This window comes from Lissotriton helveticus, chromosome 9 (genome assembly GCF_964261635.1).
Source record: "Lissotriton helveticus chromosome 9, aLisHel1.1, whole genome shotgun sequence".
Lineage (NCBI taxonomy): Eukaryota > Metazoa > Chordata > Amphibia > Caudata > Salamandridae > Lissotriton > Lissotriton helveticus.
This window is the reverse complement of record NC_136070.1, coordinates 1,215,299,555-1,216,410,228: the sequence shown is the minus strand read 5'-3', so window position 1 is coordinate 1,216,410,228 and position 1,110,674 is coordinate 1,215,299,555. Positions and strand designations below refer to the sequence as shown.

At 46.6% G+C, this 1,110,674-nt stretch overlaps 4 protein-coding genes and 1 pseudogene across 6 annotated transcripts; 2 read left to right on the top strand and 3 right to left on the bottom strand.

Moving 5' to 3' along the window:
* The first annotated feature begins 144,677 nt into the window (after nt 1-144,677).
* Nucleotides 144,678-183,661, top strand: SEC13 (SEC13 homolog, nuclear pore and COPII component). Its single transcript, XM_078661684.1, has 9 exons — nt 144,678-144,809; nt 162,923-162,967; nt 164,686-164,801; nt 165,852-166,003; nt 166,910-167,043; nt 168,454-168,587; nt 170,506-170,626; nt 171,275-171,421; nt 183,160-183,661. Exons 1-9 carry the CDS (start codon nt 144,807-144,809, stop codon nt 183,268-183,270), a joined length of 963 nt encoding a protein of 320 aa, XP_078517810.1. The 5' UTR covers nt 144,678-144,806; the 3' UTR covers nt 183,271-183,661.
* An 88,593-nt stretch (nt 183,662-272,254) lies between these two features.
* Nucleotides 272,255-284,173, top strand: GHRL (ghrelin and obestatin prepropeptide). Its single transcript, XM_078662422.1, has 4 exons — nt 272,255-272,398; nt 274,747-274,857; nt 277,645-277,753; nt 282,228-284,173. The coding sequence occupies exons 1-4, from the start codon at nt 272,288-272,290 to the stop codon at nt 282,248-282,250; spliced, it is 354 nt and encodes a 117-aa protein (XP_078518548.1). The 5' UTR covers nt 272,255-272,287; the 3' UTR covers nt 282,251-284,173.
* A 47,875-nt stretch (nt 284,174-332,048) lies between these two features.
* On the bottom strand, nt 332,049-891,830 carry TATDN2 (TatD DNase domain containing 2). 2 transcript variants are annotated; one of them, XM_078661683.1, is made up of 7 exons: nt 891,704-891,830; nt 884,006-884,428; nt 694,169-695,671; nt 618,755-619,615; nt 466,977-467,104; nt 453,914-454,097; nt 332,049-332,282 (listed from the first exon to the last, which is right to left on the bottom strand). In XM_078661683.1, the coding sequence occupies exons 2-7, from the start codon at nt 884,423-884,425 to the stop codon at nt 332,142-332,144; spliced, it is 3,237 nt and encodes a 1,078-aa protein (XP_078517809.1). In that variant the 5' UTR covers nt 884,426-884,428; nt 891,704-891,830; the 3' UTR covers nt 332,049-332,141. The 2 variants fall into 2 exon arrangements, 1 of the variants encoding a protein (XP_078517809.1); XR_013601139.1 differs by lacking the exon at nt 466,977-467,104.
* Nucleotides 786,677-788,746, bottom strand: LOC144782578 (E3 SUMO-protein ligase KIAA1586-like; annotated as a pseudogene).
* A 19,011-nt stretch (nt 891,831-910,841) lies between the features above and the next one.
* IRAK2 (interleukin 1 receptor associated kinase 2) lies at nt 910,842-1,107,985 on the bottom strand. Of its 2 annotated transcripts, XM_078661681.1 has the most exons (13): nt 1,107,586-1,107,985; nt 1,041,897-1,042,076; nt 1,027,841-1,027,993; nt 1,025,418-1,025,524; nt 1,016,076-1,016,267; nt 1,009,978-1,010,045; nt 1,006,128-1,006,242; nt 1,002,663-1,002,772; nt 991,428-991,614; nt 966,903-966,965; nt 956,743-956,958; nt 931,305-931,806; nt 910,842-911,634 (listed from the first exon to the last, which is right to left on the bottom strand). In XM_078661681.1, exons 1-13 carry the CDS (start codon nt 1,107,710-1,107,712, stop codon nt 911,495-911,497), a joined length of 2,160 nt encoding a protein of 719 aa, XP_078517807.1. In that variant the 5' UTR covers nt 1,107,713-1,107,985; the 3' UTR covers nt 910,842-911,494. The 2 variants fall into 2 exon arrangements, with proteins under 2 accessions (XP_078517807.1, XP_078517808.1); XM_078661682.1 differs by lacking the exon at nt 956,743-956,958 and having other exon boundaries at nt 1,107,586-1,107,970.
* Nucleotides 1,107,986-1,110,674: the final 2,689 nt, after the last annotated feature.

Below are 1,110,674 nucleotides of genomic sequence, written 5' to 3'. Positions count from 1 at the left end.
CGACCGAGGAGGGAGCCGAGGGAGCCTGCTGTTGCCTGCTTGCCTGCTTGACTGTTTCTGCCGCTACTCCTCGCCGGACCCGCTTCGCGGGTCCCGCATCGCGGCTAGGAGCAGACTGCAGGACCTTGGGGTGTGTTTGCTCTTCTGACCGGCAGGGCTGCGAGCTAGAAGCGGCGGACTCCAAACTCCAGGAGTCCCCGCGCGCCCGTGGTCATCTGGGCTGCTCTCCCTGCCGGCTCCGCCCCCTTCTGGACGAACAAAGCTGCGTCCCACCTTGTAATCAGCGGATTCCTTTGCCTGATAACGCCGGATACCGACCGAGGAGGGAGCCGAGGGAGCCTGCTGTTGCCTGCTTGCCTGCTTGACTGTTTCTGCCGCTACTCCTCGCCGGACCCGCTTCGCGGGTCCCGCATCGCGGCTAGGAGCAGACTGCAGGACCTTGGGGTGTGTTTGCTCTTCTGACCGGCAGGGCTGCGAGCTAGAAGCGGCGGACTCCAAACTCCAGGAGTCCCCGCGCGCCCGTGGTCATCTGGGCTGCTCTCCCTGCCGGCTCCGCCCCTCACATCAGATCACATAGTACAAAAGGGAAGTATCATCCCCGCTGCGCGGGAGCGCGCGGGAGCGACCGGGAGAAGCCCGGGACAAGGGCGGGACCGTCTGTGGCCGTCCGGGGCCGAAGGAGGCCGGGCTGGGCCACTACCCCTGGCCAGTGTGACATTTCATCTACCATAGTAAGTGACATAGCTTCCCTTGTACTGTTTCGTTACCATTATGGCAACTGCTGCAAATACAAGTCCTGTAGCCAGCCATTTAACGACAGAGACTGGGCCCTTGGCCATTGGTCCTTTAGATAAATTTTTTTTTAATCGCTCACTTGTAATAGATAAAGAACTAACTTTGGCAGAGAAGCGTGCCGAGCGCAGGCTTTCTATTGAAATACTTAAGAACTCTACGGACAAGTTTCCAAACGTAGTCTATCCCACTTTGGTAACCCCTCTATCATCAGTGAGCATCCCGGTTACAAACAGAGACTCTGAGGCCTCGGGGGATAAATCAACTGAGACCGTTGCCGCAGTTTTAAATAATACCAGTGATAGTACATCTGACCAACTATCGCATATTGATGCGGGACCTCACGTTGTATCGTTCAATTCTAAAGCTGGGGCTAAAAGGAAATGTCCAGTTTCTGTTAAAAGGTGTAAAAAAACGGTCCAACCACTACCAAAAATCAGGAAGTTACATAAACTTGTGATCAGTGGGAATCCAGTTAAAGAACCAGTGCTAAGAACAGGATGTGTAACGTCAACTATTCCTACTTCCCAGGATATCCAAGATAAAGTGGACAATTCATGTTCTGTTCCAAAAGAATCAAGCAGTGGTAGCTCTGTACTATTGGCAAACGTGCTTCCAGAATTGGAAAAAATGTTTAGATTGGTACTTATTCCCATTGAGGATAGAATTGCAAAACTCATAGATAGGTTAAACCACTTTGAGCAATCAACTTTAGACAATTTCTATTCTACTAAATCCCTGATTAAAAAGAGTAGGTTGGAAACAAGCTCAAATTCTCAGGTTGAAAATAACCCCCACACCCAGGATAAGGGTAGAAATACAAGAAATGGCTCACCTTTACCTTCCAAGCAAAATAAACCCCCAGCTAAAGTCACTACAAATCCACTAGTTAGGGTTGAGAAAGCTATTTCAGGTTCTGAACCATCGCAGTCCAACTCAACACATTTTGTACAGTCTCCATTACCCCGGCCACAAAATCAACCAGCTGTCGTAGACGTTGTGGTTACTTCATGCCAACAAGTGGGTAAAGCTTCAGCTCTTGTGAGCACAATTACCAATGCATGTATACCTCCTAACGTCACGGGGTTAGGAAATAGGGACAGTGTTAATAAGTCGGCTGCTAAAGCCATAACAGCACCCCTTGTTAATAATAAACAGGTGCAGAAACCAGTCCCCCAACCTCCTCCCCAAGTTCCCAAACCTATCCCAACGCCCTTGCAAAAGCCACCTTATAGAAAACCCCCGATTAATCTTACTCCAGACTCCTTCCCCTATGTGGCAGTTCTCATCAACGTACCATCTCTACCCCCAGGCCAAAGGGAAAATTTCCAGATGCTTAAAAATAAGACCATGCACTGGTTAAAGGAAAATCGTCCTCTGCCGGGGGACATTGATGGGTTAATAATAGGGGCAAGGAGAATAGACTGGATGGGTTATACACCTAAAACCCTGGGGGGAGACTGTATAGTGGTCAACTTTCAAGATCCTAGGGTGGTGGGATGGATAACAAGGCAAGGATGGGGAATAAATAAGGGCGGTATTGGTATTGTGGACCTCACCTTCTTTTACCCCAGATCATCAAGTGTAACCACAAGCCTATTCAACGAGCCTATAGCCCCCCCAAAGGCGCAATGGCCAGTGACTTCTTTACCACCTCTTCATGTCAGTTTCAATTGTAGCCCACATACACACAACAATCCCTATGTAGGATGGAAGGACCCAGGGTGGGGCTATTGACATACTGGTACTGACAACATAGGTGGAATTATAAAAGAAGTAGAGGAGCTAGGAGGCGTTTGTGGTAACATCATAGCTACAGACATTAAGGAGAATAGCTATGAGGCCGGGTGTGTGGTGGATGAATGTGGTTCTAGTTTAGTAACAATGATACCAAACGTCTTACACCCTGTAACAGATGATTTAGCCGTGGTCACAGTAGATGACCCAGAAAGGCTGGTAAACCTAACGGGGTTATCGATGTCGTCTCATGAATCTCCAACTGCTAAATCTAGGGATGGGACAAATGTAGATATTGGTACTTTTTTGTCTTGGAATGTCGCCGGATTGGCTAGCAAGTTGGATTCCCAACTTTGGGTGGATTTTATAAGTGGTTTTGATATTTGTTGTTTTCAAGAAACCTGGGCTTGTGATCCATTATTTTGCTTAGGTTACTTGAATTACTATATACCTGCCACAAAAGGGGGGAGAGGGAGGCCAAAGGGTGGCCTAACTGTGTGGGTTAGACAGGGTTTGTTTATTGATATAAAAATCCTAGATAAGGGAAACTGTGATTTACAAGCTCTTAGAATCTCTGTTGTAAATGGTGCACCAATAGATTTATATAATGTCTATGTGAGAGGTGGTAAAGAAGTCAATCCATCTACAATTGAGTTGTTGTCCGACGCTATGGAGGTTAATTCCCAGGGTAACTTAAAGATATTGGCCGGTGACCTAAACAGGACCTTTGAACCCTTGACCTGCACAAATGCACTAATTGAGAGTGAAGAGGACAATCAATGGGGAGTACCTTCCTTAAATTTACAACCTGTGAAGCGATGGACTAAAGAGATTCTCCTATTAAATGGAATATGTTTGGAATACAGTCTAAGAGCCCTCAATGGTAGGACACCCGGGGATAAGGAGGGCAGTTTTACCTTTGATAATGGTACTAATAGGAGCCGAATTGACTATATATTGTGTAGTCTCCAGCTGTGGAATGGGGTTGTTGACATGGCAATCAGGCCCCGGGTTGAAAGTGATCACAACCCCTTATGTGTGTCACACAAGTGGTGGAATGTAGGTCCAGGAAATCTGAATGAGACACATAACGAAACTCCTCTGTTAAGTAACGATGAGCGAAGGTTAAAATGGCCCAAGGTGACTGCAAATGATGTCACAATGACATACATAATTCATATGGTAGATTGTGCTATTTCTGCGATTGAAGCTGTGGCTCTAGTAGCTCCTGGGGACAATGTCATCACAGAAATCCATAATAAGTTATTCTCCGCCTTAAGACCATGTTTTTTTATAAAGCAAAGAAAAGGGAAGAAAACTAAAGAAGTGGGTAGGTGGTTCGATAACCATTGTAGAGCAGCACGTCTAGACTTGGGGCATGCGATAAGGAACAGGGACCTTGCAGCAGTCAGATTGAACAGGAAACTGTATAAAGCAGCCATATATCGTGCAAAAAGGAAATGGGATGAAGACCATTGGGCCCAATTAAAAGAAGCCTCTGATAACAAAGACCCAATGTTATTTTGGAAAATTATTAAGTGGGGTAGTGGTGCGGGCCCTGCAAAACCCGACAATAATGTACCAGTGGAAGCCTGGGTTGACTATTTTGGGCCCCAGTACGCGGAAAGTAATAAGTCTGTGACAGCTGATGAAATAACACCGGCCTACGCAACTGAAGATCTGTTTTCCCTTAGTGAAGTGGTAATTGCCATTAACTCTGCGAAAAGCGGGAGGGCGCCAGGCCCAGATGGTATCCCCCCTGATATTTTTAAACACGATGTGGCCAGATGGGCGAGATACATCCACCTTGTATCAAACGCATTAGCTAAGGGGGCAGTGGTTCCAGATATCTGGAAATGTGCAACCATTATCCCCGTCCATAAGAAGGGCGACCGCTCATTGCCTGCTAATTACAGGCCTATAAGCTTAATAGCCACCGTGCAGAAGATAGTCGGGAGAATGGTAACCAACCAGTTGATGGACTGGGTAGAAGACAATAGTGCCCTCTCCCCATACCAGGCGGGATTTAGGCGTGCTACTAGCACCATCGACCAGGTCTTTCGCTTCACAATATTGCGGTGGAAGACCGTTGAGCTGGGGAGGGGCAGCCTGTATGTCGCGTTCGTTGATCTACGGGCTGCGTTCGATCTAGTCCCCAGGCATAAACTATGGTCGGTGCTCCAAAAGCTGGGGATTCCTGCAGAACTGCTAACTTTAATCATGCAACTGCACAAATCCAACTATGCCAGAGTCCAATGGGGAGGAAGTAGCGAGATAACGGTGGACTTTCCTGTCGAAAGGGGTGTTAGGCAGGGATGTTCCATGGCCCCTTTACTTTTCTCGTTATTCATTAACGGGATAGTCGAGAGAATGTTAAGGGCTAGTGTTGATGCCCCATCGTTAGCGAACATCAGGGTCCCTATCCTGATGTTCGCTGACGACACTCTTATTTTGTCAAAGACTCCTATGGGGCTACAACGTGCATTAGGCATCTTCGATGCTTTTTGCCTGGAGCATGGGCTAGAGGTAAATGTTGGAAAAACCAAACTAATGGCCTTCTCTGCTGGACGCAGAAGTGATCCTAAAATTACCCTAAATAACAGTAGGCTTGATATAGTCAAGGAATTTACATACTTGGGAGTGCAGATTGCGGGGGGAAAAGGCTGGACGCATCACGTCAATAAAGTAGTCCTAAAGCACCAGCAGTTATCGGGGGCCCTAAGGGGGGAACACCGTAAATCAAAAACAAAACCTATAAAACCCGCTTTGGCGGTGTATGATGCGAAGGTTTTGGGTGCCACCTTATATGGCGCAGAACTATGGGCTTGGAATTGTCTGACGGCTCTTCAGACATCCGAGAACAAGTTTATGCGTGGTATTACAGGACTCCCCCAGAGCACCCCCCTAATCCCATTGTTTCTGGAGCTTGGCAGACGCACGATTATCGACAGAGCTCGTCTGCGGCCAGTTCTTTACTGGAGGCGCCTTTGGACGACTCCGGAAATAAGGCAGTACGCTGAGAGCTTTCTTTGGATAATCGGGGAAGACATCTTCCATAAAATAAAATGGTTAAAACATCTGAAGACCATGTTGGAAAATCTAGGGTTTTCAAATCTTTGGAATAACCCTGAGGGAGAGACGTTCCCGAGTAAAGAAGCTCTTAAAAATCAATATTGGGATTGGGTGAGTGGCAAGACGCTGAATGACAATAGGGCAGATTCTATGTCTGGCCGTTTTCTGGAGACCAAAATTTTACCTGTCTTGGAAAACTATTGGGATAATGTTACGGTACCAATGGACAGGAAACTTGTCTTCCAGTTGAGGTCAGGATCTATCCCACTCAAGAAATTGACATCCGGTTGGCACAGACCTACTAACAGTCTGTGTCCTGCCTGCGAAAATGCTGAGGAGAGCCTTGGCCACTTTCTCTTTTCATGCGAAGCCTATGCGAAACCAAGGAGGAAATGGCTGTCGCCGGTTTGTAAAAATTTGGGGACACGCGAAAGTTCAGTGGCTCTAAGGATCCTATGCACAACACAGCAGGATTCGATAGTTATGGGTGTCGCCAAATACATGGGTTGGGCGTGGGCTATAAGAAGACGGTTCTTGGGGGGTTGTATGTAATTAGGTATTCCTTTTTTAGTTTTCATGTATCAGGCATTTTATTGTTTTATTTGTGATTTTGTATGAGCTCATTGTGTTTAATGGATTTCTTATTCTGTATCATGTATATTGTAAATATTTTGATTTTAAGTGCTTTTATGAGAACTGTCTCGAATAAAGCTTATACAAACAAACAAGAAAGGAAAGAAAGGAAGAAAGGAAAGAGAGGAAGAAAGAAAGGTAGGGAGAAGGGAATAGTGAAAGAAAGAGATAAGGAAAGAAAGAAGGGAAAGGAAGGAAGGAATGAATATGAAAAAGAAGAAGGAATGAGAAAGAAATAAAGAGAAGAAAACAATGAGAGAAGGAAATAGAAAAGGGAAGAAAGAAAGAAATGGAAAGAGAAAGGGAAAGAAACAGAGAAGAAAAGAAAGAGAGGAGGAAAAAGAGAAAGAAAGACAGAACAAAACAGAAGTACAGAAAGAGAGGAACAGAAGGAAGGAAAAAGAAAAGGAAGAGGAAGGAAAGAGAGGAAAGAAAGAAAGAAGGAAAGAGAAAAAGGAAATAATGAATTAGAAAAAGGAAAGAAGAGAAAGGGAAAGGGGAAAGAGAGAGAGAAAGAAAGAAAGAAAGAAAGAAAGAAAGAAAGAAAGAAAGAAAGAAAGAAGTAAGGAAGGGAAGAAAGAAGGAAGGAAGGAAGGAAGGAAGGAAGGAAGGAAGGAATGAAAAAGAAAAGGAAGAAGAAGGAATAAAAGAAGGAAAGTGATGGAAGGAAGGAGAGAAGGAAAGAAAGAGAAAAGGAAAGAAAGAGAAGGAGAGAAGGAAGAGAAAAAGGAAAGATAAGGCAAGAAAGAGAGAAGGAAAGAAAAGGAGCTGGAATAGAAAGAAAGAGAGAAGGACAGTGAAAAAGAAAGAAATAGAAGGAAGTAGATAAGGAACAAATTAATGAAACAGCGCAAGAATGAAAGAAGGTGCAAGAAAGAGAGAAGCAAATAAGGAAATAAAGAAGGAAAGAAAAAAGAAAGCAGGAAAGAAAGGAATATAGAAGGAAAGAAAGAAGGAAGGAAAAAAGGAAGGAAAAAAGAAAAGAAGGAAAGAAAAAGAAAGAGTGAGCGAGAGAGTGAGTGAGTGAGTGAGTGAAAGAAAGAAAGAAGGAAAGGAAGGAAGGAAAAAGAAGGAAAGAGAGAGAGAGAAAAATAAAAAAGAAAGAGAAAAAAGAAATTCGGAAAGAAAGAAAGAAGGAGAGAAATAGAAAAATAAAAAGAGGATAACCTAATACAGAACAGTTTCAAATGGACACAATCTGGTATGACATAGCAACAGTCAAATAAACAAAACACTTCAAAAGGAATTTACATCAACATTGGCAGTAGATAGGATCTGATAAAGATGGAAAGTGCATCAGAAGCGTCCTGCTATCACATCGGCGTCAAGCAACAAAGGCAACACTCAAGTAATTATAAAGTAAAAACGAAACACTGGCACTGAAGGGAACTAGCTTGTGTGCGGTTGTGCTCCTTGTGAGAAAGCAAAATGCAGTCACTCCAAGCGAAGTTAACCAGTGGTTTAAGTAGGCTGACCCACTACCCCATGCTATATTCCTTAGCGGGCGGAGGCAAAATGTGAATGACGCAACAACAGACCAATGGATGAACAGAGGTTGCTGAAAGCCCCCATATGTAAGTATACTATAAATATTTTAGCAAAATCAAAAGGTCTTGTCTAAACCCACCTAAAGAGGTGGTTTAAATTGTTAAATTGTTTCATATTTTAGAACCTACAGCTTTGGTACTCTTAGGGAATACCACACCAGACTAATTTAACTGTGAAAACCGGTAACTAACCCTGTGTTTCTGAAACTGCAGGTCCCCACCCACTGGTGGGTTGTAAGCCAATGTTTTGTGGGTTGCAAAATTCCAAGCAATGTCTTTAAATTCTTTATTTATCATGTCACATTTGCAGTGCTTCAAAGACAGGTCAAATGGCAGACTGTGTCTTCTGACACATTACTGCTTATTTTGTAACATGGGAATTGGTGTTTACAAACTTCTCTCACTTTGCAGCCAGAAAAAGAAAAGTAAAGTGAATTGTGTAACAATCTTGCTGGGGTACTGTGAGTGTGAACAGAAAGGCTGTAGGATGTAGTTTTTTGTAACACAGAACAAAATGTATATACTTGTAGATGAAGTGTACTCATTCGGCAGTTAAGAAAGCAAAAATGAAGCACTTTGGGACAGATTTACAAGCCCCCTGCGACACTTTTGCGCCGCCATCGCATCACTTTTGTGTCACAACAGCTGCGTAAAAAATGTGGCTAATTTACAATGAGACGCATCTAGGGAGATGCGTCACGTTGTAAAGCCCTGAGGCACATTATACCTGCATCAGGTATAATGTATGCAGGATGAGCATTCACACGCAGGAAAGCCCTGTAAAAGTGACGCAGTGAAATCTACAAGATTTCACTGCGTCACTTCCAGGACGCCACTGTGTCAAAACCTTACACCTGCTTGAAGCAAGCGTAAGGAGTGACGCAGTGTTGTGGGAATAGGTCTCAAAATGCATTGCTGGAGTTGCATTGTACTTGCGACACGACTCTAGCAATGCGTGACTTTTGCCCCAACAGATGCGCCAGAATTTCTGACACATCTGTCAATCCTTGCGGGATGGTGTAGGAAAGTGGGTTTCTGTTGCAGTAACCCCCCCACTTTTTGCCAGACTACTGATGCACTTTTTCTTGGTGTGCCTTGGGTCCCTGCCAATCAGGTTCCCAGGGACTGTGTTATTTCCCCAAAACTAACCCAATTGACATCTCTGGCCACATGTCAGCCCCTGGTAAATGGTACCACAGGTACCCAGGGCACTGTGACCAGAGAAGGCCTCAAAGGGCTGCAGCTCTTATTGTGCCACCCTTAGAGGCCCTGTACCCTGACACTCACACACTGCCTTTGCAGGCTGCGTGTCTTGGTGCATAACAAAGTGAAGATTCGACAGGGTACACATTCCTGTGTGCCATGCCCACAAACCACTGCCCTGGCATACACCAGTCACCCCTCTAGCTGGGTGCCCTATGCCAATGGTGAGGGTACAGGTGCATGAGCACTGTACCCCTACAGTGCCCAAGTCCATTCCTGGGCACTGTAAGTGCAGTGCTGCCATTAAGAGTATATGGTGCTGGGAGTTTGTCATTACGAACTCCACAGCACCATAATGGCTACACTGTAGACTGGGAAGTTTGGTATCAATTTTCTCATTACATTAAACCCACACTGATGCCAGTGTGGGAGTTAATGTAAAATGCAAAACAGAGGGCATCTTAGAGATGCCCCCTGAAACTCAACCAACTCCTAGTAACCTGACTCAGTGGCTGCTTAGGCTGCCGCCACCAGACATGTTTCTGGACCCCTAGGTCGAGAGCTTGCTGCTCTCAGGGGCCTGAAACAATGCATATCCTGGGACGAAGTGCCAAGCCTCCTCCCCCAGGATGGGCAGGGTTCACAAAGGAGAAGCTTCAAAGGCATGCCGCCTTTGTGAGCCTCTCCGGGCCATTTGCTGCTTTCAACAACTGGGCCTCACTGGTTCTACCCCCCACTTTGGGCGGGAGAACCAGCGGGAAAAACAAGTGAGGAAAGGAGGTGTGCCCACCTCTGCCAACTCCACTCCTCAGGTGGGGGAGGCGAGGTGAAGAACAACCTTGAGTCCCCACCATCTTGAGGATGGGGTTATCAGCCATCCAGGGACAGGCTCCTGCCCCTCCCACTGGAGGGTGGCAGAATAGGGGGTTGTCCCCACCCCAGGGAAGTGACCCATTGGTGTCTGCCCTTTACCCACCTGTAACGCCCCTAAATTTAGTATTTAGGGGACACCCTGAACCTTCCTTCCTTAGATCCAGAAACCACAAGAAAAGACGATAAGAAGAAGGGTGAAAAACCCGGCAGAGCAAAAAAGAGGACGACGCACACTGACTTGGCCTCAGCCCTACCGGCCTGTCTCCCCTCGAACCTGCTCCTAAGAAATCCCGGTGTGTCCTACAGCCAGCAACCTCAAAAAACCCAGAGGACCTGTCTGCCTTTACTTCAAAGACTGAATCTCCCGTGAACACCGGCCTTGTTCAAACTGCAGCTTCTGGTGCCAGCCAGAGACCGCAAATCCAGCCCACTCTGCACCTGCCGAACCCGGCCCGAGCTGGAGTGGAAAAACACCACGAGGAGGTCCCACAGGTGATCCTGACCTGAGTTCCGGCGACCCCTGACCTGCCTCAAGCCTCCAGACAAGAGGACCCTCCGTACCGCGACCAGAGCAGGTAAGAAAATCCGACGTCCCAAGGAACCCCTGCACCCGACGCCCCACTGCCTTGTGTGCCCCAATCAACGGTGCCTAGCCAACCCTCAACAGCCCAACTTACTCCTCGAAGTGGTGGTCGCACCTGGCAGATCCTCGTCCCCGAGCCTGCAGTGTTCCTTTGTCCCAGAGGTTCTCAAGTGGAAACAACAGGGCACCCAACCTCAAAACAGCACCGTGCACCCGGCCGCCCTACTGCCACTGAGGGTTCACTTTTGGTGCTACTTTGGTCCCCAACTTGCCCTGAGCTAAACCCTAGGAGCTTTACTCCCACAATCCCGTGGCCTGCTTGCCAGCAGCCACCAACCGGAGACCCCCTATCCTCCATAGGATAACATTGGGCCTCAACACTCTAGTGCCGTTGAGGGTGCAACAACAGTGCATCACTGACCCTGGGAGACCCCTGAGTCTAACCCCAGAACCTTAACTCCCAAAGTCGTTTACTTACCTGCAAACCGATAAACTGTTTTTCCTCCATAGGATAACATTGACAATTTTCCCTCCATAAAACGACTAAGAGTGGAGTTGTGAAAACTAAATATATCCTTTAAAAATCGTACAAATAACCAAATCGTGTTTTCTCACCTGTTCGCAGGACATGTCCCAATGCTGAATCTAGGCATCCAGCACTGAGTTAGAAAAAGTAACGTAAAAGTAACTTACCTGCAATTTGTTGACAAAGCCTATTCATTTCAATGGACAGCTCCAAAAAGTTTCCAAGTGTGGAGTTTTGAAATCTGAAAAAAATTCTTTAAAAATCGCACGAATAACAAAAACGCATTTACTCGTCTGTTTACAGGAAATGTCCCAGGGACGCTCTCCTTTTGTTTTTCCTCTATAGGAGATGCCCATAGAACTTACGCTACCATAGAACCTTTTTGGAGAGACAGATTGTAGTGGAGAAGGTGTACTCGATTTTCATGTAAGTTACACTGAAGGCTTTTTGAGAGTTCTTGTTCTGCCTGGGCATTAGGGTTGGTAATTGTATTATATAGTAGGTAATGACGATAGCATTTATTTATTTGAAGTTACTGATGGTGCTCAGTTGATTTTTGCCGAGACTGGTGAGTGTTTTAATTTTAATTTCACTCTTTCAGACGGATATGATGTGTATTGTAGGCTCACATAAATACACATAGAAACTTAGGGGCTCATTAGGATTGCGGACAGAAACGGGTTCCGTCCGCCATGTGTGCGGCAAAAATACTCCCGACCGCTCCGCGGATAAACCGCCGGTGCGATTAGGATAATAATGTGAAGAAACTCCGACCGCGGCGGACGGATCACATCAAACACCGTCCGCGGCGGACGGAGCACACCAAAGACCACCGCAAGCGGACGGTACCAAAGAAACACCCTCCGCCGCGGACGGACAGAACCACGGGAACAGGCACAGCCGCCGCAATACCTGCGGAGGCTCCGGCCTCACGATTAGGATAACGCCGCCAGTCCAACAGAACTCACATCCTACCACGACCGCAGCGGAAACAATACATCGACAAACGGAGCATGACTGCGGAAGGACCACACGAACACCATTCCTTCCATCAAACCGATTACAAAATGGCTGACGGAAGTAAATACAAAACACACAAAACAGGACACCCACCCACCTGAAACACCCACCCACAGCAACTACACGCTACAATGACACCCCCCAAGCACCGAAAAATGCACCCAAGTCAACAAACCCACAGAACACCTGACTGGCAACAACCTTTGGAACACAACCACCACACAGAGTATAAAATGGATCCCTCCCACAACCACAATCCTTTGCACCACAGCATAGCTGCAAGCAAGAGGCTGAATACGACGAACATCAGACACGCAAAAACACACATACAACCTGCACACAAACACACCCACCACACAAACACCCATCACACCATCCCTACACACCACACACCTGCACATCCCACCACACCCCACCAACACCTTGCACATCACACACCATGGCACCAAAGAAAAATCCCAAGTTCACTGAGAGTGAGTTGAAGGTCATGGTGGATGAAATCATCCGTGTCGAACCACATCTCTTCGGCACCCTAGTCCAGCAGACCACCGTGGCAACCAAAAACAACATGTGGGACAGGATAGTGACCAGAGTGAATGCGTCAGGGACCGTGCCACGCACCAAACACGACATCCAGAGGCGGTGGCACGACCTCAAGACAAGGGTGAAAGGCATCAGGGCAAAGAACCACCTGCGTCACCCACCGCCGGTCCAGGCCGGTCACACACCGCCGGGTGGTGGCCGGTCACCCACCGCCGGTCCAGGCCAGTCACCCACCGCCGGTCCAGGCCGGTCACACACCGCCGGTCCAGGCCAGTCACCCACCGCCGGTCCAGGCCGGTCACACACCGCCGGTCCAGGCCAGTCACCCACCACCGGGTGGTGGCCGGTCACCCACCGCCGGTCCAGGCCAGTCACCCACCGCCGGTCCTGGCCGGTCACACACCGCCGGGTGGTGGCCGGTCACCCACCGCCAGCACCCGTTGGTGTGTGACCGGCCACCACCCGGCGGTGTGTGACCGGCCACCACCCGGCGGTGTGTGACCGGCCACCACCCGGCGGTGTGTGACCGTCCACCACCCGGCGGTGTGTGACCGGCCACCACCCAGCGGTGTGTGACCGGCCTGGACCGGCGGTGTGTGACCGGCCACCACCCGGCGGTGTGTGACCGGCCTGGACCGGCGGTGGGTGACTGGCCTGGACCGGCGGTGTGTGGTGGGTGCTGCAATGTGACTGTAAGGGGGGGCATCAACTGACATTTTGAATTGCATATTAAAAAGTATGTGTTAGCCTGCACCGCCCACGCGTAATGCGTGCACCGCCATGGCGGCGCCAGGCTTTGAAATTGTTCAAATGATGCACCGTGGCGGAAACGCGCACATGCGGTTGCAGATCTGTGACCGTGACGGTCCGTGCACATGTAGCCAATAGAAATAGGTTACGCGGGGCGCGTATGCGCATTCAAATATAGCGGAAGCCGTGCACCGCCACACCAGGGCCACTCATTGGCTCTTTTTGAATGAGGCATCCCGGGAAAACCAATAGCTGCAGACGTGTGCCACTGATATGAGCTCTGGGCCCTATATATGTGTGAATTTTGGCAGCACACATTCACTGCTTTCAGCCACTGCTGCCTGGGACCATCACCTCGACCTGCTACTGCTGAGATAGCCAACAACTGCTGCCTGCGACCATCACCTCGACCTGCTGCTGCTGAGATAGCCAACAACTGCTGCCTGCGACCATCACCTCGACCTGCTGCTGCTGAGATTGCCAACAACTGCTGCCTGCGACCATCACCTCGACCTGCTGCTGCTGAGATAGCCAGCAACTGCTTCGGTACTGCCATGTTCATGAACGTTGCCATGCAGGGAGTGCGAGAGACCCGGTCTCGTCCCTTCTCCGCAGCAGAGCTGGAAGTCCTTGTGGACGGTGTGCTCAGCCACTATGACCGGCTATACGGTGCCCCCGGACAGGTGGTAAGTGCAGTGGGGAACATGTTGGTGGGCATGAGGTGGTCACTGACTCCTGGCTTCTGCAAGCTTGGCGGTGTGCTAAGGGGCCTTCACATGTGTTGTACTGAGCATGGCTGCATGAAGATACGTGTTTTTGGGATGTTTGTGAATGTCAAACGGTCCACTGACGTTTACCTCTTGTCTCCCATCATGGTAGGTCAAGCTGCACCTTCGCAAGGCCGTGTGGAGGACAATAGCAGGTGATGTATGGGCAGTGGGGGTGTGCAAGAGACGACACACACACTGCCACAAGCTCTGGGACGACATATCCAGGCTGAGCAAGAATGTTGCCGAGATGACACTGGGGATGATTCCAAGATCAACCCGTCTGGCCCGACGCACCATGACCCCTCTAATGCACCGTATCATTGCTGTGACGCATCCTGACCTGTCCGCCCGGCTGGGAGGGGATCAACAGCAAACTAGCGGTAAGCAGACTGTATGTGTGTGAGACTTGTGAGTGCATGCATGTATTGGTGCACATACACAGTAGTGACATCCGTGGTGCGTTTGTTTGGCTGAAATTGCATGTAGGTGCCATTAGCGGAGTGAGAGGTAGCCTCCATGTCCGCCAGGTGGTCATACCACTTGCTTTGTATTTGAGGGTTCCAGGGCATGCCCTTGAGGTCTGTGGTCCCATGGCATGACATGTCTGCTGGACTGCATGCAGTTGCCCTGTTTGTATTATGTACATGTTTCACAGCCAACAACGATTATTTGCTATGAGGATGTCTGGTAGGGGTGGGTCGTGTGCAGGATGGGTGATACATGTTATTCGACTGTAAGGAAAGTAGTGATTTTGTAACATTCAATACGTGAGTGTGGCACCTAGGTAAAACTCTTTTCTCTCTCTTTCAGCTTTGGCAGAGGGCACGGACCCACAGACTACGGAGATGAGTGGTGGCAATGCATCCGGATCCGAAATCACACACACGCAGACTGACACTGAAGAGGGCAGCCACGGAGAGGGGGACAGAACCGTACCAGAGGACTCACAAGTGGAAACACCATCTTCCTCATCATCAAACAGTGTTGGTGAGTCAGCACTGTTGTCACAGACAGGGAGTGGGCAATCGACACCTTCAGTCGGGACACAGCACACAGGGCCCACACTGCCACCCACTGCAACATTTACTGCTCGTGCTCGCCAGAGTAGGGGGAGCAGAGTTTATTTATTTATTTATTTATTTATGGGATTTTTAATGCGCAACTAATACCCTAGGGTGTCTAGGCGCAATGAGATGCTCTAGGATACACAAAATTCAGGACAGGAACTTATTGATTAAATAACCAAGTTTTCAGGGCCTTACGGAAGGCAATGAGTGTTGGTGCTGTTTTAATATACAAGGGGAGTGTGTTCCACAGTATGGGGGTCACTACCAGGAAGCGTCTATCTCCCCATGTGGCCGTTCTTGTTCGGGGAACATGCAATAGGTGGCTTGCTGCTGATCTTAGATTCTTTTCCAGGTATGTACACCTGAAAAGCTTCCTTTAAGAACTTTGGTCCAGTCTGATGAATGGCCTTATAAGCGATGCAGAGAGCCTTGAATTTGATTCTGCTCTCCACTCTTAGCCAATGTAGATGGCGTATGGCTGCTGAAGTAGAGTGTCGCCAAGGAATATTAAACAGAATCCGTGCTGCCATATTTTGCACGGACTGTAGTTTGTTCAGGATGTATTTGTGAGTGCCACATATAGTCCAGCTTCGAAAACACTAAGGTGGTGATCAGTGTTTTCCCTGCCGAAGCGGGTAGGTATGGCATGAGTTTTTTTATTTTCTTCAGCACGAAGAATGCAGCAGAGATCACCTTGTTGACATGATGACCAAAAGATAGCCTGTTATCAAAGATCACTCCCAGGGAGGAGCCTAGCTCGCGACCGAGATGGCCGCGCTTTAGCTCGGCTCCGTTCGCCCGCCTGGGTTTTCACATTTATCCTGCTGTAATCCTGCCCCGGGAAGCCCTGTTTGCTGAGTGGTGGTGCTACGACGCTTTGCAGGCACTTACCTCTTGTTCCGGTTATCCTGGCTGCTGTAGATCCGGTGCAGTGCCCCCGATTGTGCTGGGGTGTCGGAGGCGGACTGGCCTGGATCTTCTTGCCGGCTCCCGGGCCAGACGGAGCCTGCAGATCTGCCCTCCGGGGCGCGGAGGAGGTGGTCGGAGGGCCGTTGTTCGTGTGGGCCGGAGGTCCTTCCTGGCCGATTCCTGTGGGGAGGAGGCCTATGGTGGAGGCGCTGCCTTCCGTGGTCGAAGCTCCTCGTGTGTCCGGCTTGCTCTCCCTTTGTTCTCCGGTCCGGCCATTTTGATTTTGCCGCCCGGACTCGGAGAACGGGACCGGCGGCGTTGGGTGGCCGGCGAATCCCTTTCTTCTGGTGGCCCCCCTTCCTGCCCGGGGTGCTCTGTTGCCGGTCAGCGGGACTTTGTTTGCCTTACTGCCGCCTCGGCGGAGATTTACAGCCGCGCTGCCTTGTCGGACTCTCAAAATGGCGGCCGACCCCGAGTGTCTTGACCGGGCCTGGGCGAGCGCTGGGGGCCCGCCGCATGGCCCGGGTGCCCGATACTGTGAATGTTTTCCTACACTTAAGGAGTTACTGGACACCCTGCTCTCCTGGCGGCTCTGTGTGACCGCGCCTATCCTAGCTTCGGAGATGGTTCCTCACGGCGGGCCTCCTGAGCCCCCACGGCCAGACGTGATTGTGCCGCCGCGGGGTGCGGCTGGGATTATCCTGGCGGAATTGGCCCCGGCTCCGACCGCGTCTGCTGCTGTACGGAACTTGAGGGCGCCTCCTCCTCCTGCGCTACCTTCGTTCTCTCGGGCCCGGGAGCTGGATTTTACTTGGCCTGGCCTTCATGACTCTCCCGCTTCCTTTCGGTCGCTGCTGCCCGGCGATGTCTCCTGTGCTGGCCCAGATGGGTCGGTTCTTCTGGACATATCCTTGGACTTGTGCCTGCATCGTTTGCTACTCTTCGTGACTTTCCTGGATCGTCCGTGTTCCACTTTACGTGCCTTTTCCGGACTGCCGTTGGATCTTCCTGCTGTCTGTCTCCTGTTCTTCGTAACCTGGTCCTCGCTGGATCGGACCGTTTCCACTTTGGACAAACAAGGACAGGGCTAATGTATATTGGCATCTGTGTGCGGTAGTCTTGCACTGGTTTGGATGGTCAACCTGTCCCGGTATGGTTCTGTGTGATTGACTGGTGCCCCTGGACTCTAACCCGATGTTCTTTGGCTTCCCGGGGACTTGGCTCCTCGACTCAGGCGGGTGGCTGGGTGCGTTTACTCCTGTCTCCCGGCCCTCCCCCGTGTATGTCTGTGTGTGTTTCCCATCCCTCGTTTCCTTCTCTTCCCTTCCCATTTTTGTCTTTGTTTCCGACTTAACTTTGCTCCGCTATACTTCGGGTTCTAATTAGGGCGACAGGCACGCTGCGGGGGGGTAGGCCGTAGCCTTCTGCAGGGGTGCAGGGTGGGCTTTAGGGGTGGGTTGGGAGGGGTCTGTCCGTATTGGGGGGTCTTTTTCCTCCCTTATTTCCTCTCTTTTTTGTTCTATGGCTCTTGTGTGTTCACTTTTTCCGGGACTCCGTCTCCTCCTGTATCCCCCTGGGGAGTTTCTGTGACTTTCGTATTCCGGTATGTATCTGATTGTAGCTCGCTGGGTAATTCGGTATCGATTTTTGCTATGTCGCTTGCCGGACTCTATTATCCTGCTTTCACTCCTGGGGGTGCGTGGTTAGGTGGGAGTCCCTTCTTTCGTTCCCTTTTTTCCTCTCCCCTTTTTCCTCCTTTATGGGGGTCCTTTTATTTTGTTGGGATGCGTATCGTATTGTCTTTTATTATGTGGGCCTTTTTGATCATGTCTCCTCATTTTGGGTGGGGGCGGCGACGGGTAGGTGCGGTTTGATTGATGCCATTGTCGTTTCTTTATATTCCGATTACGTTTATACTCTTTGATAGCTATGTTGGTATGGCCTCTTTTGTCATTCTGTGACCGTAAGATGGCGGCTTGCCGCGGCCCCTCCCTGGTTGTTTTTTGCACGGCCCATGATTCTTCTGTTTCCCCGCCCCGCATTAGAAAATTAACCTTTTATTGTCCTGTTCTTGCTGATTGCTCGATGCTCCTATTGTTTCTCCTGTGCTCCTGGTGACATATCCTGTTGAAAATTTGTTTTTCATTTACTACGTTGTCTACCATGTGGTGGCCAGCCCTCGTGGGTTGTAGGCCCGTATTTGTGAGCTTTCTTTGTACAATAAAGGTTTTCAAAAAAAAAAAAAAAAAAAAAAAGATCACTCCCAAATTCCTAACCTTGACAGCTGGAATTGGGGGGGAGCCCATCTGACTGGGCCACCAAGTTGGGGACCATTCGGGAGAGAGCTTACCGAAAGTCATAACTTCGGTTTTCTCTGCATTAAGTTTCAGGCAGTTACTGTGCATCCATGATTGTACATCCAGTAACCCCTCCTGAAACTTAGCTGCTACCACTGGACCGTTCTTATGTACCGCCAACACAAGCTGGGTGTCATCTGCGTAGGTAGTTAATCGCATCCCATGTGATTTAATAACCCTCGCCAAGTCCGCAACGTAGATATTAAAAAGCGTGGGACTTAGCGAGGATCCTTGAGGGACTCCACAGGGCAGTTCAGAAGTGGGCGAGTAGTAGTTGCCCAGTTTGACTGCCTGTTTGCGATTAACTAGGAAGGAGGCTATAAGGTCTTTAGCCAGATGACTAATTCCAAGGGCTGCGACACGGTCGACCAAGATGACGTGGTCGACCGTGTCAAAAGCAGCTGACAGGTCCAATAAGATGAGCACTGCAGCACCTCCCGAATCCATGATCTCTCGAATTTCATCCGAGGCCTTTATCAATGCTGTCTCAGTTCCGTGTCCCTTCCGGAACCCGAACTGAGTGTCATCTAGGAGCTTATGTTGTTCAATAAACTCAGAGAGCTGTTTATTCATTATTGCCTCCACTATTTTGGCAGGAAATGGAAGGCAGGCAATTGGCCTGTAGTTGGAAATGATGGTAGGGTCTAAAGATGGCTTCTTAATCAAAGGTTTAACAATAGCCTTCTTCCAGGTCTGTGGATAGACACCTGTCCTAAAGATGGAGTTGCATATGTTGGTCAGCGGCTGGGTAACCACATTGTATAGTTGGTTCATTATGGTCGGAGGACATGGGTCCAACGGAGAGCCTGATTTAATTTTGCCAACAAGTGCGTTGACCTGTTCTTCGGTAGCTGACTGAAACTGAGTAAAGGAAGGGTGCTTCAGTGCTGGTTGCCTTCGGTGCAGACACCGCAGAGCCTGCCCCTGTGACACAAAGTGCACTTTGTGCTGAGGCTGTAGATCTGCTGCGACAGCTGTGTGTAGGGCAGACCAACATGATCAATGCATTCCAAGACCACGATAGGAAGTTGGGGCAAGTGGTGGCATTCATGGAGGGGATGCATGGCGATGTTGCTGGTCTCCACAGAACAGTTCAGTCATTAGCAAACACTGTGTCTTCAGCCATTGTACAGTCGCATAGGCAGGGTGCTACTTCTGTACCACCATCCACACCACTTGATGTTTCAGGGGAGAGTGAATTTTCAGACCAGGCCTCTTATTCGGGTTATTTCACTAGAAGCAGCCACAGGCAGCAAGGCAGGGCACAGAGGGCACAGACACCATCCCCTAGGACTGGGATATCTTTCACCGAAGACGACGTGAGCTACACTGGAGTTGACACACAGGATCATCAAGGGGTGTTTGGGGAAATGGCTGCACATGCTACACAGGCATCCCCCACAAAAGGTACTCCCAAGGCAAGGGCACCTCCCAAGTCCAGGGACACTCCCAAGGACAAAGACACTAGAAAGGAAAGGGCACCTCCCAAGAGCAGGGACACTCCCAAGGACAAGAAGACTACAAAGGAAAGGGCACCTCCCAAGAGCAGGGCACACTCCCAAGGACAAGGACACTACCAAGGAAAGGGCACCTCCCAAGAGCAGGGACACTCCCAAGGACAAGGACACTACCAAGGAAAGGGCACCTCCCAAGAGCAGGGACACTCCCAAGGACAAGGACACTACAAAGGAAAGGGCACCTCCCAAGAGCAGGGACACTCCCAAGGACAAGGACACTACAAAGGAAAGGGCACCTCCCAAGAGCAGGGACACTCCCAAGGACAAGGACACTACAAAGGAAAGGGCACGTCCCAAGAGCAGGGACACTCCCAAGGACAAGGACACTACAAAGGAAAGGGCACCCCCCCAAGAGCAGGGACACTCCCAAGGACAAGGACACTACAAAGGAAAGGGCACCTCCCAAGAGCAGGGACACTCCCAAGGACAAGGACACTACAAAGGAAAGGGCACCTCCCAAGAGCAGGGACACTCCCAAGGACAAGGACACTACAAAGGAAAGGGCACCTCCCAAGAGCAGGGACACTCACAAGGACAAGGACACTACAAAGGAAAGGGCACCTCCCAAGAGCAGGGACACTCACAAGGGCAAGGTCGCTTCAAAGGAGAGGGACACTACAATGGACAAGTCTGCACCCAGAGACAGGGCACCGCCCAGGGATCAGGGACATTCCAGAGACAGGACACCTCCTACGTCCAAGGCACATCCCATGGCCAAGGGTTCTCCCATGGACACGAGCTCCATCAAGGACAGGCATACATCACCCCTGGCTGCACTGAGGCTGATGTTGTTGAAGGAACGTACAAAACATGTGTCAGCGGTGGAGTCCCCCCATACCTCTACTCCCATCCACGCCCCGCAGAAGCAGAGGAAGGAGTACACTGTTGTTGCATCCCCCATTACACATAATACAGAGAGCAGAAGGCAGGCCCACAGCAAACGACAGGCAGGGTCCAGCACGTCCCCAGAGAGCAGACCACCACAAGCACATGCTCCACCTTTGATGTCTGATGATGCCACTCCACTTACCAGTCCAGTCATGTCCGGGGTGCCCCTACATTCAACAAAGAAACAGAGACACACACCAGTGAGACCTAACCACCCCAATGTCGCTCCAGTACAGCTGTCCCCAGCTCCCAGAGCCACCCTGCCTCCTGGCCCATACAGCCCTGTGGCTCATCATTTCAGTGGTCCTAGTGGCTCAGCTGCAGTTCACTCTCATGTGTCAGATAGTGGCACTGTGTCTATTGTTCGCTGTCATGCATCATGTAGTAGCACTGTGTCAGTTGTGCCCTCTCCTGTTGCAGGTACTGGCACTGTGTGTGTCCGTCACTCTCATGTGTCAGATGCAGGCACGGTATTTGTTGGTCACTGTACAGGGACATGTCCTGGCAGTGTGTCTGAGTCTATGGCTCATGTGTCAGTCAGTAGATCTGTGGCTGTGTCTCACACTCCTGTTTCTGGTGCTGGCGGTGTGTCTGGGTCTATGGCTCATGTGTCAGTCACTACAGCTGTGGCTGTGTCTCAAACTCCTGTTTCTGGTGCTGGCAGTGTGTCTGGGTCTATGGCTCATGTGTCAGTCAGTAGATCGGTGGCTGTGTCTCACACTCCTGTTTCTGGTGCTGGCGGTGTGTCTGGGTCTATGGCTCATGTGTCAGTCACTACAGCTGTGGCTGTGTCTCAAACTCCTGTTTCTGGTGCTGGCAGTGTGTCTGGGTCTATGGCTCATGTGTCAGTCAGTAGATCGGTGGCTGTGTCTCACACTCCTGTTTCTGGTGCTGGCGGTGTGTCTGGGTCTATGGCTCATGTGTCAGTCACTACAGCTGTGGCTGTGTCTCAAACTCCTGTTTCTGGTGCTGGCAGTGTGTCTGAGTCTATGGCTCATGTGTCAGTCAGTAGATCGGTGGCTGTGTCTCACACTCCTGTTGCTGGTGCTGGCAGTGTGTCTGGGTCTATGGCTCATGTGTCAGTCAGTAGAGCTGTGGCTGTGTCTCACACTCCTGTTGCTGGTGCTGGCAGTGTGTCTGGGTCTATGGCTCATGTGTCAGTCAGTAGATCGGTGGCTGTGTCTCACACTCCTGTTGCTGGTGCTGGCAGTGTGTCTGGGTCTATGGCTCATGTGTCAGTCAGTAGATCGGTGGCTGTGTCTCACACTCCAGTTTCTGGTGCTGGAAGTGTGTCCGAGGCGAGAAGTTCAAGCAGTCCACCAGATTCTGTAGTGTGAGGTTTAGTTGCCATCACTCACATGTCATTTTACTTTGTGTGTAGATTGACGAATGTAACCACCCTAGCATTATTAATGTCCGTGGGACGGGACGCTTGACCCACGTACTTGGGTAGCCAGTGATGTACCTTCCCTGTTTGGCACAATGCCCTGTTGCTGTTCTGATACTGCATTCTGCCCTCTCACGTGCTGCCTCTGATGTACCTGCTCTGTTGGCCACACTGCCCTGTTGCTGTTCTGATACTGCATTCTGCCCTCTCACGTGCTGCCAGTGATGTAACTGTTCTGTGCAATGGACTGTTGATGCACTTATCCCCTCTCATGTGCTGCCTCTGATGTACCTGCTCTGTGCAATGGACTGTTGATGCACTGAGCCCATCTCTTATGTTGCCTCTGATGTACCTGCTCTGTTGGCCACACTGCCCTGTTGCTGTTCTGATACTGCATTCTGCCCTCTCATGTGCTGCCAGTGATGTAACTGTTCTGTGCAATGGACTGTTGATGCACTTATCCCCTCGCACGTGCTGCCAGTGATGTAACTGTTCTGTGCAATGGACTGTTGATGCACTTATCCATTCTCACGTGCTGCCTCTGATGTACCTGCTCTGTGCAATGGACTGTTGATGCACTGAGCCCATCTCTTATGTTGCCTCTGATGTACCTGCTCTGTTGGCCACACTGCCCTGTTGCTGTTCTGATACTGCATTCTGCCCTCTCATGTGCTGCCAGTGATGTAACTGTTCTGTGCAATGGACTGTTGATGCACTGAGCCCATCTCTTATGTTGCCTCTGATGTACCTGCTCTGTTGCCCACACTGCCCTGTTGCTGTTCTGATACTGCATTCTGCCCTCTCATGTGCTGCCAGTGATGTAACTGTTCTGTGCAATGGACTGTTGGTGCACTGAGCCCATCTCTTATGTTGCCTCTGATGTACCTGCTCTGTTGCCCACGCTGCCCTGTTGCTGTTCTGATACTGCATTCTGCCCTCTCACGTGCTGCCTCTGATGTACCTGCTCTGTTGGCCACAATGCCCTGTTGCTGTTCTGATACTGCATTCTACCCTCTCACGTGCTGCCAGTGATGTAACTGTTCTGTGCAATGGACTGTTGATGCACGTATCCCCTCTCACGTGCTGCCTCTGATGTACCTGCTCTGTGCAATGGACTGTTGATGCACTCAGCCCATCTCTTATGTTGCCTCTGATGTACCTGCTCTGTTGGCCACACTGCCCTGTTGCTGTTCTGATACTGCATTCTGCCCTCTCACGTGCTGCCTCTGATGTACCTGCTCTGTTGTACCCAGTGCCCATGGTCTTGAATACTCTGAGATTATACACCTATTATGTTAAATAAAGCTAGTGAAATAAAGCTACATCATGTTTTGTGGTTTGTCGTTGTCATTCCTGGTTGTGTACTTGAATTGTGGATGTGTTGGTGCGATCGTCAATGTAGTTTCTCAAACATGACACTCCCACTTCCAACGTCACAGCCCTGGCAGGTACTCCCCTTGCGACAGCAATTGGTGGGTTGGCATACCTGCGTCGTCGTCGATGATGGTCCATGACTTGCTGGTGGTGGAGCACGAAGAGTATCGGAAATGCGTGTAGCGCTGGGTCCATGACGGCGATCTGCTTGTGGTGGGTATCTCTGCAATGTGTTGTATCTTCGCTGTGGGGAATCCGCCGTGTTCAGGCAGGTTGTTTTTCCGCAGCGATTTTATGTGTGTTTTCCGCCATCGTGATTTGGAGGACGATCGGAGACGTCATTCCGTACGGCGGTGTCTCTGGATTGGTTACGTCCGCCACGGGGTCGGGTGTAGTTCCGCGGCGGTGCGTGCTCTTCCGCCGCTTAGGGACATTTGACAGTGTTTCCCATCCTAATATGGCGGACGGAGTAACCGCGGCAGGCGGACAGGAAAAAGGCATTTTCCGCCTACTCCAGGCCGGCGGTCGCCCTTCCGTCCGCCATCGTAACCGACCCCTTAGTTTGGGTATAAGGTTCAGTTTGGTATTTAGGCACCTTAGGGAATATTCCGGGTCCTATACATCACAGTGGGGGACATATGGTTGCACATGTATCACTACTTGGGTGTTATAGCGATTTTTTCCTTCTCCCGCCACTCCAGGTACTTATAGACTTAAAAAGATCTAATTATTTTTCAGATTGAATGTTGCCGCGGTGTAGATATATGTATATATATGTGTATAGGTGTACATAAGATGTGTTTTGTGTCGAGATTTAAAAGTATTTCTTGACTTCTTAGGTGAAATTGAATGTTCATGCTCTCGACTGTCCTAGTCCTGATGAGGCCAACTAAGAATAGTGTCTGAAACGCGTCAACAGAAATTTTGAGACACCACAAAAACTTGATTTGGGAGTACCTAAAAATTAGGGGTTTGAATTAATAAAACCGTCAGGTAACTCCAGGACGGTGATCTAATTGGGAAGGGATTGCACATTGTTGAATACAAGTGAGGTGCATCCCGTTTTGAAATAAGGGCGAAGAGAGCAAAAAGACAGGAATTTGGTCTGTTATTGTGGTTTTTTGTACAAAATGTAAATACGTGTATATATATGGTGTTATGTATATATATATATATATATATATATCTATATGATGTTGAAATGTTTTTGTGTAGATGTATTTTTCAAAATATAAAAAAGACGATTTTTTTCGCATAGATACGTATGAAATAAATACAATTCAAAGAACCTAGAATCTAGTACACATATTGTGTGACCATTGACTATGGATACTTGAAATACATATAAGTTATTAAATAGATTTATATCTATAGGAAGAGTTAAAATAGGATTCTCTTCATCATACTGTTTAGTATATCTATCTATCCCGAGGCAATATTTATTTTTGGGAGTTCCAGTGCTGAATCTAGGCATCCAGCATTGAGTTAGAAAAAGCAACGTAAAAGTAACTTACTTGCAATTTATTGAAAAAGCCAAATAAACACCAGAATATTTTTTATACAAACACAATTGGCCAAGAGTTCAGTTCTTGAGTGTGTGAATTAATTTGACGACTGAGTGTGTACATCAAATGCTTAACACTGTAATCTGATACTGCCTTACTGCTCGACCATGCTACCACTATTAGAGAGTAAGGTTCTATCTAACTTTAACCTCTGCCTACCTCTGGGGACACTTGGGGCCCGATGTAGGTAGCCCTTTACCGGTCGGTATTGGCCGAAAATCGGTATTTTCAGCCGTTACCGACCGGTATTGAGTGATAGAAATTTGGCAAAATCAGTAAATTTACCGATTCGGAAAAGTTACCGAATCGGTAAAATACCGAATCGGAATATATACCAAATCGGTAAATTTACCGAATCGCAACGGTCTGCGAATCGGTAAATTTTCCGAATCGGTAAATTTACCGAATCGGTACAGTTACCGAATCGGTAAAATACCGAATCGGAAATTAAGAATAGGTAAAATTGAAGATTGAGATGTAGGTAAGCTCTGAAATACCGAATTTGCTTCAAATTCGGTATTTAAGAGTCGGTATTTACCATGGATTCAAATCAGGTGGTAACCAGGTGCAGCCAATAAAAATGGACCCAAAATGCAATTCTGTTTGCACAATGGCGGCATTTTATGTCATAGCAAGACGGCTACGGCTACAGGAGGAAGGAGAGAGGGAATGGCTGAGACAGGAGCAGGTCTACAGGCAGAGGGTGACCCTGTTCATGCTCACAGAGGCAGAGATACTGCAGAGGTACAGGTTGGCTCCAGACACCATCTTGGAGCTCATCAGGGACCTCCAACCACTGTTGCAGCACACTACCCCAAGGGCACATGCAATTCCACCCCATGTACAGATGCTGTACAGCCTCCACCTGCTCGCGTCTGGGAGCTACCAGAGCGTGGTTGCTGCGGTGGGTGGGGTGACCCAGAGCAGCCTCTCAAGGTTTTTTCACAAATTCCTTGACGCCATGTTGCAGAGGATGGAGCATTACATTTCTTTTCCAGCCACCCATGCTGAACTGGTTCAAACCAAATCTGACTTCTACCAGATGGCTAGATTTCCTCATATCATCGGCTGCATTGATGGCACGCACATCCCCATTTGTCCCCCTGCTGCAACAGAATACATCTACAGAAATAGGAAGTCCACCCACACCATCAACGTGCAGGTGATTTGCAATGCAAAGTTCGTCATCACTGACCTTGTGGCGAAATTCCCTGGGAGTACCCACGACTCCTATATTTTTCAGAACAGCGGCATCTATGCACGGCTGTCTGCAGGGGAATTTGGCGACCCCTTCAACACCTATTGCTGTAAGAATTACAAGTATGCATGTGAGTAATGTATTCCCATTTCCCTTTTAGGAGACAGTGCATATGCCCTACGTTCATTTATCCTCACTCCCTACCTCAACCCCTCCACACCCAGCCAAAGGAGGTATAACCGGGCCCACAAAAGTACACGGAATGTGGTAGAACGGACCTTTGGCATCTGGAAGAGCAGATTTAGATGCCTTCACAAGAGTGGAGGTGCAAGGCAGTATACCCCCATCACCTGCTGCAAGATAATTGCTGCCTGTGCCATGTTGCACAACTTGGCTGTGAGGAAGGGTACTGAGGTGGATCTTTCTGACTACGAGGATCATGACGACGACACTGCTGTGCCAGAAACACAACCTGCTGGAGTTTCAACCCCAATTGATGGCAGATGCAGACGTGAAGAAATAACACGCAACTATTTCTGAGTAAGTAATGAGACACAGACAGGTTGTGTATGGGACCAACGTATTTTTATGTTGCCACAACGTTAAAGCACTTAAGTGCAACAAATTAAAGTAAAGAAAGGTGGGGACTACATGTCCTGGGTTACATCACCCACACCGGCAAAGTCATTTGCGCCCGCGCTTCCCAGAGCCACTGGGATGTTGCTCACTGCTTCCCTCATGGCCTGCAGGCTCAGCTGGGCGCCTGCTGCTCCTACGTGGGTGAACCACAGCGCTTGCCAAGCTGCTGCGGCTACTGCTGTCGTCTCCCTCAGCCACATCCTGGGCTGGATCCAGTGCAGTGTTTGATATTATCATTGCCTCGAGGGCACTGGTGATCCTGGTCATGCCCCTGGTGACCTCAGCCGTGTTCTGAGTGAGGCTTTCCTGCATGTTAATGCCTCTACGGCATAGCTGTGATGTGGCAGTGGCCAGGCGATTCATGGCCCTATTGTTTACACGGGCGTCCCTGCGCCTTGTGTGCTCCAGGCTGTCCAGTTTTGAGCACAGCTGGGTTATTGAAGTGCTCATTTGCTGCATTGCTGCAGCTAGGTCAGCATTGGTTTTTGATATCTCCCTGTTGCTTTCTACCATGTCTCTGATGCCCTTCCCCATTTCTCCAATTTGTTGGTTTAGGACACGAAAGTGGCGGTGGCAGGCCTGTATTGATTTCCCCTGCATGCGTTGGATGCGCACCATGCTCCCCTCCAGCCCACGGAACACTGTGCCATCTCCAGGAACACCTGCACTGCTGGGCCTGCGTTGCCGTCTGCGCGAGGTGAAAGACTCTGTGGTGGGCTGCAGTGCAGCAGGACTCTCAGGTGCAGTGGCTTGGGCCTCTCCCTCTGCTGCCTCCATCACTGGCAGTGGGGCCACGACTCGCCTCCTGGCTGGTGAAGTTGCAGGTGCAGGCTGTGACAGTGATGGGGAGGTCTCAGGAGAGAAAAGCAATGAAGGGGATTGTGAGAGGTGTGGGGAGTGGGAGAACTCGGGTGTCTGGACTGTCTCCTCTTCCTGGGAGATGACAGTTGTGTGTTCTTACTCCTGCGAGGCATGGACATGGCTTGGCCCTGCCTCGTCACTCTGCTCCCTCGCTGATGCAGTCCCTGCTGTAGCTGTGGCTTGACTGGCTGATGTTGCCCCATGGTATAAATAAGCGTATGTCAACTGAGTGCTACTGTGTCACAGTCACTAAAATAAATGCTTTACACATTTTACTGTCATTATTCAGCATTACTTTACTGCCTTGCTGATGTCTGTGCAGTTACACATGGTCTTATGTTAGCTGACTACATTTCCCATAATGCATTGCTCCTGTATAGTGCTAGCAGTACTGGACTGGGGTTGGCCTGTGCACAAAGGGTTAAGGGAAGCAGGTTGGTATGGGGTGTCATGCTGCGCATGCGTCTTACCTTTTTTTTTTCCAGCTCTGGCTGTGCTGTCCACATCTCCCAGTCCCACAACACTGTCTGGCTCGATGGTTGACGCCACCAACTCCTCCAGGTCAGTCAGGGGGGGCGCTGGGTTCCTGCCTCCACCGGTGACACCAGCCTGCTTATGTAGCTCTGCCATCTTTTTCTTTGTGAGGCTCCTGATGTCGTAGAAGCGTTTCTTGAGGTCCTCAATGCTCCTGCTTGTAACTCCCACAGCATTGACCCTTTCTCCAATATCAAGCCACAGCTTGCGTTTTGCTGACTCAGCTACAGTGAGGGAGTGCCTGCCAAACAGTTGTGTGTGGACTCTCACCACCTCCTCCACTAGTACTTGCAGCGCCATGCTGCTGAACTTTACTTTCCTTTTCCTCTCTGCCTTCTGACTCTCACTGCTGCTAGCCATTTTCACTGAGGTAAACTCCAAAAAATCACTCCCTGCTGCTCTGTGTCTGTGCTCAGCTCTGACTGCCTCTCCAGAATCTTCTAATGAGTTGCAGCTGCCTGGGTAGCCACTTCCTGGTAGGGAGGGGGAGGGTGGTAGCACCTGATTGGCTGTTTTCATTAGTATCACTTTTGCTTGCTTCCCGATTCGGAATTTACCGAATCGGTATTTCCCGATTCGGTATTTACCGGTTCGGTATTTCCAATGCATTCCTATGGGCCTTTAGGCCCATAGGGATGAATGGGAAATACCGATTCGGGAAATACCGAATCGGGAAATACCGATTCGGGAAATTCCGAAAGTCCGATACCGACTTTTACCGATTCGGTAAAAAATACCGATTTTTTACCTACATCTCATTTACCGATTTTTGAATACCGAATCGGTAAAATTCGGTATTTAAGAATCGGTAAATGACATTTACCTACATCTGGCCCTTGGACTCTATACACACTATACCTAATTTTGGTGTAGTATATATAGAGCCAGTTTCTTACACATGGTGCTCCGTATTCTAAATACGGCGCATCCATAGCTACGCAAGGGTTTCTCAGGGTGGCGCAAAGAAAGTGAGGCATCTATACAGATGGGTAATTTTCTTGTAAATCTGCCCCTTTGTTTTGTAATTCTGAAGTGTGATGGATACAAAGATTTTAATAGCATCAAAACAGATCAACACACTTTTTGTTACTTCAATCATCTTGCTGCTAATCTCAAACTCTATCTGCAGAAGCTGCTATGTATTGAAAAATCTGTATATGTAGCTGTGGCCACTAATGCGCTTCTCCAAGTTTTACTATATTTTAGGTAGTAATCTGTATATATCTTTTTATGTGGACCTCGTTGGAGTTTCAAATCTTAATAAATATTGAATTGAATTGATCAACACACTTTAGTTGGTGATGCACAAATGACAAGTATTCACTGAAACCTCATTTCCACACATTGTCATTTGTGCGCTGCAGGAAGCAGGCTCTGTATATACTATATCAAAGTAATGTAGAGTGTGCACAGAGTCCAGTGGATCCCCATAGGTATAGCAGAGCATAAAGTAGATTATATATTACTCTCAATTTAGTGGTAGCTGGGCTGAGCAGTTAGGCTTATCAGAGGGCTGTGTTAAGCATTTATTGTACAGACACAGGCAAGCAATGATAGCACACACTAAAAGACTGAATCCAGACCAATTGTTTCTATAAAAAGTTGCTACTTAGTTATTTTATTCTAGAACCGAGAATCACTTGGTGCAAGTAAGTTTTACAGTGTTGTAGAAGTTGCAATAATTTCCAAGAATGCAGTACTGTTTTGTAATTGCAGTTGTATATTTTTACAGGTTTAAGAATGTTTTATGTAAATGTCAATCAAGTGCAGTTGCATGCTTTAACACTGATAAAGTCAGACAGTTCAATGCAATAGATAGCCTTACAATGCAATCCTATGGAGGAAAACAATGTTTAACAGTTTACAGGGAAGTACTCAACTTACTTTCCCAGTCTTCGGGGATTAGTACCAGGTCCAGTACTGCACCACCAGTGGCGCTGGGGCAGCCAGGTGCTGAGGTCACAGGCCCAATGTTATCCAACGGGGGTACCTCAAAGAGGCATGGTTTGCAGGTAGGTACCAAAGGCCTTGAGGCAAGTGCCCCGGGTGTTGAGATGAGCACAGGAGGGGCCACAAAACAGTACCAAAGCTACGCTACACGGGCGCCCAAAGCTTTTCCAATGTCATCGGTGTCAAGGTCATCGGTTTCGGAAAGATGCTGCTGGCTTAGACCAGGAGGCTGGACGTAGGCGACCAATGGATGGGCAGGTAAGTTGGGTAACTGGGAGACACCTGGGCACCGTCAGCTGGGCTCCCCAGAGTCGGGGCGAATGATGCAGGGGTGCCTTTTGATGTCAGGTTTTCTCAGCTGGTTCCAGTGGATCTTAGTCGACTTCGGAAAGATTGTCACCCAGGCCCTCATCACCAGCTGGCTATACTACGGAAACACGTTTTAGAACAGTATTACCACCCAGGAGACTCCAGACTATAGAGAACACAGCAGCTAGACTCATCCTCAATCTCCACAAGCGTACCCGCATCACCCCCCACCTCAGGAACCTTCATTGGCTCCCCATCCAGAAGAGATGCTGGTTCAAGATGCTGACACTCTCCTACAAGTCTCTACACAACCAAGGACCTGCATACATATATATTTCCTAAACTCCTGAGTTCTTCCTCCCTAGCTCTTGCCCACACACCCCGCATCCACCGAAGCCACACCGGAGGCTGCTCATTCTCCTACCTCGCCGCCAAGGCCTGGAACGACTCACCCTTCCATCTACAAACATCAACCTCCCTGACAGAATTCAGAAGGGGACTCAAGTCCAGGCTTTTCGACTGAGACCAGCGAAACCTCAGCGCCCGGTACCTTCTGTGGTGAAGAGCAGCATTTTAAAAGTACTGATTGACTGATTGAACATAATGGCAAGCCGGAGGCATTAGATGGACCTTATTCTCTGCTCTAGAGGACCATGACAATGCAATGACCTAGCCTTGCTTTCTCACACACACACCAGCATATGCAGGAAGATAGGTCTAGCCTCAACATCAATGCACAGCAAGTGGGCCTGAAGATCAACAGGAAGAAATCAGAAGTCATGCCACATGTGTGGCTGGCCTAGTGCTCGTGACACAATAAGCTCCCAAAATACGATGTTAAAACATCCAAAAATCAAAGAAAAATATTACCCAGTTTGGCGATGTGTGTAACTGGGAATTTCGGGTCACTAAGAGAAACCTACCAGACCCAGACATTTCTCAAACTAGACGCCCAGGAGAGCTCAGGCTGGTGGGACTTGCGTGGGCCCCACAATGTCTTTTTAGCCAGATACCTTCCAAAACCTCAAACTTTGGCTAAAAACAAATATTTTATGGGAGGGTAAGTTCCCAAAACTATGAGGATCAACAAAATTACTACCTCATAGCATTCCCACACACCGCCTCATAAAATTGGTACCCCACTTGTGCAGGTAGGTAGAGCACTCACTACATGGAAGGCTCCTAATCGCAACATAAAGAGATCACATTTACCACTTAAGATCGCCCATTTTTTTGCAATGTGTGCAGTTGTGGATTTTGAGCCTAGGCTCTGCCGCCAGCCTTGGAAACGTACCAAACGCAGACATTTCCGAAAACTAGACACCCAGGTGAGTCCAGAGTGGTGTGCCTTTCATTAAGATTTTGTTTTCTTACCCACAATGCTGTTCAAACCTAAAACTTTGGCAAAACACACAATTTTCCTAACATTTCTGTGACAGAAAGTTCTGAAATCAGTGGGGATCCACAAATGTCCTACCACTTAGCATCTCTACGCTTCTCCATATAAAATGGTACCCCACATTTTGTTTTGCAATGTTTTGTCTCAAGGGCGATAGGCCCAGCCACACAAGAAGGATACAATTTTTATCTCGATAAGTGTGGAAATGCAGGGTGGTAGGATTTTTTGGGAATTCCTGCAGCTCTCTGACATTCTCACTCTCACAACTGTTTTCAGCCAAAGTTTGAGTTTTGCATGGCCTTTTGCGTAGAGAAATTCAGGGGCTCCATATGAGAAACACCACCCTGGACTCTCAGGGGTGTCTAGTCTTCAGAAATCTCTGGGTTTGGCAGGGTTCCATGGATGGCGTCTGAGCTAGGACCCAAATTCCAAAGTAACCTACTTGGTAAAAAAACATTGATTTTGCTTGGTGAAATCTGATACCTCCTGGTCGCATTTTGGGGAGTTTTTGTCAGGATCCACAGTGCTCTTCGGGATCCGGGTGATGCTCAAGGGGTCCACCTCCAGACCTCCCCAAGCTTGGTTCAAGCAAGTACCCCAAAGCTTAGAGGCGGTCTGGCGAGGGAAAATGTGAATGGCCGGGATAGTGCGGCCTGGGAGGTGTTAATCTGAAAGACAAACGAAGAACCTGTTACAATTACTCTAGGACACCTCTCTATCTTTCGTATTCTCTATTCTTATGGTACCCGTACCTTGCTCAGAATGCCAGTGTGGAATAATGATGCTGTCACCTGACGCTCTTCTCCTGCGTGAAGACCCCTGGGAGTTTCCTACAAAAACACAAGCACAAATTACTCCCCTTTTCTCTTCTGTCATAAGCCTCTCAGTCCCTATATCCCCTCCTTGTGCATACCAGGGACACACACCACGAAGGCCCTATGAAAATCGTCAGGCATCGCCGTTCACCGGTTCTCTCAGCAAATGCAAACGAAGGTTCAACACAAACGAAGGTTCACAAACACCCCCCCCCCTTCTGTTCCGTCCCAGAAGCAAGGAAAAGTATCCAATGTATTAGCACCAGAGCCCGGAAAGAAATAAGGAACAAAGAAAAGAAAACCAGGAGGCTCCTAAGGAGAGGTAAGCCTCGTCACCTTACCGCCAACAACCCCTGGAGTCTACAGCACAACTGGGCTCCTCTGTTGGTAGATAGCAGGCTCCTCTTCCGCTATAGCAGCGCTCCTCCTCTGGAGACTCCCCCCCCAAAGTAATTCCTCCCGGAGTGCGGGATGATGACAACAGGCGTCCGTGTCTTCGCGTAACAAACACGACGAAGCACCACGGCGCCACAGGAGCGTATCAGCCGATACACCCCTCCGACCTCGAAGCACGGTTCATATGGTGGATGTGTCTTCGCGAAAACGGACTCTGCGGAGCACCACAGCACACCGGTATTAATTCCGCCGACTCACTCCTCCGCAACGGCGGTATTAGATCCCAACCCCGAAGGGCCAAGCAGACAGATGTCCGTGTCTTCGCGACCAATTCAGCGAAGCACCACGGTCCCCTAGAGGCATACGGGCAGCCGCACCGTTACCGAAATCCAGAACGAACAGAATCCAATACAACCCGACATCCGGGTTCGGAATGAATATATAGCGCCCGCCTCCATGCCGCCAAGACTTCTGGAACATGTAGTTCACCATCACTAGGCAGGCGCAGTTGACTGGTTTCAGAACCTGACAGTTTTGAGTCGCAGTCGCTAGGCACAGCCACACAAGTGGGGTACTGTTTTTATGAGAGACATGTGGGAACAAAGAATAGTAGAACATATTATTACCAATTGGATTTCTCCCTATTTTTGGCTTCTAAATGTAAGCCAGTATGCACATGGGCGTCCGCAGAAATTTTTCCGGGGGGGGGCAACATTTTTACTTCATCACCATCCTCCGACATGATTGAGCACAAGTATTAAATAAACAAATAAAAAAATCTAATTAGACAAAGAGCTTAAATAAACAAAGAAACCCATGGGGTGGGAGAAAAATCATGTGAGGCTTCACAGCAGATTACCTGGCAACCACAATGAAACAGAGGAAAAAACAAACAAGCATTTGCATAGCCAATAGGTCTTGCCTTTGGGACCTTATAAGTGTTTAGCCATGCAACACTTGAAGTTGTTGCACCAAGGATATTGTACTAGACAACTAAACACTTATAAGGTCCCAAAGGGGAGATCTATTGGCTATGTCAATGCTGTTTTTTTTTTTAAATGACAAGCAGTGCTTTTTAAAATTGCCGAAATTGCCGAAATTGCTGCTACCTGCCATTTTGCACAGTGTGTTTAGTTGCTTTTTAACTGATTTAATAGTTTTTAAAAAGTATTCCCTCACATTGTTGGCCGAAATTGCCGAAATCGCTCCTACCTGCCATTTTGCACAGTGTGTTTAGCTGCTTTTTAACTGATGTAATAGTTTTTAAAAGCATTCCCTCACATTGTGGGCGCATTGGTCGGATCTCCCCTCCTCACGACGCACCCCGACAGAAGCACTTCCGGTCGGTTACCAGTCTAGTGCTGGGGATGGACAGCCGCTGCACAGCAGGGCTGATTGGTGGGTGGGTGGGGACTCTGCCTACATCACTGCTGCGGGACCTGGCGCACTGACGATAGAGCCCTGCTCTGGTGTAGGTGGGCTGAATGTCTTGCTGCTACGTCCTGCCCTCTTTTAAAAATTGCCGAAATTGCCGAAATTGCTGCTACCTGCCATTTTGCACAGTGTGTTTAGTTGCTTTGTAACTGATTTAATAGTTTTTAAAAAGTATTCCCTCACATTGTTGGCCGAAATTGCCGAAATCGCTGCTACCTGCCATTTTGCACAGTGTGTTTAGCTGCTTTTTAACTGATGTAATAGTTTTTAAAAGCATTCCCTCACATTGTGGGCGCATTGGTCGAATCTCCCCTCCTCACGACGCACCCCGACAGAAGCACTTCCGGTCGGTTACCGGTCTAGTGCTGGGGATTGACAGCCTCTGCACAGCAGGGCTGATTGGTGGGTGGGTGGGGACTCTGCCTACATCAATCACACTGGACCAAGCGCGCAGCGCGCGCGTGCAGCGGGCGAGCCGGCGGCGCGCCGAAGGCAAGCCCGTCTGCGCCCGTCCGCGCCCCACTGGGCCCAGGGGCCATACCCCCTGCCCATGGTATACGGTACAGTCTCTCCGACCTGTACCGGCTTAAAAGCCCTCTGGTTCCTCTCGACCACAGGGTTGCCATCCCCCTCAAAGCGGAGGGACTATTGAGGACTCCCCATGAGAAAGTCTCCGATCGACCGCAGAGGGCTGCCACCCTCCAAAACCCCCCCCCGACCCTTACCTTTGCCTCCTTAAACACCCGCTCGCTCCAAAAACACCACCTAGAGGTCTTTTCCCTGCTACAAGATGATACAATCGACCTGTTGGGTCTCTCGGAGACCTGGCTGGAAGACTCTTCCACCCCCAATCTGGTAGCTGCCATCCCGCCTAACTACATGGCCATCTATCACAACAGGCCAGGCAGCACACTTGGTGGCGGGGTGGCCATGCTGTATAAAAATACCATGAAAGCCGAGACCTTGTTCGCGGAAAGCATCGAAGGGGCGGACGTACTTGGGGTCAAACTCCATTCTTCCTCACAGTGTGTCATCGCCATAACCGTGTACCGCCCCCCTAAAACTCCACCCAAGTTCGTTAAGTGGCTAGCGGAACTGGCACATGATCTCTGCTCCCGCTACCAATGTTTAATTATTTTAGGCGATTTCAATTTCCATTGGGAGGCATCCCCCAAAGAGAACTAAGCCACCCTCCTAGATGAAGCTCTGACCGCTCTTGGACTGAGCCAATCCGTCACTGGCCCCACCCATGCTAAAGGTCACACTTTGGACCTAGTCTGGACCTCACTGCCACTCCCTAGTCCCCCTGTTATTCAACCCTGTGCCTGGTCCGATCACTCCATTATCTATGGCACCATTCAACCCCCTATATCAGGACCCCAACCATCCCCAAGTTGGAGAGTAATTAGAAGCTGGAACAAAATCAGTGCAGTCGACCTCGCCCCTGCCCTCAGACTGTCTGGCCCGCTTGACCATCCCTCTGGCGATGTCAATATAAAAAACCACGCTCTGGCGGAAAGAATCAATAAGGCCATTGATTGTCTTGCACCCACACGCAGGGAAAGAATTAAAGACAAGGGGATAGGAGCCCCGTGGTTTAACGGCAAACTACGCACTCCGAAACAACAGCTCCGCCAAGGGGAAAGAGCCTGGCGAAAAGCTTACGACCTTTCAACTCGCTCACACTACCTTGAAGTCTTGTCAGCTTACAAACACGCTATACAGTCTGAAAAGTCGGTCTACTATGAAAACAAGATCGTATCGGCCCCCAACACGCAGAAAGAAACGTTTAAAGTTCTAAAAGAACTTCGACAGGTCAAAGAACAGAAACCTGCCTTTAACAAGGAGGATTGCGAGAAGTTTCAAACCTTCTTCACCTCCAAAGTGGAGGACCTCTTGACTACCATCGAGAATACTCCTAGGCTGCCATGTTCCCTAAACCCAGTCCCCTCGGGCCATTCTCTAGAACTTCCCCTCACGTCCTTCCCTCCGCTCACACATGAGGCCTTGGGGCCACTCTTCGGACGTGAGAAGTCAGGTTCCCCAGCCGACCCCTGTCCACCGAGGATCTACATGATGGCCCTCCCTGAAATTGAATACGAGACTCTGTCTCTCCTAAACACGTCTCCGGAAACAGGAGTGGTCCCGAGCAATTTTAAGGAGGCGCGTGTGATCCCCCTCCTGAAAAAACCAGGGGCCGACACAAAAAACTTGAAACATTTTCGACCCATATCCCAGCTCCCGTTCCTTGCCAAAGTCCTGGAACAACACGTGCTTGCCTCCCTTGCATACCACCTAGAGGCCAACGACCTTCTGCAATCTAACCAGGCGGGCTTCCGACCTCATCACAGTACCGAATTAGTGATGTTGGCAGTCCTAGATGATCTGAGACTGAGAGCCGATTCGAAGGACCCCTGCGCCCTGATTTTGTTAGACCTATCCGCGGCCTTTGATACCGTGAACCACCAGCTACTTCTGTCGCGGATGTCCGATTTCGGGGTGCAGGGCACTGCTATGACATGGCTCACATCCTTCCTAAAAGATCGCTCTCAGAGAGTGCAGCTGGGGGAAGCAGTATCCAGGTCAGGCACTCTCCCTTGCGGAGTCCCTCAGGGATCCGCACTGTCCCCCCTTTTATTCAATGCCTATCTTCAGCCTCTGATAGCTGCGCTCAATCAGTTGGACTGTCAAATATACAACTACGCAGATGACACCCAAATTATTATCCGGATAGACAACTCGTCTCCAGCGCACCAGAAAGTACAGAACATCCTAAAATTCACTATAAACTGGATGTCGGCCAACTATCTGAAAATCAATCCGGATAAGACGGAGGTGTTGGCGGTCACTAATGACGCCAACCCTTGGAACTGCCTCTTTTGGCCACCCGAGCTGGGCAAATACCCTGAGCCAGCTACAACAGTCAAAAGCCTGGGAATAAAAATTGACAACAAACTAACCCTGGCTCCCCAGGTATCCACCACTGTTGGGGCTTGTTCTAACATAATTAGGCAGCTGCGGAAACTGGCCCAGCTACTCACCTTCGAGACCCTTAAACGAGTGGTAGTAGCACTTATCCTATCCCGCCTGGACTATGGCAACTCACTTTACCTAGGACTCCCAGATTACCAACTGACTAGACTTCAGACCATCATGAACGATGCGGCCCGGCTTGTGTTCAAAGTCCCACGCCGCACCCATGCCTCCCCCCTTCTACGCCAGCTACACTGGCTCCCTATCAGACAGAAGATCAAGTTCAAGGGTTTGTGCATTGCACACAAGGCCATCTATGGCAATGCACCTACCTACATAAAGAACAATCTTGCGATCTACGCCCCCACCAGAGCACTTTGATCCTCGGAAGCCAGGTTGCTAGTCTGTCCCCGCACCCACCTGTCCTCCTTGGGAGGCAGAGCTTTCTCTGCTATCATTCCACAGATCTGGAACAGACTGCCCGACAACCACCGCAAGGAACATCTACTGCTTCCCTTTAGAAAACATCTAAAAACCCTCCTGTTTAAAGAGGCCTGGGGCGCCCAGTAAAGTACCTGCCTCCCACCCCAACACTAGCAGGCCCTCTATCAAAGCGCTTATACGCGATACAAATATAAATAAATTACAAATTACAAATTATATGGCTCCGGCTGCCACTTAGTCCACCACATCCCACGTAGATGCTGCAGCCATCTTTGAATGGTTTTAAAGCCAATTCAAAAGCTGTCACTAGTGTATGTTAATCCCTATCTCAACTGTGAGACTGCTCTCCTGCTTCCCAATTCTATTAAATACACATGATGTAAAAAGAACATCCCTTTCTGAGCTGCTGGGCTCATCCTACCCACGTTTCATGCGCAGATTTGAAATACTGATGGTTTGGGCTTCCCGGAATTCAACTGGTTGAGAGGTAGACAGGTGTAGAGAGGTAGAGAGAGGTAGAGAGAGAGAGGGGTAGAGAGGTAGAGAGACAGAGGTAGAGAGAAGTAGAGAGAGAGGTAGAGAGAGAGAGGTAGAAAGAGGTAGAGGTAGGGAGAGAGAGAGAGATAGAGAGAGAGGTAGAGGTGTAAAGGTAGAGAGAGGTATAGAGATAGAGGGAGAGGTAGAGAGAGAGAGGTAGAGAGAGAGAGGAAGAGAGAGGTAGAGAGAGGTAGAGAGGGGCAGAGAGGGGTAGAGAGGGGTAGAGTGAGAGGTAGAGAGAGAGGTAGAGAGAGAGAGGTAAAGGTAGGGAGAGAGAGAGAGGTAGAGAGAGAGGTAGAGGTAGAGAGAGAAAGAGGGGTAGAGGTAGAGAGAGAGAAAGAGACGTACAGGTAGAGCGAGAGAGAGGGAGAGTGGTAGAGAGAGAGAGATAGAGGTAGAGAGAGAGAGAGAGGTAGAGTAATAGAGGTAGAGAGAGAGAGAGGTAGAGAGAGAGGTAGAGGTGTAGAGGTAGAGATGTAGAGGTAGAGAGGTAGAGGTAGAGAGATAGAGATAGAGAGAGGTAGAGAGAGAGAGGTAGAGAGAGAGAGGGGTAGAGAGAGAGAGAGGTAGAGAGAGGAAGAGAGAGAGGTAGAGAGAGAGCAGTAGAGAGAGAGGTAGAGAGAGAGGTAGAGAGAGAGAGGTAGAGAGAGAGAGGTAGAGAGGTAGAGGTCGAGAGAGAGAGAGAGTGGTAGAGAGAGAGGGAGGTAGAGAGAGAGAGGGGTAGAGAGGGAGAGAGGTAGAGGTAGAGAGAGAGAGAGCAGTAGAGAGAGAGAGAGGTAGAGAGAGAGGTAGAGAGGTAGAGGTCGAGAGAGAGAGAGAGTGGTAGAGAGGGAGGTAGAGAGAGAGAAGTAGAGAGAGAGAGGTAGAGGTAGGGAGAGAGAGGTAGAGGTAGGGAGAGGGAGAGGTAGGGAGAGATAGGTAGAGAGAGAGATAGAGAGAGAGGTAGAGAGAGAGAGGGATAGAGAGGGAGAGGTAGAGAGAGAGGTAGAGAGAGAGAGGTAGAGAGAGAGGTAGAGAGAGAGGTAGAGAGAGACAGAGGTAGAGAGAGAGAGAGATAGCGAGAGGTAGAGAGGTAGAGAGGTGTAGAGAGAGGTGTAGAGAGGTAGGTAGAGGTAGAGGTAAAGAGAGACATAGAGAGAGAGAGACGTAGAGAGAGAGGTAGAGAGAGAGGTAGAGAGAGTTAGAGAGAGAGGTAGAGAGAGAGAGATAGAGAGGGAGAGGTAGAGAGAGACAGAGGTAGAGAGAGACAGAGGTAGAGAGAGAGAGAGAGAGAGAGAGAGAGATAGGGAGAGGTAGAGCGGTGTAGAGAGAGGTGTAGAGAGAGAGGTAGAGGTAAAGAGAGACATAGAGAGAGAGACGTAGAGAGAGAGAGACGTAGAGAGAGAGGTAGAGAGAGAGAGGTAGAGAGAGAGAGAGAGAGAGAGGTAGAGAGGTAGAGAGAGAGGTAGAGAGAAAGGTAGAGAGAGAGAGAGAGAGGTAGAGAGGTGGAGAGAAAGGTAAAGAGAGAGGTAGAGGTAAAGAGAGACATAGAGAGAGAGACGTAGAGTGAGAGGTAGAGAGAGGTAGAGAGAGAGAGGTATAGAGGTAGAGAGAGGTAGAGAGAGAGAGAGGTAGGGAGAAAGGTAGAGAGTGAGAGGTAGAGAGAGAGAGGTAGAGAGGTAGGTTGGAGATCCTAGCATTTCCAGAGCATTACAGGCACTACTCATTTGTAACGTCATTCCTTTCACTGCACATCCTGCTTTATCTAAATAACTAGGGCCCTCAAATACAAAAGGATGTTGTGGTCATAAAGCTTACAATTTGCAGCATCACAGTGGTTGCTACTGCAAAACCCCTTTTTAGGTCGCGCCTGCGATTGCAGGGGCGAAAGCCCCTGCTGTCGCAAAGCGATCTATTGCAATCATTTCAGTCATTTTGCCTGTCAAGGACTAGGCAGAGACAACAGACTGTCACGAGCACGCAGCCGGCCGGAATCGGATCAGGTCACGCGCTCCGATCCCGGCCGGCTGTTCACAACACATGCACACGCAGGCACAGGCAGGCACACACGCAGGCACAGGCAGGCACACACGCAGGCACAGGCAGGCAACCACGCAGGCACAGGCAGGCAACCACGCAGGCACAGGCAGGCAGGCACACACACACTCACCGTATCTGCCTCAGAGTGCGCCCCCGCACGTTGGATCTGGTTGGGGTGTGGCTGTAAGAAGCTACCGTGGCTCAGTGGAACTACCCGTGGGATGTACTCTACTGCGAGGTGCTCTCGCAAAGGGTCAGTGGGTCTGGGATCTCACCTGTTCTGCCGCCGCTCCCAGCGCCTCTCTCCAACGTCGCTGGTTTGCCCGAATGGCCGCAGACACCTGCAGGGCTGTGTCATAGCCGGGCGCTGCACTGGGGGCCTGCGGTAAAGCCGCCACACGGGTCCGAGGCCCCAGCAGTCGCCGCCCCATGCCGGGCCGTGCAGGAAACCGCCACCGAGAGCTGTGAGCCATCTGCGGCCGCTTCCGAGGGACTGAGCAGCAACAACACACGGCGGAGCGGGAAGGTGCGCCCCGGAACGTGCATGAGTATATCCCGCACAGGCTAGCCAAAGGACAGCACTTCAGAATACAGATTGCAGGGTCGTAGAGAGCGCAGCCTTGTTTTTAATAGCTGTTACCTCTCGTTTTCCAATGAAAGTCATAGACGTAAACCTACGTCATTACATTTGCCTTCCCATCTGAGGTTAGAGAGGCTTGGAACGCACGCTTCACTTATAGTTCCTCCTTGTGACAGCGTGCGCCGGAAGCGCAACATTGGCGGTTGAAGTGTGTGCTGCTTGCAGCTTACAGCTTACACTCTCGGGAGAATGCCTGGGGCTGTGATGGCTGAGAGTCCGGTGAGCTTCAGGAAGATGCTGGAGCAGAGCGAGGAGCAAGAGCTAGAGGTAATGCAGGATTGTGACACGAGCTATTGGATTTGTTGTTGTAAGGGCAACTCTCGACGCGGGCTAAAATGTAATCGTGTGCGACACGAATAGACAATTGAGGCGAACTCAATCCAGGTTATTCACACGCATGTGTGCCTTTTTAAAATCAACGTCCTACTACATGGCGGAATGTTATAGTTACTAAATAAATAGGCATACTTGCTTTCAAACACCTGGGACTTATTGTACAGCTCGCTGACATGCCGAAGGTGTTTACCCAGTATGCAGCGCTTTTACTGAGATGGAAAAGGTGGAGTTCTCAAAAGGGACAAGGCCATGAAACAGTATTCCTGTAAAGGAGCTTGGCATCTGTAAAGAAGGGCATGGCCTTATAGAGGGGACCAGAATCCTCACAAATTCATAAACTGTTCTTTCACCAAATTCTAAGCAACAGTATAATTCAATGTATGCAGAAACATTTGTCTGTGCCATTAGGAATTGTAAGTATGAAAGGATTTTGGGGGGGGGGGGGGGGAGAATACAGTTATTTTTTTAAAACTTACACATTTAATGAGCTAGTTCTACAAACTGCCTATTTTCATACTCTGCATTCAAAAGTTTAGCGTTTGGAGGAGACATTTTCACTTTCGACTTTCGGTTTGAAAACATTATGCATAGATATGATGCCTAATAGCTATCCTAAATGTTTTGTTTAATTCTGAAAGTCAGGGCAGCCATGGGAAAGTGAGTAACTAGTAGTACTGTTTGGAGGGCTAAAAAACTACTCAAAGAAAAAGCAGCAATGATAGTGAGTGAGCCCTTTGGGTGCAAGGCAGCCAGAGAGACGCATGCAGCTTTGTGATAGCAGTGTGGGAGATAGGAATGTTTATGCATTTGTTAGAGCCACGAGTTTATCACAGTGACAGAGTAACAACTAGAAATAAAATATAAATAAAAAACAACACTCAACAAAGCTTTGCATCCGTTGCAGTGAATGCTCTGTCTCAGTAACTGCGGATAAAGAAGAATTTTCACTGAACACTTTATTCTCTGTATTACATCTCTTTTTTAGTCTGATCAGCCGAAAATTTGCCCTAAGACCTCATCAGTTAATCATTGCCTCAGTGTTACATTTATAGCCTCACTCTGCCCACCTCGTGAAAATTCCATACATGCGGTTTCAGATCACTGTCCATGATCATAGCTTGTGATCGCATACTTAACGAAGTCCCCCCCTCGAAGTTCCATCCAAGGCTGGGGAAGGGTGATACCTCACCGAGGACATATGTTTCATCCTGAGGGCAAGAGACACAAGCATTGGCATAGCCAATAGGTCTCGCCTTTGGGACCCTATAAGTATTTAATTAAGCAGCACAATATCCTTGGTGCAACACCAACTGTTGTATGGCTAAACACTTATAATGTCCCAAAGGCGAGACCTATTGGCTATGCCAATGCTTGTTAGAGTTGTGTATAACCTTCATGATTGACAAAAGGGGTTTTGCATCTTACTTCATATTGGAATTTGGAGGGGCAGTGGAAAGGGTGCAATCTTCAAATTGCAATTTACAATGACATATATCAATGGTTTTCAAACGCAATGGCAGTCGCAAACCGTTGATCTGATACCAACACTGAGCTGCAGTTGGTACATGATTCAGAAAAGAAAAGTTGTCTCTGTGGGACAGCTTTCCCTTCGTGAATCATGGCAGGCGACAGTGAGTACAGACAGTGGTCCAGGGGCTACACTCGATACTGCAAAGAACATGAGGGACTGCCCCTTTGGAGCTCAAGGCGTAAACTCTTTAATCCATCTCATATGCAGACCCTTCTGTAATACTAGTGCTTATGGTGCAAAAAAAACAGGCATATCATGTGTGGTGCAGACACTTCTGTTCAGTTTTAACTCTTTTTCAGTTGTCAACAAAATATTTTAATTCATATTTTGGTTTCCATTGTTAACTGTTTTTTATTGTATCCATTATTTTATTTTAGAAATAATGGATATATTAAAAAACGTATAACAACAGTTAACAATGGAAACCAAAATATGAATTAAAATATTTTGTTGACAACTGAAAAAGAGTTCAAACTGATTATTACCATGGAAAAGAAATTGATGAAACTTTAATGTTCGCTGAAAAGTGCACACATCCATCGGAACAGAAGTGTCTGCACCACACACGATATGGTATACGAAAAGGCACCTAAAGAGTAGGTACCAGGATGTAGTAGCACCAACAAAAGAAAGGAATATAGCTTGAGTACGAATAAATCACGAGTGCACAGAAGGACTTTCCAATTGATCTCGCAAAAAACAGGCAGACACACCCATTGCATCTCTGGGCGAATTGTGTAATTCGGTGCCGGCATTAATGAGGCTTTGATGGTTTTCACCCCTTCCTAGGGCCCCTGGCTGCAGCTCCACTCTTACTTAGCTTGAAAAATGTGCCCCCCCCCCCCGAAATTCGACTCTAGGTGCGCCTCTGCTTCAAGCTGTGGGAGCAGCCAGGCCCGGACCTTCTCTCTTGCCCATCAGCAGCAGTTTTCCCGCTCATCAAGCAGGACCTTCATTGCAAGCGCTTTTTCACGCTTTTAAAATTGACGGCCCTGCAGACAAACACTACTGTGGGGGCTGTCAATAGTGACGGACCGGTGTTCCAGGGGGGGGGGGGCAAGTGCCCCCCCTTGCCCTCCCCTGCGGACGCCCATGCAAGAAATAAGACAGTTTGCAAAATGCCCTCTAAATCTGTATTGATATTGCGAAACTTTTCTTCAACAAGAGCAAACTAAAATAACACCTAGGCAGAAAACAAATCCTACGCCTGATAATTTTCCTATGACAGCTCACACCATTCGAAAAAGGGCTGCTTTGAACCCTTTCGCACCAGTGGGGCTGAACTTAATGTCGCTGTTACAAGCTGTCATCCTACCAGCCTATGCCCAGCTACATTTATGAAACTTCTTTCCCCTTTTCCTAAAATGCAACTGCTGGACTTGTTTAACTGTTCTAAAGGATACAGTATTTTTCCCAGTAGAGGGGAATCTGCCATTGCACATTTGACTGACATCGTGTGAACAACGCTCGTCCAATCTCTCTTCCACCATTCTTTGGAAAAAGTTGAAAAAACTGGTTTTCAAACAGCTCCAGCAATTTGTCAAAGACAATCTTTTGGATGCATTATAAGCAGGATTCTGCCCATGACTCAGTACAGAGCTGATGGTCCTATTGGCTTTGTATGACCTTTGACACATGGTCGATATTGGAGATGTCAGGGCATTGCCATTTTTAGATGTCAGCAGCCTGTAGTAAGACAAATAATTCTATCCTGAAAAAACACTAGGGGCCAGATGTAGGAGCCCTAATACCGGTCGGTAATGGCCGATTTCGGCCGTTAACGACCGGTATTTGGGTTTTGCTATGTAGGGGGCTGAAAATTACAGAATCGGTATATTTACCGATTCGGTAAAATTACCGATTCGGTGAATCGGTAAATATACAGAGTCTGTAATTCCAGATGTAGCTTGCACTTCTAAGAGTGCCACAGGCCCTTTAGGAGTCGGTATTTACCACCCAATCGTATTGGGTGGTAAAATACCGAATTCCAGTGTACATGCACATCTGTGCATGTACACCTATGCCATGTGACACACAGACATGCCCTAAGGGCATGTATGTGTGTCACATTGCACACAAGGCAAAAACTGGGGTGCTACAGGGTGTCAAAGTGACACCCTGTCCCCCTTGGCAATTCGGTATTTTTACCGATTCTGTAATTACCGAATCGGTATTTGGCATTGATTCCTATGGGCTTCAATGCCCATAGGAATCAATGGCAAATACCGATTCTGTAATTACAGAATCGGTAAATACCGAATCATACCGATTCAGTATTTTTTACCGAATGAATACCTACATCAGATTTACCGTTTCATGAATACCGAATCGGTAAAATTCTGTATTTATGAAGCGGTAAATCTGATTTACCTACATCTAGCCCTAGATGAAGTGGGGCTGAATTATCATCAGATGAATTAATTCATTTCTATCTATCAGAAGATTACTAAATTACCACCTTTACATTCCACACCTAAGCATTTAAACTGTGGTGTGCCATAGATGTCAGTCCTGTCTATTCCTTTTCAATCTATTCTCTTTCACCACCACTAAGGTCAGCTTCTACATGTACGTGGATGAAACTCAAATCATATTTAGCCTGCTTAATCCAGGTGCACATACGAACCCTGCACAAGATATAAAGACTGACAGACTTTATCACACCGGGTATAATTCCAACCAAAATTGAGATGCTGCTAACACCTAACCTATTCTTGCTCAGGGTCTGCTGGACTGGTGTATGTATGTGTCTTGTAAAGCGCACTGCTGCCCTGAGGCGTCTTGGCGCTGTAGACCGCTGGGGAACCCGTCCTGGCTATCCCTGTGAGATGGTCCCTACTGGGTATCTCCAAGGTGAAACCAGGCATCCCCGGCGAATGTGGGGGGGCGTTGTAGAGATGAGGCAAGCTAATGCCCAGAGTTGCCGAGTGTGATCCCTGGTTGGAGTAGGCACCGAGGCGAGAATTATCGAGTCCGCTGACCCTGGTCCACGACCCTGCCGCGTCGGGAATTGAACCCTGGTCCCGGGCCGTTCTCTGCTTCCGGGTTGAATGGGGATGAATGGGGTTGTATACAACCCCATTCATCCCCACCAACAGACATCCGTAATCTGTGAATCCATCTAGGTTCCAATCTATCTCTCGAAACGCAAGTGACAAAGTGCCTAGTATGTTGTATTATTCTAACTTGTATAACACAACTTCTACCCGGGAGTATGGGTCCCAGCACTAGAACTGGCATGACAAATAGCATCTCAGATACATTTAATTAAAAAAGACATTCTTTTAAGTATTTTTCGAACATGAGAACATTTCCATTTGTTTTGTTTGGAAGAGGAATGCTGTTCCCATGCTTGGCAACCATTCAACTAAAGGTAGGCCACCCACTGTCAACTTTTGCAAATTAAGCATAACCATATTCTGATTGGAAGTCAAACGTAGGGACCAAGATGGAATATATTTGAAAAAATGTAAGGCTGGATCCAGATGCAGCGCAATAAGCAAGACAAAGAGTTAGAAATAAAATTGGTTCATCAACTGGAAGCCCATGATGGAGACGTCTGTCATAGGTGACATATGCCTGTTAGTGTAATTCAGAATGTAGGCAAATAGTAATGTTCTGCATTAATTGTTGGTTTGTAATTAATTTCTTGGTGACTCCCATGTAGTACTCCTGTGCAGTAGTCGAGTTTGGAGATTATTAAAGCATGAAAAACTTGTTATGACATTCTAAAGTAAACAGAGGAGCCTTTTTTTTACCTTTGGGTAAAGCATGAGGGTATTATCTATTTTTTTTATTAACAACTCCATTACAATTGAGTATATACTTGTCACAAAAAAGATAAACAACAGAAAAAGAAATAATAAAATAAGTATACATATAATAAATGAGATGAAAGATAAATTCAAACACAAAATAATACATTCATACTGAGACAAAACTTAGTTTGGGGGATCATAATTTGATACAAAATCAAGAATCTCAGATATTCAATTAGAGGTGGCTGAAACACTCCAGGCTATGATGGGCTCAAGCATGAGGGTATTATCAATGTGAACACCCACATGTGTTACTGTTGTACTAGGAGTTGGGGGTAACACATGCTCCACTGGCCATCAGCTCAATAATCATACAGTCTTTGGTACCCAATCATGAGTACATTGATTTTATCCAAGTTTATAAAACCTAAAAGCAAGGCCTCTGTTAGAGTTTGCTATCATCTTGCTTCCATTATTTAGGGCCAGATTTAGATCTCGGTGGATGGGTTACTCCGCCACAACGTTGATCCCGTCTGCCAAAATCTAAATGCCATCCTATATAATGGGATTTAGATTTCAACAGAAGGTATATCCATCACCATTGTGATGGAGTAATCCATCCACCAAGATCTCAATCAGTCCGTTAGAACACACTTTACATGATCGCACACCTGCGCTAGCATTGGACTATTGCCCTATATCCTGAATTCCAGCATGATCAAACACAAGTGTGCTGTGTCCCAAAGTTTCATACATTTGTAGTGACCACACAATATTCTGAAACAATGGTCTTATTAATGTACAACAAATTTAGATTTTTGTTTGGTTTACTCTCTCTCTGTTTTTCCATACATGTTATTTCTCAATGTAATGTTTGACATAAATGTTATTTATTTTCCTCCATTTAAAATCAACATAACTGCTGTATATGTATACAAAATGTACTGATGTTCATATTTCTGTACGTTTATTGGGTCTTTCGTACACATTCATGCAAAAAACTCTTAATCTAATACACATATAATATTTGTATATTGATCATACGCACCCTTGAAAAAGCTCCGGGCCTGCATGCAAATGGGGGGAAACACGCGTCGGCTGGTCCTAATCTATGAATCGTTATGTCAAAATAACTGTATTCGAAAAATACTAAACAATAACAAAGCAAATTTTAAAAAATACATTAAAAAATCAATTTGACTTGCATCCTTAAGTCACAATCACAACTAACCTAAAGCTTCAGTTCTTGTTCTTATTTGTATTGTCGGCTTCTGGGAGTATACGCTACCAATAGGTTAAATGTAGGTTATCTATACAGCCCTGTCTAAGTGATGTAGACTTTTTAAACAAATACCCCTACCTCTTAGCTGAACAACTCATAGCCTTAAGCCTTGGCAAAGTGCTCTGAGGCCCAGAGGAAAGTCTCCACTCCCCTAATGTTGGCAACCATGGTCTAGCGTAGTGAGGCCCAGGGGAGGGGGGCCCTCTTTTCCAGGGCCTCATGGGTTAGAGCTGCGAGGGTTAGGGGAGAGGGAGGCCCTCTCACCTTGGTTTCGCTGTCCTTTCCCCTTGGCATCACAGCCAGGGCAGGACTGAGAATGCAAACCGGTCCCTGCAATTGAGTCGGACCGGGGGTGGGGGAGTTAAGGGGAGTGGGGCTGCGCGTTGAAAACCCATTTCTTACAGGGGGGCAGAACCGGCCCCCGGTAACACAAATTGCCCCCCAGGTGTCCAAAACCGTCCCCACCCTGGCGGATCACCGGGGACATGCCCAGTGTCTGCTACGGCCAGTCCGACCCTGATCAAAGCATTGGTCTAGCACAGCAATTATAAGGAGAGCTGGCTGCCCTACCATGTTCCTCAAAGCTATGGTCTAGTGCTGTGAGGCCAACGGAAGAGAGACCACCTTCCCTGGGCCTTGTAGCTTTGATCCAGCACTGTCAGGCCCCGAGTAGGGGCCCGCAGCCATGGTCAAGTGAAGCAAAGCCCTTCCAGCCAGAGTTTAGTGTCGTGAGGTCAAGTGAGGGGGGCCCTCGGCCCTGGGCTTCTTAGCCATAGTCTAGTTCTGTGCTGCCCAAAGGAGAGGCCCCCCAGCCAAGGTCTAGTGCGGTGAGGCCCACGAGAGGGGGACCCACTACCCTTGGCCTTACAGACCATGATCTAGCGCTGCATGGACCAGGGTAGGAGCCAGGCCCAAATAGTCAGTCATAGGCTCTTTCCATGGACCTCACAGTGCCACTGAGTAAGGTTTTATAGTGAGATTAATAAAAACCATTACAATTATTTTAATAGTGTGCGTGACAAAGTTAAATGAGAAGTGACACACAACTAAAAATGAGATGTTTAAAAATATGATGCATAAATGAGGAACGTTTTACATTGCAAGTACTAAAAAATGTACAGTAATACATACAACAATTATGAATTTGTGCAAAAAAGCTTCGGGTGTGGTATCAAAAAACATCCAGACAGCCATCAAGCATCTAGCAAAAGTGATGCTATGATCCATACATTTTACAAAATTACAGTTTAATTGGGTATGGGAGCCATTGAAACACTTCATAAGGGCTTGTCTGCACCCACCTATGACCCAGTGCTGTCAAACCCAAGGGGGGAAGGAAAAACCAAAGGAAACGATGGACGGAGCGTTGACAATACAAGCACTCACCCCCAGTCAACTGATCTGGGTTTAATCCATCACCGTTCTTTAGCCCACTCTGCCACCCCAGTTCAGACATGGCCATATGCAAATCAGTCTGACCCTGTTCCTCATGGGAACAGTCCAGCCTGAACTGCCAAGCCATGCCTTCCCTGGACTGGAAACAAGCTACCGAGGACCGTTTTTTGGCATTTCAGCCTTCTTCAGCCCGGCTTGCTTGAATCCAGTGGCAAAGTGAGCAAGGGACTCACGTCTGAGCATACCCTGCCAACTTATGGCGAACAAAGAAAAACCAAAGGAAATGATGGACGGAGCGTTGACAATACAAGCACTCCCCCCCGTCAACTGATCTAGGTTTAATCCATCACCGTTCTTTAGCCCACTCTGCCACCCGAGTTCAGACATGGCCATATGCAAATCAGTCTGACCCTGTGCCTCATGGGAACAGTCCAGCCCGAACTGCCAAGCCATGCCTTCCCTAGACCGGAAACAAGCTACCGAGGACCGGATTCTGGCATTTCAGCCTTCTTCAGCCCGGCTTGCTTGAATCCAGTGGCAAAGTGAGCAAGGGACTCACGTCTGAGCATACCCTGCCAACTTATGGCGAACAAAGAAAAACCAACGGAGCCTTGACAATACAAGCACTCACCCCCAGTCAATTGATCTGGGTTTAATCCATCACCGTACTTTAGCCCACTCTGCCACCCCAGTTCAGACATGGCCATATGCAAATCAGTCTGACCCTGTGCCTCATGGGAACAATCCAGCCCGAACTGCCAAGCCATGCCTTCCCTGGACCGGAAACAAGCTACAGAGGACCGGTTTCTGGCATTTCAGCCTTCTTCAGCCCGGCTTGCTTGAATCCAGTGGCAAAGTGAGCAAGGGACTCACGTCTGAGAATACCCTGCCAACTTATGGCGAACAAAGAAAAACCAAAGGAAATGATGGACGGAGCGTTGACAATACAAGCACTCACCCCCAGTCAACTGATCTGGGTTTAATCCATCACCGTTCTTTAGCCCACTCTGCCACCCCAGTTCAGACATGGCCATATGCAAATCAGTCTGACCCTGTGCCTCATGGGAACAGTCCAGCCCGAACTGCCAAGCCATGCCTTCCCTGGACCTGAAACAAGCTACAGAGGACTTACGAGTTCGTTCTAGGGGTCTGAATTGAAAAAATTGTGCTGACTCTTTATAAGGGTATACTCAGATGTGAGTCCCTTGCTCATTGCACCATCAGGATTCAAGCAAGCCGGGCAGACGAGGCTGAAATGCCAGAAACCGGTCCCCGGTAGCTTGTTTCCTTCCCAGTATAAGAATTGGCTTGGTAGTTTGGTTTGCCCTGTTCCCATCATGCACTGGGACAGGAACAGACTAATTTGCATATAGCCAAGTTCTGAGCTGGGATGGTGCAGTGAGCTAAAAAACGGTGATGGATCAAGCCCTGATCTTTGGACTGGGTAAGAGTGGTCTGCTTAATTCAGGCACTCTGTTCATCACCACCCCCTTTTCTGAATCATTTTGTCCACCATAAGCGTGGAAGGATATACTCAGATGTGAGTCCCTTGCTCATTGCACCATCAGGATTCAAGCAAGCCGGGCCGACGAGGCTGAAATGCCAGAAACCGGTCCCCGGTAGCTTGTTTCCTTCCCAGTATAAGAATTGGCTTGGTAGTTTGGTTTGCCCTGTTCCCATCATGCACTGGGACAGGAACAGACTAATTTGCATATAGCCAAGTTCTGAGCTGGGATGGTGCAGTGAGCTAAAAAACGGTGATGGATCAAGCCCTGATCTTTGGACTGGGTAAGAGTGGTCTGCTTAATTCAGGCACTCTGTTCATCACCACCCCCTTTTCTGAATCATTTTGTCCACCATAAGCGTGGAAGGGAATACTCAGAAGTGAGTCCCTTGCTCATTGCACCATCAGGATTCAAGCAAGCCGGGCCGACGAGGCTGAAATGCCAGAAACCGGTCCCCGGTAGCTTGTTTCCTTCCCAGTATAAGAATTGGCTTGGTAGTTTGGTTTGCCCTGTTCCCATCATGCACTGGGACAGGAACAGACTAATTTGCATATAGCCAAGTTCTGAGCTGGGATGGTGCAGTGAGCTAAAAAACGGTGATGGATCAAGCCCTGATCTTTGGACTGGGTAAGAGTGGTCTGCTTAATTCAGGCACTCTGTTCATCACCACCCCCTTTTCTGAATCATTTTGTCCACCATAAGCGTGGAAGGGTATACTCAGATGTGAGTCCCTTGCTCATTGCACCATCAGGATTCAAGCAAGCCGGGCCGACGAGGCTGAAATGCCAGAAACCGGTCCCCGGTAGCTTGTTTCCTTCCCAGTATAAGAATTGGCTTGGTAGTTTGGTTTGCCCTGTTCCCATCATGCACTGGGACAGGAACAGACTAATTTGCATATAGCCAAGTTCTGAGCTGGGATGGTGCAGTGAGCTAAAAAACGGTGATGGATCAAGCCCTGATCTTTGGACTGGGTAAGAGTGGTCTGCTTAATTCAGGCACTCTGTTCATCACCACCCCCTTTTCTGAATCATTTTGACCACCATAAGCGTGGAAGGGTATACTCAGATGTGAGTCCCTTGCTCATTGCACCATCAGGATTCAAGCAAGCCGGGCCGACGAGGCTGAAATGCCAGAAACCGGTCCCCGGTAGCTTGTTTCCTTCCCAGTATAAGAATTGGCTTGGTAGTTTGGTTTGCCCTGTTCCCATCATGCACTGGGACAGGAACAGACTAATTTGCATATAGCCAAGTTCTGAGCTGGGATGGTGCAGTGAGCTAAAAAACGGTGATGGATCAAGCCCTGATCTTTGGACTGGGTAAGAGTGGTCTGCTTAATTCAGGCACTCTGTTCATCACCACCCCCTTTTCTGAATCATTTTGTCCACCATAAGTGTGGAAGGGTATACTCAGATGTGAGTCCCTTGCTCATTGCACCATCAGGATTCAAGCAAGCCGGGCCGACGAGGCTGTAATGCCAGAAACCGGTCCCCTGTAGCTTGTTTCCTTCCCAGTATAAGAATTGGCTTGGTAGTTTGGTTTGTCCTGTTCCCATCATGCACTGGGACAGGAACAGACTAATTTGCATATAGCCAAGTTCTGAGCTGGGATGGTGCAGTGAGCTAAAAAACGGGGATGGATCAAGCCCTGATCTTTGGACTGGGTAAGAGTGGTCTGCTTAATTCAGGCACTCTGTTCATCACCACCCCCTTTTCTGAATCATTTTGTCCACCATAAGCGTGGAAGGGTATACTCAGATGTGAGTCCCTTGCTCATTGCACCATCAGGATTCAAGCAAGCCGGGCCGACGAGGCTGAAATGCCAGAAACCGGTCCCCGGTAGCTTGTTTCCTTCCCAGTATAAGAATTGGCTTGGTAGTTTGGTTTGCCCTGTTCCCATCATGCACTCGGACAGGAACAGACTAATTTGCATATAGCCAAGTTCTGAGCTGGGATGGTGCAGTGAGCTAAAAAACGGTGATGGATCAAGCCCTGATCTTTGGACTGGGTAAGAGTGGTCTGCTTAATTCAGGCACTCTGTTCATCACCACCCCCTTTTCTGAATCATTTTGTCCACCATAAGCGTGGAAGGGTATACTCAGATGTGAGTCCCTTGCTCATTGCACCATCAGGATTCAAGCAAGCCGGGCCGACGAGGCTGAAATGCCAGAAACCGGTCCCCGGTAGCTTGTTTCCTTCCCAGTATAAGAATTGGCTTGGTAGTTTGGTTTGCCCTGTTCCCATCATGCACTGGGCAGGAACAGACTAATTTGCATATAGCCAAGTTCTGAGCTGGGATGGTGCAGTGAGCTAAAAAACGGTGATGGATCAAGCCCTGATCTTTGGACTGGGTAAGAGTGGTCTGCTTAATTCAGGCACTCTGTTCATCACCACCCCCTTTTCTGAATCATTTTGTCCACCATAAGCGTGGAAGGGTATACTCAGATGTGAGTCCCTTGCTCATTGCTCCATCAGGATTCAAGCAAGCCGGGCCGACGAGGCTGAAATGCCAGAAACCGGTCCCCGGTAGCTTGTTTCCTTCCCAGTATAAGAATTGGCTTGGTAGTTTGGTTTGCCCTGTTCCCATCATGCACTGGGACAGGAACAGACTAATTTGCATATAGCCAAGTTCTGAGCTGGGATGGTGCAGTGAGCTAAAAAACGGTGATGGATCAAGCCCTGATCTTTGGACTGGGTAAGAGTGGTCTGCTTAATTCAGGCACTCTGTTCATCACCACCCCCTTTTCTGAATCATTTTGTCCACCATAAGCGTGGAAGGGTATACTCAGATGTGAGTCCCTTGCTCATTGCACCATCAGGATTCAAGCAAGCCGGGCCGACGAGGCTGAAATGCCAGAAACTGGTCCCCGGTAGCTTGTTTCCTTCCCAGTATAAGAATTGGCTTGGTAGTTTGGTTTGCCCTGTTCCCATCATGCACTGGGACAGGAACAGACTAATTTGCATATAGCCAAGTTCTGAGCTGGGATGGTGCAGTGAGCTAAAAAACGGTGATGGATCAAGCCCTGATCTTTGGACTGTGTAAGAGTGGTCTGCTTAATTCAGGCACTCTGTTCATCACCACCCCCTTTTCTGAATCTTTATATAAGGTTGCACAGTTTCCATTTAAACTAAACTTTTTTTTTTTTTTTTAAACATTGTATTAATTTTAAAGAACACAAACAACTTTGCAAGGAACAAAGAGAAATAAGACGACATCATTTCCTTACAGGGTTGCATCATGTGGGAGGAGTGGGGAGAGTGTACAAGTGGTCATACAATATCTCAGTGAGGAATTTTGGGGGGGGGGGCAGTGGGAGCAACCGCAGTTCAACGGTTCAATGTATAGCATCAAGTGGAGGAATCATTGGGTTGTGGGGACGTCAGTTCGATATCCAATTCCGGGAGACGGGTGGTACATATATCGCCACGGTAAGAGTTCCATTGAGTCCATATCTTCCCCCATTTACGGGGCGTACCTCGAGAAATATACACAGTTTTTTCCCTGAACATGCACCAATCAATGTTTTGTTTCCATTGCCGAACCCTGGGCGGTCCCTGAGCACCCCATAATTGGGCAATATCCCTCTTGGCGATCATATTACCCAGGGTCACCCATCGGAGCTGCGGTACATTGTAGTCATTCGGCTCCCATACATTCAGCAAGCATCTCCTAGCCTCCGGCACAGACCGCACACCCGTAACCTCACTCATCACTTCATGCACACGAGACCAAAATCGCACTATCTCGGGACACTCCCATATTATATGTAGGAATGTGCCCACGAGACCACAGCCACGCCGGCACAGGCCATCAACAGAAAAGCCCATGTGTACCAAGCGGGGACCAGTCACGTACACTCTATGAAGGATTTTGAGCTGTACAAATCTGAGGCGTGCCGGGATGGCCACCTCTTTGGGGGAGGAGATCGCCACCTGCCAATCTTCATCGTCGAGCTCTAGTCCGTCGCTAGTCCAACTCTCTCTAAGGTGACACAAGAGATCGGACCTGGAATTAATCATTTTTTTATAAATGAGCGAAATCGTACTGTCCGGGACGTGCCCGTCCAGTATTCTGTCCTCAAGTGGGGACGCTTTTGGTATGTCCGTGCCCGAGGGGAAAACAGATAGGACCGCGTGACGGACCTGGGCATAGCGAAAAAATTCGCGATCATTCAGACCGTATTCAGTTTTCAGTTCGTCAAACGTCTTCATTCTCCCTCCAGCCCATACGTCGTTCACCTTGCTGATACCTATCAAATCCCATCTATCAAATCCCTTTGATTGCCAAAGAGACCCGAGCCTATCGGAGGCATACAGTGGAGTGGCGCGAGTCAATTTATCAGTCCAGCCTAACGCCATTGAGGCATCGCGCCATACTTGGACGGCTGTCCTGGTGGGACCCGTTACATTCCGGGGAACAGGTCTGGAGTAAAGAGCTCTATAGTAATCACCCCCAGGCAAAAGCCATTTGTCCAGTTCGAAGGCTGGATTCGGTGAAGGGCCGTACATACAATGATTTATCGCCCCCAATTGGGACGCCCAATAGTAACGACGGATATCAGGTAGAGCAATACCACCATCGTACCACGGGAGTGTCAATTTAGCAATAGCAATACGAGATCTTCCCCCCCACACCAATTGCCTCTGCAGGCTCTCAATCTCACGAAAATATTTAGTTGGCACTATGTCAAGTGTATTCTGCAATACGTAGAGGAAACGGGGCAGTGACATCATTTTAAACAATGCTGCCCTTCCCAGAGGGGAGAGAGGCAGTTTACCCCAAGCAAGAACATCCGCCCGGAGGCGTTGGAGAGGGGGCAGCAGATTTCGGTCAAAACGCAGAGCAGGCTGCAGAGTGATAAAGATGCCTAGATAGGTAAATCCGTCTTGCGCGACCGCGATGGGGCAGCCTCGCGGCAGAAGGGGAGTGTCTCCCGATAGGACATATATACAGGACTTCGACCAGTTAATGACAAGACCCGAGTTCTTGCGAAAAGATGACAAGACATCAAACAAAACAATGAGGGATTTTCGAGGTGACGTTAGATATAGCAGAATATCATCCGCATAGAGAGACACACGGTCCTCAAGCTCCGAATTCCATTCAATGCCCCTCAGAGACGGTTCCCACCTCAACCAGGCCGCCAGTGGTTCCAAGGCGAGAGCAAACAAAAGCGGGGACAAAGGACAGCCCTGTCGCGTACCCCTGCCAAGTGTGAAGGGAGCGGAGACATGACCATTAACAACTACTTGAGCCATGGGATCAGTGTATAGCAGTTTTACCCACTTAATGAACTCCGGACCGAAACCAAACTTTACAAGAACCGCCCACAAGTACGGCCATTCTATTGTATCAAATGCCATAGTGGCGTCCAAAGATGCCAAAATGGCGGGCTCAAGCAACGTCCCAGCTCGCGCTAGGACGCCATGCAAACGTCGAAGATTAAGCGCCGTATTGCGATGCGGTATAAAACCGGATTGATCCGGGTGAACCAAGTCCCCTATGACAGTAGCCAAACGCGTAGCTAGCATTTTGGCCAGGATCTTAGGTTCGGCGTTAATCAACGAGATAGGTCTAAAAGAGGCACAGCGATCTCGTGGTTTTCCTTCCTTGTGAATAACGACTATAGAGGCCAGTCTTTGGTCATGGGGGAGGGAACCCACCTTCAAAGACTCGAGGAACATCAAGCGCAAGTGCGGGGCTAGCGTATCTGGGCGAAGTTTGTAGAGCTCAATGGGAAGTCCATTTGGGCCCGACGCCTTGCCAGATCGGACCGGACGGCAGCAGCAATCTCCTCCACAGTAGGCAGCACATCCAAAGCGCCCCTGTCAATATCAGACAAACGGGGAAGTGCAATATCTCGTAAAAGCAAGTGGGAGTCCTGTTCGGATCTATCAGACACTGGGGAGTACACTTCCTGGAAGTATTCGGCAAAGCATGTAACAATATCAACAGGGTCAGTGTAACTTTCTCCATTCGCGGCAACAATCACAGGAACAACCCGGCTCGCATTCTCCCTTTTATCCAGCCAAGCAAGCAGCTTACCAGCTTTGTCACCCATATCATACAGACGTCCCTGTTGCTCCCTACCCATTTCCATAGCAGCATCCGTGACCAGAGCCCTGTATTCATACTGCTTCAACTCCAGCAGATGCAGCCCCTCCGTGGTGACCCCAGATTCCAAGTCTCCCTCCAGAGCACTGATTTCACCCTCGACACGAACCACCTCAGCACGGTTGGCCCACTTGACGCTGCCGATCAAAGTGTGGTAAATAAATAAATAATACCCTATTTTTGACTAGACTTATAGCATAACAGATAGCTCAATAAATAAGAGTCAAGATTCGAGGTAGTAGGAGTTTCTGCAGGTTTTATTACAGCATAAGGACAGGATCAGGACAACCTGCATAGGAACAGAGTGACAGGGCCCAGCAGGACAACTGGGGCCCAGCAAGGGAAAAGAGGCCCAGCAGCTGCTGGGGCTAGGTCTGGGATGAGCGCGCTAACATTCAATAACAAAACACAGGCATATATACATAGCGCAAACACATAGCATTACATTGCAGTAGGCGTAGCAGTGGGTGGAGCAGAAGGCGTGACGCGTAGCAGTCGCGAAAGATAACAGTAAAAAGAGGTGTAACTGGGCGTATACATAGACATGTGATGCAAATGTAACAGAATATGTCATGAATGGGCGGAAACATAGGAGGGGGCTACCTAAGGAGCCGGGACCTCTAACCTAATGGTGCGCGAAAACTGGCAATGACGTGTTACTAGGAGAAGCTGGGGGCTACGAACTCTGTGCTAGGAGCAGAGACTAGAGTCTGGAGGGTCGGAGCGACATGTACCTAAACCCTATCTGGTATCTGATGTTTAGGGAACATGTTGATATAAACTAGGAGTCATGAGGGGAAAAGCTAACTTGATTCTAAGACTGGACCATGCATTATTCTACATGTAGTGCGTGATGAAGAATACTAAATGACCATTAAATACAGTATTTCTCTAACGTGGAGACGAGAAGGCTAGACAATGACGGAAACTATTGATGCAGTTCAGTAGCTTAGGAATGCAGAGAGGAGGACTGAACTGATAACTGGAACTATAACATACTCTTGGCAGACTCAGAGGCAGAGCCAAGCTGCACCGGGCACTGCAAGGCAGGAAGTAAGTGAAGGGTCGAGGATACAGGTGGGGGCTGTATCGCTCCTCAGCGAGGCTTTCAGGAGACAGGAGCTGAATCTATGGTCCGGGCCCTTTTGAGGCCTAGAAACGGGGACTTTATAACGGAGTAACGTGCACACTGAGAAACGTGGCAACATTACTTTACATAGGCCTGATATTCGTAGTATTCACGAGGACTGGAAAATGACATATCAGAGGTGGACACAACTGTAATTGCGCCTTTAATCGGACATGGGGAATAACATATGCATATTGGTCATGCACACATAACATATGATGGATGAGGCGTAGGGACACAGAACATGGCAAAATTTACTTTTCCACATTCCCTCCTTGTCACTACGTTTCCATCAGGAAACATCAATTTTCATGATACCATCTATCATTTCATACAGTACCATTTGCTCGTCTCGAATTGTCTTGGAACGGGATTTAGAACGGGGCTTGGGACTAGGAATACAAGAGGTAGCACACATACTGCAAATCGCAGGGCCACATTGTATACAGAGGCAGCAGCTAAATATGATCGCTACTGCAATACCTAGAAAGGACAGGACTTTCCATCCCCATGCGGAAATTATATTCCAGAACCAACCGGACCATGTCCAGGTGCCTGGATCTTGATGTAACAGATGGGCAATTTTATGGAGTCTGGTTATAGCTGAATAAACAGACGGCGCGTTATTTGGAATGAAAATGCAGCAACTAGATCCGATGACTCTACAGGCCCCGCCCCTATCGGCCAGTATGACGTCAAGGACGAGACGATTTTGCAAAACGACAAATCTCATAGCAGATTGTTCTTCGGTTAGGTTACCTAGAGCAGAGGCAGTCTCATTAACTACAGCTTCAAGGGTTCTTGTTAACCTACGGATTAGCTTACTATTCTGGACAGGTCCTACAAAGAAGAAGAAACCTTTATTGAAATCTGTATACTGTTCTAGAGTAGTTTCAGTATAATCGACAATTGGGGACTCCCTTCTATGTCTAATGTGTACTAGATGTGTGTTTCTGTGATAATCAGATGGGGCTAGGAAAACAGGTGGCAGTAGGAAGGCAATGTAACAGGTTCCCTCCCAATCGAGGGGCAGACGGACATATGCAGTTTGACCACAAATAAAATACGAATGACGTGAAGCTTTGAAAATAGATTTCCCACTGTCACTATACTGGATAACAGTAGTACATTCACTATGACCTACATGTACAGAACCATAACTACGGACACATAATTCGCCTTTGACTGGTAGTACTGAAATAGTAGGTAAGTCTGGAGTAGTATCAGACTGAACATTCAGGACCATGAAATTCGACGAATAATTACCTAAATTATATACTTCGTTTTCTAGATCTAAACCTGTTCTGTGGGGGAAACCTTGCTTGTCTGAAAAACATGTACTGTTAAGAAAAGACATATCTGTTGAGGATGACGTTAACGTGGACCATGCTCCACACGAACCATTATGTGAGAATGGATAAGGAAACAGTGGCAGAACTCCCTTCGGTGTCTGGAAAGGGGGGAGTCGACCACACACCCAACAATTAGTGGCATTGCTGGTCTGGTGTGAATAATGTAACATACGGATAAATGTGTTGTTACGCATAGCGAGGCGGTAAGAATATTCGTGAGGAGGCAGATCACTAAACGTGTGCTCTACTGTAGCATTAGCAGACATATTAGCATGAGGAACTGGAAAACACAGGAAAAATGCGTAACTAGTGCAGGAAATCATTATGCTGAGAAATAATATGAAACTCAGAAAAACGATACATTGGAGTGAACTTCGACTGACTCTCTCACTATGGGGGTCTATTTTATACATGTCAGAAACAATCTAACCGTTTCACCTAGGGGAGGACTTATACAATCAAACTGACTGACTTATTTTACTAGACCTGAGCTTTAACTTATACTCCTGCTGCGGAGTTTTCTCTAATAAGGGAGGGGTTGTAATAATGTCTTGTGCGGGACAGTCCTTTAAAACAATGTTCTGGCAATCTTTCGAATCCTGGAAATCCTTGGAAATGTTCTTGGAGACTGATTTCAATCCATTGAAAAGTTTTACATGAGAAAGGTGGACCCACCCCTTCCTGCCTTCCAACTTGACGGCAGTACGGGTGGTCAAGAGGACCTGACGTGGCTCCTTCCAACGTGGTTCCAGCGGACTTGATCTGTCAAAATTTCTAATCATCACAAGGGAGCCTGGAACGATCTCGTGCGGTGCCACCTCGGTATTGTCTGGAAATGCGGCAGCAACCTGTGAACGACATGAGTTGAGGGCAGACATCAAGGAAGCTAGGTAATCTGTCAGCATATTACATGAAACATCGGTAATACTTCGGGGTCTAGGAGTACCCCACATGTTAGGGGGGCGGCCGAATACGACCTCATACGGGGACAGACCTGATCTGGAATGTGCGACCATGCGCATGTAAAACAAAGCGACTGGCAGAGCTATTAACCAGTCCACACCTTTGTCTTTACAGACTTTTGCAATACGGATTTTCAGAGTCTGATTATGTCTCTCTACGAGTCCGGCTGCTTCAGGATGGCGTACACAATGGAACTTCCACTGGTACCCTAACAAAAGGGAAACGTGCCTCATGAGTTCAGATGAGAATGGCTGGCCGTTGTCAGAATATACGACTCTAGGGAGTCCGTATCTAGGGAAAAATTCACGAACCAACTGCTTGGCAGTGGTCGCGGCTGTGTAATCTGGGACTGGATATGCTTCTGTCCACCTGGACAAAGCGCATACAACTACAAGGACATACTTGAAACCTCGACATCGCTCCATTTGAATATAATCCATCTGGAGGACCTCAAAAGGGTGGTCAGGGGGCTGGAAACCACCTTGTTCCACCGGGACACTTTTACCTGGATTAAACTGACAACATATCATACAGGTACGGACTTTCTGCTTGGCTGCAGCTCGTAAATGCTTGTTGAACCAAATGTTCTGGATACTGTCTAACATAGCTTTTTCTCCTAAATGTGCTGGACTATGTGCGGTATTGATAATGACTTGAACCATAGAATCGGGGAGAAACCATGTGGCTCTACCCTTCGTTAACCATCCTTGATCTGTCTGGACCCCTCCTTGTTCAGACCATTTCTTGATTTCATCGGGAGTAGCATGTAACTGTATATCTATGACATCTTGTGTAGGGTCCTTAACTGTCATGCATGTAATCAGATCTGGAGTACGTGTCTGATTAACTGGAATATCTGGAGTCTGTGCTGTAAGCTTGGCTGTGCGGTCTGCTAGATCATTACCCTGGGAGATAATGTCAGTGACTTTCGTATGTGCTTTACATTTCATGATAGCAATAGATGTCGGTAAATGTATGGCATCTAACAGGGCTTGAAGAAGGAGACCATGCTGAATCTTGGTTCCATGAGAAGTCATGAAACCTCTCTCCTGCCAGAGCACTCCGAAGTCGTGTACAACTCCGAATGCATAACGTGAATCTGTGTAAACATTAACTTTCAGGTTCTTGGCATGTATACAGGCTTGTGTCAGAGCGACTAGCTCTGCTGCTTGAGCGGACAGGGCGTCAATACGGTGTGTTTCAATAACTTCAGTGTCAGTAGTCACTGCATACGCGGCGACTAGTTCTCCTGTACTAGTTCTCATACATGAACCATCCACATAAAGTGTCAAGTCGGGATCTGGTAACGGAATATCTGTCAGGTCTTGTCTTGGCTTCGTCGTAATATTAACTACTTCCACACAGTCGTGTGGGTCTGGATTTGAATTAACTGATGGTAACAGTGTAGCGGGATTCAGAACGTTGCAGCGTCTAATTTCTATGTGTGGCTGGAACAGTGTCAATTCATAACCTGTTAAACGTGCAATTGTCAAGTGCTGAGTTTGTGTTCGGTTTAAAAGAACTTCTACTGAATGTGGGACTTGTACTGTCAGGGAGTGTCCTAAAACTATGGAATCACTTTGTCTGATAGCTAGAGCTGTGGCTGCAACTGACTTGAGGCACGCAGGCAACGCCTGGGCGACTGGATCTAATGTGCTCGAAAAATAAGCACAGGGCTTGTATTGTCCTGCTTGATCTTGTGTGAGAACAGATAATGCTGTACCTTCGCGTTCTGTAACAAAAAGTGTAAAAGGCTTACTGTAGTTCGGTGTAGCTAGAACTGGAGCTTGACATAGGGCTTTCTTTAACTCGTTGAAACTAAGTGTATGTTCAGATGTCCAAGGGAGGACAGTCGATACGGCTGCCTCCTGTGTCGTTAACTGTATCAGTGACTTGGCTAGAAATGCATACTGGGGAATCCATTGTCTACAATAAGAAGTAAGGCCGATAAAGGCACGTACCTCCTTCTGGGTTCTGGGCTGGGGAAGACTCGCTATTAACTGGATACGGTCGGGTGTCAACTGCCTACCCCTCTTGGACAGCAAGTGTCCTAAGTATACCACTTGCTGGACACAGAATTGAAGCTTCGAAGGTGACACCTTGTGCCCCATCTCGGCTAGAAAATACAGAACTGTAAGTGATGCTCGCTCGCAAGCACGTTCAGAACGGGCTGTGATCAGTAGATCATCAACATACTGGAGCAGGGCAGTGTCAGTTGGCATGTGAATGTTGTCTAGTTGTCTCTTGAGTGCTTGACTGTAAATACTAGGACTTTCTGTGAAACCTTGAGGAGCGCGTGTAAACATATAGCTCCTTCCATTTAAACAAAATCCGAAAAGAAACTGGCTGTCTGGATGAATTGGAACACTGAAAAATGCATTCTTGAGGTCTATGACAGTGAAAAACATGGCTTCGGAATCAATGGCTGTTAACAGGGAAGAAATATCTGGGACAACTGGGTACTGAGGAATAATACATTTATTAAGCTCTCGTAAATCAATCACTAATCGATATACTGGGGGTGCATTTGGATCAGTACGTTTCATGACTGGAATGATCGGAGAATTGCATACATTGGAGTCAGTTTCTACAACTACTCCTTGAGCCATGAGCTCGTCAATAATTTTGGATAAGGCTGCTACAGCCTCGGGTGGCAATCTGTACTGTCTGATTCGTGGTAACACTACACCTGGCTTGAGAGTCACACGATGGGGTGTGATTTGCATATAACCTACATCAGTTGGACCTTGCGCCCATAAATGCTGTGGAACATTAGACAATCTTGAATCAAAATCTCGTAATACATAGTGACCCTTAAAGTCACGTAGGAACAGACGTATTCCCTCTGGGGAACAGCAAATAACTGCACCTAATTCTTTCAGTGTCTTAATGCCTAACAGATTTTCTGGACATGACTTAGTAAGTAACAGATCAGTAGTACGGGACAATGGACCTACTTCTAGAGTGACTGGCTTAGATATCTCATTAACTATTGGTTTTCCTGAAAATCCAAGGGAAACATTTCTTGAGCCTGAGAGCGGAGCCCCTGGAACTTCGGCATGACTAATTGTGGTCCTACTTGCCCCTGTATCGATCAAAAACTTTCTGTCTTTCCCTAATACTTGACTGTGAACATAGGGACCTTCTTGATCTACAGGTATCTCGATGAGAGGCAAGCCTACCTCCCTCTCTAGGCTGTTTCATGAATATGACTGGTACTCTGGATACTCAGACTGTGCATACTGGTACATCTGCGATGTAACATGCTGTGTTGCAGCAATAGGCTGCGGTACTGTAACTGTCTGTTGTGCATTCTGTGGCTGAGGAATCTGTGAAACTTGTTCTTGTCTAGGCGGACGTGGTCTTTCTTTAGTCTTACCAGTAGCTATGTTATGTTTCAGAACTGCACACTCGTTTATAAAATGACCTGGCTGTTTACAATAATTGCAGTTCCCTTTAACGGGAGCTGCAGGATGACTGGCTTGATTCGGACCCCTCTTCTGACTGTCTTGAGGAACAGATTGTGCAACTAGCACTTTCATTTTCGTGTCTTTCATACGTTTTCTTTCGTGTTCTTGCTCTTCTCTGATTCTATTCTGGTGGTACTGGAGCATCTGGAGCATCTGGGACGGAGTATTTGCTTGCCAGGTGCTTTCTACTTTCAAGACTCGGTTTTTAATTTGTGGACTTGAATTCTCGACTAATTTGGTAACGAAAAGATGAGGGTATGACTCACTACTTGTCTTGAGACCACTATTAATACTGAAGCATTTTTCAAATCTAGAATAAAAATCACTAATATCTTCATCTTGTTTCTGTTTACAGGCTGAGATTGCATCCCAGTCTTCTTTTCTCGTTGTCAATAATCTGGGTAAAACTTGAATCAATAATTCTGGTAATTCTTTACATTTATCTCCAAGACCGGTACCTGGTACTCGTGCCTTGTCTTCAGCTTCTAGAGCTGCCCAATCGATCTTTTTCTCTCCCACCTCCCATTCTTTTTCCTTTAACTTTTCATACACCCCTGCGGGTAACAGGACCTTTAACATTTTAATGATATCTGGGTAAGTGTATTCTCCCATACGGAGCATGTCTTTTAATTCTCTATGGAACCCTGCTGGATCTTTGTCATGACAGGGGATTAATTTCTTCATTTCAAGAAGTTCCATCTTCGATATTGGAGTGTATACAAACACTCGTTGCATTACGCCACCCGCCCCTTGGACTGGGTGGACTTCTCGTAACGGATTCTGTCTGTCTATGTAGAATGGTTTACTTTCTGGGGGTGAGACATGAACAAAATGCGGGTTCAGGAACGTTCTATATATGTGGCGCTGTTCTAGAATGACACTAATTAAATCGGTACCTAGACCTCTCCATCTATACTGGAGTAACTCGTTCAGGATATCATGTAACGGGCCTGGATCAGAGTGTTGACCCTCATACAGAGTAATGAGGTACTGGATCATATACATACCCACCAGTCGTTGCTCGGCTGGGGGCAGTTTCAGAAACATTTGTACCACTATTTCGTCTGGAAAAGTGGTAGAATCAGTAATCCATCGAACTGCTGATCGGGCTAGTTCTTGTTCATGCATAGTACTTAATTCACTGTAACCGATTCGTGATTTCAGAATGTAATCGGTAGCTTGAAATACTTGTTCTAGAGAACCTTGTTCTGGCGCTGAATGATGAAAAATAGACTTGGGTTCTAGACGTAAATGGCGATCTGGAAATCTGGATTTTCCTACATACGCTATTCTGGCGGGATTCTCGTTCTCTTCCTCTTCAGGATCAGAGATACTTTCTTTCTCGCTTACTTGTGCTGCTTTACGCTGGTCGTGTAACCTTATTATTTCTTTACGAATTTTCTTGTACATACTCTCCATGGCACTGACGGTCTTGTGCTTACCCTCGGCTATATTATCACTCCACCTTGTCAGGATTCTCATTTCGGCGGGATCTTTAGACGGGTAATCTTGTTCTCTTATTAGACAATTGATCAGGAACTTTAATATCATGAGCTGAATCTCGGCTTTCCTTTGAGACATAATCTCGCCAATACTTTCTGGATCATCCCCTGTACGGATGAAACGATATATTCTGTCTAGATCTTCTTTCATATTCGGTAAGGTGACTAGATACTCGGTCACTCTCCTTACACGTAAGGAATATAAAACCATAGTATATTCGCCTGGAACTGGATCATAGACACATTCGTTAAGGGCTTGCCTGATTTCTGTAACAGACTTATTACTTTTAGGAGTACGCTGTGATGCTTGAGCATGTAATTCGAGTGCTGATAAACGCTTGTGTGGCGGCGGGGTTTGAGGAGTAGCTCCTCCTGCGGCCCCTAAACTGGAGTCGTCTACTGAGGCTCTACGTCCTGGCAGAGTGGGAAATGGAACTGTAGGCTGGACCGGGGGTACTGTAACAGGTACTCCGGTGTCTGGAGGAGCATGCATTACCTGGTTTACAGGGACTGGCGGAGCGCGAACAGGATTTGCATATTCGGGGACTGTGTCGTCCAGATAGGACGAAATAAAAATATCAGCTGCGGTCGGTTTATGACGTAGCTTGGTCGGAATTAATGGTGGCGGGAAATTACTAGATGCCTCTGGGGTCGCTTTTGGTACACCTTCGGCAAGAAGAGGATACATACCCTTAATAAGGGCATGCCTCTGTCTGTCTGACTGTTCGGCTTTGACTTGTTCACCTATCTCGATTAATTCTCTTTCTTGAGCTCGTTCTTGGGATTCTCTACTTAACTCTGACTTTCTGACTTCCTTTTCCGTTCTTTTATGCGCCTCTTTACGCCATAACTCGATGGCATCTTTCTGTGACTGTCTGGCTTTCTTTTTCCATAATGCTTCTTCTACTCGCATGATACATTCAGCATCCCATGTACCCGATACGGGCCATCTATACTTTTCTTCTAACTGTTTGGTATACTCTACCCATAAATCTAGATACATTATGGCGCTTATGCCATGTTTCTGATACATAAAGTGACCTGGACTGTCCCTAGGCGGGACAGGAACCGCTTCCTCTAACAGACCCTTTCTAGTTTTTAACTGACGTAACTTGGAAAATATAGGCATGACTGAACTGTAATCTGGACACAATACAATACACAATAAAAACACGAAATCACATCGCACTCATACCACAACATTGAAATACATAAAGAACATTATAAATAACAGTTCGAACAGAATTTTACCTGGAATACTGAGAACAGAAATAGAACAGATTTTCTCGAGAACGGAACAGACTAGAGTTACTGGATGCACTGCTGTAACAGTACGGAACATACCGGTCCCATAAAGGGACACATCAAGACCCGTATCCACCTAGGTGAACACTTCGTTTGTGAGTCTGGGCACCACCAACCCACGGACCAGGAGTCAATTTAGATTGGTCCTGTCTAGATACTACCCCAGCAATGGTACTCACCGGGCAGCACGGAACGGAAGGCCTCGGACGGGACTGGACGACGGACGACGAACTTCGGACTTCAGACTTCAGTTACAGGTGGGCCTCCGGATACCTCGGACCTTGGACTCTCGGCTTGGGCTCTGGTCGGGACTCGCCGCGTTCCTCCACCGTCTCGTTCGGATGCTGGACCGCCTCCTCCGTCTCCTCCGTGGGCCTGAGGGATACTTGAGCAGAAATATCTGCCACTGCGCAGAAGAGTTCCGTCACGACTGCAGAGGGTCAGGGGGTCGGCGTGGCTTCACCGACGCGTGGGGAAAGGGCAAGTCCCTATTCGGGCGCCATTATGTGGTAAATAAATAAATAATACCCTATTTTTGACTAGACTTATAGCATAACAGATAGCTCAATAAATAAGAGTCAAGATTCGAGGTAGTAGGAGTTTCTGCAGGTTTTATTACAGCATAAGGACAGGATCAGGACAACCTGCATAGGAACAGAGTGACAGGGCCCAGCAGGACAACTGGGGCCCAGCAAGGGAAAAGAGGCCCAGCAGCTGCTGGGGCTAGGTCTGGGATGAGCGCGCTAACATTCAATAACAAAACACAGGCATATATACATAGCGCAAACACATAGCATTACATTGCAGTAGGCGTAGCAGTGGGTGGAGCAGAAGGCGTGACGCGTAGCAGTCGCGAAAGATAACAGTAAAAAGAGGTGTAACTGGGCGTATACATAGACATGTGATGCAAATGTAACAGAATATGTCATGAATGGGCGGAAACATAGGAGGGGGCTACCTAAGGAGCCGGGACCTCTAACCTAATGGTGCGCGAAAACTGGCAATGACGTGTTACTAGGAGAAGCTGGGGGCTACGAACTCTGTGCTAGGAGCAGAGACTAGAGTCTGGAGGGTCGGAGCGACATGTACCTAAACCCTATCTGGTATCTGATGTTTAGGGAACATGTTGATATAAACTAGGAGTCATGAGGGGAAAAGCTAACTTGATTCTAAGACTGGACCATGCATTATTCTACATGTAGTGCGTGATGAAGAATACTAAATGACCATTAAATACAGTATTTCTCTAACGTGGAGACGAGAAGGCTAGACAATGACGGAAACTATTGATGCAGTTCAGTAGCTTAGGAATGCAGAGAGGAGGACTGAACTGATAACTGGAACTATAACATACTCTTGGCAGACTCAGAGGCAGAGCCAAGCTGCACCGGGCACTGCAAGGCAGGAAGTAAGTGAAGGGTCGAGGATACAGGTGGGGGCTGTATCGCTCCTCAGCGAGGCTTTCAGGAGACAGGAGCTGAATCTATGGTCCGGGCCCTTTTGAGGCCTAGAAACGGGGACTTTATAACGGAGTAACGTGCACACTGAGAAACGTGGCAACATTACTTTACATAGGCCTGATATTCGTAGTATTCACGAGGACTGGAAAATGACATATCAGAGGTGGACACAACTGTAATTGCGCCTTTAATCGGACATGGGGAATAACATATGCATATTGGTCATGCACACATAACATATGATGGATGAGGCGTAGGGACACAGAACATGGCAAAATTTACTTTTCCACAAAAGAAAGAGCTTGGCCACGAAGGACAGTTTTGTAAGCCTCCCACAGAGAAACTGGGGAGGAAACAGAACCCACATTCTCAGCAAAATAGTGATCGTGTGTTTTAATCAGTTCGGCCCTGACCTTGGGATCCCGGAGATACCAGGGGTTGATCGGAGCCACGCGGCCCGCCGAACCCCGTTGTGCATCCACAACCAACCAAATCGAAGAGTGGTCCGAAATGCCTCGTGCAAGATGCTTTACTTCCTGTATGGCGGAGGCTTGGGAAGAGGGAATAAGAATATGGTCCAGTCTCGAGAGACTGCCGTGGGCACCAGAATGGAAAGTATACTGCGACTGCCCCGGGTGGAGCAAGCGCCAGCAATCAGTTAGCCCCAGGGTCTCCAGAAAGCCACTCAACCAAGACTGGGCCCTCGGAAGGTCCCGGGGAGGGTAGCGATCACACAACCCAGAAACCACGGAATTGAAGTCACCACCAACTACAAGCAAGCCCTCGGGAAGTCCCAGGATAACCCCACTCAGATCGGCAAACGTGGTGGCTTGGAGGCCCGGGGGCACGTATACAGAAAGCAAAACAACAACCTTCCCCTCCCAACGCCCAACAATGGCGGCATATCTTCCCCTATCGTCAAGCATGACATCATCAATGGCCAGGGGGAGGGAAGTCCGGACTAGAATACCCGCCCCTCTGGAGCCCGAAGTGAAGCCGGAGTGCGCCACAAGACGATAGCCACGCCTATTTAGAGCATAGCACTTGTTGCCGAGCAAATGCGTCTCCTGTAATAAAACAACATCAGGAGACAAACGTTTCAACAACTGCAACACTACACCCCTCTTGATCCCGTCCCCCAACCCGTTTACATTCCAACACAATATTCGAAGTCCTCTACCCCCCATCCCCGCATCCAGCCCCACCCCCGCTCCACATCCTAAGCAACATCCAAAAACAGGAGTTCGTATTGTCTTCACCTTGCAAATAACAACAATAAAACTCAAACCAAAACCCCCCTTTCCCCAAACATGCCCTATCCGTCTCACCCCCCACCCCGCACCCCTGCGGAAGACTAAAAAGCCCCATAAACTTGCAGTGTGCCTGTCGCCCTACCACCCAACTAGTCTACGAAAAGAAACCCAGAAGGAGAAGGACTCACTCACCCCCCACCCACCCCCGAAAGGACCAAATACTTGCAAACTATAACGTCACGGCATTAGCCACAGCTGAACGTCAACTATAAGGGAGCGGGGGCCGATACTGGTCCCTATTCTTGTTCCCGCAGGCCTCCTTCCGCACGGTCCGATTGACCAAAACCCTCGGAATGTTCTTGATCCATAGGTAGCGAATTCAGCCAGTCACTCACAACCCCAGGATGGTCAAAGAAAAAGGTTTGATCATTATTCACCACACGTAGGCGAGCCGGGAAGAGCATAGCGTACTTCATGGATCTGTCTCTCAGCCGCTTCTTAACCCCTTGAAACCCCAGTTTCTGTTTCTGGACCTGTTGGGTAAAGTCCGGATAAAAGCTGACCGTGGAGTTCTCGAAGGCGATGGGACCAGACTGTCTCGATGCCTGCAGGATAGCGTCTCTGTCCCGGAAATTAAAAATCCTCGCAATGATGGGACGTGGGTTGGCACCTAGTTTAGGCGTGCCGCCAGGGATCCTATGTGCACGCTCGACAGCAAAAAACTTGCTAAGACCCTTGGGTGCCAGGTGGTTCAGCACCAGGTCTTCCACCAAGAGGTCCGTCGAGGTAGCCTCCGATTTTTCCGGCACACCAATCAGGCGAACGTTATTTCGTCTGGCACGGCTCTCAAAATCCTCCAGCCGCCCGGAGAAATAGTCATTAGCTTTCCGCAGATTCCCGACCTCAGCTTGCAAATCAGAGACATCGGTAACAAGGCTGGAAGTCTTGATATCAAGGGATTTGACCTTTTCATTCGTTTTCGCCAGGTCTGCTCTGATCAAATTGACATCAATGGCGACCGTATCCAACTTGAGGGAAAAGGCCTCATATTGTTGTCCCAGTGTAGCCTTCATTCCAGAAATGGCGCCCATGACGTCTCGTAACGAGAGTTCCTCTTCAATCGAGGGGTCCTCCTGAGCTACGGTCGAAGGTTTAGACACTGCACCCGGTGAACCTTTAGTAAGGGTGTACCTGTCCATGACATTCGATTGTACAGCGCCTCCTCGGACACCTGGCTTGGTTTTGCGCTTCTCACCCTCTGGCCTGGTGGCCATCTTAGATCCCGGACCCAGGAGGGCCGCTTGGTGTCGGGTAAAAATGGTTACTGTAGAGGCATCTGCAGCACCAAGGAGGGTAGAGTAGACGTCTTTCTCCAAGCCCAAAGCCACAATAGTCCGGCGACAAACGTTGAAAGGCGAGTAAGGGCAATCAAGTCCAGCCGCACAACAGGCAAAGTCAATCAGGTCTCCGGACAAGAATCGAAACCGAAAGTGACTGCCGAGCTCAGACGAATCCAGGAAGCCGTTGTTATTCAATTACTGGCCGGCTGGCAGAGATAACATAGCCCGGGGCACCACCATGAGCGGGCCCGAGAATTCGAAGGTCCGTAGCTCCGGTCCCCAAAGTCCAAAACAGTTTTCGAGATCTGATAAGTGATCAGCAGGGCTTCGCCATGAGCAACCCGTCGTCCAAAGCAGGATAAAATACAGGATAATCAGTGGAGGTGGCGAGGGTCCGGGAGCCCTGTGCTCACGCGACCATCTTGGGTGCGCGCGAAGCTCCTCCCCCCATTTAAACTAAACTTTTAATCAAACATTAACAATACATTTCTAGAAAATATGTGCATAATGTTAAGCTTATTATAAATAGCATTTTTAGTGAAGGTTAAGAGTACACATACTTGTTACATCTTTCTTCATGATATCATTTTAACAAAGTCTCTATGTTTGCATTTTCTAAGTAAGCGGCATTCAATATTGTATTCAAGGTCTAGTGTGTGGAAGTGTAGCAATGGTGTACATTTTTTGTTTTTTTAAACATTTATATTTCTTTTATTTTATGCCTTTTAACTTCTGCACATTCATTAAATCTATATTATTAAAAAATTATGTAAATGCTCTAATACTAACCTCCTACCTTCTTCCAGAATCTCAAAACATGAATAGCTGGCTGGTATGCTTGCTTGAGAAGTATGTGAAGTCTTACAGCCACACATGAATAAGTTGAGCTTGCCTTTGGAGTCTTGTGAAGCTTCATGGTGACAAATGTTTATCATTTTTGATAGACAATACAATTTTAAAATAATGATTTGCATATTCACAGTGCTTCCAGTTGCTGGCTTGGACCTTGGAGCATCACTATACAGAAGAAACAGACACCATCTCTCTCTGTGTCTCTCTCCCTCTCTCTCTGCTGTGATTGCATTAAACAAGTGAGTTTTCATCAGGTAAATGCAAAAGGAAAAAGAGTGCATTTTCCTGTCAATTCTTTAAATTGGATGATGTATCGTTCATTTAAGGTGTACTTTAAGATGAAAGGCAAAATTACTTTGTACTTTATGCTTATGTTTTTGACCTCGCTCCCACACACTGACAGCCATTGCCATATTGCACTTCTTCGGTGCTCTACTGGACTCTCATCTGTGCCTCTAGTTGTCATCCTCACAGCAGTGCCAGTCTGAGTTAGAGAGTGTCTTTAATGGGGTTCTTGGACAGCCAGGGAGGTCAAACAGTGATCTTCAGGAATTGCTATAAGTTGTGCTGAGAGAGGCCTGGTGTGCTTGCCTGATTGCTGCAGTGCCACTCACTGGCACTGTACTAGGCTGCACTCTTTGGTTTCACAGTCTCACCATCACACCTTTGGTCGGGTCCTCACTCTCACTTCCGGCTCTGTTTTCTGACTATTGCATGGGAAGCCTGGCGCTTCTGTGTGCGCCTGTAGGACAGGAAATAGGGTACCGCAAACGTGCACCGAGTTGTCGGGCTACAAAAAATGTACATGTTGTTGGCACTGAGGTATCGCACAAAGGTGGCTGGTGCCAAGACTGCTGTGTGACATGATCGCTAGCAATCAATCATGGCCTGGTGTCAGAGGGAAGGGCGACAGGAGCTAGGGGAGAGCCATGTAAGATTGCTCTACTCCAGTGGCGTTGGCCATGAAATCATCCTGCAGTACACCACGCTATACTGGGTTGAGGGAGTCTCAGCAGGCATGGGCAGCACTGGAAAACAAGCTAGCTGTCTGCTGGTTAGGCCAAATTAACTGCGGCACCTGTGTGCCCAAAATAAACAACAAAATGCACTGACGGATCCACATGAACCTGAGTCCAGCGCGCTGTCTCTTTATTTTAGTGATTGCCCCACGGTCGGAGCCGGCTCTATTTGGCCAGAGGAGACCGAGCATCATCCAGGCTCACAACTGTTTTTCTCTCTTTTAAAAATGAATAATTGGTGCTGGTGGGTGCTATAACATAGGCTGAACTAGACTTTGGTGATGATTTGCCTTTGTGGCGCCTGGGCTGAGTTAATTCCTGCAATTCATGCAATGCAACGCCCTTTGCCCGGATCTTCGAGGTGTTGTCCAGAATAATTATGACCATTGCACTGTGACATGCCACTGATAGATGACATTACATGGTTGCTAGCCGGGCTCAACTAGATTCATGCTTGGGTGAGTCAATGATTTCCAGACCCTGAGGCGCCCAGAGTTAATCTATGATGTGCATTTATTTATTTGTTAGGACAGTGTAAAGTACGACTTCACACAGAAATAAATAAATACATTGTTTAATATGTTGAAAAACAGGAGCAAGGCAGGACGCAGCCTGCACAGGTCTTCTTCCTCAGCAACTGCCTTCCCAGAGCTCACACAAAGAATCTAGAGCTTTGTAATAGAGAGTTTGTGGAAGCCAGAAGGTTTGGAAGATACAATTCCAAAAGGAGAAAACATGACACACCTTCCCCCTTAAGGGAAACAAAGAAATAAACAAATCAGGAAAAAAAATATATTTTCTATCATGAAATTATTCACATATGTAACATACAAAATCTTCCATCCACTTGGGTCTGGAGCATACTCGTTTCTTAACAGAAATATCAACCACTACAGGTTCAGCAGGTTCAACATTTCTAGAGGTTCCACTATCACCCCGTTCCCCCCCAACAATATTGTTATCCACAATTTGATCTAGGTTGGGATCCAAAGAATTTGAAGTGGTGGCTTGACTGTCAATGTCATCAAAAGTTCCAAACAGAGGCCTCTCATGATTTCAAAAGGAGACATTTTTAAATCCTCATGAACATTGGTTCTATATGTCCAAGCCACTTTGTACACTTGAAGTTCCCAATCAGCCCCTTTCATGACAGCGATATGAATAGCATTTTTTAGTACTCTGTTAAATCTCTCGCACATGCCATTCCCACTGGGATGATACAATGAAGTGGTTCTATGTTTTATACCTACTCTCTCAAAATATGTTTTTGCTCATTTGGACATAAATTGTACTCCATTATCACTTATAATATGGACAGGAAGCCCTTCTTCAATGAAAACTCTATCAATAAATTGTAAAACAGTGGCTGAATCAATTTTATCAACAATCATTATGATTGGCCACCTCGAAAAAACATCAATCATGAAGATTAGATATTTAAAGGCAGTACCAATCGGGCCCATGATGTCTATAGCCACAGTATGCCAAGGACCATTAGGTATAATGGGTTCACACATATCAGGTCTCAAAGTTTTTAATGCTTTATCTGAGTTAGCACAAATTATGCAATTTCTTACAGTTCTTTCAGCACACAGGTCAATTCCTGGCCACCAGTACCATTTTTAAACCCTTTGTTTGGTTTTCACTATGCCACAATGATCTTCATGACATAATCTTAAAATGGATTCTCTTAATGAAGTGGGAGGAATAGCTTTATACCCACGAATGATGGTATTATCATTAACATATAACTCATTTTTTACCTCCCAAAAATGTTTTAGACTTCTCTGGCCTTTCTTGGCGGATAAGAGAAATGAAATCAATTTTTTCAAATATTCTTCTTCCCATTTTATTTTCTCTAAACAAAAAGGATTTTCATCATGAATAAGGGCAACGTGCAATGAATCCCACTCATTCACTTTGCATTCATGTAAATCTAAAGACATGCGCAAAAGAAAATCTGGTAAAACATTGCTCTTACCAGGAACATATTCTACTTTGTAAATGAAGTCATGTAGATGCATTGACATCCTGGCTATTCTAGCTGAGGCTTTAAACAATCCTTCAGTCGTAAGGAGTTTGACTAAAGGTTTTTGATCAGCTCTGACAATGCATTCTCTACCCCAATCAAAACTACGAAAAAGCTCCAAGGCCCATACACATTCCAAAGTTTCCTTTTCAATTACAGAAAACTTACTTTCAGAAGGAGAAAGTGCCCTGGACGCATATGCAACAATGGATTATTTTCCTTTTTCATAAATTTGGAAGAGGACACCACCCAAACCCTTGTTGCTAGCATCCACAGTGACTATGCATTTGGAGTTCACATCAAAAGGACACAGCATAGGAGCATGAACAATGGCTTTTTGATATCTTCAAATTCTTTCTTGCATAAATCAGACCATACAAATTTAATATTGCTTTTGAGTAACTGTCTAATGTTGTAAACTTTACTAGAAAATTCTTCATCAAATTTAGCATAACATTCTACCATCCCTAGGAAAGATCTCAATTCATCCTTGTTAGACGGTGGTGGAGCATTTTTGATCGCATCCACTAACTTAGGTTTAGTGGCAACACCTTCTGCGCATAAAACGTGGCCGAGGTAAGTCACAGATTTCACACAAAATTTACATTTTGAATGTTCAACAGTCAATCCTTTTTTTCTGAAGTACTAAATGCTTCCTCAAGAACAGCATCGTGTTCAACTTTATCTTTCCGAAAAATAAGGATATCATTTTGGCAACATCTCACCATGGGATGCTTGCCAAAGAGATGATGCATAAGCCGTTGGAAAATTGCAGCGGCCGATGCCAATCCAAACAGCATTCTTTTATAATGGAAGCATCCCATAGGTGTGATAAATGCAGTGACATGTTTACTATCCTTGTCTAACATGATTTGGTGGTAGGCCGCCGACAAATCTATTGTAGAGAAAAACATAGCACCATTAACTAAGGACAACATTTCTGAAATTTTGGGTAAGGGAAACTTATCAACCACTATGTTGTCATTAAGATGGCAAAGGTCAATGCAGAGGCGGATTTTACCATTGAATGTAATGTAATGTAATGTAATGTATGTATACTTGTAAAGCGCACTATCACCTTTCAGGTATCCTGGCGCTGTATACCGCTGTGGAACCCTTCCTGGCTTTCCCTGTGAGATGCTCCCTACTGGGCACCCCCAAGGTGAGGCCAGGCATCCTAGCGCTTTCGGGGCCGTTGTGGAGATTAAGCAAGCTATTGCCCAGAGTTGCAGAGTCTGAACCCATGATTAGAGTAGGCACCTAGGCGAGAATTATCGAGTCAGTGGACATTTTGAGCCCAAGACCCTGCCACGTCGGGAATTGAACCCTGGTCCCGGGCCAGACCTCTGCCTCAGGGTCTGCCGCTCTAATCGGTGAGCCACACTTCTCCGTCTGGCCGTCTTGAACCGTCTGGCCATGACGATGGGGGAAATCCACTCCGAGGACTCTATTGGCTCTATGATGTCTTCTTTAACAAGTTTATCTAATTCCTTTTCCACTTCACTGCGTAACAAAATAGGAATCTCTCTGACCTTGTGGATTTTGGGATTGGCATTCTCTTTTAAAACTATACGGTGTTCAAACCCCTTAAAGCTGCCAATTTTGCCACTGAAAACTTTTGAAAATTTGGTTAACATAACATTTCCAATAGCTTCACTATCATTTATAACTAGTACAGTTTTCGAACTATTGGGATCTAAAATGATATTAATATTTCCTTGATCCTTCCACCCAAGAACAGATGGTCCACGTTTGGCAACATATCATTTTCCTAAGACTCTCTTCCCTTAAACCTGAAATTGAGAGGTCTAAAACCAATAAAATCAATCTTTTCTCTCAAATATCCTTCAGGAGAAATATCAGGGGTGTACAGTTTGCTCACTAAATGATGTAAAAATGTTGTATTCCAAACGTCTTCACTAACAATTGTGTAGGGGGAACCTGAATCAGCATAGATTTCAATAGCAACACCCCCAATCAACATGTTACAAATAGCTTTTTTTTATTTCACTGTTTGTGTTTCCTTTATGTTAAGGATAAAGTGTTCTTCCTTTTGTGTATCACACAAATTATCCTTAACAGAACAATGCATAATTATTTTAATAATAATTGTTTCCTCATCACTTGAAGCGCTTTCATAAACAACTTTTTTTCTTCTACAAGCTTTAGAGTAATGACCCATTAAACCACAATTAGAACAATTTTCTTTGATAGCTGGACATAGCTTGTTATTCACCAAATGAGAACTACTACCACATCGGTAACATTTGAAGTCTTCTCTCTTTTTGAATTCAAAAGTTTTAGTTTGAGGTTAAAGTTTTTGTTTTAAATTAGATTTGCTTTGTACTTTAGAGACTACTTGTTCTTACACAACTTTATTATCATTCTTAAGAGCTTTAGCACTTCTACTTGATAGTTCAGCCTTCCTAACTATGGCTAGAACATCCTTAAGATCAGCATCTCCGTTAATCCAGAGTCTATCCTGGATTGACGGATCACGAGTGTGCATTACAACCTGGTCCCTAATAAATTGCTCTTGAAGATGGTCAAATTTGCAATCTTCAGCAATCTTTTTAAGAGCAGCAAATATATATATCTATAGTCTCACCTGATTCTTGTTTCCTGTGAAAGAAATGATATCTCGTTATGCCAATACACACCTTAGGAGAAAAGGGATTATCAAAGTCTTTTAGAATGTCTAAAAATACATCAGATTCAACCCCACCAGTTGTCTTCGTCATTTCATCATAAATGTTCAAACCACCAGCACCAATGGAATGCAAAAATAGTTTTTTCTTCCTCTCTGGCTTCATTTTACCATCCTCATCGATAGTTTCGATGAAATTCAAGAAATATGCTTTCCATTGTAACCACTTCATGCAAGGTTCACTTCCTGTTGGCCAAAAGGCTTGTGGAGGTTGTATAGAAACATTTCCTGTAGCCATTTGATAAGCAAGTGTTTAACAAATTAAAATTGCAGAGACAATATGTATGAGAAAGCTGACTTCCTCAAGCTGCTGAAAAACACCATAAATATAAATGAAAAAAATTGTAAGATGAAACAGTACTCACAACTTGAGAATAGAAGATGAAAAATTATCCACGAAGCAAAGAAATGAATCCCCCCTCAAAAAACGGGTGCTGTAGTTAAAGAAATAACGATATAAAAAAACTACGGCGTAGCAAACATATAGGCACAAAGGTACTCTAAATATGGCCGTAAGATGGTTTTAATTGTTGCGCGTATGCAAAATACGTGTTGTGGAAATTGAAGCAAAAGTGCGCTGGCAAAGTAGGAGAAAATCCAAGATGGCGGCACATACTCAAAATGTCATACGTAGACGTGAAGTGTGTGACTTACGCTGAAAGAGTTGAAGCAAGAGTGCGCTGGCAAGGTTAAAATAGGACAAAATCCAAGATGGCGGCACGTACTCGAAACGTCATATGTAGACATAGCGAACGTCGAGAGGAATGGAGAGACAGAAGATTCTTCATTCAGTGTTCCTTCTTGCCAACAGTAAGAAGCATTTTTTTAAATAGAACAGTAACTCTTGAACTCCTTATCAAAGTTAATGGCAAAGTAGTAAAACAACGAAAGTGCAATATCCAGGTTTAATAGTATAAGAAAGTTTGTTAAAAAAAAAGAAAGGGAAATCACATAAAAAACTATTTTCGCTAACCCAATCCTAGCTGTAAAACCACAGCGGTCGGTAACAGTAAAGTTAGATATATGATCTTTTTTTTTTTTAAAAGATCAACAGTACCTTAATTAAGTCTTTGAAAAGGTAAACGATGAGGTGTTCAGTAATGAGGAGATTCCAACGAAGGTGATATCCGATGTACTTGAAAATAGTATGAAAATGGGTTTGTCTTCTTCCTAGTGTTCCAAAAGGATCGCCGCCAAATTGTAAAGTACGACTTCACACAGAAATAAATACATTATTTAATATGTTGAAACACAGGAGCAAGGCAGGACACAGCTTGCACAGGTCTTCTTCCTCAGCAACTGCCTTTCCAGAGCTCACACAAATAATCTAGAGCTTGTGGAAGCCAGAAGGTTTGGAACAAAATAATTCCAAAAGGAAAGAACATGACAGACAGTACACGTGTATGCTGATAATGCGCCTACTGCCAGTGCACTCTCTGCAGCTTCTCGTAACGCACATTGAATAGTTGAGGGTGATATTTAAATGCGTAACTAATGCATTTTGGTGCGCTGATGCAGACACCAGCACTAAAATACATTAGTGTAACTCCTGGTGGTACTTGCAGGGCTGTTAGAACCCTTGAGCTGTTGGGAAAAAAGGATGCAAATTTGGTGTCAACACATTTTGTGGGAAAACGTTTTGAACATTTAATGGCGAACTACCCTAAACATCCAAAAAAAGGGCTTAGCACCGGGCTAGGAAAACCTTAGCAAGGAAGTCAGTAGAAGAACATCCTGGGTCCGATTACTCTTAAACCATAGTATTTGGTACTATGAAGACCTTTTCAAGATGGATACTATATTCGTGGCCCTTAGAGGGCGACAGCATGCTCCCAACAAATGCCGCAAGTGAAAAACGAAAAACATAGAGAGTGGACTAAAGTGTTGGTTTATCAATTTTCAATTTCAATTCCAATCTTTATTTGATCAAATATAAATGATCATAAAAGCACAGATAAAATAAAACATAATTTTATAAACGAAGAGAAAGAATCCCCCATTCTAATTCATTATAAATACTCAAGTAAAAAAAGACGAAAGCTAATACAATAAAATTATTTCATTTGTTAAAAAAAAAAGATACTATACAGCTGACTAAATCATGGGGTAAGTTCACAATACTTGGCTTGGCAAACCACCCTTCCTCTTTCTTATGCAGGCCCATAGGAAAGTCACTACCAATAATGATTTAAAAAAATATAGTGCCACTCTGCACTGTTTAAAATTCCTTTGTTTTAAAATTGGGAAAAGGTGCTGTTTCCTTTCTTTCTTATAGAGCCTGCAGAAGAGAAGGAAGTGCAACTCTGTCTGCAATTAGAGATTGTCGCATGGGCATGCGCTTAAGTCTGAATGATTATATGTTTTCACTGGGTACCCTAGCATCAAAGGAAACGTATTCAAGTGGAGTCTCAGCAGTATAAATCTGTGCTGTGGCCAAGTAACATTTAGTAAATATAAAAACCCCTCTTCTAATAATGGGGTTTTTTGGTGATATAAGCAAACCGCTTGTTTCTCTTTATGGAGCTCCTTACGTTTGTACTCAGACCTTAGTAAAAACATATTTGTAACTTTTTGTTTAGAGACCTTTTGGCAAGCCAGTGGATTATAAAACAAGTTAGGGAGGCCGATCTCCTTTAAAGCAGATTCCACATACCTTAGCCATCTGGAGGTGTTCAACGTATCCATACTTAAACAACTCTTTATTATTGTTTGGGTGGGTGTCACTGTATCTCTACGCCAGATTGAGTGCCAGAGGAGAATCGGGGCTAGCTGAATAGAGTCTGAAATATAAGATATAGCCAATTCTGAGTGGAGGATGTAATTTGAAGTCGAGGGAGGGATTCCCACTAGGGATTTTAAAAAACAGTTTTCAGTGGATTGGAGTGATGTCGATGTTGCTGTACCCCAGACAACCGCCCCATATGTCGCTGCTCCCTTTACCTTGGCCTGGTAGATGTTTTTCATAGGTAAGATAGGTTTAGCACCCAGGTTCCGTGCAAACAACTTAACAGCAGCGATGCCTCTATCCATTGCCAACTTCCTTCCCTCTATCAATTTAGACCATGAGAGGTCTTTGTCAAAGAGGACCCTCAGATAGGGGAAATAATCCACCACCTCTATTTTCTTGGCATCCGTGTACAGGTAGGGTGTTTAGCTCTGTTTTTCGCCCCCGCTATTATTACAAAGGACTTCGTTTCATTTACCTTCAAGTTAAGTGAATCCATGAAGGAGACATATGCATTTATCAAATGTTGTAGACCAAGTCCTGTTCGGGCGATTAACACCGCATCATCCACGTAAGCCAATATTGGTAGCGGTTTGGTGTCGAAAAGAGGGACATCTTGGGAGGGCATAGTGAGTGCTTTCTTGACTCCATTAGTATATAAGGAGAGGGGAGTGGGGCAAGGACACATCCCTGCCTCACTCCTCTAGCAATTTTAAAGGGGCGTGTACAGTCTCCGTCCTTGGTATAGGGGACTGTTGGCTCAGCATTTGTATACAATTTTCTAATGAAGTCTAGTATTGCTTGTTCGACCCCTTTCGCCTCCATTATATTCCAAAGCTTAGCATGGACCACACAGTCGAATGCGGCCGTCAGGTCCATGAAAGCCATATAAATCTTTTCACCTCTCATTCTGGTGTATTTTTCAATGGTCAGTCCTAAATTTAGGCACTGATCCACAGTGCCCCTTCCCTTCTGAAACCCATACTGGGCCTGGATCAGGATATTATTTTCCTTTGCCCATCCCTCTAGCCTGGAGAGGAGGAGACGTCCCATCAATTTAGATGTTGTGTCCAATAAGGAAATCGGTCTATAATTCTTTGGATTATTTCTATTTCCTTTTTTGTGGATTGGAACAATCACGCCTGTGGACCATGATGGTGGGGAGGCCTACCAAAGCTACGCTATTGATTACATTTGTCAGAAGGGGCGCCCATAAGTCCAGGTTTTCCTGGAAAAAATCAAATGAGACACTGTCTGGTCCTGGGGCCTTTCCCTTGCTACAGGATTCTAATCTGACTCTAACTTCATTGAGGGGGGCATAAGACTTTTGCTCTAAAATCGTGGCGAGGTTAGAGAGTTGGATTTTAAAGCAAAGATATTTTCTAAATATAAGACCCATGTTTCCTCATCCACATTTATGTCTATTGAGGGGTCACTATGGTTTTTAAAATATGGTGCATTGACCAATTTCCAGAAATCTTGGCTATTTCCTGTGCTAGCGGCCCTATCCAGCTCTACCCATAAATCCTCATTGATGGTCCTTTCTCGATGTTTCCATGCAAGTTTGTATGAGGCACGTAATGTTTTTATGTGTTCCGGAACTCTGGGCCTAGTTTTCAAAGCTAGGGTTAGTGCCTTCCTTGCTTTAGTGTGAGAGAGCGCAAACTGACTTAAATGTATGAGTACATCACACTTACCAGTAGTAAGCATAAATCATGAGGAGAAATGCCATGAGTGCTAATAGTATCTGCAATTATATTCTGAATGTATAGCTAATGTAGAGATTTAAGTAGAAGTGGAACTAATACAGAAATGTGTGACATTATATGATTTTAGCAGATGTGATTATTTCTGAATCCATGTCGTGTAACTGTTAAAACATAAGATGGTATGCGGTTAAACGCAGAATGTGGTAGGCCTCAGGGCCAGAGCTAAAAGGGAAGGTGTTTCTTTTCACGACACAGATTGTATTATTGTTTTGGTCATTGCATTAAATGGGCCATGATTTATAGAGATGTATACTGAATAATAGAATAAGAATATTAACATGCTTTAATTAATGAAGAAGTTGAATGCTATAATTCTGATGAGAAATATTGTAGGCCTGAAATGTTTTAACATTGATTTATACGTACATGTCTGGGCTGAGAAATGTTGCAAGCCTTTCTTTTGGAAGTCTATGAGAGTTGGGTTCTTGGCTGCAGATATCTGTCTGCAAAGGAAAAGGGGGGATCCAATTATAAATGAATGAATAGAGGTCTGTTCAGTAGACGGCCTAGACATGGAGGAGGGTTCCGGAATGTTTGAGGGGTATCAGCGGGCCGGAGAAGAGTCTGAGAAGCAAGGTCAACTCTAACGTATGAGGCCCAATACAAAGCATCATGGAAAAAGCCAGAAGCTACACCACGTGAGGGGCGTCTCGCAAGGGGCGTCTCAAATGTTGTTGACTGTTTTGTATTAGGGACAGCACCCCTGGGTGGAGTTAGAGCAGATACCTGAGGACCCTTTAGAGAGCGGATGGGTAGGCAGAGAGGGGTCATGACTGGAGAACTATAGGTTTTCACCAAGAGACTTAGAGTGGGTGACTTCCCTTGGGGGTCATTCACTGCTGACACCTTTGTTAGGTTGGGACTTGGTTAAGTAGGGATACCATCTAGAGCAGGGTAGGGACAGCCTAACCTTTGCGTTTTCCTCCAACCCAAATGAAGGAGAGATATGCGTCTATGCTGATAGCTTTATTATTCTTAGAACTTGTGTTAGTGATTTCTGTTGCTCGTCTGAGGGCTTTCCGAGAGCACATGTATGTAATTGGACCTGTGTATCTCGTGAATCTCATTCTGAGATGCCTGTATTTGCAGCTTATCATATCTTTACAATAAACTTTTGAAAGCTAGAAGTTGTTTGTGATCTTTGGGAGCAGAGTCCTTTATTGGGTGAACTAACTTGCAGAGAGGGGCACTTACTTCCTCCAAGACAGGCAACAAAGGTTCAGTCGACCAGATCGAGGTTTGGATCAATAGATATAAGGTATCGATCAAAATCTCGCCCTTTCAGTTGGTAGCTATAGAGGATGGTTGCCTTCTTGAGGACGGTGACCTAGGCCAGGTTAGCTTACCCCAAGGCCCCTAGAGATCGATGATCGGAAGAACAGCCCGCTGAAGAAGATCCGGATGACGTGAGACAGAAAAAGCAGCAGTATCGGTCGAGAGTGAGTATAAAGGGTTATGCGTGTTAGATTGCGGTGTTTTGTATTGTATCTATGTTGTAATGTCTGGCGGAGTTGAATGTCTGTAGAGTGACTGTGGAACAGGTTGTGAGCGCGCGCAACCGGTGGAAATCTTAAGTTCAAGAGAGCTTAAGTGGTCCGGGTGTATCGGACACCCAGAGTAATTGTCAACTAGTGTGAAGGGGGTCATGAGGTACCATTGATCACCCGAAAGACCGAGATAGGGGGACCGTAAGAGTGAGTGCGTGAGTAACGGACGCTGGTCGGAAGTTACTGTGTGTAAGCAACCTATCAGAGAGACGATAGACATTTCGTCAGTTGTGTTGACAATTACAGATAGACTGTGGACGTACAGTCGAGAGAAGTGACCGCTTGGTCGGAAGTAGTCATTTTTCGGTGTATGAATGGGACGCATGCATAACCGGGAGACGAGTTGAGAAAGGAGGGGTGCTGCTGCGAAGCGGAGAAAAGTGACGTCAGAAAGGGTCGCGACGTGATTGGCCGACCGGAGAAAGACCGCGCTGTGATAGGCCAGCTAGCAAAGACGTCAGACAGGGTCGCGACGTGATTGGCCGACCGGAGAAAGACCGCGCTGCGATAGGCCAAGCTAGCAAAGCCGCGACAGGATTGGTGGATTGTCATCAGGAAGTAAACAGAGTAGCGAGGCTGGATATTTTGCGCATAATTATGAAGTGTTTTAAATGGCTGAAAGCGGTGTTTAAAAAAGAGAAGCGGGGATCGTATGAAGGGGAAGAAGCCCCGCCGGAGGGTACGCCAGCTCGTTATATGGCAGTGAATGTTGGGCTGCATACGATCCTTTGGATATCAGAGTGGAGTAAGATTACTGAAGGAAATGAGGAACTGACGTTCCCGAAGTACGGGACGTTCAGATTAGAGGTGTTACATCGATTAAAATCAGTCATGACCTCAATGAGACCCTTGCCTAGACCGACTCAGTTTGAAGCCCTTGAAGCATGGATTAGGGCAGCGCATGAAAAGAATATGAACAGACGACAAGAAAGGGTGAAACGATCGGTAAGGGCAGTGCAGGATGCCAGGTGGGATGCGGATGCTAAAAGATGGAGAGTGCATAACCTGGAAATAAATAAACTGTACCCAGTGTTAGAGGTGCCGGTAAATAAAAGCCCCCTAGAAGAAGATGATGAGAGCGAAACAGAGGACAGCCTGATAAACAGATTATTGACAGACAGGCCACCCCCGTATAATAGAGCAGGGGGAGAGGTCGAGCATACTGAAGGAGAAAAGGGGAGCCATGCAGGAGAGCATAGACCGCTTCCCAGTTCAGAGTGGGATCCTGAGGCAAAGAAAGAGCTGTCCCAGCCTAGTCAGGTGCAACAGGTAGTCGGGAGGTTTGTGGTACAAAGAGCGCCGGAAACGGAAAGCGCCACATCCTACCCATTACCAGATGCACTACAGGTACCTGTTACCATAGGTCCTATAATATCGATATATGATCAAGAGAGAGCAAGAGGGGAAGAACGGGTACGGAAGGACAGAGAAAGAGCAGAAAAGGCAAGAAGGAACGATACGATCAACTCCCCAAGTCAGATGCCGATACCGAGAGAGTGGAGCACCCCGATGCACACAGCAGGGGACCCAGGAGGAGATCCTGGGGGCCCTAGATGGCCAATGGATCTGAGGGGATCTGGACGAAAATCCTTTCAAGAGCTAAATGAGTACATGAAGCAGTGGGATGAGGCAGTGAAGGCTCAAAAGAGCATCAATGCTGCGGAAGCCGAAAGGGAAAGTCAGGACAGACGAGCTCGGACTCACTGCGGGGCTGGGGAGAGCAGCCCGGAGTGGGACTGTAGAGAGAGAGAGAGTAGGGGAGTCACCCATTGGGCCCGGAGGGGAGATAGAACAGACCTGGAAAACGGGGGCCCCGGGAGTGAAGGGGTGGCGCGCCCAATACTCAGTGAAGGGGAGAGGAGAGCGCAAGAGTACAGAAACAGCTTTAAGTGTCCACACTGTGTACCTGGCACCAGAGAACTGAATGAGAGTTGTGAGAGGTCGCATCATAGTCCCTGTGATGACGGAAATGAGCGCAGCCCAGGGAATATGGGGAACCAGGAAGGATCGTATCGGATACTGAGCGATACTAGGCAAAGAGAGAGTAGCGACCAGAGGGAAAATAACAGAGAGGTGTGCGGTGAGAGGAGAGAAGAAGAAGAGAGTGGGCAGAGCAAGAGTAGGGGTAACAGGCCCGTGTTCCATCACCTTCCAAGATCGGATGGCCGAGCATGGGACCTGGAGAGATGGGAGCAAGGGAGACCACTCATTAACTCTCCCGAACCCAAACGTAGAGCTCGAAGTTGGGATGGTAGGGAGACCAGTGAGCCCCCTTCGAAAGACATATTGCGAGCTGAGATAAAAGCCAAGAGACTCGATGTCACCAGTTTAAGGTCAGACCTGGATGACATGGTAGATGGTACCCTGCCTTTGGAAAGAATGGAAATGTATGAACAGGATGAAATACTGTATATGGCAAAGGACATTACTCGAAAAGCGAGAGCAGTCCATGAGAAGTTAGTCGAACTAGCAGGCAAATATATGGTGGACTTGTCAAGAACCAAAGCATTACAGGGTAACCACAGGCTACATTATACAGATCGAGACCTAGATGAGAGGAGAACGATTGGGCTGAAAACGCACATAAGGGAACTGATTGCTGGAATAAGGACATGGAGGGCACTAGATAAGTGGGAAGAGAGGTGGTCTAAGAAAGGGACCGGCAGGAGAAGCACGCTTGGTATGACACCAGGAGGACAGCAGGGAATAGAAGCTTACCCTTTGCGTGAAGTCGCAAATGGGAATTATGTACATGTCCCTTGGAGTAGGGGAGATTTAGCTGCTTTTACCACCTCCTTCCCTAAATTACGTGAAAACCCAGTGGAGTGGTACAAGCAAGTGGAGAGATTTGTAAAAATCTCAAAGGTCCTATGGATAGATCTGAACACGCTGTTTGACATTGTAGTACCAGGCGATCTGTGGACAGCATGCAAGGTTAGCGCTGAGTGGCCCATAACGGAGCCAGAGAGAGATGCTAAGACTAATGGGCCGTCCGAGATTGTGATGGCAAAATTCGAGAGAGTGATGACTTGGCTGAAAGAGAAAGTGCCAATGCAAGACATAGATTGGGTCAGAATAGACCGAACAAGACAGGAACCCAAAGAGACAGTCCACGAATATTACGAGAGATTGCTGAAGGCGTTTAAACAGTATAGCGGCTTGGATGTAATGGATCCAAAAGACATAGGGCAATTTGTGTCCAAGTTCGTCCTGGGACTGAGACCGGATATTAGTTTAATGATTCAGCAACACTCGATTTGTTGGCAAACTAAACCTCTAGACGAAATACTGAGATATGCCAGGTACTGCTGTGATGAGATAGACTCCAAGGCTAAGAAATTAAAAGAAAAGTTGATGGTGGTACAGATGCAGGCAGCAGGGAAGGGGGGACAACAGCAACAGCAGCAAGGAACAGGTACAGGAGGAAAGAAGCAGTACAGTCAGAACAAGGGCAATGAGGAGAGTTCCACCTTTAGACCCAGAATAGATATAGCTGCCTTGAAGAAAACGACTAGGTGCCACCAGTGCAACGAGGTGGGGCATTGGAAACGCGAGTGCCCCTACAATGTAGAGATAGGAGAGCAAGAGGAAGAGGAGGAAGAGGTCCAAAGCGCGCCTACAAGAGGGGTAACGCCATACCAAGGAAAGGTGCTCAAAGGGGGGGGGGCTCCTCCCCGAGCCCAGTTCCCGCAACCTCCTCGAGTAGGGAGTATGGGTAAGACCTATAGACAAATGCCCCTGTTTGTGGAAGGGGAAGAGTGCTATTATGTGGACCCATTAACCGGACAGAGAGTGGAAAGAGAAGACTGCACCCTCGGGGCAGCCTTGGAGGTGGACCAGAGGGGACCCTATGTTGAAGCAGAAGTAGCAGGGTGCCCTACGACATTTCTGGTGGACACAGGAGCCACTAGATCCACGATCAGATCAGCTGCAGTTCCAGACCTGCCCATGTCTGGAGAGACCATACAGGTGGTAGGGGTCGCAAACAGGAGAATAACCAGCCAATTGACAGAACCGGTACAGGTGAAAATAGGGAAGTACAGCGATGAGCACCAGTTTGTGGTTTGCGATTCAAGTCCTGTGTGTCTGCTAGGAAGAGACCTGTTGTGTAAATTGAATTGTACTATATACTGTACACCTCAGGGAGTGGAGGTATTGACCAATGATGATGACGCAGATTTCAAAGTTGCAAACTCAAGAATCTGCGTGGAGCTGTACCCTACTTTGACAGTAGATGAGCTCCCCTGGGACTTGAGAGAGACAGTGGCACCAGAAGTATGGGATTTCACTGGGGAAGAGATTGGATTGGTCAAAGGGGTGGACCCAGTGAAAATAGTAGTGAAACCGCATGCTGAGTTCCCAAGAACACCCCAATATAAATTGACTCCAGAAACGATTGCAGGCATAAAACCCGTGATCGAGTCCATGATTAAACAGGGAATACTGAAAGAAATCGTGGGTAGTCCATGCAACTCCCCGATTATGGGTCTGCAGAAACCAAATGGGAAATTTCGGATAGTGCAGGACCTTCGAAAGATTAATAACATAGTCGTTTCATGTTGTCCAGTGGTACCGAATCCATCAGTGATACTGTTTCAGATTCCATTCCAAGCTGAGTGGTTCACTGTGATCGATCTTTGCCAGGCTTTCTTTTCGATCCCTCTGGACGAAGAAAGCCATTTTCTTTTCGCATTTAAGCTGGAAAATCGCGTCCTAACATGGTGTCGTATCCCTCAGGGGTATACAGAGAGCCCATCGATCTTTAACCAGCTTTTGAAGAAAAATCTTGAAAGTCTAGTGCTGCCCCAGAAGTCAGTTCTGGTCCAGTACATAGACGACCTCCTTGTGGCGTCAGAAACAGAAGAAGCTTGCAGGGAAGACTCCATTGCGTTGTTGAATCATCTAGCTGCCAATGGGCACAAGGTGTCCCCGGGAAAATTGCAGTACTGCCTGACAGAGGTGCAGTACTTGGGACACAGAATAGAGAAAGGCAAACGAAAGGTGTCACCAGACAGGATAGAGGCGATCATGAAAATGAATGCGCCTAAGACACAGAGAGAGGTCAGGATGTTCCTAGGAATGGTGGGTTATTGCCGACAGTGGATCGTGAACTTTTCACTGAAAGCAAAGCCCTTGCAAAAACTGACGCACAAAGAGGTGAGCGATCCGGTACCATGGGACAAAGACTGTTTGATGGCGTTCTTACAGCTGCGAGAGGACCTGTGTCGTGCTCCGGCATTGGGAATGCCTGATTACAATAAACAATTTTTTCTTTACTGTTGTGAGAGAGAAGGTTGCGCGTTGTCTGTGTTGGTCCAAATCCATGGGAATGCCCGTAGACCAGTTGCTTATTTCTCGGCTACTTTAGACCCAGTAGCCGCAGCGTTGCCCGGATGTCTCAAATCCGTTGCTGCAACGGGTGTCAGCATTGAGAGATGTGAAAATATCGTCATGGGGCACCCGTTAGAGGTGTGCGTGCCCCATTCTGTTGAACTGTTGATGACCAGGACCAAAACACAGCATCTGACCAATAGCAGGCTCACGCGCTATGAGCAAGTTATTCTTGCTGCAGAGAATGTGACCCTCAAGAGATGCTCTGTTTTGAACCCTGCTACCTTGATGCCACTTCCAAATGATATCGAAGATGATGATGAATATACAGACCATGACTGCCTTGATGTGACTGAACTATGCACCAAACCCAGACCCGACATCGTAGATGAGCCACTGACCGACCCAGACGAAATTTTCTTTGTCGATGGCTCATGTGTAAGAGACCAAGTTGGGCAGTTGAGAGCAGCTTATGCTGTTTGTACAATTACTGGAGTTGTGGAAGCTGGGTGCCTGGAAGGAGTACACTCCGCTCAGGTAGCCGAGATTATTGCCCTGACACGTGCTTGCTTGGCAAGCAATCAAATTCGAGTCACCATATACACCGACAGCCAATATGGGTATGGGGTAGTTCATGATTACGGGCAGTTATGGTCTCAAAGAGGCTTCATGACCTCTTCAGGCTCTCCCATTCGCAATGGAGAGTTTGTGCGCCTGTTGTTAGAGGCGTTGCAATGCCCAGCAAGTATCGCAGTTGTAAAGTGCACCGCACACACCAGAAATGAGGACTTTGTTTCGAAAGGCAATAGATATGCTGATGAAGTTGCGCGGTATTGCGCGGAACAAGGTTACTCTTTCACAGAGGTGGAAGTGGGTGGAATAAATGTAAGAACTGAATTAGCCATGATACTGGAAACTGTTGATACTTGGGATGAACTGTCAACCATGCAAGAAAATGCTCCTGATTCTGAAAAAGAAACATGGGAAAAGGCAGGATGTGTAATGGGTGAGACCCATTTTTGGGTCTCAGCAGACGGCAGAGCAGTGTTGCCCAATGAGATGGTGAGTCCAATGGCTAGACTCATACATGGTCCCGTACACTTAGGGAGAGATGCTATGCTGAGAGTGTTTAGACAAACTTGGTACAATCCTAAGGTCAGAATAGCAGCAGAAGCAGTGTGCCAGCGTTGTGTGACCTGTCAGCAGCTGAACGTAGGAAAAAGAACACCAGTTGCCCTAAGTCACATAGGAAGGTCTGGAGGTCCATTCAATCGAATGCAGATAGATTTCATTGAAATGCCAAGGTGCAACCGCCTCCGCTATGTCCTGGTGGTTGTTTGTGTGTTCTCCAGATGGGTTGAGGCATACCCTACACGTAGGTGCGACACCCTCACAGTGGCCAAGTTACTGCTCAGGGAACTCATTCCTCGCTTCGGGGTGCCGGCCTTTTTGGAATCAGATAGGGGAACACATTTTAACAGCGAGCTTGTGAAGATGATTTGTGCAGCGCTAAATATTGATCAAAAGTTGCATTGCAGTTATCGACCAGAAGCCTCAGGAATTGTGGAGCAGATCAATGGCACTATCAAGGCCAGAATAGCCAAAGTTTGTTCCTCAACGACCCTGAGTTGGCCTGATGCCCTGCCATTGGTTCTCATGAGCCTTCGTAGTACCCCAGACAGAAGAACGGGGTTATCACCACATGAGGTGTTAATGGGGAGAGCAATGAGGCTGCCATCTATCCCAGCTACTGCACTGTTAAATATCACAGATGATATGATCCTGGACTATTGTAAGGGGCTGTCTGACGCCATTCGTTCTGTGTCTCTTCAGGTGCAGGCTGCCGAGGTTCCAGCGTGCCAGGGCCCGTGCCATGACCTGTACCCTGGGGACTGGGTCCTGGTGAAAAAACATGTGAGAAGAAGCTGCTTGGATATTCGTTGGCGTGGGCCCTTCCAGATCATCCTGATCACGAACACAGCTGTGAAGGTGGGAGGCCTGCCCAATTGGATCCACGCGTCACATACGCGAAGGGTTCCAGCACCTCGGGAAGAAACAGCTCCTCTCTCGGATGGACGTCCAGAAGAGGACCGAGAAGCCATAGAGGGGGCTAGCCAAGCTGTAGAGGTGCCAGCGGAAGCAGGGAACGAGTCTGACCAAGCTGAGGACGGTCAGTACAACAGCGAAACAGAAGACGCTACAGAAGGAGAAAGTAGCTGGGAGTACGAGTCAGACCCTGACAGGTCTGAGAGAGAGCGAGAACAGACCAGAAGGAGAAGGAGTAGAAGGGCACGTGGAGAAGCTAATTGGCCGCAAAGAAGGAGCTCTAGCCTGAGGTCAACTCCAGAATTAACCCTTCCTCCAATATCCGAAGACTCAGACCCAGAAGAAGGTGCTCAGGGCGCTGAAGCACCCGACCGAAGAAGGTCAAGAAGAGTGCGTGTGCCTAACAGAAGATACTCCACACCTGAGTGGACATATCTGGCGACAAATGTCTGTGAAACCGGAGACAGGGAGGATCCGAGCGGTGGTGGTGTCCAGTTCTGAGCCCATTATCACCGTGGAAATACGACTGTTGGTACCCGGTGTCGAACAAGAAGGGTCACTAACATTCATGCTCCCCAGACCTCCCCGCCTCAGCAAGTTAAAACACATGTTCCTTTCAGAATTGCAATTCCCCGACTTTGGTACAACGATAACAGCACATGAAGAGCACAATCTTCGTTTGGAAATACTGAACTATGCTATTGAAGCTGCAACCACAAACCTGATAGTAGACTGTTAAAGGACTTTGTAAATAAAACAAGCAGAAAAAGAAGATTACCTAGAGCCCAGGAAGCAGAGAATTTTAGGGAACTTCCCTTGAGTTGATGGAGAAGGGCTAGGGTTGTCTTTATTGAACTGTTAAAGGACTTTTGCGAAGAAGGTTGTCAGCCTCCAGTTGTGTGGGTTCGAAAGACAAAAGGATTAAAAGAGACTGTAAAGGAACGAGAGGAAAAGAACTTTTTGCTAAGATAAGAGAGAGCCATATTGTCTGACGAAATGGAGGCCGGCACCCAGAACCGCAGAGCTAAATGTATAATAGGTACACTAATAGTAGGAGTGATAATATTAATAGCTTTAGTGGTAACAATTTCTTATGTAAAGGGACATGAGGAAGAGGTAAAGGTAACTGATGTGAATTCTGTAGAAACGCTTACACCTACTGTTGCTGGTGAGAAAAGGGAAAACATTCAAGAGAAAGCGTTATTAGCTGCAGAAGCCCGCAGGTTACACGTAGATGAGTCCCAAGGAGACTTTAGGTCAAATGCTTATGCTAAACTCTTATATGAATACGTGGATGCCATGGAGGTTAAGGATTGTTACGTCTGCATGCAGTTGCCGGCGTCTGTAGATGAGGGAATTCGATATCATCACCTCCCGCTGACATATGGCATTACATGTAGCTTATTGCTTAGTATATTTTATGAGAGAGATAGTTTTGAATACTATTTCTCCAATTATGATTCAGTGTTGCCAGAAGTCCCAAATTATAAGCAGATGAACAAATGGGACTACTGGAAGAGTGAAGACAGATTGGCCAAGTTCTTCATTCCTTGGATTACCTTAGATACTTCACATGCCCGTAGAAATAACCTGACATGCAAGGTGTCAGAAGTCGAGAAGAAGTTCATAGGGCAGGTGGATGATCGTTACAGGAGACAAAAGATTTTGAAAAAATCAGGACAATGGAAAACAGATTGGACCGAGGAAGAGAAGGCACACAAGAGAAAGGGTAGTAGTGGTCCAATAGCTTTAGATAAGGCGCAGAGGGGAAAGCTATGTCTTCACCGAGCCAAAACGTATTATGAAAATGTATACGTGGGTGAAGTTGACTGTGAACATGCTTTCAATCTAGAGTACTATACTAAAGATTTCCTGAAGGGAATGCAAGTGATTCCAAATGTGTATTTTGTATGTGGAAGAAATGCCTACGTGAGACTACCTGACAACTGGTATGGATCATGTTACTTAGCAATTGTCTTCCCCAAAATATATCATGCACAAGACTTAGTGATCATTGAGGGCAAGACATCATCGAGGGGAAGGAGGGATGTAGGCGATGCAGAAATGGTTGGAGATGTCTTTGGAGCTATGTTCCCTCTTTTGGGAGTAATCCTTAATGATGTTAAAATTAGACGACTGGCAACAGTTGTCGACAGGTTGTCTGCCAGCACTGCTCAGTCCTTAATGCTGGTAGAAGGAGAGATGCAATCGATAAGGGCTATGGTTCTTCAAAACCGTCTTGCATTAGATGTCCTACTAGCAAAAGAGGGCGGAGTCTGTAAGGCTTTGAAGGTCCAGGAATGCTGCACTTACATTCCAGACAATTCGAAGCCCCTTGAGAAGGTTATTAAGAACATAACTAATATTCACAAGGAGATCGAAGACTTGAGTAGAGAAAATGTCTGGGAAAAGGTGGGCCACGGAATGAGTGAAGTTGGAGGGTGGTTTTCCACCTTAGGCAAAAGCTTTGTTTGGTATATCCTAAAGCCTATCATCATAATATTGATCTGTGGGATTATATTGTGGGGATTGGTGAGGGTATTCAAATGGTACAGAGCAAGAAGGTCAGAAAGGGCCCAAAGAGAACAGCTGCAGAGATTAGCTGCCATACAAGATAATCAGTACAGGAGTCTGAGGGCTCTGGAAGCGCAGAGAATGCCAGCAATAACTGCAGTTTAAATGTTAGTGATGACCCCGAGAGGTCATCAAAGGGGGGAACTGAGAGAGCGCAAACTGACTTAAATGTATGAGTACATCACACTTACCAGTAGTAAGCATAAATCATGAGGAGAAATGCCATGAGTGCTAATAGTATCTGCAATTATATTCTGAATGTATAGCTAATGTAGAGATTTAAGTAGAAGTGGAACTAATACAGAAATGTGTGACATTATATGATTTTAGCAGATGTGATTATTTCTGAATCCATGTCGTGTAACTGTTAAAACATAAGATGGTATGCGGTTAAACGCAGAATGTGGTAGGCCTCAGGGCCAGAGCTAAAAGGGAAGGTGTTTCTTTTCACGACACAGATTGTATTATTGTTTTGGTCATTGCATTAAATGGGCCATGATTTATAGAGATGTATACTGAATAATAGAATAAGAATATTAACATGCTTTAATTAATGAAGAAGTTGAATGCTATAATTCTGATGAGAAATATTGTAGGCCTGAAATGTTTTAACATTGATTTATACGTACATGTCTGGGCTGAGAAATGTTGCAAGCCTTTCTTTTGGAAGTCTATGAGAGTTGGGTTCTTGGCTGCAGATATCTGTCTGCAAAGGAAAAGGGGGGATCCAATTATAAATGAATGAATAGAGGTCTGTTCAGTAGACGGCCTAGACATGGAGGAGGGTTCCGGAATGTTTGAGGGGTATCAGCGGGCCGGAGAAGAGTCTGAGAAGCAAGGTCAACTCTAACGTATGAGGCCCAATACAAAGCATCATGGAAAAAGCCAGAAGCTACACCACGTGAGGGGCGTCTCGCAAGGGGCGTCTCAAATGTTGTTGACTGTTTTGTATTAGGGACAGCACCCCTGGGTGGAGTTAGAGCAGATACCTGAGGACCCTTTAGAGAGCGGATGGGTAGGCAGAGAGGGGTCATGACTGGAGAACTATAGGTTTTCACCAAGAGACTTAGAGTGGGTGACTTCCCTTGGGGGTCATTCACTGCTGACACCTTTGTTAGGTTGGGACTTGGTTAAGTAGGGATACCATCTAGAGCAGGGTAGGGACAGCCTAACCTTTGCGTTTTCCTCCAACCCAAATGAAGGAGAGATATGCGTCTATGCTGATAGCTTTATTATTCTTAGAACTTGTGTTAGTGATTTCTGTTGCTCGTCTGAGGGCTTTCCGAGAGCACATGTATGTAATTGGACCTGTGTATCTCGTGAATCTCATTCTGAGATGCCTGTATTTGCAGCTTATCATATCTTTACAATAAACTTTTGAAAGCTAGAAGTTGTTTGTGATCTTTGGGAGCAGAGTCCTTTATTGGGTGAACTAACTTGCAGAGAGGGGCACTTACTTCCTCCAAGACAGGCAACAAAGGTTCAGTCGACCAGATCGAGGTTTGGATCAATAGATATAAGGTATCGATCAAAATCTCGCCCTTTCAAGTGCATGGTGAACCAAACCAGCCCCTATCCTTTGCTTTATTTGACTTTTTTTTCTGTATATGGGGCCAATTTTACCTTCTCTAAAATATCACCAAAAGCCCGTACCACTTTCCCTGCATCAGCCTCTGGATCTAGGCACAATAATATATTATCTTGTGTTTTTGTTATAATATCTGAGGATATCTTTGAAGTATCAATATGTGCCCATTTCAAATGGACTCTGTTTCTCCTGGCCACTATTGGGGTTCCGACTTGCTTATGATTATGTGTGTCCCATAAAGGTACTTTGATATCCATAGATAAAATAGAGTGATCACTAAAGGGTGTAAAACAGTTTCCTACCCTGGAAACCCTTAATATAAGAGGAGTTGTTAAAAGTATGTAGTCGATCGTTGACTCATGCCCGTTTCGGTGGAAAGTTCTCCCTACATTTTCTATGGCAGGATCAATTTCACAGACTACTTCCATATTCAGAGAGGCTAATAACCTGTTATAGGAGTTACCATACTCATTATGAGTAAAATGATATATAGGGTTTCCCTCTGTATCCTCCAATCCACAAACCAGGAGTGCGTTGTAACCACATGGGTGAATGTTAAAGTCACCCATCCAAATAATATTGACATCCACATCCTTAAGGTTATTGATAATGTTTTCTATTGCTTTGAGAAGCTCGCCTGCAATTAGATACATGTTTGGGCCAAATCTATTATTATAGTATTTTACTAGTAACCATATCCCTTCTTGTTGTATCTCTAAAGTCAGGAAGGGGAAATTTGGATTTGTACAATCACACTTTTTCACATTGATATTTAGATCGATTTTCATTAGTGTTAAAATGCCTCCCTTTTCCCTCCCGGAAATTGATGGTGTGGCTTTAGTCTGGAAGGAGCTGTAGCCATTAACATACACTGATCCCACAGCCCACATTTCCTGGAAACAAACTGTTTCATACTCTTGCCATACAGTTAGCCAGTTGTTATCACTCAATTTGGGAGCGATACCTGCAACGTTCCAGGAAGCTAATTTTAAGGTCACTTTTTGTTTCCCCTGTGATCTTATTGGTATGCTATGTGTAGTGATCTAGTTATGCACCCGGCTGGGTGAAAACCCGGAAACACACACACACAGTGTATCACTCTCTGGCCAGGTGTGGCCAGAGAGCATAAATAAAGGGGCCGGGGTTGCTCGTGACTTCCGGCTCATACCAGCAACCCCGAGTGTCTGTGCTCTCATTTAATGTAAATGATATAGGCCCCCACTAGCGTGCATGCAGAGGATGTTTCCCTAAGAACGTTACACTGCCGACGAGGGTGGGATAGACAAAGTGATACCCACGACGAAGGAGAAACACCCACAGTGCAGTCCAAGGCAGCACCAGCAAGCGCGAAGCCCAGCCGAGCCCAGCAGCAGGAGGACTCGAGGGAGAGGAGCGACGACATCGGGAGGCCCCGCGGTGAGCAGAGCACGACGCAGCTAGCGCTCACGAGTGCCCCAGTCCAAAAGGAAAAGAAAACCTGCGTGCACCACCCGGAGCGTCACAGCGCTGCCCGGGAGTCCCGGTTTCCTTCGGCAACAGCGCGCGCATGCGCAGGAACAGAAGAAAGCACCGCTAAAGCCCGATCAAGCGTGAAGGAGGGCACGCGAGGGCGGAAAACAGCTGTGAGGAGACGGAGCAGCTCTCCCAAAGGCAGCAAGCTCCGCGTGAGCAATTGGGCACCCAGCACCAAGGTCGGCCCCACCCAGAGAAAAAAAAATCAACAAGCATTAGCAAATGCAACACCAGGTTAGCACAAAGAACACTAAAGAATCAACAAACTTTGGCAAAAGCAGCACAGCTGTAGCGCAAAATAACACAGTGGCAAGGGCAAATCCTCCCAGGTCAAAGTAAAATCAACAAGCACTGGCAAAAACAACACAGTCCTGAGCAAGAAACGTAGAAAGACAAATACGTGAGACTGGAAACGCCAAGTGCACGTGGTACAACGAATGTGCTACTACCAAGGAAGAGTACATCATGTCAAACCCAGCGGGACAGGCAGCTCAACAGCCAGTGACCCCACCTACGCCACCACATTCAGTTCACTCCCAGATTACCGCGCCTCCTCCGTTCAGTGAACTGATTGACCCAGCCACCGCGTCACCAAGATGGAAGGTGTGGGTTGGCCGCCTCGACAATGACTTCGTGGCCACGAGGGAGACAGACGGAGCCGTCAGAAGATCACTGCTTTTACATTTCGCTGGGGACGAAATATACAAACTATTTGCGCATCTCCCGAACACTGGCGCGCCAACCGACTATGATGCTGCGGTCAGAGCTCTAAACGCCTATTTTGACTCCCAGCTTAACCCTCACTACGAGGGGTTCAAACTCAGTCAAGCCAGGCAAAGAGAAGGAGAGTCAATGGACACCTATCATGCACGCCTCAGAGAACTAGCAAGCACATGCACGGAGGATGATCAGACCAAGGAGGTGACGGCACAACTTATCCAAGGCTGCCACAACAAGACACTGCGGACGTTCATACTTCGACAACCCCGCATCTCCTTAGAAGACATTCTGATCCTCGCTCGATCACACGAATTATCAGACATCCGAGCAACTGCAATGGAAACCGCGCTCAACCCGCAAACTGAGCAAACAGCTAGCGTCAAGACGGAGCGGGCTGATGCCATTCGCACACCTTCTCGGGGTGGACGAGGAAGGTGGCCCACCAGGACAACACGACGGACACAGTGTGGAAACTGTGGGAGAGAAGAACACCCTCCAGATAGTTGCCCGGCGAGGGGAAAGACGTGCGCATAGTGTGTCATCCCCAACCACTTCGCGAGCTTGTGTCGAGGAGGTTCGCGATGTAAAGGTAACCCTGGAAGGAGGACACTGACAGGAGCGGTGAGACATCTGTCGCTTGAAGAACCCACCACTTCACGGTCAACAAGGACCTCCACTCGACATACCCAGCGCCTGGATGACTCCTCCACGGAAGAAGACGAAGAATGCTACTTTGTATCGTTTGCAAGCGACCTCAAAAAAAGACGACGACCGCAACCCAAGTGCAACATTGAGATTGATGGATTCCCAGTAACCGGCCTGATTGACACAGGAGCAACCGTTAACGTAATGGGGTCACAACACTACAAGAAGCTGAACCCGAGACCACCACTCACCCCGTCCAAGATCAGGATTCTAATGTATGGAAGCCAGAAACCGCTTCCCCTGATAGGTAAAATGACAGTCCAGGTGAAAGCGGAGACCCAAGAAGTAACAACAACATTCCATGTTGTTGATAGAGAAGCAGATATATTAGTCGGGAGTCATACCGCCGAAGACCTCAATTTGATTGCATTTGCAAACACAGTGAAGCTCCTCCAAACTGACGACATTCTGGATTTGTTCCCACAGTTGTTTAAAGGGTTAGGGAATATAAGGAGACCACCAATAAAACTGCATATAGATAAGGCAGTACCACCAGTTGCGCTGAGACACCGACAAATCCCTTTCCATCTCCGGCCACTAGTAGAGCAAGAACTCCTGAAGCTAGAACAACAAGAGTGATCGAAAAAGTAACAGGTCCAACTTCTTGGGTATCCCCAATGGTAATCGCTGAAAAACCACAGCAGCCAGGGAAGATTCAAATCTGCATCGATATGAGAATGTCCAATCAAGCCATAAAACGAGAGAGACACTTAACGCCAACGGTTGACGACATTCTGGCCGACCTCAATGGTTCACAATGGTTCTCGAAGTTAGATCTAAATGCTGGCTATCACCAGTTGAAACTAGCAGAAGAAAGCAGGTACATTACTACATTTTCGACCCACCTGGGCTTCGTCGGTACAAGAGACTAAACTTTGGGATATCCTCAGCAGCGGAGATATTTCAGAACGCTGTGAGAGAGATTCTGTCAGGTCTCCAAGGCGTCCTTAACGTAAGCGACGATATTCTCATTCACTCCAAAACTATTGAAGACCACCACCGACGACTACGAGCCACTCTCCAGCGGCTGGCAGAACATGGCGTGATCCGTCACAAAGAAAAATGCCAATTCTTCCGCAAAATGTTCAATTTCTTCGGGTACGTGTTTAGCGCGGAGGGTGTCAAAGTAGACCACAGGAAGTCCCAAGCAATTCAACTTGCTCCTGCTCCAACCAGTGCTTCTGAAGTAAGATGTTTTCTAGGGATGGCAACAAACTGCGAACGATTTATCCGAAACCTGGCAACAATTGCAGAACCATTTCAAAATCTCACAAAGAAAGAAATCCCCTGGAAGTGGACCACCGAGGAAGACAAAGCTTTCAAGCAAGTTAAGTCAGCTCTATTAGATAGCACAACCATGGCATACTTTGACACCCCTCGCTCCACAGAGTTACTAGTAGGTGCCAGCCCGGTAGGCCTAGGAGCTTTGCTCACCCAAGAGATTGAACCAGGGACCTGGGTCCCGTTAGCTTTTGCAAGTAAAGCACTCAGAGCAACAGAAGCCCGGTACTCACAAATAGAGCGAGAAGCACTGGCCATCAAATGGGCATGCAACCATTTTCATTTGTTCGTGAGCGGTCACCCGTTATAAGTAATAACAGACCACCAACCTCTTCTTCCTTTGTTCAAAGGAACAGCGCCTCTCCCACCCCCAAGGATCAAAAGGTGGGCCATCCAATTGCAACATTACCAGATGGAGCTAATATATCGACCAGGCGCAAAGAACCCCGCTGACTTCCTGTCTCGCCACCCAGCGTTAACAGCCGATGCAGATGTGGACCAAGAGACAAAGACAGAAGAGTTTGTCAACATGGTCTCCCAGTGGTCGTGTCCACATGCTCTCTCGATAGAAGAAGTAAAGACGCATATGGACAAAGACACGTGCCTCAAGCGAGTGGCTGATGCTCTGAAGGACGGCTCCTGGGAAGGATTTCTTAACAAGCATTTACAATGCAATGGTCTCGGCATTATTAAAAGTAGAGCTATTGGCATTGCTCATGACTTTTTTTTTTTTTAAATCATAAAAAATGGCATTGTGATTTACATTGCCAATAGCGTAATCGTTAAATAAATGGCATTGTCATTTACAATGCCAATAGCTTAATCGCTCGCAAATGCATGATCTATTGCATTTACACCCACACAGAGCCACACACACAAAGCCACCCACACACACATGCAGAGCCACCCACACAGTCATTCATATAGAGCCACCCACTCACATAGAGCCACCCACACACACAGAGCCACCTACACAGAGTCACCCTCACACAGACAGAGCCACTACACATAGAGCCACCTCCAAAAAAAGCTATCCACGCAGAGCCACACACACACAGAGCTACACAGTGGTGGCTGGTGACATTTGAAAGTGGTGAGGCATAAAAGATCAAGTGAGCGCCTGGTGGCAAGGGAGCATTGTGAGCACACCATCATAAAGGGATTTTTGGAGTGGGTTCTTCCCCTGAGAAAAGTTTGAAAACATAGCGGGCAAATGATGCATTTTCAAGCATATTTGAGAAAGCAAGAAGCAGTAGTTAAAGTGTCTGCATCCAGATATATAACCCAGCAACTGAGATACATTTTCCAAAATAGCACCCACCATATGGAGTAACTACTCGCCAAGAAATTCACACCTGACAACTCAGAGGGCGTTGAGCACTGAATATTATCACCATCCACTCCGTGCCTTTATGTTTTGCAACTCGCCCCTCAGCACGCAGATCTACTTACTCTATGTGCTGTTGCATTATGCTTATGTCATAATGTCTGTTAGAAATTTGCCCCTCAGAGCAGTTAGAAATATTTCTCTGAAGGAAAAGAGACAATCAGTTGGAACAAAAAGCACCCTGGTCCTGCGTGGGGGCATAACTTCCTTGGCTTGTCACCTGCAACAGCAGGACACTGGCCATGTCGGGCAAACCGGAACGATACCGGGTGAAGCACCACAAACCACTAAGTGACAAGGGAAATTGCCGTTTTTGTGTGAGCAACACATTATTTGCTCCTAATAAATTACGCCTATTAAAACACAACGTTAACGTCACTGGAATTTTCAATTGTACCTGCATTGCGCAGAAAGCCGAAATCCAAGGTTACCTATCGTTTTCTAAAACATAAAAAATTCTACATGCACTGTGGTGTCCTGCACATTGGGTGTACACATACATACACACACTTGCAGCCTTTGCAGAAATCCTATCATGCACATCTTTCCTGACCAGAGACAGCTGCCCCACCCCATTACTGAGACATGCCCTTGGCTGTCAGAGTGCGCCACTGTGGTGTCTTGCACATTGTGTGTACACACACAGACACACACGCACACACTTGCAGCCTTTGCAGAAGTCTTGTAAATTAAAGAAAACTCCAGGTTTCAAGCAATATATGTTAAACTTTCACTTTACTCAGCTGCTGAAGCTGCAAGCTCTGCCCAGATTGGCACTTAATCATGTCATCAATTGTTTAAACGGACCTGGCACAGGTCACTACCTTCCGGATAATGCTCTCTTCATTAATCACTGCAGTCACATGACCTCGCTTTCCCAGTCACTCATGTGCACGAGGGAGTTTAGAATTCCCTCTAAATGCCGTGGTGTGTCGCCCCATACAAGGGGGGGCCAATAGGCCCCCACGCAAGCATGGCGGGGCCCGGCCCCTCCCACACCCCGTCCCTTTCGGGGCCGCTTGCCCCGCGCCCTCGCCCCGGAAGTAGTTGTGCGCTTCCGGGGCGAGGGGGCGGGGCCGCGGCGGCGAAAGGGTTAAAAGCCTGGGGAGCGCGGGAAGCGGCCTCTTTGTGCCCGCGCTCCCAGGCTCGCTCCTCACCCCACCGTGGGGCCGTGTAATTTTCTCTCATTTGTTCTTACTGCAGGTTTTCAAGTCAGCTACTACAAGCAGCTGGTGCCAACAATGCGGAAATGGCGGAGGAGCAAGATCCTGGGATGGAGCGGACAACGTGGAGCGACGTTCATCGGGGCGGACAACTGTGGCGATTTGTTTTGCCCTATGGAACATTCTGCAGGACCCGGGCCCCCGGCGGCCCGTAATTTCTTTTCAATTTTGTCCCCTCTGCAGATGTGCGGTCTCCGACTACAAGTCAGCCGGAATGGCGGAGGAGCTACATCCTGGAAGGAGCGGACAACGTGGAGCGGTGCTGTGGCGCTCTCACCTACGGGAAATCGGCGGTCTGGAGAGTGATCCGAAAACGGAGGAAGCCCCGCGACATAGAGGGACAACGTGGGAGCAAGGTTCGTCTCGGCAGTCCCCGGTGGTACGGCGTTGTGTGCTGGAGGCGGCCTCTACGTAAGTTCCCCGGCCAGGCGGCCTCTGGCAGATCTGCATTGTATCATGGCTGACTGGTGGCTCTGTTGATTAGAGTGTGATGCTGACGATGTCATGGTTGCGGGTTCTATCCCCGTAGGGGGGCAGTATTTTCAATAGTATTGCAAGCATTCGAATGGCGAGGCCGGCTGAAAGAACTCTCATGGGGATCCGCTCTGAATGGGTTTTCAAGACTGGTATTTCGTCCCCTACAATCCCCGTAGTGATGCTGACGATGTTATGGTTGCGGGTTCTGTCCCGTAGGGGGCAGTTTTTTCAATTTGAGAGCGAGTCGGGCACGGTGCGGGTTTGGAGCCAGGAAGATGGAGTTGGGTTTGTGCTGGGGTGTTTGTGTCGAGTTCCGTGCAGCGATGGGAATGTTGGTCTTGGATGCACACAGCCGGTGTCGACCTTGATGCACGGAGGGAGCGTCACTATGGGCCCTCGAGGACCTTATTTGATTTGGGCCTTGGTCAACTGTGGCAATGGGGTTGTTGTGGATGGTGTGGCAGACACCGCGGCGCCGGTTCCTAGGGTTGTCGGAGTGCCTCTGAGCGATGGATATTGCTGTATTTGACGACTAAATGGGCGATTAAGGGTGCAGTTTTGATTGCAGTGCGCTGATTGGAATGGGGTGGCAGTCACAGCAATTGGAAAGAGTTGTTCGATGGAAGCACGGGGGACCAGTGTGTCATCAGGGTTTTCATCTTGGCTCTGCTTTTCTTTACTCCTTTATCCGGGGTTTGGTGCCTGCTCGCCTCGCAGGCACCAAACCCTATTGACTATTGACTATGTTGCACAGCTAGTGGTGGGCACCGCGCACATGTCGGAGCTGACCTGTAGGTTATGTATTTTGTTGGCTGCTTGCCCTGCTGGCGTTGGGCCGCAGTGCGTCGTGGAAGGAAGGCAGGATTGTGAGGTGAGGCGTGGCCGAGTTTTGTTTTGGGGATGGATTCTGCATGTTACAGATGTTTGGCCACAGCGTGGCAGGGTTGTCCGCATATTGATCTGGCGAGTGCATCTGGGAACGCTGTCAGATAATATTACAGTGCACGTGAGAGGTGAAGCATTCAACAGGGCATAGCCCTACCGGTGGCATACAGCACAATATTAAATTTGTCTTTCAGACAGGCATGGAATATAAACGAGTTACTGCTGAATGGGAAGCTTAATCAAAGGCACGCGCCAGACAGGCTGCGTTTGATGTGCGCCGTGGTTTCAACTGATACAGCAATACAGGCTGTCACTGTGTTCCTTAATGTTGGAAATGCCTCTATTCAGAGTACTGTGTGTTTGATCTTGCACTGCATCGTTAAACATTGATAGACTGTGGTTTAAGAGCAGACTGATGCACATGGTATGTATGTGGTTTTTCGTGGATAAAACGTGTACCAGTCATGTTTTCAGCACGTCACATGTGACTCAGTACTAAACACTTCTATTTTCTTATCGACTCTTCTGGCCTAATCCATAAGGACTTTCCTGTGATGTATTGCTGTAGTGAATGTGCCTTCCTGAATTCCCACGAGCAAGCCGGGTGTATGTCAGGAGATCCAGATTTGCCCTTGGAATTCGGGAATACTCTAAAAGTAAATTACTACACGCGTTCCGTTGTAATTGTCAGCATCCGATCACCGATCATGCCCTGGGACCTGGGTCATCAGTTAGCGGCTATTGTGTGTCTCCCTTTGTCAGACATTTATCTCTATAGAACTGAGGGTTGGTGGATAGAGTATTACTGCACGTGGGCGACAGAGTATTCTGTACACTAAATTCTGGCCTGTCCCTACGTTTTACATCAATTATGCTTAAATTGCCATTAAAACACATATCTTGGGATTAAGGTGGAAACATGATAGGCTCAACTCCTTTCAGCATAAAGAGCCACAGTGGAATAATATTTCATGCTAGAAGTGACGTAATCAGTCCAGTTCAGTTTCAAATGCCCAAAGTGGATGTATGAATGTTTACACGTTTATATCAAGTACTGTTTGGCTCCAGTTTGGTGGAGAAGGGTGGCTCGATGGTTAGTGGCAGACCCTGATGCAGAGGTCTAGCCCGGGACCAGGGGTCAATCCCCCGTCTTTGCGGGTTTTTGGGCTCAATTTACCAGCAACTGCCAGCCTCTGATGTTCACGAATTTTCATTTAAGTACAATAGTGGGGTAGGAAAAGTACTATCCCATATCCTATCACACCTGTTACAAGCAAGTTGGTCCAGTAAATTGTGGACCGGGGGACCACCTGCTACTGGGGATGGCAATAAGGCAGTGGGAATTTTAAGTAGAATAGTGTGGGTAGGTTAAGTACTATCCCACATCCTATCACACCTGTTTACAAACAAGTGGGTTCAGTACATAGTTGGCCAGGGTGACCACCGGCTACTGGTGATAGCAATATGGCAGTGGGGCATTTTAGCTCACAAGTTACTCAAAAGGATGTGTCAGGGCCATAATAAATTGCCTGCTGAAATGGGAAGATTTTTATCTTTTTCTTTAAATCAAGAATGTCCAATGTAGGCACAGGAGGGCTGCACCCATGACAGATTTGCAGGATAACCAACACGTTTTAAAAATGTTATATTTAGAGGCACTGTATCTAAATGCATTTAATATGTTAATTCTAATCTCAGGGATGCTGCCCATTGTATACCTACATTGGGGCAAGAACACGTCAAACGATCATTTGTCAGAATGGTTGAGTGCAAGGAGCATGAAAAGCTGCCCACATGGGTTTAAATGCTGTGACATTAGGATAACAATTACTGTGCCCTCATTGTTCCTTTATGACTCAGCGACAAGACAGTCGTGGTAGCTACTTATGTGGTAGTTAGACAATGTGACCATGATGGCTGGGCGGGCACTGCAATCTGATCCCTGCTTAACACCCTCCTTGCACTGACCCCGCAACCCCATAATAATTTTTTCTGGGTGCGGGGATTTTTTGTGTTTCCGCTTCACCTGGGTATCTGCCCGCTACTTACAACGGTAACATGGCAGAGTGGTCTACGTAATCGACAATACTAGTTCGGGGTGACCGGGGGGCTTGCTGATTCAAGTTACACTTGCGTACGTGCTTGCCTAGGTAGGCCTCGATTCGATGACAGGACAAAGCTATGAAATGTGCAGCACAAGTTACCAGGCACAGTGTGATTTAAGCCTGGTTACAGTGGTAAAAAACCTTTGACGCCCCCGGACCAAGGTAATGCTACTTACCAACGGTAAGATAGTAAGGTGGCTACGTAAGGGATATATCTATCGGGAATATTGACAATACTAGTTCTGGGTCACCTGTATGCACTTGCGTGTCGACTTAACAGCATTTGGCACTTAATTCTTCCCCCCCTGTTTTTTGCCTAAGTAAGTCAGCCGTACCAAATGTCAGCCAGGAAATTGCCATTCCATAGTAGGCCGGTTAGTTTCAGGTAATTTCCTCAGAGGACATAGAGCACGCAAAGAACTCACTATAGTAGAGTGGATCTAAAGAGGAAGGTCGTGACCATGCCTAAATCCCATCTCTGATACTGCTGGTGCTCTTATATGGGCAGGAGGGTCAGACAGATTTGCAGATGAACAAGGGCTGAACTGGGGGAGGCAGAATGGGTTGATGAACGCTAACACATTAAACCCTGATCTGTTGAAACTAATGTTGCATCATGATTTACAATAGGTGGCGGTATACTATGAATTGATTGGAAAATCATGTGTGGCAGCGGGAGGGCCACCTGTTACTTGCAACTTGTTAAGGGAATGATGCTCAGTCTGGGATCATGAGAATAATATATATAGGTTATGGTTGCCCCTTAGTTATATTACGCGTTACCACTGTCAGCCACGGTCGAAGCCAACAGTCAGGCGCGAGGGGTTCGATACTTAGAATACGTATATTTCATCAAGTTGTGATTGGGTGGGTGCTAATACAAACTGACTGTTCCTTTTAAACTGATATCCTAATCATCCTTAAGGAGTCATGAGGGCGTTATGGTGTGCACTGGGGACTCCATCCTTGTGTCACTGCACTACACACTGGGTAGTATTCGTTATTGAAGGCCATTTTACAGGGCACTCTTCGTAACACTAGTACAGTCACGCTACAGGGGACACAAACTGAGGCTATGCTCAACACTTAGTCGGAAGTGTTTAGGAGTATGCATCTGACGCCAATTGTGTCTCAAACGTAGCAAGGGATGGCAATGTAAGACTAGCACGTATACAGCAGTTATCGCCAGAAACACTAATGGTTTGTGTTTATCTTTTCCATTTATGTATGGCCGGGTCCATGGTGGATATCTGGAGTGCTCCGCATCACAACAGCTGCTACAGGTGGACAGCCCAAGGGATGCTTACGTCAGGTAGAGGATGGCAAACAACAACGCAAGTGTGATGGGCGAGCGATCAAAAGACGCAGGAGGTGCCAACACAGAGTTGATTGTTTCGGTGTGTAAGCCCTTAATTGGGCTGGCGACAGTAATGTAGCAGGATGTTGTTTCACAAAAAATGGCTGTATTTGCCTTAACAGGAAATGGTATACCTACAGTAACGGCGCCTGTGCACGCAGGGCCACCAGTGTCAGCATGGTATATGCATAGATCACCAAGTGGTAGTGACAACGGTAGAGATGGGACAGTACACGAGGGTGTGCATTCCTAGCCTCGGCAACCCCAGGAATGATAGGCCTACGCAACGCCTCATTTCCCCTTTTCAGGAAGTGGGGACTTCCATGGTAAAAGTAGTACCATACACTTAACACTTTCCAGAGCGTAGTGGCTAGGGGTGGATGGTTGGCAGACTGTACAGTATGCCAGTGGGAAGGGTAGAATGGTAGTACCAGGATACACCCGGTCACAGCATCTGCAGGGACCCTCGAGAGGCGTGCCCCCACACACTCATTCATTTGAGGACATGGGGTAACGATGATAGGACCCAGACTGCACCATAGGGGGGCTCAGTTTTCCCCAGGCTGCACGTGAAAGGGGGGGGGAGTAGGCGAGTGCACGGAGTCACTCGGTGAAGAATCACTCAATAAAGAGGAGCAACACTTGCTTTGAGAAACTATTTCATACACATTAATCGCAGAATATCCCACCGGGGGTCATCTCAGGACCAAGCAGACTAACAGTCGGCTGATAATGAGGAGTTGGCGTTTATTAGAGGCTCTACTCACAGGGTGGGGGGTCCAGTGGACAGAGTCAGGGATGCCCTAGTGATAGGGAACAAAATAGCAAGGGGAGAGGGTTTTTTGGATGAGGAAGTTAGGACCTTTCAGTGTAGGCGGTTTGGGGGGGGCCAGATAGTCGGTCAACTACCTGGCCTGTGGCGGTAAGGTCATTAATCGGTGAGCAGCATTTTAAGGTCCTTACGGGGGGGGGCGGACCCATTCACGAAAGGGGCCGCCCGCGGGAGGGACCATTGGTCTCTCTCAGAACTTCAGGGGCAGGATATGATATCCCGTTTTAAAGGGTGCGGGGGAGGGAGTCTACGCTTTCCTCAGGCTGGTAGCCACCCCTCACAACACTATGACGTCACTAAGGTGCGCGAGTGTCTGGGCCCTCCTGTTATGGTTAAATGGAGTTCAGGGAGCGCACGTGGGTGTAACGTGCCCTGGGTTGCGCATGCGCATCTCCAACGTGAGAGCGCAGCTGTAAAAGGATCTGACACCGGTTGGCGACTGTCATGCTTTGGGAATCCCCTACGCTGTCCCTTTAAGAAACCTGGTATGTAAGGAACCAGGAAACAGGGAACGACGCTTCACGTTCCTGCGTCAAGCTTCCCTTGTTTCCGGTTCCGTTCCTGTTTCCCTGAATTCGTTGTTCTTGGTTCTGTTTTGCTGTTGTCCGCTGTTCAGCGTGTAGAGTTCCCCTTCACCAACTATTAGTGGGCTCACATACGCTCTTGGTTATACAGCGCCTTTCTGCCTCTGGCGTACTCTGCTGTGTGCTCCGCCCGGCGGCCGGGCTTTGCTCCGCCATCCGGCCGGGCATTGCTCTGTGCGTACGTGCTCTTAGCTCTCCTCTCCCCTACTCCTGGTGCCTCGCCCGGCGGCCGGGCCTTGCTCCGCCATCCGGCCGGGCACCGCTCCGTTCTCTGCTTTGCGGAGAACGCGTTCACGGCTTCATTTTGTGAACTTCTGAGTATTGCGCTGACACTCAGTTCCACCCGGCGGCTGGGCTTAGCTCCGCCATCCGGTGAGACTAGTCTCCCTTTTGCATCCCAGTATTTCTTTTTTACGCTTGACAGCCGGGTTTGTGCTCCGCTGTCCGGTGTGGTGTTTTCCCCATTTCTCCTTTTCATAGTTAGTCAGTTAGGTTTCTCCTTATTATTTTCCTGTCCCCGTTCTGTCCCCACTTTACCTGCAAGGTCCCTGTTTCCAGGAGTTTCCACCATCTTTTTCCATTATATACTGGAAACCCCGTCCTTTGTATTTCGTGGCACTCTTGCGTGGATCTGGGTGGGTGCCTCTATTCCTCACTACAGGGAATCACGGTAAGAGCGTTCATGCGCTACCAATCTTTTGCCTTATTATTGCTACATGTGAATAGACTGTATAGATTTTGTTTGGTTCTCATAGATGGTGATAATTCATAAAGACATCTGCAGAAGAATTGAATGGAAGGTTCTTTGTGTACCAGACGGTATTGAAGGGGTCTTCAAAGGCAGTTCCAAGATAGTCGAAGTAAGAGAGGGGTTGATTAGAGTGCTATCGAACATACAACATCTAGACTATAGTACTCCTTTCAATAACTGTGTCATCCTTATTATAGCTCCAGACGCTGTACCTTACTTCCACCTTCATCTGCTAAATCAGCGTCATATTAAGAACCTGGGGTACGTGATATGTTTATGTACATGTATAATCAATATCCCGTTTAATTGGAGTAGAGCTAGAGTGTTTTGTTTCCTCTTGTCATTTCAGCCTTCCTGTTTTCCTGTTACCTTCATTGAAGTACCCCATATTCACTACTGGAGAATTCCATCAGCCATCATTGTCTCCCCCCTTCTTTCCTTGTTTTGTTTCCCTGTTTTCCCCTGGCGTGTCTCTCGTACTCTAGTGCTTGATAGAGTCGGAAGACCGTAGGGGAAGGCTGCGGACTACTCTTCGGATTCCTGACGCTCCTGTGGAACCAGCCTGCAATCCTTACAGCGACCTTGCCGTAGGACTTTATTAAAAATATTAGAATGCAGTTTAATTTTCAGGATGATTAGATTCTGTTAGGAAACACGCTGTACTAGCTATTTGTTAAGGTTAGCCCATCATACCATGTCGAAACAGATGTCAATCTAATCTTCTGAAAAGTGTGCATTTTAATAATTGTCAGAAATGTTTATTTGATTAAAATTTTTGATTTGTTTTATATTTTAATAAATACGGCCAGGGGGGGGCCCTGTACCCCCTGACTTCCAAAGACCCCCATGTGTTGACTGGTTGAATTGGGTAATTCAGTCAGTGTTTTAAGGGGGGAGGTGGCCGGCAGTCCAAGACCATGATACAAGGGGGGGCCAACAGGCCCCCACGCAAGCATGGCGGGGCCCGGCCCCTCCCACACCCCGTCCCTTTCGGGGCCGCTTGCCCCGCGCCCTCGCCCCGGAAGTAGTTGTGCGCTTCCGGGGCGAGGGGGCGGGGCCGCGGCGGCGAAAGGGTTAAAAGCCTGGGGAGCGCGGGAAGCGGCCTCTTTGTGCCCGCGCTCCCAGGCTCGCTCCTCGCCCCACCGTGGGGCCGTGTAATTTTCCCCACCCTCCATCCCTTGTTAGCAGTCCTTTGGGGCCTGGCAAATGGTAAGTATCAGGTTTGTCAATGTGCCGGACTATAGGTTTAGGGGGCTTGATCCAGTAGGCCTTGTATTTTCCGTTTACTGGAAGGTAGAACAGATGTAAATATTTTGTGCAGTGTCGTGATATTTTAACTAATTCTTTCCTTAGGCCTTTTTTTGTGTATATGTATATGTTTTGTGCTTTGCTGTGTATTAACAATTTTCTCCTTAGGCCTTTTTTCCTTTTAGAATAGCAATGTCGTATTTATTATGTGTGTCTGGCGGTAAGGTCATTAATCGGTGAGCAGCATTTTAAGGTCCTTACGGGGGGGGCGGACCCATTCACGAAAGGGGCCGCCCGCGGGAGGGACCATTGGTCTCTCTCAGAACTTCAGGGGCAGGATATGATATCCCGTTTTAAAGGGTGCGGGGGAGGGAGTCTACGCTTTCCTCAGGCTGGTAGCCACCCCTCACAACACTATGACGTCACTAAGGTGCGCGAGTGTCTGGGCCCTCCTGTTATGGTTAAATGGAGTTCAGGGAGCGCACGTGGGTGTAACGTGCCCTGGGTTGCGCATGCGCATCTCCAACGTGAGAGCGCAGCTGTAAAAGGATCTGACACCGGTTGGCGACCTTGCCGTAGGACTTTATTAAAAATGTTAGAATGCAGTTTAATTTTCAGGATGATTAGATTCGGTTAGGAAACACGCTGTACTAGCTATTTGTTAAGGTTAGCCCATCATACCATGTCGAAACGGATGTCAATCTAATCTTCTGAAAAGTGTGCATTTTAATAATTGTCAGAAATGTTTATTTGATTAAAAATTTTGATTTGTTTTATATTTTAATAAATACGGCCAGGGGGGGGGGCCTGTACCCCCTGACTTCCAAAGACCCCCATGTGTTGACTGGTTGAATTGGGTAATTCAGTCAGTGTTTTAAGGGGGGAGGTGGCCGGCAGTCCAAGACCATGCTCGCATACTTAATGTCACAATGCTTTAGAGACGGACTGTGCATTGTTAGTTGCCCGGTCCGCCATGCGCCCGTGCAAAAAAAATGGAAAAAGGCATCTCTGAATGGAGGTAAAACAAAGACACACAGAGGATGAACTGGGCTCTTCTAGCCGAGCCCCACCCGGTCACCAGAGCCCCGAACCAGGATCCATGTACTCGATGGATTTAACTGCAGCCACCGGTGCAAACACCCCACGAGCAGTACAAGGCTGCATGTAGTGGTGCTCGCAAGGCCTCTTTTCAAGAACGTACTAGCTAAATCCGTGGGCAATAGGCCCCTCTGCCTAATTGTAGTCGCCCCACTCCCCATGGTTCGGAAATGCAGTACCCCCTTCTCGCGCCAAGCACCTCCACCCCCCACTGTCCCGCCCCACCACCTTCCTGCTCCTTTCACAGCTAATAAAGCGCCTCTTTGATGCTTGTGACTTTCAGCGCTTTCGGAAGTCCGTCCATGAGGCCAACGAGCGAGCACGATTGAGCAGGGGTTGCCGCCTGAATGGAAAAACATGAGTCATATAATAACATTGTGAGAAAGAGTTGAAAAGTCGGGGTGAGGGTGCTTGTCTATGAAAGACACCACTTGACACTGTTCACATACAGTATACATAGGTTTACCAGATAGCCAAAAGTCACCTAGGAGGTGCCCTTCCCCCACCCCCTTCCCTGATTATCCTTGTACAGCATAAAGCATTCTGGGAGATGTAGTGTTGATTCACTTCAGTTGCAGTAATTGAATTAATACTGCGGGAATCAATAATTCGTGAAAGAAAAGACTAGTACTTCAGCCTTGATGACAGTGAGCCATTGGTAAACGTAAGTATTAACGGAGCTCACGGGCACACCGGGAAAAGGGGGCCATACACGACGGGATGGTGACGCTAACAAATCGGACGGGACAAACAGGACACATCGGACGGGACAAACAGCTAACAGAACACAGGGAAACACAGAAAGCTAACCCAAAACAAGCATTTACAATGCAATGGTTTCGCCTTTGGAAAAGTTAGAGCTATTGGCATTGTAAATGTTAAAATTTGTATTTATGATTTGGTTTTGAATACAGATAAATAAATGTCATTTGCATTTACATTGTCATTAGCTTAATCTTTCGCAAATGTGAGACCTATTGTATCCTACGGATGAGCTCAGCAGACAGCAATTACTACCACACACACACACCCAGAGCCACACACACACACACACACCCAGAGCGCCACACACACACACACCCAGAGCCACACACACACACACACACACACACACACCCAGAGCCACAGACACACACACACACCCCCAGAGCCACACATCCACCCAGAGCCACACACACACACCCACCCAGAGCCACACACACACACACTCCTAGAGCTACACACACACACACACAGCCACACACACACCCAGAGCCACACACACACACACACACACACACACACAGAGCCACACACACACCCAGAGCCACACACACACCCAGAGGCACACACACACCCAGAGCCACACACACACCCAGAGCCACACACACACCCATCCGGTGCCCCACACACACACACCCAGAGCCCCACACACACCCACCCAGAGCCACACACACACCCACCCAGAGCCACACACACACCCACCCAGAGACATACACATAACATGAACTGCCTCTGGTTCCATATTCAGATCTGTCCTTCCAGAGTTGGGCGGTTTCATGGCGCTGTGGTCACTGTTTCAAATGCACAAGTTAGAGCTTGAAGCCTCGAGTCTGACAGTGGGGGAGGGGATGGGAGGGATGGATGTTTCTTCTTAGACTAAGAAGCCCGTGTGTGTGTAAGCGGGCGGCTGGAGTGCTAGGCACTTGATTCCAGCTGCAGCTGCGAGCGCCCCTTGGCCTGGACTCCATTTCCCGAGCTGCTCGATAATAGATGCAGTGTGGAGTGTGCCTGTCCGTGTGAGCTGCCAGGAGTCTCCTGAGACTAGTGCAGCAGCTCAGTCACTGATCACAGCCAGCAGCACCGACAGGCAGAGCTGCTTCCTCACTCTCTGGCGCACACGCAAGTTTTTTTCCTGTTGTTTTTTTCCCCTTTTGGAATCGGGTCCCTGGTGAAGCTTTTCTGCAAAATCGGCATCCAGTGGGACGAGCACCTTGCACCCAGGAGGAGGACTGTGCATGCCTGGACTCCCTCCCGCGGCGACGGCAGCGCACGAAGTGCAGGCACAAGAGGACTCGCAGCAGTAAGTAGCGCTCTCCACTGGAGTGCACGTGTGTCTTTTTAACGGGGTAGAGGGCTTGTGGTGATGTCCTGCTCAGGAAGTCAGTGCTGAACTTTTTTACGACAGTGCACATCTGCAGCGTTGCTGCAGCTTCCTGGCCGAGCATGACCGGGGGCTCCGCGTGTGTACCTGCGGGCTGTGCCGGGCCCGGCTGTGCTGCCCCTGCCAGTTGTGGGGGTCTGCAGGCACCGCACCCCTGCCGCCCCGGAACTCTTCGCCCATTGATGACAGCTCCTGCCTGGCGCTGCTTGTCACGGTCCGACTCGGAACTGAGGCTGCTCATTCAGAGATCTCACCGGGCGGAAACATAATTTAGGTCCTGAAGGCAGATCAATGTTAAAAACCTTGCCTTTGTTGGAAGTCAATTTTCAAGTACTTCAAGATGGGGTTTCAGGAAAGGTAGTACCTATGGAAGTAATGGAATGAGTGGGCCGCGGTCATCAAATGTTTGGATAAGGGGGGTTTTGCTGAATAAGACACAAGTTCTTACAAAGAAGTCAAGAACAGAGAGAATCTATAGCTGACTTTACATCTGCCTGAAGGAGACCAGCTTTTACTTGCAATTATTGTGAGTTTAAAGATGAAACCACATGGGATCAATGAATTGAAAGAACCAGCAACAGAAAGATTGCTGTCAGCTGTAGACGCAGATCTTGAGTATGGAGTAAGTCTTTCTAGGGCTATCGAAAAGTTGGATGCCCATTTTAAGGAACTATCGACTCCTGGGGAATTATCTCCTGAGAACGAAGGGAATGTGCTTTGTGGAAAAGAAGAAAGCGAGGAAGAGCGCAAGGATGTAAAAAATGGACATTGGAGCAAATCTGAACGTCCCTGTGAAGTGAAGTAGGACATTGTGATTCACACATGTTTCAGACGTGGTAACAAGGCTCGTGCAGCTTCTGCTAAGCCTTGGCCTGCCTAATCTCAGGCCTGTTTTAAGTGCAGTCGTCAGGGACATTTTGTGAGAAGGAGTCGCAGTGTAAGAAAAACCACTGTAGCTCAGCTTGATGGATGTGAATTCAAGGTGCATGATGATGCTGTGGTTTCAGTGAGTACTGCCAGGAATTTGGAAACTTGGCAAAGGTTTCTGAGAAGAGTTTTGAAAACCGGCAGCAGGAGTGTGTTTTTATCTTGTTCTTGGAAGAGGTTGTGTATTCCTACTCACTTGCACCTGGACGGCTTTCACGTGCATAACTTGCCAAAGTGTACAGTCCTGTGTGCGAAACACCTGTGCTGGAGCGCAACGGAACTTACTCTCATTATGAAGAGAAGGAAACATTTTTCCCCATGGAGTAACCCCTTGTAGTCTATATGAGGAAAAGGTAACCCCTGAGTTAAATATAAGGTCCAAGAGTAAAGGGGGCAAATAGCAATTATCAAAAAGAGACACTCTTATCTGACCTATATTTCTTAACTAAATGGCCTCCATTGGGCTCATACTAAAGGCAGGTACACCATGCAACAATCAGGCAGACTGATCATTCAAAAATTATATATATATCTTTTTTATTTTCTTGAATATACAAAATAATGTTTAAGCTATTTTTTTTATACGTCTGAAAACTTTTTTTTATATAAATTCATATCAATACAATTTGGGCAAACCTAATACAATGATTCCTTGTTATTAAAGTAACCCCTTGTGGTCTCCATCACCATTTTTTAGTACTTTCTCTGCCAGTTCCCGGCCTGAAAATAGATTTACTCCATTCCTTGGCAGGAGTAAATCTGCAGCAACTTCCAGGATGGAAATGAGTTGGGAAAAAGTGCGTGAACCCAAACTTGCAAGGCATTCCCGGGCTGCTTCCTCGTGCCGCAGCAGAGATGTGTGTGGGTGCCTGGAAGTCCCCAGGAGTCAGTGTTCTCCAGAGGCTGGTGGCCGAGGCGAGGATGGGGTTCAAACCCACGTGCATAAGACTCAGGTGAATTTATGGGGCGCCTCGTGGAGTCCTCGGACAGTAACACCCCGCCCTCTAGTGCTCTGCGGTCCACGCTTCTGCGCGGCTCAGGGGCCGAGGTTTATTGCACCAACAAGAGGGGTGAATGTTCACTGCCTTTGTATCTCAGACATTAGAATCCTCCGCCCACCTCTTTGAGGTCAATGTCTGACTTTCTGTTCTTTAGGAGCGAACTGCAAACGGGCCTGTTGCGCAAATGCTTTTGAGAATTTTTGCGGCCTTCGCCTTTAAGTGTTAGGGTTCCGAACTCTTAGCGCCAAGACGCCCTTTGAAGCGTATGTGCGCTATGTAAGCAATCTTAAACCACATTAACATTGAGGTAAGGGCACTCTGCTTCTACAGCTGGCCCTGTCAGGAAAGCCACCCACAGAAGGGCGGCCCGACTCCAGGCCGGGTTTTGTGTGTACCCCTTGCACGAGTGACAAATTTCATTCATGGCTTGAGTGCGAGTCAAGCAGCCCTAAGTAAAGCCCACCACCTTCTTAAGCACACCCAGCCCCGCCCCAGAATACTCCGCCCCAGCAGGTTTTAGGCTTCAGATCCGAAGACCGACCCCTCCCCGGTGACCCCCACCCCTTTTAATAATTCAGTCTGGGGGAGCCTTTATTTGCCCGCTCCGCCGCAGCCCCCGCTTCCTCGTGGATTCTGGTTTGGGTTTCGGGATTAGGTGAAATTAGAGCGCTTTAAACCGCTTTTGGGAGCTGAGATTAGGCGCGGCTCAGGTGAAGGCGGCTATTTTATGCATGCTTATATTAAACCGCAGGGATGAGGTGCGCTGGCATCCGCAGGTGCTTGGAAGGAAAGCAGGCCACGGAGACCCCCCCCCCCCCCAAAGACCCGCAGACTAATCCGTGGAAACAGGAGCGGGTCTCAGGAGCGCCGTATCCATTGCAACGAGAGCCCTTTGATAACGCGCATTTAAGAGGCTGAAGGGTGACGTGTACCCCGATGCCGTGCACACCCCTGGCTCGGAGCACCGCCTCTGTAATGGATACAGGGATGGCATTCGAGGATTACCTGCGCCCAGGAGCTCCCTGGGTATCCGAGCTTTAAACCGCTTCAGTGGCCATCTATGGAAACAGACCCTTTAAACCCCCCATGTCACGAGGTGCACGTGTGTGTTTCACCACAGCATATCACAGTTCACTAGGGTGGAGCTCTGGTGACCAGACAGGCATCGATAGAGCGACAGAAAGACAGAGGGGGCAGGTCGTCAGACAGACACAGACAGATCAAAACAGAGATACACGAACAGATCTAGAAACATAACTTGATGTTTATTGTATTGCACATGGAGGTGTAGGGGCCACACCCAAGCCTGGTGCCAAGCCAGCCACAATTCGGGTTAACTTTATTGGCCGCAGTCATGACGTCAGTCTATGAACCGTTAGGGCAGAGGTACTTCTCTCATACCCAACAAGTGTGTTTTGTCCTACACCAAATCACTGCACGTGTTCTCCCCTCCCTCCGCTACAGTTTTCCTGTTCCAATGCTACTCTGAGGCGCGAGCGGCGGAAATTGTTCTTTGCAAAGTAACTGCTGAAAATACACGGAGAGCGGGAGGGGGGCGGGAAACAGACAGGGGGAAGAAGGCACGGAGGGAAACAAAATACACGGAGAGCGGGAGGGGGGCGGGAAACGGACAGGGGCGGGAAACAGACAGGGGGAAGAAGGCACGGAGGGAAACAAACAAAATACACGGAGAGCGGGAGGGGGGCGGGAAACAGACAGGGGGAAGAAGGCACGGAGGGAAACAAACACGGGCTTACCTTCACTGCAAGGAGAGAAAATGGCGGACACAAGCTTCTGGATTTTGAGGATTTGTGGGCGTGGAGGGGGGCGGGAGAGGAGACGAACGGCGGGAGGGGGGCGGGAGAGGACAGGGGGGGGCGGGAGAGGACACGGATGGCGGGAGGGGACACGGACGGCGGGAGGGAGGCGGGAAATGTGCACAGGACAGCGAGGGGGGGCGGGGAGGCACACGGAGGGGGCGGGAATGGACAGCGCATCTGAAATCACTTTCAGTGAAAGGGGAGGGAACGGGAAAAAATGAAACTCCGCCCAGGGAAAAAATCTCGGGAACGCCCCCGAATCTGGTCCGGCCTTGACGGACAGATCCGGCACCCAATGGCTAGCCTCCATTTATGGAGCTAGCCAATGAGAGCCGGGGGACGTTCCCGAAGTCCTTATTGTTAACAAAGGATTTCACCTGCGCCGAAAAGCTGCGCAGAGCGCAGCCTTCGGCAGGAGAAACCCAAAAAGAGAGAATGTAAGCAAAAACAATATGGCTTACCTGCCGGTCCTTGCATCACGGAGAGAGCGAGACGATCCTCATGGGAAGACAAAACAAATAATGGCGGACACAACGTTCCAAATTTTTCGGATTAGGGCCGTGTTCGGTGTTCTCAGAATGGCCGTGGCCTAAAAGTGGAAAGAAGAACACCGAACACACCTCCAAATCCGAAAAGGACGGAGCCTATTCGGAGGGACAGCTCTCTCCTCCAATGGCTGGCCTCCGTTTAGGAAGCCAGCCAATGGGAGAGAGGCAAAAACAGAGGCGAGACAAAGAGTAGTAGTATAAAATTTGTATAGCGCACTACTCACCCAGAGGGTCTCAAGGCGCTTGAAGGAGGGGGGTACTTTACTTATCGAATAACCAAGTTTTTAGTTGTTTTCTGAAGGAGAGGTGGTTCTGTGTAAGGCGGAGGTGGGTGGGGAGAGAATTCCAGGTCTTGGCCGCTAGGTAGGAGAAGGATCTTCCCCCCATGGTGGATCTTTGGATGCGTGGAATTGCGGCGAGGGCTTGATTGGACGAACGTAGTTGGCCGGTGGGGGTGTAAAAGGACAGGCGTGTGTTGAGGTATTCGGGTCCTAGGTCGTAGAGGGCTTTGTGTGCGTGGGTGAGGAGACGGAACGTTATTCTCTTGTTGACGGGGAGCCAGTGGAGTTCTTTCAGGTGACCAGAAATGTGAGCTTGGCGGGGGATGTCTAGGATGAGTCTGGCTGAGGCGTTTTGGATGCGTTGGAGTTTTTTCTGTAGTTTGGCTGTGGTTCCGGCGTAAAGGGTGTTTACCGTAGTCCAGTCGGCTTGTGACCAGTGCATGGGTGACCGTCTTTCTTGTTTCGGTGGGGATCCAACAGAAGATTTTTTTGAGCATACGTAGGATGTTGAAGCATGATGATGAGACGGCGTTGACTTGTCTGGTCATCGAGAGGGAGGATTCCAGGATGAAGCCCAGATTGCGTGCGTGGTCCGTTGGTATGGGTGCGTTTCCTAGGGCCGGTGGCCACCATGAGTCGTCCCAGGCGGAGGGGGATGAACCTAAGATGAGGACTTCCGTTTTGTCTGAGTTCAGTTTTAACCGGCTGTTCTTCATCCACTCGGCTACTTCTTTCATCCCTTCGTGTAGGTTGGTTTTGGCGGTGTTTGGGTCTTAGGAGAGGGAGAGGATCAGCTGGGTGTCGTCAGCGTAGGAGATGATGTTGAGGTTGTGTTGGCGCGCGATGGATGCGAGGGGACTCATGCACACGTTGAAGAGGGTGGGACTGAGTGATGATCCTTGTGGTACGCCGCAGATGACTTCGGTGGCCTCTGATCTAAAAGGGGGGGAGGCGGACTCTCTGGGTTCTTCCGGCGAGGAACGAGATGATCCAGTTCAAAGCTTTTCCTTGTATTCCGACGTTGCTGAGGCGTTGTATAAGGGTGCTATGACAGACTGTGTCGAAGGCTGCGGAGAGGTCAAGTAGGATGAAGGCAGCTGTTTCTCCGTTGTCCAGTATATTTCGAATGTCGTCTGTTGCTGCGATGAGGGCGGTCTCGGTGCTGTGTTTGGCTCGGAAGCCGGACTGTGAAGGGTCAAGGGATTTGTTGGATTTGAGGAAGGCGGCTAGCTGACTGTTGACGGCTTTCTCAATGACTTTGGCAGGGAATGGGAGGAGCGAAATGGGGTGGTAGTTGTTAAGTTCAGTGGGGTCTGCTGTGGGTTTCTTCAGGAGGGCGCTGAGTTCGGCGTGTTTCCAGCTTTCCGGGAAGGTAGCGGAGTTGAGGGAGCAGTTGATGACGTCTCGGAGATGGGGTGCGATGTTGGAGTCTGCTTTGTTGAAAATGTGGTGAGGACATGGGTCGGTTGGCGACCCTGAGTGGATGGAGTTCATCAGGCGGATGGTGTCTTCAGTGGTGATTGGGTTCCAGGTGCAGAGGTTGTTGGAGGGGGGTTCTGGTTCGGAGGTGGGTGGGGTGGACTGGTCTCCGGACTGGTCTCCAAAGCTGTTATGTATGTCAGTGATTTTGTTGTGGAAGAACGAGGCTAGAGAGTCGCAGAGGTCTTGGGAGGGAGTGATGTCGTTGGTGCCGGCGGTGGGGTTGGTAAACTCTTTGACGATGTTGAATAGTTCCTTGCTGTTGTGGGTGTTCTTGTCGAGCCGATCCTTGAATGCTGATTTCTTGGTGGCTCGGATCAGTTGGTGGTGTTTGCGGGTGGCGTTCTTGAAGGTGGCCAGGTTGTCAGTGGTTGGGTTTTTACGCCAGGCTTTCTCGAGGGTGCGACAGGTCTTCTTGGATTTCTTAAGGTCATCATTGAACCAGGGGGCTTTTTTGCTACCTTGCTTGATTTGATGGTTTTTCAAGGGTGCTAATTCGTCAGCGCTGTGGGTGATCCATTGTGTGAGGTTGGTGGCAGCTTGGTTTGGGTTTGATGATTTGGCAGGAGGGTTTTGGTGAAGCGATGTGAGGAGCTGGTCGGTGGTAATTTTGTTCCAGTTTCTGCAGGGAATTGGTTGTGGCTGGTTGTGGGTCGTGGTCTTTTTGTAGTTGAAGTGGACGCAGCTGTGGTCCGTCCAATGGAGAACTGTGGTGTGATTGAAGGAGATGTGCTTGCTGGAGGTGAAGATTGGGTCGAGCGTGTGCCCGGCATAGTGGGTGGGGGTGTCAACAAGTTGTTTGAGTCCGAGATTGGCGAGGTTGTCCAGAAGGGTGGTGGTGTTGCTGTCGTTCTTTTCCAGGTGGAAGTTGAGGTCCCCAAGGAGGATGTAGTCCTCGGATGGGAGGGCGTGTGGGCTGATGAAGTCAGTGATGTCTTCGCTGAATTGTGTGCGGGGTCCTGGTGGTCTGTAGATGAGGGTGCCTCTGAGTGTGGTCTTGGGGTCGGTGTGGATCTGGAAGTGAAGGTGTTCGGCGGCTGCGAGGTTGTCGTCGGAACTGGTCGAGATGCGGATGGTGTTCTTATGGACGATGGCGATGCCTCCTCCTGTTTGGTTGATGCGGTCTTTTCGGATAATTTTGTAGCCGTCCGGGATGGCGATGGCGATGTCGGGCGTTGATGAGGCGTTCATCCAGGTTTCTGTAAGAAAGGCGACGTCCGGCGATGTGGTGTCGAGTAGGTTCCACAGTTCAATGGCGTGTCTGTGGATCGAGCGGGTGTTGAGCAGGATGCACTTCAGGTGGTTAGTGTCGGAGCTCTGTTTGGAGTTTGTGGATTTGGTGTGGGTCCTGATGCAGTCGAACTGTGGAGTGGCAGGTGAAGGGTCCATGGGTGTGTCCTGGGGCGGCATGGTAGCAGTTTGGGAGTCGGCCGGGGTTAAGTGCTGAGAGGGTAGCGGAATCGTACATTATGCGGGTGGAGGGGATTTTGCGGGGGCCAGGGGGTCTGGCGCTGGGCGCGGTCCAGGCGCGACAGGCGTAGACGGGCTTACCTTTGGCGCACCTTCGGCGCGCATTGGGCGCTTCCGCTGCGCATAAATAGTCCACACTAAGAAACATTAAATCTCGGTACTTCCGGTTCTGCCTTCGGCAGACCGGATGTTACCTCGACCTAAACATCCAAGGGTGGAGTGAGCCTAACAGGACCCGCCTGGGAAAGTTTTGGAAAATGCTAAATGAACTCAGTTCCGCGGAGAACGGAATCATACTAAGGGGGTCACGCATCGTCATACCGCAAAGCCTGCAAGAACGAGCGACGATCCTCGCACATGAGGGTCATCAAGGCATCTGGAGGATGAAGTCACGAATGAGGGAAAATGTGTGGTTCCCAGGTCTAGAAGACAGCATAGACATCGCCGTACTTAACTGCAGAGCTTGCCAACTCACAGGCAGCACTAAAGCTCCGGCACCTTTGATCACTGAAGATCCAGCCCCGTCGCCATGGTCGTGGGTGAGCCTTGATTTCGGAAATTTCCCTGACGGGAGAGTCACAGCTGTTCTCATCGACAGCTACACCAAGTATCCACTCGTCGAAATTCTGCCGTCCACTTCGTTTGCCAACTTGCAACCCGTCTTGGAAAAGTTGTTTGCCCTATTTGGCCTGCCACACGTCATCAAGACCGACAATGGGCCCCCATTCCAAGGCAGTGAGTTCAAAGACTTTTTGACCCGAATGGGAGTCAAGCATCACCGGATCACCCCTCAGTGGCCACAAGTCAATCGTGAAGTCAAACGGTTTATGCGGACCACCAAACAAAATATTACGCATAGCAATGGCCGAAAACACAGATCCGGAAATTGCTCTACAACAGTTCCTGGGAGAATACCCTAGCACGCCTCACTGTACGACACAACTGTCTCCATGGTCACTGATGTTGACAGGACCTCGGCAAGACATGCTACCCATGACCGACAACTGGAGGCAAGAGCCCTATGACCCAGCGGGGGCCCAAACAAAGAGACAGAAAACCAACGACAAAGCAAGTCATCGACAGAAAGCGCAAGTCCGTGTAGGGATGCCTGGATGCTCCGTGTTGCTACGGAATTGGCGGAGGGAAGTTCCAAACTCCCTATGAGCCCGGGCTGTGGACCGTAAAGTCAACCAAGGGAACGGCGGTCACTGTAGAACGAGACGGCGAAATAATAACAAGGAACATTTCATGGTTCAAGAGAGTTCCGCCCCCAGTCAGAACTCACCAAATTGCAGACCAGTCAAGAACAGCCAAGTTGCCACCTGATGAGGCCGAAGGCACTACTGATGAGACTCCACCTCAAAGTCCAGCGAGGTCTCCATCATCTGGAGTTTCTAGTCCTGGAGATATTGCTAACGGCAGAGGACCAACAAGTCCCCAGCAAAAACAAGCAGGCAACCGGCATCCATACAATCTCAGCCCGAATCCCCGGCCTAGCCAAAGACTAGCGGACTTATGTTAAAATGTTTATAATGTTTTGTTTCATAAACTAACTTGGGATGGGATGTAGCGGTCTAGTTATGCACCCGGCTGGGTGAAGACCCGGAAACACACACACACAGTGTATCACTCTCTGGCCAGGCGTGGGAGAGCATAAATAAAGGGTTCGGGGTCGCTCGTGACTTCCGGCTCATACCAGCAACCCCGAGTGCCTGTCCTGTCATTTAATGTAAATGATATAGGCCCCCCCCTGGTCAAAAAGGAAGATCATCCTGGAGTGATTCTGAAGTCATTGGATGACTTCTCCTGCAATTATCTGGGGACGTCATCCCAAACCATCCTGAAGTCTTCCCACAGGGGAAAAAATGTAAATGGGATGACTCTTACTGTAATCACAAAAACTATTCTAGGATGGTGTTCTGATGACTTCCACTGGCAGGGAGTGATTACCTTTTACAACTCCACGAATACTAATTGACACTTTAGGATGAGTGTGAAGTACTCCAGGATGGGCTCCAGACAATTTAAGGATGATTGTGGATTATTCCTGGATGATCCTATTACCGCTTTAGGATAGAAGTGGATTACTCTGGAATGATCCCATGATAATTTCAGGATGAGTGTGGATTACTCCAGGATAATTTAATGATAACTCAAAAATGAGCCTAGATTCTTTAGGATTATATTAGGACAACTACAGAATGAGCGTGGATTACTAGACAATGACTACATAAGGGCTTTAAGAAGGCTATGAAAAACTCTTGCAGGTTTTTATACCAACGGCAGGCCAAGTGTAGATAGCTCCCAGGTGATTTAATGAATAACTTAGAGTGGCTGTGGATCAATAACAAATCATTACGGGCTGGATTACACCTTAAAAATTCCATGTTACAAGCCGACTGCGAGTATTCCCTTGCAGGGTCCCACTATTAGTTTAGGAATATGGATTTGGTGGTAGGGAAATATTTAGAGGATCACCTCCTCAATGAAACTTCCTGTCAAAAACAGGCCTCTTGGATGCAATATGCCCTCTTTATACAATACCATGAATTATTTGTAATGCCATGAGTTCTAAAGTAAGGCCTAGATTTACAAAAGTGTCACTTAACGCAGCACAACACCCAAATTTGCTGCGTTGCATCACAAGGAGAGAGCAGGAAAGTGCCATGTCTACCCCTCTCCCTTGCACCACTGCACCATTAGGCAGTCGAGCACCATGCACATGCGTTTGCCCTATGGTGCAAAGGTGTCTAGCTTAGGTTTTTTACTGGAAGGGCCCCCTTGCAGTACAAAAAATACTATGCCTAGAAAAACCTGAAAACTTTTCCCATGTGAATGAGTGTTGTAACAAATACCAATTTACTCTGGTTTATAAATCCTGAAAAGATTGTATGTCAAGTCCGCATTATAAAGCTTAAGCAAACCAAAAACAATACTTCCATAAATCTGGTCCCAATTATAACATCAATATTCTCCTACTCTGGAAAGATTATTTTTTAAACTCTACTGTGAGATGGGTGCACTGTACAAAATAAATCTTAGAAAGATTCCTTCTGGCTAGCTTTGTGCTGTAGCAAGACCATATGCATACAAAAGTTGTGGCTTCAACAATGTTATATTTTGCATTCAGATAAGATTAACAACTTGTGCAGCTACTCCCATACTCCTGACTCACTGGGACTTGCCTTACTTTGAGGTACAGAGCATTAGCTGAGGCTGTTTAATGTGGTGACCAGTGGCAAAAGAATAAAAAAAGTAATGGTTAAATGAAAAAGCATCAAAGGGGATGTGTTAAGATGTAATTTTATTGATCTAAAACACACCCTTGGCCTCATAGGAGCCAGGATACTGAACAAGAGAACATAGAGAAAGTCCAGGACACTGTTCAAGAGGGGAAAAATGCCAGAATAATACAAAAAGAACAAAAAGTCTTAATGAAAGCCAGCAACTTTAATTTTTGTTTTTAGATTCAGAGTTTTCTTTAGTCCGCTTCCAGTATTGTAAATCATTATAGCCAGCTTCCTTCTCATGGTTCTGTTGTCCGGTGATGGCCAGCCTTCATCCCTGCACATAGACTTCATAGAGTCTGGAGGAAAAAGAAATTAAAATACATAAGTATCATGTTAACACCACTATTTTAGGTTTTTAATAGGACAGGGCTGCCAACAAAATGTTCCAATCCTTTTATTTCATATAGTGTGCCCGATGAGATATGGTTTCAAGCGTTCCTAAGTTTAACATTACGGTTACTTGGTCAAAGAGGTAATGGTGAGAGCAAGGCATTGATGAAGAGGTGGGAAGGAGGTAAAGAAAGAAGACTCACCTGTCCAAGTGAAGAAACTGACGCTGTTCACCAGACGCTGTCACGCTTCATCTGCAAACAGAAAGCAATCAATACCAGATTTAATTTACAAAACCATCATGGAGGCAGCCATGTAGAGCCGGAACTCTACTTATTACAGTATTCTTATTTGGAAAGGAGTCTAAAAAATTACCATACTGACCAGAAATCCAAATAGGAGCTTACAACCTAATGCTAGGAACAGGGCAACTGATCAAATTAATGGGAGAGCTGAAAATAAATCCCAACTCAAGGCTAAGCGCCAGATTTGCATGTAATTTGTTGCGCAAATTCTCAATGAGTTACAACTCCTCCCCCATTGCTCTTTTGCAGACTGCTGTTAGTTAAGTGTGAAGGAGTCTGTGTACAATAATATGAACCAGGACCACATATGCAAACATACATTTTAACACTGTATGTATATTCATGCATTTTCATAGTCCTAACTCAATCAGAGTGGAAATAGTGCCAGTAGTGGATGAGTGTGGTTCTGCTTGGGCAACAGAATCCTCCAATACCAGTTGACAAGTGCAAACAGAGCCATGAGGCCATGCTTAGTAAGAGCAAAGCAAGGCAAATTTGCCCCATGGCATTGTTCACCGCCATGCGGAATGGGGCACTCACCACATAACTTAATGGACTCATGATCATAAGGAACAGGGCACAACTCTGTGTTCCAGACCATGGACAATGGATATATAATGTCAGGTCACCAGTTGCCATTTCTTTTTTCAGGTTGTAAGTTGCTTAGTCTTACTGGCTGAGAAAAACCTGGAAAAACTAGGAGTTCACTATATATTAGCACATGGACATACTTTATTATTTTTGCTAAAGTAGCATTAAAAAGGTAATATCGCTGCAATGGTTCAAACATTTTTGTAAGACTGAATCTCAATGCACAGCCACGGTTGCAGTGGCTTTCACATAGCCAAGTGATGGTGCAGGTCAGAAATAGACGTCTAAGACATCCAGAGACAGGAGAGAGATATCCTATGTGTTCTTTTCCAGCTTGGGGAAGTGACAAGTTTGGCATTTAACAGTTGACTGATTCAATGTTGTCCCTTTACAGTTGCATGACTGTGGCACCAAGCCCCTTCACCACTAATTCAAACAAATATGCCTCTGGAAATACCATCAGGGCAGATTGATAGCTTTTCCAGGATACCAGTGATCTATATGTTCCATAACTATCAAAGCATACATTTTAACACTGTATGTATATTCATGCATTTTCATAGTCCTAAATCAATCAGAGTGGAAATAGTGCCAGTAGTGGATGAGTGCGGTTCTGCTTGGGCAACAGAATCCTCCAATACCAGTTGACAAGTGCAAACAGAGCCATGAGGCCATGCTTAGTAAGAGCAAAGCAAGGCAAATTTGCCCCATGGCATTGTTCACCGCCATGCGGAATGGGGCACTCACCACATAACTTAATGGACTCATGATCATAAGGAACAGGGCACAACTCTGTGTTCCAGACCATGGACAATGGATATATAATGTCAGGTCACCAGTTGCCATTTCTTTTTTTCAGGTTGTAAGTTGCTTAGTCTTACTGGCTGAGAAAAACCTGGAAAAACTAGGAGTTCACTATGTATTAGCACATGGACATACTTTATTATTTTTGCTAAAGTAGCATTAAAAAGGTAATATTGCTGCAATGGTTCAAACATTTTTGTAAGACTGAATCTCAATGCACAGCCACGGTTGCAGTGGCTTTCACATAGCCAAGTGATGGTGCAGGTCAGAAATAGATGTCTAAGACATCCAGAGACAGGAGAGAGATATCCTATGTGTTCTTTTCCAGCTTGGGGAAGTGACAAGTTTGGCATTTAACAGTTGACTGATTCAATGTTGTCCCTTTACAGTTGCATGACTGTGGCACCAAGCCCCTTCACCACTAATTCAAACAAATATGCCTCTGGAAATACCATCAGGGCAGATTGATAGCTTTTCCAGGATACCAGTGATCTATATGTTCCATAACTATCAAAGCATTTCAAATTCGTTGAACAAGGAGCCATTCTACATCCTCCTTTCAACATCTAAAACAGGTAATACTTAAGATGACCATAATCTATGACACAAAAGCTGGTTCACAAAAACCAAGGCCCTAAACACCCAGCATTAGACAGAACAAGGCTCAAGGAGAGCAGGGTGCAGGCATTGTCAGTCAAGCCAGCTCCTATTGCAGACAGGGAGCTGGGTGGAGTCAAGTGTGGATAAATTGGTCAGTCCGTGACAAGAACGTGGTACGCGTTCAGTCACAGATCTGCTTAGCATTTCCCGCACTCCCTTTGTGTTGTCAACTTACCTCCTTGGGTCCTGTTGTCCCGCAGTTGGGAATTCACGGTACCTTGATTGGACGTCTCTGACATGTTACGGCTCATTTACGCGGGTCTTCCTTTTAAAGGTCGTTGATCTCTTCTTCCGAGTTCCTGTCCGCATCCATGTTCACTCGCCGGAGGTACCTGCTTGTGTAGCTCTGTTTCTTCACGCCAGAGTTTCTTCAGCCTCTCGTCCTGTACAGAATACAATGAGAGAAGAAAGATATATTTAAGCAAAGAATCCTCGTCTGTCTAATATATGGTAGGATGATTATGTTATATATGGTTAGGAGGACAGTTACTTATCTGATTTATCTGATCCACGGAGAGTGGAAAAACTACTGTTATTCTTTTGTTTCCCTTATTTAACACGGGCTGGATATAAAGAGGAAAGGAGGTGAGGCATTGGCTGTGAACACAAGACAGGAGGCAGCAAAGAAGTTAAACGCTGGAATAAACCAATTGTAGGCAGGAATAAAGCAGTTGTATCGATTACAGAAGGTCTTGCTTGCAGCAACGCTTGCGCGCTGCCAAAGCCCAATCAAAAATGCATATTTATTAACCATACGAAATAAAAAACAAACACTTTATAAAAAATATACAAATGATTTACATTATGTAGCATAATTTGACCCTCCTCTTCCGCATAATTCCAGTAGCCCTGGATACAGTCCAGGTATTGTGGTGCATCGGTAGAGCTGTGTTGTGGGGGCGTGCTGCAGGCCAGGACTGAGGTGCATCGGTAGAGCTGTGTGTGTGGGGGCGTGCTGCAGGCCAGGACTGAGGTGCATCGGTAGAGCTGTGTGTGGGGGTGGTTGCTGCTGGACAGGACTGAGATGCATAGATAGAGCTGTGTGCGGGGGGTGGGTGGTGGGTGCTGCCGGCCTGGATTGAGGTGCATTGTTAGAGCTGTGTGTGTGGGGGCAGTATACAGCAGGCTAGGGCTGAGGTGCATTGGTAGAGTTGTGTTTGGGGGTGGGTGCTGCTGGTCTGGACTAAGGTGCATCGGTAGAGCTGTGGGGGAGGGGGGGGAAGCGCGAGGATGTCTTTCTGGTAAATCTATCTTCGTCCGAGCCAGGATATTGAGGGGCATTTCTCGTGCTGTGATGAGCCTACTTCAAAGCCCGGGATTCAAAGGGGCGCAGAGACAGATGTAGGTGGGAAAATGACAAGCGGGCCTGTCTTCTTAAAGGGGCTGAATTCTTGTAGAAAATAATTGGGGGGCACTACCAACCAGAATATAAGATCCTTAAGTATTGCCCGGCGGTGTCGCCTCTTGAACCCACAAAGAAGTTAAACTATTGAAGAGGCAGGCGCTGGAGACTGGAAGGCAGGAAACAAGGTTTTTATTTTCTCCGGAGGAGAACACAACGAAACGGACAGAAGGTATCGTTCTGAGGTGCTCTCCCTGCATCCCTGAGGCCTGGCCTCTTATACACACGATTATCTGTTTATTGCATGTAATACATTCTCGTCGATACTTTGATGTACGGAAAGACATCCTCAGAATCCCCCCCTTCCCAGCCCGTTCCCACGCAAGGTTACAGTGGAAGTCCCCGCCCCGTTCACAACAGGTGATGATCATCGCGCAGCTGGATATTCCGCCGATTCACGGAGTGTGTGGGGTTCGATCGGATCTCGTGGGGTGGGGGGGGGCTTTGATCATCTCGGGGGTCCTTTGAGGAGGGAAGCTTTCTATTGCACGGGGAGGGGCAAGGGATTGGTATCGGCAGAGCTGGGTGTCGGCCTGGGAACGGGGAAGACAAACGGGCACACGGAAAAAAGGGGTTTGCATCAAAGGGCCGGGGATCATAAATGGGAAGAAGGGAGGTGTTGCGCTGGGAACAAGACGAGGGCCTGGGGCAGAGCAGCGCCGAAGAGGGGTTTTATGATTCGCGGCAGGTGCAGGCAGGGGGGGTTGTCAGCGAAGCTAGGAGAGAGAGAGAGACGCGCTGGCTCTCGGCGAGAGCAGGGAAGCCATGGTGCCCAAAATGGCGGCTGTTTTACGCGCACAAAAGGTTTAAGGAGAGCAAGAGGGCGCCGATAATGTTGACGGTTTCAGCCCAACTTTCAACAGTCCCCCCTTTTCAACATATCTAGCCACCTTGCTTTACTCAATGTCAATTTTCATCAAATTCCTAACTTCGGTATCATACAATGCTCTCATATGTTCGCTTCCAATGTCCACAGTTTTGGGAAAAATACAACTCGCACATAAAGAACACATAGGTGGCAAACATTGAATTCCTAAGCATAGGCCACATATTACAACTACGGGAATCAGGATAATGGTGAGCAGTCTCCAGCCCCAGCTTTTGACGGTGTCCCAGAACCAACCACCAAGCGACCATTCTTCTTGCTCTTGGTGAACTTCCGAAGAGAGTCTGTGAAGATGTTCGATGGCTTTGTACACTGAGGGTGAGTTGTCCGGTATGTATGTACAACAGCTGGACCCAATAATGCGGCATGCTCCTCCACGGTCCGCCAGAACCACATCTAGAACGAGGCGGTTCTGAAGAGCCACCAAACGGACCGCTTGGAGCTCGGCAGTGTTGTTGGCAAAGATGCCCGCTGTGATGTTCATGGTTGTCTCGACTGCCTGAGTCAAATGTCGGATGGCACGGCTGTTTGCCATCGGGCCCCAGAGGGGGACGAGTCCTTTCATAGCATCGAGGAACTGCGCCCCTGTTGAGTCGGCTTGCTCAACGTCTTTGGCTCGTTTTTGCCTGTGGTGATTCGCTGGGGCCACATAAGTTGGAGGAAGGACGAAGGAGATGTAGCAAGTGCCCCCCCAGCCTTTGGGGAGCCAGGTGTAGGCCTTCGTGCCGCAGATGAAATACATGTTTGGGGATGACACAAAGGAAGGTGGATCCGTGGAATCCAGAGTTCTGGTAAAGCGGCAAGCGCTGCGACCCACCAGCTGTGTCCCAAGTCCTTCTACACACATGTGGCCTGTGACGTTGATGACCGTCAGGGCCACAGTCAGAGTGGCAGCCGTTCGTTTCCGCAGATAGGAGAAGGTGGTTCTGGTTGGATTGTTGAACACCTGCATTTCGATTCGTTCTTTAGCCGGGATGTCCATTTGGTTCGAGTCGCTGGGGGTCAGCGGGCAGAAGTGTGTCTTTGTCTTGTTTCGCCCGGCCCCATGAGAAGAATGTGCTGCAGTTCTGCTGGAGGTGGCATTGCCCGTATAGCTCTCTTGCAGGAGGATCAGCCAGGCAAGGCAGGAGCCGTGGACAGAGAAGGGTGAAGGGATGAATGGTATTGAATGTCCAGTGGCATGGGGTAGCAACCCACAGATCCAGCAGTTGGTGGTATTGGTGGCAAGATTGTGCTGGTGAAGTAGCTGCACGAAAGAGTTGTTCCAAAACTCCTTTCGCCTCTCTCTTAGTTGAGGAGAGAGCGAAATTAGATAATGTTCCTTCATGGTGGTAGGCTGAGCAGTGGTTAGGAATGTTTCGTGAGCAGGTGCGTGTTCTTCCATAATCCAGAGCGTAGTCATGAGGAGAAAACAGAGGAGGATTACGATGAAGAGTGCAATTGTCATTGAGCTATGGAGTCTGTCTATTCTCGGATTTCTGTAGTGGGTATTTCCTGCTGTCTCCGTCGGCTTCTTATTTGGCGCTTCCATCATCTTCTTATCTGGCGCTTCCATCATCTTCGTCTTCAAGGTGCTCGGTAGTGGGCAGGACCACAGACTTAGTTTTAGCTTCTCTCCGGGTAACCCTTGGTAGTTTGGGTCACCGTTCTGAGATCCTTTAACCTAGTCCGTGGCCTACTTAGCCGAAGCTCCCTCCTTTCGACGCAGGAAATACCCTTCTCGAGATGGCACAGTGGGGTCAGGATGTTTTGAAAGTTCAAGTGTCTCAGTATCAGGGTAGCAGTTCAACGATGGTCGGTCCTGGTTCAGGAGCTCTTCTTGGGTGTTGACGGTGTCTGTCGTGGCCAGGGCTGGAGAGACCTTTTTGCAGTGATGAGCGTGCAGCCAGTGTTTCTTCCCCTCCACTCGAAGTGCGGTCCGAGTGGTGATCAGCACTTGCCAGGGGCCCGTCCACCGGGGTTCCAAACTCTTTGATCGTTGAAAATTTCGGATCAGCACGAAGTCCCCCGGCTGGATGGCGTGACCCGGACCCCTGGAAGCATCGGGGATGGCCTGCTGCACCTGCTGATGAAGGACAGACAAAGTTTCAGTCAATTTGTACAGATAATCAGACATTAGGACATCCGGAACGTCATGAATGGAAGTTGGTTTCGGGGCAGACCAGACGCTCATGGGTCGACCGAAGACAACTTCATAAGGGGTTAAGTGATGTCGGGTGGGGGTAGAGCGCATCGATAGCAATGCCAATGGGAGGGCGTCTGGCCATTTCAGGCCCGTCGTAGCCACTATTTTGGCCAGTTTAAGCTTTAGTGTGGCATTGTGTCGTTCGACAAGCCCAGCAGATTGAGGGTGGAAGACTGCGTGGAATTTCTGTTTAATACCCAGCCCATTTAGGATGAGCTGGATAACTTTGGCTACAAAGTGGGGGCCATTATCACTCCATAAAACACGACAGAGGCCATAACGGGGGAAAAACTCCTTTAACAGAACCTTTGCAGTGGCCATAGCGGTGTTGTCACGGGTTGGATATGCTTCCACCCACTTGCTAAATGCGCACACCACGACGAGTACATATTTCAGGCCTTGGCATCTGTCTAGCTGGATGTAGTCCATCTGCAGGACTTCAAATGGGTGATTTGGGACCCCAAATCCCCCCCGGGGTACTACAGTTCCTTTCCCGGGGTTGTGTTGCAGGCATATTAAGCATTGTTGGACCAGGCGTTTGGCGGAATCTGGGATCTTGTCATTGTGCCAAACCCTGGAGACAAGTTCGATCATGGGGGCTGATCCTATGTGGGCAGGGGAGTGTGCCATGGTTAATATGGGAATCAAGTACGAATCAGGTAGCAACCATCTGTTCGTGTCTTTTGTCCGCCAGCAGCCTTCATCGTCTTTCAATCCCACCCGTGTCCATTCAGTCAATTCGTGTTGTGTGCTAGCCGTTTGTATGTCTCTAATTGTGTCCTTGGCGTCAGTCCAGTTTTCTGCTTGTGACCTGGTCACGTACATACGTGTTGTCGTTCTGTTTTCAGCTGTCGTTCGGGCGGTGATGTCGGCTAGTGCATTTCCCTGTCCAATAATGTCTGTCACTTTCTTGTGTGCCTGGCATTTGATAACGGCAAGTTTGTTGGGGAGGAGGACAGCTTCGATTAAGGCGGAGACTAAATCCCCGTGCAAAATGGGTGTGCCGTGTGAGGTCAAGTATCCTCTCTCCCTCCAGAGGAGCCCAAAATGGTGAACCACCCCGAAGGCATACTGGCTGTCAGTGTAAATGTTCGCTGTGGTTCCTGTTGCCAGGATGCAGGCTCGCGTCAAAGCAATCAGTTCCGCTGCCTGGGCAGATCGCTGGGTGATGCGGGCTGTTTCTACTACAGTTCGAGCCGTGGTGACTGCATAGGCAGCGGAAGTGGTACCATCGGAGAGTTTGATGCAAGAACCGTCCACCCACAACTCCCCGTCGGGGTCAGGGAAAGCTGTGTCTCTGAGATCGACCCTACTCCTGGTCTGTTCGTCCGTAAGAGTCACGCAGTCATGTACGGGGTGCACATTGGGATCGTTCTCTGGCAAGGGTAACAGAGTTGCTGGGTTCAGTGTGGTGCATCTTTTCAGGGTGATATGGGGGGCAAGCAAGGTCAGTTCGTACCCAGTCAGTCGTGCACTCGTCAGATGTTGCGTCTTGGTTTGGTTCAAGAGGGTGTCGACTGCATGGGGTACCAGTACCGTGAGGGAATTCGAGAGTACAATCCCCTCACTCTGTCGGATAGAGACTGCAGCAGCAGCTACAGCTCGAAGGCAGGCAGGCAAGGCTCTGGCGACAGGGTCAAGAGTGGCAGAGAAGTAAGCGCACAGTCGTTGCTTAGGGCCGATGGCCTGGGTCAGGACAGATAAAGCGCACCCCTCCCTTTCGTGAGTGTAAAGGGAGAAGGGCTTTCTGTAATCAGGGGTACCCAGGACAGGGGCTGAGCAAAGGGCATCTCGCAGTTCTGTGAAGGAAGTTTGACACTCAGGAGTCCAAGGGAGTGGGAAAGGGACGTCTTTGTTTAGCAGAGAAAGCAGTGGTTTTACAACGAGGCTGAAGTTTGGTAACCATTGTCGGCAGAAGGAGGTGAGGCCTAATAGGGAGCGAACCTGCTTCTGGGTTTTAGGGACAGGGGTATCTAGAATGGTTTGGATTCGATCAGGGGTGAGTTTTCTTCCATCTTTGGACAAAAGGTGGCCTAGGTAAGTGACCTGGGGTAGGCAGAATTGCAACTTCTTCTTGGAGACCTTGTGGCCATTTTCCGCAAGGAAGTGCAAGAGTTGAATGGTGGCGGTAACCGCTAGAGGGGTGGTGTCGGCTGCCAAAAGGATGTCATCGACATATTGTACCAACACCACCCCGTCGGGTAACTGGACTTGGTCTAGTTGTCTTTTGAGGGCCTGGCTGTAGATGCTAGGGCTTTCCGTGTAGCCTTGAGGCGCTCGGCAAAACCTATATGAGCGGGCTTTTAGGGTAAAGCCGAAGAGATATCGGCTGTCTGGGTGGATGGGGATGGAGAAGAATGCGTTCTTGAGGTCGATGACGGAAAAGGTGGTGGCAGTGGATGGAATCAAGGTCAGGATGGTGGTGATGTCTGAGACCACAGGGTACTGGGGTACCACCACTTTGTTGATCTCTCGGAGGTCGATGATGAAACGGTATGCTCTCTCATCTCCCTCTCCCTGCTTCTTGATAATGGGCAAGATAGGGCTGTTGCAAACGTTGCTAACCACTTCCTCTACCACTCCTGCGTCTATCAGTGACTGGATAATCATTACCAATGCCTTCTCGCCCTCTGGCGATATCCGATATTGTGGGAGTTTTGGGAGTGTTGCGTCTGGTCGGACAGTAATGTGCACTGAGTCAATTAACATACGCCCTACGTCCGAATCCGCTTTGGCCCACAGATACGGAGGTAGAGTGTCAAGCAGGGACGCGTCAACGTCGGTGATGGAAAACATGTGTCGGGGGGAACAATGTCTAAGCAGAACGGGGTTGTCGTAAAGAAACACTCGAACTCCATCTTGAGAACACCTAATCGTCGCTCGGAAGTGTTTCAGTAAGTCAAGTCCCATAATGGCGTCAGGGCTATTGGAGGAAAGCAAGAACGTGGTGTCGGTGGTGTTGTTTTCTACGTCAAAGAGAATCGGGGCAGACAAAGGGTTGGTGGAGGGCGTTCCATCGAAACCTGTCGATGATATGAGTGAGCCAGACAAGGGTGCCCTTGGAATCAGTCGTTTAGATAACGCACTACGTGTTGCGCCAGTGTCTACCAGAAATGGAGACTTGGTACCCAGGACCTTAGCAGTGACATAAGGGCCCTGCTGGTCAACATAGAGCTCGACTGGATCCCTCCCTCGCCCTTGGCTGTCCTATGCGAAGGTGTGAGTGTCGTCATAGTCAGATTGTTGATATTGGTTCTGCCGGGGTCGATCGAACGTATTTGGTCTGCTTGATCTGTCATTAGTCGCGTCATTTGGGGGCCCTCGTTGTTGTCCCTTAGGTCTCGGTCCGTTTGCTACATCCCTGGGGTCTTTGTTTCTGATCATTTCCAGAAGAACTGGGCACTGGGATTTCCAGTGGCCAGTTCCTTTGCAGAAAGCGCACTGGTCTTCTCTAAGGTCTGTGCGTCCACTGTAGGAAGTCAGAGTGCGGTCCTGGGGAAATGTAGTCTTAGGGACGTTTGTCTGGTAGTTTCCCCGGTATTGGTCTCGTCCTATAGTCACCCCTTGCAGTTTGGCAATCATCACCCTCTCTTTTAAGTCCTTCTTCTTTTTCTCTGTCGCCCTATCGTTTTCATTTTTCTGATGCTCATAATATTGGGCCATTTGGAGAATCGCTGTAGGTTTGGAGGCTGCCCAACTACTCTCGCTGGCCTGTAGTTTCTGGGAGATTTCCGATGATAGGCCCTTAACATAATTCTGGACAAACAGATGGTGTCCGGTCGCAGTCGTCATGTCCTGGCCGCTGTAATCGGAGAACACCGTTTCGAACCGGGAGAAGTATTCCGATACATCCTCCTGGGGTTTTTGGCGACAGGCTGTTACTATCGACCAGTCCACTTTCTTTTCTGGGATTAGGGTTTTTAATTTCTCTACGATTTTATCTGGGAGGTCTAGAATGGATTTCAACGGCTTTTGTCCTGGTCCCCGTTGTTTGTCCAGGTCATCGAGTTGTGACCAGGTATGTCCAAACAGCTCAAGGTGGTCGACTTTCCGGATTTGCTTCCACACATCAGCTGGTAGACATAACCCGAAGAACAAGTCGATGTCAGCCAGGGTCATGATCGTTGAACCCAGGGCTGTACCCAATTCAGTATAGAAGGCAGTGGGGTTTTTACGTAGGTCGGGTAGAGATTTCCGGAATGTCAGTATCTCTTGCCGGTCCCATGGCTGGTAGACCCAGTTGTATACTACCCTTCCCTTCGCATCTTGGTTGTTTGCATCATCGTGAGTCCCTGTACCCCGAGGAGGAACCCAGTAAGGGGCAGCCTCACGTATCGGCATCATGGTGTTAGATTGCTCGGTTGGTGGTTCGGTCACTACGGAGGCTGCGGATTTTTCTCCCGGCTTTCGTTCAGTGAGGTGACGGAAAACCTCAAGCGTACGCGTAAGGAGGTCCGACACATCACACTCGCCCTCATCCCCGATATCGACCTTCCGGTACAGAGTCCTTAGGCTCTCGGGACCTTTGTCTCGATATCGGTCCTCGTATGCATTCAAGACATGATAACACAGTCGTACGGTAAAATGTCGTCTGTGACTCCCTGTATACGAGCTGAACATATCTGTGATGTACTCTTCATCATCCTTCCTTTCTACCAGTGTCCTTGCTATTTTGTCGATCCCCGCACGCTCATCTTTGTCTAGTCTGTTTGTTCTTGCAGGGCCAGCCCCTCGAGTCTCATGGTCGTCTAACGTTGTTGTTGATGTGGGTTTTGGTACAAGGGGTTCGGCTGGCACAGAGGCCATTGGGGCCGACGCGGTGGCGGTACCTTCGTTTGTACCTGGGGGTGGCGCGTGCTGCGCCAAGGGTTGAGAAGGGGCATATGGAGGAGGCATGTAGATGATAGGAGGACCTAACAGCAGGTCCTCATTGGCTTGTCGTTTCGAGGGTAAATCAGGGTAGAGCATGGAGGGGGTTCTAACCGGACACTGGCTTGGCGTTTCCATTTCTAGTTTCTGTTTAGCTTTCTCTCTTTCCTTTATCTCTTTTTCTAGTTTCTGAGCAGCTAGGTGGGCTGCTTTTCGCAGCTCTTTTTCCAACCTACTCTCAGTTTTCTTTTTACGTTGTTCAGTTTCTTTTCGCCACATGCCGAAGCTGTCAAGCATAGTAGGTGTTGTCTTGTTTTTACCCAGGGCAGTTTCTAGCGTTTTTATTTTATCATCATCGAAGGATCCTATCAGGGGCCATTGACTTTCTTGACCCTTTTTTGTATATTTATGCCATAGTTTACTATAGGCTATAGCGGTCAATCCATGCTTCATGAACATGTCCTTATTAGGGGTGCCTTCCAGTGGGGCTGGATGGTCCATCTCTAATAGGCGGTCCGGGCTAAACAGGCTACTAATCAGTGGGGAGAAGACAGACATGACGGCTCGTAACGAGGGACTAAAAAGTCAGCACTGCCTATCTTATCACTAGGTGCAAAGACTGGACAGAATATTTCTATTCTACGTTGTTTGCAGGCAGTGAATACCTCATGGATCAAAAATAACAAAAGACCAATAAATAACAATGGGGAGAATGAGCAGGTCCGCAAAGATCTGCGTTACCTACCCTTTTCACTATCTGCAAAAAGGGTGGTCTCTTCCCTGTTTGCAGACAGGGAATCTCCAGGAAACAATAGTTTTGCGAACAACAGTTCAGTTTCAAGTGATTATTGAGTGGGGGAGAAAAAATAAGCACGGCTGCTGCCCTACCTATCCTCCACTGCTTGCAAAGAGAGAGCCCGTTGTTTCTCCGTTTGCAGACAGTGAATCTCCAAATAAATAAAAAGAGCAATACTAGTATTTTTAAACAAACAAGCAATCAAGCAATTATTTCGCGACTTGTCGTGGTTACACGACCTTACCCGGACCGCATGGACAGTTTCCTGTCTTCCGAATCCAGCGCCCGATCGTCCTCTCTTCTTCGTTATCCTCGCGGCACTCCTGATGGTTCCCAGTCAGGACCGTAGATCACTCGAGAGAGGTCTGTTCGGAACCAGTGAAGTTCGGATGATCGGCTGTCAGACGAGGGTCTATCGGACAGACGCGTTCCCGATCGTTGCAGTCGTTCACTTTGTCGTCAGGACCTCTCCCACTGGATCCATGGGTCGCTGATGGGCCCCACGCTTGGGACGCCAATTGTAGAAAATAATTGGGGGGCACTACCAACCAGAATATAAGATCCTTAAGTATTGCCCGGCGGTGTCGCCTCTTGAACCCACAAAGAAGTTAAACTATTGAAGAGGCAGGCGCTGGAGACTGGAAGGCAGGAAACAAGGTTTTTATTTTCTCCGGAGGAGAACACAACGAAACGGACAGAAGGTATCGTTCTGAGGTGCTCTCCCTGCATCCCTGAGGCCTGGCCTCTTATACACACGATTATCTGTTTATTGCATGTAATACATTCTCGTCGATACTTTGATGTACGGAAAGACATCCTCAGAATCCCCCCCTTCCCAGCCCGTTCCCACGCAAGGTTACAGTGGAAGTCCCCGCCCCGTTCACAACAGGTGATGATCATCGCGCAGCTGGATATTCCGCCGATTCACGGAGTGTGTGGGGTTCGATCGGATCTCGTGGGGTGGGGGGGGGGCTTTGATCATCTCGGGGGTCCTTTGAGGAGGGAAGCTTTCTATTGCACGGGGAGGGGCAAGGGATTGGTATCGGCAGAGCTGGGTGTCGGCCTGGGAACGGGGAAGACAAACGGGCACACGGAAAAAAGGGGTTTGCATCAAAGGGCCGGGGATCATAAATGGGAAGAAGGGAGGTGTTGCGCTGGGAACAAGACGAGGGCCTGGGGCAGAGCAGCGCCGAAGAGGGGTTTTATGATTCGCGGCAGGTGCAGGCAGGGGGGGTTGTCAGCGAAGCTAGGAGAGAGAGAGAGACGCGCTGGCTCTCGGCGAGAGCAGGGAAGCCATGGTGCCCAAAATGGCGGCTGTTTTACGCGCACAAAAGGTTTAAGGAGAGCAAGAGGGCGCCGATAATGTTGACGGTTTCAGCCCAACTTTCAACAGTCTCGATCCAGAAAAACTGCTGAGGCCTTCTTTCTAGAATATTGCACTTAGCGCTGCACTCTACCAGTGGCATAGCAAGGATCCTATGTACCTTAATGCAAGAAAGAAATACGGTCATGTGGACTATGGCTTGGTATGAAAAGATAGACATAATTTGGGTGCAAAGGGCCCAGCACATCCTTGGACCCTGTTGTCACTGTACCTGCTGCACTAATGTTAGGGTCGAGTCTCCAAGTAATTTTGTTTGTCATTTCCTCTTTCCTATCTTCGGTCCTCTCACATTATCTTTTCACCCTTTCAACTGCCTATGCATTCCTGTCTTTTTCTCCAGTTTCACATTTATCCTTATCGCCTTCTCTCACTTTTTCTTTCCTCGCTCCCCTTAAATCCATTCTTTACTTTTTCCTTTTACTCTCCACCCTAAGCCGCCTATATTCTCAGTCTTCAACGTGCATCATATCTTTCTCGCGCCAACATCCTCTTAATCTACCTGTTCTCATTCTCCTACTCACCTATTGTTGTATGTGTATTTTGGTACTTTTTTATCTCTTTTATTTGCTTCGCTCTCCATTTTCCATCTTCTTCCTCTTGCTCTCTCTGACCTCATTATTTGTGGGCCCTTTCTCTTCCTTCTCCTTTTTTGCTCACCCTTTTGTCCTCCCTTTCTGTTACTTATTGCCCTCCTTTTTTCTTTCATCATTTCCTTTCCTTTCATGTTCTCCTTTCTCTTTGAATCGGTCTATTTCTTGATTATCCTCGGTTTTGTCCTCCCTAACCCTTTCACTTTTACACCCCTCTCCCCACGCCCCAAGACTGAATATAGTGCAGGTCAAGTGTTTGTCATTCAGAGCAAGTGGCCTATAGTCTATCTGCAACAAGTACTGGGTAGCCGCCCCACCCCACCCCACACACACACCGCTAGGCCTTGGTACCACAGCGCAGTCTGCACAACTGGTAGCTACACCCTTGTCCTCTGTGTCATCAGTAGCACTGGGGACATTTGACTATGTAGCAACCAGTGCACGATAGGCAGCCCTCCCCCCACAACCTCTAGGCACTGGTGCCGATGCACCATGTGCACCACCGATAATTTATGCCTCTGTATATTTTGTGCTACAACTAGTTTCAGCTCTTGTGAGCTTTGGTACAATCCTTGCAGTGCATTGAAAATACATGTGTTACAACGAGGCTAAGCTTCCTCTGGAGGGGTGTGCTTTGCATCTTCATAGGACAAAGTCTGAAACCAGCGTGCCTAAGAGGTCCCTGGGCTGCAGTTTTCCAAAGCGAAGGCAATCAAGCCTCGTGTTCACATGCAGTGCTGCAGGTCTCTTTAGGATATATTCCAATGCGGTTTGAGCTACAAAGGATACTTCGTTGTTTGCTGTAGTGTTAGGGTTGTGTGTATTTAAAAAGTAATCCAGTTCACTACTTTTGTGTATTTTTAGAACGTGCACAACCTTAAATACACAGAAGCTTTCACAGTTTGAGGCACAAAGGGGGCATCACAGCAGTCCTTCTTGCTACTCCTGGTGCTGCAAGGGCCTGAGAGGGGACCCTCAGAGACTGCTGCTATCGGGGAGTGGTATCCCATCGAACTCACTACCTTTGATGCACCCTTAGCCCCTTCCCAGAGGAGAGTCCTGCATTATCCCCCGCCCTAACAACCCACTCTGCTCCTCCCTAAGGCCCCCTCCACCCAACCCCGACCAAGCTTGAGGCCCTGTGTGTGTGGGACCGGCTCTCGCTTGTAGCTGGGGAAGGCAAATGATACCCCTTACACACCCCTAAATTGGCTCTGCTCCAAAAAAATCTTAGAATGGTGACACCAAACAGTGCCTTTTACAGCAGCTTTCGGAAGAAATTGAGCAAGCATCTATGAATGTGATGGAAAGTAAATTGAAAGCACGGAATTCAACGAGAGTTCAAATTGCAGCATTATAAAATCGTAAAAGCAAGGATTCACTAGATTGCTCATCAATTACATTTATACAAATTAAGGGTCCCATTAATTCAGAGGCCACCAAGCCCATTCTCAGGCCAAACTGTAATGACACCTGGCTCATTGCTTACAACATGAAAAATAATGTATTACCAGAACAATTCCACGCATAGAGCTGAACAAGAATGTAATTGGAAAAAATGAATGTGGGATCAAAATAAAAAAAAATACCTCGCTCAGATGTTTGTAAGTTTAAGGTTATTTCAATTTCCACGATTAATTAAAAAGCATGGCAACCATTCACAATAAAAAAGCACCCGGAATTAAAAGAAGCATTGACATAGCCAATAGGTCTCGCCTTTGGGACCTTATAAGAGTTTAGCCACAAATAAATAGTTATAAGGTCCCAAAGGCGAGACCTATTGGCTATGCCAATGCTTGTTCATTAGAGGGCTGATTTAAACAAAGCGAAACCTTCCTGAACCATCAAAAACACATGTCCCTCAATTACCTGTGAAGCAGTAATTCGATCTCTTACTCCTGTCCCGATAAAGGTTTCTCCCACACAAACATGCAAATGGTCGAGAAGCACTGAAGGCATCTGCAATAATCTAGAGGAAGAGGTTGAACAGGCGCCATGTCCACTTTGTAAATATCTTCCTGACCCAGGCGTGTTGACCTAACGAGTACCCGACGCTCCGACATGACGTCACTTCCGGCGCCAACAGAAGTGCATAACAAGGCACTTCAACATTGCATTCTGGGACTTGTAGTTATGTTTATCTTATTACACAATCGGGACTGACAGATCGACGGGCAATAATGGGCAGAGATGGATTAATGAGGAGACATAGAAAGAGACTGATTTACAGACAGAGACATTGTTAGAACAATAGATAGGCTGCGAGACAGACAGATTCCATCGTCATGGTAGTGCACATTCTAAATATCCTTGAGCAGCGATGTGCTAAAATGAAACTCATCAGCGCCGACGGCCACACTGTTCCCAAACCAATCCGAGTGCTTCTGCTACCTAATTGTTTCTCATTAGTCACTATAATGTTTTAATGGTGTTAGTTTGTGTGCCGTCTCCCGAGGATTAATAGCAAGGGGAGTGCGGGGGGGGGGGCAGAAGCGTATGACTGCAAAGGGTACGGAGTGTGGGACAGTCATGCGCAACAAACGGTGTGATCGCCATACACTGAAGACCACTTCTTAAACTGCACAGATCGGTCCAGTGAGGTGAGATAGAAACTGGTGCACAGTGCGATGCTATGGCGGAAGGTGCCGTAAAATGAATGAAAGAAGAAGGTGCGTCCCCCCCAACTGTTCTGTCAGTGCACGGAAGTCTGCAGGCCACTGACTAGGTCAGTCACAGATCGAGGCAGCCGGTGTGGCAGGGTCTCAGCTGCTAGTGCAGTCAGCTGAGCCCAGCACACCACGGCACGAGTCTTAGGATGAGTCAGCAGACATGTCAATCAGTCTGATATTAGAATTATGAATGGAACTTACTGTGCCCACTGCCTACACACGCGGTCAGCACACTGTACTAGTAGTACTTACCGGGAGCGACCTTCGCTTGCTGCAAGGCCTGCACACACACTGCTGAGGCTGTGGCAGAATTCATTAATGCAGCAGAGTGCTGGCAGGCTGTAAAGAGCACCCGCTTCTTCAACTGCATCCTCACCTCCGGCCTCTTCAGCAGTGCTTGTCTGCTATCTTTAATTGTATGTTAGCAGACAAGAAATATCATGATAAAATAAAATATTGTGTCATATAGTTCAAGTGAATGTATTTTTTTAGAGGCTGAATCGATTTACCTTAGTGAATTGTATTATTTATTATCTTTTAAAAGTGAAAGTTTTAAAACATAAACCGATTAACAATTCTGGCCTTGCTCTGATGATCTTTCTGTACCAAAAGGCAGGCAGAGGTCAATCTCCCTGCGTTTCCAGTTATTTATATAGCGTAAACTTGTCCCAAAGATATTGGGGCTCTTTACTTGAGTGGAAATACATGTATGCCAGCCCTTCCGATTTCGAGCCTAATCACTTGCCTGCTGATTGATTGTAAACATCCGACTTTGAGATTCTGCTGCTGACGGGCAATTAGTTATCAGTATGGTATCCTAAGCCTGCCTTGAGTCAGTATAGGGTTACATGTTGGGCGTGGAGTGGCTCATTGGCAAGGACTGAGGAAAGGAATTCAATGCAGCCAAGGTGCAGCCTATGCCTCATTTTGATGGGACTGCAGTGACAGGCAATTTTCCGATGTATCGAAGTGTGCTATGAGTAACCTGCTGCTCCAGCCTACCAATTGCCTGCAGCAGTCTAATGCACCATGACAATCAGACATGTGTGTCCCTCTAAGCCACAGAGCTCGCTCTTCCCACAGTTAAGCTAAAACAAAGTATTAATCCAATGGGGTAAGGCGATGCTAGCCCACAGCATTGGGGTCTCTCTGTTGCAAAATAGGTTCTTTCTGAGCCAGCTTCTTCACTGGGAACAAACCAAAGAAACCCCATATTTGCTCTGCGAAGGGAGTCAAACCAAAAAGAAGCAGTGCACTATGTCTGCCTTATTACAGAGAAATGTGCGCGGAAAAGCTCCGAGATTTTCAGATCCCATAAACAGGATTGTGACATTCATTTAGTTAAGATTTGTTTTTGTATTCTGGTACTTATAAGTCAATATTTTATTCACTGGACTATGAGTACCAGAATGCAAAGGAAAAATCTGGATCGCACAATATATCAATACTGTTCCAAAAGGTGAGATATTCGAGGCAAGACCCTGCGCTCTCCAGCACCTGCTCAGGAAAAAATAATTCTAGGTATTTGCACCTATTTCTTATAGAAAGTTTTGCAAACAAACTGCCATCAACTGTGTAATACCGTGCAAAAGTACAGCATTTTGACTAAAGAAAAAGCGCTGTGAGGCCAGATGCTTATCACCCTTTTATTCCTTTTGAAGCTTCAAAAGACCGCATTCCTTAAGAGAAAACATTGTGTGATGATAAATGAACTCAGCAATGAAGCTGCGGAATAAAACAGAAAAAAGAGCAGAGATAAGCAAAGAAAGAATATCAGAGTGAAAGTTAGGGTAGGGAGACTGCACATTAGTGACTTGTCATAAATGTTCAATGTTAATATTAAAAAAACACTTTCAATAAGGCAGCATGCTACACTCTACTTACTGGAGTGTGAAGAGCGTATTAGTATGAAGCACCATTTATTTGTATGTAAATGAATACTTATGAAATATCTGAACAGTGTTCGTTGTTCACTAATAAACAAATTATTCTGAAATTATCTATAAGGCTTTATTTTTTGTAACAAAATTAAACCAATTCAGAGAAAGTAATAAGCAAGCCCTCCTCAAAAAACCAGGCCCAGTTTAATTTTGTGAGTGCCTATGAAGTAAAGAGATAGTCATCTTTAAAGCATCCTCAAATCATCAAGAACCATCTCATCTTGAGAAGTCATCAACTGCTTATCCTCTGTTCATCAGGAATAATCACATCTTGTGGCGTCATCAGATACTCATTTTCAAGTCATCCTCAAATCATCAGGCTCACTTTTCTCAGCTCTGCTGATGACTTCAAGAGCTTGATGATGTCTGATGATGTGAAAATGACTTCTAGTGTAGTTGAATGATCATCCAATGAGTCTGGGATGGCTTCTAAAGTAATCCTGTTTGACCAGGGCCACTAGCGTGCATGCAGAGGGTGTTGCCCTAAGAACGTTACACTATGGATTACTCTTAAACCATAGTATTTGGTACTTTGAAGACCTTTTCGAGATGGCTACTATATTCGTGGTATGCTCCCAACAAATGCCTCAAGTGAAAAACGAAAAACATAGAGAGCGGACTCAAGTGTCGGTTTATGAAGCGCAGCTATCATGGTGGTCATGTTTTGTTATTTAGTTCAAGTGGCGAATTGTATCTAGTGATACGGTTTGGTTTAAGGGAGGGGACACTTAAATAAAAATGTTGTCCTGGAGAGAGAAACATGAATCTTTTTGTCCACGCTTTTGAATCGTCAAAAATGAATATGTAAATCGTAAAGTGAAGGGAAGTTAAACTATTGCGACATGCTTTTTGCGTACTGTTGTCTACATAATGCTCAGAGTGGCATTAAAAGTCCCCGAATAAACGAAATACCCACGACACCAGCTTATTTCCATGAGGCGCACAGGAATTGTCAGCCATCATGGTTTGGGCACCGGCTGGTGGTTGAAGCTGCACTTCCGGAAGCTAGGCCGGAAGTAATCCTGGAAGAGACATCGGGCGCCGCCGTGAGCTGCCACGTCTGAGAACGGCAGGAGCAAAGTTGGGCTGACTGGGGAGAGCGTGTGACAGAGCCGCTGCCTGAGCCTGCAACATGGTGAGCGCCGGGGGGAAGGGAAAGAGGAAAGCTGTCGATTGGGCCACCGTTTTAGGATCCCCCATTGGAGTTCTCTAATGCCTCCTTACCTGCGTCCACATATGTATTCCACATTTCAGCTCCTCTCTTTGGATACGAATCTGCCACAGGGTGCCTTCCAACCCTCCGCGTCCTTTCATTATGCACCTTCCCTGAAGTGCTTCTCTGCTCGTATGTGTCATTCGTTGGAGACCCTCAGTGGGTCATCAGTGGTACTATCCTGACTGGACTCTTCCTTTTATCCCCTGCTCTCAGTTTGGCTTATTATGTTCCCCCATTCCACCTTTTCTTCAGTTGAGCGGTAGTATTTGACAGTGACTGAAACATTTAGTCGTAAGCGTCCTGGGGCTGGTGGTTCTATTGACTATAGAACCGGGTCTCCACATAAAGATCCTTTAAGGAGTAGCAGTGAAGAAATGCTGTGGAGCCCAATGATGGCGAAAGGGGCAGTCTCAAACCGGGGGGAGGAAGAGTTTCCTCCAGGGCAGGAAATCGAAAAATAGAAGTGCAGCTACTCTGTACCAGAGTACCTGCTTGTTTGTGAAAAGTGCAGGTACTCTCCGTCTCAAAATAAAACAAGTGCAGGTACTCAGTACTTTGGAAAAAGAACAATTGATGTACAGAATGCAGAACAATGTCATACATTCACCCCAGTACAGAGATCCATAGTTTTTTTTGCTCACCATGCCATTCCAGTTTGGACCCAGCCATATGCAAATCAGTCTTGACCCTGCGCCCAATGGGAACAGACCAGTCCGAACTGCCAGACCAGGTCCTCCCTGAAATACAGGACACACATTTTGCTGCTATTTTCTTAGACAATTGTTTTTTCATGTGCTAGTGACCTGGTGTGTTCAGTTTGCATATCAGCTGGTGTGGTCTGTAGGGTATAGGACCTGTTTGCAGAGGCTTCTGTGAGTGATCATCATTTTGGAAGACTGTTCTCATCATCAGCAGATATTCAAAGATATTTGGACTGTGTGACGAGGAGTAGTTTCATCTTTATTGCTATGATTGGATGTGGAAAGATTAATCCAGGGCACGTATTAATCGATTTCCCTTTCGAGATATAAGGTTTACTCAGTTTATGATGCAATTTATAACATAGCCATGCTTATGTTACAGAAGTGTTGTGACCATGAGGAACACTTCTGTTTGTAGGGTATGTAGACTATCGGCAAAGGCTTCTGGGGCTTTCCAGAGATGTAGCCAAAAAACACGTCCACCCTGTCAATGCAGTGACTTAACATTGTTGTGACTGGTTCGATAAACATTACATTGCATGAACGTAAAGTCTGTGCTCACATACCAAGAATCACTGCACTTTAGACTTTCTGCTTTTTAAATATTAGTAATGCAAAAGGAGCTCATGACGGATTGAGCTATTATGTATCTTTTACATATGCATACCTGTGAAGTTAGAGGATCCAGCTTGGGTTTTGGAATATTCTAATGTTATTTTTCTAATATTTATACTACATGCTCAGTTGTCTTTAGGTCAGGGTTGTCCAACCTTTTCTGTGATGACAGTTACTCCTGCTGAATAAAAATCACCCAAGCTCCTAATATTAAGTTTCCTACTAGTGACCACTATAGAAAAGATTACATTAGTGGCCACCCCACTCAAGATTACCAGCAGTGATCACCTCTGTGCAGTAAGTGGGATTGCCAGCAGTAATGTAAAAAGGATTTGTCAATTTGGAATGTCTGTAGATGGGTAACAGCCATAGCAGAAATGCCCTTGTCACCAAGGTGATATTGCATGATTCACTCCAAATAAAAGCTTAATTATAGTTTGGAAATATGTTTTTCTTAAAACATCAGCACTTGATTTCTGACAACGTTTTTCTCAAAACTTCAGCACTTGAGTTCTGACAACACACACATTTTCATCTCATATGCGCACATTTCAATTTTGGGATACATAGGTTATTTTAACCAATCAAAAGCTTCTAATTTGAGAGGCTGGGTTGCACACAGTAGAGTTACTTCCAGGCAGCTGGAGAGCTGCTAGTAACTCCCGGAGTTACTCCTTGGAGAACCCTGTTTTAGATTCAGCCATCAGGTGGACAAACTGAGAGCAAGGGCCAAGGTTAGGTGAGACAAACGGGCAGATGATTTGTCCGCACACAGAAAGAAGGCTCGCTACCTGGTAGAGAGAAATTAAAGGGCCCAGTTTCTGAAAGCGTTTATACTACTTTTAGGAACCAGAAGCTTTTCTTGTGGCTAAGTTTTCTTAAGCTAAAATTTAACATTGAGAATTAATGTATTTGCTTTTACTTATCCCGTATCCATTATTTGCATAGTGAGCTCTCAAGAATTAGTCCGCTGGCGCACGCATGTACAGCACCTTACATTTTTTTATGATTGAGACGTTCATTGGTGTGATTTTTATTTGTTTCCCCACAGGCATTGGACATTTGCTCCTCCTCTCTCTGACTTCACCCCCACTCAATCCTCACACTGCAGGATAAGCTAAGAAACCCTTTCTTAAGTCTGGATTAAGTTTCCTCACCTTAGCCATGCTCAAAGTTTGACATTATTTGAGAACTGAGGAGTAGGAATCGGAGGCAAACCGATATCTGTTCCTGGTGGAACAACTTTCTTTGGAAAATATTAGTGAAAATGTTTGAAAATAGTTTTTCATGTGGTAAAAGTCCAATGCATCTTTGCAAACTCACCTCTCTGAGACCTTTGGAAACAAGTGGGTGAAAAGATAATTTGCTTTTCTTTTTCCTTCCATGGGAAACAACTGTGAGTTTCTTATGCCGCCTGTTTCTCAATAGCTATGTGTGAGCATTGGACAGCTCCTAAACCAGTATCAGACAAGCATCCCGATATAAGTGGATCACACCCAAATCCACTTCCAAATTGGCCTTTATTAAATTCAAATTGTGACTCTTATGATCTTAATATGCGAGCCTACCCGCTCTTTTTATGTTTCAAATGCAACTATGGTCTTCTTTTATACATTTGTACGTTTTTAAATTGTGAGTTTTTATTAATTGTACAATTAACTAACTAACTTCCAATTTGAAAATTTGCCATTGAGCCAGCCCAACAACACCACATGTAATGCCTCCCATTGATAAAATGTTACTGTGTGCTAGGCAAGTGGAATCTGGACACTACCTTATGAGTGACCTTCTGACCTAGAAGACTCTCCATCCACAGTGATGAAAGAAATCCTGGGAGGTGAGCCCATTCTGACCTCTCCCTTGCTGTCCAAGAAAATATGGTGGTCCAGGGTATTAACTGGCAACATTGATCTGCTCTGACAAATTCCCTAATTGACCAAAGGATGGAATGGACAAGAGTCCTGATGATGTAACTTAGACTGCAGTTACATTATTTACACTGGTCACCAAAAGAAAGTCACACATGAGTTACAGTGGCTCAAAGCCAGGGTACATGACTGTTTCTGAACTTGTGAAAGTGAACTCATATAAAACAAGTCTTATAAGTACTTTACTTTTTGGGGATCGTGCTCAAGTTTCTTTGCACTGTGCACAAAGCCTGCTGTAGCACTGGTGCAGATTAGCTGTAGAAACCAGGGCTTCAGCACACCCGCTCATGGGGTCCTGTGGTCAGCCACTCCACATATAGTCACCAAGGAGCCTTGCAGCTGAATAAATAGTTCAAGTTCAAGTTCGGACATTTATATAGCGCACTACTCACCCAGAGGGTCTCAAGGCGCGCTTGGGAAGGGGTTGAAAAATGAAGGGGTTCATTATTTGTCGAATAGCCAGGTTTTAAGTTCTTTTCTGAAGGAGATGTGGTTTTGAGTAAGGCGGAGGCGAGTGGGGAGAGAGTTCCAGGTCTTGGCCGCCAGGAAGGAGAAGGATCTTCCTCCCATGGTGGATTTTCGGATGCGCGGGACTGCGGCGAGGGCTTGATTGGACGATCTTAGTTGGCGGGTGGGTTTGTAGAAGGACAGTCGAGTGTTGAGGCATTCGGGTCCTAGATTGTAGAGGGCCTTGTGTGCGTGGGTGAGAAGACGGAATGTAATTCTTTTGTTGATGGGAAGCCAGTGGAGGTCTTTTAGGTGTCCGGTGATGTGATCTTGGCGAGGGATGTCCAATATGAGTCGCGCTGATGCGTTTTGGATGCGTTGGAGTTTTTTCTGTAATTTTGCTGTGATTCCGGCGTATAGTGTGTTACCATAATCCAGTCGACTCGTGACCAGTGCGTGGGTGACAGTCTTTCTTGTCTCGAGGGGGATCCAGCGGAAGATCTTTTTGAGAATGCGAAGTACGTTGAAGCAGGAGGATGAGACTGCGTTGACTTGTCTGGACATCGAGAGAGAGGAGTCTAGGATGAAGCCAAGGTCACGTGCATGGTCTGTGGGTGTGGGTGCTGTGCCCAGAGCAGAAGGCCACCAAGAGTCGTCCCAGGCAGAGGGGGAGGATCCTAGGATGAGCACCTCTGTTTTGTCTGAGTTGAGTTTTAGGCGGCCTTGTTTCATCCATTCGGCCACTCCTTTCATGCCTTCTTGAAGATTGGTTTTGGCGGTGTTGGGGTCTTTGGTGAGGGAAAGGATTAATTGGGTGTCGTCGGCGTAAGAGATGATGTTGAGGTTGTGTTGGTGCGCGATGGATGCGAGTGGGCTCATGTAAACGTTGAAGAGGGTGGGACTGAGTGATGATCCTTGTGGTACTCCGCAGATGACTTCAGTGGCCTCTGAGATGAATGGGGGAAGTCGGACTCTCTGAGTTCTCCCAGCTAGGAACGAGGTGATCCAGTCCAAGGCATTTCCTTGTATGCCGATGTTGCCGAGGCGTTGTGTGAGGGTGCTGTGGCAGACTGTGTTGAAAGCGGCGGAGAGGTCGAGTAGAATGAGGGCCACTGTTTCTCCGTTATCCAGTAATGTTCGGATGTCGTCTGTTGCTGCAATGAGGGCGGTTTCGGTGCTGTGTTTGGCTCGAAATCCGGACTGAGAGGGATCGAGGGAGTTGTTGGATTCAAGGAAGGCGGCGAGCTGGCTGTTGACGGCTTTCTCAATGACTTTGGCCGGGAATAGGAGGAGGGAGATGGGTCGGTAGTTTTTAAGTTCAGAGGGGTCTGCTGTGGGTTTCAGAGGCAGGTTGTGGCATGTCCTGATCCAGTCCTGAGGGCAGAACCGAACTACATGTTCTAAGATTGAATTCTTCCTCCTCGCTTACAATGTAGCTCCATGCAGTTAAATATTATTGGGTTGGGATACATCCACACATGCATTACTCATTCGACTGTAACTTTCCCCTCCCCATAGTGTATAGATAATTAGGCAGTTACATCTCACAAAAAAAGACCAAAAGCTTTTTTTAAAAACAATAAATGAATAGAATTTTGTTGTTGTTGCTGTATAAGTAACAAGCTGATTCAAAATAATGAAACCCTTTTTTAAGGAACTAAAGTTTATTTGAGGGTTCTGATAGCTGAGGAAAACTGCAGGGCACTGGATAATGTTCAGATCATAGATTTCACTTCTAACAGGACTAAAAGCTGATCTTATTGTAGCTCAATATAATAGTACTAATTTAATACACTGCAGATGAATATAAAGATTGATGCTCTTGCTCTGATTCAAACTTCAGATCTTTGTTTCTCGCACCGGCAGATACTTCCAATGGAAATACAGTGATGTGAAAAAGAAAGTACGCAATCTCAATTTTGTAATTTTGTGCATATTCATATATACGTAATCTTGATGTATTGTTCCTCACCAAGTCCTAGTAGTAGAAAACATAACATGTATTTTTTAAAGTGGATATTGAGCCATGAGGGGCATCTTGACACTGAATTACATATGATAATGACACCTAACTTATTGATACTCATTTTACCTGTCTCAGAAGGCTAAGAGGTTCGGCGCACTCTCTGGGATTCATACCTATGATCATGAGATCAAACACCGCTCCCTGCAGTGAGTGCATTGGTGCAATAAGCCACTTTGTGATAAATGAGACACACATTTCTCTTTGTCGATATTCATTACACAACAAAATCAGCTGACATTCTGTAGCATCCTCTGTGTGGATCTCCAATTTCAATAGTAACTTGAAGTAAACATTTCCTGTAAGAATTTCAGCCTTTAACATCGCCCTTAAGGAGACCTGACCCACTGCTTAAGCTCAATGATATTTGAGGGCTTTTGTTTGAGCTCTGCTCTCTTTAGGTCCGCCGCCATATCTCAGTAGATTTAAAGTCTGGACTTTGACTTGGCTGACTCTTTTCTTTTCAGCCATTCAGTCATAGATTTGCTGGTTTGTTTTGAATTGTTGTCTTGTTGCATAATCCATTTGTGGCTTAGCTTTAGTTCTTTGGCAGATGGTGTCGCATTTTACTATAGAACATACTAGTATGGACAATAATTCATGGAGGATATGCAATGATTGTGAGGAGTCCAGGTCTTGCTGCTGCAACGTTTGACCAAATCACCTCTTACACCACCATGCTTGTTCTGATGTTCTTGTGTTCATCTGCTGTCTTTGCTTTTTGCTTATATTTTGTTGTGCATAACTGCCAGTCAACTACATCTTGTTTTCATAATCCCAGAGGACATTATTTCAAGTTTCTTTGTTTCAATTAGGTGCTATTTTGCAAACTTAAGCTATGCAGCAGTGTACTTATTTGAGAGAATGGGTTTTATTCTGCCTACCCTACCAGGAGAGCTGTACTTGTTAAGTCTTTTCCTAATGGTAGAATCGTGAAAACTATTGTTCACCATACTGAGGGATGTCTGCAAATCTCTGGATGTAGCTTGGAAGCTCTTTACTATCTCTCTGAGAATCGGACATTCTGATCATAGCGTAAATTTGCTGGGGTGCAGACTCCTGGGAAGATTTTCAATCATCTTTAACTTTCTGCATTTGCAAATAATCTTTCCCACTGCAGAGCGATTGGATTCATACTGTTTGACAATTGCTTTATAACTCTTTCCAGACAGATGAGCAGCAATGAATCTTTCTCCGAGATCTGTACGGATATCCTCTTACCTAGGAGTAAAAGTTAGGACAAACATAAATGCTCCGGAAATTGACCATGTTCCTGGTTTTATATACTGGTACTAGCGCTTTATGAATTCATGCCCCCAGGATCCACAGGGGAACTGGGAGCATAATCAAGGAGGGAGGAGTGACCCATACCACCAAAGGCGAATGGCATCGGGGCATGCTTTGATATATAACGAGGCTGAGGGCTGGGAAACTGTCTGCAGGAGAGGGCTGGAAAGGGGTGGACGAGAGCGAGGAGCACCCTGGCCCCCTAGATACTATCAGCCCCCTTATCTCCCAACTTTCAATCGCTTTGATTGCCTTGAAATGGTGGATTGACAGTTCGAGTCGAAAGGTAGGGCACATTCCCATTTTTACGGGCAAGCCACACCTAATACCATAGGGGGAGGCGGGGACAATCTGTGCGCTTTATTATGCAACACTACCCAAGGCGAAGAACATGTAGTCCCCATAAACCTGGGAGATCCCCAACAGAGAGTAGAAATGGCACCAGAACCAGTGGATGACCATAGGGGACAAGGGCCTATAGGGGGGACATCCCCAAAAGACCATAACAACTTAATGATAAATCCAGGTTCACTGGAGTGTAGTCAGCTTGCCACCCAAACAAGAGAGTATCACACCTTAAAGCTGCTGTCATGGAATGTAGCCGGACTAACTAATAAAATAGACTCCCAATCGTGGGCTGACCTAATTGATTCCAAAAGTGTATGTCTCTTTCAAGAGACCTGGGCAAGGGAGGAGCACACTTTCCGGGGCTTTGACATATTTACGATACCGGCAAAATGGGGAGGGAGGGGTCGTCCATCGGGAGGACTTGCAATCTGGGTGGCATCCGATTTGGGTTGTCTAGCCACACGCCAAGATGTGGATTCAGAAGACATACTGGCCGTCCTCTTGGAATGGCCCAGATCGCCTAAACTACTTATAATAAATGTTTATTCCAGACCACTCCCTACATCCAGTGTCTCAAAAACTATAGAAGAACTGTCGTCTTTCTTGGAGGCCATTCCGGGTGGCACACCATATGTAGTGGGGGGGGATTTTAACTCGCATTTTGAGCCACTACCGGGCCTACTTGATGGACCCTCCCTAAAGGAGGATTCAAGTTGGCAGGTTCCACCCTCAGAGGCCCCCCCTCCGAGAGCTTGGACACCATTAGCCGTACAGATAAATACACTTACCCTCACCCATGGTCTCGGGGCTTGTAATGGCCGCGTCAAATCGGACATCCCGAGTAAATGTACATATAACAAAATAGGGAGAGAATCAAGACTAGATTATCTCCTGGTACAGTTATCTGCTTGGAATCTGGTTATAGACTTCAGAGTGATACCTAGAGAAGACAGCGACCACAATGCCCTGGAACTGGAATACGTCCTCCCTCGTACTGAGGTCAGGGTACAGGACGAACAAAGGGCCAGGGCAGGACATCTCCTGGAAAATAACAGAAAGAGAATAAGATGGGAGAAGCTGTCCACTAGAGACGATAAGCTAGCGATCCTCTACGCAAGGATCACACCGATTCTAGAAGAGGCATTCGCATCGTGGGCGCCATTGAGCACCCAGGAAAATAGAGAGCACCTCCGGAGTATACATGAACAATTACTTAAAACCCTAGAGATGGATCTGTTTAGCACTGGACCCTCTAGGACCAGGGGAATACACAAAGATGCCTGGTTTAATATCACATGCCGAAATGCCAAACGCGACCTTGTGCTTACAATTAAAGCGGGAGGATCGCGGGAGGAGATTCGTGCCAGAAGGAGGGGGTACAAGACACTCGTGGCAAACGTCAAGGTGGAGTGGGATCTCCAACATTGGGAGAACCTCTCTGAGTTACTCGCAATCAGGGACTCCCGCAAATTTTGGCGTGTGGTCAATCATGGTTCTGAAAATCTTCCATCGGCAATTGAACCAAATATTGCCCCGAGCGTGTGGCAAAACCACTACCAGTCCTTATATGCCCCGGAGGCTGAATTCTTGGAATCCCCACCCGAAATCAGGCAAAGTGTTCAGGTCCCGGAGGCTTTCACTGAAAAAGAGGTAAGGGCGGCGATCGCAGGGTTATCCTCTGGTAAGGCACCGGGGCTGGATGGGGTGCCGGGAGATTTATTCAAACAGGAACCGGGCATCTGGGCGCCCTACCTTCTGTTGATATTCAATGCAGTTCTTGGGGGGGATGGAATTACCTGATACTTGGCTGGGGGCGGAGGTGGTCCCGATATTTAAAAAGGGATCTCCTCTGCTTCCAGCCAACTATCGCCCAATAAGTTTCATTGACGTGTCGCAGAAGTTATTTGGTAGGCTAATACTCAATAGGCTACAGACCTGGCTGGATGAGACAGACACCCTCAGTCCACTTCAAGCAGGATTCAGAAGAGGAGTCTCCACAGTCGATCAAATATTTCGACTAAACATCATCTATTGGAAGACAGCACTGATCGAGGGCGGCACTCTGTATGCGGTCTTTGTGGACCTACGTGCCGCATTCGATTTGGTCCCAAGGGCAAAATTGTGGGAGGTAATGGCCGAGTTGGGAGTCCCTGGAGATATCCTTGAAATCCTAATCAGACTCCACAAAGATAACTATGCACGAGTCAGATGCGGGAAAGATGGCAAGCTGACCGATAGGTTCCCCGTTCGCAGAGGGGTGAGGCAGGGTTGTGTGCTAGCCCCGACCCTGTTTTGCCTCTTTGTGAACGGGGTGATAGAGCATCCGAGGAGGATTGCTAACATTGATGCACCAAAATTGAACGGCAGCAGGGTGCCCGCAATTATGTTTGCGGATGACACCCTGCTGTTGTCCAAATCACCTATGGGGCTACAGAGCGTCCTGGATGGATTCCTAGGCTTTTGTAATGAAAGGGGGCTTGATATCAACCCTGCAAAGACAACATTTATGATTCTCAATCCTAAGGCCAACAATCGGCCAAATCCCCGCCTGGGCACAACATGTCTGGAAAGGGTTCAGACCATAGAATACCTTGGGATAACCCTAAACCAGAATTTAACATGGTCGGCCCATATAACAAAAGCTAGCATGAAACTATCGCAGAGGGCGGGAGGCATCACGAGAATTGCTAGGAAATCCCCACTCCGCCCTTTGGCACCTGCCATCCACATTTATAAAGCTCAGGCTCGGGGGGGAATTATCTATGGAAGCGAGCTGTGGGGTTATACCTCGACACATACTATCCAAACCATAGAAAATAAATTCATCAGCCAGCTGGCTGCCCTTCCCCCAAGTACTCCACCACTCCCACTGAGACTAGACCTGGCTCTGAGACCTATCACGGAAGAACTGGGCCTCAAACCCCTGACCTACTGGCGTCGCCTGTGGAGTAGCCAGGATCTTGCCAACTACAGAGCGGAGCTCCAGGAATTTCTTACTTTACCAAATGCCACTAAAATTCCTTGGCTAAAGTACATAAGGAGAATGTGTGTGTGGAGTGCCTGACTTATGGTCGGATCCAGAAAGCGCGTACACAAGGATCTCCAGAAAAGCATTGTCTACTTTGTTTTACAACTACATGCTCCAAAAAACCCTGGATACCACTCGGGAGGGGTCCCTAACCGATCTCTTTATCAAAATCAAAGATTCGTACAGCCATGAATGTGTTTTGGATGGCATGACACCGGTGTTTACAAGGAAGATCTTTCTGCAATGGAGGTATGGGTCTCTCCCCCTAAGGTCCTTTACAAAGGCTTGGGCAGGTGGATCAGAGACTGTGGCGTGCCCGGCATGTGCATACAAATCGGAGAATGACTTGCATGTGGTTCTGTTCTGTGGAGCCTACACCAGAATCAGGAGATATTGGCTGGTTCCTCACTTAAAAAACTTGGGCTTCAGAACATATGCTCCGGCCTATAGAGTCCTAAAATCTGATCTATCTCCGCCAACAGTGTTTGCTATGGCAAAATTTTTGACTGCAATGTGGCGGGCACGCGCCCGAATAATTAAGGACACCGCAACACTGTGAACACCTCCTCTACCTTCCTTGTATCTGGCCTAAGCTATTTTTTTTAGAACTGTATTTTATATAGCACATTTCTATACTGCCCTTGTTGGGTTTTACATGTATTTCATTGAATATTTTATCTTGTATATATCTTTTATGATCTTTCATGATCGAAATAAAGATTTGGAACTTGAATCTTTCTCCGAGATCTGTACGGATATCCTCTTACCTAGGAGTAAAAGTTAGGACAAACATAAATGCTCCAGAAATTGACCATGTTCCTGGTTTTATATACTGGTACTAGCGCTTTATGAATTCATGTAATGAGATGTGCTTGTACAGTAGGCCCTAATTGTAATTACCTGTTTATATTGGGAACCATAATGGGTGATACATTTTCACATAAGGCATCTGAATGTTTGTTTAGTTAATGATGGCAAAGTGAAATGTGTGTGAGACTTGTCATACCAGGCTAGATTTATCTAGTGTTAGGACCTGTGAGGACTATTTGATCAGACATTGATATTTAAAACTATACACCCATAAGAAGATGTACTTTTTGCATCTCTGTAATCCGCATATGCTTCATTTTCCTAGAAACTAAGTGTTTTAGTCTGTATTGCAGTGGGTGATATCTAAACAAGCCAAAATGAAATAGTTCTTCTTTTTTTTTTTTGCCTTTGAAAGAAGCACAACATAGTTTTGCCTCATTCTAATCACAAGAAAGGTGGCCTGAGAAAATATGAATGCCATATCATCCCGCCTGTGTGCTAACTGTGAGTTCTGATCTCGCTTGGCCAATAAGAGCTGCATAGCTCAGGGGACTGTTGTGTATTTTAAGGATTCTTCTTTATTGTGTGCCAGTCGGGAAGCAACAGGTCAGATCAATGTTTGGACAGAAGTGAAATTCAATTTTGTACGGAGTGTGTCTAGCTGGCACAGGACAAGGAATACATTATTTTATTTCTGGTAATGTTAACATGCATATGGTGGTTCAGTACAGAAGCAAAATGCAGGGATGGACAAAGTATTTTATCTGTATTGGTTTATTTCGGAATGGTTACTATTTTTTCAATGGCTGCAAGTATTTGCTTGCTGGCGCCCTGATTTTTCTCCTTTGTCTTCCAATGAATTTGGTGTTCTTTAAAAGCACGTAATCAAACAGTAGGGAGGAGGAGTCTAGGTCCATTCAATTCCCCATTGTAATAGGTAATTAATCAGAAAGGAGAATGGACACTTGTAGCTTCATAACCATTGGTTATAATGGATCGCCCTCATAAACGCTATGATGCCAAATGCGGTGTATATCTGTTATCCGCCCCACGTTTAGCGTTATGGCATAGTCATCGGGTGTTCAATTACGTGCTGAATGCCAGCCTCATCCTGAGGCAACCTCTGGTCTGGATAGCAGTGTCTAGAGAATGAGGGGCACCCCCAGAGAGAAGGTAAAGGAAAGAAACAAGGTTTTTGATTAAAAAACAATGCCTCACCTAAAAAGAACCTTTAATATAAAAAAGGAGAGGTAATGTTATTAAAAATGGTTGGATATGGTGGTTGATCAAGTTACTGAATCACCTTTATATCTTTTCAAAAACGGTCGACATGTTTCTGCTCTTTCTGGCCCAGCCGGGTCTATAGAGCATTCGTCAGGACATACAGGACAGACAGATAAGTACTTACACCATTTGTGTAGTTTACAGAAAAAAGTGTCTTTTCAACACTTGATTGTACTGTTAGTTTCGCTTCCTAGAATAGGGAAACAAAAAGACAACCAACCACATTGTGAAATTCAGTTTTTTTTTTTTATATAGCACTAATTATGTTCTCTAATTTAGAGTATCTAACAGATAAAAGTGCATCGTGTTGTAAGCACTAACAGAAGGGGGAAACACTGGGGACACACCGGGTCCGAGTCAAGCACTGTGAGCCACATTCCAAAAAACAAGCATTTGCAATGCAATAGGTCTCGCATTAGGAAAGTTTGAGCTATTGGTATTGTAAATGACACATTTTTTATTTATGTGTTGGTTTTGAAAATAGCGAAATTAATAGCTTTGTCATTTATAATGCCAATAGTTTTAACTTTCGCAAATGTGACATCTTTAGCATTTGTAATGCAATATGTGTGGTATTTACATGACTTGGATGTATTGATATTACAAATAACAATGGCTTTTATTTTTTTAAATCATTAATACTTAAATAAAAGTTATTGTAATTTATAATGGCACTAGCTTAAATTTTTCTAAATAACTTTTGGGAAGATTATGTTCATTGTATTTTATTTTGACGAAAATCCAAGAACAGAAGTGAAATATTAAAAAAATTTTGGTGACATTTGTAATAAAGCTTGAAACATTGAGAGAACATATTTGAACCAGTTGTTGCGTACCAGACTTCAACATCAGCCAATCGCGTTGATAAAGAGGTTTCAATGAAAGGAGGGATTCCAGCTAGTCATAAATCTGTAAAATACCTATTTTAAGTGGCTTTGAAAACGTAATACTCGTTTTCGGGTCAGTAAAGACCACGATGGCCATCCCTCCATGAGGTCACGAGGGGAGCTGGCAAGAGGCGCTACAAAAAGGGACATTGTCGGGCGTGCCACGGCCCGATTTGTGGAATTCGGCTGACCCGGAAGAAGCCTAAGACGGGAAGCAAAGCGTGGTGCAATTGTCACGATACTAAGGGTCCATTGCGCGCTGGACGTCGGCAGGGTCAGAACTTGGGGCACCTACCGATACCTTGCAATGGAAACAGTCTTAGCACTCCCGCTCTTCAAGTCCGGACATGAAAAGAATGGGAAGAGCCCTCTTTTTCAACGGGGAAGGCAGATAGAACCTATGAGCCGCCCCCCACCCTGCCCCCGGCAGCGAATCCAGCTGAGAGGAGAGTTCGGCCCGCTGTGACTGCGGCGGCTGGGACAGTGCACGCACAGCTAGTAGCCAGAAGGAGGTGTGCTCGCGACAGGCTGAGGAGCGCGCGCACAGGTTCCAGGCAGCCACAGAGGCCTGGCACGCACCGCCTCCCTGTGCCGTGTCGCGGGTCTCGTCCCCTTTTCCTCTTCAGTTTGGAAGACTCCGCTCCTGGTAGTGCCACCCGCCCAGTGTGTGCACCGTGGGGCCTGTTTCCTAAGCTGGGGGCCTGCAACCGCCGCTCCCTGCGATGTTGGCGGAGGCTGGCGGGGATGCGTCCCCGGTCTGGGGGAAGCTGCCTGTTTTGCAGCCACTCTCGCCACCTTCTTCCCCAGCGGGAGATGATCCTATCGGTCCTTCCCCTGAAGCCGGGCCCGCCTTCCCACCACTGCCTCCTCCACCCGGAGCCTCCGGAGCTGCAGAGGAGCCTGACTCTCTAGGCGGGCCGGAGTACGAGGAGGAAGAGGTGGAGATTCCGCTGACCGCTCCGGCGCCTAACCAGTAAGTACCGATTCGGGGGTATGGCAGATCTCCCGGTGCATGGGGCGGGGGTGTGTGTCTGTGTGTGTGTGCAGGGGGGGTAGGGGGCGGCGGCGTGTGTATGCGTGCTGGGGAGCGCGCGCACAGGTTCTAGGCAGCCACAGAGGCCTGGCGCGCACCGCCTCCCTGTGCCGCGGGTCTCGTCCCCTTTTCCTCTTCCGTTTGGAAGACTCCGCTCCTGGTAGTGCCACCCGCCCAGTGTGTGCACCGCGGGGCCTGTTTCCTACGCTGGGGGCCTGCAACCTCCGCTCCGTGCGATGTTGGCGGAGGCTGGCGGGGATGCGTCCCCGGTCTGGGGGAAGCTGCCTGTTTTGCAGCCACTCTCGCCACCTTCTTCCCCAGCGGGAGATGATCCTATCGGTCCTTCCCCTGAAGCCGGGCCCGCCTTCCCACCACTGCCTCCTCCACCCGGAGCCTCCGGAGCTGCAGAGGAGCCTGACTCTAGACGGGCCGGAGTACGAGGAGGAAGAGGTGGAGATTCCGCTGACCGCTCCGGCGCCTAACCAGTAAGTACCGATTCGGGGGTATGGCAGATCTCCCGGTGCATGGGGCGGGGGTGTGTGTCTGTGTGTGTGTGCAGGGGGGGAGTAGGGGGCGGCGGCGTGTGTATGCGTGCGTGTCTGTATGTGTATGTGTGTGTGCAGGGAGGGTGGGGGGCGGCAGTGTGTGTATGTGTGCGCGCGCCTGTGTGTGTGTGTGCGTGTGTGCAGGGGGGTGGGGGCTGGCTGTGTGTGTGTGCGGTTAGTGCATGCGAGCCAAGCGAAAGCAGGGGCTGTGTGTGCGTCTGCGCAAGCGCGTCTCAGAATCGCGCTCACACGGACAAAACTGAGACTGGAAAAGCGCGCGTCCGACTCGTGTCTACATTCCCAGAAACGGACAGCAATAGTGTTCGAGCAGACCGCAAGCAATGCTTCGCATTGCTTGCACGTCTAGGCTCGACCTAACAAAGAATGCATGATTTGGTAGTTATGATATTCAGTCAACATCATAAGTGTCTATAAACTCAGTAAATAAATCAGAGATAAATGCAGGGACTGTGATAATTCTACTTGTAAACATGAGTGTTGTTCATTCTCTACTTTAGACGTCTCCTACTGTGTCAATGTTGCTGTCAGATGGCTAGGTCACAAACATGCACGGCAGGGAAATTTAAGCGGTTTTTACTCTACTGACAGAAGATATCAACTTCAACAGTGAAGCGGCAATTTATACGCAGGCATAGTTCTCGTGTTATAATGCGTGTTACCCAAGAAATTACATGACTGATTTTAGGCTTTAAATACGAGTTAGTGTGCTCCGTATAAATACGAAAACGCTTTAACTTGGCTGAGAGGTTAGCGCTCGTCTTCAGGGTGCGTGGGTGTTTTCTCAACCCGAGCTAAGGTAGGAGAACAAGGGGACCACGGTTAACGGGTCAGTGCATCTTACCAGTTCGTCTCCGAGTTTGTTTAGTATATCGCCGCCATCCTCACCCGCGTGTTGTAACGGTCTCCACGTCCTGTGCTGGCTCTGCCCCTGGACGAAAGGAGGCCGTTCCTACTTCCTATTTAAACAAACATCGCCATAGAAATAGGACTGCGGTTAAATTCAACCATTATAAACTCCGTTAACTTTATGTGGTTGGGGTGAGTTGCACTATGTAATTAATGCTTTTGAAAAACATGGGTATTTAAAAACGATGGGCCAATTACTCACTAGAAACCATAATCATGATGAGGAGCAACAAATACGATGTTCCTCTGTACCGCTGCACGATATAAATGTCTACGGACTAATTGTATACATACAAACACTTGGACACATAAATTAGGTTGTCACTGTCACAGCGTTAATGGTTCACAATGGACTGGTATAGTACCCGTAATTTAAAAAATGCCCCAAGTTTAAGCGACCGCTGTAGGCGGTAGTGATAAATAATGATAGAGGGCTGTATGTCGGGTCAAATAAACACTCAGTCTGCGTGTCTTATTAAGTGTACCTTCGTTTTTGAGTGGATATAGAGACAGAGGAGAGGATGTTTCTATGAAAGTTCTTACCCTCCATTTGTTCTGAATGGTGAGTAGAAGTTCTTAAAAAGCAAACATACAGTAGGTTATAAAAGATTATGTAGAATGTAAACAACTGATTTCTTGTGACATTGAATGGTTATTCTTTAAGTAGTCGCACATGGGATATTTAAGCATTGATATCTTATAGTGTGCTATTATAGTTTCATGGTTATCGCAGGGTCCTAATATGTTTTGTTTGTGTCGAAGGTGCCCTGCATGTACACATCACCGTTTAGTTTTAAGACACCAGGTCCCTAACAACCAGCAATCTTAATTCTTCGCCTATACACTGGTCTAAAAAATAAAATGCATGCACTAGAATGATCGTGGTAAACACCAAAAGCTGAATGAATAATGTGTTTAAATTCCCTTCTCATTACTGGTGAGTTTCGTGTACCTCCACTGACCCTACTTTTCATTAGCAGCGATAATATCGTTTTATATTCAAGATAGAAGTCTTGCTACCAGTATGTTTCCAGCCCCCCTTTTCCTGCTTGCTCAAATTGTTTGCATTTGTGCTAAATTGAGCCAGAATGGTATCCTAATGCAATCGCATGATATGAGTGTGGTAAAATGCCATCACTAGCCTGTTTGTTTCGCTGATGTGTACCTTTTTAAACCACCTCATAAATAACTACACAATGGATGTATAAATTATTTGAGGTAACAAAATATTTAGGAATGAGAGGTATAAGTCATTGAACTGTATGTTGTTCACAAATACGTATTGCATATTACCTGAATTCCAGTTAGGTATGGGCGATCAAAAAAAGGAATCCGGTGCTGAACAAGTAATAACACACAGTATTTGTCACAGCATTAGTACGAGTGCGGTGCTCATAAGGGAGGGAGAATCGCCCCACTCCTCAATGTGTGATCAAAGGATCACTTGTAAAACCAATTCTTAACCTCAAGGACACGCTTGTATATACTATGGCTAGTCCTTTTAGATGTATTCAAAATTTCACACTCCGTGTTTCACAGTTGTATTTTTAATCGTTCAGTCTGTTGTCCAATTCTTAGTTTCTAGCCACAAAGCCAGCACGTGTTTCGTCGCCCATGAAGATTAACCAGCGACTTCCTCAGGGCCGTCTGTTTCTAAAGAATTCTCGTATCTTATCGCTGGCTATATTTCCGTCCTGGTCAAGTCAGTGTTTTGCACCCTTCAATAATATTCCCTTTAATTAAGTGTCCTGTGTAGTATGCTTTGGCAGTGCTCCTTATAATTATCCTTGGACGGTCTCAAATTATTTCCAGAGAACCTAATCCGGAGATGTGGTGATATGATTTTGAGTACGCTCAAAAGTGTGAAATTTTGAATACATCTAAATAGACTACACACATTATATACAAGCGTATGCTTGAGGCTAAGAGTTTAATTCCAGTTAACTTTACTGACCTTAATATATGAAAATTCTAAAAGTGGTCCTTCCCTCGCTATTCAATAACATTTTCCTCAAAACAATTTGTTCTGTTCTGTCCCTCATATTGATAGTACACGCATATTAATTCCACATTACATTTATTAAATGGTTACAAGAATTACACGTGACAGTTTATGTCCACCTCTACAGTTGAGGCCTATTATAAACACTGTTTTTCTTGTGCTTACAGGTGTCTGTAATTAACACAGTGGATACGTCCCACGAGGATATGATTGTAAGTATTTTTCTCAACCATTACACACGTACAATTTATATACATGTGCATGTTTGTATGGACATTTTATGTCTGGCATTGTATGTTTCTGTTGAACTTATGAACATATGCACAACGCAGGTATACTGTGGCACCTGTGTTTCACACTAAAAGGGACGGTGAGTTTGTCAAAACATTTTATTTAAAACATAAATTGCTTTCTGAAGTTGCCAGCTGGTCAATCTCTAGCACACAAACTCTACCTAATCAAGCCAATGCCAATTGTGACTCTATAATCATCCCAGAATGGAAACATGTAGTACGTGTTATTATTAAAGTCCTCTTATTATTCTACTAATATTGTGACCATGAAATGCTTCACATAAATGCCAAAGAACACTATTTAAGTCTGTATATACTTAATATTTCTTAACATATGTGAATGGAAAATGTAATGTCTGGGCTTATTTGAGGCCCCTGTTTCAAACTAAAACGGTGACTCCAGGTATTCCACCACTGGCAATTAGCCATGTAAAGAAGATTCCTTTAAAAATAATGAGTGCTCTGCGCTAAGTGTTGTGTTCATTAAGGCAGAACACTATTATGAGAAATTGGGTTACTGGTTGTGGGGGTGAAACTATTCGAGCAGCAACCACAATCCTTGTTAGGGTACGGCACAAGCAAACTCCAAATTAACCCATGCTCAACCCTCAGGTAGCTTGGCACAGAGCAGTCAGGCTTAACTTAGAGGCAATGTGTAAAGTATTCATGCAGCACTTCAAACTGTAATAAAGCGATAACGAAACTCAAGAAAAAGACCGCAATAATTTAGAAAAATAGAGCAACAGTTAATAAATAAAGCAAGACAAAAACAAAAAAAATCCAACCAGAAGAAACGGAGATATGCAATAAAAACAATTTAAGTAAACATAACGCCAAAAAGCCCAAAGCACCACTCGCGGCTATCTGGTCATGCGAGACTGGGCAAAGTCACAAGTTCAGGCCAACACTGATCGAGTCGGCTACAAGGACCAGGATAGTCCACTTAAAAGTTACCTTCTCTGTCCAGTTCGCGGTGTAGGGTGCCGAGATGAGCAGAGAATTGCCGCTGATGGTGGTCGATGTATGCGAAGAGCAAGCCTGGCATCACGTATAGTTGTAGCACTAAGATCCTGTTGTCGTTAGCGGGCTGGCCGGAGCATTGCTGTGCCATGCTTCAGGAGTGGTTGATGCTGTGGTTCAAAGAGTCCGGTCGGTGGGCTGTGCGTGTGACAAGGTTTTTGGCCTAGTCGTGAAGAGCCGAAAAACTTCAGTTCAGCCTTTCTGTGACCACACCAAAGGTCCAGGACCTGACGGCCATCACTCGGGGGCTTGCTCCTGCTGGATCTAGGTGCTGGTTCAGATGGTTTTGAGCCTGCTATGTCCCTGTGACTCTGAACAGGAGGCCAGCAGACTATCCCTTGGAGTCACTGTGGGAGTCCTGGGCCAAGTGCAGGTGCAAATCCCTCTGACTCATAAAGCAGGGTAGCAACCCAGCAGGCAGCAGTCCTTCAGAGTTGCAGTCTAACCTAACAGTGTCTTCACAGGTCCAGAAGTGTATTGAAGAGTGGGTGTCTGATTGTTACCGCATAGCAAAACATGCTTCGAGTTACATGATAGTGACCTCAAATTTTAGAAGATGATGTCCTACTTATGCCCTGGCAAATTGAGTGTTGTTTGACTGAGTTCTGTCTTCACAGCATGATGCCCAGATGGATTATTATGGCACGCGGCTGGCCACATGCTCCTCTGACCGCTCTGTGAAGATCTTTGATGTTAAAAATGGAGGACAGATCCTCATAGCTGATCTCCGTGGGTGAGTAGATGCTTTGCCAAATACATAACTGCACTTGTGTTCCTCCTCCTTCCCAAAACCGAACAGCAAAAAATGAGCAGTTACTATATTTCTAGAGACCCTCATTTAACCGCATGCGTGCGGTCGATATTCTGCTCCTGCGCTGGGCTTTACAAAAACCCATTATTCATGACGAGCTGGGCTCGTCATGAGCGTGCGAGGAGGCTACCTCATGACGAGCCCAGCTCGTCATGAGCGTCGAAGGGGTTAAGAAGGTAACTTTTTGTATCCAACTAAGACAGCGGGTGGGATCTAGTTGAAGTTTTCTGTGAAATTGAAGTCACTTACACTTCAAATCTTCATCATCCTGCTCACATACACTACTCCCACCTACTTGTTTTCAATTCCCCTGTTTATTAATTTGTTGAGTTTTCGCATCTAATGCTACTTCGGCGGCCTTCATCAATGTCAGAACCCTCATTTATTCATCATGTTTCATGTAAATGTTTTGTCTTTCGGACCTCCGCTCCTCAGATGTCTGGCTCTGGTATTGAGCGACCGATTTCCCACTTCTGTTGTTGGTCCCATGCATGCTCCTCCTGCCTGGACAAACACCCTATTTTTGACTGTCAGCAGTTATTTATTTTCCATATCTAGCTGGGACTGCTCATTACTTTGCTTGGAATAAAGATGTTTTTTCTGTAGCAGATTCTTTTTCCCTTTACATTTCCATGTCCCTGTAAAAAGATACCCCTGTATGAGATTTGAAAATCCGCCTACAAGTTGACATTCTGTAACTGGATTCAGAAAGCCCATCACTTACCAGCCAAATACAGGAAACTTATAAAACCATCCATGATAGTTTGTGATTTGTGTAGTGCTGCAGCTGCTTTGACAGTCTGGCGTACTCTGGACTGTACTGTTAGTCACATCTAAAAGTAGATGTCATTCAATTTATTTATGCTGAATGGAGGAATAATTCTATTGATCATTTAGTGTTTATTAGTGTTAGATTTGCTTGTGTAACATATACGAAGGTGTGGAGTAAACATTTATTTGTGCCTTCTTCAGTCACGAGGGGCCAGTATGGCAGGTCGCCTGGGCTCACCCCATGTACGGAAACATGCTGGCCTCCTGCTCCTACGACCGGAAGGTGATAGTGTGGAAAGAAGAGAATGGTACCTGGGAAAAGAGCTACGAGTACACTGGGCACGACTCTTCAGGTATGACATTACTAATGGTTAGGACCCCGTAACCAACCGGGTAAAAAATCTTGGAATAATCTGTTCTACAGCATGCAACATCTGTCCGAGACTATAAATAGCTCCTTCCTGCCTTGTACTCTGGAGGTCCTTGCCATTACTGCTCAATTATCAGGGTAGAATTCTCCAAGAGAAATAACTATTATGCGTTTTTGTCATTAAGCATTACAAGCACATGCACGTCTCCTAATATGTATTAATATTTATTTCTGCAATTGTTTTCGCTTTGATCTAGAGCTTTAAATGGGCTGAAGTCTGCCACAGACATATTTTATTTTGCCACAGTTCACAAGAGAGCTATTGGATGACCAGGCCCATTCCAATAATATATAGTCTTCTGCAAATGTCCGATGTGGCACACATCAACTTAATCAGGAGACAAAACGTTTGGCAATGGAGGAAAGGCACATGTGACGATATCTGGTCATGTGTTTGGCTTTTGATGCATTTGTGAACTGGAACATGCCCAAAAGCTACTTGAGGCTAATGGTTGTTTTGAATGACTTGCTAAAGACTATTTCTTACTCTGGTACAACTTTATTTGTTTATTTGCGGTTTACACAAGTGTACTTTTTGCTGGTTATTCTTGTAAGGGAGACCGTTTCATGCTTTACTGGATAAATATGCAATACATCCGAATTGTATTTTGACTTTGGAGATCTCGAGTGTCGTCTGAAGTGTGCTGTATATTTGGCTTTTCCTATATTCAGGATTTCAATGTTGAAGTAAAGTTACACACTGCATGCTTTGGGCGACCCATGAGTCTGCAGAAGAACACTGTTTGTATGAGTTGGTATTAGCATAAATTGTGGACAAGTGTTGTTCATGGGACTATGAAGCTTACTTAACCCATTCTTCTTTCAACAGTAAACTCTGTGTGCTGGGCCCCGCATGACTATGGACTGATGCTGGCATGCGGCAGCTCAGACGGAGCAATCTCCATGCTCACCTATACAGGCGATGGCCCATGGGAAGTGAAAAAGATAAGCAATGCACATACGGTAAGATTTATATTCCCTGCCTTTTATCTATGACTACCATACATTGTTTTGTTCCGATCTACAGTGAAGAGCTGGATAGACTCAACTGGACATTGAGCTTGGTGGCCACGGTGTGTGCACCTGCGCAGAAATAGCCGATTACTCCATTGCTCAAGGAGAGATGGATGCTATGGAAGAATGTGGATGGAGCGACTTTGCCACAAAAGAGCTGGGCCTCCCCATCCTATTTCCTGCCATTACAGGTCCAGCACTGGCCAACATATCCTCGATCGAACTGGGAATAGGAAACTGATATGTTGGCCAGTGCTAGAGCGAAAAAAAAGCCATTATTTGCCACCATGTCCTCCTGACGCTTTACAAAAGCTTAGGAAAAATAGTAATGTTGTTTGAAGAACTTTGTCACAAAACATAAACATTGTGGGGTTCAATCTCCAAATGATCCTTACTTGCATGCATTGGTGGTTCTCACAACAGTGTGCATAATGGCTCAAAACTGGAAGGATATTAGTTCTAATAGTGAGGATTCATTGGCCAGTCCTCTTGTGGGACTGTACCAAGGGTTAGAAGACTTCAGTTATTTGTGAAAGCTGTACTGAGTAGAAAGCGTGCTGCATTTGGCTTCTTAAAGCTCCAAGAAGTACAGCTTAAATGCAAGAGAAGGGGGCGGGTTGCGTATCCACCTTTCACATATTCCTAATAAAAAATAAAAAAAAAAACCTTCCTCTCATTGAAAACCCCATTGCTTTCTCACATTTGGTCTCTAATGCAGCAGTTGATAAAATGCATGCTGCAAACTGTACAAACTTGCTGACTCTCACAATGACGATTATAGGGAGGTGAGTGTTTATGTAAGAGTAGGAAGTATTGTGAGCAGCATTTCTGCCTCATTTCGTACCCTAAATGAAGATGAAATTAATATGAACTTTCTGCAATAAGAAATTTGTTTGCATTGGAATGTCATTTTTAGTAAAATTACATATATAATAAACTTATAATAAGGACTTTTAGCCAGCCCTATTCATTCATTTGTCAGTTATTCTGTTGTTTAGGTTTTTATGTCACCCTCCACAGTATACAGCAATGGGTCAACCCACTTCTGCTGTTGGCTAACTTCACTATGAGTGACGGCATTCTGCTGGTTCACAAAGAGCACACTAAGTAGTTCCGGGACTACTATGGCAATGTGTGCTTTTTTTAAACCTAAAAATTGTTCAATTTCCATTTCTGTATTTTTCTCTATTGTTTTTTAACAATCTTGGCGTGGGCCTAGCAGCTCCCCCAAGAGTGTTTTATAAAAATCCTGACCATTGAAAATCCAAAAGGACTGGCATCAATACGTGTTTCCTATGTAGACTAGTGTTCAAGTGCATAGTAAGACATATTTTTAGTTTGCTTTCTCCTCCCACGCAGATCGGATGCAATGCTGTCAGCTGGGCACCTGCAGTTGTCCCCGGTAGCCTCGTAGATCAGCCGTCTGGCCAGAAACCAAATTACATCAAGAGATTTGCATCTGGCGGTTGTGATAACCTAGTTAAAATCTGGAAGTAAGTCTTATCGCTATATCATTCTCAGTAGTAAGGGTTTGTTACAGGTTTGTACAGGGTAGTAGAAAATATAAAGCATCTTCAATCCATCAACTTTATTTGTAGAATATTTCCTTTGCTTCTAAAGGGGCAATCAATGAGCTTTACAAACTCAGCTAAAGTTGGATTAATCTCCCTTAATATCAGTTCACATGTTTGTCCATGTCCAAATCATATGTAAATGTGCAGTCCTTAGACTGTTAGTGCCACCAATTTCAGCCTTGACATAAATAATCTGCAAATTGTACCATCAGGGGTATGCCATGGTGGGTTTAATTTATTCTACTCTCCAAATAAGTGAAAGGTGGCCTATGTTGGTTAAATTAAACATGTATTTGTTAGTCAGATATTAAAAACAAATACACGGGAAGCTGACTACTGTTTCACTTCGCAGTCTTCTGAGGGTGTCATGGTCACATTCCTGGTCACTAAGTTCTCTTTTCCAAATACCCAGAATTCAGGTTGCTATTGTTTCTGTCCTTTTGCCACGCCCATTGTTTTTTTAAAACATTTTTTTATCTCACTGTCTTAATACCTAAATGTTAAAGGCTTCTGTGATCTGCATTCCTGATGCTTCAAAATCAAATATGCAAATATGTTTTATCAGGTGAACTGCCTTCCAAGCAGTATATCTTAGTGTTCTAATTTTACAAATTAATAACATACAAGTTCTTCTCTGTAGTTAATCAAACTCTATGGTGCTGACTGAAGAGAATGCTAGTTTACCCCTCATTTTCACTGGCCAAAGTAATGGTTAGCTATAAACAAATTCCTCAAAATGCTGTGGTGACTTTGGTCTTCCATGGACGTATACCTGTACCCACATTTAGAGTATTGTTTGGCTGTTGGTTTGAGCCCTGGTCCTGTGCAAGCCTCTTACCCTACTTCAAACATAATTTCAAGAGGATATTACTACTATCTCAAGGCTTTTTGAATAAATATCTGTTTCCCTTAGATCTTCCACAGGTAACAATCTTCTTGAAGTGAACTTCTCATATCTGGTCTTGTTTGTCAACATGGTTGTGCCCTTTATAGTTTATGGCAACATTGGGGACAGAGTAACACCAATACATTACAAACAAATTATTTTTTATTGTGGAATGTTTTCTTTGTAGGGAGAGCGCAAAGTCATTAGGTTATGTATGGTTACAGAAACAGCACTTAGAAGTATTTGCATTTGTGAAGGTTTGAAAATGTACATATAAATATAATACACAATGTTGAATGTTTTTATGCATGAAATTCTACATTTGCAAACATTGGATAACATAAAACCTGTTTTGTTTTACTGATTATCTCTCGGAGATCATCATCTATGTCCACGTTTCAGCCATCTCTATGGTTTATTTCCCTACCACATCTACGTGTTATACTGTGAACTGCATCTACAAATAGATACACTCTTGTCAAATAAAATAACTGTCAGACTATTGCTCTGACTGGTACTTGCATCGGAAAATTACATTTATATCTATACAGCCTCAGTTTAAAGATAGTCTGCTCTGATTCATTGCAAATGGAGTGGAGGGTAGTAAAACAGTTTGAGGCAGGATAATAAGCGCATGTGTGTGGTACCTTTCTGTCCCTGGTAAGCCCCTTTTAAAAGTGTTAGTGCAGGTGATGTTTACAGCTTCCCCTACTCCCAAGTGGATGGTGCAGAACTTGTTGATCCTCATATAAGCAGCGTGATAAATAAAGGTTTTAAGAGCTGCTGAAGTTTTTGCAGTGGATTCTTTCTAGAATCTTCTTCTGTTTTGAGTACAATATCATTCTATGTCGAAGAATCTTAAAGTGCCATTGATTTTTCTTAATCTTTAACTTCTTGTTGGATGCCTCTCCTCTTCATGATGGATTTGATCACCCTTTTATTTTATTTCAGAGAGGAAGATGGGCAGTGGAAAGAAGATCAGAAGCTAGAGGCGCATAGTGACTGGGTTCGGGATGTGGCCTGGGCACCTTCGATTGGCCTGCCCACAAGTGCTATTGCCAGCTGCTCACAGGTGAGGCATACATAAGGCTTAAGTATGCCCAGAGAGTTGTCTTTTATGTATGCTTGTGAATATTTACCATCACAATTCAACCATCTTTATATTGTTCTCAGTGCCACATTGTTGTCTTACTAGCCTCCCTACTTTTCAGTCTTAGGAGGGAGGCAGTGAGCAATTTCATTCCTTGTTTGATCATCTGAGGAAGAATTAAGCTAATCGTAAGGAAGCATTGGTTGTGAGTCTCAGTAACTCCCGTAAAGATGCGGAGTGATTGGTATCCCTAAGTAATCTTAGCTGCTTCAGTAGCTTTGTGCTGCTAGAGAGACAACATGAGTTTGTCTCAAAGATGTGGTGCCTACAAAAGATGTCCACTCCATCATTTGTCCCTGCTAAAAGTTTGAGTCTGCTTAGTGGATATCTCACAGACCATTCCACTCCATCACTGGAAGCGATACAAGGTGATAACTTACTGGTATAAGTAATGTAGTTAACTAGTATTACAGAACACTGTTGGAAATCCACGATGAAATGCTGCTACATTTGGTTTACATTGGACAGCTCAGTTAAAGCAACACTAATAACTGCTGAGGCACAGCCCCCTGCATTTGCTACCTTTCCAAGTGGGCCTCTTGTGATACCGTGTGTTCCTTTCTTCTCCAGGATGGCAGAGTGTTCATCTGGACGTGTGACGATGCAGCTGGCAACTCCTGGACTCCTCGGTTGCTACACAAGTTCAATGATGTGGTGTGGCATGTGAGCTGGTCCATTACAGCCAACATCCTGGCTGTGTCTGGCGGAGATAATAAGGTGGGTGCAACTGTCTGCCCGAAGAAGGTTAGAGCTGGCTGAAGTATGATGTGATCGAGCTGCTGTGCCAGCAGGCTTGTTTATCACTTAGATTTAGAAAGTTCTTGGAATCAACATTATCACTGTCAGCCAACCATTTTAGCATATTGAGAGCTCTTTTATAGAAGTGGAGTAGCACTGGGCAATGCTTGCTGTTGTCAGCACTGCAATGCAGCAAGCCACATCCACTGTTATTTCATCTCTTTTGCTTCTCCTGGTGCTATATGGAGTTTTCCAGGAGAGTGATGTGGCCAGACACCGGTGTCAAGAATAAAAAGAGCGGGTTTTCCCTATTCCCTTGGGTATCGCTGTCCTTCATATTCAGTGACCCAAAGGAGGGGACAGCTGCCATTGCCCCTACCGTTCCAAACAAGAGGGCAAGAGTGGTGTGGCAAAGTAGATGGAGAGACCAGGTCCAAGGAGGCTTTATCCCTTTACCAGCCACTATCCATGAATTGGTTTTGCAAGTCCTGTGCTCGCAGACCCGCTGAAGGTTTAATTAATGGAAAGCCAAGTCTGTGGGACCAGTGCAAGAGCTTCTGGGCTGTTTATAACTTCTGTATCGTCTAGAAGGCGTTTTCTCCATTAGGACGTCCCGCCTTTTGGCCCGCCATAGAAGCCTGTATCAGTCAATGAAGTTGTGCTCCCTTTATATTGGCGTGGGTGTGGTCAGTGTTGCTCGCTGTGATGGACTTTAATAAACTGTAGGAGGCTGGCTTAGTATATGGTGCTCACTTATTTAATTGAAGCACCTTGCACTAGTCCAGACAACCCTTATGGTGATTTTAGTGGTCATAGACAACCTCAGAAAGCTCTCTTAAGTGGTAGCTGGGGAGAGCAGCCTTCAGCTTATCTTGAAGGAGTGATAAGCAGCTTGTTTTACCAGATCTAATCATGTAGTGTAGGTTAAATGAAAAAGAACCGCACAAGTGTATATATCAAAATAGTTCTGTTTATTACACTCACAAACGCATTATTATATCTCCTACCCGGAGATGTAAACACAAATACACAAGAATACTTCAACTGTAACAGGAAAGTAAGCACAAAATACAGTGGTGTCCAGGGTAGACCACACCCTATATTAGGAAAGTGGAAGGCGAACTGCGACTAAAGTTGGGACTTGGACGAGGAGACTCGGAGGAAGTACCCAAGGTGAGAACCCAGGAACCCCACGGAGGCTGGGTGCAGAGTGGAAACATAGCTGAATGTCCAATAGAAGCCAATGGGGAAGTCACAGTTGCTGTTTTAAAGAAGAATGACTCTTCCCAGTGGACCCTCAAGTAACCCTGTGGAAGACAAAAGGTTGGAGAGTCACCCCACCCGGATACCCCAGGAACCAGGATACCTATTCTAGGGAAGCCGGGTGCATAGGTGCAAAGTGATGTCTGAAACCGCTGTAGACCACAATTAGAGAAGTTCAGGAAAGATGCTACTATAGAAGAGTCCGTTGGAATCAAAGGGTGTATTCTTGAAGAGGAGAACCTGTTAGCAGAAGGGACAGTGTCTATGCCACTCAGGTGACCATAAGGCAGGGAAGAGCAATGCTCATGATGACAGACCGTTCAAAGGAGTTGACGGTGACCATGTCGCTGCAGCTGTGTGGACCAGGCAATTCTGAGGAAGACCGGAAGCTGTGCACAAGCTGTCTCACATCGGAATTCAAGAATCAAGGGGTCTGTCTGGCGGGAGCACCAACAAGCCTTGGTAGCTGCAACAGGTGCGGAAAGCAAAGAAGGGGCAGCATATGGACCAGCAAGGTCCAAGGGACTTGCCACAAGCATAGGAGTTGGAGTAGGCCCCAAGCAATCCGGGGAGCCCTCTGAAGCGGGAAAAGATCCTCACGAGGACCCACAGGCCGAAAGCACAGAAGTCACAGGTGTACCTCGAGCAGCTCACCAAGAAGGAAGGCCCATGGTGCAGAGGATGCAGTGAAGAAGCTGTACTTGGCAGGATGGGATGCTGGAGCTTCTTGTAGCCCGAAGATCTCTGGAGTGCAGAGCCAACAAGCCTTGGCAACGGCAAGTCGATGCAGTGTACAGGCGTTTGGTCCAAGCAGTTCAGACTAGAGATACTGGCCTCAAAATTGCAGAGAGAACAGCTCAGGCCTCGAGGGAGTTGCAGAACCACCACTTGCATTGCTGAGCCTTTCGAAGCACGTGGGGCGTCAGGAGCAGTAGACCGATTAGCTTCTTTGCGTACCTACAGATGCATGGCAGTGACTCCTTCCCTCCAAGGGCGATTATTTCGGGTGTCCTTGATGCTCACAGGTCTGTTGAAGATCCTGGAAGCACAGACCCAGACGACATGCAGAACAGCGAGACCAGGAGCAGCAGTAGTCTTCCTTTGTGCAGTCTCGGTTCTAGGCGAAGTCTAAGTATCCAGGCGGTCTAAGAGTGATGTAGTTTAAGGCTCGAGTCTTGTCTCACGATGAATCTGAGCACCCACCCACAGGTAAGCCTTTTATACCCTAAAAAAGGTGTTAGGACGGCTCAGGGGTCACTCTCAGAGGAGGGGCTGGATAGAGGGGAGGATAGTCTCTTGTTCTTTGTCCAGTTTCGCACCAGAGCGAGAGCCAAGGGATCCCAGAACTGGTTCCAACTGGAGTATGCAAGGAGGGCACCAAATGTGCCCTTCAAAGCAGTCTGGTGGTGCTGGCAAGCACCCCCACTCCAGCCCAATACACCAAGTCATGTGTAGGAGGTGGTCACACCCTCCTGTGACAGGAAACCTATTGTTCTGCCTTCCCCTGCTCAAGCTCTGCAGCAGGAGGGCAGAATCGTGTCTGGGGATTGGCACCAGCACTAGCTTGCAGGCAGACTCTGGAAGGCTGTTACCGGGAGTACTAGGGGCTTCCCGGAGAAGCCCCCCCAGTGCATGGAATCATACCTCCAACACCTGTAACGTGTTGGTGTATAATTCTAACATGTTTGATTCCAAACATGCCCAGGTTCGGCACAGCCACTATATAGTTAGCTGTCGCGTAATGACGGATAGCTACTATATGTATTAAAATGGCTGAGCGCACTTACAAAGCCTGGAGAATCTACTTCAGGGTTTGTAGGGGTGTCTGCTAATGCAGGGGCACCCTCACACTTATAACCCAGCACCCTGCCTCCAGGATTGAAATGCCTGCCTTAGGGGTGACTTATAGCTTGTAAGTGTAGTGACACAAATATAAGGAAATCTATATTGTAAGTGGTGTAGCACCAGCTTACAAAGGCTGCAATAGCAGGCCTGTAGTCACAGTTTGAGTGGTCTCTTATGAATTACATAATGCATGCTGCAGCCCCTGGGAGATCCCTGGTGTACCTATGCCCTGGGTACCTCAGTACAATATACTATGACTTATAGAGGTACACCACTAACCAATTGTAGAGGTACAGAAGTTCTTACCATGTCAAATTTAGGGAGGAAGCACAGTGACTGGGGTCATAATTAGCAGTATCCCAGTCAGACTAGTCAAAAAACATACGGACACCAGCAAAAAGTGGGGGTAACCATGAAAGCAAATCCGACTTTACTACCTAAATTGAAAAGAGAATTATACTAGTGATTGACACAATGACAAAGCCTTTGTTACATTATTCTGTAGAAAAACAAGTATAGTTTCATAGATTAACAGGTCTTTTTTTTTTTTTTAGTGTGACATCTACCGGCTCGTGTCGCTTAGCCCCCTATAGGTGGGATTCAATCATCATAACAAAACACCAGCCTACCAAGAGTGGGCTGACTGAATTCCATTTTGGGGCAATGTCAGATTGAGGAAATTTCTTTACCATATAATCCAAAGGTGTTTTGAAAAAGTATACCTGACACGGCTGTGAATCTCCGATCCTTTATAATCAAACTTAAAACTCCTTACAATTTGCAAAGTATTAGGAAGAATAACAATAAATGATGCTGCGTCTGGTGGCTTAGTAGACTGATGCATCCACTGTAAGGGGCCTGTGTTTGACCTCATGTCACAAGTTCAAATCCCGGCTGGCCTTTTATCCTTCTGTGGTCGATAAAATGAGTACCATTGAGTTGGGTAGCAATAAACATCTGTTACTCATCGCCAAAACTTGCGCTTTACAAATACAAAAGTTATGTTTAATTTTGTGGTGGTCTATTTTTTATGTCTACCATGACATGGAAAAGAAATGCAAGAACAAAAATGGAAGGGCATCTAAAAAGAAAACCACTTCAGAAGGCCATGGGTAAAACTAAAATAAGTACTCAAAAGAAGGAGGGGAAAATGTTTGTAAGGGGTTGACAGGCACATTAAGAAAAAATGGGTGGAGGGGCAAGAACGTAACCGGCAACATCAGGTAATATAAAAGCAAAGAAAGTAGTACGGTGGGATTGGGTGGGATAGAATGATAACCCTCTCAATGAAAAATCTTAGGAGGTGGATGCGGGTAGGGGCTGGAAAACGGGTCGGTAAGGGCTGTGTGGTTGAGTGAGTTGGCATGCAAAGATCAAAACATACCTGTCTTTAACATTCAAACTGCAGTCTGCCTATAAATTGAGCGCAATACCCGGCAGTTTCACACACTTTACATCAATGCCTGTTTTTTTACATATTGCTACTCTACCACAACCCTGTGGGGCACGAATGACAAAATCTATGTTCTATACATCCTACACGCAAAGATGTTTTTTTAGGTCTCGTGACCTTAAATGCGCGCAAGCGCATTGAGGAACGAGAATTCAAGTGCTCAAAATGCTCATGAAACCACCAGCTTTTTGCTGGCGTTTTCATGCAGTTCATGTGAACCACGTGTTCAAACATGAACGCATATCAGCCTCCCTCCATTTGCCGCACAGCACATCAAAGGGCTTCGCCCAGCGTGCGCTCTGCGGCTTCTCGGCTTCTCCTCCCCTAACTTCCTTGCATTTCTCCTCCCCTCCCCAGCCAGCTTCCCCCAGGCCGTGTTCCCTCATCCCTCACACCCCCTCCTCCTTCAGCTTATCACATTCTTCAAACTAAAAATGCGTCCCCGCTTGTAGCATGCAACGGCCTAAAGTGATTGCATTAACCAAACTAGTTTTCCTACCCAATTTTTTTTCCCGACAGATAAAGGTAAGTTGCATTTATATTTTCCATTTAAGGTATGTGCGTTGTATTGTGTATGTCTGTACGTAAACATCTACCAAAATCCCCCAGGATCAGAGTTCACTTACTTTTATTTATGCACTTTGACTGCTGCCCAGATCAGTGATGAGTGCTTGGCAAAGAATAAATAGTAATAATAAAATACATTTTTTTTTTTTTTTTTTTTTAAAAGACCTTTATTGCACACTCAAATCAAGACACAGTTGAATGCCTACAACCTCTGGGGCCGGCCTCAAACATTTCAGCGACAATGATGAAAAGTGGAAATTTACACAGCCGTTTAGCCGGCATCCCTGAGGCCCGGCGGCAACCATTTCATGTGTGCATCTTTACGTTGGCAATAAAATACATTTTCATGCAGATTTTAATAATGCTAATCAGTAAGTGGCCACATCAAAGGCTCTGTGCCACTTTCACCCACACAGCAACATTTACAGACACGCAACGCCACTCACACCCACGCAAGCCCGCTATCATCCACGCAACACCACACTCACCCACGCAACGCCACTCACCCAAACAACACCACTCACACACGCAACGCAACTCATCCACGCAACCCCACTCATCCACGCAACCCCACTCATCCACGCAACCCCACTCATCGACGCAACCCCACTCATCGACGCAACGCCACTTACACACGCAACGCCACTTACACACGCAACGCCACTTACACACGCAACGCCACTTACACACGCAACGCCACTCACACACGCAACGCCACTCACACACGCAACGCCACTCACACACGCAACGCCACTCACACACGCAACGCCACTCACACACGCAACGCCACTCACACACGCAACGCCACTCACACACGCAACGCCACTCACACACGCAACGCCACTCACACACGCAACGCCACTCACACACGCAACGCCACTCACACACGCAACGCCACACACGCAGTGCCACTTTCACCCACACTGTGCAGTGCACAATAGGTCTCGCAGTAGGAAAGTTGGAGCTATTGGTTTTGTAAATGACAAAGCCCTTTATGTTTTTAAAATGAAAACAAAAATAAAGGCATTGTTATTTGCAATTGTAATAGCTCCAACTTTCCTACTGCGAGACCTATTGGCAACGCCAGTGCTTGATAGATGAGCGTCAGCTTTTTTCTTAGTCTTCAATAAATTCGAAATAAATCAACGTGTGAAATACACTCAGGTTATTTACACTTTGTGTGCGAGCTAGTCATACGCACCAGCTTTAGCTTTACAATAAATTCAGTGTCCATATAAAAGCCAAGAGGAACAAGCATTGGCATGGCCAATAGGTCTCGCATTTCGGACCTTATAAGTATTTAGTTATGCAGCACAACTGTTGCGTTGCTAAACACTTATAAGGTCCCAGACACGAGACCTATTGGCTATGCTAATGCTTGTTATTTTTTTTACAAGTATCAAGACACTTTTGCAGTGCCCAAAACGTGGTTTTACAGTTACATAAAGATTTACTCCCATCTTTTTCATGCAAGTAAATCTCGGTCTTCTAGGTTGCAAATTCCCTAAAAGTTTGGGAACACTTGCAAATATATGTGCTTGTGGTATTCACAAAGTGTCTCTCACGATTTTGAAGGGGTAACTGTCGGAATACAGTACGACCATCATTCGCTGAGAGACTGAAGACACAAGATCTTGCGTGTCACTGTACCTTGTTTTGGGAATTCTCTCACATTTGAGGTTTCCTTCTACACTGCTTAGATTTTTTTAGGCACAACAATTACAGTGGTGACAAATGCAGGCAAGAAGTGTGTTGCCATGTACACGCGACGTTCTGTGGAAGAAGGCTCAGCTTCCTGGTGTTGGTGCACTTTCAATATGAGTTTGATTAGGGACTTGTGCGTGCTCAGACGTGAAATCAGTGTCCTCCAATTCCAAAGTCCACACTGCACTGCTGGCTGCAAAGCTCAAAGGTGGATCATCAAAGTGGCTTTGTGCTACAAGGTGTGGCATGGGCACTTTTCCCGCAATTTACCTTTCACCCGTTTCCCTTGTAGTCTGTGACGTTTTCTGATTTCTGTTCTCCATGAAGTGTCGTCTGATCTATGAGAAATACTTTATTTGTGGCCTATGTTAATACTGCACACGAATAAAGTAAAAGTAAAAAAAGTCTGCAAGGATGGGCACTTTTTCATTTCTACTGCAGACCCCTATTGGAAATCCGCCAAACCTGCATTGAGGGTGCTCCATTGGCTGCCTGTATCTGAGAGAATCACATGTAATGACTTATGCATCGCTCACAAGTCCTTTTTGGGTAAAGGACCAACAATTATTCAAAATATTGTTTCACCGTATTGCACTAACAGAAACCTCCGCTCGACCAACCTCCTTCTTGCATCAGTCCCAAAAATTAAAAAAGCAAGAATTGGTGGGCGTTCCTTCTCTTATGACGCCGCTAAGCTTTGGAACGTCCTCCCTTTCCATCTACGTCAGGAATCTAATCACCTGACCTTCCGAAAATTTCTTAAATCTTGCTGTTCCAAAAATCTGCATAAGCATCTGTGTCTACTCAGTCAGCTGATGTTGTGAGCGCTGCGATGCCTTAGGGTAGCTATGAGCTTTAGACATGTTTTTTTCATTCATTCGTTTCTCACTCTGGGCCTTTGCACCTTATATCAAGAGCTGGACCTGTACAGTAATTGTGTGAAACACAACGTACACGACCTGGAGCTGGGCGCTATGCATTGTGTCCCGTCAAATCAGGCCTTTCTGTTACACAGACAGAATTGAATGTTGAAGGACTTGCTGTACCTAAATTGAGTACACAGTTAGACAACACACCTACTCCATCATTCATCCACCAATTCCTCAAATTGTAGGTCCTGGGACTTTATTTTCAATGTGCAAACATATAAACAAATAGATACTGAGCTGTAAAATTGATTGAGCTCTATGCCAGAGTTTAGCCACTAGCACACAGTGATTGTAGGGAGATTTTTCTTAAAAGAGCCGATTGACTTCAATGCTTTGGTCAGGAAGGTCTCTGCTTTCACTATGATCTGCTCGAACGTACCTAGGATGGGCTGGTATTCTTGTTTTAGTGGTAAGGGGCGGTCCTAATTCCTACATGCCTCCTTGCTGTTGACTAGCATACCCTATTAGACTTGCCTCGCGTGATGTACTCCAGCGGATGTCTGGTAGATTAGCGATGACAAATATCGTGTGGACAGAATATTGTGTCAACTATATTGAGAATGTAAGAGCAATTAGGTATGTATAGATTTACTATTCTTAAGTCCACATCTACATACCTTTAGGGAGGGTGTGTGTGTGTGTGTGTGTGTATGTATGTATATATACATATATATATATATATATATATATATATATATATATATATATAATTTATAAAAAAATTCAAAAGCTCCTCTCTGAATTAAGGCGCAGCCCGCACTCGCGTTCAAAAGGAAAATCTTGTTTTAATAACATGCAGTACTTGTAAAGAAAACAGGTGTTAAAAAAATGCAGGAACGCGTTTCGGCTGTCAGCATTCTTTTTCGACATTAAAATACACCATATTAGTTCTGAATTTAAAGGCTTCCCACAGGTGATGCTAATAATATTAAAATTGAAGATTTACTGTCGTTTCTTCAAACTGGCAACATATAAAGGCACATGTCCGTCTGTTTGCATACACCAGCGGTAAAGCAAGAATTTATTTACTTATCCCAGCAGTTAAAATGAGACATGGCTGTCTTTTACTTTCCGTTTCAATCCTTGCCATGGTGCGCGCTGCCTTCTCTGCACCTTCAATGTTCATCAATAATATTATGCCATATCGCTGCTTTTACGAGTGCTGGCAGGCATTTTACTCGCATTTTTAATTCCACATTACCAGATAAGTTTACCTCAAAATGTCCAATGTCCATTATCGGCCCGCACTTCGCAGCATGATTTTCAGCAATGTTTGTTCAATCTTATGGCAGCTGCAGCGCTCCCCTCCTTTCTCGGAAATAGAACTGCTTGAATTTGAATTAAAAAACAAGTATTGTCGTTTTGCAGCCGTGATCCCTTTGAACGTGCTGTTTGTCGTGAACATACTACAGCGCCCGGCTCCGAGTTCTTGCTTTCCGCTGGTGTATGCAAGCAGACGGAAATGTGCCTTTAAATGTTGCCAGTTTGAAGAAACTGCAGTAACTTCCATTTTAATGTTATTAGCATCACCTGTGGGTAGCCTTTAAATTCTGAAGCAATATGGTGTATTTTAGGTCGAAAAAGGCTGGTCTGACAGGCGAAACACATTCCTGCATTTTTTTAACACCTGTTATCTTTACAAGTACCACATGTAATTATAAAAAGATTTTCTTTTTGAACTTGAGTGTGGGCTTCGCCTTAATTCAGAGAGGAGCTTTTGAATATTTTAAAGAGGCGTACGTGGTGTTCGCTTCTGACCCGCACCACCAGTGGTCAGGAAGCTGCCAGCAAAGCCACAACTAGGACACATATATGAATGTGTGTGTGTGTGTGCGTGTATTAATTAATACTAATATTATAAAGAGAGAGCCCAACCATTTGAGGCAGGTAATCTCAGTAACCACAGCACCAATCACAACACTCCATATAGCGTTGGAAAGGGCAGTTGCAGCAGAAGGACATAGGCTATGCAGACGGCCACCATATTTTTTTTATTTTTTTTTTTGCAGAGTTTTATATAGCGCGAACTTGACCCGAACTGAATCCGGTATCAGAGCACTTTACATAGCACCAGTTACGTTACATGAGGACACACATTCATTTTTGTTAGGCACGGGGAGATTAAGTGATTTGCCCAGAATCACAGGATGTTTGGCATCGTTACCAAGACTCGAACGCAGATTCCGAGGTCGAGCGCCTTCGCCGTTAGGCCAACTCCTCTATACATTTAAAAGGTAAAAGAACCGTGCCAGCAAAGTAGTCCCTTGTGGGCGTGTCTGTGTTGTGCTGTGGGCGGGGGCGTGACTAACGCTGGGGCGTGTGCTACGGCCATCACATCGTGGGCTGGGGGCGTGACAAACGCTGGGGGCGTGTTTCCGCCCTTCATGCCATGTGAGTCGTACATACAAGCACCAATTACGTTACTGCGCAGCATCAAGGGGCACGCTGGGGGTGTGTGCTACGTTCCGCCCTTCATGCCATGTGGGTCGTACATTAATCAGAAGATCGTCTGCTGTGGCCGTGTGCTGGGGGTGTGACAAACGCGTTCACCTGGAGGCCTGGTAAGTAACGTTACTGCAGCCTCTCCTGCGCGCTGTTACTGAACTCTCTCATTCAACGAAATTACACGTGCCTGCTACCATCAACCAGGGCTCTAGCCGGGCTCAGGCGGCGGATCAGTACACTAATTACACGCGCCTGATAACATCAACCAGGGCTTCAGCTGGGCCTCAAGCGGGAGAACACGCAAATGAAGTGTGTCTGCGGGGACAATTACTGCAGCCTCTCCTACTCGCTGTCACTCAACTCCCTCATTAAACGTATTTACCCGCGGCTGATAACTCTCATATTCAACGAAATTACACGCGCCTGCTAACATCAACCAGGGCTGTAGCCGGGCTCAGGCGGCGGATCACTACACCAATTACACGCGCCTGCTAACATCAACCAGGGCTGCAGCTGGGCCTTCTCCGTCCCTATTCTAATGAAACAAAAAATGTTGTCTACCGCGAGATTTTAAAATAAATTGCCCTTGCCAAATACACACATTGCACAGATTCTATTTCACACCCGGACAACGTCAGGACGGGCTGCTAGTGTGTATATATATATATATATATATATATATATATATATATCTCCAAACAATGATCACCTTCACCAAGTAATCCAAGGACACAGCGGGGTGCTTGTCAGGAAGCCTTTATTCACAGGAAACAGCTAGGCATTATGCATTTCGGCTTTACACCTTCCTCAGATGCCGCTGGTTGACCTGGGAAACACCTCCTCCCACCTTTTGAACTCATTGTGGCGCTCCCATTAGTGGGAGATCAGCTGACCCAACTGCCGAGGGAAACTACAGTCCATGTAAAAACTTCAGTTCCCAATGTGCATCTCAGTGGTAAGTACCGCAGCCGGATCACTATCCGTCCATGTGGACGCTGAAAATTGCCTCTCAAAGGTGGGGCCGTGTAGCAGCTGCTGTCCCCTTAATTGCAGTGTTAAGGTAAAACTGCCCTTTCCCACAGAAACTTACCTTCATGATATTTTTGTCCCCCGATAATCTTTGTCCACGCATTATATTTCCTCTATTTTGTCCAAATACAACTTCAGCTGTTTACTATTCTCATCTGTGCTTCTGTGGAGTTGTTGGCGATTGTAGTCCGGTTCCTGGGGTCTCTGATCCGCTATGCAGAAGCCACCATATAAAGGAGTCAATTTCACAGCATGTAGTACACAATATCCAATCAGAAGTGTTTGGCTGTTCTTTGGGGGCTGCAGGTAAAGAGTTGAATATTCCATGCATGGTGCCTACTGTTCCTGATCAGACTGGTCTGACACCCTCTCTTCGCACTGATGACATGTAGTTCTTTTGCTCTTGTTGTCTATATGTTCTGATACTTGGGGGCACTATTCGCCATTTTATGTATGCCTCATACTTCCGGTTTTTATTCCAGGTGACTCTGTGGAAGGAATCCGTGGATGGACAGTGGGTGTGCATCAGTGATGTTAACAAGGGCCAAGGAGCTGTGTCTACAGTTACAGAAGGACAGCAGAATGAGCAGTGACCAGTGGACTATCCGGCTGCTGCTGTTCAGGATGCAGCGTTGGATTCGCTCTCCCTACCTGAGAACTTGTGCCTGTTATGCTGCTGGTCCCTTTACTGCAGTACAGCAGCAGGACTGAGTAAACGGCAAAAAACATGCAAAGATGTTGAAACTACCAAGGCGGTTCGTTATACCCACCGGCGTTCTTGCGATCCTCTGCATATGTTGACGTCTGACCAATCTGGCTGGATTCAGAAACTGAAACCACAAAAGAACACTTACCCAAAAACCATTGCCAAGAGCTGTTGATTTTAATATCTACGTTATTTCCTGTGCCTCTAGCCCTTTTGTTTACAATCTACAAACAAAATGGAAAGAGCTTTCAAATTTAAATAAAAAGATTAATTATGCAGCATGGTTTTGAGCATTTGGAAAAAGGGCTGGATTGATGGGACCTTTTATGACTTCACAGGGTTTAAGATTGTATTTCCATAGATCAGGGCAGTCATAGCATATCATTCGGATTTGTTAAGTGATTGGAAACCTAAAATGATGTTTGGTCAAGAAGTGAGCCAGAGGCCCTATACTCTCCTATCTATTCAACCAACGTCTTCATACTTACTCCCAGCATTGATGTAAAACCATAGGTCAGCCATATGATATACAATCCAGAAAGCCCACAGCACACACAGGTCACACCTGCAGTTCTGAACAAATCTTTTTACTGGTCCAGCTAAGCTCCAGTTCCTTTTCCTTGACGCCACCATTTAGTTTTCAGTTTACTGAATAGGTCTGATCTCCCTCTTTGCGCCTCTATGTCCATTCGAAGCACACACATAATCCTTCTTTAACAAAGCTGAGGCAGACAATCTAGAAAAGTATTGCTAAGTGAAGACATCACAGAAACTGGTTTGAGTAGAACAGGTTACTCCATGCAGGGTGCCCTTTCTATATCCATATTATCTGACCAGATAGTTAGAAACTCATCATCTCCCCACTACAACAAGAATTTCATACTCTCACCCTCTTCCACAAAAACACATATTTAGTGGCGATTATAGTGCATAGTATGACATCCAAGCCAGCCTGCATTTTATTTTTCCACATTTCTCTGATCTTACCCCATACACACCTTGCCATACTTACATTCTGTGTATAGCCTCGTCCTGTTCCACTTATTCTTTCTCTCCCCTTCACACTGGGTTTGTCAGGCATCTCGATGGACTAGACACCATATTTTGCCATTCTTTGGGACCTGTTACTGATATGAGAAACACTACACAATTGCGCCCCCTGGTATATTGGGTCTTGGCCACCCACTGTTTTTTCTTTGTGCTTATTCGCACAATCCTTCCCCATGAGTGAATCATGAAATGAGTTCTGTTGCTTCCTAATATACCACCAAGGATCCACACCCAAATCTCAGTTGCCGTCTATCAAATCCTCTGCCACATTAAGGTAAATCAACAAATCTGGTGTGTGATCTACACTGCATCACAACCCACCACATTCAAGAGTTTTATTTCCAATTACTTAATATTTTAGTTTGACCCTACATCATGTATTAAATGTACAGAACCCCCTGTTGCTCTGGTATGACTTTAGGACATAACTAATGCCAACTGTTCGGTTAAGGACCGGTCTCATGTACCATATGATTTCATCCCTGAAGCGCTTGCGTATTCGCATGTAATACCCTCAATGTTCTTTGCACATTCATTGTTTAATACAAAGTCAGAAATACAGTTCGCATAATACTTTGCCATCCTCCAGAACAAATGTGGCTCTTTGTTGTCAGAACTGGAAGCCATGCTTGTAGCCTCTACCAAAAGCTCCTTGAAAACATATCTTCCATAGTTATGTGATACCACACTTAATCGCAACTCCTATGCCGTTTGTCCCTTTCTTATAGTCAAACTTTTGGTCTACATGTTTTTCTGTAATATTGAGTGCAGCATGCAACAGTCGAACATGCTTCTCCACACTTGCATCATACATCTATCTAGTGTTTTGCTAGTAAAATACTGGCTGCCACTGAACAGCTGGTGCTTTGCCCTTTGAAAGATAGCCGCTGCTGATGAAAATCCAGAAGGCATTTGTCTAAATCCATATGTTCCTTATTGTGTGAAACATGGTGTTCGAGGCATGTGGGCTGCTGAATTCATATCTATAGCATAGATCGCCGCCTAGTGTTGGGTCCGGATGATTGCACATTGTTGTCCTGGAAGAGTCTTCGAAGTATCACAAGATAGGTGGCTCCTCCCCTGGACTACAGTGCGCATGGGCATCGACTCCATCCCCAGATTGTTTTTTTCCGCCATTGGGTTCGGATGTACTTTCGTTCTCTCCAGTTCGGAATCGACAATATTCTCGAGGCCAAAAGGCCTTTTTCTCTTATCGTCGGTATTGTTTGCGTTCGGTGCCCGGTTCTGTTCGGACTCGCCTCCCGAGTTTGATATCCAGGGAGTCGCGTGACTCTTTGGTGCTCGAGGCCCAGCCTTGCGCAGCAAGACCCTCGACGACGCGACCTGGAACGGAGCCCGTTCAAAAAGTGTCCCGTGTGCGGATCGAAGTACCCACACATCGACGTCCACCCGGTGTGCAACAAGTGCCTGTCGCCGGACCACGATGAAGCCAACTGTATGGCTTGTTCACGATTTCGTTCGAAGAAAACGATTCGGCTTCGGCACGTGGCACGCATGGAGGCCAGGCAGTCGGCCCCGGCACCGGTGGACATCTTCGACAGCGAGGAAGCAGACGAACGCGACGTTCAGCTGCAGATTTCACCTCCAGCGGAAGAAGTCGACTACGACTATCAAGTGGATGTCGAAGGCCTACCCGTACAAGAAGTCGTCGACGAGGTAGGAGACGACGATGAGGCCTATGGGGCCATGGAAGATAGCTCAGAGGACGAGCTATGCCCCGTTCGAACACTTACGAAGGCTCAGGTCGAGGGATCGCCTATCGGCCTTACCCAAGACCTTCTACCAAAATCCACGGCCCCGCCTCCCGGCCCGGCTACGGACACTTCGACGGAGCCGCCATTACCAAAAACGAAACTGAAACCTTCGACAATACCTAAAGTGGTTCAAGCGCCTTCGAAACCGAAACCTTCTGCTCCACCGTCGACACCCTCGTCTTCCGAGGTGTCTGGACAGCCCAGGCCGAAGAAGCATGTCGACCCGGCGAAGTCGGTGAAATCCGTCCAGCCAAAGCAGACCAAAGGCGTCGAGCAGAAGCCCAAGAAGGCCGTCCAGCCTCAGTCGAGCAAGGGCGTCGAGCCGAAGTTCGGGTCGGGCGTCGAGCCGAAGTTCGGGTCGGGCGTCGAGCCGGAGCCAAGCAAGGGCGCAGAGCCGAGGGCCGCAAAGGGCGTCGAGCCGAAGACCAGCCAGGGCATCGAGCCAAAGGTTGGTGCCCCTAAAGCGGTTGCCCAGGACGCCAACACGGTCAAGCCTCGGACTGAACAGCCCAAGTCATTGACGCTCGAGTCTTCCCACGTTGCTGGACCGAGGTCGTCTGTCATATCGGCGAAGCCGTCCGCTTCCTTCACAAAGCAGGTCTCGGACTCCCTCAAGCGTATCAGGGACAAGGCTTCGGCAGAAGACCCCAAAATGCCTTCCGCACCGAAGCAGTCGGTCCCCACCTCCAAGTCATCGACGCCACTCCTCTTCACGTTGCCGCCGAAGGTGGCACCGAAGGCCTTCGCACCACGGGCGGCGCCCGAAGCGAAATCGCGGAGTGCTGTGGGGTCGACGCCTACTCTCCCGGCTGGAGGCTTGACGCATCGACCACCATTAATGGAGGAACAGTCGGAACGTTTCATCGATGCCGACACTAGGAAGCTTACGCTTTACAAGCGGAAAATCACGGCGACGATGCCTTTGGAGTCGTATACCATTCCTTTGATGCGCAAAAGGCCTGCTTCTGATTCACCGGTCTTAGTCGAACCACTGACTCCTCGGACTCAAAAAGTTGCCACGCCCTCGCCAACTTATTCCGATGCTGGGGATCAAGATGAGGAATACAGCTTCCCGGCCCACACAGATCCTGATGCACAACAGGACGCAAGGGTGGACACAGGTGACCAGGGGAATCAGCAACCCGCCCTTGACCCTCAGATATACAATATCAAAACATCTCCCACTGAGGATTCTGCGGCATTCAATGCCTTGATTGAAAGGGCGGCTAAGAACCACGACGTTGAACTGCATGCTGACCCTGTGGAGGTGGACATGCTCTTTGACACTTTTTCAACAGCTGAGAAGACTGTGAAAACCCTCCCAATGCTGAAAGGGGTCCTCAAACATGCTGCGGACATTTTCAAAGAGCCCACACGGGCAAGGGTGGTCAACCCTAGAATTGAGAAAAAATACCGACCGGCACCTGGCGATCCCACCTACATCAAGGGCCAGTTGCCATTGCACTCCCTGGTCGTTTCTAATGCCCGCAAGAGGGCGAATTCGCAAACCACTGGTGAAGCTCCTCCCCCGGACAAAGAGTCCAAAGTGCTAGAAGCATCGGGAAAGAGAGTAGCAGCTCAGGCGGCCAATAACGGGCGTATCTCTAACACGCAGGCGCTCTTGGCACGGTACGACAGGGCACACTACGACACACTAGAGACCCTGTTGCAACATCTCCCAGACCAATATAAGGAGGCTGCGGAGATGCTTATCCAGGAAGGGAAGCTCATCTCCAATGCTTCAATTAAGTGTGCACTAGACGTTGCGGACACTGCAGCCAGGGCAATTAACACCAGTGTGATGTTAAGACGACAAGCATGGCTCAGAATCTCCGGATTTAAGCCTGAGATCTAAACTACCATCCTCAACCAGCCAGTTAACCCTGACAGATTATTTGGTCCTGAGGTGGATACCACCTTGGAAAAAATAAAAAAGGATACCGAGACTGCGAAGTCCATGGGAGCTCTCCAATCCCAACAGTTTCGGGGGAGCACTTTTCGTCGCTCAGGCAATAGGGGTGTTTCCAGAGGCCAAATGTCCCAGCAAACACAATTCAATAAAGGTGGGGCGCAATCCTCTTACCCCAAACAAAATAGAGGAGGTTATCGGGGCAACAACGCCAAGGGCAGAGGCAGGGGCAACAACAACTCCCGTTCCTCCGCCTCCAATAAACAGCGACGCCCTGTCACTGCCCCCCGACCATTCCACACCTGTCGGGGGGAGACTCCAGCAGTTCCTGCCAGTCTGGAAATCCATCACCACAGACAGGTGGGTCAGGAAACTTATCCAGTTCGGTTATTGTTTGGAGCTCACATCCACTCCACCCAACATACCACCAAAACACCGTCCTATGTCCACAGAGCATTTGCACTTATTGCAGCAGGAGGTTCTCGTCATGCTGCAAAAGGGCGCTATAGAGCTCGTGCCAGTGGAGGAGGAAGGCACAGGGGTGTACTCCCTGTACTTCTTAATCCCAAAGAAGGACGGGTCCCTCAGGCCTATTCTCGACCTCCGGCCCCTAAACCAATACCTTCTCTCGGAACACTTCCACATGCTAACGTTGCAGCAAGTTCTTCCGTTACTCACTCAGGGGGACTTCCTCGCAACCTTGGACCTCAAGGATGCTTACTTCCACATTCCACTCCATCCATCACACAAAAAATACCTCAGATTCACCATTCAAAATCGGCATTATCCATTCAAGGTCCTTCCTTTCGGAGTGACCACGGCCCCCAGAGTGTTTACCAAATGTCTAGCGACAGTGGCGGCGCACCTCAGGAGACAACACATCCATGTCTACCCTTATCTGGACGACTGGCTGGTTCAGGCAAAGTCGGCCCAGCAGTGCGCCGCCGACATGTCCCACACCATTCACCTTCTTCACAGTCTGGGCTTCTCCCTGAACTATCCAAAGTCGCACCTTCAGCCGGCCCATGTGCGGCAATATCTAGGTGCAACAATCAATACTCTGGCAGCCACGGCTCAGCCAACTTCGGCGCGGATCACCAACATCCAGTCGCTAATCCAACAGTTCAAACCGCAACACTCGCTTCCTGCGAGAGTGTTCATGCAGTTGATAGGCATGATGGCCTCCTGCATTTTCATAGTCCCGCACGCGAGGTTACATATGCGTCCGCTCCAGGAATGCTTAGCGCATCAGTGGAATCAGGCTCAGGGACAATTGAAAGACCTAGTGTTGGTCACCGGTCGGGCATACAACTCTCTGCATTGGTGGAATCCACACAACCTTTGCAAGGGCCGACCGTTCCAAGAGCCTGTCCCACAGATCACCCTGACGGCGGACGCGTCTCTCCAGGGATGGGGAGCTCATGTACTCCACTACTCAGTGCAGGGGCTATGGACAATACAGCAAAAGAAGATGCACATCAACTACCTAGAACTGATAGCAATCTTCATGGCACTGAAAGTATTCAAAGTACATCTGTGCAACAAGGTCGTGTTGATCCGGACGGACAACATGAAGGCCATGTACTACATCCAGAAGCAGGGAGGTACGCACTCTCCACAGTTGTCTCATCTGGCTCCGAGCATGTGGAAGTGGGCCATTCAGAGGAACATCTTCCTCATGGCGGAACACCTCCCAGGCACGGACAATCAAATGGCGGACCTGCTCAGCAGGTACAGCCACCAGATGCACGAGTGGGAGATACATCCATCAGTACTCCGCCCGTACTTCCAGCAGTGGGGTCATCCACAAATAGACCTGTTCGCCACAAGGGAAAACGCAAAATGCCAACGCTTTGCCGCCAGGTTCCCTCACCCACAGTTGCAAGGCAATGCGATATGGATGAACTGGTCAGGCAGATTTGCGTACGCTTTTCCCCCAGCACCTCTCATACCGCTGGTGGCAAGAAAGCTAAAGCAACACTCGATGACACTCCTCCTGGTTGCTCCAACGTGGGCACGCCAGCCATGGTACACCACGTTTCTAGAACTCTCCGTGGTACCGCATCAAAGGCTACACCTCACGCCCAAGCTTTTGACGCAGAGCCATGGCGACATTCAGCATCCAGATCCGCAACAGCTCAACCTGGCGATCTGGCTCCTGAAGTCTTAGAGTTTGGCTACCTTGACTTGCCTCCTGAATGCATGGATATCATACGGGAGGCAAGAAAGCCCACCACCAGAGCCTGCTATGCAGCAAAATGGAAGCGGTTTGTCATTTACTGTGCTACACACAACATCAACCCGCTAGATGCATCCACTCCCAACATCATCTGCTATTTGTTACATCTTTACAAATGCAATCTAACATACGCTTCCATCAGGATACACTTATCCGCCATAGCGGCTTATCTCCAAAACAGGCAGCATCTCTCCGTTTTCAGAGTGCCTGCCATTAAAGCCTTCCTAGAAGGCCTGAAGCGGGTCATCCCTCCCAGGACCCCGCCAGCTCCTGTATGGAACCTCAATGTGGTCCTCACCAGGTTGATGGGCCCACCTTTTGAACCTCTACATTCCTGTGAGATTCAGTTCTTGACATAGAAAGTAGCTTTTCTCATTGCCATTACGTCTCTACGACGTGTTCGTGAGCAACAGGCGCTCACTGTACAAGAGCCATTCATTCAAATTCACTCCAACAGGGTGGTGCTGCGCACTAACCCTAAATTTCTTCCTAAAGTGGTTTCCAGGTTCCATGTCAATCAGACCATTGAACTGCCCGCATTCTTTCAAAACCCAGAAACAGTTGCCGAAAGAATGCTCCACACTCTTGATGTCAAACGAGCCTTGATGTACTACATCGATAGGACCAAAGACTTTAAGAAAACACAACAACTCTTTGTTGCCTTCTCAGCCCCGCACAAAGGCAACCCCATTTCCAAAGCAGGTATAGCCAGGTGGATCGTTAAGTGCATTCAGATTTGCTATCACAAGGCTAAGCACACTTTAATGGTCCCTCCAAGAACCCACTCCACCCGAAAGTTGGGGGCCTCTATGGCTTTCCATGGTAATATCCCTTTGGAAGATATTTGTAGAGCAGCCACATGGTCTACACCACACACATTTACTAAACATTACTGTGTAGATGTGCACTCCAAGCAGCAGGCAGCTGTAGGGCAGGCTGTTCTCAAAACGCTTTTTCAGACTTCTGCAGCTGGCACAGGCGGCCGCCGTTAATGGAGGGACTGCTATGTATTCTATGCTATAGATATGAATTCAGCAGCCCACATGCCTCGAACTGAATATGCTACTTACCAGTATGCATCTGTTCTTGGCATGTAGGGCTGCTGACATTCATATCGCCCGCCCGGCGCCTGTAGCGGCTGCAGACTTTTTAACACTTACTTTTAGCATGGCCATCGCTTACACTATTACACTCCATCTTTGCCACAATGGCTAAAAACAATCTGGGGATGGAGTCGATGCCCATGCGCACTGTAGTCCAGGGGAGGAGCCACCTATCTCGTTATACTTCGAAGACTCTTCCAGGACAACAATGTGCAATCACCGGACCCAACACTAGGCGGCGATCTATGCTATAGATATGAATGTCAGCAGCCCTACATGCCAAGAACAGATGCATACTGGTAAGGAGCATATTCAATTTGTACATGTTATTCAATACAATGTGATAAGATGCATCCATGGGGGTGAACATGTTTGCTGAACCCAGCACAACATCCATGAAAACTGGGTGTCATGATGATCCACCCACATGCTAGTATTTAAGCCCCTCAAATCCATACATGTTCTAAAGGTGTCACTGTGTTCACCTGACGATAACTACTGCAATTAACCTCTCTTAAGACTGTTCCCTCGATGATCCTATCCGTACACAGTTATTCAAATTTTTACTTGAAATCGATCATGGCAGCTCTAGACCCTTGCATCTTATATACCTGAGGGATGGTGTTCACCTTGAGCCCAATCTTATGCCACTAACATTACCAACTCTTGTAGAAACATATTTGGATATTGTCTCTCACCTCCAGTTTATAGTGCATAATAACGGCTTAGGATGATTTAAGTCTAATCTAATCTTAAAACCTTGCTTTTGAGCTCGATCTACTAAGAATATTCTTCTTTTTGCAACATTGTCTATTGAATTCAGTCTCAGACTCAAAACGACGTTTTAATTTTTCAGTTCATACCCATCAGGATTATTGGCCTTGTATAAAGCCACATTAAGACATTTGGACAGTATATCTTATAAGATTCAGACAGGCTTTTGTTTTTTACTTAAAGGTCTCCTTTGACTGTATTTTGTAATGGTGATGCGTTTTTTTGCTGTCTGGAATTTTGTTTAACAGAAGGCTTGGCGCTGTTTAAATTCCCACAGCAGTCTGTCATCTATATGGGATCTGAACATTACTTCTCCTTCCCCGCCATGTACCCCTTGTCCTCCCTCCTTCCTCTGCACTATCGTTTGTTGTGTATCCTCTTCATGGCTTCATTCTTTATAAACGTTAATTTCTGGGTGCCTAGCCTGTGTGGAGAGAGAGGTGAAGGGAGTCTTCCAATGGCATCTTCCCTGTTTGGGGCTGGTGCCTGGAAAGAAGCTTGGTCCCAAATTTCTGTCTCATGTCCTCACCCTACTCGCTCTTGGGAGCTTCATACGTGTTGTTCCTCTATCAGTCGTATGGTGATTCCATATAATACCCACTGCCTTAACAATGCATCATGAGTGCTCTCCATATCACTCGTGGCTCACGTAGCACTTTCTTGGTGGTTCATCAATGCCTCCAATGAAGTCCCTTCACTCCTGGGTAAATTGTATATAGTTCTCCTTCGATGTTGTCGCATCACATCAATGGATCGCTCATCTTATGACTACAGGTTGGATTCGATGTACACTTCCTTAGTGGTTTAACAACGCCGCCAGTGAGCTGGTTCATTGTCACTTCTGAGTGGATTCCATAAGGTCCTCATTTAGTGGTTTAACTGTGCCTCCAGAGGACTGTCCCGCTGTTGTTAATGAATGGATGACGGGTGGGCTCTCATGCGCTTCTGAGTGGACTCTGTATAGCACTTCTGTAGTGTCTATACAGTGCTTCCAATGGGTTGGGTCTTTAATGCTACTAAGTAGACTCCATATATCCTAGTAGACTCAACTGATGCACATCCACAATAAGTTCTGTATTTGGCTGCCCACCCTAAAACTGATAATCACTTGCATGTGCAACAGCTTCTATTCACACACTCTCAGCTACACTCCCTTCCTTCGAGCAGCAGCATTAGGTGCATTGCACTTCCACTCCAAAGCTCAAACATAACACACCTTCATGGAGCCGGCAGCTGCGTCATTGACGGCGTCTGGTTTGCTTTTTCCTCTGTGGCAGCTGAAACATCCAGTTCTAGAAGCCGGTACCCAGAAGATGTTGAAGTCTTTGATTTCCCTGAGACATCCAACAGGAGACAAGCTCTACTTCAAGCCCTTGGAGAATACTCTCCAGGATGTTGAAAGTATAATCCAGTCCTTTCACTGCCCAAGACAGAAGCAGAAAACAGTTGGCCAACACAGCATAGCAAGCAGCAAAGGGGCAGTTCCTCCAGACAGTTTTTCCAGTACTTATTCCTGGCAGATTCCTTAGTCCAGCAGTAATCTAAAGTTCTGGGGTCAGGGCCCCAATATGTATACCCCATTTTCCTTTGAAGTTGGTTCAAACAAAGTATTTTTTTGTTTTTTTTTAAATCTTTTATTTATCAAGTTTCCATCATATGTAACGTACATTACTGTCTTTGGTAGTCATAGTTACAGACCTATATTAGTTTTGCGCATTCATCGTTCTTGTCTCGTAAATGCAAAAAGCAAAGAATAAAGAGATAAGTCTTTGATAATACACCAACAAATTGTGGCCTGACACTTCCATTTTAGTACAGTTATATGACATTTGACGCACTAGAAATGTCGAGTCGTGCAACCAGCAATATATTAATCACATGCCATATATTTCGCATATCATGGGGATACAGATATCAGCAGTTACAAGAGGGCCTACAGAGCATGAGGCATCTCTATCACAGGACATTTCGTATAAATCGTTCGACCCCTCTGTGTCCCGCATCAAAAGATACCTCTGGAGAGGACCCCATATATCCTTGGGCCTTGAAGCATGTGGGAGCGTTTCAGCATATGTTAGCTGTTCTTGGTAACAGATTAGGTCATCTAGCCACTCCTTGAATTTCGGGGCTCGCGCCCCACACCATCTGCAAGCAACTCTATTCTTAGCCAATAGTAGCGACGTGGTAATGTATCTGCAATACAACTTAGGGACTTGTTCGGTGTAGCCCAGAAGCGCGAGTAGGGGACCGCACTCCAGTGTGACAGTTGTCATCTTCTCCAGGGCTTCGAAGAACTGTACCCTAAATTTCTGTACCTTTGGGCATTCCCAGGCTAAATGTAGGAATCCGCCCCCCGGCCTGTTACATCTCTCATAGCAATCCGTATCTTTCAGTTTGAACCTAAACATTTTGGCGTGAGTATAATAGAGACGCTGCAGGAACTTATAGTGTATTACACGAAATCTACAGCTAGCAGAGATTTGTGAAGTTTGAAGAAAGCAATAGGTCTACTGTTCGTCAGTTAGCTCCCTCCCCAAGTCTGTGTTGCAGTGTGTACAGGCTGTGCTAGGGGTCCCTGGCTGTTGTGTGCATATGTTATGATAAAGCATGGATACCAAGTGTTTCGCATCGGTGGATCCCAGCATTTGATGTAAAGGGACAAGACTTGTGCGTTCCTGCTGGAAGTCCAGGACAATAGAACGAATTCCCTGCCTAAGTCGAACTTAAAGGAATATGACGAGGGACGGATCTCGTGGAAAAAAATGGTCAGAAGAGCGGAATATACCATCATGAAAGAGATCGCCCTATTTAGTAACGTTGGTACATTCACACAGTTTGTGAAAAACGCGTTCTTGAAGTAGGGGCATGCAGGGATGATAGGACAGGGGACGCCGTGATGAATACAGCATGGGGGATACAAGGAGATACGCAATACGGTGCAATGCATCAACTGTACCCGTGACAATAGTGGGTGGTGTGTTGCGTGCGTGCGAATAGGCTTGTGTATCATTCCATCCAAAGGGATGGGTTCTGCCAGCCAGTGCTTCGCTGCTACCTGTGGCATGTATCTGGGGGGATTGATCCAGTAATAAGCATAATGAGCTTGTGCACACAGAAAATACACTTCAAAGTCTGGGATATCAAAACCTCCCTGCTCATAAGGTCTCGTGAGTGTCGATCATTTTATCCGCGGTTGTTTACCTCTCCAGAGCAATCTAATCAGTTCAGTGCGAAAAGCTTTAAAAAAATAGCGACCAGGATTATAAGGTACTAACAGCCCGTCCCGACGTTGTCCGGGTATGAAATAGAATGTGTGTATTTGGCAAGGGCAATTTATTTTAAAATCTCGCGGTAGACAACATTTTTTGTTTCATTAGAATAGGGACGGAGAAGGTCCAGCTGCAGCCCTGGTTGATGTTAGCAGGCGCGTGTAATTGGTGTAGTGATCTGCCGCCTGAGCCCGGCTACAGCCCTGGTTGATGTTAGCAGGCGTGTGTAATGTCGTTGAATGAGAGAGTTATCAGCTGCGGGTAAATCCGTTTAATGAGAGAGTTGAGTGACGGTGAGTAGGAGAGGCTGCAGTAATTGTCCCCGCAGACATGCTGATTTGCGTGTTCCCCCGCTTGAGGCCCAGATGCAGGCCTGTTTGATGTTAGCAGGCGCGTGTAATTAGTGTACTGATCCACCGCCTGAGCCCGGCTAGAGCCCTGGTTGATGGTAGCAGGCGCGTGTAATTTCGTTGAATGAGAGAATTCAGTAACAGCGTGCAGGAGAGGCTGCAGTAACGTTACTTACCAGGCCTCCAGGTGAACGCGTTTGTCACGCCCCCAGCACACGGCCACAGCAGACGATCTTCTGATTAATGTACGACCCACATGGCATGAAGGGCGGAACGTAGCACATGCCCCCAGCGTGCCCCTTGATGCGGCGCAATTGCGTTCACATGGCATGAAGGCCGGACACACTCCCCCAGCGTTTCTCACGCCCCCAGCGTTTCTCACGCCCCCAGCGTGCCCCTTGATGCTGCGCAGCACCGTAATTTGCGCTTGTATGTACGACTCACATGGCATGAAGGGCGGACACATGCCCCAGCGTTTGTCATGACCCCAGCACACGCCCACAGCCCACGATGTGATGGCCGTACCACACGCCCCCAGCCCTGGTCACACCCCCAGCCCACACCCACAGCACAACGCAGACACGCCCTCAAGGGACTACTTTGCTGGCACGGTTCTTTTACCTTTTAAATGTATAGAGAAGATGGCCGCCTGGTAGGAGCTGCCTGGAGGAGCTCCCCGTGCTTGGGATCCCTTAACCGGGTATATCCCTGTTAGCAGCAACCATCAATCGCTCGCTGGATCATCAAGAGTAACAGGAACACCCAAGAGTAACTAGGAGTAACCTAAAAGTACTGGATGACATATACTACGTGTATCGTCGTCGCGGCTGGCCAGCACCACAGCAGATGGGGCTCAGAGGCGTCGGAGGGCTGGGAGAGCTTGAGACGCTGGTAGCTGCTGCACCGAAACCAGAACCGGGACCGGAGCGGAGCTAGCACCAGACCCTCTCCCCACTCCGGAACAGAAGCGGAGGCTGTAGCGGGTCGAGGCAACGACGACTGCGGCGGCAGAGGACCCCCTCCCGACGGCAACAGAAGACAGCAGAGCACCGGGACCAGCGCGGGACAACGGAACACCCCCTCCCTCCTCCCGCAGCAGAAGGAATACTGCAGCGGCGTTGGAGGGCTGGAAGCGACTTGTGACGCTGGGAGCGGCTGCCCCGAAACTGTAGCGACCAGAACCAGGACCAGAGCGGAGCTAGCGCCGGACCCTTCCCCCGTTCCGGAGCAGAAGCGGAGGCTGTTGAGGGTCGAGGCAACTACGACGACATCGGCAGCAGCAGAGGACCCCCTCCCGACGGCAACAGAGGACAGCAGAACACCGGGACCAGCGCGGGACAACGGAACACCCCCTTCCCCCGCAGCAGAAGGAATCCTACCGCCTACCGACAGCAGAGGACGTCGGTGACAGCCGGGACCAGCGAGGAACGAGGCGACAACTTCGGAACTCCCCCCCCCCCCCCCGGAGTATCCCAGGACCAGCGCGGGACCAGCCTCGTCAATAGACGCCCCCCCCCCTCTCGTCCTGCTCCCGCTCCTGGCGGAGGACTCCTGGCGGTCTTGAGGGCTGTGAGGGGCTGGGGGGAGACCTGCAGACCACGGGCGGCTGTGGATGCCCTCCCTCCCTCCTATAATTGCTGAAACAAGGGTGTCTCAACTTTCCCGCAGAGGACCCGCGAGAGCTACTTCACAGGGTTTGTGACAAAAAAAGGTATTTTCTTGAACTCGCTTTTTATGATGTTAAAACCCTTTGTCCAAAATGGCGGGGTCCAGAAACTAAGGCAATAAATCACCTGTGCCTCAGATGCCCACGAGGCTCCTGCAAGATAAGACTCCCTCGCAGCAACTTAGAAACAGGGGTAGCTCAAAGCGAAACTGCCCTCCCTGCTCACAAAGCAACAAAAAATAAAAAGAGGACTACTGTCTCTTTCTCCCATATGGGGCGGCCATTTTTTTTGCCCAGTCTCTCTCTCGGGTGGCCATCTTGGACTAGTCATTGTAGCGGGGCTATCATCCATTCATTCACACTATCTGAACTTACACTAAGAACTCAACACCGGCTACCGCTTAGTCTACCTTTTTTGTGGCAACACTATATTTTTACTTGTATTTTGTTCACTTTTGACAGAATGTCGGTCTCTTTTGCAGGATTATACCTCTATCTGTATTATAAACATTTCTGCAGTATTATACCTTTTTGTAACCGGCACTCTGTTCACTTTCCCATGTAACACAGAGACTGCTACCTCTTATATTTGGGGTCATACCTACATGTTTCCACTACTACTTGTGATAGAGATAGACTATGTTTTGCTATATTATATTTGTATCTGTATCTTGTACACCTTGTAACCTGCACCCAGTTCACCTTCTCTTTGGGACGCACCGACTGCTACCTCATATACTACCTCATATACTTCGATTGCTACCTCAGATACTTTGATCGCACACTAATGTCAATGCTACCTCCTATATCAATATTATATTCTTACCTGTATTTTGCTCACTTTTGTAACCTGCACCCAGTTTCACTTTCTCTTGGGTCGCACCGATTGCTACCTCATATATTTTGATTGCTCTCTAAGATCACTAATGTTCTGATTTCTGACCCAGATAACCTGTTGTGCTTGCATGTGCACCTTGCTCCGGCATATCACTACTGCTCACCCACCCCCGCGCTACACTGCTACCAGACCAACATGGAGCTCATTGGCAAACACACATATAAAATAAACTACCCTTCCTCTCTCACCAAAAAATCTACTAAACGCTTTAAACACGACTTCCTTAGGTCCCACCCAGAAACACCCTTTGCCGACACCTACTTCTCATCGGTCAATGGACCCTTGAACACCGACATCATTTTCCACACCACACGCATAGCGCAATGGAAAAAAGTGTTCCTCACCCTATTCACCGTCTCCACCACCAGGAAATCCGCACATGGCCTAACACTCTCCATCACATCGTCCCAACTCCTCCCAGGCAGAACCACCATCACTATTTACAACAACGGGATTGTTTTAATTCAAGCGATAGACAGGAACCTGGAACTACTGGACAACATGTTCCCCTCTCTCAAAGAGCACCTTTCCAACCCTCGGACTTACACGCATATCACCCCCTGTCCTACCTCCCCTAACGTCACAGCCCCCACCCTTAACTCTCCTAACACAGTTCAGCAGCAAGAAGACACACACCTCACCTTCACACCCTGCTCCACAGTCAATCACCTGCCCCTCGCAGCTACCCCTCCCCGCCCCTCATTCACAGACATAGACCTGGTCCCTCCACACACCACTCGCTTTCCCAGCCTCCCTACTAACCTTCGTACCTCCGCTCATCCTCCTGTCTCCCCCTCCACACTTTGCACTCCCGTACCTTCCCCCGCACATTTTTTCTCAGAGCACCCCTCCTCCCCCAATGGCACCACACACAACATGACTCTCTCTCCGACTTCCGCCCTCCCCACACTTAGCACTCCCACCACACCTAGCCTGCACCCCTCCATCAACCTCCCACCCCCCTCGCTCACTCCTCAATACCCCACCTCCTCCCCCACAACAGCCAGCCTTCACATCACCCCCTTTTTCCCCTCCCCCCCTAGCACGGATGCGCTTCCCAACACCTACCCTCTCGCTAACGCCCCCAACGCCCCCAACACCCTCATCAGTTCCGACTCTCCACCCGGACTGCCCCCGGTCAACGTATGCGCCGGTTCAGCGCCAGTACCCCCCCCCAACACCGCGCCCATCATCACCTTGGACACTATTATGTCTACCCTCCTCCAATTGAAAGAAGAATTACACTCCATTAAAGAGTTGCTCTTCACACACCCCAGACACCCCCCCATCACCACCCCTACCACACCTAACACCACTTCCCCCTCACCTCCTACCCGCCCTACCACACAACACTCCACACACCGGACCTCTATCCCCCCTCGCAATACCAACAATCGCAATAACAATTGCAATCTCATCACTACCAAGCGCAATACTCCCCCTTCTACACCTAACAACACTTCCTCCTCTCCTCCTACTCGCCTTATCACACATCTTTCCCCACATTGGACTTCTACCCCCTCTTGCAATACCACCAATCGCCCCAGACGCACCTCCAACTCGATCTCTGACCATGACGTACACACCCTTCTCCACTCTTACGACCCGGCTCCCCAAAAGCCACTAGCTACCAACAACATGTCCATCCCAACAATTATATCTAACCCCCTTAGGCAACAAAAGGATAACAACAGAGGCGCTGTCCCCAACAACCTCACTAATGTACCCCTCATTACGGAATCGTCCTCCACCCTTTGCACCCCTAGCCTTAAATGCATACTTCTCAACTGCAGATCGGCCCAAAGACATTCCACGGAGGTCGCCGACCTCATCATGTCCCTGGAACTGGACCTAGCCATTCTGACTGAAACGTGGCTGTCTGATTCCTCTACACCTATACTGGATATCCTAGTCCCTCCCAACTACTGTATCATTGGACTTGACAGGGCCATAAAGACAGGCGGTGGAATTGCCTGCATCTACAGAAGCAACCTCTCAGTCTCTTAAGTGGCCGCCCCCTCTCTTACTTCCTGTGAATACCTCTGCCTCGATATCATCAGCGAAAGCAAACCGGTATGCTCACTACACATTATATACCACCCACCTGGGGACAATCTCTCCTTCGTCCAACAACTCATGGATACAATATCAGCCAACTCAGGACGGCAGCACACCCAAATTTTCCTTGGCGACTACAATCTCCACTGGAATGACAGCAGTGACACAGTGGTAAACAGCCTCAAAAGCTTTCTCAACGCACTTGATCTCAACCAAATATGCAATAACCCGACCCATAAGAGAGGTTCAACCCTTGACCTTATCTCCAAAGAGGGCGCTATTCAACTGGAGTCAATCCAACCTTGTGACTGGTCAGATCACTACATTGTCTCCTTCCTCATCAAGGAAAAAATCAGACTTAACTCAGTTCAACCCCCTAAGCACAAAGTGTGGAAAAGAGACTTGAAGAAACTCAATCCAAACTCCCTACCACCTAACAGCTGCAATCGCCTACTTCCCCCCCTCCCGGCGTTTCAGACGTTCAACTTCTGACTGACTACTATCTCAATACTATGTCCACAATAATCAATGAGGCGGCACCCATGCAACTGAAAAGAGTCTCGTCCAAGAAGACTTCCAACCCATGGTATGACGGTAGCCTCAATGAGGATAGACGGGCCATGCGAATGGCAGAGCGCACCTGGAGATCAGCCCCTTCTGCAGTGCACCTAAAAAGTCAAAAGATACAGAGAAACGCCTACTTCAGGAAAATAAAACGCTCAAAAAGAAACTTCTTCAGCCTCCAACTCGCCCAAGCTAAAAACCGTCCCAAAAAACTGTTTGAGTTAGTCAGAACACAATCCAAAGAGCAACCCCAGACACCCAGCTCCATGGGCGATACTCCTTCCTGCGAAGACTTCTCTGCCTTCTTTATCCAAAAAACTGAGAGAATAAGAAGCGATCTCCTCAATGACGCTATCCTGTACTCCAACCCCCGACACTCAGCAGTGCCTCAACCAAAGAACAATGCTACTTGGTCAGCCTTTGACACCTACTCCGAAGAAGAAATTGGCAGACTGCTCAACACCTTGAAACCTTCCAATCACCTCTCTGACCCCCTTCCTGCTAACGCTGTAAAAGACTTTTCCCCTTGGCTTCTCCCACTCTGGTCAAAGATTATCAATAGCTCTCTTCAACAAGGATCCATCCCCAACGCCCTCAAAGTAGGGCAAGTCACTCCGCTACTGAAAAAACCAACAGCAGACCCCACTGATCTAAACAATTACCGCCCTATTACAAACATTCCCACTCTCGCTAAACTGTTGGAAAAATGCGTACAACTACAACTGACTAAACACATAGATAAGTTTGATCTCCTAAACGCTCATCAGTCAGGCTTCCGAGCAGGGCACAGTACCGAAACTGCCATGACTCACATAGTGGACGATGCCCTCCAAATCCTAGACCAAAACGATACCTGCCTCCTCATCCTTCTGGATCTCTCCTCAGCATTCGATACAGTTAAACATGAGAACTTACTCGAACTGTTAAACACAAGAATGGGCATATCTGGGACTGTTCTAAAGTGGTTCACCTCATTTCTACACAACCGGACACAAAGATTCAAAAGCAACAACCTGCTGTCCTCTCCGGTACCTGTATCGCTAGGCGTCCCTCAAGGATCCTCCCTCTCCCCAACACTGTTCAACCTAGTTATGGAACCTCTCACTACGTTGCTACAGGCATCTAATGTGCACTTTCACATGTATGCCGACGACACCCAACTTTATCTCAAAATACAATCTCCCAAGGACATCATGCTTCTGAACACCACGATCAGAAACACCCAATCCTGGCTTGCTGAGAATCACCTCAAACTCAATGCTCTGAAGACCGAGTTCCTCTTGATCTCACCTCCCGCTAAAATATCCACGGCTCAAACATGGCTTAAGCAATTAACGGCTCTAAATGTACAGCCCATCGTAGTAGACTCAGCAAAATCTTTAGGCATAACACTGGACACCAATCTCAACATGCAGCAGCACATCAGCAAGGCAACCAAAGGAGCGAACTTCCAAATCAATACCCTGAGAAAACTTAAACCCTTCCTTCCTGCCAAAGACTTCCAAACTGCAGTACAATCTATAGTCATCCCGCACATAGATTACGGTAGCACCGCCCTCTGCGGGCTCCCCCTAACTACAACGGCACCCCTAAGAGCGTCCCTTAACGCCGCAGCGAGACTCGTCACTGGCTCAAAAAAACACTCGCATATCTCCCCGGACTTTAAATCACTGAACTGGCTACCTTTTGAAGCCAGAATACAACTGAAAATCGCATGCATGACACACAAGGCTGTGCACCTGAATTCACCCGCCTACCTCACTCAAAAGCTGACTATTTCGGGTGGCTCCCGAACTACTAGAAGCACAAACAATCTTTTGCTGAAACCTCGAAGATTTCGGAAGGAAAAAACTTATAAACACTCCTTTTCAGGAATGGCACCCAGGATCTGGAACTCACTCCCTCCGGAAACAAGGCTCATCTCCTCCGAAACAATCTTTAAGAGGGACGTTAAAGCGATCCTCATGGCAAAATACACATGATCTATTGCTCCGTATCACTCATGAATCTGCCCTGTAAGTCCTGCCCGACCCTGGTCTACTGTACCACCTGTGTTATCGAATTACTTAACTGTATACGCTCACTCTTTGTATTTTGTTATAATGTTTGATGCACCTGGTTGATTATGTATATTGTTATATTATTGATGCACCTGGTTGACTTTGCACACTTTACCCTCTCCACCTCAACGTTCCTTACTCCCCTAATACTCTCGCACCTGTGGGACTATACACCCTGCTCACACCTACCTCAACTGTGCCCACCTTTAAACTCTAAATATTCTAAACACGCTTAAGCAAGTATATGCTCCTTATTATTGCACTTTATACTATTGACGCAATTGTTTGTCTATACACTGTGTACCGACACTACCTCACCTGTGACCTACCTCATGTCCTTGGTCCCACCTATGTAACTAGCACCTTGTACCTAACTACCTCATATATTACTCTGTATATACGCTTTATTACTTTGTATTTTTTATCCCCATGCCCTTGTAAAGCGCTCTGATATCTGCAAAGATCTTGTTCGCGCTATATAAAACTTTCAAAATAAATAAATAAATAAATAGAGGAGTTGGCCTAACGGCTATGGCGCTTGACCTCGGACCTGGGGATCTGGGTTCGAGTCTTGGTAACGACGCCAAAAATCCTGTGATTCTGGGCAAATCACTTAATCTCCCCGTGCCTAACAAAAATGAATGTGTGTCCTCATGTAACGTAACTGATGCTATGTAAAGCGCTCTGATACCTGATTCAGTTCGGGTCAAGTTCGCGCTACTCAGCAAAAAATAAATAAAATATGGTGGCCGTCTGCATAGCCTATGTCCTTCTTCTGCAACTGCCCTTTCCAACGCTGTATTGGGTGTTGTGGTTGGTGCTGTGGTTACTGAGATTACCCGCCTCAAAGGTTTGGGCTCTCTCTTTATAATATTAGTATGGATATTCATGAATAAATATAGGAACTGCGGAAGCCCAACTATTCTTATCAAGGAAGCACGGCCTGCGAGCGAGAGAGCAAGGGAGATCCAACGGGTAACACTGCTGGTAAGACTATCTATAGCTGTACCATAATTGAGGCGTATCAATTCTTCCCTGTTACTGGAAATTTGTATCCCTAGATAACGGAGGTCAGTGTCACACCATTCAGCGGGAAGTTGAGAGAATTTGATGACTGTAGGCGTTAGGGGGAATATTTGTGACTTCCCCCTGTTAATATGTACCCCGTAGAGTTCCAAAAACAATGAATTCCCGCAGCAGAGGATTGATGTTTTGGTGAGGATCTCTTACATAAAGGGTAACATCATCTGCGTAGAGCGAGAGATTAGGATTTGACGTATATAACATCGTAGTGCCTTTTCCTGGTGGTGCTGACGCAGCTTGGACGCCAAAGGTTCTATCGCAATGGCAAATAACAGGGGGGGATGATGGGCATACCGGCCGGGTGCCTTACGAGATGGGAAATGCAGATGAATGACCGTTTATTAACACTTGGGACATTGATACAATAATCTTATCCTGGATGTGAATAGGAGCCCAAATGCTTTAGGCGCCAATCTCCGCAGCTCCTAGCATATACTGGCTGATAGCATATATTATTATTTGCAAATCGGGCAGCAGGTGCCCCGCAAACTGACTGGATTTCGGTCCCTATGCAACCTGTGGAGTATTCCGCCCGTTAAAGGCCATTGGCCTCACAGCGCATCAATTACAACTGATCTCGCAGATCATCTAGAAGAGGCATAGTCGCATATGGCCGATCCGCCACCCGCGCGGCCTGCATAATGACGCCTCACAAAAATGTCCAGAAATCTGCTTTGCTAGGGCGTATCAGCACTCCCACTCTGCGTCAGTCTTCCCGTGTATGCAGCTTGCATAATGCGGCAAAGAGGCACTCACGGCTTTACAGCCACTGCCACAGTAGCACTTTGGCCTGCGTACCACGTGGGGACCTCGGTGCTTGCATGGCTGTCTGCGCCCAGCGGTAGTCCCAGGCCACCTGGTGCCGCGCAGCGGTGGTTTCAGTTCCCGTCTATTACTTCGCCATATAATGGCGGACGTGTGTCAAACTTGCGTCGCTTGGTCCTGAGGCTTCGGGCATTTCAGTTCGATGGTTGTACGGTGGTTCTTGCCATCTGGGCAGGATAAAATGCACAATTTCAGCGCCAGGCTGCGGGAGCCTCACGTAAGGGCGGCCATTCCGCCCGTGCGCCACCTAGCGCCCCTTAGTTCAAACAAAGTTCCTCTGGCACACATAAATCAGTTCAGCCTGGCTCAGGCCAGGTTCACCACAGGAGGTGGAGACAGCTTTGTGAGAGGCAGCCACAGTCCATTCAGGTACGAGCAACAACTCCTCCTACTCTAAATGCAGCCAGGTTTATGCAGCCTGGCTATGAATCACCCAGGAAAGGCAGGGCACACCTCAACCCCCATCCTTGTGTCTGTCTAGTGTGAATGCACATCCCCTGCTCCTGTCACTCTAAACCAAGAAGGGAATACACAAAAGGAAGAGGCACACAGGATGGTAAAAGCAAGACAATGCCTTCTTTCTAAAAGTGGCAATTTCAAACACAATATGAAAATCATCTTTACTAAAAGACTTATCTTTCAATTCTGAGTTCAGGAAGGGTAAACTCCATTTCTTATCTTGTCCCAATGGAAAGTTATACTTCTAAGATGTTACAAAGCAACTTCAATGTTAACATATGGTACAGATAGCTTTGCAATAGTGAAAAACGGAATGCACAGTATTTCACTACCAGGAATGTAACAAACAACAGTACATGTCCTATCTTTTCCCCACACTGCACCATGCCAACAGGGTTACCTTGGGCCTACCTTAGGGGTGTTTTATAAGTGAGAAACGCTAGGTTAAAGCCTGGCAAGTGGGTGCACTTGCCAGGTCGACATGACAGTAAAAACTGTGCGCAGACACTGCAGTGGCAGGTCTGAGACACCTTTGAAAGGCTACTTTTGTGGGTGCCACAACCAGTGCTGCGTGCTCACTAGTAGCATTTGATTTACAGGCCCTGGGCGCACACAGTGCACTGTACTAGGGACTTACAAGTAAATTAAATATCCAAATCATGGAAAACCAATCATAACACAATTTACATGCAGAGCTTGTGCACTTTAGCACTGAATAGCTGTGGTAAAGTGTCCAGAGTCCTAAAACCAACACAAACGATGTCGGAAAAGGAGGGCAAAAAGTCTGGGGGTAAAATCACCGAAAAAGTCATGTCTAACCCCACCTTGTCCATAATGTCCAACATTAGCCAAATAACAAATTACTCCCTTTCATTCATGCACTTCAAAGGGCTTTGATGTAGAGCAGAGCGTTTTTTACCCTCGCCATGGATATGAAGTACTGGGACCCACCAGAAAGTGCAACATGCCTTGTAAGGGCTACAGAAAGTGCTTTGTAAGTACTCGTAGAATACAATACTATAAGCTGATTTGGAATCTGCAAGTATGATGGTTTCTACTCTTCCCACCGTCACCTTGTGATATGGTCAAACCTATTGATTGTAGAAGAAAATCATTACCTGAACAAATGTCCTCATTTCCTAAATTGTTCAAGTTTTTATCCATCCAGCCATGGCTTTGCTTTCTCATATGGTCATTGCGCTTTCGAGCGATCACTCAGTAGAATATTGAACTGACCGCATGCCCCTTACAGCCACACCTATAGCCGTTCACCTCTTCTCCTTTCACAAAGATAACGGTCTCTTGGATCCTACTATTGGCCATCTTTGTAACCCCCCCGGCTGCTCTAGGAATAATTTCATCATGATGTTCTCAATAGCTGTAGCCACCACACACTTTCTTAGATTGGTAACCTAATTTCCCACTGGTTCCCTTGATAATTGGTACAAGTATTAAGTTCAAATACATAATTCTTCAGTGGTTTACATTGATCTTTCAACACAGCTTTCCACCAGTCTCAATATACTGCATCATCTTCCATTCGGACACGCGAGGGCAAATGTTGACATGGGTGCCATTAAATATGTAAACTTTTATTAACACTAGTTTTTTTTTGCTGCATAAATATCACATTTTATAGCACAAATATCCGCTTAAAATTCACAAGTGTAGAGGAAGGAGCCATGGACTTTGCAGGAATATTGTATGGGACAGTACGCTGTGCATGACCTAATGTAGATTATTAAAACAAGACTACATTAAGATCCAGTATGGACTGGTGCTTGCACCACCTGCGAGAAAGCGCTTGCCTTTTTAATAGGCCACACCAACATTCCCCAATGGAGTCGTGCTGAGTTTTTGGCAAGCCTCTTTGCTTAATCTTCATTAGTGGACCATGCTAATAATGTCTAAAGTAGGAACTTCCACGTTGTCCTCACCCAGCTCATCTTGGCACCATTATCGCTATAATGCCAAGACCGCTAGATAATAGGCGGCAATGGTTCCCAACAATTAGCCTTGACAATAATGGACCTTATCCTGTTGACCACTAAAAACCTCTCTGGCAATGTAAACCCACAGCACCGTATCAACCTGCATCCCAGCTTGCTGCTGGTGGAGGTTACCTGGAAACGAGCCACCAGTCATTTTTGCTCTGGTAACTGGTGCCATGACTTGGTCAGGCCTTTGTTGATGCTTGTGTGGTAGGTAACAGGGTTCCATATGTGCAGGAGAGCAAACATCTACACATCAGTGACTGATAACATATACACACACCCATCCGCTTCTTCGGGGTCGTATACAAGTTTGAAATGAAGCAAAGCAAACTCGTCCTTTTTCACCCCATGCAAAAGCTGAACCAGACTTCCTTGGCTGAAATGCAGAAGTACAGTAGCAAGTCAAGTGCAAAGTCCAAACACTTTCTAGGACACGATTTGACACAAGGTGGGGAAGTTTCTCGACACTGATAACTGGTCGAAGTATAAATACACTGTGGTTGGCACCTCGTCGCCTCTGTAGAGAAAGAGAAAAAACACACAAAATCGCTTATGTTGAACCGTATGCTCCAAGCAAGGTGCTCAAGTCCAAGAGAGGGTAGCACAAAGCAGGTGCTTTATCTAAAATCAAACTTCTCTTGCACTGCTGCATCATTCGAAATACAAGAGACAAGAAGAGCCCAGAGGCCTCACTCTGGAAGGGGTGGTGATTTTACCGCAATTGGTATATGCAAAATGCTGCTGGCACTAAAATATCTCCCAATTTTATTATTGAACAATAAGGTGCTCCTGTATTTTGAAACCACTGTTGGAAAACTGCTAGGTTACTGCTAGCGGTGAGCACTTGGCAGTGGCTTCCGTCAGAGGAAATAAGGTGATATTAAAAGTATCAAAAGCCTGCAAATCCCACTACTTGAAACATAGGCTATGCATGGTCACCATACTCCTCCAAGAATGACCCAATGGTTTTTGCAACGTTTCTTGTAACCCACGCAACAAGTCTCACTTTTATTTGTGGTGGCACCATTTTATACTTGCAGATGGGATAGCTAGTTATAGGCAGTTGTAAAAAAAAAAATACTGCTGAATTAGCTGCTCAAAAGAACAAACTAATCTATTCCACTGATTGTATTTTCAACTTTACCACGTGGTAAATTACTACAACTGTATTTCTTCTGAATTAAAGTTCACTATGAGAGCGAGGAGACCAAACTGCCTGGGTGTTCTCCTTCAGGGCTGACGATTGGACACTTAGGGGAATATTTACCTGGAGCTTGTGCCGCTGTTGCGTCATTTTGTTTTGACGAACCAGTGGTGCTTTTTTTGCTCCATATTTCAAGGTGACGTATCTAGGCAGATGCGTCATTTGCCGTCACCCTTCATCTTTTTTTACCTCTGTCGGAATCAGCTGTGCTGATTAAAATTAATATATGTAAGGTAAGTGTTCCCACGTAAAATCCCCTGTAAAACTGACGTAGTGCTATTTATGACTTTTTGGAAAAGTGGTGCATCGTCTGGAAGCGGGCCACTGCACTTAAAGAGCATAGAAATTCCTACATCTCTAAAACCCAGGCGTTGGAATGACGCATTTTCTGTGGCATAGGAATCTGATCATCTGAAGTTACTTCCAACAAAGTAATGTGCTAGGAAATCACGTCCCCTCAACAAGCAAGTGCACACATAAGATAGGTAACATAGTAAATCTCACATTATTCAACATTAATGACTTGTATCCACTCACACAGTCTCACACACACCTAGGGATTGTGGTACACAGAAGTACACTATGCCCACTTGTATGCAAGACACACACGACCAATGTAATAGAGTCAAAAGCGAGTTTTTCATCTTTTCACTCTATTACATTGGTCCCCATACAGTAGGCTACTTGCATCAATCAATACGAGGCTTTGCTTCTGGTTTTTTTTTACGCATTGCTGTAGTTGCGTCACCCTTATGTCCAACTACAGCAATGCACCAATTTTGGGCCTGATGTCTTACAGCATCCTTCCCACAGATCCGTCAGTATTTGTGACGCATCTGTGAGTCCTTGCGCCATGGAGCCCCTTTTTGTAAATACGTAGTATCCATGGCGTTCTAAAGATTTTTGCCGCAAGAGCAAGTAATTTTGATGCACCGATGCGTCATTGCAGCGACGCGTCATTTCTTGTAAATAAGGCCTTTAGGCCCCAGCTCTGAGGGGGCATTCAAATCCGATCTCTGGGCAAACCCTTCTTTGCTCAGGGATCTGAGTTGTGAGTTGTGAGGTAAGCACTGCTTCACTTGCTGTTTCTCCCTGGTGAATTTCAGTAAGTTAAACCTGTTGAAATATAGTAGGCACAAAGACACAGTAAAGTCTGATACAAGCAGAAGGCACCAAATTATACATGTAATTGCATATTTTCATGGGGCAAACTTGGACTAGAAGGTATTTTTAGCTCACTTAGTAAATACTGCACCCGGGTGTCTGTATTTACCAGGCACGGTAAATACCTCACTCGCTTATAGGCCCTTTCAGAATAGGGGCCTCCTGTCACTACTGTAAAAGCATTTTTGCTCATTTACGACATGTTGAGTATTCAACAAGTACTATCAAAGGAAAACAGTTGACCTCAATGCTACTGTAGTGTAACACCTACATTTATTGACTTAAAATAAATTAGAGGAGTGGTCATCAAACTGGGTTGAACCTCCTTTTGGGGGTACACATTGATGTCGGGATGTCTGAGGGTTTGACAAGAAATGAAGCTTTCTATGTGTTTCTGCAAACCAACTATACTTTGGCACTGTGCACAGCAATGCATACTTTTAAAGACAACAACGGTGCAATATTTTGAATGTTAAATATGTAAATGCGCAAAAAAGGATTTAAAAAAGTTTACAATAATGTCTGGATCAATTTGTACCCTTTTCTCAAACACCATTAAATGTTTCATTTCGCTCCTTTGCAATGCATTTTAAAAAAACAAAAGCTATACATAAATTGTATTTTGAACACCTATAACAAGATGCCCCCTATATTCACACTTGAAATGTTGAATGTCCAACTCCCTATCAGTAATAGTGCAGAGAGGGAGCAGTTCCTTCTATTTGTACTAAATGACCAAATCACAAAGGCATGTACGACTATGCATAAGGGTATTACCCTTGCACCTACTTTTACAGGCCTCTGCATAAGCCCCAGTGAACTATCACTTAATACAGAGGATTGAGGTAGGAGCTTGGATGCAGAACCTTGTATGGCACAACGTCATGATCTGAATCACATATTCGCATTTCTGGGTGGAACAAAATGATCCAGTTTTTTAAAGCCTTTGCTTCATTTTAAAAAAAAATTGATGTACAAGGTTTTGGAAATGTTTCAACCGCTAAGCATACCTTGGTTTTATACTTTTTTGATATGTAGATCCCCTGCTCAGCTGTTACCAGCGTTATTTTATGCATTATCTTATACTCTGTGTTGACAAAGGACTGTTTTATCATGGCAGTTCCACCATGTTTTCCCTCCAGTGCAGAGAAGCATCCTTTGTGGTGGCATTGTTCTATACATAAGTAGTGCTCCATACTGGAGTCCAGACTCATCCTAAACACTCTGGGGCAGATATGCAATTACTGGCGCATCCCTGCATATCGGCAGGGATGCGCCAGTAATTGTGCGCCGCAGCTCCGCCACCCTTGATGTGCCGCATTTACAATGTGGCGCACCATGGGGCAAAAACGGCACAGATGTGTCACGCATCTGTGCCGTAAAAGCGGCGCATTGCTGGAGTTGCGTCGCAAGCGCGACGCAGCTCCAGCAATGATCAGGGGGGCCCTATGTGCACAATGCTGCGTCAATCCTTACGCCTTCTTCAAGCAGCCTCAGGATTTTGACGCAGCATGGGCCCAAAAGTGACTGAGTGAAAACTTGTAGATTTCACTCAGCCACTTTTGGGAGGCGTTCCTGCGCCAGAACGCCTCCCCCTGCGATGGTACGCCTCTTCTGGCGCAGGGCTTTACAACGTGACGCATCTGGGAGATGCATCATGTTGTAAATATCCCGCACCATGACGCATCTTTTATGCTGCCTCTGCGTCACAAAAGTGACGCAACGGCAGCGTAAAAGCGGCGCAAGGGGCTTGTAAATCTGCCCCTCTAAATTGTGGCCATGCAAGCAGAAGAGGAGATAACTGTGTTTTCCCGGGATCCTATGGTTTTAACTGAAGGGGGAAGCTCCGATTATAACCAGCTCTCCTAGTTTCAAATAATGTGATTTGGCTATTAAATTGCATTTTGTTCTAGGAACTTGGAGAACGATCATTCTACAAATAGGGTCTTTAAGAGAATATACACTTGGATGTTGCAACTATTGGTAGATGTAGAAAATCACAATTTCCCCATCATCAGTGACTGACAAATGTGGGTTTTAGTACAGGAATTTAAATTTTTTATCCAACAATGTTTTTTTTCTGAAAAGCACAAAATTATGCTCTGGGTTGTTGTTGGCATGTATCTGACTTCCTAGACCCAGTTCTTTAAAGTTGTGGGAACATTGGATGTTATCCAAAAATCCACTTTCAAATCCTAATTATAGCAGCATATAGCCATGCCACAAAAAACAAGCATTGGCATAGCTAATAGGTCTCGCTTTTGGGACCTTATAAGTATTTAATTATGCAGCACATTATCCTTGGTGCAACAACACAAACTGTTGCATGGCTAAACACTTATAAGGTCCCAAAGGCGAGGCCTATTGGCTATGCCAATGCTTGTTTCCAGATGTATTGGCTTATACAGTTTCTCCCATTATGTTGACTTGTCATGCATTGATGAAATTAATACATATGACTCTCTTCCTGAAAGTGAGCATGCTACATTCTACTTACAAGTGTATATATGACCTATTTCTATAAAGCATAAGTTATTTCTTGAAGATGGTGAAAACACATCTCTCCCGGTTACTCCTGTGACCCATTTAGTGTTACACCTGACCCGTTTCGGGTTATGCATTATTTGGGTCTTTACACCCACACATATTTCTCCCTCTTATGGAAGTTGAAATGTTGGCACGTATGCATATCGTAAGGTTGTGCTGAGCACGATGAAATCATAACTTTTGTCAGCAGTCAGGCAGGAGCAATGTCCTAAAGATTAAATTAAATATATTTCACAATCTCACTGTCTTTTCTCAGACTGAATTCTAAATAAATAGGTCCGGGTCTTGAAACAGCTTTGTGAGAAATGGTTCTAAAGTGCTTCATTTTGAAATCTGCAGAAACTACATTGTAGCTGTGAGATCATCCTTTCCTATATCTGTCATTAGCCTATAAAAATCATTGGCATATGAACGTCAAACATATTTGTTGTAATCGTATCCATTTTGACAAGTATATTCAAAATTAAAATCTATCATACAATGTATCACTCTGTTACATGTGCTCGACTACGGATGTTTACAGCAGGGTTAGCAGCTGACAGCTGTACTCTTTTGCCCAGTGCCCATAGGGAAACGCCTCAGTTCGAAATTGGTAGTCACTCTCCTCAAAACGCCCACAAAAAGCTAACCCATACAAGGAGCGGCCGAAAACGCATGAACATCTGAGGAAGCCCACTGTCAGACATCACCGACTTACATGATTTGCATGCAAAGTTGTAACTTTCATCTGTTTGTTCCAGTTAATTTTGTGAATTCTTGACAAATTGACGTTTTAGACACGTCTATGTTTACAAAATGTAGCATCTAGAAGAGTCATTAAAAGTGATACTGTTTGATAATGGTTTGAGGAGGCAAGATTGGGTTTCCCGGTAGGTACTATTGCTTAACCTATACACGGAGCTACCATTCAAATATGACCACTACGTTTGGAAAAGCCCATTAGGCTGGTTTAGCTGAACACAGCGAATGGTCCCGCCCTCGGAGGAGAGGTGCACGAACGTGAATTTTTGTTTCCAAAGATCACTTACTCTTTTGCGGCTATGAGGCAACTCCTTGCAGTTCGCGGTTACCAGCTGAGGCACTGTGGCGTCAGCTGAAATTGGTACGGGGATGTGAGGACGCAGAAGTTGAAAGTATTCGTCTCGAAGGCACCGGTGCGGGTCATGATTATACTGGTTGTTCACAAAACGCAGATGGTCAACTAGCCAGCCGGCCGGCCAGGCTTTGCAGCAAGATGGACATGACGAGTCTGAGGCAATCTTTAACCCCGTCACTGGCAGTCCGTTGTGCCTCCTTTAACCTCACACTTACGAAGAACGCCGATTTGCACCCCCTACCAAAAGCCTCCTCATAACAATACTCAATGATCAGCCCTTTGCTAATGGCAGAAATGTTTTGGGGAAGTGGGAACTGAGTAAAATATATTATCGTTTGTGGGCCAGCTGCTCTAGTTCTGTTTGTGCTGCATCTTCCATCATTCGAACGGCCCATGGGCACGTTTTCACTAACACGCTTAAACAAGCGCGGCCGTGAGAGCAACATGAAAGTGAAAGGCCAAGCTAATTTAAAAAAATCATATGGCCCCTGCATGCCTGCGCCTAATTCCCTTGCGGGAGCGAGCAGGGGCACCATCTGTTTCCAAGATAATTACAAACCGATGTCGCCAAAGCTCACTCTTGCAAGGGAAACGCCAAACGTGCACGTGTTGCAATTGAAAGCAATGCAAAGCGTGCACGTTTTTGGCCAAAAAAGCTGATCGATTCCAAGAGGTCCCCTCCTAAGTAGCGCATGTGTGCTGCGTAGGCGAGACCTAAAAAAGAAGGCTCCAAAGGTTAATATTTCAAAGGCAGGACGAGGATTAATCGTTCACACTGGGCACAATGTATCCTGTCTAATGATACTACCTAAGCAAACAAAAAAGAACAGCATACTCAGTGTAAGTGCTGTCTAATGTCTGGTGAACCGTGGTATTGTTACAGCTGGACTGTTTTCTGAAAATTCATGATTTTCGTCTGTAAGACATTTCATTGTATTTACCAAATAGCACAGTGCAAGGGATTCAAAATCCTATTTAGTTACCAGTTTAAATACCTCAGTCAGTCAAAATGTTGCAGTATAGTGTCAGCTCTGCCTCAGTGAAGGAAAATGTGGCCTAACACAAATGTGACCACTTAAAAAAATTATAATCATTGTACAGTTGTGCGCGCTTGACTGCTTATTTCCTTAAGCCTGCTATGTACTGTTAACATGGTTCGGCCCACGATAAATCTGCAACCATGGTCACCATCAGGACACACTATTTTCAGCAAGGTGATACTCAATAGGCCAAGTTAGATATCCAAGATGTTTCCACTGAAGCAGTAGCCTGAGCTAACGAAGATAATGTGCTATAAATAGCGGACCAGACCGCCCATTAAAGGCCTGCTCAAGTGTTTTGGCTCAGGCCTTCAGCAAGAGAGTGGGCCTTTAATGGCCGGTAAAGCCAAGCTACATAAGCTATAAGTCTGTTAGAACATTTTGCCACTAGATTGCAGAATGTTCGAACAAATAAAACAAAGGCCTTTGTGAGCCTGAGAGGGTTTAAATCCCCTCGGGGTCCACAAGGTCTTTATTCACAGCAAGAGCTGTGAACAAACATTGGAATGTTGGAACTCAGGGCGTTGGCCAGCTATTAGAAGCCCGGGGCTGCTGCATTATCTTCAATGGAGCTTCCAACTTTCCAATGCTCTAATTCTTCATACACTTTCCTGCATATTCTCAGCAATCAAATAGATAGCACTTTAGGATTTCCTGACATGTTTGCTGGAAGGAGACAAACCTAAGGTTACTGTAGGCATACCCTCTGTTGTAAATCACAGCAACTGTTTACTCGTACCCCTTCCAAATGTCACTTCATGGTCCTAGTCTACTGAGCATTTTTTGCACAGACAGTAATCCAAATTTTCAGGAAGATTGAGACAATATCCACAACCATGTAGCATCAACCACATATTTGACACAATCACAGAGAACCACAAAATATACTCTTAAAATCAAGGAGATAGCCAGAAATAAAATACAGGGGCATGTTTGGGGAGGGTTTTAGAAAGGTCTGACCACTATTCAGTAATGAAAAGGAGCATGCAATGGTGTAACCAGTATCAGAAAAGGAAATGGTTTGGACGGTTTATTCAGAAACTGGAAAGGAAAGTGTACTGTTTTGGTTTGGTAGAGCCGATGATCGTGCACCAGTTCAACAAGCAAAATAACTGAACGTGCAGTGTGCTGATTAATACAATAGAATGCACATTAGGGAGACAGTGGCTGCCTCTCATTGATGTAATAGCTTAAAAAGGCACCTTAATTAATAAATTATTGGAAATATTTCTGGGGAGCGAACGTCCCTCAAAACCATCCCTATAAAAAGAATTGCCTCTCAACATCAACCCTATGATATTAGAACCACATTTAAAAAAAATACTGTGTTTGATCCTGAAATTCACATGCTTCCAAAAATAGATCAAAGGTTAGCCGAGTACTTTAATTGGTGTCTTTGAGGACAGCATTGTTTTGAGTGTGGCCAATGGCACAATTGTGTGTGTGGGGGGGGGGGGCGAGCATCCACAAACAAATGGACACAGTACAGCTGATTTTTTTCTTGGCATAAGTTATTCTTGCGTAAGAAGCATGTATTGACCATACATGACTATCTCCTTGCAAGAAATGTCAACCTCTGTTAATACGCTCAAATAAAAAAAACTAAGGGGCATATTATCAAGGGGGTTTATCTCCGCTTTTTTGGCTTTAAAAGCCAAGAAAGCGGAGATAAAATTACCTCCCTATTACCTAGCTGTCGCTAACACCAGTTAGCGACAGCTAGTAGGAGATAGCGACCATCTTGGGCCCCACTTTGCATGTCAGTGATATTTATCACTAATGACATGCAAAGTGGGCGTGCCAAGATGTTAGCGACTGGAAACAGTCGCTAACATCGCTATCTCCTATTACCAACTTTTGGAGATATTCGCGCTAAGCGCGAATATCTCCAAAAGCTAACACCTGCCCTGAGCAGTTCTTAGCCATGTTATCCAATGGGAGGTGGATAACATGGCTAAGAGCATTAGCTCGGTAATGCATGAATATCGCTGACTTTTCAGCGATATTCATGCATTGCGGCCGTTTTTTATCGCATTTGCGATAAGCCTTGGTAATACCAAGGTTTATCTGCGATAAAAATCGCCGCAGCACAGCGGTAAAATATTGTCTCTAACCAAGCAATAGCGATAATTATCGCTATTGCTTGGTAATATGCCCCTAACTTCCCACCTTTTGTGATGCACAGTGCATTTATTATTCAAACCCAGTGTTCGCGTACTTGGAACCAGGCACTTGGCAGGTTTAGATTCATATTGATGTTGTAGGGAGACATTTCTGCATCAGAGATATTTTTGCAGTGGTTTGTTTCAAGTCTATTTTTTCAATGTTTGTTTCCCAATGTTACTCCAACATGTGTTTTTAAAAATAAAGTACTTGTTACTTTTTCCAGTATTTTCTGCGACTCAAGTAAAGAGAATAACAGCAGGTACACACAGTTTGAAAGAAGCTGAAATGTAAACGACTGTCTCTGTCTGGTTATGAGAAACCAGGACACAAAACTGGAAAAATGTGGGCGTGCACCAGGAGAACATTGCACAACACAATTTCTTCTAAAATTTGTATACTGAAAATGCCATCGACCAGGTTCGCACAAAAAAGACTGTGCACGCAAAATGCTAAACCCTTGTGCCACAGCACAAAGGCCAGTGAGTGGTGCCTTGTTTATCACGGCACACACATAGGGCCTTATTTATGAAGGCCTTGCGCCACCGGTGCGTCACTTTTACTCCCAGTAGGGACCATCCCACAGGGAAAGCCAGGACGGGTTTCCCAGAGTTATACAGCGCCAGGAAACCTAAGGACGGGTAGCAGTGCGCTTTACAAGCTCAAATACATACATACATACTTTTTCCCATTTTAAAAGCGACGCACCGGCGGCGCAAGGCCTTCATAAATAAGGCCCATAGCATCTTGAACAGAATACACAAGCCCAGTTTTGCAAACATTCCCACAACGCAGCGCTACGTATTGTTGACAGTAAAGTAACTGTGCAGCGCTGGACTTAGTAAGAGTCCTGCCCCGATGATGCCATTGGCCGCAGAAAAGAAACAGTTCAAGTTACTCTGTCTGTAATGGCGGCCAACGGTGGCATACATGAGATTCGTACACGAGGTACACTTTCCAGTGGAACTTCAATGTGATGACAACAGGCAAAGGGTAAAGCACAGACTGTCACTGTGTATTTTTTAGGTTTCGACTGCAAAAAGCTGCGCAAGCAGCTTTTGCGCAGGAGAAATCTAATGAGAACTGTAGTGTGGGTTTGGGTCGGCCCTCGTCATTCATTGGCTGGCTCCATAAATGGAGCATAGCCATTGGACGAGGGGCCTGTCCGTCAATGCCGGACCAGATTCGGGGGCGTTCCCGAGATTCTTTGGCTTTTGCCGACGTCACGCGACGTCAGCCGAAAGCCGGGAACGCCCCCAAATCTGGTCCGGCATTGCCGGCACCTGATTTTCGAGTATTTTGTCCGCTGGCAGGTGCCCACCCTGCTAGGGACCTTGCCGCTGTTGTGGTACCCCGAGCGAGTGCCCACCTCGCTTAATATTTAGATTTAAGGCCGGTGCCCACCCGGCATTGCTCCGTGTATTCACCGCCGCGGCCCCGAGTGAGAGGAGGAAGCAGCGCCCGCCTTCAAGCCCGGGCCGCGCTGGGATTGGCCCAGCCGGTCGAGCCCCCTTCCGCGTCATCGCAGGAGGAGGAGGAGAGAGCCGGAAGGAGGAAGCAGCCTGCATCGATCGTCCCGAGGCTCCCGAGCACAGGAGGAGCCCCGGGGAAAGAGAACGTCCCTCCGCGGCCCCGGAGGGTCCCGAGGAGCGGGAGCTCTCCTCCAACAGCCGCCGGACCCGGTGAGTGCCTGCAAGGGGAGAGGGGCGTCGGGACACATTGTCGGTGTCCGCCCCTCCCCCCGTAGTGCGATCTCGCACCCATTATACTGTAAGCTGCAGAGAGCTCAAACCAGAGACCCGGATGTACGCGTCGCTTCGCTTTTAATGCACCACTTCACTTCTGATGCACCGAGTCGCTTCTCCTGCACCACTGCCTCCCCGAGCACCACTTAATTTCTCATGCTCCTCTTCCGGGCACCCTTTCGCTTGTTTAAATAGCAGCCTAATAATGCTCCTTGAACAATTAACACCGGTTTTAAACAGCAGCCTAATAATGCTCCTTGAACAATTAACACCCGTCTGCCACGTTTCATGATATTCAAATGTGTGGTCCGCTCTTACCACCTCTGTGCCCAGCGTGTGTCATCGTCAGCACATACACACGCGTGTTAGACACCTGCTAGTGACACGGATCCTCAGAGGCACGTGAACGCCTATGAGACCTATAACTCCCCCTCCCCCCCCCCACACACTTCGGCCATAGTTTCTTACAGATCTGTCGAGGTAAATACGTAAATCCTCAAGAACAACAAATCGCCGACACTAGGGACATGTTTGGGAGGAAGGCACACTCTAAACACGTCAGCTGCGGTCACTGTCAGTTAATTCATGTGACATTCCTACGTGTGACTGCATTCGGGGATCTCCTTTCCCAAAGCCAGCCTCTGGGTAATTGGTTATTTAGAGGTCATAACGGTGAGGAAATGGCCTCCAGAGGGCATCTGATTGAATCTACGAGTTAATGAGCAGCTAATAACCCAGGAACAGCGAAGCAAAGAAAACGGCCACCACAGTGGTGACGCGAGGCGTTTAAAGAGAGAGTGCACTGGCAGCCGGGACAGGAACTTGGGGAGTAGCTTGGCTTAGTAACGGCATCTCAAGTTGGTGATGGTGGGCTGGGGGTGGGCTGGGGGTGGGCTGGGGGCGGGTTGGGGGGGGCAGGGGGGGTTAGCCCATTCTGCTGCCTCACCGCAGTCATTCCACTGTGAAATAAAATGCCTGCAACCCGTGGGCATACTCCTGACTAGCTACACAGGTGCCTAGATCGTGCAGGGCAGGTGGGGTACACATTGCCATGCGCATCACTATTCCATGGTAAACGCTTCTTGCAAACTTTTTGTACCTCAATACAAACAAGCATTTACAATGCAACGGTTTCGACTTTGGAAAAGTTAGAGCTATTGGCAATGTAAAGGACAATGCCATTTATTTATCTGTTTTCAAAACCAACACATAAATACAAATGTTGTCATTTACCATGCCAATAGCTCAAACTTTTCCAAAGGCGAAACCGTTGCATTGTAAATGCTTGTTTTATAGATGTTACACATCTGACGTGTAGGGCTATCTTGTGCCATTCATTATGCCCTTGGTTTCATTTGTCTGGCCTGCAGCATCAGCATGTCACATAAAACTAGGCCACACTATTTTAGTAGATCTGAATTTCTGTGAAAAGGTGTCTGTGCTGGCGTAACAGTAGGGAATTACTTGCTGGTTGCTTTCTTATTGAAACTTTTTATTTTTCTGGTTCAACCCAAGAAAACGTACCCAATATTGCTATAATGAAGGGGGTTTAGCGAATAGTCTACGAGTCTGTTGCTCCAAGAAATGAAACCGCTGTACACCACTTGGCCACGTGGTGGCAGCCTTAGCTTATTTTATTAACCAGCAGAAAAATGGCGTTTGTCGTCTGACTCGAGAAAAGTCTTCTTCTCTGAGCCATTCTCTGGCAATGGGTTTTGGGGGGCAGCCTACCTTGGGTGGTGTGCCCTTGGGTTTTTGGCAGAAGGGATAACCGGGCTGCATTTGGGCCGGTTTTTGAGCTTGTTAGGTTGGACTGGTGACCCTCGAGATAACCAGCCATTTCCTAGCACCGGCCACCATTTTGGATAACATGACACAATGGCCAGCGTTTAGTTACCAAAAATGTACTATTCTTTGAAAGAGGAAAACAAGTTGGCGGACGAGTGCCTGAGAGAGGCCATGCACTTGCTGGTGGAGGCAGGACGCATGGATCTTGTGACTCTGATCAAACTTGTTATTTACAACAAGGGGTGGTGATGGACAGAGTCTCTGAATTAAGCAGAGTACTCTCACCCAGTCAAGAGATCAGGGCTAGATCCAACACCGTTTTTTAGCTCATTGCACCATCCCAGTTTCAGAACCTGGCTGTATGCAAATTAGTCTGTCCCTGGCCCAGTGCATCATGGGAACAGGGCAGACCAGACTACAACAGCCAATTCTTACACTGGGAAGGAAACAAGCTTCCGGGGACCGGTTTCTGCCATTTCAGGCGTCTTCGGCCCGGCTTGCTTGAATCCTGATGGTGCAATGAGCAAGGGACTCACATCTGAGTATACCCTTCCACGCTTAGGGTGGACAAAATTATTTACAACAAGGGGTGGTGATGGACAGAGTCTCTGAATTAAGCAGAGTACTCTCACCCAGTCAAGAGATCAGGGCTAGATCCAACACCGTTTTTTAGCTCATTGCACCATCCCAGTTTCAGAACCTGGCTGTATGCAAATTAGTCTGTCCCTGGCCCAGTGCATCATGGGAACAGGGCAGACCAGACTACAACAGCCAATTCTTACACTGGGAAGGAAACAAGCTTCCGGGGACCGGTTTCTGCCATTTCAGGCGTCTTCGGCCCGGCTTGCTTGAATCCTGATGGTGCAATGAGCAAGGGACTCACATCTGAGTATACCCTTCCACGCTTAGGGTGGACAAAATTATTTACAACAAGGGGTGGTGATGGACAGAGTCTCTGAATTAAGCAGAGTACTCTCACCCAGTCAAGAGATCAGGGCTAGATCCAACACCGTTTTTTAGCTCATTGCACCATCCCAGTTTCAGAACCTGGCTGTATGCAAATTAGTCTGTCCCTGGCCCAGTGCATCATGGGAACAGGGCAGACCAGACTACAACAGCCAATTCTTACACTGGGAAGGAAACAAGCTTCCGGGGAACGGTTTCTGCCATTTCAGGCGTCTTCGGCCCGGCTTGCTTGAATCCTGATGGTGCAATGAGCAAGGGACTCACATCTGAGTATACCCTTCCACGCTTGTAGCAGCACGCCCGACAAGGCGTGCAGCAGAAGAAGTCGCGGCTGTCCTTGCGTGCTCTGTTGAGCTGCAAACTATGGTGTGTATGGTGTGCTGTTGGGGCTGCTTGAGGACAAGGAGAGCCACACCCTGTTCAATGCATGGTGGGAGATATGCCGCTTGGAGAGAGTCATACTTCGTCTGTGAGATGCCTTCTGACAGTGATGAGTTTTTGGATACTGAGGCAGTAGTCTCATTACTCCACATTAATTTTGAGTTTCGTAGTCGCTGTTTTGTTTTTAGGTCTCGCGACCTATCGATGCGCACAAGCGCATCGAGCGGAGCGAGAATTCAAGTAGCCAAAATCCTCGTGAAACCAAGGGCTTCTTGGGCTGCAGTTTTCTTTAAGTTCACGTGAATCACGTGACAACAAGCTCCTTCGTGCACGAGCTTGCCTGAGCCTTCTGCCTATCAGCCTGCCAGTTCTCCTCCCCTAATTATTCACTTCACTTGTGACTCCCCACATCAAAGCCTCAGCCTCCCCACCCTTGCCATTTGCTTCCTAACCAGCCTGCCTCGCATAATTGCATCAGACCCAACACTTCAAAGGAACGCCCCCCCCCCCCCCCGAGAGCCACTTTCATGGCCGTGCATTTCTCTTCCTTCTTTACCTCATGTGAGGAAACAGCGCCACTCGCTGGGCGGCATTGGAACATGTGCCTAGGCTGCAAAATAATGAGGTGGAAGATGTGCTTATAAGGTCCCACAAGCGAGACCTATTGGCAATGCCAATGCTTGTTCTTATTGATGTGTGACACTTTGTCGCAGTTGATGTTGAACAAGGTCAGTGCTGTGATGGGCCGCGGGTAGCGGTCAAGTGGGTTTGCAGAAATGTCAGCAAGTTTCATCGCAGAGTCGTGGCTTTGTCTGTCAGATGCCTTCTGTCAGTGATGAGTTTTGGGCGCTGAGGCGGTAGCCTTCAGGCAGCTCGGAAACCGACGCTTGAATTTATAGTCCCGTAGAGGGGAGGGGCCTGCAGCAGCCAGCACCAAGCATGAGCATGTGGAGGAGGCTGCACAGGAGGGGGTGTCCTCACATGACCGGTACATGGCACAATCAGGGAGAATGGCTGTTGGGGGGGGGGGGGGAGAGGGGGGGGAGAGGAGGGCAAAGCAGTGGAAGCAGGCACTATTCAAGGGGGCGGGCCATGAGGTCCTAGGCACAAGTATCATGGGATAGGGAAGGATGTGAGGTTTAGGGGGACTGGAGGAGGCAGAGGGAAGCAAGGGAGGGGGCAAATAGAGTCAGTCGGCTATGGGGAGGTTGGGGGAGACAAAGGGGGCCTTGGGGGCAGGGCCAGACTGGGAACCACAACCGGCCCTGGCAAAGTGCTCGGCCGGCCACCCCTCCCGAGTGGGGAGTTGGAGGTGCCGCGAGCTCTTTGCCGGGGCAGTTTTCGGCTGATTTTGGTTCAGGGCCGATTTTGCTGCAAAAATGGCCCTGTAACAAAAATGGCCCCCAGGGGCCCAACACCGGCCCACACCCGTGCTGCGCACCGTGGGATTGCCTGGTGCCCGCCATGGCCAGGCAGGCCCTGCTTGGGGGGAGGTTCACTGGGTGGGGGGGGGGGGGGGGGAGTCAGGGGCCTTAAGTATCGATGTGGAGAGGGAGTGCGAGAGGTTAGAGGGGAGAAGAGAGGCCAGGGCCAGGTTTGAGAAGCAGTTGCCCTCAGTGTCGTTGGCAGCAGGGGGGTGGCTAGACAGGGCCACATGGGTATACTGTCCCACTGGTCAGAGGTGGGAGGAGGAAGCGGATCCCAAGCCATAGGGAAGGGTGAGGATGGGGGCAGTTTGAGGTCAAAGATGGAGGTCGGGTAGTAGGCCCCACCACAGCTTTGTTGGTGGCCATGTTGGAATGGAATAAGGAGGGGGAGGAAGGAGAGAGGGAGGAAAAGGGTGAAGTAGTGGAACGGCAGGGATGGAAGGTCAGGGTATCTGCCAAGGTGTACTCATGTGGGGGGCAAGAGAACGGAGCGGCACGCCGGGGGGGGGGGCGGCGATTTCAGCAGCAGAGCGTCAGGTGGATGACAAGAAGATGGTAGCGTCACAAGATGAGGGGAGTGGGGGGCATCAGCTCTGGGTCTCCGATCAAGGCATGGAACAGTTAGGCAGGGACATTGACCCTTGCAACCAGGACCTACCCTTTATTTTTAAGGCTCGTCATGACAGAGGGCTTGCAGACTTAGGAGAGCTTTATACGGCCCCATCGCCCAAGATGAAGAGATGGCAGGGTCAAACGCGGCTAGCCGGATGGCAACAACACTTCCAAAAGAAGGTCTGGTGTGACCTCCGCAGTGTAGCAACCTGGAAGGGTCGTGCGGCCCCTGGGAAGGAGGGCGGGCCACCATGCGGGATCACAGCTGGCATGAGGGCAGCTAGAAGGGTGTATCATGGCCTCTTGGTGCCCCTCAGTTGATGCGAAGGGGCCTACGTCCTTGGACTCAAAGCATATGGATGCGAAGTTCGGGTTACCCACTGGCGTGTTGGAGGGTGTTGACCCTCATTATTAGTTGGATTATGATGAGAGGAGCCTTGAAGGAGGTGAAATAGTGGAGGATGAGCCCTAAGGGGCAGAGGAACGCCGATGTGGCAATGCTTTGCATGTGGGGGGAGGGGGTTCCGCTAATGTTGTACATAGTGTGTTACAGGAGTGCCGTGCAGATTGGAAGACCCAGCACTGGGTGATGGTGGATGTGGAACCCTTGCAGCTGCTTAGGTGGCTGTATCCGGTGTGGAGGCAAACCTTAACGCCAGGTAAGGGTGCTAGTGAGGGAGGGGGGGAATGGGTGGAGGACAAGAAATAGGCTTCTATTGGGGAGGAGGCAGGGGATAACAGGGATAAAGGGGATGTCTGACGGAGGAAATATTTGCAAGTAAAAGATGCTTGGTGGGGACAAAGGCACAGCTGTTAGCAGCAGCAAACACTGTGGTTGAGTCCAAAAAGGGATTGGAGCAAGGGGGGGGGGAGGGGGAGGGCAACAACGGCGGGTGTCAGATCAAGAGGCCCAGGCCACACTGGTTATGCCACAGGAGGGAGTTGAAGATAACGGAGCACGGTAGAATAAGGAAGCATAGGACGGGGGGGGCAAGGAGAGTAAAGAATTTAAGAATAAGAAGCTCCCTTTTAAGGGGGTGATGAAATCCCTGGGTGCCCATTTAATGCTGGCTACTAAGGAGAACATTTGGAAGGGGGAGTTTGTGGAGATATTGAAGCTTCTTCACAGGGAACTGTGAGCGAAAGAGGGTTCCAGGAAGGAAGAGTATGAGCTGTCCAAGTGGCCCAATGTGCCAGCAACCATAGAGAACTGGACAGCGGCATTCTTAATTTTCATGAGCGTATACTTCGGAAAGTACCCAGAGCTGTGTGTGTCCATATTTAAATATATGGACATGATCAGGAGGGCTCAGAGCATATACAGGGGACAGGCTTGGGCGCAATACGATGAGGAGTTTTGCATGCGTTTATCATGGAACCCGCACCACCTGTTTGTGTAACTGGGCTGTCTTCAAATTCTCCACCCACCGACTTGACCTGGACCCTCGTAACACAGCCTGAAACCCTCCCAAAAATCTGCACTCAACAATTCTGGGTTGTCGCTTTTGAAATATTGGGCCAACCGTAATCAAGCACACCATCTTAATTGACGTATGAGCCCTTGTCCATGTCCACAAGGGACCCAGGCTCTCCTCAGTTCCCTGCTGCCTGATTACCCTACGGCCTGCTGGCAGGCCCAGGTATTTATTCCATTGTCCTGTCTGTTGACCCTGACTGCTGCCCCCTGCTCCACAGCACTTCACTAGTGTGTGTCACCCTGCACACTTGGAGTATCGGTCATGGCAAGTGTTATACTAACCCGAATGGACCCTTGTGCTTCTTTAGCACCATACCAATGCATGACTTGATAGTTTCACCCATTGGTATGGTGCCAAAGAAGCACACGCGTTCATTCGGGTTAGTGTAACACTTGCCATGACCGGAAGGGAGCTTGGTCAATGATTCTGTATCGGAGGAGGTATCATTGGTATCATACTCCTCAGTGGATGTGGCATTGTTGGAACATCAGTCATGGGACCCTGTTTGCTAAGTGCGATATAAAATCAGGTTGTAGGCTGTTGCCTGTGCACCCGGAGGATTTTCAGTTGCTGGGGATACAATTTCACAGGGCCCTGGTATGTGGAGAAGGCTCTCCCCATGGGGTGCTACATATCCTGCGCGCTTTAGTTCCCTTTTTACAGTGGGTTTTCAAGTGGCAGATGAGGTGGGCCACAGTGACACACTACCTGGACAATTTATTTTTTGTGGGTCAATCCGGTTCTATGGACTGTCAGCAACAGTTGGGAAGTTTTCAAGAGCTCTTGGGTGACATTGAGGTGCAGCTGGCACTGGAAAAGACAGTACATCCCCACACAGGGTTTTTATTTCTGGGCATTGAGCTAGAATCAGTATCCATGGAGGTGCGCCTACAAGTGGACAAAAACATCTGTATGCAGCTATTGCAAGACATCATGCTAAAAATAAAAGGTAACTGTCAGGGAGGTGACAGTTATGCTCAGCCATCTCAACTTTGCGTGCAGGGTAGTGAGGAAAGGGAGGACTATTTGAAGGTGGCCTGGCTAGTAACTAGTGGGGCTATCTCTGCCACATCACTGTATCAGATTGTCGGCATGTGTGAAAGAGAATCTACATATGTGGCACAGGTTTTTGGTTGATTTCAAAGGCATCTCAGTTGTTGCCCGCAGTACTGTGACTGAGAAGTACAGATTCTCTCCGATTGCACGGGAGGTCTGGCTTTCATCTTGTACTGGCGGGGCAGGTGGTGTGCAGAAGAGTGGCCGGTGGAATGGAAGCAGGAGGGCAGGAGCATCGCTTTTCTGGAATTTTTCCCCTGGTAGTGGCTGTGATGCTCTGGGGTACGGAACAGATGCACAAAAAAGATATTGTTTTGAATTGACAATGTGGCTGTGGTGCATGTGGTCAATAAACAGTCTGCAAGGGCCTAGCAGGTGCTCAAACTGTGGAGAGTTCTTGTGATGGGTTGCTTGAGACATGGTGTGGTTTTCAGAGCTAGCCACGTGCAATGGGTGGACATTGATATTGCAGATGCTCTCTCTCGTTCACAGTGGGTGAGGTTCATTGGCCTCGCCATGGACGCAGACAAAGTCAAGACACCGATGCCGGCAGAAAAGTGGAGCATAGGTAACAAAGGATGCTTTAGTTGGTGTTAGGGTCGCTGACAGAATCTACCAGGAAGTCATATGCGGAGACATGACAGGAGTTCCTAGCCAGCGGGGTGAGTCGGAGATTTGGAACAGGGAAGAGGACGTGGTGCAGTATATGCTACTGTCGATTGATAAGGGTTTATCTAGAATCAGGATCACAGGGAAGCTGGCAGGGATTGCGTTTATGGGCAAGCTCCTGTGGGGCTATGCTCCATTGGCCTGGGACCTGGGGGAAGAGGATACTCGAGGGGTGGGCAAGAGAATGGGGTTGTCAATCCCTAATGGGGAAGTCATTGTCAAGGCAACTTTTTTTTTTTTTATAAATCTTTTTATTGTTTTAAAGCAAAAAATAAACAGACATATCCGGTGCCATATATACATCCAATGATAGGGTGAATTGGTACAAAAACAGGATAGACGTAGAGCAGTAAATTTTCAAGAGGCCCGCACTATTAAGCACAAAATAAAATTTGCATCAGTATAATCGCTAAGCAGTTTAGATGCGGATCCTCAAAACCCTCCCACCCATGAATCAAAACAGGAGAATCATGGCAACCAGACTCTAGAAGTTAGGGATCAAAGTCAGGATATTTCGCCGATATTACAAGTAAAGGAGAGACTAAGAAAAAATTGAAAAAAAGGAGAGAAAAAAAAGAAACCATATGGGCGATAACAAAAAGAAAACAATAAACCCATCCCCCCACCCTGCACCCCTGCAAACGGCTATCGCCTAACCCCCAGTAGCGGCGTGCCTGTCGCCCCAACTAACTAGGTTCTAAAAGAAGAAATCTACCAAAGTAGAGAAGAGAAGTGGAGGAGGGCATATTCGTACGGGCTCCCGGTCGCCCCTCCCCCCGCCAGACCCAAAAGTCCCCAGATTGAAATCAAGAAATCTATCGGACAACAAATACGTGTTCCTACAAGGGAAACTTCTAACACCGCCCGGCCTTCCTAAAGCATAGTTTTAGCAGATCCCGTATCCATCATACTTAAATCAAACCCAGTCTTTCAATCTCATCCTTGCCCCTTCCGATCAGACGCATGAGTCCCCTCCGGACAAACCACCTCATCCACAGGACAGTCCGAGTACGAAGAAAATGTAATAGAACTCAATGCAAGACAAAGCAGAAGAACGAAAGTGCCGTGAACACCGTCAGGACCAGAGACTCCCTTCCCCGTTATGAACTCCCAGTGTTGATTCGTCCGCCATCTTAGCGGGTCCGATGTATAGGGGAGTGACGCAGTTTCATTCCGATAACAGTTCTCATCAAAAGTCTCTGGAGTGGGAACATCAATTAGTCCTTCCATAGTCGGCAACGATCGTAGGCTTAACAATCCACTGGTGGCATCGAGCTTGTTCTCATCGTCCAAAACACTGTTCAAAGGCTCCGACACCTCACAGAGTACGGGGTTTACTTCCTCCATCAGAGTGTCCATCTTGGGTATCTTGGTCGTCACAGTTTCTTGTAGTGGAGTAGGGTCCGGTCCAATTCGTACCATTTCAGACAAATGCGCCACCATCGTCTGAAAGTGGCCTTCAACGTACACATGAAGTGACCCAATGGCTGCCAACACAGTTCATAGCGACGGGTCGCTCTCGGTCCGTTCCACCACTCTTTGATCGGTAACGGTCATGATTGCTTCCCCTAGCGAGCTCGATCTCTCAAAGGGGGACCGGCGAGTCGGGAACGGTCGACTGCAGAGGGAGACTTGTCAGTTGTACCGATGATATCCTAGGTCCGCCATCGCAGGCGGAGATCCCAACCCAGCGAACACCAGCGGGCCCTTTACCGGGTCACCGGGCAGGACCCCCGTCCACAGCTGCAACCGTTGGGTTGTCACCCCTCCTCCGACTTTCACCAAGGCAGCCAAACGTCCTCCACATCCATCCGAAAAAGCGAAGAAAGTTTCTTCCACTTCGGTAGACCGGACCCAATCACACCACCACAGCCGATGTTGTTTAACTGAAACCCGGATGGGCCAGTACTCGAGACCCCGGCTTCTGGGAAGATCTAGGCCGCAAACTTCCACTCGACATATATTCGTCAGCCGAACAGGTAGAGATCTTGGGATAGCACCATTAATCTCACGGCAGGTTCATACACACGGTGGCTGGGCGCAAGGACAGGATAAATGACAGGATATTCCGGCGGGAGTCAGAGGTCGACGGAGCCGGGAGCCTACGCAGCCAACTTGGTTGCTATCGTGCCTCCTCCCCGTCAAGGCATCTTTTTGGCAAAGTGGTGGGCGTCCTACCGGCCATATGCAGCAGCAGGGAATAAACAATTTTGTTCTCAATGCTAATGCCATAGATGTTTTTGGGGCTATCGGGGTGTCTGAAATTTTATGGTGAGATGGGGATTACAGGGTTAGTCTGGGAGGATGTTGGGGGTATGGAGGACAGCTTAGAGCTGTGCATTCGCCATTCTAAAACGGATAAAAAGGTCCAGAGGGAAGACAGAAGTGTTGCACTCGTTCCCAGTTCAGGGCCTATGTCCAGTGAGGTAGGTCACAAAACTTAGGGCGAGTAGCAGGGCATCGCAAGGGGCGGTTTTTCAGCACGTGAATGGTACTGGGGTGATGCCTTTTCAAATCTTTTGTGTTGTGAGAAAAGCATTGACAGCATTTGGGGACCTGCCATGGGATTATAAGACCCATTCTTTCAGGATCGGAGTAGCCACGGAAGTGGCACAGCAGTGATGAGGTAGCGGCTGGATCATGCAACTGGGTCGGTGGTTGTCGGATTGCTTTTGTCGATATGTGAGGTTGAGACGGTGGATGTTAATAGCGTCACGTTTTCTTTGTTTATCATATATACTGTTCTTTTCAGGTGCAATGGCTGCTCCGTAGTCAGTTGAGATATTGATTTGGATAGTAGAACATTCTTTTGTTAAATGGGAGGAGCGGTATGGAGTCCAGAAGGGGAAAGGTGCCAATCTTGGGCTTGATCGCTGGCCATTTAAAGTTACATAGCGGTACAAAAGGGGGTGGTGATGATGGACGGAGCATCTGAACCAATCAAACACTCACACCCAGTCAACAGATCTGGGTTTAATCCATCACCGTTCTTTAGCCCACTCTGCCACCTCAGTTCAGACATGGCCATATGCAAATCAGTCTGACCCTGTGCCTCATGGGAACAGTCCAGCCCGAACTGCCACGCCATGCCTTCCCTGGACCGGAAACAAGCTTCCTAACACCGGTTTCTGGCATTTCAGCCAGGCTTGCTTGAATCCAGTGGCAAAGTGAGCAAGGGACTCACGTCTGAGCATACCCTGCCAACTTATGGCAAACAAAGCGGTACAAAAGGGGATGGTGATGGACGGAGCATCTGAACCAATCAAACACTCACACCCAGTCAACAGATCTGGGTTTAATCCATCACCGTTCTTTAGCCCACTCTTCCATCCCAGTTCAGACATGGCCATATGCAAATCAGTCTGACCATGTGCCTCATGGGAACAGTCCAGCCCGAACTGCCAAGCCATGCCTTCCCCGGACCGGAAACAAGCTTCCTAGCACCGGTTTCTGGCATTTCAGCCGTCTTCAGCCAGGCTTGCTTGAATCCAGTGGCAAAGTGAGCAAGGTACTCACGTCTGAGCATACCCTGCCAACTTATGGCGAACAAAGCCGTACAATAGAGGGTGGTGATGGACGGAGCATCTGAACCAATCAAACACTCACACCCGGTCAACAGATCTGGGTTTAATCCATTACCGTTCTTTAGCCCACTCTGCCACCCAAGTTCAGACATGGCCATATGCAAATCAGTCTGACACTGTGCCTCATGAGAACAGTCCAGCCCGAACTGCCAAGCCATGCCTTCCCTGGACCGGAAACAAGCTTCCTAGGACCGGTTTCTGGCATTTCAGCCGTCTTCAGCCAGGCTTGCTTGAATCCAGTGGCAAAGTGAGCAAGGGGCTCACTTCTGAGCATACCCTGCCAACTTATGGCGAACAAAGCGGTACAAAAGGGGGTGGTGATGGACGGAGCATCTGAACCAATCAAACACTCACACCCAGTCAACAGATCTGGGTTTAATCCATCACCGTTCTTTAGCCCACTCTGCCACCCCAGTTCAGACAGGGCCATATGCAAATCAATCACCCCCTTTGAACCGCCATTTAAAGTTACATGGCATGGAAAAGGTGGTATGCATTGGAAGAACTGTTGCAATGTTTGAGTATGTTCTTGAAAATGCACAAATGTTCTGGTATTTTGGTGCTCCACTTTGGGGAGAAGAACATGGTGGTGAGTAAGGGACTGGCTTTGTTGAAGCAGGATCTCTTGAAGTTTGGGAGACGACGGGCGGACATTTTCGTCATAGGGACAGGGTTTATTCCAAAGAGGAAATGGAGAGGGGAGAACAGGCCCACAGCCATTGATAAGGCCTGGTGCAAGATTAATTGAGATATGCTTGTTTTCTGAAGGGACAATTGTTTTGGCGGGGTGGAGCACTCAGAATTGAAATATGACACCCTGGAATTTTTTAGAGGAGATGGTGTTCACTTGGCTCACTACGGGATGGAGCTCTACCAGATGCAAGTGAAAGAGATGCTGGAGAAGAGACTCAATGTGAGGCGGGGGAACAGAAATTACTGGGGGAAGGTCAGAAAGTGAGTGCCTTTCTGAGTGGTGACTGCCAGTTTAAATTATTTTATTACCAAAGAGAGAGTAAGGGTATTTTTTAGGTACCTACTCCTTGAACCCCTAGGTTGATATGGCAAAAAACAATGACAGGAGTAGTCCCCAAGACATAAATAATTAATAGTCCAAGAGCAAATTAGAGATGAATAAGTGGAAGAAAAAAAGAAATCATTTCTTCTTTAAGAAACCCCTCACTCACCGACCTAGTCGGTGACATGCTTCATCATCGGGGCCCACCCAAGTGACCGAGTGCCACTTAGGTGTGCTGCGACGCCTGCAATTGCAGCGGAGCTGGTTGTTTTTGTGTAGTGAGGGGTGAAGAAGTGAAATTATTAGTGAGGTGAATTAAAAAAATTAACAGCAGATGCTCCTTTTGAACTATTTATTCTGGAGTCCGTGTCACCTGATTAAAAACAAGTGTGATACTAATCATGGTGTTATTGGCCATATAGTATCTGAAAGTGGTTAAAAGAAAGTGGTCGACATGTTTCAACCTGTTATAATTATCGGTTTTCTTCAGGACCAAGATAGGAGGGACGAGAGGTCTGCACACGCTAAGGTGCACCCTTCTCAGACCCTACAGTGTAACTCCCGTGTACTCACGGTTATTCGTTCTATATACAGCATTCTGTGTAAGAACCTGGAGATAGAAACATAAACATACATAACATGATCATGATAATCTTCCATTTATGTAAATATTCATCTCTATTATTCCAAAGCACTGTGGTCAGGCATGCAGGAATGTGCACTAACAGCATAAGTATTATATTGCTAGTGACAGATGGTAACTCATTGTATGTGTTCCCAAGTAAATTCACAGAAACACCTTTAATTTTTCTTTTTGTCAAGTTACCATAGTCAATGTGGTCGCTACTCTTATGAGAACACACATTGTGTTGCAAAAGAGAAACAAGCTACACATGCGGCGAGAAAAACAGGTAGTCTAAAAGCAGTGCAAAAAGCTGATTATGCCAAAAAATAGGAGGAAGGGGATGTTTCATTACCCTACCAATTGTACCCCTAACAGGAGCAATGACATACTTCTGTGAAGTGCTAAATGTGCCTCATGGACATCACGGGTGGCTGATCTCCGAGCGTTCTGCAAAAGGGGAACAGCCATACATCCAATGGTTTAAAGTTGTGTAAAACAGCCCGAGTCAAATATTCGACTAGGGAAAGAAAAACCTTCTCTACATATAAGTGGTTCTATATGTCTTACTTGTCGGTTGGCGTCAGCCCGCCATCAACCTAGTCTTCCAGCGCGGTGTCCCGATGTTAGTTAGACCCGCACTTCCGCGTATCTTATATTTCGATTGGGCTCACAGAGCATGTGACGCTCGTGGAGCCAATCTTCTCATCTCATTGGGCCCCCGTAGCACGTTGTTTCTGTGTAGTCGGTCATGTAAGGGACTAAGTTAAAAGATACCATTTTTTCGAGTATCAGGCTTACTTAGTGCATGATAATAGTAACGCCGATCTCGTCATCTCATTGGGCCCCCGTGGCACGTTATGTCCGTGTAGTGGGGAATTACACGCGGAGCAAAACACAGACGGCGCAGGCGTCGACAAGCAAAACTTAGTGACAAACCTATCCTCAAGAACTCTAACTGATGTAGAGTTGGGTACACTAAATAAAGGACTTGGGTTTGTTCCTACAGCCAGAATTGACAAATTTGCCTTGCACTGTGAACTAGCGGATTTCTTTAGAAAATTAAAGCTCAAGGCATTTTTCGAAAAGAATCCAGAAAAACCAGACACTAGACCCGATTCTGATACTTCACTGCGAAAAAAATCCACCTTTCAACCCCCCCCACATACGACTCCGGTTGAAATATCAACGTTCGAACTTGCAATATTCAATGACGTAGAACGAATGCAAGAAGAAAAATTATTTTGCAACACCACCAATGCAGAAAGACGCGCCCTGGAAGATCTGAAGAAATGCGGTGACATAATAATAAAACCGGCGGACAAAAGGGGGAGGAATCGTAGTTTTGAATAAATCCGACTACCAGACTGAATGCCTCCGCTTACTATCAGATAGTAAAAACTACCAACGATTAACGAGTAATCCCACAGAAGACCTGAAACAAGAAATTGCAACTTTAATTGAGCTAGCTGAGACTAGTGACCACATTACCAAACAAGAGGCTGACTTTCTGAGAAACAGCGATGGAAGAATTCCATATTTTTACATCTTACCTAAGATGCATAAAAACAAATTGCCTCCACCTGGAAGACCTATAGTTTCAGGCATAGGCTCACTACTCGAACCTCTTTCACGTTATTGCGATGTTTTCTTCAAAAAAATGGTACAGGACACCGAAACCTACCTACAAGACACAAAGAGTCTGTTAAACCTCCTCAATGACATCAGAGTAGATGACACAACCATACTACTGAGTTTTGACATCGAAAGTCTCTACACCAGTATTCCACAGAATAAGACACTGGAAGTATTGAGAAAAACTTTGGAAGAAATGGTTTGGCCCTACAACGTTCCAAAAGAATTTGCATTAGAATGTGCTGCTCTAGCACTAAAAAAGATTTTTTTTGAGTTCGAGGGTACCCTCTTTTTGCAAACTGGGGGGACCTCGATGGGAAGCACGTTTGCTCCCAGCGTGGCGGGGCTCTATGTTTTCGATTTCGAGAAACAATTTATACTAGCAGAGTCCAATCCTTATGGAGAGTATATTGTCTTTTGGAAAAGATACATTGATGACGTCCTTGCCATCTGGCAAGGACCGGAAGAAAGGCTAACAGAATTCATTACTTGGATAAACACCTGCGATGAAAATTTGAAATTTACACACTCGGTGGATAGCAAGACAATGGTATTCCTCGATTTGGAAATTACAAAAGAAAATGGAACACTACACACCAAAACATATCAAAAACCAACTGCAAAGAACAATGCATTAAGATATGAAAGCTTCCACCCGCGGAGTTTAAAAGAAAATCTGCCTTACGGCCAGTATCTCCGCCTTAGACGCAACTGCAGCAAGTTGGACGACTACAAATGCCAAGAAAAAGAACTGACAAAGAAATTATCAGAGCGAGGATACCCGAAACATATCCTGAATAAAGGACAAAAACGAGCACGCAACCAGCCCAGAGAAGCTGTCCTGGAAGACAGGATCAAGACAGTGGAGTCACCGCCACTAACATGTGTCACAACATTTAACAGCATATCCAACAAGGTAACCAAGTCTATTAAAAAACATTGGAAAATTTTGAACACCGGGAATCTCCATTGGGAGAAACCACTCTTCTCATTCAAAAGAGCCCGCAGCATCAAGGACACTCTGGTGCACACCCGACCAAAAAAATCGAACGTAACAGAACAGCCGAATGTATTGAGCGTCTGGGGTCTTCCAAAAGTAACGGGACACCATCCGTGTGGCAACTGCAGCGTTTGTCATTTAACAAAAGCAACAAAAACGCTGCAACTGACGAATGGTGAGACCTGGATACAACGAACACATACAAACTGTAATAGTACAAATATAGTATATCTAATCACCTATCCATGTGGACTACAGTATGTGGGAATGACCGGCAGAAAAGCCAAACAGCGTATTTGTGAACATAGGAGTTCCATCAGATGTAAAAAAATAGCAACAAAACTCACAGAACATTTTTTGTCAGCCAATCACACCACAAATGACTTAAAATGGACAATAATTGAACAATTACCAATAGGCGACAATAACAACTGTCGCCTTTTTGAAAAGGAACAAAGTTGGATATATCGTTTATCGACACATATCTCTGGTTTAAACGATAATATCCCATGGTCCACTGTGAGAAACAAATGAGTGCTCCTCTAATATAAATCCTTGTCTGAACTAATAGTTAACATCTGAATATGGCCTCATTTTCTCTTTAACTATATGTTTTTTGTAGTTTGGTCTAAAAAACTGTCTCTCTTGTGTCCATATAGTTAGTGCATACAATCAAGTTCATTATTAATAAGAGAACTCCCTAAAAAAAGTCCAAATCTTTTCACATGGCCAAAAGCATTGTGTCGAGACAAATAAAGTTGAAACTTTTGTCTCAAAAAATCGGGTTTTCCTTATGCGCGGAGAGTATTGTCTCTTTACCTATGGTCCCTCACAAGATTGACTACACGGACATAACGTGCCACGGGGGCCCAATGAGATGACGAGATCGCCGTTACTATTATCATGCACTAAGTAAGCCTGATACTCGAAAAAATTGTATCTTTTAACTTAGTCCCTTACATGACCGACTACACAGAAACAACGTGCTACGGGGGCCCAATGAGATGAGAAGATTGGCTCCACGAGCGTCACGTGCTCTGTGAGCCCAATCGAAATATAAGATACGCGGAAGTGCGGGTCTAACTAACATCGGGACACCGCGCTGGAAGACTAGGTTGATGGTGGGCTGACGCCAACCGACAAATAAGACATATAGAACCACTTATATGTAGAGAAGGTTTTTCTTTCCCTAGTCGAATATTTGACTCGGGCCGTTTTACACAACTTTAAACCATTGGATGTATGGCTGTTCCCCTTTTGCAGAACGCTCGGAGATCAGCCACCCGCGATGTCCATGAGGCACATTTAGCACTTCACAGAAGTATGTCATTGCTCCTGTTAGGGGTACAATTGGTAGGGTAATGAAACATCCCCTTCCTCCTATTTTTTGGCATAATCAGCTTTTTGCACTGCTTTTAGACTACCTGTTTTTCTCGCCGCATGTGTAGCTTGTTTCTCTTTTGCAACACAATGTGTGTTCTCATAAGAGTAGCGACCACATTGACTATGGTAACTTGACAAAAAGAAAAATTAAAGGTGTTTCTGTGAATTTACTTGGGAACACATACAATGAGTTACCATCTGTCACTAGCAATATAATACTTATGCTGTTAGTGCACATTCCTGCATGCCTGACCACAGTGCTTTGGAATAATAGAGATGAATATTTACATAAATGGAAGATTATCATGATCATGTTATGTATGTTTATGTTTCTATCTCCAGGTTCTTACACAGAATGCTGTATATAGAACGAATAACCGTGAGTACACGGGAGTTACACTGTAGGGTCTGAGAAGGGTGCACCTTAGTGTGTGCAGACCTCTCATCCCTCCTATCTTGGTCCTGAAGAAAACCGATAATTATAACAGGTTGAAACATGTCGACCACTTTCTTTTAACCACTTTCAGATACTATATGGGCAATAACGCCATGAGTAGTATCACACTTGTTTTTAATCAGGTGACACGGACTCCAGAATAAATAGTTCAAAAGGAGCATCTGCTGTTCACTTTTTTAATTCACCTCACTAATAATTTCACTTCTTCACCCCTCACTACACAAAAACAACCAGCTCCGCTGCAATTGCAGGCGTCGCAGCACACCTAAGTGGCACTCGGTCACTTGGGTGGGCCCCGATAATGAAGCATGTCACCGACTAGGTCGGTGAGTGAGGGGTTTCTTAAAAAAGAAATGATTTCTTTTTTTCTTCCACTTATTCATCTCTAATTTGCTCTTGGACTATTAATTTTTTATGTCTTGGGGACTACTCCTGTCATTGTTTTTTGCCAGTTTAAATTGCCATTTTTCTAGATTAATATGATTATTGTCAACATGGGTGAATCAGGACAACGGGGGTAGCAATGAAATTACATCTGGAGGAAGTAAGAAATTAAAAGTTAGGGCATAGGCTACTCAGATAGTTAGATGTTAATAGATGTAGGTTAAAGTGCTAAGGGAGGCAAAGTCAACAGTTTAATAAAAGGAAAGGATAGGATTTACAAAGTTGCAAGTTAAAAGGTGTAAGGGGGGTTGTTAGGGGAGCGGGATAATGCTGTAGGTTATTTGTTATATAGTGAGGTTTAGTTTTGTAAGGCTAAGGCCTAGGGTGAAATTTGTGATGTGCAACAGTTTTCAATAAAGTGACCTTTTTCATACACTAAGACAGCAAGTATGTGGTCTGTGCTGGTCCCCATTATGCCAATGAAATGCAGAATGTGTCATAACCTTATTAACAGATACACTGCGGCTGCTTACAGAATGCTTTGATGTGTCATGACTTTTACAGAAATTATAGCCACTGTTGGTTAGTCTGAGACAGTGCTTAATTTGTAAAAAAGTAAGTGTCAATGGCCTTCTTATGAAGCCACCGCAACTTGCACCACTTATTGCTTTTGCCAGCGATGCCAATGACAATACCAACACAAATACTAACCATTGTACTCCTACAAGTGTGATAATTCAGACTATTCCAGGTCACCCAAAGTTATAAGAATGATGTAGAATAGTCTAAATTGTCATTTTTAATGTGTATTAATTTGTTAAAAACTGTTGTACTCATCTCAAATTGAACAGACAGTGCCACCATGTAGTGCACTGTCATTAGTGCTGGTGTTGAGAATTAATTGCTGGTGCCGAGCACTGGAAACCAACTGCTCAATTTAATTTTGGTCTGGCACTTCTGTTTCTTACACTCAACTACTGCAGTGAATTCTTGGAACAACTGCCTAGCACAGACAGTGAACACACAAGTCAGTTAACTAAAAAAAGCCATTTACATCAACAGGATCTCGCATTTGGAAGCTATTGGCTTTGACAATGGTTTTAGCAATGCAGCACAGACTAAAGAATTAATAAGCATTGGCAAAGCTAATAGGTCTTGTCTGTGCAAGAACACTTGGCTTTGCCAATGTGTTTTAGCCATGTTGAACACCAGCATGGCTGCTGGTCAGCATGGCTAAAAGTTAGTGGCATAGAGGAGGGTGGCGTGAAGTGGGGTAGAGTGGAATAGCAAAGAGTAGAGTTGAGTGTTGTGGAGTGGAGTGGCATAGCGTGGAGTTGCGTAGAGTGGCATACACTAAACTGGCATTGAGCAAATTGGATTGGTGTAGAGTGCATTGGCATAGAGTATTGCAGAGTATATTGGCGTAGGGTGCAGGGGCATTTAATTCAGCGGCGTACAATGCAGCATAGTAGAATGCAGTGGCATAGATCAGAGTGGTGCATAGTAGAGTATTGTGGCGTAGAGTATAATAGAGTGCAGTGGTGTACAGTGCAGTGGAATAGAGTGAAGTGGCATAGAGTACAGTGGTGCAGAGTGGAGGGGCCTAAAGTTGAGTGATGCAGGGGGCAGTGGCTCAGGGTAGAGTCGAGTGGCATAGAGTGCAGTTGTGTAAAGTGGTGCAGAGTAGAGGAGGATAGAGTAGTGCAGAGCAGAGTATAGTGCTGTACAGTACAGTGGCATAAAGTGAAGTGGCATAGAGTGGAATAGTGCTGAGTAGAGTGGAGTAGAGTTCAGTGGCCGAGAGTGCAGTGTTGCAAAGTAGAGTGTCAGAGTACAGTAGTGTTGGGTAAAATAGCATAGAGAGCAGTGGCGCAGAGTACAGTGATGCAGAGTAGAGTACAGTTGTGGAGAGTGCATTGGTGTGCAGTGGTTAAGAGTAGAGTAGCGTGTGGTTCAGTGGCATAAGGTGGAGGTGAGTACAGTAGATTGTTTTGGAATAGAGTGGAGCAGTGCAGGGTGAGTGCAGTTGCGTATAATGGAATTGAGTGTAATGGCATATTTTAGAGTGGTGTAGAGTACAGTGGCATAGAGTGCAGTGATGCAGAGTAGATTAGAGTGGTGTAAAGTGGATCAGCGTAGAGTGCAGGGGCATAGAGTTGAGTGTTACAATAGCAAAGTGCATTGGCGTAGAGTGTATTGGCAAAGAGTGCTGTGGCATAGAGGAGTAGAGTGCAGTGGTGCAGAGTAGAGCAGAGTGGCGTGGAGTAGATTTATTGATTGAAGGCTTTATTACCGCCTTTTGACTGTAGTGACTTACGATCCCCCTGACGTCCTTGGACACACACGTGGATTATTTGACTCCTACAACGATTTTTCTCTGAGCACTATCTCTGTTCTATTGGATTTCGTTCAAACTATATTTCCATGTACAACGCTGGTCAAGCTATACCATAATGGATGGCGCTATTTTTACCCGATCCTAGGACCTATACAGGTTTCAGCTCACTTGATCTTGCCCTGACGAAGCTCCCAAGGCTGGGGAGCGAAACGCGTTGGCTGTTTTTGTGCACCTTGCAAAAAGAAAAAAATAATAAAAAGAAAAATATTTTTACACACCACCTTTCACTTCTGCAAATTACTTTGACTTTGGTGCTGCCTCCACGTGTCTCTACACTTTCTTCTGGGAATCCAGTGGGACCTAACCACAGCAGGTCTCGGAGGTGATCAGCACAACACATTTAATATTGCTTGGGACTCTTGAAGTTTGAGGTGCTTTTTCGGTTGGTCCGCTGTGGAAACATTGTCTTTCTGATTGAAGGCTTTATTTCGATATAAAAATATCATAAAAGCGTAATACAATGAATTTAAAAGGCAATATTTAAACAAGCACATACTATTTACACAAATAAAACATTGTATGAGCAGTTTAAGACAAGCATTAAATTGACTAAAAAAGCCTTTTCGAACAAATTAACCAAGACCATTTTAAGAACTTGGACACACCACAGACAAACAAGGTACGTGTATCAGACATTAAAATGCGTAATGCCACATTATGCTGCTGAGTGCCTAGTGTCTACATAGTGGTTCGAGCCAGCACCGCCTCGGCGCTAGATAAGCCGGACATTCAAAGAAAATGTGGGCAACCGACTCAACTCGTGTTAGGCATGTCGCACAGAAAGGAGATCGCTGATGGGAAGTTTTCCAGCGGGCAGTCTGTTCACTTACAAGTAACGTCCCTATTCTAAATTTAAAATACAGAGCGCGGTCTGTGGGGTTAGATAAAATGTCGAGGTACAGTTCATAGGCCACCACATCCTTAATCTTCAGAAAGTCAGTAGTGGATTTGCAATGTTTTGAATCAGTTGAGATTTTACAGGAGATCCAGTTCCAGTACAGCTTCTTTAAGACGGCTTTGGGAGGGGCGGTCCTGGATTCCCATGCATCACCAAGGCCTAGATCCCCTAACAACCGTTTCACATCCCTCAACCACTTAATCTTAGACCAGCCATCCATTAGCATAACCTCTGACAAACCATCTGCGCATGAGGTGAGCTCGGGCACACGCCACAGGCGCACCCAAAGTAGAAAGGGACGTATTTGGGCTTGGTCCTTAATCGATCTACATCCCAGGTCCATTAATACTGTTACTGTTGGAGTGCTCTGCGGCAGGGCCATCAAGTCCTTCAGAAATTTACTCTCTGATCTAGCTAATACTTCAAGGTTACACGTGCCCCACAGTTCCGCCCCATACAAAGCAGCACTAACCCCTCTTGCTTTATAAATCTCCATGACTGGGGCAAAGGGCTTAGTTGTAGAGGAGCGTTGCTCCTTAAGGAGGGCACCACCCACCCTTTTATGACCAAGTAAAATCTTTTGAATGTGTGAATTCCAATGCATTGAGTCTGTAAGGCAGATGCCTAAGTAATCAAATTCGGCCACCCTCTCCAAGGGCACGGAATTCAGCAATTTTTTGGGCGGGTTCAGAACCAAGTATTTGGTTTTAATGGTGTTAATAATCAGGCCCCTATGTGAGCAGAACTCCTGAAAGCTATTTAGGAGGCTCTGCAAACCCATGGGGGTCTTGGAAATAAGGAGGGTGTCGTCAGCGAAAAGTAATGTGGGGATGCGCCTGCCCGCCAGGGACGGTGCATCAGCAGGGTTACTAAGCAGATGCTCAACCACTCCGTTCACACAAAGGGAGAACAGAGTGGGAGCAAGCACACATCCCTGGCGGACGCCCCTTTCAACTGGGATCCTGTCAGTTTTCTCGCCGTGCATGGCCCACCGCACCTGCGCAAAGTTGTCAGCGTGGAGCCTCACCAGTAGGGACAGGATGTACGGGGGCAACCCCAACTCAGACAAAACCCTCCACAGCCCCTCCCTTGGTACTAGGTCAAAGGCAGTCTTCAGGTCTATAAAGGCCAGATAAAGACTGCCTTTGCCCAGCACCACCACCTTCCAATAGAGAAGGACCAGTCTGAAGGCCTGTTCTATAGTCCCTGTACCGGGGCGAAAGCCGGCTTGGTAGTCCGATAGAATGTTATTATCGTCTACCCACTGGAGGACCCTCCCCAAATTCACTTTCCCTGCCACCTTTTGTGTTGAGTCAATAAGGCTTATAGGCCTATAGTTGGCGGGGTCGTCCTGACAATCCTTTTTAAATATAGGGACGACCTCCGCCCCTTTCCAAGATTCAGGAACAGGTGCACCGTTGTTAATAGCATTTAGCAGAGATGAGACCAACTTCCCCCACTCTTTGTAGTTAGCGCACAACAAATCACCCGGTAACCCATCAGGTCCGGCAGCTTTGAGGGGCACCAAGGATTTTATTACGCTCTCGACTTCTCTTGGGTGAAGGGATCTCCCAATATGTCCCCCTGGGATTCGACTGGGTAGGAGCTACTGTCTAAAATTATCTGGGTATTCATCTCATTGGTGGTGTAAAGGGAGAGAAAGTGGTTAAACCAGGTTTGGGCCGGAATGTTGCATGTAATTAAGGTGCTGTCTGGTCTGTTCCTAGTTCTGATTAGATTCCAGAACCCTCTGGGATCTCTTTCCGCATTGCCGCCTTGATATCAGACCAATACCTGTCCTCCCACTCTTTCTTGGCTGCATTAATGGTCTGAGTGTACGCTTTCCTGGCAAACCTAATCTCTTACGGGGATTTACTTTTAACAGCAGTAATCAAGGCAGATTTTTCCCCCCTACATTTTTTAGTAAACCAGCCTGGTTGATTCTTCAGTCTCTTGTCTTTCCCCACTGGAGGATCTCTACTAGGGAGTAGGAAACAATTACCCAGGGCAGTGGTTAAATGACAAAAAAGGGCTGTCACTTCGCTAGATGTTTGGATGGACAAGTTCAGTTTAGACTGAGCTGTTGCTAGGAAGGCCCCTATGGCTAGCAATTTTCCCTCATCCATGGCGACCCTGCACCACTTCAGGCGCCTCCCGCAATTGGAGGGTCGTACTACTGAAGTAGAAACTGGATTTGGGAGCATACACACACCCAGTTCCCTAGACCACAAGGGGAGCAAGGTCAAAGAGAGGGGATTGTGGTCGCTATCGACTGTGGGTAAGACCTCCATATCCCGCACAGAGCTCCATAGCTTAACGTCGAGGAGAATGTAATCTATCCTCGACGTATGATTCGCCCTGTTGTAGGAGTGGGCTCCCAAGGGATCCGAGTGCGTCCTCCCGTTCGCTGCCCTCAGGCCAAATTCCAGGGTCAACGAATTGAGTTGTAGAGGCCCGTTGGGACCACCTCCTAATGGGTGGGATGGTTAATGTGGATATTCCACTCCTGGCATCTTCATCGGCAAAGCCCAGGATGTCCTCCATTGCAAGGGGCTCATACGTGCAGTTAAAGTCCCCTGTGACCAGGACATGAGATCTAGTCAGGCACTGACTAAGAAGATTTTCCAAGCCTGAGACAGTGGGTGACTGCAACCCTCTTTTTGACCCCCTAGCATAGATGTTAATAATGTCCAGGGTAAGCCCTCTCTGAGGCCCCTTAAGTGAGATTCTGAGTAGGTCAGGGGAATTGGTCGCGTGCTGCACAACTTGGCACCCAAGCGAGACGTCAACCCATATGAGAAGGCCGCCTGAGGGGCGTCCCTTCCCTGTGGAGGAGAGAACTGCAGGTATAAAAAATGATGAGTACCCCACCTTATGGCAGGGTTCCCTGCTCCACGTTTCTTGAAAAATGCAGATTGAGTGAGCCTCCACAAGGGTATTCCAATCAGGTAGGTCCAGCTTCCTAGAGATACCCGCAATGTTCCAGTTAAGAATCCTGAATACTGGATCCGCCACAGCCGGGACCATGCGGGACTCAGACCTAGGTATACCCATCTGCCCAAAAGTAGTTAGTCGCGAGCCCTCCCTCACGGACCTCCCGATGTTGGTAACAGCAAAACTAGGTGCCGAATCTGGTGACAACCTAGAGCTTAAGGGAGAGGAATTAGAGGGTTTACCTGAATCGGGCTGCAATAAAAAGTTGGTACTAAATGTACTAAGTGTACCCGGGACATGGGTCATGGGAGCAGCTACTGGGCTCAATCGAAAAAGTATGTCCCGGGAGCAAGTATCAGTTCAGTAACCAAACGCCCTCCTATGGTTCCCTGACAATGAAATTGGTGGATAGGAAAGAGGGTAATGGTGATTCTCCGGGAAAAAGGAGTCTAGCCTCCCACCCCACCCTTGATGGCTGACATTTGATATACCTAGTGGTCTAGCATAGACGTAGCTCAAGTCTACTAGTCCAATACCCTCCCCTCCTAGGCCTATCTACTGGTTGCAGATAAATGAAGCAACCCTGGCATCCTGCAATTCACCACTACACAGTCCCCCTGGAGTTGCTTGTGTCCGTTTCCTACCCACCCTACCCTCCTACCATTAAGTATCTGGCCATCCAGCTCGCTAGGGAGAGGTCCATTCGCTCTTAACCAGTGCATAGATTTGTTTTTAAGCGCCTGGTAAGGTTCATACTGGTCAGCCTTCAGTGGCGGAACATTGGTAAGGACAGCAACATAGGGTTGGCAATCCGGTGGAAGGTTTACGGGGGGGGTCTAACAGCCTCAAAGGGAGGCTGAGAGGGCTGCTGGGTGGTAGGTACGAGTTTAAGGCTGTTCTACTAGGTTGCTCTGGGAGACCTTTAGGGTCCTTCCTAGACCGCGGCGCTTTCACTCGCGTGTTATTGGGCCCCATTAAGTTTGTAGCTAGGGGAGCAGGACTGGCTGTTGCCCCGTAACCTTCGGGACACTGTTGCTGGGTAACAGCATACCAGAAGAAGAAGGGCCAACCAATGCTGCAGCCTGCTGCGCAGACCCAGAGGTGCAAGCCAATGTAGGGGTAGGCTGAGGCGGTACAACCTCGGGGGCTAGAGCATCTACATGAGTTCTAACCTGATCGCTATCTCTCAGGGTGTACTTGGCCTGTAATTTCAACAGAGATTTGAGAGAGAAAAAATTATCCAGAGTTGCCTGCTCAAATCTGTCTAGTCGATTAGCAATATCCTTAGCCCTTTGTAGTACAGGAAGGATCAGTGACCTTACCAACTTCTCAATCTGCTCTATGGGGGAAGAGGACGAGGGAAGACCAGTGGCAGGAGTGTTCACTGCTAGACCCTCCGGATGTGAAGCTAGGATGGACTGGTCAAGGGTCATGCTGTTTTCTGCAGATGGGTTCAAAGGATATGTCCTCGCCCTCCCTGACGCCGCAAGTTCCTCACCACCACTAGTAAATTTAGCTTTAGACTTTTTAGAGCGTTTGGCCGACCCACCCCTTGCCCTATTGGCAAGTCTTTTCCTTTTGAGGGCAAGATTTCTAGTACCCCCACCACCCACCACTCTCCCTTTTGAGTGTGAGGTGCAGGCGGCACTAGAGTCTTGGGGGTGGAAATTATCAGCCGTGGGAACCGCGAGCGGCACAGAGGGGGGAAGAGACTCTGGCGGCTCAGAGGGAACAGGAAGCTCTAATCTTGAGACGACTACCCCATTCAGCCTATCCAAGCTAGCCCTGATGGCACCTATGCTATCGCGATCAGTAGCCGGGGGCACTCCTACACCATGCACAGAGTTATTTGCTGGAGATGTTACCAGTGCTAGGGCCCCTAGGGAAGAACGCTTGTGAAAAAGAGGTTCGAGTGACAATCTGCATTCTGTGAAGGCAATTTCCTTCTCTAACACAGAGAAGGCTCGGGTTATAAAGTTGTCCAGGGTCCCATTTACACTCCCGCCCCCCCCACCCCCCCACCTTCCTACCCTTTCCAGATCTGGTTGTCATGGGCATGGACAGCGAGACAGCCTGAGTAGAACAACAGTCCCCCAGCAGTAACAATGGATTAAAGGAAAACAAAACAGTACTTGCAAGCAAAAGAGGAAATTCAAGGTAGTCGAAATGTTAGGGGGGTGGCCCAGCTCGGCCTTGGACGGTCCCGCCCTTCTCCCGGGACGCTCCCGCGCCGCGGGTGTTCAAGTCAATAAAATAGCACGTGAGATGTCCGAGGGCGGGGCTAGCTGCCGAACGCAGGACCAGCTGTGTGGGGTCAGGCAGGGACTCATGGTACTTGGAGTCCCTGCTGGCGTTCGGCGCGGTCTTCAATTAGCCCACTCGCCCCTCAGTGCACTCTCACACGGCTCCCAACCGGTAAGAGGCTCCCTCCGGTGACTTGAGCCGCAAAGCGGCACCCACGAAGCGGGTGCGGCAAGATGTAGTGTTCACCTCCCTCGACAGGAACAACAAATAGGAAGGGCTTCTCGCAATCAGGAAGTTTGTCCCAAGGCTGGCAATGGAGAGAGGGGTTTTGTCCATGGAGTGCGGGCGGGGCTTGCCGCCGAACGAGGGACCAGCTGTGTGGGGTCAGGCAGGGACTCCTGGTACTTGGAGTCCCTGCTGGCGTTCGGCGCGGTATTCAATTAGCCCACTCACCCCTCAGTGCACTCTCACACGGCTCCCACACGGTAAGAGGCTCCCTCCGGTGACTTGAGCCGCGAAGCGGGATCCGCGAAGCGGGTGCGGCAAGATGTAGTGTTCACCTCCCTCGACAGGAATAACAAATAGGAAGGGCTTCTCGCAATCAGGAAGTTTGTCGTAAAGTATTCATGGTGGGGTAGCACACTGCCGCAACAGACAAGAGATTTTCAGTTGAAATTACCATTACATTTGCACAGTTTTACTAATAAAGTTACATAGTGCACAAACAAAAATGTGTAGAAATTGCATCACCAAGTGTAATGATTTGTTTGATCATATTACAGTATTTATTTCCAACATACTTCAAAAATAACAAAAAATGTGCTTCATTTGTGTTCCTAATTCTGATATATTCTGAAATACTTGCACAGTTCATTTAAATGTTGTCATGTGCTAGAAAAAAACTCTTTCCTACCCCCAGTAGCCAACAAGATTGTCACATAAATCCTCTCACTTTGAAGTCAGAGAAAGAAAAGTAAACAAGCACCCTTGGAAGACAGCGCTTGACAGTTTACCTATGTCTTTGAATGCACAACAAATGTGATGAGATAAGACCAAGATTTAAAGGCCGGTTTACAGAAAGGGGGCCCACGGAAGAATACTGTAAATAAGGTTTTAGCAAGGGAAGGTACAAACTCAAGCTGGACAGCGTAAAACACACAAAGCCGACAAATGGAAAGGAAGGAAACATGAGTTACAAACTACAAAGCCAATGGCAAGCAACAGGCAGAATGCATTCCTAGGTCAACTTTCTAAATGTACCGAAGATGTCTTTGGCAAACCAGTAATCCTACAACTAAGTAGGAAAACTAGTGTCACAGCTCATCTTTCTGCCGTCCATTGGCTCCCCATATGCACACATTGGTTTCTGTCACAAAGCATTAGACAGCCTGCCTCAGTTACATGGAATCTCTTTTTACACCCCTGGGCACTGTCTTCGCTCCAGCACCTTGCTAATTTTCAGAAATCCAGGAAAGCTCGTATAAGCGGTCACTCTTTCCCAGTGGTCACCTCTCAAGTTAGGAATGCTGTTCATTTGCCCATTTGTGCAGAAAAGCATCTTCTCCCATTCCATAGGCTTCTCAAAACTCACATATTTTCTTCCTCCCCCCCGTGACACCGTTCTGTCAGCGCCAGGATGGCACTTGTTGGGGTATTTGCGCACTTCAATCAATCAACAGTGGCGCCATCTTGGAGTAAGACCTTCTCAATTTATTTTGAGAAGTATCCTGGCGATTGATACTACCGTTCATAATTAGTCCCATAACACTACATTTAACAGTAACTTCGAAGAATATGGTAATTACAAGCTGCCAGCAATGAAAAATGTTGGCACATTCTGTTGCTCCGATGGGCCCTATTTTCACTTCTTGTTTCTGCTGTAACATCACAATGTCTGTCCATTCATTTTCAATAAATGTATGTGCATGCCGAATTTTATTTCATATTTTACTCGTACTACAAGTCTCTTGCCTTATTACAGCAGCGCTTCTCTTATGCAACATATCAATGGCTCTACATACTTCAGTAGGTTCTCACTCATAATGCAATCTCACACCTTATAAACCAGCAGGATCTCACTCATACTAAGTATCAGTGGCCTCACATCAGCAGGACTTCTCACATACCACACATCAATGGTGTCATACACTTTAGCAAGGGTCTCACTCATACTACATATCACTGGTCTCACTTCAGCAAGGCTCTGCTCATACCACACATCAATGGTGTCATACACTTTAGCAAGGGTCTCACTCATACTACATATCACTGGTCTCACTTCAGCAGGGCTCTGCTCATACCACACATCAATGGTGTCATACACTTTAGCAAGGGTCTCACTCATACTACATATCACTGGTCTAACTTCAGCAGGGCTCCGCTCATACCACACATCGATGGCATCATACACTTTTGCAGGGTCTCACTTATACCCCACATCTTCGGCCACATATTCCAGCAGGGTCTCATACTACATATCACTGACTTCATGCACTCCAGCAGGCCCTCACTTATGCCCCATATATAGCACCAGGGTGCCAATCATACTATAGATAACTGGCCCCATATGTTCCAGCAGGGTCTCACTTATAACCCATATATTTGGCCTCATAGTCCACCAGGGTCTCACTTATACCCCGTATCTTTGGCCACATATACCAGGAGGGTTTCACTCATAAGACATATCACTGGTCTCCTACGCTCTAGAAGGGTCTCACTTATACCCCATATCTTTGGCCACCTATACCAGCAGGGTCTCACTCATACTACATATTACTAGCCTCATACACCCCAGCAGGGTCTCCATTTTACCCCCACATATTTGGCCACATATACCAGGAGGGTCTCATACTACATATCACTGGCCACATACACTCTGGCAGGGTGTATGTATGTATGTATTTATTGGCATACTTGTATAGCGCAATGACTGTCACCCAACGGGTATCCTGGCGCTTAGACTTCAGTAATCCATACAACGATGTTTCCAGCTACTGCCATGCTTACATTGTCCTAGGGAAAATATGTGTTTTTAAAGCTTTCTTAAAGGAAGGGAGGTCTCCCATACTTCTCAAGGATATCGGTAGAGAGTTCCACAGTCTAGCTGCGGTAAACCTGAAAGAGCGACCTCCCATAGAGAGATCTAGACGGGGTATACCAGGAGAACAAATCCTGCAGTGGAGACGGACCCTGACCATGTAGGGCCCTGAACACCAAACAGAGGGCTTTAAAGTCAATCCGCTGAAAAACTGGCAACCAGTGAAGGTCTGTGAGTGCCAAAGAGGAAGAGTCAGAACGCCGGCGCGAGAGGGCCAATTTAGCAGCGAAATTCTGTACTCGCTGCAGTTTTCCCACCAAGGTGACAGGCTGTAGGAAGGTAGATCCCTGACTATGGTTGCCCCCAACTTTTTGCCTGGTGTTTTGCTGGTTTTCTGACTTAGTTGACCTGGGGCCCTGCTATTCAGGACCCCAGGCCCACTGCTCTCTCTATAAAATGGATTCCATGTACCTTAGGTACATATCTAATTGGATACTGAGTCACCTTATCAGTCCCTGTACAGTGTACCTTAGGTACCCAGGGCATAGGTGTACCCAGGGCCTACCAGGGGCTGCAGCATGTATTATGCCACCCCTGGCTGGCCATCCAAATCTGACACAACTGGCTGCACGACAGCTGGGGCAAGGTGGTGTACTCACCCTTTGCTTTAGATATAGTATACCTATATCTAACCCTAAAATGGACACACAGATCTCCTATCAGTCACTCCTATGGCAGGCCTTAACAATCCTGAAGGCAGAGTGCTTGGAATCGTGTGAGATGGTGCTCTGGCATGAGCTGAGCCTGTCTGCGGCTTTCGGGATCTATCCCTTAGCCGTTTCCATGATATCGCATACCATATACTCTTAAGTGCATTATAATCCTCGCGGTTATATGCCAACTCTGGTATCGCTTTATCAAAACATGTCGAGTAAGGTGTCATACGAATTGGAATACTAACCCCTCGCCAATTCTGGCGACGGGGTTAGCATTCCACCCTTCTAGAGGGACACGACATGTATGTAACCCCTAACCCCGGTTAAAGTCAAACAGAGCATCAGCTCCACAAAATGGATGCTGCCACCGAGACACAAGTCTGCCCTCCTGCTGCTGGGAGTCCTCCCAGAGCAGGAGATAAGGACAAAGGGTTTCCTGCCAGGGGCGGTGCCAGCACCGTCCCAGACAGGATTTTGTGTATCCTAGGTAGGCAGGGCTTCAGAGGAAGGTGACTGCAAGTGGCACCCCGGTGCTCACTGTGCATAGGCCGGCTTGAACCAGTTCCAGGGACACTCCAGACCCTGAGCTGGGGAAAAGCCCGCCAAGGAAGGGGGTGTAACCACCCCCCTCCTGGTCCCACCCATAGGGCAGGACCTAGTCGCGTGCCAGCCCCCTTTTCCCAGATAAAGGTAGGAGCAGGCCCCCTTCCAAATTAGATCATCTTTGGAATCAAGACACGACTTTCTACGAAAGGACATCAAGATTTCTTCTTCAAGATTCTCCCTTGTGGCTAAGGAGTAGTCACCCTGCATCCGCAGGCACCATCTTAAGAACACTGCGGTCTGCTGCAAGTCCTTCCTCCGGAATCCGACTGCCCAGCTCGACGAGAACCGGCTTCCCTGGCACCTCTGACCTCTACCCACCTCTACAGCCAAGCTGAGAACCGTGGGTGCGACGAGACCTCGAGGGACCGGCCATCTTCAAGACTGCACGACTTCTTTCCAGCACGACCGCCGAGGGATCCTCTGGTGAGTGCTTTGGGGACCGAGAAGCCCCGACCCTGAGCAGCTCCAGCACCGAAGTCCAGCCTCCCAGCATCTCCACGATCTGCGCGGGGCCCTTCTGCTTTTTGCTGCTCACAGCGTTGTTTGGCTACTAGCCCGCTGGCTTGTGGCCTTCCTGACGACGCCCGACGACATCACTGCTGCTGGTCTGGTTGCTCCAGACTGGCCCTCGCTCCCTTCCAAAAGAGGAGCACCCCGGACCCTCCTGGTCCACTCCAGATGCCATTTTAGGTCCACCGCGTGGGCTTGAATTTGCCAAGACTTGTTGCCCCAATCCTGGGTCCAGCGACGTCGAGAGCATCATCCATCGTGGGACAGCTCGTACCTCCATCCTGGTCGCCGACAACGCCTCCTGGTCCGTGAGACTACAGAGCCCAGCAGCGCCCACTCACCTGACTGCGGTGACTTCGCCCGGTGCCATCCTGGTGCCCACTTAATCACTGGCTAGTGATTCAAGAACTTGGTCCCCTCTGCTTTCAGGTTTCTTCTTCCCTGATCCAGGCTTGGATCTCTTCGAACTTTTCTTCACTGGCCGCCTGCCAGCAACTTCTTCTTCAGGCTCCTGGTTCGTCTACGAGGATTCCCGACGTCTTTTGAGACCTATGCAGCTGCAGCCCCTGGGCTAGGTAACTTCGGCATTTCGGTGCCCCAGCATAGCCTCACTATCCAAGGGTCAGGATCCACTGTCGTTTTCTTCCTACCAGGTCGGGTTCGCCCGTAAACACTAACTTTAACTTTACTAGCTTCCATTGACTTTGTCCCGCATCCCGCGTGAGAGTGCACACTCTGCACCCGAGTCCCCTAGGCCTCCTAGAAGTAATCTAACGATTCTTTAGTCAAGTCCTAGCGATTCCAAAGCCTATTAGTACTGTACTTACCTGCTAGTAATTTCGCATTCCACTTTTAGAGTATATGGTTTTTCGTGCCCCTCGGGCATTTGTGTATACTGTGCTAACTTAAGTATTTTCGTAAGAGTTTTGTTGTGTGCCTAGCACCCTGTCCTCATAAAGAGTACAGGGCTGTTGTGATTCTAATAAATACACTGTTTATTTTCATAACACTTGTGTGGTGTCCTTTCACTGGGTGTTCAAGGGGTAATGTGATGGTAAAACAGCTGGCTTAACACGCCCTCTAGAGTCTTAGCCTTAGACTGCTCGTATCCATGCTACTAGGATAGCTGGTCTATAAGGTTGACTTACAACCAATCATCAATAAGGGTTGTTTGGACTGATATATAGTGATCACTAGAATAGTGAGCACTGCACATCAGGCCAACTTCTCACACAGGCGCCCCCAGAAGTAGTGCGTTACAGTAGTCCAACCTACTTAAGATGATGCTACGCACTACCTCTGGCCTAGCCCGCACGGGAAGAAGTGGTAGAATCTTCCGCAGCGTGCGTAGTAGTGCCATACAGGTGGCCACCGTTTTATTCACGGACACATCCAGCTGAAGGTTGGAACCGAACATCACCCTCAGGTTCCGAACGGAGTCAGCCGGGAGAATAGTGCCCTGAAATGAGGAAGGCCAAAAATCCTGAGGAAGAGGCCTAGGGGTGCGGTCCATTGAGCAGTGCAACACCTCGGTTTTGGAGCTATTAAATTGCAAGGAATTGTGACTCAACCAATCCGCCGTAGTTGTCATACAACGATGAAAGATCTCTTGTGACACAGCCTCCTTTCCCTCAAACGAGAAGATAAGTTGGGTGTCATCAGCATAGTTGGTAACTGCTATGCCAAAGGATTTTATCAACTTAACCAGGGGGCAGAGGTAAAGATTAAATAAAATAGGGCTGATGGCCGACCCCTGGGGCACGCCCTGCCCAACCCCTCTGATATTGGATTTGAAGGGTGTCTGTTACCAAGGTACGATACTAGCCAATCCAGGGCCAAGCCAGACACCCCCACTTCCTCCAATCTCCTGATCAAGATTGTATGGCTGACCGTATCGAATGCGGCCGACATGTCGAGCTGCACTAAAAAGGCTGCTCGACCTTGGTCGACACGCGTCCGAAGATCGTCCAAGACAGTCACCAATGCTGTCTCCGTCCCATGGGCTGGTCTAAAACCGAATTGAGCCACGTCCAGGCAGGCATTGGTCTCTAGGAAGCTGGATAGATGTTTTGTGGCCAATTTCTCCAGAATTTTAATTGGAAACGGAAGTAACGAAATCGGCCTGTTATTTGCTGGACAGGTGGGATCCAGTGTTTCCTTCTTCAGGAGCGGGGAGACCACCGCCAGCTTCCAGCACTCCGGGACCCGTGCCGAGCTGAAAGACTGACAGCATATGGCAAAAAGTGGCGGAAAGAGCTCCTCACGGAACAGTTTCCAGAATTTATGAGGAAGTGGATCGAGGGGGGAGCCCGAGGAAACACCATTAGCCAGTGTGCAGAAATCCTCAAAGGACGGAAGGGGAAAACTGTTCAACCGGATTAGCCTAGCATCCCTCTCCATAATAGTGTTGAAGAGGAGTTAGGCAGAGATTGAAGGTCTGAGCCAGGCGATGAAACAAGATTGTTCAAAATAGTAGCAATCTTGTCCTCAAAGGCCTGTGCCAAAGCATCGCACAAGAGTTGAGAAGCGGGGATATCATTTGCAGCGCATGCAGGACGCGACATATCTTTAACGATCTTGAATAGGGCCTGAGATTTATTCGCTGCTGACAATAGCGACTCCTCTAAAAATCTGGCCTTGGCACACCTAATCTGAGCTTTATAGATCGCCAGTGCCTGTTTAAACAGGGCTCTATCGGATTCGAGAAACTGTTTTCTCCAGGCACGCTCAGCCCGCTTGCAGTGGAGTTTAAGCTGAAGAAGGTCCCTTGAGAACCAAGGCATAGCGTGTTTGGTCCTATCTCTAGTTTTCCGCAGCGGGGCCAGTAAGTCCAGTGAAGCAGAAATTCGCTGACTCAGGGTCCCATAGCTTTCATCCACACTATCTCCCAGAGTAAAACCATCCGGAAGCAGAGTAGGCAGAGTTGACTGTTTCAGGAGCTTTAACCATTGTCTACCCACTTTTATAGCACCTGAACTGCCTCTCTTCACCGAGACGGCAGGAAGTGAGAGAGAGAAATGGACGAGCGCATGATCCGTCCAGCACTGAGGTAGGATATTCCGTATGGTCACCTGATTCACGTCTGCGAAGATCAAATCTAAGACATGGCCCCTTAGATGAGTCTGAGAGAGTACTAGCTGCTGCAGATGGATAATGCAACAAGCCTGTACCAGGTCTTTAAAAGCTGAGTCGGTGGGTCCATCCGGCCACAGATTGAAGTCTCCCAACACCATAAACCTGGTGTGGGAATTGGAAAGATCGAAAATAGGATCAATAAGCTCAGTCACAGCGGGCAGAGCGCTGGCCGGAGGCCTATAGCACAGCAGCCAAGTGTATGACACCTTCCTGACCATTTAAAGAGAACCCCAGCAGTTACAAGCCCGGAATTTCCTTAATAACAAGCTGGGAAAGATCTAGTGTCTCCCTAAAGATCAGACCAACTCCTCCTCCTCTAGCCCCCACCCGGGGATTATGTCTAATTTTATAGCCTGGAGGACAGGCTAAGCCCAATTCCACCGTGCTATTCACTCTGGTCCAGGTCTCAGTCATAAAGAGTATATCTAACTCATGAGACTCGATGAGTAGCGCAATTTCCACGTGATGTTTGCTGAAAGATCTCACATTCAGCAAGCCACAGGACAAGGACTCTTGGTGCCTACTGCTGAAAGATGGCTGGTGCCTACTAGTGAAATTAAGCTGGCAGTTTAGCGTAGCACCGGGGTTCAGGCTTAAGAGTTCATCTCTAGAATACATAAGGGGAACAGGAGACAAAGAGGCAGCATTGCCCGCACCCGGCGCATCCTGTGCGCGAACGGGCGCAGACGGGCTTACCTCTGGCGCACCTCCGGCGCCCTCCTGCTGCGCGCCATCGCTGCGCGCTGAAGGACTGTACATCTTAAATAACCGTACACGTGGGAGTCCTGCAAGGGAAACAACTAGTCCCCCAACAAAGATGGCGCCCGTAAATCGGCAGCCCCAGATTCCCCCTCCCAAGATGGGCTCCTGAAACGCCGCGAAGCGATGGGTATCGGTGCCTGACTGCCCTAAATCCTGCCAAGTGCAGGGTGAGACACTATTATAGTGCAGGTGAGAGCTACAACTACAATGTTGCCCTCAGACAGCCCAATACAAAGCCAACAAGCGCAGGTATGCAGCGCGATCAAATAAATTTAAAAATCCAGGGCAGGTATGCGGCGTGATTAAATTATAAGTTATAAGGGTTTAAAAGCAATGAACAACAAAGTGTGCGCTGCGGTAAGCAAGTCTACCTGCCAGCGGCCGAATCAGGGGTGTCCTTATACCCCATACATACCAGGAGGGTCTCATACTACATATCACCGGCCCCATACACTCCGGCAGGGTCTCCTTATACCCCATACATACCAGGAGGGTCTCATACTACATATCACTTGCCTCATACACTCTGGCAGGGTCTCCTTATACCCATACATACCAGGAGGGTCTCATACTACATATCACTTGCCTCATACACTCCGGCAGGGTCTCACTTGTACCCCAAATATTTAGCCACATATATCAGCAGGATGTGACTCATACTACATATTACTAGCCTCATACACTCCATCGGGGTCTCACTTATACCCCGTATCTTTGGCCACATATACCAGGAGGGTGTAACTCATACTACATATCGCCGGCCCCATACACTCGGGCAGGGACTCCTTATACCCCATACATACCAGGAGGGTCTCATACTACATATCACTGGCCTCATACACTCCGGCAGGGTCTCACTTGTACCCCAAATATTTAGCCACATATACCAGGAGGGTGTAACTCATACTACATATCACCGGCCTCATACACTCCATCGGGGTCTCCATTAAAGGCCATGTCTTTGGCCTCTTTGACCAGCAAAGTGTCACTCTGCCCCCCCCCCCGACCCCCCCACACCACACACACACACATATTGCAAGAGCCAATGTCGGTGTTTTACACCATGCTTGATGGTTAATGGACAGAAAGAAGACAGGCTGGCAGCTGGCCCCGCGTACGTGCCACACAGCCCCATACGTGTTGCCCTCACACAGCAGTGCCACGGAGGGCACGGGGAACCGACGCACCACGCCGTGCCCGAGACGGTGCCTCCCTCCACGCACCCGCCTGGCCCGCTCAGCTGCAGCACAACGAATGCACGCAGCAAACAAACCCTTAAAGTGGCCAAGGAGGCAGAGAAACGCTGCACGCACCGCACACCTGAATGTGTGACCCCTGACCTTCATTATCAGGTAAAACAATACCATTCCGAGAGACAACCAGGCAATGGAGGATTGGAAAGTGCGCCCCCTCCCTTCGGACACTCTACACCCGCTGCGTCATTGGCACAGAGGCGTCTCCGCTCCCAGCACACCTGGGCCAGGTGATGTCTGCCCTGCCCTTGTGCCCCGAACACTGGTGGCAGCCTCAATGCCCAAGTATCCAAGGAGACCGGAGCCTTTAAATAATGACGCCGGGCTGGCAGGAGCCACCACCTTGAACACTCATAAATAGCGCCTGCAGCTCACACCAGGACCCACCCAGCCGCCGCCTTAAGGTAAGAAGGACCGATTTTTATTCATCCAAGTGTGCTTGGTAGATTTTCATTGGGTGAACTGAATAGAAACACTGTCTGAGTGGTTATTTATACTACAATGTTGCTAGTGCGCTCGCATGGTGCAACGCATCACACCGAATAACTTCCAGGTACTGAAGCTGTGGGAGCAGCGCAAGCCTCCGCCGCTGTACTTGCGCGCCCGCGCAACCCTCAGTCAATAACCCCAAGAAACTTTCTCGTTGGGAGGTCCGGGTGCTGGGCCAGCTTTACTGTGACATAAAACAATTTAAAATCAAGACGTCCCCTCTGTAATATTTACTTTGCAGACAGAAACAGGAAGAAGTCTGAATTTTAAACTGTTCTGTCAGAGGCTGAATAACTTTCCTAGTGATACATCGGAGGCCCGATTCACAAATCTTGTTCCCGCCCCGTGGGGGAAGCCTTCAGCTACAGGCCTGAAAAGCGCCATCTATGACCGCGTTTTCCCAGATTCTCAAAACCGGAATATGTTGAATTTTACATGCAGTGATGTTATTTACTACTAGGAGGTGCTGTTTTTTTTAAATAACTCGCTTTATTTATGAAATCCGATTACAATTTGGCAACTTCACGAAATTGATATTTTTGTTTACTATGTTCGACAATTGCCTGAGAAGTACGACAAACGTGCAAAGAAAACATTTGCGCACATTTTTGTGCAAAGAGAAACTACACAAAGTAGCCTTGCAGAGAAGTCTGCATACATTTTCGATTCTGGCTGAGATTATTTAGGCGCCCTGAACCCTCCACTCTAGCAGCTAGAGGTGTGGTGGGTGTGACTCTCACCCCAATTTAGTACCCGAGTAAGGCACTTAAATGTTGACTCGTTCTTTGTTGGCTTCCTGTCTTCAGGTTTGCGGAACAAAGAAAGAAAAAGCAGAGAGGGAAGAAAAGAAATAAAGATAGCTAAATATGGTGAAAGGAGCAAGGGGAAAAAAGGAAGGAACGAGGAAAGATACAAGTATGGAAGGAAGGAAACAAGGAAATATGAAAGGAAGGGTGGAAAAGGAAGGGTGGAAGGGGACGTGAAAGAAAGGAAGGGTGCAAAGAAGGAAGTGTGGAAGGGAGTTAAAATAGGGATAGAAGGAAGAGGGTGGATGAAAAGAGGAAAGCGAGTAAGAGTGAAAGAAGGGTTGTAAAGATGAAAGGACGTGTGAAAGGATAGATTAATTGATTGATGAGTGAAAAGATGACCAGAAGACTGCCAGAACAAAAGGATGGATAAAAGGGTCAAAGATGGATTGAATGATGAAGAGTGCACAGAAGACATTTGGGTGGGTGGATGAGTTGAGAGAATGGAAGGAAGAAATGATGGATGAATGGATGGAACAGTGAAAGGATGGATGGAAGGGTGGAAAGATGGATTGAATGATGGAGTGGAAGGGATTTGGGTGGATGGATCAGTTGGGAATGGAAGGAAAAAATGATAGATGAATAGATGGAACAGTGAAAGGATCGATAGATGACACGGAGGAAAGGGCGAGAGGATAAATGCGTGAATAGATGGACAGTAGGTGAAAGGATGGATAGAAGAAAAATGATTGATAGAAAAACGGGTGGGTGAATGAAAAAGTGGAGGAGTGGAAAAATGGGTTATGGATAGGTGAAAAGGTGATTGAATAAATGGATTACTGGGTGGATGGGACGGGTGAGGACGGATGGGTGTATGAAGTGGAAAGGTCGGATGAATTGATTGATGGAAGGATGGGTGGAAGGGAGAAGGGGAGTTTCCTTAGGAGGATTGGGCTGGCTTGCCATGCTTTTTCAGTGTCATTGGTCATATGGTTCAAAGTGGCAGGTAGTTTCATTTTTTGCCACTCCCTTGGTTTAGGGATAACATATTTTCTAGTTCGAGGACAATTACAACTGTGAAGTAACATTTCGCACGAACAAAAAGGAAAGGAAAGTAGGAAACTTTGCGAACTTCACAAATTGCAAAAATAGGGAAGGTCTAGCAGGTGTAGGAATTTGCACAGTTTAAGTAGCATCTCGTGGGTGAACACAGAGGAGTGGTTCGTGCAAACGTCTATTTATTGAATTTATACGGTGCATTCAGCAGAGTGTACACTATTGTAATAAAATGAAATTGAACACAGACAACAATATACTCTGAACGGTTCATGAAGCCAGGGCTGGCATTAGTTCCTGCTGAACAGAGATATAAGACAGATGTGAACAACGAGGAGCCGGAGAATGCAAACCACTGAACTGAGAAGAGACAAGACCAAAACGAGAAGCGGCGCCAGGAGGATGAGGAACAGAAGGAAAGTACAGAGAGATTGTCTGTCGGGGTGGGAAAGTCCCTAGTATGCTGTTGCGAGTGTGCACTTTTACCCTGGGTGAAATGCAACTTTCTGCCGCGCCTTTCACTTTTTGACCTGTGTCTGTTTCCTGTTCTGTGTACATGGGCAGGTGGATTACTGGGGGCCACTCTGTAAAGTTCAGCCTCATCTCATGTGGCCGAGTCCTTTGCTAAAAACTATTTGCATGATAGTGCATGGATGCCCCATATGCCTGTATGTGTTCGAACTCTGGACTTTGCGGATGAGAGCTCAGTGGAAGACATCTTGGATTGCCACTGAGACCCTGTTAGAGTTGGAGGGTGGAGGTAACCTCGCATTCTTGAAACTTACTCCACCTCCCATCCTGCGACACACGCTTCTCTCTTTCACCTCTCATCCTACAGCTCTCCCTTCTCCAGACAGCTACACAGTTATCAACCTCTTTAGCCGTCTCTCACCTTCTCCATCTCACCTCTCCAATTGTAGGTCTCTCTCCAGCAGCTCTTCCTACTACTTCTGAAAATATATTCTTTCCTTCACTCCTGTTCCTCTCTTCTCTATGGTTCTTCTTGTGCCCTGTGACCTCTCCTGAAATTCTCCTTCATGTTAGAAGTTCTCCCTCTGCCCCTACAACTCTCACACTACCTCACTTTTCCTGTAAATTTCCTTCACCATCCTCCACTTCAGCCCACCACCTTCTAATCTCTTCCTTGCATCTTTTCCTGCACCCCTACACTCTCCTAAAGCTGCCCCCTCCTCTCCCCAACCTCTGAAGCTAAGCCTTCTCCCTACTGACATTTGTGTTTGTTGCAGCCCCTTTGAGTACTGTCTGCACCGAGGCCACGAGAGGTTAAAAGAGGTTAAGAGTGCAGGTAGCCTTAGGTACGGATGTGAGTTTGCACTCTCTCCATCGAAACCCTCACTCCGAGCTCAGTAGACAACAACATGAGAAGGTGCTCGGATGCCCTCACAGTTGGTAATGCTCTAGGGCTAGGCAATAGCCAGGCTTGGGTGGATATGGGTGCATCATATTATCAGTAGGGCTATCAAAGCTGCTAAATAGCATGGCTAGCGTGTGTCACACGTTATCAGCTCCCTTCACACGGTCTCCCTGTGAAGAGTCAATATATGGTGGAACACAATATGAGCTGAAACCTCAGCATGTAGGGCCCGATTCACAGAACTAACTTAAGACAAAATCCTAAACTTACTACCATTTTGGTATTCACAGAAGGCACTTACTCATTTTGGTATTCACAGAAAACACTTACTCATTTCGGTATTCACAGAAGTTAGGAGTCCTAACTTTAGGACTCCTAAATGCCTTCTGTGAATACCGAAAATCTTAAAGTTAGGATGTTTCTCAGTTTAGTAGTAGTAAAGTTAAGACTCCTAACTTTAGGACTCCTAAATGCCTTCTGTGAATACCGAAAGTCTTAAAATTAGGATTTTTCTCAGTTCAGTAGTACTAAAGTTGAGAATAACCCTAATTTTAAAACTTTTGGTATTCACAGAAGGCATTTAGGAGTCCTAAAGTTAGGAGTCCTAACTTTACTACTACTAAACTGAGAAAAATCCTAATTTTAAGACTTTCGGTATTCACAGAAGGCATTTAGGAGTCCTAAAGTTAGGAGTCCTAACTTTACTACTACTAAACTGAGAAAAATCCTAATTTTAAGACTTTCGGTATTCACAGAAGGCATTTAGGAGTCCTAAAGTTAGGAGTCCTAACTTTACTACTACTAAACTGAGAAAAATCCTAATTTTAAGACTTTCGGTATTCACAGAAGGCATTTAGAAGTCCTGACTTTATTACTACTAAACTGAGAAAAATCCTAATTTTAAGACTTTCGGTATTCACAGAAGGCATTTAGGAGTCCTAAAGTTAGGAGTCCTAACTTTACTACTACTAAATTGAGAAAAATCCTAATTTTAAGACTTTCGGTATTCACAGAAGGCATTTAGGAGTCCTAAAGTTAGGAGTCCTAACTTTACTACTACTAAACTGAGAAAAATCCTAATTTTAAGACTTTCGGTATTCACAGAAGGCATTTAGAAGTCCTGACTTTATTACTACTAAACTGAGAAAAATCCTAATTTTAAGACTTTCGGTATTCACAGAAGGCATTTAGGAGTCCTAAAGTTAGGAGTCCTAACTTTACTACTACTAAATTGAGAAAAATCCTAATTTTAAGACTTTCGGTATTCACAGAAGGCATTTAGGAGTCCTAACTTCTGTGAATACCAAAATGAGTAAGTGCCTTCTGTGAATACCAAAATGATAGTAAGTTTAGGATTTTGTCTTAGATTAGTTCTGTGAACCGGGCCCGTAGTGTTTCCACCCTGTGATTGTAGCCTCTGCACCTGCCGATGTTTATCAGGGGCGGCAGTCTCCTTGGGACACTGGTGGTAGCTTCAGAGGTTTTATTTATAATTTTTGGGGATGGTATGAAGGTTTGCCCCACCCCCACCCCCATCTCGAGGCCCTGCATGCCTGGATGGGCAGTAAAATGCCTAAAGCCCCATCCCATCACACTCGCCCCCCCTTACATGGTGAAAAGATTTCCAAGGTTGGCCGGTCTGGGGTATGCAAACTTTTTTTTAAATTCCAGAGAAGTTTTGTAAAATGAGCTATTTTAGCCGTGTGCAAAAGCTGTAGCGTTTTCTAGTTTATTTTTCCTTTCACCGGAGTAAAGTCTTTTTCCACATTTCAAGGTAGTTTCCATTGCTTATCCAGGTAATTTGGACTATAATCGAACTCAGCCAAGCTGGAAAATGTATGCAGAATTATTTCCTGCAAGTTTACCTACTGCTGTTCTGTCCTCGCCCTATAGGATGATGCAGGGAAAACCATAGTAAGCTGGAGGAGAAACGGGTCCTGCCCTCATCCAACTTCTATAGAATCCTTGTTAGATCGGTGCACAGTTGTCTTATGGCTAAATATCTAGTGCCAAATTTATCAACGTTTTGCATCAACCTTGCAAAAACAAAAAAACGTACCTGCCGGCCGCCTCCTCTCTTCCATCCTCTTCATGGCTTTTGTGTGTGATTGGTCTGACCGCCGCAGTTCGGCACTCAGCCAGGGACTGGTTGCCTGTGCATTTTCTCCACCCAGGCTGTATTGCAGTCTGGGTGGAGAACATGCAAAGTGCGCATGACTGTTTGGCCAGTACATGAGGGTCAGTCATTGCAGAGTGCCCTCCACTCCTTCCCCCTACTCTAAGATCAGAGCAGCCCGCCCGCCCGCCCGAAGAGCTACCAAGCAGATGGAACAAATAAAATGATAACGTCAAGTCATTATCATTTTATTTGTCCTTCTTTGCACTGCTAAAAGCAGTGGGGCGATGCTCTTTCGCCTTAGCGGAGGAGCCACCACTGGCCAAAGTATTTAGAAAATTGTACCAGAAAATGATTTGCTTGGAACATTTTTTTAAACATTTATTCACCTTCCCCAATCATCACTGGGAAGGTTCAGACTCAATTGATATAGAACTGATGATAAAACATTTTTCCAAGGTTGCTTGCAGGTTTCAGTCCAGCTCCTGCTGTTACTTATAGAAATAGTGAATACAGTTGTAACATTCCTGTCTAGCTGCCTGATTTGAACACAGTTTGAAGGAGGAAATACAAACAAATTTAATATAAACAAAAAATCCATAGTAAACAAATTGAAAACTGTGTGCTGGGAAAGGATGCTGCTTATTTAAACCCACTGAATATCCTTATTAACTAAGAATGCTAGAAATCTTCCCCCAATTGGACCAGTACCTAAATATTTGTATGCACATTTATCAACCTTTTCTTTTAGTTATCAAGAGTCTACCCGTTTCCCAAAGTCTCTCATGATCTACCTTACCAAAGACATTACTAAAGTTGCTGTACCAACAGTGGAGGTTGCCCATTATTGTCTCAATTGGCAATGGTGGTGAACATCATATTGCAATTCCAGGTACCAAGGCCATGCCAAAGGCCTACTTGATCCGAACCAAGAGCTTTCTGTTCAATAATCCAATGATTTGGCATTTGTTTAAAAAAAAGAATATATGTATTGTAAAAATCTTCCCCTCAATATTGAGAAGTGCTATTAAACAATAGGTTTTAACTTCTGAAAGTTGTTAGAGGATTTTCCAAAAGATAAGTTCTGATTAAAATATGATCACATTTATTGAGGAGTTTATTAAAGATAACGCTGTTGTTTTAAGGGATAAAGTGTTCATTAGACTTAAGGCCTCTTTCTTGTAATGGAAAAGTATGACATATCCCAAGGAAAAAAATTACTGGTGTCAAGTTAATGTTAGTGGAAAATTCAGTTTCTACCACAGAGAATTAATACAAATGCGTAGTTTCATTTCTTTTGTCCGTATAGTTCACCTATACTGACTGCATAGAACAGAAGTTGTATTGTATCCTAAACAACTACAGATTGCCAGTCTGTATTTTCAGTAATTTTATGATTGTTCATGTGAATATTTTTTTGCAATTTCTTTAAACAAATAATACTTCATTTAAGTTAAAATGAGTTTGTAACAAATATTGGCAAGTTAAAAACATACAGAAATATTATAATTTATAGATGTGATGATGGACATTAAATCCTATTGAGACCTTTCTTAACTTTTCCTGTTGTAATATACTAATTTTGAGATATTCATTTTTCTGGGTACAGACATATAACATTTTTAATCAACTTCCATGCATTATCTAATAATATCCATGATAAGCAAGAAATGCATAATTACGTTTTCTCATGGACACAGTGTAGGTGGCAAACAGGTAATGTGTCATGATTGGGTGAAAAAACGTATAAAATCGGTGGAGAACTGTTAGGAGACCCTAAGCATGACTAATGCACCCGACAAGCAGTATACCAGTGTTCACATCTTAATTTCACCACTTGGCAAGATTCTGTGTTGAACACTTTTGGGAAATGGCACCTTACTAAACTGAACTGGTTGGTCAGCTCACCACAACGTTCCCCATTGACATGGGTGTGTTGCTCTGCTTTAGCTGAATAAAGGAAGTGGGAGACTAAATGCATTAGTAAAGGAAGTGGGAGGCTACATGCGTTAGTAAGGTAAAGTTTTGCGAGAGTGAGTCTTGTCTCAGTAAATGAGTGGAGGCACAGCACAGAAACATAACCGAGGCTGAACATGACCAGATAGCACAAAGTCTTCTGTAGTACTCTTGTGCCCAAATAAACAAAGTGGACAAGTCCTTGGTAGGTGTAATGTTTCCTTAAACAACGATCTGTTGTTTGCGCTCCTTCTGCGTAGGTACAGGTCAAGAACTATGACCTTTACACCTACCAAGGACTTGTCCACTTTGTTTATTTGAATACTACCCCGGGAAAAGGACAAGTAGCCTTTCTATTTTTCCTTACTCTCTGGTTGTTCTGATATGTACTCTGTGTGCCCTACAATTTGTAGGCTTACCCCTGAGGATCAATAGCATCCTACTGAAACTAGGGGGCTTTTAAGCTCTGAGCTTCAATCGAGAATATGCAACAGTATCTGACTAAACAGATATTTCACCAATCATTATCAAATACTCTGCTGCAATGCAGTATTACCATAAACCTGTCTAACTTAGCTGCAAATGCCAAAAGTTTTAAAGATAAATTTCAATAACGCAAATATGCTGCTGATGTCATGTGATCAAGGGAATTCCACTGAAAGAATTTGGTGAGTAGAAGATTTTGTTGAGTCAAAGATATGCCATGCTTCCCCTGGCAGTATACATCCGTGCCATTGTGCGCTTTCTCCACGTCTGCAACTGGCAAACATACTGGTCACCGTCTGTGTCTCTTTTATATTCATGGTAGTCGAGGATTAACGTGGAATAAGACTTTGGGACAGATTTATCAAATTCTCCTGCAATGCAGCGCAGCCAAAAATGCTGCGTTGCGTGAGAAGAGAGCAGGAGCCCTGTTTCTACAGAGATGACACTCTCCTCCGCTCTCCTTAACTCCTGTGCCTATTTTTGCTACCGCGCGCCATGCTCACACCTATGCGCTATAGAGCAAGGGTGTGGGCTTGAGTCTAGCATAGATTTTGTACTGAAAGGGTACAAAATACTATGCCTAAACAACTTATTACACTTTTCCTACTTTGTATGTGTGCTGTGCACTGCAGTAAAAATGGAAAGAACATCCCGTCTGACCCAGATCAGGAGTTACACCGCCTCTCCAGGAGACCGGGTCCCAGTCATATCCGACTGCACGTGCAAGACATCCGTCGCCCATCGACCCTTGCCTTTTCACCCTCTCAACGTGATTTTTCGTCTTTATCACCGGACCCACCGCTCAGAACACAAACGCCGCTCACAGCGTGTTTTAGAAGAATTATACTGCCTGCTGAAACCGGTTGTGTAATCAAAAATGGCGATCCCTTACGGAGACGGGCCTCTCCAGTACCCGGCTCTAGTCTGTTAATTCTTCCCCACTCATCCCTGATCTGCAGGGTGTGTCTGATCGGGTTCATCCCCCTGCCCTTTCCGGATGCTGACAACCCACTGCAGGGTGGCAAAGAATGGACTGTGAAATCAAAATAGCAACTTAATACCGAACAACAAAACCTCCACGAACAAGAATGATTGTTTTGAGAAAGTGAAGATGACGCAGAGTTCTAAGTTTGCAAAAACTTTAAAAAGCAAGTGTGGCAGCCAACTGTGAACAGAGAAAACTACTAAGCCTGAAGCTGATTTTTCTAATTCAGATATTTTATTGTGCTTCCTACAGCCTCAAAGTAAAGAGTTCAGAAGGATTAAACAGGTGACGTTGTTCTAACCCTCTGGGACCCTTACCTGCTGTGCACGCTGTGGGCCACTCTTTTTGCCGTTGCTGGGTCTGTTTTGTCCCCCTCCCGCCGCCGCATCAACCATCTTCGCGGCCGCCGAGCGGAGGGGGGCACTTGACAAACAACAAACTACATCTCCCGCCTCCCCTAGCGGCGGGAATCCCGGCGACAGAGCGCGCCAGGCGCGCTTGAAAGAGGCGTCACCCCCGTGTCGCGGGAGCGCCCGGGGCGAAGCCCGGGCAAAGGGCGGGCCCTCTTAGGCCCTCAGAGGCCTGAGGAGACTGGACTGGGCTGGAACCCCTGGTTGCTTGTGTACATCCTTCCGTTGATTTTGAGTAAGTCCATTTATTTACGTGATTTAAAACTCTACAATGTCTACGACGGTGTTAAGTCCGGAGATTGTCATGTCAGAAAGACCTGGGGGCCTGTTAAATGGAACTCTGGATAACTATTTTATAAGAACTGCTGCTGAAGTTCCTAAAGAATGAACTCTAGAAGAGCGACGTATAGAATGTCGTCGTTCAATTGAAAATATGAAGAACAGGCCATTGGTTGACCTAACTCCAGAAGTTTACTCTACCATCGAGGTGACTCTTAACGGCAACGATGATATTGTATCTTTGGTTAGTGTGCCTCTTATACTTGGAGACTGCATGCCTACAACCAGTTCCTGCCATAATCAGGCCGTGAGTTGTACCTCACCCCATAACATCATAAGCTTATCCACTGTAACTGAGGTGCCAATCACACCAACACCTATGCCATGCAAAATTACACTAAACAAGACTAAGACAACTATGCCGCATAAAACCTATGGCCCACCCCCAACCAAAAGAAGACGCAAAAGGGTGGAACCAAATAAACAAAAGTTGAGCCATTCTGATTTCGGTAAAAAAGTAAAGCCTACTATTGTTAATGACCAATGCACAACAACTATTGCTGATAAAGAGGGAATAGTAACAACACCTTCACCACTCCCAGCAACCACATATAAAGACAAGGAGGCTAGTATTGATAAAATATTGGCAGACATTGCGCCGCAAGTAGCACACACTAGTGTTACATTGGATAGCATTGAATACATAATTAGGAGCTATACTCTAGCTATTGTCGAGAGATTAAACAGGGTGGAGGGAAGACTTGGGAAAATAGAACTGGAACTGGGAAGAAAGGAAATTCCTACTAGGGCAGTAGTAAATAATGTTGCACAAATCATTCCAAGGCCTATTGAAACCACCACATGTGCCCACAATCCCCCATCTAATCTGATAACAGCAGTACCTAAACCCTCTCAAAATACAAACAAAAATCAAGATAAGCCACCTCCTATAAAGTTGATAAATAAATCCAACTCTATCCCCGTTATCCCAGCTAGTAAGTCATCTAGGGGTCTGGGAATTGCCTTTTTGGGGACATCTAGAACGGAGGGGGGAAGCACTAGGCAGATTCGGGGGTCACTTAATAAGGGTCCACTAACAGAACTTCCACCGGAAGCAGTGCCTTTCGTGGTGGTTCTTACGGGGGTGCCAGAGCTGGAAGAGAATAAGCGGGAAGGATATGCCCAGCTGAAGAACAAAATTATGCACTGGCTGAGTATATACAGGCCAATTGCAAGTAGCATCAACGGCGATATAGTACATGTTTGCCGTCTTCAGTGGTTGGGTGGCAGACCTAAGGATATTGAGGGAGATGTGGTGGTAGTTAACTTTAGAGACCAAAATGCTGTCCATTACATACTTAATTGGCCTCCAGGCAATGGCAATAACTGCATTACCCCCCGTCCTTTAACGTATTTTTACCCGAGATCTATAGTGTTCCCGCCCCAACATCTACATAGACAAGCCCACTCCAACAATTATTTTCCAATCACACAGAACATATGGAACCCTTCACATGTGCACTACCCAGTACCAGCTCCTGATTTATATGGGTGGAATACTGTACCCCCCAGGTTCAATACAACTGCTCACAGGAGAATGAACCATCTAAAGCCCTTTACGCCACTGGAAACAACAAATAGGTACAATATATTAAATGGACTGGATGACTGCGATTGAAGTTCACAGAATAGCGGGGATGGGGGTGATCGAACATACATCTTTGGCCCAGAGGGTACTGATGAGGAAGATGAGGTTGAGGGAGATCTTAGGGCTAATATTATAACTGGTGTAACATGTCCATCCGTGAGGGGGATCAATATAGCCCCTTACATTTGGCCAGAACGTGGCACTCCAGTTTTACAAGACAAAGCGGTAAAATTATTACACGCTGACCTCCATAACATAGAGACAGCCATGGTCTCGGGGCCCAATCTGTCTGACATCGAGGACATGAACGCCTCAAACATCGACTTTACTAGAATGGGAGAAACAGCGATTGTCCAAACCAAATACAGTGTAGGTTTTGGTAATCAAATAACTAGTCCAACAGGAAAAACAGAAGTAGTTGCCATGGGTTTAAATGACAATCCTCAGAGGCCCATGGGGTCTATTGATTCCCCGGGATCAATCATTTTTCACGGGGAACCACGCATACGGCGCACCCAGGCCCAAAGTGATCCTTCCAACATCCTGGGCGCACAGTTCTTAGTATCCTGGAACGTGGCAGGCCTTAGGAACAAGATGGCCTCCACGGACTGGGCGAACTTTATTGATAAATACATGATAATTACCATGCAGGAAACCTGGGCAGTTGAACCCCAAAACAAATTGGGGTATTTACATTTTGCGATAGCCGCAACCCACTCCAACAAGGGAAGGCCAATGGGGGGTCTGACAACATGGGTCAGGCAGGATGATATATACACAACAACTCAGTTAGCAACTAATTCCAAAGATATTTTAGTGATAAAGTTAAAATCCCCTGCGTTTGGTGAATTAATAATTTTTAATGTTTACGCCAGGGGAAAACCGGGAGGGAAATCATCAGAGACAGTTGAGGCACTGGGCCACTATGTGAGAACATGGAGGGGAAATGCAAACGTTCTGATTTGTGGAGATTTTGATTGCTCCTTCGAGCCCTTGGATCAAAGTGGCTTAGAGCTCACCGAGGCAGAAGATATCTGCTGGCAAATTCCCCCACTCAATATCCCTCCAATAAAGAGGTGGACTCAAGCAGCTCTTCAACTCAAGATTTTTAGTCTTGAGTGTGGGCTCAGAGCGGTAAATGGGAGAACACGAGGAGATAAGCAGGGTAATCCCACATTTAATAATAGTTTGAGTACAAGTAGAATAGACTATATCCTAGTGAACTTGGAATTTTGGTGGTCCATATGTGACATGACCATCATCCAAAGAATAGAGAGTGATCACAACCCACTCAGCCTAGAGATACAGCTCCTTAAGGGCCAGGGAGAACCCGAAACAGATATAGCGGGTGACATTGTCCTTGCAAACGATACACGACGGCTGAGATGGGCCGAGTGCTTGGGCAATTCTCATTCTATTACAGAAATGGACGCCCTGGTAATGGGCGCTACTGCAGCTTTACAGGGCTATTTATCCAAGGATGATTACTAGACTAGGGGGACTTGTATTCATACGCCCCTTTTTTTGAAACTTGGTACATTTTTTAGTAAGTCAAGAAAAAATCCTTTGCGTAAAGGCAGACGGAAACCCGATTCTTGGTATAACAAAAACTGTAGGATAGCATATAAATCCCTAGCGCTGGCGGTGCGAACAAGTGATAGGGAGGCGATACTGGGCGCAAGGCGACACTATAAAAAGATACAAGAGGCAAAAAAAGCATGGGACAACAATTATTGGGAAGAATTATATGAGGCTATAAGTCCAGAAACATGACTGGCTTCTGGAACTTAGTGAGATGGGGTAAGGGGAATCAAAAACCGCAGCCCGCAAATTCTGTCCCTCCAGAGCGCTGGATATCACATTTCAAGTCCCAGTTTGCTAACACATATAGCGCCCCTATAGATGCCCTGGATTCAGTTAGTAATTGCATACCTACAACTACACTAGTGTTCAGTCGGAGAGACGTTGAATGTGCTCTCAACTCAATTCCAAGAGGAAGAGCCCCGGGCCCAGAAAAGATTCCGGCAGATCTTTTCTTACACAGTAGAGAGGTTTGGGTCCCGTACATAGAACTGCTGGCAAATGCCATTGCAAGGGGCTCGACCTTGCCGGAACTATGGAGGGGAGCCGAAATAATACCAATTTTTAAAAAAGGGGACCGTGCCGATCCTGCGAATTACAGGCCAATCAGCCTAATAGCATGTATTCAAAAGGTTGTGGCCAGGATGGTACTTCTCAGGATTCAGAACTTGATAGAGGATTCGGGGGTCATGTCCACGCTTCAGGCTAGCTTCCGCCCCTTTACTAGTACAGTGGACCAAGTTTTTAGGTTTTCAACAATATACTGGAAATGGGTGATTCTTGGGGGCGGCACACTATATGCAGCCTTTGTCGATCTGAAAGCGGCATTTGACCTCGTGCCACGAGATAGGTTGTGGCGAGCGCTTCAAGAACAAGGCATGCCACATGAACTCCTCGCAGTACTGATCAAATTCCATGAAAATAACTACGCACAGGTTAGGTGGGGAAATCAGAGCCAAGTTTCAGATAGATTTCCAACAGAAAGGGGTGTAAGACAAGGGTGCGTATTGGCACCAACTCTATTCACGCTATACATTAACCGGGTCATAGATTATTATAGGGATGCACACACAGACGCACCCAAACAAAATGGTATTCCAGTCCCCCTGCTAATGTTTGCAGACGACACCCTTTTAATTTCTAAAACAAAAGAAGGGCTCCAGAAAGCAATTGGGTGTTTTGAAAAATTCTGCAATGACTATGGCCTAGTTATTAACGTATCCAAGACGAAATTTATGGTAATGCACAGGCACAGGAAAATAAGGGGCAGAGTTTTTATGAATGGTGAATTGCTAGAACAGACAGACAGCTTTAGCTATCTGGGTATTACATTGAGATCCAGGCTAGAGTGGAAGCCACATATGTCTTACCTAACAACTAAGCATGCACAGCTGGCAGGTGTTTTACTGAGAGAGTTTAAGTCCTCAGTCACAAAACCAATAGCCCCAGCACTTAAAATATATGATACAAAAGTGAGATCTATGTTATATGGGGCGGAATTGTGGGGGGTCTCTGATGTTACGGCTCTAAAAAATGCACAAAATAAATTCTTGCGATGCACAACAGGGCTCCCACAATCAACACCAATTGTACCTCTGTATATGGACTTGGGCTGTCACAAAATACAGGATATATCCAGCTTCAGACCAATTGCTTATTGGAGGAGACTATGGGTCATGCCTGAACTCTCTCACTACGCTTCAGCGTTACTGGAGACACGAAATATGGACTCTGGGGGAAAAATAGTGTGGTTCAGAAAGGTTAAATCCTTATTTAAGGCCTTAGGGATGGGGGAATTATGGGAAAAACCTGAGGAGAACACCTTCCCATCTAAACAAACTCTAAAAGATGCTTACTGGGCACACGTAACCCAAGAGGAGTTCCAGAAACACACTGCTCCATCACTTACTAGGATTTTCTTGGAGCAGAAACATACCCCTGTGTATGAGAGATATTGGGACCTAATCACAATACCATATGACAGGAAACTGTTCCATCAGTTCAGGGCAGGAACCCTTCAAATTAATACATTCATTAGCAAATGGTCGAGTAACATAGATGATCATATGTGCCCTTTTTGTTTAGTACACCTTGAAAGCATAGCCCATGTGTTGTTTGTCTGCCCAGTGTATAAAGCTCCTCGCCATAAATGGATAAGGCCGATCTGTATACAAAAGGGTATTCAGAGTGGGACTGTAGCACTCAGAATTCTCAAAACCGATTGTTCTGAAAGTATGGTGGTTGTGCTTGCTAAATTTTTAAAGTGGATGTGGCTAATACGAAGGGACAAGCTGAAAGTATTGCAGCCTCCACAAATTTAATCTGGTATTTATGTAGGAAAACAAATGGAACCAATTTTAATGATTTTATCAAACACATTATTTTTTTTTTTTAATTAGTCGTGTTGGAACACCCTATATGTGGATAATATCAATTGGATGATTAAATGATGCATTTCCCTGTAAATATTTAAAATGTATGTAATAAGAATGAAACGTTGATTTTAATATGATTATGTACGTCTTTTATGACTAAAAGTCGAAATAAAGACTTATTTGATGATGATGATGGAAAGAGGGAACAGAAAAGAGAAATTAAAACATCTCATTTTAACGCCTTGTTTCAAAAGGTGTTATTTTTTTTACACAAAACCCGTTTCACTTTTTTTGTAGATAAGAGCTTTGCGTCAAAAACCATGGATGGTTGCATGGCAACACCCATGTACCACCCATGGAACATCCCCAAGGTGCTAAGTAAAAGCAAAACAGCGCGTCACGGTGCTTTGTGTATTTTTTAGATAACATTCCAGTGCAAAACAAGTTTTGTGCTTGAAAGTAAATAACAAAAAACATTTTCTGCTGGTTTGCGTCACTTTTATGATGCAAACCCTGCACGAAATGTTAGTAAATCTGCCCCTTTGAGTTTGACGCCGATCTTTAGTTTGGGACACCATAATTATATTGGCTGTTCCTTACCTTCCACCGTATGTACCTTAAACACTAATTTTCACTTTCGCCTTTTTTTCGCCATTAGCAAATAACTGAGGTTTCCAAAGCCTGAAGTAGTATCATTTTGATGCCCACTTTTAAAAAAACATTTTCAGTGCGCTGATTATGAAAACCCGAAAGCAATGTAAAGCTTGAGAACTGAAGTTAAAAAGAAACTTCTACCAATGAAATGGAAGTAGGAAAAGTGGGAACAATAATAACAGACTTACAAAATAGAATACAATTGGTAGCTAGAATAATAGGTGAATAAAAACACTTGTGAAATAACACCAATCAGTTAAGAAAAAGTTTATTAAATGATGCAGGGTGAAAACGATAAAATGCCCCTATAACCCAGCAAAAAATAAGTGACACAAAAAATAAAAATAAAGTTTCCCACTTAAACACTTGTTTCTGTTTATTGAATGAATGAGGGGTTTTTATAGCTCAACTTTTAACTAACAAGGTTGTCCTGGCGTTGTGGGATATCACGAATACAGTAATTAGAAAAAGATCTAGTTTTTTGTTGTTGTTTTTTTTGAAGGAAAAGTAGATAGTTGAGTTCAGACCGGATGGGTAAAATAAGCCCATTCCACTGCCTAGGTCCAAGGTGGGCAAAAGAGCGGCCATCTTCTTGTATTTTCTTAAGGATGGGCACTTTAATAAGAAGAGCAAAGACGTTGGGGACCATAGGTGGTAATGCAATATTGGAGATTACTGCAGAGGCACGGCTCTTTCAGCTGTATAATTCCATGTCGCTTCTTGCAGTGTTGGATTCCGCTCGCTCTTTGGAGAGGGCGCTGCCATGTTTCTTCGGATCACAGTCTGTTCCCTTATGGCCGTTGGATTCCTCTTGGCGCACTACGCAGAGGCAGGCTCCAGCTTCTTAAGCCCTGCTGATCTACACAAGCCACAGGTACCCTTTTTCAAACTTTCACCTTGAAAAATATTAGCCTGCATAACTTACCTGAAAAGAAAAGTGTGGTAACAAGTACGCATGCAAAATGTTCAGCGATTCTGGCAGTACCACTATTAATCCAGCACAAATGCCACCAAGAGGTGGGTGAGATTCTAGAGGCTTGTAGAAAGCATGAACAAAGAAGAGATGCATAGGAGGAAAAGATGGGGTCTAAATGAATTTCAGCAAACTTTAACAAATGGCCCATAGAGTCTAATCCTGTACTTGGGAAAAGATGAAGGGGGTAATTTACAGTTGACCGTTACCCGGGCAGCTATAAAAAAAATATCAATGGATGTTATGTATGTGCAGCTCTGAATTCGAGGGTCTCATTTAGAGGCAAGGGCAGTGGTGTAATTCCAAACTTCTTGGTAAGTTATTCTCCTGAGAGAATGGTGTTATAGTTTAGGTTGATTATTATTTTAATTTTAGGTTGAGCCTTCTATTTCATGCTAGCCATGTTTTCCCTCAAAGCGAACAACACCCCTATGTACGTTGTGTCAGATGGATCTCAGGTAAGCAATCGGGGAAAGTGTTGCCTCTATCGAGATGACAGATGACCATTGATGGTAGTTCTAAAGCCTGTTTCTGGGGAAAGGGTTTCACTTTGTGACAAAGACCAACTAATTGCAGAAGGTCTTTGTCTTGTGATCGGTGTGAATCAGGAAAAGGAGATGGGTGTTAATGTAGAAATCCCAGGGTTGGCGACGTTGATGAGGTGGGGTGGTTGAACATCTTGTGAGCCAATTCAGAACCTGCGGTCTGTAGGGATGGGCTAAATTCCTCCTTGGTGGAGTTCAGCTTGAGGTAGGACTGGTTATCCAGGCTTAGATAGTGATATCTTCAGCAGGTTAAGTTCTTTGTTAGCTAAGACCTTCACGTAACGTTGAATGTCATCCTTATATTGGTAAATTCTGAAGTTCTTGTCTACCAGAGGACACCAAGTGATTCCATTTGCATGATGAAGATGAGAGGCGAATGGGTGAATTAATGAAAGGTTTCAAACATAGACAATAAGTCGTTAAGGCAAAGCTTCAAACAGATTGAAGAAAAACATAGAAAAATATGGCCTAGCAATATTTATCTGCCAACAGATTTGGTGGGCATAATTTAGAAAGGTGATTGTACATGTTAGTTGCACTTTGTATCCAGAAACTGATCTTTTGAGTGGAAATTTCCATTCTGAGATTCATGATCAACAGAAGTTTTCATCTGCAGATCAGATTCACTCTTGCAAAAAAAAATGCTAGTTTGACTGATTGTCGGTAGAGTAAATTTCTGCTCAGAGAAAAGGTTTTTTTTAACAGCCAACATTTTGTGTTCATCCAAAGGTTATGGGCGTTGACAAACTTCTTCAGATCCTTTCCTCCATTCGAAGGTTACTCCCACTAATTGGAAAAGCAAGGTCCTTTCCAGTGTGGGAGATGAACTGCATGTTCCCATAATTCATGGGAGTACAAATGAAGGGTTTCCTCCTCTGGGGGAAAAAACTGTAAAAAAAAGAAAAATGTGATTTTGCACATTTCGGCAGAGGGTATGCTAGTAGACCTTTCCACTATGTTGACAAATGAGTAAAATTAAACCTTGACTTCTAAAAAGTTGTCTTAATTGCATGGCGTGATCGTCCTTTCAATGGAAAAATTGTGGGTGTAGATCTGCAATTGATTAAATTGGAGATTTTCTGTGAATTGGGCCCTATATCTACATTTTTAAAAACATAACCATCACACATCATAAAAATCATGAACTTAGATGAATATGGCTGGAAACGCTTATGTTTCGAAACCAGTGCCGCACCACTAAATTTATTGTTATCGCTATTTGCATTGCAGTTCTATCATGCGTGACTTCACAGCGTCATTTTTTCCATGTCCGGCTGGCTGTAGGTTGGAGCATGCATGCAAGGATTGCAAATGAGCGATTGAAGGGTGGGGTAGGTAGGAAGTATTTAATGTTGTGTGTGAGGCTGCTGGAAGTACCTGGTGTCATGCACAATGAAGTTGCGCATAAGATGGCTAGTGTTGAGAAGCCTGAGAGGCACAAAGTGCTGTCTCACAAATTAACCTGAGGTCCCTTGGATGTCCGTTAAATAGCTCTTCACAAATTAGCTGATTCACAGAACGAAGGAGGACCTCCTCCAATTAATAAAGGAAATAGGCTAAATACTCTACATAATTAATCAAATCCAGGTACTTTGCATGAGCTGCAACCCAGTTAATGTTTTTATTAATTACACTTGTGTGCATTATGCACTCCTATGTTCTAATCTCCAATGATCTGTGTATTTTTGGGTATCCACACTGCAGCCCAGGAAGCCTGCAAGAAAGATCATCCCCAATAACCCTCAGCGCCGGGAGACAGATGGTGTTTTCGATGTCTATGAAAAGCAACCAGGAGACGAGGAACTAGAAATTCGGGTTCGTATTGTCACGGTGTTGAACCCATTCTATTTTCATTGCTCTGTTTCAGCGGGCTGTGGAATAGATGCCACTATGTGCTTGTCCCCTTGTGTTGATTTGCAGGAGCAGGCTCATCTTGGCTTTGAGAATCACACACAGATCATTCATAATGTCCCCTGCCTCTCATTATAAAGATAAGCCTGGCACCTTCCAGTTGATATGCAAGGGTGCACTCATCTTGGCCTTGAGAGTCTTATCCAGGTCATTTAGAAAGCTGTGTGACTACCAAACTAAGCATAAGCCTGACCTCTCACTTTGATGTGTAGAGGCGGGTCCACCCGACAGCTGAATATCACATCCAGGTCATTGGAAAATCAGTGTCTTTGATTCAAAAACTATGCCTACTCCTATCAATAACATCACCTTCTGTGGCACTGAATGAGGGGGGGAAAGTCCCTAATGAATTCATGTAGAGGTTTATAAATAAAAAGTAACTGAAATCCTTAATAACACATTGTTCTGCTCCTGCATATGTTATTTAATTGAAGTAAACCATACCCTTTCTTTGTTGTGGATACAGTTGAGCAAGCTCTCACCTTCAGATTGTTAGTGTTTTTCAGCCATTTAGCTTTTTCCAGTTCCTGTATTTTGTCTACCAGATCACACTACACTGCTTTAGGTTTCTGTCCTCATTTGCAGTTGCTTTCAATCTCTAAGTCCTGCACTGAAAGATATCCTGTCATTTCATCCCAGTGTAATTCAGTGAAACCCAAATTCAAAGAAAACACTTAATTGTAAAACTACTTCACTGTAACACAAAGCCAGAGAAATATAATTCAGAACAAAACGTTTGATTGAAATTGGTGAATGATTGTGGTCAAGATTAGAACTAATGACAGCATTAGGGTTACAGTTATGGTAGCTGTAATGGCCAAGGAAAGGGCTAGGAACATGTCTTAGCTAGGGATGAGTGTAGGACTTGGAATAGGATCAAAAGTTATGGGTTGGGGAGAATCTTATATTTCAAGGTGTATGGCTATGTTTTCATTATAAAGTGTCTGTTCATTGAAATCAAGATTTGAAATGCCAAGTTTATCAAAATCTGGCTTTTTAACTGAAACAGGTTTCAACAAAACTTAGCTCTGAAACTGGGTTTCAATGAAATGTACTGAGATCAAAATGCGCCTTCTGAAGCCCGGCCTAGATCGCCTCCTTTAAAAAAAGTTTATTAAAATGTAAAAAATAAATAAGTATACAAAGTAAAAAAAAAATTATTTTGAATATTAATGTAAATTAATTTGATATATTTCAGTTAAATGTAGAGTAAATATGCTACAGCACTACTAACAATTTCCCGACAAATATTTAATTACTTTATTAATATTAAACTAAAATAATTTTTAAAGATTTATTTTAAGAAAAGCCCACATAACGTAAAATTGTTACATTTATAATGTATTAAAAAATATTACAATGTATGTAAAAAACATTTATTTTAACAGCAAAAAGTTTATATTAAAATTTAAACTAAACTAATGTTTTTGATTTCTATATACATTTTTTAAACACTTAATTACATATATATATATATATTTACAAAGTCTAAATAAACAATGTATTTAAACATGATTTCCTATTGGGTGTTTAAGTCCTCACCTCCATTTCTTTCTATGGGAGGATGCTGAAGTTCCAATGGCTAGCCATGTGTGGTCCTGGACTTGCTGCAAGTCTGATCTGGAGTACATGTACTACTGTTTTGGGTCTGTGTTAGCTGTAGTAAGTTTAGCAGCGTAGTTTGTGTATAGGAAGGAGCTTACTCTTACGTGGCTGGGGGTATGTCCGTCCCTAGACCTCCATTAACCCCTCCCTTTTATTTATAAATATTACCCATTTTCTAGCCACTCGCCCCTCTCCCTCCCACATGTACTACTAAAATGTAGGCTTATGTGTACATAGGTATATGCACAGAAAAGACAAGCATGTAGGTTAGTTATCAGGATTTTGTAGTAATACAAAAAGTAGTTTATTAATAAGCCCCATTGAGATTAATTCTAGGACCTTCCCACCAGATACTTTGTATGAAACCTCAACCCAACTAACAAATGTGTAATTAGTACTTGTAGAGCATGATTTGAGGTATCCGGGACTGTCATCGGTGGGCACCCTTTGTTTTGTGGCACAAGCAGGACACTGAGTCAGAGATATAAGAATAACTCAATGTAAGAAATCCACCAATGGGGATCATTATACAGGGTATATAATTACAGGGGTATATAATCCAAATGAAATATATAGCTTTAAATATTAATGGTCTGGGTGCAAGTCAGAACACAGATCCTTCCATAATGGGTGTCAGTCCAACATGATCGCTACTGAAAAGAGCGAGAAATAGGCACAATGCCATCAGCCTGAACTTTAATGCATGTACGGTGAGTCCTTGGTAGGTAGGATGTTTGCTGACTCCTGGCATTGATAAAGATTTTTGTCAAAATAAGATCAACACCGACAAGGGATATGGGTTAATCCTTAGTACTGAGGGCTACGCACTACTAAGTTATTCCTTGTAGGCTATCGGAAAGCAGCACAAGATAACCAGGTGTTTGTGCTTCAGGTAAATGAACAAATGACGAGACAAAAAACACAGCACTCTCTTCCATCTGTTGTGAGTGATACTGGCTGTAAAGTCCCTACTCCTCCCACTAGTATAACTCCGTTGCTAAAACCACAGACCGTAAAATTGTCTTTCAGAATTTTTGTCACCACGAAGGTGAAGATTTTAAAATTAATTCCCAGTTTTGTTTCCAGTTCAACGTGCCCTTTGAGATTGGAGTGAGGATGTCCGAGACCCAGTACCTGGATTACGGCCAGCTGCTTCAGGAGATTCTGCAGGGACTGTTCCCTGACAATACACCAGGTGAGCTCATGAACTGTCTTTTATACACCGAGGGGCATATTTTAGGTAGGTTTTGTGTTGCCCTTGCGTCATGCAAGGGGGTGCCTGGGCAACACGAAACCCAAGTTGGATTTATCAAACCATGCAAGGCCACTTTGCGTGGCCCCGAGTGGCTTGATAAATCCAGAGCAACACAGGGCAAATCGATGCGTTACTGTTGTGTTTTGATCATATGTATTGTTGTTCTTTGGAATTGTTTTCCTTCAATTTCGGTCATAGAGAAAGAAACTTTTGCAGTAGTTTGGGTTTTGGAACATTTCAGAAGTTTTGTGTGGGGTAAGGAGTGTACCGTCAGGTCGGACCATAAACCTTTGGTTAAACTTTTGACTATGGATGGTTTATTTAAGGCATCTGCTAGGATTGCAAGGATGTCCATGCGGTTACAGGAATATATTTACAAGATTGAATATATTCCAGGTAAAAGCAATGTTTTAGCGGATTTTTTATCTCGCATGCCATCTGAATTGCAGGATTGTTTTGTGCTAACTCGGACAAGGCTCTTATAACGTTAAGACCTGATATGTGTGAACCAATTGTTTCTGATGGGCCTTGGCATACTGTTGCTATTGACATCATGGGTCCTATTGGTCAAAATTCAAAGTTTATTATATCAATCTTCTTCTAATTCTCCTGAGACGTCTGTTAATACCCCTGAAATTTCTTCTGAAATTTCTCCTGATATGTCAGAAAATGTTTCTTCTGAAAATGTGACTGATAATGAAAATTCTATTTCACCTGCGGTTGCTAACAATACAGATAATTCTGTTGTTAATTCTGCAACTCCTGTCTTGCAATCTGCATTCAAGAAACATGTTGTGTCTAAACCTAAATGGTTGGATGACTTTGTTTGTTGATTTATTATTTATATTTTCTTTGTAGTTATTTTGTATTTATTTATTTTTCGAAAGGGGGAAGATGTGTTGTGTTTTGATCATATGTATTGTTGTTCTTTGGAATTGTTTTGCTTCAAGCTTCTGTCTCTCTGCTATTGCTTCAACATTCTATGCCGGTGGCCAAGGGACAGTTGCTGTGGGAGAAGACCTGTGTAGGCTGTGTCCTACCTTGCTCCTGTGTTCTTGCAATAAATCTTATTCTACTTGAATTACCAGTCTCCTGACTTTACAGTTAAGTTACTCTGCCCCAGGGAGACGTTCCTTGGGTGGAGCGTGGGTGTTCCCACGCATCCACCCATGGAACTTGCCACATTCCCAGATTTACCAACACAGTGCAACATATCTAACACAAATACTAACTATCTCTTCATGTATAAAACAGAATTCTGGATTCCAGAAAAATATAGCATAAACTTAAGGTTTGAGTGGAGTCGGATGTTGGAGGAATGTACTGTGCATCAAAGTAAATCTGATAAACAAGGCATGATAACTGCTGCATATATTCACGCGTGCAAGGGTTAGGAGACCTGCCCTTGTTAAGTTTTTGCTATATTTTTATGGCATCAATAATTCTGTTCATCCATGAAAAGATCATTAGTATTTGTGTTGTAATGTTATTAATTGGCCATGATGAATCAACGCAGGTCGAGAAACGTGTTTTGGCCCCAGATGGTCATCCTGCTGTGAGAAAATGAAACAAAGCTTGAACTTTTTCATCACCTACTTGTGGATGTTTATTGAACTATCAAGAGACCTCAAAACTCAGTCTCTTTTTTTGTACAAGAGGAAACGTGTTCATTTAAAAAACAAACAAAAAAACCACACATTGCATATGTGTTGTGGTGCCCAACACTCATTCAATGCATGGGATACCTCTGCATTTGTTTAAACACAGGAATTCACACTAGAATGGTATGATTCCAATGAAAATCCTATGCAAGACAGTACAACTCACCTAGGCACCATGGTGCGAAGCTATGCATCGTGCACGGCAGCCTTGTTTAAGCGCCAGCACAGGGAATGGCAGCAGGAGTAGGTCAATCTTCGTCAATATGGCTCTGCGTTAGTTATGTTTTGCCCTCATGCGATGCAAATTAGGTTGCTGTGCTGTAAAGCATAGAAAATGAGTAAATCTTGGCTCTAGTATTTTTTACAGAACAGCAACATTTTCCCCTTTAGTTCAGATGGTCGAATGGAGTTGAACAGAGGTGTGCTGGCCTGAAAGTATTTTTTTTTGGGTGTGAAAAGTTTAGACATGTTAATCTTGTTCCAGTTTCAAAAGAACAAAACATCTTAAAGTAAAAACATATGATCCCCCCATCTCTCCCAGATCTTTTCACTTCATGTAACTTTTGTTTCGTATCCACCAGTGTAGCCAGGGGCTTGCTCCATTCATTGATACAGATTTCTCCTGGTCTTTGCCCTCCCAGACCCTAGCCCAGGACTTCTGGTTCTAGGAATTCTCTTATGCTGAAAAAATCTTACACTGCACCAACTCTTTAGGAATTTGAACGTCTTTCAAGTATCTATCTCTCTTTCTTCTGTGTGCCTATATTTAGATTCTAGCGAATTTCATCATGATCATTTAGTTGAGCCCATGTACAAGGACATCCCTGGGCTTTCTCCAAACGTGGTTAATTCTCAATACTGGAGAGATCCTGAAGAGATCATGGCAATGACATACAGAGGTATAAAACAACACTGTTTCTGATTGGTTTGTCCCTCCCTGTGCGGCCTGACATTTAATTTGCCCTGTCCACTATCTTGCAACTTCTGAAAATATATGTAAAAGATCCATCTGATGTTGTGTAGCTTTCAAAGTTCTGTTCTATCCAATCCAGACATCTCCTCAGAGTTCTTTTTCAACAACCTAAGTAGAGTATCTTGCACTGAGATGCACAGAGTTATTGTTGCTGCCTATCTCATCAGCCTGCTAGCCTTAATAAATCGCTCCAGCCTTTCAGGGATGTGACCACCAACTGGCAGCTTTTCTGTCACCATCAAGCAGGCATAAATCCCCTTCCGGCTCCTCCAAAATGTAATTTAAGAAGGAATTGAAGAACACAGTGTCAAGAAGTGATCCCTGTCGACCACCGCTTGCAGTCACTGTTTGCCATAAAATTTACTAACCACACAGCTATATCTTGCTTACTTGGCTTTACCACACTACTTATGATCCCACGCATTCGCAAGTTGTTTGGCTATTCTTTGTAGAAGGCAGTTGAAAGCTTAACTGAAACTAAGTATATCACAATTTATGGTGTCCTTTGAGATTATTCCCTGGTCACCAGATACAGCTTAGTCCGGTTTGTTAGTTTTCTCATTAAATTGTGCCTTGATCATAACACATACTTGATTCAGGAAATCACCTGATTTTTTAAAAATATAATTAATTCCAATAATTTCCTTACCAAAACTGGTAATGTCAGGCTGTAAATTGTGAATTACTCTGATTACATTTCAATGACCACTTGTATGGCGAATTTGATTTTCTTCACATTTGTACTATTTGTACTGTAATAACCGACAATTCCTGTTTTCACTTTCATGGCTCGACGACTGATAATTGTGCTTTTCTTTATCTTGAAAAACGGTGGCGCGGTCTATATGAGAAAGTGCAATAGTTTGTTGGGGGAAAAAGCCAGGCTGTGAAGTCTGAAGACATAACTCGTTGGTGTAGACATTGTTAAAAGCATTATGTAGGGCAATATAATGCAGACTAAGTGAAGGTTCCCTCTTCCTCATCCGTCTCTATTACGGATAGCTCACTCCCTTCTTTACCATGATTTGCTCTGCTCCCATAGCAAAAGGTTGGGAATAAAGCTGATGAGTCATAAAACATTTTCATCTGTGCAACATGGTAGTCTCTATATATGCACTCAATTTCACCCCACACCACACCCACTCTCTTCCTTTCATTGAACTCCTGCCTTTTCACACACAGGTCTATACCAGGAGAGAACAGAATGGGCTGAGGCCTGGTTGGTGGCAGTGCAGTGAGACCATCGGTTGAACACAGAGATGATCCCACTGTCTCAAACTGCATGCATCCCTCACCGCTGCTATAATACCTCTTGCCTTGGCATCGTATATGGAAGTAGTGACGGTTAGGGGGGTTAAGACCTGGCTATCACCATTGTGGTCTACATCTATGCCCTTTCATTGGCCTTTAGTTAACTACTGACCCACAGGTGTAGTGACCTTGCAGGAAGACTGCAAAATGTTGTAGAGCTGCGTAAGTTCAGTAAGACGCTCTCCTGATTGCTTTGTTTGGTGGCTGGCGACAGTCACTGTTGCCTGCTCCAGGTTGGGTGATCTTTTTTAAAGCTGTAGATGTCTTTTGTTGCTGGCAATAAGCATTGCTAAAAAATGTCATCATGGTCTTGAATACAGATGATGAGAGGGTTGTTAGGATGACAGTTCTCTGCCCATCTAAAATGAAAGGTTGTGAATGAGGGCAGTGGAGTACAAATCATGCAGCTCGTGTTTGTACATTCGGATTATAATTTTACCTGGTGCACCAATTTGCATTCTCATTTCAGGCCCGCCTGCCGAAAATGAATAGACACAAGAACCTGGAGAAGAAAGCCAACCAGTAAAAAGACTCATTGAAAGACACCCAAGAGATATTCATCTAAAGTACTCTCCTTGCTTTGTTTCCTGTTCCCTTGTCACGAAATGCTACTGCCTTGGATTAGTTGCCAGGATAGGTATTGCATGCCTTAAAGCCAATTGTATGTGATCCAAGATATGGGCAGGCAGAGCCTGAAGAAGGGCAGCACAGCAATACATTTGGCAGATTACACATACATCCTCGGCAGCAACGAGTGATGGCTGATTCAGTCCATCTGTTGCTCACTGTTCCCCACAATGTCTCATTTCAATCCACAAGGCTCAGACAAAACATAAGCTGAAAACAAGACCTTGTAGACCAAAAACGAATGAAGCTGACTTTGTTCTGACATACCTGTTATAAAATAAAAAACTCTGCAAATATTTTTTGCAGAACTGGTTCCTCTCACTGGCACACCGGGCAAACTTTGCAATCACAAGGCATGCCAAGTGTGACATCTTGGGGAAACACATTTGCGTCAATATACTAGGTTACACCTTTTCACTGTGGGCCAGTTCCGGAGCCAAGAACCCCCTACACTCCCCCGCCCGGTTTGTCCTTTCCATTATATTTGTTGTTCTGCCTATTGCACTGTATAAATAACAGAGTATGCCGAATGGAAAGGAAACTGCCACCAAGTAAAGGAAACGGTTGCTTCTGCCACACCCACAGCACATTTCTTCATGCTGAAGTGAATTCATGCTGCCTGCTGCCATATAATCCAATCAGCTCCCTCCCAGACCATTACAAGTGACATCTATCTAGAATCCACAACATCTGCCCACAGCGGTGGGGCTCATGCTGGGGGAGGATGTCTTCTTGATGATACATTGAGTAGCCACTCAGCGATCAAGGTGGATGTCAGCGGTAGGCTATCACAAACTTGAAACTTAAATGTCTCCACTCACATAACTCAAAAAGTTGAATAGGGTTACAGGGAGGGACATTCCTTATGTTTTGGGATGGAGGGTTAGGAGCTTCTTTTTCCAGCACTTTCTTTACTGCTCTCTAATCTATCCCAACATTAATGAGTTCCAAGAGCAAACTTGGCTCAGAAAAGGAGATGCGCCTCTAACTCCCTACAGGCATGCAATTAATAAATATATATTTGTTTACAGTGCCCCCTCCGGAAGGTAAACTACTTTGGCTTTGTAGTGCACTACATTGATTGGCCCCACTTTAAACGTCCACATAAAATACTTTCAGCAAGAAAGAGTTGTTAGGGGAACTGCTATCTATAAAAGAATAGATGCAAAAGCCATCAAACGCCACAAAGCTTGTGATGGCCGCGCCATGACCCTAGAAAAGTTCCTGAATACATTACTTACATTTCCTTCGGTCAACATTTCCTCACAAATCCTGAATTGGAGAGCCTGCCCAAAAACAAATGTATAACCCAAATGTAAGAAAGGATAACATTGCGGTTTGTAGATTCTTTTTAAGTTTTGTGAACAGAGTAGACCATTAGGAACTCGTAAAGATGGGTTCACACTGCTTTTCTGCCTTTCTTGCTGCGCTGTGTCCGAGTTATTCCCCAGGTTACGATGGTCTGCGATCACTTACATCTGCCTTGCTAATAAGAGGAATGAGTTACTGCGGAGAGTTCACTTCTTGCTATAACATTTTTAATAATTGCACTGAAATTATAAAAAAAGAATACAAAGTTGGGACCTAAAGTTCCCTGAATTTGAGCACCCTGAAAATAAATGTTTTTTTTAAAGTTCTGGTAAGGCCAGGACAATCGATCCTGAAAACGAAAGTCGAAAAATACTTCCTAAATTCATGGTTTCGTGATTGAGCAATTCTAAAAATAAAAAAAATCTTAAACGTTAGAGAAATACTTTGCAAAATGATTAAAATACTTTGAAAATAAAATTATGTTGTTTAGAAATGTGTTTTATTTGCGAAATCTAATTAAAAGAATGTGGCCAAAAAATAAGAGGTCTGGCTAATCGACAATGAAAACAACGACACTCCAGCATGTCCACTAGTCTTACTGTCGCTGTTCGTGTCCAATGTGACAAGGCGACTGCTTCAAGAAATGTTCTGTTAATGTTTTTTTAAACAAGATAAGAAGTGGTAAAACTGCAATGAAAGCATTTCTACCACAACCGGTAGTAACATTGTAATTGTAATTTATTTTTCCAACATATTGTAAATTTACCAACACAAATTGCCTCTAGGCGTGAGGAACCTAACAAGTACAACTGAACAAGCTACAAATCATTAGAAATATTCATTTAACAGGATAGCCCCATGGGTCATGACTTGCAAGTGTGACCAGAGAGGGTACATCGTGTGTGAAGAACCCCCGTTCCTCGGGCTCATGCATTGTGTACCATGGGAGCAACCATGATTAGTGGACCACTGGCTTTTCAGAGGCTAAGAGCTACACTTTCCTCCCACAATCCACAGACTCCAGATCTGAAGACCAGGGTCCTTTATTAGGGTGCGCTTTTATGGATTCAAGCAAGCACTCTACTAAAGAAGATTGTATAAAGGGGCCCTTTGAGGCGATGGGACCATCCGGACCATTCTGAATCATACATATTAACCACCTAATTTGAAATAGGGGTTGTGCAAGTGCACGACTCCCTTGAGGTGGCCCCTAGCAGTAACACGTACATGCTCGCCCACTTCCATAGTACCATATCGCCACTTACATCCAGGTCACAATAGTGCAGCTGCAGCAGTGCAAGAACGGAACTCACCAGAAGGGTACCAAATGGGAACATGGAAAAACTGACTGCAGAAAAACTCAAAAACATCTAATGCTAAAATATCTACCACACAACCACTTCGAATGTATTTTAGAGTTTCAACTTGCACTAAATTCTAAGATCTACCTAAGCTCAATTTCTACCTATTGTAGGATAGGATTAAGTTACTGCTCTAACTCAAGTTCTAGCATGTTGAAAAATAAGTGCTTGGCTGTCTTTTCAGCCGCATTAACTGTTTATGGTGAGGGATATTTATGTTTCCTAGATGTTTTCACTGAACGGTTTTGCAGTCCATGTTGTGTTGTATTATATTTTCATTCTCTAGAAGAACAGACTCCTTCTGGAGACCAATAGTCAGACTGCTGGTATCCTCCTCAGTCGTTTCCCAAACCAGGGGACCCCTTTCAGTTAGGATCGAAGGGAAGAATACCGCTAAGGTGTAGAAGAAGTTGCTATCTCACTAAAGTGCCTCACTCACCAGGCGCTTTTTGCTCCTGGCAGACACATCCACATTATGCATGACACCAAAACCCTGTGCAGTCAGTTATTCGGGTCCCTTTTCTTTTGCTACGGGATAGCAACAGTTATCCAACCCTATTTTAGGCTGTTGTCTACCAAGAACACCTAATGAAGCCCAAAGAGCAAGTGCACATATTGCAACCTAGCCTCTTGATAATACCAGATATCCTGCTTTCCTTGCCAGTAGCACGTCCAGGTACATAAGTAAACTATTTTGTTTACTTAATTCTGTGACCTGAGCATCTTTTCACCAAAACCCTGCCAGTCTTATAGAATGGAAGTGTCAGAACTGGACAGGAATTAGGGTCTAAAACCTGAGAGTAATGAAGGACCAAAAACATGACAATACACCAAGTGCAACCCACTAGCAGAAGGCCTCAATTCTTAAACATGCACTCTGCTTAAATATCAGACAGCTGTCTGACAGATACTTACAGACCGCCACAGGATATTATGCCCTCTGAGTCCGAACTGGACTCCTACACCTAACTCATCATACTAGCATCATGCCTGAGTCCCATAGCAGACTCCAAGCCATCCCACTCCCTTTCCGGTCTCATATAGGACATCTTCTGTTGGTGCCTGAATTGGTTCTTTCAGTTGCAGGTTGAGGTGTGTAGCAGCCCCAGAATTTTTCCTACAATGCAACATCAGCAAACATGCAAGAAACACTGTACAGTCGACCATGAGTAATATCGGGGATGGCACTCACACAACAGACAAAGGAAGGCAAACTCGATAATTCCTGGGGAAGAAGAGGGTGACTATGGCCAATGTTCCCTCTAATTTTTTTCCTCCGTGTGCGGCAGTGGAAGGTCTCTGTGAGCTGCAACCATGGCTATGTGCGCCAGGAACCAAACTGCGCATGTCTGTGGCGCCAAATGGCACTCAAAACGTTTACTTTAATAAGTAAAAAGATGGTGCATTTTCACACATACAGAGCCACAATAAGGGTCTTAACACTATCAATGCTACAGCAATTCATCCTCTGTGCTGCAGATCCATGTTTCCCATTGTTCATGACGAGCTCAGCTTGTCATGAGCACACAAGCAGTGTACTGCATGACGAGCTGAGCTCGTCATGAGCATGGAGGGGGTTAAGGGCAGTTTGCAAATGTATTGTATTGCCTGTATTTTCATTGTTGTGTCTCTGACTGCTGTTGTCTGTCTTCCCCGCTGCCTGTACGTGGTCCGTGCCCCTTTTTCTTCCCTCTGTTCCCCTCGCTGTCCCCGTGCTCTCTCTGCCGTTTTCCTTCTGTTCCCTTCTGCCCGTTCTGCCTTCTGTTCTCAGCTGCCCCTATATTTCTGTATTCTGCCTCTGCGCCATTAGTTTTTTGTGCCTTTCTGCCCTCTGTTCCACTTCGTTTTCCCCTCGTTTTTGTGCCCTTCTGCTCTGTTCCACTCGATTTTTGTGCCTTTCTGCCCTCTGTTCCACTCGTTTTTTGTGCATTTCTGCCCTCTGTTCCACTTGGTTTTTTAACCCTTCTGCCCTCTGTTTCACTCGTTTTTTGTGCCCTTCTGCCCTCTGTTTCACTCGTATTTTGTGCCTTTCTGCCCTCTGTTCCATTTTGTTTTCCCCTCGTTTTTTCTGCCCTTCTGCCCTCTGTTCCACTCGTTTTTTGTGCCCCTCTAACCTCTGTTCCACTCGTTTTTTTGTGCCTTTCTGCCCTCAGTGCCACTTGTTTTTTTCCTTTTTTGTGTGCCCCTTTTGCCTTCTGTTCCATTCCGGTCATTTCCCCAGCCGCTGTGCCCCCTGCGGCACCGCCCCCCTGACTGCCCACTGTGGCCTTTTGTTTAAGTATTGCTGTTAATCAGAACCCCTTCACGGGCTCCGATTAACAGCAATACTTAAACAAAAGGCCACAGTCTGCCCCACGCTTTACTAACAAAAGCGTAGTCAGTTTCCAAACACAGCGCGTACTTTAGCACACGCTGTGTTTGGAAACGGTCTGTACGCTTTTGTTAGTAAAGCGCGGGGCAGACCGTGGCTTTTTGTTTAAGTATTGCTGTTAATCGGAGCCCATGAAGGAGCTCCGAATAACAGCAATACTTAAACAAAAGGCCACAGTCTGCCCCGCGTTTTACTAACAAAAGCGTAGTCAGTTTCCAAACACAGCGCGTACTTTAGCACACTCTGTGTTTGGAAACTGTCTCTACTTTTTTGTTAGTAAAGCGCGGGGCAGACTGTGGCCTTTTGTTTAATATTGCTGTTAATCGGAGCCCGTGAAGGGGCTCTGATTAACAGCAACACTTAAACAAAAGGCCACAGTCTGCCCCGCGCTCCCACATAACCGCAAGCGCCGCAAGCCCCACCAGCACCCCCCGCCTCCTTACCTGCACTGCTCACGCCCGCTCCGCCGCCAGGAAAAGTGCCTCATGTTCGCGCCGCTCGCCTCTTTAAAGCGGCCGGCGGCGCGACTCTCTCTAGCGACGTCCTGTGTGCGCGCTCCACGCGAGGTGGTGCGCGCTGACGTCAGGGGAGGTGCACGCGCGCGTGCCCTAGAGGGAACAGTGACTATGGCACATCTGTACATGCTTTTGAACCTCTTCTATCAATCAGCACCCTTCTAGGTGGAAAACCAGGCTAATATTACTTTTCGCTATGCTGCAGACAAACAATTGGACCGTGAACATGCCTAGAAGACATAGAGGCCCTACTCATTGACTGGCAGTTATGCTCAGCAAGTGGCTGCTTGGTATGGTTGAACCTGGAGCTGGGAGAAACTGCTAAAAGGCAACTTAAAAGTCCTATGAAGGAAAGAAAGCAATGGGTAGCTTAAATAAAGCAGAGATCAGATTGTTTACCTTTGACGTTGCATTGCATCTGCGGCTGTTGGCAGGCAAGCAGAGTGTATTTTTGTTTTGTGTGTTTTTTACTTCAGCCCTCACAGAACAGAACTAGAGGGCCCATAGAGACCAGGTCCAAAGTTTTTTTAAGGTCAAAGCCTACCAGACAGGCTAAAGACATCTTAGGGACACTCAGACACATTCCTTGGGAATACATCCGCCCATTGCTTACCATTGGCTTTGTGGTTTGCAACTCACATTTTCTGTCTTTCTATTTGCTGGCTTTGTTTTAGGATGTCTAGAGTGAGTTGTTCCCTCTCAAGGAGCCACGCATTTACACACCAACTCCCCTTGTATTCTTCCACGAGTGCCCCTTTGTGTAAACAGGCCTGTAAATCTTGTTCTTATCTTGTCACTTTTGCTCTGCACTCAAAGACAGATGTTAAATCTTAGGCTCAGTCTTCCCAAGGAGCGTGGGGTTTATTTTTCTTTCTCGGACTTCAAAGTGAGAAGATTTATGTGACAATCTTGCTAGATACTGGGCGTAGGAAAGGATTTTTTCTCGCACACACCAACATTTAAATGAACTATGCAAGTATTTCAGAATTCGGAATGCACAAATAAAGCAAATTTTTTGTTCATTCTGAACGGTGTTGGAAGAAAATACTTTAATATGATTTTAAAAAAATCAATGCACTAGGTGATATAATTTCCACACATTATCATTTGTGAGCTGTATAGTTTTATTAGTAAACTGTATGTCTGTGCATATGTAATGGTTATTTCAATTGAAAATGTGTTGTCTGTAAAAACAAGTACTTACCTGTACACAGTGGTTCTCCAGTATTGATATCTTTTATAGATTCAAATGCTTGAATCTTCTCCGTTGTCATGGTGGGAGTCCCACGGTAAAAGAAGAAATAGCAGTAATAAAACATCACCATAGACCTCCATAGAACAGACAAACTCACCTCTGTAAATTTTCAGCCTCATTTTATAACATCCAAATTTCAGCCAATCAGAGCAGGGACCTCAGAGTTTCCTTCCCCACAGAGCCACCATACCGCAGATTTCTTACAGCACATTGTGCGATAGGGAGTCTCCCTAAGCTCTGCTCAGTTAGAGTATTTCTTCCTCAACTTTTGACCTCCAGTCTTAGCTTTTGCTACTCTAAAGGTATTTGCTGGACGTTATACTTTTGCCCTTCCTTACTGTTAAGATGCCAGAGTCTAAAAAAGGGCTGTTTAGGCCCTGTAAGACCTGTAGGCTATTTTCTGAAGACCCCCACAAACAGTGCCTATATTGCCTCTACCTTGACCACAAACCTAGGGAATGCAAGTATTGCCACACTTTTTCGGCCAAAACCCACAAAGACAGGAAGGGTAGGCTGCTTCAGACAGAGTCTGAACATGAGGAAAAGGCCCAGTCTTTCTCAAGGAAAAGAAAGGTAGGCTGTCCCTGCTCACATATTGGGACTCTATGAGATCTAAGTCCCAGGACAAAGCTGAACCAAAACATCACACGAAACCTCAGAGGACTCAAAGCCTTCTTCAGCTCCTGGGTCTGTTTCTATAACTCCTCTCAGAGATCAATCTTCTCGACCGTCGACGTCGAAGATTCCACTCTCAAGAAAACCTGTGGTACATGCACCATCAACGGCTTCGACGATCAAGACGTCGACGGCAGCAATGGCGACGGGACCTTTGACGACAGTATCGACGTCATCGTCGACAAGGCCCTACTCATTGACTGGCAGTTATGCTCAGCAAGTGTCAAGGATAGCAAAAGTGAATCGCGTCACAAAAACATTTTACCACCATCTACGCAACTTTAAAGAAATCATGCCCAAAAGGTTGCTCTTGCGCAGCAGCTTGCTGCCCCGAAAAGTTGCTCTTGTGCAGCGGATTTGTTGCAACAGAGTAACCTAGGGACCTTCTGGTAAAAACTAGATCCAGTTCGAAGAAGTACAGAAGTACGTTTACCAGCCTCATTGTTGGCCAAAGGAGCACTAACCACATGTCTACATTGATGCCGCTCTACGATCTCCAGTGACGTACTGGAACTAAGTCTGCTCTCAGCTGTACTTCCCTTGAAAAATGCTCCGAAGAGACCCTCAGGCTGTGATCATGAAACCTTTGTCCACTGTGATCCTATAAGTCCACCTATACTTTTCTTTATCTCAGTACCTTTTCACCATCTCGTCTCGCACTGATCAAGTTAGCTGTGTTGCGAGTACTTTAAAGTAGCTATTACGACACTATATGCACAAGTTACTACTTGTGTAACGATATATCTGTAAGAGACATTAGTTAGTGATAGATTCCTTACCTTAGAATATCCCCAGGCGTCAGACTGGATCCTGAAATTTTTGCGTAGCAATACCCCTGCGCGTCGGTAGGCGTCGGCTGAGGCTCCGCGTCCGTCGTCGGCATCGTTAGCGCCGGAATGACGTCGTCGGAGTACTTAGACGCCGCCCATGCGCGCTGACGTCAGTTCTGATACACAGCTTTTCCGCGCTAGATACGTAGAGCCATGATAGAACCAACACTGGTGCCAAGAAACTAGGGCCCTGAAAGGGGATGACCTTAACCCTAGATATCGGTTCGCAGAACGGGGAGGATCGGTAAGGAATCTATCACTAACTAATGTCTCTTACAGATATATCGTTACACAAGTAGTAACTTGTGCATCTGAAAGAGACACGTTAGTGATAGATTCCTTACCTTAGAATAGATACCCCAGCAATACCAACCCCGGTGGTGGGTCTGCGAACCAATAATCACACCAGAAAGTCCTGGAGGACGGAACGGCCAAAGCAGCCATACCTCCGGACTTGGCTGTCCAGCCAGTAGTGGCGTGCGAACGTGTGCAGCGAGGCCCACGTAGCTGCCTGGCAAATGTCCTGTAAGGGCACTCCACGGCCCAGGGCAGTTGTGGTTGCCGTGGCCCGAGTAGAATGAGCCCTCAATCCAACAGGGGGCTCCTTCTTAGCCATGGAGTAACATGCCTGGATACACAAGATGATCCACCGTGAGATGGTCCGCTTGTGTACCGCCTTCCCCTTCTTAGCACCCACGTAGCCAACAAAGAGTTGATCATCCACCCGGAACTGGCGTGTGCGATCCAAATAGAATGAGAGCGCACGTTTTGGGTCCAGACGGTGGAGCCGCTCTTCCTCTTTAGAGGGATGCGGAGGCGGAAAGAAGGTTGGCAAGGAGATGGACTGCCCAATGTGGAAGGCTGAGACAACCTTGGGCAGGAAAGATGGCTTCGTACGTAACACAACCTTGTCCGGATGGACAGAAAGGAAAGGTGGAGTACAAGAAAGGGCCTGGAGCTCACTCACTCTCCTGGCAGAGGTGATGGCAACCAGGAAAGCAGTCTTTAGAGTCAGAAGACGAAGAGGACAGTTGTGAAGTGGCTCAAAGGGAGCGCACATCAGGAAGGTAAGAACAAGGTTCAAGTCCCACTGGGGCATCACGAAGGGAACAGGAGGGAACATGTGCGTGATGCCCTTAAGAAATCGATTAACAATAGGGGACTTGAACAAAGAAGGCTGATCAGGTAGCCGTAAGAAGGCAGAAAGGGCAGAAAGGTAGCCCTTGACAGTGCCCAGAGCAGAGCCCTGCTGGGCAAGAGAAAGAAGGAACAGGAGAACCTCAGAAAGGGGGGCAGAGAGTGGATCCACAGCCTTTTCTGTGCACCATGCCACAAATCTGTTCCACCTGCAGGCGCATACCGACTTTGTGGAGGGACGCCTGGCTGCCAGAATGACATTACAGACTTCGGGAGGCAAGTCAAATGGCCTCGCCGCTCAATCTCCAAGCTTGTAGGTGGAGACTGGACAGGTTCGGGTGGAGGACCGTCCCCTGCTGCTGCGACAGAAGGTCCTCCCGAAGGGGCAGACGAATCTGGGGATCTACTGACATGCTGAGTATCTCGGGATACCAGTATCTTCGTGCCAGTCCGGAGCCACAAGGATGACTTGGGCACGGTCGCGCCTGATCTTCTTCAGCACTCTGGGCAGAAGTGGTATAGGCGGAAAGGCGTACAACAGACCGCAACTCCACTCGCGACGAAAAGCGTCTCCGAGCGAGTGCCGCCTTGGAAATTCCAACGCGCAGAACTGATGACATTGCGCGTTCTCTTCGGTGGCGAATAGATCTAACCAAGGCTCTCCCCATTGCTGAAAGAGGCCTTGCGCCACGTCCGAGTTCAGACGCCATTCGTGATCCATCATGCACCGACGGCTGAGTTCGTCCGCCCTGGCATTCAGAGAACCTGCCAGGTGTTGAACTATCAGGGTCACACCCTGACTTTCCAGCCACTGCCAGAGGCGCAGAGCCTCCTGGCATAGGGTCCACGACCCCACCCGCCCTGTTTGTTGCAGTACCACATGGCGGTGGTGTTGTCCGTGAACACCTGCACTACACTCCCCCGGACAGAGGGGAGGAATGCCTTCAGCGCTAGACGAATCGCCCGTAACTCCGACAGGTTGATGTGGAGCCGGGCCTCCGCCGGAGACCAGAGTCCTCTGATCTCCGCCTCTCCCATGTGGCAACCCCAGCCCTGGAGGGACGCGTCCGTCACAACTACGTGCTCCGGGTGGGGTAGGGAGAGGGATCTGCCACTGACCCAATCGCGGTCCGTGAGCCACCACTGCAACTGTCTTGCAGTGCCCTCCGAGATAAAGACGTGATCGGACAGGTTGCCCTGATGCTGGGCCCACTGAAACTTCAGGTCCCACTGCAGAGCCCGCATCCGCCACCGGGCGTGACGCACCAGTAGGATGCAGGAGGCCATCAGCCCCAGAAGCCGCAGCGTCAACCTGACCGAGACTCGGGATAAAGGCCGAAAGATGGGAATCAGAGCCTGAATATCCCGAACACGCTGTTCGGGAGGGTAAACCCGAAACTGCGCCGAGTCTAGAACCGCTCCGATGAAGAGGAGCTTCTGAGAGGGACACAGGTGCGACTTCGGCACATTGATGGAGAACCCCAGCAAATGCAGGAGGTCGGCCGTAGTCTGGAGGTGGCTGACGACTGATTGGGGCGAGCCCGCCTTCAACAACCAGTCGTCGAGGTAGGGGAAAACTGACACCCCTAACCTGGGCAGATGAGCTGCGACCACCGCCATCACTTTCGTGAACACCCGTGGGGTGCTGGTAAGGCCAAAGGGGACTTCCTCTTGCAGAAGTTGCAAGTGATCCCCCGACACGCGGTGGAATTGCGGTGGCATGGCTGGAGGGGTCGCCTCAAAGGGGAGGGAGTAGCCCCTTCGGACGATTTGCAGCACCCACCTGTCCGATGTGACAGTGCGCCAGTGGAAGTGGTGATGGCGAACCCTGCCTCCCACAGGCGTCACATGGGCCTGAAAGCTCGGACTAGGAAGGTTTGGAGGCAGGTGCTGCGGAGGGAGGTGTGGACTGGCCTCGCCGCTGACCCCGACCGCCGCCGCCACAGCGGTTTCCACGGCCGCCACCGTGCTGCTGGGTATTCTGCGGTGCGTGGCTGCCAGCACGTGTGGGGACGCCCCTTCCGTGGCCACGAAAGGAGCGAAAGGCACCCGATTGCTGGTGCGTGGCCGAGAGGCCTAAGGACTTGGCCGTAGCCCTGGAGTCCTTAAAGCGCTCCAGCGCATGGTCTGCCTTGTCGCCAAAAAGGCGACGGCCATCGAACGGCATATCCAGGAGGGTGGCCTGGACATCGGCCAAGAAATTGGCGGACCTCAACCAGGCGTGGCGGCGAACCGCCACCGTCGTTACCATCGCCCTGCCCAGTGAGTCCGTGGTATCCAGTCCACACCGGATAGAGTATCGTGCCGCATCTCGACCCTCCACAAGGGCTTGGGCGAGTTTAGCCCGGACCTCCTCGGGGCATTGTGGCAGCACGTCCGCGACCGTGTCCCACAGGGTGTGGGTATAGCGGCCCAAGAGACACGCGGTATTGACAGACCGCAGTCCCAAACTCAGGGACGAGAACACTTTCTTTCCGAACTGTTCGTATCTCTTGGATTCCCGATCGGGCGGGGCCGTCGGGAATGCGGTCTGGGAAGTGGAGGCCTGGATAACCAGGCTCTCGGGGGTGGGATGGGTGGACAAAAAGCAAGGGTCGCCCGGAGCCGGGCGGTAGCGTCTGGCCACGTTCCTATCCACAGGCGGACCCGTGGCGGGCTTGGACCAAGCGCCCACAAGAACGTCACATAAGGCTTCATTAAATGGCAGCAGAGGCTCACTGGAGCTTGCCTGCGGTTTAAGAACCTCAGTAAGGAGGTTAGTCCTCACGGCCGCAACGGGGAGCTCAAGGCCCAAGGCCTTGGCTGCCCTCGTTAACACTACGCTATAAGCAGCCCCCTCCTCCGTAGCCACGGTGGGAGGGGAGACAAATCCAGTGTCTGGCGAGGTGTCAATACCACTGGCCTCCCCAAGCTCATATGTCCAGTCCTCTTGAGACTGGCACTCCTGTGCCAGAGGGTCCTCAGAGCCCTCCCAATCACCTCCGCCACCAGTCTCCTGTAACTCAGGGTCAACAGACTGGGCCTCCTCATGGGAATAAAAATCTCCAAAGGCCGTCGGAAGCGGCGCCCAAAGGTGCCGTTCCGGAGGGAAGATTGGGGACGGCGTCCACAATGGGTGCCGGGGGCGACACCCTCGGGGTCGGCGCCGGTGAGGTCGACCGGCGACGACCTGGATCCGGAAGCGGGTACGGTGAAGCCCTGCGGCGCCGGGACCGAAGTCGCCGGCGGCGCCGGGGCCGAAGCACCCGGCGGCGTCGGGGTCGAAGCGCCCGACCCGCTAGGGCCTCCAGCCGGGACCGCTGGGCCCGAAGGCGCCGCGGGACCCGGCTGAGGAGGGAGCGACCTCACGGCCATGAGGTACCGCTCGACCTCCTCCGGCGTCGCGCCGTGCTCAGGGACCCGAAGGTGTGGGGCAGGCGGCGACGCTTGCGACTCTCTTGGAGCCGCGTGGGCGGTGTCGCCCGAACCCCCGGCCGCATTGTGCGAGCGTTGGGGTGGGTCGGAGGAGCGATGATGCCGCTCCGACCTCTCATGCCTCTTACCTGAGGACTTGGATCCCGACGACCGATGTCCACTCCCGGAGCTGCGGGGACTACGACCCCGCGACCGGTCCCTCGACCTCCCGTGGGACCGGGACCTGGAACGGCGCGAGGCCGACTGCCGGAGCTCGAGCCGCTTGCGGGACCGCTCCCGCCTAGCCTTCGACGTCAGGGCCCGGCAGTCGGAGCTGGTGCGGTCGTCGTGGTCGAGGCCTAAGCACTTCAGGCACCGGCAGAGGGGGTCCGTGACCGACATCAGTCGGTCGCACTTCGAACAGGGCTTGAACCCGGGCATCCCTACCGGCACCGTTGGAGTCGAAGACTCGAGTAGAAAAATTATCAAAAAGATCGAGAAGTTTAGTCAAAAAATGACTAGGGGTAGAGCTTCTCCGGATCTGCGCTAGCTGGCACGGAAAAAAGAACTGACGTCAGCGCGCATGGGCGGCGTCTAAGTACTCCGACAACGTCATTCCGGCGCTAACGACGCCGACGACGCGCAGGGGTATTGCTACGCAAACATTTCCGGATCCAGTCTGACGCCTGGGGATATTCTAAGGTAAGGAACCTATCACTAACGTGTCTCTTTCAGATAAATTAAATTAGTACCATTTAAATAAAAACTTTCAGTGTACAGGGACTGGTTATTAAGATGATTGACACTTCTAAGGCAACACTCTATTTTGATGAGTTCTCCAGGCGCTGTTCTTAAGAGGAGTGTAAAAAGATTTCAGAACAGCCTTGAAACTGGAAATGGAAAATTATGTTCTGCACTCTAAACAGAAAGGTTCAACGAATGGAACCTGCCACAGAAAGAGCTCTCTGCCCCTAGATTTAACCCCTTCGCCACGGGGATAATTCCCCCGCAGCGCGAGGGGAAGAGGGGCTGCGCGCGGCGCCGCCGCGATGAGCTCAGCTTGTCATGCAGCACAGTGGAGCTGTGCTCATGACGAGCTGAGCTCGTCACAACTCCGCCCACTCAATGGAACGTCCCGCACAGGAGGGGAATTATCCCCGCGTGGGCGTTCCGCGGAAGTTATGACGAGCTCAGCTCGTCATGAGCACAGCTCCACTGTGCCTCATGACGAGCTCAGCTCGTCATAAGTGCTGAAGGAGTTAAATGTATGCCTCAGGTTTGTGCGGAAGAAGAGTTCCTGACTGTTTAAGGAGGTGGCATAGGGTCTTACTCTTATGTAGAGATGGTGGACCCTGCTGATAATAGCATCTATACATCCAGCGCACTCTTCGGAAGAAATGCGTTACTTACCTGTAACAGCAGTTATCCAGTATTGGTGTCTTTCATAGATTCACATGCCTGAATCATTCCCCGTCGTCGAGACGGGAGCCTCCGGTATATAGAAAAGTAATGTCCTAAAGACATACATAAAGAAAAATAGGCCTAAGGACCTCCCCTTAGTAGCCTATCCTCGTCCTTATGCAAAAAGGACCAAACTCTTAGAGCCAGCCAATCAGCTATCACCTCCCTCTAGAACCTTCCCTGCTGGAGCCTCAGTCTCTCAGATTTTCGTACGCACCAAGCTAGGTAGGCGTAAAGCAGGTAGAGAGAACGTGAGTCCTTCCAGGGGAGGCGGGAGGGTTGCATGTGAATCTATGAAAGACACCAATACTGGATAACTGCTGTTACAGGTAAGTAACGCATTTCTTATCCAGTATTAGGGGTGTCTTTCATAGATTCACATGCCTGAATCAGAGTAGTTAGCAATACATTATGCACATGTCTGATGCAATGATGCCTTGTAAGCAGTTAGATAATACACTCAGAAGCATGCGACTGTAAGCATTAGCATACATCAACATAACCAAAGAGAAGAGATGTGCATACCAGGATGGCGGGATGTAGGAAGGCTCACCTCACTGGAACCGATGTCGAAGCACCGCCTGACCCACTGCTGCGTCCTGCAGAAGCTCAACATCCAGGCAATAGTGTCTGGCGAAGGTATGCGGTGACTTCCACGTCGCTGCTCTGCATATGTCCAGAATCGGCACTCCAGCGAACAGCGCTGCTGATGTGGACATTGCTCTTGTGGAGTGTGCGTGCACCGTGGCATTCAACGGCCGGCCGGCCGTTTCATGGCAGAATGCTATCGCCGAAGAGATCCACCTTGAGATACTCTGTTTCGTGAGAGGAAGACCAAGCCTTGGTGTGAGAAGTTGGCCTGATGTGCAGTGCTCACTATTCTAGTGATCACTATATATCAGTCCAAACAACCCTTATTGATGATTGGTTGTAAGTCAACCTTATAGACCAGCTATCCTAGTAGCATGGATACGAGCAGTCTAAGGCTAAGACTCTAGAGGGCGTGTTAAGCCAGCTGTTTTACCATCATATTACCCCTTGAACACCCAGTGAAAGGACACCACACAAGTTGTTATGAAAATAAACAGTGTATTTATTTATAACAAGACTACCCTGGCTCTTTATGAGACAGGGAGCTAAGCACACAACAAAACTCTTATAAAAATACTTTAAGTCGCACAATTTACACAAATGCCCGAGGGGCACGAAAAACCATATACTCTAAAAGTGGAATGCGAATTACTAGCAGGTAAGTAACAATTCTCAGAGGCTTTAGAAACGCTAGGCCTACAATACTAAACACTCAGGTTAGGAGCAGGAGGCCTAGGGACACCACGTGCAGAGTGGGAACTCTCACGCGTAAGGCGGGAAAAAGCCTATGGAAGCTAGAACTCACAAAGTTACTGTTCTCGGGCGAACCCGACTAGGTAGGTCGAAAACGACAGTGGATCTGGACCCTTGGATAGTGAGGCTATGCTGGGGCACCGAAATGCCGAAGTTACCTAGCCCAGGGGCTGCGGCTGCATAGGTCTGAAAAGACGTCGGGATTCCTCGTTGACGAACCAGGAGCCTGAAGAAGAAGTTGCTGGCAGGCGGCCAGTGAAGAAAAGTTCGAAGAGATCCAAGCCTGGATCAGGGAAGAAGAAACCTGAAAGCAGAGGGGACCAAGTTCTTGAATCACTAGCCAGTGATTAAGTGGGCACCAGGATGGCACCGGGCGAAGTCACCGCAGTCAGGTGAGTGGGCGCTGCTGGGCTCTGTAGTCTCACGGACCAGGAGGCGTTGTCGGCGACCAGGATGGAGGTACGAGCTGTCCCAGGATGGAGGTACGAGCTGTCCCACGATGGATGATGCTCTCGACGTCGCCGGACCCAGGATTGGGGCAACAAGTCTTGGCAAATTCAAGCCCACGCGGTGGACCTAAAATGGCGTCTGGAGTGGACCAGGAGGGTCCGGGGTGCTCCTCTTTTGGAAGGGAGCAAGGGCCAGTCTGGAGCAACCAGACCAGCAGCAGTGATGTCGTCGGGCGTCGTCAGGAAGGCCACAAGCCAGCGGGCTAGTAGCCAAACAACGCGGTGAGCAGCAAAAAGCAGAAGGGCCCCACGTAGATCGTGGAGATGCTGGGAGGCTGGACTTCGGTGCTGGAGCTGCTCAGGGTCGGGGCTTCTCGGTCCCCAAAGCACTCACCAGAGGATCCCTCAGCGGTCGTGCTGGAAAGAAGTCGTGCAGTCTTGAAGATGGCCGGTCCCTCGAGGTCTCGTCGCACCCACGGTTCTCAGCTTGGCTGTAGAGGTGGGTAGAGGTCAGAGGTGCCAGGGAAGCCGGTTCTCGTCGAGCTGGGCAGTCGGATTCCGGAGGAAGGACTTGCAGCAGACCGCAGTGTTCTTAAGATGGTGCCTGCGGATGCAGGGTGACTACTCCTTAGCCACAAGGGAGAATCTTGAAGAAGAAATCTTGATGTCCTTTCGTAGAAAGTCGTGTCTTGATTCCAAAGATGATCTAATTTGGAAGGGGGCCTGCTCCTACCTTTATCTGGGAAAAGGGGGCTGGCACGCGACTAAGTCCTGCCCTATGGGTGGGACCAGGAGGGGGGTGGTTACACCCCTCTCCTTTGGCGGGCTTTCCCCAGGCCAGGGGCTGGAGTGTCCCTGGAACTGGTTTCAGCCGGCCTATGCACAGTGAGCACCGGGGTGCCACTTGCAGTCACCTTCCTCTGTAGCCCTGCCTACCTGGAATACACAAAACCCTGTCTGGGACGGTGCTGGCACCGCCCCTGGCAGGAAACCCTTTGTCCTTGCCTCCTGCTCTGGGAGGACTCCCAGCAGCAGGAGGGCAGACTTGTGTCTCGGTGGCAGCATCCATTTTGTGGAGCTGAGGCTATGTCTGACTTTAACCGGGGTTACAGGTTACATACATGTCGTGTCCCTCTAGAAGGGTGGAATGCTAACCCCGTCGCCAGAATTGGCGAGGGGTTAGTATTCCAATTCGTATGACACCTTACTCGACATGTTTTGATAAAGGGATACCAGAGTTGGCATATAACCGCGAGGATTATAATGCACTTAAGAGTATATGGTATGCGATATCATGGAAACGGCTACGGGATGGATCCCGAAAGCCGCAGACAGGCTCAGCTCATGCCAGAGCACCATCTCACACGATTCCAAGCACTCTGCCTTCAGGATTGTTAAGGCCTGCCATAGGAGTGACTGATAGGAGATCTGTGTGTCCATTTTTAGGGTTAGATATAGGTATACTATATCTAAAGCAAAGGGTGATTACACCACCTTGCCCCAGCTGTCGTGCAGCCAGTTGTGTCAGTTTAGTTAGTCAGCCCAGGGGTGGCACAATACATGCTTCAGCCCCTGGGAGACTTCTGGGTGCACCTCAGCCCTGGGTACAGGGACTTGGAGAGGGCCCAGTGCCAATTCAGTACCCGAGTACAATTTGGATAGAGAGAACAGCTAGGCTGTGGGTCTGATTAGCAGGCCCACAGCCAGGGAAAGTCGTAAACCAGTGCAGCAAAAAGCAAAAATCTGGGTGATCATAGGATTGCAGACCCTACTCTCCTACATGACCCCCCCCCCAAACTTTGGGACAATAAACTAACCTTGACCAGGTGAGTCTTCTTGCTCTAAGTGGAAATACCTGGAGAGCCCATCAGCATTGCTGTGATCAGTACCAGGTCTATGCTCCACTGTAAAATCCATCCCCTGTAGGGAAATGGACCACCTAAGCAGTTTGGGGTTTTCACCCTTCATCTGATTTAGCCACAAGAGGGGCTTATGGTCGGTCTGAATGGTGAAGTGAGTGCCAAACAAGTAGGCCCTCAGCTTCTTCAGGGCCCAAACCACAGCAAAGGCCTCCCTCTCAATAGCTGACCAATTTTTCTCTCTGGGGGTCAGCCTCCTACTAATGAAAGCAATAGGCTGATCATTACCATCAAAATTCAGCTGAGACAGAACAGCTCCCACACCCAACTCAGAAGCATCTGTTTGGACAATGAATGGCTTGGAGTAATCTGGACTCTTTAGGATAGGTGCTGTGCACATGGCCTGCTTTAGGTCATTGAATGCTTTCTGACAGCTTGCTGTCCACTGAACTTTCTTTGGCATCTTTTTGCTTGTCAGGTCATTAAGAGGGTTCACTATGGACCCATAATTTCTGACAAACTTCCTATAGTACCCAGTCAGGCCCAAGAAAGCTCGAACCTGAGTCTGGGTGATTGGAGGAGCCCAGTCCTGGATGGCCTGTATTTTACTCTCCAATGGCTGAACCTGGCCTCCACCTACAAGGTGGCCCAGGTATACAACCTGTGTCTGCCCTATCTGGCACTTAGTGGCCTTGATAGTGAGGCCTGCCTTTTGCAGGGCCTCTAACACTTTCCTCAGGTGGACCAGGTGATCCTCCCAGGTGGAGCTAAAGACAGCAATATCGTCAAGATATGCTGCACAGAAGTCATCCAGCCCAGTGAGGACTTGATTCACCAACCTTTGGAAGGTGGCAGGTGCATTTTTCAAACCAAAGGGCATTACCACAAACTGATAATGCCCACCAGGGGTAGAAAATGCTGTCTTGGGTTTGGCCCCCTCAGCTAACCTGATTTGCCAATACCCAGCTGTCAAATCAAATGTACTTAAGAATTTGGCAGAAGCCAATTTATCTATAAGTTCATCTGCTCTTGGTATTGGGTGGGCATCAGTCTTAGTGACTGCATTGAGGCCTCTGTAGTCTACGCAAAACCTCATCTCTTTCTTACCACCCTGGGTGTGAGGTTTTGGCACTAGAACTACTGGGCTAGCCCAAGGGCTATCTGAGGGCTCAATGACTCCCAGCTCCAACATTTTCTGCACTTCTGTCTTGATGCAGTCTCTAAAATGATCAGGCTGTCTGTAGATTTTACTCTTGACAGGCAGACTGTCCCCAGTGTCAACATCATGGGTACACCAATCAGTTTGGCTGGGTGTTAGAGAGAACATATGTCTGAAGGATTGCAGAACTTGCCTGCAATCCTGTTGCTGATGCTCAGTGAGGCTGCCACAAAAGACAACACCATCTACTGACCCATCATCAGGATTCTGAGTGAGCAGGTCTGGGAGAGGGTCACTCTCTTCCTCCTGTCCCTCATCTGTGGCCATGAGCAAGCTCATGTCCTTCCTGTCAACATATGCCTTGAGCCTGTTTACATGGAGCACTCTGAGAGGGCTCCTGGGAGTTCCAAGGTCCACCAAGTAGGTAACCTCTCCCTTTTGCTCAATGATGGTGTGGGGCCCAGACCATTTGTCTTTCAGAGCTGCTGGGGCCACTGGCTCCAGCACCCACACCTTCTGTCCTGGCTGGTACACAGTCAGAACAGCCTTTTGGTCATGCCAAGCTTTTTGGAGTTCTTGGCTGGCCTCAAGGTTTTTAGATGCCTTTTCCATATACTCAGCCATCCTGGAGCAGAGACCAAGTACATAGTCCACTATGTTGGTTGCAGGCTTTTTGAGAGGTCTCTCCCATCCTTCCTTCACCAAACACAGGGGTCCTCTTACAGGATGCCCATACAGAAGCTCAAAGGGGCTGTAGCCAACCCCCTTCTGTGGGACCTCTCTGTAAGCAAACAAGAGGCAGGGGATCAGGACATCCCATCTTCTCCTAAGAGGTTCAGGTAGCCCATGAATCATCCCTTTGAGGGTCCTGTTGAATCTCTCAACAAGCCCATTGCATTGTGGGTGGTAGGGTGTGGTGAACTTGTAGTTCACACCACACTCCTTCCACATTGCAGTCAGATACCCTGACATGAAGTTTGTACCTCTGTCAGAAACAACCTCCTTAGGGAAGCCCACTCTGGAGAACACTCCAACTAGGGCCCTTGCCACTACAGGTGCGGTAGTGGTCCTAAGTGGAAAAGCTTCAGGATACCTGGTGGCATGATCCACCACCACCAGTATAAACTTGTGCCCTGATGCTGTCTGGGGTTCCATTGGACCAACAATGTAAATCCCCACTCTTTCAAAGGGAACCCCCACCACAGGTAGTGGTATGAGGGGGGCCTTTGTTGTGCCACCTGACTTACCACTGGCTTGGCAAGTGACACAGGAGCGACAAAACTCCTTGGTATTCTCATTCATGTGGGGCCAGTGAAAGTGTGAGACAAGCCTGTCCCACGTCTTTGTCTGACCTAAATGACCTGCAAGGGGAATCTCATGGGCCAAGGTGAGAAGGAAACCTCTCAGAGACAAGGGGATGACCAGCCTCCTGGTTGCACCAGGCTTGGGGTCTCTTGACTCAGAGTACAGGAGTCCATCTTCCCAGTATACCCTGTGGGCACCTGTGGCATTCCCTGCAGCCTCAGCAGCAGCCTGCTGTCTGAGGGGTTCAAGGGAAGGGCAGTCTAACTGTGCCTTCCCCAGGTCTGCTCTGGAGGGTCCCCCTGAGCCCAGAAACTCAACTTGATCAAGTTCAAGCTCTTTAGGCTCAGTTTCCCTCAGCTCTCTCAGATCAGCCTCCTCAGAGACCTGATCCTCAACCTGGGGCAAGGGGGAAGGAAAGGCCTTACCCTTACTGCTCTTCTTCTTGGAAGGTGTCTGGTCCATTCTTTCAGGATCCAGCACCTGTTCAGTGGGGCATCTTCTGGCCTGTGACCTAGTCACAGCAAGCACATGTGCTGGCAAGCCTAACATCTCCATGTGAGTCCTCTGCTCCACTTCTGACCATAGTGATGACTCCAAATCATTGCCCAACAAACAATCAACTGGGAGGTCTGAACTGACTACAACTTTCTTTTGTCCCTTCACCCCACCCCAGGAGAAAGCCACAATCGCCATACTATGACTGGTAGTGACGTTGCTGGCATTGGTCACCAGGAAATCTGTACCTGGCATGATCTGTCCAGGGTCCACAAAGTTAGGTGTCACCATGGTGACACTGGCACAAGTGTCCCTATAGGCCTGAGCCATCTTGCCATTAATCAAAGGTGTCTGCCTGTATTTGCCCAAAGTATTGGGACTTATATCAGGGGACATATCCATATCCCCTGTACAGACAAGGACAGCCTGAGTGAGTGTGCCAACTAAGTTGTCAGACCCCTCAGTTCCCAAGGTTAACCCAACTAATGCCTTGGGAGGTACACTACCACTACTGACTGTACTAGGGGGTGCAGTTGCCTTAGGGGCTGTAGTGGCAGGAGTTTGTCCTCCTCTTTTGGTGCACTCACTAAACCAGTGAGACTTACTTTTACAGTACTGGCACCACCTCTTTGACTGGCCTTCTTGATTCTTCTTCTTCTGGGAAGCCTGACCCCCACCCTCTTTGGTTTGTTGGGGACCTGGTGAAGACTTCTGGTCATTTTGTTCACTCTTAACATTACCCTTCTGGTCTGCTTTCTTCTGACCACCCTGGTTCTGGTTCTGCTTGATCCTTGTCCTGACCCATTTGTCTGCCTTCTTTCCCAATTCTTGGGGAGAGGTCAGATCTGAATCAACAAGGTGCTGGTGCAACAACTGGTTCTGACAATTGTTTAAAATTTGTTCTCTCATCATAAAATTATACAATCCTGTGTAATCTGTAACCTTGCTATCCAGCAACCAGCCCTCCAAAGCCTTAGTGGCACAATCCACAAAGTCAGACCAGTCCTGAGACTGAGTTTTCTGGGTGTCTCTGAACAGCAACCTGTACTGCTCAGTGGTTAAACCAAACCCATCAACCAGTGCATTTTTCAGGACCTGGTAATCATTAGCATCCTCCACTCTTGTAGTGAGGAGCTTATCTCTACCTTTACCATCAAAGGAGAGCCACAGTATAGCTGCCCACTGACTTCGGGGAATGCACTGCACAGTGCAGGCCCTCTCCAAAGCAGCCATCCATTTCTGGATGTCATCCCCTTGCTTAAAGGGGGGCACTATCTTAGTCAGGTGTTTAGTATCTAAACCCTTCTCTCTATCTCTTGGGAGATTGCTGCCACCAGTGGGAGCTAACCCACTCATCTGCTGCTCTCTAGCCAAGGCAAGCTTCTCTTTGGCCAGGGCAATTTCTTCCCTTTCAATCCTCAGAGTAGCCTGTCTCATCCTAGCTTCATGCTCCATTCTCTGAGGGGAAGTCAATCTCCTCTGGGGAGAGTTCCTTCTCCTCTGAGAAGAGGCATTAGAGTGCAGAGATCTATTGGAGTCCCTAGAAAGAGATCTATCTCTCCTAACTCCAAGGTTAGGCCTACTTAGGGTCAGTACCGGGGGTCCCCCAGATCCTAGCCCAAGTAAGTCTATGTTGGCCCTAGTTAGCCTTCTGACTACCTCAAGACCTTTGTCTACCTCATCCCCAGAGAGTTCCTCAGGATCCTCCTCCCCAACTGCATTTACAGTGTTGTGGAGGTCTGGATCCCCAGTGGTACCCTCTAAGGCTGGCATATTCCCATCTAGCTGAGAAAGCTTTCTCGCATCATAAGTCTCTAAGAGACCTATTAAAAAGGGAATGGTGGGGTTAGACCCCTGTTTCAGTTTTCTGGAGGTACACACTTGTCTCATCTCCTGAAAACTGAGAGCTGCATATCTTGATTTGACCTGTGGAGGGTCAACATCCACAAGGGGAGTCTCAGTAGATTCTCCTTGGGTAGACATGCTCTTTCTAGTGAGGTGTAAGTGGTGCACTTACCTACACTATATGTTTGCCTACTGATCCCTTGCTAGAGTTGTAGTTTAGGGTGTGCTAGGCCCTAGGAGCTACAACAGCTGGTTCAGTAGAACTCAGAGTATTCTAAGCTAAGTTATATGTACCTTTAGTACTTATGTGATCTTTCACAAGATATTCTTAGGATATGTGTGGTAAAACAACAGCAAGCTCAAATCCCAACCGCTGCTCACCAATGTGAGAAGTTGGCCTGATGTGCAGTGCTCACTATTCTAGTGATCACTATATATCAGTCCAAACAACCCTTATTGATGATTGGTTGTAAGTCAACCTTATAGACCAGCTATCCTAGTAGCATGGATACGAGCAGTCTAAGGCTAAGACTCTAGAGGGCGTGTTAAGCCAGCTGTTTTACCATCACATTACCCCTTGAACACCCAGTGAAAGGACACCACACAAGTTGTTATGAAAATAAACAGTGTATTTATTTATAACAAGACTACCCTGGCTCTTTATGAGACAGGGAGCTAAGCACACAACAAAACTCTTATAAAAATACTTTAAGTCGCACAATTTACACAAATGCCCGAGGGGCACGAAAAACCATATACTCTAAAAGTGGAATGCGAATTACTAGCAGGTAAGTAACAATTCTCAGAGGCTTTAGAAACGCTAGGCCTACAATACTAAACACTCAGGTTAGGAGCAGGAGGCCTAGGGACACCACGTGCAGAGTGGGAACTCTCACGCGTAAGGCGGGAAAAAGCCTATGGAAGCTAGAACTCACAAAGTTACTGTTCTCGGGCGAACCCGACTAGGTAGGTCGAAAACGACAGTGGATCTGGACCCTTGGATAGTGAGGCTATGCTGGGGCACCGAAATGCCGAAGTTACCTAGCCCAGGGGCTGCGGCTGCATAGGTCTGAAAAGACGTCAGGATTCCTCGTTGACGAACCAGGAGCCTGAAGAAGAAGTTGCTGGCAGGCGGCCAGTGAAGAAAAGTTCGAAGAGATCCAAGCCTGGATCAGGGAAGAAGAAACCTGAAAGCAGAGGGGACCAAGTTCTTGAATCACTAGCCAGTGATTAAGTGGGCACCAGGATGGCACCGGGCGAAGTCACCGCAGTCAGGTGAGTGGGCGCTGCTGGGCTCTGTAGTCTCACGGACCAGGAGGCGTTGTCGGCGACCAGGATGGAGGTACGAGCTGTCCCACGATGGATGATGCTCTCGACGTCGCTGGACCCAGGATTGGGGCAAAAAGTCTTGGCAAATTCAAGCCCACGCGGTGGACCTAAAATGGCGTCTGGAGTGGACCAGGAGGGTCCGGGGTGCTCCTCTTTTGGAAGGGAGCAAGGGTCAGTCTGGAGCAACCAGACCAGCAGCAGTGATGTCGTCAGGCGTCGTCAGGAAGGCCACAAGCCAGCGGGCTAGTAGCCAAACAACGCGGTGAGCAGCAAAAAGCAGAAGGGCCCCACGTAGATCGTGGAGATGCTGGGAGGCTGGACTTCGGTGCTGGAGCTGCTCAGGGTCGGGGCTTCTCGGTCCCCAAAGCACTCACCAGAGGATCCCTCAGCGGTCGTGCTGGAAAGAAGTCGTGCAGTCTTGAAGATGGCCGGTCCCTCGAGGTCTCGTCGCACCCACGGTTCTCAGCTTGGCTGTAGAGGTGGGTAGAGGTCAGAGGTGCCAGGGAAGCCGGTTCTCGTCGAGCTGGGCAGTCGGATTCCGGAGGAAGGACTTGCAGCAGACCGCAGTGTTCTTAAGATGGTGCCTGCGGATGCAGGGTGACTACTCCTTAGCCACAAGGGAGAATCTTGAAGAAGAAATCTTGATGTCCTTTCGTAGAAAGTCGTGTCTTGATTCCAAAGATGATCTAATTTGGAAGGGGGCCTGCTCCTACCTTTATTTGGGAAAAGGGGGCTGGCACGCGACTAAGTCCTGCCCTATGGGTGGGACCAGGAGGGGGGTGGTTACACCCCTCTCCTTTGGCGGGCTTTCCCCAGGCCAGGGGCTGGAGTGTCCCTGGAACTGGTTTCAGCCGGCCTATGCACAGTGAGCACCGGGGTGCCACTTGCAGTCACCTTCCTCTGTAGCCCTGCCTACCTGGAATACACAAAACCCTGTCTGGGACAGTGCTGGCACCGCCCCTGGCAGGAAACCCTTTGTCCTTGCCTCCTGCTCTGGGAGGACTCCCAGCAGCAGGAGGGCAGACTTGTGTCTCGGTGGCAGCATCCATTTTGTGGAGCTGAGGCTATGTCTGACTTTAACCGGGGTTACAGGTTACATACATGTCGTGTCCCTCTAGAAGGGTGGAATGCTAACCCCGTCGCCAGAATTGGCGAGGGGTTAGTATTCCAATTCGTATGACACCTTACTCGACATGTTTTGATAAAGCGATACCAGAGTTGGCATATAACCGCAAGGATTATAATGCACTTAAGAGTATATGGTATGCGATATCATGGAAACGGCTACGGGATGGATCCCGAAAGCCGCAGACAGGCTCAGCTCATGCCAGAGCACCATCTCACACGATTCCAAGCACTCTGCCTTCAGGATTGTTAAGGCCTGCCATAGGAGTGACTGATAGGAGATCTGTGTGTCCATTTTTAGGGTTAGATATAGGTATACTATATCTAAAGCAAAGGGTGATTACACCACCTTGCCCCAGCTGTCGTGCAGCCAGTTGTGTCAGTTTAGTTAGTCAGCCCAGGGGTGGCACAATACATGCTTCAGCCCCTGGGAGACTTCTGGGTGCACCTCAGCCCTGGGTACAGGGACTTAGAGAGGGCCCAGTGCCAATTCAGTACCTGAGTACAATTTGGATAGAGAGAACAGCTAGGCTGTGGGTCTGATTAGCAGGCCCACAGCCAGGGAAAGTCGTAAACCAGTGCAGCAAAAAGCAAAAATCTGGGTGATCATAGGATTGCAGACCCTACTCTCCTACACTTGGTCCACTGTAGGCCACAAAAAGTTGTGACGACTTCCTGAAGTCTTTTGTCTTGTCCAAGTAAAACTTTATACACCTTTTGAGGTCTAAGGAGTGCAACGTCCTCTCTGCTGCAGTGGTAGGGTCTGCAAAGAAGGAACGTAGAACCACCGGTTCATTAAGGTGAAAGTCTGAAGGCACTTTTGGTATGAATTTGGGATTCATCCTCAGCACTACTCTGTCCTGTTTAAATTGCATAAATGGTTCCTGAATGGATAGAGCTTGTAACTCGCTGACTCTCCTGGCAGATGTTAGAGCGAGCAGAAGAGCTACCTTCCATGAGATGTACTTGATGGGTGCTCGATGAATGGGCTCAAAAGGATGGCTCATAAGCTGGGTGAGTACCAAGTTTAGATGCCATGTAGGTGGAATCCTTCGAGGTCTTGGATACGATCTATACAAGCCTTTGAGGAACTGTTTAATAAGCCTGCTGGACCAAAGCGAAGGGGCCTTCGAGGATCTAGTGTAGCGTGAAATCGAAGCCAAATGAACCTTTATAGATGCATGCGCCAACCCTGACTCCGCCAAGTGTAGAAGGTATGGCAATATCTGTACAGGGGTAATCTGGAGAGGTGACAATTTGTGTTCCACGCACCATAAGCAAAACCGCTTCCACTTGAGGGAGTACGTTCTGTTGGTACTGTCCGCTCGTGCTTTCGCTAGGACCTCCCTGCATTCCTGTGGGATGTCTAGATGGCAGAATTCTCTGTGCTCAGGAGCCAGGCTGATAATCTGAGCGATGGTAGGTTCGGGTGTTGGATCTGTCCGTTGGACATAGTCAGCAGGTTCGGGTGCCGTTTCAGACGAATTGGAGTCCTGATGGAGAGGCGATGAAGGTCCGAGAACCAGTGCTGCCTCGGCCAGAACGGGGCAATTAGGATCATGGTACAAGGCTCTGCCTTCATCTTCCTGAGGACTCTGGGAATCATCGGGAAGGGGGGAAAAGCGTATGCAAAGACGCCGAACCAACTGATGGAAAGGGCATTTCCGAGTGACCTTTGTTGGGGACGCCAACTTGCGTAGTTTGGGCATTTGGCGTTCTCCCTGGTGGCAAAGAGGTCGATCCTTGGGATTCCCCATTCTGAGAATACCTGATCCAGTGTACCTTGGTTGAGCTCCCATTCGTGAGTGAGAGACGTCCGTCTGCTGAGTGCGTCTGCAATGGTATTGTCCTTGCCCGGGACATATTCCGCTTTGAGCGTGATCCCTTGGAGCACTAGCCAGTTCCAGATTTCTTGCGATTCGCGTGACAGAGTGAGCGAACGCGTCCCTCCCTGCTTGTTCAGGTAGTGCATCGTCGTGGTGTTGTCCGTCCTGACGAGCACCTGGGAGTTCTGGATACGTGGTAAAAAGGCCTTCAGTGCCAGGAAGACCGCTCGCAGTTCTAGAAGGTTTATGTGGAATTTCTTCTCCTGCTCCGTCCATTTGCCGCTGACTTGGAGGTCCTGGAGGACCGCTCCCCAACCTTCCAGGGATGCATCCGTGGTGATCACCAAAGGTGCTGCTGGAAGGAGGAAGGGTAGGCCTGTCGACAGATTCCTGTGGTTCATCCACCATTGCAGGGTCTTGGACATTTGTGGTGTTATTCTCACTGTGTCGTCGAAAGAGCCTGTACTTTGAGTCCATTGGTATGCAAGGGCTTCTTGCAATGGGCGCATCCTGAGGCGGCAGTGCGGGATGAGGAGGATACAGGATGACATCATGCCTAGTAGTGATTTGAAAGTTCGAACTCTCATGGTCTTTCTCGAAGCCACAGCCGTGGCCAGAGAGACGATCTTGTGTTTCCGTTCCTTCGAAGGAAATGCTTTTACGCATTCCGTGTTCAAGGTTGCCCCCAGGAAGGAGATGCTTCTGGTCGGGGTCATGCAGGATTTCTCGAGATTGAGAGTTAATCCTAAGTGCAGAAAGAGATTGGTGCAGGCGTTGGAGGATGAGGTAGCGCCTGTCGCTGAGGGAGCTTTTACCAGCCAGTCGTCGAGGTAAGGGAAGACCTGGTGACCCATTTGACGTAGGAAGGCTGCCACAGGAGAAAGGCACTTCGTGAAAATCCGCGGCGCGGATTTGAGGCCGAACGGCAGCACTTTGAATTGGTAGTGGCGTCCTGCCACCTCGAACCTTAGGAATTTTCTGTGCCCTTTGAGTATTGGGATGTGGTAGTAGGCATCCTGGAGATCCAGGGATGTCATGAAGTCTCCTCTTTCGAGGATGCCTAGTATTTCTTGGATCGTCACCATCCTGAACGACTGACTCTTTAGGAAAGAGTTGAGGGCTCTGAGATCCAATATGGGCCTCCACTTTTTCCCCTTCTTGCGAATAAGAAAGAAGCGGGAGTAGAATCCCTGTCCGTTTTGAGACGATGGGACCATCTCGATCGCTCCCTTTTTCAACATCGCAGATATTTCCAGGAGCAAAGGCCGCAGATGTTTGTGTGGCAGTTTGCGTGGCGGTGTTGGAGGTGGGATGGTGATGAATTCCAGGGAATGGCCGAATCTTATTAGTTGTAGTACCCACCGATCTGTGGTTATGAGATGCCAATTGTGTAGGAAAAGGGTCAACTTTCCTCCAATTTTGAATGAGGGAGATTGTGGCGGGACTGGCTGGAGTAATCGGTCACTGGCGTCCGCCAGCGCCCCTCCTCTGGTTCTTTCCACGGAAGTTCGATCTTCCATACGAAGTTTGGCGACTCTGCTGTTGCTTCTGCGGATACTGCGATTTAGTTTGGTATGAATATGAGGATCTATTCTGGAAGGACCCCCTGTAGGTGGGTTGACCTCTGGACCTGTTGCCCCAAAAGGACTGGTTTCTAGCCTGCAGCGTACCCAGTGCTCTAGCCGTATCGGTGTCTTTTTTTATGTTCTGGAGCGCTTCATCAATTGTGGCTCCGAAAAGATGTTCGCCGCCGAAGGGCATGTCTAGCACCTTTGTTTGAACTTCTTGTCTAAATGAAGTAGCCTTAAGCCAGCCCTGGCGCCGCAGGACTGCTGCTCCAGCTAATTGGCGAAAGCCAGTCATGGCTCCATCTATGGCACAGTCTATGATTTCCGCTGCCGAGGCTTGTCCTTCTGAGAGCAGTGCTTTGACCTCTTCCTGCATTGTATCTGGTAGCTCCGCCAAATAAGGGACTATGTCCACCCACAGTTGGCGATTATAACGTCCCAACAGGGCTATAGAGTTGGCGACTTTGATAGTCATGGCTGACGTAGTGGTGAACCGTTTCCCGATGGTATCCAACTTTCTTCCCTCTTTGTCCGGTGGTGCTGACAAGGGAGAGGAAGGGTTGCGGGAATTCTTCTGAGCTGCCTGGGTCACCACTGAATCAGGTTTCGGGTGCCCATTGAAACAAACTGCCGCCTTGGTGGGAGCTTTGTATTTCTTGTCCAGGCGTGGGATCACCGCAGGTATGGAGGCCGGCGTAGCCATCAGTTTCTTTCCCTGGTCCCAGAGAAATTCTATAATCGGAATTGATTTAGTGATCTTTTTTGTTTGTTCTTTAAAATCATATAAGAAACATTCTGTTTCCGTCGTTTCCATTTCCACGTGGAAACGCTTTGCTGCCCGTTCCACTAACTTATGGAACCCGCCAATGTCCACTGGCGGAGAATCCGACTGGCGTGGTTGGGGTGAAGCTGGGGAGGGTGCGACATACTCGTCGTCTTCGTCCTGATCCGTGCGATCCTCAGGGACTTCGCCTTCTTCCATCTCCTCAGCTTCCTCATCTGAGGATTCCACTACTTGAGGTGAGACTGCCTCATGGGAGGCCTGCGGAGGTGGTCGCGTCTGTCGTGGGGCTGCCGGTGGAGCAGATGTAGCCGGCGTTGGGCCCCTATCCTCAGCAGCCTGGGCCTCCGGGAAATGCTGCTTGTAGTCCAGGATGAGATGTTTAAGGTCATCCACGATGGACGCAGGAAGACACACCATTGGGGTCACTTCCGTCCGTACCTGCGCTTGGAAAGAGTGTTCCTGGTAGGTAAGCTCCTCCTGTTCAATTATATGAATTAAAGAAATAGGGCTAGGCACTCCTTGTCTTTGATTCTATATACCTAGTTTTAAACTCTTTTGTGCGTACTGCTAAGGTTAGCACAATGTCCAAATTGTGCTCTTCAACTAAACAAAACAACCTCAAGTGAAACCACTTGACCTTATGCGCACTGTTGCACTTCCTGCTGGAGAGCTACTAGTTAATTTCTTGACTTAAACAATAATAAGTCTTTAACATTGTATCATTAATTTCATGTACACAGACATTAAACAATTAGATCATCAGTTTTTTACTTTTTTCATTTTCCAAACTTAGAATTAAACATCACATTCAATTGGAAATTTCATTGAATTACAATTTTTCATTTGTTATTGCACATATACATTTCATGCTTTTCTTAATGCCCTATGCATTTCGGGCCCCTTGGCCCTTCCTCAGGGGCTGTATCTGAAATGGAACAGAGATATTCATACTATTTAATTTAATTCTTCAACGTATCAATGAATGCAGTCTAAAAATTTTTTTTAAAACATGGTGACAAGGTGTTAGTCAATGTAAACACTTGCTGTGAGTTTATCTAACAAACATGAAGTGCTAGTAAATGGAAAAAAGAGTAGAAAAGCGACCTGTGGGGTGATCTAGAAGTGAAGAAGAAAAGGCAAGAAAATAAATAGAAAGACCTCGGATGAATTTCGTGAGAGGAAAACGTAACCCGGACTGTGCGTGAACCTTGGTAGATTACATGTGGGAAATGATGTATATCATGCGTATAAAGGCGTGCCTAAGAAAAGCAATAGTGCATCGTTTTCGTTTCATGCCATTACCTTGCCTTACTAACCTTAACTTCAATAGATTGGATCATATGTAATTCAACTGTGGGATTGTTCTATGCTTAAGTCCTAAAAACGTGAAAAATGCCGCTGTGATGCATATAATTTTACTGGAGGGAATAACATGAGGTATCCTCAACATTAATAAAACTGTCCTACCTTCGCACTATGCTTATGGTCATACCGATGTTCGTTAAGGCAAGTCGTTGAGACGCTGAACCTTTTGCATATCCGTGCTGGAAAATATAAATAAAATGCAATTGTGTTCACACTCGGTTGGAACACTGGAAGCCGAAGGTTCTAGCTCTAATACGCATGGTTTTTACCTTACGAAGAAGCGAAAAACTCCCAAAACTCCACACCGGGATACCGCGGGTTGTACGAGGCTTCGAACAATTCTTGGGACATGCGTAAACGGGTCTTTACGTACTAGTACTAACGACGGACTATAACGCGGCTTACTGTTTATTAGGGGTTTGTACGGCGGCCATATTTCAGTGGGTATTCCCAAGGTTTAAGAAAACTAAAAGGATCAGTGTTAATAAAGTAAATAGAGAAAAATAGAAAGGAAGAAAAAGGAACAGTGGGGATGAGGTACGGGAATAAAACTGTGATGCATTTCTGTGTGTGTAAATATCGATATAAATATATTCCATGAACCTTAAGTAGCTGTGCTTATATTTGAACTACTTTTTCTCATTGGGCATGGGTTGCACGCAGGCAACGTCAGAGCAATATTTATAGGTAACATCCTAAATCAACTCGGTCATTGATCCCTTTTGGATCCTGTGAGTCTAATTTTCTGATCCAAAATATTTCTTTTTGTAGTAAAGTTTTAGTTGGATCCTTACCAGGGGTGGGTTTAACTACTTCAAGTACCTGGAACTTGAGCTGAGCTATGGTGTGTCTGTGATTGGACCAATGAACTGCTAAACTACTGTTGGGATTATTGTTACGTATAGTGCTTTTATGTTCTGATATGCGAGTTTTTATCTTGCGTTCGGTCTTTCCTACATAAAGAAGTCCACAAGGACATTTTATGGCGTATATCAGATTAGTTGAATTGCAGTCTGCATTGTGCTTTGTCTTGATGGTTTCACCTGTGTGTGGATGTTTGATATTGTCGCTCACAATTACGTTATTACACTGTACGCAGTTGTGACATTTCCTTGTTCCACTCAGGTTTTCCTGAGAAATTGTCTTGGGTAGTTTCAAAATTTCTTTGATGTTTCTGGACCTTTTATAGGCAAATATAGGTCTTTCTTTGAATTTTCCTTGAAAATCATTTTCATTTCTGAGCAGTTCCCAATGTTGATTGATGCTTTTTTTGATTTCTCGCGAACTTGTGGAGTACTTCGAAACAAATACTTGGCGACTTTTTTCTGTTTTGATTTTGGTTACAAGCAATGAATCTCTAGTTTTTTCTGCTGCTTTTTTAAAAGTATTCTGTAGTAGTGAATCTGGGTATTTTTTCTCCAAAAATTTTTCCATGATTTTTTCTTGGTTGCGTTCAAAAGATTGAGTGTCTGTACAAATCCTCTTCGCTCTTAAAACCTGTGAATACGGTAAATTCTCTATTAAATTTTTGGGATGAAAGCTGTTGTACATCAGAGCTGTGTTTTTGTCTGTTGATTTATGATAAACCTCAGTTTGAATGTCTTTATCCTCAATTTTCACCAATACATCCAAGAAGGATATTCTCTCATTATCATTGGTTTTGGTGAACTGCAGGTTTGCATCTTGTGTATTCAATTGGAGTATTTTTTCTTCCAGCATTTTTTTACTATTGTGCCATATCAGGAAAATATCATCGATATAACGACAATACAGAGATGTGTTTTCCATCCATTCAGAATCTGCCAATAAAAATTCTTCCTCAAATCTTGCCATCTAGGTATTGGCGTACGTGGGTGCACCAGAAAATCCCATTGATGTTCCTTTGTTTTGTAGAAAGAACTCATTATTATGTTGAAAGTACCCATGATGGAGACAAAAATGCAACATTTCTAGAAGAAATACTTTGTCTGCTCTTATTGCATCCTGTTTTAGAAGAGCCCATTCGACTGCATCAATTCCTCCTATGTGTGGGATTGAGGTGTAAAGTGCTTTTACATCCAATGTACACAATATCATTCCTTCTTTGTATTGAACGGTGGATAGTTTCTGTAGAAAATGGGTTGTGTCCTTTATGTATGAGTACCAAGTTTGTACGAATGGTTGCAAAAAATGATCCAAGTATTTGCCCAGGGGCTCGAAGATTGTGCCACACCCTGCGACTATGGGACGGAATGGAGGTTTCTGGAGGTCTTTATGGATCTTAGGCAGCAGGTAGATCTTAGGATGTTTAGGCTGCTGTACTGTTAGAAATTGTCTGGTTTTGACTGAAATCCATTTCATGTTTTCGGCTTGATCAAGTAGCTGATTGAGGGTTTTTTTAAGTTCTTCTATTGGATCTTTGTCTAGCTTCAAGTGTATTTCAGTATCATTAATGTGCTCTTGAATACTAATGTCATAAAACGATTGGTTCATGACTACTATGGCTCCTCCTTTGTCAGCTCTCTCGATTCGTATGTTGGGGTTTTCGGCTAATTCTTTCAAGGTTTGTCTATCTTGTTTGGTGAAATTCGTTGTCCTCTTCTTCCATGTGTTGATCTTTTTAATGTCATTCAATACTAGGTTCTCAAATGCATCTAGAATCTTATGTGATGTTGGAGCTACGTATGTAGACTTTGGTTTGAATTCCTCATATTCAGTTTCCTCTCCAGTGATTCCTGAATCTGGAATGTTCATGAAAAAATATTTCAGGCGTAGTACTCTCATAAATTTAAAAAAATCTATTTCTGTTTCCAGATGGTTAGTGTGATATGTAGGTACAAAATTGAAACCTTTGTTGAGTATTTTAATTTGTTGATTTGTTAAAGTTTGGGAAGAAATGTTCATCACTATGTTTGTTTTGTACTCCTCAGGTTTGGTTTTGTTATTTCTTTGACTTCTCCTGGTTTTCCTTTTGGTTTTCCTGGTGGCTGGCTTGAATCCCCGTCCTGTTGGGAAAAAGACGATTTACCGCCTGTAACTCCACTTGTACTAGCCTCTCCTGCTGCTCCTGAGGTTTTATCCGTTGTTTGTGTTGTTGGAGGAGCTCTACTGATGGTGGTTTCGCTTTCTGAAGTGACGCTTTCTTGAGATGAAGTGTTTGTTGTTTTTTTGAAGTGTGTTCTCCTTTGGGCGTATACTTCTGCCCATGTATACACCTCGTTGAGCTTGTAATCCAGGGTGTCTCGTTTATATTTTCTTAGTTTTCCTTCTTGTATGTCTTTTGTGTATACATCTAGTCTCGCATTCATTTCCTCAAGAAATGTAGTCCAGTCTGTGGGATCCATCCGGCTTTCTAGGTCAGTTTCTATTTGAGTTATTTCTTCCGTGATTTCTTTGATCACGATCGCCAATTCTTCGATGAGTAGTAACAACAAATCTAGGGAGCATTTATTTAGTACAGCATACCGTTTATCCATAAAGTCCTTTTTCATATGGAACCTAAATAACATCGGTTTTATGGGCATTCTTAGTCCTCTCGGAATTCTTTGAGCTCGATGATATTGCACTAAAGTGGACGCGTGCAATCGCTGGTTTATTTTCCTTTTCGTTAAGAATTCTAGCTGTTTCAACTGTTGTGGGAGGCTGCTTCCCTGTACATGGAAGGAGCGGATATCTTGAATTAATGAATATATTTCTGTGGCCTGTTCATTTGTATATGCTAGAGTTTTGGCTCTATTGTCTGTTAGCCCTGTTATTGCGTCGAATGAAATTTTTTACGAAATGGTGGGTGCTCTGGCTGTTAGGACAATTATATGAATTAAAGAAATAGGGCTAGGCACTCCTTGTCTTTGATTCTATATACCTAGTTTTAAACTCTTTTGTGCGTGCTGCTAAGGTTAGCACAATGTCCAAATTGTGCTCTTCAACTAAACAAAACAACCTCAAGTGAAACCACTTGACCTTATGCGCACTGTTGCACTTCCTGCTGGAGAGCTACTAGTTAATTTCTTGACTTAAACAATAATAAGTCTTTAACATTGTATCATTAATTTCATGTACACAGACATTAAACAATTAGATCAGTTTTTTACTTTTTTCATTTTCCAAACTTAGAATTAAACATCACATTCAATTGGAAATTTCATTGAATTACAATTTTTCATTTGTTATTGCACATATACATTTCATGCTTTTCTTAATGCCCTATGCATTTCGGGCCCCTTGGCCCTTCCTCAGGGGCTGTATCTGAAATGGAACAGAGATATTCATACTATTTAATTTAATCCTTCAACGTATCAATGAATGCAGTCTAAAATTATTTTTTTAAAACATGGTGACAAGGTGTTAGTCAATGTAAACGCTTGCTGTGAGTTTATCTAACAAACATGAAGTGCTAGTAAATGGAAAAAAAGAGTAGAAAAGCGACCTGTGGGGTGATCTAGAAGTGAAGAAGAAAAGGCAAGAAAATAAATAGAAAGACCTCGGATGAATTTCGTGAGAGGAAAACGTAACCCGGACTGTGCGTGAACCTTGGTAGATTACATGTGGGAAATGATGTATATCATGCGTATAAAGGCGTGCCTAAGAAAAGCAATAGTGCATCGTTTTCGTTTCATGCCATTACCTTGCCTTACTAACCTTAACTTCAATAGATTGGATCATATGTAATTCAACTGTGGGATTGTTCTATGCTTAAGTCCTAAAAACGTGAAAAATGCCGCTGTGATGCATATAATTTTACTGGAGGGAATAACATGAGGTATCCTCAACATTAATAAAACTGTCCTACCTTCGCACTATGCTTATGGTCATATCGATGTTCGTTAAGGCAAGTCGTTGAGACGCTGAACCTTTTGCATATCCGTGCTGGAAAATATAAATAAAATGCAATTGTGTTCACACTCGGTTGGAACACTGGAAGCCGAAGGTTCTAGCTCTAATACGCATGGTTTTTACCTTACGAAGAAGCGGAAAACTCCCAAAACTCCACACCGGGATACCGCGGGTTGTACGAGGCTTCGAACAATTCTTGGGACATGCGTAAACGGGTCTTTACGTACTAGTACTAACGACGGACTATAACACGGCTTACTGTTTATTAGGGGTTTGTACGGCGGCCATATTTCAGTGGGTATTCCCAAGGTTTAAGAAAACTAAAAGGATCAGTGTTAATAAAGTAAATAGAGAAAAATAGAAAGGAAGAAAAAGGAACAGTGGGGATGAGGTACGGGAATAAAACTGTGATGCATTTCTGTGTGTGTAAATATCGATATAAATATATTCCATGAACCTTAAGTAGCTGTGCTTACATTTGAACTACTTTTTCTCATTGGGCATGGGTTGCACGCAGGCAACGTCAGAGCAATATTTATAGGTAACATCCTAAATCAACTCGGTCATTGATCCCTTTTGGATCCTGTGAGTCTAATTTTCTGATCCAAAATATTTCTTTTTGTAGTAAAGTTTCTTTTTTCTTTTTGCATCACAGTTTTATTCCCGTACCTCATCCCCACTGTTCCTTTTTCTTCCTTTCTATTTTTCTCTATTTACTTTATTAACACTGATCCTTTTAGTTTTCTTAAACCTTGGGAATACCCACTGAAATATGGCCGCCGTACAAACCCCTAATAAACAGTAAGCCGCGTTATAGTCCGTCGTTAGTACTAGTACGTAAAGACCCGTTTACGCATGTCCCAAGAATTGTTCGAAGCCTCGTACAACCCGCGGTATCCCGGTGTGGAGTTTTGGGAGTTTTTCGCTTCTTCGTAAGGTAAAAACCATGCGTATTAGAGCTAGAACCTTCGGCTTCCAGTGTTCCAACCGAGTGTGAACACAATTGCATTTTATTTATATTTTCCAGCACGGATATGCAAAAGGTTCAGCGTCTCAACGACTTGCCTTAACGAACATCGGTATGACCATAAGCATAGTGCGAAGGTAGGACAGTTTTATTAATGTTGAGGATACCTCATGTTATTCCCTCCAGTAAAATTATATGCATCACAGCGGCATTTTTCACGTGTTTAGGACTTAAGCATAGAACAATCCCACAGTTGAATTACATATGATCCAATCTATTGAAGTTAAGGTTAGTAAGGCAAGGTAATGGCATGAAACGAAAACGATGCACTATTGCTTTTCTTAGGCACGCCTTTATACGCATGATATACATCATTTCCCACATGTAATCTACCAAGGTTCACGCACAGTCCGGGTTACGTTTTCCTCTCACGAAATTCATCCGAGGTCTTTCTATTTATTTTCTTGCCTTTTCTTCTTCACTTCTAGATCACCCCACAGGTCGCTTTTCTACTCTTTTTTCCATTTACTAGCACTTCATGTTTGTTAGATAAACTCACAGCAAGTGTTTACATTGACTAACACCTTGTCACCATGTTTTAAATTTTTTTTTTAGACTGCATTCATTGATACGTTGTAGGATTAAATTAAATAGTATGAATATCTCTGTTCCATTTCAGATACAGCCCCTGAGGAAGGGCCAAGGGGCCCGAAATGCATAGGGCATTAAGAAAAGCATGAAATGTATATGTGCAATAACAAATGAAAAATTGTAATTCAATGAAATTTCCAATTGAATGTGATGTTTAATTCTAAGTTTGGAAAATGAAAAAAGTAAAAAACTGATGATCTAATTGTTTAATGTCTGTGTACATGAAATTAATGATACAATGTTAAAGACTTATTATTGTTTAAGTCAAGAAATTAACTAGTAGCTCTCCAGCAGGAAGTGCAACAGTGCGCATAAGGTCAAGTGGTTTCACTTGAGGTTGTTTTGTTAAGCTCCTCCTGTTCCTCATCAGTGCTTTGGCATTTCACGTGGAGGTCTGAGATGGACATAGCCTGAGTCGTCATTTCCTCTTCCGATTCTTCACTCTGGAGAAAGTCAGAAGGTAAGTGGCTTTGTACTTTGCTTGGGGATGTCGTTTCAGGCGTGATCAGCTTCTTTGGCAATTTGCGCGGTGGTGTCGGCGGAGGCAGCGTCCATGACGACGGTTCCACTAGCTTGGACTTCTGCCATGGTTCCGCGTTGTCCCTGGTCGTAGACGACCCTCCCGTCGACGTTTTCGTCGTCGACGGCATGTCCTCCGTCGTCGGTGGCGCAAGCGACGAGATTTTTGTCGTCGTCGACGCGGTCGTCGACGACGTCCTCGTCGACGTCGCACTCGTCGACGATTCGTTTCTCGTCGACGATTCATTCCTCGTCGACGTCTTCTTCGTCGACGGTCTCGGCGATGAGTCTTCCGTCGACGGCGGGCTTCTCGCCGTCGACGTCCCTGGCTTTGTCGTCGATGGGTTCCTCGTCGACGGTGTCGTCGTCGACGATGGGTTCTTCGTCGACGGTGTCATTGTCGACGGCCCCGATTTAGACGTCGATGAGCTCTTCGTCGACGGGGTCGTCGTCGACGGCCCCAATTTCGTCCTCGACGGTGTTTTAGTCGACGACGGTTTTGGCAGTATGACAGATGGGATGGGCCTACCTGCCGACGACGATGGAGTGGTCGTCGTCGATGCGAGGACTGACGACGCCGTCGTCGTCGTTGTGGAGACGGCGAGTGGCGTCACAGCTCTCTTTTGCGTTGAAGATGGCGTAGGCTTGGTGGATGAGTGCGCAGGCTTCTTAAAGGCGTGAGAGCCTGTGTCAGACACTGAGGAAGTTGTAGATTTTGCCTCTGAAGATTTCTTTTGCATCTTCATAGGAGGAGTGTCTGAGGGGCCAGGGGGGTCCCCCCTTGGCCTCTTGAGGGAGACGTCCGAAGCCATGGAGAAGCTGCCCTCTGAAGACTCCACATTATCCCTCTGTTTAAGCCTGTCCAGCCAAATGAGAAGTCGACCTTCTCTATCCCTCAAGGTCTTATTAGGGAAAGAGCGACAGATTTTACAGTCCTTGGGGACGTGGTCCGGATAAAGGCAGTATAAGCACAGGTCGTGCTTGTCCTCCACATGGAGCCTTTTCTTCCCACATGAAGAGCAGGCCCTGAAAAGGGCTTTCTTCTGGGATCCAGACATTCCTTAAAAATGGTAAGGCAAGACAGCACTTACTGCAAGAGAAGAGTCTGAAGTATCCCAGTTGAAGAATTTGAGAAGGTAATCCTTTTTCCAATTGAAAAAAGTAGGTTTAGAAGATATCCTGAGGAGAGCTCAGGCTGGAGACTCCCTAGCACAACGTGCGGTAGAAAATCTGAGAGACTGAGGCTCCAGCAGGGAAGGTTCTAGAGGGAGGTGATAGCTGATTGGCTGGCTCTAAGAGTTTGGTCCTTTTTGCATAAGGACGAGGATAGGCTACTAAGGGGAGGTCCTTAGGCCTATTTTTCTTTATGTATGTCTATAGGACATTACTTTTCTATATACCGGAGGCTCCCGTCTCGACGACGGGGAATGATTCAGGCATGTGAATCTATGAAAGACACCCCTAATACTGGATAATCTTATCCCCAGGAAGTCAATGCATGGGGTTGTCGGGAGAGACATAGTACCTACACCTGAGCCATACCAAGGCATGCACTCCAGCGTTTGGTGATCTTTTCAAGTCCTTCAAAGTGGAAGCTGGTACAACAGCATAAAATCAGTTGCAGTAATCCAGCCAGCAGTTAATCAAGGCCCTTACAACTATGGTCTTATGCTTCGGAGAGAGAAAAGGCAGAAAAGGTTTGATCTTTCATGATTAATGGAAACAGTTCCCTCAATCTTACCTTTATAGGTAGTATTTTCTACGACCTGACCCAATCATATGCATTTGTCTGAACTCTTTCAAGTCAATATATATATTTATATATATTGAGCTGGCAAAGGGGAACCCTGTGGGACACTACATTCAAGAGAAACTGGAGCCAAACCACATTCTCTGGAACCTACACACAGAAGAGAACTAAAGCAGCTAAATGTCAGTGGCCCAGCTCTCACAACTTCTCTTGTCGTCGAATTGATGATTTATGGTATCAAAAGCAACAGAAAGGACCAACAGACCCAGGAGGAAACCTGCTCCTTCATTCGCTCATCTCAAAGTACCGTCCCAAAATTAGCTATGTGCTCTCTGACTAGTTAAGAGGAAGGTAACCTGGCTGGGAGTTTGAGAGACAACTGTTACTATGTAAATGTACTTGTACCTATTTTACAACTATTTTGTCTATTATTTTAGCCATAACTGGTAGATTTGTAATAGGTCTAATGTGTCCCGACACCATAGGGCTAAACGTGTTTGTTTTGTAACAGGCAGTTGATATAGAACTTATTACCTATAACTCCTATTCTCTGATATAGTTATGTTTCATAGATTCACATGCTTGAATCATTCCCCGTCGTCGAATTGAGAATCCACGGTATCATAATAAAGAAGTATGTATCAGTATAATAGGCTGTAAAGGGAATGCAAAGGTTAGGTTAATAGCCATCTATGTCCTTTTAAAAAAACAGGACCAAAGTTGAACAATGACCAATCTGGTGACAACACCCTTAGAACACTCCCAACAGAGGCATCTTCACTCAGATTTTCCAAATACTAGTGGGATAGTCCTCACTGGCCAAGAAAGAGAGCCTCTAAGGGGAGGAGGGTGGATCGCATGTGAATCTATGAAAGATACCAATACTGGAGAATGGGAGTTACCGGTAAGTAAAAAGTTCTTTCTACGGCATTGGGAGATCTTTCATAGATTCACATGCTTAAATCAGAATAGTTAGCAGTGCAATACATAAGAAATAAAATAACACACGATTATGACAGCAGATGGTGGGTACAACATTATATATATTGTATTCTAACAGGCTCACGGTATTGGAAAAAATGTTGAAGTACTGCTTGACTCACAGTTGTATCATTGCTCTGTGCCGAATCCAGACAATAATGCGGGTAAAAGTGTGCCTGCAGCACACCATATACTTTCGAAGGGCACCCCAGCAAACAAAGCTGCTGTTGTGTAAACTGCTCTTGTAGCGTACACTTTAGTCTTTTGTCTTAATGGCTGCCTGCCTTAGAATGACAGACTAAATGGCCAGTCGAATCGCTATAGCTAAAATGGTGGCCTTGCCTACATTTTTATAGTTGTTCATAAACATCCCAATTCCACTAACACAGGCCTTCTTTAAACAATGCAGTCTTTGTTAATGTTTATGATATGGTTGTGGAAACAGGATTGTGTCTCTTGGGAGCTCCTGACACTTCCTTTAGCTCAGGACGGGCTGGGAGTACCGGAGTGGTGTGGCTCAATGGTTAGAGGCGGCAGACCCGGAAGCAGAGAACGGCCCGGGACCAGGGTTCAATTCCCGACGCGGCAGGGTCGTGGACCAGGGTCAGCGGACTCGACAATTCTCGCCTCGGTGCCTACTCTAACCAGGGATCACACTCGGCAACTCTGGGCATTAAGCTTGCCTCATCTCTACAACGACCCCCCACAGACGCCGGGGATGCCTGGTTTTACCTTGGCGATACCCAGAAGGGACCATCTCACAGGGAAAGCCAGGACTGGTTCCCCAGCGGTCTCCAGCGCCAGGACGCTTACGGGCAGCTGTGCGCTTTACAAGTCCAACACATTTACATTTACATCCCGTTGTATGCATACTGTGCTCCAGCTCAATTCCTACAATACTGGGTTCACCCTGTACCATTTCAGCCTCATGTCGTGGTAGAGGTTGACAAAGCTGCGCCCCTAACCACTTCAAGCTGCACTATATCAACCATATAAACGTCCACGCAATGAGATTGACACAGTAGATACATTACGATGGGGCTCGGAGGGTCTGAGAAAAAGAGCCAAAGTCGAGGTCCTGTATGAGCCTTTTGTATCACTGGCGCACAACCCGCATATCCCCCCCACTGGAGGACAAGGGGAGCATGGCGCTAGCTCGGGGCTGGGAATAAACACATTTGCTGATTTATATCCCGAGAACAACTTTAGCCCCCTCCAGCAGAGCAAGAACGGGTAACGCCTACGTTCTTAGAGATGTTCTTATACCATCAAATATGAGCGGTATGTCGAAAAAAGTACATCCTACATTCGCCAGTACCCCTTCCACACTACATGCACTTGAACATATAGTATCTAGCTAGTCACCGCACAGACCCATTACACGATTATACAGTACAATGCAAACCCTCCAATCTCTGAAGTGCAGTGGAACTTCAGTTGTGCCCAATTACGGATGCTTTTTCCCAACTATAAGTTAAAACTAATACATTTCAAATTCCTGCATAGATTCTACAGAACCCCTGCCCACATGCAGGGAATGAGAGTTAGATCTGATGCTAGTTGTAAATGTAAATGTAGTATACTTGTAAAGCGCACAGCTGCCCCAGCAACGGGGCGTCCCGGCGCTGTATAACTCTGGGGAACCCGTCCTGGCTTTCCCTGTGGGATGGTCCCTTGCTGGGAGTCCCCAAGGTGGAGCCAGGCATCCCCGGAATTGGTGGGGCCGTTGTGGAGATTAGGCAAGCTAATGCCCAGAGTTGCCGAGTGGAACCCCTGATTAGAGTAAGCGCCCAAGCGAGAATTATCGAGTCCGCTGACCAAGGTTCACGACCCTGCCGCGTCGGGAATTGAACCCTGGTCCCAGGCTGACTTCTGCTCTCAGGCCTGCCGCCTCTAACCAGTGAGCCACACTACTCTACTCTACTACACTACTGCCCTGCATCCTGGAGATGCAGGGCAGCATCTGCAACATTCTTACACCTAGCTTGGAGGGTGGATATTTTCGGCATAATTAGGGAAGCCCCGGGGACACCAGCTGACCCTACAACGCTGGTGGGCTTACTGGGGTAAGTGAAGGTGACCCCGGTGGGTACACAGAAATTACATGCTATGCTACTACTCTTGGCAAGGAGGAGAGTGGCTATGCTTTGGGGAAGCCTAACGCGCCGTTGACTACAACCTGGTTGCAGGATGTCGCCTACTGCCAAACACAGCTCTCTACATACTGGGAACTTATGCCCTCTGCCTCCAGGCCAAAAGACAATTGGGGTCCGATATTAGAATGGATACCCACAAACCAAACCGAGAATGCTGACATGTCGAGCCTCGAAGTGGCAGAATCAAGTATTTAGACCCACACTAGTGTGCATAGGGGTCCTGAGTAATGTGCCACACAAATAATGCTTTTGTTGAGGTAGTTGAATGGTAAGAGTGTAAAGTAACTCTATAGGCAAAAGCACACTGGCAATGCAAAAAGGTTTCGCTACTTCTATGTAATCCTGTACTACTTGCTGTCCTGCGAGGTATGAAATGCGTTACTTACCTGTAACAGCAGTTATCCAGTATTGGTGTCTTTCATGGATTCACATGCCTGAATCATTCCCCGTCGTCGAGACGGGAGCCTCCGGTACATAAAAAAGTAATGTCCTATAGACATACATAGAGAAAATAGGCCTAAGGGCCTCCCCTTAGTAGCCTTTCTTAGTCCTTATGTAAAAAGGACCAAACTCTCCCAGTCAGCCAATCAGCTCCGACCTCCCTCTAGAACCTTCCTGGGAGGAGCCTCAGTCCCTCAGATTTTCGTACGCACCCAGCTAGGTAGGCGTAATGTTGTCAGAGAGGGATGTGAGTCCTTCCCGGGGAGGGTTGCATGTGAATCCATGAAAGACACCAATACTGGATAACTGCTGTTACAGGTAAGTAACGCATTTCTTATCCAGTATTAGGGGTGTCTTTCATGGATTCACATGCCTGAATCAGAATAGTTAGCAGTCAGATATGCACATTTGTGATGTAAATCAGTTCTGCAGTCATGTTAGACAATGCATATAACATCACATATAGTATCACAAGAGCAAGGAATGTGCATACCTGGATGGCGGGAAGTAGCTCACCTCACTGAAAGAGATGGCGAAGCACCGCTTGACCCACTGCCATATCCTTCTGAAGTTCGATATCCAGGCAGTAGTGGCTGGAGAAAGTGTGCGGTGACTTCCAGGTCGCCGCTCTGCCAATGTCCAAGATTGGCACCCCCGCGAAGAGTGCTGCTGACGTGGACATCGTCCTGGTGGAATGTGCAGTGACCTGATCAGTCAAAGGCCGTCCGGCCTGGTCATGGCAGAATGCAATCGTTGATGAGATCCATCTTGAGATGCTTTGTTTCGTGAGGGACATGCCCATTCTTGGTCTGCTGTATGTCACGAACAGTTGTGAAGAGTTTCTGAAAGTTTTAGACTTATCTAGGTAGAACCTGAGACATCTTTGAGATCTAAAGAATGTAGAGCCCTTCCTGCTGCGGTTGAAGGGTTCGCAAAGAAAGTTTGAAGGATTATTGGCCCATTGAGATGAAAGGCTGAAGGCACCTTTGGAATGAATTTTGGGTTCGGTCTCAGCACCATGCTAGCATTCCTGAACTGCATGTGCGGTTCCGAATGGACTAGCAGAAAAACTGCATGTGCGGTTCCTGAATGGACAGAGCTTGGAGCTCGCTCACTCTTCTGGATAGAAAACCGCCTGTAGCCCACTGACTCTTAGTGGGGATTGTTCACGAGACATACTTTGGGTCAGTTCCGTGTACTGGTTGAACGGATGTTTCATGAGCTTGGCAAGAACCACATTGAGATGCCAGGAGGTGGCAACATCCTTACTGGCGGGAAAGATCTATATAAACGTTTCAGAACTTGCTTAAGCAACCCGCTTGACCATAGCGATGGGCTCGTTTGAATTCTTTTATAACGAGATAGCACTGTTAAATGTACTGTAATGGATAGATAAGGCAATATTTGCACCAGTGATGTGGAGAAAAGCCTATTGCTGCGGTCGACACCGCAGACACAAAGCGCTTCCCTTTCCAGGAATATGTTCATGTGCTATCCGCACTTGCTCTGGCAAGAATGTCTACAGTCCTGTGGATTATTCCGATTGTGGAACTCTGAACTCAGTCTTGTGTCAGGGGTCAGGCGACCAACCAGAGAGACTTCAGACCCTGATGTCGAACTGCATTATCGATCATAGTAGCAGAGATAGATACTGCCGCCGGTGGATCGGCGGCTACAGGGATAGGTGGTGGAGTTCTGTGAACCAATGTCGCCTCGGCCCAATTGGGGCTATTAAAATCAGAATACAAGGCTCCAACAACCGTGTCTTGAGGACAATGGGAGCATCGGGAATGGTGAAAAGGCCTACGCAAAGACATTGCGCCATGCGGTTGGAAATGCGTTCCCTAGCCAATTACGGAAGTGTGGGCATCCGGCTTTCATTCACGTCGCAATTAGATCCATTTGCGGCGTGTTTTATCTGGAGAAGATGGGGCCAATGATTTGTTGGTCCAGCTCCCTGTTACAATGGTTTCTGCCTGCTGAGCGCATAGGTGAGCCCATTGTTCGTCTTATTCTTGGTAGGCAATCTTGAAGGCCCAGGAAGACCGTCAGCAGTTCAGGCAGATTGATATGTAGTGTCTTCTCCATAGGAGACTACCTTCCGCATTTTGTGACGACGTGAGGAACCGCCGGAAGTAGGAGTGACAAGCCTTGAGACAGTTTTTGAGAGGATATTCCTCATTGTAGGACTCCGGCCATGTGAGGATTCTCTTTTATGTGACCCTGTAGATTGTAACCACTGCTTCGATAGCGCCTCTTGTAGAGGTCTCGTTCGTAGTTGAGAGCGAGGAACCAGGAGGATACAATATCACTCTCTGATGGGAAAACCTTTGCTGACCGTGTGGCCAGGGTTATACCTAGGAAACTGATGTACCTAGGAAACTGATGTAGTGAGAAGGTTTCAGGACCGAATTTTCCTGATTGAGGATGAGATCCAGCATCGAAAACTGAACAGGCGTTGGGAGACCTGGACACGTCTTTTAAGGATGAAGCCTTGAGCAGGCAGTCCTTCAGATACCGAAGACTTGGTGTCCTAGTTATGTCGCTCCCAGGGAACTGTATTTCGTGAATATGTGTGGTGCAGACTTGAGCTCGAAAGGCAGAACGCGGAACCGTAAATGTCTGCCCACTACTGCAAATCGTAAGTACTTTTAGCGATTCCTGTGAAGTGGGATATGGAAGTAAACGTCCTGTTTGCTGGACCTCATGGATTACCATGCGAAACAACTGCCTCTTTTAGGAGGGTGTTGAAGTCTCTGAAGCCCAAGGTTGGTCTCCTCCTCCTATCTGTTTTCTGGATTTAAAAAGGAAGCGGGAACAAAAAAAACCCTTTTCCCTTATGAGGAGGAGGTACTCTCGCTACAGCTCCTTTGAGGAGGAGGAACACTCGCTATAGCTCCTTTCTACAGCATAATCCAGACGTAGATGCAGCTGTATATCTTGATAGCTCCGCTGCCCGTTCCATGAGAAGACAATTTCTCAGAAGATGGGTGCTTGTTTCGCTATTGTCGGCGACTGAAGGCATTGTGGTCTACTCTGGCCTGAAGAGCAGGAAGATTAGAATTGATAATTTCCTTTGAGGGAAGACCTTCTTCTTCCTCCCGTTGTACTAAAGGACTGGTTCATATACTGAAGAGTGTCCAAAGCTCTCGCATTGTCTGTTTCGTTAACTTTTCGTGCCAATAGTGACTGGCCCTCATCTGGCCCGTCCACAAACGTTGTTTGCACCTCAGGACGGAAAGGGCCCTCCTTGGATCCGCAAGACTGCAGGTCCAGCCACTTGCGGAACCCTGTCATAGCGATATTCCTCGCGCAGTCTATGGTTTAACGCCAATGCCTCGCCTCAGCGGAATCCACCTAACTTCCTCTTCGGATGAGTCTGGTAATTCCGGCTGGTATGGGGCCAGTGTGCCCACAATGTTCCATGCTAGCGTACCAAGAGCGCTAGAACGTTCACAGAGGAAAACCTGTTCGTAAGGTTGTCCACTCTTAGACCCTCCTTATCAGGAGGAGGTGACAACGGGGCCGAAGGATCCCTGGAGTTTTTCTAGGCCGCCTGTGGCACTACGGAGTCCGGCTTAGAAAGTTCCTGTTAAGCACGCCGGTGCTGTATCTGGCGCCTTATACTTCTTCTCCAACAGAGGGATCACCAGTGATACAGAGGAGGGGTACTACCGGACCCTTACCTCTTCTGACTATAGGTAATGGATAACCCGTATCGATCTTACTGCCTTCTTGTAGGGTTCTTTGAAGACGTACAAGAAGCAGGCCTGTTCTTGAGAGGTCATGGAGATCTTAAAACGTTGAGCAGCTCTCCACACCACCTTAGAAGAGATTCCAGAGTGGTGGAGTTCCTTCTTCGTCGATGAATCCGTCGACGAGGTAGCCGTCATAGACTATGCCATCGTAGACGCGCAGTCATAGATGACCATACCCCCTTAAAAGAGATGACAGACTCGGTGGATCTCCTCCTTCGTTGACGAGTTCGTCGACAAGATGTCCGTCAGAGAGTATGCCGTCGTAGACGAGCAGTCATAGATGAGGCCGTCGTAGACTACTCGTAGACAAGGCCGTCGACGCCGCCGTAGACTAGCCTTCGTAGCTGAGTCCGTCGTAGATGAGGTCATCATAGACTAGACCATCCTAGACGAGGCTATCGTAGACGAGTCCCTCGTAGACTAGGCCATCGTAGACGAGGCCCACGTAGACGAGGCCCGCGTAGATGAGGCCATCTTAGGCTAGGCCATCTTAGAGAAGGCCCTGGTCGACCAGACAGGCTGTCATAGACGATGTCTTCAATGACTATGCCGCCGTAGACGAGTCCTCGAAGATGAGCCTACGTAGATGAGGCTATCGTCGATACCGTAGACAGGGCGTCGTAGGCGAGCAGTCGACTCCTTAGACTAGCCCTTGTAGACGAGGCCGTCATGGACTAGGCCGTCGTAGACTAGGACATCGTAGACTAGGCCATCGAGCACTAGGCCTTCGTAGACGACTAGGCCATCGATCATTAGGCCTCCATAGAGTAGGCCAGTAGACTAGGACCTCGTAGACTATAGATTAGGCCATTGTAGACTAGGTCCTCATAGAATAGGCACTGTAGACTAGGCCCCGTAGACGCTGTAGACAGGCTGCCGTGGACGGGCTGCCGTAGACAGGCTGTCATAGACGCGCCCACTAAAATGCGCCTTCGTAGATGAGGCCATGCGCCTTCATAGATGAGGCCATCATCGTAGATGAGGCCATCATCGAAACCGTAGACAGGCCGTAGACATGCCGATTAGTCTTCGAGATGAAGCCCTCATTGATACCGTAGACAGGCCTTCGTTCCGAGAGGCTGTCGTCGATGGTTGCGTCGTCGACGTCGATGGTCTCGTCGTCGACGGCGATGGTCTTGACGTCGACGGCGATGGTCTTGACGTCGACGGTCTCGCCGTCGACTGCCTCGTCGTCGACGGTCCACGCTGACGTCGACGGTCCTCGCCGTCGACGGTCCTCGCCGTCGTCGACGGTCCTCGCCGTCGTCGACGGTCCTCGCCGTCGTCGACGGTCCTCGCCGTCGACGGTCCTCGTCGTCGACGGTGCTCGTCGTCGTCGACGGTCCTCGCCGTCGTCGACGGTTTTGAAGTCGACGTCCATGGTGTCGTCGACGGCCTCGTCGTCGACGTCGATGTCCTCGTCGACGACGTTCCAATCGTCGACGTCGTCGCCGTCGTCTATGGTCTCGTCGTCGACGTCATCGTCGACGCTGTCGTCGTTGTCGACGCTCACATTGCAATGATGATGGTTTTGACGTCGATGGCTGCTTAGGCTGTACCTCAGGAGGTATAGACGACGCCTTTCTGAACGATCCTATGACCAGAGGAGGGGATATAGACGGCTCATACGTCGTCTATGTTGTCCGATAATTCTCCAAAGCAAGTCCTTTACTCTCCTTTCCCACAGAGTGGGGAGATCCTTGAAGGACTGCGCCCGGAAGACCCTTGAGCGGTCTTTTTTGGGGCCTTCTCAGGATGGTACCCTGAGGAATGAGTCTGAGGAGATTCTCTATTGAGGTCTCCTGGACTTTGAGGGCAACACCTCATCGCAGTAACTGGAGAAATAAATAACCTCCTTTCTGGCCTTAACCATATTAACAGCCTCTGTTCACGACCCTTCAAAAGTCACTTGAAAAGCAACATACCTTGTAGCCTTTGGTCTGTGAGTGTGAGGAACCGAGCAGAGCCACCTCTTGGAACAAGAAGTGCAGGCTCCAAACAGAATTCTTCCGTTCTTTCCCTTGTTAAACCTTCTTTAAAGAAAGTATTTGAAGATACAGAATGTATTTGAAGATAATCCATAGTAGAAAAGCCAAATTAAGTGAAAAAAAACCACAGAATCTGAGCAGAGCTCAGAGGAGACTCCCATAGCACAACGTGCGGTAGAAAATCTGAGGGACTGAGGCTCCTCCCAGGAAGGTTCTAGAGGGAGGTCGGAGCTGATTGGCTGACTGGGAGAGTTTGGTCCTTTTTACATAAGGACTAAGAAAGGCTACTAAGGGGAGGCCCTTAGGCCTATTTTCTCTATGTATGTCTATAGGACATTACTTTTTTATGTACCGGAGGCTCCCGTCTCGACGACGGGGAATGATTCAGGCATGTGAATCCATGAAAGACACCCCTAATACTGGATAATTATTAAGTTTGTTGTTGAGTTGTAACTAAAATACATGTCATTCACTGGCGTCGACCAATATGCAAATTGTCAATGTATATGTAAAATGCCAATAAACAAATAAAAATAAATAAATAAAAAAACATGTGTATCTATGATAGATACCCCAATACTGGAGAATACCATCTACAAACTCAGATGGTAGCCAACCATGAAAGCCATAGACTGGGTGTTACACTATGACTCTCTCATTCAATACTGGTTTAGTAAGGTCTGTAAACCACTGAACTATCCATGTAGGATTTAACATGCACATTAGGGTGTGGGCATATTCCCCATTTTTCCTGGGGTCACCGACCGGGGAAAGCAAAAAAACTTGTTAAAATGCACCTATTTTACAAGCATTCAAGTATTCACATTTTCAAAAGCATTTTGCTGTCAGTATCACCAAACAAAATAGTAAGAACTTAGTATTAAATAAAACGTGTTTAATAAACAATAACGAACAATTTCAAACGCAGTATCCCCCAATCAATCGTTTGCACATTTTTCTGCAACCACCGACTAAAGGCTGTACAACTGGTTGGTATTCTGTCTGAGAACAGCGAGCACAGAGGTTGGAGGTAATTCTTTAATCCTTGCTATCTCGTTAACCGTGTGTATCGCGAGTCCAGGGTGGGCATACTGACTCTCTCGCTTGTGGACCTAAACAACAAAAAAGAAAAAAAAATCTACTTTAGATTTACACGTTTTTACAAGTCCTAAATAGCAGCAAACCCCAACAGACACTGAGCAACGTCATGGTGCAGAATGAAATTCATCCAAAATATTAAAGGACTGCAAAAAGAGAGAGATGCATTTCTTCTGTTGCCATACACATTAAAACAACCATAGGTAAAGCCAACAAGTGTTTGTTTTTACTAAAACACAAGCGGTTCTCCTCAAACCAGATTCAGAAATACACGCAGTGTGGAAACTGCACTACTGGCCCTGGCAGATGAGCTAAGAATCATTATTAATCAAGGTGGCATTGCTGCCCTAGTCCTTTTAGCATCAGATAACATGAACCATTCAATGTGGTTATCCAGACTGGCTTAGGAGCGTGTCGGCAGACCTGTCTAGTACCACGCATCAGGGAAAACGAACGCATTTTAGTGTGGTAGTCTGCATCACCGCACAAAAATGCGAAAGTCACACATACATCACCTCCTGACACATCACCAGCATTGCCAGCAATACACACACCGAGACTGTAAGAGCGACGCTCCATTAATCCGCGTGAGCTCTGGTAGAGTCAGGTGCACACTTTGCTGGTCACAAACTAGTTGCCACTGACCGCGCCACGGCCTGGGGGCTCAGCTGCGCTGACAGCATTCATCAATCAGCCGAGAGGCTCACTCAGCCCAGACCTGCTGCAACAGCCTCACATGACGAGACATCACAGGGCTGGCTGAGTGTCACAGACACACAATAACCAGAGTACCATCCTGGAGTGATCATTTCTGGGATGGGTACCCTCTGCTCATCTCTGTCAGGTAATGAAAAATTAAAATGCGCCCACCTTTCATGTCTGCCAGCTCCTGTATCCCTACATAGGTTCTGATATAACTTCATTTTCGGCTGAGGTAGCACGTCGAGAGCTTCCAGAGAGGGTACACTTTCTTTTAGTTGGGAACTTACTAAAATAAATAAATCTATTCTCTTATAGTCTGTAAAAGGTGATAATAGCTTTTGCTGTTCACGATCCTGGACTCTCCGAGCCCAAATAAATCTGTGCCAGGCCAGGATTGGCATCCCACACTAGTGCTACATGGTATGGAACATGTTGACATGACAGTAGCGCCAGCCGAACCACATGCGGGTGCCAGCTTTTGTGAATCTCTGAACTATTTCTCTGGTTAAGATGGCTCCCACATACTCTGTGGCTGATTGTAGTCCTGTAACCTGTCAACTTTATTCCCGAACACTGTGTGAAAGTGTGTAGTCACACAGCATCTGCCAGTTTGTAATCACACACTGTGTGACAGCGCAAGGTCACATTGTATGTCACAGTTTGCAGGTATGTAGGCACATATCTTATGAAAAATTGTGGTCACATACCACATGGAAGTTTATAGTCACACACTTTGTACTTTGCATGCTGGGACTTGTGTTTTTTTTCACATACAGAATGAGCATGATATAAATCCCAGCAGGCAAAGTACACATAAATAAAAAAACACAAAACATAACTTTTTAGTCATGTGGACTGCTTCCTCGCTGCACTACTGGAGGTGGAAGAGTTTCAGAGCACTGTAACCTTCCATTTCAAGTGCTTTGCAGCACTTTCAAGATCTTTTAACTTCTTCTCATTGCTCAAAATTGAGTAATTTCTGATATGCATCACCTTCTGTGGACCTCACTGCTTGGCTTTACTAGGCAGAAAGTGCCAATCTAAGTGTCACACACTTGGTCATTGAGTGTCACTCATAAGTATATGGAAACCATAGAAATGACACACAGAAGCAATCTGAAAACTTGGCAGCTATGCGTAGGCCAGCTCTAAGAGCTGGCATTTCTTTCTGACAGGCAACCGATTGTATCCTGCACCCTCACCAATCTTCACACCGCTCACTTAATTGCATAGTTCCACAAGGATCAGCACTCAGTCACACTCTATTTAATGTTTATACCTCTCCATCGGCAGCACTGGTAAGGTCATTTGGCTTCAACTTCATGTTGTATGCCGATACACACATCATTGTGTCCATCTCAGAAAACCACAATCACCCCAAACTGACATTTACAGAATGTATGAATAGGGCCAATCAAAAATTATTTTAAACTTAATGGCGAAAAGACAGATTATTAGACAGATTATTTTGAGGGGCAAAGAAACCATACTATGGACACTGCAATGCTAGCCAGAGCAATGTGGGACTCCTCATCTCACTAGTCAAATCTTCTAGAAATCTAGGCATTTTATTTGACAATCGTCTATGTTTTGCTACTCAAATTAACCAGGTACCTGCCATTTCTTTCTGCACTATTCAGATCTAACAGAAAAAATCCTCTAATTGTCATCTCTTCTCATAAAACCGTGGTTCAAGCAGTCAAAGCTTCAAGTATTGATTATAAAATTCACTTTAACTAGGATTACCAAACTACCTAATCAAACTACATATGACAACGATTACGCAGCTGCTCACCTGATTCTCAAAATCCCTAGAAGTCTTTTTTATTAATTACAAATATGAATCCCTACACCAGTTTCAGGTGCAAAAGTGGACTATGTTCCAGGTTGTTTGCTTTACTCAAAAATCAGTAAACACAGTACCACTGTATATTGGGAAGACATTCTCCAAGTAACATCCTACTCACCAGCTTCATTTGTGTACACAGAGCCTCCGGACTGTGTCCAATTTAGGGAACGTGAGAAACCCTCCCTATCTTTTCTCCAACTGGCTGCCAAATTGTGGAACACTACCTCTTGAGCTAAACAGAACTGTGCATCCCATGAATGGAGAAAAAAAGATTTTCGAACTGTTATAATACCACCATCTCTCCTTAAAGTGTTCGAGATTTCTAGTTCTTGGTTACCCTTTGGGACAGCAGGTAGTTCTTTAGAAATATCCATACTAATATTATAAAGAGAGCCCAAACCTTTGAGGCGGGTAATCTCAGTAACCACAGCACCAATCACAACACCCAATACAGCGTTGGAAAGGGCAGTTGCAGCAGAAGGACATAGGCTATGCAGACGGCCACCATATATTATTTTTTTTGCAGAGTTTTATATAGCGCGATCTTGACCCGAACTGAATCAGGTATCAGAGCGCTTTACATAGCACCAGTTACGTTACATGAGGACACGCATTCATTTTTGTAAGGCGCGTAGAGATTAAGTGATTTGTCCAGAATCACAGGATGTTTGGTGTCGTTACCAAGACTCGAACCCAGATCCGCAGGTCGAGTGCCTTAGCCGTTAGGCCAACTCCTCTATACATTTAAAAGGTAAAAGAACCGTGCCAGCAAAGTAGTCCCTTGTGGGCGTGTCTGCGTTGTGCTGTGGGCGTGGGCGTGACTAACGCTGGGAGCGTGTGGTATGGCCATCACATCGTGGGCTGTGGGCGTGTGCTGGGGGTGTAACAAACGCTGGGGGCGTGACAAACGCTGGGGGTGTGTGTCCGCCCTTCATGCCATGTGAGTCGTACATACAAGCGCTAATTACGTTGCTGCACAGCATCAAGGGGCACGCTGGGGGCTTGTGTCCGGCCTTCATGCCATGTGAACGCAATTGCGCCGCATCAAGGGGCACGCTGGGGGCGTGTGCTACGTTCCGCCCTTCATGCCATGTGGGTCGTACATTAATCAGAAGATCGTCTGCTGTGGCCGTGTGCTGGGGGCGTGACAAACGCGTTCACCTGGAGGCCTGGTAAGTAACGTTACTGCAGCCTTTCCTGAGTGCTGTTACTGAACTCGCTCATTCAACGAAATTACACACGATTGATAACATCAACCAGGGCTGCAGCTGGGCCTCAAGCGGGGGAACACGCGCCTGCTAACATCAAACAGGCCTGCATCTGGGCCTCAAGCGGGGGAACACGCAAATGAGCGTGTCTGCGGGGACAATTACTGCAGCCTCTCCTACTCGCTGTCACTCAACTCTCTCATTAAACGGATTTACTCATTCAACGACATTACACGCGCCTGCTAACATCAACCAGGACTGTAGCCGGGCTCAGGCAGCGGATCACTACGCACAAGTTACTACTTGTGTAACAATATATCTGTAAGAGACATTAGTTAGTGATAGATTCCTTACCTTAGAATATCCCCGGGCGTCAGACTGGATCCGGAAAATTTTGCGTAGCAATACCCCTGCGCGCCCGCAGGCGTCGTCCGCGGCTCGCGTCCGTCGGCGTTAGCGCCGGAATGACGTTGTCGGAGTACTTAGACACCGCCCATGCGTGCTGACGTCAGTTCTGATACACAGCTTTTCCGGGCCAGATACGCAGAGCCATGATAGAACCAACACTGGTGCCATAAAACTAGGGCCCTAAAAGGGGATGACCTTAACCCTAGATATCGGTTCGCAGAACAGGGAGGATGGGTGTGTCGGTAAGGAATCTATCACTAACTAATGTCTCTTACAGATATATCGTTACACAAGTAGTAACTTGTGCATCTGAAAGACACGTTGGTGATAGATTCCTTACCTTAGAATAGATACCCCAGCAATACCAACCCCGGTGGTGGGTCTGCGAACCAATAATCACACCAGAAAGTCCTGGAGGACGGAACGGCCAAAGAAGCCATCCCTCCGGACTTGACTGTCCAGGCAATAGTGTCTTGCAAACGTGTGCAGCGAGGCCCACATAGCTGCCTGGCAAATGTCCTGCAAGGTCACTCCCCGGCCCAGGGCAGTTGTAGTCGCCGTGGCCCGAGTGGAATGAGCCCGCAATCCAACAGGGGGCTCCTTTTTAGCCAAGGAGTAACAAGCCTGGATACACAAGATGATCCACCGAGAGATGGTTCGCTTGTGCACCACCTTTCCCTTCTTAGCGCCCACGTAAGCAACAAAGAGTTGGTCATCCACCCGGAACTGGCGTGTGCGATCCAGATAGTAAGAGAGCGCACGTTTTGGGTCCAGACGGTGGAGCCTCTCTTCCTCTTTCGAGGGATGCGGAGGCGGAAAGAAGGTGGGCAAGGTAATGGACTGCCCGATGTGGAAGGCCGTGACAACCTTGGGCAGGAAAGAGGGTCCTGTCCGCAACACAACCTTGTCCGGATGGACAGAGAGGAAGGGAGGTGTGGAAGAAAGAGCCTGGAGCTCACTCACTCTCCTGGCAGAGGTGATGGCAACCAGGAAAGCAGTCTTCAGAGTAAGAAGACGGAGAGGACAGTTATGGTTCGGCTCAAAGGGAGCACACATTAGATAAGTAAGAACAAGGTTCAAGTCCCACTGGGGCATCACGAAAGGAACAGGAGGGAACATGTGTGTGATGTCCTTCAAAAATCTATTTACAATTGGGGACTTGAACAAGGAAGGCTGATCAGGTAGCCTTAAGAAGGCTGAAAGGGCAGAAAGGTAGCCCTTGATAGTGCCCAGAGCAGAGCCCTGCTGGGCAAGAGAAAGAAGGAAGAGGAGAACCTCAGAAAGGGGTGCAGAGAGTGGATCGACAGCCTTTGCTGTGCACCATGCCACAAATCTGTTCCACCTGCAGGCGTATACCGACTTGGTGGAGGGACGCCTGGCTGCCAGAATGACATTACAGACTTCAGGAGGCAAGTCAAATGGCCTCAACTGCCGCCGCTCAATCTCCAAGCTTGTAGGTGGAGACTGGACAGGTTCGGGTGGAGGACCGTCCCCTGCTGCTGCGACAGAAGATCCTCCCGAAAATGCAGACGAATCGGGGGATCAACTGACATGCTGAGTAGCTCGGGATACCAGTATCTTCGTGCCCAGTCGGGAGCCACAAGGATAACCTGGGCCCGGTCGCGCTTGATCTTCTTCAGCACTCTGGGCAGAAGTGGTATAGGCGGAAAGGCGTACAATAGACCGCAACTCCACTCGCGACGAAAAGTGTCACCGAGCGAGTGCCGCCTTGGAAATTCCAACGCGCAGAACTGATGACTGTAGGAAGGTAGATTCCCTGACTATGGTTGCCCCCAACTTTTTGCCTGGTGTTTTGCTGGTTTTCTGACTTAGTTGACCTGGGGCCCTGCTATTCAGGGCCCCAGGCCTACTGCTCTCTCTGTAAAATGGATTCCATGTACCTTAGGTGCATATCTAAATTGGATACTGAGTCACCTTATCAGTCCCTGTACAGTGTACCTTAGGTACCCAGGGCATAGGTGTACCCAGGGCCTACCAGGGGCTGCAGCATGTATTATGCCACCCCTGGCTGGCCATCCAAATCTGACACAACTGGCTGCTCGACAGCTGGGGCAAGGTGGTGTACTCACCCTTTGCTTTAGATATAGTATACCTATATCTAACCCTAAAAATGGACACACAGATCTCCTATCAGTCTCTCCTATGGCAGGCCTTAACAATCCTGAAGGCAGAGTGCTTGGAATCGTGTGAGATGGTGCTCTGGCATGAGCTGAGCCTGTCTGCGGCTTTCGGGATCCATCCCTTAGCCGTTTCCATGATATCGCATACCATATACTCTTAAGTGCATTATAATCCTCGCGGTTATATGCCAACTCTGGTATCGCTTTATCAAAACATGTCGAGTAAGGTGTCATACGAATTGGAATACTAACCCCTCGCCAATTCTGGCGACGGGGTTAGCATTCCACCCTTCTAGAGGGACACGACATGTATGTAACCCCTAACCCCGGTTAAAGTCAAACAGAGCCTCAGCTCCACAAAATGGATGCTGCCACCGAGACACAAGTCTGCCCTCCTGCTGCTGGGAGTCCTCCCAGAGCAGGAGATAAGGACAAAGGGTTTCCTGCCAGGGGCGGTGCCAGCACCGTCCCAGACAGGGTTTTGTGTATTGTAGGTAGGCAGGGCTTTAGAGGAAGGTGACTGCACGTGGCACCCCGGTGCTCAATGTGCATAGGCTGGCTGGAACCAGTTCCAGGGTCACTCCAGACCCTGTGCTGGGGAAAAGCCCGCCAAGGAAGTGGGTGTAACCACCCCCCTCCTAGTCCCACCCATAGGGCAGGACTTAGTCGCGTGCCAGCCCCTTTTTACAGGATAAAGGTAGGAACTGGCCCCCTTCCAAATCAGATCATCTTTGAATCCTGAAACTACTTTCCACGAAAGGAACTCAAGACTTCTTCCTAAGATTTCTCCCTTGTGACTAAGGAGTAGTCACCCTGCATCCGCAGGCACCATCTAAGAACACTGCGGTCTGCTGCAAGTCCTTCCTCCGGAATCCGACTGCCCAGCTCGACGAGAACCGGCTTCCCTGGCACCTCTGACCTCTACCTGCATCATCAGTCACGCTGAGATTCGTGGGTGTGACGAGACCTCGAGGGACCGGCCATCTTCAAGACTGCACGACTTCTTTCCAGCAAGCCCGCCGAGTGAATTCCTGGTGAGTGCTTTGGGGTCCGAGAAGCCCCCACCCTGAGCAGCTCCAGCACCGAAGAGCAGCCCCCCAGCATCTCCACGATCTGCGTGGGGCCCTTCTGCTTTTTACTGCTCACCGCGTTGTTTGGCTACTAGCCCGCTGGCTTGTGGCCTTCCTGACGACGCCCGACGACATTTCTGCTGCTGGTCTGGTTGCTCCAGACTGGCCCTTGCTTCCCTCCATTGGAGAAGTACCCTGGACCCTCCTGGTCCACCCAAGACGCCATTTTAGGTCCACCGCGTGGGCCTTGCATTTGCCAAGACTTGTTGCCCAGTCCTGGGTCCAGCGACGTCGACAGCAAGAACCTTCGTGGGACAGCTCGCACCTCCATCCTGGTCGCCGACAACGCCTCCTGGTCCGAGAGACTGCAGAGCCCAGCAGCGCCCACTCACCTGACTGCGGTGACTTCGCCCGGTGCCATCCTGGTGCCCACTTAATCACTGGCTAGTGATTCAAGAACTTGGTCCCCTCTGCTTTCAGGTTTCTTCTTCCTTGATCCAGGCTTGGATCCATCGAACTTTTCTTCACTGGTCGCCTGCCAGCAACTTCTTCCTTCCAGGCTCCTGGTCCGGCAACGAGATCCCCGACGTCTTTTCAGACCTATGCAGCTGCAGCCCCTGGGCTAGGTAACTTCGGCACTCCGGTGTCCCAGCATAGCCTCACTATCCAAGGGTCAGGATCCACTGTCGTTTTCTCCCTACCAGGTCGGGTTCGCCCGTGAACACTAACTTTGTGAATTCTAGCTTCCATAGACTTTGTCCCGCATCCCGCGTGAGAGTGCACACTCTGCACCCGAGTCCCCTGGGCCTCCTAGTAGTAATCTCACGATTCCCTAGTCCAGTCCTAGCGACTCCAAAGCCTATTAGAACTGTTACTTACCTGCTAGTAATTCGCATTCCACTTTTAGAGTATATGGTTTTTCGTGCCCCTCGGGCATCTGTGTATAACGTGCTAACTTAAGTATTTTCGTAAGAGTTTTGTTGTGTGCTTAGCTCCCTGTCTCATAAAGAGCCAGGGTAGTCTTGTTATAAATAAATACACTGTTTATTTTCATAACAACTTGTGTGGTGTCCTTTCACTGGGTGTTCAAGGGGTAATGTGATGATAAAACAGCTGGCTTAACACGCCCTCTAGAGTCTTAGCCTTAGACTGCTCGTATCCATGCTACTAGGATAGCTGGTCTATAAGGTTGACTTACAACCAATCATCAATAAGGGTTGTTTGGACTGATATATAGTGATCACTAGAATAGTGAACACTGCACATCAGGCCAACTTCTCACATTGGTGAGCAGCGGTTGGGATTTGAGCTTGCTGTTGTTTTACCACACATGCCCTAAGAATATCTTGTGAAAGATCACATAAGTACTAAAGGTACATATAACTTAGCTTAGAATACTCTGAGTTCTACTGAACCAGCTGTTGTAGCTCCTAGGGCCTAGCACACCCTAAACTACAACTCTAGCAAGGGATCAGTAGGCAAACATATAGTGTAGGTAAGTGCACCACTTACACCTCACTAGAAAAGCATGTCTACCCAGGGAGAATCTACTGAGACTCCCCTGGTCAGTGTTGACCCTCCACAGGTCACTTCAAGATATGCAGCTCTCAGTTTCCAGGAGATGAGACAGATCTGTGTCTCCAGAAAACTGAAGCAGGGGTCTAACCCCACCATTCCCTTTCTGATAGGTCTCTTAGAGACATATGATGCCAGAAAGCTTTCTCAGTTACATGAGAACATGCCAGCCTTAGAGGGAACCTCTGGGGATCCAGACCTCCCCAACACTGCTACTGCAGTTGAGGAGGAGGAGGATCAGGAGGAACTCTCTGGGGATGAGGTAGACAAAGGTCTTGAGGTAGTCAGAAGGCTAACTAGGACCAACTTAGACTTACTTGGGCTAGGATCTGGGGGACCCCCAGTACTAACCCGAAGTGGGCCTAACCTTGGAGTTAGGAGAGATAGATCTCTTTCTAGGGACTCCATTAGATCTCTGCACTCTAATGCCTCTTCTCAGGGGAGAAGGAACTCTCCCCAGAGGAGATTGACTTCCCCTCAGAGAAGAGAGCATGAAGCAAGGATGAGACAAGCTAGACTGAGGATTGAAAGGGAAGAACTTGCCCTGGCCAAAGAAAAGCTTGCATTTGCTAGAGAGCAGAAAATGAGTGGGTTAGCTCCCACTGGTGGCAGCAATCTCCCAAGAGATAGAGAGAAGGGTTTAGATACTAAACACCTGACTAAAATAGTGCCCCCCTTTAAGCAAGGGGATGACATCCAGAAATGGATGGCTGCTCTGGAGAGGGCCTGCACTGTGCAGTGCATTCCCCAGAGTCAGTGGGCAGCTATACTGTGGCTCTCCTTTGATGGTAAAGGTAGAGATAAGCTCCTCACTACAAGAGTGGAGGATGCTAATGATTACCAGGTCCTGAAAAATGCACTGGTTGATGGGTTTGGCTTAACCACTGAGCAGTACAGGTTGCTGTTCAGAGACACCCAGAAAACTCAGTCTCAGGACTGGTCTGACTTTGTTGATTGTGCCACTAAGGCTTTGGAAGGCTGGCTACTGGGTAGTAAGGTTACTGATTTCAAGGGATTGTATAATCTAATTATGAGAGAGCAAGTCTTAAATAATTGTCAGAACCAGTTATTACACCAGCACCTGGTAGACTCTGATCTGACCTCTCCACAAGAATTGGGTAAGAGGGCAGACAAATGGGTCAGAACCAGGATTAGGCCCAAGAACCAAGGTGGTGACCAGAAAAAGGAATCAACCAAGCCTCAAGAGAAGGGTGGGAATAAATCTACAGATCAAACCACATCAGGGCCCCAAAAATCCTCTGAGGGGGGTGGGTCCCAGAATCCTTCCAATAACCCAAAGAAACCTTATTGTTATCCCTGTAAACAGGTGGGTCATTTAAAAACTGACAGCAGTTGCCCAAAGAATAACAATAAGGAAAACATACCCCCAAGTAACATTCCCAAACCTCCTGTTACTACTAGTAGTAATCCCCCAGGTGGTGGGAGTGCCCCCAAGAATTTGGGTGCATTTACTTTGGGAGTTCCTGGGGACTCTGGCCTAACCAGGTCCCCTGACTTAGATACTCTTGTCTGTGAGACTGGCATGGGGTTTGCCAACTTCACCACTTGTCCCAACACTTTGGGCAAGTACAGACAGGAGCCCCTCATCAATGGTATAAAAGTTGAGGCCTATAGAGATACAGGGGCTAGCATCACTATGGTGACTGAGAGTCTAGTCCCCTCAAGGCAACTTTTACCTGGTGCCACATACCAGGTGACCAATATTGATGGAGTACAGAGAGATCATCCCATGGCAGTGGTCAATCTCAGCTGGGGAGGTGTCACTGGCCACAAGAGAGTGGCAGTGTCACCAAACTTGCCTGTAGATTGCCTACTGGGGAATGATTTAGAGCTCTCAGCCTGGGCTGAAGTTGAGCAAGAAACCCATTCTAAAATGGTAAACATCCATGGTAAGGTTAGTGGGGCAGTGGTAGCCACAGCCCCAGTCCAAGATGTCCTCCCTGAACAGGTCAGGAGGGTTGTGCCAGTCACAACCCCATCTCAGACAACTTCCTTCCCAGAACAGGTTGTCAAGGCTGTAATGGTAACAGCCCACACCCAAACTGAGCCCCCTCCTGAAAAGGTTGGGAGAGTTGTGATGGCCACAGCTCAAACTCAGACAGATGACAGTGTTGTGAAGCCTGAAACTATGGATCACTCCACTCAGACAGAGAGTATTGAGGAGGAAGAGAAATCTCCCTTCCACCAGACTTTAGGACAGGATCAGCCTCCTCAGGGAACTGATCTGACCCCTTGTGAAGAAACTGCCACAGAGGTAGTCAGGCCTAGCCTGGCAGAACCCCTGATGTCAGTGGACCCTTCCAAGGTGGGACCCAGTCTGGAGCAGGTAACCTGCCCCTCTCTACCCTGCCTCAGTCAGCCCAGGGCTGTAGAGGTCAGGGAGGCCAGTGGTGGACCCCAAAGGGCCCCCTGTCCAAAAGAACTTCCCAATCAACAGATTAAGGGCACTGAAGCTAGTAGTACTAGCCAAGTGAAAATAAAATCAACTCCTGAGGGATCCCCCTTAAATTTAGTTAGGGACCTCCCACAGATGGACACTGTTGGGCACAGCCAAACCTGGGACCTGAGGGCCCCAAACCTGACCTGTCCCTCCAGTAAGCCAAACAGAGGGACCCAACCTCCAGCTGTAGGTAGCCAGAGGTTGACCCTGAGAGCCCAAAACAACTCAGTCTTGGAAAGAAAGGCCCCTATGGTGGAAAGTGATTGGAGGAAGCTGAGCCCAAAATTAGTGGAGTCTCACTTCAGTACTCCATTTCAGCACCAGCCTTTTACTTTGCCAAAACACACCACAGGTAGAGATTCCCTATGGTGGAGACCCTCAGACACCCTTAGGGTGAGGGATTGCTTAGTGGACCATGAGATAGGGGGTAACCATGCCAGTGATGGTACTTCCTTATATGGCCACTCAGGCAATATAGGCTTACCTGGCAAGGCTAGCCTTATCTCCTTTCGTTTGGGGGGGGGGTTATGTAGGAAGGTAGATTCCCCGACTATGGTTGCCCCCAACTTTTTGCCTGGTGTTTTGCTGGTTTTCTGACTTAGTTGACCTGGGGCCCTGCTATTCAGGGCCCCAGGCCTACTGCTCTCTCTGTAAAATGGATTCCATGTACCTTAGGTGCATATCTAAATTGGATACTGAGTCACCTTATCAGTCCCTGTACAGTGTACCTTAGGTACCCAGGGCATAGGTGTACCCAGGGCCTACCAGGGGCTGCAGCATGTATTATGCCACCCCTGGCTGGCCATCCAAATCTGACACAACTGGCTGCTCGACAGCTGGGGCAAGGTGGTGTACTCACCCTTTGCTTTAGATATAGTATACCTATATCTAACCCTAAAAATGGACACACAGATCTCCTATCAGTCACTCCTATGGCAGGCCTTAACAATCCTGAAGGCAGAGTGCTTGGAATCGTGTGAGATGGTGCTCTGGCATGAGCTGAGCCTGTCTGCGGCTTTCGGGATCCATCCCTTAGCCGTTTCCATGATATCGCATACCATATACTCTTAAGTGCATTATAATCCTCGCGGTTATATGCCAACTCTGGTATCGCGTTATCAAAACATGTCGAGTAAGGTGTCATACGAATTGGAATACTAACCCCTCGCCAATTCTGGCGACGGGGTTAGCATTCCACCCTTCTAGAGGGACACGACATGTATGTAACCCCTAACCCCGGTTAAAGTCAAACAGATCCTCAGCTCCACAAAATGGATGCTGCCACCGAGACACAAGTCTGCCCTCCTGCTGCTGGGAGTCCTCCCAGAGCAGGAGATAAGGACAAAGGGTTTCCTGCCAGGGGCGGTGCCAGCACCGTCCCAGACAGGGTTTTGTGTATTGTAGGTAGGCAGGGCTTTAGAGGAAGGTGACTGCACGTGGCACCCCGGTGCTCACTGTGCATAGGCTGGCTGGAACCAGTTCCAGGGTCACTCCAGACCCTGTGCTGGGGAAAAGCCCGCCAAGGAAGTGGGTGTAACCACCCCCCTCCTAGTCCCACCCATAGGGCAGGACTTAGTCGCGTGCCAGCCCCTTTTTACAGGATAAAGGTAGGAACTGGCCCCCTTCCAAATCAGATCATCTTTGAATCCTGAAACTACTTTCCACGAAAGGAACTCAAGACTTCTTCCTAAGATTTCTCCCTTGTGACTAAGGCGTAGTCACCCTGCATCCGCAGGCACCATCTAAGAACACTGCGGTCTGCTGCAAGTCCTTCCTCCGGAATCCGACTGCCCAGCTCTACGAGAACCGGCTTCCCTGGCACCTCTGACCTCTACCTGCATCATCAGTCACGCTGAGATTCGTGGGTGTGACGAGACCTCGAGGGACCGGCCATCTTCAAGACTGCACGACTTCTTTCCAGCAAGCCCGCCGAGTGAATTCCTGGTGAGTGCTTTGGGGTCCGAGAAGCCCCCACCCTGAGCAGCTCCAGCACCGAAGAGCAGCCCCCCAGCATCTCCACGATCTGCGTGGGGCCCTTCTGCTTTTTACTGCTCACCGCGTTGTTTGGCTACTAGCCCGCTGGCTTGTGGCCTTCCTGACGACGCCCGACGACATTTCTGCTGCTGGTCTGGTTGCTCCAGACTGGCCCTTGCTTCCCTCCATTGGAGAAGTACCCTGGACCCTCCTGGTCCACCCAAGACGCCATTTTAGGTCCACCGCGTGGGCCTTGCATTTGCCAAGACTTGTTGCCCAGTCCTGGGTCCAGCGACGTCGACAGCAAGAACCTTCGTGGGACAGCTCGCACCTCCATCCTGGTCGCCGACAACGCCTCCTGGTCCGAGAGACTGCAGAGCCCAGCAGCGCCCACTCACCTGACTGCGGTGACTTCGCCCGGTGCCATCCTGGTGCCCACTTAATCACTGGCTAGTGATTCAAGAACTTGGTCCCCTCTGCTTTCAGGTTTCTTCTTCCTTGATCCAGGCTTGGATCCATCGAACTTTTCTTCACTGGTCGCCTGCCAGCAACTTCTTCCTTCCAGGCTCCTGGTCCGGCAACGAGATCCCCGACGTCTTTTCAGACCTATGCAGCTGCAGCCCCTGGGCTAGGTAACTTCGGCACTCCGGTGTCCCAGCATAGCCTCACTATCCAAGGGTCAGGATCCACTGTCGTTTTCTCCCTACCAGGTCGGGTTCGCCCGTGAACACTAACTTTGTGAATTCTAGCTTCCATAGACTTTGTCCCGCATCCCGCGTGAGAGTGCACACTCTGCACCCGAGTCCCCTGGGCCTCCTAGTAGTAATCTCACGATTCCCTAGTCCAGTCCTAGCGACTCCAAAGCCTATTAGAACTGTTACTTACCTGCTAGTAATTCGCATTCCACTTTTAGAGTATATGGTTTTTCGTGCCCCTCGGGCATCTGTGTATAACGTGCTAACTTAAGTATTTTCGTAAGAGTTTTGTTGTGTGCTTAGCTCCCTGTCTCATAAAGAGCCAGGGTAGTCTTGTTATAAATAAATACACTGTTTATTTTCATAACAACTTGTGTGGTGTCCTTTCACTGGGTGTTCAAGGGGTAATGTGATGGTAAAACAGCTGGCTTAACACGCCCTCTAGAGTCTTAGCCTTAGACTGCTCGTATCCATGCTACTAGGATAGCTGGTCTATAAGGTTGACTTACAACCAATCATCAATAAGGGTTGTTTGGACTGATATATAGTGATCACTAGAATAGTGAACACTGCACATCAGGCCAACTTCTCACAATGACATTGCGCGTTCTCTTCTGTGGCAAATAGATCTAACCAAGGCTCTCCCCACTGCTGAAAGAGACCTTGCGCCACGTCCGAGTTCAGACGCCATTCGTGATCCATCATGCACCGACGGCTGAGTTCGTCCGCCCTGGCATTCAGAGAACCTGCCAGGTGTTGAACCACCAGGGTCACGCCCTGATGTTCCAGCCACTGCCAGAGGCGCAGAGCCTCCTGGCATAGGGTCCACGATCCCACCCCGCCCTGTTTGTTGCAGTACCACATGGCGGTGGTGTTGTCCGTGAACACCTGCACTACACTCCCCCGGACAGAGGGGAGGAATGCCTTCAGTGCTAGTCGGAACGCCCGCAGCTCCAAAAGGTTGATATGGAGCCGAGACTCCGCCGGAGACCAGAGGCCTCTGATCTCCGCCTCTCCCATGTGGCCTCCCCAGCCCTGGAGGGACGCATCCGTCACAACCACGTGCTCCGGGTGGGGTAGGGAGAGGGATCTGCCACTGACCCAATCGCGGTCCGTGAGCCACCACTGCAACTGTCTTGCAGTGCCCTCCGAGATCAAGACATGATCGGACAAGTTGCCCTGATGCTGGGCCCACTGAAACTTCAGGTCCCACTGCAGAGCCCGCATCCGCCACCGGGCGTGATGCACCAGAAGGATGCAGGAGGCCATCAGCCCCAGAAGCCGCAGCGTCAACCAGACCGAGACTCGGGATAAAGGCTGAAAGATCGGAATCAGAGCCTGAATATCACGAACCCGCTGTTCGGGAGGATAAACCCGAAACTGCGCCGAGTCTAGAACCGCTCCGATGAAGAGGAGCTTCTGAGAGGGACCCAGGTGCGACTTCGGCACGTTGATGGAGAAACCCAGCAAGTGCAGGTCGGCCGTAGTCTGGAGGTGGCTGACGACTGTCTGGGGCGAGCACGCCTTCAACAACCAGTCGTCGAGGTAGGGGAAGACTGACACCCCTAACCTGGGCAGATGAGCTGCGACCACCGCCATCACTTTCGTGAACACCCGTGGGGCGCTGGTAAGGCCAAAGGGGAGCACGCTAAACTGAAAGTGCTTGTGGCTTACTGTGAACCGCAGGTAACGCCGGTGGGCCGGCAGGACGGGGATGTGGAAACAAGCGTCCTGCAAGTCCAACGCTACCATCCAGTCTCCAGGGTCCAGGGCAGCTAAGACCTGAGCCAAAGTCAGCATCTTGAACTTCTCCTTCCGGAGGAAGCCGTTGACGTTCCGTAGATCCAAGATAGGGCGCAGGCCCCCCTTGCTCTTCTTGGGTACCAGAAAGTAGTGTGAGTAACAACCACACCCTACTACTGGCCCAGGAACGCGCTCGATGGCCCCCTTGGCCAAGAGGGCCGTGACTTCCTCTTGCAGAAGTTGCAAGTGATACCCCGACACGCGGTGGAATTGCGGTGGCATGGCTGGAGGGGTCGCCTCGAAGTGGAGGGAGTAGCCCCTTCGGACTATTTGCAGCACCCACCTGTCCGACGTGACAGTGCGCCAGTGGGAGAGGTGATGGCGAACCCTGCCCCCCACTGGCGTCACATGGGCCTGAAAACACGGACTAGGAAGGTTTTGAGGCGGATGCTGCGGGGGGAGGTGTGGACTGGCCTCGCCGTTGTCTCCGACCGCCGCCACGGGTTTCCACGGCCGCCACCGCGCTGTTGAACATTTTGTGGTGCGTGGCTGGCAGCACGTGTGGGGGCGCCCCTTCCGTGGCCACGAAAGGAGCGAAAGGCACCCGATTGCTGCCGGGTGGCAGAGAGGCCCAAGGACTTGGCCGTAGCCCTGGTGTCCTTAAAACGCTCAAGCGCATGGTCTGCCTTGTCGCCAAAGAGGCAACGGCCATCAAATGGCATGTCCAGAAGAGTGGCCTGGACATCAGCCGAAAAGTTGGCGGACCTCAACCAGGCGTGGCGTCGAACCGCCACCGTCGTAGCCATCGCCCTGCCCAGTGAGTCCGTGGTATCCAGCCCACACCGGATGGAATATCGCGCTGCATCTCGACCCTCCGCAAGGGCTTGGGCGAGTTTAGCCCGGACCTCCTCTGGAAATTGTGGCAGCACGTCCGCAACCGTGTCCCACAGGGTGTGGGTGTAGAGGCCCAAGAGGCATGCGGTATTGACAGACCGCAGTCCCAAACTCAGGGACGAGAACACTTTCTTCCCGAACTGTTCATACCTCTTGGATTCCCGATCGGGCGGAGCCGTCGGGAATGCAGTCTGGGAAGTGGAGGCCTGGCTGACCAGGCTCTCGGGGGTGGGATGGGTGGACAAAAAGCAAGGGTCGCCCGGGGCCGGGCGGTAGCGTCTGGCCACGTTCCTATCCACAGGCGGACCTGGGGCGGGCTTGGACCAAGTGCCCACAAGAACGTCACACAAGGCCTCATTAAACGGCAGCAGAGGCTCATTGGAGCTTGCCTGCGGTTTAAGGACCTCAGTAAGGAGGTTAGTCCTCACGGCCGCGACGGGGAGCTCAAGATTTAAGGCCTTGGCCGCCCGCGTCAACACTACACTGTAAGCAGTCCCCTTCTCCGTAGCCACGGTGGGAGGGGAGACAAATCCAGTGTCTGGTGAAGTGTCAATTCCACTGGCCTCCCCAAGCTCATATGTCCAGTCCTCTTGAAACTGGCACTCTTGTGCCAGAGGGTCCCCAGACCACTCCCAATCACCCTCGTCACCCATCTCCTGCAGATCAGGGTCAACAGACGGGGCCGGTTCATGGAAATAGAAATCTCCAAAGGCCGTCTGTAGCGGCGCCGCTCCGGCGCCAGAGCCGGACCGAAGGAAAGATTGGGGACGGCGTCCACAGTGGGCGACACCCGCTGCGCCGGCGCGGTCGACGACCCGGATCCGGAAGCGGATCCAGTGAGGTCCTGCGGCGCCGGGACCTAAGTCGCCGGCGGCGCCGAAGCACCCGACGGCGTCGGAGCCGAAGCACCAGATCCGCTAGGGCCTCCAGCCGGGGCCGTTGGGCCCGTAGGCGCCATGGGACCCGGCTGAGAAGGGAGGGACCTCATGGCCATGAGGTATCGCTCGACCTCCTCGGGCGTCGCGTCATGCCCAGGGACCCGAAGGTGTGGGGCAGGCGGCGACGCCAGCGACTCCGTCGGAGCCGCATGAGTGGTGTCACCCAAACCCCTGGCCGCATCGTGCGAGCGTCGGAGGAACGATGACGTCTCTCCGACCTCTCATGCCTCTTACCTGAGGACTTGGATCCGGACGACCGATGTCCACTCCCGGAGCTGCGAGGACTCCGACCCCGCGACCGGTCCCTCGACCTCTTGTGGGACCGGGACCTGGAGCGGCGCGGGGCTGACTGCCGGAGCTCGAGCCGCTTGCGGGACCGCTCCCGCCTAGCTTTCGACATCAGGGCCCGGCAGTCGGAGCAGGTGCGGTCGTCGTGGTCGAGGCCTAAACACTTGAGGCACCGGTGATGGGGGTCGGTAACCGACATCAGTCGGTCGCACTTGGAGCAGGGCTTAAACCCGGGCATCCCTACCGGCACCGTCTGAGTCGAAGACTCGAGTAGAGAAATGATCAAAAGATCAAAAAAGTTTAGTCATAAAATGACTAAGGGGTAGAGCTTCTCCGGATCTGCGCTAGCTGGCGCGTAAAAAAGAAGAACTGACGTCAGCGTGCATGGGCGGCGTCCAAGTACTCCGACGACGTCATTCCGGCGCTAACGACGCCGAACGCGGACGACGCCTGCCGGCGCGCAGGGGTTTTGCTACGCAAAATTTACGGATCCAGTCTGACGCCTGGGGATATTCTAAGGTAAGGAATCTATCACTAACGTGTCTCTTTCAGATACCAACTACACGCGCCTTCTAACATCAACCAGGGCTGCAGCTGGGCCTTCTCCGTCCCTATTCTAATGAAACAAAAAAATGTGTCTACCGCGAGATTTTAAAATAAATTGCCCTTGCCAAATACACACATTACACACATTCTATTGCATACCCGGACAACGTCGGGACGGGCTGCTAGTACTTTCATAAATTCAGTTAATGTCAGACACATGCCCACATTGCGGTGATGGTAATAGTAGTAACAATGGTGGTGATGGTGGTGCAGTGTTAGGTATGGTGGTGGGTGAATATGGTAATATTAGTGATAGTAGTGATGAATAATTAAATGACAGTAGTATACATGAAGTTAGTGTTGAGAATGGTGATCATGGTTGTGACGACAGTTGTGGTTATAGTGGTGATATATGTAGGAAAATTACTACTACCCATGACCAAGAACAGAAAAGGCCTAGCAATTATAGGTTAATATTCTCTATGGCCAGACTCGTATTTTTATTTGATTATGTTTTTAGCTGAAAAGACTATTGTTACTTATTTATGAGAATTTGGAATAAATCGAGAGATAAGTGCCTGCAGAAACTGTGATCGAGGTCTTGCCTGTGTACACAGCCTTTCATCCATTAAACAAGGCATGCTACTTAAACCACTCTGCTTTTAAAGAACAAGTTACTCACCTTCAGTACCGCCTTATCTGGTAGAAACCGCAGATTTCTTACCTTAGAATATTCTGCAGGCGTCAGACTGGATCTGGAATTTTTTCTTTAGCAGTACCCCTGCATGCTGGTAGGTGGTGTCGTTCAGCTCTGCCTCAGCATTGTCGGCACCGAAGGGATGTGCATGAAGCCAACATAGGCTCCAACTGTGTGTTGACGTCAGTTTCTTTTAGCGACATTCCACACCAGAAGCGTTGAGGAACACTGACAAACTGGTATGCATGTCGAAGGCTCTTAGAAGGTTAAACCTTACACTGTAATCATTTCGCAGAGAGGGGAGGATGGGAGAGTCGGTGAGGAATCTGCAGCTAGATAGCGTCTCTACCAGATAAGGCTTTACTGAAGGTGAGTAAGGATTAGTTACTTACCTGTAATCCTAGTTCTCTTCCAGGGGTATCCTCATCAAAGTCATAAGCATTAGAATATTCCCGCCCATGTGCGGGACCCCGGAAACACTATATTATATGTGCCCCACATATATATATACATATATATATATATATATATATATATATATAAAAACATGCAATAGCAGCCAAATAAAAACAGAGCTGAAATATGCTGTAAAGAATTTCCACCATACATGAGTAATAAGCATTAGAAACATGAGAAACACCACAAAGTTTGTTTTAGAAACTGTTTTAATGCTCAGAAAGCAGTAGAAATTCTCATAACTCACTGGAAGCTTAGAAAGCTCCCAGGCTGCATTGCAAACACACAGTCTAAAAAAGACTGAAAAGCTAACCTGTAGCTGCATAGCAATAAACTGACACCGTGCCTTTAAGGCACCCATGACCCCCAGTATCCCATCATGCCTCAGGGGTGACAGTTAGGTCAGTTGTTCTTTTCGGAGACTGAAAATAAACCCAGTAACAGATAGGTTAACAATATCTCCTTATTAAAGAATGTCCTTTGCCCGGGGAAGCGGGAGGGTTGCTTATGACTTTGATGAGGATACCCCTGGAAGAGAACTAGGATTACAGGTAAGTAACTAATCCTTCTCTTCCAGGGGATCCTCATCAATAGTCATAAGCATTAGAATAGAATAGCGAGCCTCACCTCATCTCCCTGCGGGCAAAGGAGTAACAATACAGTAATAACCATATTAAGCCTAGTAACCACTAAGCTCGTACAGGCCGTAGGCTACCCAAATAGATTCCTCAAAGAGGCTTGTCCTACTTGAGTATCGGTCCTGGAATCAGATTCTAGGCAGTAATGCCTTGTAAAGGTATGAACTGATTTCCATGTCGCAGCCTTGCATATCTCAGACATTGGAATGTCGTGCAAGAAAGCTACTGTAGCGGCCTTCCCTCTAGTGGAATGCGCTTTGGGTGACCCCAACAAAGGCTTGCCTGCAAACTGATAGGCCAATTTAATGCACAAGACAATCCATCTCGCGATGGACCTCTTGGCCGCTGGAAAACCTGTTCGCATTGAACCATAGTTCACAAACAGTTGATCAGTTTTCCTAATCCCTTTGGTCATTTCCAAATAGAACTTGAGCACTCTCTTAAGATCTAAGGAGTGAAGTGACCGCTCGGCTGGGGTCGTAGGATTTGGAAAAAACGAAGGGAGGGAAATGGACTGATTTATATGAAAATCAGAAATGACTTTAGGCAAGAAAGATGGATGAGCCCTTAGGACTACTCTATTGTGATGAAAAACAGTATATGGTTCTTTCGCACAGAGCGCTTGAATCTCGCTTACTCTGCGCGCAGAGGTAATCGCCACCAAAAAGGCCACATTCCAAGAGAGATGTTGCAAAGATGCCTTGTGGATGGGCTCGAAAGGAGGTGACATTAACCTGGATAGAACCAGGTTCAATTCCCATGGAGGAGAAGGGTTTCACACAGGGGGATACACTTTTTTCAACCCCTGGAGGAAGTCCTTAACCACTGGAACCTGAAAGAAAGATCTGATCAGGTGATTTTCTGTATGCTACTATGGCTGACAAATGCACCCTAATAGAAGCGTACTTTAAACCAGCAGTTGCCAGGGAAAGGAGGAATGGCAAGTTGACGTCCTCCTGCCCTTTAGTCGGATCTAGGTGATGATCCCTACACCATAAGCAAAACCTTTTCTACTTGAACGCATAGGACGCTCTCGTGGAAGGCCTCTTAGCCTCTTATAAAATGTTCATGCATTCAGGAGGCAAGTTCAAATGTTCATATTGCAGGACCTCAGGAGCCATGCTGTTAGGTTCAGTGATGGGAGGTTGGGATGCATTATCCTCCCGTTCATCTTGCTCAACAGGTCCGGCCTGCAAGGGAGTCGTCTGTGTGGACACACAGACAGATGTAGAAGGTCCGGGTACCACCACTGCCGCGGCCAATCCGGAGCTATCAGGATCATTTCCATGTTCGACCTGCGGAGCTTGGAAACTACTCTCGGAATCAGAGCCAGGGAAGGAAACACGTAAGCGAATGACCCTGACCAATCCATCAGTAGAGCATTCCCCTGCGTCCCTGGCCGGTGGAACCTGGACGCGAAGGCGTGGCATTTGGCGTTTTCGTCGTCTGCAAACAAGTCTATGGTTGGACGACCCCAGCAACGAAAAAGCTCTTCTACTACTTCGTCTTTTAGCACCCAGTCTGGCTGATCTTCGAAGTGCCTGCTGAGTGCGTCTGCTTTTACGTTCAACTCGCCTGGAAGGTGCACTGCCACTACCGTGAGGCCTCGAGAGAGGAGCCAATGCCAGATTGCCTGAGCCTCTCGAGAAAGTGGGCGAGACCTTGTGCCTCCTTGTTTGTTCAGATAGAACATGGTGGTCGTATTGTCCGTCTGAACTAGGACTGAGTTGGACTCTATCGCTGGAAAGAAAGCTTTGAGAGCCAGGAATACCGCTCTGAGCTCCAGCATATTGATGTGGTATGTCTGCTCCTGCGCAGACCACTGGCCTTGAATTTGAAGCGGACCCATGTGCGCTCCCCAGCCTTGCAGAGAGGCATCCGTCACTATAGACTGGGATGGAAGAGGTTGGTGAAACAGTACCCCCACCAGTAAATTCTTTCTCCGAGTCCACCATTTGATGGCATCTTTCGTCGCTTGGGAAAGCATGATACGATCTTCCCAACGTCCTGTCGCTTGGTCCCACTGATCCTCCAGAGCCTGCTGTAGAGGACGCATTCTCAGCCTGGCGTTTGGGATGAGAAAAATGCAGGACGCCATGGAACCCAGCAGGGATGCTACTTGTCGGTCTGTTGGAAGCCGAGACTCTAGCAGGAGTCCACATTTCTGACTCATGGAAAAAAAGTCTCTCCTCCGAAGGAAACGCTTTTCCCACTTTTGTGTCCAGAACGGAGCCTAGGTAGTGGATGGACTGTGTAGGCCGCTGGACTGACTTCTCCAGGTTCACATGGAGGCCGAGCCTGCGCAACTGGTGCAGACACAGATGTAGATCGTGCTTTACCTGTACCGGAGATGGACCTTTTAGGAGCCAGTCGTCCAGGTATGGGTAGATGAAGAGCCCCTTCTTGTGAAGAAAAGCCGCCACCACTGCCATGCATTTGGTGAAGACTCGTGGTGCGGACTTGAGACCGAAGGGTAGCACCTTGTACTGGTTGTGTTTGTTCCCTACGACAAACCTCAAGTACTTGCGATGTTGTTGAGCAATTGGGATGTGAAAGTACGCATCTTGCAGGTCCACCGAACACATCCAATCTCTGACTTGAAGATGTGGGCATATTTGGTGAAGCGCTAACATACAGAACTTTTCTCTGACGATGACTTTGTTTAAAAGTCGCAGATCGAGTATTGGTCTGAACTTGTCCTCCTGATCTTTTTTGGGGACAAGAAAATATCTGGAGTAAACTCCCTTTCCTCTTTGAGCGAGAGGAACCTCCTCTATCGCTCTTTTTTGCAGTAGGACTTTTACCTCTCTTCGGAGCAAGCTTAGCTGGTGAGGGCAAGAGCTCTTTGGAGGAATGTTCTTCGGAGGCGCACGGAAACGTAGCCTGTATCCATTGCGCAGTATATTCAACACCCACTGATCCTTTGTGATGCTGACCCACTCTGCCAGGTGTTGTGAAGCACTTCCTCCCACTGGAGTGGGTAACGGCGCCAGAGGAAGCCACTGCTCAGGCCTTTCCTCCTCTTGTGGTGTTAGAGGATTGTTGGTGACCTCCTCTACCTCTGCCGGGTTTGCCTCGAAACTGGGATTTCCCCTGGTTCTTATTTTGGGACCACTGAGGGGGTTGAACCCTCTGTTGAGCCCCTCTCCCCCTGTTGGTCTTGAAGCGGCGTTTGAATTCTTTTTTTTTCTCCAAACCCACCGCTTTCACTGTGTCCAGTTCCGTCTTCATTCGGGTCATTTCTTTGTCAGCATGTTCCCCGAAGAGAGCGGAACCCGAAAAGGGGAGATTAAGGATGTGATGCTGAGCATCCGGGTTCAGACCTGTAAGGCGCAACCAGGCCGACCTACTGGCACAAACCCCATGTGAATAGCAATGCGCCGCAAGGACAGCACCATCCGCACCCGTGCTTATCATCTGATTCGCCACCAGACATCCTTCTGTCACAGTCTCTTCAAAATCCTGCTGGTCTTCCTTTGGCAGCTTGGATTTGAACCTTTCCATGGAGTCCCATAAGGCTCTGTCGTATCGACCCAGAAGCGCAGCCGCACTAGAAACCTTAAGAGTGGATGCAGCTGAGTTGCAAACCTTGCGACCCCAGGAGTCTTGAGATTTGCTGTCCTTGTCTGGTGGGACTGAAGAGGAACCGGCAACTGCATGTGTCTTCCTCGCCGCTGCCACAATTACAGAGTCTGCTGGAGGGTTAGATTTTACAAAAACCGGGTCAGAAGAGGCCGGTTTGTATTTTTTCTGAATGCGGGCTGGCACCGCTCTGATAGCCGCCGGAGTTAGGAAAACCTCTTTGACAGGATCCATAATCCCCGGGACTAAAGGCAGCAGAGGACGTGAGATAGCTTTTTTGTGTAAAGTCTCAAAAATGACTGGTTGTAACCTGAGGGACAGACATTTCAATGCTCAGCTTCTGAGCTCCTCTTTGCAGGACATCTAGATACGTGCCAATGTCATCCACTGGGGAGGATCTGGACGTAGGACTGTCCGTCAACGTAGGGGAGTAGTCCCTCTTGGAAGACCTGGTAGAAGAGGTAGATGAAGTAGACAGAGTTCGTCGACATCTACGGTGAGCACTGTGCCTCCTCTCCCGCGATCTTTTTGAACGCTCCTCCCGTCTAGGAGAGCGAGATCTGATCCGATCTTCTGAACGAGGTCCTTTTCTGGGAGATCGGGACCTTCTGGCAGATCTGGTTGGTGTTCTCACAGGTGATTTGCGCCTGGGAGGACTACGCTTGTCCATCTCCTCTACCAGATCCTGAAGAGGAGACCTGTGCTGTGGGCTGGCATATTCTTGCATACGTTTGGCAGCCCCAGAATCTCTCCAATGGTCCAAAGACCTGTACCATCTAGGTGATAGTCTGATTTGCCCAGCCGAAGGGTCTGGCCGACGCTCAGGAGATTTGCGCACAGGACTTCTGGACTTTGAAGATGCAGTTGAGGAGCCAGAGGACCGTGAAGTGGAATGACGGGAAGCTGACTCCGTTACCATAACCACATCTGAAAACCTCGACGTCGAGCGATCTTCCCTCGCCGTCGAGCGCCTCTGGGGAGTCGGCGGGTCAAACAATCTCGACTTTGATTGTCTATGTGAGGATCTATGGTCCCTCGACGTCGAGCGGCGATGACCAGCCGTCGACGGAGTTCCCTGTATCGACGTCGAACGGCGATGACGGGCCGTCGACAGAGCCCTCTCTCTCGACGTCCAGTCATCAACGGGGGCTTCTCTCTCGACGTCGAACGACGATGTCCAGTCGTCGACGGAGCTCTCTGCCTCGACGTCGAACGGCGATGACCAGCCGTCGACGGAGTCCTCTGCCTCAACGTCGAATGTCTATGCGACGACGGCGGAGGGGTATTGGGCACCCTCGACGCCGAGCGCTGACGAAAAACTGACGGAGACTGCCTCCTCGACGCCGATCGACTTTTTCCTGTCGACGGCGGAGGGGTCTTGGTCCTCGACGCCGAACGTCGTTTTTTAGACGACGGCGGAGGGGTCACACTTCTCGACGCCGGTCGTCGCCTGGATGACGACGGCGGAGGAGTGACCTCCCTCGATGCCGGTCGTCGCCTGATTGACGACGGCGGAGGGGTCTTGGATCTCGCGCTGACCGTCGCCCGGTTGACGGCGGCGGAGTCACCTTCCTCGACGCCGGTCGTCGCGCGGTTCACGCCGGCGGAGGGGATTTCAACGACGTAACTGGATACTTCGACGTACCTGGTCTTCTAGTTTAGAAGAGAGATGATCCACCGGTGGTTCTTTTCTCAGCGCCGAGCCCGACGCTGAAGTTGAAGGGTGTGAAGACTTCTTTTTTGAAGATGTATGAGCCTTCTTGGAGCCCTTCTTCACTGGGGATCTTCCTTTTGATGACCTGTGAGCCAGGCCATAAATGCGAATCCTCTCCCTGTCCTTGAGAGTTCTTCCTGACAGGTGCTCACAATGAGGACAGGTACCTGGATCATGATCTTCAGGCAGACACAGGATACAGACGTCGTGGTTGTCTGATTTTGCCTTCTTGTTGCCACAAGAAGGACATTTGTCAAAGAGTGAAGGCATTCTCAAAAGAAAATGTTCACTAAACTGACTGAAAAAGACAGTATCTTACTTGACTAGATGTTAAATGTCAAAGTAAGAGCAAAAGTTGTTAAAAGTGAAGTATTTTTCTGTCAAAAAACAGAAAATTAGTGGAGCTGTGTAACCAGGGTCCTTCTCTGAAGGAGCCGGAAAGAACAACTGACCTAACTGTCACCCCTGAGACATGATGGGATACTGGGGGTCATGGGTGCCTTAAAGGCACGGTGTCAGTTTATTGCTATGCAGCTACAGGTTAGCTTTTCAGTCTTTTTAGACTGTGTGTTTGCAATGCAGCCTGGGAGCTTTCTATGCTTCCAGTGAGTTATGAGAATTTCAACTGCTTTCTGAGCATTAAAACAGTTTCTAAAACAAACTGTGTTGTTTCTCATGTTTCTAATGCTTATTACTCATGTATGGTGGAAATTCTTTACAGCATATTTCAGCTCTGTTTTTATTTGGCTGCTATTGCATGTTTTTATATATATATATATATATATATATATATATATATATATATATATATATATATATATATATATATATATATATATATATATATATATATATATATATATATATGTGGGGCACATATAATATAGTGTTTCCGGGGTCCCGCACATGGGCGGGAATATTCGAATGCTTATGACTATTGATGAGGATCCCCTGGAAGAGAACTTGTTTATCTGATAGAGACTCCTAGGCTTAGATTCTTTATCTTAGAATAGATAACCAAGCAATACCGCCCCAGAGGTTGGTCTGCAAAATACATTTTAGGCCATAAAGTCCTACAGAATTGAACGGGCAAAATTCCCATCCCGATGACAAGAAAGGATGTCACTACTTTCGGAAGCAAGGAGGCACTTGTTCAAAGAACCAGCTTGTCTAGGTAAAGGTGGTATAAGGAGGGTGCACAGAGTGCTTGCAGTTCGCTGACCCTCCTGTCTGATGTTATGGCCACTAAGAAAGCTGTCTTGATGGTTGGCAAATGGATGGTTGTGCTGCGGCTCGAAAGGTACGCATATCAGAAAAGTCAGAACCAGACTTAATTCTTATTAGGGCATGACAAGTGGAGGAAGCATATGTTGGCGACCTTTGAGAAACCTAGCCACAACAGGTAACTTGAATAAAGAAGATTGGTCTGGCAACTGCAAAAAATCCGAAATAGCTGTTAAATAGCCCTTAACTGCACCCAGAGCAGAGCCCCGCAGGGATAAAGATAGAACAAATAGTAAAACCTGAGAAAGAGGTGCAGAGAGACAGTCAATGTTCTTGGACACCATGTCTTCACTCAGCTACAATATAACACACAACAGAATGAATTTAGCATATTTCAAAACCAATATCATACATGGCAGAATTAATTAACAAGCATTTGCAATGCAATAGGTCTCGCATTTATGCGAGTTTCCGCTATTCAAGTCAAAAGATCTTTATTCGGAATAAAAACATCCATAAAAGTACGACAAATTCAATCAAAACAATACAGTACAGTAATATATCAGCTGGCTAAAAGACAAAAGGCCAGTCAGTCAATTTCACATTAACATACAAAGTATCCCTCCTTATTAAAAACAACAACCTTTACACAATTAAAAAAGTGATTTCTAAACACATAGTTAAAAGGGATAAATGTTATCAGCATCATTAATAGGTCCACATGAGTAATGTCCAAAAATGCAAAAATATACAAAATAAAATTACAAAGTGCATAAAGAACACATGTGCGGATGTTATACGTCAATGTGTAAAGTGGCTCGTGAACGGACGGCAGCTTTGAGGAAGCAACTCACTCTGAATATTACTTCATCTGATCCCAGTGATAAAAAGGACCTCAATGCAGTTCTAAAACTAGACAAATTATGTTTTCTACAATAGGGCATTAAATAATGAGCGGAGAGATTTTTATAAAAACCACAGAAACTTGACTTGACTTGAAGTAACACAACCCACATTTTTAATATTGTTTCAATTCATTGTTCTCACGTTTTAATTTCGAAACTGCAACCTAGATTTGTGATTTGATGCAGTGTGCGATATTGAACACTTCATTTTGCTTCCTCATGCCTGTTTCATTGGTTTTACAAAAGTTTTGGTGGTGGGTAAGAACACACGAGTGCGAGAAACAGCACAGTGACATAAGGAACGGGAGGAAAAGCACACTAGGGTGAAAACAACAGACTGCGAGGGAACAAGGGAAAAGTACATGAGAAACAGATCACAGAGTTTGGGGGAGCACACGGGGAGAGAAGGAGAAAGCCGAGAAGTTCCCTAAAAGCAGTCCCCGTACTTTAACGCACTTCGAACGCCGGGTACATAGCAAAGAAACAGACAGGTTGTTACGCTATGCATGATACTACGCGACACAGAAAAAAAATCAGTTCACAAGCACATAGGCTGTGAGGGGGAAAACTAAGGTTAATTTTATTTTGGCTGCATAGTTAAAATATCTATCCACTGTTTCCTGGAGGTACTTTCGTGTTCGTTTTTGGGAGAGAGAGAGAACAAAACTTAAAACATGGCTACCGCTGGGATGTTCCTAGGAGCGGGTGTGTGAATATGGGAGTAGCGACGAGCATTCTGATAAAAGGGGCAGGCCGACTCCAGACCTGGTAAATGTTTTTGGCTGCACTCAGGGGAGAGGACAACGTTGCATTTAGTAACAGAAGATGACAGTTTGGACGGGATAGGTGGTAGCTAGGGGCCGAGAGATAATGGGGGTTGTTTGAAAGGACACAGACCAGATACGTAGAAGGAGAGGGGCTGCAAAAAGAAACAGAAATAAGTAAAATAAACATATGGCTTGGAAACGCCCCGCTTGCGCAGTGGCATGCTGCAATCATGTGTTTTCTGGCCCAGGAGTGGTGCGTGCGCAGTCTGCTCTTTTTTGAAGCACATACTTGTGCTTGTGGCGCGCCCTTGCGCGCTCACACAAGGTGGATGTCACCACAAGCAAGAGTATGTGCTTCGAAAAAGAGCAGAACGACGGCTAAAGGTCCTCCTATGCAGAGCATGCGTGCTTCGTAGGCGAGACCTAAAAGCCATAAGGAAGCATTACACCTTCTGTTAAGTTAAAATGCATACGAGGTGTTGCTTTCTATATATCCTGAGAGCAGGCACGTTGCTGGAAATTAACTGCACCACTAGCTACCAGTATGGCTTGCCTAGAACCATTGTAAGCACAGTTCAAAACACAAAAAATGGACTGGAAATCAATTGTAAATAAAGGATAATACAGGCACATAAACGTTTCTCTAAATAAGTCAGATATGGGCCTACGGTACTGTAAAAGAATTCCTGTTCTCCTTAAGAGCCCAGGGGTGCTCAACCAGCTAGTATAGAGAAAACTACAAGATTGCATAAGGACCAGGAAATTTCAACTTTGACCAGCAGACAGTGTTGGATACGCTGGAGAGACAATTCTGTGCACAATGACGGAATCCATGTGAACTCAACATGCAGTGAGCTGACCGGTCTATTGCAGTGCTACAGACAACCAAGGCAGTACATGGGCAGTCCGCAGGGTGAAAGGAAGACAGACAGTGACTATTTGTGCAAGTCCGTATTAGCACCTGGTCTCGCACAATCCAGGAAGAAGGGCTGCCTGGGTACTCTGCTACCTCAAGACAGTAGACACAGAGGCAAGACACCCCCTTTTCAAGAACTCCAACAGCATCCCAACCACCCCGCACGATTATAAAGGCAAAAGGCTTGTATGGGAGGTGAAGGGATGGGCAGAGAAGATCATTAACCCATTTTACAACGAACAAAACGCATGGAAAAAATAAAGAAAGGCAATGGCAAAAGCAGGCGTCTCGGACTGCATGTAAAAGGACTAATAAGTGACCCAGGGGTTCTTCTTCCTTTATAGCTGATGCCTACAGAGTCTAGGCTCCTCACAGGAACCCTGAATACCAGCTCTTCCTATCAGACCCTACGAGATGACTGGTAACAACCAGAACTAGGAATGACGACCTGTACTTGAAGAGATTACATAATCCTTTTACTGTACTTCTTTGGCTACATTAATCTTTTTCTGCTCCAGTCTCCATGACATGCACAACTAATTTGTCCACCATCAGACTACTAAATGGCCATTGTTAAATTTAGACAAACTGACACAGATGTCAAGAAAATTCCTGGAAAATGAAATGCTACGCCCATAGGACTAAAACAATCTCACCAATAAAACCTCAGGATTAAACAGCAGTGCATGAAACAAAGTAATTTTCACGTAACTGCATTGTGGAATGTTACAGAAGGGGGAACTTAAAATAAATTGTAACAAGGAACAAAACTGAAAAGGTTAACTTGCCTAAAACCATGGACAGCATTCAGCAAACGATGCACGTAAATTAAAAATGGAACAGACTTGAGAACATCTGAAATGTAGAAGGCAGTGTAGGAAACCCAAAAACCACCACAAGAAACTTTTCAGATGATCCTGCTAATCAGTGCTAGAAATTATGCATTTTTACCTGGACTAGCTGAAGCTCCAATTCATATCTAATTTCATTGTCCAAACTGTTTAATTCAACCTAGCATTCACGAAAGAACCTCACAAGTATGCAGTCTGGCAGCAGGCCTACTTGTGACTTGGGCCTTAGAACTTGGTCACCTTCGTTGAACCACATCCTATTTCTCATATTTTTTAAATGTTCATCCTATTTCAGTTCTTTTACTTGCATTTGTGGAGCTTTCTGCTGCATAATCACTTCACTAAAAAAAATTGTAACGAAAGGCTCCGAGCAAGTGTTTATCAGACAAGTAATAAACTGAAGTATTCATTTGCAATGGTCAGCAGTTACATTAAGGCAGAGGGCTAAAGCATGGACAGGTCTTGAGCACCGAAGCCAGTCCTAGAGACTGCTGCTACATAGCAAAACAGGAGGACCCCCCAAAGTTTGAAATGGCCCAGAAAACAGCCCAAAATGATGCATTGTTTCAATCACGAGCCACGGAACTAAAGTACCCACATACTAGAGAGGGACGCTCTTCAAATGTCAACAGGGAGAAAACAGAAGGTCCTATACTTAAATGTCAAAATTGAAGTTTGGACTGAGTTTATGAAGACTTACAGTCCAGCAGAAACCATAGAGCCAAAAACCCTAAACACCAACAGAAATTGGCAGTACTGCTTCTTCAAAAAAATAATTTGACCCTCAGGAAAACAGCCAACTGGTCATCTGAAGAAACAGATGAAGATCAGAGAAGGAAAGAGGAAGACTAAATATGAAAATACCATCAACCCAAACACGGAAGCTGTTTCAAGCAAAGGGGCAAAGCTTAGACCGTAGTGACAAACGATGTAGGGGAGAAAAGGAGGCAAGCACTAGACTAAAACTACACACTTGTGGACCACGGACATTAGCCAGGGTTTGGTTCCCAGCTGGAATTTTAAAGTCATGCCATAATATGTGAGGGCCTCAGCATTTACAGGCTGTTATTTGGGACACTCGTCAAGTTTGTTTAATCAACATGCTGTTGGTCCAGGATATGGACTTTAGCTACCTTGCGAACCAACTGTCTAGGCCAATATTAAGATTGTGTATAGGTTGCAAAGGGCTGTTCATGAATGTATTGTATGGCATGCAACTACGCTGAAAAGAGACTTTTCACCAATTCACCACTTTGAAGCCAATATTATTTCTATACATATTTCTTAACTACAAAATAGATGCAATTCCTGGGCATGACCAGCAGACAACACAAACTGATTCTATTGAAAGCGCAGCCAATGGCAACCTTTCCAGATGGGAGGGTAAATGCCTCAACTTCAGAGTAGCTCTGCTGCTTGTTTGAGAACATTTATAAGGGTGCTTTTTGTTGCCTCAGCTGCCTTCTCTGCAGGAGACCAGCTTCTCGCTTACCCCTTTAAATCCTCTCCACACAGCTTCAAGTATTTGTGAGATGTTAAAAAGCCATTTACAACTCTCGTGAAAATTCCACCTACTATATCTTGTGAAAACTCCACCTACTATACGGTTCAAATTCAAACTACCTAAAAAATAAGGAGGAAAAGGTGCTTAGAATGATGTGCAGTACTCTAAAAAAGTAAATTAATCCAGTAGGCGCCACTAGAACGGTAGCGAAACGCAGAAAAATTGAAAGCTGTGAAAATATTGTAAAGCCGAATGTGATTTCTTTCAAGAGCCTCTCACGGCTGCTTTCTGTGCCATCTGCTGCCTGAGTAGATTCCCAGTGAATGGAGCTGCACTGAAGCAGAACTGCTCGCGCACCAGGGCACAATCGGGTCAGGTCAGCACACCCTGGCACCGTCACAACTCCCATCATCTCGGTACCAATGCATGCCCACCTCCTCCCGGAGAGCGCAGAACCAGCCACAGCTCCCATTTCTCACACTTCCATTACCACACGCACCAGAAATGCACGATGGCTGCGCTACACCAAACCTGACCGCAAGAAGCCCAGACCTCCTGCTGCAGAGTACCAAAAGCAACTACGTCCCGCCCCCAGTTAGGCAACCCAGAAAACTTTCACTAAACCTGCTCTGGAGCAGATCCATCCCCCCCAACTTGAGAGGAAGTTTTCCAAAAACATGGAAGCACGGGGACCAGATCGACAGAGCCCCAAATGCAAATACCCCTCCTCCCCCATCTAATCAGTTGAAACCTTCTTAACAAGCAAACAAATCCCCCCCGGCCCTCACTTAACTAACGCTGGAACACGCACACCACAAGTCGGCCTGGAGCGCGCCTCGGAAGAGACGCGGGAGGACAGGAGCGTGACGCGCGTGAACGTGCACGTTGACGTTCCCGCGCGTTCACGGACCTGAGTCGGCTCGTGCACAGGTCTGGAGCTGCTCGCTCACTGCTCTGACTCCCTTGGCAGGGAGCAAGGCGGCTATAAGTCTCGTTGGCGGCAGGGCTTCGCCCTGCAACGCCAGCGAGACCTAAAAAGTATTAATATACCTTGTAGCAAAACTAATGTGATGTGCATCAGAATGAATACTTTACTTAGTGAATGCTTTGAATAGCTTATATTGTTTTTTGAATAAAACATATACTAAAATATGTGAAACACATTGCATGTGCACTGCACTATACTGCATGTTGAAAAAGTGTGGAGACTATTAAAACGTGCTCCATTGTCATGCTTGCCTTGAGGAGGTCTACAAATAATAGTAGATCAAGATTTCCATCAAAACCCATGGGTATGTCCGCATAGCACCTTTGGAACATCGCTGGATGCAAAGCAGCACAGTCCACTCCTTTGCCTTACTTTAGGCATTGGAAAGTAAATCCCAACACAACACTTTGCATTGGATTTTAAGTTTAAGTTTAAGTTTTGGAGTTTAAGTTTAAACCCTGGTATCTTTGATGATATACTGGTTTTGTTTTGGAGAAAATAATAGAAATTTAATAAATAGGCAATTCTCTTACTTGTTTTTTATAGCACCTCACACTGCACCCTAAATATCAGGTGTTATTAGCATATGTAATATACTACATTTGCAAACCTCTGATGGACAGAAGGCTGAGTTGGGTGCAGCACGATCAAACTCATGACATGCACAGTACAGCACATTTTAGTGGGCAGCATTTTACTAGGTGCACCACCTTCGGTCATCAGGAAGTTAAATGGTGGTGCTAATAACTCATGATTTGCACAAAGCACGTTCAAATTGTAAAAAGTATACAAAACAGTGATGGATGGAATGCTTTAATTAAACTTAGCCACTGGTAATTATTCGGGCTGCAACTCAATCCATTGTTATTTTGCACACCATGGTTTGGACCCTGCTATATGTAAGCTGAACTTAATAGAAGAAACAAGGTAGTGTGAGGCAAAATGGTAAAGTAGCAGATTTTAAGATAGATTGAGGATGGCACACCAAGGGCATGGCAGTCACAGACTGAATCAGGTAATTCAAGCATTTGCATATATGTCCTCATGTATTCATCTAATTTTTTCATATTACACAGCCACTGGTTGTAGGAGAGTAGGATCTGCTTCTTATAGTGACTCCCATTTTTTGCTGATGTTTCTCTGTTTTCGACCTAGACTGACTGGGATCCTGCTATCTAGGACCCCAGTCAAGTGCTTTCTCCTCTAAATTGAATGCATGTACTTTAGGTACACTCCCGATTGGATTCTGGGGTACCCTTACCAGTGCCTAGTGTATGGTATACTATGTACCCAGGGCATAGGTACCCCAGAGGCCTTCCAGGGGCTGCAGCATATATTGTGCCACCCGTGAGAGACCATTCAAATGGACACCACAGGTCTGCTACTGCAGCCTGTGTACGGTGGTGCATTCACCCCTTACTTAGATATAGGTTCACTATATCTATCCTAATCACTGCACATACAAACCTATCAGCCACCCCATGGCAGGCCTTATCAATCCTGAAGACAGGGTGCTGGGTTTTATGTGAGAGGGTGCTCCTGCATGAGCAGGTATTTCACTTAATTTGTCAATTTAATTCGGACATGATCTCTCAATTTGCTTGTCTCTAAACGTTTATAAAAGAAGATATGATTCACAATTTCATCAACATGTACTAGTCTTACATAACCAAAAGATAAATATTGGTACACGTGTGTATATTTTCAAAATTGTTTTTATATTGTTGCAAAAAGGATTATATAAAAAGAGGATACAATAACATTTCATAACACAATAAGACCGGAAGTTGCTGCTTTATACAAAAGAATGTTCTTTCTAATCACTATTGTGACCACCTTTTCCTAAATAAATGATACATAAATAAATAAGAAAGAGGTGTATATGCGGCATTTCATTCTATTTCCAGCTCACGCCCATTAGACCATCTTCAGGACTTTAAATAAAAGAATGTTTGACCCTTTATTAATTGTGAGAATGGGCTTAACCAGTCCTTTTTAGGGCTCGGCCTCCGCCCACGAAGGGGGTGGAGCTTCGAGCTCCTAATGCTAAAGAAGAAAGAAAGGATCTCTAGGGGTCTGAACAGACACATTCCTTAGTGTATTTTGTCATCTGCCTAGTGATTCGTCTTCGCTGTGCTGTGTATGTAGTAGCGTTGCCGTGATAGGATGTAAGTAATTTACGCGTGCCCGATGTGGCATATTGCGTGCGAGAACGAGCACGGCAGAGTGATTAATCTTAATTACGAGCTGTCAGAGTGCCCGTGTAATGCAATCCAGATGGTGCGAGCGCGTACACCATTGCATGCAACAGAACAGTGACACGGTAATCTTGCCCTTTATCTTTGGGCCCCCCCCCCCACTTCCTCCTTTTCAAATTCCTTTCGAGCTGAGCGGAGCCTGCGACTACGGACTGCGAGCCTGAGCTGCTCCTCCCGGCCCCAGCCCCTCCTCTCCTGTGAACTCTGCAGTCTGCAGATTGCACCGGCGGCCGTCCCCAGCAACTTTAAAGGTGAGTGTTGTGTCCTCATGTAACGTAACTGGTGCTCTGTAAAGCGCTCTGATACCCGATTCGGGTCAAGTTTGCGCTATATAAAACTCGGCAAAAAAAAAACGGACCTCAGTGATTTCTTGTTTATATTGAAATACACAGTGTTCAGCGCTGGGTTTTCTCAGACGCACTGGGATCCTTTCCAGCCGTTTGCTCTTCATTTCTCGGGCCTCCTCCCGCCTCACACATCGGTCCTTTGTGACCTCTGACCAGAGCCTGATTTACCTCTGCTGCTAATTAACTGTAGAGCAATGGCCCTCAGCCATCCATTGAGAGATAAGCTTTGGCCGGTGAAAGGGATAATCTTGCACGTCCTCTTATTAAAGACTGCCCAGCTTATGTCCAATTTATTACGCACGAAATACCTTCCAGCACCGGGAGGTAGGCACTGCGCAGGCCACCGAGGCCACGGTGAGAGGCATAACCCGCCCCCTATTTCGACTGACAGTTGTGATGGCAAGTTCAGGTCTCTCAATTGCACCCTGAAGAGTAGGCCCTCCAGCTGGACACCACGAGGACCAGGAGGCACCGATCCGGTAGGGCTGCCCTGCCTATCATTCGTCCAAGGTCGATAACATGACGCTCGTTGAGATGGGTAACAAGAAACTCCATTGCACAACGCCAAGATAAATAATGTAATACTTGGGGCAGCCTCCGACATGGCCGGAAGGCTTGCTAGCGGCCTCCGTAGTAAAAAAGCACAAGACAAATTCAAGACTAGGCAGCCTTGGTGTTGGGCTTGCGGATATTTAAATGCAACAGCCCCTAGTTTCTCAGTAGCGCTTTGGGTACTCTCTTGCAAATGAAACTCTCGGTGGAGTTAAACAAGAGGGAGACATGCTACTGTTGAAAGAATAATAAGCTTTTCAGTTCAAGAACTTACATTAAAGGATACGAAGTTCCCTTTCTTTGAGAACGGGATAAAGCATAGGGCCCGCGATTGAATTTAGACCTAAAAAATGGAGGGCATTCAATTAACTGTGGCCTTGTTTATCTAAGTGGCGCTTTATACCGATAGCCGTGTTTGAAGCACTTTATAAGGGAGTAATCCTTTCTCTCGTTACTCAGGCCCGGTGCTAATTACGGAGAGGCTTGTGACGGTGCCACACATTTCCGATTACACGGGATACGGAGGCGGAGAGTAGGCCGCACAAATGGGTTTTGAAAACCACAAGATGCTCCCCGCATGCCGCTTTTATAGCGGAGAGGAGGTGGCCTAGCGGCTAGGGCGCTCGACCTCGGACCGAGAGGACCCGGGTTCGAGTCTCGGTCACACGACCCTAAGCAGAAATTGAGGGAAACGACAGAAATCGGGGGAAACGATCCAATTTTGCGTTCTTTCGCGTTCCACTTTCTTCGTATTGCGCACATGCTTACTGTCTCACGGGCTGCCTGATAAGATAATTGTTTTGCACAGGGGAACGACTTTGCTTTTAGGAGGCCTCTGCGATTCTGTATCTCAGCAAAAGAGTAACCCTTACCTCACACCATGTACAAAAAGTGCCACTGGTGATTCTGAAGAGGCAGAAATACTTGGCTGGTACCTCAGAAGTGGCTTAAAACCCTTGTGGAATGTTCGACTTCTCATAGTATTCTATGCAAGTGTAGTGCTGGTTATCTATACCCGTGACCGTGTAAGTGGAGCATCATTTACACATATGCTGGACAGTACGAATGTCCATACATTAAGGCTGAATCTTCGCAATGGTGCAGAGTAGTGAGTGCAGAGTGCAGAGTAGTGAGTGCAGAGTGCAGAGTAGTGAGTGCAGAGTGGTGAGTGCAGAGTGCAGAGTAGTGAGTGCAGAGTAGTGAGTGCAGAGTGCAGAGTAGTGAGTGCAGAGTGCAGAGTAGTGAGTGCAGAGTGCAGAGTAGTGAGTGCAGAGTAGTGAGTGCAGAGTGCAGAGTAGTGAGTGCAGAGTGCAGAGTAGTGAGTGCAGAGTAGTGAGTGCAGAGTAGTGAATGCAGAGTGCAGAGTAGTGAGTGCAGAGTAGTGAGTGCAGAGTAGTGAGTGCAGAGTGCAGAGTAGTGAGTGCAGAGTGCAGAGTAGTGAGTGCAGAGTAGTGAGTGCAGAGTGCAGAGTAGTGAGTGCAGAGTAGTGAGTGCAGAGTGCAGAGTAGTGAGTGCAGAGTAGTGAGTGCAGAGTGCAGAGTAGTGAGTGCAGAGTGCAGAGTAGTGAGTGCAGAGTGCAGAGTAGTGAGTGCAGAGTAGTGAGTGCAGAGTGCAGAGTAGTGAGTGCATAGTGCAGAGTAGTGAGTGCAGAGTGCAGAGTAGTGAGTGCAGAGTGCAGAGTAGTGAGTGCAGAGTGCAGAGTAGTGAGTGCAGAGTAGTGAGTGCAGAGTGCAGAGTAGTGAGTGCAGAGTAGTGAGTGCAGAGTGCAGAGTAGTGAGTGCAGAGTGCAGAGTAGTGAGTGCAGAGTAGTGAGTGCAGAGTGCAGAGTAGTGAGTGCAGAGTAGTGAGTGCAGAGTGCAGAGTAGTGAGTGCAGAGTAGTGAGTGCAGAGTGCAGAGTAGTGAGTGCAGAGTGCAGAGTAGTGAGTGCAGAGTGCAGAGTAGTGAGTGCAGAGTAGTGAGTGCAGAGTGCAGAGTAGTGAGTGCATAGTGCAGAGTAGTGAGTGCAGAGTGCAGAGTAGTGAGTGCAGAGTGCAGAGTAGTGAGTGCAGAGTGCAGAGTAGTGAGTGCAGAGTAGTGAGTGCAGAGTGCAGAGTAGTGAGTGCAGAGTTGTGAGTGCAGAGTAGTGAGTGCAGAGTGCAGAGTAGTGAGTGCAGAGTGCAGAGTAGTGAGTGCAGAGTAGTGAGTGCAGAGTAGTGAGTGCAGAGTGCAGAGTAGTGAGTGCAGAGTGCAGAGTAGTGAGTGCAGAGTGCAGAGTAGTGAGTGCAGAGTAGTGAGTGCAGAGTAGTGAGTGCAGAGTGCAGAGTAGTGAGTGCAGAGTAGTGAGTGCAGAGTGCAGAGTAGTGAGTGCAGAGTGCAGAGTAGTGAGTGCAGAGTAGTGAGTGCAGAGTGCAGAGTAGTGAGTGCAGAGTGGTGAGTGCAGAGTGCAGAGTAGTGAGTGCAGAGTGCAGAGTAGTGAGTGCAGAGTAGTGAGTGCAGAGTAGTGAGTGCAGAGTGCAGAGTAGTGAGTGCAGAGTGCAGAGTAGTGAGTGCAGAGTAGTGAGTGCAGAGTGCAGAGTAGTGAGTGCAGAGTAGTGAGTGCAGAGTGCAGAGTAGTGAGTGCAGAGTGCAGAGTAGTGAGTGCAGAGTGCAGAGTAGTGAGTGCAGAGTAGTGAGTGCAGAGTAGTGAGTGCAGAGTAGTGAGTGCAGAGTAGTGAGTGCAGAGTGCAGAGTAGTGAGTGCAGAGTAGTGAGTGCAGAGTGCAGAGTAGTGAGTGCAGAGTGCAGAGTAGTGAGTGCAGAGTGCAGAGTAGTGAGTGCAGAGTGCAGAGTAGTGAGTGCAGAGTGCAGAGTAGTGAGTGCAGAGTGCAGAGTAGTGAGTGCGCAGAGCAGTGAGTGCGCAGAGCAGTGAGTGCGCAGAGCAGTGAGTGCGCAGAGCAGTGAGTGCGCAGAGCAGTGAGTGCGCAGAGCAGTGAGTGCGCAGAGCAGTGAGTGCTGTTATTTATGATTTAAGGAAAAAAAAAGAAATGTTATGAGCAATGCCAATAGCTCTACTTTTAATGATGCCGAGACCATTGCATTGTAAATGCTTGTTTCTTTTTTTGGGTCCTCATTCTGCCAATGAACTTGTAGGCAATACTCCATTTCCCTTACTGAGGGCCGGATGGAAATATAGAGTCTTTCCACACAAGCAATCTAGCTGCTTCCACTCATACCCCTCACACACATGGCATGAGGGGGACCAGAACCAACAGCTATTTATTGACTTAATCATTGGACCCCATTCCTCTGACACCAATCAACCAACCAACATGGCCCATACTTTCTCTTGACTTCTAGGGTCACATGCCATATTTAGTTGGCTAATGCATATGATATTTTTACACTCAGAGAAAAGGGGTGGAACAGCCGATTTCCAAGCTTTACAGATCTCTCGTCTACCCAATAAAATAACATAGAAAATTAATCTAGCAGCCCTTTTATTTGAAGCCGAAATACTATCTTGGCCTAGTCCAAAAAATATAAGTACCGTTGTTACTTCTATCTGGATTCCTGTAACATCCGTCAAAAATTCACATATGTCAATCCAAAATGTAGTAATCACTGGGCAAGTTAAATACATATGGCAGTCATTTGCTAGGGGGTCTTGGCATCTTGAACAAACATACTGAATTCCCCAAAATTTTGTCAACTTCGCAGGGGACCAGTAGACCCGATAAAGAATAAAAAGATGATTATGCTTAAGATACGCAGGTTTAATAATATACCTCTTCCATTTGATAAGAATGAGGTAGCAAAGTTACAGGGCAAAATTAGAAGTTTTGTATGGGCGTCAAAAGGTTCCCGTATATCATGGAAAAGGTTGAGGCGAAAGTTGGAGAAGGGGGGACATGCTCTGCCAGATCTATGGGTCTATGCTCAAGTGTTTCATTTCAAGAATTTTAAGATGTTACTAAATAAGCCAGATGATTCTGCATTAGGCAATATCTATGGAGCAATGCTTAGCGATTTGGGGGATGAACAGGAGCAGTTCCTTTTTAAGTTTGGACACCCAATTTCTTTTTTAAAAAGGTTAGACTTAAGATCTTGTTACAGGCTGTGAAGAACTGGGTTTATATACAAAATAAAATGGGTCTACCTTATTATTCTGACTACTTGCCGATTTGGGGCTCCCCAGGCACGCCAGATTGTTTGGATGACGTGCTCATCCTTCCATTGAAGCAGGAGGGTATCTCTCGGTGGGGAGATTTAAAAACAGGAGCAGATTTGATTACTTGGGAATCTCTGATTTTATGTACTCATGGACAACTAACTAGATTAATCCGCCTGGTGAGCTAGGCAACATTGGGAGGAGCAGAAGGATGATGCCTGGCTAATTCAAGCTATGAAAATGGGGAAAATCAATAAAGAAGTGGCTTTGTGGTATCGAACCTTGATTGAAGAAGAGGATGACTTGAATCAGGCTATCCAAAATCTTTGGCGAAATGCTCTGGAAAATATTAACCTGAGCGAGGCGTGGTTAGGCTCCTTTGCATTGCTCCGAGAGACAGTTAAACCTGCGTATCTTAAGTGTAATCATCTTTTTACTCTTTATAGGGTCTACTTGGCTCAATCAGTCCTATTGAGTGACTGATCCGCATACACAGTCGGTATGCGGATTCCCTCGGTGTAACACAGAGGTTTAAAACTGTTGAACGTTATACAGCAGACACATTTTCTAATAGCCTGCAATTTTGCCAGTGCATATTAGAAGAATCACTAAATCTTTCCCCACACATCTTTGGACCGATATTGGCCACTGATTTTTTTGTAACGATTTGACAAATAATTTTAACCGTACAGACACAGATACACCAACTGTGAATCTCAGCTAATCATACGAGACATATAATTGTTATATCGGTCACTCAATAGGACTGGTTGAGCCCATTCTCACAATTAATATATCATCTGTTATAAACGTTTAGAGACAAGCAAATTGAGAGAGCCTGTCTGAAATAAATTGACAAATTAAGTGAAATATCTATTGAAATGAATACCTTGTAGGCACCTTTACCTGCTAATACTACTTGCCCAAGCCTTCATGGGTAGATTGGGGTCCCCATTTTGAATGATATTCCCTGCAAGAGCAGAGCCCCTCTGCAGCCTTCGGAACCTATTCTCCGGGGTGGTTTGTGATGCAACCAACCGTATATATTTTATTTTAATTCAAAGTTTTATTGAGCAGTTCAGAATATCATAGCACAGATTGTCATTGCATATACATTGCAAAAAGAAAGCTCTATAAACATCAACCAAAGTAACGTAACTCCCGTCCCAGTATGACATATCTCGGCAATATCCAACACACACCAATGTTCCTATATTCCGAGTCTGGACAATAAAACCAGTCCGTGGAAACATGTACCCAGAATAGTTAAGATGATGGATTACAACCACGGGTTCAGCACTCACTCAGATTGCCCTTCTCTTGCTCACATTGTGTCAAATATTCCCGCAATGGCGCCCAAATGTCCTTTGGCCGAGACGATGTCGGAAGTTTTTCAGCGTACAGTTCCAGTTGCTCTCGACAATACACCATGTCTCAGACCCACAAATGAACCCTGGGTCGTAGCAGACTGTGAATAGTACCCGACTCTTCGCAGTAACAAGGCTACCCTCAGAAATCTCCACACCCTGCCCGTCACACCCAGCAGGTAACTCAGGAGACAACTCAGGGGTGAGCAATCCACGGTCAGTCCGGTCATGGTGCCTAGAAGTGTTACCACACCCTCCCAGTACTGATATACCCACTCGCAAAGCCAAGCCAGAAGGAGGAAATCGGCCCCAGCGAACCCACATCTCTTACAGCACGCTGAGTCTCGTAGGCCCATTTTATGTAGTTTCTTGGGAGTGTGGTATACCATGTGTATGAACTTTAAATGTATTATCCTCAAGTTGCTATTAGGCGTCAGGCACCCCGTCAGTTTGCATATCTGTTCCCATGTGTCTGACGTATGCGGTGAATCTAACATGGTGCCCCAGCGTTCAATAGCGGCGTCCACCCCATGAACTGTCTTCTTCCTGCATGAGCTTATATAACTTTGTGAGTAATTTTTTCTTGGACAGAGCTATTACTAGCATCTGAAGCGCCTGCAGCTGGTGTAATGAGCTCGCATAGCACGGCGGAGCCTGCTGCGAGGCCACGCCCACTTCGAGGCCACGCCCCCCCGCCCTCGGTATATAGACGCTGACTGATAGCGTTTCTTGCCAGATCCACATACCCTCCTGAGGCGGAAGCCGGGAGTTTGCACTGTTCATTTTTTAATCTTTGTGTCACGATTTACCTGTGTTTTAAAAAAAATTGTACTCACTCTGTCCCTGGCATCTTAAGGACTTGCTCCTCGAACTGACCGCGGAGCGGATTTAGCGCTGCAGCGGAATCGCCAGAACACAAACAAAACTGCCGCCATTGACGGCGTGCTGCGAGGCCACGCCCACTTCGAGGCCACGCCCCGCCCACTTCCGCTTCCCTGATAAACATGTGTACTCACCGGACGCGCAGCGGACGGGCGCAGCGGGCGCGCCTGAGGCAAGCCCGTCTGCGCCAAGTCATCGCCTCTCGCCAGTCCCCCTGGCCGGATTCCACAGAAACCCCTTCGTTACGATAAAGAACACCTCACCGCCTTGAACCCTGGGCGGAACTGTGTTGATATCACAGGTACACTTGGCCACACGCACCTCCAATGTAAGTCCTGCCTCTTTACTACAACCCGCCCCTGCCGTTTACGACAGGTACAAGATATGCCAAAAGCTTCCCTCCTCATGATCCTCCAACTCAATGTCAGATCCCTTACCAAACATTACCTGGAGGTAAATTCTCTCATACTTGATGAGAACCCGGACATTCTTTTCCTCTGTGAAACTTGGTTACGCGATGGCACGTCTGCCATACCTAACCTCACGCTTCCAGATGACTACCATATGTTGACTTTAAATCGAGATGCAAGAGGGGGAGGCATCGCTGTAATATTCAAAAAGCAATTTTCTTGCTCCTTCACCAAGGAAGATCTCCCTGGTTGTGAATGTGCCCGCTTTAAAATTACAACTAGCCCACACTTTGCCCTGTCGGGCCTTTATATCTACCGCCCACCTGGACCTGCCTCAAGATTTATCGAAGCCCTTCTTGAGGCAGCAAACTCTCTGGTGACTAAATCTGCAAATTTTACAATACTGGGTGATCTCAACCTCCATTTTGATGTACCCACCGATTCTACTATTAAAAATCTTCTTGCAGACCTATCGGCTTTACAACTCAACTCCCTAATCCAGGCCCCAACACATTCTGCCGGACATACCTTAGACCCGGTGTTTACCAACATCCAGGAGGTCAAAACTGAGATGCCTGTTCCAATGGGATGGACGGACCACCATCTTATTAAACTAACTATACTGGTCAATGGTCTAGCGTATAAAACCAAACCAATCCGCCGCCTTAAAAGACCATGGCACAAATTATCAACCACTGACCTTCACGTCACTCTTGGTGATTTCCATCGAGAAGCTGACCAGGACATTAATATAACCTATGGCGCTTTTAACGACTGGATCACCAGAGGACTAGACGCCCTTATTCCAGCCAAATGGGCTAAAGGGCGCACCTCACCCTCCAAGCCATGGTACAATGATACCCTTAAATCCATGCGCAAGGAATGTAAAAAAGCCGAGCGCACGTGGAGAAAAGAGTACAACAATGGGGATAAAAGCAACTATCTATCGACACTAAAAATGTACCATAAAGCTATTCGCGCCGTACGCGCTACTTTCTACGCAGTCAAAATTAACTCGAGTCCTAATCCCGCCAAAATAGTTTTTAATCTGGTTCAAGAACTTCAGAGCAGTAGGTCTCCTTCCCCCAGTATTACGTCTGCGCAACAATGCGAGGATCTTGCCACATACTTCATAGAGAAAGTTCAAAAATGTACAGTTCATTCACACAGAACTCCCCCAATCCCATTAACCCTACCAATCTCACCCCTAAATGTACTCTCTTGGCTCACATCCTAGAAATCTCTCATGACGACCTAAACAAACTGTGTAGGAAAGTAAAGTCAGGCTCCCCTGCAGACCCTATGAGCCCCACTCATTTCGTGGACTCACTCAACTTTTTTCTGCCGTCTTTAGCTGCCATACTCAATCTTTCCTTTTCCTCTGCTAGTGTCCCGACGGCCTGGAAACAAGCTTGGGTCTCACCCATCATTAAAAAACCCTCATTGGATCCATCTAAACCAGAGAATTTTCGACCCATATCTCTGTTACCGTGGCTGTCCAAGCTTGCAGAGGCCCATGTTAACGGCGTCCTGTCCCAACATATGGACCAGAATAACATCCTGGACCCATCTCAAAATGGGTTCAGACCAGGCCACAGCACGGAGTCTGCCCTCCTGGCTACTTCCGAACATCTCCGGACGATTTTAGATTCCGGTCAAAGTGCTGCGCTGATTCTCCTTGATCTCAGCGCGGCCTTTGACACGGTATCCCATGACATTCTTCTTAATCGTCTGGAGATGGTCGGAGTCTCTGGCCTTGCCTTGACATGGTTCGGCTCCTTCCTCAAAGATAGATCCTTCCGGGTGTCAGCCCCTCCATTCCTATCCAAACCCCATCCGATTGCACAGGGAGTTCCACAGGGCTCTGCTCTGAGCCCCTCCCTTTTTAACCTTTACGTGCAGCCACTTGCAGCAGTGGCTAAAGAGTGGGGCCTGACGCCGGTGTCCTATGCTGACGACACACAGCTGGCCATCACTCTCACGGAAGGCCCTTCCATCTTGGCCTCTAGATTCAGAGATGGTCTTGCGGCAGTGGCCCAATGGATGACGGATAACTACCTACAGCTGAACGCCGGAAAAACAGAAGTGCTGCTCCTTGGTAAAAACACCTGCCTCTGGAATGAGCACTGGTGGCCGTCATCATTGGGCCCCACTCCTCCTCCCAAGTCCCTTGTAAAAAATCTAGGAGTCTGGATGGATGCCTCACTCAGCTACCAGACACACACCAAGAAAGTGGCTGCCACGTGTGTTGGTTTGCTGAGGAGTCTCAGCCCTATACTAGGCTTTTTTGACGCTAAAGTCCGCCAACTTATCATCCAAGCGACAATTCTTTCTCGATTAGAGTACGCCAATGTCCTCCTCCTAGGTGCAAACGATAGAGAAATAGCACGACTGCAGCGCGTGCAAAACGCTGCGGCAAGAGCATTAGTCGGCCTCCCCTGCAGATGCTCGGTTAGAGCCACTATTCGCAAATTGCACTGGCTACCCGTCAGCTCCAGGATCCATTTTAAAACCCTTATCATGATCTTCAAAATTCTCAAACTCGGAAGCCCTATACTCCTACGACCTCTCCTCACTCCTTATGTTCCTCGACGTGATCTGCGATCCTCTAGCCAGCATCTTCTGAGCATCCCCCGTACAAAGCTCTGCCCCATTGGCGGCCGCTCCTTCAGGGCTATGGGAGCCAAGCTGTGGAATGCTCTTCCTCTCAACATCCGCTGCATAGAAAACCTCCCCACCTTCCGCAAGGCCATTAAGACACACCTGTTCCCCTCTCTCTAACCTTCCCTTCCATTCCTTCTCCTTCTAGCTCAGGACGGGGACTGTGGCTCGCATTAGCGCCGGGACGCCTCTTCGCTGGGGCAGCTGTTTGCGCTTTACCAAAACCATAGAATAGAATAGAATAACGGGTGAAAAGAAAAAAAGGTGAAGGGTTCTGTATATACTCTAAGTCCGTCTCCGCAACATATCTCCCTTGGACATACAGGTCCCCCAGATGTGTGAGCCCTGCTTCACTAAAGGTTTTTAAAGAGCCCTTCTCCCCAGCCACTGACAAGTCGGCATGTTCGTCTATAGGTAACGCAGGGGCATACAGCGGGAGTTTATGGGCTCTCCTACCGATCTCCTGCCAAGCCGCCACTGTACTGTCAATTGTGTTAATCTCAGTCTTAGGCATTTTTCTATTGGGGTGAGTGATGATACCTCGAAGAGGCACAGGTTGGGCGTCCCCATCTTCAACAGCTACATGTGGAATAAAATTGTGCGTTTTAAACCAGAAATACGCGTACTGTGCGTGGCAGCATAGATAGTAGACAAACAAATCCGGGGCCCGGAAACCGCCTTTCTCAAACGGCAATGTCAAAGTAGCCCAGCTCAGTCTAGGTGATTCTTCTCCCCCCCCCCCCCATACCAAGCACAGTAGCTGGGTTTGGACTGTTTTGAAATAATGCTTAGTGAGTCTAATGGGAATGTTACTGAAGAGGTATACTAGCTTCGGGAGAATCGTCATTTTTATCACCACTATGCGGTCTGCCAGAGAAGGTGGGAGGGCAACCCAGTGGTCGACTAACTGCACCAAGTCAGTGTATGCACGCCCATAGTTTTCCCGAACAGCCACCTCAGGATCTCTGTGGAGCCACACACCTAAATATTTCACCGGATCTTCTGACCACACCAAGGAGTATTCTACCTGAGGCGCCGGCATTATCGCCGTCAACAGGATAATAACAGATTTCTCGCAATTTACCTACAATCCCGAGAAGAGGCCAAATTTAATACATTCCCGGATCATCGGGGAGAGGTACCTCTGTGGTTCACGAACATATAGGACCATATCGTCCGCGTAGAGTGAGATGCCCACCGGTCTGTTATTGAAATGTAATGCCGCTGCTCTATGGAATAGTCTAATTTTGCAGGCCAACGGCTCTAGAGCAAGGGCGAATAAGAATGGGGATAAGGGGCAGCCCTGTCTAGTACCACGCTCTATGGAAAACGACTCTGATGTAAGACCACCTACTCGAACTCTCGCCGACGCGTCGGTATAGAGTACATGTACCCAACGGATAAAAATCGGGGGGAATCCCATCCTATGAAGTATAAAAAACAAGTACTTCCACTCGATAGAATCAACCGCTTTGGCAGCGTCAAGGAGGACAGCCACAGCCTCCAATTGTGGATTTAGTACATGGAACATGGCAAATATGGTTCGTAAATTGAAGGATGTGGAACGATCCGGGATGAACCCAGCCTGATCCGGCAAGACTAACAGTGGCATCAAGGGCTGCAATTTACCAGCTAAAATCTTTGCCAATATTTTCGCATCAAGATTGATCAGGGATAGCGGGCGATAAGACTCGCACCGTGAGGCGGGCTTGTCCTTCTTAAGTAGAGTAATACCCAAAGCCTGCCGCAGGGACGGGGGGTGGGGGGAAGAGCATACCGGTCTCGTGAGCCTCCGCAAACATTGCTGAGAGGTGCGGCGCCAAGAGGCCCGCATGCGCCTTATAGAATTTTGCAGTCAGGCCATCTGGCCCGGGCGCCTTTCCGTTGGGTAGCGAAGAGGTAGCCATCTTGACATCCTCTTCGTCAATAGGTAGACTCAAGTACTTTCTACGGACATCCGAGAGCCATGCACATGCCGTGTCGGCCAGATATTCCTGCATGTCAGATTCCGACATGCTGACTCTGGTCTTGTACATGGAGTGATAAAAGATGTGGAATTGCTCTAGTATACAGCGGTCCGTGTGATGATTGACTCCGGTATCGTCTATAATATGATCCAGCGGAGTCGCGTCCCATCGTTCTCGCAGCCTGTTAGCCAAGACTTTGCCTGGCCTACCACCCTCCCCATATGACCTAGCTATATATCTTTTAGCCCTATATTTCACTTCCGTGTCAGCCATGGTATTATACTCCACCACATGTTCCCGAATGCGGGCAAGTGTCTCAAGAGATGGGACCTCACTGTATTGGGCCTCTAGATCCTTCAGCGTCTCTTCCAGTCTATGTAACTGACTCCGTATATCCCGTAAAATACCCGCCGAGGTGCTAATGCAAACCCCCACGTATCGTCACCTTAAAGGCTTCCCATAAGGTCGCTTCACTCTCAACAGACCCCACGTTGAGGTCAAAATACTGCACAATGGTGTTTCTAATGGTCTCGGCATAGACAGGATCTAGCAGGGCCTCTGCCCGGAATCGCCAGGTGAACGGGCGATGTGGAGCAAGGGGTACAGCCATTTCCAGGACTACCGGGTTATGGTCAGACAGGGTTCTAGGGAGTGTGTGCGCCTTCTCAACCCATCCATTAGCCCCCCCACTGGGAATCCAGTAATCCAATTGAGACCAGCTGTTGAACGCTGGTGTAATGTCCGTGCCCACCGAGACCCCCGGGTGCCGCACCCTCCAAGCGTCCACCAGCCCCAGCTTTTGCATACTGTCACCGATGTACTGTGCCACTCTCTGCGTGCGCGCACCAGCTGGGTTAGACTGATCTACCTGCGGATCGAGGTGAGTATCAAGATCCCCTCCTAACAGAATCTCAGCCTCAAGCCATGTCCGTAGAACATTCAACAGTTGTATGTAGGGTGCTGTGTCATCCAAAACTGGGCCGTACACATTCACGATTGTTACCAGTGCACCTCCCAATTTTCCATGCACTACAGCCCAACGGCCATCAGTGTCCACGCGGGACTGTATCGACGCGAACGGGACTCCTCTCTTAATGAGAGTGAGGACCCCCCTTGCATATGTGGAAAATGACTAGGCCAAGCGAAACGAAGCCCATCTGCGTGCAACCGCCCCCTCCGTGTGTTTGTTCAGGTGGGTCTCCTGAAGAAGAGCAATGTGTATGTTGCACCTGTCAAGTTGTGCTAACACCTGCCTGGTTTTTCTGGGCGTGTTCAATCCACGGACATTCCAGGACATACAGTTGTAGATTTTACTTGTCATCTAGATGAAACATCAAGCCTTAAATACATTACATGGTGTAGTGTTTGCAAGCACACATTGACATCAACTCTGTTTGATAGCTAATTAGCAAAGACAGTGTCATTGAGACAGAAAACAAACTGGACCCCCCCCCCCCACCCCCTTCAGCACACCCAACCTGCTAAAGACAGTTCCCATCATACCAACCTGTCCCCGTAAGAACAGTGAGAACAAGCATTTGCAATGCAATAGGTCTCGCAGCATTAAAGTTTGAGTTACTGGCATTGTAAATGACAATGCTTTGCATTAATTTTTTTTCTTTAATTTGCAATTGGTATATAACCATTGTTTGTGAATGGTTAGCTGTTGCTTATGCTAAGCAAAGTTGGAAGTAATATAGAGTGCTAGTCTTGCTTTTTATAAGCATGCTGATTTAAAGCACTCTGATACCTGCGGGTAAAGTTTGCGCTGTATAAAAGTGAAAACTAATAAATAAAACAAACAAGCATATCAAACTCTTACAGGAACAAGTTTAAGCTATTGGTATTGTAAATGACAATGCCTTTTATTTATGTTTTAAAAACGAATCAAAAATAAAAGGCATTTTAATTTGCAATGTCAATAGCTCAAACTCGTGTAAATGCGAGACCTATTGCATTGCAACTGAGTACAGGTCTGTCAAACTCTAAATCAGTCCCAGAGGCCCCCATTCTTCAAATCAGAACTGACCCTGCTCCTTATGAGACTAGATCATCCCACAACGTGGTTACCCTACACATTCACCTCACCCTGTGGCCCACTGTTTTAGTTGAGAAATGCGAGCCCCCTTCCCGAATCTTACTGAGTAAACTGCGCCCCTGGGTCCTTAACGTTTATATGAGCTCTCTGGCACTCATAATACGGGCTTCTGTCATACCATGCCCACACTCAACTACCTAACCTGAAAGAACACTGCTAACCAACTTAAATTGTGGGGTTTCTACCTTTAGCCACAGAAAAGAAAACCTGCCATCCATGCTCTAATCACCTCCAGACTTGACTACGCTAACTCATTTGTACCTGGGTCTGCCTAAATATCTAAATAGGAAACTTCCGTTGAATCAAAACTCGGCAGCTAGGGGGCGTGGCTTAGCGCCCGATGCGGATGGCGGCTCCCGTGTGAGCGCTCCGGATCATCCAAGGGATTCACCCTCTCCTTCCTGTGACAGCCGCTTGCCGAGAGAAGCATCTCACGTCGGAATATGGAGGCATCGCCGTGATCACAACGGCAGCATATTTTGACATCCCGTAAGCTTTTCTGTGGCAATTAAGAGCGGCCGCGGCTCCCTGTCAGCCGCGACCGCCATTTTGTTTCTTCTTTGCGCGTTCGTCGCGCTAATTCTTTACGACAATGCCACCTCTATTTGCTGCTCCAGCCTTCCACAAACGCTCATGGTGAGCTCATCTTTTCATCTTTTAGCGTGCAAGTGTTTTCAACCTACCTGCCTTCTCCTGCAAATGCTATGTTCATGGATATTACGATCTCGGCGGCCATTTTATCTTTTTTGGGTGTTTTTTACATGATGCTCCCCTCTCTTCTTGCTGCCAGCGCCTATTTATGACAATGTATTTTCTGGACTGTCCTCATTCGTCACGCAGCTGGAGTTTTCCTGTGGATTCCTTTTTTTTCTTTTTTTTTTTTACACACATGCTGGCATTTTGTTTCTCATATGGTGGGCATTCTGCGCTCTCTTTTCTTGCATAGAGGCTTCCGGACTCACGTTTGTGGATACTGCTATTTGTTCTTATGTGCACCTCTGCAGCTCGTGAGCAGTTGTGAAGAAGTTTTCTTCGGACCTCCCTGCTTCTGCACGCTTTTGTTCATCAATCTTCCTCCATTTCTCTATTGACTCTCGCAGACATAGGATCTTCCAGGCTCTAGTTTCTTTATTCCTTTCTTTTTGCTGGCGGCTTTCCTCATATGGAGAGAGGCACTAGTGGTTGTGTTTCTAAACCCCCAAGACGTGTTTTCATCAAGAATTCCAAAGTTTTTTCTGCATTGGCGCACTTGGAAGCGTCTCAAGAAATTGCCATCCAAATGTCGCAGTCCAATACAGAACGTCCTGTTCAGGCCCCAGGGAAAGCTACATCGAAACGCCCCAAAAAAGACCCTCCATCACCGTCCGGTTCTACTTCAGCTGTATCTATGGAACTACTGCTGGAGGAGATACGTGCTCTTCGACCTTTTATGGAGGAAACCAACTCTAAGTTGCAGGTCTTAACTGATAATTGGTCACAGATGGATGCGAGAGTGACGACTGTGGAACACTCCATATCTTCTCTTCAGGAATCATCCTCCAAGGTGACGCACATGCAGTCGCAGATTTCTTCTCTTCAGAAGCAAGTCGAAGAACTTGAAAACCGAAATCGACGCAACAACCTCCGTATTTACGGCCTGGCAGAGAATTGTGAGGGGACTGCCCCCGTTGCTTTTTTCAAGTCTTTCCTGCCTAAGCTCCTTCATTTACCTGAGGGAACAACGCTAAACATCCAGCGAGCACATAGGCTTGGCCGCATTTCTTCATCTTCTTCTGCTTCTTCCAGACCATGAGGCGTCATCATGTACTTTCTGGAATATACTGATCTTCTCAAAGTTTTATCGGCGGCCCGCGCTTCCCCTCGCCTCACTTGGTCAGGGTCTACCCTCTTCTTTGCGCAGGATTACGCCAAAGCCACAGCCAACCGCCGTAAGGCTTTCCTGGATATGCGACCGGAGCTCCGATCCATTGGCGCCAGATACGGCCTTTTCCACCCTTGCCTTTTTAGAGTCACTCGTAACAACAAAACGACGACCTACGAGGATCCTGTTCGCCTTCGGAGCTTTCTCAATTCCTGCCAAACATCTGAAATGGACCTCTCCAGTTCATCGTCAGCTTTTCCTCCTTGACTTTCATAACCTACTATTTTGGTTTAATCACTAGTTCGCATAGTTTTTGTTGAATTTATATATGTTTGTTCTCATCATGTTGTTGCTCCTCCTCTCCTGTCTTCATCCTTTCCCTTTATATATGTTCCCTTCTAGTTCCCAGTTCTGTTCATTTATTTTTTTCCACTTAGTCTGGCATCTCGTTTCTATTAGTACATCCTGTGATGTTCTCTTCTCCTCAACTTTTTTGTTTTCTTTTTTCTTCTACAGGTTTTACAGTCTACAGTATGACCTTCCCTTGGTTTGATGGTTCGTTCGCATTGGTTGTGCTGCCTCCCCCAGTGGGCGCTCCCCCCTCAGTTTATCTCTTCTCGTCTTCCCTCCCCCGTGACCGCCCTTCCTCAGTTTCACCCTTCGTAAGTATGTTTTCCTTCCTTCCCTCGTTCTTCGGTATTCCCTTTTTGTCTTTGCTCTTGTTCTTATCTTTAGTTATTCTATGTTCAAAGGTGTCTTCTTTACTGTTTGATACTTCCCTCATATCCTTACTCTTGATCTTTTACCTGGTTCTCCTCTGTTCCAAGGTGTCTTTTTTTTCTAGTTATCATCAATTTTCTTGTTTTCGCCTTTATCATATCTACTTTTTTATCACTTGTATTCATCTAATTTATTCCCTTACTCAATTGGCTTTCACCATCACTTTTTTCTTTTATATTTGTATTCTTTATTTATGCTCTTTCCTTTTCCTCTTCTCTATCCTTTTCTCACCTGTTCTTTTGATTACTACTTTTCACTCATCCTTGGCCTGGTTTTTTGCTTTCTCACTTCCTTTTCATTTAATTTTTCTTGCATTTCCAATATTCTTATTGCTGACTTTCTTGCACTCTCTTCTTACGTCTCTAGATTTCATATTTCACTCCCTCTTCTTGATTACCTGACACTTCTCTATCTTTTCTGCTTTCTTTCTTATCTGGACTTTTATTATGCTCTTTTCTCTATTGATATTTTTTCTTCCTCTCTTCTAACATGTCGTTAAAAATAGTTACTTGGAATGTTAAGGGCATAAATTCTCCCATCAAACGGCAGAGAATTCTATCGCATCTTGCTCGTTTGAATGTTGATGTTGCTTTTTTGCAAGAAACCCATTTGTCTGCTGAAGAATCTGTTAAATTGAAAAGAGGTTGGGTGGGTGATGTTTATTATTCTCAGGGAGACGGTAAACGAAATGGAGTGGCTATTTTATGTCACAAAAACTTAGCACATTCATTACTCGCTCAGGAATCAGATGATATTGGTCGCTGGGCATACGTTAAACTGTCTATTAAGAATGTTCCAATTTCACTTTTGAATATCTACGCCCCTACTACTGGTGATCCTACTTTCTGGCATACTTTCTCTCATCATATCACCAGATTTATTGACGATAATTTTATCCTAGCGGGAGATTGCAATCAGCCTCTTGACCCCTTTTTGGATAGACACTCTAAGGCCCACTTTATTCCTAACAGATCCCATAAACTTTTCTCCCAGGCTATTTCTCAACACAAGCTCACCGATGCTTGGCGGCTTTGCAATCCAGACACACGGGAATTCACCTTTTATTCTCCCTGTCACCACTCCCAATCCCGAATTGATTACATTTTTGTTACCCACAACATTGCCCAAACCCTCACTCATGCAGAGATTGGTCAGATTCTACTTTCAGATCATGCCCTCACCTTGGCTCAGCTTGACATTATTCCTAAATCAGATGGACCCAAGCGATGGCGCTTTAATAATGCTCTTCTTCTGGACCCCAAGTTCACTGCTTCTTTCACTGCATTTTCAGACGAATTTTTCTTGCTTAATGATACTCCATCCATTCCCATGCACACCATTTGGGATGCCTTTAAGGCTGCGGCAAGAGATTTCATAATTGGCTTTGTAGCAAAGAAGCGGAGAACTGCCCGTAAATTCACAACTGATCTTCTCCTTGATATTAAGAAACTGGAGCATTCTTATTTCACTTCCCGTTCGCAAGACAGTTTAACAGCCCTGGTCAATGCTAAAATGAAATTCAACAAGAAGTCTACGGAAGACGCGTCTTTATATTTATTGAAATCGAGTGCAAAGTTTTATGGGGGTAAGAATAAAGCTGGGAAAATATTGGCTAATTATTTGAAAGTAAAGCATAACAAATTAAATATTGAATCAATTTATGACACACATTCTGTCCTCAAACATAAAGATGCAGATATTCTTGCTGTATTTTCTGCCTTTTACGAAACTTTATATACCTCCGAAACCCAGCCCACCTCTCAATCTCTGGATCGTTTTTTCTCCACCATACAGAAACCATCTCACTTTCCCCTTGATCTTTCTCACTTGGAGATTAGCATCTCCCAACAGGAACTACTCACAGCACTTCAGAGTCTCCAAAAGGATAAGGCTCCTGGACCGGATGGCTTTACTGTTGAATTTTTTTTGCATTTTTCGAAACTTCTCATTCCAAAACTACACTCCCTTATTGATGCTTTCCTTACTTTGGGTGCCTCCTCCGGATCTTTTTCTGATGCACACATCTGTCTGATACCCAAGGAGGGGAAAGATATTCAACATTGTAAAAATTATAGGCCAATTTCTTTGGTTAATATCGATTATAAAATATTTGCAAAGTCTCTTGCGGCACGTCTTGACCTTCTTCTCCCGGATCTTTTGGGTGAGGAACAGTCAGGCTTCGTCAAGGGCCGTTTCATCACTGACAATACCAGACTATTATTTAATTTTTTAACTCAGTCCCGTCACTCACCTCATTCTCTTGCAGCTATCGCCCTAGACGCTGAGAAGGCGTTTGATAGGGTTGAATGGACTTATTTATTCCACACACTTCAATGGTTTGGCTTTGGACCTAAATTTATCTCCTTGATTTCTTTACTTTATTCTAACCCGCGTGCAGCAGTCTCTGCCAATGGCCAAGTCTCCTCCTTTTTTGACCTGAAAAGAGGTGTCCGTCAAGGTTGTCCCTTATCTCCTTTTCTTTTTAATTTAGCTTTAGAACCCTTCCTCTCCAAACTCCGTCAGAATCCCAATATCCAGGGCTTTCAAACTTCAGGTTCCCAGGTTAAGTTAGCTGCCTATGCGGATGACATCCTTCTTTTTATTTCTAATCCCATTAATTCGATTCCTGCATTCCTCGCTGAAGTACATTAATATTCTCAAATATCGGGTTATAAACTTAATAATGATAAATGTGAGATCCTACCCTTGACGAAATTCACATTTAAACCTGACTTTGCCGCCTCACACTTTACATGGAAATCCTCCCATATTAAATACCTTGGCCTACATATTACCTCTTCTATTCCAAACACTGTCTCCCTCTGTTTAGCTAACTGCACTCAAAAATTAATGGATTTAACCTCCAAGTGGCACCCTCTTTATTTATCCTGGTGGGGACGTCTGGATACTATCAAAATGATGCTATCTCCCATAGTTCTTTATACCATTTCTAATATTCCAGTGTCCATTCCCTCTAAATTTTTTTAAAAAATGAACTCTATTTTGACATCCTTTCTTTGGAATAAGAAAAAATCCAGAATGTCCCTCGCTCAACTGATTCGTCCTAAGGCGGAGGGCGGAGTTAATTTCCCAGATTTTCCTACTTACCATATGGCGTTTCTGTTACGACAAGCTTCCTTCTGGTTGAAGGATCCTAGTGATCCTGCCCTCTTTGGACTAAATTCGAGCGCCTTCTTCTTTCTCCCTTCTCTTTTGCTGAATATCTCTCTTTCTCACGCAAACCCTCCTCCATATCTACCCCCATTCACAAATTCACTACTAAACTGCTCCTCTCTTCCTCTCATCCTCCCCCCTCAGCGCTTCCTGACTTTCTCTCCTCTCCTATTTGGCATAACACCACCCTCCTCATCCGCAATAAACCCTTCTTTTGGAAGACATGGCATCACAAGGGGCTGTTATGGATTTCTCAACTCTTTTCCCAATCCTCTTTCTTACCTTTTGCTACTCTCCGTTCCCTTTATGGTTTACCTGCCTCCTTTTCTCGCAACTATCACCTACTTAAAGAGGCTGTTATGGCAGTCTATACTCGACTGTCTCGGATGCCCTCCTCTCCCATTACTCCTAATCCCACCACCTTGTTTCATTCTTTTTTACGTACTACCTCTAAGGCTTCTTTCATTTACAAATATCTTCATACCACTGACTCTATTAGGCCTAAATCCAAAGCAGAGGAGTGCTGGGAACAAGATCTCTCTACCTCCTGGCCAGTTTCGTTCTGGGATAAGATATGGAACAAAATCCGCAAATCATTGAGGGCAGCCACTTTGACACAATCCTTGTTCTTCATTTATAACAGACTTCTCTTTACACCCTTTGACCTTCATAAACGCTTTCCAAATACCTCTCATACATGTTGGTCTTGCTCATCTCCGCAGGCTACACTGTTTCACATGTTATTCTCATGCACATCTGTTCATGACTTTTGGTTATACGTTTGGGCTCAAATCAATGCAATTTATCACACATGTATTCCTTTTTCTAATGTTAACATTTTCTTAGGAAGCCTTTCCCCCTGTTGGGATAATGTTGAACTGAAACCTCAAATTATTGATTTGTTGTTGGCCGCTGCTTTCCAGCAGATAACGGTAAATTGGAAAGATTTTTCCAAAATTTCTTTTAAGGCGTGGTGGTTTAATGTTTGCCATAATCACAGACTTGATACTGCCTTTGTTTTCCCAGCTAACATGGCTACAAAACGTATGGACTTATGGCTTCCTATCACACTTTACTTGGATACTTGTGCTGCTCGTAAGTCTACTCTACTACCTTCACAACAAAAAGTCCTTAAACCTCCTTAACTGCTCAACGCATTCCATCCTTCTTTTCTTCATTGTATTACTTTTGCATTTCTTTCAGGTATTTTCATGTTTTTATGGTTAATGTTTGCTATTCCTTCTCTTTTTCTTTCTTTTACTCTTCATGTCCAGATTTTGCTTTTGCTATTACCTGCAATTGTATGCTTGCTTTATTTATTGCAGTTTTTTAATGCTTTATACTTTTATTGTATCCTATGTTGACACCTTGTTGTTTCCCTTTTAATATCAAATAAAGTTTTTCTTGAACTTAAAAAACTCGGCAGCTAGGTTGCTTTTGAATCTACCTTTTATTGGGCCTAAATTATGGAGCAAGCTCCTTCGAGATGTTTGTGCTACTCAATTAGGACAGCTCGCGAGTCTTATAAAATATGAACATTTCATTATTTAATCAAATTTAGTTGACTGGGTCTTTTTTTTAAATCCCTTCTCCCAATACCCTAGATCTGGTAACCTGAGGTATCTAGCGCCTAGAAGCTCTTTGAGCTGACCCGACGCTCCATAAATTCACTTTATATTTACATGACATTAATTTTCTCGACCTCAGATGGTTGAAGAGCTCGGCACAAGCAGGGGCCCATAGATGGTACACGCACGATGAAGACGTTTTTTTGCAGGAGGCACGTTATCCTTCTGACATATCAAACTAATATTTGAAAATGTAATCTTCGAATCACATCTATACTGCAGGTGCATTTCCTCCTTGTCATCTCACTTTAAAGGCAGATCACTGCACCAAGTGTATTAACCCACCGCGCTATCTGCGTCGACGGCTGGATACTTTACAATGCAGGGGTAAGGAAGTGACTTACCCCTGGCTACGAAAGGAGGAGGAAGACGACAAGCTGGCGCAGCAATGCATGAAAACGTTTTCTCTTGAAGACAGAGTGGTGAGAGAGGGAGGGGTCAGGTGAGTGAGACAAACGCCACAGTTCAGGAAAGAAGACCGATTGGCAGGCGGAGAGACGGGAGGACGAGAGAACAGGGGAGACAAGAGTAACAGAGGGTATACAAAGAGAGATAGAGAAGGGGGCAGAGAGTAGAGGCGCAAAGAAAAATAAACAGAGGGGCTAAATTTAAATTGAAAGAGAAAGTAGGGCAGAACAAGAAAAAGAGACAAAGCATGGTGGTTATCTTTCGAAACAACAAAAGTGATTTAAGAGCTAGAACCCGGCCCCAGTCCGCGCGGCTGTGAGGAATGCCACACGCGCTCCCTTCTAACCCTGCATTTACGGCCTTCTTAAGGGCTGTGTAATAGCCCTTAAGGTTTACTAGATTCTTAGTTGGGGGCGCTTAGCATGTCCAGCTCTATTCTTCTCCTTCTATGACAGCGTTATCCCTGTAAAATTATGCCTCGTGCTGGAACTTTGATGGAAAGTAGCTACGCAGAGGCAGCAAAAATGCAGCGAGACGCATTTGATCCCAAACACGTACTGAGAAGAGGAGATACTATTCAGGAAATGGTAAACAAGCATTTGCAAGGCTGGTTCAACATCACACGTTAAACTACAAACGTCACGGTGGTGACGTCATTTTGTAGTTCAAAGCACGGAAACACAGTTAGATACACAAAAACAGTGTAACACACAGCTACCTACATAAAATATAAATGTGTGACCTGCATGATATAAGCTGTTCTTTGCAGCAGGCATATTAACCATCTGTGGTGTTTTACGAGGAGTCCAACACTTGAACAGACTTCACACATCTCTAGCAACCCAGGGCTTGTGGAGTACACACATTTTACATCAGCAGTTGCGTTTCACGTCTAAGATATTTTAAAATGTAGCCCGTCTGATTAATTAGGTAAGCCAAAACAGATTTATAATCTTATTTATCCTTGTTACCAATTTCTTCGAGGCAGACTTTTTAGCAAGTGTATACGTTGACTGTCCGCTCCGTGCGAACATCACACCTTGAGACTCCGCCCCCTTTCTGCTGCCACCCATTTTATCCCCAACGCATTGGATCCCAGGATTTTGTTCTCATTTGTAGAACTGTTTGGGGCACACGGACCCGACTGCAAGGAGATACAGCTGGAAAATGCAGATATCGCAGAGCTATGTACAAATAAAAGGTCACTAGTACCAGAGAAGTACAAGCCCTTTCAGCGAGCCCTAAACAACGCAAAAAAACAAGCTGCAATGACGTCCTTTGAAGTATTTCATGACACGTCTCGGGGGAAGACACATTTTAATGTGCCTGAACCTTGGTGACAATATTCAAAATGAATCAGAAATGCATACTGAAACCTGAAAATGCATACTGAAACCTGAATTAATCAACAGTTCTTAGACTAAGGGCTGTGGCCAAGATGTGATCTGTCAAACGACAATAACATGACATGGGCTAAACGCAACGACAATAACATGACATGGGTTAAACGCACAGTGGAAAATCGAATGCGGCTCGGCGGATATCAAAGCTGCACTGGCAGATAAAAGAAAACGCAAATGCACCAATTCCGTCCGCCCCACATTGGCACGTGAACCGTTGATCCTCCACTCGACGTCCAAGGACAGAGTCATGGAAACAACAAGCATTACCCCTTCCTCCAGCGCTTCCGCCGCCTCCGTTGCTGCTGGTCGTGGTTCCTCCGCGGGCGCCGACGCTCGGCGCCAACTCCCCGCTGCCCTGCTCCTGTTCACACCAAGTTGACGAAAACGAAACTTAAGAAGCTGACGCACGCAAGTTGACGAAAACGAAACTTAAGCACGCATTGCAAGGGAATTGTGGCCTGTTCAATGGAGCTAGCGTTCTCGCGGCCCGCTCAATTCCGACTCTCGCAGAAGCACGCTGCCAGCTCCTGTCTCCTCTCCTGAAAAGAAGACTCGCTGACAATAGGGTCTTTGGCGAGAATGCGCTTCGCCACGAGACCTAAAATACAATACAATCAGTGGGAAATACCCATCGGGTGGCGCAGCGTCCAAATCCACTCCCAGAGTGAACAAGGGAGGGGGCCACCGAAATATGCCAATCTCAGGCCCTCCACAGGACCCTCCCCAGGGAACAAACATTGTCATTATCGTGTAGGTGCTGGCCAGCATATCACATAGTCACTGTTCATAAAAGGAGGCAGGATCAGAGTATTCAATGTCATACCACGCGCACCCCCAGCAATCCCACCTACCAAATCTGATCCCTAGTTACTGGGCCAAAATAGGAGCAAAGCGGGTAAGTGGACATATACTTCCCCAAGCATCGTAACTCAAAACTTCATAATATGTAGTGCACCTGCAGCCCCATTCATCTCAGAGCACTAGCCCTCTTACTGTTTAATCGTCCACATCAGATGTACGCTCAGATGTCTTTCGGCGCCGCCTCAGCAACCGGGCATGATCCATTGCCTGCTTGGGGTTCGTGAAAATGTTGAGGCCCTCCATGTCTCCAATGCGTAGGCACGCCGGATACAGCATGGCGTATGGGATTTGGTCCTTGATGAGCAGCTTCTTTACGCCCTGGAATTCCTTCCGCGCCACCTGTACATTCGCAGTAAAATCCGGAAAAAAGGACAGTTCATTATTTTGATAGGTAACCTTGCCCATTTGACGAGTCACTCAGCACTGTGTCCCGATCGCGAAAATTTAGGAGCCTTGCAATAATTGGGCCCGGGGGAGCACCCGGAGGCGGCCGAGCTGCTAATGAGCGATGGGCTCGTTCTACGGCAAACATAGATGACAGTCTGTCCGATCCCCATATCTCTCTCAGCATCTCCTCCATATAGACCTCCAAACGACCCACATTGGTAGATTCTGGCAGGCCTAAAACACAAATGTTATTGCGCCGAGAGCGCACTTCGATGTCTTCGTTTTTCGCCTGGATGACCACCAGCAAATTTTCCATTTCTGTTGTCTTGGTCGTTACCTGCTGGAGTAATAATAATAACAACATGAAAGGGAAGTTCCCATTACTCTAACGGACCAATAGGTTCCAATATACACAATTGCCCACAGAACAGCTGGTACTATTAAATCATTTTATTGTCATGTACATATATATTTGTAAAAAGCTCCATTATTTCAGTAAATATATCGACATATATAATTCATATAACGTCAGCCCAGAGAATCAAGGGACAGTAAAAACATTTTATGTACATAAATCACTCATACAATCAAGCACCAACACATTCATAAATCAGCACATCCACCAGAATACCAACCAACTACAAACACATTCTCAGCAACCAGACAGAAAAAAGCGCAGACGCGCGTTTCGGAAAAAATGCCACAATGGGGAATTCCTTCATCAGGGCGCCAGTCATTCAAATATGTGTGGCCGTCAAGGTCCTCCAAATTATCAAGAGGGTGAAATATAACTCAATTCCAAGGTTTCTGGGCAAACAACAGCATATCCCAGCGTATCGGAGGGAAGAAACTAATCAGCATCTAACCTTTCAGGACGGAGAACGGCAAGTCCCGCAGTAGATGGCGGCAGACAAAGAAGTCTCTCAGAATTGAGTGTTAGGGGGAGCGGTGGTTAAAGGGAGAGATAGAAGCGCAGCAATCCTGATATCAATGACCTGCAAGACCGCATTTTTAGGAGAAGTATTCTTCGAGCATTTTCATGGATGGAACAGGGTTCGGCATACCGATAAAACCTACAACCACTGGACCCAGCCGGGTGAGGAAAGAATATGTGCTTCAAGGATAGTCCAGAAATGTCGGAGGTCTCGGGATTTGGGCCAAACTGGTCACCTTCTGCACCCAACCACCGCTCCCCCTAACACTCAGTTCTGAGAGACTTCTTTGTCTGCCGCCATCTACTGCGGGACTTGCCGTTCTCCGTCCTGAAGGGTTAGATGCTGATTAGTTTCTTCCCTCCGATACGCTGGGATATGCTGTTGTTTGCCCAGGAACCTTGGAATTGAGTTATATTTCACCCTCTTGATAATTTGAAGGACCTTGACGGCCACACATATTTGAATGACTGGCGCCCTGATGAAGGAATTCCCCATTGTGGCATTTTTCCGAAACGCGCGCCGGCGCTTTTTTCTGTCTGGTTGCTGAGAATGTGTTTGTAGTTGGTTGTACCCTGGTGGATGTGCTGATTTATGAATGTGTTGGTGCTTGATTGTATGAGTGATTTATGTACATAAAATGTTTTTACTGTCCCTTGATGCTCTGGGCTGACGTTATATGAATTATATATGTCGATATATTTACTGGAATAATGGAGCTTTTTACAAATATATATGTACATGACAATAAAATGATTTAATAGTACCAGCTGTTCTGTGGGCAATTGTGTATATTGGAACCTATTGGTCCGTTAGAGTAATGGGAACTTCCCTTTCATGTTGTTATTATTATTGACTTCCCTGGTGGGTTGTTGCCCCGTATCCTTTTTTTAGGTTCAGGGTCCCCTTTTTGTTCTTTGTATCGTTACCTGCTGGAGCCCATCTTCATTTTTTGTTATACGCTGTTCAGCTTCATACAATCTGGCAGCATGTTTGTCCAGCTTTGCAGAGAAGTGATCCATCCTGCCGTTTAGAGCCTCAATTTTGCCATCTATGGCCTGCAAGCTGGCTTGAATGGCGGAAAGAGATCTCTCCAGGGCCGTTGAGCCCTGCGACGCCGCCTCCACCTCTGAGTCCGAGGACGCATTCTGTGTCGGTTTGCCTCCTTTACGTGTTTCAAAGTTGAGGCGAGGTTGGGATTTGTCCGGTTTCCCCATGACCCCCGCCCCAGGTGCCGCCGCAGCCAAGGACGGAATGCACTCCTTTGAGCTGGCCAGTACCGTCCTCCACCGACTCTGCAGTCTATGAGGCACCTCAGCAATCACCACAAGCAGCACAGCAGGTGAGCACTCCTGGGTCCGTAGTTGCCCTACAGCCGCCGGTCCCAGACAGTAGATTGACAGGAAAACGTGTGAGTCGGCTGTATGGGACACTCCAGCCACCCGCCACCCAGCTCGCAAACTCCCCCGCCTAGCCACCGCAGCACCTCTCGACAAGGATCCGGAATGGTGGGGCCACTCAAATGAGCGAGGCAGGCAGACGAGTGGGGGTCTCAAAATGGCGCCACCGGGTGCACTGGCAAGAAGCAGGTCCAGTAGCAAAGGTCACCCGGCAAGGCTCCGACTTCACAGAGCACCACCGCTTGTAGGGCAGCAGGCGCACTCCTGGCCTCAATGCGCAGTGGAGCCGTACCTCGGTGACAAGCAGGCACGTGGAATATCGTGCCTCGTCTTACGTCACACAGCAGCGGGGAGATCAGCAGTCCGTCGTGGCCCCCCGGATCCGCTCTCAGCAGATGACAGTCAATGCCAGTGTTAGGAGGCAGGGGGGAACAAGCAGACTCCACACCCCAGGCAGGGCGAAGACATCTTCATATAGCGCCGTAATGCGGTCCACTAGTCAGCTAAGATGGTGACTATGTCCAGCTGTATTCTCAGCTGCACCACACGGCCCGCCGCACTACGCTCCGGCGCCCCCACACAGCGCCTTGACAAGCGCGCTCACCAGGATGCCGGCCGATCTTAATCAGGATCCGCTATGCCGGCACAGATCCACGCCGCTCACAAGTAGGGCACCCGAGTCACCGGCCCACTGACGTGCGTCTCCGGCTCGGCCCAGTCCCGCGTTGGGCACTCGCGCAGTGCAGCAGTCCGCCGCCTCACGCGGGCCGCTCACGCCGCCGTACCTGCGCGATGTGTTCTCCACTCTCTCCCACCAGATCGAGGAAGGCAAGGCGGCCTCCGATCCCGGCCCCCGCAGCTTCGCACACGAGGGCGGGCTGCCCCGGGGCTCGGACTGTGTAACGGTCCTCTGCGCTGCTCTTCTGGAGCCACACGGGTCAGGAGCCCAAGGCCCGCCTACAGGCTATCGCAGCTCGCGGGGCTCCACTATCGCCCCGGATCGCCCCAAATCATTCCTCCGCCTCACACGACACCACTGGCAATAAACATCCCTGGAGATGGCACGAGTGGAGCAGGATAGTTGTAGGATTTCGTCGGTGGCCGGCAGAGCTACACTAGCGTGCGGCCATCTTGCCAGGCTGCAAGCCACGCCCCCCAACCATATATATTTAAGTGCATTATAACCTTGCGGTAAATGCTAATTTTAAAACGGCTGCTTGGAAACATGTTGTGTTTGGTGTCAAATACCTTCGAATCATACCTGCCCACTAGTAGCTGGCGGGGGGATTATGATTCCACCCTCCTAAAGGGACATAGGTGACACAGCGGTACACCCGGTAACCAGCTTTCTAGACCCGGGCATCACAAAATGGATGCTGCCAGCCACAGACACGAGTCTGCCCTCCTGCTGCTTAGCCAAGTTCGAGCAGGGGAAGGCTTGACAATAGGTTTCCTGTCACAAGGAGGTGTGACCACCTCCCAGACAGGATTTAGTGTATTGGGACTGGGTGGGTGCACTCTAAGAGTGCCTGACAGTCTGCACTGGGGGCACATTTGGTGTCCCTGTGCATAGTACAGTTCAAACCGGTTGCAGGAGCCATTTGCGCCTGCTCTGGCGCGAAACTGGACAAAGGACATGGGTGTAACCACCCCTCTGTCCTGACCCTCCCATAGGTGGGTCTCCAGAGTTTGTCCCACCCCTTCCTTGGGTATAAAGTAGGAACCCTGACTACAGGACGTTAGATTTTACCTGGACTAAACTCTGCAACCAGAAACCAAGTACTTTGATGATCTACACTATGCTGGATGACTGAAGAATCTCCCTTGGAGTAAAGGAGTTACTCCCCTGCGAAGCAGGCACCTTTTAACGCATCTGACCGGTTTGCATCTCCCGAGCTCCTGAGGACTCCGAAGATTTCTCCAACCCAGGAGGTGGGTTCCTGAGCGTCCCTGAGGTCGATCTGCCCTCTCAGCAATTCTGAGACCAGTATCCCTTGTGGGGACCGTGCAACCTGAACCCCTGTGCACTGTGTACTTTTGCAGCAGCATATGCTTTTTGGCAATCCCTGAGGCTGTGCTCTAGGCTACGTGTAGTTCTGACCCCGAGCAGTAATTGCACCAAAGATTTCCGGACGTGGGCTGGTATTTTGTGATTCAGCTCTAGGACCCTTCGCGTTCCCTGGTCCATTGGCCTGTGGGTCCCCGTGAAGGTAATCTTTATTTTTCTTGGGCTTTCCTGGTTGCTCCAGACGTGCCCTGACTATAGCTTGGAGAGTCTCCAGGACCTTGCTGGTCCTCATCAACGCTTATTTCCTCTGCTCGCGTGGGTTGCAGTTGCCAAGGCTTGTTGGTGTTCAATCTGGACACTGACCCCCCCAGCACTCTACATCCTTCGTGGGGCAGCTCACCTCCGGACTTTGGTAGTCATCGACGTCTCCTGGTCTCCGTAGCTGCAGAGTCAAGCTTCGCATTTTCTCACCTGAAGCACCCGACATCGGTGGGCATTTGTCTATCGTGCCCCTGGTCACTCTGCAGTGACCCAGAATCTGTTCCCTTTGCTTTCAGGTTCTTCTCACCTCGGATTTAGGCTTGGATTCCACCGGACACTTTTCATCTTCCCGGCAGCAGCACTTCTTTGAGTCACACCATTGAAAACGACGAAGGTTTCCGAAATCACTTGACACCTGTGCACCCGGCTCCCCTGGGATAGGTAACATGGGTCCTCACAAGGGTGCTGGACTTAGAACCTTCTATGTTCCAAAGGGTTTGCTTGAAGTCCTCGCCGAAGTGACAAATGGGGGTGGGGTCGCACACTACTCACACACCGGCTGTGTCGCCCCTAAGGACTCTGGTCAATGTAGTAAAGTGTTCGCGATGCGTCATCTTTCGATCTTCTGCTATCTTCGCCATCCCTGGACACGTGTTTCGGGGTATCACCCCTCGTCAGCAGGGATAGGCCGTGTACTGGGGTTGCCGATGGCTGCCAATATCTGCCAGGTATAGTACCGCTCAGGCGCGTAGGTGCGGGATCCCAGGCTCGTCAGCCCACTGCTCACGGAAGCTTTAAAGTTACAAATGGGGGTGGGGTCGCACACTACTCACACACCGGCGGTGTCGCCCCTAAGGACTCTGGTCAATGTAGTAAAGTGTTCGCGATGCATCATCTTTCGATCTTCTGCTATCTTCGCCATCCCTGGACACGTGTTTCGGGGTATCACCCCTCGTCAGCAGGGATAGGCCGTGTACTGGGGTTGCCGATGGCTGCCAATATCTGCCAGGTGTAGTACCACTCAGGCGCATAGGTGAGGGATCCCAGGCTCGTCAGCCCACTGCTCACAGAAGCTTTAAAGTTACAAATGGGGGTGGGGTCGCACACTACTCACACACCGGCGGTGTCGCCCCTTAGGACTCTGGTCAATGTAGTAAAGTGTTTGCGATGCATCATCTTTCGATCTTCTGCTATCTTCGCTGTCTTCGCCATCCCTGGACACGTGTTTCGGGGTATCACCCCTCGTCAGCAGGGATAGGCCGTGTACTGGGGTTGCCGAAGGTTGCCAATATCTGCCAGGTATAGTACCACTCAGGCGCGTAGGTGCGGGATCCCAGGCTCGTCAGCCCACTGCTCACGAAAGCTTTAAAGTTACAAATGGGGGTGGGGTCGCACACTACTCACACACTGGCGGTGTCGCCCCTAAGGACTCTGGTCAATGTAGTAAAGTGTTCGCGATGCATCATCTTTCGATCTTCTGCTATCTTCGCCATCCCTGGACACGTGTTTCGGGGTATCACCCCTCGTCAGCAGGGATAGGCCCTGTACTGGGGTTGCCGATGCATCCCATGACTTTTCAATAGAGTTGTATTGAGCTCGCGTCTGTGTTCTCACACTGCATCTGTCCTCCGTGGGTCCCCAGCAATTCTACGTGCTCTATGCACTGTGTCTAGTTAAGTCGTGGTTGTTAAACCACTTTCTTAGTATATGATTTGGTCTCCCCCTGGAACCCACTGTGTATTGTGCTATTTACTGTTGTTCTAGTGATTTAATATTGTGTGCTTTGTGCTCTAATCTCATAAAGAGGTTAGTAGAGAGTGTTTAGTAATAAATACATACGTAAAAATTAAAGCACTGGCATACAGGTTTTTGTGCACGTCCATTTTTAATGGGCAGTATCCTCCTGGGATACTTATTTCCCATTGATTTATTTTTGTTTTTCAACACAAAACAGAAACACGTGGTACTATACCCAATGACAAGACCTTATACAGTGGTATCACATCTACATCACGGCAACTCACCTACCCCATGGCAAGTACTATTGTGTTAACATACATGTATTTACCAGGTTCCTAAGCCTTCTCTTAGAGCACAGACATTTTTCGAACATCTAACTCCTCCCAGGTGGCCAAGTACCCCCAAGCTCCCCCGCCAACACATGCACCCCACATTCCCTCGTGATCACAGATCACGCAATTCCATGATGGTGCAAAAAGGCCGCAGGTTTTATTTATATATTGTCATACAGTACACATAGTCTATTTCAAACCAGTCACGTGATTCTCGCCTCCTTGCTTGGAGTTCAAGTCCAGTCCTTAAACTTTAACAGTACTGCCTTTGTGACAGTGCCCTGAGCGAATGCCTCTTCTCAGCAGGTCAAGCACTTCTCTTGCGGCCTCTAGGCTACACCTTGCTGCCAAATGTTGTGTGCGGTCCACATGCCTGGCCTGGGCTGCAAGTGCTGTGTCCGACCTCTGCTGACCACCTGCTGATCTGTGGTCTACTCCCTGTGCCCCTCCATAAGATATTCCAAGGGCACAGGTTTGAGCGGTTCCCCTATGGCTATTGCGCTTCATCTGCTGTTTCTGTGTGCTCTCCCTGCCATGCTGCCTGTAGTTTTGTGACCTCGAACAGCTCCCCCACTTGCAAATCCAGGACTTCTTTTATTTGAAACCTAGTTTTTTTTGTGTGACTCTAGTGCCCCTCCTATGGCCATGCCTCACAACCCCACATATTTGCCTCAGGTCAGACCTATTAGAATCCACAGCTCTTGCGGTATTGCCACCCCGTTGCAGTCCACATGTGGCACCAAGTTCCTGAAACTCAACTATTGAAAACGAGACACTGCGTCAGCCGCCGCATTCTCGACCCCCAGAATGTGCTGTGACCTGACCACAATATTGGACCTCAGCTGGCTGCCTGTCAGATGCCTATGAAAGCGCACAACTATTGGGCAATGTGTCACCCCCAGATTCATGGCCTGAACTACTGGATGATTGTAAACCCAGTGTGATTTGCTTGTTGGAGAGGCGTTTTCCCGTATGGAAAATGCAACTGATTGGGAAGAGTTCTAGCACAGCCAACTTCTTGGTGATCCTTTTCTCGTGTCAACACGCCAGTCAGTGGGCTGCCGTCAATGAGGAGCCCAGGATGGCCCCAAAGCCCTTGCCCTCTGCAGCATCGGTGAAAAATTCCAATTGGTCTGCCATCACCCATGGCTCCCTCCAAATCAGTGTTCCATTAAAGTCGGCCAGGAATGCTGCAGAAAATCCTCCTTCACCCCTTGTGTCAATCTGACCCTGTGATGCCTCTTTGTCAGATCTTTTGTCGAATGAGTTACTTACCTTCGGTAACGATGTATCTGGTAGAGACATAGTCTAGCCGCAGATTCCTTAACTTAGAATATCCCCAGGCGTCAGACTGGATTCGGGACATTTTCCGCAGCAGCACCTCTGCGCGCCCTGACGTAGTCCACGGACATGACGTCAGCGGAGCCATATATGCCCCTCCCGGCGCGCTGACGTCAGTTTTACCCAGAGAAACTTTTCTGCGCCAGAACGCGAAGCCATCACCAAAAAACTGTGAGAATATGGGAACAGTGTGCAAAAATGATGGAAAAATTGAAGAAATCGACAGGTGAGACATGCAGTGCTCTGAAAAGCCACCCCGCCAGAGCGAAGGCTCAATCAACTTTAAAGGAAGAAAAAGATGTGGAAAAACAGCCTGGCAGAGGATAGAAAGTCCACATCCTGAAAGTAAAATTGTGAAGGAGAACAGGTCCGGAACACTAGATTAATAAGAGTTCACCACAAGACGTCACCAGAAAGAGACGTCGCAATCCCAATTAAAGATCCATAAATGTACTTAGCCAATAGACCTGAAGGAAAAAGGCTGCAGAGATGGCAAAGACCACAAGGCCATGTAGAAGGGGAAAGCGGGATAGTTTGAAAAAGTGTGAATAGAGTTCACACCTACAATCCAGGCCGAGTGCTGGAAGGAACACATGATCTATGAACATACCGCCAAATTTTAGAAAATGGGCGGGAAGTAGCAGGGAAACAGAAAGAATCAGTTTGTGTTGGAGTGAGATTATATCACCCTAGAAAGGGCAAGCCACCCCAAGAGAGGAGAGTATAGAAAGCCTCACCTGAAAAGGTCCTCGCAGGACGGGGAGGACGGGCGGGCGTTAAGTAATCTGCAGCTACACTATGTCTCTACCAGATACATCGTTACTGAAGGTACGCAACTTGTTCATCTGATAGAGACGTTTAGTCGCAGATTTGTTAACTTAGAATAGATACCAAAGCCATACCCATGGAGGAGGCAGGTCTGTGACTGAACCCCACCAAGTTCACGAGCGAACTTAGTCGTCCATAAGGTGAGTAAAACAGCACCGTCAACCTTTGGGACGAACTAAAGTGAGGACAGTAATGTAGCGCAGTTAACCGCCAGACCATGAAGCTCTAAAGAGAGCGGAAAACACTGGGAGGCAAAGGTACCAGAAGCCGTTAACCCCTTGGCCGCTGCGGTAATTCCGCTGGGGGAGGAGGGGGGGGGGGGGGGGGGGGGGGGTCGCGCGGCGCCACCATGCTTGTGACGGAACCACTCTGTCACGAGCGGGCTGTGCTTATGACGGAGTGGTTCCGTCATGACTCCGCCCACTCACTAATCAGTGCCGTGTGGGCGGAGCGGCCGAGGCATGACGGGACCACTACATTATGAGCACACACCACCCGTGGCTCGTGACGGAGTGGTTCCCTCACAAGCATGGAAGGGGTTAAGAACAGCACACAAACCCCTTTGTGTATTCCTGGGTTGAGAGAAGGAAAGCACAGAGCCAGGATGCCCGTGGCGAGTTGAGAGGTTATAACTTTGAAAAAGGGGAATAACCAACCCAGGGTTTGAGGGATCCACTGGACCCGAGGTGGCGACAGAAAGCAAAAGCATTACCGTCGACCAAGCAGAACAGTGGAAAAAATGGGCACTGTAGAACCTGCAAGACACGTGGGGCAGCAGTGGCAAGAGGCTGACCCTTATCCAACAAGTGCCATCATGGAAGAAAACACATACTGGAGTAAAAAAAGAAGGCTATGACTTTGCAAGAAGTGGAGCTGAACCGAGGGCGTGAGAGAGAGCTGCCGATGCAACGTGCCGCTTGCAGCAAGCCTTGTGACGGTAACTTGTATGACAGAGACAACGCACACCAGTCTAATAAGTAGAACTGCGAAAGGGAGTCCTGTTGAAACCTGCACCAGCAAGACACAAAAGTGACAGCAGTGGCAGGATGCCAAACCGCGGCCAGAGGGTGCCGGTAGTACGAAGGCCCAAGACACGCCAAGACTTAGGCGGGGTGTCATAACCTGTAAAAAGGGCAGATGACAAGCAGTCATGCCTTAAGGAACAAGAGCGAAGAGCGGAAGGCACCTAAGCCTACCAGAAGATAGCTAAGCACACCGTGTGGATGCTGGAACCACATGAAGTAAGCCAGGACCTCCCGAAACGGAGCGTGAGCAGCCCAGAAGCGCACAACAGCAAGAAGGCAATGGCCTCAAAAAGGGGCACCAAACAAGCCGGACACTACATAAGAGCTGGCTGAACAAGCAAACCGGGCCAAGAGCCACGGACAGCGCAGGAATGAAAGACTGCACGGATCCGCCTGGTAAGATCACAGAGCAGATATGGAGCAGGAGGAAAAACTTTAAAAGCATGAGAACGTGACCCAACAAGAGACTAGAGTAGGCAGAAATTACTGAGTCACGTGGAAACTGAGTAGGAGAATGTCCAAAGCAGTAAGTAACCCACACCCCTTGCCCTAGAGGAACAACAGTCCCCTGCAAGACAGAGTAGGGGGAAAGAACTAATTACGACAGTGGAAAAAAGTGAGGACAACGAAAGGTCCCAGACCCCAAGAACCGAGTATTCTAGGGAAAACACGCCCCTTTGAGAGTGTACAGCGGGAACTCAAGTAAATGTGTGCAAACCCCGTACAGAAACAGCAGGGATTATGGAAACCGCTGTAGGATAGGTGGCCAGAAGGAGGCCATGACCACACACAGTAGAAAAACATCTGCTAATCCAATAAAGGATCGGAAAGTAGAAGCCCCATAGGCTGAAAGCCGAGTACAGCAGCCGCCCCGAGAATAGCACGCACGAAGGCAGCACTAGATTCAGTAGCCATCCGTGTAGGTGGTAACAAACCGCCGGTAGGAGACGGTTGAAGACTAATCCTGCTAGTAGACATAAGGAGTGGAGGAGCCAGAGACTGACCCGAAGGTCAGGCAACACTCGGTACTTGCACCATGGGCCCTTGATCTGGGGAGTCCAGGGAAGCATCATGTTGCAAAGGAGGAGGCGTAATTGTTAGTACTGGCGTCGACCGACACGTGTAGGAGACCTATCGCCGCCCGAAGAGTCAGGAGGAGCAACAACCTCAACCAAGGGAAGAGGAATCTACGTCGGTACTGGCGTCGATCGACTCCAAGTTGGAGTCGCCTGGACGTCGATGACCTCCAGAGGGGACTCGACCTGGACGCTGTCCAGCGTCGATCCCACAGCAAAATGTGCACGTTTGGGCAAGCCGTGTGTCGGGCCGGTGCCGCCTCCGATGTCTATGCAGGAAGCCGCTCGGGGCTATGCGCAGACTGCCGGGGTGGGCCGGACGGGCGACTGGGAGGACCCACTGGGCCGTGTCCCGTCGGTGTCGTATCGGCTCCGGAACTGGAGTCGATGCACACAGCTGGTGCCGAGGAAGAATCCACTGGCGATGACCCGACATGAGTGCCTTCCACCTCTTTGGGGCCCGAAAGCGCTCCAGGGAGGGGTGTGACCTAAAGTAGGACTGGAGTGCTTCAGAATAATCCTCCATTTGAGCACGCGTCGCTTCAACGCCCGGAAAGGGAGGGTATGGAGGAAGCGCCTGCTGAGCGCCAGCAGTACACGTATGGGAAGAGGACCTCTGTGCTTGGCGCTTTTGTGCTTACGCATACCTGCCTTCGAATGACGTTCGCGGGAATGACCTCTGGAACGGGCCCGATCCCGAGAGGGAGAGTGGCGATGTGAAGAGCCTGGACCAGACAGCCGCGTGGCCAGTAGTTTCATACGACGCTCTCTCAGGGACTTGGTATTCATCTTCTGACAGGCATCGCACTCCTTGGAGTCGTGATGCACGCAGAGGCACCACATACAGTCAGTCAGTCAAGAAAACTTTATTATCGGCCTTAGGTATTCCATGACCAACAGGGATAAAAAGTGACATTAAATACAAAAAAAATCACAATTGGATCACAAACAAATTAATTATAACATTTTAAACCATCAGATAAAATGTGCTAAAATGAAGTGAGAACCTACAAGCAGTACATATAAATAGTCAGGTGATTACAATATTATGGGCTTAGACTTTAACCAACAGGTAAAACCGATAGACGTCCCACGATTCAGGTCTGTAAGGGGGAGGCAGGTTCAACGCATCTCCCTTTTCCTGTTGATTTGATCTTTGCACTCCTAGTACACCACATAGAGTATAGAAACATGAAGTGACAAATGCCATCAAAAAAGATGCATCATATTTTAAAAGTTTAAACACCTCGAGATAGTTCTTAAGGCCCAAGTTCTTACATAATTGGACAATCCATTTAACTCTGGCCTTTTTGTATAAAGGGCAGAATAACAAAACATGCAAATCAGACACTATACTAGCGTCGCACCCTGGGCAACCCTGCACAGGGGTGATTGCGCCTATCCACTTGTTAGTGTAGGCCCTAAGTGGGAGTGTTCCATATCTGAATTGCAGATATAATTTCTTGGCCAAAAGAGGCTGTATTTGGTCAAAGAACTGCTCAAAGTGATAAACAGACTTAACCTCCAGAAATCTAGAACTCAAAACACCTAATGTGCTGTTTCGTGATAGGCAAGCCAAGCGATATTCCTTAAGGGCAGACGCAAGGGATTTTTTCGAGATAGAGGGGCATGTCTGTTCTGGTAGAAGCCAGATATCGGGCCTCCCTATTGCATAGCAAAGGTTTCTGACATGCATGATCCAAGCGATCTTTCCCACCCCCAAAATAGATAACAGGTCCTTGAGTTCCTCTCTATGCCTGGAGAGCTCGGGCGTGCTCCAAAGCAGTCTCCAGAAAAAAAGGGGGCGATTAGCAGATATATCCAGAATAGGGACCGTGCCCAGGTCAATTCGCAAGGGGAGGATAGGGGTGCTCTGGGGGAGTCTTAAAAGGCGTCTGAAGAAATCATTCTCGGTCATAGAGAGAGAATTAGCGCTGGCATGTCCCCAGAGTTCAACCCCGTAAAGTGCTCCTCCTCTGGCTTGGGTTTTATAAATTTCTAACGGGGGACCTAGGGTTTTCTGGGAGCAATCGTTGTAAACCTTAAGAATACCCCCCAATGCTTGGGCCAGCTTCAGTTTGGCTTTGGCCACGTGTGTCTCCCAATCCATCCGGTCATTCAGGGTCACCCCTAGATAGTCAAATGTTGGAGTTCTCTCGAGGGCCATACCATCTATATGGGGGTGAGGGCAGTTTGTTGTACTGGCTCCAAAAACCATGTACTTAGTTTTAGAAGGATTAATCTCCAAATTTCTATTTTTGCAAAACTGACAGAAAGCTTCCAATGTTCGCTGAATGCCCATTGGTGATTTTGACAAAAGAAGCGTGTCATCCGCGAACATGAGAGCAGGTATTTTACAATCTGCCAATCGAGGAGAATCTAAATCTTTCTTGCCCAGGTCGGCGATAAGGCCATTCAAAAAAAGAGAAAAGAGTGTAGGGGCTAGGAAACACCCTTGCCTGACCCCCCTTTCCACGAGGAATGGTGCTGAAAGTTCCCCCTTTTTCCCCCATACTGAACCCTTGCAAAGGTGTCTTGGTGCAATCGTTGTAGGAGGTAGCAAATATATAAGGGAATACCCATATCTTTCAATAGGGCCCAGAGCTTATCTCTTTGGACCAGATCAAATGCAGCTCGTAGGTCTACGAACATCAGATACAAGCTGCCCCCCCGCCCCCAACCACAGTTTTCCAGTGTATTAATTGAAGTCTAAATAGTTGGTCGATGGTGGAGACCTTAGCACAGAAACCAGCCTGTAGGCGGGTTAGAATCTGAAACTCGTCCATCCAAGTCTGCAGCCTTACTATTAAGAAACGGGCGAACAGTTTTTGGAGGACATCAATTAAGCTGATCGGGCGACAATTCGCCGGTCTAGAGGGGAGCCCTTTTTGAATATGGGTATGATTTCTGCCCCTAGCCACGTGTCCGGAACCTCCATGCCCTGAAGAATAGCATTAAACAGAAGCCAAATGTAGGGAGCCCATACCTTCGGTTCACTGCGGAACAGATCTCCCGGGATTCTATCCAAACCAGGGGCTTTTCCTGAGGGTATGCTTTTTAAAACCGCTACTACTTCTTGCATAGTGCAGGGCGGGGCTATTGTGTTAGAACTACCGGGGTGAGAGGGGCCGAATGTCCCCTTAGGTGTAGAGGTGGGGGGTGGCTGGCGGCCTATTGGTTTGGGAATACAGATTTTTAAAAGGAGAATTCCAAATCTCTTCGCTTAGATTAGGCACTATGGCATCACAGCCCTCAACCTTGCCCGTTTTAACTAGGTTGCAGAAGGCCCTGTAGTCACGGCTGTCGAGTGCGATTTTAATGGACGCCCATCTGTCATCCTCCCACTCTTGCTTAGCCTGGGCGATTAAGTTCTTATAAAAGCACCTTGCTATTCTGATGGTAGTGTTTGTTCCACTTTTTATCAGTTTTAAAAGGGCACTTTTCGCCAGTCTACGGGAAGAATTAAACCATGGGTTGGAACGTGTTGGACGGGCCTTGGAATTCACGGTTGTATAAAAGAAGGTTGCTATTTTACTAAGGAGGTCTTGATTGATGTTCTTTAAAGCAAGTTGGTGTAGTGGGTCAAGTTTTTCCACTGGAAAACTGGAGACATTCTCTAGAAAAGGGAGAGCATTTTGATACAGTGAAGCTACCTTATCGACTGATTGGATATGTTTACCCCATCTGATTCGTCTACCACCAGCTATGGCAATTTAGTTTGGTAGAAACTGAGGCTCTTCAGAGGGGGGCATTTGGCTGTGGCCCATCGGGAGATTTAATTCCTATAATAAAAGATTATGGTCGCTATCGTGTCTGGTAATAACATTGAAGTCCTTGATATAGGTCCAGAATTCAATGTCTACCATTATATAATCCATCGTTGTGCCTCTACCTGGTCTATTAAATGTGACTTTGCCTGGTATATCAGAAGGAAATCTTCCATTACAGGCTTTAAAACAGTGGGAGATTGTGAGCTTATTTAGCTGGAGAGCTAATGGAGTCCAGCCCTTTGTTTGATACATAGTGCATTCTGGGATGGACCATGCAGAATCCTCTACCTGGGTGACTGTATTAATACCGTCTATAGGTTCGTAGTGACAGTTGAAGTCGCCCCCGAGTAATTTATATGATGAGGCAGGAAGAGTAGAGAGGAATTGATCTAGGTTATTTACAATAGGGGATGGCTCGGAGGAGGGAGTGCGTCGAGTGTAGACATTAACTACTGCCACTTTTAGCCATCTGTAAATGATAGAAGGATACAAAGGATGTTGAGGAGTGAGTATCGATAACTTTTGCTGTACAACCCAGCTGAGTTCCCACCCATATACACAGTCCCCCAAATGGACGTCCCCTCTGCCCCTGCCTTGCGGGAATAAAATAAGTAGCAAAACCAATTCTGTGTGGGACTGTCAGGCCCAGGTTTCTTGGAATAGCCAAAGGTCTGAGGTAACGGGTTTTTAGGAACCCGTTGGTGCCAGGGGATAACACCCGAAGACCTCTGAGTTCTCCCTTGTTCCGGACCACAGAAACACTGAGTCTTCTAGTCGCAGTCAGAGATCGAATTTTATTGGCAGCTACCAAGTAACAGGTGTCCTAGAAGCACGACAAACACGGGTCATGTGTTCTCAGGAGACTGTTCGTTTTTACAGAACCAGCCGTCTCCTTATATACAAAAATAATAGCTGCAAGCAAGAATTCTTGAGTTTATGATATGGCTATACACATATTTCTACAATAATACAAAAGAGCGAAGTCATGTAGGCAAGCCCGTATTTTAGACGTCCAATTCGTGATGGATTACCCAGCCAGGCCCGGAACTCCCATCAGATATTGATGAAACCCCAATAAAGGAAGGCACCTCCTAGTCATAAAACTGGCCATAAACAGGGAGCGTGGACAGGTGTGTATGTGTGTAGAAAACATGATCTGGATGTAGTGAATGGTTTGTGGCATGTTATGCATTGATGCTATCGTATTAGGCCACTGGGCGAGGAGCTGCCCAAACAGGTTCGGCTGGAGGCAATGGAGTCAGTTGGGACAGGTCAGGGGGAAGTCAGGGAAGGTGGACGTGTCCTTTTAGATCAAGCTCGACCTTTAATTGACTTATCATGAGGGCAAGACACAAGATGGATACCGTTTACAAAATGGAGTCTGAGGGGTCGGGACGGAAACTACGATTCAGGGGTGTTAGCATACCTCGATCATGACGCAAATGCATAGGAATGATGTCCTAATCATTATCGGTTCGTCGACACCAAATTCGTCATGGTACGTTGATGTTTGGGGACACGGGTATTGGACCTCGATACCGGGACAACAGTAGGGTCCAGAATTTCAGAACCACAGACCCTCCTTTTGCCCTCATATAAGGCAATAATTCATGTTAGTCCGAGTCTAAATCTGTATGAAGGAATTCGTGGAGATGCTGCTGTAGCATCATTCTGTTGCTCAGTTCGTCCCTTGACACAGGCTTCCGTACACATGAGATAGCACAGAGGCCACATAGTGCAGGAGCGCACTGTACACACAGGCAGAACATAAACAGAAGTGCTAAGATCATCCCAATGAAGATCAGTGTTTTCCATCCCCAGGTAGCGATCAGTTCCCAGAACCACCCTAGTAAGGACCAGTCCCCTTTTTCTACGTGAAGGGAACCAGATATCTTGTGTAGCTTAGAGATGGCCTGGTACACTGTCGGTGCGTTATCAGGGATGAAAATGCAACAACTGGATTGGATCACTCTACACACACCACCATGATCGGCGAGTATGATATCTAGGGCAACTCGGTTCTGAAGGGTCATAAGTCGATCCGACTGAAGTTCGGTCGTCAAATTGCCAAGGGCTCCGGCCGTTGTAATCACGGCGGATTCAACTATCCTCGATAACTGGCGAATATTCCTGCTGTTCACCATAGGCCCCCAAAATGGCAGAAAACCCTTTGCGAAGTCAGCGAATTCCTGACCCGCGGTGTCGTCGTTACTCACGACACCCCTAGCTGTCCTTGTCCGATGGTAATCTGCTCTGGCCGTGTAGGTGGGAGGCAGCAGAAATGAGATAAAACATGTACCTGAGAAGTCAGGGGGCAACCAGGTGTAGGCTTGGTCATGGCAGACGAAATACGTGCCTTTGGCTGCTAATAGTATAGGGGAAGTTCGTGAAGCGAACACATATGTTTCCGTGCATATACTCTTTCCTAATTGTGCTTTGGGATCCCTGCCGATACCTTGTAAACATAAGTGACCTCGGTTGGGTACTATCCAAACTGGGCGGGATTTCTTTGCCGTCTGGCTCTTACTCAGGTAAACCCCATATTTAGTTCGTTCCAACGAGTGTACGGAGTGAGTTCATCTTTGGGAATCGTTAGATATGTGTCGAACTCTCTACTCATATTTCTTATCCCTGCTACTAGTGCCTTGTTACTGGAATCACTCTCAGTAGAACGGGTCGGGTATGGTTCTAGGGAGAATAGGAACATGGTCTGGAAAGCCCACAGAGAACCATAATAACTGAAAGGCAGGATGAAGTATGGGATACCCTTATCAGTCGTGTGCGGCATGAGTCCGCATACCCAACAGTTCGATGTGTTCATTATGGACTGGTGTTGGTGTAGAAGTTGAATGAATGAGTTATTTACAAATTCGAGTCTTCTGGCAGACTCGTGTTCAGGTAGAGGGTGAAAGGAGTGTGTGGAGAGAGTGAGAGGAGGAGTTGGCCGAGTGTCATTTGAGAACAAGGAAACTTAAAAGACGAATAGAGTATAACCAGTCAAGAACATTGCTATGCTACACAACATAAAAATACATATTATCAAAAACCTTCTTTTGGCCAGTATCGTGCATAATTGTCTTTCAAAGTCCGTGAGTCTGGCAGGTCTCTTTACCCTAGGAAACTCCATCCTCTACTTGCTGCCCGCGGTGGTAGGTTGATTCTGCCAGGGAGTGCGCTCTGTTCAGCCCGGGGTAACTCCCTTGGACCAACCAGAACCGTTGACCTAAACGTCCCCAGTTGCACTCCCCAGACTTCCACCGCGACCCGGGCAGCAGAACCGGATGGCGGTTCGAAAATCAAAAATGAGCAAGTTCCCTGGGCGAGAGAGCTGAAAAATCAAAAATAGTTCTTAGGGGAAAAGAAAATCACATTAGTTTGCTTTTATTAGTCTCTTTGTTTAGACCTTAAATTGTACCGTCGTTTTCCTGGTACGGTGTGGTCTTCAAACAATGTCTCAGGTTCGGTAGTGTCCAACTGCATAGACGGTGGCACAAGTCCTTGTAAAATATGATCACTCTCCTTTTCGGTACCAGTTTCTTTCAAACGTTCATTGCTGAAAGGGAGGAAGCGAGGTATGGATTCTGTCTCACAGTCGGCAAGTCCTTCCTTGACCCACCGGTCGTATGGGAGGGGTAGAGGGACCCGTTTACAATGGGTCCCGTGCACACAGTTCTTTTTGCCTTCCACCCGAACAGCTGATCTCGTGGAAAGAAGTACCAGGTACGGTCCGGTCCACCTCGGCTGTCCGTTGTTTGTGCGCTGGAAATTCCGCACCAAGACCCACGTGCCGGGTTCGATGGAGTGACCTGGATCGTCAGAGGCTGGCGGAGAGGAACTGTGTACCTGTTGGTGTAAAACACGCAATTTAGTTGTTAATTTGCACAAATAGTCAAGCAGTACGGGGTGCTCTATTTCGCTGAGTTTCTTTGGCCTTGGCACGCCCCAGACGTTGGCTGGGCGGCCAAACACTATCTCATGAGGACTAAGTCCTAACCTGGAATGGACGGTCATTCTGGTTGACAAGAGTGCTAGGGGCAAGGCGTCAGGCCATTTAAGACCTGTACAGGCTTGGATCTTGGCTAATTTGAGCTTTAAAGTGCCATTGTAGCACTCTACTAATCCAGCTGATTGGGGGTGATTCGCCGAGTGAAACTTTTGTTGTATGCCTAAACACTCACACACTCTCTTCATCACGCGTCCTACGAATTCACTTCCATTATCACTCCAGACGAATCTAGGCATACCGAATCTAGGGAAGAACTCTTTGACAAGGGCTTTGGCAGTTGACAAGGCAGTATTGTCCTTAAGGGAGTACGCTTCCACCCACCTGGAGAAAGCGCAAACAACAACGAGCACATACTTCAGATTGTTGCACCTCTCCATGTGAATGAAATCGAGCTGCCAAACCTCGAACGGATACGTTGGAGGCGCAAAATGACCAGCTGGAGTTGGGGTTCCCCTACCCGGATTGTACTTCAAATACACCATACAGTTTCTGACCACATTCTCTGCATATTTCAGGATATTACCATTTTGCCATACTGGGGCCAATAGTTTACAGATTCCTCTCGAACTGATGTGCGCAACTCCATGAGCCATTGTTACTACTGCAAGTACATATGCGTTAGGTAATAGCCATCGCTGGTGTTCTGACAGTTCGACCCAATAACCATTCGCGTCTAATCTACCTTTACTTTCTCTCCATTCATTCACCTCTTTCTCAGTTGCCTCGGCTTGTATAGATTTCACGCTTTCAATGGTGTCCTCACACATTCCCACATCCGTAATCCATCTAGCGGGACCAACAACATACATCCGACTCATCGTGTTCCTTGCAGTCTCTTTCGCAACCTCGTCTGCAAATGCATTCCCGCGGCCAACATCATCCTGAATCTTTTTGTGGGCACTGCATTTCACAATTGCAACTTGTAGTGGCAGGGTCAATGACTCGAGGAGTTCATTAACTAACTGACCATGTTGTATCTTTGCACCATGTGACGTAAGAAACCCACGTTCACGCCACAATCTCCCAAAACTGTGAGCCACGCCAAAGGCGTATTGGCTGTCAGTGTACACATTCACTCGCTTTCCTTTCGCTAACACACATGCTCTGGTAAGTGCAATTAGTTCTGCGGATTGTGCAGAATTGTGGGAAATACGCGCGGTCTCTATAATGGTGTGTAATGTCGTTACGGCATATGCTGCAGTCGTATCACCATTCGGCAGCTTGAAACATGAACCATCAACCCATAAAGTATCGTTGCATTCAGGAAGGGGAGTGTCCTGTAAGTCTACTCTCCCTTTTGTCTCTTCTTCTGTCCTAAAACAGCAGTCATGGTTATCAATCTTGTCTGTTTCTGTCGGAATGGGTAATAACGTTGCGGGGTTCAGTGTATCACACCTCTTTATGTGGATGTGACTTGCTAGCAGTGTAAGTTCGTAACTGGATAGTCGAGCGCTAGTAAGATGTTGTGTCTTCGTCCTGTTTAGTAAAATGTCTACTGCATGCGGGACCATAACGATCAGAGTATTATTCATGACTAATTCAGCGGATTGTCGAATGCAGACAGCTGCTGCGGCGGTGGCTCTCAGACAACTTGGTAGTGCCTTAGCCACAGGGTCTAGAGTTGCCGAAAAATACGCGCATGGGCGCTGTCTGTCCCCAAAATGTTGTGTTAAAACTGATAATGCACAACCTTCCTTCTCATGGACATATAATGTAAAAGGCTTACTGTAGTTGGGGTTTCCCAACACAGGAGCCGAACATAATGCATCACGCAACTTGTGGAAACTCGTTTGGCAATCTTCAGACCAGGGCATAGGATTTGGCGTGTCTTTGCAGAGTAGTGCCAGCAAGGGTTTAGCTAGTAGTGAGAAATTCGGTATCCATTGTCTACAGTACGATGTAATGCCCAAGAAGGCCCGAACATCTCTCTGTGTCCTTGGGGCACTCAGTTCTGCAATTGCCTGTATTCTTTCTGGTGTCAGTCTCCTTCCCTCCTTCGACAAGATGTGACCTAGCTAGGTTACTTCTTGTCGGCAAAATTGGAGTTTGGAAAGAGAGACTTTGTGCTTCATGTCACATAAGTCACGTAATAATGATAACGTAGCTTTCTTGCAAATCTCTTCAGTGTCTGCAGCGATCAGCAGATCGTCTACTCCCTCTCTTTGTCCATGGCTGTCCTAGCAATCGTTACCCTCATTTTCGTGTTCGGTGTAATAGTCGTCAGCATAGTACTGAGCTGACCTAGACGATGCATTATTCTGTTGGTCAAAGCTGTTCATCGAATTCTGAGGCGGAAAAGAAGTTGCATTCTGGGTGAAATTTCCACGGCCCCTACCTCTAGGGGCATGTTGAACACCTCTTCCCCTTACACCTGAAGCACCGCTCAAACGTCGCGCAAGAGCCGGACAATTACCTTTAAAGTGACCCTCTTCCTTGCAATACGCACATTGATTTGGGCCATAAGCAATACGCTGATGGGAAAACTCGTTTCCTTGTGCGTTTCTCGAATACTGCTGTTGTTGTTGATAATTGGGCTGACTAGCCGTACGAGGCGGATAGGCTTGCTGGAGAAGAACTTTAGTTTTTAAATCTTTTGTCTTTTTGTCTACTTTATCTAGCTCGTCTTTGCGCCTATTTTCATAGTACTGGGCTGTAGCTAAAATTTGCGCTGACGTAGAGACAGCCCAAGCACTCTCTGAATCTTTCAGTTTATTACACAGTTCAGTGATTAAATTATGTACGAATTTGTCTACAAACAATCTTTGACCACCCTCGGTAGCCATATCCTGACCACTATGATCGGTGAAAGTCTCCTCAAATCTTGTGAAAAAGTCAGACACATTCTCATCTTTCTTCTGCTTGCACGCAGATAGCTTGTCCCAGTTTACGCGTACTTCAGGCATTATTGTTTTCATGTACGCGATAATCCTACCGGGAAGTTCAGCTATTAACGGCTGAGGGTTAAAACCACCTATTTGTCTAGCATCCATAGCGGTAATGTTCGCCCATGAGTCACCTAGTTCTTGGTCATGGTTCGTATGACGGATTTTGCTCCATAAAGGATGTGGAACAACGTTCCCAAACAACATGTCTACATCCGCTAAATTCATTATACATGAGCTTGCAGTTTGCGATAACTCCTTATAATACCCAGTCGGGTTTTTACGAGGATCAGGCAGTGTCTGCTTGAGTGCTAAGACTTCGGATCGTTTCCAGGGGACATGTACCCATACACGCTGGAAATGAGGCAGAATTGGTGGATTCGCATTCGCATCACCTTCCCTCCAAACCGGAGGAACCTCTCTCATGGGGTACTGTCTCGCTCTTTTCCCACCTGGTGCATCGTCTTCGTGACATGATCTAGAGACGTTTCCCTTACTCCTATAAGAGAGCAATAACTCTATCGCTTTCTCAACATCTGCACCTATAATCATACCTTCATAGAACTTAAAGCGTGTACGCCATAGTTCGTTCATTGTGCATTTGGAATCATGTCTTCACATCTTCGCACAGATATACACACATTTCTTCGAATACGTATCTCTGGGTGGGTGCATTCCATTGACGGAAAACGTCCATAACAGACTGAACATTATATCTAACAGTATCCGTAATCCATTTACGGGCTAGTTCATTTAGCACTCTTCTTTCCTCGTAATCAGGCAGTTGACTACGGGACTGTCTATGTTCTGTTTTAGGCGTTGTTTTAGGCGACCCAAAGAAAGGTGAAAACAGACTAGTGACGGTACCTGTCACTCTTTGTCTAATAGGAGAACCTTGCGGAGGGGTAAGTGCATCGGAAAAAACAGGCTGAGGCAAAGAAGAAGTAGAGGCAATAGCAGAGGAAGTTGAAGTAGTAGCAGACGTAGTATCATAGACAATAGCTGGAGCTGTAGGCAAAGTCGTAGAAGTAGATGGAGTAGGTAACAGAGACGGCGGCCTTTGAGAAGGCTGCGCCGGAGAAGTAGGAACCAGCTGAACAGTAGCTGGAGTTTGTGCAATAGCTGTGTTCCGTGCGCCGGGGCGCGGTATAGTAAAATGCTTTGGCGGTGTAGTAGCGTCTAACGCATACGGTGGAGGTGAGCTTAATAAGTGGGACATTAATGGATCTTTCTCGGATCTCTCCTCTTGACCGTGTCCCTTTTTTGGTAACATCGGGTAGCATTTATCTACTGCTAGTTTCTTGCTCCTAAGCATTTGTTCTTTTTCCTGCTCTTCCTCGTTATCCCTGTATGTTATGGCAGCTTGCACCATCGACATTCCTCTTTTATTCTTTTTTGCTAATTTTATTTCTTTCTGTTTGGCTTCTTTGCGCCATAAGCAGAAAGAGTCAAACATCGCCGGCCGGGCTTTTCTCTTGAATAATTTGACCTCTAGGTTATCTAATATTTCTGAGTCGAAACTACCATATTGGGGCCATTTTAAAACACCATCCTTGCGGGTGTATTTTATCCACACTTCATTATATGTGATGGGACCTACGCCGTGCTTCACATAGAGCTCATACGTTGGAGTTCCAATCGGAGGAACCGGACAGGAATCCTCTAATCGGGAGTCCTTACTATAACCAAGACAAAACAAGTTTCCAAGTCTGCTAAAACCAGGCATCTTTGCTCACTAGTCTAGCTTCAAACTTCAAAGGATTATCTGTTACGATATTTCTCGTGAATACACAAGTCCTTCGGCTTTGGGGCTTGCAAGTACCAAATCAAAGCGTATCTCAAGGATACCAAAAACTAAGGACAAACTAAGGACTGGGAGACGCTCCACTTATACTTAACTGAAGTATTTGAAGATCGGTGACGTCGCTAGAAGACTCGTCTATCGTTTCGCTCTACCAAGGATCACTGGGTCCAAAACAAGGCGATAGTCAGGGCAGCAGTCCTTCGTAGCCGTCGGGACGTGGGGAACCTCGCAGCAAAGACCTTCGGAACCACGTCGACATACAGGGGTTGGCCGTCCTCTGGAATTTTCACACGAAGCTCCTCACGAACATCTGGCTTGGACCGTTGCCGCTTAATACCGCCCCACGTTGGGCGCCAACTGAGGTAACGGGTTTTTAGGAACCCGTTGGTGCCAGGGGATAACACCCGAAGACCTCTGAGTTCTCCCTTGTTCCGGACCACAGAAACACTGAGTCCTCTAGTCGCAGTCAGAGATCGAATTTTATTGGCAGCTACCAAGTAACAGGTGTCCTAGAAGCACGACAAACACGGGTCATGTGTTCTCAGGAGACTGTTCGTTTTTACAGAACCAGCCGTCTCCTTATATATAAAAATAATAGCTGCAAGCAAGATTTCTTGAGTTTATGATATGGCTATACACATATTTCTACAATAATACAAAAGAGCGAAGTCGTGTAGGCAAGCCCGTATTTTAGACGTCCAATTTGTGATGGATTACCCAGCCAAGCCCGGAACTCCCATCAGATATCGATGAAACCCCAATAAAGGAAGGCACCTCCTAGTCATAAAACTGGCCATAAACAGGGAGCGTGGACAGGTGTGTATGTGTGTAGAAAACATGATCTGGATGTAGTGAATGGTTTGTGGCATGTTATGCATTGATGCTATCGTATTAGGCCACTGGGCGAGGAGCTGCCCAAACAGGTTCGGCTGGAGGCAATGGAGTCAGTTGGGACAGGTCAGGGGGAAGTCAGCGAAGGTGGACGTGTCCTTTTAGATCAAGCTCGACCTTTAATTGACTTATCATGAGGGCAAGACACAAGATGGATACCGTTTACAAAATGGAGTCTGAGGGGTCGGGACGGAAACTACGATTCAGGGGTGTTAGCATACCTCGATCATGACGCAAATGCATAGGAATGATGTCCTAATCATTATCGGTTCGTCGACACCAAATTCGTCATGGTACGTTGATGTTTTGGGACACGGGTATTGGACCTCGATACCGGGACAACAGTAGGGTCCAGAATTTCAGAACCACAGGTCAAACTGGTCGAATAACGCCCCCCTCTCTGGGTGACCTAGTTTGGGGGTGATGCTTCGAAAATTCTAAGAAATAAGCACAGTCTTGTTGTCCTCCTTTAGAGGAACAGCGGTGACTGCGATTGGGCTCCTAGCCATAAGGGGACTAGTATGGGCTTGGCCAGGGGAATCATTGGGGCTAGGGGGGCATTGAATAGCATTATGTGGGGTCTGTACCTTCCTCCCTTCATGTCCATTTTTAACTATAGGGGTGATCTCCGACGTTAGCCCCCGCACCGCCATATGGCTGTCTTCTTATGTCGGGCAAGGTTTTTCCCTCCATCTTTTGTGCATTGATGGTGGTCAATCAACATAGTTCAAGGAACTGAATCTATTCTCTAGGGAGATGGTATTAACTCTACCCTGCTCTCGATACCGGGGTTGGTGTTGACAGATAGATCTGGATGTCGGGTCTGGAGGATAAAAGTAACCCAGAGGAAGTGGGTAAATAGTACCAGATATGTTGTTACAACCTCTGTCAAGTCTGTGATTGACTACGCCTCGGTCCCTGAAATTTATCACCACGCAGTCCCCGTCGATGTCCTTACATTTCGCTCCCAGCCATCTAACTCTGCGAGCGAACAGAATTTCTCCCTGAGCAGAAACTGAAAGTGGTCTTTTCCTATTTAGCCAATGAATGGTCTTATTTTTAAGCTCAGCATAGGATTTTGTTCGCTCAGGCTTTAGCGGTGTTACCCCTACTAGTAGGACTACATAGGGGGATGCTGCTGGGGGTAGGTCCAGACAGGGTAATTGGTAGTGGTGGTCACTGGAATTCGGATTGTGTGAGCTACCATATGGGACTGCTAACTGGACAGGGAGGTTCGGGGTATTACCGTGCGAGTGATTTAGAAGGTTTGGACGGATAGCCTCATTAGTGTTATTCTGGCAAGCTTGGGAAGAGCTAGGAGCTGGGGTACACAGAATAGTTTGAGATGGCACCTGAACTGGCCTTTCAACGTGGGGACCATTAGAAATAACACGATTGCTATAAATAGCAGTGTCAGCAGAGTTGGACCCATTTGGAGCGGTAGAGTGGCTACCTCCCACACCCCTTGTGTTCAGCAGTGTAACAACCTTATCGATCCGGCTCATCATCGTTTTAAACTGCGTCTTGATGAGTTGTTCGAGATGCATTTGCAAATCGATTAGTAAGTGGGTTGCCCAAACAGGAGGTGTGAATGCAGGGTTCAGGGGAAGCTGTTCCCACCTGAGGACCCTCGGGTTCTTTTTTGACAGCTACTGGGGTTTTATTAGGGTGCTTGCCTTTCTTAGGTCTTGGTTGGCGCTTATAGCTCCTAGCAGTAGCTATAGGAGCTTTAAAATGGTAGGTGTGGGTGTTAGTATAACATTTGTTTGAGGCTGTGCGCACGGAAGCTAACTGATGGATAGGTCAAAAGTAATACCCGGTGATTTGGGGGGCGATGGAACAGAAGGCCCTTGTGTCAACGGAGCGATAGAGATTGATGGAGTGATTGAGAGGCGATGTTCGGTGCTCTCTATGGCACTTGAGACGGCTCCAATGGCTTTTTGAAGCATTTTATCAATGGCGGTAGGGTTGGTATATAAGCCATTTGAGAAGGTTTTTTTGCCGTGTCTGAGGGCGTGAGGTTATGAGGTTGGGTTTGCCCATCTTACTATTTGAACTTAAAATTCTTCAAAGATAAAGAGGAAATAAAAAACCCAAACTTCATACGAATGAAATAGATATGGCTAAAATGATCTGGCGTGCAAGCTACAACCAATCCCAGTCCAGCCCCAGGTCCGGTCTTGAGACGCCCGCACAGATAATTCAGAGCTTATAGCAATACCGTAAATGGTACAGTGGTCTAATTGGATTGGCCCAGTCCAGTCTCTCCCAGACATGGACAGGCACAGACAGGCCCGCCCTTGGTCCCGGCTTCGTCTAGCCACGCGGAAGAAGGGACATGGCTTTTAGGCGCGATGTGAGCGCCTCCCCCTGAGTCACAGCAGGTGAGTGGGCAGAGATGCACCCTCGGGGCTGTAGTCCTATCCCGGGTATATGCGGTGAGACGGTCGTGCTTCGGGACGGCGGCTCCCCTCCTCCTCTCTTCACAGCCTGCTTTCGCCTCCACGCAAATAGGCTCACCAAAAACTCCCACATACAGATGTGGTGCAGGTCAGTGCCAGACATCTGATGCGTACAGGCATATATGGCTCCGCTGACGTCATGTCCGTGGACGACGTCAGGGCGGAGCCGCCTCCAGGCGCGCAGAGGTGCCGCTGCAGAAAATTTTCCAGCTCTAGTCTGACGCCTGGGGATATTCTAAGTTAAGGAACCTGCGGCTAGACTTCTCTATCAGATAGCCATGCCAGTCGCCTGGCAAAAGGCCTCCATGCTGATATCACTCAGGTGGTGAAATTCAGCTTGCCCACAAGCTGCTGGATTTCCCCCAACTTAGCTTTCTTCTGCCTTAGCATCCCCGCTATAGTGTCTAAGGTACTCGACCTTTGCTGCTGGCAGTCTGCACTGGCCCACACTGTATCCAATTTGATGCCTAGGAAGGACAGCTGTGTGGTGGGGACCTCCGTCTTTTCGCAGGCCAGGGGTACTCCCATCTCCCCTGCCAGTGCAATGAACTGTTCCAAGAGGCCTGCAAACCGAGCCAGTGGGCTTCGAGTAGTGCCCGCTACGGGGCCCTACTCGAAGCCCACTGGCTGCAGCTAGATCCATTACAGATGAGGCAATTCAGTCCAATATTATAGATGCCTGGAGAACGCCTTTTACAGCAGAGGGGGGCTTTACCCACTACTCTGCTCTCCACACCACCTCCAAACTAGAATAGACTATTGGTTTATTTCCAGGCTTATGTACCCGCAGATTCGAGCTTGTTCGACTCACCCCCAATTCTTCTCTGATCATTCCCCAATAGTGATGGAGGTTGAAAACAAGCAGAGGAAGCCAGCTCCTTTTATGTGGAGGTTCCACCATATGCGCTGCTAGATAGCGTATTTAAATCAGAGATGGCAGAGTCCTTCTTTGAGATAAAAATTGGCTCAGTTCGTCAGTTTTCTACAGTATGGCAAACTTTCTAGGTAACTATAAGGGGGATAACAATGTCTAAACACTCCGGGGTCCTCCGGTGTCTCAGGGGAAGGTTGGCTTTCTTGGAGGATCGCTTGTTTGAGCTAGAGCGAGACGCCCACGCGGGCAGAGGGGATCGAGTAGCGGAAGAACTTAAGACTGTACTGGAGGAATTCCTTGAAACAGCAGATAGAGAAGTGAAGTTCATGGGTAAATAGGCGGTCACCAAAACAGAGTGAGAGACCAGGTTCGTTCTTAGTGGCTCTGTTGAGAAATAGGAGAGAGTCGGGCTATGTGTTTGAACTGTTGAGTGACCCTTCCGCAATAGAGGATCGATTCACCCAGTACTACTCTGATATATATCGCTCTAGAGGAACAGTAGAGGATGCTGTGATCCAAGACTACTTAAAACATATACAGATGCCGTGGTTGACAGATGAACATAGGGCGCACCTTATGAAGCCATTAGATACCAGTGAAGTACTCGGGGCGCTCAGCTCCATGTGCGCTGTTAGCACCCCTGGACAAGACGCCCTTACAGCCGCATTTTACAAAGAGTTTAAGATGCTGCTCATCCCTCACCTGATCAAATTATTTGAGGAAATGGGTGAGGAAGGCAGAATGCCCCAGCCCCCTATGAAGGAAGCTTTGATAGTCACAATATTAAAGCCATGTATACCTCCTAATGAATGCTCATCGTCTAGGCCTCTATCTTTTCTCAACGTCAACACTAAACTATTTGCTAAAATACTGGCTAACTGCTTAACGCCGCTAGTCCCACTGCTGGTGCGACCAGAGCAATCAGGTTTTGTCCTCGAGCGAAACCGGCCATATAATCTGCTGACGGTGTTTGGGGCAATTTAATTTAATTTAATTTAATTGTGGGTTTATATAGCGCTAGGAATCGACTCCCGGAGGAGTATCTCCACGCTTCGACCGCTGGGGAACCCGTCCTGGCTCACCCTGATAGATGGTCCCTGATGGGTATCTCTAAAGTGCGACCAAGCATCCCCGGTGGTCTGGGGGGGGCCGTTGTGAAGATGAGGCAAGCTGATGCCCAGAGTTGCCGAGTGTGGTTTCTGACTAGAGTAGGCACCGAGGTGAGAATTATCGAGTCCGCTGACCCTGGTCCACGACCCTGCCGCGTCGGGAATCGAACCCTGGTCCCGGGCCGTTCTCTGCTTACGGATCTGCCGCCTCTAACCAGTGAGCCACACTTCTCCACCATACAATACAACATACTAAGTCGGAAATCAAAGCTTCTGCGGTTTTCCTCAATGCAGAAAAAGCCTTTGATTCGGTGGAGTGGCCTTTCATGCGACCTGTGTTGAGGCGGCTGTGAGTGGGGGAAATTTTTCTGCAGCTAGTGGCAGTCCTATACAATTCCCCCAGGTCCAGGGTTAGAGTCCGGGACATAGTGACAGCCCCAATCAAGATATCACAGGGAACCAACAGGGGAGCCCCTTATCACCTTTACTATACGCCTTGGTAGCGGAGCCATTGGCGTGTGCATTAAGGGAGTACCATGGGCACAGAGGGATTCGCTTCCCGAAATATAACCTCATTGTGTTATCTCATGCAGACGATTCTCCTGTATATCAGAGACCCGGGGTCCAATCTGTCCCCAGTGTTGAACGAGGTGGTAAGATATGGCCAACTCTCAGGCCTTAAAATTAATTGGACTAAGTCAACTATCTTCCCATAGTCCTAGACCATGGAACCTGTGCGTTATTTAGGGGTGAAGATGCACGCAGATTCTGAGCTGGTTCTCAGTGAGAACTATGGTAAAGCTATCACTAAATTAGAAGAGGACGTTGAGAGCTGGATTAGATTCCCCTTGTCCTTATTGGGGCGCATATCCCTTATGAAGATGGTAGTGCTCCCAAGATTTGTATTCTTGTTTGTTAACGTTCCGATGGTGCCCCCCTGCGCACATATTTAGGGTCATCCGCTCATTATTGGTGTGGTTGGCCTGGGCTGGGACACATTCACGCGTTAGATGGGACATTCTCACGCTACCCTACTCTATGGGTGGACTAGGAGCACCCGATTTAGAATTATATTACCGTGCGGCACAAAGTTTGCACACCTATCACTGGGTTCACGAGCAAGCTGGCATCCCGCATCTACAGATTTAAAGGGTCGCGGCTGCACCTTTTCCTCACCCAGTGCTGCTTCATGCCCGTACTAGACAAGCGGAGATTTTGGACTCTGTCAATTCTGTTGCCCATGCGTAGCAAAATCTGTTAAAAAGGTAGGAAGGAGCGGTCCTATACTGCCCCTTGATTCCGGTGGAGTGGTGCCACTGGCTAGCGACTGCGATGAAAGAGGTGGTGATGGCGCTGGCATCCATCAACATTACAAAAATAGGGGACCTCTTCTGTGGGTAAGGTTTCTCGGGGGGCTGATGTTCTTGTAGAAGGCCATGATTGTACACCGCTGGTGCGATTTCACTTTGGAGAGTGAGATACGCCCTACGTGAGATGCTTGGGGAAGATATGATGGAACTGCATGAGGTAGTTGCCTTATCGTTCCTTTTACGCGTGGACTCTCCTATGAAGATAGTGTCCAATATTTATAATATAACGCAAGACTATAGCAGGAATCATTACACTAAAGCTAGGCTGGAATGGCAATATGACCTTGGGGTGGCACTAGATGACAACACCTGGCGATATTGCTGCAAAATCACCCAGAAAGTTTCATTGAATGGGAGACATTGTCTCATACATTTCAAGTTCCCCAATATGGTCTAGTATACGCCCGAGAGGCTGCAGAATGTGAGCGGTGTCGAGTTAACCCTGCTGGGTTTTTGCACATCGTCTGGTCGCGCCCAGGGGTAGCCAAATATTGGGAGTTAATCTTTCGTGCATGGAGTGATATCAGTGGATTACTGTTGGAATGCGACCCATTAGTTGCCCTATTGGGCTATACAAAGAAAATGAGGAAAGGCGCTTAATTGACATGGGTCTACTGATTGCAAAACGCAGGGTGGCAATGCGTTGGGCTCGTGGACCCGCACCTACGATTGAGGACTGGTCGAAAGACATGGTATATTGTAGCACACAATCGGAATTATACAGTGAACTGCTACCTCCTCAGAGTCGCCCTAAAAGTTTTGGGGTCTGTATCAGTTATTTAGCTGGAAAAGAAGCTGGAGGCGGCTGAGGAGAATGGCTAATCTTGATCGCGCTGCTTGGAACAGAGTCTTTGGGCTATGGCTTAATTATTGCAGCATCTATCCTGGGTGGAATGTGCTAACATCTTGTACTTAACTGCGCTGATGACTGTCTAAACATGGTGCGTAGTGCATTTATGGATCTGGTGTCTCTCTGATTGTATTGATCTTCTGTATACAAGGCCCTGAGACAAATCTGCATATTTTATATGTAACTGCAATGGAAACTCCTTATTTTGTTGCCTCTTTTATTGCCTCTTTGTAATGTTATGGACATGAAAGCTCAATAAATAAAAAATAAAATAAATTTAAAAAACTCTCCCTGGGCAGACCTCTTTGTCTACCTTCTTCCTGGCCACGTCAGGGTTGTGTCAAGGGACCGTAATAAGGGATCCTAAAACCTCTCAAGAAGCCCTCTGTTAGTAACTGCTTCTCTCCCGTCTTAGGATAGCTGTTCAACAATTTTACCAATACCACAGTCTTGATGGGTGTGGGTAGATGCATAGGGAACTCCTCGGCCACTACAGGAGTCCGTGCTCTTGAACTCCTACTTCTTCTTACCAGTATTTTTAGCAGCCCCTTGAGTTTCTTGCAGTCAATGGCTGGATGTGCCTCCCGCAGTTGCTGCAGGCATGCATGAACTTGCACGACTGCCCCCACTTGTTTTCTAACCTGTCATACCTCCAGCAACCAGCATTGCGTTTTTTCCTGCTCTACTGCCTGTGTAGGCCTTTTCTTTGCTGAAGTGGGGACTCCCATCCGGCTTTGCTTCTTGCCTGCTCCCGCGGAAAGGAAACTCTGTGTTACTGACTCCTTCCCTATATGTAGTGTACCTCTCCACATCTTGATGATACCAGTTAATGCATGGTCATAGTTGCATCTTTAGCCTAAAGTCCTCATCATAACGGGGCCAGGCATCCCCTTGGTATTTCATTTGTGCCTCATGCACTTTTTGCTTGTGCAGTAAAAGGGCTGCGGTGCTCTGTGCGAACTGCTCTACAAATACGCTAGCTATTGTTCTGAATGCCCGGAGCCAGGTCTCAATACTGAACCCCACAATCGGTCTTTTTATCTTGCACTGTAAGTTCTAACCCTGACTGGTGTACTTCTAGTAGTGAAAAAAGATCTATGTATTCTTTGCGCCAGATCCTCTCCTTCACAGTTCATGGGATGAAGCTGGCCAAACCAGTTTGTCTGGCTATAGCCCGAAACCAGCCCTGGGATGCTTGTTTCCATTCCAGGGAGGACCTGGCCTGGCAGTTCAGTCTGGACTGTTCCCATTGGGCGCAGGGTCAAGACTGATTTGCATATGGCTGGGTCCAAACCGGAATTGCATTGTGAGCAAAAAAACGATGGATTTAGGCCCAGATCTCTGTACTGGGTTGAGTGTATGACATTGTTCTGCATTCTGTCCATCAATTGATCTGTTTGCATTTATAGTCGGAGGATCTCCTGGTGCGGGTCTCAAATATTCACTATCTTTGACCCCCTGCCGCTGCACCCATGGCAATGCAGACTTTTAGTGGGCTGGGTCGACTGCCTGTCCCTCGGGCTCTGTGATTGTTGCGCCACCAGCTTGCTTGTTAGCCTCCTCTGTTGGTTGTCCCGCTCTAGCTGCCTCCTGCATGGATGGCTGTAACCTGCCTGTTGTCGGTGCGCCAGGACTCCATCTACCTTGGCTTAGCTATGGGCCCTCTCCTTGCAACGGATGTGGAAGGCCAGGAGGTGCTGCCGTGTTCCCATAGCCTGGTCATGACCACCATGGTGCCTAGTTGAACAGTTGAAGGGAGGTACACTCTGCCTCCACACCCTGGGTGGTCTGCTCTGCCACTGCCCTGAGCAAACCAGGCTGCCCCAGGAACCCTTGCCCTGCACTAGTCTGATGGTCAAAGGCCCCTAGGACTGCCGTATTTGGTACCCTTGCTTGCAGGCCGTAGCTAGTTACTTCACCAGTGGTAACCCCAGCGGTATATGTTGCGTTCCCTTCATTAAGTGGTCCTTTTGCCCTACGCACGCTTAGCGCCGGTTGTGCACCATTATTTCCTTTCTGTCCCCCAGCCTATTGTGCTGTGGACTTTGAGGCTGCCGCTGTGCTGACTACAGGCACCGCTCCAGCACCGTGGTCCATCTCTTCCTCGCGGTCAGAGCTCTATCCAGGCAGAGTAACTACGTTACCGGGCTCCTTGTTGCCCTTGCCCGTACCCGCTATATTTTGGAGGCTGCTCCTTGGGGACTGCCGTTTGAGCTTCAAGCTTCCCGTTGCACTCACCTTGTGGCTGGGGCCCTCCTGCTGGCATCAGACTGGTCCCCTACTTTGTCCAGCTGTAGCGCCTCCATCACCTGCTTGTTGACCCTGTCCTTGCCTCGCCACCAAGGTTCTTGCGCTCCCCAGCAACTCATGTAGAACCTCCCACGGCTCTGGTCCTATATAGCGCTCCACGTTTTGCAGACTGTTTCCCAGGCGCCGTCTTCGCACCAGTACCTGTCGGGCTTACACCGCTCCCTCTCAGCACCCCAAGCGAGGGTACTGGCATTTCTGCCCCCTGGCATGCTTCTCAGGGACTGCAGCTCCCTTGTTGCCTTTGAGGTGACTGGGGTCTAAGCAGGGGCTCCCAGGTTCTGTATGCCCTTTGCACTGATTCCTCAATGCCCCAGGGATAAACCAGCAATTTTATGTGGCCCATCAGAAATAGGGCTGGTAATCCAGAATCCTCCCTGCTGGTAGAGGGGCGTAGCCAAAAGCACCCGATCTGCTTAGTTGAGCTCAGACCTTCACACAGTAAGGTGCTTGGCGGTGGGTTAGCTACTGTTGCTCAACCCCATGCTGCTGCCCAACTCCTCCTGTTTACTGCAAAGGCAGCACCCCACTGCCTGCTCTTCGAGATTGCCAAATGAGGGGGGAGGAGGGGCCTTCCGCAAAGCCGACGTGGGAAGCAAGCTCAAGTCCACGCCGCTGCCCACCTTCCCATAACCAATGTGCTCAGCGCACTCCACTTCCTGGGCTCGCCGCTTCGGCTGTTGGTCCTGCACTGCGAACAACGAGCTTGACTCCGCTTCTTCTTCCACCTTTTTTTTGGGCAGCACGCTTGGCTCCCCGAGACCACAAGTGCGGCAGCGTAGTCTGCAGTCCCTCCAGCAATCGTGAGTAGGGTACTCCACTCACGCAGCCAGGGGGCCCCCTTATTGGGTACTTTGAAACACACCACCCAATCAGCGTCCAACGATTTCCTGGGCTTGGCGGCTGCCCGCTTATCGTCCCACCCCCGATAGGGGTTTGTCACTGCTTCGCCTCCCCAGCCCGCATGCTTTCCAGACGATAAGTAGCCACTAGAGAGTGCCTCCACGGTTGTCAGCACTGTGCCGACCAGCTCACCACCTCCCTCAGCCAGAACCTTCCCACCATCACGACGGACCCCAACGAAGCAGCCCGCATCTTCAAACAGTGGCTCACCAACTGCGCCGACGACCTCGCACCACGGAAGAACCCTCCCAGCAGACCCGGCAGCAAAAAAGCCTCGTGGTTCACCAACGAACTCAAAACATCCAAGAAAAACTGCCGCACCCTCGAAAAAGCCTGGCGCCACGACCAGACCACAGAAAACATGACCGCCCTCAAGAACGCCACCCGCACACACCACCAGCTGATCCGCACCACCAAAAGGACAACATTCAAAGAACGCCTGGACAACAACACCCAAAACAGCAAGGAACTCTTCAGCATCGTCAAAGAGCTCTCCAACCCCAGCGCCGGAAACAACATCATCACACCCTCGCAAGACCTCTGCGACTCACTGGCCTCCTTTTTCCACCGCAAGATCGCCGACATACACAACAGCTTCGACGCACCAACCACGCACCCAACCACCGAACCAACGCCCCCCACCCTTTGCAATTGGACCCCGGTCAGCACCGAAGACACCACCCGCTCGATGAACACCATCCACTCCGGATCCCCAACCGCCCCCCGCCCCCACCACGTCTTCCACAAGGCCGACTCCATCATCGCACCCCAACTCCGGAACATCATCAACATCTCCTTCAACACCGCCACCTTCCCGGAGAGCTGGAAGCATGCCGAGCTCAGCGCCCTCCTGAAGAAACTAACAGCGGACCCCACAGACCTCAAGAACTTCCGCCCCATCTCGCTCCTCCCTTTTCCTGCCAAAGTCATCGAGAAGACGTCAACAAACAGCTTGCCGCCTTCCTTGAGACGAACGGATCCCTCGACCCCTCACAGTCCGGTTTCGGAGCCAACCACAGCACCGAGACCGCCCTCATCGCAGCCACAGACGACATCAGATCCCTGCTTGACAACAGGGAAACAGCTGCCCTCATCCTCCTGGACCTCTCTGCAGCATTCGACACAGTCTGCCACCGCACTCTAATACAGCACCTCAGCAACATCGGAATCCAAGGGAAAGCACTGGAGTGGATCATCTCGTTCCTCTCCGGAAGAACCCAGAGTCCGCCTCCCCCCGTTCCGATCCGCGGCCACCGAAGTCATCTGCGGCGTACCTCAAGGATCCTCGCTCAGCCCCACCCTCTTCAACGTCTACATGAGCCCCCTCGCAGCCATCGCATGCCAACACAACCAAAACATCATCTCCTACGCCGACGACACCCAGCTGATCCTCTCCCTCACCAACGACCCTGCCAATGCCAGAGCCAGCCTACACGAGGGAATAAAGGACGTCGCCGAATGGATGAAGAACAGCCGCCTGAAACTGAACTCAGACAAGACGGAAGTCCTCATCCTGGGATCATCCCCCTCCGCCTGGGACGACTCCTAGTGGCCCCCTGCCCTGGGCACCATCCCCAAGCCAACGGACCACGCACGAAACCTGGGCTTCATCCTGGACTCCGCCCTCTCAATGACCAGACAAGTCAACGCCGTCTCGTCATCCTGTTTCAACACCCTGCGCATGCTCCGAAAGATCTTCCGATGGATCCCCACCGAAACCAGGAAGACGGTCACCCAGGCACTCATCACTCGTCACCAGTCGAATGGACTACGGGAACACCCTCTACGCGGGAACCACTGCCAAACTACAGAAAAGACTTCAACGCATACAGAACGCCTCCGCACGACTCGTCCTGGACATCCCCCGCCACAACCACATCTCCGCCCACCTGAGAGACCTGCACTGGCTCCCCGTCAGCAAGAGGATCACGTTCAGACTCCTCACCCACGCACACAAGGCTCTCCACGACCTGGGCCCCAAGTACCTCAACAACCGCCTCACTTTCTACACGCCCTCCCGCCAGCTGCGATCGACCAGCCTCGCCCTCGTACCACGCATCCGCAGAGCCACCGCCGGAGGAAGATCCTTCTCCTACCTGGCGGCCAAGACATGGAACTCCCTCCCCATCCACCTACGGCTGACCCAAGACCATCTCTCCTTCAGGAAGCAACTCAAGACCTGGCTTTTCGAGCAGTAACGGACCTCTCTCCCCCAGCGCTTTGAGACCCTCCGGGTGAGTAGCACGCTATACAAATTGTTCTGATTGATTGATTGATGTGCATACCCAGAGTCCTAGTGAATCAATTTAGACAGTACGACACTTATATACGGTACCGCCGGCTCAGGCGCGGTGAAGTAGGCAAACACCTGGTGGCCAGGGGTCTCGGCCCCACGGCACGGCTGGGGTCAGCCCTGCCACTAATATGTAGATATAAATCATGATGTGGAGGCAGACCGTGAGGTTTAGAATGGGGGCGTTAAACATTCACCCGTAGTTTGTAGTAGTACAAGTATCCTGAAGTATGAACTGTGTCATGCTACAAATATGATTGTATAGAATTATAGAATGACAGCTCAAGGGAGACGCATCGTTTTTGGGTTCCGGTGTTTATGACGCATAAGCCTCAGGACGTTAGCTCTTGTCCCCCGCCTCCTAGGTTTCGAGCCTTACTTATGGTGTCCAATCCAGCCCTTACCCACCTCAATAAGACCTTCAGCCAGATCTTTGTGTCTGTGGAAGCATAAGACTTACAGGGTATCGCTATTTGTTGTTTAAATAGCACAAAGGCTAGGTCAGTTAATCTATGCAGCAGTTTGTCCCCTTTGGCTTTGTCTAATTCCCAACTGGCATGATTCGGGTGTGGCCAGTACTGCGTTCCACTAGGTTGAAATAATTCCCACCACCTCTACTCAGTTGTGGTGTATCACTGGGCAGTCCCAGACCATGTGAAAGAATGCCACGTCCGGCAAGTTGCATCTGGGAAAATTTGCTGATGCCTTGGGGAACATACAGTGAGCACGTTTTGGCGTAAGATACAACTGATGTAGGAAAATTGTGTAAAGCAGAATCTTGGGCTTTGCAAGATCTTCTTCAATTGTTGCACAGCTCACACACATTACTTGCCAGTGGGTCCATCAAGTTTGTGGTGCTTTGTTAGTAGGGCAGAGTACAGGGCTGTTATTTTCCATTTGCCTCTGTGAGATAGTATTGTGTATAGTGGTATCCCTCTGAGTACTAATTACCTTTTGCGCCCCAGGGGCACAATACTGGTGCACTCCAAATGGATATCGGAGTTATTCACTTTAGGCACTTGACTCTTGAGGTGGCAAAGATGAACAGTGACAACTTACTCCACTATTTGGAGGGACTTCGAAACTAACATTCAGTATGAGTCAGCATATAACGCATGATAAAATTAATTTCCAGGCAGAGCTTTAGAAGAAATAACTATATTTAACAGGTAAGTACTTTGTTCAATCAAAATAAAGGCATATATACAAATCCAGGTGCTAGCACCTTGTCAGGTCAAGACATGATGTCAAACATTATTATAACTTCTTAGCGCTAGGCACTACACTAGACTTCTCTTAACATTACCCCAATGCAAATGTTATTCTAGTGGGGTTTGTTCTGGACTAACTCAGAGTTTTGTAAGTGCTTGGTTCCCTACTTTCTAAGTGGAGCAAAATGTTTGAGAAAGTTGGTCTGAACTTAAGACAACAGATCTAGATGTGGTGATGCTGGACTCATCCCTTGCCCATGGATACCTCAGACACCAAAGGGTAATAAAAAAACATAAAAACAGGGGAAGGTAAAAATAACAGGTGTAATCCTAAACAATGCAAAGCCCAAAACCCCATCACTAAAAGTGCTAGGATGCCATCCATATTGTGCTCCCACAGCTCCCAGTGATATTGTGGACACTCAAGTGTCCTGTCAACAGTGTTTGGTTAGAGATAGAGTTCATACTGAACTGGAGTGCAGGGACATGTTAAGGACCCAGTTAGCCTCTATGTTTTTTTAGGGGAGAAGATGAAAATAGTGGGCAAGTTATCGCTATTGAGTCCAAAAGATAACTTTTTAATAGGCGTGTATCTTGAGATGTACCAGTAATTGTCAAGATTTTCTGGTGAAAGGGTCCTATGTGACTAGGAATGCCCATAACAGTTGCAGGTGGGACCAGGTCCCAACTAAGAACAGCGAGATTTCTAGAAGCACAAGAGCTAGAGAAATAGTTCAGGGCCATCAACTCCAATTAATAAAACCAGATCCTACAATGGGGATATGATGTCTGACTTCCTTTTGTTCCCTTTGGGGCTGAAGAAGAGACCATTTGGATATCCTTCAATGCACATAATGTGTTGGGCAGGTGCAGGTTCACTTTGACATCAATGTAATAGGTCCATGATCAGGGTGCTCTTTCTCTTTCCTCCTAGTGGTATAGGATGTTCATCAAGCTGTCCTCACAAAGGTCTGCCAGTCAGCTGGGCCTTTTGCAAGTTTTCTAAGAGTTTAGATCACTCCTCCTAGCAGACACAGTCTAACTCCTTAGCAAGCATGCAGGTCCTCCTTTTCTCCACAGAACAAAGCAGAAAGTAGACTGCAGATTTAGCAGACTTAAGCTAAGGTACGTTTCACAATGTTATGATATTTATTTATGAAGTTGTTCTAAAGTGCCTACTAGTCACTTTAGAGCACTGGACATACAGAGGTGAGCTTTTATTTAATGAGAAAATCATGGTGCTGCAAAGATTGGCTTAGTAGTGAGGATGAGAAGAAAGGAGAGCAGGCACTGTGGTTAAAGCCCAGCCACTCCCTGCCCCTACCACATTTATTACTAAGTGATAAACTTACTCGTTTGAGGATCTGCCTATTAAAAAGACAGGAGAGATGGTGCTGGAGATTTACACTTCCAGGTTTGGGAACAGAATTTTGTTGTTCTATTGTAGTACTACTAAACGTGCTACAAAATACAGTTTGTGAATCAGCCCCATTATTTCTTTACCCAAAACTGATTGTGCTAAGGAATTTGTAGGGAAGATGAAGGAAATAAACCATGTAGGTGGCGTTTTCTCATGCTAAAACAATTGAATGTATATATGATATTACTTCTGGACACCCCTGTACTCTTATCCATTAAGTCAGATAAGGTTTCTATTAAGGGGATCAAAAAGTAACGTTACAAGCGCAAGGAGGGAAAAACTGTGTTATATTAAAGCACAGTGTGAAATGCAAGAACAATTATGTTTACCTTAAACAAAAACTCTTGATTTGCCTGATGGCTTCGGAGGCCACATGGTGCCATTGCTTTCGAATCACTCAGCAGAGCTGGGACTTGGAGTGCACCTAAGTAATCTGTCATTTATCTGACGGTGGACTGATTCTTGCGTTCTCCGACTCGCCCATCTACAGACCCATGCTCCCATGGTTGCAAGTCAGCAGAGAAGCCCTTTCAAGTATAAAAGTCAATTTACTTACTTTATCAATGCTAATTTGAAGTGTGAAAGTAGGACTTGCTCTTTTATCTCCTTCACTAATGGTTTTCCTGGTTTACTATTCTCCTAAGTCTACTTAGCCCAATTCAAATAAGCTAATCAACTTTGACAGCTGGACTAATATCTATTCATAGGTGGTCTAGACGTTGAAAAGTGTCCTATTACGTTTTAGAGGTTTCCTCATCTTTCTCGACACAGTCCATCATCTGTCCAAAGACGCACAGCCAAATGTACTGTTGGAAAGTCCTTGAATACCCCCGCTCAGCCTTAGTTCTCTCATAACGACATAATGGCCTAAATCTAGCCATACTCGGCTCTGGATCTAATATTGGTGTTTGTGTTAGATCCGGGGACGGTGGGGCCTCCAGCAAAGGAGCTGAGGAGCAGAACAGGTCTAACATGGTCAATCAGCATTGAGCAGAATCCTATGAGGAAGCTATAACATTGCCTCTACGGTGGAGTCAAAGATGGGCTGTGAAATTTGGGATGCACTGGTTCTAGCTGTGAAATTGAGCTGAATGGCATTGAGCTAGACCTTTGGAGGGCTGAATGAGCCACCTCTCCCTGGAGTGTATGCTCCTGGGGGCAGTGGTGGGTTGATCTGAAATGGGAGGAGGGGGAAATTAAAATCACTTCTATAGACACTTCTTGCATTTCAATACAGATTTGTCCTTGGACTCGGTCTTAAACTTACCATAGGTCGCTGACTTCGAACTGGACAGTTTCTTGTGCTTTGAGGGTTACAACTTTGATTCCTGTTCTTACATGGCCTTCGGGTGCGTAAGGGAGTATTTTTTTAATGCCTTCTGAATCATGCTTGGACCTGCGGCATCAAAGGCAGACGCCTTGTGGGGGTTGACACTGACAGGAGACATTTTTTGCCCACTGTCGCAAAGCAAGAATCTTCAGAACTTTAAAGTCTAGTTGCCGTACAATAAGCTTGTCTCCTATTTTTTTTTTCTCTGTGTTGTTACAATAACCAACCCATGGGCATCTATGAATGTGGATGAGCGTAGTTCACACATATGGTCTGCTAATGTCATATGTTTCCTTTAGGGCCACATAGTTTGCTTGCCGTTTAGGGGGCTTTGCCTTGCACATGTTATGCTTGCCACGTTTATTTTTGTGCCACAACATTATTTCAGAAAAGCAGTCCACATTTTTGTTATTGCTTCAGGCTGCCTGAACATACTGTACAAGGTGAAACACTGTGCACGGTCTTTGCTGTGACCAGGTCATGCAAAGTAGCTTAACACTTAGACACAACATACATTCACACCTGCTGTTTTCAAATAGACGCTGTGATATATACAAGGAGATGGGCCATTTTGATAAAGGAGAGAAGACATTCTAGCAGAGCAACAGTCCAGAGATGGATAAGTTACTTACCTGTAATCCAAGTTCTCTTCCAGGGGTATCCTCATCAATAGTCATAAGCATATGAATATTCCCACCCATGCGCGGGGACACCAGAAACAATATATACACATACAAGTGAAAAACATATATGAAGCTCTCTGTCTCTCTCTCTATATATATATATATATATATATATATATATATATATATATATATATATAGAAAATCACAAATGCAGCCCTCCATAGAGAAAAGAAGAGCTGAGCAATGCCTAAAGAATTCATTTTGCACACAAATACACATTTAAAGAGCATTTGAACTGGATGTACGACATTACAACGCATGCTTTTACCACGCATGCTTTTACATCGCAAGTTTTACAACGCATAGCGCTTTGGGGTGCTGGATAGGGAATAGTTTAATTTACTATTCCAACTCCAGTCCCCGTGGATAGTAGGGAACGTGTTGGATAGTAAATTAAATCCATTCCCTATCCTAGAGCGCCCCCCAGCGCAATGCGTTGTAATAACATGTGTTGTAATAGTTGCGATGTAAAAGCATTGCGTGGTAAAAGTTGCGTTGTAAGTGATGTTTCCCATTTGAACTGCTTTAATGTGCAGCAGAAAAAACAATCCTGCAAAGAGGAATGACAGCATTGCCAGCTCACAGGCTACATTGCAGAAACACTCAGTGTAAAAAGCTGAAACGCTAACCTCATAAAAACACATAGGAATACCCTGGCACCGTGCCTTTAAGGCAGCCATGATCCCCGGCTTCCCATCATGCCTCAGGGATGACAGTTAGGTTAGTTGTTCTTTGCGGAGACCCGTAGGCCAGCTCACACAGAAGTTACATTTATCTTAATAATTTGCCCGGGGAGGCGGGTGGGTTGCTTATGACTATTGATGAGGATACCCCTGGAAGAGAACAAGGATTACAGGTAAGAAACTTATCCTTCTCTTCCAGGGGATCCTCATCAATAGTCATAAGCATATGAATAGAATAGAAAGCCCATCCCCTCAACCTGCAAACAATAAGCATAAACTCCAACAAGTATTAAAAAAAAATATCATGACTCCAAATAAACGATCATTGGAACAAATTCCTCAAGGAGGCTTGCCCTACTTGGGTATCTGCTCTGGAGTCAGAATCAAGATAGTAGTGTCTAGTAAACGTGTGTACCGATTTCCAAGTTGAATCCTTGCTAATCTTGGCCATCAGTACATTATGCATACTGTAGCTGCTTTTCCCCTAGTGGAGTGCGCCTTAGGGGAAACGGGAAACCAATAGAGGCTTGTTCGCCAATTGATAAGCCAGCTTAATGCAGGACACTATCCACCTCGAGATGGATCACTTGGAGGCTGGAAAACCTGTCCTGACGACACCATAGTTTAAGAATAATTGGTCAGACTTCCTAATGGATTTCGTTCCCTCCAAATAGAATTTTACAACCCTCTTGAGGTCAAGGGAGTGAAGAGACCTTTCTGCTGGAGTAGCAGGATTGGGAAAAAAAATGAGGGAAGATAAATTGTCTGGTTAACATGGAAGTCAGACACCACTTTTGGTAAGAAAGACGGGTGAGTCATCAGAACCATCAGATTGTGATGGAAAACCATATATGGTTCCTTTGGGCAGAGTGTCTGGATTTCACGTACTCTGCGTGCAGACGTGATAGCTACTAAAAAAGCAACCTTCCACATTAGGTGCTGTAAAGAAGCCTTATGAATGGGCTCGAAAGGAGGGCCCTTTAGTTTGGACAGAACAATATTCAACTCCCAAGGAGGAGAAGGATGTCGGACAGGAGGAAAAACTTCCTTCAACCCCTGAAGGAAATCTTGGACCACCTGGAGCTGAAAAAAAAGAGGATTGGTTAGGTGATTTTCTGTAGGCCGTAATGGCTGCCAAGTTAACTTTTAAAGAAGTGTGCTTCAAACCAGACTTAGCTAAATACAGAAGATAAGGCAAGATTACCTACTCCTGCCCACTAGTTGGACTAAAACTATTACGCATACACCACAAGAAAAACCTCTTCCATTAAAAAGAATAACAACTCCTTGTGGATGGTCTCCTCGACTCCCTAAAAATGTTCATGCAGTCCTGAGGGAGATTGAAGTGTCCATATTTCAGGACTTCAGGAGCCAGGCTGCCAAACTCAGCGATGGAAGGCTGGGGTGCAGAATATTTCCTCCCATTTTGGCCAGAAGGTCTAGTCTGCACGGAAGCCTCCTATGCGGACATATTGAGAGTTGCAATAGGTCCGGATACTATCATTGGCAAGGCCAGTCCGGTGCGATCAGGATCGTCTTCATCCTATATCGGATGTGCTTAGTCACCACCTTCAGGATGAGAGGAAGAGCGTATGCAAATGTTTCGGACCAGTCTATCAAAAGAGCATTCCCCCTCGTTCCCGGCTGGTAAAATCTGGACGCGAAGCCGTGGTATTTCTTGTTTAGATCGTCTGCAAAGAGGTCGATGGATGGTTGACCCCATTGACGGAAGATGTCTGCCACTACGTCGTTGTTGAGCACCCAGACTTCTTGTTCCTCTAAGTGCCAACTGAGAGCGTCTGCCCGCACGTTCTGTTCTCCTGGCAGATGTACCGCTGTGATCGAGAGATTCCTGGCCAGAAGCCAGTGCCAGATGGCTTGGGATTCTAGTGACAGCGGGCGAGAATGTGTTCCACCTTGTTTGTTCAAGTAATATATGGTGGTTGTATTGTCCGTTTAAATCAGTATCGACTCTGACTGAATTGATGGATGGAATGCCTTGAGGGCTAGATGAACTGCACTTAGCTCTAACATGTTTATGTGGTAGGTCTGCTCCTTGCTCGACCATTTGCCCTAAGTTTGAAGACAACCCAAGTGCGCCCCCATCCCTGGAGAGGTGCATCCGTGATCAGGGATTGCTGTGGGAGAGGCTGGTGTAAAGGCACTCCTACTAGAAGATTTTTCGGTTGAGTCCACCAAATCATGGATGACTTCGCAGCTTGGGAAAGGAGAATCCGATCCTCCCAATGTCCTGAGGATTGGTCCCATTTGACTTCCAGATCCTGCTGCAGTGGTCTCATCCTCAATCTGGAGTTTGGGGTGAGAAATATGCAAGAGGCCATCGACCCTAGAAGAGATGCCACTTGTCGCACTGATGGTTGGTGCACATGAAGTAAAGAGTTGCACTTCTGATTCATTGATAACAGTTGTTCCTCTGAAGGGAACACTTTTCCTATACCAGAGTCTACGGTGGCACCCAGATAATGGAGAGTTTGAGTGGGCTGTTGGACAGATTTGTCTAGGTTCATGTGAAGGACTAAACGGCGAAGCAGGTTTAGGCAAATTCGAAGTGTTCCTTCCCCATATATAGAGACAAACCCAACAGCCAATCTTCCGAGTACAGATACACAAATAGGCTGCGGCCACCAGCGCCATGCACTTTGTGAATACTCAGCGCAGATTTTAGGCAGAACGGTAAGACTCGAAACTGGTAATGTTTGGAGCCCACCATGAATCTCAGGAATTTGCGGTGACGTGGAGCAATTGGTATGTGGAAGTACGCATCTTGGAGGTCTATCGAACACATCCAATCCCCCTTTTGCAGGTGCGGATATATTTGGTGTAGCGCCAACATGCGAAACTTCTCCTTCCAAATGACCTTGTTCAGAGATCGCAGATCCAGGATAGGTCTGAATTTGTGCACTTGGTCTTTCTTTGGCACCAGAAAGTACCTGGAATAGACTACTTTTCCTCTTTGAGCAGGAGGAACTTCTTCTATGGCAAATTTCTGGAGGAGGACAGGAACCTCCCGAAGTAGCAATTTTAGTTGTTGAAGATGTGACTTTACTGGAGGAATGTTCTTTGGTGGTGCACTGAAACGAAGTGTGTATCCATTGTTCAGTATATGTAGCACACACTGATCTTTTGTTATTTTGCGCCACTCTGCCACGCTATTCGAATCCGATGCCGCCGGCTTATATTTTTTTCTGAATCCTCGATGGGGCAGCTTTAATCAAGGATGGGGTGAAAAAGACATCCATCACTGGTTCGATTAGGACCAGGAACCAGTAGGGTCAAAGGTCGAGACATAAACCGTTGATGGAGAGTCTTGAATATAATAGGGGTGGAAGCTTGTGGCGCTGACATATCGATGTTCAGTTTTTGTGCTCCTCTATTGAGAACATCATGAAATGTATTGATGTCATTGATAGGTGACACTCTAGAGGGCAGGCTATCCGTAAGGGTAGGTGAATATTCCCTTTTTGAAGAGTGAGATGAAATAGAAGACCAAGACGGTGTTCTCGGTCTCTTCCGATAAGCATGAGTTGGTCTATGCTCCGGAGATTCGTTCTGGCGATCCCTTGTCCGAGTAACAGGTGATCTGTCCACCTCCTGTACTAATCGCTCCAACGGGGATCTGTGTAGTGGACTGGAATAGTCCAAAGGCCGTCGAGCTTGGCCAGTAGTATCTTTCAGCCAATGGCTGACGAGAAGGAGGTATCTTGGCAACAGATGGACTGAAGGAGACCTCTGCCTTCGTGGAGACGTTGGTCTTGGTGATCGACATGCCTCTGGAGACGGAGAAGAAAAAGTTCTCGTTGAAATCCCTTTAGAAGAGCTCGCAACTGATGGCGACGATTCCATGCGGTCTATGGAGGCTGAGCGGCGTCTGGAGGAGCGAAGCGACGTCGATGGGGGTGCCTCGACGTCAAAAGACTATATGTGACCAGCACCGGTGAGTCTTTCGAGGGGGATCGTCTCCTCGACTTCACTTTCCACTTCGACGTCGAATGTCCTGACGTTGAAGACATCGACCTCACTGACCTTGTCCTCGATGCGGAGCTTCTGGGAGAAACTGAAGAAGTGTGAGCCGACAGAGAACTCCTTCTTGACGTAGTGTTTTTCCTTGACGGTGATGGAGACCGCCACCTCGACGTCGAACGCCATCTGGAATACTTAACTTTGGTTCCTGAGGACAAATCTTTCTTTGCCGACGAAAAAGTTGGTCCTCGACAGTGAATGCCGCCTAGTCGGTGACAACGGAGGAGTCCGCTTTGACGTTGAATGTCCTGCACCTGGCGACGACTAGGCCTGTCTCGACGTCGACCGTCGCTTGGTTGACGGCAACGGAGACGCTTGTTTCTACGCCGATCGTCGTTCCACTGGCGACGGCGAGGCATGTCTCGACGTTGACCGCCACCTGGTTGACGACAATGGAGATGCCTGCTTTAACGCTGATCTACTGGCGAAGGCGGAGCATGTCTCGACGTCGAACGCTGTACTGATGGCGACGACTGAGATACAACTCTCAACGTTTTGCGAGCCTGCACCAACAGAGATCGACTCCTGAATGCCGATCATCGCCGGGTTGATGACGGCGGAGGGCATGACGTACCTGAGGTCTTAGTCGACGACCGGAGGTCTTCTTGTAGACTTTTTCGCTGCTCGTGAAGGTATTTTCAGGGCATATCCCGACGCTGAGGGACAACAAACTGGAACTTTACTTCTGGATGGCGATCTTGCTCTCTCCTTTCTCTTCTTCACTGGAGAACTGCCTCTAGAAGGAGCTGTTCCCTTATCAGCCAGCCCATAAAGACAAAACCTCTCTCTGTCTTTCAGGGGTATGCCTGGACAGGGACTGACAATGTTTGCAAGTCTTAGGATCATGATCCTCACAAAAAGTGAGTCTTATCTAGCCTTCTTTTTGCCACAGGAAGGGCAAGAGTCAAAGAGAGATGGCATTTCTGAGAGAAATAATATGCCTAATTCTCTCAAAAAAAGTAGGAATCTACTTTAAAAGCCAAAAGATGTCGAAGTAGGTTTAAAAAAAATAAATAGTAGAAATTTTCTGACGGAAATCAGAAAAACCAAGAGCTGAAGTAACCAGGGTCCTGACAGAAGGAGCCGAAAGAACAACAGACCCAACTGTCACCCCTGAGGCATGATGGGAAGCCGGGGGTCATGGCTGCCTTAAAGGCACGGTGCCAGTTTATTCCTATGTGTTTCTATGAGGTTAACTTTTCAGCTTTTTACACTGAGTGTTTCTGCACTGCAACCGGTGAGCTGGCAATGCTGTCATTCCTCTTTGCAGGATTATGTTTTTTCTGCTACACATTTAAGCAGTTCAAATGCTCTTTGTTTTCTTCACTGCTTCGTGTAGAATGTTTATGTGTGCAAAGGGAATTCTTGTAGCATTGCTCAGCCCTTCTTTTCTCTATGGAGGACTGCATTTGTGATTATATATAGATATATATCTATATATATAGCTTCATATAGGTTTTTCACATATACGTGTATATATTGTTTCCGGGGTCCCCGCGCATGGGCGGGAATATTCATATGCTTATGACTGTTGATGAGGATCCCTTAGAAGAGAAGTATAATATACAGGGGTGTGGAATTTATTAAAATATCTACTTGTCCATGGGGCAGGTTGCTTCATAAATCTACTTGTCCTGTAACAAAATCCACTTGTCCCTTTGGTGCCCTGTTGTGCGGCGACAAATTATGGCAGCAATCTCATTATATTGGAGCTCGTATATAGCCTCTCTGATTATGCCAGGGCTCCTACCATAGTAGTGTTTGAATACTAGCAATCTCTTTATGTTGCTACGTTTCCGCAGATCTACATAATGGGTTTGAAGGTAGTGGTAAACAATAGTTCCAGGGTTGAAATGTCCTTTTGAGTCTGTGCATACCCACTAACTTGCATGTTTTAAGGGTTTTCAACAACTCTTCTCTAATCTTTTCCAATACTGAGAAATGTTGGAAATGTACTCCTGACAATGGCAGATGTAAACCTTCTTCCAGAGTTGGGAAAAAAGTGGTTGGAGGGAAAATAAACTTGCAAACACTCAGGTGTTCCCATGAGCAAATCCACACATGTATATTTGCTCATGCTAAAATACAGTTCACAAATATTTTCTAGCAGTACTATTTCTTGCCCTACTGCTGTAAATTCTTGTGAAATCACGAAAGCCATATAGCTGCCCTTAATGCAAGCACATATACCAAGGGTGCACTTTTGAGACTTTCTTTAATAATTGGGCCCCTAATTTGGTCTGGCCTTAACCATGACCTTCTGTGTTTATTAAAATTCTCTCTCGGTATCGGCTGGCTTCATGGTGAGTGATAGTATTCTGCTCTTTCACAAGGAGCATATCGGCACACAAAGCAGTTTTGTTCAGTGTCAGTAACTAATGCGCCAGTTTGTGCTTTTTTGACACCAAAAACAATTTTTGATTTTGCCAATGTTTGTTATATTGGTAAGGGGTTGGCAGCTCTCACATCAATAAGGTTTTACAAAAATCATGCCAAAACAAGTCACACATTGCCAAAACTAAAAAGCTGACTACCATTTAGACCTACTAGCTTTGCCAATGCTTGTTTATTTTTGTTTCCCAAAATCTTTTGAAACTGGTTACACTGATTTTCTAATATGAATATTTTGGGGAAATATTAGCATGCATCAACACATTTTACAAAATGATGCTGAAAAGAAATGGTAACTGCAATTTTATAGTAGTTTAGCAAAAACATTTTTTTCCTACTTTCATTTTTTAGGAACATTTTATATTGAAAGCAAAGAATCATAATTCTTGCTTTCAAGCTTCTGCAAATATATGCATCTAATCAGAGAGCATTCTGGGAGCATTATGCATAGCCTCAAATTGCTAAAATTTGAAACCGTGTGTCCACATTTTTATACTGGAACCACTGTCAGTAGTGCAGTGAGAACTTACATTTACTGAGAGCACTCAGCCTAATAATAAAGGCTCTCAATTAATGAACCATAAATACAAGTTTGAACAGCATTAACGTATGCACACAAATATTAACTTAACTGCAGGGAGTGCCCTTCCCTAATCCTTAATGTGGTACTGCAAACTGGCAGCCAAAGGGTTTGCGCTGCAGGGGTTTGGCCTGCTTGTCCCAAGGACAAAATGCACATTAAAACTTGTTGCCCTTGACCCCAAACAATATGTCCTGGGCGTAGGGCTCTAGGAATTCCACATCCCTGAATATAACACTGTTTTCATCCTGAGGGTGAGCTGAGACAAATAAATAATTCACCAAGGTAGAACTTCCTATTCTTTATAGTGTCACAGCACGCTTAAAGCAAAAGTAAATAATAAACAAGAAAGTGGAAACGAACAAGTTAAAAGAAACGGGTGAAAAGGAAAGCAAAACAAGTTTAAAAAACAAGTTAAAATGAGACACGGCCTGGCGGCCGTGAAAATGAAAGTACGGCCGGCCGGCCGTGAATAATTAGGGGAGGAGAAATGCCTGAGGCAGAGCGCACGCTGGGGGAAGCTTGTGGGAGGGAGGCTGGTGGCTTTGATGCGTGCACACGCTTTTCACGGGCACTGCATAAAATCGCCCGTTTGGTTAAGCTCTGGTTAAGCCCCTATATCTCTCGCAAGCAATGCACAAGCACATTAGCAGGCGAGACCGTGTAATACTCCTCACGCTGTTGGGATGCATATTTTTTCTATTTGCAGCGCAGATGTTTTATAATAGAGCACAATAAATGTAAATAAATATTGTCAACTGTTCTTGTGTCTTTTTTGTTTATTATGGACATGCATGATTGAGAAAACAAAAGGTTGACTCTGTTTCCAAGGTTCCCTGAGGGGACTAGGGTGTTGAGTTCTGGGGTGCTAACTTACCTGTCACTCTGGGAAGGTTAGGAGGGCCGGTATAGCACTATGAGCTAGTCTGAATTGGGGCTCATAGGTACTGATGTGGTATGGTGCCTTAGTCCCCACCTACTGACAATCTGTGGTCCCAGTGAGGTGCCGGGTTTTTAGGAACCCGGTGGTGCCAGGGGGTAGCACCCGAGGACCTCTGAGTTCTCCCTTGTTCCGGACCACAGAAACACGGAGTCTTCTAGTTACCGTCAAAGATCAAGTTTTATTGGTAGCTACCAAGTAACACGTGTCCCAGAAGTACACTGCACGGAGAGTAGGTTCTCGGGAGACTGTTCGTTTTTACAGAACCAGCCGTCTCCTTATATACAAAAATAATAGCTGCAAGCAAGAATTCCTGAGTTTATGATATGGCTATACACATATTTCTACAATAATACAAAGAGCAGAGTCATGTAAGCAAGCCCATATTTTAGATGTCCAGTTTGTTGATAGATTACCCAGTTAGGCCTGGAACTCCCATCAGATATCGATGAAACCTTAATAAAGGAAGGCACAACCCAGTCATAAAACTGGCCATAAACAAGGAATGTGGACAGGTGCATGTTTGCAGAAAGCATGGTCTGTATGTGTGAATGGTTTGTGGAATGTTATGTATTGATGCTATCGTATTCGGCCACTGGGCGAGGAGCTGCCCAAACAGGTTTGGCCGAAGGCCATGGAGTCAGTTGGGACAGGTCAGGGGGAAGTCACGAAAAGGTGGACGTGTCCCTTTTGATCAAGCTCGACCTTTAATTGACTTAACATGAGGGCAAGATGCAAGATGGATGCCGTTCACAAAATGGAGTTTAAGGGATGGGGACGGAAACTACGATTTTGGGGTGTTGGCAACCCTCGATTGTGACGCAAATACATAGGAATGATGTCCTAATTATTATCGGTTCATAGATACCAAAATCGTCTTGGTGCGTTAAGGTTTTGTGACACGGGTATTGGACCTCGATATCAGGAAAACACCAGGGTCCGGATTTTTGAGAACCACAGACCCTCCTTTTGCCCTCATATAAGGCAATAACTCATGCTAATCTGAGTCCAAATCGGTATGAAGAAATTCGTGGAGATGTTGCTGTAGCATCATTCTGTTACTCAGCTCGTCCCGTGACACAGGCTTCCGTACACACGAGGTAGCACAGAGGCCACATAGTGCAGGAGCACACTGTATACATAGGCAAAACATGAACAGAAGTGCCAAGGTCATCCCAATGAAGATCAAATTTTTCCATCCCCAGGCAGTGATCAGCTCCCAGAACCACCCCAGCAGGGACCAATCCCCTTTCTCAACGTGAAGGGAACCAGATATTTCGTGTAGTTTGGAGATGGCCTGGTATACTGTCGGTGCGTTATCAGGGATGAATATGCAACAACTGGATTGGATGACTCTACATACACCACCACGATCGGCGAGTATGATGTCTAAGGCAATTCGGTTCTGAAGGGTCATAAGTCGATCCGACTGAAGCTCGGTTGTCAGATTGCCAAGTGCTCCGGCCGTCGTAGTCACGGCGGATTCAACTATCCTCGACAACTGGCGAATATTTCTGCTGTTCACTATAGGCCCCCAAAATGGCAGAAAACCCTTTGCGAAGTCAGCGAATTCCTGACCCGCGGTGTCGTCTTTACTCACGACACCCCTAGCTGTCCTTGTCCGATGGTAATCTCCTCTGGCCGTGTAGATGGGAGGCAGCAGAAATGAGATAAAACATGTACCTGAGAAATCAGGGGGCAACCACGTGTAGGCTTGGTCGTGGCAAACGAAATACGTGCCTTTGGCTGCCAAAAGTATAGGGGAAGTTCGGGAAGTAAATACGTACGTTTCCGTGCAAATGCTCTTTCCTAACTGTGCTGTGGGGTCCCTACCAATACCCTGTAAGCATAAGTGACCTCGGTGGGGCACTATCCAAACTAGGGACTGAGTTCATCTTTGGGCATGGTCAGATATGTGTCGATATCCCTACTCAGGTTTTCAGGTTTTAATGTTTTTATTTCGATGATAAATTCATAAAAGACCGTTTTGACAAAACATTTAAAAACAGTTTCAAAATCTCCACATTTTACAAAATCTTATAAAAAGTAGTTATGTCTAAATGTTCACAACAAATATACAGTTGATCTAAAATCCACAGTTAAAAAGTTATTAAACCATTGTTGAGGAGAACCAAGACATTAAATATGACAAATCTTAAAAAGAAGTTAGATTAGCATTTGCTACCAAGCACTATACAGTTTACACATTTTATTATTTTTTTTGTTTTTGATCATGTGGCAATTAAATTCCTTCTAGCTCTGATTGCCCATAAACTGGGCGGGATTTCTTTGCTGCCTGGCTCTTGACCAGGTAAACCCCATGTTTGGTCACGTTCCAACGGGTGTAGGGACTGAGTTCATCTTTGGGCATTGTCAGATATGTGTCGATATCCCTACTCATATTCCTTATCCCTGCAATTAGTGCCTTGTTATTGGAATCGCTCGCAGTGGAACGGGTCGGGTATGGTTCTAGGGCGAATAGGAACATGGTCTGAAAAGCCCACAGAGAACCATAGTAGCTGAATGGCAAAATGAAGTATGGGATCCCCTTATCGGTTGTGTGTGGCATAAGTCCGCATATCCAACAGTTTGATGCGTTCATTACGGACTGGTGTTGGTGTAGGAGCTGAATGAAAGAATTGTTTACAAATTCGAGTCTTCGGGCAGACTCGTGTTCAGGTAGAGGGTGAAAGTAGTGTGGAGAAATAGTGGGAGGAGATGGTGGCTGGGTGTCATTCGAAAAGGTAACTTTAAATACGAATAGAGTATAACCAGTAAAAAACACAAGTATGCTACATAACATTAAAACACATAGTATCAGGAATCTTCTTTTGGACAGTATTGTGCATAACTGTTTTTCGAAGTTCGTGAGTCTGATAGGTCTCTCTACCCTTGGAAACTCCATCCTCTAGTTGCTGCCCGCGGTGGTTGATTGATTCTCCCAGGGAGCGCGCTCTGCTCAGTCCGGGGTAACTCCCGTGGACCAATCAGAACCGTGGACCTAGAACTTCCCAGTTGCACTCCCCAGACTTCAACCGCGACCCTAGCAGCAGAACCGGATGGCGGTTCGAAAAATCAAAAATGAGCTAGTTCCCTTGGGACGAGAGAGCTGAAAAATCAAAAAAATTGTTCTTAGGGGAAAAGGGAAATCACATTAGGTCAATCGTTTATTAGTCTCTTTGTTTAGACCGCAGGTCGTACCGTCGTTTCCCAGGTATGGTGTGGTCTTCAAACAGCGTCTCAGGTTCGGTAGTGTCCAATTGCGTAGACGGCGACACAAGTCCTTGTAAAATATGATCACTCTCCTTTTCAGTACTAGTTTCTTTCAAACGTGCATCGCTGAAAGGGATGAAGCGAGGTACGGATTCGGTCTCGGAGTCGGCAAGTCCTTTGTTGACCCACCGGTCGTATGGAAGGGGTAGAGGGACCCGTTTGCAGTGGGTCCCATGTACCCAGTTCTTCTTGCCTTCCACCCGAACAGCAGATCTCGTTGAAAGCAGCACTAGGTGCGGTCCGGTCCACCTCGGCTGTCCGTTGTTGGTGCGCTGGAAATTCCGCACCAAAATCCACGAGCCGGGCTCGATGAGGTGACCTGGATCGTCAGAGGCTGGTGGAGAGGAACTGTGAACCTGTTGGTGTAAGACACGCAATTTAGTTGTCAATTCGCACAAATAGTCAAGTAGTACGGGGTGTTCTATCTCACTTAGTTTCTTGGGTCTTGGCACGCCCCAGACGTTGGCTGGGCGGCCAAACACGATCTCATGGGGGCTAAGTCCTAATCTGGAGTGGACAGTCATTCTGGTTGACAAAAGCGCTAGAGGCAGTGCGTCAGGCCATTTAAGACCTGTACTGGCTTGCTTGGATCTTGGCTAGTTTGAGTTTTAGAGTGCCATTGTAGCACTCTACTAATCCAGCTGATTGGGGGTGATTTGCAGCGTGGAATTTTTGGTGGATGCCTAAACACTCACACACTCTCTTCATCACGCATCCTACGAATTCACTTCCGTTATCACTCAAGACAAATCTAGGCATACCGAACCTCTGAAAGAACTCTATGACGAGTGCTTTGGCAGTTGATAAAGCGGTATTGTCCTTAAGGGGGTACGCTTCCACCCATCTTGAAAAGGCGCAGACAACAACGAGCACATACTTTAGGTTGTTGCACCTCTCCATGTGGATGAAGTCGAGCTGTAAAACCTCGAACGGGTACGTTGGAGGCGCAAAATGACCAGTTGGGGTTCCCCTACCGGGATTGTACTTCAAGCACACCATACACTTTTTAACCACATTCTTTGCATATTTTGGGATATTGCTATTCTGCCATACTGGGGCCAATAGTTTACATATTCCTTTCGAACTGATGTGCGCAATTCCGTGAGCCATTGTTACTACTGCAAGTACGTATGCATTAGGTAATAGCCATCGCTGGTGTTCTGATAGTTCGACCCAACAACCATTCGCATCCAATCTACCTGTGCTTTCTCTCCATTCATTCACCTCGTTCTCAGTGGCCTCAGCTTGTATCGATTTTACGCTTTCAACGGTGTCCTCGCACATTCCCACATCAGCAGTCCATCTAGCGGGACCCATAACATACATCCGACTCATTGTGTTCCTTGCAGTTTCTTTCGCAACCTCATCTGCCAATGCATTTCCGCGGCCAACATCATCCTGAATCTTTTTGTGTGCACTGCATTTTATAATGGCGACTTGTAGGGGCAAGGTGAGTGACTCAAGGAGCTCATTAACTAGCTGGCCATGTTGTATCTTTGCACCATGGGACGTAAGGAACCCACGTTCACGCCACAATCTCCCAAAACTGTGAGCCGCACCAAAGGCATATTGGCTGTCAGTGTACACATTCACTCGCTTTCCTTTCGCCAACACACATGCTCTAGTAAGCGCGATCAGCTCTGCAGCTTGTGCAGAATTGTGGGAAATGCGTGCAGTCTCTACAATGGTGTATAATGTCGTTACGGCGTATGCTGTGGTCGTATCACCATTCGGCAACTTAAAACATGAACCATCAACCCACAAAGTATCATTGCATTCGGGAAGGGGAGTGTCCTGTTAGTCTACTCTCCCTTTTGTCTCTTCTTCTGTCCTGAAACAGCAGTCATGTTTGTCAATCCTGTCTGTCCCTGTCGGGATGGGTAATAACATAGCGGGGTTGGGTGTATCACACCTTTTTATGTGGATGTGACTTGCTAGCAGGGTAAGTTCGTAGCTGGATAGTCGAGCGCTAGTAAGATGTTGTGTCTTGGTCCTATTTAGCAAAATGTCAACTGCATGCGGGACCATAACGATCAGAGTGTTATTCATGACTAGTCCAGCAGACTGTCGAATGCAGACAGCTGCTGCGGCGGTCGCTCTTAGACAACTTGGCAGTGCCTTAGCCACTGGATCCAGAGTTGCCGAAAAATACGCGCATGGGCGCTGTTTGTCCCCAAAGTGTTGCGTTAAGACTGATAATGCACAACCTTCTTTTTCGTGGACATACAATGTAAAAGGGTTACTATAGTTGGGGTTTCCCAACACAGGGGCCGAACACAATGCAACACGCAACTCGTGGAAACTCGTCTGACAATCTTCAGACCAAGGCATAGGATTAGGCGTGTCTTTGCGGAGTAGTGCCAGCAAGGGCTTGGCTAGTAGTGAGAAATTCGGTATCCATTGTCTACAGTACGATGTAATGCCCAAGAAGGCTCGAACCTCTCTCTGTGTCCTTGGGGCACTTAGTTCTGTAATTGCCTGTATTCTTTCTGGTGTCAGTCTCCTTCCCTCCTTCGATAAGATGTGACCTAGGTAGGTTACTTCTTGTCGGCAAAATTGCAGCTTTGAAAGGGAGACTTTGTGCTTCATGTCACATAAGTGACGCAATAATAACAACGTGGCTTGTTTGCAAATCTCCTCAGTGTCTGCGGCGATCAGTAGATCGTCTACGTACTGGATCAAAGTTGACCCATCTGGCAGCACAATTGTGTCTAGTTGTGTTTTCAGTGCCTGACTGAATATAGATGGGCTTTCGCAGTAGCCTTGAGGAGCGCATTTGAAGCGGAAGCTTCGTCCTCCTAAATTGAAGCCGAAAAGGTCTCTACTCTCTTCGGCGATCGGGATGCTGAAGAAAGCGTTCTTCAGGTCAATCACCGAGAACCAGTCTGCTGAAGCTGGAACCATTGTCAATAAAGCAGTAATGTCGGGGACAACTGGAAACTGTGGGATAACTACCTTATTTACCTCTCTGAGGTCAATCACAAACCTATACACAGGGGGCTGTGAAGGATCAGTACGTTTTAAGACCGGTAAAACTGGACTGTTACAAACGTTCCCTGTTGTTTCTTCAATAACATCTTTATCGATCAAATCATAAATGATCGTTAACAACGCCTTCTCGCATTCGTTAGATATTTTGTATTGAGGAATACGTGGTAATCCGACGTTGGCTTTCAAAGTTATGACATACGGTGCTATCTCCAAACGACCTACGTCATTGGAACCATTAGCCCACAGTATATCAGGAAGTGATGATACTTCGGTTGGAATGCCTTCTTTCGAAAAATACATTGGAGAAATGACTTTTTTCCCTAAGGTAAGTTGTACTCCCGAGGGAGAACAGTACAAAGTCGCATACAACCTTTTTAGCAAATCCAATCCTAACAAATTTTCACCGCAACCTGTTGTAAGAATGAGGGGTGCTTCCAATTCATAGGGGCCAACAGAAAGGGATATAGGACTAGAGATCGGGTTTCTAACAGGGGCGCCAGAGAAGCCTACTGAGACATTCATTTCGCCAGACAAAGGTGCGCCAGGAAGTTTTGAGTGCATAATAGAACTTTTTGTAGCACCAGTATCCAGCAGAAATGGCTCTGACACTCCTGAGGTAATTACCTTGACATAAGGTCCATCTTGGTCTACTGGAACTGAAACAACTCCCTCTCTTTGTCCATGGCTGTCCTAGCAATCGTTACCCTCATTGTCGTGTTCGGTGTAATAGTCGTCAGCATAGTACTGAGCTGACCTAGACGATGCGTTATTCTGTTGGTCAAAGCTATTCATGGAATTCTGAGGCGGAAAAGAAGCTGTGTACTGGGAGAAATTTCCACGGCCACTACCTCTGGGGGCATGTTGAACACCTCTCCCTCTTACACCTGAAACACCGTTTAAGCGTCGCGCAAGAGCCGGACAATTACTCCTATAATGACCCTCTTCCTTGCAATACGCACATTGATTCGGGCCATACGGAACACGCTGGTGGGAAGACTCGTTACCTTGCGCGTCTCTAGAATACTGCTTATTCTGCTGATAATTGGGCTGGCTAGCCATACGAGGCGGATAGGCCTGTTGGAGAAGAACTTTAGTTTTTAAATCTTTCGTCTTTTTGTCTGCCTTGTCTAGCTCGTCTTTGCGCCTGTTTTCGTAGTACTGAGCTGTTGCTAGAATCTGCGCTGACGTAGAGACAGCCCAAGCACTCTCTGAATCTTTTAGTTTAGCACACAGTTCGGGAAGCAGATTGTGTACAAACTTGTCTACAAACAATCTTTGGCCACCCTCGGTAGCCATATCCTGACCACTATGGTCAGTGAAAGTTTCCTCAAATCTCGTGAAAAAGTCAGACACATTCTTGTCTTTCTTCTGCTTGCACGCGGATAGCTTGTCCCAGTTTACGCGTACTTCAGGCATAAGTGTCTTCATGTACGCAATAATTCTACCGGGAAGTTCAGCTATTAACGGCTCAGGCTTGAAACCACCGACTTGTCTAGCATCTGTAGTCGCAATGTTCGCCCACGAGTCACCTAATTCTTGGTCATGATCTGCATGACGTATCTTACTCCATAAAGGATGTGGAACAACGTTCCCAAACAACATGTCTATATCCGCTAAATTCATTATACATGAGCTGGCAGTTTGGGACAACTCCTTATAATACCCAGTCGGTTTTTTACGGGGATCGGGTAGTGTCTGCTTGAGTGCTAAAACTTCTGATCTTTTCCAGGGGACATGTACCCATATACGCTGGAAATGAGGCAGAACCGGTGAAACTGCAGTTGCGTCACCTTCCCTCCAGACCGGAGGAACCTCTCTCATGGGGTACTGTCTCGCTCTTTTCCTGCTGGATGTACCACTGTCAGAGGATGACCCAGAATTACCACCCGCACTTCTATGTGATAATAATATCTCAACTGTTTTTTCAACGTCGGGACCTACAATCCTACCCTCCCCAAATTTAAATCGTACACTACACAACTCTTGCTCGTTGGTCTTCTGACCATTATCTACCAAATCCTCACACAGAAAAACACACATCTGCTCAAAGACGTATCTTTGCGTTTGTTCATCCCATTGACGGAAAACGTTCATGACAGACTCTACATCATATCTTGCTGTGTCCATAGCCCAATTTCGTGCTAACTTATTCAAACATTCCCTTTCCTGATAATCGGGCATTTGGCTTCGTAATTGTCTTCGTTCCGTGTTAGGGGTCGTTTTAGGCGACCGAAAAAGCGGTGAAGGAAAGTTAGTAACAATGCTGGCCGTTTTATGCCAGACGAAAGGTGAAAGTGGGGGAATAACTGGTGGTAGAACAGAGTCACGCAAAGTAGAAACAGAAATGTTCGTAGAACGAGTATCAGAGAGACTAGAAAGTGTGCTAGGCGAAATTTTAGAAGGAACAGTAGGAGAAGTAGATGTGATCGGTGAGTCTTGAGGAGGCTGCGCCAGAGAAACAGGAGCCAGCTGAAGAGTAGCCGCTGAGTGCGGTAAAGGAGCCTGTATACCAGGTACCAGAGGTGCAACTAAAGGTTGCGGAGGTGCTGTGGCATTTTGTGCATAGGGTGGTGGCGAACTTAGCAAATGAGCCATTAATGGATCTTTTTCACGCTCTTTTACTGTCTCTCGCTGAAGAGATGGCAAAACGGGGTAGCATTTATCTATTGCCATTTTACGTTGCCTGTGCAACTGCTCACTTATTCGATCCTCTTCGTTGTCTTTAAATTTTATCGCGGCTTGCATTACTGAAATACCTCTTTCCCTCTTATTCTTCTTTTCTAATTTAATTTCCTTCTGTTTGGCCTCTTTACGCCATAAGCGGAAAGAGTCAAACATCGCCGGTCGGGCTTTTTCTTGAATAGTTTGACTTCTAGGTTATCTAAAACTTCTGAGTCGAAACTACTGTATTGGGGCCATTTTAAAACACCATCCTTGCGGGTGTATTTTACCCATACTTCGTTATATGTTATAGGACCTACGCCGTGCTTTACATAGAGCTCATACGTTGGAGTTCCAATTGGAGGAACCGGACAAGATTCCTCTAATCGGGAGTCCTTACTACAACCAAGACAAAACAAGTTTCCAAGACTGCTAAAACCAGGCATCTTCGCTCACTAGTCTAGCTTCAAACTTCAAAGGATTATCTGTTACGATATATCTCGTGAATACACGAGTCCTTCGGCTTTGGGGCTTGCAAGTACCAAATCAAAGCGTATCTCAAGGATACCAAAAACTAAGGACTGGGAGACGCTCCACTTATACTTAACTGAAGTATTTGAAGATCTGTGACGTCGCTAGAAGACTCGTCTATCGTTTCGCTCTACCAAAGATCACTGGGTCCAAAACAAGGCGATAGTCAGGGCAGCAGTCCTTCGTAGCCGTCGGGACGCGGGGAACCTCGCAGCAAAGACCTTCGGAACCACGTCGACATACAGGGGTCGCTGAAGTGGCTGGCCGTCCTCCGGAATTTTCACACGAAGCTCCTCACGAACATCTGGCTTGGACCGTCACCGCTTGATATCGCCCCGAGTTGGGCGCCAACTGAGGTGCCGGGTTTTTAGGAACGCGGTGGTGCCAGGGGGTAGCACCCGAGGACCTCTGAGTTCTCCCTTGTTCCGGACCACAGAAACACGGAGTCTTCTAGTTACCGTCAAAGATCAAGTTTTATTGGTAGCTACCAAGTAACACGTGTCCCAGAAGTACACTGCACGGAGAGTAGGTTCTCGGGAGACTGTTCGTTTTTACAGAACCAGCCGTCTCCTTATATACAAAAATAATAGCTGCAAGCAAGAATTCCTGAGTTTATGATATGGCTATACACATATTTCTACAATAATACAAAGAGCAGAGTCATGTAAGCAAGCCCATATTTTAGATGTCCAGTTTGTTGATAGATTACCCAGTTAGGCCTGGAACTCCCATCAGATATCGATGAAACCTTAATAAAGGAAGGCACAACCCAGTCATAAAACTGGCCATAAACAAGGAATGTGGACAGGTGCATGTTTGCAGAAAGCATGGTCTGTATGTGTGAATGGTTTGTGGAATGTTATGTATTGATGCAATCGTATTCGGCCACTGGGCGAGGAGCTGCCCAAACAGGTTTGGCCCTACGGCCATGGAGTCAGTTGGGACAGGTCAGGGGGAAGTCACGAAAAGGTGGACGTGTCCCTTTTGATCAAGCTCGACCTTTAATTGACTTAACATGAGGGCAAGATGCAAGATGGATGCCGTTCACAAAATGGAGTTTAAGGGATGGGGACGGAAACTACGATTTTGGGGTGTTGGCAACCCTCGATTGTGACGCAAATACATAGGAATGATGTCCTAATTATTATCGGTTCATAGATACCAAAATCGTCTTGGTGCGTTAAGGTTTTGTGACACGGGTATTGGACCTCGATATCAGGAAAACACCAGGGTCCGGATTTTTGAGAACCACACCAGGCATAGTTCTGTTTACAAACAGAATCCCGGCAACACTATATTCCCCTTTTTTCTGCTTCAGGTCCCTCATGCCAATCTGTCTTGATGGAATTTAGTACCCATTTACGATGCAAGATTTGACATAAGTGGGATTTTGCTCTTGTGAAGGTATTTTTATAACACAATCGTTTAATAGAACAGGCTAAAAAGATACTTATTGTAAATACGTACCATATATTAACAGGATGAATAAAAAAATATGAAAAATCGATAGGTCAACTTTCATACCTACACTCTGGAGCAAATAACACCAATGTAGTACATTTGCCACAGTAATGAAACAAATGTACATTGTTCATTGTTTGCCCTGAACTTCAAGAGTCATGACTTTAAGCTTTGACTACGTGCCCTGATTCAAGCTCACAGAATATATCTTTGTGAAACATTTATATCTTGGATACATGTGTTTTCTTTTTTATGCGATGGTTACTCGGGGTGAACGGAGCTTGAGTAAAGTACTTAACCCCTTCGACGCTGATGACGAGCTGGGCTCGTCATGAGGTAGCCTCCTGCTACGCTGATGACGAGCCCAGCTCGTCACGTAAAGTGCGCTTTCGCAAATCTCAGCGTACGGGCGGAATTCCGCCCGCACGCATGCGGTTAAGATTAATATAGCGTACTGCATCCTCACACATACTGCGGGGAGCCCTGGCTGGGCTTCACCTTTTAGAAATTTATTTTCTAACAGTGGGTGCAATGGTCGCAAATGCAATTACATTGGTCTTGTATCGTGAAAGGAGAATTCAAAACCTGCTGTATAGGTTGAACATTATTTTTACATTGCGCTTGGATGTGCATACTATGGATCAGAAATTATTTCTTGATGCACGCTTGAGATGCTCACACTGGAAAGGAAAGCAAGTTAAGATCAGTGCCTGCTATTTGCAAGTGTACTTCATGAATGTGGCCCCAGTTTAGGATTGCGAACAACCTGAATTTACTTTGGAGAACATATGCATTTTCAGGTGCTAGAGTCAGTTTCCAATTTCACATTAAGTCCACCTACTTATCTTTAATTCAATGCACCTTGAACGATTAGTCAATCAGCATTTCTAGCTCCCTCCTCTGAATTCCACATTTCTCCCTCTTAACAAACTTTGCTCAGGTGCATTTTGTAGGTCGGAACAGAGAGAATCAATTAATTCAGATTTAAGGAACTCGGAGCAGTTACAGTTTATTCTGTCAACCATTTCCCTTCTGCTCCACGTGCTGTAAAACACGATCATTTAAAGCATGGCCATACCTGTCTGGGCAGGAAATAAGGTGCATCTGTTTCGACGATGATTCTCTCCAGTGGGATTTTGCTTACAGCCTCCCTTGCTTCAGAAGCAGACGGATAAGTCACAACAGCAGTGAATCCAACAGCCATATTGGGAAATGCCTCCAGGAAGGGTTCTATGACACTGTAACTGCCAGTGAAGCAATGCCTGGTAAAAAAGAAGAGCTTGTTTAGGCTTCAAAACAAAATCACACTTTGCACTCACTATCAGAGCGTTATTTCATTATATGTGCCTGTGAAATGGAATAGTTGTACCTGGTTTCAGCAAACCAGTCTTAAGATAACTGATCAAATTCCACAGTATGCGCAGCAGTGAGAAAATCAGTAAGGTGAAACTATAACTAAAGGGGAACACGTAAAGAAGGAAACATTGCTCCTAATCCTACATTAATCCCAGTCAAAGACAAGCCCATCTGCACGCACGGTTAGTGAAACTCAGGCATTATGTGTTCTCACGAGCCCTACACACTCTTCCACAGGACCAAGCTGGTCATGAGGGCACACTCAACTTTACTTCCCAAGGTGGGCTTTGATTGTCAAGTTAATCAAGACTATCTGACGTCTTACGTTTTTTCAGAATCCTTCAAATCTTGCAGAAAAGACTTCACACATTTAGAATCTTTGGATCGTTTTGACATTTATATATTGTATTTTGATAAAGCAAAAGACATCTGCAAGTCGGACTCTGTAAACTATTGACCTGTCAGAACAGGTTTGTCCAGAAAAGCAGTTCGTTTATCAATTGAGTGTCTTTTATATTTTGTTTTACTTATCAGAAGGTGAACAAGGTAAAGCTGCAACTACTGCTTTGTAAAGGAACATTCCCATAACCGAGATTTGTAAGGTGGCCGCATGATGCGAAGTCCATACTTTCACAAGACACTATTTTCTAGATTCATACTGCACAGTAGATGCACAAGTTATGCAAGCTTATTTTCTTTGCTTCGCTCTAAATATGCACAAGTTATGCAAGCTTATTTTCTTTGCTTCGCTCTAAATATGTTTTCTTCCTTCCACCGCGTTATGTGGGGTGGGCTTGCTGTTCGATTCAGTATTTATGAGTACAAATGGAGCCCCTCTGAAGGAGAAGGAAAAGTTGTTCATCTGTAATCCTAGATCTCTACTAAAATAATATGCAACCTTCCCTCCACCCCAGTGGAAGAATATAAATTATATAGTTAGCAGCATCTAAAGTAACTGATAAAAAAGACCTGGAGCAACTGTTATCGACATAATATAATGGGGTACTAGTGGTATCTGTTCCTTTAAAAGAGTGGTGATGTACTTCCAGCCTCTTTAGGCTGCAGCATATCCAGCTAACTCATTTCCTCTCACTTTTCTTTTAAAAAAAGGTTTGTGAAAGTGTGTTTCCTGTCACTAGTTGGTGACCTTTTACAATTTGAATTGGCTACTTTTTAAGGTAAAGTAAATGAAAACTGGCCAATACAAAGCTTTCAATAGGTAATCAAAGTTATTTTATTTTAAGAGGAACAAAACAGCTTTATGAGGAAAAGTGTTTATTTTTAATCAACAAGTGCTACGGGATTGCGCCCATAGATGGGACTATTCAGTGCTTACGATTTCAAAAGAAGTCCTGAAAACTGCTCACTACCAGCTGAACATAAAACAACTTTGGTACAATATCCACTTTCTTAGCATATTTTCTACAACAAGCATCATGGCTATCAGTTCGCGATGTTTTCTATGAAATATACATCCCTCGTAGTTGGCAATAAGAAACCCGTAGAAATGTTGTTGCCACACAAACAAAACGAAGAAGAGGGAGGTATGAGTACACACATCTGAAAAACGTGTGCTTGAAACCTATTTAGATCACAATGTGACTCCCTATGATGGAGAGAGGGATAACGCATGGAAAGTTGCACATTTGCCTAGGCAATCTGTAATCAGATGGAGATTCACTTGTAAATTTAACAGAGGCCTCAACAACATGACAGAAATAATACTTGAACGTCTACAATAACTGTCAGATGCAGACAGGAGTCAACTGACAAATGTATTGGTGAGGCCCAAGACACACATTTACAAATTTGGGTGGAGGTAGGTCATATGATCATTTTTAAACTAACCCCCTTGGCTTAACTCTTCAAAAGCCCCTACACTGGAGTAGCAAGCTCCCACAAGACCTCCATGCATTATGTGCTCAGCAGAACCAACTCCTTGTTTCATACCTTTTGGCCAACTAGCTTAATCTAGCCGATGCAGAAAGAGGAAGCAGCACAACACGAAGCTGGGCTATCGGCTACCATCTCCTGCACAGTGAAGCAGAACATGATCACTGCGCGTTCCATACACACTGCTCTAGCTGTGCAGCCCAAAGCCAATCCTGCAACAGGAAAGCTGCCCATTTGGGAGAGTTGTGTGTCGTGTTCGTGGAGGGATTTTCCATCCATCCCACTGGACTACTCTTCAAGGACCAGCTACTATTTCACATGCTGCTCTGGAGATTTTGAAAAGATGCCCCAAAGACGGGGCTCCAGTAGTTTGCTTGAAAGCCCAAAACTAAAGCACAATCAATTCCCCAGGTCACCTGGGAGGAGACAACCAACAAGCACTGAAAGACACTAACAACAAAGTGGAAGGAAATACTACCCACGTCATGCCCTCCATTAGGATAGCCCATCCTCTGACTAAAACATTTTCGGTGGGGTACAGGGACATAAAAAGTGATATCTGTGGCAGCAGAAAGCTTTTGGTTTACTACGTGATAGGAGTAAGACTTTATGGGAAAATTCCTCTTCTTCTCAAGATTGGTTGTCATGTAGGCCCCAACTGGTGGAGTGATATACTTATGATGATAGTGGCAAAACTCTGGCACAAATAAAAGTGATGTGGGCTTTTACGACTATGTACTATTCTCTCCTTCCTATGCTCCTTACCAACCACCACCTTAGTGTACGCACATGGATGCAGTTGAGAGGTGGGCAACTGGAACAACTAGACCGACAAAAGACAAATGAATACATTTTGTTCCCAAATGCTCCTCAAAATACGACTAAATTGTGGTTCTAACTGATGACCCGATATTTTTGATCCTGAGCCTAGCGATCCTCTCCTTCTTTAGCTTTGCGGGGATTGATTGTTTGCTCTGCCAGGGTTATTTCAACATTGCTTTATTATAACTCCCTCCAAGCGTAGCTGTGCTGTAATTGTTTTCTTCGCTGGACTGTGTCAATCACCCCCCCCCCCACACTTTTTCTTCTGCTACTATTGCCTAGTTTACTTTGCCTTTGCTATTCAGACTACCCTGTTTCCTACTTGCTTATATTATTTACCTTGTCTATGTTTTTTACTTTGTTCACAAGCAATTATGTAAAGCAGTATTGCTGATTGTCTACGGCAGGCCCTACAAAATTGTTTGACAAAATCTAACCCACGTCCGATAACTTTTGCCTTCTACCTCCCAACTACTGTCTCTCCCACTACCTCCGAACTCTGTCTGACTACCGCTTCCTTCATACCTACCTACATGACTCATATTCTCATGTCTCTGGCCTCTTTCTCTCATATCATCTTGTGACCACATTCCCTCTCTTTTTTCTTCTCCACTGCCGAATCCTCCCCTTACCCTTTCCCAACACCGCGTCCTTCTACTCCTCCCTTTCCACGTCTCTCCCTCCACAGCTTCAACTCACTGCCCTCTCTTGACTTCTCACTAGCTATCTGATTTACCTCTCTTTCTTTGCCCAATATGCCTCCTCCCAATTTCTCTTCCCCCACCCAGGACCTTTCTCTATCTAAACATGGTCCCAACAATACAGCCCCCAGGCAGGAGATACGTGCCTCTGTTCAAACCTTATGCACCTCGTGCAACCTTCCCCCCTCTCCGCTCCTACTCTTTCCAGCTTCTGTCCTCAGCCCTCACATGCCCTTGCACTTTGTTCCCCACCCTGTTTTTCTGTGAACCTTAGACAGACTTCCTTTCGTCTCTATGGTTGTCTCTTCCCTTATCCTCACTCCCTCTCGTCCCCTACCCCCCACTACTTTCTCTCGCCTTTCACTCCTCCCCTAATTGTATTGCTGATTGTCTTATTTAATGTTTACTTGTTGATTCTCTTCTAGTATATTGTTGAACCACATTGTTGCACTTCCTGTCGTCTCTCCTATTGTCTCCTACCGCACCCTGCCTCTAATTATGTCTCTCCCTCCCTCCTCTCTCAATGTTTTGAGACTGAACTATTTTGTCTGATGCCCGATGGAGCTACTTGGTTTAGCTTTAGGGGAGATGGGCCTTGGACTCCCTCCTTGGTCGTCACCTACCCAGTCGGTCTTTAGGCAGACTTCTTTTCGTCTCTCCTTATTGTCTCTTCCCTAGCTTCTATCCTCTCTCCCCTGAATCTCTCCCCTTGCCTGCTACTCTGCCTACCCCCTGTCCTTTGTGCCCTTTGACTAAGCACTCCTCCCCTTGTTGGGGAAAGATCCAATATTTATACTCTGGAATCTCAGCGAACCCGCTGAGTGAGTCCACTGCGCCAAGGGAGCCACTCACACTTGAGGTATGGTATGGCACCCCTTGCCAAAGCACTCCCTCTCCCCCTTTTGGGGAAGGATCCAGTATGTAGACCTTGGAGTCTCAGAGACCTCTCTGAGAGAGTCCACTGCGTAAAGGGAGCCTCTCGCAATAGAGATAGGAGAGGGATTTCACTTCCCCTGGGATCACAGCTTACTGGACTTTGGACGTTGCCTTGACTCGTCTACCGGTTTGTGTCCCCGTCACCCTTCCCCTCTTCTCCCCATGTTGTGACTCTCACCCTCCCCTCCCTTCCTCTTTCCCACCTTCATTAGCTGTCTATTTCCCCATCTCCAACCCCCCCTGAATCTCTCACCTTGCCTTCTTTTCCCCTTACGTATTTGTGCTTATTGTTTATCTCAACCTTACAAGTAACTATGTTGCCATGCTCTAAGAACTATGTAACCTTTGTAACGATGTAACCTGTAACTATGATCTGATGCTCATGTAAAGCGCTCTGATACCTCCGGGTCTAGCCAGCGCTATATAAAACTTTTAAAATAAAATAAAATAAATAAATAAAATAAATAACTAGAGTCACGAGTGCATCACAGCCAACTGGCAGAGCCCTTGAAAAAAGAATAAAGAAAGGCTAAACCTGTTCAAATGAATGAAAAGAAAAAAAAAACACTGCCAGCGTAAAAACTGCTTTGTGGTGCATATCAAAAGCTTAATTTGGTTGAAGAGGGCCACACGCTTGTACCAAGCACATTTAGCCATTAAACTGGGAATAAAAGATTCCCACCAAAATCCAATTCTGCAAAGCAGAAAACTCGGTCTCGTTTCTGGGGACATAGGTTTTTGAGAAGTATTGAAATCAGATCCGCACAGCTCTTGTGATTCAATCACTACATACCAATCATTTTAAAAACACCTAAAACATTTAATGATCCAAAACGGACATCCCTCACCATTAATACTCCGTCCTCGGGTGAAATCAAGTGATAACCATCTCCACTTAAAACAGGGCCGGGTCTACAGTAAGGCATTTCTATATAATATGTTAGGACACAACTAAAGAGGGCACTCAAATAATACTAAAAGCATCAGAAGTAGTGTGGCAATTGTCACTGTACCTAAGGTCTAAAAACCCACAGCCTGGCCTAAAGAGGCAGAGTTTTTTGGCCTCTAGTACATACCAAGAATAACAACTTCCAAGAATCGATTCAACAATCCCAAAGATATATGCAGTCACCAGTAACTTCAAAACAAAAACTGTAACTGGTAGGAAACATGGCATAAACATGATCTCAAAAGGCCATCCATTCCCTACATGCACTTGGTAATTAAAAAATCCTATACACTGTCTTATGGAGATGGTTGTTGGAGGTGAGGGAGAGCTTTGCATGCATCTTTGATTTTCACACACACATAATAATTGTTGAATTTAATTAAAAAAGGTTTTATATAGCGCGAACATGACCACAAGGGGTATCTGAGTGCTTTACAATTTAGCAATCGAGAAAGGTATAAGAGGAAGTAACAGAAAACCAACAGATCAACATACAATTATCACAGTGTCATAGAAAAGAGCGTGTACTCGAGTGCCTTGGAAGCTAAGGTTCTAATGCAGAAGTTTCAACTTCCTTGTTTGAAAGAGGCAATAGAGGGAATCAGTCTGACATCAGAGGGCAGGGGAGTTCTAGATTCTCGGGGTGATACCCGAGAAGCTTCGATTGTAGGTTCTCTTTTTATGAAATTTCTGTGGTTTGAGCAGTAAGGAGCTGGCACTTCTAGGGATCTAGCGCCACCAGAGAGCTCGGGTTTTTATGCGAGGTATATCGGAGTGTTGAAATGAATGGCTTTGGGGCCATGCATACCAATATTTTTGTATCCTTGATTCATATGGGAGCCAATTTAGGTATATCAGCTCAGGCGTGTTAGGATTGTTTCTTTTAGAACCGATTAAGGCCTTGCAGCAGAGTTGAGAGCGGCCCTAAGTGGAGAAGTCTTCGATCTAGAACGGCCGCAGAGGGTTGCACTTCCATAATCCAGCTCAGAGATAACAAGGGCTTGCACCGCAACCTTTAAGTCATTAAAGGGGAAGAAACATTTTATTTTCTTTAAGACGCTCAATTGGAAGTTCGCTACTTTGGTGAGTGCACTAATGTGCTTCTGCATGTTCAGACCCTTATCTAGCATTATTCTCAATGGGTTAGTGGAATCAATGATCTGTGGCGTGCAATTAAGAGGAAATCCATTTTAAGAGAGTTTAATTGCAGGTGGTAAAGTGTCAGCCAACTTTTGGTTTTCTGTAAAACTGAGTTGAGGGACTTGATGTCTTCAGGGGAGGGGACCTGATGTCTTCACGGGAGGAGACATTCAAGTACAGTTGGGTGTCGTCGGCATACGTGTGATAGTGAATGCTGGATAGTTTCAAAATTTCTGTTAAAGGCTCCATGAACTAGTTGAAGAGAGTGGATGGAAGTGAGGACCCCTGTGGTACCCTCAGAGTGACCAGAGAGGGATGAGACGAAGACTGGTTCACCTTGAATCTTTGTGTTCTATTGTGGAGAAATGAGGAGAACCAGTTTAGCACAGCCCCAGAAAGCCCCATCCTGTGCTTTAATAGGTCGATTAGGTTGTCATGCTTACCCGTATCAAAAGCTGATAAGACGAGGAGGATCAAAAGGCATGATTCATTCTGATCAAGCATTCTTAGCGCATCGTCTACAATGTGAGTGAGAGCAGATTCCGTGCTATGACCCGGGCGGAAGCCGGATTGGAATTGGTCTAGAAGTCGGAATTGATCAATGTGGTTATAAAAAGGGATTTGAACACATTTCTCGAGGAGCTTTGCTAGCGTGGGAATGTTGGAAATAGTGTTGGTCAGAGTGATCCGATCTGCAGATGGTTTGTTTAGAATAGGTGTGACCTCCCTTAACTTTAGGCAATCTGGAACAGCACCTTGAAGTAGTGAGGCATTGACTATCTTATTCCAAAGTGGGAGTATGGAGGATCTCATCTCAGAAAAGAAGTTCTATGGCAAGGGATCGTTAAAGTGGTTAGATGGTTTTAGAGTAGCTAAAGTTTTGAGTACAGTGCTTTCATCCAAAGTTTTGAATATGTTCGAGGAAGCATTTTTGTTCGGAGGGAAAACCCATAGGGTGGGGTCCCATGAGACCGAGGAGGAAGGAGGGTAATATGAGGTGTGATTGGTAGGTGCTCCAAGGCTGACCGTAGTTCAGATTCGATCTTAGATGGCCTTTAAAGGAAGAAGACCAACTGAGGAAAGGTTAGGTTGTCTGTTTGATTGAAGCTAGATGAGTTCAAACACTTTTTTGGTTGTTTTTTTTACTTGTTCTAGTTGGTTTCTGAAATACCTAGTTTTAGAGCATCTAATATGTTTGTTGTAAATATTTCTGAATGATATCAGCTGGTAGAGATGTTTGAGGAAGGGAGAAGATCTCCACAATCTTTCTGCTAGTCTCAGAATATCGTCTTTTTTTTGTATTTAGACTACCATTGAAAAAAGGTTTGGAGACTTTGGAGGACAATCTTTTTAGCTGTGGAAGAGCAATCGAGTTTAGAATGCTTGTCATTGAGCAGTTATAATGGTCAGTAAGGTAATGGACAACCGGCATGTTCACAGGAGAGGGCAGGATGTTATCACTAAGGGCAGTCAGATCACACAAGTTGATGTTTTGCAGGCATCTTTACCAGTGTCTGGGTTTCTGTGGCTGGACTGTATTAACTCTCACAGAATTTGAGTTGACGAAGGTGATGCAATGGTTACATAGGCATACTACTTGCATTGCAGCATTTGAATAATTAAAAGTATAAAGCAATATTTACTAAACAGTAACATTCAGATGAAATTTGAAAATGGTACAACATCCTTATTGGATAATTTCTGCAATGGCATAAGCTGCACAAATACGTATAGAATGGTAATTCACTAGCCACACTATGACACACTCTGAGATGTTTACATTATTGAACACAGATTTGTTATATGCAGTTTTGAAAAGTGAAGTTTGCAGTGTTCTGATGCCAATTTACATTTAACAAGTGATGCACACTTAAAGCAAGCTCGTAGTATTGCCAGCAGATCATCAAAGCAAGGAACTTTTTTTCAAACTGTTAGGGATGCTCGTTGATGACGTGTGGTTAGTTTCATTATACAAATATGCTGTGATTAGGCTTACATTCTTTTTCTTACGGGTGACAGATTTAGAGTTGCAATGCTACAGCAGTAAGACAGTCTGAACATGACCAGGTGGAGTAACTGGAGAAATTGAAACTACAAGTGGGGTCGCAAACTGACTAAGAGGAGGGCAATACTGACAAGCATGTAGGGGCATTACCAGTGTGGAGAAGGGGTAGAAGCATTAGTGTATGCACAGAAGGCAAGTTTGGAAAAAACAACAGCAGTGTAGAAACTGATGATGAGTAGCAGCCCAAGGAACAATGTCCAAGTGGTGATATTAGATCAATCAATCGGGGATTGTAAGCGTGCTACTCACCCGTGAGGGTCTCAAGGCGCTGAGGGAGGGGGGGTCCGCAAATCTGTTTAGCTGAAGAGCCAGGTCTTGAGGGTCTTCCTGAAGGTGGTCAGGGAGTGGGAGAGTCAGATGTCAGCTGGTAGCTCGTTCCAGCCTTGGCTGCAATGTGAGAGATCTTCCGCCTGCTCTGTGGATGCTTGGGGTTTCGGCCAGTGAGAGGTTGGAAGATTGGAGTTTTATTTTTGGGTATGTGGAATTGATTGTCATTGAGGTATTTGGGTCCGTTGTTGTGTAAGCATTGGTAGGCGTGAGTGAGGATTTTGAAAGTGACTCTTTTCTCTAAGGGGAGCCAGTGGAGACTTCTTAGGTGTTGACTGATGTGTTCATGTCGGGGGATGCCGAGGACGAGTCTGGCGGCAGTGTTCTGTATTGTCTGGAGTTTGCGGAGTAGGGACTTGTTGATGCGGACGTAGAGTGCGTTTCCATAGTCCAGTCTGCTGGTGATGAGTGTGTGGGTGACTGTCTTCCTTGACTCAGAGGGGATCCACTTGGAGATCTTGTGGAGGATGCTGAAGCAGCTGGAGGTGACGGCGTTGACCTGTCGCTTCATGGTGAGTGATGAGTCGAGTACGATACCCAGGTTCTTGGAGTGGTCTGAGGGGGTAGGTGGGTTTCCGAGGGCAGTCGGCCACAGGTGCTTTCGGATGTATGACATTACAACGCATGCTTTTACCACGCATGCCTTTACAACGCGGTATTTACAACGCATGCCTTTACAACGCATAGCGCTTTATGGTGCTGGATAGTGAATAGTTTAATTTACTATTTCAACTCCAGTCCCCGTGGATAGTAGGGAAGGTGTTGGATAGTAAATTAAATCTATTCCCTATCCTAGAGCGCCCCCCCGCGCAATGCGTTGTAATGGTTTGCGTTGTAAATACCGCATTGTAAAGGCACTGCGTTGTAAAAGTTGCGTTGTAAAGGTTGTTCACCGGTGCTGTCCCATGCAGAAGGGGTGGTACCGAGGACGAGGACTTCTGTCTTCTCTGTGTTGAGCTTCAGACAGCTGTTCATCATCCAGACTGCAACATATTGCTTTCCTTTCTGCAAGTTGAGTTTGGCAGTGGTGGGGTCTTTGGTGAGGGACAGGATGAGCTGGGTGTCATCGTGTAGGATACGATGTCGAGGCCGTGTTGTCGGACGATGGCTGTGAGGGGGGCCATGTAGATGTTGAAGAGGGTGGGGCTCAGTGATGAACCCTGTGTGACTCCACAGGTGATTTTCATGGGATCAGAGATGAAGGTTGGGAGTCTTATCCTTTGGCTTCTTCCGGTAAGGAATGATCAGATCCAGTCAAGGGCTGTTCTTTGCATGCCTGCGTCGTGTAGTCTGGCAACTAGTGTGTGGTGGGAGACGGTGTTGAAGGGCGCTGATAGGTAGAGTAGGATGAGGGCTGCGGAGTGGCCTTGGTCCAGGAGGGTGCAGATGTTTCTGTGGCGGCGAGTAGGGTGGTCTCAAAGCTGTGGTTGCTTCGGAACCTGGATTGGGATGGGTCGAGGACAGCGTTCTCTTCAATGAATCGTGTCAGTTTCCTGTTGATTGTTTTCTTTGCAACTTTAGCTGCGAAGGGGAGGAGCAAGATGGGCCGATAGTTCTCGAGGTCGGTGGGGTCAGCTGTGGGCTTCTTGAGCAGGGGTCTGACTTCTGTGTGCTCCCAGTCATCTGGGAAGGTGCCGGTTTTGAAGGTGGGGTTGATGGTGCATTGTAGTTCGGGTGCGATGGCAGCCGCGGCTCTGTGGTAGATGTGAGGTGGGGCAGTGGTCGGTGGGGCCCCCAGAGTGGATGCTTTTCATGGTTGAGGTGGTGTCTTTGGCCGTGATCGGTGTCCAGTTGGAAATGGTGGGCTGGCTGGTGTTTCTGGGGGGGCGGGGGCCGTTTGTGGCGCCTGGTCGATGAAGTTGTCGTAGAGGTTTTTGATCTTGGGTGGAAGTAGGTTCCACGCTTGTCGCAGAGGTCTTGGGATGGGTGATGTCTGTGGCTTTGCTGTGAGGCTTGGTGAATTCTTGAATGACACTGAAAAGTTCCTTGGAGTTGGTTGAGTTGGCCAAGATTTTGTTGTGGATGAAGCTCCTCTTGGTGTCTCTGATCTGGGTGTGGTAGTCTGTCATGGCGTCCTTGTAGGTGGTGTGGTTTTCGGGTGTCTTGGTGTTTCTCCAGTTCTTCTCCAGGCGTCTGCAGCTGCATCACGCTTCTTGGAGAGCAGTGGTGAACCAGGCGGCTTTCCTGGGGCATTGTCTGTCGGGGTTGCATAGCAGGGCGAGCTCGTCTGCACAGTTGGAGATCCAGGTGTGGCGTCCTCAGGCCGCGTCGTCTGCCCAGGTGTGGTTGTTTCGGGTGAGGGTGGAGTTAAGTTGCGCATTGGTAACCTTGCTCCAGTTCCTTTGTGGTGGTCGTGGGGCTGGTTTAGGTGCCCTGGGTTTGTTAATGGCGAAGTGTGCGATGTGTACGCAGTGGCGGTCGGTCCATGTCGGCTGCGTTGTGTGGCTGAATTGGCGCTGTTACCTGCCATGAAGATGGGGTTCAGGGTGTGCCCTGCTCTGTGGGTCGGTGTTTATGAGTTGTTTAAGTCCGATGCTGACAAGATTGTCACCAAGGATAGTTGAGTTGGGGTTGCTGGGGTTGTCGAGGTGGAAGTTCAGGTCTCCAATGAGTATGTAGATTGTTGAGGCAATGGCGTGGGGTACGATTAAGTCGGTGATGGTGGTGAAGAATGGTGTTTGGGGGCAGGGGGTCTGTAGACAAGGGTTCCTCAGAGTGTGGCTTTGCGGGTGGTCTTGATCTGGAAGTGCAGGTGTTCAGTGAAGGGGAAGGTTTCGCTAGAGGTGGTGAGGCATAGGGCGCTCTTGTGGGCAATGGCGAGGCCCCCTCCTGGGTGGTTGGGGCAGTCTTTCCTCTGGATCTTGTATCCGTCTGAGATGGCGGTGCTCATGTCGGGGGCAGAGCATGTGTTGGTCCAGGTCTCTGTGAAGAAGGTGATGTCGGGCGAGAGAGAGTCAAGTAGGTTCCAGATTGCCATGGCATATTTGTGTACAGAGCGTACGTTGAGGAGGATGCATTTTAGGGTGTCGCCGGCGGTGTTGGAGGCCGGGGTGGCGGTGAGGGTCTAGCGGCAGTAGAACCGCCCATGGGTTGTCGGCGAGGCCTGTTGGCATTCTTTAAGTCTTCCAGGGTTGAGTGTGAGGAGGGTGGTGGTGTTGTAGCGATGGGTAGGGGGAGGTCCAGGGTTCCTGGCGCTGGCCCCAATCAGAAGGGCGTACCATTGGCGCATTCAGCGCGCCAGCAGCGCAACCACACAGTGGCCGCCATTAAGTAGGGGACGTGGGAGGGAGGGGACGTGGGAGGGAGGAGAGGCTGGGAGTGGGGGAATTCTGGGGGAAGGGGCCGTAGGGGCAGCAGCGGCGAAAGGAACAGGCAGGGACGAAAAAATAAAAACAGTGGCGGAGGCACAGATTTGAGACCTAGAACACCGTCACTGAGGGACCGTCCTGCTATACCTTAAAGTAATCAAGGCCAGGACAGAGTAAGAACATTGTCGAAGTGGTATGAAAGCAGCAAGTCAGGCATGAAAATAGACAAGCTGGGAATGTTGTAAGTTTACGGGCAGGAAACACTTGCCAAAAGTGCAGCTACAGAGCTAAAGTGCCGTTAGTGCACAAAAAACATGCCTGATGACTTTTCTTTACTGGTGAAAGAATGTGTTTCCAGGTCCAAATTCGGGAGCATTAGTCGATAGCTTTCTGTGGCATCTCATTAAAACTAGCTGGGATCAGTAGGCTTCTGGTGAAAGTCAGAGGGAAGAATACAAGTCTGGCAGCATGGGACTTTCTGTGGTAATTTTCTATGGAGAAGTCACTTTTGGAAAGTTGTAACATTATGATCAAAAGGTTCTTGCTAGGGAAAAAGACATGAAATGACATCACAGACAGGTAACCCGCCGGCAGCTGCGGCTGAAGCCCTCCGCTGGTCAGGGGTACAGTTAAAAGACCATTACCTATGTATCTTGTAGTCTCGAGGTACGGCCTTTTTCATGATTTTCAGCACGTCCTCATCTGCATCTCTGCAGTGAATAACAAGCGGTTTCCGCAGGCCCACAGCCAACTGCAGCTGGCGCTCAAACACCTGGGGAAGCAGCAGGACGAAAGGACACAATAAACAGGGAAAACACAGACAGCTCTTCACAATCATGCGTGCTCATTATCAACAGCTTCCTCCTGCATGTACATGACTCGGCTGGCTACCAAGAGTCCCCAAAGTACAAAAATTACATGCATTTTAGAAAATGTTCATCTAGCAGGTCTTTACTTCTAGGCGCACTTTCAAAGATCCCCCTCCCCCAATACATTTTCTCTCCTAATGACACCCTCAACTTAACTATAACAGGGGTCAACTTCACATTCTCCCTCTAGTATTCAATCGAAATGATAAGTTCACATAAATATTGGGAGCTTCAGCTATTTCCTCTCAATATTACCCTCAGTTTCTCCACCCTGCTATTTTGGGTACAGAGAGGGCCAACTCCTTGTGCAGCATTCAATGTCGCCGCAATGAAAGAGATTTTTAAAAAGTTTTCCTCAACACAAGATTTCCTCAAAACTGTGCGACACATGCACACAATTCTTGCACCCCCATGAGCGATAGCCTTGCCATAATGGAATCACCATTCTGCAGTTATTGTTGGGGGACTGAGCGTGTAAAAGAGAAGAAAACTACATAACTCACTTCCTTATCATGGATTCTCAACAATCACTCATCCAGGCATAATATACAGTTACACAGGTAAATGCTGTCTTATCTTTGCCATTATCCGTTCATGCAAAGAAAATGAGAAACCAACATAACAAGCATTTACAATGCAATAGGTCTCGCATTAGGAAAGTTTGAGCTATTGGTATTGTAAATTACATATTTTTTATTTATGTTTTGTTTTTGAAAATAGCGAAATTAATAGCTTTGTCATTTACAATGCCAATAGTTATATAACTTTTGCAAATGTGACACCTATAGCATTTGTAATGCAATATGTGTTGTATTTACGTGACTTACATGTATTGATATTACAAATTACAATGGCTTATATTTTTTAATAATACTTAAATAAAAGTTATTGTAATTTATAATGGCAATAGCTTAAAATGTTGTAAATAACTTTTGTGAAGATTATGCTCAGTGTATTTTACTTTGACGAAAATCCAAGAAGAGAAGTGAAATATTAACATCTTTTTGTTACATTTGTATTAAAGCTTGAAACATTGAGAGAACATATTTGAACCAGGTGTTGTTGAATGGTTGCACAGATTGATGCTGTGGTGGCGCTGAGTGATGTTGTGATAGCGAACGAGTGATGCTGTGGCGTTCAGTGATGCTGTGGTAGCGCATAGTGATGTTGTGGTGGTGCTGAGTGATGCTGTATGCTATGCTATGTTTTGTTTTGCTATCCTATGTTTTGTTATGCTATGCTATGTTTTGCTATCCAATGCTTTGATTTGTTATGCTATGTTTTGTTATGCTATGTTTTGTTATGCTATGCTATGTTTTATTATACTATGCTTTGTTTTGCTATGCTATGTTTTGTTGTGTTTGGTATGCTATGTTATTATATGTTTTGCTATGCTATGTTTTGTTGTGTTTTGTTAAGCTATGCTATGTTTTGTTGTGTTGTGTTTTACTATGTTTTGTTATGCTATATGTTGTGTTTTGTAATGCTATGTCTTATGTTATGCTATGTTTTGTTATGCTATTGTTTTGTTTTGCTATCCTATGCTTGTTTTGTTATTGTCAAGAACCTACGAGTTGTCCGAAACCTTCAGGTTGCCGCCACTTGTATTCCTGCTCGGCATAAGAGGGTTCGAGCGGTGGTAAAACCACAGCGGTTCAATGTGTGGTTTCCTTGGCCGTTTTAAGAAGATTCTGGCAATTGTAAATAACCTTTGTACAGTACCTTTTAGTTATTGGTAATCTAGTTAGTGTGCTTCCCCTAAGATGGCCGACGGACTGAGTCGCTCTATGTTCTAGTAGCGGTCGGCATTCTAGTGAACCTGTTGGAAGCGCGAGCTTGGAACTGCGCACTTCAACAAGAGAATTAGTTGAGGAAGCAGCCGGTGTTCAGCTTCGCGTCAATAGTTCATGACGGAAGCTTGAATAATCCTCGGTTTTGCTTCACATTCTTCCAGTATAGTCAGAGTATATTCCTAGACGTCAGAGAAGTATTCTCCACGACAGCAGTGGAGTTTCCGTCTTCGAGAGGAAGTCAAATTCCAGTCAGCTGAGGTGGCAAGATAGAAACGATATTGGCAAGGACTACATCGTCTTCCCCTTCAGCAAACTTTCACTTCATAGAACCTATGAGACAGTGAGCAACAGCTGTGGAAACGATTGGAAATTTACAGTAAGACAGCCTTTCTGCGTACTGAAGCAGCGAACTTTGGTCCTTGTTCCCTTCCTTGCGCTTTCCCTATCTTTCCCTTCTTCTTGTACCTTACCTGTACCTTTTTGCGCGCTCTGAAGGAATAATTGGGCTGAAGCTGCGGGGAGAACTGTCCTATTGTCTACACTGAACATACAGAACCCCCCCAATAAGGCAGGAGTACGAGGCTATCCAGGTAAAAGGCGAAGAGGACATTAGATGCAAGTAATCGATGCAAGTCTAAGAACTTGCATCGATTACCGAGCATTGAATCAAGTAACAATTAAAAACAGATATCCTTTGCCCTTGATCTCTGTCTTATTAGATCAAATAAAAGAAGCTAGGGTCTTCACGAAATTGGATCTGCGGGGTGCCTATCACCTCATTCGAATGAAGGAAGGGCATGAATGGAAGACTGCTTTTCGAACTAAATTCGGCTTGTTTATTTATTTATTTTTATTTATTTTTTTGCATTTATAATGCGCGCAGATACCCACAAAGGGTTTCCCGGCGCCAGGACTAAGAGACCGACAACGCAGAAAGCAACACGGCCAAAGATCACAATTATTTGTTGAAAAGCCAGGTTTTGACGCTTTTCTTAAAGCTGGCAAAGTTCTCCTCCTTTCGTAGAGCAGGGGGAAGGGAGTTCCAAAGGGCTGGTCCCAGATGGGAAAAGGATTTCCCTCCCACTCTGGCCAGTTTAAATCTAGGAACCACAAAATTTGCTCCATTTGAAGAACGGAGATTGCGTGCAGGAGAATAGGGCCTAACTAGTTTTTGCAAATACTTTGGTGCGGTTCCTGCCTTGATCTTAAACATATAGGTCAAGGCTTTGAACCGAACACGGTTCTCAACCCTGAGCCAGTGCAGGTCCTTAAGGTGCTTCGAAATCCTTGCTGTCCTGGGGATTTTACACAGCAGCCTGGCTGCGGAGTTCTGGACTAGCTGAAGCCGCCTGATCACGGCTAAGTTGGAACCCAGGTATAGGATGTTACCGTAGTCAAGCCTAGATGTAATGAATGCATTGACTACGGTCTTCTGGGTATCAACAGGCAGCATCCAGATAATCTTCCGCAGCCATTTGAGGATAGTGAAGCAAGTGCCAGCCACTTTATTGACCTGCTGTTTCATCGATAGTGTGTCATCGATGCACACCCCTAAGTTTCTGACCTGGGTAGCCGGAATAGGAAAAGCGCCCAAAGATGGCGGCCAATGAGTATCCTGCCACAGGTCTCTATTTTTACCTAAGAGAAGGACCTCCGTCTTCTCCCCGTTGAGCTTCAGCTGGTTCATTGACATCCAGCTGAAGATTTCATGAAGACCTAGTTTCAGCGCAGAGGGGGATGAAGGCTCCGAGTTGGTGAGAGAAAAAATAATCTGCGAATCATCCGCAAAGGTCATGAGTTCAAGACCTACTCGCTCTGCTAGATCGGCGAGGGGGCGGAGATACAGGTTGAAAAATAGCGGACTCAAAATTGAGCCCTGAGGCACGCCATGGGGCGAAACAAAGGTGTCTGACTGAGCCTGAGAGGACGAGATCTGAAACGTCCGGTTGCACAAATAGGACTCGATCCAGTCCAGCGCTGTCCCTCCGACACCATCCTCACTCAGCCTGATAAGCAGTCTGTTGTGTGAGATGGTGTCGAAGGCTGCACTTAGATCAAGCAGGACAAGCGCAACAGTTTGCCCCTCGTCCAAGAGCCCCCTGATCTTCTCGGTGACTCCCAGGAGGGCGGACTCGGTGGAATGACCAGCCCTGAAACCTGACTGGGAGAAATGGAGTAAGTTGTTATTCTCCGTGAATGTTGTAAGTACACCGTGAATGTGCTTCTCCAAAATTTTTGAGAAAGCAGGCAACAGGGAGATGGGGCGATAGTTGGCCAGCACCTCAGGATCAGCAGACGGCTTCTTCAGCAGAGGGCTGACCATGGCGTGCTTCCAGGACGCTGGGACTTTTGCCAGATGAATAGAGGCATTTAATGTCTCAGAAATGATCCTCAGAGCAGAGTCATCCAGCTGGCTCAGAATGCTAATCGGGAGAGGGTCACAGGGGGAGCCTGACTTAATGGAAGTAGCCAAGGATTTCAGGGTGTCCAAGGAGATGGATGGCCAAGAGTCAAGCCGGTATCCTACTGATCTAACTGGGGACGGAACTTCTCTGCCATCCCTCACCGGGGGGTTAATATTAGCAATAATGGTCTCAATCTTTTCCACAAAATAAGTGGCAAGATCTTGACATTTTTGGGTGGTAAGGGGGCGTGCGGCAGCCATGGAATTTACTCCAGTTAGTTCCTTGACTGTATTGAAAAGAGTCCGTGCTTTATTAGCAGCCGTGTTAATAGTCTCTGTTACATAACAGGCTTTGGCTATCGTACAGGCAGAGTGATAAAGGTTTCTGGCCTTACGGTATATTTCTTTTTTTAAAGGGTCGTAATGTTTACGCCATTTCCGTTCGAGTGCCTTACACTTAGTTTTTTCTAATTTGAGTTCTTCAGTGTACCAGGGAGCCGGTGGGCGGTGAACATTCCCCCTACACCTGGAAATAGGTAGGCAAGTATCAACTGCTCTCTCCAACCAAATATGGGTTTCCAGCGCATTTTTATCCATATCACAACCCAGAACAGGGGGGGATATCTTTAATGCATTTTGCAGCTCAGTCAGGTCCAGCCTTTTCCAGTTTCTCATAAGGGTCGGAGGCCGGGTGGAGCATGGCTGCTTGGGTTCTCTAAGGGTAATACTAAAGAGAGTTAAAAAATGGTCGGACCAACAAATAGGGTCAGTTTTTAACCATTTTAACTCCTTTATGTTGGATATAATGGGGTCCAACAAATGTCCAGCTTTGTGAGTAGGGCCCTCATTACGCAATATCATATTCAGAGTAGTAAAATCCTCCAAGAGGTTCACAGCTATACTATTTGATTTGTCCTCCAAATGGAGATTTAAATCACCCAATATAGTCAGGTTTTGGGCATTAAGAAAGTAAGGCGAGATGAAATTAACCAAATTCGCAGCCCAAACACTACTATTTCCAGGAGGGCGATAAATTAAAAAACCAGAGAACATAAAATTTGGGTTTACTGAAATTTTAAAAAATGCTGCTTCGCATCCAGGGATGTTAACCACTTCAAGGTCACAGTTAAACTCCCTGTTAAAAATCACGGCAATACCACCTCCAACCTGTCTTACTCTATCTACTCTGGCAATAGCATAGTTAGAGGGCAAGGCGGCGGCTACATCGGGACCTGCACTATCATGCAGCCAGGTCTCCGTTAAAAACACAGCACATGGTTTTTCTTCAGCTAAGAGATGGTAAATATCTGCTTTGTGTTGGGGTAAAGATCTACAATTAACAGTATAAAAAGTAAAAACACAGGGGTTTTGAACAGGGGAATGAGTAGGTAGCTTACGAATTTGTGTGACCTCTGGGTGGGGCTGAACATTAGATAGGGCAAAAGCACAATGAGGACATGCTTGTGTGCCCGTTAGGGAAGGTTTTAGGATGGTACATTTTCCGTTGCCTCTAGGGCGCAGAGCCCTTAGCTGATCCGCAGAGATCATACCTGTAGCAGCGTTTCCTGCCCCATGCCCCGGCCTGGCCCGGACGGGCACAGACGGGCTGGTCTTAGGCTCGTCTTTGGCGCAGTCAGAGGCGCCTACCCTGCGCGCCATCGCTGCGCGCTGGGGCCGACAAGTAGCTAAATACCCTCCAGGAAGCGGAGGTCTAGAGCGCTAACCGCTCGACACTCTTTTTTGAATATTGTGTGATGCCCTTCGGGTTGTGCAATGCCCCCGCAGTATTTCAACATTTCATAAATGATGTAATGAGCGATCTAATTGATAACATTGCGATCATTTACTTGGATGACATTTTGATTTATTCCAAGAACCCACAAGAGCATCCAAAACATGTAAGATTGGTGTTGGAAAGACTTCAAGCCAATCACTTGTTTGTGAAGCTAGAAAAATGTGGTTTTCATGTGAACCAAGTTGAATTTCTGGGATTTGTCATCTCCTCACAAGGCATCACCATGGATCCAGGAAAGGTGTCCGCTGTGGAAGATTGGCCTACGCCACATAACATCAAGGAGATTCAGAGATTTTTGGGATTTGCCAACTTCTACAGACGTTTTATCCAGGGATTTTCTCAATTAATCTCCCCTATAACTCGTTTGTTGAAGAAAGGTGTCAAGTTTGAATGGTCTAGTGAGGCGGAAAGAGCATTTTGTGATCTGAAAAGGAAATTTGTGTGTGCTCCAATTCTACTGCATGCTGACCCTATGGAACCTTTTTACCTGGAAGCAGATGCCTCAGATCAGGCGATTGGAGGTGTCCTTTCCCAACGGCATCCACAGACTGGGCAATTGCATCCTGTTGCCTATCGTTCTAGGAAGTTGCTTCCGGCAGAATTAAATTATACAATCACGGAAAAAGAATTATTAGCAGTAAAGGACGCCTTCGAGGATTGGAGACATTATTTGCTGGGAGCTAGACATACAGTTACTGTATTCTCTGACCATAAAAATCTTCAGTTTTTAAAGACAGCCAAGACACTCACTCCACGGCAGTTACGCTGGTCTTTATACTTCGCGGACTTTGATTTTGTAATTACTTATCGTCCAGGTACTAAAAATGGAAAAGCGGACGCTTTGACCCGTATGAACACTGTAGAAAGTGAGCATTCTGTGGAACCTCAACCTATCATTCCGGAGTCCAAGATTGTCTGCACCCTTTCCATTGACAATTTTCAAGAGGAGGTACGGAAAAGTTTGACCCAAGAAGAAATTCAGAAATGGGTGCGGTTGGAAGATGAAAGACGTTGTCATCAAAATTTACCTAATGTTAAGGAAGCTTTGTACCTGCCCACACCCTCTCTTCAACAGAAGGCGTTACAGCACTGTCATGATCACCCCTTAGCGGGCCACAAAGGAATCTCCAAGACACTAGATTTAGTACAGCGCTATTTTTGGTGGCCTGGGTTATCCTCTCATGTAAAAGAATATGAGCAATCTTGTGAGCTTTGTGCTCGTGGGAAACCTAGCAGACAAGCTACTCAGGGTTTACTTCAACCACGTCCTACACCTACCCATCCTTGGCACACCATCTCCATGGATCTTATAGTAGATTTGCCTAAGAGTAAAGGTTTTAATACCATTCTGGTGATTGTGGACACTTTCACTAAAATGAGCCACTTTATTCCCTTGTCAGGCATTCCTACTGCTCCAGAGTTGGCCCGGGTTTTCAGTGAGAACATAGTGAAACTGCATGGAGTCCCAAAGATAGTGGTGTCTGATCGGGGTTCTCAGTTTATCTCTCATTTTTGGCGGGCTTATCTGAAAGGATTGGGAGTGGAGAGTAGGTTGTCCACTAATTACCATCCTGAATCTGATGGTCAGACGGAGAGAATCAATCAGGAGCTAGAGCAATACCTCCGTTTGTTACTCATTGATCAGGGTGGTGATTGGTCAGATCGATTATGGATGGCGGAATTCACAAGTAATAATGCAAAGAGTTCCTCTACTGGTTACTCTCCATTCTACTTGAATTCTGGTCGCCATCCAAATCTTTTTGTAACTAAAGAAGATCTGGGAGTTCCTGCAGTGAATGAGTTATTAACTCATATTAATGCCCTACATGAATCGGCAGAGCAAAATCTAATCAAAGCCAAGATCTCATATAAGAAATGTGCTGATAAACATAGACAAGCTGCTCCTGGGTATCGGGAGGGTGATTTGGTTTGGTTGTCCACCAAGAATCTTCATTTAAAGGGCAATAGGAAGTTTCAGCCGAGATTTGTAGGTCCTTACCCTGTAGAGAAGGTTTTGGGTCCAGTGACAGTGAAATTAAAGTTACCTACGAACTCAGCAATTCATCCAGTTTTCCATGTGTCCTTATTGAAGAAGACCAAGCCAAAGATGCGTCTCAAGAAACCCCCAGGTCCTTTGAACGTTCAGGGTCAGGCAGAATATGAAGTTAAGGACATTCTAGATTCTAAGTACAAGAAGGGTTCCCTCCATTACTTAGTGGATTGGAAGGGTTATGGCCCTGAGGACAGGTCCTGGGAACCTGAGTCGCAAATTCATGCTCCACAGTTGATAAAAAGATTTCATACACTGAATCCGTCCAAACCAGGACCAATAAATCGGTCCTTAAGAGGGGGTACTGTCAAGAACCTACGAGTTGTCCGAAACCTTCAGGTTGCCGCCACTTGTATTCCTGCTCGGCATAAGAGGGTTCGAGCGGTGGTAAAACCACAGCGGTTCAATGTGTGGTTTCCTTGGCCGTTTTAAGAAGATTCTGGCAATTGTAAATAACCTTTGTACAGTACCTTTTAGTTATTGGTAATCTAGTTAGTGTGCTTCCCCTAAGATGGCCGACGGACTGAGTAGCTCTATGTTCTAGTAGCGGTCGGCATTCTAGTGAACCTGTTGGAAGCGCGAGCTTGGAACTGCGCACTTCAACAAGAGAATTCGTTGGGGGAGCAGCCGGTGTTCAGCTTCGCGTCAATAGTTCATGACGGAAGCTTGAATAATCCTCGGTTTTGCTTCACATTCTTCCAGTATAGTCAGAGTATATTCCTAGACGTCAGAGAAGCATTCTCCACGACAGCAGTGGAGTTTCCGTCTTCGAGAGGAAGTCAAATTCCAGTCAGCTGAGGTGGCAAGATAGAAACGATATTGGCAAGGACTACATCGTCTTCCCCTTCAGCAAACTTTCACTTCATAGAACCTATGAGACAGTGAGCGACAGCTGTGGAAACGATTGGAAATTTACAGTAAGACAGCCTTTCAGCGTACTGAAGCAGCGAACTTTGGTCCTTGTTCCCTTCCTTGCGCTTTCCCTATCTTTCCCTTCTTCTTGTACCTTCCCTGTACCTTTTTGCGCGCTCTGAAGGAATAATTGGGCTGAAGCTGCGAGGAGAACTGTCCTATTGTCTACACTGAACATACAGAACCCCCCCAATAAGGCAGGAGTACGAGGCTATCCAGGTAAAAGGCGAAGAGGACATTAGAATATTAGAACTGTAAAATATGAACCTAGAGTAATGAAAGTCTCCTTATTTCCCAGTCAGGAAGCCTTCACAGAAAACTATTTCATACAGAAGAGAAGCATAGCCTAGAAAACCACTGGTAGGATAAAACTTATATATTTTTCATAGAGTCTTGTCAGTAGAGGTAGGTTGTTGTGGTTTATTCTCTTCCTCTTCTGTGCATTAGGCATCATCACCGTGGCGAACAGCAGACCCCCAAGACAGTCTGAAGCCAGAACAGGTGCCAGAGGTTTTCAAGGTGTGTCTTCTCTCTCTCCACTTCCCCTTTCCCTTTTGCTGGTGTACTTTGCTCTTGTAGCGGAGACACTGGTGGGAGGGCGATTGGGACTTGCAGCAATACTACCTCTGCGAAGTGTTCCGGAGCCTTCTGACAGTTATGCTATGTTTAGTTTTGCTATCCTATGCTTTGTTTTGTTATGCTATGTTGTGTTTTGCTATGCTATGTTATGCAATGCTATGTTTTGTTATGCTATGCGGTTTTGTTGTGTTTTATTATGCTATGCTTTGTATTGCTATGCTATGTTTTGTTATGCTATGTTATGTGTTTTATTATACTATGCTTTGTTTTGCTATGCTATGTTTTGTTGTGTTTGGTATGCTATGTTATTATATGTTTTGTTATGCTATGTTTTGTTGTGTTTTGTGAAGCTATGCTATGTTTTGTTGTGTTTTACTATGTTTTGTTATGCTATGTGTTGTGTTTTGTAATGCTGTTTTGTTATGCTATGTTTTGTTATGCTATTGTTTTGTTTTGCTATCCTATGCTTTGTTTTGTTATGCTATGTTTAGTTTTGCTATCCTATGCCTTGTTTTTTTATGCTATGCTTTGTTATGCTATGTTTTGTTGTGTTTTGCTATGCTATGTTATGCTATACTATGTTTTGTTATGCGGTTTTGTTGTGTTATATTATGCTATGCTATGTTTTGCTATGCTATGTTTTGTTATGCTATGTTTTGTTATGCTATGTTTTGTTATGCTACGCTATGTTTTGTTATGCTATGCTGTTATGCTATGTTTTGTTATGCTATGCTAAGCTTTGTTTTGTTATGCTAAGCTTTGTTATGCTATGTTGTGTTTTTTGTTATGCTATGCTATGCTTTGTTGTGTTATGCTATGTTTTGTTGTGTTTTGTTATTCTATGCTATGTTTTGCTATGCTTTGCTAGGCTATGTTTTGTTATGTTATGCTTTGTTTTGCTATGCTATGTTTTATTATGCTTTGTTGTGTTTTGCTATGATATGTGTTGTTATGCTATGTTTTGTTTTGCATTCCTATGCTTTGTTTTGTTATGCTATGCTATGCTTTGTTATAATATGCTATGTTTTGTTTTGCTATACTATGTTATGCTATGCTATGTTTTGTTATGCGGTTTTGTTGTGTTTTATTATGCTATGCTTTGTTTTGCTATGCTATGTTTTGCTATGCTATGCTATGCTTTGTTATGCTATGTTTTGCTATGCTATGTTTTGCTATGCTATGCTTTGTTATACTATGCTATGTTTTGTTTTGCTATGTTTTGCTATGCAAAGCTTTGTTTTGTTATGCTATGCGAAGCTTTGTTTTGTTATGCTATGCTAAGCTTTGTTTTGTTATGCTGTGTTTTTGTTATGCTATGTTTTGTTGTGTTATGCTATGCTTTGTTGTGTTATGCTATGTTTTGTTGTGTTTTTTTATGCTATGCTATGTTTTGCTATGCTTTGCTATGCTATGTTTTGTTATACTGTGCTATGTTTTGTTTTGCTATGCTTTGTTTTGTTATGCTATGCTAAGCTTTGTTTTGTTATGCTGTGTTTTTGTTATGCTATGTTTTGTTGTGTTATGCTATGCTTTGTTGTGTTATGCTATGTTTTGTTGTGTTTTTTTATGCTATGCTATGTTTTGCTATGCTTTGCTATGCTATGTTTTGTTATACTGTGCTATGTTTTGTTTTGCTATGCTTTGTTTTGTTATGCTATGTTTTATTATGCTATGCTTTGTTGTGTTTTGCTATGATATGTGTTGTTATGCTATGTTTTGTTTTGTTATGCTATGCTGGTGAGGGTGGGTGAGGGGGTGTGAGGGTGGGTGAGGGGGTGTGAGGGTGAGTCAGGGTGTGAGGGCGAGTCAGGGTGTGAGGGCGAGTCAGGGTGTGAGGGCGAGTCAGGGTGTGAGGGTGAGTCAGGGTGTGAGGGTGAGTCAGGGTGTGAGGGTGAGTCAGGGTGTGAGGGTGAGTCAGGGTGTGAGGGTGAGTCAGGGTGTGAGGGTGAGTCAGGGTGTGAGGGTGAGTGAAGGTGAAGGTGTGTGAGGGTGAGGGGGTGTGTGAGGGTGAGGGGGTGTGTGAGGGTGAGTGGGTGTGTGTGAGGGTGAGGGGGTATGTGAGGGTGGTGGGTGTGTGAGGGTGGGGGGTGTGTGAGGGTGGAGGGTGAGGGGGATGAGGGGGTGAAGGTGAGGGTGTGGGTGAGGGGGTGTGTGACGGGGTGGGTGAGGGTGTGTGTGAGGGTGAGAGGGGGGTGAGGGTGAGGGAGGGGTGAGGGTGAGAGGGGGTGAGGGTGAGGGGGATGAGGGTGAGGGGGGAGGTTGAGAGGGGGGTGAGGGTGAGAGGCGGGGTGAGGGTGAGGGGGTGAGGGTGAGGATGAGGGGGGTAAGGGTGAGGGGGGTTGGGGGGTGAGGGGGGTTGGGGGGTGAGGGAGAGGGGGGTGAGGGTGAGAGGGGGTGAGGTGGGTGAGGGGGCGTGAGGGTGAGGGTAGGGGGTGAGGGTGAGGGGGGTGAGGGGGTTGAGGGTGAGGGGGACGGGGTGTGAGGGCGACGGGGCGTGAGGGTGACGGGGCGTGAGGGTGACGGGGCGACGGGGCATGAGGGTGACGGGGGTGAGTGAGGGGGTGAGGGTGGGTGAGAGGGTGTGCAGGGGGCGGGGGTGCTGATGTGGCTGGCGATAATGTGGTGGGGGTGTGAGGGTGGGTGAGGGGGTGAGGGTGGGTGTGAGGGTGAGTGAAAGTGAAATTCATTAATCTATCCCTGATTATTAAATAAAAAGAAAAAAAAGCTGAACTCATTTTGAAGGTGTGCACATGCATGCTGGGGCACGCTCACAAAATGACTCGACAGACGCATCTTAGCATTTTCATCCATGCTGTACACCAGCTGCCCTGCTGTACAGCATGACTAAAAATCACTGCAAGAGCCAAGAGGCGAGAGCTATTGGCTTTGCTAATGCTCCTCATCTTCCATTCATTTTGTTTTTTAGTCTCTGTGTATCGCCTTCTATAATACCAAGAAGTTTTTCCTACAAACACTCATTAAGTACACATAACATAACCAATGTATGGTGTGATCTATGAGGGACCAACTTCAGAGATCTAAACTATGTCAGGCAGAAGTAGTTCCATCAAATACTATACATTCCATTGCAATGGGGTAGCTACAGGTCTGCTACTTTCTTTATGGAAAGTACTGCAAGGATCTGAATACGAAGGGAAAAACGAAGGGAAAGAAATAATTCAAGCCCGACGACCTTGGCATTGCGCCAGGCTTGCGGTGGAATCGCTTGCAATAAAGTCCAATACATGTGTCGTGCACGTCAAACAGAGGCGCGCTGCAAACAGATAAACGTCCTAATTATACCACAAACAGACCTGTTTTTCTTGTTACAAAATATGTGTTTTCACTGCTCTTGAGGCCACTTACTGCTGATTCACTATGATGGTTAGGTAACTACTTTTCCTGTTATGTCCCTGATGGTATGAACAGTGTTCTTTTTTATTGTTTTCTGGGTGCTAACAAATTGATTTTACGATGTTTGTTAACCACAACTCCCTTCTTGCTCTCTTGTAAAGCACTCAAATGCCTGAGCCAAGTATACGCCATATAAAAACGCAATCAATCAAACATGCATCGTGAAAACTTGGCAGCTATGCAACCTCTGTCCTACAAGTAGAAGGGGGGAGCTGTGTGCAGAAAAGGTGTAAGAGGACTCCATGGAAGTCAGTTTAGAGGAGCAGAAGGGTTGCCACTTGGCTTCAGCCTGTACATCAACACGACAGGATTTCTTTTGAGGGTATGATGCATTCTGGGCTTTGTAGTACTCCCCTTAACACACACCAGGATGTGTTTTAAAAGGAAATCCCAGCACTAGAGTCATGGTGTCCTAAAGAGGGGGAGTTATGGGTCTGTACAGGGTGCTAATAAGACTGCAAAGGCTGAGGGGGTGTTAACAGGGCCATCTGTGGAGGGCAGGGTCCTACACCATGGTCTGCGTAGTTAGCGGCTGGGAGGGTGTGGGGTGATCTCTCGGCTCTTACCCATCATCGTGCCGCGGACCGGGTCTCGTGGGATGCAGGGGCCATGGGCTGCCAGTGCAGTGCCTCCACCTATACGTCTCCCAAGGGTGGGCGCCATCTGCCGGAAATGGACGGCACTGCACGCCCCTCTAGTAACTCTTGGTGTGAGAAGGGGTAAACGGCCGAGCACAATCTTTCGGAATTCGGAGGTACTGCAAGCGCCATGCCAGCGGATCGCACGCCCATCGTTATCATAAAATGATCCTCGATAGTTCTTATCGAGATAGCGAACGGACTGCTCTCCGCCCACCGAAGGCCCCGCTCAGGAGGCGGCCCTATCAAGACTGTGTAGTTTCGAATGACGACAAATTAGAGTAACCTTTGTAAGAAAACTATCAAGCGTTACTAACATACAACAAGTCAGCCTGGAGGGGAGCACGCCTTGGAAGAGACACGGGAGGGCAGGAGCGTGACGCCGTGAGCGTGCATGTTGGCGTTCCCTGCGGCTCGCGCGTTCACAGACCGGTGTCTGCTCGTGCACCGGTCTGTATCACTTGGGGAGGCAATACAGCGACAATAAGGCACGCTAGCGGCAGCGCGCTTCGCGCTGCAACGCCAGCAAGCCCTAAACAAGCTGCTCCACTTTGAAGCGCGTTCACAGACCTGAGTCGGCTCGTGCCCAGGTCTGGATCGGCTCGTGCCCAGCTCGGTCTCCCTTGGGAGGGAGCAAGGCAACTATAAGTCTCGTTGGCGGCAGCGCTTCGCGCTGCCACGCCAGCGAGACCTAAAAATAAAAACCAGAAACTAAAAACCGATTCACATCTTCAACCTTTTCGGGTTAAAATTCCCATTTGCACTTCTTATCCTTCAAATCCTCCACTCCCCATTATCACCATTCTACTCAAAACGTCTACTTTGGATTTATAATCACCCAATGGGACACTAAGGATTTACATCTTATTCCATCCTCCCTAGACACACAAACAACACGAAAACGTGTAGGAGAAAAAACTTCCTTCTGTGACCTGTTCCCAGATAAACAGATTATTGTTGGACAAACAGCCCTCGCCCACAATTTGTGGCATGCTTCACTCCTAGGTCATGTCCACGTTTGAGTCAACTTTTTGCCTGAATGGGCGCCATCAGATCTAGGACTTCTTATATACTGATGGCATATTGTCAGGGGAATCCAAAATGAAAATATAGGAGAATTATGGAATAGGTAACCCAAATCATATTTATTTGGGTGACCCTGAAATGATTAAAACCATATAGAGAAGGATACCCAGTAACGTCAAATATTCCTGCATCATGTAATAAGTCAACTTGTTTCAGTTAACATTAAAGCCCTTTCAGGTCAGTGCCCTTCCTCAGGACGTGGATTCCCAAATATCATCCCATCCTACCTAATGCAAGTAATATGTGTGGTCATGTGAGTGGTGTAAAACTCAACACATACAACAAATGAGAACACTCACTGTTTTAGGATTACACAAATCAGGATTTCAACTAATAATGGGAGATTTGCGCACGGGGAAGGTATGAGGCAACTCCTTGTAGTCAAATATCAGTCAAGAGATCTTGCCCAAATGTAGGGGCCAGAGGACAATAAGTGCACCTGCAAGCACCTACCACTGGGAATACATTAGGTAGAACATCAGAGCATTATCTGCAGTATTTGTAGGTCTGGCTTGACCACACAACTGTTGACAGACCATATGTGATCAACAGAATAATCGCTTTAAAAAGCAGTACTGAGAAAGGGGCTTAGGCTTCGCCCAGATGTTGATCTTCCATTCTACACGCTTTCATTGAGTAAAAAGTATGTAATTATAGTGAATAGGAGTGATTACTTTGTCTTTTGGATTACAAGTCAACAATAAAGGATGTAGGCCCGACTGGTTGAATGGGGAAGGAAAAATAAATAAATCAGATGCCATTAAAATTATCTGTATAATAAAAAGCTACGACAAAGGCAGTAGGCCTGACTTATTTGTTGTGAAAAGCACAAGTCAAAAGGCCCTTATGGGTGGATTTATACTGTGTTAAAGTCTGTATACCAGTATTTTGTTATATGGATTCTCACAGATTACTGAAGGAGGCAAGGGATTTCTTTGCTAAAGTCCATAGGCCTGATTGGTTTAATGGGAAAGGAAAATGCTACTTACCAGTATGCATCTGTTCTTGGCATGTAGGGCTGCTGATATTCATATCTTAGCATAGATCGCCGCCTAGTATTGGGTCTGAATGTTTGCACTTTGTTGCCCTGGAAGAGTCTTCGAAGTATCACGAGATAGGTGACTCCTCCCCTGGACTACAGTGCGCATGGGCATCCTCTCCATCCTCAGATTTTTTTTCGCCATTGTGGCAAAGATGGAGTATAGAAAAGTAAGAGATGACCATGTAAGTGTATGTAGAAAAGATTACTGCAGCTGTGACAGGTACCGGGGAGGAGGGTGGGCGATATGAATATCAGCAGCCCTACATGCCAAGAACAGATGCATACTGGTAAGTAGCATTTTCCGTTCGAGGCATGTGGGCTGCTGAATTCATATCTTAGCATAGACTGTATAACAGTATCTCCTCTAGCGGTGGTCACCTACCCCAGCTGCAGCAGTTTGAAAAAAGAGTTTTAAGGACAGCCTGTCCTACAGCAGCTTGCTGCTTTGCTTGCACGTCCACACAGTAGTGTTTAGTGAAAGTGTGTATGGTAGACCATGTAGCCGCCCTACATAGGTCTTCTAGGGGAATATTTCCTAGGAAAGCCATGGATGCCCCCATTTTGCACATTGAGTGGGCTTTTGGGGGGACTGTTAGCGTGTGCTTAGCCTTTTGATAGCATATTTGAATGCATTTAACTATCCATCTGGCTATTCCTGATTTTGAAATGGGACTACCCTTATGTTGTGGAGAAAAAGCAACACATAGTTGCTTTGTTTTCCTGAATGACTTAGTCCTGTCCGCCTGAGGGAGGTAATGGCAATCAAAAATGCCACCTTCCATGTTAAGAATTGTAATTCACATGAATGGAGTGGTTCGAAGGGAGGTCACGTAAGTCTGGTAAGTACTATGTTTAAGTTCCAGACTGGCGAAGGTGGATGCTTTGGGGGATGATTCTTTTAAGTCCTTCCATAAAAGCTTTGATAGGTGGTATTCTGAACAGGGACACATGTTGTCTGTTTTGGGGATATGCTGCAACAGCAGCAAGATGTAGCCTTATGGAAGAGTATGCCAGATTGCATCTTTAAAGATGTAACAGGTAACAGATTATGTTTTGGATGGAGGCATCTAATGGATTGATTTGGTTATTATTGCAATAAATTACAAATCTTTTCCATTTAGCTGCGTAGCATGCTCTAGTAGTTGGGCGCCTTGCTTCCTTGATAATGTTCATGCAGTATGGATGCAAGTTAAGGTATCCGAACTCTAAGACTTCAGGAGCCAGATCGCTAGGTTCATCTGTTTGGGATCTGGGATCTGGGTACCAGATTTCTCCATGGTTCCGAGTTAATAGTTGTGGTGACAGGCGCAGTCTTTGATGGGGAACTACTGAGAGTTCTAGGAGCGTCGCGTACCATGGCTGTCTTGCCCATGTGGGAGCAACCAGGATCATTGTGAGTGACTGTTGCCTTAGTTTGCGTGCCACTAATGGAATCAGTGGGGTTGGTGGAAAAGCATACGCAAATCTGCCTGACCAGTTCATCCATATCGCATTGCCTTGTGACAACGGGTGTGGGAACCTGGCGGCAAAATACTGGCATTTTGAGTTTTCTTTTGTGGCAAACAGATCTATCTCTGGATGCCCCCACTCTTATAAGAATGGTTGGAGAACTTGAGGGTGAATCTCCCATTCGTGTATCTGTTGGCTGTGTCTGCTTAGTAGATCTACTATTTGATTGTCTTTCCTGGGTATGTGTTCTGAGAGGAGAAAAATGTTTTTGGGAATTGCCCACCTCCATATGCTCTGTGCTAGGTGAGACAGCTGCGGAGAGTGTGTCCCTCCTTGTTTCTGGATGTAGTACATGGCTGTCATGTTGTCCGTCCGGATTAACACAGCCTTGTTGTACAAGTATTTCTGGAAGGCTTTCATTGCTAGAAATACTGCTAGCAACTCTAAGTGGTTGATATGCAGTGTCTTTTGCTTGACTGTCTAGAGCCCTTGGACTGTATATTGAAGTAGGTGGGCTCCCTAACCTGTCAGTGATGCGTCCGCTGTTAATACTACTTGTGGAACTGGCTCTTGGAACAGTCGCCCCTTGGAAAGGTTTTGTGGGTTCCACCACTGCAGAGAGTTGTAAGTGTCTACCAACACTAGGTCTTTTAGTTGTCCTTGAGCTTGGTTCCACTGCCGTGCTAGGCATTCCTGCAATGGACGCATTTGAAGTCGGGTTTGAGGGACAATGAATATGCAGGAGGCCATCATGCCAATAAGGTGCATGAACACTCGAGCTGGCAAGAAGTGTTGTGGCCGAAATCTTTGAATGAGAGTCTGTATGTTGGCTATCCTGGCTGGATTTGGATATGCCTTTGCCACTAAGGTATCTATTGTTGCTCCCAGATATTGTTGTATGTGGGAGGGCTGCAGATGTGATCTGGGTAATTTATGGAAAATCCCAGACTGTGCAGCAGCTGGACTGTCTGAGACGTATGGCTTGCACACTGTGCGTATGATTTGGCCTTTATGAGCCAATCGTCCAGGTATGGAAACACGTGGATGTGTTGCCTTCTGAGGTGTGCTGCTACCACTGCTAGGCATTTTGTAACAACTCTTGTTGCTGTAGTTACCCCGAAGGGGAGAACTTTGAATTGGTAATGTTGACCTTCTATTGTGAACCTGAGATATTTCCTGTGAGCTGGATGTATAGGTAGATGAAAATATGCATCTTTGAGGTCTAATGTAGCAAGGAAGTCGCCTTGCTGGAGTAACGGGAGTACTTGTTGTAGAGTGATCATATGGAAATGCTCTGAGAGTATGTATCGGTTCAGAGGTCTGAGGTCCAGTGTGGGTCTGAGGGATCCGTCTTTTTTGGGAATTAGGAAGTATAGAGAGTATACTCCTGTTCCCTGGTGTTGAAAAGGGACTGGCTCTATGGCTCTCTTTTCTAGCATGGATGTGACCTCTTGTTGTAACAGCCTGATGTGTTCTTCGGACATCGGACGGTGTTTGGGTGGCATGTGGGGTGGAGTAAAAGTCAGTTCCAGGCAGTAACCATACTGGATAATTTGTCTCACCCACCTGTCTGTGGTAATGGCGTTCCAGACTGGTAGGAATTGTTTTAGTCTGCCTCCGACCGGTGTTGAGTGGTCTGGAGGGAGTGTGAACCATTCACTGTTTGGTGGCGGTGGAGGCTCTGGTGTTGTTGCCGCCACACCCTCTGCTTTTGTTATTATTGCCTCTATAACCTCCTCTGTTTGAGCCTTTATTACAGGTGCTCTGGGTATTACTTTTGAATGTTGAGGAACTTTGTGATATGTTGCCTCTCCCTGAGCCTCTGAAGGAGGAGCGACGAAAGGAACTTCTGGGTTGTTGAAACTGAAGTGCGCCCATAGACTTAGCAGTTTCAGTATCTTTTTTCATCTTTTCTAAGATGGTGTCTACTGCAGGGCCAAACAAGAAATCTTGGTTAACTGGCTGGTTGAGGATGGTTGATTGCACTTCGTTCTTAAAGCCAGAAATGCGTAGCCACGCATGCCGGCGTAGTAATACGCTAGTATTGATGGACCTGGCTGCTGTGTCAGATGCGTCAAGTGCACATTTAATGGAAGCGTTTGTGATAAATTTGCCTTACTGTATCAGGTCGTTAGCTTTAGCGTTAAAAGGTTCTGGCAGGTGTTGTAGTAAACTCTCCAGTTAGTCATAATGTGCTAATAGAGCTTGTGTGTTTGCAATCTTCCAGGAATTTGCTGCCTGAGGCTTCTAATATCTTTGACTCCTTGTCAGGAGGGGGAGCATCTCCATGTTGTTTGTGAATTAGCTCTCTTTCGAGCGTTTGCTACAACCAGTGTGTCTAATGGCAACTGGGACTTAATATAAGAAGGGTCTGTAGGGGCTGATTTATACTTTTTCTCAATTCTGGGATTGAGGACACGCGCTCAGGCTGAGTCTTTGAATATGTCTGGCACGTATTTTAGTACCCCTTTTATAACATAGGAAGTGTACAATGGAGAAGTGTGGCTCAGTGGTTAGAGGCGGCAGACCCGGAAGCTGAGATCAGCCGTGGACCAGGGTTCGATTCCCCGCCTCGGGCTCAAAAAATTCCACGGACTCGACAATTCTCGCTCTGGTGCCTACTCGACTCACGGGGTCACACTCTGCGACTCTGGGCAATAGCTTGCTTAATCTCCACTACGGCCCCTCGCGGCGGGATGCCTGGCTTTCACCTTGTGAATACCCTGCCGGGGTATCTCTCACAGGGGAATACCAGGACGGGTTCCCTAAGCAAGCGCCTTGAGACCCCTGGGTGAATCGTGCGCTATATAAATCGAAATACATTTACATACACTTTTTTCTGAAGTAGGAAAAGTGTCAAATACAAAATCCTCTTCTATTGAATCAGTGTGCATGTCTACACCATGGTATTTAGCTGCCCTATCCCCTAGTTGGTTAAAAACAATGTTGTTGTCAGTAGGCGACGGCTTTGTAGGATATGTGGAGGTGTCAGGGATGGGTTGTGGCTCATATATATCATAAGGATCATTCTGGTCATCCCATGTGTTATTCTGTACATCCTGATCCTCGGGTTCTACAAAATTATCCTGAGGATCTTCCCCCATGTTTTCGGTCTCATCATAACCTGAAGGTGTAGGAGAGTAAGGCACAAAAGGCATGTTAGGAAAGAAAGGAGGAGGAGTAAAAGGCCTTGAAGGAGATGTTCCAAAGTCTTTTTTCTTTGGAGGAACAGGGGAAGAAGTGTCCGTGTCCAATGGTCTCTTTTTCCTCTGGTAAACTGTTACGTGTCCTGTTTCAGGGTCTATATACAGTTTAGGTTGTTCTGCGCTCACTGGATCAGGATGAAAAAGTTCTTCCTCAACTGTCCGTGGTTTTGGCGCCGATGGTTTTGGCTTAGTCACTTGTTTGTGGTGAGTCTTTGGCTCGAGGGCCTTCGGCTGCGAAGCTTTTTTCGGCTCAACTGTTGTTTTCGGGTCGGTGACCTTCTTCGGGTCGACAGGCTTTTTAGTGTGATCAGGTTTTTGTAGATCGACACTTTTTAGGCCCGACGGCCTTTTTCGGGTCGACGTTTTTTTCCGGATCGACGACCCTCTTTGGCTCAAGGCACTTTTTTGGATCGATGACTTTCTTTGGCTCGACAGCCCTTTTAGGTTCAACGGGCTTTTTGGGAAGAGTGTTGCTCGTTCTTGGGGTATCAGAAGGCTTGGGTTTGGTCTTCGGAGCCGAGCCGGAGGACGGGGCCTCTGAAGGAGTTTGTCGATCTCGACTACGGCCTTTAGGCGATGCTTTGACCGGAGCCTTGTCTTGAGGTGGAAGCGGGGTTGGGGGCTTGGTACTCACGGTTTGCCCCGGTGTGATCTGGTCATCGGAGTCCGACTGGTCCTCTACGGTGACGATTTCTAGGTCGGAGTCCGCCGCTTCTGGGAGGTCGTGTTCATCATCGAAAATGTTCTCCGGTTCCGGTGCCTGCCGCTGCATCTCTTGTCTAGCGGCCCTTCGGTTCCGGATAGTTTTCTTCGACCGTAACTGAGCACAAGCTAGACAGTTTTCCTCGTTGTGCTCAGGAGATAAGCACTTGTTGCATACTGTATGTTTATCAGTATGTGGGAATTTGGAGTGACATTGTGGGCACATTTTAAACGGGGTCCTTTCCATCGGCAACAGGCCCACGTGGCGTCGAAAAGGCCCAACGGCCCGCGTCGACGACCAGATCGAGATGGAAAGAATTATCGAGTCAAGGGGTACCGAACGAGAACAATACCGTCGAGGTAGAAGGCCTTTTGGCCTTAGAAAGTTGAAAAGTTTCGGTTCCGAAGTTGGAGTTGAGGAATAGCATGCAAACCCAATGGCAGAAAAAAACAATCTGAGGATGGAGAGGATGCCCATGCGCACTGTAGTCCAGGGGAGGAGTCACCTATCTCGTGATACTTCGAAGACTCTTCCAGGACAACAAAGTGCAAACATCCGGACCCAACACCAGGCGGCGATCTATGCTAAGATATAAATTCAGCAGCCCACATGCCTCAAACAGGCAATTCCGATGTGGTGGGTGTGACTTGGAGTCACCACACACCAGAACAAAGAAATGAGACAGAGGGGCTGGGGCTGTGAAGGGAAGTTTAGCATCCCTCGACCCCACCACCACGTGTCTACAGGACTTTGGTAATGGCAAAGCAACCAGGCTACCAGTGTCAATCAGGAGAGGTGGCCATGGGAGCATGAAAGCGAGAGCTTTCCGGGAAAAGAAGAAAGGAGAACGTGGGCATTTCCTCAGTGCGGCAGCAGGAGTGAAGTGAGTATTATCCCCACGCTGTTTCTTAGTGTCAGGTTTGAAACCGTCCCTGTCTCCTCGGGGTTATCTTGGACCAACCCTTCTAAAATCTGTGTAATCGTTGTTCTGGTTTCTGTTTTTGACACCAGGCTGCGGAGGGGATTTAGGAAGTAGGAGGCAGGTTTAGAGCAAAATGCACACTTTTCCTCTTCAGTATTAATTCCTTCCTGTCCTGCCTCTTTGCAGAAAGTAAGTTGTGAGCCTGTAGCGCAAGAGGGTTTGCTCTAATGGCTAGGGCAGCCGACCTTGAAGCTGGTGATCCAGGTTTTTAATCTCAGCGTGTGCTCAAACATCCTGTGATACTGGGCAAATCACGTTATCGCCCGTGCCGTAAAATAAATGTGTCCTTGTGTAATGTAGCATGTGTTCATGTAAAGCGCTCTAATAGCTTTGGGCCGAGTTTGCGCTATATAAAAGTGCCAGAAAATAAATACACGATACACAACATTTCGCAGATAGGGGAAGCGTCTCCCAGCATTATTGCACTCTCCTGTTTTTTGTTTTTTAAATGGGAAACCTAGCATACTGAAGGCACATGGGTTAGTGAGAACAGTAGTTTGTTTTGACTGTAAAAGCTGGACTTTTAAGGTGTTTTGTTTGTTTCATGTTAGTTTTGGCACTTTTAATGTGTGGTTGGACTTTTGAGTAAGGGAGTGACGCAATCAGCAGCAGAGCAGAGAGCTGGCCTGCAAGGGTCAGAACGGAGAAGTGATAGGCCTGCCACTTTATGATCAAACGTAATTTATTGTTCATTAGGAGCGTATTAGCCCTTTCAGGCTAAGTCAGTTACTCTGTGCAGAGGTCTGACTATCAGGGAGAAGATAATAGCACCTGTCACTTCCAGAGCACGAGAATATTAATCCGATCTCGCACTTAGCCAAAGAAATAAAACCCTTGACATCAAAAATGTCATAACTCCCAGAAAATATAAAAATATTCATAAACATTGAGGCTTTGTATTGCATACAACACTAGACAAACACAAGGCACCCAACAGAAATCACGATGCTTGGACTTTGTTGTCTTTTAAGAAGTTGTTCAGCAGCTGTAGGTAGCCAGATCTGAAACCTGCGTGTCAGGCTGACAAACCTCACGAGGGGGCTGATATTCGCATAGTGCAGTGGGCCCCCGTGAGGGTAGTGCTGTGCCGGCTGCTATGCGCTATTTTTTAGGTCTCGCCTAGGCAGCGCGCATGCACTGTCTCTCCGAGACATCCAGTAATCTGTATAGCAAGAGTAATCCCGCCTGCTGCTTGCCTGCTTCTTGCAATTGGGTTATTAATGCGTCAGTCTGCACTTCCGGCCTCCCTATTGGTTGCTGCTGCGATTTGTCACTTCTGGTTTTATCATAAGCAGCACCCACCAACTACAGTTTCATTGCGTTGCAATTGTAGGTATGTCATGTTTAGGGACTACTTGTTATTATGTAGTATGGCGTCCGTTTCACTCGCAGGCATGTGACTCAGCTTTTCTAAATCATCATCGCGTCAACACAGGGTTCACGTATTTGTTGGAGATAGGCTATGCAATAGTATATTTTCATTTGTAGCGTGCCATGCGTGCTTTCCAGTTTCACAATTGCGGCGGTGACCGTCGCACAATTTCCCTACTTAAGGAAGGCACCCGTTTGTGATTCCATATTGAATGGAACAAGTTTTTCTTAAATTTTTTTTAGTTTCACTGTTTTCTTACTGTTCAGGTGCAATTGGCATTGTTGTTATGCCCGCTGAGCTTCGCAGTGTAGAGTGAAATGGGGGCAAAGTATTGCTTTCAGACAGCACTGCACAGCACGGATTCATAGGGCTATTTTAGTCCGGCTTGAGAAGGGGTGTTTCTGGACCAGCTCATCTGCCCATAAGAGAGCCATGGAGCGTTGGGCATTACAAGGCCATCACCAGCCGCTCCCTGGCACGCACCCATGATTAGCCGCAATGTCACTGTTACTCAATTCAAGCATCCACCCCTGTGTGCAGAGTGAAACGGCGCGAGACAGAATGGCCTCCCCCGCACTGCATACAGTGGTAGCGCCCGCCTCCCCAGTAGTCATGTGCACGGTGTGTGCAGCCAACCAGACCGGCGCTGTTGCTTCTGGATCCTTTGTTCGAAAGCCTACGTGTACCACAGCAATACTTTCTGCCTGCCTCTGCACAGCGTATCTCATTGCCTGCACGCTTACTGTATATCTGTATGTAGCGCCAGGCAATTATTCCCTGGGCAGACGATCGTGGGTTTTCTGCATGCACAGCCAGCCCTAGATCGTGCTGATGCCCCCATTTCGTCTATGGGCAGTATATGGAGGAGCAATGCGTGCAGAAAGGCAGGAAAACAATGTGGGGATGCGTCATAAAAGAAAACCACGAGGCAACTGCTGTCCTTAAGCGCCAGGTATTCTCAAGCGTTTCAGCGATTGCTGCCACAGTGGACGATGGGGGTAGGCTACCAAGCCTTTGTCCCTTTCAACATTTATTATTGGTGACTTGGCAAATAGTGAGCGGTATAAGTTAGGTCTATGGGTGACTTTCAATGTATAAACACGTTTGCTGTCTTAGTGCAAGATCAGCATCCCGTGACCATGTCCGGTTCTTTATGCCCATTCATTTCTCTGTGAGGTGATCGTTGTGACTACCATCATGTATACGTCCTGTTAACTTGATTTATAGTAAGACCGGTTATTTGCTGTGCCGAGAAACGACAGAAGAGTGGTATGAAGTGCTGTAGGAAAACATGTTCTGGTTTAATTCGGCGAATGCAGTGGCTGAAATTTTGACATAAAATGCCCCAGGTCCTCTCCCAACCAAAGCGTGTTCCGGTTCCCCCAAAACAATAAATTGCAAAAGGACACTTGTGCTTCTAAGAGCGCCTCTCAGATGGAACGAACTACGAGTCTCAATCTGATTTTAAACACAGCCTATTTATTCTGAATTCTCAGTTGATCCGCTACTACCGACCAGAGAGCGCCATAAAGCATTCCAAGTTAGTAATGGTCTGCTTAGAGGAAGAGCACGTGGGAGCACATAAACTAATATTTGTAATTCTTTACCGGAGTATCATATTAGAGAATGTGTGCATGCCTCTTTTTCTGTGTAGAATTTATCTGTGCTTGGTTTCCGGAGGTGGTTCTTTTTAAACTATTAAACCAAACTACTACTATATAATTCTTTTTATTTTATTAAAATTTCCTTATCCTCTGTTACTTCTGTGGCCACTCCCAATTGCTCCTCTCTCTCCCAGGTTTCACTCCTCCACCCTGTCATCCATTGCTCCTTTCCTCCGTTTGCGGGCTTTTATTGAATTCTTTTTTTAAAGGAGGCTGTTAAAAAAAAAAAAAAATAGGTTTAACTCTGAGTTTGCGCTAGATAAAAATGCGAGAGAAAAAAAGCATTTGCAATGCAATAGGTCTCACATTACTAAATGTTTGAGCTATTGGTGTTACATTATTATTAGCAAAGCCAATTGTCAAACCTTTAGTAATGCGGGACCTATTGCATTGTAAATGCTTGTCCTCATTATTGTCTGTTGATGGTGGAGGGCACTCCGTGCAGAAACCAACAACGTGTGTGTCAAAAGCTAACAACATCGGGGAGCAAGTGTCCCACGCCATGTAAACGGTGATTCATTTATGTTCTTAGTTCAAAGCATGGGACGGGCGCAATCCACTAAAGGATATGGAATCCATTGTTTTCCGTGAAAGTTAATTTGAGAAGGATTGTACAGGGTGTAATCTTAATTAAAACTCATATAAGACATCTGAAGGCAAGCAGCGTTGCAAAACCTCGCTGAGCTGGTAAATCAGCATATTGGTTTGTTTTGAGTATGAGGAGGAACTATTTCCGACTCTCCGCCTAATCTGTAATCAATCTCTTGCCACTGGTATTGTTCTATCCCAGTGGAAGCAGGCGGTAATATCTCCCCTGTTGAAGAAGCCTTCCTTAGACCCTGAATGTTCCAAAAATTACAGACCAATCTCCTTGCTGCCTTTCCCAGCCAAAATTGTCGGGCGTATGGTCAGTTCCACTCTCTCAAAACACCTGGAACAGCATCACTTATTAGAGGGGGATCAATTTGGCTTCCGGCCAGCTCATGGGACCAAAACGGCATTGGTCACCGCCGTGGACGAGCTTCAAAGGCGTGCAGACAGGGGACAGGCAGCGGTTTTGATTCTGCTTGACATGTCTGCCGCCTTTGATACGGTTAACCATGAGATTTTACTGGGCGGTTTGAGTGATGCTGGGGTGAGAGGTAGTGCTCTGCTGTGGTTTCGGTCATTCTTGCAGGACAGACAGCAGGCGGTGTCCTTGCCTCCTTTTCAATCTAGGTTTTCTCATGTTCCACACGGGGTGCCACAGGGATCAGCAATTAGCCCCATCCTCTTCAACCTATATCTAAGACCTCTGATCTTGCTTATCAAAGCCTATAAAATCAAGATAATAAACTACGCGGATGACACGCAGATGATCCTCTCCTTTGAGGGAGAGGAATCGATTCCTGTGGAGGTATTCCACAATTGTCTGCGGGATACGTCACGCTGGCTGAATAACAACTCTCTTCAATTTAACGCTGGGAAGACGGAGGTGCTTTTTAGCACTGGGAATAAGATCTCCCGTTCTTTACCAGAGAATTTTTGGCCCCCTGAGACAACGACCACAGTGCGGCCAGTGGAATCAGTCCGCAACTTAGGGGTTATGCTTGATCAGAAGTTGAGCATGGAGATTCATGTCAAAAAAACGACCTCCTGCTGTTTTGCCATCCTGCGGTCTTTGCGGAAGATCATGCCATTACTTCCACTTCAGGCGCGCGCCCAAGTGGTTAGGTGTACTATCCTTAGTAGTATAGATTACTGTAACACCCTACTATTGGAGTCCCCTGGCTTTTTGTTGGATAGGCTTCAAAGAATGCAATCAGTGGCTGCTAGGCTGGTCCTGGGGCTTCCTAGGAGAGCACATGCGCCGGTAGCGCTGGCGAAACTTCATTGGCTCCAGGTGAGACAGAGGGTACAATTTAAGGCCCTATGACTCGTTTTTAAGGCACTTCATGGAACAGGTCCTTTACCCCTGCAAGCTAAATTTGCATGGAATACCCCAGCCAGGCGGCTTTGCTCTTCAGCGGCTAGGCTGGTGAGAGTGCCTAGGTTTAGGAAGGTTAGATCAGGGGGTAGATCTTTTGAGGTGGCTGCTGCCAAATTATGGAATCTGTTCCCGTGCGAAATTAGGCAAACTGAGGAGCTTCTCCCATTTAGGAAAAAGGTTAAAACTTGGCTTTTTCCCAAGTAATGTAATCTGACTGTCCTGCTCTTGTCCAGTCTGACTTTCGTCCTGTCCTTCTTTTGAGCTTCCAGCGCCAGGATGCCTGCAAGGTGATAGTGCGCTTTATAAGACTAATAAATAAATAAATAAATAAATTGATGTGAAATTGATTTTGCGCTCCCTCTTTATGCGTCTGTGACCTGCTCTTCACTTCTTTCTCACACACTCTTTCTGCTTCTCTGTCTCAAGCTCATTCACTACTTCCTGAACAAACTACCAATACCTCTCTATCTTCCTTTCTATCTATTCTGTGCAGCTCTCCCCATTATCTATCCACCACACCACATAATTCAACTATACAAATACACTACACACAACACAATTGTACAACTAACCATTCCAATGCAACCAGCATAATTTTACTCCACACCATACTCATCCACTCCAAACCAAAACACATTAGTAAAAGACACTGTCATTTACAACGCCAATAGCTCTCACTCTCCCAAATGCGAGACCTATTGCATTGCAAATGCTTGTATATTTACTATTTTAGAGCGACCAGAAGGTCCAGATACAGCTTGACTGAGCAACTTCTTGTAGCTCATATTCTCTGCAGTGCACCATATCCTGTCTAGCCACTGCTTCTAAACAGGCATATGTCTTTAGCAACTCCAAGGCTTATCATTGTAGACTGATGGTTGCGAAGCAACATGTTGGACATACTGGATCCGTAGAACGATACAAATGCAAAATACCTTTTTAAGATAGCCGCTCAATTCAAATTTTTTTTATACTGTTTTTTGTATATCAAGCATATCCCTGCAATATTTAGGCTGTGGCATTTTTCTTTTTTCTACATTTATTCAGTCATTTTACCTTTCAGATGTTTGTTGAGTGTGTGTGTATATGTTTTATTGTGAATGGTAAGTGCGTAAATGAAAGAATGAGTCAGTAGGTGAATGGATGTATGCATGAGCTTAAGGATGAGTGATAGACTGCATGTATGGTGAGGTACTGAATATTAAAACTCATTACTAATTATAAGTCAGACCTACGAGCAATGCCAATGCTCGTATAGCATACCAGTAATATTCTGCAAGAGGACAAACCACATGCAAATCAATCCAGCCGAACACAAGCTAACCACAAAATATATTTGCAAGCTTAGACATAGCCTACACCTGGCTCACTTCTATATTCATTCATATCAATACTTGCATATGAATTCAAGACACACATTAATTCTGTGCAGTTCATTATACTCGCTCCAGGCACACCAACATCCAAGGACAACAAATACAACAAATCCATTCCCTGCTATCAATGGAATTGCTCTGAAAAATTCCAAATCAGTTTTTTTGTTCAGCCGCATAATACTATAAAAGAAACTATGTACAACCTACCCAAAACCACAATTTAATCAACAACCTACCCTACACAATGCTTAACTTCAGAGCAGGAGAATCATCCACACAAAATGTGCGACCCAGAGACAATGAATGATTGCCTCTCCGTCACACACTATTCAAATTCGGCTTAAGCAGCACATCTTTACCAAACCATTCATTAAAGGGTGCCCTATAATCATATTAGGATGCAAAAGAACATAAGTGTGGTAGACAATGTGAAATCCTCCTGCAAAAACCAAAAATAGGTGTATGCACTAGAACTAATTTACCACCAGCTAAAGGACTTAAAGGCCATACTCCGCATTTACGTCTTTACATCAACTTATATTATAGACTTCAATATCAGAAACCAACTCCAGTGATAATGTAGTGTCCTCCTGCAAACCACATAATCCCCAATGCTGGTCCCAAATGGCCTGAGAGACGACGCCATAAGCATCAATCCTCTAGTCCTGTTATGATGGACAAACTACAAAATTTTAACTAATAAATTCAATTATATCAAATATCACAAGGCAACTCCACTATCAGAGGAAAAACGATTGCCTCCCCTTTCCAAGCACGTCACACAAAACCATTGATGATACTGACTCAATATAGCAACCAACTCAACTCCTACAAAGAATAGCATAAATGTAACTGCTTAAGACTGACCAGGCCGGGCGTTAAGAGCTGCTTCTAGTCATGTGTAGTCCAGATGAGTCTACATTTTTAAAAATGGAAAATGTCCAAGACATGAGCAAAATTATTAGAAATGCTTTTACTTAATTTGAGGAGTCATGTAACAAGCACACTGCAAACTCAATCGCCTCTATGTGCGTAGCTAGCTAAACAAAACTCGGTCTCTAAAACAGTCAGCCAGCAAGGAAGCGGATATATTTAATCAAATAGAAAGACTTTTAAAGCGTACTAAACCTATTCATAACCGAGTTACCAGACTGAACTGGAAGGTGTTTCGTAAGAAAAGCACCTGTAATGGAAGCCATCTTGAGCTTGCGAAGATGTCTTGGAAGCAAATGTGAAGATTCTTGTCCATCTCATCATGAAGGTGTTGCCCAAAGAACACTTCTCCTGTTCCCAACTTGCAAAGAATGGGCACTTCCGATTTTTTCTGGGGGCAAAAAGATCCAATTTTGGTCTGCCCCACATCTGAAATACGTGTTCCAGAACCGATGGATCTAATTCCCATTCGTGACAGGACTTCGAAGTCCTGCTCAAAGTGTCCGCTAGACTGTTGTGTATTCCTGGCAAATGTTCCACCTTTATTGTGATGTTGTGAGAAAGCCATTCCCAAATGCTTTGAGCTTCTTGAGACAGAATTTGTGAATGGGTACCTCCTTGCTTGTTTAGGTAATGCATGCAAGTGGTGTCGGTTCTGAAGAGAACTGTTGACCCTTGAAGCCTTGGGAGTCAAGACTGCAACACCAGGAAAATGTCTTGAAGCTCTAAGAAATTGATATGCATTTTCACCATTGTAGTAGACCACTTTCCTCTTATGCAAAGATCTTGAAGGTGTGCGCCCCACCCTTCCAGGGAAGCATCTGTAGTCAGGATGAACTCCGGCACAGAAGGAAGAAAAGTAAGCCCGGTTGAGGCATTCTTATAGCGCATCCACCAAAGCAGCGCTTCAAGCATAATTGGAGTTACTCTCACTAGGTCGTCGAACGACCCCGAGATCTGCAGCCACTGACTGTCTAGTTCCTCCTGAATAGGCCTCATCCTTAGACGAGTGTGAGGTACCAACAGTATTGCTGAGGACAGTATTCCCAGGAACGATTTGATGATTTTCACAAAAGCAAACTGTCTTCTTTGGCAGTCTGATGCCAGAGAAATCAGACGTGATTGCCTTTCTTTGGACAAGAATGCCTTGTCCTGGATGGTATCCAAGACTGCCCCCAGAAATGTAATCCTTTAAGAAGGATGAAGAACTGATTTTTGGACGTTGAGGACAGTCCCAGGGATTGAAATAGTTGAAGACATGTGGAAGTTGCTTGAGAGGCCTACCGAAAAGAAGGAGCCTTTATCAGCCATTCGTCCAGATAAGGGAAAAGTTGTATGCCTTGAAGTCTGAGGTGAACGGCCACAGGGGCCAGGCTTTTATAAAGACTCTCGGGGTGAACGGAGACCGAAGGGGAGGACTTTGAATTGAAAATGAGCACCTGCCACAGTGAAACTGAGGATTTTCTGATGTTTGGGGTGAATGGGGATCTGGAAATATGCATCATGGAGATCCAACGTTGTCATGAGGACTGCATGGTCCAGAAGCTGAAGGATTTCCTGAAGCGTGACAATGCAAAAGGATTTCTTGTGTAGATATTTGTTCAGCTTTCTTAAATCCAGGATAGGTGTCTATTCCCCTGATTTTTTCTTTACAAGAAAAAAGAGGGAATAAAACCCTTTCTCCCCTTGAGAGCGAAGCACTCTTTCTATCGCTCTTTTCGAGAGCATAGTTTTTGCTTCCTTCCTGAGAAGAGCAAGATGTGGTGGATGTTTCTTTAAAGGTGGGTAAGGAGGAAGCATGCTGACAAATTCCATGGTGTGCCCAAATTTGAGAATATCTAAGACCCACTTGTAGGTGGTCAATCGTTTCCCATTGTTGAGATGGTGGGATACGTTCGGAATCCTGGAAATAAGGTGTGGCAAAGCTGCTGCAGGTGCTACGAAGTAGTCACTGCTTACTAGCAGAACCCCTGCCCTGCTGGGGCTGTCGTCTTCTATTCTGCGGTCTATAAGCGGCAGCTGGAGGGTTTCTGTAGGTATGATTCTGTTGATAGTTATATCTTCCCTGATAGCCTTGGGGCTGGTATCTTTGATAGCCACCACAAAAGGAATAAGATCCTCAGCCCCTGGATACCCGAAAAGGAGCCTTCCTATATTGTAAAGTGCCCAGGGTTTTGGCAGTGTCAGTATCTTTTTTGATGTCTGGTAGAGCCTCATCTATGTGCCTGCCAAAGAGTGCACCTCTATTGAATGGCATGCCCAAAATCTTTGTTTGGTTCTCAGGGCGAAAAGTGGTAGATTTCAACCATCTCTGACGTCTGAGAACTGCTGCTCCAGCTAGTTGACGAAAACATTAAGAAGGCTAGGTCCATCGATATATCAATTATTTCGAATGCAGCCCTTTCTCCTTGCCTCCTGCTTCTTTTCATCAGGTAAGAAATTGAGATACGGAACAATGTCGGACCATAGTTGGCGGTCATAGCTCCCTAGAATTGCCAGAGAGTTTGTGGCACGAACTGAAGCACCCGCCATGGTGGTGAATCGCTTACTGTTGTTATCAAGGTGCCTCCATTTCTTATCTGACGGTGCTGTAACAGGAAAGGATGGATTCCGAGATCTACGTTGAGTAGCCTGTGAAATAACGGAATCTGGTCTAGGATGACCGGACAGGCATGCAGGAGCATCATCCGGTGCTTTGTATTTTTGATCGATTCTAGGAAGAATCGCAGGCACTGAAAATGGATTTTTCATTATCTTAATTCCTTCTTCCCAGATATGATCTATTATAGGGATAGAATGGATGGACTTTCTACTCTGGTCTTTAAAATCGTAAAGGAAGCAATCTGTTTGCTTCACAGATACAGGAAGGTGAAACTGGATTGCTGCCCTCTCCATAATAGCATGGAAACCTTCAAAATCTTCAGGAGGGTAATCTACGGGCTGAGGAACTGGCGAAGATGGCGTAGGGATACAGTAGTCGTCCCATTCATCCACAGTCGTGGACGAATTTAGTAGTTTCCAATCCTCCGCAACAGTTTTGTCATCATCATCCTGGATCAGATGCTGTACAGGCAAAACATCCTGAGGTTCATTAATAGGGACAGACGGACCTGCGGTCTGCAAAACAGGAGGTGTAGTAGGTTGTGTTTGAACAGGCACTGCTGGTGGAAAATGTGCATTGTAATCCTTTAACAGAGCCATCAGGTCTTGTACCAACGCTATAGGCATTTGCACTATAGTTTGCTGCTGCAATGGGGTCACTTGAGGACCTCGTAATAACTCACAGGGCTCAAAAACATGCAATTCAGCCTTTCACTTCCGTGAAAACAGAGAACAGTCTACCTCCAAGGAGATACCCAGTAGGTTCACCCAATGTCATCTAGGCACTGGTCGAAGTGCAGTATGGTAACTCTGAAGCTGCATTCAATGGAAACGGGGTGAGTGAACATGGGGGTGTGATCAAAAGCATGGCTAAAAAACTAAATATTCTGTAACTTTTTTCTGTCTTTCACCTTTTCGTAACCACAAATAAAATAACTCAAAGCTTAAATGAAAATGAAACACAAGATATGTTAAATCAGTAGGAAATGCACTATCGTACATTATGAAACCTATATTAGTTAATGAACTGCACCAGAGAGCCGCAGAATTTAATTGTGGTTGGTGCAGTGGAGATTAGTGACTTGTGTATGTTTAGTGCTACAAGGTCCCAGTTTGTGATAGAAAGCTCAGTGAAAGAAAGCACTGTGAGCACCTAAGTTATTATTTTTAACTTGCATTACACGCAGTATAAGATAGGCTGCTACAAAACGTGCTATAGGGTTTAAAATAACAAAAAAGTGCTTCCAAAATACAGATTTTAGGTATACCTAGACTGTACACAGTACAATATGTTTTATAATTGATTGTCTTTTTAAAGCATACACTTCACAGCTTGGCTGGTAGCTCCCTTACAAGAGCTCTAGACAACATGTGACTGTCATCAGGAGCTTCAAGTGATTCCATCAATTAAAGCCCATATCGGCTTCCAACCATCCTTTACATTTGCAGATTGACCAGCTGCGCACATTTACATTTCTTTCAGGAAAGCAGGCACCCTGGCCAAAAGGTTTGTTCAGCGGTCTACCCCTCTGTTTAATAGCACAGGAGACTCCCGGCCCTACACTTCAGCTGAAGCATTTCAACGATACAAATTAACTGTCCTGGGACGGTTGTCTTTTATTAATTTAAAAAGTATAGGCACGTCGTGATCCTCAGACACCTCCCACTTCGACCACTGCATCTAGGTACCTTGCTCTGATCTAGCGTGTTCCTTTATGTGGATTGCTGTATTCACCATAGTAGACATACAGCTGCTTCTGCTCCCTACTCGGTAGACAGACAGATTACTGCATAACTAATAGTAACACAGAAGTGCTGTGCCCTATAGCTTTAGGGTGAGATTTTACTTACTAATGTGTATATGGTGATTCATTAGTATTTTTGGTATGACCAAACTTCTTCATATTCATGTCTGAATGTTATGGTATGTTGTTTTTACCTTGCAAGGACAGGATAACGAGTATTATTTCAGAATGTACATTATATGCACAGTGATGGTGTTGTTTTATGACGTGTGCAACATGTAGGTATTTACTTTAGTGCACTAACTGTGATGATTATGGCAATTGCCTAGTTGGCAATGTAATTGTGGTCTATGTGTTATATACAATATATGAGATATGTTTTCTATAATCCCGTGTGGAGTCTCTTCTGTGGTATGTTTAGTGTGTCCCTGGTGCCAGTGTGTGTGTTGTGCAAACACTTTATACATTGCCTCTGGGATAGGCCTGACTGCTCTGCCAAACTACCAAGGGGGTACCTTGTGTGACTAACTCCCTTACCATGACTAGAGTGGTAGGTTCTGCCTGGAGTAGGCGCATACCCTAGGTAACCACACACCTCATTTCCAACAATATGCACTTTGTGATCTGCATGGTACACGTTGTTTGCAGCAGGCATATTAACCCACAGCGCTACCTTACCAAGAGTCAAAACTTCAACTAGAAAAACCTCCAATCTCTCTCTAGAAAGAACAATAATCACCAGAGTTATCCTGACATTTTTATTGTTGCCTGGAAATTGCTGGAGGCTAGGAATGAGGCTTCAGGGGCTTTTCAAACCATAATATACTTGCAAACACAATGCCCCCACCGAAAGTCAGCACCCGTTGGTGTCGCACCTCCCTAGAGCCGGCACTGTACCTGTGAAGGACTGGTCTGTTACTTGGGGTCTATCTGAAGCCTGTGATGCACTGGGTGGTTACTAATTCCTGTTGTTGAGAAAATCTGCTGATGGTACATAGAGCTCGAACTTGACCCGTTAGGGTATCAGAGCGCTTTACAAGAATCATTGAAATGTACAAAAGGCTTGGAATCTCAAAATAAACCATCGATAAAGGGGGGGGGGAGGGGTGCTGGATACATAAGGGATAGAAAGACACGTATATGCAGTATACATTTACAATTACTCCAGACAAGACCACATTGCTGGTTACATAATGGATATAAAGACACGTATGTACAGTTTACAATTAAAATTACTCACGATAAGGCCACAGGTTTCTTGGTGGGGTGAGTGGGTAATCCGAGAGGAGGCAATAATCGGAGACTCAGTGATGTTTTAAGGCAGAATTTAAATGAGGAATTTCCCCATAAGGAAGGTTTTGGCATCCTTTTTGAAGCGTGCCAGAGAAGGGATTCTTCTGATGGCGGGTGGGAGAGAGTTCCAAATTCTTGGAGCGGCCCCGAAGAAACCCGATAGTAAGTTCTTTCCCCCCCCGAAAACATGCAGGTTGGAGCAAGAGGTCTCTGGTGGACCAAGAGTTTCTGATTCCTCCGGAGACCACAAGTTTCTGTGCAAGATATGCAGGGGAGTTTGAGTATAAAGCCTTGTGTGTAATGCAAACTAGTTTAAGCTGTATTCTTGCCTCAAGAGGAAGCCAGTTCAGTGCTTTCAGGTGTGGAGAAATGTGGTTGAATTTCCTTATGCTGGTAAGTAGTCTGGCGTTGAGGCAGGCTTTTAAAGGTGCCAGATCTTGTGTAAACCAGAGAGGGTAGAACAGCCATATTCCAGTCTAGAGATGACAAGTGCTTGGACTGCCATTTTTAAATCAGGAGCATTGAGGAAGGGTTTGTTTCCTTAGGTAGGTCAGGTGGAATCTAGCTGATTTGGCCATCGAGTTGATGTGGTCCCGCATATTCAAGTTGCAGTCAAGGGTAATTCCCAGGGATTTGGCAGAGTCCACAATGGTCGGAGGGCAATTTAAGGCTGTGATAGCTTTAATCCATGATAGAATCTCAGGGTTGGCTTTTGGAGGAGAAATTCAGTTTTCTTTGCGTTGAGTTTGAGTTGATTGTAAGCGAGCCATTGGACGGTCATTTTCAGGGCCTTGTTCAGGGAGAGGATCTCCTCGAGAGAAGGTTTTGTTGTAGATCTGAGTGTCGTCAGCATACATATGGTAGGAGATATTTGCAGTGCTCAGTATTTCGGCAAACGGTTCTAGGTAAAGGTTGAAGAGGGTGGGGGACAGGGTTGATCCTTGTGGGCTTCCAATCGTGACCGGAGAGGAAGCAGATAGGTTGCTGTTAAATAGGAATCTCTGTGATCGGTTTTGGAGGAAATATTCTAGAAAAGAGCCATCCAAACCTATCCTGAGTTTGAGGCGCTCAAGTAAGTTTTCGTGGTTGACCGTGTCGAAGGCCGAGGATAGATCTAGAAGGATTAGGAGACAGATTTTACCTTGGTCAAGGGCTTGGATGGCATCATCAACGATGTGGAGCATGCTGGTTTCAGTGCTGTGCCCAGGTCTGAACCCAGATTGGAAGTTGTCGAGTGGGTGGAAGTTATTGTTATGTTGACTTAGCTGCTGTTGAACACACTTCTCCAGCACTTTGGCTAAGAGGGGGATGTTGGAGATAGGTCTGAAGTTGTCAGGGGAAGTTGGATCCAACAACGGCCTTTTCAAGATGGGGAGGACTTGGCTGGCTTTCAGAGAGTCGGGAATCGATCCCTGCCGGAGGGAGGCGTTAATTATTGGACTCCAGCTAGGAATAATAGTTTGGGCGGTGGAAGCTAGGCAGTTAGAGGGGAGCGGGTCAATAAAATCATTGTTCAGATTTAAGGTAGATAGGATTTTGGAGAAAGAGTCTTCGTCATAGAATTTGAAGTCGGTCCAGTGAGCTTGATTTTTAGGTGAGGCCTGTGGCGGCGCGGAGGGAGGAGGCAGGTCAGGAAGAGGTTGAGAGAATGTGGCAGAACGGAGTTCATTTCCTAAGGCTGTGATTTTGTCAGCGAAGAAAGAGGAGAATTCCTCGGATGATATTAGAGAATTTGGGGTTTCATTTGATGTTTTAGCCAGTTTATTAGATTGGTGTTTGATTAGTTCGAAGAGCTTGCAGGGTCTGTTCTTGGCGTTCCCCAGTTCTGATCTGAAGAATTCTGTTTTCGAGTTGAGGATGTTGCTATTGTAGGAGTTTCTGGCCTGGCGGAGAAGTTTTAGATGTGCGGCAGAGGGGTGCTGTCTCCAGATTCTTTCAGATTGTCGTAGGTATCTCCTTGCATTATTGAGGGATCCAGGGATCCAGTGATACAGGGGTTTCTGTCTTTGATTTGGGTTCTTTTCAGCTTTAGTGGGGCTAGGTCATCCAGAATGTTCGATATAGTCACAGAGTAATGATCGTTGATGTCATTGACCATTGTGGTATGCAAGGGGGTGGGGGGGAGATCAGAATTGACGCACGCCACCAGTTCCCTATGGTCCAGGTTCTTGGTTTCTCTGATCCATCGTTTAGGAACCACCGGTTGCGGTTCCCTTGTCTTGTGGGTACCAGGTAGTAGGAAGGAGATGGCATGATGGTCAGACCAGTCACAAGGGTCTACAGAGATAAGCTTGACTGTTGATTCCTTAGAGATGATCTAGTCAAGAGTGGCCCCTTTCGAGTGTGAAAAAATAGGGGTGATGTGGCACACCTCGTAGTATTGCTTGTTCAACAAGGTAATCTTTTTTTTCCTCAAAATTTTCTGGCTACAAAGTGTGAGCACCCCATAAAGATGTCCTATGAAGAAATATTAAGCATCACAGCGAATCGCGCCGATACTTTTGGATTTGACTCTGAGGAAACCAAAAGGATCTATTCACTTGTTAAGGAAGTGGACCCAACCTCTACGAGCACTTTTTCTAACCCGAGCATGTTAAGGCAACTCCTATACACTTCCAAAAGAATTATTAACCAACGTTTACACGCTGGAACATTGATCAGATACCACAAAGACCAGCGTATTCCTAGAGGTTTACGCATCGCCCTAAAGCCTACTCTCTGCAGGAACAACCCAAAGTTCACGGAACGCTGGTACGCTATCTTAAACCGTTGTTCTTTGGACTTAATTCTTCTAATCGTCGAAGAGCTTTTGAAAGTAATCAATGATCTTGAAAAAGAGATAGGTCAGATTCATCAGAACTTGGATAAAAACATGAACAAAGACGAACTGGATAAAGCTCTTGAGGATATTAATGTCCAGTTGGATAAATACACAAAAGAAATAAACGATAGGAAGATAAGGAAATACAAAAGAGACACTATGGATTACAAATTGGGGGAGGTTTACAGTTGGGCGGAGGTCTACGCCCAACGGAGACAACAAAGACCTTTCACCAATCCTTCATCCGATGAAGGCAGCTCTTCAGAGGGATCAACAGCCCAAAGAAGTGGTCAGCCATTGGGCAGACCCCAAAGGATGATTCCACAGGACAAAGGGAGTGAAAACATCCCCACAACTTCTGGTGTTCCTTTTTTTAGAGAAAGGTCCAACCGTCACCGTAGAACCAGGAGGGGTAGAAACTGCAGCCGCAGCAACGTCCATAGCTTACGCGACCAGGAGGAAAAGAACCGAGTCATTAATATTTCGAAAACACTCCTGTCTACCAATCAATTGAATGTTCTACAAAAAAGGATTTCTTTTGTCCCAATTTACCACACTAATGAACTTGAGTTGGAGATATGTTTTTTCAAATTTATGTGTAACCTACGATTACGCCACTTCTTCACCAATGTGAATCCCCCTACAGGTCCTCCTATACTACACGCTTGCAAGGATCTGAAAAGTAAGAGCTCTTTTATGGCTCCTGTGAGTCATAAGATTTTTGATTCGTATGAGACCATAACCCTCAACGTTTTGAAAGAAAATTTCAAAAAACCTTCTTCTAAAGTCAGCAACTTCAATGCCAGAGATTCCCGAGCACTCAATGAAATTATTAATAACAAGCAAATCACTTGTTGTAAGGCTGATAAAGGGGGAGCCTTGGTCGTGTTAGACCAAGAGTTCTATCAAGCAAACGTAACCGCCCATGTGAATGACAGGGAACTTTACATGAAACTGAACTCTGACCCCACTGACACTTTCTTGAAGATTCTGAAGACCATCCTAGAAAAAGCCACTGAAATGGGGACCATTACCCAAAAAGACCTGAAATACTTGATCCATCCCCATCCTAAATGCCCCAGCATCCACATGCTGCCTAAAATCCACAAAAATTTACATCAACCACCATTTAGGCCCATTGTGTCTACAAGGAATTCAATCCACGAATCGACAGGGAAGTTTGTTGACATGTACCTCCAGCCTATCGTGAGGGGCATGTCCACATATATACGTGATTCCACAGACTTTCTCAACCAGCTGAACAAATTGACTTTGAATCCAACTAACCAACATACTTTGGTTACCATCGACGTATGTGCATTATACACATCAATACCTCATAACAGGGGCATTGAAGCCCTGGAATCTTTTCTACTGTCTGATTCCATGAACGATGATTTGAAAGTACTATTACTCGAGCTAATGCAATTCATGCTATACCATAGCTACTTCACCTGGAATGACGAGTTCTACATGCAATTATTGGGGAAGTCTATGGGCAACTGTGCAGCTCCCAGCTACGCGAATCTGTTCATGCACCGTCTTGAAATTGATCACATTTTGAACAATGTCCAATGGTCCAATAAAATTGAAACATACTGGAGCTACATTGATGATATCTTTTTGATTTGGGCAGGACCACCTGAAGAAATACCAACATTCATTTCCCACATTAACAGTGTAGATGATCACATTCGATTCACTTACAATGTAGACACCAAGAGCTTACCTTACTTGGACATTCTAGTTACTCTTGACAATACGAACCTGAAAACTTCATTGTTTGTAAAAGCAACAGATCGGAACAATGCTCTCTTGTATACCAGTTGTCACCCAACTCCTTAGAAAAAACACCTACCTTTCTCTCAGTTGTTGAGGGCTAAAAGGATATGCTCTGATCCAGAGGAATACCAACACACTGAAGGGAATATTTTGAAAAAATATAGGGAGAGAAAATATCCTGAATCCACCCTGCAGGCCGCTTGTGACCGCATCATGCTTAAGGATAGAAATGATCTTTTAACCCCCCGTACTGTCATCAGCAAAAGTGAGAGACTGGTATTTGTATCTAAATACTCTTCTAGAAGTCCAGCCATAAAAAATATAATTTTAAAGAATTGGCAGATGATACAATTTGAACCAGATTTTCAAGGAATATTTAAGGATACTCCACTGTTTGCCTATCAGCGAGCGAACAACTTGAAAAACATGTTGGAACGCAAGCCCACACCATCTAATACTGTGTTCACTGGTACTATACCATGCCATAATTGCAGTCACTGTAATAACATTATAAAAGGCAACCACATGAATCATCCTTCTTCAAGGAAACTCATCAGTTTGAAAACTAATGCCACTTGTGACTCTATGAATCTGGTTTATCTACTGAAATGCCCTTGTGGCTTACCTTATGTTGGTAAGACTGAAAGAAAAATTAAATTAAAGTGCGTTTGACGGAGCACAAAAGTACAATACGGAACAAGAACTTGAAATCTCCCTTAGCTGCTCACTTCACTTCATCTCAGCATAACATCAGCCAGTTAAGGTTCCTTGTACTGGAGGTTGTCCCAACAAGATCTGGCGTAGACATTCGAAAAAAACGACTACAACGTGAACTCTTTTGGATAAAATTCTTAGATTCGTGCCAACCGAAAGGACTTAATGAACGGATTGAATATAGTTGTTTCCTGTGAACATGCTTCCTGCACTGCATTTGTTTCACACATTATGTAGTTTTCTATGCATTTTTCTTTTGTTCCTTTCCAGCTCTTTTACTTACCCGTTTTCTTAACCCTTTCCCTTCTTTTCTAGTTCCTCAACCTAACTGTACCCTTCATTCAGTGGAATGTCGACCTTCCATCACAAACTACTTTTTCAACCTTGATCTTACCATTCTCTTTCACCTATTCGTTTTCCTTATTTTCCTCTTTTTTTACCATTCGTTCATCATGGTTCCTACTGTATCCCTTTCACTAGGCGAGATGTGAGAAGATTATTCTTTCTATTGAAAACTGTACTATTACCTCCTATCTTTGTCATTTGACGTGTCTCCTGCCCAACCCAAGATGGCCGACACCTTTTGTGTCCCAAAATTGATCGTGAAAATGGAATTATTTAATTGTTCGTTTTATACATAAACTTCCCCCTACATAACTCTGGTTATTTCCGATAGAGCCCTCGGACGTTTTTACAATTTTTACACGTGATTATTATCTCAGTCCGGTTCTCTCGAGGCATGTCTACGAGAGTCCGTCTTCTATGTTGAATCACTCGCGTCCATAACACACTACCCCTTGCATGGATAATGATTTCTGCCAGTACACGCCACCAAACGCGGTGATACAGAACTTTCGGGTAAGGATTCATTAAGGCTTCTTTAGACCACAACCTGTTACGCATGGCTTCACATATAGTCGGGTGTTTTCCCGGGTGATAATCGATCTTCTATCCGGATCTTTTGCACTTCGCACTGTATGCCATGAACGATCGTTGAACAATTTTCTCACAATTTTTTTAATTGGTTTTCTGTTAAGACTCACTTCATCACTGGGGTTTATGACCACGGAGCGACCAGGTTCTACCCTCATGTTTTTGTTCCCACGTATTTTATGATTTTCGATTTTGCCTTTTTGTGACTTTATTTTTACCTCGATGAACAAGTCCCCTTCCTGAAACAGTGTTTGTTTCCTTTATAGATCATTTTGAATCCCCTGACGAAGGGACCTCCGTCCCGAAATGCATAGGGATTTCTGCATCTGAAATGTTAACGATGAAAAATATTGAAAATTATCATTTGAAGTCAATATGATCATGACCTCCTGAATTAAATATTGATGAACTATTGGAACCTTGAATTGGAGTAATTTCATACAAATCTAAGGCGATATTTACTCCCACAGGAGCACCTACAGGACATGGTGTGGGAATTCCCTACACCTTTCTGGTATTAGCCCTTTCGAGTGTGAACAGGCTTGGGACACAGCTTGATGGCATTGACATGAGGATCCTTGGGATCGTTCCAGTGCCGGTGGAAATCACCAAGGAAAATATTTTTAGCGTTGGAGGAAATCCTGGTTCTGATGATTTCCATGAGATGGTCAGTGAAGGAGTCGTTCATGCCTGGGGGTGGTAGAAGATGTGTAGATTGCACAGTTGGGTGGAGTTGCTGCAAATGGAGAGGGCGAGGTATTCACAGGAGTCGGTGGTATTCGCCAGAAGTTCTGAGACTAAAAGGTTAGAGCGGTAGATGCAGGCGATGCCTCCTCCTTTCTTGCTAGATTTCCTGTCAAGCCTTGCAGGTCCAGGCATGGAGATGAGGATTTGTTGAGCCACGATTCTGTTAGGATTGCTATGTCGAAATTTTTGTTCAGGATGAGAGCGGCAATATCGGCGGCGTGCTTAGCTGCCGATCGGCAGTTGATTAAGAGTGCCGGGTGTCGGGGCGGACAGGCGCAAGATTGCTTTTGATCACACTTCTGTTGCGGAGGGTAGCTGATCTGTTGGAGTTAATGGAGACCGTGCAGATGGCATGTTCGGCACTCACGTCAAGTAAGCAAGGGGTAGCTGGGACAGAGTTGTAGTCCCGGAGGATGGCAAGGATTTCTTTTTTTAGTGAGGTCACGCAGACTTGGGGTGGCAGGGGTAGAGTTGCAGGAGAGGACGAGAGCTAGTGTTTCCTCGGCATGGTTGCTTGCAAGGGCAATGTAATTGTTCTTCTGCTGGGCCCAGAGCTTGGCTATTAGGACAACAAACACAAAGATGTCTCTACAGGTAATAAGACCAGTTATATAATTCATTAGGTGATCTGAACAATCTAAATAGCAGAGTAAGCATAAAAAAGTGTAAAATAATGTTTTATCCTTATACGGCTGACTCTTCTTCCTGTCTTAAACATACACAAAAGTGCATCACGTTCCTGGACTTCTCAAAAGTTACTTTATCTTCCCATTTTAAGCTAGAAAAAGGCATACACTGGTGTTTTAATCTATCCCTAAGATGTTGAGGCATCACTTTACTCTGGTCTGCAGCCAAAGGCACGGGGGAAGAGCCGCATACAAACAGAAGTGCATATTTTAGTGTGCTTATTTTGACCATGTATGCCAGCCTTTTCCATTCCCTTGCAGTTAAATGATGGAGCGGGTTGCGTTTCAATGGTGTTCCTTCATTTGATGTTTCATTTCCCCAATCCAGGGCCACACACAAATCCAATTTATCGAATCTTGGCGAGTAGACATATCCGTAGCCTTCCAAACAAGTATTTCAGTTCTGCTGATGACCAAAAATGTTTTAGAAGAAATTGTACTGGTCTTGTTTTTAGGTCTTCTGCATTAATGTACCTTTGACGTTATTCACACTTAAGTAATAACTTGTGTTTGGACAGAGTTTCACTTAAAAGTTCTATATCTCTATTCGTTGCAAAGAACATCGAATAGATAGAAAGGTGAGTAGAACTTGGTAGGATTTAAACTTGTGACCTAAGGATCGCTACATATTTCAGTAGCGAGCGTTTAACTTAAAAGTCCATCATGCCTCCGTGCAATGTACGAGCACTGCATTTTGCTCATTTGATTGTTCAAAAGAATAGTACTAAACTCTTAGTGGTCGGACTAAGACTTCAAATTTCCCCATGTATACACACCAAAGAATATAGACAATTTTCTGTAGGTTGTATTGTAAATTAATACAATTGGGGAAATACATTAAGGAAAGTGGTCTTTTATTTTATGACCACTGTGAAAGTTCTTTACTTTCACTCACTCCCCTAGTTCTGAGTACAGGAAACCACAATCAAGTTAATCCAACTGCAGCCTCCTTGCGCAGTTTACACTCGTATAAAGTAAGCACGTTTAGTTCAGGTAAAGGCAACCATCAGTTTGCCATTTGAAAACACATCCATCTGAAACAATTAGCAAGGCCAAATACCGAAGAACTGGTGATCAAGATAACAGCTTTCATTAAGATATGAATGCAAGCTATACACCATGGTTCTTAATTTAAGCTTTGGCTAGCCAATAGGTCTCACCTTTGGGACCTTAAAAGTATTTAGCTACTGAGCCCATTATCCTGGGTCCTGCAACATCTGCTATTCTTTAACGTGGAAGCTTTGAAATATTGTGCTTTGTTCTCCACACCAACTGCTAGTAACTGTTTATACACAGTATTTATTAGCTTGTAGTGTCTCTACATTGGGCCACTGAAACAACTAGTAAAGCCACCTGTAATGGGCAGTTGGAAAGAGTGTGTGCGCACAAGGGTGTTTGGGATTTTTGCTTAAAATATTTAAATCGGACGTTTATGGCTGTATATATATATATATATATATATATATATATATATATACACATACACACACACACACATATATATATATATATGTAGTAAACAAGGCGGGGGCTATCCGCCAAAACGCGTCTGAGCAGCAACTGAGAATAAATCTTTGGAAAAAGAATTCACGGAGGCAGCGCCTCTCTTGATTGCAAGTATTCAATATATATATATATATATATATATATATATATATATATATATATACACATACATACATACATCAAAAGTGAGATTTAAACATTTTAGGCAAACGTAGACTTGCATACTACTGCAAACACAGTGTATTTTTTTCTGTCTTGCCTTTCCACATTCAACAGTCATGCTGTGGGGCCGAGGGAGGGGACATGAAAAAAACTAGAAAGGGGCACAAGCCCCATCTAGCCGCCCCCTAGTAGCACTACTGTTCTTAGTTTGAATATTATACAACTTTCTTGGAATATGCGTTGAGTTCATATGTCTTTTGAAAGTGGTATAGATATGTGTTCAGGCACCAACAATATCAGTTTGCAAGCTATGCATGAACTGCCCACTCACTCCAGACAACCATTGGATTGTTCAATCTGCCCTGAGGTTGTTGCCCTTTCCTGGACCTTTTATAACAGTAACCCTCAAGTAGGGTTACTGGAATGGTCAGCTTAGATAGCTTGTGCCTGGGATATGCGTTTCATGGACAGGAGACCCGCGATCATCTTTGTAGACGCCAGACAGAAGCCCTCCCTGTCAACAAAAATGACAGGGAGACCAAAAATGCCCTGTGACCTATAAGACAGCCGGTGACTAGGATCGATCGTAGGAGACTACAGGAGACACGAAAACAAGTGACATCTCTTTTGGCCCACACTCAATTGCCCAACACCTAAATCCACCCATTCTCTGTGTGGAACAGCACCCTCAACCACCCTCTCTAAACTACTAAACTGAAGACCAATCAGAAGAACAGTTTCCTACCAGGTCCGATCATTTTTGGCACTAATACATGACACTGTAAAATTGGAGCGGTTGCCAAGCCCAGCTTATGATTGAGACAGCCAATAGAACCATATGTTGGTTTGCAGCACAGGTGCAGCAGTGGATCACCCAGACTGCACACCCGGGACAAGGCAGCCACTGAGACTCACCTAATGAGAAATTTACTCCAGGGAGCAAGGTATAAAACTTTATAAATAAATCAATACTCTGTAGTACCAGCAGAAGTAGAGCTGCGAAAGAGGCGCAAGCAGATGCTTCTCGCCTTCAACTATATAGAGTACTCGATCAGACTGTAGCAGCGATGCCATCTTGGACAAGCTTCTCCTCTTCTTTGGAGAAGAAGAGGAGAAAAACATGGGGACGGGAGCCCAAAGTGCTTCAGGAATTTGTGAGGAGGAGTGCAGGTGTGTGTAGTGTGCACTCAATGCCTCCTTGCTGAAAGATGAAGTGCGGCGGTCAGCTAAATATAACAAGCGTGCTGTAAATAGAAAGGGGCGCAGCCTCCTGAAGCACCCCTTGCTGAAACATGCTAAAACATGAAGTACAGCATCCGTGAAGCGGGAGCCGCACTGATGAAGAGAAACACACAAACACTTGCTCGAACTGCTGTTTCCGATTAAAGAAAAATAGTTCCAGGGCAGTAACTAAAATCCTAAGAAGTGAAAGGATACAAGCTCTGGGGTTGTGCTCCTTGGAAGGGAACAAACAATGAGAAGGAGGGACAAATACCTCAATTTGAAAAAAGGATTTGTAAAGGGCACTGAAACAAACAAATTAAAAGCAGTGGGTGGGCTGTAAGCCCACAGAGTTAATGCAGCATGTCTCGAAGAGACAGCGCTTGCGCTGCCTAGGCTCGACCTAAAAAAAGTATGACAATTAGAGCATGGTCAGCAGAAGAACAGCAATAAGCTGAAGAAATCAGTACCTGGACCATGCTACGGCCAAAAGAAGAGGAAGTGAAGCCAGACAATTAGAAGACAGTAAATAAGAGTGATGATGAAGCCAATGAATGGTAAGCAATGAGCGGGCTGCAAGCCCCTTATTGTATACAATACCTCTTGCAAGTTAGAGCATATGCAAGACCTAGAAACAAGAAGGGCAATGGGAGACATGTAAAACCCAGGCTTACACTAGTCTTATCACGGATCTGAAACACTGCACCAGCCACTGATGAAATGGAGGGCCGCACATCCCTCTGCGACATTAGAAGAAACAGCACTTCACAGATCAGATGAAAAATTGTGGTCAATGATACACCGTGATTTATTGGTCTACAAGAGGTAACACAGTTGTACAGATAAATGATATCATAAAGGAAAATGTTACTTACCCTGTAAGCATCTGTTCGTGGCATGTAGGGCTTTAGATTCACATGCTGTACATACTTCTGACATCTAGTGCTGGGTTTAGACATAATACAACTTGTTCTACTTCGAAGAAAGTATTTTCAGGTCATTGGACCTAGTGACACCACCTATTTGCGGTAATGCTCATGGGCATCAGCCCCATTGTAATATCATTAACAACCACAGGCGACTGGGGAGGTTGTCGTGCGCTCGTGAATCTACAGCACTACATGCCACTAACAAATGCTTTTAGGAGAAGAAACCTTTTCAGTTCATGGCAAGTGTGGCTGTAGATACACATGCTGTGCATAGACTGTATAGCAGCCCTTCAAAAAGAGGTGGATTAGCCAGAAGAAGTTGCAGTAGGCTGGAAGAGTGTACGTAGGACAGCCTGGCCAACCGTAACTTGCTTTCTGGCGAGGACATCCACACAGTGGTGCTTGGTAAAGGTATGAGGGGTGCACCAAGCAGCTGCTTTACAGATGTTAGCTAGTGGTACGTTACCAGAGAATGAAGCGGGGGGTTGGTGGTCAGGGATCTCTTAACTTTATCATAGCAAGTCTATATGCACTTCAACAGCCAACGTGCTACACCTGCTTTTGAAATGGCATGTCCCTTGTGCGGCTTGCAGTGGGACACAAATAGCTGTTGTGTCTTACAGAAGGGTTTTTCCTGTCAATATAGTGCATTAGAGCGCACTTAACATCTTCAGTATGTAGAGCATGTTCCGCTACTGTAACTGGGTATGGAAAGAAGACTGGGTGCTGTAAGTCTTATTAAGGTGAAAACTGGACACTACCTTAAGAAAGAATTTGGTATAGGTTCTGAGAACCACCCTATCATGATGGGCTTGGAAGAAAGGCTCTTCCAAGGTAAGAGCGTGTTTCTCACTGACTCGCCTGAGGGAAGTGATGGCTACAAGAAAACCTTCCAGGAAACTAATTGCAGTGGGCAAGAGTGTAGTGGTTCAAAAGGAGGGCATTTGAGAACTATATTAAGATTTAAAACAGGAGGTGTCCAGGGTGGGATAGTTTGAGGCACTCCATGAAATCCTTAATGACTGGTATTCTGAACAATGAAATATTTTCTCTATTCTGTAAGTAGGTGGCTGCGGCTGCCAGATGTAATTGAATGGAAGTGTAGGCAATGCCTGATCTTTGTAGGTGAAGGAGTTAGCAAACAATGTCCTGTAGAGCTGCTACGAGAGGATTGATATGTTTAGGGAAATAGTACTGTACAACCGTTTCTATTTGGCTGTGTAGCAGGCTCTGATAGTTGGCCTGGGTACTCCATGAGAACAGACATGCACTCTTCTGGTAGTTTGACTCTGAGTCCTTAGAAGCCAAATCACAAGGTTGAGCTGCTGACGGTTGGGGTGCCAGAGAGTGCTGTAGCGTTGTGTGAGAAGGCCCAGTCTGTTGGGGAGCTTCTTGTGGGGAACTAGAGTGTTCAAGGCAGGTGGTGTACCTTGGTTGACATGCCAGGTCAGTACCACTAAGATGAGAGTGAAGGATGTTTGCCTCAGTTTCCAGACCACACATGGTAGGAGTGGGAGAGGCGGAAAAAAACCAGCATGCAAATATCCCTGACCAGTTCTCCATAGTGCACCATGGAATGTGGGTGTGGGTGTGGTAGCCTGGTGCCAAAGGTTGGGGATTTTTACATTTTTAGTGGTGGCAAACAGGACAAATGTAGGAAGTACGGGAGTATGACTTGGGGGTTGAGTTTCCATTCGTGGACTAGTTGATGCATCCTTCTGAACAGGTCTGCAAGATCGCTGTTCACTCTGGCAATGTGTTGGATGAGCAGATGTACTCTGTGATACATCAGCTACCACTCGATGCTGTGGGCTACAGTCAACAACTGAAGCAAGTGTGTGCCCCCTGGTTTCTTTAAGTAAAGCATTTCAGTTGTTTTGTCTGTTCAGACTAAGACTGCTTTGTCCTGTATGAGAGAATGGAAGAGTGAGCTTGATAGCCAGCAACTCCAGATGACTGATGTAGAGGGATTGCTAGGCAGATGTCCACTTTCCCTGTGTGGTAAAGGGATTGAGATGCGCGCCCGAGCTGGTGAGCGAGGCGTCCGTGGTGATGGTGTCTTGTGGGACCGGGTCTAGGAAGGGCTGCCCCTGCAACAGGTTCTTTGCGCTCCGCCATTATAGAAAGCGATGTGTGGGCTCAAACCAACACTAGATCCTGTAGATGACCCTCCGCTTTAGACCATTGTGCCACTAAGTACACTTCCAATAGGCATATATGCAATATGGTGTGAGGAATTATAGCTTTGTAAGACCATCATTCCCACCAAGTGCATCACAGTTCTGACTGTTACCTGGCTGAAAAGGAGGTAGCAGTTTTTGAAATAAATGCACTCTTGCTGGATTGGGAAAGCTTTCCCAACCCGTGAAGTCTAGGATGGCCCAGAGGAAGGGCTGTACTAAAAGGGGTAGGAGGTGGGATTTGGCCAGATTGATCGAAAAGCCTAGACTGTGCAAGGTCTGTATAGTGGTCTGGGTGTGTGCTAAAGTATGTCTTTCACGTTCAGCGTCAGACATTATCCTCAGCACCTACCACCTGCGCCTCAAGGAAACCAAGAGAGCAGCCATCACCGCCTGCATCGATAATACAGGCAACCATAAGAAGAAGCTCTTCAAAATAGTTAAGGAATTCTCCAACTCGAGCCATAGAGAACACCATACACCCCTCCCAAAAACTCTGTGACACCCTCTTGGACTACTTCCACAGCAAAATTGCCGCCAACTACAACTTCGACCCCAACCTACCTCTCTCACCCTCGACCTCCCAGCATACATCAGCCAAACGATCACCACCTTGTCCCCACTCATTACTCAGACTGCCACAGCCATCATGTTGTCCTTCTACTCCGGGGCGCTCTCTGACCCGTGCCCACACCATTTCTTCAAACTCGGAACCAACCCGATCAGCACGGAGCTCACCAGCATCTTTGACACCTTCATCTCCACAGCGACCTTCATGGAAAGATGGAGCTCATGGGAATAATCATGCATCCATCTATCTGCACAGGAAGGTATATCACTGGATTGCCGGTCACACGCAGATAAGCCCTGGGCCAGTTGAGCATTTTAAACCTTTCCTTGTGAAGGAAGAAGTTGAAAGATCTTAAGTCTAAAAGAAGACGAACACTTGGGAACCGGAAAGTAGCTAGAATAACATGCATTTCCTACTTCTGGCATGGCCACCGTCTTGATAGGCACGTTAGCAAAAAGGACTTGCACTTTGTGCCGCAAAACGGACAAATAGTCCTCAGTTAGTCATTTGAGGGGCAGCCCATTGACCCTGACATTGGGGATGGTGAGCAACATGGTCTAGACTGCAAAACTGCTGGGCACCTTGTTGAGGTTGAATTGGCTGATGGTATGGGACACCTTGGCTTTAGCTGCTACAGGACTTATGCAGCTTGCAAGGTAGGACGAAAAAGCCCAGGGACCGTGTTGTGCCCCTACTCTGCTTGAACTGCTATTAATCAAAGTCAAAATGCTTAAAAATCATCTTCCAACATTCCTCTCTCGCAACCGGGTCAAGATGATTGGCTGTTATAATGCCTGCCGAAAGCATTGAAGGCCCTTGGGTAGCAGCTTAGAGTCTTTTGCCAGCAAGGCTATAAGGTGCTTGAAGATACTTATTGTCTTACCAAGAAGCATCTTGGCCAAGCAGGCCGGGCAGTTATTTGTCAATGAATGGCCAGTTCTATACCGGTCATCTATAGGGGTAAGATTGGCTGCCATTGCTCACTACTTCAATGCATTGCTATCTAATGCTGATGTATTTGCCGAATGTTGCCAATTCCAACAGCTCTGTGATAGTAAACCCCAGATTTGTGTCCTCATTACATGTTTGAGTGCCATGGGTGACAAAAAGTGCTTTTAACAGTGTACGGCATGGTAGCAAAAGTGAGGATCACCAGCATAGTTGGTGGCTGAAAGACTCAAATTTATATTTGCAGAATCTACAGATTACAGTTTTTGAGAGTGAGAGCCATCTTGGATTTACTCCCTTAGTTTGTAAACCCATTAGCTTTGCAAACCTGATGTGTTTAAGGAAGCCTTTACGAAGCGCACTAGAGAGATACTGTTGTGGTCTGAGGCAATCTGGCAGTGCATTAACATGACCGCCCAACCGCTTGCACAATTCTTGAATTTTCAAGCTCGTCTATGAACATTTGCCTTCGATAAAATGTTTGTTTGCTTTTTCAGTGTTGTTTTCACCGTGACACGTGAGCTGCAGCTTATTTAATATAGTCTGATCAATTTGAAGGGTGACAATTGAGCGCTGTAGGTATTGCGACCAGGAATTCCCTTCTTGAGCAAAGATGGGTTGAACTGCTTTCATGGTGTTAGGTGGCTATTTCACTACCATATAGCAATAATTTACAAAGGATGCCATGCTCACCCACATTTGGGCCTTCTTTGCTAAATTCCAGGCTTATCAGTCAGCTTTAAAGGTACAATGGGAGTCTAAAGACCCTTTTATATGCCATGACTTGGTATTTGTCCATGATGCGAACTAGCTAACCTGGGCAGGCTTCCGGCAACATATTTAATCATTGGTAATAGGGTTGTGGCCAGTACCCATCTTATTGGGCAGTTAGACGGGCTTTCAAGAAAATTATTTAATTTGCACACACTGATAATTATTGACTAGGCCTTTGTAGAAGCATGCTTCAGTTGCTTTTTAAGTCCTCCATTTCGATTTGTAGAGGTCCCAGGCTCCAGCTAAAGTTTTTTTAATAGCGTTACCAAAGACTAGAACTTTGGCCTTGGAGCCGGTTGTCACCATTTTGTTGTAGTTGTGCAGGCATCAAGAGCTTTCTGTATGCCTCTTCTAGAATGGTCCACGAGGATGAGGTCATCGGAGTATTGTAGTGTTGTAATATTAGTCTTTTCAATTTTTAGGGGGGATTAGGTTTGCTTGTTTCAGCGCTGAGCCCAAATCAACAGTGAACAAATTGATCAGCAGGGAAGCAAGCACACATTCTTACTTGAGGCTGTCTTGATCTTCCCAGAGAATGTGGTTAGAGTTAGCTTGACTCTGACCCAGGTTGAGGTATATAGAAATATGATGGCTAGAAACAGGGCATCCGGGAGGCCCCATTCTCTAAGCTTCTTCCATAAGCTATTCCTGTCTACCAGGTCAAGGGCTGCTGAATAGTCCACAAAACAGGCAAAGAGCGGGGGTAGCTTCTTGCTCTTTGCCAGGTGGGTTAGGTAGGAACGGGCCACGATATTATCCTGTGTAGAAGAGTTTGCCCTAAAACCTGTCTGGGTGGATGGAATTATGTAATTTGCTTCCGCTCAGAACTCAAGTTATTTCAAGAGGGTGAAGGGACAGACTGTGGCATCAATGTCTAAGAGGACAATGAGGAGATAGTTGGAAGGGTCTGCTCTTTCACCCTTCTTATATATGGGGTTGAAAATAGAACCCCTCCAGTTCTCTGGAACCTGTGCGGTCTCGCTACCCCCTGGGTGAACCAATAGTATCTGGTACTGATTCCCTCCTTGAACCACTGAGCACATTTTGTGATCACTTACTGAGACCTTTGGTTGTGAAAACCTATCATACCTGAAGGACACCACTGAAGTACTGAAACTACTTAAGAACCTTATCTTCCAGCAGGAGATCGACCTATTAGTTACCCTTGATGTCAAGGCTCTTTATACCAACATACCACAAGATGTCACCATCAAGCTGATAGAAACTAGCTCACAAGCAGAGACAGTGGGAGTCTGCAACATCAATCGGCTTCATTGTGGACTGTCATCTATAGCCTTCAGACAATTTTTTCAGATATACCCCATAGGTAGTGTTAAACCACTTTTTTCACTACGCACATTATTGTATCCACACACACCTGCATGCGTCATCGCGGTCAAGAGTAAAGTTCTCTGCTAAAGAGTCATCTCGCGTGGACGGTGGGGCGCTCCAGCATAGGCCCCCACGATGAGCTAAGCCCGATGATGAAGAATGACACTCACATGGGTGTGTGAGAGCAACACTTTCCAATAAGGAAGATCCCCTAACTTCCCAAACAGATTTCTTTAAAGGATCAGTTACCCTCTTTTTGTGCAAATATTGCTATATGGGAGCATGGGTGTTGGACTGTTAAATCCTCTCTCTCCCCTCTCTTTGTTATTGGTATAACATTTTGGCCAGGAGCGCCAGTTGCTCTAATCATCTTTAGAATTTTGGAAATATTTTACCAAAACATCCGACCCCAGATACTGGATTTCAGGACAGTCGTTCAGAAACACTGTGTTCTCATCGGGTGCAGTTTTAACTGCTTATAGATTTCATATGTGCCGGATCCACTGTGATTCAGAGACAACGTTAACTCTTGCTGTTCAGTGGCTTATGTTCTTAAGATACCTCCACGGGTCCGCATGACGCTATTTAAATCAATGAATATAAGTGCATCCATTCCCTTTCCATTTATTTTATTTTAAAAGTTTTATATAGCGCTGGCTAGACCCAGAGGTATCAGAGCGCTCTACATGATCAGGTTTCCATCTGTTCGCGTTCTGCAACCCAGATACCTGTTTATGCGGTTTGTTTAGGGTCTACAATCTTACTTTGAGTACGAGTTTAATTATAGCTTTACATTCCTTTTGGCAGGATTTTGAAGTCTACATATCCTCAATTTACTGGCAGTAATATAAATTTATTTTTTGCGTAACATTAGGAAATGCAGTTTGGGAGGGTAAGTTGTTGCCAAACACTCAGTGTTTTTCTCTGATAACTGAGTCCCAGTAGGCCAGGAGAGTTTTACCGCTTATGGTATCAGGTGCATGCCTATGGACAACTCCCAGACTTAGAATTTCTTCAAATTCACCAGGCCCCATTTAATCCTTCTAATTAGATTCCGGCTTTCCTCCCCAATGGAGTTAGCTATTGTCCTCCGGTTTCTGTGCCTGTTAGAGCTAACTTTTAAGGAAGTAACAAGTGGGAAGTGAACACGCTCTGGACAAATCTGGATATCAAAGCTTACAGCAGCGTCTTAGATCTTTGCTGTAGAAAACACATAGTCCAAAGTGATTAATCCCTTAAAAGATATTTTTAAATTTAGGCGTCTAAGATGTGTTTTCGATGGTGTGCTGGATTGATTTTAGGCTATGTGCTTTGAAAAGAGTGGGTAGCGGGCTAGTGATGTTGCATCCCATTGCCAAATGTATCCGGTGCCCAGGAATCTCTGATGGAAGTCGCCACATGTGATTACTTCTTGGGTTGTAGTTTCATATAGTACTGATTCAAGTGAGTCACAAAGCTGGGTCCAACTTTTCTTGCATTCTGCGTCAAAACAGCTGAAATATAAATTATCAAGCAACATCTTCAGAAGCTGACCACGTATTCACGGGCCTCCAAAGATCACTTCTTGAACATTTTATCATGTGATTCGAGAGTACTGACTTTCAAACCAAGATCCAGTAGGCCACCTGAGGACCTCCCAAATATATTTGCTCTTGTGGCTATTTGCCAGAGTTCATAGAATCCGGGTACTGTAGTGGGGCTGGTTGCCCATGTTTCCTGGAGACAGAGTAGTTTGGTGGTCTGAATAAAAGACATTGCAGTTGTTGACTTTAGCAGCTTTGTTAGACTTGCTACATTCCATGAGACAAGGTTTATATTTGAGTTCCGTTTGGATTTAGCCTGAGGTAACTGCCTGCTGGGGCTAGGAATGAATTCTTGTGTTACTTGTAAGTGTGGTTGATAGCCAGCTCCAGTCGTTTCCTTGTTTAGTTGTATCTCTTTGGTTTAAGGATATTCTCCTTGTTGGACCGACTTGATTGCCATAAGGGCACGATATCCTCAATTTGAATACGACAGATTAAGTCGAGTTACCTGCCCCTTTGCCTTTGAGGATACTGAGTGGAAGGGCCTGGGGCCTTGGCTGCTCTCCTGGTTCATACAACAGGTGAGGATATTTTAGGACCACAGGTTCCATGTCTACCTCCCCCCCACTCGTCAAAGGATGCCTTGCTAGACAAGATATCTGCTACTAATGTGGGGGATTTGAGTGTTAGAATAATTAATGCAGTCTTGTTCGAAGCATTTGCCAGTATTTTAAATTTGACTCCCTGATTTGTCTTCTGTGGATATTTTTGCTAAGTTCGGAATGATTTTGAACAACCATAGCAGGTTGGATCTATTTAGGATGTAATTTTGGCCCTCTGAGGGAAAAAGTGAATTGAGGATCAATTATGCCGTTGTTCGTTCGCCTCTAGACTCAGTTAAGTGCTATTATTACTAACAAGACTGCTGGCATGGTTGCCCCAAAGTGTTTTAATCCAAGTGCAGGTTAACTCCAGTTTGAGGATTGGCAGAGAGAGATGGCTCTTGGGTTTTTTGCGGCACTATCGACCTTTATGGATGAATTTCAGGTCCTAACCCGGACTGGGAATTTGTTTCTTGAGTGGCTCTTGACAGGATTGCATTGCAGGGGTGGCTTATAGAGCATCAGATTGATCTGGTGAATTTGTTAGATACTCTGGTACTGGAAGGAACAATGTGCAAGATGCTTGAGGTTGGTTTGTGTGGCACCAACTGACTAACTCATTTGGTGCTGATGTTCCCTGGAAAATGGGTACAAGCTGGCCAGGGTGTCATTTAAGTTCATCAGGGTTTGAGACATCGGTTTTATGACACTAATAGGCACTGTTTTATGGCTTTATTTTGAGCCTTTTTTAATCTTTTCCTTGATATTTTAGATCTAAGGATTGCCCAACTGAGGTGCTACGCTTTGGTTATTGCAATCGATTGGATTTGCACTGGGTAGTCCTTCCGTAGATCTGGGAGCAGTAGTAAAGTGACCGGGTTGTCCAACTGGGTAGCTGTGTTTTGGGAACCCTGCAGGATATGGCTATAGTTGGTAGCCATTATACTTGGTGGATCTTTCCAGATTGCAAGAGCATCCGTATCGGAAGGAGATGGATCTTGATGGCCAAATTACTTGGGTTGCTCCCCAAAGGCAGGGTTGCCTGGCCCTGGTTGTAAGCTGGGTGCAGAGGTTCGAGAGCTAGATGTAATCTGCCATGGTAATGCCTGTTTCTAGTCCATTAATATGGTGGATAGAACCTCTGGGAGGGTGCTGAATTTTTCTACAATTGGGTGGCACGAGCACGTGCTAGCTCCCTCCGTGATTTTATTATTAAGTTGCTTAACTGGTCTCAGAGCGTCTAGTCTGCACTCCAGCTTGGTTATTTATATTGTAAGGGTTTTGATCAGATCCAGTTGGGAGCTTCAATTTATTTTTACTACCAAATGAGGATGTTTATCGTGGCAACCAGGGTGGAATTGATTGAGGCTAGTAGGTTGCCCTGGTCAATATTGGTAGAGAAAACAGATTGCTCTGTGTCGCGCAGCTGTTTTGAGTCTGTCTGCCTGAGATTCTGTGCCAAAGCTGACCAGTCGTTTTGCTGCACAGAAGCTTTGATACTTGACCGTGGTTAGGGTTTGGGGTGTCATCGCTTTGTTGGGTACTGTTGCCCAAGTAATTACAATTATGGAAGGCCTCGAGCCATTGCAGCGTGCTTCTCTCCAGATCCATCACGTCCACTGTGGGGTTATGTGCTCCCTGCTATTCCCAGAGTTCCCTTCTGAGACTAGCTCTGTTAATTGCCATACAGGGGAGAAGGAGGAGATGGGTGGTTGGGCATGTGATTCAGAGGATGCTGGAAAAAGTTGATTTCTGGAAGAAGTAGTGTTTGCATCAACTAGGGAACTGGTATCAGCTTTCAAGATGGATGGAGATCGGCTCCCGCCATGGATCTTAATGTGCTTTCTGATGACAATGATTGAGTTGTCCCTGCTCAGAAAGAGACAGGAGGAAATAAGTCTATGTGGCAAAGCTTGAGTGGGGCAATGAAGTTTAGATTGATTGCTCCGATGGTTCTACAGGTGCCGATATTGAAGTTTGTGTGTTGAGGGATGCGACTTGAAAACGTCTGCTCTTTTGTTAGAATAATTCAATTGATTTTGTTTTGCTGTGGTGGTGGTTGTCACCAGTAATTCTGGGTTTGGGTGGCGGTTTTTCCACACTCGACCTTGGTGAGAACTGGTACCTCTTTAGGCAGTACCCAGTCCAGGTCCCTCTTGAGGTGGACTGTGCGCTCACAGTTGTCAATGTTGTTGGTGTGGCCTAAGCTGGGTCCTAGACTGTGCCCACTTGAGTTTTGATCGGCGAGAGGCCCCTATTTTTTACCATGGCACAACAGCGTCTGTGGATAAAGAGTTTGTGCGACAATTTCCAACCGGGGAACGGCCGTAACAATGCGGGCAGAGCCACGCACGCCAGAACACCACAAAGGTAACCCCCCATCAGTACATCGGAGAAAGGCAAAGGAAGGCCAAGGACGAAAACCTAAAGGATCAAGACCTAGGACCAAAGAATAAGCACCAAACTCAGCTGGGGAAACCACCTGGGGCACAAACGTATGTCGCCAGCATCTCAGCGACCCGACTTACCCAGCTTACCCAGAAGAAAGTAAGCGGGGGAGCTCAGGTTAGTTAATTTAACTGGGGGCAGAGTTTTGGGTCTTGGGGAAGTGGAAGGGGTTGGGGTATTTTTAGGTACTGGGGTAGTATATGGTAAGGGGCATGGTTTTAGGCCTCAGGGCAAGGCAAGGGGAAGGGGTAGATTTAAGGGGAGGCTTTAGGCCTCAGGATGGAGGGGCAAGGTAGGGGGGTTGAATTTTAGGGCTTAGCGAGAAGTGGTGACCTTAGCCACACATACCGCCTTACCATTCATGCCTTTACCATGAAAATGCATGGTAAAGGCATGCATGGTTAAGACGCATTTGTGGTGCAGGCTGCGTGGCAGAGGCACTCGTGGTTTAGCCATGCATGCCTCCGTCATAAAACCTTTTCAAACAGATATTAACGGGTTATGTGCTCTGCTTAGTTTCCACTGGGTAAGTTGGGTCCCTATGTCGGGTCGCTGAGATGCTGGCGACATCCGGTTGTGCCCCAGGTGCCTCCCCCCCTGAGTTTGGTACTTATTCTTTGGTCCTTTAGGTCCTTAGCCTTCCTTTGCCCTCCTCTGATGTCCCGATGGGTGGCAAGGGCCCAGGTTATATTGGCTTGATAAGTGAGCAGGTGGCAGCACAAGCGCAGTCTGCCAGGTTGGGCACAGTTGGGGCGGGGGAGCACATAGAGTGACACAAGCTGCACCGGGGCCTATCCCTCAGGGTGTCTGCTCCAACGCCGCAACCACACTCACCACTGGCCGTTCACGCCTCATTCCCAGGTTCGCATCTTGCCTCTCGCTCCCTCCTTGTGGCCCTACCATCCTTAAAACTTTCAAGGGCAGAATCAGTTTTCACCAAAAAGACATGAGCCTTCAAAGAGAAGGTCCATGAGATAGGCTTGCACATCTTCCAGAAAACCATGTGGAATGCAGTCACACGTCAGTGGATCACAACGCTAGTACCAACCGCCCTCCAAAGGCAGTTTGTATCTGCTAAAACAGCACAAATCACATACTTGGCCGCGTCCTGTCCATTATGAATTGTGAGAGCCAGAGTGGCCCTAAGATCTTCTGGGACTGCCAGCAAGCTTTTGCTGGCCATGTCACAGAGGGCGTACAGAGAGTGACCCAGCAAACAAATTGCATTGATCAATCTCAGAGCCAGTTTGGTTGAAAAGAACCTTTATTTTCCAATTACTCAATCCTCTTGAACTCACTATCCAGAGAAGTTGTGGGGTAAGAGTGGAAGTTAACCTTTACTGGTTGAACCTTAACAACGAGGCTCTCTGCAGTAAAATATTTAATAAGAAAATCAGGGTCACCAGGCACCAGTTTGTGACGTCGGGTCATCTGCCTATTTACAGGCTGGCAGAATCAAGGCTTTGCCCAGTGTCCATCAATAAAAAAGTGAGGGCCTCTTAGAAGAGGATCAAGGGTTCAGACACTTCAGGCCCAGGCGCTAGAATTTCCATAGGGACATTAGTCTTGGTCTCAACAGAGGGCAGCTGCAAATCCAGAACCTATGCTGCCCATTGGACTACAACATTAAATTACATACTTTGTTCAATTGATGGTCCAGTTAGTGAGTCCAATTCCATGTCAGGTGACGTATCAAGCCCACTGTCATCTTCTAAATCAATATAAAAACTATCATCATCATAATGATAACCATCATCCTCTCCCTTTGCTTATGTACCTTCCTCAGCGTCAGAGTCGTAAGGATAAAGGAGCCTCTACTACCCTGGTAGATGCATTGGTGAAGAATTAGCCGGAATGACAATTGGTTGCGCTTTAGAAATTATGCAGTGCTGCATCAGTTGATATCAGGCTGAAATTCGGTCTGGGGTCAGACATTAGGATCATAATCGTATACTCTATCTGCGACATAGCCACTGACATCGTAGAACAGCAGTTTGAATGAGGTCTAGATGCTGGATTAGACATCTGGAAGCACCTGTGGGTCATTGGGACCAAAGAAACAACAGAGAGAACCGAAAAAGGACATATGATCTGCAGCATAGCATCTCCGAAGGCCTTGATTTGCTGCTGCACTGCCGATGGCCCGGGAAACGGTGGGTACATCTTTACTAGCTGGGGAAACCGCTCTTTGGTCAGGGAAACCAGAGGAGACGGACCATGTCCAAGGAGATGGTGCCCTCAAGCCTTCTCATTGAATATGGAGCGATGGGATGGGGTGGAGTTCTACGTCACTTTCTGGGGTTTGTGTTTAGATTTCAATTTGTACTTCGAATACTTTGACCGTAAGGTAGACATCTCTTGAGAAAGGCTCTGGGAGCAACTTAGTCAGTGCCCCTGACGTGGAGAAGACATATGCAAGGGTCTCGACCACTTCCAATGTTCGGCAATATACATCGTTGCCTCTCGGTCCTGGGTCGCCTTTGGGAGCATGACGGCGCACTTGATTTTATACGGACTTCGAATGTCAGAGCAGGGCTTCAGATCCGGTTGGGAAGATGTTAAAAGAAAGGAACTGACGTCCGTCGCAGGAGTGGCACTAATATGCAGTTTCCCCGTCACTTTTGGGATGCTATGGCGCCAGAGCTGAGCTGCTTGGCACTGCCTAGCAGCACCCAAAAGCACTGCTGAAAAAGCACCAAGGAAAGGATCTGCGGTTAGAAGTATCCATCAGAAATATACAAATGCTTGGTGCATTTAATGTTGTTATATTGTACTGGAGGTATTTGATGGATTAAAAAAAAAATCAGCACTTCATGCGCTGTTGCCTGTAATTAAGTTATTTACTGAAAAAAAAACCTCTGTTAAATTAGTCCCTTACCAGTAACTCCACCTCTCCAACATTGGTATCTCGTATATACTCACATGCTTGGGCTCAAAAAATCCACTCACCCACTTCCATTGTCCAGCAAGATTGAATCAGGATGAACTATTTTTAGGGGCTACTCGCCCTTTCTGGCAGCTGAAAATACTCTAACTGCTGTGTAAAACAAACGGACTTTTGACCTCCGTCTCTAAAAGTGGAGCAAATGTGACAAGATAAGATTTAAAGGCATCTTTATTGCTCACAATGTGAAAGAGCAATAAAGATGCCTTTAAATCTTGTTGTCTTGTTGTCTTTAAATCTTGTTATCTTGTCACATTTGCTGGCTTTCAGAGACAGAGGTCAAAAGTCAGTTTGTCCTACATTAATTTTTCTGTGACTGAAGTTAGAGGAGTTTGAAAAGTAAACTGTGCTACAATTGAACTGTGCAAATCATGTGCAATTAAAGGCTGTAAAATGTCAGGATTTTTTCTAATACACCACTTTACTTGGTGATGTGCAAATTTCAATTTTTTTTGATGAAACACAATTTCCAAACATTGTTTATGCGGTCTTATCAGTGAAACTACATGCTAGTGGGAAGGTTTTGTGACCATTGCAATGGAGAATGTGCTATCTGCAAATGGCAGTGCACTACCACATCATGCTTTAGTAATATATTTATGAAAAGTGAGTTTTTAAACATGAGTTGGGAATTATTACTGCTCCTGCCCAGGCAACAGTGCTATTAGTAAACTAAGGACCAAATATAAGACCATTCCATTTAGCGAGTCACAAATTGTCATGTTTTGTGACTCGAAATTTGCGACTCGCAAAATGGAATGTACAACAGTGTCTGTGACACTGTTTGTGATTCTCAGATGGGTCGCAAGGGAGCGGCCTCGTTAATATTCATGAGGCAGGTTGCAATTTGCAACCCATTGGGAATAGCCTGCAAACACAGGGGATGGTGGCAGACCCCCCCTCCCATGTCTGTGTTTGATTTTTCAATAAAGCACTTTTTTTTACAAATGCATCCCATTTTCCTTAAAGGAAAACAGGATGAGTTTAAAAAAGAAAAATGAAAAAATGAAACATTTTATTTTTATTTTTTAAGGGCAAGCAGTGGTTGTGGGTATCTACTGCCACTACCCACAAAGGGGAAGGGGTCCCCTTGGAACCACTTCCTGTTTGCGAGTGGCATAGCACGCAATTGAAGTAGGCGGTAAACTTCGAGTGTTTTGCGACCAAAACAATGGTACATACCATTCTGACTCGCTATTAGGAAGGGACGCCCTTGGCACGCCTCTTCCTAATAGTGACTCACTAACACTATTTTGCAAGTCACCTAGCCTTTATGCATACCACCAGCCTTTTTTGTAGTTGCAAACAGGCAGATTTCCCGTTTGTGACAAACAAAACAGTCATAGAGCTGGCCCAAACAGGAAAGCCAGGGATCATGTGTACCCTATATATGAGCTTGATTCTTGTAATACATGGAGAAAACATTTAGTCTAGTAAATAAAAAGTGTTTTTGTACAACAGAAATAGATGTGATAATAAAGAAAAAGGCAGCTCCATAAGACAAAATATTTGCCTAGGATCACACAATTTGAGACCAGTTCACAGGTCAAGTACATTACAGTCAGGTCGAGTAGATTATTCAAGGTACTAGTAAAATTTTAATGATATTTCGAGCCCTGATTGAATCATTCCCTGTGGTCAGGCTGGGAATCCTCGGTACATTAAAATAGAAGTATTCGGTAGGGGTGGGTGCTCATTTCTGCTCCACCAGCAGAGTTTGTGGAGTTTTGGGAGACACTATGTTATGCTTGTAATGCAGTATTCCATGCAAACTCTACATACCACCGTGTGTCGGAGTTTTTTCTCGTGCGCGGCTCGCTAACAGTAAGTTGGTGAGCGAGATTTTTGGGTACTTGGAGGGCACGTTCAAGGTCAGAAAGCTGAAGCTTGAGTTAAAAAAAATCGAGTCGAGTGGCAGCAAAGAAGCAGAATATGCAGCACGAAGTAAGCTCCTAGCACTAAAAATCAGCGTGAGCAGTGCAACATCGCAATTTCTGCCCGTTCACAGAACTCCATGTAATCTTAGAGTTTTCATATAACTCTGCAGGATTCCGGCCACCCCTAGTATACAGTGTAAATATATATACAACATAAAGTATATGATGTAAAATGGCCCTATGCCTGAAACAACAGTCTGTTTAGTAACACATCCACCTCACTTGAAAGAACCCAAACTTCAGCCAATGAGGTGGAAGCTTAAGCACTCCCCCAGAGGCCACCATAGCTCAGATTTCAAAGTACAAGTGTGAGAATAGGATACAATGAGCCTCTGACCGGGGAGGAGAGTGGGTTGCCTGTGAATATAAAAAAAGATACCAATGTTGGCGAACTTGAGTTACAGGTAAGTGACTAATTTCTTCTCCAACATTGGATCATTTAACCAATTCGGTGCGGAGGACAGCCGCCGCCCGTCATACGTCACGGTGTGTGTGCGGAGGACAGCCGAGGGCCGTCCAAACCCCGTCCGCTCAATAATCCTCCCGTACAGCGGGAGAATTATCGCAGCGCGCAAGGGGTTAAATATTCACATGCTTGAACTAGAATAGCAAGCAGTACATATTATAGAATAGAACAAAGTGGAAGGCAGGCTCAAATTTAATGAAACAGGTTTTTCAGGACGGCCTGTCCCACTGCTGCGTCAGCTCCTGCATCCACGTCTAGGTAGTAATGCTTCATAAAGGTATGCCTGAACCTCCAGAAGGCTGCATGGCAGAGGTCTTTCAAGAACACCCCAGCATAGAGTGCTGCAGTTGAAGCCATGTCCCTGGTGGAATGCACCCTCACTCTTCCCTGAAGAGGACGCTTGGCTCTGACAAGACACAATACACATACCAGCTCCTGCCTTGCTGCCTTCAGCATTAGCGTCTCTTCATTGGTTTGCTGTGCCTGGTACTTCGTTGTGCTTTTATATTGTATCATGCCTGTTTTTATGGTTTGTATCGGATTCCTCACGGTTTGTGCATTGACTCGGTTGTGCCTGATACTTTGTTTATCTTTCCCCTTGCCACCAACTCCTACCGCCGAGTCACTTTTCCCGCCACCGCCACTTCCCGTCTCTCCTCCCCCATCCTAGGACCTACTTAATTATGGCCAGGCCACCGGCGCACCAAAGGTGCCGGCAAAGGCAAGCCAGTCTGCGCCATTCTCCGTCTGGACCGCGCCCAGCACCAGGAAATCTGGCCCTGGATGCTGAACCAACTGCTGCCTTGCATCTCCTCATTCCACGGCAGAACCGTTCACCTGCCACCGCTGTCACTTCACCTGCAACAGAGAACCTCCCACCCTCAAAGAAACCCGCGCCACTCCCACCTCGCTGACTGTGACCGCTCTAACACCACTCCGATGGCTTCTGCTCAATGCCCAAACACTCTTTAACCATGCCACGAAAGTCTGGGATACCATCACCACTCTCGTCCCAACGTGGTCATCACAGAGATCTGGTTCAACCCCTCCTCCACCCCCGGAAGGACTACAAGATGACATACCGGGACCACACCAAACACTGAGACATCACCATCATCCACAAAGAAACAATCTGCTGCACCACCACCGAAGACACCACCACACCGATCATGGAACACCTCAACTCTCAACTCCACACAGGTGACAGAACGACCAAAGGCACACTCATCTACACACCCCCAGGACCACGAACCGGCCTCTGCGACGCAAGCACAGACAACTTCCACCTGGTTGACCAAAAAGACACAAACTCCGCCAAATCTCCTTGAACGCATTGGCAACATCGGCCTCACCTAGCTGGTCACAGACCCCACACACGGAGCAGGATACACACTAGACCCGATTTTCATGGCCAGCGGCAGAGTCAAATACATTCATGCCACAGAACTCACCTTGCCGACCACTTCATCATCGCAGGATCACCTTGCACCACCACCAGCCCCCCATCCCTCCAACACCTCCTTCCACAGCTGGAACAAAGTGACACCGACCCAATTGATGGACGCCCTTAACACTACCCAGCCCAACCCCGCAACCCACCTGGAACAAGTAGTCCTGCACTTCACCACCTGAATCACCAACGCTGCTGACCTAGTCACCCCATCAAACCAGCCAGTTGGTACACACCAGAGCTCAGGACCATGAAACACAGCTGCAAACAACTGGAGAGAAGATGGTGCACCAGCAGGGACGAGACACTGAGCTACCTCCATGTCAGCCCTCAACAAATACCACAGTCGACTCAAAGACGCAAAAAAAGACACCCTAGCAAACCACATCGAAGCAAGCGCCAACCACACTAAAGAACTCTTCAGTATTGTCAGAGTTCTCCTGCCTAACGGCCACCTCCTTCACAGGAACTCTGTGATGATCTATCAAACCATTTCCACTACACGATACATCATCTATAGGAACTTCAAGCCCCAACCCACCGACCTCCTCACTCCAACAGATGCCTCCCTCGACCAGCCACTCACTGCATGGTAACAGCTCACCACACAGAACACCACAGCCATCATGTACTCCTTCCACTCAGGAACATCCACGGACCCCTGCCCCTTGAACCAAGGATATCAGCCGCAAACTCACTAACATCCTCAATGCATCCATCACCACAGCTACCTTTCCAGACGCATGTAAACATGCAGAAGTCAGACCTATCCTCAATAAAACCTGTGCTGACGCCAGCAAACTCCAGAACATCCGCCGCATCTCGCTGCTTTCTTTTCCCGCCAGAGTCCTCGCGAAGGCCATCAACCAGCAGCTTACCGAACACCTAGATAGAAACAACCTGCTCAACGCCTTTCAATCTGGTTTCTGCATCCACCACAACACCAAGACCGCCCTGATCGCAGTCACTGATGACAGCTGCAACATCCTTGATAGAGGAGAAACAGGGTCCCTGAGCCTTCTCGACCTCTCTGCAGCATTCAACAAGAATCAAATACTGTGCATATTATGCAAATATTGGGATGGTATTCGTTATCCTGGACAATGCAAGAATCAATCGACATACACCATAACATCAATGAACACCTGGGACACAAAATGCAGCAAATCATGAAAAAAAACACCTAAATCATAAGTGCATGTAGGAAAGTGCCCTTTTTTTGACTTTGTCACCTCGACTTTTGCCTTGTAAATGAGGGGATTTTAACCGAAAGTGCACTGGGTCCCTACTAACCAGGTTGCCAGTGCCAGAGCTCTACCCCAAAAATGTAAACTTGTTCTCCCGAATTGGCAAAACCTTTAGCACTCTCTGCAAGTCTCTAGTAAATTGTAACCTGCTACCTAAGGCCTGAGGTACTCCGGAGGGGCATGAGAGCTGCACCATAAATTGTGCCACCCTAAGGGACCCCCTCAGCAAGCATAAGCAAAACTACCATTGCAGGCTGCTTGAATTTGGTGCAGACAAGAGTAAAAACTTGAGATGTCACACATACCTGTGTGCCATGTCCCTAGCAGTGCATGTAATATTTGTAAGTCACCCCTACAGCAGGCCTTACAGCCCTATGGCAGGGTGCTGAATATTACATGTGACTTGCATGAACAGATATGCCCCTGTGCTGGTCAATCCTATTACTGCCGGCATAAGTGACCAGGGACACCATTTAAAACATGTGCGGGACACTGGTGTAAAATAGTTTCCCAGCTACATGAAGGCTTCACTGAAAGTAGGGATGTTTGGTATCAAACATCTTGTTGGACAGGCCCCACGAAGGGCTCGCTCCCTCCCCGCATGACAGGGCCCAGACATCGGCTCTCCGGGGGCTACCCGCAGAAGCAACCCGCAACCCGTCCCCCTCCGGGACGCCTGCCCCCGGACATCTCTGTGCCACGGGCCCAGGCCCCCGTCAACCCCATTGCCCGGCCCAGCCGCCATCTTGGACACTGCACCACGCGGCCGCGTGGCCTCGGCTCGACCCCAACCCTGGGCCTGGCCGGGCCCCGACATCCCGGCACCACCATCCACCCAGGAGGTGAACGGACCACTTGGCAGGTTAATGGGAGAAAGAAGTGTCGATGGCTCTCCCCCCGCCAGGGGCCGATCGCCCCCAGCCTCCCCGGGTGCTGGCTCCACCCCCCTGCTGGGTGTCTGGACTCCCTCATCCCGGACCTCCCAGTGCGAGGGTCCGGACATCAAAGGGCGCCAGACCTATAACTGAGGCAGCCCCAGAGCAGGAAGGCAGTTGTATCCTGGAGTCGAGAGACACCGAGAAGAACTCATCCTTGACGGACTGCTGGCGCTGCCGCAGCCCTGCCTTGTGAACTATTGTCCTGCCTGCTGGCGCTGCCGCGGCCTTCTGCAACCTTCATCCTCGTGGGACCTGCTGGCGCTGCCGCGGCCCGTTGTAACCGTCATCCTCGTTGGGACCTGCTGGCGCTGCCGCGGCCCGTTGCCACCTCCGACCTCTTCGGGACCTGCTGGCGCTGCCGCGGTCTGACCCGTCCGAACGCCGAGCTCGAGGATTGTGAGCTACCACCGTTTCACCTCAGTACCTGTAGGTACCAAGACTGTCCCGCTACCCCCTTTCCCTAATAGAGACTAGAATTGAGAGGATCATCGTGTCCTAATCTCCTTGTATCGTACCACCTTACTCAAAGAATTGCCTATAAAAGGTGTTAAGCTGATCTTCGTGTGGCGTCCATCTGTGGGGGGGAAGTTACTCGTCTGTACGATCGCTGGAGACGGCCCTCACCGGAGGCCTCTCCCCTTGTGCTCGGCCGACCCTCCAGGTCCCCGTCTAACACATCTCATATTGGTAAACCCACACTGATGCCATTGTTGGATTTACCAATACATGCACCCAGGGGGCATCTAAGAGGTGCCCACTGAAAACCTACTAGCCTCTGGTGTTCTTGCTGGCTGGTTTCTGCCAGCCTGCCACCCGAATGCTGTTTTGACCTCCAAGGGTGAGAGCTATTGCTCTCTGGAGACCCAAAACAAAAGCTTGTCCGGGAAGAGGGTGTAACAACTCCAACCACAGGATGACCATCTGATTAGCCTCTGTGGGCCAGCAAGCTTCATAAAAGCTGCCACATTTGGAATGCAAATCTGGCTCCCCTCACAGGAGAGAAACCACCTCCCTCTCCAGAGCCCCCTTGGCACCTGGACAGGTGGGAAAATTAACTAGTCTGGTAGTACCACCCCTAAGGTTAGCTACTGTGAGGTAGACACAATTTTACACAAGTAGCCAACTTTGTGATGGCATACTTAAGAATCTAGGGACAGGGTTAGGCCTACTTTCCGCAGGAAGTGGTCATATAGGGAGCGTGGTGATCCCAAGGGTCAGTAAGTAGCCCATTGGCTTCTACCCTACACTTCTAGATTCAGTAATTAAGGGAGTCCTTGGCACCAGAGAAGCAGGTCCTGATGACCTAAGAAGAGCTAGGACACCAAAGCGTCGCAAAAGGAGAGAAGAGAGAAGAAGCAGCTGACCTGGTACCAACCCTGCCAGCCTATTTGCATTCCTCATCAAAAACGGTCCCAAAGTCAACTTGTCCAGGAGCTGTGACTCCAGAAACTTGGGAGGGCTGCCTGCCTTTGAAAAAGACTCAAGAACTGCCGTGAACAGCAGACCTATTCTAAAGAATTCCCATGGAGAAGAGGCTGGGGCCTCTGTAAAACCTGACATCTGAAGCAACCACAGCACCCATCGCCTCTGGAACGAATTGAAGAAGACCAAATGGTGCCAACAAGGTTCCTCAACCCTCCAGTGCTTGAGTCCATCATGGTTTCACCCCTCCTGGACTCATTGATGTCGCCTGCACCCTCTGCAAACAGGCCCCCTCGACCACGACTGCTCTGGCAAGGAAAAAAACAGACATCGAAGGACACCCCTGTATCCGTCGCCCCTAGGCCTTGGAGAAGACGACCAAAGGAGTCCCCCCGCCCCGGAGCATTGTAAGACATGAGCTCACTGGCTGGTTCAGCCTGACTGGCTTCCTAGCCAGAGTCTGCAGCCTCTTTTTACAGTGACGGATCTCAATTGAAAGGCATTGGGCTCCCGGCACTGATTTGCATCCTGCACCCAGCCGCCCTCGTGCCGCTGGTGGTGTACTGTTGATGCTGCCATGGACCTTGCCCACCTCTCTCCTTAGCTCCTGGAGATTGAACCTGTAGGTGGATGTCGGGGACCTGTTTGCAGAAACTTGTTCTTCCTGCCATAGGATTACATTGCAGAACTGAGAAATTGCACTGTGTCCACTTTTAAAAGTGAAAACAATTTATATTTAAAAACGTACTTAACTGAACGATTTTTCTCCGATGCCTAAACATATTGAATATGCTACTTACCAGTATGCATCTGTTCTTGGCATGTAGGGCTGCTGACATTCATATCTATAGCATAGATCGCCGCCTAGTGTTGGGTCCGGATGATTGCATATTGTTGTCCTGGAAGAGTCTTCGAAGTATCACGAGATAGGAGGCTCCTCCCCTGGACTACAGTGCGCATGGGCATCGACTCCATCCTTAGATTGTTTTTAGCCATTGTGGCAAAGATGGAGTGTAACAGTGTAAGCGATGGCCATGCTAAGAGTAAGCGTAAAAAGTCTGCAGCCGCTACAGGCGCCGGGGAGGAGGGCGGGCGATATGAATGTCAGCAGCCCTACATGCCAAGAACAGATGCATACTGGTAAGTAGCATATTCAGTTCGAGGCATGTGGGCTGCTGAATTCATATCTATAGCATAGAATACATAGCAGTCCCTCCATTAACGGCGGCCGCCTGTGCCAGCTGCAGAAGTCTGAAAAAGTGTTTTAAGAACAGCCTGCCCTACAGCTGCCTGCTGCTTGGAGTGCACATCTACACAGTAATGTTTAGTAAATGTGTGTGGTGTAGACCATGTGGCTGCTCTACAAATATCTTCCAAAGGGAAGTTACCAAGGAAAGCCATAGAGGCCCCCAACTTGCGGGTGGAGTGGGCTCTGGGAGGGACCGTTAAAGTGCGCTTGGCCTTGTGATAGCAAATCTGAATGCACTTAACGATCCACCTGGCTATACCTGCTTTGGAAATGGGGTTGCCTTTGTGCTGGGCTGAAAAGGCAACAAAGAGTTGTTGTGTCTTCCTAAATTCTTTGGTCCTATCGATGTAGTACATCAAAGCTCGTTTGACATCAAGAGTGTGGAGCATCCTTTCGGCTACTGTCTCTGGGTTTTGAAAGAACGCGGGCAGTTCAATGGTCTGATTGACATGGAACTGCGAAACCACTTTAGGAAGAAATTTAGGGTTAGTGCGCAGCACCACCCTGTTAGAGTGAATTTGAATGAATGGCTCTTGTACAGTGAGCGCCTGCAGCTCACTAACACGTCGTAGAGACGTAATGGCAATGAGAAAAGCCACTTTCCACGTTAAGAACTGAATCTCACATGAATGTAGAGGCTCAAAAGGTGGGCCCATCAACCTGGTGAGGACCACATTGAGGTTCCATACAGGAGCTGGCGGGGTCCTTGGAGGGATGACCCGCTTTAGTCCTTCCAGGAAGGCTTTAATGGCAGGCACTCTGAAAACGGAGAGATGCTGCCTGTTTTGGAGATAAGCCGCTATGGCGGATAAGTGTATCCGAATGGAAGCATATGCAAGATTGCATTTGTAAAGATGTAACAAATAACATATGATGTTGGAAATGGATGCATCTAGCGGGTTGATGTGGTGTTCAGTACAGTAAATGACAAACCGCTTCCATTTCGCTGCATAGCAGGCTCTAGTGGTGGGCTTTCTTGCCTCCCGAATGATATCCATGCATTCTGGAGGCAAGTCAAGGTAGCCAAACTCTAAGACCTCAGGATCCAGATCGCCAGATTGAGCTGTTGCGGATCTGGATGCTGAATGTCGCCATGGTTCTGCGTCAAAAGCCTGGGTGTGAGGTGCAGCCGTTGATGCGGTACCACGGAGAGTTCCAGAAACGTGGTGTACCATGGCTGGCGTGCCCACGTTGGAGCAACCAGGATGAGTGTCATCGAGTGTTGCTTTAGCTTTCTTGCCACCAGCGGTATGAGAGGCGCTGGGGGAAAAGCGTATGCAAATTTGCCTGACCAGTTCATCCATATCGCATTGCCTTGAGACTGTGGGTGAGGGAACCTGGCGGCAAAGCTTTGGCATTTTGCGTTTTCCCTTGTGGCGAACAGGTCTATCTCTGGATGACCCCACTGCTGGAAGTACGGGCGGAGCACTGATGGATGTATCTCCCACTCGTGCATTTAGTGGCTGTACCTGCTGAGCAGGTCCGCCATCTGATTGTCCTTGCCCGGGAGGTGTTCCGCCATGAGGAAGATGTTCCTCTGAATGGCCCACTTCCACATGCTCTGAGCCAGATGAGACAACTGTGGAGAGTGTGTACCTCCCTGCTTTTGGATGTAGTACATGGCCGTCATGTTGTCCGTTCGGATCAACACCACTTTGTTGCACAAGTGTACTTTGAAAGCTTTCATTGCCAGGAAGATTGCCATCAGTTCTAGAAGGTTGATGTGCATCTTCCTTTGCTGTACCGTCCATAGTCCCTGCACTGTGTAGTGGAGTACATGAGCTCCCCATCCGTGGAGAGATGCGTCCGTTGTCAGAATAATCTGTGGCACAGGCTCTTGGAACGGTCGGCCCTTGCAAAGGTTGTGTGGATTCCACCAATGCAGAGAGTTGTATGCCCGACCGGTCACCAACACTAGGTCTGTCAACTGTCCATGAGCCGGAGTCCACTGATGAGCCAAGCATTCTTGGAGCGGACGCATATGTAACCTCGCGTGCGGGACTATGAAGATGCAGGAGGCCATCATGCCTATCAACTGCATGAACACTCTCGCAGGAAGCGAGTGTTGCGGTCTGAACTTTTGGATTAGCGACTGGATGTTGTTGATCCTCACTGAATTTGGCTGAGCCGTGGCCGCCAGGGTATCTATTGTCGCGCCCAAATACTGCCGCACATGGGCCGGCTGAAGGTGCGACTTCGGATAGTTTAGTGAGAAGCCCAGACCGTGAAGAAGGTGAATGGTGTGGGACATGTCGGCGGCGCACTGCTGGGCTGACTTTGCCTGAACCAGCCAGTCGTTCAGATAAGGGTAGACATGTACGTTCTGTCTCCTGAGGTGCGCCGCCACTGTCGCCAGACATTTGGTGAACACTCTGGGGGCCGTGGTCACTCCGAAAGGAAGGACCCTGAATTGATAATGCCGATTTTGAATGGTGAATCTGAGGTATTTCCTGTGTGATGGATGGAGTGGAATGTGGAAGTAAGCATCCTTGAGGTCCAAGGTTGCGAGGAAGTCTCCCTGATTGAGCAACGGAAGAACTTGCTGCAGCGTTAGCATGTGGAAGTGTTCTGAGAGAATGTACTGGTTTAGGGGCCTGAGGTCCAGAATAGGTCTGAGGGACCCGTCCTTCTTCGGGATTAAGAATTACAGGGAGTACACTCCTGTGCCTTCTTCCTCCACTGGCACGAGCTCTTTAGCGCCTTTTTGCAGCATGACAAGAACCTCCTGCTGCAATAAGTGCAAATGCTCTGTGGACATAGGACGGTGTTTTGGTGGTATGTTGGGTGGAGTGGATGTGAGCTCCAAACAATAACCGAACTGGATAAGTTTCCTGACCCACCTGTCTGTGGTGATGGATTTCCAGACTGGCAGGAACTGTTGGAGTCTCCCCCCCGACAGGTGTGGAATGGTCAGGGGGCAGTGACAGGGCGTCACTGTTTGTTGGAGGCGGAGGAACGGGAGTTGTTGTTGCCCCTGCCTCTGCCCTTGGTGCTGTTGCCCCGGTAACCTCCTCTACTTTGCTTGGTGTAAGAGGATTGCGCCCCACCTTTATTGAATTGTGTTTGCTGGGACATCTGGCTTCTGGAAACACCTCTACTGCCTGAGCGACGAAAAGTGCTCCCTCTAAACTGTTGGGACTGGAGAGCTCCCATGGACTTAGCAGTCTCGGTATCCTTCTTTATTTTTTCCAGGGTGGTATCCACCTCAGGACCAAATCTGTCAGGGTTTCCCGGCTGGTTGAGGATGGTAGTTTGTATCTCCGGCTTAAACCCGGATATTCTGAGCCATGCCTGACGTCTCAACATCACACTGGTGTTAATCGCCCTGGATACTGTGTCCGCAACGTCTAGTGCACACTTGATGGAAGCGTTGGAGATGAGCTTCCCTTCTTGGATAAGCATCTCCGCTGCCTCTTTATATTGGTCTGGTAGATGTTGCAACAGGGTCTCTAGTGTGTCGTAGTGTGCCCTGTCGTATCTAGCCAAGAGTGCCTGCGTGTTAGAAATACGCCAGATATTGGCCGCCTGAGCTGCTACTCTCTTTCCTGATGCCTCCAGCACTTTGGATTCTTTGTCCGGGGGAGGAGCTTCACCAGTGGTCTGCGAATTCGCCCGTTTGCGGGCATTAGAAACGACCAGAGAGTCCAATGGCAACTGGCCCTTGATGTATGTTGGATCGCCAGGTGCCGGTCTGTATTTTTGTTCAATTCTGGCGACAGGCACTTGTTGCACACCGGGTGGACGTCGATGTGTGGGTACTTCGATCCGCACACAGGACACTTCTTGAACGGGCTCCGTTCCATGTTGTGTCGTCGAAGGTCTTGTTGCGTCGACTGGGCTTCGATCACCGAAGAGTCATGCGACTCCCTGGATGTCCAACTCGGGAACCGAGTCGGAACGGAACTGGGCACCGAAAGCAAAACAATACCGACGGTTCGAAAAAGGCCTTTTGGCCTCGAAAAAGTGTATGTTGATTCCGAACTGGAGATAACGAAATTACATCCGAACCCAATGGCGGAAAAAAACAATCTAAGGATGGAGTTGATGCCCATGCGCACTGTAGTCCAGGGGAGGAGCCACCTATCTCGTGATACTTCGAAGACTCTTCCAGGACAACAATGTGCAATCATCCGGACCCAACACTAGGCGGCGATCTATGCTATAGATATGAATTCAGCAGCCCACATGCCTCGAACATAAAGGTACTTGCTATTTTTAGAAATTGGCGCTTCCATTACCTTTGCGGAAAGAATTCTGGGCATCTAACTTGACCGCGACTTAACCCGGGACCCTACAGTAACTTTGGGCCATCTAGTCCCCCCTCCCGCCGCAGCATCACCTCGAAGCGGCCGCCGAGTGGAGGTGGGGACTCCAAATCCCAGACTCACCAGCGGCAGCTGACATCAGCATTTCCGCGCCAGGAGGCGCATTTAAGAGGAGGGCAGACTCCGCGTCGTGGGATCGGCCCGGGTGAAGCCCGGGCCGGGCTACCCCCCTTAATTCTGCATCCCCAAGTCAACTCCGTACCAAGAGGAGACAGCAGCTGGAAAACTGGTTTGTGACACTAACTCTTTTTTTTTTTATCAAGCATCAGGAGTGGAACTTACCATGACTACAACAAGACAGAAAATGGGGTCACGGGGGGTGGGGCCCAGTGTGGTCAAGTCACTCGATGCTTTTCTGGACAGAGCTGAATCAGTCCTCGAAAAAGAGATGATTCTGACTGAAAGAAAGCTATCCATGTGTCTTGCAGCCAAAAGGTCTTCCCTAGGAGCAATAGGGAAATCCATATCACCTGTATCAACTCCATTAACGTTAGTCCAAACAAGCATAGAGGCAGGTCACTCAGGGCAGGGGAAAACGGAGTCAAAAGCACGAAACCCAGACCATGACAGCACCTTGGAATCTAGTCACTCCAGTGAACCTAGTACAGGCCAACCTGTATCGCTAATTAATCCAACGGGTGTAGTTCCATTAAGCCCCGCAATAATTATAACTAATGCTCCAAGGTTATCCACTACCCCCAACCTACTTATACCCGATACACGGGATCCAACAAATAGTGTAACTAGTCCACCCCTTGCATCTAGGCTGCGCAATCAAAGGGTTTCATTAGATATCACAAATCGACACACGGGCCCACCAAAGAGATCACCACCACGTAATAATAAAAATAAGAAGGTAGTGGTAGCGAATGGAAAAAATAAGGCAGCTGGTGCGCGGGTAACCACTCTACAAACGAAATCCATTAGCACCCAAACAGAGCCCAGTGGTGGTGAACACTGGGCCGAACAGTTGGCTGAGAAAATAGAGATAAAAATTACAACCCAAATGAAAATCGTACTTAGAGAGAGACTAGGAAAAATGGAAGAAAGCTTGAGATCATGTTTAAGCAACCTAGAAATAAAGGTTGAGAAAATAAACAAACAAATGGAGAGTAATGACAGGGTTGACAAACGCATAGAGAAAGCCAGTTATCCCTCTAGGAACAATACACAAAATAAAACACCATCCAGGGGAATTAGTAGAACAACTAACAGGAGTACAGTGGCTGACACCAATGCAGGGGATCCCAAGCAGCAGGTAACTAAGGAGGGCCACCTAGTCAGTGAGATAACCCAGGAAGGCTCAGTAGGTACTAGGCTAAAACCATCAACCCTAGACATTCCAGGTAGTCACCTGGAGAAATCGAAAATGTATAGCCCCAAAGGCACCGATCTAGTACCGAATGAGGACGTGTTGCAGCTCCCCCCTGCTTCCTGTCCTTACGTAATCGTATTAACTGGGGTTCCAACTTTAAGACGCAACCAAAGAGAAACATGGATTGATCTCCGGAATAAAACTGTAAATTGGCTAGCAAAATGTAAACGCTACCACCCCTCAAAAGCAGACGAAATATTGATGATTCGTAGAGTTGGTTGGGTGGGGGAAGGTCCCAAAAACATCAGAGGGGACTGTGCGGTAGTAAACTTTAGAAGACCACAAATAGTAAGGAAGATATTAAATAGTAAGGAAGATATTAAATTGTCAGGAAGAAAGCCCCTACCAGAATACAGATATCCACACCCTTGCATTGGGATATGTTTACAATCCAGCCCAGGGTGGTAAAAGTAGTACGATGACCCCTAACTTAGTAGTAACCAACAGATTCTCGGACTTATCCACCTTAGATGACCTGGATTGACTAAGTGATTATAAAGAAATAGCAGGTCTGAAGGCAAACAGCCCTACCAGAGCAGAGAATGTAAACAAGATAATACTGGGAGCCTCGGGAAGAAACGTATTAAAAATGGGGCTGCACTAAGAACACTCCTAGCACATGGTAATCCAAACTTAAACCAGCAAATAGAGCAGGAGGTAGTGAATATCTTACCAAAAAATACAGATCCTGAAGTCATAGTAGCAGCTAGGGGAGACACTATACGTTCAGATACAAAGCTGATCTCCTGGAATATTGCAGGACTAAATAAGAACTTAGTTGATGGCTCCTGAAGCGAGTACATAGATCACTATGATATAGTTCTCCTGCAGGAGACTTGGTCACAAGAATCCCCATACAGGCCGGGTTATAAAACATACAGCGTAAATGCTACCCAGTGTGGAAGAGGTAGACCCTCCAGTGGACTGGTCATATGGATAAGCATCTCTTTAGAAGTAGATATAACTCCCCTGCATATTGATTCCCCGGATATACTGGGATTAAAACTTGTAACGTGGGATAAAAGGATCATATATCTGCTTAGCGTTTACAATAGACCACGAAGCAGTTGTAGCAAATCACCAGTAATAGAACACCTTGATTATTTCCTAGATTCAGTTGAGATGGATTCCAGTGTAATCTGCGGAGGGAATTCAACTGTAAATATGAGCCAATGATTGGAATAAGCAACCTCTTCGAAGACCAAGACATGGCATTTCAGATCCCCACTCTTGACCCCAGCAGTGAGGTTAAATGCACGGTCGCGGCGTCTCAGATTTTAAAATTCACGGTTGCACGGTCGCGGCGTCTCAGATTTTAAAATTCACGGTAGGCCATGAATTACAGGCATGTAACGGACGCCTACCCTCTGATAGACCCGGAGGTTGCACATTCCACAGAGGTAATTCATTAAGCCAGATTGATTATATAATGGTGTCTATGAACCTTTGGCACATTACTATAGACTTAAGGGTTACGAACAGGGAGGAGAGCGATCACTACCCTTTAGAATTGAAACTAGAATCCCACCTATTTAAAACCAAAAAAACACGCGTAGAAGGGAGTACTAAATTTAATGGTGAGCTACAAATAAGTAACAATAGAAGGGCCTTGAAGTGGCCTTATATCCTAGCAAAAGATGACAAAATGGCGGCGTAGAAGGGAGTACTAAATGTAATGGTGAGCTGCACACAAGTAACAATAGAAGGGCCTTGAAGTGGCCTTATATACTAGCAAAAGATGACAAAATGGCGGATATCTACAAAACATTTTCTGATATTGCTGCCCCACTTAAAGAATTTAAAGAAGGAGATGAAAGGACACTAAAATTACATTACACTTTAGTAGAAGCCCTACTCCCACTTCTGACAAAGCTGTACAAAAAGGAAGATACAGGGATGAGTAAGCACTACGAGCTAGCCAACCCGATGTACAGCAAGAAATGTAGAGCAGCAAAGACGGAGCTTGTACATGCTATTAAAAACAAGAGCCATATGGAAATTAGTGCACATAGGCAAAAGTATAAAAAGACCATAATAGAAGCAAAAAAAGCCTGGGACAATGACATATGGACAGATTTAATTGTCGCTGCTAGAGCCAAAGACCAGGCTGCCTTTTGGTGCCTAATTGCCAAGGGAAATAAAACTGGGAAAAGCAATAAAGATCTTTATTTAGATGAGAAAACCTGGGTAGATCACTTCACTAACCTCTACCAGGATTATAGCGAGGGCGCCTCTGACACCAGAGATGAAATAGAGGACTTAATCTCAGACACAGTTTTGCACTTTAGTTTGGAAGAGACAAAAATTGCAATAGGGGCTATTAAAGCTGGGAAGGCCCCAGGCCCAGATGGATTCCAGGCGATCTATTAAAACATGATCTAGAAGTCTGGAGTCCCTATGTAAATTTTTTATGTAACTCGATAGCCGCCGGAACACCAATTCCCCACACGTGGAAAGGGGCGGAGATTGTTACTATTTTTAAAAAGGGCAATCGTCAGGACCCAGCCAATTACCGCCCAATTAGTTTATTAGACATACTCCAGAAAATTTATGCTAGGCACATTTTAAACAGATTGATAGACTGGATGGATGAGGTCGACATTTTAACTAAATACCAAGCAGGGTTCAGATCAAAAACAAGTACACTTGATCAAGTATTTAGGTTTATGTGCATTTACTGGAAGTACATTATTTCTAGGAAGTGCAGCCTTTATGTCGCCTTTATAGATTTAAGGGCTGCATTCGACTAAGTCCCTTGCTCCCAGTTATGGGAGACATTAAGGAAAATGGGGGTACCACTGGAATTACTGCTACAAATGGTAAAACTTCACGTAGGAAATTTTGCTAAGGTACGTTGGGGACCAAGGGGAGAATTAACCAAACCTATTCCAGTGAAAAGAGTAAGACAGGGGTGCGTCTTGGCACCAACCCTCTTCTCACTCTATGTTAATGACATCCCCGAGTTTTTGATAGACTGCAAACATGATTCCCCTCGCCTTGGGGGCGAAGTGGTATCGGCCCTACTATTCGCCGATGACACTATTTTAATATCACAAACCCCCACGGGACTTCAATCCCTGGTGGATACCTTCGATAAATATTGTTCGCAGAAGGGCCTAGAAATAAACTCCACCAAGACCAAATATATGGCACTAAACCCCCACAGAACATTAAAAAAGAACCTGGTTTTAAATAATGAACCACTAGAATATGTAGATAACTTCAATTACCTGGGAATAAACCTGGACAGTAAAATGACCTGGAAAGGCCAAATCGAAAAGAGCAGGATAATGCTGGTCCAGAACTCGGTACCTATCCTAAAAAAACATGAGGCCAGCTCATGCAGGGCAATCTCTCCTGCACTGGAGGTATATAAAATTGAAGCACAAGCGGCAGCGCTATACGGGGCCGAGATTTGGGGCCCACAGTGCAAGAAGAACTTTGAGCGGGAAGAAAATATATTCTATAGACAATTATTAAAACTCCCCAACAGGACGCCGCTGTTGCTGTAACTTTGGACCTGAATACAAAACGTATAGCCCACCATGCAGCATTAAGGCCACTTCTATTCTGGATCGGGATCTGGTCAACCCCTGAACTGACCCATTATAAAACAGGCCTGGAGGAAATTCTAAAGGTGAAAAAACCCAAAGACATCCCGTGGTTAACCCACGTTATGACATGGATGCAAAAGTTGGGTTTATCTCATTATTGGAATGACCCAGAACAGCTAACAATAGCTTGTAAAAAACACCTAAAAGAGACATTCTGGGCCTACATAACCTCCAACCTAGTAAACAACACGACTGTTGGGTCGTTGACCTTGAAATTCCTGGCCTTTAAAGATGTAGCAAAGCTAGAGCCTTTCCTCGACGAGATTGAGTCCCCGCTAGCTAAATCTCTATACCTGCAATTTCGATATGGCATTTTGCAAATAGGTGTTAACACATCTAGATGGAATGGAAATGGGGGGAGCCCTAGAAGTGATACTTGCCCCCTTTGTGTTGCATCAGAAAAAGAAAATGAAGCTCACATATTGTTCTTTTGTTCAGCGTACATTACAGCTTGAAAACGCTGGATCAAACCTCTTTGCAGGGCCCTAAGCAGTAGGTGCTGCAGTACTGCTGAGCGCATATTGAAAACTGATACATCACAACCCATAGTTTTTTCTGTAAGCAGGTTTTTATTCAATGTATTCCTGGTTAGGAAGAGAATTGAGATTAAATTCTAGTGGTTTCTAAACTGTGTTTTAAATTGTATGCTGGTAAATTTGTTAACCTCTTTGTAAACCGGTTAAATTTTAGGTGATCCACATTAATTCATTCTGTGAAATTTTAGGTAGTTTTTTAACCTTTTTAAAAAAAAAAACGGTATATTTATATTGCTTTTAACACTAATTTTAGATAATGAATTATGACCTAGCAATTCAGGGCGTGTAGAGGCTGACTATCTGACGAATGATTACATTGTAATCCCCCTGCGCTGTGTATTATTTCACTTGTATCTATGTAATGCAACAGGTATCTGGTAATTTTATGAAATATTTTTAAATGTATCTTTTATGGTCAAATTGACCGAAATAAAGTATAATTGACTAATTGAAATTGGTGTGGATCTTCTTCTTGATAACAACAAAGGGTTAGTTCCTCTGCCAAGTGTACGCAAACAGTTGTGCCAAGTGGAGTGGCTGGGGTATGTGTCGATAGGAGATCTTTAAATCATATCTTAATGCCCTCACACATCTGTTAGGGTGTCATGCTTCATCAATGGGCGCTCCTCGTCTGGCAAGCGCTGCAATGCCTGACGGGCCTGGGGCCTTCTTTATCTGAGATCTTTTGATCGGTAACAAGACAAAATATCGAATTTAAAATATAGAATTACCAAAATATCGAAGTCAAAATATAGAATGGACAAAATATCGAATGGACAGAATATAGTGGTGAAAAATATCGAATTGAAGGTAAGTAATTTAATATCGAATAGTAATTTTTACCCCTACGCTATCCAACGCTTTCCCTACTGTTGCACTCTCTGGAGTGGTAATAGTAAATGTTATATTTATTATTTCATTAATTTTAAATTACTTTTAAGACATTTAAAAAAAAAAAAAAAAAATCGATATTTTGACTAACTATTTTTTAAACTATATTTTTGATTCGATAATTTTGTACTTACCTGTTTGTAGATAGGAATTCGATATTTTTGCATTCTATATTTTTTCTTCTATATTTTGGTAATTCTATATTTGTGAATTCAATATTATGTGAGTGATCCCTTTTGATCTGAAGATGCCGTAATGATAAATGCAAGTGGGAGTTTTTTTTAGTGAGTCTAATGGGTGAAATGGGACTTTAAAATAGGCTCTGGAACCCAAGAACAATCAATTTATTCGGAGATGGGCCCCAGGACTACGTAAAAACAGTGGTGCTATCTTGTGATCCTTCGGTACCAAGGATTGGTCACTAGGCTCATGAGGTCAACATGTTTTGTGCCATATATGCCCAACCGTCGGGCGGCACATTGTCAGGACCAATAATCAGTGTCCCCTGTTGGAGCTACGTGTCCCCTCACTAGTCAAGGAGGACCTAGTAGTGTGGGCATGTATCCCCTACTAGGATGCCGGTCAGCAATTCCACCTCAATAGATGTTGCGTAGTGCTTCATAGGTGAATTGGAGGGTCCCGACCACAATACGGGGCACTTGATAGTTGGACTGGACACTGCTGTCTGACCTACCCTCCTCCATCCGACCTGGAGTCATGTGGGCCATTTATTGATCATTGTGGGTATTTGCAAATGTCTAGCACTCCTCTGTGTCACGCCTAAGGCTGCTCGACCCGCACTTTGGGATTGCATAGCAAGCTTCTGTCCACTCATAAGGGAGCCCATGGACTCTTTACACATAGTAAAATTCGTGGGGGACCTCACTGGGTCCCCCATGTTTAAAATGACACCAAGCAGTTGCCCACAAATGTGAGGTGCACTTGCCGCAAGCACAGGGCGTCCACTAAGGAGGGCGAGGAGGCTCCAGGAGGACATCAGAATTCTAATCGCCCTCTCACCTGCCCTCTCAAGCAGGGGGCGTTGGCATCCAGAGGGGAGACCTCACTGGATCCATTGCATTCAATATGGCCCAATGAAGGTGCCCGTGAGCATGTGGTGCAGCTGCCGATAATACAGTGTAGCCCGTCTTGGCCTGAGCAACCCTGAGGGTGCTCCTGACCCAGGCATCGGCCGTGAGAGGGGCACCTCACTGCTCACTCGTTCCTCTGGGTGTCGGCAGACTTCCGTACCAGGGCCCACGTCGCCAAAGACCAGCCAGGTGACTCTCTGTGGGGTGGGCCATGCGCCTCGTTGGCAGCCACCAGCGGGTGGCTGAGCGCCCAGGCATGCCGGAGGTGAATCTGCCCAAACTTGAGGAGCTTAGCCAAGGCAGCAAGAGTTGCAGGGACAAACAGATCCGTGAAGATTAATGCACTTACCATGCATGCCTGAAAAGTGTATGATGACTGGACTCAAGTTCCACGGCTGATCTCAAGCTGTTTTAGTAGAGTCCTAATTGATCCCTGAGATTCCCAAGAACAGGGAGTGGGGTTGCCAGGGAACAAGCGCCTTGAGAACACTGGGGGCCTGCAGAAAGCAGCAGGCAGGTCAGCAAACCATAGTCAACTTGAGCAAAGTGGCAGTCTCTCCAGAAGCCCAGCACAACAGAGCAACTAGTCCCAATGGCGGTTTCTCCTGGCAGCACAGCAGTCCTCTGGCAATGTACAGTTCGCACAGCCAGCAGCGTTTGGTTACAAGTCCATGCAGTGTCTGAAAACATAGGGTCAGAGCCCATGTACTTCTAATCAAAATGGTCTTTGATCAAGGGGTGATTTTAAAATGAACCCTTTCAAGTGCACAACAATTCTTTTCAACTCAGCCATGGTTCCAGACGTTCGTAGGGGTTAAATCGGCCCTTTGTGTGAGTGCAGGACACAATTTATACACATTTAAAGTGTGAATGATATCTCTTTCCCTCTCTATGTTAGCCTATGAGAGGAGTAGGCCTCACAGCAGTGAGAAACAAAATAGGCTGTTTGTCACTACCAGGACATGACACATAAGGCACATGTTCTACCTTTTACTTACACAGCACCATGCCCACAGAGCTACCTAGGACCAACCTAAGGGGTGAGCGATGTGTAATAAAAGGGGAGATTAAGGCTTAGCAAATAGTTTTAAATGCCAAATTGAAGTGGCAGTAAACTGTGCACACAGGCCCTGCAGTAGTAGGCCTGATCCAGGTTCGAAAGGCTACATCAGTGGGTGTCACAAGCAGTGCTGCAGGCCTTCTAGTAGCATTTAATTTACAGGCCATGGGTTTATGGGATACCACTTCACAAGGGACTTACAGGTAAATCAAATATGTCAAACAGGTGTGAGCCAATCATACCTTGTTTAGAGGAGCGATCACATGCACTTTAGCACTGATTAGCAGGGGTAAAGTGCCCAGGGTCCTAAAGCCACCACAAATAAAGGTCAGAAAAATTGGCGGAGGAAGGCAAAAAGTTTGATGATAACCCTGCAGAAAGGGCCAGGTCCAAAACACCATCTACAGTGTCCCTCAAGGTTCATCCATCAGCCCCACCCACTTTAACACCTACATGACACCTTTAGCCAACATCGTCAGAACCCACAATCTCAACATCATATCTTAGGCCGATAAGGATTAGTTACTTACCTGTAATCCTAGTTCTCTTCCAGGGGTATCCTCATCGAAGGCATAAGCACTAGAATATTCCCACCCATGCGCTGGACCCCGGAAACACAATCATGTATGTGCCCCACACAGTTATGTATCTCTCTCTCTCTCTCTCTCTATATATATATATATATATATATATATATATATATATATATATATATATATATATATATATATATATATATATATATATATATATATATATATATACTAAAAATAAGCAACTGCAGCCTCACACATCAGAGCTGAATAATGCTGAAAGGACTTCCCATCTTAACATGAAAACATACATTAGAAACAGGGAAAAACAACAATAAAACATGTTTTGAATCTGTTTTAATGCTCAGCAGACAGCAGAAAACTCTCATGAAGGACTGAAAGCATAGAAAGCTCCCAGGCTGCATTGCAAAAACACAGTCTAAAAAGACTGAAAAGCTAACTCATAGCAACATAGAGATAAACTGACACCGTGCCTTTAAGGCACTCCTGACCCCCAGCTTCCCATAATGCCTATGGGGTGACAGTTAGGTCAATTGTTCTTTGGGGTGACTCAAAAAAAGCCATGGCACAAAGAGTTGACAATATCTTCAAAATACAAGAGCCCTTTGCCCGGGGAGGTGGGAGGGTTGCTTATGACTTTGATGAGGATACCCCTGGAAGAGAACTAGGATTACAGGTAAGTAACTAATCCTTCTCTTCCAGGGGATCCTCATCAATAGTCATAAGCACTAGAATAGAATAGCGAGCCTCACCTCACCCCCCTGTGGGCAAAGGAGCATAACAGCAAATCAACCAATCAGCTTAGAACTAAGCCTGGACAGATTGAATGCTATCCGAACAGATTCTCAAGGAGGCTTGGCCCACTTGGGAATCAGCCCTGGAATCGGATTCTAGGCAGTAATGCCTTGTAAAGGTATGAACCGATCTCCAGGTTGCAGCCTTGCAAATTTCTGACATTGGAACATCATGTAAGAAAGCCACTGTGGCCGCTTTCCCCCTAGTGGAGTGCGCTTTAGGCAACAACAGCAAGGGTCTTTTAGCTAGCTGATAAGCCAATTTTATGCAGGACACGATCCATAGAGAAATGGATCTCTTAGAGGCTGGGAAGCCTGACATCATAGCGCCATAATTCTAGAATAATTGATCCGTTTTTCTTATGCCCTTGGTAACCTCCAGATAGAATTTAAGCACCCTTCTGAGGTCCAAGGAATGCAGCGACCTCTCCGCAGGGGTTGCAGGGTTTGGAAAAAAGGATGTTAGGGAAACGGACTGATTAATATGAAAATCAGACACAACCTTAAGTAGAAAAGACAGGTGACCCCTTAAGACAACTCTGTTATGGTGAAAAACAGTGTAAGGCTGTTTCGCACACAGCGCTTGGGATTTCGCGCGGTGATGTTATTGCTACCAGAAAAGCGGCCTTCCAAGACAGATGCTGTAAAGAGGCCTTGTGAATGGGCTCAAAAGGGGGGCCCATTAATTTGGACAGCACCAGGTTCAACTCCCATGGAGGAGAAGGGTTCGAACAGGGGGATAAACCTTCTTTAACCCCTGTAAGAAGTCCTTGACCACCTGCATTTGGAAAAAGGAAAGTTGGCTGGGTGACTTTCTGTATGCCGTAGTGGCTGACAAATGAACCCTGATAGAAGCATACTTTAACCCTGATTTTGCTAGAAACAGAAGGTAAGGAAGAATGACATCCTCCCGTTCCTTCGTAGGATCAAAGTGATGGTCTACACACCAAAGGAAGAACCTCTTCCACTTAAACGAATATGACGCTCTTGTGGAGCGTCTTTTAGCCTCTTTTAAAATGTACATGCAATCTTGTGGCAGTTTCAAGTGTCCGTATTGCAGGACCTCAGGAGCCATGCTGCCAAGCTCAGGGAGGGAAGGTTGGGATGAAGAATCCTCCTGCCCATCTTGGTCAGTAGGTCCGGTCTGCAAGGCAGTCTCCTGTGTGGAAGCACGGACAACTAAAGAAGGTCCGGGTACCACCACTGCCGCGGCCAGTCTGGAGCTATCAGAATCATCTTCATGTTGGATCTGATGAGCTTGGACACCACCTTCGGGATCAGAGGCAGGGGTGGAAAGGCATAGGCAAATGTCCCTGACCAGTCCATCAAAAGCGCATTTCCCTTGTCCCTGGACGGTGGAATCTGGACGCGAAGGCGTGGCATTTTTTGTTTTCGTCTGCAAACAAATCTATTGATGGACAACGCCATCGATGGAAAAGGTCTGCCACCACCTCGCCGTGTAGAGCCCAGCCTGGCTGATCTTCGAAGTGCAGACTGAGCGCGTCAGCTTTGATATTTTGCTCTCCTGGAAGATGCACTGCCACCACTGAGAGGTTTTGGGCTAGTAGCCAGTGCCAGATTGCTTGAGACTCCAGGGAGAGAGGGTGTGATCGTGTACCACCCTGCTTGTAAAACATGGTGGTCGTGTTGTCTGTCTGGATCAGGCTCGATCGCAGGTAGAAAAGCTTTCAGAACAAGGTGGACTGCTCGTAGCTCCAACATGTTGATGTGGTAGGATTGTTCCTTTGCGGACCAACGACCCTGCATTTAAAGGCACCCCATGTGCGCCCCCTTATCCTAGCAGAGATGCGTCCGTCACCAACGATTGCACTGGAAGTGGCTGGTGAAAAGGAACTTCCACCGACAGATTCTGAGGCCGAGTCCACCACTTGATGGAGGATTTCGCTGCTTGGTAGAGCACGATCCGATCTTCCCAGCGTCCCGTTGTTTGATCCCACTTGTCTTCTAGATCTTGCTGCAACGGTCGCATTCTCAGCCGGACGTGGGGGATGAGAAATATACAGGAAGCCATTGATCCCAGCAGGGATGCCACTTGGCGGACTGTTGGATGCCCCGTCTGGAGCAGAATCCTGCACTTCTGCTGCATCGAAGAAAGTCTCTCCTCCGAAGGAAACGCTTTTCCTGTGTTTGTATCCAGAACAGATCCTAGGTAGTGGATCGTCTGGGAGGGCTGCTGCACGGACTTCTCCATGTTGACATGAAGGCCCAGGTCGTGTAACTGCTGCAGACAAACTTGGAAGTCGCTCCTTACTTTTCGAGGGGATGGTTTTTAGAAGCCAGTCGGCCAAGTATGGATAGACGAACAGACCTCTTCTGTGCAGGGCGGCTGCCACCACTGCCATGCCCTTGGTAAAGACCTGTGGAGCCGACTTGAGCTCGAAGGGCAAGACTTTGTATTGATAATGCTTTTGTCCGACCACAAACCGCAGATACTTGCAGGGCAATCGGTATATGGAAGTACACATCTTAGAGGTCCACAGAACACATCCAATCTCCTTCTTGCAGATGTGGACATATTTGATGAAGGGCCAACATGCAAAACTTCTTCTTCATGATGATTCTGTTGAGAAGGCGAAGATCCAGGATGGGCCTGAACTTGTGCTCCTGATCTTTTTTGGGCACAAGAAAATACCGGGAGTAGACTCCCTTTCCTTTCTGAGAGGGAGGAACTTCTTCTATAGCTTGTTTTTGAAGAAGAGCCTTCACCTCCTGCCGAAGCAATTTTAGCTGGCAAGGACATAATCTTTTCGGAGGAATGTCCTTTGGGAGCACACGGAAACGTAGTGTGTATCCATTCTGCAGTATATTCAGCACCCAACGATCTTTTGTGATGCTGCACCACTCTGCCAGATGTTGTGAAGCACTTCCTCCCAGTGGGCAACGGCGCCAGAGGAAGCCACTGCTCATGACTTTCCTCCCGTTCTAGCCGTGGTAGAGGATTGTTGCTGGTGACCACCTCTACCTCTGTTGGATTTACGGCCCTGAAATTGGGACTTGCCCTGGTTCTTGCTTTGGGACCACTGAGGGGTTTGAACCCTCTGTTGGGATCCCTTGCGCTGGTTGGGACGGTACAGACGCTTGTTCTCTTTCTTCTTCTCCAAGCCGACGGCCTTGAGAGTGTCCAGCTCGGCCTTCATTCTGCTCATCTCCACATCTGCGTGGGTGCCAAAGAGAGAGGAACCGGGGAATGGGAGGTTTAAGATTCTCTGCTGCGCATCAGGTTTGAGACCGGTCAGTCTCAACCATGATGATCTCCTGGCGCAGATCCCATGAGCGTAAGAATGTGCCGATAGCATAGCGCCGTCCGCTGCTGTACTGATCATTTGGTTTGCTACCAGTGATCCCTCGGAGACTATTTCATCATAGTCTTTCTGGTCTTCCTTTGGCAGCTTCTCTTTGAAGCGATCCAAAGAGTCCCATAAAGCCCTGCCGTAGCGGCCTAACAGCGCAGCCGTGCTGGAGAACTTTAGGGTTGAAGCCGCTGAATTGCAAACCTTGTGTTCCCAAGAGTCCTGGAACCTGCTTTAATTATCGCGGGGAACCGATGAAGAAGCAGCGACAGCATGTGTCTTCCGTGCTGCAGCAACGATTACTGAGTCTGCAGGCGGATCAGTCTTCACGAAGACGGGGTCTGAAGAAGCCGGCTTGTACTTCTTTTGAATACGAGCTGGCACAGCCTTGATGGTAGCTGGAGACAGGAAGGTGTCCATCACAGGGTCAAGAATCCCTGGAACCAAGGAGAGCAATGGACAGGACGCTGCCTTTTGATGCAGAGTCTCAAAAATCACTGTCGTAGCCACCTGAGGGACAGACATCTCGATGTTGAGCTTCTGGACACCTCTCTGAAGCACCTCATGGTAGGTATTGATGTAATCTATCGGGGAGACCCTCGAGATAGGGCTGTCCGACAATGTAGGGGAATAATCCCTCTTTGACGAGCGGGGCAAAGAAGAAGAAGAAGAAGTAGATGTTGTTCTCCTACTTCTGCGATGAACACTGTGTCTTCGTCCCCGTGATCTGTGTGTGCGTTCCTCTCGTCTGGGGGAACGTGACCTGTCCTGCCTTCTCTCACAGGATCTCCTTGTACCAGTCTTTGCAGAGGTGACCTGTGGATAGGACTGGCATATTCCAGCATCCGCCTCGTCGCTTCAGAATCTTCCCAGTGATGCACAGGGAGAAGCCATCTTGGGAGACAAATGCACAGCAGAGGACGCCTCCCTTTGATGTGATGGAGACGCATGGACAGGACTGCTGGCTTCTGTAGAGACTGATCTTGTAGAAGGCTATCTGGAGGAGTGAGAAGAAGAATTGCGTGAAGCTGACTCCGTCACCAGAACCACTGATTATTCCTTAGATCTCACTGAGGCAGGCCTCGACGTTGGGCGTGCGCCCCTTGAATTCGAACCGGATCGCCTCCTAGACGTTGATCTCCGGTCTGAAGTGACTGGTCTCGATGGATCCTTTCTTCTCGACGTCGGAGCTGACGCCACCTGGACCTCCCTCCTGCTCGATGTCTACTCAACGGCGACCGCCACTGCTCAGGACCAGGTGAGGGATGTCCGTGCCCCGACTTTGAACGTCGGTGGAGGACTTCAATTACTGGACGCCGAGAGTCGTTGCGACGACGGCAGAGTAGTGTCTATTCTCGACGTCGAAGGTCTTCGAGACGCCGGTGGACGGGTGTCTATCCTCGACGTCGAACGCCGCCGAGACGACGACGGAGGAGTTCCCAAACTCGATGCCGAACGTCGCCGGGTTGACGACGGCGGAAGACTCTCGCCCCTCGATGTCGACAGCTGATGGAATTGCGACGACGGAGGGGAACCTGCTCTCGGCGCCGAATGTCGTGCTGACGACGGCGGAGGGCCTCTAATCCTCAACACTGATCGTCGCCGGGTTGACGGCGGCAGAGGGCTGATACTCCTCGACGCTGATCGTCGCCGGGTTGACGATGGCGGAGGGCTTCTGTTTCTCGACGCCGATCGTCGCCGGATTGACGATGGCAGAGGGTCACGAATCTTCGACGACGTACCTGAGTGATTATGTCTTCTCGACGACGAGCCCGCTGTCAAAGGTCTTTTCTTAGATAAATGACCTACCGGTGGATGTATTCTCTGCGCGAGCACGACACTGATGTTGAAGGACGCGAGGTCTTGCTTCTAGATGGTGTTCTAGACCTCTTGGAGCCCTTCCTCACCGGAGACCTCCCTCTTGAAGATTTTTCTGCCAGGCCATAGAGGCGAATCCTTTCTCTGTCCTTCAATGTTCTCTTGGACAGGGTCTGGCAGTGAGGACAGGTCTTAGGGTCATGGTCCTCAGGCAAACAAAGGACACAGACCTCATGCGAGTCTGTCTTGGCCTTCTTTTTACCACAAGAAGGACAGGAGTCAAAAAGAGATGGCATTTTGAGGGATAAAACATGCCCAAAACTGTCAAAAAAGAACAGTTCCTTACTTCAGAAGGTGGAAGACGTCGAAGTAAGGCAAAAAAGGTGTGAAAAGTAAAGATTATTTCTGACTAAAATCAGAAAGAAGTGGAGCTGTGTAACCAGGATCCTTCCTGAAGAAGCCGGAAAGAACAACTGACCAACTGTCACCCCTGAGGCATGATGGGAAGCTGGGGGTCAGGAGTGCCTTAAAGGCACGGTATCAGTTTATCTCTATGTTGCTATGAGTTAGCTTTTCAGTCTTTTTAGACTGTGTTTTTGCAATGCAGCCTGGGAGCTTTCTATGCTTTCAGTCCTTTATGAGAGTTTTCTGCTGTCTGCTGAGCATTAAAACAGATTAAAAACATGTTTTATTGTTGTTTTTCCCTGTTTCTAATGCATGTTTTCATGTTATGATGGAAAGTCCTTACAGCATTATTCAGCTCTGATGTGAGGCTGCAGTTGCTTATATATATATATATATATATATATATATATATATATATATATATATATATATATATATATATATATATATATATATATATATATATATATATATATCCCTTGCTGGGAGGATTTCGGAGCGCGTGGAGAGAGACGCTGGTTTTTGGATATACATATATATATATATCCTACAAGAAAGCCCCCAAGCTTCAGAGATGCACTCCACGAGAGGCCGTTCAACAGAACCTTTATTGTGCAAAAGCGGCATTTCTAGCCCGGTAAATTTCTGTCCCCCTACGCGTTTCGGTGCTCCTGCACCTTAATCATGGGGCGGGGCAAGTTGAAGCAAAACAGGTGAACAGCATGCCGGGAGTCGTAGTCTTAATTGTTCCACTTTGGTGTGGTCCGTTTGTCAACCAATTTAAACTGCCCAATTAATGTTCATTTATTCTTTCTAGCCCTCCAGTGGGCCCCAGGTTTAGAAGCACCGCTTTTAAATGTTCATCTCTCGTGCTGGAACAGGCTGTAACAAGGTTGCCAAACGGACCACACCAAAGTGGATCAATTAAGACTACGACTCCCGGCATGCTGTTCACTGGAGAACACGTGCCTGAAGGGTATTAAATGTGGCAGTCTATTCCTGTTTTGCTTCAACTTGCCCCGCCCCATGATTAAGGTGCAGGAGCACCGAAACGCGTAGGGGGACAGAAATTTACCGGGCTAGAAATGCCGCTTTTGCACAATAAAGGTTCTGTTGAACGACCTCTCGTGGAGTGCATCTCTGAAGCTTGGGGGCTTTCTTGGAGGACATTATATATATATATATATATATATATATATATACACAGAGAGAGAGAGATGCATATATGTGGGGCACATATATGATTGTGTTTCCGGGGTCCCGCGCATGGGTGGGAATATTCTAGTGCTTATGACTATTGATGAGGATCCCCTGGAAGAGAACTCCCAATTCATCTTCTCACTCTCAGCAGACCTCACCATTATGAAGGCCAATTTTCACAGCTGCATGAAGAATGTCGTCAACTGAGTGAAGGCCAAATGTCTGAAGCTCAACACTGACAAGCCCGAAGTTCTAATCATTGGCAACAATAACTCCCCTTGGAACACCACCTGGTAGCCCGCCTAACTCGGACTCACTCCTACACAGACAGACAACACCTGCAACCCTGGCATCATACTGGGCACCACCATGAAATGATAGATCAATGCAGTCACCACCACCTCCTTCCACACCCTCTGCATGCTCCGAAGAATCTTCAAATGGCTGCCCATCGGCACAAGAAAAACTGTCACTCAAGCCCTAATCATCAGCCAGCTAGACTACGGCAATGCACTGTATGCAGAAACCACCATCAAACGCATGAGAAGCCTCCGAACTATACAGATCTCAGCGGCCAGACACATCTTCAACCTGCCCAAACGGGCCCATTTGACCCCACACCTTAGGAACCTCCCCGTCCAGAAAAGATGCCAAATCAAGATATTGACGCACACCTACAAATCCCTCCATTACTTAGGACAAGCATACATCAACCACCACCTGAATTTTCACCAACCATCAAGAGACCTTTGCTCCGCCTCCTGCACCCAGACACCAAGCATCTGCCGAAGCCATAGCGCAGGTGTTTTTCCCTTGCTAACGTACTTTGGGAAAAGACTCAAGACCTGGTTTTTGAACTGAGCCCAGCAGCCTAGTGGATTGACTAATCCCCTGTTTGGAGAGGGATCGACCTATTTTGTGGTTGAGCACATGATACAAATAACTGGTCTGATGTGTGTATGTCCTTTGTCTGGTCTATATAGGAATTTGAGGCATTACGCAAATCTAAAATGTAATTATCTCTCTGTTGAAGAGGATGGATTTGGAAAAGAAGGATCGTAGTGCGACAGGCGCATTCAAATGGAGGTCAGTATGAATTTAGGGTTGGTCCCTAGTATCGCTTTATTCTTAGTGCACCGGAGAAAGGGTTCTCTGATGGTGAATGCTGGAATCTATCCCACTCTCCTAGTGAGTGTTAGAGAGAAGAGTAGTGCAGTCTTCCATGAAACAAATGTCATGTCTGCTCTATATATGAGCTCAAAAAGAGGTTACATCAGCTGATTGAGGACTGTATTAAGCTCTAATGGAACTGGAGGATGCCAAATAGGTGGAAAAGCTCTGGAGAGCTTTCATAAATTCTTTAATGATCCTTTGGGAAAACAGAGTAGACATTAAACTGTCATTCCTTGTAAATCTGAAGATTGCAGCCAGATGAACCCAGACTGAAGAATATTTGGGCCACTTTTGGCCACACAAATATGGCAGGATCTGAGAAGGCTTTATTTGAAGTGGATGATGACCATTATTCCTGTACCAGACACAAAAACGCTTCAGTAGGAAGGTAAGATACTTCTAGCATGATTAGCCCTACTTTTTACCTGGTTCCAGTGTGTTTTTGACTTAGTCTGACTGGGATGGAGTAGTTTCTTACCTGTATCTCCAGTTCTGTAGTAGCGGTATCTCCGTTATAGTCATCTGTGAATAGTCCCGCCCATGTGCGGGGATCCCGGAGCAATCAAAATAGTCTCTTAAGTCGTCTTCTTCTGCAGACCTGCATAGACACTTAAGAGAAAATAAAAGACAAATAATGCAGCCTGACATTAACAAGGCTACATTGGCCAGTACTTCATCCTGAAGTGAAAAGGTTTCACAACACAGAGAAACTCCCCTTCACAAAAATCCTTTGCATGATAGAGAGGAAGGGTTGGACAGACAAGCCTCATAGGCTGCCATTATGTGTCTGGAAAAGGGATACCATGCCTTTAAGGAACCCTCCAGAGACCCTCAGTATCCCATGATGCACAGCCAAAGGCAAGTTACTTTCAGTTCTTTTTGAAGGTCTCTTAAAGCCAGGCCTGTAGCATCGAGGAACAAAAAAGGTTTACTTCTACCGGGGAGGAGGGTGGGTCGCTTATGACTATAACAGAGATACCCCTACTACAGAACTGGAGTTACAGTTAAGAAACTACTCCTTCTGTAGTAGGGGATCTCTGTATATAGTCATAATCTGTGAACAGAATGGCAAGCCCATCCCAACAACCAATTCCAGCAGTGGAAGAAAACTAAAGAAAAATCCTTACTGAGCAAATAAATTCCTCAGCGAAGCCTGCCCAACTTGCGCATCTGTCCTGGCATCAGAATCCAGACAGTAATGTCTAGCAAAAGTGTGGACAGACTTTCACGTAACTGCCCTACAGATGTCTGCAATGGGAACGTTACGTAGCAAAGCCGCTGTAGCCGCTTTGCCTCCAGTTGAATGAGCCTTAGGCTTACCCCCTAGAATCTTGTTAGCCTTCTGATAACATAGTTGTATACAGGACACAATCGACCTAGATATGGACTGCTTGGAGGTGGCATGGCCAATCCTGACTGACCCGTAATTCACAAACTGATCTGACCTACAAATGTTCTTGGTCTTATCTAAGAATTTCAACACCCGCCTCACATCAAGTGAATGAAGGTACCTTTCCGCCGGAGAGGAGGGATGTTGAAAAAATGTCGGTAATGTGATCGTCTGGTTGACATGGAAATCAGATATCACCTTAGGGAGACATTTAGGGTGAGTCCTCATGAGAACCTTGGAAGCATGAAATACTGTATAGGGCTCTTGACAACACAAAGCCTGAATCTCACTCACCCTGCGAGCCGATGTTATAGCCACAAGGAAAGCCGCCTTCCAGGACAAATTCTGTAGAGAAGCCTTTGAATAGACTCAAAAGGCTCCTTCATCAACCTGGCCAGCACCACATTCAGCTCCCATGAAGGCGAAGGACGCCTAATGGGGGGAAACATCTTCTTCAAACCCTCCAAAAAATCTTTAATTACCAGTATCTGGAAAAAGGAAGTTTGTGAAGGGCATTTCCTATACGCAGTTAATGCTGCGAGGTGAACCTTAATAGAATTGAAATTAAGGCCAGATTGATCTAAATGCAAGAGGTACAGAAGAGTGACATCTTCCGTGCAGGAGGTAGGATCAACGCTCTTGGATGTGCACCAGATGCAGAACCTTTTCCACTTGTAGGCATAGGAAGTCCTGGTGGATGGCCTTTTAGCCTCCTCAAGTATTTCCATGTAGTTGTCAGGTAAGTTCAAGTGTCCATACTGTACTATGGAGCCATGCCGCCAAACTCAACAATGAGAGGTTGGGGTGCACCATCTTCCCCCCCGAACTTCGTTAGAAGGTCCGGCCGACATGGAAGCCGCAGATGGGGTTGGAGGGCCCGGTAGCAGGTCTGTGAACCACCACTGTCGAGGCCACTCCGGAGCAATGAGGATAATTTGCGCTCTGGATTGAGACCACTTGATGAGCATTGCCGGAATCAGGGGAATGGGTGGAAAAGCGTACAGAAAGCTGTTCGACCAGCTGATCCATAGTGCATTCTCCAGAGTCCCTGGTTGGTAAAACCTGGAGGCGAAATTTCGGCATTTGCTGTTTTCGGCGGTGGCGAACAGATCTATGTCTGGAGTGCCAATCTTTCGAAGATGTTTCCTGGCACCTCGTCGTTTAAGACCCACTCGTGGTTCTCCTGAACGAGTCTGCTGAGTGCGTCCCCCTGAGCATTCTGCACTCCTGGTAGATGGGTAGCAGTTACCGTCAGTCCTCTGGCTGGCAACCAGTGCCAGATCGCCTGCGCTTCCTGAGACAGTGTGCGTAATCTCGAGCCGCCGTGCATGTTGATATGTAGACCCACTTGGCTCAACAGAACAGCCGTCCTGTTGAAATGCAATTGCACTTCCTGGAAGGTGGAGGCTTTGATCAACCAGTCGTCCAGGTACGGGTAGAAAAACACCTTGTTCTTTCTCAGGTGTGCCGCCACCACTGCCATGCATTTCGAAAAAGCCCTGGGGGCAGACTTCAGACCAAACGTAAGTACGGTGTACTGATAGTGGTTGGTGCCGACTAGGAAGCGCAGGAACATCCGATGTTTCTGTGCAATAGTTACATGGAAGTACGCATCCTGCAGATCTATTGCGCAAAGCCAGTCTTCTCGATGCAGCGGAGGATAAATCTGGTGCAAGGACAGCATGCAAAACTTCTCCCTGTGGATCCACTTGTTTACTTGTCGCAAATCCAGAATGGGCCTGAACTCGTTCTTGTCCTTTTTGCGCACCAGAAAGAACCTTAAATATAGACCCTTTCCCCTTTGAGACAGAGGGACGTCTTCTATCGCCCTTTTTCTTTAACAGGGTATCGGCCTCCGCTTGGAGCTCACGCAGCTGGTATTGCGTGCAAACCGGTGGAATAGCTGGAGGAGGGCTGACAAAACGAAGACTGTATCCATTGCAAACAATATTCAGCACCCACTTGTCCCGAGTAATTTTTCTCCACTCTGTCAAGTAATTCTGTATGCTTCCCCCCACCGGAGCGGGGAAGTAATCCCTCAGGGCTTCGACCCAGCCGGGCCCTTATTCCCGGATGAGGCTTGCTGGCCGCCTCTGCCCCTCTGCCCCTTCTGGAAGGGCTGCCTCTGATATTGTTGTTGTTGTTGCTGCTGTTGTCCAGTTTGGCGACCCTGCCCTCGCTGGAATCATTGGGAGGAGTAATGCCTCTGGAAGGGGAGGAAAGACTTCCGCTGGTCCTTCGGTTTCTCCAAACCCACAGCCTTCAGCGTTTCAACTTCTGCCTTCAGGCAGGCCATTTTCTCATCCCCATGCGTCCCGAAGAGGGTAGAGCCCGAAAAGGGCAAGTTGGCAATACGCTGTTGCACCTCCGGTGTAAGAGAGGTAAGGCGCAACCAGGAGTGGCTTCTCAAGTTTATTCCATGGCAGTACCCATGAGCAGCCAGGAGAGAGGCATCCGCAGCCGCGCTGATGACTTGGTTGGAAAACCTTCATGCCCTCATTCAAGATTTCCTGAAAATCTTCCCTTCTGTCCCTCTGGAGGAGTTCAATGAATTGTTGCAGGGACTCCCACAATGAACGGCCATACCGACCCAAAAGCGCTGTTGAACTCGCAGCTTTCATATAAGTGACTGCCGTAATGCAGACCTTTCTCCCTGTTGAATCCATTTGACGACTCTCCTTGTCCGGAGGGACCGTAGACGAAGGAGCAGTAGAATGTTGCTTCTTGGCTGCTGTGACAACGACTGAATCTGGGACAGCATCCGTTCTCAAAAACGCTGGATCCGAATCCGGGGGCCCGTACTTCTCCTGAAGTCGGGATGGAGCAGACTTCACATAGGCCGGCGTCAGGAACAGCTCAAAGGCCGGTTCCTCCAACCCTGGCACCAAAGGCAGCAAAGAGCGAGAGAGGTGCTTACGCTGTAGCGTTTAAAAAATGACAGAGGTGGCAGGGGTGAGCACCATCAGTGCTATCCCCAACTTTGCTGCTCCCCCCGTTGAAACTCAACCCCCTCAACTGCACATCCTGAAACGTCACGATGTCATCCACTGGCGACACCCTCGTTGGAGGAGAGTCGGACAAAGTAGGTGAATACCTCCTGTCACTGGAAGAGTCTGTGTACCTGGTATGCCTGGACCGCGACCTCTCTCTACGATAATGATGTTGTGATCTGGTCGAAGATCTACGCCCACTACGAGAGCGATGCCTCCCCCGTGATCTGGACCTTGGTTTTTGGGTCTCGCCGGAACCACTGGGACAGGCTGCTGTGGAACAGGAGGAGGCTGAGCCGGAATCAAAGGCCTCGGTTGTAGAGGGTGGGGTGGTGGTGGAGTAGGAGGAGGAGGTAGTTGCGGTCCGAGGAAGAGGAGTAGGCGCCCTAGGCCTTGAGGGCGAGTAGGTCCTTGAGTATTCAGAGTCTGGAGACCTAAGTACTCTCCTCTTCTTACGAGCAGGCCTCGGAGAGGATGCTCTGGAGGTAGGCTCTTCTGAGAAAGAGCGCCGGCGCCACCGCGACCGGGAACTCGCTGATGAGGAGACGCTGACCACAGAGGCACTAGACAACGTTCTGGGTATCGACTTTTCCTTCCTCGACGTCGACTTTTCCTTCCTCGACGTCGACTTTTCCTTCCTCGACGTCGAATTTTCCTTCCTCGACGTCGAATTTTCCTTCCTCGACGTCGACCTCGATCTCCTTGACGTCGATCTCCTTCTCCTCGACGTCGATCTTCGTGTCGACGTTGAAGGCGGACGGTGGTGTCGCCTCGACGGCGAGCGCCTACCTCTTCGGGACTCGGCACGACGACGATGGTGTGTCGACGCCGGCGAAGTCCTCGACGTCGACCTCGTCCGAGGTCTCGACATCCTACCCCTCGACGCCGAGCGTCGACGTCGTTTCGACCCAGAGCCATGGGTCGACGGGGAACAGATAGTAGGCATACCTCTCAACGCCAACGTCGTAGCAATCAATGTCGACCGGGACCGGTGCCGTTTTCGGGCCTGTTCTTGACTGGGGAGCCCTCCAGAGGCCGATGCACGGGCAGAGGATGAAGAAAGAGTCCCTCCACGCCCAGAGGTGCCACCTGTGTCTTGATGTCTCCTCTGCTCCAGGCCTTGGAGACGAATCTTCTCCCTGTCACGCAGGGTCCTACGGGAGAAAGAATGACAAATATGACAGGAGTCCGGTACATGGGTAGAAGGAAGATCGAGTATGCACACTCTGTGGGGGTCAGACTTGGCCTTCTTCCTGCCACACCCGGGGCACTTGTCGAATAAAGCTGGCATTTCGACAAGATAGAGGTGGCAAAACTGGTAAAAAAAGACAGCAACTGGAAGAGGGAGACCACAGACGTTGAGTGAAACACAAATCTCACTGAAAAAGCTCCAAAATTTGAAGATATACCCAAGAAGGTAGAGATCAATGCTCCAGGGTCCTGCTAACAGGAGTCGGAAAAAAGAACTGAAAGTAACTTGCCTTTGGCTGTGCATCATGGGATACCGAGGGTCTCTGGAGGGTTCCTTAAAGGCACGGTATCCCTTTTCCAGACACATAATAGCAGCCTATGAGGCTTGTCTGTCCAAACCTTCCTCTTTATCATGCAAAGGATTTTTGTGAAGTGGAGTTTATCTATGTGTGGTGAAACTCTGTAAAATGTGAAAAATGTAATGATATTATTTGGCTATCCTTTTCACTTCAGGATGTAGTGCTAATGCAGCCTTGTTAATGTGAGGCTGTATTATTTGTCTTTTATTTTCTCTTAAGTTTCTATGCAGGACTGCAGAAGACTACGACTTAAGAAACTATTTTGATTGCTCCGGGGTCCCCGCACATGAGCGGGACTATTTACAGATTATGCCTATACACAGAGATCTCCTACTACAGAACCTGCTATTCAGGACCAGAGTTATTGTGTTTTCTCCTCTAAATTGACCATGGTAAGTACGTGTGTACCTCCACAATTGGCTACTGGTGTATCCTTATATGGCCCTAGTATAAGGTACTGAGGTATCACGGTCCTAGGTACACCAGCGGTCTCCAATGGGCTGCAGCATGTATTGCGCCACCTGTGGGACCCACTTAAATTGGGACTACAGGCCTGCCATTGCAGCCTGTGTGGGTTTGTTCTTGCACCTCTCACAACAGATAAAAGTTTCCTTATATCTGAGATCCCTACACTTAAAACCTATAAGTGACTCCTTTGGCAGGCTCTTCAGACCTGATGGAAGGATGCATCGTTATAAGAGTGAGGGTGCCCCTGCATAAGGAGGACACCCCTCCAGGCTTTGTAAGTGCGATCAGCCATTTTAATACATATAGTGGACATCAGTCATTATGAGATGTCTTACCATATAGTCTAACTATATAGTGGCTGCCCTGAACCCAGTCATGTTTGGTTTCAAACATGTTGGAATCATACCCCACAACAGATTCCAGTGTTGGAAGTATGATCCCATGTACGGGGGGGGGGCCCTTGGGATACCTCCCTGTACTTCCGTTAACAGGCTTTCAGGGTCTGACAGCAAGCTAGAGCTGCTGCCAGCTACAGACATGATTCTGCCCCCATGCTGCTGAGTCAAGCTTCAGCAGGGGAAGGTAGAACAATTGGTTTTCTGTTGCAAGGAGGTGTGACCACCTCCCAGACAGTACTTAGTGTATTGTGCTGGGGTGGGGCCACTTGCCAGCACCACCAGACGGCTTTGAAGGGCACACTTGGTTGCCTCCTTGCATACTCTAGTTTGAGCCAGTTCAGAGTGCCCTTGGCTCCTTCTCTGGAGTGCAACTGGACTAAGGACATGGGAGTATCCTTCTCTCTCTCTCTCTCTCCAGCTCCTCCTCTGGGAGGACTTACCGGTGGGTGGGTTCTCAGATTCGTCGTGGGACATCATTCTTAACCATATGGACACTTAGACTTCGCTGGACTTAGCCTAGAACCAAGACTGCATCAAGGAAGACTCCTGCAATCGCTGTTCTGCAATTATTCTTCATTATCTGTATCTGTGCTTCATGCAGGTTCTTTGACAGACCTGTGGGCATCAAGAACATCCAAGTATTCTCCCTTGGAGTTAAAGAGTCACTCCCCTGCATCCGCAGGTACCAAAACAAAGCTGGCCGGTCTGCTGTTCCTGTGGTCAAAGGCCTTCCCGAGGCCCAGCAACACAGGTGGTTTATATGCAACTCCCTCAAGGCCTAACCTGTTCTCTGCAATTTTGAGGCCAGTATCCCTAGAAAGAACCGCTGGATCCGAACCCCTTTGCACCACATCGACTTGCCGATGCCAAGGCTTGTTAGCTCTGCACTCCAGAGATCTTCAGACTACAAGAAGCTCCAACATTTTGTCCCTCCAAGCCCAGCGTCCTCACAGCATCCTCTGCACCTTGGGCCTTCCCTCTTGGTGAGCTGCTCGATATGCTTGCTCGGGACCTCTTCTGACTCTCCTGCTGTTGAGTCCCTTGGACCTGGCTGGTCTCAACATTGCTCCTGATTCATTCTCCACACCAGTTGCAGCTACCAAAGCTTGTTGGTGCACCCACCGGACCCCGACCACCTAGTCACTGGCATCCAACATGGGACAGCTCATGCACGTTCCTTGTCTTCCAAGACTTCCATTGTCATCTACGGAGGTTTCCGATGTATCCTCACCCCTATCCACAAGGCTTCCCTGGTGTAGGTAAACTGGTTCCCGGGGCATCCACGTGTGTGGTGGCTCTCCAACCTTCTGTCCTCCAAGGGAATTCTTTGAGGCCCACTGGGAAGGGTCCTTCTGTAAAAACTGCAACTGTGACATCTCTGTTGACTTTAACTGGTCACGGGGCTGTGTTCCCATGCTGCGCACAGCCTCCGTGAGGTCCTTGAGTACTTACCTTGGGTGGTTCCTTATGTCTTTCACTCCTCTGCGTCTTCTGGTCCAATGCCCGTCCTCTTCTGCAGTTAGCATTTCACTTTCTTAGTATATGGTTTCATCTCTCACTGGCGATCACTGTATTTTGTGTTACCTACCTTATTGCATCTGAAGTATTGTTGTGTATAGTGTTGATATCTCTGGGTAGGAGATATACCAATGTGTTAGTGAGTGTTGTGTAATAAATAGAACTATTTCTATATAAACACTGTGTGGTTCTTTTTCATTTAACTTACATCATAAGATTAAACTGGTAAAACAAGCTGCTTAACACACCTTCACGATAAGCCTGAAGGCTGCACTCTAATACTACCACTTTGAGAGCTTTCTCTGGTTATCAAAGACCACTAGTACACTATAAGGGTTGCTTGGATTAGTGCAAGGTGCATCACTTAAACAGGTGTGAACCATATACTAAGCCAACGTCCTACAGCTTCCACTTAGCGCTGTAAGCCTTATTGGTCTTTGGAGCATGAGCTTGCAGCACAATCTATTTACACTCTTGTGAGAGATCCAGATGGCAGAATTCCAGGTGGTCAGGTACCATGCTTTCCAATTCAGCGAATTGGGATTGTGGCGAAGAATCTCTCCATGATGTGTGGACAATATCCCGGGATGTGCCTCCAAAGGAATGGCTGGATGTGCTGCCAACTGCAGCAACTCGCTCTACGTGCACTGGCGAGGCCACGCTGGAGCAATGAGGATCAGATTGCAATGGTCAATCTTCATTTTCTTCAACCGCCTGGGATCAGGGGAAATGGAGTAAAGGTATAAGCAAATATCTTGGACCAACTGATCGAACGAGCATTGCCCATTGTCCCTGGATGCTAAAATCTTTCTAACGCAGTAAAGGCATTTTTTGTTGTTTATAGTGGCAAACAGATTGACTGTGGCATGACCCAGTGACTGAAGATGTAAAGAATCTGTTTCTTTTTAATTCCCACTTGTGAAAATCTGTTAAAAGCTGAGCGCACCTGCCTAATCATTCTGGCAGCTTGGCCGAATTTCCACTGGAATGTCTATCCTGTAAGAAATAGCTCACTTCCACAGCATCTGAGCTTCTTCTGGAAGGAGATTGGCTATGTAGAACATGGATGTTGTATTGTAAGCCGGGTCTGGTGGCTTAGAGGACTAATGAGTCCACTGTAGAGGCCTGCGTTCGCCCTAATTGGCAAAGGTTCAAATCCCGGCAGGTCCACTCAGCCTTTCATCATTCTAAGGTTGATAAAATGAGTAAAACTGAGTTGGGTAATAAACATGTATTCTTCAGAGCCAAGGAACCCTTGGGTGAACGTGTGCTTTACAAATACACATATGTTATTGTCTGTTCTGATTAGGACCGTCAGACCTACCAATCTGGGGAGGAACACTTGCAAGCTTAGTTTTATGGCGTGGAATTTCAACACAGCGATGTGGAGTTTTTTCTCTGCATATGACCAAAGACCTCTGGTACAAAGCTCCTGCAGATGGGCTCCCCATTCATTCATGTATGCATCCATGATAAGTAATAACCTTTTCATTATTGGTAAAAAAGAAAGACCTGCATTTACATTTTCGGAAATACACCACCAGATCAGAGCTTGTTTCAAGCGCCTTGTGACGCGGACCAGATCTTCCCATGAGCCTCCCACCTATTTCCATTGCAAATCCAGCTCTTGCTGAACAGGTCTCATACGAAGCCTGCAAAATGGAATCTGATCTATACGTGATGGCCTCATACTTATCAGGGACTTGTATTGCCTCACTTTGATGGACTGTTTTCTAGTAATAGTCTTTGACATAGTCTGCAACTTTCTCACTATTTCTGCCAATGGAAAGGCTTTTCCCAAATGAGTATTGAGTATTGCGTATTGCTCACAGAAACTTGATCTTTAATGGACCAATGATGATTTCTTCCTGTTTGAAGCGAGACCTAGTCTACAAAAGAGATTGATGCAAGAATTTGTGGAAGCTCCTGCTTTTTCTCTGGATAGTGTTATGACTAACCAGTCATACAGGTACGGGAACACCCAGTGACCACCTCTCCTGAAAAAAGCGTCAACTGGGAGAGACATTTGGTGAATATTCTAAGCGCTGATTTGAGCCAAAAAGAGAGCGCCTTGAACTGGTAGTGCCGACCCGCTACAAAGAATCAAAGTTACCTGTGTTTTTGTAAATGGATATGTGGAAATAAGCATCCCGAAAGTCCAAGGAGGTAAACAAATTCCCTTCCTGCACCATCAGGAATACTTCTTGCAAAGAAAGCATCTGAAATGACAGTTTCTTTAGAAACTTGTTCAACTCTAGGAGATTGAATATTGGCCTCCATTAACCTGTCTTTTTTATTAGGAAGAATCTGCAATTGAAACCTTAATTCCTTAGGGATTTAAGGATAATTGATGTGGCTCATTGGAAAAGAAACATGAACATTTCCATTTGCATCTCCTTCAAATGAAGATACTCTTTTCTTGGTGGACAAACTGTGGGTCTCTGATGAAGTTCAAAGTATGGCAATTTGTAAAACCCACTTATCTAATGTTATTTCCTACCATGCAGGAGCAAAAAGGGAAATCCTTCCCTCCCCCCAAACTTCTGTTGACCAGTCGGAAAAAGGGGAAGCAAGGTGGGAGTCCTCTGTTCTGATCATCATTGGTTCGTATTTGTGAGGAAACTCTTTCTTCCTGCAGAACTCCTGTAAGCTTGCCTTTTATTTCGAATAAAAGAATATCCTTGGGCATATCCAGACTGTCGTTGAGGGTAATACTGTCATCCTTGCCCTCAATAGTGGTTGAATCCTGCTCTGAAATTCTGTGATCTTCATGAGTCACAAAAAGATTAAGTTCCAAATCTGCAATACTGCAACAACCCTATCAGCTTTGCTGTATGGTTTTAAGACCTTGCAGAGCATCATCAACATGTTTACCAAAAGGTTATTCCTTCAAAAGGCATTTTTAAGATCTTAGATTGGATATTAGTACAGAAGGCTATGGATTTTAACCAGCCATGCCGCCTTAGCACAGACCCTCCTACCAACTGGCAAAAACCGGAGTTTGCAGCATAAATAGCTGCATCAACAAAAATGAAAGAAGAGTATAGTTCCCCTTCCTTTAGGATAACTCTCACTGTTTCCCTCTTATCCTCAAGAATAAGATCGAGTAAAGGAGGTAGGTCATGCACATATGGCGATCATAATCACCTAGTGTCACCAAGGCATTGGCTGTCTTAACTGGTTGCTGCCACAGTGGAAATTCTCCAGCCTAGATTGTCAATGAGTTTGCTATCCTCGTTTGGCGGACTAGATGACAGCGTTATTGGGGTCTTGGTGGATCTTTGAGCCACTGATGCAATCACTGAATCCGGTCTAGTATGACTAGTGAGGCAAGCTGGTTTTGAATCCAAGGTTTTGCATTTCTTGTCCACACGAGGGATCACAGGTGGAAGGGTATAAGGTGTTTTCATTAATTTCAGTCCTTCTGACCAGAGATAATGAATATGTATGGATTTAACATATTTTTGTGGTTGCTCTTTAAAGTCAAAGAAAACATGATTGATTCACATAGGTCATTGGTAGGTTGAGTTTATTGGCAGCTCTTTCAATCACCAAATAAAATCTATACTACTATTATAAAGCAAGAACTTTGAACCTTTGAGGCGGGTAAACTCAGGAACCACAGCGCCAATCCACACACCTGATACATCATTGTAATCGTCAGGGTGTGCAGATGGACATAGGCTATATAAACTATAAAAATATGCGTTATTTAAAAAATGTACCTTAAAAAAAAAGTAGTCCCTTCGAAGTAGCACCGGCCGCGACCTGCGTGCTGACGTCAGGAGCGCGGGGAGAAGCGGCGTCCAGGAGCGGCGGACATGGCGCGGGGGAGGAGCGGCGGACAGGCGGTGAGGACCGGCGGACAGGCGGGAGGAGCGGTGACGAGCGGTGAACTGAGGAGCGCGGGGGAGGAGTGGCGGCTGAGGTAAGGCTCCAGAGGGACCCACGGACAATGTCGGGGCAGGCGGGGGTCAGGGCAGGCGGGGGACGTGGCAGGCGGGGGACGGGGCCCAGGGCTGCTGGACAATGTCGGGGCGGGCGGGGATCGGGGAAGCCTGATTACTCCCAGACAAGGTCGGGACGAGCTGCTAGTATTGAGATATAATTAGTAGCATCTTGTGGAATTACCCCATTGATTCCACTTGGAATAATAAAATCTCTGCCATTATCATCCCTTCCATCACCATATGGTGGTAGTTCACCTTCCTCTCCTATACCAGAATAGGTAGATCCATTAGAGTAAACATCATCAATATCTTCTCCATGGACCGATATCCATGTCGTTAGAGGAGGTGGTGGTGGTTGCTTGGGAGGTGAAACTGACAAGGGAGCAGGTCGAGAAGATGGGGGGGATAGGATCAGCAGGTGACCCAATAGTAGGAATATTAGCTGTTTGCAGTGGTAACAACTTAGTAAAAGTATCCATCATTTCTTGCAACGTTGATAAGAAGGCCCTTGACACTAAGACAACATCCAACTCTATGATATCCAGCTCGTTTTGGACTTAAATCCATTTGATTACTTCTAGACTTTTACTCCTGATGAAACACATCTGCACTGTAGGACTTCTCATTGTCCATTGCGTCCTTTTCAAAATCTGGGACATATCTCACATCCAATTGAGTAAGCGGTCAGTGAGGCATAATCACTAGCCTCTTATTCCTGGTCTGACTGCAATAACTGTACTGGATGCACATCCATGACCTTCAAAAGGTGAGAAACCATTCCCTCTCACGTTTTTCATTGACTGCGTAGTTCCCAATAGTGAATCCATTGTCAATATGGTTGTCGTTGACAGTATGGTCATTGACGGCATGGTCACCGTCATTGAGGGCATGGACACCGTTGTCGAGGTACAGTCCTCGACCCATCCACGACATGCTCAACATCGACGGTGTTGTCATTGACAATAGAGCTAAAGCCATTTACGTCGACTGTCTTGACATTTACAAGATTTACTATTGAAGATGACTTTTTTCACCAAAGGTCAGTCTCTTTAGCCCTTACGCTCTGATGTCTCTGCAGAGTAGGTGGCTGAAAGTGCTGTACCAAACAGATCAGGCTCAGGAAACTGTTAAAGTCTCCTCTTGTGCGCTGCCTTCGTGGAAGTGCTTTGGGGGTGGGGTGGTCACTTCTCATGTAATCTTCCCCTGAAGAGGGGGCATCCCCCTTAGAAGCATGAAAATTCTCTTTTTATATCAGAAATAATGCAAACCTCCTTTCTCTGACCTTAAAAGAGTCTTAGTAGAGAAAGTTTTACAGATCTTGCAATCTGCTGATGTATGTTTGGGTTAAAGATAAATACACAGTGTGATCACAAAATAAACCAGCTTTAAAAAGAGACCTCTTCTTGTCCGCCATGGTGACTGTTGCTTGTCAGAATAACAGATTTCATTGGTCCAGAAACTGAAACATGTTCCCTAAAAACAACCCACAGTACAGTAGAGCTGAAGAAAGGCCTTGTTCAAAACCACAGCAGACCAAAATGGAAATAATTTCAAGTTCACTGGAAGGTTAGAGCAGAGCTCTGACAAGGGACTCCATCACACAACTGAGCTATGGTAGCCTCTAGTGGAAGAAGGCTTGCTTTCATCTCGTTGGCTGAATTTTGGGTTCTTTCAAATGAGGTGGATGTGTAACTAAACAGACAGTGCTGTTTCAGGCCTATGGCCATTTTATATTATATACTGTAGGTTGTATATATTTTTACACTGCTATTTTAATGTATCGGGGATTCTCAGCAATGTGAATATATAAACTATCGAATGTCGGAGAAAAGTCAGTTATAATTCAGTGAACAGATAATTTAAAAATGCCCTGAAATTAGCTATGGAGCAGAATGCATAATGAACACTACAACTTATGCCCTGGCTATTTTTTGCTCTTTGTGGGCAACCTTTTATTTTTATTTTGACATCAGTTCAGGGGTGTCCTGAATACGGAGGGGTGCCCACACTATGGTATGCATTAGGAGTTCCACATCATAAAAGGCACATTTCAGGGCTTGTTGATTCTTTAGTCGTTGAACCATACTTGACATTTGACTTTGTTTTTATTCAGTAAATAAATTATATCGTTACAGTCAGCAGCACATAAAGAGCAGATTTTGTGAGAGCCATCAAGGACCTGAGGTACAGTCAATTAACCAATCAGGTTCTGGTAGAACACGACTACTCGTCGTTAAGGTCTCAAGGCCCAGGCGGAGGTTAAAGTAGGCAGGTCTGGCATTGTGGAGGGCTTTGTAGGCGTCCGTGAAGAGCTTTAAGGTGATTCTGTTCTTGATCGGGAGCCAGAGGAGGTCTCTCAGGTAACCAGTGATGTGGCTGCAGTGGGGGATGTTCAGGATGAGTCTGACGGAGGCGTTCTGGATGTTCTGCAGTTTCATTAGGAGTTTTTGGGTGCTGCCGGCATAGATCTGCGGTTCAGTCAGGTCTTGAGATCCTGCCTAAATTAAGGCAGCGACAGTGATTGCCTGAGATGTAGAGTCAGGAAGTTCCAGGTCTTCACAGAAAGGTAGGAGAAGGATCTTTCTCCGGCTGAGGTCTTGTGGATCAGTGGGATGGTGGCCAAGGCCAGTTGAGCAGAGCAGGATGTCCAGGGTGAGTCCGGCTGAGGCATTTTTGATGTTCTGCAATTTCATTAGGAGTGTTTGGGTGGTGCCAGCGTAGGGTGTAATGCCGTAGTCGAGTGTCCTGCTGACAAGCGCATGGGTGACTGTTTTCCTGGACTCGTGGGAATCCACTTGAACATCTTCCCAAGCAGGAGGAGCGTGAGGAAGCAGGACGACGAGACAGCGTTGACTTGCCAGATCATTGAGAGCGAGGAGTCCAGGATGATGCTGAGGTTTTGCGCATGATCCATGGGTGTGGTGGTGGTGGTGGGGGATTCTGAGCGCTACGGCTCAGCAGTTGTCCCAGGTGGAGGGGGTGGAGCCCAGGATGAGGACTTAGGTCTTGTCTGAACTTGAGGCAGCAATCCTTCATCCAGGTGGCGACAGCCTTCATTCCGTTGTTGAAGTTGCTATTGGCGGCTGTGGGTGGGCTGGTGAGGGAAAGAATCAGCTGGGTGTCGCCGGCATAGGAGATGGTGTTGAGTCTGTGGCTTCTGACGATTGCTGTAAGCTGAGCCATGTAAAAGGGTGTGGCTCAGGTAGGAGTCCTGAGTCACTCCGCAGCTGATCTCTGTGGGTTCTGAGTAGAACTGAGGAAGTCTGACTCTCTCTGTTTGGCCAGTGAAGAAGGATTAGTTACTTACCTGTAATCCTAGTTCTCTTCTAGGGGTATCCTCATCAAAGTCATAAGCATTAGAATATTCCCGCCCATGCGCGGGACCCAGGAAACACTATATTATATGTGCCCCACATATATATATACTCATATATATATATATATTCACTGAAAAAACCATAGGTTATAGACCATATATAGTTAGGGCTTAGCATTTAAAAAACCTTATTTTACTCACACAAAACCATTGAAATTCCATATATAGTTAGTTGCACTAACTATATATCGCGCACCCGCAATCCACTGCTGATGATGTCACATATTACATCATTCATGACATGGTCAGTGACATCACTGATGACATCACTGATGACATCTCAAATGACATCACTGATGACATCACTGATGACATCTCATTTGACATCAATGACCACATCACTGATGATATCATTCATGTGACAATACAATGCATCTCCTCACATTTTAATATAACCTCTGTTACACCCAGTGTTAAATACAGAGTATAATTTTTGAAACCATTGACACACCAATACTAGTTACTACATACGCACTCACTGATTCCTACGTCTACACACACATTCACTCATTCACCCATACAATCATTCATACATACAATCACTCATCTTTACACTATCATATGCACTCATACACCTATACAGACACTCACACTCTGCCACTCATCCATGGAGTTACTCACACACCTAGTCAGTCCTGTAAAGAATCAATCACACTTCCATTTTCTAATCTATACAGTTAAACATAGAGCACCTTACATTTTCAAACATATACTAACACATACTTACTCTCTTATACAATCATTGATACAAGTACACATTGATCTGCACAGAGTCACACACCTCCCAGCCAGCCACACACACACTCAGTCTCCCATACAAATACTTGGACAATCAATCAGTAACCCATATAGTTAATCATATAGCTACTGATCAACACATGCAGCAGTTTACAGAACAACAGACATAATGATGCACAAATTAAGACAGTTTAGTCACTAACCCATGCACTCAGTGAGACACATTTAATCACTCACTCATACATTCAGTCATGCACCTACTAAATCCTTTGTCCAGACACTTATACTTCCACTCATTTGAGATGTCATCAGTGATGTCATCAGTGATGTCACTGACCATGTCATGAATGATGTAATATGTGACATCATCAGCAGTGGATTGCGGGTGCGCGATATATAGTTAGTGCAACTAACTATATATGGAATTTCAATGGTTTTGTGTGAGTAAAATAAGGTTTTTTAAATGCTAAGCCCTAACTATATATGGTCTATAACCTATGGTTTTTTCAGTGAATTTTCAAGGTTTTTTAAATGCTAATTCCTAACTATATATGGTCTCTAACCTATGGTTTTTTCAGTGAATTTCAATGGTTTTTTAATAGCAAATATCATAAGCTGTCGAATGTCAAGTACGTGGTAAGTAAAAACATTTTTGTGTTTATGCACACTGATCTGCTTTGAATGCTGCCCCCCCTCCCCCTCATTTCTATTAGGAGTACTCTCTCTTTGCAGATAGTGAAGGGTAGTTAACGCAGGCCTTTGCCCCCGTTGTAATCCGTCGTGCCTGCTTCTCTCTCCATTTGATTGATTGTTATCCAAGCATTTACTGTTTTAGAATTGGTTCTCTTTGGTTCATTCTCTATTTACAAACAAGCACAGAGTCGCAATACTCTGTTTAGTCTTTGCAGATAGCAAAAAATCGTGTAAAAAAACAAAAGGAATCGAGCAAAATCAGTAGGCCACTAATGGGATCTCTTTTTGACCTCGCTAAAATAGAAACATTAGGAACAACCCCTCATGACAAACACGAAACTATTGAGATGAACTGAACTCCACACCATGATGGCTGCAATACAGCTCGGCTCCGCCACCCACCCCGCCCAAAATAACGATAAACTCTATGCAAATATTACAAATATATACAACACACCAGCAAAGTAACAGGGTAAAACATTTTATTAAACAACTATTTACATAACTATTTTATACTTTTTGTTGCCCGATCCGGCTAGCTCAATCGATCGAGCATGAAACTCATGCACTCTGATGGTTCAAAGTTTTGAGGAGTGCTTGTAACACTGTCTGAAGCCTATTTGCACTTGCTTCAGCTTCACTATTGTCAAAGTAAAGTGGGGACTGTTTGAGGACGTGACTGCATTTGTGAACAATGTAATGCGGTGCCACCCTGAACCGCTTGACGGAGGCCCCCGAGGGACGGTGTGATGGCGCGGACTCGGAGGGGGCGCTTGGCTCCGGCTCCCTCCCCAAGTCGTGTTCTCCTGGTGTAGCCTGAGATCGCCCCCGACATAGGTGGCCGGCTCCCGGGATCAAGCGGAACTTTTTGCCTTTTGGTAACTCTTCCATTCTTGACCTTGTCCCACAATCCGTTTCACCTAAAGACACGCTGTAGTGGGGCGCCCCTTTACCATTTCAGTTGCCATTCCGCCCGCTTTTGCTACACTGTGCCTCTTCCGCTATTCAGCTGTTTACCGCCCGCTCTTTCGACTACAGCGTCTCGCTCACCATGTAGTTGAGTTGCTCCCGCTCTTGCGGTGCAGCGATAGCCGGCTGCCACAGTACTCTCAAAATGGCGGCCGGCTCTTCAGATTTGGGCGTGGTCCACTAAAATTGCCCTGCGACACCTTGGAACTCGGACGCTTGTCTGCTAGAGATTGGGCTCCATTCTCGAAAGCGTCCCCTCAGCCTTGAAGATTCTACAAAAGTCTTGGGGGCCCCAGACTCCCGCAGGCTTCTGGTGGAGAGCGGCTAGCATTATTGCTCGTCGAATGGCCACGACAGAGCTACGAAATGGTGGTGCTCTCATGCTAACGCCAGCTTCAGTCTGAAACATCCAGAAACACTGTAGACTACCAATTCGATCAGTTCCGGTAGCGCCCCAACGTGACCCGGTAAAGAAGAACTAGCCCTCCCCTCTTTGACTGATGGTTCTTGTTGCCTGTCCCTTCTGTTGTCATTTAACAGAACTATTTAGCCTGCTGAAAGGGGTTGTGTTCCGACCGCTGGTTGGTGGAGACATTTTGACTATATTCTAGACCTGCGTTGTCGCGTAATGCGTCATATGACGCGCCGCGTTAGCGCATCCGGAAGTGATCCGGGGCGCGACGCGCAGCGCGTAACGTAAGCATAACAGGTCATATGACTTGTTAATAAAACTTTTCATTGGTTCATTTTACTTTTCTTATTCTAATGATGCTTTCGAACATTATTTTTTCTTAAATATGTTATAATGTTCCAGGCTAATGTACTTTCCCGGAAAATTTACAACTGTCCTGCAAGTAAAATATATTCCTTTTTCGAGAAAAAGGGCGTTTCTTCGTCCCATGACGGAGCCGTTGAGCAAAAGAGGGTCGGCCTGCTGTCTTAGTCGCCGATACGCCTGAATATCAGATTCTTATCGATCACTTTATGTTGCAGGAGTAGAAAACACAACAGCCCTTGACCATTTATCTTTACTGCGTTCCTGCGTATTATACCTTTTACCCTTCATGTAATTGGACTGCTTTATTTCACTTGCCTTTTACTGATTCGAAAACAGTGACTATTATTAAAAACTTTACCAATGTATATACTACTACCATGTTTTCTTTTAAAAACCTTTATTGTGAAAATGTCATTATACAAATACGGGCCTATAACCACGTGGGCCGGCCACGGAGCAAACTGTAATCGTATATGATGAGTAGACATTTACACTGTAGAGGAACGTAACGGGCGGCCATTAGGTTGCAAGAACTAAAGTGTCTAACAGTTGCGGAATCGGTGGACGTACATTTTATAATTAAAATACGACAGGGCCACTTACAATAAAATTATCTAGATATACATTTGCGGGCAAGTACCATGGGTGACGTTAATTCGAACTTTCAATAGTACAGTAATCAATAACACATCAGAACTTAATATCAATAGGGATATCGAAATATTCAATCTATTCTCGTCCCCGCCCGCCATGTGCTTCAAAACTGCATACGTATCTCGTGATATCAAGGTTGTGCAACCAGTACACAACAAGGAGTTACGAGTCCCATTTATTCCGGCGCCATTTTGGGCGAGGACGGGCAGGTCCAGGATATAGTCAAAATGTCTCTACCAACCATCGACTATGATGATGTTCATATGCTGTATTTATTAGAGTAACACTCATCTGTCCACATGAAATTAATTTGCCACAATCTAAACATGTCATTTTAATCTTTCCAAAGTTCTTCTAAATATTTGGGACCGTTTCCCTTGCCTCTGATGCTGTCAGTGCCACTTCTTTGATGAATGTACTGGCAGGTCGGGGGTTCTCCTCCAAATCTCTCTTTTATGCAGCACTATAATTAATCGGTGCCACCTCTCCATATGACGATGCATGGTATAGTTACCATAACTATATTTTTTTTCGGTTCCTCTGGAGAGTACATCGTGGCAGATGAAGCGTGTAACGTACCGGGCATTTACCTTTTTTTGCATGTAGAGGAAAGGAAAAAAAATTCGAGCGTCCGAGTTCTAAGGTGTCCCAGGGCCATTTTAGTGGACCAGGCCCAAATCCAAAGAACAGGCCGCCATTTTGAGAGTCCTCTTGCAGCCGCCTGTCGCTGTAGCATCAAGAGCGGCCGAAACTCAGCTGAATGGCAACTGAAACGGTAAAGGGGCGCCCCACTACAGCAGACGAGCCTCCACCTAGGAAGGCCCGTTCACGCCGCCTCCCCCCCCCCCTTCGGGCACCCCACGCCGTTATTCGGAGCAGGATTGTAGGATGGCCACACCAGTACGGCAACTTGCTAGACACCACCTCGGCGCCTACCGAATCTCAGCGCCTTGTGGTGTCTTCTATTCAGAAAACATTGTTGTGCTGCCTTTGACCTATTCGCCGCAAGTGCGCACGCAACTCAGCTGCATAGCTTGCTAGACACCACCTCGGTGCTAACCGAATCTCAGCGCCTTGTGATGTCTTCTATTCCAAAAATATTGTTGCGCTGCCTTTGGCCCCATTCGCACATCGGTCCGCTACTGACGCCATCTCACAGGCCAACGGGGCGCCCCACGCCGACTTTCAGCATTGTAGGATGGCCACACCAGTGCACCTTACTAGACACCACCTCGGTGCCATCCGGATCTTGGCATCTCAGCGCCTTGTGGTGTCTTCTATTCAGAAAATATTGTTGCGCTGCCTTTGGCCCCATTCGCACATCGGTCCGCTACTGCCGCCATCTCACAGGCCAACGGGGCGCCCCACGCCGACTTTCAGCATTGTAGGATGGCCACACCAGTGCGACAACTTGCTGGACACCACCTTGGTGCCATCCGGATCTTGGCATCTCAGCGCCTTGTGGTGTCTTCTATTCAGAAAATATTGTTGCGCTGCCTTTGGCCCCATTCGCACATCGGTCCGCTACTGCCGCCATCTCACAGGCCAACGGGGCGCCCCACGCCGACTTTCAGCATTGTAGGATGGCCACACCAGTGCGACAACTTGCTGGACACCACCTCGGTGCCATCCGGATCTTGGCGCGTTGTGCTGCCTTCGGCCTATTCGCACATCGGTCCGCTACTGACGCGAACTCACAGGCCAACGGGGCGCCCCACGCCGACTTTCAGCATTGTAGGATGGCCACACCAGTGCGACAACTTGCTGGACACCACCTCGGTGCCATCCGGATCTTGGCGCGTTGTGCTGCCTTCGGCCTATTCGCACATCGGTCCGCTACTGACGCCGCCTCACGTGCCAACGGATTTTCTACGCTTTTTATACCCTATGCCGCATAACAGGTCATGTGACTTGTTTATAAAACTTTTCATTGGTTCATTTTACTTTTGGTTTCCTAATGATGGAAGGCTTGATCATATGACCTAAAAATAACACTTTTCATTGGATGAAAACTATTTTTTTTTCCCAAACGATGAAAGCCCCACCTTGTTTCTGGATGTTTCAGACTGAAGCTGGCGTCAGCATGAAAGCACCACCATCTCGTGGCTCCGTCGTGGTCATTCCGCGAGCAATCATGGCAGCCGCTCCCCACCGGAAGCCTACAGGAGTCGGGGGCCCCCAAGACTTTTGTAGAATCCTCAAGGCGGAGGGGACGCTTTCGAGAATGGGGTCCAAGACCTAGCAGACAAGCGTCCGATTTCCAAGGTGTCCCAGGGCCATTTCAGTGGACCAGGCCCAAAAAGGAAAGAGCCTGCCGCCATTTTGAGAGTCCTGTGACAGCCGCCTATCGCTGCACCGCAAGAGTGGGCGCAACTCAGCTGAATTGCGGATTTTGACACAGTGGACCAAAAGCGGACGGAATGGCAACTGAAACGGTAAAGGGGCGCCCCACTACAGCAGATGAGGCTCCACCTGGGGAGGCCCGTTCACGCCGCCCCCCCCCCCCCCCCCCGGGCGCCCCACGCCGTTATTCGGAGGGCGGCAACTCAGCTGAATTGCGGATTTTGACACAGTGGACCAAAAGCGGACGGAATGGCAACTGAAACGGTAAAGGGGCGCCCCACTACAGCAGACGAGGCTCCACCTGGGGAGGCCCGTTCACGCCGCCTCCCCCCCCCCCCCGGGGCGCCCCACGCCGTTATTCGGAGGGCGGCAACTTACTGGACATCACCTTGGTGCCATCGTTCTGCTGCCTTGGAACTATTCGCACAACAGACCGCTACTGATGACCCACCCCCCGCGACGCCCCACGCCGGATACCGAAATCAGTGCGGCACCCAGGCAACATCACCTGGGTGCCGTCCAGAAATCTGGACGTTATGCTGCCTTGGGACTATTCGCACAACCGACCGCTACTTCCTTCTTTTTCCCTAAAAATGTTTAAATGTTTTTACTGTTTTTGTTTTGTTGTATATATTTATAAGTTATTAAAGTTTTATAATCCTACTACTTTGTTGGAGTGCTATATATTTTTAATGTGACACATAATTGTAAAAACTTTGATGTACAAAGAGTCATCCCTGGAATCTTCCGCTTCAGGCTCGGTCCCCTCCCCAATCACAATACAGGATGGTTTTCAGATAGTAGGAACGCGTGTGGTGTGACGGATCTCATCGGATGTGGGCCTTGATCTACTATAACTCCTTTGAAGAGGGGTAATTCTTTACAGCTGGGGCCATAAACTACATCTGCAGGGCTAGCTGATAGCCTGGGACCGGCCTGGACAATCGGACACAGAGGAAGAGGAGTGTCAGAGGGTGCGGTAGTGAATAGGGCGAAAGGGAGGTGTCGGGCGGGCACAGGGTGTGATTCTCAGGGAAGAGCAGCGCAGATGGGGGGAGGTTTATTGCCCATGCATAAGACAGAGAGCGGGGGTGACCAGTGCCTGGGGGAGATGCTTGCGAGGGTGGGGAGCCATGCTAAGGATCGACAGCGTGCAGAGAGTGGGTCTGGTCAAGTCATCTAAAATGGCTGCCGTGCACGACAAAAAAGTGTGGCATTTGAAAAAAGGCAAGATGGCGCAGACAATGTTTTTCAACACTTCCTGATTTCCTTCGAATCGAACGTTAACAGACGTTGGGGCATATTACCAAAGTTAAGCGATATTTACCCTAACGATGCTTAGCAACGAATTTTTTACCGCTAAGCATCGTCAGAAATTATCGCAGATAAACCTTGCTATTATCAAGGTTTATCGCAAATGCGATAAAAAACGGCCGCAATGCATTAATATCGCTGAAAAGTCAGTGATATTCATGCATTACCGAGCTAATGCTCTTAGCCATGTTATCCACCTCCCATTGGATAACATGGCTAAGAACTGCTCAGGGCAGGTGTTACTTTTTGGAGATATTCGCGCTTAGCGCGAATATCTCCAAAAGTTGGTAATAGGAGATAGCGATGTTAGCGACTGTTTCCAGTCGCTAACATCTTGGCATGCCCACTTTGCATGTCATTAGTGATAAATATCACTGACATGCAAAGTGGGGCCCAAGATAGTCGCTATCTCCTACTAGCGGTCGCTAACTGGTGTTAGCGACAGCTAGGTAATACGGAGATAATTTTATCTCCGCTTTCTTGGCTTTTAAAGCCAAAAAAGCGGAGATAAACCCCCTTGATAATATGCCCCGTTATCTCTCCCACACTACCGGTCCCCCTGGGCTTAAACGCCGAGATGGTAGGGACTGCATCCCGTGAAGATAGGCCGAGACGTCACTCAGCAGAAAAAAAAGTTAAAAAAAAGTCTATAAACATACAATAAGTTAAAAGTCAATCATTCTTCATTCCTTGTAGTACGCTCCCCAGTCCGCTTCCCGTTACGCTAACCGGGCGCACCCCACCAAAAAAGCCTCCACATCAAACCTATGGGGTCAGGGAGGATCTACTATGCACCCTTATGGTCATTTGCCCCTTCGCTTTGGCCTCCTCTTGTCTCTCGATCCTACCGAGAGACAAGATGGCGGCCGCTACGGACTGTTTGGAATCTTTACAGACGCCAGAGAACCAATCAGCTTCGCTTCACAAAGCTCCGTAACGCGAAAAGTACGCGAACTGGAGCGCTGCCCGTTCCGCTGTTACAGATATATATCTTTTTTTGAACGTTAATTTCTCAAAATCCACTGGAGCACATATATTGAGACCTAGCAAAGGCACATCGGGCTACCAGTCCCTACAATTTTGCCAAGTTTCGTGCAAATCCATTCAGCCGTTCGATTATTATTATTATTATTTTTTTTTGCCCCGCGGGGCCCTTTTAAAACCTCCACATCAAACCTAGGGGGTCAGGGAGGATCTACTATGCCCCCTTATGGTCATTTGCCCCTTCGCTTTGGCCTCCTCTTGTCTCTCGATCCTACCGAGAGACAAGATGGCGGCCGCTACGGACTGTTTGGAATGTTTACAGACGCCGGAGAACCAATCAGCTTCGCTTCACAAAGCTCCATAACGCGAAAAGTATGCGAACTGGAGCGCTGCCCGGTCCGCTGTTACAGATATATATCTTTTTTTGAACGTTAATTTCTCAAAATCCACTGGAGCACATATATTGAGACCTAGCAAAGGCACATCGGGCTACCAGTCCCTACAATTTTGCCAAGTTTCGTGCAAATCCATTCAGCCGTTCGGGCTAAAAGTGAGGCCAACCGCCCTATGGAAAACTCAATGTTAAAAACACGTTTTGGGACCCCCCTTTTTTCTCGGCCCCCCCTTGACGAAACCCCCCCAAATTTTCAGGGGCTACTCAAACAAAATGTTCCATTTTCCTGAAAATTTCAGCCAATTCCGTCCACAAACGCCAAAGTTATTAGACATAGAATTTTCAAAAATCCCATAGAGAAAAAATCCTAACTATATATACCTACTGGCGACCGCCAGTAGGTAATATATATATATATATATATATATACATGGAACTGCACTCGTCCAAATCGAACCGGCACTCCCCAATGTCTCAGGGCACCACCGATCCTGAATAAACGAAAGCTGACCCAGCCATAAGGTGAAAAAGAGGTTTTATTTCAAATTTGATGCATCGCCACCCGCATAACGTTTCGGCCTACTCAGAGGCCTTGGTCACATGACACTAGGGATGGGACAGACTGATTTTAAAGTGCTAGTGCATGCTTGCCAAGACACATGATTGGTTCAACACAAGTTCCTGATCATAGACATAGAAAACAAGTTCATACTATTCGTTGGATATGCCAGTAAAGTTTTACAATGTTAAAACGTTTTTTTGTATAAAAACTAATTTTTACATATGTACAACAGGCAGACATGGAATTTCAAATAAAAAGAAGAGGAAAAATTCCAACCGACATATAAAAATATTATCACATCATATGAACATAAAAGGGGGTGTGTGGAGAAAGGGGGAAAAACCAAAAATATAGATTTTTCCATAACACAATATGGCGTAAATTGAAGGGTAGACACAGTGTTCAATTATCCCAGTTTTTCACCATACAAGTTCTACACCTCCCTGTTCATGATGGATAAAACACTAATACTAACCAATATATATTATATATATATATATATATATATATATATCCAAAACTCCTTTGCAGGAAAATGAACACGCACTCGTCAGGATCTGGCTTTCAATTCTTTATTTCTCCATAATTCTCTGTGTAAATTACCAACGCGTTTCGCTGCCAACTGACAGCTTGATCACGGTCAATATTCACTCTCTCCACTAACTACTTAAAGGAGTGGTGTATACAAAGTCACATGAGGGCGAAACTCGATATAATCACTAAGGCAAACCAGACCCACATATATCTGTATTAAAGATGCAGATAGGGTGAGGCACTAATATGCGTGCATGTGAATGTATAAAAATATATGTAGAAATGTGTAAAAATGTGTTCTGAAATCCAAATTGGGTTGTATAATGAATGAAACTACGACACCCATAACTCTGAGCGGGAATGACAGGAAGTCATGTAGAAACCATGTGACTTTGTATAAACCACTCCTTTAAGTAGTTAGTGGAGAGAGTGAATATTGACCGTGATCAAGCTGTCAGTTGGCGGCGAACCGCGTTGGTAATTTACACAGAGAATTATGGAGAAATAAAGAATTGAAAGCCAGATCCTGACGAGTGCGTGTTCATTTTCCTGCAAAGGAGTTTTGGATATTTGAATTCGGCGGGGCTCTGCCGAGGAACACGCACCGATTAGAGAAGCGCCAGGGGTCAACCAATTCGAGCCAAGTTGTTGTGATATATATATATATACAACCAATTGCAGCCAAATTCACAATAGAGCTGGATTATGCTGTAAAGAATTTCCACCATACCTGAAACATATGCATTAGAAACATGAAAAACAACACCAAAGATTGTTTTGAAACTGTTTTAATGCTGAAAAAGCAGTAGAAATTCTTATTATATCCTGAAAGCATAGAAAGCTCCCAGGCTGCATTGCAAACACACAGTCTAAAAAGACTGGAAAGCTAACCTGTAGCAGCATGCTACCAAAAACTGACACCGTGCCTTTAAGGCACTCATGACCCCCAGTATCCCATCATGCCTCAGGGGTGACAGTTGTTCTTTTCGGAGACTGATAAACCATGGAAACAAATAGGTTAACAATATCTCCAAATTAATAAAGATCCTTTGCCCGGGGAGGCGGGAGGGTTGCTTATGAGTTTGATGAGGATACCCCTGGAAGAGAACTAGGATTACAGGTAAGTAACTAATCCTTCTCTTCCAGGGGATCCTCATCAATAGTGATAAGCATTAGAATAGAATAGCAAGCCTCACCTCATCTCCCTGCGGGCAAAGGAATAACAATACAGTAATAACATTACTAAGCCTAGAAAAACTAAGCTTGTACAGGCCGCAGGCTACCCAAATAGATTCCTCAAAGAGGCTTGTCCTACTTGAGTATCAGCCCTGGAATCAGATTCTAGACAGTAATGCCTTGTAAAGGTATGAACTGATCTCCAGGTTGCAGCCTTGCAAATCTCTGACATAGGGACATCATGCAGGAAAGCTACTGTGGCCGCTTTCCCCCTACTAGTGTGTGCTTTAGGTGACAAAAGTAAGGGCTTGCCTGCAAGCTGATAAGCCAATTTAATACAGGAGACAATCTGGAGATGGATCTCTTGGCAGCTGGAAAGCTCGTTCTCAGTGGACCATAGTTGATAAACAATTGGTCCGTCTTCCTACCCTCTTTGGTCTTTTTGGTCTTTTTCAAATAAAATTTAACGACTCTTTTGAGATCTAAAGAGTGCAGCGACCGCTCAGCTGGGGTCGTAGGGTTTGGGAAAAAAGAAGGGAGAGAAATAGACTGATTTATATGAAAATCAGAGACAACCTTGGGTAAAAAGGATGGATGTGCCCTTAAGACTACTCTGTTGTGATGGAAAACAGTGTAGGGTTCTTTTGTACACAGCGCTTGTATCTCACTTACTCTGCGCGCTGATGTAATTGCCACTAGAAAAGCGGCCTTCCACGATAGGTGTTGCAAGGAAGCTCTGTGGATGGGTTCAAAGGGGGGGCCCCATCAACTTAGACAACACTAGATTTAATTCCCATGGAGAAGGGTTTCTAACAGGGGGGTACACTTTCTTCAACCCCTGTAAGAAGACCTTGACCACCTCCATCTGGAAGAAGGAGGGCTGAGTAGGGGACTTCCTATAAGCCGTAATGGCCGAGAGGTGCACTCTGATCGAAGAATATTTAAGACCAGATCTTGCTAGGTACAGCAGGTAAGGCAGAATTACATCCTCCTGTGCCGATGAGGGATCAAAGTGACGTTCTCTGCACCAAAGAAAAAACCTCTTCCACTTAAACGCATAAGACGTTCTTGTGGAGGGTCGTTTCGCTTCCTTTAAAATATGCATACAATCAGATGGCAAATTTAAATGTCCGTATTGTAGGACCTCAGGAGCCATGCTGTTAAGTGCAGTGAGGGAAGGTTGGGATGAAGAATCCTCCCCCCATCTTGGTCAGCAGGTCCGGCCTGCAGGACAGTCTCCTGGGTGGAAGCACCGACAGCTGTAGAAGGTCCAGGTACCACCACTGCCGAGGCCAGACTGGGGCTACCAGGAACATGGTCATGCCTGATCTGATGAGTTTGGACACCACCTTTGGAATCAGAGGCAGAGGAGAAAATGCGTAAGCAAATGTCCCTGACCAGTCCATCAAAGGGGCATTCCCCCTTGTCCCTGGACGGTGGAATCTGGACGCGAAGGCGTGGCATTTTGAGATTTCGTCCTCCGCGAACAGATCTATTTCTGGATGACCCCAGTGATGGAAGAGGTCTGCCACCATCTCGTCGCAGGACCCAGTCTTCGCAGTGCCAGCTGAGTGCGTCAGCCTTGATATTTAGCTCTCCTGGGAGATACACCGCTACTACTGTGATGTTTCGGGCGAGCAGCCAGTGCCAGATGGCTTGTGCCTCCAGAGAGACAGGACGTGACCGAGTTCCGCCCTGCTTGTTCAGGTAGAACATGATCGTCGTGTTGTCCGTTTGGATCAGGACTGAGTGTGATTCGAGTGCAGGAAGGAAGGACTTTAGAGCCAGATGGACTGCTCGAAGCTCCAGCATGTTGATATGGTAGGTCTGTTCTTTTGCTGACCACCTTCCTTGAATCTGCAGACACCCCATGTGTGCTCCTCAGCCCTGGAGAGACGCGTCTGAGACTATAGACTGTGTCGGGAGAGGTTGGTGAAAAGGCACTCCCACCAGAAGGTTGCGAGGGTGAGTCCACCATTTGATGGAGGTCTTCGACACCTGGGAAAGATTGATCCGGTCTTCCCAGCGCCCTGTCGACTGATCCCATTGGTCCTCCAGAGCCTGCTGCAAAGGTTACATCCTCAGCCTGGCGTGAGGAATCAGGAAGATGCAGGACGCCATGGAACCCAGCAGAGACGCTACTTGACACGCTGTTGGATTCTGGGATTGTAGTAGAACTCTGCACTTCTGCTGCATAGAAAATAGTCTCTCCTCCGAAGGATACGCTTTTCCCCATTTTGTATCCAGAACGGAGCCCAGGTAGTGAATGGATTGGATTGGTAATTGTACTGACTTCTCTATGTTAACGTGGAGGCCGAGCCTGTGCAATTGTAGCAGGCAAAGGTGGAAGTCGTTCTCTACCTGTTGAGGAGATGAGCCTTTCAGGAGCCAGTCGTCTAGGTAGGGATAGACGAAAAGTCCTTTTTTGTGCAGGAAGGCTGCCACCACTGCCATGCATTTGGTGAAGACTCTCGGCGCTGACTTTAGCCCGAAAGGCAGGACCCTGTACTGGTAGTGTTTGCTGCCCACCAGAAACCTTAAGAACTTCCGATGTCGCATGGCAATTGGAAGGTGGAAGTAGGCATCTCGCAAGTCCATTGAACACATCCAATCTCCTACTTGCAGATGTGGACATATTTGGTGAAGAGCAAGCATGCGGAACTTCTCCTTGACTATGTTCTTGTTCAGAACATGAAGATCCAGGATGGGCCAGAACTTTTTTTCCTGATCCTTTTTGGGAACAAGAAAGTATCTGGAGTAGACCCCTTTTCCCCTTTGTGAGAGAGGCACCTCTTAAATAGCTCGTTTTTGGAGAAGAGCCTTCACCTCCTTTCGGAGCAGATCGAGTTGGTGCGGACGAGATTTCTTTGGGGGAATGTCCTGTTGAGGCGCACGGAAACGAAGAGCATATCCATTGCGCAGTGTATTCAGCACCCACCGATCGTTCGTGATGCTGCCCTACTCTGCCAGATGTTTTGAAACACTTCCTCCCACTGGAGTGGACAACGGTGCCAGAGGAAGCCAGTGCTCATTGTTTTCCTCCTCTCGTAGAGGTAGAGGACTGCTGGTGACCTCCTCTACCTCGGCTGGCTTTACCACCCCGAAACTGGGTCTTGCCCTGGGTCTTGTTTTGGGACCACTGAGGGGTTTGAACCATCTGTTGAGCCCCTCTGCCTTTGTTGGACTTGAAACGGCGTTTAAACTCTTTCTTTTTTTCTAAGCCGACTGCCTTGACGGTCTCGAGCTCGGCTTTCATCCGACTCATCTCGTCGTCCGTGTGCTGGCCAAAGAGAGATGATCCGGTAAACGGGAGGTTCAGAATGCGCTGTTGCGCATCGGGCTTGAGGCCTGTCAGGCGCAGCCACGATGAACGTCTGGCACATACCCCATGGGCATATGTATGCCCCGCCAGTATTGCTCCATCTGCAGCAGTGCTGATTATCTGGTTAGCCACCAGACCTCCTTCTGTCAGGGACTCCTCAAAGTCTTGTTGGTCCTCCTTAGGCAATTTTGATTTAAAAAGCTCCATTGAGTCCCATAAGGCTCTATCGTACCTGCCTAAAAGCGCAGCCGCGCTAGAAACCTTCAGCTTCGAAGCGGCAGAACTGCAGACCTTGCGGCCCCACGAGTCTTGCAACTTGCTTTCCTTATCAGGAGGAGTTGAGGAGGAGGGAGAGACTGAATGGCTTTTTCGAGCTACCGCCACGACTATTGAGTCGGCGGGCGGGTCTGCTTTCACAAAGATCGGGTCAGAGGGTGCGGCCTTATACTTCTTTTGGATGCGAGCCGGCACCGCTTTTACCGATGCTGGAGCCAGGAACACATCATTGACAGGATCCATGATCCCTGGGACCAATGGTAGCACTGGACGAGACCCCGACTTTTGGTGAAGAGTCTCAAAGATCACTGTCGTAAAGACCTGTGGCACAGACAGCTCGATGTTTAACTTCAGTGCACCCCTCTGTAGGACATCATGATAGGTGTTGATATCGTCCACCAGGGAAACCCTAGAGACAGGGCTATCAACCAAAGTGGGGGAGTAATCCCGTATGGAAGAGCGGGTAGAGGAGGTAGGAGAAGTAGCTGGTATTCGAGCTCTCCTTTCGCGAGATCTTATGGCGGGTTCCTCCCGTCTAGGGGAACAAGTGCGCCTCCTCTCTTTAGACCTCCCTGAGCGTACTTCTCGTGCAGGGGAACGAGATGCAGCTAGCCTCACAGGAGATCTTTCTCTGTGCCTGGGAGGGCTGCTATTGTCCACTTCCTCGACCAGTCTTTGCAGAGGAGATCTGTGTACTTGGCTGACATATTCCTGCAGCGTCCTGTAGCCCCTGAGTCTCGCCAACTGTGCAGAGGCATATACCATCTGGGAGACAACTGCACACCATCAGGGGGAGGTCTGCGGGTAGGACTTCTAGATCTGCGGGCAGGACTTCTGGATCTTGACGGGGATCTGGAAGAGCCAGAAGAGTGACGGGAGGCTGATTCAGTCACTAGAATCACTGAACCATCCCTGGATCTCGCAGCCGAGTGTCCCGACGTCGACCTAGCTTCTTCATGGGGTCTCGACGTCGACCTGGACCGTTCATGGTGCCTCGACGTTAAATGCTCTGAAGGCGCATGCCTCGACTCCGAGCGGTGATGATCTCTCGACGTCGTCCGGCGCTGCCCCGCCGTCGACGGAGTTCTTTGTTTCGACGCCAACTCTCTCTGTGGCGCCGGTGGATCAGGCAATCTCGACGTCGTATGCCTCGATGGCGAACGGCGTGAGGAATGACGATCTCTCGACGTCGAGCGGCGTTGTGCGGCCGACGACGGACCTTCCTCTCTTAACATCGAATGTCTATGTGACGTCGGCGGAGAGGTATTGGTCGCCCTCGACGCCGAACGTCGACAAAGATCTCCTCCTCGACGCCAATCGACGCCTGGTTGTCGACGGCGGAGGACTTGAGGCTCTCGACGTCGGTCCCTTAGTCTGCGACGACGGAGGTGAGCCAGCTCTCGACACTAAACGTCGTGACTATGACGAAGGCGGAGGCTCCTTACCCCTCGACGCCGAACATCGCCTGGTTGACGTCAGCGGAGGAGTCACACTTCTCGACGCCGGTCGTCGCCTGGTTGACGACGGCGGAGGTGTAACGCCCCTCGACGCGATCGTTGCCTGGTTGACGACGGCGGAGGGGTCTTATCGCTCGACGCCGATCGTCGCCGAGTTGACAATGGCGGAGGGTCTGGACATCTCGACGACGACAAACCTGATCTTCTTGACGGCGAGCCCGCCGTCGACGGTGATAAACGTCGTTTTTTTGAAGAATGACCCACAGGTTGTTCCTTTCTCAGCGCCGAGCCCGACGCTGAAGATGCAGGACGAGAAGACTCGCCTTTGAAGGTTCTCTGGACCTCTTGGAGCTCTTCTTGTCTGAGGACCTCCCTCTAGAAGACCTATGGGCTAGGCCATAGACTCAAATTCTCTCCCTGTCTTTCAAAGTTCTTGATGACAGGGACTCACAGTGAGGGCAGGTCCTTGGGTCATGGTCTTCAGGTAGGCAAAGGATGCATACCTCATGGCTGTCCGTCTTTGCCATCTTCTTGCCACAAGAAGGGCATTTGTCAAAAAGGGAAGGCATATCAAGATGAAAATGCCAACCAACAAGAGAAAACCTACTTGACTAGTTGAAAAACGTCGAAGTAAGGTTAGAAATATAGAAAACTGAGAGAATTTTCTGTCAGAAACAGAAAAAGAGTGGAGCTGTGTAACCAGGATCCTTCCTGAAGGAGCCGGAAAGAACAACTGACCCAACTGTCACCCCTGAGGCATGATGGGATACTGGGGGTTATGAGTGCCTTAAAGGCACGGTGTCAGTTTTTGGTAGCATGCAGCTACAGGTTAGCTTTTCAGTCTTTTTAGACTGTGTGTTTGCAATGCAGCCTGGGAGCTTTCTATGCTTTCAGGATATAATAAGAATTCCAACTGCTTTTTCAGCATTAAAACAGTTTCAAAACAATCTTTGGTGTTGTTTTTCATGTTTCTAATGCATATGTTTCAGGTATGGTGGAAATTCTTTACAGCATAATCCAGCTCTATTGTGAATTTGGCTGCAATTGGTTGTTTTATATATCTATCTATCTATCTATCTATCTATCTATCTATCTATCTATCTATCTATCTATCTATCTATATATATAGCGCCCCATAGAATACTATGCTCACAGCAAAGTTATTCTAACTCTGATTGAATGGTGCTTGCACAATAATTTCTTTCTTTTCAATGACATTTTGTATAAACAGCTAAGAGGAGTGGCTATGGGGGCCTGTTTCTCCCCCAGCTATGCATGTTTACATGTAGGCTGGTGGGAGGAGCAGGTCCTTAGGCGTATCCACCAAGATACATTTGAAAGACATGTTATCAGATACTATCGATACATTGATGACGTGTTCCTGATATGGAAAGGGACACAAGAAGAAGCAGAAACATTTATTGCCATCATCAATGATCATCGTATGAATTTAAACTTTACTTCTACGATTAGCACACTGCAAATTGATTTTCTTGATGTAAGACTTCAAATTAAAAATGGCATCTTAAACACTACACTATTTCGTAAACCCACAGCAGGGAATATTACATTACATGCAGCCAGTTCCCATCCGAAACATCTTATTGCCAGTATCCCTTATGGGGAAATTTTAAGATTGAAGCGTATTTGCAGTAATCATGATGATTTCTTAGCATGTCAAGAATCTTTGTGTGCGCGGCTCAAACACCGCGGTTACAGTAATAAAATCCTTTCTACTGCCATTAGCAAAGCCAGTGAGCGCCCAAGAAACACTTTGTTTTCCACATCTGCTACTGAAATAAACACAACTAAGGAAGTTTCGGATAATCCTAGATTTATCACAACCTTTTCTAGGCAAGAGAGACAGATCAGAACTAATATAACCAAACATTGGCCAATAGTTTTGACCGATGTTTCATTACAAGAAAGGCTGCCCAATGTTCCCTCTATTACCTTCAGAAGAGGGAAATCTATGGGCACAGAACTCGATAAAAACTCCCCAGAAACTAGAAAACCAGTGTTGTGGTTGCATGCTACCAATGGCTTCAGGCCCTGCACTACGTGCCGCGCATGCAAATTTGGCTGTAATAAAACAAGTTACCAAATACCCTTTCAGACATCCCCAATACCAATAAAAGGTCATTACAACTGCAAAACAGATTATGCTGTGTACGTGTTAACGTGCACTTGTGGGCTGAACTACATTGGTAGCACTAAGCAACCAGTGCACGTTCGAATATTAGAACACATACGCGCAATTCTACATAATGACCCTGCTTATCCTGTGGCCAGGCTTTTTGCGCACTGTCACAATAAGGACATTAATTGTCTTTCATACTATGTTGTCAGCGCTATCCCTAAATCCAAGAGGGGTGGCAACAGAGAACGCCAACTTAGACAACTAGAAACTAAATTCATACTAGAATTCGACAGTAAGTGGCCCCAGGGATTAAATAACACAGAGGATATGTATACCTTTTTATAAAGGCATTATGTTGTAAATAGTATTAACAAAATTGTCGATTTTGCTCAGTTGTTCTTATGCTCTTTTTAATTAACATTCTGTTAATTTTGGCAGTTCTGTATCGTGCATCAGTACTTCTTTTCACCGCTCCTTGATTGTTGTTTTATAATATACTAAGTTTTAGTGAGAATAACATTTTTGTACAATTTTATCAATTTTAATATTTTACCCGGATGGAGTATCTTATTATTGATGAATTGTAGATATACTTGCTATAAATTTGGTATATTGCATTTTAGAATATTAATCAAGGTTTTATCCTATTTATATTGCACCGCACTTCTTTATGCTCATTTGCACACCACTGCCTTTTGCACTGTCTCACTAGTCCTCATTGTTGGATTTGTTTGCACTTAGCACTTTTACTAAGTATTCTTGTTGCTTGGATTTATCCGGCCATATTGATTATTCACAAGGAGAATGCAGTAACGGTAATTTACAGTGGCATATAGATACAAGATGGATTTAACCAGTTATTTATTAATTTGTATCTATATGACTAGCTTGATTTTGTAGATAATGCTACAAATTTACAATAGCAATATTGTGTGCAAAAACAGCTCATTAGCATTTAAGGATATGTTTTTAATAACAATCTTAAATAATGTTTATAGCAAGTACTGTTGTCAGGAATGGAAGAAATACTTTATACATCCTGTTGAACTTAGTCTGTTTACACTGTTAATTCACCTCGTGAATCCAATTGTAATGCAACTCAGGTGTGCACATTTCACTATTGGCATATATAAAGAAAAAAATGGCGCAGTTTAAGCTGAATGTGATCAAGGGCTGCATAGCCCGAAACGCGTCGTCGCGAGGAGTGACTTAATAAAAGTATTTCTTGCCTACATTCTGCTGCAGAGGCCCGAGTTTCCTTCTTCGCCAGGGTTTTCTCTGGAAGTGGTCGGAATTGTCTGTATATATATATATATATATATATATATATATATATATATATATATATATATATATATATATATATATATATATATATATATATATATTACCAAAGTTTTGCCATATTAAGAAACACCAACGCAGTTTGAAACGTCTTCCTGTCTTTAATTGCAGTTACAAGCACGACGTGCATTCTTCCCCCAGTCCAAGCGCCAAATGCATTTCGAGCATGAGCTCTTTTTCAATGGCTTGCGCACGAGTTCTGGCAGCTGTGGGGACTATTTCCTTACACTTCTTGCCCCGCCCAAGTGGGATTTCATCCGCCCAAAGTGGGATTACATACTCCAAAGTGGCTGTTGGGAAATGTAGTCCGCTGCTCAGGTAATTCGTGTGCAACTGTACTCCCCCAGTGGGTTTGAGAGGAGGAGAATCACCTTCGTGCATGTAATTACCCACGCTGCAAAAATCGGAAATTTCAAACTCCTTTTCAGCACTGTTGATTTCTAGTGCAAGGTCCGCTGTCATCACGGTGGGGCATTTCAGCGACGTGGCAAACGCCGCAAATTAGTTCCATATTACCAAAGTTTTGCCATATTAAGAAACACCAACGCAGTTTGAAACGTCTTCCTGTCTTTAATTGCAGTTACAAGCACGACGTGCATTCTTCCCCCAGTCCAAGCGCCAAATGCATTTCGAGCATGAGCTCTTTTTCAATGGCTTGCGCACGAGTTCTGGCAGCTGTGGGGACTATTTCCTTACACTTCTTGCCCCGCCCAAGTGGGATTTCATCCGCCCAAAGTGGGATTACATACTCCAAAGTGGCTGTTGGGAAATGTAGTCCGCTGCTCAGGTAATTCGTGTGCAACTGTACTCCCCCAGTGGGTTTGAGAGGAGGAGAATCACCTTCGTGCATGTAATTACCCACGCTGCAAAAATCGGAAATTTCAAACTCCTTTTCAGCACTGTTGATTTCTAGTGCAAGGTCCGCTGTCATCACGGTGGGGCATTTCAGCGACGTGGCAAACGCCGCAAATTAGTTCCATATTACCAAAGTTTTGCCATATTAAGAAACACCAACGCAGTTTGAAACGTCTTCCTGTCTTTAATTGCAGTTACAAGCACGACGTGCATTCTTCCCCCAGTCCAAGCGCCAAATGCATTTCGAGCATGAGCTCTTTTTCAATGGCTTGCGCACGAGTTCTGGCAGCTGTGGGGACTATTTCCTTACACTTCTTGCCCCGCCCAAGTGGGATTTCATCCGCCCAAAGTGGGATTACATACTCCAAAGTGGCTGTTGGGAAATGTAGTCCGCTGCTCAGGTAATTCGTGTGCAACTGTACTCCCCCAGTGGGTTTGAGAGGAGGAGAATCACCTTCGTGCATGTAATTACCCACGCTGCAAAAATCGGAAATTTCAAACTCCTTTTCAGCACTGTTGATTTCTAGTGCAAGGTCCGCTGTCATCACGGTGGGGCATTTCAGCGACGTGGCAAACGCCGCAAATTAGTTCCATATTACCAAAGTTTTGCCATATTAAGAAACACCAACGCAGTTTGAAACGTCTTCCTGTCTTTAATTGCAGTTACAAGCACGACGTGCATTCTTCCCCCAGTCCAAGCGCCAAATGCATTTCGAGCATGAGCTCTTTTTCAATGGCTTGCGCACGAGTTCTGGCAGCTGTGGGGACTATTTCCTTACACTTCTTGCCCCGCCCAAGTGGGATTTCATCCGCCCAAAGTGGGATTACATACTCCAAAGTGGCTGTTGGGAAATGTAGTCCGCTGCTCAGGTAATTCGTGTGCAACTGTACTCCCCCAGTGGGTTTGAGAGGAGGAGAATCACCTTCGTGCATGTAATTACCCACGCTGCAAAAATCGGAAATTTCAAACTCCTTTTCAGCACTGTTGATTTCTAGTGCAAGGTCCGCTGTCATCACGGTGGGGCATTTCAGCGACGTGGCAAACGCCGCAAATTAGTTCCATATTACCAAAGTTTTGCCATATTAAGAAACACCAACGCAGTTTGAAACGTCTTCCTGTCTTTAATTGCAGTTACAAGCACGACGTGCATTCTTCCCCCAGTCCAAGCGCCAAATGCATTTCGAGCATGAGCTCTTTTTCAATGGCTTGCGCACGAGTTCTGGCAGCTGTGGGGACTATTTCCTTACACTTCTTGCCCCGCCCAAGTGGGATTTCATCCGCCCAAAGTGGGATTACATACTCCAAAGTGGCTGTTGGGAAATGTAGTCCGCTGCTCAGGTAATTCGTGTGCAACTGTACTCCCCCAGTGGGTTTGAGAGGAGGAGAATCACCTTCGTGCATGTAATTACCCACGCTGCAAAAATCGGAAATTTCAAACTCCTTTTCAGCACTGTTGATTTCTAGTGCAAGGTCCGCTGTCATCACGGTGGGGCATTTCAGCGACGTGGCAAACGCCGCAAATTAGTTCCATATTACCAAAGTTTTGCCATATTAAGAAACACCAACGCAGTTTGAAACGTCTTCCTGTCTTTAATTGCAGTTACAAGCACGACGTGCATTCTTCCCCCAGTCCAAGCGCCAAATGCATTTCGAGCATGAGCTCTTTTTCAATTTTATTTATTTATTTTATTCAAAGTTTTATATAGCGCGAACAAGATCCTTACAGATATCAGAGCGCTTCACAAAGACAGGGAAGGGGCAACCTAGTAAACAGAGATAATGGGAACAATATAATAATCAGTGACAAGGTAATAACATGGATGATAAAAACAGACATAACACCAATCCATATATGATCAGGTAGGTAACATGGTAATAACATGGTAATAACATGGTAAGTAACATGGTAATAACATGGATGAAAAAAAAAAAACAAAAAAAAAAAACAACATAAAACCACTCCATATATGATCAGGTACGGGAGTAGTATATAGCAGCACAGGTCATTGATCCGACTACCATGACTTGCGCACGACTCAATGGCTTGCGCACGAGTTCTGGCAGCTGTGGGGACTATTTCCTTACACTTCTTGCCCCGCCCAAGTGGGATTTCATCCGCCCAAAGTGGGATTACATACTCCAAAGTGGCTGTTGGGAAATGTAGTCCGCTGCTCAGGTAATTCGTGTGCAACTGTACTCCCCCAGTGGGTTTGAGAGGAGGAGAATCACCTTCGTGCATGTAATTACCCACGCTGCAAAAATCGGAAATTTCAAACTCCTTTTCAGCACTGTTGATTTCTAGTGCAAGGTCCGCTGTCATCACGGTGGGGCATTTCAGCGACGTGGCAAACGCCGCAAATTAGTTCCATATTACCAAAGTTTTGCCATATTAAGAAACACCAACGCAATTTGAAACGTCTTCCTGTCTTTAATTGCAGTTACAAGCACGACGTGCATTCTTCCCCCAGTCCAAGCGCCAAATGCATTTCGAGCATGAGCTCTTTTTCAATGGCTTGCGCACGAGTTCTGGCAGCTGTGGGGACTATTTCCTTACACTTCTTGCCCCGCCCAAGTGGGATTTCATCCGCCCAAAGTGGGATTACATACTCCAAAGTGGCTGTTGGGAAATGTAGTCCGCTGCTCAGGTAATTCGTGTGCAACTGTACTCCCCCAGTGGGTTTGAGAGGAGGAGAATCACCTTCGTGCATGTAATTACCCACGCTGCAAAAATCGGAAATTTCAAACTCCTTTTCAGCACTGTTGATTTCTAGTGCAAGGTCTGCTGTCATCACGGTGGGGCATTTCAGCGACGTGGCAAACGCCGCAAATTAGTTCCATATTACCAAAGTTTTGCCATATTAAGAAACACCAACGCAGTTTGAAACGTCTTCCTGTCTTTAATTGCAGTTACAAGCACGACGTGCATTCTTCCCCCAGTCCAAGCGCCAAATGCATTTCGAGCATGAGCTCTTTTTCAATGGCTTGCGCACGAGTTCTGGCAGCTGTGGGGACTATTTCCTTACACTTCTTGCCCCGCCCAAGTGGGATTTCATCCGCCCAAAGTGGGATTACATACTCCAAAGTGGCTGTTGGGAAATGTAGTCCGCTGCTCAGGTAATTCGTGTGCAACTGTACTCCCCCAGTGGGTTTGAGAGGAGGAGAATCACCTTCGTGCATGTAATTACCCACGCTGCAAAAATCGGAAATTTCAAACTCCTTTTCAGCACTGTTGATTTCTAGTGCAAGGTCCGCTGTCATCACGGTGGGGCATTTCAGCGACGTGGCAAACGCCGCAAATTAGTTCCATATTACCAAAGTTTTGCCATATTAAGAAACACCAACGCAGTTTGAAACGTCTTCCTGTCTTTAATTGCAGTTACAAGCACGACGTGCATTCTTCCCCCAGTCCAAGCGCCAAATGCATTTCGAGCATGAGCTCTTTTTCAATGGCTTGCGCACGAGTTCTGGCAGCTGTGGGGACTATTTCCTTACACTTCTTGCCCCGCCCAAGTGGGATTTCATCCGCCCAAAGTGGGATTACATACTCCAAAGTGGCTGTTGGGATATGTAGTCCGCTGCTCAGGTAATTCGTGTGCAACTGTACTCCCCCAGTGGGTTTGAGAGGAGGAGAATCACCTTCGTGCATGTAATTACCCACGCTGCAAAAATCGGAAATTTCAAACTCCTTTTCAGCACTGTTGATTTCTAGTGCAAGGTCCGCTGTCATCACGGTGGGGCATTTCAGCGACGTGGCAAACGCCGCAAATTAGTTCCATATTACCAAAGTTTTGCCATATTAAGAAACACCAACGCAGTTTGAAACGTCTTCCTGTCTTTAATTGCAGTTACAAGCACGACGTGCATTCTTCCCCCAGTCCAAGCGCCAAATGCATTTCGAGCATGAGCTCTTTTTCAATGGCTTGCGCACGAGTTCTGGCAGCTGTGGGGACTATTTCCTTACACTTCTTGCCCCGCCCAAGTGGGATTTCATCCGCCCAAAGTGGGATTACATACTCCAAAGTGGCTGTTGGGAAATGTAGTCCGCTGCTCAGGTAATTCGTGTGCAACTGTACTCCCCCAGTGGGTTTGAGAGGAGGAGAATCACCTTCGTGCATGTAATTACCCACGCTGCAAAAATCGGAAATTTCAAACTCCTTTTCAGCACTGTTGATTTCTAGTGCAAGGTCCGCTGTCATCACGGTGGGGCATTTCAGCGACGTGGCAAACGCCGCAAATTAGTTCCATATTACCAGTGCTGAAAAGGAGTTTGAAATTTCCGATTTTTGCAGCGTGGGTAATTACATGCACGAAGGTGATTCTCCTCCTCTCAAACCCACTGGGGGAGTACAGTTGCACACGAATTACCTGAGCAGCGGACTACATTTCCCAACAGCCACTTTGGAGTATGTAATCCCACTTTGGGCGGATGAAATCCCACTTGGGCGGGGCAAGAAGTGTAAGGAAATAGTCCCCACAGCTGCCAGAACTCGTGCGCAAGCCATTGAAAAAGAGCTCATGCTCGAAATGCATTTGGCGCTTGGACTGGGGGAAGAATGCACGTCGTGCTTGTAACTGCAATTAAAGACAGGAAGACGTTTCAAACTGCGTTGGTGTTTCTTAATATGGCAAAACTTTGGTAATATGGAACTAATTTGCGGCGTTTGCCACGTCGCTGAAATGCCCCACCGTGATGACAGCGGACCTTGCACTAGAAATCAACAGTGCTGAAAAGGAGTTTGAAATTTCCGATTTTTGCAGCGTGGGTAATTACATGCACGAAGGTGATTCTCCTCCTCTCAAACCCACTGGGGGAGTACAGTTGCACACGAATTACCTGAGCAGCGGACTACATTTCCCAACAGCCACTTTGGAGTATGTAATCCCACTTTGGGCGGATGAAATCCCACTTGGGCGGGGCAAGAAGTGTAAGGAAATAGTCCCCACAGCTGCCAGAACTCGTGCGCAAGCCATTGAAAAAGAGCTCATGCTCGAAATGCATTTGGCGCTTGGACTGGGGGAAGAATGCACGTCGTGCTTGTAACTGCAATTAAAGACAGGAAGACGTTTCAAACTGCGTTGGTGTTTCTTAATATGGCAAAACTTTGGTAATATGGAACTAATTTGCGGCGTTTGCCACGTCGCTGAAATGCCCCACCGTGATGACAGCGGACCTTGCACTAGAAATCAACAGTGCTGAAAAGGAGTTTGAAATTTCCGATTTTTGCAGCGTGGGTAATTACATGCACGAAGGTGATTCTCCTCCTCTCAAACCCACTGGGGGAGTACAGTTGCACACGAATTACCTGAGCAGCGGACTACATTTCCCAACAGCCACTTTGGAGTATGTAATCCCACTTTGGGCGGATGAAATCCCACTTGGGCGGGGCAAGAAGTGTAAGGAAATAGTCCCCACAGCTGCCAGAACTCGTGCGCAAGCCATTGAAAAAGAGCTCATGCTCGAAATGCATTTGGCGCTTGGACTGGGGGAAGAATGCACGTCGTGCTTGTAACTGCAATTAAAGACAGGAAGACGTTTCAAACTGCGTTGGTGTTTCTTAATATGGCAAAACTTTGGTAATATGGAACTAATTTGCGGCGTTTGCCACGTCGCTGAAATGCCCCACCGTGATGACAGCGGACCTTGCACTAGAAATCAACAGTGCTGAAAAGGAGTTTGAAATTTCCGATTTTTGCAGCGTGGGTAATTACATGCACGAAGGTGATTCTCCTCCTCTCAAACCCACTGGGGGAGTACAGTTGCACACGAATTACCTGAGCAGCGGACTACATTTCCCAACAGCCACTTTGGAGTATGTAATCCCACTTTGGGCGGATGAAATCCCACTTGGGCGGGGCAAGAAGTGTAAGGAAATAGTCCCCACAGCTGCCAGAACTCGTGCGCAAGCCATTGAAAAAGAGCTCATGCTCGAAATGCATTTGGCGCTTGGACTGGGGGAAGAATGCACGTCGTGCTTGTAACTGCAATTAAAGACAGGAAGACGTTTCAAACTGCGTTGGTGTTTCTTAATATGGCAAAACTTTGGTAATATGGAACTAATTTGCGGCGTTTGCCACGTCGCTGAAATGCCCCACCGTGATGACAGCGGACCTTGCACTAGAAATCAACAGTGCTGAAAAGGAGTTTGAAATTTCCGATTTTTGCAGCGTGGGTAATTACATGCACGAAGGTGATTCTCCTCCTCTCAAACCCACTGGGGGAGTACAGTTGCACACGAATTACCTGAGCAGCGGACTACATTTCCCAACAGCCACTTTGGAGTATGTAATCCCACTTTGGGCGGATGAAATCCCACTTGGGCGGGGCAAGAAGTGTAAGGAAATAGTCCCCACAGCTGCCAGAACTCGTGCGCAAGCCATTGAAAAAGAGCTCATGCTCGAAATGCATTTGGCGCTTGGACTGGGGGAAGAATGCACGTCGTGCTTGTAACTGCAATTAAAGACAGGAAGACGTTTCAAACTGCGTTGGTGTTTCTTAATATGGCAAAACTTTGGTAATATGGAACTAATTTGCGGCGTTTGCCACGTCGCTGAAATGCCCCACCGTGATGACAGCGGACCTTGCACTAGAAATCAACAGTGCTGAAAAGGAGTTTGAAATTTCCGATTTTTGCAGCGTGGGTAATTACATGCACGAAGGTGATTCTCCTCCTCTCAAACCCACTGGGGGAGTACAGTTGCACACGAATTACCTGAGCAGCGGACTACATTTCCCAACAGCCACTTTGGAGTATGTAATCCCACTTTGGGCGGATGAAATCCCACTTGGGCGGGGCAAGAAGTGTAAGGAAATAGTCCCCACAGCTGCCAGAACTCGTGCGCAAGCCATTGAAAAAGAGCTCATGCTCGAAATGCATTTGGCGCTTGGACTGGGGGAAGAATGCACGTCGTGCTTGTAACTGCAATTAAAGACAGGAAGACGTTTCAAACTGCGTTGGTGTTTCTTAATATGGCAAAACTTTGGTAATATGGAACTAATTTGCGGCGTTTGCCACGTCGCTGAAATGCCCCACCGTGATGACAGCGGACCTTGCACTAGAAATCAACAGTGCTGAAAAGGAGTTTGAAATTTCCGATTTTTGCAGCGTGGGTAATTACATGCACGAAGGTGATTCTCCTCCTCTCAAACCCACTGGGGGAGTACAGTTGCACACGAATTACCTGAGCAGCGGACTACATTTCCCAACCGCCACTTTGGAGTATGTAATCCCACTTTGGGCGGATGAAATCCCACTTGGGCGGGGCAAGAAGTGTAAGGAAATAGTCCCCACAGCTGCCAGAACTCGTGCGCAAGCCATTGAAAAAGAGCTCATGCTCGAAATGCATTTGGCGCTTGGACTGGGGGAAGAATGCACGTCGTGCTTGTAACTGCAATTAAAGACAGGAAGACGTTTCAAACTGCGTTGGAGTTTCTTAATATGGCAAAACTTTGGTAATATGGAACTAATTTGCGGCGTTTGCCACGTCGCTGAAATGCCCCACCGTAATGACAGCGGACCTTGCACTAGAAATCAACAGTGCTGAAAAGGAGTTTGAAATTTCCGATTTTTGCAGCGTGGGTAATTACATGCACGAAGGTGATTCTCCTCCTCTCAAACCCACTGGGGGAGTACAGTTGCACACGAATTACCTGAGCAGCGGACTACATTTCCCAACAGCCACTTTGGAGTATGTAATCCCACTTTGGGCGGATGAAATCCCACTTGGGCGGGGCAAGAAGTGTAAGGAAATAGTCCCCACAGCTGCCAGAACTCGTGCGCAAGCCATTGAAAAAGAGCTCATGCTCGAAATGCATTTGGCGCTTGGACTGGGGGAAGAATGCACGTCGTGCTTGTAACTGCAATTAAAGACAGGAAGACGTTTCAAACTGCGTTGGTGTTTCTTAATATGGCAAAACTTTGGTAATATGGAACTAATTTGCGGCGTTTGCCACGTCGCTGAAATGCCCCACCGTGATGACAGCGGACCTTGCACTAGAAATCAACAGTGCTGAAAAGGAGTTTGAAATTTCCGATTTTTGCAGCGTGGGTAATTACATGCACGAAGGTGATTCTCCTCCTCTCAAACCCACTGGGGGAGTACAGTTGCACACGAATTACCTGAGCAGCGGACTACATTTCCCAACAGCCACTTTGGAGTATGTAATCCCACTTTGGGCGGATGAAATCCCACTTGGGCGGGGCAAGAAGTGTAAGGAAATAGTCCCCACAGCTGCCAGAACTCGTGCGCAAGCCATTGAAAAAGAGCTCATGCTCGAAATGCATTTGGCGCTTGGACTGGGGGAAGAATGCACGTCGTGCTTGTAACTGCAATTAAAGACAGGAAGACGTTTCAAACTGCGTTGGTGTTTCTTAATATGGCAAAACTTTGGTAATATGGAACTAATTTGCGGCGTTTGCCACGTCGCTGAAATGCCCCACCGTGATGACAGCGGACCTTGCACTAGAAATCAACAGTGCTGAAAAGGAGTTTGAAATTTCCGATTTTTGCAGCGTGGGTAATTACATGCACGAAGGTGATTCTCCTCCTCTCAAACCCACTGGGGGAGTACAGTTGCACACGAATTACCTGAGCAGCGGACTACATTTCCCAACAGCCACTTTGGAGTATGTAATCCCACTTTGGGCGGATGAAATCCCACTTGGGCGGGGCAAGAAGTGTAAGGAAATAGTCCCCACAGCTGCCAGAACTCGTGCGCAAGCCATTGAAAAAGAGCTCATGCTCGAAATGCATTTGGCGCTTGGACTGGGGGAAGAATGCACGTCGTGCTTGTAACTGCAATTAAAGACAGGAAGACGTTTCAAACTGCGTTGGTGTTTCTTAATATGGCAAAACTTTGGTAATATGGAACTAATTTGCGGCGTTTGCCACGTCGCTGAAATGCCCCACCGTGATGACAGCGGACCTTGCACTAGAAATCAACAGTGCTGAAAAGGAGTTTGAAATTTCCGATTTTTGCAGCGTGGGTAATTACATGCACGAAGGTGATTCTCCTCCTCTCAAACCCACTGGGGGAGTACAGTTGCACACGAATTACCTGAGCAGCGGACTACATTTCCCAACAGCCACTTTGGAGTATGTAATCCCACTTTGGGCGGATGAAATCCCACTTGGGCGGGGCAAGAAGTGTAAGGAAATAGTCCCCACAGCTGCCAGAACTCGTGCGCAAGCCATTGAAAAAGAGCTCATGCTCGAAATGCATTTGGCGCTTGGACTGGGGGAAGAATGCACGTCGTGCTTGTAACTGCAATTAAAGACAGGAAGACGTTTCAAACTGCGTTGGTGTTTCTTAATATGGCAAAACTTTGGTAATATGGAACTAATTTGCGGCGTTTGCCACGTCGCTGAAATGCCCCACCGTGATGACAGCGGACCTTGCACTAGAAATCAACAGTGCTGAAAAGGAGTTTGAAATTTCCGATTTTTGCAGCGTGGGTAATTACATGCACGAAGGTGATTCTCCTCCTCTCAAACCCACTGGGGGAGTACAGTTGCACACGAATTACCTGAGCAGCGGACTACATTTCCCAACAGCCACTTTGGAGTATGTAATCCCACTTTGGGCGGATGAAATCCCACTTGGGCGGGGCAAGAAGTGTAAGGAAATAGTCCCCACAGCTGCCAGAACTCGTGCGCAAGCCATTGAAAAAGAGCTCATGCTCGAAATGCATTTGGCGCTTGGACTGGGGGAAGAATGCACGTCGTGCTTGTAACTGCAATTAAAGACAGGAAGACGTTTCAAACTGCGTTGGTGTTTCTTAATATGGCAAAACTTTGGTAATATGGAACTAATTTGCGGCGTTTGCCACGTCGCCGAAATGCCCCACCGTGATGACAGCGGACCTTGCACTAGAAATCAACAGTGCTGAAAAGGAGTTTGAAATTTCCGATTTTTGCAGCGTGGGTAATTACATGCACGAAGGTGATTCTCCTCCTCTCAAACCCACTGGGGGAGTACAGTTGCACACGAATTACCTGAGCAGCGGACTACATTTCCCAACAGCCACTTTGGAGTATGTAATCCCACTTTGGGCGGATGAAATCCCACTTGGGCGGGGCAAGAAGTGTAAGGAAATAGTCCCCACAGCTGCCAGAACTCGTGCGCAAGCCATTGAAAAAGAGCTCATGCTCGAAATGCATTTGGCGCTTGGACTGGGGGAAGAATGCACGTCGTGCTTGTAACTGCAATTAAAGACAGGAAGACGTTTCAAACTGCGTTGGTGTTTCTTAATATGGCAAAACTTTGGTAATATGGAACTAATTTGCGGCGTTTGCCACGTCGCTGAAATGCCCCACCGTGATGACAGCGGACCTTGCACTAGAAATCAACAGTGCTGAAAAGGAGTTTGAAATTTCCGATTTTTGCAGCGTGGGTAATTACATGCACGAAGGTGATTCTCCTCCTCTCAAACCCACTGGGGGAGTACAGTTGCACACGAATTACCTGAGCAGCGGACTACATTTCCCAACAGCCACTTTGGAGTATGTAATCCCACTTTGGGCGGATGAAATCCCACTTGGGCGGGGCAAGAAGTGTAAGGAAATAGTCCCCACAGCTGCCAGAACTCGTGCGCAAGCCATTGAAAAAGAGCTCATGCTCGAAATGCATTTGGCGCTTGGACTGGGGGAAGAATGCACGTCGTGCTTGTAACTGCAATTAAAGACAGGAAGACGTTTCAAACTGCGTTGGTGTTTCTTAATATGGCAAAACTTTGGTAATATGGAACTAATTTGCGGCGTTTGCCACGTCGCTGAAATGCCCCACCGTGATGACAGCGGACCTTGCACTAGAAATCAACAGTGCTGAAAAGGAGTTTGAAATTTCCGATTTTTGCAGCGTGGGTAATTACATGCACGAAGGTGATTCTCCTCCTCTCAAACCCACTGGGGGAGTACAGTTGCACACGAATTACCTGAGCAGCGGACTACATTTCCCAACAGCCACTTTGGAGTATGTAATCCCACTTTGGGCGGATGAAATCCCACTTGGGCGGGGCAAGAAGTGTAAGGAAATAGTCCCCACAGCTGCCAGAACTCGTGCGCAAGCCATTGAAAAAGAGCTCATGCTCGAAATGCATTTGGCGCTTGGACTGGGGGAAGAATGCACGTCGTGCTTGTAACTGCAATTAAAGACAGGAAGACGTTTCAAACTGCGTTGGTGTTTCTTAATATGGCAAAACTTTGGTAATATGGAACTAATTTGCGGCGTTTGCCACGTCGCTGAAATGCCCCACCGTGATGACAGCGGACCTTGCACTAGAAATCAACAGTGCTGAAAAGGAGTTTGAAATTTCCGATTTTTGCAGCGTGGGTAATTACATGCACGAAGGTGATTCTCCTCCTCTCAAACCCACTGGGGGAGTACAGTTGCACACGAATTACCTGAGCAGCGGACTACATTTCCCAACAGCCACTTTGGAGTATGTAATCCCACTTTGGGCGGATGAAATCCCACTTGGGCGGGGCAAGAAGTGTAAGGAAATAGTCCCCACAGCTGCCAGAACTCGTGCGCAAGCCATTGAAAAAGAGCTCATGCTCGAAATGCATTTGGCGCTTGGACTGGGGGAAGAATGCACGTCGTGCTTGTAACTGCAATTAAAGACAGGAAGACGTTTCAAACTGCGTTGGTGTTTCTTAATATGGCAAAACTTTGGTAATATGGAACTAATTTGCGGCGTTTGCCACGTCGCTGAAATGCCCCACCGTGATGACAGCGGACCTTGCACTAGAAATCAACAGTGCTGAAAAGGAGTTTGAAATTTCCGATTTTTGCAGCGTGGGTAATTACATGCACGAAGGTGATTCTCCTCCTCTCAAACCCACTGGGGGAGTACAGTTGCACACGAATTACCTGAGCAGCGGACTACATTTCCCAACCGCCACTTTGGAGTATGTAATCCCACTTTGGGCGGATGAAATCCCACTTGGGCGGGGCAAGAAGTGTAAGGAAATAGTCCCCACAGCTGCCAGAACTCGTGCGCAAGCCATTGAAAAAGAGCTCATGCTCGAAATGCATTTGGCGCTTGGACTGGGGGAAGAATGCACGTCGTGCTTGTAACTGCAATTAAAGACAGGAAGACGTTTCAAACTGCGTTGGAGTTTCTTAATATGGCAAAACTTTGGTAATATGGAACTAATTTGCGGCGTTTGCCACGTCGCTGAAATGCCCCACCGTAATGACAGCGGACCTTGCACTAGAAATCAACAGTGCTGAAAAGGAGTTTGAAATTTCCGATTTTTGCAGCGTGGGTAATTACATGCACGAAGGTGATTCTCCTCCTCTCAAACCCACTGGGGGAGTACAGTTGCACACGAATTACCTGAGCAGCGGACTACATTTCCCAACAGCCACTTTGGAGTATGTAATCCCACTTTGGGCGGATGAAATCCCACTTGGGCGGGGCAAGAAGTGTAAGGAAATAGTCCCCACAGCTGCCAGAACTCGTGCGCAAGCCATTGAAAAAGAGCTCATGCTCGAAATGCATTTGGCGCTTGGACTGGGGGAAGAATGCACGTCGTGCTTGTAACTGCAATTAAAGACAGGAAGACGTTTCAAACTGCGTTGGTGTTTCTTAATATGGCAAAACTTTGGTAATATGGAACTAATTTGCGGCGTTTGCCACGTCGCTGAAATGCCCCACCGTGATGACAGCGGACCTTGCACTAGAAATCAACAGTGCTGAAAAGGAGTTTGAAATTTCCGATTTTTGCAGCGTGGGTAATTACATGCACGAAGGTGATTCTCCTCCTCTCAAACCCACTGGGGGAGTACAGTTGCACACGAATTACCTGAGCAGCGGACTACATTTCCCAACAGCCACTTTGGAGTATGTAATCCCACTTTGGGCGGATGAAATCCCACTTGGGCGGGGCAAGAAGTGTAAGGAAATAGTCCCCACAGCTGCCAGAACTCGTGCGCAAGCCATTGAAAAAGAGCTCATGCTCGAAATGCATTTGGCGCTTGGACTGGGGGAAGAATGCACGTCGTGCTTGTAACTGCAATTAAAGACAGGAAGACGTTTCAAACTGCGTTGGTGTTTCTTAATATGGCAAAACTTTGGTAATATGGAACTAATTTGCGGCGTTTGCCACGTCGCTGAAATGCCCCACCGTGATGACAGCGGACCTTGCACTAGAAATCAACAGTGCTGAAAAGGAGTTTGAAATTTCCGATTTTTGCAGCGTGGGTAATTACATGCACGAAGGTGATTCTCCTCCTCTCAAACCCACTGGGGGAGTACAGTTGCACACGAATTACCTGAGCAGCGGACTACATTTCCCAACAGCCACTTTGGAGTATGTAATCCCACTTTGGGCGGATGAAATCCCACTTGGGCGGGGCAAGAAGTGTAAGGAAATAGTCCCCACAGCTGCCAGAACTCGTGCGCAAGCCATTGAAAAAGAGCTCATGCTCGAAATGCATTTGGCGCTTGGACTGGGGGAAGAATGCACGTCGTGCTTGTAACTGCAATTAAAGACAGGAAGACGTTTCAAACTGCGTTGGTGTTTCTTAATATGGCAAAACTTTGGTAATATGGAACTAATTTGCGGCGTTTGCCACGTCGCTGAAATGCCCCACCGTGATGACAGCGGACCTTGCACTAGAAATCAACAGTGCTGAAAAGGAGTTTGAAATTTCCGATTTTTGCAGCGTGGGTAATTACATGCACGAAGGTGATTCTCCTCCTCTCAAACCCACTGGGGGAGTACAGTTGCACACGAATTACCTGAGCAGCGGACTACATTTCCCAACAGCCACTTTGGAGTATGTAATCCCACTTTGGGCGGATGAAATCCCACTTGGGCGGGGCAAGAAGTGTAAGGAAATAGTCCCCACAGCTGCCAGAACTCGTGCGCAAGCCATTGAAAAAGAGCTCATGCTCGAAATGCATTTGGCGCTTGGACTGGGGGAAGAATGCACGTCGTGCTTGTAACTGCAATTAAAGACAGGAAGACGTTTCAAACTGCGTTGGTGTTTCTTAATATGGCAAAACTTTGGTAATATGGAACTAATTTGCGGCGTTTGCCACGTCGCTGAAATGCCCCACCGTGATGACAGCGGACCTTGCACTAGAAATCAACAGTGCTGAAAAGGAGTTTGAAATTTCCGATTTTTGCAGCGTGGGTAATTACATGCACGAAGGTGATTCTCCTCCTCTCAAACCCACTGGGGGAGTACAGTTGCACACGAATTACCTGAGCAGCGGACTACATTTCCCAACCGCCACTTTGGAGTATGTAATCCCACTTTGGGCGGATGAAATCCCACTTGGGCGGGGCAAGAAGTGTAAGGAAATAGTCCCCACAGCTGCCAGAACTCGTGCGCAAGCCATTGAAAAAGAGCTCATGCTCGAAATGCATTTGGCGCTTGGACTGGGGGAAGAATGCACGTCGTGCTTGTAACTGCAATTAAAGACAGGAAGACGTTTCAAACTGCGTTGGAGTTTCTTAATATGGCAAAACTTTGGTAATATGGAACTAATTTGCGGCGTTTGCCACGTCGCTGAAATGCCCCACCGTAATGACAGCGGACCTTGCACTAGAAATCAACAGTGCTGAAAAGGAGTTTGAAATTTCCGATTTTTGCAGCGTGGGTAATTACATGCACGAAGGTGATTCTCCTCCTCTCAAACCCACTGGGGGAGTACAGTTGCACACGAATTACCTGAGCAGCGGACTACATTTCCCAACAGCCACTTTGGAGTATGTAATCCCACTTTGGGCGGATGAAATCCCACTTGGGCGGGGCAAGAAGTGTAAGGAAATAGTCCCCACAGCTGCCAGAACTCGTGCGCAAGCCATTGAAAAAGAGCTCATGCTCGAAATGCATTTGGCGCTTGGACTGGGGGAAGAATGCACGTCGTGCTTGTAACTGCAATTAAAGACAGGAAGACGTTTCAAACTGCGTTGGTGTTTCTTAATATGGCAAAACTTTGGTAATATGGAACTAATTTGCGGCGTTTGCCACGTCGCTGAAATGCCCCACCGTGATGACAGCGGACCTTGCACTAGAAATCAACAGTGCTGAAAAGGAGTTTGAAATTTCCGATTTTTGCAGCGTGGGTAATTACATGCACGAAGGTGATTCTCCTCCTCTCAAACCCACTGGGGGAGTACAGTTGCACACGAATTACCTGAGCAGCGGACTACATTTCCCAACAGCCACTTTGGAGTATGTAATCCCACTTTGGGCGGATGAAATCCCACTTGGGCGGGGCAAGAAGTGTAAGGAAATAGTCCCCACAGCTGCCAGAACTCGTGCGCAAGCCATTGAAAAAGAGCTCATGCTCGAAATGCATTTGGCGCTTGGACTGGGGGAAGAATGCACGTCGTGCTTGTAACTGCAATTAAAGACAGGAAGACGTTTCAAACTGCGTTGGTGTTTCTTAATATGGCAAAACTTTGGTAATATGGAACTAATTTGCGGCGTTTGCCACGTCGCTGAAATGCCCCACCGTGATGACAGCGGACCTTGCACTAGAAATCAACAGTGCTGAAAAGGAGTTTGAAATTTCCGATTTTTGCAGCGTGGGTAATTACATGCACGAAGGTGATTCTCCTCCTCTCAAACCCACTGGGGGAGTACAGTTGCACACGAATTACCTGAGCAGCGGACTACATTTCCCAACAGCCACTTTGGAGTATGTAATCCCACTTTGGGCGGATGAAATCCCACTTGGGCGGGGCAAGAAGTGTAAGGAAATAGTCCCCACAGCTGCCAGAACTCGTGCGCAAGCCATTGAAAAAGAGCTCATGCTCGAAATGCATTTGGCGCTTGGACTGGGGGAAGAATGCACGTCGTGCTTGTAACTGCAATTAAAGACAGGAAGACGTTTCAAACTGCGTTGGTGTTTCTTAATATGGCAAAACTTTGGTAATATGGAACTAATTTGCGGCGTTTGCCACGTCGCTGAAATGCCCCACCGTGATGACAGCGGACCTTGCACTAGAAATCAACAGTGCTGAAAAGGAGTTTGAAATTTCCGATTTTTGCAGCGTGGGTAATTACATGCACGAAGGTGATTCTCCTCCTCTCAAACCCACTGGGGGAGTACAGTTGCACACGAATTACCTGAGCAGCGGACTACATTTCCCAACAGCCACTTTGGAGTATGTAATCCCACTTTGGGCGGATGAAATCCCACTTGGGCGGGGCAAGAAGTGTAAGGAAATAGTCCCCACAGCTGCCAGAACTCGTGCGCAAGCCATTGAAAAAGAGCTCATGCTCGAAATGCATTTGGCGCTTGGACTGGGGGAAGAATGCACGTCGTGCTTGTAACTGCAATTAAAGACAGGAAGACGTTTCAAACTGCGTTGGTGTTTCTTAATATGGCAAAACTTTGGTAATATGGAACTAATTTGCGGCGTTTGCCACGTCGCTGAAATGCCCCACCGTGATGACAGCGGACCTTGCACTAGAAATCAACAGTGCTGAAAAGGAGTTTGAAATTTCCGATTTTTGCAGCGTGGGTAATTACATGCACGAAGGTGATTCTCCTCCTCTCAAACCCACTGGGGGAGTACAGTTGCACACGAATTACCTGAGCAGCGGACTACATTTCCCAACAGCCACTTTGGAGTATGTAATCCCACTTTGGGCGGATGAAATCCCACTTGGGCGGGGCAAGAAGTGTAAGGAAATAGTCCCCACAGCTGCCTGAACTCGTGCGCAAGCCATTGAAAAAGAGCTCATGCTCGAAATGCATTTGGCGCTTGGACTGGGGGAAGAATGCACGTCGTGCTTGTAACTGCAATTAAAGACAGGAAGACGTTTCAAACTGCGTTGGTGTTTCTTAATATGGCAAAACTTTGGTAATATGGAACTAATTTGCGGCGTTTGCCACGTCGCTGAAATGCCCCACCGTGATGACAGCGGACCTTGCACTAGAAATCAACAGTGCTGAAAAGGAGTTTGAAATTTCCGATTTTTGCAGCGTGGGTAATTACATGCACGAAGGTGATTCTCCTCCTCTCAAACCCACTGGGGGAGTACAGTTGCACACGAATTACCTGAGCAGCGGACTACATTTCCCAACAGCCACTTTGGAGTATGTAATCCCACTTTGGGCGGATTAAATCCCACTTGGGCGGGGCAAGAAGTGTAAGGAAATAGTCCCCACAGCTGCCAGAACTCGTGCGCAAGCCATTGAAAAAGAGCTCATGCTCGAAATGCATTTGGCGCTTGGACTGGGGGAAGAATGCACGTCGTGCTTGTAACTGCAATTAAAGACAGGAAGACGTTTCAAACTGCGTTGGTGTTTCTTAATATGGCAAAACTTTGGTAATATGGATATATATATATATAACCTTCCTCCAAAATTGAATGAAGCAGGAGCCCAGAGGGGACTAGAAAAACGGGCTTTATTAACAGTTAGGCAGTCCCAATGGCGGTAGATGCATTTCGCCGTCTTGGCTTCCTCAGTACCCAACACTGGGAGCCTTCATCTGTTGTGTGTTAATCCTGCTGCCTCCGATGAAAGACTGGCGCGATCCGCTCCTCCCCCTAGCAATAAGGCTCACCTGTTGCAGTCCGTTTCAGTTAGAGGACTACATCTCCCAGAAGGCTAAATGGTTACGGCAGTCCGGGTTGGTGAGATGGGGAGGGTGTGATAGTAGTCTTCACCACGGTCACCCAAGCAGGAAACGATGACCACTGTCATGGAGTTAACAAGCCAGTCTCCAAGTCCCCTTTATGACGCCACAGCGTCAAAGAACACATGTCTCACTCACGGGGCTTCTTTAACAGGGCTTTATTCCTTCCACAAAAAAGCTTGGATAGCTTGACAAGCGAGGAGAGTTCATTTCAAAATCTGTATCGTCCAATAACCCTGACGCGTTTCGAAGGCGTCTGCCTTCTTCCTCAGAGGGTGACGAAGTAATTAACAGGTGGGCAGCAGGACGGGCCTATTACATAATGATGGCACGCCCCTGGATGGGCTGTGCTGATGCAGCAGTGCCTCATGGTCCTCGTAGTCCTGCCAGTAATTATTGTCGCATATTGCGTCAATCTCCCCCTTTGTCAACTGTGGAGGCAAAGTCTCGTGCGGAAGCCCCTCGCCTGCCAGGTGGCGTCTCGTTTGAAGAGCTGGAAATCGATGTATACCGTGAAACCAACGAGCTGTATGTTCGTCCTTTCAGGGCTCCTCCCTCGACGATGCCTGGCGGTGCTTGGCGTGATGCAGTTACCCTGCGGCGCTCCTTTCCCCACCAAGGCGCTAGCACTCTTCAAGGCGGGTGCGGCTGGGAAGGTGATGGGACCGTCCAAAAAATGAAAGCTCGCGTGTCAAAGAACACATGTCTCACTCACGGGGCTTCTTTAACAGGGCTTTATTCCTTCCACATATATATCTCTATCTATCTATCTATATATATATATGATTATATATATGTGGGGCACATATAATATAGTGTTTACGGGGTCCCGCGCATGGGCGGGAACATTCTAATGCTTATGACTTTGATGAGGATACCCCTGGAAGAGAAGAAGCAGATCCATTCTAGGGCTTAGTTGTGGATGAAGGCGTTGTGAAGTCTTGCGCACAGGGTGTGTCGAAGGCGGCCGAGAGGTCCAGGAGGATGAGGGCTGCAGTTTTGCCTCGAATGAGGTGGGTGAGGATATCGTCTGTAGTGGCGAAGAGTAGTCTGAGTGCACTTCTGAAGCCCGATTGGGAGAGGTCCAGGATGTGGTTTGTTTCGATGAATAAATAGTGTAGGGCGTTGATGGCCTTCTCGATTACTTTAGCTGCGAAGGTGAGCAGATAGATGGGTCTGTAGTGTAGGAGAGTGGGGTCTGCAATCCTATGGTCACCCCAGATTTTTTCTTTTTGCTTCACTGGTTTACGACTTTCCCTGGCTGTCAGACCCACAGCCTAGCTGTTCTCTCTCTAAATTGACAACCATGTACTTTAGGTGCATTTACCAATTGGTACTGGGCCACCTTATCAGTCCCTGTATAGTGTACCTTAGGTATCCAGGGCATAGGTGTAACCAGGGCCTACCAGGGGCTGAAGCATGTATTATGCCACCCCTGGCTGGCCATCTAAAACTGACACAACTGGCTGCAAGACAGCTGGGGCAAGGTGGTGTAATCACCCTTTGCTGTAGATATAGTATACCTATATCTAATCCTAAAAATGGACACATACATTCCTATCAGTCACTCCTATGGCAGGCCTTATCAATCCTGAAGGCAGAGTGCTTGGAATCATGTGAGATGGTGCTCTGGCATGAGCTGGGGCCGTCTGCAGCTTGCGGAACCAAGTCCTAATGGCTGTTCCATGATAATGCTATACCATATACTCTTAAGTGCATTATCAACCTCGCGGTTAAATGCTAACTCTGGTATAACATTATCAAAACATGTCGAGTAAGGTGTCATACGAATTGGAATACTACCCCCTCGCCAATTCTGGCGACGGGGGTAGCATTCCACCCTTCTAGAGGGACACGACATGTATGTAACTGTGAACCCCGGTTAAAGTTAACTCGAGCCTTGGCATCACAAAATGGATGGTGCCACCACAGACACAAGTCTGACCTCCTGCTGCTGGGAGTCCTTCCAGCGAGGGAGGCTTGGACAAAGGGTTTCCTGCCTTGGGAGGTGCTAGCACCACCCCAGACAGGATTTTGTGTATTGGGTAGGATAGGCCTGAAAGGAATGAGACATGCCTGGGGCACACAAGATGCCCTGTGCATACACCGGTTCAAACCAGTTGCTGGGGCATCCCTGCCCCAGCTCTGGCGCGAAAACCGGACAAAGGATAGGGGTGTAACCACCCCCCTTCCTGGTCCCACCCAGGGGAGGGACCTAGTCACCAGTACAGCCCCCTTTAGCAGGATAAAGGTAGGAGCTGGTCCCATTCCAAATTAGATTAATCCTGAACTACTCTACAAGAAGAAACTCTGGACTTCGTCGTTCTGCTCCACAGAAGACTGAAGAAATCTCCCTTGTGGGCAAGGAGTGTCCACCCTGCAACTGCAGGCACCATCAAGCGTCCAGCGGCTTCACTTTGTCGTCTTCCCTCGAGGATCCAGACTTCAGAGCCCGACGAGACCCGGATTCCCAGACCTCTCCGACCTCAACTCACATCTGCAGCAAAGCTGAGACCCGTGGGTGCGACGAGACACGTGGGACCGGCCATCTTGAAAGAAACTGCACTTCGCTTCCAGCACGACTCCCGAGGTAAACTCGACCAAGTGCTTTGGGGACTGAGAAGCCCCAGCCCCGAGCAGCTCCTGCACCGAAGATCAGCCCTCCAGCTTACACGAGATCTGCGAGGGGCCCTTCTGCTTGTTTGCTGCTCGACGCGTTGTCTGGTCACTTGCCGGCTGGCTAGTGGCCTCCTAGACGACAAACTTTGAAATCTTCACTGCTGGTCTGGTTGCTCCAGACTGGCCCTTGCTCCCTTCCAAAAGAGGGGCACCCCGGGCTCTCCTAGTCCGCACCAGACGCCTTTTCCACTCACCGCGTGGGTTGCCTTTGCCAAGGCCTGTTGACTCCAATCCCGGATCCGACACCGCCGACAGCGAGAGCCTGCGTGGGACAGCTCGTGCCTCCATCCTGGTCGTCAAAGACACCTCCTGGTCCACGTGGCTGCAGAGTCAAGCGTCCACTCTTCACTTGATCGCGACGACGACATCTGGTTCCTTCCTGGTTCCACTCCAGTCACTGGCTAGTGACTGTGAACATTGTCCCCTCTGCTTTCAGGTCTTCAGCATCTCTGATCCACCCTTGGATCACACCGGACATCTTCCTCCTGGTCGCCTGCAGCATCTTTTCCTCCAGGCTCCATAGACTTCAACGCCGGAACCCGACACGACTTTGCACCTATGCACCCGCAGCCCGTGGGTGAGGTAACAAGAGCATTTCGGTGCTCAAGGGTAGATTGACTCTCCTAGTGTCCAGTTCCACAGTCGTTTCAGTCCTAACTAGTCAGGATTGTCCGTACTTACCTTTTACTTGAACTGTACTGTCCATAGACGTTGTTGCGCATCTCGCGTGTGAGTTCACACTCTGCACACGCGTTCCGTTGGCCTCCTATTACTTACTTAGAGTTAGTGTAGCGTGGTCCCACCGATCCTACAGCCTCTGGACAGCTCCATTCCTTCTATCGACTTTCACATTCCACTTACTTAGTATATGGTTTGTCGTGCCCCTAGGGCACCATTGTAATTTTGTGCAACTTATCGTATTTTTCCTAAGAGATTGTCATGTGCTTAGCCCTCTGACCTCATAAAGAGTTCAGAGGTGTTTGTTATTAATAAATATATTGTTTATTTTCATAACAACCTGTGTGGTGTCCGTTCATCTGGTATTCAAGGGGTTATATTGTGGTAAAACAGCTGGCTTCACATGCCAAAAGAGTTTAGCCTAAGACTGCTTTGTCCATGCTACCATTAGGATAGCTGGTCTATAAGGTTGACTTACAACCAATCACCATAAGGGTTGTTTGGACTGATACAAGGTTATCACTAGAACTAGTGAGCATCATATATCAGGCCAACTTCTCACATCTAGTATTTGCGGTCCGTCGGGTCGGCAGAGGGTTTCTTCAACAGGGGGTTGATCTCTGCATGTTTCCAGTTTTCAGGGAAAGTGGCGGACTCGATAGAGCAGTTGATGGTACGGCGAAGTTTGGGGGCGATGGAGGTGCTGACTCTGTTGAAGATGTGGTGAGGGCAGGGATCCAAGGTGGCTCCGGAGTAGATGCTCTTCATGGTCCTGAGGGTGTCATCCGTGAAGTAGTTGTAAGAAGGTCTGACTTCACATGGCCCCATATTTCAGCCCCATATAATAATAATAATCCACATTTGTATAGCGCACAATCACCCGTTAGGGTCTCTAGGCGCTGGGGGCCGTCGGGAAGATTAAGCAAGCTATTGCCCAGAGTCGCATGGTGCTGGGCTAACCTGCCGCCGGAGCCGGGGATCGAACCCTGATCCCCAGGTTCCAGTGTCAGTCGCCCTGGCCGCGGCGCCACACCTCTCCCACTATATATAGAGCAGCAGATTGGGCCTTTAACTTATACAGTTCTATAGCGGGGTGGACTGCCCTTGAGGTTGTCTCCTGAAAACTCCTATAAATCACTGAAGCTTGGTGCTGAATCACTGCCCTTCTCTTCCCAATATGGGGTAGCCTTGATAGTTTACTCTCAAGCATTATTCCCAGATATTTTAATCTATGCATCCGTTCCAAGGTTTCATTTGTCAGGGTTAAGGGTTGCTTGAATACCTTATGGGATCGGACTGCCATGAACTTTGTTTTGGAAATATTATTTTCAAGACCCTTAGATATGCAATAAGCGTTGAAGTTTGCCAGGAGCAGTTGGAGTCCCATGGGAGTCTGGGATATTAGGAGGGTACCATCTGTATCTTCGGCAAATAATAGTGCGGGAACTCCCACCCCATCTAGCTTTGGTGCACTTGCCACATCGTTGACATAAAGAGAGAATAGGGTGGGGCTAGGACACACCCCTGCCTCACACCTGTACAGATTGGAATCTTGTCAGATAGTTGCCCCCTGGGGCCCCAGTGCACTTGGGCATAGTTGTTCTGATGGAATATTTCTATTTGCAAAACTAGGTGTCTCGTGTATTCCCAGTTCCTTTAAGGATGCCCACAACAGCCCTCTAGGTAGAAGATCAAAGGCTGCTTTGAGATCAGCAAATGGAATGTAAAGGTATCCTTCTCTAAGTTTAGTGTATTTTCAAAGGGTGAGCAACAGCCTTAAGTCTTGATCAATGGTATTGACTTTCGGTCTAAACGTTGCTTGGTATGAGGTCATAATTTCCCTTCCCTGAATCCACTCATTAAGCTTATCGAGCACATGCCTGACATACACCTTTTGGGCAGTATCCAGGAGGCTAACAGGCCTACAGTTCGTGGGAAGGGCCTTATCCACCTGTTTAAAGATGGATATAATTTCTGCGCCTTTCCATGGATCGGGTATAGGGGTATAGTTTCTTTTCCTTAATATTTATTAAAAACCTGACTACCCCATTAAATTGAATTCTTAATAACTATTAAAATAGTTGCTTAATTGTTCTTCTTATTGGTCTCATTCCTGAGATGTAGTATTAATATTTTAATTTGTACTCTGTTTTTCTACATAGTAGAGAGAAACCTGTGCCAGTGAAAACAGCTTTTGGGTGCTAGTCACTTTAAGGACATGTTAGCAATACATTTCTACATCTATAAGGCCTGCAATGGTGGCTTATTAAATACATAAAAGAGAGGATTTATTTTGACAGTTGAACTGTACACCTTTGTATCATACTAGGGACTTCTAAGTAAGTTAAATTCACCATTTAGGAATATGCCAATTCAACCATGGTAAAATGGGAAGCATAGGCACCTTACTACTGGTTAACAGGGGTGAAGTGCACAGACTTCTAAAGCCAGCAAAATTATAGGGCAAGAAGCAAAGAATCTGGGATGATCACACAGAAAAGGTGTATTTCCTACAGGTAAGGATAGTTTCTTGTACTGGTATTGAGGGGGGGGGTCTCTAAATCCGGTAAGCAGTAGGTCTTTTTCTAGAAAACTTACTACAGTGGCAAAGGCCTCAGAGCATTCTCTCCCGACGTCTTGGATGACAAATGTGGTCTGTGGAATGCTTCGAACAGCTAAGGTCGGATAATCTGACAACGTCCTTCATAAATTTCATAAGCGTTCAGTTTTAGGGGGCAGCAAGCATATCTCGAAGAGTTAAGAAAGTTCCTGATGAACAAACAAAACACCTATTGAGTTCAATATCTTGCATCTGCAGCAGGTGGCATATCTAATCAAAGCTGGGCTAAAGGTAGCATCTTTATGCATTGAGCGAGTCAGCCAGTATTTTCAAAGGCCTTGCATTTCAGAGCAAATCCCAACTATGATTGGAGAAATGTCTACAGATTATGACTCTGCAGAAAGAGATCTCTATTAGAACACCATCTGAATGAAAACACAACACTAAACACAAACCTCTGCACATAGTAGCTGAATATTATTCTGGATGCTGCCAACGAAGATATGCATATCACCACACAAAAACAATCAGCCTTTAGAGACGCTAGCATAACAAACCAAGATAACAGTTACACTGCGCACATAGTAGTAGGCCAGTGCTGCAGATACCCACCAATCTTTGAACACTAGAGCTCATTAACCAAACATACCACTGCACCCACGGAAGAACAAAAAAAGTGTACATGCAATCTAAGATACTGGAAACATTGTGCACACAGTAGTTTGGAAGCAACACCAAACAGAAAGTCAGACCATAGCCTAACATGCGATCAGTACTCATCCACCAAATTTTGCAGATGCAAATCAGATGTACAATCCTCAGCTATTCAGTAAACTGTTCATATGGTGGCTCAGACCTACAATGTCAAGTCACCACCAAACACCGCCTGCCCATGCTACAAGACACCAAATGGGACAGCAATGGTACTCATTGATTGAGGGGAGAGTTTTTATTACAATCACACTGCAACCATAAGACAGTGCTCTGTTGTGCTGTTTTCGGGAAAGGTTTTGATTCTACTTCTTTGACCCAAACATCAACAGAACAGAACGAATCCTGACTGTAAAGCCTTAAAGACAGTGGTTGAATTATTCACTGACGCGTTTACTTCAAAGCATATGAAAACATGCAAATGCATCCTTAAAAATTACTTGAAAAAAATCTTACCTTGTGCTGAACGGCAATCTCAGTTGAGCATTTGTGCGAATAATCCAGTCCCATTTCACCAAAGGCAATAGTTTTAGGGTGCCTCATAGCTTGTAGTAGCTCTCTTTCATGAAAGTCATTGTAGAACCGTGCGAAGTGTGGATGACAGCCAAATGCTCCCCAAACCATATCCTCACGGAGCATATCCTCCCATGGGAACTTCTTTGTGACTCTTGGATTGCAGAAATCCGCGATGCAGCCTTGGAACTGATTTGAAAAAGTACTGCTGTATACTTGTCTAAACTTTGCAAATGTCCCTTTGTAAGTAAGCTTGGTGTACAGCATGTCCAAGTGACAATGGGTGTCAATGAATCCATCATACATCCACCTGGGCGGTTTGGCAGGTAAATCCTGCCACTCGGATTGATGAATGTCATGGTCAGGGCTGTGTGCCTCACCGTTTAGAGTCTTAAGCAAATCAGGCTCCTCGGTAAATGTTCTACTGTTATCCTGGCTGATCAAAGAGTCACTGAAGGAATTCAATCCACAGCACCAGCCATCAGACAGCGCACTGTAATTACTAGAAATGCTTGTGTTCAAAGAGAGATTTCTAGAAGTACCATTTTTGTTAGTTATACTATTGTACAATACGCTCCTAGCTGTGAGAGAACCATTCAGGGGGGTACTTGTGCCATAACAAGTATAGTCAGACCAAGAACTAGGATACAATGGAAGTGGGTACATGACTGGGGTGATGGACTCCTTACCCAGGCTGTTAGTAGCTTGAATGAACTCATCCTGCGATAATTTGGCGAAGGGTATCACATCGTCTACATCTGAGAAGTCACTTCCAACAGACAAATCGCGTTCATCTGCATTGCTCTGTTTAGGACATAAAAACAAAACACAAATCAGCAGCTAAGACTTTCAACAGCTATAAATTCCTGGGGGGGAAAACGTTAAAAAATCTTCAAATTAATGAATGAGAGAAACCTCTTGACTGGCATACACCCAATGCATTATTGATTAATCACTATAGCACACTCCACCACTGGATGGTGTACACTTGGCGGTACCAAACAGGGCGGTTAGGAGGCATCTGACAAAGAACAAGAGAGAAATGATAACTTGTAGGAGTCGGTTTCACTGACTAACAACGAAGTCCATGGAGGGTCACTTGAAGGGCGCCCCCAAGCGTAGGATACTTACCATGGTAATTAAGAGTTGTAGTGATTAGTCTCGTGTATCCACGAGACATATTAGTTGGAGGCGCATGCCTTTGTTAGGTTTTAAATGGTGTTGGAGCCGTCTGCGAGGCTCTCGGCAACGTTAATCAGTTGCAGAAGAGGCTCGCAGATGACGGCCGCTCCCGGAAGTGAGTGCAGCCAGGTCTCCTAGGAATAAAACCATTTTAAAACCACTTGAACTGTCTCAGCTCTGTGCAGCCGCGTCATTACACGGAGCTTTACGGTTAGTTATTAGAATGATCATGGGGTCCTAGGATGTGTATGTTACCATGGAGAGTTTTTCGCTATACGAGGTTTAGGCACGCCACTTTAAGGGGATTCTCCTTATGTCAGAGATAAATTACTGGTTGAGCTATGATCCTTCATGGAATGGGATGACAAGAGGTGGCATGATATGGATGATTCTCACCAACAAGGTCAAAGTGGTGTCGTAAGGAAGGAACTAGAGGCCTGTTTTTCCCCCTGAAAATATTTGTATACATATCGGATCGAACATTCCAGGGTATGAAGAGCTCAGAAGTGATCAACTGCAGGAAGAGGCGGCAGGCCCCGTGCTGGATACCCACTTGCCCGTACATCCACAGACATGGTGCAGACCAAGCCGCAGAAACGAAGGGCATCCTTCCGGCCACAGACAAACTGCAGTAACTGCAGCAGAAAATGGGACGACAAGGAGAAGCACTTTTTCCCCCAAGTTTAAGGCATAAATACATATCGCATACCTGCAGCATTACAAAAGTGGTGGTATAATAGAAAAACACAATACATTTTCTGGAGCACGTTCCAAGGGGTATGTCACTAATGATGAATTGGCAGTTATACAACAGTCCTTTATTAAACTGTCAGCACAGCACTGGAAAGGGGCTTACATCATAATGAGTTATAAGAGACAGCAAACGTAATAGCAACCACTGTAAGGAAATAAAGAGTCCAAGGTAATTCATTTCTATAGAGTCTATTTGGATCAATTTAAAGTACACAGCCAATCATCCTAGACAGAGCAGATAGATGACCTCTTTCCAGAAGGACTCTACAGGATCATGGTTACTCAAGGTGAAGAAAATCTGACTTTGGGGCACCACATGTCACAGTTACAGTGTGCATGGAGCTCGTATTTAGACAGCTTGGCTGTCGAGTATCATTCCCTGTGTGGAAACTTAAAATTAATAATGCATACTCTACTGCTTGGGAACAAAAGAAATGACACCGCTCATCTGTCATAGCCTCTTCCAGATCTGTTTACCAATTAGACCTGACCTGTCAGTCAGTGTGGGGCCTGTAGGAGGCTGGCGTTGCAAATGGTGAACACGCATTTAAGTGAAGCACCTTCTACTAATCCAGACAACCCTTATGGTGATTTTAGTGGTCTTAGATAAGCTTTGAAAGCTCTCAAAGTGGTAGCTGTGGACAGCAGCATTCAGGCTTATCACGGAGGAGCGTAAAGGAGCTTGTTTTACCAGTCTTAATCTATGGTGTAAATTAGATGAAAAAGAGACCACACAGGGTTTATATAAAAACACGTCTATTCATTACAAAACACTAACTAACACATTGGTATATCTTCTATCCGGAAAAATCAACACAATTAACAAGAATACTTCAACAATAATCAGGTAAGAAGCAGTTAATGCAGTGGTCTCACAGGGGAGACCAAACCATACATTAAGAAAGTGGGATGTGAACTGCAATGGAGGATGGGAGTAGGACCAGAAGACTCAAAGGAGCCGGAACACAAGGAGCCACCTAAAACAAATACCCAGGAACCCCACGGAAGTGGTATACAGAGTGGAAACAACAGCTGCGTGTCGAATAGAAGTCACTGGGGAAGTTGCGGTTGTAGTTTTGAAGAAGGACCCTTCCCAGAGGACCCCGAAGAAACCCTTTCATAGACAGAAGGTTGGAGAGACACCCTGCCCGAAGATACCCCAGGAACCAAGTTACCTACACGAGGTAATCCGGGTGCGTAGGGGTGAAGTGAAGTCAGAGCCTGCCGTAGACACCACTGGGAGACTTCGAAGAAGGTGCATCTGGAGAAGATGTCGAAGGCACCTGGTGGAATCAAAGGATGAATTCAGTAAGTGAAGAACCTGTAAGCAGAGGGGACAGAGTCTATGCCACTCTGAAGTGACCAGAAGGCACGGAAGAGCAATGCCCAACGATGTCGGGAGGTTCTGTAGAGGTTTGACGGTGACCTTTTCGCTGCAGCTGTGAGGACCAGGTGACGCTGAGGAAGACCAGGAGCAGTGCACCAGCTGTCCCACATCAGACGTAGGTGACTAAGTGGCACCAACAAGGCTTCGTAGCCGCAACTGGCATGGAGGAAGAAAAAGGAGCCATTTTGGGATCAGCAAGGTCCAAGGGACTCACCAACAGCTGGAGAGTCAGAGCAGGCCCTGCGCAAGCAGAGGAGCCCACTGAAGTAGTAGAAGACCCTCAAGCCAAATGCACAGTAGTCGAAAGAATACCCCGAGCAGCTCACCAAAGATGAAGGCACATGATGCAGACGATGCAGTGAGGACACTGATCTTGGGGGGAAGAGGTGCTGGAGACGGGAGCTTCTTGCAGCCTGAAAATCTCTGGAAGGCATAGCAAACAAGCCTTGGCAACAGCAAGTCGATATGGTGCACAGGGGTTTGGTCCCAGCAGTTCAGACAATGTGTGCTGGACTCAAAATTGCAGAGAGAGCATGTCAGGCCTCAAGGAAGTTTAAGAAGCACCACCTGGATGCTGAGCCTCGGGAGGTCTGTAGGACGACAGGAGCAGTAGACTGGTCGGCTTTGTTGCGGTGGCTGCAGATGCAGCGGAGTGACTCCTTCACTCCAAGTGAGATTTCTTTGGGTGTCCTTGATGCCCACAGGTCTGCTGAGGAACCTGGATGAAGCACAGATACAGACGAGAAAGAAGCCTTGAAGAACATTGGGACCAGGAGCAGGAGTCTTCCTTGGTGTAGTCTCGGTTCCACTCGAAGCCCAACAAAGTCCAAGTGTCCAGACAAGGGAAGAGCGATGTAGTTTCAAGGTTGAGTCTTGGCCCATGATGAATCTAAGGACTCACCTACAGGTAAGGCATTAAGTATCCTAGGGAGAGGGTTGGAACAACTCAGGGGTCCCTCTCAGAAGAGGGTGGATGCTCCCATGTCCTTTGTCCGGTTTCGCACTAGAGTGAGAGCCAAGCGCTCTCTGAACTGGCTCGAACTGGAGTATGCAAGGAGGGCACTAAATATACCCTTCAAAGCAGGCGAGTGGCGCTGGGAAACACCTCTACCCCAGCCGATTACAATAAGTCCTGTCTGAGAGGTGGTCACACCTCCCTGCGACAGGAAACTTGTTGTTCTACCTTCCCCTGCTCAAGCTTGGCTCAGCAGCAGGAGAGCAGAATCGTGTCTGTAGTTGGCAGCAGCACTAGCTTGCTTGCAGACCCTGAAAGGCTGTTACTGGCAGTACAGGGGGGTCCCTAAGGAGCCCCTCAGTACATGTGATCACACTTCCAACACAGGACTCGGTGTTGGGGTATGATTTAAACATATTTGATACCAAACAGGACTAGTGTAAAATCAAGAAGAATGCTTCATATGATGAATAAAGTTAATTTTATTCAGGAGAAGGAAATGTCCCATCCATCAGCTTGATCCAGTCAGGTGCAACTGACTTGCTGACCACTCATACACATTCCATTGCCATGGTTTTGGTTGAACAATAACTACAACCCTTAAAAGGGAACAAGTACTTGAATACAAATAAATATGCACAATGTTACAACTAGGTTTGGTGCAGCCACTATATAGTTAGACTCCTCGTAATGACTGATGTCAACTATATGCCTAAAAATGGCTGATTAACTTACAAAGCCTGGAGAATCGACTCTGGGTTTTGTAGGAGTGTCCTGCTCATGCAGGGGCACCTTCACACTAATAACCAAAGAACCCTGCCCTCAGGACTGAAGAGTCTGCCATAGAGGTGACTTATAGGTTTTAAGTGTGGTGACCTCAGATATAAGGAAACATATCTGTTGTGAGAGGTGCAAGCACACAGGCTGTAGTCACAGTTTAAGTGGACTCCCATGGGTGGCACAATACATACTGCAGCCCACAGGAGACCCCTGGCTTACCTATGCCCTGGGTAACTTAGTACCATATACTAGGGACTTGCAAGGGTATACCAGTAGCCAATTGTGGAGGTCAAAATTACTTAGCAGGTCAAGTTAGGGGAGAAAGTACAGTTGTTGGGGTCCTGATTAGCAGGATCCCAGCAGACTAGGCCAAAAAAACATACTGACACCAAGTACAAAGTTGGGGTAACCATGAAAGCAGATTCTACTTTCTTACAGGGCCTTCCTCTTGAATTGAGGGATAGAGCAGGGTTACCCATAGTTTTATGGACGATTTTGTGAGAACTTTATAAGAGTTATACATTTTTCAGTTTCCAGAGGGAAGGATAAAATCACTGAACTACAGATACTGCGGATACGGTACTACAGGAATACATCAAGAGGGTACATGAGGTGGTTTCACCCATATCTTTCAAATGTCTGAAACTGCCTCCTTTGTACAGGCTACCCCAGGTTAGGAGACCGAGAGAGTGTAGCTGTTATATTGCATTTGGCTCATGTGTCATGGATGTAAGACAATGGCAGACCAGGGGTGTACATAGCATTTCGGGCCAACGTCTTAAGTAGACCTTCCCATGAATGCACCATGCGCAGTGCGGTATTTATAGTTTTTAAGGCCGGGATAGCAGTAGCCCTATTAGTGATTATAATGGTACAGGAGAAACATTATCCAGCTCAAAAGCAGTTTGTAGAAGATAAGGGGAAGGGTTGCAACAGTAGTGTGTGAAGTGAGCCTGTGTGCTTAAATAGTAAAGTTTGAAGTCAGGGGCCTTGAAGCGCTCATGGCAGTTCGACAATCTTGGATCACAGAAAGAAGAAAAAGGACCTAGTAAGAGACGAAACAGTTTTGAACGGACTACCATCTTCATTAGGGCAATATATCTCAGAAGTGGCAACAGGAGGGAATCACCTAATCTGATTAGGGAATCGTCCTTGCACCATGAAGCCTAGTCATGGTGCCGGTTACAACTCCCTTGGTGCAAGTGAGGAGCTCAGGGATGTTTTGTTTTCAGAGGGGTTCTTACTAAGACCCAATGTGAGCTAGCAAAGTGTTGTAAGGGGTGCAGTGCTATGAAAGTGAATTAAAACTAACTACAAGGTTTACCACATCCTTTTATTCCGGCTGCCTTGTACTAGGATTAAGAAACAGCAAAGAGAACAAGAGGTATGACAGGAACCATTAGATTAAGTTGTACTCACCTTAGATCAACATGTTTCAGCCTATGACCTCTGAAAGTGTTGCGGCTTTCTTCAGGATCTTGAGTAAGCTACTGCTGTAAGAGTGATGTCTAAAAATAGTGAAAAAGGTGGCAACAATGGCAAGAGTATCGGTAAATAGAATATGATACTAGACCGACCCTGTTCCTCCTTCCAACTACCGCCCTATTTCCCTTCTCCCTTTCTTGGCTAAAGTCCTTGAGGTCCATGTCACCCAAGTCCTTGGTAATTTTGTGGAGGAGAGCGGGGGTCTTGCCTCCTGTCAGGCTGACTTTCGACCCCGGCATTCCACTGAGAAGGTTATCATCTCGGTGATGGATGAGCTTAGAGAGGGGCTAGATACCAACACTTCTCAGGCCCTCGTTCTTTTGGATCTCTCGGCCGCCTTTGACACGGTCAATCATTCCATTCTTCTTGACCGTGTCAAGGCGGCCGGCATCGGGGGCCCAACCCTTACCTGGGTCAGCTCCTTTCTGGAGGGTCGTACCCACGCCGTTCACCTTGCCGAATTCTCTGCCCTCCCTTACCCGGTCCAGTGTGGTGTCCCCCAGGGTTCCTCTCTTTCTCCTTTATTATTTAATCTCTATATCTTCCCACTCATTTTTGCACTTCAGCAGATGGAGGTCACCGTGTATAATTATGCCGATGACCTCAAACTCATCTTTCATCTTTCTCACTCCCCCGTCAGCATTCACAATTTTCAATCTGTCATGCTATTCATCAGTGATTGGATGAATTGTAATCACCTCAAATTAAACCCCGACAAGACTGAGCTTGTCGTCACTGGTTGCACCCCTGGCCCTTGGTCCCCCATTTTCTGGCCTCCCTCCCTGGGCACTCCCCCCCACACCCTCCCCTTCAGTTAAAACACTTGGGATTTCACTTAACAAACACCTCACTCCTCATTCCCAGATCAGTTCAGTTGTTTCTTCTTGTTTCTTTGCCCTCCGCACTATCAGGAAAAACTCCCGATTTTTTTCTTTCCCGCTTTGAAATTAATTTTAATGGCAATGGTTCTTTCCCGGCTGGACTATGGGAATCTGGTGTATAATGGCTCCCCTGCATATGCCCTCCAGCGTCTCCAGCTAGTCCAAAATCAGGCTGCCCGCCTGATTTATGGGCTGCCCAGATTCCACCACTCTACCCCGCTACTCAAATCCCTGCACTGGTTACCTATTAAGGAACGGTCCCTCTTCAAACTAGGCTGTACCACCTTTCAGGCCATAGCAGGGACTGCCCCAGCGTTTATTTCATCAGCCATTAAGGTTTATCGTCCAAATAGAGACCTCCGTTCCTCCACAAAATTCCTTCTTTCTGTTCCCCGGTTCAAGAAAAGCAGATCAGGGGGCCTGAAATTTGCTGTTTTAGCCACTATTTTTTGGAACACCCTACCTTTGCAGATCAGATCTCTTCCCTGTTATCTAGAATTCCGTGGGGCCCTTAAGACTTTCCTTTTTTCACGCGCCTTCCCTTCCCAGTGATTCTCTGTACTCCAGCCCTAGGTTAGACATCCTCCAGCGCCATGAAACCGCAAGGTAGACGTGCGCTTTACAAATGCCTGTAAATTCAAATTCACCAGTGATCCAGAGGTAACAAGATGGTGAATTCACCCGTGGTACCTGTAGACCAACAAAAAACAACATACCGAGCAGTTTATAAATCGGTATACAACTCACAGTGAGCCCACAAATTTGTCTTAAGCAGAAACATAGTTTGTCAGGAATAATCAATCTATAAAACTATGTTTGAAAGGCATGGGAAACCCACATAGCGCCCACAGAGAATGACCAAACATGGCCAGTGTGACATAGTTCTTAGTGTACCTTTGACACCGTGAAACTATGTTGTGGGACTATCTTCAAGAAGGAAGACACTCACCTGTAGAGGTCAGGCACAGTATCCCAGCTGTCTTTAGCACACATGCTTACGGTGCATACATGTCTCCAACCTGTATAAGGAAGGTTGAGGTGTTCCTCTTATCTAGGTTCAGCAGGTTCTCTCATATGAAGCAACAAGCAGGATGAAAAAGCGGAGACCATATCAACTCCTGTGTGTGATAAAAGCATCTCAAATGGAAAATAAAGGCCCTTCTACTGTGTAATTCTCGCCACAGATGAATGGCGACAATTACACGTAGGGGTGAGTCTGAAATATTCTATTTGGTCAATAGAAATTAAAAAATAAAAATCTAAAAATTAAAGTCTGATTTCTATCTGTACCATTAGTGCAGATGAATCAACCTCAGCAGAACAGATGCGACCAAACCGAGTAAAACGGCTAGTTTAATTCTTAAAAGTCATGTTAGTGCAGTTTAGCAGCCAAAGGCGGGTACCTCAAGAGTTGGCAATGGGCTATGAAGTGTATTTGTTAATGCAGATGTGGGTAACTGGTGAACCGTATAGGAATCTAATCCAGTTGGTGAAGAAAGCGGGTAGTGCCCTTCTTCTCAAGATGGTAAATAAAAATGTCTATTCAGGAGATTTGAAAGCCTTTATAGCATCTAGGAATATGGCAACAGCATGTAGACTGGGCTCAAGGTCATGAATAAACGAACAGAGTGTGCCTAGATTGTGAGTCGTGGCTTAACAAGGGATGAACCCAAATTGGTCAGAGTGTACCAGGTCAGAGAATAGGCAAATCCAAGCGATTAGCTCTTAATTTTGCAGGATATTTGTACCACAGTTGAGGAGAGAGTTGATAGTATGATTCACCACTAGTAGCTGTTTTTCTTACGTTCAGTAGGGCAAACAAGATGACTTCATACTGAGTTGGAGGAAGGGCCTAGCCTTATCTAGACTCTTCAAAAACAGCTAGAAGGTGTGTATCAAGAATGTTAGTGAATTATTTACAAATCTCTACTGGCAGACCATCCGAGCTTGGGGTTCAATCAGAGAGGTGACCATTAATAACCTCCTTAAGAGTGAAGGGTTGGGACAGAAACTGGAGGTGGGCTGTCATGAATCCAAGCCAGAGCAGTATCTTCCAAGTATTCCGAAAAGCTCACTGGGGACAGAGAGCTCACGGATGAATAGAGATCAACAAAAATATACAGAGAAGGTGTCTAGGTTTTGCAGCTTGTCATAGTGCAGAAGTCTGGAGGTTTCAATTTCAGTGATGCCCATTGACATTTAGTTATACTTGCCAGTAACCTGATAAGGTGTTCACTCTGAACATCTGTGCAGGTGCATGGTGTACTTCTCCCTCAAGAGACGTTCCCTATCTGCCATCTGTATTCTCTGAAATCTTGCCCAGTATGCAATAAATATTGTGCACCTAATCTTTGTCTCCTTGAAACTTGCTCTGCAAACTTTCTGTCAGAAAAATGACGGATAGTGAAGACGAAAGGGAGAGAGCTAAAATAGCAGCTCAAGTAGTCTTAGATGACACAGCTCTCCAACAAAATGACCCGAATGCTATATTCATCCAGGCAAATATAAGGAAAACCATAACTATAAAACTTATAGAAAATGGAGTATCACCAAGAGGTGGTACAGTCATATTTGTGGTAGAGGCCCATGACTTTCGGCAGACAGAGGTATTCTATTCATGGATAAATTTTCCAGGAGCAAATGCGGTGACACACGAGTTCCACTACTACAAAACAGAGGAACTTCCAGAGGAATACGTCCCTTTCGAGGATGTTGAAATTCCACTAACCTACCAAGAGCATCAGCTCTGGTTTAATGGCGCTCTAAAACATCAAAATCACATTACCAGGAGCCGCATGGCCGGTTCTAGCCAGCTATACACCACATCCTGACATTGAAAAAATGTCAAGCGGAGAACTTTTAGTTCAGCTAAAACAACTAATTAAAATACATAGACAATTGGTGCAATATGTCATGAGGACTTTAACAGTACAACCAGCAATAAAAATTCCACAGCACACCCCTCACCAGGGGAACTCAAATAAAATTACACCACAGACTATACAATCAGTCTTTGGCAAATTACCAGCAAAACGGGAACAAATTCCGTTCTGGTTAGCTCAAACAATTACTCAAATAGAGGCAGTATTTCCTGATACTAAACACAGAATTCTGACAATCTGTCTACCAATGGGGATTGCACCACATGTGGAGGACTGTGACACTTGGGGAACAGTCTTTGCTTCGATATACACAAAAACACATGGTGTTCTGTGTATGGCGGTTATACCAGACGTACTAAGACAGATTCAAAATGAATACGGTCCAGAGCCTGCTTTAAATCTAGGTATGAAATTACTGAAAGACTTTAAGCAAGTCTCGGCTATACCACTAGCCAACATAAAAGGAGAAGCAGCATCTGTGGCGATCCGCCAAAAATTGAAAGAAACAGATATAGCAGAACAACCTTTTGAACTTGCCAGAATAATTGAAAAATCCTATGAAGAATTAGGTGGAGATAGTTTGGGTGGGAAACCACTAAAACCACAACTAACTGAAAATCCTGAAAAAAGCTTTATTAAGAATAATCTCATTACTCCAAAAAAGAAGTGGGAGGGTAATAAACAAACCACTCCCAGAGAAAAACAGTTTCAGTCCAGAGGAAGGTCTCCCCAACGGAGAAATAGATCTCCAGGACGAAGGGACAGGTCTCCACAACGGGAGCCCTCTGAAAAAAGATACAACCTTAGAAATAGGGATAATTTAAGAAAACCTGACAGATATCAAGATAATGATACACTTCCCTCTCGATCTTTTCAGACTTCCTCACAGAAATCGGAAAGAAGAGGACGGTCAGAACATAAAGAAGAGCGCGTGAAGTCCAAAGACAAGGAACCTGCTCATCAAAGTAAAAAATTACAATTTCCCAAAAAGAAGGTAGCTAGTATTAAAATAAAACATGCCGAGGATTCTGAGGACACAACTCAAGAACGGAGAATGGGCCCATACAATGCTAGACAGCGCAGCAGAAGTGACCATAGCTCGCAAGATCCTGATGAATCTTCTGGAAACAGTGGACACGAATGAATACATTCAGGTGGAAACTGCAGACACCAGAGTTAGTGTACCCCATAAATTATATGAAATAACATTACGTATAGAAGGGGACAAAACTAGGAAAATAAGAGGTCTCTTTTGGGAGAATCTATCTAAAGGCTATGATATCCTGCTAGCAGAGAAAGACTGGTCACCAGAGTTTGTCAGGGAGTGCCCACATGGCGAAGAAATGATTATGCCTGCCATCTCGAATCACATTCCAATTCATAAAAAATACACATATGCTAGAAAATGGGCAGTGGCCCAAGCCCCTGCATTATACAAAAATCATGTAGGATGGGATGAGGATTCTCCTCACCATAAAATTCAGTTAAAAAATCAACCTACTGCACAGAGGCAGTATCCTGTTAAGCAAGAAGCTAAAAAACAAGTCAGGGAGATCTTAGATCAACTTGAATACCAGGGGGTGATTGAAACATGCACCTCACAAATGAACAACCCTTTGTTTCCTGTCTCCAAACCAGACGATTCATATCGTCTAGTTTTGGTCTACAGACACCTAAACTCTTGTTGCAAAACATTTGCAGTACAAAACTCACACAGTGCAGCACTAATGAATAACATTGTGCGCAAAAAATATAAAACGACATTAGATATTTCGAATGGTTTCTTCTGTCAAAACATTGCACCAGAAAGCAGGTACTTGACCGCTTTCTCCAGTATGGGGGCTCAAAGGCAATTTTGCCGTCTCCCCCAGGGATTCAAGAACAGCGAAGGATTATTTTCAGCCAGGGTAACAGAAATACTACAAATGTATGATGATGAGGCATTATCTTATGTCGATGACATCTATCTCACAGACGATGGCCTGGAGACACACTTGAAAAGAGTGAACACCATTATACTTGGGTTCGCATCTGAAATGGTTAAATTCAACTTTAAAAAGTCACGAATTGCCCACCTCACTGTCCTATTTTTAGGATATGAGTTATCAAGTGAAGGCAAAAGCCTAGCAGAGAACTTCTTAGAGAAGTGTGCAGTACTCCAAGCTCCAAAAACGCTGAAAAACTTTCAATCAATTCTAGGTTGCCTGAATTTCGGAAGAACTTACATTCTAAACTACTCAGAGAGGGTTAAACCTCTCTACGAATTAATAAAACCTGATTTCAAACCAATTAATTGGACTCAGAAACACACAAAAATGTTACGATTGATACAAACAGACATGTTAACTAAAACATAACTGCAAACACGCGCAAACGAACGCAACCTTGTAATCCGAGTCATCCCAGGAAGATGCGGATTTACGTACCTGACCTCTAATGAGGGAGAAACGGTACCAATAGCTTATAAATCACACTTGTACACACAAGCTGAAATGAAATTCAGTTCTACTGAAAAAATTATAACTGTGGTTCAAACTGCTGTAGTAAAAGAAAGAGCCCTAGCTCAAGGGAAGAGCATATCTGTTTTAACAGCAGTATCAGCCCTTGAGGCACTAACAAGACCGAGCATTCCAAATGCTATGGCATTAGATCCAAAATGGATACAATGGGTTAATTCTCTTGCTGCAACTGACGTGATACACGCATTTGATCCCAAAATGAAAACGCTAGAACATCTAGAATACGAACATGAATGTCCTCTGTCGATTGAAATTCTGCCTCTCGAACAGTACACCTGTGTTATCTACACAGACAGATTTGCACAACACTACGTTGTGGATAAACAAGTTTACAATGCAGCATGCGCGATTGTTAAAGGTCGCTGGCGCATAGGTAAATTCAGACCAATGGTCAATAAAACTGAATCACTCAGAAACTGTACAGCTCAGCGAGCTGAACTACAAGCTTTAAAGATGGCGCTTGAAAATGCCGACCGCGAATTCCCCACACTAATAGTGTGCGATTCACATTTCTGCGTCCAGTCTTACAATGATTTCATGCAGACCTGGATTGAAAACGGTTACAAAGATGAGACAGGTGTCACAATAAAGCATAAAAAACTATGGGAACAAGTAGTTCTTTTACAGAAAGAACTACAAAAGACTCACATGATACATACGCAGAGTCTTCGACGTGATGGTGTTCACGTTGCAGGGAATTCATTGGCTAACAAAGCCACAACGGTAGCTGTTCAACCGGCTTCCGTAGCTACAAAAAAGCATTCGAAAAAACAAATAGATGGAGAAACCATGCTGGCAGTCAAAGCCTCATTAAAAGGCGACTATGCGGCATTACCTCTAAATTATCCACTCAACAATACATACATAATTGATGCAAACTCCGTTCCTTTTGCTCGAATCCCTGGAGTGGTGGACAGAGTAATTCCAAACACGAACCGTAGGGCTTACTTGATTCAAGAAGCACACATGGGAATGGGTCTGAGGCACCAAGAAATCTTGAAATCTCTAATAGAACTGCAATCGCAATACTGGTGGCCGGGGATGAGCGTGCAAATGTATAACTTTGCAATGAATTGTCAGGACTGCAATAGAGATCCCAGTCGTGAACCGGACCAGATACCAGCCCAGCCACCTCTATGAGACAGCATTAGGCTATCTACACACAGACGTCCACACGGAAAAATGCGATCCCATAAATTATATGACGAGCTTCATTTGGAATCGGCCCCAGCGCTCGGCTGACGCCAGAACTGTTATAAAAGATTTGCGAGTCTTTATCGGCACATACGCAATTGGCATGCTACATTCTGACCAGGGTCCTGCGTTTAGCTCTCGAGCTTACAAGGAGGCCATGGCCAGCTTGGGCATTGCATTGTGGTACTCTAGTCCATTCCATCCCGAGGGAAATGCGGTAGTGGAGCGAAAAAACATGACATAACGCAATCTATAACAGCGAGGGTATTAGGTCCGGGTGATGGGTGGGTCAAACATCTAATAAGTGTCCAACGTAGTCTTAATAATCTGTCAAGACATTCTCTGGGTGGAATCACTCCGTATGAACTTTTATTTGGTACAAGAATGATAATCGAAAACTTCGATAGTCAGACTTCAGTGGTGGAACAAAAAACCTTTGATATCAAAGATCGTTTGGCTATTTTACAGGACTTGAATGAGACAACAAGAAGTCTAAGTAACACAAAGCTAAAGCCAACGGCCACTAAAGAAAAACCACCTGTCCCAGCAAGACCTGTCTGGATTCCAAAAATCTGGTCAAAGAAAAGATCGCGGTGAAGAAGGAATTTGGGCCTTCTTACAGAAAAGCAGTACCTGTCTTAGCTATCAGCGGAACAAGATCAGTAGTACTACCGCCCCCTTGCTCAATCAATCAATCAATCAATCATAACATTTGTATAGCGCACTACTCACCCGGAAGGGTCTCAAGGCGCTTGGGGGAAGGGGTCCGCTATTACTCGAACAGTCAGGTCTTGAGTTGTCTCCTGAAGGCGAGATGGTCCTGGGTCAGCCGAAGGTGGATGGGGAGGGAGTTCCATGTCAGGGCCGCCAGGTAGGAGAAGGATCTGCCTCCGGCGTTGGCTCTTCAGATGCGTGGTACGGCGGCGAGGGCGAGGCTTGTAGAACGTAGCTGACGGGTGGGCGTGTAGAAGATCAGGCGGTCGTTGAAGTACTTGGGGCCCAGGTCGTGGAGAGACTTGTGTGCGTGGGTGAGGAGCCTGAACGTGATCCTCTTGCTGACGGGGAGCCAGTGCAGGTCTCTCAGGTGGCCGGAGATGTGGCTGCGTCTGGGGATGTCCAGGATGAGTCGGGCGGAGGCGTTCTGGATGCGTTGGAGTCTTTTCTGTAGCTAGGCTGTGGTTCCGGCGTAGAGGGTGTTTCCGTAGTCCAGTCGGCTGGTGACGAGTGCCTGGGTGTCCATTTTCCTGGTTTCGGTCAGGATCCAGCGGAAGAGCTTGGGGAGCATGCGTAGGGTGTTGAAGCATGATGAGGAGACGGCGTTGACTTGTCTGGTCCTCGAGAGGGAGGAGTCCAGGATGAAGCCCAGGTTGCGTGCGTGGTCTGTTGGCTTGGGGGTGGTGCCCAGGGCGGGGGGCCACCAGGAGTCGTCCCAGGCGGAGGGCGATGGTCCCAGGATGAGGACTTCCATCTTTTCTGAGTTCAGTTTCAGGCGGCTGTTCTTCATCCATTCAGCGACGTCTTTCATCCCTTCGTGTAGGCTAGTTCTGGCGGTGTCGGGGTCTCTGGTGAGGGAGAGGATCAGCTGTGTGTCGTCGGCGTAGGAGATGATGTTGAGGTTGTGCTGGCGTGCGATGGCTGCAAGAGGTCTCATGTAGACGTTGAAGAGGGTGGGGCTGAGTGATGATCCTTGCGGGACGCCGCAGATGACTTTGGTGTCCTCGGATCGAAACGGGGGGAGGCGGATTCTCTGTGTTCTTCCGGCGAGGAACGAGATGATCCACTCCAGTGCCTTCTCTTGGATACCGATGTTGCTTAGGCGTCGAACTAGGGTGCGGTGGCAGACAGTGTCGAACGCTGCAGAGAGGTCCAGGAGGATGAGTGCCGATGTTTCCCCGTTGTCGAGCAGGGCTCGGATGTCATCGGTGGCTGCGATGAGGGCGGTCTCGGTGCTGTGGTTGGCTCTGAAACCGGACTGCGAGGGGTCGAGGGATCCCTTCGCCTCGAGGAAGGCGGCAAGCTGTCTGTTGACGGTCTTCTCGATGACTTTGGCAGGGAAGGGGAGGAGCGAGATGGGGCGGAAGTTCTTGAGGTCGGTGGGGACCGCTGTTGGTTTCTTCAGTAGGGCGCTGAGCTCGGCATACTTCCAGCTCTCCGGGAAGGTGGCGGTGTTGAAGGAGGTGTTGATGATGTTTCGGAGTTGGGGTGCGATGGTGGAGTCGGCCTTGTTGAAGACGTGGTGGGGGCAGGGGTCAGTTGGAGATCCGGAGTGGATGGTGCTCATCGTGCGGGCTGTGTCTTCGGTGGTCACAGTGGTCCAGGTGCGGAGGGTGGCGGTGGGGGGCGTTGGTTCGACGGTAGGGTGCGTGGATGGTGCGTCGAAGCTGTTGTGGATGTCGGCGATCTTGCGGTGGAAGAACGAGGCGAGAGAGTCGCAGAGATCTTGTGAAGGAGTGATGTCGTTGTTGCCGGTGCTGGGGTTGGAGAACTCCTTTTTTTTTTTTTGTAAAACAATTTTTATTGCAGAGTTACACATTTGATATAGCAATTCACGTACAGTCATGTTGCACAGCGACATTCCAATCTCGTACCGAACCATAGATTGTACACAGCCATTAAGCCCACATCCCGGGGGTTGGGCGGCGGTACTCGTGGTCTTGTTATACTCCCAGGTGTGCTGACTCGTGTAGGGGAAGAATGGTTTTACCGCCTTCTGCTTTATATCTTTTGTGTTCCCCCCTCTCCCCCCCCCCCACTCCAAATATCGGACGTCTAATCATGTCAATACTCCTGCTGTTGTTCTGCTCCCCCACCCCCCCCCCATGTGTCTGGGCCTATGCCTGGTGCTAGAGCATGTAGTCTTGGTATTGGTCTAAGGAGTTTTACGTACTTCTCTGTGTATGTGTGTCTGGTGCCAGTGCTGGGTGACCAGAAGGTGTCAATGGAGTTAGTGGGCCCTCAGTCTCCTCCCCCTCCAGTTCCTCTATTGTGTTGTCCCGTAGAGCCTGAACCAACATTTCCCACGCCATCGCCGCATCCTGCGCTCTCTCGTCCCAACTTCGGCGAGCTAGTTGGTATCTAATTGTGCTCTCGGCTGTTGCCCACTTCAGGAATTCGTTCAGCCACCTCCTGTGTGTCGGCCCTAATTTCGATTTCCACCCCTTGGTCAGTTCCCGTTTGGCTAGAAGCAGGCCCATGTCTATGAATTTGCTTGTAAGCTTGTTTTTGCGTGTGTGTGGGAACCAGTGTAGAATCGTGACCTCACTGTCGTATTGCAGTTCCCTGTCTGTTACTGTGTTCAGGGTGGTTCCTATCTCACTCCAATACTCCTGTATGTGAGGGCAATCTCGGAGCATATGGAGTAAATCCGCATCTATTAGGCTGCATCTGGGGCATGCTGCGTTTGTCACTCCAAAATATGTTGCTATTTTGCTTGGGGTTAAGTAGGCTCTGTGGAGGATGTATAGGTGGATGAGCTGGAAGCGCGCATTTCTGGAGCTTCTCGAAGCTCTACGCACCAGTTGGGACCACGTTGCGTCAGGGATTTCCTTCTGCAGGTCTGCTTCCCACTTTGTTTTAGGTGATGTGAGGGGTTGGACGTTTTCGGATGACATTCGGGAGTAGAGGCACGTAACTGCTTTGAATGTCCCTGCCGCCATCATCTTGTATTGGCACGCTAGAGTTGTCTTTGGTTCGATCAGACCCTCCCTCCAGTGCGCCTGTATGGCTCTCACTACCGCCGCGTGTATCAAGTAATCGCCCCTTGGAAGGTCGTGGCGCTCCTGAAGAGTCTGGTACGGTACTAGCACTCCGTCATCATAAAGATCCCCTATCATGTGTAAACCTGCTTCCTCCCACTCCTGCAGTCCCGACCAGTCCCCCCCCATGCGGCAGCGCCGTTACCATACCCAGTGGGATTTCGGGTGCATACGGGTGCGCAGGCCCAGCCCGCTTTTGCGATCGGTTCCAGCACAATCGGAGCGTCCTTTCTTCTAGAGATAGTCCTCTGAGTACTAGTTTTTGTTGCAGAGTAATGTATGCTAGGACATGGCGAGGTATACCAATCTCCCTCTCCTGCTCCGGACCTCGGTAGGCTCTCGCAACCTCTTGTGTGAAGTATTGTAGTTGGGCCGCCAGGTAGTATAATTCAAAGTCCGGGACCGCCAGGCCCCCCTCGTCTTTCGAGCGGGTTAGCGTCGCCAATGCAATTCTACGCCTGCCAGTTCCCCACAAGAAGGACACCACTAATGACTTCAGTCGTTTAAAGGTTGCTCCGGGTATCCATACCGGGAGGGTCCGGAAAAAATATAACAGCCTTGCTAGGGCTATCATTTTTAGTAGTGATACTCGGCCCGTCATGGACAGGGGCAGGGTCGCCCAAAAGGCCATACTGCTCTGCAGGGCTCGGATGCAGCGCCCGACGTTGCCGTCTAGCAGGTCATCGGGCTCGTGGTATATGTGCACTCCTAGGTAGCTTAGGCAGTCAGGCTCCCATCTCAATATCGAGTGGGTTGGGGGACGCGCCTCATTTCTCAGTAGGGGGAAGAGACAGGTCTTCGTCCAGTTCACCCGCAATCCAGAGATGTCGCCAAAGCGTGCTAGCAGTCTCTCGGCTCCTCCTACCGCCTCCTCGGCATTCTCTAGGAAGAGGAGGTCGTCTGCGTACAAGGAGATAAAGTGGCGGGTTCCTCCGGAATCCAATCCGCTGCAGTGGTCACCCCGTCTGGCCGTTGCCGCCAGGGGTTCCACCGCTAGCGCGAATAGTAGGGGGGAAAGTGCACATCCCTGTCTGGTGCCACGGCTCACATCGTATCGATCTGATACCAAGGGTCCGACCCTCACTCTGGCTGTTGCTGACGCGTACAGCACCTTCGTCCACTCAATGTATCCCTCTCCTAACCCAAAGTTCCTCATTACTCTATAGAGATAGTCCCACTCCAGACTGTCGAATGCTTTCTCTATGTCGACCGCTAGTACCAGGGGAGTTCGAGCCTCGGGTGGAGGGTTATCGATTAGTCTGAGTAGTCTGCGGATGTTGTGCGTCGTGTTCCTCGTGGGTATGAATCCCGATTGATCTTTGTGGACCAATCCTTTAATGTGGGTTAACAACCTGGTAGCCACTATTGTACTCAGGATTTTATAATCCGTCGTCAACATAGACAGCGGCCGGTAGGACGCTGGGTCTGTGCTGTTTCTCCGTGGTTTTAAGAGGGGAATCATTATGGCTTCGCGCATTGAGCAAGGAAGTCTGCCCGTTTCTTTGGCCTCGTTATAAATTATTCGGAGTCGTGGGGCCAGTTGATCAAGGTATTTGATGTAGAATTCAATGGGCAGTCCGTCCAGACCCGGCGTTTTGTTATGCGCCATATGTTTTATCGCTCCCTTTATTTCCGTTAAGTCTATCGGGCTGCCCAGGGATTCAGCGTCTTCTCGTGCCAGTTGGGGCAAATGTAGGTCAGCTAGGAAGGCGTCCGTTGTTGCGCCCTGATCCACTCGCCCGCTCTGGTATAGTCCCTCGTAATAGGAGCGGAAACAGTTCAGTATGTCCGGCTGCGTTTGATAAGTGTCGCCCCCACTCCCCTTGAGGGACATAATTGGCTGACTGTTTCGGCTGGGGTTCGCTAGCCAGGCCAGGAGTGTGCCGGTTTTATCCCCCTCCGCGAGAGTTCTCGTCAAGTACGTTTTGTAGTCAAAGCTGCGGAGGCACTCCACTTCTGCCGCCACTGCCTCTCGCGCTTCACTGACCTCACTCTGAAGTTCAGGGTGGTTGGGGCGCTCGCGCTCTGCGTTTCTCAGTCTCTGTTCAGCTTTATCCAAATCATCTATCAGCGTCCTGCGCGCCCCCGCAAATTTTCCTATACAGTGTCCCCTCACCACTACTTTAAACGCATCCCACTCCGTGGCCCTAGATGAGGCAGTATCCTCGTTCTCCACGAAGTACTGAGCAATCCTCTCTCCCAATGCTTCGCGAAATGGTGGGTCATCTAGCGTGTCCGGCCGTAGCCGCCACGTCGGGATACGTGTGATTTCGTTCATCCAGTCCAGCGTTAGGAGTAGGGGGTTGTGATCGGAGATCGTTCGCGCGAGGTATTCTGTCCGGGCCACCGTCGGGAGCACCGTCTGTGAGCATAGAAAAGCGTCGAGGCGGACATGGAGGTCATGAATGCTGGAGTAGAACGAATAGTCTCGTTCCCCCGGGTGTTGTACCCGCCAGACATCTGATAAATCCCATTTTCCCTGCCAGTCTGCTCTGTGCTTCGCAAGTCTATGCACTGGGGATGCCTGCAGTGGTGGGTGTGATCTGTCCAGAATGGTGTCCACAATAGAGTTGAAATCCCCCCCCTATGAGCACGGGACTAGTGAAGTAGCTGGCCAGCATTCTAGAGAGTTTCGCAAAAAATGTCGCCTGATCTACATTTGGCGCATATATACTGGTAAGTGCTATGTGTCGGCCACTAAGCAGGCCCTCAACCGCTACATATCTCCCATCTGGATCCTCAGTGTGCCTAGTGACCTGGAAAGGGATGCCCGCTCTTATCCAGATTAGCACCCCTCTAGCGAAGGCAGAGTATGTAGTGTAATAAAGGTGGCCCTTCCATCTACGTTGCAGCGCCACACCCTCCTTCCGCGTTAAGTGGGTTTCTTGTAGGAATGCTATGTGCACTCCCCTGCGGACTAAATAGGAGTGAATTTTGTGCCTCCTAATCATCGTATTCAACCCCCGCACATTCCAGGACACACATTTCAATGATCCCATATTAGCCATAGTCCCATTGCGTTCGATTCAGTTCAGTCATGGTTGGCACCCAGACAACAGGTCCGACATCATTCCCATCCCCCCAACTTTCTCTTCATTCCCCCCCCTTGAACTGCGCCCTGAGTTCCCCCAACTACTCCAGGCACCCTCCCCCCCCAGAACAGGACCTAACTGCGACAGAGTAGTTCCCATCCAAACAGGTGAGCAAACGTGCTCTAAACTTCTACGTAATCCGTGACTAATATCACGGAAGCCTTATGGGCTCTGGGGAGCGTGAGCTAGTTACAGGTAGTTTACGAAGTTGTCTCCACAGTTCCCTCCCGCCATATACAGTGTAACTTACGATACTTCAGTCTAACAGCGTCCTGCTCAGGAGTTCGTAGAGGCCGTCCTACAAGCCATCGTCAGAAAACAAGTAGATGTGTCCGAAAGTTTAGCTTCCAATTATCACTTCCGAAGTCTGCGGCGTGATTCTCGGGCCTCCCGTTTTCCCCATTTCCGACAATTCAGTCTCCGAGCCCGATCCCCGTTCCCCAGAGCCCGATTCTTTCTCCGATCGGAGCAGAGCTGATCCCGAAACTTCTTTCACTGCTTGGAGAGCTGCCTGTCGCTCGTCCTCCGTTTGAGATTGCGTTGGTTTTCTAGATCTCTGTCTCAGCCTCCAGAGCCTCCTCGATTTCCTCACCGGTTGTTTTTGGCGCTCCTCCTCAGCCCTAAATCGCGCGCCATCCGTGCCTGCCTTGTAAGTGTCCCACCAGGTCCAAGCCTCTTCCGCTGTCGTGAAGAACTGAGCCTTTCCATCCACCACTATTCGGAGCCTGGCTGGGAACAGCAGAGAGTGTAGAATGCCTTCCGAGCGTAGTTGTTTTTTGATGGAGAGGAAAGAGGCGCGCATTTTTTGCGTTTCAAATGTATAATCCGGAAACAGGGTTACTTTGCTGTTGTCTACTTGGAAGGGTCCTGCTTCCCTGGCCCGTTGCAATAGCCAGTCTCTGTCTTTGTAGTGTAACAGTGTAACAGCTTGATGACCACTGGGCGAGGAGGCAGTCCCGGTTTCGGGGGTCTGGAAGGGACCCGATGCGCACTTTCCAGCGTGAAGAAGGGGGAAAGTCCCTCTGGGGCTACCACAGTTCTTAGCCAGTCATCCAGGTAACTCACCATGTCCGTACCTTCTTTTTTCTCCGGAAGACCTACTAGGCGCACGTTGTTTCTGCGGCTGCAGTTTTCAGCATCCTCTGCCCGCCTCTCCAGGGCCTGTATGCGGTCTAGCGCTTCGGTGAGGCGGCACTCCATCGATTTGTGTGCCGGCGCCAAGATCATTATGGCGTCCTCCGTCTCCTTGACTCTGTCCGCTAGTTTTGCATGGTCTGCTCCAAGAAGTCCAAGACCCGTTGATACTTGTGCAATATCGTGGTGCAGGGCATCTTTCGCTTGAAGAATCCTGTCCTGCATTTGTTGTAGGTCTGTAGTCGGTGGGGGAACATCTTCCGGAGTTTCCGTGGTGGGGCTGGCATCTCCTCTCGCTCCTTTTGGTTTCCCCATTGCAGTGTGATGCCCGAGGACCGGGGCGATGGAGAGAACAGGGCGCCCGGCGGTCCCTGCGTGGTTCGGCAGTGGGGGTCCCCCGCGAGAGCACCCGGAGTTTCGGGCCGTGTCTTTTGCCGCCTCAGGGTCAGCTCATGGCTGTGCTACTGTGTGCTGGGCAGGGCCTCCCGCGGTCCTCTGCAGGTTCTCCCCCCGCGTTGGACGCTCGTAGCAGCTCCCGGATCTCTTTGGAGGTGTCTCCCAGTCCGTGTTGTGGACAAAGGGGTTCCGCAGTTTACAGCTCCACCAGGGCAGTTCAGGCCCAGCCGGGACAGCCCCGTGGGTAGTATCCCCTCCAGGAAGATCGAGGGTGTAAGGCCCAGCATGGGCCTCCAGGTCCTCTGTCGGTCAAGCCAAGTCGCTCCCCAAGGCTTCCAGCCGGCGTGGGCCCCAGCGAGGTCAGGGAATCAGATCTCCAGATGGAGGCCCCACCCACTCAGGGCCACAGTCTGCTGGGTCGGTACGTGGACCCTCTCGGGGCTCGGGGGGCCGGTCACCAGGCCTCCCCCAGTCGCCCCGTCTCCCCAACCGACGATGGTGTTGTAGGCCTTCCTCACCGCATGGGCCACAGCGGGAGGCCGCAGTGAAGTCGGGGCTCCAAGTCCTGTTCCCCAGCCAGGTCGGGGCCGCTCCGCAACGTTGGGGCTCGGCGCGCACCTCCCGGCGGCGTCCTCGCTGGTCTCACCCGGGACGGGCTATCGCCTCCCGGGCTCCCTCACCATCAGACGCCCTCTCTGCTTTCCTGCGCTGGACAGAGCGCCTCAGTCCGGTCTCAGGGACGGAGGTGGTGCCGTTCCCCTCCCACGGGCAGCAAAGATTCCACCGGCTTGTCTCCCTTGTCGGCAGGTGTCCACTCCTCCGCTTCGCTCCGCGGCCGTCGTTCACGTGGTTCTGGGGGTCAAGGTTCGCGGCAGGCCCTCACCCGTCAGTCTGGGCTCCCCGGGGGGTACCAGGAGGAGCGGCACAGCAGTTGTGGTCTTCTGGGCTCGGCCGGGCGCCCCGGGCCCGCACCTCCCTCCACTTCGGGGGTAGTAGGCCCCGTTGACGCCGGGGCCTCAATTTTCGTCTCCCGGGCAGGGAGGAGACGCACTGGGGTCGGCGGGGCGCTGAGCGCGGTCTTCCAGCGGCTCCTCACGGTTTCAGGGGGATCGCTGGATGTCGACGCCAGGCATCCACCCTCTCATGCACCCGGACAGCACCTCGGGCGTCCCAGCCGGGCTCCGGGGTTCGCGCTGTGGATCCCAGTGTCCCAACCATTATGGGGACGCCGCCATCTTGTGCCTTGGGTCCGCGAGGTTGTTCTGGACCTGTATGCCGCTCCCGGTGCAGGAACCGGCACTCCCGTGGTACCGGAGCAGGCGGCAGTGTTTCGCTCGGGTTCACCCGGTTTTCACAGGGTTCCCGAGCCGTAGGAAGGATATCTTGACGGATTACGGGCGGTGGGTTCGGGAGCCTCGTTAGGCTGCTACCATCTTCGTTGGCTGGAAGCCACGCCCCCCCAGGGTTGGAGAACTCCTTGACGATGTTGAAGAGTTCCTTGCTGTCGTGGGCGTTGTTGTCCAGTCGTTCCTTCATTGATTTCTTCTTGGTGGTGCGGATAAGCTGGTGGTGCTTGCGGGTGGCGTGTTTGAGGGCGGTCATGTTGTCTGTGGTCTGGTCGCGGAGCCATGTTTTCTCGAGGGTGCAGCAGTTCTTCTTGGAGTCCTTGAGCTTGTCGGTGAACCAGGAGGCCTTCTTGCTTCTGGGTCTGCTGGGAGGGTTCTTCAGTGGCGCGAGGTCGTCTGCGCAGGCGGTCAGCCGCTGCGTGAAGTTGCGGGCTGCTTCGTTGGGGTCAGTTGTGCTGGCGAGTGGGTTCTGGCTGAGGGAGGAGGTGAGCTGCTCGGCGGTGATCTTGCTCCAGCTCCTGTGAGGAACCTGTTGCGGGTGGTGGTGGGTCGTGTTTCTTCTGAAGCTGAAGTGGACGCAGCTGTGGTCGGTCCAGTGAAGTCCGGTGGAGTGGCTGAAGGTGATGTGCTTGCTGGAAGAGAAGACGGGATAAAGCGTGTGGCCGGCGTAGTGGGTGGGGGTGTTGACCAGTTGCTTGAGTCCGAGGTTGGCGAGGTTGTCCAGCAGGGCGGCGGTGTTGCGGTCCTTGTTGTTCTCCAGGTGGAAGTTGAGGTCCCCCAGGAGGATGTAGTCAGCAGAGGGGAGGGCGTGCGGGCTGATGAAGTCCGTGATGTCGGCGCTGAATTGTGTGCGTGGTCCCGGGGGTCTGTAGACAAGGGTGCCTCTGAGCGTCGTCTTTGGGTCGGCTTGTATCTGGAAGTGGAGGTGCTCTGCGGCGGAGAAGGTGTTGTTGGAGTCGGTCGTGATGCAATTGGTGTTCTTGTGTACGATGGCGATGCCTCCTCCGGTCTGGTTGATGCGGTCCCTCCGGGTGATCTTGCATCCGTCTGGGATGGCGATGGCGATGTCGGGTGCAGAGGAGGCGTTCATCCAGGTTTCCGTGAGGAAGGCGACGCCTGGTGAAGTTGTGTCGAGCAGGTTCCAGAGTTCGATGGCGTGTCTGTGGATGGAGCGGGTGTTGAGCAGGATGCACTTGAGGCGGGTCTTGCTGGTGCTTGGCGGGTGTGGTGCAGGTTCGGAGGCAGGTGAACTTGCAGGCCTTGCAGGTGAAAGGTCCGTGGATGCGTTTCGGGGTAGCCCGGCAGCAGGCGGGGTTCCGGCCGGCATTGAGGGCGGCGGCGTCTTAGGTCTGTCGGGTGGTCTCGCATCGGCGAGGGCCAGGGGTCCTGCCACTGGGCGTGGTCCAGGCGCGGACGGGCTTGCCTTGCAAACGGCGCGCCCGCTGCGCGTACTCATGCACTCTGCCATAACTGGAGAGTGGGGGGGGGGCGAGGGAGGAGCAGCTGGGAGGCGGGGGCGGGGTGGCGAGTGGGGGGAACGATGCGGTGATGCTAGAGAGAGCGGGGGTGGGGCCGCGGGGGAGCAGCGGCAGGGAGCGGGGTGGGGCAGCGGCACCGAGGTGCAGGGGAGAACTGGGCGACAAGGGGCAGCAAAAACCAACACGAGGAGGAGGGAGAAAAAAACGGCAAAGAGACAATACAGAGTACAATTTAAAAAAAAACGAAGCAGGCACAGAGGGAAAGTCAGGGGCAGGGGGCCAGAGAAAAAACGGCGATGAAACAATACAGATTACAATTTAAAAGCGAAGCAGGCACAGAGGGAAGTCAGGGGCAGGGGGCCAGACCTAACAGGGGCACAAGACTACTCCTGGCAGCGGCGGCGGCGGCAGCGGGAGGAGAACGGCCACACTCGGGGTGGGCCACGCGGCAGGAGGAGCGACCGGACTGACCAGGTCAGGTCAGGTCACAGGAGAACAGAGTTGTATTAATTGACCTGGTAAAACCACAATCATGTGGCCAATAATAAGTAGTAGGCCCAGTGGACTCACAAGAAGTAGCAGAAGACCAAACCTTGCTACAATTCAAGAGGTTCAAACTGAGAGACTAATCACTTTTGATAAACCTGCGGTAAACAAAGAAGGACTATGCAACAAAGCCATGGAACTTGTGCCTCTTGAAACCCCAATTGCAAAAGCTCGTCAAGAAACACCTGTCTACAATGATATAGCCTCTGACTATACTAATATGACGAAAAGAAGAATCAACTACAAAGATTAATAAAAATCCTGAAGCAATTCCAACAATTGACAGAACTGCATCTGGCTACTTCATCAATTTCGATGACTTTTCTGAGGATCCAAGTGAACATGAAGAAAAGCCAGCATATAAAACTTACAAAGAAAGAATAACTGAACTCTTTCATCAACTTGGAGAAACGCATCTGATTTCACCATGGATTGAATTATGGATTGTCTTAGGTCTATTTTTCCTCCTGCTCTGGCTCATCTTGGTTTTGAGCTTGGGAAGAATGATTGATGGAAAATACAGTACAATGGACACAGCAAGTCAGAACATCAACTTGGTTCTAAAGCCTCACAGATCATCTCACATTAAAAAAGAGAACTATCATCAGTAAACATCACAGCCATTCCTATACCTGGTGGTGTAGCATGGAACGCTACTGATTACGACATCTATGGCCCGGTTGAACTCTTGAAATATCCACACCAGCTCAAGGTTTCTTTAAGTGGCTTTGTATCACCTAGTACTTTCTCTGATGATTGGGACTTTGAAAATATTAATAATATGATGTCAGATTTAGAAATGTCAGCAAAATTTACAGAACATGATTATTTAGAAGGTGCATTAGATTATGAAGAAATGTATTGCTTTAATCATTATGGGCATCACTATTTGCATAAATCTGCTAATCCTAGAAATGTTTTTACTTATAATCAATGGGAACATTGTCCAACACCGCCAAAAGGCAAATCGAAAACGTTTTATGAGAAATTCCCATACTTCTCAGGGTTTAATAACACTGATCCAGAAACGTTTTATTTTAAGATTATGAATAAGACAAGAATGAAAAACATGTTGACAAATACTAAACTGATTTATTCTGCAAAATTTTATGAACAATTGTCTACATTTGGTTTTGAATTTTGGAATAACAACATTGAGACAAAAACTGTCTGGGGTACAAAAGACTGGCAGGTACAAGGTTTAGAATCATTATTCAGAGCCTGCATGATCCCAGAACAAATAATGTTCCTGAATGACACCATTCAACAAACAACCTGTCTTGGCCTGGCCAAGATAAAGGACTTAAACAAACCGTCTGTACCAAAACCCATACCCGATAGTAATAGCACTACAGATGCGGAAATAGACGTATCCCATATTTTACACCAACACAGAAATAATCCTGATTGGAGAAAATGGTTGATCTGGCCCACAGACACCAATAACTGTCAAGATAGATTCCTGAATAAAACACAGGGGTTCAAACAGAACAGGCCAGACCCAAGATATTCCTAGAGACAACATCCAGGGATAATTACAACATACAGTGTAGGAAAACTATGCCTCGAATGGCTACAGAAATCCATACTGCCTGAAATTAAGCAACACTTAACTTTACTTAAAGAAGGTGCTGACTTGCGAGATTTCTTATTGGGACCTCGCAAACAGCGTAAAAAACGTTTCATATACGCTGGTATATACGCTGCTAACAACGAAGCTTGGAAAGTAACGCAAATTGAAACTGCTGAAAAAATACCAGAAATTGATCGTATTAATTTGGAAAAAACACTGTCTGTAGTGGACAATGGGTTAACGACTCTGTCCTCCAGAATTTATTCACTGGACAGCATTGTATCATCTGCTATTGATACAGGATATGCTAATGTTACAACATGGCCAGTCCCAATTACGTTCTATTGTAAAGTAAGGCTGGACGTTACAAAATCTCCGTTCAGGCTACGTGCCATGGCGTCTTATCAACACAACGTCATTATTTTCTATCTTTAACCTTACTGATAAACTTCTTTGGCACAAAAAGGAGCAGACTATACGGTGCTGAGCATTGAAAAACTAGAAAGATTGACATTGACAGTCTCCGAAAGACCTGTCATTGAATGGATAATACATGGCACAATTATAATTCCTATAACGACTTTTCAGTTTCAATAATGCCAGAAGCACATACCAGCCGGCCTGTATGAAAGGTTGGGTAAAGGTTACATCAAGTCAATCTGGAATCTACCTTATACACATAGATGTTACAGTGAGGGGAAAAAGAGGTATTTCTTAGTGGTAACAACTGTAAAAATTCACTAAGCGGTACACTTCTGTGTCAAGGAATTAACTTGCATGGAAACTGCGAAGGTTCATCAAATAACCTTTCATGCCACCTGCACGGCACACCCGCTACACAAATAGAGCCTTTTTTCAGACAACTTTCCAACGGCAGTTACGTTATAATAAGTGACCGCAGCTGTTGTGGCATGGTGCCAGGAACGGCCTATTTTGTCAGTGTAACTTCCAGGGTCACTTGCTGTATGCAAGTATTGTATCCAAACAGCAAACCAGACAAGGAGGCAACAATATGGCCTTCTCTGAATATCTCTTATATTTGAATTGATACTTTAAGCAGAATGAAGTCTATTCTTTTACAAACAACTGTGCCTTTAACCTCGTCGAGAGAAAAGTATGATCTGCAAGTTGCAAGGACAGCAGCAGAGATACATGCATTATTATCGGCAAATTGCTCCGTGCATTTCGTAGAAATGTTAAGTCAAATCTTAAACATGTCTGATACCAGTGGCATCGCACATGTATTTAAGACAATTTTTTCGGGACTATTAGCACCCTTTGAAGCAGTCCTGAGCATCTTCCCGAATTTTGTGCACTCTGTGTTCGGCGGCCTGCCTCTCATCTTGTGACTCGTAGCAGGAATCTTATTTTTGTTCCTTCTGCTCTGATATGGCAAGTCCAGCCACAGACAAAACTCAGGCTACAATGGAAGAAACGCTCCTAGCAATGAGATACCGAGATCGGATTACTAAAGTCCTCGGCTTGGCTCGGCTAAGAGATCTGAATACTACCTGGTTTCTTTCATTCAGACCAATCTGGCAAGATTGCATCCTACCTGTTCTACGATGCCTGCTCTGCGGAGAAGAATGCGTGTTAGACGTCTGTCTCCCACTTCCATCAGCAGTACCTATGGATATCAATACTTTGCTTGGTTCGGTAACGGCTCATGCAACGGGTTGTCCCCAGCGGCTACCTATTCTGATGATGGCATTCGTTGAGACCTCACTATTACGATTAGGTGCCGGTGAGGTACGAGATGAAAGCGGCACACAGGTACAACCTTCTGTGACCATTGCTGATCTAGACACCGATGACGGCAATGCTTCTCACACATGCACTATTTCTACTTTTTCTGACATGGTCCAACTTTCACCTACTGTTGTAGACGAATTCTTTGCCAGCCTATCTGAATTAATGTTCTCTCCTAACAACAAAAATAGCTTTTGAAAACACGAGCACACAGCGTTCCCTGAACTCTGAATTCGACCTTCAGTTTCGATAAACAGAACTTCTAAAAAACTATTGGAACTATTTTTTTCCCTGAAAGCAAAATTATTTTTCCCGTTCCCATAATATTTACCTTTTTGGCACATGATACTCTGCTTAAAGTAGAACTATTCTTAGATAACAAGATTTCTATTTTTGAAAACTCTAGAGATAATATTTTGACTTAGCCTCTAGCACATGTACAATCTTGTATAAATATGTGATGAAATGGTCTCGACCTTCTCTTCTGTATTAAGAGGCATTTCATAAATGTAAATTTCGTGATTCATTCAGTCAACATTCCAATGTACAATATATGCATTATCTGAATGATACCACTGCTTACAAAAACGTACAGTATAATACTCATTTTTTCGTGTATATACCATTTCAAATGCATTTTATGTATTTTGGGGTGGGATGGACAACACATGCATAGTTATATGTTTAAAATTGCTTAGTATTTAGTAATGATGGACATTATACGTGGAGTGGATGTTGTAAACGTATCTAGGACCCTATTTAAATATTTCCGATTTATGCCCTTATGTGGTTATATCAAATCATATCCTTATAAAGGCATAAGAATCATACCCATATTAAGACATAGCCAATGCAGTCCAAATATGGCAAGGCTACTCCCATAGACTCCTAGAAAGCACAACGCATTCGTAAACAAACCAAGCCTCCAGCAGCCCGGGAATTTCCCCGGATTCTGTATTGATTTGATCTAGAACTTCTGGAGTCCTGAAAGAACTGCGAGTTCTTAGTGACGTCTTATGTCCAACCTTACGTCAAACTCGCCACCTTCCAGGTATAAATATACCAGCATCTGCCCTAGCAAAACACACGGTGGTTTGGAGCAGATCGGCTATCTACTTGCCCGACGCCCTGCTGTAGCGAGTGCCGAAGGAAGCCGACCCTCCCATTGACGCACTGAGAGAGACGCTGTCCTTTCACCTGCCGAGAAATCCAGCTCCAGTGTTTCCCTGTCACCCTTGCGGGTTGCTGGGAGATCGAGTCCTGAGTGAGAGATACAAGACCTCCTTCATTCTTTAAACCAAGGTACGGAGCTGATTAGACCCTTAGAGAATTCTTGATTCAGATTCTTGGCAGAAACTATCTTAACTCAAACTGCAGCTCACTTACTCCTTCCCATGTACTAGGCTTAGGTTAGGTACACTGGGGTAGGCGTATCTTAGAAACACCAGTTGAGTACATTTAGTCATGATTTTATCAATGTATATATAAGGCGGAAACCAGTGGAAGAGACTTCTATGCAACAGTCAATCATTTCAGAAGAAATCTTCTCTCCATCATGAAGAATTTTCAATGCCACTGCCTTTGAAGATTCTGGTATTAATTGTACTAGAGAGGAAATGTCCAACCACATTTCCCGGTCATAACGAGAAAGAATGGCAATTGAATTGGCCACACGGACTGCAGTTGCTGCCATTGTTGAAATTCTTTTGCCTATAGCATCAAGGTGCCTACCTTCTCGGTCAGGTGGTGAGGATATCGGAGATGAAGGATTCCTAGATCAGCGTTGTGCAGCCTGAGTAATGATGGAATCAGGTTTTGTTTGAGAAATTAAACAAGCCGGTGTGGTTTAGGGCGCCTTGTATTTTTTGTCCAGCCTCGGCGGGAACAGCTGGGATAGAATTAGGATTTTTCATAATTTTAAGTCGTTCTTGCCAAATGAAATCGATGATGGGAATAGAACGCACTTGTTTTTGAGGCTGTTCTTTAAAATCATATAAGAAGCAAATCTTCTTCTGTTATCGTCATGGAAAGGTGGAATGTCTTCGCTGCTCTTTCCATGAGCGCCTGAAAACTGCCTATATCTAATGGTGGGGAATCTAGAGGAGCTGGAGTAGGAGATAGCGTTTGAATTTGGTAGTTGTCCCATTCTAAAAGAATGGATCTATCGTACAGCTCACCCTCTTCTCTTTCACCATCATTATTATCATCATCATTCTCCTCCTCTAGGACTTGAGGGGTCTCTTGATGTTGAGTCCTGGTCGTCGACTCAGAAGGTGTCAGCAATGGGTCTTTAGTAGCTTGAATAGGTGGTTGAGGTGCTGGAGAGGCCTGCACAGATCTCGGAAAACGGCGATTGTAATCATCCAGCATATACTGTAGGTTTGAGATAAGTGTTAAAGGTATCTGTACCATTTGAGGTTCAGGCTCAGGTTGCGTTCCACAAGTAGAATAATCTTCTTCCTCTAGATCTTCCTCCTCATCTAAGTCCTGACATTTTATAAGCAGTTCAGAGGGACTCCGAGCCGCCCGAAATCTACCATCATCATCAGAATCTTCATCATCTGAAGAAAATAACTGCTGGAGAATGTGAAGGGGTTTGAATCAGCATTAGTGTCTCTAAAGACGAATGGTGTCGCTGAAGAAGAAAACTTGAAGACTTCAGTGGAACTAAGGCCACTGTTGACAAAGCCACAGTCGACAAAGCCACCGTCGAAGTCGATGAAGCCGCCATCGACGAAGCCGCCGCCGCATCGGACGTTGGAGCAGCCGCCGTCGACGAGGTTGCCGTCTACGACTAAGAAAGCGGTGACAAAACCTTCCTCTTCTTCGGTTTGGTTGACATCGTCGACAAGGGCAAAGGTATAGTAGACGAGATAGGCCTCACCTTCACAGATACAACCGTCGACGGCGAAGATGCCGACGACAGGATCATAGCCGTCTTCATAGATGATGATGTCGAAGTCGTCGACGTAGACTCGACGACGGCAGCTCTCGTCGACGGGGGAAACGATGTTGAAATCGTTGACGAGATGAGCATTTTTTGGAGGTAAAAACTGCGTAGATGGAGTCTGACGCCTGAGAGTCAGATCTCGAGGACATAACAGGTGCAGGAAGACTCTGAGGGGGAGAACATACCCCTCTTGAAGTTGAAGGTTGATCCATGTGATGTTTCCTCATCACTTTAGGTTTAGGAGATGCCTTCTGATGTTCACTGGTTCTCTTCAAAGATGAAGAAGTTTTGATGGAAGACACACTCCACATCAGAGACAGGGTTCTCTGAAGTCTTCAACTTCTGTAGCCACAGAAGGAGACGGCCTTCTCTGTCTTTCAGGGTCTTCTGATAGAAGGTTCTACATATCTTGCAATCCTTAACTTGATGTTCAGGATACAAGCAATAAATAAATTGTTTATGAGGGTCTTCAGAATGAAGTATCTGCTTTCCACAGGAACCACAAGGTCTGAAGAGGGACTTCTTGGTGGTAGACATTCTAAACACTGAATTTTAGAGAGAAATGAGAAGAAAACTGAGCAGAGCTCAAGGAAACTTCCTACACACGACGAGCAGTAGAAAATCTGAGGGCCTGAGCCTCCGAGGAGAACATTCTAAGAGGGTGCTGACTCCTGATTGGCCAGAATTTGGACCAAAACATAATGACTATGATATATCATAGAAGTGATATGTTGTCTATCTAGGAAAAACTCTATGGTTTTTGCTTTCTCTATGTATATATGCTTGTTTTCTGGCTACATTGCTATGTTATGTAACGTGGGACTCCCTCTTCGACGACGGGGAATATTCAAGAATGTGAATCTATGAAAGACACCCCAATACTGGAGAAATCAGTTCGCAGAACGGGGAGGGTGGGTGGGGCAGTAAGGAATCTATCACTAACTAATGTCTCTTACAGATATATTGTTACACAAGGAGTAACTTGTGCATCTGAAAGAGACACGTTAGTGATAGATTCCTTACCTTAAAATAGATACCCCAGCAATACCAGCCCCGGAGGTGGGTCTGCGAACAGAATTACACCAGAAAGTCACGGAGAAGAGAACGGCCAAAGAAGCCGTCTCTCCAGACTTGACTGTCAAGGCAATAATGCTTGGTAAACGTGTGCAGCGAGGCCCACATAGCTGCCTGACAAATGTCATGCAAGGGAACGCTGCGTCCCAAGGCAGTAGTGACTGACGTTGCCCTGGTAGAATGGGCACGCAGCCCCACAGGAGGCTCCTTCTTGGCCAACGAGTAACATGCTTTGATGCACAGAACAACTCACTGAGAGATGATTCATTTGTGCACGGCCTGACCTTTTTTGGCGCCCATGTAGCCAACAAAGAGCTGGTCATCCACCCTGAACTGTTGTGTGCACTTCAGATAGAACAAGAGCACACGTTTTGGGTCCAGACAGTGGAGCCTCTCCCTCTTTTGAAGGATGCGGAGGCGGAAAGAAGATGGGCAAAGCATGGTCTGCCCAATGTGGAAGGGCGTGATAACCTTTGGCAAGAAAGAAGGACGGGTCCGTAAAACCACCTTGTCCGGATGAACAGAAAGGAAAGGATGTTTAGAAGAAAGAGCCTTGAGCTCACTCACTCTTCTGGCAAAGTTGATAGCTACCAGGAAAGCCGTTTTTAGAGTGAGAAGACGTAATGGGCAGTTATGAAGGGGCTCAAAGGGAGCAGATATGTCAATAAGAGATTTAAGTCCCATAGAGGCATTATGAAAGGCACAGGAGGAAACGTGTGTATAATGCCCTTGAGGAAGCGGTTAACAACCGGGGACTTAAAAAGAGAAGGCTGATCTGGAAGCCGTAGAAAGGCGGAGATGGCCGAAAGATAACCTTTGATAGTGCCCAGATCAGAGCCCTGCTGGGCCAAAGAGAGAAGGAACAGAAGGACCTCAGAAATAGGGGCAGAAAGAGGATCCACATCTTTTGCTGTGCACCATGCCACAAACTTGTTCCACCTTCGGTCGTATAGTGGAGGGACGCCTGGCTGCCAGAATGAAATCACAGACTTTGGGAGGAAGATTGAAAGCTGTCAACTGTTGCCATGAAATCTCCATGCAAGGAGGTGGAGGCTGGACAGGTTCGGGTGGAGGACCGTCCCCTGCTGCTGCGACAGAAGATGGTCCCGAAGAGGCAGTCGGATCGGGGGATCGAATGCCATCCTGAGTAGCTCGGGATACCAGTATCTTCGTGCCCAATCCGGAGCCACAAGGATGACTTCTGCCCGGTCAGGCCGAATCTTCTTTGGCACTCTGGGCAGAAGTGGTATATGCGGAAAGGAGTACAATAGAACGCAGCTCCACTCGCGACGAAAAGCGTCGCCGAGCGAGTGCCGCCTTGGAAATTCCAACGCGCAAAACTGATGACATTTCGCGTTCTCTTCGGTCGCGAATAGATCTAACCTAAGCTCTCCCCACTGCAGAGAGAGACCTTGTGCCACGTCCGAGTTCAGACGCCATTCATGATCCATCATGCACCAGCGGCTGACCTCGTTCGCCCTGGGATTCAGAGAGCCTGCCAGGTGTTGAACCACCAAGGTAATGCCTTGATGTTCCAGCTATGTCCAGAGGCGCAGAGCCTCCTGACATAGGGTCCACGACCCCACCCCATCCTGTTTGTTGCAATACCACATGGCGGTGGTGTTGTCCATGAGACTCGAAGGGGAGGGACTAGACCCTGATGATTAGCAGCACCCACCTGTCCGAAGTGACAGAACGCCAGTGGGGGAGGTGATGTTGAATCCTGCCGCCCACCATCTTGGGGTGCACCCCAAAGCTCGGAAGGCTTTGAGGAGGGAGCAGAGGGGGACTGACCCGCACGCTGGCCTCCTGTGTCGCCACAGTGGCCACCACGTCCGCGGCTGGTTCTGTGCAGGCTTCTGGCTGAATGAACGTGTAGGGGCGCCCCTTCCGTGGCCACGAAAGGAACAAAAGGCAGACGTGGCCAGGTGCGTGGTGGAGAGACCCAAGGACTTGGCCGTAGCCCGAGAGTCCTTAAAATGCTCCAGCGCACTGTCTGCCTTTTCGTCAAACAGGCGAGTACCATCAAAGGGCATGTCCATGAGGGAACTCTGAACATCCCCTGAAAACCCTGTGGACCGCAGCCAGGTATGGCAACGTAGGGCCACTGTCGAGGAGATCTCCCTATTCAGAGAATTTGCGGTGTCATGCCCACAGAGGATAGCAAACTTTGCGGCATCTTTCCCCTCCGCAACAGCTTGGTAAAGTACAGCCCGAACCTCCTCCGGACACTGGGGCAGCGTCCGAACCACTGTGTTCAACACAGCGTGAGAGTAGTGGCCCAAGAGGCATGCAGTGCTGACTGACCGCAGCCCTAAGCTGGCAGAGGAAAACAATTTCTTGTCAAACCACTCCAGCTTCTTTGATTCCTTATCCGGCGGGGCGGTAGGGAATGCGCTTTGGGAAGTGGAGGCCTGGATGACCAGGCTCTCCGGAGTTGGATGGTTTGTTAAAAAGGCAGGGTCACCCGGTGCCGAGCCTGGCCACGTTCTTATCCACAGGAACTCCTGCGGCTGGTCTAGACCAGGTGCCCATCAGAACATCCGTTAACGCCTCATTGAACGGAAGCAGAGGTTCCATAGAACTTGCCGCCGGCTGAAGAACTTCAGTGAGGAAGTTGGTTTTGAGAGTGACATTAGGCAGATCAAGGTCAAAGGCCTCAGCTGCCCTCCTCCATGACACCAGGAGGAGACAGAAAACCAGGCTCAGAGGAGAGATCAAGGCCACCTGCATCCTCTGAATCTTCCGCCCACTCCTGTTCAGACTCGCAATGCCGTGCAAGAGGGTGATGCCGCCGGTGGCCAGCAAGGGCCCTCAGCTGGGACCGCGGGGCCCGAAGGCAGGAGCGAGCCGGAGGCCTGAAAAGGCGGTCCATGTCAGCAAGTAGTTTTTGCACCTGGGCCGGAGTCGCCGACGGACCCGGATAATGTGGGTAGGCCGCGGGACTCACAGGCTCCAACGGAGCTGCGGGGGAAGTACCCCTGGTCCCCTCGTCAGGAGACAAAAGGGGGGATGTCGGAGAGCATAAGCGCTTCTTCGACTTCTTCTTATGACGTCTCTTACCCGATTCAGAGTGTGAAGACTTCGAGCCCGAGGAGCGATGGTGACATGCCGTTTCTCGTCTCTGTGTGTGAGGGATGTTTGCACTCCTGGTTCAGTGCATATTTTGTGTGGGGATGTTTGCAGTGTTCCTGCTCATCCTGTTCTAATTATGTGTGTGAAGATGGTCTGCAGCGTAGCGGTTACTGCTCTACCTGTTCCATGTGAGGGAATAACAAATATTCAGCAAACCTTGGTTAAGCTTCCACCTGTTCTGTGGGCATGGGAGAGGGCTCGGTCTATGGTTTGCCTGTTTTGTATATGTGAGGGAAGCTTGCAGCGCCATTGTTGGTAGTGCATATGCTCTTTATGTGAGGGAAGATTGATAGTCTCCTGGCTCTGCGGATACAGCAAACTTGAAATACTTGACCCTGGATTGCACATAAGCGGTCTCCCAAGAAAGGTATAAGGGTGGTATCCATGCTACATACCTGTTATGTAAGTGAAGGGCCCACATGTTCTGCCTGTTCATTTAGTGATGGACGTTTCCAATGCTGTTGCTCATGATTCACCAGATTTGTGTGAATGAAATCTGAACTGCCTCTTTGCTTGTGCCTGTGATGACTATTTCCAGGGAGGGTATTCCACACCCAGGTATGAAGCGAGGTGCTAACTGGGTGTACATAGGGGAAACTTGAAGCGCAGCTCATGCTGGGACTATAATCTGTTAGTGATGGAAGCTTCCAAAGTGGTAACCTTGGGTTTTCATTTTGAGTCAAGCTAGTAAGTCTTTGACAGTGGTGAATGGCTGCTCTATATTGCCATTCTGTCTCTCACCACTCTACATGCATTTCTTTAGCACGCTGTCTCGCTACCGCTTGTACTGCTAATGAATTCAGCAGCTCTCCTCTTTCTCATCTGCAGTTTATTTTCGCGGGGCAACGCAGTTCACACGGATTCAATGGCTGCCGCTGTTGAGGAGGCGCGGAGCCGCGCCCTGACATCGTCGGTGCACGCGCTTCCTTCCTTCTCGCAGCTGTTTGTTTGTGGGCTGATGGATTTTAAACATCCCGCGCACTTAAACGGGGCCGCGGGCGCGGCACTGGTGGCCCGTTGCGGCAGCTTTTATAATTTATTTGGTGATGTCAGTGAGTGTTCCAAATAAATAATAAATGCTGTCGCAACGGGCCACCAGTGCCGCGTGGCGACCGCCCCTAAAATAGTGCCGCCTGGGGTGGATCGCCCCCAAATGCCCCCCCCCCTCCCCCACCTAGCAACACCCCTGTTGTGATTTTTTCCCCAGCCCGCCAAAGAGCACCGCACAGAGCTGGGCCGTGAAACGAGTTGACCCAGGCGCTGGAGACCGCAAGGTAGAGGGTCATCTTAGGATGCACAGACTGACACACATCGGCTGAAACCTAGATGAGCCCCTCCTATCAAACCTATGGGTGGCGCAGTGTGCCTGTAGAGGAATATACAAGTGTCCAGCATGATGAGCAGCTGTTGACTCCCATGGCTATTACCCCTACAGACTTTAGACCAGAGGGAACCAGCTGGCCCTGCCGTGAGAGATCATTGTCCACATCGGTCCAGATCATACAGAGGTCGACCCCTGAGTATGCATTGGGGACCCTTAGAGACTAGAACCGAGATATTGGGATTCGGTGAGCCCTTAGCCCTTTGGAACAACTCTCTAAGGAAACCTGTCTAAGGGCGCAGTTGGCGGATAGCTGGGCACGCCCTAATGTTACACAGAACTATGCGCAGGAAAACAGGACCTTGGTATATAGGGGCTGAGCCTTCCTACCACCTCAGAACTCAAAATCCCAAAACCGACTAGCTTTAGTGTCTCATTTGTTCTCCTACATAATCAAGAAGCTACAAATGATTAGACAACACAGACAGCAGCAGTCCTGACTCTCTCAAGAATGGCGGTAGCAAGACGTACCCATTCGCTCACTCACTCGTACTTGTCCACAATAAGAATTGACAAAGTCACTGTTATAGTTCAAAATGTTTAATTTTAACTATAGTGCTCTATAACGCAGTATACGAGCCACTACCAGCAGCATAACGTATAAACGTAAAACAGTTAGCTTTTTTTGCAATTCCATTGATTATAAAGGGGGATGTCATCATATACAGACAGTGGATTAAGGGCTATAATGCCTAACCACCCTCTACTTGGTAAGGAGGAATTTTATTATATAAAGGAAGATCTCTGGGATTGGTCAGCAGACCCCCTACCTTAGTGCCTAGATGTTATTTCTACATCATAGGAACAGCATAGACCTTCATACTGGAAAGGTCCCTCTCCAAGTGTTAATTAGAACAACATGCATCCCCGTAATATCAAAGCACGAGTTTCCAGCAATAGCAGCGGTTTTAGAATGTTTTGTCTAGGTGCTAGGGACTGACCAGAAGGAGTAGTTTCTGTCCTGTAAATCCAGTTCTGTGGTAGGGGTAGCTCTGTTATAGTCAAAATCTAGTGAATAGTCCCGCCCATGTGCGTGGACCTCGGAGCAATCAAAAATAATCTCTCTGATCAGTGGGATCAGAGGAAAGGGTCTTGGGACGACAAGATACAACTGCCTCTGCATGCACTTCAGTCTCTGAAGTGGTGGTGTTCAGCGGAGAATCTTCTCAGAGGGGTTCCCTTCCACAAGGACATTCCCACACAGACTATTGTGACGGATGCGTCTCTCTACGGCTGGGGGGCGCACTCCGGAGACTTACAGATACAAGGAACGTGGTCCCCGACGGAGTCCACGTATCACATCAATTTCCTGGAACTCAGAGCTGTTCACTTGGCACTGAAGGCCTTTCATCCGTCCTTCCAGACCAACTCTCGGCTTGTACAGACGGACAATAAGACCACGATGTATTACCTCAAAAAGCAGTGGGGCTCAAGATCACGCACTCTGTCGCAGGAGGCACAGGCGATCTGGCACTGGCTTCTAGCCAGAGGAATGACGATAACGGCTACCCATCTACCAGGTGTGCAGAATGTTCAGGCGGACGAGCTGAGCAGACTGATTCAGGAAAACCACGAATGGGTCATAAACGACGAAGTAAAAGGAGAAGTCTTCGCAAGGTGGGGGACTCCAGACGTAGATCTGTTCGCCACCGCCGAAAACAGCAAATGCTGAGACTTCGCCTCCAGGTACTACCAGCAGGGGACGCTGGGGAATGCGCTATGGATCAACTGGTCGAACAGCTTTCTGTACGCTTTTCCACCCATTCCCCTGATTCCGGCGGGGCTCATCAAGCTGTCCCAGTCCAGGGCACGGATGATCCTGATTGCCCCGGAATTGCCCAGGCAGTGGTGGTTCACGGACCTGCTTCACCTGTCTCTCCTTCCTCAAATAAGGCTGCCGTGCCGGCCGGACCTTCTCACGAAGTTCGGGGGCAGATGGTGGACCCCAACCTCTCGTCTTTGAGTTTGACGGCATGGCTCCTGAGATAGTGCAATATGGCCATTTGAATCTACCAGAAGATTGTATGGACATACTGAAGGAGGCTAAGCAACCTTCCACTAGGACTTCCTATGCTTACAAGTGGAAGAGATTCTGCATCTGGTGCAAGTCCAAGAACTATGATCCAACGACATGTAAGGAAGATGTCATCCTTCCGTATCTTCTACATTTGGCGCAGTCTGGCGTTAATGTCCATTCCATTAAGGTTCATCTCGCTGCGCTGACTGCCTACAGAAAAAGCCCTTCACAGACTTCCTTCTTCCAGATCCCTGTGATCAAGGACTTTTTGGAAGGCTTGAAGAAAGTGTTCCCTCCTGTCCGGCTTCCTTCTCCTTCATGGGAACTGAATGTGGTGCTGTCCAGAATGATGAAGGAGCCTTTTGAAGGAGCCTTTTGAACCTATTCATAAGGCTTCGTTGCAGCACCTGTCCTGGAAGGCGGCGTTCCTCGTGGCCATCACATCGGCCCGCATGGTGAGTGAAATTCAGGTGTTGTGTTGCCAAGAACCTTATACTGTATTTCATGCTGCTAAGGTTGTTATGTGTACTCACCCTAAATTTCTTCCAAAAGTTATCTATGATTTCCATGTTAACCAGACCATAGCTTTACCTACGTTTTTTCAGAATCCTTCATCTCCAGCGGAAAGGTCTCTGCATTCCCTGGATGTTAGGAGGGTGTTGAAATTTTATCTGGATAAAACCAAAGAAATTCGTAGGTCAGACCAATTGTTTATCAATTATGGCTCAGTCAGGACCGGTCTTGCTACCTCAAAACCGTCCATCTCGAGGTGGATTGTGTCCTGTATACAATTGTGTTACCAGAAGGCTAAGAAGACCTTAGGGGGTAAACCTAAGGCTCATTCCAACAGGGGTAAAGCTGCCACGACGGCTTTGCTACGTAATGTTCCAATTGCAGAAACCTGCAAGGCGGCCACTTGGAAGTCGGTCCATACCTTTGCTAAGCATTACTGTCTGGACACTGATGCCTGGACAGACGCTTAGGTTGGGCAGGCTTCGCTGCGAAATCTGTTCGCACAGTAGTGGTGTTATTTCTCTTCTCTCCGCCGCCGCTTTGGTGTGGGGATGGGCTTGCCATTCTATTCACTAGATTATGACTATACACAGAGATCCCCTACTACAGAAAGAGTAGTTTCTGTCCTGTAACTCCAGTTCTGTAGTTTGGGTATCTCTGTTATAGTCATAAGCGCCCGCCCTCCTCCCCGGTGGAGAAAGATATTATGTAAGGAATGCTACAGGTCTGGCGTGGTACGCCTTCAAAAAGAACTGAAAGTAAAAGGGACCTGCTGTGCATTCCTGGATACTGAGAGAGTTCTAGAAAGTTCTCTTAAAGGCACAGTATCCTGTTCTGAGCCACATAATGGCATCCTATAGGGCGTGTCTGTCCACTCCTTCCTCTCTATCATTCCAGAGGATTTTGCTGGTAAAGGAAAGTTTTTCTCTGTGGAGAAATCTGTGCTGTTTGTGGGTTTTTGGTGGAATTTCTAGTTGAAGTACTGGACAGTGTAGCCTGTGGATATAGGCTGCATTATCTGTCTTTAAATTCTCTCTTAATTGTCTGTGCAGGTCTGCATCCTTTGACAACTTAAGAGATTATTTTTGATTGCTCCAGGGTCCACGCACATGGGACATAATCACTAGATTATGACTAGACACAGAGATCCCCTACTACAGAACAGAATAAACAAGGAGCATTGTTTATCGACCTTGCACATTGTGTTCAGACAAAACGCCAGGAACAGGCAGAGAACGCAGAAAGCAGACAATTCTCATGTGAAAGGCACAAACAGAGTCTTGCAAAATAAAGTCTTGTAGTAACGTGCACAAAAGCATCATCATGGCAGCAGAGCTCATGCTAACTTAGCAATGTCGACAATTACCCCAATGGCCATATTGTAGTGTGGTTCCTATATTCTCAATAGTCTGCGCAATGGAATAATATACACTATAGATTTGACGTAGGACTGAGGTCGATATGTCTCTATCGAGTATACTAAACTTAATTGTGTGTGTGCCAGCTAACTCAGGTTACTAGAAACTTTCTCGACTAAACAATTGGTTTCTGACAACCGCATAAACATGATAACTTCCACTAGAATTGAAACGTATCTTCAGAGTCGTGGAAACAATAGATAACTATTTCACTCAGTCAATCGTGCATGCTTCGTTTCTACAGAGTTGCATAGAAATAGAGAGACGGGCTTTTCAATAAAAGGGTTTATTGAACAGTCTTATTTCTCATGCAAGAGATATGAACGGCTACAATCGTTAGACAGATTGCAAAGTATAATGTGTACAGCACAAACAGTAATATAAAATACGACTGTAATAGCATTGTCTGTTGCTATGACCTATATAAAAATACATACATAAATAACAGGCTAAAATTCTCAACTGATGCTTCTAAAATACGCCTACCCCAGTGTACCTAACCTAGGTCTAGTACGAGGGAAAAAGTAGGTGATGTCTTTAGCATAGGTTTAGTTTTGCCAAGAATTGCCCAAGGTTTCTCTAGGTTCTAATCAGCTCCATACCTTAGAATGAGAGAGGTTGGTATCTCTTTTACGGGACTCAATTTCCCAACACCCCATAAGGGGAGTCAGAAACACCGGAGCTGGATTCTCGGCAGGAGTATGACAGCTTCTGGTCAGTGCATCAGCTGGAGGGTTGGCTTCCTTCGGCACTTGCTGTAGCGAGCTGTGTCGTGCAAGTAGGTAGTCGAACTGCACCGAACCACACCGTGCTTTGCCATAGCAAGTGAAGGTATACTTATACCTCAAAGGTGTTTAGGAATGTCAGTATTGACGTAAAGTCGGGCATATGAAAGTCATGAATGAACCCCTAAGGAATAGATGTTCATGCATAATAAATGAGTTCTTCTGGACGCCACCATGGCGTTTGATACGCTGGAGTGGCCATATCTTTGGCCGGTTCTCTCTAAATTCGGCTTTGGCCCTACCTTTATTGACTGGTATACACCGACCCCTTGGCCCAAGTGGTGGTAAACGGTCGTGTCTCGGCCTCCTTTGCTCTCGGTAGGGGAACGCGCCAGGGTTGCCCTTTGTCTCCTCTCTTGTTTGCCCTCGCTTTGGAGCCATTGGTGGCATGGCTGAGATGGGAACCGTCCTTGAAGGGCATTAGATGGACTCCGGAGTTTGAAGATCGGGTATCCTTATACGCAGACGATATACTCCTGTATCTTACGTCGCCTCGGAAATCGTTGATTGTCCTTTTTGACGTCTTGACTTCTTTCCGTAACGATTCCGGTCTTGTCATCAACTGGTCGAAGTCTTGCGTCTATGTTCTCTACGCCGAGGCTCCTCTCCTGCCTCGTGGATGTCCTATCTCGGTGGTGCGGGAGGGATTCAAGTACTTGGGGATTTTTATCACCTTGGACCCTGTGCTTCGTTATGACGCAATTTGTTGCCCCCTCTCCAGCGCCTCCGTGCTGATGTGACTGCGTGGGGTAGGCTCCCTCTCTCTCCTCTGGGACGGGCGGCGTTGTTTAAGATGATGTCGCTCCCCCGGTTCCTTTATGCGCTGCAAAATACACTTGATATTATGCCTGCCCGCTACTTCCGTGAGATTGAAAGTCTACAGAGACAATTGATATGGGGGGGCCGTTCTCGTATCGCTCTTGCGAAGCTGACGCTCCCGTGGTATGACGGGGGTATTGCGCTCCCGGACATCCGCCACTACTATTGGGCCTCTCAGTTGGGGGCCATCAACAACTGCACTTACGGTCCTTTGCCGAGCCCGGCGTTTGAGATTGACAGATGGCTGCTGCCCGGTGGAGACTACAATAGGGCTCTGTACGCGAGATCTGCCGGCAAATCCCCCACGGGCCCCACTGGGACAGCAGTGCAGGTGTGGTATCGCGCAACAGCGGCCCTGGGCTGGGCTGATAAGCCGACTCGTGCTACCCCGCTTTATGCGTCGGAAAAACTTGGATCCCTCTGGAAGTCGAAGGGTTTCGCTAAGTGGGATGTGATCGGTATCAGCAGGGTGAATGATGTGTGGATCAAGGGTAGACTCAAGACGTTTGAGGAGCTGAAAGTTGAGTATGAATTGACTGATAGAGAATCCTTTCGATATGCACAAATCCGACATGCGGTTTTGTCTGTCTTTCCCCTGGGGTCAGATATTCCGGAGGCGTCCCCGCTTGAAGATCGGATACTAGATGGGCATGTCCCTGATAACACGATTTCGCTCATTTACAAAAAGTTGATCAATGCCAGAACCGACCTACTGTGTAACCTTCGAGAGGTATGGACTAGTGATGGACTGGAACTCGATGACGAGGATTGGCAGGCTGCGATATCTTCCCCGAAGGAAGTGGCTATCCCGGCACGCCTCCAGTTTGTCCAGCTCAAAATTCTTCATAGGGTATACGTGACTGGTCCCCGTCTGGTGCGCATGGGATTCACTGTGGATGGACTGTGCAGACGTAGCTGTGGTTTGGTAGGCACGTTTCTCCATATCCTTTGGGAATGTGCTGCTGTGATGCGCTATTGGACTCGCGTGCATGAAGTTATGAGTGAGGTTACGGGTGTGCAATCGATGCCTGAGGCGAGACGGTGTCTGTTGAATGTCTGGGAGCCGAATGATTATGACCTGGCGCAGCTTCGATGGGTGACCATGAGGAAATATGATCGCCAAGAGAGACATTGCTCAGTTATGGGTTGCCCAGAGGCCACCGACAGTTCTGGTGTGGCAACAAAACATGGACTGGTGCATGTTTAGGGAAAAGACAGTGTATGTTTCCCGTGGCACGCCCCGCAAATGGGGGAAAATCTGGAATCAATGGAACGCATACCGTGGTGATATATGTACCCCCCCCCCCCCATTCAGAATTGGACACTGCCCCGTCATCCTCCCAGCCTGATGTTTCCTCCACGGGAATCTAGATATCTTGCTTTTTCCTGGTCTCCTCCCCCCTCCCCAATCTCATCACATACTTCTGACATCTGATTTGAAAATGTACCCCCCCCAGCGCCGTAATGACACATTTGTAATGTACTGCCTTGTTTTTTGTTTTCTTTTCTATGTTTTCTGTTATTTGAATTCAATAAAAAGATTAAAAATAAATAAATAAATGAGTTCTTGGAGAAATCAATATCCAAGCAAGGGGAAGTCCTTAACGGCTTAAGAGTCTGCTTTTCCAAGAAATCGTTGTGTCGTAGATGAACGGATGGAAGTAGCCATGCCTGTATTTGGGTAGCATGGACTATGCCTAAATAAGGACTGGTTTTTTATGCCTATATAAGGGCAATGTGAAATGTACCTATATAAGGGCATGAATCGGGAAAATTCAAACAGAATCTAAATCGGCATACAACAATATGACAGTAAGCAACATCGCAATCATAGTCAAAGACAAGAAAGCAAGATCAGCCTAATCAAACAATATTGTCAATTATACACATACTATGCCCCTCTGAGCAGGCCACGAACCCGGGAGACCAGGGTGTAGAACAGGAAGACCAAGACCCGACATTGGCAGACTTGATGACAGCGATAAAGGGCTCCCAGGAGGAACTGCCCACCAAGATAGACTCCATCGCACCTGATGTTAATTCATTAATGGTAGACCTGCAAAAAGTGGCAGAGTAGGGGGCGTGTCCAAGATGGCACCCGTGTAGGAACAGTCCCACGGAGCTCAGCTGCACCGATTTCTAAACGGTCTGGCGCGCCGGTTCGGGGATGGTCGGGAGTATAGACCGGCGGACCGCGCAGCCGGGATGAGGAGTGTGTAGTGACCTGCTGGTCACTGTTCTCTTTGTTCTGATATACCAGCCACTCCCAGAGGGCTAGCTTACACCCCATCCGAAACCCATCCACCACAGGCCTTACTGGACATGTGACACTGCCAAGAAAAGGTGCCGGGCGCACATGGCCTAGGCCAGTTCTACCAAGTAACTAACTGTGTCTGTGTAGTTATTATGCATTTTAAGATTTATTTATAAAGTTTTATATAGCGCAAACTTGACCCAAGAGGGTATCAGAGCGCTTTACATTTAGGAACGTTGCGTTAAAATTTACATCAGATACAAGAGCATAGTAAGATACAGTACACATAAACAATGTTTCAAGAATTCGTAGGAGGGAGGGGAGGAAGGAGTAATAGCGGGGAGACGAGGAAGAACGGTGCCCAATGTCCGTTTCGGTAGGTGACGGTCAAGGGGGAAACCAAGGCCAATCTCCTCATTAGTTGTCTAGCAACTCCACCGGGCATCAGCCATGTTGCAGAGGTCTCAGTGTTCAGGAAAACCAATTTTTAGTTTATTTGATTTGCGAAGGTTATATAGCGCTGTCTAGACCCGGAGGTATCAGAGCGCCTAACCAGAGGATTGTTGCATTACAGGGTACATCGACAGGATTATATAGCGCTGGCTAGACCCGGAGGTATCAGAGCGCTATAACAGAGGAACATTGCGTTACCAATTACATCAGTTACAATAGCGTTTTAAAGTACAGTAAATAAACAACGAGGTTGACAGAATTTGTAGGGAAGGAGGGGAAGGAGGAGCCATAACAGGGAGACTAGGAAGAACTGTGTCCAATGTCCATCTGGGTAAGTGATGGTTGGGGGGGAAACCAAGGCTAATCTCCTCATTAGTTGTCTAGCAACTCCACCAGGCATCAGCCATGTTGCTCAGGTCTTAACGTTCGATAAAAACAGATTTGAATAGATACATAGGCTACGAAGGTTGAAGTAAAAGAAGTCACACTGGGGGTAACATGGTAGGGAGCAGCAAGGCCTCCAGTTGGAAAAGGGGAGCACAGGAGCAAGCGCAGCTGCACTCACCAGATGAGCCATGGCCGGTGCAGACCCCGGTTTTGTTGCATTCCTAGGGGAGCCGGTGGGACCCTGCAGGGCGTGAGGCCTCAAGGGTGGCAGACAGTTCAGAGAGGCAAGTCGGGCACAACTAGCATTTCAGGGCATCGATCTCGCCACTCGGAGCTTTGCTTCATGCCTGGTGAGAGACCAGTTGGAGGTTGAAGAGCACCCTCGGGGAGAGTCGCAGCCTGGCCGCCATCTTAGGGTCAGGCAAGGCGCAAGGTCCGGTCTCCGGCAAATTGCCGCCGCCCCGTGCAGCAGGCCGAAGGCCAGTGGTGTTTTATCAATGGCTTGCGGAGTACTACTCACGTCGGGGTTGTCACCTGACACCGCACGGATCCCCAGCAAGCTGCATGAGTGGTACAGATCAAACCGGAGTAGGCCTCCACGTCGCTTCTGCTTCACCCCCTCCACCCTTACAGGGCAGAAGTCGCTGGTGCGGTAGGAATCTGCAGCCGCTGGTTGCAGCGGTCGCCACTCGCGAACCCGGCCGGATCGAGTCACGGATCTGACCATCCTTTTCTCACCCAGGGAAGCTAGCACATCTTGTGGTGCAATCAAGTCGGTACTAACCTCATATTCGGCTAGCGAATCCAATCCAACCTCTAGATATCCACTCTTCTCCACGCCCGGGACAAACTTTACCCGTTCGCTCCCCGTTGTGACCAGTCTGGAGCCTCGTTGCCGTCTTGCCATACCTCACGGCCATCCGCAAGGTTGCTCATAGTCTGAGACAACCTTCTATCTCACCCGCTTGATCCTCCTAACAACCACTGCTCACCATACGGTAATCCTTTCTCGTGGAGGCGGGAGGGTTTAGGGCCCTACAGCATTACAGAGTGGTAACGAAGCACATATGACCCGAAAGACACAGAGGCCCGAAAGCAAGATGGCGGCTGCTTGGACTGGAGAAGAGCGGTGTAGCGAATAAGGAATCTGGGGCTCCTTGGCGATGCACCTGCACACTGGAGAACAGCGAGGGTGTGCAGCGGAGGCCGGAGGGCTGCAGACGTCTGGAGAGCGGTGAGAATGGCAACGCTGGGACTGTGAAATGGCTTGTGATTTGGTTCCCCTTTCTGGCAGAGGGGGGGGGGGGGGGTAGAGCCAATCTGTTCTTTCTGCCCCCAGGGGGCCTGAGTCAGGGAGGAGGGTGGCCCGGCTACCAGACACAAGCCCTGAAGGAGGAGAGTCTGAGGTGCGGGAATAGAGCGCCAGCACACAGCTACTAAGTACGTGACGGACTGATGGTGCCCACATCAAACAGCGGAGGAGGGCTAGCCGGCAGGGACACCTAGTGGAGTGGGAGGCCACAGACACAACAGTTAGTCATCACTGTAAAGAGCCCCCTGGCAGTGGGATCATCCTTGTCATTCAGGGCCTTAAATACAGAGGGAACACCTAGGCTACCCAACACCACAATCATGGAAGGGGTGATTGCCGGGACCTTCTGTATTGAGCACATAGAGACTGGCAGCTGGAGGAGGGGTCCCCATGGATTGGCCCTCCCAGGTAGCTCTCAGAGGTCGCAACTGTCTCTTGCTACACGAGCACCCCCCAGAGCACAGTTGGGAAGATTATCCGGGCTACTGGTGATGGGAGGCAAGAGCATAGAGACAGGAACACACCTGGAGGGCAACGCTGGAAGTGGACAGAATGTCATCCACCAGGCCCAAAAAAAGGAAATCAATATCAAAGTTCTCCTCGTCAAAAGCTCCACCAAGCGGATGGGGCCGGTCCAGGACTCAGCTTTGCCAGATTGTTCCTCTTAGGTTCCAGCAGGGGGACAAGATGCGAATGACAATACCCCAGTCACTCATGGATTTATGGAGGCCCTCTTCAGTACATTAAGGGACGATATAGAGGTGACCAAAGACATTAAGGAGCTGTGCCACAAATTGGGCAAGCTGGAGCAGTGGGTGGATTCCGTGGAAAAGTCTAGTGATGCCAGAGAGGAAGAATTACAGGTGTATCACAGTGAAATTCTAATTCCAACATTTATCAGAATGTTACACTATTCACACCAGACCAGCAATGCCACTTATTGTTGGGTGTGTGGTCGACTTCCCCCTTTCCAGACACCGAAGGGAGTTCTGCCACTTTTTCCTTATCCGTTTTCACACAATGGTTCGTGTGGAGCATGGTCCACGTTAACGTCATCCTCAACTGATATGTCCCTTCTGAATCGAACATGTTTCCCAGACATGGAAGGTTTTTCCCATAGAACAGGATTAGATCTAGAAAACGAAGTATATGATTTAGGTAATTATTCCTCGAATTTCATGGTTCTGAATGTTCAGTCCGATACTACTCCAGATTTGCCTGCTATTTCAGTACTACCAGTTAAAGGCGAATTATGTGTCAGAAAGAATGGTTCCGCACATGTAGGACATAGTGATTGTACTACTATTGTCGAGTATAGTGACAGTGGGAAATCTATTTTCAAAGCCTCACGTCATTCTTATTTTGTTTGTGGTCAGACCGCATATGTTCGTCTGCCCCTCGATTGGGATGGAACATGTTACATTGCCTTCCTACTGCCACCAGTTTTTCTAGCCCCATCCGATTATCACAGAACCACACATCTAGTACACGTTGGACATAGAAGGGAGACTGAGTCCCCAATTGTCGATCAAACTGAAACTGCTCTAGAACAATATCAAGGCTTCAATAAAGGTTTCTTTTTCTTTATAGGCCCTGTCCAGAATAGTAAGTTAATACGTAGGCTAACCAGAACCCTTGAAGCAGTAGTGAATGAGACTACTTCCGGTCTAGGTAATTTAACCGAAGAGCAATCTGCCATTAGATTTGTCGTGCTCCAAAATCGTCTCGTCCTTGACGTCATACTGGCCGATAGGGGAGGAGCTTGTAGAGTCATCGGATCTAGTTGCTGCATTTTCATTCCTAATAACGCACCGTCTGTATATTCAGCTATAACCAGACTTCATAAAATTGCCCATCAGTTACACCAGGATCCAGGCACCTGGACATGGTCCGGTTGGCTCTGGAGTATCATATCTGCCTGGGGATGGAAAGTATTGTCATTCCTAGGTATAGCAGTAATGATCATATTCAGTTGCTGCCTCTGTTTACAATGTGGCCCTGCGATTTGCGGCTTGTGTGCTACATCCTGTATTCCTAGTCCTAAGTCCCGTTCCAAGATAATTCGAGACGAGCAAATGATGCTATATGAACAGATAGATGGTATCATGAATATTGATGTTTCCTGATGGAAACGTAGGGTCAAGGAGGGAATGAGGAAAATTATATTTTGCCTTGTTCTATGTCCCTACGTGTTCCCCATCCTATGTTATATGTACATGATTAATATGCATATGTATTCCCCTATGATCGATTAAAGACGCAATTACAGTTGTGTCCAACTCTAGTATGCCAGTATCCAGTTCTCGTGAAAGCAACGAGTATTAGGCCTATGTTACCACGATTTACAGTGTACACGTTAATTCATTGAATTGTCCCCGTTTCTAGGCCTCAAAAGGGCCCGGACGCCAGATTCAAGCTCCAGTCTCCTGAACCCGCTCCGAGGAGCGATACAGCCCCCACCTGCATCCCTGACCCTTCACTTACTTCCGCGCAGCGCGGTGCCCGGCCCGGCCTGGCTCTGCCTGCCTGTCTGCCAAGAGTATGTTATGCTTCTAGTTATCAGTCCAGCCTCTCGTCTTTGCATTCCTAAGCTACTGAACCGCATAAACAGTTTCAGCTATGGTCTAGTCTTTCTGTCTCCATGCAGGAGAAATACTGTATTAATATTCCTAGCTCACGCAATACATGTAGAATATATGCATGCACCAGTCTTAGTGTCAAGTAGCCTCTGCCCTGATAGCTTTTAGTTTCTATCAACATGTACTCCAAACACAAGATACCAGATATGCCATAGGTACATGTCGTCCTGACACCGCAGACTTTAGTCTCCTCTTCTAGTGCAGAAGTCATAGCCCCCAGTTCTTCCTGGTAACACGTCATTGCCCGTTTGCGCGCACCACTAGGTTAAAGGTCCCAGCTGCTCAGGTAGCCCCCTCCATGTTTCCGCCCACTCATGACATTTCTGTGACGTTTCATACCACATGTCTATGTATACGCCCTGTACACGCCTTCTTGTTACACCCATTTTTGTTCTTATCTTTCGCGACTGCTACGAGTTACGCCTACTGCTACGCCTATTGTATGCAATGTAATGTAATGTATTATACTATATATATGCTGCACTGTCGATGAGGCATTGCAGCTGCCATCCATTCTATTTCCGTGCAGGCTATCCCGTTCCTGTCCCTTCCCTTATGCCTGATTAAAGCCTGTTAGACTCAGATACCTCGAATCCTGTCTCTTATTTATTGAGCTATCTGTTTTATTCAATGTATTCAAAAATAGTACCGGTAATTAATTATTTATTTACCACATGTGTAATTGCGCATAGCAAGACGATAGGATAACTCGTGAGGAGGCAGGTCACTAAATGTGTGCTCTACTGTAACATTAGGAAACATATGTACATGTGAAATAGGAAAACATAAATGAAAAGCATAACTTATGCAGGTAACCATAAGACTCAGAAACATAAAAAATAACAGAGTAACGATGCATCTACTGCAAATATTCTTTTGATAGCGTATTCTCTTAGAGTTTTGACTAACTCTCTCACTATGTGGGTCTATCTCATACATGTCAGGAACCTGTCTAACCGCTTCACCCGAGAGGGACTTAAACAATTAAACTGTCTGACTGGCTAGACCTCAACTTGGCTTTATACTCCTGCTGCGGAGTTTTCTCTAACAGGGGAAGTTTAGAGTCTGTGTCTGGACAGTCCTTAAGAACGGGGCAGTCTTTGATAAATGTCTTTGGCCGTAATCCATGGAATTTCTTGATGTGGCTGGTATGCACCCAGCCCTTGCGTCCTTCGAGCTTGACTGCGGTCCTTGTTGTTAATAACACCAGCTGGGGCTCCTTCCAACGGGGCTCCAACGGACTTGAACGATCGAAATTGCGCACCAGGACGAAGTCGCCTGGTATGACTTCGTGCGGTTTCACTTGAGTGTTGTCTGGAAAAGCAGTGGCGACCTGTGAACGACAAGAGTGTAGGGCAGATATCAAGGAAGCTAGGTAATCTGTCAGCATATTACTGGAAACGTCTGTAATCTTTCGGGGCATAGGTGTACCCCACATGTTTGGAGGTCGGCCGAATACGACCTCGTACGGGGACAGACCTGATCTGGAGTGTGCAACCATTCTCATATAAAAAAGGGCAACTGGCAGTGCTACTAACCAATCTACGCCTTTTTCTGTACATACTTTTGCAATGCGGATTTTCAAAGTCTGGTTATGTCTCTCTACGAGAACGGCTGCTTCAGGATGGCGTACACAATGGAACTTCCACTGGTACCCCAACAGAAGGGAAACATGTTTCATGAGCTCGGATGAGAATGGCTGGCCGTTGTCTGAATACACGACCCTAGGTAATCCATAGCGGGGAAAATACTCACGAACCAACTGCCTGGCAGTGGTCGCGGCAGTGTAATCTGGAACTGGATATGCTTCTGTCCATCTGGACAAAGCACATACAACTACGAGGACATACTTGAAACCTCGACATCGCTCCATCTGAATATAATCCATCTGGAGGACTTCAAAAGGGTGGTCAGGAGGTTGGAATCCACCTTGTTCCACCGGGACACTTTTACCTGGATTGTACTGACAACATATCATACAGGTACGTACTTTCTGTTTGGCGGCTGCTCGTAAATGTTTGTTGAACCAAATGTTCTGGATACTGTCTAACATGGCCTTTTCTCCTAGGTGTACTGGACTATGTGCGGTATTAATAATGACTTGAACCATTGAGTCGGGGAGAAACCATGTGGCTTTTCCCTTCGTCAACCATCCCTGATCTGTCTGGACCCCTCCTTGTTAGGACCATTTCTTGATTTCATCTGGAGTGGCATGTGACTGTATATTTATTACATCTTGTGTAGGGTCCTTAACTGGTATCAAACAGGGGGAATAGGGGGTAACTGTCATACAAGTAGTCTGTTCTGGAATGTGTGTCTGTGTCGTGTTAACTGGAATGTCTGGAGTCTGAGCTGTAAGCTTGGCTGTACGATCTGCCAGGTCGTTACCCTGGGAAAGGATGTCAGTGACTTTCGTATGTGCTTTGCACTTCATGATGGCGATAGCTGTCGGTAAATGTATTGCATCTAACAGAGCTTGAATGAGGAGACCATGTTGAATCTTGGTTCCATGAGAAGTCATGAAACCTCGTTCCTGCCAGAGCACTCCAAAGTCGTGTACGACTCCGAATGCATACCGTGAATCTGTGTATATGTTAACTTTCAGGTTCTTGGCACGTATACAGGCTTGGGTCAGAGCAACTAGCTCTGCTGCTTGAGCAGACAGGGTGTCAATACGATGTGTTTCTATAACTTCAGTGTCAGTAGTCACTGCATACGCGGCTACTAGTTCTCCTGTACTTGTCCTCATACATGAACCATCCACATAAAGTGTCAGGTCGGGATCTGGTAATGCAATATCTGTCAAGTCTTGTCTTGGCTTTGTCATGGTGTTAACAATTTCCACACAGTCATGTGTGGCAGTATTTGAAGTAACTGACGGTAACAGTGTAGCTGGATTTAAAACGTTGCAGCGTCTGATTTCTATGTGTGGCTGAAACAATGTCAGTTCATAACCTGTTAAACGTGCAATTGTCAAGTGCTGGGTCTGTGTTCGGTTTAAAAGAACTTCCACGGAGTGTGGAACTTGTACTGTCAGGGAATGTCCTAACACTATGGAATCACTCTGTCTGATAGCTAGAGCTGTGGCTGCAACTGACTTGAGGCACGCAGGCAGAGCCTGGGCTACTGGATCTAATGTGCTAGAAAAATAAGCACAGGGCTTGTATTGTCCTGCTTGATCTTGTGTGAGAACAGATAATGCAGTACCATCACGTTCAGTAACAAAAAGTGTAAAAGGCTTACTGTAGTTTGGTGTTGCTAGAACAGGTGCATTACATAAAGCTTTCTTTAACTCATTAAAAACGAGTGTATGTTCCTGGGTCCAAGGGAGGACAGTCGATACGGCTGCCTCCTGTGTCGTTAACTGTATCAGTGGTTTGGCTAGATATGCGTACTGAGGAATCCATTGTCTGCAGTAAGAAGTGAGGCCGATAAAAGCTCGTACCTCCTTCTGAGTCTTGGGCTGTGGAAGATGCGCTATTAACTGGATACGGTCAGGTGTCAACTGCCTACCCCTCTTGGACAGTAAGTGTCCCAAGTATACCACTTGCTGGACACAGAATTGCAATTTGGAAGGGGACACCTTGTGCCCCATCTCGGCCAGAAAATACAGAACTGTAAGTGACGCACGTTCGCAGTCACATTCAGAACGGGCTGTAATTAGCAGATCATCGACATACTGGAGTAGGGCAGTGTCAGTTGGCATGTGAATATTGTCTAGTTGTCTTTTAAGTGCTTGACTGTAAATACTAGGACTTTCTGTGAAACCTTGAGGAGCTCGTGTGAATTTATAGCTTCTTCCATTTAAACAGAATCCGAAAAGGTACTGGCTGTCTGGATGAATGGGGACACTAAAGAATGCGTTCTTGAGATCAATTACAGTAAAGAACGTGGCTTCAGAATCAATGGCAGTCAATAGGGAAGAAATATCTGGGACCACTGGGTACTGTGGTATGATACATTTATTAAGTTCTCGAAGGTCAATCACTAATCGATAAACTGGAGGTGCATTTGGATCAGTACGTTTAAGAATCGGAATGATAGGAGAATTACATACATTGGAGTCAGTTTCTACAACCACTCCTTGAACAATAAGCTCGTCAATAATTTTGGATAAGGCTGCTACAGCCTCAGGTGGCAATTTGTACTGTCTGATTCGTGGTAATACAACACCTTGTTTCAGAGTGACACGATAGGGTGTAATGTGCATACAACCTACATCAGTTGGACCTTGCGCCCATAAATGCTGTGGTACATTCAATAATCTTGGATCAAAATCACGTAATACATAATGACCTTTAAAATCTCGCAAGAACAGGCGGACCCCTTCTGGGGAGCAGCAAATGACTGCTCCTAATTCTTTTAATGTCCTAATGCCTAACAAATTTTCTGGACATGACTTCGTAAGTAACAAATCAGTAGTTCGGGACAGTGGACCAACTTCTAGAGTAACTGGTTTCGATATTTCATTAACAATAGGCTTTCCTGAAAATCCAAGGGAAATATTTCTTGAGCCTGAGAGCGCAGCCCCTGGAACCTCGTCATGACTGATGGTAGTCCTACTTGCCCCTGTATCAATCAGAAACTTTCTGTCTTTCCCTAATACTTGACTATGTACATAGGGACCCTCTTGATCTACAGGAATCTCGATGAGAGGCAAGCCAACCTCCCTCTCTTGGCTGTTTCATGAATACGGCTGATAATCTGGATACTCTGTCTGTGCATACTGGTACATCTGCTGTGTAACATGCTGTGTTGCAGCGATAGGCTGCGGTACTGTAACTGTCTGTTGTGCGTTCTGCGGTGGCTGGGAAGTCTGTAAAACTTGTTCTTGTCTAGGCGGACGCGGTCTTTCTTTGGTTTTACCAGTAGCTATGTTGTGTTTCAGAACTGCACATTCGTTTATAAAATGACCTGGCTGTTTACAATAATTGCATGTCCCTTTAACGGGAGCTGTAGGATGACTGGCTTGATTCGGACCCCTCTTCTGACTGTTTTGCGGAACAGATTGTGCAACTAGTACTTTCATTTTCGTGTCTTTCATACGTCTTCTTTCATGTTCCTGCTCTTCCCTGATTCTGTTCTGGTGATACTGGAGCATCTGGAGCATCTGTGACGGAGTATTAGCTTGCCAAGAACTCTCGACTTTCAGTACTCTATTTTTAACTTGTGGACTTGAATTCTCGACTAGTTTGGTAACAAAAAGATGAGGGTACGATTCACTACTTGTTTTCAGACCACTATTAATAATGAAACATTTCTCGAATCTAGAATAAAAATCACTAGTATCTTCATCTTGTTTCTGTTTACAGGCTGAGATGGCATCCCAGTCTTCCTTTTTCGTGGCTAGTAATCTGGGCAAGACTTGTATTAACAGTTCGGGCATAGCCTTAGCTTTATCCCCAAGACCGGTACCTGGTACTCGTGTGTTATCTTCGGCTTCTAATGCGGACCAATCTATCTTATTCTCTCCCACCTCCCATTCTTTTTCTTTAAGTTTTTCATATATGCCCGCAGGCAACAAGACCTTTAACATTTTAATGATATCAGGATACGTGTATTCTCCCATACGGAGCATGTCTTTTAGTTCACGGTGGAACCCTGCTGGATCTTTATCATGACAGGGAATTAACTTTTTCATTTCCAAGAGTTCTATTTTCGTGATGGGGGTGTAAACAAATACTCGTTCTAGACCACCCCCCGTTGTCCTAACTGGATGTACTTCTCGTAACGGATTCTGTCTATCTATGTAGAATGACTTCCTTACTGGGGGTGGAACGGGAACAAAATGCGGAGTCAGGAACGTACTGTATTTGTGGCGCTGTTCTAGAATGACACTAATTAAATCGGTACCTAGACCTTTCCATCTGTACTGGAGTAACTCGTTCAATACATCATGTAAAGGACCTGGATCAGAATGCTGAACCTCATACAGTGTGATGAGGTGCTGGATCATATACATACCCACCAGACGCTGCTCGGCTGGGGGTAGTTTCAGGAACATTTGTGCCACGATTTCATCTGGAAACGTGGTAAAATCACTAGTCCATCGGACTCCTGATCGGGCTAGTTCTTGTTCATGCATGGTATTAAGTTCACTATAACCTATTCGTGATTTCAGAATTTTATCGGTAGCTTGGAATACTTGCTCAAGAGAACATTGTTCTGGCACTGGAGGAGGAAAACTTTTCGTGTAATCTGGACATGAATGTCTGTCGGAAAGTCTAGTTCTACCTACATACGCTATTCTGTCGGGATTCTCGCTGTCTACCTCTTCACTTGAAGAGTCATTCTCTTTCTCGGCTATTTTTCTTGCTTTCTCTTTTTCGTGTATGTCTAGAATTTCCTTACGGATTTTTCTGTACATAACGTCTATACAATTCTGTGTCTTGTGTTTTCCCTCGGCTATATTATCACTCCACTTTGTCAGGACTTTCATCTTATCTTTATCTTTCTCAGGATAGTCTTGTTCTCTTATTAAACAGTTAATCAAAAACTGTAAAATCAGATGTTGAGTCTCGACTTTTCTGTGTGCCATAGCTTCGTGAATACTTTCTGGATCCTCCCCTGTACGGATAAAACGATATATTCTATCTAGATAGTCCTTCATGTCTGGCAGAGTAACCAAAAAGGTGGTAACTCGTCGTAAACGTACTGAATACAGTATCATGTAATCTTCACCTGGTACTGAATCATATATGCAATCAGTAAGGTATTTCTTGAGGGCTGCGTAAGTAGAGACTTTCGGTGTACGTTGTAACGCTGCTTCTCTCAGCGTCATTCGTTTCGTTTGAGGCGGGGTGGTAGGAGCGCCTCCCGCCGCCCCTCCTGGGCTAGAGTCGTCAGGTAATACCGGACGTGCGGGTGCTGGTAACGTGACTGGTAAAACGGGTGCATTTACTGTAGGCTGGGCCGGGGGTACATTAACTTGGTCCCCGGGACCAGTGGCTGGAGGAACAGGGATTACATTATTAACAGGGTGCTGAGGTTGAACAGGCGGAATATGATTTGCATATTCTGGGACTGTATCGTCCAAATAGGACGAAAGAAAAATTTCAGCTGCGGTCGGTTTATGACGTAGCTTAGTCGGGACTAATGGTGGCGGAAAATTACTGGATGCTTCCGGGGTTGCCTTCGGCAAGCCCTCGGCAAGAAGAGGATACATGCCCCTTATAAGAGCATTTCTCTGTCTGTCTGACTGTTCTGCTCTAACTCGTTCACCTTCTTCTAGAAGTTCCCTTTCTTGGGCTCTCTCTGAGGATTCCCTACTTAACTCTGTTTTTCTGATTTCTTTTTCGGTTCTTCTATGAGATTCTTTGCGCCATAACTCGATGGCATCTTTCTGGGACTGTCGGGCTTTCTTTTTCCATAATGCCTCTTCTACTCGCATGATGCACTCGGCATCCCATGTACCTGATACAGGCCATCTATATTTCTCTTCTAGATCCTTGGTATAGTCGACCCATAAATCTAAATACAATATGGCACTTAAGCCATGCTTATGATACATAAAATGTCCTGGACTGTCCCTAGGCGGGACAGGAACTGATTCTTCGAGTAACCCTTTCCGGGTTCCTATCTGACGTAACTTGGAAAACAGAGGCATTCTAGACTTTAATCCAAACACAATACAATACACGATAAACACAGTAATGAAAAACAAATCACTCATATCACGACATTGAAAACACATTAAATAACATTAATAACAGTTCGAACAGAATATTACCTGGTACATTGAAAACATAATACTTGAACTTCTCGAGAACAGACTTACTAGAATTACTGGATGCACTGCTAAAACAGTACAGAACATACCGGTCCCATAAAGAGACACGTCGGACCCGTATCCACCTAGGTGAATACTTCGGACTGGATCTGTGTACCCAAACCCATCGGACCAGAGACAAATTAATTGACCCTGTCTAGATACTACCCCAGCAACGGTACTCACCGGGCAGCAAGAACGGAAGGCCTCGGACTGGACTGGACTGCTACGACGTCGGACTACGAACTTCGGACTTCAGTTACAGGTGGGCCTCCGGATACCTCGGACCTTGTACTCTCGGCTTGGGCTCTGGTCGGGACTCGCCGCATTCCTCACCGCCTCGTCTGGATGCTGGACCGCAGTCTCCGTCTCCTCCGTGGGCCTGAGGGATACTTGAAGCAGAAATATCTGCACGTGCACGGTATGGTTCCGTCACGGCTGCAGAGGGTCAGGGGGCCTGCGTGGCTTCGCCGGCGCGTGGGGAAAGGGCAAGTCCCTGTTCGGGCGCCATTATGTGGTAAATAAATAATTAATTACCGGTACTATTTTTGAATACATTGAATAAAACAGATAGCTCAATAAATAAGAGACAGGATTCGAGGTATCTGAGTCTAACAGGCTTTAATCAGGCATAAGGGAAGGGACAGGAACGGGATAGCCTGCACGGAAATAGAATGGATGGCAGCTGCAATGCCTCATCGACAGTGCAGCATATATATAGTATAATACATTACATTACATTGCATACAACAGGCGTAGCAGTAGGCGTAACTCGTAGCAGTCGCGAAAGATAAGAACAAAAATGGGTGTAACAAGAAGGCGTGTACAGGGCGTATACATAGACATGTGGTATGAAACGTCACAGAAATGTCATGAGTGGGCGGAAACATGGAGGGGGCTACCTGAGCAGCTGGGACCTTTAACCTAGTGGTGCGCGCAAACGGGCAATGACGTGTTACCAGGAAGAACTGGGGGCTATGACTTCTGCACTAGAAGAGGAGACTAAAGTCTGCGGTGTCAGGACGACATGTACCTATGGCATATCTGGTATCTTGTGTTTGGAGTACATGTTGATAGAAACTAAAAGCTATCAGGGCAGAGGCTACTTGACACTAAGACTGGTGCATGCATATATTCTACATGTATTGCGTGAGCTAGGAATATTAATACAGTATTTCTCCTGCATGGAGATAGAAAGACTAGACCATAGCTGAAACTGTTTATGCGGTTCAGTAGCTTAGGAATGCAAAGACGAGAGGCTGGACTGATAACTAGAAGCATAACATACTCTTGGCATACAGGCAGGCAGAGCCAGGCCGGGCCGGGCACCGCGCTGCGCGGAAGTAAGTGAAGGGTCAGGGATGCAGGTGGGGGCTGTATCGCTCCTCGGAGCGGGTTCAGGAGACTGGAGCTTGAATCTGGCGTCCGGGCCCTTTTGAGGCCTAGAAACGGGGACAATTCAATGAATTAACGTGTACACTGTAAATCGTGGTAACATAGGCCTAATACTCGTTGCTTTCACGAGAACTGGATACTGGCATACTAGAGTTGGACACAACTGTAATTGCGTCTTTAATCGATCATAGGGGAATACATATGCATATTAATCATGTACATATAACATAGGATGGGGAACACGTAGGGACATAGAACAAGGCAAAATATAATTTTCCTCACAAGGACCATAAGGCTGACCTCAATTACTATCTGGAAGACTTAGAAAACAGGCCCTGCAGATCTAACATTCGAATTAAGGGGGACCAGCTGCAGGCCACTTGGAGGAATACGTTCTACAGCTATTTTGTCACATCACCCCAGAACTGGAGGGGAAGAATCTACCCCTGGACTGCACACACAGAGCGGATCGCCTCTCCAGGATGCTTGGCGCTCCACAGGACATCCTCACCTACCTGCCTACACAACTATCGCCAGAAGGAGCCCATGTCTCTTTTGAAGGGATCAAAGTCTGCCTGTTCCAGGATTTGTCTCCCATCACTTTGCAATGACGTCGCAATATGAAACCAATCACTGAATTCTTGAGAGACAAGCGGGTGAGGTATAGGTGGACCTGGAGCAGGATGACTTGGCTCAACCTAGGAGTTCTCAGACACTCATGAGGGCACAACCATCGGAGGCACTACAAAACCTGACTCCTCAAGAAGCGGAGTAAGCCGACCATGATTGAGAGTATCAGAGAGAGATCTGCGCTCTTCCCTAGAGCAAGAGGATGAGTGACTGACTCTGGGATAAGTGCCAGATTGGGAGGGCCCTACATCATCAGACATCGTGTGCCTCCTCTGCCGCGGTGCCTGCTCTCCGGCTGGCCTTGCCATGCTGGCACCACGGGGTGGTCCCCGGGTCTGCATTGCCTCTTGATGTCTGTTCGAAGGAAGCAGCGGAGGCTCCTGCACCCTTCCACATCCTGGAGAACTGACACAGATGACCAATGACACGGACCCCTACTATGTAATAGTAGTTCACATCACTTGGTGCATTTGTTTTTCAAGTTTCAATGTTTTGTCCAGTTATCACATGCCACCGTGCTCCATACCTATGCAACACTGTTACACCTCAACACCTCCACGGGGCAGGAGGACACCGTAAAATCCAGCTTGAGCCATCTATGGCTACCAGCAACTATACCACTACATGGTGCAGATAATAAGCCTCAACGTGAGGGGCCTGAATTCGCTTAACAAAGAGAATAGCACTATAAGCCCAGCTGAGGGCTGCCCAGTGTGACACATGTCTCTTACAAGAGGCACATCTTTTTAAAATCCTGGTGCTGCATGCAGTCAAAATGGTTGGAACACGTGTTCTGGTCCGCAGGGCCAGGGAAAAAAGCAGGGGTAGCAATTTTAGTATCCACCCGCTCTTAGGGACAGGTCCTCAAGACATACTCGGAAATAACAGGCCGCTGCTATCTGGGTGGATCTCTCTCCATCATTGCACTTTCACTGATGAATGTCTTTATGCACAAAATGATGACCAGGAGCCCTTTATGAGCCAAGCGGTTGGCACCATTCTCACTACACCGGCTATAAAAGTTTTGATAAAGGGAGACTTTAATCTAGTACCCAATGCCTCCTTGGATCGGACCCCCCCCAAAGGGCGGGCCCTACTCAGGGACGCCGGTGGCTAGCTGCCGCAGGATTAATTGACGATTGGAGGTGACTACACCCTTCCACACAGTTTCATTACTTCTTCTCAGCCACGTACCAGTCTTATGCCAGAATCAACAACTTTTCAGTTCCGGCCTCCCTACTCTCAGCGGTGATACAGGCAGACAATGAATTAGCTTCCATTTCGGACCCCTCCCCCCCCCCATTCAAGTTGCATTGCGCCTCCCTGCCTGTAACCAGAGATCCAGGATGTGGCGCCTCATCCCTAAACTGTTATCTTATGACCCGCAGTCAAAGAGGTGAAGGGAGCCTTCATGGACTACCTCGCCATCAATGGGACACCACACACAGCAACAGCGACATTGTGGGATACCCTTAAAGCAGTACTGAGGGGAACATATATAGCCATAACAGCGCGGCTTAATGGGGAACACAGGGCTAAGCGTACTGAGCTGGAGAGTGAGTGATATGGAGGAATCACAGAGAAGGACAGGCTCACATAAAACACGACGACAATGACCATTACTAGGAAACAACTCCGGGCTCTTGCCATGGGCGCAGCAGAATACGCGGACCTCCGCACAAGGTAGGAATATTATGCAGGGGGTAATAGAGCTGAGAACCTACTAGCCCACAGACTACGCTCTCAGACCCACGCAAGCCGCATACACGCCCTGTTAGATCAGGACCACACTCATTCGGACATTGCCTGAATCATTCCCAGTCGTTGTAGAGGGAATCCCACGGTACATAAATAATAAAGTAGTAAGTACTAGATAATACCTTTCCATCGGCTATTATAGTAGCAACCTCCTTTTTCTATGGTCGATTAGTCTCCTTTTACAAAAAGGACCAAACTGAAAACTCAGCCAATCAGCACCCAGCACCCTCTAGAACCTTCCCAAGAGACGCTGAGTCCCTCAGATTTTCCCAGCACGAGTAAGTAAGTACTGTATCCTAGAGGTGCCTCTCTAGGGAGAAGGGTGGGTTGCATGTGAATCTATGAAAGATACCAACACTGGATAACTGTAGTTACAGGTAAGTAACTTGTTTCTTATCCAGTATTGGGGTATCTTTCATAGATTCACATGCCTGAATCAGTATAGTAAGCAGTTCCTAGTCTGCATATACATATATATAATGTTATATATATATATATATATTATATATATATATAAACCATGCATGAATATGTGCAAAATGCAGACTCGTACATATATATATATATATATATATATATATATATATATATATATATATATATATATATATATATATAAAGGAAAGCACTCTTGTGGATGGTGGGTAGCGCCCAAACAATTTTTAACACAACAGTAAACCCAAAAGGAAAGATCTTAATAGAAAACAGTGCGTATAATACTTGCAATATTAATAAACAACTTAGTAAAGAAGACATAGAATGCAATCAAACCTCTCTTAGAAGAGGCTTACCTTAAGAAAATAGGTTCCTTAACACCGCCTGTCCCACAGATGCATCAGCACATTGTGATGACTCCAGGCAATAGTGCTGCGCAAATGTGTGTGTTGTCTTCCACGTAGCAGCTCTACAAATTTTCTCCAGCGGCACTCCTGCAAATAGGGCAGTTGATGCTGACACTGCTCTAGTAGAGTGCGCCTTCACAGTACTTGATAAAGGCTTGCCAGCCTTGTCATGGCAAAATGTAATCGCACATGCTATCCATCTGGAAATAGTAGCTTTGGTGACTGCATTACCTTGAGAGTTCTGACCCTAAGCTACAAATAGTTGATTAGATTTCCTGAGGTCCTTTGTTCTTTGCAAATAAAATTTAAGGCATCTCTTGAGGTCCAGAGTATGCAACGCTCTTTCCGCAAGTGTAGAAGGGTTAGGAAAGAAAGTCCTCAGAATGACTGGTTCATTTAAATGGACTTGTGTAGGGACTTTAGGGATGAACTTGGGATTCGTCCTCAGAATGACCATTTAATCCGTGAATCTCAGGTACGGATGAGATATGGTGAAGGCCTATATTTCGCTAACTCTTCTTGCTGAAGTTAGTGCTAAGAGAAGTGGAACCTTCCATGTCAAGAACTTTAATTCTGCCCTGTGTATGGGCTCAAACGGTGGTTTTAACAACTGAGCCAATACCAGATTAAGCTGCCATTCCCGCGGTGGAGCCTTGATAGTTGGAAACGCACGAAATAGACCTTTCATAGATTGTTGAATGACTCTTGAAGACCATAGAGATGAAGTATGAGGTGCAAGTCTGTACCGTGATATGGCTGCCAGTTGAACTCGGACTGGCGAGTACGTTAGACCAGATTTTGCAAGTGAAAGCAAATAAGGTAAAATTTCCTCTGGAGCAGAAAGAAATGGGTCAATCCGTTTACATTTGCACCAAACGCAGAAACGTTTCCATTTAAGCTTGTAAGTCTTATTGGTGCTTTCAGCTCTAGATTTGCCAATGATGTCTTTGCAATCTTGCGAAATCTTCAAATCTCTAAACTCCAAGAATTCAGAAGCCAGGAATGCAGTTGCAGAGAAGCTGGTTCCGGGTGACGCACTTGGTCCCTGTTCTTTGTCAACAGCGTTGGCGTTGGTACTAGACGTATGGGTTGCGCTTCTGAGTGAAGGAGTAGCTCTGTGTACCAGTGTTGTCTGGGCCATCTGGGGGCTATCAGGAGAATCTGGCAGTGCTCCCATTTCATCTTCGTGAGGACCCTGGGCATCAGCGGAATGGTGGGGGAAAAGCGTATGCATAGATCCCTGACCAGCGCATCAAAAGAGCATTCCCTCGAGAGTTCGGGAGAGGGGACCTGTAGGAGAGTAGGGTCTGCAATCCTATGATCACCCAGATTTTTGCTTTTTGCTGCACTGGTTTACGACTTTCCCTGGCTGTGGGCCTGCTAATCAGACCCACAGCCTAGCTGTTCTCTCTATCCAAATTGTACTTAGGTACTGAATTGGCACTGGGCCCTCTCCAAGTCCCTGTACCCAGGGCTGAGGTGCACCCAGAAGTCTCCCAGGGGCTGAAGCATGTATTGTGCCACCCCTGGATTGACTAACTAAAACTGACACAACTGGCTGCACGACAGCTGGGGCAAGGTGGTGTACTCACCCTTTGCTTTAGATATAGTATACCTATATCTAACCCTAAAATGGACACATAGATCTCCTATCAGTCACTCCTATGGCAGGCCTTAACAATCCTGAAGGCAGAGTGCTTGGAATCGTGTGAGATGGTGCTCTGGCATGAGCTGAGCCTGTCTGCGGCTTTCGGGATCCATCCCTTAGCCGTTTCCATGATATCGCATACCATATACTCTTAAGTGCATTATAATCCTCGCGGTTATGTGCCAACTCTGGTATCGCTTTATCAAAACATGTCGAGTAAGGTGTCATACGAATTGGAATACTAACCCCTCGCCAATTCTGGCGACGGGGTTAGCATTCCACCCTTCTAGAGGGACACGACATGCATGTAACCTATAACCCGGTTAAAAGTCAGACAGAGCCTTAGCATCCACAAAATGGATGCTGCCACCGAGACACAAGTCTGCCCTCCTGCTGCTGGGAGTCCTCCCAGAGCAGGAGATAAGGACAAAGGGTTTCCTGCCAGGGGCGGTGCCAGCACCGTCCCAGACAGGGTTTTGTGTATTGTAAGTAGGCAGGGCTTTAGAGGAAGGTGACTGCACGTGGCACCCCGGTGCTCACTGTGCATAGGCTGGCTGGAACCAGTTCCAGGGTCACTCCAGACCCTGTGCTGGGGAAAAGCCCGCCAAGGAAGTGGGTGTAACCACCCCCCTCCTAGTCCCACCCATAGGGCAGGACTTAGTCGCGTGCCAGCCCCTTTTTACAGGATAAAGGTAGGAACTGGCCCCCTTCCAAATCAGATCATCTTTGAATCCTGAAACTACTTTCTGCGAAAGGAACTCAAGACTTCTTCCTAAGATTTCTCCCTTGTGACTAAGGAGTAGTCACCCTGCATCCGCAGGCACCATCTAAGAACACTGCGGTCTGCTGCAAGTCCTTCCTCCGGAATCCGACTGCCCAGCTCGACGAGAACCGGCTTCCCTGGCACCTCTGACCTCTACCCACCTCTACAGCCCAGCTGAGAACCGTGGGTGCGACGAGACCTTAAGGGACCGGCCATCTGCAAGACTGCACGACTTCTTTCCAGCAAGCCCGCCGAGTGAATTCCTGGTGAGTGCTTTGGGGTCCGAGAAGCCCCCACCCTGAGCAGCTCCAGCACCGAAGAGCAGCCCCCCAGCATCTCCACGATCTGCGTGGGGCCCTTCTGCTTTTTGCTGCTCACCGCGTTGTTTGGCTACTAGCCCGCTGGCTTGTGGCCTTCCTGACGACGCCCGACGACATTTCTGCTGCTAGTCTGGTTGCTTCAGACTGGCCCTTGCTTCCCTCCATCGGAGAAGTACCCTGGACCCTCCTGGTCCACTCAAGACGCCATTTTAGGTCCACCGCGTGGGCCTTGCATTTGCCAAGACTTGTTGCCCAATCCTGGGTCCAGCGACGTCGACAGCAAGAACCTTCGTGGGACAGCTCGCACCTCCATCCTGGTCGCCGACAACGCCTCCTGGTCCGAGAGACTGCAGAGCCCAGCAGCGCCCACTCACCTGACTGCGGTGACTTCGCCCGGTGCCATCCTGGTGCCCACTTAATCACTGGCTAGTGATTCAAGAACTTGGTCCCCTCTGCTTTCAGGTTTTCTTCTTCCTTGATCCAGGCTTGGATCCATCGAACTTTCCTTCACTGGTCGCCTGCCAGCAACTTCTTCCTTCCAGGCTCCTGGTCCGGCAACGAGATCCCCGACGTCTTTTCAGACCTATGCAGCTGCAGCCCCTGGGCTAGGTAACTTCGGCACTTCGGTGTCCCAGCATAGCCTCACTATCCTAGGGTCAGGATCCACTGTCGTTTTCTTCCCACCAGGTCGGGTTCGCCCGTGAACACTAACTTTGCCTTTACTAGCCTCCATAGACTTTGTCCCGCATCCCGCGTGAGAGTGCACACTCTGCACCCGAGTCCCCTGGGTCTCCTAGTAGTAATCTAACGATTCCCTAGTCCAGTCCTAGCGATTCCAAAGCCTATTAGAACTGTTACTTACCTGCTAGTAATTCGCATTCCACTTTTAAAGTATATGGTTTTTCGTGCCCCTCGGGCATTTGTGTATAACGTGCTAACTTAAGTATTTTCGTAAGAGTTTTGTTGTGTGCCTAGCACCCTGTCCTCATAAAGAGTACAGGGTTGTTGTGATTCTAATAAATACACTGTTTATTTTCATAACACTTGTGTGGTGTCCTTTCACTGGGTGTTCAAGGGGTAATGTGATGGTAAAACAGCTGGCTTAACACGCCCTCTAGAGTCTTAGCCTTAGACTGCTCGTATCCATGCTACTAGGATAGCTGGTCTATAAGGTTGACTTACAACCAATCATCAATAAGGGTTGTTTGGACTGATATATAGTGATCACTAGAATAGTGAGCACTGCACATCAGGCCAACTTCTCACATGACCTGCTTGCGAAGAACCGGCATTTCGCATTTAGTTGCGTTGCAAATAGGTCTAGAGTTGGTTTCCCCCAGACTACAAATATTTCGTCCAGGTGAGCTTGTTCCAGCTCCCATTTGTGACAGCTGTCGCTCGTTCTGCTCAAGGTGTCCGCCAAGGTGTTTTGAAGACCTGGGACATGTTCCGCTGTGAGAGAAATGCGATGGAGTGTCAACCAGTTCCATAACTCCTGTGCATCTTGAGACTGGGTGAGTGATTTTGTACCTCCTTTCTTGTTTATATAAAACATGCTTGTGGTGCTGTCCGTGCGGATCAAAACTGACGATCCCTGTATCCGAGGAAGGAACGCTCGAAGAGATAAGAAAATGGCTTTGAGCTCCAGTCTGTTTATGTGCATCTGCTACTGGGAAAAGGACCATCTTCCTTGAACCTGCATGTCTTGCAAGTGTCCTCCCCATCCTTCCATAGAAGCATCTGTTGTGACTACGAAATCCAGAAGGACTGGGAGAAAATACTGTCCTTGTCTGAGATGAGAGGTCCTGGTCCACCACTTGAGGGCTTCTTTCATCCGAAAAGTAACCTTGATTACATCATCGAAGGATCCTGAGGTTTGAAGCCATTGAGTGTATAATTCCTCTTGAAGAGGTCTCATGTGTAATCGAGTTAGAGGTACAAGATCTATTTCAGATGAGAGCATTTCCAGCAGAGTTGTACATTCTCACTGAAACACACTTTTCTGTACAGTTTGAGTGCTAATGCTCTTAACCGATGTTGCCTTTCTTCGGAGAGAAAAGCCTTGTTTTGGATGGTGTCTAGTTTCGCTCCCAGAAATGTCATTATTCGATTTGGGTAAATTGAAGATTTTTGAAAATTGACCGAAAGATCCAGCTTGTGGAAAAGAGTGAGGCAGTCCTTTGTTGCTTTTTCCACTAAGCAAGAAGATGGAGCTTTTAGCAGCCAGTCATAGAGGTAAGGGAGTATCTGATGACCTTTGGTTCTCAAGGCTGCTGCCACTGGTGCTAGGAAATTTGTGAACGTCCGTGGAGCTGATATGAGGCCAAATGGAAGAACTCAGAATTGATAGTGGGTACCAGCCACTGTGAACCTCAGGAACTTCCTGTGTTTTGGAGGAATAGAGACGGGGAAATATGCATCCTCGAGATCTAATGACGTCATGTAATTGCCCTTGTTGAGGCGACGCAGGATGTCTGAAAGAGTAACCATCCTGAATGTCTGACTCTTTAGATATTTGCTCAATTTCCTGAGGTCTAGGATAGGCCTCCACTCTCCTGATTTTTTGCGAATGAGAAAGAAACGGGAGTAGAAACCTTTCCTTTGTTGGGAAAAAGGGACCTTTTCTATTGCCCCTTTCTGAAGCATGACCCGTGCTTCCTTTTTGAGTAGGTGAAGGTGAGGGGTGGTTTTTGGAGGAATTCCAATGTGTGGCCATAAGAGATGAGATCCAGGACCCACTTGTCTGTAGTGATGTTTCTCCACTGATCGATATGCTTGGAAATCATCACACCATTTTTGGGAAAAGATTGAGCAACTAGTACCCCATTGAACTCACTGCTTTCGTCCAGTATCTCGACCTTGTGATCCACCTCTGCGTTTGTAACCTTATCTGAAGAAACCAGCTGTATTTGCCTGTCTGTAGGACTGCTGTTGATACCCTTGACAGTATTGCGGCTGATAAGTCTGATAAGACTGGGATCGCTGATTATTTCCTCTATAATTGGAGTAGCCCCTACCTCGGTCTCCTCGAAAGGGCTGTTTGCGATACAGCAGGGTACCAAGAGCCTTAGCCGTGTAAGTGTCTTTTTTGATGGCAGAAAGTGCATCATCAATATGGCTTCCAAACAAGCTTTCACCATCATAAGCCATATCCAATATCTTGGTTTGAACTTCCGGACGGAAATTAGTTGCTCTCAACCATCCTTGACGCCGTAAAACGGCAGCTCCAGCCAACTGTCCGAAACTAGTTGTGGCAATGACCATAGCTATATTAATGATCTCAGAAGCTGCTCTCTCTCCCTCAGTGAGCAACTGAAACTCTTGCATAGGGGTATCAGGAATGACCTCCTTCAGTGCACCAATGTCAGACCGTATTTGTCAGTCATAACGTGCTAGGATGGCTAAAGCGTTAGCCGCCCTAATGGAGACTGCCGCCATAGAAGAGAACCTTTTTCCAATCGAATCCAGCTGTCAACCTTCATTGTCTGGTGGAGAGAGGATAGGTGTAGATGGATTTTTCGAACGCCTTTGCGCTGCCTGAGAGATCACTGAATCAGGCTTAGGGTGACTTGTTAGACACGCTGGAGAGCTCTCCCGTGCTCTATATTTCTTATCCAACCTGGGAAGCACTGGAACTACAGAAGCCGGTGCCATCATAACCTTAATGCCTTCTTGCCATATATGGTCAAATATGGGTATCGACCTGACGGTCTTCCTTTCCTGGTCCTTAAAATCATATAGGAAACAATCCAACTGATGGACTACCGTAGGTAAGTGAAAACGGTTAGCGGCTCTGTCCATATTATGGAATCCTCTGATATCTTCAGGAGGCGAATCCAAAGGACGATGAGGCGGCGGTGAAGGAATTTGTGCTATGTAATCATCCGCTGGTGGAGAGGGGTCGGGAAGCTCACCTTTTTCATGTTCCTCTTCCGACGTAGTAGGATCGTCTCTGGGAGGAAGAGGAAGTATGGGAGTTGGTGCCATTACCGGAGTGGCCGGAGGTGGAGGCATTGGTGTTTGCGTAGCTTCCTGCAGAGGTGGAGGAGGTATAACAACATCCTCCTGAGGAGGAAACCTTTGTTTATAATCCGCCAACATGCTCTGAAGATCCATCATTAACTCCGGAGGGAATTGAGCGGACTGCTGCCTGGGCTGCTCGAAATATTGCTGGTACTGCACTGGAGGGGCAGGAAAGCGATGGTAGTATTGATCCTCCTCATCATATTCGTCATCCTCCACCTGATACTTAACGTGTTACTCTGAAGGACTACGTGCAGCTCTAAACTGACTCATCATCATCATCATCATCATCAGAGTCCTCAACATCTAACAAATGGCTAAGTGGAAGCGGAGGCATTTTCGGTGTCCTAAACTGCCGTTGTACTGGTTGCTGAAATTGTGTTGATGGACCAGTATAACTATATACTGGATGTTCTATCGTTGACAGTGATGTCGTCGACGGTAGCGTTGTCTTTGTCGACGGTGGTGTAACTGTCGACAGAGTCTTCGGCACCGACGGTGGTGTCGTCAACGTTGGTATCGTTGAAGGTTCTAGAGGATGCTGGGTGCCGATTGGCTGAGTTTTCAGTTTGGTCCTTTTTGTAAAAGGAGACTAATAGGCTATAGAAAAAGGTGGTTGCTACCATAATAGCCCATGGAAAGGTATTGTCTAGTACTTACTACTTGGTATTTATGTACCATGGGACTCCCATTACGACAACGGTGAATGATTCAGGCATGTGAATCTATGAAAGATACCCCAATACTGGATAAGTACGGAAAAATTAACGGCAGTCGTAAATCATACTCTACCTAAATTCGTGAAAACGTGGGGACCCTATTTAAAATATCTATCCACTGCCTTTTATGAACACTCTTGCCCACTACACCTACGGGTCCTGCGCCTCACGTCTGGCATACAGGTTGACACTTCAACTGTCACATGGGGAGGTGAAAACAGAAATTGACATGGCATTATTATGAGCGAGCATGGTATGTTTTGTTCATTGACCCACTTTTTGAGTTACCCTGACCCTCCTCCAGCTACCCTCCCCCCGTTTTTTTCTTAGCCGGCCACTGTATGTAGGTGAATGATTTTTTATACTTACTCAAAATTTAAAAAATGATGGAATCCTAAAAAGTGGCAGCGTGGGTCAATGCAACGGAGGAGAATGTGGGAGTCCTACGGCGGGAGGTCCACACCCTGCAAGATACAGTGTCTTCACTGCAGAAGCTTACAGTACGATCGGATGAAAGAATAGAAGACTCTCAGGGACACTCCAGCCAGGACAACTTACGATTCATAGGATTCCACAAGAAGGTGGAGGGACAGTGGAATTGTTTCTGGAAGACTGGATCGCTAACAACATGCTCCAAAGAAGGCTGCCTAAGTTCTGGTGCCTCCGCTTTGGCCGTGAGCACAGCTGAGGGCTCTTATTGTCTGCCTGTTCAACTTTAGGTACTGGGATGCCATCCTGCAAAATTTTCAGATACAGGGTCCTCCACAGCTTGAGGGGAAGCCCATTTCGATCTTCCCCGACAACACACAAAAAGTGCAGAACCAACAAAAAAACTTTCCTAGCTGTCAAAGAGTATGAGTCACCTTAATCTGAAACACAGTCTAAAGTTCCCAGCAAAACTGCTAGTTGTACATGGTGGAAAGGAACTGTTGTTCCTCACCTTGGAAGAGGCTAGCAACTGGTAGGATCCCCCGGATTTGGGATCTCTGCTGAGAAATTGTGGGGAGAAATTGGCGACGCCGGTCACACAGAGACACTCAGTCAGCTTACGAAAACAGAGTAAACATGCAAAAAGCCTGGACGACACACAATCGACAGGAAAGATTGTGGTCTGCCAAGACCGCACCCTCATGGACACCGACATTATGCCAGACTCCCGAGACTAATATGATATGCAACGGAGTGACCTATGAACGGGCAGTGACAGTACAGATGCTGGTCCTTCCTAAAATATTTTCACGCTACAGTGAGTACTGCATCTGGTCAAGTAAATTATAACTGGGCAAGCACCTACTGTAGCTCCCTTGAATCACTTAGGACTGAGTTACACATCACCTGGACTGATGGCTCACCGATGTTAACAAAAGGTGGGAGTGTCAATTGAATTGCTCCTGGGTAAGATCCGATGTGGCCTGGGATGTGCAATATGTATCTACTCATATGCACAAGAAAGTCCCTTCAGTGGTCGAATGGTTGCTTTTCACTGTGTAGGTCAAAGCAACTCAAGAGCGATCCCGACTGGGTGGGGGTTCCTAAATGTATAATGGTGATCCTCTCATGAACAAATTCACAAGGGAAATAATCAAATGATATCCAACCCCTTGTTACGGGTGGGAAGGGAAAAATACCCTTTTCTTTAAATAGCCCTCACTCACTCTAGTAATGTAGTAATGACATGCATCATCATAGGGCTCACACCGACTGCTAAAGGTCGGGGTGGGCTCAACTGTGTTTCAGGGAGCACTTAATGGTATTTTGTATGGGGGTGTACTATTAAAGCTAAAATTCCTCACTCACTCCTAAAGAAATCTTTAATAATGGAGTGGGAGGGAAGGTTAAAATATAAACAAACAGGGTGACCAAGGATGTGATGGTCCTATGACTTATTCTAGCACCAACATGTTTCAGCCCTAACTAAGTGGCCTAAAAAGGTACCGGGCTTTCATCAGGGTGGGATGTAAAGAAGTTACTTCCCCCAAAGACATATCAACGATTTGTTTCAGGCACTCTTACGTGAATTAAAAATGGAGCAAGTCTACGACTTGCCACTGATTTTGGTGAGGAATTACCCCTGTAACACAGAGCATAGACTTGCCTGAGGAAGCGCGAGAGGGAGGCCTTATTGTGACACTTTCGTCAAAGGTACTCCCTGCATGGACCTAGTAGTCTGTAATAGGCCAGCTGGAGTCAATGGGAAGAGGGGTGTGTACATAGGGGAGTGGCTTGAGTGCCTCGCAACTCCCACTGGGCCCTGACCACTAGCAAAGCACAGAGTTTTTGTGGCTGAACGGAACTGTTCTAGTTTTGAGTTAATGGGAATAGGGCGTGGAAGCAAGTTCCAGACCTGCCTACTGCTGGACAGGGGAAGTTGGCACTACTTAAAATAGTTCACTGTGTTGGGGAATATTTTAGGGAAATAACATAACATAACGTGTGTATTTGTAAAGCGCACGTTCACCCGGAGGTATCTTGGCGCTGAATAACAGATCTTTCTTGTTACCCAACTCAATGGTACTCATTTTATCGACCTCAGATGGGTGAAAGGCTGAGTGGACCCGCCAGTATTTGAACCTGTGACCATGAGGTCGAACACAGGCCCTTGTAGTGGAAGCATTAGTCCACTGAGTCACCAGACCCGGCTAGATAGCTAGCCTTTTGGTAGATTAGTTATGGGTAAATAAGAGGAAGCAAGTGGGACTGACCATGCTCAAACAAACTTGGGGATTGGGAGGCCTGGAGATCCCCAACATGGAACTCTACTACATGGTGGCTCACTTACAACACGCTGTCCACTGGTTTGATCCAGCTCGGAAAAAGGGGCTTCTGGCCAGTTCCCATGATGGAGAGATATGGCCTGTTTTGCTAATGGGGGAGAGTAAGGGTGCCTATGGACACACCCTTGGTCATTTGCCAGGTGTGTAGAGTGTGGGAGAGGGTGGTCACAAGAGTGATAAGACGAGCCTCGTATGCATGGGACATGCTAATATGGTCTTTGAAGCATTTTGTGAGGCAAGCTGGCATGAAGTCTGTCCAGAGTGGAGCTGCAAATTAATTAGTGACCTATACCCCGGCGGACAGTTTATCACGCAGCAGAATGCCACAATTTCCTTTGCACTTGGTATAGGAGAGTACCTGCAAAGGCACAGGAGGCGTGGATCTCTTTCCGGGAGGAGTTACCGGCCTCCCATACACTGATTACACTCCTGACAGGAGGGCATAGACTGATATCACATATGTAACTAGTATTATGGGACAACCTTCCAGGAATGACTCCTAGGGTGCACTCAAAATGGGACGAGGCCCTAGAGGAACCCTTATCTTCTCAAGATTGGGAGCGAGTGCATGAAGTGGTGAAGACTGATAGCTTCAATTGAAGATTTAAACTGATCAAATACAGTAATATACATCAGACGGATCTCTTACCCAAAACACTGCATACTATATACAATACTCGGACGGACTGCTGCGTCTGCCGCGGGACCCACACAGCTGATTTCCTGCATGTGGTGTGGCACTGCACATCCCGGACGCCCTTCTTGCGAGATGTGTTGGAAAGCCTTAATAGAGCACTGGTTGGGAGTTACAACCCACAGTTCATATTGTTCTGCTGGGCCCGATTCCCACCCCTGATAAGGAGAAAGTTATTAGGAAATATATTCTGTTGCTGTGCCTGGAGCGCGGATATTAATGTGTGAGTTCCTAGAAAGTGAGGAAACACTGGTAGAACGCTACTGCAACGTAAAACACAGGACTAAGGTGGGAATGAAGGACTAGTGAAGGACCCCAGAGGATCAAATTGTTTTTCTCTACCTGTTTGGTGTCTATCCAACTTACTGTTTTCAAATGCTAATGAACAAGAGCGGAGGTGGGGGGAGGGAGTTGGGATACTGTTATTGATGGTGATGATAGCTAAGGTATACTGCAGAACTGTGACTCTACAGCTCAATGTATATGTATTTTATATCCTTTGAAATGTAATAAACAGTATATGAAAACAAAAACAATAAGCAGTTTCTTGTTAATTTGATTATAACAGATGCAAAAAGGTTTTTAATTTGTGACTGTTATCTCATCCAATTTTGTTGCCTAGACCATGCATGCTCTTGTTGGAAAATTATGAGTTACCCTAACCTTTCTGTGAATGAAATCAGATATAAAATGTGAGTATTTGTGACACAAAAAATCCATAATACCATGCATACAGTATATATATATATATATATATATATATATATATATATATATATATATAAATAAAACAGCCTCGCCAGACGCCAACGGCGCCACCAACACGTCCTTGTCGGTACAAAATGACGAAGAGTGGAAACCCAGTTCTGATGCCAAACAGAAGTGCCTTATTGGTGCCTTTCAACGCTCAGCATGTCCGCCACGACGCGTTTCGCCTGTATCCACAGGCTTGATCACATGATGTGTTTATCTGAACAAGAGGAGGTACTTATAGTAGGCACAAAAGACGGACTGTTTATACCGCTATTGCTTTCAGTGGTATTGAAACATGGAAACTGTAAACAGACTATAACTCGATATTGATCGAATTAAGTATAGTGCAAAATACAATATCTCACATCAAAACTTAAACACAATTTAAATGATATAAATATGTGCAAAATACGCTAAGGGCAATAAATACATGTATAACATTCGTTAAAAACATATATATACACATTTTTTGTTCGCGTACTTTAGTTTCCAGGTTAAAAAACACATGTGCAAAATGTATCCCAAGTGTGATAGTATAAAGTGCCTATGCAATGTCATTAGAACATGTTAACCACATTGTACCTCTTCTTGCAGTGCAGAACAAAAGTGCAATTATAGTGCAAATATGATCATAAAGTGCTTGGTGCTAGTATAAAGGGTAACATTCATTTTTGGAAAGGAGGACCCGTAAAAAATGTATTTGTTCCTGTTGGTTCTTTTATAGGCAGGCTATTCTATTTATATTGACCCCCACTCATGATGTTATTTGGCGGAGTCATCTGGGTAATGCCTTAATGAGACCTGATATAACTGATTCTGCAAGAAGATTGTTTCTCGAGGATCTATAAACATGTGTAAAGATCCTTACTCGCGTTGAGGCCCCCTGGGGTTCTGCTGTCAAGCTCCAATATATATCTGGTCTCAAGGACTCGTAATAGCGCTTCTCTATTACCACCTCGTATACACATATATATAAGCACACACAGTCATAAATATACATATATACACACACACACACACACACACACACAAGTAGTGCAACTCACCTTACTCTCGTCATCATCGGAGTCATGTTCATGCAAAAACACTAGCCTTGGTGCTTCTTCATGGTTATCAACTCTGCGAACACAAACTTGCTCTTGCTGTGTAACACGAGTAGAGTGGTTGTCTATGGGCACTTTATGTGTTTCCAGTTTGGTATGCAGGATTTCCTTTGATGTTTGACAAATTTCAGGAGTGGAACGTGGTCTATCCCTTGACTGTGGATAAATTGCAGCATCATTAGGACGGATTTCTTTTGATGGTGGACAAAGCACAGCATCACCACACGAGATATCCACTGATGTTAAATGAAGTGTGGTATCATTATAATTACTCTCCCATGATGACCGATACATTTCAGTATTGTTGGGTCTGCTATCCCCCATATTGCTAGGACAACTCACTTTACAAGATGGATAGCCATTAGGGTCACTGTGTCTCCTGTCACTAGTTGTGGGATAAACTTTGGTATCACTATATAAGTTTACCTTTGATGTCCGTAGAGCTGTGGAATTGAAATGGACACTATCTCCAAGTCCTGAATTTGGGTAAACTGTGGTATCACTATGCATGGTATCCAGTGCCGATGGAAGACCAATAGAGCTTCTACAGACATTCTCATTTGATAAACAAACGTCAGTGTCATTATGGCTGTTGTTCCTCAATGCACGTATGTCAATGCTGTTATGCAAACTCTTCCTTGCTGTTGAATAAAGTGCAGTGACAGTATCTCTGTTGTTTGATGAAGTAACACATACAGGAACTCTATTGCTGCTTGAAGAAGTCATATCTGCAGTATCACTAAGCGTGCTCTCTCTCACGTTGCTATAAACACCACCTCTTGATGCCGGATAAACTGCATTACTTCTATTTTTGATCTTCTCGGAGGCATGGTCAATATGTCTGTTTTCCTTGGATATTCGATAACCTGCAGGATCACTGTGTCTGCTCGGTCTTGGTCCTAGAACTGCAGTATTGTTCAGCCTGCTTTTCCTTGAAGTATCAGTGTCACTCTTCGAGTAAAGCAAATTGCCGACCTGTGACTCAATATCGGACTCCATATTTAGAAGACTATCTTCTGACGATGGACATGAATAAAAGTTTGTTGGCTGGCATTCTTCCCCTGCTGTTCTAGAAACAGGCACATTTCTTGTGAGCAATTGCGAGCTCCCGCCTTGACTGGTCTCATGCTCTTGTCGGTCACCACTTGAAAAATAACTAAAACTCCTGGACCTGCTACTCACTGGCTGGCTTAACTCTATACTCTGATGTGGCACGCAATCTTTCCCCAGGATTGATGCTGTTTTCACTCGACTGGTGTAGGAGTTCCCAATTGCATCCTGGAGAGCCCTCTTGAACAATCCAGGGCAACCCTGATCACTCCGACTTCTAATGGTTCTTCTCCTCTCGAGTGAAGAACTTTCTTGCAAGCTCTCTTTGCCCACAACCTCTGGAAGGCGACTGTTGCTGCTGTCCATGTTAACGCATTGCACATTTCCATGTTTTACCTAACATGGAGGAAAAGAAAACAGTTGTGTGCCTCTCTTTTACTGAATTTCCAAAATACTTCAACAATTACAGAACACATAGGCACATCAAGGGAGATCAAAAATGCAATGCTCCAAATTATAGGCAAGTGTAATGGGATTTACAATTTGCAAAACATAAAATATACCAGTGATCCAAAATTTACGGTTGAATGTACTTTAAAGGTCACATGAATGTCATTTGTAAGACTCGTTTCATTTGTCTTTATTTACTACAGCAAAGCTGCAGAAGTGTTTTTAATATTTCGAAATAAATGCTACATTCAGATGTGTGTAAGCTAGCATAATAAGGCCTCAATGTCAAGGATCTAGCAAGTTTGGGACAATATGTCAGAGATAGAAGCTGATTTCAGAACAAGGCAAGTTAACAGGGTTTGCTTGTTCTCTGCAGGGACAAGGGCTTTCTAGAGAATTGGTTACATAAAAAAAAGATAACCTGAGGGCTCGGAGAAAAGCAGGAGAGAAGCGGAGGACGTAATCAGGTTGAAACAGGCAGTGAATATGGAATTGGGAAGTCTTTACGGGAATCTATAAAGATACACAAATACAAACCACTGTAAGAACAAGCAGGGGAATGATACGCAAACTATCAGAAATTATAGTTTGTCTACTCCTCAGAAGTGGATCTTGCGAGACAGAAAGGAGTGGATTAATCTCGCAGAGTTCAGAGGGACACCCAGCATCTCTGGGGGAGCAATGGGTGGTTCTCTTTGCCAAAGGCACAAGCCTTGGAGTTTAACTGTCGCCATTCGGAGCAAGGACAATAAGGATAATAATATAACACAAAAGAAGACAAAGGGGAACAGTGGAAGGTAAACAGGAACTGCCCTGAGTTCAAGCAGATTGATCCAATATGAAGTCTGCTTCTGAGACCAAGTGCCTGGGCGTGATGCAAGAGGGAGCATCTTATTTAGAATTATTCGGTTAAAACCACCATGGGAACGAATGCGGATCTGCTAGTTACATTGAGCTTATCACTGGGGAACTGGTTCCATTCATTATCTAGGCATTGCTATAAGTGTTTCACCATCAGAAGTTTGTCACTACAAAGATTAAAGATGCCATACAACCCAAAAGAGAAAAAATAACGATCTGCTATTCTGTTTTTTTTTTTTTAAGTCTTTGTTTTTTTAATTACATACAAGCTTTCTTTCTGTTGTCTACATCACTTCTTGTTACGAGGTTGTTGTCTGGGAGTCTATCTGAAATGAATTCTTTAATCAGCAGCTGCTATGGAAAGTTGCTGTGCACATTTGCCTCAAAGTGGGCTTCAATGGCTGAAAAGCTGTTTTTGCTATGGCTTGTGTTGTCGCCACTGAAGGAGAAGAAGTCTATGTTGGTTGGACCTATTTTTTAATTCCTGTAATGTGGTTATGAAACTCTAGAAGCGGAGGACGGAATCGTGTTGAGCAGGTAGTAAATATGGCATTTGGAAGTCTTCAGGGGAATCTATAAAGATACACAAATACAAACCACAGTAAGGATACGCAGAGAAACGCTAGGCAAACTATCAAAAATTATTGTTTGTCGACTCCTCAGAAGTGATCTCTCAGTGGATAGGTAAACGTTCTTATGAGACAGCAAGGAGTGGAATAATCTCACGGAGCTGGGGGATACCCAGCAATTCCGATGGAGGTGCGCTGGGTGGTTCTCTTTGCCAAAGACACAAGCCTTGGAGTCTAACTGTCACCCCTGGAAGCAATGACAATAAGGATAATAATATAACACAAAAGAAGAAGTGGAAGGTACACAGAAGCTGCTGTAAGTTTAATAAGCAGATTGAACCAATATGAAGTCTGCTTCTGAGACCAGGTGCCTGGGGGGTGATGGAAGAGGCAGTACCCCTTTGTGAATTATTCGCTTAAACCCACCATGGGAGAAGGGACATACGTCAATAGCCAAAACATAGCAATGATTTTTGGGTGTTTTTAACCGCATGCGTGCGGCGGCTATTTTTGCGCTACGCGGCTTTTTTCAAAAAGCCGCGTCACATGACGAGCTGAGCTCGTCATCAGCGTGCGAGCGGCACGACTCATGACGAGCTCAGCTCGTCATGAGCGCCGAAGGGGTCAAATGCAAAAACAGTGCGGTGGAAGAAAGTACTTTTTTGTTCTAAAAATGACATCAAAAAAGGTTTGCCTTGCTCAGATCACCATCTCCAGTGTTTAAGGAACAAGCATAGTTGTAAATATTTTTTTTTTTAAAGTAGATTTTTCCTCTTACAAACCCATAATTGAACCCAGAAAGCTATACATCTATGAAAAGTAAACAACAAAAACCTGCAAATTCAGCAAGTTTTGATTTGTGTAGATTGCTCGTGGTTTTCAAAGAGAAACTAATTGTTGAAATCAAAAACAATGTAAAAAAAAAAAATTAGGAAAACATAGAAATAGGTGACAGCGCAAACCCATGTAAATGTATACCTCAATGGCTATTTGTTCCCAGTGGTGGGCACTGCCCAGCATCCATAACAAAAGTCAACAATGAGATTCTGCCCCACATTGGACATTTTGGACTAGGCACAACAGTCAGTAGGGAGGAGAACATGGAGGGCACTACCAGAGGCTATTAAGATACAAAATCCCCATGGGTGACAGAGGTCCAATCACTACTGACGAGATGGGGACAGGCTGTGCCCCTGCACCGGACTCCACCCCCAGCTCACCAGGAAACTACAAACAGAAGAAGGGCCTAGCACGCAGTACTTGCTACACTACTAATGATCACAAGCAAGGCCAGGGGGCCGTGCAGAGGAATCCTTCCAGGTCGTGAACAGCTTGAGGCGGGCACCAACCCAGATTTCAGAGTAACCCTCAGCGACTGGCGTAACAAATCAAACTGAGGTTCTGCAGCTTGGCCCACTGGGTGAAACTGAAGCAATATTATTCAGCCATGTTGGCCTACTGACTAGCTCGATCAAACTCAGAGAATGGGGTAATGAGGGATGCTCCTAATGAGCTTATGTGTTTATCATAGGCTTCTGTACACTTCACTATTATAGGAGGTCTACAGCTAATGTGCCAAATAGATAAAGAGGCCTACCACCCATAGTGGCCATGAGAATTATGTGGAAAACGGCAATTAAGGACCTTCTTTATGCCCTTTGTAGCAAGAAAGGAGAGATGGGCATTAAATCAGTTAAGTCCTAACAACTGAGCTGGAACCTACTATGATAAATCACTGTGGACTGACAAATCGCTAATTCATGGGGTATAAACATAACGAATGAAGGAAATCTCTATGCTTTTTTAAAAATATTTGCCCAAATTACTGAGTTTAGGATCAGTGGTGGATATTTGCACAACTCTGATTTTGGGTTTACTCATTTTGCAAAACAAGTTCTTTCTTAAATATTGGTATAAATTTACAAGCCAACAATGTAGTTAACTGCAATTGATAATGCTCATGTATAACCATCTCAAACTTAACGCTGCCAAAACCGAATTCCTTCGCATCTCACTGCCGAATAACATCCCCAAGATCGAGCTTTGGTTGAACCATCTTACATCCCTTAACTGTTTTCCTCACATCTTAGACTCTGCTAGATCCTTGGGTATTAAATTAGACATCTGAATATGCAGGAACACATTAATGCTGCCACCAAAGGAGCGAATTACCAACTGAACATTCTGCGAAAACTTAAACTCTACCTTCCAGATGAAGACCTAAAACAAGCAGTCCAAGCCCTTGTATTGCCCAGACTGGACTTTGGTAGTGCCACACTATGTGGCTTACCTCAATACAAGGTAGAACTATATAAATGCCTACAGGCAGTGATAGCCCCTGTACTGCTGGACTTATTTAGGGGTATAATATGTTCGGGAGAAATCCCACACTCCTGGAAGGAGGCGAAAATAGTTGTTTTCCATAAGAAGGGTAAGGCTAGGGAGAATCCTGGCTCATACCGCCCAATATCCCTCATGAATGCAGACACCAAAATATACGCTAAGGTTCTAGCAGTTAGGCTGGGAGGGGTCATTGGCGGACTGGTTATTCCCGTGGCAGCATGGGCACCATAGACGACGGGCTATTACGCTTTTTGATGCGCAAGCCGTCACGGTGGGCCGGATCGCCATGATCCTTCTTGACGCCGAAAAGGCCTTCGATCGTGTTACAAGGATGTATTTGTGGGGGATATTGGAGCGGAGTAGCTTCAGCCCTAAAATAATAAAGGCACTCAAAGCAATGTATGATGATCCTTTCGCTAGGATTCAGCTAATGGGTGGTGGGTCAGACAAAATATACATATCCCGGGGGACTCGTCAGGGGTGCCCCTGCTCGCCAATCCTATTCGCGCTCTACATAGATCCTTTTATACAGAAGATATTGGGACACGAAGATATTAAACCAGTGGTATGTAATGGATGTGAAACCTAGTTACTGGCATACGCTGATGACTTGGCAATTACAACCACTGATCCGGACAAGGCTATGTCGGTTCTGAGCATAATAACTAAGGAGTTTGGTCAAAGCTCAGGGTACCTTCTTAATGAACAGAAGACACAAATAATTTGTTCAAGTAATATTATAAAACGTGATGGAAGGTATACGGACTCAGCAATATACCTTGGGGTGAGGATTAGTCCTTAAATGGAAACTATAATCAAAGAAAACTTTGAGCCACTTCTCGTCTTAATGTCAACGGAGTTGAAAAGGATAAATTCCATTCACTTATTCCTAATTGGTAGGGTAAATGTATTAAAGATGACCAGGCTCCCGAAAGTATTGTATCTCTTTCGCTCAATTCCACTTATGGTGGGGGAAAGCGTGGTAAAATCTATTGAGTCTGTTTTTAGTAAATTTATATGGCAGTATGGTAAAACAAGAAGATCTCTTAAGTACCTGTCTCTGCCCCAAGAATTAGAAGGACTAGGGGCTCCTAATATCCGGTTTTATCTGTTGGCGTGTCTTTTTAGCCAGATGGAGATACTTCTGGATAGTGCCACAAACAGGTTGAATAGTGTATATGGGAACACGTATCCCCCATCCATCTTTGAACTGCTGCTGGGAAAAGAAGTTGTGGGTTCTTACTGCGCAAAACTGATTGACGATACTATAATAAAAACAGATATAAGATACTGGATAGTGTGTGGAGGATCTGGAAGGCGGTTCAGAAAATACTGGGAATCCCGAAGTATAACTACTATACACCTCTCTGGAACTCAAATCTCTTTCCGTTGTTGAGCATTGATGGATGGTGGATATCAGGCGAATCTCAATGGATTAGAAGAATAGGGGATCTCTTTAGCTTTAAATTTATACAAATATTTCAAACCCTAATAACTATTAGGCCCCGGATCATTCCAGGAGGTAAAAATAATATCTTCGAGTATATCTTGGCTGGGGGCACTAAGATCGGTATGATTTATAGAGGCTTAATCACTACGCTACAGGACGATATGGAGAAGGTTGAGACTTCCTGGGCTCAGAAACTGGGTGACCCGGATGTAGATTTGGATAAGGCATTGATGTTGGCCAGCAATATATTCCGTTCCTCTAATCTTAGGGCACAACATTATAAGACACTGTATAATCTGTATTATACTCCAGTCAAGTTTTGAGTGGGGGGAAAAAAGATGACGATAAATGCCCAAGATGTTCCCAGGGGCCAGCGGACCTGGTAAATATGTTTTTTGACTGTGGAACACTAAGGCATATAGGTGCTGAGATTGAAAAAATCTGGGAGGGGCTGCTAGGGATTAAAATCACCCTATCCCCGGTCCTGATGGTAATGGGAATAGATTCTAATTTGAGACTGAAAAAGGAGGAAGAAGCATTTGTATTCATTGGTGTTGCAGTGTTGAAAATATTATTGGCTGCTGGATGGAAAGACTCTGTGCCACCCTCATTTCAAATGTGGTTGTCAAGATTATTAGGGATCCGTAACATCGAAGCATCTCTATACTCTCGAAGGGGCAAAAGGATGAGGGAGCTAGGGCAGAATATCTGGGCTCCCCTTAAAAAAATGGAGGGAAGGTAGAGTCTAAAGCTTTTTATATCTTTTAATCATTGGTGGATAATCGGAGGCTAGATTTATTGATGTGTGTGTCGCTCTCCTTGAATGAATATAATGGGATGTTTCCTTTAAAGCAACATTTTTAAGATGTAATGATGTTTGATGGAATATATTTGTCTTATTTAATTTTTGTATGCACCAGATTCTTAATAAAAAAAAACAAAAAATGTAAAAAGACAAGCAGTCTAAGCCCTTGTATTGCCCAGACTGGACTATGGTAGTGCCACACTATGTGGCTTACCTCAATACAAGGTGGCCCCTCTAAGAGCCTCCCTCAATGCGGCAGCCAGAATTGTTTCCGAAACACAAACAAATTATCACATCTCCCGCCCCTAAAATCCCTCAACTGGCTACCGTATAAAGCAAGAATCAAATAAAAAATTGCATGCTTGACACAAAGCGCTACATTTCAATGCCCCCATACATCTGGCTCAAAAGCTAGACAAATCAGGGTCTGCAGACCCTCACATAGTGCGCACACTATGCTTTTGAAACCCCAACGAACCCGCAAAAATAAAACGGGCGCTAGAGCTTTCTCGGTTGTCGCACCTAAGATATGGAACTCTCTATCACCAGATAGTTCGCCTAATCTCCTCTACCGCAACACTTGATCAATATCATTGTCATCTTCCATTGTCTAATGTTGGCAACCACATGTAGCGCAGGAGAGTCCAAGGAAAGGCATAGGCAAATGCTCTTGACAAGTCTATGAAAATGCTTTTGCATATGGACTGAAACTATGCAGAGTTTCTTCAATTGGTGTTTTAAGTTTCAATACAGAATTCCATGGTCTAAAAAAAAAAAGCAAGATAGCAGACCGGTGTGCAAAAGGTGCCCGATGAGCTGGTCTGCTTCCAAGTTCTGAAACCCTGGCAGACCTACTACCATCACAGATGTCCCTCGCCCAAGAACAATTCCGGATTTCAGTAATTCCCTTAACAGTACTCTGGATACCTACAGTTGAGATAATACATTGTGATTTGTATGGTCCGTCTCAAGATGGACAATGCTTATATTGAGGAACGAAGGATTCCAAGATTAGGTGAACTGTCCTAAGCTTTAAGGCATTGATGTGGTAGAGCTTATCTGCAGGAGGCCATTTTTCTTCAATAGATAGCTCCATTATGTATGATGCCCACACATCCACTGATGTTATTTGAGGTTTCCAGAAAATAACTCCCTGAAGCATGTCTAATTCCTTGCACAGGCAGAAGGACTGGATTGGGCTTCTGGACATACAATATCCTTTCTTCCTAGTCTCTTAACTTCTAACACTACAGGTCTCCTAAACACTCTGGAGGAGGTCGCCTGTGAAGCCTGGCTTTTGGTACTAGGGAGATGCAGGAGACCATGTGTAGTGCTACACGCAAACATACATTGTGAGATTGTTGTGACATTTAACTCTATGTTTAACTGATTCCATTTTGAATGTACAATATTTTTGTGCTCTTGCATGGTTTCATTCCGTGCCTTCTTGCAGCTTCAAAGAGGGATGTTTTTCTTCTCAGCACAAAGGAAAACAGCCTTGCCTAAAACAGAACGTGTGGGATGTGCATTTGAAAGCGTGAGAAAGAAATGTACTTCTCGGTATAGGAGTCAAAACACTAAGGGCTGGCCAGCTTCCATCTTGACCTCGAAACAAGACGGTACTTTAAGCCTTGGTTTTGCAACAGATGTAGGGAGAGGGATTTCTAGGAGTCTCTCTCCGTGTTAGCAAAAGGTACTAAAGACAGGAAGTTTTGGCAAGCAGACAGAAGCTCACTTCTGGGGTGGACACACCATTACAGGGAAACTTTTTTTGTCCCAGCGGTAGTTCTGGCTGACTGAAAAGGGCTTCCCAGTCAAAATGATCAGAACAACAAGTTACTTTCCTTTGGTAACGCATTATCTGGTAGAGACTCCATCCAGCTGGTTATTCCTTAGCTTTGAATTTCCCAGGTGTCATGCTGGATACGGAAACTTTTGCTGAGCACTACCCCTTGCGTGCGCCGTCAGGTGGCTCCATTCGGTTCCCCGTGACGTTGTTAGCGTTGGCTATGACGTCACGGTTCCTATATAGGCGCCACCCAGGCACGCGGACGTCAGTTCATTTCTTTCCCTGTCAGTTAAGCGCAGATCTGGGAAAATCTACTGCTCTGTACTTTTGCCAGGCCTTTTCTCGACTTTTTGTCAACTTCCAGATTTTTTCCATTGTGCGCCAGGCTGTCTTTGAGAAAGACAGAGTTTAAGCGTGGGGCCTGTCCCTGCACGGTATCGGTCACTGATCCCCACTTCGTCTGCCTCTGGTGTCTTGAGCACCACCATGATCCAAAGTCGTGCTCGGACTGTCGGGCAATGGCACCTAGGACCCTACGGGAGCGGGCTTTGAAACTCCTTGTGCCCTGGCAGACGACGCAGTCAAGCGAGAGTCCACGGTGGTCCCGGTCCCGATTGAGGAAGAGGAGTTCACGATACTGCTCTCAGAGCCCAAAGTCCTCTTTGTCCCACTCGAGGTCGCCGGGACACTTGGGGAAGAGGAACAAGAAGAAGTCCTCGTCCAAAGTGGACTTCATCTTCACCTCGGCTGTCGTCTGTCGACAAAGGCGGTTAGGAACACCGGCACTCTAGGCACAGTTCTACAGAGCCAGGGTCAACTTCGCATCTCCCTCCTTTTCCAGGAGCCGGAGAAACCCCCGCTCAGATCAAAGAGTTCTATGAGGCCGCGTGTTTGAGCAAACGGGGCCCCGTCATGGCCTCTGGGGCCCCAGAAATCCAATCTCGGATTTGGGTCGACACCCGTCGTGCCACCACGACCTCCCTCAGTGTTGGACTCGAAGTCGGTGCCTTCAGTGCCACAGGTGCCAGCCCCATCCTTATCCCCGACAACACGGAGTCGGAACAACGTTGATTGATCCCAGGGGTTCTATGTTGTCGCCTGAACACTTTGTGGACGTATTAGGCTGGGAGAGTAATGGGAGGGGTCTATGGACCCTCTGGAACACCAGGATGACCCTGCAGAGCAGTTGGATTGGTAGGGTGAAATTAGGTAAGCCAGTGGGCTGGATACTTTTCCAGATACTGGCATGCTCTCTCCGCCAACTGTGGCTACGGAGGAGGGGGCTTCTTATGCCATGGTGGTCAAGCGGGCAGTTTACTTTCTTGCATTTGCCTTGTGAATGTTCCATTATTATTAGCTAGTTTTACTCCCTCGCATTTGACTTGTGAATGTTCCATTACTATTATTTACTTATGTTTTATTCCACTGCATTGTACTTCCCAGTGTTCCACTATTATCTGCTTATGTTTTATTCCCCGGCATTTGACTTAGGAGTGTTCCATCATTATTATTTGCGTGTGCTTTATTATTATCTGCTTGTGTTTTATCTCATGCATTTGACACTTGTATTATTTGTGAGTGTTTTATTATTACTTGCTTGTGCGCACACACACACACTTCCGTGTTGTTTACCAGTTTCAATTGATTTCTGGGAAAGTCTTCCATTTGAGTGTTGTAAAATCCCACGCTTTATTTTGAAACTGCCTTTTGATGTGCCTCATTTTGTAAGTGCTGAGTCACTTTTCCAAGGGTTTCTTCCTGCTTTACCGAGTGCCTCATCTTGGGAGTGCTGAATTTCTTTTATTTGGGAGTGCAAAGCAAGACACCATGCTTTCTAAAATGGAGAAAGCGTCCCAGACCAAATGGGTAAGAGTCTGATTTAGAGAACACAATTTCAAAATATAGATGACAGTTTTTCTTTCAAAGGAAATATATTTTCTAGATCTGTGTTAAAAGAGGCTCTTAGATACTGTATAGTGTGAACAGGTTAGGGGATTAACTTTGAACAAAGAAAGTTATAATCCATGGTTGAATTCTGGATGTTGCTGAAGTTTCAGTGCTGTATTGGTTTTGACCAGCCAGTCATCCAAATACAGATACAAAAGATAAACAATTTAATTGACGTACAGCAGCTATTTCTGCCATATACTGCAAGGCCACCAACAGGGCTCGCTTAAGGTCAAATGGAGAAACTCATATTGGTATTGGAAACTACCAATCCCGAACCTTGGTAATTTTAGTTTGGTTTTGAGGCTGGCAATTTACAAGTTATGTGGAAAGGTTAACGCTTAGTGCCAATTTTTAAACAAGGATTGGCAAAAGCGAATAGGTTTAGCATCAGTTGCCAATGATTTTATTTTGTCATGGATTTTGTAAACGTTATTGTTACGGGTGCTTTCGGGTAACCCTGGGCGAAGAACTACGCTCCGTTCGCGGAGCTTGCGGAGTTTTGGCAACTCCGCGTTCTACGGAGAACGCGAAGCTGTCGATTACTCCGCGATCCGGTGCGTAGCGTAGTTCTCGCGCGCTGAATAACATTATCGCGTGCGCCGGGGGTAAGTTCGCGCGATATTTGACGCGATCACGCACTTTGGAAATAAGGGAACGCAAGCGGGCGGGACAAACCTCTTGAGTAACTTAGCGCGCTAGCTATCTCGAGCATGCAGGCAGCGCCCCGAACACGCGCACCGCGCTCCCGAAGACGAAAAACGGCGCGCGAACGGGTCTAGCAAGCTACTACGCATGTCCGCGGAGCTACGCGAAGGTCGCGGAGTGCAACTGCGTCTTCGCGTAGCTCCGCGGAGTGCGGCTCCGCGAACTACGCCCAGGGTTACTTTCGGGCCCTTGCCAAAATGTCTTTTACAAAACCAAAAACTTTGACTAAAGCAAATCACTTCTTTGATCTCAAAAAGCACACATTGCCATAGTTGTCCATGGCTTATGTTTGGATGTGTCCGTCGGTGTTGTGATAGCCGGAATGACGTTGTCGGAGTACTTGCGCGCTGACGTCAGTTCTGCACATAGCTTTCCATGCTAGGAACGCAGAGCCATGCAAGAAACCGACACTGGTGCCATGAAACTAGGGTCATCAAAGGGAGATACCTTAACCCTAGATATCGGTTCGCAGAACGGGGAGGATGGCTGGGTCGGTAAGGAATCTAACTAACTAATGTTTCTTACAGATATATCGTTACCGAAGGTAAGTAACTTGTTCATCTGAAAGAAACATGTTAGTTAGATTCCTTACCTTAGAATAGATACCCCAGCAATACTAACCCCGGTGGTGGGCATGCGAACCAAGATCACACCAGGAAGTCCTGGAGAACGGAACGTCCAAAAAAGGCATCTCTCCGGACTTGACTGTCCAGGCAGTAGTGCTTGGCAAACGTGTACAGCGAAGCCCACGTAGCTGCCTGACAAATGTCCCGCAAAGCGACTCCCCGACTCAGGGCAGTAGGAGCCACTGTGGCCCCAGTAGAATGGGCACGCAGCCCCACAGGAGGCTCCTTTTTGCCAAGGAATAGCAGACCTTAATGCACAAAACGACCCACTGAGAGATGGTCCGCTTGTGCACCGCTCGTCCCTTCTTAGCGCCCACGTAGCCAACAAAGAGTTGGTCGTCCACCCGGAACTGTTGTGTGCAGTTGAGGTAAAAGGAGAGCGCACCTTTTGGGTCCAGACGGTGGAGCCTCTCTTCCTCTTTCGAGGGATGCGGAGGTGGAAAGAAGGTGGGCAAGGTAATGGACTGGCCGATGTGAAAGGCTGTAACAACCATGGGCAGAAAAGAAGGAAGAGTCCTCAGAACAACCTTGTCCGGATAAACGGAGAGGAAAGGAGGCTTAGAGGAAAGAGCCTGGAGCTCACTCATTCTTCTGGCAGAGGTGATGGCAATCAGGAAACCAGTTTTGAGAGTCAGAAGACGAAGAGGACAATTATGAAGTGGCTCAAAGGGATTGCACATCAGATAAGTAAGAACCAGGTTCAAGTCCCACTGAGGCATCACGAAAGGAACAGGAGGGAACATGTGCGTGATTCCTTTCAAGAACCTATGTACAACAGGGGACTTGAAAAGATCAGGAAGCCTCAAGAAGGCTGAAATGGCCGAGAGATAGCCCTTGATAGTGCCCAGAGCAGAGCCCTGCTGGGCAAGAGAAAGAAGAAAGAGGAGAACCTCTGAAAGAGGGGCAGAGAGGGGACCCACAGCCTTTGCTGTGCACCATGCCACAAATTTGTCAGAATGTCATCACAGACTTCAGGAGGCAAGTCAAATGGCCTCAACTGTCGCCGCTCCATCTCCAGGCATGTAGGTGGTGACTGGACAGGCTCGGGTGGAGGATGGTCCCCTGTAGCTGCGACAGAAGGTCCTCTGAAGAGGCAGTTGAATCGGGGGATCGATTGACATACGGAGTAGCTCGGGATACCAGTATCTTCGTGCCCAGTCCGGAGCCACAAGGATGACTTGGGCCCGGTCGCGCCTGATCTTCTTTAGCACTCTGGGCAGAAGTAGTACAGGCGGAAAGGCGTACAACAGACCGCAACTCCACTCGAGATGAAAAGCGTCATCGAGCTAGTGCCGCCTTGGAAATTCCAACGCGCAGAACTGATGACATTGCGCGTTCTCTTCGGTGGCGAATGTATCTAACCAAGGCTATCCCCACTGCTGAAAGAGACCTTGCGCCACGTCCGAGTTTAGACGCCATTCGTGATCCATCACGCACCGACGCCGGAGTTTGTCCGCCCTGGCGTTCAGGGAACCTGCCAGGTTTTAAACCACCAGGGTGATGTCCTGGCGTTCCAGCCATGCCCAGAGACGCAGAGCCTCTTGACAAAGGGTCCACGACCCCACCCTACCCTGTTTGTTGCAGTACCACATGGCGGTGGTGTTGTCCGTGAACACCTGCACTACACTTCCCCGGACAGAGGGAAGGAATGCCTTCAGTGCAAGTCAGATCGCCCGCAGCTCCAGATGTGGAGCAGGGACTCCGCCGGAGACCAGAGGCCTCTGATCTCCGCCTCTCCCATGTGGCCCCCCCATCCCAGGAGGGTCGCATCCGTCCTCCTGTGAGCTTCGGTTGGGGAAGGGAGAGGGATCTGCCACTGACCCAATCGCGGTCCGTGAGCCACCAGTGCAGCTGATTCGCAGTGCCCTCCGAGATCAGGACGTGGTCGGACAGGTTGCCCTGATGCTGTGCCCACTGAAACTTCAGGTCCCACTGCAGAGCCCGCATCCGCCACCTGGCGTGATGCACCAGCAGGATGCAGGAGGCCATCAGCCCCAGGAGCCTCAGCGTCAGCCTGACCAAAACTCGGAATAAAGGCTAAAAAAGCGGAATCAGAGCCTGAATATCCCGAACCCTCTGCTCGGGAGGATAAACCCAAAACTGCGCCGAGTCCAGAACCGCTCCGATGAATAGTAGCTTCTGAGAGGGACTCAAGTGTGACTTCGGCACATTGATGGAGAACCCCAGCGAGTGCAGGAGGAAGGCCGTAGTCTGGAGGTGGGAGACGACCGTCTGGGGTGAGCCCGCCTTCAACAACCAGTCGCCGAGATAGGGGAAGACGGGAACCCCTAATCTGCACAGATGAGCTGCGACCACCGCCATCACATTCGGCACTGGTGATGCCGAAGGGGAGCACAGTAAACAAAGTCCTCGTGGCCTACCCTGAACCGCAGGTAGCGCCGGTGGGCCAGCAGGACGGGGATATGGAAATAAGCGTCCTGCAAGTCCAACGCCACCATCCAGTCTCCAGGGTCTAGGGCAGCTAGGACCTGAGGTAAAGTCAGCATCTTGAACTTCTCCGTCCAGAGGAAGCCATTGACGCTCCGGAGGTCCAAGATAGGGCATAGGCCCCCTTTGCCCTTCTTGGGAACCAGGAAGTAGTGGGAATAACAACCACGTCCTACTTCTGGCCCAGGAATGCGCTCGATGGCCCCCTTGGCCAAGAGGGCCGTAACTTCCTCCTGCAGAAGTCGCAAGTGATCCCCCGACATGCGGTGGTACTGCGGTGGCATGGCTGGAGGGGTCGCCTCGAAGGGGAGGGAGTAGCCCCTTCGGACGATTTGCAGCACCCACCTGTCTGAAGTGATGGTACGCCAGTGGAGTAGGTGATGCCGAACCCTGCCTCCTACTGGCGTCGAATGGGCCTGAAAGCTCGGACTAGGAAGGCTTTGAGGCGGACGCTGCAGGAGTGGATTTGGACTGACCGGGCCGTTGTCCCCTTGCACAGCCACGGCAGTTACCACGTCCACGTTGAGGTTGGTTCTGCCGCCTGTGGCTAGACGAACGTGTGGGGGCGCCCCTTCCTTGGTCACGAAAGGGGCGAAAAGCAGAAGTCTGCTGGCGCTGGCCCGACAGGCCCAAGGCCTTGGTCGTAGCCCTGGAGTCCTTGAAACGCTCAAGCGCACTGTCTGCTTAGTCGCCAAAGAGGCGACGGCCATCAAAGGGCATGTCCATGAGCGTGTTCTGGACATCCCCCGAAAAATTTGCGAACCTCAGCCAGGCGTGGCGACGAATCGCCACCGTCGTGGAAATCGATCTGCCCAGTGAGTCCGTGGTATCAAGTCCACATCTGATGGAATAACGTGCTGCGTCCTGCCCCTCAGCAAGAGCCTGGGCGAGCCATGCCGGGGCCTCCTCCGGACACTGAGGCAGCACGTCCGCTACCGTATCTCACAGAGAGTGGGGGTAACGTACCAAATAGGCATCCTATTTATGTGTGCTTCCTCCAAGAGCAACATCTGAGCCCGGCGACCACATCCTGCCTCTGGGCCAGCAGGACTGCTGAGACAAACGCCTCTCTGTACACCAACTACGCTTGGGGAACAGCCATTCTCCTCCACAAGGGGCTGCTCTGGCGCACGACAAACCCTTCACGACCAAGAAGGCAGGTTTGTTATTATACACAGCATACTACATCATTTCCCAGTGATCTTGGCTTCAGTCAATGGTACTACCACAGACAAGGATAAGTTACTTACCTGTAATCCTAGTTCTCTTCAAGGGGTATCCTCATCAAAGTCATAAGCACTGAATATTCCCGCCCACGTGCGGGGACCCCGGAAATATTATAGAAATATACATGTAAATTACATATAAATAGCTCCACAAATATGTATGCACATAAATAATTTTTCTCACACCAATGCAGCCCCAAAAAAGAGGATAAACAATGTAAATAATCCCACATATACTGAATTAGCAATGACACAAAGAAAACACACTAGGTCAAATAGCCCTTGAGCTTTGTGTTTTAATGAGCAAAAGACTCATAAATCTTGTAAATTGCCAATAAACATACATTGTTAGCCACAGGCTGCATTGAACAGCAATAGCATAGAAAATGAAAAACATTTTCAACAAAAACTGTCACCGTGCCTTTAAGGCAGCCATGACCCCTGGCTTCTCATCATGCCTCAGGGGTGACAGTTCGGTCAGTTGTTCTTTGCATAACCCTGAAGTCAGGGCTTAACCACAAGTCATAGAACAGACCACTCTCATTTACCTGGGGAGGCGGGAGGGTGTGCTTATGACTTTGATGAGGATACCCCTGGAAGAGAACTAGGATTACAGGCAAGTAACTTATCCTTTCTCTTCCAGGGGATCCTCATCAATAGTCATAAGCACTGAATAGAATAGCAAGCCCAAACACCACCTGCAGGTAAATGAGAAATACATGACCCAACCAAACAACATTTATAACAGCCGAGTACTCAGCTGCTAAACAGATTCCGCAAGGAGGCCTGGCCTACCTGGGTATCTGCTCTAGTGTCAGAATCAAGACAATAATGTCTGGTAAATGTATGGACAGACCTCCAGGTCGCTGCCTTACAGATCTCAGACATGGGAACATTCTGGAGAAAAGCTGCAGTCGCAGCCCTACCCCTGGTGGAATGCGCTTTGAGAGAAAACCCGAGAGTTTTCTGCGCCAACTGGTAAGCAAGCTTGATACATGAAACGATCCATCTCTGAACAGACCATTTCGAGGCTGCAAGACCTGTTCTGATCGATCCATAGTTAACAAACAGCTGATCAGAAAGACGTATAGTCTTGGACCTATCAAGATAGAATTTTAAAACCCTTTTCAGGTCCAAAGAGTGCAAAGCCCTCTCAGCTGGAGAAGAGGAATTGGGAAAGAAAGTGGGCAGAGAAATAGACTGATTGACATGGAAGTCTGACACCACTTTAGGAAGAAAAGACGGATGTGTCCTTAGTACCACTATTAAAATGAAACACAGTATAGGGTTCTTTGGAACAGAGAGCTTGGATCTCACTCACCCTACGAGCTGACGTGATTGCTACCAAAAAAGCCGCCTTCTAGGAAAGGTGTTGCAAGGTAGCTTTATGAATGGGTTCAAAAGGCGGACCCATTAACTTTGATAGCACCAGGTTCAGCTGCCAGGGAGGAGAAGGCTGACGCACTGGAGGGTACACTTTGTTCAACCCCTGCAAGATGTCTTTTACAGCTGGTAACTGGAAAAAAGAAGGCTGTGAAGGTGTCCGCCTATATGCTGTTATAGCGGCAAGATGCACCTTAATAGAATTAAACTTTAAACCTACTTTCGCCAGATATAACAAATAAGGAAGAACTACCTCTTCCTGACCCTTAATAGGATGATGACCATTGTGTATGCACCACAGATAGAAGCGCTTCCATTTACAGGCATAAGAATGTCTTGTGGAAGGTCGTCTCGCTTAATTCAGGATGGACATACATTCCTGTGGCAATCCTAAGCGGCCGTATTGTATGACCTCAGGAGCCATGCTGTCAAGCTCAGTGACGAAGGTTGGGATGATGTATCCTCCCGTTCATTTTGGACAACAGGTCCGGCCTGCATGGCAGTCTCTTGTGAGGAGCCACTGATAGATGAAGCAGGTCCATGTATCACCATTGTCTTGGCCAGTCGGGGGCAATGAGGATCATTGTTGTGCACAAGTGTGTCAGTTTGCGCACCACCTTCGGGATCAGCGGAAGTGGTGGAAAGGCGACACACATTCCCCTGACCAGTCTATCAAAAGGGCATTCCCTCTTGTTCCTGGACGGTAAAACCACGAGGCGAAGTCTTGGCATTTGGTGTTTTCGTCGTCCGCAAACAGATCTAAGGAGGGACGACCCCTAGACTGGGAGATTCCTTTTAGGACCTAGTCGTTTAGAACCCAGTCCTCTCTGTCTTCGAAATGCCGACTCAGAGCGTCGGCCCTCACATTAAGTTCTCCTGGGAGGTGGATCGCCGTGACCGACAATTTGCGAGCCAGAAGCCAATGCCAGATGCGTTGGGCCTCCATTGACAGAGTCCGTGAGCGCGTTCCCCCCTGCTTGTTTAGGTAGTACATGGTGGTGGTGTTGTCCATTTGTACTAGTATTGATGTTTCCTGAAGCGAGGGGAGGAACGCTTTGAGAGCCAGGTGAACTGCTCTCAACTCCAGCATGTTGATGTGATACGTACTTTCTTTGGGAGACCACAAACCTTGCACTTGGAGGTGATCCATGTGTGCCCCCCAGCCTTGAAGAGAAGCATCGGTGATTAAAGTCTGAGCAGGAGGAGGTTGATGGAACAAAATTCCCACCTGCATGTTCTGTTCTTTGTCCACCATGGAATGGAAGCTCGAGCTGTTTCCGACAGAGTAATCCGATCGTCCCAGCGAGCTGACTGTTGGTCCCACTTGTCCTCCCGATCCTGCTGAAGAGGACGCATCCGAAGCCTGGCATTCGGGACTAGATGCATGAAGCCATCGAACCTAGCAGGGAGGCATTCTTTCGCACTTTCTGAACCCTGTGACGAAGTACCAGCTGACACTTTTGGGTTATAGAACACTGTCTCTCCTCCGAAGCAAACACTTTTCCTACTTCGGAGTCTAGAAGAGCTCCTAGGAAGTGAATCTTCTGGGTGGGTTGCGAGACTGATTTGCTGAAGTTTACATGTAAACCCAACCAGTGACAGAGCTAGACTCAGGTTTGGAATTGATTCCTTACAGCGTCTGGGGAAGGACCTTTCAGTAGCCAGTCGTCCAGATACGGGAACACGAAGACTCCCTCTCTGCATAGAGTGGTCGCTACTACTGCAACACACTTCGTGAATACCCGGGGAGCTGACTTGACCTTGACCTGTTCTCATGCCAGGTCGCTCCCCCACCGCTCCAGCGCTCCCCGCTAGTGCTGTACCCTTTGCCTGCTGCCCCTTGCCGCTGCTAGAAGTTTGAGGCCACCCGCAGGCTCCCGCCTGCGCCTCATCCCTGGTGGCCCAGTGGTGGGCAGTAAGTATTTAGTCTGACCTTTTTACTCCATCTGTTTTCTTTCTCCTTGATTTCCTTTTGTATCTTGCCACCTGCTTTTCTGCCTGTACTGTAGCTGTATTCTGCCTTTAGTCTTTGCTTTGTGTTTCTCTTTGCCTTGTTTTTCTCACTGCCTGTTTGTTTTCTAGTGCCTGTCTCTCCTTGCCTTTTTCTCCCCCCTCCCGCCCCCCGCATCCCTTTCCCGCCGCTGCGTCCCCTGCGGCCCCACCCCATCCTCTCCCATTCGCCTCCCGCCAACCGCCTCCCAGCTGCTCCTCCCTCCCTCCACCCTTCTTAATGGTGGCCGCTGCGCAGCCACGCTGCTGGCGCACCAGAGGCGTGCCAGTCTGTGCCCGTCCGCTCCTGGACCGCGCCCAGCGCCAGAACCCCTGGACCCCGCGCACTCCACAGCACTGGACCCAAACACAGCCACGACGCCGACTCCCTCCACGCTCTCAACACCGGCCGAGACCAACAATGCATCCAGGCCGCCCCGAAACGCACCCACGGACCCTTCTCCTGCCGCAAATGCAGTTTCACCTACAACAGAACCACCAAACCATCAAGGACCAGACCCAATCACCTCCGCTGCATACTCAACACCCGCTCCGCACGCAAACACACCGTCGAACTCTGGGACCTACTCGACAACACCACCCGGACGTAGCCTTCTTGACTGAGACGTGGTGGAACGACTCCTCAGCTCCAGACATCGCCATTGCCATCCCAGACGGCTACCAGATCACCCGCATGGACCGCACCAACGGCATCGGAGGAGGAATTGCCATCATCCACAAATCCACCCTCAAGGTCACCACCCACGCAGACGACACCCTCAACACTGCTGAACACCTGCACTTCCAGATCCACACCGACCCAACACCACCCTCAGAGGGACGCTAGTCTACAGACCCCCCGGATCCCGGGCCCAGTTCAGCGACTCCATCGCCGACCTCGCCAGCACCCACGCTCTCGCCTCCACGGTCTGCATACTCCTCGGGGATCTGAACTTCTACCTCGAGAACAACAACGACGCCTACTTCGCCACACTGATCGACAACCTCGCCAACCTAGGCCTCAGACAACTCGTCACCACACCCACCCACGCCGCCGGCAACACGCTGGACGCCGTCTTCACCACAAGCACCCACGTCTCCTTCAACCACACCACCAAACCCCACTGGACAGACCACCGCTGCATTTACTTCACCTTCAAAAAACCTGCCACGCACCACCGCACCCACCAGCTGCCTCGCCGCTGCTGGAGCAAAATCACCGAAGACCAGATGACCACCACCCTCTCCCTGAACCAACTCACCGAGCCCACCAACCCGGACGCCGCAGCCCGCAACCTCAGACAGTGGATCGAAGACTGTGCAACACCCTCGCCCCACTGAAGAAACCCCCCCAACAACCACGCCAGCAAGAGAGCCTCCTGGTTCACTGACGAGCTCCTGGCCTCCAAGCGCGCGTGCCGGAAACTGGAGAAGAGATGGCTCCCCACTCCCGCAGACCGGACATCCAGGCAGCCCACAAGGACGCCACCCGCAGACACCACCACCTCATCAGATCAGCAAAGAGGTCCTCCTTCAAAGACCGACTGGACAACAACGCACACGACAGCAAAGAGCTCTTCCGCATCGTAAAAGAACTCTCCAACCCCAGCGCCAACGCCAACGACATCCCGCCCTTACAGGAACTGTGTGACTCCCTCGCCAACTTCTTCCACCGAAGGATTGTGTAGTATGTTAGTCCATACATACATGAAATGATGTAGCCGAGGCAGATGAAGTTGATTTATGAAGATGATTTATTCAACCATTAATAGGATAATTTGAAGTATAACTCTGGAACAAGTAGCCCCACCAGGAGCAGCCTCCTAGCTACTCAGCCCATTCTCAACTGCCAACCCTCAAACCAGTCACCCAAGCATTCCATCCATGTCAATCACACTCACATTCTAATCTGGAACACTCACACTGGCTGAGTAGCTAGAAGCAGAGAAGTGCAGTAACATAAATACTAAACCCAGAATACTACACATCCTCTCCCTCACGAATTGGAAAACAAAGAGAACCAGAGAGCGAAGAAGAAAACTATCCACAATCAAAGTATACAATAGTAATATTTATCCGTAAACCCAGGGATGAGAAGGACTCCACACCACGAGAGGGTAAACAGACAAAAGCCAGGAAAGAAGGAAGAAGGAGACAGCAAACACTATCACTGATACCATCCTCCTCCCAAAAGAAATTTGAAATATGAGAGACGAACTCCCAAACAACAAGTAAGTAAGACCTAACGTGAAGAAAAAGTCTTCACGAAGGTAGACTGTGGTAACCAAAAGCCACTCCTCAAGAGAGGAACTAAGAAGACATGGGACTAACCCATAAGCGAAGGTGTAACAAGGAACAAACCCAAGAAAACACAAGCAGCACGGGAAGATGCAGCACAATGTGGCAAAACAATTCCACTCCTCATGTGAGGAACACTGAAAATATGGGGCTACCCATGAATGAAAGTGTAACAGAGGAAATACCTAAGAACACAAGCAGCACAAGATAGTGCAGCACAATGTGGCAAATATTCCAGTCCTCATGTGAGGAACACTGAAAATATGGGGCTACCCATAGACGAAGGTGTTACAAAGGACAGATCTGATGACACTCGCGGCACAAGAAGATGCAGCACAATGTGGCAAAATTTCCACTCCGCTGAGAGGAACTGAGAAAATATGGAGTCACCCATAACCAAAAAGAAGGAGGTGTAACAAGGGACAGGTCCCAAACACACACATGGCACGAACAAGTGCAGCACAACGTGTCAAACCAACACATAGGTAAGAAATGAAGCACAACCAGCTTACACAAGACATAGAGAGAAATGTGATGCACAGGGCGTCTTACACACTGGACACAAAAGAGAAATTCGCACAGTGCGACATGCACGCAAAAAACGTAGAACAAGGTGTCCAACACAAGTAGAGAAGGTATAAAGTCCTAAGCAAAGACTTTGACCCAATAACCCAAACATGAGGGTTAACTAATGGTAAAACCATGAGGGGAAATAGGATTACAACCTAAACCCATCCCAAAAACAGGGATACAATGATGCAAATGAGGGTGAGAGAACACTTAACGAAAACTTTGGGCAGACATGAGTAGGAGAACACATGTACCAAACTAAAGCATTGAAATGAGGGTGAGAGAACCCTAAACGAAGAGGGTGAGAGAACCCACATATGAAAAGTGACACAAATATTAATGCAGTGTAGACATAAGGGTGAGAGAACCCAACTTAAGTTAAATGACACATTTCTTATACATTTCAAAATTGAACATACTGTAAGTTAAAAATATGCACGCAAAAATTAATCACAGTCATAGGTGTGCCTGTTACATTAGGCAGCAGAACAAAGTACTTTAGATGCAGGAGAATTGCCCATAAAAGATGAAGATGAAACGTGGCACGAATAAAGGTGAAGAAAATCTCAAATGAAATGTTCCACGTAGTACGGAGCAGTTTGCAGGTGAATGAAACTTCATGAGATTGTGGCTATAGCTAGAGTTCTTATGAAACAGTACCTTTATTGTGAGACAGTAAACAGGACCTTGGTGGCAGGATAAACACAGCCGATGTCATGCTCGAAGAGCACATAAAATTGGGTGAGTAAAACCTCTTCCAAACAACAGACCGCGTTGCCATGGTAAAGATGGCGGCACGCTCATCACGCAGCTCCGGGTGGCTCACGGTGCGGTACACGCTGCAGTGCAGACGTGTCATTGACAAAGAACATGACGCGTCCTCCTCACTGAACCCTCCTGCAAGGTTCGATTGCGTCATCATAACGAGCTGTCAGAGGAGATTAAAGGAGCTCCTCACCAATTGAAAAACCGTCTCCAAGTAAGTAGTTAGACACCTCACGTTACTCGATGTTTAAAGCGTCACACAGTAAAATTAAGTACGCTTTCCTTCCGCTGAGCAACAGAAAGTACGGCCACTGAAAGGGGCAGACAAATTTACACAAAATATAGCCTTTTACTTGATGCGGTAGAGGTGCTGGCACAAAGTATAAATTGCTGCTTATTACTTGATGAGGCAAAGATGCTGGTACAAAGTTCAAATTTCTGCCACAGTCAGCGCTAGTACAGATGAGCATACGCACACGAAGAAGGTAATGCATCCATCAACTTGAATTAAAGAGAGTCATTAACAACGCACTTAAGTGACTAATTACCTTGGTTACAGTTCTGTGCTGACACTGCTTGCTTCCATAGGCAGTAGATGAAGGTAGTTGCTTTCAGACATTAAAATTCCTTCTGCGTCACGTAGGCAGCTTAAATGATGATTTTTACGTAGAAGCCTTGTTTAAGATGACTTGACAGGACGCTTTTGCCAGGGCTGCCTGGTGTGTTCGGCACTGGTGGGGCTAATTAACGTGCTTGTAGAGGTTCTTTACTTTGTGATGATAGATGCTTGTTCCATTTCAGTTACAGGATACACTCAACTCTTTTTAATGGCATTTTCTGCGCAGGAAAGTCTCCAGATCGTCGCCAAGAATAATGTAGTATGTTAGTCCATACATACATGAAATGATGTAGCCGAGGCAGATGAAGTTGATTTATGAAGATGATTTATTCAACCATTAATAGGATAATTTGAAGTATAACTCTGGAACAAGTAGCCCCACCAGGAGCAGCCTCCTAGCTACTCAGCCCATTCTCAACTGCCAACCCTCAAACCAGTCACCCAAGCATTCCATCCATGTCAATCACACTCACATTCTAATCTGGAACACTCACACTGGCTGAGTAGCTAGAAGCAGAGAAGTGCAGTAACATAAATACTAAACCCAGAATACTACAGATTGCTGACATCCACGACAGATTCAACGCCCCGACCGACCAGACCGCACCAGACCCCATCCCTCCTGCGAACACCATCAGCACCAACCTCCTGACCTCCTGGTCCAACGTCTGCGATGACGAGACACGTAAGGCCATGAACTCCATCCACTCAGGATCTCCGACGGACCCGTGCCCACACCACATATTCAACAAGCCATGCGCAGCCATCGCACCCCAACTACGGAAGGTCATCAACATCTCCTTCGAAACCACAACTTTCCCGGAAAGCTGGAAGCACGCCGAAATCACCGCCCTCCTCAAGAAGCCCAAGGCGGGCCCCAAGGACCTCAAAAACTTCCGGCCCATCTCCCTGCTCCCGTTCCCGGCGAAGGTCATCGAGAAAATCGTCAACATGCAACTGACCCAGAAAAGCGGCCTAGCTGCCGGCTACGGTGGAGTTCCACGCCTCCACGTAGCACCTGGGTCTTCCCCTCCCTTGCTCCTCCTCCCCCACGAGGCTGATGGCGGTGGCAGCGAGATAACAGTGCTCTGCAGAGTAGCCGTCAGGTTGCTGAGTTTCCTACTCGCCTTACGAATGATACCTTTTCTTTCGGCTTTCGTCGCTTGGAGTTGCAGGAAGACTGGGAGGGCTAAGGACTGAGGATGCTGTGGCTGACAATGTCTATACAGTAGTCCGAGCAGGTATTGGGAGCCGGGACCCGATTTAATCAAGTGCAGAATGGAGGCAGAGGCGAAATCGCAGACTTGAAGAATCCGTGACTGGCTCGGCTAAAGGTAGATTCGGTATTGCTGTGGTGTGAGTTCCTTCCCGCCGCCGCAGCCTTTTGTTCACCTGGTAGCGGCCGCAGTGTGGGAGGACTCCAAGTCCCAGGACTCCCTGCGGTGAATTTGACTGTTGTGATTAACATCCGGAGGATTAGCGTTTTGAAAGCCAGAGGAGTCTTTACCCGGCTGGGGATCTCACTTGCCTGTCTTTAAAAAAAGAGGGCTAGGAGAAAAGAAAAGAATAAAGCCTGAAATTGTATCTCTGGGTGAGTTTTGCATTGGACATATTGCCCCTTTTCTTTTTTTTTGCTGTCAAGTACTGCCACAATAAGTTTTTGGAACATTTTTTTTTTGGGACCTCTTAAGTTCCTTAGTCTCCAGTAACTACGTGATGGGGAAACAATTAACTGCGCGCTCCAAGGCAAGAATACGTCGTCAGCAGGCTAAAGAGGAGGCAGACGCAATTAAACGGGCAGATATCGGGCTGGGCAAGGAAGATCTACCTGATGATATCTCTGAGAGTTCTGCAGATGAGGACGAAGAGCTTCTTGGGGATTTACCTGCTGTGCCTATAAAGTCTACTTTAGGTACCATTAACCCTAATTCAGAAAATAATTTTGGGCAAGAGCAAGTGGTATCTCAGGGGGCTATTGACAATTATAAGACTATTAAAGACCAGAAGATCTCGCTGTAAGTTCTGAAAGCTCCTAAACTATTTCCTCTATTCGAAAAAAAATCCTGTATGTCAGCGCTTATTAATTCAACCCAATCTGCCATGACATCAACATCTAATGCTTTGTCAGATAATTCCATTAAGAAAATGGGGTAACCCACAAGGTATGGACCTGGGTGATTTACGATATAAATAAACAGTGGTCCTAAACCTATTGATCAAAGCACTTGACTCAATCAATCCTTTATATTAAATTTTTACAATCAAGAGCACTTCAACTGAATCTGCTCTAACATAGTTAATAATGTTAAGGAAAAAAGCACAATAGAAAACAACCACTACAATAAAGATCGAGATACATTGTCTCTTATTTTGAATTCATTTCGCACAACAGTATTATGTTATTTTGACAGTAAAAACCAAAGATGTTTCCCAAACAGAGCGTGCAAAGGGGGTGATCCAAGTGTGAAGTGAATGAGGAAGAAAAAGAAAAGAATTCACAGTAATAAACACAAAAGTTTCACATTACTTTAACAGTCAATAACGGTATTGTATTCTATCCGTATTGAGAACCTGGCCAGACAAAAAAAAAAATTTCAAAGAAACTTTTAACTCAAAATTTCAAAGAGACAATAATGTCCTCAGTATGCACTGTATAGGATTGAAGTACTGGTCCAAGGTAGGGGTAATAGCGTCGACGTTTCGACTCGACTTAAGGCCAACCGGTAATTTGAACCTGGGGCATGCGAGTCTTCATCAGGACATAAAGAGGAAAGGGCAACCAAGGGGTAACGATGACCCTATGAAAGATAAATAAAAGGGGGACATTTACCCAATTGTAGTGGCGACAAAGATTTATTTAATAGTCAAAAATAGGGAGCCATGCGCTTACCCTACGATGGAGAGACAACGAGGTATGTGTCCTCAATCAGCAATGAGTACTTGTACTCCTGTAAGACATAATTTTACAGCGTGTATGGACCTGATCTACTTAGTTAACATCTGTCCAAGGTTCAAGTGTCTCAATCATTAAGGGTAAAGCATTACCTTGATCCTAGAAGACTCAATCTTCAAATTTGGGAGGTGGGCATAATCTTCCAACTTATGCCAAAAATGAGGTGATAGTACCTAAAAATTACAGGTAACATCAGCACATTAAACTGTATTAATATCAGTCAACGAAAGCTACACAATAGCCCACACTGATTACCTTGATCGATTCAATATTCTTTTAATACTTCCAAAGCTCCTGTCCCCGAAGTTCAGGCAGCTGTGTAATCAAAAGAAAAATCAATTCGCTCCGTTAAAACCAAACGCTAATTAAAAATCGGCCAAAACCGATACTAAAGAAGTTGCTGTGCTTCTCGAGTTAGTGTGAGCACTAGTATTTCATTGACAAAGACGGAAAGATTACCGTTCGGGTAGCGTGTTCCCGCCATGGAAAACGGGCCGAGCATGAATCCCAGCTACACTGAGCTCGCTAACACATCCGTGTTATTTCTGTGCCGCCCGCTAATAGTAATCATAGAAAGGGGACTGCAATTCCTACTCGTATTGCAAAAGTGCATCGTAGATCTACAAACCCAATTTTTAAATATTTCAAAGGAAATCCAACAGACACGGAAGTGGGGTTATCAATTGATGGTACTACTCCGTGAATCAATGTTTCTTATTAATGCGATTATCAGTAGACAAAGCGCCGCCATTTTTCTTTGGGATAATTGGTAAAACCAATATTAGATAGTCTTGAAATGGCTGACTTATTAACGATACTACAGAATCATTAATTATTCTTATTTATATTGACATACAGTGTAAAATGCATTCCTATATTCACAGCCTTAAATTGTAAATATACCTTCTGACAATTGTACAGTATAAAAATAAATAAAAATCGTACAATATGGCAAATTGCTGGAAAGAAGGAGCAAAGCATATGTTATGCATACTAAGCCTAGTTACATCATCAAAAGTGCCACATCGATGAATAAGGACACATATACAGATGCACGTATGTTAATACTCCACGAATCAATGATTCTTATTATTGAGATTATCAGTGGACAAAAGCGCCGCAATTAGATTGTAATTGTGCCTTCTGACAATTATACAGTGTAAAAATAATTAATAATCTCACAATATGGCAAATTGCTGGAAAGAAGGAACAAAGCATATGTTATGCATAATAAGCCTAGTTACATCATCAAAAAGTGTCACATCGATGAATTGCCTAAGGATTAAGACATATATACAGATGCCTGTCTTTATTTGGGAGGGCCAACAGTCAGAACTAACAGATTTTCATGGTTGGGTCAACAATTGCTCAGAGGACATCCAATTTACATTGGAGTCAGATACGATGTCTATTAATTTCTTAGATATTCAAATCAAGGCAGAGGAAGGCAGCTAATACACCACTCTATATAGAAAGAGCAGTGGGAGAAACACCTTACTTAGATATACAAGCCACCATCCCCGTAACCTCAGGGACTATTTGCCCTTTGGGCAGTCCCTGAGGTTGCGTCGGAATTGTTTTAAGAAGGAGGATTATTTTAATGAATCCTCCCTCTTGATGGCTAGAATGAGTGAGCGAGGTTACCCAATGCGATTACTCAAAAAAGCTCGTAAACGGGCGTGGCATAACCACCGTGAGCATTTGCTTAATGTGAACTCTAAAATTAAGGAAGAAAGACTAGTCTGTGTGACGAAATTTAATACGAAAAGCAATGCTATTAAGAAATGCATTAACCGGCATTGGCATTTGGTCAGCAATGAATTAGGGGGTATTCCACCTCCATTACATGCGTTTAGGAAGGGCAGAAATATACGTGAGCATTTGGTAAAATCACTCCTTCCTACACAACGTCTGCCAAACCAACCCACATTGTGGGGCCTTCCAGCAGTAATAGGACACAAGAAATGTGGGTCCTGTAAAGCCTGCCCATTGACGAGAGAAGGTTCTACGTTCAGCCATAACAATCAGACACATACGCTTCAGGATCACACTAATTGCAACACCCGTGGGTAATTTATGCCATCTTATGCCCATGCGGGTTTTGGTATGTGGGGCAGACCACACAGAGAGTGAAGTCCCAGATTCTGCAACATATGAGCCGTATACGTTGCAGAACCCCAGGAGCTCCATTAGTGGACCATTTTACCACCTTCGGACACACTGAGAACAGTCTGCAATGGTGGGTTATCGAGAAAGTGATTGCAAACCCCCGAGGTGGCGATTTGCAGAAGACTCTAAATAGAAGGGAGTGCAAATGGATATATTCATTGGATACAGTTCATAAGGGCCTCAACGAAATGGAGGAGATAAACAAACAGGTAGCACTGTTAAGATGAGTGTTTTTGAAGCATGGTTAATATGCGACTACTTTTTTTTTTTTTTTACCACATGCCTAAATATGCCTAAACACGGGCATCTGTATATGTGTCTTTATCCTTAGGCAATTCATCGATGTGACACTTTTTGATGATGTAACTAGGCTTATTATGCATAACATATGCTTTGTTCCTTCTTTCCAGCAATTTGCCATATTGTGAGATTATTAATTATTTTTACACTGTATAATTGTCAGAAGGCACAATTACAATCTAATTGCGGCGCTTTTGTCCACTGATAATCTCAATAATAAGAATCATTGATTTGTGGAGTATTAACATACGTGCATCTGTATATGTGTCCTTATTCATCGATGTGGCACTTTTGATGATGTAACTAGGCTTAGTATGCATAACATATGCTTTGCTCCTTCTTTCCAGCAATTTGCCATATTGTACGATTATTATTTATTTTTATACTGTACAATTGTCAGAAGGTATATTTACAATTTAAGGCTGTGAATATAGGAATGTATTTTACACTGTATGTCAATATAAATAAGAATAATGAATGATTCTGTAGTATGGTTAATAAGTCAGCCATTTCAAGACTATCTAATATTGGTTTTACCATTTATCCCAAAGAAAAATGGCGGCGCTTTGTCTACTGATAATCGCATTAATAAGAAACATTGATTCACGGAGTAGTACCATCAATTGATAACCCCACTTCTGTGTCTGTTGGATTTCCTTTGAAATATTTAAAAATTGGGTTTGTAGATCTACAATGCACTTTTGCAATACGAGTAGGAATTGCAGTCCCCTTTCTATGATTACTATTAGCGGATGGCACAAAAATAACACGGATGTGTTAGCGAGCTCAGTGTTGCTGGGATTCATGCTCGGCCCGTTTTCCATGGGGGGAACACGCTACCCGAACCGTAATCTTTCCCTCTTTGTCAATGAAATACTAGTGCTCACACTAACTCGAGAAGCACAGAAACTTCTTTAGTATCGGTTTTGGCCGATTTTTAATTAGCGTTTGGTTTTAACGGAGCAAATTGATTTTTCTTTTGATTACACAGCTGCCTGAACTTCGGGGACAGGAGCTTTGGAAGTATTAAAAGAATATTGAATCGATCAAGGTAATCAGTGTGGGCTATTGTATAGCTTTCGTTGACTGATATTAATACAGTTCAATGTGCTGATGTTACCTGTAATTTTTAGGTACTATCACCTCATTTTTGGCATAAGTTGGAAGATTATGCCCACCTCCCAAATTTGAAGATTGAGTCTTCTAGGATCAAGGTAATGCTTTACCCTTAATGATTGAGACACTTGAACCTTGGACAATTGTTAACTATAGTAGATCAGGTCCATACACACTGTAAAATTATGTCTTACAGGTGTACAAGTACTCATTGCTGATTGAGGACAAATACCTCGTTGTCTCTCCATCGTAGGGTAAGCGCATGGCTCCCTATTTTTGACTAATAAATAAATCTTTGTCGCCACTACAATTGGGTAAATGTCCCCCTTTTATTTATCTTTCATAGGGTCATCGTTACCCCTTGGTTGCCCTTTCCTCTTTATGTCCTGATGAAGACTCGCATGCCCCAGGTTCAAATTACCGGTTGGCCTTAAGTCGAGTCGAAACGTCGACGCTATTACCCCTACCTTGGACCAGTACTTCAACACTATACAGTGCATACTGAGGACATTAATGCCTCTTTGAAATTTTGAGTTCAAAGTTTCTTTGAAAAAATATTTTTTTTGTCTGGCCAGGTTCTCAATACGGATAGAATACAATACCGTTATTGACTGTTAAAGTAATGTGAAACTTTTGTGTTTATTACTGTGAATTCTTTTCTTTTTCTTCCTCATTCACTTCACACTTGGATCACCCCCTTTGCACGCTCTGTTCGGGAAACATCTTTGGTTTTTACTGTCAAAATAACATAATACCGTTATGCGAAATGAATTCAAAATAAGAGACAATGAATTAAATACATTGTATCTCGATCTGTATTGTAGTGGTTGTTTTCGATTGTGCTTTTTTCCTTAACATTATTAACTATGTTAGAGCAGATTCAGTTGAAGTGCTCTTGATTGTAAAAATTGAATATAAAGGATTGATTGAGTCAAGTGCTTTGATCAATAGGTTTAGGACCACTGTTTAGTTATATTGTCAGATAATTCAGCAACTGCTATGCCCCTTTTGGAAAATCTGAACTCTGCAATAAAGTCGGCCGATATGGATACTACTGCAACCAAGCCTTTATCCTCTCAGGAAAAAAGCTTAATATCTGCCGCAAAGGAAAAAGATGTCTCTCTAAATCCTAAAGATCCACAAACCGATCCCAGATCTTCTGCTCTCATCGATCTAAATAGCTAAGGATACTGTGACGACTGGGGAATTACAGATATCTGTTAAAGATATGTTAAACCTGATCTTGGGCGAGGTTAGAGAAATGAAGCAATTTCAAAAAGTTGAGCTAGCAGCTATTCATCAACGCTTAGATAAAATTGAAGACTCCGTATCCTCTTTTCCTGCTCGATTTCAGGAGGCAGAGACTAGAATTTCAGGCTTGGAAGACCAAATGGTAGAAGTCAAGAAAGAGGTCCAAACTTTCTCCAAATCTTCAAAAGAACTAGAGACTAAATTAGACGATTTGGAAAATTATAATCGAAGGTCAAATCTCAGAATTGTAGGTGTCCCGGAAAAAATTGAGGGATCTGATATGATGCAATGGGTAACCTCTTTTCTACGACATGAAGTAATACCCGAGTTTAAAGGGGATTGAACAATTACTCGAGCCCATAGGGTTCCAGCTTATCCGTTTCCCAATTCCACACTTCCCCGTACTATTTTATTAAACTTCTCAGACATTCGAGTTAAAGAGACAATTTTGTCTAAAGCCTTCAAACAAAGACAATTCGCTGCCAATGCCACTGCGAAGTGCAGAATTTTCTCAGACATGTCTGCTGCAGCAGCTCGGAGGAGAAAGGAGTTCATCAAAATCTTGAATCTATTCAAAGCTAAAGGGGCCCAAGCTATGATAGCCCAACAATCTAAACTCAGAGTGCAGGTCAAAGGCAAATTCTATATGTTGTCAGATGTTAATGAAGCCCAGGACCTACTTAATCAGATTTCGGCAAATAAGGAAGGCTGAAGATGACCTCAACGATTTGATGTATTTTTGCTTTAGCTTTTATATTTATGTTTTGAAAGGGTCTACTTAGCAATTTTGCTATCTCTGTTTTTTTTAGTCCTATTCTTCTCTTTGAATAGATTCTATAGGTGTCTGTGGGAAGAGGAGGGGTCGGGTCAGGGGGGGGGAGACCCAGAGGGTCAAGGGCTGCAACAGCAAGGCACCTCCATGTTAGGGATTAGTACCTTGTGACCAGCGTGGGAGGGAGGTAAAAGAGTCGAGAAGGGCCATGGGGTAAGTGGTTGGAGGGAGGGATGGGTGACACTGGTGATGGGGGTGAAAAAAGGAAAAAATATTGAAGTTATTGGAAGTCGTGCTTTTTCTTCTGAAATTGAAGGTTTTTGTAATTATAGGTTAGCAACGACAGAATCTGCCTATTATTGGTGCAATGTGTGTCATTAATGATTATAACGATTATAATTTAAATGTCTTGTAGTAAGGGCCTTAAAATAATTTATTTCAATGTTAATGGCCTAAATAATAAAAAAAAATGCGTGCAATTGAATCATGGATCAAAATTGAAAATCCTGCGGTTATTATGTTACAAGAAACCCATATTTCTGTATCTAAAATTGATGAGATCTCAATGTTTAAGACATGGGCTTCATTTCGGGGGTTTTCATCTTCGGCATTGTCCCAACAGGGGGTTGCACTCTTCATAAATAAGAATTTGGAGGCTGAAATAATACAAACAGAAGAAGGGGGCCTTGGTAGGTGGTGTTGGGCAACATGCCTATTGAAAAATAGACATAGGCCGGTTACTTTTGTTTGCTTCTATGCCCCAGTTGACGATAATCCCCAGTCTTATGAGGATTTGTTTCAATCCTTGTTGATGGTGGGAGGAGACATTGTGATTGGCGGGGATTTTAATATTCTTATGGATACTAAATTAGATTCTACTACGTCCTTAAAGAAACAGCTCAAACCTAAATCTCGGAGATCAAACTCTAATAATATGATGATACTTGATTTGTGTGATCCCTGGCGTCTACAAAATCCACAAAAAACAGATTTTACCTGCTGGTCGGGTAGGTTTAAGTCCTCCTCTCGAATAGATTTTTTCTTAGCTTCAAGGCAGTTGAATTTTTCCTACCAGCAGGTTTTTCATAATGGTTTTTCGGATCATGCGATGATAGTTATCAAGTTTAAATTGGGAGGGGAGTTGAAAGCTCCTAAGAGATGGATATTTAATAAGACGCATTTGCAAAATGAAAATTGGGTTACCTCTCTTAAACAGGAAATTACATATTTTATTGCTTATAATTCTGATACAGCCCCTCTTCATATTATATGGGATTCACTGAAAGCCTATATTGGAGGAATCGTGATAAGCAAGGATGCAGCTGATTGGGCGGCCGTTAAGGCATCTAGGAATTTACTACAACAAAAAATTCAGGCCCTAACCTTACAAAGGCAATTTAATCCTTCTAGTATTGTTCAAAAGCAACTAAATGAAGCTAAGCGAGAACTTAGCTCTGATCTGTTCGCACAAAGTGAAGAAATTTTTCGCAAGACAATCTCAAAAAGTCTATGAAGAAAGCAACTTCCCTGGAAATTTTTTAGCTTGGCAGGTTAAGGAGCAGGTAGCTGTAAATCAGATCCGCTCTCTAAAATGCCCTACTGCACATATTGAGACTTCACAGCCACAGGAAATTGGTTCCATTATGTTATCTCACTTTCAAACAATTTATAGTCAAGATCATGTTGTAGATCATCTAAAACTTTCAAATTGTTTAAGTCGACACGCGATGCCCTCTCTTTCACAAATAGACCAAGAGACAATGATAAGTTCCTTTTCTAAGGAAGAACTAGAGTCGATAGTAAAAGATCTTCCTACTGGTAAGGCCTGTGGCCCGGATGGGCTTCCTGCTGAATTTTTTAGAGGTTTTTTTTTAGCTCTTTTTCTGATTTATTTTTGCAATTGTTAAACTCTATGTTGGAAGGTGGGCAAGCTCCGGATTCTTTTCGGGATGGCACGGTGGTCAGCTTTCTTAAGAAGGGGAAAGATTCAAAAGACCCCAATTCATATAGACCCATAACATTACTAAATTCAGATTATAAAATCACTACAAAACTATTATCAATTCGTTTTAATAATGTTGCAGTGGATTTGATTCATCCAGACCAAAATGGTTTTATTGCAGGTCGTCAATTAATTACAAACACACATTATTTGTCTGAGGCGCTAGATTATTTTGCTACACGAGGTGTTTCGGCATTTATTTTATTATTAGATGCAGAAAAAGCTTTTGATTTGGTGGTTTAGGCTACACTTTTTACTATTTTGGTGCACTTTAAAATACCGAGACAAATCATTAAACTAATTCAGAATTTATATACCGGCGCCAAAGCCAATGTGATTACTAATTCTATTGGGGTGGGATCGGTTTTAGTTAAATGAGGTACACGGCAGGCATGCCCCCTGCCCCTATTCTTTTTGCTTTTTTCATTGAGCCACTGGCTATCGCTATTCGGAATTGTGCGTATGTGGCTCCTCCGATTATTTCTATGGCTAAAATTCAATTATACGCGGACATTATGTTACTAATTAAACCAGATTTACAATCCCAAATTAATGCTTTACAAATCTTTGAAGAATATGAGGCTTTGGGGGGCTATCGAATTAATTTAAAAAAAACTGAAATTTTGGTCTGCGGAGGCGGGGAGCCAGAACTGCATCCAGACCTAAGTGGCTGTCTTAATTCAAGGCCCAAACGATATTTGGGGGTCATGTTCTATGCCTCAGTATTAGATTTATATACACTTAATTTTGATCCTCTTCTTCAGAAAGTTCGCTCTATGTTTGCTAAGTGGAACCCTCTGCCACTGTCTATTTTAGGCCGGGTCGCATTGATTAAAATGTCCGTACTCCTGCTTTTTAATTTCTTATTTTCCACTATTCCCTGTTTTCTGTCCGGTACCTTTTTTTCAAAAGTAGAGTCGATGTTTTCGCGTTTTGTGTGGCGTAATAAAACCCCCGTATTTCTATAGGTACACTTTGTGCAGATATAGATCAGGGCGGTCTCTCGTTACCAACTCTTAACCACATGGCTGCTGCAGAGTTTCCCCTGCTGTGCTGCAGATCCATGTTTTCCATTGTTCATGACGAGCTCAGCTCGTCATCAGCACAGGAGCACTGTACTGCATGACGAGCTGAGCTCGTCATGAGCATAGAAGGGGTTAAAGATTACTACAATGCATATTTTGCACAGTATTTAGAAAGATTTAAAATTGGATCTAATAGGCAGAATATATTTATAATTTTTTTTGTTGATCAAATCAGTCTTGAGGCTCAAATTCCCTACCCCCTACAAGTACCTAAATCTCCTAAACTTGTTCGATATAAGATTATGAATTGGTTCTTTAAAAGACGGGAAGCCTTGCTCAGAAGATATCCTCTCCCCCAGATTAATTCAACAACCCCTTTAATGAATGTTTTTCCCCTAATAGATAATAAAATGGGATCAGAAATAATCCGAAATTGGGAACGTGCTGGTTTCTATATTTTATTAGACTTTACAAGGGAAGGAATGTTGATATCTCAGGACAAGATGGGACGACTTATTCCGGGAAATTTTTTGTTAATAAGTTCTTCTAGTTTGATTTATAAAGCTTTGACGCAATTGGACTCAAGATATATGAGCCCTCCTACTCAGTTATGGATGATCTGTTTTTGACTATTAGAGCTAGAAAACCCGGAGAATGGAAACGGTGTCTAGCACAGAGTAGGGAGGAAGATTTGAGCATTAAAGTAATTAAAAAATGGCAAGAACAAGAGAGCCATATACAATCCATCTATACTTGGAAGACCATTAATAATCTCAACTTTAGTGTTTTAAGAGGCGCGAACTGGCGCAGAATGTTATTTTATAGCAAATGGTTATTATATCGTACTCCTGCTGCTATCGCCAAAATATATATTAATACTTCCGCTAATTGCTTCAGATGTTTGCAAATCGCCCCTGCCAATTGGTCTCATATAATTTTACATTGTTCTAAAATCAAGCCATTCTGGAATGAAGTATTTTTCTTTCTTCAAACTTATTGTAGGATCAAGATTAAATCTAATGCTAAATTAATCCTGTATGGTTTTGATCCTGATCTCGAATTACTAGACCAGTTGGCAAAATTGATGTATATAGTAATGGCAGTGGCAAGATCATTGATATTACAGAATTGGGGCTCAACGCAGGTTCCCCTGTTCCAGGAATGGTTGCAAAAGATGAAAAAAGTTAGGAAGAGTGAATTAATATATGCACAACGAATCGGAAGGGCGAGAAAATTTGATAAAATTTGGAGATCTTATTTTGAGTGATTTAGGTCAACATTTGTAATTGTATAAAGAATTTGTAATTTCTGTTATATGCCTATATTATGTTGTATATGTAGATATGTTTATTTTGCTTTAATGACCCCGAGAACTTCAATAAAAAATTTTTTTTTTTTAAACAAAAAAAAACCATGCAACTGACCCGCCACCTAGAAGACAACAACATCCTGGACCCACCCCAATCCGGATTCAGACGAAACCACAGCACCGAGACAGCCCTCATCGCCGCCACAGACGACATCAGGCGCCAATTAGACAACGGCGAAACATCAGCCCTCATCCTCCAGGACCTTTGGACACGGTCTGCCATCGCACACTAAAGACTCGCCTCCATGAAGCCGGTATCCAAGAGAAGGCCCTCGACTGGACCACGTCCTTACTCTCCGACAGATCCCAGAACGTCCGCCTCCCGCCTTTCCGATCCGAAGCCACCGACATCATCTGCGGCGTCCCCCAGGACTCCTCCCTCAGCCCGACGCTGTTCAACATCTACATGGCCCCCCTCACACAAGTGGCCCGCCACCACAACCTCAACATCATCTCCTACGCTGACGATACTCAGCTCATCATCTCCCCCACCAAGGACCCACGCACCGCCAAAACCAACATCCACGACGGAATGAAGGCCATCGCCGACTGGATGAGGAGCAGCCGTCTGAAACTGAACTCGGACAAGACGGAGGTCCTCATCCTCGGGCCCAACCCCTCAGCCTGGGACGACTCCTGGTGGCCTACCACTCTGGGGACAGCACCGACACCCACCGACCACACATGCAACCTGGGATTCATCCTCGACTCCACCCTCTCCATGTCCAAACAGGTCAACACCGTCTCCTCCTCCTGCTACAACACCCTCCGCACCCTTCGTAGGATCTACAAATGGATCCCGGCCGAAACAAGAAGAACGGTGACACAGGCCCTCGTCAGCAGCAGGCTGGACTACGGCAACGCACTCTACGCCGGAATCCCAGCCAAACACCTACAACGACTCCAGTGCATCCAAAATGCCTCCGCTCGACTGATCGTCAACGCACCCCGCCGCTGCCACATCACCCCCCACCTGAGGAACCTACACTGGCTCCCCGTCGACAAGAGGATCACCTTCAAACTCCTTACCCACTTACACAAAGCACTCCACAACGCCGGACCAGCCTACCTGAATAGCCGACTCAACTTCCACACTTCCACCCGCCAGCTCCGCCAGCCTCGCCCTCACCACCGTCCCCCGCATCCAACGAACTACCTCCGGCAGCAGATCCTCCTCCTACCTCGCCGCCAACACCTGGAACACCCTTCCTACCCACCTACGTCAGACCGAAGACCTACTCGCCCTCAGAAAACTCCTCAAGACCTGGCTCTTCGAACAGTAGCGTCGTCCCCCCCCCCCTCAGCGCCTTGAGACCCGCACGGGTAAGTAGCGCGCTTTACAAATCGCCCTGATTGATTGATTGACTTCAACCCGAAGGGCAGGACCTTGAATTGGTAGTGAAAGGTCCCCACCTGGAACCGCAGGAATCTTCTGTGCTTGTGGTGCACCGGGACATGAAAGTAGGCATCTTGGAGGTCCATCGAACACATCCAATCTCCCTTCCTGAGATTTGGATATATTTGGTGAAGTGCCAACATGTGGAACCTTTCCTTTTTTGATGTGCAGGTTGAGCATTCCTAAGTCCAGAATGGGTCTGAATTCTGCCTTTTGACCCTTTTTTCTGACCAAGAAATAACGGGAGTACACTCCCTTCCCCCTCTGAGCGATAGGAACCCCCTCGATGGCTGATTTTGCAAGAAGTATCGCTACTTCTTTTTTCAAAAGAACGAGTTGATGACTGAAGGTTGGTTTTGGGGGGACGGGTGGAGGCAGGTGTTTGAAACGAAGACAGTACCCATTCCGAAGTGTATTCAACACCCATCTGTCATGAGTAATGCTTTCCCACTCTGACATATGATGCGCAATGCTTCCCCCAACTGGAGTGGTCAACGGCGCTGGGGGAAGGAAGAACTCATTGCTTCTGCTGGGACTTGGTGGAATTATTGCCCTGGCGTGGATTTCCGCCCCCTCGGAAACTTAGTTTGCCTCTGAACTGAGACTTCTGTTGTCCCTGTTGGTCCTGACCCTTCTGCCATTGAGGGATTTGAACCCTCTGCTTGGAAGGGCCCTTGTTGTAGGAGCGGTATTTTCTTCGAAATTCCTTCTTCTTTTCAAGCCCTACGGCCTTAAGAGTGTCCAACTCCGACTTCATGCGTTGCATCTCTTCGTCAGTACTTGCCCCAAACAGTGATGTTCCGAAAAGGGCAGGTTCAAGATTCTAGCTTGAGCCTCAGGTTTTAAGGCTGTCAGCCGCAACCATGAAGACCTTCTCGCCATCACTCCATGCGCATAGCCATGCGCAGCCAGGGTAGCTCCATCTGCCGCGGAGCTTATGATCTGATTGGAGACTTGGCTGCCCTCCAAAAGAATCTCTTCAAAATCTTTACGGTCCTCTTGAGGGAGTTTCTCAACGAACCTTTGAAGAGAATTTCACAGGGATCTTTCATACCTCCCCAGTCTATGATTCCAGGTACCAACGGCAGCAGTGGCTTGGGTGCCGCTCTGTGATGCAAGGTTTCAAAGATTACAGAAGTCTTGACCTGTGGAGCAGTCATGGGTACTCCCAGTTTCAAAGCACCCCTGCCCACAATGTCTTGAAACGTGAAAATGTCATCTATAGGGGAAAGTCTTGATGGAGTACTGTCCGTCAGAGTCGGAGAGTAATCCCTGTGAGAACGGGACGTAGAAGAGGAAGTAGACGGAGATCTGCGAGCCCGTCTCTTTGACCTCAATCTTCACTTACTGGAGCGCACTCAGGAGCGCGATCTCTCCCTGGGTCGGGATACTTGCTGGTCTCGATGAGTTTGCAACCTGGATGCCTCTTTGTCTGGAGCCCAGTGATGCAGAGGCCTATACCATCTTGGTGATAGCCTGATGGAAGTAGACTTCTGGGTGCGCTCTCTCACTGGTGAACGTGTCAGTGGTGGCAAATCCGTTTGCCCATGCTGCGAACGAGCAGGAGAATGCCTGGACCTCTCACTACCAGAGTAGTAGAGGATCACATCTGAAGAACGTCCACGGTGAGATCGGGAGCCCAAAGAAGATGATGACAAACTCACCGGAGAACCCCCTCTGCGTCTGGAGGAAGACCTCGTGCGACTTCTGGAAGCACATTCGTCCGATACTCTTTTCCTCTTGGCCGGAGGACTCCTATGCACTGAGGAATGTTCCACTTCCGCAGCTGAAGCCAATCTTGGGGACCTCTGCTGTGGTGTTAAGGCATGAACCTGATCCGAGGGTGGACTAGTTGTTTCCTGAAGAGTCTGCCCCGAAGGTGACCTCCCCTGAGATCTTGGCGGAGAGATTTGTCTCAAAGATCAACTTTTTGACGTCGACCCAAGCTGCTGCATTAACGACGGGGACCCTTTCGACGTCGAAAGCCGTTGACCAGGCATCGACGGAGGTTGCTTCGACGTCGACCGTTGATGGTGTGACGGCGACGGTGGATGTCTCGACGTCGAACGCCTATGACCAGGCGTCGACGGAGAGTGCCTCGACGTCGAACGCCAATGACTAGGCGTCGACGGAGGGTGCCTCGACGGAGAACGCCGATGACTAGGCGTCGACGGAGGATGTCTCGACGTCGAACGCCGCTGACTGGTCGTCGACGGAGGATGCCTCGACGTCGAGCTCCTAAGCTCCAACGGAGACCTTTCTCTCGACGCTGCACGCTCCATAGACTGCAGCGGAGGTACCTTACTTCTCGACGCTGAAGTCTTCATCGTCTTCGCCGTCGTCGACGGCCTCTTCGACGCCGATTCCGACACCGAAGGAGAACAAGTCGGGACTTCTCTGGACGTCGATCGCGTCCTGCGTTTCTTCTGCCTCTTAGGAGACCTACCTCTCTCAGAGAGACCATAAATACGAATTCTCTCCCTGTCCTTGAGTTCTGTTCGATAACTTCTTGCAGTGTTCACAAGAACTCGCAGAATGAGAATCAGGGAGGCAGAGGATACACACAGTATGTGTGTCAGTCTTGGGCTTCTTCCCACAGGAAGGGCAGATGTCAAAGAGAGAAGGCATTTTTGACAGAAAAATTCCTTTTTTCAGATGTAAAAAAGGTAGCACTAACACTCTATGCCCAAAAGACGTCGAGTGAAAGTAAAAATGCTCAAGTATTTTTTGACAGAAAGTCGAAAAGAAAGGGAGCTGTTAAACCAGGGTCCTGACTGAAGGAGCCGGAAAGAACAACTGACCTAACTGTCACCCCTGGGGCATGATGGGAAGCCAGGGGTCATGGCTGCCTTAAAGGCACGGTGCCAGTTTTTGTTGAAAATGGTTTTCATTTTCTATGCTATTGCTGTTCAATGCAGCCTGTGGCTAACAATGTATGTTTATTGGCAATTTACAAGATTTATGAGTCTTTTGCTCATTAAAACACAGAGTTCAACGGCTATTTGACCTAATGTGTTTTCTTTGTGTCATTGCTAATTCAGAACATGCGGGATTATATACATTGTATAGCCTCTTTTTTGGGGCTGCGTTGGTGTGAGAAAAAATGATACATGTGCATACATATTTGTGGAGCTATTTATATGTAATTTACATATATATTTTTATAATATTTCCGGGGTCCCCGCACGTGGGCAGGAATATTCAGTGCTTATGACTATTGATGAGGATCCCCTGGAAGAGAACGCAGAATTCTTTGCAGAGGTCTGGTGCTTAATTACCACAATGGGGGCCTGGTGCTATTCTTTGCGGTGTCTACTTCAATGTACTCCTAGACCACACTGTAGACTGTCCCAGTGACACTAGACAACCCCATCTGTGTGCAGCAGCAACTCCATACACTCAAACGAGAACAGTTTGCAAGACGTATTACTCTTGCGGCATGCCCATAGTACTCAGGGCATCTGTATCACCGCCACACAATACCTGGTCTAGAATATACTACGGGCTACTCACATAAGATGCTCTTTCTTAAACCACAAATGTTGCCCACCTCCCCTGAACCCTTTTCGATCACACACTCGTTCTAGAAAGGACTCTCCCTCACACCCTCTCCCAGTCCTTCATCTGGAAATTAGCCCCACACACTCTCCGGGATGCAGTGTTCCGTGACGAAGTTCAGACGGCAATCCTGGATTTCTTCACACATAGTCAGGGATGAGATGACTTTCCTTCCACTCTATGGGAGGTGTTCAAAGGTCACTTACATAGTGAAGCATTTAGGCATCCTTAAGGCAATCCGCACACAACTTACCAAACTAGAAACAGAAATACGACCGCTAGAACTCACATTTGTTGCAACTGGAAATAAGAAGACACTCACTACTCTTAAAGAAAAGTTTTCGCATTATGCGGAAGAGGTGACCTAGGAGACTCACTATCTCAATAGGGAGGCGGTGGCACGATGCAATGGTGAAAGTGATAGATCTGGTAAGACACTGGTGTGTCTTCTTTGTAAACCCTGGGCTAGCTCGTACATTACAGAACTTGCAATGATCAGAAATTAACTCATACTAAGCCAGATGACATTGTGCAAGTCATGAAAGTCCTTCTACTCTGATTTATATACTGCCTCCATGGTGCCAGACATGCAGCCCTAGAAACATATTTGGACGCACTCCAACTTCTGTTGCTGGATAATGCGCACTGTCTGTATCTGGATGTTCCATTTAGGGTAGAGGAAATAGAGCAGGCCATGCAGAGCATGCCAGGAGATAGAGTGCCAGTTATATGGACTATGCACGTCCCTCAAAAAGGAACATGTCCCAATTCTTGCTCTCAATTTACTAACAATGAATGAAGGCTCTCTATCCTTCGGTCAGTGCATGAAGCAGTTATCCTAACTATATTGAAATCTGGCAATCCAACAAATAAATGTAGCTTTTACAGACCACTGTCGATGACAAATGTTGACAATAATATCTTCACCAAGTTAACAGCTCATCGTCGCATGGCTCTTGATGGACATTGCCTAGCCGGACCAAACCAGATTCAAACCGGGAAAGTCAACCGCACACACCTCTCCACGATGATTGCACTTATACACACTATCGCCCCCAACTTGAGGCACTTGCAGTACTTATTGACGCCACTAAGGAGTTTGACTATTTGGAGCGGCCATACCTCTTTCGCCTCCTACCTCACCTTTAGTTCATGCTTCCTGAGCTTGATTCTCCAATTCTACTCCTCCCCTACAGCAAGGCTGCATATTATTGGGGATGTTCACGCCCAGTTTCCTGTCACAGGGCACAAGACCTTCTATCTCCTATCCATTTTGCGATAGCAATGAAGCCCCTATCTACACCAACATCATGCAGATAGGGGCCTCCGTTTCCCTGCCAGAGGGATACTGGTGGCCATGTATGTGGAAATTACATTTGTATGTGCGCAACCCACGGACTAACCCCTCCCTATCATTCAGGAGATTATTCACTTTGGAAGATATGCTGGAATTCTTATCAATTGTTCAAAGTCCACTCTATTCCCCCTCACTTCAGCCACACGTCAATTTGAGCCAGAGTATTCGCTCCAGTGGGCAACAGAACCTATCAGATATCTGGGAATATGGCTCGGCAGGAACTTCAACAGGTTATGGATGGCAAACTACAGACATGCCATGACCTGGCTCGAGAAACGCATTCCTACCTGGTCCAGACTACCCCTGTCGAGGACATGCAGGATCACCGTTGCTATTATATTTATACTCCCTTAGTGCCTTCATCTACTCAAATATGCCAATCCCGCTCGCCGAACACTTCATCAAATGACTTTTTTCGTGCCATAGAAACCCTAACATTTCCATTCCAACAGGCCAGCCTTAATAACCCGGACAAGCACCTCTACTCTTACTGCACACAGGCCCAATTCATACAATTCAGGCTATACCCCACCTTATTCCAACCACGCACTGCTGTGGAGACGGAGCAGAAGGCCCGTGCCCCATGACTGCAACGCTCTACCAGATGCTCAGGTCTTCGCGAGCTAAGATAGACAGGGTTGCCAGTGCTCATTGGGCCTGATATGGCCTGGGGAGGCGGGCCAGTCTTGAATGCCTAAGTGCGCCCGCCATGTCATTGGTCAAGAATCCTCTGCTCTCCATGAAGGCAAATGAGGGGGCCTGTTGCCAGTGCTTGTTGGGCCTGGGGAGCAGGCCCATTTTGAATACCTATGTGTGCCCACCAAGTCATTGGCCGAGAATTCTCTGCTCCCCGGCTACAGACTCCGATTCATTCACTTTACATTTCTTCACACACTAGATCGTGCTCCTGCCCAACTGCATAGGATGGGATGGATCTTGCGGAGGATGCATGTTGCCTGGGGTGTGTTGCTCTGCGGGCCACATTTCTCCAACTTGCCTAGAATTGCCCGCCTTGGTGCGTTTCTGGTCCAGTGTGTACAAGGAGGTGCTCAGATCACTGGTCATCGCTCACAGCATAATACCAGTGGTGGCCCGACTGGGATAAGTGAAAGAGATTCCTCCTGAGACTCAGCGTCTTACTGCGATGATGTTGCTGCTGGCTGAACGGAGGGTGACAATTCACTGGAGGAGACTACCTGAGCCTAAGACAGCTGATTGGCTGCTGCATGTCACATATTGTCAGGAACAGCTGACAAACTACTGGGAACTTATCCCAGTGCAATCCTGGTCCAAAGACATCTGGGCCCCACTCACTTTACATCTGCTGCTGCGAAGGACAGCTGAGGACCCAGAGGATGTGGTGGGCCTAGTGGCCCTGGCGATTTCTCTTGCCCGTGAGCAGGTCCTACTAGAAGCATGCCCCACAACTTGGCAAGCCCCTACCAACCTGATCTCAGTCTCTGACCGCGCCTGCTGGGCTACTGAGGACACTGTATCTGATATGACCTCCATTCGTGTATAACTGATTGCTACTGCACTATAATAATTTGATTTATGTAAAGTAGGTCTTCCTCTCTACTTTACCCCTTTCTATGCTTGCTGTTCAAAACCCAATAAATACGTAGTCCTCTTGGAAATCAGGTTCTTTTAACAAGACATGCCTTTAGAGAAAAGCGATGGCTGATATGCAAGTCAACAAATTTGGTATATGGGGTCTGGAGTCAAGCTACTCTATTTAGGTTCACTTTTTGGCCTGAATGCATGGCTCGCGGTCAACTACTGGTGAGAACTGGCTCGCAGTCAACTACTGGTGAGAACTGGCTCGCAGTCAACTACTGGTGAGAATATTCTATCCTCTGGAAGAGTATAAGGAGGGAACTGGACAAATAGCACGAGAAGAGGCATTATTGAATATTGGTCCATAGTCATATCTGCAAATGAAGGTCTTCTAGAAAGTGGATGAGAGATTTGGCTCTGGGAAATTTGGGATAACGACGAAAAACAAAACTGCTATTAGTGAGGAATTAACTGAGCTGGAATTAATTGAACCCCGCCTATCACTGTACTCTGTAATGAATACCCAGGAGGAATCTGCTCATGACCAATGTGAAATGCCACAGAGAAGAGAGGTAGAACTCCCCATTGTCGAGACTGTTGAGAGCACCAGCAACTATTTGGAAAGAGGGACTTTAAAAAGGAGTGATGTTCTGTGCAGACCTGATTTGGACAGTTTTTTGGGCAGTGGAGAAGATTAGGGAGTTGGAGAAGATTTTTTAGGTTAGAGAAGCAAAACGTCAACTATACTGAGTAATGCTGCAGTGGCATGCCTTTTACATTAATGTTCTGATTCAAGATGGGAGAATATGATCGGCATGTGGACTTGACGCAAGGATATTATTAAGATCAGTGAGGGTTTGAAGGATGATCATGAGGTTATATTCCTGTAGGAAGAAGGAGTGTTTGAATCTGCGCATTGTGTTCCTTTTTAGGAATAAAGAACATTTTTATTGCTTGTATTTTTTCTGGGCAGCATTTTCTATGGTACAGAAAGGGCTAGATTTCTTTTTTTAATATTCTGCATTTTATTTAAAAAACACAATCAGGTTTGAAAAAATGTCACACAGCTCTACATTTTCCACGATATTATATATATCTCATCTCCTACTGGCGGTCGCCAGTAGGTAGTTATAGTTAGGACCTATTTTCCCGCCCTGTCATAGCAAACTGCTTTGGTTTTTGGAAGAGAGAGCAGGGAATCCTGCTCTCTCTTCCAAAAATCAAAGACAATTGCTTTTCCACACGGGGAACTGCATCTTAGCAGCTCCCCATGTGGACAAGCAATGCCGGAGCTGCATTGCAGAGTGTTGTAAAAAGGGGCGTGGCCTCTGAAGACCTCTCTGCAACGCAGCTCTCTGGCGCATACTGGAGGTACCTGGTGGGCTAGTTGGCCCCCAGGGACCCTCAGAAATTAATTCTCCAACTTAAAACGCGCCACAGGGCGTGTTTGCAGACATGTCACCTCAGGCCCCGCCCCCTTCCTTCACCGTTGTGCAAACGTGCCGCGTGGTGAGTTGTAAGTTGGGGAATTAATTCTCTTTCAATACTGAGGGACCCGGAGGTCCAACTTGCCCAACAGGTATCTCCAGTATGTGCCAGGGAGCTTCGTTGCAGGCAGGTGTTCAGAAGCCACGCACCTTTTTACACCTCACTGCAACGCAGCTCTGTGGCACTTACTGGAGCTACCTAGTGGGCTAGTTTGACCCTAGGGATCCTTAGGATTCAAGGGGGATTAATCTCTCAACTTAGAACGGCCACAGGGCGCGTTTACACAGTGGTGAAGGGAGTGGACAGGGCCTGAGGTGACGTGTGCAAACCCGCCGTGTGGCGCGTTTTAAGTTGTGGAAATAATTCCCCTTCAATCTGAGGGACCCTGGGGGCCAACTAGCCCACCAGATGCTTCCAGTAAGCCCCACTGCGCTGCGTTGCGGAGAGGTGGTCCTGGAAGTGCCCCTTTTTACACATCACTGCAACACAGCTCTTTGGCTTTACTGGAGGTACCTAGTGGGCTAGTTGGACCTTAGGGACCCTCAGGATTCTAGGGGACTTAATCTCACAACTTAAAACGGCCACAGGGTGCATTTACACAGTGGTGAAGAAAGGGAATGGAGCCTGAGGTGACGTGTGCAAACACGCCCTGTGGCGCGTTTTAAGTTGGGGAAATAATTCACCTTCAATCCTGAGGGCCCCTGGGGGCAAACTAATCCACCAGGTGCTTCCAGTAAGCGCCACTGCGCTGCGTTGCAGAAAGGTGGTCTGCAACACAGCTCTGTGGCACTAACTGGAGATACCTGGTGGGCTAGTTGTAACCAAGGGACACTCAGGATTCAAGGGGACTTAATCCACCAAATTAAAACAGCCACAGGGCGTGTTTGCACACGTCAGCTCAAATTCCCCCCCCCCCTTCACCAGTGTGCAAAAGCGCCCTGTGGCGCGTTTTAAGAGGTAGTTTTAATCCCCCTGCCCTATTATGTACTAGGGTCTTACAGAGAATGCCATGGTAATCACAGGGGTACCCCAACGCATAGTGTTCCCTAGTGTATGGAGGTGTTTTAACTGTATTTTAAGTGTCTTTAAGCATAGACCTGGCTCTAGGACTGGTTAGTCAGAGTCAGTTACCACCAGTACCCATCTGAAAAAGTTGAGGGTACAGGATGATTTTGCAACAAGGCCTCTTTCTGCTCCTCTGTTTGTTCTTTCTGCACGTCTCCCTTCTTCCTGCACTTTTCTTCGTCTTTGAGGACATCTGCTGCTTCTTTCTGCATTTCGTTTTCTTCTTTCTGTGTTTTTTCTTCTTTCTTCACATGTCCTACCTCTGTAGGCATAGTTAGAAACTAGCATTTATAAAACCTTACAAATTAACTGAAAAAATCCAGAGGTTTCAGGCATGTTATATTTAGGAATTAGCATTTAAAAAACCTTTGAAATTCACTCAAAAAACCATAGGTTTCAGGGGTGTTATAGTTAGCTGAACATTTCACTCGTACAAAACCATTGAGATTCCCCGTTATAGTTAGTTCAGCTAACTATAACTCGCGCGCCCGCAATGCACTGCTGATGACATAACATATTACATCACTCATGACATGCTCAGTGACATCACTGATGACATCACTGATGAAATCTCCTATGACATCACTCATGACATCACTGATGACATCATCCTTGCGATAGAGTTGCAGACCTCCTCTCACCCTAATATAAACTTTGATACACACACTCAAAAATATAAACTAACATTTTCAAAACAATGGACATACCAATACCACTTACAACACACCTATTTAGTAATTCCAAGATCCACACACACATCCACTCATTCATCACCAGTTCTATACAGTCACTCATACATGTACTGAATTATATGTACTCATACACCTATACATCCTGTTACACAATGACACTCGTCCATAGTTACTCACTGTTAGACCTGTCAGCCTAGGGTGGTCTTTCCCTATTTTTTTTCGCCCTTGCCTAATTTTTTCCCACCTTCTTTTTGTTGGCTTTAGGTCTCCGGACACCTTCCCATTGCTAAACAATGCTACGGTGCAGGTGCTCTCCCCTACCAATATGGCTGCCACAGGCCCCTGCTACTGCGGAGTGGACTTGATAGTAGCACCCTAGTTGCCAGGAGCTGGCTGGAACCCTTAAACATTGTTGCCATACCAGCCTGCCTTCCCTGCCCATAGCTAGAGTGAGGAAGCTCCTGGAACCTTCCAGAATAGGGGAGTGGTCACCAACTGCCATCTCAGAGAGTGGTCACCTGACCTGGGACTAGAAAAGAAAAAGGAGGGAAACTTTCCAGTCAGTTGGGGCATCACTGACCTGAGGACCCTACGCAGGAGACTTAGGCGGTAGGGCCTAGTAAGAAACCTATACCACTGGGGGTGACAGGGTTTTGGCACTGCCCACCAAGCTGTGTGAGGAACACTGAACTAGCCCACTGATCTGGCCCGGCGGGACGGGAACCCAGGGACCACCTACAGTGACCTGCTGAGGAAACCTGTCAGCAGCCTTCAACTCAAACCCCCCCTCTTCAAGCAACCAAGAATCTGCTTCCACAAAAAGGGCGCCGGAAGCACCAAGCGCCAAGAAGAAACCTAACTGACCAGGACTACTGGGGATCAACCAGGTACTGGGCTGTGCCATCTGTGCCCTCTGTTTGCACCTGTGGCCCCTGCGCTGTCCTGCCTTCACTGCCAACCTAGCGCTCCCCTACTGTGCCCCCTTGAGAAGCGCGGAGGTCCTGGAAGCTATTGTGCCTTGAAGCGCTGTACCTGAGAAGCGCTATTACTCAGACTGCCTGTCCTGCTAGAACTGCTGTGACTGCCCCCATAGCGTGTGTCACCCAAGCACTGGGCTCCCAAGAGAAGCGCTGCGAAGCCTTGCTAGCTCTGTGCTTTGAAGCGCTGAGAAGCGCTGGTGGCCCCACTCAAAGCCTCGGCCCTCGCCGCCCCGCCAGGGTCTCAGGCGCCGTTCGCGGCCTCTGCCGGGCCAGAAGCGCCGACCTCATCACCCCCACGGTGGCCCCCGGGGGCCAGGAGAGGGCTGCCGAAAATCTTAGTCAGGCCGCGATCTGAGGAGAGGGCCGCGCTAGGCCCTGAAGCCTGCCTCCACCAACACGTGACGGGGTGTCGTCCTGGATCCCGCCCCCCAGTCAAACGCCGCACAACCATTGGTCCCCCCACACCGCTGATACCACGAAAGGCCCGGGAACCAGCAGCTTCACCATCAGAGGGCTCCAGAAGAGCCTGAGAGCCCCTCCGAGCTGTGACGCCCTCGGGCCGGCCCTACCATCAGCGCGGGGCAAGTGCCTCCTTGCTGTGCCTGCAGCCGGTCCCTCTCACCCCGAGGCCTGCTGACATCGCCGCAAGGGGCCGAGGAGGCCTGAAGAGACCAGGTAACCCCCGGGGAGGAGGGCGGAAGGCTACAGGAGGCCCCGAGTTCGCCCCTCCCCTGGGGAATACTGTTGTTGGGCCCCGTTGGCCCTGTGAAATCCTTCCAAAGTACTCGAACTGGGCTGGAGCCACAAGAGACACCTTAGGGGCATAAGTTGGTCCAAGTTAACCCCTGGTTGGGGAAAGTTGTTGGTTACAGGCGACTGTTAGATCCTACTACCAGGAGTGTGGTGATTGCCTTACATAATGTTACTCCTGAGTAAGGAAATGTTTATACCTTCCGTAAGAGGAGGTTCACACTGATTTAAGGATGTTGCCTAGTTTTTAATGGAAATGTCTATCCTGGCCTGATGTAATGTTCATACTGCTTATTTATGGAGAAGCTGATTGCGACCTCAGGCACCGGATCTGCCCCTGCTAAATGCAATATTGAAGGAGGTTCCCACTAGTGAATTCCTTGCAGGGGGTGATACGATATAATTTTGACAAAGAAGTTATTACCGTGTATTTTTTTACAGGTGCAGTCTAGGAGCAGCCTGATGCCAGGCCTACAGTTATTTACTATTTCTTATTTATGCATTTATCTATTTATGGCTGAGAAATGAAAAGTATACTCTTTCAAGGAAATGTGCATTGAGTTAATGTGATCTTGATTATCTGATCGCCCTGAATGGTCTATCAGCTGTGACCTTAATCCAGATAAAAGTACATTGTTTTAATCAATCTCACTGGTGTTGTCTCAGTCATTGTGTGTGTTACCTGTCTCAGTGGATGTGTGTGCTGTGTGGGCACTTTACACCTAAGCTTCGGGTGCCTACCCGCTCGAGCCAAGCTACCCCCCAGGGAACTGGCGACCCCCAGTTCCTACATTTTGGTGGCGAGCGGTGGGATCAGGACCTGTGACTATACAGCACCCTCCAGTGAGACAGAGTGCGCTGCAATTAGACTACACACCTATCGTGCATGCAAGCCTACTCAATTGACCCCCACTGTCTAACCTGAGTGTGTAGAGTCCTGTTTTGACCCAATCCTGTTACTACGACGTAAGTATCTTTCGCTTGATTTATCTGGGTCCCCACCTGTCAAAATGGAGTTCCAGCTAGCCGACCTGGAAGAGTACACAGTGGTGCAGCTAAGGGAATTTGGTCAGGGGATGGGGGTACCGGTTGGGCGGAGAGCCGCAAAGGAGGAGTTCCGTACCACTTTGAGGGCTTGGATAAGGGCCCACCGAGAGGGGATGGGGAACAGGAGGGGCAGGTCACACAAGAGGAGGCGGGTGCTTCAGGAGAACTAGACCCACTAAACATTGATGTGTCTGAAAATGTGTTGCCAGGAAGACGTTCCAGGGCAAGTAGTAGTGGGTCTAGAAGGAGTACGTCGTCACAGGAATATGAGGACAGGAGGGAGGAGAGGCAATTGAAGTGGGAGCTTGCCAAGCTAGAGCACGAGAGGGAGAGAGAAAGGGTAGATAAAAAGTTTGCATTGGAAGAGAAGAAGCTGGCGCACGAGCTTCAGCTTAAGGAGTTGGAGCTGAGAGCCTTGCAATTGAGTGTGCCAGGAAGTCCCAATGGTGGCAGCGTACCAGGGGCTCAACACGAGCCTAGGTTTTGGTTACCCAAAGAAGTGATAGTGAGTTACACTCATGGGATGACATCGCCAAGTGGTTGGAGGCGTATGAGGTGGCCTTCACAGCCCATGGGGTGCCTGAGAGCCACTGGGGAGGTGGCTTGTATCGATACATACCCCCCAATGTCAGGGTCACCCTCCTGTACCTTGATAAGGCGGACCAGTTCAGGTATCCCCCCATGAAGGAGGCGCTACTTAAATAGTTTGGCCTCAACCCCGAAAGGTATCGCGAGAAGTTCCGTGGCAGCCATAAGCTGTCCACACAGAATTGGGTGGATTTTTTCGATTATGCCCGTAAGGCTCTGGATGGTTGGGTGCGTGGCAGCGAGGTGCATGATTACGAGGGCCTGTACAATCTTTTTTTTGAGAGAGCACCTCTTGGATAAGTGTTTTCCGGAGCTGCGCCAACATCTGGTGGACCGCAAGCTGACTGATCCCCGTGAGCTTGCGGAGGAGGCGGATACTTGGGTTAGCACCATGGTGTCTCACAAGGGCCCCCGGGGAGATGGCCCGAAAGGCGGACAGGGTTTCCCCCAGAAGAAAGAGGGGGGAGATAAAAAGAAGGAGTTCTCACGAGGCCCAAAAAACAGACAGTTTGGGAAAGGAGTAGGTACCCCACCTCAGTCCAGTTCCCCAAAGCCCACTTACCCTGACAAGAGTCAGCAGCCAAGAATTGTCCGGTGCTACGAATGCGGGGAGGTTGGACACTACAAGGGAGATGCCCAGTGTGGCAAACGACCCCCAGCCCCCACAGGTGGCAAGAGTCCCGGGGTGGCTAGTGTAGCACTTGGGATGGAGCTGCCCCTAGATAGGGAAGGGGAGTGGACAGGCCTGACCCTGGTTTCACTCGGGGACAGAGAGATGGTCCCAGTGACGTCCTTACCATCAAACACTACTAAGTACCAGCAGAGGGTGAAGGTTAACGGGGAGGAGGTGGAGGCTCTGAGGGACACAAGTGCCAGCATGACCACCGTAGTGAGGCGGCTGGTGTCCCCTGAGCAAGTAGTACCTGATGTGCTCCATCCGGCCGTGTTGGCTGACGGCAGTCTGAGCTACTATCCCGTGGCTCAGGTTCCCTTTGAGTGGGGAGGAGTTAAAGGCCCGTTGAGAGTTGCTGTGAGCCCTGCCTTGCCTGTGGACTGTCTGCTAGGAAACGACCTGGAACATACCGCTTGGAAGGAAGTGGAGTTTAAGGCCCATACTGAGATGCTGGGTTTACCAGGATGGACTTGCGTTGTCGCGAGGTCCATGGCTGCCTGGCAAAGAACCCAACCTGGGTTGGAGCCTGAAACTACGGCCCAACCCCATGCTGGTCCCGAAGAGGAGAGTGTTGTGGAGGACACACCCCGTGTGATGGATGGGGAGCCTGTGGAGGTACCCCCGGAGTCCGTGTAGGTGGATGTTGTTCCCGTGGGGGACTTGCCTACCCTTGCCAAGTGGCATGTGGAAGGAGGGCCTACCCGGGAGGAATTCTGTCGGGCGCAGAAGGAGTGCCCTACGCTTGATGGTATGCGGCGGCAGGCCGAAGCCCAAGCGACCAATCAGGAGACCGGCAGCTATCACGTGTACTGGGAGGATGGCCTCCTCTACAGTGAGCCTAAGGTTCCGGTGCATGGATCCTCAAGGGCCTTAGTGGTCCCCCAATGCTACCGGGCCTTCCTATTGGAATTGGTGCATGACATACCTTTAGCTGGACACCTGGGCCAGGACAAGACCTTTGCGCGGCTAGTCCCGCATTTTTATTGACCCAGGATGAGAGTTGCCTCTGACACCTATTGCAAGACCTGCAAGACTTGCCAGGCGAGTGGCAAGACTGGGACTAAAGTGAAGGTCCCTTTGGAACCGCTCCCGGTGGTCGGGACCCCTTTTGAGCGGGTCGGAATTGACATCGTTGGGCCGTTGGACCCTCCGACCTCGGCGGGACACCAGTTCATCTTGGTGTTAGTGGACCACGCCACTCGGTACCCGGAGGTTGAGGACCGTCACTGCACCTGTGGTGGCGCGGGCCCTGATGGGGATATTTACCAGAGTGGGATTCCCCAAGGTCGTGGTGTCAGATAGGGGCCCGAACTTCATGTCGGCCTACATGCAGGCCACGTGGAAGGAGTGCGGAGTGACCTATCGGTTCTCCACTCCTTATCATCCCCAGACTAACAGGCTCGTAGCGCGCTTTAATAAGACTCTGAAGGGGATGACCCGGAACCTGCCAGAGGACTTGAGGTGGAAGTGGGACATCCTCCTCCCTTGCCTGCTGTTTTCATACCGCGAGGTACCACAAAAGGGAGTCAGGTTCAGCCCTTTCCAGCTGCTCTATGGCCATCCCGTTAGGGGGCACCTCATTCTTGTCAAGGAGGGATGGGAGAAGACTTCGAAGAAGCTTCCCCGTGATGTCGTCAGCTACATGCTGGCATTCCGCAGCCAGATGGCCAAGCTGTGGAAGGAAGCCTCAGACAATCTGGAGGCTAGCCAAGCCGTCATGAAGGAGTTGTATGACCGCAACGCTCGGACGGTGGAGTTGGACGCTGGACAGAAGGTGTGGGTCATGGAGCCTGGGGAGCTTAGCGCCCTCCAGGACCGGTGGTCTGGTCCGTACGAAATTGTGGAGCATCGAGGCCAGACCACCAATGTCGTCGACTTGAAGACCCCCCGTCAGCCCGATTGGGTGCTCCACGTCAACCGCCTGATGCCTCACCATGAGCGATCTGAGCTTGCTCTCCTCATGGTGACGGATGGGAGCGAGGAAAAAAGAGAGTGAACCTCTTCCTGACCTTCTGGCAGCCCAGGAGAAGGATGGATCGGTGGAGGGAGTTGTCCTCTCCCCCTCCTTTACCCCAGAGCAACAGAGGGACTGCCGCCAGGTGTTGGAGCAGTACGCCTCGTTGTTCTCCCTCACGCCTGGAATTACACATCTGTGTACCCATAATGTGGACACAGGGGACAGTCCGCCTGTAAAAACCAAATCTTACCGGCTCTCCGATAAAGTTAAGAACAGCATCCAGGGTGAGGTGGCCAAAATGCTGGAGCTGGGGGTGATCGAACCTTTCAGCAGCCATTGGGCTAGTCCGGTTGTGTTGGTGCTGAAAGCGGCCCCACCGGGCACCACACCAGAACTTTGGTTCTGTGTGGACTAGCGGGGATTGAACTCTGTCACCAAGACAGGCGCTCACCCGATCCCACGGGCAGATGAGCTGATTGACCGGTTGGGAGCAGCCCGGTACCTCAGCACCATCGACTTAACATCAGGGTACTGGCAGATTGCCATGGCCGATGGAGCAAAGGAGAAAACAGCATTCTCCACCCCAGAGGGTCACTTTCAATTTAGAGTGATGCCCTTCGGGCTCAAGAATGCTCCGGCCACTTTCCAGCGGTTGGTGAACCAGGTGCTGTCTGGCCTGGACTCCTTCTCAGCGGCGTACCTGGATGACATAGCTGTCTTCAGTAGCACCTGGGAGGACCATCTGCAGCATCTCCAGGAGGTGCTGCAGGCTTTGCAACGTGCTGCCCTGACCATTAAGACTAGCAAGTGCCAGATTGGACAGGGATCTGTCGTCTACCTGGGACATCTGGTGGGCGGGGGTAAGGTGCAACCCCTCCAGGCCAAAATTGAGACCATCGTGGCCTGGGAGCCCCCCAAAACCCAGACTGAGGTCCGAGCTCTCCTCGGCCTCACTGGCTATTACCGCAGGTTCGTCAAGGTATATGGTACCATCGTAGCCCCCTTGACTGAGTTGACATCCAAGAAGCAGCCACGAAAAGTGATCTGGACGGCTGCTTGCCAAGAGGCATTCGAGACACTGAAGCGCGCGATGTGCACCGCTCCGGTGCTTGCAACACCTGACTTCTCGAAAGAGTTCATCGTGCAGATGGACGCCTCGGAGCACGGCATAGGAGCTGTGCTTTCGCAACTCAACAACGATGGCAAAGACCAACCTGTGACCTTTATCTCCAGAAGACTCCTCCCTCGGGAACGACGATGGAGTACCATCGAGCGAGAAGCCTTCGCTGTGGTCTGGGCCTTGAAGAAGTTGAGGCCATACCTGTTTGGCTCTCACTTCCTGATTCAAACCGACCACCGACCCCTTCGCTGGCTCGTGTAGATGAGAGGCGAAAATGCCAAGTTGCTAAGGTGGTCCATTTGTTATGTTATGTTATGTGAGGGGGGAATTTTATAGCGCACGGCTACTCCGGGGAGTGTCCCAGCGCTGGAGGAACCTCACAGATCCAGGGTAGAGAAAGGGACGAGTGAGAGAGCATAGCTCAGAGGGGGCGGATTATTGCATGAAAAGCAGAGTCTTCAGATCTTTCCTGAATGCCAGCAGGGTGGAGCTAGATCTGAGAGAAAGAGGAAGAGCGTTCCACAGCCGGGGGGCAAGATGTTTGAAAGAGCGCCCCCCACAGCGAGCACGTCGGATCACAGGAGTGACTGCCTTGGCCTGGGTCGAGGAGCGCAGGGATCTAGAAGGAAGATAGAAACTGATCCATTTCTGGAGATAGCGGGCACCTGTCCCATGAAGGGCTTTGAAGGCGATGGTCAGGGCCTTGAAAGTGATCCGCTTCTTAATGGGCAGCCAGTGAAGAGTTCTAAGGAGTTCACTGGCCCTGGCTCTCCTAGTGAGGCCGAAAATGGCCCGGCCCGCAGAGTTTTGTACAACCTGGAGACGCGCCAGGAGGTAGTCCGGAAGGCCTAGGTACAGAACGTTGGAGTAGTCCAGGCGCGAGCCAATCAAGGCCTGCACCGTGGTCTTTTTGTGCTCTGAGGATAAGAGCGGCAAGAACTTCCTCAGCATCTTCAGGATCGCAAAGCACCTGCCGGCCAGGCTAGACACCTGAGCCCTGAAAGAAAGGCTGTTGTCAACATGGATACCCAGATTTTTAGCAGCCCCTGAATCGCTGGCAGGAGGGAACATGGCGGCAGGCCACCACTCTTTCCATCTGGGGTCTGCGGGACCGCCGAAAAAAAGAACTTCAGACTTATCGGAGTTGCACTTGAGGCTGTTACGACTGAACCAGTCAAACACAGCCCCAAGGCAGCCCGGAATAGACGCCCCATCGAAGTCGTGGCCCCTGTCGCAGGTGAACAGGAGTTGAGTGTCATCCGCATATGACACGATCTGGCCCCCAAAATCCTCCGCTAGTGCCACCAGAGGGGTCATATAGATGTTGAAGAGCGAAGGGCTCAAAATTGAGCCCTGCGGAACTCCGACCTCCAGAGGCGGCATCGCAGCAGAAAAAGGAGGGGCCCAGATAGTTTGCTGGCGGTTGGAGAGGAAAGACCTGAACCATCTGAACACCGTCCCCCTTAGACCCACCTCCCAGAGTCTAGAAAGGAGGCGGTCGTGGGGGACGGTGTCGAAGGCTGCGGACAGGTCAAGCATCACCAGTATGGCTTTTCCTCCCCTGTCCAAGGTTTCTTTGATTGCTTCGGAGACCTAAAGACGAGTTGTTTCGGTGCTCAGATTAGAGCGGAAACCAGACTGTGATTTGTGTAGAATATCATTTGTCTCTAGAAAGTGGGACAGGGTAGTATGGACGTGTTTTTCGACCACTTTCGCAAGAGCTGGCAGGAGGGAAATTGGTCGGTAGTTGGCATGGGATTCGGGGTTCAAGTTGGCTTTCTTAAGCAGTGGCAAAATGAGTGCCTGTTTCCAAGGCTGGGGGACTTCACCCGTAATGAGCGAAAGGTTGAGTATCGGGTTAATGAGGTGGTTAAGGGTGGGGCCATTTGCGCAAGAAATTTAGCAGGGCACGGGTCGAGCGGTGAACCAGATTTCAGTTTAGAGAGAAGATCTAAAGAGGACTGTAGGGACAGTGAAGGAAAATTCCAGAGGGAAGGGCCCTCCGAGGTCGGGCAAGGATCCAGAGACCCCGAAATGGGAGTGTTACTCGCGTTAGTGGACCACGGAGGGGCGATGAAATCCTTAACTATCCTGAAAATTTCTTTACAGGAATTAGAAGCGTCCTCTATCCTGCTGGCCAGATAAGACTTCTTGCCAGCGGTGATGTCATGGTGATAGTCTCTAATCATCGCCCTGTAAGTTTCCTTAGAGCTGGCGTCATAGTGCTTACGCCATTCCCTTTCGGCTTTTTTACATTGTCGTCGTTTGACGGCAAGTGCCTGGGTGAACCAAGGGGCAGAAGATTTCACCGATGGTGCCCTAGGAGGTAGGGGGGGAGCTAGGTCGGCAAGCCGTTGGGTCAGCCAACCCTGCAAGAGCTCAAGGTCCGTTTCCAGAGAGCCGGATAGCAGGCACGGATGGGTCTCTAGAGCCTTCATCAGCATAGCTGGGGAGACCCGATAGAAAGCTCTGGAGGGATGCGCTTCACGCCACTGTCCGCTATCTACTCTCTTCTTATTAAAAGGGATCTCAAAATCCGCTAAAAAGTGGTCGGACCACAGAACAGGAGCGAGGGAGGTCAGGACTACCCGGACAGTGGAGAAGATTTGGTCGAGTATATGTCCTTTACAATGTGTAGGGGACCGAAGGTACGGGATAAGCCCTAAGGAGGAAAGGATATCGTTGAACTTAATACTGTCAGGGTCGTCCACCTTGTCCATGTGAATGTTAAAATCGCCAAGGAGTAAACAGCGGTTGGACCTGAGGCATAGTGTGGAAATCATGGAGTGGAGTTCTTCAAAAAAAGTGCCCAATGGGCCCGGGGGCCTATAGACCAACAACCCAATACATGACTGCTGAGGTGATAGGGAGAGGGAAAAGGCGAGAACTTCACACCCAGTGATGTTATCCAAGGGGAGAATAGAGCATGTGATGCGCCTGATTCAAACCGTCCACCGACCCCTTCGCTGGCTCATGCATATGAGAGGCAAAAATCCCAAGTTGCTAAGGTGGTCCATTTCCCTAAAGGGGATGGACTTTAGGGTGGAACATCGACCCGGAGTTGACCACGCCAATGCTGACGGTCTCTCCCGGTTTTTCCGCCTTAGTGACGAGAACTCCCTAGAGGTTGGGTAGTTCTCCCCACTTTCAGCTGGGGGGGACGCATGTTAGACCCGACAGCCCTAGGGTGGTCTTTCCCTAATTTTTTTCGCCCTTGCCTAATTTTTTCCCACCTTCTTTTTGTTGGCATAGGTCTCCGGGCACCTTCCCATTGCTAAACAATGCTAAGGTGGAAGTGCTCTCCCCTACCAATATGGCTGCCACAGGCCCCGGCTACTGCGGAGTGGACTTGATAGTAGCACCCTAGTTGACAGGAGCTGGTTGGAACCCGTAAACATTGTTGTCATACCAGCCTGCCTTCCCTGCCCATAGCTAGAGTGAGGAAGCTCCTGGAACCTTCCGGAATAGGGGAGTGGTCACCAACTGCCATCTCAGAGAGTGGTCACCTGACCTGGGACTATAAAAGAAAAAGGAGGGAAACTTTCCAGTCAGTTGGGGCATCACTGACCTGGGGGACCCTATGCAGGAGACTTAGGCGGTAGGGCCTAGTCAGAAACCTATACCACTGGGGGTGACAGGGTTTAGGCGATGGCCACCAAGCTGTGTGAGGAACACTGAACTAGCCCACTGATCTGGCCCGGCGGGAGGGGAACCCAGGGACCACCTACAGTGACCTGCTGGGGAAACCTGTCAGCAGCCTTCAACTCAACCCCCCCCTCTTCAAGCAACCAAGAATCTGCTTCCACAAAAAGGGCGCCGGAACCACCAAATGCCAGGAAGAAACCTAACTGACCAGGACTACTGGGGATCAACCAGGTACTGGGCTGTGCCATCTGTGCCCCCTCTGTTTGCACCTGTGGCCCTGCGCTGTCCTGCCTTCACTGCCTACCCAGCGCTCCCCTACTGTGCCCCCTTGAGAAGCGCTGAGGTCTTGGAAGCTATTGTGCCTTGAAGCGCTGTACCTGAGAAGCACTATTGCTCAGACTGCCTGTCCTGCTAGAACTGCTGTGACTGCCCCCATAGCGCGTGTCACCCAAGCGCTGGGCCCCCAGGAGAAGCGCTGCAAAGCCTTGCTAGCTCTGTGCTTTGAAGCGCTGAGGAGAAGCACTGGTGGCCCCACTCACCGCCACGGACCTTGCCGCCCCGCCGGAGACTCGGGCGCCGTTCGCGGCCTCTGCCGGCCCAGAAGCGCCGACCACATCAGCCCCACGGTGGCCCCCGGGGGCCAGGAGAGGGCTGCCGAAAATCTTAGTCAGGCCGCGATCTGAGGAGAGGGCCGCGCTAGGCCCTGAAGCCTGCCTCCACCATCACGTGACGGGGGCATCGTCCTGGATCCCGCCCCCCGTTCAACGCCGCACAGCCATTGATCCCCCACACCACTGACATCACGACAGGCCCGGGAACCAGCAGCTTCACCATCGGAGGGCTCCGGAAGAGCCTGAGAGCCCCTCCGAGCTGTGACGCCCTCGGGGCCGGCCCTACCATCAACGCGGGCCCGTGCCGCCCTGCTGTGCCTGCAGCCGGCCCCTCTGACCCAGTGGCCTGCTGACATCGCCGCAAGGGGCCGAGGAGGCCTGAAGAGACCAGGTAACCCCCGGGGAGGAGGGCGAAAGGCTACAGGAGGCCCGAGTTCGCCCCTTCCCTGGGGAATACTGTTGTTGGGCCCCGTTGGCCCTGTGAAATCCTTCCAAAGTATTGGAACTGGGCCGGAGCCCCAAGAGACACCTTTGGGGCCTAAGTTGGTCCAAGTTAACCCCTGGTTGGAGAAAGTATTTGGTTACAGGCGACTGTTAGACCCTACTACCAGGAGTGTGGTGATTGCCTTACATAATGTCACTCCTGAGTAAGGAAATGTTTATAACTGCCGTAAGAGGAGGTTCACGCTGATTTAAGGATGTTGCCTAGTTTTTAATGGAAATGTCTATCCTAGCCTGATGTAATGTTCATACTGCTTATTTATTGAGAAGCTGATTGCGACCTCATGCACCAGATCTGCCCCTGCTAAATGCAATATTGAAGGAGGTTCCCACTAGTAAATTCCTTGCAGGGGGTGATACGATATAATTTTGACAAATAAGTTATTACCGTGTATTTTCTTACAGGTGCTGACTAGGAGCAAGGCTGATGCCAGGCCTACAGTTATTTACCATTTATTATTCATTTATTTATCTATTTATGGCTGAGAAATGAAAAGTATACTCTTTCAAGGAAATGTGAATTGAGTTAATGCGATCTTGATTACCTGATCGCCCCGAATGGTCTATCAGCCGTGACCTTAATCCAGATAAAAGTACATTGTTTTAATCAATCTCACTGGTGTTGTCTCAGTCATTGTGTGTGTTACCTGTCTCAGTGGATGTGTGTGCTGTGTGGTCACTTTACACCTAAGCTTCGGGTGCCTACCCGCTCGAGCCAAGCTACCCTTCAGGGTACTGGTGACCCCAGTTCCTACACTCACACACAGTCACACATGCAAGCAAAGTATCAAGCATCCTTTAAATTGCATATACAGTTATAAACACACCACCACACTTACTGCTACAGAAACTTACACATACTTACTCTAAGTAATCACTTATAGAAACACAAACTAATTTATACAGGAACTCATCCAATCTCACTCTCACATATACTCACTTATATACACCAATACTCACATATACTAGTTTAAAACATATGTAGTTACTGAAAGACACTATTGAGAGAGTCATTCATTCACTAACACACCCACTCATCCACCCATACAGTCCTGCACACATGCGGTCTTCAACACATACAGGGAGTCACTCATTCATGCATCTATGCACTATGTAATACCCCCCACTGAACCATACAGTCACTCATACTGATACTCAAAAAACCCATCTAATAATCTATATAGACACTCATGTATCTACTCAACCATCCATGCAGCCACTTATACACAAAGTGAGAGACTGATACAGATATTTATATATTTAAGCATTACTCACTAACCCATGTTTTCACTAAGATACACTTATAGTCTGTTATACAATCAATAGTTCAACAAAACAAAATCATCCATTTAGACACTTATTTACCCATTTATTCTTCCATCGACCTTGATATACATATATGAAACATATTTAATTTTCTGAAAAACACACATTCACTGGATGATGTCATCAGTGATGTCACGTGAGATGTCATCAGTGATGTCATGAGTGATGTAATATATGACGTCATCAGCAGTGCATTACGGGCGCGTGAGTTATAGTTAGCTGAACTAACTAGAACAGGGGAATTTCAATGGTTTTGTACGAGTGAAATGTCCAACTAACTATTACACCCCTGAAACCTATGGTTTATATATCTATATCCGACCAAACAAACCTCTCTGGTAGAAAGACGTGAGCCCACACAGGTAAGTTGAAATTGACCTCCTTTAATTTAAAAAAACAAACAGCATTTTGCATTTAGTCTCTCCGGGCCTGCCTCAGATGCCATTGCTTGTTTTAGATGTGCTGTCCACTTCAAGTAACGGAGCGTCTCTCTTAGATTTGTGGAGACACTCCTCCCACCTTTAAAGGGAAGATTTTCAAACTCGCTGCCCCGAGTTTACTGGCTGCAGTAACACATGTGGAAGTCCTTGCCCCAGTGGGCGGTGACTGCAGCCCCCTTAGACTTGTGGTTCTTGTAGTGTTGGCGGCTCGATTTGCTGACCTTCACCCTACCATCAATAATCACAGCGTGCCGGTGTACCTTCGCCTAAGTAAGCAGAGGCGCCGCAATGCAATCATCACCTAGTTTTCTGGCCTGGCAATACGCTGCGAGTTGCGGTGGTTCAGCGTTTCCCAAGCGCCTTGAGATGCTCCACCAGTTGCCACAGTCCGCCAAACTCTTAAGGGTGAGGGCTCGAGTGCGAGTATATATGGATGTACGTTGTTACAACGCATGCTTTTCCACGCATGCTGTAACAACGCAAGTTTTAAACCGCATTCCATTACAACGCATTACACTGGGGGGTGCTGGATAGTGAATAGTTTAATTTACTATTCCAACACCAGTCCCCGTGGACACTAGGGAAGGTGTTGGATAGTAAATTAAAACTATTCCCTATCCTAGAGCGCTACCCAGTGTAATGCGTTGTAATGGTTTTCATTTTAAAGTCTGCGTTGTAATAGCACTGCGTGCTAAAAGTTGCGTTATAAAGGTTGTTCCCCGTACATATATATATATATATATATACACACATACATACATACATACATATACATACACATACATACATACACACACACAACTATAGAAAAAAGAAATGGGTATATCAGAAAACTGCAACATTTCATGTATTTTAAAATTCTTTTTCAATTGTGGAAATACAGATATGATAAAGAGATTAGTAATTTCGTACCCAAACCTCCTTTCTTAATATGGAAAAAATAAAGGAAATGCAGGACCTTTGTAAACCATAGACTATGCAGCTAGAGCATTAAACAGTTATTGTACCATTAAGGGTACATACACCCTTTCCCCAGTGTCCCATCAAGCACCAAAAGTGACAGGTCAGTGATTTATTGGAAGATAAATGAATCAGCACAAAATAGAATATTCTTCATTTAATCGTTGTCCCGGGAGGTAGGAGGGTTTCTTAGGTCTTTGATGATAATTCCCCTATGAGAGAACTAGGATTTGGTAAGAAACGTTTCCTTCTCTTCCAGGGGATCCTCATCAATAGTTGGAAGCACTGAATAGATAAGCTGGCTTATCCCCACACCCAGTATTTGCACACAAAAATGTGAAATACAGAATCATTCTATTTATGGTGAAAATAGATTCCTTAAAGAGACTTGACCTACTTGTGCATTTGCCCTCGACTCAATCTAGATAATAATGTATTAACCTCGATATAGCAGCTTTATAGATTTCTAAAACAGTATATATCTTAAAAGATCCATAGTCACTGCCTCCCCCCTAGTCAAGTGAGCCTTGGGTCTACCAGGCAGAAATGTATTGAACTGGTCACAGAGAATTCTGCACCAAACAATCCATCTAAAAATCGATTGCTAAGAAGTAAAAAAAACAGCTCTAGGAGGACCTTAGTTCAAAACTAAGTGATTGGATTGTCTGATCTCTTTTGTTTTAGCCAAATAAAATGTCATTCCCTTTTCATCTCCAATGAATGAAGGGCACTTTCTGCAGCATCAGAGGAGTTTGGGAAGAATGTTGGTAAGGAAGGTGTCTGACATGCAAATCTGAAACTGCATTTGGAAGAAAAGAGGGATGAGTTGTCATTACAAACCTATTTTGTCTGAAACAAAGTAGAAGGCTCTATTGCACATACATTTTGCTGACTCGGACAACAGAAGTAATGGCTATTAAAACAGTTGTATTCCATGATAAATGCTGTAAAATAGCCTTTTGAATAAGTTCAAAAGGATGGCCTATTCATTTTGAAAGGACTATATTTAGCTCCCATAGAGGGGAAGGAGGCCTAATAGGAAGAAAAACGTGTTTAATGTCTTATAATAAATCATGTATTACTGCCATTTTGTTTGTGAAGGCGATTTCCTATATAAAGTTATGGCTGTAAAATGACCTTAACGGAAGAAAAATAATGGCCTTATTTTGCCAAGTGAAGAAGGTATGGCATAACTGCCTTCTTTTGGCATGAAATGGGATTATGGTTATTCTGAAGGCACCTTATGCAAAATCTCTTACATTTGTGTGAATATGATGTTCTAGTGGATGGCCTATTTGCTTCCTTTAAAATGTTAATGCGGTCTTGTGAAAACTGAAATGCCAATATTTCATGAAATCAGGAGTCAAGCCGCTAAATTCAATGATAGTAGGTTGGGATGTAAGATATGGCCCCTAAATTTGTAGAGAAGATACGGTCTGCATGGCAATTTTCTCTGTGGTATCCCAGATAGGTGAAGAAGATCTGTGAGTTACAGGGGTACCTCCCTTTTGTCCATTACATTGAAGATCTGTGAATCACCATTGTCCAGACCTTTCCAGAGCTATTAAGATTTTTTCGGCCTTGGAATGTTGAAGTTTTATTTTCACTGTGGGAATCAGTTGGATGGAAGGAACATTTTAAAGAAACCCTTTGTTCAAAAGGCATTATTAACCTTAGATTCTGGCTGCTAAAAATCTGGAGACAAAATTGGGGCATTTTTTGCATGTGCGTCAGTGAAAATGTTCAATTCCGGATAGCTCTATTCGTCAAACACTTCTTGCAGGATTTCATTGTTTAGAATTCGATTCTCCTGTATTATACGACTTAGTGCATCAGCCAGTTTGTTGTGCACTTGATCTGGATGTATTGCCATAATTGGCAGATTCTTTGCAAGGCGCCATTTCCAAATGGGTTGAGCTTCCAGAGACAAATATCTTGAACCTGTTACTCATTGCTTGTTCACATAATACAATGTAGCTATATTGTCCATCTGAACAAGGATGGAAGTTGATTTTAAAGAAAGCAGAAATTATTTTAGAGCTTTGATGGACAGCTCTTAACTCTAAAAGTTAATTGTGATAAGATTATAAGATTGTTCTCTCTTTGACCAAGACTCCAGCGTTTGAAAACGGTCCATATGAGCACCCCATTCTAGTAGAGAAGCTCTGTCACTATAGTCTGAGAAAGTATGTCCTTGTGACAAGGAACTCCTTTCAGCAAACTGGACACTCTGCACAACCAAAAGAATGATTGGATCGATTGGGTTAATGTTATCTTGTTTTCCCAACTTCTTGCTTTCTGGCTCCAATGAATGTGTGTCTTTTGCTTTCTCGCCCTAAGTGCTCCGGGTATGCCCAGACCTGGGTCCCGGGCTCACTGTGCCACTGAATTCAAGCTATCCTGGTTGATGAGGGGTGAAACCCCGAAACCGGTCCTAGGATGCATGTTTCCGGTCCAGGGAGGACCTGGCTTGGCAGTTCGGTCTGGACTGTACCCATTAAGTCAAGACTGATTTGCATATGGCCAGGCCTAAACTAGAGTGGCATGGTGAGCAAAAGAATGATGGATTTCACCCAGATCTCTAGACTGGGGTGAATGTTTTGATTTGTTCTGCATTCCGTCTATCAATTGTGTGTCCAATTATCGTCCAGGCATTGCTGAAACAGTCTCAGGTGGAGTCTAGCATTCGGTGTCAGAAAGATGCACAATATCAATCCCAGCAACGAAGAAACAACTTCACTGTTGCATGGGGAGTTCTTTTTCAGCAGTTGAGATTTTTTTGGGATAGATAAAAGTCTCTCCTCCGAAGGTGCTCAAGTTGAAATAGGTGTACTTTCTTATTTTATTTACATTGGTGAGCCGTGACTACTGCTATACAGTTTGTTAAAGTGCAAGGAGCTGATGAGGCAGAAGGGAAGAACTTTGAATTAGTAGTGTTACCTCACTTCCACAAATCTTAGGAACCTGCTGCGTTTCTTTACTATAATTATATGGAAATAAATAAGCATCCTGCAAAACTATTGCACTCATCCAATCGCCTTGGCCTAACTGAGGATATATTTGGTGTAACACCAACATCCTGAACCTTTCTTGCTTTATACATTTGTTTGTTAATTTTAGGTCAAGAATCTGTCTGGATTTGTTTTGTGGATCTTTTGTCTGCCCCAAAAAACTACGGGAATATATTCCCCTAACATTGTGATGAAAGGGTACTTTCTCAACTGTATTCTTATGAAACAAGGTGTTTAGCTGTTTGTAAAGCAAGCTTTGATGCAAATTAAAATACCCACTTGTCTTTATTTTGTTATGTTATGCCACTCTTGACTATGAATCGAAATTGGTTTGAATTGCTTCCCTCCCTTCAGTGACTAACAGAGAGAAGGAAAGAAAACCCTGATTGTTTTTGCTGAGGCTTTCTTGCAGCTGCTGATGTATTGGCTTCCTCTGCCTCTAGAGTGCCGCCTGTGCCGATAGGTCTGTGTTTGCTTTTGATGCTTATGTTGATAAGGCTGTGACGGAGGGGTTTGAACCCTCTGCTGCAGTATCTCTTTATGTAAGGCTTGTGGCAGCTTCGAAAATCCTCCTTCTCCAAACCTACAGCCTTCAAAGTGCCCAATTCTGATTTCTCATCATCCGCCTGGGTACCACAGAGAAACAGGAAAGTTTAAAGCCTTCTGCTGTACTTCTGTGTTAATCTTAACCAGGCAATTCACCCAAGACATATCCCATGATAGTAGGCATGTGTCAACAGGTCAAAAGCATCAGCTGCTATGCTTACCACCTGGTTTGAAACCATCATGCCCCTCTTGTAAGATTTCTTGAAGATCTTGCTTGTCTTCTCTCGGCAGTTTTCAGCAAACCTCTGATTTGAGTCCCGAAGAGACACAGCAAAGCAGTTGAACTCACTGTTTTCATGGAAGTGGCATTACATTGTTAAATGTTTTTATGTCCTCTGTTGGTGACACTCTGGCAGGGGGGGGGGGAGTTAAAAAGCGCTGGAGAATAATCTAATTGAAGAGGGAGTACTGTAAGTGGATGGTGAGTAGTGACCTAATCAGGAGGTAATGGGCGAAGACGATCTACCGCCATGATGTCTGCAACTCCTTGAATGAGATCTGGGTCTCCTCAGGGAACTGGACGTCTAGGTGTTCTAGATATATTTGGTGACCTAGATTTACTATGCCCCCTTCACCGCGTACTGTTTGCTCGCAGGCATAAGTTGGATTTGTGCAGTCAGTGGCGTAGGTACGGTTGGCAAAACCCTCAAAGGTTTAGTCTCATGGGGGAAGGATAGCAGATAGACATACTACAAGCATAACTTCCAGTTTGAATGAATGAATGAAATAAAACTTATAAACGCGCGACTTTGCCCGAAGGCGTCAAGGCGCCTACAAAGAAAAATAAAAAACGAAGAGGCAGAACCAAAGAGCTAGGGGTAAGCTTTGACAAAGAGGCATGTCTTCAGGGCTTTTCTGAAAGATTGTATTGAGGGTAGCATCCTAATTTCTAAAGGGACAGTGTTCCACCATCTTGGAGCCAGATTAGAAAAGGCTCTGCCTCCCCACTTAGCTCTTTGCACTCGAGGGGCTGTGAGGAGGGCCTTCAAAGAGGAGCGAAGGTTCCTGATGGGAACATAGGGAATCAGGAGGTCTTTTACCCCTCCAGTCTCTTTTCTGTTCAGTGCTCCGAACACCAAACAAAGCACTTTAAATGAGATCCTGGCATCAATTGGGAGCCAGTGCAAGGATTTCCTGGTGACAGTAGCTGACGACCTTCTAGGCAGGTCAAGTACAAACTTCGCCGCTGCATTTTGCACCGATTGAAGTCTTTGCAACATGCCGTTATTAGCTCCCGCGTATAGGGCATTACAATAATCGAGCGGAGATGTTATCAATGCTACCACAGTTTGTTTCCGGGCTTGCACGGACAGATAGTGCTTAATTTTCCGCAGGATCGCAATGATGCCCCAACAAGTGGAGATGGTCCGCTTTACTTGGAGGCCCATATCGAGGGCCGGGTCAATCATAACCCCCAGATTTCGTGCTGCGAGGGTTGAAGCCGGACAAGTCCCCAAGGATAAAGGCCACCATTCCGCCGACCAGATGTCTTCCTTCTCGCCAAACACAAGGATCTCCGTCTTTTCGCAGTTTAGCCGCAATGAATTGTCAATCATCCAATGGGCGACTGCCTCCAGAGTCTAAACTTGGAGGCAGAAGAACTGACAGGCTGGGAGAGGGACAGCAAGATCTGAGTGTCATCGGCGTAGGACACTACCTCCATCCCAAAAGATCTAAAAAGCCTGGCCAGGGGGTCACGTAGATGTTGAACAGGGTCGGACTTAACACCGACCCCTGTGGGACCCCCCACTTCATCGGCAGGGATGGAGATAGGAACTCACCCAGCTTCACTCTCTGTTCCCTCTGGTCCAAGAAGGAGGCGAACAAGCTGAGAGCGGGCCCCTCCACCCCTATCTCCCTCATGCGAGATGTTAAGACAAGGGGAGACAGGGTGTCAAACGCAGCTGTAAGATCCAAAAGGATCAGCAACGTACTCCCACCCTTATCGACTGTGGTGCGGATGTTGTCAAGCACCACAGTCAGGGCGGATTCCGTGCTATGACCCTTTCGAAATCCATGCTGCGAATGATCCAAAAGACCAGAGGTTTCCAGAAAGGATGAAAGATGCTGGTGAAGATGGATTTCCAGCATCTTTGCTGGGGCTGGGAGCAATGAAATGGGGCGGAAATTTTTAAGCACCTCCGGGTCCAGCGACGGCTTCTTCAAGAGCGGCTTCACCACCGCTTTCTTCCATTGGGAAGGAAAAATGCCATCCCTCAGAGCCATATTCATGATCTGAAGTAAAGGGGGCAGGAGAGGGTCCTTACATTGTTTAAGGAGATAGAGAGGACAGGGATCGAGAGGTGAACCAGACTTGGTCTTAGCCAGGACTTCCAGTTCCTGTAAGGAAAGCGAGGGAAAGCTAGACAACAAGGTCGAATTAGCAGGTCTAACAGACCCTAGGAGGGGAGGGATCTGAGAAGTAGGAGAGGTAGGGGAAGATGTTGGAGTCCTTTGGAGCTCAAGGGCCGAGACAATATCAGCTATTTTGTCATGGAAAAATTCAGCTATGTTGTCGCACAGCTGTTGCGAACAGGTAACAGGATCGGGGGTCTTCAAGGTGATCAATGAGTCCACGATGTTAAAAAGCTCTTTCAGCGAGGTGAGAGCCCCGGTGAGGTTTGAGAAATATTCCTGTTTAGTTCTTATGACCTCAGCCCTATATTCCCTCAAAAGAGTTTTATGAATTATCCTATCCTGTATATTCCCACTAGTCCTCCAAAGTCGTTCCTGCTTTCTACAGCCTTGTCTTAATAGCCTTAAAGACTCTGCATACCAGGGGGCCGACTGCCTTTTTCTAGCAGTGTAACGTAAGGAAGCAGGTGCAAGCTCATCCACGGCGGCAGACGAGACATCTTCAAACCTCCGTACCACCGAGTCCACGTCCTCATCCATCGAAATTACCATGGTAGAAATTAAAGGAGCTAATAGCTCATTAGTAACCCTCCTCAGATTCCGCCTGAGTTCCATTTTGCTGGGACCCTTCGGGATATTATTAGTAGGAGTGGTGTCCAATTGCAGCGGGACAGCAAAATGGTCTGACCAGGTGAGCGGTATGGGGGCATCTGTGGACAGACGCCTATCATTCGAAAAGACGCCATCTAGCGTATGGCTCGTCTGGTGGGTAGCACCTTTAACTAATTGCTGCAGACCACATGCAGATAAGGTGTCTAGGAGACAGAGAGTTTCTTTTGACTCTGGATTTTTTTAAATGAAAATTCATGTCTCCCAGGACTGTTGAGGAAAATGATATTTTGCCTGACCAAAATGTCCACTACATACACCCTATGTTACATTCATGTGCATGTCACCCATGCATATTTCTCGTAGTGGCCTGAATCACTAGGCCTCTGCAAACATGTCCTGCAAGTCATCAAGTCATCAAGTCTCCCAAACATTAAGCTAACATGAAGGCCCATGTTTTTGCATTTTGCATTGTGCACTTTTAAAATAAATATCGTACTGAACCTTTTATTTTGTGGTTGAGCCTGAAACCACTTTCTGAAATATTGTTTTCATGACTCCTGGCACACTGAAAACTGCAGTCACGTCAGCAAGAAGCCTGCCAAGACAGTGTTATGAATAACAGTTATCTGTTTTCAGTACAGAGTGGCATCCCTGCCTGGTGAGGAAAAGTAAACAAAACCCGTCCGCGACAGATAAGGCCTAGCCCTCTGTCTCAGCCCCCATGCAATGAACGGAGAAATATATGCTTTTTCTGATTCTTAGTGGTGAACAACCTTTTGCTTCAGACAATACATCCCCTATCATATCAGATTGTACAAGATGTGCTTTTCGCCCTGACACAAGAGATTTCTCTGCTAGGCTGGAAGTCAGCTCTCCTCCCAGTTACACGTCAATTGCACGCCATGCTCAAAGTTGCACAATTAGGGCAGAGTTCCAGCTGGTCATGCAAACTCCTCCTCTAAGTACCCACCCACCTATGACACCTACCTATCACCTACCTCTCTCACCAAGTGTACACCCTCATGCACCCTCATACACGCCCACATGCTCTTATCTCTTTCTTTCTTGCTCTGCCTGGAGCGCTCCTCCCTATGTACAAGGAGTAAAATGTATATATTCTGTTCATTGTTATTAAATGTTAGATTACTCTTCCTGAACCTCAGTGGTGATGGAACATATTCTCCCTCTGACTCGAGTTATTGGAATAAAGCCCATTTTAACTTGGACACCACGGATCCTGTCTCTCATTTGATGCATGATACTTTGTTAATGCCTAGAAATTCTGCCAGGGTAATATTTTATTTACCACATTAATTGGCGCCCTTGAACAGGGACATGTCCCTTTCCCCACTCGCCGGAGTTTGTAGGTCTAGTCTTTGCCCCCTTCCACAGCCGTGACGGACTTTAAAGTGTACACGCCATTGGGATTTCCCGCTACTCCCTCAGGCCCAGGAGGAGGACGGACTGCGACCAGGCATCCATGCGAGGCGGTGAGGAACGCGGATCGTCTCAAACCAGAGCCCAGCCCGTGAGAGAGCAAGGTCCGAGGTCTCCAGAGGTCCACCTGTTCCAAGGCGCATGCGTAGAAGTCCGAGGCCTTCAAGTTTCAAGTCCTGCTTCCCGGTGAGTACCACTATGGGGAATGCATCAAGTTTCAAGACGGGCCCATGGTAAACGTGGGAACGGTAAAGACGTGTCTCATTTTTGAGACCGGTATGGTTGTACTGTATTTCAGTGCATAAAGTTTTTCAAGTACATGTTTAGCTCTCTGTATCAGTTTAGGTTGTAACTGTTTTAGTGTTTAATATTTGTTTGTGTGTGAATGATTGTTGATTGTTTCAGTCTATTTTTGTGAATATTGGTTTCAAACATGCCACTGTTTTCAAAGTTACGTCAGATAGGGACCAGAAAAGGTATACTAGAAGAGTCAGTTAACATCCCGCCTAGAGACACACCTGGTCATTATATGTATAATAAGCATGGATTAGACGCCATTTTGTTTTTAGATTTATGGGTAAACTATACAAAGGACCTGGAGGAAAAGTATAGATGGCCAATCTCGGGAACATGGGATCCTGAATGTATTATGAGGGTGGAGGAAGCGCTATGGAAAAGGAAGTCAAGACCCTCTCAGAAAGATGCCATCGAATTGTGGCGCAAAGAGTCACATAGGAGAACAGAGAAAGAATTGAATAAAGCAGATAGAACTAGACAAGCTGGGGAAAAAACCAGAGAAAAGGAACTGCGGGAGGAGGGGGAACGTGTCAAAACAGAACAGACTGATAGGGAAAGAAACGCCGTTGTTAATGGTATTTATCCCGTTCTGTCAGAAGAACTAGCTAAAGTGACCACCTCAGAAAGATCCAGTAGGCCGCGAACGCCACCACCTGTACCATATAGAGTACATAGAATAAAGCCGACAGCATCAGATGCGGTCATTTCCTCGTATCTAGACGAGTCCCTTCCAGACTACGTTAATGCAGGTTTTCCTCCACCCCCACCAGCAGATCAACTCCAGCAACTTCAGCAGCAGCCCGTAAAAGAGGACGTAGGTCCCGGGGCAGTGGGAGGGGTGCCTACTGTAGATGCAGCCATTCCATTTTGTGTATATGATCCAGAACCAGGAAAGGGTTCAATGGTCGTGATTTCACGTAGACTAAGACAAGCTGTTGCATATCTAGAGACATTACCAGACATGAAAGATCACCTAGATAGCATGTATCGTTTTATTAGAACGGGGGAGGGACCAGATAGTATAGCACAAGCCATGGCACAAAGAAAGGTAGGGGTTAAGAATCATATCTTACGTTTTATTATTAACTGCCTGATCAGGGAACAAGACGAAGGAGACGGAGATGTAAAGCCAGGTTTGATAGAATGGAGTGATCACATAGATGCCGGTAGACATGAGAAACAGGGACAGATAGATGCCATGTACAAGAAAATACGAAAGGAAATAATAGAAAGGCACAGAAAAGAGTCTGAGGAGAATGGTGAGTTATCAACAGAAGAAGTAGATGAGCCAAAAGACAAAATGAATTATGTAGGAAAAGCGCGACAGTTTGACAGACCCAAGTGCCTTGATTACTGTAAACAAGGGCCAGCTATAAAAGAAAGGTATTCCCTTGAAGCATTATTCCAGGCTACTGATAAAGCACTGAAACAATGGATAGGGAGTGAGAGACCTCCCACACAACACGAAATAGAGTTGGCCCGGTCAGCCACCCAGTGGGTGTCCAATGCCAATATATATAGCAGTGATATAGTGGCTCAGACCTTCTTAAGCCTTCCACCGAACGAACAGCGTTTGGCTGGTATTTACATGGTCCAACACTTGATAACGTTGTATGAAAGTCAGCATTCTGATCCTGGTCACTTGCATAAATTACTAGACGACATTTTACTAGATAGATGGACAGGTTTAGGTACTGAATTAATTAATGTAATCCTGGATCAACGACATAAGTACATAGATTCTCTGACTACATACATGCCTCCAGTCTTACACCATGACAGACATAACGTACACATAGACAGACAGAACCCCCTACGAGAGGTTCATCCCGTCAAGAATGCGGCCAATGAGTTACAACGGGTGTATGTTTACACCCCCTTAACGAAATTAGAGATTCTTGAAATGAAAAAGATGTTGCCTTGTCATGATAAAGACCCAGGGGGATTTCACCGTGAATTAAAAGACATCCTCCGCATAGGAGATTATACATACGCTGACATTCTGAAGCTATTAAAAGTACTGTTACCTGCAGGGATTTATGAAAAGCTTAAGGAAAAAGACTGGGAAGTGGGTGAGAAAAAGTTAAGTTGGGATGCATTGGAAACAGAAGAGAAGGGCAGGCTCCCAGGAGTTGGTCTTGGAGAAAGAGCTAGAGAACTACCTGAATTTCTGATACAAGTTTTGCCAAGATTATTGATTACTAAAAAGGAAGACTGGGATGCTATTTCAGCCTGTAAACAAAAGCAAGACGAGGACACTAGTGATTTCTATTCTAGATTTGAGAAATGCTTTACTATTAATAGTGGCCTTAAGCCAGGTAGCGAGTCATTTCCACATCTTTTTGTGAGCAAATTAGTAGAGAATTCCTTACCCCAGATCAAGAATAGAGTACTGAAGGTTGAGAGTACTTGGCAAGCAAACAGCCCTTCACAAATGTTACAGATGCTACAGTATCATCAGAACAGAATTAGGGAAGAGCAGGATCATGAAAAGAGACGCATGAAAGAGACAAAAATGAAGGTGCTGGTTGCCCAGACGGTACCGGCGACTTCAAACAAACATAACACGACACCAGTTAAAGGGAACTGTAATTATTGCAAACAACCAGGTCACTTTGTAAAGGACTGCACTGTCCTGAAACACAACATTGCTACAGGCAAGACAAAAGAGCGACAGTACACTCCTAGACAGAATAACACGCAACAGAACACGCAACAGACAGTAGCGAATTTTCCTCCACCACCGCCTGTTCATGCCACACCACAAATGTATCCGTACACACAGTCTGACTATCCAGAATATCAACAGTTCTCATGAAACAGCCTAGAGAGGGAAGTAGGCTTGCCCCTTATTGAGGTTCCTGTAGATCAAGAGGGTCCGTATGTACATAGTCGTGTTCTAGGTCAGGATCGAAAGTTTCTGATTGACACAGGGGCGAGCAGAACTACCATCAGTCATGACGAGGTTCTAGGGGCACCTCTCTCAGGCTCACAGAATGTTTCCCTGGGATTTTCAGGAAAGCCTATTGTTAATGAAGTGTCAAAACCAGTTTCCCTAGGGGTTGGTCCACTGTCACGTACCACTGACTTGCTACTTACTAAGTCATGTCCAGAAAACTTACTTGGTATGAAGACATTAAAAGATCTAGGAGCAGTTATCTGCTGTTCTCCAGAAGGAGTACGCCTGTTCTTACGTGATTTTAAGGGACATTATGTACTGACTGATTTTGACCACAGACTCAAGAATGTGCCACAGACACTATGGGCACAAGGACCGACTGATGTAGGTTGCATGGACATAACGCCACACCATGTCACACTCAAAGCAGGAGTAGTACTTCCACGTATTAGACAATACAAGTTACCACCTGACGCCGAAACAGCCTTATTGAAATTAGTTGACAAACTTATTGCACGAGGAGTAGTGGTAGAGACAGTCTCAAATGTATGTAACTCGCCTGTCATTCCTATCCTTAAAAGATCTGATCCTAGTGTACTGCCAGTGTACCGATTGATTATTGACCTGCGAGAATTGAACAAATGTGTAGTACCACAATATCCAGTGGTGCCAGACATTTCTTCATTATTGGCTGCTATTGATTCAGAGGCTACTTACTTTACTGTTATCGATTTGAAAAATGCTTTCTTTAGTGTTCCCATCCATCCCGACAGCCAGTACCTGTTCGGATTTTCATTAAAAGGTCGTAGATTTGTCTTTACAAGAGCTCCACAAGGTTTTACAGAAAGCCCTAGTATTTACAGTCAAGCATTAAAAAGACAGCTAGACAGTGTTCACATGCCTACTGACACTGCCCTACTCCAGTACGTAGATGACATCCTAATTACAGCACGTTCAGAAATAAAATGCGAAAATGCTTCATTGACAGTTTTACATTTTCTGGCAGACAAGGGGCACAAGGTGTCGCCTTCGAAGTTGCAATTCTGTGAAAAGCAAGTGGTGTATCTTGGACACTTGCTTTCCAAAGAGGGGAGACAGCTAACACAAGCACGTATACAGCTCATTGCTAACCTTTCACAGCCCAAGACACAAAAGGAAGTACGTGCCTTTACTGGCCTCACTTCATACTGTAGGCAATGGATTCCCCAGTATGCCTTTCTAGCCAAACCACTCATACAGTTAACTACACAGGAGGCAGGGGGGACTGTCCTCCCTTGGACACAAGAACACACCTTGGCATTTGAGGAATTAAAAAGAGCTTTATGTCAAGCGCCAGTTTTAGCGACTCCATGTTACAGCAAACCTTTTATGCTTTTTGTAACTGAAAGAGAAGGAACAGCGTTATCTGTTCTCACACAAGATCAAGCAGGAAAACACAAGCCTTGCGCTTATTTTTCTAGTACCCTAGATCCAGTGGCCCAGGCTCTGCCATCATGCCTGAAATCAGTTGCAGCAACAGCCCTAGCCATAAGACAAAGTGATTCAATAGTATTGGGCCACCCTCTGACAGTACAGGTTCCACATGCAGTGGAGGTTCTCTTAAACAGAACACAGACACAACACTTGACTGTAGCAAGACTGACAGGATATGAACTGACATTATTCCAGCCACACATAGAGATCAGACGTTGTAACATTCTGAATCCTGCAACACTTTTGCCCTCAAGTACAGTAAATGCACCACCACATGACTGTGTGGAACTAATGAATATAGTGACGAAACCAAGACAAGACAGGGGTGGGGAATTCCTATCTCCCGATGCCCGAGACATCTAGATTTCTTAGGAGGGCAAGAGGTTTTAATTAGCATTTTGTCCAAAGGACAAGTAGACAGTTTAATGGTGCTGGGGCCCACACTTTAATTTCCCCAGAGCAGAACAAAGAGATAAAGCAGAGCTCAAAGTTGCAGCCAGCTCCATAAGCTTGTGTGGCCCCCAGGCCCGCCCCGTTCCTTTTATTTTCTTTGAGCATGAGACAAACATCGTGCTTCTGCAGCTCCAGAACACTCACAGCACTGTCATGTAAGAGGCTGCCTTATCTGCCTCTTGGCCCCTTGCTCTGACTTGAACTCTATGAGCCCTGCGTTTTAATCTCTGCTCCACTCTTGGGCCTCATACGGCCCCAAGAGCAGTGCTTTCCCTTCTCATGCACCTCGTGCCCCCCCCCTTCTTTGCACTTTGCCTTTCCTGTACACTTTATGTTTCACCCAGTGCCTAAACCTGCTAACACCGGCCTCTCTGACAGCCCGTACCTGCTCCCCTTGGCCTCTCGTTTTCTCAGTCATTCAGGGCTTACATTAAAGCTCATAAGTTTCTCCATGAGGCTTTCATGCAGTCCTAAGGCCACCCCCATTTCTGTCCTTGCACTAGGCCTCTCATCTCACTTTGCGCATACACCAGGGGCATTTTGAACACACTGCCTTAGCAACTACAGCAGCTGTGGAGTTCTTGATGGGCCTCTTCAGTCTGCAGGTCTGCACACAAAGGCCCATAATGAATTTGAAAGGGGTGGGTGGATGAGTGATAGGGTGGATGAATAGATGCATGGATGAATGAGTGAAAGGGTGGATGGATAGATGCATGGAAGAATAAGTGAGAGGGTGGATGTATAGATGCATGTATGAATGAGTGAAAGGTTGGATGGATAGGTGCACGGATGAATGGGTGGAGTGAAAGGGTGGATGGATAGATGCATGAATGAATGAGTGAAATGATGGATGTAAGGAAGGATGCATGAAAGAATGGATGGGTGAAAGGATGGATGGCTGAGTAGATGGATGGGGTGAAAGTGGATGGATGAGTGAAAGGATGGATGGATGAGTGGATGGATGGGGTGAAAGTGGATGGATGGGGTGAAAGTGGATGGATGAGTGAAAGGATGGATGGCTGAATGAAAGGGGGATTAATGGGTGAGAGATAGAGTAGATGAATGGATGGATGGCTAGGTGGGTGGATGAATCGGTGGGTGGGTAGGGGGCTAGCTGGGTGGAAGGGTGGATGGATGGGTGGATAGTTGAGTGTAAAGGTGGATGGAGGGATTAGTTAAAGGGTGGATGGAGGGATTAGTGAAAGGGTGGATGGATATATGAGCGAAATGGAAGATGGATGGGGTAAAAGGGTTGATGGATGAGCTAAAGCATAAATGGAGGAAGTGAAAGGGTGGAAGGATATACGAGTGAAAAGGAGGATGTATGTATGAGCAAAAGGATGGATGGATGTATGAGCAAAAGGATGGATGGAGGGATGAGTGAAAGGGTGGATGAATATGAGCGAAAAGGAGGATGTGTGGCGTGAAAGGATGGATGGATGAGCAAAAGGATGGATGAGTGAAAGGAAGGCGGATGGATGAGTTTGATAGATAGGGTTGGAGATGGAAGGATAGGTATGAACAGGGGCTACGTGAACACCCCACTTTAGCAGCTACTGTAGAGGTGGAGCTCTTGATGGGCCTCTTCTGTCTGCAGCTCGACAGACAAAGGCTCATAGTTAATGTGAAAGGGTCGGTGTGAGTGAAAGGATGGATGAATGTGTGGGTGAAAAGATGAGTGAGTAAGTGTTGCTGGCTAAATGCATGGATGAATGAGTGACAGGGATGGTTGAGTGACGGGGATAGTGGATGGACAAAGGAGGTTATACCGAAGGAAAAGCTGAATGGATGGATGGGTTACAGGGTGTATGGATTAGGGAGCGAAAGGATGGATGAGTGTAAAGGATAAATGGATGAGTGGAAGGATGGATTAATGGATTGGTAGAAGGGTGGGTGGATGGATGAGTGAAAGGGTGGATGGATGAGTGAAAGGATGGATGGATGAGTGAAAGGATGGATGGATAGATGGATGGAGGGAAAGGGTGACTGTATGGATGAGTGAAAGGATGGACAGATGGCTGAAATGGTTAGGTTTGGAGATGGATGGGTGGGTTTGGATATTGATGAGCGGATGGACTGACAAATCAACAGATGGACGAACATATTGGTGAAAGGCTAATGGATGAAAGAATGAATGGATGACCATGTAAAGATGAAATGCTAGATATCAGTGGGTGAAAGGATGAATGGATGGATGCTTAGATGGAAGAGACAGAGCAATTCTAGAGAGGACTCCAGTGACTCTTTTCGCTTGCTTGGTGGCATAAGAGCTTTGGATCAAAGTGGGGGGTATTTCAATTTTCTGGTTACTCACTTGGCCTGCACTATGCTCCTTTCTCTACCTGGGGATTATCAGGTAGGTGTGGTGCTGTTCGCCAGCACGTTCTTACTAGACAGCCAGTATTTGGTCTCATAAAGGCCTCATTGACATAGAAATTCCTGGTACTGAACAAAACTACTTTGTAAAAGAGCAGAATGTTGTCACACACAATGAAGCCAGCCGATAGATAGGATGAGAAAGCATTTAAATAAAAACAAAAAGTCTTGGTTAATTCAGATTGAATTAGGGGCTCAAATGTTAAAGAAAGTCACTAAAGTGCACCCAGGATATATGTCCTTATATTAATGCAGATTTACGTTTTTCATGAATTCACATGAATTTCCTTAAGTAGGCCAGGAAACCGTAATTCTAGAAAATATTTGCGAATTGCATTTTAGCATGAGCAAAGATGAATGTACCCCAGTGGAAATCTGAGTGTTTACAAGTCAACTTTTTCTCGAACCACATTTTCCCAGCCCTGGAAGAAACTTTACTTCTGCCGTTGTCAGGAGAAGTAAATTTCCAACCTTTCTCAGTATGGGAAAAGATTAGAGAAAAGCTAGTGAAAACCCCCAAAAGTCAAATCCTTTTATAGTATTAGCCTGACATTAACCAGAGAGGTTACTATCAGAGCTCTTCTATGTTGAGATGGCTGCTATTATTTTCTGGCGCACTACGTGGCACCAAAGGGACAAGTGGATTTTGTAACAGGACAAGTAGATTTATGAAGCTACTTGTCCCTTGGACAAGTACATATTTCATTAAATTCCACACCCCTGCAAGACCTGACAGATATTGCACTTTCAGAACCAGACTTAACGCTCTATGTAGATGGATCATGCATGAGAACGAGTGCAGGAGAGTTAGTAGCAGCCTATGCTGTGACCACTGCTACAGAGGTCATAGAGACACAGAAAATAGACACACTGTCAGCACAAGCAGCAGAGCTCATCGCTCTGACACAAGCCTGCATAAGAGCTAAGCACTTGAAAGTAAACATTTATACTGATTCACAATATGCCTTTGGCGTTGTTCATGATTTCGGGGTACTATGGAGGGAGAGAGGTTTCCTGACCTCCCATGGGACCAAGATCCAGCTCGGCCAGCTTATTCAGGCCCTGTTAGAAGCCATACATTTGCCTACAGCCATTTCTATCCTGAAGTGCAAAGCTCACACCAAAGATACAGACACCATTTCCCAGGGTAATGACCTGGCAGACCGGACAGCTAAACTTACAGCCCAGACACCAACAGACACGACAAGGACAGAGGTACCATTACTGACAACAAGTATGACAGTCAGGGATCCCACACAAGATGTACTTGACATACAGACACATGCCACCACAGATGAGATAAAGAAATGGACTGAACAAGGAGGGGTCCAGACTGACCAAGGTTGGATGACTAAGGGAAAAAGCTCATGGTTTCTCCCAGATTCTATGGTACAAGTAATCATAAATACAGCCCATAGTCCAGCACACTTAGGAGAAAAAGCAATGTTAGACAGCTTACAGAACATCTGGTTTAACAAGCACATGCGTGCAGCAGCGAAGCAGAAAGTACGAACATGTATGATCTGTTGTCAGTTCAATCCAGGTAAAGGCATCCCGGTGGAACAAGGCGGATTTCATCCTCCTGACCACCCTTTTGAGGTTCTCCAGATGGATTATATCCAAATGGACAGATGTAGAGGTTACAAGTATGTCTTGGTAGTAGTGTGTGCACTATCTAGATGGACAGAAGCTTATCCAGTTCCAGATTATACTGCTGTAACAACAGCCAGACAGTTAGTGCGCGAGTACTTCCCCAGGTATGGATTACCTCGGGTGATCTATTCAGACAACGGCCAGCCATTCTCTTCTGAATTAATGAAACAAGTGCCTCTTCTGTTAGGTTATACATGGAAGTTCCATTGTGTCCGACACCCAGAAGCAGCAGGCCTTGTAGAAAGACATAATCAGACCCTCAAGACAAAATTAGCAAAGGTCTGTGCAGAAAAAGGCGTGGATTGGATGGTAGCCTTGCCGGTTGCCCTCTTTTACATGCGTATGGTAGCACATTCCAGAACAGGCCTATCTCCGTATGAAGTGGTTTTCGGTAGACCGCCAAATATGTGGGGTACGCCTATGCCCAGAAAGATAACTGATGTTGACAGTAACATGCTGACAGATTACCTGGCTTCCTTGATGTCTGCACTACTCTCTTGTCGTTCACAGGTTGCTGCCGCCTTCCCTGACAACACCCAGGTCAAGGAACACGCCATAGTCCCAGGGGACTTTGTGTGCATCCGGAATTTTGATCGTTCCAGCCCCCTCGAGCCGCGCTGGAAGACCCCGAAATTGGTGCTTCTTACCACGAGGACCGCGCTGAAAGTGGAGGGACGCAAGGGCTGGATCCATGCCCATCACGTTAAGCGGTATTTTGGACAATGTGGAACATTTGCAAAGAACATTGACTTTAATGACAATACAGACTTTGTGCCGCCTTTGCTTGAAAAGACCCCTCAGCAAGAGTATAGGTCTAAATTAAGATCTAGTAAGTCAGACGTAGTTTAATTGTTTAAGCCCGTGGTGAATCGGTTAGACTAGTTTCTGACATGTATAAGATCACATATGAGAATAGCAAGAAGAGAGATAAAAAGGAAAAATACTGCAAGACATTACGCAGTAGATGTATTGTTACCTTGATCATTATTTTTATTCTGTGCATTGTTATAATCTGTGTCAGTTTATTGCTACATGTTTTCTTTCCCATTTCTTCACATATATACTCTTCCAGTAACAGTACCATAGAGCATACATTTAGTGTATTGCCACCTGATGAATTGTCATATCGACTTGCCTTGCGTAACAATACTTTTATTCAAATGTTACACCATTCTCACCAGACCAGCAATGCAACTGATTGCTGGGTATGTGGCCAACTACCCCCTTATCAGAAAACAAAGGGAGTTCTGCCGAAATAATTTCTCGAATTTTCGGAAAAAACGCCCATTGGATAACATGGCAAATCGCACCTCCGCACAAAACATGCTTTTTCCACCACTTCCACGGCTCAGATCCTTTTCAAATTTGGCATCACAGTAGTTCAAGCGATGCCCTAAATCCTCACCAAAAAGCAACCAAATCCCTACACTGGAACGGGTACGAATTTCCGCTCAAAAACACGCCCCCCCCCCCGCAAACGCCAAACAACGCCAAAATCCCTCAACACCTTGTTAAACAGCATGTTAAAACAAATACTGCCTTCTCAATACAAGATATCAACTCTTTGGCAGCTGAAGCACAATCTTTCCCCAATGACTGCTGTACATGGGAAAGTCATGAACTCATCTCTCCACGTTATCACATAACACGTACGCACATCTTCAAAACGTTTTCTCCAAACACTTGAAAGAGATCCAGCTCTCTCCTGCCTAACGTAATGTCAACATACTCTGCACAAACCATATCCACATGGCGCTATTCACAAGCCATATTTACAAGAAACTCAACAAGTTATAATAATGACATGCTCTTCATAAACCATATTTACAAGGAGCTATTTACAAGGAACTTCACTCTCAGAAGGACTTTCTTCTTTCATAACGTCACGCCATACCTATTTCATTTGCGGTCAGACAGCTTATGTACATCTGCCCTTAGACTGGGGTGGGACTTGTTATATAGCATTCCTATTGCCACCTGTTTCCTTGGCCCCATCCCATTTTCACAGAGATTCACAACTAGAACATGTTAGACAAACTCAACTAATACGCAAGTTAACAAGAACCCTTGAAGCAGTAGTGAATGCGACTGCATCTGCCCTGGCAAACTTGACCCAGGAGCAGTCTGCCATGATACTATCTCTGTCTGCAGTGTGGCCTGGCGATTTGCGGCCTGTGTGCAACTGCTTGCGTTCCCCATCCACATGTACAAAGGATAAAGATGAAGAAATTATTCTGTATGATCAGCTATACGGTCTCATGAATATAGATGTATCCTAAAGGGTTATGTAGGAGACAAGGAGGGAATGAGGAAAATGATATTTTGCCTGACCAAAATGTCCACTACATACACCCTATGTTACATTCATGTGCATGTCACCCATGCATATTTCTCGTAGTGGCCTGAATCACTAGGCCTCTGCAAACATGTCCTGCAAGTCATCAAGTCTCCCAAACATTAAGCTAACATGAAGGCCCATGTTTTTGCATTTTGCATTGTGCACTTTTAAAATAAATATCGTACTGAACCTTTTATTTTGTGGTTGAGCCTGAAACCACTTTCTGAAATATTGTTTTCATGACTCCTGGCACACTGAAAACTGCAGTCACGTCAGCAAGAAGCCTGCCAAGACAGTGTTATGAATAACAGTTATCTGTTTTCAGTACAGAGTGGCATCCCTGCCTGGTGAGGAAAAGTAAACAGAACCCGTCCGCGACAGATAAGGCCTAGCCCTCTGTCTCAGCCCCCATGCAATGAACGGAGAAATATATGCTTTTTCTGATTCTTAGTGGTGAACAACCTTTTGCTTCAGACAATACATCCCCTATCATATCAGATTGTACAAGATGTGCTTTTCGCCCTGACACAAGAGATTTCTCTGCTAGGCTGGAAGTCAGCTCTCCTCCCAGTTACACGTCAATTGCACGCCATGCTCAAAGTTGCACAATTAGGGCAGAGTTCCAGCTGGTCATGCAAACTCCTCCTCTAAGTACCCACCCACCTATGACACCTACCTATCACCTACCTATGACTCATCAAGTGTACACCCTCATGCACCCTCATACACGCCCACATGCTCTTATCTCTTTCTTTCTTGCTCTGCCTGGAGCGCTCCTCCCTATGTACAAGGAGTAAAATGTATATATTCTGTTCATTGTTATTAAATGTTAGATTACTCTTCCTGAACCTCAGTGGTGATGGAACATATTCTCCCTTTGACTCGAGTTATTGGAATAAAGCCCATTTTAACTTGGACACCACGGATCCTGTCTCTCATTTGATGCATGATACTTTGTTAATGCCTAGAAATTCTGCCAGGGTAATATTTTATTTACCACACTGTAACATTCTCACAGCCAAAATAGGGTTCTAGAATACTAAGCAGATGCTGACTAAAATCTACTCTGGGCCCCGGTGGTCTATATATAAGCACGCCCATAAACGGGACGGTATAGGATGCATTAATAGAAAAGTGTAGGGCCTGGATAGCTTCATGTGGAGCTGATAGAGGTGTAATGCGACACGAGTGGGAATCCCTATACAAAATACCAAGCTCTCCACCGATACGACCCACTCTATCTAATCTGACTAAGGTATAACCATCTGGGACTGCCTCTACAAGATCCGGCCCAGAGGAATCTTTGGCCCACGTTTCAGTAATAAAGACCCACGAGGGTTTATTAACCACAGCAAAGTCCTTAAAAGAGACGTTGTTCCTAATCAACGTTCTGGCATTAATCAAGAAGCCATGCTCTCCACTTGTGTGGTGTGAGGAATTTACTAAAGAAATTGCGTTTGTGGACCGGGGGGAAAACACAGCTCCTGTACAGCGAGACCTAAGACACCTACAAGTGGGTAAAGAATGCAGAGCCTCGGGGGTGAGCGAGTGGTGGCAGGGTAGCGGAGCAGGTTTAAAATCCAGCAAAACCTGGTAAGAATACCTGAATCGGCCATGTCCGCTCTCGATGAAACTAGGTGCCCCCTCGTCCAGCTTGTCCGTAGCGCGGACGGGCGCAGACAGGCTGGACTCTGGCGTGACTCCGGCGTTACTACGGCACATACGCCGTGCGCATGCGCCGTGCGCTAGCATCCTCGTGTTTAAGTAGGGCTCAGGCTAGTCAACCTGACTGCTGGAGCGCTAACCTGCAATGGCATCCAGCGTCCCTTTCGGACCCCATAGATGGCATGGAGGGTAACGAGGAGCGCGCAGGAGACCTGCTAAACCGCGGTGAGGGCACAATTTAAGGTGCAAGTGTGTGAAGGGTCAATTTAAAAACAAGATAACAATTAAATCAAAATAACTCAAATAGAAAAAACTGGATATTTAAAAAGCACAGCGCTTTCAGCAAAGCAGTTACACGCAGCAGTGGGTTGCCTTGTCAAGGCTGACCTACCCTTTGTTCAGCCCTTAAATGCACTTCGTGCTCGCCTCAGACCAGTCAATGAATATGCTACTTACCAGTATGCATCTGTTCTTGGCATGTAGGGCTGCTGACATTCATATCTATAGCATAGATCGCCGCCTAGTGTTGGGTCCGGATGATTGCACATTGTTGTCCTGGAAGAGTCTTCGAAGTATCACGAGATAGGTGGCTCCTCCCCTGGACTACAGTGCGCATGGGCATCGACTCCATCCCCAGATTGTTTTTAGCCATTGTGGCGAAGATGGAGTGTAACAGTGTGAGCGATGACCATGCTAAGAGTAAGTTTGAATTCTGCAGCCGCCACAGGCGCCGGGGAGGAGGGCGGGCGATATGAATGTCAGCAGCCCTACATGCCAAGAACAGATGCATACTGGTAAGTAGCATATTCAGTTTGAGGCATGTGGGCTGCTGATTTCATATCTATAGCATAGAATATATAGCAGTCCCTCCATTAACGGCGGCCGCCTGTGCCAGCTGCAGACGTTTGAAAAAGTGTCTTAAGAACAGCCTGCCCTACAGCTGCTTGCTGCTTGGAGTGCACATCTACACAGTAGTGTTTAGTAAATGTGTGTGGTGTAGACCATGTGGCTGCTCTAAAAATGTCTTCCAAAGGGATATTACCAAGGAAAGCCATGGAGGCCCCCAACTTGCGGGTGGAGTGGGCTCTGGGGGGGGGACCGTTAAAATGCGCTTAGCCTTGTGATAGCAAATTTGAATACACTTAACGATCCACCTGGCTATACCTGCTTTGGAAATGGGGTTGCCTTTGTGCTGGGCCGAAAAGGCAACAAAGAGTTGTTGTGTCTTCCTAAAATCCTTGGTCCTATCGATGTAGTACATCAAAGCTCGTTTGACGTCAAGAGTGTGGAGCATTCTTTCGGCTACTGTCTCTGGGTTTAGAAAGAACGGGGGCAGTTCAATGGTCTGATTGACATGGAACTGTGAAACCACATTAGGAAGAAATTTAGGGTTAGTGCGCAGCACCACCCTGTTCGAGTGAATTTGTATAAATGGCTCTTGTACAGTGAGCGCCTGGAGCTCACTAACACGCCGCAGAGACGTAATGGCTATTAGAAAAGCCACTTTCCATGTTAAAAACTGAACCTCGCATGAATGCAGAGGCTCAAAAGGTGGGCCCATCAGCCTGGTGAGGACCACATTAAGGTTCCATACAGGAGCTGGCGGCGTCCTGGGAGGGATGACCCATTTCAGTCCTTCTAGGAAGGCTTTAATGGCAGGCACTCTGAAAACGGAGAGATGCTGCCTGTTTTGGAGATAAGCCGCTATGGCGGATAAGTGTATCCGAATGGAAGCATATGCTAGATTGCATTTGTAAAGATGTAACAAATAACAGATGATGTTGTGAGTGGATGCATCTAGCGGGTTGATGTTGTGTTCTGTACAGTAAATGACAAACCGCTTCCATTTTGCTGCATAGCAAGCTCTGGTGGTGGGCTTTCTTGCCTCCCGTATGATATCCATGCAGTCGGGAGGCAAGTTAAGGTAGCCAAATTCTAAGACTTCAGGAGCCAGATCGCCAGGTTGAGCTGTTGCGGGTCTGGGTGCTGAATGTCGCCATGGCTCTGCGTCAAAAGTCTGGGTGTGAGGTGCAGCCTTTGATGCGGTACCACAGAGAGTTCTAGAAACGTGGAGTACCATGGTTGGCGTGCCCACGTTGGAGCAACCAGGATGAGTGTCATCGAGTGTTGCTTTAGCTTTCGTGCCACCAGCGGTATGAGAGGTGCTGGGGGAAAAGCGTACGCAAATCTGCCTGACCAGTTCATCCATATCGCATTGCCCTGCGACTGTGGGTGAGGGAACCTGGTGGCAAAGTTTTGGCATTTTGTGTTTTCCCTTGTGGCAAACAGGTCTATCTCTGGATGACCCCACTGCTGGAAGTACGGGTGGAGTACTGATGGCTGTATCTCCCACTCATGCATTTGGTGGCTGTACCTGCTGAGCAGATCCGCCATCTGATTGTCCTTGCCCGGGAGGTGTTCCGCCATGAGGAAGATGTTCCTCTGAATGGCCCACTTCCACATGCTCTGAGCCAGATGAGACAACTGTGGAGAGTGTGTACCTCCCTGCTTTTGAATGTAGTACATGGCTGTCATGTTGTCCGTCCGGATCAACACGACCTTGTTGCACAGATCTACTTTGAATGCCTTCATTGCCATGAAGATAGCCATCAGTTCTAGGTAGTTGATGTGCATCTTCTTTTGCTGCGTTGTCCATAGTCCCTGCACCGTGTAGTGGAGTACATGAGCTCCCCAACCCTGGAGAGATGCGTCCGTCGTCAGGATAATTTGTGGCACAGGCTCTTGCAAAGGTTGTGTGGATTCCACCAATGCAGAGAGCTGTATGCCCGACCGGTCACCAACACTAGGTCGTTCAACTGTCCTTGAGCCTGAGTCCACTGACGAGCCAAGCATTCTTGGAGCGGACGCATATGTAGCCTCGCGTGCGGGACTATGAAGATGCAGGAGGCCATCATGCCTATCAACTGCATGAACACTCTTGCTGGAAGCGAGTGTTGCGGTCTGAACTTCTGGATCAGCGACTGAATGCTGTCGATCCTCACAGAATTCGGCTGAGCCGTGGCTGCCAGGGTATCTATTGTCGCACCCAGATACTGTCGCACATGGGCTGGCTGAAGGTGCGACTTCGAATAATTCAGTGAGAATCCCAGATCGTGAAGAAGGTGAATGGTGTGGGACATGTTGGCGGCGCACTGCTGGGCCGACTTTGCTTGGACAAGCCAGTCGTCCAGATAAGGGTAAACGTGAACGTTCTGCCTCCTGAGGTGCGCAGCCACTGTCGCCAGGCATTTTGTGAACACCCTGGGCGCTGTGGTCACCCCTAAAGGTAGGACCTTGAACTGATAATGCCGACCCTGAATGGTGAATCTGAGGTATTTTCGGTGTGATGGATGTAGTGGAATGTGAAAATATGCATCCTTGAGATTCAAGGTTGCGAGGAAGTCTCCCTGGTTGAGCAACGGAAGAACTTGCTGCAGCGTCAGCATGTGAAAGTGTTCTGAGAGAATATACTGGTTTAGGGGTCTGAGGTCCAGTATGGGTCTGAGGGACCCGTCCTTCTTCGGGATTAAGAAGTACAGGGAATACACTCCTGTGCCTTCTTCCTCCACCGGCACGAGCTCGATTGCCCTTTTTTGCAGCATGACAAGTACCTCCTGCTGCAATAAGTGCAAATGCTCTGTGGACATAGGACGGTGTTTTGGTGGCATGTTGGGTGGAGTGGATGTTAACTCCAGACAATAACCGAACTGGATAAGTTTCCTGACCCACCTGTCTGTGGTGATGGATTTCCAGACTGGCAAGAACTGCTGGAGTCTCCCCCCGACAGGTGTGGTATGGTCGGGGGGCAGTGACAGGGCGTCACTGTTTGTTGGTACTGTTGCCCCGATAGCCGCCTCTACTCTGCTTGGTGTAAGAGGACTGCGCCCCACCTTTAGTGTATTGCGTTTGCTGGGACATCTGGCCTCTGGAAACACCTCTATTGTCTGAGCGACGAAAAGTACTGCCCCTAAACTGTTGGGACTGGAGAGCTCCCATGGACTTTGCAGTCTCGGTATCCTTCTTTATCTTTTCCAGGGTGGTATCCACCTCAGGACCAAATAATCTATCAGGGTTTACCGGCTGATTGAGGATGGTGGTTTGTATCTCTGGCTTGAAACCGGAGATTCTGAGCCATGCCTGACGTCTCAACATCACACTGGTGTTAATGGCCCTGGCCGTGGTGTCCGCCACGTCCAGTGCACATTTAATAGATGCGTTGAAGATGAGCTTCCCTTCCTGAATGAGCATCTCCGCTGCCTCTTTATACTGATCTGGTAGATGTTGTAACAGGGTCTCTAGTGTGTCATAGTGCGCCCTGTCATATCTGGCCAAGAGTGCCTGAGTGTTTGAGATACGCCAGATATTGGCCGCTTGAGCCGCCACCCTCTTCCCTGATGCCTCCAGCACTTTAGATTCCTTGTCAGGGGGAGGAGCATCACCAGTAGTTTGCGAATTCGCCCTCTTCCGGGCATTAGAAACGACCAGAGAGTCCAATGGCAACTGGCCCTTGATGTAGGTAGGGTCGCCAGGTGCCGGCTTATATTTCTTTTCAATCCTAGGGTTGATCACCCTGGCACGTGTGGGTTCTTTAAAAAAGTCTGCAGCATGTTTCAGAACCCCTTTCAGCATTGGGAGAGTCTTTACAGTCTTTTCTGCCGTGGAAAAGGTATCAAAGAGGAAGTCCACTTCAATAGGGTCAGCATGCAGCTGGATGTCGTGGTTTTTAGCCGCCCTCTCAATTAGAGCATTAAATGCCGCAGAATCCTCAGTAGGAGAGGTTTTGACATTGTACACCTGAGTGTCCGGGGCAGTTTGCTGATCTCCTGGGTCCCCTGCATCTGCCCAAGAGTCCTGGTGATCCTCAGGATCAGTGTTGGCAGGAAAGTTATACTCCTCGTCATCACCTTCCCCAGCCTCCACATCTGAATAAGTGGGTGAGGGTGTAGCAACTCTTGGAGTCCGTGGAGCAAGTGGCTCAACCAGAACCGGGGAATCCGTAGAAGGCTTCTTGCGCTTCAAAGGAATCGTGTAGGACTCCAAAGGCTGTGTCGCCGTGATCTTTCTCTTGTAGAGGGTAAGTTTACCGGTGTCGGCATCGATAAAGTGTTCCGACTGCTCCGCCATCAAGGGTTGTCGATGCTTCAAGCTCCCAAGCGGCTGAGAAGTCTTCGACCCTGCAGACCCTTGCACGGGCGCTTCGGCGCCCGACCTTGGTGCGAAGGCCTTCGGTGCCACCTTCGGCGGCAACGTAAACAGGAGTGGCGTTGAAGACTTTGGCATTTTGGCAGCCTGCTTCGGGGTGGAAGCATCCTTCGGATCGACCGCAGAAGCCTTGTTCCTGATGCGTTGCAGTGAGTCCGACACGTGCTTTGTAAAGGAAGCGGACGGTTTCGTCGACCCGACAGACGTCCTCGGTCCACCAGCGTGTGAAGACTCGAGCGTCGATGTCTTGGTCTTCTCCGGCCGAGGTACAGGATCAGCCCTCTTAGGTGCGCCGTGTCCTCCTTCCGTGTCGACGGCCTTCGGCGCCGACGTCTTCGGCTCGGCGGCCTTGACTACTGGGTTTGGGGCCCCAGTCTTCGGCTCGACGCCCTTGATCGATCTTGGCTTGACGCCCTTGACCGACTTAGGCTCGACGCCTTTGTTCGACTTCACCGGGTCGACAGCCTTCTTCGGCTTTGGCTGCCCCGACATATCGGAAGACGAGGAGGCGGCCAGAGGGGCAGACGTCTTCTGTTTCATTGACCGCCCTGTGCTCCACAGAAGCGGCCACTCCTCACGCAGCTCCCTGCCCTGCCCGATACTGGTATCGTTGCGCTTTACTGAAAAACTGCTCCTCACCTTTTAAGAATAACTGCGCTTCCGATTTCACTGCTCCTGCAACTATCTATGTGCCTGAATACAATTGGATTGTAGCGCTTTTCCTGAATGCAATTGTAGCGTAGCGCTTTACCATTGAGCTGCGCTTTCATCGTTGTATTCTATTGTACTTTGCTGCCTTACCTGCGTGTGTAATTTGTGCCTGTGTTGATTAATTTCTGCCTTTGCAAAGCGTTTTTGGGCTCACGGTATAGCCGTGTTTGGCTGTTGACTCGCTGACATTTTGCTGTTGTTGATTGTGCCCCCCAGCCCGGCCCTCCACCTAGATCCCGCCTCCCAGCTGACCCTCCCTCACCCCTCCCCCTCCACTATCCACATATGACTGATGCCCCCGCGCGCAGCGTTCACGTGCAGCGGTCACGCCCCATGCGCGCCGAAGGTGCGCCAAAGGTAAGCCCGTCTACGCCCGTCCGCGCCTGGACCGCGCCCAGCTCCAGACCCCCTGGCCCCCGCAAACCGCACCACTACCTCATAACGTATAACCCCGCCACCCTCCTAGCCATTAACCCCGGACGCATACCACAATGCTGCGAAGCTGCCCCAGGACACACCCATGGACCATTCGCCTGCCACTCGTGCAAGTTCACCTGCATCAAGACCCACACCAAATCCACTAACCCCAAACAGTTCCGAGCCTAACCACCTGAAGTGCATCCTACTGAACACCTGCTCGATCCACAGACACGCCACTGAACTCTGGGACCTACTCGACACTGCTTCACCGGACATCGCCTTCCTTACTGAAACCTGGATGAACGCATCATCAGCACCCGACATCGCCATAGCCATCCCGGACGCTTACAAGATCATCCGAAAAGACCGCACCAACCAAACAGGAGGCGGCATCGCCATCGTCCATAAGAACACCATCAGAATCACGACCAGCGTCGACGATAACCTCGCAACCGCCGAACACCTCCACTTCCAGATCCACACCGACACTTAGAGGCACCCTCATCTACAGACCACCAGGAACCCGTAAACAATTCAGCGAAGACATCACTGACTTCATCAGCCCACACGCCATCACCTTCAAGAACTACATTCTACTGGGAGACCTCAACTTCCACCTGGAAATGAAAAACGATAGCAACACCACCACCCTTCTGGACAACTTGGCCAATCTCGGACTCAAACAACTTGTTGACACCCCCACCCATGTAGCCGGACATACGCTCGACCCAATCTTCACCTCCAGCAAGCACATCTCCTTCGATCACACCACAGCTCTCCATTGGACAGACCACAGCTGTGTTCACTTCAGCTACAAAACTACCTCGACCCACTACCCCCCACAACCTATTCCACGAAGAAACTGGAACAAAATCACCACCAACCAACTCCTCACATCGCTCAAACAAAACCCTCCCGCCCTCTCATCGGACCCAAACCAAGCTGCCACCAAACTCAAACAATGAATCACTCACTGCGTTGACGAATTAGCACCTTTGAAAAACCACCAAACCAAACAAGGTAGCAAAAAGGCCCCCTGGTTCAACGACGACCTTAAGAAATCGAAGAAACTATGCCGAACTCTCGAGAAAACATGGAGAAAAAACCCTACCACTGACAACCTCACCACCTTCAAGACAGCCACCCGCAAACACCACCAATTGATCCGATCCACCAAGAAATCAGCATTCAAGGATCGACTTGACAACAACGCCCATAACAGCAAGGAACTATTCAACATCGTCAAGGAATTCACCAACCCCACCGCAGCCTCTAACGACATTACTCCCTCCCAAGACCTCTGCGATTCGCTATCCTCTTTCTTCTACAACAAAATAGCCGACATACATAACAGCTTTCAGAACATTTCCAATGAACAGTCCACTCCACCCACCTCCGAACCTAAACCGCCTTCTAACAACCTTAGAGCCTGGAACCCAATCACCACTGAAGACACCATCCGCCTAATGAACTCCATCCATTCAGGCTCACCAACCGACCCCTGTCCCCACCACATCTTCAACAAAGCAGACTCCATCATCGCACCACATCTCCGTGATATCATCAACTGCTCCTTCAACTCCGCTACCTTCCCAGAAAGCTGGAAACATGCCGAACTCAACGCCCTCCTGAAGAAACCCACAGCAGACCCCTCTGAACTTAAGAACTACCGCCCCATCTCCCTCCTCCCGTTCCCTGCCAAAGTTGTGATGTATTCCTATAGGTTCTGTATCGATCCCCCTATTCCTGACCCTGTTCTGGTTAATAATTAACTAGCAGCCATCCCACGGTACAAAATAAAACCGTTATCTGATTAAGCCACGGCACGGCACAGGAACGCGTTATCTGATTAGGTCATAACCAATGTTCCCTCTAATTTTTTTCCTCTGTGTGCGGCAGTGGAGGGTCTCTGTGCGCTGCAACCATGGCTATGTGCGCCAGAAACCAGACAACGCGCGTGTGCCGTGCCAAATATCACTCTAAATATTTACTTTAAAAAGTGAAAAGATGATGCATTTTCACACATACAGCGCCACGTTAAGGGTCTTAAGGTCGGTTTGCAAATTGGATAAACACACCATTACATGAATTAGTTACACAGACAAGTACACTTCAGGTTTAGAAAATCACAAGACTCCAGTGGTGGTACCATCATTAGATTTTACTAAATATTCTTAACTGGAGCACTGTTCATTGGGTGGGGAAATATTGAGAGCCTATACAATATCACATGTACACAATAAGTTACAAAATTATATAACATATTTACAATTTGATGTGAGAGCTGCTGAGTAATGTTGGCCTATTCCACCAGAGATAGTTTGTAAAACGTAGACATCCAGGCAAACATGGACTGTGGGAGAGAGCCGTTCAGACATGTCAAGTGGCATCACTAGATGGGTGACAGGGTTGCTTCTCACGGCGATCCTTGCCATTTTTTCAGTGCTGATACACTCTGTCAAGGTCAACTTTCCCATTCAACAGGTAGGCCTTTGTCCTCATCAGCATATCCAAATGCTTCTGTTCTAGTCTATTCCTCAATTTACTCTTGATAGTATTCATGAGGCTGAATCCCCGTTCACAATCTGCACTAGATGCTTGAAATGTTGCACAGACATCAACAAGCTGAGACACAACACTATACTGAGCAGCATTGCGTACAGTGAAATTCACCAGGTCTCGAAAGGTGGTAAATAACCCACCCTTTACATGTTCTGCCACCACATATTTATAATCTCTGTATTGCCGAACAACATCTTCTGGTGTTTCACAATCACCCAGGACCAAGACATTTTTATACTTTTCAACAAGTCTTTGTATATTCTCAGTCCCAAAATCAAAATGTGATTGTGTTGCCATTGCCTGCATTTCAAAACTTGCCCATTCTTTCAGTTCATCTTCAGGGAACCTTTTTTGCATGTGCTCACAAAGAAGGGAAACAAAGGACAAAATAGGTCCACTGTCAAACTCTTCCCTTTCCTTGTACAACACAATCAAATCTCTTACATTGCTGCTCCAAAAGACAGTGTCCCCCAAATATTGTTCCTTAATTTGGCCAATCTTTGCTCTTGCATACTGTACAGCTTCAACAGTAGTCAAAGAACTTTTTTGGAACAGTTTGCACAAAGATGCAAATTCACTCAGAATTTCTTTAAGTACTGCAAGGGAAATACGGTAGTTTGAGTCAGATAGCTTTTTGTAACAATATTTAGCAACTGGATCATTCTCTTCAACTTTTTCATGCTCAAAGTACTTAAGAACAGCCTCATAATTCCGAATTAGTGCACCAACTGCAAAATGCCTTGAAAGCCACCGGACTTCATTCAATGGTCGAAAAGAGACCACTTCACAATCAGTGACTGATGCCATTTCATCCAGCTTGGACTTCCTTGCAGGAGATCTGGAGAACACAGTGTAGACAGTCCTCAATAATGTCTCCATCTCTTTAATCATTGGAACCCTCTTCCAGGCATCATCAACTCCCAAATCTTCTCGGTGAGCGACACAATGCTGCTCAACTAGATGGGGAATGGATTGTTTAAGGCGAGTAGCAACACCGTTATTTTTACCCAGCATCACAGACGCACCATCGGATGTGAACATGACCATTTTCATGAGGTCCAGTTCATTGGCAGTATAGAATTCCTTCACAGCAGTAGTGATAGCCTCAGCATTACAACTAGTCAGCTTCACTATGCCACCAAACAGTGTTTTGTGCTCTGTTGAGGTTACAGGTCGGAACTTGAAGTACAGGATGAGCATTTTTGTAACAGAAATATCTGTGCTCTCATCAATTATCAATGTGTGATACAAAGCATTACGAAGTTCTGCCATAGCTTCACAGTGTATCACGCTATTGATGGCCTCAAGGAACTCAAAGGCATAGTTCTTGCTCCTCCAGCTGTCTGGTATCTTCACATACAAAGCTAGGTGGTCATGGATGTCTTGTACAGATAACATTGAAGTATTCATCTTCACTGCCAGCAACACATTGTTGATGAGAATCTTGATCTACTCAGGCAGGGATCTTTGTCGTTCAACTACTTCCATTCTATTTGCTTTGTCAGTGGCAGTTTCTGTTAGCATTGCCCGCACTCCAAAACCAAACCTGGCAGCAGCACTTCTGTTTCTCAATATCACCATGGCAGACTCGTGAACTTTGCTAATTAGATGGCGTTTCAGGTAATCCAGTTTCCAGCCATCACTCCATTTCTTCCCTGTAGAAAAGTCCCCAACAATCTTGGCTTCGGCACATGCTTTGCAAATCAAGCCCACGTCTGGACTGTATTGAAATAGTTCCCCAAGTTGCACGCGAACCTTGCTTCGTGATTTCTGTGTCTCAGCCTCCACAATTTCTTTCATCCACTCTTCCTTGAATACAAGGCAACATTTCTTCCTTTGTGGTGAAGCATCACACTCTGCAGAAGGTACAGCTTTGCGCTTGAACATATTTGCGATAACTGGGTTTAGCCCGATATGCCACAAAGCCTGCAAAATAAAGGAACATAGCTAAAGTTGATGCCTATCCTCATGATTGCAATCTGTCACATAATACAGAGGCATTGCCGGCAAAACGTAGAGTGTAATTACCTGGATTTCCGTCCACTGCCCTGCCCTTTCTAACTTAAACGATGCACTGTCTGTAGAGCCTGCAATAGAAGTAAAGATTGTTATAGCACATTGTGAATTTGTGATACAGCAATATATCATGTGCACCATAAAGGAACTCTACCCAACAATTACCTGTTGTGATTGTGCTCACGTATGCCTGTTCAAAGGTGTGGGGTACTGTCTGCGAAACCTAGAACAGAAGAAAACATGGGTAAGGTATGTTGTTATATTACAATGCACAAGATGCACCACAGTTTAACTCTACCAAACAATTACCTGCTCTGCCTGTACTCACGTATTCCCGTTCAAATGTGTGGGGTACGGTCTGCGAAACCTACAACAGAAGAAAACATGGGTAAGGTATGTTGTTATATTACAATGTAAAAGATGGACCGCAGTTTAACTCTACCAAACAAGTACCTGCTCTGCTTGTACTCGCGTATCCCCGTTCAAATGTGTGGGGTACTGTCTGCGAATCCTAGAACAGAAGAAAACATGGGTAAGGTATTGTTGTTATACTACAATACACAAGATAAACCACAGTTTAACTCTACCAAACAATTACCTGCTCTGCTTGTACTCACGTATTCCCGTTCAAATGTGTGGGGTACGGTCTTTGAAACCTACAACAGAAGAAAACATGGGTAAGGTATGTTGTTATATTACAATGTAAAAGATGCTGCACAGTTTAACCGCTTCAGCGCGGCGCAAATTTTCGCGCTGTGCTGAGCGTTCTAATGAGCCAACGGTCTCATGACGGAACGGTTCCGTCATGAGCACAGGCCAACCGACGCTCATGACGGAACCGCTCCGTCATGAGCATGGAAGGGGTTAAGACTACCAAACAATTACCTGCTCTGCTTGTACTCACGTACTCCTGTTCAAATGTGTGGGGTACAGTCTGCGAAACCTGCAACAGAAGAAAACATGGGTAAGGTATGTTGTTATACTACAATACACAAGAACACAAGATGCACCACAGTTTAACTCTACCAAACAATTACCTGTTTGTTCTGCCTGTACTCTCGTCTGCCTGTACAACTGTATTTGTAGCACGGTCTCACAAACCTGCAAAAGAAAAGGGGTGCAGATTGTGAATCTATTTACCCAGCACCCCCAAAATCCAATGTGGAACAAACACAGAATGACCTTGTCTTTGTGGGTACTCACGCCTGACCATTCAAATCCAAATACCTTACAGAGTGCAAACCTGCAATTGAAGACAAGATGGTTAGCAAAGGCTCTAAGAGTTACAAACAATGAATGGGACTGCCCAGATACTCCATTAGGAAAACAACCAAATAGTTACCTGGAATTCCAATTTAGGCAAATAACCACGTGCCCCTGTGCTTCATTATTAGCACCCATTAGGCTAAACTTATCTGTACCTACCCACACAATCCAGCCACTCTCCTGCATTTTCTTTACCTTTTGGCATGTCAATGTTTTAACAGATATGTGTCCCATTCACACACATTTGCATGTAATCACATTTACAATAGACCACGGGTACTCGCAAATATTTTTCTACGGGTCAAAAATATTTGGTTGCGGTGTGACAGAGGGCCGCACTGATGCATGCAGGGTAGTGGTCAGGGACTTGGGAGGTGTTAAGGTGGACTTGGAGAAGTATGTACATTTAGTGGCTGAACAATGTGGTACAAGAAAACTCGGGATCAATACAGGCTTCTCCTCTTCACTTTGGCTGGATAACTCTGGAGATTGATGGACCAGCTGCAGAGAGATCTGATTTTTGTCTAGTGGAAGTTTTGACTCATTATAAAGTAGCGGAGGAGCGGGTACAGCGCACTGGGGCGTGCTGCACAATTGTTCAATGCAGCAAGTTTAAAAACACAGCTTGTGGGTTTTTTAGGGTAATCTGCCCGGTTTGCAGACTTGCTATACTAATTTATTTTTTTACAAAGTTTTATATAGGGCAAACATGATCCCGAAGGATATTAGAGTGCTTTACAATAGGATGGAAGGGGGGACATAAATGTAATATCGAGCATCGAGCGGGAAAAGGAGAGTAATGCAATAGCAGTAATTACACAAGTTACATAAAAAGAGTAAGTAGTGCTTTCTCTTTATAACCTTCCTCCTTTGGTGCGCTCTGCCCCTCCCTGCTTATTGCTGTGACTCCTTGAATACGTAACGTGTGACTATCGCATTCATTTATTTATATTATTAAACTTTTCAGGAGGTACTGTACACCACAATTTACAACCGGGTCACTCCATCCTTAAAATGTGCTCCTGTGCACTTTTTTTTAACTTTCCGCTCTAAGGTGGGCATCAACATCTTGAATGTAAATTAAAGAAGAAAAAAAGACAAAATGACTGTCACAACGTGATGTATAATGTTGCACTTGTGATGACTGGTGAGTGCATATGTGATCACACTTGCCTCAAAAGATAAAATGGCCACTGAGTCATGATACATGCATGCACAAACAGCACACTGGGGAAGGCTCTTTATTATTATTTTTCCCGTTGCTGGGCAGTATTGGCTTTTGTTGGTGTTAACAATATATGCGACAGAAATAGTCACTAAGTCAACACTTTCACATCCAAGTGGCAAAGAGAGAAATTAAACTTCAGGAAAGCAGTCCTGCCAAGTATCACGCAACAAGTGTTAGACTAACGCATTTCAGTGTGGTGGTCCGCATCACCGCACTGAAATGCATTGTCACGCATAATTAGGCATAGCGCCTTAGCTGTCAAGTTGATACCGCTCCTGAGCTATACGGACTAAAGAAAGTACGTTGGAGTGGCTTGCATGTGCTGTGGCGTACGCGCTGCTCATGGCACTGGGCTTGGTGGGGGATGGGGACTGAGGTAGAAGCTGCTAACTCTGGCTGCTAGATCTACAATTATGTGTCAATAAAACTTTGAAATGCCCCTCACGGTCACGGTGCTGCATTACACTCTGACTGACGTCATAGGTGCCGCACGACGTTACGTCCTGTTACCAGCTCCAGCTGCAGTGAAGTTTGTGAAAAGCTGCTCTAGGCTGATGTAAATTATCCAAGCGCTGCTAGCACCACTGCATGGTGGTAAATTAAAATCTATCATGATGCTACGACTGGCGGACCCAACCCTACGGACCGCAGCGCATTTGAAGCCCACTGTGCAGCAGTGGTGCCTGCTGCGGATGCCTCGGGAGGCTCACCATGCACGTTTGCTGAATGTTGAAGGATTGTTTGAGGTACAATGGCCAGGAGTCTGAGAAGACAGGCGGGCGACTGGGCTGTAAATTGAATTGCTGTGGCAAGCCTAGCAAGTAAGTGACAGTGTTGCTGTGAGACTCAGTGCCAGCCAAGTGTTAGCTTTTTAACTGCAGCGCGATCAGCTGCCTGCGGGTCGGTGCCTGGACTGGAGTCTCATTTTCTGTTTTACATGAATCATGTAAAACAGAAAATGAGACTCCTGTCCGAGAGGTTCTGTGACCTTCCACATAGGTCCGTCTTTTTGGAATGTTTTCACGTTAATGTTTCGCAGCTACACTCAAGCATTCAGGCCTATACAAATAAAAAGAGAACTTTTTATTTAACTTTCTCTGTTCTCAACTTGCCTGTAAACAACAAAACTATTAAAGTTTATAACTGAATCAGAATAAAAAGAAAATTACACGTTTCCAGGATGAATAGCAAGGTACATGCAACTGAGTATACACCAAAACATATTTAGAAGTATCATTGTCTTCAACAATTTGTTTAAAAAATGCAATACTTTCGGAAAAATAAATATTTAAAAGCATTTATTTCAAGGTAATAGCTTTCCTTCTGATGTATTCGATACCTAATTTTCAATAGCTGTATTTTGGCTTCTTATGACTGGACTGTTTACCCTGTAGGGGTCGCAATGCTGAGGTACAGGAAACGTTCGGCTGTCTCTTCTTTAATAGCAAATACACAGTAAGCAAACCCTCTTAATGAGGTGACATTTGTGTGTGAAGGTGGCTATGACTGTCATATGGTAAGGGAGCCAGATGCACTGTTTGTGATGGTTCGTGCTGTGGCTTCTCAGCACAGTTTTATCAGAGGGAAGAGGAGGTGGTTCTGCTTAAGTCCACCCATGGGAGATCTAGCCTAATTTTATGGGAGGGGGGCGCGTTATGGAAGATGAGGCTCATTTGCAGGCAGCGTGGCCTCTCACGTCCTGTTTGGTACAGTCGAGTCCAACAGTGCCCTTCATTTCTGATGCTTTGGTGCAGTTTTAAGATATTCTTACAGTTTCTTGATGCTCAAATGGGTGTAATTTGCGATATTCATATGTTCCCTCATCTTCATTGCTTTATTTCGCTCGCAAGAACGTGTCACTCATAGTCATTTAAATTTCACTCGTAATTACAGTGAAATTATGAAAATGTCACACAGAGATCTGATTACATAATTCTTGAAGCGACTTTCTACCCCAAAACCAATGGCACAGCCCAGTTAAGCTTCTTATATTTCTGTCAGTTACTTTACTCCTTTTTAATTCCTTGTACTCATTTGTTTCATCACAATTTACACTATAAATCCAATTTGTTCCACACTCGAGGTGTTGCAATTTTTAATAGTTTCTCATATTCAAGATATGCACATCCGGGCCTCTCTTCAAGAATACGTACTGACGCATTTGTTCATCCAGGACAGTTTTTTATTAAGACCCAATGCATTTCGTGCTTTCACACTCTCTCTGTTCCATCCTGCTGTGAAGCGCAAAATTACTCTCAAAACTTAACCCTTTGCTTAAAAAAAACCTTTCAGTGCCACCCCCTACTTATAACCTTTCTATCATGTTTCTTCAAAGCACACCTTCACTTAACTAATCTATGCGCGCTGCGCTGCTCTCGCTCCATCATTATTCTGGCCTTTGCTTTTATAATTCCCACTGTCAATCAGTCACCATCTGCCACGCATTCCTCCCCGTGCACCCTTTTCTTCACCCCTTTATCATCCCTAATATCAAGAGTTATCTGCACTGTTCTAATCTTTTCACTCTCTGCCTCCCGTACCTTTCAACAAAACCGTCCGTCCTCTTCTCTCTGTCCACAATGAAACTTCCTGTCACGTACACCACCCAGATTTAAACCAAACTCTCGTGTTCAGAATCCTCCCACCTAATTACTCTATAATTGGCCACATGTGTAACCCTCTCTCGCCGAAAAACCCTTGACCTCAATTATTAAACACTACGTTCCCATAATGCACTACATCAGCTCAGCATAACACCACAATTCTAATTATCATAATGTCATGTTAACGGACTTCAAATGCAACATTCAGCTTATAATATCACGATAAATGCCGGCTGCTTAATGCAAATAAAAATGTTCATTTAGATGCCACTCTTTTAAAAGCTGCTGGATGATATCGATGTTCCGCTGCATGTGTGGAAAATAGCACAATTCCAAAAGTTCAGCTTTGATTGGTTATTGAATGTGGGTGCAACTCCCGTTAGGGCAAAATTCGTAATATACATCGTCGGAATGGAAACACAGAGATCTGAAACATTGGCAGCTATGGGAAAGCCTCGCTTTTCTACCACAATAATGCAGTAAATTTAAAAACACCGCTTGTGGGCTTTTTAGGGTAGTCTGCCCGGTATGCAGACTTGCTGTATTATTTTGTTAGTAACGCGAGGCTGCGGGCAGATCGAGTGCTTTTGTTAAAGTATCCATGTTAATCGCAGCCCCTTCACGAGCTGCGATTAACATGGATATCTAAATAAAAGAAAACAATCTGCCCTCAGCCTCACTTTACTTCCAAAATAATGCAGCAAGTCTGCAAATCGGACAGATTTCCCGAAAAAGCCCACAAGAGGTGTTGTTAAACTTACTGCATTGTTTTGTAAGTAAAGCGAGGCTGCGGGCAGATTGAGTGCTTTTGTTAAAGTATCCATGTTAATCGCAGCTCGTGAAGGAGCTGCGATTAACATGGATACTTTTAACAAAAGCACTCAATCTGCCCGCAGCCTCGCTTTACAAATATAAAGCCAACAGTGCGTGCACTACAGGGCGGCAAAACAAAAGCGAGCCCAGCTAAAACAAAAGGCCAGCAAGTGGCCACATTAGAACACTTACCTCCGCTCCCCAGTAATCTGTCACTCCAAAGTGGTCACTTCCACCGCCGTCGTGCACAATCAGGAAATGCTGTTTTTTCGCGCCGCGCGCCTTTTAAAAGCGGCGGCGGCGCGAATAATCTCGCGGGTTGTGCCCTCTGTGCGCGCTCCATACATGGGTCTGCGCGCTAAGGGGTAGGGAAGTGCGCGCGCGCCCGGCCGCGCGCGTTCCTGGGAACAGTGGTCATAACGCTTGCCATCTAATTAGGTAAGCACTATTCCTCCAGCCCCTGATAAGGCATACGGAGTTCTCAAAACAAATCAAACCTATGACAACCTGGGAAAATCCCTGCGGCCATTGTTTTGATTTCACCGAGAACTTCAGTAAAGAATGTGCTAACGACCAGTCCGTATGACATCCTTATTGACGTATCTATGTCCATCCTTACATCAATCTCGGCACCTTACAGGTATAAATATTACCGACATTGCCTTAAGCAAACACACGCGGTGGTGACGAGATCGGAGCAGCGAGACTTGCCGAAGAGGCCAGCACAGAGCGGACCCCGCTGGCGCTGCCCCGCCTTCCTGACGCGCTGAGAACGAGACGCTGCTTTTCTCCTGCCGAGAAATCCAGCTCCGGCGCTTCCAAGCAGCCCTCGCAGGCAGCTGGAATATCAAGACCAGAGACGAGAGATACCAGCCCTCAACCATTCTAGATCTCGGGTACAGAACTGAATAACCCCTTGCAGAGAATTCTTGAGTCAGACACTTGGCAAAACAAACTTAACTTAAACTGCTACTTATCTACTCCCGCCCACGTTTTAGGCTTAGGTCAGGTACACTGGGGTAGGCGTGGTTAGAAGCACCAGTTGAGTACGATTAGTCAAATGTATATATGTATGTATCTATTTTATCAGTTTTAAATATCATATGGCTTAGAAACCATATCAATGCTTCTGCAGTATTATTTTATACTCCTGCTTTTATTGTATGCACTTTACTTAACCATAAGTATCGCAATAATATCGATTCATTTCTCTTGTACGAGAAAAGAGACTGATCAATAAATAACATCTTTTATTGAACACGCCCGTCTCTTCCTTTTCTCTACAATCTGGTGAAACTAAGAATGCACTGAACTGACTGAGTAAAATAAGTTGTCTTTTGTTTTCACACGACTCTAGAGATACACTCTTGATTAGGGGAGAGCAAAGTTGTCATGTTCTATGGTTGTCAGAAACTAAATCCCTTCTTGTTTATCCAGGGAGGTTAAACTCCTCCTTGCCTATTCGAGAAAGTTTCTAGTGAACTCTGAGCTAGCTGGCAAAACCAAAAACTTTAAGTCTAATATCGTCAGTAGAAGACCTAGTTAACCTCTGTCCTAGGTCTATACTATTGAAGGTATTATTCCAATGCGCAGAGCCTATTGGGATAATAGGAACTACACTACATGGCGCCCAAACGTTTGGATAGGCGATAAAACTAACGCAAGACATTAGAGTAACTCAGTCGTGCTTTTTCACACAGAACCCCTTTTTTCCCATAATACTCCAAAGACGTCTGGAGTGGGTGAAAGGTCATATCCGCCAAACCTCGCAGGAGGAGACTCCTATGTATGGTTCTTGGTTTAGTCAACGTTGAAGGATACACTGTTCCAAAATATTGTGCATCTAATCTTTGTTTCCATAGAAACCTGATCTGCAAACAAACAGAATAACCTTCCTGTCGGTAAAATGATAGACAGTGATGAAGAAAGGGAGACAGTTAGACTAGCAGCTGAACTCCTAGTAGCAGACAATACTCTGCTGGAAAATGACCCAAATGCAATACTCATCCCGGTCAACATAAGGAAATCTATAACCTTAAAACTTATAGAAAATGGACTGACATCGAGAGGTGGTACAGTCATATTCGTAATTGAGGCACACGAATATCGGCAGACAGAGGTATTCTATTCATGGATAAACTTTCCAGCAGCAAACGCTGTAACAAAAGAGTTCCACTATTATAAAATAGAGGAACCACCGGATATCTACACTCCTTTCGAGGAGGTGGAAATACCACTCAAATTCCAAGAGCACCTGCTCTTGTTTCATGGCGCCCTAAAACATAATAATCACATCACCAGGCTCGGTCCACTAGGTAGACCAGGAGCAACGTGGCCGGTCCTAGCCGGATATACACCACATCCAGACATTGAAGAAATGCCTGCAGCAGAGCTTTTAATACAGCTAAAACAACTAATCAAAATACATAGACAATTAGTCCAATATGTAATGCGGACTTCAACAGTCCAACCAGCAATTAAAATTCCACAGCTGAACCCTCATCAGGGTAACACAAATAAAATTACACCACAGAACATACAGTCCTGTCTGGGTAAAGTACCCGCAAAACGGGAACAAATACCTTTCTCTAGCACATAAAATCACTCAAATAGAGGCGGTGTTTCCAGACACCACCCCGGTAGAAAAACACAGGATTCTGACTATCTGTCTTCCAATGGGAATCGCACCACACGTGGAAGACTGTGACACTTGGGGTACAGTCTTTGCTTCCATATACACAAAAACACATGGTGTACCATCCATGTCAGTAATACCAGATGTGCTAAAACAAATTCAAAATGAATATGGTCCAGAACCCGCCTTAACTCTTGGTATGAAATTACTGAAAGACTTCAAGCAGGTCTCGGCTATATTATTAGCCAACATAAAGGGAGAAGCAGCAAATGTGGTGATCCGCCAAAAGGTTAAAAGGGACAGATATAGCAGACCAACCAACTGAAATTGCCAGAATCATAGAGAAATCCTATGAAGAACTAGGAAGAGATAGTCTGGGTGGAATACCGGTAAAACCTCAACTGATTGAAAGTCCTGGAAAGGTATTTATTAAAAATAATTTAAACACTCAAAAAAAGAGCTGGGATGGAAACAAACAATCCAATCTTAAAGAAAAAAGATTCCAGTCCAGAGGAAGGTCTCCTCGGCGGAGAGAAAGATCTCCGAACCAAGGACGCAGGTCTCCCCAAAGTGAGCCCTCTGGGAAAAAATACAACCTTAGATATAGGGATAATATAAAGAAACCTGATAGATATCAAGATAATGATACACGTCCCTCTCAATCTTTTCAGACTTCCTCGCAGAAATCGGAAAGAAGAGGACCATCAGAACACACGGAAGAGCACGTCAAGTCCAAAGACAAGGAACCTGCTCATCCAAATAAAAAGTTACAATTTCCAAAAAAGAAGGTAGCCAGTATTAAAGTAATCAAAGATGCCGAGAATACTGAGAACACAGCTGAAAACGGAGAATGGGCTCAGACAATGCTAGACAGCGCAGCAGAAGTGAGCATAGCTCGCAAAGTCCTTATGAATCATCTGGAGACAGTGGACACGAATGAATACATTCAGGTGGAAACTGCAGATACCAGAGTTAGCAAACCTCATAAAATATATGAAATTACATTGCGTATAGAGGGGGATAAGACTAGAAAAATAAGGGGACTATTTTGGGATAATCTGTCCAAGGGCTATGACATCCTTCTAGCTGAACGAGACTGGCCTCCAGAGTTTGTCAGGGAGTGTCCTCATGGCGAAGAAATAATTATGCCTGCCTTCTCAAATCATATTCCAATTCATAAAAAATATACACTTGCTAGAAAGTGGGCAGTAGCTCAAGCTCCTGCTTTATATAAAAATCATGTAGGATGGGATGAGGACTCTCCTCCCCACAAAATCCAGTTAAAATCACAACCTACTGCACAGAGGCAGTACCCAATTAAGCAAGAAGCTAAAAAACAGGTAAAAGAGATCCTAGATCAACTTGAATACCAGGGGGTGATTGAAACTTGCACCTCACAAATGAACAATCCTTTGTTTCCTGTCTCCAAACCAGACAACTCATATCGTCTAGTTTTGGATTACAGACACCTTAACTCATGTTGCAAAACATTTGCAGTACAAAACTCGCATAGTGCTGCACTAATGAATAACATAGTGCGCAAAAAATACAAAACAACATTAGACATCTCTAATGGATTCTTTTGTCAAAATATAGCACCAGAGAGCAGATATTTGACTGCGTTCTCTGTAAATGGCTCGCAAAAAAGTTTCTGCCGTTTACCCCAGGGGCACAAGAACAGCCCAGGATTATTCTCAACGAGAGTAACAGAATTACTACAAACATACGATGACAAGGCATTATCATATGTCGACGACATTTACCTAACAGATGATGACTTGGATACTCACTTGAAGAGAGTGAACACCATAATACTTGGGTTCGCAACAGAGGGTTATAAATTCAACTTTAAAAAATCAAGAATTGCCCATCTAACAGTCCTGTTTTTAGGATATGAATTATCAAGTGACGGCAAAAGCCTGGCTGACAATTTCCTAGAGAAATGTGCTGTACTCCAAGCTCCTAGAACACTAAAAAACTTACAATCAATTCTAGGCTTCCTAAATTTCGGAAGAACATACATTGCAAATTACGCAGAAAGGATCAAACCCCTTTATGATCTAATAAAACCAGATTTTAAAAGAATCAATTGGACTCAAAAACACACAGAAATTTTGAGATCTTTACAAACAGACATGTTAATTAAAACAAAATTAGAAACACGTGACAACACACGCAATCTTGTGATTCGAGTCATCCCAGGAAGATGCGGATTCACATACCTGACCTCTAATGAGGGAGAAAAGGTACCAATTGCATACAAATCATACTTGTACACAGAAGCTGAAAAGAAGTTCAGTATTAAAGACAACATTGTTCATGCAGTTCAAACGGCTATAGCAAGAGAAAAAGACAACGCTGACGGTAGACGTATCACAGTCAGAACAGCGGAGTCAGCCTTTGAGGCATTAACAACCCCATGTAATTTACCAACAACAGCGTTGAATCCAGAATGGATACAATGGGTGAATTCAATTACAACGGACAAAGTAAAATACTACTTTGATCCAGAATTAAAGGAATTAAAATATCTAGAATATGAAATGACATACCCTCTGCCAATCGACATTCTGCCTGTACGACAGTACGCCTGTGTAATACATACAGACGGGCATGCTCAACCCTCAGTTTGGGGAGAGCTGGCTTACAAGGCCACATGCGAAATTGTAAAAAGTGTGGCGCGGAGGTAAATTAAGACCTCTACTTACAAAAACACACTCAGTGGAAAATAATTCAGAAACAACAAACTGAAATAATAGCGTTAAAAATGGCGCTAGATAATGCCGATCGCGAATTCCCGACACTTATTGTGTGCGATTCGTATTACTGCGTCAAATCATACAATAACGATTTACAGAAATGGATTCAAAACGGTTACAAAGATGACACAGGTGCAACAATAAAGCAAAAAGTGCTTTGGGAACAAGTAGTTCATTTGCAAAAAGAACTACCAAAGACTCACGTGATACATACACTGAGTCATCAACGTGATGGCGTTCACGTTGCAGGGAATTCATTGGCTGAGAAAGCCACAACGGCAGCAACTGAATGGGCTTCCGTAGTCAAGAAAAAGCGTGCAGTAAAATACATTGACGGTGAAACAGTGCTGGCGGTGAAAACGTCATCAAAAGGCGACTGCTCAGCACTACCGATCAACTATCCACTCAATTATACATACATACATAATCGATGCAAACTCCGTTCCTTTTGCTCGAATCCCTGGAGTGGGGGACAGAGTGATTCCAAACATGGACAGGAGAGGTTTGTTAATAGCAGACGCACATATGGGTGAGGGTCTCAGACACCTCAAACTAAAAGATTCCCTGGAAGAATTACAATCAGTGTACTGGTGGCCAGGTATGAGCCTGCATCATCACATCTTTGTAAAGAACTGCCCAGACTGCAATAGAGATCGCAGTGGCGAGAGAAACGGTATATTAGCATGGCGTTTCACTCCAGAATTGATCAACAATAAAAATTAATGCGTCCAATTAACATATAAAGACTAGTTTCCACTTGTGATGTAGACCCCAGCACTCGGCTGACGTCTGGACTGTTATAAAAAGATTTGCGAGTCTATAATGGCATATACGCTAGAAGCATGCTACGTTTGGCTGAATGTTTTTTCTTCTTGCCCTAAAGCGTATGAAAAACATGGCCAAATGAGCATAGCATAGCGGGACTCTTCTCACTTCCTACCTGAGGGAACGGGATGGTGTAAAGAAAAAACCAAAGGCATAAAGCAATCTATAACAGCGAAGGTATTAGGTTCGGGAGCTGGGTGGGTCAAACATCTAATAAGTGTCCAACGTAGTCTAAATAACCTGCCAAGAAATTCTCTGAGGGGATTCAGTCCGTACGAATTATTGTTTGGAACTAGAATGATGGTCTTAGATCTTGACAGTCAGACTTCAGTGGTTAAAGAAAAAAGCTTTGGTATCAAAGATCGTTTGGCTATTTTACAGGACTTAAACAAAACAAGGAAAGACCTGAGCAACAAAGTTGAAACAACAGCCAACGACCACTGAAGAAAAACCACCTGTCCCAGCAAGAACTGTCTGGATTCCAAAAGTCGGGGATCTAGTCAGAGAGAAGATCGCGGTAAAGAAGGAATTTGGGCCTTCTTACAGAAAAGCAGTTCCTGTCTTGTCTATCAACGGGACAAGATCAGTAGTACTACCGCCCCTTGCTGGTAAAAAGGAGAACAGAGTTGTATCAATCGACCTGATAAAACCACAATCATGTGGCCGATAACGAACAGTAGGCCGAGTGGACTCCCGATAAGTAGTAGAACACCAAGGTTTGCTACAAACACAGAGGTTCAATCTAAGAGGCTACTCACATTTGAAATGCCAACAGAACAACAACAAGGACTATGCAACAATGCTATGGAACTTAAACCTCTAAAAACCCAAATAAAAACATTTAGCAGAGACACACCAATCTATAATGAAGTAACAAATGACTATGCTGCTGCAACAAAACACAGTAATAAATCAAACAGCAATCCTGAAACAATAGGAACAATAGACAGAACGGCATCCGGTTACTTCATCAACTTCAATGATTCATCTGAAAACCTGAGTGAATCAAAGGAACAAACATCAACAAAAACCTTTAAAGACAAAGCTAAGGAACTTTTTCAACATCTGAAAGAAACCTATCTGATTTCTCCATGGATTGAATTCTGGGTGGCCTTAGGTGCACTTATCCTCATACTTTGGCTCATCCTGGTACTATGTTTGGGACACTTCATTGAGGGAAAATATGCTAAAATGGACACAGCAAGCCAGAAAATCAACTTGGTCCTCAAACCACACACGTCTTCACACGTCGAGAAAAGAGAACTTTCTTCAGTCAACTTCACAGCCAATCCTATACCCGGTGGGGTAGCATGGGACAATACTGATTATGAAATCTATGGTCCGGTTGAAATCCTGAAGTATCCACATCAAATCAAGATCTCATTGAGTGACTTTGTAAAACCAAGCTCAGTTGCTGATGATTGGGACGTTGAAAGCATTAATAATATGATGTCTGACCTAGTGATGTCTGCTAAATTTACAAAACATGATTATTTGCAGGGTTCGTCTAATTATGATAAAATGTTCTGCTATAATCACTATAGTAATCATTATCTGCATAAACCTGCACAACCTAGAAATGTTTTAAATTATAATCAATGGGAACACTGTGCAACCCCTCCAAAAGGTAGCTCAAGAACTTTTTATGACAAATATTCATATTTTTCAGGGTTCAACACAAGTAATGCAGAAACATTTTATTTCAAATTATCAAATAAGACAGGTACAAAGACCATGCTTACAAACACTAAATTGATATATTCAGACTCATTTTTTGAGCAAATGAGTACATTTGGTTTTGAATACTGGGACAAAAATGTTGAAGTAAAAAGTGTTTGGGGTACAAAGGAATGGCATGTACAAGGTATAGAATCATTGTTTAGAGCCTGCATGATCCCAGAACAAATTATATTTTTGAATGACACTGTTCAACAAACTACCTGTCTTGGCCTAGCCAAAATCAAAGACTTAAACAAACCGTCTATTCCAAAGCCATCAATGAACGGTAATATATCTTTAGATGAGGAGATAGACGTAAACCATATATTAAGCCAAAACAGAACACATCCTGATTGGAAACAGTGGTTGATCTGGCCCACAGATACTAATAACTGTCAAGACAGATTCCTGAACAAAATCCAGGGGTTCAAATTGACAAGGCCAGACCCTAGATATTCCCAAAGACAACACCCAGGGATAATTACCACGTACAGTGTGGGCAAGCTCTGCCTTCAATGGCTACAAACATCCACACTGGCAGAAATTAAGCAACACCTGACTTTACTTACTGATGGTGCTGACTTGCGTGATTTCATTATGGGACCGCGCAAACAGCGTCAAAAACGCTTCATAGCAGCCTCTGTATATGCAGCTTATAACGAAGCCTGGAAAATAACTCAAATTGAAACGTCAGAGAGAATACGGGAAATTGACCGTATTCATTTGGAAAAATCACTTTCTGTAGTGGACAATGGGTTAATGACTCTGTCCTCCAGAATATACTCTTTGGACAGCATTGTGTCTTCAGCAATCGACATAATATCGCAAGACTTACTGTTACAACAGGGTCAGTCCCAATTGCGTTCTATTGTACAACTTGGTTGGACGTTACAAAATCTGCGTTCAGGGTATGTGCCTTGGCGTTTAATCAACACAACGTCACTATTCAATATCTTTAACCTTACTGATAAACAAATCAGTATGGCACAGAAGGTTGCTGATTATACAATCCTGAGCATTGAGAAACTCAAGAGATTACCATTGACAATGTCAGAACGACCTGTCAGTGAATGGATAATACATGGAATAATTAATATTCCAATATCTACTTTCAGGTTTCAATACTGCCAAGAATATATACAGGCTGGCATGTACGAAAAATTGGGTAAAGGGTACATTAAGTCAACATGGAACTTGCCCTATTCACATGCTTGTGTCAGTAATAAAGGCCGGAAAGGGTTTCTTAGTGGCAATAATTGTGCGATGTCACTAAGCGGTACACTTCTGTGTAATGGTATTAGTTTACACGGAGCCTGTGAAGGGTCCTCAAATAACCTTTCATGTCACCAGCTAGGCACACCTGCGACACAAATAGAACCATTCTTTAGGAGACTATCGAACGGGAGTTACATTATAATTGTAGACCGGAGATGTTGTAGCTTGGTGCCCGGAATACCTTATCTCATAACTACGACGGCGAAGGTCATGTGCTGTGAACGAATATTGTTCCCCAGCGCAATGCCAGACAGGGAGGCAAGGGTATGGCCGAATTTGAAAATTGCTTCCATTCGAGTTGATACTTTAAGCAGAATGAAAACAGTGCTCCTTCAGACGCCGACCAGGCTCACGTCATCAAAAGAAACGTATGATCTCCAAGTTGCAAGGACAACGGCAGAGATTCATTCATTGTTATCAACTAATTCCCCCATACATTTCGCAGAAATCCTGAACGAAATCTTAAATATTTCTGATACCAGTGGAGTCTCAAATGTATTTAAGACAGTGTTTTCGGGGGCTTTAACACCATTTAAAACCATTCTGGGTATTTTTCCGGACTTTGTCCATTCCATCTTTGGTGGACTTCCGCTCCTTTTGGGACTAGTGGCAGGAATCCTATTTTTGATTCTGTTATTTCGCTATGGCAAACCGTGTCACAGACAAAACACCTGCGACAAGGGAAGAAACAATCCTAGCCATTGGATACCGGGACCAGATATCTAAAATCCTTGGACTGTCCCGGCTTAGAGACCTGAACATGACTTGGTTTCTTTCATTTAGACCAATGTGGCAAAGCTGTGTTTTACCTGTATTAAGGTGCTTGCTATGCGGAGAAGAATGCGTGTTGGACACCTGTCTGACGCTACAATCGGATGCGCCAATGGATGCAGAAACTTTGTTGGGTCCGGTCACGGCTCATGCATTGTGCTGTCCCCAGCGGCTACCAATCCTGATGACGGCATTCGTGGAGACTTCACCACTACGATTGAGGGGTAGTGAGGTTCAAGATGAAAGCAGCATCGATCAGGTACGACCTTCTGTCAGATATGCTGATCGAAACATCAATGAAGGCAATCATGCTCATGAATGCATGGTAACATCTTTTTCCGAGTTAATGGAACTTTCACAGGAAGCTGTTGACAGCTTTTTCGAGAGTCTAAATGATATGATGTTCTCACCAGAGCAGAAATAATGGCTTTTGAGCAAGCTAGCACACGGCGTTCCCAACACCCTGAATTTGGCCTTCAACTTTGATAATAAAGTATTGTGAATAATTTATCTCCAGTTTACGGACAGCGGAACATAATTTTTTCAGCGGCCCCAAAATATGTTGAAATTTTTCGGGACACTTATCTTCTGCTTAAAGTAGAAACTATTCTTAGAGAACTAAAATTCTATTTTAGGAACTTTAGAGACATTAGCTGCCCTCTGGCATGTTCATATATATCTTACTTTGTGATGAAATGGTCTCGCATTTTTTTCTTCTGTCTTAAGAGCCATTTCATGTGTAATTTTCATATTTTATTAATAATGATGTATGAATATGCGTAATTTATTTAGCATTGTTATACTGCTTGAGTGCATATAATGCATATATATATCTTTTCGTATATTTCATGGTTTCAAAATGCATATGGATGTATTTTGGGGTGGTACGGTATACACGTGCTCTATTAGTATATTTACTATGCCTAGATTTGTAAATATGGACATAGTCTGCGTGGAGTGGGTGTGATGTATTCCTATAGGTTCTGTATCGATCCCCCTATTCCTGACCCTGTTCTGGTTAATAATTAACTAGCAGCCATCCCACGGTACAAAATAAAACCGTTATCTGATTAAGCCACACCACGGCACAGGAACGCGTTATCTGATTAGGTCATAACGCTTGCCATCTAATTAGGTAAGCACTATTCCTCCAGCCCCTGATAAGGCATACGGAGTTCTCAAAACAAATCAAACCTATGACAACCTGGGAAAATCCCTGCGGCCATTGTTTTGATTTCACCGAAAACTTCAGTAAAGAATGTGCTAACGACCAGTCCGTATGACATCCTTATTGACGTATCTATGTCCATCCTTACGTCAATCTCGGCACCTTACAGGTATAAATATTACCGACATTGCCTTAAGCAAACACACGCGGTGGTGACGAGATCGGAGCAGCGAGACTTGCCGAAGAGGCCAGCACAGAGCGGACCCCGCTGGCGCTGCCCCGCCTTCCTGACGCGCTGAGAACGAGACGCTGCTTTTCTCCTGCCGAGAAATCCAGCTCCGGCGCTTCCAAGCAGCCCTCGCAGGCAGCTGGAATATCAAGACCAGAGACGAGAGATACCAGCCCTCAACCATTCTAGATCTCAGGTACAGAACTGAATAACCCCTTGCAGAGAATTCTTGAGTCAGACACTTGGCAAAACAAACTTAACTTAAACTGCTAATTATCTACTCCCGCCCACGTTTTAGGCTTAGGTCAGGTACACTGGGGTAGGCGTGGTTAGAAGCACCAGTTGAGTACGATTAGTCAAATGTATATATGTATGTATCTATTTTATCAGTTTTAAATATCATATGGCTTAGAAACCATATCAATGCTTCTGCAGTATTATTTTATACTCCTGCTTTTATTGTATGCACTTTACTTAACCATAAGTATCGCAATAATATCGATTCATTTCTCTTGTACGAGAAAAGAGACTGATCAATAAATAACATCTTTTATTGAACACGCCCGTCTCTTCCTTTTCTCTACAATCTGGTGAAACTAAGAATGCACTGAACTGACTGAGTAAAATAAGTTGTCTTTTGTTTTCACACGACTCTAGAGATACACTCTTGATTAGGGGAGAGCAAAGTTGTCATGTTCTATGGTTGTCAGAAACTAAATCCCTTCTTGTCTATCCAGGGAGGTTAAACTCCTCCTTGCCTATTCGAGAAAGTTTCTAGTGAACTCTGAGCTAGCTGGCAAAACTAAAAACTTTAAGTCTAATATCGTCAGTAGAAGACCTAGTTAACCTCTGTCCTAGGTCTATACTATTGAAGGTATTATTCCAATGCGCAGAGCCTATTGGGATAATAGGAACTACACTACAAAGTCATTGAGAAAGCCGTCAATAGCCAGCTTGCCGCCTTCCTTGAATCCAACAACTCCCTCGACACCTCACAGTCCGGCTTCCGAGCCAAACACAGCACCGAAACCGCCCTCATTGCAGCGACAGACGACATCCGAACGCTTCTGGACAACGGAGAAACAGTTGCCCTCATCCTACTCGACCTCTCCGCAGCCTTCGACACAGTCTGCCATAACACCCTCATACAACGCCTCAGCAACATAGGCATACAAGGAAAAGCCTTGGACTGGATCATCTCGTTCCTTGCCGGGAGAACCCAGAGAGTCCGTCTCCCCCCATTCAAATTGGAGGCCACCGAAGTCATCTGCGGAGTACCACAAGGATCATCACTCAGTCCCACTCTCTTCAATATTTACATGAGCCCCCTTGCATCCATCGCTCGACAACACAACCTTAACATCATCTCCTACGCCGACGACACCCAGCTGATCCTTTCCCTCACCAAAGACCCTAACACCGCCAAAACCAATCTTCACGAAGGCATGAAAGAAGTAGCCGAATGGATGAAAAACAGCCGCCTAAAACTTAATTCGGACAAAACGGAAGTCCTCATCCTAGGACCATCCCCCTCTGCCTGGGACAACTCATGGTGGCCATCGGCCCTGGGCACGGCACCTATACCCACGGACCACGCACGTAACCTAGGCTTCATCCTAGACTCCTCACTCTCGATGGCCAGACAAGTCAACGCTGTCTCATCCTCCTGCTTCAACGTACTTCGTATGCTCAAGAAAATCTTTCCTTGGATCCCCACCGAAACAAGAAAGACTGTCACCCACGCACTGGTCACTAGCCGACTGGACTATGATAACACCCTCTACGCCGGAACCACAGCCAAATTACAGAAAAAACTCCAACGCATCCAAAACGCAGCAGCCAGACTCATCTTGAACATCCCTCGCCAAGCTCACATTACCAGTCACCTGAGAGACCTCCACTGGCTTCCCGTCAACAAAAGAATAACGTTCCGTCTCCTCACCCACGCACACAAAGCCCTCTACGAACTAGGACCCGAATGCCTCAACACACGACTGTCCTTCTACACACCCACCCGCCAACTAAGATCCTCCAATCAAGCCCTCGCCGCAGTTCCGCGCATCCACAGATCTACCATGGGAGGAAGATCCTTCTCCTACTTGGCGGCCAAGACCTGGAATTCTCTCCCCACTCACGTCTGCCTTACCCAGAACCACATTTCCTTCCGAAAAGAACTCAAAACCTGGCTATTCGATAAATAATGCACATCCCTCCCCCAAGCGTCTTGAGACCCTCTGGGTGAGTAGTGCGCTATACAAATTCTTGAACTTGATTTTGACGGCGTCTCCATCACTTTCGTTTTCGTCAACACCGAAGGTTTCACTTTCGGTTTCGTTTTGACCAACGGCGGCTCCGCAGAAGTGTCCGTAGCCGGGCCCGTAGGTGAGGCCGTGCATCTGGGTGTAAGGTCTTGGGTAAGGCCATGTGGCGATCCCCCGACCTGAGCCTTAGTGATTGTTCGAACGGGGCATAGCTCTTCGCCTGAGCTATCTTCTGTGGCCCCATAGGCCTCATTGTCGTCTCCTACCTCATCGACGACTTCTTCTGCATCGAGCACTTCGACGTCCGCGTCGTAGTCGTCCTCGATCTCCTCCGCTGGAGGTGAAATCTGCATATGAACTTCTTGTTCGTCAGCTTCTTCTCTCTCAAAGATGTCCACCGGTGCCGGGGCCGACAGCTGGGCCTCCAGGCGCGCCACGCGCTGAAGTCGAATCGTCTTCTTCGATCGAAACCGGGAACAAGCCATACAGTTGGCTTCATCGTGGTCCGGCGACAGGCACTTGTTGCACACCGGGTGGACGTCGATGTGGGGATAATTCGATCCACACACGGGACATTTCTTGAATGGGCTCCGTTCCATGATGTGTCGTCGAAAGTCTTGTTGCGTCGACTGGGCCTCGAGCACCAAAGAGCCACGCGACTCCTCTGGATGTCCGACTCGGGAATTGAGCCGGAACAGAGCTGGGCACCGAGCGCAAAACAATACCGACGGTATAGGAAAAGGCCTTCAGGCCTTAAGAAAAGTCTATATCTATTCCGAACTGGAGATAACGAATATACATCCGAACCCAATGGCGGAAAAAAAACAATCTGGGGATGGAGTCGATGCCCATGCGCACTGTAGTCCAGGGGAGGAGCCACCTATCTCGTGATACTTCGAAGACTCTTCCAGGACAACAATGTGCAATCATCCGGACCCAACACTAGGCGGCGATCTATGCAATAGATATGAATTCAGCAGCCCACATGCCTCGAACCCTGACTGCTGGAGCTCTAACCTGCGATGGCATCCAGCGCCCCTTTCGGACCCCTAAGATGGCGTGGAGGGTAACGAGGAGCGCGCAGGAGACCCGCTAAACCGCGGTGAGGGCACAATTTAAGGTGCAAGTGTGTGAAGGGTCAATTTAAAAACGAGGTAACAATTAAATCAAAATAACTCAAATAAAAAAAACGGGATATTTAAAAAGCACAGCGCTTTCAGCAAAGCAGTTACACGCAGCAGTGGGTTGCCTTGACAAGGCTGACCTACCCTTTGATCAGCCCTTAAATGCACTTCGCGCTCGCCTCAGACCAGTCAACCTGCCTGCTGGAGCGCTAACCTGCAATGGCATCTAGCGTCCCTTTCGGACCCCTAAGATGGCGTGGAGGGTAACGAGCGCGCAGGAGACCCGTTAAACCGCGGTGAGGGCACAATTTAAGGTGCAAGTGTGTGAAGGGTCAATTTAAAAACGAGGTAACAATTAAATCAAAATAACTAAAATAGTAAAAACTCGATATTTAAAAAGCACAGCGCTTTCAGCAAAGCAGTTACACGCAGCAGTGGGTTGCCTTGTCAAGGCTGACCTACCCTTTGTTCAGCCCTTAAATGCACTTCGCGCTCGCCTCAGACCAGTCAACCTGACTGCTGGAGCGCTAACCTGCAATGGCATCCTGCGTCCCTTTCGGACCCCTAAGATGGCGTGGAGGGTAACGAGTAGCGCGCAGGAGACCCGCTAAACCGCGGTGAGGGCACAATTTAAGGTGCAAGTGTGTGAAGGGTCAATTTAAAAACGAGGTAACAATTAAATCAAAATAACTCAAATAGAAAAAACTGGATATTTAAAAAGCACAGCGCTTTCAGCAAAGCAGTTACACGCAGCAGTGGGTTGCCTTGTCAAGGCTGACCTACCCTTTGTTCAGCCCTTAAATGCACTTCGCGCTCGCCTCAGACCAGTCAACCTGACTGCTGGAGCGCTAACCTGCAATGGCATCCAGCGTCCCTTTCGGACCCCTAAGATGGCGTGGAGGGTAACTAGGAGCGCGCAGGAGACCCGCTAAACCGCGGTGAGGGCAAAATTTAAGGTGCACGTGTGTGAAGAGTCAATTTAAAAACGAGGTAACAATTAAATCAAAATAACTCAAATAGAAAAAACGGGATATTTAAAAAGCACAGCGCTTTCAGCAAAGCAGTTACACGCAGCAGTGGGTTGCCTTGTCGGGGTGAAGTGAAGTGGGTTGCCTTGTCGGGGTGAACGGTAAATGGTAAAACGGAAAAAGGTTTTCACAAAGGCGCTATGACGTGGCTGGAATGCGGCGGCCGCGGGGCTCGCTTACTCCCTTTCTCGCCTACCCGCTGCTCCTGCAGACCTCTATGCTCCTATGCTTACAGTTTGTGTAAATATGTTCTAGAACATTCCGAATCTGAGCAGTTGGGACCGGTCTTTTTAGACAAAGCAAGTCTGCCATGTGTCTGCATGATGGCAAAGTTATGTTCTCCACATCGATGGAGGATCCGACGCTCGCTGATGGAGGCCATTGCCTCAACTGCGGTCTCGATGTCGGCTTGTGCTAGTGTCGTGATGTCAACAGCAAAGATTCTCTTTTTGACAGCGAGCAAGTCATCATAGTACCTGTACTCAAAATCGATCAGGAACTATGTTTTCACATGAATTATTGCGCTCTTTAGAATTACTATAGGGTAGTCTGTAACACAGAAAAAGTGTACAGAGGTAGGTGGCAAGTGAGCTCCTGACACCCTGTGGCAGAGACCGGACGTCTCTCTTGAAGCCCCAGAAGTCTCATTCTGTCTGCCCTTCAGGGTTTGCCTTGACATTTTCCTGCAGTGTTCCCAATCTTCTGGACCATGGTCTTCTGGAGGGCATACTATGCACAGTTGTGAGGGTCTGAGTGGGCTTTTTTCTTGCCAGTTAGGGAACTTCACAAGAGTGAAGGCATTTTTAACAGGTAAAGATTAAAAATGTCTGTAAGAAAAAGCTGAAATACCACACTAGTCCCAAAGGATGTTGAGTGAAAACGTTAAAGAAAGTTTCAAAATTGTTTTTTGAAAAAGTAAAGCAAGGGAAGGCAGAGTTCAGTACTCCAGAATCCTGATGACAGGCACCAGGAAAATGAAATTCATAAATGTAAAATCATGATTGTTAGACCTGTCTGGATTTTTTTGCGCAGTCCCTCCTCATTATTATTTATTTTGTCCCCTTTTTGCCCCTCATACCCTTGATAATTTTTGTGTCTACTACTTTTTTAGGTGTTGGTCAAGGGGATAGGTGTTCTTTTTCCCCCCATAGTCTTTTACCTCAGGCCCAGAGGCCTGTTCTGACAGGAAAGTTGGCACCACCTAAAATGGTGGCCACCAACTGCCCCAACTGTCACACCTAGAACTTGGCCATAGCTTAACATAGGGCATTCCAGAACCTTCTGGTCCATGCTGGACCATTGAAGGGCAGCCTATAAAAGGCGGAATGCGGGGCAGCCATTTTGTCTACCTGTGGAAGTCAGCTGGAGGACAGGTGGTTGCTGAGGGTGGGAAGAGGTTAGACTCAGGGTTGACCTCCTGGACTGGGAAGCTGCCTTATTGGTCCAACCCACTATTCCCCTGTTGGTTACTTGTCTTGGCCCCGCTGTGGGAAGTTACTGGAGACCCTGGGCGCCTGGCTTGCCCCCTTTTCTAAATAATAGGGGAAGTCCATAGGAGAAGGAGACTGCAGCGCTGCGGAGCGCAGTCCTCTGCCCAGTTGGAGAGACTGGTAATTGTGCTAGACTGTCCCCTTTGTCCCTGATTCCCTGGAGCGTCCCCTCTCACCTGCGGTGGTGGAGCGCCACTGAGGAGAGCAGAGACCAGGAGAAAACGGGCTGTTCCACCCTTCTTCAACCCCAAGCTGATACTGGGCGAGCGGCGCCGTTGTGGAGCCGAATTTGTGTGCCCTGTGGTGAGAAGTGGACTGAGGGAAGTCCTTGTTAATTGCCAAGTTGGAGAGCAGCGTCAGATCAACAGCGCGGTCCCAGGCGGTGAGACACTGCTCCCTCGCGCATGCCCGGTGGCGCTGTCAGGCTCCGTGAGGCGGAGCCGGATCTTTGAAGGCGGGAGCAAGGAGAGCGTCGCGCATGCCCCAGGGAACAGCGCATCCCCTTCCCGAGTGAGGAGGAGCCCTCGCGCATGACCGGAGGATCAGCGCGACACCTGGTAGTGTGAGGAGAGGCGCCGGGAGTCCCTCGGCGGAAGCCAGGCAGAAGAGCTTCTCTCCCCCCTGCTCAAGCGCCCTCTGGTGAGGCGAGCGCGAGCGGGAAGGGAGAGCCTAGAAGCCCAAGAGCGGCTGAAGTATTCTGAGGCCTTCTGCCTCTTTGAGTGTTGGTGATTCTCGGAGGAGAGCTGAGGGGCCCCAGAGATTAATATACCTCACCCGCACGAGTCTCCCCCTTATCTTAACCACTGTCCCTCCCTCATCCTCGAATACAACAAGAACATCACCGCCTGACAAGCAAGTAAGGAGGTATTATTGGAAGGGGAGAGAAACGCTATAACCTAAGCAAGAAATAACTCATTCAATGAGCATTGTTCCACAGTGGTATAGCCTTCAGTGGGGAGGAATCTGAGAAATCCCTCAATGACTATGCACTATCAGAAGGAGGTTACTGGTACTGTGTAAATCAAGCATAGTGTACTCCATAGAATTCCATTCGACTACCTGTAGGGGCCTAATTAAATGCTGGTTTAAGTGGGCTTAACCCAATGGCCTTCAATTGAGTAAAAAGAGTATCTAAATGTCTCCTATGTAGATGGGAGTGTTGCTCTGCTTGGATTTAGAAGTGGTTTATGCCAAAACTTAAAGTAATGCTGTGTTTGGAAATAATATAAAGTAAGCTGGGTACAGACATTACTTGATTGAATTATAAAAGAGTAAGAATTATTTGCCAAATGTCCAGGTGATTTATCTGTTTTACAAATGTTGGTCGTTCTTATGTTTTAGAATTGAAAAAGTATTCCTGCTATAATCCAACCAACCTGTATGATAATTTAACTGTGAATCTTGAAAGTGAAAAGAGCTAAGAGATATATATATATTATTTTTATAAAGCAGTGCTTATTTTCCTACATTTATGGTGTAGCGTTTTCTTTTGTGTGCTATTGCGGGGTTTTACTTTTGGGTGGTCTGCAACCTTAACACTGTGCCTCTGAAATGCATGTCTTGCCCTAGGCCAGGCTACCCACTTCCAACATTTGGTGCCTAGCGGTGGGATTACTGACTTGGTTGCAGCTACTCACTAGTAATTCAACGCAATACACTAACCTACACCAGGAGTTTTCTCCTTGCGGCCCTCCTAATTTACATTTTTGTTTTTCTAAATTTATTTCTGGTGGTGGGTGGAGGTTGACCCTAGGACACTTTCGGTTTCCTCCTGTGTGAAAAGTTTATACTCTAGTAAAAATGGAGATAAATGTGGAAGAGCTGGATAACTATACTGTGACCCAACTAAAGGGCTGGTGTCAGCAGCAAAATGTGTTTTTTAAAAAGGGTGCCAGGAAAGGCGAGCTGCTGACAAGCATACGGGCATGGGTGGAGGCTCATTCCGGGGAGGTACCAGAATCAGAAGGGAGTGACAGGGACACTGTCATTGAGACTGCCATGCTGTACCAAGCGGGAGGGGGGAATCTACTAACAGGTTCCAAGACACCTCCCAGGGTGGGCAGCAGTGTCTCGGAGAAGGGTTTAACTGAAGCCGAGCTAGAAGATAGGAGGGAGGAGAGGAGAATGAAGCTAGAATTAGCTAGGATGGATATGGAAAGGGAGGAAAGGAGGTTAGCTCATGAGCGAACCATCAAGGAGATGGACTTACAAGCTCTCAACCGTAGGTCTCCCAATCCAGACAATGGTGGCAGCGAAAAGAAAGGGGACACCAGGGAATCCAGACCCTATTTACCTAAAGATGTCATCGCTAGTTACACCTCAGGCGATGACATTGCCAAATGGTTGGCCGCCTACGAAGTTTCTTTAAGGGCTCACGGGATCCTAGAAACTCACTGGGGAGGTGGGCTGTACAAATACATGCCACCTGCTGGCAGAGACACTTTGTTGGCTCTGGAGCAGGATGAGCAAACCCACTACCCTGCCATGAAGGTGGCATTGGTGAAAAAGTTTGGACTTACCCCTGAAAGGTACAGACAAAAATTCAGGGGAAGTCACAAAATGAGTAACCAAAATTGGGTAGACTTTTTAGACTACGCCAAGAAAGCTTTGGAGGGTTGGGTTAAGGGCAGCGAGGTGAAAGACTATGAGGGGCTGTACAATCTATTTTTGAAAGAACACCTCCTCGAGAAATGTTTTCCCGAGTTGCGCCAACACCTGGTGGACAGCAAGCTGACCGATCCCCGGAAGCTTGCAGAGGAGGCAGACACTTGGGCAAGTACCCGGGTGTCCTCCAAGGGGACTGGAGGGGATTCTCAAAAAGCCGGACAGGGCGCCCCCCAGAAGAAAGAGGGAGGAGATAAAAAGAAGGAGTTCTCCAAAGGTCCCTAAAATAATTTCCAAGGTAAGGGAGCAGGTTTCACCCCTAGGGCAAACCCGACCAGAAACCCTAATCCTGGCCAAAGCCAGCAGCCAAGGGTTCTCCACTGTTTTGAATGCGGTGGTGTTGGACATTATAAGGGAGATGTCAGATGCCCAAAGAGACCACCCCCTCCCACCGGATGAAAGTCACCGGGAGTAGCTAGTGTAGCGCTCGGGGAGGAGTTGCCCTTAGATAAGGGGGGTGAGTGGGCGGGTGTCACCTTAGTGTCCCTGGGAGAGCGGGAGATGGTACCAAAGATCCAGGTGCCCCCAAATACTATCAAGTATGGGCAATGGGTTACCATCAATGGCCAAAGAGGGGAGGCTCTGAGAGATACAGGAGCCAGTATGACTATGGTGAGAAGTCAACTGGTGTCTCCAGAGCAGATTGTCCCTAAGGTACTCCACCCCGCCGCGATGGCTGACGGCAGAATGGGCCACTATCCAGTGGCTGAGGTTCCCTTCGAGTGGGAAGGGGTTGCAGGTTCACTTCGAGTTGCCGAAAGCCCTGCCGTGCCAGTTGATTGTCTGTTGGGGAATGACATGGAGCACAACACTTGGAGAGAGGTGGAATACCGGACGCATTCTGCGATGCTGGGTACACCTGACTGGGCCTGTGTAAGCACACGGTCTGCGACTGCCCGGAGAGGGAGTTCGCCTGGGTTGGAGCCTGGAACAATGGCCCAACCCGCTGCCAAAAAGGGTCAGAAACGGAGAAAGGGACAGCCTGCTTCGGCTTCCACGCCCCATGTGACAGATCGGCCACCTGCAGTGGTAGGCCAGGAGTCCGTGGAGGGGGAAGTAGACTCTCTGGAGGATTTACCCATCCCTGCTGAATGGCATGTGGAGGGAGGTCCTACCAGAGAGGAATTCTGTAGGGGGCAGAGGGAGTGCCCTACCCTTGAGGGACTGAGGCGTCAGGCCGAAGCCCAGGCAGCAGGTGATGCTACGGGACACCACCATATTTACTGGGAGGATGGCCTCCTCTACAGTGAACCCAAGGTACCTCTACCTGGCTCATCAAGGGCCTTGGTGGTCCCGCAGCAATACCGAGCCTTTCTGCTGGAATTGGCTCATGCGATACCACTGGCAGGACACTTAGGCCAGGACAAGACCTTTGCACGGCTTGTCCTCCACTTTTACTGGCCTCAGATGAAAGTGGCGTCCAACACATACTGTAGGACATGTGTATCCTGCCAGGCCAGTGGGAAGACAGGGGTGAAGCTAAAGGCTCCCCTGGAACCACTTCCTGTCGTTAGCACCCCCTTTGAAAGGGTGGGCATCGACATTGTAGGGCCATTGGATCCACCAACAGCAGCTGGTCACAGGTTCATCCTGGTTCTGGTGGATCATGCCACACGGTACCCAGAGGCCATCCCTCTGAGGACTGTTACTGCACCTGTGGTAGCTAGGGCCCTGATGGGAATCTTTACTAGGGTAGGATTCCCGAAGGAGGTTGTGTCCGACAGGGGGACTAACTTCCTGTCTGCTTACATGCGGACCATGTGGAAGGAGTGTGGGGTGACCTACCGGTTCACCACTCCTTATCACCCCCAGTCCAATGGAATGGTTGAGAGGTTCAATAAGACCCTGAAGGGCATGGTAAGAAGTCTGCCAGAGAGCTTACGGAGGAAGTGGGACGTCCTCCTACCTTGCTTACTGTTCTCCTACCGAGAGGTGCCACAGAAAGGAGTGGGCTTCAGCCCGTTCGAATTGTTGTATGGGCACCCAGTGCGTGGGCCTCTCAGCCTGGTGAAGGAAGGATGGGAGAAGTCTCCCAAAAAACCTCCCCAGGATGTGGTGAGCTACATGTTGACCTTCAGAAGCCAGATGGCCAAGTTGTGGAAGCAGGCTGCTGACAACTTAGAGGCCAGTCAGGCAGTCATGAAGGAATGGTACGACCAAAATGCTCACCCGGTGGAGTTGGAGCCTGGCCAGAAAGTCTGGGTAATGGAACCTGGAGAGCTAAGTGCCCTTCAGGATCGTTGGACAGGCCCCTTTGAGGTGTTGGAGAAAAAGGGTAAGGCCACTTACTTGGTGGATCTTAAGACCCCGAGGCAGCCCCTATGGGTGCTGCATGCCAATCGCCTCAAACCCCACCATGAGAGGCCAGAGGTCATCCTGATGTTGGTGACTGATGGTGCTGAGGAAGCAGAAAGCGAGCCTCTCCCAGACCTCTTTTCATGTCAAGAGAAGGATGGGTCGGTGGAGGGAGTAATTCTCTCCCCGTCTCTCACTCCTGAGCAACGAGAGGATTGCCGACAGGTATTGGGGCAGTACTCTTCACTGTTTTCTCTTGTCCCGGGAAGAACCCACTTGTGTACCCATGATGTGGACACAGGAGACAGCCCCCCAGTGAAATCCAAGACCTATAGGCTGTCAGACAAGGTGAAGGCTAGCATCCATGGCGAAGTAGCCAAGATGTTAGAGCTAGGAGTGATAGAACCGTCCAGCAGCCCTTGGTCCAGTCCGGTGGTGCTAGTCCCAAAAGCCGCCCCACCGGGCACCACACCAGAACTGAGGTTCTGTGTGGATTACCGAGGACTGAACTCAGTTACCAAAACTGACGCTCATCCAATCCCCAGGGCGGATGAGTTAATTGACCGGCTAGGAGCTGCCCAATACCGGAGTACCTTTGACCTCACTTCAGGGTACTGGCAGATCTCCTTGACAGATGGAGCAAAGGAAAGATCAGCCTTCTCCACGCCTGAGGGACACTTCCAGTTCTGTGTGATGCCCTTTGGGCTCAAGAACGCCCCTGCCACATTTCAGCGACTGGTGAACCAGGTCCTCTCTGGAATGGAGGGTTTCTCGGCTGCTTACTTGGATGACATTGCTGTCTTCAGTAGCAGTTGGGAGGACCACTTGCAACATTTGCAAGCAGTTCTCCAGGCGCTGAAACAAGCTGGATTGACCATCAAAGCCAGCAAATGCCAGATTGGTCAGGGGTCGGTTGTGTACCTTGGACACTTGGTGGGTAGGGGGTCAGTGCAGCCCCTGCAGGCGAAGATTGAGGCAATCATGGCCTGGGAACCCCCCAAGACACAGACTGAGGTCCGAGCTTTCCTGGGCCTCACAGGTTACTACCGTCGCTTTGTGAAGGGGTATGGCACTATTGTAGCGCCCCTCACAGAGCTCACCTCTAGGAAACAACCTCGACGGGTAGTTTGGACAAAGGCTTGTCAGCAAGCCTTTGAAAAGTTGAAGCAGGCAATGTGTGAAGCACCGGTCCTGAAGGCTCCCAATTTCTCCAAGGAGTTCATTGTGCAAACAGATGCATCCGAACATGGCATTGGGGCAGTGTTATCGCAACTAAATGAAGAGGGCCTGGATCAGCCTGTAGTCTTCCTATCCAGGAGACTGCTTCCCCGGGAACAGAAGTGGAGTGCAATTGAGAGGGAAGCTTTTGCGGTGGTGTGGGCTCTGAAGAAGCTGCGGCCATACCTCTTTGGCTCGCACTTCCTGGTTCAGACTGACCACCGCCCCCTTCGTTGGCTGATGCAAATGAAGGGGGAAAATCCCAAGCTGTTGAGGTGGTCCATCTCCCTACAGGGAATGGACTTCCGGGTGGAACATCGGCCTGGAGTGGACCACGCAAACGCAGACGGTCTCTCCAGGTATTTCCGCCTTAGTGATGAGGACTCCCAAGGGGTTGGGTAGTTCTCCCCACTTTCAGCTGGGGGGGACGCGTGTTAGACCTGTCTGGATTTTTTTGCGCAGTCCCTCCTCATTATTATTTATTTTGTCCCCTTTTTGCCCCTCATACCCTTGATAATTTTTGTGTCTACTACTTTTTTAGGTGTTGGTCAAGGGGATAGGTGTTCTTTTTCCCCCCATAGTCTTTTACCTCAGGCCCAGAGGCCTGTTCTGACAGGAAAGTTGGCACCACCTAAAATGGTGGCCACCAACTGCCCCAACTGTCACACCTAGAACTTGGCCATAGCTTAACATAGGGCATTCCAGAACCTTCTGGTCCATGCTGGACCATTGAAGGGCAGCCTATAAAAGGCGGAATGCGGGGCAGCCATTTTGTCTACCTGTGGAAGTCAGCTGGAGGACAGGTGGTAGCTGAGGGTGGGAAGAGGTTAGACTCAGGGTTGACCTCCTGGACTGGGAAGCTGCCTTATTGGTCCAACCCACTATTCCCCTGTTGGTTACTTGTCTTGGCCCCGCTGTGGGAAGTTACTGGAGACCCTGGGCGCCTGGCTTGCCCCCTTTTCTAAATAATAGGGGAAGTCCATAGGAGAAGGAGACTGCAGCGCTGCGGAGCGCAGTCCTCTGCCCAGTTGGAGAGACTGGTAATTGTGCTAGACTGTCCCCTTTGTCCCTGATTCCCTGGAGCGTCCCCTCTCACCTGCGGTGGTGGAGCGCCACTGAGGAGAGCAGAGACCAGGAGAAAACGGGCTGTTCCACCCTTCTTCAACCCCAAGCTGATACTGGGCGAGCGGCGCCGTTGTGGAGCCGAATTTGTGTGCCCTGTGGTGAGAAGTGGACTGAGGGAAGTCCTTGTTAATTGCCAAGTTGGAGAGCAGCGTCAGATCAACAGCGCGGTCCCAGGCGGTGAGACACTGCTCCCTCGCGCATGCCCGGTGGCGCTGTCAGGCTCCGTGAGGCGGAGCCGGATCTTTGAAGGCGGGAGCAAGGAGAGCGTCGCGCATGCCCCAGGGAACAGCGCGTCCCCTTCCCGAGTGAGGAGGAGCCCTCGCGCATGACCGGAGGATCAGCGCGACACCTGGTAGTGTGAGGAGAGGCGCCGGGAGTCCCTCGGCGGAAGCCAGGCAGAAGAGCTTCTCTCCCCCCTGCTCAAGCGCCCTCTGGTGAGGCGAGCGCGAGCGGGAAGGGAGAGCCTAGAAGCCCAAGAGCGGCTGAAGTATTCTGAGGCCTTATGCCTCTTTGAGTGTTGGTGATTCTCGGAGGAGAGCTGAGGGGCCCCAGAGATTAATATACCTCACCCGCACGAGTCTCCCCCTTATCTTAACCACTGTCCCTCCCTCATCCTCTAATACAACAAGAACATCACCGCCTGACAAGCAAGTAAGGAGGTATTATTGGAAGGGGAGAGAAACGCTATAACCTAAGCAAGAAATAACTCATTCAATGAGCATTGTTCCACAGTGGTATAGCCTTCAGTGGGGAGGAATCTGAGAAATCCCTCAATGACTATGCACTATCAGAAGGAGGTTACTGGTACTGTGTAAATCAAGCATAGTGTACTCCATAGAATTCCATTCGACTACCTGTAGGGGCCTAATTAAATGCTGGTTTAAGTGGGCTTAACCCAATGGCCTTTAATTGAGTAAAAAGAGTATCTAAATGTCTCCTATGTAGATGGGAGTGTTGCTCTGCTTGGATTTAGAAGTTGTTTATGCCAAAACTTAAAGTAATGCTGTGTTTGGAAATAATATAAAGTAAGCTGGGTACAGACATTACTTGATTGAATTATAAAAGAGTAAGAATTATTTGCCAAATGTCCAGGTGATTTATCTGTTTTACAAATGTTGGTCGTTCTTATGTTTTAGAATTGAAAAAGTATTCCTGCTATAATCCAACCAACCTGTATGATAATTTAACTGTGAATCTTGAAAGTGAAAAGAGCTAAGAGATATATATATATTATTTTTATAAAGCAGTGCTTATTTTCCTACATTTATGGTGTAGCGTTTTCTTTTGTGTGCTATTGCGGGGTTTTACTTTTGGGTGGTCTGCAACCTTAACACTGTGCCTCTGAAATGCATGTCTTGCCCTAGGCCAGGCTACCCACTTCCAACAATGATCATATGATGTCAAATTTCATGTTACAGTACATTTTTATTTTTTCAATTTTTTTTATAATTTCTAAAAACTTTATTTACGGTTCATGGTATTGCATTTTTGACGGATGGAGCTAATTAATGAAGTATTTGGGCAACGCCCAAACCACAACATCTATCATCAAAATAATTGTTTCCATGTTTCATCTCCTTGTTGGAGACTCTTTATTGTTCAATTAATTAAAATTGTAACAATCTGCTGCATTTTCATATGTCGAGTAAATGAGAAGAGGAGGATAAAAAAGAAAGGATAAAAAAATATAGTTCTAAAATGCATAAGAATCATGCGGATTCCAACAAAAATATCTGGATTCGCGAAGGTTTATAAATTCGTTAAAACAGCGGCACAGACTGAATATGGAATGCTAGTGCATTGAAATAGCACCTAGGTCTATAGTTCCTTTATAACTTAGACAGGCCCTTTAACGCGGTGGATTAGTGCTGGTTATAATGCGTATCTTTAACTTTTCCAACCTTCGGTGTCAATGGAAAAAGCCGGCGTTTATAGATATTAACCTAAATTTTATAGATTTGGATGGTCTGACGTGCACAATTGTGTGAATGGGTTTTACAATTGTAATACCGACCATTGTGTATATGTTCACTTGCCCATGTCCCCTGATGTATGTAGACAGTGCTATCTTTCCCCTAAAGAAACGTATGTTAGAGCATCAAGGTGCGATAAGGAATCATGATTTTAGTTATCCTGTTGCGAGGCATTTTTATGAGAAACATGAGAGCGACCTGGGATAACTGAACTACTTTGCAGTTGATAAGAGTGCCCCCGAATGTCAGGGGGGAGGGAATAGAGAGATGAAATTCAGACGCTTAGAATCATGATATATTCTTGATCTCCATACTAAATTCCCCACGGGTTTGGGAATAGGGATAAAGAAATGGAAGTGCATCTGGGATAACTGTGTGTAGTCAGATGCTGTCCCCACTTTCCTACAAGTATAATTTAGGTCCTTGAAATTATAAATGGTTAAAGCACCGTGAGGGGGTGGACGGAGCCTCACCTCATTCCGTAAATGCCGGTCTGGGTATGGACATGGAACAAAAAGATGTAATCCTCGTACCTCCCTCATCCCTGCAGGAAGAAGGAGTTGGCCGGGAATAAGACAACAAATGGGATGCAAGTGATGCAACGGAAGAGGAGGGACAGCCAACCTTAAAGAGGACGTCGTGGGAGGAAGAGGCGTCGTGGAGGCGGAACCCAGAAGACGCTGAACCCAGCAAGGACACAACGGATCGGATCTTGAAGGAGGAACTGCCAGAAGACTGAGTGATCGTGGAGCCAGCAGCAGAAGACGTCAGGGAGGACGTGGAGAGCTGGTCGGAAGACTGGTGGACACCCCCGGAGGTTGCTGAAAGGCCGCTGCAACTCAGGAGAGTTGCGGCAGACCCGGTGAGTGACGAGGAAGGGGGGAGGGTTTGTTAAAAGGGGAATAGCGCGTTACAGCTAATGATAAAAATACCCACCATCAGCAAATATCCTAGGAGGGAGTGTGACCAGGTGTTGGTTTTCTTTTTGATTCCTCCTCTTTGAAAATGTTTATGTCCCAGTAAAACGAGGAGGAGTTCATACATTGCCGCCCTTAAAACCGGAATTGAATACAGGGAGAGAAGACCCTTTAGTGTCTCCCCCCCCCCCCCCATCTCTTGGTTGAAGGTTTGTTTTGGCCGGCCAGTAGCCATTTGGTCTGACGATTGGTGCAAATAAGGGGTAGATAAATACCCTGACCTAATTTGATTCTTTTTGTTGTTGAGTAGAGAACCCTTGACATTCTGTAATAGACTCACAATAGTGGACTAGGTGCAGGATCTGAAGTATCTTTTCTTTGCTTTCGGTATTAAATCCTTCACTTTGGGTGCGGTAACGGTAAACCACATAAGAGATAGGCCAATCCACTTTCCGCTCTTTTCTTCTTTTTGGAGAGACCCCGGGGAGACGCCATCTGAGTCTTGGTATGCGAAGAACCTCAGGAGAGTAAGAGAAGCTAGAAACAGCAGCAAGTTTCATCGACAAACCTTCTACACCATCCTGAACTTAACCACCACCAATATTTCTTGAATAATTCCAATAAAAACAAAAAATTCAACCACCAATCAGGCCTCCGAAGTTCTATTTCCACCTATCCCTGCGACAAGTGGTGTCAGAAGTGGGATCTGGGGAAATGGAGGCCGCACTTCAGAAAATGGCAGACAACCAAGAAAAATGAGGACGCATAATGGAGAAATTCCTGGCTGTTGCGGAGGAAGACAGGAGAAAACTCCATCAAACATTGACTGATCAAAGCCACAATCAAGAGACAGTGATAGGAAAGTTGGCAGACACCCTTAGTCAACAAAGAGGACATACCACTCTCCCGTTGGTGGTGTTACAAAAATATGCGAGTGGGGAAGATCTAGCTTTCTTCTTTTCTAACTTTGAGCGAATGGTTAGAGCAGCAGGATGGCCCTTGGATAAATGGGGTCATTACTTAGGTCCCCCCCTTTCAAGAGATCAGCAAGCAGCATACCAAGCCGCTAATCCCATGGTGTCACTCCATATGAAGAGATAAAGAAAATATCCTAGAAAGGTTAGGAAGATGAAGATCGATGAAGAAACGTACCGTATACGACTACGACAAATTAAGGCGGATCCCCAAGAGACACCCAGAGCACTGTCCTACAGAGTAAAAGATATGGCCGATCGGTGGCTTAAACCGTTGGGATTCAACAAGGAAGAAATAATGGCGAGGATTTATTTGGAACAATATTTGGCCTCTTTACATCCACCGATACAAAAGTGGGTTCGACAACATAGCCAGCTAAATATGGAAAGGGCGGTTGAAATAGCCATTGCCTTCCGTAGGGTCCAGGAGTTGCAAAGAGGCAAGGAAGAAACACATTGGAAATCGTCAGCGGGGGTCTCCACAAAAGTCCATCAACCTTCTACTCCAAGGAAGCCAGATGTACGCGTTAATTACCTTCGATAACAATGTATCTGGTAGAGACGATTCTAGCAGCAGATTCCTTAACGTAGAATTATCCCCAGGCGTGAGACTGGAGCCGGAAAACCTTTTGCCACAGCATCCCCGCGCGCCGGGGGGACGGCACCACGTGACTCCACCCTGACGTCATCCGCGTCCATGACATCAGCGAGGATACATAAGTCCCACCCCGGCGCGCCCACCTCAGTTTTCTTTGGAGAACTTTCCCATGCCATAACGCGGAGCCCTCACTAGCAAAACTGTAAGAATACGGGAACAGTGTGCTAAAACCCTGCTAAGCAGGAGGAAAAAACAATGGTGAGGAACAGCACCATCCAAAATAGAGTCAGGTACCGAGGCATCAAGACCTGAAATAAAAAACAGGGCACCATTACTGGAAAGCAATTCTGTAAACAAATACAACAGCTTCCCTGAGGCAGAGGCATGTGAAAAATTGAATATGCTACTTACCAGTATGCATCTGTTCTTGGCATGTAGGGCTGCTAACATTCATATCTTAGCATTAGATCGCCGCCTAGTGTTGGGCTCGGATGATTGCACATTGTTGTCCTGGAAGAGTCTTCGAAGTATCCTGAGATAGGTGGCTCCTCCCCTGGACTACAGTGCGCATGGGCATCGGCTCCATCCCCAGATTGTTTTTCGCCATTGTGGCAGGAGATGGAGTGAAAGTGTAAAGGATGTCCATGCTAATGAAATAAATACAATAGTATATCTGCAGCTGCGACAGGCACCGGAGAGGAGGGCGGGCGATATGAATGTTAGCAGCCCTACATGCCAAGAACAGATGCATACTGGTAAGTAGCATATTCAGTTCGAGGCATGTGGGCTGCTAACATTCATATCTTAGCATAGAATACATAGCAGTCCCTCCATCAGCGGCGGTTGCCCGTGCCAGCTGCAGAAACCTGAAAAAGTGTCTTGAGAACAGCCTGTCCTACAGCTGCTTGCTGCTTGGAATGCACATCAACACAGTAGTGTTTTGTGAAGGTATGTGGTGTGACCCACGTGGCTGCTCTGCAAATATCCTCTAAAGGAATGTTCCCTAGGAAAGCCATGGATGCCCCCAGTTTGCGTGTGGAGTGTGCTCTGGGGGGTATTGTTAAAGTGCGCTTGGCTTTTTGATAACATATCTGGATGCACTTAACAATCCATCTGGCTATGCCTGCTTTGGAAATCGGGTTGCCTTTGTGTTGTGGTGCGAAGGCAACAAAGAGTTGTTTTGTTTTTCTAAAGGGTTGTGTTCTGTCTATGTAGTACATCAACGCCCTCCGTACATCTAAGGTATGGAGCATTCTTTCCGCCACCGTTTGCGGGTTTTGAAAGAATGCTGGTAAGTCAATAGTTTGGTTAAGATGAAACTGTGACACCACCTTAGGAAGGAATTTAGGGTTAGTGCGTAGCACTACCCTATTTGGGTGAATTTGAATGAACGGCTCTTGTATGGTGAGCGCTTGCAACTCACTGACACGCCTCAGAGACGTAATAGCTATCAGAAAGGCCACTTTCCACGTAAGGAATTGGAGCTCACACGAGTGCAGTGGCTCAAATGGTGGCCCCATCAGTCTGGTGAGAACGACGTTGAGGTTCCACACCGGAGCTGGTGGAGTTCTTGGGGGAATGACTCTCTTCAGACCTTCAAGGAAGGCTTTAATGGCGGGCACTCTGAAGACAGAGAGGTGCTGCCTGTTCTGAAGATAAGCCGCTATGGCTGAGAGATGTATCCTAATGGAAGTGTACGCCAGATTGCACTTGTAGAGATGTAACAGATAGCAGATGATGTTGGGAATAGATGCATCTAGCGGGTTGATGTCATTGGACGTACAATAGATGACAAAACGCTTCCACTTAGCAGCATAGCATGCTCTAGTAGTAGGTTTCCTCGCCTCCTTGATGATACTCATGCATTCTGGAGGTAGGTTAAGGTATCCAAACTCTAGGACTTCAGGAGCCAGATCGCCAGGTTGAGCTGTCGTGGATCTGGATGCTGAATGTCTCCATGGTTCTGCGTCAAAAGACTGGGCGTGAGGCGCAGTCTTTGATGCGGCACCACTGAGAGTTCGAGGAACGTGGTGTACCAAGCTTGTCGTGCCCACGTTGGAGCAACCAGGACGAGAGTCATGGAGTGCTGCCTTAGCTTTCTTGCGACCAGCGGTATTAGAGGGGCTGGCGGAAAAGCGTATGCAAATTTGCCTGACCAGTTCATCCATATCGCATTCCCCTGCGACTGTGGGTGAGGGAACCTGGCGGCAAAGAGTCGGCATTTTGCGTTCTCCTTTGTTGCGAACAGGTCTATCTCCGGATGACCCCACTGCTGGAAGTACGGGTGGAGAACAGAAGGGTGTATCTCCCACTCGTGCATCTGATGGCTGTATCTGCTGAGCAGATCCGCCATCTGATTGTCCTTGCCCGGGAGGTGTTCTGCCATGAGGAAAATGTTCCTCTGAATGGCCCACTTCCACATGCTCTGAGCCAGATGAGACAGCTGTGGCGAGTGGGTGCCCCCCTGTTTCTGAATGTAGTACATCGCGGTCATGTTGTCCGTCCGGACTAGCACGACCTTGTGGCTCAGATGTACAATGAAGGACTTGAGCGCCATGAAGATTGCCATCAGTTCCAGATAGTTGATGTGCATCTTCTGTTGCTGCGTCGTCCATAGTCCCTGCACCGTGTAAGTGAGCACATGTGCTCCCCATCCCTGGAGGGATGCGTCCGTCGTCAGGACAATCTGCGGCACGGGCTCGTGGAACAGTCGGCCCTTGCAAAGGTTGTGTGGAGTCCACCAATGCAGAGAGTCGTATGCCCGACTGGTAACCAACACTAGGTCTGTCAATTGCCCACGAGCCTGTGTCCACTGATTCGCTAAGCACTCCTGGAGCGGGCGCATATGTAACCGTGCGTGAGGGACTATGAAGATGCAGGAGGCCATCATGCCAATCAACTGCATGAACACTCTCGCTGGCAGGGAGTGTCTCGGTCGGAATCGTTGGATCAGTGACTGAATGCTGTCGATTCTGACTTGGTTTGGCTGAGCCATGGCTGTCAGGGTGTTGATCGTAGCACCCAGGAACTGCCGGACATGTGCCGGCTGAAGATGCGATTTTGGGTAATTTAGGGAGAAACCCAGATCGTGAAGAAGGTGAATTGTAGTCGACATGTCTGCGGCGCACTGTTGCTCTGACTTGGCTTGTACGAGCCAGTCGTCTAGGTAGGGGTAGACATGGATATTCTGCCTCCTGAGGTGCGCCGCCACTGTCGCTAGACACTTGGTGAACACCCTCGGGGCCGTAGTGACTCCGAAGGGTAGGACCTTGAACTGGTAGTGCCTGCCTTGAATAGTGAATCTTAGGTATTTCCTGTGTGACGGGTGTAGTGGAATGTGGAAATAAGCATCCTTGAGATCTAAGGTCGCTAAGAAGTCTCCCTGGTTTAGCAAGGGAAGAATCTGCTGCAGTGTAAGCATATGGAAATGCTCTGACAGTATGTACAGGTTGAGGGGACGTAGATCGAGAATGGGCCTGAGAGAACCGTCCTTCTTTGGAATAAGGAAGTACAGGGAGTATACCCCTGTGCCTTCCTCCCCCACCGGCACGAGCTCGATTGCGTCTTTTTGCAGCATCGCCACTACTTCCTGCTGCAATAAGTGCAAATGCTCTGCGGACATAGGCCTTTGCCTCGGTGGGATGTTGGGTGGAGTGGATTTCAGCTCTAGGCAATAACCATTTTGGATCAGTTGACGCACCCACCTGTCTGTGGTGATGTTTCTCCAGACGGGCAGGAACTGCTGCAGTCTCCCCCCGACAGGTGTTAGGTGGTCGGGGGGCAGTGACAGAAAGTCACTGTTTGCTTGGAGTCGAGGTGCGGGAGCTGTTGTTTCCTCTGCCGCGACCTCTGTTGCTGTTATTCCTATAACCTCCCTTGTTCTGCTTAGTGAACGAGGATTGCGCCCCACCTTTGGAGAACTGGGATTGTTGACCCATCTGTCCTCTGGTGACTCCACGTGCACCTGAGCGACGAAAATTGCTGCCACGAAACTGTTGGGACTGCAGGGCCCCCATAGACTTAGCAGTTTCCGTGTCCTTCTTTATCTTCTCTAGGGTGGTGTCAACATCCGGACCAAACAGACTATCAGGATTGACTGGCTGATTCAGAATTGTTGTCTGAATATCCTGCTTAAACCCCGAGATGCGGAGCCAGGCTTGTCTTCTCAGCATAACGCTAGTGTTGATAGCCCTAGCAGCTGTGTCCGCAGCGTCAAGTGCACACTTGATGGCTGCGTTTGATATTAGCTTTCCTTCCTCAATAAGCATTTTGGTGCCTTCTTGGAACTGTGGGGGCAGGTGTTGTATAATCTGTTCTAGGGTGTCGTAGTGCGCCCTATCATAACGCGCCAGGAGCGCCTGTGTATTTGCGATGCGCCAAAAGTTTGCCGCCTGTGCAGCCACTCTTTTGCCTCCTGCCTCAAGCACGTTGGACTCCTTATCCGGGGGAGGAGCTTCACCCGTTGTCTGTGAGTTGGCACGTTTCCTGGCATTGGCAACCACAAGAGAGTCCAGTGGCAATTGTCCCCGGATGTAGACGGGGTCCGCAGGAGCAGGCCTGTACTTCTTTTCAATGCGAGGGTTGACCACTCTAGCCCTCGTAGGCTCCTTAAAAATGTCTCCAGCATGTTTGAGAACACCTTTCAGCATAGGAAGTGTCTTTACTGTTCTTTCAGATATGGCAAAGGTGTCAAAAAGGAAGTCTTCCTCAACCGGGTCGGCATGCATGTCCACATCATGATTGGCCGCCGCCCGTTCAATTAGTGCATGAAATCCTGCTGAGTCCTCAGTCGGGGATGCACGTGCATTAAAGGTCTGCGGGTCTTGGCCCGCACCTTGGGTGTTCTGGTCACCAGTGTCGTCGTATGAATCTGGTTGTACATCAGGTTCATCGATGGGGAAATTGTACTGTTCATCCTCAGCATATTCCTCACCCACAGAGTGTTCTGGGGAGGGAGTAGGGCTCCGTCTTGGAGGAGGCTGAATCGGGTCCGTGAGGCCTGAGGCGTCAAGGGGCACCCTCTTCTTCTTCAACGGGATGACGTAGGGGTCCACCGGCTCCGAAGTGATCTTCCGTTTATAGAGTGTCAGCTTGCCGGTGGCAGCATCAATGAAATGCTCTGAATCGTCTACCGATTCGAGTGCACGACGTGGAAGGGGGTCAGGCAGCGAGGAACCCTGTTTCGGAGCCGATTTCGTCGAAAACGCTTTCGGCGCCTCCTTAGGTGGCAAGAGAAAGAGGAGTTTCCCAGAAGGCTTAGCCGGAGCGTCCTTTTGCGGCTGCGGTGATGGCATCGGAGCCGATGGAGCAAAGGCTTTCTCCCTGATTCTCTGCAGTGACTCCGCAATGGGGGACGGTACACTGCCAGTGGGTTTCGCCGCCGACAAGGATGCTTTGAGCGGTCCCTCGGATCCGACGTTCTCGCGGGCCTTGTGCGTTTTGGGCGCGGAAACTGACTTCGGCGCCTCCGAATCTTGAGGCCGGGGCGCAGACTTCTTGTGCGTAGCCTCTTTGGAGCCGTCCTTGGCGGGCTTGGACGGCGCCGGAGCCGCTGATCCGTGCCGACCATCTTTCTTGGGGGCCCCCTCCTCGGGCGTCGGTTTCGATTTTGCAGCATCGGAATCGACAGACTTCCTCGGCTTCTGCGGACCGGAGGTCGACGGAGCCGACGGGTTGACGGGCACCGACTTCTTCACAGGCACGGCAGCCATCTTAGGGACACTCGAGTCCTTTGGTTTCAGTTTCGATTTCGGGTCGGCCATTTTAGGTGTCGACGACTCCGACGGTTTCAGTTTCGGTTTCGAAACAGCGTGCCCAGCAAGTGAGTCCGTAGCCGGGCCCGAAGGCGGGGCTGTGGCTTGCGGCAACGGGTCCTGGGTAAGGCCGACAGGCGATCCCGTGTCCCGGTCGGTATCTTCGTAACCTTCAGGGCAGAGCTCGTCCCCCGAGCTGTCTGCCGCGGCCCCATAAATCTCATCGTCGTCTCCTACCTCTTCGACGTATTCGAGGACTTGACCCGCGACTCCGTCGTCGTCTCCCGGATCCGCCTCGACCTCCGTCTGTGATGGGGAGATTTGTAGAAGGTGACCCTGGACCTCTTCTTCCGGGTCGCCGAAGATGTTCTCCGGCTCTGGGGCCGCCTGCCTAGCTTCCAAGCGCACCGCGCGCCGAAGCTTGAGAGTTTTCTTGGAGCGGAACTGTGCACAGGCCTTGCACTTGCCGTCGTCGTGGTCCGGTGAAAGGCACTTGTTACACACGGGGTGTAGATCGATGTGTGGGTACTTGGACCCACAGAGCGGGCAGTATTTAAACGGGCTCCGCTCCATGTCCGTAAAGGCTTGCTGTCGTGTCGCGACGAGAAGGCCTCAAAGTGTAGAAAACGAAGAAAACTCCGCTTATTCCGGCTTCAAGAGACGGAAGACTCGAGACCGAGCGCAGACAATACCGACGCAAGAAAAATCGAGGCCTTCAGGCCGCTAAAAGTTAGTTTTACTTGGTTCCGACAGTAAGACGTCGAGACCACATCCGAACCCAATGGCGGAAAAAAACAATCTGGGGATGGAGCCGATGCCCATGCGCACTGTAGTCCAGGGGAGGAGCCACCTATCTCAGGATACTTCGAAGACTCTTCCAGGACAACAATGTGCAATCATCCGAGCCCAACACTAGGCGGCGATCTAATGCTAAGATATGAATTTAGCAGCCCACATGCCTCGAACACACAGCAGACCAAGAAGTCTGCAGCCACCGCCCGGAACAGAAGGGGACACCAAGGTCAGAAAGGAGAGCAATGACCATACAGCCTCCGACAATACCAGCAGGGAGAAAGTCTACCAAAAGCCAAGGCCGAGACCAGCCAATGCACCTCAAACCCAAGTACTGCCAAAGACAGAAGTGTAGTAACAAAGGGAAGAAGAAGCACGAGCGAACCCCACACTGGAGACCAGGGTGCAGGGGCGCAGAAGTGCCTACAAAGTCAAACAAGCATTTGCAATGCAATAGGTCTCGCATTAATTAAGTTTGAGCTATTGGCATTGCTAAATATTGCAACACCAATTGCAACAAAAGTCTATAAATTGTAGGGAAAAAAAGGGTGTATTTATTTTTGTTGCAATGGTGGCATGCTGCGCTTTAGATGAATACATTTAAAAGTAAAGTGCGACATACTGCAATTGCTACAATAGTTAATTGTGGATGCGTTAACAATTGATGTGTGCACTGATGGCTGGTGGTGTGTGTGCCTGTAGAAATTGTGCACTGATGGCTGGTGGTGTGTGTGCCTGGTGGAAGAGTGCACTGCCGGTTGGTGGTGTGTGTGCCTGGTGGAATCGTGCACTGACGGCTGGTGGTGTGTGTGCCTGGTGGAAGCATGCATTGACGGCTGGTGGTGAGTGTGTGCCTGGTGAAAGCGTGCACTGATGGCTGGTGGTGAGTGTGTGCCTGGTGAAAGCGTGCACTGACGGCTGGTGGTGTGTGTGTGCCTGGTGAAACCGTGCACTGACGTCTGGTGGTGTGTGCTGGTGGAAGCGTGCACTGACGGCTGGTGGTGTCTGTGCCTGGTGAAAGTGTGCACTGACGGTGTGGTTGTGTGTTTGGTTGTGTGTGTGTGGTTGTATATGTGGTTGTGAGTGTGGTTGTGTGTGTGGTTGTGGGTGTGGTTGTGTGTGTGTGGTTGTGTGTGGTTGTGAGTGTGGTTGTGAGTGTGGTTGTGTGTGTGGTTGTGTGTGTGGTTGTGTGTGTGGTTGTGTGTGTGGTTGTGGTTGTGTATGGGTGAGTTGGAAGACATACTGTGAATGAGTCCTGTAGAAGTGGGCACACAACTTCAGATGAACCATCCAGAACTGGGCAAAAAATGACAGAAGAGGTCCCTGCAACAGGACCTGGTTCTCTAGATGCAACTTACAGAAACTAACAAAGTAATACAACAGAGACCTTTAAAACATGACACAATCCTGCAAACCTCAAGTCATCAGGTGACAAATCAAGAACACTACGCTACATTCCACATGCGCTCTCAAGAGGTGGGCACAATACTCCTGATGAGAACTCCAGGACGGGATAGAACTTATAAATTTGATCAGTACAACCAGAACAATACTCCTGACTGGACACAATAGTGCAAGTGAGGTCTCTAGAGCAGGCCGTCCTCCTGAGCTGGGCACAGTAGTCTAGCCAGGGCCTAAGAAACGGGCCCAGCACTACAGATGCCACTTTCAGAAAAGAGTATGTTTGAGGTGGTCCCCAGAACCGGACACAATACTTCAGATGAATCGCCTGGAGCAGGAAGTAATGCCTCAGATGCTAAATCTGAACACATTATTCCAGGCCTCTAGATCTTGAGATAATACTCATGACGGAGCCTTCAGAAGTAGAGACAATACTTCAGAAGCGGTATACGGTTCTGGACTTACTGCTCCAAATGTGACTCCCAGGACTGGACAAAACTTCAGAAAAGTTTCCCATGGCAGATCACAGTGCTGTAGGTAGAACCGCCAAAAGAACAAGTTACTTACCTTCGGTAACGCTTTTTCTGGTAGATACAATATCTGCCTGTGGATTCCTCACCTTGTGAATATCCCCCTTGCGTCAGCAGCATTCGGAATTTTTTCTTCGTAGCACGCCGGCTTGGACGACGTCACAGGAGCACGGCATCGCGCGCGACTCCGTCTGACGTCACCGACTCCTTATTAGACCCACGTCGGCGTGATGACGTCAGTTCCGCCCTTTTTTCCGTACCTTCGAGGCACCCGGACGGACCAACGACAGTAAATATGCATATATACAATGTACACAGTACATACAAACTAAAATAGCCCACAGTGCATTGCAAAGGTATCAAAACCAAAACATATACAAACAATAAAACCAGGTATAGCAGAGTGGACAACGGGGAGGCGGGTGGGCATGTGAGGAATCCACAGGAAGATATTGTATCTACCAGAAAAAGCGTTACCGAAGGTAAGTAACTTGTTCTTCTGATAGATACATCTGCCGTGTGGATTCCTCACCTTGTGAATGGAGTCCCACAGCAGTCCCTACTCCCGGAGGAGGGTGTCCACTCTGCTATACCAGGAAATCTTGGCGAACAGAGCGCGCGAAGTGGCCGTCCCTCCTCACCTCGGAATCCAAGCAGTAATGCTTCGCGAAAGTGTGGAGGGAGGCCCAAGTCGCAGCCCTGCAAATGTCCTCAACAGGAACACCTCTAGACAAAGCAGAAGTTGCAGACTTTGCTCTAGTTGAATGTGTTCTAATACCCTCAGGAGGGTCCTTACCCGCAAGAGAGTAGCAAATCTTGATGCACAGGATTATCCATCTGGAAAGTGTGCGCTTATGCACCGCCCTGCCCTTCTTGCAGCCAGCAAAACCCACGAAGAGCTGATCGTCAATACGATAGTCTTTAGTCCTATCAAGATAGAAACTAACTGCTCTCTTTGGGTCCAAGCAATGAAGCCTCTCCTCCTCCTTGGAAGGGTGTGGGGGAGGATAGAAGGTAGGAAGGGTAATGGACTGTCCTAGATGGAAGGGTGTTACCACCTTAGGCAGAAAAGCAGCCCTGGTCCTAAGAACCAGTCTTTCAGCATGAATGGTCAGGAATGGGGGCTTAGAACTAAGAGCCTGAAGCTCACTCACCCTCCTTGCCGAGGTGATTGCAACCAAGAAGACCGTCTTAAAAGAAAGAAGTCTCATGGGACACTTGTGCAAGGGCTCGAAGGGAGAACCCATCAAATAGGTCAGCACAAGATTCAAATCCCAATGAGGAATAACAAAAGGAGTAGGAGGGAATCTATTAGTGAGTCCCTTCAAAAATCTCAAAACCACAGGAGACTTAAAAAGAGAGGGCTGATCCGGCAAACAGAGAAAAGCCGACAAAGATACCCTTTGACCGTGGCAACAGCAAATCCTTGCTGCGCCAAAGAAAGAGCAAACTGCAAAATGTCAGACAAATGAGCCTTCAAAGGGTCAACATCCCTCTCCCTACACCAAGAGACAAATTTAGACCACCCATACGAATAAATGGACTTAGTGGAGTCACGCCTGGCAGAAAGAATGACATCCACCACATCGTGAGGGAGAGAAAAATAATTCAAGTTGCCCCGTTCAATCTCCAGGCATGAAGGTGTAATGTCTGGAGGTGGGGGTGTAGAACCTGCCCCTCCATCTGAGAGAGGAAGTCTGCCCTGTGAGGGAGACGGAGCGGCGGGTGAGAGGAGAGGTGGAGAAGGTCTGTATACCACACCCTTCTTGGCCAATCCGGGCGACCAATATGACTTGTGCCCGGTCCTGGCGAATCTTCCTCAGAACCCGAGGAATCAAGGGTATGGGAGGAAACGCGTAAAGGAGTTGATTTTTCCAACTCAACTGAAACACGTCCCCCAAAGCTCCTTGCATCGGAAACTGGAGACTGCAGAATGACAGGCAGTGAGCATTCTCGCGAGTGGCGAACAGGTCCACCAGAGGAGTCCCCCACATCTGAAAGATGTCGTGAACCACCTCCGGGTGAAGCTTCAACTCGTGGCCGGCAGAAAACTGCCGACTGAGACTGTCTGCACGAACGTTCAGAACTCCGGCCAGATGACTTGCCATCAGACAAATCTGGTGGTCCTGAACCCAGGACCAGAGACGCAGAGCCTCTCTGCAGAGACACTGAGACCCTACTCCTCCCTGTTTGTTGACGTACCACATCGCGGTCGTGTTGTCCATCAGGACCTGAACCGACTGACCGCGAAGGGAAGGGAGGAAGGCCTTGAGCGCCAAACGTATCGCCCGCAATTCTAGAAGGTTGATATGAAGCAACCTTTCCTCTGGAGACCAAAGCCCTTTGACCTCCAGGTCCCCCAGATGAGCACCCCACTCGAGAGTGGATGCATCCGTTATCACTGTGGCCACTGATGGAGGAAGTTGAAAAGGCTTTCCTTGAGACAGATTGCCTTCCACACTCCACCAAGACAAATTCGCTGCAGTTTCTCTGGAGATCTTCACTGACTCCCTGAGATCTCCGTTGTGCTGATACCACTGCCTGCGGAGGCACCACTGAAGTGCCCTCATGTGCCAGCGTGCATGACTGACCAACAGAATGCAAGAAGCCATCAGACCGAGCAGACGAAGGACCTTCAGGACTGGAACAACCGCTCCATTGTAGAATAAAGGAATCATTTCCTGTATGTCGTGAATCCTTTGAGGTGGAGGGAATGCACGACATACAGTAGTGTCCAGTACCGCACCTATGAACAGGTTGCGCTGGGAGGGCACCAGGTGAGACTTGGGTACATTTATCGAAAAACCCAACCTGTGCAACAACTGAGTTGTCTCTTGCAGATGATGAAGCACATTCTGCGGCGACTCTGCTTTGATCAGCCAGTCGTCTAGATAGGGGAACACAGGAATCCCCGACCTTCTGAGATGCGCAGCCACCACTGCCATCACCTTGGTGAAAACTCGAGGCGCAGTAGTAAGTCCAAAAGGAAGGACCGCAAACTGGTAGTGCTGCGATCCCACCGTAAAACGGATATACTTCCTGTGCGACTTCAGAATGGGGATGTGAAAATACGCATCCTGCAAGTCGATCTACACCATCCAGTCTTCTTCCATCAGCGCTTGAAGAACCTGTGCAAGTGTGAGCATTTTGAACTTCTCCTGTTTGAGATAGAGGTTGAAAATCCTGAGATCCAGGATTGGTCGAAGCCTGCCATCCTTCTTGGGTATCAGGAAATACCGGGAGTAGCACCCCTGACCCCTTTCCTGCTCTGGAACGACCTCTATTGCACCTTTTCGGAACAGTGCCAGGACTTCTTCCTGCAGGAGAAGAAGATGGTCCTCTAAACAATAACCTTGGCAAGGAGGGTAATTGGGAGGGAACTCCTGAAAAGGAAGTGCATATCCATTCTATACGAGATTGAGAACCCAAATATCTGATGTAACCGATTCCCAATCCCGTAGAAAATGAGTAAGCCGACCCTCTACCAGACCCACATGATCCAGAATGGTGGATCTAGGGCTGCTTTGCTGATGTAGGTGGGGGTTGGGTATTATTGGAGGAAGTAGAGGAAGAGGAGACTTGACGACCACGTCCACGACCCTTCTGTCTACCTCTATAAGATTTGTACAGAGGGTTTTGCTGCTGCTGCTGTAGTTGCTGGCCTTGTCTGAAGGGACGAAAGGAGGATCTACCAAACCCTCTAAACTTCTTAGTGGTAGAACCTCTTGTCTGGAGACCCAAAGATCTTGCAGTAGCCCGGCTATCTTTGAATCTTTCCAAAGCCACATCCGCCTTCTTCCCAAAAAGGCCTGTCCCATCAAAAGGTAAGTCCAACAACGTGGATTGTACATCTGTAGAGAAATCGGAGGATTTCAGCCATGCTGCCCTTCTAGTGGCAACAGTAGAGCCCATAATCCTGGCAACAGAATCTGCTGTGTCCATGCCACTCTGAATTACCAAGCGTGCTGCAGCTTGAGTATCGGAGACCACTTCATTAAAGTTTTTTCTATCATCCTTTGGAAGCTTAGATGACAACTGCTTCACAGAGTCCATCAATGCATGAACATATCTCCCCAAAAGGCAAGTAGCATTAGTAGATTTTAGAGCCATGCTACCTGAGGAGAAAATCTTCTTTGCAGACTGATCGAACTTTTTAGAGTCCTTGTCTGCTGGCACCTGAGGAAAAGAACCTGCAGACCTGTTGGAACAAGTGGCCTGTACCACTAGACTCTCTGGTGAAGGATGTCAAGTCAAGTCAAGTCATAAAATTTATATAGCGCACTACATACCCAGAGGGTTTCAAGGCGCTTGGGGAGGGGAGGGGGGTTATTTGTCAAATATCCACGTTTTAAGTTGTTTTCTGAACGCTAGGTGATTCTGGGTGAGGCGAAGGTAAGCGGGGAGTGAGTTCCATGTTTTGGCAGCCAGGTATGAGAAGGATCTGCCTCCCATGGTGGTTTTGTTGATGCGAGGGACAGTGGCGAATGCTTGGCTGGAAGATCGAAGTTGGCGGGAGGGGGTGTAGAAGGACAGTCGAGAGTTGAGGCAATCTGGTCCGATGTCGTAGAGTGATTTGTGTGCGTGGGTAAGCAGTCGGAAATTGATCCTCTTATTGACGGGTAGCCAGTGGAGGTCTTTAAGGTGACCAGAGATGTGTTCGTTGCGTGGGATGTCTAATATGAGCCTGGCTGAGGCGTTTTGGATTCGTTGTAGTTTCTTCTGTAGTTTGGCGGTGGTACCTGCGTAGAGGGTGTTTCCGTAGTCCAGTCGGCTCGTGACCAGAGCATGGGTGACTGTTTTCCTTGTTTCGGTGGGGATCCAGCGAAATGTTTTTCTGAGCATGCGAAGGATGTTGAAGCAGGATGAGGATACGGCGCTGACTTGTCTGTTCATTGAAAGTGAAGAGTCCAGGATGACGCCAAGGTTCCGTGCGTGGTCTGTCGGGATGGGTGCTTTTCCGAGGGCTTCCGGCCACCAGGAGTCGTCCCAAGCAGAGGGGGATTTACCTAAGATGAGGACTTCTGTTTTGTCTGAGTTCAGTTTCAGACGGCTTTGTTTCATCCATTCGGCGACTTCTTTCATTCCTTCGTGTAGGTTAGTTTTGGCGGTGCTGGGGTCCTTGGTGAGAGAAAGGATCAGTTGAGTGTCATCCGCGTAAGAGATGATGTTGAGGTTGTGTTGGCGGGCGATGGTCGCGAGGGGGCTCATGTATACGTTGAAGAGGGTGGGGCTGAGTGAGGATCCTTGTGGTACGCCGCAGATGATTTCAGAGGCCTCGGACTTGAATGGTGGGAGGCGGACTCTCTGGGTTCTTCCGGAGAGGAACGAGGTGATCCATTCCAGTGCCTTTCCTTGGATTCCGATGTTTTTGAGGCGCTGTAAAAGGGTGCTGTGGCAGACTGTGTCGAAGGCTGCAGAGAGGTCGAGGAGGATGAGGGCGACTGTGTCTCCATTGTCCAGTAGAGTTCGAATGTCGTCTGTTGCTGCGATGAGGGCGGTCTCAGTGCTGTGTTTGGCTCGGAATCCGGATTGTGAGGAGTCGAGGGATTTGTTGGCTTCGAGGAAGGCGGCGAGCTGGTTGTTGACAGCTTTCTCGATGACTTTGGCCGGGAATGGAAGAAGTGAGATGGGGCGGTAGTTTTTGAGTTCGGTGGGGTCTGCTGTTGGTTTTTTCAGAAGAGCGGTGAGTTCAGCGTGTTTCCAGTCTTCTGGGAAGGTAGCGGAGTTGAAGGAGCAGTTGATGACGTCTCGGAGGTGCGGAGCTATGACGGAGTCTGCTTTGTTGAAGATGTGGTGAGGGCAAGGGTCTGTGGGGGATCCAGAGTGGATGGAATTCATCAGGCGGATGGTGTCCTCAGTGGTGATTGGGTTCCAGGCGTTGAGGGTGTTAACGGGGGGAAGATAGTCAGCTGATGGTAGGGTGGGTTGGCTTCCGGGTTGGTTGTCAAAGCTGTTGTGGATGTGAAGAGAGAAACTCAGGGTCACCAGGTGCCACCCTGTAGCGTCTTGCTACAGATCTTGAAACAGCAGGAGCAGTCAACGGTCTCTTCCAGACCTCCATTATCGGTTCAGTCAAAGCCTCAGTAAATGGAAGTGTAGGCTCTATAATAGAAGAAGGAGAGTGTAAAACCTCTGTGAGGATGTTAGGTTTGTACTTAACAGTAGGTAAAGTCAGATTGAGTAGATCTGCAGCCTTTCTAATAACAACATGGTAGGGTGCCACGTCCTTAGATGGTGCATCAGAAACTGATGGTAAACCCCACTCAGGAGAGAGTTCCAGACCACTAGCACTATGTAGGTCTTCAAAACAATCCCCTTGATCTAGAAGTTCACCTTCTTCCACATCAGAATCTTCACACCTCTTTTCTTCCAAGAGACGCTGAGCCCTGCGTCTCGACCATTCCATACGAACCAAAGTCGATGGATCCGGTAACGACTCCGACGGAGCCGGATCCGACGTCGAACGAGGAGCCGGGGCAGCTGGAGGACGAGACTCACGGACTGGTGTGGCACCTCGATCCAAATTACGAGGTCGATCCGGAGCCGGCGAAGCCGTATGCGGAGTCGATGACCTCGGTGGAGCCGTACCGAGCCAAGGTGTATAAGGCGCCGGCATAAACGGCATAAAAGGAGCTGGGGCGTAACTTTGAGGAATGCCCAAGTTGTAAGACAATGGACCCATGGGACCAGCCGGTGCACCAGTGGGGTACATTGCTCTCGAATAAACTCCGAACATCGCATTAAGGAAATGCGAGGGGTCCTGTCCAGGACCAGGAAAAGGAGGGTACGAACCTACTGGATGTTCTGAAGGAGGTTGTTCCGACATCGGTTCATTCTGACCCTCTTGATCTACAGGAGCTTCTACCAGAGTCGGAGCTCGAGGAACTTCCTCTTCTTCTTCATGCTCCGAAGAATGGTGTGACACCGGATCCGGTTCTTGTTCCGGAGTCGGGGAACCTCTGAGAGACTGCAAAGGAGAAGGATATACGAAGTCCGTATGATGTTTACGAGACTTCTTCTTCGAATCCGAAGACTCTTTTCCAGAATTATGTCTTGTGCTGTGTTTTCTCCTCTTGTGCTTCCTCTTCGAGGAGCTCGAAGCATGACCCGAAGCCGACTTGGATCCAGACCTCGACCTCTCTCTGGATCTCGAAGCCGACCTCTATCTCGACTTCGAACGCGACTTCTGTCTCGACTTCGAGCGTCTCGACGTCGACCTCGAAGATCTTCCAGTTTCTCTTCCCTTTACCTTCGCAAGAAGAAGTTTTGCTTCACGTTCTCGTAACGCCTTAGGATTCATCTTGAAGCAGGATCGACAATTTTTAACATCGTGGTCCGATCCAAGACACCATAAGCAATCGTTATGAGGATCGGTAATCGACATCATGCGAGCGCAAGACCCACATTGCTTGAATCCTGTCTTCCTCGACGACATTTTCGACGAAGAAGGAATAATTAAAGAAGAAACAGTAACTCTATAATAGTAGAAGATACAAAGTATCGCAGAAGATCCCAGAAACCGTTAGCGTCGACGACGCGGAAAAAAGGGAACTGACGTCATCACGCCGACGTGGGTCTATTAAGGAGTCGGTGACGTCAGACGGAGTCGCGCGCGATACCGTGCTCCTGTGACGTCGTCCACGCCGGCGTGCTACGAAGAAAAAATTCCGAATGCTGCTGACGCAAGGGGGATATTCACAAGGTGAGGAATCCACACGGCAGATGTATCCATCAGAAGTGAACATTACACTTCAGATAAAACCACCGAAATAGGGCACAGGAAAATATAGATAAATGCTCTAGAACTGGAAACAATATTACCAATGTGGCCACCTCATAGGGAGCTAGTATCAAAGCAATAGCATGCAGAACTGGACACAGTACTCCAGATATAACACCAGAAGAGGGTCTCATTGTAACAGAGACAGTCTGCAGATCTGGACACCGCATTCCAGACATAGGCACCTGAAAGGGGCTGGCTGTAACATACATAGGCTCTAGAACTAGACAGACACAGTATTCCAGCTATGACCACCAGAAAGGGACACACGATAACCATGGTGGTGCCCAGAACTGAACACAGCACTCCAGATATAAACACCAGAAGGGGTCACAGGGAAACAGAACACATCTCCGGAGGGGCACACGTATAACAGTGATCAACTCCAGAACAGGGCGCAAGATTCCAGAGGAAGGCTCTAGAATCTGCCAAAATACCACACCGTAACTTGACACAGGAGCCGAGAGGAGGGCCTGATAGGAGCACAGGGATGACAATCCCTTTCGGGGCCGGCCAGCATTCCTCGGCCTGGAGCTGCGCGAGTGGGGAAGGTAGCTCAGTGGGTGGAGGGCCTGCTCCCACAGATCAGTGAACAACCGGCCCATCACAAGCTCAACCTCCCCTCCTCCTGATCCAAGAAGTGCCGAATTGGGTATAAAATATGTTTTCTGTAAGCGAGAAGAGAAAGTGCAGTTTGTGGCACAAACTACACATTTGGCTATTAATAAGAATCGAGCAGTTGCATTGCCCATTGCAGGCTGACCAAGGCGGTCAGTGAAAACCAGGAAAATGTTAATAACAAGCATGGGACTACAAATTGTAAACTTTCTTGCTGAAAAGTTCTCGTTGAAGGTAAACAGGCCGGCCATCTTAGAAGGGAGGAATGAACTTACCAAAGGCAAAAGGGTGTTGTTGTGCATCTAATCCACTGAAAAAAAATCGATACATTCCCTAAGCATATTTACGTTTTATATAGCCAATACACTTTTCCGATTTAAATATAATAATTGTATTTGTATATGTGTTACATGTATAGTTGTGGTGGTTGGAGCCCGATTCAAGATGGGCGCCACTGCGGCTAAAAGACTCGTAACACTTGTCCCTCAACTGTGTCATTGGCAGGGGGCTGGAGCTGTTGGTGTACTCGTAACAGTAGCAAAGGAGGTGGGGATTGTCACAGAATACTCGCACCCGAGTGACGTTCTTCGCACGTGCGTGAGGCGAGCTCGTTAGTCTTGGCTTGGGTATCAGCAGCCGTTCGCTTGGCCGCTGAGTGAGGAGGCTGGATTGGTTGAGTGCACTGTGGAGGCTGCCCCTGTCTAGCGTGTGTGCAGAGCAGCTCTTGGAACCACAGACAACAAGAGATGTGCTGAGGTAAGGGAGAGGAGGGTCAAGTGGTATTATGCCGTGTGAGATGTTTCAGCTGTTGTGGTTTTTTTATGCCCTCAGATTTAGCTTTCTGGAATGTGTAGTATCGCTTTTAACATTTTAACTGTGAAAACATCCTAGCTTGCAAAGTCCTGTTGGCTCGGTGAGGTAAGAGGGAGGGGTGTGTGTGTGTGTGTGCCTGCGTGTAAGTCTGTGTGCGCGTGTGTGTGTGTGTGTGTGCTTCCGTGACTGGCTGTGTGTGCGCGCGTGATTGAGAGAGACTGACGCTGTGAATGTGCAACAAGAGATGTGCCGAGGTAAGAGAGAGGAGGGGTGTGTGTGTGTGTATGCCTGCCTGCGTGTATGTGTGTGTGTGTGTGTGTGCGCATGTGTGTGTGTGCTTCCGTGAGTGTGGACGTGCGCGACCACGGACCAGAAACGCCGCGTGTGCCCTGGCCTGTCTCCCTTGAGAGGCAATTCCACGACAATAGGTCTCTAGAACGAGACCTAAAAATGAAGCAACAACAAGGCGAGCATCCCCCGAAGGAGGGAGAAAGAAAAGGGCACTCGAAAAAGACAACCACCCGTAGGCAGACGAGTGCAGAAGTCCAAGAGGCCCTCGCAGAACGGGCAGGAAGTGCGGGTCGTGAATGAATCTGCGGCTAGAATCGTCTCTACCAGATACATCGTTTTCGAAGGAAGTAACTCGTACATCTGATAGACTACTAGCCACAGATTCCTTTAACGTAGAATAGATACCCTAGCCATACCCAAGGGGAAGGAGGGTCTGCGAGAGGACCTCCCCGGCTCAGGTGAACCAAAGGCCCTGACAGGGGACAAATCGCCGGGACAGGGAACTAACCCAGTCCCCCCCAACAGGGAGTGAGCCGAAGGGACAGGAAAAAGAGCCCCCCCCCCCCTCTCCCCCCCCTCAGCAGACTAGAACCTCAGTGTCGCGGAGAACACCGCCCCACAAAGGATGTGTCACAGCGACAAGCAGCAAACCCGCCCTCACCAAGCAGGAGAAGGAAGGGCAATACGAAAAAAAGGCCATCAGTCAATGTACCAGGGACCTCCACCGGAAGCCCCCGGTACAGGCAATACGAAAGGAGACCAGCAGCCAATGTACCAGGGACCTCCACCGGAAGCCCCCGGTACAGGCAATACGAAAGGAGACCAGCAGCCAATGTACCAGGGACTTCCATCGGAAGCCCCAGGTACAGGCAATACAAGAGGTGGTCAGCAGCCAATGTACCAGGGACCTCCACCGGAAGCAGTAAAGAAGAAGCACCCTGTCGAGCGAGGGACACGGGTGTCACCTGCCAAATGATAATGGAGCGTGACCACGTCTCCAAAATGATAACAAGAACCCAACTAAGTAAAATCCAGGGAGAAAGCGACAAATCGTAGAAACCCAAAATTGTCATACAAAAAAAACAAGATTTATTAGAAGTACTGTACATACAAATGATTTAATTTATCAAGGGATGCATCACAAGGCAGATGAGACAAACATACAAAAGTACTATGTGCTGCTTTAAAAATTCAAAATACATTTTACGTTTTTTAGGCCATTTTAGAGTCAAAACATATATTCTCAAATTGAATAAGTGAGTTATTTCATCCCCACATAGAGATCTCAACAGTAAAAAACGGACATCAGACACATGCACAAATACTCTCATCCGTCTTGCTACACACACACTCAACAAACTCACATACAGCAATGACACAATAAATATAAACAGCCAAAAGAAAAAGGAGAAAGGCAGCGACCCAAAAAATAATAAGTAGTGGATTAGGCAATGGTACATCAGTATTCACAAAGAATTGTTGCCCAATGGTCTCTGTCTTGCACGGTGCCGATGTGCGTTTCGGTGCTGGGCTAGCAAGTAGCCATCACCTTCATCAGGGCACTAAAAACAAAAACATTCTGCAACTAAACTGCGAAGGTGGGGGGAGACAAGGCAGTAATAATATATATACAAGGCAGCATCAATTTATATACAAGGTGGCCTGGCGATGTCACAGATCCAGAGTCAAACACAGTTCGTGTATGGCAGCTCCGACCACATGTAAGTCAAAGAAGACTGAAGCGTAAATGGGGAAGGACAAGATACAGATATAACTGATGAGGCACGCATACAAAGGGGACGATGGCCCAAGTTAGCAATTAAAAGCTTCGCTCAGGTAGAGCCACAAAGGACACTATTCAGGTGCTGGATGAAGATAAATCCCAGCATATAAACATAGGAACCCAAGTTGAAAGGAGCACGGAAGCATCAGGCTTAAATCAGGAAGTGGAGCCTCCTGTTGATGAATACTGGTTCGCGGAATCTCACAAGCTCAGTGTTGTCGCTTCAAAAGTCGCATCCGGCCGGTCAAAGATGGCACAGAGTGTCCAGGAATTCAGGGGGGGATTCAGGATCCCCTCCAAGGATGGCGGCCGAAGGAAAAAGACATCCCGGGCTCCAAACGGGGTCTCGATGTCCGTCACGTACACGGTGTGAAACGTGTTGCCCCAGGTACAGGCAATGCAAAGGGAGGTCAGCAGTCAATGTACCAGGGACCTCCCCCGAAAGCCCCCGGCACAGGCAACGCAGGGGAGTACCGAGGAAGAAGAGTAACAAAGAGACTCCAAGGAGAAGAAGCAGAAACGAGGGCAAGAGCCCCCACCGGGAGCACACCCAGTGAAGAGGGTGGCAAAACTCATCACAGCTGGACTTCAACGGGCCAGACAGAACAGCGCCTCAGCACAGGGCAGATGGAAGAGAAAAAACATAGTCCTATAAGGCTCCCAAAAACCAGAAGCAGGGACGCCAGGCCTCACTCCAAGGCCCCTGGCCGCAGACCAGAAGAAACTGCGGCGCAGTCGGACACTGACAAGCGCCACAGAACCAAACGTCCAGACCACCATGCCCCGGCGCGCACAGCCTGAAGCCAACAAGCAACCAGCCGGAAAACAAGAGGAGAAACAAGTAGGACAACCCAAGTCGTCAACGCAGGAAAATACCCCTTCTGGACGCCAGACAGAGGACCAGTCCGAACGGCAGACAAAGGGCAAAAACACTGCAGCACAACGCTGCAGCTCCCCAAGAAAACGCACCAGCGGCATACAGCATCACCAGGAAGGGCCGGGAACCCGCAAGGGGGACGCCACACCCTCCCAGTGTAAGACAGGGCGAAACAATAGCTATAAATACCCCACGTAGGGTAGGACACAGCCTAAGTGTGGAAACCACTCCTAAGAAAGAAAATCCCGTATTCGAGAACAAATAGAAAACCTGCAGCAGAACCACAGAAGGCTTAGTAAGCAGCCAAAAAGAACACCATTTGCCCAAAGGAGGCTGAACCAACTGAAGAGGTAGGCCAACCCAGGACCCCGAGGGCACAGTATCCCTCACAGAAGGTGTAAAGGGCACCCCAACACCAGATTCCAGGAACAGTGGGATAACACCTCCCACTAAGACCCGGAGGATCAAGAAAACCACCTACTGAAGAGGAGGAGGACGGAGCCCCGCAAGAAGACACTGAACAGCGGAGTCCGCATGAGTGTTAAACAGAAGGACCCCCTCAAAGGGTAGACCAACCAAGCGTTCCCTGATATTTTCAGGAAAAACAGCATCACGTAGCCAGGCATGGCAACGGAGAGCCACCGAAGTGGCCATAGCGTGGCCGAGAGCATCGGCAACATCCAAATCCGCACGAAGAATAAACGTGGCCAACTCCCTACCATTCCACATATGGCCCAGCAGATCAGCACGGCACCCTGATGGTAGACATGCGAAAGAAGAGACTCAACAGAGTCCCACAGACTGGAAGTAGCCCTGGTAAACACACACAAAGTGTTAAGTACCCGCAAGGCAGTGCTGGAAGAAGCAAAGACATTATGCCCCCCAGAAACCAACCCACCGGGCCTCCCGAGACTGAGGAAACAACACTACTGGCAAACACGGAAAGGCATTCCGCAGAAGAGAGCCTTGAGTAGACGGGTGGAAGGAAAGACAGACAGGGTCATGCAGAGCAGAGCGGTGGCGATGCAGAAGCGCCTGAGGTACCGGATCACCCGTGGCAGGGCGCCCCCATGCCCCCATAAGAGAATTGTGAAGTTATGCTTCAAAAGGGAAGGAAAAACTCCCGTCCACTAGAGCCCTGGTGGAGAACTTCAAAAAGGTTGTCCACAGAAAACAGAGTGACAGGTTCACCCATCCGCAGAATACCAGCGGCTGTGGAAATGGCCCGAACAAAGTCAACACTAGACTCCGTAGGGTGCTGCAGAGGAGAAAGTAATGCCTCCGTGGGCAACAGCTGTAGACGGGGCCGCTCGCCCCCATGTCTAGGGGGTAACAGGCAGCCCCGGAATAGTGGGGGGTCCAAGGCCCGGCGTGAAGCAAGGGTTTCGCGCACGTCTCAGGAGGTGGAGGAAGGGACAAAGAAGCCTGCAGTGCCGCCGCATAGGCTGTCATTTGGGCCCTAGTCACTTCTGCGCAGGGAAACGGTGGATAGGAAGGTGACAGGCGGGGGGGGCTTGTCCCGGGGGGGCAGGCGCCCACCGGGAAAAGAGGACAAGGCCTCGGAGACAAATGAAGGGACCTATCAGCTGGCGAGCCACACCCTTGGGCCGCAGCGAAAGACAAAACGGACGTTTCCGTGCCTCAGAGGTAGGGGACAGACGCTGGGATGACACCGACCTGGACAATCACGCCGACAGCAACTTCTTCCGGCGCTCGGGGCGCTAGAGGGCGCACGAGCAGCATGGCCGCCACCTGGTGAGGCTCCTGCTGCCTGGAATTACATATCCGCAATTTATCCTTTCAAGCTGGATTAAACACTCATTCAAAGTGCACCTACTTGTGCATTAACGATCTGCCCAGCTCCGGTGCAAGTTTGAGACGTGTCCTGAGCCGCACTCCGAAGTTACATGCTTTGGAGCTTTCTGCCGAGAAGGACTCTGGTCCTACAGGGGTCGCGGAGGACGGCTGACTAAAGGCAGGCGACGCCGAGGATTGACATGCGGAGGGTAGGCCGCGCTGCCTGAGACTGCTGTGGCGGAGGAGGAGCCTGAGTGCGGTAAGACGTCTACGGCCGCTTCAACTGTTGATTGCACCCGCCGGAGTGCTTGTGAAGATGTGCTTGGCTGCTCCTATATTAGCGATTGGCCCGCCTGCACTGTGAGGGCTGAACTGCCTGCCAAACGCCGTCTAGCGCTGCTCAGGGGACCGCTGACCGGAGCGCTGCTGAGCGCCTAATGCGGTAGTGTCTGCTGACGCGTCCGTCGTTGGCGCTCCTCCACTGATGACTGCCGTGTAGCGCTACGAAGCACGCTATGTGAACTGCGCCGGGATAAAGGCTGATTGAATAAGAAGGCAGCCGCTGCACCAAGGCTGCCCCCCCCTCCCTGACCTGACATTGCAGCCACATGCTCCTGTCACCAGCTGCCCCGTCCTCCATTTACTGTGCCTGAATAGACAGAAGCCTCGGATTTTGAAGAAGTCACTGTACCAGGGTCCTGGGAGGAACACTACACTGCACAGCAGGGCACAATTGCAGCGCTAATTACAAGACCTCCCCGGTGTGGTGACGGGCGGGCGCGACCACAAGCTAGCTGCGTGGGACCTGATGCCGGTGGGGGAGCACGACTGGAGCTGCTGAACTAAGGCCCTGTGGAGAGGAACTACTAGGCCGCCTAGGGATATCCTGGACGCAAGCGCCGAGCCTTTGTGCGCTACCTATGCAATACTGTTGACTGCTGCCGACCAGTTTCGCACAATTAGCTGTGGACCACTCAGTGGTAGCGGAACCATGGGGAAACCAGACACCAGACAGCCTAGGCTCAACTTTGAGGCCGCGGGGAAAAAAGGACCTAAGGCGATCTCAGAAGACGCGGAATCGGACGGAGCCAGCAGACCGGGCACCAGCAAGCCACCCTCGAACCTTGACATGAGGCAAGTCTTGCAAGAAATGAGACAAGGATTTACTACAGTAGTTGATAAAGTGGACCGCATGTCCTCGAGGCTGGATGCAAGGGTGCACAAAGTGGACAAACATGAGGAGCAGCTTAAGGAGGCCGAACAGCGTATTTCTGATAATGAAGACACCACTGCGGGTCATACGACCCAGTTGGCACGAATGGAAAACTTGTTGCGTGTTATTGCTTCAAAGAACGAAGATTTGGAAGCCCGCATTAGGCGCAATAACATCCGCGTCACGGGTGTGCCGGAAACCACCGATACCGGGCGCATGGAGGACTACATTGAAAAGTTGCTCCTAACATCAATCGGTGCTGAAGCTTTCCCCACGCAATTGATTGTAGAGCGCGCACACCGATCCCTAGGACCCCGACCAAAACCTGGCGCACCTCCCAGGCCCATTATCGCACGGCTATTAAATTATCGTGACCGCGATGTGGCGCTGCGCGCAGCACGCACCAAGCAAAACCTGGTGTACAATGGAGTGTCCTTCTCGATATTCCCGTATTTCACTCCAAGGTACAGGAGGAAAGACGTAAATTCATAGACGTAAAAAGAAATTACGTGCAGCACAGATTGACTATGCGTTATTATACCTAGCGCGACTACGTGTGACGCACCAAGGAAAGCAACGATTCTTTCCCAATCCACAGCATGCCGAGGACTACCTACGCTTGCTTAAGGGGCCACACCGAGGAGATAATGGGCGCGGTGAAGCGCAACGAGATGCTGCCCGCAACGAAGAAGAAGATGACTGACTTCTGTGACTGGCCGATTGCCAGCCTATGCACAATGCAACTGGGCTGAACCAAGGACTTCGGCGATATGCTGGGGCTGGGACTAAATGCTGCCTGTGACAACGGGTAGAATGCTGATCATCCAGTGGTAACGTATTCCGGGCCTCACTGCCCTCCCTCTTGCCTACCGAGCGCACAGGTCCTTGGGCTTGGGGGGGAGGGCGGTGTTGGTGCTGCTCTCTAGATTGTCCCCCTGCGGGTGTTCCCTGATATTGTCCTGTACTCTTTGGGGAAATGCTTTTGGTGTTGTTTTGGGATATGATTGTTCAACTGTTTGGGAGTAGGGGAGATGGGTGGGTAAAGTATGCTGGCAAGTTGGGGATGCTTCAGTGGGAGGGGGGGTGGATGTGTAGGGAATGTGTTGCATGGGGATTGCAAGACTTGGAGGACTGCTATGATGTTCAGGGAGGGACTGTGGGCCAGGTTGGGAGGGTGAGAGTTGTTTTTATGGTGCATTCGACGCATACACACTTGAGAGCTGACTATTTCTACAACCGGTGCTTTTCATGGAGGCTGGGACACAGCAGCACTTCTGTACCACTCTTGGAGAGTACTTCATGTCTTGCTATGGTCCGATATTTCTCATGGGTAGGTCAGGCAAACATGTATCGTTATCAATGTGACACATACGACCCATGGCAGACACTGACTTGAACCTTATCACATGGAATGTACGGGGGCTAGGAGACCCGCAGAAGCGGCGACAGGTGTTATCATACTTGGACCGTCATGCTGTACACATTGCCTTTTTGCAGGAAACGCATTTCAAACAAAACACTAGCCACACCTTTGCCAGTAGATGGGCGGCTCATACAGCCTTTTCCTCTTACTCAAATTATGCTAGAGGTACGGCGATCCTTATTAAAAAGGGCACGGCATTTACTTTGGTGGGCGGCAAACAAGACGCTCAGGGACGATATTGTATCCTATGGGGGAGGCTAGGACACATGGCGGTTACTATGATATGCAGCTATGGTCCCAATACTGATGATCCTTATTACTTTACCGAGCTATGGGCCAATATCATGAGCACAGGTCCAGATCGCATAATATGGGGCGGTGATTTTAATGTTACGCACGACCCCGCCATTGATAGGTCGCACCCGGCCCCCCATCACTACACTAATGCAAGGACTGAATTACACACCCTGATTGAGGAATATAACCTGATTGATACATGGAGACACCTTCACACTACTACACGAGAGGGCACTTACTTCACTGCGCAGGCTAGGTCCTGGGCGAGGCTAGACTACATCTTCATTTCCCCGCAGCTCTGCCCTGCGCTGATTCGAGCGCAGCACTTAGCCAGGACTTATTCTGACCACTCGCTTGTAAAAATAACGTTGAGGGCTGAGGACCTAGGTCCGCTGAGGTCTGCCTGGCGACTACAGCCTACAATGCTCCTAGACGCTGTATTTCAGGAGGAGTTGCGGGAGGAGGTTTTAGACTTCTTCGCACGTAACAAGGACTCAGTGAGGGATGTAGAAACTATTTGGGATGCCTTTAAGGTGACCCTGAGAGGAATCTGTATAGCAAAGGGGTCAGGAGTCCTTAAGAGTATAATGTCCACACTGACTAAGTTAGAAACTGAGCTCAAAACACTTGGAAGATCACTGGCGGAACGTCCAAACGGATTAACGCTATCACATATCAGGGAGAAACTAACGGCATGCACAGATGAGGCCACAAGGGAGTCTAAGTTTAGAGGCCGACATTGGACGGCACGTAGATACGGCAAGGGCGAAAGACCAGGGAAGGCGCTTGCTGCAACAATCAGATTGACACGACAGCCAACTACCATACTGGAGATTGACGGACCGGATGGGCTAGTATACAGGGACACAACACAGATACTTAATGCCTTTGTCACACACTATACCATGTTATATGTTATGTTGCAGGATATAACCTTGGGGTGGCTGAGCGACGCGCAGAGGGCCTTCATAAGTGCCCCGTTTGAAATAGACGAAGTGCGTGATGCTATCATGAATATGCAATCAGGCAAGGCTACTGGCCTTGACGGGATTCCGATAGAGTTTTATAAAACGTATATTGACTTTATGGCCCTGGTACTACGTGAGGTCTATGAGGATGCACTGGAGGTCGGACATCTCCCGCCTTCCATGCGCATGGCTCTTATCACATCTTTGCTTAAACCCGGGAAACCGGCGGTTAGTTGTGATTCCTATAGGCCCCTGTCGCTACTGAATTGCGACGTGAAGATACTTGCTAAACTTATAGCTACACGCATCAACCTCCTCCTGCCCAATCTGATTTTACCCGACCAATCGGGCTTTGTCCCTGGCAGGGCGACCTCGCACAACTTACGCACTTTTTTTACAATCATGAATAATATCCATGAAGACTTGCCTATGGCTGCCATCTTTTTGGACGCCACTAAAGCCTTCGATTCCCTGGAATGGGACTATGTGTTCCAAGTATTGGAACGAATGGGCTTCCCAAATATATTCATATCTTGTATCAGACTACTATAGGAGATGCCTGTGGCCAAAGTGGCTATCAATGGCAGGCTGTCACAAGAATTCCCCATTACAAGAGGCACGAGACAGGGATGCCCCCTGTCTCCCCTGTTTGCCATTGCTACTGAGCCATTAGCGGCGAGACTGAGGCAACATCATAATGACAAGGCGTTACAATGTAATCAGCGACAGATCTTGATATCAATGTACGCAGATGATATCACCCTGGACATTCGAGATCCTAGTCATAATCTTAACCCCATCCTCAGGGAGTTTATTCGCTTTGGCGAACTCTCCAACATCCAGATAAATTGGGGCAAATCGTGCTTGTTTCCCCTCACGGCGTCCACGGTAAAATTCAACCTAGACTACCCCATTGCTTGGTGCGAGGAGGACTTCAGATACCTGGGAATCCAGGTGACAAGAGACAGAGAGGAATTACTGCGGACCAATTATGGCACGACTATGTCCCGTATCACTGACAACATCACAAGATGGATCACCCTTCCACTGTCTATGGCGGGCAGAGCATCTCTCATAAAAATGGTTGTGCTGCCACAATTGCTTTACCTATTCCTGAACGTCCCGTACTATCCTGGAAAATATTTCTTCCAACAGCTCCGATCGGAGCTTATCCGACTAGTATGGGGTGGCAAAACGTCTCGACTGCGATGGGATGTCCTCGTTAGACCATGCAACCGGGGCGGCTTCGGTATACCCGATTTTGAATTATATTATTATTCTGCTCAGGCTCACTATGCTTACTTTTGGATATACCAACCTCGGTACATGCCCCAGATTGCGGCGGAACACTGGCTTGCCCATCCAATCCCAATAGAAGGGGCATTATATACCCCCTCACAGAGTAGAGATCGGACACCATCCACGGTAATGAGCACTGTGAATGCATGGGCTCGTTGGGGGCTATGCTGAACGCCCCCATGCTGTACTCACCGTTGCTGCCGCTTACCTATCATCCAGACATGCCCTTGCTGCAGGAGGCAATTTTCCATAAACTGACTAAGCGTTTGAAGATTGAAACCTGGGGTGACCTGTATAACGCAGGAATCTTTCGCACACTAGATACTCTAGGGGTCTGATGCCCCCCCGGTCTCCTCTTGACACTTTCCTTTATATTAGGCTGCGCCAGGGACTGAAAGCAATTACGCCTGACTTCCCTAATGAACCTCCACCCCTTGAGCCACTGCAGCGTATACTACAGGACGAAACACCCAAGAAACTTGTATCTACAATCTACAGAACTGTACACACATTGAGAGACACTCTGCCGCTCGCGGCCAAGACACACTGGGATCGGGAACTAGACATGGTAATTACAGACAAACAATGGGAATTCTGCTTACAACAAACTGAACGCGTCTCATCGAGCAGCAGATTCAGAATCACACATTACAAATTCATACATAGACTTTATTGTACCCCAGTCCGTATGCACAGGTTTCACCTGCGGGACACCGACACCTGCGACAGATGTAATGCCCCAGGGGCTGACTTCCTGCATTTGGTATGGGAATGTGAGGGTGTGCAGGCCTACTGGCGTCAGGTATTTGTGGCGTTGTCCAAGATGTTACATACGGACATGGTGCCCTCTCCAATGCTCGCTCTGCTGGGCTATGTGGAGCCGATACCGACGGCACACCGTAAGTTTATTGCACTGGCATTTTTGGTGGCTAAGAGGAGAGTAGCTTGTAGATGGGGCAGAGGCAGAGCCCCTAAATTTAAAAATTGGCTACACGATCTCGCATACTGTCAGGAACAGATTGCTACATATTCTGAATTACTACCGGTTTCCTCCAGACCTGCCGATATTTGGGCCCCATTGCAGTGTTATCTGTTGGAGAATACTGACCCCCACAATGCAGACATACCTCAGTCATCACAGACTACGCGCCCTGATGGGATGGCCTCTGAACACCAGCACTAATGGTTTAACTCGGAGGAACTAGGGATGTGTTGAGGTCCTGCACTTTGGCTGACTGACGAGACACTACAGGGAACTCTACTTAGCTTACAAGGCGCAGTTCATTTCGACTGCTTGTTTATCTTTAAGGGCCTCTCTCTTACATATGAAGCTGCATAGCTTGGTACTAGATTAACCTGAGGAACTTGTATTGCTGAGTATTTGCTTCTGACATATGACCTCTGCATTATAACTCGGACAATGGTACACGAATGAAAGCTTATTCCAGCGCCTCCATGGTGAATATTGACATGTATTTTATATGCTGCTGTTGGCCCGGATGCCTGTGCGCATTGCTGTTTATGTACTGTAATGTATGACTATGAATGCACCATTTTTGTTGATCGCCTGACAAATCTCAAAAATAAAGTTTAAAAAAAAAAAAAAAACTTCTTCCGGCGCTCCCGCCAGGCGCCGCAGCTCTCCAAGTCGTGGTGTTCACCTAGCCACCACATGCAGATTGGGGGAGGGTCCGTCGCTGACATGGGACGCGCACAGGAGGTACACGTCATGAAGCCCGAAGGCATTCGTACACTGTTCCACTTTACGCCAAGCGTGTAAAAGAAAAGAAGGCCCGAAAACAGGCCAGGACATAATCCGGATCCGCGTTGCATGCGGAAAAGAAACAAGCATTTGCAATGCAATAAGTCTTGCATTAATTAAGTTTGAGCTATTGGGGGAGGAGCTACGCTTGCAACCAAGATGGCCGCTTAGGCTCCCGGCTCCGCCGACCTCGGTCCCCCGCCGGATAATCCTGCTACAGATCCTGAATTTCCACCCTGCCTCCGGGTGCGTGAACTGCTACGTTATACTTTGGTGCGATCCCGGGAGTTCTCCCAGCTTTGTGGACAAAGTTACGTCGAGTTTTAGTTTGGGGCCTACACCAGCTTGTGAGCCGGGGACTCGAGTACTGGCCCAGCCGGGTTCCAGTTGAACAACATCGGCTGTGGGTGATCATCAGGGTCCGGTCCTTGGACGTTGGAAAACTTTTTAAGCCTGATTTCGACGGTGTTTGTTGCTCCAGCCTACAATCGCTGGAGGGTTGACGAGGCACGACAGTGCGGTGTGGGTCCCTGGCCCGGAGACCCGGTTTGCCTCAGCCGGTGTTTGCCGGGTTGGGATCTACACCTATGGCACCGGAGCCTGGATCGCGACCTTGGCAAGTCAACGGTCTCCCTCCGCGACAGTCCGTCCCAAAATTTGCCGATTCCCCCGGGGTAGGCCGGGCCTCGGGGGGACGCGAACATGGGTGTCTCGGAACAAGCTTCGATGAGACGGACTGAGTCTGAACCGTCGATACGATCTGTATTGGCAGCTATCGGGGCACTATATTCCCATGTGGAGTCCATTGTCCGGAAAATGATTGCGGTTGCACACGGACCTGGACAAGTGGGACCGGACCCTGCACCGTTTCATTATCCAGATCAGCTTATACCACCCACGGCGGTCCTTGTACGGGCAGTGGGCCCTGTGCCACGAGAGGTGTCAGAGCTTCATGGCAATGTGATGGCCGACAACCGTGTACTCGACGTGCTTTACGGATTGCCAAGCCCACTATCATCGCCTACTGAGCGTGGTGCAATTGTTGCCTCCCTTCCGGACACTCTTGATGGGAACTATCTATGGAACGATTCAGTGTTTTTTCCCTCTTCGAAGTTTTCACCATCATCACAGAGACAACGACATTGGAACTCATGTCGATGAGGGTCATCGTTTAAGCCGATAGGGTTCTCAGAGACTCTACAACTTTGCTTCGCCTCATACGGAACTTTACTGAACTGTTTTCATACTTCGACTATCCTGCGGAGACGAAAACTTGTCTGGAAGGGACTTGTACGACTGATCGGAAGGGTCAAGGATGAGACTAATTGTTGGGGTTTGGCACCATGGGTTTTCTTAAGTGGGATTCGTTACTAATGTATTTACGGGAGGTAGGGTGGTGACTAGACTACTGTTTCCCCTGTTTAGTTTCACATTTGCTTTTCATTGGAGTTGAGTGTTTATTACGGGGATTTTTGGTTCTGGCGGGGGGGGGGGAAGGGGGGACCAGTGGCCCATACTGAGATGTCCTCCTCCAAGTTTTACTACATTTAGTACCTAGTTAGATGGGGCGACAGGCACACAGCTAGTTGGGGATAGTGCGCAAGCCATATGCTGGGGTGCAGGGTGGGGGGAGGGGTGTTTGTTTTGTTAGTATTTGTAGTTTTATGTTTGAAATCCTGATATAGTTGGTCTTATTGAGTACCGGATTCGCGTAATGGGATAGACGGGTTCTGGTGGAGATATTACTTACGTGAGTTAGCCAATTGTTGCTTAATTCATCACGGTTTTCGGTATGTGGATGTAACATCGTAACCTTCTTATTGCTGCACCCTTCCCCCTCCCTTCTATTTGGCCTGTTACTCAAGGTTTCTCCTGTTTTCTTGGGGAGGTGGGGGTGGTGGCAGACGTTTCGTTTGACTATCCTGATTGTAGTGCGACCACATACCAGTTGTAACACGTGTACAGACTTTATTGATTATTCTCCGTCTAAATCCCCTGTATGTCTCTTATTGATCCTCATTCCGCGATGTAAGCCACCTGTAATTGTTTATCCTTTTTTTGTTTCTTCAATAAAAAAGAATTATAAAAAAAAAAAAAGTTTGAGCTATTGCCATTGCTAAATATTGCAACACCATTTGCATTGCAACAAAAGTCTATACATTGTAGGCCAAAAAAATGTGTATTAATTTTTGTAGCAATGGTGGCATGCTGCGCTTTAGATGAATATGTTTAAAAGTAAAGTGCGCCATACTGCGATTGCTACAATAGTTAATTGTGGATGCGTTAACAATTGATGTGTGCACTGATGGCTGGTTGTGTGTGTGCCTGTAGAAATTGTGTACTGATGGCTGGTGGTGTGTGTGCCTGGTAGAAGTGTGCACTGCCGGCTGGTGGTGTGTGTGCCTGGTGGAAGCGTGCACTGACGGCTGGTGGTGTGTGTGCCTGGTGAAAGCGTGCACTGACGGCTGGTGGTGTGTGTGCCTGGTGAAAGCGTGCACTGACGTCTGGTGGTGTGTGCCTAGTGGAAGCGTGCACTGACGGCTGGTGGTGTTTGTGCCCAGTGAAAGCATGCATTGACGACTGATGTTGTCTATGCCTGGTGAAAGTGTGCACTTAGGGTGTGGTTGTGTGCGTGGTTGTGTGTGTGATTGTGTGCGTGTGGTTGTATGTATGTATGGGTGTGTGTGTGTGTGTGTGTGGTTGATTGTATGGCGTGTGCGTGTGTGTGTGGATGGTATGTAGTAGTCCGTAAAAGAACTTTGCTCACACTTGCTTCCGCCTGCTCCTCCGACATTGGCTTAATGCTGTGCCACTCTTCTTTGTGCTTTCTAAATCGTTGATGCGGCGAAATGTTACTTCCGTTTTTTTTTCAGGAAGCAGCACCGCCCAACTACAGTTTTCAACCACTTGGGTGGCTTTATGGGTTGTTGAGGGGAACTCTTTTCTCAATTGTTGCAGCCCAGAATGCTGACCTGCATCGTCTAATATGGGGGCCACCCACTAATGTTGTTATGAGCGGCTATCTAATACTCTTGCTGTGGAGCGAGGCCACCACATCGCTTTGCTGTACTGAGCCGGTCCAATCGCACTATGGCTGTGACTGGAGCTTTCCTTTCTACCCGTCACTGCGCACAGCCACCATGTATTGTACCTATTTAGCTCGCTTTGATTCGAGGCCATGGGATCCCTCTGTTACACCGAGCCGGCCCAGCTCCTCTTTTTGGTGCACCACGACTTTCACATTTCACTGATTCTGCTTCGGACACACACTGGGAAGCTCGGCGAGAATCTACATATTCCCAGGGCTTTAATGGACAATAAATGGCAGCCTGAGGGTTATTGCATAGTCGGGGACAAACAATTGAGAAAATCTAACTATCTTTTTTACGTGGCATTTCACAGATCTGTAAACAGCAGGTTGTTCTGGAGCTATACAATTCTCTCTTACACACGAAGAAAGGCGGAGCCTCCCTAGAGAATATACACGTGTTTCCTTAATATAACACACTCCGCTCAACTATTGTGTCTCCGAGTACTTATTCATACAGTCTGCACTACTGCTATTATTACTCAGATTGATGTCACTCATTTTATCGGAAATATGAGGCAGAGTAACCTCTGATATTTATGTAACTCACAGGTGCACCGGCATGTCTCTTAGAAAGGCAATATAGTAATTCATATTCAGGAATGTCTTTATTCGGCACAGAAATTGGCCATAAAAGATCGACAAATAAAAACATCACAAAAAACAGGTATAACATTAGAATGTGTTAATGTAGTAATACTATATCGTGGGGACAATTGTTATTTAATTCGATTTCGCTCATGTTGTCGGAATGATAAACAGCAAGACAGCCCTGTCAGAGAACAAACAGCGTGTTTTTTTGTTTTTTTACTACATTACAATGTTTACTGGCACCTTACTGTGTCAAGAAATGGGTGTTATTTATTATTTACCTCGACGGCAATAGGCTAGTGTATGTAGGATAACAGTTGAATAGGACCTGCGAGGATTTCAAGATGTACTTTGAAGGTTGCACGTTCGTATTCTTCGTTTTCCGTGTTTTGGTCCACTCACTGCATCTGTGAGGGTCTTGCTCACTCCCTCACCAGTCGATCCCATTTGTAATAACCCCCAACACCCCTAGCCACAGCTGCAGTCATAGCGGGAGGGGACAGGTCGGAGTCTTGTGTTGCGAGATGGACCAGAACTTAATATCAGGACAGTAACACTTAAAACTAGCATTATCAGCCTCAGACTGGCTCCAGCCTGGTTCAAATCTATTCTAGGGTCACAGAACCTTAAAATCGGGTAGTGAATATCTGGACTATCAAAGGTGGCTATATTCGGTCATCGTCGCATGAACTTTAGGAAATATCAAACTGGGATTTCAGTCTTTGGAATTCAATTTGAAGGGTAGGCTAAAAAAGTGAGGTTTAACTGATGTTCGAACAGCTGGTTACTACTATGCCTTTGGATATTTGCACTTTCTTTTCCCGCACCTGCAAATTACATCTGTTTACAAGGTCGTCTTCTAAAAGGCTCACAGGCTCTTCCAATTGTAAACCAACATTTTATAGTGCTGTTTATCGAGGAAGAAGGTCTAGAGATCGCTGCTTCTGGAATGGGAATGTATTAATTTATTGAGGAGTATTTTAGAGTGCTACGCTTGACTTTCATTTACTTCTGAGCGATCAGCGACAATAAACCAAGTTTATGGAATACACATTCATCCTTCCGCAGAGCGCAATATCATGCAAGTAGATACTTACATTTAGATACTTCCAATAAAAAACATCTTATTTGCTAAACATTATAACAAGACGTGAGCGTGCACTGCCGAAACCTGTCGTGGGGTAGGACATCCGTCTTCTGCGGGAAGCCAGTGCCCACGGAGTGTCTGCCTGGCCCAGAGGAGCAGTGGTGACGCGGGCTACCATGCCCGAGGGAGAGCCCCGCGGAGGCTGCAGAAGTCAGTAGTGGCGTTGATGCGGTGAGTGGGGCTTAGTTGTACTGGGGGGTGGCGGCGGCGAGGGTGTGTGGTGTGTGTCTCTGTATGTGTGCGCTTGTGTGTGTGTGTGTGTGTATGTGTGCTCGTGTGTGTGCGTGTGTCTCTGTGTGTGCGCTTGTGTGTGTGTGCGTGCGTCTCTCTATGGGTGCGCTCGTGTGTGTGTGTGCGTGTGCGAAGCGAAAGCAGGGGGTTGTGGCTGTGTGTGTTGGAGGCTTTCAAGGGAGACAGGAGATGGTGAACGCGCGCGCGACCTGATCAGATTACGGCATGCTGCGCGTGCCCATCTCCTGTCTCCTTGAAAGCAGACTCCACGACTATAGGTCTCGCTGCGACATCGCTTCGCGATGCGTCGCAGGTGCCGAGATCTAAAAAACTGACGTGGGGGCGCCGGGGTGGGACTTATGTATCCTCGCGGACGTCATGGACACGGACGACATCAGGGCGGAGTCACGTGGTGCCGTCCCCCCGGCGCGCAGGGATGCTGTGGCAAAGAGTTTTCCGGATCCAGTCTCACGCCTGGGGATAATTCTACATTAAGGAATCTGGGGCTAGTAGTCTCTATCAGATACTGTTACTCTAATGCCTGGTCCTTTGCATACCCCGTATCAATCTCCCACCCCCTCAGGACCGCAATGTTTTAATTGTGGAGGGTTTGGACACACAGCCCGGGTGTGCCACCAAAAGGAGGAACCGATGGAAGTAGGTCTTATCCGAACCCTCTATTGTACCAAACAAGGGCAAACCCTCCCCTACCATAAAACCGTCATGGTAAACAGAGAAGAGCGTTCTGCCCTGGTCGACACAGGATGTTTACACAGTGTTATGAGGCCCCAAAGTGTGCCTGGGGGAAATCCTCGACCTATGGGTATAGTAAACATGCAATGTGTCCACGGGAATAGCAGGCAGTACCCCACTACTGAGGTGCAAGTACAGCATGAACCCTCAATTGAACCCGTCCCTCTACACGAGGGACTTATCCCGAAGATACCGGAGACCTTTTTATTAGGGAGGGATTATCCCTTTATGGAACAGTTACTGCAAGATGATGCAGAGGAATGGAGGAAAACAACCCCGTTCTCCCAAGAACAGGACCTTAGTGTTTCCCTAGGAAAACCTAAGAAAAGCAAAAATCAGAAGAAAAATGAAAAAAGAAACTGGGCACAAGTAGCCTTGACTCAACCACAGGAAGACGTCGTATGGCAATATGACCAAGGTTTCCACACAGCGCAGAGGGAAGACCCAACACTAAAGGAAGCTTGGAATAAAGCCACAGAGGTAGAATACCCCGAGCAAGTTGGACCCCAATTATTTATAAAGAAGGGGATTAGTATATAGGAAGGACAAAAAAGACCAGTCCTGTATATCAGTAGGAAACTGTTTCCCCGATAGAAAAGATACGCAGTAATAGAAAAAGAGGCTCTAGCCATAAAATGGGGCATAGAAACACTCCGGTATTACCTGGAAGGTCGGGAGTCTGTCTTATTCACAGATCATGCCCCGCTGGAATGGGTGGCTAGACATAAGGGACATAACGATAGAGTCTTGAGATGGTTATTGGCCTTACAGCCCTATCGTTTTACCACCTTGTACAGAAAAGGGAAGGATCAAAGCAATGCTGACTTTCTTTCTGGATATCCCCTTGGCTCATTTCTTGCAGGCAAGAAACTTAGGGAAGGGGTTGTGAGGGGGTGGACGGAGCCTCACCTCATTCCGTAAATGCCGGTCCGGTTACGGGCATGGAACAAAAATAGTTAATCCTCATACCGCCCTCATCCCTGCAGGAAGGAGTTGGCCGGGAAAAGGACAACAAATGAGATGCAAGGGACGCAGCGGAAGAGGCGGGACAGCCAACCTTAAAGAAGACATCGTGGGAGGAAGAGGCGTTGTGGAGGCAGAACCCAGAAGACGCCGAACCCAGCAAGGAAGCAACGGACCGGAGCTTGAAGGAGGAACTGCCAGAAGACCGAGAGATCGTGGAGCCAGCAGCGGAAGACATCGGGGAAGACGTGGAGAGCTGATCAGAAGACTGGTGGACGTACCCGGAGGTTGCTAAAAGGCCGCCGCAACTCAGGATAGTTGCGGCGGACGCAGTGAGTGACGAGGAAGGGAGGGGGGAGGATTTGTTAAAAGGGGAATAGTGTGTAACAGCTAAGGGTAAAAATACCCACCATCTGCAAATATCCTAGGATGGAGTGTGACCGGTGTTGGTATTCTTTTTGATTCCTCCTCTTTGAAAATGTTTATGTCCCAGTAAAACGAGGAGTTGTTCATACATTGCCGCCCTTAAAACCGGAATTGAATCCAGGGAGAAAAAACCCTTTATTCCCCCACCCCTCGTGGCTGAATTTTCGTTTTGGCCGGCCAGTAGCCATATGGTCTGGCCATTGGGGCAAATAAGGGGTAGATAAATACCCTGACCTAATTTGATTCTTTTTGTTGTTGAGTGGAGAACCCTTGACATTCTGTAATAGACTCACAATAGTGGACTTGGTGCAGGATCTGAAGTATCTTTTCTTTGCTTTCCGTATTAAACCCTTCACTTTGGGTGTGGTGACAGTAAACCACATAAGAGATAGGCCAATCTACTTACCGATCTTTTCTTCTTTTTGGAGAGACCCCCGGGGAGACACCATCTGAGTCTTGGTATGCGAAGAAACCCAGGAGAGGAAGAGAAGCTAGAAACAGCTGCAAGTTTCATCGACAGACCATCTACACCATCCTGGAATTGACCACCACCAATATTTCTTGAATAATTCCAATAAAAACTAAAAATTCAACCACCAATCAGTCCTCCGAAGTTCTATTTCCGCCCATCCCTCCGACAAGTACTTTTAGTGCCAAGTGGTGTAGTGTGAATTGCATGAATTATAGTTGCCATTTGTATCGATTCCTCTTAATATGTGCTTATTTATGAATAATGTATGGACATCAAATGATTGGACAATTTAGTGGATCAGATTTATGATGTTAATGATCTATTTGTTTATATTTTGTAGCATTTTGCACACCACGGAGAGGTTTGTTTACAGTGAATCTATAATGGATACATTAAGTGACTCTTTCCACCCTGAGTGTGACATAGTGCAATAATTTGTATATAATTAATATTTATTATATATCCTCTGCAGACATATTTATATATTAATATTTATGTATGTATATGTATTTTCCGTATGATATGCAAATTTAATTAATGAGAGTATAACCACTAGGAGATGAAACATGGAGGGAAGTTTTTTAATGATTGATGTTGTAGAGGTTGTGGTTTGAGCACTGGTCTAGTACTTCATTGATTATCTCCATCCGCCCAAGAATTCAATACCATGAACAGTTAATAAAGGTGTTTGAAATTATTAACCCCTCCCATGCTCGTGACGGAACCGTTCCGTCACGAGCCTCGGGTGGGCCGTGCGGGTGACGGAACGGTTCCGTCACCGCCCGTTCGCCGCGCCTGCCCGGCGCGAATTCCACGCCTGCCCGGCGCGAATTCCACGCCTGCGCTGAAGGTTCTATTAGGCGGGCGGAGCTGTGACGGAACCGTTCCGTCATAAGCATAGCTCACCCACGAGCCGTGACGGAGCGGTTCCGTCACGAGCACGGGACCGCCGCGCGGCCCTGCCGCCCCCTTAGCGCTGCGGCGGAATAGCCGCCGCAGCGAAGGGGTTAAAAAAATAAGACAAATGTAAAATAATTTACGGTAATATCATACGATGCTTATCATTTTACATTTTATGAATTTCTCTTCCATGAAAAAAGGAAAAAAGAGAAAGTGTTTTTGAAAGTATGTTTTTTTGAATCTATGATGATGATGTTTAAATCCCTTACTGGCTTGCGGGTCTTTTACACTTTGAGAAAGACTGGCATCAGCTGAAACGCATCAGTGACGAACATGCTGCAATAAAGAATTGAAAACTGGATACCTGGTCTGGAGTGCCCATGTTTGACCTGCTTTTGCGGAAGAAAATGTAAATATATATATAGATACATATACAAACACACACTCTCACAATAACTTACATATAGGTTTTTATTTTGCAAAGTGCTCTAGGATACCACGCGTGGGCATGACCCTTCAGAGCTGGTTACTTTGTTGAGGATTACCTGGAAGAGAAGAACTGTAACACACAAAGACTAGCTTAGAGTGTGCATACCTTTCAGTACTGCTTTGGTCCAAGTTAATTTCTAAAGGGTTGTGTTTTAGGATGTTTTGTATCCCACTAAGATGCTTTGCCTCCTTGCTCAGAGAATGCATCCATCCGAGAGTGTGCTACTGTTGTACTCAATGCTAGGGCCAAGCTAAGAATATTGGGAAGCCCTGCTGAGGAAATTAAAGCTGCACTACCCTAGAAGAGGAGCACCCCGGATCAAAATACAAGAGCAGCAATATGATGGCTTAAATCCGCAGAGAGGACAAAAGTCAAAAAGAATGCCCAGAAAGCATAAGGTCTTTGCAATCCAGCGTACATGGCCAGTGACGATCTACATCAGAAATTGGCAAGGATGTTAGAGGACCACTAAACAATAGCAACTCTGGCAAACCTACCTCTGCCCTTTGGCCCTGTGTGACCTTGTAGGACCCTTTGTCAATCTGTTTCCAGCATAAGGGGGGCAAAGGGACTTTCTCCCTTCTCCTATATCCTTGGGTTGACTTAGGGTCATACCGCTCCAGAGATATTTAGTGGCGTAAAGGTGTAATGAGGCATCTTAAATATTAGTTGTGCAAGTTGCCTATGGATAATTGGTGGGTGCCTCAGATCCTCTGGATGCGCAACCAGCCCCTTGAGATAACTCCTACCTCCTCAAAGACCCAGTTTGAGTCCTAGTCCCCCATCCTTAGGAATGGGTTGGAGGCACCTGTTGGAAATGTGGCAGTCTTATTTAGGAGTGACTGCATACAATTCGTCACAACTCCTACTCCCATATGTCTCCAACAACTGGACAATGGACTTCGACCTTGTGACCAGTTTGTTTGTTAGCATTAGTGCTGTGGGTTGGGAATCCCAGTTCTCCTTCAGAGTGTGGTTATTTGGGATTTGTGGAATTTGGAGGCAGCTCTGAGCTGCTGGGCTCAAACATATTGAGTTGTGCCTTCTTGTACCATGGACAGCCGAGAAACATGAGCAAACTGACACATATCAGCAGGTTTCAAACATATATACAATTTTGTCAGGCAGCTTAACTCACTTTCGAGACTGCCCATAATACATTTTGGAGACCCAAAGATTTACCAAAACTGTTGGGAACTCGCAATCTCTGACCAATAATAGGACTAAACGGCAAATAAACAGCGACATTATTTTTAATTACAGTACCTTACTGCACAATTCCAATAGAAGTAAATGTATGTAGTTGTACAATGCCCTCAAAAGAAGAAAAATATTCTCTGTTTTATGTGCATTTGAATGTTTTCTCTTCTGAATGTTGCAGCTATAAAAAGACAGTCTTTTAAAGGCATAGCAATTTGTGTCACACTATGTTTGAGCTGTAAACCTTCATTCTCTTCTCCAGCAGGCCGAGGTTGCTCAATCATGCTCCTGTTGGCGATCGAAGACCATGAACGAAAATCTCTGCACCCAAAGAGAAGTGCAACAGCACCCAAGCCATTGGACACCAGTGGTAAACAAAAGATACCATGTTTCCAGTAATGGCAGAAAGCCACAGGACCTGGAGAATGGCATGAAAGTGGGGAGAAGTTCAATAACTCCCTCTGACCAAAGCGGCTTCCTTTGAGGTGGGAGATTGCCAAAAATGGATTGTATTGAAGAGTGATGGTAAAGAGGGCTTGGTGAGCATATGATACAGCGAGCCATATGGACATTGTAACTGGATTAGTTTAAATTTCATTCCAAGATTGAGTCATTGAACAACTATCTCCCCATATATGTAGTACCCCCAGGCACATATAGAAGTTAGTGTGAGTGACATATGGAAGTTAGTCCTTTGTTTCTGATCAGTTACTATAGGAAGAAAATAATACTCTTTGCCCATTTGCTGCTTACCTGCTGCCTCTCACCAGATCCCTTATCGCTGCCCTGCTGGTTCTCGCAGCCCAAGGCGGGGACTGCTGCTGATCTCTCGCGGCTGTTGCCGCCATCGCCGCCGTCACTGCGCTAAGCAGGGGGGACTACACCTCCCAGAAGCCTCTGTGGCGCAGGACCAACGCGTCGCAGCTTAGCGCCAGGAGGCGCTCAAAATCGCAGGAGGCCTTACGCAGTGCGGGACGCTTTGCCCATTTGCTGCTTACCTGCTGCCTCTCACCGGATCCCTTATCGCTGCCCTGCTGGTTCTCGCAGCCCAAGGCGGGGACTGCTGCTGATCTCTCGCGGCTGTTACCGCCATCGCTGCCGTCACTACGCTAAGCAGGGGGGGACTACACCTCCCAGAAGCCTCTGTGGCGCAGGACCAACGTGTCACAGCTTAGGGACAGGAGGCGCTCAAAATCGCCGGAGGCCTCACGCAGCGCGGGACGTGCACGGGCGAAGCCCGGGCCAACGGCAGGCCCGTCCGTGTCCGTCAGGGGCCGGAAGAGGCTGGGCCACCTCTCTTAATTTTCATTTTTTCATCTGGAGTCCCAACGCTCCCCCGGATTGGAAGACATTGGGAAGAAGACTGGGGGTCGGGCCTGCCACTAACAACTATCTATCTAGCACCATACCATCAAGCACTAGGAGGCGGTCAAAGAGCCATCCCCTGACTCCAAGGACCCAGGATATCCCAGGGCACACAGGACTGAGATTCCCCAGAAACTCTGCTAGCCACAAAGTACTGTTCATCGCTGTTCAAACACCACCATTTTTAAAGATGAGCAAACGTAAGGCCACAAGTTCGGTGGTGTTGGGGGGGGGGGGAATAAAGGGGACCCTGGATGCTTTCCTAACGAGGGCGGAGTCCCTCTTGATTCACGAAATCCAGCTAACAGAGAAGAGCCTCTCCCTTGGTACGCTTATAGAACACAAGAGATCCTCCGTGGGCCCTATAGCCAGGTGCACATCACCTATTACTGGGATCCCCCCTGGCCAATCGAAGATGACAACTAGTAACACCACAAAGGCTACAATTCACACCACCTCACCGCCACGGGGGGCGGGCCTATCGCCACAAGTCACTGAGTTAATCGATGTTGACCTGAGCCAGACACAGATTCTCATAGTAGAGATGGAGGGCCCCACAGGCCGCATCTCTATGACACCGGACCTGGTAGGGTCAGGGGAAGATGAGAATGTAACATCCACAGACACGTCAGGAAAAATAATTACCCCAAGGGACCGCGGGGAGGTGGTGACCCTATCAAAAAAGGCCCTGAAATTCAAGGGTACACCAACCACGGCCCCCCCTTTAGTTGACCCCCAAGACCCCAGGTAATCGATCAAGAGGGGGGGGGCATCATATGCCGAAACTAAAATCTAAACAAAGGGGTGCAGCTACGGTGAATGGGGCTACAGAAGCAGGGGTGCCCGCAATAATGTTAACCACCCAGCTTGACTGAATGCGATAGAGGGGAAACTTTCCCTGCTACTCGCACAAGGTAGTATCCCATCCTCCACGATTAGGGGGTCAGGGTCTAAAGGGGCAGGGGACTCAGAGACTGCCATATGCTCCAAGGCAGCCCACACTTAAGAAAGAACAGGGGGGCTAACGAGGAGCGCGACTCGCCCGCTGGTAGGAAGGAGGCTGCAAATAAGGGTCCAACGGAGGGAATTAATAATGGTAAGGACCCAGGACCACCAAGCACAAGGGGAGATAATGGGCAGACAAGGGAGGAGAAGCTAGAGCACAGACCTAACATCAATGTAGCCACCAGAACCCCCGAGGGTAGATCTGCCATACCTAATGACACAGGGCCACTAATAGTAGACCATGCACTGAACACCCGGGGCCTCCCTGTACTTGATTTACCACCGGCTTCAAGCCGAGGGTAGGTCTGCCATACCTAATGACACAGGCCACTAATAGTAGACCATGCCCTGAACACCCGGGGCCTCCCTGTACTTGATTTACCACCGGCTTCAAGCCCCTACACTGTGGTTCTGACAGGGATCCCTGCATGTAGCGATGAGAGGGAAAAAACCTCGTGTACCCTGATTAATAATAATAATAATAATCCACATTTGTAAAGCGCACAATCACCCGTAAGGGTCTCTAGGCGCTGGGGGCCGTCGGGAAGATTAAGCAAGCTATTGCCCAGAGTCACATGGTGCTGGGCTAACCTGCCGCCGGAGCCGGGGATCGAACCCTGATCCCCAGATTGAATTTGAATTTAAAACATTTGTAGAGCGCAACATACACCCTGCGGTTTCTTGGCGCTGTGTAGACAAGGTTAAGCAAAGCGGAGCCGTGGATGGCTGGCCCAAGAGATAATCATGAGGCACAATTTACAGGGGAAAGGCTTGTTTAAACAAAAAAGTTTTAAGGTCTTTGCGGAAAGAGGAGTAATGGGAGGCAAATCGTAAGTGGTCGGGGAGGGAGTTCCAGAAGGTAGGAGCCAGAGTTGAAAAATTGGCTCCTCCCCACTTTTTTCGTTTGTAGCGGGGAATTTGGAGGAGAGATTTGGACGATGATCGAAGCTCTCTGGCAGGAGCATATTCATTGATCAGAGAGGAAATGAAAGCGGGAGCATAACCTTGGCGAGCCTGAAAAATCATACAACCAGTTTTAAAAAGGGAACGTTCCTTGACAGGGAGCCAATGAAGCTCCTTAAGGAGGGGTGTAGAGTGATGGAAGCGCGAAAGACCAAACACCAATCGTGCCGCTTGGTTCTGAACCATCTGGAGCTTCCGCAGGCTGTACGCAGGGATGCCGTTGTACAGGGCGTTGGCGTAATCCAGCCGCGAAATCACCAGAGCGGACATGATCAGTTTGAGTGCCAGAGGGGAAAAGAAACGAGAAACAGTGCGAATAGTGCGGAGAGTGAGGAAACAAGAGGAGACAACAGAACTGATTTGTGAGTGTAAGGTGAGTTGGTTATTCACTTTAACACCCAGATTCCAGCGTCAGTCGCCCTGGCCGCGGCGCCACACCTCTCCCGCCCTATAGCCAGGGCCAAAAGGCCAAGGCAGCCCATTGGCTGGTTAACAATGCAGGCTTCAACATTATACATCACAGGCACATCCTTATGGCAAGAAGGTTGTCCTGGATCGGAAACAGCAGGAAGGGCTTCCCAGGAGATTGTGAGATTTTAAATCTCAGGTACCCAGAGTTGGTAAGAGAACTTCTCGCCAACCAATGGAAGGGGACGTACCAGGAGGAGGGTGGCACAAGTATTAGAATGCTTCCCCTCAGTTTTTTTTACAGGGAATTGATGCATTTAAATAAATCGCGAAGACCCTAGGCGACAACCAGCCAGACTAAACTGGGAGGGTCGGTTAGTCCCGTTAACGAACCGGTACGCGTCACTCCACAGTGTCTCTGCTTTAAGTGAATTAGACTGACTGAACGGGGCCATCGTCGGGGCACGGGGTTGCACAGGAGGGCGTGTCTCTTAAGGGAGAAAAAGGAGGGATAGCTACGCCAAAGGCTGAGGTACCCACACCCTTTAACGGATGTGGGGCCCTTAGCAGGCCAGGCTTAGTGGTGAACCCCCGCACTTCTCTTGTACTCTCAAGCATCCACACTGGTAATAGGCCCGAAATCCCCCCCGTAGGAGGGCAGGGAAACATCGATCAATCAGTCAATCAGGGGTTTGTTAAAGCGGGACTACTCACCCGTAAGGGTCTCAAGGCGCTAGGGGTGGGGGAGTGCAGGTTCCATTCCATCAAGGAGGGGGTCTGTCGAAGAGCCAGGTTTTGAGGTTTCTTGCGAAGATGGGGAGCGATGTTGTCTGTCTGAGGTGGAGCGGAAGGGCGTTCCATGCTTTGGCAGCGAGGAAGGAGAAGGAGCGGCCTCCCGATCTGGTCTTTCTGGTGCGGGGGACCACGGCGTAGGAGAGCTGGGCTGATCGTAGGGTCCTTTGGGGTGCGTGGAATTTGAGTCGGCTGTTCAGGTATGCTGGTCCGGTGCCGTGGAGGGCCTTGTGTGCGTGGGTGAGCATCTTAAAGGTGATTCTCGCCTCGACGGGGAGCCAGTGGAGTGTGCGCAGGTGCTGGGAGATGTGGCAGTGTTTTGGCAGGTTGAGGGCCAGTCTTGCGGCGGCGTTCTAGATGTTCTGTAGCTTGCGGATGAGGTTTTTGTTTATTCCGGCGTAGAGTGCGTTGCCGTAGTCGAGTCTGCTGGTGACCAGGGCATGAGTGACTGTCTTTCGGTGTTCGAGGGGGATCCATTTGAAGGTCTTATGAAGGAGGCGGAGGGTGTGAAAGCAGGAAGATGAGACAGAGTTGATCTGGCGGTCCATTTTGAGCTCGGAGTCCAGGATGATTCCCAGGTTGCGTGCGTGGTCTGTGGGGGTTGGCGGGTTTCCGAGGGCGGTGGGCCACCAGATGTCGCTCCAGGCGTCGCGGTTTGGGCCCACGATGAGTACTTCTGTTTTGTTGGTGTTTAGTTGTAGGCAGCTATTTTTCATCCATTTGGCAACGGCTTCCATGCCTTCTCGAAAGTTGCGTCTGGGGGTGTTGGGCTCGTTGGATAGGGAGAGGATGAGCTGGGTGTCGTCTGTGTATGACACGATGTTGAGTCCGTAGGTTCTGACGATGGGGGCAAGTGGAGCCATGTAGACGTTGAAGAGCGTCGGGCTGAGGGAGGAGCCCTGGGGGGCTCCGCAGGTGGTACGTGTGGGGTCCGAGAGGAATGGGGAGAGTCAGACCCGCTACGTCCTGCCGGAGAGGAAGGAGCAGATCCAGTCGAGGGCCTTGTCCTGGATTCCTGCGTCATAGAGTCTGCATATTAGGGTGCGGTGGGAGACTGTGTCGAACACCGCTGATAGGTCGAGGAGGATGAGGGCTACTGTTTCTCCTTTGTCCAGTAGGGTGCGGATGTCGTCTGTTGCGGCGAGGAGGGCGGTTTCCGTACTGTGTTTTTTCTGAAGCCGGATTGGGAGGAGTCGAGGATGTTGTGTTCGTCAATGAATGTGGCGAGTTGGCTGTTGATGGCTTTCTCGATGACTTTCGCTGGGAACGGGAGCAGGGAGATGGGTCTGTAGTTTTTGAGGTCGGTGGGGTCCGCTGAGGGTTTCTTTAGGAGGGGGTTCACCTCGGCGTGTTTCCAGTCGTCGGGGAACGAGGCAGTCGCCAGGGAGCGGTTGATGGTGTGGCGGAGCATGGGTGCGATGGTGTCGGCGGCTCTGTTGAAGATGTGGTGGGGGCAGGGGTCCGTGGGGGCCCCTGAGTGGATTGACTTCATTGTCTTCAGTGTGTCTTCGGTGGTGAAGGCTGTCCAGTCATCAATCGCTGGTTTCCGGGTGTCGGAGGTGGTTGGTGAGGGTTTAGTGTGTTGGTTGTCTTCGTTGAAGTTGTCGTAGATGCTCTTGATTTTGTGGTGGAAAAAGGTGCTGAGTTTGTCGCAGAGGTCTTGTGAGGGAGGGATGTCGGTAGACTCGCTGGTGGGTTGGGCGAACTCCTTGATGATGCTGAAGAGTTCCTTGCTGTTGTGTGCGTGGGTGGAGATTCTGTCTTCAATCGCTTTTTTCCTCGTTTCTCTGATGAGTTGATGGTGGGCGTTGGTGGCGGCTCTGAAGTTGTTGTGGGCTTCTGTGGATTTGGTGTTTCTCCAGGCCTTTTCGAGGCGGCGGCATGTGCGCCTGGATTCTCGAAGTTCGGTGGTAAACCATCTGGCTTTCTTGGCACGGGTAGTGTTGTTTTTCTTGAGGGGGGCTATGGTGTTGGTGCTGTCCGAGATCCATCTATGCAGGGTTCGGGCTGCGGTGTTGGGGTCGTCGTTTTCCGGGTTGGTTGGGGTGGAGTTGTTGAGTGAGGAGGTGAGCTGGTCGTCGGTGATTTTGGTCCAGTTTCTTTGTGGAAGCAGGTGCTGGTGTCTGTGGATGGTGGGTGTTCTGAAGGTGAAGTGGACGCAACGATGGTCGGTCCGTGGCTGAAGGTGATGGAGTTTCCTGTAGTGAAGAGGGGGTCGAGGGTGTGTCCTGCTGAGTGCGTGGGCTCGGTCACGATCTGGCGGAGTCCAATGTTGTGGAGGTTGTCCAGGAGGCATGTGGTGTTGGGGTCCAGTTGATTGTCGAGGTGGAAGTTGAGGTCTCCCAGCAGGTTGTAGTTGGTGGATGCGATGGCCTGCGGGGAGATAATGTCCGTGATGGAGTTGGCGAAGGGTCCAGGGGGTCGGTAGATGAGGGTTCCTCGGAGGGCGGTGGTGGGGCTGGCCAGTATCTAGAAGTGAAGGTGTTCCATCAGTTCTGTGGACTCATCAGGGAGTGTGCTCAGGCGGAGGCTGGATTTGTGGACGATGGCGATTCCTCCTCCTGGGTGGGTGGGGCGGTCCTTCCTGGAGATCTTGTATCTTTGGGGGATGGCGATGGCGATGTCTGGTCCCGAGGTGGTGTTGGTCCAGGTTTCGGTGAAGAATGCTACGTCCGGGGTGGTGCTGTCAAGTAGGTCCCAGATTTCTGTGGCGTGTTTGTGGAGGGATCGGACGTTGAGGAGGATGCACTGCAGGGTCTTCGGTTCGGTTGTGTTCTTGTAGGCGGGTTGTGCTGGATCGGTGTTCTTGGCGGTGCTGCAGGTGTGCCGGCAGCGGTGACAGCGGAAGGGTCCATGGGTGTCGGCTGGTGATGCTAGCTTGCTGTTGTTGTTGCAGCCTGGGTTGAGTGCGTGGAGTGCTGCTGGGTCGTAGCGTTGGCGGGGCGGAGGTCCAGGGTTCCTGGTGCTGGTCGTAGACGGGCGCAGACGTGCTTGCCTTTGACGCGCCTTCAGTGCACCAGCGGCGCGCCCGCAGTGGCCGCCATTAAGTAGGGGTCGGGAAGGGCTGGACAGCTGGGAGGCGGGAGCGGGGAGGGGAGCTGGATTGGGCCGGTCGCGCTGGGGGAGGGCGGGGGCAGCAGCGGCGGGGAAAGGTAAAGGGAGGAAAGAAGGGATAAAGAAAAAAGGGAAAATAAGCAGAAATAAGGCACAAAAGAGCAGAGATGCAGAGAAGAGCAGAAAGATGAAAGATAGAAAGGGTAGAAAAACGAGTGAAGGAGCAGAGGGAGAGAAAGGGAAAATGGGCAGAAATAAGGCACAAAAGAGCAGAGGTGCAGAAAGGTGAAAGATAGAAAGGGTAGACAAGCATTGGAAATGCAATAGGTCTCGCAATAGAATAGTTAGACATTTTTCTTTTTGCAAATGGAAGAGTGGCGTTGCGTGGATGAGTGGCGTTTCTGTGGATGAGTGGCGTTGCGTGGATGAGTGGCGTGTGTGAGTGGCGTTGCGTATGTGAGTGGCGTAGCGTGTGTGAGTGGCGTAGCGTGTGTGAGTGGCGTAGCGTGTGTGAGTGGCGTAGCGTGTGTGAGTGGCGTTGCGTGTGTGAGTGGCGTTGCGTGTGTGAAGGATTGGTAGTAAGACTGCAGAAGGAACAACCGAGACAATAAGAGAATAATGAATTCTGTATATGGAGAGAGCGGACAAGAAAAAGAACAGAAGTAGAGAACGGGTAATAGGAGCAAATATGGGCGGACAATGCAGGAAACAGTGAAAAGAGAGGAGGGTGGATGAGAAGAAAGAATAAAAGATGGAGGAGAGGAAAAAAGGTCGGCAAAGACAGAGATAAAACAGAACATAGAAAGAACGAAGCTGGGAGGTCTGTGGATGGTGATTGCTGGTGATTGCTGGGAGGTCTGTGGATGGTGATGGCTGGGAGGGTCTGTGGATGGTGATGGCTGGGAGGGTCTGTGGATGGTGATGGCTGGGAGGGTCTGTGGATGGTGATGGCTGGGAGGGTCTGTGGATGGTGATGGCTGGGAGGGTCTGTGGATGGTGATGGCTGGGAGGGTCTGTGGATGGTGATGGCTGGGAGGGTCTGTGGATGGTGATGGCTGGGAGGGTCTGTGGATGGTGATGGCTGGGAGGGTCTGTGGATGGTGATGGCTGGGCGGTCTGTGGATGGTGATGGCTGGGAGGGTCTGTGGATGGTGATGGCTGGGAGGGTCTGTGGATGGTGATGGCTGGAAGGGTCTGTGGATGGTGATGGCTGGGAGGGTCTGTGGATGGTGATGGCTGGGGAGGTCTGTGGATGGTGATTGCTGGGAGGTCTGTGGATGCTGATACAGGAGCCCCCCGCTGTGGGGTGGTCCAGCTCGTCTGACTCCAGCTGCGTGCACTCTCCCCTGTCCCTGCCCTTGAGTCTGTGCTGCAGCCTCGGCTCCTGTCTGTCTCACCGAGGGGTGTTAACGAGAGCCGGAGGCGGCTCTCGCTGTGTGTTCTGGAGGGGCACGGAGCTCATCAAAGCAGTAATTACAGCAGTGCGGGAGGGGGGGGGTCTGAAGAGCGGGGGGGTGGGGGGGGGTCCGGGGAGTTGAGGAGGGGTGAGGGAGCCAGGGAATTGAGGGAAAGAGTGAGTGTACTGTATACACTGAAATAGAGCACACTGCTTCCCCTCGCGGCGCTATACTTAGGAGCAGACAGAGCATGAAACGGGGAGGAACTTTAAAGCAACGAAAGATGGGTTGAGATAAGGAAAGACTGCAGAAGGAACAACCGAGACAATAAGAGAATAATGAATTCTGTATATGGAGAGAGCGGACAAGAAAAAGAACAGAAGTAGAGAACGGGTAATAGGAGCAAATATGGGCGGACAATGCAGGAAACAGTGAAAAGAGAGGAGGGTGGATGAGAAGAAAGAATAAAAGATGGAGGAGAGGAAAAAAGGTCGGCAAAGACAGAGATAAAACAGAACATAGAAAGAACGCACGAAAAACAAGCAGCAATATCGAGAGGTGGTGGGGGCAGGGTTAAGGGTAGGGAGAGAAGGCACAGGCTGGACAGGAGAAGTATGGAGAGTGGTGCAGGCGGGGGGCGTGGAGCAAAGCCTTTGAAGAGCGTTTGGCTGCCAGGGGGGCGGAGAAGCAGATTGCCTTCAAGGCAGGAGGCAGGCAGAAGGCTCGGCCAAAGCTATTAAGCTGTTCTTCGGCAGTTTTACAAAGGCAGGAAGCGCCCCAGTTAATTGGAAAGCTGACTGGGGGTAAGGTCTAGCGCAAAAAAGGAGTGCCGGTAGCTCCATCAGAAACCACCGGCTCAAATTAGGCACTGGTCTAATGAATCAATGTACTTTTGTACCTGCAAATGCGTTTACTTTGAGACAATATGTGACTTGTTGGACATAATTGAGCTTCCTGAGGTGGCATAAGAGACTCGCTTACTGGCGCTGGGTTGGGTGTGTGGACACTCGTGCTTTGCTCAGCTGTGAGATCCATTTACACACCCGAGTAAGAGACCCAGTGAGCTCGTCGGCCTCCTGCAGAATGGGGACAAACATCTGATTAGGCACATGGGGCTGAGTGACTTCTGTTTACCATTAAGGAGTCTGCTGGTGCTTCACAAAAAGGGCACGAGTTAAGCTAGCCCAAACTTTGCCAACAATTGGCTAAGAGCACCGATTCCATTAAAAACAACAACATAGACACAAATCATAGTGGCGTTTAAATAAAACATTTGCAGAAAAAAGTGTGACATTTCCAAATTGGAACCTAATCGAAGGCACGAACCCCAGGCGCTTGACAGGCAAAGCCCCGAGCCTGCGCTTGGCGTGTTGGCAGTACAGAAATGAGAGCAGAGCAGAGAATCATGCGGATGTGGAGCTGGGTAAAGCTGAATGGTAAAAACACTACAGAGAGGTGGGGAAAGAACAAAGGACTGGAGGAACACGGGGAAAAGGAAAACAAAACCACAGGGCAAAGGCAGGAGGAGGCAGTACCTGCTCAGAGCATGAGAGTCTGCAATATATATTTATGAGTGAAGATCAGGAGACGGAGGGCATTGCTGTGGGGAGGGGGTGTAGGAGAAATGCACAAGGCGGGCAGGGGAGGGGGCGGAGCGGGGAGAGCGGCATGTGGGTGTTAAGAAGCCGGGCCTTTGAAGTGAAGCTAAGCTTCACTTCAAAAGGTGTCGGAGGAATGCGGCTGACGGCGATTGCGGCTGTGCACGCGCTTTTAAGCTCAATGCACATGCGCATTGAGCTTAAAAGTCACGGGCACTGCAAGGAATCGCCACGATTCCTTGCTTCTTAGTTAAAAGTTGTTTAAGCCGCAATAGGCTCGCAAGCTCGATGCGCATGCGCATCGACAGGCGAGACCTAAAAAACGAGAGAAAACGAGTGAAGGAGCAGAGGGAGAGAAAGGGAAAATGGGCAGAAATAAGGCACAAAAGAGCAGAGATGCAGAAAGGTGAAAGATAGAAAGAGTAGAAAACCGAGTGAAGGAGCAGAGTGAGAGAAAGGAGACAGAGGTCCACTGGACCACCAGGGATGAGGCGCAGGGAAACCTGCGGGTGGAGGAGGGCCTCGATCACCAACACTCAAGAGTGCAGGGGCAGGGGCACCTCACTTAATGGTGGAGCTGCGAGGGTGGGAGAGCAATTTCACTGACAACGAGTCAGTGGTCTTGCTCCTAGAATACAGCAGGACTGTCCAGTAAATTAAAAAATCATGACTGGCTTGTCTATATGAAGAGATTGCATATTATTTGCCTGCAGGAAACGTGGGAGGTAAATTGTAGCGCATTAGCACTGGAAAGCTATAAAATGTATTTTGTCCCGGCGCACATATCCTCATCAGGGCGAGCCAAGGGTGGCTTGATCACCTACGTGGACCTGAGGCTGCAGGGAAGATGGGAGGATTTAGCCTAGGATTCAGATTGTGTGCAGGGGACTCAGTATCATAACAAGGGCCTAAAATTAATTTGTATCCGTTTTTATAACACAGGGGGACAGACCCCAACCAGTCTGGCCGAGTTGGAACACAGGTTGGCTGGAACTGAAGTGTTTGGGGCACCGAGCGCTCAATTGGTGTTACTGGGAGATTTTAATTGCCACTTGTGCCCCCACTTGATTCGTTTTTTTTTTTAAAACAACAGTTGTCCAATGCATTTACAATAGTATGAAAACACTGAATCCTGCCTTTGATTTTGCCAAATAGTTAAATATCGCGACCTCTGTCCGGCTGGACATGTCAAAACTAATATAGTATCCATCGTGTCTATATTAATTGTTTTCATACTATTGTAAATGCATGGGACCACTGTTGTTTCAAAAAATATGTTCCCCGAGGTCCTGTGCTGACTCGTCTGGGTGCCCTTGTTGACTTTAAAACCCACTTGATTAGTAGCAAGGGGGAATGGTCTTGCTGCCCAGTGGAAGAGGGATTGAACATGGAACACACTAGGGAGGGAAGCGAGTTAAGCAAGATCCTGGGCACACATGCCCTTACATACACCATGGATCTGACTAGAGTGGGTGAGGACAATCGGATTCACCCAACTTTTAAAGGAAAGGGAAGGGGCACGGTAATTGATTTTATTTTTGTTCCGAGCAGGTTAATGTGCTGGATTACAAGTTTTATTGTAGAACCTAGTGCCTTTAGTGACCATAACCCCCTGGTTTTGTCTATATGGGATTTCAACCCGGCTAAGCATCCTCGCCGAAAACAGTCTGCTGTATAATTTCAGCCACCGACCAAGGAAGGAGACTGAGATGGTCTAATACCAATGGTGAAACTTTTTACAGGGCATTACTTTCAGAGAACGAACAGCAGGTTTGGAAGTGCCTAGACTCAACAGTAGAGGGGGCAGACTTAATCACAGCATTTGAGGGTGTCGCCCAATGCATCGATGACCTGCTCAGGTGTAGAATGCCAAGAAAGGAACTGGACACCCCTAGGTGGTTTGACCGGCAATGTTTCACTGCCTTTAGGGAATTGAACAGCAAATCACACAAGACTGCTGGACTGTTCCCATGAGGCACAGGGTCAAGGCTGATTTGCATATGGCCATGTCTGACCTGGGGTGGTGTGGTGTGGCGTGCAAAAAAACGATGGATTTAGGCCCAGATCTCTGTACTGGGGTGAATGTATGACAATGTTCTGCATTCTGTCCATCACCTGTTTTTGCCTTTGTCGCCCCGAGTGGGATGGGTATGCTCAGACGTGAGTCCCATGCTCTCCACAACACTGGAGTCAAGCTATCCAGGCTGATGACGGCTGATAGCCAGAAACCGGTCCTAGGATGCTTGATTCTGGTCCAGGAAAGACATGGCTTGGCCGTTCGAGCTGGACTGTTCCCATGAGGCACAGGGTCATGGCTGATGTGCATATGGCCATGTCTGACCTGGGGTGGTGTGGAGTGCAAAAAAACGATGGATTTAGGCCCAGATCTCTGTACTGGGGCGAATGTATGACAATGTTCTGCATTCTGTCCATCACCTGTTGTTTTTGCCTTTGAGGGAATTGAAGGCAGCTTTGAAAACGGTCCCTAAAGACAAAACAATGGTGTCCACCTGTAGGGTGCGGTATAAACAGGCACTAAAACATCGCAAAATGTAATTGCAGCATCAGGCATGGGAGAATTTAAGAGAAGCGGCCGAGTTAAAGGACTCGACCGCCTTCTGGAAAGTAACAAATGAACCCTGCTCTCAAGACATAAATAAACCCAAGCTTGCATGTCATGTTCTGCCAGAGGCCTGGCTGGAGCACTTTCACGGCCTCTATAACTACGGTAGTATTAGTGACTTAGCACCACCAGGAGAGGGAGGAAATGTGAGCGCATCCCAGACACCTTTTTCTCTGGGAGAGATATAAGCGGGCATCGAGGGCCTGACACGGAATAAGGCCCCGGGCCCTGATGGGATCCCCCAGACCTTTTATTGCATCAGGTAGAACTGTGGGCGCCCATTTTAACCAGAGTCATGAATGCAGCAGTGGAGTCAGGCATGCCAGCATCCTGGTCCAGCGTGACAATAGTGCAGATCTTTAAAAAGGGCAATAGGGATAACCCAAAATGTTACAGGCCTCTCTCTCTCATCGATGTAACAGTGAAAGTTCTGGGGAGGGCCATTCTTAATCGGCTAATGGACTGGGCGGATGAACAGGACATAATCTCGGATGCCCAGTATGGTTTCAGGCCGGGTCGTTCAACCTCAGACCAATGCCTTAATCTATACCTTTTGGTAGCTAAGTACACCGTCGCTGGTGACGAGACGGTGTACTTGGCATTTATGGACCTCACGGCAGCTTTCGACCGGGTCAACCGAAAGAAACTGTGGGAGTTAATGGAGGCCCTGGGTGTTGATAAAGGTCTCGTCAATATTTTAAGAACCTTGCACCAGTACACCTCAGCCCAGGTCAGATACAACGAGGAGGGAGATACCACCGATTTCTTCCCATGCTCCAGGGACGTGAGACAGGGCTGCATCCTGGCGCCTTTTTTATTTACCTTATATATTAATGGTCTAGATCAGGCGCTTGGAGCATTAGTGGTGGACTGTCCGAGGATAGGAAGAAGAGGGATCTCTGTTTTGTTTTACGCGGACGACGCAGTGCTCCTGGCACGCACTGCGCGGGATTTTCAGCACCTCATAGATGGCTTTGTCAACTTTATGGAGAACTTGGACTTGTCGACCAATCTCTCCAAATCATACATTATGGAGATGGGGAAAAAACATGCAGGAATTTCAACTATAGGATCGGCACTCATTGTCTGGAAAAAGTGCAGGCATTTTCTTATCTGGGAATTCTATTTGATAGTCGCATAGGTTTTAAAACTTTGACAGATGAGAAATGCAGAACTTTAACTAGCTCTTCCAGGGGAATCGTGAACTTTGCACACAGGTTGGGTCGCTGGTCACCGGAGCAAATACTGAAATTGTATAACGCCATCTGCAATACCAAAACATTATATGGCAGCGAGCTTTGGGGCTTCATTGACCCACAGAAGATCCAAATTGAAGAAAAAAAATTCCTGCGGCGGTTACTCAGAGTTCCTCAAAGTACACCCTCCCATTTGATTCACGAGGAATTGGGCCTCACTTACATTAGAGACAGGATCCAATTGAAACCACTTACCTGTTGGATCAAAATATGGACTAACCCCGATGCGGTTTTAAGTCAGCAGATAATATTGGATTGCATCGACTGGGAGAGTGGGCGGAACATCCCCTGGCTTAAATACGTGAGGGAGACACTGTCAGGTTTGGGTTACGCTGATTATTTTAACCATCCGACAAAACTGCTAGCTTGGGATAAGGCCATTATTAAGTTGGAATTCTTACAGAAAATGGCCTCCGATAGGGAATATAGGGAGCTGGCTAAACCATTGGTGAGAGCCCACCTCTTGGCCAAATCCAGCATGGGAATGGAACCTTATCTGTCCTATTTTATTTTATTTATTTATTTATTTTTTTGAAAACCTTTATTGTGCATCAACAGCATACAAATACTGGCCTACAACCACCTGGCCGGCCTCGAGAGCAATTGTTAAAGTATAACCGTGAGCAATAAAGTAACTCAGTAGTCCGTCCAGCACGAGTTAGAACAATTATCAAAATGGGACTTCAATGCGACGTGACCACCGAGTCACAGGATTAGAGAAGGTGATTTTTAATATGAAAATAAAAGGATCAAATGCGGCATAATCAACCGGGGACATAGGGTGGGCAATGCACTAAACCAGTAATCAACAGAACGGGTAATCATAAACGAGTTAGCAAAGCAGCAGTATATTCAGCAGGATGAAAGAGCACGGAGTCATTTTCAAACTAGTCATCGCCCACCCCATGGACGTGAGGCTACCGTAGTAGCAGTTACAAAGGGAAGAAAAACACCCAACCTTCAAAGCACGAAAGGCATAATATATAACCATCATATTGACCCAAAGAAGAAAGGAGGTGGGGAAAAGAGAAGAAAGGAGGAGAGAAAGAGAAAGAAAACAGCAAAGGAGAGGAAAGAAGATTCAAATAGAGGCCCATGGGAACTAAAAAGAAAAGGGGAAACAAAACAGGGAAAGAAAAAACCCACCCCACCCCCCCACCCTGCACTCCTGCGGAGGCCACGGCCTACCCCCCCCCCCCAAGCAGCGTGCCTGTCGCCCATGAGAGTACCCGAAATGTAGTCAAGAAAGAGAAAAAGAAAGATAGTATATATAAGCTGGAGGAGGGCTATCCACACGGGCTCCCGGTCACCCCGTCCCATCACATACATTCCTCCCAGAGATACACAATGCACCACACTAGTAAAGCAGATCAATACGTACTGGGGAGAATTAGGAACATACTGCACAAATAAGTGTGTCAGAAGAGCGCACGCCCCCCACCCCCGCCAGCCACCCAAATGTCAACATGGAAGAACACAACTTATCCTTGGCCAGTTCGTGAAAGTCCCCGGAGGCAAGTTTGTCGAAGAACGCCATCATCCGCCAACAGATGGAACCAAGGTATCCAGGCAAGACCAAAGAGCAACAGGAGCGCACAAAATGGACGCCGCTGGCCACCCACAGAGTCATCCACCAAGACGGCCATCTTCCCCGAAGTAGTCTCAGAACACGTGCACCACACCCGGGATGTAAAGATTAGGGTGGAAGAAGCAGATACAGGATCCAGGCGCCGCCGGGGCAAAGCAGAAGACATCAGTAATGGTACGGGGCACGAAGCCGCCATCATCCGCCGTGAAGGGGAACCATCAGAGCAATCCAAACCCCCGGATAATCTTCGACGACTCACAGTGCCATACAGCGCCAACTCTGCCCCCCCCCGCACATCATGGCGACACCAGCACCCCCATCAGAAACAGACTGGGGGAAATCATCAAGCACCAGGGGGGCGTCCGATCGGGAGTGTCCCAGCATGAACGCAATAACATCCAGCTTCCTCTCCAGCTCGCGGGCTCCGTATTCCCAGGCAGATCGAAGGGCACCAAGCGCACCCAGGATGTCACCACAAGAGAACGCGGGCCCTCTCCCCCGTATTGTAGCGCCAGTTGACTGCGTGCACTCTCCCACTAGCTGTACCTCGATAGTCAAGAAGGCAGCCGCCATCACTTCACGGTGGCCCTTCAGGGTTTCCGTCGCAAATGGGGAACGGAGATCAGGCACAGGCGAGTACAGTTCGGCGGGACCACTATCCGGATCGTGGGAACAGCGAAGGCAAATCACCAAGAGAGCGGCCCCATACTCCACACATCTGCGCTCCAAAGCAACGCCAGCCGGGAATTCGGGAGCAGCCCGGGAAAACCAGGCCGAATCTCAAACCGCGTCGGGGCAGCCACCATCTGTATTCCACCTTCAAACAAAGGCACCACCAGGTCACAGCCGGGGGAAAGCACCAAAGCCGCACCACCCGGCGACTAGGGCATCCGTAGTAGGGGTCGGACAGATAGGCACTGGGCACCACCAGGACGACGCCACGTCAGTAGAGATGGCCGTCGCTGTCCCAGCCTCCGGCCATGTTGCGCAGCAGATGCCTAATCACAGAGTCTTCCAAGCCGCTGACATTCGTTCCGAAATTCTCCTAGTGGGGGGGCCGGCAGGGAGTACGGGAATGCGCTATCGATGTCAGCGCACATTCCCAAACAGCAAAACGATACAATTGCAGGATGACGAACAGGATAGCCGTGCGGGACTCAGAGAATCGCGGAGCCGGGAGACTACACGTCCGACCGGATCGCCATCTTGGCTCCTCCTTTGTCCTATTTTTATAACGCACAGGACAGATTTTTAATGACTCGATTTAGGCTGAACTTACACACTGGGGGACCCCGCAGGGTACATAACATCTATAGAGTTGAGGGGTCCCTGCGGCTGCGACCAAAATTCTCCGCAGGACACGCTCCACTTTGTCTTGTTGTGCCCCTACTACGCTTACCCCAGGAAGTTATTTTTAAAACGTATTTTAAAGAACGCTAGGTTCAAACAGGCAAAGGTGGCCCTGTTGTTTCTAAAATTGTCCGAAGGGGTCCTAACACTTTTTTGTACTGTTAACTCTTTAAGGATGGCCGCGAGACTCAGAAACACAAAAGATGATGGATGATGCTATCTGATGTTGACCCCTTTTGCACTAGTATCTATGATGTTTTAAATAATGAATCACACTGGAAGTGGGTTTCCCTTCCAGCATGTTTGAATCACACATTATTGTCTCAATCCTGACAGCTTTTAAATGTAACCCGCTCACGAATCCCAGATCTTCCAGTTTTATTAAGGTTAATCTATTTAACGATCGAAGATTAATTTTACAGATATTTGTTTACACTTTCGTATCGATTGTTTATGTATCTTGGATTAGGCCCTAATTTTTGTTGTTTTTTAACTGTGTTGTACTTTTATGGTATTGCTGTATACCGAATAAAGGGGCACATGCATCATTCATAGGTTTTGCGATTCTTAATTTGTGAAAATTACCGAATCGCAAATTAAGAATTGCAAAATGCTATGCATCATTTTTTTGGCTATTTATTTGTGATTCGGTAAAAATCGCAATTTTTACCGAATCTCAAATATATAGCGAATTCCTAAGTGCATTTTCGCAATTCCCATTGATTCCTATGGGAAGGCATTTACGAATTCGCAATTTGTTGATGCATTCCAAGGGTGCAGGGGGGGGGTCCAAAGGACCCCCCCCTGCACCCCTGAAATGTATTTGGAAGTGCATGTTTCAAACACACATGTCCTAAGGACATGTGTGTCTGTAACATGACAGTGTAAAATATGCATTTTTTTGCATTTTGAAAGATTTTCGCAAATTAACACGAGGGTCAACCTCGTGTTAATTTGCACTTCCAATTTCAAAATTCACATTTTTTTAAATTGATGCATTGCATTTAAGGAATCGCACAAATGCGATTCCTTAAATGCATTCGCATTTTTAAGAAATGCAAAAAAATGCGCATTTTGAAAAGGTGTTGATGCATCCCAAAAACGTATTTAGGAAGTGCAAACGGCCGAATTTACCGATTCGCACCGTTTGCACTTCCTAAATAGGTTGATGCATGTGCCCCAAAGTAATTTTGATGATGATGATGATGAATACTCCCTTTGAGAATTGCTTCTACAATACTTGGCAAAACTGTCTGCAAATTAAAACCGGTATTTCAATCACTGAATGCTGATATCTGAATATATACAAGACCAGACCCAAGCAAGAAAGGCACTTGGGTTTTTCATTTAAGAGGCAACCAACTAAGAATTAAATGCCACTGTTTTAGCCTGTGCAGGTTGAACCATTCAGCTCGAGGATATGGAAGATGTTAGACCAAAATTGAGACAACCTCCAGACAACACAATGTCCCTTCAGGCCAATGTGTCTCATACACCTTCTGAAGTAGCCGTGCAGAGCCAGAACAAGTCATAGACTTGTCACATCGGGACAAGGCCCAGATTGCTCGGCGGCACCCGGAAAATCACATGACAATTACTAAGATACTGCAGATCTGAGTTAACAAAGTGAGTGGTAAGTGAACCACCTTAATTAGGAGCTGCAACAAGCTACCAAAAGAATTCGGTCCTGAAGAAAGCCTCAAGAATTATAAGAAGGCTAAAACATGTCTACCTAAAGGTGCAGTAGGCTAGTAACTGGGTCTACAATCGCACCACGTTTGTTTTTACTTTCTCACCTCACTTTCTTTTTTGGAATATAGAGTGAAGTAGAGAATTTTAATTAATTACACACGAGCACCTAGCACCTTTTTTCACCGTTTTTGATCTCTGGACACTACTGAAAATCAGTTGGTCTACTCCAGGTGGAGGACAGCATATTACAAAATCAAAACCCTATCATGATGCTGGAACGTTACACTTAGGCGGATAATTAACATACACCGCCAATGGCCTGTGTACGTTTTCGTGAGGGTTTTTATAGATTCTAAATAAAGACCCTGATTTGACAGGACAAGTGATTCATTCTCTTTTGATTAATACTGTAACCCCAGGAAGCTGAATGGATCAAGGCTTCTCCTTCCCTCCCCATTGATTATTATATATGTAGCCAGTATTAAAACTGAAGAGGTCAATCATACTATGACCAAAAGTAGCCTGTCTCACGAAGTGTCTGGCAGTATGTTGGCAAGGACAAAGTAATCAATGAGGTGCTTGTGGGTTATGGATCGGACATACAGGGTGCCAGGGGAAAAGGGGGCAGGATTGCTTACGGCCCACTGGATGAGGAGGTAAGGTCACCAGTGGGTTAGGGGACAAAGGTGTACTGAGGGCCAAAGGACAAAAGTAAACATTGGGCCCAAGACCCAGGCCACAGATCAGTAGGAACCTAGGGGCCAGGTTACAGGTTTGCGAGTCCCAGAAGTGACTTTATCTGTCTATGTCTTTGAAGGGCGAGGGGTAAGAAAAAGAGGAGGTACCAAGTCACTAGTTAGCCTGAAGCCAGGTCATAAGCTTGTGAGAACAGTGAGGTGCGGAGAAGTACAGCAGAGGTAACCCAAAGATTACAAGCTACATTGAAAATGCAAGGCCATTGTGAGAGGTTACAAGGACACAAGAAATTCAGTCATCACATGCCAAGATATCAAAGTTCAGGTCAGAGGGAACAAGTAGGAAGGGCTATGTCAGAGGTAGAGAGGACAACTGGCGAGTCATGGACAACTATTACAATGGTTCTGCCACTGGATAATACATTTAATAGGTTATGAAAAGAAGCATATCACACCAACAGTATATTCTGTGCGTAGTATTTAACTTTTTTTGCAGATATTTGACATACTGTGCTACCCATAGGGGCAAGAACAATGGGAAAGTGAAATAATTCAGTAGGTAAATGTGAAAGTGGTATGTGGAAGCCATCTGTGGTTCTGGTAAACACATTTTGTAAAACCTAAATTGTAGATGTAGGTAGCAGCATTATTCAAAACGGCACAGGTCCTCCACTCTTAAGACTTTCTTGTCCTTCACGAAATACTGTGCGTAAAACTAAACCGCTTACCTCACTGATGGAAGGCTCAGACGGGGCATGGGCCACTTCCACAGGCAGCGAGTGACAACGCTGATTAGGGAACAAGGTTTTTCGAAGAGGGGTTAAAGTTCTTTTCACACGCCAAGGCTTTGCATTAACTGAATGATGGGCCGTGCTATGGGCAGAGCCTCGTGGAAATGCACAATGTTCACTTTCCATTTCAGATTTTATTTGGTTGAAAGCGTCACTTGAATCCAAGGTTCCCGGTTTCTCTCCTAGTCTTTTCAATATGACGTCTTCTGACTGGTATGTGCGATCTTGGCCATTCTGGAAGGGGCCCGTAGTGAAGTCTGGCTCAGGAACGCCACTATATTTGATGCATTTGTTAGGAGAAACATCATGAACACTGTCCCATCGATATTTCACTTTTCGACTCCCTGTGGACTCCATGACCTAGACAATGGGTAGACAAAAAACAGTTAACAACCCATGGTGCCAGGTTTTGTAAGTAATGTTTTAAAGCTTACTATAAATGTGAATAGTTAGTCCTTGTTGTCAAATGTGAAACTGAATCACACTACCAGACCACAAAGCGTGAGTATGAGTTTTAGCCATAACGGACCAGAGCTTTCCCTCGATCACTTACAGGTTTAAAAATACGGAGTTGCTCGCTTTTGAAAAAAATAGGTCTGCACATTTCAATAACAAATTAAGAACACCTTCCCATGAAAAATGATGGGAGGCACATAAGTAATTCCCCGGTAATTTTTCGAAAATAATAGGCAGACTGCATGGTGGTAAGTGCAAAAAAACAGAAAAATAAATCAATTAAAATGAGTATACGTTTGGTCGAAGTTCAAAACAAGTGCTGGTACATTTATCCTTGCTCTTGGTTCCAAAATAATACTTTCCCCCCACAAATCTACAGCACTGAGTGATGACAAGAGGATTTGGGCCAATCCGATTCCTGGTTACAATAAAACAGTAATTTTCAAATGTCAAAGGATTACATTATGGGCCGAAAACGAATCTTCTATTACTATCCAGAGTATTACAGTTCTCCCCTTTTTTAAACTGAATATACCACAATGTCCAACGAGTGCTCTTCTGATAGACCAGACTGACTGGACATGTTGCAAATACGTGAAAATATACTTTGGCTACTTATTCTCGCATTTTATATTTACTTGGCTAACATTTAGAGCCTCGATACAAGATGTGTCATGCCAAGTTTAATGGCATTATTTTTGCATTTTTTAATTGAATTGTGTATTATGAGCTGATAAATACAGAACATAGAAGTCACATAACATTTAAATTTCAAGTTTAACTGGGTGGTATCTTTATCAGATAAAGGCGAATGAAATCTGGTCACTTCCTTTACTCTGTTGTCACAGGTTGAAACAGACAAATGTGGGCTTTTGATGCATTTTTTGCGTCTATACACGCATGAATAAGACGAGTTTACAGGGACTACCTTCATAAAACAAACTCTTGGGGTTTCTATGTTTCCCTCATTTCTATTAGTAGTGGCCCAACACTCATGTCTCTAAAAGGGCCATAAACAATTTTCATGTACACACTTCTGAATACGGGCATGTTCAAAGTCTTACATCCATATATATTTTCAATAAAGCTCTATTCTCTCTGTCGACAGAGTCCCCATTAACAGTATAAATTCTATATCGTATGCCTTATATGCACGCTTTAAGTCTGGCTTTCTTAGCTGAACGTACAGATCACTGAATAAAACGAACACATTTTTCCTCCAAGTAAAGGTTAAAAGAGAGGGGTTCAACAACACTGCTGCTGATTAGTTGCATTGTTCTACACACTTACGCTGCTCAGTAGTAACGCTTGGGATTATCAAAAGGCAATGAACACCTTAATTACCTTCGGTAAGAAATTTTCTGGTGCATACTCTATCTACAAGCAGATTCCTCACCTCCTGAATTACTTCATGGCCCCAGATTGGAACCAAAATCACTCTCCTGTGCCCATGGGTGCTTCCACAGATGCATCTCAGGCCCGGGACGTGTTCCCCGAAATGACATCAGGACAATAAAATGTGCCCCCCAGCGCACTAAAGTCCTTGCAATTTTATTCACACCCTCAAAGGTGGAGAAGAGGCAAATTAGAGTGACAAAGGTTGCAGTGTACCAAAACTATCCTGAAATCTTGTTAAAAATTCCATGGCCACTCCTCAGAACACAGAGGTGGGTGAGATTGAAGAGGGAACTACATGGAGACAGAGTGTCAATCAGAAACAATGGTGCCAAACATAAGTAACTTTTTCTTCTGAAGAATGCTTCTACTTGCAGATTTCTAACATCTTGAATCAGCACTCAAACATTACCTCAAAGTGGATGGGTCTAATACTCAAACCAAGAAGTCCTGCAATACTAGACCACAGAGCAAGGCTGGTGGAAGAGAAAATTCTCTTTCCAAGGGTATCGACCTCTTGGATTCCCTATTTGGCGGTGTGGTAGGGAGCATGCCAGGATTGATCCTGGAAGTTGAGGCCTGGACCGCCAGCCTCTCAAAGGTGTGGGATGCTAGGACCGGAAGGGTGTGCCTAAGGTGCAGGCAATGTCGGTGGGAGATAGTGCTGTGCCCAAGAGTGCCAGTTCAGAGCTCTGCCCAGTCCCCAAGCAGGACATCAGTGAGGACTTCTTTAAAGGGGAGTAGTGTTCTGAGAGGGATACCCCAGGCTGGAGCATCTCAGTCAAGCCATTGGTCTTGACCTAATCCATGGGCAGTTGAAGGTCCACGACCCCACCTGCCCTCTTAACCACTATTGCAATGGAAGCCTTCGCCTCCTTATCAACCATGGGTGGAGAACGGATGCCAGTGTCTGGTGAGGTGTCCAGAACACTGGCATCGGCCAGGACCTCATTCCAGGTATTGTGGGCCATGGACTCTGCTGGAGGGTCAGAACAGCCACTGGAATCCTCAAATCCCCTCCATTTGTGCTCCTAAAAGTGCCCTTTTGTGAAAGAGTGCTTAATCCCTAATTCAGGCCGTGTGGACCTGGTCAGCGCCAGAATGAACATCGCCGAGGAGCGTTGGTGGTGCCATTCGAATGGTCACTGCACCCGATGTCCTTTTGGTTCACTTGATGGTTGGGACGATTAAAACAATAAATGTGTTTGACTACAGTTCCCAGGTAGCTTGAGCATGCCCACGCATGTGAGTAGTCTGACGTTCAAAACAGGCGCTCAACTCGCGGCTCACACACTCCCGCAGGAGTCTGCGAAGAACACAAATTACCACATGTAAGCTGAGGCCACAACAGAGTTTAAGGTTTATAAGGCCTACGATCCTGGTTGCTGCGATTCATATGATCTTCTCTCATTGTTTACCGCTACTTCGCTGCTTTTCAACACTACACAGCCATATCTCGGTTTTGAGGGCTTTTGTAACATGGTGTGGCCCTTCCCTCACATTTATTCCTAAAGCTACATCTATTCACCTAACATTTTGTACCACAAGGCACATATTTGCTTCGGTCCTAATGCTACTAGTGTTTTTTGATTGACCTACAAATACTATTATCTCATGTGAGACACACTTAAAACAGTTGGAGTTGTGGGAGGGAATAATAGGTGCCTCGCCAGAGTAACACGCACAGCGTTATCTTGACTCCATTTCTTTACTTCTGTATCTGTATATAATTTTATTAACTGATTCATTGGAGACAAGGTTTCCACACTCGTCCAACATAGTATTGTGCTTTTAGCTTAAAGAAATTTGTATGTTTATGTTGTGCTTTCCTTGACCTTCATTTATGTTGTTATACTTCAATAGAGAGCTCTACATGTGAAGAGACTTGAGGATGGTAGAGTCTGACCTTATACACCGACCTTCGGGCCATCTGACCCACTCGTCAACCCTTTGCCAATGTGCACTGCTTGTCAAGACATAGGCCAGAGTATATTTTTGGATATTTATTCTATTATAATTTGCACACGTTTATATAGCAGTGACACTACATTATGGTCTTGAAGAATGCCTGGAACATCCAAGTCACATATGGCAGAAGAATGTCCATAACCCTGTCTCACTATGCTTTTATCCTCTTTCCATTACAACATAGGAATAAAGTTGTTTTGTCCTTATTGAGATCGTTTTAAACCACTTTTTCTGTTGCACTCTGCCCTTCACCTCTACCCTAGAGGGATGTACACATATACGTGCTACTAAAAACTCTCCTGCTCCTTTCCTGCAGGAAAGTTGTAGCCCACACTGGGTAGCTTGCGGTCCCAGCGTGTGGAAGGACCCACTGATGAAGCATGTTACCCTCAGATTCTCGTCCAAACACTTGTAGAGCCCCCACCTTCAGTTCCCATTTTTTTTTGTTCTTCTTGCGCCTCACTACTCTATACTCTGTTTGAGCATAATAATTCTTGGAAGTAGTATAGGATTTAACATTCTATTTCAGTAGCGTACACTTCCTTTTGATCTCTTGTGTGAGATACACAAGGCTATATTTTGTTGGCAGGGCTCCTCTCATCCTATAGGTCCCTACATATTTTCCAGGAATATTGAAACTTCTTGTGTGTTCAGAATGCACTGGCTCCTGAAATCGATGTTAGCACGTCTCTGCTTTCAGTTTGCCTTGTCATGTTGCCTCTGGTCTTTTGGCCCACTTCGGTTGCTTCTGTTCTGGATTAGCGACAGGTTGGACGGAGAACTTGTCCTTTGAGAAAGTTCAGAGTACTGCACTTTTTAATAGTCTTCATGGGATCCTTCCTTCATGGTCAGTTCCCTCTATGGCAACTCTAGTACTGCTAGAGGACGTTTATTCTCATGACTTTTTTGCTTGCGACAGGATTATTGTCACCTGCTGGGTTCCTTCTCAGAGCCTCCTTGTCTCCTGACTGGATGGGATGGCAATTCATTTTTGAAACTTCTAGGTCTACAGGCTGGCTCAATCATTCAGAACTGCTTCACTGAGTATACTGGTGAATCTGACTTTTCTGTGGATCCTACTATTGGGGAAAAGACTCTTCTTGCATACTACGCCTGGTTTTAGTGTCAGATCTCTGTGCCTCATAGATGATAGCTTTAGTAGTCTGTCAAATTCGGTTTGCCACACATTTGTATTGTGTTCTCTGTGACAGCTGTTGGTACTATCTAATACTTTCCCTTCTTATTCTACATCAGGGGTATCGACGTGTTTGCCCACCACGTTTTGGTGGGTTAGTGGACAAGTGGGAGAAGGGGTACAGACTGTTTCCAACTCAAGGCTGCTGACCTCCATTTCTTGTTTCTTTTTTGTACATTGGTTGCCTTCCAGTTCTCTGGTCCTCATGCCTAGCCCAAAGTGTTATAATCTCTCTGGTTTCTCCTCTTTCAACCTTTATTTGGACTCTGTAATGCAATCTAATGTCACTGGTTTCTGGACGGGCTCTGTATTTGGTTACTGCCTAGGACTCATTTTCTTGTTGCACCTGATCTTTACACGCTGCAATCCCTGGTTCTGTGGTTTTTCTGGAAAGCTTCCGGGCTCAGTATGTTTTTCTTCTCCATTCATGTTCCTCGGTCTTCTAGCCACAAGGCTTTTTGGGTGCACTGAGTAAGTCTACTTATTGGGATGGTAATTACTCCTCTTCTCCTTTGGCTCTTGGTTCCTTGGATTCTTCCGCTGTACAACTAATTTGATAACCCCTCTGCAGGGTTCTGTCCCAGTGTTTGAAACAGGAGCCTTGGTTGAAGGATACCTCTGGTTCTCAAAGTTTTAGTGGTCCATATCTACGGACAGCCGCGGTCCGTGCAGGTAACAGCGGTGGGGCCGAGTAAGGAGGGAGTTCGAGGGACGATGCTGAGGGAAAATTAAAATGAATAATTTTCCCTCTGCATCGTCCCTCGAAATCCCCCCTTACTCGCCTCCACCGCTGTTACCTAAATAGACCGAGGCTGCCTACAGATGCTTCAAATGAGGATTGATGGAGTCTCTTTCAAGGCGATCTCAATGGAGTGGGGGTTAATTGGATGTGGCATTCAATCACATTTATTATGATTACATCCTTGTTGTTTATTTTCTAGACATAATTTGGAGAATAGACTTGCAGATTCTCCAAGTCCTTCCTTCTCCTGGGGGTATTTGTTCTTTCCAGGTGGTATTTGCCATCTTGTGCCAATGTGCCAGTTTTCCTTCTTGGGATTTTTTTTACTTCATGGAGCCATTATCTGTTTTCCTGTATGTTCTTTATTCAGTATTGTTGGAGGCGCTGCCTTCTTCATTTATCCTTCCTGTCCTTTACCATTTCTTGTTTCTGCTCGGCTGACAATCAGTGGACGTCAAGTTGAGGTCCTGAGACTGCCCATAGGGTCATATTTACTGGCCCCTATCACCACGGGAACGTTACTTTTGACGACGCTCCTGTGGCGATAGGGGCTTCGCCTTATTTACAAGGCAGCTTTAGCCACTTAATGTGGCTTAACACTGCCTTGAAAATAAGGCCCACTTTCACACTATGCTCTGCATGAAAGGGGAGTGCAATGGGTGTTTGAGTCGCAACACCCATCAATTCTGACGCTGCCTCCTATTTACACAAGGTAGGCATAAATAGGAGGCAGCGCCAAAATTAAGACCAGGGAAAACCTGGTCTTACCCTGGCACAAGGAGGACAAATGTTTATTTCTCCTCATTTTTGCTGTTTTCATGCGTGCTGCGTTGTGCAGCACACATGAAAACAGCAAAAGGCCAATGATTGTTTATGTGCAGGAAGGGGGACCTTTACGGTACATAAATAATCTTACCCTGCATGCAGACATCCTTGCACTATGATGCAAGGGTGCCTGCATTGGCACTAAGCAGCTAAATGTAGCGCCAACGCAGGGCTGTACCATATTTTTGTAAATATTGTGCAGCCCTGCATTTCAAAGTGGCGGAGTGACGCGTTGAGCCAGGAAGGCTAACGCCTCACTCCACCACTTCCCTTGTAAACATGCACCATAGTTCCTCCTTCAGAACCTCTCTGGGAGATTCAAACTCTTATTATTATTATTATTATTATTAAGGACTGGGATCGAAGCCTTCTATCTCTCTCGGTTTTTGTATGGACAAGCTTCCCTATGGGGTTCCTATTTTGGGTCTTAACTATGCCAGAACTTCCACCCTCTTTAAATATGTATCCTATGCTGACGATTCCCATCCACTAGAACACGTTCTTTGATGGACTAATTAAGGTTGCCACTTGCAGATCCCATCGAGGAGGGAACCCATTAGAACGCGATGCTCGGGGACCTTGAATATTACATCTGAATGATGACCCTATCGTTTTCTATCATGTATGCATATCTTGCTCCGTGCACAAAAGGCCCCTTCCATAAATTATCTCGCGAGCTACTTTACAAAAATACATGACCTTGGGATTCTTTCCCAATCCTTGAAGTTCTTTTGTTGGTGAAAATGGGTGCACCTTGCCGTATCACCAATCTACACCCACAGATTAAACTACCGACCGCTTCCAACAGGAGCACATAAATATTCTTCAAAAACACTTCTATTCGATGGAACGACCTACCCCCACACAGTTTTCCTAGTCTCAGCCTAAAACCAGAACTCTAACCCACTTATTACCTACCCCATGGCAACTGATTCACCAATATCTTCCAAAGATCGAATGACACCACTTCATATTAAGCCGCAATTAACTTCCCTTTACTGCCTACTTGTTATCAGAGCCTATTCTTACGGTAACCACGTGTCTTACTACTTACTCAGACCGTCTGTAAACTCAGCTTAATGTCGACACGACGTCCGTTGCTGATCTTTTAACGAACCCGTAATTTTAGCTATTCCGGGGCGTGGCAAAATATCCCGCTGCGCAGCCTACCCCGATACTCGTCTGCTAACTTGTAAAGTGATCCCGGATTGGAGCATTTGCGGCAGGTAGCCAATTCTAGCGCGCAGCACAGAATTTCGAAGTGTTTATTGGCTTGGAGTCAGCGCGTTCCCTCCTCCGATTGTAGGCGGGGGCCGCCACGTGAGGCGCGTGCTGAGCTCTGTTTCCACTTGAGGTAAGTTAGTCAGGGAGCTTGAATAGTGGCTTCTTGCCTTCTCAGCTTGTAGACAATGGGGTAGGCCAGCAGCGTAGGGGGATGGCTGAAGCCGGTTGGGAGAAGGATGAGGCGGCTGTTGCCCACGTTCCTGGGGTCTCAGGCCGAGGTTGTGGCCTCCAAATGCTCGGCCAACGGCCCGCAGGATACGGGGCGGCGGTTCTCTAAGGCAGTGTGGTATGGTTTTTTTTAACAGACCCCCATAGTGCGGGTCAGTCTTTCGTGGTATGTCTGACTTGGTAATTACCATTTCTTATGGACCCGACGTAAATTACTTTCTGCGCTGCACCCAGGCACAGGTCGCAATCTACATGGCGCACATATTCCTGAAGGTCTTCAATATTGCAGGTGTTCAAAAGAAGCGCTCCTATTTGCGTTACGTGGCGCTTTTTGTTCATCCTTCCTCTCTTTGCAATTTCTTTAATGCAAGGGCGTGTTCGCGAAAGGGAATAATTATAGAACCCTGTTCCGAAAGGGAATAATTATAGAACCCTGTTCCGCTCCGCATATTTCCTTTTTAATACATTTTTTTTAAAACTAGGTAGACGGCGATAACAGGGAAATTAATTTTCAAACAAGTAGTAATAAGTAGTATTTGGGCTTTTAACTTGACAGGCGGTGAACCGTGAGTTATCAACAAGGATCCTGTGAAAGCGTACACATCATAAAGTAGATTGAATTGCGTTCATAAAATAAGGACTTGTGTTCCTACCAGTAAACGGTGGAAGCGAAAGGTAGATGGGGAAGGAGACCGACTAGTTTAATAAGAATAGTATGGTAAAATAGTGCAGCACGCACACACAATCTTAGAACTTCTTTGAACACAACCTTTACACTAAATTGATCCCTAAACTAGATCCATTACGAATGATTCACCAACCCGATTACATTTTTTCTTCAACTTCGGTGTGGATAATTTTTCTACATTCAGTGCTTTAGGTATTTTAAGCCACAGTACGTCATGCCTACAATATTTGTTAAACAATCTTATCAACCTGTGCCTAAATATGCCCTTGCTTAGATGGCTCCAAGTGGGACTTGCATTGGTATCACCAGTATGTCAATGAAGTAACGTGTTAAACGGGAGCATGCACTAAGGAAATAATGATTGCTCTCGTTGATTCATCATGCAAAGAGGTAATTGGCAAAATTAAATATGAATGACGCACATTATTTACAGGATTCAGTTATTGAAATGTTTTACAAGATGTTATCTCCTCAAAACGTTGATACGAACATATATAGCCCTGGTTTCATAGTTGTCTGTAGTGCAGCCTTCGATTCCTGTGATTTAAGCCAGGCAGCTTAAAAAGGACGTCAACAGTTAGATGCAGTGTAAAGTTAAGACAATCTAGTAAGGAAACAATGTACTTAATGGGTTGAAAGGTGTTTAAAATGTGACTTCTGGTTTGGTGAGTATTAGTAAGTGGATGATATCATAATACGACTCCATCCTTTCTCTCAATTTTGATCAGTACTCTTACAAGACCCATTAAAAAGTAGCCTACGACAAGTATTCCATCCTGGTCTGGAGCTAGGTGTGAGCAGCTTCCCAGGGCCCAGCACTCTACTCCTAACCTTAGGGCCTTGCGCCATAAATTAACCTTTGCTGCCTCTTCAGCTCAGTCGTAGCTGCGAGGCCCGGGGGAGAGGAACCCTTTCAGCACTAGGTCATGGTTGCAAGTCCCAGGGATGGGGGCTGTCATTCCCAGGGCCTAATATTGTTAGCCTATAGCTATGAGGATCATGCCTCTCTCTGGTCTTTACAGCCCCAGGTCTTGGCTGCGAGGCCCCGGGTAGTGCCCCTCAGCCCCAATAGTCTTCAGCACGAGACCATGACTACGAGGCACAGGTGGAGGCTCTCCTGCGCCTTACTGTACTACACCATGACTTCGGGCCAGTGGATGGGGCCAACATCCCTTGGCCTGGCGGCACTTGACCATGGATGCGAGCCTCCTGCCCAGTTGGGCTTTGCAGTGCTGGGTCATAACTGCAAGGTCCGTAGAAAGGAATTCACCTCGTTGGGCTTCACAGCACTAAACCATACTTGTGACGCTCAGTGGAATGGGACACCTTCTGATCGTTGTAGTGGTAGCCTATGGCTGTGAGGTACCGGGGGGAGGCTCCCCCCTCTGCTCCTTGGAGTTCTGGATCATGGCAGTAAAGCTCAGGGGAGGAGACAATCCTGCTCCTCTGGCCCTCGCAGCGGTAGACCATGACTACAAGGCACAGGGTTCTCCAGTTCTGTGCCTCTCAGCGCTAGACCATGTTTGCGAATCTTGGGGACGTTGGCACTCCTCTCTTGAGCCAGACACTGCTGTGCCATAGCTTTGAGCATAGGCTCATGTTAGCGGTATGTTCTTCAATAGTGCAGGTTCTAATGGTTATCGCATGCCTAATGCACCAAAAGTCTGGCAGTGTTTCTCTGCAGCCAGTGGTCGGGGGTGCTGGGTAGAAGAGCCCCCCCCTCTTTCACTGGTTGCACTGTAAAGGCATAATTTAGGTGCATTGGGCACCTGATACTCCTGGAGCTACTGCACCATGGCTATGTGCATGGGCCCATGCCGGAGCATAGTGATCTATAGTCCGGTAGGTACAGTGACCTCAGGGGTATTAGGTACCCAGTGCACCAAATCATCACACAGTTTTACTGTGAAGCCAGTGGACGGGTGTGAGGGGTGCTTTAACTCTGCACCAGGACCCATGGCACCAAGCTGTGAAGCTTGCGCTCTTCCATTGGCCATGCAGCAATGTCCGAGCACAGTGAAGCCCTCACTCTGGGCCGAGCAGTGCTCATCTCTGGCTGCAAGGCCCAAGGGGTGGGTAGTCCTCTCTCCTGGGCCTTACAGCGCTAAACCATGGGTGGGAGATCTCCCTGGGCCTGGTAATGCTGGGTCCTAACTGCAAACCCTAGAAACTGGTTTCTCTAGACCTCTGAGGCACAGTGATGAGGAGCCCATCGGAGGGCTCCATCTTCCCTCGGTCTCACAGTGCACAACCATGACTTGGATGCCTAGTGAAAGTGACAACTCCCATGGGCATCACAGTGCTGGACTGTGAAGCTTGTGGGATGGTTCCTTTCTTTGGGTGTAGGTATGAATAGTGCAGTGGCATGTGGGCTTGGGGAGATTAGGAACTGTAGTGTTTTGCTTGAGCTTGTGACTCGATCAACTGGCCGGGCACGAGGACAAGCAGAAACAAGTCAGTGTTGTCTTTTAAAATATTATACTCTCGCTGTGTTATCGTGCTTTTAAGAACTGTCATGTGTAGGTTTAAACCTGGACGCTGCTTGAAGGCACTTGTAGAGTTGTTTGCTGTGGTGCTACACGCACCTGTTGTATCCCGTTAAGTTTTTTCTGAATAAATACTTTACAAGGTTATTTCTAAAAGTGTATTCACTACACTTAACTTTTGTGGCGTGAGTATTTGACATTCTTCACTACAATGGCGACGATTTGGGCAAATTTATGCCTACTACTTCAACTTCAAGGTAATGAACTTCATTTTCATCTGAATACTTATTCACAAGCATACTGGCACACAAAGAACCCCACCAGTGACCATTTCACCGGCCGCCCTCATCCCAACAGTGCCAGTCCCTGCTGTAATTATGACTTCCTGCCTTCTACGTGCCTACTATGTTGATCTCCTTTGTCTGCTGACAAGAAGCGAGTATCCCTTTCTTTCTGCCCGTTTTTCAACATTAGGATTCTCTGCTTCCTCTGTGTGGCGTTGCTCAGGAGATCTCCTGCCCTGATGTATGCTGTTGACCCTATTTCAATCTCTGTGGTTTGTTCTGCCATTTTCAAGTGATTAACTTGTGGTCTAGTGAGAGAGGACCCCCAGCGCAATTTTCGATGGCTGTCTTCAAGATGATTCCTGGCTACATAGTTCAAAGGCTTCCTGACTGAGGTTTATTTTTTGCCTTCATCTTTCGGTTCATTTTCTGACGTGAAGCAGGATTCCACTGTTTTAGTGTTGGTTTTGCCACGTTGAGATTCTTCATGAATTATATCATCACCATCTGGCATTCGTTTTCAAAAAATACTGGCAGAGTTTAAAATATTTTAGTTATTGAATTTGACACGGTGTATGAGTAATTTCCATCGTCTAAAAACTCATTTGTACCTAATTTGACTCTACTAAAAGGGTTTATTTTCAATTCATGCCAGCACTTCGAAGGTCAATGTATTGTGGGCTATTTTTTTTTAAAGCTTTTGACATTTCTGACGGCATTAGAGCAACTTGAAAGTTACTGCCTTTCACTGCTTTCCAGACTGTCATATACATGCAGATTAAAATTGCACAATGTGGATATTTAACTGTGTTTCACCTTGGGGAATCAATTGTTAAATTAATGTGCGCCATTCACGGCAGTTCAAAAATGACAGTTTCATTCAAATTGCCTCACGAGCCTCCTTACCTGCTTCCTCGAGGTTTTCTGCGTCATCATCACTGCTGTTTTACTTGGTGCAGCTTTGTTCCTTGAACCACCCGGCTGTACGTAAGAATGCATGCCTCCAATTTAAGAGTGGCACTCTTCATCAGCTGTTAAGAATTCTCTGTAGTAGGAATAGTAAAGTTCCTTTATTATAATATGCACCAACACAAGCTCCGTGAGGACGGAGGGCATACACCTTCACAGCCTGCCACCAGCTGTCATCTGTCAACATTCCAGAGGTGACAGCTGTTGACGTAGACAACAAGAGTACGGTGACCGAGAGCGGATATGAAGCAATCCCAACACATCCTCCTCCTTATGCTTTGCCAATGCATGTTTAGTGTTGACTGGGTCTTGCTGAACAAATGTGGAAGTGATGGTGAGAAACAGTTGAGGAGCTTTGAAGTGCAGCGAGGATGTGGCATAACGGCCACAGCTACTGACTGGGTAAGTAGAAAACTAGGTTTGAATCTGGTTCGGCTGAACAATTTATGATTTTGGGAAAATCACTAACGCTCTCCCCTGCCTATGGCAATGAATGTGTCATTGTGTATTGTAACTGGTAAGCACTCAAAGCGCTCCAATACCAGCCGCTGATGTTAGCTCTATGACAAGATGGAGGATGGAACAATAATATTGGATCGTAAAAAAAAAAAAAACCTCAATCTGAGAGGATAAGATACAGTAAGTGTGGAAGTGACAAAAAAATTGATGGATTGGTAAAAGATAGCTGATAAATAAAAGATAGATAGGGAGTTTTATGTATGCAGCGCTATATGTTTTTAAATCTGTGATTCTTGAAGTCAATGTAAAATATGCCTCCCTCCAACATAAAGGATGAGGACATGTGTCTAGCATTACCTGATATAAAACTGAAATTTGCAGCACCAGGGCTTCTACTTACTTGAATTTCCGCCAATGTGCTTTTTATATACAGAACGAATACCACATGATCAACCATGAGGCCCCACATCAACATGTATAGGTATTATAGTGAAACTGAGATGTACATAGATAAAACGTGATCCTGGAAGTTTCTCAGTCAAGCTGTGTCCTTACCTTTTGTGCTGCTTAGCGGGACGGGACGAATACTCATTGCGAATTCACCAATTCCAAAATAAAACAGAATGGGCAGAGTAAAAACACAGAACACCAAAGTAAAATCCAGCTAAATATGTGACACCTGCTGTAGTCTCCACTCTCAAAGTCTAAAACTTAGCCCAAGGCAGTGTTTATAGCCAGTTGCGTGGTTATAGCTACCACGAGGTTCATTCTTACAGGAAACAAAAAAGAGCACCATCTGTTTCCAATTACTGCCAATACAATAATTGGAGACAGATAAGGTTGAAGCTTGTGCCTGAGGACCCTAGGCCATCCAACAAACAAGGCGGGACAATCACCCACCTTGAACCAATTGCGTGCTGTGTTTTTAAAAAAGACACATGCACAAACCAATTGCGGGCTCGGAAAAAAAAACGCACAAGCATGTTTTCAGAGCTCAAAAGCCCTTACTTAACCTCGGAAAAAAAACACGCACAAGCATGTGTTCAGAGCTCAAAATCCCTTACTTAATGTCTCGCAGGGCAGCGCATGCGCTGGCTCAGGTGAGACCTGAAAAGTGCTCCTTTTAACATGCTAAAGCATTTCATTTTAGTACACCAGATTATAACGATGTGAGTAGCGTTTTCCTAAAAGTGAGATTTTTCAAACATGAGCTTAGAAACTTTTTTACCCTACATCCTGAAGTAAATGCCAATAGTAAAATAAGAGGCAGGTGAATTATTTGAACTCTCACTTGACCTAGGTTATTAATCGCGTACAGTAGAGTCTATTAAATCAAACATAAGTTTTTGGACGGCATGCTACACTAACTCCTGATTTTCAGGGTGCTCCAATATGGGGTACAGAAGAAAAAGGAACAACAGTGAAATAAAAATAATTGCCTAGTTCTCACACTTTTTTCACATGGGGAAGCTGGAATTGAACTCAGGTTTTATTTCACGTTTGGAATTCAGGCAGTAGATGTATCCCTTTATCGCGCCCTTTTTCCATAAAGGCAGGGCCTCGGCAGTTCTGCAGCAGTAGTGGGCCAAATTATGCAGCAGGGCTCAGTAATTATGCGCAAGAAAATGCAAATCATACAGCATAGTGTTTCACATTTTGTAATAGTGTTATTTCATTACTTAGTTATTTTTAAACTTGGTACCACTGTCTGGGCATGGTTTGCACCTTGCTAGTAGTAGTAGGGTACTGGAATCCGGTGCTGACGCGGGCCGGACTTCAAGCCCCAGAGGATCCGGCTGCCACTTCTCCGCAACTGTTCCTGCGCCCGGAGGTGCTTAAAAGGCTCACATCCTCCCGCTGCGTGGGACATGCCTGGGCGAAGATTGGCCTGTCTTAGCCTGTCATAGACTGAGAGGCCGGGCTTGGCCACCCTCCTTTCTTCTGGCTTTCAGGATACTGGCATACTCTGCTTATTACCCCTTCCGGAATTGTTTGCTATTCGTCTGGTCTATTCACCCACATCTTAGTGTTTATGAACTCTGAGCATGGGGAAAAGAAATGTGGAAAGCAACCAACGGGGGTGACAAAAGCTCAAGAGCCAGCACATCAATCTTGTCCTTTTTGAACCAGGCTGTTGGAGTATTATCGCAGGAGATTAACAGTGCTGAAATAGAGCTGGCTGAGAAGAATCACACCACATCCTCTGAGATCCAAATGGTAGGGACTATGACCGGGAGGCCGGCCGACCCAAACACCCATATAGCCAGTCTTCACCCTGTCCCCCTCCTTATTGCCCTCTATTGTACCGGTTCCACTGCCCACATCAAGGGACTCTGTAATGAAATACCCACCCAAAACGTGTAAACTGGGAACCAGACGCAAAACCTCTACCCTGGGGTTGCCCTTATCTACCAAATCGAGCAGGAAGATTCCAGAGCGTGTGAAAGCTTCATCCACTCATGTAGTGGACCATTCATAGCAATGATTGATACCCCAGCTGACTGTCTTTAAAGCCTTTGAAATGAAGATCACCTCAGCATTTGACACCCGAATTTCTGCACTTAAGCAAACAGGCAGATCTAGAGTGTCCACTGACCCCTTCAATGATCCAAGTATAAGCAGCCGGTTCTCCGATCTAGAGCAAGTTTTTCCAAATACAGGCCTATCTACTCTCCCTTGAGACGACACCGTCAGCAGAAGGGTGGGAGTTACACCTCCGGCCCAAGTTCAAGTTCAGGCGTAGGTCTTACTTGCCGTCCCATCGCAATTGACTTTGAGATCTTACACTCCCAACTTGCCGAGATTCATGAAGGCTAACTCTGGGCAGCAAGTGCCTGGTACGGCAATCCAGCAGGGAAGCCTGAGTAACACTGATTTGTCCGCCTCCGCCACACCTCAAAAATCGCAGTCGACCTATTGCCCTTCCAACACCAGTATTCGGCTGCCCCTGGCGGCCACACCCTATCTCATTGTGTTGGTGGTCGTGCCTTGACGTGCTTTTAGGAGGTGGACAGAGGAAAACTTTGATCAACTCAAAAACAAGACTGTCCACTGGCTGTTATCCCCCACGCAGATGCTGACAGAGAAAATTATAATGGTCCATACGGTGGGTTGGATAGGCCAATCCCAGAAGACGGTGACGGGAAACTGCATTAGAGTGAACTTTAACAACCCCCTAGTTGCGGGCTTAATTTTTCGTGCCTTAGGTTCGATGGGCGCACCCTTAGATCGTATAACAGCTCTCACATAGGTATTTTTCTACCCCCCCACCCCCAAACTCAATGTTGGAGGCTCAAGACATTTGACTTTGCCACAGGGAAAGCCATGGTATTGCCCTGCAAACCCTGAAGCATTATCTAAAACCACTCCCCTGTTATTGAGCAACCGTTTTCTCCCTCTGATTGAGCTTGATGGCCCAGATTCACTGGACTCTGCTCCGATCTCAGACCCATGCCATCCCAACTGAGGATTATGTGACTCAAGATTCTATTAAGGTCATCTGTTGGAATATAGCCGGAGTCCAGAGTAAACTTTATGATAGCGATTGGCTGGACATGCTGAAGAATCTTGGTCTGATCTGTCTACAGGAAACCTAGGACACTAAGGGTTGTGTGTATGTTGATGGCTATTCCTCCCACTCCGTTTTAGCCATCTGCTCGTTTAGTGGATGCGCAAGTGGTGGCCTCACCACCTTAATTAAATTGGAATATAACTGTAAAGTTCAGGTGATAAATTCCAAATGTGAAACTATTCTGGGCACCCTTTTAATATTCCCCAACAAACGTAAACTACTCCTCATCAATTATTATAATGCAGTTTCCCCCAAAAGATGAAATAGAAGCAATGGCTAGTCTTAACTGTTTTATAGATGATTTATTTTTGTCAGAACCCCCTTTTACCCTGATAATGTTGTTGGGAGATTGTTGGACCCGTCTGCTTCTGAGAGCCCCCTCACCAATATGATTTCTTTTGTTCCCCTGAACCTCCCAAAATTTGTCGCTTTTTATTTGTCTACCAGGACCTTTTTGTGTGTTGTTTCATGGGGCTAGGTGTTCCTTGACACCCAGTTGCTCGCAAGGTTTCTGGCACCTATGTACAAGGCGCCTGGCGAAACCTGTGGACATGAAAACTGAGGTTGGCAACCTGTGTGTGTTTAACCTTAAAATGGTGGACACATATTTCCCTCATGTGAGTGACTCCAATTGGAGCCTCCTTGAACCCTGACCTTTTGAGGTTTTGGCGCCCTTTCTGGTTGGCGCGCTTTCCTGACAGGAATTTCATAACTTTCCTCAGGTACACAAAATGGCTGCTCCAGAGCCCCAGTACGGTGGCTCCGAGTGACCAAAAGACACCTCAAACGTGCCATGCCATTGACACAGCCAGGGAAGGTTCTAGAACCTTCTGGCTCGTGCCAGTACATCAGGGCACTGGCTATATAAAGCCCAGTCCCTGGCGGCCATTTTAGATGTAATTCAGATTCCAGACTCGACACCAGAGTGACACCTGCCCTGCTGACCCCTGAGGTGGCTGAGAGCACAGGCAGTAGAGTGGCAAGGGTTAATAGCCTGATTCCTGACTGGCGTTCCAGTCAGGCGTGTTCCAGTAACCTTGCGCCTACAGCGCCTGCCCAGCTAGTGCCTCATTGCCCCAAATGACTGTGGCCACGTTTATGTGCACCCCCCCCCCCCCCGTGGCGAAATCGTGAAGAATAGGCGAGTCGCGACCTTCCACAGTGCCCCCTTCGTGAATAGCGCCTATCGCGGGGGACTCGTACGTCTCCGAGCCCCACCGGGCGTTGCGCGCTTCCTGGTTGTGCAGTGATCGAAGGTGAGGTGGTGGTGCGCCGGGGAGAGGCCGGCCTTCATTGGGCGGGATTAGTGTCCCTGCCCTTTCCCAGAGACCCGGGAAACTGTTGCCGTGGGCGGGACCAGCCCCCATATGAGGAAGTCGGAGGGAGGTCCGTGAAGCCCCTGAGAACCCTGATGATGGTGTAGGTAGTGAGGTGGGTCGTTTCCCCTGGAGGGGTGCCGCGTTATCAAGGAACTGTGCACCGGCGTTGAGACTGAGTGACCCCGCTGGCAGCCGTTCGTTCGTCTACTGACTTCGAACTGTGCTACCCTGGTGCCTGCGATATTGCCGTAGGCTCAAGTAAACCACACCGGCAAGCGGACATCCTTCCCCGGTGGCAGCGGAGGGCCAAATGTCATATTTACCGTGTTTCCTTGTCTTTAGGTACACGCGCATGGGCCCCGCGTGAACATAAGAGTCCCCAGTGCACCGTGAATCCAGAGAAGCCCGCATGCATTCCCCATGATTCCACAAGTACTGTTATCCTTTTCAAAGTGGGTTTATCTTGCAAATGTAAACTTCCTGATTTATTTAATTGGTGGCAGCGATACCAGAATGAAAATGTGGTTATGCATTTAAATGAACCAGGCTTTATTATTCCATGTATTGGTGATATATAAACCTGATATTCATTTTATTTATTGATAGAGCCATTCCTAATATTTATGTAACACCAGTGTTCCTGAAGTCCTATTTACTGTATTTATTCTCAACCTGAATCCCAGAGTGCTGTAACAACTGAAATGTGAATGTGCTTCCCCAATTGATCCCTATTTACAGCAGAGAACATTTATATAAAGGAATCGTATTTTTCTACAGCAGTGGTGTGGTGTCCTTCTTTTTGGTGTGACTGTGCAGGGGGTTATTATTGGGTCAGAGCCGGCTTAGCCCTACAGCCTTCACTGCCTTGACACTTGAGCCAAGCTACCCCCTTTGTGCTGGGCTTGCCCATCGCAGGTCCAACAGAGATTTTAACCTGCACCCTTGTTTAATCTGGTGAACTTATTAGTGAGGAAACATGATCCAGTGGAGGCCTACATGCCCACCTTTTAGGGGGGGAGGGCATTGTAGTGTGATTGATTATATCTTTGTCTCCGGTTGTCTGATTGCCACACTTTAAGACTTTCATTTGAACGACCATAACCCATTAACTGAATCATTTTATTGGGACAAATTGGTGAGCTCTACACCCGCTTACTAGGCACCAACTGCACTGCCTGATCAGGGGCGAAGGATAAAGTGGGCAGTATTGTTCCAGATTATGTTGATTTTCAGACCAGTCTGTCAGATGCAGAGCCATCACAGAGGATCCTGGCGTCATTTACTAATATCTGCAGGTTTATTACGTTGGCACTCCTTAAAATCATTGCCTCGCCGACCACCTGTGTGGTTAGATGATTTGATAGACAATGCTCTACAGCCCATAAGGACCTGTAGAATCTCTTGCATGCTAAGCCCCACTGTCAGGTAAAGGTTAAGAAGGCCAGGCTGGCCTTTAAGAAAGCCTGTAAAGAACGTAAAGCCCAAATTGAAGCAAAGACCTGGGACAAGTTGGTGATGGCCAGTCAGCAGCGCGATAGCGCAACCTTCTGGGGTGTCAACTCGTCCCTTTTTCATGAAGACCAGCCTACCAAGCATGCATGTACCATCCCATCTCAGGCGGATCACTTCAGGGCCATTTATAGCCTTGAGGGATAGCTGGACCATGTAGAAGGCCCACAGACAGAGCGTAATCTAACTTGTAGCCCCTCTGAGGTCAGAGCTGCCATTTCTCAATTGCTTTAAACAAGACACAAGGGCCTGATGGATACCTGGTGACGTATACAAAGATCATATAGACTTATGGCACCGATACGGACACTGCACTTAAACTCTTCTGTATCTAGTCATCTTCCTTCCACATGGTCCCAGTCTAATACTCCCTGTCTTTAAGAAGGGCAATAGATCAGACCCGGCCTGTTTCAGATCCATTTTTCCTCATAGACTCAGACGTAAAAATTATTAGCAGGATCTTATTAAATCGCCTCACGGATTGGCACAAGGCTTTTTGTCTGAATTCCAGTATGGGGTTTGCCCAGGTTGGGGTACAATAGAACAGACCGTGAACCTCTATCTTTTAACCTGCATATATACTAAGGTCAAGAAGGGGGCCATATGGTCTTCATGGACCTCAGCTCGGCCTTTGATAGATTTAACCGCTCTAAGCTCTGGTCGATGATGGAACGGATGGATGTTGATATAGTTTTAATACATTTTTTGCGTGACTTGCACAACGGCCTCTCCGCCAGCATAGGGTTTTGCCCCAATGGGGAATGCACAGAGGACTTCAAACTTCAGTGAGGGGTACGGCAGGGTTGCATTTTAGCTCCTTATATTTTATACTAGCAGCCCGTCCCGACGTTGTCCGGGTATGAAATAGAATGTGTGTATTTGGGCAAGGGCAATTTATTTTAAAATCTCGCGGTTGACAACATTTTTTTTTTCATTAGAATAGGGACGGAGAAGGCCCAGCTGCAGCCCTGGTTGATGTTAGTAATGTCGTTGAATGAGAGAGTTATCAGCCGCGGGTAAATCCGTTTAACTAGAGAGTTGAGTGACAGCGAGTAGGAGAGGCTGCAGTAATTGTCCCCGCAGACACGCTCATTTGCGTGTTCCCCTGCTTGAGGTCCAGATGCAGGCCTGTTTGATGTTAGCAGGCGCGTTTTCCCCGGCTTGAGGCTCAGCTGCAGCCCTGGTTGATGTTATCAGGCGCGTGTAATTAGTGTACTGATCCGCCGCCTGAGCCCGGCTAGAGCCCTGGTTGATGGTAGCAGGCGCTTGTAATTTCGTTGAATGAGAGAGTTCAAAAACAGCTCGCAGGAGAGGCTGCAGTAACGTTACTTACCAGGCCTCCGGGTGAACGCGTTTGTCACGCCCCCAGCACACGGCCACAGCAGACGATCTTCTGATCAATGTACGACCCACATGGCATGAAAGGCGGAATGTAGCACACGCCCCTTGATGCGGCGCAATTGCGTTCACATGGCATGAAGGCCGGACACACGCTCCCAGCGTTTGTCACGCCCACGCCCACAGCACAACGCAGACACGCCCACAAGGGACTACTTTGCTGGCACGGTTCTTTTACGTTTTAAATGTATAGAGCAGTTGGCCTAACGGCTAAGGCGCTCGACCTCAGACCTGGGTTCGAGTCTTGGTAACGACGCCAAACATCCTGTGATTCTGGGCAAATCACGTAATCTCCCCGTGCCTAACAAAAATGAATGTGTGTCCTCATGTAACGTAACTGGTGCAATGTAAAGCGCTCTGATACCTGATTCAGTTCGGGTCAAGTTTGCACTATATAAAACTCTGCAAAAAGAAATATATGGTGGCCGTCTGCATAGCCTATGTCCTTCTGCTGCAACTGCCCTTTCCAACGCTGTATTGGGTGTTGTGATTGATGCTGTGGTTACTGAGATTACCCGCCTCAAAGATTTGGGCTCTCTCTTTATAATATTAGTATGGATCAACAGTTTAGAGCAGGTCCTGACTGTCACAGGTGTTGATGTCCCCAGAGTAGGTGGCCTTCCTGCCTTCCTGTATGCGGACAACACAGTTTTAATGGCCCGTACTGCTAAAAGCCCGAATAAGCTCCTCTCCCTTTTTTTATTCATTTTATGAACAGCCTTGACCGATCCACTAATTTCTCTAAATCACACCTCATGAACTTCGGTCCATCAAAAATAAAAACAATGAAATATGTCATAGAAGGCCGCATATCAGAAGGGTGGATAAGTTCAAGTACCTGGGGATTCAACTGGATTCTGAGCTTAACTGGCACTCGCCGATTGAGGTGCATCCACATCCAATCGGTTTTGGAGATCTACAGGACTAAATGTATCCCCTTAGTGTGTTATGGCAGCGGAATCTGGGGATACGGCCAGATTGCTCCACTTCAAGTTGCAGAAAATAAGTTTTTAAGGAGCCTCCTGGGTGTTTGCCAAAGCACACCATACGAAATTGTCCGAGAAGAACTAGGCATGGATTACTTAGCCGATCAGCTTCGACTTAATCCATTAAAACTCTGGAATTCGATCTGGACAAAGGAGTTGGGTTCTCCAGTATTGGGGTGGCTTTCATAGATTCACATGCTTGAATATTCCCAGTCGTCGGAAGTGGGAGTCACACGGTACATAACATAACATAAGTATGTGTGTGTGTATATATATATATATATATATATATATATATAAAAGAAAAAACCATAGAGTTTACATAGAAAGACTTGTCACTTCTATAACATATCATAGTCCTTATGATTAGTCCAAACTCCAGCCAATCAGGCGCCAGCACCCTCTTAAAATGTTCTCCTCAGAGGCTCAGGCCCTCAGATTTTCTACCGCATGTCGTGGGAAGGGAGTCTTCCTGAGCTCTGCTCCAGTTTTTTCTCATTTTCTTCTCAGACAATCAACTTCATGTCTACAACCAAGAAGTCCCACTTAAAATCTTGTGGCACCTGTGGTAAACAGAGACTTCATTGTGAAGACCCTCATAAAAAGTGCATGTATTGCCTCTACCCTGAACACCCGGTAAAAGATTGTAAAATATGTAGGACCTTCTCTCAGAACACTCTAAAGGACAGAGAAGGGAGTCTCCTTCTGTGGTTACAGAAGTTGAAGACTTCAGAGAACCCTCTTTCAGATGTGGAGAGTGTGTCCTCAGTCAAGACTTCTTCATCCTAGAAGAGAACCAGTGAGTATCGCAAGGTTTCTCCTAAACCTAAGGTGGTGAAGAAACATGTGGATAAGCCCACTGACCGACCTTCAACTTCAAAAGGGGTGATTTCTTGCCCTCAGAGTCTATCTGCACCTTCTACGCCCCCGAGATCTGATTCTCAGGCGTCCAAGACTCCACCTGTGCAGTTTTTACCTCAGAAACTGCCTATCTCCTCGACAGGCTCGTTGTCGCTTCCTCCGTCGAAGAGAACTGCTGTTGTCGCTTCTACTTAGACGTCTTCAACTTCTTTGTCTATGAAGCCGACTATGATCCTGTCGTCGGCAACTTCACCATCGACGTTTGTATCCATAAAGGTGAGGCCTATTTAATCTACGGTTTAGACTTTGTTGACTGCGTCTATCAAGCAGAAGAAGCATTCGTCGACGCGTTCATAGTCGTCGACTGAGGCTTCGCCGGCAGTGGCTTCCTAGACGGTGGCTTCCTCGACGGTGGTTTCGTCGACGGGGACTGCTGCGACGACTGCATCCATGGATCTGGTACCTTTGAAGTCTTCAAGCTCTTTACTTCAGCTGCGACATTCCTCTTTGAATACCCTGATGCCAATTCAAACTGCTTCTCAACCTCCAGCAGAATAATTTTCTTCTGATGATTATGATGAATCGGAGGACGATGACAGATTTCGGGCTGCTCGCAGTCCCTATGAACTTCTTCTTAAATGTAAGGACTCTGATGATAACCAAGAAGACGAAGATTATTCTACTTGTGACACACAACCTGCGCCGGAGCTTCCTATGGCACAGATGCTTTTATCTCTTATTTCCAACCTCCAATTCATGCTGGATGATTACCGTAGTTTTCCTAACTCAATACAGGCCTCTCCGGCACCTCAAGCGCCTCTTCAACCTCCTCCTACCAGAGAATCAGTTGCCACACCTTCTACTTCAGCTCCCAGAGTACATCAGGATGCTCCTCAGGTCATGGAGGAGGATAATGAGGATGATGATGATGATGACAGGGAAGAAGGTGAGCTGGGTGATAGATCGCTTCTTTCGGAATGGGACAATTATCAGATTCAAAAAGTCTCCCACTACTCCACCTCCTCTGGATTCTCCACCAGTTGACATAGGTGGTTTTCATCTACTCATGGAAAGGGCGGCAAAAAGATTCCACCTTCCTATGGTCACCAGAGAGGAGGATTGTTACTTATATGATTTTAAAGATCAGCCTCAGAAACAAGTTCGTTCAATCCCCATCATCGATTTTATTTGGCAAGAAGGTCTCAAGCTCATGCAAAACCCTAATTCAATTCCAGCTGTCCTACCGCGGCTGGATAAGAAATACAAAGCCCCCGCAAATTCACCTGCTTGTCTCATTGCACAACCAAAGCCTGATTCCATTATTACTCAGGCAGCATAACGTCGGGCCAGGAATCCATAGTCTCCATTATCAGCACTTACGGACCAAGAGGGTAGACACCTTGACGCTATTGGCAAGAAGTTTTCCACTATGGCGGCAACTACGGTTCGAGCGGCCAATTCTTTAGCTATTCTTGGCCGTTACGATCGACAAATGTGGTCAGACATTTCATCCCTTTTAGATTTGATACCAGAGCCATCTAAAGCAGAAGCGTTAAAAATTCTTCAAGACGAGGTAAGGATTTCCTCGGAGATTATTGATTGTGCTGTTGATGTGTCTTCTACTGGGTTCCGTCTATTGGCGGGTGCGGCAGTCCTCAGGCGACGGGGCTGGTTGAAGGCCACTTCATTCCGTCAGGAGGTACAGGCGAAAATATTGGACATGTCTTACGATGGGGAATCATTGTTTGGCCAACATATCGACGATCCCCTTCCGACAATCAAGAAGGACACGGACACTGCTCGTGCTCTCGGCACTCTCCAGTTCAAAAAGCAGCCCTTTCGAGGTGCAAGAGGTCGTGGCTCCACATCTTCCTATCGGCAAGGGCAACAATGTTACTCCTGAGTACACAATTGTACAGACAACAGCCTTCTACGTCTTACAGACAATACAGAGGTAAATCCTCTTACAGAGGAAAGGATTCCTCCAAGAAGCAATGACTTTTTCCATCCATCATCCCTGACTCCTCCCGCTTTTTCAAAGATTGGCCGTCGAATCTCCCACTTCTACTCCAAATGGTCACTGATAACTACCGATCAATGGGTTCTGGCACGCATTGGAGTTTGTAAAGATTCCTCCCAATTCTCCACCAAAAGGTCCACCTCCTGCCCACCTGAAGGAACTTTTAAGTCAACTCACAATTTTATTAATAAAAGGCGCGATCGAAGTGGTGCCGAAACTACAAAGGGGCAGATGATTCTATTCGAGATTCTTCCTTATACAGATAAAGTCGGGAGAATGGCGCCGTATTCTGGACCTACGCGCCCTGAACAAATACATCAAAAAGAAAACATTTTGCATGCTGTCTCTTCAGGAGGTACTTCCTTTACTATCCCAAGGGGAGTATATGACAACTTTGGATCTTCAAGATGCTTATTTTTATCTTTCCATTCTGCCGAGACACAGGAAATTGCCCCCCTGCAACTGCGATAACATCTTGATTAATGATTAGCCACAATTTTATACGCCCAATTTTATCAGCACTTAATTTTAACCAAGTTAGACCAGACTTACATTGTTTTACAGCTGTTAAATTCATCTATTACCTGCTTTTTTCTTGTACGCTTTCTAGTGGGAGATTTAAAATATGAATGACTTTGATACTGATATTCTATATATTGTTATTAAATGAAATGATTTTTCTTTTGTGATTTTATCATCTTAATATAGCAATAAGCAACATCAAGGTGACCAGTCCAGCTTTGCAAAGGGCTTTCTGCCACCTGGCAACAAGTGTTACTGCATTTTTAGTAGCTTTTGCACTGTTTGAGCTAGAAACAATTTTTGTTTGTTAAATCTGCAAATTATGCAGAAAATTATGAACTATATGGCAAATGCGGCAAATCTACAACTATGCAAAAATCACCACTGCCGCACAATCCCAGTGGCCCTGCATAAAGGTCACTACTTAGTCTTTAATTCTTGCCACTTGAGGTTACAGCATGGGTGTCAGGCAGAAGCTACATGAAGACTCTGCTCGACTTTTGATTGCTCGAGGGACCAAGAATTAACTTGTGTTCAGGTTAAAGTCCCCACGTGTTATTGTTTCCTTTATCAACCTGTTTGAATTTGTTTTGAGTCCTATATCACACTGAGCCCTTCCTGCACAACATTCATATGGCATTCTTAGCCTTCCTGGGAAAAATGAAAAGCTAGGTGGGACAGGGACATTGGACCTCTAGGTTTGCTTATGAGACTCAAGATGGGTGGAAGAAGGTGGGCTGAGGAGGATAGTTGCTACAGGTGTTATTGCCTTCTGCCTGAGGGCATTAAAAACTATTAATTTCTCTTCTCTATTCCTGGGCCTCTAATCGTGGATTGATAAATTAAAGCCCTCAGTCAAGAACAATTTATTTTCTTTAGATTGGTGGTACCATCACTAAAGCAATGAAACCGCAGAGATCAGTACTTTTTTGTTATAAACTATGTGCCCTCTTGAGTCACAATCTGGTTAAAATTAGAATATTATCCCTTTGGTTGGGGACTATTGCATTAGCATAACAACCATTCCACTTAGGTGTATACCATGGATTATATACCCCACCGCACCTTGGTACTGGTTAAATAGCACCTGTTACAGTTGCCATCCTTTGGCTATAAACAGAGCAAGCTCTCGAAATATTGCTGATAGAAGGTCCAGGAATAATTGAAAGTGTAATCGGGTCTGATACTGGATTTTGGATTCAGGTTTTACAGTGGTATTCAATGTAGTTGGATAATGTTAAATATTACAGCTTGTGTCCCTGAAACTCTTTAATGCAATTTCCCCTCTAATTGCCACCCAAACTTCGCTCTTAACAATAAACTCCTATTGTGCATCCCAAGAGGCCATAAGTCTGATTTTTTTTTTTTCTCTTAGATTCATAATTTTTTTATTCCTTTCATAGAATGAGCCATGAAATGTGTAATGCCAAATCCTGGCTGTACAGTTTTTATATCATCGTTTCCTTATTTAATAACAAAGATGGTTGACTTAGAGAGACTGTAATTCCTTTAGTATCTTTCCCGACATAATGTGAGTATCCATATAAAAATCTGATTTGTCTCTCCCAAAGTCTGTCAGCTCTCCTATATGCTTGTGGACATGATGGAAGTGCACAGATCCCTTTCATTCATTGCCATACAAAGCAGTAATTAAGAAACACAACATGATTGGCGAGACCGGAGCAGCACTTTTTATTTTTGTTATGCGCAGAATTTGAAGGCTTAGCAGGCACATTACTTTTTTGACTTAAATACTATAATGCATGATCATCAGTAAACATGTCTTGTAAACAAATATGTTTCACTAATCTACAAAGAAACCACGTCATAGTGTTGTTTATGAATACATCACAAACCGTTTTCTGGTTCCACGTTAATCTAAAAAGTTGTTTGGAAGATTCTGCAGCAGGCTTTGGGTGGACAGTAGGGTTCCTGAGAGTTGGTGAAAGTATGCCATAGGATAGATACAAGAATTTGTGTCCATTTGGCCGGGAGCCACACTTGGTGCTTTAGAGAAAGATCAGGATTTTCTGGCTGTTTGTGATCACGGGGAATTAATTCCTTTGCACCACTTTAAACAGGAATAGTGTTTGGCATTTATTCTTTAGAGGTTTGAACCAAGTTTGTTTTGTCTGCAAATTTCTCACCGCAAACAGGACCACTGCCTTCTCGTCTCTCCACAGGTTCCCCCGTCAGTCACCATTCTCTTTTTCTCGAAATGAACTGAATTTTTGTGTGTAGACTTTAGTTCACAGTCACATTCTACATTTGTAAGGATCATGTCCACCCAGGGCTTTGTCAGCATATCTACAGAGCACAGTTCATAAGGCGGTGTCCGAAGCTTCATGGGTACTCGTTTCAGCATTCAGACTGAGCAGCTCAGAGCTGTCAATTTGCCCCTCCTCGTAAAGAGCAATCTTCTGCAGCAACTTTTCCTTTGCATTACTCTTTTTGGACGTTTCTGTTAAAGTGAAACATGAAGGTTTAGCACGGTTCATATCGGGAGATAGGATATCCTAAAAACAGGTAAAAGACCAACGTTTGGCATAAATCATTTCAGAAACAAACAGAATGCAATTCCTCTTTCAAAGATTATCAAGGTAGTGTTTGCTTAAAGCAAATTTATACGTGTATCCTGCAGTCCACTCTTATGACTTAAGAGCGCATCTAGATACCGTTTCAAAACTTAATGGAAAATAATGCATAGTCAACAGCGCTTCATATGGTAAATATGATGAATGCAAAATGTGGTATTAACAATGTAAAATATACATCAGAAGCTTCCACACTGAATTGTTCTGTATCGTGAGGCATGAGAGAATATTAAAAGATGCACTTTGACTTTCATACTTAATCACTGCTTCCTTCATTCTGTCACTGTTTGAATACTAAAATTAATGAAGATAAGTAAATACAGCTCAAAGTGTTTCGTCACAAGTTTGAATACCAGGACCAACTCAGCCTTCCATCCTTTCAAAACCAGTACACGGAATACCATTAAATTGGATAATAAAACCTGTTATTGACAGATTTTCGAAACCGCATAACTGTAGCTAAAGTTTTAAAAATACTATTTGCTTCTGCAAAGTTGTGTACATTTGATAAGCTTGTTTCCTTTAGAACTGAGATTGCACTTGTTTGTTGATGGCAAATGGCCAAGAAGGCTTTCTTCTAACCATCGCCACTAGGATCAGACTACCTCTACCTAAAGCAGTTTGATGCTCTTACCACACCAGCCAAAACCTTTGCATTGCCTCAGTGAGGTGGAGGCGTCGTCCTCAACAGGATCTAGGTAGCCATTCGGCCTTCAGTTTCAACAATTCCATCCTCTCTTCAAAGCAGCCTCCAGTGATATGTTGGCGAGCAATAGAACATTAGAACTAGTAAACTGTCTAGCCACCTCTATGGCAGACATCGTAGCTTTCTTGTTTACCTATATGATCCACTTACTTAGGCCAGAAATACAGAAATTCCTTTATCATTCACTATTGTCCATTGTGTCACAAAATCCCGCTGTTACTTGGAGTGCTTTTCATCAAATGCGGCAGATAAGTAGGCTTGCTCCCTTACTCCAGTCTTACTGGTTCTTTTTTTGATGCTTGGAATATGGCACAACCCAGTACTTGGATTCCTCTTTGTCCCGGGGATGGGGGAGGAGGGGGGAATGCAAGGGGGGAATGGAAGGGGGAGGGAAGAAATAGACTGGGTGGAGAGGGAGGGACAGGAAGGAAGGGAAGGTGCGCAACAGGGAAGGGGGTGGGATAGAACAGTAGGGGAACGGTATTAGAAAAGGATGGGGGTGGGGGGGGGGGGGGGAGAGAGTATAGCCTCAAGAGGTATTTCGAAGATGACCGAATACCTTGAGGGCTCTGCATCTACACCATCCTGTCATATGAGAATCCAGATTCTCTTCTCCTGCAGGAGTGACTGAATTCACAATCACATCTGCAAAGGAGATAGTCCAGATCCTCTTCCAATAATTTTGCCCTATCATTTATGGCGTATGTGAGATTAAAAAAATCAAATCAAGGAAACAATAGCACAGGAGAAAGAAACATCAACGGTTAATGACCTGCACCAATATATGAAAACGCAGCTTGTAGCAAATGGAAATACAATCGAGCACTGCAACTAAGTAAATTTGCCAGGGACCAGTGGGATTATGAGTCAGGCAGAACTTGACTTTGGCCAAGAAATTAGATATCCCAAGAAGGCTACTCAATCAAACCAAAAGTTTTAACACTATCTGCACCAGGAACACTTCTGAATCAAAAGTGGACACAGACCTCTCCGAGGGAGAATACAGAAGTGCAGGACCAAGTAATAGTGGAAATACAATTTATTTTCCTGGAATACCAGGTAATGAGAGAAACGTGGCAGAGAACCTCCCAGCGTACACGTCTTCCAGAGCACACAGGAGCAAAACCAGATGGTGCAAGAGGGGGTGCAGCAGATTCGGAATCACAAAGAGTGACTAAGAGCAGGCATGGGGTGCAACAGAAGTTATGGGGGCAGAGTTGACAGTGGTCAATTTTACTGAAAGGATTTAAATTAATGTTGATCAAGAGGTCCTCAAAATAGGTCTGACTTTCTGCCCTACCTCATGTTTCGTTTACATACAAACACGTTTAGATCTCTATCAATACATTAGGAAACTCAAGCTGATGAAGGTTCATATTCTCCATCCCAAGAAAACGGGATCTACTGGGATAGAAACATCAAGACCTACCAACAACCTGACAGGAATTGATTTGCAGGCTTTGATGACACTACATCATTTAGATGAAGCAGCACTATCCAGCTTTGAAAGTTCAATGGATGTTATTGTTATAGAACGAGCAGGGATATGGCAACAGTAGCAAGAGCACTTTTAAGGCTAAATCGCGCTTTACCCACAGGCTTCACATGACGCCATAGACTGCTTTCATGAGGATGTTACAAAGGATTGGAAAAGGTTGAGAACCAAGAGTCAAGGAGGACATAACAGCAAGAATCAGAATATGATTAAGGAACAATGGTAAGCGATACTATCACTCAAGTATGACAATGCTGTAATTAAAAAGCAGTACAAAAGGGGGTGGTGATGGACGGAGCATCTGAACCAATCAAACACTCACACCCAGTCAACATATCTGGGTTTAATCCATCACCCGAAACAAGTTTCTATCACCACCCCCTTTTGTACCACTTTGTTCGCCATAAGTTGGCAGGGTATGCTCAGACGTGAGTCCCTTGCTCACTTTGCCAAGAACAGCTGGAGATGGCACACCACCTCCTGCAGGGCCTCGGATTCATTATCAACAAACAGAAGACAGAGTTCAGCCCTTCTCAGTCTCTGTGTTTCCTAGAATTTCTCATCTGTTTGGTGGACCAGACCTTAAGTTTTCACCACTAACCCTGGGCGTACTACTACGCTACGCTTGTGGAGCATGCGTAGTTTGCGCTACTACGCACTACGTGAATTGCACGTACCACAGTGCAAAAAGCGTAGCGGGCAATTTTTGCTCGCTTGCAGTCCTCAATGTCAAGTTGGCGACTGCGAGCGAGCAAAATCAACATCCCGGCGAGACTTTTTCCTCGTTCGCGATCAGCAACATTAAGTTGCACTCTGCAAGAGATGCCGTTTTGCAATGATTGCACAGTGCGGACAAGCATCCGGCACTGTGCAATCAGTGCTAACAGCAATTCCCTACCGCACTATGCAGTTGCGTAGCGTGCGTAATGCACTTCACATAGCTACGCGTAGCGCTACTATGCAAACTACGCCCACGGTTATTCACCACAATAAAGTGTCCATGAACAAGAAGAGTTGAGATGTGCCAGATACTTGACCAAAATAGTGGTACTTCTTGGCCCCCCCAGACAGGAGGGCTCATCCAGTCACCCTCTGGCTTACTTCATATCAGCTATTTGACTAATAGATATATGGCGCGCTAATAACACATTGCATTCAGGAGCAAAGGGCAGTCTCTCTCAGATTGACTATTTTCTCACTCTGAACAAATGGGGAGCGTGAAGAATCGCGCTCCACACCCAGACGCACTGCGGTATTGAGGATACTAGATCCACTCTTTATAATCCATTTATCCAACTCTTAATTTTTCAAGTATTTTTCAAAAGTGTTTTTCATCTTTTTCTTCTTTTCTTTAACTGTAATCCACATATTCGACGTATTGCGTTATTCGGAAACTTAACGTATTAACTTGTGCCCATCCAGGCTTCATCGTACATACGAATCCAACGCAACAAGTAGTTCAGAGCAGTATTTCTTTATTTATTCATGACCCAATGCATTTCGGGCAAATCTCTTGCCCTTCGTCAGGGGTAACTGTGAATCAACAAATTGTAAAACATTCCATTAATAATCTCTAAAACCTTACTTTCGCTTTATGTAAATCATTTGTATTAAACATTTCATAAGTTCACTTTACGTAAAATAATTGTGCAAGTACATTTCCGTTCTGTTATATCCGTTCCCTCTATCTCAAATCACGCTCTATTCCTAAATACGAGCAAAGGGGCTATGCCAAATCCAGTCTGCACGCAACTGACAAAGCCTGCAAAGTAACCCTAATGGAATATGTTGACAAACATCGGTGTGCACACCACCTCATTCATCGTTTAAATTCACTGCCCTTTTGTTGGTGTTGCACCCTATCGAAAAACAGTTTAAAACAAAGTTACGTTTCATGTAAGATTCCACATAACATTTATCAGCGAGCTCAGAACAGTGTGTAAACAAGGAGGCAACGTGAAATGAGATACGCATTCCAGTCACGGCTGTATAATAATGGATGTCACTTCATATAATATAATTTTGTTCCGCTTAGGAATGGTTTTGTTAAAATTTTTAAATTGCATTATGGTCACTGTAGTTTTATGTGAATAACACGGTGGTAACTCAGTTCTGTTTGGGAAGCACACGTGATGGGGTGGAGCTAAATTAGTTTAAAATTCGGCAGAGAACGCGGGAACATCTTAATGGAGAAATCGGTAGTCTAAGACCAACTCGGGGCTATGTGAAAAAGAAATATGTGAGCAGGTACGTGTGATGGGTAGATATAAATTATTTATCTGATAGAACTTGTTTATTGTAGACCATTTGAAATCATAACATTTTCTTTAAAACAAGCCACCGGCTTCTCATGAGGAAGTCGGTTAATCGCGGGAGGTAGAATAAGCGGGAAGTTAGAAAACGAGAGTAAGTTCAGTTAAAGAGCTCAGTGTTCTCTGCAGTAGGTATACATTGTATCTAATTTGGTAAAACACTAAGCATGGGTGTCAGGTTTAAGTATGACTTTGCTCGTATTTAGGAATAGAGCGTGATTTGAGATAGAGGGAACGGATATAACAGAACGGAAATGTACTTGCACAATTATTTTACGTAAAGTGAACTTATGAAATGTTTAATACAAATGATTTACATAAAGCGAAAGTAAGGTTTTAGAGATTATTAATGGAATGTTTTACAATTTGTTGATTCACAGTTACCCCTGACGAAGGGCAAGAGATTTGCCCGAAATGCATTGGGTCATGAATAAATAAAGAAATACTGCTCTGAACTACTTGTTGCGTTGGATTCGTATGTACGATGAAGCCTGGATGGGCACAAGTTAATACGTTAAGTTTCCGAATAACGCAATACGTCGAATATGTGGATTACAGTTAAAGAAAAGAAGAAAAAGATGAAAAACACTTTTGAAAAATACTTGAAAAATTAAGAGTTGGATAAATGGATTATAAAGAGTGGATCTAGTATCCTCAATACCGCAGTGCGTCTGGGTGTGGAGCGCGATTCTTCACGCTCCCCATTTGTTCATATGTTTATGGTGCATCGGGGCTATGCCAAATCCAGTCTGCACGCAACTGACAAAGCCTGCAAAGTAACCCTAATGGAATATGTTGACAAACATCGGTGTGCACACCACCTCATTCATCGTTTATTTTCTCACTCTGGCACACCACCTTCCTCATTTCCCTGAGGTCCAGCCCCTTGCCAGAGGCATCACTGATCACTTTCCATTTGTAGGCAGTCTTTAGTCTCCATAGGAGACCAGACAACTGGGAGATGCACTTAATCCCTAGTACCTAAAAATACCTTGGATCAGAAAAAGCCTCTTTAGACGACAGATCAATATTTTGTAGAAAACGACTCCCCAGTTGACTCCGCGCCAACCCTATGGGAGGCGTACAAAGCAGTAATTAAAGGAAGAGGGCCTCTCCTTAGTAGTGGGACACAAAAGGAACAAGAGTGGCAGGTTAGAGATGCTCATACAAGAGATTCACGAGTTGGAAACTAAACTTACAGAGCAGGGACACAGAAACCAAACACACTCTAGGCCTAAAAGAAGGAGTATGAGGACGCAGCAATAGATGCAGCTAGAGTGAGCAACTCATCTCCTCTGTGAGGTTGGGAATAAGGCTGGGAAACTTCTGGCCTAGCTAGACAGGGTGACCGTTGGGTGTTGAAGGTACAGACTGCCACGGGCAAGTTGGCAAGGCATAGACGGTGTGGGGCAGATGCCTTCGCCGCCTACTATACACAGCTATACTCCCCAGCTTGGTTGATATATGGATCCCATACCTCCCAAGCTCAGACGAGGGCTTTCCTGGAAGAGGAATTCACCAAGGAGGAAATCATAAGACTTGAACTCTGGTAAGGCGGTTGACCCCAATGGTGTGCCAATTGAATACACTGACCGCTTCCAAACTGGCCCCTTACCTGCTATGAATGTTTCAAGAGAGTCGACAACTGGGCTCCCTCCCTAGAGACCAAAGATTGGCCACGATTGCTGTTATACACAAGGCTGGTAAACCACCAGATGATTGCACCCATATCGGCCAATCACGTTCTTAAATGCGAAATTAAAATACTAGCCAAGGTACTGGCTTCCTGAATGATTCAGGTGATCACAACTCTGGTTCACCTAGATCAATCTGGTTTTATGTCAAGAAGAAGCACCACTCTTAACTTACGGAGCCTATATGGTGTACTGAGCTAGGCTGTCAAACTTCAGGAGGATGCCTTGGTGCTCTCGCATGACGCCTGGACCGACCACTGGGAGGACAAAATATCGCTTACACAGATGGCATTCTGCTTTACATGGCAGACACTGTCTTCAGGCTAGACAGATTAATGCAAATACTTACCCTGCTTGACCGCTTTTCAGGATATACCACTATCTATAGGAAGTCCCATATATATATATATATATATATATATATATATATATCCATATCCTACACAGAGGAACCCCAAGACTGTACCGCAACGGTGAGCTAACTATCACCATGGGTGGATTCCGGTACCTCGGAATGCATATAACAGCTGACCCGGACTTGTTTTATAGCAGTAACCTGACAACTGGAACGGCTGAAGCAAGATGTCCAACACTGGAGATCCTTACCTCTGTTGCTTCTTGGCAGAGCTGCGCTTGTTAAAATGATGTCATTACCTTGTTTACTCGATGCCCTACACAACACTCCCTATATGGTCCCTATATCCTACTTCAAAGCAATCGAGGGCGAAATCAGGACATTAGTCTGGGATGGGTACCTGGCACGAATAGTTTTGGGAGTCAATGGTTGTTTTGTATGACTGAGATGTGTCTAAGCAATATGAGCACCTTTGTAAAAGGGTGTCTATTGAACATCTAGGATGAGACAAATTTAACCTGCATGGAGCTTATAGTGATGACCTCGGACTTGCAATCGCTAAGCAAAACCTTGCAAGGCTGTGGGGAGTGGAGCAGGCACCAGCACTGGGGAACTGGAAGAAGGACATGAAATGGTGCATGGTGGCTGAGAAGGGGATATATGAAGGTTGTGGCTGTCCCCAAAAATGGGCGAAAACTTTGGGGGAAATGGAATGAAAACAGGGGCAATCCTTGCACTCTCCTCACCTCGTTGGCTCCAATGTATCGCTCCCTAATCAATCTGCATTGAATGTTGATGTTAATGATGCTACAGGCGGGAGGGGACACAAGGAATGACTGACGTTGAGGGGGAATTGCTATATATGACCAAGATGGTGTCCAGCAGGGTATTGTTTTTGCTTCTTAACTGCATCTTTAATAAAAAAAATATGTATTACAAATAAAAAGAAATAGTGACACTTCTCACAGCCTGGATACAGGCGATTTTTCCCGGGCTGGTACATTATCGAGCCTTTCAGCGTCTCATGACAGCGCCTTTGTGGAGGGTGTCCATCCTTTGTGACGCAGGTTTGCAGTCAGTCAGAAGCCAGAGCAGCAGCCCAGTGTTGGTTAGACCACGCAAAGGCATTGAATGGCAGAACCATCTTCGGGTCTGTGCCAGACTTGGCTTGCAAGTCAGATGCCAGCCTCTCTGGTTGGGTCTCGGTATGGGCATATTACCACTAGAGGTACCTGGTCTCAGTAGGAAAGAGGGTTGCACATCAATTGCTTGGAACTGCTTGCAGGTTTGTTTGTGGTGCAGTCCCTCAAAAGAGTCAAGGCACCTAAGGATGGACATTTCCGGAGTCTTTTGCATCAGTTGGCTCAGCAGCACCAGGCCCAAAGTCTGGGCAGACTTCACCAGGGAGTTCTGGGATATTTGCCTTCATGGAAAGATCTTGGTCAATGCACAAAATCTGCACGAGAGGCTCAATTGCACTGCGACTGGCACTCCAGACACCTCAAATACTTCAGTGCTGGATACGACTGTATTCCAAATGATCATGTCCAAATGGGGTCCCTGTCAAGTAGACATGTATGCATCGAGCATAGATCACCAGCTTAGTCAGTTCTTCAGTTGAAGACGGGATCCTCTTGCGGTGGCTATGGATGCATCCTCAAAGGTACTAGTCACGCCGCTTTGGAGATCTCAAGCATGCTTTTCCGTTCATCTAGAACTTTCTATGGATTTATCAATACAACTTCCCCAGGCTCCAACCTTACTGATGGACGCTAGAGGCAACTTTCACCGGTTATTGGTGAACGGTTTGCCTACACTGATGGCGTGGATGATTACAGGACATGGAGTGTCCCAGGACTTTCGAAACAAGCTTCAGAACTCATTAGGAGAGTATGTGCAGACTCCACCAGTAAACAATATGGTTCTGCTGGGTGCGGATGGTCCCATTTGTGTTTGGATTCCATAGGAATGGATGTAGTGCATATCCTCAACTTTTTTATCCAAGTTATCAGCTCGAGGGTTTGCTCATCGCACCATCAATACTGTCCGAACGGTCGTCTCAATTGCCGATCAACAGGGTTTCTGTAGGAGAGCATCTCCTGGTGTGTTGACTCCTCGGAGGTGTCAGGCTGTACAAACCTCCAAAGTGTAAGTATTCATGTCTGTCGGACATTAATGTGGTTCTTCATCTCTTTGAGATTTTACAGAATAACAGGTTTTTATCCAGGAAACAATTGACAGTTAAGCTGTCAATGCTCCTATATCTGATTTGGTAAAAACGCGTGTTGCATGTGAGAGAATTGGACAGATCAACTAGAATTTTCACTCTAAAAAGGATCACATTTGTGGTTTCTTGGAGAACCAAAACCAATATCAAGATGGTTCAATATCCAGCTTTCCCTGATCACCCAGAGCTTTGTGTTGTCAGATGTATTAAAGCTTATGCGACTAATTCAGACCTGTGGGCACTCAGCAGCTGCATAGTTCCTTAAAGTAACCCTTCAAAACAAGGTCTTTCACTACAATAGCTAGCTGGGTTTGGTGGTTCGTGACAGATGCGGGAATTGATGCCTCAGTCTTTGGTGCCCACTCTGCACAAGCTGCTATGGCTGCTAAGGCCTCCTCTCTCAGAGCTTACATTGAAGATAGTCTAAGAGCGGCTGATTGGTCATCAGAATCCACTTTGCAGCAGTTTAATTTCGAACCAGTGATGGGGTAGCATCCTTTGTTGTTGATCAACTATAAACTAGCATAATTCGAGCCTCTGGCCCTAACATAGAATATAAAATATCCTAGCAATCCTGAAGGAAAGCTACAATTCTATTAAGAACTTGAAAGCAAGGATTATCCCACCTGGGGAATATCTGAGGGCCTTTACCTTCCTCAGAGCATGGCTTCATTGACAGTATGTTGGGACTTACTAGGATTGGGGATTTCTCAGTTTCACGCACGGGTAATTTGGATGTCCTTGTTTTATAGGAGTAGTGAGGATGGAGTACCTTAAGTGAAGCCTTTTGCACGAAAAAAGAGGAAGTTCTGGTCCTTGGGGATGTTTTTACGCAATGAGCGCGGCATATGATTGGTCAACTTGTTTTGGCTTAGACACATGGGTTTTGTAGTCTTATGCACTTATATTGTTGTTAGGGCTGCTGAGATGAATAAATGAAGAAAGATAAGCATAATCCTAGCCTCAGAGCCCTTATCGAAATTGATTTTATATTGTACATTACAATAATATATTGTTATGATGTAGTGCTTCATGCCACCCTTCTGCTGTTTTTATAATCACTGTAAGTAACTAATGTCACTATTATTCAGTTTAATGATTCTCCGTATGCCGACCTCACAACAACGGAGGGCTGAGCCAACCTTATTGGACTTTAAACTTGTGACCTACAGATGTCATTGGTGAGCGTTTAACTCACCCAGCCAACCCTGTCTTTTTCTAGTATTTGCTATTGTTAAACAAGCATTTGCAATGCAATAGGTCTCGCATTAGGAAAGTTTGAGCTATTGGTCTTGTAAATGACAATTTTTTTATTTATGTGTTGGTTTTGAAAATAGCTAAATTAATAGCTTTGTCATTTACAATGCCTATAGTTATAACTTTCGCAAATGTGACACCTATAGCATTTGTAATGCAACATATGTTGTATTTACGTGACTTAGATGTATTGATATTACAAATAACTACCATTTTTTTCAGCATGCAATACACCATGGGAGTGGATACCCACACCCCCACTCCATGACACAACACGCGTCCAAACACAAGGCACATAAGGGTGTTACACTATAAAGCCCACCACAGACTCACAGGCGGAATGAAGGACTCCACTTGAGGGATCTGAGTGGATTTTACCTGCGGTAGTAGGCCTTCTCCTCACAGGTTTACCCTTAAAACAGACTGTGTTTTCAAACTATTGATCGAGCTGTCACCATCTGGTAATCTCCTCATAGCTGGGTTTGAGTGACAGCTGCCTCACTCTGTAATAGATAGGGGTACATTTTAAGTGCCCCCTGCTCAGCAAATCATAATGTTCTGCAGTGGACAGTCAAAGAAAACCGATGGAACATACAGTGGACTCACAGACTGAAGTACACCGACGGAAAAGCAAGCAGGGAAGTCAGTAAAAAGTAAAAAGGGGCTAATGGCATGGTTGTTCGCACAAAACCCAATATCCTCTGCCTTTGCCCATTACAGTTCCCACATTTAAACTGCTTCCAAATGCACCCATTTCCCAGCAATATGATGTTATTGATATTATGCACCAAATGTGCTGTCCTGAAGGGGTCCCTGGACCAAATTCACCCTACATGAGCGTGGCAAATTAATTAATTAAGGTTCAGTAGAAAGTATGGTGTTTATTCACGGTATAGATAAGAAAGACAATACACTGTTCATGTAGAATGACTGCCAACTCTAGTAAAATATCAAACCACTTCTAGTTACCCAGAGCAGTACCGCGCAGCTGCTCAAATCAGACACGAACTTCCAGGATAGGCAAACATGGACACATTCAGCTCTGCACGTGACTCTCTGTCTCTTGGTCTGAATAGCACGAGCTTTGAAGCAAAAAGTCGTAAGTTTCACATCATGGCGCCTTCTTACCTTTTCTCTGAGCTTTGCGTCCATCTGTATGGCCAACGACGAGGAGAAGACACAAAAAAGAAAAATATGTGAACAAGTCCCCGCCGGGCCGCCGCGCTGCCTGCGACGACCCGGAAGCGGTTGGGCAGCCGGCGAATCCCATCGCGGCCCCAACCGGAAGTCCCGCCCCATCGCGGAGAGAGCGAGAGAGAGCCACGAAGTCTCCGGATTCAGTCCCGGTCCCGAGATGGGGGACCGGGTGAAGAGCGGCCGGGCGCATGGGGAAGGCGGGGCTCTCATGTGGTGAGAGAGCCCCGCAAAGCGCTATCGCCGCCCGAGAGGCAGAACCGCCGCCGAGCACCAGAACAGGTGAGTGTGTTGAGGGAGAGGAGGGGTGAGTGGGGTGGGGTGTACGCGTGTGTGTATGTTTGAGTGTGTCTGTGTGTGCGTCTGTCTGTCTGTGTGCGCGTGTGTCTGTTTAAGGGAGGGTGCGTGTGTGTATGCAGTGTGTGTATGTGCGCATGCGTGAGTGTAGAGTGTTTGCGCAAGGGAATGAGGCAGGAGAGGGGCACGGCGCCGTGCGCGCTCACGAGGTAAAAACTGAGCAGAACTGCGCTCGTGCACCCTCTCCTGTCCACATTCCCAAAAACGGGTAGCAATAGTTGTCAAAGCACTGTAATCAATGCTTACGCATTGAATGCAGGTCGTGCTTCGACCTAAAAAGGGGAATAGAATAAGATGCCCTGTGTTGAAAGAGCGTAGGTGGAAAGCAAATGCAATACTCCCAGCCCTTCACTCCAGGGAATTCCTGTGCCAATGGCGGTGCCTGCACACAGCACTATTCTCTTCCAGGGGATCCTCATCAATAGTCATAAGCACTAAATATTTCCACCCATTTACGGAGACCCGGGAAATAATATAAAAATTATATATGGAAATCACATATATACAGCACCACATATATGTATATACATATATAATTTTTTTCTATACCAACGCAGCTCTGAATAGGAGGCTAAACGATGTAACTACACACAAAGACTGTATTTGCCAATATATAAAAACACAAGAGGGCAAGTAGCACTTGAACTCTGTTTTTTAATGAGAAAAGTACTCATAAAGAGTAAAACTGCAAATAAATTAGACCCTGTTAGCCTACAGGCTGCATTGCAAACCAATAGCACAGAAAATTAAAACATTTTCAACAAAAACTGGCACCGTGCTTTAAGGCAGCCATGACCCCTAGCTTCCCATCATGCCTCAGGGGTGACAGTTCGGGCAGTTGTTTTTTCTGGCTCCTTCAGTCAGGACCCTGGATTTTCAGCTCCACCTTCCAAGAGAAGAAAGTCATGGTCGAGGCATACGTCTCTGTTGAAAGGGCAGTCGGCGCACAGACCCTCCAGATCAACGCCAAAGCGCCCTTCTGGAGATGCCTCTCCTCCAGTGAGCCTTTCTTCGTCACCTTCAGGCTCTCCCAGTTCTCACGAGGGTCAACGTCCAGATCCCTGGAGGTGGTGATCTCGACATCCAGCAGTCCAGTGTCGGGGGGCACCAAGATTCCCCAACGAGGTCAGCACATGAAGAGGTGAACCTCACTCCTACACAGTCTCCTAAGCGGAGAGAGGGGCTCGGATCGCCTTCCATCCATTTGTCACCACGATGGCACATGCCTTTGCATCACTGGGCTACTGACAAGGTCTCGGCAGAGCAGCATTACTCGAGCCCTCAGCACAGATCTCCGTTGGCTCGTTTCATTCAAGCAGCGGATAAAGAGTGATCTCCTCCAAGAGCCAGAGCTCGGAGCCGCACCCCCTCTGCACTCGCACAGGAGGAGGTCTATATCAAGAAGCAGGGTAGAGCGCACAGATCCCCTACTCCATCCTCTTCTTCAACGCATACATCCCATTGAGACTACTTGCCGACTTTGACCGACAGTCCACCGTCGAGGGTCTCTCCGGTGGACGACGTCTACACTTTTCAGGACATTCTTGGCAGAGGGGCTGTAAAGCAGGATACCCTATGCCAACTCGTCAAAGCAAGTCCTCTGTGATTTTTTAGACTCTACACCAAAGCGGCATCTAAACCTCTGCTTCCCTTGGGTCCAGGCCTCATAGAGCTAGTGATGGACATCTTTCTCACTTGTTTTTTTTTGACTTTCTGTCAAAAATATCTCATAGTTTTTCTACTATCACTCGACGTCTTTTGGTCTTAGAGTGCAAGTAACACCTTTTTTGTGTGACAGAAAAGGTTTATTTTTGTTAAAAATGCCTTCTTTATTCGACCCTTGCCCTTCCTGTGGCAAGAAGGCCAGAACAGATACACATCCTGTGTGTATTCTCTGCCCCCCCTGAGTCTCACGCTTCTGACAACTGCCACCATTGTAAGAAGTTGTCAAGAAGGACCATCAAGGACAGGGAGAGGATTCGTCTTTATGGCCTCTATGAAAGAGGTGGGTCTCCTGTGAGGCTGCAGAAGAAGAGAACTCGGTCGACCTGTTCGGCGTCTGGATTGACGTCGAAGCTGCCGATGACGAAGAAATCGGCGTCAAAGACTTAGGTGATGCTGGCGCATCATTACTCGACAACAAAATCGTCAACGAAGGTAACTGGTCCTCCGTTGACGTCAACCAGGTGACGCTCAACGTCAAGGGACAAGTCTCCGTTGGCGCCGGTTGGGCGATCACTCAGCCGTCGCGTCGAGGCACAGCGCTACGTCTTCGATCGACGTCGAAGCATATCACTCTGTCGTCTCATCGATGTCGAGACACATCACTCCGTCGTCACTTCATCATCGGCGCTCGACATCGAGGCACATGTCTCTGCTGAGATCAGTCCAACGATCCTCGGCGTTGAGGCACAGGACACCTCCTTAGACATCGAAGCAGATGTCAGGACAAGTCTCTTCGACGTCGATCCATCATTCATAGACGTCGTAACAGACTACACTGCTGAGATCGGTACATGGATCTTCGACGTCGAGACACATCATTCCATCGTCACCTCATCATCGGCGCTCGACATCGAGGCACATGTCTCTGCTGAGATCAGTCCAACGATCCTCGGCGTCGAGACACAGGACACCTCCTTTGGCGTCGAAGCAGACGTCAGGACAAGTCTCTTTGACGTCGGGGGGGGGGGGGGGGGGAAGTATCGCAAATCATCTCCGAGAGTGGTGAGCTATCACAAAGGATCGGTGGGTGCTAGCTACGCTGCGGAATGGGTACTCTCTAAGTTTTCAACACCGTCCCCCCTCAATCCCTCCAGTTCCACCACTGTGTCACCAGTTAAAACTCTTGCAGAAAGAGGTTGCCACCCTTCTCAGAAAGTCAGCCATCGAGATGGTGCCAGTATCTCAAAGAGGGAAAGGGGTTTACTCAAGTTACTTAGTAAAGAAAAAGGGCCAAAAAACAGAGTACAGACCCATTCTGGACTTGCGGACACTCACCTATCCATCAGAAAGGAGAAGTTTTGCATGTTGGCTCTCAATCAAATATATCCACACCTCAGAAAGGGGATTGAATGTGTTCGCTGGATCTGCAAGATGCATACTTTCACGTCCTGATCAATCGTCTCACAGACGATAGCTGCGATTCCTGGTGGGATCCGCTCATTACCAGTTCAAAGTTCTACCCTTTGGGTTGAAGTCAGCCCCAGAGTGTTCACAAAGTGCATGGTGGTGGTGGCAGCCACGCTGCGCCGCAGGCGCGTTTGCGTGTACCCGTACTTGGACGACTGACTGTTGAAAGGTCCTTCCCCAGACAGTGTGAGGAATCATTTCTTGTGCTGTCTCGAGCTGTGTCACTGGCTGGGCCTGCATGTGAATTTCGCCAAGTCAACTTCACAGCCAATGCAGAAAATACATTTCTTAGGAGCTCTGCTAGACTCCGCGGTAGGAAAAGTGTTTCCTTCGGAGAAGAGACAGTGTTCCCTCACATGCACAACTGAAAACTGCCTGTGCGTCGGATTGCCTCCCTGCTAGGGTCGATGGCATCCTGCTTCTTCCTGGTTCCCAATGCCAGACTACGAAAGCGTTCTCTTCATCAGGATCTGGAGGACAAGTGGGACCAGCAGACAGCTCGCTGGGACGAAAAAATAAGTATCAAACGCGGCACGAGCGTCCATACCTAGGATGAGAAAACGAAATATGCAAGTCAGAATTCCTTTCCAGCAATCTCCGCCTGCTCAGACACTGATCATGGACACCTTGCTGCAGGGTTGCGGGGGCCCACAAGGGACCTCTCCAGACTCGAGGACTGTGGTCTCCAAAAGAGCGATCCTACCACATCAACATGTTAGAGCTGAGAGCAGTTCACCTAGCCCTCAAAGCTTTCCTCCCCTCGATTCAGGCAACCTCCGTATTAGTACAGACAGACAACACCACCACCATGTACTACCTGAACAAACGGGGGAACTCGCTCACGCACACTTTCCCTGGAGGCTCAAACACTCTGGCATTGGCTCCTGGCTCGGAATCTGTCAGTCACAGCAGTCCACCTGCCGGGAGAAGAGAATGTGGGAGCGGATACGCTCAGCCCTCACTTTGAAGATAGAGAAGACTGGGTTCTCAACGACTAGGTTGTCTAAGATATCTTCCAGTCATGGGGTCGTCCCACCATCGACCTCTCCGCGGACGACAAAAGTACCAAATACCGAGACTTCGCCTCACCGTTCAACTGACCAGGATCAAAAGGGAATGCCGTTTTGATAAGACTGGTCAGGGGCATTTGTGTACGTCTTTCCACCCCTTCCGCTGATCCTGAAGGTGGTGACCGAGCTGTCCCATTCGTGCACGAGGATGATACTAATTGCCCCGGACTGGCCGAGACAATGGTGGTACCCGGACCTTCTTTGAAAAAGGGGGGTGGTGATGGACAGAGTTTCTGAATGATGCAGAATACTCTTACCAAGTCAAGAGATCATGGTTTTAATCCATCACCGTTTTTTAGCTCACTGCACCATCCCAGCTCAGAACCTGGCTATATGCAAATTAGTCTGTTCCTGTCCCAGTGCATGATGGGAACAGGGCAAACCAAACTACCAAGCCAATTCTTATACTGGGAAGGAAACAAGCTCCCGGGGACCGGTTTCTGGTATCACAGCCTTCTTCGGCCCGGTTTGCTTGAATCCTGATGGTACCCGGACCTTCTGCACCTATCAGAGTGCCCTCAGAAGAAGCTGCCGTGCAGACTGGACCTGCTGTCCAAGATAAACGGGAGGTTTCATCACCCCAACCTTCCCTCACTGAACTTGGCAGCATTGCTCCTGAGATCCTCCAGTATGGCCACCTAGGACTACCGCAGGACTGCATGTCCATCTTGAAGGAAGCAAGAAGACCGTCCACGAGGCATTCGTATGCATGCAAGTGGAAACGGTTTTACATGTGGTATATGCAAAATAATTGTAATCCAACCAAGGGTCAGAAAGAGGTCATCCATATCTGGCGAAAGCAGGGTTTATGTTTTCTTCCATTAAGGTGCATTTAGCAGCTATAACTGCATCTGGACGTCCACCTTCTTAACCTTCCTTCTTCCAGTTGCAGGCTGTTAAGGATTTTTTTTTTTGCAGGGTTTAAAGAAGGGCTACCCTCCAGTCCGGCCTCCTTCACCACCCTGGAAGCTAAACCTGGTGCTATCAAAATTGATGGGTCCGCCTTTTGAACCCATTCACAAAGCAACCTTACAGCATCTTTTTTGGAAGGCGGCTTGCTTGGTAGCGATAACGTCTGATCGCAGAGTGAACGAAATACAGGCTCTCTGCCCTAAGAACCTTATACAGTCTTCCATCTTAACAGGGTTATGTTGAGGACGCACCCCTCTTTCCTTCAAAAGGTGGTGTCAGATTTTCATGTGAATCAGACCATCTCTCTACCTACCTTTTTCCCCCAATCCCTCCACTCCAGCTGAGGGCTTTGCATTCTCTGGACCTGAAAAGGTTTTTTAAATTCTATCTGGATCGGTCCAGGTCTATAAGAAAATCTGATCAACTATTTGTGAACTATGGGTCGATCAGAACTGGTTTGGCAGCTTCAAAGCGTTCCATCTCCAGATGGATAGTTTCATGTATTAAGCTTGCTTATCAATTAGCTCAGAAGCCCCTGGGGTTTACTCCCAAAGCGCATTCTACCAGAGGAAAAGCGGCTACTACTGCTTTTCTTCATAATGTGCCCATATCTGAAATCTGTAAGGCGGCAACTTGGAAGTCCGTCCATACATTTACAAGGCACTACTGTCTGGAGTCAGACACCAGAGCAGACACCCAAGTAGGCCAGGCCTCTTTGCGGAATCTGTTCAACAGCTGATTTCGCTGTTATTTTTTGTTGGGTCACTTTACTCTCATTTGCCTGCAGGTGGTTGATGGGCTTGCTATTCTATTCAGGGCTTATGACTATTGATGAGGATCCCCTGGAAGAGAAGGATAAGTTACTTACCTGTAATCCTAGTTCTCTTCCAGGGGTATCCTCATCAAAGTCATAAGCAAGCCCCCGCCTCCCCAGGTAAATGAGATGTTTCTAAAGTGTTAAAGGATATCTTTGTGCCCTGACCTTCAGGGTTATGCAAAGAACAACTGACCTAACTGTCACCCCTGAGGCATGATGGGAAGCTAGGGGTCATGGCTGCCTTAAAGGCACGGTGCCAGTTTGGTTGAAAATGCTTTCGTTTTTTATGCTATTGGTTTGCAATGCAGCCTGTAGGCTAACAATGCCTAATTTATTTGCAGTTTTACTCTTTATGAGTACTTTGCTCATTAAAAAACAGAGTTCACGTGTTACTTACCCTCTTGTGTTTTTATATATTGGCAAATACAGTCTTTTTGTGTGTAATTACATTGTTTAGCCTCCTATTGAGAGCTGCATTGGTATGAGAAAAAATTATATATGTATAAACATAATTAGAGCTGTATATGTGATTTCCATATATCATTTTTATATTATTTCTGGGGTCCCCGCACATGGGCGGCAATATTCAGTGCTTATGACTTTGATGAGGATACCCCTGGAAGAGAACTAGGATTACAGGCAAGTAATTTATCTAAGTTTCGTATTCCAGAGAAACCTTCTTTTGTTAAATATTAGTACCCACCCGACTGTAAGGGGAAGTTTCATTAAAAAATAAGTTATGTTATGTTATTGGTTTTTGTACCGCGCACAGCTGCCCCAGCAAAGGGGCGTCCTGGCGCCAGGAAAGGTATACACAACATCACAGAGCGCAACTGAGTCAAAAGGTATTAATTAAAAAGAAAGGTTTTAATGGCGCGTCTGAATAGAAATAAATCCTCCATAGCTCGGATTTCACTAGGTAGAGAGTTCCACAATTTGGCCGCCACTACTCGAAAGGAGCGGCCACCCATCCTGCTCAGCAGAAAGCGTGGAACAACAGACAAATTCTGACCCATCGATCTCAAGGATCGAGAAGGAACATATGGGGTCAGTAAGTTCATCAGAATAGGTGGAGCCGTACCTTTCAAAATTTTAAAAGCCAGGCAGAGCACCTTAAACTCGATCCGACGAGCGACAGGCAACCAATGGAGCGATTGCAATGCTCTGGACACTGAGCAACGTCTGGGCAACCCTAGTACCACTCTTGCAGCGGCATTCTGCACTCGTTGCAACCGCATGAGTTCTGCCTTGTTCGTACCTGCTAATAGGACACGTTGGAGATGTTTGCGGGGTTAAAAGGAGCAGTCTATGAAAGGTCGATTATTGGGAAAGATGAATCTGAGGTGTCACGTTTTTGAGAGACTAGTACTGGAAACAGACTATATAGAGCACCTAGAGAAGAATATAGAGTACATCAAATGAGAAGGCAATGTTATTTTCTCTAGCATATTTCTATAAATGTCACACTTTTAGATTGTTAGGTTGAATTCTGGCCATTTATATACACTTGTTTGGTTCTGAACTGTAGTATAGAAAAACATTTGCAACATCATTCTCCTTACCAGATAAAGGATCCACCTAACCTCTTTCCCCCTGATTTGTACAGAAAAGCATCACTTAAAGCCTTCAGTAAAAATGTATCATGCAGCACTAGCCAGTTAATGCTGAACAACTGGTTTAGGCCCAGGAAATTAAGTTAGGTGGATGATTGGCAGCAGAGCAGACAACAGATCATTTGACCCATTATTTAACACTAGTCACCCCCTCTTTCCTACTGATTGTAGGACATCATCAGACTGACTTACACAGGCCATGTTTTGGAGACATTGTTTACTTGGCTGCAACAATGGTTATGGTCTCATTGGTACGTTCAAGCTTGAGTATGGGTGGCAGCGCTCAAAACAAGTAAGATTTGTTGTCTTAATGAATACATATTCCTTAGTTTCCTCCTATTTTCATGTGTGTCTAGGTGAATTACATGGGATGCTATGTGAGGACAGTATGCCTACCCGGTTTTGAAGCACCTCTTTCTTCCAAATGGGTTGTACTTGACAGAGACTGACTTTCTTCCAGTGCAAATGATGCAGAAGGCAGAGGGCAGGAATATTTTTGGTCTTCTGCAACGCCACCACACCTTTCCATTTTACAGACTCCAGTTGCTTCTACATGGGATTTGGGAAACGTGCTGCTATCTGGCAATGCAGCTTCACCTCCATCTCTAGATCTGGATGCTGGACAGTTGCTGAAAAAGTCTGACTCATCAGATTCACAAGGTGTCCTTGATACCCGAGTGCAAGCTTTCTCAGGTTGTTGGAATTGTGGTGACGAGACACCATTGATTTTTAGGGAAGGTCCACCATAGACACTTTCATTACTTAACATCGAATCCTCATCGGTTTCTTCTGGATAATTGGCAGAAAGAAAGTTAATCCGCTGTACAGGAATATTGTTCACTTTAGGCAGATGTGGATGTTGCCTTTTCAGTTCAACCTTTTCCATTAGTGCGTATATCTGTTGATAAATGGAATACAGTATTTAGCAAAAACACACTAAAGAAACTTTAGAGCTCAATTAAGGGACATCATAGCCTAAGTATAGGGATAGTGTAACGCTCATGCTAAAAGGCAAGAATCTAGTGACATTTGTGATCAGTTTCACTGATCAATCGCATGTAAAATATTACTAAAGGGTGGCTAGATGTGCAGTCAATATGATTGAACCACAGATCATTCCGATCTCAAACACCAACACTGAGCCATTCTGTATGTATCAGGTTCCCTCTGACCAACCACTGATAAACCATAAATCAAGCTCTGCCAAAAAATACATAAGACGTGATCATTCTTAGTGACCAACCATTTCTCCAGCATTGAATCTTTCATATATTCATTCATATGCTTGAATAATTTCCAGTCATCAGGCAAAGAGTACCCAGTATCATTAAATAAGTGTGTGAGGAAGTTCCCAAGAAGAGTTCCACTCTAACCTCTCAGTGACCATATCCTGTTTCTTTACTGGTTTACCTTGGAATTTACCCAACCTTATTTTCAGCTTTAAGAGGACAGTAGAGTTGTTCATTTGGTTATTTTGTGGAAAAGCTCCATTTTGTGGGCCAGGGAGACATCTCCTCTGTCACCAATTAGTATCATTACTGCTCTGTCTTTGGACAGAAAAAGATCTGTAAGGATGACCTTCACATGAAGTGTATTTATTGCCTTTTTCCAGTGTACAAGATTTCACACAGCAGCATTTGTAAAACCTTTCCTACCTAGACTCTGAAGGATAGGGAGAGAAGTTGGCATTATATGTATTGGAGAAAATAAATTCTCTTCTTGTAAGGGGTAGAGTGCCCCTGTGAAGATGATTCTGTCAAAGGTGCATCACCAAGCATTTCCACTAAGGTTACAGCAAAAATGGAAACGTGGAGTCTCCAGAGCCAACCAAAAGCACTTACAACCTCCTCCTCACAGGAATGGAATTTCCTCAGGAAAACACTCCAAGAAAGGCGAACACCAACCTGCACATTAGATTGCGAAATCCAGCTTACTTCATGCCCTGACTTAACGGGCGTACACAGTGGTAACATCTCAGACATCCTTGACAATATCCCCATTAAGATCTCATCACTTCAATGACCGTGAAAAGATTTTCAAAGACAATAAAAATTTCTTTGGCGAAAAGACCACCGTGGACAACCACCCCAAGCACGTATTTCCCCCCATTGTCGAGGACAAACCCAGAAATTATGCCTACTACCCAGTCGCCAAAGCATTTTTTTTTGTTCAAATTTGTTTTATTGATTTTTGAAAAGAACAATTACATTGCATCACTTGTAGAAGTCCACAAGGGCACGTTAAGGGCTGAATTTGGCATTTGTAGAACATACATCTAAGCAGTGAAATCGGAAGCCCCCTGGTCTGAGGAGTGGAATCGTAGTCCGCGCGAAGCCATCTGGCGCCCCTGGACTTAAGGCTCTTATGAGAACAAACAACAAAAACAAAACCCACCCCCTTCCAAAAAACAACCCCCACCCCTACCAGTGTGCTGTCTCGTGTGTCTATCTACGGTCCTATGACTGGGAGTGCATGGCGTCTGCTGTCCAGGTTGCGTCTCAGTAAGACGTAAAAGGCAGAGGTATTTAGGGCATGTTATTTCATTGAATTCCGTGGAGAGGAGGGATAACATTGGCTGCCAGACTGTGTGGAAGGAAGCTATGGATTGTGTAAGTGAGGCCTGGATGCGTTCCATGCCTAGCATGTACAAGAGTCGGTGTAACCAACCCGTATGTGAGGGCCGGGTGTTTGTGCCCCACAGGGACAGGATATGCTGAGTGGCCGCTTGCATTCCTAGACCCATTTGCCATTCTCTAGGGGACTTCAGCGGGAATGTGAGCATGTTCGTGAGTCCCAGAATAGTATATGCGGGGAAGCGTGGGATTTCTGTGTCAAAGTGAGCATCTAGGTCATTGATTAACACCAATTATCTTTTCATCTACAAAGGTGACTGCAAGTTTACTCAACCAGATTCTGGACTCTGAGCTGGAGGCAGATCTCAGAAACTTAGACATCACAATATAGGTGACATACGGGAGATCGGAATCACAGACGCGCTCGGATGGATGACATCCTTCCTCACAGGACCCACCCAGAGTCCACCTCCCACCCTTCACCTTCCAACCCAAACACACCATCTCCGGAGTACCCCAGTGATCATCCCTCAGCCCCACCCTCTTCACCATTTACCGGACGTCACTTGCAGACATCATCAGATCACATGACATTAACATGATCTCCTACGCCAACAACTCTTAGCTCGTACTCTCACTCTCAGCGAACCCGACCTTGAAGAAGTCAAAATTCCACAACTGCTTGAGGAACGTTGCGACATGGATGGAAAAACAACTGCTTAAAACTCAACACAGGAAAATGGAAGTCCTGATCTTCAGCAGACACACCACTCATTGGAACGAATCCTGGTGGCCAAAGGAGCTCGGACACCCCCACACCGAAAGACTTTGTCTGCAACCTCCGCGTCATATTGGACAGGGACCTCTCCATCAAAACCCAGGTCTACGACGGCGCCTCAGTCTTCTTGCACACTATCCGCATGCTCTGAAAAATCTTCAAATGGCTCCCCCCAGCACCAGGCAGTTAGCGACACAGGCCCTGGTTACCTACCAGCTCAAGAACAGCAACACACTCTATGCCGGAACAGCGACCAAACGCATGCAAAAACTCCAGACAATCCATAATGCAGCAGCCAGACTGATCATCAGCCTGCCCAAGAAGACACCTCACCCAGCACCTGAAAGACCGCCACTGGCTGTCTGTACAGAAGAGTTGCTAGTTCAAGCTCCTGGCCCACACGTATGAAGCCCTCCACATCCAAGCACCAGACTACATAAACAACCACCTGACCTTCAACCAACCCTCCAGACGTCCGATTCGCACCCTTTGCCCCGACACATCGTAACCACTGCAGCGGGCGCCAAAGCCTGCTAATCCTTCCCCAAACCACTTCAGGAAAGGACTCAAGACCTGGCTCTTCAACTAAGACCTACAGCAAAGCGCTTGGATGCCTCTCAGCGTGATTAGCTATTGACATAATGCTATGCAGCTGGATGTGCGTTGCTTCCCTTCATCTGAGAAAGAAGCCTTAGAAAAAGAGAATGTTTACCAGAACTACAAGTATTAACCACAGACCTCATCTGACAACTCCCTTAATCTTACAGACTTCGTTATTAGTATAAGGAACCAGAGGTCATGCAGGTGTTGCATTTTTGTATATTTTTTTTGCAGTTGATGGATACCTTTCTATGTCTGCTTCCCAGCTACCCTCTGCTCCAACCATACCTACTATACCTTCATCTCCTGTGCTACCAGAGATGCCTTCCAGAGTTTTCACACACCCACTGGTATCAGCAACACCTAAGAACATGGGGAAGAAGATCATGGGACTCAGAATATTCAAATTTGAAAAAAGGTGAACTCTCACAGGGAGACCACTAAGGCTATTATGAATGGGATGTGTAGTAACTTACTCCATGCAGGTAGGTGATATTCAGGTAGATTTATTAGATATTAATGGAGATTAGTAATACATTAGTAGATAGCCCCACCAGGAGTGCCCAGCTAGGCACTCAGCCCTACTCCAACTGACAGCTTCATAGAACAACACTCTAAATGACATCACATTTGAGTGTTCCACAGATGGAGTAGTGGGAAATCTGCATATACATAATATACAGGATACTACATATCCTCTTTTCTAATAAAAGTGAAAAGAACATAATCAGGCGTATAACCATGTAGACAGAAATATGGAGAAGAGAAGTGTAGAAATAAAGCCGTAGACAGAAATAAAGAGAAGACGTGTAGAAATAAAGCTAAAATTTAGATAAGAAAATAACACACCACAGAAAAGCATAAGAGTGAGCTGAACTAGAATAAAAGGCGTATAATAGAGAAACAAAGAGTGTTGAGGAACCAGCAGAGAAGAGAGATGAGGAAATATATAAAATACAAATAGAGATACTATTTTAGATCCCATAATAGACATATTACTCATCCTCCTCTCTAAACACGAAAAAGAAAGGAAAGTTAATGAAAAAGCAGGAAAACCATCAATGGCAGTTCAAATCACACCTACTGGCCAGGTAAGCTAGAAAAGGACAGCACAAATCAGGGGAAAACGAATAGACAGTGAAGGAAAAGAGAAAATAAACTCAACCTTCACTATCACAAATAAGAAGAAAATTAAACACAAGAAAATTTGAACTGGGCATAAGTGAAAAACACCAAACAAGTATTAGGAATAATTAGCCCAGAGTAAACTGACCCATGGATAAAGGAAAGAGAAATTATGTACCCACAGGGGTAAAAGAACAAACATGGGCAATCTCCAGAGAGATACTAACATGCGTAAAGTTAGTAACAACACAAACTCACACCAAAAACCAAAATAAAACGGAGGTGAGAGTAACATAACAATACCACATGGAAAATTATAGTGCACAGAACTAATGGGACAACATCCATCAAATGTTACCCATAAACATGAGAAAATGTGCACAGAACAAAAATTAGTACCTGAAAACAAATCTATCTCTCAAGAGAGAAAAAGATAGTGTACTATGTGAGACATGACTAAGTCTACGCAAACACCTCATGTGGAGGTCAGACAGAATGTGCATAAAGTTGGGAATATAATTCTAACACACCTCATAAAGAGGGAAAACGCACCTTACATAGAGGTGAGTTGTCAAAAAAATGTACATGCTAAATTGTGGGAAAAGTTCCACTCAACTAAACATAAATAATGGGGAATACCCGAAACACACCTCACGGAGAGGTAGCAAAATTGTGTACATGTGAGTGGGACAAAAGTTCACAAAATACTTAGTGAACTTAAGAACAAGAAAACATAAAATATATCTTAGTAGAGTTAGAACCATAGTGCACTTGTGAGGTAAGTATGGAGTAAATATGACTGCAGAAATTGAGAACTCCACCATAAAACAAATCCTCACTACCAAATATCAGATAATAAAACACAATAGTATGCTAGTGATGCAATTCGAAACAAATCAACACTGATGCACAAGAATAATGACTAAAAGTGTAGGAAAATACTAGCACAATGAACGTGTGAAAATGGACATAGGAAAAAAAATGTATAAAAAAAATTACTAAATTTAGACACTAGATGGCAGTGTAACACTGGAGCTCTGATAATCGTCTCCAACTCGTTCTTCTGCCAAAAGACACTGGAGCTCCGATATTCTTTTCACTCTTACTCTGCCAATATCCCTTATTTTGTATATGTCCATAAATACTACAAGCACAAGACGTCTCACCACTGATGTCACAAAACAGCATTAAATCTTCAGAAAGGTGGTGCATCCAAAAACTGGGATCAATTGTAAGACTCTCGAAGAATGCAGGATACGAAAGATTACATATTTTGCGAACTTTCACAAATAAATTTAAATACATTGCTGTGCGCATCAGCGGTGCGCTACTACACGTTATAGATGTTTTAAGAATGTAACACTGGGTGAAAATAAAACAAATAAACTAAAAATTGCGTGCATGCGCGATGCGCCCCTAGTTAAATGTTAGTTGTTGGCACTGTGGTAAACTTGTGAGAGAAAATTGCTTCCGTCACACTCGACTATAAATGTCAAAAGACAGTACCTTGACGGCGAAATTGTATTTAGGTGAATGGATCCTTGTAAGTTTATCATCTCATAAGTGACAGACATCCGAAGCCATTGAATGTACATAGCTGGAACAAAGAAAAGACGGAGGTACGTACTACACGCTGTGCCGGGTGGCTGCAGGCACGTACTTGCTGCGCGGTGTCTGACAGCAGCAAGTACGTCATAAATAGATCACCAGAGGCTGGAGGTGAAGACGAAGAGCGAACGAACTCTGAAGAATTTCACCATTACCCTTTGAGATTCCAAATACGTCATCATTAGGAAGGTGGCGCTGAAACAGAGAAGAGCTCTCCTGACCAACCGTCACTGACACATCACGGTAAGATCATGAATTGCCTCGCACAGAATCTGTCAGAGCTGTGAACTTTTACAAGTAATTGGGTTGTCTTGTAGATGGAGTTTCTTTTGTGCTGTCTTAGCCAAGATAAAATGCTGGTTTACAGTTAGGCTCAGAGTCGATAAATTGTATTTATTTCACGTAAACACACACGCTTCCAAATACTCTGAGAGCCAGGGATGACAGTTAATTCAAAAATGTATAGTCACAATTCAATACAGAAATCCTTCCGCTGCAAGATGGTTTTACCCCTTAACAGATGGAGTCTGCACACAAAACTTCTAGTGCTTATGCACACAGCTGGAACAAAGCACTTCACAAAGCACTGGAACTAGTGCTTCAAACATACATGAGCATACGATGAAACAGTTGGCAGTTCTTTTGTTAACACGTTGTTTTTTTTTTTTAAGTAGGGCGTTTTTCAAATTCCATGAAAGTCTATTTCAAGGTGGTAATCTAACGCCACGAGTACAGGCCAGGTTGTAATAGACTGTAACTGACGACACACTTTTTCATCAGACAGTGTGTAGGCGTGTTGATGGCAAAGTAACTACATATAACGCAGACATAGATAGGCTTACCCTGACAGATTAAACTGGAACTGGCACTTGAGCGTTGAGGGCGACCGATGGCAGGTCACTGGTGGGGCTGACGTATGCCAGATGAAGAGTTGGAGTAATTTGTAGTTTCAAAGGTTGTTTAAAGTTACTTGAGGTTGACAGCAGGAACAAAGGATGTCTTCAGTGGTCCTCAGAGGTAGCAGATGCAGGTTCTTTAGTTCAAATCGTCGCCAAATAGATGTAGTAACTGACTCCACGCAGGTTGGTGATGTTCATGTAGATTTATTGAAGATAGATGGAGATCAGTAGTACATCAGTAGATAGCCCCACCAGGAGTGCCCAGCTAGGCACTCAGCCCTACTCCAACTGACAGCTTCATAGAACAACACTCTAAATGACATCACATTTGAGTGTTCCACAGATGGAGTAGTGGGAAATCTGCATATACATAATATACAGGATACTACAGGATGACTATATCTTACCCAAGAAGGGCAATACATCTCGTATTCAAACAGAATATCCTCTGGACGACATAGCTTGCTTTCATATTCTGACAGAGGGTGGCTAAGAGATTCATTCTCCCAACGGCTTAACTGGAGCAGCAATCCTTCTTTACGACCTGAAGTAACATAGATGCAAAGTCAGGCGGGTAGACAGTTTGGGCTATATGGTAAGTTAGATGGCAGCTACATCACTCATTGTTGTAAATGTCTTAGCAACCATGGGAAGGTGTGACCACCAGGTGTGGCATGACATCTTTCAACTGATCAACCTCATCCCTGAAGATAAGATAGACTGCCAAGGTAATTATCAAGAAGAGAGCCCAACCATCTGTATTCCTCATCATTGTGGCAATGGATGTATTCATGGCCGGGCTGCAACAGCTGGCAGGAGCAGCAGTTTTAGAAAGGCAAGGGTGTCTAAGGTCTACAGCTTTCAGTCCAAAGGTGTAAGCATAGATCCTGGATATACCATTGCAACACATCCTATTTGGGAAACATGTGGACAATTCCCTGCAAAACATGACTCTGACAACATTAAATTCCCTTTGAGCTATGCAATAAAGATGTTCTGGCTCAGTCACTTTTCGTGGCTCACGTTAAATATATAGGGGAGGTTTCAATAATAACGGAAGATACTGCCGGCCATATTTTCCTCAACGACACCAGGGGTATATATTCAACAGCCAGGGTAAGGCAGATCGTCCGGCAGGAAGAGGAACGGAACTCACTTGCACTTCCGGACAACAAAAAGAGAGCTTGACTCTTCATAGCTGCCCCGCCCACCACTCAGTACCATCACAGCAGGTAGGAGGGAGAATTTCCTTTTTTGCCCCCGCATGAGAGTTGATAACATCACACCAATGGTCTGGCAACAGATTAGACACTCGGGACATACACTGGAGTGTGTACAGAAGTCACCTGTCTGCCCAACCAGGAAGGAACATCATCTTGTAGCTCAAGGGAGCTACAAGTTGATATTCTCCTTCGCATCCTCAAGGGAGCGTAAAGACTGCCCAGTTATCCCAGACAAAACAGGAATTTTGTTCCAGATTCTTTTTGATCAAAAAGAAAATAAATCAGTGGAGACCTATTCAAGAACTTATATAGCGGAACAAGTTCACAAAAAAATATTTTTGCATGTTAACGTTCCAAGAAGTCTTTCCAAATCGCCATACACCAGAAACATAAGAACTAACTCTGTTTTTCAGGACATCCCTATCAATTAAAGACACTTCCTCATATAAGCACCATGTATTTTCACCACGTGCCTGATGCCAGCTGCATTCCTCAGATGATAGGATCACACTATTTTGGACTGGGTCCTCAAAGCTCCATCATGGGTAGAGGCAAAAGCTTCTATGACTGCCTGCATTAATCAGTTCCACTGGCTAAAATTAACAAACATCGAGAGTCCTCAATGGAACCATCCATAAAAACTTCAGTTCTTGGGAGCAACACTACAAACACAATTGGGAAAATTGTTTCCCTCAGCGGATAGAATATTGAAAGTCCACGTCTGGCAAACTATCAGTCATGATCAAGCACCACAGATCTCTTCTGGGCCTGTTGTCCTCCTGTACAGGCCGTATGCCCTTTTGTGGGTTTTAGATGAGACTCATTCGACAAGAACTCGACGTGAATGAAAAGTGATTTCCGTAAAGTCTTTTCCATCTTTTATAAAGCTAATAGGATTAAGCCAGGCATCACTGTCCAGGAGCAAGGGCCTGAGCCTGGAAAGGTAGAAACTACAATAAGCAAAATAACATCAAACATAAGTCAAAAAGGGAATTGAGAGGAATAACTAAGAGAAGAACAAGAAAGATCAGATTTTAGGCTGGGGACTTGACGACAGAGAAGCCCACTGCGCCTCTGCCCAATACTTCTGAAACTTCTTCTGTACCCCTGGGTATTGCTTCTCCTGGCGCAGCTGCAACTCCAACTGAGTTGGCGAGAGTAGATTATAGGGTGGTCCTCAATTACGATCAGGTTGATCATGTTGCATTCTCGGCTACCCAGGGAAAGGGGCACTCCCTGTGGGAGCTGGAGCAGGGAATATTAGGTTGGAGGAAGACACATGGTGGGGGGTTAAATTCCACTGCCAACCCCTACGATGATGTTATATGGGTTCTTTAATTTGTGGATATCTTTTCTGACCGAGGCAGAAGGGAAGGTTAATAGATCATGCTTTTTATCTCTCTTTCAATCTAGTCCACTGCTGGCTAAAATCTCTTCAAAAGCCTAAAGCCAGCGTGTCAACCGCTTCCTGGTCATCCATATGGGTTCACTTGTATTCTAGGGTGGTGGCTGAAGGCGTTTTGAGCTCGCTAGATGAGCTTAGGTGGCCAGGCTTAGATATTTATACTACATCGATCCAGCAGCTCGTTCTCCCCTCTGTTCCATCAATCTTATGTTCTGGAACATTGCTGGGCTAAAAAGTAACTTTGATTTGCGGTTGGTGGTTATTAAGGACCAGAAAGTGGAGATTGCTGCCTTACAAGAAACCTGGATAACGGAGGTTCTGATTATGCCAGACTGTTCTTTTTAGTATTAAAGCAGTCAAGGGGCAGTTTGGGCGACCTGCAGGGGGCCTAACTTATTTTGCTATCAGTTAAGCAGGATGTTGTGGTGTCTGGGTATCATCTGTGTCAGGCTTTCTTTAACGAAGACACAAGTGGGGCCAAAGGGGGCGGCCCAACTTGATATTAATCAATATATACTTCCCCTCGAAACAAGACAAAGATAACAATTTAAGAAGTTGGAACTATTATTGGTAAAAATTCAAATGTTGTTCCCCGACATGCCTATTTTAATAGTGGGTGACCTAAATGTTAAGAAACCTCCTAACCAGCCAATGGATGATATCCAAAGAGAGAGAGAAATTAATTTGAACATTCCCTGCCAGGTCTTGAGGAGGCAGAGGGGGAGAGGTCTGGTAGGCAATTAAGGATCCTACTCAATAGCCTAAATATGACCATATTAAATGGTAGTTATCCGGGGGGATCAGCCAGCTCAGCAGATCTTTTATAATGGGAGGGTAACGTCTTTAATTGATTATGGAATTTACTCTTCTGAGTACTTTGGGATGGTGAAGGATTTAGTGGTAGGAGATCTTGCTGGGAGTGACCATAAGCCTCTTATTCTTTCACTGTCTAGGGTGGTTCAGCAAATAAATATGTTGCCTTACAGTCAGCTCTTGTACTGTAAAAACGAACATAGAGTTGTGTGGTCCACTAAACTAAAACGCCATATTACAAATGGTATATTGGGGTTATTAAATACACAATCCAACTCCCCTTCCCTACGCAATGTCCAGGCTTTTGAAAAACTCATTGCCTCTATAAGAGATAGGGCGTTGGTAGAAGTTGAAAAGGGTCAGGTTAGTAAGGACTCGGAGTTTGGAAAAGTCACAGGCTAAAGCAGCATTTAGGAGAATTAGAACGTAGAACAGAGCAGATGAGATATAAAGGAAGAGTCTGACAAACCTTCAGGAAAGCTTTGCAGCAAATCAGGTGGCTAGAAAAAGAGAACCTTTGGACAAAGGCAATCGTTTCCCTGCACAATGGTAACCTAAAAGTTTTCTGGCGTATTTCCAACAGTATACTCGGGCTAGCTACAGAAATGACAGCAGTAACAATTGCTGAAAATACCTGGGTTAGTTACATCTCAGAATTTTACAAGGTGAAAGATGAAGTTAGGTGGGCCTTAGTATCGCCGCCAACCAGTTTGCCTGTCAAGGGGGAGGCAGACCGTATTCTGCTCCCCTCAGTTAGTAGGATTGAAGCGGTCAGTAAAGGTTTGAAAAGCTCAAGGGCCAGACGGTATTCCCTCAGACTTTATTAAACTTTACCTCGGCCTGTGGGCACAGACCTTGGCACTGTTGTTTAGAGAAATAGTAGGTGGGCATGATGTGCCTGAATCCTTGAAAGTTAGCATTAGGGTACCTGTGTTTAAAAAGGGCGATAGAGCTCTGCCTTCTAAGATCATCCAGAGTAAAATCTATGCAAGGTTTTTGTTTGGCATACTATAAGATTGGGTGAGCGCTGACAAAATCTTACCTTTAACCCGAATGGGATTTCGGAAAGGGAGCTCTAATACGAACGGCTGTTTGATATTAAAGTTGTTGACAGAAAAGTATGTCTTCAATATGAAACAGCCCCTCTATGTGTCATATATTGACTTGTTTATTTATTTATTGAAGTTTTGTATAGTGCTGGCTGGACCCGAGGGTATCAGAGCGCTTCACAGCAAATAGAGATCGGTAGCAAGGAAAATAAAACAAAGAGAACCCGGAATCAGGAACATCGGGTACGAAATAGTCTGTAAAACAACAGCAAGGATCGGAGTTCATGAGCGAGTCAATCGACTCTGGGGTCAGAGAAATATCGGACTTCACCATCCGGCGTGTGGTTCTCGTTAAGCACCGGAGCGTTCAAGGAAGAGGGCTTTGAGTAGCGACTTGAATTGCGGGAAGGAGGCGGTCATTCTGATATGGGGGGGATGGCGTTCCATATCCTGGGAGCGTTCCCCGCAAAGGATTTATTAGAGGTATTGCGTTTCTGTGATTTCAGAGGGATGAGTAGTAGTGTGTTGGAGCTTCTGAGGTTCCTGGATTGACCCGCCCGTTTGAGTTTGTTGGCCAGGTATTCTGGTTTGCCTGCATGCAGGGCTTTATGTGTGAGGCAGGCTGTGCGGAAGTTAGCTTGTTGGTCAATCGGGAGCCATTTCAGTTCTTTGAGTGCTGGAGAGATGTGGTCATATTTCTTTGTTCCTGTGACCATTCTTGCTGCTGCGTTGAGGGTGGAGGTGAGAGGTCCCAGGTGCGACTTGGCTGTTCCAGTCAGTACAGCGATGCCATAATCAATTCTGGAGAGCACAAGTGCCTGCGTGGCTTGTTTCAGATCTTTGAGGGGGAGGAAGGGTTTAATTTTATAGAGAAGTTTCAGGTTCAAGAACGCGCTCTTTTGGCGGTTTTAGAGATGTGTTTATTCATGGCCAGTTTGGGGTCGAGAGTGATTCCTAGGGATTTTGCGGAGTCCGTTGGCATTATGGAGACATTGAGGGCATTTAAGGCTTTGAGCCATTCCACTATTTGTGGGTTTTCATCTTTGTTCGAGATAAGGAGTACTTCCGTTTTTTCTTCATTCAGTTTGAGGTGGTTGGCTGAGAGCCAGTGTTGGTCCTCCATGAGTGTGGCATTTAATCTGTGAATGTCTGCGATGGAGGTGGACTCCAAATAGAGTTGAGTGTCATCTGCGTAAAGGTGGAAGGGGATGTTGGATTTCCTTAGAAGTGAGGTGAGGGGTTCCATGTAGATGTTGAAGAGTTGCGGGGAGAGTACTGATCCTTGGGGGACTCCTCTGCTGAGGGGGAGGGGGTCTGATTCGAAACTGTTGATCTTTATTCTTTGAGTGCGGTTGTTCAGAAAGGAGGAGAACCATTTTAGAACTGTCTTTTCGATGCCCACTCTCTCTCGGAGGACATTAAGTAGGAGGGTATGGTCCACTGTGTCGAATGCAGCCGAGAGGTCAAGGAGAATGAGAAGGCTACAATGGTTGGAGTCGAGTGACATGTGTAGGTCATCGAAGACATTTAGGATTGTGGATTCAGTACTGCAGCCTTTCCTGAACCCAGACTGGAGAGGATCCAGTAGATTAGAATTCTCTAGGTGTTGGTTTAATTGTGAGAGCACACATCTTTCAAGAATTTTGGCTAGAAACAGGAGGTTCGAGACCGGCCTGAAGTTGTTCATGTCCAGGGGGTCGAGGCCAGGTTTTTTTAGCAGTGGTGTGACTTGTCCTAGTTTAAGCCAGTCGGGGATGAAGCCTTCGCTCAAGGAGCTATTGATGATCTTGCCCCAAACTGGGGCTAGAGTGAACTGCAGGTCCTTGGTCAGTCTCGAGGGGAGTTGATAGAGGGAGTGAGATGAGGGTTTCGCAGTGGCGATAAGACTGCTTATCATTTCTTCCTTGACCGGCTGGAAGGAAGACCAACGGATAGACGGGGTTACTGGGGGGATGGGGTTGGTTGTAGGACTCGAGCTGAAGGAACGATCGATTTTGGCAATGTTTTAATTGAAAAAGCTAGCAAAGTTGTCACATTGGGTCTTGGACGCAGCTAGGTTGACTGCCTTAGGAATGGAGATTTGGTTCTTAATGATATTGAAGAGTTCTTTGGGGCGGTTGTTGGCGTTGTCTAGTGCAGAGCAGAAGAAAGCAGATTTTTGGCTTTTGATATGGGTGTAGTAGTTTTTGCGTGCTGCCTTGAGTTGATCTCGATGGATGGCGGTGGGGTTGTATCTCAAGGTTCTTTCCAGGGATCTTAGGTGTCTTCTTTCATCATTAATGTCAGTAGAGAACCATGACCTAGTGGGAATGCTTCTGGGTTTTTTTAGTTTCAGAGGTGCCAGCTGATCCAGGGCGAGCTCAAGGTTGGAATGGTAGAGCGAGGTGAGTTCCGAGGTAGAGAGGGACTCCGTCATGTTCGGAAGGAGAGTGCTGAGTTCTTCCTCTATCTTATGTCGGGGTACTCTGGAAGTGTTCCTGACCCAGTTAGGGGGGGCTTGAGTGGGTGGGTTGGTGGGGCAGGATCGGCTGGATGATATGAAAGAGAATGGTGTGGTGGTCTGACCAGTCCACCGGGATGATGTGATCAATCGAGACTGGATTTTTGTTCGCAATGACATCTAGGGTTGCTCCTCTGTAATGCGTTTCCTCTGAGCAGTGTTGGATCAAATCATTGTCTTGCAGAAGGGTGTTGAGAGATTGAATCAGCGGGTTATTGGAATCATTCCATCTTAGGTTGAGGTCACCCAAAATTAAGCTGTCCTCGCTGTTAAGTGCAGATTGGGTGATCAGATCTGACAGCTGAGCTCTAAATTCGTTGGAGTTGCTTGGGGGGTGGTAGAGGAGATGGCATTGACGTGAACTATGACTGAGAGATTTGATGTTGACTGACAGGCATTCGAAGGAGCTGTATAGGCAGGAAGGGGCTTCAGAGATGTAGAGGTCACTTTTGTGGATAATAGCTATGACGCCAGCTTTGTGTATAGGCCTGTCTTTGCGGATAATTGAGAAACCGGGAGGTACCAGCATGTCCAGAATGGGGTGGGATAGGGTGTTTAACCATGTTTGCGTGATGAAGGCTACATCAAGGTCATGAGAGAGGATGGATTCAGCTATTTCCGTTGCATGTTTGACTGCGGACCAGCTGTTGATGAGCATACAGTTCAGAGGGGGGATCTTCTTTTGGTTTCAGAATGTCAGGCTTGGCTCTAGGGATGGCTGAAAGAAACAATGGGGGTCTGGAGGCTCTGCGGGGGGGCAGGTCCCTGCCCACTCCGGTGATGACTTGGATCGAGGAGGTGAGAGTCGAGTTCAGGGGTGGGGTCTGGGCTGGCTGGTTCGGGTGGAGTTCGTATGAGGCAACGAGTGCGCTCACTTCCTGGGGGGAGAGGGAGGTTACTTTTCTTTTGGGGTTGACTGTTCTCAACTTCGTCAGGTCTTTTGTGAGAGAAGGCAGGGAATCTGGGTGGGGATGAGCCCGGTTGGCGAGGGGATAGTCAGTCCTAGGGAGAGGCGGAGGGCAGTGAAGTAGAGTGGAGGGAGGGGAGGGTAGTTGGAGCTTCCCAAGGGCAGATAGGGTTTCCTTCAGTCCACAGAACAGGGTCGTGACTTGTGCTTCAATAAGGTCGAGGCGTCATGACATCTCGGGTGAGGGGGAGAGGGGAGGGGGTTGTTGACCCGAGGGGGGTGGGGTATTCTTCAATAGTGGGGAAAGCTTGAGCCAGTGGGGTGGGGATAGGCGGGATGGGGGACTGAGAGACGGAGTTGTTAAGGTGTCTGGAATCTCTGGGGGGCGGAGGCAGGGAGTTGGAGGTGATTCAGAAGCTAGGGAATGGTCTAGGATCTCTAGGGGGGAGGATGGGAGTTAGTGGTGCTTTGGGGGCTAGGGAAGGGGTGGGTGGGGGTCCTTGGGGAAGAGAGGGCGGCAGATTTCTGGAAGTTTGGGAGCGAAGGGAGGGGGACGCGGGTAGGGAGAAAGGGAGAGCTGGGGCTGGTGAGGGCGTGGGAATGGCAGATTGGAAGAGCAAGGAAGGGTCGGGACGTTGGGGTGGATCTTTGAGGGCGGAGGACTGAGAGTACGGGGTGTTTCGGGAGCTGGGGGGAGGGTAGTTGGCAGTCCTAGGGGGGGTGTGAGGGGGGCTGGATGGTTGGAGGTTGGGTATGAAGGGTAGGGGACGGGAGTTGTGAAGTAGGGGGGGCTGGGGCTGATGGTGGGATCTGCTTGGTGGAGTGACTAAGTAGAGTAGTGATGGGACGCTGGGGTGTCAGGGACAAGTTCCGTAGATTGAGAGTTTGTGAGGAGCCAATAGATGTGGAGGTGGTTGTTTAGTGTGGGTAATGGGTGATAGCCATCTTAAGTGTGGGGAAGAGAGAGTCGAAGAACTCTAGGTTCTCGTCTTTCGCCTGAATTAGAATGGTGCCATTCACATAAATGGTGATGGAGATGTCTCCGGTCAGGGATTGATGGTTCAGGGGGGCGATTGTAAGTTTGCGGTTATGAACAGTAAGGGTGGTTTTGGAGAGGGATGAGTTAAAGATGGTGGCCAATACGTCAGGTCTGTTGGTGTGGAAAATGAAGTCCATTTTCTTCTGACCTCTAGTTGAGCAGTGGTAGTTATCAACGATTAGCGTTTCGGGGTGTTGTCTAATTATATTCTGTTTGAAGCGTTTTTTAGCTTTGAAGGAGAGGTTGCGTGGGAATATTATAGCGAAGGTGTTCTGCCCTTGAGGGGATAGGTGGTTAGGAGGGGGGCAGAAATGAGTGACTAAATGAGTGGCTGGGGGCATCTTAGCTGGGCAGTGTGGAGGCAGGCCTCTGGGGTAGGAAGGGGGGGGGAGGAGGACGGATGGGTGTCGGGTTGATAGGAACTTGTCAACCACGTTTGACGCCATAAATATGTCTCTTCGCTGGAAAAAGAGGGAACTGCACCCGGGTCTTTTGAAGCTGTTCGTTCAATTGCATGAGGGCTAATGGACTAGAGTGGAACTTGGGGGCCTTATGGAGCCCTGTCCAAAAAGATATGTACCCCCAACGGGTTTAAGCAAGGGTGCATCCTGGTGCCGCTTTTGTTCTTAATTTATGTAGCGGATACTATGGTAGGTGTAACTCAGACCTAGTTCTTTCCTCTTAAGTTGGAAAGGGAGACTATATCTGCAATGTTTTATGCAGTGAATACGGTAGTTTTAAACCGGACGCCAGTCAGTCTGCAGTGGCAACTTGATGCTTTCTCACTGTACTGCAAAAGAAACTACCTAAAGATCAATACGGAGAAAACTAAGATCATGGTTTTTCAAGAGGAAGGAGGCGGTCCTCGAGGTTTAGGTGGTGGCTGGAATGTGTTAAGTGGAGGTGGTTAAGAAATATAGATACTTGGGCCTGTAATTTAGCCATAGTCTAACTTTCAAAGCACATGACTCCCTACAGGAATCTTGTGCCAAGCCCCTTTTGTACCACTTTGTTCGCCATAAGTTGGCAGGGTATGCTCAGACGTGAGTCCCTTGCTCACTTTGCCACTGGATTCAAGCAAGCTAGGCTGAAGACTGCTGAAATGCCAGAAACCGGTCCCCGGAAGCTTGTTTCCGGTCCAGGGAAGGCATGGCTTGGCAGTTCGAGCTGGACTGTTCCCATGAGGCACAGGGTCAGACTGATTTGCATATGGCCATGTCTGAACTGGGATGGCAGAGTGGGCTAAAGAACGGTGATTGATTAAACCCAGATCTGTTGACTGGGTGCGAGTGTTTGATTGGTTCAGATGCTCCGTCCATCACCACCCCCTTTTGTACCAAGTCTAATCCTGGAGCAGCATAAAGACCCAATTTCGCTTTGGGCCACAAGTCCATAGATGTTCTGAGAAAGGCGTACAAAGCGAAAATTGTTAATCTATTACTCTATAGATGCACGGTTTTAATTGAAAAAACTTGAAGCATCTGTAAATTATTGAAACCACCATTTGAAAAAATGCCGACTGGTTCAGTGAATAGTGCTTTGAAGCTTGAGTCGGACCTTACATCCTTTTTATATATAAACAGAAGTTCAATTATCGGTCGGGGCTTTTAAATCCGAAATAGACTCCTTGAGATATGTAATCAAATTCCACGTACAAGAGAAGTGTATAGGTTAATGGACAGACCACCCGAAGGTAATCCAGTCTTCCCTGAATCTCCCTGCCTGGTATGCCCCCTTAAATATGTCTGCCTCCCAACAGAAACAAGCAATAAAATGTCAAGTAAAAGAGTGTTTGCTGAATAGCTGCCTTGCTGATGTTCAGAAGAGATTTAACCTGCAGAATTTATTGTAGGCAGATTATAGTGGTTTAATCCAGACGTACCTGTGGGATATGAAGAGTATATCTGCATGGCAGTGGGCCCTGAAAGTTAGGTTGGGCCAGGTCCTCTCCTTCATTAGGTGGAAAGAGGTTAGCCAGGAGGGGTGGGGAATGGATCCTTGCCCTTTCTTCAAGCTTGATGCACAGTCACTTGCACATTATTGTCTTCTGTGCTCACTTCGCTAAAATAAGTGGCCTGTCAAAGCTGGTTTTCAGAAATCTGCGGTTTTCCGCATCAGTGACTTTTTGAGAATAGTTTTACAGTGTAATAACATGTTGGTATGCTGGGCATTAGCAAAATGTGGTATCTGAGATATTAGCTACCATGACCAGGTTTAGTTAGAGATTTGAGTTAGCTATGTAATCTATATCTTTTTAGTTGAGCGCAGCTCAGGTCCCCGAGATCTGGAATCATTGCATGGACACTTCCCTTTTTAGGGCTCGCCTACGCAGCTCGCATGCACCGCATAGGAGAGAGACCATCAGCCATTTGTTCCCTTTTTCGGCCAAAAACTTGCACGTGTTCCATTGCCTTCAATGGCAACGCGTGCATGTTTGGCGATTCCCTTGCGGGAGCGAGCAGCTGGCGCCATATGTTATCAATTATCGCGTCTTGCTGCTTGCTCCTGCAAGGGAAGCACGCAGGCCCCCTCCTCTCTCCCCTCCCCCTGCTCATTTAATGCTGATGCAAACTTTTGTCTTGTGATATGCAGGCTCAATTTGGGATTTTACTCCATCACTATTAAGCAATCTTTGAACTAATGCCGAAGTCCCGTTTGGTTTACCTTGTGCGACGCTAAAGCTATTTTTTTATGTGTTATATGTCCTGGCCGAGAGGAAACAGGCAAGACAAAACAATGTGAGGTGGTCCCGGCCAGAAAGGATTTTTGTGCTGCCTCAGGAATGCGAGTGAGTGTGTGTTTTAGGGCAGGGTAACAGATTGGACTGGATAGGTCACATATCTTGGGCTTTCCCTCATCCCTTTTGATTGAGCCAGTCCAGTCCCCCCCTCAAATCTTTTCCCCTGTTCCCACCAACCTGGAATCCCAGGACCCTTTGATGGAGGCGGGGTTGCTAGGGCGACGGGTGCGCCTCTGGGGAGCGTGACCTTTGCCTGGATGTGGCGCGCGGATGGAGGAGGGCGGGTGCGAAGAAGGAGGCTTCTATTTCCAGGTCCGGCCGGACGCGCGTGTATTACTTCATTATCTGTCATTATTGTTATTATGGAGTGGCTGCAGCCTACCTGGGGCCGGTGCTGCATGAAACGTGCGCTGCCGTTTGAGGGTCTGAATGGAATCAGATGTTTCCACCTCGGGCCCAGTGTTTCTGTGCATGCAGCAGTAGTTTAGTGTGCTTCCGGGTGAATTAACTGCTAGCAATAGAAAGTTAATTGCTTAAAATTTTGCCCGTTAGTTTTATTGCGTTTCATGGTCTCCTAGGTTTTACAAAGGCCAGACAAAGGATATTCTTTCAAATTACAATGTGGGGTTTCGGATTTTGTTTTGTGCTAAATGCCCTTTTATTTACGTTTTTTAAGGCTAGGTCATGGGGCTGATACAACTGGATGCAGAGGGACCATATCATAATATTATCATTAGTAATAACTTTATACAGCTCTGTATCATACACTTGCTGTAAATAAATGTTACTATTATCTAAATGGTGCGCAGTCATTGTGCATTCTGGGAGTTGTAGTCTTAGTTCCCATGACTTGCATCACCTGAAGTGCGTAACTGCCAGAGCTGCAGACTTTGGAACTGGGGAACTAGGTTTGAGACACGGCGTGGGCTTAAAATCCTGTGGTTCTCTTTAATCACTTTGTGTCTACAAAAATGAATGTGTCCTTGTGTAATAAAACTGGTGCTCATGTAAAGCGCTACAATACCTTTAGGTTGAGTGCACTATATAAAACAGTAAAAAAAAACAAGCATTTGCAATGCAATAGGTATCACATTTACGTATGTACTTTTTTTTTCCTGAGCTGTTCTGTAGTTCCTTTATTGGAGGTATTGGTCGTATGTGATTATGAGTTGTTCAGATTGTTGACTTTATGAATTTCATAAAATTTTATTTTTTTATTGTTCTGTCACGAGATGTTTGGTTTGTATTGCTTAACTGGCATGATATCAAAGTAATAAAATATAAGATATGCCCCTAGGTTTAGCAAACAAAACCTAAAAAAATAGTTGTAATACATTGGTAACTTTTGTGCGGTTACATGAATCTTAACGAAACTTTCCCAAAACAACTTCATTATCTCTGCTCTTTCCTGAAAAGTTTCAGGGTGAGCCGTCAAGCGGGGATCCACATCGGATCTTTGATCGCTCCATTTAAACAATCATATCTAAAAGTACACTGCTACCACTGGAACATCATAAGTACGGTCTAATCCTTAACCACTGACAACTCAAATTGTACTACTAGAGTAGGCTCTGCTCACTGGCTCTGACCAAATCATATCTCAGATGTTACCATAGGATCATAGCCCCTGACAAACCATATGTCAAACAATGCGAAAGGGAAAATGGTACAAAAGAAGAGCATAAAGCAGTAGAAAAAAAAGAATAACATTGAACAAATGCAGATTAGGTATAGATTGACTAGTAATGAAAAAATTGCCAGCACAACCAAGAAAACAATGCTGCAGTGGTATATGAGTAGTCCTTCTGTTTATTTATTAGCATCTTTTAACAACATTAAAATCTGGGGCATGGTATCCTGTGAACATATTGCTGATCTCTAATACCATTGCTAATTGAGATCAGGAATATATTCAAGGGATACATTATCACAGTTACCAATACTGGAGATACCTACGCACCACGAGAGCATTGATGAAGTCAATGGTTTATACTTACCATGATGGAACACTTATTAGCTGGCTGGAATTATACCATTTGAAGTAATAAAACAGTCATATATTACTACAATATTGTTTTCTTTGGAGTGCCGGCAATTTGTTCATTATGTATTTATGGGCTCTTTATGTGATTTGGAAAGCAATGGAATGTTTGTTTATCCCAACTGATGAGCACCAAGAACTGCAAAACAATTGGCTTTGAACTTTGAGTTACTAACACTTTATAGTACATGCATGTGCGGTGCTTCTCTTTCCACTTCAAAATTGGTTTATGGAATAGGAAGTGTACAGTTGGTGATGGGGTAGGAACAGATGAGGTGGGAATGAGTGGTGCTTGGTAGCATGAGCCCAGCACATAATATTGGTGTTTGCCTTCACTGTAAAAAACATGGAAGTCTGCACTGTACTCTGCCTGTGTTTGGACAGGACTGGACTATGGTAATACCCTATATGCAAAGCTCCCTCTTTGATAAGTAAGCTCCAGGTGCTGCTCTAATGCTGGTAGCTGTTTTCCTTGCATGCACATATGCCCCATCTTGCAAAATCTGCAATGACTAATGGATATCATGCAGGCCAAATAAATGTTGTGCAAATACACTGTATATCTGCACTCTCACTGGCTTATGTACATCAGAGTACTGGTGACTAAAGCACAGTATCTACTTAGGATCTTTACTTGACCATACATCGGAGAACACAGATTGTCTGCTGCAATACCAGTTAGTTAACTAATTCATATTCAATCCCCAATGTATGCCTGATCTTTTGCTGCTTTAGTTCTGCTGCAAGAGCAATGTTAACTAAAGGGTAACGCTTACTCCATGAATGTTTCTTTTACTGTTGTAAGAAAGAATTGTCAAGCATGCAGATGCCTCGTTAGATTACATATTAATCGTTTCAAAACTTGGTCTTGAGTTGTAAATATTTCTTTTGTGCTGTGATCATATTTAGGCATCTTTGTCATGGCTCATCAAATCTATCATTGCTGTTCGAGCCCTATCCATACTAATATTATAAAGAGAGAACCCAAACCTTTGAGGCGGGTAACCTCAGTAACCACAGCACCAATCACAACACCCAATACAGCGTTGGAAAGGGCAGTTGCAGCAGAAGGACATAGGCTATGCAGATGGCCACCATTTTTTATTTTATTTTTGCAGAGTTTTATATAGCGCAAACTTGACCCGAACTGAATCTGGTATCAGAGCGCTTTACATAGCACCAGTTACGTTACATGAGGACACACATTCATTTTTGTTAGGCACGGGGAGATTAAGTGATTTGCCCAGAATCACAGGATGTTTGGCGTCGTTACCAAGTCTCGAACCCAGATCCCCAGGTCCGAGATCGAGCGCCTAGGCCATTAGGCCAACTCCTCTATACATTTAAAAGGTAAAAGAACCGTGCCAGCAAAGTAGTCCCTTGTGGGCGTGTCTGCATTGTGCTGTGGGCATGGGCTGGGGGTGTGACTAACGCTGGGGGCATGTGGTACGGCCATCACATCGTGGGCTGTGGGCGTGTGCTGGGGGCGTGACAAACGCTGGGGGCGTGTGTCCGCCCTTCATGCCATGTGAGTCGTACATACAAGCGCCAATTACGTTGCTGCGAAGCATCAAGGGGCACGCTGGGGTCGTGACACGCTGGGGGCGTGTGTCTGGCCTTCATGCCATGTGAACGCAATTGCGCCGCATCAAGGGGCCCGCTGGGGGCGTGAGAAACGCTGGGGGCGTGTGCTACGTTCCGCCCTTCATGCCATGTGGGTCTTACATTAATCAGAAGATCATCTGCTGTGGCGGTGTGCTGGGGGCGTGACAAACGCGTTCACCTGGAGGCCTGGTAAGTAACGTTACTGCAGCCTTTCCTGCGCGCTGTTACTGAACTCTCTCATTCAACTAAATTACACGCGCCTGCTACCATCAACCAGGGCTCTAGCCGGGCTCAGGCGGCGGATCAGTACACTAATTACACGCGCCTGATAACATCAACCAGGGCTGCAGCTGGGCCTCAAGCGGGGGGAACACGTGCCTGCTAACATGAAACAGGCCTGCATCTGGGCCTCAAGCGGGGGAAAACGCAAATGAGCGTGTCTACGAGGACAATTACTGCAGCCTCTCCTACTTGCTGTCACTCAACTCTCTCATTAAACGGATTTACCCACGGCTGATAACTCTCTCATTCAACGACATTACACGCGCCTGCTAACATCAACCAGGGCTGTAACCGGGCTCAGGCGGCGGTTCACTACACCAATTACAGGCGCCTGCTAACATCAACCAGGGCTGCAGCTGGGCCTTCTCCGTCCCTATTCTAATGAAACAAAAAATGTTGTCTACCGCGAGATTTTAAAATAAATTGCCCTTGCCAAATACACACATTACACACATTCTATTTCATACCCGGACAACGTCGGGACGGGCTGCTAGTTAAAAATAAAAGGATCTCAGTTTAATGGACTTTGGTAAAACTAACCAACACCTTGACAATTATGAGCTACAATAAAGTATTCTTTTGTGCACATTTGAGATAGTCAAGTCTTATTCTAATGCAGTACACATAGCGAACCCTAGTGCAAAGTTTGTTATTGAGAGAAAATGATTTGAGAAGGTTGCTGGGCCGTTCTTGGAATAGACTTAAAAGTCTGTCCTTTCTCAAGAGTTGGGGATATCTACAATTTTTAACCACTTTTAGTATATTCGTCCACCTCGGATCAATTCTCTGGTTCCACTGCTTTTACTTGTGAATAATGTCTAGATTTACCTGTCACTCTTCAAACTGGTTTCTCAACTGCTCGCAGAGCTGCAAAATGGGCATTACATTGAAAGAACAGCACAGAAGGGCTAATTCGGAGTAATAGACGTACAATTTTACTGCACAAACAGGCCTTTTAGTACATTAAAATAGGCCTTTCTCCAAAGGATGAATGAGATTAAAAACACGCCCAGTTTCTTACTAATGACAATCTCTGTTGACAGTAAGAGGGGGTCGTTTTATTCTGTTGTCTTGCCTCCTCTTGGCATTTAAAGGTAAATGTAATATCTGTGGGGAGGTGAAGGAACAAGTTCTAATCAATAAATATCGCTGGACTTATGATCTAAATTTATCTCCGTTGAGAAATGTTTGTGGTCCGGCACAGACTATCCATAGCGTGTACCGGCCATTTTCCTGGTGGGCTGGAAGTATGGGGTTCAGTTTTGGAGCACTGGGGGTCCCCTTTTGTTACAGCGGGCCAGTTTTGAAGCAGAGCTGCATTATCGGCTCCCTGTAACAAAAGCAGCAGCAGTGCTTCACACTCGCACCCCACTCCCCTCCCCCGCCCCGGGGCCGGTCAAACTGGATGCCAGGGCTAGTTTGTGTCCCCAGTTCGGCCCTGTTTGTGGATGAGTCTCAGTTTATTTATATCAGTGATGTTTGTCCATTTCTTTTCAGGTTGTACAAAGACAACCTATGAATAGCAATTTGAATCTATATTTGTGTTTGGTTGCAAACCACAAGATGTGAGCTGAAAAGGGTTACAGATGTTCTATCTCGTTCTAGGGTATTATTGAGCGTGCATAGCCTGTACATGTGAACATCTGTGGGCCCGCTCCTTTGGCTATGGAGGTTGAGGGGACAAGTTGGCTCCACGAGACAGCAAGGCGTGTACCATTTCACAATGGCACCAATCTTTATTCGTACTGTATGGTAGGGTCAACTCTTTTCCTGCTGGGCATCCATCTTCGGTAAGAGGACCTAGCCTTATGTAGGGACTAACAGTACATGGCATCCTCACCCGTTTCGTCCTTCGCTACCCACTCCACCACTTGGCAGGCTTTTTTTTTTGCACAGTTTTATGTAGCGCAAACCTGACCCGAATCGGGTATCAGAGCGCTTTACATAGCACCAGTTACGTTACATGAGGACACACATTCATTTTTGTTAGGCACGGGGAGATTAAGTGATTTGCCCAGAATCACAGGATGTTCAGCGCCATTGCCGAGACTCGAACACAGTTCCTCAGATTCAAGCTCTACCGCCCTAGCCGTTAGGTCAACTCCTCTCCCCATGAATTGAATATTTTATTCACTTAGTGTATTCTGGTATAGACATAGAACGAAGACTAGAAGGTAAAGCCAATGAAGACTCCCTACTAAGGCGCCATCTTTATCTAACACATTCCTTGGGGTTGGAGCTGGCATGCTTTTCTCAGTACATAAATTGGTTGTATCTATCTTTGCCCATTTGATTTCATAATGTACAGAACACTGCCTCATGTAACAGGCCACTAACTGTACTATTGTTCGGCCTTCACATACCAATGATGTAGATTCATCGAGGTGCTGAACCTGCTGTATAAGTGGTCGAATTAACTCCTTTAGAGGACCGCACCCATTGGCTGTGTTTAGAGAGGAGAGTTGAAGTACTGCCAACTTAATGGAAAATGCTGCATCTCATTTACCAACACGTCAGGCAATATCCACTTGTACCAGAAACCCCTGGCCAGCCACCATGCCACGTTATTTTTGTAAACTGCAAGAGAACAATTCAGTTGGTGGGGTTCATAAGAGAAAAAGACAAACCCCTCAAATGGCAAGTTCACCTTTGACAGGTCTGCCTTCTTCTTCCTCAGGCACTGGCAGATGGCGGTGGCATAGATAACTGCTGCCTCTTCCGGCAGATGCCCGGCATTTCTCTGAAAGTATTTGGCAACTATTTCCTTTGCAGGAAGCCTGCCGCAGTCAGCCTCGTCGACGGACTTCCTTTCTGCTCGCAGTCTCTCTCTCACCCTCTGAATCTCGGCCAGCATCAGATCTTTCTGGTGAGAAATAGAGAATATTGATGTCAGTGAGATGGACGGGCAGGTCACCCGGGGTTACGACGCACACGAAACCGGATAAGCTGCAACAAGTACACTGGGTGGGGAATGGTTGATGTTGCAATGCATTTTCAGAAAGTGCCCCACCCCTCCACTGATTCCGAAAGGTAAACTTGCATAAATATGATGCAAAGTAAATTACACTTATATTTTTTTTTAAAAACGTGTTCTGTGGATGAAAAGATTAAGGGGTTTATATACTTCACTTGCATATCCTGTGAATGGGTAACATTGTGTTGAGGTCTCTAATTAACGCAGTATTCACAATGTGACCCAGGATCAAATAATATAATAACTGGAAAACTGCTTAAAGAACTGCATACACTGTGGATTACGTGTGTAAGAATAGGGGTACCCCGAAACAGGTTCCTAAATCAGGGAAAATATCTAAATTGTGAATATCATCATTTAGGAACGAAATTTAAAAGTGGACCTAGGTGTAGATACTACATGTTGGATACATGTCAACAATTACTGCTGAAGACGGTATCATCCCCTTTCAAAGTGTGTATTTACGTTTGCACGTTTTTTAGAATTTCCGGCAAGAACTTAAGAGTCCAAACTTTCACCTATATATATGATATACAGCATATTTGAGCACCTTTTGAGTTATAATCTTCTGGGTCTGGTTAGCGAGAGCCACAGGAGATTGGACCATTGGTCATATCTCGCCCTGATTGATCCCTTATAAAACAGATTATACCAAATCTCAAACAGGGCCCTCCTTGACTATTTCATCGTAGAATCTCTAGGATCACAGACAAGGTTACATTTTTTCGTGAAAACATGGCTTTGTGATGAAGGCACCCAGCCGAAACGCGCGTAGGAACGTATTTCCTAGCCATGCCTAAAATTGTACCTTATAATACGACAACTATGTGTCTTAAGACATTTGAATAACTGAATGGTTATGTTTCTGCGTATTTGGATGTAAACAAATTGAATTATATTGTGTCTATTAACTCTATTGTCTTACGCCTATGGATGAATTTTATTGAAAACAAACTTAATTTTTTTTGATTATACTGTATTTTTTGCACTCCATATATTTATAAAAATTCAAATAAAAAGATATTAAAACATCATTGGTTGGCACAGACGTAATTGATGACATGTATTCAACATGTAGTATCTACACTTAGGTCCACTTTTAAATTTCGTTCCTAAATGATGATATTCACAATTTATACTGTGGATTACAGAAGGGGCGGAAAATGTAACAAAATCTGACAAAGCACCCTGCTGTTCACTCCATCGCTCTGCTCACCCACTACACCACTTACTTGGCTAACTCCTGAATCACCTATCTCATCTCACCCTATGAGCATCATGTACTTAACCCACCCTGTTACACTATACTGGCTAATACTACAAATCACTCCACCACTCGCTACACAGCTTAAGTCATTATTCCACTGCTCAAACGAGTGCATTCACAAAAATATTTCTTTAACTCCACCCATCCTATATAACCCCTTAATGATGCCACAACACACCCCACTCACTAACTCATTCAATCTCTACCCCCTCACTATATAGTTCACAACACTGTTTACTGCTTTCTCTTCACCCCGGAGCCTACCAACACCAGTATTCCCAATCCACCTATCACTGAGCACTTGCTTACTCACTGCCTGCATTCCCTTTTTCATTCCATTGCTGGCCTACACCTTCCTCAAAACCAGCTTTATCATTTATAAATCAATCACAACCAACACCCCTGCATTATCTGGTTGACAAGCTGACCATCTCTTTTGGCTTTCAGCACACCCACAGTCAGGATACCATTGGACCGGAGACCAAGAAGGGTGTAACAAAGAAAAGAAAAGTTCACAGCTATCCCATATATGCCCCCAGGATCTAGAACAATATTTCCATCCTGTCACGACTATCCCCCGCTTGCTTCATCTTAGGAAAGAGTAATACGAACAACCCTTTAAAGGACAGTACACAGTGCTATACCAGTACACATCTGCTCCCAGAACCCAGCTTCTCTCCAATCACTTGTTAACTGCATTATTGCTATTGACCCTCTACAGTGATCCACCGCCTTTTAGCCAGGTCTGCACTATACAAATGCTACATGCATATATGCTTACTCCTCTACTTTCCTAACACCTGTAGTAAACACTGTGTTAGCAGCCATTTAGAATAGTTTGCTTCCTAGGTTTGAACTATTTTCAATCATTTCATGTCTTCAATAGAAAGTGTAAAATTCTCCATCCCGCCCAGAATACTGATATTTATGGTAGCCTTCAGTATAGGCAGACATGTTTTATTGTGTTTCTTATCTATATAATGGAGTTCTTCTGTGCAGACTGACGTTGTGTTTAAAATGTTACATATGTTAGTATTGTTGCTTTCTATGTATGATTCCATTGCAATATGGCACCTTATTTAATGTAAATATGGGGGGCGGAGAGCATGGATTTTTTTTTTAGTCTCAAGAGATAATAAATCCCGAAACCGGTTTATCTTAAAAATATGATCAAATCAGTGGTAAATAGATGCCCCTGGATTTGACCATTGATTAGAAGCGGTCTTCACGCTAAAGAATAATGCCAGAAGTCCAGTTATAGGTGCACAGATATTTTGCTGCCCCCAACCTATCGATGATCTCATCAGCTCTTGGTATGGCGTAGGCATCAGTCTTTGTGACTGCATTTAGGCCTTGTTAGACCACACAGAACCTCATCTCAGGCTTCCCGCCTTAGGGATTGGGCACCAGTACCAATGGGCTGGCCCATGGACTACTAAAGGGCTATAACACCCCTAACTCTAGCATCTTGGCTGGAGGGGGGATTGAGCAACGTGAGTAGTGAGCAGTAAAAAAGTGAAAGATAGCTGTGATTCCGTTTCAAAATGTTTAATGACTACCTCATTGTTACCTGTATCATGTATGTGTGGGATGGAATCCCATAGCGTAGCTGGTACTGTGCATCTGCTACCTGTATTTGAATGATTGCTGCAATATCTGTTAGAAATCAAAAATAAGTTCTAAAAAAAAAAAAGAACTCTAGCATATTGGCAACTACATCCTTAATGCTAGCCTTGGCCTGAGAACCTGCTCAGCTTACTCTTAACAGCCAAGCTGTCACCGGTGACCACATCAGTGGTGGCTGGCTTTTACCGAGGGTGGAAAGGCACTAAATAAATAAATAGGCTTACTTTTCAACTTGCAGCGCAACGCCGTTCTGCCTGGAGTGTCTTCTCTCCTGGATGCTCCAGACCAGGAAACTTCCCTACCCAATCCTGGCACTGATCTCACAGCATCAGAGGAGCACCAGGATTGGACAGAGCAGGCACGCTCAGTGCTCCTAATAGCACTGGAGGCCCGCACTTTCTCTAACCCAGCGGTCTAAGACAGAGAACTTTAAAATGCGCATGCCTGGCTGACATTTTAAAGCGTACCTCCCTGATGCTGTCACTCAGAAGCACTGGCCCCGCCCTCACACTTAGTTCGTTATGGGTTGCTAAAAAATAGAATGGCAATTAATAAACTTTATTACCATGTTATTTTTCAGATCTGGGATTTGTGGGGTGACGCTCCTCCGCTCAAATGGCGGAGCCGCCCCTGGTCAAAATCACGAGTCCACCATGTTGACAGACCAGGGGTCAGTGAAAACAGCCCAGCAAACTGTCTCAGCAGCTGATAGCAGTCCCTTTGTTGCAGGTCTAGGAGGGCAGAAGGGAGAATTACTCCTTCCATAGTACCATCTTGGGCAGTAGAGTATAAGAGATCAGGGAGATTCTCACTCGTCTTTTCCTGTTGCCCATTTGTCACCATCAGCATGGTGATGTCTGCCCTTTCATATTTTAGCTTGAGCCTTTGGACGTGGATGACCCTTTGAGGGTTCCTGGGGGTACTTAAGTCCACCAAGTAGGTGACTTCTCCCTTCTTCTCCAGGATTGGGTATAACCCAGTCCATTGCAGTGCTATGGGAGCTACAGGCTCTAATGTCCACAAAAATCGTCCTGGCTAATATTCCACCTGTGAAGATGTTTGGTCATATCAGTGCTTCACAAGTTCTTGACTGGCTTACAAGTTCTTATTCACCTTCTTCATTCTTGAGGGAAGGCCTAGCACATAGTCCACTATGTCTGCTTGGGCTCCTTGTGGGTTCTCTCCCAACCCTCTTACCAGGCCTAATGGACCTCTCACAGGTTGTCCAAAGAGTAGCTCAAAGAGACTGAAGCCTACTCTTTTTTTTGTGGAACCTCTCTGCTAGCGAACAACAGACATAGGAGGAAAACATCCCGTCATTTCCTGAGTTTTTCAGGCAAACCGATAACCAAGCCTTTTAAGGCCTTGATGAATCAACAAGGCCATTACCTTGGGAACGGTAGAGGGTGGTGAACTTACAAGCTACACCACAGTCCTCCCACATTGGTTTCAGATAGAAAGACATGAAATGTGTGCCTCTACCGAGATGACCTCCTTGAGGAATCTAACCCTGGTGAAGATTCCAAGGAGGGCTCTTGCCACACAATGTAAATCAATACCCTCTCAAACAGCGTCCCTACCACAGGAAGTGGTATCAGAGGAGCCTTGGCTTGCCCCCTTCCTTGCCACTGGCTTGGTAGGTGACATAGGAGCTTCAAAACTACTTGACCTTCTCAACTATCTGGAGCCAGTAGAAATGGTTGACCAGCCTGTCCCAAGTCTTGGTCTTCTCCTGATGGCCAGGTAAGGGGATGTCATAGGTCAGGTTAAGGAGAAACTCCATGTACTGCTAGGGGACCACCAATCTTCTAGTTGTCCCTGATTTGGGGTTCTTTGCCTCACTGTACAGGCGGCCCTCCTCCTAGTGTAGCTTAACTAGTATAGCTTAACCCCTAGTTCCTGTCTGACAGCTAACCGCCACAGCTCATCAAGAGATGGGAAAGTCCTGTGTACTTAACTCAGGTACTCTTTGGAGGGACTCCTTGCTCTCAGGAGTTCTGCCCGATTTGGCAGCTTACCTAGAGAAGCAGGCTCTCCTTCAGGCACCAGACCCTCCCCCTGGGTGTTAGGCTTCTTCTGGGCCTATGAACTCTTGGAAGCTGGCGATCATTCCTGCCCCTTCACTTTGCTCTAGGGACCTTGTCCATTATTTCAGGCTGAAGGATCCCATGACTTTCCTTCAGGGCCTTCTGTGCTCTTGCGGTAACATGCACCGATTTAAAAAGACCCAGGATTGCTGCATAGCTCCACATTTCCACTTCTGCACTGGCAGACGTCTCTAGGTCATTGCCCAGCAGACGATCTACATGGATGGCAGGGGACACTGCTGCCTATTTTGAGCCAATAACTCATCCCCACTCGAAATCTACTAGAGCCACAGAATGAGACTTTGTGACATTTTCAGCATTGACAATTTGGAAGGATCTAGTCTGGGGAAACCAGTTTGGCCATAGCCATGGTTACACGTGCACCTACATCTCTCGGGTCACCTCCACACATTGATTTTGGTTCACTACATATACTTCTCCATACTGGAAGGTCAGTGAGCCAAAGGTTCAATGTTCTCTCCACCCATGGATACTAAAGTGGCCTCTTTGGGATATATCGGGACAGCATCCATCCTTACACTAGCCATACCCTTTGACTGGTCACCAATGGGTGGCTTTTTGGGGCACATTGCTTCACCCCTCTTGTGCCCGTGTTGATTACAGAGCACACCCCAGCCTTTGTAGGGCCAAATTTCGTTCCCTCTGGCCTCCCGCTTTCACGTAAGTTAGCAGCAATACATGCACCCCAGCAAGGTGGAGGGAGAACATGGAGGACGGCTAGCGGCAGGTGGTGGATACGGTCTGCACCGGAGATACTTGTAACTGAGCTATGGTAAAAGCTTACTGGAGGAGAGGAAGTAAAATTAATGTTTTGTTACAGCTGGCAGTGAGGAATTCTTTATGTAACTTACCAGGTTTGGCATTCAGTGTTCAGATGCCACCCTGTTTGTGCCTGCATTGAGAGCAACCACGGAGAACACAGCAGGTCACAAGCCCAATGCGGAGCGCTGGTTGAGAGCTGCACTCAAGCTATGCAGCGGGCTGAGAGCTTCAGCGAGGTTCTCCATCTGGGATAAAGGAGGCGGAGGCAGCGGAAGCAAAGGAGCAACGGTGCACATTGGCGCTTAGGAGAGTGGGAGGCAGAAACCGGTCCGCTCCTGGAGGTAGAGACAAGCGCAAACCCGGTATTCAGGATGAGCGGAGTAGAAGCCACAGGGGTAAGGAAGCAAGGGGCTAAAGGTGAAATTGGTTTAAACATTAAGAACGCTGACCAGAGGGATAGTGGAAGAGTTCCTGGAAAGAAGGCTAGGTACGCATTAAATAGTACCTGCACAGAAGTCCCAAAGGTAGTCTCAAAAACTACCAGAAAGCCTATACCCTTAAAACCGCAGAGATTGACTTTGTAAAGGTCAAGCTTGGCAATTTAATCAGAGCAAACTACAGCTATGAATGCATGGGGTGATTGGAATGTAATGGGAACCTAGGCAAGGTACTTTCAGTTGTATTTATTTGTTTTATAAGTAGGTTTATTGTTTTTTTAAACAAAATTGTGTGCATTCAGTTGGTAAAAATAGTATTTTCCAATTAATTACACCACGCACATTTAACATAAAATGGCTAGTAATGTTCTCAGGCCATAGCGCCCCACACTATTTCCACTTCATAATTTTTGGGATGGGAGCACAATTTATGATGTATTTCCTCACATGTTCCAGACTAGTACCCCAAACATGCATCATCTGCATGCGGGTGTGTATTTAAAACCCAAATTAAGGGAAGCACTCAAGGTTATTAGAGCCCATAATCCACCCACACATCCAATTGACTAAAGTATCCAGTGTAAAACCCAAAGAATATACACAAACATAGTGGACTATAAAAATGTATAGGTCGTTTTTAGGTCTCGCTAGACGAAAGCAAAAGCGAAGCTTTTGCTGTCTATGCGAGACAACTTATGTAGTTACTTTTGGGGGAATGTGGACAGCAGACTGTCACAAGCTTTTTCTGGCCGAGATTGTACCTCGTGGGCGCGCACGGCGCCGTGCCCAGCGAGGCTCCGCCCACATGGTTACCAGAGCTGCTGGTTGAACGCCGCCTCGCCCATGCGGGCAGCCGGTTCTCTGGTAGTATCCCGCACGGACAGGTAATGGAGACCTGCAACGGTCCCTTGTGCGTCCCTACGATCCCCCCCCCCCCACGCGGTCACTCGTCCCGGGAGCTTTCTAGTAACACCCGCCGGCACCCCCCCCCCCGTGCACGTCCCGGGAGCTTTCTAGTAACACCCGCCGGCAGCGCGGTTTCTCACCCTCCTGCACAGCTCGGGGTCAAAGAGGCAGCCTCTCACCTGCTCCTAATCGTACTTCTCATCATCGGCGCTGACAGACATGGCCATCGCCCGGCGGAGCCTCCTTCCCGGAGAGGCGGCAGGCCCCTCCCACCGAGGACTGCCTCATGAATAACATGCACCCGCGCGTACCAGGAAGAGGTTGAGCTCGGCTCTTAACCAATGGCAGCCGGCCCAGCTCGCCGCGGCTCCACGCAAAGGCCTGCCGCCCACCGGCGCCCCGGCACAGGCAGCGATGACACGGGGCGCTGTTTACACCGGGGGCTCCACCCGGCACGGAGCGGAAACGGAATGCACAGCGCGCTCGTGCCAGCTGTCACACCCCTCCCTCCATGCGGAAACCTTTTATACACACACATATCGAGTTCATTGTTATATGTGGTGCCGGTCCCACGCACCGTGTTCAGGGCGAATTTCTCTTTGCGAACTCCCCCCCCCTCTAGATATGATATTCCACCCCTGGGGGCGTGTAGGCTCATGTGTGGATTCATAAAGCATTTCCAAGGCGTTTAACCGGGGTAAGCACTCGTAGCTGCACCTTTGTACAACGCATTTCATGACTGGGACGGCGCGAGCGCTCTGTGGTGCATGTTCCTAGCAGGAAGCGCGAGCGCTGTGTGCAGGAGCCAAGTTGAGTTCACGTAGGGTGCATTTCATTCGAGTGCGCATGGAGGTTCCTGGCATGAATACTGATCCGAGCCCTGCCAAGCGTTTCCTATTCTTTCCATTCCGTGGCTTTCTGCTTCCACTACACCTGACAAAAACGGCGCTTCCTTTTTTCTTTTTATTCAGGCATATATTTAATTATGGAGTCTCATAGAGCTTTCTACCACTCCGGGTTGTGTAATTATTGCCTTCTAGTCTCCATCGAGCGTAATCTTTTTCCGGCGCCCTCCTCAAAAATCTTTATTTCCGACACACTCTCGTGGTATGCCACTGTCGGTTTCTTTCCACAATTCTTTTCTCACTCTTATACTTTCAGGTCGAGTATACAGTCGTCGCACATGCGCTGCGAATCACACTGTATTCAGTATAAGTTTGGCCACGCCCACCACTATTAATTGGTTCCTTCCTATGCCTTTCCAAATGCTTTTTTTGGTGTGGTGAAGGGTGCCATATGTCCCTCCTTTGGGCGTATTTGTCACGCCCATAGCAACAGACCCTCTTACTTGGGTCATTTCACCTCTGGCTAGGTCAGAGTTTCCATAGTAAAGTCATTTATAGTTTTCTTAATAAGTTTGGCGCCATTCAACAAAACTCCACCAAAACGTTTTTTAAAAACTTTTTTTAAGTTCCTCACTTTGGGTTATTGTTGGCAAGTTTCGTGCTGAACTGTTAAGTAGTGGCAAAAAAATACACTGAACATAATCTTCACAAAAGTTATTTACAAAAGTTTAAGCTATTGCCATTATAAATTACAATAACTTTTATTTAAGTATTAATTATTAAAAAAAATGAAAAGCCATTGTTATTTGTAAGTCACGTAAATACTACACATATTGCATTATAAATGATATAGGTGTCACATTTGCAAAAGTTGTAACTATTGGCATTGTAAATGACAAAGCTATTAATTTAGCTATTTTCAAAACCAACACATAAATAAAAAATTTGTCATTTCCAATACCAATAGCTCAAACTTTCCTAATGCGAGACCTATTGCATTGCTAATGCTTGTTATTCTTAAGTATTCATGGAAAAGATAGTGTCATTCTAGCCAATGCGTTTCGTCCCCACATGGGACTTCATCAGGGCTACAAAGAACATACATAACAGCATTTACAGTTAAAAACATCTAAATCACCTAATCCGCACAAGTCTATTTAAACTCAACAATACATTACCACCCATCTTCAGTGAACCCAAAAATAACACACAAGTTATACTATCCTCAGTATGAAAAATGAACATCTCCAAAATCTTAATTTTCTAAATATTACTATTCTTTGGATTTTACACTGCTGTACACCAACTCATCACCGTGGACATTGCAAACTTTACTCAGTTGAATGTGTGAACAAGTGGCTTATGGAATCTAATTTCCTCCTTTACTGAGCAGGGTAAAATCAGTAGCTCATTCTGGGGTCCCGGTAAAATAGATGGAACGGTTCCTTTCTTGTAAGAACACTTTTGCTGCTTGACACTGTTCTACTTTTACCCGCTGTGCATTATCTTGCTATCTTATGTTTAAGTTTGGACTGGCGTCTTGTTTACTGGTATTAAAAGTTTGGTTGTTGGGCACAGACATTCTCTCACAAAGCTGGACGAAGAACAGCAGAGGATTAGAAAAGATGTTGGAGGCCCTGACTTTGGTTGCAGAACATATGATCTTGATCCCATTTCTCAGCACCGGCCCCTGCTAAGCAAGTTCTTAGAGACCACAATGGTGACTGGACACAAAGGCAGGCCTGAGTGGGTAGAGGGACACACAAACAGCAAATACCCAAAAAAACTTCAAACTTAAGATACCAGGCATGGATATAGATACATTTTAAACACAGACATGAGTTAAAGGACATGGGATAGCTTGTGAATTGAAATCTCCTACCAGATAAACTGAACTTTTCCCTTCCTCCATTGCTTTCTTGTCAGTCAGCAGTTCTGCCAGCACCTGAAAAACAATTTAGTAAAAAAAAAAAAGGTAAGGGCCTCAGAGAGTTGGATTTCAAAACCTGTAAATGCACACTTTTCATCGTGAAGGAGAGTGTGCTTTGATGAACTGATGTGAATCATTATTTACAGAGCTGGACTGTGTCTCGACACTTAATTCAAGTATGAAAAAATCTTGGATGCAAAGCTCATGGTGTGGGGGGTATTAAGGGTATAGTTCACTTTGTACACTATGCTTTTGTGCATAAAGGCTTGTCAATGCAACATGCTGTTGTACTATTTGTTGTCGCTAATATGTACCATATCCATAAATATGCAAATGTTTAGTTTGCCTCCAATAACTATATTTCAAGTGATTGCCCACTTTACATTCGCAAAATTCGACGGTCAAAAGCTCTGCAGGAAACTTGGAGCTGTGCCCTGGATTATCATGCGTTCCATTCACTGTTTAGGTTTCGGCTACCGTCCAACTGCGTAAGCAGTGGGTGGGCGGAGCCGAAATCTTTTGTTAGTAGTATGGGGGCCTGAACACGCCCCTCTTCTCCATTGGCTGGCCTCGTAAATGCTGGCCAGCCATTGGAGGAGAGGAGCGTCACGGAGTTCAGGGCCCGCCTTGACGCGATTCGGGGGCGTTTCCGTGTGTTTTTTTAAGTCACGCCCTCTCCTCTTCCCATTGGCTGGAATTTTACCTTCCAGCCAATGGGAAGGGGAGAGCACGAAAAACACGCCCTTGCCTTACGGACTCCTGTCCATGCGAACATATAACTGCGCAGTTGTACCCCGCTACGGTAACAGAGGCAACCTTGAATTTATCTGCAGAGGTATGACCCATTCAACACTAACTTCGCACTCGTAAAACCGATCACGTAATTCATTTTACTAATCTCAACTATCTATTCATCCTTACTAACACAAAATAGAGCCCGATAGAGAGACCCGTTTCGAGCTCCCCTTTAAAATAAAACTGCCGGTGTTCAGTATTCGCCATGATTGTATAAACTGTGCTGTGCAAGAAGGAGGCCTCTGTACGTGTAGGTGTGGTCACGTGACTCGGTAGAACCATCGGCCTCCATGAACAAAAACCGTAGGTCTGCGGAAAGTTGGAGTGCGGTGGGGGCCAGACGGATAAGCAGGAGTGGAGCGTTCCGCTTGGGTTAGTTCAGGGGGCGGAACATGGTATGTGGAAAGGGGGTGTGTGCAAAGTAGCCGACGCAAACCTGGGTTTTACAAACCGCTCGTGGTCTCACGCACGGTGCGTGTCCTCCCTGTGTGAACGCACCTGGCGGGGCCATGCTCGGAGCTGCCGCGTGCTGAGGGGCTGCGCGCGAGAGTCCCCGGGCCTCAGCACCAGCGCCCCGCGAGGAGACTGCAGCCCGGCTGGGCAGAGGGAGTCACGCTGCAGGGTCCGGGGGATCCCACTGCAGGAGGCGGGGGTGCGGCTCGCTGTGATGCAAGAGCCTGGCGGGGACCACCGGCAGTGAATGCACTCTCGGAAGGCCGGGGGTCGCACTGCAGGTGGCCAGGTGGATGCACCTCGGGATGTCGATGTGATCTCCCATATTCAGGTTAGGGGGAACTGCGCTGCAGGGAGTGACGTGACCGTGCAGACACCGGCTCACACCGAGGTGCTTCTGCTCCTGGAGGAACACAGCAATGGAGGCCGGAGGATGCACCGGAAGGAGGCTGGGCTGGTGAACTGCACGAGGCTGGGCTGGGGAACTGCACGAGGCTGGGCTGGGGAACTGCACGAGGCTGGGCTGGTGAACTGCATGAGGCTGGGCTGGTGAACTGCACGAGGCTGACATATTGGTGCTGCAGAAGGCAGGGTGATCTCACTGCTGGAAGTTGTGTGTGAGGCAGGAACTGACCAGCCGCAGGAGGTTGGGGTAACTGCACTGGGGTGTCTGGGGCTAAGGCACTGGCGGAGGGACTGCACTGCAAGTGATAGTGACTGCGTACACTAGGGGAGGTTCGGGTGACTGCTCTGGAGAAGGCTGGGGTGACTGCTCTGGAGAAGGCTGGGGTGACTGTGCTGGTGGAGGCTTGAGTGACTGCACTGGTGGAGGCTTGAGTGACTGCACTGGTGGGGCTGGGGGACTGCACTAGAGAAGACTGGGGTGCATGCACTGGTGGAGGCTGGGGTGACAGCACTGGTGGAGGCTTGAGTAACTGCACTGGTGGGGGCTGGGGTGACTGAACTGGAGGAGACTGGGGTGACTGCACTGGTGGAGGCTGGGGTGAGGAGGAGACTGGGGTGACTGCACTGGTGGAGGCTAGGGTGACTGCACTAGAGGAGACTGGTGTGACTGCACTTGTGGAGGCCGGGATGACTGCACTAGTAGAGGCTGGGGTGACTGCACTGGTGGAGGGTGAGGTGACTGCGCTGGAGGGTGTAATAGGTGACTGCACAGGTGGAGGGTAGGGTGACTGCTCTGCTGGAGGCCGGAGTGACCGCTGTGGTGGAGGTTAGGGTGACTGCTCTGCTGGAGGGTGTAATAGGTGACTGCACTGGTGGAGGTTAGGGTGACTGCTCTGCTGGAGGGTGTAATAGGTGACTGCACTGGTGGAGGTTAAGGTGACTGCTCTGCTGGAGGCCGGGGTGACTGCACTAGAAGAGGGGGAGGTGTCTGCGCTGGCGGGTGTAATAGGTGACTGCTCTCCTGGAGATCGGGGTGACCGCTGGGGTGGCGGTTAGGGGTGCCAGCACCTCGGCAGGTTGGGCGGTTGCTTTGCGGGAGGACGGACGTGGCGCCATCGGAGGAGGAGAGCTGCACTGCAGCAGCACAGCGCCAGCACTGCACGGCCGCGGCCTGGGCTCCCTGCAGCGCGGGGAGAAGGATGCCCGGTCCCCCGGATACACCCGGCCCTCGCCCGGCTCTACTCTGCACCAGGCCCCGGGGCTCAGCACCCGCCGCCTGAAGAGCACCCAGGAGTAGGACCATGCCCGGCCTGCCAGGCTGCCTACACCACAAGTAAGTGGCACACCGCCCACCCCTCCAGCACACACAACCACACGGAAACCCACACTGCACAGCAGCAGACACACAAACCCATCACTGCGGTAGTAGGCCACACACACACAAGCACGCACATGCCGTACGGACACTCCAAAGCAGAAGACACACATGCATACACATGAACATACACGCACTTCAAAGCAGAAGACACACACAATACATCACTGCGGTAGAAGGCCACACACGCGCACACAGACATACACACGTGCACACACGCGCGCGCACACACGCACAGTACATCGCTCTTCCGGGGCATGCACGCACACATCACTGCGAGAAACATTCACAGGCTGTTCTGATGTGCTTCCACTCACCAACGCATAGAGTTAGTCCACCCTTATCCAGTATTAGGGGTGTCTTTCATAGATTCACATGCCTGAATCATTCCCTGTCGTCGAGACGGGAGCCTCCGGTACATAAAAAAGTAATGTCCTATAGACATACATAGAGAAAATAGGCCTAAGGGTCTCACCTTAGTAGCCTTTCTTTGTCCTTATGCAAAAAGGACCAAACTCTCACAGTCAGCCAATCAGCTCCGACCTCCCTCTAGAACCTTCCTGGGAGGAGCCTCAGTCCCTCAGATTTTCTACCGCACGTTGTGCTAGGGAGTCTCCAGCCTGAGCTCTTCTCAGGATTCCTTATAAATCATCTACTTTCCTTTGAAAAGTGAATCTTCACTCTACAATCTTCAAGGACTACTTCAGTAACACTTGGAGGCAGTAAGTGTTTTCTTTCCACTGCTTTCTTCGATGTCTGAATCCCAGAAGAAAGCCCTTTTCAGGGCCTGCTCTTCATGTGGGAAGAAAAGGCTCCATGTGGATGATAAGCATACCTTATGCTTATATTGCCTTTATCCGGACCACGTCCCTGCAGACTGCAAAATATGTAGGTCTTTCCCTAGAAAGACCGTGAGAGACAGGGAAGGTCGCCTTCTCATCTGGCTCGACAGACTCAAGGACAGAGACACTCTGGAATCATCCGAGGGTTGTGTCTCTAAAACCTCAGCAGTCTCTCAAAAGAGGCCAAGGGTAACTTCCCCTGGCCCCTCAGACACTCCTCCTAGGAAGACAGCCAAGAAGTCTTCAGAGGCAAGATCTACGACATCTTCGGTGTCTGTTAAGGATAATCAGACTTTTAAAAAGCCTGCTCAGGCATCTAGCAGACCTGCCCAGAGGACTACCTCAGTAACTACCACGGTGTCAACGACGTCAGCGTTGTCTCTTTCACCGTCGACGATGACATCTCCATCATCGTCATCGACAGGTAGACCTATTTCCTCTGTTTTACTGCCGAAATCGTCGACGACAAAGACCCTGTCGACGTCGAAGACTACTCCGTCGACGAAAACTACGCCGTCGACGACGACATCCTCTTTAACGAACCTATCGACGACGACGACGAACCCACCATCGACAGCCCCGACGACGAAAGCATCGACGAGGGCATCGACGGCGAAGACGTCGACGACGAAAACGTCGACGAGAACGACATCGACGACGGGCTCGCCGTCGACGAGTGCACCGACGACGTCACGGTCGTCGACGACCAAATTGCCGTCTACGGAGATTCCGTCGACGAGGACCCTACCGTCGACGAAGGACTCGTCGTCGTCGACGAAGTTAAAGACGCCGTCGACGGAGGACTCGTCGTCGACGAAGTTAAAGCTGCCGTCGACGGAGGACTCGTCGTCGACGAAGACGCTTTCAGAAACATGGAAGAAAACCAAGCTCGTGGAGGTGTCATCCCTCACGCTACCACCGTCGACGACGCCGGCTTCCACCTCCACTCCTGCGTTGGGCAAGACTACTAAGCCACATATTACGCCGGAGACCACGTCTCCAAGCAAAGTGGAGATGCAACCGCCTAACGAAATCTTCCAGAGTGAAGACTCAGAAGAGGATGACCACCTAGGCCCCGCTACTTCCATCTCGGACCTACATGTCAAATGCCAAAGCACTGACGAGGAGGTAGAGGAATTCTCTTACCAGGAGCACACCGTCCACACTAAAGTCAGCACGGAGGTTACCCCCATGATATGCCTACCTGCTGCTCTGGTGAACGACCTGAAATTCCTGGTCCAGGATTACAAACAACGCTTCCCGGACGCTGACAGTAGAGATCAGTCGCCGATCGTTCATAACCCAGCGGCAGCCCCAAAACCGTCTCGACCTCCCCCTCAGGCCCACCATGAGAAGATTCAACCTCAGGAGGTAGTGTCGTCAGACGAGGATGAGGAGGAGGAAGAATTGGAGGAAGGAGAGGTCCAGGAGGCCCACTCTACCCATGATGAGGAGGATGAATATGTGGCGTCCTCACCAGCATCGCCCCAACTGCGCCATGCGGACTCGCCGCCGGTGGACATCGGCGGCTTCCATAAAATTGTGGAAAGAGCGGCGAAGAGATTCCATATGGCTATCGAATCCACAGAAACTGAATGCTTCCTGCACGATTTTAAGGAGCAGACTCAAAAGACGACTAAATCTATTCCAATAATAGAATTTCTGTGGGAACAAGGCAAGAAAATAATGCTGACGCCCGCTTCTGTGTCTGCGGTTGTTCCGCGCCTGGACAAAAAATACAAAGCCCCACTGTCTGCAGCGGTTTGCCTAAATGGGCACCCTAAACCTGATTCAGTGGTCACACAAGCGGCCCAGAAACACTCCCGCAACCCTTCCTCCCCGCTGTCCGCTCCTCCGGACAAAGAAGGCAGAAAACTGGACACAATCGGCAAAAGGTTCACGACGACTTCGGCCATGACCGTCAAGGTGGCCAACTCCATTGCCCTGTTGGGGCGTTATAATCGCCAACTCTGGGAAGACATAGCCCCATATTTGTCAGACCTGCCGGACACAGTCCAAGGGGAAGTCCAGGCTCTACTAGTGGAGGGTCAATCTTCAGCAGCCGAAATAATAGACTGTGCTATCGATGCGGCCATGACTGGCTTTCGTCAACTTGCTGGAGCTGCGGTCCTACGCCGTCAAGGATGGCTTAAGGCGACGTCGTTCCGCCAGGAGGTGCAATCCAAGGTCTTGGACATGCCCTTCGATGGCCAGCACCTTTTTGGGTCCAAAATCGATGAGGCATTGCAAACCATGAAGAAGGACACGGATACGGCCAGGGCTCTGGGTACCTTACAGTCCGGGAACCAGTCCTTTCGAGGCAACAGATCCAGAGGACAGTCCTCGTATCGAGGTTCCTATCAGAATAGGTCCTCGTACTCCTATACTAACAAAGGTCAATACCAACACAAGCAACCTCAAGGCCGTCAATCGTCCTATGGACGATCGAACTTCAGAGGCAAGAATGCAAAGAGGGGCACTGGCGGCCGCCAGTGACGAGCTACTCCAGCCAGTCCAGCCACCCTATCCCTCCTTACAACTTGGAGGAAAATTGACCCATTTCCTCAACAATTGGCAACTCATAACCACGGACAGGTGGGTTCTCCAAATTATACGTTTTGGCCATTCCCTCGAATTCACCACCATCCCTCCCAGGACTCCTCCTCGCAGGCGGGCGCACAAAAACTTACGCCTGCTTCTCCAGGAAATTTCTGTAATGCTGAAGAAAGGAGCTATCGAGCGCGTTCCGGCACCCCTAAAGGGGAAGGGCTTTTACTCCCACTTCTTTCTTGTACGCCAGAAAGAGGACAAGTGGCGGCCCATTCTGGACCTCCGAGCGCTCAACGTCTTCCTACGAAGCCAATCGTTCAGGATGGTGACGATTCAAGAAATACTAGGCATTCTAGAAAAAGGAGATTTCATGACATCCTTGGATCTCCAGGATGCCTACTACCACATCCCCATCCTCAAGTGTCACAGAAAATTCCTGAGGTTCGAGGTTGCAGGGCAACATTATCAATTCAAGGTACTACCGTTCGGCCTCAAATCCGCGCCGCGGATTTTCACGAAGTGCCTTGCACCAGTGGCAGCTTTCCTGCGTCAAATGGGTCACCAGGTGTTCCCCTACCTAGACGACTGGCTGGTGAAAGCACCCTCGGAGGAAGACGCAGCCAAATCCTCCAACGCCTGCACAAATCTTTTTCAGAGGCTGGGATTAACCCTCAATCTCAAGAAATCCTGTGTCGTCCCTACGACAAAAATTACCTTCCTCGGAGCAACCTTGGACACAGAGTGCGCAAGAGCCTTTCCCTCGAAGGAAAGGACAGACAAGATATTGTCCCTGGCCACGGCTGTGGCGAACAGGACACACCTGAAGGTCCGGACCTATACATCCCTCCTGGGCATGATGTCCTCCTGTATACTCCTCGTCCCTCACTGCAGACTCAGAATGCGCCCGTTGCAGGAGGCGCTCGCGAGCCAATGGACTCAAAGTACTGGCTCTTTCGAGGACACTGTCTGGATAACACCCAAAATGACCAAGAGTCTAACCTGGTGGAGGCGTCGCAAAAATCTGACCGTAGGACTGTCATTTCTCCTTCCGGCAACACCTCTGGTGATCACCACGGACGCTTCCCTGGAGGGATGGGGAGCTGTCCTTCAGGACCTTCGGATCAGCGGCAAATGGGACACTCAGGAAAAACAGCTTCATATAAATCTTTTAGAGCTGAGAGCCGTGTATCTGGCACTACAGGCCTTTCTACCACGCATCCGGCACTCCCCAGTGCTCGTCAAAACGGACAACACCACGACGATGCACTATCTCAACAAACAGGGAGGAACGCGTCCGCTCTCTCTATCACGCGAATCGCAGAAGATCTGGAACTGGCTAGTGCTGCAGGGAATCACACTCAAAGCCGACTATGTGCCGGGCAAGGACAATACCATCGCCGACGCCCTAAGCAGGCAACGATCACTCTCCCACGAGTGGGAACTGAGCGACAGCGCGCTGACTCACATCTTCTCTCAATGGGGAGTCCCAGGAATCGACCTGTTTGCCACCAAGGGGAACGCCAAATGCCCAAGCTACGCAAGCTGGCATCCCCAACAGGGATCACTGGGGAATGCCTTTTCCATCGGTTGGTTCAGCGTGTTTGCGTACGCTTTTCCTCCGTTTCCCATGATCCCGAGGCTCCTCAGGAAGATGAAGGCAGAGCCCTGTACCCTGATCCTGATTGCCCCGTCCTGGCCGAGACAACACTGGTTCTCGGATCTACTTCGGCTCTCTATCAAGACACCGATTCGTCTGCGACAGCACCCGAACCTCCTGACGATGTCCAAGGGGCAGGTGCAACACCCGAACCTGCAATCGCTTAGGTTATCGGCCTGGCTCCTGAGCACAGAGAGTTCGGTGGCCTAAATATCCCGCAGGACTGCAGAGATATACTGGCAAAAGCGAGAGCAGACCGTACCAACAAAACCTACTCTCTCAAATGGAAAAGATTCTGCATTTGGTGTTCGGACCAGGGCCTGCAACCGCTGTTCGTCACACCTGAACAGCTATTGCCATACCTGCTGCACTTGGCACGATCAGGACTGGCACATGCATCCATAAAAGTCCACCTGGCAGCTATATCGAGGTTCACCAGAACTTTCACGGGACCTTCCCTGTGGTCCAATAGACTGGTCAAACAATTCCTGAAGGGGCTTTATAGATCCTTTCCGAGGCCTCGGAAAGTCCCCCCGATGTGGCATCTGAACCTAGTTCTCAACCAACTTATGAGGCATCCCTTTGAACCCATTCATCGGGCATCCATCAAATACGTCTCATGGAAAACTGCGCTCTTGCTCGCTCTAACATCGGCCAGGAGAGTGAGCGAACTTCAAGCCCTGTCCATTCAGGATCCATACATGCAATTCAGACAGGACAGAGTGATGTTAAGACCGAACCCCAAGTTCATACCGAAAGTGCCTTCGGACTTTCATCTCAATGAGCCAATAGTCCTTAGGTCTTTCTTTGCAAACCCTTCCACCGCAGCCGAAAGAGCACTCCATTCTTTAGATCTCAAGAGATGTCTAAAGTTCTATGTGGATAAAACCAAAGCCTTCAGAAAATCTTCACAACTATTCGTGGCATACAGCAATCCAAGAATGGGCCTGCCTCTCACGAAGCAAAGCATCTCGAGATGGATTTCCTCAGCGATTGCATTCTGTCATACCAAGGCCGGACGGCCTTTGACTGATCGTGTCACTGCACATTCCACCAGGGCGATGTCCACATCAGCAGCACTTTTCGCTGGAGTGCCGATCCTGGACATATGCAGAGCGGCGACCTGGAAGTCACCGCACACCTTCTCCAGACACTACTGCCTGGATCTCGAACTTCAGAAGGATGCAGCAGTGGGCCAGGCGGTGCTACGCCATCTCTTTCAGTGAGGTGAGCCTTCCCTCATCCCGCCATCCAGGTATGCACATTCTCTGCTATTGTGATGCTCTGCTTATGCTGTCTTTTTACATGCTATAGTACAATGTGTGCATTGTCTAACATGCCTGCAGGGCACCTTTCCATCACGAATGTGCATGTCTAATTGCTAGCTACTCTGATTCAGGCATGTGAATCTATGAAAGACACCCCTAATACTGGATAAGAACTGCGTTACTTACCTGTAACAGCAGTTATCCAGTATTGGTGTCTTTCATAGATTCACATGCAACCCTCCCGCCTCCCCTGGGAAGTCTCACATCCCTCTCTCACAATATTACGCCTAACTAGCTGAGTGCATACGAAAATCTGAGGGACTGAGGCTCCTCCCAGGAAGGTTCTAGAGGGAGGTCGGAGCTGATTGGCTGACTGTGAGTTTGGTCCTTTTTGCATAAGGACAAAGAAAGGCTACTAAGGTGAGACCCTTAGGCCTATTTTCTCTATGTATGTCTGTAGGAGAGTAGGGTCTGCAATCCTATGATCACCCAGATTTTTGCTTTTTGCTGCACTGGTTTACGACTTTCCCTGGCTGTGGGCCTGCTAATCAGACCCACAGCCTAGCTGTTCTCTCTATCCAAATTGTACTCAGGTACTGAATTGGCACTGGGCCCTCTCCAAGTCCCTGTACCCAGGGCTGAGGTGTACCCAGAAGTCTCCCAGGGGCTGAAGCATGTATTATGCCACCCCTGGGCTGACTAACTAAACTGACACAACTGGCTGCACGACAGCTGGGGCAAGGTGGTGTACTCACCCTTTGCTTTAGATATAGTATACCTAACCCTAAAATGGACACACAGATCTCCTATCAGTCACTCCTATGGCAGGCCTTAACAATCCTGAAGGCAGAGTGCTTGGAATCGTGTGAGATGGTGCTCTGGCATGAGCTGAGCCTGTCTGCGGCTTTCGGGACCCATCCCTTAGCCGTTTCCATGATATCGCATACCATATACTCTTAAGTGCATTATAATCCTCGCGGTTATATGCCAACTCTGGTATCGCTTTATCAAAACATGTCGAGTAAGGTGTCATACGAATTGGAATACTAACCCCTCGCCAATTCTGGCGACGGGGTTAGCATTCCACCCTTCTAGAGGACATGTATGTAACCTCTAACCCCGGTTAAAGTCAGACAGAGCCTTAGCATCCACAAAATGGATGCTGCCACCGAGACTCAAGTCTGCCCTCCTGCTGCTGGGAGTCCTCCCAGAGCAGGAGATAAGGACAAAGGGTTTCCTGCCAGGGGCGGTGCCAGCACCGTCCCAGACAGGATTTTGTGTATTGTAGGTAGGCAGGGCTTCAGAGGAAGGTGACTGCACGTGGCACCCCGGTGCTCACTGTGCATAGGCTGGCTTGAACCAGTTCCAGGGACACTCCAGACCCTGTGCTGGGGAAAAGCCCGCCAAGGAAGTGGGTGTAACCACCCCCCTCCTGGTCCCACCCCTAGGGCAGGACTTAGTCGCGTGCCAGCCCCCTTTTCCCAGATAAAGGTAGGGACTGGCCCCCTTCCAAATCAGATCATCTTTGGAATCAAGATACCACTTTCCACGAAAGGACTTCACGATTTCTTCTTCAAGATTCTCCCTTGTGGCTAAGGAGTACTCACCCTGCATCCGCAGGCACCATTCAAGAACACTGCGGTCTGCTGCACGTCCTTCCTCCGGAATCCGACTGCCCAGCTCGACGAGACCCGGCTTCCCTGGCACCTCTGACCTCTACCCACCTCTACAGCACAGCTGAGAACCGTGGGTGCGACGAGACCTCGAGGGACCGGCCATCGCCAAGACTGCGCGACTTCTGCACAGCAAGCCCACCGAGTAATTTCCTGGTGAGTGCTTTGGGGTCCGAGAAGCCCCATCCTGAGCAGCTCCAGCACCGAAGAGCAGCCCCCCAGCATCTCCACGATCGGCGTGGGGCCCTTCTGCTTTTTGCTGCTCACCGCGTTGTTTGGCTACTAGCCCGCTGGCTTGTGGCCTTCCGAACGACGCCCGACGACAATACTGCTGCTAGTCTGGTTGCTCCAGACTGGCCCTTGCTTCCCTCCATCGGAGAAGTACCCTGGACCCTCCTGGTCCGGCTAAGACGCCATTTTAGGTCCACCGCGTGGGCCTTGCATTTGCCAAGACTTGTTGCCCAATCCTGGGTCCAGCGACGTCGACAGCAAGAACCTACGTGGGACAGCTCGCACCTCCATCCTGGTCGCCGACAACGCCTCCTGGTCCGAGAGACTGCAGAGCCCAGCAGCGCCCACTCACCTGACTGCGGTGACTTCGCCCGGTGCCATCCTGGTGCCCACTTAATCACTGGCTAGTGATTCAAGAACTTGGTCCCCTCTGCTTTCAGGTTTTCTTCTTCCTTGATCCAGGCTTGGATCCATCGAACTTTTCTTCACTGGTCGCCTGCCAGCAACTTCCTTCTTCCAGGCTCCTGGTCCGGCACGAGGATTCCCGACGTCTTTTCAGACCTATGCAGCTGCAGCCCCTGGGCTAGGTAACTTCGGCATTTCGGTGCCCCAGCATAGCCTCACTATCCAAGGGTCAGGATCCACTGTCGTTTTCTTCCTCCCAGGTCGGGTTCGCCCGTAAACACTAACTTTAACTTTACTAGCTTCCATAGACTTTGTCCCGCATCCCGCGTGAGAGTGCACACTCTGCACCCGAGTCCCCTAGGCCTCCTAGAAGTAATTAACGATTCTATAGTCAAGTCCTAGCGATTCCAAAGCCTATTAGTACTGTACTTACCTGCTAGTAATTTCGCATTCCACTTTTAAAGTATATGGTTTTTCGTGCCCCTCGGGCATTTGTGTATACCGTGCTAACTTAAGTATTTTCGTAAGAGTTTTGTTGTGTGCTTAGCACCCTGTCCTCATAAAGAGTACAGGGTTGTTGTGATTCTAATAAATACATTGTTTATTTTCATAACACTTGTGTGGTGTCCTTTCACTGGGTGTTCAAGGGGTAATGTGATGGTAAAACAGCTGGCTTAACACGCCCTCTAGAGTCTTAGCCTTAGACTGCTCGTATCCATGCTACTAGGATAGCTGGTCTATAAGGTTGACTTACAACCAATCATCAATAAGGGTTGTTTGGACTGATATATAGTGATCACTAGAATAGTGAACACTGCACATCAGGCCAACTTCTCACATTGGTGAGCAGCGGTTGGGATTTGAGCTTGCTGTTGTTTTACCACACATGCCCTAAGAATATCTTGTGAAAGATCACATAAGTACTAAAGGTACATATAACTTAGCTTAGAATACTCTGAGTTCTACTGAACCAGCTGTTGTAGCTCCTAGGGCCTAGCACACCCTAAACTACAACTCTAGCAAGGGATCAGTAGGCAAACATATAGTGTAGGTAAGTGCACCACTTACACCTCACTAGAAAAGCATGTCTACCCAGGGAGAATCTACTGAGACTCCCCTGGTCAGTGTTGACCCTCCACAGGTCACTTCAAGATATGCAGCTCTCAGTTTTCAGGAGATGAGACAAATCTGTGTCTCCAGGAAACTGAAGCAGGGGTCTAACCCCACCACTCCCTTTCTGATAGGTCTCTTAGAGACATATGATGCCAGAAAGCTTTCTCAGTTACATGAGAACATGCCAGCCTTAGAGGGAACCTCTGAGGATCCAGATCTCCCCAACATTGCTACTGCAGTTGAGGAGGAGGATCAAGAGGAACTCTCTGGGGATGAGGTAGACAAAGGTCTTGAGGTAGTCAGAAGGCTAACGAAGGCCAACTTAGACTTACTTGGGCTGGGAACTGGGGGACCCCCAGTACTAACCCGAAGTGGGCCTAACCTTGGAGTTAGGAGAGATAGATCTCTTTCTAGGGACTCCAATAGATCTCTGCACTCTAATGCCTCTTCCCAGAGGAGAAGGAATCCTCCACAGAGGAGATTTTCTTCCCCTCAGAGAATGGAGCATGAAGCTAGAATGAGACAAGCTGAACTGAGGATTGAAAGGGAAGAACTTGCCCTGGCCAAAGAGAAGCTTGCCTTTGCTAGAGAGCAGCAGATGAGTGGGCTAGCTCCCACTGGTGGCAGCAATCTCCCAAGAGATAGAGAGAAGGGTTTAGATACTAAACACCTGACTAAGATAGTGCCCCCCTTTAAGCAAGGGGATGATATCCAGAAATGGATGGCTGCTCTGGAGAGGGCCTGCACTGTGCAGTGCATTCCCCAGAGTCAGTGGGCAGCTATACTGTGGCTCTCCGTTGATGGTAAAGGTAGAGATAAGCTCCTCACTACAAGAGTGGAGGATACTAACAATTACCAGGTCCTGAAGAATACACTGGTTGATGGGTTTGGTTTAACCACTGAACAGTACAGGTTGCTGTTCAGAGACACCCAGAAAACTCAGTCTCAGGACTGGTCTGACTTTGTGGATTGTGCCACTAAGGCTTTGGAGGGCTGGTTGCTGGGTAGCAAGGTTACAGATTACACAGGATTGTATAATCTTATGATGAGAGAACAAATTTTAAACAATTGTCAGAACCAGTTGTTGCACCAGCACCTTGTTGATTCAGATCTGACCTCTCCCCAAGAATTGGGAAAGAAGGCAGACAAATGGGTCAGGACAAGGATCAAGCAGAACCAGAACCAGGGTGGTCAGAAGAAAGCAGACCAGAAGGGTAATGCAAAGAGTGAACAAAATGACCAGAAGTCTTCACCAGGTCCCCAACAAACCAAAGAGGGTGGGGGTCAGGCTTCCCAGAAGAAGAAGACTCAAAAAGGCCAGTCAAAAAGGTGGTGCCAGTACTGCAAAAGTAAATCTCACTGGTTTAGTGAGTGCACCAAAAGAGGAGGACAAACTCCTGCCACTACAGCCCCTAAGGCAACTGCACCCCCTAGTACAGTCAGTAGTGGTAGTGTACCTCCCAAGGCATTAGTTGGGTTAACCTTGGGAACTGAGGGGTCTGACAACTTAGTTGGCACACTCCCTCAGGCTGTCCTTGTCTGTACAGGGGATATGGATATAACCCCTGAGATAAGTCCCAATACTTTGGGCAAATACAGGCAGACGCCTTTGATTAATGGCAAAATGGCTCAGGCCTATAGGGACACTTGTGCCAGTGTCACCATGGTGACACCTAACTTTGTGGACCCTGGACAGATCATGCCAGGTACTGATTTCCTGGTGACCAATGTCACTACTAGTCATAGTGTGGCAATTGTGGCTTTCTCCTGGGGTGGAGTGAAGGGACAAAAGAAAATTGTAGTCAGTTCAGACCTCCCAGTTGATTGTTTGTTGGGCAATGATTTGGAGTCATCACAATGGTCAGAAGTGGAGCAGAGGACTCACATGGAAATGTTAGGCTTGCCAGCACATGTGCTTGCTGTGACTAGGTCACAGGCCAGAAAATGCCCCACTGAACAGGTGCTGGATCCTGAAATGATGGACCAGACACCTTCCAAGAAGAAGAGCAGTAAGGGTAAGGCTTTGCCTTCCCCCAGGTTGAGGATCAAGTCTCTGAGGAGGCTGATCTGAGAGAACTGAGGGAAACTGAGCCTAAAGAGCTTGAACTTGATCAAGTTGAGTTTCTGGGCTCAGGGGGACCCACCAGAGCAGACCTGGGGAAGGCACAGTTAGACTGCCCTTCCCTTGAACCCCTCAGACAGCAGGCTGCTGCTGAGGTTGCAGGGAATGCCACAGGTGCCCACAGGGTATACTGGGAAGATGGACTCCTGTACTCTGAGTCAAGAGACCCCAAGCCTGGTGCAACCAGGAGGCTGGTCATCCCCTTGTCTCTGAGAGGTTTCCTTCTCACCTTGGCCCATGAGATTCCCCTTGCAGGTCATTTAGGTCAGACAAAGACTTGGGACAGGCTTGTCTCACACTTTCACTGGCCCCATATGAATGAGAATACCAAGGAGTTTTGTCGCTCCTGTGTCACTTGCCAAGCCAGTGGTAAGTCAGGTGGCACAACAAAGGCCCCCCTCATACCACTACCTGTGGTGGGGGTTCCCTTTGAAAGGGTGGGGATTGACATTGTTGGTCCAATGGAACCCCAGACAGCATCAGGGCACAAGTTTATACTGGTGGTAGTGGATCATGCCACCAGGTACCCTGAAGCTATTCCACTTAGGACCACTACAGCACCTGTAGTGGCAAGGGCCCTAGTTGGAGTGTTCTCCAGAGTGGGCTTCCCTAAGGAGGTTGTTTCTGACAGAGGTACAAACTTCATGTCAGGATATCTGACTGCAATGTGGAAGGAGTGTGGTGTGAACTACAAGTTCACCACACCCTACCACCCACAATGCAATGGGCTTGTTGAGAGATTCAACAGGACCCTCAAAGGGATGATTCATGGACTACCTGAAACTCTTAGGAGAAGATGGGATGTCCTGATCCCCTGCCTCTTGTTTGCTTACAGAGAGGTCCCACAGAAGGGGGTTGGCTACAGCCCTTTTGAGCTTCTGTATGGGCATCCTGTAAGAGGACCCCTGTGTTTGGTGAAGGAAGGATGGGAGAGACCTCTCAAAAAGCCTGCAACCAACATAGTGGACTATGTACTTGGTCTCTGCTTCAGGATGGCTGAGTATATGGAGAAGGCATCTAAAAACCTGGAGGCCAGCCAAGAACTTCAAAAAGCTTGGCATGACCAAAAGGCTGTTCTGACTGTGTACCAGCCAGGACAGAAGGTGTGGGTGTTGGAGCCAGTGGCCCCAGCAGCTCTGAAAGACAAATGGTCTGGGCCCCACACCATCATTGAGCAAAAGGGAGAGGTTACCTACTTGGTGGACCTTGGAACTCCCAGGAGCCCTCTCAGAGTGCTCCATGTTAACAGGCTCAAAGCATATGTTGACAGGAAGGACATGAGCTTGCTCATGGCCACAGATGAGGGACAGGAGGAAGAGAGTGACCCTCTCCCAGACCTGCTCACTCAGAATCCTGATGATGGATCAGTTGATGGTGTTGTCTTTTGTGGCAGCCTCACTGAACATCAGCAACAGGATTGCAGGCAAGTCCTGCAATCCTTCAGACATATGTTCTCTCTGACACCCAGCCAAACTGATTGGTGTACCCATGATGTTGACACTGGGGACAGACAGTCTGCCTGTCAAGAGTAAAATCTACAGACAGCCTGATCATGTTAGAGACTGCATCAAAACTAAAGTGCAGAAAATGTTGGAGCTGGGAGTCATTGAGCCCTCAGATAGCCCTTGGGCTAGCCCAGTAGTTCTAGTGCCAAAGCCTCACACCCAGGGTGGTAAGAAAGAGATGAGGTTTTGCGTAGACTACAGAGGCCTCAATGCAGTCACTAAGACTGATGCCCACCCAATACCAAGAGCAGATGAACTTATAGATAAATTGGCTTCTGCCAACTTCTTAAGTACATTTGATTTGACAGCTGGGTATTGGCAAATCAGGTTAGCTGAGGAGGCCAAACCCAAGACAGCATTTTCTACCCCTGGAGGGCATTATCAGTTTGTGGTAATGCCCTTTGGACTGAAAAATGCACCTGCCACCTTCCAAAGGTTGGTGAATCAAGTCCTCACTGGGCTGGATGACTTCTGTGCAGCATATCTAGACGATATTGCTGTCTTTAGCTCCACCTGGGAGGATCACCTGGTCCACCTGAGGAAAGTGTTAGAGGCCCTGCAAAAGGCAGGCCTCACTATCAAGGCCACAAAGTGCCAGATAGGGCAGACACAGGTTGTATACCTGGGCCACCTTGTAGGTGGAGGCCAGGTTCAGCCACTGGAGAGTAAGATACAGGCCATCAAGGACTGGACTCCTCCAATCACCCAGACTCAGGTTCGAGCTTTCTTGGGCCTGACTGGGTACTATAGGAAGTTTGTCAGAAATTATGGGTCCATAGTGACCCCTCTTAATGACCTGACAAGCAAAAAGATGCCAAAGAAAGTTCAGTGGACAGCAAGCTGTCAGAAAGCATTCAATGACCTAAAGCAGGCCATGTGCACAGCACCTATCCTAAAGAGTCCAGATTACTCCAAGCCATTCATTGTCCAAACAGATGCTTCTGAGTTGGGTGTGGGGGCTGTTCTGTCTCAACTGAATTTTGATGGTAATGATCAGCCTATTGCTTTCATTAGTAGGAGGTTGACACCCAGAGAGAAAAATTGGTCAGCTATTGAGAGGGAGGCCTTTGCTGTGGTCTGGGCCCTGAAGAAGCTGAGGGCCTACTTGTTTGGCACTCACTTCACCATTCAGACAGACCATAAGCCCCTCTTGTGGCTAAATCAGATGAAGGGTGAAAACCCCAAACTGCTTAGGTGGTCCATTTCCCTACAGGGGATGGATTTTACAGTGGAGCATAGACCTGGTACTGATCACAGCAATGCTGATGGGCTCTCCAGGTATTTCCACTTAGAGCAAGAAGACTCACCTGGTCAAGGTTAGTTTATTGTCCCAAAGTTTGGGGGGGGGGGGTCATGTAGGAGAGTAGGGTCTGCAATCCTATGATCACCCAGATTTTTGCTTTTTGCTGCACTGGTTTACGACTTTCCCTGGCTGTGGGCCTGCTAATCAGACCCACAGCCTAGCTGTTCTCTCTATCCAAATTGTACTCAGGTACTGAATTGGCACTGGGCCCTCTCCAAGTCCCTGTACCCAGGGCTGAGGTGTACCCAGAAGTCTCCCAGGGGCTGAAGCATGTATTATGCCACCCCTGGGCTGACTAACTAAACTGACACAACTGGCTGCACGACAGCTGGGGCAAGGTGGTGTACTCACCCTTTGCTTTAGATATAGTATACCTATATCTAACCCTAAAATGGACACACAGATCTCCTATCAGTCACTCCTATGGCAGGCCTTAACAATCCTGAAGGCAGAGTGCTTGGAATCGTGTGAGATGGTGCTCTGGCATGAGCTGAGCCTGTCTGCGGCTTTCGGGACCCATCCCATAGCCGTTTCCATGATATCGCATACCATATACTCTTAAGTGCATTATAATCCTCGCGGTTATATGCCAACTCTGGTATCGCTTTATCAAAACATGTCGAGTAAGGTGTCATACGAATTGGAATACTAACCCCTCGCCAATTCTGGCGACGGGGTTAGCATTCCACCCTTCTAGAGGGACACGACATGTATGTAACCCCTAACCCCGGTTAAAGTCAGACAGAGCCTTAGCATCCACAAAATGGATGCTGCCACCGAGACACAAGTCTGCCCTCCTGCTGCTGGGAGTCCTCCCAGAGCAGGAGATAAGGACAAAGGGTTTCCTGCCAGGGGCGGTGCCAGCACCGTCCCAGACAGGATTTTGTGTATTGTAGGTAGGCAGGGCTTCAGAGGAAGGTGACTGCACGTGGCACCCCGGTGCTCACTGTGCATAGGCTGGCTTGAACCAGTTCCAGGGACACTCCAGACCCTGTGCTGGGGAAAAGCCCGCCAAGGAAGTGGGTGTAACCACCCCCCTCCTGGTCCCACCCCTAGGGCAGGACTTAGTCGCGTGCCAGCCCCCTTTTCCCAGATAAAGGTAGGGACTGGCCCCCTTCCAAATCAGATCATCTTTGGAATCAAGATACCACTTTCCACAAAAGGACTTCACGATTTCTTCTTCAAGATTCTCCCTTGTGGCTAAGGAGTAGTCACCCTGCATCCGCAGGCACCATCCAAGAACACTGCGGTCTGCTGCACGTCCTTCCTCCGGAATCCGACTGCCCAGCTCGACGAGACCCGGCTTCCCTGGCACCTCTGACCTCTACCCACCTCTACAGCACAGCTGAGAACCGTGGGTGCGACGAGACCTCGAGGGACCGGCCATCGCCAAGACTGCACAACTTCTGCACAGCAAGCCCACCGAGTAATTTCCTGGTGAGTGCTTTGGGGTCCGAGAAGCCCCACCCTGAGCAGCTCCAGCACCGAAGAGCAGCCCCCCAGCATCTCCACGATCGGCGTGGGGCCCTTCTGCTTTTTGCTGCTCACCGCGTTGTTTGGCTACTAGCCAGCTGGCTTGTGGCCTTCCGAACGACGCCCGACGACAATACTGCTGCTAGTCTGGTTGCTCCAGACTGGCCCTTGCTTCCCTCCATCGGAGAAGTACCCTGGACCCTCCTGGTCCGGCTAAGACGCCATTTTAGGTCCACCGCGTTGGCCTTGCATTTGCCAAGACTTGTTGCCCAATCCTGGGTCCAGCGACGTCGACAGCAAGAACCTACGTGGGACAGCTCGCACCTCCATCCTGGTCGCCGACAACGCCTCCTGGTCCGAGAGACTGCAGAGCCCAGCAGCGCCCACTCACCTGACTGCGGTGACTTCGCCCGGTGCCATCCTGGTGCCCACTTAATCACTGGCTAGTGATTCAAGAACTTGGTCCCCTCTGCTTTCAGGTTTTCTTCTTCCTTGATCCAGGCTTGGATCCATCGAACTTTTCTTCACTGGTCGCCTGCCAGCAACTTCCTTCTTCCAGGCTCCTGGTCCGGCACGAGGATTCCCGACGTCTTTTCAGACCTATGCAGCTGCAGCCCCTGGGCTAGGTAACTTCGGCATTTCGGTGCCCCAGCATAGCCTCACTATCCAAGGGTCAGGATCCACTGTCGTTTTCTTCCTCCCAGGTCGGGTTCGCCCGTAAACACTAACTTTAACTTTACTAGCTTCCATAGACTTTGTCCCGCATCCCGCGTGAGAGTGCACACTCTGCACCCGAGTCCCCTAGGCCTCCTAGAAGTAATCTAACGATTCTATAGTCAAGTCCTAGCGATTCCAAAGCCTATTAGTACTGTACTTACCTGCTAGTAATTTCGCATTCCACTTTTAAAGTATATGGTTTTTCGTGCCCCTCGGGCATTTGTGTATACCGTGCTAACTTAAGTATTTTCGTAAGAGTTTTGTTGTGTGCTTAGCACCCTGTCCTCATAAAGAGTACAGGGTTGTTGTGATTCTAATAAATACATTGTTTATTTTCATAACACTTGTGTGGTGTCCTTTCACTGGGTGTTCAAGGGGTAATGTGATGGTAAAACAGCTGGCTTAACACGCCCTCTAGAGTCTTAGCCTTAGACTGCTCGTATCCATGCTACTAGGATAGCTGGTCTATAAGGTTGACTTACAACCAATCATCAATAAGGGTTGTTTGGACTGATATATAGTGATCACTAGAATAGTGAACACTGCACATCAGGCCAACTTCTCACAATGTCTATAGGACATTACTTTTTTATGTACCGGAGGCTCCCGTCTCGACGACGGGGAATGATTCAGGCATGTGAATCTATGAAAGACACCAATACTGGATAACTGCTGTTACAGGTAAGTAACGCAGTTCTTCCCTCCATGTGCTTCCTCTCCCGCCGAGCCTGGCCCGCCTTCCTTGCACGTCCTGGCGTGTGTTGTTGGGTTCACAACGGCGGTGATGTGTGTAGCTGGGCTGATCCTGTGTTCCATTACGCATTTATTGTGCATGTTTAGTTTTCCTGGCGGGGCTCACGTTTCTGTATGTGTGTGTGTATGCGTAGGCTGGTAACGTTATGTGTGCTGGATAAATGTTATTTTCTTTTCACTGGGAATATCAGTTTGCGTCCATTTGAGTTTCTGTGTTTGTGCACTGGGACTTTCGATGGCCTGAGTGTGTTCTTGCCGCTGTGCTCAAGTCTTTGTCCATCTTTGTGTATTTGCTTCTGTATGTGTATCTGTGGCAGTGTCAGTGTGCCTGTTCTTTTATTTGTATGACAGTCGGTATGTGTCTCCATGTGCCAGGTCTCGCATTTGCGAGAGATTAAGCTATTGCCATTGTAAATGACAATGCCATTTATTTACCGGTTTTCAAAACCAACACATAAATAAAAAGTTTGTCATTTACAATGCCAATAGCTCAAACTTTTGCAAAGGCGAAACCGTTGCATTGTAAATGCTTGTTTTAGTATATTTAATGATTATCCTAGGGAACAGGAGCTAACTGGTGATAACTAGGAACCAGTATGTTCATATCTCTACCTTCCATACAGAGAATTGTAAAATTATTTTTTAATAGAGTTATAGACACGTACATGAATGGCAATGAGATGCCTTGCTTAAAGTGCACTTCTAATACCGTAAAAAAGTGCACGGTATTTAAGCCCATCAAATAACTCCTCATTGAAATACTCTCATGAAGTCAACCAGTGACCAGTGGTATTTAACTTTTTGATTTCTCGGGATCCACATTGGACCACCATTGACTTCAGGAACCAGTATAGATCGAATAAAAACACAAATTAGGAAATGTTATTTAATTCACAACCACAAATATAAACATTGACATTTTAACTTTAGTGGGTGGGTTGGACATTTTCAAATGGTGGCCTTATTTCTAAAAGATTTAACGATACCTAGACTTTAGCATATCATTTTGTCTTTTTTGTGCTTAATGCATGCTCATTTTATCCACACATACCAGTGCTTCAGTTGAGGCCACCAACTATCCATACTAGATTCTGTTTATTGTACTTGCACTGCTGCCAAAAAAGGATACCAACTTAATGTTTAGCTTCCAATTTCAAATTCTTCACATTACAGAGGGTTTTCATATTTTTATTATACATTTGTATTTATATTTACTTTATTTAGCTTCTGTTATTTGATTTTGTGAACAGTCGCAGACCCCCTAAGTAGAATTTGCGGACCCCCAGGAATCTACGGACTACAGGATAAGAAATGCTGCCTTTCACTAACAGTCACTATCTTATGAAGATGCAGCCAATTATCTTTATTATAGCGCCTCATATTGTGTTTTCATACCTTTCAATTCTAGTGTTTAATGCATTTCATAATAAAGAAGTCACGTCAACATCTAGACGCCATGAAACTGATAAAGGGTGGCATAACTGTAGGGAATCGTTTGACTGGACAGGCACCTCGAGGTATGCACACCAGTGCAAAGTTGCATTGTTTTGCATGCCTCAAGAAGAGTTTCAGCTCAGTTAAACCTTACTAATGCGTAAAGCTACTACACGTTTTGACCACTGGTCATTCTACAATGGACCTCTCACACTCCTACACTAAGTCCATTCACCCCACTTAATTGCTCACTTCAGCAGCCATCCACTCGCTCCACTTATTCTGCTGTGAGTTTAACTCTAAATACCTATGCTATTTACTTCCCCAACACATCATTTCACTCACTGTGCTATGCACCCACTTCACTCATATTTTACCTCATTAAATTAATCCAACAACCCAAAGTGCAATGCTCCACTAACACATTCTACTTATTTGTAGCATCCCATCTTTCAACCAACTGTTTCACCACACAAGTTACACCAGCTAACTCCATTCATTGCACAACCATCATAATCATTGCTTAAATAGTGCCAACAAAAACACTAGAGTTACCATAAGTTGCTTATGGAAAAAAGACAACTTGAAATCAGAATAAGAGTTTCGATTTATTTCCTGAAAGTCCTAAGTTACCACACAACTCATCCCAACCACAACACTTACCATTTTTCCCCTTAAGCACTAGCTACCTGTACACTGAAATCACATAACTGTTCACACACTCTAGTTTATGCTTCCATCACTTAGCAATCCACTTACTTGATCATGATACTCCATCCTACCACTCGAGAATATCACCTCTCACATACTGGAAGCATTGACTAAGCCAATAATTCAGGCGTAGGCTGCCAGCTTTTTAACTTTGTCGATGCCTGTTTTGTTTCGTCATGGGCTTTCCAAACCTTAATTGTTTGTGAAACTGCTGGGCCTCATCAGCTTGAAAAAATAGAGGCTAAATGCAAAAATATTATTTTGGTCTTCAAACGCTCCCATTGTATATTAGTCCCTGGCACTGAAGGGAACTATGTTGTGTGAGAATGTGCTGCTTGCTAAACAACAGAATGCCGTCACTTATAGCTCAGTGGAGTTAGCCAATGGCTGAAGTGTGCTGATCCATTGCCCCACGCTATGTGCTATAGTGGGTGGGAGAAAAATATGAATGACACAACAATAGACAAAAAGATGAAGCGTTCTGGCTGAAAGCCCCTATAAGTAAGTTAATTATACATTCAATTTTAGTAAAATAAAAGGGTCCTGGCTAATGCCAGATCAAAAATAATCAGTCACAAAACAACCATGCTGCATCCTTAACACCAGGTCTGCAGTCAAACAAAGAAGGCACAAGACCAACTACCTTTCATTACTGGAACAGGGTGCCCCATTAGAGTTGGAATGAGAACCAAAAACAGCTATGGCAAAAATGTTCAAACTAGTCCGCACCGGTCTACCTTTCTTCTCGCTCTCTTTCTCTTTATGCCCCTGTTGGGTCTACTTCCCCCGGGAGGTGGTGAGTCTTTTTGAAGGCACAGTGGTAGCCCAGGTCTTCAAAAACTGGACTTAGAAATGCCTGATGAGTTGAAAGGCCAGTCTGGCCCTGCTCACCATGTAGTGGAACACCGTCTTGGCTGATTCTGTGGTAGGGAACTGTTCCATCCATAAATGAGCATTGGTTTTACAAAAGAGGTGATACTACTGTCATTTATGAAACACATCTTAAGCTTAGCTTAAGGGAAAACAAACGTTCACACTATGCAATCTACAATTTCAACAATACACACAAAACCATCCACCTCTTTTTTTCTGGCTCCATTTATTGATATCGTCTTCACGTTCACAGCGGGGGAAAAAGAAAATATGCTGCTTGGAGACTTCAATCGATAGGCCACTCCCTCTCACTATTTTAGACCATCTTGTAGCAAATAACCTCAAACACCAGGAATACACTAAATGATCAAAAACTCATCAAACCAAAGGTACATCAGGCTGTATATCTTGTACGAGGACCTGATGATTAACACTCTGAATTACCCATCAGTCCCATGACCTTATGTGTCCATCACCATCCAAATCTTCTTCACCACACATTGAACCAGTCCCTCAGAGAAACTACAGTCAACATTATCGTACACCACCCTTAACAATATTGCTGCCTGGCCACGCCAAACTTCATCAGAGTACATACCACACTCTCAAAAACAGCATAATTCAAACTGCAGACTGATGCCTCCCTCCTCGCAGCACACAACAGCAAGTAAAGTATAGGCTAGTTTAACAATTACCAAAGTTCTAGAGGAGAAATGAAGAGGTAAAATGGCCTGCAGATAGCAATCTCAAACTAAATAAAACAACATTGATAAATACCACAAAGCCATCTAAGCAGTAAATGGAGAACCAAGTACATACTATCCCGCAGCTGAAGATGTCAACTCCTGCTGTGAACTGTCCGCTTCGGATGTACTCCTCTGGAAGGTATGCTTGACATGCACTGAGCATCTTTGTAGCCACTCGAGTGAAGTCTGCCTTGTGATCAAAGCGCACACCTGAATGTCCAAGTTTTGGTGTGAAGTTTTCATCCAACAAGACATTGGAACTGTAGTTGAAAAAAATAATATCTAGATTGAAAAGCAGCTTTGAAAGGATACAAAAATCCACAATAGCCATTACTATGATTGGCTGGCCAGAGTCTTTCGAGTATGGACCCTGCAAACAATGGTAGTTTCATATTTGTCAACAAGTCAAATTTCTCATGTAATGTACAAACATTCAGTGCCAATTTTTAAATGTACCAAGACCTTGTTAAATGTTCCTTCCCCGGTGTGCATTCATTTAAGTTTAGCACTTCCCTACGAGCAAAGGGAGAATGCAAAAACTGTATGGTAAGGTAAGAATGAAAAAGAGCTATGATGTCTCCAAACTGCCATGCCAACAGGCAATAACGTAGGTAGCCGGAGAGGACACAAAGACCAGCAGCAGTGTAGGACACATTTGAAACATGACAGATGCTGCCCAGAGTACATAATATTTTTTTTCTCCAGTAGGCACCACAAGCTCAGGTGCTACCACCAATTCCAGTTTTACATCTGTACCACATGGAAAAATGTGCATTATATTAATCTCAATGGAAATCATTACCTGTTCCGTTATCACCAGGGTTTAAAGTCCTACAATTGGGCAATCAATAATTTATCACGGTCTGATGTACTTAAATTGTATACTGGTCTAGAGTACGATTTAGAGAGAGAGAGGCATAGAAGCAAAGGCCATAAAATGTTTAAAAAAAGGCAAATGGGCTACAGTAGATAGAGCTGTAGTATTGAAGGAATGTAGACCTGTGTTATCTTTTTTCATTGGAAGACCCAATTTTTGCAACAGTAAAATAGTTTTGAAAGAGGGAGTTTGTAGGTTGTGTTAAGAAAATACTGTGGTGAAAGTTGATCAGATCATTATAGAGCAACGTGCCTAGTGATACAGGACACAAGGTTCCACGGACGTACAGTTGTTAAACCTTAAACCCCACCAAACTAAGTTCTTTGGTTCAGTGGGGACTTGGACGCGTAACACAGAGATTAATGGATTTTGTGATTGTATTGCATAGAAACATTAGAACAGGGGTCGATAACCTTTTCTGTAAAAATAGCTATGTATGTTCAGTGAATATTATCCTGAGCAACTATTAATACTGTTGTAATAAAGAGCTTATCAGACAAGATTGGTGTCCACCCCATGCAAGACTACCATCAGTGATTCCCTGAGTAGGCACATACAGGGTTGCCACTAGTAATGTAAAAAAATGCTTTATCAAGTTGTATTGATTCTACAGAGGTAGTACATAACCGCCATAGCTGCAGTACCCCTGGTACAAATGAGGTCTGTAAATTAAAAAAAATGTGTACCTCTAACACATGCTTTTAAAATTTGCTATGCATACATTAATTCAACCACACAGAAGCTTCTTAATTAGTAGGATGAGCTGCACAAAGGAGAGCTACTTAAAAGTAGCTGGAGAGCTGCTAGCTGTGGGCAACTCGTTGGGGAAGCCTGCATTAGAAGAAAGATTGCATAGAACAAGAAAGATAATGCACTGAGGTAAAGCAGGTGGACAATATATACATATAAGAGGCGGACCTATACATGCTAGTTATGATTTTGGCTGAGTGTGAGGAGGCGGCATGACCCACGAGGGGCGAATCTTCAAATGAGTCATGGTTCCCCAACTCGCCCTCAAAGTTGGTAATAGATGGCATATTATGCTCTGCATGTAGGGTTTACGCCATGGCATTTTTTTCATGTGTACTCGTTTAAACCAAAGATAGTCAACCAAAATCATGATACAAGGAATTACATCTGTGTAGTAAGGTGAAATCACATTGAAGAGTGCTCGTGGCTATTAGGAAAGCGGTTTTCCTTGTGTAAAGTAATTTTTACAAGCAATCTATGAGGCGGTAAGCCGTGTTGCTCCTCATGTACATGTTGCTGTACTGTGGAAATAACCTCCAATTAGTCCTTTGCACTGTAGTAATAAATGCTAATGTGTGTTTATTAGTATAGTTGCTCCAAAAAATGTGTTACTGCGGCACATTTCTTTTCACAGCCATGGCTGCATGTATTCCTTCATGTAAGGTATAACGCTTAAATAAGTTTAAAAAAAGACCATGAAAGATACCCCACTCGCATCAAAGGTCTAACCACAGATGCTTTAAAAAGGGCTCAGCAAACTTGAAATACTATGTGCTTATACTATGAGAGTCTGTCTCTCCAATCTCACAGGGAGAACAGTGAATTGTGGAGCTGGGTTTTCTTCATGGGGATATAGTTTAAAACAAGCATTTTCAATGCAATAGCTCTTGTCTTTGGGACTTTTAAGCATATTGTGCTCCCCCAGAGCTTTCAGGGTGTTGAGTCACTGAGCAAGCGGTGTCCTGTGATTTTGTGCAAATCACTTAAAATACAAGCAGCGATTTCAATGGGGTGGTGGTTGTGGGGTGAAGGTGTAGAGATAGACGGCACAGGGCAAGCAGGAAACAAAACACAATGGTGAAAATGAAAGCAGTGAGCGGGCGTGGAGAGACGGCACGCAATGTGACTGGAACAGCATTTGAGCTTATAAATTACACCATCTAGGAACATTTAAAAAACAGCAATGAAACTGTATCAAACATGCTTTGAAGGGCGTGCAGCCAGAGCTGCCGACCCAGGAGTTAGTCTCAGCATCAGCTCAACATCCTGTGATTTTGGGCAAATCACTTAAAATACAAGCAGCTAACGCAGATGGGTGGTGGGGGTGGGGTGAAGGGAGAGACTGCACAGGGCGAACAGGCTGCCACAAGCAGGATACAAGACGCAGTGGTGAAATACAATGGCCTCCAAAGGAAAACAATCATGAAACCCATAACGCAAATGCCAACCGAAACATGAAGCACAGCGTCCATGAAGCGGGCGCTCTGCTGATACACAAGCTGAAGCACACAAGAAACAAATAGTGCGCACCACAGAACCTATATTAAAAAAAAGCGTAAGACCACATGTAACGGGCAGTCTCCTGGGAGGGTTTGAAACACAAAAAGGAGGGACTAATTAAGCATGCTGGCCAACCAAAAGCATGCACTTAAGAAGGGCATGAACAGGAACAAATGGACAAGATGGAAGGTGCTTCTAGCCATAGTCTAGATTACAGCATGCCTCGCAAAACTGCCCAGTCTGGACCTAAAAAACTAGTGAGCTGTATACTCTGAAAGAGTTTTTGTTTTCCTCTTTTGGAAGTGGTTGAATATTTAAACATTGCACGTGCATGATGTGATCGCTCACATCTCAGAGCATTCATCGCCCTTTTCAGAAGGTCTTGGTAGTTTTGCCTTTGGTCTAAATTTTGAGTTACGGCCGCTTCAAGAGTTCTTTTTTGCTGCATGCATTTCGGTGTTTAAAGAAGTTGAAGCTTAGTGATCCTGAGGTTTTAGTTCACAAAGGTTTTGAAAGGCAAAGAGCATAATTCATTAATGGTTTTTACTTTGTTGTGCATGACAAGCTATTGAACAAGACTAGATCATACTGCAACCAGATCCATATGTTTAAAAATCAGAAGTTTCACAGTTTTCCCGGCACATGTGCTGCTTAATACAAGAACATGATGTTTAATAAAATGCCAACTGGATTACAGGCACTTACTTACCCGTGACATTTCCTACAAACGTTTGAAGCTACATCTTCAAACGGAAATGTGTTTGCAAATGATCAATTATTTAAAGAGACTTCGTAACAGATCAACTAACGAGTGATACTGCATGAAAGGTGTACTAAGTGTGCTAAAATTCCTGGAAATGTTAGTGGGTTTCAATGAGGCATAGAATGAATTACTTATGAGGGGTGACTCACCTTTATAGGAGTTGGGGCACACTCCTTGTTTTCTGCCCTATTGGTATAATACCAAAGTCTACCCTTGCTGCATGTAGCAGCACATGTTAGGGAACCTGTCTGAGAGCTGGTGCAGGGAGGCACCTGCACCAGTCATCAAACTAATTTTACAGACACACATAGATGCCACCCCCAATTGCCTGTAGTATCACCTATAAGTGCAGCCTTTCTCTCTGCACTTCAGCCCTGCAGTGCCCAGGGCTGTGAGACCAGTCATCTCACCCTCTATCATGCTGTCACTGGGTGAGGTGGGGTCAAAAGCCTTCCTGATCCCACCCTTTGAAGAATTGAGAGTGGGTGGGTTTAAAAAGCAAGAGGTTGAATGCTCATGCAGGTATATATTGATGTTGCCACTGCACAGGCCTGAGCTTTCAGTTTCTCGCTTAAATGCTCAAGTCAGGAAGAAGCTGTGTTCCATGGAGCGCCCAGCAGCAGTGCAGACACCCACAGAGGAGGAGGGGGGGGTGGTGTGTGTGTGTGTGTGTGTGTATATATATATATATATATATATATATATATATATATATATATATATATATTCATATTCACTGAAAAAACCATAGGTTTCACACCAGTTATAGTTAGGTGGAAATTTTACTCGCATAAAACCATTGAAATTCCCACGTTATAGTTAGTTGGACTCACTATAACTTGTGCATGCAATGCACTGCTGATGACGTCACATATTACATCACTCATGACATGGTCAGTGACATCACTGATGACATCTCAAATGACATCACTGATGACAACATCCTTGTGACAAAGTGGCAGACCTCCTATCAGCATAAAATAACCTTTGACACACACATTCAAAAATAGAAACTAACATTTTCTTAAAAAAGGAGAATCCAATACCAATTACAACAACTTATTAGGTAATTCCAACATCTACATACACATCCACTCATTCACCAACAGTTCTATATAGTCACTCATGCATGTACTTACTCATCATATGTACTCATACACCTATACATCCTGTTACACACTAATACTCATCCATATAGTTACTCACACACAAATTCACACATGCAAATAAACTATCAAAAAAACATTTACTTAATTATACTGCTATATACACACCACTACACCTACTTCTACAGAAACGGAAACATATTTACTCTCTTAAACAATCAATTATAAAAACACATACTCACTAACCCACCCATACACACAATCATCCACCCATACAGTCTTGCACACATGCTGTCTTCAAAATACATACAAATAGTGAGTCACTCATTCATGCATCTGTGCTCTAAGTAATATCCCCCACCGAACCATACAGATACTGATACTCAAAAAAACAACTAATAACCCATATACACACTCATGTAGCTACTCACCAACCCATGCAGCCACTTATACACAAAGTGAGACACAGATACAGATATTTAAATATTTAAACATTACTCGCTAATATATGTATTCACTAAGATACATTTAATAAGTAAGTTAACCAATCCATTTTACACAAAAAAACATCCATTTAGACATTTACCCATTTATTCTTCCATCAACCTTTAGATATACATATATAAAAAATATTTATTTTTCAGAAAGATACACATTCACTGGATGATGTCATTTGAGATGTCATCAGTGATGTCATCAGTGATGTCACTGACCATGTCATGAGTGATGTAATGTGCGACGTCATCAGCAGTGCATTGCACGCGCAAGTTATAGTGAGTCCAACTAACTATAACTGGTGTGAAACCTATGGTTTTTTCAGTGAATATATATATATATATATATATATATATATATATATATATATATATATATTACCTACTGGCGGTCGCCAGTAGGTAGTTATAGTTAGGACCTAGTTTCCATAGGAAATCCGCAACATTCTAATGAGAATAACTTTGGCGCCGGTGGACGAATCTTTGCGAATTTCTCAAAGAAGATGGCCTGCTCCGCTCCGCTCCTTCCCTGAAAGTTTGGGGGGGATTCGTCAAGTGGGGGCTGAGATAAAAGGGGGGGTCCCAAAACGTGTTTTCCCCATGTTATTTTCCATAGGACGTTTAGACACGGCTACAGCTCGAACGGCTGAATGGATTTATAAGAAATTTGGTAGAAAGGTAGAGTCCGGCTCGCAGATTACGCTTTTCTTTGAATGGTGTAAATCTGTTCAGTAGTTGCTGAGAAAATTAACTTTGAAAAAATATATATTGGGCTATATATATATATGTTAGAGCCCAAATGTAGCCCAATGTAGCCCAAAGATGGCCACCAGAGACAAAAAAACAAATGTAGCACAAATATCAGCCAGATGTAGCCCAACTATAGCCCAATGACAGAATGTCCCAGAGTGTTCTAAAGAACAACTAGAGCGCTAACAGTCTTACTTATGACAAAAGTATGGCACACCTGAAGTCATCTTGATTGGAATAAAGTGTTAACACTTAAAACATTTAATTTGCAAAGGAACAAAATGAGGGGGTTCATTTTGCCATAGAAATTATGATTGGTGCTGAAGAAAGAAAAATTAGGGCACATTTTGAGTGACTTCTCAAATCCTCTTATATTTCATTAAAAAAATTCTGATATGCAGTCTCCCAAGATGGCCACCAGAGACAAAAGAGCCCAAATGTAGCCCAAATATCAGCCAGATGTAGCCCAACTATAGCCCAATGACAGAATGTCCCAGAGTGTTCTAAAGAAAAACTAGAACGCTAACAGTCTTACTTATGACAAAAGTATGGCACACCTGAAGTCATCTTGATTGGAATAAAGTGGTAACACTTAATACATTTAATTTGAAAAGGAACAAAATGAGGGGTTTCATTTTGCCATAGAAATTGTATATATATATATTCACTGAAAAAACCATAGGTTTTAAACACGTTATAGTTAGGAAGTATCATTTAAAAAAACCTATGAAATTCACTGAAAAAACCATTAGGTTTTACACACGTTATAGTTAGGAAATAGCATTTACAAAACCTATGAAATTCACTGAAAAAACCATAGGTTTGACACCAGTTATAGTTAGCTGGAAATTTTACTCGCATAAAACCAATGAAATTCCCACGTTATAGTTAGTTGGACTCACTATAACTTGCGCGTGCAATGCACTGCTGATGACGTCACATATTACATCACTCATGACATGGTCAGTGACATCAGTCATGACATCACTGATGACACCATCCTTGTGACAGAGTGACAGACCTCTTTTCACTGTAATGTAACCCTTGAAACACATATTCAAAAATAGAAACTAAAATTTTCAAACAAATGGAGATACCCATACCAGTTACAACAACCAATTCAATAATTCCACCATCTATATACACATCCACTCATTGATCAACAGTTCTATATAGTCACTCGTACATATACTCACTCATGATATGTAGTGATACACATATACATCCTGTTACACACCGACAGTCATCCAAAAGATACTCTCACACATGCAAATAAACTATTGAACATCCATTTATTTGCATATACAGCTATACACACACAACCACCTTACTTCTATGGAAACTTACACATACTTACTCTCTTAAACAATCACTTATAGAAACACATACTTATCTAAACAGGAACGCTTACAATCTCTTTCTCTCACATATACTCACTTATATACATCAATATTCACATATATTAGATTAAAACATATGTAGTTACTGATAAAGACACTAGTGAGACAGTTATTCACTCACTAACACACACATATACACACTCTTCCACCCATACAGTCCTGCACATATGCTGTCTTCAAAACACATACAAAGAGAGAGTCAGTCATTCATGCATCTATGTGTTAAGTAATACCCCACCAAACCATACAAACACTCATACTGATACTAACAAAAACATCTAATAACCCATATACATACACATGTAGCTACTCACCAACCCATGCAACCACTTATACACAAAGTGAAACACTAATACATATATTTAAATATTTAAACATTACTCTCTAATATATGTATTCACTAAGATACACTTAATAAACCAGTTAACCAATCTTTTTTTTTTTTTTAAACATCCAAGTAATCACTTATTTAAACATTTATTCTTCCATCAACTTTTACATATACATATATAACACATATTTATTTTTTTAAAAGACACACATTCACTGGATAGTGTCATCAGTGCTGTCATGACTGATGTCACTGACCATGTCATGAGTGATGTAATATGTGACATCATCAGCAGTGCATTGCACGCGCAAGTTATAGTGAGTCCAACTAACTATAACGTGGGAATTTCATTGGTTTTATGAGAGTAAACTTTCCAGCTAATTATAACTGGTGTCAAACCTATGGGTTTTTTCAGTGAATATATATATATATATATATATATATATATATATATATATATAAAATTTGTATGGCAAAATGAAACCCCTCATTTTGTTCCTTTTCAAATTAAATGTATTAAGTGTTAACACTTTATTCCAATCAAGATGACTTCAGGTGTGCCATACTTTTGTCATAAGTAAGACTGTTAGCGTTCTAGTTGTTCTTTAGAACACTCTGGGACATTCTGTCATTGGGCTATAGTTGGGCTACATCTGGCTGATATTTGGGCTACATTTGGGCTCTTTTGTCTCTGGTGGCCATCTTGGGAGACTGCATATCAGAATTGTGTTAATGAAATATAAGAGGATTTGAGAAGTCACTCAAAATGTGCCCTAATTTTTCTTTCTTCAGCACTAATCATAATTTATATGGCAAAATGAACCCCCTCATTTTGTTCCTTTTCACATTAAATGTATTAAGTGTTAACACTTTATTCCAATCAAGATGACTTCAGGTGTGCCATACTTTTGTCATAAGTAAGACTGTTAGCGCTCTAGTTGTTCTTTAGAACACTCTGGGACATTCTGTCATTGGGCTATAGTTGGGCTACATCTGGCTGATATTTGGGCTACATTTGTTTTTTTTTGTCTCTGGTGGCCATCTTTGGGCTACATTGGGTTACATTTGGGCTCTAACATATATATGTAGCCCAATATATATTTTTTCAAAGTTAATTTTCGTAAAAACCACTGGAGCATATATCTTGAGACATAGCAAAGGCACATCGGGGTACCAGTCCCTACAATTTTGCCAAGTTTGGTGGAAATCCATTCAGCCGTTCGGGCTAAAAGTGAGTCCAACCGCCCTATGGAAATTAACATGGGGAAAACACATTTTGGGACCCCCCTTTTATCTCGGCCCCCACTTGACGGATCCCCCCGAAACTTTCAGGGAAGGAGCGGAGCGCAGCGAGGCAAAGTTAAGGAAAATTACAGGCAGAATCCTCATTCGGCGCCAAAGTTATTCCCAATAGAATGTTGCGGATTTCCTATGGAAAACGATCCTAACTATAACTACCTACTGGCGACCGCCAGTAGGTAATATATATATATATATATATATATATATATAGATACACACGCACACACACCGCTGGGTAGTTCTAGTTGGGATGACATTTCGATAGGAATTCTTTTTTTTTTTGTTGCATTTGCTAATAACTTTAGACGAATGTTCACAAAACCATCCATAAAAAAAGAAAAAAGGTTTCATCCACCTCAGCGTCTTCCTGGAAGGTTTCAGCCCAGTGTAAGGGACCCCCAACCCAGGGTAAAATTGTTAAAAAAAAAATAATAATAATAAATTGAGGAGGTTCCGTGGATCTACCGCAATGCTCAGTTCGACACCCTCAGGGATTAGCAGAAGTCCCACAGATTTGGGGCGCATTAAAAGGGAGGGTCCCCAACTTCATGCTGCGCCTGGCCAATGACCACAGAGGCTGACAACCTACAGGTAAATTGTGGCTGAAGAGGCACCCATAACAACATTTTGGCATATTTGTGGTAATTCTTGGTATATATGGTACCCATGACAAAATACCAGCACACGTAATCCTGTGGCAAAACGTAGGCACTGGCATACGGGAAGCAATTTGTGCTTTAGGATTGGACAACCATGGCCTGTTGAGGGGAAATGCTTGACCAATATACTAAACGGTTACTTTTGACATAAGGAACACCCATGGCATATAGATGACATGAGTGGCTAAATTATGGCACTGGGATATTGTACATAGCTTGGCGTAAGAATGCACCCATAGCCAGATACTAATTCGGTAACTATTTGCATGTGGAGGCCAGTCCCTGCACACTTTGAGAAAAAAAAATAGGATCCACTCCTCCGGAGCATTGGATTGTCGCACCATGAAAATTCTAGATTTTTTTAAGAAGTGCTCTGTCATAGCCTAAAGCTTTTCACAATTTTATGTGCTAATTGTGCTTAGAAATGCACTATATGACTCCATTTCTGTTTTCAAAATTTTCTCTGTTGGGAGAAAACACCCTCACTTATAAACTCTCCTAGTAGAGGTTGGTCTCGCTTGCTGGAATTTGGGTTAAAGTCCGACCACTTTAAAAAGTCATTATATAGCACTGCTCTTCAATAAGAGAAGCAGCGATGCACATAGACGTAATCAGGGCAAAAAATGGCTATTTACTGTAAAGAAAAAAACATTTCTTCTTACCCAGTTATGTATGTCTAACAATTACCAACAGTAGGAGTTCTAGAGCATTGCATGTCTGAGCTTAGGCTTTGAGACATACTATGACATCAGTCACCGGATGACCGATTTAATTCTAAACAAGCGCCTTGCAGCGTAATGTTTGTAGGGCAAGAACCTTAAAATACACTTTAAATATAGCTCTATAAAAACTTCAGCTCTTTCCAGGAAATTTCAGAGGACCTATTCATCATTTTACAGTTTTTATGTGCAGGATGGAGACTTCTTGAAACGCAGGCTACAGTTGGAGTAGTGTTTTTATCTCATGAGTGCGCAATTCACTTGAAATATATGCCTTATATAGCTTTTAAAGGCCAATTACGCTATTAAATATTCCACATGTTGAATTTATTATTTTCCTTCACAAATTATGGTGAGATGATTAATACCCTTAAATGTGCAAAACATGGCCTCTGAGTAAAACCACAGATCGGATGTGGTTCTTTAACCACTAATTTTTCGACAGCTTTCCAACTCATTGCTCTGAAACAAGACCATTTCATTGAGGCTTATCCATGGGAAATGTTAATATACAGCAATTTTTAAGAAGAGGGTTCTAGTGTGAGATGCACCGCATTTTCTAATCTGTAAAGTGGTCTGTCGTCTGCATGCAGACAAACTGATGAAGCACCCACTGGACACAGCACATTATGGTAAGGCATCTGCAAGGCTCCCCACCTCTTTATATTTCCATGAAGAATCCCAACGTTGTGCAAATGGCGAACGGCTCGTAGGAGTCCAAGGGAGATAGTCACACGTTTATCCCAGGTCAGAGGCTCTTTTCCATGCTGCAGGAGAAGGGAGAAGCAGTTAACACTGTCATTGAAATAAAATCTGAGCAGTCACTCTAGTGTAGAATGTACAGTCTTGCGGTTTAATTCTACTGTGCAGAAATTGTCTTTAATTGTCATTAGTATGTAACAATAACCCAGTTTAACTCAATTTGATTCTAAAATGAAGACTTGTCTGCAGACTGATTATAAACGATCCACTAAGTGAAGGGCGCCAATTGATTAGGTTTTCCATTCCCCGTCTCATTCTTCCTCCTGTGCAGCCCTTTCCAGAAATGACTTTTCCAACCTAACTAAACCCAAAGCACAGAACAAAGAAATCTATTATGTTGTTGTAGTAGCCGAGAGGGCTTATTATTTCTGAAGTGACAAAGTTCAGCAGGAATGCAATTCTGTTCCTGTTTTGCTTCTTTGGACATTACGGACTTTTCAGATTATGTTACTGCAATTATTGATCTTTAAATAATTCTTTCGGAATAAGCAGCAACAGTATACAATACCAGAATATCAGAGTCATAACAATTACGGTTCTAGAAAAACGCAGCAAAAGAAAATGAGTTGCCGGAATATCAAGACATGCAGTGGAATGTTGAAGCAGTGATGTGTCATGGAATGTTATGATGTGTTTAGAATGTCAGGACATGAGTGGTGCCTGCTCATTGAAATGAGTCCCTGCTGTGTAAGCTGTATTAATAAAGTTATACTTGTATAGCTACAGCGTGAGCAAGTTACTACAGATTTGGCGACGAGCGCAGCTCATTATCTACTGCTCCAAGTGTTTGAGTAAGCTGTTCACCTCCGAAATAGAACAAACAAGTGCACGTCCATGCTCCAGGCATGTTCATCGCTTGCTGAACTATTGATCCAGGAATTTACAGGAAGCAAGTCAGAACTGAGAAAATTAATAAGAAATACTCTGGTTTTGTGTGCAATTTGTGCATTTCTGTGATATGTAGGCAAACAAAATGTGGAGAGAGAGAGTGTGTGTGTGCTTCTCTTTATTTCAGTTGGTGCAAGTCAGCAAGTTGCACACTGCGAACTCTTCAGCAAGTGTAATATTATCTCCAAGGTCATCAGGCATTTCCACACCAGTTACTTCATTGTCTTACTAGATAATTTATCTAGGCGGGTGGAAGTTAGATCTGTCAATGAGCCAGCAACAAAAAAAATTATCACGTTTTTTAGAGATGTTTTCAAAAGAGAAGGTTTCCCAGAAGAAATTATCACAGATAATGGGGTATAATTGAGATCTTGTGAGGTGGTTGAGTCTCTGAGCAAATGTGGAATCAAACTTAATAAAACTCCATTTTATCACCCTCAAAGCAATGGAAAAGTAGAAAGATTCAATAAAGTATGAGCGGCACGCATTTAAGCTTCTTACGGAAGCAAATCAGATGTTTGGAAAGCAATAGAAGATTTGGTTTGGTCAGATAGCACCAATCCACATGCGGCCACTAAAATGACTCCTTTTGAGTTGATTCGAGGTAGAAGGTTTTCATCTAAGTTGTGTCATTCTGGGTAGTCAAACTGATTGCAAGCTGTACAGTGTTCTTGAGCGAAGGATAATAAGAGGTCTGATGAGATCATCATGCAGACGGTGATGAATGACAAGAAAAATAGAAGATCATGTGGATTAAGGGGTGGTTGTTGGGTAGGCGTAAGAAATCCCATTTTAGTCACTAAAGGGTTGTAAATTCGAGATCCTGTGAAAGTATGTGAAGTATTGGGAAATGCAGTAAAGTTATCTGATGGAGGTTAGTGGAATGTATCACAAGTGGCTTTAGACACAGCAAGAAATTAGAAAGATATTAACTAGGATCATGTGCTTAGTCAGAAAAACAAAATTTGCTCTTTAAACTAAAAGGTGAAAATTCGTGAGTCCCCAAATGACAGTTCAAGGAAAAGATCTTGTAGAAAAAATTGCCTATTTTAATACCTAGGAAATGTATTAAGAAACCAACATTTTTGTCAATTCCGCAAAAGACAGTTTAGATTAATACGTTATCAAGAATGTATGGTTATTTCAGATGTTCTATGCTTGGTTTTTTTTGTCCTCATTTTAAATTTTTTTATGATTTTATAGCTATTTGCTTTGAAGATGGGGAGGTGTGAGAATATCAATGGTACCATAACATGGAGAGAAATATTGAAGCAATAATGTGTAATGTAACGTTATGATGTGATACAATGCCATAACGTGAGAAAGGTGCATGCTCAGTCAAATGGATTTGAGCCGGGTCCCTGCTGTGTATGCTGTATCGATAAAGTTATGTTTATATCGCTAAAGCACAAACAAGTTACTACATGAGGCTCGTATCAATAAACTTCAGCGGAATAGGAGGTTCGTGTGGAGGAAAAGTCAACTTGATGGGGAAGAAGGGATATATGCAAGTAAGGGGTGGGAGGAAGAGGGTGGCTGCAATGTCAAAAAGTTCTAAAATGAATATCTCGTAAATAGGAATGTTAAGAGAACTATTCAAAGGCAGCGTGAAACAACTACCAACTGGTCAGAGACCAAAAACACGGTTTAGGCAGTATATACTGTCCATAAGCGTATAGTGGTTTATGGGGGGTATTTGATCTAGAAGGGGGTAAAAGCCCACAATGAATTCAAGTGGTGCAACAATCACTGAGATATTGGCAGCGATTAAGATCAAAAGTAAACTAACAGTCTTGCAGTCTTTAAATAAGCCTCTAATAAGAGGTCAGACACACCAGTTTGTTCTGACTTTTCCCATGTTTTGGGGGCATCTGCCGATCTACATTCATGAATGATACACCACTTTTCCCCAGCAAGGGATATGGCTATCTATATTGGTACATGAGAAGCCATGCTTTTGATGCTGACATGTTGTGCCAATTATTGCACTGATAGCATAAAACCATACCCACAGAGCTAAGTTATAGTTCTGCAAATCTTCGCCCAATAAGTGTCCATGGTAGGGACAAAAGAAGTCTACCTATATCACCATCTGATGAACTGCATCTCCAGCAGTGTGAGTCTGGATTCAGGCCAGCTGCGCCAGGCTGCATTAAGTGACAAAAAGAGCTCAATCATGTCTGTCATCTTAGTCGTGTTTCTTCTGCAGTGTTTTATTTTTTAGAGCAAATCCATGCCTAGCATACTCTCTATGCCTGTCACTGTGATTTTGGCGGACACCTGAAATTATGCCACAGTTACTACAATTAATGGCCACTCAGATGATGTCACAGATTCTCTCGCTAGATTACTATGGCAGTCCCTCAGAAACACCCCCGTAGATGCCAGCTACTACTGGCCTATATATAATTCAGCATTTAGTGTGAATCTCTTTACTGTAACAAATATAACCTAGCATAACGCATTCCTTACACGAGGGTCCAGCACTTTGTCCAGGGAGCCATTGAACATATGCTGATAAATGAGGCACAGAAATCCATCATCCAAACACCAACCCTGTAGTTTCAGAATATTCTCATGGGAGCATCTAGAAACAAAAAGAAACACTTTATTAAAAAATTAAAGAAGGTGAGCACACAAGGGTGGAAAACTATTTCAGACACAAATGACAAGTTGAAACCTTGAATGCTTATCGTGAACCAGGATGTCCAGCAAGGGAATGGATGCATGCAATATACCACTCTAATTTCTCCTCATCTACCTCACATGTCCATGACCTAGTTGCACCAGACACCTGTAGTTCTTGTATTGTCATACCAATAGCAGAACTTTTTTCAATTGCAGAAACATGTTTTGAAATAAATGTGCATTAGCCCTGAAAGCCTCATAAGACCATGGCCTTCAGATGACTCTTAACGGTTCATCGCTTCCAGTAAATATTTGTGCACAAAATGATATTGCAGGTGTATGACAATAGGCATTGGTTGGGAGTTCTGGGGGAAGTGTAGGTTATGTCTATCACGGGATCTTTAATATTTAAATTCTGTGTCTACTTCTATCCTTGCTACTTCACCCATGATATCCTGGAGTCCTTGATGATGCTATCTGGGACCAATATTAAGTCTCCCGAGCTAACGCATATGTAGCATTAGCTCAACCAGACCATGAGAAATGCAATAGAGTCTCAGCACTAAGAGGGTCCTGCACAGGCTGCTACAGCTTAACAGGAATAACCGCCATTCCTGGAAGCTAGGCTTTACTAGGCACTTTTACTCGCTCATTGGGTAAATCATAGTTTCATGTTGCTATGCTGTGTACGACTCTTCAGTGGAACCAGCACAACTTTCTAAAAGGTGCTCTTTAGACATTTTAAAGATGATTCCACATCCTCATCATACTCCATGCAGTGAAGAAGCTCTGATACATGGAACATCGATGGACTTCTGACTGGTAAGCTTTTTTTCTTTTGCGCTCTCTCTTGATGAGACCCAACATTCTTCTTTTGGCTCAGGAAAGTCACATTGTTTAGATAGCAGAGCAGCATGTTGCCGACCTTAGATTGGGGAACTATGGCAGTTTTGTTCAGGTTCTGCATTGCAATTGTTTGCCTTTTGTTTAGAGTACACACTTCATGCACTTATAGGCATGAACTCTCCTGAAAGAAGAAGCTTAGTATTGTGGTTTGGTAACTTCCATGTTTAAGCACCTAGGACCTTGAAGTCACTCCTTCATGCTTCCATTCTAGGACAGAGAAATCTTGAAGATTTAAATTGTCCTCTAATATTTGCCACTTTGTAGACTCTACAGAAGCTCTCAGATTTTGCAACGTTTGGTTTTGATTTTCAGCCTGCACCCTACTTCGCTTCTAGGAGGTTTTAATATTTTGTGTTTTAAATGTTCTGTCACAGGTGTTAACTGTGAGCTATTCTCTTTTTCTATAATGTGCTTCCTTCTTTGATTATATCTTTGAAATTAACTAGCCCAGTCAAACACCAGGGTTACATCTAGAAGGGTCTGAGTATTACTCTTGCCTTTGCTAAAGCAGAAAAGGTATGAAAATTACAATACTTTAACAGCGGTCTGACATTACATTAGCATCCACTTAACTACTCACATAAGTTTTCAAACAAAAGGTTGTTGGACTTTATTAAGATGGGAGACCGCCCCTCAGGTAATTTACAAACTCCACGATTGCCATGCAGATTACTGAAAGCGCTCTATATTTTAAGGATTTTGCTTCTCCCACCTACGCTCCCCGTTCCTTGGACTCTTTTTCCACAACTGCATCCAGATGCCTAACCTTGGTGTGTAAAAAATAAATAATCTGTTATAAAAACAAGGTGTGATTGTTGAGGTCCATGGCAGTAGTTATAGTTCGAAACAAAGCACAGTCTCAGAGTATACCTATTTAAGATTTCTTTCCCACAGAAATAAAGAATGCCGCTACCTCTCTTCAGAACAAAAGGCAGCTTGGTTTTTTCTAACCCTGGGCGTGAACTCTGCTCCGCATGCGGAGGTTGATAAGTTTTCCGCACTCCGCGGAGTTCCCAAAAACTCTGCTTCGCTTCGAGTTGCGGAGCAGAGATTTTTCCTCGCTCACGTTCGGCAACATCAAGTTCGCGAGCGCGAGCGTGGAATATCAACTTCCCGGCAATTTTTCTCAACGCGGGGGAGGGTAAGATTTCTCATTGCGAGTATGCTCGTGACCGCTCATGTTAAGAAACTGCATTCGCGTTGAAAAAGCTGCAGCCCGAGTACAAATTTACTCGAGCGGCAGAAAGGAAAGCAGTGCCCGTTTGCACTGGGCATGGTGCCATTTGCGATGATTGCACAGTGCTGACAAGCATCCCGCATCGCAAATCACAGTGAACAGCATTTTTCTATCACACTCTGCACCTTGCGGAGCACGGCAGCGTTTTTTTTTCCAGGAATATTTTGCATTATTTTGCATTATACATTGATAGCTTCATCAATTAGTTTCCTCTTTTATAACACACTATTGTCTGTTTTGTATTATTTTGTTTTAGTAATCCAAATGTGTGTGATTCTGCAGTATCTTAAAGTCTTCTTTCTCCCTCGGGCAACCCCTTTAACATTTTTCATACATACTGCGCCATGTATCACATCTATCATCATCTTCATGAGAAATGTTTCTTCACACACTCATGGTCAAATTAACTAGATGTTTTTCTTATGGCCAATGATTTTGCGAAAAGAAATCAATTTTAAGTTTCTGCAGTGCTATTCATGCAATTTTACCAAATCAAAAGCATACTTCTGAAGACAAGTGTAGAGCTATCCCTATAAGACATATAATAGATAGTGCTGATTTGTCTCAAGAGGTCGGTCATTATAGAATATGCTGAGAGGCTAGCCTTCTCTTGTTGTACTTCAGTTTCTAGATTCTTAATCTATGACAGATCAGACTCATAAGTTAGTCTGGTTGCGCGTGGGTACGGGTTAAATTGAAGGTTTAGTGTCTTTCACCATTTTGATGTAGTTGGTATTCTCTTGGTTTGTAACTGGTTATAAGCTTGTTTTTCTATTCAGTGCTTATGAATATAATGATAGAACTATGATGGGGAAGAACAGGTCACCTGCTCTGGTGATTTATAAGAAGTCCTTCCTCCAACCCAGCAGCGTTAGAGGAGTGGATAATGAGTTAGTGGTGGAAATCTTTCCTCCTACTGGTCCTTCAGAATAAATGAAAACTAATTATCAGTGTGTTTAATTCTGGCAAATGAGGTAGCGTTAGCGTGAGAGCATCAAACTCCTCTTTGATGAGGCCACTGCATATCTACGCTCATTTTCGGTATTTTCTTTACTTGAGGAAAAGCTTGTTTATAAGTAAAATGCACTCTATATGATACAACCCTCGAATGTCATGATGTGTTCCCAGATACACTGTACTTATTCCAGATATATTAACTGTGACCTTTGCACAGTTACATTTGTACTGAAATGGTTGTAACGGTGTAAATTTCTATAAAAATGTCAATAAAAGCATGTTTTATTATATCCAATTGTAATTTTATATTCTATTAAATTTCATGGAGTAAACAATGTTAGTATATGTAAGATATTCAATTGTGACAGAGATACATTTGTCAGATGTCTCGCAAACGGGTGGAAACATTAAGTGTTTATGAACTGAATGAAGATACCCATAATGGAGAACTCAGACCAACATTTTCATTTCAAGTTACTGACATGTGCCAGTATGTTTGCATGGCATGATTGTAGGTGTTTGCACACATGAAAGTGGTGAGTGACTATAGATGAGAACAAGTATACCTCCAGATATCTCTACATGGGAACTTACCGTGAGCAAATCTGAACTTCTGCATGGAAAAACATTTGCATACATGTCTGGCGGGAGCATTGAGAGTGCTACAAAAAAAAAGAAAAAACACAAAATAATTTGTAACATAGATAGCATTTTTTGACTTGCCTATACAGAATTGATCAAACTACATGCTTAATTTAGATTCCACTTAGATTATCATTTATTTAAATTTTTAAGAACAGCTACATGCCATTCAATGTGCTATGGGAACGGGCTCGCAAAGCAAGTATTTGAATGCTATATGAAAGACCGAGGAGTCTACTGTATCAAGCAAGAGGTGTATCAGTCCTTTAGGAGGTTCTCGTCATATGTCAAGAGTTTTCGATGTTCAAGTCTCAACCGTACAGAAGAAAAATTCTGCAGAGTCTGTATACAGACCACATTGTAAGCAGATGTTAGAGGGTGGTCCTAGATGTCTGACAGAGAAATGCCATGTCAAACTTGAAGGATTATTTATTTTTCTTACCAAAATACCACAAGAGGAGAATGTGCGCTTTACAAAAAGATGCGATGAAATTTTGATTCATGGTTTTCCCAAAGCGCAAAATATGGCTTAACATATGGCAGCGTTAGGGTACATTGAAGGTTTACAATCCCTTTAGATGGTTTAGTCAGACTTTCCAGAATAGCAGCGGAGAACCACACTAGCTAGAAGACTTACTAGATATCTCCCTACTAAAACAGAGTTATATATTGAAATTAGCTGAATGATGAGAAGGGTGCATGCATTTTATTTTCTAGACAAAGCTTGGATGGAGCCGTGTCAAGGCTAGCTTCTTATTTATTTCTCGGTTTTCGTAGGTCTCGTGCATTCAGTGGTTGAGATGTGAACCAGTCAGCCTGCACCTGATAGCATCATTATTATGGATGACGAAGGAAAGGCTCTAGACTCTCTGGCTGAAATGACTAGCAGTGGATTTGCCATTGGATGGCCTCAGATACTGGGTTGCCACTGAGTGAGGCGGGTCCTATTATGCTTCCACTGTGGTCAAGTTGGGCATGGTCTGCGATTGTGGATGTAGTGCATATGGAATGACATTGATATTGTGGTGCTCCATCATCCCCAAAACATCAACAGACCTTGAGAATGGTGTAGCTTTTACCCAAGCGTAGAATCAAGTGGCCACTCAGCTGATGAGCCAAGGTAACGTCATTGATTTTGAAGTGGGTGGATGTGTTCATGATGTGTGCATTGCCCCAGTAATGCAAATCTGGTAATCTATTCAGTGACAGAAGAATAGTTGATGGTCATCGGCCAATGTCTGACTGATCAAGAGTACACTCTGTCTACCATGGCTGATGATCTGGGACCAGTACCAGCCAATGAACCCTTAGTGGAGGGGAGCATCAATGGCCATTCAGATAGCATTTGAGCAGGTTAGAGTGACATTATAAAAAGAGGTGGTCGTGATCAAACCCTTTGACTTCTAGTTTGCTACATGTGGCAATACTAAATCCTCAAGGATTAGAGGCATACACGTTTGGAGCACATACCGACATTCTTGGCACTTAAGCTGCCCAAGAAATTATAGTATGGTGTTTTAAGTCTATTTTGGGCACTACACCACCCAACCATGGACCCCACGATGGGAGGCAGACATTGTGACTGGAGTATCATAAGTTCTGCCAAGATTCTGTTCAGTTTCAGAAGATGCTGTAGACTTTCAGTTAAATAGGACTTGACTGGACGGTGTAGGACAGTTGCTGAAACTCTGGAAAAAAGGTGAATGGGTAACGTAGTTAATGCTTCCCTTAACCAATACCTTTAGTCTAACGAACAGGCATTGCACAAGCACTTTTTGTCTAAAAGAGAGTCTTTGGAGGCCCTGGACACAGAGTAATGTGGGTGTGGTTCATCACCCTAACAGCTGTGAATTGCAGTTCTCCCCCATGTTAGTTGTACCATGCAACACAGAGCAATAAACCTTAGTGTTGTGAAGTGCAATTAAAAATATGTTATTGAAATTGATTTAAAAAGAAGTGCCTTACACTGTAAAATTAGTCAGGTGAACAAAATAAATCTCTACCAATCTTCATCATAAAGTGAAAGCAGCTAGCAATTTAGCACCTACCAAGGTTCTTAAAAAATGGTACTCCTCAACCGAATCGATGAATGCATCAAACTCTACATTTAGCACCTACATGTTGTGTCAGCAGGGTAGCTGGAAATTGAAATCCTGTTTTCCTGAATGATAGTCAAGTCACACATCACAACAATTGACTTTAGTGTGGTGAAGTAGCGTTTTTAATTTAAAATGCATTATCTTACAAATAATATCACTAGAAGAACTGTGTTCATTTTTTTTTGACCAATCCAATCCACATAGCTGCAGGTCCAAAGCAAGGAATTTTAGGCCAAGGGAGTAAATGTATCATATGCTTTCCGCAAAATTATTTAGAGTGTATTTAGAGAAAACATACATTTTCTGCAGTGATCGACAGGCGCCTGAACTACTGGATGCAGATATATGTTCCCCTACAACCTTTTTGGCTACATCATCTGAATGTGTGGATTCATTTTGTTTCCTGTGATGTTAATCTGTTTCCTTCCACCCTAATTTTTGACAAGAGCTGGAAATAAGATGGTGCAATATATATATATATATATATATATATATATATATATATATATATATATATATATATATATATTTAAATTTAAAGATTTAGGTTATATTGTATTCTACCAAACTGAACAAAATAGAATGTAACTGAATCACAAAGAAAAAACGATCTTCAAAATGTGAGGTATATTTATGTGGGACTTGAGGGAAAGTGATGGATGTGGTTTACAAATATTAAAATAAGCAGTACAAGCAGTAAGCCAGGAGTACTTCGAGTACTTTGAGAGAAAGTCACACCTTCTCAGGGAAAAATCTTTTTTAGTTGGGCCCATGATTTTATGAGTCATGAAGAACAAAGATAATACAGTAAGTTTACTTCTCCAACCCTTGCAGCAAAGACATGAGAAACTACAGTTATCATTGGAACTCTAACACCTGTGACATTATAAACAGTCCCTCTCCCAGCAACTATTCTGCTTTATTTTGTGGGCATTTCTCCCTTAATTGTAGGGGGAGCTTGGAGTGTTTAGCTTTTTTGAGACTAAAGGGGTTTCTCCATTTGATCAACTCCATGTATGATGGGGCACTGTCTGGCAAAAGGAACAAAAAGAAGTTTTAGGGCACTCGTCAGGTGTACAAGTGTCCCAATCAGCAGGTAATTGGGCTACACTGTACGCCTGATGTGTGCTGTGCTGTTTGCACAAAAGCGGTCAACTTTGTCACAGACTTGAAACATCAGAGTGTGCTGGTTTTACAGCTAGCCTGTTGTTGCCTGATGCTGGCTGATGCTGGCCATCTAGGATAATAGATACACTGCATCATGTGGGCAGGCCTCATGTAAAGCCCACACCAGAATTGCCTCCTTTTCCTTTGGTGGGGGAACAAGAGGGCTTGCACGTGACTCTTTACAGTTGTTTTTACCTGTTGGCCTTCTATAAAGTTTCTCAGGGTTGCACCGGTAATGTTACGATAATCTACTGTTTACCGTGATGGTAGATAGGCGTATTATGTTGGTGACTAGTTTGCTTCAAGGTTGTTGGTCTCGATCTAACTTCTACAAGTCAAGGCAAATGCATGTAGTATATACATTTGGTGGGAGTGGGCTAGGCTGCTCCAGTGAGGAATATTTACTTCCTTAACCTGAAGTGGGACTATTCAATCGTGCAACACCTTTACCTTTATATGGAGAAACACAACTAAGACGCCACACTCAGCAATACAAAATTACATAACACCTTCACTACACTTAAAGGATAGTAACATTTCCCATTACATTTCTGTTTAACACCAGGCATCTTGACTCTCACGAGATTTCCAAACTGTATACAGACCAGCTTGCAATTGTGATCACAATCATAAGACTTCTTAGAACATTTTTGTGCTTTAGTTAAGTTCTTTTTAACTAATTCTGGTGTCCATTCACCTTTTCTAGCATTATACATCCAAGCTACATTGTCTTTCCTTAATGGGATTCTACAACTCATATATTCAAATGGACTTTAACCTGTAGATACACACAGTGTAACCTTATAAGCCCATACAGTTCTCCATACTTCCCTCCAAGACATCTTTGCATGGCATGCCAACTGTATAGTGTTTTTCAGCACCCCGTTGAAGCACTCAAGAGCACCATTATCTGCAGGGTGATATACCAAAGTATATATTTTAAATATGCCTTACAACATTTCTGAGATTAACTGTGGTCCATTATCTGTTAAGAGTTTTTTGGGTAGACCTTCCCTCAAGAAACGTTTGACCAGGATGTTCACTATTGCTTGACAATCGGCTCTAGAAACAATATTGATTGCTGGCCATTTATCAAAGTGATTCATAATCATAATAATATATACCAGAGTACCTCATGCTCATAGATATGTCCAGGCAAATTCTCTTCCACAGTAGGTCTTGGCTCTTTCTTAGACATAGGGGAGGTTTAAAAGTTGCTAACTTTTTTTCTGATTCATCTATTGTACTTTGCAGACATGGGTTTGGATCCCATCTTCGTCGCCACATTTGTAGTAAAAGCGCTACCCCAGTGATTAATCTGAAAAATGTATTCCACAAGACGAAAACCCCGGTATGGCAGTAAGCAACAAGCAAGTGCTGCTGCCTCAGTCAGTTCCCCAAGTACAAATCCTACTACATACAATTTACCTCATGACATTCTAAAACTCGGTTACTACTGGGATTTACTAAGGACAATATTATTGATATGTCTGCAACATCACAACTCCGTTTTTCATTTTTGTCATAGGGACTGTGAGTGTCACATACTGCATATCAGAAAATAGGGTGGACAATGAAAGATGGAGCTGAAAACCAGGCTGTGAGTTCAATAGACTCAAAAATATGTTGTCTTCTTCCATCCAAGCCATCTTCCCTAGGCCCCAGCATTACAAGGCTATGCAGAGTATCAAAGGATTACCACCTTGAGAAGTAATTATGATAACCATCTCATATATGCGACAGACAGCTAGGTGAACACACATTGGCAAAGCCAATAGTTCTTTCCTTTTGTCTTCACCAATGCAAATCTATTTTCAGTGCTTTTTGTGGATGCCATTCAATACAAAAACGCTCAGTAGCAAATGGTAGAAACAAAAAGGAGGATGATGCATGGGCATGATTGTCTCATTACACGCCATTCTACGGCGGCCACTGTGTCACCAAGCATGTGTGCGCATGCATACCCTCGCATTTGTGATGACGTGAAGGCCATTTTCTTTGGTTTTTTAATTACTGTTACAAGATGGATGCCCATCTTTGAACATTACATTACAAAACGTAAAAAGTGTCCTAAGCAAATGTTTTGTAGAAAGGAGAAGCCTGACACAGTAAATTGCAGTAGGCAGAACCCTCCACAAAAGCAGGGTAACCGTGAACCTGGGTGAGGCGTAGAGTGAGTGGTGGGAGCAGCAGGGGAAGCAACAAATCAGAGGAGTGGGTTGGGGAGAAATTTAAAAAATGAACTAGAAAAGGCAAGAAACCGGAGCAAGGTAAGCAAATCAACAGATGATATGGGGCGAGGGAACAGCAAGGAGAGTGAGTTGGGAGTGGAAGAGTAAAATAATTGGTTCCTAGAAAATAATCATTGGAAGGATAGCTAACAAAAAATATGTAAAGAATCTATGTCCCCACGGCAAGGACAAACACCAAAACAGGTAAGAAAACCATTGTATAAGAACCAACCAAATGAGATTGACCAGAAAGCCAACCAATGGTGAGCAATGCGTTGACCCAAAGTGCACTGTAAATGTTGGTATTGTCCAGAATTAGTTTCCAACAGACAGAAAAAGTAAACTGTAAACAAAATCCCAAAACAATTGCATAACTCGTTTCGGATACCATCACAAGCATATCATTTTTGCCCAACCATGCCATTACACAAGAAAGTCCTCATTTTCAATACCCTTTGGTCACTTTAGTGAGAAACACTTCCAGCATTGATTCATTAAAGACATTATTTAAGATTTATGAATTATACAGTAGAGAAAATAATGCAAAGCTTGCCTCATTCAATTTTTTAATGGCGTAGTCTTGCTGCCCTTTCTGACCACGGAAGACGTCTGCAAAACTGCCACTACTGATTTTATTTCCTTCACTGAAGCCGTTTGTTGCACTTTTCACATCCTCCTTGGTCCACAGCAGGTTACAGCCTGGTAGCACCGGATTGGTTTCTTGTTGAGGGCTGGAGACACTATTCTGTGAGGGGAGTTAGGAACATAAAAATGATATACACTTTTAACAGTAGTTTCCATGTTTCAGAAACTTTAACGTGGAGTGAAATTGCTTGGAAGAAAATCGTATGTCACTTTTACTGTGAAATCTGGGAAAACATACACCTTTTTGTGTGGAGAAGTGTGGCTCACTGGTTAGAGGAGGCAGACCTGGAAGCAGAGGTCAGCCCGGGACCAGGGTTCAATTCCCGGCTCGGCGGGGTCTTGAGTCCTAAAATGTCCGTGGACTCGACAATTCTCGCTCCGGTGCCTAATTGATTCATGGGTTCACACTCTGCGACTCTGGGTAATAGACTGCTTAATCTCCACAACGGCCCCTCGCGGCGGGATGCATGGCTTTCACCTGCCGGGGTATCTCACAGGGGAATACCAGGACGGGTTCCCTAAGCAAGCGCTTAGAAACCAGTGGTGATTTGCGCTATACAAATCCATGTACATTTACATTTACATTTTACGAAATGCCCATTGTCATCATTTCTCTGTATCTCGATTCCAAGTCTACGAGGTTGATTTTTAACTCCAAATCCGTCTGGGGAGCCAAAAAGACCATTAGGACATCATCAATACCTATCAGAAACAGGTGGATGAAGGAGAGCTACCTCAGTCTAAATGGTACAAAGACTACAATAGTCAAAGATGCCTTATGTGAGAGTCTTCCATTCTGTTGGCAAGAGCAATGTGGAGCTACTAGGGCCCAAGACTTGAAGTAAAAAGCTTCAGAATATGGCTTGATGCAAAACATTCTTTTGATTAACTATTCACAAATTATAAATTCTAGTTTCTGTTGTTTGGAAAGATTCTTCCACCGCTTAAGCTCTCACATTGCATTGAATTGGCCAGAAACTAGAGTTTTAGAGACTGTTACTGCAACATCGAATATGATGGCGCCCCCAAAAAAACATAAATCCTAAAACTTTGGATAATGCAGACCAAGTAGTGAGACCCCATCCTAAATAAAATAAATTGGCTCATATCACACTGCTTTCAAAGACCCACACGCAGATCTTCAAATCACGGACAGGACATGTCCAAAAAAGCCCTCTGAATTTATTTGCTAACTCTACACCCAGACAAAACCGGAGGTCCAGTAACACAAGCCTGCTTACAGAGGCCAGATGTGACACCAACCACACATAGACAGCTCTAGGACAGTCTTTGCCCGGGTCTGAAAGATCTACCTAATCTGGATTTAATCAGTAAAACACTGAAGACCAAACTCTTCAGAGAGAACCCACCCCAAATAGGGTACAACTCTAATGCAGTGAAGATTAGATCTATAATACTCCACTGCTTTAGATCTCCCTACACCAGAAGTACTCCCTTTCAAAACACTAGTGTACACCACAAAGTAATTCCCTTTACTTGAAGGGCTCTTCCCAAAGACTTGTGCAGCACAGAGTGTCTTGTGTCTCACAAACAAGGAAAATTTACTGTTCAAAATATGTGTGGTGCAAGTATTCTTGTATAGCCTTTGCGGTCTTTTGCTAACCGTGATTAACTTTGATAACTGTAGTAAATATCACTTTCCGTACCCAAAGCATGCGATTGTCTAGAATGGGTTTTGCGTGATGCTTTCAAGTTGTAATTACTTATTAATTGGACTTCTAAAGCGCTGTGCTGGCACTAATTACACATGGAGCAGGGAGAGCAAACCCAGGAAAGAAAAGTCTAAAGAGTGTAGACCCATCTTTTTAGGACTTTCAACAAGGCCACCAGTTCCCTAATAGAGCGAAGCGAATGGGGAAAGTAGTTCCAGAGTTAAGCAGCTTGAACCAAAAAAGCACGACCAGCTGTTCGTACCTTTTTGAACTTCGGAAGTGTAAGAAGATTGGCGTTGGCTAATTGCAAGGTTCTCTTAGCGAGGTAGTGTTCAAATTTGGTCTGTAAAAAACACAGGTCCAACCTGATGGATAGCTCTGTGTACAATACAGAAAGAGACTTGAACAGCAGTTTCTTGGGTATGGGTAGCCAATGTAGAGAATTCAAAGCAGCTGAGGCTCTTACTTCTGTCAGTGGAGTATATTCTTCTAGAAGGCGGAAACGGACCCCTTACGTAGAGTACCACACATGATCCATAGATAATATGTCACAATTCATGCTCCTCGTTTGTCATTTAATAATTTACTTTGATAAGCGACTTGCCCAAAATACATGCAGTGTCTTGATGTGAGCTTTAATTCAGTGGTTTCTTGGTGATAAAAGTGATGGGGCCTAATATTGTCCCTTAAACAGAGTGAGTGGATCTTGGAAAGCCTCCCCGCCCCCACCCCACTGAAAAAATAGGGTAAAACTGTATTTTACAGCACAACGTACACATAATTTTGCCAGAAGGACATAGGCTCTAAAAAGCAAATTCCAGAAAAATATTATTACTTTCGTGGTGTGCCAAGCAAAATAAATCCTTTATACAGGTGTTATAATGTATTTTTTAGCACAATACCAATACAAACTGGCATTGGTCAACCCCTTAAATTCCTAGAGCGAAGCTAGCCACTCCTCCCTGCTCCTGGAGATGCAGTCATGTCAGAGGAGATATGATACAATTACTGTGGGGATGCCACCAAATCCAGCCATACCGGGAGGCAATTTGGAATATTCTTCAAAATGCTACCGACTTGCCTAGATCTGGCACTCCTGCATGTGACAGAAAGCGTGGATGGAATCTTCTGTCACCAAAACGCAGGCTTGATTCTTCTCTGACAGTGACCACAATCTGTATCCTGAGACATTGGAAATCCGTCACTCCATCGACAGCAGAAAAATGAACATTAGCCATAGTTGACATGGTTTCCCACAAGAAGGTGATTTACAAATGGACCAATCGGATGAATGTGTTCAAAGAGGTGTGGGGGCCTTTTTGTCTTGAGATGCTTGGTAACCTATGATCTGAATGATACACTTACTCTGCTTTTATTTCGCGCCGCGACGCCCCTCATCTTGACCGAACTTTGTATGGTACTTGACTCAGAGGCCCCAATACTGGATAAGGTCTTTGCAGAGTCATGTGGCTGAGGAAGTCGAGGCCTCAGGTAGGTGGTTTTCCAGATTGAGGTCCCCTTTCCTAAACATTCTCTCTTAATATCTGTACACTGCCTGACTGCTTGGATACAACTGCTTACTGCACTGTGAACGTGGTCTGATTTTTGAGTGTAGTTGGTTGTACTAGTCAGTAATTTCAGGCGACTGAGCCAGTGCACACTGAAACCAGACAAGAATCCTGATATGGATCAGGTTTCAATCTTGGAGTGGATTATCTGTATAGAGCATCTTCATTTTACTGTATATACTTGCTTCAATGCTACTGTGTTATTCAATAGCTATACCTTGTAGTTGAACTGCAACCTATTATGGTTTGTTGAAAAAGGTAAAATAATAAGAAAAAGTCTATCTGATAGAGACTGCTAGCCTCAGATTCCCAACTTTAGAATTATCCCCAGGTGTCAGATAAGATTTGGAAACATTTTCATGAGCATAACCCCTGCATGCCAGTAGGTGGTGATGTTTGAGTCCATGTGGCGTCGTCCATGCCGGAAGTGACAAGCGCGGTGCCTATGTAGGCACCACCTCAATGCGCTGACGTCAGTTCTTTTCTTTCCGAACCAGTCACTGCAGATCCGGAAGAGCTACCCCTTAGTCTGTTTTTGACTAACTTTTTTCAATGTTTTATTGAGGTCTTTTCCTCGTAGTGTGGGGATGGTCATCGAAGAAGGCCAGCTTCAAGCCCTGCGGTGCCCGTCGCCGTTCTATGTTGGTGACGTACCTGCAACGTGATGGCCTTTGGTGCCCTGAGCGCCACCACAACCCGCAAGCCTGCTCGGATTGCCATGCACCAGAAGGACTTGAGGGAGCAATCCCTCAAGCTCCTGGCGGCTTGACGTGCGCTGCTATGACGATCACGAGCCCAGTCGAAACAAATGTCCCATGAGCAGCCACAGAATCAGAGATCCTTCTTGCACTCAAAGTCGTCGGGCCATTGGGGTTAGTCCTACTCCCACAAGAAGAAGTAGAAGGGAGCTTTGACTTAACTTCTTCTTTCGGCCGACGAGACAGGGGAGAGTTGTCACTCGAGGCTTGGCTCAGTGGTTGAGCCTGGGCCATCTACGCACCTCACTGAGTGTCCGGAAGCCAGAGAAACACTTGCCCAATTAAAAGAATGTTATGAGGTTATGCACCTCTAATTTGGTCCCCGCCTTTGGAGAGGGGCCCCTAATGGATCCATGCCGGCGGCTCCGGCGAAAGTCAGGCCCAAGAGATCCACAGATGGATCTGGATCAGCATCAGTCTTGCCATCTCGACCATCCCTGGTGCCAGTCCTGAGCCTGGCGCCATCCCCATTTATATCCCTGACTCCGACACCCAGTTAGAGGGGTGTTGCCCAATGCCAAACCAGCGTCGACTTGTCATGCCTTCCAGGCCGGAGCTTGAGCCCTATTCTTAAGAGTTAGGACTCCAGGAGGAATGGGAGGGGACGCCCTGAAGAATACCTGCCATATTATACCAATATGGACTGGTGTGAGGATTTGGCGGATGCCAGCATACTGTATACTTCTCCAGATACTGGCATGATTTCTTCCCCTACTGTGGCTACAGCGGAAGAAGCTTCAGTTACAATGGTGGCTGAGGTCTTGGACCATAGCTTGCCCTCAGTGGCAGTCAAGACTAACATCTTGACGGAAGTGCTTCAGCCCGGGAGTGTCTCCCCAGAACCGCTTCTCCCATTTAATGAAGCACTTACTGATGTCCTGCTTGGGGCTTGGTCCGAGCCCAACACAAGGGCTCCTGTGAAAAGGACAGTAGCCCGCCACCACCCCCCTGCTTCAGGGGAGCACACATTCCTCACAGAACACACTTCCCTGGAGAGATTGACGGTCCAAGCCTCTACTTCCCACATAAATCCTGGTGCATGCCCCACCGGATCGGGAACACAAGAGGCTGGACATCTTAGGCAAGAAAACATTTTCTTCCACCAGCCTGGCATTGAGGTCCGTGAACACTGCATGCCTTTTGGGCCACTATTCCCACGCTCTGTGGGATACAGTTGCGCAGGTGCTGCCAACGGTTCGGGATGAGGCCCGAGCTGTGCTCTCCCTGGCTGTTGCTGACGGGAAGAATGCAGCTAAAATCAATTTTAGATTAGACTGGACACCACTGACTCACAAAACAGAGCAGTTTTGTCCACGGTGGTCCTACAACACCACACCTGGTTGAGAACAACTGATTTTTCTGGGGATATCCATCCATCACTTATCGACTTGTCCTTTGATGGCTCCCGTCTCTTCGGAGACTAGGCGGATTCAGCAGTGGAGCACTTTTAAGGACAGCGGGTCTATGGCCAGGGCCTTGGGCCTTTCAGTGGCAGCTCACTACCACCAAGCCCCTTTTCGTGGCCTCATAAGGTGTTTTCAGCTGCATCTTTCCACGCCCAGCCACCACGGTGTGCAAGCTTCACAGCCTCTGCATGGCTGAGGATGTAGTACCTACTGGCCTGTGGGTTGGGCAGCCAGTGGTTGGGTCAGCCACCACCCAGGCAGCTGCAGCTTGCAAACCTTCCTAATCTGCCCTCTTATCATCATGGGCTCCCAGTGGCGGCAGGATTCGCCATCACCTGCCCAACTGGCGGTCCATAACAACGGACAGGTGAGTTTTGCAAACCATTTTAAGGATCTACTTGCTCCCCTTCATGAATACACCTCCCTCCCACCAATTTGCGACAGGCTGACAGAGGATCACCTATCTCTTCTCCGCCAGGAAGGGATGTCTCTCTTGGCCAAGGGAGCCATGGAGAGGGTGCCAATGTCAGAAGTTAGTCATGGTGGTTTTTCCCGCTACATTCTGGTGCCCAAAAAGGATGGAGGCCTTCATTCTATCCTAGACCTGCGCCCTCTCAATTTTATCTTCAAGAAGGAGAAGTTCAAAATGTTCACAGTAGCTAAGGTTCTGTCTGCCCTCGACCTGGGAGACTGGATGGACTTGCAGGACGCATACTTTCATATCCCCGTCCTACCTGCCTACAGGCACTACCTTTGTTTCATAATGGGCCAGGAGTATTTTCAGTTTGCTGTGACCGTCTTCCCCCATCTCTTAGACTGGCTGTTAAAGGTGGGCTAGCCCCAGGCTGTCATTTCCCGCCTCCAGACTACGGCTACTCCTGCACTTGCCGGGTTCACTATCAACAAGTCAAAGTCACATCTGACCCCCTCTCAGATGCTCCCTTTCATTGGAGGCTTCTGGACACAATGCAGTTTCGAACCCATCCTCACGAAGAGCGAGTCTGTGACATTCAGGCTGTGATACCAATGTTTCTGCCTCCAGCCTGGATTTCGGTGAGACTGACTCTTAGGCTGCTGGGCTTCATGGTGTCCTGCGTCCTGCTTGTGACACATGCCTGCTAGCATATGCAGTGGGGCCTGAAGTTCCAGTGGGCGCAGCATCATGGTCCAGTTCTCAGAGGGAACTGCACAATATCTGCAGTGATGGTTAACGAACAATGATTGGGTCAGGGGCAGACACCTCTGCCTTCCCCAACCAGATCTGATAATAGTGACAGATGAGTCACTCCTGGGATGGGGAGCCATCTCGGAAAGTTGGAGATCAGAGGCCTCTGGTCACTAACAGAATCCGCATGCCACGTCACCCTATTGGAGCTCTGGGCTATCTGGCTGACACTGAAAGCCTTTCTGCCCTCCATCAAGGGAAAACTAGTTCAGGTGTTCTCGGACACCACCACCACCATATGGTACTGCAACAAGCATGGGCGGGGTGCGGACGTGAAACCCTCTGGTGAGAGGACCTGAGTCTCTGCACATGGCTGGAATGTCAGTGCATTTCCCTGGTGGTTCAACATCTGGTGGGCTCTCTGAACGCCAGAGGGGCAAACTCAACCGAAGATGCCTAGCCAATCACAATTGGCAACTTCATCCGGAGGTGGTGGAAGGTTTCTTTCACTGTGGGGAGAGCCTTGGTTAGATCTGTTCGCCACCCCCAAGAATGCACATTGTCAGCAGTTCTGCACACTGGAGTTTCCATGGCGACTCTCGCTCCAAGATGCTTTTCGTCTCAAGTGGAGCTCAGGCCTCCTGTATGCCATTCTGCCCATCCCACTCCTGCCGAGGGGTCTCAAGAAAATGAGGAATGACCGGGCCCAAGTCATGCTTGTGGTTCCAGATTGGACATGGAGAGTCTCGTACCCCGAGGTGTTCAGCATGGCCATCAGGCTACCCCTTCTTGAGGATCTTGTGTCACAGTAGCAGGGAAGGGTTCTAGATAACAGTGAGCAGGAGTAGACATTTACTGAGAGAAGCTAACCCTGTTTGCACCCAAACCCAAACCTGATAGAGCTTGTTTCACATTTAAGGCACACGGGGGGGTGGCAGAGAGTCAGCAGGGAAGGGTTCTAGATAACAGTGAGCAGGAGTAAACATTTACTCACAGAAACAAGCCCTGTTTGCACCCAAACCTGGTAGAGCTTGTTTCACATTTAAGGCGCATGGGGGGAGGAAGAGTTAGGGTGGGAATTTGTCCTTTTATCTCTTTGCTTATTTTTAATGTATTAATGTTTAACATTCGAGCGCATGAAAGAGACTAGAAAGTTCTCACTACAGGTTTGACCCCATTGTGTCACGCAAGTTGGGCTGCCTGGTGTTTCCATGGTTACCACAAACCTTCCATAAACACTGCCGTTTAAACAGAAAGAAAACCACATACACCACATTTTGCACGTGAAACCTGTTTTACCCAGGTTGGGTGTGGTGGCGTTGAATGTTTACAAGCCACTATTACTTGCTTTTGTTGTTGCCGTTAACTTTCCTCTTTTGATCCCCCCCACTGTCCCAGAGTGGCACAGGTGAGAGGATCCTTGGCGGCACAGCACCTGGGATAATGTGCTGCATGGCTAAACAGTTACAACGTCCTAAAAGGCGAGACCTAGTGGCATGCAAATTATTGTTTTAGTTTCTTCCAGTGCAGCAGTGGCTGGAAATGATCAGTTTATTCTCACTTGCTCAGGGCTGATTTTTTAGAAAATAAATACATAAATAAATAGTAATAAAAAGTACAAAGACCAATGCCAGGGTTGCCAAGTACCATGGCTGCTAGTTTTTAACGTGCCTCTTTCTTCAACCACCCTACACTTCATGTCTCTAACTCTTCCGAGTTCTTTTTCATCCCAAATTACAATCTTCCTATCTTTCTCTTCTTCCTTTCTCCCTTTCATGTCTTTCTTTCTCTTCCTCTGGGTCGGACTCAGATAATGAAAAACAATCCTGATCCCAAAAATGAGGGCCCGGTCCACCACCTGTAACCACAAGCACAAATTAGCACTCATGTGCCGCAGGTTTTCACAGTCCTCCGCTATGCTCTGCACCTGAACTAATAACAGCTTTATGTTCTTCATACTGGAAACCTAGTCGATCAGGCTAGAGCCCAATTTCTGTCTTGCCTCCAAAACTTCATCACCACCTACTCTATCCTCTGCATGAACCCAGAATGCATCTTCCCCTCCACATGCAGGACCACTTCAAACACACTCATAAAACCCTCAGCTGGCTCCTAGAGAATGCTGGATTTACACTGAAGGCTCTATGCAAGAACTACAAGGCACAACATGTCAAAGGTCCTGAGTACCTGCAGAAAATGCAGTCCCAACCAGTAATCTTCACCCCTTGTCCTCCCACTTGATCAATGATTCTTCAGTAGACTGAAACTTTGGGGTTCAAGGGCTCAAGACTATGGAATGTCATTATCCCCAGCCCATGATCTGGAATCTGAACTCAACTTTATGAAATTTGGGAAACGCCTGAAAACTGAACTTTTTTAACTTGCCTTCAGCACAGGGCTCATCACTCAAGGATATTTCAATGTGTTTCAGATCCAAAATGATTGGACTCCAAAGATCCTATCCAACCACTCAGTTGGACTTTTTCTTTCCATCAGGTCTCTGAAGAACCCAAAATGTGTACACTAGTGCTTTACAAAACTGCTTAACAAATAAATTGGCATGTGATAATATTTGCAAATGCCCACTATATATACTCTAGACCTTGCTTTGAAGACAGCACACACATTAACAATTCCTCTATTTTACGGTCAGTTCTGCATTCAGGAAATGCCAACTTACCGCTAACCCAGGAGACACAAGGTCTGCATCACAGCTTGACCGCAGGGATCGCATTAGAGACTCGGGTGGTGAGGGAGGGTTAGGAAGGCACAATGCTAGCATTCTTTCTGAAACACAAATGGCATTGTTTAAATATATAGAAACACACAAAGGAAGGAGAAGAAAATTCTGAAGAATGATCTCTTAAAAGCCGGCATCAGTAGAACCTTCATTTCACCAGGCGTATTTCTAAGAGGGGCTCACGGGTTTCTCCTGTTACCCCTCTTGGTGTAAGCAGATATTTTAAAAAATGCAGCAAAATAAAACACAATCTGATCCAAGCAGCCTGCCCATTGCCATACCTATTTTAACACATCCTACCATGTATTTGTCTTTACTTTGGCTTTGCACAAAATCTTAGGCCCTTGTCGCAACGACCTCTACAAACTTATTTGTGCGCAAACTCCTATTTGACCCAAATCGGAGTTATAACTGGTGCAGTAATAGTGCATACTGTCGATGATTGCCTACAAAATCTCATGCCATTTGTGTAGGAAAACATTGCAAATGTATTATTACTGAGTTATTCCATATTTCTAAGGTGCAAAACAGTCACCGGGTAAAATTGGGAAATTTCCGGTCGCAAACGGTTTCTGTAGGGTAAGCCAGTGGCCCCTCTTGTCTTGTACTTCCTCACCCAAGTCCAGCTCTGGATGGAACTACACGGGCATAACAAGGAAACGCTTTTTAGTTATTTAGTGAGACTAATGTCTTACTACTCATTTTTTAGAGCAGTAGAGAGTTGGGGAATGGTCCCATTCTACCTCTTTTTGTTGAAATGTAATTCCATGTAGGCATCCGGATGTCCCACTTTTTTGCATTTTTAATTAAAGAAGCGCCTTTTCCCCCTTCTGTCATAGTGCAGTATAAGAAATACTATTTTACATATTCACTTCTAAATTCAAAGTGCTTTAGAGATATATTTAAAATGGACAAAACTAAAATCTTTTAGGTTACCTTTCAAATTCTCATTTCTTTTTTAATAGAAGATCAGCATCCCGCTTTACCTCTATCCAACAAAAACTGAGGCACTGCTGCTAAGCGGTGGCCATCTAACCTACATCTTGCTGCTAAGCGGTGGCCATCTAACCTCCATCCTGCTGCTAAGCGGTGGCAATCTAACCTACATCCTGTTCGACTGGCCTCTTCCACGATTATGTAGCACCCGTTACATTGGTCTTCGTTATTCCAACTCAAGAAAGCTGTGATGAAAAATGCACAGTTCACTTTGTATGAAGGGGCCAAATAGAACTGTTCCCTCTCATACAAGGTCTTTCTACAGATCAGGCTACTTGGGAATCGGACAGCTGCTGTGAATGGTTATGCAACCTTGAATATTCAACTGGAGAGGGCATGAGCCATAACGGGAGTATGGTATATCTGCTTGGCTGAGAATGGGAGTACAGAAAAACTGGTGTGAACTAGCAAAGCTTTCTATTTCAAAGGATCTATTTTATCCATAGTAGTCATAACCAAAATATTAAAAGGTACTACAATTACTACTTTCACATAGTGCAAAGGGCCTCAAGGGGCAGCTTATGGTGGTTTGTGACTAGGATCAGATTATGGTCATGGGGAGTCTTCACAATGTCAGAGGCATCTACTAACTTCAGGGTGGTGTTCTACTGATCATGTGAAAGTTAATCGACAACAAGTGCACAACCTGACAGTAACAGATGCATGGACCCTCTTGGCCAACTGTGAGAGATCACACACAAGTTATTTATCATACAGGAAACTAATAGACTAAGAAGAGCTGCTAACACACACATCCATTCCCACCATAACCAACTAGAAATGTAATAACTTAAAAAGTGTTACTGCTAACACATACAATCACGTCATTTATCAAACAGGAAACTAATAACTTAAAAAGAGCTACAGCCACAAACACATCACGAAATCTGTTGTATGTTCCACTTTGGTGAAACCAAGGAAAGGCAGTAGGGGGGTCTCACGCTTGGTGTAGGAGAGCCACTCTCACCAAAATCTATTTTAGCACAAAAGTTAGATGTTTTTAAGATGGTGCTAGGGCCCTTTTTTAACCACAATACCTTGTTTTTCTTTTTTTTATATGTTTATAGATTTTTTTACATTTCTACATAATCCTCTTTAGCATGGGCAAACATATCAGATTTGTGAAACTCTCTGAATGTATTTCGCACTCAGAAACACAAGGGAGGCAAGGCTTGTTACAAAAGTCTTAAACCGCCGTCTCTATAAATTCCCCTTCCGTGTGTTTTTTGTGTTAGTAATAAGCGTTGTGAAGAGTTAGTCAAAACAGTCATCACAAAGCCAGTGATTTCAGAGGCATAACCTGCTACGTGACAGATTCGGGTGGGTTGTCCAACAGCCTAGGCTTTAATACCAAACCGAAGATATACCTGGTTCTGTAGAGTCTGGGGAGATGGCGATACCAGGGGCGTTCTCCTCTGGACTGTGATTAGTCTTTGCTGCATTGTCCAATGCTTTGCAGTATTTGGGCTCATCCGGTAATACTTGGCCAGGAATGGCCTCAAAGCAAGATCCTTTGTACCCTGAAGGAAAAAAGCACAGTGATAAAAGAGGAAATTGTGAGTTTTTGAGGTGAAAACCAATCACTGCATGAAATCGAGTTAAGTACCACGCTGATGTCAAAGGACTACAGCATTTTTGGCATGTTGCTAAACCAATTGATGGTCAAATTACAATTTAGAAAAAAACGCTGTAGGCTGTCCAAAGCGTGGGCTGGCTAGTGTTGTATGGAGAGTTGCTAGCTTGTTAAGAGAAAATAAAAGCCATTTTTGGATATGTTGAGATCTTGTAAGCACACAATGCGGGTACTAGAGCAGGAATTTGTGCCCATGGCCTTTATTCATGTTTATCATTGGAACCCCAGCTTTGATTGGTTTAGAGCAGGAGTAGTTACACAATACTAGGACTGGGCGGTAAATTTCGTTCCGCTCACGGAAATTGCGATAATTTGACATTTTCGCGTTCCGCGGAGAGCGCGAAAATGTCAAACCGTTCGCAATCTGCTGCGAAACGAAAGTTTTTTCTTGCTCGCGGTTTAAAAATGCGTTCTCACGAGCGCTAGCGTCCCTGCGTTCGCCAATGAGTTTTCCTACGTTGGATTGTTGGTAGCCGGTCACGCTTTCCCGCGTGAGTTTGCGATCCCGAACACGTCATTAGAGACCCCGAACAGGAAATAAGCATCGCGAGTGGGCGGGACAAGTGAAAACAAGATGGCAACCGCATGGGCAAGTTGGCGAGACATCTTTCAACGCGATCACGCAGTAAATATCGCGAACAGGCGGGGAAAAAAACGGCCGCGTCTTCGCAATATTTCTGCATGTTTGCTGAGATTTTTGACATTTTCACAATAATTTGCAAAAGTGAATTTCACAAATTCCGCCCACTCCTACACAATACTACTGAATTGTTATCACCTTACGAACTTGTATTTAATATTTTAAGTATAATTCAAATAAGAAAAATACTGACTCTGGCAGGTATTCTCATTCTTTCACCACTATTCGTATTAATGTCATTCCAAAGTAGTAAGTTGGTGGCAGGTCAGCTAAAATAACCGTGGCAAGCATATTACTAGCAGTAGATTCTGGACGATCGTGGGTTTTGGGGCCGATGAGAAGTCCGAATAAATCCTGCATATAAAATAATCTGGTGGATAAACAGACATCTGGCAGATTCTTTTTGCAGAAGGATAGGACTGACTGCTGAAGCAGGATAAAATGGACAGATATTTTCCTGGTATTCTATTTTCTGGCTTCATATCCTTTGTGAGTTATTTGACTGAAATGCAGATTATGGATGTAGCCACAAAACCGTATGATTGCAGTAGCTCAATAGGTAATCTAGAACGGCTACTCTTGGCTCTCTACACTGAAGGATTAGCCCACGCTTTGATATTCATGCAGCTTGGCTAAAAGCTTGTTGGACTTGGCCCTTTCTGCATGATCACCCCAGATCTTTTGCCTACCTTTGCTAAACATGTTTTTGTTGGCTGCGCATTTTACTCCTGCTAATCAGTGGTAAGGTGCTGGTGCTCTCCCTTCCAAACATGGTAAATTGGTATGCTCCCGATTAGTCTTTTAATTTACTTATAAGCTCCTAGTATATGGTACTACATGTACCCAGGGCCTGTAAATTAAATACTACTAGTGGGCTGCTGCACTCATTGTGCCACCCAGTAAAGTAGACGTGTAAACAGGTCTCCATGCCTGCTTTTGCAGCCTGTCTGTGCAGTTTTAAAGTGCTGTTAGGACCAGGCAAAATAAACTTTCTACTAGGCCTAAACCTTACTTATACGTAACCCTGGGCGTAGTGGGCGTAGCAAGGCTATGCGGATGTCCACAGAGTTGCAAACACACTCCGTGGAACTCCGCTCAGCTCCGCTATGCCACCCGCCTCCACCCCCCCTATATTAACAAGTATTCTAAATTACTTAAAGGAAATTAAAACCACTTAACTGAACTGCGGCGACCCCGGGCTGCCCTCATCCTCTTCCTCACCATCTGGATAATCCTTGCGAGAAAGGCGCATGCTCAGTTTCCTCAAGGAATATCCAGACCGCGAGGAAGAGAAGGAGGGCAGCCCGGGGACGCCGCAGTTCAGGTAAGTGGGTTTAATTTAATTTAATTTACTTTAAGTAATTTAGAATACTTGTTAATATATAGGGGAGGTGGAGGCGGGGGCTAGCCAACTCCGCCGTTCCGGAGTGTGCGGAGATTTGTCTTCTCCGCGGAACGCGAAGGAGGCAAATCTCCACACACTCCGCGAGCGGAGCGTAGGTCTCCGCCCGGGCTTACTTCTAAGTCTCCCCTAAGGTAGGCTGTAAATTCTCATAGGCCACGGTACATGGTATTTCAAAAGAAGGACATGTGCACTTCAGTTTTAATGTTCCTAAAGTCGTTTCTCACTGTAACAAGGCTACATCTCCCGTAGACAAAACAGTGGGTTACCTTATAACACTTTATAAGTGATAACTTCAGAATAGGAGCGCAAATAAATAAGTACTTCTTTCACTCATTGAGTTGTCATTTATAGTCCTCTTGAGTGGCAAAGTCAAATCTTAAGATAATTCTGAAAATGCCTCTTTTAGAAAGTTAGACAAAAAACGGGTTTGGGCCTTTAGGTAGTGCGAGGAAAGGTTAGGCCACAGAACTATGAATATAAAAACTACTGCCTTCCTGCTGTATGTATTAAATGATTTCAACATATACAGTACATTTCAATCTACTGATTGAGCATAACCAAAGCTTTTTTAATAGGATAGTCTTTTACTTTCTTCACAAAACATGTTATCTTCTTTGAAACATCAATTGATTGGTACATATCCTACATCTAGTTTATATGTTAATCACAAAATGAACTAAACGTTCTACACAACTTAAACAATTGAAGGTCTCAAGGGTACATCAATATGTTATGATGATTATATGTACATTGTGACCCCAAACATAAAAGGATTGGAAGTTATGAACAATTAAAATGCTCAAACATACATCAATGTGTGTGACAAATTGTGACCCCCAACACGGTATAACATGAGACAAACTCACATCAGCGTATCTGAAAATGAAGTGTTATGTACGTGGGGGAACTAATCAGTCTTTAAACACCACTCCTAGTTTTCTTAAAACAAAAAAGAAGTGGTGCGGAGAAAGAATCCAATTAGTAAGTCCAATATGTTATTTTTCTTTCTTTCGGAAATCTTTATTCCAAGCCATAAAAGAATACATTATAAAAACAAAGATTTCTAATTTAGAAAAATAGACAGTATAAACAATATTTCTTGAAAAGAAAAAAAGAGACAATTCATATCACCGCCCTAGACACAACAATAATTATACTGAGACAGAAAATAATCTACATTCCTAGTGCCATATGGCAACATTTTTAAGAGAACAGTGTGTATATATATATATATATATATATATATATATATATATATTGCAAGGATAAAGTGCAATACAAGGTCATTTCCCAACAATATTTCTAAGTCGGACTGAAGAGGAGATATATCTATAAACCATCAGACAGATAAATTCATCTTTTAAAAGCTGAGGATAGTGCAAAGCTGCCTGACACCTTCTTATTTTCAAATGTTTTAAAAGTGGTATTAAAAAAGTGCACCTTGTAGTAATATAAAAATTGCAAAAGAACATAAAGTGCAAAGTGCTCTGCTTCGATTTTGAATCACATGGGCAGACATCCAGCCCAGCATCTGTGTAAGCGTTTCGTGGATATGAAACCAACAGATGTGAGCTTCCAAACCTAAACCTTATAAGGTAATATAATTTGACATGACTAAAGTAAAGAGAAAGGTAGGACTCGGTCCCCATTGAGCAAACCCAAAGTGAGTGGTCAAGAACCCTTCTTTTACCCATCTCCTGCATATCTCTTTCCAAGTACAGATACGCCATGTATGCTTTCTTTAACTTGGCCTTTGGAATTTTAGCAGTATTTGCTGGGTTGTCGAAACAATCTGACAAACCCAGGTTCCTCAGTTGGGCTTTGACATAGGAGAGCCAAGGGATTTTGCTTGCCCACTCTAGTTTTAAGCAATCTACACGAATGGCATGATTCGGGACTGTTTCTTCTTTTGCCCAGATATTGTGCCACAGTAAGAGAGGTGCTAGTTGCGTTCGGAAGGATAGAGGGATCACACAGAGTTCGCTATGGCACATGGTGGCAGGGGTGCTCCGTGGAAGGGTCAGTAGACATTTCAAAAATGAGTTTTCCGCTCGCTGAACACCTAAAGTATTGCAGGGGCCACAAACTCCTGCGCCAAATAAAGCGGCAGCGCATGTGAAAGCTTTATAGATCTCTATTATTCCATTTACAGGGTGTGAGCCTAACTTTATACTGAATCTAAAAATAGCTTCCAGGTTTTGATTAAAACCCCTAATCCTTGTCTCCATTGACTGCCGCCATGTGCTTTTGAGTCAAAGATGACTCCTAAGTGGGCACCTAAATCAATTTCTCACTTGCCTATAAAAAATGTCTTTGCAATGGTTGGATGTTTACCCAGCACCATATTCTGAGATTTTGCAACATTAGTCATGAGGCCAAGGTCACCCATAAAATTGTTAAAACCAATTAAAAGCCGTTGCAGCCCCACCCCAGTTCGAGACATTAAAATACAGTCATCCGCATATAATAAAGCTGATATTAACCTACGGCCTATCTGGGGTGCGCCCACGTGCCCATTTATAATAGAGGTTTCCAGATCATTTATGTACAAACAAAACAAAAATGGGCAAGCACACAGCCCTGGCAGACTCTACAACTCATTTTAATTGGAGCCCGCCTAATCCATATCGGACCCTCCCAGCGAACTCCCAATGCATAGCAGCTATAAAATGCACAATTGGTGGTTCTATGCCCATCTCCAACATCTTCTCCCAGAGCATTCCTCTCTGCACCCTGTCAAAGGCAGATGTCAGGTCCATGAACCCTAAGTAAAGGGAACCCGGCTTAGCTAAGATATAGTTGCCTATGACCAGGTGCAGATTAAGGCACTGTTCGATCGTCCCAAGGCCTCTCCTAAATCCATATTGAATATCAGAGAGCTTACCATTCTCTGTTACCCAGGCCTCCAATCTATCTTTCTAGGATTACTCTGCCCATGATCTTACAGGTGCAGTCAATCAAAGATATTGGCCGGTAGCATTTTGGGTCAGCCCTATTACCCTTTTTAAAGATGGGGACTATTGTCACAGTTCTCCAGGAGTCAAGGGGTGCTTGAGCTGCATAACAACCTAAAATATTTGTTAATAGTGGAAGCCAGAGGATGTATTGGCCAGGAACAAATCTGCGGGTATGCCATCCGGGCCAGAGGCCTTGTTCCTCACTGTCTGATTTAAGGCCCTTTCTACCTCGTCAAGTGTCGGAGGTGCCATACTTAAAGCCCCAAAAATAAAATTAATGCTAAAAACAGGATCACTAGTCGTTTTGTATAAATTCGAGAAATGCTCGACCAAAGTCTCTGGCATAATTGCCGCATCAATTTTGCCCCCGTTGTTCGCATTGAAATAATCTTGGTTAACAGTTTGCCAAAAGACTTTAGAGTCTTTGGTCTGAAAGGCTATGGGTAGTTGTCCCCAAGCTTCCTGCCTAATTTCTTGCTTGGGTTTCTGTAAGGACTGCTTATAGTCAATGCGTAACTGTTTTACCTCTATTGGATTTTGGTTTTTTTTCTTCAAAGTCTTAATTAATTTGTTATGGCAGCGAGTGCAATCGGCATTAAACCATCTTTTGGTATTCCGTGTACTAGGCTTAAAATTCATAGTTAAAGTGGCATTTACAGTCTGAATTATTGCCATGAAAGATGTTACCATAACTGATGGGTTTATAGTATCTTCCAGGCAATCTAGAGCATCAGTCAAGTTTGTTGTTATAATAGGATGTAGAACCCGATCAGGATTAATAGTGGACCACTTCCTGAGGAGCCCTTCATTCTTATCGTAAATGAGTGAATCTGACCTAATAAGTGCGGATTGCACATCAGTTTCAGTCACCATCTCAAAAGAGATGGGATAGTGATCGCTAGAATACATTTTGTGAATAGTAAAAACCAGGGAGGGGGATTTAAAATACTCAGAGAAAGCGATACTGTATTAAAAAGCATGGTCAAAGGTAACAAGGTGTAAGGGGTTATTGATATTTTTAACCGGATTAACTGCTTCTCTAGTCGTTCTATTAAAAATCCATTTGAATTTAAATTTCTGGGCCATGTGGGTGTCGACTTGTTTTGACTTCGCATGATTCTGAGGTGTCCTCAGGACAGGTGCTGTTTCGCAAACCTTGTCCTGCACCCCAGGGAAAGAACATGCTCATGTATTACACAAGTGCATGGTGATTCATAATTTAATTTTCACCACGTATATCACATGGCTCTGGGTTCACAGATATACAATGAAACAATTCAGTTGGGTGATAGGGCTAATTTGTTGGAACCATATATAAAGTAACAGATATTGTAGCAGCAGGAGCACTCTTTCTCTTGTGTTTATTGACAGGCCCAACTCCTACCTTGCTTTATACAGGTCCAACCCCATCTCGCCAATGGATAATGACTAGTTGTCACACTTCTATTTGTAATTACTATATGGCATAATGATGCGTTTTTAATGCATGCCTAGGTTTCAGTAATTATTCTGCCTTGTCTTTTGCGACATGATTTTGTTAGGAAGAGATGAATCCTTTGTCCTTCCCCCATCCTTCATGGCTGACACTACATTGTCTTTCTTATGTATATTGTTGTTAATACATCTATGTCTTCACCTCCTCTTAGTACCTTGCTGGCTGTGTGTGGATTCTCTCATATTTTATTGTTTTTATTCACACTTATGGTGGCCTGCCGATAGGCTTAGGAACTTATATTTCTCTAGTACGGTTATGGTTACATAACCCAAGGTCGGTGTGTGCTCCACACACCGACAATGTTATATGTGCGATGGATCGCACATATAACATTGATATTTGATGCTGTTGAGGATTTTTTTTGTCTGTCTGTATGTGGGTGTTTACGGACGTTTGGGATTGGTGCGGTTGATGGAAGATGGAACGTTTTTGGGAATGTTACTTCATTGCAGTGACATTGGAGGACTCTTTCTTAGACGATTTCAGACTGAATGTTGTTTCTGGATACAGCAACATTTGTTTCCATCGTAAACATGGGTGGATCCCATAGGCACAATGCTTTGGTGTATTAGCAGGAACACAAGAGTTAAATAACCCCTGCAAAGCTAGACGGGAATTGGTCTACCAGGACAGGCATAGGATTTAAATCACCCTGCTCCCACTTATCGCCATCAACCAGTCCCACATTCGGATTCTCGTGAGGTTCATACCGCTATATCTCTTCATACTCTACTTATTTCCGCAGGTTAGTCATGCTTGTTAATAAATCTCAAGAGTTCACGTTTAAGGAGTACATTACTAGCACGAGCAGCAGACTAGTGATAGTGGCGGATTTGCTCGACACACAGCCAGTTAACACTTATGGTCCAAATCTTGATGACATTGTTTTTTGTTTTTAATGAAGTCATGCTCAAGTGTGCGAAATATAAAGACTGGTTTATTCGGTGATGTGTGGATTTTAATGTGGCACCGCACTCATGCTTGATACAGGATTCGCTTTTCAACACATCATGTAACCGTATGACTTAGTGAACGCGTGGAGGACTCTTCACCAGACCAAGATGGAATATACAGATTACTCTTCTGCACATGACATTTCCTTCTGTATCACCATGTGGTTATATCTTGAGAGCTCATGCCCAGAGAGCACAATGTCCATATTATGACCAGAACACTGTCAGACCACTTGCCAGTCATATCACTTTAGATGATCCCCTCCACCTTCATGCTTTATAAGTTGGGATCCAAACTCTGGTCTGTGGTAAAAACTGCCTTAAAAAATTGACCATATGGGAGGCTTTTATGCTATATATATGCTGGATTTGTATTTTCAAGGAAGCAAATCCCTGCACGGCACGTTAGATCACCTTGAAACGGAACTCAAAAAGATGGACACTGAATACGCCCATACTAAAGTGAAAACTACATTGGTCAAATCCAAGGAAATGTTAATGGAGTCCGTGAGGCAGCAGACCACGAAATACTTCTCGGGAAAGAGGGACACATACTCCAAATCGGCGAAGGTGAAAGGCTGAGGAAAACACTAGCTTGGGTCATCAAAACCACCAACGATAACTCCCAAATTTCCTCGATAAGGGGAGCAATGACACTATAGTCTCCCCGCTGTTGGATATTAGAGAACCCTTTGTGCAGTTTTGTAGGGAACTACACACATCCAGGTCCCAAACGCAACCAGCCAAAATTGTGGCGTATCTAGATAATGTGGCTCTGTCATGAATCGATGGTGAGGTACGAGAGCTCCTCAATTTCCGTTAACGTTAGAAGATGTGAAAGTTGCAATCTAAAGCTTATCCAGTGGCAAGGCCCATGGAGGGACGGACTTCCTATTACATTTTACAAAATTTTTGCTGATGTCTTAGATTATTAGACGTGCACAGTGCTGCTATTAATACTCTCCCCCCTATGATGTTGGAACCTATGATCACAGTGCATTTGAAACCTAGCAGGGACTCAACATTGGAGAATGACATTTTTGCAAGAATCCTGGCTCAGCAGCTGCAACAACTCATGCAATTCATTTCATTACCGGCTGAAGCAGGCTTTATACTTCAGATATCCACTACCTTTAATCTCTGTCCATTGATGACCATATTACATCTTGTTGACCCACAATTTCCAGCTAGAGTGGCCCTTCATGTGCGAGCTTTTTTGTCGGCTGGAGCTCGACGCTCATTGTTTGAAAACAGTTGCCCTATTATATACCTATCCTATTGCTAGAATTAAAATTAACAGACAATAATCTATGTTGACAGCGATTGGCAGAGGTATGAGAGAGGGCTGCCCCGTCACATGTGCATTGGAAATGGAGCCACTGGCTTTTTCTTTATCCGGGAATTCTATTTCCGCTGACGTCTGTGGACTGGTACTAGATTACTGTTATTGTCTTTATAGGCTGTCGACGTCATCCTCTATGTCCAGAAGTCTGCCGTGAATTTATCCCAGATTAGGGAAGTTATCAAATTTGGCGGCTTTTTCTGGACTCCACATCACGTGGAATAAGTCTGAAATATTTCCGCTAACCGGAATCACTGAAATATTTTCAGTAGAGTAGCCCTTAAAATGAGTGCAGACATTGCGAAAAATCTGGGTATTTATAGAACGAGAGCCGTATCTGAATTGATACGATGAAATGTGTCTCCCCAATGACGTCACAAACAAAGCTGTACTTTACTGAACGCTCAAAAACTTTTTAAAAAGATACAGTTATGCTGTATATGGCTTCTCAAAAAGGGGTCATCGAAAAGGCATCCTACCTCGTGTAGATTTTCATTATAAATATGGGGGAAATGCTTTTTTTTAATGAAAATAAATGTTAATAAATACCTGTAGAAAATTAAAAAAAGAAATGCCATAGAACCAGTCGTAAAACTTATTTGTGCTTCAAATAGCAAGCAGTAGAAAAGTATAATATTTTTAAAGTAAATGACCACAGTACTAGGAGTAAATATATAATCATTTTCGTCCCTTTCTGTGTGCTTGTCAGCCTACGATGGTTGCTCATGCAGTCTTTCTTTACCGCCTATATTTCATTTAACTCTTGTCCTTGCATATTTAACAACACAGAACACCTTTGGGTCCTCAGTTATATCTTACAACAAAGCCAGTTGTCCTTGAGAATAAGCACTGCTTTACAACAGAACCGATGTGACTCTTTCAGATAACCCATTCATCACTAGCAATGTGATAGACAGTAAGTTAAGTAAAGGCCCCCCGAATCACTATTGGCTCCAAAAATATTTGTTTTGTGTAGTAACGTATTAAAATGTGGGCAGCAATAAAAATCGAGCATTAGCAAAGTCAATAGATCTGCCCTTGGCAAGCATGCGATTGTTTGATTTGGTTTCCAAACATGTTCAGAGATCAAAAAAGACAACAACAAAAAATAAAAGATCAAATTCAAAAGGTGGTCCAGCAACCCAAGCTTTCCACTGAAGCACACCTTTTCTGGTGGCTGTGCGCATGACCAGGAAAAATGCCATCACTCAGACAGCGAAAGATCCAATGAATTAAGTGGGACCCATTGCCACATGCTATAAGCTTTAGTTGCCAGGCCCAAACCGTAAATGACATTTGGATAGGCCAATGATTGAGGCCCTCTTTGTAGGAATATATGTGTTTATTCATACATTTTTGAGGATATGAGGTTGGAGAAACAGCCACAGTTGTCTCTAGGGCAGACCTAAAATTAGCATGTTTTGCTTTTTAGGATTTGCCTGCACAGCCCCTTGCCCTGTGCTTGAGAAATCTATTATTTTAAATATAAACTTACAAGAGACTTTCATCCGTTCTCCTCTCTTTCCTGGCTTCTCATTGGTTCCGGTGTGTGCCACGTACCTCTCCTCCATTTCTATTGGCTGTAACATATTTTCCTGCATATAACAATGCTTGTTCCTCGTCTGCTTCTCTTATCAGTTTCCCGCCTCTGAAATGCTGTTAAAATCCGCTTTAGCGATACTAGATTTTCATAAAGTTTTGCCTTTTACTATTGCAGCATATTTATATAACAATTTATCATCCTGGGAGATTAAGTGGTTTGCATAGAACCACAGGATGTTGGGCAGCGCCAATGAGACTCAAACCGGGATCCCCAGCTCTCCAATCAGCAGCTCTGGCCACTTTGCCGCATCCTCTCCACTCCTGTGTTATCTGTCAGGGAGCTCTTTCCTTCTCCTGGACGATGAGTGATGAGTGATGAAAACAACTCTTTATTCATTACGTAGGCAAATCCGATGCATTGCCAATGTTTGTTCATTATGGTGGTGATCAACAAATAACAAAGGAACAGGATGATTTTATGGTAAGGCTAATGCAGATGCTAAAGGATGGATGCAGCAAATAGAGGATATATACGAGTATTATTCTTGGTGGCTCGTAGTGCAGACTCGGTACAAAAGGGGGTGGTGATGGACGGAGCACCTGAACCAATCAAACACTCACACCCAGTCAACAGATCTGGGTTTAATCCATCACCGTTCTTTAGCCCACTCGGCCACCCCAGTTCAGACATGGCCGTATGCAAATCAGTCTGACCCGGTGCCTCATGGGAACAGTCCAGCCCGAACTGCCAAGCCATGCCTTCCCTGGACCGGAAACAAGCTTCCTAGGACCGGTTTCTGGCATTACAGCCATCCTCAGCCAGGCTTTCTTGAATCCAGTGGCAAAGTGAGCAAGGGACTCACGTCTGAGCATACCCTGCCAACTTATGGCGAACAAAGCTGTGCAAAAGGGGGTGGTGATGGACGGAGCATCTGAACCAATCGAAAAAATAAAAACACAGTCAACAGATCTGGGTTTAATCCATCACCGTTCTTACACTCACACCCAGTTAACAGATCTGGGGTGCAGACTCTTCATCCCAAACCTCCCTTGAGTAAGGCAGACTTGCTGGCTGCAGTAAAGCTTTGGAGAGTGTCCTTGCAAGCAGCAATGTCACCTGTGGTGGAAGTGGGAGGGGGACATCAGTAGAGAGGCAGGCGGCAGCTCCTAAGAAAACAATTCGGCATTTGAACTTATTATTATTTTTTTTAACAAATTAGGCATTGACTCCTAGGCATGATCAATATTTTATGACCAAAACAGGCCAACACACACACGGCCCAGTTCCATCCCACAAAATTGCTAATTGTGCTCCGCAACACACCTGGCACATGAGAAGAAACAATTCAGGTATTGCTTTCTATCACTGTTGTTGCTTTTTGTGTCGTGTTTTGATGCAATAAAATTTTGAGACTTTTTGAGTGTTATTTTGCTCTTAACAGCACGTGTTTTCTGTTGCCTATTGTAGCAGTATTCCCACCACGTATTGATAAACACAATGGCGGAACCAGTTGGAATTGTGTAGTGAATTTAACGCCACCGATTTCTGGAACATCTAACGAGGAAGATACTTTATAGAGTGTCACTAGTTAATTCATGGAAAAGAATGACCTACTATTACAGACCTTTCGCCCGGCCACTTGCCACCACACTACCTATATGGTATTGTCTTTCACTGGAGTTCCTTGCTTTCGGTCAATTAACAGGTAGGTATTTTCAAAATTACAAAGATGTTTCTCACCATCTGAACAAAGTTCTCTGGAAAACTTTGAAACTTGTTCAAGTCACAAACTTTTATGCTTTCCCCACATGTGCATTAAAACTTTGACTCTTGTAAAAATGTAAGCAAATATAAACTTGAAGAGGAAAGGTCTTCATCCTTTTACCGTCTTGCATAGAAAAAAAATCTGCAAATTGTAAAGTTCCAGAAAAAAAGTCTGCATATAGTTTCTACGTTTGGATGGCTTTAGGTATGGTGAAATCTCTCTCTCAAAGCAGAGAAAATTATCTTGCAATGCATGCAAAACTTTACCCACATGAAGACAAACTAGATGTATATGTATGCATACATTTTCCTCTCTTTATATATTTTTTTGTTTTATTTTGGAAGGGCAATGTGTTCTGTGTTACTTAAGGCATATATATGAAACTCCTTCTCCTCAACCAATACTTTACCGACCAAGTCAACTAACCTAGGCATCAATAACCTAGTGGACTCCCCTCTCACTTAGACCTTCAAGAATGGGGGTTATCTGACTGTTTCAACCACCTGTGTTTTTCTCCCCTTCACAGTATACATAAGTATTATGTCTTTGCTTATATCTTTATGCATCCCCATGCCCTGCGATGTAATGCAATTTATCTTTTCCTTTGTGTATTTAAAGCGCTCTGATACCCACAGGTCTAGCTAGCGCTATATAAAACTTTATAAAGAAATAAAATAAATGCATGAGACTTCACAAACTTCACGAATGTCCTGAATTAGGACTTTGCATGCTTTTGAATGAATTAGTATGGAGGACTTTTGTGAAGTTTCCAAAGAACACATCCTTTACTCTTCCCTAATCAGAGTCCGTAGCCACAGCCTAGACCTCCATTTAGAATATTTTCTGGTGTGACCTCTCTCTGGTGAGAAAAGACTACATTTGCTACATTTTTCACCTAGTCCCAGGTCTTCGGGACACCATTTCCCATACCAAGCCTTTAGTATGACAACATAAAGCATTCGGAGGGCTGCAGTCTTAGATAGCTTCAGTTGAACCAATTGGACTAGCGCACCCAGCAGTAATGACTTGTAAAAGGAAAGCCATAGACCAGAAAGAACAATACTAAAGTACCAAGGGACCTAAGAAGAGTCAAACCTAGAAAACAGGACCTGCAGCTTGAGAAGAGCCAGGCCTCAACTAGAAATTGTTTATTTATAAAGTTTTATATAGTGCTAGCTAGACTTGTGGGTATCAGAGCGCTTTACATACATAAAGGAAAAGAAAAATTGCATTACATCGCAGGGCATGAGGATGCATAAAGATATAAGCAAAGACATAACACTTATGTATACAGTGAAGGGGAGAAAAACGCAAGTGTCAGATAACCACAATATGCCTTAAGTAACACAGAACACAACATTGCCCTTCTTAAATAAAACAAAAAAATATATAAAGAGAGAGGAAAATGTATGCATACATCTACACATGCTTGTAATAAACCACAGGTCAACCAAGAAGTGTCTTCTGTCTGGCCTATTTTCCAGCCTCTCACCATGTGGCTTACTTCAGTAAACCATGGAGATCATGCATCAGTTTAAGTGGACAAATCAGACCAGAAATTATTTTTGTTTTCAGTATCATTCTACTACTTTTACTATTTGGGATCCTTCCCATTCTTATTCATAAAACCAGAATGCTCTGAATAGCCATTGATTTAGATTGATGAAAACCAACACACTCGCATACTCACAGTTCAGGATCACATCCCGGGCTCTATAAAGTTCTAACTTCTGGAGCAGGACCAGCAGCTCTACCACGGTCGTTGACCTCTGACCCCACCACCACATCAGCTCCCGTGTGATGCTGACCCCCGTCTTCTCCATGGATTTTATTCTCCTCAGCTCCATTTGGTCAGAAATCACATGGGACGCTAAAAAAAATAACCCAACAAAATAATGATCCACCAATACAACATGTGAAATAAGGAAGCTTTAAAAAAGGAATGCAAAAAATATATTCACACTTTTGCTTTAGACAACTTTTAAACTATGAATTACTTCCTGGTTATGTCACTCTCCTTTCACAGTCTAACTTGGAATGTCCTTGCTGCAACAAATTACACAGCTACATCGTTTATTTTAACCTTTTAAAGTATGCAGTAATTATGAAGAAATATACCACAAAAAATGGTGTTGAAATGCGAGTGGCATGGCTTATAGCCAAACAACATAACTACTTCTGCTTGAAGGACTTCAGCCCTATTTTGTTGTATTCCAGCCATCACCAGGCTTTCTCCAGGAAACACCACCCAAAGCCAACATGCCACTAATGGGCTAATCCACTGCAGCCCATTCAGACCTCCACCCCAAGGAAAAAATCTATCTTTCCAAGTATACCCCAAGAGTACTAAAAATGTCGATCTGATCTTCTGAAAGACTCTGCTCAAAAGGCAGAGTGTGGAGAAGAGTGGAGGAAAATGCCAGAAAGGCCCTAAGCAAACAAAAAGTGCAGACAGTGATTAGAGGTGCCCATCTAATTTTACACACACACACACACACACACACAAAACCCAGGTGAAGCAGCATGATGAACACCCACTTGCAATTCCCATCAAATCAGATATGAATAAGACCACATCTGCAAGGTGATAAGAGAAGTAGATTCAATAACCAGATATTCAAATTATGATCGCCAAGACATGGTGTGTGTCAAAACACGTATTTTCGGCGATCAACACAAGTTTGATTTTGAGAAAGAACTCGGAACGTTATAAGTGAAGGGGCAAACTTCAGCCAAAATCAAAGAGGGGAGAGACTGATGGAGATATCAGATTTAGGGATAAGTAGCCATGAAGAGGGTCACCGAACTAACGAGTCGAGGACGAGGGTTCATAAAATGAAACAAAGGATAGTGGATGTCAGAGATGATCCAAAAAGGAACACACACTCATGACTAATTATAGTATCGTCTGAAACAGCAACTGAATGAACTATTGTAAGGGATTTTCCCAAAACAAAAGATTGATTGGCAGTAAATAAAGTCCTAGGGACAACAACGGTGAGAAAAAAAAAACCTTGTCAGAGGAGATCGAAAATTAGGGAGCACCAGAGAGGACTATGGAATACGGCTAGGAGGTATAGGCAGACAGAGATACAATACCACAGAGGAGACGTTCTCAGTGTGCCGTTGTAGGAGAATACGTTGCTGCTATACATTTTCTGCTTGGTTATGATTACATTTACGTAGTTGCTGCTGGCAGATCATCCTGAATGCATTTATAGAAAGGGGTCACCACCGTACACAGAGTCAATAAAATATAAGATGGTAGCAGACACCATTATTCTGCATAATAAAGAGAGGAACAGGTGAAAAAGAAAGTCAGCAATGTCTTGATCAAATAATCAGGTTCATATCAATTGTATTAGGAACAACAACCATAATTAGATTGAGGATTATGATTTTGATGCATTTCTAAAACACAAAATTGAGTACCCTGCAAAGGTGTCTTGACACTACTCTAACTGAAAATAAGTTATGTGTTTTCAACAGTTTTGGAAGTTAAACTGATTTGATTCAGTCCTGAGAATAGTAGGGCTTCTATACCACAGCTTAAGAGCTGGAAGAGAGAACGCTGGTCCTCCCTTCCTTTTCAAATTAAAATAGGGAATAGTTCAAACTACGGCTTCTCCCAATATTAGCACCTTCCTTGGAACATATAGCTTTAGCTTCTCCCAAATGCTGACTGGACCAGTTTTATGGCATGCTCAGTGAGTCACACAGGCTGTTTTGAAAAGCACTCCCTGGCTTATAGGTAGACAATGTAACTCTTTAAACGTGACTTTATTTCGGCCTGGTCGCCCCCACGCTCCCCGCCTGCTCTGCCTGCCTACCTCTACCTGCTGCCTGCCAGACGCCGATCCGGCGCCCCAGCCGCCGCAGGGCCGCCCACCAAGCCCGCCGTTTTTTCCCCGCCGTTCCTGCCGCGACCCCGCCCCCCCGCTTGCCGATTGGCCCACGCGCTCCCCGCCTCCCAGCTGACCCTCCCTGACGGCTCCCTTCTTATGACGCCCCCAGAGCGACCGCGCGCAGCAGGAGCACCGATTGAGCGCCGAAGGTGCGCCAAAGGTAAGCCCGTCTGCGCCTGGACCGCGCCCAGTGCCAGGACCCCTGGTCCCCACCGCCGAAAGCCGTCCCGACGGACCTACGACGCCACCGACCTCAACGCACTCAACACCGGCCGAACACCCGGCTGCTATCGAGCCACACCGAGACGCACCCACGGACCCTTCAGCTGCCACTCCTGCAAGTTCACCTGCAACCGGACCCACGCCACACCAGCACCCACCAAGCCGAACACCAGCAGCACCCACCTGAAGTGCATCCTGCTCAACACCCGCTCCGTCCACAGACACGCCGTCGAGCTATGGAACCTGCTCGACACCACAGGCCCAGACGTCGCCTTCGTCACGGAAACCTGGATGAACGCCTCCTCAGCGCCCGACATCGCCATCGCCATCCCAGAAGGCTACAAGATCATCCGGAGAGACCGCGTCAACCAGACAGGAGGAGGCATCGCCATCATCCACAGGAACACCATCCGCATCACGACCAACACCGACGACACCCTCGCACCCGCCGAACACCTGCACTTCCAGATCCACGCCAACCCCAAGACCACCCTCAGAGGCACCCTCATCTACAGACCCCCGGGACCACGCACACAATTCAGCGAGGACATCGCCGACTTCATCAGCCCACACGCCCTCCCCTCCGCCGACTACATCCTCCTAGGGGACCTCAACTTCCACCTGGAGAACAACAACGACCGCAACACCACCACCCTGCTGGACAACCTCGCCAACCTCGGACTCAAGCAACTGGTGACCACCCCCACCCACTACGCCGGACACACACTCGACCCGATCTTCTCTTCCAGCAAGGACATCGCCTTCAGCCACACCACGGGACTCCACTGGACGGACCACAGCTGCGTCCACTTCAGCTTCAGAAGGACCACGCTCCACCATCACCAGCAACAGGCTCCCCGCAGAAGCTGGAACAAGATCACTACAGACCAGCTCGCTACTTCCCTGAGCAAGAACCCTCCCACCAGCACAACCAACCCCAGCCAAGCAGCCACCAACCTCACGAAATGGATCAGCGACTGCGCAGACGACCTCGCCCCGCTGAAGGCCCCGCCGTGCAGACCCGGCAGCAAGAAAGCCCCATGGTTTAACGACGAACTCAAGAGCTCCAAGAAGAACTGCAGAGCACTTGAGAAAACCTGGCGCAGAGACCCAACACCGGACAACATGACTGCCCTCAAGCTCGCCACCCGAAAACACCACCAGCTGATCCACGCCACCAAGAAAACCGCATTCAAGGAACGACTGGACAACAACGCACACAACAGCAAGGAACTCTTCAACATCGTGAAAGAGCTCTCCAACCCCAACGCCGGAAACAACGACATCACCCCTTCGCAAGACCTCTGCAACTCCCTCGCCTCCTACTTCCACAACAAGATCGCGGACATACACAACAGCTTCAGCACTCAACCGACGCACGCCACGACCGAACCACCGCCCCCCACCACCACCCTCCGCGCCTGGACCCCGATCAGCACCGAAGACACCATCCGCACGATGAACTCCATCCACTCCGGATCTCCGACAGACCCCTGCCCTCACCACGTCTTCAACAAGGCCGACGCTGTCATCGCACCCCACCTGCGGGACATCATCAACACCTCCTTCGACATCGCCACCTTCCCGGAGAGCTGGAAGCACGCCAAACTCAGCGCTCTACTCAAGAAACCATCAGCAGACCCAACCGACCTCAAGAACTACCGCCCCATCTCGCTGCTCCCGTTTCCGGCAAAAGTCATCGAGAAGACCGTCAACAAGCAACTGGCCGCCTTCCTCGAGACGAACGGCTCCCTCGACCTCTCGCAGTCTGGCTTCCGGGCCAACCACAGCACCGAGACCGCCCTGATCGCAGCTACCGATGACATCCGAGCCTTGCTTGACAACGGAGAAACAGCGGCCCTCATCCTCCTGGACCTCTCCGCGGCCTTCGACACTGCCTGCCACCGTACCCTAGTACAGCGCCTCAGCAACATCGGAATCCAGGAGAAGGCACTGGAGTGGATCACCTCCTTCCTCGCCGGAAGGACACAGAGAGTCCGCCTCCCCCCGTTCAGATCGGAGGCCACCGAAGTCATCTGCGGCGTTCCTCAAGGCTCCTCGCTCAGCCCAACACTCTTCAACGTTTACATGAGCCCCCTCGCAGCCATCGCACGCCAGCACAACCTGAACATCATCTCCTACGCCGACGACACCCAGCTGATCCTCTCCCTCACTAACGACCCCGCCACCGCCAGAGCCAACCTGCACGAAGGGATGACAGACGTAGCCACATGGATGTCGAACAGCCGCCTGAAACTGAACTCGGACAAGACGGAAGTCCTCATCCTGGGATCCTCACCCTCCGCCTGGGACGACTCCTGGTGGCCCCCCGCCCTGGGCAGCGCACCCAAACCAACAGACCACGCACGCAACCTGGGCCTCATCCTGGACTCCTCCCTCTCCATGACCAGACAAGTCAACGCCGTCTCCTCGTCGTGCTTCAACATCCTGCGCATGCTACGTAAGATATTCCGAGGGATCCCCACCGAGACCAGGAAGACGGTCACCCAGGCCCTCGTCACCAGCCGTCTGGACTATGGCAACTCCCTCTACGCCGGAACCACCGCCAAACTCCAGAAGAGACTCCAGCGGATCCAGAACACCTCAGCACGACTCATCCTGGACATCCCCCGCCGCAGCCACATCTCCGGACACCTGAGAGACCTGCACTGGCTCCCGGTCAACAAGAGAATCACCTTCCGGCTCCTCACCCACGCACACAAAGCCCTACACAACCAAGGACCAGGATACCTCAACAGCCGCCTCAACTTCTACGCTCCCAAACGCCAGCTTCGGTCGACCAGCCACGCCCTCGCCGCCGTCCCCCGCATCCGAAGAGCCACCACAGGAGGAAGGTCCTTCTCCTACCTGGCCGCCAAGACTTGGAACTCCCTTCCTACCCACCTCCGCCTGACCCAGGACCACCTCGCCTTCAGGAAGCAGCTCAAGACCTGGCTGTTCGAGCAGTAGCGGACCCCCTCCCCCCAGCGCCTTGAGACCCTCCGGGTGAGTAGTGCGCTATATAAATGCATTGATTGATTGATTGATTGAGTCAGATTTAATTGTAAACATGATTGTATGAACTACCTTATACTGTAATAAATCAAAGTCTGTCAGCGCTGAAGCCAACTTCAGCGCTGTTCTTTCTCATCCTTAACCTCATTTAATTTAGGGTTGGAGCTAATTTTATATATCTCTTCTTTAAAAAGTAAAGAAAAGGATTTTCATAAAATATTAGAGGTCTGGACTTCATTATGTGCAAAAGCAGGAAAATGCATAGTTATTACTAAATTAAACCCTTCCCTATGTGAATATTCTGTTGCTAACATTTTTCTGATAAAGTAGTTTTTAGATTGAGCCTAGACAGCGCTTGCACTGTCTCTGAGATATGTTGTATATACTTTGTGGGTTTACAGCCCGCCCACCAGTTTTTATTTGTTTGTGAGTGTCCTTTAAAAAAATCCTTACTTGTAAGTGGTTAATATTTATTCTTTGTTCCACCTTTTTGTCAATTATTTACTCCCACGGAGCAGCACCGTAGTACGTGTACCTTCCACGTGTCCAATTTGTTTTCCCTGGCTCAGGAACTTTTACAAAAAATTTGAACGAGCACTTCTCATACGTGTTTGTGCTTTGTTTCCCTTACTCAGTGTGACGCCCGCTTCACGGCAACCGCACTTCTTTAAGCATGGCGGCTGTTCTGTGAGAATTGCAAAAAACACAGTTGATGGACAGAATGTAGAACAATGTCATACATTTACCCCAGTCAGTACAAGGATCTGGGCCTAAATCCATCGTTTTTTTGCACTCCACACCACCCTGGGTTAGACACTGGCTATATGCAAATCAGCTCTGACCCTGTGCCTCATGGGAACAGTCCAGTCCGAACTACCAAGCTATGTCTTTCCCAGACCGGAATCAAGCATCCAAGGACCGGTTTCTGGCTATCAGCCTGGATAGCTTGACTCCAGTGGTGTGGAGAGCCTGGGACTCGCGTCTGAGCATACCAAGCCCACTCGGGGTGAAAATTGCAAAAAACACAGTTGATGGACAGAATGTAGAACAATGTCATACATTCACCCCAGTACAAGGATCTGGGCCTAAATCCATCGTTTTTTTGCACTCCACACCACCCTGGGTTACACACTGGCTATATGCAAATCAGCTCTGACCCTGTGCCTCATGGGAACAGTCCTGTCCGAACTACCAAGCCATGTCTTTCCCAGACCGGAATCAAGCATCCAAGGACCGGTTTCTGGCTATCAGCCTTCATCAGCCTGGATAGCTTGACTCCAGTGGTGTGGAGAGCCTGGGACTCACGTCTGAGCATACCCAGCCCACTCGGGGTGAAAATTGCAAAAAACACAGTTGATGGACAGAATGTAGAACAATGTCATACATTCACCCCAGTACAAGGATCTGGGCCTAAATCAAGGTCCCAGGATGCTTGTTTCCGGTCCATGGAAGACATGGCTTGGCAGTTCGGGCTGGACTGTTCCCATAAGGCACAGGGTCAGACTGATTTGCATATAGCCATGTCTGAAATGGGGTGGCTGAGTGGGCTAAAGAATGGTGATGGATTAAACCCAGATCAGTTGACTGGGGGTGAGTGTTTGATTTGCTCAAACGCTCCGTCCATCATCCCCTTTTGTATCGCTTTGTTCGCCCTAAGTGTGGCAGGGTATGCTCAGACGTGAGTCCCTTGCTCACTTGGCCACTGGATTCAAGATAGCCTGGCTGATGAGGATTATGAATCCGAAACCAGTCCCAGGATGCTTGTTTCCGGTCCATGGAAGACATGGCTTGGCAGTTCGGGCTGGACTGTTCCCATAAGGCACAGGGTAAGACTGATTTGCATATAGCCATGTCTGAACTGGGGTGGCTGAGTGAACTAAAGAATGGTGATGGATTAAACCCAGATCAGTTGACTGGGGGTGAGTGTTTGATTTGCTCAAATGCTCCGTCCATCATCCCCCTTTTGTACGGCTGTTCTGTGAGGCCACGTGCCTTTTTTTTTGCTCACCGCCACTTGTTGCTGCTTTGGGAAGGCAGGAAGCGCAGCAGAGCTGTGACAGGAAGTGGATAAAATGGGCTCCATGGTGTAATGTGCTGCTTCTGCTGAGGAAGCAACAGATGTCTCTCCACGCTCCTCGAATGCTCACTTGGACAAGATTCCCTTCATCGAATAGGTAAACTATGGAGGGCGATCTTTCGCCTACAAGGTGGCCAAATTGTGGAGCAGCCTCCCCCTCCCTCAAATTCATCAACAAGCATTAGAAATGCAATCGGGCTCGGATTTGAGTTTGAGCTAATGGCATTGTAAATGCCAATGTATTGTTGCTATGTGTTATGGAGTGTGTTCATGTGGTGTGTACTGCCAGTGATCTCCTTGTGAGTGTGAGAATATTGCACCGTTACTGCCTGTGATGTCCTTCTTGTAAGTGTGAGAAGCTTGCACCTCTGCTGCCTGTGGTCTCCTTGTGAGTGTAAGAAGCTTGCACTGCTGCTGCCTGTGATGTCGTTCTTGTGAGTGTGAGAAGCTTGCACCGCTGCTCTTTGTGATGTCCTTCTTGTGAGTGGGAGAAGCTTGCACCTCAGCTGCCTGTGGTCTCCTTGTGAGTGTAAGAAGCTTGCACAGCTGCTGCCTGTGATGTCCTACTCACTACTCTACTCACTACTCTACTCTACTCACTACTCTACTCTACTCACTACTCTACTCTACACTCTCTACTCACTACTCTACTCACTACTCACTACTCTACTCACTACTCTACTCACTACTCAACTCACTACTATACTCACTACTCAGCACTCACTACTCACTACTCTACTCACTACTCTACTCACTACTAACTACTCTACTCACTACTCTACTCACTACTCTACTCACTACTCTGCACTCACTACTTTACTCACTACTCTACTCACTACTAACTACTCTACTCACTACTCTACTCACTACTCTGCACTCACTACTTTACTCACTACTCTACTCACTACTAACTACTCTACTCACTACTCTACTCACTACTCTGCACTCACTACTCTACTCACTAATCTACTCACTACTCTACTCACTACTCTACTCAATACTCACTACTCAATACTCACTACTCTACTCACTACTCTACTCACTACTCTACTCACTACTCTACTCACTACTCTACTCACTACTCTACTCACTACTCTACTCACTACTCTACTCACTACTCTGCACTCACTACTTTACTCACTACTCTACTCACTACTAACTACTCTACTCACTACTCTACTCACTACTCTGCACTCACTACTCTACTCACTAATCTACTCACTACTCTACTCACTACTCTACTCAATACTCACTACTCTACTCACTACTCTACTCACTACTCTACTCACTACTCTACTCACTACTCTACTCACTACTCTACTCACTACTCTACTCACTACTCTACTCACTACTCTGCACTCACTACTTTACTCACTACTCTACTCACTACTAACTACTCTACTCACTACTCTACTCACTACTCTGCACTCACTACTCTACTCACTAATCTACTCACTACTCTACTCACTACTCTACTCAATACTCACTACTCTACTCACTACTCTACTCACTACTCTACTCACTACTCTACTCACTACTCTACTCACTACTCTACTCACTACTCTGCACTCACTACTCACTACTAACTACTCTACTCACTACTCTGCACTCACTACTCACTACTAACTACTCTACTCACTACTCTACTCACTTCTCTACTCACTACTCTACTCACTACTCTACTCACTACTCTACTCACTACTCTACTCACTACTCTACTCACTACTCTACTCACTACTCTACTCACTACTCTGCACTCACTACTCTACTCACTAATCTACTCACTACTCTACTCACTACTCTACTCACTACTAACTACTCTACTCACTACTCTACTCACTACTCAACTCACTACTCACTACTCTACTCACTACTCACTTCACTACTCACTACTCTACACTCACTACTCTACTCACTACTCACTTCACTACTCACTACTCTACTCACTACTCTACTCACTACTCTACTCAATACTCACTACTCTACTCACTACTCACTTCACTACTCACTACTCTACTCATTACTCACTACTCTACTCACTACTCACTACTCTACTCACTACTCACTACTCTACTCACTACTCACTACTCTACTCACTACTCTACTCACTACTCACTACTCTACTCACTACTCTACTCACTACTCTACTCACTACTCTACTCACTACTCTACTCACTACTCAACTCACTACTCAACTCACTACTTACTACTCTGCACTCACTACTCACTACTCTACTCACTACTCACTACTCTAAACTCACTACTCACTACTCTACTCACTTCACTACTCACTATTCTACTCACTACTCACTACTCACTACTCTACTCTACTACTCACTACTCACTACTCTACTCACTACTCTACTCACTACTCACTTCGTGGTGACGTAGGCCGAGCCCTAATAAGAGCTCGGAGCTCCGCCCCACTTCGTGGTGACGTAGCCCGAGCCCTAAAAAAGTACTATGACACTGTAAACACTGACCGGGTCATTTTTCCCTTTACTTTTAGCCATTTTGCCAGCAGACCTCACTGCTATGCAGCATGTCTTAAAGTAAAAAACACTATGACGCAGTCAACACTGGCCATTTCATATTTGATTTTTTTATTGACTTTTAGGCACGTTGCGCAGCATGTTCTAATATAGATCTAGATGCCTCGTGTAATAGTCGTCTCTAAGACCCTAACTCGGGAGAGGGGCTTTGACATGCTATATAATGCTAGCAAGCGGGACATCTGTAACCGCACACCACCCAAGTCTTTCAAGCGTCTGAGCTTCTGTGTGCAATTTTAGAGGTAAGACTGAGGGAGTGTACCTGGTACTTCCTGGATAGGATGTCCGTAGTTGACACTATGACGCAGTCCACACTGGCCATTTCATATTTGATTTTTTTATTGACTTTTAGGCACGTTGCGCAGCATGTTCTAATATAGATCTAGATGCCTCGTGTAATAGTCGTCTCTAAGACCCTAACTCGGGAGAGGGGCTTTGACATGCTATATAATGCTAGCAAGCGGGCCATCTGTAACCGCACACCACCCAAGTCTTTCAAGCGTCTGAGCTTCTGTGTGCAATTTTAGAGGTAAGACTGAGGGAGTGTACCTGGTACTTCCTGGATAGGATGTCCGTAGTTGAGCAGTACGCAGTTGAAATGTGTGCCCTCTGCCTTGTGTGAATTGAAAGTTCTTAATTATGTTCCTGTGTTAACGTGTTAATGTGAGCAGTCACATCCTGTGTAAGCTGACCTTTGAAAAAACGCAGCTTGCGTACTAAAGAGTAATTATGCGGAGAGAAATGATTTGGAACTAACGTAAAGTGCTCTTGCCTCGTGCGAAGACGAACACTACTCGCATTCCCTTCTTTCTCCGACAGCTGGTGTGAGCGGCCTCGTGCACCTGTCTGCAGTCCCAGCAGAACTAGCCAACCCCTCCGTGTCCTCACAGCCCATACTAACAAACCACTTGTACGTTTGGCATGTCGCTCGTGCTTACTGTCCGGTTTCCTGACTTCAGGAATGTAGAAGTAGCAGATGTCCGCTGTGTTGTAAATGTGGCATGGAGTCATCGTGCTCAGCTCTCGGCCTCGCACGCGCGCCACTGCCGGCATATGCTTTAAATTATCTCCGCCGTGAACGCGGCACCCTGACAGCTCCTAATTAAAATGAATGGACTGCCGTGCGCGAAAGGTACATGTTACACGCGCGCCTAATAAATGCAATGCAAGGCTGAATGGTGAACGCGCTCCCACCATCTGCATTGCATTACACGGGCACTCTGACAGCTTCTAATTAAGATTAATATTCTGCCGTGCGCATACCCGCACACAATATGCCATGAAAATGAAAAAAATGGCGGACGAAAAGTAAATATAGCCTATCACGTCAAGGCTACTAAATAGACACCACAGCGAAGACGAATCACTAGGCAGATGCCATAAAAAACTCGCGCGCACTAAGGAATGTTGCAGCCCGGACCCCTAAAGAAACTTTTTTTTTTTTTCTTTAACATTAGGATCTCGGAGCTCCGCCCCGAGCCCTAAAAAGGAACTTGACTTTCGGAAATCCAATCCAATCCAATCCAATCCAAAAAATCTTTATTTCGGCCATTAAGACCATAAAAGATACATAAAAAGACATACAACTTTCGGAAATCACTTTTCTAAGATTGGCCCCTCTAAATCCCCTTAACGATTTTGTGCCACACTATCAGCGGTGGAATGCTTATGGGTCGCTATGCGATATATAGAAGTGTTGTATAGAATAGAATGTGTGTGCCAGTCAGCAGACATTGTGCAAGCAAGTGTGCAAATGAGGGGTGTGTGCAAGGGAGTAACTTTGCCAGCAGTGTAACAGCACCCTGCTGCATTGAAACTCCCCTTTCGGGTGTGAGGAGGGGCTTAGGCCTGCCCGATGTTGCATCTGAACATGAATGGACCTGCTGCATCTGAAAAGCTGACCCAGTGCTCTTTCTTCCAATGCTAATTTTCTAGGTCTTCACCCTCTCGCCTACTGCGAGTGGGGCAGAGGGAGGTGCTTTCCAGTCAGACAACGAGCCTATGACACTCACCACTGAGAAGGTTTGGCTTAGGTCGATAAAGAAGGTGGGGGGCAGGTGGTGGTTGCAGAGGGTATAATGTTTTTTTGTTTTTTTTTACCAGACTAATACCTGCAAGCCTCAGCCTCCTGCTCCCAGCACAATGCTTTGCAGACATGGCTTTAGGCGAGATCAGGTATCACCCCAACAGCCACTCTGCTGCTCACCGGAGACATCCTCAGCACAACTTCCTGTGCAAAGCGGAGGAGACGAGAAGAACTGATTGCATGCCTCTGAAACTGCGGCTGTAAGATCTTGCTGGTCCAACATCTAATGCCCGGGAGTGCTAGAGAGGCTGCAGCGGTCAGTCCATGGGCACCCGGCAGGCCATTGCTCATGTACACGTCTCCTTCGAGATGTGTACATTGAAGCCATAGGCAGCTTTATACAGCACACTACTGAACGCCTCCAGTGCCTACTTAGGGCGCATCTAAGTAATCCATCTAAGGCGCCTTCACATATCTGATAAATGATGTATTATCTCCCGGTCTACTGATTTGTGCATAGTTTCCTTTTCTGTGTATTTGTAAGATATCCACTACAACCTTCTATATTTAGAGAATATGAATTATCTTCTAAAGTGAATTAGTGCTATAAGAACCGGGTAATGAGACTCATACATCAGTGAATTTGTGTTCATTGGAGGTACAGGAGTCTGCTGAAGTTATGACAACACTATTGTGTGATTGTGCGGATACAAAAGAGATCATGTGGGTGGGAATATGACGTACTTTATTAGGCATGTTATTGATAATCATATTTATTTTCACCGCCTGCACGTGGGATTTGTCTAGTACAGTGCTGTCTGGACCCGACTTCCTGTGGTGTAGTTTTTCCTTGCAGAACTGCACTGAGCTGCCGGCGTGAGGCAGGTCTGAGTCCTAGGAGAGTTGTTCGATTGAGGCAAGGGCCCAGGTAGCGACCAGGGCTTGCAGAAAAGGATGTATCACTTTGGGACATGTGCTTGTTATTAGGATCATCACTCTCGTGCCCGCTCCTTACCCGGTACAAACCACTTCTAGGTAAGCAGAGCGGTCTTGGTCGCAGTAGGTAATAGCAAGTGCTTTCCCATCTCTAAACCATCAGTCTGAATTCTACTTTCTATGAACCCTTGGAGTATTTTCATGAAGCGAGCAGGAAACTGCTGTGCTGGTGACTGCTCTGCTTGGGTGACTGCTCTGCTTGGGTGACTGCTCTGCTTGGGTGATGATGAAGGTGGTTTCATCTGTTAGCTCGCGCATCCAGCTGCTTTTCTTTCTTTTTCGAGGGGTTTGCAGTCCTCATTTTGCATTCTCGCACTGCTTGATCAATGATATAACTGAAGTACTTCGACCGGCAGAAACAGGTGCACACGTGCCGGTCAGCACGAGCGCGAGGCGTAGTGTCGCAGTGAAGCTGGAGCTTGCTTCTTTTCATAATCATTCCTGTAACCTCACCCACACCAATGCAGCATAGAACACCTCAAAAAACCAACTGAGACAAAGCAACACCCTTGGCCAGAATCAGGAAGCGCACGCGACTTTAAACTACAAGCTTATTTCATCCCAAAGTGCACGTGAAATGAGGAAGAGGTGAGCGGTGGCCACAATGAAGGGTCAAATGCAGTTCAGGTAGTAATGTCAACAAACGGGCGGGCTCATTCTCGTGGCACTTAAGAGCTACACATACCTCACTATACTGTATGTATGCATGGTACATGCAGCTGCAGGGGATCTTGCTTTAATGTTATCTGGGCAGCACCTATGCCATTCTGCATTGGTTACTCTCCCTATGCCGAGGCCAGCTTTGGAGCATACCAGAAAGCGAGGCACATTCAAGTACGTGGCACGTAGTTGCTCCAGGCTCAGAGCCATTCATTGTCAAGAATCTCTAATTCACACTGTCCATCTGTTTGCAATTGCTCTTCACTTTGCCAAGGTTGAAGGATGGATGTAAAACTGGCCCAGAGTAGACATGTGCACATATAATGGACGAGCTGCGCAAACACCTGCCGGTGATTTCCAAAAGGGTTCTGTTGTTTCATATGAATACCAACCATGATGCACCATGATGTTTGATGACAACACAGTCCTTGTTATGCGGAGTTCGGTTCTTGTAATGGTCAACTACAAGAGACAGACTCCCTTTATGGTTTACTTGCTTGTGCACGTGCATATCTACACACACACCACGTGGACCTGGCCATATATAATAAAGACTGGGGGAATCGCAGAACTTCCTGCAACACTATCACCAGGGAAGCAATTTGTCTGTCTGCTGCCAGTATCTCAGTTCGTAAGTAAACATGGTTGTATATCAGAATATCGACATACTAACATTACACTACACACCACTACATGTCACCCCATAACCCACCATACCACTCAACTTCGCTCTACTCCACGCCACTCCATAACACTACACTCAACGTTCTAACACTTCACTCCATGCCGTTTAACACCAATTGGTTTAAGCCAAACTAAGTAGCAGCCAGACTAGTGTACAACATGGCTAAAACATATTGGCAAAGCCATAGGCGAGACCTATTGGCTATGCCAATGCTTGTTTTCACTTATTTGTCCAGCTTCTTACACCCTTTTGATTCCTATTATGTGCAGATTTGTCGTTCTCTGATCTGGTTGCTCTACTGGCCGCTGTACCTTTTTTGCTAGGTCTTTTCACCATGACCATCAACTCACTGGAATACCGGGGGGGGGGGGGGGGGGGGGAGGGGGTGTAAGGGAGGTTGAGCGGTACTCCTGATTTTTTTAGTACTTACTGGTGCAATATTATTTACTGCCTTACTCGCCCAATTACTTGAGAAACGCCTTTATAAGGGTTATGATTGGTCCAGGGTTATTTTTAAGGCCTTCATTTAATACAAGTTTTGTAATTTTTGACCATGATCGACCCGTTCTTTAGATTTCTTTCAAGCATCCCAGTTTCTAGTTGGGTACTTTTATAATAAACACATTCCATAATGATCCAACCAGACTGTTGGATCACATGTAAGGATAGACACCTTTTCATTTATGGTAAAAATAAGGTCAATGGTGTAACACGTGAGAGAAGTCACTAATGCTGCACCTTTAAGGCAGATAATGCAGTAAGTTTGATGTCTCGCTGCTACATTTGAAATCCCATATTATATTAAAATCTCCCATTACACAGTAATTTTTTGATTTAAGAGCTAACTAAAATGAACAAAATATCCTGGAGAGCGATATAGTAGTAAACAGGTCCAGATGATACTTTGAACAATATGTATCGTGGAGAGAACTGTTTCTGTCAGTGCAAACTTCGTGAGTTCCATTTGTTTGACTGGGAAGAATGCCAACCACTTCTCTCCTGTTTTCATTCAAGCAGAACATACAGTTATCAGAGATAAGCATAAAGCCACTACACCGCTCATCACAAGCTTTAGTTTATGATGCACCAACCACCTTTCTGATTCTGGGCAACATGTCTGCGATTCCATGGTTACCCATTCTCCAATTCAACCCACACCTGACATAATTTCCACCTCTTAAAGGGGTCTTTAATCCTAGGAAAATAGCCCATTGCTCTTCCATCCATGAAGCACGTTGTGGTCAAAAATTTCTCATGAAGCAGGAGTCAGTTGACCGTGGCATTGTCGGAGTTACGCACCGGGAAGGCGCCTGACCCAAACGGCTTCCCGAGCAAATTTGATCAAATATGCCTCTTCTTGGATCCCATTATCTAGCAACCGTGCGTGAATCAGCAGAAACTATATACATGCCCCCGGACTGGAGACATGCAGAGATAGTGGTCTTTTTTAAACCAGGACGACCCACAGCACTACATACATCATATCGTCCGATCCCTCCCTTGAACGTAGAAGCTAAGCTCTTGGCGAAAACACTCTCCAATAGACTACAGCCCCACCTTTCAGACTTAATTCACCGGGATCAAGCGGGATTTATGCCCAGACGTGCAACACAACATAATATTTGACAAGTACATAACGCAATTGCCGCTGTGGATTGAGTAAATCATCCAGCTGCTCTACTGCTCGCTGATATTGATGAAGAATTTGATTCGGTTAGCTGGACATACCAATTTATACTTTTGAAGCATCTTAACTTCGGCCCTCATTTTTTATCATATATAAGAATGCTCCACAATAGTCTAGCTGCGTCTCCTCATCATTCCCCATTGGCCGCGGCACATGACTGCGTATAGACCCACAGACCCGGGGCTTTGAATGGTCGGCCGAACTTTCAGATCAAATAGCCTTATACGCAGATGATGTTCTCATTTTTATGACTGATCCACACAGGTCGGGTCCCCGGATCTTCCAGATCATGTGACCAGGTCATGTGGCTCTTCGGTGAGACATCGGGTCTCTTCATGAACGTAAACAAATCTATCATATGGCTGCTGAGAGGGACTCCTGGGGAGGATAATTGGGAAAAAGACCTACTGTTGGAGAGGGCATGAAATATCTGGGAGTGTTCATATCCGACAAACAAAACGTGTCCCAGGAACGCAACTTAAGACACGACTCTGGCCAGTATTAAAACAGAGATTAAGTCTCGGTAAGGTCTGCCACTATACCTATACGGCTGCTCAGCAATTTTTTTAATTATATCCCTGCCGTGCTTACTATACCACCTGCAAAATCACCTGTACCCTATCCCACCGACATGGTTTAGACAGATTGGTTCCATGCTAGGCCAGGTTACTTTGAAATGAAGGGGCTATTAGAGTGGCATTATGCTCATGCTTGCTCTCCACATACTGCTGGGGCATAGAAGCAGCAGAAGTTCAGTCCTACTATGCGGAGTCACATCTTCAGGTCCTGAACAATTGATGGCATAGCACTACAGAAGAACACTCCTATGCCATGGAATGATGGCTATCAGGAGACCCCCTCCCTACATACATACATATAGGACACCTCCAACATACAGGACCTTCTACCGGCCACCAAGGTGGTAATAACTGCATGGTGTCTGTCTCTCAACAGAAAGGGCTGGTGGGGCTGCCTCACAGGGGAAGTCCTGCTATGGCACAACAGACTCCTTCCTCAATTGAAGCAGTTACTAGGCTTTCAGGGCTGGCATCAGATTGGGATGTCTTCCCTAGGAGATGTTCCCCATGGCTGTACTCTCTAGTCATTCCAAGAATTACAGCAAGTATTTTCCATGCAGTGCACCCAACTTTATAAATACCTGCAGTTCCGTCACACATGGATGGAATGCCTTAAGAACATGATTGCCATTCCTGCATTTTGCCCTCATGAAGGAAAACTCCTAATGGGAGACCTAAAATATCACAAAATCTCAAAAAAATATCAAACGCTAGTTACCAATCGTGCATCCACTCTAGAGACACTTAAAGGGACATGGCAGACAGATTTGGGCTCCATCGACAATGGCGACTGGATGGAAGCCCTTGAATCCATTCAGGATACAGCCATATTGGCTCATCTGCGCCTAATCCAGTTCAAGTACTTACACCGAGGATACTATACACATCATAGACTCTGGTGGGCGTGACTAATAGCATCTCCAGAATGTCTGAGATGTTGAAGAGGGACCTTCTTTCACACTGTATGGACTTGCTCTAAACTAGACAGATTCTGGAAGGGGGTATTTACCGGTTTGTTGGAGGTGCTGGGGTGGTGTTTCCCCAGATCGCCTAGGCTGGCATTACTGCACAATACAGAAGACATAGGAGGCAACATGTACAAATGCCACCTTTTGTTCTTAGGCCTTACCCTTGCTAAGCGGGATATCGGCTGATTATGGAGTGTGGAAACCTCGCCCCTCATAGGGGCGAGGTTTGGAGAGGTTGGAAGAGGGGTATGGATGTTTGAATGGGGATGGAAAAGCCAGTGTTCCAAGCCAGGGGATGTCCTCAAAAACCTTCAACGTCCCTACACCCATATGTGGAAAACAGTGCTGGGTAACACGGTCTTTCCCTGGTCCCTTGGACCCCCTGGTTCGGTAAAGAAAAAAGCCCTTTTGTAAAGAGCCCCAAAAACAGCCATCTCAGGAAAGGCCATATAGCAGCACAAACAATACTGGCATCCCTCACTCTTAAAAAGTGATATTTTATGGTTCAGCCAATGGAAAAGTCCAAACCAGCCTAGTTACACCAAGGCAGTTTGGTTACAACAATGATTTTTATTATAGCCCTTCTAAAGCTTGCAAAAGTGGCCGCAAATATGTCAAAGACAATTTCTTCATGACAGAGGGGGTCTTCAGCATTGCCCTGGTTTTGTTTTCCCTAGTAGTTTCCAACGCCCTTCTACCTACTTTGACCTTATTCAGGAGTCTCCCACTTTTCCAACATAGGACAAGCTCAAAAGTCACACAACCTAAATGTATTAGGATATGTTTCCTGCAGCTCCCTTTAGCCGATTAGCAACGCTCTGGTGACTCCATGATGGAAGGTGGGTAAAGTTGTGCTGTGCATGCCTGTAAGATTTAAGTCCTGATTTTGCTTCTGGTGGATGGGTTATGTTGTAAAGATGAATGGTAGTCACGAGGTAAATCAAAGAAGAGGTTTATTGGTAAGTTGCAGGAAGGTAGTTAGAAGTAGATAAGTTATACAAGCTGATTAAAGGTTAGTTCAAGGCCCCACCAGGAGCTGCATCTTTGCTGCTCAGCCCACTCTAACTGTCATTCCTCCAGTCCACCAGGCACACCAACATTCCACACAGTCATCAGGCATTCCAAGGTTCCATACATACTCACATGCATACTGGCTGAGCAGCAGGAAATGTAAGTACAACAGGTTAGCGTATCACGAATGTGACGGATAGCCTGTCTGCCTTATCTCAAGTGCTATAGGATATAACAATGCACCTGTACTATGGCGGATGGGATAACCCGTCTGCTGAACACTAAATCGGGCCCAAGGTTCTTACCATCTAAGTGTTTGGAGGATGAATGACAGGGCTATTCGAGGAATATTCAACGATGATTAAGAGTAGAACCTTTGCAAGAATCTGTTACTGCCAGGGAACATACTCACCTCATAAGGGCATTAGTTACATGTCTGTTCAAAGCCATCAAGACATTGGGAAATCATCTCCCCTGTCTAAACATCTTGGGATACAGGATACAAATGTTTCAAACTGTATGAATTTATTTGAAGAGTTATTGACTGGATTTGAACAAGCATTACGAGGCAGGTAATTCTTGTAGATAGAGAAGAAAAGATTCAATTGATTTATATGCCTGGATCATTTTCATGAGGAATGAACTGGGACAATCATGTATAAAAGAATCAATAGGGACAATACAATTGTGTTTTTTATGGTGGCTATTTATTGTTGTGTCCATTTTTTACAAGTGTTTTTTTTTTATTTTTGAAATGAACCAATTAAAGATTTTTGGGGGAAACCTATTTTATTGATTTTAGAAAAAGTAAACATATCACCAGTTACAATGTAATCTTTCAATTGCCAGTGTTGCGTTCCTCTGCCTATCTCGCAACCAATTATATTGTACTTTCTTTCCATTCCAAATATCGTAATACCGTGAGAATCATTAGTCCTACAATGCATTTTTGCGCTTACTTATTGACGATTATGGGGGCCAGGAGGAATTGTGAAGTTAGTGTAACTAGGGTGAAAGGGGGAGAGACATCTAGAGATGAAAAAACAATTATTAATATTTTGATTATTATTTTTAAGGAACACCTTGCTCACTAGATGGTTGATCCTAATTCTATCTGTTACCCTTGTCCATCCACTGGCTAGCATTTCATCAATTACAACCTGTGTCTAAACCTGGATTACGAACCCCAAAGACAGTGAAGTAGGAATATCTTGAATGCTTTAGGAATGCTGCTGAGAATAAAGCTTGCTTCATTCCCCACAAAAAGAACCCCAATCAGAGTTCCTTTCTCTTCCTTCTTGGCAAGAACCTACAGAACAGCAAACACTCGTCCCTCAAGATAGGTCTCTGTGTTGTCCGGAAACTTTGATCCAGTTATGGGTCACTTTTTAATAACACCCTCCGTGAAGTCAGCCTCCTGTCAGCCTCCTGTACTTCTGGATTCAGAGCACAAATGCCGCTTTTACGACAGATTGTCAGTCTTCCACCCTAAACTTGCTAGCAGTATCTTTCTTGTGTACAACAGACAAGAAAGGAGGAAGACCAGACATAAACCAGTGTCAGTTGAACTAAGTGGGTAGTAGAGGCCTACCATTTGAAAATGGATGCGGTCTACTTACTGTAAGACCTTTCTCCCCGACACCTTCCTCGTGAAGTTAGAACTAGAATATTCCTACTGCTCAGTGCCCATCTGCATAAATCTCTCAAGTTTCTCTGAGCTGGTGAGTAGGACCAGCTGATCTTGCATTTGATGGAGCAAGGTGATGAACAAGTTTTTGTTCAAACTTGTGAAGTTAATCTCTTGTAACTATAATTGAATTAATAAGCTTGTGGTGAAATAACTAATCATCATAGTTTAAGAATATATGCATCAGTACACGCGGGATAAACCAATGTGCTTTGTGTTGCAAACGCAAAAGAAAAAATAATAAATTAACCTTGTCTATTGTCTTTGTCAGTGTTAAATACGGCTGTTTAACTAATGGCATGTGTTTATTTTGTTTGCTTATGTTATGTCTTTCTGTGACAAAAGCTCGAGGAGTTCCTGCAGTTCCTATAGGAGAAGTAAATATAATGCTGCTTGTTCGTGCTTCTGCTAGGTAACATAATTAACAGGATTAATTAGTAAAGGGGGTGGGTAACAGAATGGGTCTCAATTCTTCAATTAATTGATGTCTTGTGTTTGTTTAATAATAGTTTCCGAAGTGAGGCCTAAAAGTGGTTCAGAAAATATGGCTTACAGAAATGCAGATGCAAAATCTTGTCCAGAGTGATGCCTTGCACATGCGTAGCTGTGAAGATTTCTACTGCACAGTCATCATGAATAGAAAAGCAGTTCTTTGGCTGTGTTAAACGTACTCTCGGAGAAAAGGCTCAAGGACAGGAACTTAATGTGTCTGCCAAGGCTAGGAAGTAAATGTTTGAAACTCGTGGAAAAAGTATCTTTCCTGAGGAAACTGGAAGACGTGGAAATGAGAGACAATAGGGCTTATGTAAAGCCTGGGTCTGGTCAAGTAACGGAGATGACTTAACAAAGTTTATCGTGGACTGACACAGGACAGCCAATGAAAAGCTCGGATTCGTTCAAAAGAATGTAAAATGTAGAAAGTTTAGCTAGAAAGAAAGGTATAAAACCTGACACTTGGAGCGGAGAAAAAACTCTCTTCCTTCCGATTCCTGATTGATGAGACATGCTGTCGGACTTTTGGCGCATGTAAGGATAGCCGACTTTAATGATTTTTCCTTTCTAGGTGTAGTGAGAAATAGACAGGGAAATAGATTTAGGGAATGGGAACTTTTATTTTGCTAATATTTCATGTTTCTGAGCTTGCTTTGAAAATGTCAGTTTATTAATTCATTTCCTCATTAAAATGCTGCATTCTTATTTGCTTATAAAATAAAGATTCTAAAACGTTAATGCTTTTTCTTCATGGAAAATAAAGTTAATAAAAGTTAGATTTGAAATGACAAGCTGGTCTTGTTTATTCAAAATCTAGTTACCATCAGTTGATTCAATCGCCTTGGTGGTCTGATTAATGATTGATAAATGATTAAACCATGGTAAAAATAGGTAAACTGCAGTTGTATATAATTTTGTAAATAAAATGAGAGTAGTTTAGCTAATCATACCACCTGATTCAGTTGCTCAAAAATTGTCTCTTTGGTATTATGGGCCTTTATATGTGTTTCATGATTTATGGTGAGTATTGAGGTAATAGGTAGCGTTTGTGAAACAGTTTTTCTAACTGAGCGCTGGATCACATTCCTTTATGCTTCTGCGGTGCTCCTTAAGGCTTCACTATGCTCTTGTGTCCTGCTGCTGCCTTTCTAAGGTCCTCTGTTATCTGCCATATCTTCTGAGGCTGCATGTTAATAATGCCACAGACCTCTTAGTCTTTCCTTTCTTGTCGTCATTAAACCATTCAACTTCCACCAAGCATGGCATTATCATCAGCGGGGAAAATTTTCAAAATATGTTTTAACATGATGTTTCTGGGTTTCCTAACAAACACTCAGGGAAACGTAGTCAAACCGATCATCTGCTAATCAATAAAACCGCTCTTTAGTCTACACCGATCACCCCAGGATATCCCTGAAGGGAGAGGTGATGCTCAGTCACTGACATAGTATACACCCTTCTGACCTCTCAGTGTGTAAAAGGTGGGCTTGAACCCTTCATAATGCTGCAGATTGGTCGCTAGTGCTTTTCCCCAGTGGGGAGTGGAAACTTCACTCTCCTAAGAAGTGTTTTGTCGTGATCCCATTTGTCATCATATATGTGCAAGGGGTTTGCGAGTACTAGGCGAGAGCCCCACCATTTTCTATCTATAGCATCATTAGAATGTAGTCCATCTCGGAGGTCAGTAGTTTGAGTGGATGGAAGCTGTCACACAGGTGTTGTGGCCACCTCAGATGAGGACGATGAACTGTTCTCTGGAGGAGTGGTTAGTTAATTGAGGTCTTTGGTTGGCGGTTTTCCCTTGCTTTAGTCAAGGTGACGATTTTCGTGGTGATACAGGAGATATTCTCCCGGCTTGAGGCCATCTTCCATGGATTCCTATTGAAGCATTAGGGCTTTCCCCTCATGCAAGTCTTGTTTTTATTCCGATATATGGTTTCCCTCCCTACTATTGCAGTGGTGATAACAATTTGCAGCTGATGACTTTCATTGCTATTCCTGAACACCAATGAGGAATAGAAACCTCTTCCAGCCAGATAGATATATGTAGCAAAGGACATGCATAGAACCACTTCCTCTTGGACTCTGACACTAAGGCTTCTAGGGGAGCGTAACCTATGCCAATGGTCCCAAGCCTTGACACCAGTAATCGGTCTCATAACCAAAGGGCGCAACTAGCAATGCTCGTGGAAGTCCCCAAATCTCAGGGCAGTCTCTTGGGTCGATATGATTAACAAGCAGGACTCATCTGCCTCCTTCATTAATGATGAAAAATCTGTTTCTTCACTCAATCTTGATTCTGTGGCTCTATGACACAGCAGGGTAAGTTACTATTAAGGTGAGAAGGAGGCAAGAAAAAAGTGAAATATAACTTTGTTAAAGCCACACACCTAGGCAATGTGCCGCCGGGCACACAAGTGGGCATCAACTGAGACAGAACCCAAAGGTAAATGGAAAGTACTTGCTAACCCAGCTCTAATTCTTATGTTCTGTTAGAACACAGACTATGAGACATAGCCCACACTAGACAAACAAGACATAATAGATACACAATAAATTTTACATAGCACAAGACAGGCAGAAGTTGGCACTTGTCAGTTCCAGATGGGAATACACCCAGTACTAATCATGGAGTTCAGATTTGAAAATGACCACAGTCGCTGAATACCATGCCACCCAATCACCACTTCAGCTGGGTGATGATGCACAACAAAGGAAGAGCTGTCCTGGTTTGTGTAGCTATGCCAGATCCTAAGTAGTTCTCTTGAAGCGCCCTCACTTTTCCTGGCAGCACATACATGAACATGACGACATCCTTTTGTCATGGCAACCATGACCCACAAGTGTGGTCTATGATGTCTTTCCAAGTGGCAACGTCTGAGGAGGCCGGTCTCAGCACTGACAAGGGGGTTTCCACATTACATCATCACCATTGTCATGCTTCATTTTGTATTAGTAAACTACTCCCAATTAATATAAAACAAGCGTGATTTACAGTAAAGACTATGGGACAGATTTACAAGCCCCTTGCGCCACATTTGCGTCACTTTTCCTATGTTAAAAGTGACGCAAAAGTGGCGCAAGGGGCTTGTAAATCTGCCCCTATAGGCATTGTAGATGGTGTGGTGTTAAGTTTTCAGAGGGAAAAGCTAGGTGACAACACACATATTGCAGCAACACACATATTGCAGCAATACGCATATTGCAGCAACACCGGAAAAGGAGGAAACTGGCATTATCTAACAGCAGAAAGGATTGAATGCAAACCTGAACTTGTGCACTGCACTTCAAAGTATACACCCTCCAAAGGAACTGTGCAATCCTCTTAGAATAACCAGACACATATCTTCAGCGTATTAGAGGTTGTAACTGTTTACCCTTTGTACTAATCGAGAGGGAGAAGCAGCACCATGCAACACATTCCAGTAGCCAACTATGGCTAACTTGAACCTGCCAGAGAAAAACACTAGCCACCAGTGCAGCTTGCCTAGTAAGAGCTTCAGTTGCTTGACAAAAAGGACATCTCTGTTCCTGGAGTAACGCCTGCTGAATTACTTGTTGTAATAAACAAGGAAAGCTCTGGACATATGGCTCTCCAATAACCTGATTACACACAAAATCGTGTACCCATAATTCGCAGGAATGGCCATGAAGCGGCAAGTGTTTTGGATAGAAACGGCCACTCAATGGGATTAACGGGGCAAGCTGCTTAGATATGCACTCAACAGCAACTCGTAATCCTCCAGTATCGTGGCCTCTTTGCCCAGCGCAACTTCAAGGCTGCCAATGGGCTATCTTGAACTTGGACATATATTTACTCTGCCTATAGCAATTGAACAGAAGAGGTTAGTAAATGGAGCAAGTCGATCATGTTATACATGGGACCTCAGAGCCAACTGTTTGTGTCTACCAAGACCTAAGTGACTCATCACAGGACAATCCAAGAAATACTTGATGGGTTCTGTGGTTGGTGTGGAATGGAATTTGCTAAACGCAAACATATGTATCTTGACACTAAAGACAAATGGAATATTAACAGTAAAAGATCACAAAATCAGCTGGACAACTAAAACAATTAAAATTAACAACTTTCTAAAACAACGTGTACACAGTAATCTAATCCCACAGGAGGGTTATTCAAAAATTGTGGTCCTAGCTAGGACAAGGCACCCTTGCCTGCTTCATAATAGGTGCTGCAAATAATAAGAGGTATTTGGAGTTTAGGCTTCTGAGAGGATGAAAGCGCTGGAACCGAGCAACAGGTGGGAATTTCACAGCGGCATAAAAAATCTGGTACATCAAGCACACATTTTTAAAAGCTACCCTTTGTTCAAGAGGAAGCCAGTGTGGATTGATTGTAGCTCGAGATATATGATCATTCTTCTTCAAACAGATGTAAATGTATCCGCAAAGTTCCGCATTCAGGAAACAGAAGAATGCTGTTGCTAATGGAGCAACCTATATAAAATTCGAATTTACTAAAACGACTTTTCCCAAGTTGTAATTTGAACATAGGAGTCTTAAATTCTCCACTGATCTGTGGAAATTCCAAAAGGATAATATTGCAGTGTCCAGGTACTATTTTTAAGATTTAACTCTAAACATTCAAAGTCTCAGCTCTCCCCCAGTGCAAACCGTGTTCTTTGCCACTGCGACAAGTGGGTTACGAGCAGGCCACACGGAACATATATATCCTAGTGTCCTGCAAGCTGCACCAACAGCGACCTTCTAAGCAGTCGTCAGTAATTTTCTTTTGCATATTGCAGGTTAAAAAAAGAAATGGACAGAACCACGAAATCGAAATCTCATCAAAATAGTCACCTCTCCCCAGGTTCTGAAGGCAAGCAAGATCCAGTCACTAAAATTCATAAAGGACTCAAAGCAGCCCCATGGAATTCAACTTGGCTTCCGCTATCGAAAAACCTGAAAGTCTTGCGTCTGTGATTTCGTCTTTTTTCATCCAACCCTCTTTATCATCCGCTTGCACAAGTCTCAACATGCACCAGGCATCTCCAGAGTCAACCACAAACACGTTCCTTCAGACCACAAAAATACTCTGTTCACCAACATGGAGTTTCTTAACATCCACCATATCTCCCACTCAACAGATAATCAATGTTACTTTATGACTGCTGTCTAACCAGCTCTCATTCTTCCTCTGAGGACGCACAGCTGTACCAAAATGTAATCCCTTTGAACACCTCTGAATGCTCTTCTCACCACACTTCAACAACATAGGACTGAACTTTTAGCCTGCCTTTAGCCCCTTCAGGGAAGGATAAAACTCTTGTTGCATAAATAACATAATTAGGCGTAATTCTTGGAGCCCACAATGCCACATATAACACACCTTTCAATGGGTTCCTTTGCTCTGCGGCACTCTCCACACAACTTTTCACTAACCTGGTTATCCTTTCAACCAGCCGGTTATCTTAGGGAGAATATAGGGCATATGTGATAAGTAACAGCTAAACTTTGTAGCAACTAAACTGTAACCCACCATCAGTTATAAGGACATTGCTAAACCCTCAACAGTGCTTCTGGAACTCCCAACACAGTGTGTGTAGTGACTAAACACACACTTCATACTAACCCACTGAGTAGTATTGTCTACCAGTAAAGTCACAAATCTCTGATACCTGTACCAAATTTTGCAAGAACAATAATTAGTGAGAGCTTGCTCTTATCATACAGATTGCTGTCCAGAACACCCAGGTTCAAACCGATCTCCCACATAATTAAAAGATATCACTGGCTCTCAGTCAGGAATTGTATAAAATTCAAGACATTATGTATTGCCTATAAAGCCTCACGTAAAATAGGCCCTCAGTTTCTTCTAAATCAGCTGACCTCCTACCGTCCAAATAGATTGCTTCGCTCCTCCGCGGCACATCAGCTTATCGTATCACGCACAAAAACTGTATCCTGGGGTGACAGACGCTTTGTCGTCACGGCAGCCAAACTCTGGAACTCTCTCCCTTTGGAGATAAGAGAGAGCCAGTCCTTGCTTCTTTTTAGGAAGAGGCTAAAGACTTGGCTGTTCAATTAGTAACCCTGTCCATAGATCTTGCTTGCGGTCCGCAGCACCGAGACACCCCAGGGCATTTGTGCGCTTTATAAATTTCAAAAATAAATAAAATAAATTAACACAAACAACACAATCTCTCACAATATTCTCCACCATTTGGTCCACGAGTACTGCTCCCTGACCCAGGCCTTGGTTAAGTGCTTCCTTATTGACCCTCATTCACAGTTTACAATTTTCCTCACACCATCAACCTCCTTTTCTCCCCTGCACATCTCACCACCCAATACATACAATTCTTTAATGATGAATGAAAGTAGATTTATAGAGCGTGGCAAATACCCATAGAGCATTCAGGCACTTCCACAGATTATGGAAACAACAGGTCAGTAGATCCACAAGCTACAGACTTTGCAAAAGAATGAAGAGAGTAGAATCACAGTTTTCCCAAAGTAATCTGGAAAGGCAATCCCTTGCCCTATTCCCTACTCCCAGGGGTTCTGAGAGATCTAGGGCCAGGATGGCCATGTAGGCGGAAGCGACACCTTCTTGTCCTAGAACCTTTAGCTCTAGGCTATGTAGGAGGCAAAGCTCCCACAATAGATAGCGAGGCACCAACACTGTGCTTTGCGAAGAGACCCTTACAGACTGCAGTCAATAACAGATAAAATCATCAATTATCTTGCAGAAAGGCATGAAAAGGCCTCGGAGTCCAAGTTTGGTCCATCTTCAATATGCCCTTCAACTTTCTGAGCGTACATCATTGCCACACCAAGTAGGAGACAGTAAATGGAACTCTCAATGGGTCCATTTCGCCTCAGAGAACTACAGTCATGTTGGCTGGGACCCAGCCCTTAGCTCAGGAAATATGCACTGTCAAACACAGCATGTCCTCAAATGACATGCTGCAGCGAGTCACCACAACGCCATCTTGAATACAAATGAATGGGTGTGGGATGGAGCCGGGCGGGAGGCCCAGTCACCTCCATGTTACAGAATTTACTGGCTTCTTCACCACACTGGGGCTCGTCCATACTGTGCCTCACAGGACTCTGTACACAGGTACTTCAAAAAAAGCAACCCTTCATAACTAGAACTTCATATGAGCTACTCTTAAGAACTGTGGGAGATATGTCTGGGCACAACAAGCTCAGCCCATTTGTCTGGCTGGCTCCATCTCATATGCCAATTACTATTAAACCTTCTCTGATGCAAGACTTTTTGGAGCCCCAAGCAAAACAACATATTTTTCTTTATATGTTCACCATTCCTTAGCAGCAATGTTATTAATGCTCTCGCGGTTAGGCCCGGTTTCTACAGGGCAGCTCGGCTAAGGTCCCATATGTGGGTTTCATTCTCCCAGATTAACTAGGCCTCCTCCTTGTTCCTATGGAACCCTAGCACACCCATGACATACTGAAAACTAGGGTGTTCAGAAGTCTCTGAAACGGTTGTTGGTAAGGGGGCGAAATCTGATGCTTAGCAATAGATAACGCAATGTGGAGTCCTACTTTTCCATTTGAAAATTCCAATTTTGTGATTTCCCGAATAGACGTCTAGAAAGATTTTTTTGGATATATCTTTAGTAGACTTTTTGTTCACGTGCAGTATTCACATTCAAGATAATTCCAAATGAGCTATTTAACAAGGATTCTGTCAAGCATCTCTGATATTCATTTTTGAACCAAAAGAACAATAATATAACACTATGTCCCCTCCAACCCATCCCAACCTGCTTCCAGTTATCATTAAAATCACAGTTTACGAAGAGTAACATTATACAGAGGGACCAAGAGGGTCAATACAAAACATCCCATCAACTTGAGTTCATGGTGTTAATGGAGCGGACCTTGTCCTCTGAACGATCTGCGTTTCCCCGACCCACCTGTCCACCCGTCTCTTGCTGCAAATTCAGACTAGGATCTAACAACTCCTGCAGCATCATTCCCCAGGCAAGCAGCATATCCGGTAATTTGTCATCCTTCCTCTTTCTTCTCATATGTTCCTCCTCTGTGGTCACCGACTCCTTAAATCTCCCTCCCATTTCTCCCTGGTGGGAGCTTTAAAAATTTATCTAGTGAATTGCTATACGTCTTTTTGCTACCGTTAGTCCCAGCACAGCAAATTGTCTACTAAGCTTGCGTTTCGAGTCTCTGAGCAGGGGTCTGAGACTTGGAGCATTGAGGGTCACTTGTTGAGTAAATGACATTTAATCGTCTGGGGAACAAGTATGTCATGTGTATTATGTTATATTGAATCTATTGGAACCTTACACACGCTACGAACCTCTGCATGAAAATGGGATCAGTAACCGGGGTACAAGGGCTTGCCAGATATAGCCTGCCACCTCTCCTCCACTTTTAGCGGTTTGAGCTCTGTCCACACGCAGTGCCCGGTATAGATGAGTTACAAATTTACACCCACCCACCATAGTGAGCATAGTGACTAGTGTATGCGTGGGGTCAGGGCCTTCCGGAAATGATGGCCATAGTTGCTGGGACTTAGCTGCAATCTTTGCGTACTACAGGAATTGTCCAGTGCCCAAGGTGAATGTTTCTATTTCATTTGGTAGTGTGATAAATCTACCCTCCAGGTATAAGTCGGACATCATTAGGCAGCCGCCATCTCACCAACGCTCCACCGAGATCGACTGCACTATTTGAGCAAAGAGCACATAATTCAAATATCCAACTCTGGGGCATATTGTGCCTTTTTTTATTATGGTCTGGACCATACATTCCCACAGCCTAGCCATCAGTCGAACCAAATGGGAAAATGACCGTGGAAGGTTCCTACCCCTCATCAAAAGTGTCCCTATCCCACACGTACCTGCCAACAAGATCTCTCCCAACATGGGTCTGTATCTAACCAATGTGTTGCATGTTGGAGCTGTGTTAACAGATTGTATAATTCTAGGTCTGGTATCTCCAGCTTCCCCAGTTCAAAGGTCTGTCACATCGTGTGAAGCCCCACTCTGCACGTTTTATTGTTCCACAGTAACTTCACCAGGAGTGTGTGCAGCTTTTTAAATACCCACCGGGGCAGTTAATAGAAAGTCCCCTGAATAACATATAGGCATCTTGGTAATACCACCATTTTAATCAGGGCAATCAAGGACAACCTCAACGTGCTCCAGAATTGAATGGAGTTACGCAGCCCCACAATGACCCATCCCATATTCAGGTCGTAAAATCCCTCCTCGTCATGTACTATAAACATCCCCAGATCACGGACACTATCCAGCATAGCGTAACCTGCAGAAGCTGGGACAATGCTATACCACTAAGCTAACCTAGTGGGAATAATAAGGATTTAGAGCTACTGATCCGAAGTCCGGAGACCTCGCCAAACTCTGCCAGCTTGCCCAATAACATTGTAACAGAAACTGCCGGCCACCTCAGGTATATTAGGGCATCAACACCATACAGGGAGATTACATGCTTCGTCTCACCACAGGCGACATGCTAATGGTTCCTTGTCTATGGCAAACTGCAAAGAAGAAATTAGGCACCCTTGCCTCGTTCCATGCTGTAACTCCATAGCTGGTGAGACATATCGTGCCGTGGGCACTCTGGCCGTTGGCTTCATGTATAGTAGTTTTACCCAATGTATCAAACGTGAGCCCAGGCCAATTTATTTTATTTTTTTAAATCTTTTTATAAACTTTGCTCATGTTCTCGTTCATTATACAGCTGTGTTGAAAAGGCATGAAGGATAACAACATTACATGGTAGAATCGCAGGCAAACTTGGCAGTACAATGGATTGATTACACTTAACCCCCATCCCCATCCCCCTCCCCACCCTGTGTGGCTCGATACCTCCGCCAAGGCCCCCATATCTTCTTCCATTTCTTTACGCAGCCCCTGGACTTGTATATCGTTTCCTCTACCCTCTGACACCAGTCCAGATCTCGTAGCCATTGGTCCCATTGCGGGAGCGCCTGCGCCCCCCAGCAACTGGCAAGATTACATTTTGCCACCCCGGCTGCCATGGCCAACCAAATCTCATTATACCTGGTCCAGTCTGTGGGTCCTTTAATCATATGTAAAAGCCACCTAGGCTCCACCGGGACCAGCGATCCCCCCACTGTTGCTATTGTGTGTGATACTTTAGTCCAGAAGGGCACTATGTTCGGGCATTCCAAGAGAATATGGTAGAATGTCCTCTCACCCAGACATCCCCTCACACACAGCGGGGACAGGCTCCTGCCCGATGAGAACAGGTGTGTTCGCGGGTAATACACCCGATGCAAAATTTTCCATTGTACGAGGCGGAACCTAGTCCGGATTGCAATTTCACGGGGGCTTTGCAGGGCATCCTGCCAATCTTCTTCCTCCAGGACTCCAATGTCTTCCTCCCATCTTTCCCGCGGAGACACCAATGGGTCAGGCATGTTATGTATGAGCTTACGGTAGATGGTGGACGTAGGTTTTCGAGAATGGGATCAAGGAAGAGCCTGTCTTCCATGGGAGAGTATTCTGGAATCGAAGTGTCTGAGTGTATAGGAGAGGGCAGGGCGTGTGTGAGGTGCAGATAGAGATAATGTTGGGAGTTGTGTAGTTGGTATTCTTGTTTGAGGTAATCAAAGGATCTAAAGCCCAAGCCAATTTTTTGAAGTACTTGACAGATGTATTCCCAGTGTACAAAGTCGAAGGCCTGCTCTATTACAAGAAATGCCAGGGCATATTAATCTTTTGTCAGCTCCAATGACTGCATGGCGTGGGTAAATCTATGGATATTTCTAAGGCTGTTTCTACGTGGTGTAAACCTTGACTGATCTTCGTGGATGAGCTGGGGAGAAACGGTAAGAGTCTATTTACCAATACATGGCTAAGGAGCCTGAGGTCTACATTTAACATAGAAAGGGGTCTACATGAACCCGTCAATGCTGGGGGCTTTCCCGGTTTTGGCACTACAACTATTGTGCTATTTGGACCTCCCTCATGGTCCTGCAGTAATTCTCTCCTCTCCCAAGGCCTCTGTGAGAAGCTCCAGTCAACTATCTGCCAATATGTCAGGAAATTGTCTCAAATATGTGGCCGGGAAGCCGTCGGCTCTGGGCGACTTAGCAGGTTTTAAGTCTCTCATTGTGCCCATCAGTCCCACCTATTTATCAAAGTACTGGGGTCTCTCTCGAGCCTCCGAGGCAAGACGGGGAAGGAAAACCCCACCCAGGTATGCCAATATCACTCAGGCATTCACAGTATTCTGCAGTTCTGTATAGACCGCTCCCAGATGGGAAGCAAACATAGTGTTGCTCTCTTGCTGTGTAAATACCAAAACACCTCCCCTGTCGCGTACCTCCAGGATAGGCGGAGGTTGGCTTTTAATTCTTATCAGTCTCGACAATAGGTGCCCCGATTTATTGCCCTCCAAATACCAATGCCTCCTGCTGGTGTTCCTGACATACTTGTCTAGTCTATCCACAGCTCTTCAACCTTCTGCCCCTGGCCATTCCAACTCTGTAGGCCAGCGCGGTCTATGGGGTTGTTATCTCCATGGCTGACAGTTTGCATCCCTGACTGCCTAAATCATCTTCCAGGGTTTGTCGTATACCAACCACTGCGGACATGAATACCCCCCTGAGGACTACCTTCATGGCATCCCATTGCGTAGCTCTGCTATTAGGGGACTCCCAATTTGTCCCAAAATACTGTGTCAACTCCTGGAACACTGTATCTGGGGAATATCGGGTCTGTGAATGTATCTTTATTTAGCCTCCATAACGGTATTTTAGGTTTAGGTCTGTGTAGTGTATATACTATTAATAATGGGGAGTGATCTGAGAAATAGCGGGCTGAAGAGTCCATTCGGGATGGGTGACTATATATCGCGCCATTTAATATATAGGTATAGTCGCCCGCCATTCTAAATGCCACCTCAGGAGTGAGGTGTGCATTTCAAATTACCACATCCAAAAAGTCTCCATCATCGGTATTTGGGGTATATAAGTTCAATAAACAAACTATGAATGTGAACTGTACCCTCCTCCAGCACATACCGGCCTTCTGAGTCTAAACATGTCCTTGTGGATTTAAAATAGACTCCTGGTGTCACCAATATCAGTGCACCTTTGGCATAACCTGAGTAGGAGGGTGCGAACATCTGACCACGCCATCTTCTCTTAACATACTTACTACAATCCCCCTACAAATGAGTTTCCTGGAGGAATGCAATAGAAACCCCATATCTTCGCAAATAAGCATACACCTGATTATGTTTAACATTATTTAGTCCACGGACATTCCACGTCACAAATTTGTATCTATTTGCTTCACCCTTCATGTGATATTGTCAGAAAGATGAGCAACTATGTGTACTGGGATGAGTTGCCCACAGTGGCACAGTATAGTCATCATCTTTGTGGAAGCTATCTCCTCCCTCAACGTTATAGATCTGAAAAATAGCAAAACAATCTAAGTAAAACAAGAATGTAATGTTACCCGCCCACCCCCTTAGGCAGTAGCCGCTCATCTTTTCCAGCTCAACAATTACTATAAGGACAGGAAACCACACCCCTGAAACCCACCCACTCCCGTATGTCCCACTTAAGAACCCAACAATTTCACTAGTTGTGTGATCTGACCAGCCCACCAAAACCAAAGCGTCCTCCCGTTTCCCAGTGGGAGGCACAACTAGAAGCCTTATGGGGAAAAGTGATGAGTCACAGGTCTGGGAAAGAAATCACAACATTGTGGTGCGGCGTGTAAAGTCCAGGGCCGGACTGGCCGTAGCGGGGACCAGGCGTGTTCCCTGTGGGCCGGAAGGACGGGGGCCAGTTTTGCAGCAGTGCTGTAATATCGGCCCCATGTAACAAAGCGGCAGTGGTGCTTGACACTTGCAGCAGTGCTTGAAAGTTGCGCTGAGTTTCAATAGTCACCGCCCAATTTTAACATGACTTTGCAGGGTGGAAGGATACCAGTGGGGTTATGGTTAGGTCTGCCAGGCCACAGCTGCTAGTACTTATAGTGTTGTTCCTCCCCGGGTTCATAGAATCCATGGACGTTGATTCACCAAAATACCTGGGGTAGCGGAAGTGACATCACATGCCCTTTGACCTGTGACTACATCTTGGGAAGTGACATCACATATCACCCCTGGCAGCATTACTGGAAGTGATGTCATGTGACTTTTGATCCGGATACTATCATAGGTAGCGACATCACCAAAGATTAAAAAAAATAAAGAGTACAATAAGAGCAAAATTAAAACCAGGGTCAATAAAATTACAAAAAGTGATAGAGTAAGTACACATCTGTTTTAGTTATTACACATATTTCAACAGGGCTGCTCTTATAATTGGGGATGAAACCATCACATATTCCAAGGAGCAGCCATCATTTGCTAGATGGCCATCCTTTGCTGCCCATTGCAGCCCCAGAGTCAAATTACTGCCCACAATGCCAACCTTAGCACCGCATGTAAGGTAACAACTGTGGCTGAAAGGCACAAAGAGGAGGACCACCAGATTTTGCTGTCACAGTGCAGGCTTCAGTCATACTCCAAGACATGTTGGAGGGCTCCGGGGTTTCTTCCGGGAGAAAATTTTAAACAAAACGTGGCCAAATGTCACACAAATTGGCTCAAAAGCCAATGGTGTGCCAAACCAATGTAGACTGACGCTACCCATGAGTTGGCCCCATTTTGTCAAAGGTTCCCCCTCTGTCAATAGCTAGACCCTATATGAAATGTGTACCTTCTTATGCTAAGAATTACAGAGTATACCAGTGCCAGACTTTTCCAATAACCATGTACAATATGACAGTGACAGAATTGTCATTCATTCACACACTTGCTCTCTCACTCACACACATACACTCTCCCTCTCTCCCAAACATACACTCACAATACTGTTAAATAAAAGTGCAGACCAGAAAAGGTTATTACAACTTTTTGAAATGTTTACCTACAAAGACTCACTATGCCAACATTGCATGTTCCACGAAGCCGTTTCATTCCAAGTTGACTTTAGTCAATTTGACATAGTGTCCAGTGCGTACTAAATGTCTACCCTGCAAGTGAAGCTTCCGTGCAACCTGGGCCTGGATGTGGGTTGTCTGTTACTTGACAAATGTTAACAGTTGCTGTACAACTGTTTGCAATCTCAGTGATCCAAACCACAGTCTGCTTTTATTTTTAAAAGGAGAAGTGCACTCTGGAAATAGATTTCTCTTTCCCTGGTGCATGTTGGTTGCTTAAGAGACATGGGGTTGCCTGAACAATGTCAGGGAGAGCCCAGCTGGTGATCCCTAACTGACGCCAATGATAGAGTCCCTGACCATTCCCCTGGATGATGATTCACTGGTGATTCCATGGGGTCCCACCCACCCCCTCAGACCATGCCAAGAACTTGAGCATCATCCTCAACTCCTCACTCACCATGAACCGACGGGTCAATGCCGTCACATCCAGCTGCTTCAACACCCTCCGCATACTCCTTAAGACCTTCAAATGGACCCCCTACCCCACCACCTAGTCAAGGTAGATGATCACCAATGCACTCATCACCAGTAGACTGGACTATGGAAACGCATTCTAAGCCGGCATCAACAAGTTCCTACCCTGCAAATTCCAGACCATCATAAACACCGCAGCCAGACTCGTCCTTGGCATCCCTCGGCAAGAACACATCATCCAACACCTAAGAAGACTCCACTGGCTCCCTGTGGAAAAAAGCGTCACTTTCAAAATCCTCGCCCACACCTACAAATGGACCCAAAAAACTCAACGACAGAATCAACTTCCACGTACCCAAAAGAAACCTCCGATCCTCCAACCTCACACTGGCCGAAACCTCGCGCATCCACAGAGCCAGAGCAGGCGGAAGATCCTTCTCTAACATTGCAGCCAAGACATGGAATGAGCTACCGGCAGACATCAGACGTGCACCCTACCTGAATACCTTCAGAAAGACTCAAGACCTGGCTCCTCGGCTAAACAGCCCAGCGGATCCCCCCGCCCCCCTCTAGCGCCTTGAGACACTCACGGGTGCGTAGAGCGCTTACAATTCCCCTGACTGATTGATTGAAGTAGGAGGGAGACAGTTCTGTTGTGTGTTTTAACGTTGAATACCATGGCAGAAGCCATGATGGTTTCTCACCCTAGTGCAGTAGAACATTAGCAGCATGAGCCGAAAGTCATGACTCCACTCCTGGCGGCATCTTCAACCTGTGTCCTGCACCAGTGTTTAATTTGTAAACAAAAATCAGTGCCTGGGCCGAGAGCAGAAATTGGTAAAAATTCACTCCGGGGACCTATAAATTGGGGGTCAAGGTGTGGCAGAGAAAAGGGGGTGGCATGTGAAACACAGTCTGATGGTCAACTTATAGTTATTTAAAAGCATTGTCAAAGAAATTAGTAACAAGGACATATGTGACAAAAATGTGTCTTGGATTACTAAATTGGTCACAAAGAGGATTTTAAATTATCTTACAGGGTTAAGACGCCTGCTGCTGAGATCTTTGTGTGCCCATCAAGTTTGAGGGATTATAATGTCTACAAGTATGAACAATATGTGATTATAACACTCAAATCAAATCAAATCGAGCTTTATTCGATTTTAAGTAATAAAATCATAAAAGCATACATACAGAAGAAAAAGTTCATCATCTAATATCACAATAAAAATACATTTATATACAACAGTCTGCCCAGAAATATTGGTAAGTTCATGGTGTACATATAAACGTGTAATACTACCTTTAGATAGAATTTCCAGTACACTTTTCCCGTAATTAACTAATTGATAGCTTTCCTAACCCTTAAGACGTTCTTCAGGAATCCTGCCATTGGAGCAGATTTCATCTGCAGTCAGGCATTGTTTTATTTTTTGTGCTTCAGACAGGCTGCATTTAAATTGCCACACACATTTTGGTGCAAGTTAAAAACATGGCACATGAAGAACATGAAAGTGAGGCCTATTCAGTCTGAAATGCTTGTGCTGAATTAACATGTGTTTTTACAGTGTAGAGAAAAGTGGCCTTTTTAGCTTTGAAGATTAATAGAATGTTTTTCTCTTCCCAGCCCATCCCATGTATACTAAATTCACTATTTCTGTCTTAAAGGACTTTGACTTGTTGCATATTTTGATAAACCTTTTCAGTTAATAACACCTCTTTTTATAATGTGTGTGAATTAATAATGCACCAAACACTACACAGGGGACTAAATGCTTTTTGCATGAAAAGCTATCTAAAACACTAATGCATGTTGCTGTGTGCACTATATTAATTGTGTGTGCTTTTAAAATTTACACTAAATGCATGAAAATGCTATGTTGCACATTTATTTTGCATCTTGTCATAAATAATAAAAAAGCTGCTTGAAACTAATAACTTGGCTAGGTAAACATTTATAAGGGGTATTAGTATGAGGGAGGGAAACATAATGGGCTGATTTACATGAAATTAATATTATCTTTGTGTTTGTTTTATTTTTGGGGCCTACACAAAACATGGCTGCCTGTGAATCCATCAAGGCTATGGCTTGCAATTTAATGAGAAGGGAGCATGTGCAGACTGTGGCAGCTTTCCTCATGACAAGAAGTGAAGGACATCTTCAACTGTACATTCTTGTGATTCTGCCAATGTACCAGTGTTAGTTAAAAGTGTCCATCTGACTACGCTGTGGAAGGAAGGAAGGAGAATTAGAATGAAATTTTTTTCCTAGTAAATGTTGCAAATGTTTATAAATGTAGTTATATCATGTATGCTTCTTTTGTTAAAACTGGTAAAGTCAGGATTTTAGAATGAGTCAGGGTATTGAGAACTCATGCCATCATGACTGACCAACCACGTACAAGTTTTCCTTAAGATGCTACATCTTTGTGTGGACTGCCAAGGTTTAGAGTATAAATACTGTCCTCTCTGGATGGGGGCTGGCTTTCTCAGCTCAGCTGGCTTCTATGGGTTAGGTACGCGAAACGTCCCGGGAGATTGCTGAAGGGGAGGTGCGTCCGAGGAGCGTCAGGGGGAGGTTTCTTGCTTCCACGTCATAACTTGGCACTGCAGGCCACATTCCTTTGAGGTCTGGTGAAGAGCGGGCTGTCTCCCTCCTTTTTGCTCTTTAGACACAGAGAGATGCACAGAGCAGCAACAGATAGAAAGGCTCTTTAGATTTAGATGCTAAACTTTAAGTTTATGCTTTGACTAATTAATTAGGTCTGAAAAGATTTATTTGACTTTTGCATTTATTTCTCTTAATGGGAGATTTTTGCCAACTATTTAATCATTGATTAGCTTTGCAAGACTATTTTTCTTAGAAACTCTAAGAATTTTGCGCCACATTTTCATAACTACATGTAATGCTTATATGCAGACTGTAACGTGTTCTGTATTATTGATATTTTTCCTGTTTTCCAAATTCTGTAACCTGATTGATATTTTACTAATGAATAAAGGGTCAGAGAAAAACTTAACTTTTTGACTAGAAAATAAAACCCTTTAAAATACTCAACAACTCTCTTTATTGGCTTGAATAATGATTGCAGTTTTTACTGTTCATGATTATTTAAAGTCTCCTGAAGGTAATACATGGTGTGAAGGGCCCAACACCTTTTGAGCGGTAAATTAGAGGTAGTATGAGGGTTTTACATTGAGAAACTACCAGAAGAAATTACCGCTCCATCAGATAGCTTTCCTAACCCTTAAGACGTTCTTCAGGAATCCTGCCATTGAACCAATACAATAAAAACTATCCAGCATCTGTAAGTATAGAAAAGCAGGGAGACATTGCCACTGTCCAGCCTCCCTGTTTTAATAGTGGTTTTAACCATCTTAGCCTTTCAGTGGTATAGAATTTGAAGAATAGAACCACATGTATTGTGCTTTGTTGAGATGCATTGTCACAAGGGCATCAGCATAATTCCCTCGACCAGTCATTGATAGTTGGATACGTAGTTAGGTGATGAAAGGTCCCAAACCTAAATCTGGTCAGAAGGTATCTGTCGTATCTGCTTAGGACGTGTTGCAAGTATGGTTGAATATTACACGTGATTGTAATCAGTTGGTGGTAAATCACCATGGGTTTGTTCAATTCAAGAGCTAGCCTGATGTTTTCTAAATGAGACATAACGACTCTTTTAAACTCTTTGCATTTGATGGCATTCAAGCTGTCGGGCAAGGTAAAATATTCAGGATGGCCAATATCCTGCATAAAATTCTCAACATGTTTTAGCCATAAAACTTTACAGGCGTTATCTAGTCTCATTGCATCCCTTATTATGTCCCTATTAAGGGCTGCACTCTCTGTGGTACAAATTCTATGCCACAAAAGAACTGGCTGGGCCTTGATCAGGTCAGAAATATATGTGACTCCCAGCTCGGAGTGACAATTAAAAACTGGTGCACTATTAGGAACACTTAAGGGGGACCTCAAGAAGGCGTTTTCCGTACGCTGGATTAAAGTGCAGTCTTGGAATCCCCAGATTCCCGCCCCATAAATAGCTATACTCACGCATTTTACACGATATATTGTTAGCAGGATTTCTAAAGGCGTTTGCCCTAATTTGTTAGAGAAGTTAAAAAGAGCCCCTATCGACTTCATGTAAAGTAAAGACCTAGCCTTAACGGCTGGTGCCCAGGATCCTGTCCTGTCAAAGAGCACACCCAGGTAGCTAAATGAGTGGATAGTTTCTACATCGCTCCCCCCCGCCTGAAATTTTCTAGTATCATTGTCTTATGTATCATGCATTGCGTGTGCATTTATTTACACACTTTTGATTTATTGTATTATATTGCAGCATTTATATAGCGTTTAGCTCCCCTATATGGGGTGATGATAACGCTTAACTACATGAGTAGCATGCTGCACCATGTAGAGTGTGTACTTGATATGATATTCTTTTTATTTTGATCCTATGTGGGAAATGTTTCCATGTCTGGTGTGAAGAACACTGCGGTGCAGTTATCGTGTTATGGGGGCAGCACATAGTGTGTTGGATGATAAAGTGTAAGAGACAGATGCGCAGTTTTATGGTTTTCAGTATGCTGTTAGATTTGAACAGCTCTGTTGGTCCCTTTATGGTATTTCATATGATATAATCTGCTTAGCTGGTTACTTCAGTGGGTTATCCAATCTGAGATTGTGTGTATAGTTGTGGTCCTGAGCTGGAAGGGTGGAGGAAGAAAGAAGTGGAGACGTCTGTAGGAAAGAGCATTTTTGATTAGCATCATGTATAGGAATGTCTATGTGAAGGAAGGGGTCAGATTTTACAGATATTTGGGACCTGCAGTGAATTAACTATATTAAAGTCTTCCAAAATCGTCTAGTAATGTGTGACTGATCTTTTCAGTGTTTCCATACCTGTTCATTTGGTGATGTTTGTTTTTTTGGCTGTACAGTGCTGGTGATGGACAACCTTCATATTAGATATGTATTATGTGAATTTAATAGGTATATGTTTGTTGCTGACTGCTTCATATTAGGGTTTTAGTGTTATTGTAGGCCATAACAGTTATATATGGAAGTACATAAATATATAATGTCACTGCGAACCATAGGTCAGCCGTTTATTGCTTACTGCATAATGAAAGCAGTTTGCTGGTTGAATTGTTTGCAATTCGCGGGTTGTAAGCTGAGGATTGTGCTTGAGACTGTTTCATGGGCTCTATTGCCTGGATGCAGGTGGTGCAGTTATCTAGGAAATAGCCACATTTTCAATTGCCTTCAGAAGTGTATATGCTGCTGGCTAGTTGGTTTTGAGTTCCAGAGCTTGATGGCTTGTAATGAGAAAGCAGACTCTCCTACAGATTTCTTATGGCAAGGGTCCAGTCTGGAGTGTATTGTTCGGTTTGGTTTGTATTGCTTGAATTTAACTTGCAGGTATATCAGCATTTTTTCCTTGGGAAGCTCTGTGGACAATTGCATTGAACATTGCCCTTCTAGTGATAGGTAGCCTGTGGGCCGATTGCAAGACTGGGGCCATATGTTCACTCCGCTGAAGACAGAGAAGAAGTGTTGCTGCCATAGATTTAACATCATCTCCTACACTGACGACACCAAGCTAATCATCTCCCTCACCAACTAGCGCACAGTCGCCCGAAGCAACTTTCACAACAGAATAAAGACAGTTGACACTTGGATGCAAGACAGCTCCCTCAAGCTCAACTCAGACAAGACCGAAGTACTCATCCTGAGACCCACTCCCTCAGCCTGGGATGACTCCTGGTGACCTGCTACACTAGGAATCCCACCCACCCCTATGGACCACGCACGCAACCTCAGCATCATGCTGGACTCCTAGCTCTCTATGAACCATCAAATCAACGCAGTATCCTCTTCCTGTTTCCACACGCTCTGCCTACTGAGAAAGACTTTCAGATAGATCCCCACAGATTCCAGAAAGGTGGTCACCCACACCCTCATCACCAGTAGACTCGACTATGGCAATGCACTCTATGCCGACATTACCCAGAAACAGCTCAGGAAACTACAGAACGTGCAAAACACCGCAGTCAGACTGGTCCTCAACATCCCCCGCTGCAGCCACATGACAACACCACTGACAATTCCACTGCCTCCCCATCAACAAGAGGATTGTCTTAAAAATCCTCACTCCTGTCTACAAGGCCCTCCGTGACACAGGACTAAAATATCTGAACCACCGCTTCGCTTTCCACACACCCGCTAGACAACTCCACTCAACTCGCCCTAGCCTCAGTCCCACAAATCCAAAAGACCAGGACCGGAGGAAGATCCTTCACCTACCTCGCCACCAAGACCTGGAACACGCTACCCCTCCACCTCAGGCAATCCGCGTCATTGGCCCAGTTCAGGAAGGACGTCAAGACTTGACTCTTCGACTGAACCTCCACACTGACGGATCAGCAGCCGCACAGCCCCCCCGCACCCCCACGCTATGAGACCCTCACGGGTGAGCGATATATTGATGAGTTGTATTTTGTGTATAATGAATGCAGGCGCGCCAAGGTATAGGCTGTTAGCATAGTCAAGCTTGGAGGTTACGAGTGTGAGGATGGCTTTAAGTTTATGCCAAAAAGCAAGGTATCGGAAAATGCAATAGATGTTGCATTGTGTAGAAGGCACTCTGTGATGTTGTTAGCTTGAGGTATCAAGGATAAGTCTGAATACATGGCTATTCCTAGGTTTCTGACTTCTATTGATGTTATCAGTGGGGCTCCCAGTTCCTTAGGCCATATGGAGGTAGGCTGGGAGGTTTGTCTTTGTCTGCATGTCATAATCTACATCTTTGCGATATTAAGCTTTAGATGTTTTTTCATCAACCATGTGTTTATGGCACGAAGGCAGTCATTGAATTTTAACTTGAAGGTCTTCAGGGCCATCCAGTTTTAAAATGACTTGGGTGTCATCTGCATAGTAGTAACTGTAATTTAATCAGATTTGGTAAGGGGATTCCGTAGATGTTGAATAAGAGAGGATATGATGGACCCCTGAGGAATGCCACAGAGTGAGGCGGTAATGTGAAATGGGGTAAGTAGACTACACGTCATCTGTCTGTGAGTTAAGAAGTAATCAATTTCAAAGCATTTTCATGGATTCCGAGATTGCAAAGTCATTGTAGTAGGGTGTTTTGGTGGGACAGTGTCAAAGTCAGGCAATTAATTCATACATAATAAAGCGGCCTCTTCGTTTTTGTCTAATGTGAGTGTTAGATCATCCCAGATGGATAGGATGGCTGACTCTGTGCCTCTGCCTGGTGTAAAACCAAACTGTTGGCCTGACAGTAAGCCTTATTGTTTCATAAAATTAGAGAGTTAAGTAAACAGTGCTCTCTCAATTCTTTTCCTAAGAACGGTCCATTTGATACAGGCCTGTAGTTTTTCTGGACCAGATGGTCAAGGTTTTTATTTTTGAGGAATGGTCTGATGTAGGAGGTTGCGAGCTCAGGTTGTTCCAGGCATTTGTTGAATAGGTATCTGGCTACCCCTCCTGAACAGGTTGATTGACGGATATCTTTAAAGGTTCTTGACAAGGCTGTGTGAGCATGATGGTCTGGCTGCAAATATACTGTTAAGGAAATATTTGTGTCATAGGGTTTTGAAGGTATGCATTGATCGATGTTATTATTTGCTCTTTCTTTGGTGGTTAGGTCACACGTTGTGGCGTTGTCTGTGTTCTCCTTCAGGAAATGTTCAGTTTTTGTAATTTGTTTTGATCAATTTATTGGAGGTTTCATGGGAGTCTTGTGATAGAGGTGTTTCAGTGTTTAGGCACTCTAGATTGCGAAATTATGTTAGAATTTTATGGAGTTCTATATAAGGACAGTCTGCTTTAGTTATGAGTGTGGAGTAGTGGTGCCTGCTGTGGTACTTCTGTGGGCTGTGTTATAGAGAAGTACCATGCTTTTGTCTGTTTCATCTCCTGATTTTCTCCATTAGCGTTGTAGTGTGGAGTTATGTATTCATTCTTTTGGTGTTGTCATTAACTCATGCTATGTTCTTTTTATGGTGAACTCTATATGTGGTTTTTGATGGCATCTGTTAGTCCAGTGCGGTGTGAATTCAGTTGCAGAAGGTGTATGTGTCTTTCAGCAGCAGTTTGTTAGGGTTTTTTGAAAGTGGGTGTTGGATTGCTGGATTTTGAGAGTTTTCCATTGTTTGTACGAGTGTTTGTTGTTGGTGCGATTTGTTGTCTTTAATGTGTTGTTATTGATAGGTGTGTGGATATTGAAGGTGGTGATGTCGCGATTGCTTCAGCTTAAGGGGTTGTCTGTAACTGTGACTTGTCCTACGAGGGCAAACACGACATCTAGAGTGTGTCCTGGTCAGTAAGTTGGGCCAGAAACGATTTGTTTTAGTTTGAAGGCGCCTAGGTTGGTTGTGATAGCTGTGGTCGTTTTAGTCAAACCAGATGCGGAGGTCTCCTAGAATGTATAGGTTTGGGTGGTTCAGAAGGCTGTAGGTTACTGTATCATGTATCAAGTAGGATATCTTTAAAGTTGGCATTACTATGTGGTGGTCATTAAGAGGAAAGTACAGGTAATAGGTGGGTGACATCTTATCATCAAGGATTCACAGCCGTCCATGGTGAGATTTTCAATGATTGTTATTTGTAGTGTTTTTAGTGGCATGTGGGTGCAAAATCTTCACTGAGACATGTTTCTTTGAAGGTGAGGTCTGGAGTTATTTCTAAAAGTATGTATAAGATGGTAAAGCAATTTGTATACATGGATAATGTGCTGGAGAGTAGTCATTTTAGTTGTTGTGTTTCTTTCTTCTTCATGCCATTTAACAAAGGTGGAGGCGATGGGGATAGGCTATTTTGATGTTGCTGGTTTCGGGATGAATTGTGCTTGTGGCTGCTGTTGGAGGTGGAAGCGAGTTGGTTTTCTCAGAGAAATATGGACTTTGAGTTGTGTGTGTGGGGGTGGGCTTTTTGTAGTTGTCATGGTTCTGTAACTTCTGTGTTGTCTGGTGATTTGTGTGGGGTTTTTTGGTGGAAAGGTATAGTTAGGGAACCTTGTGATCGCATAATTGCGCCTTCCCTTGATTTTTATCTTCCTTCTGTCAATTGAGATTGTGTTTGTAGGTTATTTGGGTGTGGTTAATCAATTATTGTATTGTTTGTGATAGGTTGTGTGGTGGTGTGATTGTTTTTGTTTGGAAAAGTTAGACAGGGAGATTTGTTAGTAGTTAAAGTTACCATGTTTTTATTTGAGGGTTGTGTTGTAGAATGGGTGGCAATGTAGGGATTATTTGTTGAAGATGTTGTAAATAGTGGATGCTTACATGAAATTCTTATATTGGAGTGAAATGTATATGTACATGATCTGTATTTTTAAGTCTACATTATTAAAAACTATCTATGCTAGTGATATAACTGGGGCCTAATGGACAAGATAAAAAGCAGAATAGAAGTATTAATATAGACATGCCTTTCTGAATCACAAGAGAACTCCACATGCTAATTGAAGCTTTTGTGAAAAGTTTTACATGTTCAAGTTTTGGGAATATAAAAAATAGGTTTGTTTAGGCTGTGCCTTTATCTTCATGTTATCAAAAATGTATAAAGCTCTTGTCCACCTGGACGTCTTTTGAAGCTAACTGTATTGCGTGTCTGCAGCCCAAGGCATAAATACCCCACATAAATCAAGAAGGTGATGGCCCTGGAGATTGGGTCCCTATCTGTACAATAATAGAATGTGCCTTAGATAGCCTCAACACTCTGGCACTCTGCACGTGCTATAAAAGAGTCAAATAAAAAACAATGTTGTTGGTGCCATTGAAATCAATATTTGTATAATTACTCATACACACTATCTTGCATCTTTCCTAGTCATAGTTCCTCTAAAGTACTTGTTAAGTGATAAGCTGTGTGCCTTCGTTTCCTCACATTGCATTGCCGCCTGGGTGTTGGGCTTCAGATGGCTCACAGCCTGGTGATACTTTAACTCCTTCACTGCGGCGGCTATTCCGCAGCAGTGCTAAGGGGGCGCGGCGGCCGCATGCTGGTGACGGAACCGCTCCGTCACCAGCCGCGGTTGAGCTGTGCTGATAACGGAGCGGTTCCCTCATGGCCCCGCCCGCTCAATAGAACCCCCAGCGCAGGTGCGGAATCCGCGCCGCGCAGGCGCGGTGGCAGGGCCATGACGGAACCGCTCCGTCATCAGCACAGCGCCACCGCAGCTGATGACGGAGCGGTTCCGTCATCAGCATGCAACGGGTTAATAAAAGAAAGGCTGAAGACCCATTAATTTGGGCCTTTCTTTGGGCCAGGTTTGAAGTAAAAACAAACAGAAACCCCCTTCAATCAATCAATCAATCAATCATAGCATTTGTAATTAAAGCGCAATACATACCCGTGCAATACCACTTGCAAGTTGCACTGAATGCAGGCATCATGCAGGCGCTGCTGAATTATGTCCCTGTGTTGGAAAATGACACCAGGACTAATTCAGTTTACTTCCATAGGTTGGCAGATCCCAGATCCAACCCAGAAATAGCTGCCAGCACCAGGAGCCAGCGGGATCTCCCTACTTTTCAGCACTGCATGGGCCTAACTATTTTCCTAGGAGCCCTCCACTGTAGAATTATGGGTTAATTAATACCAGGGTTTCATCCTCTTGATTTAAATGTGTCTCTTTCTGCAACATTATACACTTTCTGTCTCTTTATAGCGCTTTTGGGGGTTCCTTTTCATGCCTGCTTTGCTCATTTGTCACTATTTCCTTATATTTCTCATCCCCAGCTTTTCTCCCTTTCTCTAGTTCAGCATCAAAGTCAAAGGATGAAAAAGTCATCCCCGGGCTCCTAAGATAAGTGCTAGTGCCTACCACCTGCAACTACATGCGCACATTAAGCACTGGTTCCACCACATTCCTGATGACTGCAACTGCTGTCATGTCCATCATCTCCTTGTGTTTGATTTGTTCGCCCCAAGTTAGCAGGGTATGCCCAGACGTGGGTCCTTTGCTCACTTTGCCACTGGATTCAAGCTAGCCTGGCTGATGAAGGCTGATTAGCTAGAAACCGGTCCCAGGATGCTTGTTTCCGGTCCAGGGAAGGCATGGCTTGGCAGTTCGGACTGGATTGTTCCCATGAGGCACAGGGTCAGACTGATTTGCATATGGCCATGTCTGAAATGGGGTGACGGAGTGAGCTAAAGAATGATGATGGATTAAACCCAGATCTGTGACTGGGGGTGAGTGTTTGAAAAGTTTCAGCATTCCGTCCATCATCTCCTTGTGTTTGCATCATGTCCAGGACAGCATATTGAAACATTACTGTCTGCTCACTGGGTGTCCGGCATAATCTCTATTCGACGGGGTATAGTATCTCTTTTGCCAGGTCTATGTCTGCAGAACAATTGAATAATAGAAGAAATTGTGTGTGAACCACAAAGCTGAGGCAAAGAGGGTGGCTTTGTGAGAGTACGAGCTGTGTGAGAAAGTGAGAGGCTCAGTAGCTGCTGAGATGGATGAAAGGTTGGTGATGGTGCAAGTTCTGGATGCTTTTGCATTGGTCCAGAAAGGCCCAAACTTTGCTGTGTACTCAAACCTTTTTGTAACATGTCTTTCAAGGCACCGTTGAAGGTTGTATGGCGAATAACTGTAGAGCATAGTTTTCGCAAATTAAGAATCCTGACATTACGCCCTAGTTTCCGCCAGAACGCAATATTTCTCCCCATGTGTTCCCATACCTGGCTTGTTCCACAGTTTGGTGCTTACTTTCCCTCCATGTTAAAGAAAGATGTTTCAGCACCCAGGCTACTGTGCTGCACAGCTAAATACATACAGAGTCCCAGAGGCGAGACTGATTGCATTGCAAATACTTGTTTATTACTATTGTTGCTCAGCTTTATTCTCTGGTATATCTTTAATTACCTGGCGTATATATGAACGTGTCTCATAAGTTAATTACTGAGCTTAGCCATGCAATATGTCATCATGCCGGTACTCATTCATCCACCCATTGACTCATTCTAGCTTACACCCACTTACAATAACACTTCTGCACACAAAACCACCAGTCACTTTCACTTATTCCCCTTGTTTAAATGAATATAGTCAACATATCTACCTCTTACGTAAAAGAGGCCCATTCATGTGGAGAACAAATTTTAGCATGAGAGAAAAGAAGGTGCATTCATTTAATTTTGTATTGCACTTTAGTTTGTGAGGCTACTTGCAGACACATCTATGGTGAAATGGCTCTGCAAGGTACTGTAGCTCTTAGGACTTCCCGGTCTTTGTTTAAAGGCCAGATTCATAGCATACAGTGTGATCACAGCCCACAGGCAAAGATGAATAGGTTGAGCTACAATCTTTGCTTGTACTTCATAAAGAAACGTTCTCTGCCCAGGGACCTGCGAAATAATCATTTCTCCAGCGAGCTAACAAACTTTGCTGCTTTACGATGTTTCAAAACTTTTCCCCATCACAAAAATGCACCTGCTGGTGAAAAAACTTCCTAATCACTTTTTGTGCAAGAATACATACACACAATATTTTCTTGTGACAAAATTGACCTGTTAAACATGTTTTTCTATGTGGGACTTATCCGATTACCGCCCTTTTTGTTGGGTCTACACTGACCCCCACGCACATACAGCACCCGTCACTCCTCTGGCTAGGTAGATGCTGTATGCTATTGATATGTTTACGTCCCTCTGTCCACCCATCCCCAAACTGGAATACCTATAATGCAAGTCATCCGAGTAAATACCGGTCTAAAAGATAGCATAGGGCCAGCAAAGTAAATTGTAACCATGAGCTACTAATTACTATTATATTTTACTTACCTATTTGTCACATTTCCTCCTCCATCACTCTGCTGCGGTCTGAGCCTCAATACAACAAAGAAGTATCTCTCTGGTCAGTCCCTTAAAATATTAACACGACCCCGACATAGGATTCCAGCAAATATAGCGTGCTACACGTCCGAAAATGCGCTTTAGTGTCCCATGACAGAATATGACGCAATACGTAGATAGTATAATACATCTAAAACTACTTCTGTCGCAGATTTTGCAGCAATTTCTTTTATAAACAACCTTTAACTGCAAGAAGATGATTACGTTTAAATAAAAAAAATTAAAAAAGACCACACTGGAAGAAGACCGTAGAAAATTCGTACACCTGTAATTTTGTCTGTTATTTGAGGTCAGGGCACAAAATCCTAAAAAAAGAAGTGGGGGGACTAAGCTAGTTAATCAGTATGCAAGTGGCATCTCAGCGTGTGACACCGCGGCGCATGAGACACGTGATATCACAGCACGTGACATCACAGGAATTGGCTTCACAAAAAGTGACATCGGATCTTAAGCCTACACACATATGTTTAGCAGGTGTATCATGAGTACATTTGAGCACATTTCGAGTATACTTGCAAACCCTCCTGATTTAGGCAGAAGATTCACACTTTTGTACCCTAACCATAAAAACAATGCTGCCTTTTGTCAGTGTAAAGCTTCCTCTAGCCATAGTGCTTTAAAATAAAAAAAGTAGTGATATTTAAATCACTACAACGCCCCCTCAGGGGTAGTAAGCGCTATATAAATGCTATTTTATGCAAATTCTGGGAAAGATCAACACATCTGACATTCTTACAGTTTATGCATATCTCCTAAGCAGAGCCTGAACAAAGGTAACAGCTGTCTCTCTTAAGTGTGTGTGAAGTACTAACAAGTTGTGAGCCTTTGTTTCCCCTCTGCTGCATTTGCTTGTAGGTGTGAGGCTCCAGACTGCTGCCAGCCAGGAGTCTCGAACAAAAGGAGGCCTGATGACCCCTCAGATTCGGACTTTGTTATGGGCCCAGCAGGAGTCTGAACTAAGAAATCTCCCTTCCCGCCTGCACGTTGTTACGGATCGAAAGCAGATGACAACATGCAGGTGCTGCTGAAAGTGTCCCAGTGTTTGGAAATTACATCGGGACAAATTCCGCATTTTTTTCAAAGGGGGCCCAACTTCTTGGCAGGGTGGACGGCGTCCACCCTGTGAAAAAAAGTGGGTGGACGCCGTCCACCCGCGTATACCCCCGACTCGTGCCCTGTTTGAGGTTCTGGAACGGCCAGGCTTGAGCCGCCAATGAAAGAACAGTTTGTGTAAAGTCCTCTGCATTATTTCTTATAACAGCAATTCCATCTCCATTTGTTTTAACAACCATTTAGGACTAGTTTCGAGAGCAATGAAGTTCTTCTGGTACTTTGTCATCTAGTATTCTTTATTTTCTTTTTAGGGTACAAAGAGGATTTCACGATTTTCCTTACTTTACCCGCATTGTATTGTATTGTAATTGCATTTATTTAGTGCTTACTACCCCTGATGAGGCGTCAAAACTCTTTTTCGGCGAGTGGCATGCTAAACTGGAACCCATAAAGGATTAGTGGTGAATTAGTATAATGAAATATGAAAGTCATTTGAGTGGTGGATATGCTAGTTAATTGGATTCAGAAAGATAGTGGAGGGATAGAAGAGGGGAAAAAGGTTTGCATTCATTGTAGCGCTTGCTAGCCCTAATGGGGTATTGAATCGCTTTTTTGGCGAGTGGCATGCTATTCTGGAACCCATAAAGGATTACTGGTGAATTAGTATAGTGTTGGCACTATACCAACCAGGCTGGTAAAGAACAGATTAGTAGTCAACGCTAAACACACAGTGGCAATGGTCCGGTACTGCCCAGGTACGTAGCACCTGCACTTTTATAACTTGAAAGGGAGAGTCAATGTGTTGCAGTAATGTTGAGAAGTGCAGGGAAAGGAAAATTACAGACACCTGAATGAATGAATGAATGAATGAAGCCAGATTTATATAGCGCTACTTAGCCCAACGGGCGTCAAGGAGCTACCAGGTACTCTACACAGCGAGTACTTGCACGTCTATTTAGGGCATTGGTTGGACACATGGCAACATTTTGTAACAGCAAAGTGGGAGATGTTAAAGAAACAAAATCGGGAGATTTCAACCCCATTAACTTCTTTTGAAGCAGAGGCAATTTTAGGTGGGAGACAAGTAAAATAAAGCCCTTTTTGGCCTAAAAAATGGGGTCCGGCTCCCCCTGCTTGAATCGGGCCTGTTGCCATGAACGGGTGATGCGAGTATGCATAAATGAAAGGTATACCACAACGTAAGGCACAAGCGGAATCCGAGGATTACACAATAGAAACCAAGCTCGGTTTGTTATTTCCCGTTCCCTCGCCCTGCACGTTTCCCCGCAGTCACGTGACTGGGCGCGTCACTCCTCAGGCACTAGGCAACCCCTTGGCTCAGTCGTGGGCCGACCTTTGCTGCAGTGATTTCACTCCCTCAGTGGAGCAGCTCTTATGACTCCGTGCAAACATTGCAGCCGAGTGACTGTACTCAGCAAGTCTGCTCAACAACAGCCTGACAAAAATAGCGTCATCGGACTTCTAACCGCACTGTCTGCATTTCTTTCATTTTAATTGTGGATTTTTGATCAGTAACAACTATTTTTTATTGCTCCAGGCGCTTCATGCGGGGCCAGGAATGGAACAGTATTGTGTGGGAGGTTGACCAGGTTAGGGGACAGACGGTCAAGTTGAAACCGCATTACAAACACCACGCACAACTGTTCTAGCAGCATCATGCTACGGTTTCCAGGGCAGGTTTTTAGTTTATCTTTTCCCACACGATTACATGGGTTAAAGGGCACATCCGGCGACTGATGTCATAATAGAGGTCAAATCCCAGGGAAACATCATCATGAAACAAAGGAACACTCCAGAATCCTATTGTGGTTGTTTGTCAGTGATGCGGGCTGGGTAAGGATAAATAACACGTTTGTTTTTCTCTCAGTGGATGAACCATTTAAGACATCAGCACAACTCACTATAAGAAGGCAGAGTTATCACTGGCTAGGACTATCCAAGGCAGTGCATAATTTGTAAAAAAAAAAAAAAAAAAAAATAGAAAGTGCTTGCGCCCTCATCAGTAGTCCACTGCAGCTTGCACCACCCATTGCCAAGGTCAACACTGACAATGACAGTACCAGCACAACTCCGAACCATCACTGCTGCAAGTGTGACAATTCACACTGTTCGAGGCCCCCAAAGCTATAAGAATGGCTTTGGCAATATGGATTAATTACTTTTAATGCATATTGAATGAATAAACAACTATTGTTCTGCTTATCTCTAAATTGCACAAACAGCACCTCCAAGTGGCAGTTATCATAAACCGGAAGCCACCGGCTCAAATTAAGCACTGATCCAAGGCAGATCAACAACAGGTGCGTCAGTTTATTGTGTGTGTGTGAGGGCCCCCATGTTCCATAAAGCAGTATAGATGGATGAGGCAATCAATGCTCAAACCGAATGTACGGCTGAGGCCAAGCTACGGCTTTACGTAGGATGCAATAATTGAGGGGACATGACAGATGGTATTAGGTAGGGTGACCAGGCGACCCCGTTTTGCCAAGACGGTCCCTGTTTTTAGCCAGCTGTCCCAGCAAATTTCAAGAAATTTAGCTCATGATTTAGCTCATGTCCCCGTTTTTGGAGAGGGTCGACTGAAAACGGTGGGAGGTGTTTTTTTTTATGTTTTACAAAGCAGGGATAGTTAGCAGTTGTTTCAAGAAAGCAATTTAATTAACAGGCAAGCTACTGGGCTTTAAAATTGCATTTTATGTTTGTTCTTACTGCCTGTTCTGTAATTCCCTGCTGAGGAGCGCGCTCATCGCTTTAAGTAAAATTGTAGTCATTCTATTTTTTTGAAATGTCCCGGTTTTTGGCTTTAAAATTCTGGTCACCCTATATTAGGGCTGTGATTTAAACAAGTAAACTACATTTCTGTGATCCCTATAGTATGCCATTCGTCTGCTATTTTAGTGCAAGATTAAGTAAAACATGAAATATAAACACAAACTATATCGCTGGATTACCTTAAAATGTGTTAACCCTAATTGTTCATTAATCAATCACTGTTATGTGCAAGTAAAGTTCCAGAAATTAATATAGGGCCCGTTAGAGACTCGTTTCAATGTCCGGTTTTTTAGGTCGAGCCTGCAAGGCATGCTGTATTCAGGTATGGACTTGAAGCTCTGCCCATTTTCCGCCCATCTTTTCAATTGCCTCCTGTTACTGTCCTTTCTAAATGGTCGCTTTTGATTCATGAATAGGCTTAGTAGTCCCTTATTATCGCCTTGTCTGCATTTGTAACCTCCCATGAGGACTGGACTTTCTATTAGTGTTGTTACACAGTCTGTTGTATCTACAGTCTGTGAGCACTATTTTCTTTAATGAATTTCTCCTATTTCAGGCATGGGGTGCTTTCGTGCTAGGCTGCCCGCTTTGCCTCCAGGTGCTGTGCTACAGTTTAGGCACAGTGCTCACTTTTACATTTTTATTACAAATAGGGCCAACTTGCACCTTTTCGTGTACTTTATTTTTTACTAGCAGCCCGTCCCGACGTTGTCCGGGTATGAAATAGAATGTGTGTAATGTGTGTATTTGGCATGGGCAATTTATTTTAAAATCTCGTGGTAGACAACATTTTTTGTTTCATTAGAATAGGGACGGAGGAAGCCCAGCTGCAGCCCTGGTTTATGTTAGCAGGCACATGTAATTGGTGTAGTGATCCGCCGCCTGAGCCCGGCTACAGCCCTGGTTGATGTTAGCAGGCGCGTGTAATGTCGTTGAATGAGAGAGTTATCAGCCGCGGGTAAATCCGTTTAATGAGAGAGGTGAGTGACAGCGAGTAGGAGAGGCTGCAGTAATTGTCCCCGCAGACACGCTCATTTGCTTGTTCTCCCACTTGAGGCCCAGATGCAGGCCTGTTTGATGTTAGCAGGTGCGTGTTCCCCGCTTGAGGCCCAGCTGCAGCCCTGGTTGATGTTATCAGGCGCGTGTAAATAGTGTACTGATCCGCTGCCTGAGCCCGGCTAGAGCCCTGGTTGATGGTAGCAGGCGCGTGTAATTTCGTTGAATGAGAGAGTTCAGTAACAGCGCGCAGGAGAGGCTGCAGTAACGTTACTTACCAGGCCTCCAGGTGAACGCGTTTGTCACGCCCCCAGCACACGGCCACAGCAGACGATCTTCTGATTAATGTACGACCCACATGGCATGAAGGGCGGAACGTAGCAGCGTGCCCCTTGATGCGGCGCAATTGCGTTCACATGGCATGAAGACCGGACACACGCCCCCAGCGTTTCTCATGCCTCCATCGTGTCCTGCCCCCAGCGTGCCCCTTGATGCTGCGCATCAACGTAATTGGCGTTTGTATGTATGACTCATATGGCATGAAGGGCGGAGACACGCCCCCAGCATTTGTCACGCCCCCAGTGCACGCCCACAGCCCACGATGTGATGGCCGTACCACACGCCCCCAACATTAGTCACGCCTCCAGCCCACGCCCACAGCACAACGCAGACACGCCCACAAAGGACTACTTTGCTGGCACGGTTCTTTTACCTTTTAAATGTATAGAGGAGTTGGCCTAACGGCTAAGGCGCTCGACCTCGGACCTGGGGATCTGGGTTCGAGTCTTGGTAACGACGCCAAACATCCTGTGATTCTGGGCAAATCACTTAATCTCCCCGTGCCTAACAAAAATTAATGTGTGTCCTCATGTAACGTAACTGGTGCTATGTAAAGTGCTCTGATACCTGATTCAGTTTGGGTCAAGTTTGCGCTATATAAAACTCTGCAAAAAAAATTTGTTTTAAATATGGTGGCTGTCTGCATAGCCTATGTCCTTCTGCTGCAACTGCCCTTTCCAACGCTGTATTGGGTGTTATGATTGGTGCTGTGGTTACTAAGATTATCTGCCTCAAAAGTTTGGGCTCTCTCTTTATAATATTAGTATGGATTATGTTCTTTTGACCAACCTCATACCTGAGGAGGTCCATCTGGCAGTTACTAATGACTGAGCCTACTCATCTCTAGAGGAGCCTTTGGTCCAGCTAGATAGATTGGCTGTGGGGGCTAAAATCTATTTGCATTTTTCCATAGGAGTTGTGATTCCTGAGGCACTGGAGTTGGCACAGTCCCACCATGACTGTGTCAAACACCCAAGGTTCTAACCTTGTTTCCATCTTAACATGTCTATGTGGGCTATGACATCTCTGAGAACCGCTTGCTTGTGTTTGAGGCTCCATTGGATGGCAGGGTTCTTGAATCCAGAGTTAGCAAAAAACACTCTATTGGCAACCGTGGAACCTTTCCAAGGTGAGAAAAGCCAGAAATGCACCTCTGTGGCTCTGTTATTTGGGCAGCTTGGTACTCAATGCTGTGGCCTGCTCGTTCCTTTTTCGAGCCAAGCGGCATTCGGCCTCTCAACAAATTCAGTGAATACGATCACTTCTCCCCCCATGACCTCAAAGGGTGGTACCCTTCATGCAAGCCGGGTATGAGAAATGTCACAGAACAGACCTGTGATATCGCCTCAACCGGAATGCTGCAATATCTTATCCACCCGAACCGGAGGGGATAAATTTCCAAGCCAAGGTGTGCCTGAATGTAAGAAATATCATGGCTACCAGTAGATTTTGGGACCTACTTCAACATTTTGCAGACCGTTCACAGGGCCCCTACTATCAAAAGAAAACGGCGCTCCACCTCTGGCTCTTGGAGGCCGATATGTAGGCACGGTGCCTTTCTGTATTGAGGTTGGTGTTGCTCCCTTTTGACTCACGGCCCAAAAGTGAGGACCAGTGAGGGCCCGAAGCTCAGGTCCCAATCTATCCACTAGTCCAGGAGCTATCTGAAAGCCTCTTCAAGGCGCGTTCCTCGCGGCCCCACACGGGGCTACCTCCTGTCTGCTCACCGCGGTCTCAGGAATCGAGCCGCGCCTTCTCATCTGTGACCACGTGTTCAAAGTCGAGAGCTCCTGATGATCCTTCATTGAAATGTGGCATCAGTGACCCCTTGTCCCACCCAAGACTCTGCAGAGATGTTTCATGCGTGGATTTGGAGCAATTGCTTGCTGGACACGCGGTAAAAGACCCACACAGTGGATAGCATGCCATGACCATGTCACTTTATCCCCTCAGGGTGCGCTCAAGAGTGTGAGGGTCCCAGAAACACTCCTGGACATTTCATTGGATTCATGCAGAACACAGAATTGTTGCCAGATTGTCTTTCATTCCCAGTTTTCTGCATCAGTGAGGCGGCCAGGCCTGGCAGGTCCCTGTGGGCAGGACTGACTTGTTTCTATGCAGGGTCCATAGCCCTGACCTGTAACCTGCATGTATTATAGGATACAGGGCCTGCAGGGTTCACACTCGGAGGAGTCCCAGTGTGTGTGCTCTCCTGCTCATCCTGTGACATTGTCCCTGTGACAGACCCCCTGCAGGGACCCCCAGGGCAGCGCTGGCCCGGTCTGCAGCCCATACTAAGGAATCCCTGGGTAAGTAGCGTTGGCAGCGTTTACTGGGCTGATGATATTACTTTAATAAAGGGATCTAGAAAAGGCCCAGCAAGAAGTGATGACGAGTGACGTCTGTGTGAGCATCACCGGGCGCGCGCTGCAGCGCCGGGAACCTCCCTGCACCGCGTGGAACGCATCAGAAGACCGTCACTGCTTTTACTCCAACATATCATTACCTGCACTGTTATTATTGATAATGCAGGTCCTAGTGCACTCCTAAGCATTATGCGGCAGCTGGGAGAGATACCCCTCATTATTCGGCACCCGGGAGAGAGGTTCCTGGATGTCCCAGGGTCACTCATCTGGTATTTCTTCCCTGAGGACTTCGAGGAACTTTATAAAACCCTTCTGAGGTGCCGGGGGTTAGAAGGGCCTCGGGCTGACATGAGCAGGGTGCATGAAAAGCTGACGCTCCCTTTATGGAATATTTTAAATGTAACCTCTGTTCACTTCGATTTCTCATCGCTGTGTCAAGATAACCTATGAGTTTCCATCGCTGAGATGACGCGCACACGGTTGTGCTAAGACGAAAACAGGGCGGAGACGTCAGCAGTTGTAGCGCCTCGAGTGGTACACTGCAGGGGGGCTGTGAGAGGGCTCCTGGCCGCTCGTACCTCTGGGCATGTCCGACCTCGCAGGGTGTCGTTTCCGCGCTCCTGGCCACTCTTGGCCGACCTGTTTACTTTACCAAAATGTCCGACCCGTGGTCAGCACGCACGTCGTTAGAGCACACGCCCACCTCAGAGATGGCGCTACTTCCAAGGGACTACTTTGGCAAAGAACGTACTTTGCCCTTCTAACATATATTTTTTTTGGTATATAGCCTCTGTCCATCTGCTTACCCTGACAATTCCAATGATGTATTGGGTGTTTGGATTGGCGCTGTGGTTCCCGAGTTTACCCGCCTCAAAGGTTCCCAGTTCTCTCTTTATAATAGTAGTATAGATTTGGCAACGCAGCACGCTTTTACTATAGCATCCATGCGACTTTATTTTCTGCGGAACCTGCTCCTATTTTATATGCATTGTTTTTTTATTTTGCAAGTGCAACACACTTTTACTATAGCGGCTGCACACACTTTTTTTTCCTTTGAGACGCAGCCAATGGTGGCCGCACACCTCTTTTTTCCAACAACAATCAACTCTCCCCACCCAACAATGCCCGTTGTAAGCAGAAGGCATATCTCCGTTACAACCAGCAGCTGCGAGCACTCACGTTCAGAGTCAGATTTCACTTCTAAGGGTAAGCGCCCTCTCACTATGTAACACATGGCAGCCGGCTTCCATTATCGAAATTTTGACCTATTGGCATTGTAAATGAAAATGGATTTTATTTAGGTGCACTTAGTACTTATAGTCTTTGCCCCCCCGTCCCCTGGAGGGATCTGGGCCCCTTAAATCATTTGGCCCTGCCCTTTATACAAGATACTAGCGATCAATAACATAGAAGAGATCAAAATCCAGGGCATTTCACTATCTAATGCTGTTTTTGAAAAGAAAAGTGAGAATCAAACTGCAATTGGCAACACCCAAAATCTTGAACCCTTCTTCTGTAACTTGAATTTAAAATGCAGAACATGTAAGTGAAATTATGTCAGTCTGCAGGGGAACTGCACTTTGCGCTTTGAAGGCTCGTAACCCAAGAATATACTCTGGAGGATCTTCATGGCATTTTTGATGTACTAATCAATTTAACAGACTCAAGTAACACAGAGAGGGGCAGAAGGGTAGGAGAGGGCAAGCAATGACACAGAGAGGGATGGGAGGCAACAAAGAAAAACATGGAGTGGAAGGGCAGGCAGGGCAAAGAACAACATGTAGCAGTAGGGTGGGAGGAGCATACAACATGTAGCAGGAGGTTTGGAGGGGCAAGGAACAAGATGGAGCAGGAAGGTGAGGGGGGGACAAGGAACAACATGAAGCAGGAACAACAGAGTGCGAGGGTAAGAGGGGGCAAGCAACAATATGGAGCGGGAGGGGGCAAGCAACAACACAGGGCAGAATGGGAAAGTGGGAGGATATCGAGCAACAACACGGAAAGGAACAGGGTAGGCAACAACTTGGAGAGGGGTTGGAAGGAGGCAAGCAACAACACATCATAGTGCTTTCTCTTTTTAAACTTTCATTCATACTGCACAGCAGCCACACTGTTGTGCAACATAGCTTAAAAAAACTGACAAAGCCAACAGTTTGCATAGGTAAGACCTACTCACTTTGCCAATGCTCATTTTTTTCTGGCTGGGAGGGGGCAAGCATAAACGTGGGATGGGATAAGCAACAATGTGGGAGAGGATGGGAGAGGGCAAGCAACAGCATTGAGGGAGACAAAGAGTGGGAGGGGGCAAGCAACAAGAAGGAGAGGGTTGGAAGGGGCAAACACCACAGTGAGACGTGAGGCTGGGAGATGGCATTCAACAACAAGGAGCAGGGTAGGAGGGGAAAAAGCAACAAAACAGAGAGGGATGGGAGGGAGGGAGAGGGCATTCAACAACAAGGAGCAGGCCAGGTGGGGAAATCAACAACATGAACCTATTACCATCTTGCTTACTTCCTTATTTAATGCCATGTTTGAGTCAGGGCATTTCCCCAAAACTTGGAAGATAGCATCAGTCCTTCCGTTGTTGAAAAACAAAACTTAGACCCTAAGGATCCTAATAAATATCGGCCAATTTCCCGCATTTTATTGCCTGCCGGCTAAATTGGTGGAGAAAGTCATGAATACATAGCTCAGTGCCTTTCTCCAGGTAAATCATATTTTGGATCCTACTCAATATGGGTTTAGGGAAGGACATAACACAGAGTCTGTCCTTATAAAATCCACGGAATCAATAAGAGAAGCCCTGGATCAGGGCGGCAATGCAGCGCTGTTTCTGCTGGATCTCTCTGCGGCCTTCAATATGGTCCATCATGATCTCCTGATAACTGTTTGCCGGTCTGCAGGATTCAGAGCAAAGCCTGAACACTACTGAAATGCTTCCTAACTGAAAGAACTCAAATTGTGGCGGTGGATAAATTCTGTTTAAAACCTCTTTCCTTACCTTGTGGAGTGCCGCAGGGGTAATCCTACTCTTTTTAATGTTGGCCGCCCTGATCAAATCACTTGGCTTTCATTTCACTTCATATGCAGATGACACGCAAACTGTGGTGTCTCTGCTGCCAGGTCAGGAATCAGGTAAGGGCAAGAGATTTTATGACTGCATGAAATCAGTCAAGATATGGATAACCCAGAATTGCTTCAAGTTAAACTCAAGCAAAATTGAGGTCACCATCTTTGGAAATAATGGCAGCTTCTGGACTCCCGATTGGTGGCTGGAAGAATTAAGGCACTTAATTCCAAAACCTACCAGGAAAGCAAAAAATCTGGGAGTAATAGTTGATGATAAACTCACTTTTGGGGACCAGATAATTGCCATTACATCAGCAACCTTTCACCCTCTAAGAATGATTAAGAAAATAATGCCTTTTCTGCTGCAGGTCAGTTAACGCATAGTTATAACATCTCTCATTCTATCAAGGTTGGATTATTTTAATGGCTTCTACCTGAACATTCAAGAGCAACATTTAAACAAACTCCAACTTTCGTAAAACGCGGCAGCTAGACTGCTTACTAGCACGCCAAAATTTGGATCAGTCACCAAGGAAATCATAAGGCTTCACTGGCTACCAGTTAGACAACGGATGTGTTTTAAATCCCTATGCACCATCTTTAAAGCCCTTTGAAGGACAGGACCAGAATATCTTAAACATCGATTTCAATAGTATGTCCCTAAAAGAGCCCTCCACTCCTCAGAAGCTAAGATGGTGATAGCACCTCCCATTAAAAAAAGCCAACTAGTGAGGGAGAAGCTTTGTTACTGGCGCCCCAAGGGCCTGGAATGAACTCCCTTTCCATATCAGAACCGCCACTGACTTAATGGAGTTTAGGAAAGGACTAAAAACCTGGCTTTTCAGCAAGTAGGATTTCCTTGTCAACCTGTGTTCAGATGGTAGTAGCTAGCACCAGTAGCTAGCACCAGGACACCCTTGGGTAACCATTGAGCTTTCGAAATATAAATAACATAACATGGTGCGGGACAGGAGGGTGGGAGCAGTAAAGCAACAATACGGAAAGGAATGGAGGGTGGGAGGGGACAAGGAACAACATGTAGCAGGATGAGGGTAGAAGCACATTAGGGAGACCACTCTCACCATAGAAGCGGCCGACTCATCTGTTCGCATTACTCCCAGATTCAGCGCTTAACAAGGTGGCCCGTGCAGCTCGGATTACTACTTCCACCTCCATTTCCTCACCTGGGAACGTGGATTCATGCCCTGAAGAAGTTCATTTTCATGAACGAAAGGCGTTGGCTGGCAATTTTGTGAAAATAAAGGATTACTCAAGACATTACTAACATATGACTTATTGATTCATTGACCACCATTGGTCACAATATCGAGTGGTGCACCACTCCAAAAGTTTGGCTTCCACATTAGGGAGACAGCCTGACTGCTGCAAACACATGTTCTCTTATGGAGTGCTTCAACTAAACTAAAAGGAAAAAGTAGCTCCCAAGGTACGAACAGTGGAAGGACACAAATACTAGGCACGTGCTTCAGGGGAGGGGGAAAAACACAAAGAGGAAGTGAAACCAGCATGCCGGACCAAAGAGAAGCATGGAAATGAAAGTGACAATGTAGCCAAACAGTGCTAAGCTATTAGGGCTCTCTTAGGCGAGACCTAACAAGCAACAACCAACTAAAGAGCCCCAATAAGGGGAAACTGGTTTTTGATTGCTTGTACTCCAGTTCAGGGAAGACCTGGCATGACAGTTTGAGCTAGACTGTTCCTAATGGAGCAAGGTCAAGACTGATTGGCAGTTCAATAGCTGTTTATATTGACAACTTAGAAGATTAAACAAGCATTTGCAATGCCATAGGTCTCGCAATTGTGAAATTTTGAGCTGTTGGCATTGTAAATGACAATGCCTTTTATTCATGCGTTTAAAAAACCTGCAATAATAAAAGGCATGGCCATTTACAATACGAATACGTCAAAGTTTGTAAAATGCTAGACCTATTGCATTGCAAATGCTTGTTGTTTACAAGCACCCCATGCTGCGCTTTCACGTTAAGAGGCTACGCCCCTTTCTTTAGACGAGTGTTTCTAAAGAAAGGTCCGCGGCCGCAATTAAAGTGAACGTGCAGTATGGGGCGCTTTTACCAAAAAAAGCATTTGTTTGCCAAGTTGACAAACAAATACTTTTTTTGTTAAAGCACCCCGTGAAATTGCACATGGCGCGCTGAATGTTGCAGGCATGTGGTGCCTGCAGTAGAAGAAACTCATTAAAGAAAATAGTTCTTACAGACTAATTAAGACCTACAGTGTAACAACGGAAGTAAAAGGGCCAGCCCTCATAGGAAGTTACAAATGAAGACAAGGCAGTACTAAGGAGGGACTAACAAGCCTATTAACAAATCAGAAGCCAGCATTTACGAAGAACAATGACACAAGCCAATTCCAAATATGGGCGGAGAGCGGGTGAGACTTCAAAACCATACTCCAATACAGCATGCCTCGCAGAGCAGTGCATGCGCTGCTCTGGCTCGACCTAAAAAAGAAGACGACTTCATACTGCACCTTAGTTGCAGATCTGTATGCACACTAGTACTATTATGCTAAGGTTTTCAAGTGAACATATTGTTGTATTGTACATGAGTAAGGACTTTGCAAACTCTAACCCTACAGGCATTAAAAAGTGAGGCCTAGGTATTAGTTAAATGTGGAAATATACTAGTTGCAATATCATTTTTTTCAATGACCAAAACGTAAATATAGTTAAGTACAGGTGGACATGTGAAAAAACCGGGAGGCCCATTCACAATCAATAACTCTAGTCAATGCTGTGGGGCCGAAGGGTGTTTCCTTAGAGAGCAACATTACGCGTCCTCCTGGTACTGGATCTAGATATGAAACATCAAAAGCAAGAATGCGTACACATTTGAAGACAAGAGATCCCAAGTTGATCAGAGGAGTGTACAACCCTTGTGGTTGTAGGTCTTAATGGTTAAAAGGCCCAGTTTCCAGAAGTGGACTTTCAGGAATAATTTTTATTGGATGAAAATTAAGCCTACTACTTACTAGAATATAGTGATTGGTTACATGTGCAAGTATCCAAATAGCAAGGAGTCACATGGTCATCATACCCTGATATTCAAAGATATTACCCTACTGTCCCTTACTGACCACCCACCCCCATTTTTAATCCTATTGTGCTTTGTTCGGAGCTACAGGGTAGATAATGACTACTGAGCACTGACCATTGTTTTTAAGGTAATTTGCCACTGGTGTCCTGGGGTCTATTCTACTATGGCTCTGCAGTTTGTGCTTAATATATCCTTTCCATACTCGACTCTCGGGTAGTGAAGGCAAGCAAGTAGTCAAAAACTTATTGGAAAAGTAGTCTGAAGAAGCAAGAGCTTGGAACTCAACAATCCACCAACAGACACAATAAATAAATCTTCATCCAATTGTTTGTCTTAGTAAAAAGGAAGTGTTTTAATAACACAGCTGAATTTAACACTATACAATGTCATGGGGCTCAATTATGGGGTTGTGATTTCAACTACCATTGCTATGTAAGTGTTTATGCCCTCAATGGCAACCTCTCCCCGTATAGGAGATTCTCTAGTGTCTCTGGAACTTCATGCTACTGATGTCCTTCTGTGTGACAAGCAGACTGCTCATCACATCGGCCAAGTAATAAACCAACACCATCAACGAAGCGGCCAACAGAAGCAGAACGCTCTCCAAAATAATCAAGCACTGCATCAACCCGTGGCATACGCTACTCTCTCACACTCCACGAACAAGTGCAATGCTGTCATCATTCTTCAATAAAAAGCAGAAACTCCTACAGCACCTCAACACCACCAAAACTGCATCTACTCTGATACAATCTACTCCACACTTCATCTCACAGTCGTCATTCTTCATAAGTCTCGCCTTTCAAAGACAACACTAACAACTCCAACTCCCTCAAAGCCACCTTTAAAGAAGATGTCTTTACCCAATCCTTCATTAAAGTCGTTTCTTCTCAGAACGGTCTCACCATCGTCAGCACTTGTCTCTCTCCAAGTATCTTCCCTGAAGCTCTCAAGACAAGACACCGATTTCCTCACAAACTACCATCCCTTCACTAATCTACCCTTCAATGCCTAGATCATTGAAAAAGCAGTCTATGTACAACTTCAGGCTCGCATCAACACCAACCAACTTCTGTATGACTATCATATGCTGCAGCATGGACAGGGCTAAATCACTAATTATTAGACAACACCCTCCTGATCACAGATAAAGATGACCCCTGCCTTCTGATACTATTACACCTCGTAGCTGCTTTCAATATTGTTGACCACACCACCTTCATCCACTCCCTACAGCGGTGAATAGTATTGACGGGAAAAGTCCTTCACTGGTTCTCTTCATACCTATCAAAGCAACACCAGTTAATTGACACAGGCACAAACAGGTCTAAAAACGATCCATTTAATCTACAGAGCTCCCCTGAGTTCTATATTGTTCCAAGTTATCTTCAACTTCTACATTGAGCCTTGTACCAGCTCACTCTGCTAATGAAGTTAAATCATTTCTTCCAAAAAGCAACTTCAGAACTGCTGTTCAAGCCCTTGCACTATCACATCTGGATCGTGGAAATACCCTGCTCCGTGGCTTTCAGGACTCCACACGGACCTCTTTATGGTCAGCATACATACTACAGCACACCTCATAAAGGGCCTGAAGAAGTAGGACTACATTACCGCCACCCTGCTGGAACTCCACTGGTTGCCGTTGTCAGTCCAGACAATCTTCAAAACTAGCTCAATCATCTACAAAGCCGTTATGACCTGGCACCTGCCTTCCTAGCCTACAAGCTCACCGTCTATGATGGCTCTTGGCACACCTGCAGTCAGGACACCATCAGATGGCATACAAAAGTACAAAAGAAAAGAAAAAAACCCACAAAGCAACGAGCCTTCTCCATCCATGCACACAAGGATCTGGAACGACATTCCCAAATCCATTAGGACTGCCCCAGCTATTTAGGAAAGAGCTGAAGACACCCATCCTAAATGAACACCACATCATAATATGACAGTCCACTTTTTCTCTTAGAAACCAGATGTCTCCTGCCTTTTACTCAGCACAGCTCACCGATGCCCTCTGCCCAAGGTTGCACAATATAAATAAGGATGCATGCAGTTACTGTAAAGGTTTCCAGGAATAAATAAAGGCATCCTTCCTAAAATGTTACAGATTTAAGTAAACATGTACATAGCTGAATTTAGTTCGCTTTTTAAAAAGAAAAAAAATGGTTGATGTCCAACAGATTTAACACGAACAAAAAAAGCAATTACATTTCAAACACTGAAATCTGATTTTATGCATGGGAAAATTCCAGCTGATCAGTTGCCAATGTTTTCTATTCATTCGATATGCTAGCGTGTAGGTGTCTACACATTTCCTGAATATAGCTAATTAAAGCTCCAGTTGGTTTCAGTTAATAATTGATTTTATTTGCAGTTTTTGTAAAGCACCCTATGCTGCGTTTCACCACTTTAAAGTGGTATTTTGGAGTTCATAATTTTTCATTTCCAAACAAATATCAGTATTCTCCTACTGCAAAGTTAAAGGATTTTGTAACGTGAACTATTTGACAAGCGTGCTGGGGAACAGGGAGTGTGAAAGGAAAGACTAAGCTCTCAGTATTTTTTCTAACAAACAATAATATTTAAATACCTGTAAAAGAACTGCTTAAATATTTCAAAATATATCATTAGTTAGGAATGCACAGACAAAGTACTTTTTCCTGTAATTCTGAAGAGTGATCGAAACAGATTTTAGTAGGATCAAAATAAATCAAGACACTTTACTTGGTGATGTGCAAATGATAAGTATTTGCTGAGACCTGCACACCAGTGTATTTTTTGGGCCATTTCAATGGAAAACGTGCTGTTTGTAAATGACAGTGCGCTACTGCAAGATGTTTTAGTAATATATTCGCTACTGTGTGCTCCAAAGTGCACTTCAGGCTGCACACCCTTACCACACTCCTGCTGCATGGGCGTGGCTCATTTGCTATACTTGTTCTTTGTGTAATGCCTGTAAAGCACCAACCACTCCCACAGTTTGCACTCGCATGGCATTGGGAGCCTAAAAACCGTGGGTTCTCGAGTTACCTATGCGTGCTTAACGCATCCAGTCCAGGTATTTTGTGTAAAGGATGACCAGGACTACAAGCAGGGCTTTAAGAGGGATGAAAAACTGTGTGGGGGGTCTCTCAAAGGGGCGTGGTCGATGTCATTAAGGGCGTGGCTTAAACACTTAAGCTAAAAAAAACTGTGCTTAGCATAGTGTGCAGCCTGTCTGGCATTTTATTTTGCTGCTTCTGTCATTGCATTCAGATATAGAATACAAGAAGTGACATTACACCTACAGCAAGCCAGGACTATTGGCTTTGTCAATGGCTGTTAGTCACATAAGCTAGAAAAGCAACAACTATGGCTGTGTTGTATAGAATATTGAAAATCCTTCAGTTCTAAAAATTATGAGAGTGAACGAACTATAACGAGTCTCTTTGAAGTTACATCAATGGCAGTGAAGGGTGGCACTGCTGCAGAGTTAAGAATTTTTTTTCTCACCGAGGGTGTGGGCAAAAATGAAACCCCGATAGGGACCCGTCTCGACGCTTGCTTTTTAGATTCAGCACCGGCAGGACCTGGCACACTTAAATCCCTGACTACAAGTCCCAGAATGCAAAGAACCCAAAGACTGGATACGCTATTCATACATGGACCTGGGAAACGTTAAAGTCTGGTTACAGAAGGCACAAGGTTAATAAGAGATGGAGCGTGAGGGGTATGGTATAGGAGGCGGACTGGGTGGTAACGCGTAGGGAGGGTAAGAGATACAGGTGGCTAAACAAGTATGAAGGACACAGGATGGGGTCTCACCAAAGAGCATCCAGCTGTTGTCCGACAGGCAGTCCATTGTCCGGCAGAACTGTTCCAGCACCCAGGCAGGAATGTCCAGAAGCAGCTGGGGTGCGGGTCTCGGCACCCCCACGACAGGAGCTGCCATCCTTTCCGCTCCGGACACAGCGCCTCCAACTGCACTTACGTGTGCTCCTCGGCTCCGGTCTCACTCTCTGGTCTGTGAGGCACACGGTAATTCTTTCTCCCTGTCCTGCTCCACACTTTTTTCTCTGTCTCTCGCGCTCTGCCTGCAGGTTTACAGGCTCGGTCACTTTCTTTTTCTCTTCGGTAGTCCTGTTTTCGTCACTCCGCCTGGAGCCCTGCTGTTTCCCGTACTTTCTATGTTTCCCAATGCAGTGAAGGCTCGGTCCAGCTTCCCTGTCAGGCCCCGCCCTCGCGGCTGACGACGCGAAACTAAGTCAAAATCGGAAACCGCTGAACCGAGAACTCCTCGGGGAGTTAGCAGCGGTTCAGGCGAGGAGAGAGAAGTGAGTAATGTAGGCAGGTAGGAAGGTGTCTGCTGCGGGTCGAGGATTCCTGACCCCGGGCAGGGTGGTGTCTACCAAGACAGGAACCCAGATAATGTATCTCTGCACCCCGGCGTGGTGAAGTTGAGGAACTGTATGTTTCCCACTGGAGAATAACAAGAATGAAACTGCGCTCGGAGAAAAGTTATGATAACAAAAAATGCACCAAATACGTGTAGTCAACAAATTCAGGGTAAGTGATGGAAGATGGGAAAGATAGGGATATAGAGACATTCTATGCAACCGTGATGAAAACAGAATCTTCACGTTGTGCAATGTGGGAATATCAGTTCTAAGCCATATTACATAATATGAAGGAATGAGGGGATAACATTGCAGAGTTTGAAATGGAAATTACATATTTTTCGAGACTTAGGGGCCCATTAGGATGGCGGGCGGATTGCCCCCGCCATGCTGGCGGTAGCCACCGCCAGCCTGGCGGGGGCAATCCGCCCGCCATCCACACCTAAATCCCCCCCCCCCCCCACCATATTAGGATGGCGAGGGGGACCGCGGCGGACAGAAAGACAGTCCGCCGCTTTTCCGGGACGGAACAGGTTTAATATGGTGGCGGTGTCTAATAGACACCGCCAGCCATATTATGATGGGCTTGTGTAGATGCCTTACCGCGGCGGCAATGCCGCCACGGAATGGCATGCAGTCCTCTGGGGGCCCGAGTGAAGGAGGGGGGGGGGGGCTACACAGGGGGGTGCCTGTGGTACCCCCCTTCATTTGCATAAACAAATCGGCAGGCACTGCGCGGTGCCTGCCGCTTTGTTTATGCAAATGCATTAATGCATTTATAGCATTGTGGCGGGCGGTGCACCGCCTTCCACAATGCTATAAATGCAGTGGCGGGCACATCCTAATACCCCCCACGGGACCCCCGCCCTAATGGCGGGCGGTCCCGAATTCCGACAGTATGGCGGGCGGACAAAGTCCGCCAGTCATCCTAATGAGCCCCTAAACGCGGCGCAATAGTTACAAATTCCTGTAGATGAAAAGAAGACTATTTGAGGGTAGACAGGGCTTTCAGTGGCAGGTGCTACAACTGGCAGGCCCTTCGTTTTCGCCTTATTCTCCTGGGGCAAGACAGCAGAAGAAGGAACATAAAATACACATGCCTTTCAGAATCGTGTTTACTGCCTGTGGCATTCGACCCTTGTACTTCCCTTAAGTGGGCTGGTTGCAGCATATAGGAGAATGTTGACAGGCTTTGTAAAAATAAATAAAAGTGCAGGGACCTTAATTTCTTTAGGAGCCAACCACTGTCCCTGCAGGCAGCCAAGTTTTCATTTCTCTGAACGCTTCTTTCTTCCACTGCCCTATACTGCCTGTATTTTGAAGTCACTCCTGCAAGGCCTTTTTCATCCTAGCATTCTTGCTTTGTCGCTGCTTTCTTATTTCTCCCTCACCTCCTTTCTTCTTATTTCGCCTTTTTTAGGTCTCGCCTGACACTGCACACATGCTGTCGCTTGCAAGACATTTTGTTAGCTTACAGGTGGCTTAGACCCCGCTTCATTGCTTACTATTATTTGGCTTCATCGTCACTCTCATTTCCTTACTTCTCTTTGGTGAGTGCGCGCCAGCTTCACATTCCTCTTCCTGCGTTTGTCCCTCCCCTGGAGACTGGCCTACGTACTGCTTCCTTATTCAACTGTGTGTCCTTCCACTCCTCTGGCTTCCATTTGTACTTTTTTTTTCTTTTACCGTTGCGTGCTGTTATCGCTGCTTGTTGTTGTTGCTTGCCCACCCCAATTCGCATTGGTGCTGTTGCCACCCCCCTCCCACCCACCTCTTGCATTTTGTCGCTTCTCCTGTGTTCCTAACCCCCTCCGGCAGTCCTTCGTGTTGCTCTCCTGCCCCGTCCTTTTCTCGCTGTTTATGTTTATGAATATTTCTTTCAGGTTTTGCAAGCCTGCCTGGATTGTCTCAATATCACAAGGCCACATTCCCCAAAACTAAGCCACTCTATGTTCAGCATATAGCCTCCCAGAGCTTCTATGCTTATGAGTGCTGATCAACGGCTGGCAGTGAGGGGTTTGCACTTGGTGATTGTCAACACAGTACCTTCAAGGCTGAGCCGAATTCTGCGACCTCGATCCAGCAGTGAGCTCCATAAAAACAAGGACACACTGCAAGCTTATGGAAACATGAATTTGTATGAGCAAACATTGCAGGGGGTAGCCACAAACACCATTTTAGTGGCATGTGAAGCATGTTCATTAGAGTTACTCCTTCACAGTATTCGGAAGTCGACACGCCATATGCACATACATGCACTTGCAGTCTTTTCTCTAAGTCCATGAAGCTGCGTTAAACTCAAAAGTTGGGGAGCTTTTATCTACACACTTTATTTTGACAGAAGTACCACTCTTTGACCAGCAGCAACGTTATTATGAAAACTCGACAATCTGACTAGACTAGAACATCTAATGTTGATATCTGCAATGGAATTTTATTGCTCTGAACCCTGAATCAAATGCCAACATTAGCATAAGAAACACACTTTTACACTTTATACAAGAAATACAAGCATTG

Excerpts from the sequence above, each read along its gene's own strand:
- SEC13 (XM_078661684.1), top strand. Across the intron at positions 162,968-164,685 it reads CGTCCCACGAGGATATGATT|CATGATGCCCAGATGGATTA; the intron begins GTAAGTATTTTT and ends CTGTCTTCACAG. Across the intron at positions 166,004-166,909 it reads CACTGGGCACGACTCTTCAG|TAAACTCTGTGTGCTGGGCC; the intron begins GTATGACATTAC and ends TTCTTTCAACAG.
- GHRL (XM_078662422.1), top strand. The coding sequence starts at position 272,288 with ATGTTTCTTCGGATCACAGTCTGTTCCCTTATGGCCGTTGGATTCCTC. Across the intron at positions 272,399-274,746 it reads CTGATCTACACAAGCCACAG|CCCAGGAAGCCTGCAAGAAA; the intron begins GTACCCTTTTTC and ends TCCACACTGCAG. Across the intron at positions 277,754-282,227 it reads GTTCCCTGACAATACACCAG|GCCCGCCTGCCGAAAATGAA; the intron begins GTGAGCTCATGA and ends TTCTCATTTCAG.
- TATDN2 (XM_078661683.1), bottom strand. The coding sequence starts at position 884,425 with ATGGAGTCCACAGGGAGTCGAAAAGTGAAATATCGATGGGACAGTGTT. Across the intron at positions 467,105-618,754 it reads AGATTGCCGTTCAGCACAAG|GTGTTTGAGCGCCAGCTGCA; the intron begins GTAAGATTTTTT and ends CTGCTTCCCCAG. Across the intron at positions 454,098-466,976 it reads CGAGACTACAAGATACATAG|GCATTGCTTCACTGGCAGTT; the intron begins GTAATGGTCTTT and ends CTTTTTTACCAG.
- IRAK2 (XM_078661681.1), bottom strand. The coding sequence starts at position 1,107,712 with ATGGCAGCTCCTGTCGTGGGGGTGCCGAGACCCGCACCCCAGCTGCTT. Across the intron at positions 1,025,525-1,027,840 it reads CCCAGACTCTACAGAACCAG|AAAGAATGCTAGCATTGTGC; the intron begins GTATATCTTCGG and ends TTTGTGTTTCAG. Across the intron at positions 956,959-966,902 it reads GGAAAAGTTCAGTTTATCTG|AAAGATCTGATGCTGGCCGA; the intron begins GTAGGAGATTTC and ends ATTTCTCACCAG.